We start from the raw sequence: 1012770 nt of genomic DNA, 5'->3' as shown, positions 1-1012770 counted from the left end.
GCAACCTCCAACTCTTAGGCTCCAGAGACCATCCTACCTCAGCCTCTTTAGTAGCTGAGATCCTGGCTATTTTTTATTTTTGGTAGAGATAGGGTTTCACCATGTGGCCCAGTCTTGTCTTGAACTCCTGAGCTCAAACGATCCACCCACCTTGGCCTCCCAAAGCGTTGGGAATATAGTGTGAGCCACTGCACCCGGCCAGGTCCTGGTCTCTTTTCATTATTATACAGCTGTCAACAATCATGGAGAGTTCTTTTTCCCTTTTGTTGGGTTCTTGTTCCTTTGCAAAGTCTATAAAGAACCAAGATGATCCAGGAAATTCAGGGAGTCCTCATTCACTTCCAAAGGCAGTTTGTTGTCTGTTGGCTGTGCTGTATGAATTGCTGTTTCAATTAAGTTTTTCAACATTTCCTATGAAGGCATGCAAATGACCACTGATTCTAAATAAACCCATTTAGGTATTCAGGGTTTATAAATATAGAGAATCTTGCTTTCTGCCTCATTCTTTCTGTCTTCCCTGGCATTCTTCCCTCTATCCACCTCCACTGAGATGCATTTTTATAAAAGACTTTACTTAGGACACATATTTTGATGAAATCCTTAACATTTTTCTTCTTTCCCAATTTTTATATTATCATTGTTATAATGCATTACAATAATTTATATTTTGCAAATTTGTTTTAATATGTTAATTTTGCAATGTAACTATCTCAAGGCTTCTAATGAGGAGAGGAGGAGGCCACAGATAGGACTAGATAGAGAGACTTTTAAAGATGTGGGTAGGGTGTTTGTGAATGTCTGGGCAGTGGAATATTTATGCAGCACTGTGGGTGTTTTGAACCCTCTGGAAACTAACAAGCAAGCTCCACACATAAACTTGGTGGAAGTCCTCCAAACTTTGGACAACACAGAGGCCTTTCAGAAGTCTGAACCAAGTCCAAGTCAAATTACAGCCCAGGGCACTGGTGCAAATGAGAGGCTGAGCAGATCAGAGGAAATGACACTTGTCCAGGACCCCAGAAACCCAGGGCCTGGTGCCGGGTCTACCACTTAGCAGTAATTTCCTTGTCAGTAAAAAGGGATGATAATAGCTCTTACCTCATGGAGTTGCACTGATGAGAAAAATAAAATAATGTATGTAAAGTCCTGAGCACAATGCCTGCCATATAATAGCACTTATTATTTGTATGAGATGCCAATAGGCTTTTGGAGAAAAACACATGAGAACTGGCAGTCAGTCAACTAGTGATGGCCCCTACTTGAGTAGTGAGGCAGCAGGATCACAGCCATAGGCTTTGGAGTTAGACCTGCTTTTAGATCCCAGCTCTGGCATTTTCTAGCAGCTGTGTGATCATGGGCAAGTCACCTGACTTCTTTTGGCCTCAATACCCATCTCACAGGGTTATTGCATGGATTAGTGATGTAGCCCATGGAAGCCTCAGTACCTGGCATGTAGTAGGTGCTCAATAAATGGTGGTTACTAGTCCAGGTCCTTAGAGAAAGGGGCTGTAAGAAGCCAGAGGAGTGAGGCAGTTGAGCCAGTTGTAAAACTAGCGGGGTTAAAAAAAAAAAAAAAAAACTAGGAGAGCAAGGTCAATCCCTTTGGGACCTGTATTAGTTTCCTGTGGCTGGTGTAACAAATTAGCACAAACTGGGTGGCTTAAAACTACAGAGATTTATTTTCCCACAGTTCTGGAGGCCAGAAGTTCAAAATCAGTATCATTGGGTCAAAAGCAAGGTGGCAGCAGGGCTGCACTCCCCCCAGAGGCTCTGGGGTAGAAACTGCTCCTTGCCTTTTGCAGTTCCTGGTGGCTGCTGGCATTCCTTGGCTCATGGCTGCATCCAGTCTTTGCCTGTGGCTTCACATGGCTCTCTCTCTCTCTCTCTCTCTCTCTCTCTCTCTCTCTCTCTCTCTCTCTCTCTCTCTCTGTGTGTGTGTGTATGTGTGTGTGTGTAATGCTCCTCATTCTCTAACTTATAAGACACTTGTGATTTCATTTAGGACCCACCTGGATAATCCAGGATAATCTCTCCATCTCAGAATCCTTAATCGATTAATTAATTTTTTGAGACAGGGTCTCACTGTGTCGCCCAGGCTGGAGTGCAGTGGCGAGAACACAGCTCACTGCAGCCTCGACTTCCCAAGCTCAAGCAGTCCATCTCACCTCAACCTCCTGAGTAGCTGGGACTATAGGTGTACACCACCACACCCGGCAAATTTTTGTATTTTTCTTTTTTCTTTTTTTGTAGAGACAGGGTTTTGCCACGTTGCCCAGGCTGGTCTCGAACTCTTGAGCTCAAGTGATCCACCTGCCTCAGCCTCTATACCTGACCTTAGTATCCTTAGTTGAATCACGTCTGCAAAGACCTCTTTTTCTTATTAGGTAACATTTATAGGTTCCAGGGATTAGGGCGTGATATCTTTAAGGGCCATTATCGTGCCTGTCATAGGGCGTAATGCACCAGTGGTTGGGAGAGGATTTCAGTTTGCTTTTCCCTGGAGTGATGTGGCAGGGACAGGAGTGGATGAGAAGGAGAGGAGAGATGTCACCAGAGCAGTGGCAAAGTCAAGCCAAGTCTAGCCTGTATGATTAGGGACAGAGCAGGGTAGACCAGGGATATAGGGGACATATGGAGACCACATGGAGATAGGCAAGGGGACACCAGCAAAGCCACATAGCAGAGTGGAACTCAGCACTAGCATCTGAGCAGGGACATGTTTATGGCCTCTAGGAAAAGGCATGAGTCACTTGGACATCTAGCTAGGGGAAGGAAGAGACCAAGGTTTACCTGATTGCACTGGTGAAGTTCAGAGCCAAAGTAGACTGCACTGAGAGCCTTAGACCCAACAGCTCTTGCCTAACCTCCCTGAGCTGGGCCTGGCTGGGCCACAAGGAATAGGACAGTCCCTGTCTTTGAGCAGTTCACATCCTAGTGGGGGAGACAGGCATATTAAAAGTGACTTATTAGTAATGCACATATGCATATGGGTCTGAAAGAACATGTAAAAGAACAGCTATTCTACCTGGAGCCAGAAGGTAGTGGATCTAAAGTTTCAAAGAGAGGAGGCACTTGAGGTGGATTTTAAAGTTTGAGAAGGAGTTTTCTAGGCAGAGGTGGACAAAGCTGGAGTTGAGACACAAGAAGGCAGGCAGGGTTGGGGAGGCTAGTGACCTTGCACGTTTTCTGATTTCACCTTGCTGTGAAACAAGTGCACTCTTCACACTGAAACAGGCAATCAAGCATTGCCAAGGTTTTATAATAAATGATCAACTGCAATCTAAATTAGAGCCCTGAGATTGGAGTTAGAAGACAAACTCAAATCTCAGCTTTGCCATTACTAGTTGAATGATGTTGGGCAAACCACTCCAGCCCTCTGAGCCCCATTGCCCTATCTGCAATATGAAGGGAGGAACATCTTCCTCTGATGATGAAGTGAAATAATCCAAGGGAAATAGTCTGAAAATCTACATGCTCAAATGTTAGTTTCCTGCCTTCTTTATAGGTAAGGCAGTTTAGTCTGACAGACCATCACCAGGCAAATGTTCTTCCTGCTAGGAAGGAACAGGAAGTTCCTTCATGAATGTCAAAGACATCTCACCTTACCAAGAACTAGACTTATTTTCTCAGTTGCATTTTCTTCTTCATTCTCCCTGCCCCACCTCCATGCTCACAGGAAAACTTCGGATTCTGCTCAGTCCTTTTACACCTTTGTCCTTCTATATTTTGCCAATTTGAGACTGTTCACTTCTAAAGAGAAGGGAATTTCTTAGTATGGTAGGCACTAATCAATATACATGCACACTCTCCACCCCAGGCAGCAACCATCACACTCCATAATCCTTGACTTTCTGGGAGCAGAACCAGCGGCTCTCCATCGCAGCTCACCAGCTTGTGTAATCCTCCCTTGGCCACGCCCATCATGCTTCTGACAGCCCAGTTTTGAGAAAATGCTATCTGAAGATCCATAGGAGGTACATCAGTAGGGTGGTTCAAAGGATGGGGTTTGGAGTGAGAGAACCTGGGTTCAAGTCCTGGCTCTGCCATTTCATATCTGAGCCTCAATTTCTTTCTCTGAAACGTACAAAAATGATTGTAACTACTTCATAAAGAATGTTACAATGATTAAATAAGATGCTTGTAAATTGCTTAGCACAGTACAGAGCTTCTATTAACTAGTTTTAAAGGGAAGGATTAGGACTAGAAAGATGCAAAAGTTATTTAGAAAGCCAGGAGGAGATGGAATGCTCCAACAGTACTTCCAACTCTCCCATGATTTCCAGTGACCAGATGACAGGGGCAAACCCCGTGCAAACTGTGAGCTGATGGAAGGGTTGATGCTGAGAAAAAAAGCCTCTTCTCCAAGCTAGCCTCTTCAGAGGCCCGGTTGGGGCCTGAAATCCTAGCCCCTAGACAGCCGTTTTCTTGACCAAGGCCTTACATCTCTAGGAATTATCTGATATAAAACAGAAAGGAAACACATTACATCATTAACATTTTTGCTGAAAATATAATATCTCATGGGACCTAAAGTAATGAAGCACAAGACAGGTATTTTTTTTTTTTAACACAGTGTTTCTATCTGTTCCTGAGGCTGAAGTGCAGTGGCGTGATCTCAGCTCACTGCAACCTCTGCCTCCTGGGTTCAAGCGATTCTCATGCCTCAGCGACCCAAGTAGCTGAGATTACTGGCGTATACCACCACACTTGGCTAATTTTTGTATTTTTAGTGGAGACAGGGTTTCACCATGTTGGCCAGGCAGGTCTCACACTCCTGGCCTCATGTGATCTGACTGCCTCCACCTCCCAAAGTGCTGGGATTATAGGCATGAGCCACTGTGTCTGGCCTAAGACAGGTACATTTTGACAGGGGAGGTGTAGTGGGTTGAATGATGGCCCCCAAGAGATATGCCTACATGCTGGAACCTATGAATGTGGCCTTGCTTAGAAAAAGGGTGCCTGCACATACAATCGAGTTAGGAATCTAGAGATGAGATTTTCTTGGATGATGTGGGTGGGCCCTAACTGCCTTGACAAGCATCCTTGTGAGAGAGATACTCACAGAAGAGAGACACATGGAGAAGAGAAGGCGTGGAGGGAAAGCAGCCCTGTGAAGATGGAGGCAGAGATCTGAGTGATGCAGCCACAAGCCAGAGAACGTTTGGAGACACCAGAAGCTGGAAGAGGTGTGGAAGGCTTATCCCTTACAGACCCTCCGGAGGGAATGTGGCCCTGCCCACACCTTGATTTTGGCCCTATGATACTGACTTTGGACTTCAGGTCTCTAGAGAATTCTTTTTTTTTTTTTTTTTTTTTTTTCTGAGTCAGTCTCACTTTGTCACCCAAGCTGGAGTGCAGTGGCGCGATCTCAGCTCACTGCAACCTCCGCCTCCTGGGTTCAAGCCATTCTCCTGCCTCAGCCTCCCAAGTATGTGGAATTACAGGTGCCTGCAACCGCTAGCTAATTTTAGTACAGACGGGCTTTCGCCATGTTGGCCAGGCTGGTCTCAAACTCCTGACCTCAAGTGATCCATCCGTCTCGGCCTCCCAAAATGCTGGGATTACAGGCATGAGCCATGGCGCCCAGCCCATTTCTGTTGCTTTAAGCTAGAGACAACAGAAGTTTGTGGTCATTTGTTACAGCAACCACAGGAAACTAATACAGGCTGTCAGGAAGGAGAGAGGGAAGGTTTGAGGTGCATGAAATGAAAACGGTTGGATCAACCCCAGCACTTTAAGACAGGTCAGGGCACTCACTGAGAAGGGCTCACTTTCAGAGGTTGTGCACACAATTTAGTCTATCCCTGTTTCCCTCATGTTGTTCATTCACTGGCTTCTGCCAATTTCGACAATGGCGTGGACAACTAGTATTTATGTAGGCCTTGTTGTCTCCTGCCAAACACTGCTCTGGGCTCAAAGCACACGGCACTTAGCAAGGCGGCTGGGACCCCTGCCCTCACAGCATGTCCAGTCTGGAGGAGCTGTTCCAGCACTCAGCCTGGCTTCTGGACTCTGTTCTTGCTGTCATTCACGCTTGGATTTGACAGTGGAGGTTCTGACCTTGACCTGTTCTTGTTCTGCTTGTTTTCAGCTTTGGCTCTTTCCTGGTTGCTGCTCCTCTCTCATCTGTTCCCCTCCCTTTCCAGGGTTGGCACTTGGCTCCTTCTGCATGCCTGGCCCAGCCTGGCATGTTTGGATCAGCTGACACTGCTCCATTCAGCCTGCACCCCATCCCAGGCCTCATCCACTATTTACAACTCTGTCTCCTGACCTGGGCTCCTGACATCCTGCTTCACCTCCTGAATATAGCTTCACATTTGTTCATGGATTTAACCACTGCTCTGGCTCTCCTGGTTCTGACGTGAGCTCGAAAGGCTGCTAGTGATTTATAGTTACTGACCTGCCTCACCTACCTGGCTCTAGGAGAATGGGGTTGTCCAGAGCAGGTTTAAGAAGGCTCTGATGAGCTGAATGAGATTTCTGTGGTACTATGATCTTGAGATGAATGTCAGCCATACCAAATGCTTAGTTGTCACAGTGTCTCCTTAAACAGGGACACTCTGCTGGTTCTTTTTTTGTTTTTTGAGGCAGGGTCTCGCTCTGTCACTCAGGCTGGAGTGCAGCGGTGCAATCTCAGCTCACTGCAGCCTCGACCTCCTGGGCTCAGGTGATCCTCCTGCCTCAGCCTCTCAAGTAGCTGGGACTACAGGTGCACACCATCATGGCTGGCTAGTTTTTGTCTTTTTTGTAGAGACAGGGTTTCACCATGTTGTCTAGGCTGGTCTCAAACTCCTGAGCTCAGATGATCCACCTGCCTTAGCCTCCCAAATCACCTGTTGGGATTACAGGTGTAAGCCACTGTGCCTGGCCCTGGTTGTTTCTTATACATTGCAGCTTAGGCCTGGTTAATAATTCCACTTTGTAGACTGTAGATAAACTATCTGTTCAAAGCACTCTGCTTATTTTTAATGTGTCTAATACAATGATCATCACACACATCTCTCCACAACTTCTCTTCAGTTCATCTTTTATTTTCGCTTTCTTCTCTTTCCTAGTAAAGAGTAGAAAAGGGTGAAATTGAACCCTTGAAAAGACAGAAGGAATTTGCGTTTGTGTTTTTTTTTTTTGTTTTTTTTTTTTTTGAGATGGAGTCTCGCTCTGCCACCCAGGCTGGAGTGCAGTGGCACGATCTCCACTCACTGCAAGCTCTTCCTCCCAGGTTCATGCCATTCTCCTGCCTCAGCCTCCCGAGTAGCTGGGACTACAGGCGCCCGCCACCACGCCCGGCTAATTTTTTGTATTTTTAGTAGAGATGGGGTTTCACCGTGTTGGCCAGGATTGTCTTGATCTCCTGACCTCGTGATCTGCCTGCCTCGACCTCCCAAAGTGCTGGGATTACAGGCGTGAGCCACCGCGCCCGGCCGCTGCCTTTGTGGTTTTTAATGATCAAATGTATCTCCTTTTGGAACACACAGAACTGAAGAGCAGTGAATGTATCTTTCTGATTATTTCTCTACAGTGCTATGTAGCAAAGGGTGGGAATGTGGGGGAGGAAAAGAGAAGGGAACTAACTTTTACCCAATGTCTCTAAGTACCAGGCATAGAGGTAGGTACTTTGTAGATAATATCTCATTTAAGGCTCACAACAATTCCAAGAGTTAGGTAGTAGTATCTCATTTTATAGATGGGGAAATTGAAACAGAAAGTTTGTAAGTCCTATCCAGAGTCATGGAGTTGGAATTGGGAGCTGGGGCTTGAGCCCATGTGCTGATGTAGCTGCCTAATACAAATGGAATAATAACAATGAAATGGTTTTTAGAAATCACCTGGGAGCATAACTAAAACTAGTCAAATCACCGGGACATAATACCTCTTTGCTAGAATGAGGGCTGACATGGGCTTTAATTAATTAATTAATTAATTAATTTAGAGATGGAATCTTGCTCTGTCACTGAGGCTGAAGTGCAGTGGCATGATCTTGGCTCACTGCAACCTCCGCCTCCTGGGTTCAAGCGATTCTCCTGCCTCAGCCTCCCGAGTAGCTGCGATTACAGGCATGCACCACCACACCTGGCTAATTTTTGTGTTTTTAGTGGAGATGAAGTTTCACCATGTTGGCCAGGCTGGTCTTGAACTTCTGACCTCAGGTGACCTGCCCGCCTCAGTCTCCCAAAGTGCTGGGATTTCAGGTGACGTGGACTTTAGCAACTTTGAATTTCTTTCTCAATGGAGGCTTGTGAGTATAAAAGAAACTACAGTTGTAGTTGGAGATTGCCATCTGCAAGTCTGCTTTTTTAGACAGTGTCTCAAATTAATTAACATTTTCGAAGCTCTTTGAGATACAAAGATAAGAGATGTCATAGGTATGACAAGTGTGACTACAATGCTGCCCCCAAAAGCAAGGTAGCATTCCAGATCCATCACCAGGGCCTGGCTGAAGCAGAAGAGGGTTCCAGTGGCCTGCATGGCAAGGCTTCTCCAGGGAAGACCCTGGGCATGGAAACAAGCATCCTCCCCATGGAGAGGCAACAAAGTGAAATTCTGCAGTGTGATTTCAGGGCTTGGGCTCAAGGTCCTGGCCTTCATTAAAAGATAACTACTCTTGGGAGGTATTAGTGGTTGTCTGTTACTTTCACCTGAATGGGAAGGAATTTCAAATTCTGTCCAAAGATCAATTTGGTTAGAAGGGGAGAAAACCCCAAGATCTCAGGTGCCAGGGGCTGGGAGGAGGAAGACCGCAGCAGGCTGGGGGACAACATGAAGAAGCTGAAGACTGAAGACCAGGCCTACTCAAACCATCATTTTACTTCGGGATGGTCCTTGGAATGAAACAGTGTTTTAATTCTTCAGTTAGAGGCCCAGGTACACACGTAGATCTAGGCATTAACTGTAAGCAGGGACTGGAGCCATAGAAATGGATGGAAACTTTCAAGGAAAGAAAATAGGAGCACATAGAATGAGCAAAGGGTGGAATAGTATTTCAGAAATTCAGGTAGAAATGATTTCCCTGGGCAGGAAGTAAAGATGAAGCCAGAGGAAAGGAATGAGGGCTCCACATGTAGTGGGAAGGAGATTGATGGATTGATAGATTTTTTTTTTTTTTTTTTTTTTTTTGAGACGGAGTCTTGCTGTGTTGCTCAGGCTGGAGTGCAATGCTGTGATCTCTCGGCTCACTGCAACCTCCACCTCTGGGTTCAAGCAATTCTCCTGTCTCAGCCCCTTGAGTAGCTGGGATTACAGGTGCACACCACCATGCCTGGCTAATTTTTTGTATTTTAGTAGAGACGGGGTTTCATCATGTTGCCCAGGCTGTTCTCAAACTCCTGAGCTTAGGCAATCCACTCGCCTTGGGCTCCCAAAATGCTAGGATTACAGGTGTGAGCCACCGTGTTCGGCCTAATTTCTTTTCTTTTCTTTTCTTTTCTTTTCTTTTCTTTTCTTTTTTCTTTTTTTTTTTCTTTTTTTTTTTTTTGACATAAGTTCTTGTTTGTTGCCCAGGCTGGAGTACAGTGGCATGGTCATAGCTCACTGTAGTCTCAAACTACTGGGCCCAAGTGATCCTTCTACCTCAGCCTCTTGAGTAGCTGGGACTACAAGTATGCACCACCATACCCAGTTAATTTTTCTTTATTTTATTTTTGTAAAAACGGGTTCTCACTATGTTGCCCAGCCTGATCTCGAAGTCCTGGGCTCAAGTGATCCTTCTGTCTCAGCCTCCCAAAGTTCTGGGATTACAGGCATGAACCACTGTGCCCAGCCAGGAAGGAGATTTAGAACCACCTAATAGATTGTCTATGACAAGACACAGAATATGCTCTGTGATAGCTTTACTGTTGTGAGGACACAACAACCCTCAGATGTGGGTATTATTATCCATCTTACACAGAAAAACTGAGGTCCAGAGAGCAGAAGTTATGTGTCCCAGGTCATGCAGTTAGCAAGTAGGAGCTGGAATCCAGGTGCTCCAACTCCACGGTTTGTGCCCTTCCCACCTGCCTGTGGCTGCTTCCCACATCCATCATTTTCAAGGACGCAAGGTACCAAGAGAGATGAACGTGACACAGTGGAAAGAAACTGAGCTTTAGGTCCAGCACATCCAAGTCTGACTCTTGGCTCCAACACTGAATTGTTGTGTGTCTTACACAAGTATTTGAGCCCTTCATGCTCATTCTCCTTAGTTATAGAATAGGGTGAGAGTTCCCATCTCTTACACTTTTTTTGAAGCCATTTATTTCACACTTTGAGCATTAAATAAACAGATGATGCTGATGATGATAAAAATTGTAATAGTTGGCTGGGAGCGGCAGCTCATGCCAATCCTAGCATTATGGGAGGCAAAGGCAGGAGGATTATCTGAGCCCAGGAGTTCAAGGTTGCAGTGAGCTATGATCATGCCACTGTACGCCAGGTGACAGAGTGAGACCCTGTTTTTAAAAAGAAGAAAAGAAGAAGGAAGAGAAGGAGGAGGAAGAGGAGGAGGAAGAGAGAAGGAGGAGGAGAAGGAGGAGGAAGAGGAGGAGGAAACATACACACACACACACATACAAACAACTGTTAGAGATTATTCCCACTTTACAGATAAGAAGCCCATGCATAGGCTGAGCATGGTGGCTTATGCCTGTAATCCCATCACTTTGGGAGCCTGAGCTGGGAGAATTGCTTGAGCCCAGGAGTTCAAGACCAGCCTGGGCAACATAGTGAGGCCCCCATCTCTAAAAAAGGAAAAAAGAAAACAATGCACAGGAAAGCTAAATAAGTTGCACAATATCCCATAGATACTAAGTGGGAAAGTTATGTTCAATAAGAGAGGTACAGATAAACCCCTAAGACAGGGAGTCTGACTGGGGGTAGAGAGACCGGCAAGGCTTAAGGAAGAGCTGGCCTTGTGCCACCACTGTGCTTTGCATGGTCTTTGCTCAGAGTGGGAGCTCAGCAGGGAATGTTGACAATGATCAGTTTCCTCTCCTAGATCCTCCCTGCCTTGGTCATTTTCCCCAAGAGGGTTCTCTTCTTATATCTGGCTGTGATTTACTCATTGCTGTTTTTGAGCTGCAGCTCTTGTGACTCAGTTTATCTCTCTTGTCAAACTTTCCTCAATCAGATCATTTTTTTCCATTTTTTAAATTGTGGCAAGATACACATGACATAAAATTTACCATCTTAACCATTTTAAAGTGCACAGTTTAGTGGTATTAAATACATTCATAATGTCGTGCAACTATCACCACCATCCATCCAGAACTCTTATCATCTTGTACGACTGAAACTCTGTACCCATTAAGCAATAACTCCCCATTCCCCCCTCCCCCCAATACCTGGCCACCACTATTCTACTTTCTGTCTATGATTTTGGCGGCTGTAAGTACCTCATGTGAGTCAAATCATACAGCATTTGTCCTTTTGTGACTGGCTTATTTCATTTAGCATAATGTCCTCAAGGCTCATCCATGTAATAGCAGGTGTCAGAGTTTCCTTCCTTTTTGAGGCTAAAGAATATGAAGAATATTCCATTGTCCGTATATACCATATTTGTTCATCCATCTATTGATGAACCCTTGGGTTGTTCCCACATTTTAGCTGTTGTGAATAATGCTGCTATGAATGTCGGTGTACAAATATCTCTGGGATCCTGCTTTCAATTCTTTTGAGTATGTACCCCAAAGTGGAATTGTGAGATCATACGTGAATTCTATCTTTAATTGTTTGAGGAGTCGCCGTACTGTTTTCCACAGCAGCTGCACCATCTCCATCAGGTCTTGACTTCATCATCCTTCAACAATCCCCATCCCACGTGTTGACAGATGGAATCCTAGTTTCCTGTCTTTTGTTCCTCTGATTTCTCTATTTCTCAGCGCCCCATTATCTTACTATCGTAACTTCTGAGTCTGATTCTGGGAGGCAACTTGTACTGTCGTCAGCTCCCCAAACTTTATTTATTTATTTTTAGAGAGGGTCTTGCTCTGTTGCCCAGGCTGGAGTGCCGTGGGGGCAATCACAGCTTACTGTAGCCTCGAACTCCAGGACTCAAGTGATCCTCCTGCCTCAGCCTCCCATCGCTGGGATTACAGGCATGAGCCACCATGCCTGGCTCCCAGCTCCCCAAACTTTTACCTCCTGCTTTTACCTCCGGGGAGCACTTGGCCTAAAGAGACCTGACAGAGATTGAAGGGACATCTGCATGTCAGATAGAAGGTGGGAGGTTGGGTGTGGTTCCCTTTAAGATTACCCTGTCTCCAAGCAACTATTATAAAGCAAATACACAGAGTTTGTGTGAGCTAGGCCCAGGGTAGGGAAATAGGGTTGAAGGAATGTGCACCTAGAGGCTTCTGGTCACATGCAGGTCCCTGCTCCCACATGTATTGGAAGCATCAGGCCGTGGGGCTTCATATTTGAATTCCAGGGTCAAACTGTCCATTCCAGACCTTGGAGAGTAAATTAAGCCCTGACTCCTGGGCTTCTTGATGCAATGCCACTCTCCCACTCCCCATTATCTGAATTTATTTAAGAAGCTACAGGTGCTGGTAGTCAAGCCATTTGGTGATTTTTTTTAAAGCCACTTTGTTATTTTTATTTTATATATTTTTCTATTTTTGAAACAGGGTCTTGCTGTGTCACCCAGGCTGGAGTATAGTGGTGCAAACACAGCTCACTGCAGCCTTGACCTCCTGGGCTCAGGTGATCCTCCCACCTCAGCCTACCATGTAGCTGGGACCACAGGCACACACCACAATGCAATGCCCAGATAGTTGTTTTTTAATTTTTGTACAGACAGGGTCTCATTTATTTGCCCAGGCTGGTCTCGAACTCCTGGGTTCAAGCAATCCTCCCACCTCTGTCTCCCACAGGCATGAGCCATTGTGCCTAGCCCAAAAAGCCACTTTGGTTACCCAGGGCAAACCCAGAATAATAGAGCCCCAGAAAAATCCATGGCCTAAACACACGTTAAAAGAATGATTGGAACTTGTGACCCCCAATAGTGGCGGAACAGTGGTGCGCTAATTGCCCTGGGAGAGGGGTGCATGGCAGCTTGATATGTGGCCACAGTGAATAATAGACCAGGCACACACCCAGCTCACCCGGGAGTCTGGGGATGCGGAGGCTGCCTTGTGATTTCTGCCTCGAGTTCTAATTTCTATCTCAGCTTGTCACAGTCAGGGCCCTGAAACTTCTCTCCCTGCTGTGGTGCTGCATGGTTTGAACCCTGTGGGCCCTGCCTGGAGGTGGAACAGCTCTCTGCTCCCACCCTGCACAGGGTGAGGCCTGGGGCTCTGGGCCTGGAGGAGGGAACAACTTGACTGATTACACTCACCTCCCCCAAAGCTCCTTTTAGCGAGCACAGGCTGTTCCACTTTCCCTGTAGCTTAGCAACCTGAGCCCCTGACAACTGATTTATTGGAAAAAAGCTTAACTTTCTCCGAGCAGGTTTCCTTTCTTTTTCTCTCTCCCTCTTTCCCTCTCTCTTTCCTTCTCTCTCCCTTCCCTCTTCTTTTTTTTTCTTTTTCTTTTTGGTACATAAGCAAGCCTTGACTGTAACAAGGTCCTTGCAAATTCCTCTGAGGATGCTGATTTCACCCTCTGTAGTGTGGACTCCTGCCTGAATACCGGCTTTCTCCCCCATCTTGCAACCTCAGGTCTCACCTCCGGTCCCTCCTCCATACTGTAGCCAGAGTGATCTTTGTTTATTTTATTTATTTTATTTATTTATTTAGAGACAGACTCTCCCTCTACACAGGCTAGAGTGTGGTGGCACGATCTCAGCTCACTGCAACCTCCACCTCCCAGGTTCAAGCGATTCTCCTGCCTCAGCCTTCCAAGTAGCTGGGATTACAGGCACACGCCACCATGCCTGGCTAATTTTTGTATTTTTAGTAGAGACGGTGTTTCACCATGTTGCCCAGGCTGGTCTCGAACTCCCGATCTCAGGTGATCCGCCCGCCTCAGCCTCCCACAGGGCTGCCCAGAGTGATCTTTTTGAAGCTCAGTTCTGATAAGCTTCCTGCTATGGTCTGAATGTTTGTGTCCCTCCAAAATTCACATGTTGAAATCCTAACTCTCAAGGTGATGGTGGTAGAAGGTAAGGCCTTTAGGACATTCTTAGATTATGAGGGCTCTGTCCTCAGGAATGGGCTTGGCACCCTTATGAAAGAGGCCCAAGGGAGCTTGTTTGCTCCTTCTGCCATGTGAAAAGATGCTGTCTATGAGGAAGTGGCCCTCACTGGACACCGCATTTGCCGATATCTTGATCTTGGACTTTCCAGCCTCTGGAGCTGTAGGAAATAAATTTCTGTTATTTATAAGCCACCTAGTTTGGGGCATTTTGTTAGAGCAGCTTTAACCGTCTAAAACACTTCCCCTCTTGCTTAAAACACTTTGGTAGCTCCCAGGAGAAATATTCTTGTATGGCCCTCCAACAACCAGCTCTGCTTATCTCTTTCATGTCACCCCATCTCTCTCCACACCTTCACACTCTGCTCCCCCTGATTATAATTCTTCTCTTTCTTGCTTCATGTCTTTGCATATGCTGTTCATTCTAACAGAAATGTCCTACTTCTGCTCACTTAGCTATAAACTGTTCTTCAAGATTCAGCTGAAACATAGGTTCCTCTGGGCGGCCTTTCTTGCCCACCACCCAGGCAGAACTGCCCATTCCTTCCCCTGTGCTGCCACCCACCCAGGACCTACTTCTTGGGGTGCACATATGGACCTGTGCCACAAATGTGAAATTGTCACTAGACTGCGAACTCCTTGAGGGGAGGGAGTATTTCTCATTCTCCAACATGTCTCCAGTGCCTGACACAGAATGATCTGTGTGATCAGGTGATCATGTGAGTGGATGAGAAATACAGGAAGGAAAGAGGGAAGGAAGAACAAATGGTGTGATGGAAACACATCTGAACATCCAGAAGCCAACATCCAAGGGGGAAGGAGGATGGCACCCACAGTGACATCTGCCCAGCAGGATGAAAATGACTTTTCCTTGACTTCCAGGCCCTAATCTTGTGGATCAAAGGCAAAGAAAGGTGGGCTTCTGGAGGCCTGGCAGAGGTACCTGGTAAGAGAAAATACAAAGCCAGGCCATCTGAGCCCTTTTGCTCCCAGATTCATTTCTTGCCCATCTCTTGCCTGGAATCAGGGAGGCTGACCCCTGTAAGCGCTGCATCAGTGGTTTCTGGCTGGGTTTGACCAATGGGAAGTGCTGGGGGGGAAGTTGGAGGGTGGGAGGAGGGGAGAAGCCAGGGTATATCTCCATGTCCCTCTCGGCTTTCGTGGTATTTCTGGCAGTGACTGTCTTTCTCTGAGTCTATAGATATTGCTGGAGAGGCCTGCTACTATTCCAGCATTTGGCAGGTGATCTGGTCCCTGGGCTCAGATAACACTGCCTGCCATCTTTTGTCCCTCCATCCCTTGGGGGTGGTTGTTGCTTTCAGATGCTCTGGGCTGCCACTTCTTCCCTTAGCTGATTTCTCAGCCTTCTGTGACCTATGTAAACAGTTCCCTGCACTATGTCCTCCCTGTTGTAAAGAGTTAGAGTGGTTTCCATTTTCCTGGTTGGACCCCAACTACTGTACCAGTTTAGTTTAGAAATTCCCTTATAGGGTCATTGATGCTTACTTTGGAGGAGGTGGCATATTTTTGTCTTTTTCTAGGATATCGAGTGGTAAGGTGGTGTGGTGTGTCTGTTTTAAACTAGATGGGGAGAGTTGGGTACACTTGTTTGGTCTGCCAGGCCACACCTCTGCTCATTTTGAGCTCCAAGGGCCCACTGTGCAAGTTCTTCATAAATGACATGCCATCTGGGTTTCAGAGATTCTGCCTGACCTCTAACCCCTGTCCCTTGCCCCCAAGGAAGAAGATGGAGCTCCGGGCCCAGTCCCTGAGTTCATGTTGGAAAAGTAGCATAAAGGAGGATATCAGGGGAAGCAAGGTGCTGGTGAAAAGAGAGACTGTGGCATAAAGAAGGGAGGAAAGGAAAGGGAAAAATAGGGGAAGATGATGAAACAGGTGTGCCCATGTTTAGCGCATAGTTTGGCTCAGCTGATACTGGTTGAATGAATAAGAGAATAGAGACAGTGGAAGGGACAGGTGGAATGGAATTTGTGGGCAGTACTGACAAAGGTCAAGTGGAACTTTGTCTCCGCTACTGTCACCATGCCTCAGGTCTTCTGAATGGCTCTTCTGTGAGAACAGCCTGCTAACTGGTTTTCTGGCCACTGCTTCCAGGAACTTATCCCAAATCACCATCTCAGTTGCTTGCGCCAAAATGTTCTAGTGGCCCCTAGGTGGGTAGTGATCAAATTCCACTGTGTACTTCCAAGCCTTGTCTTATACTGCACGTTTTTAAAACTGGAGTCCACATTATTCTCCATGCCTGGAAGGTGTGTTTGTGTGCGTGTGTGTGTGTGTGTGTCTAGGGTTGAGGGGAGGAGATGATTTACTTTGAAGGCATGGTACGTACCCTCAGTCTTGCTCCCTAAAACTGCTTTCCTGGCTTCTATCTTTGTCCCTTTAAGGCTTGGGATCCTACCATGATTTGAGACAGCATTGGGCAGCAGGAAGTTGGGTAACTGAACTCAGATCTGGCCCCTGACCCCACCTCCCGCTCTCCCTCTTCCCATAAATTCCTTTTGGCTGTTGCCGTGTGTGGAATGCTGGCTCCACTCCAGCAGACTGGAGGTCGCTCACAGCTGTCCTCACTCTCTGGGCTTCTGAGAAAGAATGGACTGTTGGGCACACAATGGCTTAGCCCCCCAGACAGCCTGTGCTTATACTCAGAGGTCACTATGCCTGCTGCTGAGCTGTGTGTGTCAGAGCAGATGCGGGGACTAGCTCTGGGCAAGTGACAAGAAGACAAAAGAGCATGTCAAATTGTGCTTCCCCAGCCCAGTGGGACAGCCTGTGACTACACTGGAAGCCAGGCTGGGACTTGACGATTCTTTTGCTGACTGCTGGGAGACTAGAAGATACCTGGCTCAACCTCATCCCTCATAGTTAATCCAATGAGCCTTTGCAAACGCATGTAGTGTGACATGGCAGCTATGCTTTGCATAGACCTGGGTGTGATCTCCTGCTCTGATACTTACCAGCTGTGCAGACTTGGACAAATTACCTGATCTCATTTTCCTCATATGTACAATGGAATAATGAATACCAACCTTGGCTGGGCGCAGTGGCTCATGCCTGTAATCCCAGCACTTTGGGAGGCTGAGGCGGGTGGATCACCTGAGGTCAGGAGTTCGAGACCAGCCTGGCCAACATGGCAAAACCCCATCTCTACTAAAAATACAAAAATTAGCGGGGCGTGGTGGCACACATCTGTAGTCCTAGCTACTCAGGAGGCTGAGGCAGAATGGCTTGAACCCGAGAGATGGAGGTTGCAGTGAGCCAAGATTGCACCACTGCGTTCCAGCCTGGGTGATAGAAGGAGACTCCGTCTCAAAAAACAACAACAGCAACGAAAAACAAACTTATAGAGTTCCAAGTACAGATGCTCCTTGACTTGTGATGGGGCTGTGTCCCACTAAATCCATCAGAAGTGGAAGATATCTGAAGTTGAAAATGCATTTGATGCTGGTAACACAGCAGATGGTCCCCGACTTATGGTGGTTCAACTTATAACTTTTTTACTTCATCCTGATGCAAAAGCAGTAAGTATTCAGTACAAACTGTAATCCCACTGTAAGTCATAAGAAGCTCTTTGATAAACTTAATGTTAAGTCAAAAAATTGTATGTCTAACCATCATAAGTTGGGGACTGTCTGTATTTTGTACCTTATGAGGCTTCAGTAAAAGGCACTATTTTTATTACTGCTATTTATTTATTTTTTGAGACCTCTTGGGGTTAAACTCTGTGCTTGGCCTCAAGGCTATGAGTGAGAATACAGAGATGAATAAGATGCTGTTAGGGGCCGGGCGCAGTGGCTCATGCCTGTAATCCTAGCACTTTGGGAAGCCGAGGCGGGCAGATCACCCGAGGTCAGGAGTTCAAGACCAGCTTGGTCAACATGGTGAAACACTGTCTCTACTAAAATACAAAAATTAGCCAGGCGTGGTGGCACACACCTGTAATCCCAGCTACTCAGGAGGCTGAGGCAGGAGAATTGCTTGAACCTGGGAGGTGAAGGTTGCAGTGAGCCAAGATTGTGCCACTGCACTCCAGCCTGGGTGACAGAGTGACACTCTGTCTCAAACAAAAACAAAAACAAAAACAAAAGATCCGGTTAGGGCCAGATGTGGTGGTTCATGCCTGTAATCACAGCACTTTGGGAGGCGGAGGCAGGCAGATCACTTGAGGTCAGGAGTTCGAGACCAGCCTGGCCAACATGGTGAAACCCTGTCTCTACTAAAAATACAAAAAAAATTAGCTGGGCGTGGTGGCATGCACCTGTAGTCCCAGCTACTTAGGAGGCTGAGGCAGGAGAATCACTTGAACTCAGGAGGCAGAGGTTGCAGTGAGCCAAGATCGTGCCACTGCACTCCAGCCTGGGCGACAGAGGGAGACTCCATCTCCAGTAAAAAATAAATAAATGTTCTGTTAGTACTTTTGGGAGGTGACGATCTAGAGCAGGGGTGGGAAGACTACTGCCTGAGGGTCAATTTTGCCAGTACTCATTTTTTTGTTTTTTGTTTTGAGACTGGGTCTTGTTCTGTTTCCTAGGCTAAAGGGCAGTGGTGTGATCATAGCTCACTGCAACCTTCAACTCTGGGCTCAAGTGATCCTCTCCTGCCTCAGCCTCCTGACTAACTGGTACTACAGGCACATGACACCACGCCTGGCTAATTATTTTTATTTATTTGTTTATTTTTGAGACAGAGTCTTGCTCTGTTGCTCTGGCTGGAATGCAGTAGTGCAATCATGGGTCACTGCAGCCTTTTCCTGCTGGGCTGAAGTGATCCTCGCATCTCAGCCTCTTGAGTAGCTAGCACTACAGGTGTGTGCTACTGCACCCAGCTAATTTTTAATTTTTTGTAGAAATGAGGTCTCGCTATGTTGCCCAGGCTGGTTTTGAACTTCTAACCTCAAGAAATCCTCCCACCTTGGCTTCCCAAAATGCTGGGATGACAGATGTGAGCCACCGTGTCTGCCCCCTGTTTTGTAAATAAAAAGTTTTTTTAGAACACAGTCATGTCTATTCATTTACATATTGTCTACGGCTGTTTTCACACAACGACGGTGGAATTGAGTAGTTGCAACAGAGGCCATGTGACCCACAAAGCCAAACTATTTGTTATCTGGACCTTTATAGAGAAAGTTTGCTGACCCTGGAAGATGGCTATATAATCAGGATGAAGCTATTTGGAGAAGAGGTAGAGATCATCCAAAATGATGGCCCAGAAGGAGAGAGAATCAATTCTGACTTGAGCGGGCATCAGGGCTTTAAGCCAGGCTGTGAGGGCTGAGAAAGAAATTAATCCCTGGAGCCTGAAAGTAGGGGAGGGGTGGGAATGGGCATGTAAAATTTGAGCACAATTTTAAAGGGGTATGATCCATATGCAGTAGAAGAGACTAGAGATTAAATGGCTAGTTCAAAGCCATGCAATTTGGAGTCAGAACTTGAACTTGGCTCATGATATGGTTTAGTTCTGTGTTCCTACCCAAATCTCATCTTGAATTGAAATCCCCACTTGTTGAGGGAGGGACCTGGTGGGAAGTGATTGGATCATGGGGGCGGTTTTCTCCATGCTGTTCTCATGATAGTGAGTGAGTTCTTTTGAGCTCTGCTGGTTTAAAGGCAGCACTTCCCTCTTTGCTCTCTCTCTCTGTTCTGCCACCATGTAAGACGTGTCTTGCTTTCCCTGCACCTTCCTCCATGATTGTAAGTTTCCTGAGGCCTTCCCAGCCATGTAGAACTGTGAGTCAATTAAACTTGTTTTCTTTATAAATTACCCAGTCCTGGGCAGTTCTTTATAGCACTGTGAAAATGGGCAAATACAGCTCAGTGCCTTGGAGAATTTACATGACCTTATATTGATGTAGTATTTTATAGGATGCAAAATACATAAACACATATAACATCATTCAGTCCCCACAACCACACTCAGAGGTAGGGATTGCTAGTGTTATTTTATAGATGAGATTAAACATTACATCCAAGAAGCAGCATTGTTGGCCTTGAATCCAGGGAAGATGCCTGTTGACTGTGACAAGGGTACAAAGCCTCTGCAGTTTACAACTCTGTCACAGGATATGTCCTGGTTGTCTGGCACAGATGTAAATGACAGGCCTAAAAACACAGGCAGGGGACCGTCTTCTTTTTTTTTTTTTTTCTTTTGAGACAGGGTCTTGCTCTGTTACCCAAGTGGGAGTGCACTAGCACGATCTCAGCTCACCGCAACCTCTGCTTCCTGGGTTCAATTTATTCTCCCACCTCAGCCTCCTGAGTAGCTAGGATTACAGGCATGTGCCACCATGCCCAGCTAATTTTTTTGTATGTTTATTAGAGATGGGATTTTACCATGTTGGCCAGGCTGGTCTTGAACTCTTGACCTCAGGTGATCCACCCTCCTTGGCCTCCCAGAATGCTGGGATAACAGGCATGAGTCACTGCACCTGGCCCGGGGCAGGGTAACTTCTGACCTGTACACCCTGTGGGTTATTTAAAACCCAATATGACTTTAGTGAAGGTCTGTTGTATAATATGCACAGAACTAAATGCCGAGAGAAAAACCCATGGAGAAACACAAGACAAAACCACCCCTGGCCCTCCAGGGGCTGTGGGTTTAGCTGAGGACATAATCTTCAAAGACCCATAATGGCATGAGACAGTATACGCCAAGTCACCAACATGTGGTGCAGACACGGGGACGGGAGTTGGAGGCTGTAATCAGGAAGGCTCCATAAGGGGTGTGAGGCTGGAGACGGGGTTTAGCTGATTCTATGCCGTGGATTAATTGAGGTGGCCATCTCCTCACATTACAAAATCCCCATCAAACCACAGAACCTGAGAGCTGGCAGGGATCCCAGTTCTTCTCTCCATTTACAGATGGGAAAACAGAGTCCCTAAGAAAGGGCTGAGTAGCCCATGAAGTCCTGATATGGAGCTCAAACTCAGGTTTCCCTTTGAAGTCCAGGGCTTTTCTATAGCACTGTTTTGTCCCTTTCCTCTAAATTAACCCCCTAGACTTCAGTTTTCCCTTTTCCTTTCCAAATGTGCCCTACAGAGAGTTGGTAGATGAAGACTCCAGAACCTCCAGTGGTGTGTGTCACTCTTCTTGCTCACCTCTTCCTCCTCCCCATTTTCCATATCTCCTTGCTGCCTTCAGAATAAAGACCAAGGCTTAACCTGAGTGACTGGAGAGGGTAGTGGCTGAGAGTGTAGGCTCTTGCACCAAGTTGTCATTGGTTTGAACCCTTCCCTTCTCTACCACTTAACCACTGTGTGGGCCTGGGTGAGTGGGAGAACCTTTCCATGCTTTAGTTTCCTCATCCTCTTTCCTCAAAGTGGGTATAATCATACCCAGACTGTGTAATCACAGTAATTGCCTCATAGGACTATAAGGAATACATGAGATAATCCATGAACAAAACATAAATTAGTGTTTGGTATCCAGCAGGTACTCAATGAAAGTTAGCTAAAGGCATTGCCATTACCCTGGTATTCATCAGCCCTTGCAATTGGACTCCGCCCATTTCTCCAACCTGGCCTCCCCAAACCGGTCTATTCATTGTCTCTTATTAGCCATGCACCATTTCTCCCTTTTGAGCTCTCCCCTCTACTTCCCTGCTCCTCCCCGTATATTTGTTTTACTGTGTGCTGTTGGGTCGCCTTCTCTTTCTCAGAAGCCCTGCAGCACCAGTCTGCACTTTGTTCTTACATTATCCATCCTGTAAGTCCATATCTAATGGTTTCCAGGCAGCAGGGCTTCTGGGTTCCCCTAGCACTTAACACTGGATTTTGCACATGGCAGGCGGGCACTCATCCAATATGTCTTCATTTATTGAGCACCTACTATAAAAAAGACCTTTGTAGGCCAGGGCGGTGGCTCACTCCTGTAATCCCAGAGCTTTGGGAGACTGAGGCAGGAGGATCACCTGAGGTCAGGAGTTCGAGACCTGCCTGACCAATATGGTGAAACCCCGTCTCTACTAAAAATACAAAAATTAGCGGGGTGTGGTGGCCGGCGCTTGTAATCCTAGCTACTCGGGAGGCTGAGGCAGAAGGATTGCTTGAACCCAAAGGCAGAGGTTGCAATGTGCCAAGATTGTGCCACTGCACTCCAGCCTGGGCAACAGAGCAAGACTCCGTCTCAAAAAAAAAAAAAAAAAGACCTTTGTTGACACTGGGGACACAGGATTGATTAGTCCCTTCTTCATCCTCACAGTATGGAGGGAGACACAGACTCATAAGCCAAGTGCTTAGGACTAGAATGGAAGGAGGACCTCACTCAGGGGAGCCCATGGAGGGAAGGAGTAATTGGTACTGATGCATGTTTCAGGGTCTTGACAAAGAAGAGTGATAGGACCCAAGGGGGAGATTCCAAAGTCATTATACCAGAGGAGTAAATGGGCCTGGGCACTGAAGGAGAGAGAGGAGTTAAAGCTGATTCTGGGCTTTTCAGCCTGGACAACTGAAGGCATCTTCTGGAGACGTGCCTGAGCTAGTTAGGGTCACCAAGAGCAGGGAACAGAGTGAGGACAAAGACCCCACTGAAAGGGGGTCTTTTACTTCATTCTCAGGCACAGCCAGGCCTGGGAAAGGAGGAAACTCAAGTCTGAGGCTGGAAAACAGCAAGAAAGTTGAAAGCTAGGGAAGAGGGTCTGTATTGGGCCGTTCTTGCATTGCTATAAAGAAATACCTGTGACTGGGTAATTTATAAAGAAAAGAGGTTTAATTGGCTCATGTTTCTGCAGGCTTTACAGGAAGCCTGGTGCTAGCATCTGCTTGGCTTCTAGGGAGGCCTCAGGAAACTTACAGCCATGGAAGAAGGCAAAGGGGGAGCAGGCGTGTCACATGGCAAAAGCACGGGCAAGAGAGAGAGAATAGAGGGAAGTGCCATATGCTTATAAATGACCAGGTCTTGCAAGAACTCACTATCACAAAGACAGCACCAGGCTATGAGGGATCTGCCCCCAGGATTCAAACACCTCCCACCAGGCCCCGCCTCCCGCATTGGGGATTACAATTCAACATGAGATTTCGGCGGAGACAAATATCCAAACTATATCAGGGTCCTTCCATGCATGATGCAGGAGGGAGTGGCCTGAAAAAGACGGATGGGTTACAGGGGAAGGCTACAGGGGAGACAGGCATGGGTAGGGTGAAAGGGCATTCAAGAATGAATTTTCTGAGAATGCCCATTCCATGAGTGGCTGTGAGCATTTGGGGGCCAGGATGGGGTTTCAATAGCCCCGCTGCACTGGGCAGTGACTTCAAGGGACTACCTTGAAGTCAAGAGTTGCATGTTTCCCAGCTTTGTACATTCTACACCATGGCAGGAATAGGGAAGTCAAGGAAGAGGAGGAAGACTTCACTTTTGGATTTATGTTAGTAAAGGAAGTTCAGGTATTATGGGGGCTATAGCACGCTGATTCCAAGATGCTAACTGGATGTACAAACACCAATGCTCAGAGAGCTGTCTGGAGATAGGAACTTGAGTTTTGGAGTCCACCACTTTGACAAAATGGTGGAAGCTACGGCAGCGAGTCCATCCTTTAAGGGAGAGAACCTTTGGCATGTGAACCTCCGGAGATGGGAGATGGAGAACAGTACAATAGAGAGTCTCACCTCAGGGAGCTTCCAAGTAAATGGAATAAGAGAGACCCAATCCTAGGTGGGATGTGACAAGTGATACCAGCCAGGTCTAAAATGCAGGAGAAGTCAGAGGAGATCGAGGTCATTTCAGGAAATGGGTGGGGCAGGGAGGAAGAAGGGGTTCTGGGTGGATCAGGGAAGTCTCTCTGAGGGAAAAGGTATCTGAGGCAGATCTGAAAGAGTGGGCAGGACTCCAACAGTGGAGCCCGGGTGAGGCGGGCAAGGTGTTCTAGGTGAAGGAACCAGCACGAGTACTGGGGATGAGGCTGGAAGAGCAAACTGGAGTCAGATGGTGAAGGGCACCAGATGCTGGGCTGAGGAGTTTAAATAGGAGTCTGGCACAGGGAAGCAGCCACTGATGGTTGAGGGTTGGGGACAGACTGATACTGACATGACTCAAACTGGCTTTTGGAGAGTTCAGCGTGGAAGCCCTATCTAGTGTGGCCTGAGTAGAAAGCCCCTGGCACCATGGAGATCTCCTAGAGGGCTGTTGCTGAGTGCCCCATCTTCCTGATGTATACTGGAGCCACCATCCCGGTCTTCTTGCTGTGCTGCCCCTCACTTGCGGAAATAGACCGAGCTCCTGATAAGGCGGGCCGGGTTACAGAGGGTAGCAGGCAGGCAGACGGGCGCTGACTGCAGCTTAGCAGATGTGTCACTGATAAGCGGTGATCTTCTTGTGTTTGACCTTATCCTGTGCCGAGCTCTTTGTGGGAGAGTGGAGAGGATCAAATATCTGCACCTGGCTCTTCTCTTTCCAACCAGGCCTCTGCTCCAAAACTAGGGGTTTTTGTTTTTTGCTGGTGGTGTTATCATTATTACTATTATTTTTTTTTTTAACAAGCGCTTAATGGTCTAGGGTTCTACCTTCCTTTCAGATTATTTCTCCTGTTTTATTCACCACAATTTATTTACTCTTTTGTCTCTTTTCCAAGTACTAACTAGGCCTGACTCTGCTTAGCTTCCTAGATAAGGCGCATTCAGGGCGGTATGGCTGTAGACTCATTACTCTCTTGTCTTAGGGACTATCCTGAAGTCAAGAATTGCATGTTTTTCAGCTTTGTACATCCCGCACCATGCTTTGTACATAGTAGGCCCGCAACGTTTTTGGCGACCTCAAACCCAAACAAAGTCTCTCTTCTACTTCCAGAATCACTGAGTTCTGCTTCTGAGGTGCTCACACAGGTCCTTGCCTTGGATAACCGGCACGACGGCATCTCCTCAAGAGGAGACAAGAGATAATAACCAAATGAAAACATTCTCTTGGCATCAGTACCTTCCAAGGACAGAGGAAGAATTGTTCTCTGGTGTGGTGTTTTGCAAAGGCATGTAAAGGGTTAATTAAATCTCAGCCCACAGGACTGTGCCATATAAAGGCATTCTTGCAGCAGGAATGTGGGAGTAATGTTGGGAAGCAGGTTTCTCTCCAGGCTCCGGGGCCTGGAGTTGGAGGCTAATGTCTGGAGCTGTGCAGAGGTAGGGAGACACGGGGCTCTGGGGGCCAAAGGGCATGATGCCGAGGGCCTGGTGTGCTCCGCCTGGCCTAAGCCTACCGAGGAGGAGCCCATGTGGGTCCAAACAGTGATCTAGCTTCTGAGTAGAGAAGGCTTAAAATAGTGGTAATCATTCCAGCAGCTGCCGTTTGCTGAGCGCTTGCTGTGAGCAGGCACCCTGCCAAGAGCTCTTCATGTGTGACCTCATGTCCACCTCTCTCCCTGGGAGCCAACGGCTCTTGAGGACACTTGGTTATGGCGTCCCCCCTGGAACACTGGGCCTCAAGCAGCACAACTAACGCTCATGGGACACTCACCGTGTGCCAAGCCCTTGCATGCACTTCACCTCGTTGAATCCGTACAGCCGTATTTTGGGGTAGGTGTATTTGTCTCCATTGGTCAGTTTAGGAAACAGAGGCTCTCTGAAGTTAAGTCATTTGCTAAGATGACACGAGCTAGGGGCAGAGCCAGGACTCAAGCCCAGGCCGCGGATGCCGAAGCTCTTAGCTGTTTCACAATGGGACCTCCTCAGTGACCAAGGCCGCTCTGGTCCTCGGACCCCATTGACAAGCAGCCCAGTTTGCCCTCCTTTGGGGGCCCCTCATCTGGGAACAGCATCCTTTAAGGACCCTGATGCTACTCAGGGTTTTGGTCATCCTCCACCATCTAATACGGGAATTGGGGACCCTGTTTCATTTCTGTCTCATCAGTTTCTCAGGAAGATTGGCATAGATGACAGCTCCTTTTTCAAAATCTCTGTCTCTCTGTTCCACCTTCTGTGGGCCCTGCTTCATCTTGAGTCTGATTTCCCTCAGGGTGGTAACATGGCTTCAACTGCTCTTGGCTTCACATACACACCTGCCCAGACTCAGGAGAGATAGACAGGGTTTTGGGGAATGGTTCCAGAAGAGCAAGGGAAGCTTTCCCCGAGGTACCCGGCACACCTCACCTGCTGTTCCATGGTCCTGAGCTGGGTCAGGATGTGGCCCTTGGACCGAGGAACATGGAAGTCCCCACAATGGGTCTGTGCTCAGGGCCTCTGCCTGGGGTCAGGCCCATTTACTGCACTGCTTTCCTTTAGTGTTTGTCACAAGTCAAAACTCTCTAAGCTCTCTTGGCTCTTGCCAAGTGATCTCTGACCAGCTCATGTGTCTTGACCCTCACAACCAAACGTATAGTCAGGGGGTGAGACCCTGCCCCAGAGTAGGTGGGGGGCGCAGGGCTGGCTTCTTCCAAGGCCTGAGCTGCACAGGAAGCTGGGTTTACCAGGAATGGACACGGGGGAGGCCCCCCGACATCCCCATCCATCTTCTGTCCCCTTGGCCTCCTCTGGTCCTAGACCTGCTATGTACCCACAGTGTCTTGCTTTGTTTTTGGCTGTTTTGCCTTGTTTTGGTTCAGGCACATAGTAGGTGCTGAAGAAGGAATACATTTAGTTGTCCCACCTTTAATTTGAGCATAAAGAAAACAACTCATTATCTTCTCCCTTCAATTTCTCTGGCCCTATGAGGGGTATTATTATCCCTTGGCTTGCTGGGTAGAATATTTATCTTTCTTGTTCTCTGTTGATTAATGTTCACTTACTGGAAGACTGCCCTCAAATACATTTATTCTGTAAAGCCTTACTAAATGCATGCTTTAAGATCTCCTTCATTATGTATGTGTATGTATGTAGGTAATTATATGGTGCATATGTGGTTGGGAAATTTCTTTTGTATTAGTCAGGGTTGTTGTTTTTTTTTTTCCTCTCCAAGTGTTTCATTCCCCTGTGCCACCCCCAGCCCCAAGTGCCCAGGCCTTTCTGAATCTAATGCTTTGGGGGAGGGCTGTGACAGGACAAAGAAGGAAACAAAGGCAGCTCCTTGGGGGCAGGAGAGGAGATCTGATCTGCAATCGCTTGGCAGGGGCCAGTAGAACTTAAAAGTTTTGACTTGGCTTAACTCTGTGGCAAACTATAAGAAATTATTCCTTAATTTCAATGATGAAACCTTCCAGGAAAGTGGTGCAGGGCAGCTAAGTGAGCCTGACCCCAGGCAGTGGTCCTGGCCACAGGCCTGCTTGCTGGGGCGTGGGGATTTCCCACACACTTCAGTCTCATTTCCTGAGTAGCGTCAGCAGGGCACACCAGTCTGAGATGCGGAATCTAAAGTTTAACTTCGCCCCATCCAAATGGTGTGATCTTGCTTGAGTGACCTAATCAACCCCCTTACATCTCAGTCCCATCTATAAATGGTAGCCCATAGCACCCACTTGGAAGGATTCCTGTTGGGATTAGATTATGCATGCACAGCCTTTTGTCCTGTGCCTGGCACAGAGGAGGTGCTTCCAACTGTGGTTTTCATCTCCTTTCTTTCCTTTCTTGGAAGAGCCAGAGTAGTGAGGAAAACCCTGAAAGCAGGCAGTGGGACCATTCATCCGGCCTGGAAAGAAATGGTTCGCATAACATTTGCCTGTGATTAGGGGCAAAATTTACCAGGTGTGTAGCTGTTTAAGGGATGTCAAGAGTCCTCTGCCTCCTCTGGGTCATAGAAAGGCAGGAGCTTGTTTGAGAAGCAGTGTATTGTGTTCAGGAGACATTAGACACTGCATCAATATTGGATGAGGCTTGTGGGGTGCGGTTGGCCGACCGACTGCCGTGTGGGACTACAAGCTGTCCTGTACCTGGCAGGACCTGAAGACTGGCGTGCTCAGGGCTGGGGAGCAGCATGTTGTCCTCTAGGGAAGACACCAGGGCTGAGCTGGCTCCAGCCTGGCCATTCTGTTTCCTGCTCTCCCACTGGAGAGGAAAATAATACTAATACCTACCAATTACCAACTGCTTCCTCTGGGCCAGGCATTTAACAGGTGTTATCTCTTTTAGTCTTCAGAAGGCTCATTTAAGGAAAATGCTGAGAAAACTGAGGCCTGGAGAATTAAGAAACTTGCCCAAGGTCAAATAGTAAGCCATGGTCCTAGGAGGGCCAGCTAACCACATGGGGTGAGAAACCTTTTTCCCAAACACCTGCTGCCCTGCTTCAATCTTTTTTTTTTTTTTTTTTTTGAGACAGGGTCTCACTCTGTTGCCCAGGCTGGAGCACAGTGGCATGATCACTTCTCACTGCAGGTTCACTACTTAGCCTTGAGCTCCCAGGCTAAGTGATTTTTCCACCTCAGCCTCCTGAGTAGCTGGGACCACAGGTGCATACCAGTATACCTGGCTAACTTTTGTATATATATATATTTAAGGTAGAGATGGGGTTTTGTCATGTTGCCCAGGCTGGTCTTGAACTCCTGGGCTCAAGCCATCGGCATGCCTCGGCCTCCCAAAGTGCTGGGATTACAGGCGCGAGCCACCATGACTGGCCCTGCCTCAATCTTAATAGTCACGAATAGTGGGATTGACCTTCATCCCTTCTTTTTTTTCGGGGGGTGAGGTGGGTTGTTGTTAGAGACAGGGTCTTGTTCTGGCACCCAGGCTGGAGTGCAGTGGTGCGATCATAGCTCACTGCAGTCTTGAACTCTTGGGCTCACAGGATCTTCAAGTGACCTTGAAATGGCTGTGGCTGCTCCTTTAGAGGACTCCATCCTGACCCTCTTCTAGCCATGCCTCTCCCTGTGGGGAAGGAGTCTACAGGGCCAAGGAGACGTGACTCTGTGAAGCCCATGGCTCCCTTCTAAAACATTCTCTGGATATTCTCTGCAGTCTTGAACTCCTGGGCTCAAGTGATCTTCCCGCCTCAGCCTCTGGAGTAGCTAGGACTACAGGTGTGTACCACCACAGCCAGCCCTTCCTTCGGTTTGCACTTTCCTCTTCCAACTTATGCTCATTTCCCCCGACCCAGGCCTCTCCCTTTAAGATCAAATATAATAATTCCTGGAATTCCCCACCTGAAAGGCTCCTAGCCTGTTCCAAACTTTTCCGGGCTTCTTTCCCAGATCTATCCTCCCAAAGACTGAGGTCACAGCCAGTATGGCTAGTCTGTGCACCCCTAGGCTTAAGAAATAGCAAAGGGGTGGCTGTGAGTGGGGCATGTGGATGGAGCTTGGGCCTGTGGGTTGGGCTGGGGGCAAGTAGAGTGGGAGATGGGAGGATAAGTCCATGAGTCCAGGACTAAGCATCTGGGAGCTGGCATTCTCTGGAAGAGTGAGAATTCTAAATTTGAAAGCAGCCTTCTAAGTCATTGTGCATGTATATTTTCAAGATAGGCTAGTAGAACATATTTAAGTTTGTTAGCTTGACATATAATTTTAAAATATTAGACCTATGTCTGAGGGCCTCCATTTGTACTCTTGCACCGGGTGCCACAGATATCAGGGGAGTTTGTCACTGTGATCTGTTATGAGAGCACCAAGGGGAACCCTGATGAGCAAGACAGAGAATCACCCACTGAAATGACTGCAAGAGTGTGACTGTTTTTCTCTTTTCTTTTTCCCACTGCCTATGAATGGTCAGACACATCAAAAAGCATAGACAAGAGCATGGGGAATGTGAATGGGCTGTCAGTGAGGGTCAGAGAATCACCTGCACTATTGTGATAACATGATAGACATTCTTGGAAACAGGTGACTCTTTGGCCTTCTGATCAATTTTACATTAAAATTGAAGCAACTATTTGAAAATGCTTTGAAGCATTTACGTATGAGGCTTTTGAAGGCTTTCATCCAGACCAACAAGGCCTATAACAAGTAGCATTTTATTCCTCATTTCCCAAAATAGGAGGTTCAGGGAGGGTGTGTAGTTTGCTCTACATATGACTTCTTCCTTTTCCTCCTGCCCATGGGGAGCTGCTTGGCTACAGACCCCACCCTCTTGCTGTAGGTGACCGTGTCCTTGGTGCTGTGGGCCACGCTGCCAAGGTTTATGGGAAGCTACACCCCTGGGCTATTGTGTTGCCCTCCCTGAAGGCAAATCTCTTTCCCTTCCCACGAATGGCATGTTCCGCCATCTCTATTTATTGTCTTGCCCAGCATCCAGTTCCCAGAACTCCCTGGAGAATTCTCAGACCTCAAACAATGAAGTGTCTCATTCGGAGTAAAAGGAAGAGCACAGGAGTCACCGGAGTCCACGTGGACGCAATTCCACAAGTGACCTTGAAATGGCTGTGGCTGCTCCTTCATGTTGACCGAAGCCAGCTGGCAGCGGTCAGGATTCTGACCATGTTGCCAAAAAGAAGAGGGGCAGAAAGTGCTCCAGCAGGTGCTTGGAGGGATGGCTGAGGGCTCATCTCAAAGGTCAGAGGGTGGAGTCTTGTGACTCCTCATGTAGTATCGCAGGCTGTAGTTATTCCCCTATAGCCTAAGCTGGAAGGCTCAGCTTCAACAGGATTATGAGGTCAAACAAGTTTGTATTGGTCAAACCTCCCTCTGTGCCTCTCCCCCCAGAACCCAGTTGAGAACCTTGCTGTCCTGGCCTCGTATCCAGCATTTGTTCATGGCTTCCAGTACCTCAGGGCTAACACTGGGCTGCCTGGGGGTCCCATCATCCTACCCTCCCTTGCCATACCCTTGAGGACTAAGGTTTACACACAGACACGTGTGCATATGAATGTGTATACACATGTATCGAGCATGTGTATGCACGCACATGCACACACACACTCTGATTCTCTCTCACACACATGCACGTGAAATTCACTGGTTGGGGTTTCATTTTCCCAGAGCTCAGCTCCATGTATTTTTCAATGGGAGGCAAGAGAAGAGTGATCCTTCCATTTCAGGTAGCATTTGCTCATTTAAACCCTGATAACGTGTTTTCTAACCTCCAGGCAAAGTATATGCTGGCCCATGTGGCAAGCCACCCATAAGAATGAGAGAAAAGCGCCCTCCCTCTGGGCAGTTATGGGCCTTGGTGGGCAGAGTTTGGGTTGGATTCCAGTCCCTACTTGCCTCTACCCTGGAGACCTTTGTGCTCTGAGCTATCTCACAGATACTTTGGAGGAGTGATTCTAATGGGAAGAACTCTAGGCTGGGGAAGGAAGGGAAAGTTTTAGGGGTAGATGAAGCCTTGTAGTTGCCCACAGATCATCCCATGTAGGTGTCTGTCTATTCTGTGTGCTCAGAGAGCTGGCATTGCAGGCTGGGCTATGCCTCACTGACTCAGCAGGATTGATTGCTCAGCGCCCCTGCAAAGTGCCTAACACTGCAAGGAGCATCAGTGCCCATTTTATGTGACCAGTTTCTATGGCCCCTTTAAAATGGGCCATAATTTTAGAAACATGACTTAGTTGATCACTTGATCATGTTTGATCAATCAAGGTGACTGATTTGGGAAGTAGGCAGGGTAAGAATATTATAACCATCTTAAAGATGAAAAAACAAAGACTCAGAGAGGTAAAGTGCTATGCACACAGTCACTCAGCTGGTAAGCGGCAGGGTTGGAACCGTGCTCCTCTGGTTCTGCCAATTAGGCAGCCATGTCATGTTGCCTCCTACCAGACAGACTCACGAATGCCGGCTTGAAGCTTAATTTTCTAGAATGTATAAATATTTAAGAAGTCCTGGCCAGGCCCAGTGGCTGGCCTGTAATCCCAGCACTTTGGGAAGCCGAGGTGGGTGGATCACTTGAGGTCAGGAGTTGAGACCAGCCTGACCAACATGGTGAAACCCTGTCTCTACTAAACTACAAAATTAGCCAGGCGTGGTGGTGTGTGCCTGTAATCCCAGCTACTCGGGAGGCTGAGGCAGGAAAATCACTTGAACCCGGGAGGCGGAGGTTGCAGTGAGCTGAGATGCACCATTGCACTCCAGCCTGGGCAACAAAAGTGAAACTCCAACTCAAAAAAAAAAAAAGTCTTTTGTGCCTCTGAAGTATGGGCCATTTGCCCCACACATTCTCTCATGTCCAATCAGCCATTCTGATGGATTCCCCAGCAGTATTACACATAGGTTTAGCACTTAATGTTCTACAGAAGCCTTTTGCTTACAGCAGTCTAGGAGGGTGCCAGGGCAGGTATTCTGTCCATTACATACGAACAAATGGAGACCCAGAGAGGACAGGTGGACTGCCAAGCTCACATGCCTGGTTTGGGACGAGCATCCAGGTCTCCCCATTTTCAAGTCCAATGAGCTTTCAGCCATATCATGCTGCCTCTTCCCCAGAGGGCTTAGGAAACAGGAGAAACTGCCTACAGGAAATATGCTTCACCTTCCTCCACAGACACAGGCTTCTAGGAGAACCAAGCTCCATGGAAACGGAGAGAGAGAGTGTGTATATGGCATTTCTTTTAGGGCCACTCCAGTTCTCATTAGAAGCTGATGAACCACAGCATATTTTCATGGTGGGTCAATCCTAATCCATGTTATCTTCAAAACAAACCAGAATAATTGAATTACAGAATGTCAGAAAAGAAAGAGAACCCCAGAGCCTTCTTTCTAGTCTAATTCTCTCATTTTACAGACGAGGACATAGTTTGGGGCTATGATAGAGACAGGTGAAATGATCTGCTCAAGGCCACCTGCCTAGTTAAGGGTAGAGAGAATATTCTACAGTCCCACGTTGAAGTTGTTAGCTTGGTTTCTGCCTACGTATATTCACGATCTGGGGATTAGGTCCTGAGAAAAGTGAATGGCTGTTGTCATTTCTATCCTATGCTTTACTCTGAAGGAGGCCCAGGAGGGTGACAGAGTGAGGAACGTGGAATACATTGGCATCATATTGGTCACTCTTTGAAATCTGTAATCTGGCACCCCCCAACCTTGATTTCCTATAACCTGGAAGAAAAAAAACAATCTTTACCTCAGCATTGGCCTTGAAGACTTCTGAGTCCTAAGCCTGTGCTCCATCCCCTGCAGATTCCCACTGTTCTCTGGGAGCAGTTGCTCTTTCCACACACATTTACTGAGCACCCATTTCATACCAGGCCCTGTGCTAGGCCAGGGGACACCCAATAAGCAAGACAGACATGGCTTTGATCCTCAGTCTAGCAGAAGCAGAAAGGCTGCTTAAAATGATTCATCCTGGAATTTATTATTTATTTCCTATTTTAAAATCTTTTTAGAGACAGGGTCTTGCTGTGTTGCCTATGCTGGAGTGCAGTGGTACAATCATAGCTCACTGCAGCCTCAAACTCGTGGGCTCAAGTGATCCTCCCACCTCAGCCTCTTGAGTGGTTGGGACTACAGGTACATGCCAACATGCCCAGCTAATTTTTAAAAATTTTTTGTAGAGAAGGGGTCTTGCTATGTTGCCCAGGATGGTCTCAGACTCCTGGGCTCAAGTGATCCTCCTACCTCAGCCTTCCAAAGTTGAGGATTACAGGCGTGAGCCATCATACTTCTATTATTAATCCTAGGAATGCCCTGGCATCAGCATTCATAACTCGGGCTGTTAGGTGTCCCTACTCATCTGTTCTGGATCCTGAGTTGCCTTTCCCAGTCTCTGTGTCTGAAAACCATTCCCTGTTTGTTTCCTGATGCTCATCCCAAATTGGATCCCAAATCCTGATTTATGGGAGCCTACATGGATGACTGCTGACCACACCCCTGTGTTCTCCTTGCCTGGCTTGAGCACCTAAATTTATCAGTGTGCTGGGTGTTGGGGATAGGATGCTGAACAAGTGACACATCACCCCCACTCTCAGGACTGGATGCTGGCTCCAGGCTGCTACCCTCTGGCCCGGGCTAGGCAGTGTTTTCCCTTTTCTCTTGGAACTGATGAGCATTGGCCATGGCTCTCTAATTCAGATGCTAAATCTTTTGCATGTTTTTGCTTTGATCTCATGTCAGTCTCTACCCTTGACTTTGACATTTGGATTCATGGTAACCTCCCTGATGAACTGGCCCCCAACTACAATCTCGGGCATGGCAACTTCCTGCCACTATGCTCACCAGCTTGGTCTACCTCCTAGTTCTCCTTCTTTCTGGCTCACTTCATCTGAAGCAACCATGGCCTAGAGCTGACCCATCATGATAACAGGCCTTCAATAAATATTTATGAAGTTGAGTCAACTCAGGAGCAGTTCAGAAATTCCAGGAACCTCTAAAAGAATACAAAAGAGTTGGCTGTCATATCATGATATGTTCCAAGTTGAAAATAACTCTTTTCATCTCTGTGCTTCTCCGTGCTCCAGAAATTTAAAAGAAAGCATAGAGTCTCATGGTGGGTGAGTCAGGGAGGGCCAAGGGGGCAGTTCTCCATATAGGACTTGCATATCTAGGAATAGTTTGCAGCCTCAAACCCAGCCCTTTGGGAAGCCTGGATGGCCCTGGATGTTGGAAGTGCTGGGAACAGGTCCTACCTGTTACTGGCTGATCTGGTGTGTTCTTACCTCCATATCTCTGCGTGATAGGCTCTGTCCACACAGAAAGCAGAAGCAGTGCCCATCTGTGAAGTTCTTTGTTTCCCTTTAATGCCTCTTTATGTTTTTGCATAGGCTGTTCACTCTGGGTTAGAAACCTCTCAGCCTTCATGAGCTTTCTTCATACCCACATAAGGTAGGTGCAGGCAACTCACTTGGGGCACCAAAGCTAAAGCCTTGTGCAGCCAATGATGAGGCCTTCCCTGAGGGGCAGCCAATGGCCATTTTTCCTGCCATCTGGCTCAATTCAGCCACCATGTCACTAACTGGAGCACACCCTGGTCCTGGTTTACAGTGAGCATTAGCCATGGCTCTCTAATTCAGATGCTAAGTCTTTTGTATGTTTTTGCTTTGATCTCATGTCAGTCTCTACCCTTGACTTTGACATTTGGATTCATAGTAACCTCCCACTTTTCCTGAATTTTGTTTGCATCTTGATGATTTCACCCCCAGAATGAGAGAAAGATTTTGCCTTTTGAAAGAGTGGTTGAGCCTATATATCCTGATGACACAGCCTGTAGGATGGCCCCCAATGCCCTCCACCTCCTGGTGTTCATGGCCTTGTGTAAGGCCCTCCCCTTGAGCTATACACGTATTCTAACAAATAGAATACAGCAAAAGGGATGGACACAATTTCTGAGATTAGGTTATAAAAAGACTGTGGCTTCTGTATCAGGTATCCACTCCTTTCCTTTTCCCTTCCCTCCCCTTCCCTCCCTTTCCTTCCCCTTCCCTCTCCTCCCCTGCCCTCCTCTTCTTTCTCTTTCTCAGATCATTCGCACTGGGGCAAGCAAGCTGCCATGTTGTGGGCAACTTTACAGAGAGGCCCACGTAGCGTGGTGAGAAACTGAGATCCTCAGTGCAATAGCCTGTGAGGACTGACACCTGCCAACTTACCAAAGAGTAAGCTCAGAAGTGGATTTTTCAGCCCCAGTTGAGTCTTGAGATGACGGAAGCCCGAGCCAACAGCTTGACTGCCATGTTATCAGAAACCCTGAGCCAGAATCACTCAGTTTAACCACTCCTAGATTCCTGACCCCCAGAACTGTGAGGTGAGATGTGTTGTTGTTTTAAGCTGCTAAATTTTGAAGTAGTTTGTTATGCAGCAATCGATAAATAATACATATCCCCATATAGGAACTGCAAATACACAGCTTTCATTTCTTCCCTAGCCACTCATTTATAACCTTCTTGTCATATGCCTTCTCTCCCCATCAAGGCTGCTGCTAGCCCATAAGGCATCTTTGTGCCAGTTATGAAACGGGACTCATTCTTCAAGATGCTTTTCTCCCTTTGGCTGGAAGATTGTCATAAATCTCCAATCTGTGAAGGGGGCCATGCTGTATTAGTCCATTCTCATGCTGATAATAAAGGCATATCTGAGACTGGGTAATTTATAAAGGAAAGAGGTTTAATGGACTCACAGTTCCACATGGCTGGGGAGGCCTCACAATCATGGTGGAAGACAAAGGAAGAGCAAAGGAACATCTTACATGGCGGCAGGCAAGAGAACGTATGCAGGGGAACTCCCATTTATTTTTTTTTTTAAGTTTTATTTTACTTTAAGTTCTGGGGTACATGTGCAGAATGTGCAGGTTTGTTACCTAGATAAACGTGTGCTATGGTGGTTTGCTGTACCTATCAACCCATTACCCAGGTATTAAGCCTGGCATGCATTAGCTATTTGTCCTGATGCTCTCCCTCCCCTCGCCCCACTGACAGGCCCTGGTGTGTGTTGTTCCCCTCCCTGTGTCCATGTGTTCTCATTGTTCAGCTCCCACTTACGGGTAAGAACATGGAGTGTTTGGTTTTCTGTTCCTGTGTTAGTTTGGTGAGGATGATGGCTTCCAGCTTCATCCATGGGGAACTCCCACTTATAAAACCATCAGATCTTGTGAGACTTATTCACTGCCACGAGAACAGTATAGGGGAAACCGCCCCCATGATTCAATTATCTCCACCTGGCCCCACCCTTGACATGTGGGGATTATTACAATTCAAGGTGAGATTTGGGTGGGGACGCAGCCAAACCATATCACGTGCCCTGTAGATTGCTGACTTTGTGCAGTGCATAATCCACACTACTGCATATAGCAACCCTGGCCCCACTCCTGCTGAAAATTTCGCCTCCACTGTTGTTGATGACCTGCTGTTTTGCAACCCTGATGATCTTTCCTTAGTTCCCCTTTCCTTTGATCTCTCAGCTTTACTTGACACTGTGGACCACCCCTGCACCCTCACAGTTTGTTATGTGGGATTGCAGGAGACAGGACTGATATCTTGCTGAAGAGATGGGTGATTACATCAATCCCAAATCCCAACACAGCTAAGCTGGTCCTTTAGGGTAATATACCCCAGATGCTGCTTGGGGTCTTCTTGGTGTCATTTTCACAGTCACTTCTGGTTCCAGCTTCCTTTCTCCAATGAGCTCCTCTCCCCTGCAGTTGCCTTGGGCCTCTGCCTTTATTGCTACCCTGATGTTGTGCCAACATGGAAGTCATATTTGTTCCTTCCTTTTCCCCCAAACCTCCCTACTTTGCTAAAGTTTGAGGAGACAAAGGGTGTATATTTTCATTAACGTCACAGACAATGGCCTCTAAGAAGCTTCCGTTCTTAGAAGTCCTTTGGTGCCTTCGCAGAGTGGCTTGCTCCTTGTCTGCCCTCTTACTCCTGCACTGATGCAGCTCCATTGAGCTTTCTCTTTTGCTAGCTTGCCGACTGAGAGCCTAAGCTCCCAGACTTACCTTCCATCTCAAGGCTTCTAAAGGTATTACGCTATGGCAAAACAGTTTCATCTCTAAGAGGAATTCTGTTTCCAGATATTAAGCTGAGTTTTTTTTTTCCTACATGCCTCAGTTAGTCCTTAAAGTGACCATACATTCATCATGTGTTAAATGTCACCTCCCCACACAAATTCAAAGTGGAGGAAGCTGTTTTCAGACAATGAGGCTTCTTTTCCAGAGTCCTTTCTCCCTGGGACCATCTTTTACCTCCCTCTTCGTTGGCATTTCCCCCAGCATGCTGCAAGTACTTTTTATTCCACATTGCTGAGTTTCTACCGCAGCCCAGAAACTCACTTCTAATTTGATGGATTTTCCATTGTGCTTCATGCAGGCAGGCTTTTACTTTGAAAATGATGACAATGAACTAGATGCCTGGGTTGCTCTTCATGCAGGCCCAGTCTTGTACATGACATTTTCTTTGACCAGCTTTGAAAAAAATCCAATTTAGATGGTCACCACCTGCAGTTTCAGCCTTGCACTCAGTGCTAACTCAGAGGTTCCTTTGTTATCAAAACAATTTGGCTAGAATTTGTTGAATAAACCCCTTCCTCTACCCTCTGGCATTGCTACTTTCCAAAAATTTGCTAATGGTGTCACAAATTCTTTCCCTCCCTGGCTTTTGTGACATGAGATCTTTCCTCCCTTTCTTTCTGCCTCTCAGACCACCCGTCTCTCTTTCTTTGGAATTGCTTCCTTCTGCTGTCCCTCAAATGTGAGTCCTTCTGGCTCACTCTTCCCTCTTTTCCAGGATGCCTCATCTACTTTTGGGAATTTTGCTACTGCTATTTGTTAAGCTACTAAATATTTCCTTCATTTATGTATGTATGTATTTTTTATCATCTTAATCAATTTTTGGGGGGAGGGGACAGAATCTCTTGCTCTGTCTCCCAGGCCGGAGTGCAGTGGTTCTACCTTGGCTCACTGCAACCTCTGCCTCCCAGGTTCAAGCAATTCTTGTGCCACAGCATCCCGAGTAGCTGTGATTACAAGCACGCGCCACCATGCCTGGCTAATTTTTTCTTGTAATTTTTGTAGAGACGGGGTTTTACCGTGTTGTTCAGGCTGGTCTTGAACCCCTGACCTCGAGTGATCTGCCTGCCTCGGCCTCCCAAAGTGCTGGGATTACAGGTGTAAGCCACCATATCTGACCCAACTTAATGATTTAAAAATGTACAGTTCAGTGGTATTAAGTACATTCAGATGATTGTGTAGCCGCCACCACCATCCATCTCTCTTCTCTCAACCCCTGGCAACCACCATTCGACTGTTGTCTCTATGAGTTGGACTACACTAGGTGCCTTATATAAGTGGACTGCTACAGTATTTGTTCTTCTGTGACTGGTTATTTCACTTAGCATCATGTCCTAAGGCTCATCTATGTTCTAGCATGTTAACTATTATTTTCACATGAGCGATTCCAGATGTGTAGCTCCAGTTCTTACCTTTCTCTTAAGATTTGTTTCTGCACCTCCACCTCCCTTTGGATTCTCTGACACAGATGCATTGCAGTTGCTTCAAAGATACTGAGAAAACGTGGCTTTTTGTCTTATTTTTTTGAGATGGAGTCTTGCTTTGTCACCCAGGCTGGAGTGCAGTGGCATGATCTTGGCTCACTGCAACTTCTGCCTCCTGGGCTCAAGGGATTCTCGTGCCTCAGCCTCCTAAGTAGCTGGGATTAGAGGCACGTGCCACCAGGCTCATCTAAAACCAGGCTCATCACCCTTCTCCCCAAATCAGAGTTGCTCATTCCTATCAACGGGAAGATGCTTCCACAGTCTCCTTCAATCTTGGGTCATTTCTATTCCTTCTTCCTTTTTCTCTTCCACATCAAGTTACCCCACAGCTTATAAACTGTCTATTCTATAGGCTCCTTATTGCCTATAGAATGAAGTTCAAAGTCCTCAGACCACTTAGTTTGGCCTTGAATTGGAATTAGTCTCAGTTGTATGTGTGTGAGAAAACCCAAAATAATAGTGGTTTTAAAATAACATAAAAGTCCACTTTTTCAGCCGGACACAGTGGCTCATGCCTGTAATCCCAGCACTTTGGGAGGCCGAGGCAGGCAGATCACTTGAGGTCAGGAGTTTGAGACCAGCCTGGCCAACATGGTGAAATCCTTTTGCTTTGTAAACAAACGGAGGCCTGGAGGCCTGCTTCAGGAGGAAACAGCAACTCCTGGAGAGGCCCCAGAAGGAAATTCAGGGCATGTCTTCCCCAGGTGGGGCTGCCCCTAGCAGGCCCCCAGCAATCACCAGCCTTGTAATCCACAGGAGGCCAAGAACCTGGAATCTGCGGCTGCATGTATTTCATAGGAAGTTTGTCTTGGGCCCATCCTACATGGTGTATTATTAAAGTGCCATAAAGGTCTCATTTAATTGTTGATTGCCCCAACACAGGAACGCAAGGACAATATTATAGCCAGGCCTCTGCTCAGGGTGAATGATGCCTTGTATTAGATGAGACAGCAGGGTTGTTGATGCATTTTCCTGTCTGGCTCCTTCTTGGGCTCATGACAGTCAAGTTTTGTAGGATTGTGGAGTCCCCTCCACCGATTCAATGCACTCTCAGTCATTGTCTTGCACACGTGGTTCTCCTAGTGTGGTCCCAGCACCAGTGGCATCAGCATCACCTGGGAACTTGTTAGAAATACAAATTCATAGACTCCCTCCAGTCCTGCTAAATTAGATGGAGCCCCGCCATCTGTGTTTTAACAAGCTTTCCAGGTGATTCGTAGAAACACTGCTCTTGTAGGTGCCCAGGTGAAAGTTGAAAAGGGCAGTAAGCAAGAGTTGGCAGACTCTCTGGGTTGCATGAGGGCCATCGGGAGGTTGGTGAGGTGTGTTCCTGCCTATCTGGGGTGCTGGCTTTGGGAGCATGAAGGCCTCCTTCCACAGCATCCTGATTCCTGAGAAGAAAAAGCTCATTCAGAAGGAGGAGCCATGGACAGCAAAGGACAGACAACAGGTAGGGAAACTGAGGGGATGGGATATAGAGAAGCAGCTGGGACAGGCAGACCTGGTCAGGCGCATCAATGTCTAAAGTGCAGGCTGGGCCAGCATAGATACTGGTCTCTTGGCCAGCTTTCTTTTATGCTTTTGGGTACATGTCAAAGATTCCAGGCCACCCTGCTGACAGGGAGTTATTGATTCCTGCCTGGTTATTGGGTAATGCCCTTCACAGCTGCCTTGCATGAGCAAACATGTTCAATGAGCAATTCAGGTTCTCCATATTTTCACAGTGTACTGGGCACCTCTCACACCTCTTTTTTTTTTTTTTTTTTTTTTTTTTTTGAGATGAGTCTTGCTCTGTCGCCCAGGCTGGAGTGCAGTGGTGCAATCTCGGCTCACTGCAACCTCCGCCTCCTGGGTTCAAGCAATTCTCCTACCTCAGCCTCCCGAGTAGTTGGGATTACAGGCACACACCATCACGCCTGGCTAATTTTTGTATTTTTAGTAGAGACGGGGTTTCACCATGTTGGCCAGGCTGGTCTTGAACTCCTGACCTCGTGATCCACCCGCCTTGGCCTTCCAAAGTTCTAGGATTACAGGCGTGAGCCACTGTGCCCAGCCTCTCACACCCCTTGTAACTCATTTTCCACCACTGGCTCGCCGTGGTCGTGTGGGACAGCACATCCTTCCAAGATGGTGCAGTTGGATGTTATGATACAAGCACTGTCCACTTGATTAAGGCTTTCATTTCACATCTTTGCCTCCTAGAGCTATGTCATTCCAGCGATGGGAAGATGAATGAGATATTGAGGTGACGTGTGGTCAGGAATGTCTGAGTTAGACGTGTCCCGTTAAAGTCAATAAGTCATTTTCATGAATAGTTATTGATGAGAAATCATAAATTGTTCCAGTGCTGTGACTAAATCCTGTAACTGCATTCCTACTGTCGGGCAGGGAAGGTTCTGTTCTACATGTCTATTTTGCACATTTATGCTAAATAATGCATCAGTCCTCTGTTAGCACGTCATAGTCACTGTGTCTGTACCTGTCAACAGGAATGGCTCAGACACGCTTGGCTGGAAGGGATTGTGGCAGTGGAGGTAGGGATGAGGTTGGAAATAGGAGGGCAACAGGAAGGAGGCACTGGGAGAGGAGGGGCGACCCATATGTGGAGCTGGACTCTGAGGGAGGTGGCTGAAAAATCACTAGGTCTAGATCAGTTTGAAAAATGATGTGGGCTTTTCAGGGTCCAGATGTGGGACACAGGAAAGAGAGTCTCTTGCATTGGTGAGAAACAAGGGTAGGCAGGTAACCACCTGAAAGCCCATCAGACTTGGAGCTGGGGGAGGTGAGGGCAAGGCTTCAGATTGGAGACCAGCCAAATATGCAGCGGCTCCAGGCCTCAAAAAAGGAGCTACCCAGGAACTAGGGTGATGACCAGGATGGTGTAAAGACAGTTGGTGGACATGTGGCATCTGTTGCAATAGATGTGTGGCTGGAACGGTAACTCCGGCATCCACGACTGGCCACACTCTTATCCAGAATTGGCTCAGGATGGTGAAAGGTGTCAGGGCCTGTAGGAGGCAGGACTGCCAATGCCGGAGCCCCAGTTCCATTGCTGGGAAACAACGTGGGGTGAATTATCAGTCAGATAGTGTCCAAAGATGTCATGGATTTTCCAAGCTTTAATTACAAGTCTACCTCCCCTGTCCATGGCCCTGCCCATGCTCTCCCTGGAGGAGGTTTCTGAAACTTTGTTGGCTTCTCGAACATGGTGAGTTATAGTGGAAAGCACTTTGGAATCAGGCCAGCCAGGCTCTGAATCCTGACTTTGCTGTGTAAACTCAGCTCTTTCAAGAGAATGTCTCTTCATCTTGCTCAGCTTCAGTTTCCTCATCCATAAAATTGTATCATCATGTCTTACAAATATGATTTCAGTAATGAGGATGAAGGAGATCAGGCACCTATGGCGTCATGGAGAAGACTGGGAGTCAATGTCAGTCCTCTCTCGTTCCCTCTGCTCCCTCTTTCCAGTCCACATGCATTATAGGGGTGGAATCATGCAATACAGAGCCTCTGGCATTTGGGTTTTCAAAGTAAGAGAGGGACTCCAGCCCTCTATAATGCATGTGGACTGGGAAGAGGGAGCAGATTATAAAGACACATGCACATGTGCGTTCATTGCAGCACTATTCACAATAGCAGAGACATGGAATCAACCCAAATGCCCATCCATGATAGACTGGATAAAGAAAATGTGGTACATAGACACCATGGAATACTATGCAGCCATAAAAAGGAACGAGATCATATCTTTTGCAGGGACATGGATGGAACTGGAAGCCATTATCCTCAGCCAACTAATGCAGGAACAGAAAACCAAACACGACATGTTTTCATTTATAAGTGGAAGCTGAACAATGAGAAGAACATGTAGACACAGGGAGGGGAACAACACACATTGGGGCCTATGTGGGGAATTGGGGAGGGAGAGCATCAGGAAAAATAGCTAATGCCTGCTGGCCTTAATACTTAAGTGATGGGTTGATCTGTGCAGCAAACCACCATGGCACACATTTTCCTGTGTAACAAACCTGCACTTGTACCCCAGAACTTAAAAACCCAAATGCCTTGAGGTGCACACGTTATTAGTCTGTTCATGTTAGCTTTGTTGTAAATGGGGGCTTGGAAAGAGGGAGTTCAGCTAAGTTTCTTTCACTTGGAAAGCTAGAGGCAATTTTCTTTCTTTTCTTTTAGTAAGAGAGAATCTATGTCAGATATTCTATCCTGGAGATCAAGTTCAGTCCTCTGGGCACAGTCTGGTCACACAATATCCATCGCAATTACAGGAGAGGTTGGGATCTGGGCTTCATCCACAACATTGATCGTGGACAAACAGTCTAGCTCTGGTTTCATGTTAGGAGGAGCCGAGGTGGAGTGTGGGCTCAGGCACTCAGGCAGCCCATCCACTCTGTACCACAAGTTCAAGACAACTCAGTGATTTATTCCCCTCTGTAGGAATACATTTCTGAAATTTCTGCCTCATAGCCAAGACATGAATTTGGATTCTGCTGCTTCAAACAGCCCTGCTTGCTCAGTGTTCTCCCCCTGTCCCCACCGGAGTTTGAGCTGCATTTGCTGCTGTTGGCAGAATCTGCCAGAGGAAGGGGAGGGCCTGTGGACCTTCAAAATGTAATTCAACTGCAGGGTTGCCTGGCACAGCAGAGCATCACAGCTGTACTTAATCTTCCTGGAGCAGAGCAGCTGGAGGCCTCCCAGCGTCCTGGCGCCTGTGGGCGGATGATTGGCTTGCCCCAACTATGCATTTGAGCCAAAGAGTGTTCAAAAGGAAAAGTCAACGTTGCAAAGCTATAGCTGTTCCTAAGTGCTGTGTGTGAGGGGTGTGTGATGTGTGTGTGTCATCCTGGCTTTAAACAAACTTTTGAGAGCTGTAGTATGCTCAGTTGTTTTTGCTACACAGACTGGTAAAATACATGTGGAGATTTCTGAAAGAAACAGGAGAAAAAAATGGTAGGAAAGAATATAGGAGCCCTCTTTGGGGTCAGACAATTCTGGAAGAGGAGAAAGAAGAGGAGGGGAGAGGAAAAGTAGAGAAGAGAGAGGACAAGGAGGAGAGGGTGGCCAGGAAGAGAGGCCCCAGCTCAGCAATTGTCAGGTTCCAGCCCCAGCTGAGATCCGAGGGGAGTGGGTGGATGGGGCAAGGTGTGGGGGTTGCTGGAAGAACACTCGAGGAGTGGGTGGACGGGGCGGCGGGCGGCGGTGGCTGAAAGAACACTTGAGAGACAGCAGGTAAATCAGACGTGGCTTTATTCAGCATCTCTCATCAGCTGTTCACTTATACTGTCCGCTCTGTCTAGGCTGCTTACTCTGGCCACTCCCACACAGAGCTGCACAGCCGGCTCTCGTTTGCCTTCAGGGTCAGCAGCTTAATTCTTTCTCTGGGCACGAGCAGCCTGAGCTGTGTCCTGGCTCCCCTCTGTTCATCTGCAAAGACGGACAGCTCTGTCTCTCTCTTTCTCTGGGTTCCAGCACGCCTGTACAGTGTCAGCAAGGCAATTATGTCTTTACAGACAATAGTGGCTTAGAGCCAAGTGATAAGCCTTCCCGTGTTATGGCTACATGGCTGTGATAACAGGTGGAGTTATACGCCTGCACTGTAAACTCGCTGAGTCACTCTGGATGTATACCTCGGCCTGTGCTTGACCAAAGCACAGCCATGTTCCTTGCAGCAATTCAGCTCCGCGTACTGTGCCGTCACTGTATTCCAGTACCTGTAACCTAAACAGCTTTCTGTGCCCTGCTATTCAACGAGGTGTCTTCAGGGGAAGGTGTCATGATGAATGTCCAGTGCTCTGGGCATCTCCGAGTTCAGCCAGGTAAGCATCTGCCCTAGCAGATGGGCTATGACCATGATCTTGGTTTTCACTTCTTTTGACAACATTGCCATAAGCTCTTTGAGGACCTAGACTGTCAGTGTTATTTACTGCCATATCCGCAGTGTCTAGCATGAGGCAGGTGCATAGTAAGTATCTGTTGAATGAACAGGAATGAATATTCAATTGAATACTGTGGAAAAAAGAACACCAGAGACCAATGAGGGACTTTAAGCACAGACACAACACTTGATATCAGTGCCTCTTAAATTTTAATGTGCATATTAATCTCCTGAGGATCTTGTTAAAGTCCCTCATGGGCCTCACTTGAGAAGCTGCTAGAAAGGCTGAAGGTGGCTTCACCAGAAAGTGGAAGATTGTAGGTTGGAACTCAAGTTTAGATCCCGGCCTTGTCTGTAGCCTCTTGAGCTCTGTAGTCCAGTGACCCAGCACCAGACAAAAAGAAAAAGCCAGCTTTTCCTCTCCTCCCTCTGCTGGTGCCCTGGGACACTTCTATAGTAAAGAGGTTTTCCTGCAGCCTGTACTGTGCACTTGTTGTGATTAAAGCCTTCTTGAATTCCAGGGAGGTGAGCAATAGAGTCCCATGGGCATAGAAGGCCAATGATCATTTTGCTAGGGGTCTTTGCCATCTTCTGGGCTCTTTGAGGTCCAAGGTTCTTGTCTAGCTTGGATATTAATTCTGGTGATTTGGGACAGACTCACTTATTCTCTTCTGGAATCCTAGTTATACATAACTATCAACAACACCTCCATCTCCACCTACATTTTACTACTGCTGCCTCTACCCCTTCTGCAGCTCCACCACCTCCAGCTTGCATTCATACAGTGCTTTGGCAGTTTTAATACTGCTGTCACTTCAGCCTATGAAGTAGGCACCATTATCACCATTTGAAAGAAGTATAAGGGCCCGAGAAACTAAGTCCTACGTCTGAGGTCTCACAGCTGGTGAGTGGCAGGGCTGCAGCTCAGATCAGTCTTCTGACTCCTGAGCAAATGCTGTTACTCGCTCCCCCGAGTGTTGACGCTGAGGGGGTGCCACATCCTCCCTCCGCAGTCTCGTCACCAGGTCTTCAGCTTGTACTCTGGTCGGGGGCTGGAGAAAGACTCCTCCTGCCCTAGGCACGGTGCTGATCTCATCCAGAGAGGGAACTCAAGCCTCCCTGGGCACAGTGGTCAACCCCGGCTGGTTTATGGCCATGCTTCTGTGCCGAAGCAGCCACTGAATGGGTCACTTCACTCACACAAACTCAACTCACTGGAATGGATGGGGGTGTGGCCAGTGATGTCACCATCACTTCATAGCTTAAACTTGTAGAGTCAACCTTTGAAAAACATTGATTTATGTCTCAAAATAAATCAACAACTGCCTCACTCTGGCCCCATCCTGACTCTGTGATGTGGACAGAAAGACACAAAGTCATAAAGCACTGATAATAAGCACCTTGCTTTGTTTTGGTGATGTGCACTTTCAAAAAGCCCATAATACTTTATTTCATCTTAATCCTCCGAATGCCTCCTTTTAAGGTAGCCAGGGACAGGTAGTATTCTCACTTTATAGATGGGAAAACTGAGGTTCAGAGAGGTTAAAGGTCACAGGTCTAGGACCAGCATGTAAATAGTCTGCCTCCAATTCTTTTGACCACATTGTACACATTGGAGTTGATGCCTGCCTTGGACACAGTGTTGCCATCCAGCAGAGACTCCACCCAAGCCCTGACAGATTTATTACTAGCAATTTGTCATTGCTTATTTTATTATCAAAAAAATGCAACTCTTTAGAAAAACATCTGAAGATTAACCAACAAAGTGTGCAGAGAGCTGAGCTGGCATTGGAGTGATGAGATATTATGCCCACAGGAGGGGCAGGGCTGTTTCTAGATGGGAGGGGCACAGGTACTGGAAACCAGTAGATCAGAGGTCACACCCAGAGATGGAGGGAGCAGCAGGTAGAGGTGTGCCAACCGGCAGGCCTGGAAGAAGCAGATCAGGTCCAAAGTCTGAGTTTTAAGAAGCCAGGCTCAGAATTCTCCAGGAAAAATGGTCAGGGACTCATATCTGGCAACAAACAGAGACTGGGCAAAAAAACCAGAGGGAGTCTAGGCAAGAGACCAAGAATACCAAGAGTGGAGCCTGATACTGAGCCTTGCATAGAGCAGAGGCTGTTTCTAGGCTTCCTGTCCAAAACAGAACTAGGTTTAAGTGTTTACATTGGCCCGAGTCCATGGAGGAAGGCAGGCCGGTCAGTGGACGGCAGTGAGAGCCCAGGGAAGTTCCAGACAGATGATTTTTGTAGGCTGTGTTTCCCAAGCTGACATCCTGCAGAACAGAATGTCTCCGTAGAATGCAGAATGCAGAACAGAGCATCTCTGCAGGATGCTCTGTGTCAAGAAGGGTCTGTGCTCAATAAAGATGGGAAATACTGGACCCAGCGAAGTTCAACAGGTTCCTTTATTACAACATTTCTCTGCATCTTAAAGAAATGCACTGTGTGTTTCCAAGGGAAAGCTATTGAAAGCAGGGTTTTCCAAGCTTTTTTGACCTTGGTCCACATATTAACATCTGGAACACAGTTTGGGAAAGTCAGTCCAACCCTTCCTTTCCTGGGCCAGTGGTCACACCTGCAACACTATCTGCTTTCTGTACCTGACCCCTGGCCTTTTCCCTTACCATGACTATCCTGGAGGAAGGGGTTGGGTTAGACACTTGAATAAAATAGTACTGTGATTTTAAGAATTAGTCCACCCTTTCACCTCTGATTTGGTGTGTTTCCTTCCAATTTTTTTTTTTTTTTTTTTTTGAGACAGAGTCTCTGTCACCCAGGCTGGAGTGCAGTGGCCTGATCTCGGCTTACTGCAACCTCCACCTCCTGGGTTCAAGTGATTCTCCTGCCTCAGCTTCCCAAGAAGCTGGGATTACAGGCGCCCACCATCATGCCCAGCGAGTTTTTGTATTTTTATTAGAGACCAGGTTCCACCATGTTGGCCAGGCTGGTCTCAAACTCCTGACCTCAAGTGATCTGCCCACCTCCGCCTCCGCCTCCCAAAGTGCTGGGATTACAGGTATGAGCCAATGTGCCTGGCTGCCTAGAGGCTTTTAAAATCCAGATTGCTGGGGCCGGGCATGGTGGCTCCTGCCTGCAGTCCTAGCACTTTGAGAGGCAGAGGTGGGTGGATTGCCTGAGCTCAGGGGTTCGTGACCAGCCTGGGCAACATGGGGAGATCCCTTCTCTACTAAAAATACAAAAAATTAGCTGGACGTGCTGGCTTGGGCCTGTAATTCCAGCTACTCAGGAGGCTGAGGCAGGAGAATCACTTGAACTCGGGAGGTGGAGGTTGCAAGTGAGCCGAGATCATGCCAGCCTGGGTGACACAGCAAGACTCTGCCTCCAAAAACAAACAAACAAACAAACAAAAAAACCAGATTGCTGGGTCTCAGCCCGAGAATTTCTCTTCTGATTGAATAGGCCTAGGATGAAACCTTAGGGTTTGCATAAATTCCTGCCGGATGCTAACGCTAGTGGCTTAAGGAACACGTGTTGAGAACTACTGGTCTATACTTTCCAAACCTGAATTGGTTGGGAAGCTTGGTTTTATTTTTTATTTTAAATTTCCTTATTGTTTAAAACACTTTATTTTAAAAAAGTTTATTTATTTATTTATTTTTTATAACAGATACAGGGTTTCACCATATTACCCAGGCTGGTCTCCAATGTCTAGGCTCAAGCAATCTGCCCGCCTCGGCCTCCTAAAGTGCTGGGATTACAGGCATGAGCCACCACACCTGACCTGGTTTAACAAAAGTGGATTCCTGGGGCTCACTTCAGACCAAATGAATCAAAATTGTCAGGGATGAACATCCCTCCTGCCTCTCTTAGGCCTTGCCTCTGCTGGCCTGTTTCCTCTTGCCTGTGCCTAACAGAGATGCTGGGATGAAGGCCCCTCAGCTGCCAGTGTTCATGAAAACTCATCACTGCAACTGGGCTGCAAAAGTTCAGAAGAACATATATTTGCCCTTTGATTAGTTTTAAGATGGTCCCTACCTGGGTATATTGTTTTTTTCTCTCTAGTGGAAGTAAAAACAATCACTTGTAATTTGTCAAATGTTGATTTTTTTTTTCAACAATAATCCTATGGGATATCATTAGCCCCATTTTATATGTGCTCAGAAGGTTTAAGACATTTACTTGTGACTCTAAGTCGCATGAGTTTCCTATTCTCCAGTGCTTGGAGGCCAGGTTCCAGGTGAATGTAAAAACCTTGATCTGGAGGTTAAGTGCCTCTCCTTTCTACCCGGGGACAGGTGTGCAGGAAGAACTAATGGCTCCATCTGAGGCTAGGCAACACTGCAGTGAGCCCCGCAGCATCAGCCTGCATTTTATTTCAGGTAGTTTTTATACAAAAACATCTTGATGAGGCTTTTATATTAGAACTTCAGAAAAAGGAATGGAGATGAACTGAATATATGTGGAATATATATAATACGTACTGAATACATATAATGTGGATGTAATTAGATATGTTAATTGAACAGTTTTCATTTTTACTTGTTGCATAAAATTCCCTTGCTTGAAAATTGTTATTTTAAAAATGAGGAAACTGGACTCAATAAGATCAGATGACTTATCTATGGTCATGGAGTTAGCAAGTGGCTGAACTAGAATTTAAAGGCTGTCTGACTGTTAATCCTGTGCTCTTGAAATTAAAAAGACTATAACAAGTGTTGGTGAGGATGTGGGAGAACTGGAACCCTCATACCCTGTTGATGGGTATGCAAAATGTCACAACCACCCTGTAAAACAGTGTGGCAGTTTCTCTTAGAGTTAAATGTATTCTTGTCATATGACTTAGCAATGTTATTCATAGATGTGTACCTAATAGAAATGAAACATGTATCTAACACAAAGACTGTACAATGTTGATAGCATTTTTGTTCACAATAGTCCAACACTGGAAACTACCAAAATGTCTAACAATAGGTGAACGAAATAAACTGAGGTATATCTGTACAATGGAATACTACTCAGCAACCAAAAAACACAATGAAAAAGACTCACAATGTGGATGAATCTCAAAAATGTTAAGCCAAACATCAAAGAGTGCCTATTCTGATTCCATTTACAGAAAATTTTAGAAAAGGTAAAACAAATCTATAGGGATACATGTGCAAGAGTTAGGGTACAAAACAGGCTCTGTTTTTAAATATCCATTTGACAGCTGAGAAACTGAAAGGTCAAATAGCTTGTCCAGGATTACACAGCCAGAAAACAGTGTACTGGGGACAGGCAAGCTTGTTCTGGAGCTTGTCTACCTAATCTCCAAGCTGTGCTGAATCTGGACCTACCCTTCTCTTCTTGATCTTGGGCTGTCCTGTTTGACTTTGCTCATTTTTCTGGCTCCCTCTTCTCTTTGAGAAGGAGTCCACTTACTTTGCCCGGAGTCTAAGCCTGGGCTTACTACTTCCCTCTGCAAGTAACTTGATACCCTGTAAGGCTGATGTCATTTGGAGTTTTCTGCTCTTCCTCTATATCTTTAATTTCATTTGATATTCCCTTTTCCCACATTTGCTGTTCTCTCTCCAATCTCCCAATGCTCCTGCTTGCTCTCCTCAAATCTTCTCTTTTGCTTCCTCCTGGTCTCACTCTGTCTACATCTGTACCTTGCTGTTTGAGCTGGGTTTTTTTTTTTTTTTTTTTTTTGAGATGGAGTCTCACTTTGTCATCCAGGCTGGAGTGTAGTGGTGCAATCTCAGCTCGTTGCAACCTCCGCCTCCCAGGTTTAAGTGATTCTCGTGTCTCATCCTCACAAGTAGCTGGGACTATAGGTGCGCATCACCATGCGCAGCTAATTTTTGTATTTTTGGTAGAGGCAGGGTTTCACCATGTTGGCCAGGCTGGTCTTGAACTCCTGGCCTCAAGTGATCCTCCTTCCTTGGCCTCCCAAAGTGCTGGGATTACAGGCATGAGGCACTGTGCCCAGCCATTGGGTGGGAACTTCCTGTTAGGCTGAGATTCTCAGACAAACATGACAAACATACTCTTCGATAAGGAAACTCTGCCCCTCCTAAGGTTGGCAGATTTAGGGTGACAGGATGACCAGTTATATGTCAATTTCAGACAAACAACAATTTTTTAGTATAAGTAAGTCCCAAATATTGCATAGGACAAACTTATACTAAAAAATGGTTGCTTATCTGAAATTCAAGTTTAATTAAATGTCCTATGTTTTGTCTGGAAACTCTAGGCCCTCCTGATATGCCATCATCTTGGTAAAAAAGGAGAGGGTTTTGACAGAAACTCCAAGAAGATAATCTCACTGGGAAGGAAAGCAGACTGGCCCTTCAGGGTTTCTTCACTCACATGCCTCTCATGGTGCTGATCTGGTTTCACCCTTGAACCCTAAGTGTTTCCTCTTGGTCTCCCTGGCTCTCTGTCCTGTCCTTCATCTCCTTAACTCCTGCCACCTTTCCTGGTCCCCTACCCACTCATGTTGCTCCTTGGCAGGTGGCTTGATCCACTTTCTCTAGCCTTATACGTATTATACCTTCTCAACTCCAACTTGCATTGGCTGTAGGTATATACCCTGCCCCGCCCCATCTGGGAAGGCTCTGGGACTCACCATGCCGAGATCAAAGCCCTAGTCCATTCAGGACATCAGTGCATTCCACTCATTCAGAGCCTTCACACTTCCCTCAGTTTCTACCTACTATGTGTGAGTCACATGAATAGACCCACATTCATTGCCAGGGTGGAAGCTGAACAGGTTTCTGATCTACTAGGTTGTTTTCAAGTGGTTACTGGAAAAAAAGACTTAGAAATATATCCTTAGTTGGCAAAGGGCAAAAAGGGCCTATGTTTAGTTTATGTCAATAAGATTCTGGTGATTGTTCCAGGCAAGGAACAAAGGAAATCTCCTGTTAAGCTACCTGGTGAGAGATTTGGCAATTCTTTCTATTTCCTTTAAGATTTTGTAGGCACAAAACGCACATAAATCACTTGATCTTTGGAAAGCTAAGTGTAAAGTTGTTTGTGGGCATGGTTGGCTAGTTTATAGCCACAATATTTTAGAGGGAACAAAGCATTTAAGTTTGTTTCGGACATTGGTCCAGAAGTAAAGGTGGGATCAATCAATCAGTCCATAAACATAGCACCATTTCCCTGTAAGAACAGCAGTAAAAAACCTACCCACCCAGTTTTAGGGAAGACACACAAAACAAGAAAATCTCATATGAGGCTGGGCTCAGTGGCTCACGCCTATAATCCCAGCCGTTTGGGAGGCCAAGGTGGGCAGATCACTTGGGGTCAGGAGTTTGAGACTAGCCTGGCCAACGTGGTGAAACCCCTTCTCTATTAAAAATACAAAAATTAGGCCAGGTATGGTGGCTCACACCTGTAATCCCAGCACTTCGGGAGGCCGAGGCAGGCAGATCATAAGGTCAGGAGTTCGAGACCAGCCTGGCCAACATGATGAAACCCTGTCTCTACTAAAAATATACAAATTAGCCGGGTGTGGTGATGGGTGCCTGTAATCCCAGATACTTGGGAGGCTAAGGTAGGAGAATTGCTTGAACCTGGGAGGCGCAGGTTGCAGTGAGCTGAGATCTTGCCATTGCACTCCAGCATGGGCGACAAGAGCAAGACTCTGTCTCAAAAATAAATAAATAAATAAAATAAATAGGCCGGGCATGGTGGCTCACATCTGTAATCCCAACACTTTGGGAGGCTGAGGTGGGTGGATCACCTGAGGTCAGGAGTTCGAGACCAGCCTGGCAAACATGGCGAAACCCTGTCTCCACTAAAAAGTACAAAAATTAGCCAGACGTGGTGGCGTGCACCTGTAATCCCAGCTACTCAGGAGGCTGAGGCAGGAGAATCACTTGAACCTGGGAGGCAGAGGTTGCAGTAAGCCGAGATCACATCACTGTACTCCAGCCTGGGTGATAAGAGTGACACTCCATCTCAAAACAATAAAAAATAAATTAAACATAAAAATTAGCCAGGTGTGGTGGTACATGCTTGTAATCCCAGCTACTCAGGAGGCTGAGGGAGGAGAATCACTTGAACCTGGGAGGTAGAGTTTGCAGTGAGCTGAGACTGCACCACTGCACTCCAGCCTGGGCGACAGAGCAAGACTCCATCTAAAAAAACAAAACCAAAAAAGGAAGAAGAAACTCTCATATGCAGTATTATTTCTCATGTGCAGTGCTGGAAAGGAAGCAGTGGTCCTGGCTGGGAGAAGCTGGAGAAGGAATCAAGGAGAAGATGCTATTGTGTGTACATGTATATGCATATTTTTGGTAGAGAGAGGGTCTCACAATGTTGCCCAGGCTTGTCTTGAGCTCCTGGCCTCAAGCAGTCCTCCACCTTGGCTTCTCTAAATGCTGGGATTACAGAGGTGAGCCACCACATCCTGCTGAGAAGGTGCTATTTGAAGTCGGGTCTGGATGGCTGAAAACATGTTGTGTTCCAGGGAGCAGAGAATGTGTCCTCCTTGGGTCCTCCATAGGCCTGTCCCCAGTACATGAGGTGTATAGGAGGAGGCGGGGGCAGGCAACAGCTTGGCCATTATTCCTGGCTTAGGTTCCCACTGGAAGTTTCCTTTGCAGGGTGCTGGGGGGAGCAAGGTGAGTGCATCTCCTGGAGGGGCTGCCCTTCCAGCCCAGAGGACCCTGAACTCAATTTTAATGTTCTCAAATTTTAATGTCTGCCTGAGTCGTTTTGGGTGGGGGAGGAAGCAGTTGAGTGATAGATTAATGTAGGAAAAAATTTAGCTGGAGAGTTTGTTGAAATACAAATTGTTGTCTATATCTACCCCCACAAAATCCAGATTCTGAAGTTCTGGCATGGGGCCCAGTAATCAGGGTTTTTAACAAGCTCTCCAGGTGATTCGATGTCAGTGGAACTTGGACTGTATTTCACCATATCCTCAGCAATGCTGTGGGAGATATCTAATCATGCCACACCCCTGCCTGCAAGATACTGTCAAATGCATCCTGGGCTAAGTCCAACTCTTTAACATGGCTTTCAAGTTTCTTCACAATTTTCCAGACGCAAGTACTAAGGAGGATAACAGAAGGAGATACCATTTCTCACCGAAGAAATAAAACATCCCTAAGTCTCTTATGGAAACACTGCACAATGTTAACGGCAGGCAGGCACATGCTAGGTTAATAGAAGCCAGTTTCACTCCCGTTGCTTCTGATCAGCTCTGAAAATCTTGACATTCCCCAAACATTTCACCATTCACTCCATAGCTCTGTGCCGAGGCAGATGCTCTAATCTGTGCCCCGGCTGCTTTCTCCCTCTTCTTGAAATTCCAACCTTCTTTTAAAACTCGGCTCAAAGGTACTATCCTATCACCACTGCTCTGAAGGCTTCTTGAGTTTTCCCTTATTCTGTCTCATGCAGGCCCTTGTATGTATCTTTATGATAGCATTCACTACATTTGTTTATGTGTTAGTTTCTCTGTCTAGCCCAGAAGTTCTCAACTATTTGTGGTCACTACCCAATGTGCTTTCCCCTCCCCCATGGGACATTCCCCTGGTCATGCCCAGTTAAGCTGGAGTCCAGGTGCCAGCTTTTAACTTCAGGCCATCCGCTCTTATTTAGGAAAGCACATTGGGTCATGAGAGGGTTAAAATGATAGATTGTAATGATAACTATGCTACTTTGATAAATTGTTTCCTGGGACATAAAACATTTTAGTAGAGAAGGCATCTTCAATCTGGAGTATGTGGGATGATTCATTAGGATGTAAGAAGAAAATATTAAATGTTCTACTTATATGCATTTTTTAAATCTAAAAATAAGTTAGCCTTCCTAATATTTTATTCGTGGATGGAATAAAATTCCATCACTAGTGGAATTAGTGCCCTCACTAATGTGTCACATGTCACATACTGTATGGGCAGTCTCCTGAGAGTTGACAGGGTAGAGCCAGCACAGAGGGGTTGAAAGGGCCCTTTGCTCACTTGTTCACTTCTAATGTGCTGTCATGATTGTCCTCTAAAGTTGTGGAGTTAGCAAGTAACAAAACCAGATTTTGAAATCTGCCTGACAACAGGTTGTCAGATAAATTAAAGCAAAGTTCTTGACAGTAAGGACTCTTCATAGCCCCACTGTGAGATAAAAATAATGACAATCTAATTGGATCTGACAAGAAACAACATTGAAATGATCAAGAAGTCTATATCAAATATGGATTTATATGTACCTCTTCTAGTAATAACCCCACCCCCAGATGCAGGTGGCACATTTGGATATAAGCTAATGATATGAAACCATATGGATTAGCAAGACATTTAAAAATTAGGCATTCAGGCCGGGCACGGTGGCTCACGCCTGTAGTCCCAGCACTTTGGGAGGTCAAGGCAGGTGGATCACGAGGTCAGGAGTCTGAGACCAGCCTGGCCAATTTGGTGAAACCCCATCTCTACTAAAAATACCAAAATTAGCTAGGCGTGGTGGCACGCGCCTGTAGTCCCAGCTACTCGGGAGGCTGAGGCAGGAGAATCGCTTCAACCCAGGAGGCAGAAGTTACAATGAGACGAGATTGCACCACTGCACTCCAGCCTGGGCAACAGAGTGAGACTCTGTCTCAGAAAACAAAGAAAAACAACAAAAAAACTAAGCATTCAGTCCATAGTGACAAACTTTTACACTCTTTTTCTTTTTTTTTTTCCAAATGGAGTCCTGCTCTGTCACCCAGGCTGGAGTGCAGTGGTGTGATCTTGGCTCACTGTAACCTCTGCCTCCCAGGTTCAAACGATTCTCCTGCCTCAGCCTCCCAAGTAGCTGGGATTACAGGTGCCTACCACCAAGCCTGGCTAATTTTTTTGTAAATCTAGTAGAGATAGGCTTTCACCATGTTGGCCAGGCTGGTCTCGGACTCCTGACCTCAGGTGATCTGCCTGCCTCGGCCTCCCAAAGTGCTGGGATTACAGGTGTGACCCACTGTGCCCAGGGTCACTCTTTAAAAGCAATGTTTGAAATAATAGTGTTCTGAATTCAACACCTCTCAAAACTTCACTAAACTTAATGATAAATATTTACAGATTTTCTTCTGCCTCTTTTTTTTTTTTGGTTTCTTACTAGCAAAGAGCCACGTGCCATAAATGACTAAAATAAAACAAGGGAACTCACACAACAACGAAAAGAATAGGTAATTCTCTGCACATACAGTTGGAAGATGGATAGAAAACATTGCTAAGAGTTAGAACAAATTATGAAGACTTGGGCAACTGGGTACAATATAGATTTTTTAAAAAAACACGTCTTAGCCTATTTATGAGATTGTTTCAGTTATGAAATATACATAGTTGCTGTGTGTGTATATGTACCATAGAAAGAAAAATGTACCAGTGAAGATATTCTCAACAGAAAATTACTTCTTTAGTAAAAATAATGTTTTGGAAAGAACCGTGGACGTGTCCTTACTAATAAGTTACTGCTTTGACTAGAATAAAAAGATTACTGGGTAAAAATACATACAATAGTACCATAAATGAAATTCTTTCACTGTATCACTTCCTGGTGACTTGTGGCAGCAAATCCAGAAGTACACAATCTGTGATAGTATACCATCAATGTGCTATTTGTTATAAATGCAAGACTTACAAGTATAGAGTTCTTGTTTGGTAATGAGATGGAGAGTCACCATAAAAGTATGTTGGTAATGTGCTTAACAGCTGTCAAGCTTGAAGGTGAATTCTGCATTTTAAATCAATAGACAACTATTCAAACTTGCTGAACTGTTCTGTGATGACAATTGGTTGTCAGTAATATATTACCTAACGTTTTAGAAAAAATAAACTGACTGCATAGTAAAAGGAGAGGAAATAATTGTTTTTTGAAAGAAACATGCAGTGTGGGACGTGGTAATTTCTTTAAAAGGTCAGGGGAAAGTTGACTTTTGAAAATGAATGTTTGGAAATGTTGCCACTATTAAGTGATGCTATAGCTAAAAATGAGCTCCAAGTATATCATGTCTCGTATCTATGTACATTAAAAAAGTCTGGAAGTAGACTTTTTAAACTCTCTCTAAAAATTTCAAAATCAAGAGTATCAGTGGGGTTTGAACTCATTTGCAAAAAATGGAACAGCTTCTCTTCCAGAGAAAGAATACAAATAAAAAAAAACCCACCCCCAAAATATAACTATTAAAATAAATTAAATAAAAAGAACACCTTTCAATTATGTTGCCATCCTCCTTAAAAATGATTGACATAAGCCAGGCGTGGTGGCTCATGCCTGTAATCCTAACACTTTGGGAGGCTGAGGCAGGTGGATCACGAGGTCAGGAGTTTGAGACCAGCCTGGCTAGTATGGTGACACCTTGTCACTACTAAAAATACAAAAAATTAGCCGGGTGTGGTGGTGTGTGCCTGTAATCCCAGGTACTTGGGAGGCTGAGGCAGGAGAATCGCTTGAACCCAGGAGGCAGAGGTTGCAGTGAGCAGAGGTTGCACCACTGCACTCCAGCCTGGGTGACAGAGCAAGACTCCGTCTTGGCGGAGGGGAAAAAAGATTGACATCAGGGAGAAGGGTAGTTTATTGGTGACATTTTAACAGAAATCTTTCTATAGTTGAATGAGAATCATTATTCATTTAATACAACCAACAAGAGGCATCTTCCATTTGGAGTTACCCATCTTTGTAAGGAACCTCACAAGTAGAACTAATCTTACAAGTAAAACTAACGATGTTTTAAATCAAGATTTTAAAAATAGTGAAACATTCAGTCAAAATACTTGCCCTTAACATATTACTGTTTTAGCAAGAGCAAAATGCTTACTTCATCTTAATCTTGTTCTTTACAAATTTTTAATTGATGACTGTTTTGTCATTTATATAGTATGTAAATTATATGTGTATGTAGTAATACCTATATACAGTGAACCCTCCATATTTATGGGTTCTGCATCTGTAGATTCAATCAGTCTTGAATTGAAAATATTTGGAAAAGAAATTGTGTCTGTACTGAACATGAAGAGACTTTTTCCTTGTCATTATTTTCTAAACAATACAGTATAACAACATTTACATAACATATTGTATTGGGTATTATAAGTAATCTAGAGGTGATTTAAAGTATATAGGAGGCCAGGTGCAGTGGCTCATACCTGTAATCCTAGCACTTTGGGAGGCTGAGGCAGGTGTTTCACTTGAGGTCAGGAGTTCGAGACCAGCCTGGCCAACATGGTTAAACCCATCTCTACTAAAACTACAAAAATTAGCCAGGTGTGGTGCTGTGCGCCTGTAATCCCAGTAAATCCCAGCTACTCAGGAGGCTGAGGCAGGAGAATTGGTTGAACCTGGGAGCTGAGGTTGTGCCATTGCACTCTAGCCTAGGCGACAAGAGTGAAGACTCCATCTCAAAAAAGAAAAAAAAGTATACAGGATGATGTGCATAGGTTATATGCAAATACTATGCTATTTTACATCAGGGACTTGAGCAGCTGTGAATTTTGGTACCCACAGAGGATCCTAGAATGAATCCCCATGGGTATGGAGGGACAACTGTGTCTAAAACTTATAAATAAGTCTCTATGTTGATGTGCATGTGCTAATATTTTTTGTGGGTGCAGGTACATTGTCAAAGTGGTGATCCCTGCAGCAGACTGTGAAAGCTTGGAGGCAGTTCCGTGCCTTCCTCATCCAGGTTTCCTCATGGCCTGCACGGGACACATCAGGAGGCTCAGCCGTGTTGGCTGAGTGGCTGACGGAAGGAATGGAGATGTATAGGGGAAAAGGTATTCCTGGCATAGGAACAACAGAAATATCAATTTGGGGTGGGGGAAATACTGAATAAATCATTTGGCAGAACAACAAAAGCAATCAAAAATATGAAAATGGAAGAGGCATGTATGACTAACGCTAATAATATCTAAACTTATTGAGGGCTGATTATGAGTCAGGCAGTGCTCTGGGCTCTACACTCATGACCACCCCAAATTCTCGCACCAGCCTTGTGAGGTAGAAATCAGCCTTAGGATGCCAGTGGGGTTGATTTCACAGGCACCTGTGGTGCATTCTGGAAGGAAGGCTGCCCTGGGGACAATTTGGGAAATTGTGTTTGTCTCCCTAGGGGATTTCAGACCCAAAGAGAATCCTGATCATGTGCCCTGCTGTGTAAAATGAGTTGCAGAATTAGAACCGGAAAAGAAAGGTCGTAATTGAGCCTCCATATATAATGACGTTATCATCGATCCTCTGGTCACAGGAAACATGCTCTGAGCAGTTTTCCCAGCAAGTGGAAAAAACCAAGTTGCCCTGCAGGCATCCTGGCCTCTGCCATGGGGCCATACCACCTTCCTCTCTAGGTGGTTGAGACCTCTTGGCCTCCTCCCTTTTTCTGCCCACAGAGAGAGGACAGAGGTGCTGTCATGGCCTGTCACTCCAGCTTTTGAAGAGCACAGAGAATCAAAGGGTTTAGGCAGGGCCAGCGTTGTGGGTGTGTGACCCATGAGTCACACAGGGACTCATATTCAGAAGGGCCTCATGCTTGGTTTAATGCTCTGCTGTTGCTGTCTTAAAATTAATCATTTTTCAACAAGGGGCCCTATATTTTAACTTCGCACTAGACCCCACAAATTCCACCACCGGTCCTCGGTCTGGGTCAGGATGGGGTAGTCCTGACAGGGGCTGGCTTGGGGGACTTGCTTCAGCTGGTAGCAGACCTCAGGCCCATTGCCACGTTTGAAATCAAGTCTAGAAATGAATTTAACCTCAGACCAGACTGAATATTTGTGTTACAAAGTCCCCTGGCAGAAGTGGCAGAGAAGGCATTTGCCTCCCAGGGTGATTTGGGGCTTGGGGGGTGGTTGGGAGCCTGCCCTTCCTGTCTTCCTGGATGCTGAGATGTTCCTGAAGTTGAGGGCCCACCCAAGATGCTCGCACTTGGAGGCTGTACCATCAGGTGCTTTCATTGGCTTTTTGGGACATTAGTGAAGACAGACAACTCAGAATAGAATTTTTAACAATGCTCAAAAGAGCAGTCAAAGGCAGGCTGTGTGGGTGCTGTGCCCACCCTGGAGTGTGGGATCCACAGTTGCAGCCTTAGTTGTTCCACTCAACAGAGGGACCTCCCTGTAGGCAGTAGCATAAGGCCAATACTTTTCTTCCAGGCTTTGGATGAAAATATCTGGAGAACCAGGGTGGGTGATGTGTGGTGGAGCATGGTGGGGAGGGGCGGGGGTTGGCAGGTCTAATGGACACACTTCCAGCCCAGGCTTGCACACGAGGAATGAGAATAACCACAGCTTCACTTATCAAGCACCTGCTCTATGCCAGACCCTTTCACACACTTTCTCATTTAATCCACAGACAGCCTTTTATCCCATTTTGTTACAGTTGAAGAAATAGGGTCATTCCTAACTACTCAGGATTAGAATCCTTTTCTCACTCCCATCTTATCCCCTACTCCCTGGGGAGTGCGGATTCTTCAGTCATTGAGGTTGATTGTATTTCAGATCTTAATTGATCATAAAAATAAAATTCAAATGACTAAAACATGGGAATATTTAGGGGATTCCTTAATTTCCTCTCCTTTTCATCCTCCTCACTTCCTTTTCTGTGTCTACTCCCCTGAGCACTGTTTGAAATTGTTCTGACAGCAGCATACTTCTTGCTGGGTGACGTAGCCAGGGTCCAATAGTAGTAGACTCTAGGCCTCTCCAAGACAGCAGACAGGCCCTTGCTATGTCACAGTGCCAGTTGCCAGAACAGTGGATTGAGCTTAGAGTGACTTGTTCAGTGTCTTCTGAGCATTGCACGAAGATGGGAGTGGTGGTAGTGGAACAATTGAGTGTCATGCTTTTGCTAAGCCCTGGCAAGCTGAAATGCTTTTGCTAATAGACACAAAACTGGATAATGTGCTATAGGGGCATAAAACCATAACCTTGAGGTTATCTTTTTTGCCGGTCAGAAATCCACAAGTCAACATAATTTCGTAGCGTTAAGCTCTAATTAAATAGTAATAAATGACAAAGTCAAACATAGGTACGGTCTAGATAACTAAATATTTCTTAGAATATTGTTAAATAACATTGACAGGACATGTGGTCACTTATTTCTAAGTTTGAGGTACATTTTCTTAATGATATAGTCGCCCCTCCTTATCCACGATTTTGCTTTCTGTGGTTTCAGTTCCTCAAGGTCAGAAAGTCAATAGTAGCCTAACCTCATTCCCCTCACTTCATCTCATCCCGTAGTCATGGTACCATCTCACACCAACATCAAAACAAGAAGGGTGAGTAGGCAAGACAGACCACATTCACATAATTTTTATTGTATATCATAATTCTTTTATTGTTGTTCATCTCACTTTAAGTTACAAATTAAACCTTATCATAGGTATGAATGTATAGGAAAAAGCATAGTATATATAGGGTTCACCACTATCCATGGTTTCAGGCATCCACTGAGCCACGGGATTCTTAGAATGTATCCCCTAATAGGCCAGCCATGGTGGCCTGTTACACCTATAATCCCAGCACTTTGGGACGCGAAGGCTGGTGGATCACCTGAACTCAGGAGTTCAAAACCAGCTTGGGCAGCATGTTGAAACCCTGTCTCTACAAAAAATAGAAAAATTAGCCAGGCGTGGTGGTGTGCGCCTGTAGTCTCAACTCCTTGGGAGGCTGAGGCAGGAGGATCGCTTGAGCCTGGGAGGTGGAGACTACAGTGAACTGAGATTGTGCCACTGCGCTCCAGCCTGGGCAACAGAGCGAGACTCTGTCTCAAAAAAGAAAAAACAAAAGAATGTATCACCCACTAATAAGCGGGGGAACCACTGTACTGTACTTTGCTTATCTTACAAGTTTGTGGTATGGATCAAATGAGAACATATTAAAATGTTTTGTAAACTGTAAGGTGCCAAGTATATTTTAATTATTGCGATTATTTTACAAAGCCCCTGAATCATATTGTATTGGAATTAATACTGATATAGAAAGGAGAGAGAGAGAGAGAGCTAATTATTGAATACCTATTTTTTGAGTATTGTTTTTATCTCATTTAATTCTTACAAAAAGACTGAAAAGATACAGGACATGCTTCATTTTCTCTGTAAGGATTATAATAGCACCTACTTCAAGGGGCTATTGTGAGAATTAATAAAAAATACAGACTTACTGCTAAAAACAGTACCGGGTATACAGTAAACACACAAATGTTGGTTCACTAAGGGCCCAGCCTGCTATTTGAACACATTTACTGAAGTTTATTTTTCTCTAATAACAATGTATTTCATTTCTGGAAGTTTTATCTGGTTCTTAGTTCTTTCACAAATCTGCCTTTATTTTTAAAAAATAACATGGTGTTCTTGCCTCATGTTTTAAATTCCTTTTGTCTTTTATCTTTCTAAACATACATAGTCTTTTTTTCAGTGCTGCTGTTATATAAAATATGTGGATCTAATCTTGCTAGTTGTTACATTTGATTCTCACAGGGATTGTTTTTCCTAATTAAATGATTTATTAGCTGCTAGAACAAGGGTATTCAATCTTTTGGCTTTTCTGGGACACATTGGAAGAATTGTCTTGGGCCACACATAAAATACACTAACACTAAACTAACTAACACTAAAGATAGGGGATGAGCTAAAAAAGAAAATCACACACACACACACACACACAAATCTCATAATGTTTTAAGAAAATTTACAAATTTGTGTTGGGTGGCATTCAAAACCATCCTGGGACGCATGCGGGCTGTGGGTTGGACAAGCTTGTGCTATAATGTCACACATACACTAGCAAAAGAAATCTTAGTCCCCATAATGTTTTAAATCATAGATTATTGCTGGGCACGGTGGATCACCCCTGTAATCCTAGCACTTTGGAAGGCCAAGGTGGGCGGATCACCTGAGGTGAGGAGTTTGAGACCAGCCTGGCCAACATGGCAAAACGCTGTATCTACTAAAAATAGAAAAATTAGCTGGGCAAGGTGGCGCATGCCTGTAATCCCAGCTACTCAGGAGGCTGAGGCAGGAGAATCGCTTGAACCCGGGAGGCAGAGGTTGCGGTGAGCCGAGATCGTACCACTGCACTCCAGTCTGGGCTACAGAGCGAGACTCCATCTCAAAAAAAAAAAAAAAAAATCATAGATTATTAACTAGAGATAGTTGAGTTTTTCAGACCAGTTGAAAGCAGAGGAACAATGGTGCCATCAGACATTCTAGATCTTTATTTTATACCACATTTATTTGCAATTTGGCCCAATTCACTGCTGGAACCAGTGGCGGTTTTATTTTTCTGGGTTACCCCCCCTACTCTGGGCTCCAGTATTCATTTGGACAAATGTCGCATTATGTAATCAAAGTATAACTCTGGGCCAGTTACTTCTTCCCTGAGTCTTGGTTTCCTTCTCTGTAGAAAGGGAATGGTAATAGGGATGTGTGAAGTTTCATTATTGTGCCCCATGGTGCCCACCACAGCACAAGCACTTTATGTCAACTTTTATTAGCATTTTCTTTGTGCAAATCTTTTCTCACTAACATTTATATTCCCTAGTCAAGTGTAGCCTGATGTTACAACCATCACAACAATGTAATCGCTATCAACTCCTCATCCTTTCCATCATGTCCTCTAACCCATATCTGGCTCATCCATCCTCATTTTTCCTGGTCCCCATATTCACCATGCTCATCTCTCCATCTGCATGGAGTTTTCCCAGTCTCGACAACCTCATTGCTTTTGGTAACCATTCTCCATCTTTTCAGAGCTCAAAGTTCCATGTCCTTTAGGAAGACTTGGACCAGGTTTAAGTCACAGGAATCTATCTTTTCTGAATTCAGAAGCCTCCATGGGGAGTGCCATGGACTGTGGCTTCCTCAGGTATTTGGTGGCTTTGCTCATGGTGTGGCTGTGGGTGCCGTTCTAGCTAGACTGGACATTTTCCTACAGAAAAACCCCATGGCGCACAGCCAGTGTATGTATGTAATACCACCAATTTCAAGTGGGTGCTTCTCACGTATTTTTAATTTTTGGCTTCTTAGCACATACTTGCTGGGAATTTGGTGACTGGTTTGTGGCTGTGTCCGTGTCGCTCCAGACAGGATTTCTTTGTTTTGCCAAGTGTTCCTTGGTGAACCAGCTGGGACCATTTGTTGATGTTTTAGTCTGGATTACTCTGGCAGTGTGGATTCCAACACCCTCCCTCCCCAAGCCCTAATGAGGGGAGCCTGTGGTTATGAATCCATGCTGCTTTGAGGTAGGAGCTGCGGGAAGAATAGAAACTTGCAGGAAAAAAAAAGGGTGGGGTGGGGGGAGGGGCGGTGAAGCGAACTCCTTGACTTCCTATGTTACCTTTGTCGTTATACTGTCTCAAACCAGGAGTGTAAGGGTTACCTTTGTCGTTACACTGTCTTAAGCCGGGAGCATAAGCTGGGATGTGTGACTTGGTCACCACGTTTTCCAGTCTATAGGAAAAAGCAGGGGAATGCATGCTGTTCCCATTGTATAGAAACAGACACTGAAGCCCAGAAGAACACGGAACTGGGTATAGGTCCTCCGGGTTCTCTGTTGTGACAGAAAGAGATAAGGTGATGAACCTCCCTGAGAGGAAGGCGGGCACTCTCCACCCATATGTTATTACCCCATTTCCCCAAACTCATCTCTGGGTCTCACATCTTCCCCAACAGTCTGGGCCTTATCCCAACTCTTCACCGAGGAAAAAGGCCATTTTCAGTTGTGCAGCATTTTAGAGTTAGAGGTTCACACACGGTTCCTTATTTTTCAGCAGCGCCGTGAGATAAGCAAAATGTGTACTCTTACTCCAGTTTTTACAGATGCAGAGCCTGGGACACTGGGCTCAGGCTGGCGAAGGCAGCTTCAGGGCACAGCATTTCAGTGTTGCATCCGGGATTGTGACTCAGGCTCTTTATCATCCCGGACTTCAGGATCAGAGAGAGGTTTACAATGCAGATGATGTCTACCTCCCTGGATTCTTTTTTATTGAAGTGAAATTCACATGATACACAATTAATCATTTTAAATGGAACAATTTGCGGCGTTTAGTACATTCACGGTGTTGCGCAAGCATCACTTCTATTTTCAAAGATTTTCCCTTTACCCCCTCCCTGGGCTTTTGTGCAGCATAAAAGAGACCATCTGTGGAAGGCCTCCAGCACGGGGCCTCGCCCCTAGCAGGGGCTCAGTGAATGCAGCCCATATTTTCAGACTCTCTCTAGTTTTCCCTCAGAAACCTGGGCATATAGAAATAGGAATTTTTTCCTAAATTTAGCACCTTGAGAAAATCAGGTTGAGAATATAGGAGGTATTTGTGTCCCAATCATTTTTTATTCCTTTTCCCAAAATGACATGTGAAGGTTGCTCTCCCCCAAGAAACTTTCCCCGAAGAACCCTTTCTATTCTTTAAAACAATCAGACACATTTACCTACTGATGCCCTAGTAGTTACACATCATCACGTGGCTTCTTGGTTATTGAAGGAGTTTGACCTCTCTGCCAGGCTGCGACATGCACAGCCTAGGAGGCACCTCAGTGCTTCGCATTGTCCTGGATACAAAACAGTTGCTTAATAGGTATGTGTTGGATTGGACTGAATGGCAACCAGCCAGCTCCAAAATTCCAGCCACCACCTGGTGACCAGCATTTTTTCTGCCTTTGAAATAGTGGGTTTGGTGACTTGAGGATATGCTCGTGGTGGCAGGCAGTTTGGGCTCTGGTTGGTCGTGGCTTGGGCAGCCCTGCTGGAGGCAGGCCACAAAAAGTGGCAGCTCCCACACCTGGGCTGCACAAGAGATGGAAGGTGAGTGCTTCACGCAGGCAAACCCAGGAATAAAATAGCTTTGGACTTTATTTAAATGTATCCATTCCAGGAGCATAGGCCTGGAAGAAGCCCAGGCCCCAAGAAGTTGTGACTGTCCCCTGGGCTTCCTATGGCACCAGGCATTGAAGCATGTCCTGGTGGCCGGGAGTGGCTGGGGCAGAGGGCGGTGAAGAGAGTGGCTATAGGGAGTTTAGGGTGAGGACCCACCCCCGGGCCTAGAGGGCCACAGTGCGCAGGCTCATTGGAGGATCTTCCCTCCGGCCACCTCTCCTGCACCTCCAGACCACTGTCCCGATGATGCCCACCACAAGGCCGACTCCCGCTGCCACTGGGACAGCCCAGTAGAGCACCTCGGGGGCTTCTTCAGCCTGGTCTGGGAGCAATCGGCTGTTCCGCAGGGTGTAGAGGTAAGGGCTCTCCTGTGGAGGAGGAGCGGGGGTCAGTGGAAAGGATCTCCGTGAACCATCCATCACCAAGCCAAGACTTGCCTAGTCCCCATTCCTGAGATGCTGCGATAACCCTGCACGTTTTCACAGAGCTTCCCTTTTGTAAAGCTCCCTCATTTAGGCTGTGCCCAAACCCTCTTTAGCGGGATGGGCCTCTAAAGAGGTCAACACCCAGCTAGAACCTTCTTTTGGTTTCTCACCAGCGTTTCCTTGGCCATCAAACCTGATTTTGAAAGATTGGGAACTGATAGGTGACCAATGGCAGAGAGCCCTGTGGGGCCTGTAGAACTCCCACCTCTGCTTCCTCGTGGTCACAACTGTCCCCATTCTCCCATCCCAGGACTACCCAGAAATCAGGGAAGGGCAGCATGGAAGGACAGCTGGTTTTGTAGTAGATGAAAGATCCCCAAATCAGAAGGGCCGGGAGGGGAGGCATGTGGGCAGATCGTGTGCGTTCTTGCCTTCCTATGCCCCTCTCCACTCTCCTCTCAGTGAATGTGAATTGGGCACGTGCTGTGTTTAGCCCCCTTGCTGGAAGCTGTGATGAGACTGGAGGGTTAAGATGTGACATCTTTTCTTGTGGCCCAGGAGGAAGTTGAGATGTGCAGAAACAATCACATCATAAAGGAGACTGGGTCGGTGTCTCATGAGAGGTACAAATAGAAAAGGAGACCCACATGGGTCAGTGTCTGGAGACAGGAATGGTAGGTAAGAGACGGTGAAACCATCGCTTAGTAAAGGCAACATCTGGACCTGGAGGGAGGCGGATGTTCTCATAGCAGATGGAAGATGAACCTCCAGGAACAGATGGCAAAAGGAAAGGCCTGGATGCGGGCAGTCGTGGGGCTTCCTGGGAGATGGATCCACCGGCCAGGAGTGCAGTGTGTATCATGGAGGGAGGTGACCCTCCCTCCAGACTCTGGTCAATGGGCAGTAGGGATCAGGCAAGGATTTCAAGCAGCCTTGATGGGGCAAGTTATTTCCAGGAAGGTCTATCTGTGTCTGGCAGCAAGTGTAGGGTGGATGGAGAAGAGGGAGAGGAGAGCTGGGGAGACAAGTCACAGGCTTCGAAGGTGGGCCAGGCAAGGGCAGTGGGTGTGGCGAGGGAGGAAGACCATTGCAGGCTCCAGGAACAGACACTGAGTCTATTTTATCTTTGCCTCCCGATCCCCAGATCCTAGTATACTGCCTGGCACGGGACAGCTGCTTGATGCACTTTATTTTTGAGACAGTCTCACTCTGTCACTCAGTCTGGAGTGCAGTGGCATGACCTCAGCTCACTGCAACCTCTGCCTCCCGGGTTCAAGTGATTCTCCTGCCTCAGCCTCCTGAGTAGCTGGGATGACAGGCGCCCGCCACCATGCCCGGCTGACTTTTGGATTTTTACTAGAGACGGGGTTTCACTATGTTGGCCAGGCTGGTCTTGTACTCCAGACCTCAGGTGATCTGACCGCCTCGGCCTCCCAAAGTGCTGGGATTATAGGCGTGAGCCACCACGCCTGGCCTTGGTGCACTTTTAAGACTGAGGATGCATCAGAGCTTTCGGAAGGAATGGGTGACCCGAGACACCCGCCAGTGCTCATCTGCCTCCCTGAGCGACTGTCCTCCCTTCGGTTGGAGCTGTTGAACGTCCTCTCCCCTCCCTCCATGGCTGCCCACACACTGAGAAGTTTCCGTGGCACTGGGGACAGGTGGGATTTGAGAAGACGGCAGTGAGTGAAGCCGCATTTGAGGGAGCATCCCCGGGGACTCCTCTGTGCTTCCAGGGGACAGGACAACCCCCACCCCAGGCATCTGTTCCACCTGGGGCAGGCAGGACGTTTACTCACAGGAGAGGGGCACTTGAGTTTGGCTCGGCTGTGGGTGAAGTTGTTGGAGGTAGTCTTGCGGCCCACTGGTTCCAGCTGGAGAGAGAGAAAGGACACCTCGATTCTCTCCAAAGCTGGGAGACACTTTCCTCTCTGAGGGGGTGTCTCACACCAGAGCCCCTCCCTCGGGAACGGGGTGGGGGATAGAAACCAGCGAAGTGGCTGGTTTTTGGCCCACAGCAGGGACCCAGCAGCCTGGGGCTGAGCGGGAGTTGACTTATGACACACAGAAGGCTAGGCAGCATCTGTCGGCAGGGCAGAACCCTGAGTCTGTGCCCCTGGATTTGCCGGGTACAGCAAGGCCCAGGAGAGACCACCAGTCCTGAGTCCACAGGAAGTCTGCGGAGGGGCTGGGACCATCTCTGGCTTCCTTTGTGAGTGGCTGTGATTGCAAGACACCGTGTTTTCAATTTTATAAAACGACGACAATCCTATTTACCAACTTCTCAAAGTGCATGGGGCTAGTCAACCTTAGGAAAGTTTGGAAACATATTGGTTACCATGACATCATTACTGCACTTGACTTGTCAACCTTAGGAAATCGGAGTTTCTCACTTGCGCCACTTTGTATGTTTTCCACATAGATGAAAAGATTTATCTGAAATATCCCTGGGTGTAAATACCTTTGATCCCAGGACCCTCTGAGGATGAGCTGGGAGCTGCTGTATCCCCCTCCCCGGCACCTTTTAGCCAGCAGCCAGGCCCAACCTGTGGCCAGCACTGAGAAGAATGAGCCCCTGGCACTGTCACCTATTCAGAGTCTGTTTGGAACGTCTAGCCTCCACTCTTTGTGTAATCTGCCTGCTCCTGACCACAGGGTATTGCCAGGGAGGGAGGTGAAAGTTCACTATCTGAGCTCATGACCACACCTGGCCCATGATCTCACTTTCTGTTGTCTGAAGGCCTTTTACACCCGTTCCTTAGTAACACAATTGGAGGAGGGAGGGCAGTTCTGTTCCTGGGAGAGATGCTAGGGTGACTAGACTGAGCACGATGGGCAGATGGCTGGGATCCAGGCTCTGCTGGTAACGAGCTGTGCAGTGCTGGGCTGGCTACTTCTCTGAGGTTAGGGACAGGCATGACATCCTGTCCTGACACCTTGGTTTGTTGTGAGCATCAAATGAGAAGATGGCATGAAAGCACGTGTGATTGGGGTGGCTTACATACATAAGGTAGTATTATTTCCACTTTCTTAAGAACTGAGGAAACTCAAGTCTATCGTAACAGTGACAGAATAAATGCTAAAGGTCAGCGCGGCTGATTCCCGATGCTATTCCAGGAACCCAGAACTAATTCACACAGAAGATGATCGTGATTACAAGGGTTTGATGAGTGCATCAGTTTCTCCCTTTCTACTGGTTCCTTCTCGTCAGTACACAACCTGCTCCGACATCTCCCCTCCTTCACCTGCCCTTTCTTTGATCCATGTCCCCTCCAGTGACCGTGGCTGTTACTTCTCATAACTTCTGGGAAGAGCTGTCTATAGGTGCTGGCAGCACTTCCTAATCTCTCCTTCTCTCTGCTGCTCGCTCCAGCCAGTCTGCAGTCTCCATCGCTGGATGGAAGCTCTGGCCCTGGCCACCAACGATCGCCATATGGGCAGAGCCAAAGATCATTTTTTTTTTTTTTTGTCTTCAACTTGCTTGGCTTCTCAGAAGCATCCATCAAAGTTGACAGCTCTGTCTCTCTTGAAACACTGACTTCTCTTAGCTCTCTGGACACAGCATTGTTTCTCATTTCCCATCTACCTCCACACTCTCCTTCTCATCTCTCACTGGAGTTGAAAGCTGGAATGAATGCCCAGGGCTAGGTAGTTGGCCTTACACTCTTTTCTACCTACCTATTCTTTCTCTAGGAGCTCTTAGTTGATCCTGTAGTGGCTTTTTTTTTTTTTTTAGATGGAATCTTGCCCTGTCACCCAGGCTGGAGTGCAATGGCACGATCTCAGCTTACTGCAACCTCCACCCCATCTCTGGGTTCAAGCAATTCTCCTGCCTCAGCCTCCCTGAGTAGCTGGGATTACAGGTGCATGCCACCACGCCTGGATAATTTTTGTATTTTCAGTAGAGACAGGGTTTCACCATATTGGCCCTCTATGCTAATAACCCCACTTTTTTTTTTTTTTTTTTTTTTTTCAATCTCCAGCCTTGACTTCCTCTGTGAGTTCCAAACTTCTGTATCCTGATACCTCTATGTGGATGTCTGGAAGGCAGTTTGCACCATGTCCAAAACAGAAGTCTTGATTTTTTTTCCTCCCACGCTGATTTTTTCTCTACCTGCTCAATCATCCACCCAGTTTCTTAGACCCCAAACCAAAAAGTCATCCTTTGTTCCTCTTCCCCATCATCCATCCGCCAGCCCACGACAGCGTCTCTCCTCCTCTGCCCTGACCCTACTCTCAGCCCCCTTCCTCTCTCACCCATCAACAGCAGCCTCCTAGTGGTCTTTCCAGGTCCACCCTTGCTTTCTTCCAGTCCAGGGTACACGGACCCAGGGGTAAGCCAGAGCATATCACTCTACTGCTTAGAAGCATCTAGGGACCTGGCCCCTGCCCAACTTTTTCACCTTGTTCACTTCCCTCTGGTCACATTGGCCTTTAAGTTCCTCAGACACTTCAAGCTCATTCCTGACTCTAGGCCCATGTGGGTCCTATTTCCTCTGCCTGGCAACCCCTTGACATGCGCTTCTCAATTCACTGTCACTTCTTCAGGGAGGCCTCCCTCTCCCCCACCATTACTCTGTATCACATCACTCTGCTTGACTTTTTCTTAAACCACAGATGTGGTCAGAAATGACCTTGTTGATTATCTGTCTTTTCCCTACTATCCTGTATGTCCCATGAGAGTAGCAGTCATCTTTTCACTGCTGAGTCCTCAGCACCTGGAGCAGTACCTAGCACATATTAGTGCTCAGTAAATACTTGTTTGATGGATGGATGAATTAATTAAATTCACAGAGACCTGAATGGAGAAGCTTGGCGGGGGAAGGCTTGGAGCTGGCCACAGGGAATGAAATTGTTTTTCCTAGAACCAGTCTTTCCTAAGCCAGGCACTGTGGCTACCAACCACGTAGCAAATGACAGGACTGGGCAGGGTGTAATGGACCTGGGTGGGCCACTGGCCTGTCCTGGAGATTCAGAGGTAGCTTCCTGCAGGAGGTGGCACCTGAGTTGAGTGGTGGAGTGGGCAAGGAGGTGAGAAGGGCAATCCAGGAGAAGGAGGAGAGCAAGAGTTAGCAGAGGTGTGTAACACCACAGGTGGTGCAGGACGCTGCTGGAGTCACTAGACTGTAACATGCGAGGCAGACGCTGGTGGAAATGGTAGCCAGAGAGGTTAATCAGGTGAACCAGGCCAAGTCCCAGAGGCCTAGTGTGCTGTGCTATGGGGCCTGGCCTGCCTCCTTCAGAGGTGGGAGGCTTTGGAAGTTTGAAAGCAGGGGAGTGACTGGGTCAGGTTTTCTTTTATACAGATTACTTGATTTCTCTGTGGGGACCAGATCTAAGGCAGCGGTTCATAAACCCTGCACATTAAAATAATCTCAGGAGCTTTCACAAAGTACCGAATCCAGCTCGCACTCCAGACCAATTAAGTCAGACTCTCTGGGGATAAGCCCGGTCAGGCACTGATATTGTTTTTCAAGTAAACTTTTTTTTTTTTTTTTTTTAAATTTGAGACAGAGTTTTACTCTTGTCACCCAGGCTGGAGTGCAATGATGCAATCTTGGCTCACTGCAACCCCTGCCTCCTGGTTTCAAGCGATTTTCCTGTCTCAGCCTCCCAAGTAGCTGGAATTATAGGCACGTGCCACCACGCTTGGCTAATTTTGTATTTTTAGTAGAGATGGGGTTTCACCATGTTGGCTAGGCTGGTATTGAACTCCTGACCTCAGGGGATCTGCCTGCCTCGGCCTCCCAAAGTGCTGGGATTACAGGTGTGAGCCACTGTACCCGGCCTCAAGTAAACTTTTAATTGAAGCTAACATACACATAGAAACGAGTACAAATCATAAGTGAGCAACAGATAAGTTTCGATAAAATGAACATACCAGCATCCAGTCAGGCAACAGACTATTATAGTCCTCAAAAGCCCCTTTCCACCTTCTTCCAGGACTATTCATCCCCCAGTGAGTCTCTACACCATCATGCTGACGTCTAACCCCATATGCCAAGCTGCTTGCTTTTGAACTTTATAGATATTATTGTATGTTGTTGAAGTTTGTTCAGCTGTCACTTCTTCAGTGAGGCCTCCCTCTTCCCAGCCATTACTCTGTGTCACATCACCCTGCTTGATTTTTGTTTAAAGCCACAGATGCGGTCAGACCTGTATGGTATTCCTTAGTATGAATGTGCCACAGTTTACTCACCCATCCTACTGTCAGTGGACATTTGGGGAGTTTCTAGTTTGGGGCTATTTATAAATAGTGCTGCTGTGAATATTTTTGTGTGTATCTTTTGGTAGACACATATATACCTTTCTTTTGGGGATATACCTAGGAGTGAAATCCTTGGATCACAGGAAATACATGTGTTCAGCATTATTAAATATACCAAAGAATTTTCCAAAGTGGCTGTAGGCACTAATTGTTTTAAAAGTCCCTGGATGGCCAAGCATTGTGGCTCACACCTATAATCCCAGCACTTTGGGAGGCCGAGGTGGGTGGATCTCCTGAGGTCAGGAGTTAAAGACCAGCCTGGCCTGGCCAACATGGCGAAACCTTGTCTCTACTAAAAATACAAAAATTAGCTGGTCATGGTGGCATGCACCTATAACCCCAGCTACTTGGGAGACTGAGGCAGGAGAATCGCTTGAATCCAGGAGACGGAGGTTGCAGTGAACTGAGATGGTGCCATTGCTCTCCAACCTGGGCAACAGAGTGAGACTCTGTCATACATACATACATACATACACACATACACATACATACACACACACACATACACACACATTCATACATACATACACATACATACACACATACACAATGTCCCTGAATGATTCTAATATGCAGCCAGAGCTGAGAGTCACGATTCTAAGAGCTCTAAGTCTGAAGACAGGGATGTCAGTTAGGAGGCTGGAGCTGTCACCCAGCACCTGGGGAGATACAAACACTGGCTGAGAGCAGGATTTCTGCAGAAGAGGGAGTAGAGGCAGCAGTAGAGGACTAGGCCTCGGGAAAGAGAAACTTCTTCAGATAAGAAGACAGAAGAAGGCAGAGGAAGAGGAAAATATCCCCTGGTGCTGCTGGAGCTTCTGGCTTTGCCTTTGCAAAAGTCTCGAGAAGGACGTGAGAGGAGGGGCAGGAGATGAAATAAGATGAAATAGTTTAAGGTGCTTTTTGCTTCCTAGTAGGGAACCCTGGGAACATCAGCCAAAGCCTGCAGACACTATGTCATAGGACTCTAATTGTGAGACATGAATTCACCGGGTATATATGTGCTTATCAGGTTGGGAGCAGTGGGGAGGGTGGTGGCATGCCCAGGTCACCAGGAAAGGACTAGAAAAACCTGGTCTGTAATCCCCCTTGTGCCATGAACAGTCTGTGTTATGTTGGGCAAACTGCTTCATGTTTCTATGCTTTAGTTACAGAATGTTCTGGCTAGATGACCTCTCAGTCTGTTCCAGCTCTAATGGTCTATTATTTATTTTTTGTTACTCTAGGGGTGAAATTCCAGCCAGAAGCCGATCTGAAAAGTTGGCATCATGCTACAGCTTTATGTCTAAGATTGGCTTTGGATGAAAACATTAGACTGTATAATTATTTCCCCAAATTATAGAGCCTAGGATAAGAAACCCCTGGATGGCTTTAGTTTTGTTTTTGTTATTTTGAAATTCGGGGTATGGCTGAGATAATAATGGCTGGGGAACCATGGACAGTCTTGTTTTGTTTCCACAATAGCTCCAGTGCGGTGTTTACGTTTTGTTTTCATATCTAAACTCCTCCCACTTATCTTTATGAAATAAAGGCCTCTTACCTGGGTGAATGGGAAGAGCTACTGAACTGCTTTAGAAGAGAAGGCCAGAGCTACATATATTTTTTTTTTCTATTTGTTTTTTGAGATAGGGTCTCACTCTATTGCCCAGGCTGGAGTGCGGTGGTGCCATCTCGGCTCATTGCAGCCTTGACCTCCCATGCTCAAGTGATCTTCTCACGTCAGCCTTCTGAGCAGCTGGGACTACAGGCATGCACCACCACACCTGGCTAATATTTTGATTATTTTTGTAGAGACAGAATCTCCCCTGTGTTGCCCAGGTTGGTGTCTAATTCCTGGGCTCAAGCGATCCACCTGCCTCGGCCTCCCAAAGTGCTGGGATTACAGGCATGAGCCACCGTGCCTGGCCAGAGCTACATTGTTAATTCACAAGAAAAGAAACCAATGGACTCTTTTTCATGTTCCAGCCGTCACTATGGCTATCCAGCCCCAGGAGATTCCTGGAGGGTCCCAGATTTAAGCAGACTTGGAGTGCCACCTGGTAGGAAGGCCATACCTTGATGAAAAAACTGGGAAGGAAGGGCCAAGGGCATCTGTGGAATCCCCTGAGGTCTCAGGGGAAAAGGAACAGGGAATAGGTACCCTTTCTTTGGGAAGATTTTTACAAAGGAATAAAGTCACATGATTCAGCCAGTGAAGGACAACCGCCTTCAAAACAAAATCCACAAAAGAAACAGGAATTATACCATATAAACTGATTTAAAAATCGTGGGGCAAACTCAAAGACATTTTGGTTACAATCCGGAGTCTTGGGCTGAAAGAGTACAATAGAAGTTCTTGGAGTGGGCAGGTACGTGATGTCCACAGGAGGAAAACCCCCTGACAATGGAAGTCGACATAAGCTGAGTCTGCCATTAACTAGGCCAAGGATAAAGCCAGTTTACATGCTGTTCTTAAAAGAAGAGGTTGCTAGAGAGGAGGAGATGGTATAGCTAAGGAGAAAGTCAATATTGTGAGTCAGCCGAGTGGGATGCTGGACATACTGGATGAGCTGACAGGGGTGGGAACGTTTGCACAGCGGTGGTTGGCAGAGACACTATGGGCCTGAAACTGTGATAAAAGGAGCTGGAATGTAGCTTGTTTAGTTGTCATAGGACAAAGGAGGGAACATACAGGTTGGGGTGGGGATTGTGTTACCCACTGAGCCTGGATTAAAAGAAACCATTGGGTTGGGAAGGCATTTCATTTGCTCCGTGCAAGAGGATCCAGTTGTTGGGGGTGACAGGTCAAGTGCTGTGCGGAAACCATTCAGTTGCTGGTGGCCAGCCACAGAAGGCAGAGTGGAAGCACCAGGCAGGTGTCCCTGAAAGACCCCCAGACTGTATGTTCATTTCATAAGGTCCCTTCTTCCCATCAGAAAGGACTGGAATAGGTATCAGCCTCGGAAAACAGGCTGTGTGGATCTCCACTTTTCGATGTTTAGAGAAATGAGTTGGGTATGAGTTGAGCCCGGAGTGCTTGGAAGGCTGATGGTGGTGACATTTGCTGAGTGCTAACTATTGTGCTAGGTGCCATGTACACATGATCTCAATGCGTTGTCTGAGACCTGTCTTGTTTTCACTGTTTTATAGATGTTGATACAGGTGGCCAGAGAGATCGTTTGCCCAAGGTCACACAGTACGAGGTAGAAGTTGGTATTTTCATCTAGCCAACCTATCTGATTACAAAGGGATCCCCTCGCAGTACCTGGGCATTGCTGAAGGAACAAAGAATAAAGTTGTGTGAGTGTGTGTTTGTATAACTTTCAAAGGGTGTTGGATAAATATAGGGTATTTTCCCTTTGGAATTAATCTATCAGGACCAATAAGGTGTGCTGCCACTTTGGGCTTTGGGGAGAAAGGAGCCATGTCTCCAGTAGTTTTGCCATTGTGAGACAGAGTGTCAATATCCTTAGATCCCCCCTTGACAAGGCCCACCAGGCCCTTGGCTGCTCACCATGTTGTTCCAGAGTGCGATGGCCATCTCGGCATGCCCGCGGTCTGAGAAGTGAAAACAGTCCTCGGAGAAGAAGGTGAGGTCAGTGTCCCCTCTCTGCAACCAACGGCAAGGAGGTTATCATCCTGGGAAAGGGCTCTGCTACCTGAGCCCCACTCACTCTCCCAGCAGGTGCCCTGGGCATGTCTCCTTTCATTCTTTCAACTTTCCTGCCAACTTGCTCAGATACTGATGGAAAAACTCCCAGAATTTAGAATTTCTTTTTTTCTTTTTTCTTTTTTTTTGAGACGGAGTTTCGCACTGTCAGCCAGGCTGGAGTGCAGTGGCATAATCTCAGCTCACTGCAACTTCTGCCTCCCGAGTACCTGGGATTACAGGTGCCTGCCATCACGCCCAGCTAACTTTTTGTATTTTTAGTAGAAACGGGGTTTCACCATGTTGGCCAGGCTGGTCTCAAACTCCTAACCTCGTGATTCAACCGCCTTGGCTTCCCAAAGGCTGAGATTACAGGCATGAGCCACTGCACCCGGCCGGAATTTTCTTTTTAAACAGACAAGAATTGGACCCACCCATAGTCTCTCCCTTTTCTTTCAGCACCCCTATCCTAAGAGTTGAAAAGAGTAACATTTTTAGGAAGCTTTCCATTCTATCCCAATCCAGAAAACATCAGGGCCAGGCCTGGGAGCTTAGTCACTATTGATTTCCTTTCAAAGTACATCTGAGTTCCAATCACAGCCCAGCCCCCACAAAAAGGAGGTAATGTGGAAAAAGCCACCCTCAGGAATCCTCTTGGAGAGAGATGGTTAAAAAAAAAAAAAGCCCACTTAGAGAAGGAAATACATCCATCGTCTGTGATAAGGCCCCCATACGTGAGCCTCCCTAAAATACCTGCAGCTCACCTCGTTCAGTGGGGTGAGTGTGTTTTGGAAGAAAGGCTGCACCACAACCGCAAAGTCCTCACGCTGTGTGTATTGGTGCCAGTAGGAGAAACTGGAGATGCCATGCTGGGGACAGAGAGAGAAGCTGCTCAACCCTCCTGGCAAGGCTGCACAGACAGGGTCCAGTCCTGCTGCCTTGGATTGGTTGTTGACGGGAGTCAACTCACCCTAAAGGACAGTGACTTTAAGGGGCTACTCTAGTGGGATGCAAACATACTTTTATTCTCCACCCATTCATGGGCACGGACATTTCAAAGCCCTATGCTGGTTCTCAGGATCAGAGATGAGTTGAACCCAGCGGCTCCTGGTGGGAGAAGCTCCCTAGCTACACAGCTCCACCCAGTCCCATTCCAAAGCCTCTGCCTGAAAGGCTGGGTCTGAGCCACTGACCAGATTGCATAGGCCAAAGTCCTCCCCTCCTCTCACTGCACGAAGAGGTCAATTAGAACATGGGGCTGCAGGTCAGATGGGGAGCATCTCAACACCAGCTCCCAAAATGCCCATGAACTTTGCGGGAGGAGAGTCCACGGTGGCTGGATTTAAGTACCCAAGCATGGAATGTAAAAGGAACAGACTAGATGTACTTATCTTCAAGGAGTTTATCATCCATCTGGAAAAATGAGCCAAGATGTGAAAACATGAGAACCCTTTGGGGCTTTTAGGGCCCATCAAGTACAGACTGAATGTGATATGGGGAGATGTCCGCGGGTGAAGTTCAGGCAGGGGAAGCTCCTTAGAGGAGGGAAGCAGACTTGCCTTGTGAATGAAGGAGGGTCAGTTTGCAGAATGGAAATGCTACCTGAGCCTGAGAGGGAACAATAGAGGCAGAGACATAAGCAGGAGTGGAGGTGGGGAGATGGAAGGGGGCAGAGAGAGGGCAAGGAGAATTTGAGGTAGAGTTAAGTAGGGCAGGGCTAAGCCTTTTTCTTTTTTTCTTTTTTTTTTTTTTGAGATAGGGTCTCACGCTGTTGTCTAGGCAGAGTACAATGGCATCATCATAGCTAACAGCAGCCTCCAACTCCTGGGCTCAAGCTGTCCTCCCATCTCAGCCTCCTGAGTAGCTGGGACACCAGACGTGAGCCATTGTGTCGGGCCTAAGCCTTTTGTTTTTAATGAAGGGAGGGGAGGAAGTGAGTAGTAATTATTACACATGGCTCTGGGTGGGGAATGGGCCCTACCACAAGGAGTCTACTCTGGGAATCTCTTGCTGCCTACCCGCTGGGAGAAGGGGATTTTCTCAGCTTCCACTTTGGGGTCTCTCACTCCCTTCCCTGGCCTTGGTGTTCAATTTGCAGGGGTAAGTATTTCAGGGGCTGCAATCTGCTTTTAGGGAGTGGCTTGCTCTTGGCCACATCCTGCTGGGCATTCGATTTCCCAGTCCTTGGAGTACAGGGGGCCCCCCAGCTGGGTCAGTAAGAGAAGGGCTGCAGGGCTTACCTGGAGGTTCCAGTTCACTTTCTTCAGTTCTTGCTTCTCCAGGGAGCTTTGCGAGTGTCTGAGGCAAGTGCAGTTGTTCCTGTGAGACAGGGAGTGTTGTATTGAGGCTGCCTGGGGCACTGTGGCTCTGTCCTCCTGGGAGGCTGGCTCTGACACACAGAGCAGGCCACTACCCCAGGGGCCTGCAGCCTGTGCTGCCTTACCTAGGGCGGGGGGTGACACACAAGTATCCCCACAATACACCTTTGGCTGATTCTTGGACCCAGGTTACAGAATGCTAACTCAGGAGCCCTGAGGTCCAGAGGATGATTGTTCATAGAGAAAGAGGGAAAGCTGTTGCCTGGACCTCCCTGTGGACAGAACGCCTATTCCCCTTCCTCCTTCCCAAGCCTGTGGTCCCTGGGATTTCTCCAGAGCAGGACTGGGTAGACAGGAGACTGGAGTTTAGGAAACCAGCCACAATGGCTCTGTCCCTGGGTTTGGAATCGCTCCTCAAGTTCCGGGGGCCTCTCAGCTCTTCCTGCAACTGCTTAGGACCCTCCCTCAGGGCTCCAGTGTGGGAAGTCTGTGGGAAAGCTGGGGAGGGCCAACCGGCTGGAAGCAACTCTGACAACATGGAACACGATACAGACAGACTCTGGAGGAGCCGTTCCCTGCGAGAGAGCAGGGTTCCCTGCAAAAATGGGAACCAGCTGGTCACCTTTGCAGCAAATCCATTTGAGCCCAGGTGTAGGACTCCTCAGCTCCCTGGAGAACCTCCTCTCTCATAGCAATAATCACTCAAACTGTGGGAGGCCCTCTGCCCTCAGAACATGGCAACTTCCTACCAGGGTTCAAGAGCTTTAATGACTTCCAGCCCCCGATAGGAGTTCTTGTCTTGCCCATTAGCACCTTGCCTCCAAGCCCAGCTATCAAGGACAGGCCCCATCAAGGATGGAATAAGAGCTATTTCCTAAGACCCTGCTCTTGGTAGTCTTGGTAGGCCAGGTACCTTGTTTCCTCTTGACCTCACATCTACCTTGCAGGGAAGGTGTCATCACCCCCACTTTACAGATGAGGAACACAGAGGCTCATAGAGGTTATGTGGTTTGTTCAAGGTCCCATAGCTCCTAAATGGCAGAACAGTCAAGGCTGGATGTAGCAGCCTTGAAAGCTCATGGCCCCATGCTGCTTCTCAACAGGGAGCAGCGTGCCAAGGTTTGCCTTGGCAATCACTGACAATGTCAGGGAGCCTTAAGGATCATTTGGTCTGTCTCCTTTCACAGAAAAGCAAAAGGGGGTCCAGAGAAATGAGGCACCTTGCATACAGTAGGCATTTGCAAATGTAGAGGTACTTCCTGATGTTGTCCAAGCCCCTGAGCCATGTCTACCCTCTGGCAGGCCTGCCTGGCTCTGCCTCAACTGGTCTCCTCCTTTGGCACCTGCAAGCCCTCCTCACCCCAGGTGCCCTTGCCTTGGGACGGTGACCTGTCCACTTACTGAGCTGCCAGCATGGCACATTTCCCGCCTTGGCCCTGGTACAGGCTAGCCAGCTCCATGACCTCCACCACGTTGACGAAAGCCCTTGGGAGCTGCAGGGAGTGGAGGGTGGTTTCGTTAGGGCACTGGCTACTGCTGGGAGGAACCTGGGGGTCATCTACAATCCAATTCCCACTCCCCTCAATTTTACCAATGAAGAAACTGAGGCCCAGAGAGGGGATGCAACTTGTAGTATCTCACTGAATCTTCTTGAGTGGCCCCGCTTTATAGGTTGAGAAACTGAGACACAGGGAAGTCACTTGCCCGAAGCCACAGTGCTGGGCGCAAACCTGGGCCAATTGGTTCAGAGGCAAGCTCATTGCTACCACACAACCCTGTCTCTGGCCAAGTGAGAATTTTCCCTGCAGAGGAGCTTGACAGCCACCTCCCTCCCTGCCATCCAGGTGCTCACTCATGGCGGGTCTCTGCTCCGTGAGCATCTCACTGAACACAGCCTGCCTACATGCATCCCAGGGAGGTGGCTGGCGGGACCCAGGAACACGTAACCCCTCTCCTACCTCCTCAGAGAGGATGTCCAGGGCCTGTTGGATGTGCTGAACATATTCCGTGGCCAAGTGGGCCTCCTGTAAGGAAAAAAGGGTACTCTCTTTAGCCCCTGGTGCCCGCTCTGAGAGAATGGCAAGAGCATAGGAGGGCTCTGGGGCCTGGGCTAAATGACTGAGTGGGTACAGAGGGGCTTCGGTGGTCCTGGTCAAACTGAGAAGCCCAGTTCTTGTTGCTGCTGAGTCTCTGTAAGGAATCATCCCTTGTCCCCTACTAGACACCATGAACAATCCCAACCCCCACCCTGCTCTACATAATCTCAGACCCAACAGTGGACTCTGCCAGTGCTGGGTCCTGCCACTTTTTGGCCTTGGCTCTCGGCAGTCCCATCCGTCATCTGACCTCAGCCTTCTCCAGCCCCTTGCCATGCCCTGGGTGGCCACACTTCCTTTTTCCTTTGGGCTTTGGTCCATGCTGGTCCCACTGCCTGAAATGTTTTGCTCTCCTGTGTTCCCCTAACTTCTATCCCCTGTGACTCAGTGTAAGGTTCTCTTCCTCTGAACCATCTCCCCAGTAGGAGGCTGATTTAGAGGTGTGTCCACAGCATCCTGGGTGATGCAAACAAGGTACATAGTAGGTGCTCAGTAAGTCCTTGCAGGCTGAATCTCAGGGCTTTGCTTTATAGCAGAGGGAGATGGGCCTCTATTTTTAGATGTGGCTCTGGGCTACAGGCCCAGAAGGTGTCACAGGCTGATACCAGTGGGGGTGCGGGTGGTAACCTGAAGCTCTTATACTCATGGAAGAAAGCATGTCCACAGGAAGTGGGAGTTGAGGCACCCACAAAGCAGCACCACTCAGGCAGGAGGGGAGAGCTCAGGCAGCCCATTATTTTTTCTGGAGACGAAGAGCTGAGGCCAGGTGAGATACCGTGCACTCAATTCCAGCACACTGATGGGCATAGGACCAGTGCTGTTCGCTGAGTTTCTGGCCACAGCCACCAGAAGGGGTACTGGGAGTTGGGAAGAAGGGGAAAGGAACAAGATAGACAATCCATGCCGAAGAGTTAAAATAGAGGAGAGGGGACCTCGTGTCTCCCAGAGTTTCTGCCTTTCCCCCTTTCCTTCTTTTTAAAACAGTCTGAGTTAATCCTAGTCGGGGCAGCCCAGCCCTTTCAACTAAACTACGCTCTCGGAAGTATAAACCTGACTGTTCCCATGAAGAACACACATCCTGGGACTAGTAGAGGGCATTTCCCTACGCCAGCGTCCACAGTGTCCACGCAGCTCTGGGGTCCAGGTATCCCCGGAGTCCAGAACACAGCAATACTTAAATCCCCATGAGTTAGGGTCACTTCTGCCTCTAGAGTGTGGGTGGTCAGGGAGAGAACTGAGGGGAAGAGGTTTGGAAAACCAACTCCTGTGTGTGGGAGGATACTTCTCATCAAGCCTCTGGTAGTTGGCCTCTGTGAGCCACAAGGAGTGATAAATGCCTTTTCCCCCACACCACCATCTGTGACTGTCAAACATTCGACCACAATCTCTGAGGCTGGGCAGCTGCCTTTTCCCGGCCAAATAAAATACAGAATGTCCCCAACTTAGAACAAGATGTATTCCAAAATAAAAACTTTTGGAAGTTACAACTTCCAGAAGTTTGTGAGTCTGGACATATTTCCCCATGGAAACATCAGGAACAGGTTTGGGCTCCCAGGGCCACCACTGAGGTTTGGTTAACTCGTGATGACCCATCCAACCCCATTTAGAACATTGTTTTGCCCTTCCTCAAAATGAAACAGGGCAGGGATGGGGTGAGGATGGCTAGTCCCCTATCTGGTACCAGAGGTCATATTTGTGTGGATAAGAGAGGCCTCACCTCAGCAGTGCCTACAGTGGGTCCACCTTGGCCTTACTTCTGGAATTGGGGAACCAATGCACCTGCTCTTCCAGGGGTCGCTCAGGCAGTAGAAAAGGCTGGGCCTTGCCTGGCATGTGTAAACCAGGGAGGGCCTGGGGCAGCAGGCAAATGTGGTTCCCATGAGCAAGGAGCTCGGGGCAGGGCCAGGGATGGATGGGCAAGGATGTTGCCAGAGGTCAGCACCTTCCTTCTCAGGTCCCCATGGGGTTGGTCGGGGGCCTACCGGATTCTCACAGTAATGACACAAGTCGTTGACCCCAATGAAGAGTGTGACCAGCTTCCAGTCTTTCTCCAGGTTGATGTCCTGAGGGGACAGAAGATCCTGAGTTTAGGCCTTGGTGGGAGGCACATACAAATGTTGCTACTGGGCCAGCCCGCCCGCCCTCCAAGTGCCTTTTGTCTTATTTATACTGTAACAGAGAAAAGCAGCAAATTGGGCCAGGCACGGTGGCTCACACCTGTAATCCCAGCACTTTGGGAGGCTGAGGCAGGTGGATCACCTGAGGTCAGGAGTTCGAGACCAGCCTGGCCAACATGATGAAACCCCGTCTCCACTAAAAATACAAAAATTAGCCTGGCCTGGTGGCAGGTGCCTGTAATCCCAGCTACTTGGGAGGCTGAGGCAGGAGAATCACTTGAACCCAGGAGGCAGATGCTGCAGTGAGCTGAGATCGCACCACTGCACTCCAGCCTGGGTGACAGAGCGAGACTCCGTCTAAAAAAAAAAAAAAAAGAAAAGCAACAAAGTGGGGCTTCCCAGCCCTCAATTGGTGCTAGGATAAGGTGCTCCACAGAGAGGATGTTTTTTTTTTTTGGCGGTGGGCGCTGGCGGGGGACGGGGTTCTGCTTACACAAGGGAGGGCTATTTTCCCCTTGAAATCTTAAGAAAGTTGTGTCCCTGGAGAAGTAGAATGTGGATGTGTCCCACATATCCTTGGCCCATTAAATGCCGAGGGGATTACCACGTCCCCCCAAATGAAGGCCTTCCAGGGAGCTGTAGGCAAAGGATGCAGCTAGAAGCAAAGGCCCTAAGCTGCCCCTGGGATGAGTTCTTAGGGTCGGGGGAAGGAGACTGGAGGAAGAGCCCAGCGTGGACTGAGAAGCGGGGTTGGGGCTGGGAGGCCCTCTAAGCAGTTGGCTTTCCACTTGGCCACCTCCATAATAGGAATCCCACCGGGAGCTGAATTCCTAGGCATAAACACTGAACGGTTAAAAAAAAAAGTGCTAGTGAGAAGTTTCAGAGGGGCAGGGTGAGGGGAAGGAGGCAGAACTGGATTGGAATGAGAAGCCTATTTTTAGAACCTTGCATTTACATAATAGGGCTCTGGGAAGCCACCTCTTGGTTAAAGCAGGAAGCTGTCAGAGGCCAAGGCCACCACCTCAGCCAACTCCCTGTTCCACCTTGCCCTCCCGCAGCCGGCCCTGGGGTGAGGGGTGCCACAGCCTGCGTCTAGGAGTGTGGCCAGGGCAGGCGCCTCCTTGGTAAGGACTGCTTCTCCGAGGATCTTTTGGCTAGCCCAAAGCAGGAAGTGCTGTGGTGAGAGGGACCCTTATGGGGCTGTCCCCTCCCCAGCCAGCAGGAGATGGGCACCTTTCAGGGGTGGCCTGGGGGCCTGTACTCACGGGGCTGTTTTTCATTCGCTCTACCAGGTCCCAGGCCTGGGCTGGCATGTCCCTAGGTGGGGGGTAGAGAGAGGGGCGTTAGTGCCGGCTCAGGAGCGAGGACTCACGACATGGGATTTTGGCCTAGGAAGAGAGGTGTTTCAAGAAGAATGATGTTACCAGTACAAAGGTCATTCCATTCTCAAGAAATCTCAGCTTAGTAACAATCACATGGCTGCCCTGGACCCTGGAGCCACATTGATCTAGCCCCTGCCACCCAATAGTCTCATCGGCCACTCGGGTTGGGATCCCGTCAAGCCTCCCCTCAGGACTTTCCCTTATACTTCCTCAAGCTCTTTCTTCGTAAGCCAAGCCTGTTCATTTCTTCTTCAGTTGCCTGTTTTAAAAATAACCTTTTGTATATTTGAGAAAAGTCACAGCTCTCAATTATCCCTCAGTTTTCTCCTTTCCAGGCTTAATGACTCCTTTAACCTTTACTTCTAAGCCCTGCTCTCTGCTCCTTTAATCCTTTTGTTTTTCTTTTCTGTGGTTACTTAGATTTCCGCACCATTCCCCATCTCCTCACTTTTTTTTTTCTCCCTCTCCAATAAACCAGGATGGACAGGATTAGTTCTCCCTTCATCCCCTGATGTCTGCCATAAATAAAACAATACCATTTGGTGTTCTGGATGAGCGATATGAATGCCAACGGAACACTACTCAGCCATAAAAAGGGACGAACTATTGGTATACCGAATAACATGGATGCATCGCAAAATCATTTTGCTAAATAAGTCAGATAAAAAGTATATACTCTTTGATCCCATTTATATAAAATTTTTAAAAATGCAAACTAATCTATTGTGATGGAAAGAAGGTTAGTGGTTGCCTGGGGTGTGAGGTAGGGACAGGAAGGAGCAGGAGGGAGAGATTACCAAGGGGCCTGAGAAAACTCCTGTGGGTGATGAACACATTTTTCATCTTGATTGTGGTGATGATTTCACAGGTACAATGTTAAATTGTATCCTTTTTGAGACAGGGTCTTGCTCTGTTGCCCAGGCTGGAGTGTAGTGGTGTGATCACGGCTCACTGCAGCCTCAACCCCTCTGAGCTCAAGTGATCCTCCCATCTCAGCCTTCCGAGTAGCTGGGACTACAGGTCCATGCCACCATGCCCGGCTAATTTTTTGTATTTTTGGTAGAGACAGGGTTTCACCAAGTTGCTCAGACTGGTCTCCAACTCCTGGGCAATCTGCCTACCTTGGCCTCCCAAAGTGCTGGGATTAGAGGCGTGAGCCACCGCACCCAGCCAAATTATATCCTTTTAACATGTGACGTTTATTGCATGTCATTTATACCTCAATAAAGCTGTGTTTAAAGAAATGTCTGTGAGAAGTTAGGTCAGCAAAGGGGATATAGCCAATGAAAGTGTCCATGGAAGAAGCCATAAAAGCAGCAACCAGTGCGAGCTGGCCACTGAAAATCTTTGGGTGGCCACGGTAAGCTAGGTACGTGGCCAAACACACATGGTACCATCCCTACCCTTGTTTCTCATTAAGGAGAATTTACAGATCTAGGATTGTATCCCATACATTATTGCTATTGATGAGTATACCAGAAAGCTATAAAGAAAGACTTTTCTGGTCAAAGGTGACCACAGAAGTGCCTTTAACCTTTTAACAGGTTCAAGGTGTGACTAAGAGAATCCATGGGCAATAAGCCCTCGTGGGTAGGAGGGGAAGTTACAAATGCCGCTTCTTCCCCTCTTCCTAGCCATCTTCTTCCCATCCTTCAGGCCCAGACCAAGTCCTACTTTCCCTTGAGCCTCCTCTCTGGGCTCCCTGATCCACACATCTTGCATTTCCTTTTTTACCCCAGGGACCAGTGGTTCTACTTTCAGCTCTGCTACCAACTTGCTGTTGAGCTTGTACAAGTTGCTGAATCTTGCTAGGATTGACTTTTCCCATCTTTTAAAGGAAGAGGTTGGACTGGATGATTTCAGGGGTCCCTTCTGGGTCTGCATCTGTCTTTAGACAGTGCAGTTCATACTGTGTGCTCTTCTGTTCTCTTAATTGTACTCCATGCGAAGCACTGCATTGTTGCCATACCCAGCATTGTCTTTTTCAGAAAGTTATTTCCCATTTGTTTAGCCTCCTTACCTAGAGTGCAAGCTCTTCGTGGCCAGGGAGTTCATCTTTTGATTCCTTTGTATCTTTTATTTATTTTTAATTATTATTATTTTTGGAGATGGAGATTCATTCTTGTTATCCGGGCTGGAGTGCAATGGCACGATCTTGGCTCACTGCAGCCTCCACTTCCTGGGTTCAAGTGATTCTCCTGCCTCAGCCTCCCGAGTAGCTGGGATTACAGGCGTGTACCATCACACCCAGCTAATTTTTGATTTTAGTAGAGATGGGGTTTCACCATGTTGGCCAAGCTGGTCTTGAACTCCTGACCTCAGGTGATCCACCTACCTCGGCCCTCAATGTGCTGGGATTACAGGTGTGAGTCACCATGCCTGGCCCTTTGTATCTTTTAGTAACCACCTTAGGGTTCACTCTTTTGCAGGTGTTCAATGAATTCTTATTGGTTGATGGAAGGAAAGTTAGATGAAAAAAACTTTGAAACTGAAGATCCATTATTAAATGGCAAACTTTTGGTACATTTGTACTGTACTGCTTTTTTGGTGGGTATTATGTGTGGTACTACATTCTTTTCACGGATTATTTATCTCATTTAATCCTTATGACAACCCTGAGAAGTACTATTATTATCCCTATTTATTGCTGAAGAAACAGACTCAGAGATGCTAGGCAACTTGCCCAAGGTCACACAGCTAGCAAGCCTTGGAGCTGGAATGTAGACACGAATGATCTGATCCCACACCCTATGATATTAGGTGTTCTGCTATGGTTTGTATGTTTCTCTTTAGGTGAACTCATCTGTATCTATGCTAATAAACAACAGAATAGAGATAAAGGAAAGTTATAGAGCAATTATCCAACCTCCCTTTCTTAAGTCAATGGATTACTTTCCTTTCCCCTAACATTGGACATCAGAGATACCCACAAGGAGCCCCATGTTCTCAACTACTTCCCTGGCCACTGACTTCATCTGGCAGAGGAGCTGAGCAGCGGTAAAATAGAAAAGGCAATAAGAGAAGTGAAGTGAGAAAGGAAGAAGGGGCTTGATTGTCAACAGAGTGAGAAATCACCTCCTGGAAAATGAAGCCTGTACTGTACAAGAACAACAAAATGATGATGATAATAACAATAATAACAGTAATTAGATGTTGCTATAATGACCTCATAAAGCCCAGTTTTTGCAGAAAAATAATTTCTTCCTGCTCGTGACGTTGAGGAACTGACATCGCTTCCTGTGGCTTAGAGACTCAAACAGAGCATGGGGCCCACGTTACCACTTCTGAAAGGAACATTCCCTGTAAACAGAGTGAGTCAAGCCAGTGTCGTTTCCCTGGTGATCGGAGCATAGTGATCCTTCTACAAGGCATACACCCAGCACGCTCCATGCAGAAAATCAATGAGCCTGGTCAGGCATTTCAGCTTTAATTATCTGAGTTGTTGTCAACAACAGAAATCCCAGTGAAAACAAACAGCCACCATGCTGTTTTGGGGGCCCTGACATCTAACTCCCTAGTGTCAGAATATAGCTTTTTCAGAGCCAAAGACTGAAGTGAGGTGGGGAGAGAGAAAGGGCAGCTATCCCCCGGGTCATGCACTCAGTTGTCGAGGTGCTGAGAGCCACCCTGCACGTTTGACCTGCTGGGCAGGAGGTGGAGCTGGAGCCAGCAGGGACAGCGCCCGGGTCCAGGGCAGATGTGCGCCTCCTGCTGCCCTGGAGAGGCGGTAATAGCACAGTGGTCAGAGCAAAGGCTCCTGATTCAGGCATGGTCTGATCCTGCCTCCTCTGATAACTTGCTGGATAATCTTGGTGGTTCTGGAAAGCTTATAAGCCTCAGTGCCCCTGTCCAAGGGTGTGAGGATCTCAGGAGATAATTCACATAGAAAGTCCTGCACAGCTGCTATTGCCCCTGGGACCAGGCTTCTGGACACCACCCTCCTCTCCTCCGGTTTCCCACCCTGATGTCTCAGTCTTGCCTTCCACTCGCCCTCCTGTACGGCATCTACTCACCTAGCTCTGGCCCCTTCCGCTGCCACATTTAGTCCTGCTGTCCCCTCCCAGGTGCTGGTAGAGAAGCCAAGGAGGTAAGGGTTGAACTTCTTCAGAATGTCTTTAGAGGAGGAGGAGGAGGAGAAGAGCACAGGTGAGAGCCTGCAGGACCCTCACAGTAACTGAGATGAGCATGCAGGGTGGGGACATGGGTGGGACACAGGAGTTCTGGGGCTTTTCAGGGCTGGCTGACTTCCCTTCTTGCAGATAACCTCCTCTTCCCCTCCTCCAGCAGGAAGGCCCTGGCCCCAGGGAGGACGGCCACAGTGATGGTGCCTCTCTGGGCTGCTACTTACTGGGCAGTGTGGTGTGAGTCTCCAAGTTCCCATCCCCTCCAATGCTGGGGAGGAGAAAGCATATTTGTTAAACTCACACCAACATGCTGCTCCCTGTGTCAACATATGCACAAGCCAGAACCGGAACCGGGTTCTGGGCCCCTGGGGCGTCTCTCCCATCACCCTCAGGGGTAATGCAAGCATTGAGTCTCCTGTCTCAGCGCTGGGACCTGGGGACCCAACTGCATCCCTGGAGGGGTGACAGGAAACACACTACTCACACCTCTCTGAGAGAGCATCATCAATAGAGCATGCATCAAGAACATCCTCACCTCCAAGAGAGTCCCCTCCAAGATGTGGGTAGGTCACTGGAGTTGTTTGGTCGAGCTCCCACTGCTGTCTGTAAAAAGCAAAAAGAAAGTTCAGGGCTGGGGTATAGGCTGAGGGCACTGGAAGAGCCTCCTCTGGCCCTGGGGTAGCAGCTAGGACCTGGATTTGCCTTTTCTAAAAATAGTACCGGCTTTTCTCCAGGCCATATTAAACTTGGAGTGGTCTTGATACATTCTTCTCCTCAGTTCTTTACCTACAGCCAGTAACCAAGTCCTGTTGGTTCCTCCTTTCCACTCTCCCTAGCACCCGCCCCTTTCTTTCTGTTCCCTTTGCCGTGTTCCTAACTGAGACCCTCACCTCCCTGCCACGGGCAATACGCTGGCCTCCTGCCTGAGTGAACTGACTCCAGTTTCTGTTACTCCTGCACATGCCTCTTTCTTCATGTTCCCCAACCCCAGCCCTGACCCTTCAATGAGTCTCCCTTACCTTCAAGATTAAAGCCAAATCCCACCACCAATCTTCTGAGGTCACCATAATCTGGTTTCTACTTTCCTTACCCTTGTTTGCTCCCTCCTTCCCAGTCCACACAAATCTTCAGGGCTAAGCTAATTACCTGCCATTATTTTGGAAGCCTGAGGGCCTTGAGCTGGTCTACCCCATTACCACCCACTCCCATACCCTCATGGAATGCTGAACTCCCTCCTTTCCAGCAGCTTACATTTCCAAATTCGTTCTCTAAGACCCTCATCAGTTCCTATCTCCTCTATACAGCTTTCTCTAAATGCCCTGTCTTAAAAAAAAAAAAAAAAACAAAACCTTGAAATTTACAAAAGTAACAGATGTGAAATGATACAAATATTTAAACAAACGAATAATCTACCCCTACCTTAAGAATCCTGCCCCTTGCCACAGATTCCACACTCCCTCCTCACCCACATGCAAATACCACCAGAGCTCATTAGTGGTGAACAGACTCATATGTGCCTTTCCACATCTTTTTCCATGTTCATGCCAAAATGGAAACACATTCACACACATGTGGGGCTGGTGTTTGTTTCTACCGAAATAACTACCCTATTTTAAAAGTCCTAGGTGGAGGGGAACAACGCACACGGGGGCCTATCAGACAGTGGAGGGTGTGAGGAGGGAGAGGATCAGGAAACATAACTCATAGGTACCAGGCTTAATACCTGGGTGATTAAATAATCTGTGCAACAAACCCCATGCCACAAGTTTACCTGTGTAACAAACCTGCACATGTACCCCTGAACTTAGAAGTTAAAAAATAAAAATAAAACATCCAAGTCCTATATGTCATCTATGTGACTATGCATTTCTTTCTGTGTACGTTTCTTGTTTTTCCAGCCAGACAGGTTGCTGGGGGGCTATGACTGTGTTTCATACCTCATTTCCCTTAGAATTGCTAATAGAGTGTTGGTGTACACAACAATGGCTAAGTAATTGGCGAACACAATTCACTTAGCAAGACTGTGCTATGTGTGAGGAACCGGGCTCCCTCTGCCCCAAAGCACATGTCCTTAAATGGAGTAGGGAGCATGGGGCAGTGTGTGTGTAAGACCTGCCACTCTGAGTCTGGGTAGATGGAGATGAGTCCCCTGATGAAGGCAGGCAGACTTGAATGAGTGCCATCACACACCAACAAAACGCCTGTGAACAGTGGGGAAGGCGGGGATTGCTTCTCCCTGGGGAATTGAGGGGAGGCCTCATGGACGAGGGGGCTTTGAGCAGAACTGGGAAGGTGGCGAGACAGGGCATTCTACATCTCCTGGCTGTGTTTCAGTGCCTGACATGGGTAGGCCCTCAGTAACACGGGCTCAGCACTGAAAGCGGAGCCAATGCTGGGGAAGCACAGATTCTGCGCAGGGCCTGGCTGGACTCTGAGCTGCCCATCCTGGTTCATGGCTCACTACTCACAGTCAGAGAGTCACCCAGGGCGGCCACCACTTTGATGTCTGCTGGTCGGAGCTGGTGGACTAGGGGAGACAAGCAGAGAGGTGGTTGTGGGGGCTGGGGGTATCTACCTCTTAAAGTACACATTTTACCAGAAGTCTATAACTCTGTCCCACTGCTCCCCATTGTACTTATTTTCAGCTTAAGGCTTTAGCAGTTTTGCCCCTCCCATTCATTCAGACCAACCAAGGCACTGCAGGGAATGGGTTCCATGGCTATCATCCACCCTCAGAAGAGCCTGATTGACATTGGGGTGGTCCAGGAAAGTTCCAGCTGCAGGGTCATGTAGCACAGGCAGGTAGATCCCAATCCCTGACTCTACCTGCCTCACTGGGCAGGGAGGCCTAAGGGACTGCCACTGGGACTATAAGGAGACAAGAAGTAGCATCCAATGGAGAGCTCTGTGCACCTCCACATGGAAGCCCAGCTGTGGCGGCAGGCCGCAGGATCTAGGTCTGCACTGCAGGGGAATTAGCAAGTCCTGCTTAAAGCTCCAGGGTATGTTTGCAGGGTCTCCCCACAACCTGATATTCGGCAAGGCCCTTAATTGAAGGAGATGATGATGTTTTCACTCACCAGAGGTTGGAACACTATTGGAAGCCTTCCACTCTGTACACAGGAAGTCACTGCCCCAGTTCTAAATCAACAGGAGAAAAGATTCAGTGCCCAACACTCATTGTGCAGGGAGATAAGCTTCAGCCCAAGAAGAACCAGCTAAGGGATTTTTGATGGAGGCTAGAAATGAGTCACCATACAGGATCATGTGAGGGAAAGAACTGTGAGTTATAGGTGGGCTAGGAGGGAAATTAAAGGGGGAGAAATGGGTGTGTCTAGCTACCCCTATGCACAACCCATAGTGCATGTCTCCACATGTGCACCCACACACCACCTTTCTTATCCCCATATATCTATGCTTTGAATGGAGCCAGTGGCTGCCCCAAAGCAGGGAAGAAAACCATGAAGTCCTACACAGGTGGGTCTCCCAAAGGAACACAGCATTTGGATGCCTAACATGAGATTACAGGTATGTGTGTTTTATAAAATTAAGCTAACTGACACTAATTATAATGGTAGAACCTAGACAATAATTAAAATATTTTTAGAATAATAACACAAAATATTTTAAAATTGTAAAGCTCCTGGTTTCTGCCTGTCTTTTCTGGATACCTGTATGTCTTTTTGCATATTTAACTTAACAGCCTTATTCCTTATATGTTTTTAAATTGATGTAAGCAACCCTGGATGCTTTTAGTCAATTTTCTTTGTCTCTAATACAGAACATATTTTCCAGGTGCTGGGGAAAGGAGTGGGATGGGAAGCAGAGGGCATAGAAATGATTAGTACCAGAAATCTGGGGGAAAATTGAGTATCTTCCCAAAGTCTCAAATATATGCATACTGAGTATGGAGTAGGGCTTGACCAGCAGATTGACTGTCCAGGAGTCTGACTGCCAGATGCTATGAAAACTCATCTCATCTGTTCAGTCAGATGATGAAGATAAGACTTGTTGAAATATTCCTATCATGAGAGAGCAAAAATGGAACTTCTTTTAAATATTATTTGCTTAATCCTATGGAATTTGGTTTTTTCCCAAGGGATTGCTCAATTCATCATTCTGATGGATTTCTTCTGTTTAAAGGTTTAATGAACTCAAGAGCATGCTTGTGTGCAGATGACAAATACTCACAGAAAATGCAACGTAAAAAGTTATTCAGCCATCAGCACATGAGATATATCTCAGATAGTTGGTGAACCAGAGATAAGCATATTCCATGTAGATTAACAGATCCTGGTTGGAATTGAAACGTGCTCATCCGTCACAAGGGAAGAACCATGCACCACACCCAAAATCAGTGCATCCAAATCCCCTGAAGATCTTAAGCTGCAGATTCTGATTCAGCAGGTTTGGGGTGGTGCCCAGGACTCTGCATTTCTAAAAAGCTCCCAGGTAAAGCCTCTTTGTGGCCACTTTATTAGTTTTGCTTTTATTATTTTTAATTGACATATTAAGTGTACATACTTATGAGGCATAGTGTGATATTTTGATACATCTCTACAATGTGCAGTGATCAAATCAGGGTAATTAGCCTATCCCTCACTTCAAATATTTACCATTTCTTTGTGTTGGGAACATTCAAAATCTGCTGTTCTAGCTATTTGAAAATATATGGTAAACTGTTAACTATAGTCACCCTACTGTGCTATAAAACACTAGAAATTCTCCTTCCTATATAGCTGTAATTTTCTGTTAATCAATTTCTGCTATCTCTACTCCCCAACCACCATCCACCCTTCCCAGCCTCTAATAACCACTATTTATACTCTACTTCTGTGAAGTCAACTTCTTAAGCTTCCGCATATGGTGAGAACATGTAGTATTTGTCTTTCTGTGCCTGACTTATTTCACTTAACGTAATGTCCTCTAGGCTCATTCACGTTACCTCAGATGACAGAATTTTGTTTCTGTGGTTACTTTGAGTAGAAAGCTGTTAAAACAAACACACGCCCTTCTAGCTCTGGGATTTTTAGCTCTTCCAGCAGCAAAAGCAAAGATGCATGAGACTGAAGAACCAAGAGGGCAGATCCAGACCCATTCGGCTCACCACTGTCTACCGAGCACTTAGTGCAGTGCCCACTCTACATAGGCATCCAATAGGTAAATGAATAAATGAAGAAATGCCTGATTCACAAGATGCAGCTGACATTTCAATTCTCAGGGAATTTGGTCACTGGTTCAATGAGGACAAGCCTCCACTGGGCTAACGTGAGCCTGAGAAAATTCAGAGAGGCTGGACACAGCATAACCCGCAGCCAGCAATCTGGTATTGCTTGCACCCCAGAGCTTAGCATCCAATAGTTCTTAATGATTTCATATGGGTTAGTTTCTTCAGCTGGCTTATAAAATGTCTTTCCCCAATCACTCCTGCTGATGGCCAACCCATTCTACACATAGCAGTCAGGGAGATCTTTGAAAGACGTGAACCAGATCATGTCACTCTCTCCTGAGACCGCCAATGCCTTCCCATCTTTCTCCACTTGAAATCCAGTGGTTTTACTCAGTAATTCAGGCTTTGTGTGATCTGGCTCCTTGGCACTCCTGATCTCATTTCCCCCACTCTCCACCTCATTCTCATGCCCCCAGCCACTCTGACCTTCTTTCTCTTCCCCAAATACACCCAACACAGTCCCACTTCTGAGCCTGTGTGGTCCATGGTCCTTCTGCCTGGGACTGTGTTCCTGGCTCCCTGTATAGCAAGTGTCTCCTCATTATGCATGTCTCAGTTTAAATCTCACCTCAGGAAGGCCTGGCCTGCATGGTGCACCTGAATTTGCCTCCCTTGCCCCAGCCCCATCACGCTCCTCAGAGCTGTCATCACTATCTGAAATGACCATGCCTAGCCATGTATATAAGACACCTTTCTCAGTAGATTGTAAGCTACGTGAGGGCCGGGATCCATCTGTCTGGTTAACATTTCTGTCTTCCTGGAATAGTGTCTGGCACATAGTATGTGCTCAATAATTGTGAAATTCTACTGGGCTCTCACTTCCCTTGGTCCGGACCATGTTCGATACTTCTCTGCATGCCTTCTAGCCCCTAACATGAGACTGGATATAATATAGGTGTGAAACTGAAACTGCGGGTCAAACCCCATCCTGGTGACCAACAGACCTGATCCGGACCAGGCCTGACTGCCAGTCATGGTATAGTCCGGGGTCCTCCAGGCCGTCTTTGCAGTGGCCGTCCTAGGCTCACAGACATGGTTAATCCAATGGAATTAACCATGGGCTCTGAATCCTCAGCACTAGAATGATTGACTTGAACCAAACAAGGCCTAGGGGCCCACAGGAACATGAACGTGCCTCCACTTCCTTTTGGGTCCCATCCCCAGAATTGTAGTTCCCTCCCACTCAGCCTCCACCTTCCAAGAAGTCAACGCCACATCACACCAGCTGCCTCTCCCTCTTGAGAGGCTGAGCTGCCTAAGCAGTAACCACGTCTGTGAGCCCAGGATTGCCAAGGTCAAAGAAAATCGATCCATAGACACTTCCTCTGCTTGGGGGCTGACGTCAGGTAAGCAACTTGAGAACATGTTAGGACAATCCTGGGGCTTCGTGGTCCGGGAGCCTTTTCTGTACATTCCAATCCCCAGTATGTAAGAAGTACATTTCTGCTTCAGTGAATACTCTGAAACCTGTACCACACCCGAGCCCCTGGCAGGTGGAAATGGTTTGTGTCTGAGAGAGGCAGATGTGAGTCAGGGGTTACCTCAATGGCTGGCTTGATGGGGTACGTGTAGTTACTATTCCGAGGGGTTCTCAGGAAGGGCTCATTCTAAGAGAAAAAAAAACACATGGAGAAGTTATCTGACAGCACTGAAGTTTGCTTGAGAAGGAGAAAAACTAACAATCCTGCCCTGTAGATTTATTTAACATGATTCTTCTGCACTTATATAGAAAGAACTGTATAAACATAATTTCATTCATTCCCCCGGAGGGTTTTACATAACAGCTTTGGCAAGGGATGGACAACAAAAGGCGTGCAGAGGGTTTCATACCCATTGTAGTCTGGGGTCTGTGCTTTTGTGTTCCTCCTAGCAACTGAACAGCTCCCTAATCCTCAGACCTATCTATTTTCTTGGCTTTGTAATTTCTCTAGCAAGGGATTCATGTTTCAGCATTTTTTTAATCTTCCAGAAAGTGTTATGATTATCAATATATTTGAGTATCTGTAATGTTTTTCTTTCTGCCTCCTTTGAACTGTATGTCTTTTCCTCTTTAGGTTGGGTTCCTGTATCTTAGTCATTTTTTTTTTCTTGTAAAACACCCTCCTCATTCCCTACTTACCTATCTGTTTTACAATCAGTTTTCACATAAGCCCAGTCAAGAATCCAAGTCCCCCCAGTTGCAGGTGAGGAGTTAGTTAAAGAAGGAAGAAGGAAGCAGACAAAGAAGAAATGGGGAGAAAGCTAATGAGAAAATGTATAAATGACAGCAAAGCAAGATCAAGTTGATAAGACTGAGATCAGGAAACAGCAACCGGGCCCAGGGCTGTGAGCACTCTCACAAAATGTGCTCAGTGGAGTAGTAAGCCCATGGTCTGAAAATGTGAGAATAAAATGGGAACAAGAAGAAAAAACCAGGCTGGCACAGTGGCCCATGCCTGTATTCCCAGCGTTTTGGGAGGCCAGGGTAGGAGGATTGCTTGGGGCCAAGAGTTTAATACCAGCTTGGGAAGCATAGCAAGACCCCATCTCTACGACAAATTAAAAAAATAAATTAGCTCAACATGGTGGCATGTGCCTGTAATCCTAGCTACTCAAGAGGCTGAAGCAGAAGGATTGCTTGAACCCAGGAGTTTGTGGTTACAGTGAGCTATAATTGTGCCAGTGCACTCCAGCCTGGGCAACAGAGTGAGACTCTGTTTCAATAAAAAAAAAAAAAATTAGTCTGGGCACAGTGGCTCACACCTGTAACCCCAGCACTTTGGGAGGCCAAGGGGGGGTTCATCACATGAGGCCAAGAGTTCAAGACCAGCCTGGACAACATGGTGAAACCCTGTCTCTACTAAAAATACAAAAAAAAAAAAAAAAAAATCCAGGTGTGGTACACATCTGTAATCTCAGCTACTTGAGAGGTTGAGGCATGAGAATTGTTTGAACCTGGGAGGCAGGGGTTGCAGTAAGATGAGATCATGCCAGTTCACTCCAGTCTGGGTAACAGAGCAAGACTCTGTTTCAAAAAAAAAAAAAAAAAGGGAAAACCAGAATGTTGGAAAAGTGATCTCGTCTCATACCTGACCACATGTACGCAACCATGTTCTTGCCTGGCATTGTAGATGACTGACTTTGCAACCCCCAAATGCCCCACTTTATAGATGAGCAGCTGCTGAGCCCCAGAGTGAGGAAGGGACGGGTTCCAGGTTAGGGAACAAGTGATGAATGCCAAACTGGGGCCAGAGCTGACTGGACAAGCCTCTTGCCTGGTTCCGTTCCTCACACTGGAGGTCAGGCCAACAAAAACCCTGTTGGTCAGACAGCGGGAAAGGAAGAGAGGGACTCAGCAGCGACTGGGAGGACAGAGTCCACCCACACAGAGCTCTCAGCCCCCAGCTCAGATACTGGTTCCCTGAGGCACCCGACAAGTCTCCCCTTTCCCTGGTCTCAGCATTCCTGTCTGAAACAGGTAACCGATATCCTTTCTTTCTTGCTTGCTTTTTTGAGACGGAGTCTTGCTCTGTTGCCCAGGCTGGAGTGCAGTGGCGCGATCTCGGCTCACTGCAAACTCTGCCTTCTGGGTTCATGCCATTTTCCTGCCTCAGCCTCCCGAGTAGCTGGGACTACAGGCACCTGCCACCACAAATGGCTATTTTTATTTTTTGTATTTTTAGTAGAGACGGGGGGTTCACCATGTTAGCCAGGATGGTCTCGATCTCCTGACCTGGTGATCCGCCCGCCTCAGCCTCCCAAAGTGCTGGGGTTACAGACGTGAGCCACTGCGCCCAGCCCCTGACATCCTTTCAAGGAGAGGTACTCAGGGCCAAGTGGGAGAAGTGAGCCCTGGACCCTCTACAACAGCATAAGACAGGAGAGGGCTTATGGTGGCAGGTCCATGTAGCTACTTGGGCTTGTCTCGGGTTAACAGTAAGCATTCCCTGAGCATTCACCAACAAAGAGGGCGATCTGGGAGCATGCTATAAACAAGTGACCCATGCTGGTTGAGCAGCTCAAGCGTTAGAGAGCATTTCTAGGTGCCAGGATGAGAGGAGGAGAGAGAGAAACTCACAATTGGCTCAGGTGGGGAGACAGACTTGAGAAGCTGAGGCAGTGAAGCATCAGAGAATGGCATGGCCAGTCAGTGTAGTACCTGCTGAGGAACTGAGGCAAGATTTGGAGAGGTAGGGTCCTCAGAGACAAGACTCAGTGGCATTCTCCCTGCACGTCAAAGGAGCCCAGACTCAGCTTAGGGTCCAGGGGCTGGAGTCAGTCCTACCGTGACCAGAATGGGAGGCACTGAGGGAAGGACAAACTTGACCTTTTTGGAAGTGCTGCGAGTGCAACTGGACAATGTGTTTCATTGAATCTATTTGATCACAAGATCTACAGGTTGGGGAAAGGGAGGCAGAGCTAGAGGGCTAGAGGTCAAGGAGACACTAGAATGTGTTGCAGACTGAGGCCATGGCAAGAACAATTACAGCCCAGGGTTGTGGCAGACAGGCAGCCGGGGTGCCTCAGGGCTTTCCTCCCCCTCCCCTTCTTTTCTTTTTTTTCCAACTCCTATGTTCCTGTCTAATGGGTTTTATTGGGTTTTATTGGGCTTGTTTTTAGCTGGGTTTATTGACCATTGACCATTTGGTGCATGCATGAGTCAGAGTGGTTTAAAGGCCTGGAGCCAAAGCAGATGACGTGAAAGAGGGGTTTGATTGAGCCTGACTGGCTCTTGAAGGCTAGATTTGGAGCCCCCGTGAGTAGAAAGGGGGGCCGACTGAATGGCAGAACAAGGAACCGGTCTAGTAGTTCCAGCCATGCAAAGACGGTGTGGGCTGCCTGGGGAGGCAGAGCCCAGCCAGCCTCCTGATGTGAGTCAGCAACGTGAGTCAGTGGCTGTGGGACAAGGCCATCAACATCCTGGCTGCTTTACCAGGTGTAGTTCCATGGGGAAGGAGGGGTGATTTTCTTCGCTGGTTGTGCTGGTTGGATCAAACCAGATGTACAGTCACCACCTTACAAGGGGCCACATTCCAAGGAGAAATACCCATATGAGGCAGGGGTTGGCAGCCATGTGTGCAATGAGTGGCTGGAACTGAGAAGACTCTCAGCTGGGTGGTGGCAGTCAGAGGCAGGAGGACATAATGGTATTTCACGGGATGTCCTAAGAGGTTTTCTATCCCATTCCATTCAAAAAGTGCTAGTTCCGGCCGAGTGTGGTGGTTCACACATGTAATCCCAGCACTTTGGGAGGCCAGTGTGGGAAGATTGCTTGAGCTCAGGAGTTTGAGACCAGCCTGGGCAACAGAGTGAGACCCCATCACTATTAATTAAAAAAAAAAAAGTGCTGGTTCTTTACCTACACTGATTTCAGGTGGTAAGAAAGTGTGAACATTTGGGGACAGAGAGCATTAGGACAAATACCTAATGCATGCACAGCTTAAAATCTAGATGACCGGTTGATAGGTACAGCAAACCACCATGGCACATGTATACTTATGTAACAAACCTGCACCTTCTGCACATGTATCCTGGAACTTAAAGTCAAATAAATAAATAAATAAAAAAGAAAGTGTGAACATTTAAGCAGAGGCCATAGGGTGTCTTGGGAGGGATGTGGTAGAAGAATTCCATTATTCTATGAGAGATTGCATCCACAGAAGTCTAAGGCCCTCCCCACTGAGAACCTAAGATTACATAAGTCTATTGTTTCATGGTGGGAAGGTGCGACTAGTTAGCCTTTAACGTACAAAGTGATGAGAATCTGAGCCCCTGCAGTGGCAGTGGGAAAAGGAAGAGGGACAGGTGGGAAGAATCCTATTAGATTCTGGAGGACTGGTAAGAATCCGATTAGATAGGGTCCCTGACATTTCATGCCTGTAGAGCTTGAAAACCCTAATGAAGTTGGCAGAAATAGAGAACTCCTAAGGAACAGAGAGTTTGGGAAGACAAAGAATTAGTTCCTATTTAGACACTCCTTGCTCAGAAAATTATTTTTTGAATGAATGTTAAGCTTGAGATGGTGGTGGGGTCATGGCAGGATTGGATTTAGAAGCTCTGAGCGTCAAAAAGATAACAATGTCACTTATATGTAATTCAATACAGAAGCACTGCTAAACAACAAACTAAGTTTAAGGGAATTTGATAAACTTCGGCTTTTTCTCATAAGAAAAGATAGGGTATGATACATGAACTTATTTCAGCCCCCTCCTGCTTGATCATACATTAATCTGCCTTTTGGGTAACCTTATACCAGATAGAGCATCCAAGGGGAAATGTATTTTAAAGGTCAGAAATAGAGGATTGGAGTTCGGGAAAGGAGAAATGAAGACACAGATTGAGAGACTGAGGAATCCAGCACAAAGAAATTTTACAGGAAATCCTGGAAATGGGTAAGTCTCAGAGTGAGAGGATGTGGAGAGAGAGAAAAGAAAACAGAGGCCGGGCACAGCTGCTCACACTTGTAATCCCAGCTCTTTGGAAGGCCAAGGCTGATGGATCACTTGAGTCCAGAGTTCAAAATCAGCCTGAGCAAAATGGCAAGACCCCACCTCTACCAAAACAAATAAACCAAAATTAGCTGGGCATGGTGGTGCATGCCTGCAGTCCCAACTACTCAGGAGGCTGAGGTGGGAGGATGGCTTGAGCCTAGGAGTTGAAAGCTGCAGAGAGCTGTGATTGCGCCACTGCACTTCCAGCCTGGGAGACGGAGCAAGACCCTGTTTCAAAAAGTGAGTGAAAAAGGAAAGAAAATAGAATGGAGACATGAAAATTGGAGAATATCTACATTTTCAAGACTGGGGAAAGGGAGGAGGAGGGTCATTAAAGGCAAGCAAACAGAAGACCAGAAAAATCAAGGCGATTTAGTGTCCACAAACCCAGGAAGGAGTGAATTTCAAGGGGGAGGTGGTGACTTTTGACAAGGGCTTCAGAGAGGTCAAAAAGAATGAAACCTAAGAAAAGGACCAGGTGTTCAGCCAGCTGCCCTGGGGTTAGGAAAGGAGTGGGCAGAGAGCCCATTAAGGCAGAGTATAGGCTCAGTCCACAGAAGGCTAGTCAAAAGTTGTCTGTAAAAGAATTTGTCCAACTTGAAACTACAACAGAAATCCATGGCGTGCTGTTAAGTCACCCTACCTGGCACACAGAACGTATGAGCAGTTAGACTGCGGATGGGAGAAGGGAGGAGGCTGAGAAAGCTCATGCTCACAGCCATCTCGGCCTCCTGCCTCCCGCCCCCCACTGCGTCTTGCCTGTTGCCTGTTGCCTCTATGTTTAGACACATCTAGGACAAAAATAGGTGCTGCCTGGCCCCTGTCAGCTCACACTGAGATGCTGGTGGACTTTTATATCACTCCAAGGCACATGGGAGGGAGCAGATGGGACTGAGGAATGCAGAATGCTCAGAACACAGTGAAGTTGGGCTGGCCAACAGATGGACCCTTTCAGAATGGGCTCCAATGTTGCTTAGCAACAGCTTCACCAGGGCTGGGCTTCTACTGGTTCCACGAGGCTGGATCTGCTCACCTCTGCAAATCAGTGCAGTGGCTCCATTGGGCTCTGTCTAGAAGGGAGGCACTGAGCCCACTCAGCTTAAGATGCTGCTGGGTGGAGCAGCCTCCTTTTGGGGGTCTCTGCCTGATCTGGGGTAAAGCCTGGAAGTGGTTGCCTCGAAGCCCAGGGTGACAGGGCTCTCCCTGACCCAGTGCTTAGGCTCCAACTCAGTACTCAATACACGTTTGTTGAAAGAAAGAGCAAATGATGGCTGCTTTTGTTATGTAATGGAAGGGGAGTGGACAGTTTGGAAAGGGCCCTCCATGGCTGATATTCAGTATGGCTATAGGGTTGGTAAAATATTGACATATCTACAATATGGCTATTTCTGAGTCCCCAAATGCCCCCACTATCCACGGTCCCTGGCTGCTCCCCTAGAACCCCCAGGCATCCTTAGGAAAGCAGTTAAAGAGTTTACACCTGGCACAGTAGGGGCCTCTAAGGTTTTGCTCCAGGCCTTTGGCCAGCACCTGACCACCTGGACTAGAGGCATCTGTGTTGCACTAGCTGTTGCAGAATCTGACAATCTCCTTAGCTCCAAGCACAAGACCCAGCAACTGAGCCCTCTGCTACGACTGTCTTCACTTCCCATCCCTTCTTCCTGCCATTCTTGCTCTCCTGATGGGGCTGATGGCACACAAGACTGAGCCTGAGCCCAAGACTGGGGTAGGGCAGGCAGCAGACAGGGAGCAGGCATGTGAACAGGGGTGCCCACTCTCTCAGGATTCCCAGCAGACACATGGGGGAGCTGCAGGTCCATTCCCCAGCAGGGAGGGTGGGAGAGGGTGGTGTGGCCGACCTAGGAGGGAAACCCAGCCTCCCAGATTGGGTCAGGCCTTCTGCTTTTATTGCTGCTGAGGGTTTTCTGGCCTTGGCCTTATTTGGTTAAAAAGCCATAAGACCGGGCCTAGAAACAGGAGCTGAAGACAATGAGAACCTGCCCCCACCCCAGGCCTGAAGTCAAGCTTAACAACCACTTACGGATTCCTCCTTAAAAGGAGCCTGGAGCTGCCGTGTCCTGGTAGGCCCACCCTCGTCCCTCCTCCATACAGCTCTGGGCTCTGCCCTTTGCTGCTGTCCTCTGTGATCCTTTCCTTGTGGAATCTCCCTAATCCAGGCTCTCCTCTCTCCAACCACAGCTCTTAAGCCTGCCTGGCTCCTGCCTGGGCCCTCTAACCTGCAGTCAGATTTTTTCATCTGCCCCAAACACCACTGCTAAGAGAAGCCCTCCTGCCATTTTCCTGGCATCCTGATTTCCTCTCTCAGGAGCCCACTTTTCTCACCGGGATCCTCTCCCTCTGCTGGGGCCCAGGCCTCCTCTCCCTGCTGCATCTCCTGTTCCCAATGACAGCTGCACTCTTGTCTCCCCTCTCACCTCCCCTGTCCATCCTCATGGACTCCCCTCCATCCTCCAAATCTCTCAGGCCTCAGTAAGGGGGCAAGATGGGTACTGAGGAAGCTGTGGTGGAGGACGAAGTGGGTAGGGCGAGCTGTGTGCCCTGGTTTGTGGAGAGGAGCCAGGCAGGTCCTCCCCTACTACCTGAGTGGGACAGGTGATGGGCATCTCTGCTCTCAGGTCCAGGGTCTCTGTTTTGCTTCCAAGTGGTTCAAGCTGATCAGGGAAGAAAAGAGAGACACGGGTGTAGTAGTTTGTTTCCATGGAAGTGAACATTCCCTGGCAGAATCCTGCAGTGGGGAAAGCTCAGAACTCGATTTCAGGGGGCTTGGCTCCCACTTCTGGCTCTGCCAGTTGCCAGCCGTGGGGTTTTGGGCCAGTCGCTTTGCTTCTCTGGGAGTAGCTTCCTTGGAGACTCGTCATGCTTCTCTAGCAGGGATATGCAGAGCCTTAAATGAGATAACGTGGCTTAAACTGCCTAACATGGTGGCCGGCACATAGGGAAAGTGGAATGAATATGGGGTTTTGGGCTTGCATTTCTGTAGAGAGGTCCCTCCTCAGAGTTCAAAGCTCTGAGGAGAGGGTGCAGTTGAGCCCAGGCTGAGCAGACTCTTAAGGACTCCGCATTTCCAACTGCATAGACGTTTATAGATGTACCAGCCACTGCCCCCTCAGCCTCACTTGCAAGACTCCATTCTATAGGGGCTGGTGCCCTGCCCTAGACTAGAACCCCAGAGAACAAGGAACACCCCACTTATTTTACCATATTGGTCCAAAGGGCTCTGGCCAGCTGGGAGTGGAATTTCTGATTTGGGTGGATGCAGTCTGGGGCAAAGAAGGACGTATCTGGGAGCCCATCCTGAAAGAGACCAATATACCCCCTCAAGATCCTATTGGTTCAGAGGGAGCCACCACCAGCGGACTTGGCCCTGGGACTGACCACTCAACACCTTCCTTCCCCTGGAGTGCTCCAGGTCACCAGCCACCACAGGGCCCATTCACCTTAACAGAGAGATCAGAGCGATCCCACAAAGAATAGTTTTGGGTGACGCCAACCCCCAACCTTCCTTTTTGACCCTACAAGTGCCCCTTATTCAATTAGAAGTGTCGTATTTATTTTTGGGCACATTCATGTAATGCCCGAGGCCATGCCACAGATGAAGGAGTGGGATCCTGGTCCCGCAGAGAGTCTTAGCCCAGCCAGCTGGGAAAAGCTACTTCCCAGCTTTTGGTCTGCTGGTCCTGGTAGTCTTGGTGGGGAGAATGGAACAAAGCCTTGGGGAAGGCCTGGGTAGTTGGGTCCCCTGACTCCAGCCTCTTCATCTGGAGGTGCTGGGGGTGCATAGAGCTGCTCTCCTTCCTGCTTTCCAGTTAGGTGAGGCTCTTGGGATGGCAGCCCAGGGGGACAGACCTCAGTCCTCACCTGGTCCACTCACAGATCTCTTCTGTTCAGAGTGGAAGTGCCAGGCAAAGGGCATGGCCTGGGTGGAAACAGAGAACCCCCAGAATGCTCCCTTATAACCGCAGCGTTGCACACGAGAGAGACCACGTGCGTGGCAGAAAACTAGTCATCTGGAGCTGGCTGTGTTCATGTTGGCCTCCCTGTCCCTTATTTCCTAAATGATCTTAGGAAGGACGCTTCACATCTCTGCACCTGTGTTCCATGCGGATGATCACACTCATTTCCAAAGGCAGATGTGACAGTTTTATCTATGGGAAGCACAGTGCCTGGCACTAGTAGGTGCTCAACACAATGGAGGCTGTTACAGGGGTCATGGGAGCCTCGCACATACGGATGTGGCTCAGGCGTTCAGGGAGCCTGCACCTGCCAGCACAGCGTCTGGAGAGCTGTGTCTTTCCCATTTTATGCACATGCTCGTGGAAGCAACTGGCAATTCTGCCTTGCATTTCTTCCTCTAAAAGAGTACCATGGGTGAGGGCAGGGGACATACCGCCAGGACAGGGAGCTGGATGTTCTGGAAGAAGGGCTGCAGCACCACAGAGAAGTCCTCCTGCGTGTCATAGCGGCCTGACCCCACCAGCTCGCGCATGCTGCTCTGGGGACACATGCACAGGGTCTTCAGCCCAGGCCCTGGGTGGGCCCAGGACCCAGTGAGGCAAGAGTAGGGGTGGTGGGCAGTCCATCTCCCTGGATGGAGGGGCCGACTCAGCCTTTCCCTTGAGAACACAAATCACCTGAGGGCAAGTCCCTTTCCAGAGAATTTGGAAACAGGTTGGGTCACCTTTTTGTTTTGATTGTAAGTAGACTACTCTCTCTGAAGGGCTAGGCAGGAAGTCCCAAAAGGGATAAAAACCTGGGAAGAACCTCCAGAGGCTCGGCACCTGCCTTTGGAGTGGGAGTGGGGGAGGGAAAGGTGGTCTCATGAGGCATCCAGGGCTACGGGCCAGGAGTTGGGGTTAAGCCCTCAACGGTAGCTGGGCCATGAGGGCTTTTCCACCTGGATCCTACTGGGATGATTCCAACCAGGGCACCTGAGACACCACAGTCACGTGAGACAGAGGAAGGCACCCAGGCTGCTCCCCGTCTCCCCACAATCCCTGACCAGCTTTTCCTTCCCTGTGTGCCTCCTCTAGGGGCTCTGGGCTGTGTGTTAGAGTGAACGTAGGGGAGAGGACACAGCATGGTGCCCTTCTTGGTCTTACCCGGTAGGCTCGGCTGAAGGCCTCCAGCCTGGCTAGCTCTTGGGAGTTCTCCCGCAGGGTCAGAACGCAGTTACACAAAACGCTGCACAAAGAGGGGGAGGCAGGAGGCCCCAGAGCTCAGGCTTCCATCAGGGGCTGGTTCTGATTGCCCAGGTTCAGGGGAGGGGTGGAGAGGCTCCCTCCCGCCCTGGTTTAGGAGCACTCAAGCCTTGAGGCTCTGGCGCACATGCTCAGGGGCAGGCTTCAGGCCTGGCAGGGGCACTGGAGATGGCCCGAGGGAGGGAGCCAGTGTGGGAATGAGCACCCTCTCATACCAACAGAGCACAAGTGTTGGACTGCAGGTGCTGGGCCTGCAACCGATTATTCAGCTGAGCAAATGAATTTGGGCAGTGAAAATTTAGTGTTTAATTAAAAAGAAAATGCATCCTCTGGTGTTGGAGCTGATATTTTGGGGCCTCTGATGCTATGCCTTAGACCTCTCCTTCTTTCACATGAGTGCCCTACTGTGTCCCCTTTGGTTTCATCATGAATTATTTCACACCCATCACATCTACTTAAGAGAGAGATTTCTAAAGCACTTGAAACAATGCCTGGTACACAGGAAGTTCTGTAAGATTTGCTGAGTAAATAGATGTGTAAGATATAAAGAATAATAAAACACACATCCATGTACTTATGGCCCAGTTTAAGAAACAAAACACTCCCAGTTTGAAGCTCCCTGTGTCCCTCCTAATTCTCTTCTTCCCCTAAAGGTAACTGAGTTGCTTGTACCTTTTCCTTGCTTTCTGTTACAGTTTGACCACATATGTCTACTTCCCTAACCACTGCCCATGTTCACAGTCTAGGCTATCCTGTCTCTCAAACACCAGCCTCTGTCCCAACTTTGATCCCTCCCCTCTGTGGCTGCCTGGTATCATAGAAGTTCCTGCCAGGCACCTTGAAGTTGGGTAACAGGGGAGTCATGGCTCCAGCCTCTGGAAGGGGACGTTCTGGCAGAAGTCCTCCTTTACAGACTTGGACACATGGATAGACCAAGTCACAAAGACCCTGAGGCATCACCACTGCATGTGGGCCAGACCAGGAGGTGAGGGCATCTCCAGTGTGGGGACAGCCAGGACCTGCCTACCTGGCCTGCTGCACTGGGCACTTGTCTGGGTTTCCCAGGAACACCTGCCGCATGATAGTGGGGTTCAGGAAGTCCACGAGGTTGACCAGGACTCTGGGCACCTAAGGGAAAAGCTGCAGATGAGAGGGGGGCTCCAGGCACTTCTTCCTGGGGCTGTCTCAGGGCCCCTAGGAATGGGTTCCTTTAGCAATCCAGCTTGGTCTTTCTGGAGTTGAGTTCTGGGGAGGAGTCTATACAGGGCTACCTCGTAGGGCCTTACAGGCCGTACATCACACAACTCCATGGGTGCCACCCAAAGGGGCTGCAGCGGCAATGGCACCTCCTGGAGTGGGACAATAAAGACTAAGAGATCATCTCTGTTTAGCCATCATGTAGCAAGCCCAGATACATTAGAATTACCTTCGGTGAGATAGGCAACCTCTTCCCTCCAGCCCAAACTGGCCTAACTCTGCTGAGTAGGCACGCAGACTCAACCCCCACAGGGGAGCATCTGGTGGTCAGAGTGCCCTGTCTCACGCAGCCAGGGCAGCTTGTCCTTGCCAGAAGATGGTGGTGGTGGAGGGGGAATGTGCTGCTGGGTGCAGGACCAGACAGGGGCTTGCTCTAGACACACCCTGTGGCTCAGAAGGCAGTGCCCAGCCTGGGGGCCACCTGGCTGCCACCACCAGAAAATGTCCCGGATAGTAGTGGGGAGACATTAGACAATTCCACCAAGGAGTGTCCCATGTAGTGGTGAGGGAACAGCCTTCCCTCCTTCAGACCTGAGGCCCTTCTGGGCTGATTCCATATAAAATAAGGTTTCCTTGGGGTTAGACCCCAACCTCTGAAAAGGGAAGGAGTCCATGCCCCTGGCTGTCTCCTTGAGAGAAAGGGGTTCTTCTCTCATTCTTTCCCCCCATCCACCTTCACCCTCACCATGCTTGAGCTGTTACCAGCTTGTGGAAGCCCCCCACCCACCTCTCTATGCAGGACGTCCAAGGCATTGCGGAGATGGTGAACAAAGTTGGCTGCAGAATACAGATTCTAGAAAGAGACAGGAAGGAGGAAAAGGAGGAACTGGTTAGGGTGGGAGGGCAGTGGGGCAGTTCTCAACTTCCCTTCTGGCTCCAGCCCTGAGGACTTGTTCCCCCTCTAGCCTCCAGCTGTGGCCAGCTCACCATGTCAAAATCTGAGATGAACAGTTGACTACTTGCTGTTGTCAAAGATGGGCCAGTGGGAAGACTGGAACCTTCAGCCAGAGCTTTGGTTCAGGAGCAGAAAGTGGAGACTCCTCCTTCCAATTGCTTGCTACAGTTTCCTCTTTCTGAATTCTCAGGAGTTATAAGAGAGAGGAGTAGAAATACCATATATCTGCCACCTGCTACCTCACCACCTAGGACATGGAGATGGTGCCAAGGACCTGGAGGGTGGTGGGGTAAGAAGTGTGTGTGTGTGTGTGTGTGTGTGTGTGTGGTATGTGTATATGTGCAGACATAGGTGTAGGTGGATAATCCTAGGATTGGTTTTAGGAACTGTTCTCAGGGAAGATCTCCAACGCCTACTGGGCAAAGTTAGGAACAACAAGTAGGCCTGGACCTGGCCCCAATTACCGAATCTGTGCAGTAGTCACATAAATCGCTGCCTCCGATCAGCACTGTGATGACCTTCCAGTCTTCATGGAAATTTACTCTCTATATGGAGGGAGGAAAATGCTTGATAATTTCCAACAAGGAAATGAAAATATCCCTGCCCTAGGAAATCCATTCAACCCTCTATAACATCCTTGCCCACTTGAAATAATGGAATCAGCATCTCTGAACTGAAGGAATTTTAGAGGTTTATTTATAGACCACAGACTCTTAGCATCAGGAGGGATTTTCAGTGTCGCTGTACCCAGCAACAAAGCTCTCTCCATTGACATACCCTCCTCCACAGGACCTCTGTCAGGGGGCTGTCCGACCACTGCTTGAATGCCTCTAATAACATGGGGCTCACTGCTTTTCAGAGCAGGCCACTCCGTTTGGAGACAACTTTAGTGGGTTAGAAAATTAATGTTTAGAAATAACAGTAAATCTGACTCACATGATCATCTTTCATCTTCTGCATCAGAGTTTGGACTTGGCTCATAAGATCCCTGAGAAAGAGAGAAAACCCATCCTTCTGTTGAGGAACAGTGCCCATAGTTTTCCTCCTAGAGGGCCTGAACCAGAGGCTTCTACAGTATCATCCCCACTGCATGAGCTGGCAGAGATCCCGAGGCTCAGAAACCAGGAGTGACTTGCCTCTTCTGGAAAGTTATTACAACAGATAATCATTTGAAAAGCCAATGATGTGTTTGTCCTACAGCTGTAGTCAAAGTACTGCCAATTATATTTGTTGCTCATGGTCACCTTTCTGGGACTCCACATGCAAAAGGGCCTTTAGGATTCCATGCTAAGAGACCATTCATCTCCTTTGGAAGACTAGTTTAGATCCTAAAATTAGACCTATGAAACTTCTAGCATGCTTCCTCTTTTCACTCTGGCTGCCAGGAAGCTGAGTTTGATGCTCAAACATAATAACCGTAAAAATGTTCATATCGACACACAGGCTTCCTCTTTATTTCCTCCAATGGCTGCGATTTTTCTCTTACGTATATTCTTTTGTTTGTAAACTTATCTAAATGGTTCTTTCAAAAAGAGGTAGGGAATCATATGTGCTCTACACATGCTTGGGTTTATAATTTATGGAAGGTGGCAGGCCTGGTGGCTCACGCCTGTAATCCCAGCACTTTGGGAGGCTGAGGTGGGTGGATTGCTTGAGTCCAGGAGGTTGAGACCAACCTGGGCAACATGGTAAAACCCCATCTCTACAAAAATTACAGAAAAATTAGCCAGGTATAGTGGTACATGCCTGTAGTCCCAACTACTAGGGAGGCTGAGGTGGGATGATTGCTTAAACCTGGGAGGTGAAGGTTGCAGTGAACTGAGATCATGCCATAGCACTCAGCCTAGGTGACAGAGTGAAACCCCATCTTAAAAACAAAAAAAGGCCAGGTGCAGTGGCTCATGCCTGTAATCCAAGTACTTTGGGAGGCAAGGTGGGTGGATCACTTGAGGTCAGGAGTTTGAGACCAGCCTGGCCAACAGGTGAAATCCTATCTCTACTAAAAATACAAAAATTAGCTGGGCGTGATGGTAGAAGCCTGTAATCCCAGCTACTCGGAGGCTGAGGCACAAGAATCACTTGAACCTGGGAGGCGGAGGTTACCGTGAGCAGAGATTGTGCCACTGCATTCCAGCCTGAGTGATAGAATGAGACTCTATCTAAAAAAAGGCCAAAATTATAATTTATGGAAGGAATAGATTTCAGGCGTCTGTGCTCCCCACTTCCACTTGTTCAGGGCCCCGTTATAGACCTGGGTGGGATGGATCCATAGCAAGGTGATCTCCTAGGACACGGTGGTGGGACCATCTGTCCCCAGCTGTTTCTATTACCAAGAGTCTTTCCAGGCTGAGGGAGTGGGTCTGGGGGCCACACCCCTCAACCAGAAGGTGTGGGCCTGAGCAAGAAGATGACATGTGACAGAGGCTCAGATGGCTGAGCCAGGAGCTGCATAGAGCAAGAAGACCTAGGCTGCTGGGGCCTCTAGGAGCAGGGTGGGGGCCCCTTTGGAGCCCACCCCAGGAGGCTGGGCAGTTGCTCTTCTTTGGGTACCTCTGGGCTTCTCCATTCCATTTCTTGTTAGCTCCATAATGGGGCTAGGGAGGGGACATGACTCTTTGCTCCAGATGCCTCTAGGGCCAGAAGGCTTGCCCCATCCATTTGGTTGGCCCTCTCTGATCTTTTTGGGAAATTGCCACTTGTGAGGTTCTGCGGGGAGTGGATCTCTCTAGCACTGTTGTGCCTTGGTGAGTTGTAAACATTGGATAAGGTTAGTCGATTCGTCCAATTATGAGAACATGCTGCACATGAAGGCAAGGTCAGGAGTTGAACCTATAGGGGCATCGCATCTCTCCAAGGCCACAGCCTCTCTGGCCTATTACAACCTTCGTCACAGGGGCAGCAGGGAAGAGGGCAGCCTGAGCCTCACAAGTGGCTAAGTGCCCCTTTGCACATAGAGGCCAGCCCCATGGTCTTAAAGGGTACTATCCACATTCCACTCCCTGCTCTGCAGGCTCCCTCCCTCCCCAAATGCCATACTCAGCCTTTGCTCCGGGAACAGCTTGATTGAGGAATGCATTCGTGTCATTGGCATCACCCGTGCCCACGGCGTAGCCTGTGAGGTTTCTGTTAAACTCCCGAAGGATATCTGGAAGAGAAGGTGAATGGGATGCAGACGGCTCAGAACAGAAAGCCAGAATAGCTTCTCTGGTACTGTGGGACCTAGGTCCCCAAAGTGGGCTGTGTTATCATCCTCATGCTTCCTGGGGAGAGGCAGGGAGGCAGTGTGTGTCCTGGACATAAGCTGGGACCACCCTAAGTTGACATGACCTGATGACTAGGTGGGCCAGGGTGGCAAGAGCCTCTCACTCTTGTATTAAATTGTATTAATACAATTCACAGTGCATTGAAGGGTCACTACCTAATTTGTCTCAGCACCTCCTGGGCCTGTTGGAAAAGCCTGAGGCTAAAAATAGCGGGTAACTTGCCCTAGGTCACCTGACAAGCACATCGGAGATTGAACCCAGCACCAGGGATTGAAGCACCAGGGATTGAACTCAGATCTTCAGGCTCTAAATCTGGTGTTTATTTTACCTGCCTCGGCTGCTTTTTCATAGCCTCCTGTCTCCTACTTAAATGCTGGGCCATAAGGCAGATGTCATTTGCTGCTTACCTGGGAGGCACTTTCGGGAAGCCAAGGGGCCAGATGGGTGGAACAGTAGACAGATTCAAGCCCCTGATGGTTACTTACTAGGTAAGGTGGTCACATTCTCCAGGGAGCCGTCCCCTCCTGCACTGTAGGGAGTGAGCAAGCCAGTGAATGAGAGGGAGAGACATATTGGTTGAATCAATCTAGGAACTTTACACAAGAGCAGCCCCCACCCTTCTTAGTGCCCATCGGCACCTTTGAGATGGGCCAGACCCATCTCTGAGTTTGAGGAATTCTGAGAAAATTTTTAAGCCCCTAACATATTGGTTCCCTACCGAATCCAGGATTTGAAGATGAGAGAGCTGTTTCTTTACCAGATCAGGAGGGAGAATGCTTAGCTGAGTATATACTATGTGCCCAGACATGCACTAGATTCTGTGATTTCACATCTCCCAACAAGCCAGTGATGTAGATGTGACTATGTCCATTTTACAGAGTAAGAAAATGAGGTGCACAGAGGTTAATTAACTTGTTAAAAGTCATTGAAACCCAATTTGAGCTGGAAGCCTTTGGAAAATAGATAAGCTCTTCTCTGCTCAGCAGTCAGGTAAATTCCAATAGAAGGTTCAGAAGGGTGGCTGCTCACTACCTTTCAATGCCCCATCTAATTTTCATTTAATCTAACTTCAAGGTACACCCTATTTTGTTTCCTTTTATGCATTTATTAATAAATTGAGTAGGACACACAGAAGACAAGTACTATTTCTATTTTACCAAAATCTGATATTCATATATATGGTATTTACTGTTCTTTTTCTTCTGTGTCTCTTTTTCGAATCCCAGCATGTTATATTCCAGGTCAATGGATTTTTTTTTTTTTTTTTTTCGAGACGGAGTCTTGCTCTGTCGCCCAGGCTGGAGTGCAGTGGTGTGATCTCCACTCAATGCAAGCTCCGCCTCCCGGGTTCATGCCATTCTCCTGCCTCAGCCTCCCGAGTAGCTGGGACTACAGGTACCCGCCACCATGCCCAGCTAATTTTTTCTGTTTTTTAGTAGAGATGGGGTTCCACCGTGTTAGCCAGGATGGTCTCGATCTCCTGACCTCATGATTCGCCCGCCTCAGCCTCCCAAAGTGCTGGGATTACAGGCGTGAGCCACCGCGCCTGGCCCAGGCCAATGGATTTTAAGAACGTGGCCTTAGCTTCCAGCCCACCAGCAAAGACTTCTAAGGGACAGGCCATGAGTCATAGTTGTTCTTCATTCAAGGAATGCTTGGAATGAAGTGGACTATTGCATGCCAGAGTGGTCAAGGACTTAAGTCAGAGGCTCTGCAAGCAATTCAGGTGGTAGAGAGAAGGCAGATGCCGTAAATCTTACCCTTCTCCTTCACTCAGTTCTCGCTCCCCACCCTTCCGTTAGATGTCTGAGCCTAACTTGCTCGTGGATGGGCGTTTGTTTAAGCGTCTGATTCTTTTCCAGCTCTGCATGAAGCTGTTGCTTTCTAATCCTTCTTTTTCTGGACTAAAGGCACCCAATCAGAATATTTTACATTTGAAAAGAAGTATAAATTTATATACCTCTGCCAATCACTTGTGTTCTAATTCTGCCTCCTTTTCTCCTTCAATAAAGATATAAACATAGACACACAAACACAAACGCATCAAGTACTTCCTACTGTAATTTCTTGTTTAAAGGTATCTTCATTTTAAAACAAGTATGGTGGCTAATCAAGACCAACAGGCTATGAAAATCTCTCCCTGACTTCCATTTTAAAGTGAAAACTTCCAGAAGAAAAGGATTATGACAAATAAACACAAAAGCGCAAAAATATTCAAACTCTCATTTTGATCAGAACCATGAAACGTGAAAGGAAGTAGACCCATATCAAACAGCTAGTCCACCTTAGACCCTTCAGATGGATATCATTTATGTTACACTCAATTTATGTTACAGAGCTCAATGGCTGGGCTCTGGTCATCTGTTGTCACCTAAAGTGTACAGAAAAATAGAGTAGATGCTCAGTAACATTTGTTGAAGGAGTTTCAGTCATATGAGATTGACCCCCTAGTTAATAAAACAAAGGCAACTTTTTTGGTAAGTAAATTTTATTTTGATCCTTTGAATGGTCCCAAACAAGCGAACTTATTTCAATGGAAGAAAAGGCAATGCTCTCAAGACCTTGGGGCCCAGCACATTGTTAAGCTGGCCAAAGCTGGAACCGTTCACTACAGAATCTCACAGGTCAAGGGGCCTTGGAAATATTCACAGCCGAGCCTCTTCTGCAGGTCCTGTTCACAGCCACCCACCCCCCATGAATTCTGGGTCTACTTCTCCCCTAATTCCATGAGATCCACTCTTTTCACTTTGTTTCCCAGGGGGAAGAGGCTCAAATTGCATTCTGAATTGATCTAGTATCATTAATTGCCTAGTTTGTCCAATCTAGAAGCTTTAACGGCTCAAAAATTGCTTTTCTCAGATAAGTCTACTACGTGAACACTTTCAGGAGGTGTTAACAGGTGTTATGAACAAAGAAAATGTTCTGGAATTAAGGGAAACATTGGGTTAAACAGATAAAACTTAAATAGATTTCTGCATTGCAGGCCTTATGAGAGCCTTTAATATGCTAATACACACATGAATTCCCCAAAGGAAGGTTATGGTAATGTTTCCCCCTCAGATACAAAGGATTTTCTCTTCTCCAGGAACAGGTCTGGAGTTAATGTTCCATGGAACACACTTTGAGACACAGTAGTCTATGTATTCTACCAAGTGTCAAGCTGTCTCTCAGACCCCGACCTAGAGCTTCCATCTTTAACACACGTGCATTTGGGGGCAGCTATTTGAAACATTTAGGACAAATGAAGGGTTTAAAGGGACAGCAGCCATTGAACCTGAGGCCTTAGAGCTAGAACTAAAAGATTGAGACATTAGGCTGTAATGGACTTCACTTGTTGGAAGAAACAGAGCAATGGCTGAATTTTCCCATCGCTGCAGAAAGAAACTTTTAGTAGAGGACTGCTGGTTCATATCTGAATCCCAGGAGCCCAGCTGGTCGATCTGTTTTAAAGTAGGGCACATCACCTCACTTCCCCAGGCTGCCCCACCAGGTGCACGTCGCGTATCTATCACCTGCAATGTGGTTCGTCTGCTTGATTTTTGTTTCCCATGCTATCGTATGAGGTCATTGCCTTCTTTAGCTGAGACCAAGTGCAGCTGCCAGAACCTCATGCTCTTTCCTGATTGTAATAAGCTCTGCTTTCTCTCCTCTGGTTTTTTTTCTTGTAGCCTCATTAGGAGCAGAATGGTGAGTCAGTGAGGCTCTGATTTGTTCCATGGCAGCCTGTTAGGACCAGGTACCTGACCAAGGACTTGTGGAAACGCAGGGACCTTGGCGCAGGAAGGCACTGACCTCTGTTCTTGAGAGGTTGATGTCCTCATGCTAAGGACAACCTAGGTCCTCGTTGTGGGTGGTACAGGCCGAGTGATGGCGCCTCCCTCTCGCCCTGGAAACCCATCCTCTCTGGGACTCTGCTCAGGTCTGGCCAGAGAACCTTCACAGTCTTGATCACCCCCTCCCTGCTCCCTGTCACTTCCCCAGGAAGCAAACTGACTCAGAAGAAAAGGGAGGCGGCAGCAAAGGTGCTGTCCTGGCTCCGCCACTCATTAGCACGCTGCCCCCTTGTGGCCAGCTTCGTTCTAGTTGTTTTCCCAGGTAAATTCTGAGCTACTCGCCACTTACTTTGAAGCCTACAGGAATGAGAACTTTATTAGGAGAGAAAGAAACTTGAGAATATCTACACGCAACCGCTCGCCTGACACACCCTGAGCTTCTCCACTTCCGTGTTCGGGATGCCCTTTCTCACCCTTTCCTCTTGTCGAATTGCTAATCTTTCAAGACATGGCTGATTGTGATTGTGTCTTGGTTATGGCCTCTCGAAGTGTGCGATGGGTTTCAGAGGTTTTCTGTGCAGATGTGTACATATATGTAAAGGCAGCTGTGTGACTACAAGACAACATGAATAAACACATAAAGACAGTAAACAGAGACGTAGGAACACCACGTGTACACGTATACATGCAAGCGGGGAGGTGAAGATTCAGGGATTTGGTGCTTTTCTGGTGCATTTCCTGTTGGATTTGCTGACCCAGGAGTCTGATAAGAACCCTGGTTTACTTTCTCTGCACAATCAAAAAAAAAAAAAAGATTATCAACAGTAAAATATCCTCTCCACTCACCAAATGTTCACATTTTGCAGAAATATATAGCTTTTTCTTTCTGAAAGCCCCTTCCAGACCAAGTCTTCGACCTCTGGGATTTACATATTTACAGGAGACAAAGCCACACCTAATCTCTGTTGTGGGGGGAACGCTGGGAGAGGTCAAAGGTTAACATTACCTGTATGACAGTCCCCGATACTGTGTGGTGACATCGGGGAGGTCGTCTGGTTTGGAGCCAATTCCATTGCCAGCCTTTGAAAATATACCAGAGTCCATAGGAAAATTAGCAAGTCAGAGAACAGGGAGGCTGTGAATGCACAGGGCTTCCAAAGAGGGGGTTCCCAATGCACTCGTGGTGGCAGGAGCAGACATGGAACCAGGAGCCCCTGGCTCTAAGTCTGCCATCCTCCTCTCCAGCTGTGTGCCTTCCCCAACTCTTAGCTGCCTCCTCGCTGAGCTGAGGACACGCCCTGCTCATCTCACAGGGAGTGTTTTGGGGATCAAATTGGATTACAGTTGTAAAAACCACTTTGAAAACTCTCAAGTGTTTTACAAACGTGAGAGAGTGTTAATAATGTCGTTCCCAGCGTTATGCCCCTACGTTCTTTATGAGCATGAAGAGAGAGCTCATTGGCTTAAGCGACTGCAGTGGACAGATCTCTCCTAAGTCTCACATTTCTCCTCTTTCCCTCTGGGGCATTCTGTAAGGTATTCTCAAGGCCTTGCACATGCTCCTGGAAAGTGATGATCTGGGATAGTAAAATAGCCCCATTTCTTGGAAGTTAGGAGCAGAGCTTCATCCACAACTAAGGAGTCCTGCTGCTTTCCATGCAGATGCAAAGAAGAAACAGATGTGAGGGTCTCAGCTGATTATAAAGCATAATCCAAAGGAAAAAGAGCGCCCGCACAGGGAGGTTTAGGAGAATTTTGAGTCAGAATGACATATTTTTACATATATTAAAAAAGTGTTATTGGGTGTTCAAAATCTCTGCCCGCAGAAACAATTCAGTTCACTCCCAAAAAAGATTTCCTCTGCATATCCGTTTGAGAAAGTGGCCGCAAATCAAATAACTGGCATGCTCTTGGATTGACAGAGCCAGGTAGAGGGGCAAGATAAGGCAGAGGACAGGCATGCAGACCCTTAAGTTAAGAGGACTGGGATCTGGAGCTGGCCTAGTTATCCCCAAACCACCTGGGGCCCAAGAGTCCTTACGGTCAGAGAATCCCCCAGAGCAGCCACAACTTGGATGTCTGCAGGTCTCAGGGCATGCACTGGAAAGACAAGTGGACACACTTAGGGCTGCAGGAGGGAAGCCACAGTCACACTCTAGTGCCTCTGGCTTCAAGCAAGATCCAAAACACAATCTGCATGAGCACTGGGGCCATGCAGGGCTGGGTGTGCACAGTGCCATGGAGGCAAAGTTATATGAGGACAGTTTTCCCGTAAGACACAACTAATCCTGGACCTACAGGGAAAGAGAGGTGCAGAGAGGGAGAAGGAGGGAGAAGAAGAAAAGTGGGGAAAGGGAGAAGGAGAGATGGAGGGAAGGAAGAAGGGAAAGGTGGGAGGGAGGGCAGGGCAGAGTAGGAGCTCATTTTAGTGCCAGTGGTCATGGGAGATGACAGCCATGGCCTGAGTGCACAACTAGACGGGCATCAAACCACATTAAGACGAGGTGCAGGACCTGACGTGCAGCCCGTTTAAAGGTGGGTTCTGAATTTCCACCAAGAGTCTGAGAATAGCCATGTTGGGCCTTTCCTTGCCCCCACATCTCTTCTGAACAGCCCAGGGAAACTTCCAGGCCCTACTGTAGGCGGCAGTGATTGCAGAGCCTAGGGCCACAGAGCCAGCTTCCTCTTGGGACTGGGGCCCACCTCTGGGCTGAGCCACCAAGGGTGTGCTCACAGGGCTCCTCTGCTTGTGCTCTAAGAGGCGCAGGTGGGCAGGAGACGGCTCCTGGTCCTAGGTGCCTTGGTGCCTGCTGGGCATGGTGTCACCACCAGCCAGAGTGGTGCGAAACAGGGACTCATCCCAGGTGACCACCCAGGCAGACAGCAAGCACTGGCCGTCACTGTGCCATTTAGTGAGTGTGAAAGTCAGGTCAGAGGACTCACCAGCATAGCAGCCCCTGTGGAGGGGCCCTGGGTCCTGCTGTGCCATAGGGGGCTTACCTGAGGTAGGGTGCAAGGCAGAAGGGGCTCTGTCCCTGCATGGCAGCCAGGTCCCATGACCCTAAGGGCATAGAACAAATCCCAGAATCTCAGGGTTGAAAGGGACCAGAAAAACTGGCTATCAGATGTACCCCAAGAACTTTGAAAAATACAGATTCCTGGGTCCTACTCCTAGGGAGGGGCCTCAAAAGGGCCTTTGAAGAAGGCTCCCTAGGTGATTTTGCGTAGCGGCCACAGATCGAGGTCCACTCATCGAGTTCAGACCCCTCCACCGTCCAATGCAAGAATCAGGGCAGCAACAAATGACCCCACTCCACACCTGCCCCTGCTTCTGCACCAGCTCTACAAGGAAGGGGATTTCTCTTCACTTATGTCGCAGTGAAGCTGTGATTGGGTTGGCTGGATGCCTTCCAGCTGTTATCCACGGCATTTACTCTGCCCACTACCCCATCTGAAGGTCAGGTGGGTGGCCTTTATGCCCATCTAGAACTCTTGCCCGCTTTCCCACCCTGTCCTGTTGGGCCTGTCCCAGCCCAGGGGTTGCCCATTGCATTGCCTGGTGAGTCAAGAGGAGGCAAGAGGCAGGTACCTGCATGCTGTTCTTGTAGGTCCTCAGAAACGGCTGGACCTGTGAGGAGAGGGGGGTGAGCAATGGCAGCAAATTCTGCTCACTTCTCTGCTTGTCAGCACTCAGTTAAGTGTCGGCCTGGCACAAACAGCTGCGGCCTGCCTGCCCTGTGTCCCAAGCCCAGCCTCTACCAGGCTGACTCCCTCCCAAGATGCAGGGGGCCGTCTCTGCAACCTGAACCCAGCACAAAGAATGAGCATCAATTCATGCTTCACGGGAACGCGCCTGTCTTCCTTCCACCTCCCGCGTGGCTGGCTGAAGATGGCTGTGCTGCCTCTCTTTCTCCACCCTCCCCTCTTCCAACCATGCACCTCTTTCTGCTGGAAAAAGCCCTTGTCTCCGCTCCCCAGGCTCCTTTACCACTCCATGCCTACCCCACCCTGCAGTGACCAGGGCCCCTTCCTGCCCAGGCAAGAAAAGTCAGATGATTTTGGTCCTGCCTCACGTAAACCCCATACAATGGTTTCCAGTGTCAGCCTGGGAGCCCTCTGGGTATACAGAGGGATTCTTGGGGACGAGGACAGCTGCTGCAGAGCTCCAAGAATCTTTCTGAGAACTTGTGAGTAAAAATGGGGGCTTCTTCTGCTTTTCTTTCCCTAGCTCCAGCTTCCAATTTACTCCCCACCACCCAACTAGAGATACTTCTAGGTCTCGATTCCTCGCTCTACCCATATTGTCATGGAGGCAGGGGCTATATGAAGACAAGGGATCCTTCCGCCCCATCTGCCCTTGAAGTTCTCTGCTGCCCTCAGCTTTCAGAATGACAGGTAGATGTGGCTGCCATGCTCATCTTGCCTGCCCCAAAGAGTTGTCTCCACCCCAGACATGTGTGAGGGCTCCCAGCCACGCAGGGACCAAGCACTCCCAGGCCTCTGGGTCACTGGGGGTGGCCGTCCCTCTCAGTACAACCAGATGGGGCATTTGGGGCAGTTAACCCTGGAGTATAAAATGGGGTGGGTGGGCAGGCAGAGCTGGGGTGAGGGTGAGGGCCTAGGATGAAATGAGCCAAGAAGCCCAGTGCAGCCGGAGCCTGGAAGGACGTGCTTTCCACTCTACCTGGTTCGGACATGTGATATTGATCTTGTTTTCAAACTTATGACGAGTCGTCTTCTGGCCAACAGGCTCCAGCTAAACAAAGAAGCAGGGAGATGGGGAGTGAGGAAGAGGCGGCCAGAATGGAAAGCTCAGGACGCAGGTCAGGGGTGCGGGAGGCAGGGAGGGATGAAGGAGATGGGGTTTGTTTGTCATTGCCGTGCATAGAATCACATGGCCTGCACGATGGGCCTCCGAGGTCCTCCAAAGGCTTTGTGAAGTCTTTTTCTTACCAGAGGGAGGATGCATTTTCCTACCGCAGCCACTTACCATATTGTTCCAGAGAGCACTGGCTGCTCGGGAGTGAGACTTGCTGCTGAAGTGGAAACAGTCAGGAGCGAAGAAAGAGTTGTCAGGCAATCCTTCCTGGTCACCGGGCAGAAAAAGAGAGGCAGTTATAGACACACTGGATCATATAAGTGACACTCAGAAACAGCCACACACTATCTGTGGATTCTATTTTTCTACGATGCTTGCTTTCTTTACCGAGGTCTTTGGCATGTCCACGTTTTCAAAGAACGGCTGCACAACCACAGTAAAATCTTCCCTTGTGTCATATCGCCCACTCTCAATCAGTTGGTGGGTCTTCTCCTGCAGGAGGAAAAGGGGACAGATGTCAGGCAGTCCTCTCTGCATCTGCTCGGTCCTTGATTGATCTCTTTCTCCAACACAGAATTAAACAGAATCTGACTGTTGAGTGAAATCAACCTGGTGCAAAATCTCAACTGAGATTTTACATTTTAGATCATTTACATTTTAGATCAGCCTTTATCTCAACCCCTGGCCCCAAACTCTGCTGCGATTGCATATATTTGAGCTAGTCTGTGAAAAGGGAAAGGTAAGAAAAGTCTATCAGCTTGACCTTTTTTTTTTGGGGGGACAGAGTCTCACTCTGTCACCCAGGCTGGAGTGCAATGGCGCGATCTTGGCTCACTGCAACCTCCGCCTCCCGGGTTCAAGCGATTCCCCTGCCTCAGCCTCTGGAGTAGCTGGGATTACAGGCGCCTGCCACCACGCCTGGCTAATTTTTTGTATTTTTAGCAGAGACGGGGTTTCACTATGTTGGCCAGGCTGGTCTCGAACTCCTGACCTCGTGATCCACCCGCCTCGGCCTCCCAAAGTGCTGGGATTACAGGTGCGAGCCACCGCGCCTGGCCAGCTTGACTTCTTTTAAAGCTATTCTGATTAAAGACGTGAGGGGTGGTTTTTGGTTAAATGACATTTTGAATAATCCTAACAATTTATTTCTGTCCTACATTTGTTCAGAAAAATCAAAGGTGAATCAAAATTTAATGTATATTTATATTGCCTGTGCATGGTGTGTGTGCACTTCTTTGAGGCTCTCAGATCTGTGTAACCCTCACAGCTTTTGCTTGGGGTCACTGCTAGGAAAATCTGTTACCCCAGTTCCGGCTCCCACTCTAGGCTGACTCAGCCATTCCACTGCTCACCAGGGTTTCTGCCACCTCGGGGTACTGGCTGGAGAGGGAAGTCAGGCTTACATACCTGGGAATGTGAATGGGGTCACTTCAGAAGACACCACACACTGTCTTTTCCCAGGGTCAATTCCCAGGCCAGGAATGTCTCATGTCTGACCTCCCAAGCCAGTGGTCAGCCTTGAGTAAGGCATGAGGAAAGGAGAGAAGGTCGTCTCTCAGAAGAGGGGAAGGAAGTGAGGTGCTGTGAACTAGCAGGGTGACTTCCAGCATGCTGCTTCCCTTTTAGTAAATGGAGGATGTTGGCTGAGTCCTGGGCCATCTCTTAAGTCCCTTCCAACGCTACTGGTTACTCGGGGGATAGCCAGATGGGCTCACAGTGGAACCATACACCTTTTGGCAGTGGAAAGAAATAGTGTGTAGAGTCCCTGGCACATGGCAAGTGGTAAGTGAGTGACTGTGGTTATTAATAGAAATGATCATCTCCAGGGAGAGTGAGAGAGCCGTAGCTTCTGTGGGAAGTAGGGCGTGAGATGATTCTGAGACAGGGCATGATGGCCACACACGGCTGACACACGGGCATCTCCAAAACACTAGATCAGGGCCTCAGTGACGACCAGGATCAGCCCTGGGAACATCTGGCCTGTCTGCAGAGGCTGGGAGGGCGATGTTGATCAATCTTTCTCCTGCTTTTCAGCTGCTCAGCATCTGAACCCACTTCCAAGTTTGGAGACCCCACTGCATAGAGAGCAGCCTGCCTCCCACTGTGGAGACTAAAAAAGATGAGAGAACGCCTGCTTTCCTAACCGCTCTTGCAGCCAGGGCGTGGGTATGTGACTGAGGCTTCAGCAATCATTGCCTGTGTCAGGGATGGCAAAACATCCATTCTGCTGAAGGTGGCAGCTGCAACCAGTTCCTAGAAGCAGCAGTGACAGTGGAGTCTGTGATGTCTTCCCTGGACCAGGTCTGTGGCCTGATTTTGATTTTTTTTTTTTTTGAGACAGTCTCACTGTGTCACCCAGGCTGGAGCGCAACGGTGCAATCTCGGCTCACTGCAACCTCCGCCTCCTGGGCTCAAGTGATCCTCCCACCTCAGCCTCCCGAGTAGCTGAGGCTACAGGCATGTGCCACCACGTCCGACTAATTTTGGTATTTTTTGCAGGGTTTCACTATGTTGGCCAGGCTGGTCTTGAACTCCTAAACTCAAGTGATCCTCCCGCCTTGGTCTCCCAAAGTGCTGGGATTATAGGCGTGAGTCACCACGCCCAGCATTGATTTTGATTCTTATGGCTTGGCCCCTAGAAGTCCATGATTCCATGATTCCTGATGGCATAGCTCCGGACCCTAGCTCTCTAGCTCTGTCAGAGATTGTGTAAATATTAAATCTGCTTAAATTAGCCAGAAACTGCATGAACTTTAGTTGCGTGCACCCAGTAACCCCAATTGAAACAGGGTTGCTCTCATGGCCATAACCTCAGCTGCCGCCCCTCTTCTGATGTGGGCCAGGGACTTCCTCCCCAGAGTCACAGGTGCCTGCTCACAGCAGAAGGAAGTGTGGCTTGGCGCGGTGGCTCACACCTGCAATCCCAGCACTTTGGAAGGCTGAGGCGGGTGGATTGCTTGTGTGCAGGAGTCCAAGACCAGCCTGGGCAACATAGTGAAACCCAATCTCTACTAAAAAATACAAAAAGTAGCCGGGTGTGGTGGCACACACCTGTAGTCCCAGCTACTTGGGGGACTGAGGCGGGAGGATCACTTGAGGCTTGGAGGTCAAGGCTGCAGTGAGCCAAGATTGTGCCACTGCACTCCAGCCTGGATGACAAAGTGAGACCCTGTCTCAAATAGATAAATATATAAAAATAAATAAATACATAAAATAAAGGAAGTCCAGCTAGGGAGTCATCCCGAGTGCTAGGTAGTAGTCACAAAGGATAATAAATACAGGTTCATTTCCCTGAGCCCTGACATACCTGGCAGGTCTAGCTGCCCCCAAAATGGGTGGCAGGGAAGTGGTACTGCCCCCAAGGAGTCCAGGGACTCCTGGAAGGATGGATCCACTCTGGTAGCTGTTTGCAGCCTAGTCTAGAAGAAAGGCCTACCACTGTCCTCTTCAAGCTTGTTGGGGAGAAACTTTTTGCTGGGGAGAAACTCGATTGTTAAGGGAGTCAGCTGTTCTGGTCAAAGATGTGGTAGAGAAAGGACTAAAATGAACAACTCACAAGATGGAGATCATCTCCTGACTTTCTTTCTCCTTGTGCTCTCCCAAGATCATCCATTCTATAGGAGCGGAGGGCAGAGGGAATGCACCCTGTGTCACTGAACCCTGGAGAGCCTCAAGGGAGGGAGGACTTTCAGCCTCCGTTTCCCACCCAGGAGCTGGAAGTTCAGAGAAGTTTCATTGCCCATGTGTCTAACATTCCACAACCAGCGAGCAGAGTCGAGGTTTGGGTCTGGATAGATCCACTCTGAAACTTCTTTCCATGATCCATGTTTGCCCATGGACAAGTGGAAACGTTCGTTTCATTTAACGACCAGGAACTGAGATTCAGTGGGTCATGTTCAGGGACTTGGTTCTGTGGTGCAATTCATACAAACCAAGTAGCAGCCCCTGCTGTGTCTCAGGGTGTTTTAAAATCAGCAAACTAGTCAGTGGTCATCCCCCACACAGGGTCAAAATTACCTAAGCACTGACTTGTTCTCTAGACAGAGCAATCGAATCACACAGCAGTTCTGGGAAGTCTTAGAACCCCTTCCCGGCTTACCTGAAACTTCTTGTTGAATTCGATGAGGGTAGCAAGTTCTGTTGAGTTATCATCAAACTTCAGGACACAGGGACACAGAGACCTGTAGACCAAACCAAAGAGAAACCCTCATCCCACCAAGATCACCATCCTGAATAAGTGATGCAGAAACGCTGGCTTGAGACTCAATACATTTCTTTTAACTTGGAGTTCAGAGATCTGTGCTAATGAGGAGCCTGGCTGGCTGACCTGCTGACCATACCAAACGAAGCTAAAGAAGATTTCCAGGCCAGGCGCGGTGGCTCACGCCTGTAATGCCAGCACTTTGGTGGGCCGAGGTGGGTGGATCACTTGAGGTCAGGAGTTCAAGACCAGGCTGGCTGACATAGCGAAACCCCGTCTCTACTAAAAATACAAACTATTAGCTTGGGGTGGTGCTGCATGCCTGTGGTCCCAGCTACTCGGGAGGCTGAGGCATGAGAATCGCTTGAACCCGGGAGGCGGAGGTTGCAGTGAGCCGAGATTGTGCCACTGCACTCCAGCCTGGGCAACAGAGCGAGACTCTGTCTCAAAAGAAAAAAAAAAAAAGAAAAATTCCTAGACCTGGATTTGCTCTTGAAAATGAAATAGACTTCTTCTGATTTCTGTAGGAGTGACTTTTATGGAGACGAGTCACCTTACGGCTGTCTGAGGAAAGTGCTGTGCCGATGAGGCATACTGCAGTGACAACAATAATAATTGCTAAGATACATTGATTTGAGTGTATCTTAGCAATTATTATTGAATAATTAACATTGAACACTGTACCAAGCACTGCAATAAAAACTTTATGGGTATTAACCTGTTTAGTCCTCCCAGCCATTCTAGAAGTGGTATTCTCATTATCCCTGTTTTAGAGATGAGGAAACCCAGGCTCAGGGTGGTTGAGTAACTTTCTCAAGGTTGCATGGGTGCTGAGTGTGGGAGCTAGGACTTGAACTCAAGTCTGCCTGGCTCTGAACCTGAGCTCTTAATCTCTATGTTAAACTGCTTCCATCCAATCTGCAGCTCTGACCCGGCCAGCTATCTGGCACATCTGGGCTTTTGGTCCAGGGGGATGAGGTGATAACAGCAGGGATGGCTCCGTGTAGACTCAGCACTGCAGAGGAAAGCACAGCCACCCGATGAAACAGTGGAGAGGCGGGGAGTGCAGGGCACTGCAGAGGTGGCAGGAGAAGGTGACCTGAGTCTATCCAACCTTGACATTCAGTGACTTGGCCATCTCAGATCTGTGAATGGGCCTGGCAAATGCCTATTTTGAACCTTGAGTTTGAATGGTCTAAAAAACCCTGCCAAGATGGGTAGCAAGAGGCTTTCTGGTAAACTGCTCTGAAATGGAGTGAAGACACCGATCCCCTGTGTGGCCCAGTGACTGGAGAAAGTGTGAGCCAGCGGATGAGTCAGCAGTTGGAAATAGCATGCCTGACACCAGCTGCGTTCATAGGAACATGTCACCCAAGCAACCATCCTGTCTCTGCTCACAGCACCGTGAGGCCTTCTCCAGGGGACCTGTGCGGTTTGGGTCCCCCAGGTGAGGCATGGCATGGATCTGCAGAGGAGCAGGAAAGGTACCCCTTAACTTCCAAGAGCAAGTCTGGCCCTTGTGAATTATTCAGTCATTCAGCAAACAGCAGCTGAGCCCCTACACCATGCTAGCAGTGACTCAGGCTGAGTTCACAGGCTGTGGGGGAGGGAGGCACATGAGTAATTACCATGTGATGTGCTCAGGGCTGGGGTGGGGACCTGTACCGAGTAACAGAGCTGGGGGGCAGGGTAGGGGAGCACAGTCTCAGTGACCTTGGCTAACAGTCCAGAGGAAAACCTGCAGGAAGGAAGGCTGCGGAAAACGTTCATGCTTCACTTAGAGGAACGTCTTATTCCTGACGGTCCTGGAGATGTGTGATACAGGCTGGGTCTCCCTTATCTGAAATGCTTTGAGCCAGAAGCATTTCAGATTTCAGATTTTTTTTTTTTTGGAATATTTGCATTACCCTATGGCTATCGTTTTAAGCCACATCTTTACCACACAGAGAATGAGCAAAAACTAGGTGAGTAATGCACGCAGGTCTTAGCCCCACATGAGCCATTATGGGGAACCTGTTGTTGGAGCATCCGGCCTGCACATGTGCCATTTTGCTACCCTTTGTGGGCATGCTTGAGCCGCAGGATCTGGGCATGCCCAGAAAAGAGAGTGCATCGCAGCTGAAGGAGGCTTTTTGGGGATGCTGAATAAACTGCGTGCTGTGCACCTGTGTTTTCACTACAACCTGTCACATGAAGTCAGGTGTGGAATTTTCCCCTTGTGGTGTCATGTCAGCACTTTAAAAGTTTTGGATTCGGGGCCAGGCATGGTGGCTTCACGCCTGTAATCCCAGCACTTTGGGAGGCCGAGGAGGGTGGATCACCTGAGGTCAGCAGTTCGGGACCAGCTTGGCCAACATGATAAAACTCCGTCTCTACTAAAAATACAAAAATTAGCTGGGCATGGTGGTGTGCCTGTAATCCCAGCTACTAAGGAGGCTGAGGTGGGAGAATTGCTTGAACCTGGGAGGCGGAGACTGCAGTGAGCCAAGATCATGCCACTGCACTCCAGCCTAGGCAACAGAGCGAGACCCTGTCTCAAAAAAAAAAAAAAGTTTTGGATTTTGGAGCATTTCAGATTTCAGATTTTCGGATGAGGGATGCTCAGCCTGTATTAGAAGGGGAAGCCAGCTCTGTCTGGCTCTGGAGGCTGAGGGGTGAAGACGTCCTCTCAGGCACCTTCTCAGGACCAGGGTTCTCTACTCTCTGGGGAGGACTCTGTCCTCTGGACCCTGCTAATTCTGGTTTGACCTCCTTCTCTGGCAGGTGACAGTGGCCCTATATCTGTGAATGCTTTACATGGAACACCCATACCAACCAGAGGCACCCCTGTCCTAGAGATGGGCCTCTAGGAGGGGGCAGATCAGCTCTGGACACACTTGGAAGTAGGTCCCAGCAGTGGCCTGGGCGGTCCCCGGGCCTCAGACACACAGCTTGACTCCATTCCTAGCGTTTTACTCTTCCCTCTGGAGGCCTGGAGGGTGCCTTGTGGCTGCCATGGCAACAGAGGCGGGGTGCAGGGGTAGTTCCCCATGCACACCCTGAGGTGGGCTGAGGCCTACACCAGGGTGGAAAAATCCTAGGATATCCTCCCCTTAGGCTTTTCCAGGTTAGAAGATGGGGTGGTCACAGCCCTTTCACACTTCGGCCCTTGGGTTTTCTAAGGAATTTGCTAAGGGTGCCACTGCCCTTAGCAGTGAGGATTCTTAGTAGAATCGGGGAGAAGTATCTGTCTGACCTGAGGATCATCCTTGGGCAGTAGACTTTTTTCTCCTGGTACAGCTCCCTCAGGTTGACGATCTCAAGCACCGTCACCAGGTTCACAAATGCCCGAGGAACCTGAGAAAAGGCAAACTCAGTCACCAAGAGGATGAGGCTGGGCAGCCTTTCACCTCGGTTTGGGGCCTGCTCCTCCTGCTGAAGTTTCAGATCTAGGGACTTCCATCTGCCCCCATCCACTTCCTCCACCCGTCCCTGCTCCCCCTCTATGCATTTGGGCTGGGATCCACAACAAAGGTGACCTGCCAAGGAGGTCTCAGCAGGATGCCAGAGCTTCCTCTAGGCTAGGTCTGAGGTCTAAGATGCAGGCCTCATGGCCTAGCCTCCGTACCTCAGCATGGAGGATGTCCAGGGCCTTTCCAATGTTGTCTGTGAAGTTCTGGGGAGAATAGTGGACCTGCAGGAAGAGGAAGTGTCCCTTGAACACCATTTGTCACCTAATCTCTCTACAGAACAGGGCTACTTTCTCTCTTGGGTCCCCTTCTTTTTTTTTTTTCTTTTTTTGAGATAGGATCTCACTCTGTCTCCCGGGCTGGAGTGCAGTGGTGTGATCATGGCTCACTGCAACCTTCACCTCCTGGGCTCAAGCAATCCTCCCACCTCAGCCTCCCAAGTAACTGGGACCATGGGTGCGTGCCACCACACCTGGCTAATTTTTGTATTTTTTGGTAGAGATGGGGTTTCCCCATGTTGCCCAGGCTGGTCCTGGGCTCAAGTGATCCATCCACCTCAGCCTCCCAAAGTGCTGGGATTACAGGTATGAGCCACCGCACCTGGCCAGAGTCCCCTTCTTTCTGTATTCAGTCACAGTGGGCAATATTGAAATAGTGTTTGTCTTTGGGGCCCCAGCCTGGACACCAGCCCCATGATCCTCAGGTTTGTCATGGCTGTGGCCCTCAGGGAAATGCCTATGCCTCTTTTTTTAATTTTATTTATTTATTTATTTATTTATTTATTTATTTATTTATTTATTTATTTTTTTGCGTGGAGCTCTGGATCTACTCCATATCCACTAACTGTAGAGCCAAAGCATCACATCTCCAGGCCCCTCTAACATGGGGATGTCCGAGCAGATGACTCTAAGATCTCCTGCAATCTGAGCAGCCTCTGTCCTATGGCCCGATCTCTTTTTCTTGGAGCCTCAGTGTCTGGGGCTACTGAGCACACCCTACATGTATGAAAGCACACCCTACATAAATCAAGGCAATAATGGGAGGGGAAGAGGGGAAGAGCGTCCTGTGAAACACCGGCCACACCAAGCCTAAACACATTTTAACTGTTTCTCCTGATCTCGATATTTGCGGTTTTAAAGCTTTCTCAGCAGTGGAACTCTTTCTCTGATTGAAATCTAACCAAAAGCCCTGCTGTATGGAACATATGAAAGCTGTGTCACTTAACATGAGCAGGGGAGGGGCCCAGGGTCCCACCTCCCCACGGGCTACCAGCAGCCCCAAGGCTCCCCTCTGGGCCCTTCAGATCACAGCTTGAAAACTCCTGACTCCTGGTGACTTTGATGCCAAGAAAGTGGGTTGTGAGGGGCCTGGGGGCTGGGGCATCCCTCCAGGTAGGTGCTCACAGGCCAGAGCAAGGCCACTACTTCCTAAACCTCACTCTGCTGGTCCCCTTTCTGTCTGACAAACCTCCTCATCTTCAAGCCTGAGCTGGAAAGTCTCCTGCTCTGTGTAAATCTCTCCAACAACCCCCTTTCCCACACACCAGGGTCCCACAGCAACTTTGCTTTTTTTTTTTTTGAGATGGAGTCTCGCTTTGTCACCCAGGCTGGAGTGCAGTGGCATGATCTCAGCTCACTGCAACCTCTGCCACCTGGGTTCAAGCGATTCTTCCGCCTCAGCCTCCCAAGTAGCTGGGACTACAAGCACTTGCCATCACAACCAGCTAATTTTTGTATTTTTGTAGAGACAGGGTTTCACCATGTTGGCCAGGCTGATCTTGAACTCCTGACCTCAGGTAATCTGCCTGCCTCGGCCTCCCGAAGTGCTGGGATTACAGGTGTGAGCCACCACACCCAGCCAACTTTGCTTTTAGACCTCTCTTCTGTGTGTATCCCTACAACAACATCCTGATGTCTGCTTTGTGCTGTGATGAACTGCCTGTCTCTCTCTCCGCTGGCAGTGCAAGTTCCTGAGGACAGGGCCTGTGTTTCCTTCACCACTGCCTTGCTCCTAGTACATTCCTGGCATAGGCGTGGGTGGGAGACTAGTGGGTATGCCCTGTCAGGCTTCTATCAGCTCAGAGACTGAGGTTCCAGGAGGACACGCAGCATCCATGGAGCAGCAGCCTTGATCTTGGGTTTCCCACCAGCCCAGAATGACTTGGCTCTGAAGCTTGCCCAAATGCCTGCAGGAAATCGACCTTCCCATACAAGTGACAGCACAAAGGTGGAAAGGGCAAGGCTGCTGGAGACTGGGGAAGGGAGCTAACCTGTGACTCTCTGTGAACATGGGAAAGATTTTTCTAGTCATTGGGTGTTATCTTGCTTTCTAGAATGATATGATCAAGCTCCCTTGATAGGAAACTTAATCAGGATCAATCTTATAACTAATCCTGCTTGCCCAGCTGAATGGTTCCCTGGAGGTGAATGCCTTCTCAGTCTCAGGGTTCATCCCAGGCTGGATCCAAGACAAACCATGAGCCTGAGTCCCAACTTAGCTGTACTCCTCCCGGGCAGAGCAAGTGACCGGGCTGTGAAAATCCTTCTCTGGGGGTGAGTCTTGAGTAAAGTGCCTGGAGACCTACCAGATCATTGCAGAAATCACAGAGGTCATTGCCGCCTATAAACAGGGTTATTATCTTCCAGTCTTCCTGAAAGTGTATCCTCTGAAATGAATAGAAACACAGAAGTAAGCACCTTGTCCCAGAGTCAAGTCAAGGAAAACACAAAATGCTTGCAAACTAGAAAAGATGGGTCCTCACACACCAGAGTGTCTCATGGACTTCTGAATTTTCTGTTCCTTGCTTTTAGGGTCCTGAGATCATAGGTGCTAAATGGTTCATTTATTTTAGGTGGAATCACTGAACTTGCATGTGGCTCTGTCCACACACAAAAGCACACACGTCAGTTTCCACGTGTCCTGGTGGGAGTGGATACAGATGCCCTCTGAGCTCTGTTCCTCCATCTCCAGCATAGCAAGGAAGTGGGGAAGGGATAAGGAAGCTGGTTTTGGCCATGGGAAAGGAATGTTTGTTCCAGAATCTTCTAGAAATCCTGAATTCTAATTGTGCCTTAAGGGAGAAAGACCATCTTTCATTAAGAGGGAGCTCTCCAAATTTGGAATACTCACACTGGTGACTAGTTCTGCCCATGAACTAGTCAAGCCAGAGAGGCTGAGTAGGGTAAGGTGGCAGCTCTAAGCACAAGCTCTGAAAAGATTTTGCCACCTCTGGGATCTGTCTCCTCCAAAGAGGACCTGGAAAAGCATATGAAGTCACAGGGCTGTGTGGAGAGGGTGCAGCCATACACATTCCATAAACTATGGCCCCAGGGCAGCCACGGCCCTGCAAGCCTCTTATATTGCCCCAGGCCTACATAGCTTTGCTTCCCTGATCTACACTTCCAAAAGAGCGTGGAAGGAGGAAGGTGAGAACAAGATCCAGGAAAGTTTGACATTAAGGGTAGAAATACCCTGAGAACCTCCCAATAATAGACTTTGATGTACATTAAATTATATATAACATAACTCATCCTAATCTTCCTTTTTATTTTACCCACCTAGAAACCCCTGCAAAAAGCCTCTGAATTGAGACCGTGCTTTCATTTGAGGGAGAGCTGCATATTCATCTTTCAGAACCCGGCTCAAACATCTCCTCTACTTTTATTTTTTGGTACTGCTCCTTGCAGACCAGGGCTCTCCCGTAGGCCATGTGCCCAGAATAACAGCCAAAATCTCCTTTTCAAGCCTTCCCTGACTGTCCTAAGCAGAGGCGCCGGTCCCTTCTGCACCCCACCGTGTCTTATACAGAGCCCTTTCGGTGGAGCACGTGGCAACTGTTTTATAATTTGATTCTTCACATTGGTCTCCGCTTCCAAGCTCCTTGAGGACAGGACTGTGTTGTATTCTTTTGTGCATCTGCAGCCCCAGCCTGATGCCTGACTCACAGTAGATGTTTAATTTCAACAGCCAACTGACTGAACAAATAGGAATCCCCTTTCCAGAGAAGCAGTGTTTTAGGCTTCAGATGTGTCTGCTAGAAACCCAAGCCGGGCTCCCAACCATCCCTCAATCCACAGCTGATCTTCTCTGTGTCCAGGGATTTTTCCTGCCTACTTCCCATCCCAGGGACCCACCGTGTCATTCTTCATCAGGTCCACCAGCCTCCTGGCCTGGACAGGTAGATCCCTGTGGAAACATACCAGAGGAAGTGCTGTGAGGAGTGGGGACTGGCAGGGGCCCTTAGCAGAGAGAACAGCAATCAAATGTATGGTGGAGGAAGGCCCAGGGTGGGCCTCCTGCAGGAAAATGGACTGAAGGCCGTGTCGCAGAGCTTCTTCCCCATTCAGGCTCCACTGCGGGGGTGTGGGGTGGTGACTGTGCTTGGGAAGGCCAGAGCACTGCACGTAGGAGGGGGTGATTCTCAGTGTGACTATTTTCCTTTTTGTTTCCCCTGAGATGGAGTCTTTCTCTGTCACCCAGGCTGAAGTGCAGCGGCACGATCTCAGCTTACTGCAACCCTGCCTCCTGGGTTCAAGCAATTCTCCTGATTCAGCCTCCCAAGTAGCTGAGATTATAGCTGTGTGTCACCACACCCAGTTAATTTTTGTATTTTTAGTAGAGATGGGGTTTCACCATGTTGGCCAGGCTGGTCTCAAACTCCTGACCTCACGATCCATCTGCCTCGGCCTCCCAAAATGCTGGGATTACAGGCGTGAGCCACCGCGCCCGGCCGGTGTGACTATTTTCTGATTGGCATATTTGATGGTGTACTTTTCTTTTCCTTCCAAGCCAGGCTTGTTCAGGGCAAACAGAAGTTTTGCCTGTAAGTATTTCACATCATGCACATGTCATGGCACCACCCATTTTGGCAGGTGCCATGGCCTAAGCCCTCCTACCCTTAAGATGATGTAGTCTAGTAAAATGCACCTGGGTTGGACACTTAGGTGCCTTTTGCTAACAGTGTGAAAGTGACTTAAATTCTCAGTTCAAAAAGACTACAAAATGGAGACAAGATCACTGATCTTGGAGGGTCACTGGGACCAGTAGATGGGAACCACTGCTGGTGCCAGACAGCCAGGGTTTGAATCCTGGTTCCACAAATGACCAGCTCTGAGACCTTGGCCGACTACTTGATCCTGCAAATCCTCAGTTTTTCCCTTTGGGAAATGAGCATGGTAACATACCTTCTTCACAGAGTTGTTGGGGAAATTAAATGAGGTGCCATATAAAGAACTTACAACAGTGCTTGGCACGTAGTATGCAACCACTGAATTATTTCTGCCATCATTACCACCATCATCATTGACAAAGTCCCTGGCACAGGGCTTAGCAGGAAACATTAGTGGTCATCCTCTTCCCCTCTTATCTATTAGCCCTACTGGCCTGATGTGAGTCATAGTACACTAGGTATTCGATTACCTGGATGGGAACTTCGGGTAAGTCACTTAACCTTTTTGAGGCTTGATTTCCTCATCTGTAAATCTGAAGTTATCAGAGCAGCTGCTCTGTCGATGGAACAGAGTTTGAGGATGATTACTCAACTACTCTGAAACTCTTTTTTTTGAGACTGAGTCTCGTGCTATCGCCCAGGTTGTAGTGCAATGGCGTGATCTCAGTTCACTGCAACCTCCACCTCCCAGGTTCAAGCAATTCTCGTGCCTCAGCCTCCCAAATAACTGGAATTACAGGCACCCGCCACCACACCCGGCTAATTGTTGTATTTTTAGTAGAGACGGGATTTCACCATGTTGGCCAGACTGATCTCGAACTCCTGACCTCAAGTAATCCACCCACCTCGGCCTCCCAAAGTGCTGGGATTACAGACGTGAGCCACTGTGCCTGGCTGAAGCTCAGTTTTATCATTGGTAAAACATGGGAGTCTGACGTTTTGCTCTGTTCATCTCATGGTTATTGTGCAGACTACAGGGATGATAAACGTGAGGGTGCCTTGTAAATGGTGCACTGCTGTATCTGCATGACAGCTATTGTCAGACCTGGAATAAAGCCTGCAGGGCACAAGGCTGGACTATGTGGTCAAGTCGATGCATTTGTTCAGGCCATGTGGCCTCTTTGTGCTATAGTTTCTTCGATTGTAATACGGGAATAATAACCCCCAACTTTTCCCTGCCACCCAGGATGTGCTTGGATTGCTTGCATGAAAGAGCCCCAAGGCCTCTGGAAATGCAAGGATAGAAACCCAGGGCCATATGAATCACACTCATTTTGGTTACTTTTACACTCTTGACTCTAAGGTTTCATTCTTGGATGCCTCCCTGACCTAATCATGCTTACAACTGTCTTTCCTCTTATACTACCAGCCCACATATGCTTGGAAAAAGCAAGATTATGGTACTATTAAAGCAGTAAACCTGCAGCCTTTTAATCCTATCCCCATCAAAAGGAAAAGAAAGCCTCAGAATTCATCATAAAACATATTGGGCCTGCTGGGCACAGTGGCTCACACCTGTAATCCCAGCACTTTGGGAGGCCGAGGTGGGCAGATCATGAGGTCAGGAGATCGAGACCAACCTGGCTAACACGGTGAAACGCTGTCTCTACTAAAAATACAGAAAATGCACTCATAGTCCCAGCTACTCAGGAGGGTGAGGCAGGAGAATCGCTTGAACCTGGGAGGCGGAGGTTGCAGGGAGTGGAGATCGCGCCACTGCACTCCAGCCTGGGCAACAGAGTGAGACTCTGTCTCAAACAAACAAACAAAGTCTATTGGGGTCTGTGTTAGCCATTACTTTGGATACTCTTTCACCTTTCCCACTGGCAATGAATAAGAAAGCTACTTAGGTGGCTCATGGTCTCAGGATGGTGCTGAGAGCTGGAAGGATGTCAGGAAATCTAGGAACCAAACCACATGAGTCCTAGGAACCACATGGTAGTGTGATGTTTGTGATTAAAAATAGGATCTAAAAAATCCAAATAATCCCATCAAAAAGTGGGCAAAAGACATGAATGGTCAATTCTAAAAAGAAGATATACAACCAGCCAACAAACATTAAAAAATGCTCAACATAAACAAAAGTGTCAGGGAAATGCAAATTAAAACAATGAGATATCACTTTACTCCTGCAAGAACAGCCATAATTAAAAAGTCAAAAAAATAATAGGTGTTGGCCTGGATATGGTGAAAGGGAACACTTTTACACTGCTGGTGGGAATGTAAACTAGTACAACCGCCATGGAAAACAGTGTGGAGATTCCTTAAAGACTGAAAGTAGAACCACCATTCGATCCAGCCATCCCACTTCTGGGTATCTACTCAAAGGAAAATAAGTCATTACATGAAAAAGACACATGCACATGCATGTTTACTGCAGCACAATTTGCAATTGCAAAGATATGGAACCAACCTAAGTGCTCATCAACCAACAAGCGGATAAAAAAATGTGGTATATATACACCATGGAATACTACTCAGCCATAAAAAGGAATGAAATAATGTCATTTGCAGCAACTTGGATGGAGCTGGAAGCCATTATTCTAAGTGAAGTAACTCAGGAATGGAAAATCACATATTGTATGTTCTCACTTATAAGTGGGAGAGCAAAGCTATGAGGACGCAAAGGCATAAGAATGATATAATGGGCCAGGCATGGTGGCTCATGCCTGTAATCCCAGCACTTTGGGAGGCCCAGGCAGGCAGATTACTTGAGGTCAGGAGTTCAAGACCAGCCTGGCCAACATGGTGAAACCCTGTCTCTACCAAAAAAAAAAAAAAAAAAAAAAAAAAATTAGCCGGGAATGGTGATGTGTGCCTGTGATCCCAGCTACTTGGGAGGCTGAGATGGGAGAATCCCTTGAACCTGGGAGGTGGAGGTTGCAGTGAGCTGAGATCACACTACTGTACTCCAGCCTGGGCAACAGAGCAAGACCCTGTCTCAAAAAAAAAAAAAAAAGAATGATATAATGGACTTTGGGGACTCAGAGAGGAAGGGTGGGGGGGGTGAGGGATTAAAGATTACATATTGAGTACAGTGTACACTGCTCAGGTGACAGGTACACCAAAATCTCAGAAATCACCACTAAACAACTTACTCATGTAACCAAAAACTACCTGTACCCCAAAAAGTGTTGAAATAAAAATTAAAAATAAATACAAATAGTATAAGAAAGAAAGGATCATCCAGTTTTATTTTTCCTTGATTAGGTATGGCATTCACTTGCTCTCTGCCCAGGCAGCAAACCTCAAGCAGCACTCAAGGCCCTGGAATCTTGGAATGCAGTGAAGGGATGGGACCTAGGAAAGCTGACCTGCCCACTCTTGGGGACCGGCCTGGCCGTGCCCAGGGACCATGACAGTGATGGCCGTGCTCACTGATGTTTCCCCCGAGGTGGGCCTGCCACCTTGCTGCATTACTGCCAGGACCACCATTTTGACCAACGTGTGTCACGTGTACACTATTTACAGCTCACCAGAACTTTCGTATCCAATATGGCATTTGAGCTTCATGACTGCCCTGTGGGAGAGGTTCCTAACCAGCCCCACCTCGTAGAGTCTGAGGCTTAGAGAGGCCAGGGAGGAAACCGGGCTCGTACTCAGGGCCTCCCCTCCCAGGGCTGGTACTCTTCCCAGGACACTGGAAGGATGCAGAGTTTAAAGCCCAAAAGGCACAGCTGAGGAAGGGAGGGAGAGCAGGACTCTGAAACAGCAGTGACATAGCAGTGACAACTGGGACGCAGAGTGAGCCTGCTTATAACCTATGTCTTAAGTGAGATTTACAGACAGGCAAAGTAATCTGCTCAGAGCATATGCCTGGCATCAGAGTCCATTGTGACTAGTTTCTGGGGGTGGGTGTTAGGGTAGGCTCACAGATTTCTGTGACACCTCCAAGAGAGCTCTGTCCAGGCTTTGGCCCCGAAACCCTTTCCTCTGACAAAGCCCTTCAACCTTCAGCCATAAACCCAGTTTAGGCCAAGCCCACCCCTGGTCCTCAGAGGACCTGTGCTGTTCACCGCCCCGGTCACCCCTGCTTACTCAGCTCGGCCTCCTGCCACAGCCTGGTTTAAGAAGGCATTAGGACTGGTTTCTTTCCCAGTGCCAACAGAGAAGCCCTTCAGGGAAGGGTTGAATTCCCGGAGGATGTCTGCAAATACAAGGAAAAGACACGCTTAGTGACTACTGCAAAGCAATCTTCAAATTCCTTTGATAAGCACCAGTGGGTGTTAGGGAACAGAGTCCCCACTCCGCAGCCCCTACTCTTACCCCAACCTTCACTCAGCATGGGAAGAAAATGTTCAGCAGGATGGCGCTTAACGACAGGGCAGCACACGACAGATGTTTCAATTATTGTTGAAGAAATGTGAGTCTGGGTTACAGGCTTTTTTCATGTATTTTTCTTTTTTTCTAACTATATACTAGCTTTACTGAGATATAATTCACTTACCATAAAATTTACCAATTGAAAGTATACAGTTCAATAACTTCTAGCACATTCACACAGTTGTACAATCATCACCACGTAATCAACTTTAGAATATTTTCATCACCCCAGAAAGAAACCTAGTACCCACTAGCAGTCACTCCCCATTCCCTGCAACCTTGTGGCAATCGTGGATCTACTCTGTCTCTGTAGTCTTGCTTATTCAGGCCATTTCATATGAATGAAATCACATACCCCAACATACCTTTTGTGACTGGCCTCTTTCCCTTAGCGTACGGTTTTCAACATTCACCCATGTTGTAGCATGCAACTGTACTGCATTCGTTTTTATTGCTGAATGATATTCCACTGGATGGATATACCACATTTTATTTATCCATTCTTCAGTTGATGGGGCTTTGGAGTTACTTCCACATTTTGGGTATTATGAAAAATGCTGCTATGAACATTTGTGTACAAGTTTTTGTGTGGATTTCCCTTGGATATGTATCTAAGAGTGGAAAAGGTTAAACTCTGTTTAACTCTAACCCTCACCCTGTTTAACCTTTTGAGGAACTGCCAGGACTTTTCCCAAAGCAGGTGCACCATTTTTACATTCCCACCAGCAGTTTACAAGGGCTTCAATTCTTCCACATCCTTGTCAACACTTATTATGTCTTCCTATTATAACCATGCTAGTGGATGTGACTTGGTATCTCATGGTGGTTTTGATTTCCACTGATGGCTACTGATGTTGAGCATATTTTCAAGTGCTTACTAGTCATTTGCATATCTTCTGTGGAAAAATGTCTATTCAGATCCTTTGCCCGATTTTAACTGGGTTATCTTTTTGAGTTCTAAGAGTTCTTTATAATTTCTAGACGTAAGTTTCTTATTAGATATAGGATTGGCAAGTGTTTTCTTCCACTCTTTGGGCTGTCTTTACTTTCTTTGATATATGATATGACATCCTTTGAAGCGCAAAATATCGATTTTTTTTTCTTTTGTCACTTGTCTTAGTGGCATATCTAAGAAGACTTTGTTTAGCTCAAGATCATAAAGATTTGCTCCTGTATTTTCTTCCTAGAGTTAGTTTTAGCTCTTACATTTAGGTCTATGATTCATTTTGAGTGAATTTTTGTATAAAGTGTGAGGTAGGAGTTCAACCTCATTTTTCTGTGTGTAACTATCTAGTTGTCTCAGCACAGTTTATTGAAAAGACGATTCTTTCCCCCATTGGTTTTGGCATCCTTGCTGAAAATGAGTTAACCATGAATATGAGAGTTTAATTTCTGACTCTCAATCTTAGTCCACTGTTCGATATGTCTATCCTCATGCTAGTACCACGTCTTGATTACTATAGCTTTATAGTAACTTTTGAAATTGGTAAGTATGAATCCTCTGAATTTGTTCTTTTCTAGATTTCTTGGGATATTCTGGGTCCCTTGAATTTCCACATGAATTTTAGGGTCAGCTTGCAAATTTCTGCAAAGGAGCTAGCTGGAATTTTGATAGGGATCACATTGAATCCGTAGATTGATGTGGGGAGTATTATGAAGAATATTAAATCTTCTAATCCATGAGTGTCAGATGTTTTTCTACTTATTTAGGTCTTTAATTTCTTACAGCAATGTTTTGTGATCTTAAAAGCGATGCCCTTTTTTGGTTAAATTTGGTTAAATTTATTCATTATTTTTGATGCTATTGTAAATGGAATTAATTTCATTTTCATATTAATTGCTAGTATAAAGAATTATAATTGATTTTTGTATATTGATTTGTACCTTGCAATCACTGAACTCATTAGCTCTAATAATTTTTAGTGGATTTCTTGGGATTGTCTCTATATAATATCATCTCATCTTTAAATAGAAGTGGTTTTATTTCTTTATTTCCAATCTTGGTACTTGTTCTTTCATTTTCTTGCCTAACTGCCATGGGCAGTGTGATGTTGAATAAAAGTGGCAAGAGCATGCATCCTTGTCTTACTCCTGATATCAGAGAGAGGGGGCAGCATTCCATCTGTCACCATTGCCTATGGTGTCAGCTGTGGGCTCTTAAAAGATACCCTTTATCAGAATGAGGAATTTTCCTTCTATCCCTAATTTGTTCAGTATTTTTTTACTTTATTTATTTAGAGACAGTCTTACTCTGTCACTCAGGCTGGAGTGAAGTGGCGCAATATCAGCTCACTGCAACCTCTGCCTCCCAGGCTCAAGCTATTCTTATGCCTCAGCCTCCCATGCAGCTGGGATTACAGGCACCCGCCACCACACCCAACTAATTTTTGTGTTTTTAGTGGAGACAGGGTTTCACAATGTTGGCCAGGCTAGTCTCTAACTCCTGACTTCAAGCGATCCACCTACCTAGGCCTCCCAAAGTGCTGGTAGTACAGGCGTGAGCCACTGCGCCCGGCCTTTGTTGAGTGTTTCTATCATTAAGTGGTGTTACATTTTTGTTAAATGCTTTTTCTGATCCATTGAGATGATCATGATGTGTGGTTTTGGTCTTTTATCCTATTGACATAGAATATTACATTAATTGATTTTGAGGTTGAAAACTAACCTTGTATTCCTGGGCTAATTCCACTTAGTCATGAGGTATACTTTTTTTTTCATATTGCTGGATTTTGTTTGCTAGTATTTTGTGTAGGATTTCTGGGTCTACATTCATAATACTTACTGGTCATACTTTTCTTCCCTTGTGATGTCTTTGTCTTATTTTGCTATCAGGGTAAAACTCATAGAATGAGTTGTGAAGCATTCCTTCCTCTTCTGTTTTTGGGAGGAATTTGTGAAGAACTAGTAATTGATACTAATGTTTGATAGAATTCACCAGCGAAGTCAGAGACAGTCTGGGCTTTTTTTGGTGGGAAGTTTTAAAATTATTAATTCAATCTCTTTGCTTGTTATAAATCTATTCAGATTTTCTTTTTTCTTTCTTTTTTTTTTTTTTGAGATGGAGTCTCGCTCTGTTGCCCAGGCTGGAGTGCAATGGCGTGATCTCGGCTCACTGCAAGCTCTGCCTCCAGGGTTCATGCCATTCTCCTGCCTCAGCCTCCCAAGTAGCTGGGACTACAGGCGCCCACCACCACACCTAGCTATTTTTTTATATTTTTAGTAGAGACGGGGTTTCACCGTGTTAGCTAGGATGGTCTCGATCTCCTGGACCTCGTGATCCGCCTGCCTCGGCCTCCCAAAGTGCTGGGATTACAGGCGTGAGCCACCACGCCTGGCCTCAGATTTTCTACTTTTTATGGATTCAATTTCAGTAGTTTGTGCCTTTCTAGGAATTTGTCCATTTCATCCAAGTTATCTGATTTATTGGCATACAATTTGTTCATGGTATTCTCTAATAATCCTTTTTATTTCTGTAAGGTTGGTAGTATCTCCTCTTTCATTCTTGATTTTCATTTCCCCTCCCTTTTGTCAGTCTAAAGTTTTGTCAGTTTTGTTGAACTTTGCAATCTCATGCATTCTAATTGCCTTTACTAATATGGATCCACACTTTTCACTTTTTCATCTTTCCAACTTGGCTGAGCCATCCTGAGAGCAGGGTCTATATATACCCCAGGGCCTCATATAATGCTCAATACATGATTATGGACTGAATTAGAAATAAAACAAAGTTCAGACAAGCTTGGAGATTTGTTCAAAGACATGTAGGTGCTGAGAATGGCTAGTATCTCAGCTCCAACACAAGGACACTTGCCCCCGCTGTCTCACAATCTGCTAGGATGTGAGAAAGAAACTGGCCGGGTAGCAGCCAGGACTTTAGGGCCCCATTCAGCAGAGTGCCTGCTAGAACCCAGCACTGCTGCAGGTTTACTCAGCACAGATGGACTGGACTCATTCCTTGAGGTTTGGGGATATTACACTAATAAATGGAAATTGCTCCGATTTCTATTCAAGAGAAAAAAGGACTGTGAAATCACCTGAGCGATTTGAAAGTGGAATGGTTTGTCCTAGGAGGTGGCAGCTTCCCTAGGAGGTAGAAGGAACTCAGCACAGTCTACCCAGCTACTTAGCAAGAATATCATAGGGAGGAACCACACATTGGATAGGGCAACGACTTGCTGGTGCAGGCAGTTCTCTCTGCCAGGAACATTCTCTCCCCTTTCCTTACCTGACGAATTCTAATTCTTGACGCTCCTTTTCAGAAGACAGGGTTAACAGCCTCTATGTTTATTTTCCCCTAAGCTTTGTACACATCTATAAATATTAGTCATGTGTCTGTCTTTAGGAAGACATGCTGCCAAAGACACTTTGGTGATGTCATCGGAGCACTGTTCTCCTATTTTCCAAGCACTCAGCACTGGAATATTTGCTGGATTAAATTGAACAGGGGGTTGAACGGGGATTCTGTTCTGCCCTTACATTCTTATGAGTTTTCTAACACGTTTCCATATAGTTACTTCCCCCTGGATTATCTAGCCCCTATAATCAAATAGTCTTCACATCTCTAGCAAGAAGAGTCTAAATAGCGGATAATCCATTTCTGGGCTAAGTGTGTCAGGGGAGTCATCCACCTGTGGGGTAACATTGTCTCAATCCTTTGTAAATTACTTTGGTGAAAGAGGTGAAGCCAAATATTATCCAATTATCTTGTCCATAATACGAGCATGGGAAGTAAAGAGCCCAGAAAGCTATTGCATACATTGGGCCATCCCACAGCCAAGTTCATCACACTCACAAAAGCACCCTGAACCATCTCCTAGCAATAGAGGAACTGATTTATAGCTCATGTGTGTAGACCTAGATATAAAGAAGGCAGGGAGTGCTTGTGGCACAGAACCCTGTCTACCTAAATTCGACAGGATTTACAAATAACCAAAACAGATAAAGTGAAGTCTGCTCAGCTCTGCTCTGCCTATGTGGAGATTAAGCTATGATGTCCCCCTCATCCAAATCTTGGTGGCTTCAAGTTGTTAGCTTCTAAATATATATTACAAAGGGCTATGTACCAGGAAAGTAAATGAAAATGGGACCAGTTAAATTCCTCCCAGGCAAAATTATCAGCCAGAAGATTCCAGGGGAAGAATTCAATTTAAATATGTATCGCTTGCATACTTTAAGAACAAGCAGGGAGATGTGTACGCACTGGCGAGAATTTTAAAAAGATAAGATCAGACCCTTCAAGGAATATAATCAGACTTTAAAAAATCATTCCGCCTGTAATCCCAGCACTTTGGGAGGCCAAGGCGGGCAGATCACGAAGTCAGGAAATCGAGACCATCCTGGCCAACATGGTGAAACCCTGTCTCTATTAAAAATACAAAAATTAGCTGGGTGTGGTGGCGGGGGCCTGTAGTCCCAGCTACTCGGGAGGCTGAGGCAGGAGAATCGCTTGAACCAGGGAGGCGGAGGTTGCAATGAGCTGAGATGGCGCCACTCTGCACTCCAGCCTGGCAACAGAGTGAGACTCCATCTCAAAAAAAAAAAAAAAAAAAAAGAGAAAGAAATCATTCCGAGCAGGTTGATGGAAAGTAAATTAAGGAAAGTGCTGAGTCCCAAAATGGCTGTGTCTGCACAGCCTGCACAAGATAACTTCATCTCCTCCTGCGGCAATAGCAGCGGTTCCTACAGCAACCCCGCAATTCAATATCTGTGCGCAGCTGTGCCTGCGCCCCAGGTGCCTGGATCGATGCCTCTCGCGGGGGTGATCTGCTGGGAAAGGCAGGCGCCGCACAACCGGGTTTCTTTTTCTTTTTTCTTGAATCACTTTTCTTTATTCTCTCTAATCTCATGCCAGATTATTGAATCACTTTTTAATGACTTGCCCTAAGAGGTGATCTTTTTCCCCGCTTTACTTTCTTCCTCCTTTGGTCAAACACAATTTCTTTTTGACACCTCCCCGCCCCCGGCCCCCAAGCCCCGAACCTCGTTCCACCCCCAACTCTAAGGCTTTCGTCACTGTCGGAAGCGGAGCTGGGCGGCAGTCTCGGGAGGCAGCGCCCCCTGGTGAATTTAGCGGGCTCCTGCAGCCGGGGCTCCTCCCGAGGCCCGCGCCACCTGCAGGGGGAGCGGGAAGCGTGCAGGGGCCGCCCCAAACCAAACATCCCGGCCGCCGCCGCGTACTCACTCGCCAGGGTGGTAACGGTGCCGATGTTCTCATCTCCGCCGACGCTGTAACGTGGGTCCAAGAAAGAAAATGAAGGGTTAAAATCCCAGCCACGCCGAGACCCTTCAGACACTAGCCAGAAACGCCCGTCTCCCGAGAAACAGCCCGGGGGCCTGGAGCTTGCACTTTCCCCATCACTTCAGTAGAAAAACGGAAAAAGCAAACCAGAATACGACTCCCCTCCCCATAGGCCAGCACATCCAAACAAAACGCCAGCTTTAAACCAGCGGCTGATTTTCGCTGATGTTGGGGAAGGGGAGGTAGGTTGGTTCCTTGCACCCCTGCTTTCAAAGGGGAAGTAGTCCCTCGTCTGCCAGCCCCTTTCCAACTAGCCACTGCAGCGTGCATTAATATTATTGGCCCTATTTTTTTCTCTCTTCTCTTCCTGCTTGGCTTGGAAAAGCCGTTTTTAAAAGGTGTCTTCTAGAGAGTCAGCCATCTTCCAAGCCAATAATAAAATTCCAAGGTGATCAAAGTTAGAAGGGTTTCTAGGCATGCAAATATGCAGCATTCCAGAGTGGATTGGATTCCCTGCTTTTCCACACCCCCCCACCCCATTCTGTGCCAAGGGTGTCTAGGAGCATCTAAAAGGTTCCCCAAATGTTTGGGTTTAACTGTGTTGCAACGTGAGGAAGGATGCCAGAGACTCGGCACTCAGGTTAAAGCAGGTGTCAGATAGAGATGCCAGATTCCAGGTGAGGAAACACCAAACCTGCCCGGGCTTGCAGCAGAGGTTTGATCACATACAGAGCAGAAATAAGCCTGCCCAAAGTGATACAGGATAAGGGAATGCACTGGTGGGGGCCAGGAAGCATCTGCTCTGCTTCCTGATCTTTTATCTTCTGGCTCTGTGATCTTGGTCAGGTTACTTGCCCTCTCTGAGCCTTGTTTCCTCATCTGCAAAATAAAGGCCCTATAATAACAATGCCAACTACCAGATACTTAGTGTCAAGCACTGTGCTGGACACCTAAATTCTTTCTAGCCCTCAGACAGTGCTCAGGTAGTAGCATTATTTCTGCATCAGAGATGAGGAGAGAAGCTCAGAGAGGTTAGGGAACTTGCCCAAGGTTACATCCAACTGGGCAGCTAGGGCTCAGCTACAACTCTGGTTCCAAAGGCAATGATCTGTGCATCACTCAGGCCACTGCCTCCTTCTGAGATTATATCACAGAGGGAGAAATGGAAGCCAGAGAAGCATTTCCAGCCCAAACATTTATGTAGTTTCTCTCCTGGATTCCTGGCTCAAGGCTCAGCTACTGTTTTGGGCAATGTAGTGGTTTGAGGAGGCTGGTGAATACCTTTTTCAAATTAAACCTAGAAGTTGGTCATAGAAAAGAACAAAATGGCCCACCCTTCTGCTTAAGGCGTTGTTTTCTAGAACACTCAGGGGGCTTCCCTTGCTCTGCAATGAAGGGGCCTTTGGGGCCTTGCCACACCCTCACTCACCTCCAGGACAGGCCTCGGTACTGAGTCAAGACGTCCAAGACGTTCCCAGGTGTGGACCCGGCCCCATTGCCTGCCTGAGAGGGAACAATGAGGGGGTGAGTTTCTCTGCTTTCCCCAGTGGCCCACCTCTGCCTACCTGCCAAAAGGTCTATGTTCTTATGCTGGCCAGGACCACCTGGGCACTCTCTGGGATCTAGGGTCTAGATGGCACCATGTCTCCATATGTATCCTGCCTTTTCAGAGATGAGTGAGAGTGCCCACTGGGAATGCCTGGTGCTACTCCCAGCTCTGCTTCATTCTAAGAAACCCTGCCTAGGCCAAGACCAAGTAAAACTCGTCCAGCAAAAGTGCTCTTGAAATTAGACTGTACCTTTTCAAAAGGATACATTTCAGGGTCCTGTTTTTCTCATTTTTTTAAAGTTGTGAAGTATATCATAAAAGGAAATACATCATTATCCTTTTATACCAATATATCTCACCTATGCAGTTTAAAATGTAGTAATAAAATGAAATCCCACGTAGCCGTCATCAGCTGAAGAAAGCACAATGTGGACACTCTCCAGGTGCGTGTCCCTTGCCTAAAGCACTTTGCTTCTGAGCATTTTGAAGGGCATGCTGAGACTGGCCTCCCAGGCAGTTGGGGGTGAAGGCTGGCCTCCATGAGAGGCCCCCCAGGTGTGATCCCTGCTCTCTGGTGCCCAGTTCCTTTGCTACCTGCCAGGCAGGTTCACACCCAAAGTGCTGCCTCCCTAGGAACCCCTGAGCAGCTGTGCCGAGATGTGATGACCCCTTGTCCTGAGAGTATCTTCAAGGAGACCAGGGAATTGGGAGCAGGTGATGTCAGGCCCCGCCGGGCAGGAAGAGGTTGGGATAAGCAGTGTATGAAGCTGCTAAGGCCCAGCCTGCCAGTCCTTCCTGGGAGGTTATGAGCAGTCAGGTCTTTGGGGTAAAGAGTGGCTGAGGGGCCACGGAGGAGGCTGCCACAGCATAGGGATAGGGCCCTGGACTTAGGGTCAGGATCCCTGATTTGTGATCCTGGCTCGAGCACTTACAAGCTGTGTGACCTTAGGCACTTCACCTTGCCCAGCTTCATTCACCTTCTTATTGATTTAGAGACAGGGCCTTGCTCTGTTGTCCAGCCTGGAGTGCAGTTGCACCATTGTGGCTCATTGCAGCCTCGAAATCCTGAGCTCAAGTGATCTTCCAGCCCCAGCCTTTCAAGTAGCTGGGACTATAGGCATGTGTCACCATGCTTAATTTTTTTTCTTTTCTTTTTTGTAGAGATTGGGTCTTGCTACATTGCCCAGGCTCACCTTGACCCCCTGGCCTCAAGTGATCCTCCCACCCTGGCCTTCTAAAGTGCTGAGATTATAGATGTGAGCCACTGGGCCCAGCCTTTATTGGTTGAATCTAAAGAAAGTCATGCCTCACAGGATTTTGTCATGAAGATACATCCCACTGAGTGGATGATATCATTGTGATAGACCATAGACATGAGAGGTGTCTGCTTGTTCTTGGGGAGGATTCAGCTGGAGACCCTGTATTCTACTGGCCCAGAGAATAGCAGCTGGACTCTGATGAGAGGCTGTTGAATGGAAGCTGTGTCTAGGAACCTCTGGGACTCCCAGCCCCCAGGCTCTCAAGGGCCTGATTCTGCTTTTCATGGATAGTGCTTTGCAGGGTCTGGGATGTCACCCGGGGGCAGATGCAGAAGTGGGTTTGGAACATCTCTGGCCTATCTGCCTCTTCCACAGACTCCCGTCTTCCCACCCTCCCCCACCTCCCTGCCCCCATTAGCACTTGCCCTGTCTCATCATCTCTTCACCTCTCTTCCTGGTACCTTCCCTTAGCTTTTCTACATGGACAAAACAAAGCACTGGATCCTTGGAGGAGTTCTACACCATGGTCTGGAGATCTTGTCCAATCCTGCCCCACCGCTGACCAGCTGTGTGACTTGGGGTGGGTCACTCCTGTCACCCACACTCCCTCTGGGGTCCCTCCACTTCCTGCTCTCTCCTTCATCTCAGCATTGGGGGAGGAAGATGAGACCAGAATGGAGGTGGGAAACCATGATGGGAAGGGAATGCTGTTGAATGCCAGGGTGGGTCGGACAATGGAGAGATGGAGATCAGGACCCGAGATGGTAGCATCTAAGAGCCAGGCGTGAGACCTTCTCTCTCCATTTTCCTCTCCAGGTTCTCATATTAGTCAAAATCTTTTCCCCTCCTGCCCCTTCTGCATCAGGGTCACTTACCGTGAGAGAGTCACCCAGGGCTCCAATTACGTTGATGTCAGCCGGCTTCAGCCTATGAACTAAGAATATAAGCAGGAGTGAGTGGAAAATGGGGCTTCCAGGAAAGCACTGGACCCATCTACTCTGAAACAAAGGAACAACTTCCAGGATAACAAAGAAAAAGTCAGTTTTTACCACCAAGACACCTTGGATAAAAGATAGGAAAAACCCATCCTTGTCAATGGGCTCTGCAATGCCAGCTGTGGAGTCTGAGTGCTGGCTTCCTCTCTGGGGCACCTGGACACAGGAACAGGAAGCTGAAAGGTGGATCCTGCTTTAAGTGGGGAGCTGTGCTCGCATTTGGTGGGACCAGATGCTACAAGGCGAGTGGTGGCAGGCCCTTGGCAAGGTGATTTGGGAGGAGGGAAGAAATTGCCATGGAAATGCAACCAATACTTAATCTATTCTAGGATCTGATATTTGGGATAAAATATTACATCATCCTATAAAAATCAGTTCAGTTTCTCTAAAGTGAAAAAGGAATACTTTTATGCCACTGACTTTTTTTTTTTTTTTTTTTGAGACAGAGTCTTGCTCTGTCTCCAGGCTGGAGTGCAGTGGTGCAATCTTGGCTCACTACAACCTCCGCCTCCCAGGTTCAAGCTGTTCTCCTGCCTCAGCCTCCTGAGTAGCTGGGAATACAGGTGCACATCACCACACCTGGCTAATTTTTGTATTTTTAGTAGAGACAGGGTTTCCCCATGTTGGCCAGGATGGTCTCGATCTCCTGACCTTGTGATCCACTTGGCTTGGCCTCCCAAAGTGCTGGGATTACAGGCGAGAGCCAACGCGCCCGGCCGACTGTTTTTTAATTGAGATGAAATTCATATAACTAAAATTAACCATTTAAAGGTGAACAGTTCAGTGGCATTTAGTCTATTCACAATGTTGTGCAACTATCACCTCTATCTAGCTTTGAAACATTTTCATTACCCCAAAATGAGACCCTATAACCCATTAAGTGGTCACTCTCCATTTCTCCCTCCTCCCAGTCCTTAGTAACCAAAAACTTGCTTTCTGCCTCTATGGATTTATCTATTCTGGATATTTCATGTACATAGAATCATATAATATGTGACTTTTTATGTTTGGCTTCTTCTATTTTGCATAATGTTTTCAAGGTTCATTTGTTATAGCATGTATCAATACATTCATTTTATTTTTATCTTTTGAGACAAAGTCTCACTGTGTCACCTGGGCTGGAGTGCAGTGGCTCGTGATAATGGCTCACTGCAGCCTCGACCTCCCGGGCTCAAGTGATCCTCCCACCTCAGCCTCCTGAGTAGCTAGGATTATAGGTGTGTACCACCATGCCCAGCCAATTTTTTATTTTTTTGTAGAGAGAGCCTCCCTATGTTGCCAGGCTGGTCTCGAACTCCTGGCCTCAAGTGATGCTCCCACCTCAGCCTCCCAAAATGCTGGGATTACAGGCATGAGCTACAGAGCCCAACCACTTCATTCCTTTTTATTGTTGAATGATATTCCATTGTATGGATATACCATACTTTTGTTTATCCATTCATGCATCGATAGGCATTTGGGTTATTTCCACTTTTGGGCTATTGTGACTAGTATTGCTATAAATATCTGTGTACGAGTGTTTGTTTGAATGCCTGTTTTCAATTATTTTGGTATACACCTGAGAGTGGAATTGGTGGATTATATGGTAATCCTATGCTTATCTTTTTGAGGAAGCATCAAGCTGTTTTCCACAGCTTGACTATACATATTTTTATCTTTTGAGTTTGAGCATTCCGTGTGATGTGGCAGCTATTAACTCACAGGACAAACATGTTGAACACGAAGCAGTGGCTGGGTGCTTTGGAGACCACACAGTGATCAGAAACAGAGAATGCCCTCAAAAAGCTCACAAGCTAAGGAGAAAATGAGAAATAGCCATAGTTATTATAGTGTAAGACCGATAAACACTAAAAGAGGTGTGAAGTGATGTGAAGCTATAGAGCTGGAGGGATGATCTTCCCCTGGGGGGCCTGAGGAGGGGGTCACAGCAGGCTTCATGGAGAAGGTCGCATTTGAATTAAGCCTCAGGAATAACAGGAGGATGAGGGAGAGCGAGATCGGGTGATGGAGGGAAAAGCGTGATGGATGGATGTGGTAGGGTCGAGCTTGGATGTCTCGAAAGCCCAGCTAGTCACAGTTTGGCTTGCATGAAGCATATATGAGAGAGCAAAGAGAAAACCACCTTGGAAAGGTAGGTTAGGGCCACAGGGCCTAACCAATATCTGGTAACCAGTAATCTGCTTTCTGCCTCTATAGATTTATCTATTCTGGATATTTCATGTAAATAGAATAATATAATACGTGACTCTTTGTGTCTGGCTTCTTCTACTTTGCATAATGTTTTCAAGGTTCAATTATGTTGTAGCATCTATCAATATATTCGTTTTATTTTTATTTTTCGAGACAAGGTCTCACTCTGTCACCTAGGCTGTGGCGTGTGATCATGGCTCACTGCAGCCTCGGCCTCCTGGGCTCAAGCGATCCTCCCACCTCAGCCTCCTGAGTAGCTGGGATTATAAGCTTTTATGCCTGGCTAACAAGTTAGGAGTTTAACATAGATATTGCTATATATGTAATTACTCACATACACACACAGGTACTACATCTACCTACCCCTTTACCTTATACACATAAGAAAGTGAATCCTAGTGTATTTGGGGGACCACCCCTAGAATTTCTTAAGCCATATATAGCTTGGTCTCTCAAGTCACAAGCTCACCTCCCACTCCCCCAATTACCTCACCCCCAAGGTCACCCTGACTTGGCCATAGCTCTACCTTTGCCGATGTGCTTCTATTGTGTCTAGTGGCACAACGCTGCACTAAATTATTGAAATAGCTCTTGTGGTTTGGAAGAAGCCTAGTACAGAGTTTGTACCAAGGAGTGGCCCACCCTGGTACATTTCAGTGGTTAAGTGCTTAAGAAGGATAAACTGAAAGTTGTCTGCAGGAGGCTTTCTCAACAGCCTTCTTTGCCAAAGACAGTTTATAAAGCCTGTAGCGTGACCAGATTACAATCCCAGCACTTTGGGAGGCCGACACGGGCAGATCACCTGAGGTCAGGAGTTTCAGACCAGCCTGTCCAAAATGATGAAACCCCGTCTCTACTAAAAATACAAAAATTAGCCAGGCATGGAGGTGTGCTCTTATAGTCCCAGCTATTTGGGAGGCTGAGGCATGAGAATTGCTTGAACCTGGGAGGAGGAGGCTGCAGTGAGCCGAGATTGCGCCACTGCAATCCAGCCTGGGAGATAGAGCGAGACTCCGTCTCAAAAAAAAAAAAAAAAAAAAAAAAAAAAAGCTTTCAGGCCTGCAGTGAAACACAGGGTGAGATGATTTTGACACAGCTGGACTATATACAACCCACAGCACCCATCAACATCCAAATCATGGCTGTGGAATTGTACCTGTGCAGGAAGCCGGATTAACATTGAGTGGAAAACATACTCAAGGGACTTCCAGGTCTCCAAGGTCTCGTCTCCTTTCATGGAGACATCTTGTCTACCTTCTTTCATGCTGTCTGCAATGGGGAGAGCCACTCCCAATGAGGATTTGCTCTCATTGGAAAAGTAAAAGTTCTTGCCTCTTCCTATGAAAGGATACAAACTCACACATACATAGTTGTAAATATATGTGTGCAAAACATATAGAGCAGCGGTCCTCCAATTGAGCCTGCATCGGAATCACCTGGAGAGCCTGTGAAAACACAGATGGCTGGGCCCCACCTTCAGAATTTTTGACTCAATAGGTCTGGGGTGGGCCCAAGGATTTGCATTTCCAACAAGTTTCCAGGTAATGCTGATGCTGCCAGTCCAGTCTGGGTACCACATTTTCAGAACCACTGATAGAGACACTCGATTATCAAAGCCATTGACTGCAGTCAAGTACTGCGCTTGGACCTGAAAAACCTGGAATCAAGCCCAGGAGGCAGAGGCTGCAGTGAGCTATGATTGCACCACTGCACTCCAGCCTGGGCAACAAAGTGAGACTGTCTGTAAAAAATTAAATAAATATTTGGCTGCGTGTGATGGCTCATGCCTATAATCCCAGCACTTAGGGAGGCCAAGTTGGGAGGATCACTTGAGCCCAGAAGTTCGAGACCAGCCTGGGCAATATAGTGAGACTCCTTCAATAAAAAAGAAAAAAAAGACTAGAGTTGTTTCTCCTGTGTGTATGTATAAATTGTCTTGTGGCCCTCACAACTGTAGCTGCCACTGCACAGCCTGATGACAACTCTGCCTCTTAGATTCAAGAGCTGCTGACTATCCTTCTTCAGTGTTCTTTCTCCTCCCCACCGCCATGCCTTGAATCCACCCTTACACACACACACACACATACACACACACCATGAACACATGCACCATGCACATATGCACCATGCACACATGCACCCTTCCACATGATTACAGCCTGCTTGGCTCTTCCCAGCCATCCACAGCTACACCATGTGGTTAGAAGAACAATAGCAAATCACAAAGCCAGCTGCACACATTAGCGCGTGTCCATCAGGCTGTGCAGGAGAACTTTAAAATGACCTCTTCTCAAAGAAATCACGCAATGGGGTTAAAAAGGCAACAAAACAAAAAATAAGACCTTTTCCCTCCAACTCTAGAGTGGTTTATTTTAGCTTCTGGTGATAACAGTCAAACACTGTATTCTTACTGCCATAATGCATCATACAGTGAATCCTGTGAACACTAGCTCGTATGCAAATGTTAGGGGAAATCCTTGGGACTGGGTAAAATATGGCAGAGATAGATAAATTTGCTTCAAAAATATTATCATTACAGTTTGCTAAAGAGGCAGCTGAAACCTACCATTCCTGTCTCCTAAATTTGTAGCAGGCAGAAAACACATAGACACACACACACACACACACACACAGAGACACACACACCCCCCTATGTTTATGTCTGTGTGTACATACATATGTATAGATAGACTGATTGGTCTATGGCCATACCGCCCTGAAAGTGCCTGACGTCATCTGATAGATTGGTTGATTATGGTGGGGGTGGTTCTCCAGTTGGCCATTCTGAAGGAATCTCAGCAAGAGATACAGTAATAAACCAGATGAAGCAAACCTGGGTGGGAGGAGTTGACTTCATCTGTGATCTTATTGTTAAGATAGAGCACATCACATTTCACTGGCCTAATTTTCCGTAGACCTTGATTTGAGGTTTGTTAATGTCATCATTAATGACACACACAGCTTAGAAATACAGTAAAGCACTTTAGCAGTTGCTCTCCCTGGAAAAAGAACTATTTAGTGATAAGATTAAATTTGTGTGGGCTGATTAGCTAAACATTATCTGGTACAAATTGTCCACCACCTTGAGAGAAGCTGATAAACACATCATTAACTCATCACGATTTCTACAGAGGGGACCTCTTATCAGAAGGCCATCCAAGCCATGACGAAGCATCACAAATAGCAAGGAAATTGCACACTAGACTGTAGAATGGGGACACTGCCCACTGTACATGGAAGGTTATACCCAGGAGAAAGGCTTGGCATGCTAGGGCTTTGTCTTGTGTAACCCAGCAACTTAAACCACCTGGGGCCCTAATCTGAAAAACATGCTTTCTCTCAATTGTCACCAAGCATTGCCCAACCTATTTGCCGTCTGATTTTAGGGACTTACATTAAGACTTCCACAATGGCAGTAAGCAGCTGCCTCAAGATTGGAACGATGTTTTGCCTTTGGAGTCTTCGGTGTGAGTTTCCATGAACCAATGCGTGCCTTCCACAGAGGAGCTCAAGAAACGTGTTAACTGGAATTAAAGGCTAAGTGACTCTGTGACAGGGACTTTACAGATCTCGAAGTTTTAGATGATGAAAACCAAAGGGCAGGGAAACACTTCTCTAAGTGTCTTGGGGGAGTTTGAACTCGCTCAGTAGCCTGGTTGTGTCCAGGGACAAGCAGGCTGTTATTTCCCACAGGGCATCATTCCTTCCTGATGATAGGGTAGGTCAAGTCACAAGACCCCTGAGTAGGTGGTGACCACAGAGACGGCCTCATGACCTACACTGAACATTGCACTGCTGGCTCACGATGAGATGATGCCCGTGGTGAATGACCACCCAGTGCTGTAACCCGGCCATTTTTCATATTGGCTTTTGAAGAGCTGATTTTAGCCAAATGGGTCAAATCAATGACATCAGGGACTTAGCAAGGAATTGATGGCTTAAAATAAATGAATGAACTGTTCTGGTTTATACTATTGGTGACAGCAGCATGTAATTAGCTTTGTGGATCCCTATTTGCAAAAGCTCTGAATTTTTCCCACTGTGTGGAATTTGCCATCAACATAGCCACCTTCATCAGAAAGTCAATAAGCCATGTCCCCTGTGACTCCTCATTGTCACTCTTTTATTTTCAAAAAGTGACTCCTTTTCTCGCTGGGAAAATCCTAAGCTCACTAGTAGGCCCAATATGTTTTTCTTGGTTATGCTAACTATGTTAGGGAGAGGGCCGTCTAGCAATGGAGCATGATATGAGTGTTTACAAAGTTATAAAGTCCATAGGAGAGAGCACTTGGCAAATTGCATCTATGTGCTGACTAGGAGGAAAAAGTTGCAAGTTTTTAGTTTTTACTGGCTACCCAATACCAACTGATTATAAAAAATCACTTACATTAACTCTATGTATCTCATCCTAGGGCCCCGTAAGTCAGTGGATAAAGCACATCACTCACGAGCTCTGAAGTGTACTCAGAATGAGGCACCCAAGTTGCCAGGGCCATGGCCTGTTGATGACAGGTTGCATCTCATTTTGAAACATCACTTTTAATGATGTTTAGATGCATGTATCTGTGGTCAGTTTGGAGAAGCACTAGAAAATGAGACTATAAAGAAGGTTTTTGAAAATAACTTTGGACCAGTATGGTAGCTTATGCCTATAATCCCAGCACTATGGGAGGCTGAGGTAGGAGGATCATTTGAGCCCAGGAGTTCAAGGCCAGCCCGGGCAACATAGTGAGACCTTGTCTGTACAAAAAATAAAATTAGCTGGACATGGTGCATGGGCCTATAGTCCCAGCTACTTGGGAGGCTAAAGTGGGAGGATCTCGAGCCAGGGAGATCAAGGCTGCAGTGAGGTGAGATCGCACCACTACACTCCAGCCTGGGCGACAGACTGAGACCATCTCAAAAAAGAAAAAAAAAAAAAAAAAAGGAAAGTAACTTTGAAGGCAAAATGCAAAACAGTTATTGTAAAAGATATTCCTAGTGAAAAATTCTTTTAATGAAAGGCATTTTGGTCTAGTTGATTTTTCAATACCTTTTTCAATCCTAGGGATTGTTCATCTGATGATTTAGAAATGCTCATTCAGATTAGTTCAGCAAATATTTATTGGGCTTCTACCATGTGCTTGAGTCACTGGAGGTATAAAGATAAGATGATCTCCTCTTATAAGACATATATCAGATTATTTTGATTAGAAATTGCAAACATGATCTCCAGAAGAGTGTATGACCTCACCAGAAATATATGATTAATATCAAAGGAAAATAATAATATGCACCTGTGCTGTCTTTTTACCTACCCCATCAGTCACAAGGATAGTTAGAATGTTCAGTCAAGATCACTGGCACATGGCTGGGTGCAGTAGCTCATGCCTGTAATCCCAGCACTTTGGGAGGCCACGGCGGGTGGATCACCTGAGGTCAGGAGTTCAAGACCAGCCTGGCCAACATGGCGAAACCCTGTCTCTACAAAAAATACAAAAATTAGCTGGGCATGGCGGCAGGCACCTATAATCCCAGCTACTTGGGAGGCTGAGGCAGGAGAATCGCTTGAACCCAGGGGGTGGAGGTTGCAGTAAGCGGAAATCACGCCACTTCACTCCAGCCTGGGTGACAGAGCAAAACTCTGTCTCAAAAAAAAAAAAAAAAAAGATCACTGGCACAATAATGAAATGTATTTTTCATTATTGGCCAGTTAACTGTGACCATTTTTCTGAATGACACTTTCCAGGTGAGACTCAGAAGTGCAGGCCCAACACTCATCTATGAGTGCTGATTCCAGGTGGAGAGCGAGTGTTTGGGTCCCATGCTCACCTTGGTCAGATCGAGGAGCCTAAATCTACCCATCTTGTTATTATATAAATGGCTCCTGTCACCAGAGGATCTCAGATTTTAAGGCCTTGAGATTTCTTGATCTTTAATCTTCAAGTACTGATAAACACACTAATCTTCAGGGTCAAGGAATAAGGAAGAGGTTTACATTTTACCCAGCTTTTAGATGTTGAGATATGCTCTAATGAGATTGGCTGGTTATCACTTTCATGACAGAAACATCATCTAGACAGATTATAAAATGCTTTAGAGAGCATTCTTTCAGAATAAGATTAAAAAGGGAATGGATATTACTTTGCTGTAAATGTGTGTGGCTATTAAAACTTTCAGATGTTCTCTCTAGACCAGGTGAGCTGGTTTATGCCTGTAATCCCAGCGCTGGAGGATCGCCTGAGCCTGGGAGTTCAAGACCAGCCTGGGCAACAATAAGACCCCATCTCTTAAAAAAAAAAAAAAAAAAAAAAAAAAAAAGGCAGGTGTGGTGATAATGCCTGTAGTCCTAGCTACTTGGAGGCTGAGGCAGGAGGATCACTTGAGCCCAGGAGGTTGAGGCTGCAGTGAGCCACAATCATGCCACTGTACTCCAGCCTGGGCAACAGAGTAAGACCGTGTTTCAAAAAAAAAATTTCTCTCTCTCTCTCTATATAGACATATATATACACACATCTATCTATATAAACACACATCTATCTATCTGTATCTATACCTAATCTATCTATTTTTGAGTAAGGGTATTTATTATAGGAGGGTCTACATATGAAGCTGATGATTTATTTCTGCTAATAAAGTCCTGCTAGTTAACTAATAGGAATGAGTTGGCACCATGTATGAGGGGAAATAAAGACTAAATGTGTATATGTAAGATCTACATCCCCTATTCCATCCTTCTACAACTTAGAACAAGAGTCAGTTATATACCGAGGTTTTGGTTAGAATATTTTTAACTTTCCTGCCAGCCATGTGTCTTAGTTGGAGTGTGGAGAGCTACGGCATGTGTGAAGGGCAGCCAAGCATTTATTTGCTCTCCTGATGCTCAGCACAAGGAGACAATCTGACTACAAAGATTTGCATCCCCAGAAGATTCTTGCTAGGCACTGTGACATCCCCAAACTTAATTTTCTGTTTTTTATAATCCTGAGGCCATGAGAAACAATAGATTCATTAGAATGTAAACTCCTGAAGGCAAGGAGGCACTCAACAATCCTCTAACACACAAATGAGTAAATAAACGAACAAATAAATGGACACGTGAGTCCCCCCCCTTTAGGACCAAGCATGGGAATCTATAACACTGCTACAGATGCTCCTAGGCTGATGTTTTGAGTCACTCAGGTCACCAGATGGCCATGACTTCCCAAGGTTACATGCCCATAGCTATCACACCCAGGCTACCTTGCCTGGAGGCAAAGGTACAGCCCTCAGGCAGACCGTCTTTGGGAAGGTTGCTGATGACTGCCTAGAACACCCCATTTTATGGCCCAGCAACAGACATTTTAGAAATACTGAGAGGCAGTGAAGATGGCGCGTTCATAAGATGACGTGCTTTCCTGCTCTGCGTGGTGTTTTAGTGCATTCTGTGTGTGAGTGAATCTGCAGGCAACTCAGACAGGGACTATGGACTGGCTATTTTTGCTTTCTGCTTAAAGGTAGTTTTGCTCTTTTGGAGAACAAATCCACCCATCAAGGCGTCAAGGCAGGGACGATGACAACTCACACAACTAACATTGGGTTCTTTGCAGAACATGGCCTGGTACAGGGTTACTGCTCAATAAATGCTTTCTGATAATGATATCACATTTTAGTTAAAGAATAGTCAAACACAGCCATGGCTTTACAAATATACATACAGAGTTATTTCTGTTGTCCCTGAGAAACCACTCGGGAGTATTTCAGGTTATGTGGAAAGCCCTTACTTGGATGATTTCAGGCCTCGAATGAATTTTAAAATCACTGGGTGCAAGCTGTGTACCTGAGGTGGGAACCGTATCGGAGGGGTCTTTGTCAGGACATCTGATTTCCGCTCCTTCTCTTACCTGAAATGAGACACACAGGGAAATAAGGAAAATGGATTTTTCTAAACTGGAAATGGGTGAGAAGTGGGGCCTCTATTTTGGAAAACATCATTTAAGATAAAGTAAAACTTTGATGTCATTTAAGATTTCTCCCTCTCCTTCAACACTCATATCCAATTGTCCACATCTTTTCCAAGTGCTCCCAAATCTGTTCCCTCTGCTCCAGTGCCTCTGCCTCCACCTAAGTTCAGGCCTTTGTTATTTCTTGCCAGGATATTGCAATGATTCACCAGCATCATGGCCGTCTGCCCCACAGACTTGCTCCTCACCCTCTGAATCTATCCAGAGTGGTCATTCTCAACGTGATCTGATGTGTCACTCCTCTGCCCAAGTTCTCAATGAAGGCAGGGATTTTTATCCATGTTGTTTGTTATTGTGTCCCCAGAGCCTAGAACAGTGCCTGGCATAGCAGATGCTCAACAAGTATTTGTTAGTTGAACAAATAAGTTACTACACCATATTAACTTCAGCAAAAAGTCCAATCTCCCTAGCATGGCCTAAGAGGCCTCTAAATATTCTAAACCACCAGCCCTTGACCTAAGTCTCCATATTTCCCTGCATCCAGGCCTTTGCCCAAGTAGTTACCCTCTCCCCTTTCACTTTCCTTTCTTCTATTTGCTCACCCTCCCATCAATCTGCCTCAGCCTTAGTCACCCTTCAAGACTGAGGTCGTGGGTATCCTTTGGAAAGCCTTCTTCAACTTTCTCCTGTCTAGGTTAGTTTCTCTTCCTCTGTGTTCCCAGAATACCCCATGAAAACATGCATTACAGTACCTATTATAGTACCATTGTGCTATAATTGCCTGTTGACTTGTCTATTTCTCTACCAGACTGAGTTCCTTGGGACAAGTCCTATTTTTTATTTACATTTTAATCTCTCATACCTGGTATCCATCCATCCACCTATCCATTCATTTTTTCATTCAACAAATAGTTATTGCTGCCTACCCTGAGTTCCTGCCTCACTGAGCTTGCATTCTAGTGGTACACAGCAGATAGTCAATAAATGTGTCCTGAAGAAATGTATCACTGCATTTATCCAATGATAATGATAGCAATACTTATATAGAACTCATGGTATGCTAGATTCTATTATAAGTGCTTTATACTTACTGACTTATGACATTAATAACTCCGCAAGGTACGACTATTACTGTCATTATTTCCCAGGTTAAAAAACTAAGGCACAGAGAGGTTAAGTATCTTGCTCATTGACACAGAGCCCATAAGTGAAAGAGTCTGCATCTGAACCCAGAGCTGGTTACTTTACCTCACTGTGCCATGCTGCGTCTCAGGTGTATGCTCATTGCTATGCTGGTTAGTGTGAGTCAAGTTGATAAATCGAGTCTTTCACACTGTGTCTGTCAGGGTGGAAGCCCAGGCCATCAACTCTGCCTCCACTATTTGGAGCAAATCTCACCCTTTTCCATAAAATAGGGAGGGAAGAATGTCACTAGGACCAAATTTGTCTCAGCTCACCTCAGTCCCCCCTTCTCTGGGAAAGAAGACATCAACCCTTGAGTGTTCCTTGCTTTCCCAGAGGAGTGCAGGGTGCCCTGCCTAATCTCCATGGGAAGTCTCAGGGAGACTCCTGAGAAAAGCAGTGAGCAAGGCATGAGCGCCCGTCAGGGGCCCCCTACCAGTGTGGACCCACTCAAGGGCTTTCGAGCTCCACACAATCTGGGTTCAGACCTCACCACAATTCTCCGCTCTTTCTTAATTTTCTCTTCAGATGAAGTTCTCAGATGATTTTAGAAGAATTTGTCAGAGATTTGGGAAGGGTCAGAAGAATCTGTCTTACATCAAAACAGATTGGGAACAGGAGGTGCTGGGCAGTGCAGACACTCTGTCAAGCCTCCCATGCTGGTTGCGGAGGCAGCTCGGAAGATGAACTGTGGGGGAGACCTGCTTCCAGGCACCCAGGGGATGGCCACATGCTGGATCCTTCTCCCTCCCCCAGCCTGTCCTGACTGAACATCAGCGGTTAGTAGCAGACCTCCATATGCCTAGGGGCAGCGGGAGTTCCAGGATGTTAAGAACCACATGGAATGGCTGGGCGTAGTGGCTCACATCTGTCACCTCAGCACTTTGGGAGGCTGAGTTGGGTGGACCATGAGGTCAGGAGTTCGAGACCAGCCTGGCCAACATGGTGAAACCCTGTCTCTACTAAAAATACAAAAAAATAGCCGGGTGTGGTGTTGCGCGCCTATAATCCCAGCTACTCAGGAGGCTGAGGCAGGAGAATCGCTTGAACCCAGGAGGCTAAGGTTACAGTGAGCTGAGATCACACCATTGCACTCCAGCCTGGATGACATAGCGAGATTCTGTCCCCGCCCTCCTCCCACCAAAAAAAAAAAAAAAAAATTGTATTGAGGTTGCAAATCTGGCCAGTTGATCTGCTTTAAAATAATCCAGGCTGGGCGCCGTGGCTCACATCTGTAATCCCAGCACTTCGGGAGGCTGAGGCAGGCAGATTGCTTGAGGTCAGGATTTCAAGACCAGCCTGGCTAACATGGTGAAACCCCGTCTCCACTAAAAAAAATACAAAAATTAGCCAGGCATGGTGGTGTGCGCCTGTAGCCCCAGCTACTCAGGAAGCTGAGGCAGGAGAACTGCTTGAACCCAGGAGGTGGAGGTGGCAGTGAGCCGAGATGGCACCACTGAACTCCAGCCTGGGCAACAGAGTGAGACTCCATCTCAAAAGAAAAAAAAAAAAAAACCACGTGGAAGGTTCGAAAGATTCAGCAAGAAGTACAGCCCCTGGTTCATCTGCATGTTTGTCAATTACAGAAAACCTTTCCTTACCTCAAGCTTGTCTTGGGGTTTCTGCAGTCTGGTCAGGTAGTTGCTGTTTCTGTAGCTGAACAGATAGGGGCTCTCCTGCAGGGAAAGGTGACATGTTGGAATCGTGACCCTAGAAGTCTGTATCCCTTAATTATCAGGCTTCAGCATCCAGTGATGCTTTTGGCCAACTAGGAACATTCACATCACGCTTCCAGTGAGGACCAAACCATTCTCTGGCTCTTCTCTCTGGTCCCTGAAGGACTCATGAATGCGTTGACATTTCCCATTTGTGATAGCCAGTCTCTCTTGCTCTTTACCCTGGGGGTTCATGCTACCAGGCTAAGTATATATATTTTGATGAGAAGGGAATCTAATTTTAAGCTTCTTGGCAGCCAAAGCAAAAAGTGCAAGAAGGTGAATTGTATACTTATTATTGCATAGTAACAAAAAACTTACCAATTCATCAAGAAAGCCAAATACTTGACTAGCATTAAATGATAGAAAGACTAAAAATACAAAAAAATTAGCTGGGTGTGGTGGCACGTGCCTGTAGTCCCAGCCACTTGGGAGGCTGAGGCAGGAGAATCGCTTGAACCCGGGAGGCAGAGGTTGCAGTGAGCCAAGATTGTGCCACTGCACTCCAGCCTGGCAACAGGGCGAGACTCCGTCTCAAAAAAAAAAAAAAAAAAAAAAGAAAGAATCTCATTCATTTATGTCCAGTTATTTTCTCATCCACTTATTTGGAAACATTAATTATAAGCCTACTACATACTAGGCACATATTTAAGATGTAGTCAAAATGATCCACTTTTCAGGTACTTAGATACTCACCATCCCTCCCTTCTTTGCCACTCTGAGGTAGAGGAAGGTCTGGAAATGGCATCTGGGGCAGAGGGCCAGGACCCAGAGGCAGCATTTGGGGCCAGGTGAGCTGTGGCCTTGTTCCTATGCCTTCCACAGGCATGGAGGGGGCTGCAGTTTTGCTAGAACAGCTCTCATGGCCCACAACTGTAAACATTAGGGCTGCTATGTATGCAAAACTGTGTGCAGGCCCAGAAGAACAGAAACAGGATTCACATCTCAGGTAAGACCCACTTCACAGCAAAGCCCACTTGGCCACCCCACCTGCGCCCTCGATTCAATAAGAGTCCCTCCTCTGCCCAGTCCCTCCTACCTGAGAGGGACACTTCATTGGCCTCCCGTGTTTTACACTCAATGGCTCATCTTTCTCTCCTGCTGGCTCCATCTAGAAAGGAACGTGGGCTTTAGAACAGGGAAGTTTTGTGCAGGTAGCAGCCTGCCAAGTCACCAGTGAGAAAGACTCATTAGTCCAGCAGCAGTACCAGGGAACGCATTAGAAATGCACGTGTCCAGCCCCCATCCCCAAACTACTGAGTCTGAGACTCTGGGGCTGGGGCAGCAGTCTGTGTTGTAAGCAGCTCTCCAGGCGATTCTGATGCACACCCGAGTTTGAGAACCACAGCATGAGAAGCAGCATCGGTTTTATATATATATATATAGAAGGGACTTCCTAGTCTACCTCTCCTAGAAGGAAAAGCTGCACAGCAGAGGTTGAGGTGGGGCCCAGCCAGCCAGGACAGAGCTGGGACTCCAACATTGGTGTCCTGCATCCAACCAAACATCTAGCAATGGGTCACACAGCTTTCTGATCACGTGGGGGCCGGTTATCCAGCTTGGCTTCTTGTCCCCTCCTTGCTGCCCAGCTACTTTCTGGCTCACTGATTCAAGTTCCCTTAGACAGGAGAGCCAGTATGGGAAGGAAGGGCAAATGCATCGCTTTTTACATAAAGCATGTATTCTTTCCCAAGTCCTCCCCGCAGCCTGTGTCCACAACCCAAATGTAGGTAAATCTGCGCACAATAGAGAATGGAAACCCTCTGTTCCCTGAGAACTGCTTTCACAGCTTTGAGTGAAGCAAGTTATGGGGCCTGGGTCAAGTCTCATGTCTTTCACGGGGTCACAAATACAGTGACATGGAACACAGCACAGCCAACACTCACAAACCGCTAGAGTATCTAGTGAGCCAGGAGTGGGTGGTGTGGTATCCGCTGTGAAATAGGCAGCTACTTAAATGACAACCACGAAGGCCATCAAATGACATCTAATAACGTAGATAAAACATTTATAGTATAACAGCAGGAGAAACCAGCAGATTATCAACTTAGTAAAGCATTAGACATAGGGAAGTGAAGGCCGTTAAAGAATTAGAGGGAAGGAGGGATTTTTTTTAAAAGTTGTTTTTGTTATTTTTAAATGTTCATTATACATATATAAACACTTACAAAGAAAAATGCAATAGCTTGGAGGGATTGCAGATTTTCTTCTGCACGGGCTATTTCCTACTGTTGGAGAACCAGTTTTACTGTCATCTGGCTGCCCACAGGTGCTGGGCTCTGGTCGTACCTCTGGCCCTCACCTCCCCTTCCAATGACTCTGCCAAGGAACGTGGGAAGCTACTGGATGGGGCAGCCTGTCTGGCTCAGTCACAGCTTCTACCAACCTCCATGAGGATTTTCAGATTCCTCAGCGGTATCTTACCCCAGCATCTGTGCCCCAATAAGCAAGAAACAAGAAAAGAACTTTACCCTTAGTGGAATTGGCTCTTCAGCCAGACTGAAAGAGAATCAGATAAGGAGGTATAATTAGCTGAACATTTGGAAAAGGAGTGGCAACTCTCTAGCTCAAGGCCTAGGAGAGGAAATGGACTCCACGCTTCTTTCTGTTTTATTCTGATGGTGGCCGCTCCTAGAAACAAGGTCCCACCTGGAACATTCAAGGCGGCTGTCAAAGGAAGTATTGAGCAGGCCTGGGTGAGGGCCAGGTGCTGATCTGTCTTGCCACCTTCTCTTCCCCAATTTTTTTTTTTTCTTTTTTTTTTTTTTGGAGACAGGGTCTCATTCTCATTGCTCAGATTGGAGTGCAGTGGTGCGATCACAGTTCATTGCAGCCTTGACTTCCTGAGCTCCGGTGATTCTCCCACCTCAGCTTCCCGAGTAGCTGGGACTATAGGTGTGTGACACCATACCCAGCTAATTTCTTGTATTGTAGTAGAGGCAGGGTTTTTGCCATGTTGCCCAGGCTGTTCTCAAATTCCTGGCCTTAAGCATTCCTCCTGCCTCGGACTCCCAAAGTGCTGGGATTACAAGCATGAGCCACCACGCCCACCTTTCCCCAACCTTTCAAGAATTTAATCCATAATGGAATCTGGAAAGAAACCTTGAAAGAGCCATATCTAAATGACTCTGACAAAGTGGATAAAGCAGAGTCTATTTTTTTTTAAAGGGCCTCAAAGAAGGAAAATTCATAGATTTTCCCAAGAAACCCATTTCCGTTGAGAACTTTGTCCTAAATGTCCCTTTAGGAGTCCCCTCCATCCTCCTTGCTTCCATTCATTCCCTTTACACTGGCTCTGACCCTTTCTTCTCCTGCATCCCCAATCCCCAGAAAGGATGGAAATGACACAGTTACTTCAAATAATTCCTCATGTGTGCCTCTTTCTCCTGCCACACTGTGGGTCCCATAAATGCACATGTGCTATTTACTCCAGGGACAACCGGGGCTGGTCTGGGCTTCCACCCCACTCTGCACATCTCCCCAGCACGGCTTCCTGCCACCGAGGAATGAACTGCAGTGTGGGAGGGGTGAGGGCAATGACCTTAAAAATCCTCTCCGAGCAGCAGAATCCTCCCTGGACTGTGAGCAATCCCCAAGTTCCTTATTCTGCCTGTGGCTTCGGCACCTGGTGTAGACTCGGCATAAGGTGGGGTCAGTGATTGCTGAGAGGGCCAGGGACATCAGTTCCCTAAAGGTGGGTCCCCTTCAAAACGACTGATGTACAAGAATTACCAGAAATTATTGCGGCAGCAGCAGAAAGGGCCTAGGGAATGAACCGTGTCCCAGACACAAAATCCTCCTCGGCTTGGCACCAGGAGTGCAAGCTTCAGCCTGGAGGCCTCACTCAGCCAGGACAGTTCCAGGCATGTTTAGATGGGGCTGCTGTCACCTCCCATGCTGATGGGTGGAGCTTTTCCTTTGCTGGTCCTCAATGCTCACCTATGCTAGGGCTTGGAGGATGAGGGAGGGAGGGAGGATGCTGACGTGGTCTGGGTATGTGGCTTTGTGGGCTGCAGAGCTGAGAGCTATCCTCCTTCCCTACAGCTGTGTCCGGGGGTGTCTGAGGACAGAGTAATGGACCTGGACTCCCTGTGATCATGGGGATTCTGCCAGTCCCTCTCTGCTCCCCACACAGAGGGCAGCCCTCACCTGGGCTCTGTGTGTCTGCGAGGGTAGACACAGAACAGGTACACCTGCCTTCCACCTCGATGTCCCAGTCCAGCCCAGCAAAGAATCACAGATGTGGTGGCAGAGACTCCCGCCCTCCCCGCACCTGGAGGATGCAATTAGCGAAACCAAGGGTAGGAAGGAGCCCAATGCCCTCCCATATTTTCACAAACCCTTGGGTGCTGGCTAAGGGTGCTTAGACCTTTTTGGCAGGTAGAGAAAATGGACACCCCGAAAGACCGTGTGACTTGCCTCAAGAAACCACCGAAAGTGGGACCGAAATCAGAGCCCGGGTTTTCTGGCTCCTGTCCAGTGCCCTTCGCCCTAACCTGTTATACCCGTCGCTTCTCATGGCTGAATTCGGGTCTGCAGGAGCTTCTGATGTGTTCCAGCAGCTGTGCTCGATCCGGGAACTGTGGGATGGTCTGGCATTTTGCTTGTGAGGAAACGAGGGACTGGGGATGCTTGGGGAACCCCCTCCTATCCTGTCTCTCCCTGCCCCCCATGTCCCTGCTGGCTGAGGCTGCAGGAAGCTTGGGGTTTGCACTGGCACTGGGAAACCGGACTTGTATGGGTGTGGAGAGAGTGAGGTCACTGCTTACCTAGGAAAGCCACATCCTCCTCCTCTTCTAAGCCCTTGTGACACTCTCTGTGTCGCAGGCCTTTGGCCTTGAGGGTGAGACCTTCCATTCCTGTGTACGTGCTCATTCTGACCCTCGAGTAGTTTTAAGAGACCGTACGTGGGGTGTACCTTATTTGTATGCATGGGACCATCACCTGGCAGCTCTGTAAAGGTGGTTATTATTGCTATTGCCACCAATATCAAGGACAAATAGCATGATGAAAGGAGAAAGGGATAGGAATCCAGCCCTCTCCCTGGACCTGCCCTCTCCAGCTTCTCTGTCTGGTGCTCAAGGGCTCCTTTCACGCTGGGAGCCTTATCTCCGTATCTCTTCTCTTATCAGACAGGCCTCTTCCTGCCCTTGCTGCTGCATCTGACGCATTCTTCTCTCCATGCCCTTTGCTCACAAAGGTCCCTTTGCCTGGGAACGCCCTCCGTGACCTCCTCCAACACATTTCACAAAGCCCATTCAAATCCCCTCTTCATGGGCTCTCCCGGCCTCATTGTTCACATTGCTTCTTGGTGCGTGGCCCAGCACAACACTGCTGGCTGAGTCCCTTTTGACTCTCGTTCCTCTGGGCTGTCTGGCCCTTCCCAGCTACACCTGAAGCCTGGTGAGAACAGAAGCCACATTTGGTGGGTCTCTTGTATCCCCCTTGGAACCATGGAGGGTACAAGGGCAGGGTACAAGGTGGTATGGTGGTACCTTCAAGGGCAAGCCATGTCACAGGTGTCCTTTTGTTGGTTGGGAGAAAGATGGCAGGAGAGGAGAGGTTTGGCTGAGCTGGAATCATCAGCCCTCCTCTCCCTGAGAGAGGGCTTGGGAGAGCAGTCCCTGCTGGAGGGGCCAGGTTCCTCTTCTCTGCCCATCATGGGAGATCAGCAGCAAAGTGGATTTCTGGGGACATAGTCCCCGCAAGTGCCAGGCACACTGAGAGACGTCCCTGTTCAGAGAACTCAAATGCCTTCTTCAAAGGACAGACAGTAGGTTTCCAGTGCCAGGGACTGTCGGAGGCCGTGCCCCTTCCCTCCCTACACTCTGTTTCACACTGGCTCATGTGTGCTGAAATGCAGCTGTCCCTGGTACTCAACACAGTATGTCAGTTGTGGAGACGGATCCACAAAAGAAGAAAAATGAATTTCTGTCACTAGAATTCTAAAAATAAGGCAGCTTGGGTGGGAAGAAAATAAATGGCAAATTCAGGTCTCTGTCTGACGCCCTGAAAAGGTTCAAAGCCTCGACGTCGACGCCACATTCCATCCCCTGACTAATCCCAGATATCCCTGGGGGCCCTTTGGAATCTGGGGATATCCTGTTACAGTTACAGTAAAAAGGCCAATCCACGTGGAGTGCTTACTACAGGCCAGGAGCGAGCTGCGCGCTAGATATGTTGGGCCAGGGGCTGACCTGGATTTTGCAGAAAGAGCATTGAGACCTGAGTTCACAGAGCTTGTGAGTGGTGGGCTTAGCATTCCAACCCAGGCCTTCATCACGCTGCAGCCCACGCTTGTTCCAGGCACCACCTTGGGCCTTGACAACCGCACAACACCGCCTAAGTGTGAGGGCAGGCTGGACAGGAATGGTGAGGGGAGCACATTCCCCAGTGCTTGACTCAAGCAGGTCTTCCACACAGACTCTGAGAAACGGCCCCACCTCTGGGAAACCAGGGCTGAGGCTCCTGTGAGACCTTTGCTGCTCACTGGCCTGGCTGCAGCGCAGAACCTGTGGCGAGGCAAAGTCTCAGGCAGTCAGAGAGGGGCGTCACCGGGAGACAGAAGCATCCCTGGTGGCCCAGAACCATTGTCCTGGGATCCTGGGGCGCCCTGCAGCCCCTCCTCAGCACGGTGGGCTCAGTGGTGGTGGAGACCTTGCCCCTCCTCTGTGGGCCCCACCCCAGGCCCCATCTACTCACCATCCTATTCCAGAGATGCCAGGCCAGCGTGGTAGAATCCTGGAGTCGGGGGTCCTCCTAAAAGAGAACCAGTTGACAGCGGGACCTTTTGTCTCCCCAGGAATGCAACGGACCTGCTACACACTTTGAAGCTCTCTCTGGCATAGAGTTGGGGCAGCCTGATCTGTCCAGGCCTTTTCTCTCAGCCCCTCATCAATAACAGGGGCACTTATGGGACCACCGTCTGGGGTCAGGGCCCTGAGGTCAGGGCCTGCAGGAGCAGGTGGCACGTCAGGCAGCTCCATGTCATCATGGGGTTCTCTGTCACTGAACTAAACAGTGGAAGGAGGGGGTGGCAGGGAATGATTCAGGTGTGATCTGAGTAGAAGGATGAAGGAAGGGAACGTGAGCTAATATTTCTCCTCACCCTCTTAAACCATCACTTTAAACACTGTTTGTGGTGTGGAGATGGCACAAGGATTCCAACAGGCAGGAGCCTGGAGGGAGGGACTGTTCCCAGACACGGGACTGAGGCTACGGAGACCTCGGTCAGCAAGTGTGGACCAAGTGCTACATGGTCTGGGTGGCCCCTTGCCCAGTGTCCTGGGGGAGCGGGCAAGGGCAACTGAGATTCCCCTCCCTTCCAGAGATGGATGGAGAGGAGCGTGCAGGGGGAGGGACAAGAGCTGGCATCCCTGGAGATTCTCTTCGGAATAACCACAATGGCCAAGAGGTGCGAGCACTTCCCCAGCACCGGATGCCACTCTACATCCCCCCAAGTATTAACTCATGTGGCCCTGATGGCCACCGAGAGAGAGAACATGTTACTAAATGGCCCTGATTTTACAGAACAGAGTTCAACACCTTGTCCAAGGTCACACAGCTGGTCACCCCAGAGCTAGGAGGGGAAGCTAGGCCATGCACCCTGGGCTGCCCTGCCTCTAACAGCACATTTCATGGGGGCTGTTCAACCCTGTGAGGAAATTGTACAGGAAAGTATAATATGGGGGTATTTCCCCTAAGACTATGCATCCTGGGTTCAGGAGAGCTGAACTGGGCTGAGGCTTATTGGGGTAAGGTGGAAGAGGGGGCAGGAACAGATGTATGGCCCAGGCCTCCTCCCCACCACACTCTTCACACTTTTTTTTTTTTTTTTTGAGACTGAGTCTCGTTCTACTGCCCAGGCTGGAGTGCAGTGGCAGGATCTCAGCTCACTGAAGCCTCTGCCTCCCAGGTTCAAGCGATTCTCATGCCTCAGCCTCCAGAGTAGCTGGGATTACAGGCGCCCACCATCATGCCTGGCTAATTTTTGTATTTTTAGTAGAGACAGGGTTTCACCATGTTGGCTGGGTTGGTCTTCAACTCCTGATCTCAAGTAATCCACCCACCTCGGCCTCCCAAAGTGCTGGGATTACAGGAGTGAGCCACCATGCCCGGCCCCCACCACACTCTTGATACGCCATGCAGCCCCCACTTACCGAGTGTAGAGATGGGGTGGTCTCATAGAAGAAAGGCTGGAAAACCACGGTGAAGGACTCCTGCTCACTGTACCTGCTGGAGGCCAGGAGGCTGTTCCAGGCTTCCTGGAGAAGGGAGCAGAGAGGTGCCCATCCAGGAACATGAGCGAGGCAGAGCCGGCCCCAGACCTGACCAAATCATTCTCGGCAGCCCTGGGACAGGATCTGCCTCTTGCGTTGTGGTCAAGTGCTATTCTGAAGCTCCCTCTTGTCTCACCCTTCAGGGCTCTTTGATAGCTAAGCTGAGTTTTCATTTGTCTCTGAAGTACCAGCATTAGGTAATACCACAGACAGACCTAAAATATATTCTCTGGAAGCTTAGGAACGACAAGACAGCCCAGCGTGTGGCAGGGCCCCCTGCTCTCTTCAAGAGCTAAGTTCAGTAGAGTCAGGTGCCTTAACCACTCAAAAAATGTTGTCATTTCCAGAGCGAGAGAGATACCATGCAACTTCAAATGCAATTTTCTTCATAAGCAAAAGTCATCATGTTAACACATGCTAACAGAAACCGTGCTTTGAGCTGTTTGCTAAGAGGGATGGTGGCTTTCATTGAGCCCTTCGCCCTTATTTATTTATTTATTTATTTAATTTATTTATTTTTGAGACGGAGTCTCGCTGTCTTGCCCAGGCTGGAGTGCAGTGGTGCGATCTCGGCTCACTGCAACCTCCACCTGCCAAGCTCAAACGACTTCTCCCGCCTCAGCCTCCTGAGTAGGTGGGACTGTAGGTGCATGCTACCATGCCTAGCTAATTTTTGTATTTTTAGTAGAGATGAGGTTTCACTATGTTGCCCAGACTGGTCTTGAACTCCTGACCTCAAGTGATCTGCCCACCTCAGCCTCCCAAAATACTGGGATTACAGGTGTGAGCCACCACGCCCAACCCCTTCACCCTCTCTTGGGGTCTCTTCTGTGAACTGCAATGTGCATCTTCAGGAGCCCTGGTTTGCCTTTGGGCTGTAAGCTAGGGACAGGCACACTGGGCAAAACCAGCTCACCCACCCCAGATGTGGTACAAGTGGCACTGATGACCAAAAGCATTCCAGAATGAATCTTCGAAGTTCCTCACTATCTTTTGCCTCAAGTACCCCCACTGTCCCCCAACTCGCACCCCTACCAGTCCTGCAGGCCCCATTTTATATGCAGGAATACTGAAATCACTACCACGATGTGAAGCAAGAGTAGCTCTCTTTGCTCCTGACTTAGTCCTGAATTCAGCTGGAGAAGTCCTAACATTAGCAAACTCAACTAATTGTCCCTATCACTCCTGTTCTCCTTGGCGACCACGCCACCCCGGTGAGCCAGCAGCTTGGGATCCCAGGTTGGGCTCACCTGATAAGACCACTGCATCACCACCTTGGCCAGCCGGGTGGTCTCCTCTGAGCAATTACAGGGCTCTGGTGCAGGGCTGCAGGTTAAAACACACCAGGAATGAGAGAGGGGAGGCAGTGTGGGCAGGGAAGGGGATGCATCCAGCCCGCCTCTTATGGAAGAAGGGGCATAGGAGTTGCTTAAGGAGTAGGGATGAAGAAGCATAAGTCTTAGAGGACATAAATGTTGAGAAGAATAGAGGGTGGGTGGTCCCTTCTTGGGGGTTGGGTATGGGATGGAGGGAAGCTGTTCCTGGGGGGTGGGTATTGGATGGAGGGACGTTCTTCCTAGGGGGTCGATATGGGATGGAGGGAAGCTCTCCCTAGGGGGTGGGTATGGGTTAGGGGGTAGGTATGGGATGGAGGGAAGCTCTCCCTGGGGGGTAGGTATGGGATGGAGGGAAGCTCTCCCTGGGGGGTGGGTATGGGATGGAGGGAAGCTCTCCCTGGAGGGTGGCTATGGGATAGAGGGAAGCTTTTCCTGGGGGGTAGATATGGAATGGAGGAAAGCTCTTCCTAGGGGGTGACTATGGGATAGAGGGAAGCTCTTTCTCCCCCTTCATCTCTCAGTCCTCCTCCTCCCCGCTCACTGTTCTTCACACCAGACACCCACATCCCATTCCCCTTTCCCTCCCCTGTACCTTCTCTGTCTTGCATCCTCTTCAGAGCCCTCCTTCCCCAGCACCCCACTTCTCTCCTTTCCAGCACTCTCTTTTCTCCACCGCCCTTGCCCTGACTTTTTCCACATGAACTTCTTTTCTAGGTCCAGAGCCAGAATTCTTAGGATTTGGCTCCAAAAAGTTTAAAGTCTATGAACATTTTCAGAAATATATAGGAATCAAGTTCTGTGAAGTTAAACTACATTTAGGCTACGTTTTTCTATCCAATTTCCAGAAGTAACACTTCTTAGCTTATGGATGTTTTGCCAAGGCGAACTCTGAAATCACTCTGGCACTGAGGAGAGCCTCTGGCACAACATCAACCAGAATAAAAGAATAAAGTATTTTATTCTTTGACTCAGTCCCCAAAACAATGCTTGGCAGAGGGCCCACCCCACCCCGACTCTGCCACTCGCTCGGGTGTGAGCTCGCATGTGTTTCTCGGCCTCCTTTGGCCTCTGTTCTTTAGGGCTCCCTCATAGATTACGGCACATGAAGGGCCCCCACAGGCCGCACACGTGACAGCCGTGTCACAGATGCGTGTCTCATTCCACTTCCCCTTTTACCTGAGCCAAGTGCCGTGATACTGACGAGAGACCTCTGCAACCTCAGAGAGGTCCACCAGGTTTACAAATGCTCTGGGGACCTAGGAGGACACACAGAGAGGGAGGTGAGTATTTGCCAAGTCGCCATGGCTGCCGGGCTTTCTGGAACTCCTGCTTGGGCCCCGTTGGGGTGTGGTTGAGTGTGATGGGCCTCCCCTTGGTTAACTGGGCCTGATCCTTTGGGAGATGTTTGGTCAGGGTCAGTCTGCGCTGCCAGCCCTGCATCTGTGCCATCCAGAAACAGGACTCTCTGTCCCTCACGGTGGGCGGGGCGCCTCCCACCAGTGTCCACAGGGGAGGGAGACCACTGGGGCTATGGGCCTGCAGCCTCCTCCAGCAGAAAGCTGCCCTCCAGGGGAGCAAAGCGGAAGGCAGGGCCACAGCAACCCCCAGCTGATTCTCAGACCCTGCAGCAGCATCACGGTCACTGAGCAGAAAGGTCTTGAAGGTCCTCAGGCCCCCTCCATCTTATCCTCGCCCCAGTCTCAGGTAGAGAGAGGCCTTAGGGAAGAGCAGGGCCACCGAGGACTCAAGGAAGAGCCGAGTTTCTCTCAGAAGTTTCCTTTGCAGGAGTGGAGTGTGCTCTCCTGGCCCATGTTCTCATTTGAAAGGATGAGAAGATGGGGTGCTCTAAAGTTTCCCCTTTCCCGAGGGTCCCAGTCTCCCTCACAGGGGTCCATTTCCCCACCCCGGTGGAGGCCACATGAGGGTAAATGGGCCCCACTGCCCTTGGGGAAGCCCTAGGCCCGTGGCCTCACCTCCTGCTGCAGGTAGTCCAGCACCCCCATCAGCTCATCCACGCCGCCCGCCGCAAGCCCATTCTGTGAGAGGAGAACCGTGCTAAGTGAGGGTGCCTGCAGGAGGACCACGAGGTGAGGCCACCCAGACTCACAACAGGCCCATCCCTGCCAGGCAAGACCACAGGCAAAGGCACCATCTAGACCTGGCATTCCACAAAGGAGGACAGAATTCCCAGAGCTTCCTAGTTTTGTCTTCATTTTGTTCTTCTATTTTCTCCCCAACCCATCATCCACCTGGGAAAAACCAAACTCCCCACAGGTGAAAAGTTCCATCAGGAAAGGGCAAACTCAAAGTCAGAGCAAGATCAGAAATACCTGGTGTGATTCTGAAGCTCACACTGAGGGACAGGAGACTTACTCCCAAAGACTTGAGGAATCGCTTTTTCCCAAAGAAAATCAGGTCCAACAGGGAAATACAATTAACCCTGTATTTAAGGCCCCAGATGGGCCTCGGAACCTTCATGTGATCCTATTTTATTAGCTTTTCTCTTGCTGTGTTTGCCCTAAGATAAGCATTCCTAGAGAAAGAGTATGAGTGGGTCCTGCCACCTGAGTATTTAAAGACATCTCCCACGCACCCAACACACACACCACTCCCCTTCCTGCAGGTCATGAAAATCAACAAATGAAGGACCTCAAAAACGGACCCTGCTTTACCTTTTTTTTTTTTTTTTTTTTTTTGAGATGGAGTCTCGCTCTTTTGCCCAGGTTGGAGTGCAGTGGTGTGATCTCGGCTCAGTGCAACCTCCACCTCCTGAGTAGCTGGGATTACAGGCGCCCGCCACCATGCCCAGCTAATTTTTGTATTTTTAGTAGAGACAGGGTTTCACCATGTTGGCCAGGCTGGTCTCAAACTCCTGACCTCAAATGATCCACCTACCTCGGCCTCCCAAAGTGCTGGATTACAGGCTGGGTGCAGTGGCTCATGCCTGCTTTACCTTTTCAATGTGAAAAATAATAAAAATTACAAGACAAACTTCTAAGTTTGTCCCCTAACAAACAGCAGACTGGCTGTCCCCTAAGGCAACTTGGCTCAGACAGGAAGACAAGGAAGGCCAAGGAGCTGTTCTGTTTCCCGGAGGGGACACAGGCAGTGACTCTGGAGACAGCTGTCAATCACCTGGGCTGGCACCACACAGGAGGAAATGCAGTGTCCCTGTTTCTCTGCCCCTTCACCGGCTGTCCCTGCTTTGGTGTGAGGCTGGCTTCTGGGAGGCCGGGTCAGCCAGGTCTGTTACCGTAAAGCCTTCTGTCTAGTTTTCTCCTAAGTGAGCTGCTCCCTGACCGTGACATCAAACATCACCCTCTCTTTCCTGAAGAGCCCAGGGGAACTCTGTCTAGAGGCATCCTCGCTGCCCATCTGAACCATACCCACCGTCCCTGGAGAGGCGGGGGACCCTGTGTGGCTCTCTCTAGAGTGTGAATCTTGCTGTAGAAACCCCTGGTCAAGGTGTTTACTTGCAGCTGCAGAGGGAATTGGGGCCCACCCAGTCATTCCAGGCACTGCATGGTTGTCGCTCGGGACACCAACTGTCCCCATTTCTCAGTAAAAGACATTATGCTCCTATAAGATGTCCCTCCTCTATAAGGTCATACATAATAAACTCCTAGAACCCAAAGTCAGGAAAAAGCTGATTTCTTCAAATGAACTTGTACATTTCCATGTGTATCGTTTGCCCCCTGGTTTGGAAGAATGTCTATTATCAAACACGTGCCTGAGACCCAACTTAACTCTTTCTAATAAATTATTTTATTGGGATTTAAACCAAGGAATGGGATATTATTCAGTCAAAAACTAGAAACACGTTTAGGTTTCTTGAATCACACACCAGTGTACCCTCCAAAAGGCTGCCACCTGTAGCTAGAGACGTTTACAAGGGATAAATGTGTCTGTTTTCTTGTAATCAGCTCTTTTTTTCATTTTTTCTTCTGATTTTTAAAATCTTACTAATTAATAAAGCCAAATTTAACTAGAGAGCAGTAAGCAAGTGTCCAGATCCAAAAAGCATCCTCAGGTCACTGCTGTGAGCCAGCTCATCATTTACCTCCAAAGCACCTGCCTTCAGAGTCATTGTCACACCTAATGGATAGTTGCTGACTTGACTCTCTGACTTTGGTCATAAGAAACTCCTAAAGAACAACTGTGGACACAGGCCCTTGTTTATTTCCCATTAAATGAGCCCAAAGGTCTCCACAGGGGAAGAGAATTCAGGTCCTAAGTTGGGGCAGGACAGTAGCTCAACATTTCCTCTTAAGGGTAAAACATGTTTTTCTCGTGTGAACTTTTAGGAAACCCTTGACACCTGCTCTGTAAAGTCAGGTGGCAGCTGGTGCCCACCTTCTCAACATATGCCCACAGAGGGATCTCCAGTGGCCCCTGGGTCTCTACAGAGCATTTGTTTTGTTTTGTTTTGTTTTTAAAGACAGAGTCTCACTCTGTTGCTCAGGCTAGAGTGCAGTGGCATGATCTCAGCTCACTGCAGCCTCCACTTCCTGGGTTTAGTGATTCTGTTGCCTCAGCCTCCCGAGTAGCTAGGACTACAGGCATGCACCACCACACCCAGCTAATTTTTGTATTTTTGGTAGAGACAGGGTTTCACCACATTGGCCAGGCTGGTCTTGAACTCCTAACCTCAAGTGATCCACCTGCCTTGGCCTCCCAAAGTTCTGAGATTACAAGCATGAGCCACCATGCCCGGCCATCTACAGAGCACATTTTTACAACCACCGAGGGAGAGCTTATACCTGAGATGTGCTTTCAGAAAAATAAAAATGCCACGTAAGAACTTCTCAAACAAGGATGCTGAGCTACACCACAGGATTAGCTTAAACGGGGAGGTGTGGCCAGAGGTACCACTAGGAGGTGAGTGTGGGTCTGGGCTGTGAGAAGGGCAACACCAGCAGGCCTGGCCAGGAGGCCAAAGGAGCCAGGCCTAGGAGCCACAGGGCCTCTGGGGTAAGTGGAAGTGGAGGTGAGATTTATTCCAGGCATCAAAGCCTTGGTGGTTTTTGTGCAATAGGAAAAATCAAGATGGAAGAAGAAATAGAATAAAGAGGGAATTTGAGTGGAAGCTAGCTGGTGTTGCTGTAATTAGCTAAATTTATGGACATCATGTTATTGGTTTACAGCTGTTTAAAAATGAGGAGGCATGATTACTTTTGTCATATGTTTTGAACCAATTAAAAGTGTGAGCTTCTAAGTGTGAATAAACTCAATTCATATGTCATCAACATGACTAGATCTTGCAGGAATTTCTCATGTTGACAAAAATCATTAAGTCTGAGAACAAGTGTTGGGAAGGTTGTAGAGAATAGGTGCTCACTGCCACTGGTGGAAATATGAGAGTTCAGCCACTTTGGAGGGCAATTAGGAGGCAGAGCCTATTAAAACCCAAAATGTGCGCACCTAAAGACTGGTATAAGAATCTACTCCAGGCGCTTTTCTTGAGACTGTTTTTTTCTTTTCTTTTTTTTTTATTTTCTTTTGAGACAGAGTCTCTCTCTGTCACCCAGGCTGGAGTGCAGTAGTGCGATCTTGGCTCACTGCAACCTCTGTCTCCTGGGTTCAAGTGATTCTCCTGCCTCAGCCTCCCGAGTAGCTGGGACTACAGGTGCCTGCCACCAAGCCCGGCTAATTTTTGTATTTTTAGTACAGATGGGGTTTCACCATATTGGCCAGGCTGGTCTCAAACTCCTAACCTTGTGATCCACCTGCCTCGGCCTCCTAAAGTGCTGGGATTACAGGCGTGAGCCACCGCGCCCAGCTCTTGAGGCTGTTTTTATCTTGACCCACAGTGTGAGATGTGTTTCACGTCCCAATCCAGTACAAGTATCCATATAGAAATGATGCAAAAATCTCATGAACCAATACTTACCTTACTACATGCAATGAACTCGAGGATTTTAGAGTTTATTCTATTCTATTTTTTTTACAATGTTGGTTGCAATCCTTTAAATTGATTTTTTGACTCACTAATGTACTTCAGTCCACAATTTGAAAATCACTGTATCTAGGAAAACTCTTCCACATAGTCAAGTAAATGAGCAAGACTGTTCATTGTAGCATTGTTTATAATAGTGAAAAACTAGAAATACCTACATGGCCATCAGTATAGGAAAATGGTGAAATAAAATGTAGTAAATTTACACAGCAAAATACTCATGGAAGAGAAATAAACTCATTCCATATATGTCAACATGACTAGATCTCAACAATACTTGGTTAGTGAAAAAAACTGTTCAGTAGTACATACAATATAACACTATATTAAATCTCTCTCATACATACAAGCACACAAAATAAGGCTTGGATTTATAGATATGTAAGAGGTTTGCAAAGAAAAAGAGACAGAGGATTAGGGAGGTGGCCAAAAGGATACATATTTTAGCTTTAACTGATGTTTTAGTTTTTAGAAGGAAAATATTTGTGTATTGCTTGCATAACTAAAAATACAAATAACATGTAGTTGAATACATGTGCACAAGAATACAACATGTATTCAAGAATGTTTGAAGGCATAAATACATGAAAGCATGCAAGAATTTATGTAGGAATGTTTAAACACAAGATGAAGTATATGGAAAAATCATTGATGAGTCTAAGTATTCATAAATGCATTCATACATTTTAAAAAATCATATGCTATCATGAACAAACTGATCACAAATACAATAGCATATGTCTGCATGTAAGATGAGAAAATGAATTTATACATGAATATAACTTATGGATGAATGATTCTATTAGTGAATACATAGAAGAATGCAGCAATATCTAAATGCTTGAACACTTCAGTGCGTGACTGCATAAATGCATGAGTTAATGTCATGGATTAATGAGTACAGAGAGCAATGCACCAATGTCTAAATGCTTGAGCATGTCAATGCATGAATGCATACATTCATGAAGTAATGCATAATGACCAAAAAGGGGGGCTGTGGAGAGAACAAATGAGGCACGTAAATTTCACTCGGCACTGGAGAAAACAGAGGGTAAACTGGAACAATAAATCTTCATTATCTATATGCTAAAAACCCAGGAAGGCTACAGGAATATTGGCCAATGAGAGCTAGTCAGGAAGGTGGATTTCCATCAATGTTCTTCCAAGGCTTGACATCACTAAAGGAAGGGGAGTTCTGACGGTGAGCCTGGAGTCAGTGGGAGTGTGGCGCACTTGAAGGAAGGCAAGAGTATCTACTGTAGGAGAGGGGCACAGAAAAGAAACCACCACCTCCAGAAGCTCCACCATGCCTGTGCCCTGGCCTGGAGGGTGGCGAAGAGGACAAGCTGGTCCCACAAGTGGCAGGGACAGTGTGGCAGCAGCCAGTCTTCAGGATCCTGAAGAAGAGTCCAGGTGCCATTTATTTCACCATGGCTTAGATTTCTAAACCACCCCTTACACTTTCAACTGATCCTAATCTGAATGATCTTCAATAAAGACTTAAGTCATAGATATTCACCTACATAAATAATAAACGAGACCACACGCTTCATGTCCTGTTTCCAGAAAAGCCAAAGCACTTGGAAGATACAGTCTACTTCAATAAAACAGCAGCTTTCCCACCACAAATAGAATTCATGGGCCAAGGGGTGAGGATGGTATGCACCCTGCTTTATTTCCTAAATTCAGAACTTACATGAAATCAGAATTAAGACGCAAGATAGTTTTTAACCAACTAGGACGCTAATTTTCTCAGTTGCGGAATGACTGTTGACTCAGCTTATCTATGCCTCTATTTCCTTTTCCTGATATGAGGGATGGTAAGTAAAAAACACCTGTTCCTTGTGACAGTTATGAATGCATGTCATATGTACAACATTATGAATTATCTAATGTCACTGAACTGTACACTTAAAATGATTAAGATGGTCAACTTTATGTGTATTTTATCACAATAAAAAAATTGAAGCAATAAAACCCACAGAACGCCTGTTCAAGCGTACGTTTCTTTGAGTATGTGACTGTCTGTCTGTCTGCCCATCCATCCATCTATCCATCCATCCATCCATCCATCCATCCATGTTCTAAAATAGGTGGCATTAGCCCCATCCTGACAGCTGGGGATTGGGTAATCAGGCAGGTTTAGTTCACTCCCTCTCCACCCCAGCATCTGTAATCCCTTGGTCCCCAAGGCTGCCATTTACCTGTTGAGCAGAGGGGCACAGGTAACACTGGCTTGCATTACTGAAGAACACATTGATGAGCTTCCAGTCAAATTGAAAGTCAAGTTGCTGAATAAAAGGGCAACAGCATGAAAAGGAGATTGTGTTAAGACCTTGAACCAAAATAATGTCTTTGTTTTCATGTCTTTCCATTTCATACACCCATCCCTGAAAAACTCATGTATGAATTTTTTTCAATAGTAGTATATGGCAGGAGTTTAAAGTGGTATAACTGCTCTAGATTGATAAAATATATCCAAAACTTTTTTTTTAATTAAAAGACACACCTTTTGATCTAATTATTTGGATCTAATTATTTCATTTCCCCAAATATAGTTTAAGGAAACAAGGATACGTGAATGATTCAGCTACAATGATGAAGCCTTATGCATAAGAAGGAAAAACTGGAAACAACATAAATGTCCAAAAGAGGGGACTGCTGTGTAAACTGTGGAATACTCATGAGATGAAACACTATGTAGCTTTTAAAATGATGCTGAAAAATGTAATTATCATGGGAACTAATCTGTTGAGAAAATCTGTTTGAGGTTATAAAAAGTATCTCTGGCTGGGTGCAGTGGTTCATGCCTGTAATCCCAGCACTTTGGGAGGCCGAGTTGGGCGGATCACCTGAGGTTGGGAGTTCGAGACCAGCCTGACCAACATGGAGAAACCCCATCTCTATTAAAAATACAAAATTAGCCGGGCATGGTGGCACATGCCTGTAATCCCAGCTACTTGGGAGGCTGAGGCAGGACAATCACTTGAACCCGGGAGGTGGAAGTTGTGATGAAACGAGATCGCACCATTGCACTCCAGCCTGGGCAACAAGAGCGAAACTCTGTCTCAAAAAAACAAAACAAAACAAAACAAAAAACAAAAAACAACATCTTTATCCAGTAACATCCCTGTTTTATAAAATATATAAAGATATATATGCTAGGAAAAAATATGGAAGGTAATGTACACCAAGTTATTAACCATAATTATCTTTGGGTTATTAGGATTAAGGATGGTTTTACTTTTTGCTTATCTGTGTTTTCTGATTTTTTCGGTTATGAACATGCATTTCTTGTGTAACCAGAAAACAAACTTTGCTTTTTAAGAGGCAGCACGATGTAGTTGAGGAACACTGGACTGTGAAGCAGGCACTTTAGATTTGGGCTCTAATTAGCCGTGTGAACTTGCACAGGTCACATGACTTCTGGGAACTTCAGTTTCCTCATCTGGAAAATTACAGGGTTAGACCCAGGATCTCTTCTCTATTTTATAGAATAATCATTATTTCAGAAATTCTGGAATTCTCCTGTTCAAGGAAAACAAACTTTATGGTGTAGCTCCTGCTCTAATCCCTGTCCTTATATGCCTTAGAATGACCTTCACTTCACTTCCTGAACGCTTTAATGCATGCATGGCTGGCTGAAACAGCAGCTTCCCTTGGTTCCAGCAGTCCAGGCTCAGTGCTTAGTTAGATACAGTTTGCTAGCAAGGCTTGCCTTGGTTTGATACTTGCCCATAAGGGCAACACAAAAGATCTAAGGATGCTTATTACAAATTTATATAGGTTATCGAGTAAATAGTATACGAACTGTTAGGAGAGTGGTACCAAGGCACCCAGCATGTATGTGACAGAGGCCTCCACACTCAGAACTAAAATTAATATGGTAATTATTAATAACAGCAATCGCCACTACAATAATATAAAAGCCTGTAGCTTGCATTGTTATGTATTGAGTCTGTGTCAGGCACATCCAATACCTCATTTAATGCTCCCAAAACCCTTTGCTGCAGCTCTTTTATCACCCCATTTCATAAACAGAAAAACTGAGGTTTAGGGAGGTAAGTGCCTTACCCAACATCATACAGCTAATAGATGGAGAATTCAAGATTCAAACTCAAACCAGTCTCACCTGGAACTGAAGCTCTCCACCACCTCCCTGTGGGACAAGTCATTTAGTCCATCTGCTGACTTTCAGCACGACCACAAGGAAAACCATTCTGAAGAGGATGGGTCCTTTTGGCTGAGCATTATCACTCGTCCTGTAATTTCAGCACTTTAGGAGGCCGAGGCGGGCAGATGGCTTGAGCCCAGGAGTTTGAGATCAGCCTGGGCAACATGGCAAAACCCCGTCTCTACCAAAAATATAAAAATTAGCCAGTCTCATAACTGGTCTCAAAATAAATAAATAAATAAATAAAAATAAACAACAACAAAAAAGAATTGGTCCTTTCCTCTAATGACCGCCAGAGAATGGCAGAGACATTTTTTAAAGAACCCAGGTCACACTAGTTGCCGAGTTCATGGTAAAATGGTACGAGGGTCATCATCACTTCGGTCTGCCCGCCTTGCAGCAAAGCCAGGCAGCCCAGCCATGCCAGAGTTGGACGGATGCTTACCAGGTTCTCTTTCATGTTTCTCACCAGTTCTTGAGCCTGAATCCACAAGTCTCTGTGCAGAGGGAGGGAAACAGAGAAAAATTGGCTAAATATTATTTTGTTAAGGGCTGGAAGCTTGCCCCTTGCCATAGCTCAGGTGTCAGTCTCTAAGCTTTATCCACCCCTGGCTTCTGAAGGGTGGGCATTGACCTGTTTTTCAAAATTAGGCTCATCAGGCAGCCTGAAATCAGCTTGAGGGGGCATTTGGGCTTTGACTTAAATACTTCTATTTTTAAGCCTCTTTGACTTTGCCAGCCCCCCAAATCCTCCCACCTATATGTTGAAGACCAGTAGGAACACATAACCTCAGAGAGAGACAGAAAGGGAACTTACTCAGCACCATCGTGGGGTATGACTCTCTTTCCAGTGTGGCACACAGGCATTGGAACAGAAGGACTGAAATATCTGATGATGTCTGAAAGGACTAAAGAGAGAACTGGTTTGAGGCCCTGGCCTTCACCAGCTGAAGGCCACCTCTAAAGACTGACCTACCTACTGCCAGGAGTGGTGGCTCATGCCTATAATCTCAGTACCTTGGGAGGCTGAGGCAGGAGGATCACTTGAGCCCAAGAGTTTGAGACCAGGCAGGGCAACAGAGCAAAACCCTGTCTCTATGAAAACAAAAATCAGCCGGGTGTGGTGGTGCTCACCTGTGGTCATAGCTACTTAGGTGGCTGAGGCAGGAGGATGGCTTGAGCCCAGGAGGTCAAGACTGCAGTGAGCTGTGTTTGTGCCACTGCACTCCAGCCTGGGCAACAGAGCAAGACCCTATTTCAAAAAAAAAAAAAAAAAAAAAAAAGACTGACTCCCTTCCTCTAGGGTGAGCTGCCGGGGTCGCCGCCCCTATTCCAAGGCATGGTCCTTCCTCACACCCTGCCTGGGACTGTGAGGCCACCCCTGTAGCCTCTGTGAGGCTATCTGTACCTCTGGAGCAGGCCTCTGGAAGTGAAGGAGCTAAAAATGAACATCTATAAAATGCTAGGCCAGGCCCAGTCCTAAGCGCTTTACATGCGTTATCTCACTTAATCCTCAGTAACAAACACAGGGCAATATGATCTCCAAGTTAGAGAAAGGGAAAACTGAGACTGAGAAAAATCAAGCGAGCTGCCCAGGGTCTCACAGCTAACTGAGGTTGCTGGGGTTTGAACCAGAGTTCTGGGACACCAAGGCTTTTCACTGTCATGTGCTACTGCCTCATTAGAGAAAGTGATGCTGGGACAGGGACTCGGGCTGCCTTCCAGCCCCCCTCCCTTCTCCTGAGAGTGACAGCAGGGTGGGAAAGCTCCAGGGAACATGCAGAGAACATGTCCCAGAGCTGACAGCCAGAGGACCGCTAAAAATAGTGCTGTCAGGAGCAGTTAAGTTGTGTCTTGCTCCTGAGAGGGAAGAGGGCAGAGCGGGGAGAGAGTGTCATGGGAGGCAGATGCCTCCACTCCTCCCCCCAACTCCCCTTTCTTTTTGCCCCATCCAGAAGTGCCTCGGGGCTTCCTGGGAGCAGAATCCAGAAGGTGGCTTTAAAGGGGCTCCCTGTGAAGGAGGCTGACACTGTGCAGGCAGCAGGCAGGGTGCGGGTGGGAGAGCTGGCCTGGAAGTCAGGGGACTGGTCACTTGGCTTTGCAACCTTGGGCAGCCTCCTAACTCGTGGGTGATTCAATTTTCCCCATCCTTAACCCAAAATAATGAACTTCATTCTCTAACCCCCGATTGGCTTGCAAAGAAACACTTTTCCACCTGTAGTGGGAAAGCGGGGAAAGTTCTGAGCTGGGTTCAGGTTTACAGGGACAGCATGAATGTGTGCATGGGTGAGGGGTACTCTTGCTCCCTCATCTGAGGATAGTCTGTAAGGATCAATGACAAAATACAAATATTTGGTGATAGGTCTGAAAGAGATTGCTTTCTGAATGAAAGGTACCTGTGTCAGTGCTTTGTGATCAAACATGACGTTGGATCTTTTCACGTAAATTTGCCAGTCATTTTGTTTTAAGTCTGCTGTGTACTTGGTCTGTCCTCACTGCCTCCAAGTTCCCTGGCAGCAGTGGGGTGAGAACAAAGGGCACAGCCTGTGGGGCTGGGTTCACAGGGACCATGCCACTTACTGAGCACATAGCCTCAGGAAAGTCCATTTACCTCCCTGACACTCAGCTTTGCCACCCACAAAATGGCCATGGTGGGCGAGGGCATGGCTACGTTTGGAGATCTCAAAGATCAGGAGGCCTCTAAAGTTCTGAGATTGATGGTCAGGTGGGCTGAGCCTGAGCCAGCCCCATCCCATGCTGCACAGCACAGGCCTGGATGTCCCTAGAGTACTTTCTTCTGGGAAGACCTGCTCCTCCTGCTGGCTCAGCCACCCAGCTGAGCTTGCAGCTGTGGTCTCCACTCCTCCCTCCTTCCCCATTGGGTATGCTGGAGTAAGGCCTGCCTCGGAGGGCTTCAGAAGCAAGATCTGCCCTCACACCTGCTTTCTGCGGGACCTCTGGCCAGCTGGGACTCCTGGCCCCTCTGCTTAGAGAGGGGCACTCAGACTTGTAACAGGGCAAATTGGGAGGAAAAATTGAGACGAACTGAGAAATTAGGCAAAGAGGCATCTGCATTTGTGGCTTCAGGGTCTAAACTATATCCTATCTTCCCAGACACCCCCCAAACAAGCCGCTTCTTTTTTCCTACCACTTCAAGACAAACAGGGCCAAGCCTAGGCACAGCTGTGATAGCCACGGAGTTGGTAATGGGCCTCCCCTTTCAGAACCCTTTGATTCTCTCCAAGGGGACCCTCCTGCCTACCGCTTTGGCCACCAACATCCTCTCACCTGTCAATCAGATCCAGGAGGGCTGAACTGCCAGGCTCAACCTTCCCTGCTGGACCATGAGTTCTGTAAGGCAGGGCCAGCATCCTGTTCATCCCTGTGCTTTCCAGGGAACCTAACAATTCATGGGCCCCTCCTTTCAATTCACTGGCTGAATTGACAGGGCACTAGCTGCCTCACTTGTTCATTACTCCCATGGAGCACCAGCTCAGCAGAGCACTTGCATTGTAATCTACGTCTTCTTGCTCTAATACGGACGGCGAAGTGGTTTCCCTTATTCTTGATTTATGAGCACCAAGCATAGGAGACTAACATCCCGCTAGGCTGACCCAGCTGCTGTTAAAGGACTTAACTTCAGGGTGACTTAACAGAATTATAAGGAATCTCTGATATTATATTTTAAAAAAACTAAATTATGATAGTATATTCGCAAGCACATTTGTAAATCAAAAGGCCAAAATGCTAACAATAATTATCTCTAGATAGTGGGATTATAGTTGACTTTTATTTTTTTCATTTCATTTGCCTGAACCCAACTGATGTCTTGTATTTTACAAGCAAGGGCAATATTACAGGATAAAATAGACTGGAAATTCGGCTGGGTCCTCCCCTTGGGTGGGAGGAGTGAACCACGGGCATTTTCCCTGGATGAAGTCTAGCCCTGGGTCTGGGTGGGCAGGAAACTCAGGACTCTGGCCCCGACACCCATTCCAGCTGGCCCCTAAGCCCTCTCCTAGGTTCCCCAATCTTAACCCAATGCCCACTGGCTTCTGTTTGCCCAGAGACCCTGGATACATTTCGCACACCCCCATTCAGGGTTTGTGATTTTTCATATCCTGGCTTCCTGATCTGTCCTCTCAGAACACCGTCCCCTTTCTCCTGGGCTCCAGTGATAAAGTGGCTGGTGGTGTCCATTCTCTTTATTAGAGAGGATGCTGCTGTGTTGGGAAGGAGAGGGGCACTCTGAAATCTGGCCGTGAAAACCACAACTCACCTGTCATCACTCCCATGCACACCTGCTGTGGCCTTTCAGTCCTGCAGGTAGAAGCAGGCATGTGAGTGTCAGGCTGCATTTGTGTCACCTGCCAATAGCCCTTCCCCTTGGCTGTGGTCTATTTCATAGTAGTCTTTGGCCTAGCCTTGCTCTGGTTCTGGGATTATCCTCCCAGGGGTTATAGGCACACCTCAAGTGGCCATGGAGTAGCCAAAATGGGGAAAACAGCTCTCTCTGGACCCTCCTCCGCTCCTCCAACCCGCTCTCATCTGGTCCAAAGCTGCAAGGGGAAACTGACCCCAGGGTAGAATGAGACTGAGCCTGGCCCCAGCCCTGCATGGTTCCCCAAGAGCAGAGCAAGTAGAGCTTGTGGGGAGAAATAAGCACTCCCTCTATTAGCCTTTCCCACTTCTCCTCATTCACCCCAAGGACCCACTGGGGTTCTCAGGCAGAGGAAGGGTTAGACAAGGAGGCAGGAGGCTGGGTTCTGGGAGCTTCTCTGCTACCTTCTCAGAGGGTAGCCTTGAGCAAGGCACTGAGCCTCCCTGGCCTCCAATCTTTCCCATTAATAAGGCAAGAAGATTAGATGGGAGCATCTCCGGGCTCCTTTCTGTTTTCTGTGTTTTCAGGATAGTTACCAGTCTTGCTTCTCCAGATCGCCCGTCCCTGGGTCTGGAGGCTGGAATAGATACTCAATGTTAACACCCAGCCAGGGGAGGTGGCAGAGCCTCTTCTAGTTAGACCGCAAGCTGCCTGTCAGAACTCCCCCTCCTGCCAGTAAGAGGGAACCTACAAGCCCAGGCTTGGTGGCTCACACCTGTAATCCCAGCACTTTGGGAGGCTGAGCACAGGGAGGATCACGTGAGATCAAGAGTTCAAGACCAGCCTGGCCAATATGACGAAACCCCATCTCTACTAAAAAATACAAAAATTAGCCAGGTGTTGTGGCACATGCCCATAATCCCAGCTACTTGGGAGGCTGAGGCAGGAGAATCGCTTGAACCCAGGAGGCAGAGGTTGCAGCAAGCCAAGATGGTGCCACTGCACTCCAGCCTGGGCCATAGAATGAGACACTGTCTCAAAAAAAAAAAAAAAAAAAAAGAGAGAGAGAGAGAGAACCTACAGAGAAAGATGAAGGCTCCTTCTGCAGGGAGGAAAAGTTCTTGGCTTCCTCTGCAGCATGTTTGTCAGACCTTGGAGCGATGGAAGGTGTGGGACGTTTTCCTCCACTTAGATTTCAATGCCCCCTAAAGTCATTAACTTTCTCCATAGAAACAAATGATTGTTTTATTATGACCCTCCAAAATCTAGAATTTATTTAACTCTCCCCCTACTAGACATAAGAGCCATGAAGGCAGGAATGTGTCCATTTTGTACTTAACTATGTTCCTTGGACCTAGAACAGTGCCTGGGTGTGTTGTAAGTATTTAACAAATATATGTTGAATCCATATTTTTGGAACGAACAAGGTAAGTTTCCGATTTCCCCCTTGGTAAAATGCTGGGCAACATAGGACTTGAGCTCTCTGCTGAAGTTCCTAAGTCTAGGACTAGATTTGAGACCGTGGTAACTTGACTGGGAATCACGTCCTTTTGTAAGCTCCCAGAAAGCTTGGAATTGTGCCCAGGACATATAAAATACTTAGCAAATCTTAGCTCTCCTTGGTTGTATTATTTTCAGTTTCTGATGTGAATTTTCTCTCTCAAAATTCCTAGAAGACAGTATCTCCAGGTGTGGTGGTGACAGGCAGACAGCTACACCGCGTCACCTACTCCAGCCTGCACCACTTCCCTTTAAAGGGCCCATCTGTCCTGACCACCCAGCCACAATGAGCACCTGCCTATAGACCTAGGTCACGTCTCTGCAGCTCTCCAGGTAGGACAGGCTGACTGGGAAATCTCACTAATTGGAGACAGCGTCCTTTGCTCCTCAATAAGAGACAGGAGATAAATCTCCCAGGGAGACAAACAAATCACACTAAGATACAAGTCAGGGATTATTTAAAAAGACACCCGACAGGTTAGGTAATGAGGGGAGCAGGCCTCCTGGGGCTGTGGCAAATTGGACAGCCTGGGCCCAAGCAAAGGGGGCACCCCCCAGAGTCATTTTTCAAGAGGAGCTGGAAATGTGAACACTTACTTGAAGTCTGATTTCAGTGTTGGCAGCTGATTCAATTAAAGACAAAGCGTCACTTAGGACCATCAATTTGCTTCTGGTAATTAATTGATAGATCACCCCTCCCCTGCAAATGAACTTGATTGGAGGAGAGGGTGGTAAAGAGAGATGTTGGGAGGAAAGAGGAGAGAATAAGAGGAACAAGGCCAGGAGAGGGGGTTGGGGGAAGGGCTCAGAGGGCAGCCACAGAGAGGGGAGGCTGTGGCTAACCCAGCAAACTCCACGTCCCCATCGTGCCCACTCCCAGCCACTTTCCCTTCACACTCTTTGTTTGCTGAATGTGTGCCTTATGGCAGATACTGTGACCCTGGGGCTGCAAAGCTAAGTAAGACACAGGCTCTACCCTCAAGGAATTTGATAGAGTGAATTGTAACCTCCTTGGCAAGGAAAAATATCTATGACACTGAGTTAGAAAAAAAAAAAAAAAAAAAAAAACCTCGCAGATAAGATATTGCAGTATGACCCTATTTAGGTTTTATATATACACCCTATTTCCCTATGTATTGCTATACATTGGAGAATGAGAATGTATATATGTGTGTGCACGTGTGTATGTTTGTTGAGGTAGAGGAATAAAAGATGTGAACAGGGTCTTCTATTGTGCGTACATCTGTTTTTTCTTATATTGAACATGTGTCACAAGTGTTATTTGCAGAACTTCTACAAACATTTACATAACTGATTTTTGAAGTTCTACAAGGAAAAGGGGGTCTATAGCAATTAACAAATGCTAGTTGTAGTTCCAAAGAAGTGCGTATACCTAGGTTACAGAATGCTCCAGGCACTCAAGGCAGAGATGTCAGCACTATGGACTTTTTTCTTCTTAAATTCACTGTCTTCCATTATTTTGCCCTGGTCTAGCTTTTAAAATACACACCCCAGGTAAGTTCATGATGGCCCTCTCTCTCTTAGGACAGACAGCGGAAGAAGGCTTGCAAGGAATTGTGCTTTCAGGTTTTTATCCTGAAGTTCGAGGTACCCGTCAGTGCACAGACAATGATCCTGGGGCTGGGAGGTCATCCTGATGGAGTCGTGTTCCTGAGAAGGGGGGGCCGAGTGACAGCAGGAGCTGTCAGCCCTGAATAATTCATGGACAAAGAGCTCTTTCCGAGATGAGACCAAGGAGTGCAAGTCACTGACGGGCTTAAAGTTAGAGACCAACGCTGGGCGGAGATTTCCCTGCCCCAGGCAGAAGGACCCGAGAGTCCTGTGGCAAGTGTGTCCCACATCCTGGGCTCTGGGATGTAAATATCGGTGTGCACAGACACACAGGTGTAGCAAAGTCAGCCTGCTATCTGGGACATGAAACCTCTTTTCTCACTTATTTCCATCCAATTTCACCTCTTATCAAGGGTAACCCTCCACCCCCACCCTGACCAACACCACAGTCACAAGTGCAATTTAAAAACCATCAGCATCGATAAGAGAGAATGCGGGTGGGGAGCTCTGCCTGCTTTCAGTGGGCCTACAGTTGGTTTCCTAAGGTTCAGTCTATACCTCTACACACCACCATCTCCTCACCCTTCTTTCTGTTATACCCATTTCCCTCATTTACAATTGTGATCAGGGTGAAGTTCTAGGTCTGGCCAGCTTCATCCAGTGCTCAAGCAGAGGTGGCATTGATAAATGTGGTGAGGCTAACACTGTCTAGGGCAGGGAGTCCAAGCCAAGTTCCAGAGAGGTAGAAACTGGTTATTTGAGATGAGGAGAAGGTAGAAGACAGGTCCAAGGTCTCTGGGGACATTGAGTGGACTGGCACTGTGCATGGAGTGGTGGGCTGGGGCTTGCAGCTACAAGGGGAAGGGGCTGAGGTTGCAGGGAGTGCAGGCTGCTGCAGGGATGGGGGAGGATGCTGGGAAGGAATCATGGGAGGCGGAGTGGGGAGGGAGGCTCTGGGGGAGAAAGAGTATCCTGGTTCAGGCGTGGGAGGTACAGTAGGGCTCTGAGCAGGGTGGAGACTGATAAGGAAGTGTTCTATCCAGCTGGGGCTGCTGAGATCGGGGGCAGCAAGGCTGTGGAGCTTTGCTAAGACCAGGAGAGGGGCTGTGGGGAAATGCTGACATTCTCCTTTGCTCTCCTACCTTCTTCTATCCAGATCCCTCTTTCTCTGTTCATCCCTTTCTCCTTTTGTCTTTTTCTTTCTTTCTCCCTTATTTGACCAAATAAAATATACCACTTAGAATTTATTAACAACAAGTGCATGAAAAGATGTTCAACATACTAATCATCAGGGAAATGCAAATCAAAACCACCATGAGACATCACCTCATACCCATTAGGATGCCTACTATTAAAAACCAACCAACCACAACCAACCAACCCCAGAAAACAGGCATTGGTGAGGATGTGGAGAAATTAGAACCCTTGTGCACTGTTGGTGGGAATATAAAATAGTGCAGTCACTATGGAAAATAGTGTGGTGATTTCTCAAAGAGTTTTAAAAATAGAATTACTATATGGTCCAGCAATCCCACGTCTGGGTGTATATATCCAAAAGAAATGAAAGCAGGGACTTGAACAGATATTTGTACACCCAAGTTCATAGCAGCATTGTTTGCAACAGCCAAGAGGTGGAGGCAACCCAAGTGTCCACTGACGGGTGAATGAATAAATGAAATCTGATCTAGATATACAAGGAAAGAGCATTCATCCTTAAGAAAGGAAGGGAAATCTGGCATATGGATGAACCCTGAGGACATTATGCTAAGTGAAGCCAGTCACAAAAAGACAAATACTGTATGATTTCACTTATATGAAACATTAAGTGTATGATTTCTTTTTTGTTTTGTTTTTTTAAGACAGAGTTTTGCTCTTGTTTCCCAGGCCGGAGTGCAATGGCATGATCTCAGCTCACTGCAACTTCTGCCTCCTGGGTTCAAGCGATTCTCCTGCCTCAGCCTCCCAAGTAGCTGGGATTACAGGTGCCCACGACCATGCCCGGCTAATTTTTTTCTATTTTTAGTAAAGATGGGGTTTCACCATGTTGGACAGGCTGGTCCCAAACTCCTGACCTCAAGTGATCTGCCCACCTCAGCCTCCCAAAATGCTGGGATTACAGGTGTGAGCCACCACACCTGGCCAATTTCACTTATATGAGGTACCTAGAACTGCCAAAACAGAGAGGGAAAGTAGAATGGTAGTTGCCAGGGGCTGTGAGAAGAGGAGAATGAGATGTTATTTCATGGGTAGAGTGTTTCAGTTTTGCTAAATGAAAAAGTTCTGGAGATCAGTTGCACAATAACGTGAATATATTTAACACTAGTGAACTATACACTTACAGATGGTAAATTTGTGTTCTATGTATTTACCACAATTGCAAACAAAATTTAAAAAGTTATTTACAAAGATCGGTGTGTTTTTAAAAATTTACAAATCAGGTAAGAAAATTTATCTTAAAAAATTTAAAAGATTACTTTTAAAATTCTGTGTGATCTTTGATTTAATGTATTAATGGATTTAATTTATTAATGGGAAACCCCAAAAGTTTCCTCACCTTGATGTAAAGAGAGGCATTCATTTGATTTAAAAAAAAAAAAAAGATTCGGCTGGGCGCAGTGGCTCACGCCTGTAATCCCAGCACTTTGGGGGGCCAAGGCGGGCAGATTACCTGAGGTCAGGAGTTCGAGACTAGCCTGACCAACATGGAGAAACTCTGTCTCTACTAAAAATACAAAACTAGCCAGGCATGGTGGCGCATGCCTGTAATCCCAGCTACTCGGGAGGCTGAGGCAGGAGAATCACTTGAACCCGGGAAACGGAGGTTGTGGTCAGCCAAGGTTGCGCCATTACACTCCAGCCCGGGTGACAGAGTGAGACTGTCTCAAAAATAAATAAATAAATAAATAATAAAATAAAATAAAAATAAAAAGATTCAACCTCCTGGATTTATCTAGTTCACATGATGTTCTCTCCCAAAATGAAACGTTCTGCCCAGTTACCAGGAGCCCATTCAGAGGATCATCAGTACCAAACTCTGTCTCCTGCCCCAAGCTACTTCAAATACTCACAATTTCCAGATTGCCAATGGCTGCCACAAATTTAATATCAGAAGGCTTCAGAGAGTGAACTGTGGAGACAAGAACCCATATAGGAAGGTCAGATCTACATTCCCCATGATGTCGGCCAAGGATACCGTATGGGAGAGGAGACTCACATTCCCCAGCCCCTGGACAGCTGCGGAGGTCCAGTCTGTTGGCCATGGAAGTGGAATGCCAAAGACCAGGCAGTGCCTGGGAACCCTAGGAATCCTGCCAGAAAGACACCCGCTCCCCTCTGGGAGCCACACTGTTAACTGGACTTGAGCTGTCCAAACAGGTGACCCATGGAAGGTCACTCATGGCCTTCATTTTCCCCTCACCTGGACCCCATTCTGCCTCTCACTTCCTTCTGTCCCACAGTCCTGCATTTCTGGGCCACCACGAATGAGAGGACAACACATTAAGAATAAAACCACCTGGTTACCAAAAGGATCACTTTAGCTTGAAGATTGCCAGAGAATAGCATTCAAAGCCTGTGAACACATATCCACACCAGATGCAAGCTGTATGCAAATGCCACACAAGGAAGTGGAAATCTCCTGGACCCACTTGAGTGATTGGCATCTTTAGCAATGAAGTCTCCCTAGAAATCACTGATCATACTCCCTGGTCACGTTATAGATCATTTACATGTAAGCCACCTAAAGAAGACATTTCCTTAAAAGTGCATCAATTTCTTTTTCAACCTAAAGTCCTTATATAACAGTAAGAATAGCATGCTTAACTGGAAACCCCAGTCAAGGCAGAATAGTACAAACATAAATCTATTAAATATGGTCTGGTCTGTAATGCAGCCTCTCAATATGATAAAGTCAGGGAAGAAGGCCCACTCAAGAGAATTCATAGCATCCAGGTCATTAGACAAACCCAGCCCATTGTGGGGAAAAAGGTCCAGAGCTGCCATTGTACTACATTACAAGAATAGGGAAGCCCCATGAATGGCCAAGCTCTAACTCACAGTTCCCACAACACCATCCACCCACAGGAAGGCAAGATCCTGGAGATTACCCTCATCCAAGCAAGCCACTGTGGAAATATGACAGATGACTGGGAAATCATCTGTCACACTGAGGGACTGAGGATAAGGAAGAGGAGGACTTGAAGGGGCAACAGGTCCAAGAAGAATAGGGTTAGAGCCTCTGCTGGCCACTTCAGAGAGAAAACGCCAGGCTTTTCCTGCTCATGGCCAAGGGTTACATACCTGATTTAGAAGGCATATTCACTCCTAATTTATTTGGGTTGCATGGGAATGGAGAATTCTTCAGGGTCTGCAATTGAAAACGAACATCAGAAACATCAACTGCCTTGTATAGAAATATTGCAGGTCCTGAAAACTTGGTGTAGAAATGATCATGTACTCATTCTATCTAGGCTCAAAATCTAGAAACAACAATTGCCCATAGTCATTTTCTCCTAACCCCATACCCAGTTCATCTGGTAAAAGCGTACATAAGTCTATTGACAATGACTTTAACAGGTGGCAAGAATGCCTCAGAACAGTGGAGTAGAGAGGGAAGAAAGATGAAGAAGAATGAGAAAGTTCTAGAAATGGGGCTGGGCACGGTGGCTCATGCCTATAATCCCAACAGTTTGGCAGGCTGACGTAGGAGGATCACTTGAGATCAGGAGTTTGAGACCAGCCTGGCTAACATGGCGAAATTTTGTCTCTACTAAAAATACGAAATACAAAAATACAGAAATTAGTGGTGGCGTGTGCCTGTAATCCCAGTTACTTGGGAGGCTGAGGCACGAGAATCACTTGAACCGGGAGGCGAAGGCTGCCATGAGCTGAGATCATGCCACTGCCCTGCAGCCTGGGCAACAAACACAGCAAGACTCTGTCTCAAAAAAAAAAAAAAAAAAGAGAAAGTTCTAGAAAGGGATGGCAGTGATGGTTGCACAGTAATGTAAAGTACTTAATGCTACTGAATTGTGCACTCAAACATGGTTAAAATGATAACTTTTGTATATATTTTACTAGTGAAAAGAAGTAATTAAGACTCAGGAAAAGAAGTAATTAAGACTCAAGATACCTTGACTAAAACAAGAAAAAATAATCAATCCCGTTTTATATTTATTTTATATTCCATGCTATATTTACCTACTTACCATCTTTTAATTTGATAACTTATACAAAATTAAGTATATGAGGCATTATGTTTATTTGTTGCCAAAAACTGGGTACACTTGAAACTGGGAGACTCTCATGTCCCTACCAGAGTGTCCTGAGCCTGGAGGAAGGAATTGGTGACCAGTACTCAGGTCCTCAAGACCACTTGGACCTCCTCAGCTGCTGGTACTGGGTCCGGGGCAGCTTCTGCTTTTGTGAATACCATGGAAGGCTCTGGGAAGTGAGATTGTGTCTTTTCCCCCAAAAATTGAGAGTGGAAGCGGGGGAATACTCCAATAGGGAAAAACATGCAGTAAATGAGGTGATTGAGGACATCTCACTTCACAAGAAAACACAGTTTCTCTTGAAGTACTGATTACGGTAAGAAACCACAGCATTTACTCTCAGCTCTTATCTTATGGATGTTCTGGGAAGACCTCACCCAGATTCCTTCAGATAACTCCCAACATCTGCTTCAAGGTTCATGGAGATAACAAGCCCATTTATAACTCCTTCTGGACACTTCTGGGAACCGCCCATTCAGTCTGCAGGGATGATGAGCTCCAAATTCCAGGACACACACTCTGCCGGACACCCCGGCTGTCCATGGGGGAAGCGGTTCATCCAGCCCATTCCCTCAAGGCCTCAGGAAGGGGCCTGTCAACTTGCACCAAAACTTGGGTTTACCCACTACAAGGAAAATCCTCCCTCTCCCCTCCATACACACGCACCTCCCACCAGCCAAAGCCCTTACCTCTGGCCATAGCTGCCCTTCCAATGTACTCTTTCTAGGAGAGGTATGGATCTGAGGGGTCCCTGAAAGAAAGCAGAAATAGTTCAAGTTATTTAGCTGGAATTAACTCCCACCCAAATTTGTAGCTTTCATGCCCTTCCTCCTAGCCATATCTGTGTGCCCAGCTCAGTAATGTCCACTGTGTTAGGGAAGCCCAGATTCTATTTGTCCAGCTATCCCCTCCATTGTGTGGGACACCGTGCTTCCATTAACACAACCCATTAGGGCAGAATCCCCAGGTGAAAAAGCAAAAGTGTTATCTGGGAGGGGTCAGCAATAACATTATATCATGCACAAGCACATTATCACAGATTGCTTTTTGGGCTCCTTGGCAAAGGGCAGAACCCACAAAGAAGGTAATGTCAGACAAACAGTTACTGTTGTTGCAGATCCAAGACAAAGCAGGGAAGGCAAAGGACATTATAAAATAGTTTGAAGGGTAATGTGATCTTAGGAGAAGAGCTAATCACAGGATTCCTAGCAGCCATGACTGTACTAAGTACCTGGACAGGGGCTGTATCGAGGGGTCTTGCTGAACGTGAGGAGTAAGGGGAAGAAAAGGCAGGTAGGGAGATGGCAAAGCCACTGTCCTTGTCCCAGCTTACTTTTGGTCAGTCTTTAAAAACATTTATTATTTTTTACTTTTTAAAAGTGTAATTGACTTACAATAAATTAAATTCATTTTAAGTGTACACGTAGATAAGTTTTCCCATGTTTTTTATCTACACAAATTATAGTATTTTTAAATTAACAGCACCCTAAATTTAAAAAGCGGAAAAAAACACCCACAATGCTATGCCTCTTACAATCAAAAGTGATTTTGTTTGTTCATTTTTTCATGACCATAGTCAGGCACATGTTTTATTCAGTTATAATCTGTGTGCATGCAAATTTGTATCCTGCAAACTTCCTTTGACGTATCATGAGCATTTTAAATGTTGTTACATAATTTTGATGCTTATTTCAATAGCTACACAATACATTAATGATACTGAGATTTAATCAGAGGTCAGGGTACCTTACTTCCTCTGACTTCTCCCCACCCAATGCCTGCCCAGGGTACATCTTCCTTATAAGCGCATGCGATACAAGAACCCCCAAACAACATTAGCAATGCCAAAAGGAAGCCTGACTTGGGCAACAGGGATTGATTTCTTTTCCACCACAGCCTTCTTCTGCAGCTTTACTTTTTGACCCTGAAAATAATTTATTAGAGTTTCATGAAGAACAACAGTATATGTCCATTTTATGCCCACTGTGAGATCAGGCACTGATTTCCACATTAGAGCTTGCACAAGGAATGATGACTGGAATCCGCCTCCAGATCGCAGCGATTCCTTTGAAATTCCCAGAAGCAAGCTTTCTGGGCAGAAAGGGCCACATGACGGGAAGGCATAGAAGTGTGGACAAGCACAAAGTGCTGGAAAAGGCTGGCATAGGTGTTTGTAACTGGAGGCCAGGGAAGTGGTGGGCAGGGGGGATGAGGCTGCACAGACAGATGGTAGCTGGGCTGGGGAGCCACAAATGCCAGGCTAGTCCATGAGCAACAGGGAGCTGTGACCAGTCTCTGAAGAGATGATTTTAAGGTGATCATCACTCCAGGGGGAGTGGAATAGAGGAGTTAGCAGGGCAGAGATTTGAGACTATTTTGGTAATTTTCTTTCTAAGCCAGGATAAAAATGTAAATGGTAGCCAACACAAATACAGCTTCTATGTGCCAGGCACTGTTCTAAGCACTTATGTGAACTAATTCATTTAATCCTCATGACAACTTTATGAGATAAATATCATCATCCCCACTTTACAGACAGAAAACTGAGGCCCCAAAAGGTTAAATGGCCTTTTAAAGGTGGCAAGGCATGGTGGCTCATGCCTGTAATCCCAGCACTTTGGGAAGTGGAAATGGAATGACTGCTTGATCTCAGGAATTTGAGACCAGCCTGGGCAACATAATGAGAACCCATCTCTAAAAAAATAAAAAAATAAAATAAAAATAGAAAAAGATGACATTGCTAGCAAATGGTGATGGTGGGCTTTGAAAACAGGCAGTCTGGCTCATCTGACTCCATGAGCCATGCTTGTAATCAAGAAGCTAAGTGTAAGCCACATGCCCAAGGTCTAGACCAGGGCCAGCAGACTTTTTCTATATAGGGCCAGAAAGTCAATATTTTAGATTTTACTCACCATATGGTCTCTATTGAAACTACTCAACTCTGCTGCTGTAGTATGAAAGCAGCCATGGACAACATGTAAACAAATTAAATTTATTTATAGTGACTGAAGTTTGAATTCCATATAATTTTCATGCATCACAAAATATTCTTTTTATTTTTTGGAACCATTAAAAGACGTAGAAACCTTTGTGGATATCAAGAAACTGATTCTAAAATTTATATTAAGAGGCAAACGACCTAGAAGAGCCAACACAATATTGAAGAAGAACAAAGTTAGAAGACTGATACTATCTGACTCCAGGATTGAAGATAAAGCTACTGTGATCAAGACAGTGTGACTGGCAAAAGAATAACCAACTAGATCAATGAGACAGAATACAGAGCCCAGAAATAAACCCACTTAAATAGAGTCAACAGATCTTTGACTAAGGAGCAAAGGCAATATTACAGAGAAGAGACAGTCTTTTCAACAAATGATGCTGGAACAACAATTTTTTAATTAAAAGAAAATCACTCCTCAAAAGCTTTTGGACCCCTTCTTTAAATAGTAGCATTCTAAAACAAATTTTATGACAGCTAATATACTCAGCACTCTACTATTAAGTTTTAAAAAATGAATTAAATAAGCAGAAGATCTAACCCAGTGCCTGTACAAAGTATATGTTGAAATACATTAATTATGATGAAAGATGCTCTCATTTGATTATCAAAACAATCCAGGGAAATAGATGGCATTATTAGTATAATTTTATAGCAGCAAGAGTTTTAAATGTTGTTTAGAGGGTTGGGGCTGGGTCCAGAGTTTACTGCTGACTCCGGAATTCAAAGGTTTTAATAGGGCTCAAAAGAGGATGTTTCTGAAGACAACAGGTGGAGCCCCACATCTTTTCCTAAAACTGTAATGGAATCTTCTAGGTCTTTTATTTTTTCTGCTGCACTCCCGCATTCTGTTAGGCACTCCCACACTCTCTGTGTGGTGTGTATGTGTGTGTGCCTGCGTGCAAGTGTCTGTTCAAAATTATAAAAGTAGCAAGAATTTGAGAAGTCAGGACCCCAAAGAGAAAATAAGTACAGAGAGTGGGCTCAGCATTTGATACCAGTTTTATCCTTGAAGCATTTGTCAAATCATGAGCAACAGAAATCAGCAGCCAAGAGGCTAAGACACTGAGCAGAGCTTCAGGCAGTTCAATGGAACTGGGGGAAAACACTGAGTTTGGCACCCATTGAGGAGGGGGGACCCTGATGAATATCCCAGGCTTTCAAGTGGGACTTAAAACAGACCTTTGGAGTAGGGATAAACTAGAAATGCGCTGATCTGTAAAAAGTCTAAAGACCAGACTTGAATAAGTTTGATTCCTGATTAGATAAAAGTGATCTGTTCCTCCCTAACTGCCTGCCAAAAGCAAAAGGAAAACCTATATGGATGAAAATACTACCAGCCAGAGCATGAAAATTATCTTTTATATACAATGCCTGGCTTTCCATTAAAAAATTACCAGGAGACAACATTAAATAAACCATAGTCAAGAGAAAATTTAAAAACACAACAGACAACAGATTAGTGAAAAGCAGTGGACTAATATGGAAATAAATGAAGGAAATCCATAATCTTTCCAGCTCATGTTTTGTACCCAGTTACAGCAAGAGGTGGTCCAATCAGAAATTTAATGGGGCAATCTAGGAAATAAGAAGTACTGAGATATGCTCCTCACATATTCCCTGAGTAACTGGAAATTGATGTATGTGCCAGAAAGACTGAAAGAGCCACATGTAAATCTAAAACCAAGAGAGACTTAAGAATTGGCTACAACTTCGTGCTCATTCCCTAACCTGCATACACAGCAAGCAACAGAACATTATGGTCTCAAGGTGTTTGAGCACAACCTCTGTGCAAATCATTGACTGACCACTAAACCATGCAGACTCAAGGGTGACTCCTAGGATGCCAGGCCAACAAAAAAAAAAAAAGAAGAAAGAAAAAAAAACTGAGCAAAGACATCAGTGGTTAGCTGCACACAATTAGAGAGACAGATTTCACAGTTTAAGTCCAGGCAAGTTATTAAAAAACAAATTGACGACCCTCAGAAAAATAAAAACAGAATCCAGAATTGCTATGTTTGATCAAACATGTCTAGTCTTCAAACAAAAGTTACCAGGCATGGCTTGACATGAAACACCAGTCCCAGATGAAGAAAAAAGGCAATCAATGGAAACTAAGTTGACACAGATGTTGGATTTCACAGGCAAAGTCTTCAAAGCAGCTATTATATGTATTTGAAGAATTAAATACAGCCATGAAGACAATGACAACAAATAGAAGTGATATAAAATGGAAATTCTGGAGTTGAGAAGTACACTAACTGAAATGAAAGATTCACTAGGTGGGCTCAGTAGCAGGCTTGAGATAACAGAATAAAAGATCAGTAAACTTAAAGATAGTAAGTATATTTCTAAAAAATACAGAGGAAAAAAGATTGAAGAATAACAACCTAAGAGATCTGTGGACAGTGTCAAACATAAAAACATACATGTAATATGAGCCCCAGAAGAAGAAGAGAGAGAGAGATGGGTGGGGGGAGGGCAGGAAATGATTTAAAGATAAAATGGCTAGGCTGAGGTGGGTGGATCACCTGAGGTAAGGAGTTTGAGACCAGCCTGGCCAACATGGTGAAACCTCATCTCTACTAAAAAAAAAAAAAAAAAAGTTAGCCAGGCACGGTGGTAGGTGCCTGTAATCCCAGCTACTTGGAAGGCTGAAGCAGGAGAATTACTTGAACCCAGGAGGCAGAGATTGCAGTGAGCCAAGATCATGCCATTGCACTCCAGCCTGAGCAACAGAGCAAAACTCCATCTCAAAAAAAAAAAAAAGATAAAATGGCTGAAAACTTCCCAAACCTCCCACATTTGATGAAAAATATCAAACCACAGATTCAACAAGCTGAAAGAACGTTAAGTAGGATAAGCACAGAGAATCTTACTTAGACACATCAACTATAATAGTCTATGTATCTAGGTGTAGTTCTAAAACCAAAGAAAAATTTTGAAAGCAGCAGGAGTAAAACTCTTCGAGTACAGGAGACCAATATTAAGATCAGCCTGACTTCTCAACAGCAACAATGGAAGGCAAAAGGCAGTGGAAAAGGAAAATGATCCCAGTTGGGACGTTGGTGATGTAAAAAGGAATGAAGTACAGAAAGAATAAATATGTAGGTAAACCTAAAATAATATTTACTGTACAAACTGGAGACCAGCCAACTATGACCCATAAGTCAAATCTGCCCACAGCCTATTTTTATATGTCCCTCTAGACAAGAATCATTCTTAAATTTTTAAAGTGTCATTAGAAAAAAAAACACAAAGAATGTGATAGAAAATATATGTGACTCATAAAATCTCAAATATTTACAACCTTTTCAGAAAAAGTTTGCCAACCCTAATATAAATAAAAATAATATATTTTGGAGTTTAAAAGACATGAAACAAATTGCTTTGTGGGCAGATTTGGATGGAATAAATGGAGTTAAACTGTTATAAGATTTTCCCCTTATCAAGTGGTAAAAGTACTGATTTATATTAGACTTTAATAAGTCAAGGGTGCATGTTATCACTTTAAACACCAAAATAATGATAAAAATTGTATAATCCACAAGCTAGTGTTGGGCAGGATGAGGTGGTGAAACCTAAACAATAAAAATACTTAATCCTAAAGGAGGCAAGATATCAGGTGAAGGCCAGGCACAGTGGCTCATGCTTGTAATCTCAATGCTTTGAGAGACCGAGGTGGAAGGATTACTCCAGCCCAGGAATTCAAGACCAGCCTAAGCAACATGGTGAAACCCTGTCTCTACAAAACACACACACACACACACACACACACAATTATCTGAGTGTGGTGGTGCATGCCTATAGTCCCAGCTACTCAGGAGGATCACTTGAGCCCAGGAGTTTGAGGTTTCAGTGAGCCGTGATCACATCATTGCACTCCAGCCTGGGTGGTAAAGTGAGACTCCATCTCAAAAAAAAAAAAAAAAGAGAGAGAAAAAGAAAAAAGAAAAAACAATCAGGAGTAAAGAACACAAAAAAGGTAGGGTGAATTGAAACATAGATATTTTATTTAAACAGAAGCTGAGGAGGGTGTATGAGAACTTCCTTCAGGATCTGATAGGTTGGATGCCAAGTGGGCTGGCCTTGCTCCATGTGGCTCTCAAACCAGGACTAGACCAGTGGAAGCAAGCTGCCCCTTGGCAGAATAGCTGGAGCTACCCAAACAAGAATGGGCTGCCAGGGCACTGGTCCAAGCAGAGAGTGGTGATCGTGAACATGTGGCACATACAGCAAGCAGAGGTTAAGAGCTTGGAAATCCTTAGTCTGATCAACTTCTCCAAGCCTTACTTTCCTCACCTATAAGGTGAGGTTGATAATACCTGCCCCATGGAGTTGCGTGAGGATTAAATGCATGTAAACATCCAGCACAGTGTCTGACTCATGGAAAGAACTCAGTAATTGTTAGTTATAATTTCAGCATAGACCATCTTTTAGATCCTTTCAGCCTCAATATTCTGGGATTTCTTCACATAACTAAATGCTCAGGAGTTCATGTTTTTACCTTGATGATGTGAGTCATCCATGATAACTGCTCTGGGGTGTCACAATAAAGCGTTCCTGGGATCTAAATGTTAAGCGTCCAGACCTGAAGATTCAAAGGGAAACTTGGTGCCTCTCACTTCTGGCCCCACTAACCCTTGGAGCGACATGGGCCGTCAATCTACTTCTCTGCTTTCACCAGGTACAGTGCCTGTTCCCACAGTACCCCAAGGTGCTGTGGAAGAAATTATTGAAGCACTGTGGCATCATCAAACCCCAATCATGGAATCCCAAGGGAACTCTCCCCTTTTGAAAGGTTGTTTTGACATCAAGCCCATGGATATATGAAGGGCTTTGAACTCTCTGAAAAATTCCCACCAGAGTCAGGGCAGTCAGGGGAAAAAAACAAGCACTTTTCTATCCTGATGGGAATGCAAGAAAAAAAACACTTGTGTATGCTCTGAGAAACAGGTTTGGCCGAGATCAGTCATCCAAGTTGGACAGGGCTGTGACCACTGGGGTCTGGAACCAACAAAGCACCATGGAGACATCAGGCTTTGACAAGGTAAAACCACATGTGCTTCTCCCTTAGGGGTTTACCTTCTAAAGCAGTGGCTCTCAGCCCATCACCTGCTACCTAGCCCCCAAATGCAGAGACTCAGATTTGACTGGCCTGGTGGGGCATGGGTATGCTGGGCACCAGAGTTTTTAAAAGCCCCTCCAGTAATGTTCACGTGCTTCCAAGGTTAAGAGCCTGACTCTACAAGGAAACCCAATGTGTGTTAGTCCAACAGCTGGCCACATACGGGTGGGGTGATTTCAAAAGCAAAATTAAAGCAGGGCATGCTCTCTTAATTTATGGATTTCCTTGATGTTCGTATACTTATGATGTGTCTGGAGTGCAATTTTCTAGCCCCTGTCCCTTCCTTGAGGGAATACAGCCATTTCATGACCTTGATTAAGCATCTAATCTATCTGAACATTGACTTCCTCATCTATAAAATGCAAATAGGACTAGCTTCCCTGTCTTCTTCATGAGGTCGTTATGAGGATCAAAGAACTGGAAAGGGTTGTGTAAGTGAGAGAGGGCCATACACAGGGAAGAGGTGACTTGTCTCCCTGGATGAAAGGAAGAAGCATCTCCTAGGCATCAGGGAGGACTTTCAAGGCCAACTCATGTGGCACTGAGGTCACTCTTCAGTGCACATTAAATTCTTGGGCTCTTTGAAAAGTTGTAATGCTCTCACTGTGACCTTAGGGGCAGGGTTTATGACCCTTTTGGCATTTTTACAGGCTCAGAGGGCCATAAGTGCATGCAGACCACACCAGCAAGGGTGTGGACCACACTGCTCTCCACTAAGCACTGAGCTGTGCTGGTGAGCTTGGAAGGGGAGGGCCCAAGTCAGCCAGTGTCATCTCCTGTGTGGTTTTGAATGATAAGCAGGTCCTGTGGGTGACTATGTGCTGCACTGCACAAGGTGGCTGTAAGCTGTCACCCTATGTGACCTATAGGGACTGTAGGATGCTGCATGGACCTGTGAGCAGGTGCTGCATGTGACTAGCTGTGGGTGCTGAGTCAGAAAACCATGAGTCATGCCTGGCTGACTGCTCCATTAAAATTCCAGGTGCTCTAAGGCGTATAGGATGTTAGCACAGCGTCCTGTCAGTGTGGTGCTTGGCCAGTCACGTGCTGCCACCAGTGGAAGGTGAGAATGGGGAGCAGAGAACCCTTCTGAGGTAGCTGGGTTGACCTCTGAATGTATGTCTCAGAATTCTAGAGGAGATGAGGTGAGCAGGCCTTCAAGATCATCTTGTTTACTAGATCCAGAGAGGCTAGCAAACCTGCCAAAGGCTATTCAGCAAGGTATAACAGAGCCATGTGTAGAACTGGATTCTCCTTAACCTAGTCAAGTACGCTTTCCCTGAGACCAAAGTCTCTTTGAAAGAAGGTTATAGAAAGACTTGTTACATGTGTTGTCTTCTATCCCGAATTTCCAGAAGAAATCTATTGTTTTGCCCTGTCTGTAGATCAGTATTTCCAGCTGTCCTTATTACCATTAGTCACTCTAGATTTACCATCAGGAATGCTGGCCAAAGAATGATTTAGGATCAACAATGTCACAACCTTTGGGTAGACACAACCTCTAGTCTGATTACAAAAAACATTCGAGATGGCTTGAAAAGTCTCAAACCATAATTAAATACTCTGTCCTGTACTGATGGTCCCAGAGAGACCACACCACCAATTACAGACCTCATTCCAGGCAGAGACCAGTGCACCCTCCTGTCTCCATCCTCTGATGCCCACAGATATCCAATATCATACACCCTGTGCCCCAAGGGAGGAAAGCAGTCCCAAAAGGAAATTACATATTCAAAGTTTATTTGTAGTTTTGCCCTTGGCCTCAGACAAGGGGATGCCTTACTTTTGCATCACATTTTCTTCAACTTCCTCATGGGATTGCTGTGGTTTGGATGTGTCCCCCAAAATTCATATGTTGGAAACTTGATCCCCAATGTAGCAGTGGTAGGAGGTGTGACCTATAACAGGTGACTAGGTTCTGCCCTCACAGATGGATTAATGTCATTATTGTGGGAGTGGTTTTGTTATAAAAGGATGAGTTTGGCCCCTTTTGTCTCTGTCGTACCCTCATTTGCCATTTTGCCTTCTGTCATGGGATGGCACAGCAAGAGGGCCCTCACCAGATGCCAGCCCCTCAATCTTGTACTTCCCAGCCTCCAGAACCATGAGACTAAAAATTTCTGTTCATTATAAATGACCCAGTCTGTGGTATTATAGCAGCACACTACAGACTAAGACAGGGACAGCTGAGGCCAACCCAGAGCCAGGAAGGAGCAACCTGTAGAAGACAGTCCCATGGTGAAGACGAACAAGCAGACCTTGACGATGGCAGGTTCCAGAGCCCTGACTCCTCCTATACTAATATCTTCCACAATCAGCAGCAGCTCTAGCTTCACCTCAGCCACCATTGGCCAGAACTTTAAACGGGACCTGGGATTCCTCAAAGCTGGATGGTGGCAGGTGTGTTGATCAGTAAGCCCCAACAAGAAGGGAGTCTCAGGAAGGGAGACCGTCAGGAAGGTTTCCTCCCAGAGACAACTGGGAAGTTGTGGTGTGAAGGAAGGGAGGCTTAGGACCCCTCATTCTCAGAGATGCAATAATGCAAAAGGAAATGGTGGCCTAAGGCTTGAAGAAAAGCACTTACCCTTCCCAGAGCCCAGCCAAATCCCTGCTGGGCCCCTTCCTATGATCCAGGGCTCTGTTCACCAAGGTGGTGCCTCTTTTGACTCATGACCTTTTATGTCTGGAGCTGGAGGACTCATCTTGCCCAAAATACCACTTGCGTCATGCCACTCCCCTGCTAAAGAACTTTCTACAGTTCCCCATTTCCCACTACAGCAAATTAAAATTCCACGCTTGCTGCATGACCTTAGGCCGGTCACTCCACCAGTTTAGTTTTTGTAAATGTAAAATAAAAGATTTGGATTCAATCATTTTAGAAGTCTCTTTAAGCTAAAAGGCACTCTGAAAAATCTCCTCTCTCCTTGCACCGGGGTTTAATTGTCCTACCTTAACCCCTCATTTTGCCCTACACCAACCCCACACTCCAGTTCAGCCAGCCTGCTCCTGTTCCTCAAACCCATCATTGCCATGCCCTCCCCTTGCCTGCCCTCTCTGCTCCTTGGTGTTTATCTCAGTCCCACTCACCCTTCAGTGAGCAATTGAGTTTCACCTCCCACATGAGATTCCTCCAGCCCACATTCATCTCTCAGCTCTCTGAATCCTGTTGCTTTTATTACAGCTGCTTGCACCTATTTTGGTGCTTAATTCTTCTCCAGTGATTTTATGCGGCTCCTTTCTCTCTCCCCAGAGGGTTCCTTAACATTTGATTTAGTAACTACCAGCCAGGCACAGCCCAACTTGGGTTTTTAGAAGGGTGCTCAGTTAACTGACAGTAACAAAAATGCAACTTGATGGAAATGATGATTGACAATAAAGTCCTAGAAATCTACAAGGCACAGATGACATCCCAGGAAAGTAGAACTTCTGAGCCTCTAGAGAAAACCCCATACCTGTGCTCAGTGTCCAAAGCAGACATTTGGAGACAAGTGTGTGAGGTGAAGTGAGGGTTGGGGATGGGGATGGAGGCATTGGGATGTAGAGTCTAACACCAGAGATTCGGGGATGGCTATGCCACCAACTAGGTGTGTGACCCAAGCAGGTTCTCCCTGATCTTGCATCAATAATTTGAAGGACTCAGGCCACCAAAAGTTCTCAAATATCCCTTTCTACTCTTATTTAGAAAGACTGTATTTCTAGAAGGCTTGGGAAAACTTCCTGCAGGAAGGGAAGGAAAGCCAACCTTCAGGAAGAACCCTGGGCTCTTGCAAAACAAATGTTACCTAGCTTGTTTTAGTAATGAAAAGGTATCCTTTTCTCACTCAATGAGTTCACCCAGCTCCCACCGTTGGTTTTGCATTGACAGGCCTGTCATGGGTACGTTACCAAGGCAACAAGTTTTTCCCACAGGCATGACAATCTTCTGGGAACTTCTGACCCATTCGAGGAAAATAAAATTCTAGCAGAAATGGTAATTTATTAGATACAATGATTTCTTGCCAACTTGCTTTTGCCGACTGCAGTTGAGTTAATGATATTTCAGTTTTATAAGCCAAAACATTCAAAGCAGGAATCTGTTTTCATATGTATTGCTTGTTGAGTCCATTTAAAAGTTTAAATAAAAGTCTAATTTTGGTTCTTCTCTCGAGCTCTATTATACTGTAAGGTAGCGAAAGGTGCTGGCCCTGGATCCAAGCTCAGGACTGACCTCAGCTTCCTGTACTAATTAGCTGGATGATTTTGGATAAGTTACCTAGCTTCTCAGTTTTCTCATCTGTAAAATGGGAAAAATAGCACAGACCATCTTAAAGGAAGGCTGTTATACATGAACTGTGCTTATCATAGAGCCTGGTTTTTCTAGGGAGCCTCACACCATGAATTTAGTTTGAAGTGATCCTCAAATGTGATAACATCCCCAGTGCCCAATAGAATGAACACTTATATCTTCTCTGAAGACATTCACCTTCATCCTAGGCCTCAAAGAATCTCATAAGTACATTTTCAAGGAGTCTGAGCACCATGCAATAAAAGATAACCAGGTATAGTACATAAAGAAATTAGGTACATATAAGCAAGAATCAGCAGGAGAACAAAAGAAACAGATCACAAAGACTTTGGATACTAAAATCATCAAAATTGTAAAATTTCAAAATGAATTTTTGTTGTTGTTGTTGTTGTTTTGTTTTTTTGAGACTGAGTCTCGCTCTGTTGCCCAGGCTGGAATGTAGTGGCCCAATCTCGGCTCACTGCAACCTCCACCTCCCAGGTTCAAGTAATTCTCCTGCCTCAACCTCCTGAGTATCGGGACTACAGGCACACACCACCATACCCAGCTAATTTTTGTATTTTCAGTAGAGATGGGGTTTCACCATGTTGGCCAGGCTGGTCTCGAACTCCTGACCTCAAGTGATCTGCCTGCCTCAGCCTCCCAAAGTGCTGGGATAACAGACGTGAGCCACTGCGCCTGGCCCTTACAATGACTATGTTTTTTAAAATAAGACAAACTTGAAGTTTTTATGGGAATCCAAAGTTATTTAATTACCAATTTGGTAAGAAACCAAATGTAAGTTAAATTTGAAAAATAAAATCACCAATTTTCAAAATCTTCAACGATCAGGTTTAACAGAAAATTAGACGCAACTGAAGGAGACTGAATAAGCTAGAAGATGTATCATAATAAATTACTTAGAATGCAGTGTAGAAAGACAAGAAGATGGTAAAGTTGGTAGAGAGGTGAAGAGACATGGTACATGGAGTGAGCAGGCCAAACGTTGTGCTGGCATTCCAGAAGGAAAAGGCAGAAATAATCAAGTAGAGGCAACATTTCAAGAGATACTGGTTGAGAATTTTTCAAAACTGATGGAAGTAATCAAGCCACAGATTCAGGATGTGCTAAAAAGGCCAAGCAAGATAAATTTACATAAATGAATGAACTGGAAAACAAACATACAATATAGACGATGGTATATTTTTCCAAAGATGGCCACAGCATTTCGTCTCATCCTGTATGCCCTTTTGCAGTGTGACTTTTGCCATTCTTCCCATCAAGAGGCAACGTCTATTTCCTTCACCTTGAATCCAGGCTACTACAGAAACTTGCATTGACTCATAGAAGCAGCAGAAATGACTTTGGGGACCGGACATTAGAAGGCTTTGTGGCTTCTATTTGTGCTCTTTTGGGACCTTGGGTCCCCATGTAAAGAAGTCCAGACTGCGCATACAGAAACAAAGGCCAAGGAGGGGAACACGAAGACACCCAGGTCCCAGTACCAAGTCCCCAGACATCTCATTTGGGACCCACCAAGTCAATCCCAGATGATACTATGTGGAACAGGGATGAGATGTTTCTGCTGAAGTCTTCCCAAGCTGCAGGTTCACAGAACTGTGAGTAAATGAAGTGGTTGCTACTGTAAGTCACTGAGATTTGGGGGTAGTTTGCTATGCCTCAATAGAGAACGGTGACATAGAAGATCAATAAAAGCCAGATATGGTGGCTCATGCCTGTAATCCCAACACTTTGAGAGGCTGTTGGATGATAGCTTGAGCCTAGGAGTTCAAGACCAGCCTGGGAAAGATAGTGAGACTCCCTCCCTACAAATTTTTTTTTTTTAATTAACAGGTGTGGTAGTATGCACCTGTGGTCCCAGCTACTTGGGAGCCTGGAGAGAGAGCAACTCTTGAGGCCCAGAGGTCGAGGCAGCAGTGAGCTGTGATCAGGCCACTGCACTCCAACCTGGACAGCAGAGTTAGACCTTTCTCAAAAAATAAAAAATAAAAATAAAAAATTGGTTTGAAAAAAATAATAAAGTAGACAAACCTCTGGTAAGATAAATCATAAATAATCAGTACCAGAAACAAAAAGGACATGACTACAGAAGCTACAGGTATTGAAGGGATAACAGAAAACCATACACAAATTTTATGCCAAACCACTTGCAAATTTACTCGAAATGGACACATTCCTAGAAAAAAAAACTTTCCAAAGTGGATTTAAGAAAAATAAAATATGACTAATTCTATAAGTGCTAAAGAAATTGAACCAGTAGTCAGAAATCTACCAAAAAATAATATTCCAGGCCCAGATGGCTTCATTGGCAAGTTCTACCAAACATTAAAAGGAAAAAAAATCCATTATTATTACAAACTATTCCAGAAAACAGAAAAATAGGAACACTCCCAAATTCATTTTATGAGACTGTAAAACATTGGTACCCAAATCCAGCAAGGGCAGAGAGAAAAAAGAAACTTATAACTCACTCTCATTCATGGGCATATAAGAAAAATAACCTGAAACAATTGTTAGCAAACTAAGCCTAGCAATATAAGGAAAGAGATACACCATGATCAACTTGATTTTACGCCAGCAATGGGTATACAATCCCAATGGATCATTCAGTATTAGCAAGTCTATTAATATAACTCAACATAATAGATCTAAGGGTAAATAATCATATGATTATTTCTATACATGCTGAAAAGGCCTTTAACAAAATTTAATATGAATTTCTGATGAATTAAAACTCAAGGATGTAGAAATTTATGGTTATTTCCTTAATATGAACACACACATATACATATGTTATGTATGTATGTATGATTCCCAAAGGCTATCATCTAACTGAATAGGAAAATATTCATTTCCCATTGCTTTTTGTAACCTTGAGACCACATGGTCCTTAAAAATATGAAAACATAATCAAATTACATTGTAATAAGATAAACTAAAATGTTTCTTACCTATGACATTTGCAAAAATTCTAAGTCTTGACTGCATGCTTTGTTGTCAATATAGCTTTATTGTCAAGCTATGAAAAAATAAGCAATTTCATATATATTGCTGGTAGGAATGCAAATTGGTACAATCCTTATGGAAGGAAATTTGGTAATACCTAACAAATCTATATGTGTGTTCACCCTCTGACCCAGAAATCCCAGTTCCAGGAATTTATCCTAAGTTAGATGTATAGCCTAGCATAAGCTGAACTTGAAAAAGATACATGCATGTGACTGTTCATGACAGTAGTATTTGTAATAGCAAAATATTGGAAACAACCTAATGGCCATGTTGGGAGGCTGGTGGTATATATGGTACATACTGGAATATTCTGCAGTTGGAAAAAAATAAAGATCTCTGAACTGATGTAGTATAATTTTCAGGACATATAATTAAGTAAAAAAATCAAAATGCAAAAAACATGTATAGTAGGTTATCTTGTGCAAGAATAAAGGAAAATAAGAATATATTTTCTCAAAAAGAAAAAGGATATTAAACTAATAAAATTGGTTACCTACAGGAATGACAGAAATGGGATAGAAAGGGTAGGGGAAGGGGATGGGACCTCTCTGAGTACATCTTTTCATATAGCTTCGACTTTTGAACAATGTTAATGTTTTATATATTGAAAAGACTTAGTAAAAAGCAAGAACAGAAGAAACACAAAATTAAATACAGACACACTTAACTGTATGCCACTAGGTTATATAATTACACAGAAAGAACAAAAAAAAATTCAAGTGATTCTGAACACAATATTTTGATTATACACCCTGAGTGGGATATATTCTAAAGGACGGAAGTATGGCAAAGGAATTTTGAACTTCATTTGTTGTTGGTGGTGTTGTCATAGCAATTCCAGTACTGTGTTGTATGTATTGTAGGATTCAGTAAGTGAGTAAATTCATTGATGTGTCTGTAACCCAGATTTGCACTGTGGGTGAAGGACAATACAAATATGGAATGAAAGAAGGAGATGAAAAAGTGTAATTCTACCTAAATTAAAGATAACTTTATAAATTTATTGGATGTTTTTAAAAAAGAAAACTACATTTCTTAGTTTTGTCACTGAAAGGGCCTAGACAATAACACTTCAGCATCAACAAACATTCCTAGCACCTGGACCTTGGTTTCTAAATAACACTCCCCTACCAATGGAAGCCTTGAAGAAACAGCTGATTCCAGGTTTGGGATAGAGGAAATACAAGGTTAGCAGGGAAAATCTTGTACCATGAAGTTTAAAAGTGCTTAAAAATTGATAGGGCCACAGAAGTTACCTTGAAGAGGCTCTCACTGGCCAAATCTGTAATAACTTTGGCATCAAAATGAAAAATAACAGGCCTGGATTACAACACACAGATTAATAAGAGTCCATAAGTGAATTTCTTTTCTTTTCTTTTCTTTTTTTTTGGAGACGGGGTCTCACTATATTGCCCGAGCTGGTCTCCAACTCCTGGGTTCAAGCTATCCTCCCTGCTTAGCCCCCCATAGATGAATTTCATATGAAAAAGATAAGACAAAAAGGAGGGGGGAGTTCAGTTAAATATTTATTTAAGTGGGGGAAAAAAGGGAATCTCTTTTTTATGGAGGAAACCCAACTGACAATAGCAGAAGGAAGAAGGAATGACAGAAAAATCACCATCTTCCAATCACCATGGTAAAAATTTAGGCAAGAAGTATCAATGGATGCTAAAAATCACTGGGAAAAAGGGTAATCACACAGTCTCACAGTATCTCCCTATGGATAATTTATAAACCACATGGGGCAGGTACCTTCACAAGGGAAAAAAGTCAGGCAGCCACACCTTCACCAAGTTATCAAATTTGGCATCACCAACTAGGGGATTCATGAACATCACTGTTTGTTGTTCATACACAAAAACCAGCTGAAGATGTTCACTGACACAAAAGAAACAAACAAAAAGCCGAGAGAACTATTCTTGATGAAAAGAGATTAAAGAGACAAGGCAAATAAATGCAACGTGTGGTCTCTGATAAATCTAATAAGCAATGACTGAAGAAATGAACAAAATAATAAAAAGTCAATTTATTTAATTCACAACATTAGCAGATAAAAGGAGTAAGTCACACAATCATCTCAATAAATACGGAAAAAGCATTAGATGAATTTCAACATCCACTTCTCATTTTAAAAAATCTCTTAGCAAATTTGGAATAAAGGTTTCTTAATCTCATAGAGCTTATCTACAAAAAAAGCCATTAGCAAACAGCACAATTACTGATGAGAAATTAAACATTTTCCTTTTTTTTTGAGACAGAGTCTGGCTCTGTCACTCAGGCTGGAGTACGGTGGTGCAATCTCGGCTTACTACAACCTCCACCTCCCAGGTTCAAGCAATTCTCCTGCCTCAACCTCCCGAACAGCTGGGATTACAGGCAACCGCCATCACGTCTGGCTAATTTTTGTATTTTTGTAGAGATAGGGTTTCACCATGTTGGTGAGGCTGGTCTCAAACTCCTGACCTCAGGTGATGCACCCACCTCGGCCTCCCAAAGTGCTAGGATTACAGGTGTGAGCCACCACGTCCAGCTTAACATTTTCCTTTTGAACTTGGGAATAATATAAGAATACCATCTTTGGTATCATCACCTCTTTAAAAAAAAAAAAAAAACTGTTGTGCAGGCACCAGCCGGCACAGTAAGATAAGAAAAAGAAATAAAGGCACACAGATTGAAGAGGAAGTAACAACACCGTCATTATTGGCAGGATTATGTGTGTTAGGTTGGTGCAAAAGTGAGTGCTATTTTGCCATTGCTTTGTTACAAAGCAATAGAGAACTAATCCAGACTTGAGCCTGGATTCTCTATTTTATTTTTTAAAAGGTCAGTTGGAACAACGCTATGTGCATTAGCTCTTCTGGTGGGAGCATTAAACAGCATTAAAAGTAATGGCAAAAACAGCAATCACTTTTGCACCAACCTAATAGAAAACCCAAAAGAATATATAAATTATTAAAATTTTTAAGTTTAGTTGAGTTCAAAATCAACACAAAATTCACTTTATTTCTATATATCAATAACAAACATTTCAAAATAAAAATTTTAAAACCCACTTGCCACACAACAAAAATATCTAAACCTAGGAATAAATTTAACAAAATATGTCCATGCCTGCAACAGAGAAAACTTTGAGAGGCATTAAAGATCTAAATACATGGTCAGGACTTGAAAGACTCAATATTGTAAAGATGTCTATTTTCCCCAACTTGATTCATAGAATTCAAAGCAATCTCTATCAAAATCCCAACAGGTTTTCTCCAGTGGAAATTGCCAAGCTGATAGTACAATTTACATGGAAATTCAAAGCCAAGGCACTTCTGAAGAAGAATCAAAAATAGGAAGACTTCTTTTCTCAAAAACAGAAGTTAATATAAAGCTACAGAATTAAGATAATGGGTTATTGGCCCTGAGATAGATAAGGACTAATAGAGCAAAAAAGAGAACTGACACAGATAGAAACATGCATGAATCCTTAATGTACAAACAGAGGTAGCTCTTCACAGTGGTAGGGAAACAACCGATTTTTCAATAAATGGTAGTGAGACAACTGGGTATCTGCATTTAAAAAAATGAGGGGCTGGATGTGGTGGCTCATACCTGTAATCCCAGTGCTTTAGAAGGCCAAGACAGGAGGATTGCTTGAGCCCAGGAGTTCGAGACTAGCCTGGGCAACATGGTGAAACTCCTTCTCTACAAAAAATACTAAAATTAGCCAGGCATGGTGGCATGTGCCTGAACACAATATTTTGATTATATAACCTGAGTGGGTGTGTGGTCCCAGCTACTTGGGAGGCTGAGGTGGGAGGATTACTTGAGCCTGGGAGGTTGAAGCTACAATAAGCCATAATTGCACCACTGCCCTCCAGCCTAGGTGACAGAGTGAGACTCTATCTCAAAAAGAAATAATAATAACAACATTGGGTTCCTCTCATATACTATTCATAAAAGTCAATCCCAGATGTAGGGTGATTGACTTAAACGAGAAAAGTAAATTTATAAAGCTTTTAGAAGGAAATATAAGATATCTTCATGACCTCGAGGTAGGAGAGGAGTTATTTAAGATACAAAGAGCACAAACCATAAAGGAAGATTTAAAATACATATACTTAAGAATAAAGGCCGGGCACGGTGGCTCACACCTGTAATCCCAGCTCTCTGGGAGGCCGAGGCAGGCAGATCACTTAAGATTAGGAGTTTGAGACCAGCCTGGCCAACATGGTGAAACCCTGTCTCTACTAAAAATACAAAAATTAGCCAGGCACGGCGGCAGGCACCTGTAATCCCAGCTACTCAGGAGGCTGAGGCAGGGGAATTGCTTGAACCTGGAGGGCAGAGGTTGCGGTAAGCTGAGACCAAGCCACTGCACTCCAGCCTGGGTGACACAGCCAGACTCTGTCTCAAAAAAAAAAAAAATAGAGAATATACAAATGGACAACGGTGGGACCACATATGATAACAGAACTCTGAGCCACAGTCTGCAATCGGCCAGGCCAGAGAACCAAACTGCAGCCTCTGCAGCAATCAGCCCAGAATGGTCAGGTTTGGTTAATGACTGCCATCTTCTCTATTTTTTGCTCTGCTTCCAACTCAGGACCCCTCAGAGAAAGCCAGATACACTCCCAACTGGATAACTTCAGATGCCGTGCCTCTAGTCAGCTGGTCCCTGATACCAACAACCTCCAACCAGAGCAGATCTGAAGATTTCCCTTTTTTCCACTGTGAAACTTTCCCACTCCCCTGCCTGCCTTTGAATCTTGGCCAAACATAAGTGATGTCTCGCTACAGCGAGCTCTGAATAAGTAGCCTCTGTTTGTCCTCATTTGGGTAGTCTACATTTATTTACACAAAATTAAGAATTTTGCTCATCAAAAGTCCCCATAGGAGGACAAGCTTCAGAGTGGAACAAGATATTTGTCATATATGTAACCTCCAAAGAGCTAGTACACAGCATATATGGAGAACTCCTAAAAAATCAATAGGAAAAAGACTTCAACAGGCACTTCACAAAAGAGAAACTCAAACAATCTCTATGAAAACACTCCTTGGCCTCATCAGTAATCAAAGAAATACAATCATCCTGTGCAGAAGGCATAGCAAGCATCGTCATTCTCCCCCACGGCTCAGAGCGGTAACTGACTTGCCCCAGAGAAGCCTCAAGCATGGGCTCAGACCCTAGGCAGGCCCAGGACTCTGTCCCATGCCTCCTCCACTCTCTCTGGGGAGTCAAGGGCAAGTGCCTTCTCACTCCAGACCCCGTCCTCTCATCTGGAGAAGATGAAAGATCTTTAAGGCCCTTTTCAGTTTAAAAGATTCTGCCTTCCTAAGCAAAGGGAGAGCCAATGATGGGAAGAAGAGGGGCAGAGAGGGATTGTGGCAGAGGCACAATCTACCCACAGTCATTAATGTTGGGGGGAATGGAAAGCCCTGGCTGGTTGCCCACTCAGTTCAATGAAAGCTCAGCACTCTGTTTAGCAGCACTAAAGAATGTAGGCAATCTTTTAGAATTTATCATCTGGAAATCTGTCTTCCTTTGTCCTTCAAAAACAAAACAAAGCTCATAAATGGTAATAGTAATGATCAAAATGTGCATAGTAGTAGTATTTCCATTTTAAGGATGAAAAAAATCAAGGTCCAGGGAGGTGGAAGAACTTGCCCAAAGCCACAAAGCACAAACAAATAGAATCCAGGGGTTTTTTTTGTACCATGGTACTGCTACCGGACTGCACTTCTCTCCTGTCCCAAGATCTGCCTCGCTCCCGGCAGCCTTTGGGACATGTAACCCTGTGTAGGCAGCCTCTGCATCCCATTCCGCAGGAGGCAAACCAGACTTCTTATTCTTGAACTGTACGCTTTGTGCTTTATCTCTTCAAAAGCACACACTCCTCTCACACACCCATTGCCTAAGCAACATGGGACACCAGCGGGGCTAAACCACTGGTTGTCCTCTGAGCAAAAGGCACGCTTACCTTGCCCCAGAAGCAGCAGCAGCTCCAGGAGGAAAATGCCTGGCCGCAGCCCCATGCCAGAATGCTCCAGGTGACTCGGGCCTCTGGAAGAGCTGCTCCAGCAGATGGATGGGCTATCACACCTCCTCCTGCTTTTATGTTCCTCTGTGTTCTGATAGAGCACCTGTCATAAATTTTACTGTGTTCACCTTTGAAAGGGGGTAGTGGCGGGCTGTAAATGATAAATATTAACACTTAGGCGGAAGAGTTCTTAAGGCAGATGAGTCAATGATGGGTAGCATGTTCTAGTCATAGACACTGACAGACCAGGGCCGCATAGCTGCCTCCATACAGCCTTCCATGATGGTGGGTGCCCAGAAATTGCCGGTGTTCGGGTCTGCTGGGAAGAACGTGGGCCTGGGAATCCCAGGTGCTGGTCGGAATTCCAAATCAACCACAGCTGTGGGAACTTGGGTGTATCCCTTAACGTGGCCTCAGCTTTCTCAGTTGTAAGCCAGGAGATCAAAAGTACCTTGTAACAAATGTAAACCATAAACCTACCTCCAAATGTGAAACGTGTTCCCACCGTGTCTCAGAAGCTCTGCTAGGTTCCCTGGTTTGCATGACACAGAGAGGTTTGTTCTGTTCCCCCCATCTCCAAACCCATGGGTGGCCAGTTGTGTTGGGTGGATGTGCACACCATAGATTTGTTGTCTGCATGTTGAATTCAGAGATACAAGCCAGAGAGGGGGAACCAAGTTTGACAAAATCAGCCGTTTCCTTTGGGTAAACTAAGTCAGGAATGCAGGCTGGGTCTAAACTGGGCAGACAAAGCTGGCATTTAAAGCCTGAGTGACAAATACCCTTGAGAGTAGAATTTAAATTTTTTACACAAATATCAAGAAACAATTGCCTTGGTTGATAGGAACAAATATATTTAAATTATCCTTGCTTTCTGGCCATGCTTGTGGGTGTGAGGCTGGGATCCTGACTTCTGAGGTCTAGCTAAGACTCTAGGGCTGGTTCCCATGACCCAACCTCAGATTCTGATCTCCTGGCTGACCCACTTTTCTCATATTTAAAAATCACAGCCAGACACAGTGGCTCACACCTGTGATCCCAGCACTTTGGAAGGCTAAAGAAGGAGGATTATTTGAACCCAGGAGTTTGAAAACCAGCCTGGGCAACTCCATCTCTACAAAAAATAAAAATAAATTAGCCAGGCATGGTGGCATGCACCTGTAGTCCCAGGTACTTGGGAGGCTGAGGCAAGAGGATTGCTTGAGCCCAAGAGTTCAAGGTTGCAGTGAGCTATGATTGCACCACTGCACTCCAGCCTGGACAAGAGCAAGATTCCATCTCAATTAAAAAAAAATTGTTTTTAATTACTGTTATAACCTCTATTGTCTTGAGTAGAAAGTGAAGACGAAGTGAGTGGCCCTTTGTTCCTGAATCTCTGGTTTTAGGATGTTGTCTCCCTTTCTCAACTGCTCAGAAAATATGTGACTTGTGGGTCACCACTGATTTAGCCAATGCCAAAGGCTTAGCCTAAGCCTCAGGACTGTAGGGGGGTATTGGGACATGCCAGAGGTGTGTGGACACTGACACACTTAGTCCAGCTGGCCATCAGCTAGTTCCAGAGCCTAGAAGAGGGCAGCACACACAGACACACAGAAAAGGAAGAAGAAAATACACCCAAGGCCAAGGTCTGTGGGGGACAAGTGAGCACAGATGCCCCTGGATATGTAGACACTTGTCAACTTCACCAAACTGCCCCCAAGTTCAATGAGAAGCCAGAGCTGCTGTCCCACTAAGGATGTCAGGAGTTTACCCAGCTCCATGCCACCAGCAGCTTTGAGGAGCATCACTGAACTTGCCTGGGCTGAATAGGCCAAGGTCCCCACTCATGTGCAGGCCAGCTGGAGGTGGGGTGGAAAGGACATGGGGCATGCGCAGAAGTAAGTTGGTTCCACGCTCCAGGTACTCGCTCCATCTCTTAACTGCTTCTCTCCAGGACTACCACAGCCCAACTGGGTTACCATCCTTCCTCTAACTCCTTTCACATTTAGAAAAATTGAGAAATGCCTTAAAAACATTTGAATGTTGGGAAGGCATTTTGGTATGGGATAGACTGGATGTCCTTTTAGGTAGAATAAATCTCTGAGTTCCATCCATGCATCAAGGAATCCTCACCAACTGTGAGGCTGTAGGGGAAGCAACATTTCTTAGACACTCTTTTTAAAAATTTTTTTGAAAAACAGAGATGAGGTCTCACTATACTGCCCAGGCTGGTCTTGAACTCTTGGGCTCAATCAATCCTCCCACCTTGGCCTCCCAAAGTGCCGCGTTTACAGGCATGAGCCACGTCGCCCAGCCTCTTGGCACCCTTACAGCATCGCAGCTTAACTGGCACCTACTATTTATGTGGTCTAGTAGCAGCTATGAAAACAAGGGGAAAGTCGTCTGAAGTCAAAGGCTCCATCACTTGTCCATAAACTTTTGTTCTCTGACTTTTGCTAGAAAATGTCCTAAGAGGACATGTCCTATAAAAGGGGATGAGAAATATTCTCCATTTCAGATTTTAGCAATAATCACCCAGGTGCTCCTTTTGGGAAAGGCACAGGCCCCTGAATTAGCATCTTTCAGGGATGGTAGCACATGCCTTGCTCAGAGGTTTCTTGGCCACTGAGAAGGCTAAGCATTCAGGCTGGGCACGGTGGCTCACGCCTGTAATCACAGCACTTTGGGAGGCCAACGCGGCTGGATCACAAGGTCAGGAGATTGAGACCATCCTGGCTAACATGGTGAAACCCCATCTCTACTAAAAATTAGCCAGGTGTGGTGGCGGGCGCCTGTAGGCCGAGCTACTTGGGAGGCTGAGGCAGGAGAATGGCGTGAACCTGGGAGATGGAGCTTGCAGTGAGCCGAGATTGCGCCACTGTACTCCAGCCTGGGCGACAGAGCAAGACTCCGTTTCAAAAAAACAAAACAAAACAAAACAAAAAAACACAGGTGAGCATTCGCTGTTGTCTAAGAATCCACAAGGAGGTGCTAGACTAAGCTCCTGGCACAGAGCCCACGTGGATTAAAGCAGTGTGGGCCTTCCAAGAGAATTTTTCCAAACTGGGGGTTTACAACCCATTATTATCCCATCAATCTGATTTGGTTAATGATCAGCCCATTTTAAAAAATGAAATCGAATGTAAAATATCTGAGGACATAGCAATGTAATAAGGGTAAGTAATGTATCGGGAAAACTTTTGTTTCAGCTACCTATAGTGATGCAATATGTTTTTCTTAATGTTTTTCTTTCAGTGGCCAAGAAACCTCTGAGCAAGGCATGTGCTACCATCCCTGAAAAAAAAAAAACTGAAAACCACCACAACTTTAGAGAGTAATAGATCCACAAAGAAATCCCTAGATTTTGAGAAAAATAAAACAGGTTTGCTTTTCCTTCTGGTTAAAGATGTAGCTAGACCCAATTCCCTTGTGTTAGGAGCTAGAAGCAATGTCTACAAAGGGCCCTGAGTCTTAGGAAGAAGCAAGCTTTTTTTTTTTTTTAAGAGACAGGGTCTTGTTCTGTTGCCCAGACTGGACTGCAGTAGTTATTCACATGCATTATCATTGCACACTATAGCCTTAAACTTCTGGCCTCAAGCAATCCTCCTGCCTCAGCTTCCTGAGCAGCTGGAATTATAGGTGCATGCCACCACACCCAGCTTCAGGTCAAGCTTTTTAATGACTGTAAACAGAGAGTAAATCAACTTGTCCTCTTCTTTCAACGAGGAAAATTTAGTCCCTGGCACCTGACTGAGCTCTGCCAATGTGATGGGAAGTGTGCACCAGCAGCCTGCCATCTTGGACAAGGACCCCTTGATGCCTGTTTTAGGAAGACAAACCACTGGAAGAGGGAGGGTACACACCAGAACTGTGGGAGGGGTGGAAGCAGAGTACCATATATCTCAGGGTAATCTGCATTATGGCAGTAATTCCCTGGGGATTTCCTGCCTCAAGTTTCAGCTTTTCTGAAGTTCCTACTGAACCTCACCCTGATGGCTTTGCATTGTTCATGCCTTCTGCATGGAGATGGTCCTATGTTCCCAGCAAGAGAGGGGCTGGGCCTTTCTCTTCCTACTATCTTAGCACCCTCAAAACTCTTCCCCCAGGAGCACCTAGCCCAGTGTTCTACACATACCAGGCCCCCCACAAATCTTTGTTCACTGGCTGAGTATTCTCCAGGAGCAAAGAAACAATTGGTTTAACTGGCCTGTGTTCTCCATCACCCCTACCACTCACAGAAGTAAAAGGAACCTTGGATTACGACTCTCCAAACCTGGCATATTACCTAGATGCCAGGGCTCCTGTGTATTTCCAATAAGACCTGGGTACATGCATGCAAAACACTGTCTAATGCAAGTAACTGGGCTGACTTAGCTTTCCTTGGGCAGAGGCTTTGCTTATAATCGAGATACTAAAGACAAGAAGAGCTTAATTAAGGGATGAAAAAAGAAGAGATAAAATGAAGAAGGTACTAGTAATATATTTCTAGAAAAAAATACAGTTTTCAAATATCACAGCCTTATTAATAAAAACAGAAACACTGACAGGGCAAATCCCAGCAGAATGCACCCTCCATGAGGGAAGGGACCTGGCCTGTCTTGTTCTTTGCTATGTTCCCAGCACCTAGCATACTGCCTGCCATAGCAGACATTTGTTGGATGTTGGATGAATAAATAAATAAATGAAACTCAGAATAAAAGGAAAGAGATCAAGACCACTATAAAAAGATCAGATCAGCAGAGTAGGATGTAAAAAGGAATAAAAGCATATTTTAGGATAGAAAGCTGAGGAAAAAGAGAGGTACATTGCCCAATACCATGAAGCATGATGGGAACAGACAATGGAGAAGTAACATGGGGATTCATGGGTCAAGCTCTTCCCCAAGGCCACAGCATTATTCTTCCACATAGTGGTTCTCAATCCTGGCTGCACACTGGAACCACCTGGGGAACTTTTTAAAAGAATACTCGTGCCCAGGCTTCACTCTCAGAGATTCTGATTTAGTTGGTCCAGGGTGGGACATGGGCATTGATCCTTTTTAAAGTTCATCAATAGATTCTGATGTGCAGTTAGGGCTAGAACCACTGTTCCAGTAGAGCCAGAGCTCTCAGGGACCTGCCTAGTGCCCAGCAGTGAGGGACAAGAGGGCTCCATGTCTGCTGTCTCGGACAAGGCAAAGGTTCACTGGACATAGCAGGATGCCAGGACAGGCTACTCAGCGCTGACAAAATCAGGCTGACCTGGCAGCCTCTCCAGATGGGAAACCCATGGAAAAGACACTGGGTAAAGTGCTAGGACTTCTCTCTGAGAGGTCAGGGAGTAGGCGGGAAAGGGCTGGTTTCTGGTGCCTGAGGAAGGCCCGTCACTGAGCACCAGGATGTGTGGGCTGGAGTCCCAGATCCACGGTGATGCCTATGATCACCCGCAGTCATTTCCTCTTCCTTATGCCTCTGTTTCCTCAGCTGTGAGACTGGCAGCATGGATTCCATTCTTTTGAATGCGGTGTAAGCTCATCTCATCCCTTCCCCACCGTGGCAGTGGCAATGTGATGGGAAGCCCAGGCATCCTCCAAGCCACACGGTTACTCTGCCTTTTGGTCCCTTTCTTTCTCCTCTCCCTCTTACCATTTCAGACTCAGGGCCTCCTAGACCCCCAGAGCCCTTTTAGCAATGACTGGGAACTTTATTAGTGCTTTGCTTCCCAACCTGTACTCCTCCCAACTCACGGAAGATGGTGATCTTTGAAGAGCACAGAAGGAAACCAGAGAAGGCAGTCTTTGGCCTGAGATGATCAGCTAGAGGTCCTAAACAGCCCCAAGCCCCTCCTGGCAGTCCTGAAGGGCCCGGAGGGTCAACATCTTTGGCCATCTGTAACCCACGGGAGCTCCTACAATCCAGGTCCAAATTTAAATACCATTTGTTGAGCACCTAGTAGGTGCCAGGCATCTTGTTATTCGAATTTATAAATGTTGTCTCATTTAATACCAGCTACATTCCTCAGGGCGTTAAGAGTCTCAACTAAGATCACCCAACTAGTAAGTTTAAAAGGAGGCTCTGATCCAAGTCTTCTCCCTGCATCCATTAATGTGTCCCCAGCGTGACTGTGAGCTGCACCTGTGAAATGTCCTGAACACCCGCAGGATGAAGCCGGGAAGGCTCTTGATTCTGAGCCAGCAAGGAGCAGCCCTCAGCTCATGCACCCACTTTTTAGGAGAGTCTGGACAATAGGCCCTTCTCTCCTGGACTCTGAGTCTGAGTAGAGCAGCCACTGCAATCATCATACAGCCTGGGCCACAGGGCCCCCACTACCCTGTGGAGGAAGCACCATTTGTCCTAGCAGAAGGCACCCGAAGAGCGTCCCCCTTAGTACCATCTCAGAAGGACCAGAGACCCAAACGGGATTCTCCCATCCATCCGAGCTTGTGGATGTCCGAGTGTGCCCCTTCCTTCTCCCCTTCTTGGGGAGAATCCCACCCAGTGGCAGGAAAGCAACTGGGACTAGGTCAGAACTGGTCAGTGAGCACCTGGACCTTAACAGCCACCTAGTCCAGTCCTCTTCCCATCGTACAGAGGAGGACACTGAGGCAAGGAAAGAGGCAGGCAAGGGCCTGTACTGGGTTTTGGGTTCCCTGATCCAAGCCCAGTGTTCTTTCCCACTCATGATACAAGACTGGATCACCATGGCCATGAGCAGCAGTGGTATTTCTACTCCAGTCTGACTGATAAGACAACCCCAAGAGGATTAGTAAGTTGCCTAAGGCTGCTCTGCGACTAAGGCAGAGGCCAGAACCCTTTCCTCTGTACCACAGCCAGGGAGTGGCCAAGTTCAAGCCATGGAGACTCAATACAGACCCTGTGCTAGCAGATACCGCATAAAACCCATGTCCACTCCATCTCCATTCTGGGGAGGGGGGTCCCATGGAGACAGGCTAGTATGGCTGCTGGGTCCTGGTACATGGGAGAAACTTCCCTGGATCTTTTAGAGCTGAAATCCCCTGTGTCCTGGTCCCACGTGGCAGGGCCAGGAGATGGCTCTGGGGAGAGAAGTGTTGTGAAATTTGATGCTCTGCCCACCAGGGGGATCCTGTAGGACCACCTGCTATGGGGCTAATCTTTCCCTCACTTAATTCCCTTTGCATTCTGTCCATGGGAGCTATAATCTGTCCTTCAAATCCAAAAGAAATAACCAAAGGCTCCTAGTCTTTCCCTGGGAATCTCATGTGCTCCAGACCACAATGGGAGGCTCCTGGCTCCAACAGCCCCAAGCATCAGGCACTGACCCCATATATCCCCCTGGCCTGTGTTCAGAGGAGATCATCTGCCCAGAAAAGCTTCCACTGGACAAGGGGTCCAGGGAGGAAAGACAGCCTTTCTAGCCCCAGCCATGGCAACTTACCAGCTGGGGAAATCTCTTTATCCTCACTGCAGTCACTCTGGAATGGGCCTCTGAGCCTTTGGCTGTGTAACAGGGGATTGAGGTGGCGTGGCATGGGATGGCATGGCATGGTGTCATCAGCTTGTTGGGGCTGAGCTGTCAACATCATCAGACACTGGCACGTGGGTGTTAATAGCTTTGGCAATGATGTGCAAGCTTGCTTGCTCTCCCAGCTACGCAGTCCCACTATTTACCTTGATGGCACTCCCTGGGGAGAGGGTGGTGGTATAAGAGTAGGCAGGAGAAGATGAGGTGAGACTGGGACTGGCGTCTGTCCCCAGGGCCCTGATGCAGACTGGCCACTAGGCCTGGCTAGGTAGAGAGATCTGTGCTGACCTCCAGCCATAGGGACATCGAGCTGGACTGGGCACAGCCCTGAGTTTACCATCTCAGCTGGCTCCATCCTGAGGGACTGCCTACCACCTCTGCCTCTGGGCACCACTAGCTGACATTGCAGCCTCCTGTTCCTTCCCCTCCTCCCCCTCCCCTCCCCCTCCCCTCCCCCTCCTTCTCCTCCTTCTCCTCCTCCTTCTCGTTCTTCTTTTTGAGACAGGGTCTCATTCTGTCACCCAGGCTAGGGTGCAGTGGCTCAATCTTGGCTCACTTGGCTCACTGCAACCTCTGCCTCCTGGGTTCAATCCATCCTCCCACCTCAACCTCCAAAGTACCTGGGACCACAGGTGTGTGCTACCATGCCAGGCTAATTTTTGTATTTTTTATAGAGACGGGGTTTCACCATGTTGCCCAGACTGATCTCGAACTCCTGTGCTCAAACCATCCACCCACCTCAGCCTCCCAAAGTGTTAGGATTACAGGCATGAGCCGCCATGCCCTGTTCCTCTCTTCCTTCATGGATTCGGTAAGGGCTTTGTTTGTAACTGCAAGGTTAGCACCCAAAGAGAAAACTTGAGGAAACAGAATTTTCAAATTCCACATCTTCTCCATTCTAATCCCTGCATATTTTCATAGTACAATCTTTCTGAAACAGACTCTGTCTTATAATCCACAAAAATGTTTAGAAACTTGCCACACAGAGAGCGGGTGGGAAAGCCAGATTTTCAATCCAGTTTTTGTGCAGCAAAAACTTGTGTCTCTTAACCCAAGACACAACACCGCATCACTTTTGTTCAGTTGGGTATGGTCCTTAACTGACTCTCAGAGGCCTTCTAGGAGTATGTGGGAGGAGGAGCATCCAGGGACACGGCTCTCCAGAGAGTGGCTGGAATCTCAGCGTGGTCTCTGTGGGAAGCCTGGATGCCTCCTTCTACCTCCTACTCACTTTCTTCTTTGCTTCTGAGACAGAGCTGCTCAGACCAAGTTTCCAATTGTTCCTCTCTGTTGACCTTGAGATCCATGTTTCCTTAGTCATCCTGAGACTCTGAGTTCTGTGCACCTTAACATTTCTTACCTGAATTTGTGTACAATCCCTTCCGGGTCAGCATCCATCACCAGGGTGACCTTTCTAAAACACCTTCTGCTTACTTGTCCCTACCCTTCAATGTGGCTTCTGCTCCCACCACACTACTAGAATTGCTTGAAGGTCAGTAATTTGTTCAATCCAATAAACAATGAGGTCCTCAGACCTCATCTTACTTGCCATCTCAGCAGCATTTCACAGCCAACCTCGGCCCCTACTCTTGGACAACTTGCCCTTGGCCTCCAGGCTTCCAGTTTCCTGGTTTCTTCTCTCCAGCAGTTCCTTCTTGGCCTCCTTTGCCAGCTCCTTCTCTGCTGCTGAAGTTCGTCTGGAGCCTCCTCTTTCTACCTGTCTCTCAAGGTGACCACATACACCCCATTGTTTACTTAAAAATCTATGTTGACCATTCCCCCATTTCAATTTCCAGTCGGACCTCTCTTCTAAGCTTCAAACCCCATAAACTCATTCATGGACTAAGTCTCCACTTTGATGTTTCAGAGGCACCTCAAACTCAAGGAGTTAAGAACCAAACATATGATCTTCCCTGACTCATTTGTAGCCCCATCGGATATGACAAAAGTGGCTCATGAAACCACTCACTGTTCTCCATCTCCACTGCCCCCAGATGGGCCCAGGCATCTGTCCCTGCTCCCCTGAACAGCTGCCCAGCTGCTCCATGTCTACACACGCTTGTTCCAGTCTTTTCGTTTTCACACACAACAGCCTGAACAATCTTGTCAAAGGGCAAACCTGATGTCACACCCTTGTATAAAACCCTCACCAGCTTCCCACTGCCCTGCAGATCAAGTCCAGCCATTGTAGTGTCACTTACAAGGCCCTGTGCTCCCTCCTCTCTCCAGCTTCAAGTCCCACTTGGCCCATCTTCTCTGACCTCAGGCTCACTGAGGCTCCATCATATTCTTAAAAATGTCATCCTTTTTGCATCCTGGCAGCCCTAATGTGTGCTGTTCCCTCTGCCCAGAACTCTCAGACTGTGTCAGTACCCTTCCCACCTCTTGACCTCCCTAATTCTCCTTCTGGTCTCAGTTGAAATATTTCTTCCTACAATGGGCCTTCTCTGGCCTAGTGAAAGAGATGCCCTGACCTCATGCTCCTCTGGCCCCCTGCACTTCTCCTCCAATACTCAGTGTGCTTTTAATTGCTTCTGTAAAGTCTATCCTGCCAGGTGTGGTGGCTCACACCTGTAATCCTAGCACTTTGGGAGGCCAAGGTGGGAGGATCGCTTGAGCCCAAGAGTTCAAGATCAGCCCAGGCAACATAGCAAGACCCCATCTCTACAAAAAATACAAAAATTAGCCAGGCGTGGTGTTGTGTGCCTGAGGTCGCAGCTACTCAGGAGGCTGAGGCAGGAGGATTGCTTGAGCCCAGGAGTTCGGGGCTACAGTGAGCTATGATCGGGTTGCTTCACTCCAGCCTGGGACAGAGCAAGACCCCCATCTTTTAAAATAAATAAATAAGATAAATAAATACAAATAAATAAAGTCTATCCTGTCTGTCCGATGGTAAATTCCAGGAGGGCAAGGACCATGTAGTTCACTGCTGTGTCCCCAGCACTTAGCACAGAGCCTGGTATCTGTAAGTGCTCAATAATTGCTGCATAGATGAATAAAATCCAGACCCACTTCAGTCACTCCCCCAGGGCCCTCGTGAACTGAATTAAGTTTTGTGTCACAGTGGCTTAACTCCTTTTCTCTCTGGCAGTTTGCTTATAGCTTCATTGCATAACTTATTTCACCTTGTTGGGGATCCAAAAATCAGCCAACTGGGGCTGCATCCTCTGCTGGAATGGGTATAGCCCATGTTTTATTCATCTCTAACTGCCTGCACAGTCCCCAGTATGGTGACTTTGCACAGTCCCCAGTATGGTGGCTTTGCACATGGTAGGAAACTGTGTCCCAAAAACTGCACTCTTGGGACTAAGAACAATATATTGCTGCACAAAGGGAGACCTACTTGGCCTCTCCATGGCCAGAATTCTGCCCCTCGTTCTTACCTCCCATCCTGCAGAGTTGATAAATCTCTTTAAATAGTCCTCCTAAAAACCAAGAAAATCTGAAATTTTTCCAGTCATGTAAATAAGGCTAGTGAACCAATCAAGGACTGTCAAATGTTTTGAAAGGTCAATTAGGGTCTCCCTCACTTTCAAAACTCCATCCCAATAGAACACCTGCCAATCAGAGACTGCCTTAGTATTTCCTCTTTTTTCTCTAAGAAACTTACTCTTCTTTCAGATACCTTTGAACCCCTGCTGAAACCAAAATGACTGCAGATGTTTCTTTGCGGATGCAAGTTTATAAATAAGTAGTCTTTGCTAATTTTGCCTTGGGTTTAGTTTTATTTTTGACTGTAATCTTGGTGCCATGACTCGGATCCCACCTGACCTGCTCATCGCTGTGGACCTTGGCTCTTAATCAGGTGGGAGCCCACCAAGGCCCCTTGAACCACACACTGACAAGTAAACCTGCCCTGGGCCTCAGCTCCATTATCTCTCTGGTTTTTTGTTTGTTTTTTGTTTTTTGTTTTTTTTGAGACAGGGCCTTGCTCTGTCACAGAGGCTGGAGTCCAGTGGCACAATCATGGCTCACTGCAACCCTCACCTCCGAGGCTCAAGTGATCCTCCCACCTCAGCCTCCCTAGTAGCTGGGACTACAGGCACATGCCACCATACTTGGCTTTTTTCTTTTTTTTGGTAGAGACAGGTTTCCACCATATTGCCCAGACTAGTCTTGAACTCCTGGGCTCAAGCTATCTGCCTGCCTCAGCCTCCCAAAATGCTAGGATTGCAGGTTGGCCACTGTGCCTGGCCAACTCCATGCTCTTTGTGCTGAGTTCCGTGGCTGTTTTATTTACTTGTAAAATCCAGTTATTTATATTTGGTTAATGTTTCCCTTTGGAGCTGCATCCTTGGTGATTTGCTTCCACCTGTCCCTTGTTTTTTCCTGTGTCCTTAAGTGTTATTTATTTGTTTATTTATTTAAAAAAAATTTTTTTTTGAGACAGAGTCTCACTCTTGCCCAGGCTGGAGTGCAATGGCATGATCTCAGCTCACTGCAACCTCCGCCTCCTGGGTTCAAGCAATTCTCCTGCCTCAGCCTCCTGAGTAGCTGGGATTACAGCCTCCTGCTACCACATCTGGCTAATTTTTTGTATTTTTAGTAGAGACAGGGTTTCACCATGTTGACCAGACTGGTCTTGAACTCGTGATCTCAGGTGATCCACCCGCCTCAGCCTCCAAAAGTGCTAGGGTTACAGGCGTGAGCCACTGCGCCCAGCCCTTAAGTGTTATTTAATTATGAGAAGGAAGAATTTAGAGTAGAACACAGGCATAGTTCCTATAATTTGGCTGTTTGAGACAGCCTTACAGACTAGAAAGTTTGCAGTTCCCTCCAGACCAACATCCTCTAAGAACAAACTTTGCTGTGGGTGACCAATAACACCTGATGAGATTATTTTCCCATCTTGGCTATTTGTCCTGAGAGCCTTGTTTGGATTCAGAGAGCACATTCCTTCTGACACATTCCACCTGCTAGGGACTCAAGACTGTTGGGTCTAAATTCTGAGGGGCTGACCATTAGGTCAGGGGCCCAAGACACTAAGTTGTCTAAACACCTTCAGCTGACTGTAACTTTCAACTGCAGTAACCAGGAGTCTTCCCAATCTAACCTCCCCCTCTGCAAAAAACTCCGCTTCTTACAGGTATCCACATGACCACCATAACTTCTATCTCTCTAAATGGCAGAATTTCACCAAGGATGTTTTGGCATTCAATGCACACTTTGGGGAACATTTAATTTCATTCAAACTGCTCATTTGAGAGGTGCCTTAAAACAAAAGAATAAAATTCCCCTGGCCCAAGTAGCACAGTTTTTTTTGTTGTTTTTTTTTTTTTTTGAGACGGGGTCTCACTCATTTTGTTGCCCAGGCTGGAGTGCAGTGGTGCAATCTCCACTCACTGCAACCACCATTTCCTGGGTTCAAGCGATTCTCCTGCTTCAGCCTCCCAAATAGCTGGGATAACAGGTGCGCACCACCACACCTGGCTAATTTTGTATTTTAGGTAGACGCGGGGTTTTGCCATGTTGGCCAGGCTGGTCTTGTCTAAATATTACATCTTATTGACGACCCCGAATAACCAAAACAATGTTGGAAATAAAGAACAAAGCTAGAGAACTCACACTTACTGATTTCAAAGCTTACTACGAAGCTATAGTAGTCAGAACACTGTGGTACTGGCATAAAGACAGACACATAGACCAATAGAATAGGATACACAGTCCAGAAACAAACCCTCTCATATATAGTTAAATGGTTTTCAGCAAGGGTGCAAGACCATTCAATGGAGGAAAGGACAGTCTTTTCAACAAATAATGCTGGGAAAACTGAATATCTCATGCAAACGAACGAAGCTGGGCCCTTACCTAATGCCATATACAAAAATGAACTCGAAATGGATCAAAGACCTAAATGTAAGACCAAAAACTCTAAAACTTTTAGGAGAAAGCATAGGGCAAAAGTTTTATGACATTGGATTTGGCAGTGATTTCTTGAATATGACACTAACAGACAGGAAATAAGGAAAAAATAGACAAATTGGACTTCATGAAAATTTAAAAGTTTTGTGCATCAAAAGACACTATCAATAGAATGAAAAGGCAATCTATGCAATGGGAGAAAATATTTGCAAATTATATATCTGATAAGGGATTGATATCCAGAATATACACAGGATGCCTAAGACTCAACAACAACAAAACAACCCAACTCAGTAATGAGCTAAGGACTTGGATAAACATTTCTCCAAGGAAGATATGCAAATGGTCAATAAGCACATGAAAAGATGCTTAACACCACTTATCACTAGAAAAATGTGCATCAAAACTACAATGAGATACTACCTCACACCCAGTTGATGGCTACTCTTTTTTTAAAAAAAGCAGAAAATAGATGTTGGGGAGGGTGTGGAGAAATTGGAACCCTTGTACATTATTGATAGGCATATAAAATGGCACAGCTACTGTGGAAAACAGTACAGTGGTTCCTCAAAATGTTAAAAATAGAATGATCATGTCAACCAGCAATTCTAGCTCTGTGTATTTATCCAAAGGAATTGAAAGCACGGTGTTGAAGAGATATGTGCACTCCTACATTCATAGCGGCATTATTCACAACGACTAAAACACGGAAGCAACCCAAGTGTCCACTGACTGATGACTAGATAAGCAAAATGTGGTATAGACATGCAATTGAATATTATTCAGTCTTTAAAAGGAAGGAAATTCTGACATATGCTACAATATGGATGAATCTTTTTTTATCTTTATTTTTAACAGGATATGGCCCTGTTGCCTAGGCTGAAGTGCAGTGGTGCAATCACTGCTCACTACAGCCTTGACTTCTCAGGCTCAAACGATCCTCCTACCTCAACCACCCAAGTAGCTGGGACTACAAGCACACACCACGGTCAGGCCTCTGAGCCCAAGCTAAGCCATCATATCCCCTGTGACCTGCACGTATACATCCAGATGGCCTGAAGCATCTGAAGATCCACAAAAGAAGTGAAAATAGCCTTAACTGATGACATTCCACCATTGTGATTTGTTTCTGCCCCACCCTAACTGATCAATGTACTTTGTAATCTCCCCCACCCTTAAGAAGGTTCTTTGTAATTCTCCCCACCCTTGAGAATGTACTTTGTGAGATCCATCCCCTGCCTGCAAAACAGCGCTCCTAACTCCACTGCCTATCCCAAAACCTATAAGAACTAATGATAATCCCACCACTCTTTGCTGACTCTCTTTTCGGACTCAGCCCACCTGCACCCAGGTGAAATAAATAGCCTTGTTGCTCACATAAAGCCTGTTTGGTGGTCTCATCACACGGACACGCGTGACAACCACTATACTCAGCTAATTCTTATTTTTTTATTTTTTATGGAGACAGAGTCTCACTATATTCAAGTCCAGGCTGGTCTCAAATTCCTGGGCTCAAGCAATCCTCCTGCCCTGGCCTCCAAAAGTGCTGGGATTACAGGCATGAGCCACTGTGCCTGGCCAACGTGGATGAATCTTGAGGACATTATGCTGAGTGAAATGATCCAGTCACAAAAGGACAAATCCTATATGATTCCACTTATATGAGGCACTCAGAATAGTCAAAATTGTAGTGACGGAAAGTAGAATGGTGGTGGCCAGGGACTGGAGGGAGGCAGGAAAGGAGAGTTACTGTTTAATGGCTGTAGAGTGTCATTTTTACAAGATGAAAAGAGTTACAGAGATGAACGCTAGTGGTGTTTGCACATTTTGAATGCATTAAAGGCCACTGAACTGCACATGTAAAATTGGTTAAGATGGTAACTTTCATGTTATGTGTATTTACCACAATAATAATGTTTAAAACCACCGTTTGTGAATCAGACATGCCTTCTACCATAGAGCCCTAATCTAAGAGCTATTGTCAAAGATTTCCCTGAATACTGACAAGGCAGACACACCCCTTGAATTCAGAATCTCCCAGAGGCCTATAATCCAGGCTTGCCAAATGATATGGTTTGCCTGTGTCCCCACCCAAATCTCATCTTGAATTGTAGCTCCCATAATTCCCATGTGTTGTGGGAGGGGCCTGGTGGGAGATAACTGAATCATGGTGTGGTTTCCCCCATACTGTTCTTATGATAGTGAATAAGTTTCACGAGATCTGATGGTTTCATACAAGGAAACCCCTTTCACTTGGTTCTCATTCTCTCTTGCCAGCTGCCATGCAAGACTTGCCTTTCACCTTCCACCACGATTGTGAAGCCTCCCCAGCCACGTGGAACTATGAGTCCATTAAACTTCCTTTTCTTTCTAAATCACCCAGTCTTGGGTATGTCTTTATCAGCAGCATGAAGACTGACTAATACACCAGATTTCTGCCAATGAATTCACACATTGGTCAGAACATCATGTAGGGTCCCCCAGTTCCCATTGCTTTCTTTCCATGTCCTGGCCAAAAGTCACAGCCACACCTTGACTGCTCTATGACACAGCCAGCTGCAGGTTTTCCCAGCAGGCTTGAACCCAAACTTTGGCCTTGAACATTTCCAGGCACTGATGAAGGTATCTAGCTTGTTGCCTAAAACACTGAAAGAAACTGGCCCCAGCCTTAAGCCAAATTCCTTAAATCTTCGTATAAACTCCCATACTCAGACTGCCTGGCTAGTGCTTCTTTCTCGGGAATTCCAGCCAGCCCCATCTTGGGATGGTTTGGGGGCATTCCCCACCCTCCCACCTTTGGTTGCTTCTCATTATCAAGCAGGACTCATCTAAGCCCCTCTTGAGCAATGAGACAGGCACACAGGATTCTGCAACGTTCCTGTTTTTTGGTTTTTTGTTTGTTTTTGAGATGGAGTCTCTTTCCGTTGTCGCCAGGCTGGAGTGCAGTGGCACGATCTCGGCTCACTGCAACCTCTGCCTCCTGGGTTCAAGCGATTCTCCTGCCTCAGCCTCCTGAGTAGCTGGGATTACAGGTCAGGTGCACATCACCATGGCTCGGTTAATTTTTGTATTTTTAGTAGAGACAGGGTTTTGTCATATTGGCCAGGCTGGTCTTGAACTCCTGACCTCAGGTGATCCACCCACCTCAGCCTCCCAAAGAGCTGGGATTACAGGCGTGAACCACCGTACCCGGCCAATGTTCCTGTTCTTTAAACAATACATTGTGCTTTGAAATACTGGGAACTATTTCATTGTCCATCATCAGAGAGTGTCCTAATAAGCTGTGGAATAGCCACACTATAGGATACACAGGAATGAAGAAGAATGAGGTGGAGCCACACAGATTCACAAAGCTTTTCAGGATTATTAGGTTGGTGCATAAGTAATTGCAGCATTACTTTAATGGCAAAAAAAACTGCAATTACTTTTGCACCAACCTAATATAATGTTGAGTGAAAAAACTAAGAAGCTGACAGGTAAGAACAGTGAGATACCAATCAAATACTATATTTTTCTATGGGAAACTACATATGCATGTGTGTATGTGTGTGTGCATATGTAATACATATAGAAGAAAAGGCTTATAAGGATATTAAAAAGTCATATAAGTGGTTACCAGGTTACCTCTGCTTGGGGATTGGCGGTCTAAAGGTCTTTAGCCTTATTAAAGTTGTCTATACAGGCTGGGCTCAGTGGCTTACGCCTGTAATCCCAGCACTTTGGGAGGTCAAGGCGGGTGGATCAGCTGAGGTCAGGAGTTCAAGACAAGCCTGGCCAACATGGTGAAATCCCGCCTCTACTAAAAATACAAAAATTAGCCGGGCGTGGTGGCGGGTGCCTGTAATCCCAGCTACTCGGGAGGATGAGGCATGAGAATTGCTTGAACCTGAGAGGCGCAGGTAGCAGTGAGCTGAGATTGTGCCACGGCACTCCAGCCTGGGCAACAAGAGTGGGATTCCATCTCAAAAAAAAAAAAGTTGTCTATACATATTTTGCTTCAAGGATGTATTCCAGTACTGCTTGAATAACTAGACATTTTTTAAGGAGGTAAGAGAACAGTTGGAACTTTCTAGGTGATTGGGTGATATATTGACTTGGCTGACATCCCAATTCTGCTATTTATACTATGAATCATTTGCCCTGTGGGGGGCTTCAGTTTTCTCATTGCTAAAATGGGAATAATATCCTTCCCCCAGTATTTTTGAATATCTCAATGAGATGATGTAAGACCCTTCGCAGGGCCAAAGTGCCATGTAAATATCAGCTTAGTGTCCTCTCTACGGCTCCCATTGGCCCCTCTTCCTTCTCAACAACTTCTATTGACTCCTGTCCTGCTCTGAACTCTCTCCTGGACTTGCCTAACTCTCCTGCCCTCACTTTTTTACACCTCCTTGCCTTTTATGATGTTCATGAAATAGAAGGATAAAAGTAACTCTTCCTGTTGTCTGGGCAGAGCCCCTAAAGTCCTAGAGCAATTCAGAAGGTGCCAAACACACTGTTTCCTAAGTTGGGATGCAGGACCACTGTGCTACTTGAGTAAGGGTCTGTGAAATCAATCATGCCATCCTCAGTCTATCACCCACCTCCAACTCTTTGGGAGACTGAAGGGGCATGGGGCACATGGTGAGGATTTCTCTGAAGGGAAGTGATCAATGGGCTGTAGGGGATATCAAAGAATGTGTCAGGCATCCCCTGAAATTTGAGGAACACAGGAACGGATTGACCGACCCACCCTTGAAAAAGCCCCTGTGTGAGAGGGAGTGGCTGGGTAAAGAGGGGCTGTCTTAGAAGAGCCTGTGCCTCCAGGGTTTAGGGGAGCAGGGATGGGCGTGGGGGCCAGATACAGAACCTGCAGAAGCAGACTCAGAAGGGGTGAGGTGAGGGCTGATGGGAGCCTGAGAGATCTTATGTGGCCAGGCCAAGGAGGCAGCCACGTCTGTTGACTGAAGCCTCAGCAATTCGAGAGGCTTCAGAGCAACCACAGACTCCTAGGGCAGAACTAACTCTGCAATCTGCCATGTCCAAGGGCACTAATGCCAGATACAGCTGCAAAAGGTCAAGCTAGCCCTTCCTGGCCTCCCTCTGCTTTCTTCCTGTCTCCTCCACCCCTGGAGCAGCCTGGGGAGAAAAGGTGAACAGAGAAGTAAGAGAAGGAGACAGTTCTCTGCCCTTGCAGCTTCCCCAGCCTGAATGGGCTTGGCAGAGACATTTTCAATGGAACAGAGCTTGAGGTTTGACATCACATGGGGCTAGATATTTTATTACATGAGAGTGGTCAGAAAAGGATGGGAGCTGCCTGGGGTTTTTCTGCGGGGCAGAATGGGTCCGAAGAATGGTTTGCTGGAGAGGATAAGGTGCTTTCTGCTTCTGTCATGTGCCCAGCTTGTTTGGGAAGGTGGTCACCTGTGTTTCCTATCTGCCTACATAGATGAATATCCTAGGTTTCAACAGACATGACTGAGCCTCCACCAGGCATTAAGCCTGGGGCCTCTCTCTATCTCTTTTGGTTTCATGCTGCAGCCCAGCTTGTCTGATCTGAAACTTTCCCTTGCCCCATTTTAAGATTTGAGAATGCATGTGTCATGAAAGCTTCTCATCAGAGGCCTGGATCCTCCAGGTACCAGACCCCATGTATCCAGGTGGATCCCACTTAGGAACCCAGGCAGCCCAAGGGCTTCTGAAATAGCAACACCTGATAGCATGTCCGCTGGGGGCTCAGGGACCCTGTCCCAGCCATGCTGGGCACAGCGCAGAGGAGAAGCCTTCTCCTCTCCTTGAGCCTCTCAGTTGCTTCTGCCAGTTAGACCCCACCTGCTAAAAGACCTCAAGGCTCCCTATAATTGTCCAAGTCAGCAGATGTCTTAAAAACGATGTGCCTCAGTCCCAAGTGTGTAGTAGTGATTTACAGAGAACATAGGGCCACTCACCTTGCAATAAATCCTCAAGGTGGACTCTCCTTTCCTGCAGGCCTCTCCCCTCCTCCTTTCTCATATGGGTGGCAAATAAAACAATTCTTTCCCCAATTCAAGGCCCAGTCCTCAATCAGCATTTCTTCCCTTCCCCTGTGGCCATCACCTCCCTGGAGCCTTGTGTTCCAGGCCCTCTCGCCTCCCTCTCACTGACCCCTGGTGCTCCAGGTGCCCAAACCTTACCCGGCACTCAAGGACAATATGCACCTCCCCTGCAAAACTCAGTGACCTGAACCCAGAGGCATCCTCCCTGAGAGGAGCCTGAGGTCAACACATGTTTACTGTGCCACTTCCATATGCCAGGTGTGCCCACTGACCTCAAAGAACTTATATTCTATATGCCAGGCGTGGCCACTGACCTCATGGAACTTGTATTCCATACGCCAGGTATGGCCACTGACCTCATGGCTGGGGCAGGGTCTCTGAAGGGACATGCTATCAGGTGTTGCTATTTCTGTTTGTTTTGTTTTTTTTTTGTTTTTGTTTATTTATTTATTTATTTATTTATTTATTTTTTGAGATAAAGTCTCGCTCTTGTCTCCCAGGCTGGAGTGCAATGGCATGATCTCGGCTCACTGCAACCTCCACCTCCTGGGTTGGAGCAATTCTCCTGCCTCAGTTTCCCAAGTAGCTGGGATTACAGGCGCCTGCCACCACGCCCGGCTACTTTTTTTTTTGTATTTTTAGTAGAGACAGGGTTTCACCATGTTGGCCAGGCTGGTCTCGAACTCCTGACCTCAGGTGATCCACCCGCCTCAGCCTCCCAAAGTGCTGGGATTACAGGCGTGAGTCACCATGCCAGGCCAGGTGTTGTTATTTCAGAAGCCCTGGGCTGCCTGGGCTCCCAGGTGGGATCCGCCTGGATACATGGGGTCTGGTACCTGAAGGATCTGGGCCTCTGATGAGAAGCTTTCATGACACATGCATTCTCAAATCTTAAAATGGGGCAAAGGAAAGTTTCTATATTCTAAGCACTGTAGAGAGGCATTCATCAAAGAATTTCACAAATGAATATAAAATGATAATATGGAAACATACCAGCAGGTGCCTCTCCTAGGCTCTTTGCACAGCTCTGTGATTAGTAGGATCTTGGGGAATTCCAGGAAAGACCAGGTGGCTGTAATGCAGAATGAAGGGAGCTTGAGGCAGGAGAGGTCAGCAGGAGCCCCCTAGGCCTTGGTAACATCTGGGCCTTTATTCTAAGAGGAAGAAGAGGCTGGTAAAGGGTTGTAAGTGGGAAAGTGACAGGACCTGCTTCATGTTTTCAAAAGCTGACAGATAGCTGCATGGAGAAGGGAAGGCTGGGAGATAAGGACAGAGCCAGGAGCCCAGTCAGGAGGCTGTCACTCTCCAAGCCAGAGCTGAAGGAGGCTCATGGTGGTGGAGAAGGAGGAAGGTGGTGGGAGGTGAGGCCAGCTGGACTTCCGGGGTTGAGTGGGGACTTAGGGAACTTCCCTGTCTCACAAGAGGATTGTAAAATGCACCAATCAGCACTCCATAAAATGCACCAATCAGCGCTCTGTAAAACACACCAATCAGCACTTTGCAGCTAAAGCACCAGTTTGGGGCCAATAAGGGAAAGGATTCTAAAAGTAGCCAATCACGGGGAGGATTGAAAAAAGGCACTCTGATAGGACAGAAATGGAACATAGGAGGGGACAATAAGGGAATAAAAGCTGGCCACCCCAGCCAGCAGCAGCAACCCACTTGGGTCCCCTTCCATGCTGTGGAAGCTTTGTTCTTTCACTCTTCACAATAAACCTTGCTACCGCTCACTCTTTGGGTCTGTGCCATCTTTAAGAGCTGTAACACTCACTGCGAAGGTCCCCGGCTTCATTCTTGAAGTCGGCCAGACCACGAACCCACCAGCAGGAACCAATTCCAGACACAGTGGGTAAGGAGATGTTCAGGAAGTGAAACTGATGGATGATGTGTGTAGGTAACGAAAGATCTCTGACCTTTGCACTGGAATGGATGCACTTCATTCCCTGCATAGGGATCACTGGGCATGGGAATTTTGGAAGAATGCAGAGGGAAATCATCAATGCAGATGTGGACACAAGCAGCATGCAGTGCCTTTAGGACACACACTCAAGAGATGCCGGAGGGGCAGGTAGACCCATGGATCAGAAACTCAGATGAGAACTCTGGGCCAGAGTGGCTAAGAGTCAGATGCAGTCACTCAAGCTGTGGCAGCAGAGCCTGCTAGGAGAGAGAACAAGGGGGAAGGGAAGGGCCTGGGGAACTCTTAATGATATTTAATAGCTGGGCAGATAAGAAAAAATCCTACAGTGCAGACAGAGGAAAAACTGATTGGAGAAGTAAAAGGTTTGTGTCAGGGAGAGAAGTATGTTTTTAAAATAGAGAATACTGCTGAAAAGTCAAGGATATGAGGCCTGGAAAATTGGGTTTTCTCAATAAATAAAAATAAAATAAAAATTGCTGACCTTAGTGGGATCCCTAGAGCCTCAGCTCAGTGTCCCTGGGCACCTATTTCCAATCTGGAATTTTTTTTTTTAAGAGACAGAGTCTCACTCTGTCATCCAGGCTGGAGTGCAGTGGCACCATCAACGCACTGCAGCCTTGAGCCTGGGCTCAAGTGATTCTCCCGCCTCAGCCTCCAGCGTAACTGGTACTACAGGCACACACCATCATGCCTGGCTAATTAAAAAAAATTTTTTTTTTTTAGAGATGGGCTCTTGCTATGTTTTGCTCAAGCTGGTCTTGAACTCCTGGTCTCATGTGACCCTCCCACCTTGGCCTCCCAAAGTGCTGGGATTATAGGCATGAGCCAATGTGCCCAGCCACCACTCTGGTGTGTCTGGAATTGGTGGGTTCTTGGTCTCACTGACTTCAGGAATGAAGCCGCGGACCCTCGCGGTGAGTGTTACAGTTCTTAAAGGCGGCGTGTCCGGAGTTTGTTCCTTCTGATGTTCGGATGTGTTCGGAGTTTCTTCCTTCTGGTGGGTTCATGGTCTCGCTGACTCAGGAGTGAAGCTGCAGACCTTTGCGGTGAGTGTTACAGCTCTTAAGGCAGCATGTCTGGAGTTGTTCCTTCCTCCCAGTGGCTTCGTCGTCTTGCTGGCTTCAGGAGTGAAGCTGCAGACCTTCACGGTGAGTGTTACAGCTCATAAAGGCAGTGTGGACCCAAAGAGTGAGCAGTAGCAAGATTTATTGCAAAGAGCGAAAGAACAAAGCTTCCACAGTGTGGAAGGGGACCCCAGCAGGTTGCCACTGCTGGGTTGGGCAGCCTGCTTTTATTCTCTTATCTGGCCCCACCCACATCCTGCTGATTGGTCCATTTTACAGAGAGCTGATTGGTCTGTTTTGACAGGGTGCTGATTGGTGCATTTACAATCCCTGAGCTAGACACAAAAGTTCTCCACGGTCCCCACTAGATTAGCCAGATACAGAGTGTCAATTCGTGTATTTACAAACCCTGAGCTAGACACAGAGTGCTGATTGGTGCATTTACAAACCTTGAGCTAGATACAGAGTGCTGATTGGTGCCTTCACAATCCCTTAACTAGACATAAAGGTTCTCCAAGTCCCCACCAGATTAACTAGATACAGAGTGCTGATTGGCGCATTCACAAACCCTGAGCTAGACACAGGGTGCTGATTGGTGTGTTTACAAACCTTGAGCTAGATATAGAGTGCTGATTGGTGTATTTACAATCCCTTAGCTAGACATAAAGATTCTCCAAGTCCCCACCAGACTCAGGAGCCCAGCTGGCTTCACCCAGTGGATCCTGCACTGGGGCCGCAGGTGGAGCTGCCTGCCAGTCCCGCGCCATGTGCCCACACTCCTCAGCCCTTGGGCGGTCAATGGGACTGGGTGCCATGGAGCAAGGGGCGGTGCTCGATGGGGAGGCTCAGGCCACGCAGGAGCCCATGGTGGGGGAGTGGCGAGGCTCAGGCATGGCGGGCTGCATGTCCCGAGCCCTGCCCTGCAGGGAGGAAGCTAAGGCCCGGAGAGAAATTGAGCACAGCAGCTGCTGGCCCAGGTGCTAAGCCCCTCACTGCCCGGGGCCAGCGGGGCCCGCCAAGCCCACGCCCACCCAGAATTCTAGCTGGCCCACAAGCGCCGTGCAGCCCGGGTTCCCGCCCATGCCTCTCCCTCCACACCTCCCTGCAGGCTGAGGGAGCCAGCTCCGGCCTCGGCCATCCCAGGAAGGGGCTCTCACAGTGCAGCGGCAGGCTGAAGGGCTCCTCAAGCGTGGCCAGAGTGGGCACCAAGGCCAAGGAGGCACCAAGAATGAGCTGAGGGCTGCCAGGGCTGCCAGCACGCTGTCACCTCTCACTGGGACTTTTATTTGTCCATCAGTAAAGAGGAAGAGATCATCACCAAGGTCCCTCCCCTGCTGAGCATCATTCCAGAGCACCATCATGGAGGAGACGTCCCTGCCCCTGTCTTCACTTATATCCTCCCTGGGCCCCTGTCTTCACTTATATCTCACCACATCCCATGGGCATGTTTTGGGGTCACACCCCCAAAGCCACAGGGCCCATGTGTGGGTGGAAGGAAATTCCTATTCATTCAACATTCTGTGAGTGTTGGGCCTTCAGTGAGCCAAACCCATTTTAGGTGTTATGTGGAAGACAAAAAAGAGACAAGATGTGATGCCTGCCCTCAAGGATCTCATCATCTCTGGAGAGATAAGATGAACGTACTCAGAAAATAATAAAGTCTAGAAACATAACAGGAAAGTGCATGGAAATGTACACAGAGGCACCAAGTGCAAGTGGGACTCTGGGGGCAGCTGCCTGGGGAGGGGAGATTGGAGGAGGCCTTGAAAGGGTGATGTGCCCTTGCTGGAGGAGCTGGGGCAGCGGCATGGAGCTCAGGTATGACAAGATGGGTATGGGGTTGGCCTGGCATGTCTGACCAGGTGGGGTGGGGCTTCCCAGAGATGGGGTGACACAGGTGTGGCTGCTTCATTCCATCCAGGCCCACAGACCTGGGCCCAGGACCAGCCAGCACCACAGGTCCAAAACCACATTGGACAGATGTCATCCTGTAGGAACATGTTCCCCGAGGAGGGTCCCTTCAGCCCTAACTAGGATGCCTGGATACACAGACACACAGCACATCCTGGCCAGGGCGGGGGCTGTGGGAAGGATCCAAGCATTGCACTGCAGCTTTTATCACACCTCACCCTTCTCCATCCCCACAACCAAATCGATAAAGGGTCATCTCCTACCTGAACCGTTCACAAACTCCTTTCTCCCTCTTCCTGTCACCCTCACAGCTGGCCTCTTGCTCTCTTCGCTGGCATGATGGGTGCCCTTGGGCTTCTCCCTGGGCTCTGCCAGCTGGACCTTCAGCCTGGGACAAGCCTTTCTAGGCAGTTCATCCCTGAGAACACTGTGGTGGCCACATGAGGGAGGCAGATCCTCCCCCGCCCTGGCTCCCGCCCATATCCCAGCAGGCTCCTCCTCCTGCACTCTTCATTGGCTTCTTCCCTTCCTCCCCTCATCACCGGGCTTCTCCTCAGTGCTGTCAGCTTGGGCCTCTTCCCTTCACCCATGATGCCTGTGGCCTTCTGGAAGGGTCACATGCCCCTCTCCCAGACCCTCAGGGCCCTCCATCCTGAGCCCAAGCCCTCCCTCTAGCCTTAACCTGAAAGATTCCCTCAGAGCCCGCCACATAGTTCTAGGGCCACGCTGCCTCTGTGTCTTCGTTCCAGCTGCACCTTCAGCCTGGAAGGCCTTCCTCCTGCCTTCACCTGATAAGTCCCTTCCTGCCCTCCAGATTCACCTCGAACCCCACCTGTCTCAGAGCAAAATGCACATAAGGGTGCACTTTGGAGTCAGAGACCTTGGCCCTTAATTCCTGCTTGGCCACTTTCCAACCATGTGGACCTGGGCAAGTCACTTCACATCCTTCTGAGTCTGTTCAATGAGTAATAAACTTTCCCAGTTCATGAGAGGAGGGGACGATCCCTAGCTCAGAGGTGAGAATGGAATGAATCAGGTATATGGAGTGCTCAGCACAGCACCTGCTCCTGGTCTGTCCTCAGGAGTGCCTGTCATTGGGGTGTGTTTCTGGTCCCCTCTCACCAACTGTGGAGCTTCAGAACATTCTGAGTCTCTCTGACAGCGCCCAAATTGGACGTTCTTTAGAGCTGGCAAACTCCTCTCAATTAGAACTCTTCTTTGCACCCCTTTTGGTCTTATACAAAATGTTTTTGTTGAATGGAAATAAGGATTCCCCTGTCCTGAAAAGAACAAACACTTCCTGTGGCTGGAAGTGCCCAAAGCCAACAAACGCCTCTCTGCCAGCACCTGCCTTCCGACCCTGAGGCCAGCCCAGCACCTCACCTCACACCTCACCCCTGTGTGTTAGACCACTTTGGCCTTTTTCTGGTTCCTCCTGTGCCTGCAGCAGAGTGACCTTGGACAGGGAAAGGCCTGGCTGAGCAGAGATGACCCCCAATAACAGCCAAAGAAGAAGCTGTGCTCGTGCAACTGACAGAACCTGCCCACCAGCCAGGCTGCTCCTCACAGACCTTCTTCTCGTGCTGTGCAAACAGAATGAATGGTGCCAAAGGCCAGGTGGAGTTACACTATTGGCATGGGAAGAGGCCTAAGGTGTTCATATTTTTGTATGCACAGAACAAAAACTTTGAAAGGATATCCTCCCACTTCCTCCTCCTCCTCCTCCTCTTCCTCTCCTGCTCTCTTCCTCTTTCTTCTCCCCCTCTTCCTCCCCCTCCCCCTCCTCCCTCTCCTCCTCCCCTTCCTCCTCCTCTTTCTCCCCCTCCTCCCCTTCCCCCTCCTCTTCATCCCACTTCCCCTTCTCCCTCCTCCTCCTCTTTCTTCTCCTCCTCCTCCTCCTTCTTCTTCTTCCTCTTCTTCTTCTTCGATTTTCCTGCTTTAGCTCCATTTTTCAGGAAATTATACATTTCCCATTCTATTTGTGGGCAGGGTGTGTAGCTCACCCTTCCCGCAAGGGGGAACATTTTTCTGGCTTTGTTGATTTCTGTATTATTTCTATTTTTTCAAAGAGATGAAGTGTTTTTTTTTAAACAAGTAAAGAAAAAACAAAACATTGAATGAATAAATAAGTAAATAAATACATGGCTTTAGCCCACGCTCTCCCTTTTCAAGAATTTGCTCTTCCATAAATCCACCTTCCCCCAGGGACTTACTCAGTTTAAGCAGTCAGTGATCTTCCAACTAGTCCCCTTGGGATAGAAAACTGAAGAATTGAGGCCCTGTGGGGGTGGCTGTGGAAATCACACAGCCAGGGCTGTCCCAGTTCCCTGCCATCACTATGACTAAGGCAATGCCTGCTGGCCAGTATCCAGCCAAAATCCCTCCAAGGATGGGGAGAGAAGAGAAGCCTCTCTTTCCAGCACACCCAGAGTGGCCCTGATTGGCTAGGCCAGGGGCACTGGATCAGCATCTCCCAGGCTCAGAGAGTTTCCTTCCTAAGGCCCCAGGGTTCTCTCCCACCAGCTGACCTCAGAGGATCTGCCTTCATCTCTTAGAGATGTGAGAAATCATGGTCCCCAGCAAGCAGGAGGCAGGTTCCTGAGGCTGCTCAGGGCCACTGCACAGCTGACACCTCCTTCCCAGCAGCCTTCCAGCTCCACCTGCAAAGGAACGTGTGAGAACGGGGTCCAAACCGTCCCATCATGCCTGTCCTTCCCCCAGGACAGTAGGTGTCTACTCACAGAAGTCCACACAACTCAAAGCAAAGAGAACCCACTCAAGGCGGTGAGCAGAGTCTCTCCTTATCCAGCCCTCTTCCTAAGAGAAGAACTAAATGACCAGGCAAATCAGAGGTGTCACCACACACAGTGACAAGGGGAGCTCTTGTCCAGCTGGACTGGGCCTCACTTGAAGGCTTATTGGGGAATTAGTTAATCAGCAGTCCAGCAGCCTCCCGGAGCCCCCAGACAAATGGAAAGGACATTTCTGGGGTTCATCTCCCAGCCCCCTTTCCTGCCCTCTACCCAACCATGCCCTTATGCCTCATACTCCAGTTAGACTAAATGCACCCAGCACTCATCATTTATGAGGCTTTGCATACGGTAATTTCTCAGCAGAGACCACCCCCTTCCCTCCCTCCTCCCCCGCCTGGATAACTCTTACTTCAAATGCAATCCGTGCCCCTGGAAAACCACCCTGCCATTTCCCCTAACTTCCTTGGTGTCCCTCCTCTGGCCAGGCCCACTGGCACCCTGTGCCCCCAGAATAGCCCTGATCCTCAGTCTTTTGTGGATCATAGGTCTGTCTTTGTATAGATGCAGGAGTCCTTGAGAACTTTGCCTTTCTATAGCCCCAGTTGCCAGCACCTAGCAGCGCAGCACTGAGTAGCTGCTCAATAAAAATGTGTTGAAGTGAATAAAGCCATGAATTAGAATGTAGATTAAGACCTAGAGGCCAGGAGAGGTGGCTCATACTTAGAATCCCAATATTTTGGGAGGCCGAGGCAGGAGAATTGCTTGAGAACAGGAGTCCAAGACTAGCCTGGGCAATATGGCGAGACCCCATCTCTACAAAAAAAAAATAGTTGGACTGTGTGCCTGTGGTCCCATCTACTCAGGAGGCTGAAGTGGAAGGATCCCTTGAGCCTGGGAGGTAGTGAGCCATGATCCTGCCACTGCACTCCCGCCTGGGTGACAGAGAAAGACCCTGTCTCAAAAAATGTTTAAAATTTAAAAAATTTAAGAAGACCTAGAATTTAAACTCCTCCCATTGGTACAAGGAAGGAGTGAAATGAAGGCTCCTTCTCCTGACATCCCAAACTACATCTGATAGTCTGTTCTGCCTGTTGGCCAGGCCCCAGACCTCCACCTTCTGACTCTATCCTCTCCTTGCCCTTTGCCTCCATGAAGCTCTTTCTAACCACCCTGGTGTCTGAACCCCCAAGCCCTTGCTGCCTGAGCCCTTCACCTGCCACTCGATTGGTCCTGCTTTGGTTCCTGATTAGATGTGGGCCTGATTCTTCTCCCTACCCAGGGCTGAAAGCTCCAAAAAGGCAGCCAGCCTGGCTTCTGCTCCTTTGCCTCCCCCAAAGGAGAGGTGCGGGGTATGGCCCAAAGTCTGCATTTCATAAATTAGCAAAATGGCTGAGTGAATTGATGAATGGCTTAATTTCCAAGGAGGGTTTCACATTATTACACAGCTCCCTACATCCCTGTGGGACTTGGTGAATCTCTTGTGCCTTCTCCAAAGAACGTGTGCTATGGCACATGGCACATGTAGGCATATTCACACTCCTCTCAGTGTGCATAAGACCCTTTGGGTCCCCTACTACCCCACACCTTCTGAGTGCCCGCTGCTCCCACCCCAGGTTCACATGTTTCTTTCCCAGCCCTACTGTAGAAGAAAGAGCTCAGGGGCTGAGGGCAGGAGCCTGATGTCACCTCAGCTTTGGTCCTGACTTGCTGGGAGGTTTGCCCTCTATATGCCTCACCTTTCTGTATCTATGTATTTTCTTTCTTTCTTTCTTTCTTTTTTTTTTTTTGAGACAGGGTCTTGCTCTGTCACCCAGGCTGGAGTGCAGTGGCACGATCATGGCTCACTGCAGTCTTGACCTCCTGGGCTCAAGTGATCTGTCATCTTGCTTCAGCTTCCTATGCAGCTGGGACCACTACCACACTTGGTTAATTTTTTTGTACAGGCAGGGTTTCACCATGTTGCCCAGGCTGGTCTCGAACTCCTGGGCTCAAGCGATCCACTCACCTTGGCCTCTGAAAGTGCTGGGATTATAGGTGTGAGCCACCACACCTGGCCCAGCATCAAAACGTTAGGCAAATTACTCCCTGCATTCGTTTACCTCATTTGGCCAGCTAGCTGGTTGAAAGGCCCATTCTTGCTCCAAAAGTCTATAATTCTGTGGATCCCATGATACTTTTATAATTTTGTGATAAGCAACTACATTTTTATCCTGTCATTGCATGTTTTATATCTGAAAGTGCACAAAAAGATTTTTATGTTCACTACCTTGCAAACAGATAAGCAAACAGAGTCATTGAGAAGGAAAGTTGGAAGTTACTCAGGAAGCTAGAAGCTAAGGAAAGACTGAAGCAAGTAGGTAAGTACCCTGGCCGGGGTAGGGGATCGGATTCCATCCAAAGCCTTCTTTGACACAGTATTCCAGGTTCATTTGCTTTCTCCACTTACCAAAAACAAACAAACAAACAAAAACCCACTAGTGCAAGACTCAGGCCAGCTCCCTCTGGCTCTTCAGAAAATGTGGTTGTTTTCTTGAATTTGGCCCTGGCTACAGCAATGACTTGAGAACGTCTGGAGAGACCTGGGTAAAAGCTGGGTGGGTAAGTTACCAGGCTCCGCCCAGACTCAGTCTCCCAGCACTACGGGCGCAGAACTGGGCTCTGAAGGCAGATGTGAGTGTCATGGTGTCTTCAGTGAGCCTGGGCTGTCAGCTCATGAAAAATTTAAAAAAGATTTTGAATTAGTTGGCATTTTTTAATGGGATGATTTTATATTTTAAAATGCAGCTTTCTGGCATATTTTGAAAATATGAGGCTGGGTGCCGTGGGTCACGCCTGCCACCCCAGCACTTTGGCAGGCAGAGACAGGAGGATTGCTGGAGTCTAGGAGTTCCAGATCAGCCTGGGCAACAAAGCAAGGCCCTGTATCTGGCCAAAAGGAAAGAAAGAAAGAGAGAGACAGAGAGAGAGAGAGAGGAAGGGAGGGAGGGAGGGAGAGAGGGAGGGAGGGAAGGAAGGAAGGAAGGAAGGAAGGAAGGAAGGAAGGAAGGAAGGAAGGAAGGAAGGAAGGAAGGAAAAGAAAGAAAGAGAGAGAAAGAAAGAAGAAAGAAAGGAAAGAAACTACCTTGCTAAGTAGTGAGCCCTCTGTCACTGGAGAAATGCAAGCAGAGACTGGAGATCATTGAACTACACCAAAGGGATAACTGTATCAAACACTTCTTAAGTCTCTTTCACCTGTGATAGTCTATGATTCAAATAGTTTAACTTCAAGGGCTCCCAGGGGGACTGAGTGGGGAAAGATGGAATGTGAGGTGCAGTGGATGAGATAAGGAGAGAACAAAGGAATGAAGTGGTGAGCTCAGCACTGTAGCTCTCAGTGTGCAGAAAAGTCAGTCAGGTTTGAGGTCAGGTCAAGGGAAACCAACAGTACATTTACATAAATGTGCTCTAAAGTTCACATTTGCTAATCTATGGGAACAGATAGATACACCGAGATAATCAACTCAGTTTGAGGCTTCTTGGAATCTTTATGCTGCTCATCACCCTGAAAGAACGAGACAGACGAGAGCAAAGTCATCTATGTGGTTACAGTGGTATTTTCCCAACTACAGGTTAGAAGTCATGAAATCAGTTTCGTTGGTTGTAACTAGCATTAAAAAAAATGGAAAATACCAGAGCGCATCACAAGTGATTAAATGACCAAATGTTTCATTAAAGTTTTGTTTCAATACTATGTAAGTCTATATATCATATATGTATGTGCACCAAATTACGATGTAAAATTGGTGAAAACGAGTTTGAAAGCCACTAGGTCAGAGACAGAGTGGGGGCAACCCTGCTCTGTGAGCCAAATCCTGTCTCAGATTAATTTTATCTGGCCAGGGGTGGAGCAAGATGGCAACCAAGTGCAATCCTGATGGGAGCAAGGTGACAACCAGGCCTGGGACCAAGCTCTGATGGGCTTCATTCCTGAGTCGAAGAGGCCACAGCAGAGTGCACAGGCAGATTCCAGACTTTCCTCGGGAAGCTGCTATCCGTTTTCTCAAATGAGGTCTGTGTGTCCCACCATTCGCAGACATACCTCCCCACCGTGACCACCACCATCCTGACACTTGCATATTGGCCACACTCCTCACCCTAGCCCAGGAGGAAGCCAGGAACTTCTGCATGCATCATGTCTTTGGAGTCCACCCCATGGCCAGTCCTGTTCCCTCCATCCCTCCATCTCAGCCCCTTAGTGCCTCTTCCATAAGATCGCCTGGGGTATGGCAATGAATTAGTGGCATAGTCTGTATCCCCTGTCTCCATATTCCTGAATTGCTTAACTTATTGAATAGGTTTCTTTAATATCATCTGCAGACTGAAGGAACTGACAAAAAATGATGGTGTGGATTTGACAGTTGCTATGAATGAGCTGCCTACAATTCTATCTAAGGCTGGCTCTCCATTGGAGCACAGGATTCTGTACTCTCACTTTCTTTTTTTTCCTTTAAATTAGAGATGGGGTCTCTCTGTGTTGCCCAGGCTGGTCTTGAACTCCTGAGCTCAAATGATCCTCCCACCTTGGCCTCCCAAAGTGCTGGGATCACAGGTGTGAGCCTCCACACCCGGCCCAACTCTCACTTTCCTGACACATCAATGATCCCCTCTCAATTATGCCCTCTGGCATACCAACATGATATAATTTTTCCCAATGTCGAAAATCAAAACATAACTTCTCTTGACCTCATAGCCCCCTCCAGCTTCAATCCTATTTTTCTATTCTCTTGGCAGTTAAAATTTCTTGAAAGCTTTCTCCAAACTTATGGATTCAAGTCTTCGTTTCAGTGAGTTCTGAGTCTTCCACTGGAACAAAACTGTTGTCAGTTCACCAAGGACCTTCATGTTGCTAAACCCAGTAGTGAACTTTTCATCTTTATCTTACTTAAGCCATTAACAGCATTTGATACCTTTGGTCACTCTGTCTTTTTTTGAAATACTTTCTTCATTTTGACTTCAAGACAACGCTCTTGTGGTTTTCCTCTTTCGACATTGCCCACTCTTTCTCATCTGCATTCTTACTTCTTCCTCATCATGCTGGTGTGTAAACACTGGAGTGCACTGATCTGGGTTCTGGACCTGTTTCTCTTATGCATCTACACTCACGGCCTAGGTGATTTTACCCACACACATGACTCTTCATACCTTCTATACCCTGTCAAATGTTAAATGATTTATCTCCAGAGCTCCGGGTGCATACATCCAACTGGCTAGTGCACATCTTCACTTGCATATCTTGTGACCATCTGAAATGTAATGTGTCCAAACAAAACTTCTCGCAGTTCTGTTTCCAGGGTAGCATAGTGAGCTCCTGCTGTATAAACCCCTACAGGTAACTACCATAAACTCTGAACAAAATAGGAAAAACAACGACCTGAAGGCCCTGGAGTGTGAACAAAAGCAGGCAGTTTCTGGAGAGGAGTTACTACTTGGAAAAGGAAGATGCATATGCGATGAGTTTCACAGTTTTTATGGCTTTTATCCAAAAGGCAGGCCATGGTAGAGTCACACAGGGCAGATAAAATGATGATAGAAAGTCTGCAGTCCTTCTGGCCTAAAGAATCAAAGGATAGAGTTCGAGGCAACCACAGCCATTGGAAAGTGAGAGGGAGAATCCATAAACAGAGAGACGCAGAGAAGAAGAACCACAAATTCTGTGTATAAACTGTCCAAATCTCTGGCCAATTCCTAGTCCATGCATGCATGAGGCAGGCTCAAGCAGCCCAGATAAGAATGTACAAACTAAACTGAGATTTAAACTGGTGCTCAAGAGATGGTTTACAGCTTGATCCAACCAAGTTAATAGCTTGCTTAAAACAAAACAAAATTTAAAAATCAGCATTTGGCCAGACGTAGTGGCTCAATCCTTTAATCCCAGTGCTTTGGGAGGCTGGAGCCAGAGGAGCACTTGAAGCCAGGAGTGTGAGACCAGACTAGGCAACATAGCGAGACACCTCTCTACAAAAAATAAAATTTAAATAAAAATTTAAAAAAGTAGCCAGGCATGGTGGCTACTTGGGAGGCTTGAGGTGGGAAGATCGCTTGAACCCAGAAGTTTGAGACTGCAGTGAGCTATGATTGTGCCACCACACTCCAGCCTGAGTGACAAACTAAGAATCTATATTAAAAAAAAAAAAAAATCAGCAGTTAGGGGAAATAACAGAATCCAGAGTCTCCACAACTTAACAATCATAATGTTCAGAATATCCAAATTATTTCATATATGAAGAACAGGGAAAATGTGATCCATTTTTAAGAGACAAGACAATCAACAGAGACTGACCCTGAGATGACCTAGATATTGGAATTAACAAAATCATAATTCTCAAGTAGCTATTATAACTATGCTTTGCAAGCTGAGGATGATACATGTACAACAAATAAAAAGATAGGAAACCTCAGCAGAGAAACTTGATTTAGAGGAAAACTAAATAGAAATTCTAGAACTGGAAAAGATAATGTTTGAAATAAAAGATTCACCAGTTTGGCTTAACAACAGTGTTCAGATAATAAAGGAGTCAACAACCTTGAAATCAGATCAGTACAAAAAGTATCCAATCACAACAAAGAGAACAAAGATTGAAAACAAACAACAACAACAAAAACACAGAGCCTCAAGAGCCTGTAAAAACAGTATCAAAATGTTTAACATGTGAAATGAAACCCCAGAAGGAAAAAAGAAAGACTACAGGATAAAAGAAGAGAAAATATTTGAAGAAACAATGGCTAAAATTTCCCCTTATTTGGTGAAAGACATGCATTTACAGACTCAAGAAACCCAGCATACCTCAAGTAGGATAAATACAAAGAAAATCTCCCTTAGGCACATCATAGTCCAACTGCTAAAAATCAAAGATAAAGAGGAAATCTTGACACAGCCCAAGAAAAAAGATATGTTACACATGGGGTGGAAAAAAAATCAAATCACTGGTGACTTCTCATCAGAAACCATGGAGGGCAGAAGCCAGTTTTTCAAACCCAGATTTATGAAATATCCTTCAAAAATGAAGGTAAAACAAAGAAATTTCCCCAAAAACAAGAAAACTAAAAGAATTCACCATTAGCATCTTCACTACAAGAAATGCTTAAGAAAGTTCTCAGGCTGAAAGGCAACAATACAGAAGACAAATGTGGATCATTAGAAACAAAGGAAGAGTGTGGGAAACAGTAAAAAGCTAGGTCAATACAAAAATCCTGATTCCCACTCTGACCCACCTAAACCTGCTTTTTCCCATAGACTTGCCTGTCTTGGTGATGGAAACACCGGCTTAATGGTTCCCAGGCAAAAACCATGGCATTCATTCTTTTTCTTACACCCCAACAAGGATTCTTGTTTCTACCTTCAAATTAAAATGTATTCAGAATCTGACCATTTTTTCTGCCTTTCTTTGTCTTCCTGGTCCAAGCCACTGTTTTGTTTTTTTTTTTCTTATTTCTAGAAGAGTTTTGAATACACCTGGATTGCTGCAATAGCCTACTCATTGATCTCCTATTTATTTTATTTTATTTTATTTTGTAGAGGTGGGGTCTCAGTATGTTGCCCAGGCTGGTCTCCTGACTCGCCCTCCCAAAGTGCTGGGATTACAGGTGTGAGCTGCCACACTCAGCCCTGATCTCCTATTTCTACTCCTGGTACTGTACTGGTGATTTTCCACATAGCAGCCAAGGAAACCTTTTAACACCTATGCCAGTTTTTCACTCTTTGCTCAACACTCTCCACTGGCCTTCTACCTTATCAAGGAAAAGAAACGAGTCCTTAGCACAGTCTACAAAGGCCCCGGGTGATGTGGACCCAGATACTTCTCTGATCTTCCCCTCTTTATACACTTCCTCCTTCTCTTGCTGTGATCTGGCCACCTTGGTTTCCTTGCTGTTCCTCAAAGACACCATGTACCTGCCTCAGGGACTTTACATTTGTCCTGGTATCTTCTCTGGTAACTACAGGACTCACTCCCTCAGTTCTCTGTTCAAATGATGCCTCATCAATGAAATGTTTCCTAGCTACTCAAAATAAAATAGCAATAGAGCACACATTTCCTATCTTGCTCTGTTTTTCTTCTTAACACTTACTGCCTTCATATTCAATTAAGCAATTGTTGAATGAACGAATGAATGGGTCTTTTTTTTTTTGAGACAGGGTCTCACTTTGTGACCCAGACTGGAGTACAGTGGCATGATCTTAGTTTACAAGGCGTAAGATATAGGCAGGTGGAGGTCCCTGCAGCCTTGACCTCCCAGGTTCAAGCAATCCTCATGCCTCAACCCCCAAGTAGCTGGGATCACAGGCATACTATTTTCGAGACAGAGTCTCACTCTTTCACCCAGGCTGGAGTGCAGTGGAGCAACCTCTGCTCACCGCAACCTCCGCCCCCCGGGTTCAACGATTCTCCTGCCTCAGCCTCCCAAGTAGCTGAAATTACAGGTATGCACCACCATGCCTAGCTAATTTTTGTATTTTTAGTAGAGATGGGGTTTCACCATGTTGGCCAGGCTGGTCTCGACTCCTGACCTCAGGTGATCCACCCACCTCAGCTTCCCAAAATGCTAGGATTACAGGCATGAGTCACACTGCCCTGGCCTAAAAATTTTTTTTTATTGTAGCAAAATATATGAGAAAGAAGAGAACCTTTTTATCTGCACGCTCTTTAGTTATCAGGCCCAGAGAGGCAATGAAAAGTAACAACATCACATTCCGTTTCAAGGCATCTGTGAGACTGCAGAACAGGTGGCAAAGCTCACCCTCACAAGCTGAAAAAAATTATGGACAAGAAGTTATCACTGAAATTAAACGGTGGCAGACATGTCCAAGGAATGCTGCGAGGATTTATCCCTTTATGAACCTTGTGATAGATGAATGTGTGGAGATGGCAACTAGCGAGCAACAGAACAATATTGCAATGCTGGTAAGATGAGGAAATAGTATCATCATGTCAGAAGCCTTGGAACAAGTGTAAATAGTGGCTGTTCAACGGAGACTTTCATGTCCCCTCTCCAAAGGGTCCATTTCACTATGATGTAAAAATTAGGTCATGAAAATTTTCATATTAGACTTTTTGTTAAATAAACTTTTGTAATAGTTAAAAAAATAAGAAAAGTGACAGCATGCCACATCTCATCCTCTCCACCATCTTGGGCTAAATAATTATGTCTTACAGCCCCTTGCTATGTGGGCTCTAAGACTAACTGACACCAAGTAGCTATAAAATGCCACACACTCTGGATGCCATAACTCTTACCCTATAGTTCAACAATGTATAGCCAATTACTAATCAATGTTATTTCCATTAACCAATGAGAATTCCTGACAAACAACTTTTTATCAGCCCACTCATTGTCTCCTTTTGCCTTTTTGACTAAAATGTTTAAGCAATTAAAAAAGTTTTTTAAGAGACAAGGTCTTGCTATGTCACCCAGGCTAGACTCAAACTCCTGGGCTCAAGCTGCCTCAGCCTCCTGAGCACCCGCCCCCTTTAACTTTTAAAACCCTGCTTGTGGCCAGGCGCAGTGGCTCATGCCTGTAATCCCAGCACTTTGGAAAGCCAAGGCGGGCGGATCACCTGAAGTCGGGAGTTCAAGACCAGCCTGGTCAACATAGTGAAACCCCATCTCTACTAAAGATACAAAAATTAGCCGGGCGTGGTGGTGCACACCTGTAGTCCCAGCTACTCGGGAGGCTGAGTCAGGAGAATCACTTGAACCCGGGAGGCAGAGGTTGCAGTGAACCGAAATCGTGCCACTGTACTCCAGCCTGGGCGACAGAGCGAGACTCCGTCTCAAAAAACAAAAAACAGAAAAAAACAAAATAACCTGCTTGTAGCAGAGGCCAAACAGAGCATTGCCAAGACAACTTGGAAGTGTGTCCTGAGCTATAGTCCTTAACCTTGGCCCAAATAAACTCTTTATATTAATTTTGCCTCCATTTCTTTCTTTAGATTGACATAGCCATAACATAAAATTTACCATTTTAACCATTTTTAAGTGTACAGTTCAGCGGTGTTAACTACACCCACAATGCTGGGCAACCAACACCATCATCCATTTCCAGAATTCTTTATTTTTTTTAACTTTTAATTACAGGTACATGTGCAGGTTTGTAACTTAGGTCAACATGTGTCATGGGGGTTTGTTGTACAGATTATGTTATCAACCAGGTATTAAGCCTAGTACCCATTCGTTATTTTTCCTGATCCTCTCCCTCCTCCCACCCTCCACCCTCTGAGAGGCCCCAGTCTCCAGCCTGGGCGACAGAGCGAGACTCCGTCTCAAAAAACAAAAAACAGAAAAAAACAAAATAACCTGCTTGTAGCAGAGGCCAAACAGAGCATTGCCAAGACAACTTGGAAGTGTGTCCTGAGCTATAGTCCTTAACCTTGGCCCAAATAAACTCTTTATATTAATTTTGCCTCCATTTCTTTCTTTAGATTGACATAGCCATAACATAAAATTTACCATTTTAACCATTTTTAAGTGTACAGTTCAGCGGTGTTAACTACACCCACAATGCTGGGCAACCAACACCATCATCCATTTCCAGAATTCTTTATTTTTTTTAACTTTTAATTACAGGTACATGTGCAGGTTTGTAACTTAGGTCAACATGTGTCATGGGGGTTTGTTGTACAGATTATGTTATCAACCAGGTATTAAGCCTAGTACCCATTCGTTATTTTTCCTGATCCTCTCCCTCCTCCCACCCTCCACCCTCTGAGAGGCCCCAGTGTGTGTTGTTCCCCTCTCTGTGTCCATGTGTTCTCATTATTTAGCTCCCACTTATAAGTGAGAACATACGGTATTTGGTTTTCTGTTCCTACCTCAGTTTGCTTAGGACAATGATCTCCAGCTCCATCCATGTTGCTGCAAAGGCAGAACTCGTTTTATCATCCAAAACTGAAACCTGCACCTGTTGGACACTGATTCCCCATTTCTCCCTTCCTCAGGCTCCTGGCAGTCACCCTTCTACTTCCTGTCTCTATGAATTTGACTACTCCTATCAGTAGAATCAGACAATATTCGCCATTTTGTGACTGGCTTATTTTACCTAACAGATGTCCTCAAGGCTCATCCATGCTATAGCAGGTGTCAGAATTTCCTTACTTCTTCAGGCTGAATCATCTCCATTGTATGGATAGAACACATTTTGTTTACCCATCCCTCTGTTGGTAGGGTTCAATCTCGATAACAAAAGGCAGCAGCCTCCTTCACCAGAAATGTTTTTCCCTTTAGGCTGCCAGCCCCAAGGGCAAAACATACCGGCATCCTTTCTCCTCACCCCATGAGGCTCTCTCCAGGCAAATGGAACCTTTGCGCTGGGAGCCACCTACTTCAGATCAGATTCTATGATGAGGACCAGATTTCCCAGAACTTTCCAGTCTTCCAGGAGACAATACTGAGTGAGGGCTAGGCAAGCAAATGGCAAAATGCCCCAGGTCTTCCCCCTTCCCAAACCAAGAAATACAACTGAGCTGCCCACCTGGCCCAAGGGAGCAGGAGGGAGAAGAGGCCTGGGGGGAGCAGCCCCCATTTCCATCTTGGTCCTGCACACAATGCCCCAATAACCCTATGCCCCACGCAGTCATGACCTGTTTAAAGCAGAACATGGTGGTGTGGCCGCCTGTTGGGCACCGGAGGTGACGCAGCCTCAGGGCCCAGAATGGCCTTGCCTTTCCCAGCCTGGAGAACACAGCACCCGCAACAGCATGGCCCTGCCCCACCCCATCCCTCGGAAATGAAAGGGCTTGCAGGCTGAAACCACTGCAGGAAAGCAAGGAAAAAGCCAAATGTCAAGCAAACAAAACAAGAAAGAAGCCTGTATTAGCCCGTTTTCACGCTGCTGATAAAGACATACGCGACACTGGGCAATTTACAAAAGAACGAGGCTGATTGGACTCACAGTTCTGCGTGGCTGGAGAGGCCTCACAATCATGGCGGAAGGCGAACGGTACTACTTACATGGCGGCAGCAAGAAAAAAATGACGCAGAAGCGAAAGCAGAAACTCCCTATTTAAAAAAAATCAGATCTCATGAGACTTACTACCATAAGGAAAGTATGAGAGAAAGCGCCCCCATGATTCAATGATCTCCCACCGGGTCCCTCCCACAACACGTGGGAGTTACAGGCGTATCATTCAAGATGAGATTTGGGTGGGGACACAGAGCCAAACCATATCAAGCCCCTACATCCAGAAAATGCAAATTTCATTCAACGCTAAAAAGAAATGTGCTGCCAAGCCATGAAAAGACATGGAGAAAACTTAAATGTATATTATTAAGTGGAAGAAGCCAGTATGAACAGGGTGCATACTGTATGATTCCAACTATATGACACTCTGGGAAAGGCAAGACTACGGAGACAGCAAAAAGACCAGTGGGTGCCAGGGGTTGTGGGGAGGGAGGGATGAACAGGCGGAGCACAGAGGATTTTTAGGGCCGTGAAACTACTCTAAGATGCTGTGACAGTGGATAAAGTCATCACACTTCGGTTAGAACTCATAGGACATCAACACCAAGAGTGAACCCCAATGTAAATATAGACTTTGGGTGATGATGCATCCATGTGGGTTCTTGATTTAATGAATGTACTACACATGTAGGGGCAGGGGTATATGGGGACTCTCTATACTTTGTTTTCAAATTTGCTATGAACCTAAAAAATAAAGTCTATTAGAAAACAAAACAAAAGGATCCCCAGATGCCCTGAGCTCTGTTTTACAAGGAGGGCCACCTGGCTCCTCAGGCCACAGCTCAGAAACCCCTGCTCTCCCTAGGAGGACTCACAGCCACATTTTCTCCTTTGCCTTTTAAGTGAGCTGTAGGGAATCCTTTGAGTCTCTTATCTGGGTCACCATTTAGGATAACTTCCACCGGAAGTGTCCTCTGCTTGGTTCCTTGACTTCAGTGTCACCTCCCCGGAGGCCTTCCCCAACTACCCCATTCCTAAGTCACTGTCCCTCCCATTATCTTGTATGATTTTCCGCCTAGCACTCATCATGTCTGAAATGAGCTCACCTGTTTACATATTTATTTTAAGTCACCCCTTTAGAGAATGCAAGCTCCACTAAGGCACTGACTGTGCCCCAGTGCCCAAAGCAGTGGCTGGCACAAAATAGGGGCTCAGCAAATATTTGTTGACTAAGTTATTTTGTTACTGAGCAGCAGCATAACCTAGGGCAAGGCAGTTAAACTTTTCTGGGCCCCAATTTCCTCATCTGTAAAATGGGCAACTACTCTTAATGATTGTGCTCCCTTTTCACGACAATGCTCTGAGTGTTGTCTCAACATGACCTTGTTTTGCCACGAAAGGACTTCTGCAGTGAAACAGGAGAGGTCCCCGATCCCCCTCAGGATGTGCCGCTTGCCTTTTCGGTCACCCCTGCTGCTCAAATCCCTCTCAGGAGGTGGAGCATGCAGATGGGAAGGTGCAGAGGCCAGGGTGAGCCATTTGGGCTCTGGCCCTACTGTAGTGTCTAAAGGTGGGTGCCTGCAACCCCAGTGTTACAAAGCTCTTTCAGCTTTGCTGTCCGCAGACAGCATGTGTTAACCAGCTCAATGGACCCTCTGCCTTTTCGCAAGGGCAGAGGGCCAGTGTGACAGCTCTCTGTATCACAAGCTCTTATCCAGCATCCCGGAAAAACTGGGTCACACATGGGCTTGAAGGATGAATGCGAGGTTTTATTGAATGGTAGAGGTAGCTTTCAGTGGGACGGATGAGGAGCCAGAAGGGGGGTATGGAGTAGGAAGGTGATCTTCCCCTGGAGTCAGGAGCCCAGCAGCCGGACTCCTCTCTGACCGTCCCCAGTCAAACTCCTCTCCATGTTCAGATGTTCCTCCTCCTCTCTCTTTCTCTACTGCATCGTTCCACTGTCCGTCTGCTGGTCTGCTGGCTTGCTCGTCTGTTTCTGAAGCCTGGGGTTCAGGGTTTATATGGGTGCAGGATAGGGGGTGTGGCAGGCCAAAAGGCAACTTTTTCCGCTCAAAAACAGGAATGCCTGTCCTCATTTAGGGCCGTGGGTCTTCAGGCTTGAGGGTGGGGCCTTTGCCAGGAGCCACCCTCTTCTACCCAGTATTTCCCTGTCTCCTGTCCGTATCACCAGGCCATCTGGATGAGTACTTATGGAGAGAGTTCCTAGCAGCTTAGGATGTTGCTTCACCTTGCAGACTTGAGTTTGCAGATGCCAGAGAGAGGTTGGAATGTGTGCTAAGTAGATTGGGGTATGTGAAAGTCTCTCCCCTAGAAGGTCAGCCGTAAGGAGGCAGGGATCTTGTGTTTTATTGATTTTTATGGCCCAAGAGTCTAGAACAGTGCCTGGCACCAAGGAGGCTCAACGAATAGTTATGAAATGAGCACAGGAGGAATGCTGGACACGTCATTGACAGTCAGAACATGAACTTCCATTCTTGGGTGAGTGTCGTGTGGTATGGAAACAGCAATAATAATGCCTTCCATTAGTGGAGCCCTCTGTAAGGTGTTTACACACACATCATCTCATTTGATCCTCATGACAACCCCATGAGATAAGTACCATTAAGTGTTATTATCCCCAATTTACAGATGAGATAACTGCGGCTCAAAGAGTTCAACCTGCCTGAGGCCACATAGCTGGTAAATGGCAGAGCCTGATCTTGAACCCAGGATTTTCTCGCCCTAGACCCAATGCTCTTATCTGCCTGTGTGTTGCTGGTCATGCAAAGCTCTGAGTGTGAGCAGCAGCTGGAAGCCTCACATGAGAGCCAAGGCCCTGAGGAGAGCCACCGTGGAGCAGACAGAAGAGCTACCTGTGACTGAGCCCAGGCCTGCTGTGCACACGGAGGCTGCCAGAGCTCTCAGCAGCAGGGGCTGGGTGAGAAGCAGGAGAGGCGGGTGAGCTGGGCCAGGCCCCTCTCAGCTCCAACAGTGGCCAAGTGCCCCTCTCGGGGAGCTCCTGAAGAGACCGCAGGGCCTCACGTAGGCACCGCCACCCTCAGGCCCAGACATGCATGGCTCCAAGCGGGCCCTTCACAGGGCACAGATGATGCCAAGGATGTGGGCAAACTGGTTTGAGGAACACAAAAACCAACTCAGAGTTTTCTCCCTTTCCTCAACAAGGCACCAGACCTGGCTTGTCACACCCCATGCCAAAGAGAAGTCTTCAAAGTGGTGTTTGCTTAGCCCCCACATCCTCCTGACTTTGCCAAAGTCCCTTATGTCTCCCTGAATCATACCTATGCACACGCACATGCACGCGCGCGCACACACATACACACACACACACACGGTGCCCAGGCCACCCCAGGCTCCTTTCCCTGGGAGCCCTCGAGCTGAGCCCTGGCCCACCTCTGTCCACAGCAATCCTTCGCACTCATCCTGCAGGCTCTTCTCTCTGCTGTCTGTTCCAAAGGCGCCTTCCCTCTTCTATACTCCAGAGCCTGCCCCAGGCCCTCCGCCCTGGTTCTGGCCATGGGGGCTTTCCACTAGATTTATCTGTACAGGTGACCGCTCCCCGTGTAGCCGCCAGCTCCCTGAGGGTGGGGCTCAGGTCCCTGTGCTGGGACCCACCTGGTCTAGGGGTCACAACCGCTGGCCACCCTGCATCAGGCCCTGTCAGGGAGCCCTGGGAGTCAGTAGTTTAGCAAACCTGTCTGGGGCCTTCCCCCTAGAAGCCACGGGGGCAGTCATGAAGAAATGGAGGGTGAAGGTGGGTGAGGCCAGGACAGGTGGCGGTCCACACACTTGCTGTGTTAGTCATCAAGGGCACCCAGCAGGGCAGAGGTCATCCCTAAAGCTGTGGCGAAGGGGATGGGTGGGGAGAAGGAGACAACGCATGCCAGGGAAAAGGCATCATGTCAAAACATCTTGCTGGAAAGGCAGTTTTCCTTCCAAACTCCCCAACAAGACCCGAAACGGTAAGTGGAAGGATGTCTTGATTAATCTCAGGCTGACGTTTTGCATTTGCTCTTGCAGCCAACACACACCGAGCCATCAAATCACCCTCCTGCTCCGTGCCAGACTCCGAACATGGAGTCCTCATTCCTGCCTCAGCAGCACTGGACAGAGCTTCTCTGTCCTCCCCCCTGGAAACGAGCCCCCAGCACAGGACCAAACAGATCATTGCTTCTACCTAGTGGAGCTAATAGCTGTTCATTGACCACATAGTCACTGGTCCCCTACTCTCCCAGCCCCTTGCTAAGCACGTCACATGCATTATCTCATTTACAAATGGGGTGGTTCCCAGAGATGGTTCTGGGGACCACAGTGGAGTGGGGAGGGGGCACTTCTGACCTGAGTGGAGTGAAAAGACAGCTGGCCCAGTCTCTTTTTGCGTCTGCTGCCCAGCATCATTGTCAACAGAGTCCACCTCATGCTTAGGAATGGCCCGGTTTGGAAGGTCAATTCTAGGTTCAGAGATTGGCCCAAGGCACCCTGTACCTGAGAGGGGCAGACACTAGAGGGCGCAAGGGAGCTGCGCTTGGTGGCCCAGGCTCAGGGATGTCAACTGGGCTGCAGCCTTGGGGCAAGGGCTATCTGCAGAGAGTGGAGGTGGGAGGCAGGTGGGGGGAGCGGGGGAGAGTGCCTAACCCTGCTCCCTCACAGAGCCCTTGCCCAGACCCAGCCCTAGCCCACATCCTCTCACCTCCATCAATCGCCCAGCAGGAGCCTGACCGGCCTGGGAACACAAGAGGGAAAAAGAGGTTCTGGGCCTGGCCTCTCCCCTCTCCACCACTTCAGCCCAGCCAGGCCCCAGCAAGCCTCTCCCCTGGGCTGGAGCCCTCAGACTCTCAGGCCGCTCTCCCGATGGGCTGGGACTGCAAATGAACCACGTTCTGGAAAAACAGCCAGGCCGTGCATCAAAGAAACTCCACGGCCCTCCAGGGGGTAGGTGTGGGGCGGGCCGGAAGCAGGAGGTGGAAGGACTGATAGAGCCCTTGGTTAGGAGTTCCGGTTCGGAACACCTTCTCCTCCTTAACCCACCCTCAGGAGCCACGAGGGCTCAGTTACAAGGCTCAGGTGGCAGCATCCTGGCCTGTGAATCAGGCTGACCAGGGTCCCTGCCCCGCCTGCTCCCACGGCCACAGGGCTTGTAACCTATGAAAAGCCCACTTCTCATGGTCCTAGCCTGGCCAGAGGTTCTGAATGTGCCACTGCCCCGTCCAAGACTCTGCCCGCAATCAGACGTGGGGCAGAGGGGGCGCCTCCAGGAGGCAAACTTTCCATTCCCACTGGGACAATGCCATGACCCCAGCCCCTGCTGACTCCTCTCCAGCCAATGGATCAGGCCACAGGAGGCCCTGCCTGCCTCCAGAAACTGGACGCCCCAAGCCTCTAAGTCCTCTTCTTGAGAGAAGGCCACATAAAAGGCAAGGTGGTGACGTCTTAGAGGCACGTACTTCGGTGTCCCACAGACTTGGGTATAGGTTGTATCTCTGATATTAGCGCCTTGGGCACAATACTTCACTTCTCTAAGCCTGGGTTGATTCACCTGTAAAAGGTAATAAGAACATCTACTTCACAAGGCTGGTGTAAGGATTAAATGCTACAAAGAACAGAAAGCGCAGAGCCGAGTTCCTGGTGCCCAAGCCAGCAGGAAAGTGGAGGAAGATGCTCTGAGCAGCACCTGCAGGGCCCTTCCGGCTCAGCCCAGTTTCTCTCTGCAGTGGAGTCCCAGTCTGCAAGCTAAGAACGGAGATGGACTTTCAATCCCAGCTTGGTATACATGGTATACACGGGTGAATTTTCTATTAGACAGTGGCACCAACGGATGTAGGAAGCCATGAATGCCTCGGTGTCAGCAGCCTCAGCCTAAGAATCATTCATTCATTCATTTGTTCATTCATTCACTTATTCAACAGACACCTTTTTGTCCAGACAGTCCCAGATTACAACTGTTGTCCAGATGTAATTATTAATAGCCTCCTTTGACCTTGAAGTGTCCCAGTTTGGATGATAAATTATACGGTCTCTCTGCCTACTGAGCACCTACTATGTGTCAGGTCCCAGGCTAGGCCCCGGGGATTGAGAGAGAGATAACGTAATGGCCCTGCCCTCTAGGGCTCCGGAGACAAGGCGGCGATTGCAAGGCAGTGTGAGAAGGCGGGGATGGACATGCTGCCACGGGACCCCTGTACCCCTTGACAAACCTGTCAAGAAACAACCTTTGACTTTCCTGCCCTTCTTGGGTTTATTTACTTTTACTTGTTTACAAAAAAACATTTTTTGGGTTAACTCATGTCATGCTTTTCCCACCTGATACAGGAAGCAGCAGTCCTTTTATTTATTATGTTTTCCTCTGGCCTCAGAAGTTGCCTTTTATTGAGATATATATGATCCTTTTTCAAGAATCTCAAATATCCCATCTGTTCCCTACATGATGTCACAAACATCAGTTTTCCAGAAGCAGGGTCCTAATTTATTTCTTCATGAAAAGGGTATGACATGAAAATGGCAGTGACCCCGGGGCATGCTCTGGTTGGCCAGCTCCTCACTACTTGTGCCAGAAACACCTCCATGACATTTAGGGAAAAAGACAGGAGGAGTCACAGGAGAGAAGATGAGATGAGAGGCAGGGATGTTCCCTGGGTGGGCTCCTTCCTGATCATCTAAGTTGGGTGTGGGGAGGATGGTTGCCTCCCCACAAAGGACCTTAGGCAGCCAAGTGTATGGGACAGGGCAGTGGCCTCTCCCTTCATGCCAGACCAGGGATGCCTTGGCCTGTGCAGTCTGTAAGGAGCCCAACCCCGCCAGTTTCCCACACCCCATACCCATTCTCCTCAGCTCAAGCCTCCTCCTTCCCTACCTAGGTCCTCCCAGTCTCCTACTCAGTTAACTCCAGAGCACCAGGGGCCAACTGGCATCGCATCTCCTTGTCCAGCACTTGGGGATCGACTTCCTGATTCTGTCTCACAATTTCCCGAGTCACTAGATGAAAATCCTGATAATTCACAGCCCGGAAGGAACACTACCTTATTTAGATGTGCTGCCCCCAGAGGAGGGGGAAAGAAGGAGGAGGAGGGGGATTTAGAAGCAGGTAGAGTAAAAGGAGAAGATAGAAGGCACCGGTGATTCTGAGAATTCAAGGTAATGATGATGTCATCACAGGGAGGGTTTCACTGGGGTCAGTGGGTGGGGGCAGGGCACGGTGGCTCAGACTTGTGACTCATTTGTAGAAGTGGGCCCTGTATTCAGAAGTCATTCATTGAGTAAGCCAGTAATTGTTTTGACACTCATTTATTGAGCTGTTATTATGTTTCAGACCCTGGACTAGGCCCCTGAGAGGGAAGATCAGGGCCAGGGCCCGGGAGCTCATGGTCCAGAGGGGAAATAGAGTTCCACTGCAGGGTGTGGGTGGGCACCGGGAGAGGGAGGTGTGGCAGGAGGCCAGAGGCATGGCTGACAGATGGATGGACAGACAGACAGACACAGACAGCCAGGCTCCATGCAGAGGGAGTGGTCAGGAAAGACTCCCTGGGAGAAGACGCGGGGTGGGGAGAGATATCTGAGATAATCGTGTGGGAGGAGTAGGCAGAAGCCAGACATGGGAAGGGAAGGGAGTTTCAGGCCGCGGGAAGAGCATCGTGCAGGAAGGCATGGAGGTGGGGGCTCGGGAACGTTTGGGGAAGTGCAAGAAGTTCCTGAGATGGTGAAGGGAGAGAAATGGCTTTGAGGAGGGAGGGGCAGCCACTTCCTAAAGAATCTGAGCTGCTGCCCTGCAGGCCCTGAGGATCCTGAAGGCACCAACCCTGGGGCTCCTGGCCACATTCCCCCTTCTTGGGAGAGGAACCCCTGAGCGTGCGATGGCCAAGTCCCACCCTGACAGACCCGTGCCTGGCTCCAGCCCTTACCAGTGTCCTGCCTGGGCTGGAGGTTTTTTCGCACATCATCCCATGCCACTCCTTTTCTCCAGAACCCCATTGATCCTCGAAGGTGGCCCAGTGTCCCCTGACGATGGAGAGATTGAGGTTCTCTAGAGGACAGAGCTTGCCAGGCCCCTCGGCTAGCATGTGGCAGAGCCAGAAGCAGAAGCCAGGGTTGTCTGGGCTCTTCCCACTTAATTCCAAGCCCTCCCTTGCACCACAAGTCCTCCCTAGGAGCTCCTGCTCGAACTCCAATTTCCAAAGTGTTTTACAGCCCCTGCCCGAATGCTGCCTGTTCCAAGTGATGCCCCTAAAAGCAGCCCGGCTTCATGGTGACCTGACACCACCCCAGCCTCAACCATCTTACCCATGCCCTGTTTGATCCCATTGCAGGACCCTGGCTTGTAGCTGTGTGGACCCCATACTCTCTTCCTATCCCAAACCTTCCTATTCCACCAGGGTGCCCTTCTACAAGGGCCAGGACCTCCTCCAGGCCACAGCAGTCACCTGGATGATGAGGGCTCCAGGAGGCACCCTCAACCCTGGAATTCTCTTTTTCAAATAAGAGATCCAGGTGAGAACCGTGAGGATGGGCACTTGGACAGGAAGAGGTTGCTTTGGCCCGAGCAGCAACAACGTTGGTCACTCAAGCCTTCACCAGGTTCTGCTCCACACAGAAGGAAGGAAAGCCCATCTCATCAGGCCTTGGGCACCAACAACACAAATAGTTCCTTGCTAGCAATACATTTTCCGATATGTTTTTGCTTCTTCCTCTAACGTTTAACCTTGGGTATATTTCAAAAGAAACGCAAGTCTGCTTGCTTCTGATTCATACTCACTGAGATCATCAAAACCAGAATTATTTGGTAATAGCTGCTGGGTTTACTGGATGCCCTCTGGGATCTGTAAAATCTCTATTCCTCAGAAACAGGAAGTTTCAACAAGAGGAAGGAGGCTGGTTGCAAAAATCAAAATTTGAATCTTCTCCACCTATTGGAGAGCCCAGCGTTCATGGCACTTCCTTCAGCCAGTTAACAAATGTGGATTCGGTGCCTACTGTGTGCAGGAACTGGGGACAGAGATGATTTTTTAAGGGGCTCTGAATGAGTTTGCTGAGGCTGTCAGAAGAGAATACTGTACATCAGGTGGCTTCAACAACAGAAATTTATACTTGCACAATTCTGGAGGCTGGAAGACTGACAGGGGCCAGCAGGGGTCCTTTCTTTTAAGTCCTCTCTCTTTGGCTTGGAGATGGCTGCCATCTTGCTGTGTCTGCCCATGGTCTTCCCCCTGTGTCTGTTTGGTTCTAATCACTTCTTGTAAGGACACCAGTTACATTTAATTTAGTCCCCCCCAATGACATCATGTTAACTTAATTACCTCTTTAAAGACCCTGTCTCCAAATACAGTTGCATTCTGAGGTTCTGGGGGGTTAGGACTTCAACATATACATTTGGAGGAGTGGGGCGCACAATACAGCTCAATGTAGCCTCTGATCTCAAGTCATTTTCCCATGTCAGGCTTTCTCTTTGGTCACCATCTGAGGTTAGCGTCTGCAGTGAGGTGGTCGAGGTGCCTGTTCTGGGCTGTTGCAGGTTTTCTAAGGCAGGATGATTTGGTGAAATGGCCACCACACCATCAGATCTGAACTCTTGTTCTGCCCCCTTCACTAGCTGGGTGGTATAGCCTGAGTTATGTAACCTCCAAAGCCTCAGTTTCCTCATCAATATACTGAGAATAATCATTTCTGCCTCGAAATGGGAGTTATTTTCCCAGGTGTGTTTCCTGCAGGGTTTCCTCCTCCAGTGAACCAAGGATGTCTTCTCATGGCTCTATGGGAAGAAGTGGGCTGGGAAACGCAAGAAAGGAAGACACAGGGTTAGAGGTCAGGTCCCTCAGCCAATCCATAGCCAAAATGCCTGACTGCTAGTACTTAACTCCTTAGGCTTGGGCCTCTTGGGAGCTGATGCTTGGTCAACTCCCACTGTCTGGGCAGACCCACCCACAGACTCTCCATCCTACCGGGGTTCCCCTGGCTCTCTCCCCTGTGACTTCCTTGGAAAAGGTTCTCCTCTGAAGGCAGCCAGCTCTCCTGGGTCAAGTCCCAGGCTAGGAGGAGGGGAAAGTGACCTGGAACTGAGCATCCCCCAGGAGTACCCACGGCCAGGACCTCTGTAAGAGTGTGGTCTAGGAAGGCAAGGGACAATTGTTGGGTCCAGGCTGAGCCCACTTGCTGAAAGATGATCTTGGATAGAAAACAAGTCGAAAGGCTAACAGAGCCCTCTGTTTAGAGGAAGCCCTCACAGTTCAGGGATGTAGGGGCTGGACTAGTCATTAAGGGACCTGGGTTCAAATCCCAGCTCCAATAGTTGCCTGTGATAGGACACTAGCAGCTTACATGACTGCCCTGAGCTTCAGTTCCTTGGCTATAAAATGGAGATAACAATACCTAACTTGTTCCCCTCAAAGGCTCAAAATGGAATAAAGTGCTGGGCAAATATGAGTACATACTTTATTGTATTGCATTGTAGTTGAGACAGAGTCTCACTGTGTCACCCAGGCTGGAGTGCAGTGGCACAATCATGGCTCACTGCAACCTTGACCAGCTGGGCTCAAGCAATCCTCCCACCTCAGCCTCCTGAGTAGCTGGGACCACAGTTGTGTGCCACCACCCCCAGCTAATTTTTCAATTTTTTTTAGGGCTAGGGTCTCACTATGTTGCCCAGACTAGTCTCAAACTCCTGGGCTCAAGCGATCCTTCCGCTTCGGCCTCCCTAAGTGCTGGGATTACAGGCTTGAGCTACTGTGCCCTGTCTGAATGTATATTTTATTAATAAGTAAAAAAAGTGCCCACTTGGCCTCCGTCCTCTGAGCCAGCACACCTTCTCAGCTCCTGGGAATGAAGGGAGAAGTCCTTGTTGCTTTGGTTTCCAGTTTCTTTAAGCTGCCAGTATTCTACACATACACACACACACACACACACACACACACACACACACACACACACACCCCATTGGGAGCAGATTAAGGAGACATCTCTTCTCAAAAAGAAGAGCATTTCCAGCTTTGGAGTAAGAAGAATTAGGGCTCCTTCTGGGCCACATCACCTCTTCAGCATCATCCCACCCCCAGCTGGAGCCCTCTCTCCCTCCCTCCCTGAATTACTCACACTCTTGGAAACATGACTGATGACTTCGGGATGAGTAAGAGGCTCTTGCGTGTCATGGTTTGACTGCTGGGAGGGTGAATGAGTTCAGTGCTCCCTTGAGCAAGGCCACCGCGGACCTGCACCAGGGGTCCAGGCCACAGGACCCCAGAGGGGAGTTAGGCTTCATTTAGCAATGAACTAAAAGTCCTGACCCATTCCCCCTTCTTCCAAGCCCCTGAGTGGTGATGCCCTCTCAGTGTGGAGTGACAGCCCCAACACCTTTCTGGGCTGCCCAGGTAGAGGGTGCAGGGGCTCCTTCTGAGCTCCAGGTGAGTGCATTCCTCAGACCCAGGCACTCCTGGCCTCAATCCAGCAGAGCCAGGCCCAGGGGCAGCTCTGAAATTGGCAGCCAGCGTTGGTTGCTGTGGAAGGTCCCTAATCCTGGGGCCCACTCTGCAGGGTGCGTGTGTGTAGTGGGTGTGTGTGTGTAGTGGGTGTGTGTGTTTATACTCTCGTGGACACCCTAATCCACAATGTCAGTCAAGCAAATATTTTTGGTCTGTTTTCCATTTTCCATGTGTCTCATTTCAGAACATTTGGTGGACATGGGATCACAGCAAAGGAAGGTATTTATTCAATGCATTTTGAAGTGTCTTTTTTACATTCTTGGAGTTACTGTGCAAGGTGAACATGCTAACATAAGCAAAACAACATGCGAACTAGACTTTCCTGGCATGCAATAAATAGGGCTGAAGCATCAGTTTCCCCATACCTAAAGTGGGTTTAGTCAGAACACAGATGGCATGGAAAATAACGCTAGGACTGTGAAGCATGAGGCAGCCCCACCTCAATGTCCTCTGCACCCGGCACAAGACAGTGTCCTCACTTGGAGCCTTAGCTTCCCAAATAGTCACTGCTGTGTGAGAGATGGGGCTTACCCTCAAACTTTGCTCCATGCAGATCTTGAGGACTGAATGTCCGTTGAGTTGCTCAAGATGAAAGTGACGCATCAAGAGGCAGGACTTGATTAAAGCATTGCAGGACAGAGGAATAGAACTCAGAGGAACCCATTATGAAGCTGAGTTGCTTGATGGCACTGTGATATCCCAAACACAGGGCTGAGAATAAGTGAGGCAGGGAAGCCTACTGGCCCAGGCTCTCCCAGTTCCTCCCCACCAGCTCCTCTCCCAGCGGAATGGGTGGTTCCCTCCTCATCACCACTCTGTATTAACATTAGGCTTAGTCCTTAAAATGTAGGGTGTTAGAAGTTCCATATAAAGCTGGAATAAACCTTAAGTAACTAACTCAGATGTTCAAAAAATATTACCTTCTTTCCCTTCCTATAACTCAGATGAGATACCTCACCACCAGAATGGCAGAAAATTACCCAGTCAATGCAGGTTTTCCTGCTCACTCTTCTCAGTGTTGGGAGTGATTTTCTAGGAGGTTCACCAAGAGCTAAGGAATTGGGGAGACTTTCCTCATGCAGGCCTCTGCTGGGATGGCTGCTGTTCTGATCTTACAGATCCTTCAGTGTGCACCTCTCTCCGGGTCATACTAAGGGTCTAGAATTCATGCTGCTGCTCCCGCACTGATCAGAGCCAGGGGAGGCTCTACAAGCCTTGTCTGTCCCCTCTGTGAGATCTGGCTGGCTCCTGAGACCCTAACCCAAGATATAGGGGTGCGGAGCTGCTCTCTAATTCCCTCCCGTTCTTCTCTCTCCTCCCCACCTAGGGGATTTTTCTCTAGTCTTAGAAGGGTGGTTGGCTGGAAGCGGGAGTGGGAGCTGCTCTCTATCATCTGTTTTCTCCAAACTTTGTGACTCTGTTCCTTTTAGGACTTGGGCTTTGAAACCAAAGCCAGAAAGGCACCCCTTTTTTCTGCCTTGTATCCTGTTATATCCACTTCCCCCTTGGTAATCAGCTCAGAACTGGTGGTGAAAAGGGCAAAGAATAAATACTGGGAGGAATGGGCTGATATTTCAAAAATATGCTGCACAGGCTGGGCACAGTGGCTCATGCCTGTAATCCCAGCACTTTGGGAGGCCAAAGCGGGTAGATTGCTAGAGCCCGGAAGTTCAAGACCAGCCTGGCAACATGGCGAAACCCCATCTCTAAAAATATACAAAAATTAGCCAGCTACGGTGGTGTGCATCTGTAGTTCCAGCTATTTGGGGTGCTGAGGCAGGAGGATCGTTTGAGCCTTGGAGGTCAAGGCTGCAGTGAGCTATGATCATCCCACTGCACTCCAGCCTGGGCAACAGAGTGGGACCCTGTCTCAACAAAACAAAACAACAAGAACAAAATATGTATATGCAGTACCCCATGGAGCATCCGTCTTCACTACCTGAATTAGAACTTGCTGTAAAGCTATTGTAATCATGACAATAAGATATTGGTGTCAGAATAGACAAGGAGATCAAGGAAACAGAATAGAAAGCCTAGGAGTGAGACCATGTGTATGTGCTCAACTGACTCCCAACAAAGGCACCAATGTGATTCAATGGGGGAAAGGAAAGTCTTTTTAATTTTAAATGATGCTAGAACATCTGGATATTAAAAAATGAGCATTGACCCTTACCTCACATCATACTCAAAAATTATTTTGCACCAGGCACAGTGGCTCATGCCTGTAATCCCAGCATTTGGGGAGGCCAAGGCAGGCGGACCGCTTGAGATCAGGAGTTCAGACCAGCCTGGCCAACATGGCGAGACCCTGTCTCTACAAAAAATACAAAAAATTAGCTGGGCCTGGTGGCATGCACCTGTAGTCCCAGCTACTTGGGAGGCTGAGGTGGGAGGATGGCTTGAGCCCAGGAGGTAGAGATTGCAGTGAGCCCAGAATGCGCCATTGCACTCCAGCCTGGGTAACAGAGCCAGCCAGACCCTGTCTAAAAAAAAAAAAAAAAAAAAAAAATAGATGGATTATAGACCTAAACAAAAAATCTAAAACTATAAAGCTTCTAAAAAAGAACAGAAGAGAGAATTTTCATGACTTTTGGGTAGGCAAAGTTTTCTTAAACAGATCACACACAAAGAAAAACAATCACAAACTATTAAAAAATGAAATAATTTGTAGATTGGACATTATCAATTTTTTGTTGTTTTAAACTCTTTTGTTGGTTTTTATTTGATTTTTTTTTTTTTTTTTTTTGTAGAGATAGGGTCTCCCTGTGTTTCTCATGCTGGCCTGGAACTAACTCCTGGCCTCAAGCCATCTTCCCACCTCAGCCTCCCAAAGTATTGGGATTACAGGTGTGAGCCACCACACCTGGCCATTTTTGTTTTCTTTTTCTTGGAAAGACGTTTTTAAGAAAATAGGCAAGTCAGTCTGTGAAAAAAATATTCACACAAAACATATATCTGACAAAGTTCTGGTATCTAGAATATATAAATACTCACAAATCAAGAATAAAATGATTTTTTAAAGCCTAATAAATAAAAGGGAGCAAAGGACATGAACAGACACGTCACAAAAGAACATTACAAAGGGCCAGTAAACAAATGAAAATTGCTCAGCCTCATTGTGCTTAATCAGGAGATGCAAATTAAAACCACAGCAGTAACATTTCACACCCACTCGAATGGCTAAGCTGAAAATGACCAACAATAGCAAATGCTGGTGAGGACGTGAAGCAACTGTAACACACACTGGTGAGGGCACAAAATGGTACAACCATTTTGGAAAACAGTTTGGCAGATTCTTAGAAAGTTAAACATACACCAACCCTATGATTCACCAATTCCACAACCAAGTATTGCCCCAAGAGAAATAAAAACAGATTTTCACCCAAAAAACAACTTGTCCAAAAATATCCATAGCAGTTTTATTCCTTTATTAGCAAAAATTGGAAATTACCCACATGACCATGAACAGGTAGATAAGTAGATAAATACATTGTGGTTTCTTCATACAATGGAACACTACTGAACAATAAAAATGAACAAACAATGCAACATGGACAAATGTCAACACTGTGTGGAAGAAAGAAGCCAACACAAAAGAGTGCATATGAGATGATTCCAAAAAGGATCTGTGATGATAGAAATCAGAACGTTGGTTGCCTCAGGGTGGGGTTGGAGATTGATGAAGAAGGTAAAAAGGCAACCTAGTGGAGTGAAGCAAATATGCTATATCTTGATTGGAATTGTGGTTGCATGGGTGTACACGTCTGTCAAAACTCAGTGAGTTTTACACTTAAGATCGACGCATCTCAGTGTCTCTAGAGTACACCTCAAAAACAAACAAACAAACAAAAAAACAAATAAAACACACACACACAAAAACAGTTGCCAGGGGCAGAAGAGAGGGGAAAATGGGGAGTTTTTGTTTAATGGGTACAGAGTTTCAGTTTCCTAAGATGAAAAAGCGATTGGTTGCATACAATGTGAATATACTTAATGTGACTGAACTGTACTCTTAAGATGGAAGAGATAGTACATTTTATGTTATGTGTATTTTATTACATTTTAAAAATAAAAAATTTTAAAAAATGCTAGCACATAAAACCTAACAAACCTTACTCGTGAGTATTTAAACACAAACAACTTGATTTCTTTTTTTTTTTTTTTTTTTTTTTTTGAGACGGAGTTTCCCTCTGTCGCCCAGGCTAGAGTGCAGTGGTACGATCTCGGCTCACTGCAACCTCCACCTCCTGGGTTCAAGCGATTCGCCTGCCTCAGCCTCCCGAGTAGCTGGGATTACAAGTGTGCACCACCACATCCAGCTAATTTTTGTACTTTTAGTAGAGACAGGGTTTCACCATGTTGGCCAGGCTGGTCTCGAACTCCTGACCTCAGGTGATCTGCCTACCTTCGCCTCCCAAAGTGTTGGGATTACAGGTGTGAGCCACTGCACCCAGCCAACAACTTGATTTCTTAATACAATATTTATCTAGTTTATTAAAATAAAAGAGGCAAGATAAATCTTTTATATAGTTAACCAGAATAAAATAAAATAAATAAAATAAAATAAAAAACAGGCTGGTGCTCTTGCTCTCAAGACACCACAGTGTCCTGTCCAGTGGCAATTGGTGCCTTCCAGTGGCATCATCACTTTCCATATGGCACCATCATGGGTTTGGAGGGCAGAAGTTCTCCCCTCCAAATGCCTGCATGGCTTGTGCTGCTTACTGGGAGAAAGACGTTCCAGAACTACTTCCTGATGAATTTCTTCCCAAAGAGCCTGGTTTCTTGTGTCTCCATATTGGATCTTTTTCACTTTTTCCCTCCCCCATCCCCACCCCACACCCTGAGCCCAGGCACCTTAGGGAGTCAACAGGTGCCTTTTAAGGTGACTGTGTTCCTCCTGCGTCATGCTGTCTTCCTGCAAACCTGCTTGGTGGAGGGGCCAGCCGGTGGGGACGCTGAACCCTGAAGCTCTTCGGTCCCAGTTGCCCTGAGTCTCCCTGACAAGGATGTTGGTTCTGGCCCGTCCTTCCCTCTGTCCCAGGCAGAGGACAAGGTCTTTCTGGCTGCAGTGCCCAACATCTCACTCTCCTTGCAGACAATTCAGAAAATAAAAAGTGGCATTGGAGGAAGGCACATGGAGGAAATGTCTTTGGGTTGTCCAGAGGTTGAGCTTACTCTCCACCAGAATTGCCGCTAGACCTCTGTCCCCCTCAGCTTGCCCCTGCTCCACTCTACAGCACCCCCAGCTCAGGCCCAAGGTGGTGACTTCTTAAACAGTGGGTATGGAAGGTGGCATTGAAGAAGTGAGTGAGTGCTGAGCCCTGGCCTCTCCGTAGGACTGCCTGGTTCTCAGACTGAGGAACATGTGGACCCTTTTAAACTTTAAAATCTCTGCCCTCCCTGGTCTCCCAGGAGAAGCTAGAAGTTTCAGGAGACCTCACCCATGAGCCCATTTTCTGACAACCTGGCTCCCCACAAGCATGGCAAGTCCCCTAGAGGTTTGTATGGACGAAAAGGAGAGGCCTTATCCACTGCGCCCAGGGCTCAGCCCTGCTTCAGGCGTGTGTTGTCTGTAGCGGGCAGAGGGAAGGGGGCAGGTGGGGGAAGCGTCATGAGTCTGGCTCCCGACACCTGTCCAGGGCCTCAGCCCGCTGGCCTGGACTCTGTTGCTAACACCCGTGCGGCCGTTGCCCGCCCTGCCACCTGTGAAAGTAAAGCGGGGCTCAGGGGAGGGCCTAGCTCAGGGCGTTCTACGCTGAGTTCCTCAGCACTGATGGGGGCTCTCCATTGTCCCCTCTGGCTCTGCCAGTCCAGGAACCCTGATGGAGCAGGGCTGGGGGCCCAAGACTGAGTATGGCCACCCCCTCCGGCAGGTGGGCTGACTCCAAGGCCTGCTGTGTGGCAGAGGAGTGTGGAGGGTGGTGGCGTGGGGGTGGCAGCTGTCAGGCCCAGGTGAGAGGAAGGCAAACAGAAAGGGATATATCCTCCAAAGCAGTGAATCACGAGCCACGACATTCATTAACTCGGCCTAATTAAGAAACAAACATGACGGCCACTGGTGCTGGGCAATTTGTTAACATCCAGTCCTCCTGGTCCCCCTGCCCCCGCTGATGAGGCCCTCTGCCTCCTCCTCAGTCCGAAGAGTGCCCTGGAGAGTCAGCACTGGGGCACTGACAGATGCTCCTGGCCTGTGGGATGGGGAAGGAGGGCTGATGCTCATGATGTATCTCCCTCGTGTCAGGTCCAGACTTTCATGAGGGTCACATCCGTGGGTCCTCACAAGCCCCTGAGAGGTGGGATTCATGGTTCCCAATTTGGAGATGGGGAATTTGAGGCTCAGAAAGCGGGGTGAACTTGCCCAAGGTCTCACACTAAGTGACGTCACTCTTTTCGTCACAATAGATAGTTGTCTTACTTGCAAGACTGAAAATACTTTTAGATTTTCTATTCTGACCTCCCAACTCATGGCTGTCCCCTCCCTAACAATATAACTTCCAGCTCCTTCCAGCAGCCCCCTCCACTGAGTCAGTCTTGAAGGGCATGGTGCAAGAATGCTTTCCAGAACAGGGAAGGTAGGATTTTAATTTTTCTGAAATAAATAGGAAAAATAGGGATAAGAATAGCAATGACAGTGTATTGCAGAGGCAGACGGAAGGGAAGGCTTAGCATATCATGTGCAACAGCCTGCAGGAGGCCATTTTGTCCGGAGCACAGTGAGTGGCTTAGATGGGAGCGGTGAGGGAGGGAGGGGTTGGGGGCACTGAAGAGGTGTACATTTCATTCCAAGGGCATTTTCAGCCGAGGAGATGGTGGCCACCTGCTGCCCTGTGAAGGCTGGATGAGTGATGGCCGGGGGGGCAGGTCCGCAGCGTCAGGGGCTCACATAAGAGATCTGAACTCGAGCTAGATGGGATGTTGTGTTGACAAGAGATCTTTCAAGAATGGCTTGACCTTTCTGTATCCCACGAGTCAACCACAGTGATCTGCAAAGCTATCTCATGAAGGAAATGACTGCGTGAATTTTAGCCCATGCTCTCACTGCGGCCTGGGCGATTATGATATTGGACAGAGATACTAGAGGAACACCCTCCATGCTGGGTCCCACCCAACTCTGCAGTCTGGTGTTTCCAGATTCTCCCTCTGTGCTGTTAGACCTGTGCGGCATCCATCTGGAATGCGAGGATACATCCTTCCAACCTCTCTTCTTCTTAGGCCCACCTGCCCTTGTCCTCGCTACAGCTTTCCCATTAAGGCGTCTGATGACCACAATGTTTCTAAGCTGGAAACCTCCCAACTAACAGCAGGACCCAGAATGCAAGTCTCCAGGGGCACAAAGAGGTACTTCAACAACAGGATGACCCACCCCCAACTACCAACCAAACTACGCTCTGCTGCAAGGCAGGAGACCGGCTTCTCTCAAATACAGCAAAGGCTGTCCCAGATACACAGTGACACACAGACAGTGCCTTGAGTTCGCCTGGTCATTACTTGGAGGATTGATTTGGTCCAAAACTCCTCGAGCTGCCAGGGATCCTAGTTAACAGCCCCATGCATGAAAACCAAGCAGGCCTGGAATTCCACCCTCCTGTCAACAAGCCCAGGAGAGGAAACCAGCGGCTGGGATGCACTTGTGTTTGCCCTGAGAGCAGGGAGCTCCTCCTCCACAGACCAGGCATGGAGGACGGCCCTGGTGGGGCCACCTGCCCATAATCCCCAAGTGACTCTGGAAGATTCCTCCTTTTGAAAATCATGGGGAAGGGGTTACCTGTTATGATTTTGGCATTCTGCCTTCTTTGTGACTGGTGGAAATCCTACAGACTTGCACCAACTTTCCTAAGACAATAGACTTCGGGGTTTAAAACATGTTAACACAATGTCTTTGAAACATTTAGAAATATCTTCACCACTCCCACCAACGTTGAGCATTTGTTTTTAAAAAATAAACACATGGCAAGAATGCCGTGCAGCACGCCAACGCGCAGGGGGCTGTTGTGCAAGCCACCCGCCCACGTGGTGGGTAGGAACCTGCCCACAGCTGTCGCCCTGCTCCTAACAACTCCTCCGGGCACACCCTGCTCATTAGGCCCAGGCCACGCCTGGCCGCCCAGACTCCTGGTTTAACCAGAATGCCAGGGGCGGGTGGGTGGGCGGCTCCTTGAACCCTGAACAATGGGCTATGAAAGAATGAATCTAGGCCCAGGCCTCGGGCCCAAGAGCTGGGCGCTGGCCCTCGGGATCCTCCCACAGCCAAGCCAAGGTTGGGCCTGTGGATCCTGCAGAAGGGGCCAGGGAGCAGCAAGGGGCCCCCAGAGGGAGCTGGCTGAGCTCTAGGCAGTAAAATTAGACTCCGTCTAGAGACTGCCTCGTTCAGTGGAAGGCTGAGCTGCAGCAGACATTATCTCACTCCTGCTCAATGTCCCCTCAGGCAGGTAAGGGATGAGGCTTGTTCCTGCTTTATAGCTGGGAGCCCAGGCAGAGAGGACAGGGCAGTTGGAGATGGAGAGAGAGGAGGCTGCCAGGCATAGCCCAGCACCTTCCCCACACCTGGGCAGAGGACCCTGCCGGCCTGTGCGGCTGCCCGCCTCCCCCCACCCCCACCCTGGGATCCACGCTGCCACCTCGGGGTGGGCCTGTGCCCTGCCTGAAACAAGCTGCCTGCCCCCCACCTTAGCTCACACCACCCACCCCCAGAAAATCCAGACCTCGCTCTCCTTCCTCCTCAGGGGCTGCCGCACTACCTGCCCGCTCCAAGGCCCTTTGGCAGGATGCCCTTTGTTTGCAGCACTCCCACCCTCGGGGCACCGTGTGGCATGAGGAAGCACAGGCTGCCTGGCCCATCCCTGCCTGGGAGGACATCTCACGAGTGCTTCTGCTAAGTCAGGATGAACCGGATTGGGGTTGGGCAGGTGGCAACACGCTGCTATTTATGGAGGCTCCTGCCCTTCCTGCTCCTGTGATTCCAGGAGGGCGAGGGCTGCGGCCATCCCCACCCGGTCACGGGACTCGGCCCATCCAGAGAGCCAGGCTAGAGCCACGACCGCAGGCTTGAAGGCTAGGAGTCTGCACAGAGAGACCACGAGAAGCAGCAGGCTGCAGGGGAGAGCCCTGGCTCAGACAGGAGACTCCAGGGGAACCAGCTAGCCCGGCCTCTGCCCACTCCTGGGGCCTCATCTGTTCAATGAGGGGGTTGGATTAAAAGAGATCCTCTCACTTCAGAGTTCCTCCACTGTCATTAGTCTGGGTTCCCCGACTCCCGATCCCTCCATTGCTCCTCTCATTAAAGTCCATTCTAATTAGGGGATTAGAATTCACCTCTGTCTAAATTAAAGGCTGGGCAGGGAGTGATGGCGGGCCGCAATGAACAGAGGTTGTGCAGGTGCAGATCTGGGCTGGCAGCCCTGGGGCACCTGAGAGGGGAGGAGAACAGAAGGCCCCGTCTGGCTCCACCTGCCTGACCTCCACCCCAAACTTGATCTTGTGGGTTTGGACCTAGAGTCCCCTCACAGAGAGGCCTTATGTGGGCCAGGGGTCACGCAGGATGAACAGGTCTGAGCCCTGCACTGGGGAACCCCGGGGTACCAGGAAACATCCACAAGGCTTGAAGAAGAATCCAAAGTCCTCCTAAAACCAACTCTGCTCCAGACATTCACCCACCAGCAAGACTTGGGACAAAGAAATTCCAAGCTCCAAACTCCACAAGCTCCTTCACTTACCATTTAGACTGGTTAATCATTTGTAGACTGTGTTTTGGTTTATAAGGTATTTTCCCATAAGTGATGTCATCCGATCCTCATAAAAAGACAATAGATATTTCTCCATTTCATAGATGAGAAAACTAAAGCTCAGGGAGTTTCAGCAGCTTGCTTACAAGATCCCAACTGGGAAGTAGAAAGAAACAGGCCTGCTAGTCTGGAGGTCAGATTCCAAGTACAGCATTCTCTTCAGAGCATGGAGTCCCTCTCTCCAGGCCCTAGGGACCCAGAAAAGCTCCACCAGCACCCAGACAGTGGGCTGAGTCCCTCCCAGCTAGCGAGGCTATGTGGTCTACAGTCAAAAGGGCCCAGAGATCCATTCCACTGTTGTCCTGGGCCCACATGTGGGCCCACAGAGAAGGATGGCCTCTCTGTAGTGGGTCAGAAACTCAGGGAAAACCTTCCCTAAAGTGTGAAATGACTGAATTTATATCCTCCTGCTAAACCCCGCACTGTTTCCTCATAAAGAAACAGAGCTGTTAGCTGTCTTCAAATACGGTCACCTGTGGCGACCAAGCAGGAAACAGATGGGATGGCATAAGGAAGGACCAGGGTAAGAACGAACCCTCCTGCCTCAAGAATTGCCAGGTATGTTACTTTGGAAGGTGGTAAGCTCCCCATCACTGGGGGAGTTCAAGCAAAGCCTGGGTAACCATTCTGTCCTAGGAATGTTATAGAGGAAATTCAACCACTGGATAGTTGAGTGGGAAGAATGGGGTGAAAGATATTCACACTTCTTTATGCCAGGGGTGCCACTTATTTGCCAAGAGCCCATGATCTGAAACAGGAACTATTTCAGCTTCTATTCAGACTCCTGATGCCCTTCTATGGGGCATGTTTAATCAGGATGGAGTTGTCAGAGTGTCTCTACCTTCTGCTGTTAACGACTGGAATGGAGTTGGGAGAAGGAGTCAAGAAGCAGGGTGTGTGTGTGTGTGTGTGTGTGTGTGTGTGTGTGTGTGTGTGTGTGTACATGTGTGTGTTAGTCCTTGGGCCACAGCAAGCCAAAAGGCTGACACAGGAAGGAACTTCTGGAGCTCCACACTCTGAGGGCTGAGCGCTTTGAAGCCTTCACTCTCTGCTCTCCCTGAAAAACAATTTGGACATTCCCATTGATTTGGGCGGCCAGCCAGAGACCTGCCTGGGCCCCATCGGCAGCTGTCCTCTTCATCACAGTAAACAAAATGAGTTGTGAGGTGGGTGGAGGCAAGCCCTGTCTTGGCCATGTGTTCTGGCCGGCCACCTGCATCCAGGAGACAGTTGGCAGGTCACTGGCCATCTCTCCTTTGCAGCTGGACTGGACAGATCTTTCATGCTGGGAGGAGTTCTCTTGGGACATCTGAGTACCCGAATCTGGAACCTGGAATTTCAGGTGCAGGGATTTGATAGTAGCATCCCAGCAATGTAATAGGGACACCCCAAGCTTTCTAGGATCCCCCAGGCAGTGAGGCTCCTGCCCCCGTGGCAACAGCGCTCTGTGCATACTTCTCAGAACTGAGAGCTTTTTGTGGCTTGGACACCCCAAGCTACTAAAGTTGGCCACAGTTTCCTGAGGGTGAGAAAATGGACCAGAACATCCCCTACCTCCAGAAAGCCTCCCAGGGCTGTGCTCGGTTGGTGAATAGAGAGTGACACCTTCCCTTTCCCCAGCCCTCTGCACGCCCCCACCTCCCACTTGGTTTTCAGTTTTCCTCTGGAGGCATTCACTGCCAGTCGGGGTTGCAGGGGGAGCATGACCGAACTCCAGCCTCGGCCCAGCCTCTCCCATGTTCTTCTAGGACTAGTACTAACTGTTCCCACTCATTCCTTCCTTCAATAAATGCTGACTCATGCACCTGCAAACCAAAAAGAACAGAAAACTACCTCATAGAAAAGTGGGCAAAGGATATGAACAGGCAATTCCCAGACTTGGCGTGACCACTTACTTGCTGTATAAATTTCAGCAACTAACTCAAACACTCTGTGCTTCACTTTTCTTATCTATTCTATTTTAGTGGGTTATTGTGGACACTGAATGATGTAATCCACATGTTGTGGGCTGAATTGTGGACGCTCCTGCTCCAAATTCATGTATTGAAATCTTAACCCCCAGTACTTCAGAATGTGATAGTATTTAGAGACAGGACCTAAGCAAGGTGAATATGTTAAACTGTATTAGGGTGGGCCCTAATACATCCTAACTGTGTCCTTATAAAAGGAGAGGAAGAGACATTAGGGTGCCCACAAACGGAGGGACAACTATGGGAAGAGGCAGCAAGAAAGCTGCCATCTGCAAGCCAAGGAGTGGGGCCCCAGGATCAACCAACCCTGACAGCACCTTGATCTTGGACTTCCAGCCTCCAGCACTCTGCACGGATACATTTCTGTTGTTTAAGCCTCTGGTCTATGGTGTTTTGTTGTGGCAGCCTTAGTAGATTAATACACCACATAAAGCACTAGAACAGTATCTGGCATACAATACGCAATAAATGCTAACTACTACCACCATCAACATTCTTTCCCTCCATTGTATACTCACACTGTATTAGTTTCTGATTGCTGCTATAACAAGTTACCACAGCTGTACCAGCTTAAACACAAGTTTATTACCTTATGGTTCTAGGAGATCCTAGAACCATAAATGTGTGCTGTTTACATAAGTCAAGAGTCTCCTTGGGCTAAAATAAAGGTATCTGCAGTGCTGCATTTCTTCTGGAGGCTCCAGGGGAGAGTCCATTTCTTGCCTTTTTCAGCTTCCAGAGGCTGCCTGCATTCCTTGGCTTATGGGCGCTTCCTCCGTCTTCAAAGTCAACAGTATAGCATCTTCAAATTTTTCTCTGGCCCTCCTGCCTCTCTAAGGATCCACAGGATTATATCAGACCCTCCCTGATTATCAGGGTAACTTTCCCATCTTAAGAGCCTTAATTCAGTGACATCTGCGAGGGTACTTTTGTCATTTAGGATAACATATTCAAAGATTTGGGGGATTAGGATGTGTACATATTTGGGGAAGCATTACTCTGTCACACACACAATGTATTATAAAGTGAGAAAAGCAAGCTGTAGGACAAATGCATATAGATCGATCTTGTTTATGTAAAAAAAATCAAATAAATTTCTACAGAGAAAATAAATACAGACAGAATGAAACTGACAAAACTATTAACCATGGCATTTTCTGGGGCTTCACACTGTGCATTTAAAAACATTTTTTATAACATGCGTCTTGTTCATTAATTATTTTTACGATTTTTAAAAATTTTTGGTAAGTAATCCAAAGAAAAAAAGAAGACACATGTACTCATCTTTGTGGGGCCCCGGCTAGAGTCATCAAATAAATCGCCAGTACCAAAAGCTCTCCGTAAGTATTCTAGGCAGTGTGGGCAGAGCACTGTGGCCACTGGGGCAGGAGCCGCCCACTGCCTGGGGCACCCTGGAAGGCTTTGGAGGAAGTGACACTTCTGCTGAGTTCTTCCGGAGAAGAAGGAGTTCTCCAGGTAGAGGGAAGGGAGAAAAGTATTGCAGATGACCACGGCTCAAAAGGAGTCTGCCCTTTATCTGGCAGTGTAGGTGATGTGGAGTAGAGGCTGGAGGTAGGAATCTGCCACTTGACCATGGCCAGCCACGTGGAGAGATAAAGGCAAAGGGAAGGGAAGCTCCTACCTGGAGCCGCAGGCTGCCAGGCCCCAAGCTGAGCGGTTTTGTAGGCATTTCCTCACTGGGTATAAATGAACCTTGGCTGTATGATTTATGGGAGGAGAGAGGGTCCGGAATGGATGAGAAGCATGAGAAAAGGAGGCAGGGGCTTGGGGCAGGGTCTACCGTTAGAGCAGCAGATGCAGGCTGGGAGGGGTAGGGCCAGAGCTGGAGGAACACCCTCCCCACGCTATCCCCAGACACTTCTGGGCTTCTTATGGCCCCATCCACCAGTTCTGCCCCAAGGCAGGTCTAAGTTCCAGAAAAGACTTAGGCAGCCTAATAGGACTTGGGGCCAAGGGAGCTTCCCAGGGACCCTGACCCTGGACCTGGTGCCTAAGGGTCGACAAGTGATCTCCAAGAGGTGCCCCAGGCAAGTGGCCACAGACCTGGCCCAGGTCATCCTGGCAGCAAGGTGCTCTGCATAAAATCCTTGAAGGGTATGGTATCCAAGCCAGGGCCAGGCGTGGGTTAGGTGGGGGTGCTGGGCCCGCTGGTGGGGAAAGCAGGCTGAGGGACTTCAACCAGTGGCCATCCACCTCATGAGCTTGTCCTGACTTGGAGAGACAGCACATGTCTTGAGGATGCAGCTGCAGATATAACAGATCTGTCTGTGGCAGAGAGAGATGGTGGGGTGAGCGGGATTGGATTAGGGGGTACCATCTGCAGGGTGCCAATGGCATGCTGGCTCCCATGATGGGCTCAGATCTCTGTTCTGTCAGTCTCAAGCTGTGTGCCCTTGGACCAGCTATTTAGCCCCTTCCTCGATTTTCCCATCTCTAAAGTGAGGGTAATGATAGTGTCTACTACATAGGCTGCTGTGTGTTAAGTGCATAGAACAGCTGGCGCATGGTGAGGCTGCTTCGGTGCTAGTGGCAATTCCTTGTGGCCCCTTCAGGGATCTCCCAGCTGCGCCTGGCAGGCAAGGGCCCCTTCAGGGTTTCCACACTACCCAGTGCCACTCTCAACCAGTCACCCTCTTACACCTGCTCCCAGGGCCCATGTGTGGCCTACTGCCCAGGGAGGAAAGGAGTGCTGGCTCTGGGGTGGTGGTTATGAGGCTGGGGGCTCTGAAATGCCAGAAGCACGGCCCCTGGTGTGAGAGGAGAGGACAGGAGGAGGTGGGGTTCCAGAGTAGCAGAGACACTAAACAGGGAGATCCTCCCAGGGCTGAGCCGAGCACACCTGCTGGTCACCAAATGCCCAGGGTTGGGCATCAGAGACAGCCTCATATGGGCCAGAGCTCCTTAGCTCTGTGTCACAATGCCGAGGTGTCTTTCATTATCTCAGGGGCCATTGTGAAAACATCTGTGTGCCAGGAAGCCCTGCTGAGAAGGTGGAAGTAGGCGTCACAAAGTCAGAAATACTGATGGGTTTGGTTCCACTCTGGAGAGGCAGGTTGTAGGGGATGGATCTGGATACTGATTCTGGCTGCAGGACCAGCATGCCAGGGCCTTCAGAATCCTCCAATGGCTCATGGAGATGGACAGGTATGCTGACCCACTCGGGAGCACAGCTACCTCCCACAGGAAGGACCCTCTCCCAGGAAGAGGGCAGGGGATCAGTGCAGAGCAGCTCAACAAAACCTCCACAGTTTGCCTGGCAAGTGGTGCATTAGTGGCTGAGCTGGAAGCAGTGGCAGCCTGTGGTGTTCTAATGCCATTGTCAAAAGGTGTAGAGAGGCAGCACTTAGGGCGTGAGGTGCAGACTATCAGTTCATCTGACCTGTTAAGGATTCTCAGAAAAGCCCCGACTTAGGAAGGGGTGGAAATCGTGACCCCGGAGGAAGCCCAGGCCTGCAGCTAGCTACTGTGTGGCCTTGGACAAATTGCTTCAACTCTCTGGGTTTACCCTTCCTCTTGTTATAATAAGGACAACGACTACATAATGATAGCATTAACCACCCTGCAGCACTTACTATATTTGAGTGACTTTAGCACATTATCTCATGTAATCCTTATGACAACCCTATGAAATAGATATTATTATCCTCATTTTGCAGATGAGAAAATGAAAGTTCAAGGAGGTTAAGTAACGTGTTCAAGGTCACTCAACAAATAAGGACTTTAAACCCTGGAATGGCCAGTTCCAAAGCACCTGCTAAAACTCCCAGCTGGGATCCCTCTGGGCCAGTTATGTGCTCCATCCTCAGCATGAAAAATTGAGAGAGGTTGCCTAGGTTCCTTTGCACTCCACCTCACCGCTGCTTGAGGGCTTGGGCTCTCAGCTTTGTGCACAGGGGATAGGCAGAGATGGCCCTAGTCCACCATCAGGCCCTGCATGACATGGAGCAGTAGGAGCCCTGTGGCCTCCACAACCCACACTGTTGCTTGCTCTTGCAGGCTCCAGAGGTCTTTTGACTTGTCTAAGAAGGGCTACTGATTGTCATCTATTTCTCACATCTCAGCAATAGCATGCTGGCTTGAGTTTAAACTGAGCCCTCCTTTGCAAAAGCTTAGTCCATACATTCTTCACACAGCAACTTCCTAATCATCCATTTAATAAAACAATAACTCCTATGAAAACCTCTACAAAGGGCCTTTTTGTCCAAGGCTCATTTAATGCTCACAGCCAACCAGCAGGGGATATTACTATTTTCATCATTTTGGTGGTCAACCGAGGCAGAAAGGTGACCAACAGCAGGCACTGCAGAGTCCTCTGTGGCTCCTCGATGACCAGATGGGTAGCCTTGGACAAGTCACCCATTTGTCGGAGCCTGTTTTTTTCTCATGTATAACCTGGAGGTAATTGTGGGGACTAAAAACAGAGTGGGTGTGCAATGCTTTGCACTGCTGCAGAGTAAGCACTCAAAACCAACAGCTTTTATTTTCTCTTTTTCAGGTCCGATTTTTTTTTTTTTTTTTTTTTTTTTGAGACAGGGTCGTACTCTGTTGCCCAGGCTGGGTGCAGTGGTGCCAAATCCCAGTTCACAGCAGCCTTGATCTCTCAGGCTCAAGTGATCCTCCTGCCTCAGCCTCCCGAGTAGCTAGTATTACAAGTGGCACATCAGCATACCTGGCTAACTTTTTAAATTTTTTTATAAAGATGGGGTCCCACCATATTGCCCAGGCTGGTCTCAAACCAACTTTTAAAAATAGCCTTTATTTTTTAGAGTGGTTTTAGGTTCACAGCAAAATTAAGCAGAAAGTACAGAGTGATCCCAGATACTCCCTGCCCACACACGTGCATAGGGTCCTCCACTGTCAACAGCTCCAACCAGAGTGGTGCATTTCTTTCCATCAATGAACCTGCACTGACTTATCATTATCACCTGGATTCCACAGTTTACACTAGGATTCCCTCACTTACAGACATGCAGTTAAGTTTTTTCCATGTCTTTTTGTGGTTTCATGGCTCATATTTTTTTTTTTTTGTAGCACTGAATACTGAATAGTATTCCATTGTCTGGATATACCCCAGTTTATTTATTCAGCATCTACTGAGGGTCATCCTTGTAGCGTCTAAGTTTTAGCAATTGTGAATAAAGCTGCTATAAAATTGGTGTGCAGGTTTCTGTGTGGATGTACATTTTCAGTTCCTTTGGGTAAATACCAAGGAGCATAATTGCTGAGTCGCCTGGTAACAATATGTTTAATTTTGTGAAAAACCACCAAACTGTCTTCCAAAGTATTTGTTCTGTTTTGCATTCCCACTGGCAATGAATGAAACTTTATTTTATTTTATTTTTTGAGACAGGATTTTGCTTTGTCATCCAGACTGGGGTGCAGTGGCCCAAACATGGCTCACTGCGGCCTCAATCTCCTGGGCCCAAGTGATCCTCCTGCCTCTGTCCCCCAAGTAGCTGGGACTACAGGCACACACCACCATGCTCTGCTATTTTTTGTATTTTTTGTAGAGATGGGTTTTTGCCATGTTGCCCAGGCTGCTCTCAAACTCCTGAGCTCAACGATCTGGCAGCCTTGGCCTCCCAAAATGCTGGGATTACAGGTGTGAGCCACTGCACCCGGCCGAGACTTTTATTTTAAATCACAGATGAAAGTGACTTGCTTAAGATTACACAACTATTAGTTGGTAGAGCAGCACTTCTGGTTCCATACTCTGGGTAGTTTCTGTTTGACCACACTGTCCCCTCAGCTAGACAAGCCAATCCCATGCCCTTACAAACACTCCCACATTTCCTGACCCTTGCTTTTGAGGCCTCATTCTTGGTGCAGAAGCTTCCTGAGGCATCCTTCTTCTGCTCCATGAAGGAAAGACTGTCATCCATCCAGGTCCTGTGTCTGAGAAGCTTGCGATGCTCTTGCAGTGCCCTGGCATGCGCAGGGGCCAATGTCCAGTTGTCCAAGCTTACCTGTGCCAAGAGAGGACCCGGGTGGCTCTGCAAGGCCCTCTTTCTAGTCAGAAGAGACCCGGCCAGCCCCAGAATCTGAGGAGTCACTGGAACGTCATCAGGGACTAGGAGAGGAAAAGGCCCCCATGGCGCTCCCCTCTCTCCAGATCCAAGCTCTTTCTTTGTCTCTTTTTGATGCGAAATTCACATAACATAAAAATTAACCATTTTAGGCCAGGCATGGTGGCTCATGCCTGTAATCCCAGCACTTTGGGAGACCAAGGTGGGTGAATGACATGAGGCCAGGAGTTCGAGACCAGCCTGGCCAACATGGAGAAAGCCCATCTCCACAAAATAAATAAAAAACAACGAAATTGACCATTTTAAAGTGAACAATTCAGTGGCATTTAGCACATTCACGACGCTGTGCAGCTACCACTTTTATCTAGTTCCAACACTCTCATCACTCCAAAGAGAAACCCCATCCCTGTTAAGCAGCCAGTGTCGCTTTTCGCCCTCTTCCTAGCCCCGGACAGCCACCAATCTGTGTTCTGTCTCTTTGGGTTTACCCAGTCTGGTAATGGAATAAATGGAATCATACAACATGTGGCCTTTTGTGTCTGGGTCCAAGTTATTTTCCATTACTCCCTGAGGAAGGAGGAGGAGAAGGGACCTCTTCTGCCTTTGTCTCCCTCCCCGTCCCTTGTCCACCTTGCCCTGTGCGCCCACCAGCAGCACCTGTGGCTCAGCTCCTCCATTCTATGCTATTTCCTATTTCTCTTTTTTATTTTTTGAAAAAGGGACTCACTCTGTTGCCCAGGCTGGAGTGCAGTGACGTGACCGTAGCTCACTGCAGCCTCAACCTCCCAGGCTCAAGTGACACTCCCACCTCAGCCTCCTGAGTAGCTGGGACTACAGCATGCACCACTACGGCCAACTAATTTTTAAAACTTGTTTTTTGTAGAGACTGAGTTTCGCCATGTTGCCCAGGCTGGTCTCGAATTCTTGGCCTCAAGTGATCCTCCTGCCTCTGCCTCCCAATGTGCTGGGATCACAGGCATGAGCCACCATACTCAGCCTCCTATTCCTTTTTTTTTTTTTCAATTTTGTACATTTTTAATTCTAAATTTTCTCATTACACAAATAAAAAGTGAAGTAATAGCTGTTGAAATGTTGGCTCTATTAGCATAAAAAGAATTTGCAAACGGTTAAATATTTCCAATTTCATATCAATGTCATCAGTTGCTTTGAAGGAAAAAAACAGTTAATTCCAATAGTGTTTGATTTTTATTTTTCATCTAATTCATAACATCCTATTCCTTTTAATTACCCTTAGCAGAGTACTTTGAGGAGTCATAGATGCATTCAACAAATAGCCCATAGGCTAGCAGCGGGGAGAGACAGGTTAAGTGTCATTAAAACTGTGATAAGGCAACACTAGCAGTTTTACAGAGAGCCAGGGGACCCAGAGGAGAGACAACTAATTCAGCCTGGAGGTGAGGCTGGTGAGGGAAGACAACACGGAGGAGACAGATGCGGGGCGGGGGAGGGCAGGCCGGGTCTGTCTTGTTCACTGTTCCTCAGCACTCAGGGTAGTTCCTGGCAACTAGAACGGGGATGAGTGAACAAGTTAATGAATCAAGCAGGCAATCTATCAGCCAAGAGCTGAAGAATTAATAGGAGTTGTCTCTACCAGAAAAAATGGGTAGAGCATATCTGGAGACTTGTAGGCAAGAGGGTCAGCCCTTTTATTACACTGAGTGGTATTTCGGTCTAGATGAAGGTTGAAGAAGATGGGGGGTAAGGACAGAAGAAGTTGGGGCCAGATCATGCAGGGCCTTGGAAGCGACATAAAGGAGTTTGACTGAGTAAAAAGAGCGACCTGAGTAAAAAGAGGGACCACTGAAGGGTTTTGCGCAGATGTACGTTTTAGAAACACATCTGTCTAATCCAGGCTAGGGATAATGATGACCTAACGAGGCTCCCAGCAGACAGAACGTCATTCTTGCACTCCTGCTATTGGTGTTCTACTGGAAAACAGAGGTGTTTAATCAAAAATAACCATAAAAAAATTAATGAATTAATCATAAGGATGCAAGGTGCTCTGAGGGATGCTATGAGTCAAGAAAATCCTTCTCAAGACCAGGAGGGACTTTGAAATCAAAACTTGGGAGATGAACAGGAGTTGGCCAACACTGAAGCTTTTGGGAACGTCCTGAGCAACCTGTGGTGAAGGAAGTGAGAGAAGTCCAGGGTAGTTGCGGTGAAGAGTGTGAGGCTGGGAGACTGATCGGATGAGGCTGGGGCGATAAGTAGGGCTCAGACCAGAACGACCCTATTACACATTTTGGACTTACCCTAAGCAAAATAGGAAGTCCTTGATGATGTAAACAGGACCCTATTTTGAAAAATAGGATTAATTGCATTTCTCTTTTGCATTTCTGTGCATGTGACCTTCTTCCTGCTCAGCTCAAACATCTGCTTCCTTGGGGAAAGGGACTAGGATTATCAAAGAAAAAAATGGAGAGGAAGATAATGAATAGCTTCTGACCTCCAAAATAAGATTTTTCAGCCAGACAATAGTCTCAAAAGACATTATTTTTAAAAGAAAAAAGATGTTCTGTTGTCTTTAGCTCCCTCTTTAAGATATCAAGAAGCCCTGACAGAATTAATCATGGGGCTTTACCTAAAGAAAAGAATAGAAGAGAAACCCCTGACCTTTAGTCCAAAGGATGGCAAGGAGGAGGCCAGAGAGAAAGCAGGTGGGAAGGAAGTCAGATATGCGTCCTAATCTTCTATCTTCCATTGGAAGTCCCAGAGGGTGAAGATGCCTTAGAAGAGAGAGGAACAGGTGGTCCTTTTAGGTCCCTGGGAAGAGATTTCCTTGAATATCTATCCAGAGGTCTTCACATCAAAGTAAACTTGGTGGTTTGGTGTGGTTAGTCACAGAGAGGGTTTGAACTTAACCTTCTCAAGCCACCCTGGGTTCCCATGTGGTGTGAAAATGATGTCTACGCTAGATCTTTAGCTGTGGTTTTTGCTTAAGAAACTGACTAGAAGCAAATAGATTGAAAACCTACCAAGCTTTTAAAGAAAATGTATAAAATTTTTTTTAAAAAGCAGTGAGTATGGTCTGTCATAACCTTAACAGTTAAATCCTAAAACAATCCAGGGGCCCCAGAACCTGCCGCAGCAAGAAGTAGGCTGTGAATACCCGGGGAGCCCACTCACCAATGCCCATATCGAGGGTGGCCATGGAGGTTAGTGAACCAGGAAGAACCTCCCAGAAGGAAGAGCCCAGAGACACAGACAATGAACAAAATAATTATTCCCAGAGAGCAAATTTTTCCCCCAACCTCTGGCTCCAGACTTTCAGATAAGAGAAGAAAACCTTGTATGTTCAAGGTTCTGTTGATTTGGGTTTTCAGGCACAGGCGGCTGCATGGAATCCTAACGGAAGTACCTCTCCAATAGGCTTGGAGTAGGAGCCTGAAGTAATCAGTTTGGTTTTAGGGACCCAGAACCTGCAGCAGCAGCAGGAAATAGCAGGCTGTGAACACTCATATCAGTTTGTTTTGGCTGCAAAGTGGGGACTGGAGATGACTGTGGTTGTCTGGATGAGAGATGAGAGGGGCTTATACTAGGATGGAGGCAGTGGGGCAGGATAGAACATTCACACGGGGAGCAGACAGGACTTGGGGGTGTCTGCATTGATATGAGGACTGAGCAAGAGATGAGAGTCAAGGACAGGGAGAGGAAAGTTAAAAACAGAAAAAGGCATTTCACAGAAAAAGTGGTTAGCAGTGCCAAATGCTGGGCAGTAATCAAAGATGATAAGGGCTGAGATGTGTCTGTGTAAGATTTTGTCACAAGGAAGTACAGAGGCTCAGGGCAGAGAGGGGAAGCCAGACTTCAGCGGGCTGACAGAAGAGTGGCAGTGAGGAAGTGGATGCAGTAAGTAAACATAACTTCACAAGACTCTCAGCTGTGAAGCTGAAATGCGAGTGGGGCCAAGGTCGGTTTTTGTCATGTTTAAGATGGATGATACTTGATCACATTTAATGCTGATGGGAAAGGGCCCTTGAAAAGACTGACGTCAACCACAAAATAAGAATAGGAGGAAGCTGGTGGAAGAGGGTCCCTGAGAAGAAGGAGCACGGTGGGTACCCAGAGCTGGGCAAAGGAAGGGGCTTGGGGGCAGGAGGGGCCCTTCTCTGTCAAATCAGGAGAAGGAGGGAAGGTGGGAGACAGATGGCAGCGATGGGAGATGGAGGAGATGCCCTCTGATGGCCTCCATTTTCTGTGAGGTGGAAGGTGACATCGTCTGTAGAAAGTGAGGGGGCTGGGGGGCCTGAGAAGAGGGGAGCCCCTCTGGGGAACAAGAGAACACTGGCCGGGAAAACACAGAGGGCTCAGGACCAGGGCAGGGTGGAAACATGACGTGATGGTGGCACCCATCTGCACGTCCTCCAGCTCCTGGCATTAAATGCCTAAAACCGAACTCAGGACCTGGGCCTCCTGCCCCCGACCCAGCTCCTCCTCTTGCCTCCCAGTTTTTATTCCTGGAACCAGACCTCTCAGACTCGGCTTCCCCAGGAACGTCCTTCTGACATCACTGCTAGTGCGGACTCTTGCGGGGCCTCCTTCCTCCCCCCGCCCACCTTTCCTGCACACCTGCAGCAATAACCTCTCTAGAGTGGGACTGCGGCTGTGTCACCCCTCCGCCATGCAGCTGCCCCATTTGCAGCTTCCAATACCTAGAAATAAATCTCTCATTTCTTCTTACTTTTGGGGTCTGTTTAAATGCCACTGATTCTGGAAAGCCCTTTCTAACCATCCCCCAGACTAGGGAAAGTCCCCTTGGTACCTGCCCCCATGGTGCCTTATACATCTCTGTGAGACACTCGTGAACCTGTAATTACTTATTCTACAATGGCCAGTAGCCAGGACAATGGCCTGGGGTGGGGGTGGGGGCCCTAAGGCTTCCTTGTCCCCTCTGTCTTCCTGGAGCCGAGAACAGTGCCTAGCACAAATAGGCACTCAATAAAAGGCGTTGATAGACTGACTATAGAAAGGTTCAAGCCTGCCTTAGGTTGGCAGCTTAAATTTCCAACATCCCCAATCAGCCCATGCTCAGGACATCCAGGCCTCCTGCACAGCCCCCAAAGCCAACCCATGTTCTCTTCCCCTTGTGTTAGATTGTTCCCTTGGCCAGGCACGCTTGCTCTCTTCTTTATCCATTTTTTTTTTTTTTTTTTTTTTTGAGGCAGGGTCTCACTTTGCTGTCCAGGCTGGAATGCAGTGGCATTATCACAATTCACTGCAGCCTCCACCTCCTGGGCTCAAGCGGTCCTCCCACCTCAGCCTCCTGAGTAGCTGGGATCACAGGTGTATGCAACCATGCCCAGCTAATTTTTTAAGTTTTTATAGAGACGAGGTCTTGTCGTGTTACCCAGGCTGGTCTTGAACTCCTGGCCTCAAGTGATCCACCTGCCTTGGGCCTCCTGAAGTGCTGGGATTACAGGTGTGAGCCACCGTGCCCGGCTCCACTCCATCTTACCCATAGCCATCCCACTTTCAGGCTCCAATTTAGGATCCTCTCCTCCATGGAATTGTCTCTGAAATCCCCCCACCTGCCACAGGCCAAAATGTCTGTGCTCCTTCTCCTTCCACTCCAACCAGATTGCAACCTCCTTGAGGGCAGCTTCTAGTTTTTAGTTCATTGCTATTTCCAGTGAAAACATTTGGCTGTGAAATAAAGAGACACCTCATTTCTAACACTGGCATCAACAGTGTCTTATAGAACTGTGTCCCAAGAGTGCCTTTGGCGGTGTCATGCACTTAGTAGGAACACAAAAATATTTTTTAATGAATATTTTCTCCCTCATCCCTGTAAGAATATAATGGTGACAGTCTCCAACTGCACACTAATTTTTTTAAATGCGGTTCTCTTATGTTTAAAACACAAGGTGTCTGTTTTTATCAGTGAATGTAGTCTGTCTTTTCAGATTTATTCCATCTTTGAGAAACAAATGCATGCCATTTGCACTGGATCAAGGTAGTAACTGTACTTGCCAGTGGAACAGACACACCACTGTGTAAGAAAAAAGGAATTTCTGGCCGGGTGCAGTAGCTAACCCCTGTAATCCCAGCACTTTGGGAGGCCGAGGCAGGTGGATCACTACAGATCAGGAGTTCGAGACCAGCCTGGCCAACATGGTGAAACCCCATCTTTACTAAAAATACAAAAATTAGCTGGGCTTGGTGGTGCATGCCTGTAGTCCCAGCTACTTGGGAGGCTGAGGCAGAAGAATCACATGAACCCGGGAGGCAGAGGTTGCAGTGAGCCAAGATTGTGCCGCTGCACTCTACCCAAACAATAGAGCGAGACTCCATCTCAAAAATAAATAAAATAAAAAGAAAAAAAAAAAGAGAGAATTTCTAATGGAGTTGAGATTTTCCAACACATCCAGCAACATTTGTCTCTTGGGTTACTGAATGAGACCATTTATATAAAGGCACATGAAAAGGTTACGAAGTATGGAAATAAAGGGGAAACAGTACCACTAGTCTCTATTAGTTTATTTTCTGTGCTAATGTTTCATGATTCTTTTTTAGTTCAGAAAATAGAGTCACTGGGATTCTCAGAAATACTACCTAAATATAAATCCATAGAGACAGAAAGCAGATTGGTGGTTGTCAGGGGTTGGGGAGGGAGGACTGGGGAGTAGTAGCTTAATGGGTTTGGGGTTTTCTTTCTGGGTGATGAAAATATTTTGCAACTAGACAGAGGTGGTAGTTGTATTATACAACATCGTGAAGGTAATAAATGCCACTGAATTGTTCACTCTAAAATGGTTCATTTTCTTCTATATGAATTCCACCACAAAACAAAGATATGTCACCTATATAATACTGAATAGTTTCCAAAGGTCCTGAGGGACAAGGCAGCGTTATGCTCTGAAATAGCAGCAGATCTGAAGGCCCCACAGCAGCCTGTACTTTGCCTTTGGAGAAAGAAGGGGGGTCCCCCGTGTCTAACCAGGGCCCTGTCCTCACAGTGCCCTCAGAGACATTCAGCCGAATGCCACTGCAGTCCAGGCCACTGCGGAGTGTTTGTGTTTTGGTTTGTTTTCCCCTTGGGCTTACAGAAGGACTTGTGAAGGTGTTTAGTTTGGTTAAGGACTTCCCACTTCCAGAGGTGGAGCCTGAAGAAGGTTCTATTTTTTTTCTTCAAGTGAGTGGAACTTTCCAGGGACAACAACTCACAGGCTATGGATAGACTACGGATGCACTTCACTGTGGCCTCTACTCATGAGGGGCCTAATGGACGAGGAGGAGGAGGATCTGCCCAATGGGCAGTCATGGGGTATAGTCCCCTCTCCACTCCAGGAAGGTTTGGCAAAGGCAGAAGCTGACTGCAAAGACTGGATGGGTTGGGTGCAATGGCTCACGCCTATAATCCCAGCATTTTGGGAGGCCGAGACGAGTGGATCACCTGAGGTCAGGAGTTCGAGACCAGCCTGGACAACATGACGAAACTCCGTCTCTACTAAAAATACAAAAAATTAGCTGGGCGTGGTGGTGGGCGCCTGTAATCCCAGCTACTTGGGAGGCTGAGGCAGGAGAATAGCTTGAACCCGGGAGGCAGAGGTTGCAATAAGCCAAGATCACACCACGGCACGCTAGCCTAGGCAACAAGAGCAAAACTCTGTCTCAAAAAAAAAAACCCGAAAAAACAAAAAAAACAAAGAAGACTGGATGGACTTGTCCTAACAGCTCACAGTGTCTCAGGAAACAGTCCTTTAGTTGTCTCATCAGGTGTAAGAACAGCATCCTAGACCAGGTACACAGTTGGCCCTGAAGGCCATCAGACCTGTGTGAGGGCCTGGCAGGGCCCTGTGGCCAGCAGGGGCTGAGCTACCCATGTACAAGTATCCCATTCACCCTTTAAACACACAGGCCAAAAGGAAAATCGCACTCTTCATTTCAAACATGGCACTGGAGCCCAGAGCCCAGTGGCTTCACCTTAATCAAGTTGCCTCCATCAACACTGTCACAAAGGTCTATGATTTCAACTACTTAAGTTTCCCTCTGACTTGAGCCCGTCACCTCTTTTCATATGCCCTCACACATACATGGTCTCGTTGCTCAACATGTTGGAAAATATCAGCTCCAGGAGAAATTCCTTTTCCCTTACATAGTGGCAGGCCTAATGAACACAGAAAGCCTGGAGACTGGGTTGTGTTCACTTGGGGAACTCTAGGTCCAGCAAAAGGGGATGGTCCCAGGGATCCCTCACCAAGACAGCTTTCCTGGGGAAGCAGATTGTGCTTAATCCTCAAAACTGCAAATTTGTTGGAAATGTCATCAAGAGTTAACCATTACCCCAGGTCACTGAACTGGTTTGGGCCGAGGCAGCCTAGAATGACAGGTGACTGCAACATTCCCCCAACAGACCGTCTTAGGTTGAGAACCCAGTAGAGGTCGCCCCTTACTTTTTTTCTCCATAAGAAACTGAAAAACTGTCTGGATGCTTTGAAAGCATTTACAGCTGCTCAGAGAAGCTTCTGACTCCATCTAATAAGCCCCTGGCAGCCATCAACCTCTCTAATTGCCCTATAGGTGAAGAGGTGGGAATTTAAATAAACAGTGGATTTTGAAGATGAACAATGTTATGGAAGGGCCTAGGCATGACAGCCAAGCATCAAAGCATGAGCACATGTGTCTCTCTTGACAACATAATCCCCAAAGCTCAGAGAAGCTGGATGTGGACCTCCCGAGCATCTGCCTCCTTGGCATTTATACCACAAGGAAACATACCAGTTACTCAAGAAAGTACAGGTAGCACTGAAACCCTCCAGATTCCTTCTGGTTCCTTGTCTACTCAGGCAGAAGAGGTCATTACAAGGCCCAATGCTACGACTCTGAGTGGCCCTGTTCCCTAATGCCCCTGGCTCACATAAAAGGAAAACGAGGCCATGTGCGGTGGCTCACGCCTGTAAACCCAGCACTTTGGGAGGCTGAGTCGGGTGGATCACTTCAGGTCAGGAGTTCGAGACCAGCCTGGCCAACATGGGGAAACCCCGTCTCTACTAAAATTACAAAAGTTACCCAGGTGTAGTGGTGCACATCTGTAATCCCAGCTACTTGGGAGGCTGAGGCAGGAGAATCAGTTGAACCCAAGTGGCAGAGGTTGCAGTGAGCCAAGATCATGCCACAGCACTCCAGCCTGGGCAACAGAGTGAAACTCCATCTCAAAAAAAAAAAAAAAAAAAAAAGGAAAAGGAAGGCATATTGTTATTCTTCTTAAGTAGGTACTCTTCTATATTATATATTATATATAAAATAAAAAAGGAAAAGGAAGGCATATTGTTATCCCTCCTGTTTACTTATATATTTTACATATATAATATAATATTATCATGACCCTGCTCCTTTACTGATGAGGAAACTAAGGGTCAGAGAGGTTAAATGGCTCTCTCCAAACCTCAATAGCCAGTGAGTATTGGGGGCAGGCCTAGGATTTAGGGTCCCTGTGACTCCCAGCTCAGTGCTCTTGGTGTCTCCAGAGAATGAGGCCTATACACTGAGCTTGTCTAAAGCATGTGGGAGGCCAGGCATGGTGGCTGATGCCTGTGATCCCAGCACTTTGAGAGACTGAGGCAGGAGGACTGCTTGAGTCCAGGAGTTCAAGAAGCGCCTGGGCAACATGGTGAAACCCTATCTCGACAAAAAATACAAAAATTAGCCAGGCATGGTGGCAGATGCCTGTAGTCCCAGTTACTTGGAAGGCTGAGGTGGGAGGATCACCTGAGCCGGAGAGGTCAAGGCTGCAGTGAGCCATGGCTGTGCCACTGCATGCCACCCTGGGTGATAGAATGAAATCTTATCTCAAAATAAAATAAAATAATAAAGCATATTGGAGCAAGTGGTATAATTTCTAGGGCTAAGTCTCAGCCAGCTGCCAGCCACCATGGGCCTTAACTCATGACAGGGTTTCGTCCCTATCATTCGCACTACAAGGAAAGAGTACCCCAGAGCAGATGTTCCCCAATCACCCTGGGATTCCTGGTCTACAGGATAATGGGGGCCTGAGATGACACTTTTAAGTGCTCAACACCTAACAGCCTGTGACTTTTCAAAAACAGAAGTCTAGAGATGTGATCACCCAACATATTTGCACGGTTTTCTGAGCCCTTTCCTGCTCGTGATCTCATCCAACCACCCTGACAACCTTAGCCATACATTTAATTGGTTCTTTGAAGATTTCTGGGTTTCCAGAGTCAACCTGTTCAAACAAAATACCCCAAGGAAGGGATAGCACCTTATACTTTTATTGGCTCACAGCTTGGCAAGAGTTGGCAGCTGGCTGAGAATTAGGCCCTGAGAAGGAAACAGGATCAGGAGGGATTGGGAAGGGGTCAAAAGGGAAAAGAAGAATGAGACGGGGCGGTAGACATGCCCCGATGCCCTCCCAGAAGCCCACCTCACAGCTTTGCAGAAAGAGGTTCTAAGCAAGCAGAAGGAAGTTCCCAGCTCCCCCAGCCCCCCTGCCACCCCACCAGCAGAAAAACCAACTTTACCCATGAGGGCCAAAGGTAGAGAGGAATAGAAGAAAAAGAGAAGAAAAAGGAGAGATGGGAAGACAGAATAAACCAACCATCAGAGGCTCTTCAATCTTAATTCATTTTATTCTACAAAATGCTACTCAACTGAAAGTGGAAATGCTAACCCCCCTCCCCCAAAAAAATCGCAAGGGAAAGAAGTTTTAATATGTTCTTTCTTCCATAGCAGCAAGCTTTTTCTAACAAGCTTTCTTTAGTGCAAATACTGTAGGCTTGTATTACATATAGTAAAACAACAAAACAACAACAACAACAAAAACCACCACCAGAAAGGCTTCCAAACAAAGCTACTCCTCAATTTTCAAAACTATACAAAGATTTTGAGCTTGCGGTTCTGCCTGGAAGGTCTATTTAGGAGACTCTCCAATGGGACCATTTCACCATTACTTAAAAAAAAAAAAAAAAAAAAAGTGCCCAGAAAGGTAATTAAATTCCCCATAGAGCCATATGAACCATATACAACTTGTTTGCCTCCAGAGTCTTACAGCTGACTTTACTCCACGTCATTAACATATCTCAAATACAGATGCACAAAGCTTATTTTCTACTATACACCAAAATACTATATATATACACATCTCCCACGGCAGAAAAGACACCCTGATACCCTACTCTTTACACAAAGTCAAATATTTTCTTCCTCAAAATCAAGTAAACACAAACTAAAATAAATGGAATAAACTTTTAATCATACAGAGAAAATAATTTTTGAGAATCAGGACAGGATCTTCCACTGTGTTCTCTTACAATGTAGATGTCTTGGCGACCACTGTCCCCAGAGGAATGAAAATCCACCTTTAAAAACAGAACCTTTTATACAGTTTATACAGCACAAATCACAAATCACTTTAGAAACAAAAATGTGTTATCCTAAATTTAAAAAAAAAAAAAAAAAGGAAGCGAGAAGAGAGAGAGGAACGGAGTATTTTAATGCTATCAGTTTCTATTCAGGCTTGATACAACATAAAGAAGATGTAAACATTTAAAATAAATAATAAAATAAATGTCAATTTCTTCTCCCCCTCCCTTTCCCATAACCCTCTCAAAATTTGATCCAGCCCCTCCTGAACATGTCGTCAAGCATTGGATAAATTAAACCCCTTGGTTGATGTATGGCCAAAACACTAGAAGCATAAGAAGATGCCAGATTCATAGTGGGATGACTGGGTTTCCTTTTAAAAAGCTACAGGACACAGGCACGCCTGGAAATGTATACACACATGCGCACACACACAGCCCAACCTGTCAATAAATAGTGAGATGCTGGCTTTTAATATGAATGCCAAAACAACTCAACAAGCAGAAGGTAGCAAAGACTCCTTAAGTTTTTTAAAGAAAATTCACACATCACATATTCTATTGGTCCCCAAATTCTCTAAGGACTTGGGTTACCCCTCTGACCATCTGAGGAGTGCACGGGAGCACATGGTGGGGTAGAAGGAGAAGTATGGAGTGGGAGAATATTGTAGGGGATAAGTCCTTGAGAACAAACATCAGACTGAAGGCAATCTTACCTTGGATCTTGAAGACAGACCTTCTCACCTCTAAGTGTTTCTGTTTATCCATTACTTAGGGGCCTTTTATAAAGAGATGTCCTCATCCCTTAGTCTCATCCTAACGAGGATCTATATAAAAGCGCCTAACACAGTGCCTGGCACATCGTAGGTGTATTCTTTTCCTTCCTAAAGGGGGCACAAAGATGTCTGATCAGGAAAGGAAATCGACCTGAAAGTTAAATGGCGAGATTGCATTTGCACTGTTGGTCCATCAAGGAAAAGAGAAAAAAAGTCCCAGTGCTCCAGACAATTCAACCACACTTGGAATCAAGTGAGAGGAGAGGGAGATTCCTTTCCCCAGAGCCTGAGAAACAGAAGCAGCAGCCCCAGATGGCTTTTGACTTTGAGATGCTTGTGTGACACACCTGGCCCCCAACACAGGCAGAATGATGTTTGACTCTGAAAACCTCCCCAGTGAATTATCTGCTTGGAGCCGGCTCCAGCAATTTCCTAAGCCTCAGCCGGGATCGCCTCTCCTTCCTGTGCCAGCAGCTTCCCCCATTCAACTGGCCAGGGAGAGGACTATTCGCAGAAAGACTGGCCAGGAGGCCAAGAAGACGGTGTGTTTTACACGAGCTGATCAGAGCGCCCGCCCTGTGCCGTCCCAGAGCTGCCTGCAGCCCAATCGGAGTCCACACCTCCGAGCTGCCTCGCGAGTGGAGCCACAAGAAGCACAGAAGTTCCTAAGCCAAACAGAAAGGCAGCCCCAATGCAGCTGTTCCCATAGCTGGAGCCATGGAGGTGTCTGGTGATTCTGGAGCAAGGGTGTGTGTGTGTATGAGAGAGAGAACTTGGAGGGCAAGCCATAAGGAAGTAAAACTCAGGATATGCTCACGACTTAGGTGTGAATATTCAGTCTTCCCCAAATCAAATCACCTCTGACTTTGGGGAAGCTGAACGACCTCCTATGACAAAGCCTGGGGGTCTTCACAGGGCACGTAGCTCAGAGTCCTCTTACAGTCCTGTGTGTTGGCTGGACGTTTGCCTTCTGCTGGTCCCAACACCAACACAGCTTGAAATCTGAACTGAAGCCAAGTTGTGCCTCAGGAATTTGTCCAGCCTGGCCACAAATCAGGCTGTGACCTGCACGGGGATCTTTGCTGCACAAAGTGGGGTATAAGGGGGCTTTTAGAAATAAAAGACAAGAAAGCAGCTTCATTTAAGAAATATCTATATGCACAAAAAAGAAAATAGCTCCCACTTGGCTACAAATACCACTTGAGATGATTACCCCTGTGAGAGCTGAGTGCACCCCAGTTTTCTTTGCCCATCTCCTGCTACTCCTGGCTCATTCTGCTGCTTGGATTCATCTCAAGCCAGAAACCCAACTGCCCAATCTTCTTAGAAGGGTCCCTCCCAGAGCCCCTGGGAAATCGGGAGAGGGGCATCACAGCCAAGGGATGCAGGAAATAACATTTTTAAAGTATTTTAAACAAAATCCTTTTTCTTTGAAACCCTCCTTTCTGCATCACTTGTACAGGTCACTTCCAGTCCCACTGGCCCATGTACTTTAAGCATACGGCTGTTCCACTCTGTGTGTCTAGTGCACGAAAACAGGTCATGTTCATGAAATAACATGCGAGGGAACAGCTGTGTGAATGTGTCACTGCTTTCTCCACGGGGGATCTTAATTATCTTTCAAACGAGGATACTGTGACCTCTAGAGCTGAATCCCCAGCAGCAGAGTCTTTGCAGAGCACAAGCCCCGCAGAGGCTGGTTCTGGCCAGGAGCTACTCCCTGGATTCCTGTCAAGGCCCTGCTGGACAAGAAACTCAGCAGGAGCCATACCCTGGGGAGAAAAGGCTCAGAGGGGTGGGCAGCAGGGACCCTGCTGAGCTGTGCTCCTGCTGGAGGCCAGGGGGACCCTTCCCCAACCCCGTGAAAGGGGGCAGCTCTCCTGCAGTGGGAAGCAAAACATCCTATCTCCAATTCCAGCAGCCAGAAAGATTCAACAGACAACCAGGAATGGCGCATGAGCCACAAGCCACAGCGACAGCTCAGGCCAGCTGTTCACAGCTTGCTTGCTGCCTGGGCCAGAAGAGTGCACTGGGGTGGGGACAGGGGAGTGTAAAAGAGAAAGCACTTGATCCAGCAGGTGGCAGATGACCACAGAGGGCAGGAAAGGCCCGGTGCCCTGCGGGGAGGTGAGCAGCCAGGACAGGCTGAGCGGGTGCTGGGGCAGCAGCTGCTGCAGACGCCACTCCAGTGACGGCCTCCCGCCTCCCTCCCCTGCCTCTCCATCCTCAGCAAATGCTTCTTTGAGGCTTGGGGAGGGGCTGCCTGGCAGCATCTGGGGAAGGTCCAGGCCCACGCTCATTAAATCTCTGTGGGTGGCGTCACCCTGAGAGCCAGGGTGGGGGAAAGGCGGAGCCCGGCAGGGACTTGGAGTATAATGTGTGGCTCCTAGGGAGGGACGCCTCCCTGGTCCGGAGAGAAGGGTCCAGGGGCAGAATGGCAAGGCAGTAATTACAGGAGACGCCCTACTCAAGACACCAGGTGAAGGGAAGCTGGCTAGGACACCCGTGTGGCTTTGTTGGCATGCTTCCTGGCCTGGTAATTAGGCGTTTGGCAAACCCAACCTGTGCCCCACTGTCTCACTCACACCCTGTCTTCTGGCCAAGCCGTTCCTCCAGAAGCCGTCTCCGAAGGTGGGCAGGAAGGGTCCTCTGAGCCTCCCAGTGATGGCAGCATCTCCTTGAGAGCTCAGGGAGCCCCGCTGGGAGTTCTGGAGATGATGACTGGGAGGCGTCAGGGTAGGGAAGGCTCTGTATTGCACTTTGTCCCCTTCTGGACAAGTCAGCCCCAGCAGAAGAGCCACCTGCTGCCCCATCTCCAGAAATGAAGAGCTTTAATATTCAGACCACCCAGATGAAATGTCATGGCAAATTTGATAAAAACCAAGAGGGAGTGAAACTGACGCTGGGGGAGGAAAGGGTCAAGTCGAGGGAAGGTGAAACCAAAAGGCACTGAGCATGCGTGGTGGGGCAGGGAAGGACACCATCACTCCAGAGACAGTATGGTAACAAAGGGACAGGAATGGTCCAGGCCAGCTTCAGGCTCTTCAGAAGCCAGAGAGATGTCCAAGTCTACCAAACCGAGTTCTCCAAGGCTTTTCAAGAAATGGGATTTGCTTGCAAGATGAATGAGGGAGGAGGTCCCATGGCTTCTAAGAGATCAACCCAAGTCTTCCAATACTCACTGCTAAGTCCCACCTGGGTCCCCCAGAGCCAGGAAGCTCCCTGGTGGCAGGTCCCCCTCTTGCCCTCACGGCCCTGGAGCGCTTGAAGGTGCTGGTCCCTGGGAAGGAGGAGCGAGGAGGACCCCCTCCGGAGCTGGGGAGGGAGGTGCACTGGGTTACAGAGCCAGCAGAGTGGGGGAGTTCAAGGAGTCTGATGATTGGTCCCCGCTGCTACTGCTTCTGCGGTGAGCCTTGGAGCAGGATTCGGAGGGAGATGCGGGTGACTCCTGCTCCAGGACGCTAGGATAGGTGAAGACGAGGTTCGAGGTGCCCGGAGTGACAGCAGGTGTGGAGGTCACCACGATGGGGGTGTGCAGGGGCTCCTCACCGTAGAAGCCCCCAGCAATGCTGATGGGCTTGATGACAGAGCGCTGGGCCTTGTCCAGCCCCGCCGACGAGGACGAGGGGCTGTCCTCTTCCAGGGGCTCCTGTTTCACCACTACAGCGCCCACCGAGCCACCCCCACTGCGCATGGGCTGCAGCCCAGGGGCTGGGGGCGATCGGCGCTCCTCGGGGCTAATCTTGCACACTGGGCCGTGAGCCACCAACATGAACTCCAGCTTCTCCTTCTCCTTCTGCAGCTCAGCAATCTCCTTCTGCAGGCCTGACTTCTCCTCCTCCAGCTCCTCTGTCTCCTGCCACGGAAAGAGAGGGATGTGAGGGACAGCAACCTGCCAGGGACCAATCTAGGCAGGAAAGAGAAAACCAGTAATGTTCTCAGACACTGTGAGAGCAGAGGCTCACACACCTAACCACAGACCCCGCTGGTCTGAGTCTCTCAGTCACCTGGAGGCTCAAGATTCCTTTCATTTCCAAAGAAGGAAAGTCAGCTTGGAGAGGGGGTAAGACAACAACTGCAGCTGCCATAACCCAGCACCTACTTTGTGCAGGGCACAGTGTTAAGCATTTCAGAGATGATCTCATTCAATCTTCCAGGAGTTTTTTGGAAGCAGATGTTATCATCGCCCCATTTTGCAGATGAGGAAACTGAGGTTCAGAGGGGTTCTGTTAATTTTCCAAAGTCACCGAGCTAGCAGGTGGGGTAGCCCAGATTTGATTCCCAATGTATCTGACTCCAGGGTCTATGTTCTATGGCCTTGGTGCCAGGACTGCCCCCTCGGTACCCCTGAGGGGTGAGTACTGCAGAGATCTGCATGGAGAAGGGGGTACGGAACACAGCTCTACCCACCTCTCTCCTTCTCTTACTCCCCAACCCCATGCCAGCCCACCTGTGGATGGATAAACGCTAAGCCCTAGGCTGCTAGAGAGTGGAGACTTTGTCATGCACACTCCTGTATCCCTAGCACCTAGAACAGTGCCTGGCTTCTCAGAAGTGCTCAGCAAATCCCTGTGGGATTATCACAGCCTCTCCTCCTCCCTTTTTTCACTCCAATTTCTTTCTTTTTTTTTTTTTTGAGACAGAGTCTCACTCTGTCTTACCCAGGCTGGAGTGCAGTGGCATGACCTTGGCTCACTGCAGCCTCTGCCTCCCGGGTTCAAGCTATTCTCCAGTCTCAGCCTCCCGAGTAGCTGAGACTACAGGCACCTGCCACCACACCCGGCTAATTTTGTATTTTTCATAGAGATGGGGTTTCACCACATCGACCAGGCTGGTCTTGAACTTCTGACCTCAGGTGATCCACCCGCCTCAGCCTCCCAAAGTGCTGGGATTACAGGCATGAGCCACGGCGCCTGGCCTTTTGCTCCAATTTCTTAAGCACATATTTCAGGACTCCCAGAACCCTCAGAGAACATTTGGTTCAGCCACCACGCTTGACACAGAAGTAACGTGACAGCCCGAGAGGGCCTGTGAGGATGCCAGGGTCACCCCGCAAGGACCTCAGCCCCCTTCTTTCATCCCCAGCCAGAGAAGCAGAAGCGAGCAAGTGCACGTGGAGGGGCCGCTGTGGGAGGGGAAGAGGTGTGTGTCACCAGCCTCCTCCCCACGTTTTCCCTAACATGGATTCCTGTTCATCAGTGAGGACATACGGGCAAGGGCTTCGTTCAGCAGAGGACAGCATATTCCGGAGTGAAAAACAGTTTCCGTCTGTCTCAAGGGTCTGACGAACGTCATGAGCTTCTGAGAGGCTTCCTGTGGAGGATGTGGCTCAGGGGCCTGGGTGGCTGGGTCAGAGGGCGGGGGAGGTGGGGGAGGCAGGGGAGTAGGGTGTGAGGCCTCTGGGAGGAGGGAAGGAAAGTAGAGGAGCCTCAGGGGGCAGGGCTATTCCGGGGCGGGTGGTGAGGAGCGCCACATGGGGCACAGCTCCTTGAAGTGCCAATCACAGAAAGGTTAGTGGTGGGAGGGCCCGCTGAGGAAGTGGATTGTGGATCTGCCTCACCTGGGAATGAAGAATTCCCACTCATCCTCCCCGGCTCTAACACCTCCGAGGGCCATTACTACAGGCATCACAGAATTCACGCAATTCAATTCATTCAACACCCCAGAGTGAGGGCTGCAGGACAGAGAAAGACAAGCCTAAGTGGGTGGATGGTACCTGGAAACATTAACTCAAGTGAGGGGATGGGCCAGGCGTGGTGGCTCACGCCTGTAATCCCAGCACTCTGAGAGGCCAAGGCAGGCAGATCACCCGAGGTCAGGAGTTCGAGACCAGCCTAGCCAACATGGTGAAACCCTGTCTCTATTAAAAATACAAAAATTAGCCGGGCATGGTGGCAGGCACCTGTAATCCCCGCTAGTTGGGAGGCTGAGGCAGGAGAATGGCTTGAACCCAAGAGGCAGAGGTTGCAGTGAGCTGAGATCGTCCCACTGCACTCCAGCCTGGGCGACAAGAGCGAAACTCCATCTCAAAAAAATTATAATAACAAAAAAAGTGTGAGGGGATGTTTTCCAAAGCCCCATCCTGGGCAGTCACTGTGAGGACCACTGACAGAGTCTCTCTCATCTCCTCACTCTGAAAGCATTCCACTGGGGAGAGTCAACCCTGGCTCGGGGCTTCCTCCACACAGCACACGGCCCTTCCTGCAGGGCCAGGCTCTGAAGGGAGTTACGTGACGTTGGTCAGGTCAAGCTTAACAGAGGGAAGGGCAGGGCTGCGGGTCCCCAGGTCTGGGCAATTAGGCGGCACGGGAGAGTGACTCACAAGAGCAGCACGCGGTACCATGGCCACAGCTCTGAGTTCATGATAGAGGTGGGGAACCCGCCTGCCCATAAAGGAAATGAGAAAACCCCAAGAAAATACAACCCTGCTGCCACGTGACCTATCTCCATCAAGACTTCTCCCTGGCCCAACCCAGAGTGCTTAGGCCAGGCTGGGCCACTCCTGATGGCGGCAGGCATGGGAGTGGCTGGAACCTCGGGAAGCAGCCCTGGATGGGGCAGGTCTGGACCTGCCCTGGCTCCCACCCTCCATCATCCCTCACCCAGGAGCCCCCACAGTTCTGTGAGCAGAGAACACTCAGGTGCTGCGTAAAAACCGTGGCTAGCACCCCCACAGAAGGTTGTTCATTTCTTCCCTCTGGGCCCTGGCTGGTGCTAAACGCCACCTCCCTCTCTCTCTCTCTTTTCAATCAACACAATGCTGACCCATGTGTCCAAAGGAAGGAAAGCTCTATCTCCACTGACTCATCTGTAGGGCATTTGTGGGTAAGGAGACAGCTGTGGGAGAGAGGATCAGGACCCCCGGGGCTCTCACTCCAGCCCACCCAGAGGTGCTCCCACCCTACGCAGAGTTCCTCACCGCCTGCAGCTTCTCTGTCAGCTCCCGGCGTCGGTTCCGGCACTTGGCTGCAGCCAGCTTGTTCCTCTCCCGCCGGATGCGACGCTTCTCCTCCTCTTCAGGAGACAGCTAGAGGCCAAAGCCAAGGATCATGGTTAGAACAGAGACAATGGTTCACAGTATTTTTTAAAAACTGTATTTTAAGTAAGGCAAGAAGCCCTTCTGGAAATGGAGAAAGGAGAAGGAAGGGCAAGAGGAGCATGGCTGGACTCAGAGGCCCCAGAACATGTGGATCCCTGATGTCTGGCTGCCTGGGAGGGCTCTTTTGAGCTGAATCTGCCCCGGAAGGTGATGTCCAAGTTTAAAGTCCATGTTTAAACAGGACAGCAATGGGTCAGAGATTCACTGGCCCAGGCATGATGGCAGCACCTATCACATCAGCCCTGATTCAGTGCTCAGGCCAGAGAGAAGGAGCTGGGGATGCTTCTCCAAGAGTCCCCTCCTGCCAGCCAGGCGTGGCCCCACCCACTTAAGCAGCTTCTTCCAAACCCTGGCTAATTTCTCCTCCCATCACTCTGCCTGCTCTGCAAGCCTCATTATCCCCATTTTGTTAAGTAGCTGGGCCTGGAGTCCCCACACAGGTTAAGAACCACCCAGGGGGGAATGTTATGTTGCTGATGGGAGGGCCAAGAGTGCCACTCCACTCCCGATTTCCTCTGCCAATCCCAGGGTGCCAGCTGCTCACGGTTCAACCCCAGGTACTCCCCCACATGCCTGGTACAGTGCTAAGTTGGACAGGACATGCAAAAGGAAGAGGAGCCCCCAGCAGGTAAAATCCTGCTGCCCACCATATCTGTCCACTCAACAAGTGAGCACCTGGTTCCATGTGCAAGATGAAGTTCTACGGGCTTGGGATTTATCTGCGAACCAAACAAAGGAAGATTCCCCTGCAAAGAGCTTAGGATCTAGCTTCTTCCAGTGAGACAGTTAGGAATCTGTCACTCATACCGGAAAGCATGAACTCTGCTCTACTGAGCAGGGCAAATGCTCTGGTTCTACAGAGCCCTGCAGAGCTGTGACCCCAATGCCTCTCTCAGGCAGAGGTGACACAAGGAGACGGCTGTGGGCCAAAGCAGAAAGCAACACAAAGGGAAAGCCCACCCATTCAGTTATCAGACGTTGACTGCACACCTACTAACTGCCCGGTGCTACACTAGGAGCTTAGAAGATCTCAAGGGGAATAAGACCTGGGTCAGCTCTCACGGGACACCTGGGGGCAAAATCAAAGCTACTTTTGGAGGAGCAGGGAGAAGCTACCCCAAGGAGGGATACTGCCTGGACTTCAGGTCACCCCATGAAGGAAAGAGCCACTGTCCTGGTTGGGTCCAAGTCAGAGTCCCACAATGCTCCCTTTAGCCCTGGAGGTCTGTTGCTGTGATGTTTTGAACAGCAAAGAGAGGACAATCATCACAGCACCAGAGAGGACAATCCCATGCCTGTCACACAGAGGGAAGTCCACAGCCCGGCTGAGGTCATGAGGCCATTTGGCCAAGGCCCTGAATACTTCCTGCTCCTAAACCTGTCTTGTCTTGAGCCCAGCAGAATTGCCAAGAAAGCCTTATGGCCCTGCTGCAGGCCTGGGTTTAGGGCTCACCACTGAAAGGGCCACCAGGGCTCCCCTTAAGGCCCAGGAAGCCCCCTAGATCCCTCGCTAATGAGAGGCAGAAAAGAAGGAGGCTGGCCTTGACCCAGTTCAAGCCCTCCTTCCCCCTTGGCTGCTTCTGGACAACTTTTGGCCTCCTGACTGACCTAGAAGTCTCTCCCCTGACTGGTGAGGTGTGGGGCAACTTGTGGGAGCTGTCAACATAGGAAGTGTTCAGGGGCGGTGAGATCAACATGGTTCCAGCTTGAGTGTGTCAGCAGCACCATGTACCCACCCACAAGCCACACACACCCTCCCCTCCCCACCTCCTCAGAGTCGCCGCCACAGGGCACAGAGGGAACCTCCCAAGAGGAGGCCTATGAGGCACCAGGCCGGCTCCGGAGGCAGGCTCCTCCCTAGCAGGGAGGCTGGGGGAGGCTGGGGACGGCCGGAGTAAGCTTCAGAGCAAAGCCCTGAGGGCTGGCAACCTGAACAGCCAAAGTTCTAGGCTGCCACTGCCCAGGCTTCCTTAAAGCTGCTGGGAGATGTGTGAATTCCCAACTGATGTGGGATACAATGCTCCTTGTTCTCTCCCTCCCTCTCAAAAAAGGAAGGAAACTCTCCAGACAGATTGTATGAGGCACGCCTAGGTGGTGTGGTGGGAAAACCACAGGGCCAAAGGTCAGGAGAAGTGGGTTCCAGTGCTGGCTCTGCTACTAATTCACTGTGAGACTCTAACAGGGCCCTTCACCTTTCTGGGTCTCCGTTTCCTTGTCTGTAAAATGGGTATAAAGGGAAAATGAGAAAAGATGGTCTCCAAAGTCCCTCTGGATACAAATTTCTAAATTTGGTGTGAGGTAGGCCCAGAAGAGAATGGAGAGCGTGGCCGGGCGCGGTGGCTCACGCCTGTAATCCCAACACTTTGAGAAGCTGAGGCGGGTGGATCACCTGAGGTCAGGAGTTCGAGACCAGCCTAGCCAACATGGCAAAATTCCATCTCTACTAAAAGTACAAAAAAAATTAGCCAGGCATGGTGGTGCATGCCTGTAATCCCAGCTACTCAGGAGGCTGAGGCAGGAGAATTGCTTGAACCGCGGAGGTGGAGGAGGTTGTAGTGAGCCGAGATCGTGCCACTGCATTCTAGCCTGAGTGATAGAGCAGGACTCCATCTCAAAAAGAAAAAAAAAAAAAAAAAAAAAAAGGGAATGGAGAGCATTCAGCACATCCTCAGGCTTTGTGGTCCTGCTAGCCCCAAAGAGTACCTGGCAAGCCTGGCTCTCACTCAGGATCACTTATATCCCAGAAGAGTCCAGCTCATCAGTGAGTATAAGGCTTTGCACCTTGGATTCCGTGAAGGAAGCCTATTTATAAAAGTCCTTACAAGCATGGCTACTGCAATATTTACAACTGCAATTATAGAAAGCAACTGTGAGGAGGATACTGGCCACTTGCTCCAGCAGCAGAGGCCCAACATGCAGCTGTGAATCCATTATAGTGTCTAGCAGACACACCTCCCCAAGTGGCTCTGCACCGTGGTTCTGCCATTAACAGAACAAACCAACAAGTAGTGGATACAAGACCCAGCTTTGTCCTCGCAGGAGCAGAGCTCCTGAGAAAGCTTCCAGTTTCTTGGTGTGGTGATCCCTGTAATTCCAAGTATCCTGGGGTCTGGATCTACCCTGATCCACTGGGAACCATGTTTGAAAGGTCCGTATATTGGAACATTGTGGCCCTGGGGATCACAGAGTGAAGATGGACAGTGGTTGAAATGAGGAAGGGTTCCAAGGCTGTCACTGAAATAGTTTCCCAGGATAACAATTCATTTGAAAAAGGGATTCCACTGCTAAAGTATTTTTCCCTTCCCTGGGCTCAGGGTGGCATAGCCCTGGAGAAAGAATACTGCATAGGGGGTCCAGGGAACTGGGATCTAGCCCAGACTTCCCCACTCACTGGCCGAGTGGCCACACACAGGTATGTCTGGCCCTTGCTTGTATCATCTGACATGGGGGAGAGGTGGGGCTCTCTGAGGCTTTATCCCATTCTTTCTGGAATTATGCATGATTCTGATTTCCCTTTCCAAGACCAGGGAACTTGGCACTGCCCTGGCTTACTGCTGATCCAGGCAATGAGCCTCTTGAGTACTAGGTAGGTGCTGCCTAAATAGCAGAGCCCCCCCTTCCCCATTTTCTGGCTTCCCTCCCCAGCCAGGTTAATTCTTTCTCAAAGCTGAGCCCCTTGAAGAGAAAAGGGCTGATGTCTGGCCTCCCCTGCCTCATCCTCCTGTCCATGCCACTGAACAGACTCCTAAGGCCCCAGAGTTACTGCACCTCTGGAACATGCATTCCAGGCCCTTGAAATAGGCTCCTGCTCCGAGTTGGAGGCCTAGAACACTGAGGAGGAATGGGAAGTCGTGGGCAGTACCGACCCAGAGCTTGACCCCGTAGGTCTGCTGGGTGCCTGGCCTGCACTAGACCCTGGGAGACGGCTAAGGGATAATCCTAAAAAGCTCACAGCCAGGGTTCATTGGCTGCTTGTCCCATGGCCCTTTTGCCAAGGATCAGAGAAGGATCCTGCTGTGGGCAGGTCGTAATGGTCCTTCCCATCTGTAGCCAAGTCCTGGCTTGCAGGGACCATGATCCCCATTTTGTGGCTGAGGAAAGTGAGACTCAGAGATTCTAAGGGACATAAGCGAGATGACAGAGCCAGCCTGAGTCTTGGCTCTCCAGCTCGGCCTCCAGTAAGGGGGATGACGTGCTCTTCGACCCCTAGCTCCCTTGTCTCCCCTGCTCTCAGAACATTAACCCTCCCAGTCTGCAGAAACCCGTTCTGTGTTTCTGGGGCTCTGAAAGCCACTGACGTGGCTCCTTCCCACTGGTCTGAGCTGTACCTGCTCATCTCTCCTCCTGCGGCCCACGGTGGTGCCAATGGTCTTGATCACGCCAGGTCTTGGGAGGGCCATGTGTCCAGGGACAGAGGCCAGGCCCGGCAGGGGGCTGTAGGGGTGCGAGCGAGGGTATGGGTTGGACATGGAGGTGATCACTGTGGGCTGCACCATCCACTGCAGGTCCTGGCTGGTCGTGATGGCGTTGATGGTGGGGATGAATGCACTGCCTGAGCCAGGCATATCTACCCGGAATTTCTGAAATGAGGAAAAAAAATACAAATGAGCCAATAAATACTAAGCTGAACAGGATAGTTAATAATAATTGAACAGAGCTGAGGCAAAAACCAGCACAGAGCACAGTCAGTGTTCGAAGGGCAAGGTCAGGACCCCAGGTGGGCCTGGACAAGTCCTGTGCATCCAAGAATCAAGGGGGGAATCTTAATTATGCCTGGGGCTTCACGTCGGATCTGCTCCCTGACTGGGGTCCTGAGAACTCCATCCCCAGGTGGCTCAGTGAGGATACTGTCCTATTCCAAATGACTTCCAAGATAGACGTGGTCCCCAGCACTCACACTCGGCAGGCCCTCTTGGCAGCTCTCCAGGATACACATCTGCAGGATGTGGCACCTGGGTTTTTAAGCCTCTGAGTCGCCTGCCAACTGTTTCTCAGGGTACCAGCTCAGGACACCTTGAAGGGATTTGCACACCAGTAGCCTTGGACCAACAAAGATCACCAAGGGAGCATACTGTGTCTGCCTTTGTCACTTTCCAAAGAGGTTCAGGACAGAGCTATGACTCCATCAGGGCACAGCCAGGTCCGTGAAAAGATGTCCTCTAACCCAGGAGACTAACAAGTAGCGGCATTTGCAGCCAGACATCCCTTGCTGTCCTTGTCCCTCCTCCCTTCCCATCATCAGCATCTTGCTTGGGGCAGACTGGCTGAGTGTGTCTCTCTACCCAGCTACATAGGCATTGATCTATGTTCACAGATGTTTCTGTGGGAAACTCTGGTGCTGCTAGTGCAGTTTTCTCCCCGCTTCTTAATTTATGCCCAGACCACGTTGCAGAGCTCTCTGGAACATGCTGCAGGAAGCATTCTATTTAAAATATAAGATGATGACAGAGTATAGAAACTAAAATGGGCTGTGCTCCTTAGCAGCTGGTCCTGACCTTTCTCCAAGGCAGCTACTGGAAACTGCAAGAAGCGGGAAGGAGAGAAGAGCCCCCTACTTCCAGCTTTTCAGAGGCAAGTCCCCCTAATGGAACCCAGGTGAACCTTCATCTTCAGATGACTCCTGTGTCCACATAAAGCTTCTCCAAGTAGTTTCTTCCCCACTTAAAAACTGGGTGAGATGAAGACAATAGCTAACAACACTTCCTGGGCACTTACTAAATGTCAGACACCATGGCTTACCTAGATTATCTCACTAATTCTCTCTCTGAGTGAAGAACGACCATTAGCTCCATTTTAGGGACAGAAATTTAGGCTTAGTGAGATTAAGTAACTTATTCAAGGCCACATTGCTAATAAGCAGCGGGGTCAGGATTCAAACCCAGTCCAGCCTGACAAAGAGGCCAGAGCCCCTGAACACAGTGGTATACAAGCTCCTTTTCCATTGCTTTCTTCCTCAAAATCCAGCCCTAAGTGCTGGTTATCCACCCCCACTGCCCTCAGACAGAGTGTCAGGTCATCCCCTATAGACCTCCCCTCTCACAAAGAAGGTACCACAGGTCTGTCTGGCCCCGAATGGAACCCCACTATCATTAGCATGGATGCTGTAGAACCCTCCCTATGCTGGTCCAATCAGACCAACTAGGATAGAAGCATTCGCAGCAATGGAAGCTGGCACCACCATTGTCTTTGCCTTGTCACAACATCAGGGTTCCTGCTGTGTAAATAACACATAGAGTACCTCACTACAGCTGACAGAGCTGGGGACCCCTTCTTGCTCAATTCCCTGCTATCTGCCTGACCCTAGTCTGCATGTTGGAACGGCTGCCTCATCAACCAGACCACCTCGGGGGCCCAGGCCAAGGGCTTCAGTGAAGAGAGCTGCCCAGCACAATGGATTCTGGGATTCTGGAGGAAAGTTACCCAGTGCAATGGATTCTGGGGTTTGGGAGGAGAGCTGCCTAAAGCAATTGGTTCTAGGATTCTGGAGGAAAGTTACCCATTGCAATGCATTCTGGGATTCGGGAGGAGAGCCACCTAGAGCAATGGGTTCTGGGATTCTGGAGGAAAGTTACCCAGCACAATGCATTCTGGGATTCGGGAGGAGAGCTGCACAGAGCAATGGGTTCTGGGATTCTGGAGGAAAGTTACCCAGTACAATGCATTCTGAGATTCAAGAGGAGAGTTGCACAGAACAATGGTTTCTGGCATTCTGGAGAAAAGTTATCCGGTGCAATGCATCATTCTGAGATTCAGGAGGAGAGCTGCCTAGAGCAATGGGTTCTGGGATACTGGAGGAAAGTTACCCAGTACAATGGATTCTGGGATCCCGTGAAGAGAGCTGCCCAGGGTGATAGATTCTGAGTTGCATTTCTGAAGGCAAAGAAAAGTGGGCTTTTTATCAGGCGCTGACTGAAAAGCAGCAGGTGTGTGCATATGAAGGAGGGAAGAGTGCAGTGAACAGGAAAGCATCCAAGTGGGAAATGATCTTCAAGGAGGAAAAATGGCCAATTGGGGCTGGGCTGTGAGTAGGCAGAGTCGTGAGAACAGCAGGCATGGCTGAGTGTGTGTAGAAGCACCAAGTCCCAGACAGCTATTTTTTTCCTGAGCTGCTGGATGGGAGGGGCGGGGAGTCAACACTGCACTCGGGGTCAGGAGGCATGGGGTTGAGGCCTGGCTTAGCCACTGAGTGCCTTGCCCTGGGCTCAAGGACTCAATTCCATGGATGTAAAGGGGAATACTCATCAAACTCACTGCACTGCCATGAGGATTAAATGAGTAGCTACTTGTAATCACAGGCTATAAAAGCACGCCAGTGGTTCTCAACCCTGGCTACACATTAGAATATTCCAAGGAGCTTGTAAAAAACACACTAATGTCAGAGCCTCGCCATTAGACCTCTAAAATAATTGGTTTGGGGCAGGGCTCTGATAAGCTTTTTTTTTTTTTTTAAACCCCCAAGGAGAGTCTGTTGTGCAGCCAGGGTTGAGAAACATTGCTCCAAACCAATGGAAGGTCACCATCACCACCACCATCATCATTAGATGTGCCTGTGTACTCTGCCCAGGAGGCTCTGGGGAGAAGTGCCAGCTACCCACTCCTGGGAAGCACCCAACTTTTAAATTCCATTTCTCTCCCCAAGCCAGGTTCTGGGTTTGAAATGCACCTGAGGCATTCAGCACAATGGTTTGATATGACTCCCTCCTCCATGGGGAAGCTGTCAGCTTTCCTTTTAGGAAAGCACCTAAGAAAGTCACTCCTCATTCCAACAAATAAAAGTGCTCCCGTTTTAGGCTTGGGGAACCCAGCAGAAAATCTGAAGCAAAGCTGAGGGACAAAGACCCCTTCAGAATAAGTGGATGCCTATTAGCCCCTCTGAGGCCCTCTAGTCCACCCGCTCTGGAGGGCAGGTCCGTGGTGTGTGCTCCCCGGTATACATCAGCCAGATTCCTCGCAGCAATGGCTTGGTCTAGACAAAACAAGACAGCAATAAAAACCAGCCAGGAGGTAATGACTGCCTCTGAAACGCATGTACACCTTGTTTCAGACAGGAGGCAAAGCCATCTGGATAATACACTGGCTCTAAACTGCAAGGAAAACAATGTCCCATCCCCAGAGGGGCCCGGGGCTCTGATAAAGAAGGCTTTTGTCTCCAAGAGGAGCTTCTCTTGGAGACACACAAAAGTTTCAATTAGATCTGGCAGATGGGTCTTGTCTCAACTCCCAGCATGTTATTCAGAAACGTGTTATTCAGAAACGTGTTATTCAGACACTGGGGTAGGAGAGAAGAGGTGAAGTTAGGAGTTTGTGGTCCCAGAAGTTAGCCTAGCATTCTTCTATGCCAATAGACCCGAGAATCAGCCACATGTCACACTGGAGATAAATCGTGGTTCTCTACGGACGAGTTAACACTAAACACAAACCAAGATAGAGCTGCTCAGCTGGGGGCTACAGGGCAGTTTCAAACCTGCTGCATGCATGCCAGGAGTGTGCTGGGAGTGATGGGATCAGGAGAGGTAACCCAAAACCTCACTCGGCTGCCTGGGGCTCTGTAGCCAACATGTCCTCCTCAAGGACACTTTGAAGATGCTGGATGCCTATGTAGCATTCCAGCCTGGCAAAGCCTCCAAATATTTCACTGTGTCACCCTGTCAACTGCGGGGTGGGCAAGAATGCCTATAAAAGGATATAGTGGTCCCCATCCACCTCCTAGAGCAGAGTTTAGCAAACTTTTGCTGTGAAGGGTCAGACAGCAAATATTTTAGGCTTGGTGGGCTATACGGTCTTGGCTGCACCTCAATTCTGCCACTGCAGTGCGAAAGCAGCCCTAGATAACATGTAAACAAATAGGCAGGACTGTGCCACTGTATTTTATTTAGAAAAATACTCAGGACATAGTTTGCCAACCCCTGTCCCAGAGGTTCATTCTCATCTCCCATGCTCAGGTTGGAGGGAAACGAATACAGAGGAAATAAGAAAGCAAAAAGTCAGAACTGAGATGTTCCTCCAACCCAGGTAGCCGAGGAGACGGGCTCTCACTTATCAGCTTGAACCTCCAGACCCTGAGCCGACGTTCAAACCCTTACAAGCCTTGTGGTCTTTGGGCATGGAAACTCCCATCACCCTGCTGTACCCTGTTGCTAGGGTGCCACCGGGCTGCTTGGGAAGGATGCGTGTGCTCCTTCCACTGCCAATGAGAAAGACGGCCGAAAACACGGACCCTCTAGGGCCACCAAACCTCAGCAGGTCAGAGAAGTTCCCCCCACAACAGTTGCTGATTTGGGAAAACTGCCTCCTGAGACTCTATACTGGAGCCTTGGCTTCAGCTATGAACCCATGGCTTTTTGCTGACAGGTATTGGAACTAGGGTTTGGGCCCCTACAGGACCGGATGGGGCCGAGGGCTTATCCCAGAGACTCGTGAGTGGGCAGAACTGGTATGTGAGATGGAAGTCAGGGTTGGGGTTCTTGGCCCAGCCCCTTGGCCAGGCGATTCTCCATCAGATAGATTTTTGTCTGGGTTATCAAGCATTCAAGCCATGAAGCCCTGTGGACTCTGTAAACTGCCTTGCCAGGCAAGCAGGTATGATTGAGTGTATCTAGGAAGGGACTGGGTTCTTTCCCTTTAAGAACCCTTTCTTTAGATTCCCAGGATGGAAAAGGGACAATTCCAACATCCTAGAAGATTGGCTCCCAAGAAGAGAAAAGGATAAGGGCACAATCTGTCTCATACCTCCCATCACATCCCCACTGAGGTCCAGTTTAACGCAAATACTCTGTATTTTTACTGAACCTGGGATGTTCCCCAAAGCCTTCCATAAGGAATTTAACCATTCTTCACAGGTTCTGCGTTGAACATCACTTTGACCTCTGACATTTCATTCCTCTCTGAAGAAATACCACTATGTCACAATGGAAACTGTTGCTAATAAGTTGTGATTTCCCAAAGCGTTACAGTTTATAAATGCTGTCTTAGGTGACTCGCCTCCCTTCAGCCTCCACGCTTTCCTGGGTTCCCTTGAAAGACTTACTCTATCCTCCTCCACCTGGCTGCCTGCCAGGGGGAAGAGAAGCAGGGAAGGAAAGAAACAGAAAGAGAAGGCCTTAGCCCTCGTCCAGGCTCCCCAGCTGCTTCCCTGCCAGGGCCCTTTTGGCCAGAAGCGCCACTCCAAAGCACTGGGGAATTCACTCCACTAGTGTGTGGGCCCCTTTGGAGCCCCCACAGCTCCCTGGCGGCTCTGTACTCCATGGGAATGACACGTCCTCTCATCCTCCATTAAAGCCACCGGAAGGTGAGCCTAGGAAAGTCTCACTGCCACGGGACAGGGCCGAGAGACCAGGTGGGCCAGGAGAAATCTTATACCTTCCCTCTCTGGCCCAGGGAGTGGAGAAGGGATAGAATTACCAGATGGGGTTTGGAACAGATATATTTGCCTCAATCAGGGCAGCTGCTGTCATTTTGAAATACTGTGGCCACCAAAAGACACCACATACAACATAGATGAGACATATCCACAAAGTAATGATGCTATTTTTTTCTTTGTTTCAACAAATAGACCGGAACGTTCGTCTCCTTAATTCTCACAACCAGTATCTTTATTCCTATCTAACAAATGAGAAAAAAAATCCAAGTTATTGACGGCAAAGGTGCCTGCTTTGGTGTCCTTTGTCGTGGGCATGCTCTCCCAGGTAGACTCTAGAGGCCTGCAGGACACAGGGTCACACCCTACTTTGGCCTCAGCCTGATCATCCAGACTTGTATGTCAGACTCGGCTCCAAAGAGGCTTTTGGTAATTTCCAAATATCAAATTCACCCTTCAAAGGACAAAGATTTGTTAGTAGGGAGGATTTTCAAAAGAATACGCTGAAAGCAACTGCAAAAGAGGGGGTACTGCAAAACCTTTCTGAGTCTAAGCATAGCCGCAGCATTCAGATAAGCATTTAGTCTCCCCAAGGAAAAAACAAGGAAGGGGATGACAGTGACAAGGATGAATAAGTTCTGCTGTGTTTGTATTAAGATAGAGAAGAAAAAACAAGTCTCCCAATTTTACCCTCACCTTGAATAATAAGACAGGCAGAAGCAGAAATGGGTAGTGGAAATGCACTCAGCGTTTTGGATAGGAAAATTCAAATGCCTTTCAGACAATACATGACTGCTATTTCACCCCATTCCCTTTGATGAAAAAGTGAAGCTGACTTCCACCATCAAGAATCAGCGGAACAGACAAATTCTTGGGATAACATTTTGTTTGATCCTAATCTACAACATCTGTAACATCAAGGGGAAAAAAAAAAGCACCCAGACCCTTAATCTATGCCTCCCACATTCCCACCAACTGAACAAGCCCCCTCCTAATATAAGCACATAGGAAAACATGCCTTGGGAATTTGAACAAACTGTGAAGGCAACCTAATGAATAGACAGACATCAAAATAGGAAAAGAAAAAAGCACTCCTTTTTTTATTTTTATTTTTTATTATACTTTAAGTTCTAGGGTACTTGTGCACAACGAAAAAGCACTCCTTTTTTAACCAGGTTTTATTTAGAAGAAAACAAAAAAGAAACTCAAAGTCAAGCAGTTCCTAGTTAACCACGGTTAAATATGTGGCATTTATTTGTCCCTCATTAAAAAGAAAAAGCATCCTAAGAATTCCAAACTCACCAATTTAACACTCTCTGGGACTGGAAAAATACATTCCCAAGATAGTTTTCCTAAAAATTTCCCGTAGAGGGCACTAGAGAGGTATGATTGAGGCTAGCTTGGGAATCACAGTCATTTCTGGTAAAAGTTCTTTGATGTGAGGAATGTCCCAGTCTGGTACAGTTGGCAAAAGTTCACTCTGGGGAATTTTGTGTGTGTGTGTGTGTGTGTGTGTGTGTGTGTGTGTGTGTGTGTGTGTCTTGGGAAGGGGTGGTTGAGGAAGAAGAGTGCTAGTCTGGTATTCCTTAACTCCAAAAAGGAAATACTGCCCTTGATTTATTTTCACAAGTTATCTGAGAAACAAATAGCAGCCTTGGAAAAGTTCTAGGTCTTGTTTTTGTTTTGTTTTTTCATTAAAAGGGGGCCCAGCTGATGAAAACAAGTTATGAAATGACCTATGTTTGTGTAACTGGCTGGATTGCGTAATGCTCAGGCCCTGAAACCGTAATAGTCAAGCAGCCAGGCAGGGCATATATCTGGGAGATGTTTTCCTAGGAAAGTTAGGAGAGAAAAAACAACAGCAAAAAGAAAAATCCAAGAAGGGGAGGTGTGTGCAACGGTTACTGACAAAACAAAATCACCAATGACCAACCTTTGAGATTAAAACTATAACTGGAACAGGAAATATTTTTCATGCCTCAAGTTCCTGCCATATATAAGAACAGAGGCTGTAACAAAGACTAGTCTGCTCCCCCCACCCCCAAAGTCACTGGAGCTCATGGCCATGTATTAAGATCCAGCTTCATGAAGCTAGAGAGGACGGGAAAGCTCTGGGTTGAAGAACTGGCAACAAACTAATCAGGAATATTGGACCCCCAAAAGAGAGAGCTGAAAAAAATAAAATTCACTTCCCCAGAGAAAAACCAGAGAACTGTCTCATATGGATCGGTCCACTGAGATGCCATAAAAGAGAAAGGCCCATCCACTAATTGCCAGGAAAGTCTTCCAGTACAGGAAGCGGAGAGAAATAAAGTGATTACAGGTTTTATCTGGTATGTAGTAAAGTTACCTTGAGCCCAAGATCGGGCAAGGTCATAGCATAGACTTGTGAAGGAACAAAAGCCTCTGAGGTCAGTCCTTAGGACCACAGAACAATTTTGTTCACACTTGGAGCAATGACAGAAAAATCCACCAGTTCCTCCTCGTCCCCCACCCAACCACCACCACACCAAGGAGCGGACAGGCCAAGAAACTTGTCTCAAGTGGCATTACCTTGCCAATCCCTCCGGTTTGAAAGGCGCCTCACACACTGCCGGGCCGAATGGGCAGGCGTCTATGCGAAACCCCGTGCACTGGTTATTGCTAATTGCAAAATACTCATGTGTTACAGCATGCTAGGAATTAGCCAACAGCTGCTTTTTGCTTCGGTAATGAGGCCCTATTACACTCTGCTGGACTGAGTTCTCTTCCTTCTTCCTAGCACTGGTTTCCTGTCTGATTTTCTTCCAAAACCGGGAATTGCCTCCGCTCACATCCTGGGCTCAAAGCCCTAGTGACACAGATTATTCAGTTGGGGCACTGATGTCCGGTCTGACTTCCCTCCAGGCCCCAGGGTCTATGCTAAACCAGGCAGTGAGATTGTAATACTCCAATGATCACTGCTAAAGACACATTAGGGAAAAGAACAGAGAAGAAATCAAAAGATCCCTTCCTGATTTCAGGGAGGAGGAGACAGACAGGCGTTTGGGGTTTGTCGAACGGGAGACGGAGGGAGTGGGTACAGACTTCAACCTATTCCCTCATTATGTTTACATTCAACACAAACCACTAGCGGGGCTGGGAAGCAAACATAATCAACAACTTTTCGGATTTTAAACTCATCACCTTGGTGCTCATTACGAAGGGTGCATTGACTGCACCCTCAATGAACAGACTAGGCTGTCTCTACTGTGGGTGCTTATAGGAGCACCATGGGAGGCAGAGGGAAGACAGAAAAGCCATTTTGGGGACTCACCAGGTATAGGGAATCACTTTGGAACAAGGGACCCCCCCATCAGATCCAAAAGAGAGCCACGTTCCAAAATTCTTTCCAGCTGAGTCCACCCCTCCCTGGAAGCCCACCCTAGCCCCTTCTAGAGGCCAAGGCCACCGCCTTATGGAGCATGAGCATCCCTTGCTGCAGCCAACTATGCTAGACTCCACAGATGCTGACCACGGTGGGCTTCATGTTGTATTGGGCCTGCGTTAACCCAGCTCTCTCTCGAGACAGAGCGGGTGGGGGAGCTGCAGCAGAGGGCAGACACGCCATCAGCACCCCCCCGCCAACAGCACCTTCCTGGTATTTATAAACACAGAGATCACACGCACAATCCCTCCAGTGCAAACCAGTCCGGCTGCTTTAGAAACAAGTTGTTTTCTGCTTCCAGAACCACCCAGGAGCCTGCGTGATGTCTCTTCCCCCACCCGACCCCCTCTTCCCTCTGCCGGTCTCCTTGCTCCAGGTACCCCCAGACCCTCAAGGTGCTCCTTCGTTCCTGGGGGGCAGTGCAGCCTCCTGTCCGTGATCCTTACAGAAGACGGGTCGGCGGGGGGGCAGGCAGGCAGGCAGGGGGCACACAGGCGGCATGAGCCAACCAAGGCTGGCTTCTTCCTTCCTGACCTTCGCACCTGATTCCCAGAGCGGCAGCCCTCGCCCTCGCTCCAGATTACTTGAAGGAGTCCAACCATGTTTCTGGGTCCCCAACCCCTTTCAGAAAGGAGTTATGACTGATGGAGAACGGGGAGGAGAGAGAGAGGGCTTTCCTGAAGGAATAGGGTCCCAGGATGTCGAGAGGTGCCAGTGGGTGCAAAGATTTTCTTGTCTGTCCACCACCCAGAGAGAAGACGCGGGGCAGGGGTGGGGGGGGGGGGGCAGACACTGGGGAGGGGGAGTAGTTCTTGGAAGGAGGTAACAGGCTCCTGGTAGGGGGCCTACAATTCCAGGAGTCTATCTGGGTAAAATATAACGTGAGAGGAAAAGGGCATGTTGTCTCTTCAAGCCCACTCTCCAATCCCCTAGTTTAAAAGGGGGTGGGGGGGAAGGGGAGGACGAAAATCCAGAACTTACAACGGTGGCCCGTAGGTATTTTCTCGCCAAGAAAAAGAAAAGAAAGCAAAAGAGGCAGTGGCGGCGAGAAGAGGGCAGGGGTCCGCCCGCGCCGCCAGGTGCACCGGGGCCCGCACCTACCTGCTGGCCGCCGCCGCCGCTGGAGTAGGACTCGGCGTGCGCAGGAGAGCCGCTGCTGCCCCGGGACGAGGTGTCAAAGTTCCCGGGATAATCCTGGTACATGATCCGCGGTGGGGGCCGGAGAGGAAACAGGGTGTTTTTCTTCCCCCGCCCTCGCCGCGGCCGCGCACCGGCTGCTGCGCGCTCGTTCGTCCGCCGGCCGCGCCGCGGGCTCTGGGCTTCGCTCCTGGGTTTCTCCCCCACCGCGGAGGGCGAGGACAGGGAGGCGGCGACACCTCAGGAACAGCGTCCCCCGAGCGTCCCTTACAGCACTTCTTTCCGGCTCTGCGAGCGCCGCGGGACCAGTTGTCCACCCGATCCCTCCCTCTAAAAAGTCGGCGCGTCTCTCGGTCCCTCCCCTGCGCGCGCCCTCCCGCCCCCGCGCGCAGCCGGAGCTCAGCGGGGACCCACGGCCCAATCAAAAATTGGAAATTAAAAAAAAGATTAGGAGCCCAGCGAGCCTGGCCTGCCAGCCCTGGGGACCCCCGATTTCAGACAGGGCCAAAAAGGCGGAAAGAAAAGCTGTCCGCTGGGAGAAACTTCTGTTTCTTCCTTTTAGAAAAGGAGCCGGAGAATAAACTTCCCGTGGCCGACTCGCCGCCCGAGTTTCGGGGCGGCTCGGATACTTGACTAGGAGAAGGCGGCGTGCGCCCGTCCCGCGGCCCCGAGCGCGCCAGGGGGACAGCGGCTCGTGGGGCTCAAGTAGAGCTGGCGCTGAGAGGGACGCGGCCCCGCTCCCCGCTCCGGCGCCCAGACCCGCACCCCTTCCCCGGAGCCCGCTCCCGGACGGGCCCGCCTCGCCCGGCCGCGCCTCTCCCTCTCTCTCTCTCTCTCTCTCCCTCTTTCTGTCCCCGCCGAGCGCCGCTCGTTCGCTCGCTCGCTGGTTCGCTCGGAGCCCTAGCGCTCTGCCCGAGATGAGTCACTACAATGGCACGAGTTCAACTCACACTCTTTATTCTCCAGCCCTGTACCATGTGGATTCACTCACGTCAACCCCAGACTCCACCTTGCAGGGAGGAGCGCACGAGGAGGCGGGGGGAGGAGGCCGCGGAGGAGGAAGAGGCGCGGGAGGGGAGGAGGCGGGCGCAGCTCTCCCCTCCCAGCCCCGGCTCCCGGCCGCGCTGACGCCAACCGCGCACCCCGCGCGAGGAAGCCAGGCGGTGGCACGGGCGGGAGCGGGCGCCACGCACGGTTCGGAGGCGCCGAGGCAGCCCCGGCCCTCCCCAGTCCCCCGCTCACCCCCCGGGCCCAGCGCCCTTGGTCTGTTCCATTGGCGCACGTTGCCAAAGATGGTCATTTGCGTTAGAGGACGCGAGTGCGGGTTTCCTCGCTTTCGGGTGACGTGGAGGGAGAGGGATTCCCTCGCCCGCTCCCGAGTGCGCTGCGGCCTCTCCCCCGCCCTGGGAAGGGGCTCGGGGCGGGGCCCCGAGAGCGGCCGCGCGGGTCTCGCCTCCGGATTTTAGAAAATAATCACAGCCCTGACGGCGAGACGGGCGGTTCGGTGCGGCGCCACCGGGAGGCCGGGAGCCGGGCGCGCAGAGCCGCTCGCAGGGAGGGCGCGGCTGCGCGCGGTCGTAGGCGCCCTCCGCGGCGCCGCCGAGTGCAGCGGGCGCCCCGGGCGCGCAGGGTGCCCGCGCCGCCCTGCGGCCGGGTGTTGGCGGGGCACGGCGCCGGGCGGGGCTGGCCTGCCTATTTTTCCCTCCGTGGCGGTCTGCCTACCGGTTCCCTTTTTGTTTTTTGTTTTTCATGTTTTCGGTCCTACAGTTAATTCGTTAGGAGTAGCCTTGAAGATGAAATTAACCAGTCAAGACATTCCGGCCGCCCTATACGCCGGGCAATTAGGACGCATCTAATAAGAGTAATCGGGCGTTTATAAGCAAACTCCAGACTGTTACGAATTAAAAAAAAAAAAAAAAAGCCAGCGAGAGGGTGTGCCCCAACGTTGTCGTCTTCAGCTGTTTTGGAGCGAAGTTCAGGGCGCGGGTTGCCGGACATTTGGGTCCTCCTCCCTCGCTGGGCGGGGCTGGGAGGGGCGCGGCGCAGGGTACAGAGCACAGACCTTAGAGCAGGAACGCCCGGCTACGCTATTTACGAGCTGTGAGATCTTGGACGAATTCCTTAACCTCTCTGGGCCTCAGTTTCCTCCTATAAAGTGAAGGAGTTTGGAGACATGACCTTAGGCCCTTCTCTGCTCTGGAGCTCCAATCCTTCCGCTGAGATGATGGTGTGTGTGAATGGAGAAGTACTGTAGCGGAAGTCAGGGAACTTAGGTTTTGGTCCAGGGTCTGTGTTAGCCTCAGTTTACCCAATTCTTAAGTAGCGCCAGCCATCTGTACCCCACAGGGTCCTTATGAGGACCCAATGTTAAGAGGTGTTGAGAGTCCATTGCTGACAACTCGCTGTGCACCGTCACACAACTTCTGTCCTCAGTTTCCTTATCTGCAAAGTGGGGGTGTTGGTAGCAGAGAAAAATAGAGCCGGGAACGCGAAGCTTTCCTGGGGCTCTATATAAAGCGCTGGCATTTCCGGGACGGCTGGCGGCATCTGGCCGCCCCAAGGGCCCCAAGATACGGTAATCCCAAACAATACTCGGGGTCATTGTTTACAGCTATAAAACACATTCTGTCCTGAACGCTATCCCCAAGGACGCGCGCGCGTGCGCGACGAGGCGAGGCCAGCCAGACTCCTCGCACCTCCGCTGCTGCCCGCTGGACAGAGTCCCCAACTCCGCAGGCCCAGGAGAGGGGTGTGGGGCAGGCGGACGCGCGCGCCGGCCGTGGGTGCTTTGCTTTTTTCTTCCCCCTCCCCATCCCTGCGTCCTGGCTTGCCTGGGTGTTTACGCGCCTCTCCCAGCAGGACTGAGTAAATGCAGTCCTTTGACGCAAAACGAATCAGTCCTTCCCCAGCGGCAGCAGCAAAACTCAGAAAACTGGGGGTGGGGGTAGGGACGGGAGGGGCACAGAAGAAATCGTGACATTTTCCCACTCGGTTCTCAGCCCCTCCCCGCGCCACGCGGGCCTCAGGCCGCCCTAGCCAAGTCTTGGGGGCTGCAAAGGGAGGCGCGGCCAAAGCGCCCTGCCTGAGCCCTCCCAGTAGCAACCGCGTGTCGGAGCGGCGCGAACAGACGCACTTTTGGTTTTCCTTTGAGCAGTAGAGGCTGCCCCGCCCTCCCCCACCTGGCGGTCGAAAATCCGGGTGCTTCTGGGTCTCTCCCACACAGTCCTTCCAGTAACGCGGGGGGAAAGAGGCGGGGGAAGGGGAGCGGGAGCTTCCTCCGCGGCCTCCGCAGTCCCGGGCGCGCCCAGCCCCGGCCAGGCGCCGCCGGGAGCGCGCGGGCGAGCGCACCCTCGCGCCCTCGCCCGCCCTCGCCCTGCCAGCTCCCCGGTCCTTTCCTTTCTTGTGGGTTCCCGTAAAGCCCAGCAGCCTGGAGACGTCTGCAGAGCATCACGGAATCTGTGCTGATGCAATTCACTAGCCTCCCTTTGGTGCGCCCTGGCCTGCCTCAGAGCGCTTTGATCCCGGCCCTCTCCTACTCCAGAACTCGTGCTGGCTCCCTCTGCCCGCCGGGAGGCTTGCGTTCCGCAGCCCGCTCACCCCCTTTCAGTCCCCCCAGCGCCGGACACACAGCGCTGTGCCCTGGTGCTGCTGCGGGACTGACCTCCCCCGGTTGAGCGAGTGCCTCAGCGAACTGTGCCTGCCATACAGAGAATTCAGTCTCCAAGTGCCCTCTCCTTGGGAAATCATTCCAGAATCATCCAGTTAGAAAGGGTCCTCTGGCTCCCTGGAATGCTAAAAATAGAGGTGACCCTTTATTGAGTGCTAAAATCAGAGCCAGGCACCATGCTGAATACAGGGCTTGTTCTGTGAAATTCTCACAGCAAACGCTGGAGGTGGGTATTATTCCCTGGTTGCAGAAGAAGACAGTGAGATTGAATAACTTGTCCAGGGGAACTGGTTAGTGAGTTAGTGATCTGTTAGGAGTGCAGCTGAGATTCTCCGACACCAGGCTCTTCTTTTTCCCCAGGACATGGCATGACCTGCCTCCTGTTGGAATGTCTTTGTCTCTCTCTTACTGGTCTTGAAAGGCATGGTCTTTATCTGGTGCATGACTTTATCCTACACTTAGAGGTGCGCCTTAATTCTCCACTGAACAAATAGCCTCAGCGGCATCCCTCAGCTTAGAGAAGAGGCCATGTCAAGTGAGGGAAGGGAAGGGGAAGAGGGAAGCTGGGGTGGGAAGAAAAGGGTAGATGAGCTGGGAAGAAAAGGGTAGGTGAGCTGTCTTCTCATTGCCTCTCTGGGTCTCTGAGACCTCTCTTGCCTTACTTTTGCCGGTCTCCTTGTTTGTCCATCCTGGCCAGTGTTTGGCCCCTGAGAGATGAGGAATCCCAGAATAGCTGCCCCCTCAGAGCTGTGCTGGCCCACACATCTCAGCACCGGATACATGAAGCCCTTTCACACACATCGCCTCATTTGTCCTTACACATGACATCTCTGAAAGGGATATAGACAGCAGAGTGACTCTGGATTGCCAGAAAGGAGGCCGAGGTGCAGAGTGTCACAGCAGCCTACTCAAAATTTTCCAGCTGTAAGTGTCAGAGCCTGAGTTCAAAGCCATCTCACCTGACTTTAAACCCAGCGCTTTGCTGTTTGCCATGCTTCCAACCTTGTAAGTTTAGGAGCAAACTCCATCTTTTTTTTTTTTTTTTTTTTTTTTTTTTTTTTTTTTTTTTTGGAGACAGTGTCTTCCTCTGTCTCCCAGGCTGGAGTGCAGTGTCGTGATCTCGGCCCACTGCAACCTCTGCCTCCCAAGTTCAAGTGATTCTCCTGCCTTAGCCTCCCAAGTAGCTGGGATTACAGGCACACGTCACTGCACCCGGCTAATTTTTGTGTTTTTTGTAGAGATGGAGTTTCACCGTGTTGGCCAGGCTGGTCTCAAACTCCTGGCCTCAAGTGATCAGCCCGCCTTGGCCTCCCAAATTGCTGGGTTTACAGGCATGAGCCACTGTGCCCAACTTACATCTCTTAATGATACACTGTCCTCTATATCCATCATGCCTGAATGAACCTGCCATCATTTCTTTATAGTAAGCCATACTTTTTGATGATATTGTAACATTTCTGAAAGCCAGATGTATCTTATAATCGATGACTATTGAATATGCAAGTGTTGCCGTTTTTGTCCAAAGACCTGTGAATCAGTCATGGGTCCATCAGGAAACAGACTTTAACCCAGATGGTTCAAAGGATGATGCTTTAATGGAGAAATTCCTTATAGAGGTATGGGCAGAGTTAAGAGGGAACTTGAGGCACCTAGAGCCTAGTAACAGCAGGAAATGATGACCATCCCTAGGGTTGAAAAGAGGAGGCAATCATGTTATTGGAGCCTAGTGAGCTTGGGACCATGAAAGAGGGGCCATCCAGCAGGTAGAGGGAAGGAGCCACTGCCAGAGATAGCCTGCTGAAAGGGAGGGAGGAGTTGGGGTCAAGAAATACCAGACCATCTCTCCCACCTCCTACCTCCTTCTCTGGCCAAATGGCAGGGGGCTGCTGATCAATGTAGTCCACTAAGGTTGGCCTCCCAGGGCACAGAGAATGGCAAAGAAGGGTAGAGAGCGCATCTAGTGGGGCACTCAGCAAATGGGGAATAACCAGTATAGATCCCATTAAGCACATGAGGGATCTAACGAGGGATCGTGTTTCAGAATGAAGGAAATAAGGTAAATCAGTGAGCCTTACACCTCACCTACTGTGGAAGTGAACAATGGAATAGCCTGAACAGCTTTTTCAAACCACATCTCCCCTCTTTACTGATACACGAAGCCACTCACAATGATACACGAGCCACTGAGGCATGTATTGTATCTCTCAGGTGTGGAGCAGAGAAAAGGCTATACCCACTGATGAACAGGGATCCACACCTGGGGAAGAAGCAAGTATGACTTTCTCTCCTGTGGCTTTACACAACCTCCTTGAAATTCCAAGAGCAACCCTCCCAGCTAAAGTCTTCTCAGATGTGACACATAAGCCTTCACCCAACATGATTCCCATTTCATGAATGGGCTATATGCCAATGGAGAAGAAATGAAGACAAGAAATATCACTCTAGAGGCAATCATAATCATAGTTTTAAAACAACAATCTCTATCTGAGTGGGGTATTACACATCTGTGGGTATGTTAAAGTTCATCCACAGGCTCTGCCCTTAGGATTACAGCATTTTCTTCATTTTACTTTATGTATGTTACCCTCAATTTAATAAAAAACAAGAAGCAAACAATGACAACAAAACCTTTTTATTTCCTTAGAACACATTTAGAGTTACATTGAAGTGTAGGCAAGACTTGTGAGAAAGCATATGCAAATGAGGCCTTTCTGGCCACCCCCACGAGGCCCCTAGGAGACTGAGTGGAATCAGTGCCCTGGTGGGGGTGGGGGAGGGGGCGGGCAGGAAGAGGGTACTTCCCTGCCACCAGTTTTTTGGTTTTTTGTTTTTTTAAAAGCCGGATACATTCCAGAGATAAAGTGACCAGTGCTATTATTCAGAAATATCTTTATGAGTCAGAACAGAAGTCACCCCTGGTAGGAATGTTTGTCAGGTTGGGAGAAGAGAAACAGGACAACTTGCCCCGCTTCTTCTCTGGTTCTAGGATCTGCACAAGCAGAGGCGGCACAGGGTTTGGCTTCCAGTTGGGAAATGAAGCTCCAAGGGCAGCCCTACTATGGCGGGCTGTGTGACCTGGGCCAAGCCCCTTGACATCTCCAGACTCGGCTTCCACATCTGCCACCACCAGGACACTGGATTGAATGTTGGGTACGTTGTAAGGCAAGGGAGACACAGAAGTCCTAAAGGCAATAAAGCTTTTCCCCACTGCCCCTCCATCTGGACGAGTCTCCTGCCAAGCATCTTCAAGTCCCACTTTGAAACACGATTCTGCCACCTTCCTGTTCTGAGGATCTGGGAAAGCAAGGGGGAAGGGGCTATTGGGAGTCCCGCTTGCTCCAGGCCCAGACCAGGAGGCTCAGGCAGGCTTATCTACTTCTGATGTGGTGGGGGGCCCAGGATGCTGCCAGGGTCTCACAGCCATGGTCTCACAGCCACTATCAGCCTGTCCTCAAGGGTATAAGAGAAGCTGGAAGCCTAGATGGGCACTGCCCTCAGGCAACTTCCAATCCAGCCAAGAAGAATAAAGAGTAACACACAAAATATTGGGGGCATGAGGCAATAACTGTGGGTACACCTATAAAAACCTCTAATTGGGCTTACCTGGTACCAGACAGTATTTTAATTGGATCATATATAGTGCATTAATTCAGTTAATATTCACAACACCCCTATGAGGTAGCTACAATTATTATCCCCATTCGATGATGGGGAAAACTGACATCAGAAGAGGTCAACTTGCCCAAGTTTCCAGAGCTGAAAAGCAACAGAGCTGAGATTTCACTGCAGGTATTCTGGCCCCAGAGTCTTGGTACAAATAGTGTTAATGAACAAGTCTTCTTCTGGTAAGAGCACCCCAATTTTCCTTTGGAGAACCTCCACTTCCTCATTTCATGTGCCATGGGTGACCCTACCCTTGAGCTCTTGAGGTGAACACATGGACACACGATCCAGTCCTGACCAAACAGAATATCTCACTTCCCTGGCTACAGTTAGTGATAGGTTCAGGATTGTAGCAATGACCCAAGACTGGCTTCTGAGAGTCACATTTGAGACTGTGGCTCAAACTCTTAGAGAAGCACTCGTTTTTCAACTGAGACACTACAGTCTTTACTACTCCTTGAAGACGGACTACCAGGAAGAAAGCCAACCTAGAGGGCTGCAAAGCTGAGCAGTGGAGAACAGCAAGTTCCTGATGACATTGTTTGATGGCCTAAACCCCATTATACTTCCACTGGTTATCTCCCTGGACTTTCCTGTTACACAGAAATTATCCCTTTTGTGTTGAAGCCAATTTGAATTGGATATCTGTCACTTACAACCAAAAAGGTCCAAATGTGCTAGTGAACACAGAGCACATACTGTGAGCAACTACTCTTTTTCTTCTTTCTTTCTTTCTTTTTTCTGAGACAGAGTCTTTCTCTGTCACCCAGGCTGGAGTGCAGTGGTGCAATCTCGGCTCACTGCAACCTCTGCCTCCTGGGTTCAAGTGATTCTCCTGCCTCAGCCTCCCGAGTAGCTGGGATTATAGACACGTGCCACCACGCCCGGCTAATTTTTGTATTCTTAGTAGAGACGGGGTTTCACCATGTTGGCCAGGCTGGTCTCGAACTCCTGACCTTGTGATCTGCCCACCTCGGCCTCCTAAAGTGCTGGGATTACAGGTGTGAGCCACCGCGCCCGGCCCGAGCACCTAAGCTTTTCAAGACATTTCCAGAAAAACAAATGCAGGTAAGAAAGGATCAGTCTTCAAAGAACTTGGAAGCTGGTGAGGGATTACAAAGATTCTCAAATAACTTTAAAACAAGTCAGAACACAATTGACAGCACAAGGCAGCTACCCGGGTTCTCTGGTTAATGCAAAGGGTGAGAATTTTCTATATTGGATGGAACACATCAGAAAAGTTCTCACGAAGGTGGTAGCAGTGAAATTGGCCTCAGAAGTCTGATAGGATGTTGGCAGGTGAAGGCAGGGAAGCTACAGGGCAGACAGCATGAGGAAGGGCCCAGGTTCAGGGAAGTATGGGCATGCAGGGGCAAGTGTAAATTGATGGGATTGCCTGGGACCAGAGGAAAGGTCTAAAACGTACAGTCTGAGGCTGGGGCGGGGTGGGGAAAGGATGGTTCTGAGGTATCTGAAGTATCTCCAAATATCTGAAGATATTCCCCATGGAAAAGAAACTAGGCTTATTTGGAGTGACCCCAGAGGACAAGACTACGACTAAAAATGGACGCTCGCAAATGGAGGAAGTAGACCTGACCCCTGACTAAGGAAGATGGTGCTACCTGTTTGGGGCAAATGTTCAAAAAGAGGCTGTGTCTGTATGGTGGATGCTGTTAAAAGGGACTCAGAAACCAAATGAGAGTCTGAATTAGCTGAGTTTAACATTCTGTGAGTTTTGTGCCAGACTTGGGACTACTGCAGAAGACCCTGGGAGAGTTGGGATTGAATTCCAAAGGCAGTGCTGATGGACACTGACTTGAGGAGCCAGGAAAGAAGGCAGGAACAGTGGTGGGGATCACAGCCTCACCTGTATCTGTGCACTTCTATAAATTCACAGACTGGGAATTTTTAATGTGAACTGGATATTAGATGATGACCAGGAATTGTTTTAATTCTGTTAGGTGGGATAATACCATTCACTGTGCTGTGTAAGATAATGTCCATATTGTTTAGAGATGCATACTGAAGAATATAGGATGAAATGACATAATGTTTGGATTTTTTATTTTAAATATTTCAGCAAAATGTGGGGACAAATTTTATATACATTATTTTTTCACACATATGTGGTATTCATATATACACAAATGTATATATTACACACATGTATATGTACATACATATATGGGTGTATATCTATGTGGGTATGTGTATATGCTACATGCATGTGCATAGCTGGTTAGCAAATAGAATAGTTAACAAAATAAGCCAGACACAAGATAATACATATTGTTCCATTATATACTTTTTTTTTTTTTTTTGAGACGGAGTCTAGCTCTGTCACCCAGCTGGAGTGCAGTGGCACAATCTTGGCTCACTGCAACCTCCACCTCCCGGATTCACAAGCGATTCTCCTGCCTCAGCCTCCCAAGTAGCTGGGATTACAGGCCCCTGCCACCATGCCTGGCTAATTTTTGTATTTTTAGTACAGACAGAGTTTCACTGTGTTGGCCAGGCTGGTCTCAAACTCCTGACCTCGTGATCCGCCCGCCTCGGCCTCCCAAAGTGCTGGAATTACAAGCATGAGCCACGTGCCTGGCCTATATACATTTTTTTAAGGCAAATGAATCTATGATGGTAGAAGTCAGGGCATGGTTGGCCTTGTAGGGTCAGGGGAAGGCAGAGACGAGAGGGGTCCAAGGGCCTCTGGTGCTGGCTGAGTGCTGTTTCTAGGCTGAGTAATGTGTGCACAGGCCTGCTGGCTCTGTGCAAACTCATTGAGCTGTGCACATGATTTGTGTACCTTATGTATGTTTTAGACTTCAATAAATTCACTCCAAAATACCACCCCCTACACACAAACACACAGACACAGACACACAGACACACACACACACAGACACACACACACACACACACACACACACACACACACACACACACACGGGGAGAGATCTGAAGTAAGTAGGATTCCTCCATTGATCATTTCTTGAGAAGCGGGGAGAAGACATGCTCTGGGCTATGCTTTAAGCAAGAGTTTTCCAAACAAATTTGCTACTTTCCAGAGTGAGATGTTTTTTTCCCATGACCCATGGGGCATATGTCATGGGCTGCAGCCTGAAGTTGAAAAGTCTGGTTTTAAGCTGATCTCTCTGGTGGCAGGGTAAAGAATGGAAGGCAACAGGAAGAGCCCAGAGAGGAGGCTGGCAGCTTGTGTCTTCTGCCATGGTTCAGGAGAGAGGTAGGGAGACTCTGTAGCAGGGCCAGGTGACAGGAAGGCAAGTGTGCTTCAGAGAAAGAGTCCAGCTTCATTGTGTGGGCAGGCCCTGCCACTCCAGCTGCCTGGGGTATGCTCAGAGGGACAGGGGAGGCCTGCACAGACTCAGCCAGACACCCCAAGGACAACACACGCAGAGTGCAACCAGGTGCTGCCAGAATCCCCATGAGTGTCCCCCTGGGTGTCAGCACACCCACCCCACACCCCATGGATCAGCTGCTGTGGGTCACTGAGCACGTGCGCTGCTGCCTGGGGCCCACACTCCCCACGCCCCTAAAGACACACAGAGCCTGGGGAGTGGTGGCTCTGTTATCTGCGCCAAGGAGCAGATCATGCGATATCCTGCTCAGGACACGTGAGAGGAGAGGGAATGTTCCTGGAAAGACAGAAGCAAGGGAGGAATGAAGAAAGGGAGGGAAGGTGGAAGGGACTCCACTGGTTTTTCTTTTGAGGCAACTGTGATGTTTCCAGAAAGAGCCTTACGTTTGTAGGCAAAAAATGGGGGTTTGATTCCTGGCTCTGCCAGTTGGAGCTTCGGTAACCTTGACAAAGTCACTTCATCTCTATATACCCAGTTCATCTGGAGCAAAGAATGTTGATTGTGTCCTTAGCACACAGCAGAAAGGGCCATGAGCTTAGGCCACAGAGGCCTGGGTTCAAATCTTGGTTTTGCTACCTGATAGCCAGGGGACCCTGGGTAGGTACTGAACCCCTCTGCGCCTCACTTTCCTTCCTTGTGATGTGGTGATGATAACAACACCAAGATTTCCAGGCCACGGTGAGAATTACACATGTATGTATTTATCTAACTATCCACCCACCGTCTGTTTATTTATACTCTGCCTTATTCCCAAAAGGATTTCTCTAGCTATAGGAAGATTCACTGAAACAGCCCGGAAGGGGCATGGCACATGGGTGATGCCCACAGTGTTACATTCCTTTCTCTGCCCATCTCACAGGGTTGTGGTGAGGCTCCAGTGGGATAATGTTTCTGAAAATGTCTCACAAAGTGGGAAATTTCATACACATGCAAGTGGGGAAGAAAGGAAGGGTCTGGGGAAGCTGAGGCAGGAAAGCGTGTCCAGCAGCTCACAGAAAAAAGAGTTTGGGCTGCTGAAGCTCTGAGGTCTTCCACCTACCAGCTGGGGGCCCCTGTGCTGTGGCATCTGGAATAAAGCAGATGTGGGAGAAGCTGCGTCTACAGGATCCTGTAGTGTCAGAACTAGAAGGAACCTGAGAGTGTATTTGGTGCAACCCCCCACCATTATACAAATGTGGGAACTGTGGTTCAGAGAGGGAAACAGCCTTGCCTCACATCACCCAGGGCACCAGAGGCAGAGCTGGGCCAAGACCCCCCATTTCCTGATGCCAGGCGCAGGGTGCCATTTCCACTGCCCCATGCACCTGGGAGCCCAAGGCACCTCCCTCACTCTGGCCTGGGGCACCTGGAAGCAGGTCTGCAGGAACTTCACTTCCCAGGAGGAATTCTGGGAGCTTACAGCAGAAAGGCTCAGTCCGCTCACCTGTAAGTGTGCCTGGGGCCCTACCCTGTTGACATGCCCAGGGGCTCCTGAGTAGTGACGTTAGCCAATGAATAGAACCCGCAGCCAAGACCAAACACAGGGCCTTATTGTTAGGGACACTGATTACTGCACTGGGTTGGGCATTTATTTATTATCACCTCTTTCTTTTCATTAACAGAAAGCAAACATTCCCCACCCCAGTAGCTAGAAGGCGACTTACCTGCACAAGAAGACAGGTGATGTCTCTCAAGGCTGGGTTAGAAGCAGATCCGACCTACTTACACAGTCCTTCCATCAGATCCAACGCAGGCGAGGGGAGGAGAGATTCAAGTCACACCTAGCGAGAGCACCCTCAGGATGCAGAGGCTGTTACTAAACAATGTCGAAAGCTGTGGTGTGGGGTCAGGAGCCAGACAGATCTGGCCCTGCTCCGCGCTTTGCTTCCTCCCTGAGCCTCGGTGTCTTCACCTGTAAGATTTTAGAGGTTAAAAGGATTAAATAATATATATGTGTCAGCAGCTAGCATGGTATCTGGTACAGGGCACTCAGTAAACAGCTGTATCTCAGGGCACAGCGAACCTTGTTTCTGCAGATGAAACTGTTGGGTAACAGACACTCCATAAAGGTTGATCCTCTGAGGCTGAGTGTCCTCTTCTAGGAGTCTTAAAGACAGAAAATGATAGGAGAGGGTAATAGCCCACATGTCATCTCACGCTGGGCAAGGGGAGAAACGTGGTAGCCTTTTCAAGACACTCCATTCTCCTAGTTCAGCTTTCCTGTCAACGTTTCCGTCTCTCTCAGAGCTCGCAGCCCCACCGATTCCATCAGTGAGTGATCTGCAGTCTCTCTCATTCTTCCATTAGGACAAATCATTCAGATCCTTCTTTCTCCCCACTAGAAGCACCTTTCATTTGGGAGGTCCAGGTATTCTTCTTGCTCCCACTTCATAAGCTTCAACTCCTTTGAGATTGTGTGTGTGTGTGTGTGTGTGTGTGTGTGTGTGTGTGTGTGTGTGTTTCCGCCCCCCACAGCCAAGGTAGAAGTTAATTGAGACCTTCAAATAAAGCTTCCAGAAGACCTGATTCAGAGACAGCATTACCTAACGAGGATGGCTGAGCAGTGCTGAGTCTGAAGTTGAGACAAGGTCTGGATCTCCAGGGGACAGAGCAACAGAAATACTCCTTACTTCCCTGGCTTCCTCCCACAGGGGCCCTCCGCTTCCTGTAGTGCCAGGTAGGAGCTAGAGAGGCCCAGGGCCCCTAGGCGGAGGCCATCGCCCACAGCCTCACCCTGGCTGTCTGTGGCTTGGGGCAGGGGCCTCTAATTTTCCAGATTATTTGTTACCTCCAGCAAAATGCTTAACAACAGCGCTAGGGATGGGCATCTGAGCACATGAACGATTAGGTTTGACCTAAACAGATTGTGAAAGCTGGAAAAGACCCCGAGGCATCACTGAAAGCATTTCCCCAAAGAGTGAGGAAGTTTTGCAAGGTGATAGAAGATGGTAGTGGATAAAAGCACTGTATTTTCAAATAAGTTTGGAAAATATTGGGGTTAAGTGGATTTCTTTACTTAGGACTTCTCAGAGCCTTTAATGTACCAGTGCAAATTGGGACTCTCCAGGATGCATTTCTCAAAAGCATCCCATGAAACGGTGATTCGGCCACTCTCTGGTGTTACGGCGAGGAAACAGGCACAAAGTCCTAGGGACAGGGCCACCAGGGAGACCGGAGTCTCTGCATTTTCCCTGGTATCAAAACTAAGCCCATTCATCCTTTTTCTCATTTTGTTTTTGCCTTGTAATCAGGGGCAGAGGTGGTGGGATTGGAGGGTTTATTTATTTAGATGTATGTACTCTGAAGACCAGAACTAAGGCCAGTGGGTAAAAGTTCCTGTTGAGCAAAATTTCAGCTCCACCCAAGTAAGAACTTTAAAATAATTAGACCTGTTTGGACATAGATGGAGCCAACTCATGCAGTAGTGAGCCGCCCATCACTAGAGGGGTCTAAGCCACAACCTACCAACCACTGAATGGTATAGCAGGTTGAATGGTGGTCTCCCAAAAAGATAGGTCTGTGTCCAGATCCCGGGAACGTGTGAATGTGAGCTTATTTGGAAAAAGGGTCTTTGCAGATGTAAGGAGGTTAAGAATCTTGAGAGGAGGAGATCATCTTGGATTCTTGGATTATCTGGGCAGACCCACAATTCAACAGGAAGTATCCTTATAAGAGTGGGGTAGAGGGAGATGACGCACACAGAGAAGGCCTCACAAAGACAGAGCAGAGACAGATGCAGGGACAAGCTAAAGAATGCTGACAGCTCCAGAAGCTGGAAGTGATGAGGAATGGATCTCCCTAGGGCCTCCAGAGGGAGCGAGGCCCTGCCGACACCTTGATTTCCGACTTCTGGCCTCCAGAACTGTGAAAGAGGAAGAGTCTGTTATTTTAAACCACCAAGTTTGTGGTCCTCTGTTATAGCAGCCACAGGAAACCAAGAGAGGTAGGGGTGCTGAGGAGGAAGGCGGCGAAGGAGTCTGCACTGAGTGATCCCAGGGCCTCTTCTGACCCCCTGCCCACTGGTCGTCACCCCCCATGATACCTTTGATTCGGTGATGGGATAACTGTGGTAGGATTCCGCGTCTGTCCCGGGAAGGGGGAAAGCAAATGGACTCAGCTTCAAGGCAGAACTTGAGCTGCTGCTTCCGCAGCTCTGCCAGAGCCACCAGCAAAGGTGCCTACTTTGGCCTCTTTAGAAGATAGTCCCTTAAAGTCAAAGAACCTACAACCAGCTTCTAGCCCCCAGGGTGTCATACCATCTCCACTAAGTGGTCAATGGGCTGCCAGGCAGGTGCCAGTCAAGACTGGCTGAGAAGCTACGAGTTGGGCTATGAGACCAGCTTCAGTCAGTGTCAGTCAGCACAGGGAGGCTGAGCAGCTCAGGCACCGGCTGCAGCTACAGAGGCCTTGCTGGGTCTGTTTTGTGTCCTGGGGTCTCCTGCCTCAGGGACAGAAATCAGCCCAGTGACCCTCCCCCTGCCATAGGCACACACAAGGGAGGAAAGCTGGCACCCATCCTCCACCCCATGTGCAGCCTGTTCCCTTCCTCTGCTACACGCGTGCACTCTTACACGCACTCAGGAGCTCTGTTGCAACAGCCTCTGTGCCCGGAGACAAGCGATAACACGCCCTCCTGCCCGTCTCTTCTTGCCTTTAGTGCCTGGCAAATTAAGACCAAACCCAAGTTGCAGGGCAAAAGAGGATCAATTACCAGGTAAAGGAGGAGGCTGCGGTTTGAATGTCTCAGCAGCATTTTGGGGAGACCTGGGGACAGGATAGAGAGGGGCTGAGGCCAGTGCTCCCTTCAACACTGCCAGTTGTCCAGATGCCTGCAACCATTGGTAAAAGCAAGTCTCAGTTGCTTTGTCCCTAAAGCCAGGAGCCCAGCTGGTTGTGTCAATCAGGGCTGGCCACTCCCTTCAGGGCTGGCCACTCCCTTCCTCTTTGGGGAGCAGAATGAGCTTTGCCCACCTGGTAGAGCGGTGCTGGGTGTCCTGGGCAGGAGTCCCAGCCCTGGCACACCTGTGTGTGCAGTCTGACTGGCTTACCTAGAGCCCAGCAGCCCTCAGTGTCCTCCCTCCTTCCCTCCCTCTCAGGGTGGGGAGGGTTCCCACCTGCCCAGCTTCAGTCCGGGCAGACCCATGCTTCCCCCCACACCCTCAGAGACCCAGGCATCCACCTTCAGAGGTGGCCTCTCTTTACCTGTTGGTTCCCCCTTTCCAAATTAACCCCAAACCCCAACACCACTCCCCAAACCTGAGTCTGGGGGGAAGGGAACGTGGCATTCTCCCCTTTCTAGGTCAGAAATGTTTTGTAACCAAGCCCTCGGGCTCTGCAAATGTTTGCTTGCAGGTTGCTTTGCTCAGCTGGGGCAGGGCTGGGCTGAAGCCCCCATGTCCTCAACTGCCTTCTTCCCCTCCCTTCACCACCCTAATTTCAGGCTCAACTGTGCGCGTTTAGGGCTTCATTAAACTCTTGTCTTGCTTTCAGAAGAGACACTTTCTGCCCCAGGGAGTTGCTACCATGCTTTGTGGAGAGGGCAGGTCCGAGCAGGCTCCAGGTGAGGGCCTGTTGGGAGGGAGAAGGAACATCCTTGCTGGAAGCTGCCTAGAGGTGGCCAAGGGGAAGCTAGCGGGGCGGGAGGCTCAGAGGGTGCCCACCTTGGTGAGGGTCCCCCCGGCACAGAGGGTCTCCCTATCTCCACCACCACCGCTGCGTGCCTCGTTCAATGATCGCAGGTCGCGGTGTCCAGGTCACCCTGTTCCCAGTGCCTGCCCCGCCCTGCCCCACCCTGCCCAGCCAGCGAGCAGGAGCCTCCCGCACCTCCCAACTACTGCTGGCCGCACCCTGCCCTCACCGTCAGGAGGGCCAGGCCTCCCACCCCAAGGGACCTCGCCCACTCTGCCCTCACCTCGCACGTGGGGCCAGGCCCCCCCATTCCAAGAGACCTTGCCCACCCTCCTGGGGCCCTCGAGAGGAGGAAAAGGATCCAGAAAGTGGGCTCTGTGATCCAGACCCTCAACGCAGGCACGTGGTGACCACACTCCCAACCACTAGGACGGACCTGCCTTGTACTGGTCCCAGGAAGGACTCCATGGGGTGAAACTTTCTAGAGAAGCATGTCTCAAAGGGCCTGCTGGCTTCGAGGCCTGGGTTTGCCCCTTACTACCTGTGTGTCCTCCAGCAGATTACTGCATCTTTCTGAGCCTCAGTCTCCCCGTCCGTAAATTGAGGGTACTATACCTGTTCCCTGAGGTGTCCAGGGGAATGGAAAGACATAACGTAGGAGAGAAAGCCTGTTGCTCACTTAGGTAAAAGGCTACACAGACATGAGATATTACTTCTATCAAGGCTGGGCAGGCTGTGAGGAAAACTGTAATAGAGCTTTTAGCATTGTCCCCAAAAGAAAATGCTACGTGCACCGCCCCCATTTCATTCTGTAAGTGCTGTGTTCCCTGCATGCTCTCTCCCTGGCCAAGAAAAGCTCATCTTGCCACCCCCTGCATATCTTTCCTTGGGCTTCACAAGCCCCCTCAGGATTACTTCATGGGTATTCTCCATTGCTGTTTTTACCAACAGGGAAACTGAGGCAAGGAGCAGGAAGGCCCTTGTGCAGATCACACAGTATGTCTGTGAGATGGCCAGGAGCCCGAGCCGGGGCTCCCGACACCCTGCTGGATCTTCAAGGTCCTGCCACTGTCTCTGGGATGAATCTGCTTTCTAACATTCTTTAAGCTTATGCAGGGGCAATCATGAAAAACAGACAGTGTTCTGAAGAGTGTGGCTCTAAGTTAAGGGACTTGGGACTGTCAGAGCTGGCAGGGACCTCAGAGGTCTCCTAGGTTAACCCCTTGGAGCACTGGGCCTGGCAGAAGGGGAGTAGCTGTCCCATCACACGGCTCTGGTCTCAGAGCCTCTCTGCCCCAAACAGAGATGGGCTCACCCCTCTGTCCCAGGAAGCATGGTCCTCCCCCAGAGAAGCTCAGAGGCAGGACATGTCCCCAGGTGATCCCCGGTCAGTCCAGGTGACCCTGCTGTCTCCATTCTTCTGTGGGATGACACTGAGCCCAGGACCCCAGGCTTTCCATCTTCCGCTGGGAGGCCCCAGAGCTGCAGTCTCCACACACTTCAAAGGCCTTCTGGACATGATCTCATTCAGCCTCACCTGCTCGCTTGGGGTTGGGAGGGGGCGGGGAGAGGTCATTGAAGAACAGTGACTTGTCACAGCCACACCCTTGAGCAAGTCAGTGTTCCTCTGTGTACCTCAGTTTCCCCATCTCTAAAATGATGGTTAATAGGACCTAGTGCTAACAGTACCTAGATGGCCTGCAGTTGTATTAGGGCCAATGAAGGCAACAGCAAGTTGCCTCATGGGAACACTATGCCCTTCCTCACAGGTAGGAGGAGGCCACAACACAAAAGTTCCTTTTATGGGATCTGGTGTATGTTGGAGGTTGAAGGTCATTAGCCCTACTAGCCATAGAGGCCTGGGGGTGGGGATGCCAGGCTGCCAACCCCATCAAGGGCTCAGTGGACAAATGAGTCCGTAGTCTATCTTTTTTGGAGGAGGCCCACTTACTTCCTGAAGACATTCAGGAACAACCCTATAAATGCTACTTCTCTTCCCAAATCGCCAGGCCAGGCCAGCAAAGCCCATGCTTATGGGCCTCCTCCTGTTTTCCCAAGTCTCCCCTCTGCAGCCACTCCAAGGGCCCTGGTGGGCTGGGAGGCTCTACTGCTGCCCTGCTGGGCTCCTGCCCCCTGCCGGGCTGGGTGGAAGCCCCCATTGTCTGAGTTCTTCCCAAGTGGCAGGGGGCTGTGAGTTCCAACCTTCATAGGATTTCTAACTTACTGTGTGGCCTCAAGCCAGTCTCCTGGCTTCTCTCAGTTTCCCCACCAGTAAAATAGGGCTAATGACCATCAGCCTCCTGCGCTGGGGTGTTGTGAGAATAATTAAGGTTTGTGAAGGGCTTTGAGATCCGTGGATGAAAGGCCCTGGAGAAGGAGAGTGTTATTATCCATTATTAGTACTGTTATTTTCCACGCAAGGATCTCAAAGCCTTTCAAAGACAGTAATTAGTACCTTGCAGGGGTGTTTTGAGGGTGATTAGTTCCATTTCATATATGGGAAAACTAAGGCACAGAAAGAAATCAAAACAGGGCAGAAGGGTAGGTGCTCACCTAGTATACCTAGAATTTGATGCTGCCCAGGCTTGGGTGCCCCCGACCCCCAGGGTCCACTTAGGGCACCTTCCTTTGGACCAGTCAGAGTCCACAAGGGGCCAGTGAGAGGCTCAGAGCAGGCACCTCATGACCTGCTTTCCTGATTCTTCCCTCCGCCTCGTGCTGCACCAGGAAGTGTGCACCGGGCAGCCCATCTTCAGTCTGGTTGGGCAGCAGAAGCTGGCATTGAAGGCACTGGAAAGAGGGCAGCTGCAGGAGATGGAAGCATAGGGCATGAAAGGGCAGAGACAGTCAAGACCCCGGGCAACCCCTTTGCTCCGGGGCTTTGAGAACAGACTCCCTCTTTTTCTCTGCACTCCCCAAACTCCTCTGGTCACCTTGTATGTGGGATCACGTCGAGCCTTGGGTGAACCAAGGGCAGCCCAGCCTTTCAAGCTATCTTTACGGGAGCAGCTAAGAGAAGTAGAAACAGGAGGTTACAAGACTGATGAGGTGGGGTGTGTGCCAGGCTGCCCACCACATTGAGGGGACAAGAGAGTCCTTGGTTTACCTTTTCAGGAAGACATGCATTTGCTTCCTGGGCACAATCAGGATCCCCTGGTGCTTGTGGTTGGTTCTATGGCGCCCTGCCATGTGGATACGGTGACTATTAAAAAAAAAAAAAAGTGTCCCAGAGCTAGTAATTTGAAGATAGGTTGCACTTGTTTGCATAATAAGTCATAATTCCAAGCACGTAAAGTAAAATCAATTCATTAATGCAGCAAGCTGCAGAGGCATTCAACAGAGGTATTCAACAGCAAGCCCAGCCTCAGAACATCAATCCCTACCAGGGTTGCCCTGTTACACAACTCCACGCAATCGTCCTGCAACCCACTCCCTAGGACAAGAGCACGAGATGAGAGACATTGATACTCAGTGGTGTATTGGTAAATGTTTAATATCCAGTTCTTAAAAAAAAAAAATCCAAGTAACCCCCAAAACCCAAAACAACAATAACCTGATGTATAGCATTTGCAAATTGTCATGTTAGGGAAATTCAGGGAAGACTCTCCAGGTTGGCCTATGTTTGCTCTGAAAAATAGGGGTTAGGTCATCTGACAAAAAAGGATGGGGAGAGAGACAGGTGGGGGCTCGAGGACAGAGGTAAAAGTTTGGAAACTCTGTCTCAGGAACGCAAGGGGCTGTTGACCACAAGTAAAAGCACTCGTGAGCATTGGGCACCACACATTTGCAGTGGCACCTGTTGGCAGAGCTGTGCAAAAGCCAGTTGCAGGGTAACCTGGGGTGGTGTTAGGTTTATTCACTAGTAATTTATTTTAAAATAACTTTAAACTTCCAGAAACATTTCAAGAACAGTACAAGGAACTGCTATATCCCCTTCACCCAGTTTCTCTGATTGTTAACATTTTACCATATTTGTGCCTTCTCTCTCTCTCTGTGCCTCCCTATTCCTGTCTCTTTCTCTTCCTATGTATATATGTATAGAGAGTTGCATCTGTTTTTTTTTTGTTTTTTTTTTTTTTTGCTGAACCATTTGAGAATTTCAGAACAATTTATAGACTCGATGCCTCATTACCCCTAAGTACTCCAGTTTATATTTCCCCAACACAACATCTTCTCCTTGTTACTATCATTAAATCCTCCAAATTAGGAAGTCATAATTAATTTAACACCATCCTCCAACCCATGGACCCCATCCAGATTTCTCCAACTGTCCCAATGATGCCTCATTTGCCTTTCTGGTCCAGGTTCCAAGTCAGGGTTCTGAGCTGCGTTGAGTTGTCATGCCTCATTAGTTTCCTTGAATAGGAAACAGATCTTCAATCTCTCCTTGTCTTTTGTGACCTTGACAGTCTTCAAAAGTTTGGGCCATTTATTTGGTAGAATATGGCCCCCCAAATGAGTCTGTCAGTTGCCACTCTGGGGCTGGGCATTCTTGGCAAGGATGCCACAGAAGAGATGCCATGTTCTCCTCGGGGCATTACACATTGGGCTTATGATTCTGACCTGTCCCACCATTAGTGATGTTAACCTTGACACCAGGTCAGGTTGGTGCCTGAAAGATTTCTCCACCATAAACTCACCGTCTTTCCCTTTGCATTTGATAGGTATGTGGTGAGGAGATGCCAAGACTATAAAGCCTGTTCCTCATCAAATCTCGCCCACCAGCCTTAGCATCGTTTGATGACTCTGACCTTAATCAATCACCATTATGATGGTTGCCAAACAGTGACTATTTCTGTCACTCACTCTACATTTATCAGCTGGCATTCTACTGTAAGAGTTTTCCTTTCTCCCTCATTTATTTATTCATTCATTCACTTATATCCATCTGGACCCATGGATCTCCACTGTAGTCAAAGCGTTGTGATCCGTTACTGTAATTATTTCTTTTGATGCTCAAATTCTCTCAGTTTTAGTCAGTAGGAGCCCCTTCAGGCAGACTCCTGTGTCATTTTGACATGTCCGCGTTGTTCTTTGAGCACTTCCTTACTTTCTGACACAAAAAGATGTTCCAGTCTCATCTTGCATTATCTCTGTTCCAGTCCTGGGATCACCCCTTTCTCCAAGGATCTCTGGTTCTGTTTAGTGGAGAATGGCATTTATTTATTTATTTACTCATTATTATTATACTTTTAAGTTCTAGGGTACACGTGCACAACGTGCAGATTTGTTACATATGTATACATGTGCCATGTTGGTGTGCTGCACCCGTTAATTCATCATTTACATTAAGTGTATCTCCTAATGCTATCCCTCCCCGCTCCCCCTACCCCACCACAGGCCCCGGTGTGTGATGGTCCCCACCCTGTGTCCAAGTGTTCTCATTGTTTAATTCCCACCTATGAGTGAGAACATGCGGTGTTTGGTTTTCTGTCCTTGTGACAGTTTGCTCAGAATGATGATTTCTAGCTTCATCCATGTCCCTACAAAGGACATGAACTCATCCTTTTTTATGGCTGCATAGTATTCCATGGTGTATATGTGCCACATTTTCTTAACCCAGTCTATCACTGATGGACATTTGGGTTAGTTCCAAGTCTTTGCTATTGTGAATAGTGCCGCTGTAAACATACGAGTGCATGGGTCTTTATAGCAGCATGATTTATAATCCTTTGGGTATATGCCCAGTAATGGGATGGCTGGGTCAAATGGAATTGCTAGTTCTAGATCCCTGAGGAATCGCCACACTGTCTTCCACAATAGTTGAACTAGTTTACAGTCCCACCAACAGTGTAAAAGTGTTCCTATTTCTCCACATCCTCTCCAGCACCTGTTGTTTCCTGACTTTTTAATGATCACCATTCTAACTGGTGTGAGATGGTATCTCATTGTGGTTTTGATTTGCATTTCTCTGATGGCCAGTGATGGTGAGCATTTTTTCATGTGTTTTTTGGCTGCATAAATGTCTTCTTTTGAGAAGTGTCTGTTCATATCCTTCGCCCACTTTTTGATGGGGTTGTTTGATTTTTTCTTATAAATTTGTTTAAGGAGAATGGCATTTAAAAATTGAGATCTGGGGCTTTCTAGCTTACTGCTACTGGGGTATCATTGCCTCGTAGTAATTGCCTCTAATCAACAGCATCGGTTGTCAGTTCCAGAATGATGTTAAACAATAGTGGCAAATCCTGGCATCCTCTTCTTGTGCCTGAGTTGAACATCAATATCCCTCGTGTTTCAGCATCACGCATGGTGCTGCCTATTGGTCTGACACAGGTATTTTTTAATCACATCAAAGAAGCATACTTCTATTTCAGTTTTACTAAGAGATTTTTTTTAAAGCAGCTATGTTGGATGTTATATGTTTCTTGGCATCTATCTAGATAGTCAAATTGTTTTTCCTCTTTTGACCTATTAATGGGAATTATAGTACAAAGTTCAACAGTATTAATCATGCTTGCTTTCCCTGAATAAACTCTATTTGAGCAGGATGTATTTTTATAATATAATGTTTGATTCATTGTGCTAATATTTCACTTAGAAATTGTGCGCTTAACAGTCCCAAGTGAAAAGAACCTAGCATTCCCTTTTTTATCATTGTGTTCAGATGCTGGCATTGGAGGTGAGGTGGAAATAGAATACAAGTGAATGTGTAACAGAACTGAGAGACTGGGGGCCATGGAGGGAGGGAAGGAGGAGCAGTGGGGAGAAAGGAGGTGGTAGTCCCTGCAGGCCTAAGGGAGAGTTGGGTGCACAGGAAGGTACAGTCTGAAGGGGGATTTTAAGAATGGAGCCCTTCCAGGTGGGGACAAGGCTCAGATTTTGGCCAGGGAGTGGCTTGCTGAGAGAAAGCTGAAAGTCCACAGGATTGCAGAGGTCAAGAAGCTGTAGGCAAGGGTACTGGATGGGTTGCCTGCCAGGGTGTCGAAATCTTCCCAGGTGGTGGCCCAGAGGCTGGCTGAGTCAGTGCCATGGCGAGTGGGGTCATGACTTGGAGGCCAGTTGGGGGATTACAACTTGGAAAGGAGAAGGGAAAAGCCCCCAAAGTGGGAGGCAGCTTGTTTTTCTTTTTCTTTTTCTTTTTTCTTTTTTTTCTTTTTTTTTTTTGAGACACAGTCCGGTTCTGTTGCCCAGGCTGGAGTGTAGTGGCACAATCTCTGCTCACTGCAACCTTGGCCTCCCAGGTTCAAGCGATTCTCCTGCCTCAGTTTCCCAAGTAGCTGGGATTACAGCCCTGCACCACCATGCCCAACTAATTTTTGTATTTTTAGTAGAGATGGGGTTTTGCCATGTTGGCCAGGCTGGTCTCAAACTCCTGGCCTCAAGTGATCCACTCACCTCAGCCTCCCAAAGTGCTGGGATTACAGGCGTGAGCCACCGTGCCGGCCTATTTTTGTTTGTTTGTTTTTTGTCTTTTGTTTTTTTTTTTTTTGAATGAGGGTGAAATAGCCTGATACAGACCAGTGTGGAGCTGGAGAGAGCCACCCTGTCCTCTCCTCAGCTCAGGTGAGGACGTGAGAGCCAGGGGAGCTGAGAGCCCTGCTCCTGGAGGCCAGGGATTGGGGAAAACAAAGTGGCCAGGCCGCAGAGCTAGGACGGCTGGAACCGCTGCTGAAGGAGGGGCAGCTGTTCTATCCCAACCCCGGGACCAATTCAGTTAAATGAGTTCACAGATGTAAAGCACTTAGTGCCTGGCACTGAGCAAATCTAGTAGCACTGTTATTATTAATTTGTACAAAGTAATTAAATGTTTTTCAAGTAATGCTAAAAGGCAGTTCCAGACACTGCCCATGAAATGTGATTGACACATTCTGCTACAGGCAGGCAAGATGATCTTTCCCCCACTTTCCCCACTCTCGTTCTCATTTACAGTTCCTTCTGGCAGCCTTTCATATCAGCCAGGCCCTGGCTCAAAGCTCAGAGGCCACACTGACAAGTGGCACGGACTCGGGCAAACTTGGGCCTCATCTGTAAAATGGGTAACGATGCCTCCTGGAGTTGGAAAGGGCATCTGTGCTATGGTCCCCTGAGCTATGTTCCAGCCGGCACCCTGAGCCCAGGATCACCAGTGCCACAGAATTGGTTGCTGCTCAGAGGCTGAGCAGATCCCAGGAGCAGAAAAGGGAAGAGAGAGGGGCAGCCCCAGCTGGGTTCTGGAATCCCACAGCCCAGGCAGAGGAGCAGGAAGGAAAGGAGATAGGGAGAGGGCTTTTCATTCCACAGAGGCGGTAATTCATCATGTCTTAAGATCCAGGAATATAATCCAGACACTGGGAACTCCAAGGCTCAGGAGCAGAGAAAGGCTAAGTTCCTTCACCTGTGGTTAGGTGGGTGGTCTCTGCAGTTCCCCATTTAAACTGGGAACTAAGAAACCAGCCACTACCAAGTGCCTCTATCTGGCCCATTTCTGGCCATGGTCTTAGTCCCAAAGGCCCTTCTAGGGGCCTTGGGTGGTCACTGGCCCTTCCCAGGGTCCCTGGCGGGGTTCCCGCTCCCCCGAGTAGACTGCTCACTCCTCAAGGGATGGAGCCGGCAGGAAAAGCTGGGGTGAACTTGGGGGCTTGTCCTAAAAACGCCTCATCACAGAGCTGGAAGGGACAGAAAGGAGGGCCAGGTTGGAGCTTCTTGCACTTACTGTGAGGCTCTCCCAGGGGGCCTTCATCCTGGTGCGCTGCTGGGCAGGTAATGATGAAGATACGAACATTCATTCACACCTGTCCCAGGTCTCATTTCACAGGTGAGAAAACTGAAGCTTGCAGAGTTAAATGTACCAAACCTAATAGAGGTGGTGAGTGTCAGAGCAGGATTCGAACCCACATCTTCAGAGTCCCGATGCCTGTGCGCTGGCCCCCTCCACGTGCAGTGCACAAGTATTGAGTGAGTGGGGTGAGCCCAGCTCTGGCCAGGTGTTGGGGAGGGGTCAGGCAGGGCCAGAGGGTACATGGTGTAGAACGAAGAGGCTGGATTGCAGGGGACACACTGGACTCTCAGTCTCAGCTCAACTACACCATCAGGGGCCTCAGCGAGTTACTTAACCTCTCTGCCCTCGGGTGCCCATGGTGGAAAATGGGAATAACAGTTCTGGCAGAGAGATGCGGAGAGGAGTAAGTCAGAAAATGTAGGTATAACCCAGATATCAGCGGGGGACTCCCAGCTTCCTGAGGTCTAAGCATGATGAATGTGAACCCCCATGCCAGGGGCGGAGGAACCCAGGGCCCTCCCCAGGATTTCTTCTGGTCCCCTAGAATGGCAGTGCGGTGGGGCTTAGGTTCCGGGGGTCCTCAGCCTCTAGGCCCTGCTTCTGCATTTCTCTCTGTGCCACCCTGTGATAACCCAGGTGCAGCGTCTATCCCTCCCTCTCTTCCCATTCTGGAGCGGAGAGCAGGTGGGGGCCTTCACTGCACCGTGGATAGGGAAACAGCTTCTCCTGGAACACAGCACGTTCAGGTTCTTCACATGCCCTTCAGTCAGTCGCTTCACTGGGGACTTTGGCCTCCCCACTGCACAGTGCCAAAGTCCCAGCCGCCGCCTCTCACAGCCCTGGCCCTGCCACCCCTCTCTCCCCCTCACCCCTGCTCTCCCTGCTGTGTTCTCCAGACTCCTCTCCCTTTGTTCAGGCAGCCCATGGGGCCTCCCATCTCCTCTGCCGACTCCTCTAGACCCCTCTCTGCACATCCAACCCAGCCGGGTGCTCGCAGGGCAAAATGATCTTCATGGAAGCCACCTTCTTAGACAGCAGTCTTGGTTATAAAAAATAAAGGCAGGGGCTGCGCGCGGTGTCCCACGCCTGTAATCCCAGCTACTCGGGAGGCTGAGGCAGGAGAATCGCTTGAATCTGGGAGGCGGAGATTACAGTGAGCCAAGATCGCGCCACTGCACTCCAGCCTGGGCAACAGAGAGAGACTCTGTCTCAATGAAGAAATAAATAAAGGCAAGGAGGACACGCGTGGAGTGAGCTGCCTCCCCATCCCTGCTTTCGATCCTTATGGGCAGCCTGCCCTTAAGAAGTGCACGCGGGCCGTGTGGTAAAACCAATTCTTGTGTTGTGCTCTGCGAAGACCATTTGGGAAAAAAATATTGCTCTGAGGGGCTCGATGCAAACTCAGGGAGAGGAGCGATTTAGGGAAAACAAATAAGCAACTCAGGTTTTGCCCCCACTGACAACTCACTATGTGACCTCCTTACCTCAGGGGCCTGGACTTTCCAGTCACCTGTGATATGGGAAAGGGGGGTGGGATCGAACCAAGCGGCCTCCCAGGGCCCTTCTGGCTGTCACTTCCTGGAGAAGCCCTGGGAGGAATGACAAGCCCCATGTCCCCCTCAGCCAAGTCACTGCCCTACCACTGCGGCTTGTAGCAGCCGGGCAGCCCCTGCCCTCGGAAAGTGTGCGTGAAGCCAGATGCAGGCAGAGAGGCTGGGACCCTCGCTAGGCAGAGGAGCGTGGCCTGAGCTGGGGGCCTGCATTGCACATGAGGAAGGCCTGGGAGGGAGAAGTGGGTCCCGTTTCCTGGCCCAACCACCGACTGTGACTTTGAACAGCTAGCTTCCTCTCTCTGAGTCGTGGTTTCTTATCTGATAAGAGGGAGTGCCTGGCTTTGAGATAGGGGCTGGGCCATGGGTTGGCCTGGCCAAGACTCAAAAAAGGAGCCTTTAAAGGCTTAGCCAGCCTCTGAACTCTACCCTACACACAACGAAATCAGCATTAAGAAAGGAAGAGAAATATTACAGCGCAGGAGCCTCACAGCCCAGAGGGAAGCGATGGGAATTGCTCACAGCACCCTGGTCAGCAGCCTGGTTCATTCAGCGGACACCGCCTTGGATCTTATCAGTGCCAGCCCTGGACAAGGCCGCACAACCAATCCTGGTCACACCCGACCTGGCCACATCCCCTCCTGCCCCCTGTGGTGTTTCCATTAGGTTCTGATCCCACCCCTAGCCTCCACCAGGGCAACACCCCCAAAGAGCTCCGTCATCTCAGACCACGCAGCCACCTGACTACCCCATCGACCTTGGGTTTTGAGTGAACGAATGACTGCTGTCAATAATGAGTGTTTATCGGGTGCCAGCCCAGAGTTATGCACTGAGTGTGGTGGGCGCTGTGATGCCCATCCCAGGTCACCCTTTGGTGAAAGACTTGCTGCCCCGGCTGCTAGGAGGGTGGCCGTTTAGCCGTGCGCCCTTTCAGGGGTAGCTTCAGTGGCAGGGAGTCACCTTTCCCAGGATCTCACCTCTTCCCAGGCAACCAGCTTCAGTGACTGAAGGATGCAACAGCAGAAAGGCCTGACACCGTTGGCCCAAGGGGGACTCTGAAGAGCAGTTCTGGCTCCAGAACCCCTGTGGGGCTGGCTGAGGCTGCCCTCGGGCCCATATCCCAGCCTGGCCTCACCCTGCCCAGTCCTGCTTCCTGTCCCCCTATCCACAGGAGGCCCCACCCCCTCAGAACCTGCTTCCCACGCCCAATAGAGACTCGGCCCTTATGCCACTCAAGAGTGCTCAGCCTAGCTGGAAATAGAAACAACAGCAATAGCAGTAATAATAAATACCATTTACTCTACTAACTACTTCCTACATTCACTCCACTGTCTCCCATTGGCCAGGCAGCATGCAATACATTTTATATTTTCTTTTTAAAATGGTTTAATGTATTTTTTTGTAGAAACGGGGTTTCGTTTTGCCACGTCTCCCAGGCTGGTCTCGTACTCCTGGGCTCAAGCCATCCTCCTGCCTTGGCTTTCCAAAGTGTTGGGATTACAGGCGCGAGCCACTGTGCCTGGCCTTCAATGCATTTTACATCCATTGTCTCTGTATAACTGAGAGTTAGGCCTCTCTCAGTTGAAATAGCCAGAAATCCAATCGAAACAGCTTAAGTAAAACAGAGAATATATTGGTCCAGGTAACTGGAAAGTCTAGTAAGTCCAGTAGACTTCGTGCTTCAGCTGCTGGGGGAACCAAGTGTGGCCACAGGGTCGAGAGTCCACGTCTCCCTCCTGGCAGCTCTGATTCCACGGTGCTGGCTTCAATCTCAGACACAGTATCTCCATTTGGTGTCTGTGTTCATTTCCTGCAGCTGCTGTAACAAATCACCATGAACTAGTGTAGCTTAACACAGCAGAAAGTGATTCTCTCCCAGTTGTGCAGGCTGGAAGTCTGAAGCCAGGATGTGGGTAGGGTGTTTCGAGGCTCTAAGGAGGAGGCTGTCCCCTCCCTCTCTCCAGGCTCCTGGGTGGTGCCAGCCATGCTTGGCATCCCTCAGCTTGTAGCTGCCGCGCTCCCATCTCTGCTGCTGTCATCACTCGGCCTTTTCCCTGTGTGTGTCTGTGTCTCGATTTCTCTCTTCTTAGAAGGACACAAGGCATTGGACACAAGCCACAAGCCACCCTGATCCAGGATGGCTTCATCTTCACTTGCCTACATCTGCAAAGACCCTTTTTCCAAACAAGGCCACCTCCAAAGGTGCAGGGGATTAGAATTTGAACATATCTTTTTGGGGTACACACTTCAACCCACAGCAGTGGCTAAAGGCTTCAGCTTTCCTTCTATCTACCTAGTGACTCCAGTGGGAAAGAAAGCTTCAATAACTCCAGCTAACACCCCAAGTGTGTTCCCACCAGCCTGTTTTGACTCACAAGTTCATCCCCGGGAATCTGACTCTGTGGCTGGGGCGAGGGAATATTCTCATTGGCCAGCTCTCAGTCATGATCTTATGCTGGAACCAGGAAGTGAGGTCAGCCACCCCTGGACCACATACCCAACAGAAAATCCAGGCGACATCACCAAAAGAAAGGGGAAAGGATGCTGGGAAGGGGAAAGATGCTGGGAAGGTCAAAAGAACAGATTCCACTCAACCATCAGCACCCCCAGGCACCTACAGTGTGGGCCTGATTTCCATTTACTGAAGGTTGACAAAGTTAATGACTTGCAACCAGCTAATGGGATTGGAACTGAGCTGAGACTCTAACTCGGGCCTATCTGGCTGCAAAACTAGGCTCTTTCCCCAACAGGAATTCAGAGGGTGGTGTCCCTTGCAATGGAGGAGGTGGGACTTGGGCTGTGCCTTGAGCATAGGGAAAGGGAAGACCGCCCTGGGAAGGAGAGGCCTGGAGTCTGCAGAGCCCACGGCCTTCGGCTCGAGGCAGAGGATTCTCCTGAGGGAGGGATGAGAATAAGGTCCACTGTGCAAGGCCTCAGGTGTCTTCTGTTTTCCATGGACAATGGGGAGTCACTGAAGACTCATGAGCTGGAGAGACTCTGCCATCGATCAGCTCACAGTGCTTGGTGTAAGTGGTCCTCCGGGAATCAGCAGCTGCAAAGGTGTGAAGCGTTGATTGGGCGGGGAGACGCTGACAGGGAGGAGACTGTGGCCACAGTCAGGTGAGCGGTGATAAGGCCTGAGTGGGGCAGGAGAGGAAGGCCCTGGCACCTCCACCCACCCCACCCAACAAGCCCCAGGTCCCGATCTAACTCCACCCACCCCACCCCAGTGGTACCCAGGGTCCAAGACCAGCTGGGACTTTCCTCACACTCAAAAACCCCTCTCAGCAAACCATTCTCATGATCAGTGTATGAGCCAGCCTTGAGTGGCAGGTCATCACGTCCTGGCTAGTCACATTCTGCTACCACCAAAAGAAACTTCCCCAGCCAAGAGGGCAAGTGAGGCCAGACATGGGGCCAGCTTCTCTGCTGCCTGTGATTCAGGGAATAGGGACAGGGACTGGGAGAGGGGCTGCGGTGCCCCAGGGACCCAGCGGGTGGGCTCCTCTGCGTGCTGTCTGCAGTGATGAATGCCCACCCACTGGAAGGCCCACAACTGAGGATGGAAGCCCACGGGCTGCTGGGGAAACATCCCGGAGGCTGAGAAGGGTCTGGGAAAGGGAGGGGGTGAGGGGCCACTCCCTTCAGAGCCCAGATTGGAATTTCCCACCTAACAGGTGGGTAAGAATTGGGGGCTCTGTGAGTCTTTCAAAGATGAGGCAGAGGCTTGCAGGACAGGAAGGAGATTCCCATCGTCCCCTGAGCGGAGCCAGGCAGCGGTGCCCTGGTGAAGTGTGTGTGTCTGCACACGCATACACACATGGGGGGTGAGGGCTCAGGGCGCCATTCTCTGGTGATACCTATGTCCGTGAAGGGGGTCTCAGGCCACAGTTAGAACCATGCTACTCCCCCTGGGTCCTGGAGGAGATGGAATGAGACCTTTCCCTGCTGGGCCCCCAGATCTTTCAGGCGAGCGTGGAAGGCCCTGCTCACCTTTCCCGTGCCTGTGGCTGCTGAGAGAAGGGGAAGCCGGTGAGAGGAAGTGCAGGCAGCTCTGGGATTTCTCAGTGAGCATTCCCGGCCCTGCCCCTGGGGCACTTGCTGCCGTAGCTGCGGGGAAGCGCCTGGAAGGGGCTTGCTGTCTGCAGCTGAGGGAAGGCCCTCATTGACTCAGTGGCTTGGCTTTTTCCTAGTTTTCCCCTGGTGCTGAAAGCGAAGAGTGTCCTTCTCCTGGGATAGCTGAAGGTATCGCTCTGAGGGCTCTCAGGCTCTCCAGGACCACAGGCTTCCGCAGGGTCTGGAGATGGGGAGTGGGATGGGAAGAAGAGCAGACCCCATTTCTCAGGAGTTGATTAAAAAGGCGGACAGGGTGAGGTGAGGGGGAGGCTACTCATTGCATTGTTTAATGTCATTCATAAAGTTTGAACCAAAAAAAAATCTTCTATTCCGCTGGAAAGCTGTTATGCTTCCTTTCATCAGAAAAGGAGAATTGATACCAGCAACCTTTATGTTTTGGATGAGACGCCGGGAGGTTGTATTCAGGTGAGGCTTGCTTGGCTCAGATTCTGGGACACTCTCTCCTCTGCAGCCTAGGCTTGTGTTCTTTTAATCTGAATTTAAAGGCCTGTTATCATTGCATTTCCACTGTGAGTCATCTCAACTCTTTCAGAAACAGGCAGGATAGAATTCACGAATGAATGAATGAATGAATGAATGGATGAATGATAGCAATTATGGAGTACTTACTACGTGGCAGGCCCTGTTCTAAGCACTTTACAGTATGGGCTTATTTAAGCCTCCCAGTGACCTGATGAGGAAGATATTATTTGTATCCCCATTTTACAGCCAGGGAACTAGAGCAGGCAGGGAATAAAAGCAGCTGGTGGGTGGTGGAGCCAGGCAGGCTGGCTCCCGCATCCTCCTTCCTACTGGCCACGCTATGCTGCCCCTGAGAATGATTGAATGAGAAAAGCTCATTCATCACGCGTGGAGGAGGAGGATGGATGAGGGGCAGGGTGGTGACCTGGTGCTGGAGCTGGAGGGTCAGTGTCGATGCCAGCAGTGATGGCAGCCGGGACTATGGAGACGGGGCTGGTGAAGAGTCCTTCCCGCCTGGCTGTGTCCAGCTGTCCCATGAGAGGGTTCCTTCAGGGAAGACATGAGACAGCTGCTTGCCCTCTCTTGGCCTCCCTCTACTCACTTGGGAGATGGTTAGTGGGATTCAGGGATTTGGGGGGCCTTGCAGCTTAGACACCCATGGCTTTTTTTCCCCCCTCTCTTAGAGACATGGTCTTGCTCTGTTACCCAGGCCGGAATGCAGTGTTGTGATCTTAGCTCATGGCAGCCTTGACCTCCTGGCCTCAAGTGATCCTCCCACCTCAGCCTCCTGAGTAGCTGGGACTACAGCCGCACATCACCACATCTGGCTAATTTTTGTATTTTTTGTAGAGACAGGGTTTCGCCACATTACCCAGGCTGGTCCCGAACTCCTGGGCTCAAGCAGTCCATCCTCTTTGGCCTCCCAAAGTGCTGGGATTAGAGGCATGAGCCACCGCCCAGCCAGACTTACAGCTCTTCTTTCTGATCAGAGTTGGGCAGCTGAGCCCCAGCGGGACCTGAAAGGATGGGAAGTCCTTGGGGCTAGGAGAGGGGCACAAGCCTCAAGCCCATGCCCAGCCCGGACCACCCTGTCCTTTCTGAGAACAGCTGAGGTAGAACCTGGTTCTCAGAGCTGGGAAGGAATCCAGAGACCATCTGACCTGAACTTCCATTGTACAGACAAGAACACTGAGGCTCGGGGAAGGGAAGAGACACTCCCAGGGCCCCAGGACTGATCCTGCCTCACAGCGAGCCCTTCCCACTGTCCATTGCTCTTTCGTGAAAGCCCCAGTAACCAGGCAAGAGGGTGGGCCAGTTCTGGGTTACAGGCAAAAGGAATCTTGGAGCATCTGGCTGGGCCAGTGGGATCTCTGGCTTGTCCCTTGGGGCTTTGTGTCATCCTGGGCCACGAGTCAGAAAAGCATCACTGGGACACCAACCCCAGGGCACCATGGCTTTTGGGGTCAGTTGTTGATGACAAATCCTCACGCGTAAGGTGCTGAGTCAGCCCTGGGAAAGGGGCAGGAGAGGCTGTCTCTGCTTGGCAGCTTTCCCTGGCCCCTGACTCCCGTGACCCTCTCCCAGCTCCACCCCTCCTCCCCACAGTGCTTCTCAGCCCCAGGCTTGCCCTCTGCTTGTAGCTGGTGGTGTCTTGAAAAAGGACCTGATGCTTCAGTATTAGGATGATAGCGGTAGAGACAGGCGAGAGAAAACTCCACAGCGAGAGACCAAGCTTCGAGCGTCCGTGCTGCCACCTGCTCCCCGCTGTGTGGTCTTGGACCAGTCCTTTCAGCTTCCTCCTCTGTAAAGCACAGGCCTGGTGGTGGCTGTCTGGAAGACCCTCTGCCTTCTAACACTTGGGGATTGTGAAGTACGGCCTCTCTCATGGTGTCTTTGTGTTATAAAGAAAAAGAACTGAAAAGAGGAGCCATAGCCCAAAAAGCTGTGACTCCACTGAAGAAATGCGGGTTCCAGGAGGCCTGTGGGAGGAATTGGGCTGAGGGTGTTTTGGTTGGGCAACCCCGCCTGCATTGCGTCCTCCCACCTCCTGCCTGAAACAGCAGTTCCGGCAGGCAGGCCCTCAGGGGCATCAAAGCTGAGCTGCGGCCCCACCCTGAGGCAGAGGGCCTGGGGCCTGGGGCGGGTGAGGACATATGGACAATGTGGGCACCACACCTGCCCCTACACTGCCACCCAGGCACACCCAGACACAGGGGACTTCCTTTAGGAACCCCCCAAACTCATGCCACCCTAGAGTGGGGGCTTGGAGACCCTGAGATTCCTGAGAAAAGTGAAGCCCCATTGGACCTCCCTAGACAGCTCTCTCTGCCCTCGTTTAAGCTGCCGACTGGCCCCCGCTCCACAGAAGGTGCCACCCACCTGCCTGCCACTCCCATCCACTCCCATGAGACGGAGCTCCCGCCTCAGCCAGCCCATCAAGACCAGTGTCTGGGCCCACGCTTTGGGGCCAGTTTCTCCAGGGAACCCTGCTCAAAGCATTGACAGAGTAAGAGAACGGTATCGAAGAATAAGCTTTACCTTACTTACGTAATCTCTCACCTCGAAGGCAGGGAGTTTGGCAGGTGAAGAAACTGAGGGCTGCGGGGGGTGGGGCTTCCTGGGTCACAGTTAGCAGGTGGGAATCGGGGCTTGAAACCGGGACCCTGCACACAGGCCTCAGGCTGGACGGCACCCAGCATGTGGGTGAAGAAGCTCCATGGTCTGGAGGCGAAAGCACAGGCCGGAGCCCCAGCAGCCTCCCCTCCCTCCTCTGTGTGCAGGCTGCGTCTGCCTCGCAGGGTCCCGTCTTATGGGACGGTGGTGAGGAGGTGACAGGGCTACAGAGACACATGGTCAGGATGCGTTATCGATATTATTATTCTTGCCACTATTATTGTGCCCGCCATGGCAAACGTGACTTTGCATGCCTCAGGTGCCAAGCCCGAGACCTCGTGAGACACCAGCAGAGACTGCCCCACCCAGCAGGTGACAAGTCTCTCACAGCACCCCAGGAAGCCGCCCTCTGGCCTCTGACGTCCGTCCTCTCCGGGGGCCTCTCCTTCCTTGTGGTTCCGTGTTAAAAAATCTCCCTCTGTCTTCCCCCTGACCCTCTGACCACAATGGCCTGGGCTCCCTGTCCCTCTGTGTGCATGGTGACTTTTGCTGAAAAGCAAACATCACTGGGGCGCCCAGCCTCGTGGTTTCAGGCTGTGCGGTTTACCTCATGACGTCATTTTCCTTCCTCCAGATAAACCAGAAGAGACTTTACTGCTCAGCTGGTCCTGGGGAAATGGTGCCTGCCCTGACTCGTGGAAGGTTCAGGGTGGGCATCTGGGCCGTAGCCAGGGCCGAGAAGAGGTCCCCAGGCTTAGCCAAGGCTCACAGTGACCTGTGTCTAAAGGAACGTTTCTGGCTCCTACTTTGTTAGCATAGACTCAGACAGCCCAGGGGCTGGGGCTCCCAAGGTGCAGAGGAAGGGTAGGGGGCCACAGCAGCCAGAGGCTTGTCCTGAAGCCCCTGACTGCCACCCCCAGCCACCAGAAAGGGTGGACCTTCTGGACCTTTGTGGCAGACCACCAGGCCCTGAGCCACCACCCACACAGGGAAGGAAGACAGTGGCAGCCCAGCCTGGAGAAACCGCCCCGTCCCCAGACCGGGTTGTCCCTTCTCCACGTCTCCTGTGCTGCCAGCCAGGTAGGGGACAGGGTTTCCCAGGGGCAGGCACAGGGGAAGGGGCCACCACCTCTCCTGAATGCCCACCCCTGCCCAAGCTCTGTGCTTTATGGTCTCTTTGACTGTCCTCACAGCCCTTTGAAGTCAATCTTTTATAGACTACTCTGTTTCCAGATGACAGGCCCAAGTCTCAGAGAGGTTTGGGACTCGCCTAAGATTGCAGCTAGCAATGGGCCTGGCACGCAGTTGGTACTCGGGAATGTTTGTTTCCCAGAAAGGAAGGGAGATGCTACCTTTCCTCCGAGAAGCAACCAGAAGTCTCCAGGCTTGCAAGACAGTTTCCCTCCTGAGGACAGCTGGAGCCGTGACAACGTGGGGCCCTGACTGGGCTGCGCCTCCTCTCTGAGGTGGCTGATGCATTCTGCTCCCTCGGGAGCTTGGATATCAGGCTGCGGTCTGGGGTCTGGAGTGGCCACAGCAACACAGAGTCATCTCTGTTCAGATCTGGCCACTGCTGGGGAAAGCCCTGGCCCTTCTACCTTCCCTGTGGGGTCCCCTTTCCTTCCACCTGCACCAGGTTCTCATGGGCTCTCTACCCATGCCCAGCAGGCTCCCTCTGCAGGGCACTGGGGCGGGGTCGGGGTCGGCGGGGCGGGGGAGTAGGAGTGGGCGGGAGGGCAGAGAAGACTGAGACAGAAGACATGTTCCTGTCTTCAGAAAATCAACGCTCTTTTCAGGACTCACCATAGGAACGATGACCACTGCCACCATCACCACGGTGCGGAATAATCACTGCACATCCTGAGCCCCAGCCTAAGCAGGTCCCACAGATGTCTCATTTTAATCCTCTTCCACTTTAATCCTTGTTAAAAAACAACCTGTGAGGTGGGTGCGGTGGCTCACGCCTGTAATCTCAGCACTTTGGGAGGCCAAGGCAGGTGGATCACTTGAGGTCAGGAGTTCGAAACCAGCCTGGCCCACATGGTGAAACCCTGTCTCTACTAAAAATACAAAAATTAGCTGGGTGTGGTGGTGGGCGCCTGTAATCCCAACTACTCTGGAAGATGAGGCAGGAGAATCACTTGAACCTGGAAGGCAGAGGTTGCAGTGAGCCGAGATCACACCAAGAGCAAAACTCTGTCTCAAAAAAAAAAAAAAAAAAAAAAAGCTGGGCACGGTGGCTCACTCTGTAATCCCAGCACTTTGAGAGGCCGAGTCAGTTGGATCACAAGGTCAGGAGATCGAGACCATCCTGGCCAACATGGTGAAACTCTATCTCTACTCAATTACAAAAAATTAGCCGGGCATGGTGGCAGGTGCCTGTAATCCCAGCTACTTGGGAGGCTGAGGCAGGGGAATTGATTGAACCTGGGAGGCGGAGGTTGCAGTGAGCCAAGATCGCGCCACTGCACTCCAGCCTGGGTGACAGAGTGAGACTCCATCTCAAAAAAAAAAAAAAAAAAAAGCCCAATAAAACAATAAGAAAAACAACCTGTGAAGTGGCTATTATTTTTCCCATTCTACAGATGAGCAACTGAGCTTCAGTTTCCTGTCCATCATCGCCCAGCTAGGAAGTGGCGGAGCTGGGAGTGGACTCTGGGATGCTCAGGCTGTAGGACCTGTGGTCCATAGCGTGCACTGTGCCTCAGACCTGAGGCAGAAGGATGCACCTTCCAGAAAGACGTGCTGTGCACATGCAGAGCATGAGATGCTGGGAGCCAGGGCCCTGTGAAGGGCCTGAACCTTGAGGACAGGCAGGAACTAGACTGGCAGGGGGAGGCACGGGCACTCCCAAGACACAGACTGGCCTGAGCCCAGTTTCAAGGGAAGGAGCCATGATGCCTGTGTGAGGGCAGCAAACTGTTCTATGGGGCCAGAGCCCAGGGCCTGGGGAGGGAGATCAAAGCCAGACCAGAGCAAAGCTGGTGCTAGGTGATAGTCTGCTGCCCACCCTCCCTTCCCGCTGTTCAGGCCTGGGCCCCACTCAGAAGTCTGTGTCCTCAGGGTCAAAGGCCCATCCAGGGTGGTGCCACCCTCCTCCACTTGAAGCCACTCTCTCCCATCTCTCCCTGTGGCCCAGATGCCTGCCAGGGTCAGCTGTTGGGACTTAGCCGTTCCAGGGAGGGAGGCCTGGGCAGCTCGGAGCCAGTGGGTTTGTGGGTTGAGCCAGAGGGCTGGAGAATGATCCCAGCTGATAGGGCCCACGTGGGTGGTCTCTGGGAGAGCCTGGGAGGGAACCAGGCAGGGCGGCTCTGTCCTTGGCCTGGGCTCCCAGAGCTCAGCTAGACTGTTCCTGGACAGGCTGTGCCAGCTGCAGGGCCTCCAGACCCCAGACTCTATCCCCGAGTCATCCATCGACACCAGGAGTCACTCCTAGGTAGACACAGCTGCCTGCTCGGAGCCCTGTGCAGCTCCCTCTGCCCCCAGTCCCCAGCCACCCTCTCCTCTCAGCAGCCTGTCCTCTGCTCCTCCATCCTCAGGAGCTGAGCCTCAGTGAAGTGGCTGCTAGGTGCTCCAGAGTGAAGGCAGGACAGGACTCTGAGCTGGACTGCCAGGCCCAAGGTGACTTGGAGGTGGGGAAGAGGCACGGCCACAGGCAGTGAGCCCTGAGCCAGAGGCGGCAGGGACAGTGTCTGAACCCAGCACTCCCTTCCTCACGCCCCTGGCAGGAGGCCCAGGCGCAGCGCCAGCCTCACAGGCTGATTCGTGACTGAGAAGCTGCCTCGTGGGCCCTGCTCTGGGTGGGAGGGGCCTGGGAAAGTCAAGTCTCTGGGCCTTCGCTGCTCTGTGGGGCCTGCCCAGGCTGTGTGTGGCTGCTGGGAGGCACCGAAAAGCCGTTTTCTTCATTAAGCATCTGTGTGGAGATGGAAGGAACCAACAGGGATGCCTCTCCAATCATACAGACTTGGGCCAGCCACCACCTCCTCAGTTCTTCACAATTCTCCTTGCTCTCCCTCCTGTTGTGGTCATTAATTTGGGAGGCTCTGGAGGGGGTGGGTGGCATTGTTCCCTGCCATCCTGCTGTCCAGAGCCCAGTTCCATCCCCGGCTCTGGAACCCTAGAAGATGCGAGGCCCCCAGGACACCATTGCCATCCTCAGTGGGCTGGGTGAGGCCTGCTCCGGGCCCACTCACAGGCCAAGCTTGAGTGACACAGGAGCCAGAGATGGGGCTACTGCAGTCCCCAGGCAACCTTATCTACAGTGGCAGCTGTGGCCACAGTAACCTCTCCAGTTGGGCAGGACGGTGAGGTCAGCCATCAACAGCCAGCCTGACCTTTCTGGAAGCCAGCCAGCCAGCCATGTCTGCTGCATCCAGGCAGGACTGCAGCTTAAGCTCTGCTCTTGGAGAGCTGGTTGCCCAGGCAGACCCATCCGTAGACACAGCTCTCTGCTTCAATGTCCCAGCCTGGGAGTCCGAGAAGGGGGCCTGGTCTGTGCCTCTCATCAGCTCCCGAGCACCAAGCTCGCAACCAGCCAAGTGTCCATTTTTAAGTGTTCCCGCCTGTAAATGAGGGCCTGGGACGGACTAATGCAGAGTGGGTAGTGCAAGGAGAACTGATGGGGACAAAAGGGTGGCCTGGCCTCCAGCCAGGGCTACTGGAGTGGGCAGGGCAAGAGATGATGGCAGCTTGAAGGAGGGGGGTGTGGGCAGAGGGAATGGGGCAAGGTAGGTGGATCTGAGAGAGATTTTGGGGTGAGAATAAACAGGACCGGTGACTGGATGTGAGGATTAGACAGTGGGGAGTTCTGTCTTGCACAACCTGGGGCGCCATGGCCTGAGCTGGAAGCCTGAGGCTCCCAACCTGCTGAGCGACTTGCCACGGGCTGATGCCCCCTGGGCCCGTGCTCTCATCCCTCAACTTCCAAGGGATCCCTGATCCCATTGACTTCCAAGGTGGGAACGAGTGAGGTCTCATCCTCTCTGCTCCAACCACCCTGCAAGTTTGGTGCTCTGGGAACTCATGTGTTCCTGTCTCCACTTGTAACTAAAACCATGAAAACTTGAAACACACAAAAGAAGAAGGGACTATCATGGCCCTGAGAGCCCATCACTCAGCTTCAAGGCTCATTGTCATCTTACCTTTTTTATTTCTTTTTTCTTTTTGAGACAGAGTCTCACTCTGTTGCCCAGGCTGGAGTGCAGTGGCATGATCATGGCTCACTGCCACCTTGACCTTCTGGGCTCAAGCGATCCTCCCACTTCAGCCTCCCGAGTAACTGGGACTAAAGATGTGTGCCTCCACGCTTGGCTAATTTTTTTATTTTTTGTAGAGATGAGGTCTCCATATGTTGCCCTGGCTGGTCTTGAATTCCTGAACCCAAGTAATCCTCCTGCCTCGGCCTCCCAAAATGCTGGGATTACAGGTGTAAGCCACCACAACTGGCCCTTCTTTACTTCTTAGCTAACTTAAAAAAATTTTGGTATTTTATAACAGTGCCAGACACTATATTATTTTATCCATAAATACTTTAGTTTTTATGTCCAACAGAATGAGGGATTCGTTTTTTTTTTTAACATAACTATAATGCCAAGTCTTAGCAAATGTTAATAAAGTTAACAATTTCTTTTTAAAAAAATTTCAACTTTTGGCCATGCGCGGTGGCTCACACCTGAATCCCAGCACTTTGGGAGGCTGAGGGGGTGTGGATCACTGGAGGTCAGGAGTTCGAGACCAGCCTGGCCAACATAGTGAAAACCCATCTCTACTAAATATATATATATACACAAAAATTAGCTGGGCGTGGTGGCGCGTGCCTGTAATCCCAGCTACTCGGGAGGCTGAGGCAGGAAAATTGCTTGAACTCAAGAGGTGGAAGTTGCAGTGAGCTGAGATCATGCCACTGCACTCCAGCCTGGGTGACAGAGCAAGACTCCATCTCAGAAAAAAAAAAAAATCAATTTTTATTATAAAGGGTACACCTGCAGATTTGTTACATGGGCAAATTGCATGACACTGAGGCTTGGGGTCCCAGGGACCCTGTCGCCCAGACCGTAAGCATAGTACCCAACAGGTGATTCTTCAGCCCACACCCCCCTCCCTCCCTTCCCAGTCCAGTGATCCCCAGTGTCTACTGTTCCCATCTTTATGATCATGTGTATTTAACATTTAGCTCCCACTTATAAGTGAGAACGTGGTATTTGGTTTTCTGTTCTTGCATTAGGTTGCTTGGGATTATGGCCTCTAGCTCTATCTATATTGTTGCAAAGGACATGATTTCATTCTTTTTATGGCTGCATAGTATTCCATGGTACAACAATTTCTTAATATCATATAAAACCCAGTTCAGGCCAGGCGTGGTGGCTCACACCTGTAATCCCAGCACTTTGGGAGGCCTAGGCGGGTGGATCATTTGAGGTCAGGAGTTCAAGACCAGCCTAGCTAACATGGTGAAACCCCATCTCTACTAAAAATACAAAAATTAGCCGGGTGATAATGGTGCGAGCCTGTAATCCCAGGAGGCTGAGGCAAGAGAATCACTTGAACCCAGGAGGCGAGGTTGCGGTGAGCTGAGGTCATGCCACTGCACTCCATTCTGGGCAACAGAGTGAGACCCTGTCCCCCCCGCACCCCCTCCAAAAAAAAAAAAAAACCCAGTTCAGGTTCCCACTTCCCTGGTGGTCTCATCCTTCTAGGAGCAGCAGGGACTTGGTTTCTAGGCATGGGGAGATTGAGCAATCTATTCCTATGGTGCTTAGCCATGTGCCAGAGGCTGGGCTGAATAGGCGACAGGGACAGGCCCTGCCCCAGAGGAGTGCTCAGGTCACTACCACTGGCCGCTGCACGGAGAAGAGTCTTCTTCCTCCACCAACCTGGAGTCCAGGAAGACATAAAATCTCCTGCCTCCCCAGCCTTCCCAGGAGAAACTCAATGGGGCGATGAGGCCCTCTAATGGGGTCCGCACCTCCCTCCAGCCCCTTTTTCTGTTTGCCCTTCTCCGCGCACCCTGTGTGCCAGCCAGCTGGCGTGACCAGGCCTGACCGCTGGCCCAGAACACCCCTTCTTCTCCCTCCCTTCTGGGTCCTGCTCCAAACCTCGTCTGTGCAGCTCCCGCTGACCGGCCAGGGTTATTCAGGTGTCCCCAGCCTACCCCTACCCCCCACCATCCTGCTGTGACGACTGCTCAGTGTGTCTGGGAGTTTCCAAAGGGCAGGACAGTGTCTGCTGCATTCTTGTGTCCCTAGTGGTTCACACATAGCCCTCCGTGTCAAGGAGGTGCTGTGTTTGCCGTATGACTGTGGCGTGCAAGTAAAGGCAAGAATAAGTGGGGGAACAGGGAGACGATTGGCAGGGTGGGAGAATGGGTGAATGCTGTCTCCAAGTTCTCTGTCCATCTTCAGAAGCTGGGAAACAGATGGAGCCAGTGAAAGTGTTGGGGACACTTCTCTGCCTTGGGGAAGACGTCTCCCACCCCTTCCCAACAGCAAAGGCCTGCCGCTCTGGTGTCCCCTGTCCCTGGGCTCTCTTCCCTGCTGGCCTGTCTGCACCCCCAGGGCAGTTTCCCTCCCCAGGGCAGGCTGGGAACAGCCGTAGGGAGCACAGCTCACGCCCAGACCCTGTGCCTGCTGGTGGGGTCTGTTTGCACAGGGTCATCTGGTTTCAATCCAGTGAAGTCTTAAAACTTTTCCATGGGAACTTCTTCTATTTTAAGCTCCTCCCGGATGGGCTGGACAAACTCAGCCTGAGGAGGCTGTGAGTTCCTGGGCTGCTGCTGGTGGCCTCACCACCCCCAACTGGTCCCCAACAGACAGGAGCAGGTAAGGCTTGGGGCTCAAGGACTCCGGCCCAGCTCCAACCGTTACCCATCAGAGGATCTTGAGCAAGTTTCTGCTTTCTGGGCCTCAGTTTCCTCATCTGTACAGCCTAGGGTTAGTAACAGGGAGCCAAACTGCCGGAGTTCAAATCTGGCACCACCCCTGAGTTAACTGTGTGACTTTGGCAAGGCTACTTAACCTCCCTGGGCTTCAGCTATAACATGAAATAAGTTGAGTTGCTGGGATTACATGAACTGGTGCCTGTGAGTACACAGCACAGTGCTGGGGATATGTGGAAGCCTGTATACTCAGTGCTGGTTGTTACAGATCTATTTCTTAGCGGAAACCCATGGTCGTATGTGTTTCAGAATGTCTGCTTCTGGAGTTTTAAAAAGGTAATATGCATATTCCAATGTCATGTATAACCCAGTGAGATCTGGGGAAACACCCCATGCTCAAACACATTACGGTTTCCTCATTGAAATGTGAATCTTTACTCAAAGTGAGAGAAAAAAAGGACTTAGGTTAGGCTAGGTTTTGCTAAATAAGGTATGGAAAAGCCAGCCGGGCACGGTGGCTCACGCCAGTAATCCCAGCACTTTGGAAGGCCGAGGCGGGCGGATCACGAGGTCAGGAGTTTGAGACCAGCCTGACCAACGTAGTGAAACCCTGTCTCTACTAAAAATACACCAAATTAGCCAGGCGTGGTGGCGGGCACCTGTAATCCCAGCTACTCAGGAGGCTGAGGCAGGAGAATCGCTTGAACCCGGGAGGCAGAGGTTGCAGTGATTCGAGATTGTGCCACTGCACTCCAGCCTGGGCGACAGTGCGAGACTCCATCTCAAAAAAAAAAAAAGAAAAGAAAAAGGCTTTGGATTTTCAGAGCGTTGGGAGTTTGGAATTGTGGACAAGGGATTGGGGACTGTATTGTTATTGTAATTATGTGTTTAGGAAAAAGGGGTGGTCCCTCCTGCCAGAGGGGGCAGGTAAGCCTGCTGGGAAGAGGGCAGCCCCTCCCTGCAGGCTCAGCAACCACTGGGTAAGACTTGGCCCTGTAGATGGAAACCTTGTATGCAACAAAAGGCATCCCTTCCTCTGGGCAGGCAGTACCACATCGGCAAACCACACAGCCTAACAGGGCGGCCCTGCAGGCCGACGGGCCCTGGTGGGCTGACATCACCCTCACCGGTGTGGACACTCTGAAGGCCCACCTGCGTCTGAGCGGTCACGGGTAACGTAGCTGGCCCATCACATAGCTCTGAAAGGAGCTCCTTCAGGTCAGGACATCTGTGGCTCCCCGAGCTATACCTCCTGACCCATCTCCCTCCCCAGCCCTCCACTCTGGTCACTTGGGCCAAGGGGTGTAGGCCCAGGGCTGTGTGGGAGGAGGGAATGAGCTCGTTTCATCTTAGAATCCGAGTCAGAGTGACAAGTCTGGGCTGGATGTCCCCATGGGGTCATTTTATCTCACCCACCCCTCATCCTATGGAGAGGGGTACAGTGCCCTGAACATTAGCACAGAGCTTTAGCATTTATAAAGCCCTTCCACAGGCTGTGATGTGATATTAATAAGAGTCTCATCCCCGCTGTCCTATGTTTTATTAAAACCAGGACTCGGAGTGAAGTGAGCTGCTTGGGGTCACACTGCAGTGCGTGGTGGGGCCCAGGTCGCCTACCTACCTGTTGAGTGCTCTCCTCCGCAGACCTCACTGCCTCTGGGTCCACTACAACTCCACGGTGGCCTCCCAGGGACGCCTTCCCTGCCGGCCGCTGAGGATGCTGGGAGCAAATACCGGGCCAGAGGCAGGGATGGGAGAGGACAAGCTGGGCACAAGCCCGGGAGGGACCCGGCCCTTGGGTCCCAGGAGCTGGCGGGGATTGCGTCCTCCGCCTCCGCTGCGTCTGGCTTGCGGAATTCCCTCTTGCTGAATGCCTGAGGATTAAACACAACACCTCAGCTCATAATGAAATATAAAGAGCAAACAGGACAACAGCTGAGGTGGATGAAGGAAATTAATACTTATAAAGTGCTTTGAGCCCCTGGAAGAAAAGACAGACCAAACTCAAAGCCTCCCTCCCCTGCTCCCGTCAGCCTATCAGGCAGCCAGGGTGGCTCTGAGCCTCCTCATGGAGGAAGAGGAGGAGGAAGAGGAGGAGGAAGTGGAGGAAGCTCAGGCCCAGTATGGGTGTTGGGATCAGACTTGGGACTATCTGGTGGCCTGGGACTGCTCAGCCCTGGAAACCCAACATGGGCACCTGTCCCGGGTCTGAGCTACTCAGGAAAACACTCCCCTCCCTCTGGGGGCTTTCTGGGCTGGCTGAGGTGATGCAGGGGGTGGGCACGACTTTGGAGGCCGGTGAGTCCACCTCAAGACTTGCCCAGGGGTCAGTCCTTGGTACGGGCAGAGGACAGTCACCTCCGCCATGTCCACAGCTCATGGCATCAGCGAGGAAGGTGGGCTGGACACTGGCACAGGGACTCCCACGGACAGCCTTGTCCTGTCCCTCCTCTGCTGTGTCCTCCTGCAGCCACCTGGTCACCTCAGCTCGGCTGGGAAGGCCTTCAGAAGCCAACTCTTTCAACCATGGCCTCTCTTCTCCTCACTCCCACTCTAGGTGCAGCCTCGCAGCCTGGAGGCTCAACACGCTTCTCACTGTCTCACGGAAGGCACCCACCTCGGCCCTTCCTCCACTGAGCTGCCAGAATATTCCAGCACATTCACTTCTTTCCCCCAGCTCTGCAGTCTTTGAGGCATGAACTGACGCCATCACCACGTTCGTTTCTCCCTGTTGTTTGCTGACCAATCTTAGGTGACTCTGACCCAGGTGCGTTTCCTACAGAAAGGTACAAGTGATTATTTATGGGATAGATATATAATAGGGAAAAATCAAGAAATAATTCAAATGGCTAAAAAATAACGGAAAGGGGTAAGTGAACTATGGAGAAATATGAGATGGGTTCACCAAAGATGGCAAGATGGTAAACACTCGGGAAACAAAATAGAAAAACGAAACAAGATCCGCAATTGTTTTCCATTGTTTTTAAGCATGTTAACAATGAATAGGAAAAAGACTGGAAGGAAACCCCTTTAGTCCTCAGACCTCAGCTGGGATATCATTTCCTGCCTCAGAATAAATAAGTACAAAATATTTGTTGAACGCTGTTAAATACCTACACGCTGAGCGTGGTTCTGTCTGGAGGAGGGAGCCTGCGTCGTTTCTGGTGTCTGCTCCTTTCATAAGAGGAAAAGTTCAGGTGCGGTGGCTCACGCCTGTAATCCCAGCACTTTGGGAGGCCGAGATGGGTGGATCACCTGAGGTCAGGAGTTCTAGACCAGCCTGGCCAACATGGTGAAACCCCATCTCTACTAAAAATACAAAAAATTAGCCGAGTGTGGTGGTGGGTGCCTATAATCCCAGCTACTCTGGAGGCTGAGGTGAGAGAATCACTTGAATCCGGGAGGCGGAGGTTGCAGTGAGCCGAGATTGCACCACTGCTCTTTAGCCTGGGCAACAGAGAAAGACTCCATCTCAAAACAGACAAACAAACAAACAAAAAACAAAAAAAAAACAGAGGAAAAGTCTCTCGTGCTAGCCGTTTTGCTGGCAGTGGCATGGGCGGGTTGGAAGCCTGCTGCCCGCTGTGATACCTGCCTGGGAGCCCACCTTCCAGGTCACACCCACCTCTGTTGACCCAGGCCCCGGGTGGCAGAGCTTTTGGGCAGAACATGGCTGGCCCTTCTCAGGCACTCCGGGGGCCCTGTTCGCCTGCTTCAGGCAGCTGGATTCTCTGGGGCTGAGTGAAAGGGGAAGGCAGCCTGGCACGGGGCACCTCCTCCCCACTCTCCCCTCTGTCTAGTGGGTGGGTGCCAGGGCAGGTCCCAGAGGCTGGCTGAGGCCGGGGAGGGCAGGCAGGATGGGCGTCACTCCCGTTTCCTTTGCAGTTCGTGGTATTGTCACCACCTCCTCAGGGCACCTCCACCAGGCCCCTAACCTGACCTGGCAGCAGCGGGGGCAGTGTGTTAGGTGGTGGCAGTGGCAACCTGCTTACGTTTTCACGTGGCCATGACCTTTTACTGTCCCCAAAGCCTCCCCTCACCGTATCTGCCTTGTTCTTAGCACCAGCCTGTGAAACAGGCTTGGTATTTTACAGATGAGGAGGTCTAGGTCAGGGAAGCCACCGTCAGTGTGGTCAGGGACGGCCAGCCAGGACTCAGCTCACCGCGATCTCCTTAACCCCCACTGCTCCTTGCCTGTCACCTCAGACGTTCTGGATGCAGGGACAAGCTCCGCTGGGCAGGTTCTGGAGGGACCCAAGGCAACGCCCCGGGGCTGGGGCCTGGGGCAGGCTTCGGGAGGAGAGCTGGGGACTACCGCTTTCACTTGCCTCTTCCAGGCCTTGGCTCAGACGTCACCTCCTCAGCCAGGCCAGCCCTGCCTCTCTGGCTAAAAATGCACTCCCACCCCTCCCTGCTTTCTCTTCCCTGTGCTTGGCTCCTAACATTCCCTCTGTATATCTTGTTCATACCCCCTCTCCCCTGATGGGAATGGAAACCCCATGAGGGCAGGGGTTGTGGTGCTGTATTTACTGCTATACTGCTATAGAATGGTGCCTGGCACAGAGTAGTTGCTCAACATGACTGCATGCATGAGAACCAGACCTTGTGTGCACCTCAGCCCCATGGGAGAGTTCGCCAGAAACCGAACCACCACAATGAAGCAAAGAAACCAAGAGTCTAAAACCATGCCCAGCTGGCCCCTCCTCCAGGAAGCCCTCCAGGATTTGCTTCAGCTGAACGCCAGCAGTGTGGATCTGCAGCTCTGTTATGTGGCTTACCCCAGCCTCTCCCATCAGTGGCAGGGGTGTGCACTAGCCCCAGCTTCCTGGCCTTTCAGGCGCAGGGCTAGGCTTATCCATACAGTCCCAGTGCCAGGAACAGAGAGGATGCTCGACAGATGTCTGTCAAGTGCATAAATGGGATGCAAGTTCTGTTGCTCCCCGAAGAGTACCCACTGCTGGCACACAGAAAGAGCTTAGCCGATGTGTGTGGAATGGATGAATGGCTGCCTGGCCCAGTGCTGCTTTTCCATTCCATTTTACATCAATGCTTTGCCCGTCCTGACCTGTCAGAGCCCAGACTTGTCTGCTCACCTGTGTCCTGGTCACACTAGGCCCATCTTGGTCAAGGCCTTTTGGCTCCAGGATGACCCAACACCTCTTCCTGCAGCCTCTGCAGGCCTGGCCACCCCACCCTGGGTGTGGGACACTCCTCAGGGCCTCTGGACCACAGAAGACAATACCCTCTCCAGCCCTGGAAACCCTGCTTCTGGCTTTGGGCTGCCTGTCAGGGCGGCTCACATGTGAGCAAGCAGGCACTGCTCCAGGGGACGGACGGGTACTGGAGAGGGAGCATCTCATCTTTCAGCCGACAGCTGTGGATGGTCACACTCTGTGTTTATCCTGATTCTCCAGATAGATCACGGACAGCCCGCAGTGCAGGGGCTGGCCTGCAGCAGATCAGCAATGGGGCTGTGCCTGGCAGTCAAGACTTGAAAGAAGTCTAATGTTTATTGTATGTTTTCCAGACAGGAGAACCCCCTGGCTAATCCTGTGTTCTAGATTTGACAGAAAACATGCCCACTCTGTGGGGTAACTGGTCCTTAGTGCCCACTGGAATCCTTAGAAAACATGCCCACTCCGTGGGGTAACTGGTCCTTAGTGCCCACTGGAATCCTTAGAAAACATGCCCACTCCGTGGGGTAACTGGTCCTTAGTGCCCACTGGAATCCTTAGAAAACATGCCCACTCTGTGGGGTAACTGGTCCTTAGTGCCCACTGGAATCCTTAGAAGGCAAGTACATGAGTTATTGGTTAAAAGCGGGGAAATAAATTATTATTTAATAAATGTAACTTGGCCAAGGATGGTGGCTCATGCCTGTAATCCCAGCACTTTGGGAGGCCGAGGTGTGAGAATCGCATAGCTGAGGAGTTTAAGGCTAGCCTGGGTAACATGACAAGACCTCCGTCTATATAAAAATACAAAAATTAGCCAGGCATGGTGGTACGCACCTGTAGTCCCAGCTACTTGGGAGGTTGCGGTGGGAGGATCATTCGAGCTCAGGAGATGGAGGCTGCTGTGAACTGAGATTGTGCCACTGCACTCCAGCCTGGGTGACAGACTGAGACCCTGTCTCAAAAAAAAAAAAAAAAAAATTTAAAAAAGTAACTTAATAGACAAAACCTCTGGAAACAAGGGAATTTAGGAGCTTGACAGAAGTGACGAGTCAGGGCCCCCAGGTCGCGCTGCTTAGCACAGGCTTACAGGGGAGCTGTGGGAAGAGAGGAGGGGGAGGCGGCAGGTGGATAGCCTTGGGCAGAGGGCCTGGGAGCTCATAGAGGTGGACAGCTGGCAGAGACACTCGAAGTGGGAGTGGCTCCAGCAAGAGGACTGGACTATCGTATGGGAGAGGCCAAAAAAGATTTTGTTGTTTTCGGTCAGTTAAACGCTTAAGGACAGGGATATGGAATGGAAAGGAAGGAGTGAGAAGAGGGACCAGGAGCAACTTGTGCCAAACCTAAAAGGCAATAATAATAAAGATAGGCTTTTCTGAGCACCACTGAGTGCCAGGCACTGGTGTAAGTGTTACAATGCTTATAACTCAGTGCCCTCATCATGGAGTCCTCCTGCCAGCACCGCGTGGTGAAGTTCCATTTTGCAGAGGAGGAAACTGAGATCAACTGGCTTGTTCAAGTTCACGCACCTAGGAAGTGGTGGAGCCAGGTTTGACTCAGGCCGGCTGGTTCCAGAGCCCATGGGCCTCAACTCAGCCAACGAGCCCATTCGCCTTGCCAGGGCTTGGTTTCGCTGAAGCGGGGCTCCAGGCTGGAGTTAGTTTTGTGAAGGGGATTAGCCCTGGTGGCCGCTGGCTGCTGACAGCTGGCAGTTGGAGTGGGCGAGGCTGAGGGGGCCCCTGGGCCTGGGCAGCTTGGGCAGGAGCCGGCGAGGAAGGGGAGGTGCCTCAGGGGGCCGCCTGGGTGTCGGTGCGGGTAGAAAGGCGGGAGAGACAGGCAGAGGCAGCCGTCTGGGTTGTACAACCTGCAGCCCACGCACGCCGAGAGCCACCAGCGTGGAGTCAGGATGAGGAGTCCTCCTCCCACCTGGTGTGGGCTGGAGTCCCAGGAGCGGGTGCTGGAGTGGGATAGCGGGGGATCAGCTCATCTGAAGCCCTGGTTGTGGGTGAGTGCGTGCACACGGATGTGCGTGCCTGCGCATGTGCGTGGCGAGGGAATGCGCCCTTGTGGAATCTCCCCTAGGGCAACCTGGCAGTGTGAGGCTGACCCTTGCCCCAAACCTCCTGTCCTCGGGCGTGACATCAGTCCCCAGCTGGGCTGTGAAATGAGTCCCAGTCGAATCCTTCCCTACACCTACTTGAACTTACGTCCCTCATTGACACTTTCAGAGCTGACCCTGGGTAAGCGGCCCTCTTATTCGGCAGACCTCGCCTTACTCAAATGATTTTTGGCCTCCCCAGGATTTGCCCTGATACATTGCTTCGGCTGCCTGCAGGGGTGGGCTCTCCTAGTTCTCTGAAGGGTCAGAGGATCGAGAAGGCGCCGTGTGGGAACCACCTGGAACAGGGCCTGGACTGTCACGCATGGTGCTTGAGAAGGGAGAGGGCAGCTGTCACCTTTAACACCCACCCACCACCTTATTTCCAGATGGCACCCAGCACCCTTCTACGTACTGCTCTACTGGCACCTGCGCAGACAGCCAAAAGTCACCGGGAGCTGCAGCGTTCCGTTTTGGAGCAAAAGCGAGATCATGGAGTTGAAAGGGACTGATTTTCACTTTCTTGCCTGGCTCCTAGGCTCACTCAAAGGGCACGTTTCAAAGAGGCTCTCTGGAACGAGGAGCCTTCTGTGGAGGGACCTGCTCCATGGGACTTTAAGAAGGGGGTGGTGGGCTGTTTTGGGGGAAGATGAGTGTATGCCACACCCTCCACAAGCCATTTGGCTGGCTCATCCCAACGTGTTGCAGAGGCGGCTGGCCCGGGGCAGGGAGGCTCATTCTGGCCATCCCTGGGTTGCTTGTGGGGCTACTTTTCTGGCCATGATGACCCATGATTTATTATGACCCCAAGCACGACCTCTTAGACTTGGGAAGTGTGGTTCCTCCAAAGGGATCAGAGAATAGTGACAGAGTAAATCCAAGAACGCTGTAGAAGGAAGACACTTCTTTAGGCCTCTTAGAGTTAACTGCTTCCTATTCAACCTGGAATTAGTTCACGGACCCTGCTGTCTTTGGTAATACCTCGGTAATTTTCCTTAATAATTGTAACAACTGTTTCACCTTGTTTTCCTCAAATATTAGGCTGTTATTTCAACCAAGTGTGTTTTGGACTTTAACCAGAGACTATGGCACAAATTCTGAAGTCAGGTTTATTTATTTTTTATTTTTTAATTTTTTCCAGCTGTGGGCTGGCTCTGGCTCAGCCATCTGAAAATAAGTTATTTATATATATGTGTGTAGCCATATAGATATACTCATCCACATATACGAAGACCACTTCCAAGTCTTTTTTAGTTTGTTGCATGTGACCCCACAGAATTCCTTGGACCCAGCTGACCAGGGTTTGACACCCACTTCGTGTGATCTGGCCAGACCCAGCTACTCCAAGCCCCTCTCCTCACAGGGAAAATGGCAAAAAGCAGTGTGTAAATGTCTTATCAGGGCTCTGTATACATTAGATGCTCAATAAAGCTCTCATTTGGGGAAGCTGGATAACAGAAGTGGAAAGAAACAGAGGGACCTGGTTCACTTCCTTGTGAAATAAAAAAAGAGGAAGGGAGGGAAGCAAAGAAAGGAGAGGGGAAGGGGGAGAAGGTAGGATGGTGATGAGTGAATTATGCCAGCTTCCTGTCCTTGGGTAAGTTATTTATTTAACACCTTTGAGGTTCCATGTTTTTATCTATAAAATGAAGACAATAACCCCTACTTCATTTAGTTGTTTCGAGGATTACACAAGGCGATGGGTGCACCCCACACCCGATTTCTAGTTAGTGTTTGTACTGGACCTGCACGTAAGCACCGTAGATGCATAAAAAAAGGCAAAGGTTGTATTTTAATTTTTTCGAGCACCAATGAATTAGCTATGATGCCATTAATAGAATGAGATGTCCTATTACCATTAGATGATGTTCTTAACATTCACATTAGGAACTGTGGGACAGGCTGGTCCCCATGAACTGGGGCAGGCTCTGGGATAGTTGTATTTATAGGCCTGAGCAAGAGGCAAACCAAATGCAGTCGTCCCTCCGGCAAGTCAGCCGCAACTCCAAGAGCGTGGAGCTGTCAGGAACTGAAACCCAGTCAGAGGCAAAAGTGAACCACGCTGCTCTGATTTCCTTGCCTGTGGGAAAGCAGGGGCCGGGGCGAATAAACAGGTCAGTGGGTTGTTTCTTCTCCAGCACTGCTCAGAGCCTGAAGTCCTGCCGAGAGCTTAAGCAAGACCAGCGTGGGGGGTGGGGAACCCCCACAAATACATCGCATCTCTTATCCGTTAAAATTCAAGATGACTCATCATTTTGTCTTCCTGGTAATCCAGACAGGGTCACTTTTCCAAAGGCCAAATTCATTGGCAGGACTTTTTAACAGGGACATTCTGACTTTTTAGAAAAAGGCCAAAGTCAACATCAGAAAATCTTTTTTCTGGTCTGCGGTAATAATAGCCACTGTTTGTCAAATGTTACTGTGTGCCAAGCACTGCACATGGTGCTCTAGGTACTTTTCTTATTTAATTCTCACAACCCCGGGAGGCAGATATTTATTCCCATTTTATAGATGAGGATAACAAAACTCAGATTAAGTAAAGACAGACATTGGGGCCAGCTCACTCCAGCAGAGGCTCCCACGATGACCCTCCCTGCTCCTCCCAACTCTGCGTCCAGTGACCTCACATTGGTGGCCTGCAGTCCATCATGGGGGGAGTATTTACACCATAGAAATTGGCAAATTGTACAAACCAAGGTCCTTCTCTTTTTTTTCCTCTCTCATCCTCAACTTCATATTCTTTCTAGTTCATGTCTCCACAAGAAAATGAGCTTTAATAGAGCATCATTTGAGGCTGGGCGTGGTGGCTCCTGCCTGTAATCTCAGCACTTTGGGAGGCCGAGGTGGGCGGATCACCTGAGGTCAGGAGTTCAAGACCAGCCCAGCCAACATGGTGAAACCTCGTCTCTACTAAAAATACAAAAATTAGCCGGGCGTGGTGGATTACAGCCGTGTGCCTGTAATCCCAGCTACTCGGGAGGCTGAGGCAGGAGAATCCCTTGAACCTGGGAGACGGAGGTCGCAGTGAGCCGAGATGGTGCCACTGCACTCCAGCCTAGGCGACAGAGCCAGAGTCCCTCTCAATAAAACAAAACAAAAAAAAAGGGTCATTTGGCTGTAGGCGATGGGTCCTCAGGAAGCCGGGCTGCTGGAAGAAGCTGAGCATTGGCTAACCAGGGTCCCTTGCCCCTCCTTCTCGGGGCCTCACAGATGCTTGATCATATCCAAGTATTGCTGGTAAACACGTGTGAGTCCTTTTCCTCATCAGTGCTAAGCAAGAGAGATTCAACTGAAATTACAAGGGCTGAGTAAGCCGGAGACAGGATTTACTAAGTATTAATAATATGCTGTCACATATGGTTCTTTTCATCTTCAAAGCATTTTATAGCCATTTACTAATTAGTCTTGGGCTGCCCTCTGTGTGCAGGTACGATGCTCGATGACAGGCTGAACCGGCAGGAAGTATTTACAAATATACAGGTGACCTTCACTCGTTTACAGGCGCCACCGGCTTCTGTTGCTGTTGCGGGGTAAAGATAAAATCACGCAAACCCTGGTGTTTGAGTCCCTGGTTCTGGAAACATACAGTGGTGACTGTCACCTTGTGCTGAATCCCCTCTAAGAAAACCAGCCCAAATCCTCCCCTGTGGCAAGGAAGCTGAAAGTCTTTTAAAAATAATCATAAATTTCCATCTTCACAAACCTATATAACGTCCATCATCCTTCACTGGGAAATAAAAAAATAAGCTTCAGTTTGTTCACGAGAGTATCGACACACGTGAGAATTGTTGCTGGAGGGGAGCCAAGAGCCTGGATTTGGTCTTGGCTCCGGCCCTGACCGGCCGGTGATCGTGGGTAACTCACTTAACTTCTCTCATCTTCTGTTTCCTCATCTGTGGAACAAAAGCAACCCTATTCAGTTGCTCACAGCCCAGGTCTGCTGTAAAGCTGTGTGAGCTAATGTGTGTGGCAAAACTTCTGAGTTAGACTGTGTGCTTCGCTGATGGGCAGGGTCTCATTCGTTTTCTGGGTCTGTGGGCCCCCAGGGGCTGGCAGGGGCAGGAGGATGACATTCCCAGACCACACTGCCCACTACTGGCTGCTGTCACTGCTGAATGCTTATTTGAAATGCTGAGGGGACGACCAGTCCACAGGACCTCACCCCCTCCCACAGTGCCAACCACCATCTGCTAGAAGTGGAACCAGTAAGAGTTGACTGAGCCTGGGCTTGCTTCAGACCCAGTTGCAGCTCAGAAGCAAGTCCGGGCTCAGTCAACTCTTGGTGCTGTGCACAGTAGAGCCCAATCCGTACCCCTCCATCAGGGGAGGGTGCCCCTAGCAATCCTAAGTGACCATGCCATGGCACCTTAGTGGGGGATGGAGGGGACATGGGGCATAGCACACAGCTGCCCTGAGTAGAGGGGCACCTTCTTGTGGGCACTCAGCGGGTCAGGGTCAGAAGCAGTGCCAGTGTGGTCAGCTGGCTTAGTGGGTCATGATCACTTGCTCAGTAGAATCGCTGGGGGAGTTTTATCAAAATCTAGAAGGCTAAGCTCCAGCTAGTGAGATTCCAAGTCAACAGGCCTGCAGTGGGAACTACCAGAGCAGTAGTTCCTAAAAAAATCTCCCCGGGTGATCTGATGAGCTGAGCCCACAATCCAGTCCAGCCCCCTCCTAGTATTAATATTATGGAGAGGAAGGGACTTACTCAAGGCCACATAGCCAGTTAATGGCAGGGCTGGGATATGGACATAGGACACTGGACTGTTGTTCTTGTCCTGGGAATTCCCAAAGTTTCAGGGTAGGGGGCATAGTACCCACACGGTGAAAAAACCCAGAGTTGGGCAGGCCTCCAGCTGACAGGCAAGATGGGAGGTCTGTTCCAGCTGATCTCCAGCCTCCTGAGAACATTCCTGGGTGCCAGAGAACACAGGAAGCAGAGGCACGACTTCTCCTCACCAGTCTTCACAAGGGCCCAGGGATGGTTCTCTTTTGCGCTCACCTGGTAAAAATGGGCTCCAATAGCCACGAGGGGAACTAAGGGACCAGGTGAGAGGCCCTGTAAAATCATGTGTGTGTCCTGCAGGAGGGGCCAGTGGCTTCGCCTTGGAATGGGAAGGCCAGAGGGTGTCAGGTCGAGCACCCAGGCCAGCTCTTGCCCTCACCTCTGTGGGTGGTGCGTGGGCCCTGCTTCCCTGTGTGGAAGGCCATCAGGACAGGACCATGCTAAACCAAACTGTAAACCTGGTGATATGGCCAAGCCGACGGTAGCCATCTTGTGTTTCAGCTAAGCGAGTGTGTGATGGTACAAGGAGGCCTGGCTCCAAGTTCCCAGGTTTGTTCCTAATTTGCTGTTTCTAATTTGCATGTTTCCTTAACTCTTGGGCCTTAGTTCTGTCCTCTGTACACTGAAGGGAGTAACGGGGTAGAAACGAGATGACTTCTGAAGACCCTTCTGGCTGTGATGATCAGTAAGTTCAGGGAAGATGTCGCCTGCTCAGGGTATCTTCCCCAGCTCTGTTCCTGGCTGGCTGCACAACTGCCAGTCCCCAAGCCCAGAAAGCAGACACATTCCTCTGATAAACCATGACACCCAAGCTTTGTCTTTGTGTATAATTCACACAGTGCTGCAGAGGCCCAGAGGGGATGGAGAGGGGAGAGCCGGAAGGACAGAGCCGTTGGTGCACTCACCAAACTTTAATGACTGCCTACTGTGTGGGGCTGGCCTGGGAACAAGGTGTCCACACAGGGGGCTGGAGGGGTATGGATGGCAGCGGGTGGGGCTGTGTGTGCTAGAGGCCATTTGTTATTGAGCAACAGCCTTAGGTCAGGCTGGATGAGTGGCTGAAACCCAGCAGGTTGGTCACATTGACTCAGGTAACTCCTTCTCGCCGTGAAGGACTGCCCCAGATAGGAAATGCTTGGGTATGAAACACACACATGCACGCACAGAGGGAAGACACTAGTTTCAGAGGAAGAACAGCGAGGGGCATTTAATCTTAGAACTTAAGAGGTCTCAGAGACAAAGGCTTTGGAAGAAAGGCGTGGGCATTCCTGAGGCTTTACTTTCCCCGGAAAATTACTGCACCATAATTTGTGAGTTTATTTCTTCCAACTAAGAAATAGAGGCAAGAAAGAGGGAGTAACCCGAAGTGAAGGGCTCTAGGATCCAGGGACCACCAGCCAGCTCAAGTTGGATTTCAGCAGTCGGGGCTGCCTGGGGCGTGCAAAAGCTGCTGTGTGAGCAAAACGCTGCCGTGAAGACATTCCAGGCGGCTTCCAGGAAGCGGCTGTATGTGCTGACACGCATGTGGACAGGCAGTCTGGCTGGCCACCTCTCAAGACTGGTGTTTCCTAGAGCTTTCCATTGGCAAATGCTGCCTCCTGGAACTGAGGGACAAAGGTTTTGAAATAAGCCCTGGTGGGAAAGAAGGGGAGAAAAAAAATTGTGGTTAGCACAAACAACTTGAAACAAAGTGCAACTGGGAGCTTTCAAGCTAACTCAGAACAGTTGTTATTTATTGTTCATGCATCTTGGGTTGGATTTGCCTTCTCTGCTGAGGCAAAGCCCTCCGGATTTTTCCGAGGAGATGCATGCAGTTCACTACTGTGACATCTCTCAGGAATATTCAAAGGGCCTGTACGTGCACCCTCCTGGCTGCCAATTCCTATGAGATATCTGCACTTAGGTCCGGCTGCCTTTTTTCAGGACAAAGACAAGGGCCTGGTCCAAGCTACAAGACAGTGTGTGTGCAATTGAACCACGCAGTCATTTAGTGATCTAGAGTATCAGGAAGGTTGCATTTTCCACTCAGTTGGACCTTTGACTTCATAAAGACAAAGAGGGTCTAATAAGTTTTTTAACACATTTGATTTTTTTAGAGACAGGACCTCACTCTGTGAGCCAGGCTGGAGTTCAGTGGTCCAACCACAGCACACTGTAACTCTGACCTCCAGGACTCAAGTGATCCTACTGCCTCAGCCACCCAAGTAGTTAGGACTATAGGTGTGTGCTACCATGTCAGCAATTGTTTTTTCATTTTTTCACAGAGACAGGGTCTTGCTACATTACCCAGACTGGTCTCAAACTCCTGGCCTCAAGGGATCCTCCTGCCTCGGCCTCCCAAAGTGCTGGGATTATAGGCCTGAGCCACCACACCCAGCCCTAATAATTTCTAAATGATTCATGGGCTCCATTTATTTCCAAACGCACATGCAGTCTGGTCTACTGGAAAGAAAGCTAGGCTGGGTGTTAAGAGAACATTTCCCAGTCAGTGGAAGAGGGGTGGCAGGACCGGGGGCAGCCCGTTTGGCCTTTCCGGCATCCAGGTTTCTAATCTGTGGAAGCAGGGCCACGTTCTACCTCAGATGTGCACCCGCCGAGCCCACACTGTGTCAGGCACTGTACAAGGCATCAGGGGTGGCGGGGTGACCCAGCCATGGGATCACGCCGTGTGGGAGAATGCAGTGTGGAGGAGACGGACACATGGGTAACCCCACATCAGGGCACCAATGGCAGTCCCGCGGGCCACAGTCCATGCAGCAGGGAAGGGGCAGTGGAGGGGCATTTCCAGCAGCAGCTTGCTGTCAGCTGAGAGGTGAGGGAGAAAAGTGAGGGGAGGAGAAGGGAGGGGCTGCAGAGGAAGGAGGTGGGCACCCGTGCTCCTGGTCACCAGGCTTGCCTTCTAGCCCTGCCCCACCGACACCCACACAATCACAGTGACACCTTACGTGTCCAGATATCTCACCTCAGAGCAATGGCAAGAACCAGGCAGGGCCACCAAGACCTGTCACCCTCAGCACTGCAAAGGTCTCATCGCCTCACCCACAGGGAACCTCCCACAGTCCATTTCATTTAGGATCTGGTCCTACTGAGCCTGGCTCTACCAGCTGCCAGCTCCCAGGAGATCAGAAGCAGCAAATCTGGAGTGGAGGAGCTAACCCAAGGGTAGGAGGCAGATTCACAGCAGCAGTGAGAAGAGAACAGAAAACTGCTCAGGAAGCACGAGCACTCACCGGGGATCCTGTGCCATAGGGCAAAGAGCCCCACGCAATCTGACAGGCCCTGGAGTTGTCTCTGGAGCAGAGCAAATGCAGCGGCTGGTGCCACCGGCTGCCCGCCCCCTTCAAGTCAACTGCAGCCCTCTTTCCAATCTGGCCTTGGAATGCTCCAGCTCTTTCTCAGTGCTGGCCTCCACCATGGCCTCTGCAGCACTGAAACGTCAGCTCCTCTCTCTGGAAGCTCTCTTTCCCTGTGACTTCTGTGACATGTGGTGCCACAGCTGTCCTGCCTCTCTCTACCTCTCCCTGCCCCTCCTTCGGCACTCCCAGGCGCCATCATCCTTGGGGTCACACAGAGCAAGGTGGGAACTCCTGGTCCTGCAGCACCGCTAGCCCAGCCCTCCCTCCCCTCAAACTTCCAGTCCCACGTCTCCAACCACCTGTGGGACACCCTACCTGTCACTCTGTAACTCAAACTAGTGTTCCAAATGGATGTTTTCATCACTTTTATGTATCTGAAAATGCTCTGACCAATTTGGTTTTCTGTAACAGAACCTTCAGTTTCCTTCCGAACCAGTTTCCATTCTCCCTAAACCCCTACGGTGAATTCATCCTCAAGGTTCCTGCCGCTAAGTCCCTCCATCCGTAGTGACTCCCATAGCTCCTGTCTTATCTTTCGATGGCACTGCTGCAGAAGCTGCTTCTCCCCTGGACATGAGGCCTCCTTTGCCTATGTTTGCAGCTACACTGATTCTCTTACAGTGTGAGTCTCTGTCCCTTTCCTGACCAAGACCTTAATGTCCTCCAAACTCTCAGCCTGGCATTCAATGACTCTATCTGGCTCCAAGTCATTAGGAAGAAAATCTATTCTGTTCCTCTATCACATTTTTTGAGATCATGCGACCCTTTGAGAAGCTAAGAAAGTGAAGGATCCTCTCCTCAGAGAAACTGCAGGTAAGACGCCCCACAGCAACCCGGGGATGTCACAGACCCCCCTGAGCTGGCCACGGTCCAGGATACGAGCCCTGGATCTACTGCCTCTCCCTTCTTCTCATTTGACTACTTGCTCTTCCTCACACATGCCATTTGCCACCTCTGGGCTTATTCATGCTCAGGACAAATACTCCTGCTTCCATCAAGTCTCCCCTGGTCCCCAGGAGGTCATCTCCCTGCACACTGTCCGTGCTTCTTCTGGGGCACTTGTCCCATGTGCACAGGTCTTATCTGCCAGCCCCTGGAAAGCGGGAGCACATCCTGCTCCCAGTGACCACTAGGCCTGGCTCAGTGTAGAAAGCACTTGGTGATGGGCTGTGGCTTTAATGTAACTAATGATGACCACGAGCTTGCAAGAAGCAGTTACAGTATGTCCATTACAAGCTGTTTAAGAAGGCGGGAGAGGCTGGGCGCAGTGGCTCATGCCTGTAATCCCAGCACTTTTGGAGGCCGAGGCGGGTGTATCACCCAAGGTCAGGAGTTCAAGACCAGCCTGGCCAACATGGCGAAACCCCGTCTCTACTAAAAATATAAAAATTAGCCGGGTGTGGTGGTGGGCGCTTGTAGTCCCAGCTACTTGGGAAGCTGAGGCAGGAGAATCGCTTGAACCCGGGAGGCGGAGGTTGCAGTGAGCCAAGATCACGTCCGCACCATGGCACTCCAGCCTGGGCGGCAGAGCCAGACTCTGTCTCAAAAAAAAAAAAAAAAAAAAAAAAAAAGAAGGTGGGAGAGACAGCAGCTCCAGAAAGAGAACAGGTACAATATTTAGGTACTAAGGAAGAACACTTTAGTCCATTCTCAAATTTCAAACTTTGCCAACAGTTAGTAAGAAAAAGCACCCTCTTCCATCCACTTGTGATCAGCACAGCCCTGAGCCAGCCAAACCGCCACCTTCTCTGGCACTCAGGACCTCAAAGCCCTTATCCATTAACGGCACCATGCCACAGTCGCCACAGTCACCCTTAATGCAAAAGGGGTGCTGTGGTGTGACAGAGCTCCAGACCTAGGCAAGGCCGGGCAGGGCAGGAGAAGCCCTGGGCTCTGTTCCCTTACGAACAGTAGGGGTGATAAGGCCACCTGATGCCACACTCGCATGGGACAGTGTGTGGGAGGAGACAGTCAACTGTTGGCTGCCACCCAGACGTGAGGGCCACTTATTCCTTCCATATGTTTCACCTGCTGCTATTTCCCCAGCAACATGGAAGTGCGGCCGGAGAGAGCCTTGTGGCCCCGCTTCTCCAGAGGGTCTGAGATCGACAGGCTGCCACCAACCTCTGCTGCATGGACTCTGGCCTGATGTGCACTGTGGAGTCTGGCCCATCCCAGTACCACTTTCAGGGAGGGCTGAATGTTCCCTAAGTTAGAGGTGAGGACGTCACCTTCCCTGACCTTACAGCTACGAACATCAAGGGGAGAGGCTGCAGCTGAGCTGCACTATAGCCCCCACAGGTGCCTGATGAGCAGATGGTGCTGGAGCCACTGCTGCCCTGGACGCTGGCCTGAGCTGGGCAGGGGTCGGGTCCGGGGAGCCCTCCACTTACCTCCCCAGGCCCAGAGTCACACTGGGTCCCGAGGCAAGCCTCATCAGCTTAGTCTTTCCTTGTAAACTTCTAGGGGAAGGGGCTACAACATTGCAAGCTCCTTACACAGAAGGGAGCACGTTTTAAAGGCAAGCTTTTTTCTTTTTAGAAAGTTCTAAAGTTTCCTGTTCTGTCCTGGGCTTTCCCTGCCAGGGCCAACTGCGTGCTGCCAAGGGGAAGCGTGGCGAGGGCTATTTAAAGGCATGATGCTACCAGCTGTTTTCGGCGAGTGCCTCTCAACTTGGATCCTCATTAAGTTAGTTAACGGAGTGGGAGGAGGGGGAAAGGGAAAATGACAACTGGCTCCCACCCATTTATAGATTTTTTAAAACGCTGTTTTCATTTATTTCACTTTTTATCAGAGAAAATGGAGAGCTGCCCAGAGTACAGATTGCTAATGGCAAGAGGTATCTGTCATCTTTGAAAAAACCTTTGACCCAGAGACAAAGTATGTAGTAAGCTTTAAAAGTGTAAGCGTGTTCTAGGGGATAGTGAAGTCTTCTCACCTCCCCATTAACTGGCCAAGTGGGGCCCACAGGAGAGGGCCCTGAGTGTCAAGCTCCTCACTGAATGCACACTGTAAGGGAATCTATTTTTAGATGGCATTAGAGCTCAATATGCCTGAGGGCAAAATGAGGTTCAGTCCCTCTTCACTGATCTCAGTCTCTCTGCTCAGGGTTTCATAAAATTACAACTCGGTCCAACCCAGGAGTCTCAGTTAGGAGAAGAAAACGTAAGGACTGGGTAGGTTTCCCATGAATTCAGAGCAGAAGCAGGGCTGGCCCAGGCTTCAGCTCACAGGCATGGCATGGTGGAGGGAACTGAATCAGGAGTCAGGGGGTCTACTTTTGTGGGCCTTGGGCCCAGGGTAAATCTCTTCTGGGCTTCAGCTCCCTCACCTACAAAGCAGGGTGCCATAACTGAGGGTCCTAAGGCCGGTGGGCTGTAGAAGGTGAGGGTAGCCTGTGCGGGGCAGGCTCTGGAGCCAGGCGGACTGGGCTCGAGGCCTGGCCACACTCCTTACTCGTTGATCATGAGGGCAAGTGACTGCAGCGTTAGTTTCTTCATCTAAAAGGCGGGAGTAACTGCCTACCTTAAAGGGTTCTTGTGAGGAGTGAATGAGATGGTCTGGGTAAGCGCTTGGCATGGTACCTGGCATAAGAGATGATCAATAGATGTCAACTATTATCATGGGTACCCGCTGGGGCCAAGGGGAAGAGGCTCTGAGTCTGTGGAAACAGCCAGAAGAACGCGTGTGTGCCGAAGCGGGAAACCTGTGAGAGGTCTAGGGTCCTTGTCCTCAGTTCAGCCTTTCCCGAGGCTCCTTGGATCAGGCCCTCCCTTCTCACTGATCACACTGAGCTGGCAATCGCAGGCAGAGATGGCCAATCTCAGGCTTGGATACTCAGCCAAAGTCATGGGACACTGTGTGTCTTTTGCAATCCAGTCTAGAGCTGCTCATGGCATCCTTGTGGCATCAAAGGACAAATTCTGTAGCCAGAGGCACCTCCAGCCCTTGCGTGTCTTCTGCCCCCAAACCTACCAGGTGTACTCCTTGTGTGTGGTGTGCAGTTTTGGTCAGGGCTTGACCAGGGATGATGCTGCAGCTCTTCCTAGAAGGGTATTTAGGAATCACATGGCTCCGGCTGCCAAGAGCAGGGTGTTGGTTGGCCTGGTCCTCAAACAGCTCTCCTTCTGTCCAGGACAACATGCATCGTCAAGGGGAGGCAGTGGGGGAAGTGGAAAGAGCACTGCACTAGGAGGCACAGGACTCACAGCTCTAGCCCGGGCCCTGGCTCATTGTGTCATCCAGAACTGGGACTCCATTTCCTCACCTGTAACAGGATGATTTCTACTTAATGATCTTATGACCACCCAGTTATGGTCTGAGATATCATCCATGTGATCTTGAGCAAGCCACTTAACCCTTTTGTGTCCTGATTCTTCATCTATTAAATTCAGACACTAGCACCTCTTTTTTCTCTTTTTTAAAAAAAGTTCCGGGATCCACGTGCAGGACGTTAGGTTTACTACATAATAAAAGTGTGCCATGGTGGTTTGCTGCACCTCTCAACCCAGCGCCTACGTATTAAGCCCTGCAGGCATTAGCTATTTATCCTGATGCCCCCCGATCAACAGGCCCCAGTGTGTGATGTTCCCCTCCCTGTGTCCATGTGTTCTCATTGTTCAGCTCCCACTTATAAGAGACAACATGTGTTTGGTTTTCTGTTCCGGTGTTAGTTTGCTGAGGATAATGGCTTATAGCTCCATCCATGTCCCTGCAAAAGACATGATCTCCTTGCTTTTTATGGCTGCATAGTATTCCATGGTGTATATGCACCACATTTTCTTTATCCAGTCTATCACTGATGGACTGGGTTGATTCCATGTCTTTGCTATGGTGAATAGTGCTGCAGTGAACATATGCGTGCATGTATCTTTATAACAGAATGATTTATATTCCTTTGGGTATATGCCCAGTAATGGGATTGCTGGGTCAAATGATATTTCTGGTTCTAGGTCTTTGAGGAATTGCCATACTGTCTTCCACAATGGCCAAACTAATTTACATTCCCACCAACAGTGTAAAAGCGTTCCTACTTCTCCACAGCCTTGCTGGCATCTATTGTTTCTTGACTTTTTAATAATCGCCATTCTGATTGGCATGAGATGGTATCTCATTGTGGTTTTGATTTGGGTTTTCTCTAATGATCAGTGATGTTGAGATTTTTTCATATATTTCTTGGCTGCATAAATGTCTTCTTTTGAGAAGTGTCTGTTCATGTCCTTTGCCCACTTTTTAATGGAGTTGTTTTTTTCCTATAAATTTGTTTAAGTTCCTTGTAGATTTTGGATATTAGACCTTTGTCAGATGGATAGATTGCAAAATTTTTCTCCCATTGTGTAGGTTGTCTGTTCATTTTGAAGACAGTTTCTTTTGCTGTGCAGAAGCTCTTTAGTTTAATTAGATCCCATTTGTCAATTTTTGCTTTTGTTGCAATTCTTTTGACGTTTTTGTCATGAAATCTTTGCCTGTGCCTATTTCCTGAGTGGTATTGCCTAGATTTTCTTCTAGGGTTTTTATAGTTTTGGTTTTATATTTAAGTCTTTAATCCATCTTGAGTTAATTTTTGTATGAGGTGTAAGGAGACGGTCCAGTTTCAAATTTCTGCGTATGGCTAGCCAGTTTTCCCAGCACCATTTATTGAATAGGGAATCCTTTCCCCACTGCTTGTTTTTGTCAGGTTTGTTGAAAATCAGATGGTTGTAGATGTGCGGCCTTATTTCTGAGATGTCTATCCTGTTCCACTGGTTTGTGTCTGTTTTTGTACCAGTACCATGCCGTTTTGGTTACTGTAGTAAAGTCTGAAGTCACGTGATGCCTCCAACTTTGTTCTTTTTGCTTAGGATTGTCTTGGCTATACGGGCTCTTTTTTAGTTCCACATGAATTTTAATGTAGAATTTTTAAAAAAATTCTGTGAAGAATGTCCATGGTAGTTTAATGGGAAAAGCATTGAATCTATAAATTGCTTTGGGAAGTATGGCTATTTTCATGATACTAATTCTTCCTATCCATGAGCTTGGAATGTTTTTCCATTTGTTTGTGTCCTCTCTGACTTCCTTGAGCAGTGGTTTGTAGTTCTCCTTGAAGAGGTCCTTCACATACCTTGTAAGTTGTATTCCTAGGTATTTCATTCTCTTTGTAGCAACTGTGAATGGGAGTTCATTCATGATTTGGCTCTCTGCTTGTCTACTGTTGGTGTATAAGAATGCCTGTGATTTTTGCACATTGATTTTGTATCCTGAGACTTTGCTGAAGTTGCTTGTCAGCTTAAGAAGCTTTTGGGCTGAGACAATGGGGTTTTCTAGATATAAGATCATGGCATCTGCAAACACAGACCATTTGATTAACTCTCTTCCTATTGAATACCCTTTATTTCTTTCTCTTGCCTTATTTCTCTGGCCAGAACTTCCAATACTATGTTGAATAGGAGTGGTGAGAGAGGGCATCCTTGTCTTGTGCTGGTTTTCAAGGGGAATGCTTCCAGCTTTTGCCTGTTCGGTATGATATTGGCTGTGGGTTTGTCATAAATGGCTCTTATTATTTTGAGGTATGTTCCACCAATACCTAGTTTATTGAGAGTTTTTAACATGAAGGAATGTTGAATTTTATTGAAGGCCTTTTCTGCATCTATTGAGATAATCATGTGGTTTTTGTCTTTACTTCTGTTTATGTGATGAATTACATTTACTGATTTGCATATGTTGAACCAGCCTTGCATCCTGGGGATGAAGCTGACTTGATTGTGGTGGATAAGCTTTTTGATGTGCTGCTGGATTCAGTCTGCCAGTATTTTATTGAGGATTTTTACACTGATGTTCATCAGGAGTATTGGCCTGACATTTTCTTTTTTTGTTGTATCTCTGCCAGGTTTTGGTATCAGGATAATGCTGGTCTCATAAAGTGAGTTAGGGAGAAGTCCCTCCTTTTCAATTGTTTGGAATAGTTTCAGAAGAAACGGTACCAGATCCTCTTTGTACCTCTGGTAGAATTCAGCTGTAAATTCATCTGGTCCTGGGCTTTTTTTGGTTGGTAGGCTATTTATTACTGCCTCAATTTCAGAACTTGTTATTGGTCTATTCAGGGATTCAACTTCTTTCTGGTTCAGTCTTGGGAGGGTGTATGTGTCCAGGAATTTATCCATTTCATCTAGATTTTCTAGCTTATTTGCACAGAGGTGTTTATATAGTATTCTCTGATGGTTGTTTGTATTTCTGTGGGGTCAGTGGTGATAGCCCCTTTATCATTTTTTATTGACTAGCACCTCTTTTCAAGGAGGTTGTGAGGAGAATGGAAATGTGTATCAAGTACCAAGCCCAGGGCCCCACACAAATGCAAGTTTCAGTAGGAGGTGGTAATGCTGCAAAGGTGGTGGGAGTAGTTGGGTTATTATTGGATCGTTTCCATCTGCATAGTTTTATACAAATGGGGTAGGGTTAGTGAACGCTGCAGAGCCCCGAGCAAAAAGTGCCATAGACAGTTTTGTCGGGGGACATGAAGGCCTGTTCCTCTCGGCCACCCCTCTGCCCTCTAGCTCAGGAAGCATAAGTTATCAGGGGTAATGCCTGGAAAATGACATAATGGTTGGGTTCTAGAGAAGGGGAAATCAGGAGACTGAAGAAAGTTAAGACAGGGAGCTATCAGGGAAATGCTCAGAGGCCTTGGGGTTGAGGCCAGTAGGAAACTTTGTTCAACGAAGTCTCATCTAAAGGGTTCTTTCCTACTGGAATTACAATGCTTTATTGATTCAATAGATCTTTTCAAAAGGATAAAAATCCATAAAATAGACGTCTGACAAACTGAATCAATATAGCTTTAAATAAATGAAAACAAAACACAGAATATACAACCCAAAGAGGTTGGGGACTGGCAGCGGGGAGAGAGCACCTAAGGCAGTTAAGCTTTGCAAAGGTGGTGCTCACAACACTACTGGGTGTGGCAGGGGTCATGCTCCCCATTTTGCAGGAGAGAAAACAGAAGCTTAGCAAGTTTAGTTAAGATACCTGCCAATGTCACTCCAACCCCAGTGCCACTAGAGCCCGGCCCCGTGGACGAGACCCTGTGGTCTTGTTGCTGTTAGCCTCCTTCACTTGGAACTTTTTATTTGGCAAGAGCCTAACAGTTGCCTTCTTCCAAAACAGGACTTGAATTCTGGAATTCAAACATGCTTTTCTTTGGGTAATTGTAAGATGAGCCTCATGATGTTTGCTAGAGTCAGGCCAATGTGGTGGTAGGGTGGGGTGTGGTAGGAGAAGTGGTTCAGGGACACAGCCCTCACTGTCAGGAAATCAAGGGCATAAATCAAGTCAGAGGTCATTTTTGCAAATAGAGGCAAGTTCCAACATCTAAGGCTCACTGCTTTTTCCAGTTTTCTTCTGCAGCTGTGACTTCAACTGGCACATGTTTTTAATCAGTCATATGAAAACCGATTGTGGTCTGAAAATCAAAGCAGTCCTGTAAATAGTGTAAGACAAGTCCTGCTAATCATGCCTCGTGGTCTTGCCTTGTCCTCATTGTCCTGAACCGCCACTGTAAATTCTGACTCACTTGGGGTTACTCGCCTCGTGTCAAAGGGCCTCGTGTCAAAGGGTCATCCTCACAACAGGATGGCTACAAAGAGACCTGCTTCTGTTTCAATGTCCTTCACCCCAAACCCTCCAAAGGCCCCTGTGACAACTGCCATCCAATTCTGGGTGCCTTGGTGAGTGAGTGACTGGCACGATGGGAGCTTGTTTTGTAATTATGCCCCGGGCGATGGCAGCCTGGCTCTCGGGTGTGGGCTTTAGGAACAAACAAGTGCTTGTAACTGGTTCATGTACACAGTCAATCTTGCTAAATGCGCCAACCCCTGAGCATGCCTGGTCTGTTTTCAGGGGGTCTAAGCTTGCAAAACAAGGAAATTAACAAACTTGAGATGCAAAGGCTTGATATCGCAGTGGGAACACAGTACCACATGCTCACAGCTTCAGGCAGAGGCCCTTGCCCTCAGCTGGAATCAATCTCCCCTCTACTCGATTCCACAGCATGCCGGGCCTCCAACCTCAGGCTGGGCTATGTCTGCCTTGCGTTTGAGATATTTAGATTGGTGTCTAGACTACAATTTATACAGCTCGGCCTCCTCGCCTGTGAGAAGGCTGACTGTGGTCTCAGTATGTGTTGAATTAAATCAAATGCCGTTTTAGGAGGACTTCAACAACAACTGACTGAGATCCATTTCTAGACATCAAAGTATTGGGATGAATTCTGGTTCCTGCTAAATCACAGGGTATTTTTAAATACTTACCAAAGTGATCAAAATTACTGAGCAGTTCTCTCTCCCTCTGAGGCCCTCCAAGGAGGCCCTCTGGAGCTTGGCCAGTTCCTCTGGGGCTGGAGCAGCTTGCAGCCAGTTTTTGCAACTGCAAAGGCCAGGACTTGCTCCCACGGGCTGCAGGCATCTCTGCTCCCTTGGCATCCCCTGGTGCAGCAGATGAGAAGGAGGAGGAGAAGGGAGGGCCAGCTGGCTAAATGGAGGGAGGGACAGGGTAGTCCTAATGGGCTCCTGAGCCTCCACCGGCCATGGGACCAGCTTCTTTCTCTGGCGTTCATCACAGATGTATGCACGCATCTACACATACCAACCATTCTCTCACACCCTGGAAGAAGCTCCCTGAGGGCAAAGCCCATGGGTCGTATTCATCCATCTTTGCATCCCCAGCCTGGAGCATAGTGTCCAACACTCACCAGCTCAATAAATATTTCTCAAATGCAAGCATTTGGCTTACTTAAGATATACTTTAGAATGATAGAATGTTGTAATTAATAGAAGGAAAAAGGAAACTGCCGAGGTCAAACATTACAAGGAAGGGGAAGGGGAGACTAAGGGCGGGAGGTTAGGATGGTTCCTGTGACACTGCGTATCCTAATGGCACGTTAGCATAGGTCATCCCTGTAAGTGCCTAGAGGGCAGAATTTGGGGATGGTTCACCCTTAGTGCCCTTGGTGCTCACCCTGTCAGAAGCTCCCAGAAGATGAATGTCAATTTGGTGCTAAATGAATGCCTGCCTGCCCAGGGGGTTGACCTGAGGCCCCAGAGCTAGTAGGCGGAGCGTGAGCCAGTCCTCTCCATCCCCCTCCCTCTCAGACTGCCGTGCCCATCATAACCTGCTTGATGAGAGGCAGGAATGGCTGTGTGGCACTGAGAGAGGCTGGGAAGATGGGTGCACCTGGCTGGGCTGGGGCTGGGAACGAGGCCAGGTGGTGGGTGTGGGGGGCTAAGGAATGTGCTGCTGCCTGGGGCCTGGGAACCCAGAGAAGAGCCCCAGCCCTGGGTTTATCTTGTCTCCCCATCTGCACCTGCCTGGTGTGCCCAGATGGTGAGTCCTCTGCTCACTCTGCCCAGGGCTGCAAGAGCAGGCGCTCAGCACAGACCATGATGTGCTGATGGCCACGTGGCTGCCTGGGGTGGGGTGCAGGGAGCTCACCACAGTCCCGGCCAGGAGGAGGGCTACTCACGCAGCTCACCTGCTGGGAAAAGTGGGCCGCCTGTCGGATGGTGGTGAGTCACCACCAAGCTCACAGATTACCCTCCACTTTTTAGTCATCGAAAGGGGAAAAACCAAAGGGTGACCCTGAAAGAGGAAGTGCCCAGGGACCCAGCAGAGCTGAACCTGGAATGTGGGTCCAGGCCCCAAGTCACACCCCAGCTGGAACAGTGCTCCGAGGTTTGTGCGCAGCATGGTCAGGCATCAGCCTCCACAGCAAAGTGCAGGACTCCCAAAGGAGGGCCTCAGGAACACTTAGGAGATCAACTCCTTGAGGCCTCTAACCTTCCCCTCCCCTGAGTCTCTCTAGGGCTTTGAAGTGTTATTTGCCTGGTTGTAAGTTCACTTTCTTCCACCAGATCTCAGCATCCAGAGGCCAGAGCTCATGGCTTCCACAGGTGCTCAGGCCCCTGCATGCTGGCTTTTGGACACAGCTTTTGGTCACCCAACACTCTGGGACATTCACCCCCCTGGCTGGGTGTTTGAGGATGTGGGGGAGGGGCAGCAAGATGGCCATGGTCCCTCCTCTCTTCACCCTTATCCCCCTGACAGCTGAAATCACACCGCAGACACCTGGCTCTCTGGGCTTTCAGACAGAAAAGCAGCAATTCCCAAAGAAGAAACTACTCAATGGGAGAGGGTGTCCAAGCTCCACTCTCCCTGCTGGGGTACAGTGGCCTTCTGGAGACAATGGCCTTTGGTAACAAGAGTAATTCTCACAACAGGAACTTCAGGTGGGCTCTGCTGGGGTAGGGTGTGGGGAAGTTCCATGCAGGCTGGCAGATGACAGAACGTCTGGCAGGAGGGGGCCTTACAAGTCTTCTGTAATCATGCAGTAGAGAGGCTGGGGGCAAGCACAGGAGGAGGAGATGCATCTGCTCTGCTGGGCTGCAGGGATCACTCCACACTGCACCAGCTCGGGCCCTGCACATGCTGACAGCAGGTAGCCCTGCGGCCCCAGGCTTCCGTTACAGAAAGGGAGGGAGGGAAGGAAAGGAAGGGCATATATGCAACGTGGATGAATGATATCCACACATGGTGTAAAGAAGGCTTGTTCAAACAGTGGATCACAAAATCCATTTAGTGGGTTCTGAGCAGCATTAAAATAAAGTGAAATAAAATCAGAGTGCACTGTATGTGGCACTTTTGTTTTAGTTATATATACTGGATTCAAATGTAAAATATCTTGTAGATTGTGGTTAAAAAAAAAAGTCTGGAAGCCATGAGTATAAGGAAAGGGAGGTGCCTACTACATGCCAGATATCATGCTACTTATTTTCATGTGTATTATTTTATATTTACTCCTTCTAACAGGCTTACTACCAGGCAGGTGATTCTATTTTTGCCAAAAATAAATCTACGATCAGAGATGGAAAGTAAGTTTTCTTTTCTTTTCTTTCTTGAGACAAGGTCTCTCTCTGTCTGCACTCTGTCACCCAGGCTGGAGTGTGGTGGTGCAATCTTGGCTCACTGCAGCCTCGACCTCCAAGGCTCAAGTGATCCTCCTGCCTCAGCCTCCCGAGTAGCTAGGACTACAGGAGTGCACTACCACGCCCAGCTAATTAATTTTTTTTTTTTTTGTAGAGATGGGGTCTTGCTATGTTACGGGTCTCACTATGTTGCCCAGGCTGGTCTCAAACTCCTGAGCTCAAGTGATCCTCCTGCCTCAGCCTCCCAAAGTTCTGAAATTATAGGTGTGAGCCACCATGCCTGGCCCAAAGTAACTTTTCTAAGATCACACAGCTAATAGGTGGCAATGCTAGTTATGAATCCAGAGCTGCTTGACTCCAAAGGGCACATTCTTTCCATGCCACCATGATTTCCAGTGGCAAGTGTACTGTCCACTGAGTCGGGAGCCTTGGGTTCTGTCCCTGGCTCTGCTATATCGTGGTGAATCACTGCTCTGTTTTCTCATCTATGCAGTAAGGGAGCAAGATAAATAATTTCTAAAATTTTTTGATTTCGTGTTCTCTCCCATCCCAAACCTCATTGTGGCTGTATTTTAGTCTCCTCCATTAAACTTTTCCTAGAGCTGCCAACAGCTCAGTAATGAATTTCGAGGGCTACTTACTGCCAACCCCCATTGCACCTACATTTGTTCTACAAAACCCCCTAGATGGCCCTCCCTCTGGTAGCTCTGTGTGTCTACAGGTATTGACTGGTGCTGTTCACTCTCATCTTGGGATCTGCATCGTGTAGCTTTTCAGCAGAATTATGACTATGATAACAAGAGACAAAAGGGATGACCTTGACCTCCCTCTCACGGGCCCATGTGGTTCTTGGAAGTGCTGGGGCACCCTAATGAAGAATGCAGGCTACTCTGAGTGTCTGGGGGAAGGAAAAGAAGTTCAAGAAGGAGGGTGTGTGCAGTCCACCTAGGTGACATGTGAGGGACCACAAATGTTCTCTAAATAACGAGCCCCAGAAGAGCAAAGGAAGCCCAGAAGGTTCCTGTAACATAAAGGTCATCTTAAAACTCCCTAGGGTTGATGAGGGGCAATATCTCTGTGACTTGCTGTCACAGGGGAGGTAACATCATCCCGCATAGTCAAACTGTGGACTTGGCACGGGAGCTTTAGCTGTGATTCCAGCTCTGCTTTTCTCTGCTACGCTGCTTTGGAGAAGCCACTTCACCTCTCTGTACCCCAGAGATGCCTCATCTGCAAAGTGAGGGGATGGTTTCTGAGGTCACTGCTCAGTCTAATATACTATTATCCATTATTATTATTTCTGCTTTGGTATTAATCCAACCACTTAGCCAGAGACAGTTTCTTAAGTGGAAGCAGTAATGTAACAAATGACCTCTCCCAGCGCTTAGCTAGAGGGGTTAAGAGGCAAGAGCCTTCACAAGCATCATCAGAGGTGCTGCACGGGTCTGAGCCGTCTATCTCCCCTTTGTCTCCAGATCTGACTTAGGACCTCAAGAATGCTGGCCAGTATCCATCCTGCTCATGTTCCTTCCACCCTTCAAATCAGCAGACAACTAAATATTCACACACTCATGGGCCACTCCTGTGCTAGTAATGGGCTGGTTCCTGCAGGGGTAAGGGACTGCATTTGGGCAGGGCCCTGGCCCTCAGGGGACACACAGTCACTTGACTCCCAGAGCAGAGAGAGCTGCGTGCTCACCCTGGATGAGAGTGGGGGGCTCTGCTTTCACAGCCACGGGCAGAGCCCTCCTTGGCCTGCCGCTTCTTACTGCTATTGCTTTGGAAGAGCAGGAGCAAAATTCCTGCCTTGGGCTGGCTTTCTTTTCTGCTCAGAGGTATGTGGGGATATTATCCAGCAGGCCAGACGTCTAGCCCCTTTAATGACAATAATGATAATTTACATTTATACAAGGCCTTTCATTGGGGGATTTTAATTGTATCACAAACAATAATTAATTCCCCTTTGCAAGTCTGGCAGTCAGCTAAGCAGGAGCCCCTTTACTCTGCAGGTGAAGGGTGCTTTCCTGGGCCTGCAACATGCTGGGGGTCTCCCACCTACCTGACACCTACCCACCCTCAAGGCCTGGCCTAAGCATCGGGGCCTGCGGCCGCCAACCACAGCCCATGACTGCTTGTCCTGCCTCTGAAGCTCCACAACACGAACTGTTGAGCCACTCATTTGGTGCTAACCAGAGAACCTTGCTGTTGGGCGAGACCTCAGGATCTTGTTCAAGGCAGGGCTTGGCCCAGCAGCACTTCTGGGGGGTGATCCTCACCCTGCTGGAACACCTTGAGAGCGCGTTGCTCAAAGGCGCCTCTAAGAGTTACAGGGTTCTTCTCTCTCCCGAACTGGAATCTGTCCCCTTGAAACTTCTGCCCATGGATCCCAGTTCTGCTCTCTGGAATGAAGCAATCTTACATAAACTGTCTGGGGTTGCTGGTTGATGTTTCTGGTTCGTAAGTTGTCTACTTCTGTGGTCACCCTTGGGCGGAGCTTGGTGGCTCATACTTCACCGAAGTTCAGGGACACTTGTGCACCGAATGGTAGGGGCAGCTGGAAGCTCCATCACTGGGGAGTGCCTAGCTTTACATGCAGCACTCCAGACTACTCTGCCCCAGTCTCAGTGGTATAAACACTGGAGGCTTCTGAGTTCATTTCACTGGGGCTGCACCTCAGTGACACAGAAGTACCCTAATTTTCTGTTGAATGACTGAATGAACAGCCTTCCTTCCTAAGGATCTATTATTCTTAAGTTCATGCAACCACTGTCAATTGCAGGGACTTGTTTTTGGAGACCAAGCCAGACAATAATCGATCTAGTTTTTTTTTTTTTTAAACTCACTTTATCAGAATAAATATTTGGTGCTAAACTTGAGAAGCAGATGTATCAATGCTGAGCTGGGAACTGACCCGGGACAAGGAACTCCACAATCCTCCTCCTCTCCAAGCAGTGAGAGGCAAAGGTGGGGCAGAGGGGCAAATGAAATCCTTTGCTAAGTTTATTTTTAAAAAGCTAGATCTTCTGGGGAAACCAACACTCCCTAGAGTGATTTCTGGGTCCCTGCTGGTTTGCTTTTTGCCTGAAAAGACACCGGCCCTCCCTCTGCCAAGAGCACATTGTTTGGGTGAGATTTTTCTCACAGTGGCTTACCATGGAAGGAATTTCGAGCATGCATTAAAGGCTGTTGTTTTCCTAAAACCTGCGCAGTATGAACAAGAGGTTTGGCTAGTGGTGACACAGCCTCATTCTGCTTAGATTTCACACGATTCCTATTTTCTGGCCTAGAATCAGGGGTGATCATTTTTGGCTTGGGTTTGGCCTGGGTCATAGATCTGAGGGATGCTTGGGAAAAGAAACATGGGTTAGAGATGGAACCTCCTGGTGTCATTCTGTGGCAAGAGGAACACGTGGCAATCATTCCCTATCTGATTAAGTGGGAAGAACATGGATTTTCGAGTAAGAGAAAACTGAATTTAAATGTGGATCTATTACTTACTAGCTGTGTGTCTGGAAAAGCCCCCAAGTCTCTGTTTCTCTCCAGTGACCAGTTGTTATGAGGCAACAGTGCCAGGCACATGGTAAGAACTCAAGCCTTGGTTTCCTTCCTGCCCACCCCTCCACTGCCATCATACAGCTACGGACACACACACATTGAGGACCTCCTGTTTCACGTTAACTCAACAAACAGTTATTGAACAGCTCTTATTGACAAGGGCCTGGACCTCCTGGGAACACTGTCCAACTAGTGTCTGGTACCAATAGGTATATATATAACATTTGTTGAATAAGTGAATTAACTAACTTGATACTTCTTATTTTATAGTTTATAATGTGCTTTCAAAATAACCTCATTTTAATCCAAGCAACAATCATGTGTATGAAATCGATCCCATTACTCTACTCCCCCCATATACATGAAGGAGCAGGCTTGGAGAGGAGTAACTTGACCAAGGCCAGGCACATGATAAAGGCAGAGCGGGACTTGGAAGCTGCAAGCCCGTGTCCTGATGACAGCACACTGCCAGCCCTGGAGGGTCTTCCTGCCTTCTGCAGCCACTGAGGGCTAAGGCTGAGCAGGAAGGGCAAGGCTCTGGGTGCACCCATGTTCCACTAGAAGGCACCCCGCTGAGTGATGCTGCCAACCTATGCCTGGCCACGGCAGGCTGCAGCTAAATGTGAGGACATCACCATGGGCCTGGCAACGTGGAGTAGTAATGAAATTGGAGACATCTGCCAGCAGTCGGGTTTCTTTCTCTCAGGCCCTGGGCCCCCGTCCTGCCCTGATGTGCACAGATGTTTCCAGGTTGACTTCACTGGGCTCCCACTGCCCTTCTCAGAGTGTGCGACAGCGCTGACATGCAGGTACTGTCCTTTACCTTCCTGTCACATCCTTCTAGGTCACAGAGAAGAAGCGATGGGCGCAGGACTCTAACTTTTCCTTAGCATGGTGCTCTGCACATTTGGGTCTCACAACAGGAACAAACTTCATTCCTTCTTGTTCCCAGTAGGCTCTTAAAACCAAGTAAGGGGACAGGAAGCAGACACTGGGTCCTGGGCTGCTGTCGGCTCGCTGCCTCTTTCTTCCCACTCCTCTAGCCTCTGAGCTGCTGGGAACCGCTGATAGATGCAGAATTAAAAGGGTAGGACAGGAGTCTTTCAAAGTTTGCCCATATGGCTGGCTCAAATACAATTTCCAGCATGAATTGAGTGGTGGAAATCGGATCTGACCACAACACTGCAGCACCCACAGAGTTCATCACAGTCTTCTCCAGGCCATTCTGACAACACTCCCTGCCGAGGGTGGGTGTCCCGGTGGAATGCCGCCACAGCACACACTGCGCAGTGGGGAACCCAGTGCCTCGGGAGTGAGGTCACTTCCCCCACCGTGAGCCTGTCTATTCTGGACCTCTGAGCACATTTCTCTGTGCTGCAAGTGTATTGCCTTTGAGGTTGAACTGTGTGGAAAATCATGTGCACTCCTTGAGCTGAGCTGAAGCTGGCAGGAGGAGCCAAGGCTTGGGCTCTCCTGCATAAGCACCTGGCCTAGGGCAGGGCCTACAGCGTCTGCGGCCAGAGGACCAACTCTCTGCTCCCAGCATGGGGCACCGATCCTTCAGCCCTGACACCAGCCACACTTGCCTTGCAGTGTTGCTGAAGGAGACAGGGATGAAGAGGTGTGCTGGTGGCTAGCCTAGTCCGCTGTGTCCTCAAAGACCAAGGCCAAGCAGAGTTAACCTGTTGTTGTCCAGCTAGAACCCTGAGGGAACCCCACAGACTTCTAACATGCCAGGTACAAGAGGCGCAGGGAGCTGTGCATTTGGAAGTGCAGCTTCTGCCCCGCACAAAGGCATCAGGCCAAGAGAGCAAACGGGGGCTGAAATTGAGCCTGTGCTCTGCGTGCTAAGCTGTGTGCTCACTCAGGGACAGAGGCCCAGACAAAGGGACAGCTTCTACTTTACCTAAAGCTAACTCTGCACCAACCCAAAGGGGGAGCCTTTTCTTTGTTTGCACAAAGGTTCTTACTGGCCAAGGTGACCCTGAGAAGTCCATTCAGTTCTGTGTGTTGGGTTCCCTATTACACATCTGGTGCACTAACATGGGCATGGGGAACTTCACTGGGACGCAATTCTATAAATTAGAACCTTGTTTGGATGGGCTTTGGAGTAAGAAAGTGAAGATTTCTTCCTTCCTAATTTGCATTTTTAAAGGCATCTTCAGAACCCATTCTTGTTCTCCTGGCCACAGCCTACTGCACTGCCCCACCGCTTAGAGTTAATCTTTTCCATCCCATTGCTTAGGCTCAGAAAGGAAGGCAAACACAGACAGCCCAGGGGTGAGGTGGAGTTTGGGCAGCCCTACAGGTTCTCCAGGACAGCATTTGGCTCCCTTTCCTGCCATGTTTATTAAGCAGACGAATCAGCATTCTCTTCCAGGTGGGCACAAATGGGTGTCCCACCTCAAACCATGCCACTGAAGACAGTCAGATTAAACCATGCCTACACAGCTGGGATATCTTTTCTCCAAAACTGGGGGACACCATGCATACCAGAGCCATTAGACCAATAAACAAATACAGACACACAGCAAAATCAACTCCGTAAAAACACGGCAAAATAAGCCCCGCCCTTTGTAAAGTTCAACAATCTCAAAGCATGCTTTGTTTTGCTAACTACTACAGGATGGAAAGAGGCCCTTTCCAGTTAGCCCCTATTCCAGGAGCTCTTTCTATTCAAGAATTGCCTCAAGTTCAAGAGTCATAGAACGCTGGATTTGAAAACCCTAGAGATTATCTAGTTCAGGGATCAGCAAACTCTTTCTGTAAAGGACCAGATAATCAATATTTGCAGCTTCCAAGACCATACCTGTATTCTATTATAACAATTCAACTCTGGCCTTGGAGTGATAACAGCCATACATGATATGTAAATCAAAGGGTATGGCTGTGTTCCAATAAAACTTTATTTATAAAAACAGGCAGCTGGATAGCTTTGCCCTCAGGCTGTTGTTTGCCCAACCCTTATCTAGTCCAGCCCTTCCTTGTACAGAGGAGAAGAGATGAGGTCGCTCCTTCACAGTCAGGGTCATTTGGAGGTCCACCCAAGACCAAGACCCGACTTGCAAGGCTTGGTGGGAGGAACAGAGATACTACTGCCGGCCTCAGGGCCACCAAGGCAGAGGCCAAAATCGCTGCTTGGATAACTAGAGATTGACTAACACGTCCAACTTCACCAGAGAGGACCAAAAAGCAGGTGGAAAATCAGGAGTTAAAATCTATCCACAGTTTAAATCTACAGGTTAAAATCAAATGGGATTGGAAAGACAACCTACATATCAAGCTCAGCCTGCAGAGATATAACCATCGGTTACAGCCTCTTAAGTGTATGCTGCTAGTGTTCATTCATCAGTTAGACTCAGGCACAATCTTAAAACGTCTCTGGTGAAGAAAAGGCTGGGAAAAGGGGAGAAACAGGAACTGGAAAGCCACTGGCACTTGTCTGTGAACAATATGAGAAGAAAACAGCAAATTCATGTTTTCCAGTCAGCAGCTAGTCAAACCTCTAACAGTACGTAAGTGGTCAGAGAGGACAAGCCCTCTCATCCAGGGCTGAGAACAGGTTGTTTTGGCTGTCAAGCATTTTCAAAACAAGTTTTCTTGGTCTCATGACAGGTTGTGGCAAGAATAAGAAAATAAAAAGAGTGGAAGATCCCATGATCGCTGCCCTGGGCTTCCATGTGGGCTGGCCCTGCCTGCACAGTCAGGTTTGCCTTCAGTGTTCAGATGAAGCTGGTCTTAGGGTTAATACCACCTTGCCAGTGACACCATTGAACAAAGTGATTCCTCTAAGAACTCTCTGGCAGCCAGATAATTTTTCTAGTCTGGGAGGAATAGGTCAAAGTCACTCTTAAGCCCAAGGGTGCTATTCTGCTTGAACCTACGCCCTGCTTTGTTTTAATTTTTACCTCATGTTATGTGGATGAATTATTCCCCTGAAACCAAGGTGAAAAGCTATCTGCTCTGAGTTGGATTTTTCCATCTCAACCGCAGGACGCTTAGTCAGGGTGGGGCAAAGAAAGCAGTGAGGAGGCACTAATGGGGACGGCCATGAGCCGGCTGGTAGAGAAAGTGCCATTAGCTCCTAGCAGCAGTGGTCCTGCTCGCTGTTAGGAGAGGAGGGTCAAAGCATAAAGCTGAGCACGGCAGTGCCGAAGGACATGCAGCCAAGTGGGGGTCTGGGGGATACTCATCAGGTAATCCAGTGAAAATGCCCAGAAACCAACCAACAAGGGTGCCAAGAATACTCAGATCCCCTGAGCTATTACTGGAGAGCCCAAAGTAGTAGACAGACACCTAGACCTGAATTCAGACTCAAAATCTGTGACCTTGGGCAGAATTCTCCCTTGTTTCATTTCTAAAGTGAAGCAGCGAGATTATCTTTCTGGCTTCGATATCCATGATCCTTGGATTGCCAGGGCACAGTGCACTGAATCTGTTCCCATCACGTGTGGGTGGCTGTGTCAAGTCACTCACACACGCATCTCCCCACAAGGGACAACTCAAGTTCCCGCTGTGAGCAATGTTCCTGGAAGAAACTTGAAGAGGATGCTCTGCCCTGAGACGTGCTCGTATTCTATGAGACATGTTATCAGACCACAAAGGCTGTCTTCATTCTACCAATTGACTGTGGGAATGTTCTGAAGAAAGCAAAGAAAATCCCCCATAAGGCCTTTAAGTTGGAGGAGGGAAAGGCTGATGTGTGTTCTTGCCCAGACAGAGGGGGCTGAGGATATGTGAAGGCTGGGGTAAGACATTCTTCCTTGCTTCACCCCCGACTCCCACCCCCACCCCCACCCCCACCCCCACCCCCACTCCCACCCCCATTTCCACTCCCACTCCCACTCCCAAACATGCACAGTGGGACCCATTAGATTTGATGTCTCTACCCAGGAAGTGATTTGAAGGCCCTGCTCAAAGCCTGCTGCGTGGAGCCTTTATCACCCGAGAGACAAGGCTAGCAGGCAGGTGAGCCTCCTTCCCCAAATATGGGGAACAGGTTTGTTCTGGCTGATTCCTGACCTGCTCCTCAATACAGGATGCCTTGTTAAATCTGAATGTCAGATAAATGACTTTTTAGTATAAGTATGTCCTCAATACTGCATGGGGCATACTTACACTAAATTATTTGTTGTTTATTTGAAATTTAAGTGTAACTGGACATGTTGCATTTTTAATTGCTAAATCTGGCAATCCTAACTCTGAAGATCCAGAGTGGGGTCTCTAAAAGCCCTGGACATGGAGGCGGCAAAGAAGGGGTGAAAGAACCCAAGCCAAACATTCCTTTATAGTGTTCCATGAGCATGACCCTTAGTTTTTGACTGTGTTTATTAATATTTCCAAGGCCAAGAAGGATCTATTATGATTTACATATCAACACCAAAGCAGATCATTATACCAATATGTAATTTGTAAACTGACAAAAAACCTGGCTGGGTGAGGCGGCTTATGCCTGTAATCCCTGCACTTTGTGAGGTCAAGATGGGAGGATTGATTGAGCCCAGGAGTTAAAGACCAGCCTGGGCAACATAGTGAGACTCCACCTCTAAAAAAAAAAATAAAAAATAAATAAATAAATAAATAAAAAATCAGCCCAGTGCTGTTGCATGGACCTGTAATCCTGGTTACTTGGGAGGCTGAGGTGGGAGGATTGCTTGAGCCCAGGAATTCAAGTCTGCAGTGAGCTATGATTGTGCCACTGTACTCCAGCCTGGCAACAGAGTGAGACTCTGTCTCGAAAAGAAAAGAAAAGAAAAGAAAAGAAAAGAAAAGAAAAGAAAAGAAAAGAAAAGAAAAGAAAAAAGAACCACACACACAAAGAAATACCTTACTGCCTACAGAAAAAAAAAAGATAAAATGTTTTAGCATGGTGAACACCAACAATGTGCCAGGCATTTTACAATCATTTCAGCATTTAACACTCACAATCCTCTGTGAGAAAGCCAAGGCCCACAGAGATTTAAAAACAAACAAACAAACAAACAAACAAAAAACTCTACTAGACAGTGGTTGAACAAGGACTTGAATTCCAGCTGGTCTGATTCCAGAGGGCATGTTCTCTGTACCCTGCATATCTCCTCCCCTCTCCTTCTCTCCCTTCCCTTCCCCTTTTCCCCTCCTCTCCCCTCTCCTCTCCTTCCTTCCTTCCCTCCCCCCTTTCCCCTCCCCTCCCCTTCCCTTTCTTTCTTCTCTCTCTCTCCTTCTCTCTTTCCTTTCTTTCTTTTCCCTCCCTCCCCACCTTCCTTCTTTTCTCTTTTCTTTTCTTTCCTGCCTTATCTACTGCTCTTGTCTTCAGTGGACACCGGCATACCTCCTGGAACCCCCATGCTTCCCATCTTCTGGGCCTTTGTGCACTCTGTTTCCTCTGGAGGAGTGTCCTCCCCTCTCTGCACATCAAATCCTACCCAGCCTCCAATTTCAGCTTCCTGGGTCCCAGTAAACAGACATAATCTTCTTTCCTCGACTCCTAGTGCTCTTTCCCTGCACGTTGCCACCTTAAAGAGAAGAATCTATGTGCAATTCTCATCCCTCCTCTAGTTCACCGAAAGCAGGGACTGTATCTTACACATCACTTAACATCGTACCTAACACCTAGTTTGAATTCAATAAACATCTGCTGAATGAATGAATGGGAAAAGTGATCTAGGCTAGTGATCTGGGCAAAATCTAATTAAATGTTAGCCACTACAAATCCACACTGGGGCATGCCAAACCTGAGTGTCAACCAAGGCAAACAGCCTAGACCCTGCAGTTCTAAACAGAGAGCTGAGCTCAGCTGCCTGGTGAATTTGGGATAACTCAGACCTTAATCTGAGGAAAAGAGGTGGTGCAGTATGAAACCAATCTAAAAGTTGGGAAAGCCAAGGTATATGCTCAGTTCCTACACTAAGTGACTCTGTGACCTTGAATACGTCCCTTCCTTTTGCAGGGTCTCAATTTCATAACCCGTAAAATAGGTGTAATAGCAGTACCTAGCTCATAAGGTTGTTACGAGAATTACAGAAATTAAAAAACATAAAGCACTTAGAGCTATGCTGGTGTACTATAATTATTCAATACATTTTACAATTCTTATTGTCTGTAAGGTGATTAGGAGGCACTGGGTGACCCATTGTTTATTCTGAGAAAATACGTGATCTTGCCCTTATATGCACGTTCCTGTAATGCTCACTTTTCTGGATACCTGGAATAATGACAGTTTAAGGATTATCCAGTCTCCCAAATGATCAATAATGCAAAACTGGGGTTTTCTACATTTTGATTTTGATTGTTAGAAGAACTACATAGCTTCCTGCTTTGCAATTCGGACTGTACTCAGTCTGCTGAGTAGTTAATGCCGTGGACAGCCTCACTGTCAGAATGTAATCTCAAGCAGCGATGGACCATTCCAGAAATCAATCAGTAGGCTTTGAGTTGGTGCTCTTCAAAATGTGTGTGTGTTAGTCTTCAGTGCTTTGTACATATTCTGCATATAGTGAGCTCTTACACGTTTGCTGAAGAGATTTAGCAGTAACTTAACTGCAGCTACACACAGACTGTAGGCTTACTAGTTGCTTCTGGATCAACTAGGAAACCACTGTTCTGCCCAATTCTCACAATCATGGCTGCTCTAAAGGCTGTTCTTCCGAGTGTCAAGGCCCCGCTACCTGGCAACTCAGCCCTGCCCACTCATGGCACACAAGGAGACAAACAAACTACTTTTTTTCCTCAGAAGTGACTTTGGATTACAGACTACCCTAGCTCACCCCCACCCCATTTCTGCTTTCTTGGCTTCGATTTTCCATTAGGCATGACTAAGTGCCAGAGGTTCTGTCTGTCTGGGAAAATAGGAGTCACTGGAATTTTCTATCCTCTTCTCAATGTGCAGCCTCCCTGCTGCTTTGGAGATAGCAGTAAAGTGATGTCTTTCCTTTGGCGCATTCCATTACAATACTCCTTCTTCTCTTTTGCCCATAGACGCTAGTAATAAGTTTGGCCACAGAAGCATGTTACCTTCTCTTAAAAGTACTTGGTTTTTAGACTCTCAGCAGGGTTATTTCTGCTCACAAACACCCTGGGTTTTCCCCATGGGCACAGAGGCCTTCAGCCTCCTGGGTGAGCCACTAGGAAGAAGGCACCCATGCCAGGCCACTCCACGGGTAGGTGGATGTGTACGTGGTGCAGGCTAAACTCCTGCCCTTGATGATTCTGTGCTGCTCCTGTGAGCAAGGGAGCAGGAAAGAGGGGAAACGTAGGAGGTCAGAGGTGGCTTGGGCTGGGCTTTGGACCAGTAATCAGGGGCATAGGGTTCTAATCTTGATACTGTATGCCTTGCACAAATTCTTCTAGGAAATGAAAATGATGAACTGAAAGTCAACTCTATGCCAATCACTGTGCTTAAAGGTCTATATCGATTATTTCATTGAATGTCTATCACAATAGTTAATGCTTACCATATTTAGACCTGGCAGTACTAGATGATCTCTAAAGTTCCTTCCATGTTCCATGTTCTGTGACTGGCCCCCACTGTCACACTTAACTTCCCAGGATGCATTCCTACTTAGTCACCCAACTTATCTCTGCTGTTGGTTGTGGATTTTGCAGGACAGTGGAGTAGAGGTAACTGCCCCAGTGAGTTTTCTAAATTTTGGTTTTGATTTTTAGAAGAACTACGTAACTTCCTGCTTTGTAATTCTGAGTTGTACTCAGTCTTCTGAGTAGTTAATGCCATAGATAGCCTCATTGTCAGAATGGAATCTCAAGGAGTGACAGACCATTCCAGAAATCAATCAGTAGGCTTTGAGTTGGGGCTCTTCAAAATACGTGTGTGTGGTAGTCTCCAGTGCTTTGTACATACTCTGTATATAATGAGCTGGATGGTACCTGCTTCCCATTTTTGCTCACCTCTGTAAATCCTCTACTTTAATAAGGCATGAATCTAGTTCATTTTCACAGGTGGCCCTTGTGCTGAATGATCTGACAAAAGACAAGACAGAATCTTGTTTCTGCAGAAGCAAGGCCTCTGCTTGTCATTATGATATGCACACAATGGACAATCCTGATGGTTCTTTGATGCTTCCCTTTTTTCTAGAATTCATGCCTTAATGAGAAGTGATAGAAACAAGCGGCTTGGCCCTCCTGCCTTGGCTGGACTCCACATCACTCATGACAGCCCTGAGCAGCCCTGGCGGCACCTGTCATAAACTAACACACACATCTGAACAGTCAAGCCTAATTCCTAAGAAGCTGTTTTAACTTGACATCTGAAAATGTATTGCATCTAGAATTATTTTATTGGGTGTGTGTTCAGGGCATATGTGTGCACGTTCTGCAACTGAAGTGTTCTATAAATATCAGATACGAGCTGTACAAAAAGGCATCACGTACACGGTGTACTTAATTCCATTTAGTAATGTTTTCAATTTGTGTCTGACCTCCGGCAACAGAGATGGAAGTTTCTCAACATGAATAAAAAAGTATGCTCAGCTACCTTAAACAATTTTCACTTAAAATTCCAGAAATATATTAGAGCTTAGTGATTACCAGGTGGGTACTAGCCCAGTACTTTCAGAGGAAGGTACTGAAGTCCAGAAAGGTGACGTGTCTTTTCCATGATCACGAAGGAAATTAATAATGGTCCCTAGATGAGACCCAGGTCACTTGACTCCCAGGCCACTATCCTTTGCTTTTTCTTGACTTACTGTACGTTTCTTCCCCCAGCTGTTCAAAAGGAACTCTGATTCCATTAATAGCATATGTTCCTACTATGGTTTATCATAAAAATCCCAAACCAGCTCCTCTACCCTTTCCTTTCTAACTCTATAGGACACCTGTCTATTTTTCCAGGAAAGAGAATACGTGACCCTAACTCACAAGCAAGGAAGTTGCTCTCCTTGGTGATCCCAAACACTTCCCCAGTGGCTGGCGGGGTAATTGGAACCCAAGCTTGAACACTCGATTGTTCTTTTTTTTTTTTTTTTTTTGAGACAGGGTCTCATTCTGTCGCCTAGGCTGGAGTGCAGTGGCGCGATCTCGGCTCACTGCAAGCTCCGCCTCCCGGGTTCACGCCATTCTCCTGCCTCAGCCTCCCAAGTACCTGGGACTACAGGTGCCCACCACCACACTCGGCTAATTTTTTGTATTTTTAGTAGAGGCAGGGTTTCACCATGTTAGCCAGGATGGTCTTGATCTCCTGACCTTGTGATCCGCCTGCCTCGGCCTCCCAAAGTGCTGGGATTACAGGCGTGAGCCACCGCGCCCAGCCCACTCAATTGTTCTTGAAAGGGCACACCTGAGTTAATTTTCCTGACAAAGATGTGCTGACCTTCCAGTTACTCTTTTTTTCTTTATTTTTATTTTTGAGACGGGGTCTTGCTCTGTCACCCTGGCAGGAGTGCAGTGGCACGATCTTGGCTCACTGCAACCTCTGCCTCCCCGGTTCAAGTGATCCTCCTGCCTCAGTCTCCTAAGTAGCTGGGATTACAGACGCCCGCCATCATGCCTGGCTAATTTTTGTATTTTTAGTAGAGACAGGGTTTCACCATGTTTCCCAGGTTGGTCTTGAATTCCTGACCTCAGGTGATCCACCTGCCTCGGCCTCCCAAAGTGCTGGGATTACAGGTGTGAGCCACCACGCCCAGCCCAGTTACTCTTTCTGTGTGACTATCCTGATAAGCTGAGTTCAGTGCAGCTTCTTCTGGCTTGTGTGACTGAGGCCAGAACAAAAGCCCTAACTGTTTTCCACTGAGAAAGCAGGATAAACAGGGGGTGCAGTCTTTAAAACTGCTCTCAGAGAAGCTTCCAGTGGAACCAAAGGAATACAGATGGAGGGCCTGGGGAGAGATGGCCTGAGGGGACCTGCAGAAGGGATTTACCTGCTGCCCCTCCCCCAGGGGAGCCAGGAGACTGAGCTGGGCTGTAAACACTCCGTGCCTGGTGCAGCCTGGTCTGCACAGGCTGAGAGGATGGTGAGTGGCTTCCTCTGGGATGAGGGCTGTATTGGCAGTAATTGATGGCCAGGCTTTTCAATGGAGCTTATCATTTCACTGCAACAGATGTCAGGTTCTAATAAATAACACGTTCTCACTGACCTATGCAATTTGGAGAGGATGCCTGGATGTCAGGCAGAGCTGGATTCCTCCCCATCTCTGTTGCTCTCTCTTCTGTAAGGAAAAACAAACCAAATCCCTTTAAGATACTTTTCAAAAGGGTTCAAGGATCCAATAATTCCACGTTATTTATATGATTTGCTTTTCTCTTCACAGCTCTACTTCTAAACCCCATAAGGAAAAGGCCCAGGAGGGACGGGTGAGCTTGCTCGTGCGGAATGGAAGGCCTTGGTGACCTCAGTCCCCAATTCCTGTGTCGCTCACCAGCACTGACTTTATTGTCTTCTCGGGGGCTCTGATCACCCGAGCTATGTTGGCCTGGGCCTGGAAAACTCCCTCATCTCTCTTGTGGGGAGTTCAGCTGAGATGAGGTTGGTTCAGCTGGTTGTGCTGGTACCAAGAAGATACAACCACAGGGGATGACAGTCCATTAATGGGGTGGCCTTAAACTTTGGGAACTCTAGCCAAGTTACCGAGGTTAAGGGACTGTTTACTGGGGTACATATGATGGTATCAATATTGACTCTGCTTTTAATTTAAAAATCTCCTCTTTTTCTCTAGGGATGTTGCTGCTGATAGCTAAAAATGATCAAATTCTTACCATATGCCAGACCTTATGCTGGACAATTCACTGACATTATCCCACGTAGTAGGCAGAATTCTAACGTGACCCCCAAGATTCTCCACCTTCTGTGTAATCCCCAGGATTGTGAATGTGATGGATTTCATTCTGGTAAACAGGTTTTGTTATATGGCACAGATGACTTTAAGACAGGGAGGCTTTAAATCTGTGACTAGCAGAAGACATATGGAAGGCAGAGATTCAAAATATAAGAGGGATCTGACGCACCACTACTGGCTTGAAAATGGAGGGGACCACATGGCAGAGGACGCACGCAGCCTCTAGTTGCTGAGGGTGGTCTCCAGTTGACAGCGGCAAGGTAACAGGGGCCTCAGTCCTACAACCACAAGGAACTGAACTCTGCCAACATACTGAAAGAGCTTGAAGGAGGAGCATAAGCCTCAGGGGTGAGATCATAGACCCAGACAAAGCCTTGATTTTAGTTGCCTAAAACCCCGAACTGAGAACCCAGGCATCTTGAGTGGGACTCCTAACCCACAGAAACTGTGAGATTAATAATTAGTGGCGTTTTAAAAGGGTTAACTTATGATATTTTTAAAATTAGCAACACAGAAAATCATACACCCCATGTGATACCCATCATAACCCTCTCAAGTAGGCTTCACCATTTTATAGACAAGGAAACAAAGACCCAGGGAAATTAGGAATTTGCCCAAAGTCACATAGCCTGTGAGTGGCAGAGACAGGTTTAAACCCAGCTATGTCTTGACTTTATGGTCAGTGCTCTTCATTGCCTCATGCATTTCCTCTCTGTATGAGAAGAGAGCCTCAGACACATGGTGAAAAGAGTATGGAACTGTTTCTGTCTGCCTGGGTGTGGATGTGCAGAAGGGTCAGAGGACCTATGCTTTTGTTTTGGTTTTAAATGGTGAAAAGACATATACATAGAATCAACTAGCTGGATTCAGTTTAGATGATCCCAATATGCCTTCTTCTCTCCATCAGGCCTGATCAGGGTGTTGGCTTTGGCCACAGCAGTGTCACTGAGCTTCTTCACAGCCTGTTTGATCTGGTGCTTGTTGGCTTTGACATCCACAATGGACACAAGTTGTGTTGTTGTCTTCTATCTTCTTCATGGCTGACTCAGTGGTTGGGGGAACCTGATGATGAATTATTGGTCAAGCTTGTTTCTCCTGGGAGTGCTCTTCCAAGCATATTTCTGCTGCCTGCAGAGCCACACTGTCTTGGGCCACTGGCAGGTGGGTGATGTGTGGATTGGATCTTCTTTTTGTGGCTGTGGACACCTTTAAGCACTGCCTTCCTGGCCTTCAAAGCATTCGCTTTGGCTTCAGCTTTGGGAGGGGCAAGAACTTTTTTCACTTTTGGTGCCATAATGTGAAAATGAGGACCTATGTTGAGCCCTCACTCCTCTAGAAGCCAGCTGTGTGCCCTCGGCAAAGTCAATTAATCACTCTGAGCCTCAGTTTTTATAATCTGTATGAGGCCTACTAAGAATTTCTGCATTATAACCCTTGAAGGGCTGCAGCTGATGATCCCATAAAAGTGTGTGAGGGGCCACTGTGAATGAAGTCCACAGGGCAGACAGAGGCACCTGGATGTCATGTAGATATCATTTTCTTTTCTTGATGACTGCCAATTTCAATGTCCTCTGCCTATAGGCTGGATATGGTCACTCTGATGGCTTATTTGGAGGAAGTAATTTTAAATAGGTTTTTTTTTTAGAGGAAATGATTATTTATTACATTTATTGAAAAACTACAGAATAAGATGGAAGGTAATTTTTCTTTTTTTCTTGAATTCTTTAAAAGTTAGTTGACTATTAAAAGCCAAAGTAATAACAATGTATTGTGGAATTCATAAAATACGAAGACTGAAAGTGTGTGAATATGACAGCACAAAGATAAATAGAAGGTACACAGATAATTACACTGTTTATACAGGAAGCATTATAATATTAATTCACGGTAGGCTGTGATAAGTTAACGGTGTATTTTTAGTGTATAAATGACTAAAATATACAAAGAAATATAGCTAACACACCAACAGAAGAGAAAATGGTAAACTAAAAAATACTTTAATAAACTGAAAGAATACAGGAAGAAAAGGACAAAGGAATAAAAAAAAAAAACCCAAACCAAAAATATGAATAGAAAGACTGTAGGGCTTAAACCCAGTAAGCTTATTATTTATATTAAATGTATAAATAAATGAAATACTCCAATTAAGGCCAGGTGTGGTGGCTCATGCCTGTAAGCCCAGCACTTTGGGAGGCCAAGGCAGGTGGATCACTTGAGGTCAGGAGTTTGAGACCAGCCTGGCCAATATGGCAAAACCCCATCTCTACTAAAAATATAAAAAATAGCCAGGTGTGGTGGTGTGCGCCTATAGTCCCAGCTATTTGGGAGGCTGAGGCAGGAGAATCACTTGAACCCGGGAGGCAGAGGTTGCAGTGAGCCGAGATCACGCCACTGCACTCCAGCCTGGGTGACAGAATAAGACTCTGTCTCAAAAAAAAAAAAAAAAAAAAAAAAAAAAAGGCCAGGTGTGGTGGCTCATGCCTGTAATCCCAGCACTTTGGGGGGCCAAGGCAGGTGGATCATGAGGTCAGGAGTTCAAGACCAGTCTGGCCAACATGGTGAAACCCCGTCTCTACTAAAAATACAAAAATTAGCCAGGCAATAGTGGCGCGAGCCTGTAGTCCCAGCTACTCGGGAGGCTGAGGCAGGAGAATTGCTTGAACCCAGGAGGTGGAGGTTGCCATGAGCCGAGGTCACACCACTGCACTCCAATCTGGGCGACAGAGTGAGACTCTGTCTCAAAAAAAAAATTAAAATAAAAAAATAAAAAAGAAATACTCCAATTAAAAGGCAGACATGTTAAGACTACATTAAAAAACCCAAGGTCTACAAAAGGTTTCTTTCAAATATAAAGACACAGACAGGATAAAGAAAGGATGAAAAAAATATATACCATGTAAAAAATACACAGAAGAAAGCTGGTGTAACAATTTTAATATCAAATGGAGCAGATTTCAAGTCAAAGAATATTGCCAGAAATAGAGTCATCTCATAATGATAGAAGGACCAAGTTATTGAGAAGACCTAACAATTCTAAATATGTATCTAAAAATAAAGCTTTAAGATATAAAAAGTAAAAATTAGCAGAAGGGGAGAAACAGACGAATCCAAAACCCCACAGGTGAAAATGTTAATACCTCCTTTCAATAACTGATACAATAGACATAAAAAAACAGTAAAGAGCTAAAAGATTTGAATAACACTAACAAGTAATTTAACTTAGTTAATGTATATATAGAACACTATACCCCAAAACTGCAGGACACACATTCTTTTCAGGTTTACATGGAATATTTATCAAGATAGATCACATGCTGGTCTACAAAACAATTCTCAACAAATTCCAAAGGCTTGAAATCATACAGGTTATGATCTCTGACCAAAACCGAATTAATATAAATCAATAAGATATTTAGAAAAGTCTTTCTAAACACTTGAAATTCAAGAAGCACAACTATAAATAACCCATGGTTCAAGAAGAAATCACAAGGGAAATCAGAAAATATTTCTAATAAAATAATAATGAAAAATAACATACAAAACTTTGTGGAATGCAGCTTAAGCAATCTGTAGAAAGTAATTTTATATTAAAAAAGAAAAAAGGATTAAAATTGTGACCTAAGCTTCTACTCTAAGAAACTTGAAAAGGAAGACATTAGAAACAATGTATTGCCAATCACTTTGACAACTTAGACATGATGGATCAATTTCTTATTAAAAAACCTAGCTTGCTAAAATGAACACAAGAAGAAATACAGCAATCTGAATATCCCTACATTTACTAAAGACACTAAATATTTTTTGCACAAAGGAAACCCTACCAAACATTTGGAAAGAAATAATACTAAATCTGCACAAACTCTTTCAGAAAACAAGGGAGGAAGGAATACTTTCCAGTTTATTTAATGAAGCCAGCATAGTACTGATACCAAAGACCTGACAAGGACAAACACAAGAAAAGAAATTTTAGACCAATATCATTCATAAATGTAGATGTAAAAATCTTAAAATTTTAGCAAATCAAATTTAATAATATAAAACAGGATAAAATCATGACCGAGAAGGGTTTATCTTTGGAATGCAAGGTTGGTTCAACATGCAAAAACTAAATAATGTAATTCACATTAACAGAATAAAGAAAAACCACATGATTATGTCAATGTCAAAAGATGCAGAAAAAGCAATCTATGGAATTCAACACCCATTCATGATAAAAAAAGAAAAAAAGAAAACCTCTTAGCAAAGTAGTAATACAAGAATTTCTTTAACGTGATAAAGACATCTATGTAAAACCTCAACATTAGCCTTAATAGAGAAACATACAGCTAGATTCTGCTCTTATCACTTATGTAAAAAATTGTACTGGAGGTCCTATTCAGTGCAAGTAGGTGGAAAAAGAAACAGAAAAACATAAAGATTGGAAGGAAAGAAGTAAAGCTGTTAGCATAAGGCGTGACTGTTTATGTAAGAAATTGCAGGCTGGGCGTGCTGGCTCATGCCTGTAATCCTAGTGCTTTGGGAGGCCAAGGCAGGTGGATTGCCTGAGCTCAGGAGTTCAAGACCAGCCTGGGCCACATGGTGAAATCCCGTCATGCCTGTAATCCTAGCACTTTGGGAGGCCAAGGCAGGTGGATTGCCTGTGCTCAGGAGTTCGAGACCAGCCTGGGCAACATGGTAAAACTCCGTCTCTACTAAAAAAAAAATACAAAAAATTAGCCTGGCGTGGCAGCGTGTGCCTGTAGTCCCAGCTACTTAAGAGGCTGAAGCAGGAGAATTGCTAGAACCTGGGAGGTGAGGTTGCAGTGAGCCAAGATAATGCCACTGCATTCCAGCCTGGGTGACAGAGTGAGACTCCATCTCCAAAAAAAAGAAAAAAGAAATTATAAGAAATCTATTTAAAAAATCTATTAGATTTTAGTAGTAATAAGTGAATTTAGCAATGTCACAGGATGCCATGTCAGTATAGAAAAATCATTTGTATTCCTGTATACCAGCAACAAACTAGAAAATAAATTTTTAAAAATTTTGTTTATATTTTTATATATTTATAAATATTTTATATTTATATTTTTATATAATTTACAATAAAAGCAAAAACAGGTGGAATGCAGTGGCTCATGCCTGTAATGCCAGCACTTTGGGAGGCCGAGGCGGGTGGATCACCTGAAGTCAGGAGTTTGAAACCAGACTGGCCAACATGCCAAAACCCTGTCTGTACTAAAAACACAAAAATTGGCCGGGCATAGTGGCGGGCGCCTGTAATCCCAGCTACTAGGAAGGCTGAGACAGGACAATCACTTGAACCTGGGAGGTGGAGGTTGCGGTGAGCCAAGATCATGCCATTGCACTCCAGCCTGGGTGATAAAAGCAAAACTTTGTCTCAAAAAAATAAATAAAAATACAAAAATTAGCTGGGTGTGGTGGCACACGTCTGTAGTCCTGGGTACTCAGGAGGCTGAGGCACAAGAATCTTTTGAATCTGGGAGGCAGAGTTTGCAGTAAGCCAAGATTGCGCCACGGTACTCTAGCCTGGGCAACAGAGCAAGACTCTGTCTCAAAAAAAAGAAAAAGAAAAACATTTAAAAATATTTCAAGATTTCTACATTGAAATATTTTAAAAATTTCTGAGAAACTAAAGACCTAAATAAAACCATGTTCATTGATTCAGTATTATAAAAGATTCAGTATTGTAAAAATGTCAATTCTTCCCTTGTTGATCAGCAGGCTTTTGGTGGGGGGGGCGTTGGAGTGGGGAGAGGTGGGAATTGGCAAGCTGATTCTAAAAGATATATAAAAATGCAAAGGACCTAGAATAGCCAAAACAATCTTTAAAAAGAACAAGCTTGGATACCTTTCCTGATTTCAAGAAATATTGGTATACCTTTCCTGATTTCAAGAAATATTGGTATACAAACCTATCAATGGAACAGAATAGAGTATCCAGAAATAGATCCACTCACATGTGGTTAATTGACTTTTGACAAAGATGTAAAGGTAATTCAACAGGGAAAGAAAAGTATTTTCAACAAATGGTGTTGTAATATCTGGATACATATGAACAAAAAATTAACCTTGGCATCTACCTCATATCATATACAAAAATTAATTTGAGATGGATCATAGGCCTATGTATCAAAACAAAAGCTTCTAGAAGAAAACATAGGATAATTTCTTCATGACCTTCTAGTAGGCTAATAATTTTGAGTATACAAAGAGCATTAACGTAAAAAACAGATTTCATTTAAAAAATGAAGATTTTCTGCTCATCAAAAGACACTCTTAAGAAATGAAAAGGGCAGGAATAGTGGCTCACACCTGTAATCCCAAGATTTTGGGAGGCTGCGGCGGGAGGATCAAGGATCACTTGAGCCCAAGGGTTCAAGACCAGCCTGGGCAACATAGCGAAATATTGTCTCTATTAAAAAAAGGAAAAAGAAAATGAAATGGCAAGCCACAGATTGAAAGACGATACTCACAAAAAATATATCTGACAAATATATAAAGAAACTCATATATACAACTCATTAATAAAAAGACTAACAACCAAATTAAAAATAGGCAAGATTTGAACAGACATTTCATGAAAGAGATAAACCAATAAGCACATGCCAAGATGCTCAACATCATTTATCACCAGGAAATGTAAATTAAAAACATGAGATCTTACTTTATCCTCTCTAGAATGGTACAATTTAAAAAGACTGACAATAGGATGTGTTGGTGAGAATGTGAAGCAACTGGAACCCTGGCATATTGCTGATGGGAGGGTAAACCGATACCACTTTAAAAAAGCTTGTCACCTTCTCATAAAGTTAATCACATATGTACTCCCACTCCCAAGTATTTACCTGAAGAAAGGAAAACACATGTCTACAAAAAGGCTTGGTCATAGCAGCTCTATTAATAAAATCCTCAACCTGGAAACAACACAAGTATCTACACATGGGTGAATGGATTAATACATTATATTCATATAATAGAATATTACTCAGCAGTAAAAAAGAAATGCCATAACAGATACATTTTTTTTTTTTTTTTGAGATGGAGTCTCGCTCTGTCACCCAGGCTGGAGTGCAGTGGTGTGATCTTGGCTCACTGCAACCTCCGCCTCCTGGGTTCAACAGATTCTCCTGCCTCAGCCTCCGGAGTAGCTGGGATTATAGGCTTGTGCCAGCATGCCCTGCTAATTTTTGTATTTTTAGTAGAGATGGGGTTTTCCCATGTTGGCCAGACTGTTCTCGAACTTCCTACCTCAGGTGATCCGCCCGCTTCAGTCCCCCAAAATGCTGGGAGAACAGACGTGATGACTGCTCCCGGCCACCATAACAGCTAAATCTTAAACAATTATGTTGAATGAAATGAAGATAAATTTCATTGTGTCAGACACAAAAGAGTATGATCTGTATTATTTCATTTAGAAGTATCTAAAAGAAAAAACTAAGACAGGGTGATACAGAACAATAGTTGCCTTGAGAGTAAAGAGACTATTTGGAAAGAGGCTATAAGGTAACTTCGTCAAAACTTGTCAAAAGATATACTTAAAACCTGTCCACTCCATTGTATATAAATTATACTGTAATTTTAAAAAAAGATATATATGCAAAGCCATTTCCTTCAAAGTACTCATGGTTTGGTTAAGGAAACAAAATATATATGAAGATGTGAAGAACTAAAAGAAAATACCAAAGAGATTCCAAAGCAGTATGTGATTAGAGTCAAAGGAGACTGGGAGGGGAGAGAGCTGCTGGCAAAGTAGAGTGGATGGGAAAACCCATATGGGAGAAGGTTGAAGGATGTGTCTGTTTGAGGGGGCAGAAAGAGGGTGGGAGGAAAGGCGTGAGCAAAGGCACTGAGGTACACAGCAGAAGCTAAAACCCATGGTCTTCCAAGTGTTAACTTGCTGGCCTCTCATAGCAAGTCCATCCAATAGGGAGGAGTACAGTCCTGTTTTAGGAATGAGGTTCAGAGAGGTTAAGAGCTCTGCCCAAGACCACAGAGCTTGCAGGATTAGACTTTGCAATAGCAACTGGGGCACACATGACCCCAAAGCCTGTGCTCACCTTGTAAATGCTGCTTCACTTGCGAGGGACAGAATCTGCTAGACAGCCATGAGAAAGAAAGAAGCACATGTGGTAGGAAAAGCCCTGGTCAGTGCCAGGAAGTGTCCTTTCTGAGGTTACATTGTTTAGAATTTTGCTCTACAGGAGGGAATAAACAGCTGATTCCACTCAAAAGGCTCCACTGCTGTTCATAAACCATGAGAGTGTTTATGTCATGGGCAGAGCTCCCCAAGTGAATTATAGCCTTTTACGCACTGTGTACGTACAGTATTTTCACAGGACAAAGAAACAGGGTGTGGAAGGAATGCTACAGTTGACCCTCCTCTCTTTCCATCCTTTGTCTTCAACCTTCTCCACCAATCTCAAGACTATACTGCAGGACAGTTCTTTCACGGTGTTTATCTGGCTTTCTGACACAGCACAGGGTGGTTACTCAGTTCAGCTGAAGAATGGAAACTTAAACTATTTCTTCTTGCTAGCACGAGCTGCTGGCTTTCTCTTTTATTACATTTAAAATGGATCCATCTTCGCTACAGTAGAAAGCAGATTTTTTAAACATTACTTCAGATGTTTTCTTTAGACTGGTGTTAACATAAAGCAAATGTCTCTTGAAACTCTGAACCAATCTGTTAAGATAAACAGGCTTCACTTACGATATTCCTATACTGAAATCACGGGCTTGTGGTCTGCAACTTCTTAAAGACTCAATTCATACTTGCTAAAATGTCTACTTAGGAAACACACACACACACATACACACCAAGATAGCTTTGCCATGGAAACCACAAAGACACATCTGGTTCAGCACGTACCACAAATAATGCCCATCTTCTTAGGGCAGATCCTATGTATACACAAGGAAAGCCCAGAAAATTAAACGATATCAATACTTCAAGCATAAAACATACTTCATAATTCCTTTTTTCCATTGTATTTCAGGATGTGTAAGTCTTAATCATTGTTACTTGTTATATTTGCATATGCTTGTTTTTGTCCTGAATGGGATTTCAGACTTGGGTGTCACGGATAAAAAGAGAAAATAAAGGGAAAGAAGAAGGCACATTAAAGTTTCAGATAACAACTCTGGATTCTGCATATAAATCTGAGGCAGTCTGGTTTCTAGAAGAAGACACCCTGACATTATTTAAGAATCTCAGGCTGGGCGCAGTGGCTCACACCTGTAATCCTAGCACTTTGGGAGGCTGAGGTGGGCGGATCACCTGAGGTCAGGAGTCCGAGACCAGCCTGGCCAACATAGCAAAACCCCATCTCTACTCAAAATACACAAATTAGTCCGGCGTGGTGGCACATGCCGATAGTCCCAGCTACTCAGAAGGCTGAGGCAGGAGAATTGCTTGATCCTGGGAGGTGGAGGTTGCAGTGAGCCGAGATTGCACCACTGTACTCCAGCCTAGGCAACAGAGCAAGATTCTGTCGCAAAATAAAATAAAATAAAATAAAATAAAAAGTTATCAAGCCTGCTATAAGTGAAAGTCTTGTACTACAGAAAAATATAGGTGAGGTCAGGAGGCCCCATGGAAGGGAATGGGGTCTCTCTGGGAGGGGGAGGCAAGAACAGGAAGTCCTACTAAGTTCTTGATTAGTCATGGCTAATCAAGAACATTCCAGATCTGGAGGTCCAGGTTTTGTTAGTAGGTACTTTGAAATTGTCAGAAGTTTCATATGATAAAGGCTTTATCTTCTTTGCTGGGCTATAAATTCCATGAAGACAGGGACAATTTCTAATTCGTTTATCATTATATTCCTAGCATTGAGCACAATGCTTGGAACATGGTAGATGCTTAATAAATACTGGATGAGCAAATGAAGAGGAGGCCTAATAGATAGTCTATATTTGTGTGATACTTTGGATCTGATCATCCTTCAGCTGGGATCACAGGTGTGAAGCATATGACTGTTCCAAGCGATAAAGTTATAACCACATGCACTCTTCGATTTATTTTTGGAAACTATGATTTTGATCCACTGCTTCTTCAATCTAGGAGGTCATGGTTTATGAAGACTGATGTTCCAGACACCAAAGTCTTAAATATAAAAAACACTCAGCATATTTCTATATTTACCTATTCTGTATGACTGAAGTGAGGCCTTCCACACTGAGAGGTTCATGAGCAATAGTTGTACCTCTAAACTCCAAACTTTAGCTAACTTCGACCTCTATGAAATCCTACTTCCATATCTATTCTAATAGCCCTAAGCTATTTGTGTAGCTGTTTATTTGACCAAGAAATACACAGGTCCTACTTTGGGCAACAGCTATGGTATACACTGCAGAGACGCAATGAGGTATAGAATTCAGAGATTCATTTCCATATGAAAGAGTAGCTACCGGCTCCAGGTGTTGACTACTAAGCAAAAATTGTTTGTTTACTGCCACCTGAAATTTTCCATTTTTTAAAAAACTATAAAAAGTAGCTGCCAACATTTTCATCATTTATGCCATTTACCCACAACTCGAATTCCTATTTAGTATTTATCCTCTACTCTAAATAGAGAGGTAGTTTTCTGATAAATTCTACATTCCATGAAAAAAAACAAAAGCTGTCATGGCTAATTTTAGAGACCAACAGAAACAGTAGAAAAAGGAAACACTTTCAGATGTAGATCAGCTTCTTCCTGATGAAGCTACAAAGGGCCAAACAGTAAATATTTTTTGTTTTCTAGGCCATCCAGTCTCTGTTGCAACTACTCACTCTGCCACTGTAGCATTAAAGCGGCCACAGATAATAAGTAAAGAAATGGGTGTTGCTGTGTTTCTATAAAACTTTATTTACAAAAACATGCACAGGGCAGGAACTAACCTGCAAGCAGTAGCTTGCCAACCCCTGGACTAGATAAACAAAATGCTCTTACCTGTTGGAAATAACGACAGATTCACTTACTTTGCTCTTTTGGCCATTTCATTTCCATCCCATCTGGGGCTGTACGGATAATTTTTTTGGGCCTGGGAGTAAAGCTGTCCACTGTTGGTAAAGTGATAAACGGACTGAAATGTGAGAGTTGGCTGGTCTCGAGGGAAAAACAGAGGCAGGTCAACTGCAAAGACAGAAGAAAGAAAAAGAAAGTTAGAGCATAAACACATCTTAAGATTTTTTTTTTTGACTAAATCCGAATGTTAGGTACGAAACTCTATTTGAACCACAAATACTGCTTGCAGTTTGGATGAAAGGTGTGGTGTATAGAGAGGCACCAAGAAATACAAAGTGACTTCTCCATCTTCGAGGAGTTTATAATCTAGAGGCAAATCACACGTGGGTGAAAATGTCACCAATAGAAGGCATGATGTGTAGGTGCTGTAAGAATGCTTTGAAATGGTCACAGAAGCTTAGGGAAGGATGCTTGGGTGCCTGCAACCATCTGACATTCCTCTCTAGCACTTCCCGGGATCAATATTCCATAGCAGAGTTCTCTTTCTATCTGTTTTAAGTGTCTATTATAACATAAACTCTTCAAGGGTTGGGCAATGTATTCCACATCTATAATTTGATGGAGGCAGTGGGACAGAGGCTGTTTTTCAAGAATGCATTTGGAGAAGCGGTAAGAGTGCAGGTGATAATCTTTCTACTTTATAGGATATGGCAACCAGACTACCAGGAAAAATGAAGTTATCACTCTACTTCCAATCAAGCAGTGAATTTTGATACTCAGCAGTTTCAGTTTTTTCCATATGCATTACCACATATATTTATATCTCCTAAATCAGTGGGAGTTCCTTAATGGAACGCATAAGGTACTACTCTGAGCACTAAATATGTTTGCTGTGATAGTACAGGCTAATTCCAATCCTTGCTGTTAACATGTGTTATATGCTTTATCTTTCATTTTGGGGTTCTTTAACTCAATTTTTAAAAGTAAACTGACTTGTTATTAGTTGAGGCAAATCATCATTAAAAACACAGACTGTTTCAATAACACATTCTTAAAGGTATATAACGTATATGTGTATGAATGTTATCCACTTCTAGGACAAAGAATAGGAACAGCATAAAAATAATAAGAAAAACAAGTATAGAATTTTCTAGATTTACAGGGTATCTTTATACACGTTATCTGATTTGTTACTTAGAACTCCATGACAGAGACATTATCTTCAACATTTGCATTTAACAGGTGAGCAAACCAGAGACTCTAAGAGGTATATTAACTTGCTCATGTCATAGTCAGGCAGGGGCAAGACTCAAATCTAGTCCCATGATTCAAACATTCGGCTCCTACTATGCCCCACATTGCCTTCTCCTACTCCAGAGGACACTGGCATAACCTGCTTACGACTCATTCACTATGTCACAATTTAGGAAGCTAAAGTTGTCATTATGAAGTATGTATAAGGTTCGTCTTTTTAGCTACATGAGGAAGATATATTTAAAAATACATACCAGATAATTAGGCCAGGCACAGTGGCTCACACCTGTAATCCCAGCACTCTGGGAGGCGGAGGTGGGTGGATTACCTGAGGTCAGGAGTTCAAGACCAGCCTGGCCAACATGGTGAAACCTCATCTCTACTAAAAATACAAAAATTAGCAAGGCGTGGTGGCAAGCACCTATAATCCCAGCTACCCGGGAGTCTGAGGCAGAAGAATCGCTTGAATCCGGGAGGCGGATGCTGCAGTGAGCTGTGATCGCGCCACTGCACTCCAGCCTGGGCAACAGAGTGAGACTCCGTCTTAAAAATAAATAAATAAATAAAAATACATGCTAGATAATTATACATCTATCACTATTCTAGTCTGGGGTGACATTCAACTTGGACTAGGTACTCTCAGCACTCAATATGATTTCTTGAAGGAAAACTTAGGTCCGCAGCAGACTTTTAAGGAGAAGCCAAAAAACTCCCGAGAATCAAAAAACCATCCAGTTGGGAGGGCCTCTTAGACTCGGAGTGCACTTGACTCTGATGATGACTGACTCAGTGCTGCAGGGGGTTTCTACAGATGAATCACACGACAGTCAGAGAAAAGGGCACGATTTTGAATGTCCACTCTTTAGTCACATTTTTCAAGTACCACAATAGGGCAGTCTGAATACATGTCTGTTGGTGCCAAAGCAGAGAGTTCATAGTATAGAGGAACAATACGAAAGACTGATTAAAATCAATAATTCAATTCAGAAATCGCTTTTGAGTCCCTGCATATTGCAAAGCATGATCTGTAACGTTTTCAGTCACTCTGCACAAATATTGCTTTCTAAAATTAACTTTGTATCTTTTCTCATTACTACTTCCATTTCTTCTGATTAATATTTATTTATTTATTTATTTTTGAGACAGGGTCTCGCTCTGTCGCCCAGGCTGGATGGAGTGCAATGGCACGATCTCAGCTCACTGCAACCTCTGCCTCCTGGGTTCAGGCAATTCTCGTGCCTCAGTCTCCCAAGTAGCCGGGATTACAGGCGCCTGCCACCACGTTCGGCTAATTTTTTATATTTTTAGTAGAGATCAAATTTCACCATGTTGGTCAGGCTGGTCTTGAACTCCTGACCTCAGATGATCCACCCACCTTGGCCTCCCAAAGTGCTGGGATTACAGGCGTGAACCACCGCGCCTCTTCTGATTAATTTTTTAAAAAGGCCTATTCGTGGCTGGGCGCGGTGGCTCACTCCTGTAATCCCAGTACTTTGGGAGGCTGAGGCAGGCAGATTACCTGAGGTGAGGAGTTCGAGACCAGCCCGGCCAACATGGTGAAACCCCGTCTCTACTAAAAATACAAAAAATTAGCTGGGCATAGTGGTGCGTACCTGTAATCCCAGCTACTCAGAAGGCTGAGACAGGAGAATCTCTTGAACTCTGGAGAGAGATGTTGCAGTGAGCCGAGACAGCGCCACTGGACTCCGGCTTGAGCAACAAGAGAAAAACTCCGTCTCAAAAAAAAAAGCCTATTCACATATACTTTGACTTCAGTTGTTTTATACTATGTACACTTTTGCAAATATAAAACAAGGTTGAGAGTAACCTCCAAAGCAATCATTACCAGCAGAAAAGTACCATGAGAGCTTCCCTACAAGAAAGCAACAATTTTAAACAGTAGAACTCAATTGCAATAATTTATAAATTTAAAGCAAATACAGTCATCACTCAGTATCCAAAGCAATGCAGATAATACCACAGGCTATGTGATTTTCAAGCTACTGGCTTTTTCGGGTTTTGGAATGCCTTCTATTTTCGTTCTTATTATTTTGTTTTGTAGAAAATGAGTTGCTGGTATTAATATTTTAATATGCTAAAAAATGATTTTTTCCCACCTATTTTGGAACCATCTTCTTTGACTCCCTAAATGCCCAGTTAGCATCAGAAATAATTCAAAATATGAAGGAAATGTATCTACCTGGGCAAGTGAGTTGTTCTGATTTTTAAAAAACAGCAGCAAGGTAATGTTGATATCTACCACAGTCCCCAAAAAGCATTGATTACATTATTATTTCTCCATGGAGATTTGTCTAACAAAGTGTAATTGAAGCCAATATTAAAATTTGAATACTTTCTCAGTGCACACAGTAAATGTATTATTAGGGGAGCAGGAACAGTCAGAGTACTTCAGAGATAAAACTGGCAATTCACATATGAGAAAATAAAATTTTAAAAATACAGTATCTTGCTCAACTTAACTAAGCTGTATCCTGTCTATATCAGTCAATGGTCAATAAAATGATGGCTTATTTTAAAATGTTCTATGCATAAGAATGAGTTAATAACTAAAATATTTATGAGAAATACTTCACATTTTTCTGACAAGAATGATTTGAATGGTACAACTTAGTCAAGATTAAAAAAATTAAAACTTGCTTTCCTTATCCCCAAATGTTTCTGTCACTTAACTTTTGCCTATAGGTTAACTCATGATTTTCTGATGCATAGTAAAATAATTACTTTAGGACTTCCAACAGCTAACTTGCTCTGAAGGAACCGCCCAGATTCCAAGGATTTGGGGCTCATAGTTTCAGCTATATCAAAATTGAACACTTTAACCATTTGCTTTCTTTCCTTTTTTTTTTTTTTTGAGATGGAGTCTCACTGTGTCGCCCAGGCTGGAGGGCAGTGGTGCGATCTCGGCTCACTGCAACCTCCACCTCCCAGGTTCAAGTGGTTCTCTTGCCTCAGCCTCCCAAGTAGCTAGGATTACAGACGCCTGCCGTCATGCCCAGCTAATTTTTTGTATTTTTAGTAGAGATGGGGTTTCACCATGTTGGTCAGGCTGGTCTTGAACTCCTGACCTTGTGACTTGCCCGCCTCAGCCTCCCAAAGTGCTGGGATTACAGGCATGAGCCACCATGCCTGGCCAGCCATTTGCTTTCTTAGAACCTACTGGGTCAGGTTTGATTCTTAGAGCAGAATCATCTCATTTGATTCAGTTACTTAGTGTCAGTATTATTTTGACAACTGCTTCCTATTTCCTTCTTCCCATATACAGAGACTAAATCTTGGTTGGCTCTTCATCCACAGAGGGGATGGTCTGCACCTGTTTAGTAGAATTTCAGTAACCATTTCTTTCTTCTCTTTTTTTAAATTTTTAATTTTTTATTTTTAGAGATGAGGGTCTTGCCATGTTGTCCAGGCTGGTCTCAAACTGCTGGCCTCAGGTGATCCTCCCTCTTTGGCCTACCAAAGTGTTGGTATTACAGGCATGAGCCACTACACTCGGTCTCAATAACTATTTCTGAAGCATTCTTCAAGAACTTGCTGAAACAAGTCACACCAAATGCTTCTTAATTCTGCACAAACCAGGCAGTTCACAGGATGCATTCACAAGGCTCTGAAGCCCTGGGGGAAGGGAGGAAGAATTAAGCTCTGCACCGGTTGCCTCACTCTGGACAGTCACTGCAGTGATGGGTTCCGCGGGTTGCAGTCCCAGAGCTTGTGGTGCTCTCCAGACAACAGCCAACCATGCAGCTTTGGGGGAAAGCCGAATGCACTGATAAACTATGCTGCCTCTCTGTGAACTCTGGTGAGGTTCAAGTAGTGGCTGCATTTCTACCTTCCCAAGCAAACATGCTTATCTGCCCCTAAATGCTCATCTTTTCACTAGAAGACAACTCTAGTAAGGTGGTATCTCAATTCATAAGACTTTCTAGAAATTTCTCACTTCTCCAAACACCTCAACAATGGAAAAATGAATAGCCAAAAGAAATGCCATACCATGCATGTGATTCCCAGGATAGCCTATCAGACACTCAACATTTCAGGCATAGTTCAACAAGTTTGATTATATGATTTCTCCAGAAAAAAAAAGTATCTAATTATGGCAAAATGAGGACAAGGAACATTAAAGGCAAGTAGTCACAATTCGCAGTCTAGCACAGAGGAAGAATAGAATAAATACAAGCAGGGTTAGGAGAGCTGAAAGAATCCCAGTCTGGCCATTCAGTGTAGTAACAAAAAGCTCCATACATCCCAGCTGTCACTTAAGCTATCACCATATAGTAAGTGATATTCACTCCCAATCTTGGCAGTGGTGGCGGACAGCTGTGGTTGCGTACCTAACAGCCATTCTCCATCCTTCTTTCTTATGGGCAGAACCTTCTTCTCACCCCAGAGTCTGACAGTGCTGGATATCACTCAGCCTTCAATAAACCAAGACATGGAAATGTGACTCAGTCCTGCCAATAGCCCCTGAAGGGAAGTGGGCTATGGGTCTTTTGAGAAATATTTTCCTCTCTGATTAAACACACGTGTAAGGAGAAGCCCCCATCTCATTCTTGCCTTAGAGCTGATCATGTGAGGTCTTGAGGCTTGGAGTTGAGGCCCCATCTTGTGACCATGAGGGAAAGTCAGCCTGTCATCATTGTGTGGCTGGATTCATCATCCCTGAACTACCCAGCTCTGGATTTCTTGTTATGTGAGACAATCTTTACTATTAAACCTCTTATAATAGGGTCTTCTGATACGTGCAGTCAAAGGCATCTAAGGAAACGTTATTTTCTGAAGCTTCTGTTCAAGAAGGCAAGATAACTGTATAATCTATGTACATATAATTGTATAATCTATTTCAGAAATATTTCCACCAAGCATGGTTAAGAAAGCATTCAAGGCATATAAACAGGAAAATTTTAGTTGTCTGGAAAGTTCAGTTTTGCGGGACAGTTCGATCCTTGAAAATGCCAAACAAATGAGGGGTTAACCATAATTGCTTCCCTGGGAGTCACATCATCAAATATTTTCACCATTATTCACAAGTTGGCCATTATTTCATTTCTTCAAACCTTCCAAACTATATATTTCTGCGCTTTCCCCCATATCTTGGGTCGGCAGGGAAGATACTCATAGATGCGCTTTGTGGTGGTTATGGTTATATTCCCATTTCCAGTCCTCTCAGGATGCTCCAGTTCCTCCAAGCCTCGTTAGGAAACGTTTTAACCCCTTGTTGAATTGCTGTAAAGTCACTCTCCAGTGAGGATTCCATTTGAGGCTGATTGTTCCTGAGAGCAATCTGTATACTTTTCATTCCCAGGCTATCCCCACAATGTGGGAAGACTGCCATATATTTACCGAGCAACCACGATCTTACTACCTACACACTAAACCTTTGAGACATGTGGATTCCAACCACTGGAAAATTAACACTACATATCCAAAATACTCACCTACAAGAAATATAAAAGTAACATTTTCCAATTCAGAAGTATCTATTTAAGGTATCTCCATTTATTATCACTACCTTTCTTTTAAGTGACAAGAAAGACTAAATATTAACCAGATTTTGTTACATGTGTTCTACTTTTCACTGGTTTAAGCTGGTTATGATATGATCATGTAAACAAATTATCTTTGTTTATTTTTTTTTTTTGGAGACGGAGTTTCACTCTTGTTGCCCAGGCTGGAGTGCAGTGGTGTGATCTCGGCTCACCGCAACCTCCACCTCCCAGATTCAAGTGATTCTCCTGCCTCAGCCTCCCGAGTAGCTAGGATTACAGGCATCCACCACCACGCCTGGCTAATTTTTTGTATTTTAAGTAGAGACTGGGTTTCACCATGTTGCCCAGGCTGGTCTCGAACTCCTGACCTCAGGTGATCCATCCACCTCGGCCTCCCAAAGTGCTGGGATTATAGATGTGAACCACTATGCCCGGCTTATCTTTGAAGTTTCAATATTATTAAACTGAAGCTTGAAGTTTCTTGGATTTTTCCACATATGCTAAAAAATCCTATTATGGAAAGAGACAGCATGGTATGCCCTTGAGGTCAGATAAAGTGAGTTCAAATATTGGCTACACCATTAATTAGTGATGATATCATAGGCAAAATATTTCTCCTCTTTGAATCCTGATTTTCTCATCTGTAAAATGAGGATAATAATTTCTATCTCATAGTGTTTGTTGAAAGAACTAAATAAAAACCAAACAGGTACTCAGTATGTGTTCATTTCTTTTCCCTACCACCCTTCTTTAAGTGGTTTTTTTCTTCCATCTAACTTTATACACTGTTCTGTATATGTGAAATTTCTGATAACTGTAGCATATGTTTCAGGTTCTTAAATTTTAACTATTTTGATGAAAATCTTTCTAAACTTCATGTCTCAGTAAATATGATATACTGAAAATAAATTAGCCTTTTTTGGATGACAGAGAACACATTAACAAGTTATACACGATGGCCCAAGTGTTAAGGAAGATTTAGCTTTTACTATTTCACAAATGCCTCCTACCTAAGAGCCTGCATTCCCTAAACCTCATTTCTGAAAATGCACCTCAAGTGATTTTAATTCGCCTCCCCAGGTAGGAATCACTGCAGAGAACCATGAAGTCCTTAAGCGCAGGGGCTGTGAATTAGTTATTTTAGTATTTCTAGCACTTAGTACAGCGCATGACACATGAGAAACACTCAGTAAAGGCTCATATAAAGCACATGCAAATTAAAACCTCAATGAACTTCCACTTCATGCCCATTTGATTGACAAACATTTTAAAACTGGAAAATACCCAAGTGTTGTCAGGCTGTGGAACATTGGGAATTCCCATTCCCTGATGATGATGATGATGATATAAATTGCTAAAACCTTGTACAGTAAAAGTAAAGGTGTATGTACTCCACGACACAGCAATTCCACTCTTAAGAAACTACCACATGTGTGTAAAAAGATCGCAGGAGAAGGCCTAAAGTAGCCCCACTTGTGATAACAAAAACTGGAAACATCTTAAATGTCTATCAACAGGAGACCGGATAAATACATTGTGCCTATTCTTTCACAGGAATACCTTACAGCAGTTTAAATGAATGAGCTAGGGCTACATGTGTCAACCTAGATGAATCTCAAGGACCAAATGTTCAGTGAAAAAAGCAAGCTGCAGATGAACACTGTTCAGTATATACTTACAAGGATCAAAAACGTGCACACATTACATACTATTTAGGAATGTCTATGTAATTAAAGTATAAAAACATGCATAGGAAAGATATACACCAAATTAAGGGTAGTGGTTACCTCTGTGGGTGGGGAAAAGGGAATGAGTAAAGGATGGGGGTGCATTTTGGAGGGGCACTCAGGGGGCTTCAACTGAATTGACAGTGTGCTATTTTCCTTTGCTCTCCTTTCCTTTCTCCTTTCCTTTCTGCTATTCCTTTCTCCTTTCCTTTCCTTTCTTTTTTTCTTTTTTGAGACAGAGTCTCTCTGTCACACGGGGTGGAGTGTGGTAGCGTGATCTCGGCTCACTGCAACCTCCGCCTTCCAGCTTCAAGCTATTCTCCTGCCTCAAACTCCCAAGTAGCTGGGACTACAGGTGTGTGCCACCATGCCCAGCTAATTTTTGTATTTTTTTTGTAGAGATGGGGTTTCACCATGTTGGCCAGGCTGGTCTTGAACTTCTGACCTCAGGTGATCTGCCCGCCTTGGCCTCCCAAGTGTTGGGATTACAGGCATGAGCCTCTGTGCCCGGCCTGACAATGTGCTATTTCTTTTTAAAAAAACTCAGAAGCAATTACAGCAAATTATGAAGATTTGATTAAGGTGGGTACATGGGTATTTGTTTTCATAGTCTTTATACACATGTGTATGCCTTAAATATTTATAATTTTAAAAAGTTTAAAAAAGTAAGACATTAATATTCACAGACGCAGAAATCAGTATGATTCCATTTATATTAAGTTCAAAAATAGAAAAAATAAATGATATATTTTTATGGATATATACTAGGTGGTAAAGCTATTGAGAAAATCAAGAGGGCAGTTAACATAAAATTCAGGGTAGTGGTTCCTTCTGGGAGAGACACCCACAGGACGTCTATGATACTGGCACTATTCTATTTCTTAAGTTGAGTAGTGTTTATGAATCTTTAAAGTGTGTGGATATGTTTTACATAATCGTGTGTGTGTGTGTGTGCGCGTGTGTATAAACAGATAAACATTACTTTGAAAATGGGGGCATTTGTTAAAAAAACTAAGAGGGTCAGGAAAACTGAATAGTCTTCAGAAAAAAAAAAAAAACAACAACCCACAGTGGGTAGAGTGCCAGGAAGAATGAGGGTGTCCATGCCCTTGAGCTCATGGTCTGGAAAAGGAGACCTGGCAAGGTCAAGAAGCAACTTCAGTTGAGCATGCTAAGACAATGGCAGAGGCACACACGCGGTGTCACGCAGGGAGAAGGGCAGCCGCCTGAGGTTACCGCTCTGCAGAAGAGATGGACTTTGAGTTGGTTCTAGATGGTTACAAGTTGAATCAGAATTGGAGACAGGAATATCTCATAGAAAGGAAAAGATTCAATAACCCATTTGATATTTGTAAACATAATTCTCCACTTTTAATTTTGCTCCTTTGGTATCTCATATTCGATGTAGAAAAGCCATAATCTATCCCAGCATTTTGGGAGGCTGAGGTGGGTGGATCACCTGAGGTCAGGAGTTTGAGACCAGCCTGACGAACATGGTAAAACCCCGTCTGTACTAAAAATACAAAAATTAGCCTGGCTTGGTGGTGGGTGCCTGAAATCCTAGCTACTCGGGAGGCTGAGGCACGAGAATTGCTTGAACCGGGGAGGGGGAGGTTGCAATGAGGTGAGATCACGCCATTGCACTCCAGCCTTGGTGACAGAGCAAGACTGTCTCAAAAAAAAAAAAAAAAGAAAAGAAAAGCCACAACCTGTCCTATATTACCAATGTTTCCCACTACTCTCCTGCCCTTTGTATCTGTGAAGAGAAATAGGTGACACAAAGATGAAGGAAGCAGACGCTGGTGTCAGGAAGCTCACAGGCCAAGTCCTTCTCCCTGTCTGGAGGGCGCCCCTTGCTTTTCTGGGTTTATCTGGTTTTACTCTCATCAAAGTTCAGATGATCAGAAATACCTCTTTTCTAGAACTCTGCATGCTTCCAACCTGTGCTCCCAAGCAGGGCTCACTCAGGGTGAGTTCTCATGAGGACAAAAGCATACCAGTGGCTGAGGCTGGGATGAAGGGGTCCCCAAAGTAGGAACCCCTCCTGTCCCAAGTGCTTCTCTGTCCCTCTGCTTCATCCACTCCCTCATCCATCACACACTGAGTGAGCAGATTCTCTGTTCCAGGCTGCCTGCTGGAACTGAGGGTCCACATTTCCTGGAGAGGGGCCGGGTGTGAACTCTGCACCTCCTGCCTGCTATGCCATCTGGGTTCTGTGCCCTCTGGATATACCACCTACTTGGATCCTGGCCCCTTTGCTGCTCTGACATTCTCATTTCCTCGGGCCTGGCTCTGTGTTCATTCCCTTCAACCTGCTATTGCTTCCAACTCTGTGATGCAGTCCAAGCCCCGCCTTCTTCCAGGAAGCCTTCCTTGCATGCTCCATTGCTCAGTGATTTCTCCAGCCTCCATGTCCATATAATCCACTTCTCAGGGGGATTGTTGACAATTTCAGTGTACTTATCTTTATGTTAGATCCCTACATGTTTGCCACTGGGTTAGACACACGGTAGGTAGTGGATGCATATTTAGTGACTAACTGGCATTGATTAGTGAGGAAATGGGGACTGCACTAGACATGTACAAAGAAACATGCTTTTATGAGATGCAGAAAGAAATTGAGCAAGAGAGAACACCATAAATAGCATTTAGTACTGTTTTAACTTCTATTTTTAAAAGAATTGAGTCACAATAAATAAACTCCTGGCCTGGGAGGATTAAAAAAGAAATCTGGTTAAATTAAGGAAGAGTTTGATTAAAAGAATCCTTAAATAAATTACAATATATTCAAATGCAAAATCCTTAGCATTTAAAAATTGGGCAAAGTCTTTAAAAAGTCATAAGCTTTTAATTTCAAAGAATTCATAGACAATGTACCAAATGTAAATGATTAGAAGAAAAAGGACAAATGAGGTGTCTGTGGTTAAAGTAAAGGGTCAGTTTAAATTCCTGTCTTGAAAAATTAGAATGAAGCAGTTAGATACAAATTTGGGAATATTGTGACTACCCCAATGCGAAGTATGACTAATGTGGCTTTAGGAAGAAAAAAAAAAGTTCCTCAAATGAATCTAACTTTTTTCCCTAAAGGATCTAGTTATGACCTTTACATTCTAGAGAAAACAACATGTATCCAAACTGACAAACATTCCCTGAGCACATACCATGGCCGGCTCTAGGGAAACCCAGCTGAGTAAGGCCAACTCCTCCCCACAGTGTCAGCATGCCCTCAACTCACTGTTCTCAGGAAAGGAGACGAGGACGAAGGTTATAACAGAGGTGTCAACCACCATGCAGTATGGGTGCAAAGATACTCCATCGAAGGGCTTCTAGGAGGCTTATTAGATGAGACTGCTTTGAGCAGGGCCTTGAAAAACAACTAGGATTTGGATAGGCAGTGGCAGTGGGAGGACTATGACTGGGAAGGGAGGGAGAGAAGCAAGAGAATCCAGGCAGAGGGAAAAGTATTAAGCAGTCACCGTAGAGGCCCAGCGAGGGAATGCGGGGGATCTGGGTAGACGGAATACAGGCTGGAGGACAGAAGCTGGAGCAGAGAGGCTCTGGATAAAGATTGCAAACTGTGGAGTGCTCTGAACACATAGTGAAGGACTGTGAACGTCTTTCTATGAGCATTACCCTTGAACATTTCTAGGGAAAAAAGCTCACACCACTCATTCCAGTGTGGCAGACACTTTCCTATAATGCCCCCAGCATGGTACAATCCTCTAGAATGGAGAATGCTTTGGAAAGTATGTACAAATCAAAAATAAGGCCAGGCGCGGTGGCTCACGCCTGTAATCCCAACACTTTGGGAGGCCGAGATGGGTGGATCACGAGGTCAGGAGTTCGAGACCACCCTGGCCAACATGGTGAAACCCTGTTTCTAATAAAAATACAAAAATTAGCTGGGCGTGGTGGTGCCTGCCTGTAATCCCAGCTACTCAGGACGCTGAGGCAGGAGAATTGCTTGAACCCAGGAGGTAGAGGTTGCAGTGAGCCGAGATTGTACCACTGCACTCCAGCCTGGGTGACAGAATGAGACTCTGTCTCAAAAAAAAAAAAAAAAAAGTTATTATTCGTTAGTAGAAGGGGGTGACTATTTACTTCTCAGTATAGGAACCAATTCCTCTCTACAAAACATCTCTTAAGACTTATCAGCCGGTGTGGTGGCTCATGCCTGTAATCCTAGCACTTTGGGAGCCTAGGCGGGAGGATCGCTTGAGCCCAGGAGTTTGAGATAAGCCTGGGCAACATAGCAAGATCCCGTTTCCATTAAAAAAAAAAAAGACTTATTTGCACATCTCTTATGTTCAAGGGAGATGCTGAGTGGAAGGCTTGATAATGGACTTACTATGTGAAAAATCCAGAGAGTCAGGCCTGAAGTTTGGGATTGGATGTAAGGCTGACACAGGACACAGTTTAAATCAAATATCTGGCAGAAGGATTACATGTTTCCTCATAAGACTTGGTTAGAAGCACTGGTCACCATGTCATTCCCCCATGCAGAAACCTTCATTAACCTATTTTTATTTCTACATTATCCTTTCCAAGCAGTTTCCATGCTGGACTTATACCGTGCAGGGATATTACAATTATAGGACAATGTCTGACCCACTAGAATGTGTGGAATGGGGATATTTTCCCCAGAAATGTTAAAAAATCAGCCACTCAGTCTGCAAGATGGGTGGGGAACAGCTTATCTGGGTGAAGCCGAGTGTTGAGTGAGGAAGGCATGTGTACTCGAGGTGGGCAAGCTTTGGCAGGTGAACTGACCTCTGTGCTCCTCTTTTCCCATTCCCAAGACTGGAAAAAACTTTAAGCTCAGGGTTGGAAATGAAGCAGGTAAAGCACGCCATACAGTCTTGCACATAGAAAAGTGCTCAATAAATACAGGCTGCAACCTAAAGAACTAAGGATGGGAGGGATGGCATACTGGGAAGAAAACGGTGTTTGGAATTTGACAGATCTGGGCTTGATTCCTCCTTTGCCAGTTGCTACCTGACCTCAGGCAACTGACTATACTCTCTAAGTCTAGGTTTTCTCATCTTTAAAATGGGATAATACCTACCTTGCAAGGCTCCTGGATGGTTTACATGGTATAATGAATATATGTGCAGAATACTTGGCACATAGCAGGTCTTCATAAATGATACCTATTATTACTCACTTTTCTCTTAGAAGCAATTAAAACAGACAAACAAACCTGAGTCTATATAATTTCTTTTCCTAGCCTGATTTCCAGCTGAGAAAATACAAACCAAGCTTTCAAAACAACTTTCAAAACAAGTTGAAAACTAAGCTTTCAACTTAGTTTTGTCCATCTATTTATTTGAGGTAAATTCAGAGTCCTTTGGAACTCTTCATTTTTAATTCTACAATCTTCTTCCAGCAAATAAAAAATCATAGCTCTAGAGAATCTACGGTCAAATGGGGTCCTGCAGCCAAACCGGACCACAGATCAGAAAAAGATCTGAACAGAGAGGAAGCCTGATGAAACCTCGGTCAGACAGTTTTTCCTTTGTGCTTTGATCATGCAATATTCTCTCCATTCTCATAGGTGCTTTCTTTAAGATAAAGGCTCTTTCTTTTTTTGCTAACCAATTTATTTGTGAGTGTTTTTTTTTTTTTAAAGACCCACAATATAATCAATCTTTGTATATTTAGGATTACCTCTTTGGCCTGTGAATTGTCCAGCTTTTTGTTTTGTTTTCTTGCTACTGTTTTCTGACTAGCTCCTTGGTCATTACTTCTTCTATGAGCATGGGTGGGACAGGCAGCAGGGGAATGGAAATTAATGTTCCTCTTTGATAGCAATTCTGATTAGAAATTTCATTTGAGATAAAGGTATGATTGCTGCCTAAAATACTGTTTTTAAATTGTCATATTATTCTGAAATTTAACTAACTCAAAGAGAATAAACTGTGCAAACATAAGGTGATCATGTTGAGGCAAGCCCTTGACTTGAGTGAGTTGCCTGACTTGTACATCCAAATTTAAAGGAATAAGATACTTTTCAATCAAAGGTATTGAATCATTGTTAATCCGAAGAAAAGCATGCATATTCACAGTCAGTAAACCATTTCTGACAGCTGTGCTTTCCAGATAACTGGGGTTTGTTTTTGAAAGCTCTAAAACTTTTATTTTTCATTGTTTTTGATAAAAATCTCTATAAAATGGACCTTACATTTACTGCTCCCCTATCCCTTTCTAAATGACTCAAAGTCAAATTTAAGAATATCAATACTGATAGTGGGCCATACAATTGTGACACCAAGGCCTAATCAGACACGCCAGTCCCTAAGCTAAGTGTGGCCTATATCTGTAGTTTCCTGGTTCCCTCCACACCTACCTCCTGGGCCCAGGCTATTAGGTTACTCTTCTTGTACTCTTACAAGGTTAGTGTATCTATGTACCACAGACCTTCTCTGGGTAGTTAAACTGCAAGGGACTTGAAACAAACTAACAAGTAAACAAACAAACAAAACACAGAATGTTCCAAGGGACTTGGGAACCAGCCACCAAGTTTACTAGAAGGCGAGAGCCAGGCCTGAGGGTGAAATACAGAGAAGTGGTGACCCTCTTGAGTTACTTCCTCTGGCTATCTTTTGACAAGTGTACTTACAGGGTGTACTGTAGCTAGGTGAGACATTTACTTAAAAATCTCTGAGTCTTGTCATAACAGAGGATATACTTGCTAAAGCACAGTTCAAAAAGGAGCCCAAGAAATCAACTCTCCGTTTTACAAATGAGATTACGCTATAGAGTGGTGAACTGCCTCAACTGCTTCAGCAGCCACAGAGAGAAGCCCAGGGTCTTGATTCCAAGCCCAGTGAGGTACATACACACTACAAGGCCACTGTATTTAACAGTACATCTCCCTGCAGGAACACAGTAACTGCCACTACAATAGCTGTACGACTTTGGGTTACTGATTCATCTGTGCTTGAAAGATCTCTTACTACAGATAATAGTTAGGCATGGGGTTTTTTGTTTTGTTTTCATTCCTTTTTTTTTTTTTTTTTTTTTGGGACGGAGTCTCGCTCTGCTGCCTGGGCTGGAATGTAGTGGTGTGATCTTGGCTCACTGCAACCTCTGCCTCCTGGGTTCAGTGATTCTCCTGCCTCAGCCTCCCGAGTAGCTGACATTACAGGTGCCCACCACCATGCCCAGCTAATTTTTTGTATTTTTAGTAGAGATGGGGTTTCACCATGTTGGCGAGGCTGGTCTTGAACTCCTGACCTCGTGATTCGCCCACCTCGGCCTCCCAAAATACTGGGATTACAGGCATGAGCCACCGTGCCCGGCTATAAATACTTTCTTAATGCTAAGAAAAAGGAGGAAAATCAGCATTTATTGAATACCTACAATGTGCTGGATACTTTCTGCCATATGATTCCCCCTCGCCCCTTTCTACTAGGAGTAAGCCTGGCTTTGGGCAAGCCAGAGAACTTGAAGCTGTGAGGAGATGGGGCCAGGATTCGACCCTGCCTGCTGTGTCTGGAGCCCATGCTGTATCTACAAGTGCTATAAATGTGATTTACTGCTTGTTTCTGACATTGTGGAAAGAGCTTCTGCTTGGGCATTTTGGCTGATCTACCATTTCAGCCAGGGGTTGCTATAGGCAAGCACATCTCTGGCTGTTGATCAAGAAAGCACAAAAGTCTGAGAGATTGATAAACACAGTCGTTTTGGACCAGAGGAGGAGTATGATGTCTGTCTTTCAGACCAAGTTAAGCTCAAGGGCATGATGAGCTCAGACTTTTAAGAATTTTTATTTTTGATGTTTCCATGTCCTTGTTTTCTTCCTTTTGGTTGGGAAAACATCTTACGGTTATATCTACGGGGTTTTAATGGCATCTGACACTGTTGCTCACTTCTGTTCTTCTCCCATGGTTTCCACAACACTGTATTGATCTGCTACTTTTCTTCCTTTTAAATTTTTTACTGCCTCTTTTTCTCCATCTGCTTAACATGCCCTCACTCCCAAAGCTCAGCTGAGGGACCTGTTAAGCCTGAAGGCTTGGCACTTCAGCACTTCCTTTTCAGAAAGTCTCATCTGTCAGTAACCTTTGAAGCCTTCAAAATCTCCATATCCTTCCCTGACTGCTCACCTCTGCTCCAGTCTGATAATTTCAGAGGCCTGGAGGATGTCCTCATATAAACTTTACAGGTCAAATGTGTATTGTCTCATTTGTGTCTTCAAGATGGGCATACCATCCCATTCACAGACAAGAACGCTGAAACTCAGGAACACAAAGTAGCTTGTTTAGAATTAGTTAAGTGACAGAGCTGGCCTTGAATTCAAGCCTTCAGATGTTAAATCCAGTGGCTCTGATGCCACTAGAATGTTCTGGTACTAACTGGAGAAGAATTATACTACACGTCCGAAATAAAAGTTACAACCTGCTCCCCATTCACCATCAGATTGGGTCTAATATTCTGCCAAATGCAAAACCTTTGAGTCACTTTGAGTACTCTTCATTCTGCTGCTTCCATCTCTGGAAAGGCTCCCATTCTGAAGAGGACAGGACAATATCCTGCTGGGAGGAGACTGGTGGGGCTCGGGGGGGTCACATTTACTTCCGCCATGGATAAACAGAATGGGAATGTATATTTTTTAAAGTATTGACCTATTTCATACAGCAAAATATACTTTTGGTTAATCCTAAATACCAATCACATCACACCAATTCAGTAAGCTTTGTCTACCTCCAAGAATTGTCCTTCTATCTGTCCTACACGTGGAGGCCAGTTTAATTACCTTAATTGTGCCCCTTGTCCTCCTCCATAGGGACCAGCCCAGGTCTCCTGGATAAAAATACAATCCTTGAATGCCGGTGGGGGCAGCCCAGGGGAGGCCTAGGTAGCCTTTCCTTCTAAGGTGTGGTATAGCCCATCAAGCTCAGGTTAAAAGACTAGGGATTGAATAAAGAAGTTGAAGTTCATATACACAGAGCATTTAAGGACAGATGAAAAAAATCAGATTGGAAATAAAAGAGAAAGGAAAGTTCCAAAGGGCTTTAAAATAAAGTACCTTAACCCTGGCCACACTGCAGCAGAGCCTGATGTGGACTCAACAGCTAACCCCTTCTCATTCAGCCTGCCTGCTACTCTCACAATAAAACAGCTGCTCTCACTGCCCCCCCGCCTTACTCATGACCCCTCACCAACACTCTGTGATGGAAATCTCTTTGTTTCTGGAGGCCAAATGGCTCATTCTAGATTAATTATTATTGGTTCCATGGAAAAACAGGTTTGGTTCATTACACGTTCAACTTGCTAAGTCACCGCTTGACCTTAGCTCAGAAAAACCTTAGCTCATAGAAGAGAAATCTGCAAAGTAGTGCCTGAGTAGGCACCAGCACGGATCAGGAGGAGGGATGTGTGAACCCCAGGTCTAGAGGAATATTTTACTAAGGAGTGTCATATTTTTATATGCACACACATCTGTATCTAACTATATCTGTGTATGTGTGTATGTATTTGGTTTAAAGAGCAGAGCAGTTTAAGACTTGTACAAAAAGAGAGTTGTTTGTCTGAAACTCAAAGAAGGTGACCATGAGTATTCTTGACCATGGGACTCTAGACCACTGAGAGTTAGAGCAACTTTTAGCATGTTAAAGAATGACCTGTGGGATTTTTAAATACTTAAAAATCAGTTATGAGGCTGGGCTCAGTGGCTCACACCTGTAATCCCAGCACTTTGGGAGGCTAAAGCAGGATTGCTTGAGCCCAGGGAATTTGAGACTAGCCTGGGCAACATGGCAAGATCCCATCTCTACAAAAAATAAAAAAAAATGTGCTGAGTGTGGTGGCCTGTGCCTGTAGTCCCAGCTGCTTGAGAGGCTGAGATGGGAGGACTGCTTGAGCCCAGGAGGTCAAGGCTGCAGTGAGCTGTGTTCAAACCATTGCATTCTAGCCTGGGCAACAGATCAAGACTCCGTCTCAAAAAAAAAAAAAATTAGTTATGATTTGATATGAGACTAGGACCAAATGCGTTCTTATAAGTCAAATAAGAAAAGGTATGTGAGTTTTTACATTTACTTAAAAAGCCTCTGCCGGGCGTGGTGGCTCATGCCTGTAATCCCAGCACTTTGGGAGAGGCCAAGGCAGGCAGATCACCTGAGGTCAGGAGCTTCGGATCAGCCTAACCAACATGGAGAAACCCCATCTCTACTAAAAATACAAAATTAGCCAGGCGTGGTGGCGCATGCCTGTAAATCCCAGCTACTCGGGAGGCTGAGGCAGGAGAATCGCTTGAATCCAGGAGGCAGAGGTAGCGGTGAGCTGAGATCATGCCATTGCACTCCAGCCTGGGTAACAAGAGTGAAACTCCATCTCAAAAAAAAAAAAAAAAAAAAAAGCCTTTGAGCTGCCCTGTCTGCACTAACCCTTATGGTAAGGGGTAAGGAGTTTGAATACAGAAGTTGGGGATTTCGAGATGAAGCAAAAATGAACTCTGCCTCAGAGGGCTCATCATTTGGGAAAGTCAGTAAACAAAATAATCCCAATATAGTATGAGAAATGCTAAAACAGGAGGCTGCACGAAAGGCTGCTGGGATTTGGAGGAAGGACTGACTGGCTCCTACTCAGGCTTTATTTTGTTTCATACTGTGCCATTTTTATTTAGGAGATAATCAAAGTGGAGATAACAAAAAGCAGCTCACAAGATGGATGGCCCTGCTTTGCTGATGTGCATCACTGCTGAACTGCCTGGAGGTTTCCGGCTGACGAAACCTCAGGTCCAAGGGTAACTCTAGGCTTCACCTCCCAAGCCGCCTATTCACCTGGTGGTGGCAGAGAAAGCAAAAGGCAAACTCCTCAGTGGCTCCAAGGGGCCACTCAGGCAGCAGAACCTCTTTGCTCAGAGGAAGCCGAACTCCATACCAAGGAATTCCAACCTCTCTTCCACCGGCTCCTTCTCATCATGCTGAAGGTTCTCTCATCCTGTAAAGCAGCCTCTTGACTATCATCCCTACTAGCTATTGCCCATTTACTCTTCTTTTAATTCCCCAAATTCTCAAAAGAGGACGGGCTCACCTTCACTGTGAATGAATTCTGTGGCCCATTCACATCTGGCTTCCGCCTACTCTAAGGCATGAGTGTTTCTTTTTCTACACCATCAATGGGCACCATCATTACTGAAGCAAATGCTTTTCATGCTCCTCTCCCTTGTCACCTGCACCTCCCCAGATCCGGTCCTCTGCTGCCTTCGTGGTGCCCTCTCTCCTGGTTCTCATCTCACCCCTCTGCTGCTGATTGGTCTCCATCAGGAATCTTCAGCCCATCGCCAGCTGCTGGCCTTTCCCAGATCTGTTTTCAGTCCCCTCATATCACAGATTCATCCTGTGGGAATTCTACCAGCTCTGTGGCTTCTACTGCCACCACTTTAGTCTCACAATTTTGGCTACTTACTGAATATCTCCATCTGCTTATCACATAAACACCTCAAACTCAATATATTCAAACTCACTCACTTTCCTCCAGATTCTGGTACTCTTAAAATTTCCACTCTTTCCTTAGCTACCCTAGCTAGGAGTTATACAGTAATCTGCAATTCCTCCCTCTCCCTCACCTCCAAAATCTGAGTGTTCACCAAGTCCTTTTGATTCTACTCTGAAGTATTTCTAGAATCTCTCCTTTCCTCTTCCTCCCTATTCCCACTGTTTCAGTACCTCATATTATCTTTCCTGAACCAGTTTCCCAAGTGGTTTATCAAACCCCAGCTTCTTCCACTTGAATTCATCCTCCCCTCTGCCATTGGACTTACAGTATAATAGAGAAAATGCCACATCCCTGTTCAAAATACTCCCAAAGCTTTCCATCAGTAATAGGATATATTTTGAACGGTGTATATAAAAGGGTCTTTATAACTAGGTGCATTTCTTTCCTGTCTCATCTCCACATTATTTCCTTAACTCACTTATCCTAAAAATCAGATTTTATGAATTATTCCCAATATTTGGAATGGATTGCATCAGCCCACGAATACACTGTTCTCTCTGCCTTGGACATCCTTTCCTCTTTATCTACCTACCAGATTTCTAATTGCACTTCCAAGACTGAGCTCTAGGACATATGTGTAAAACCCTTCTGAGGGGGTTTCTACACATGTATTATGGCATTTTCCACGCAGTGTTTGCATGCCTGTCTCCCTTACCCGAGTACAAACTCCTTAGTGTAGCTATCCATTTCTGTGACCACATGGCTTAACCTAGACGTTGGTCCATAGTAGATACTCAAATGTTTGCTGAGTTGACTTGAAGGTACACAAGGCTTTTCTCCTTAACAATAGGACCAGACTTTAACCTCTGCATGCCCGAACGCTCTTGGTAATAGTGCTACAGACATAGCAGGTGAGGAACAAAACAGTCAGCTGGTTACGGAGGCAACCGTGAAGCACCAGAAGTGGTTAAAAGCAGCTGTGAAAGGGCAGGCATGGGGCGGGGTACTCTTGCTTTTCATTATACATCTTTGTGAAGTATTTGCTTTTGCAACCATGTCCATGTTTCTTTGGCAAATATAATAAACAAAATCCTTTGTTGGTTATGAATAATCTATTGATGTGTCTGCAAACTACAAGGGACCACTTTCCATATATTTAAAAGGACAGATTATGGGCCGGGAACAGTGGCTCACGTCTGTAATCCCAGCACTTTGGGAGGATGAGGCTGGAGGATCACTTGAGGTCAGGAGTTTGAGACCAGCCTGGCCAACATGGTGAAACCTGTCTGCACTAAAAATACAAAAATTAGCTAGGTGTGGTGGCGGGCACCTGTAGTCCCAGCTACTCGGGAAGCTGAGGCAGGAGAATCGCTTGAACCCAGGAGGCAGAGGTTGCAGTGAGCCGAGGTCGCCCCACTGCACTCCAGCCTGGGCGATGGAGCCAGACTCTGTCTAAAAATAAATGAATAAATGGACAGGTTACGTTCTGAGGCTTAACTCCAAACAGGCTATGTCATCAGTGTGTGTCAGTGACGAGGGAGATAGCCAAGCATGAGGCTGCACGGGGAGGGTCACTAGGCCAGCAGAGCCCTGCGCCTCAGAACAAAGCAATGGCCCTGCACAGAGAACATGGGCTCACTCTGCCGTCTGCTAATGTGTAAAGATAATGCTCATCATCTGTATGTATGTTTTGTGCAGGGTTTACTAAAAATATGAGAATACTGTAGGAAAACATGATTTTATTCCTTCTAACCCCTAACATACGTAAAGAGTGAAGGAGATGAAGCCTTTGCAAGCTATTTCTGCCAGCTTATGAAAACTAGAATTTTAATATTTTAGGCAGAAGATTTTCATATATACGAACACATATATGTACATGTATTTGGTTAAAGGAAGTGGGCCTTAGTGCTGGGGCATCCAAGTGTAGAAAGGGTGAGGCTGAGATTTCTATTGAGGACAATTTAGTACTTGGGTTGTGAGCCAAACACGAAGAAGGTGGGCACTGTGATGTGTACCAGCAGGCTCAATGGGCACGTTACCCAGCGTGGATCACAGGTCGATTCTTTCAAAGGCCAGAGATGAAGATAAATCAGTCTTTGCTAAAAACATCCCACGGCTGCGCGTTACAAAGGCATATTTTGCTTCAGTATGTAATTTCCTCACTACTTAACTATAAAAGTGTATCAGAATTGAATTCTAGGGCTTTTTCTAAATGAGAGCTGAGTCACAGGTATCTCGGTGCTGTGTCTGCAGACTAAAGTGGATGACTCACATCTGTAAAATTCTGAGAGAAAGTACCAACCGACCCCTTGCTTAGTCATCTTTTGCATGGATGCTGGGTTCATGAGCTCTGTAAACTATAATGAGCGATCTAGCCTTTTACCATCTCTTTATTCTTTTCTAAACAGTACAAATTACATCTCTAAAAATAACTTCATCTACGCAAGTGAGTCACTTCAACCTAACAAGCTTCCACAAGTTACTCAGCTAAATTGTACTATTTACTGTGAAGGTAAAAATCTTGTTGTCATATTAGTCCCATTTTTTTCTTTCTTTCTTTTTTTTTTTTTTGAGATAAAAATTTGGTAGACTTGGAAAAGGGAGGAGGTTTCAGCAAATGTTTTAAAAAACATATGATTTACTCCTAACCTCTCACATGGGCAGGGGTTGTGATGGGGCTGGAGGAAGGAATTCTTTGAAAACTATTTCTAACAGCGCATGAAAATCAGAATTTTAATATTTCAGGCTGTAGCTTAAGCAAAGACTCTGCAATTTTCTTTGTGTGAGCCCATGCGTAAGCTGTCCTCTCTGCGGGATGTTTATTGGCTGTTGGAAGAGATATATATCAATAATTCTATTTGCTTTAAAATCCTGATCTGTGAAATTATGACATTTTTGACGAGAGACCCAGCCACGCTAATAAATGCATATGTATTAAATACTAATCTTTGCTCTTCCAGGAGCTGATCACTCACCACACCCTGAATTCTCTAGACACACAACTAAGCTTTGGTACTCCACCCGTTTACTGTGTAGCTTTCCAACCCCGAGGCCTGCCTGCTGGTCTTTAGCTTGCCTTTCCTGGCCTGGCATTGTCAGCTCTCAGCAGCCCCACCCCAGGCCTATCCCAGTTAGGCAATAGGTACAATGGAGGCAAGAGCAGGTGACCTGCATGAGGCTTATACCTTCACAACCTGGGCAGCAATACTGAAATATCAAAGCACTGTTAATCCACACTCTAGCCTCAGTCAAAGTGGACTAGAAGGATTTCTCATTCATGTTTGGCCAGGAATGAAATTACTAATACCAACAGGCCTAGAAAGTTTCCACTGCTGTTTCAGCTTCTCCTTTAAGACATCAGATCCGTTGGCTTCATCCAAATGGCCACGTGAACAACCTTTCCCTGTGCATGGGGGTGCTTTAGAAGAGGAAAATGAAATCACTGGTCCATCTGAAAATTCCCCAGGAAATGGACTGCAAAGCCTACTTCCTGACTCCAACGAAGGCAGAGGCTGAGTCATCTAATCCCTCCCGACTAGTATTCACTTGACTTGCACCAAGTAGGTCAGCTGGAGTCGTCTGAATTCTGCTCTCTGTCCTCGTAAGCAGCCACCCCCTGCAGTGGAGCTACTGGAGCATGCTGGGTCTGGTCTCTTCTGCGAGGTCTTCACTCAGCCTCAGCCCACAAAGTTGATGTTACATAACCTCTCCTAAGTTTCTCTTTTCTCATTTGCAAAATGGGAAGAGTCACACCATTTACCTCTCAGGGCTGTGACGATGAAAAGGGACACTGTACATGCAAGTGCTACACAGACTTCAAGGTGCTCTGACCACTCAGCTCTCCCATTTCAGCAAGTGGTTACTGAGCTCTTGTCTAGTGCCTAACACCGGGCCAGGCGCTGTGCATAACAAAGAGTTAAAACATGGTTTAGAAGCCTGGGCAACATGGCAAAACCCTGTCTCTACTAAAAACACAAAAAATTAGCTGGGCATGGTGGGTGCACCTGTAGTCCCAGCTACTGGCATAGGGGGTTGAGGTGGGAGGATTGCCTGAGTCTAGGAGGTTAAGGCTGCAGTGAGCCAAGATCGCACCACTGCATTCTGGTCCTGACAACAGAATGAGATTCTGTCTCAAAAAACAAAACAAAACATGGTTTAGATTTAGTCCTGGACCTCAGTAAGCAAATTAAGCAGAATAATGAAGCAAATACATATGACAATTAAGGAACCATTCAAGATAACAGATCTCATAATTACGTTATTTGGATCAAGTGTTATTCAGGTGGGAGTGCTCGGTTAGACAGTGAAGCTGAAGACAGCTTTTAAGAAATGGTGCAAGAAAGATGAGGAGGTCAAGGAGAAAAAGCAAGAAGGGTCAACAAAGAGGCCAAGGCTGAGTGGGAGAGAAAGCTGGATGGGGAAGGTGAGCCTGTCTACTGGGGAAGGCCGCCAGATAAAGGTGGTGTCTTGAAATGATTAATGTGGTGGCAAGGCCCAAGAGCCACAGACAAACCAGCTGGCCAGTGAGCTAGTCCTGGAGGTGACAGGTTATAAGCAAGGGTGAAGGCACGGGAGTGGCAAACACAGGAATGAGTAACACCTTGCATTTCTATAGCACATGACGCCTTCCCCTTTGCTTTCATGTGATTTAATCCTCACAAACCTCCATGAGCTAGGCAGGGTAAGTGTCAATCTCATTTCACAGACGAGGAAGCTGAATCTCGGAGCCACTGCGTGGTGAGGCTGAGAAGTTAACCCAGTTTCCTGACTAAGATGGGTGCTCCTTTGACTGCCTGTGTAGCCTCCACACTTGCTGGGTATCAGATTTACCCATGAAGCTGTTTTATTTTTTATTTTTTTTGGAGACAGTCTTGCTCTGTTGCCCAGGCTGGAGTGCAGTGGTATAATCTCGGCTCACTGCAACCTCTGCCTCCCAGGTTCAAGCAATTCTCGTACCTCATCCTCCCAAGAAGCTGGGACTACAAGTCCATGCCACTACATGCAGCTAATTTTTGTATTTTTAGTAGACACGGGGTTTCACTATGTTGGCCAGGCTGGTCTCGAACTCCTGACCTCAAGTGATCCTCCCACCTCGGCCTCCCAAAGTGCTGGGATTAGAGGCGTGAGCCACTGGGCCTGGCCTGAAGCTATTTTATTAAAACCACACAAGTTCAGCAACCAATCCTCCCTAACCCCTTTCAGATTGAACAGTGGAACAGGGAGAGGAGAGAAGAGAAGAAAGGCAGGAGGTGCTCAGTCCTCAGAATCTGCCAAGGCTCTCAGGGGTTCTGACGTAGTCAGGGCATGAACCACTGCACCCACTGCACTGTACAATGTGGTACCTAAGTGGTTAAGAAGGAGAAAAGAGACGGGCAAATGAGACATCATTCCAAGGGCTGAAGCCTCAGTTCATAGAAACTGGTCTGCCATTAAAAGCTGGATGGAGCAGAAAATGTTCGGTCCGTGGAATTGGGTAAGAACTGTGCCCTAAACAGGGACGTCGTATCAGCTCCATGTGCCTGTGCTAGCTCTTATTTTTACCCTTCACAGCCAGAGTAAGAAAGTTCCACGGCATTCCAGAAGACTGGCTGCAAGCAGTGTGGCCATGGATGACTTCCTGCACTTGCCCTCCTCCAGTGAGACAGATCCCAGCCTCTCCATTTCCCAAACCTGTATCCCTCCACATGTCGTCCCAGCCACGTCAGTCCCCAGTTCAATGGCCTCTCTGTCAAGCCTTCCCCAGCTCCCTCACGCAGAGGGAGGTGCTCCCTTCTGATTCCCACAGAACCCTCGGAAGTCCCTATCCCACTGTGGGCTTTCTTGGTCTCAGAAACTTCCCTGCCAGGCAATGAGCAGCTTGACAGCAGGGACCATCTTGCATTATCCTGTACCTCTGGGATGGGACAGGCTCAATAACTGTTGGTTTACGTGGAGCCCCGCTGAGTCTTCAGTCAAACTGAAAAAGTTCTGTCCAATTCTTGACTTTCTGCTATGCTCCCACCACTCTTTGGAGCAAAAGTGAGCTTCACAGAAGTCTGAAGTCACCTTCATTTGACTGTTCTGAATTACACCAAGGTCTGAATCCTTGAGTTGAGCCAGTTCGCGTTCCTCTTATCTTGCAGCCTTTGCCTAAGCAACAGGCTGTCCCTTTTGTTATGTGGGGTTCCATCACTACTCCACTTTCCTCCTCAAAGCTACAAGTTTTAAAGGATTTTGCCTAAAGGATCATTTTCCCATGACATGTCCAAATTATTACACCCAGCAACCACATTTCTAAACCTAAAACAAAAAACTTGATATTTAATTTAGTTTTTACAACTTTTTCATGGATAAGTGTTTGATTTCTATTTGTCCTTTGAATTGAAGTTCTGAACATATTATGGTCACAGACCTTCATTGTTGCTTTTTGAACAGTAAGCTGGTCTAAATCCCAGAAGGAATCTTTTGTCTCCTCTTCATCATTCCCAGCCTCCAAAGTGGAATCTTAAAACCACCTCCTCTTGGATGCTTTCCCAAAAGAATTCTCCCAATTCTCTACCAGCCAACATAACTCTCCTTCCCCTCCCCTTCCAAAATGTATTTGTATCTACCACATCTCTCCACACATGCCAACTGAAAGTTAATGCTCTTGAAGGTAGGAACCACCTCTACATTCCACCATGTGCCTAGAACTGACGGAGTAATCATCTGGGATAATTAAACATTACTGATTGGTATAAATGTCATGAGCTGAGGGTAATTACCAAGCTTGAGCATAAATGCATACATAAAATGAAACTGAAACTTGAGAACTTGTTTTAAATGTACAATTTTGAAACTGATAAGCAGAGTCTTTCTGTATTGTACCATATTGTTAACCTGCCTGGTTGGCCCTTTCCCTTTTAAGTAATGACTCCATAAAGGATGGATTTGGGGTGATACATGCCTTCTATATTTATCCAAAATCCTTTTCAAAATCATGAGACTGCCTCTGGTTTAATATGTCAATGGAATATTCACTGTAAAGGGCATGGATATTTAAGAGGGTTGTTTCCTTTACAATGTGTGGACAGAGCTCTCAAAATTTCTTTCTTTGAAAAAGAAAACTAGAAATTATTTGAAGACTGTGACAGAGTCATGTCACTGGAATTGGAAGCACAGCTGTCCCTGTGAGGGCCCAGGCCACGAGGAGAGGAAATCATGTTGGTTCACTGACTGGCTGGGGAATCCTTGAAGGAACAAATCCAGGGTGCAGCAGGAAGTTGCCTGGGTGGGAGGTAGTGGCTCTTGTCCAGCCTGAGGCCTAATCAAATCAAACACACTCGACCACCTTGCATTTACAAAAATCTCCTCTATTTGGGATGCTGGGTGAAAATCCTAAGACCTTACACCTGTGTGCTTCTGAAGACGTCCATATATGTGAAGCAGCTGCCTCCTTTTATCTCAAACACTGCCAAACACCTTAGACATCCCACTGAGAGCTAGCTATGTGCTTATGGACAGCTATCTTCCAAACTGGGAAGAACCAAATAAGACACGCTATAGCCTTTTGTTTCTCCAAGGCTCTGGAACATATTCTGTACACATTAACTCGGTGTGCCTGCATCTCATGTAGACCTGCCTCCTGAATCCCAGGGAAGAGGGCAAGATCATATCAGTATAAGGATCAAGAAACACTAGCATTACATCACTGTGTGAGTAAGATAAAGCAAGGCAGAAGAGAAAGAGCTGCATTTGAATTTGGACATTTGAGAACTGGTTTAAATTTGGTTCTGCATTTACCACCTGTGGGATCTTAGGCAAGTCACTAAACCTCTCTGCTATAGAACGGCAATCATGACTTTTATGTTGCAGTGTTTCATAAATAACAACTATTAGTGTGATCTGGATTCAGGGCTGAGGCTCTTCTGTAGAAACAGCAGAAGATAGCAACAGACTGAAGGAATAGTCATGCCATCTGGGTGAACAGCAGGTCGACTCTTGGTTCAGGAAAGACGAAGGTGGTATGTGGTTCAGGTACAGTCAAATACACGACCAATAGCAGCAGCAGCCATAACTCTCTCCAAAACATAAAGACCACACAGAGTGTGCACATAGGTGCCAGACACCACTACTTAAAGAGCTTGTTCCTAGGCCTGCTCCTTTTTAAAGAGATAATTTAATTTTAAGTTTCATGAGGGGCCAGGCAAAGTGGCTCATGCCTGTAATCCCAGCACTTTGGGAGGCTGTGGCAGGATGAATGCTTGAAGCCAGGAGTTTGAGACCAGTCTGGGCAACAAAGCAAAACCCTGTCTCTACAAAAAATAAAAAATCAGCTAGGTGTGCTGGGACGTGCCTGTAACCACAGCTACTCAGGAGACTGAGGCAGGAGGATGGCTTGAGTCTAGGAGTTTGAGGCAGCAGTGAGCTATGATTGCACCACTATACTCCAACCTGTGTCAAAGAGCAAGACCCTGTCTCTTAAAAAAAAAATTTCATGAGGGAGGGACCATATCTTATTCAAGTACCTGATACAGTGTTTGGCCCAACAGGTGTTCAATAAAATAATTTCTAATAAAATTATAATAATAGGCTTAACCCTGTTTCTCAGCATAGAGTAAAGGAAATAGAACACAGGCTATAAATAATGTCAAGACAATATGCCTTCCAGCATTTTCCTAATATGTATAGTTGGCCAAGTACTACTAAGTACTATCAGTCAAATACTATTAGAGCTCCTGATGTCATTGTCAATGTAAAAAAAAAAAAATGACAAGAAAAAATCCAAAATATCTCAAGATTATTTCTATTGAATAGCCTCAGTTTGTTTCTAATCTTTCCACAGCCCATGTTCACATCTGTGGCCTCCCTTTTATGGGCTCTGGAGCTGTAAATCTGAAAGAAGACAGATAAGGTAGAAACCTTGTTAAACAAAATCCTCATCAAAATGACAAACATTCAAACAGGAGTGGCCTGCCTTTATCTCCAGTTACCACCCAGTTTGGATGGAGTCTGTTTCCCTTTTACAAAAGGTTTGCTGTATGAGAAGGGAACATTTTACCCAAGAGACCGAAAGTCACTCCCAACTAGGTATTTCCCAAAGGAGTTGTACTGTATGTTCCAGAGTGCAGCTGCTGAGCTAACTATCTGGGTTGCAATAAAATGTCTTGATTTTTATCCATGGTTGGACAGATTGAGTTTTCTGATAACCCCAGTCCATTTCCCTAGAAATGCAGGTATGTATCCACATGCTGACTCATTCCGGGTGCAGAGAGCACAGAGTCTCTACAGAGGGTGGAGACTGCAAAGGCGAATACTTCCAAGATGGAGAGGAGAAGGGGGAAGGGAGAGAGCAAGAAAAAACAACCTAGAGGAGTGTTCTGGATTGACTATTTACAGACAGTTTGCCAGCAACAGATAAGGGATGGATCAGGGCTGGCAACCATTACTGGGGTGGTTTCTTTGGGTCTTTTAAGATAAAAGAGATTTGATATGTTTATTAAGTAATGTGGTTACCCTGGAAGCTGGGCATGTACTTCTCGTGATAACTGTATAGCAATTACTTCTGTTGGTTACAAGCCTCAGCTTTTGTTTGCTGAAATGTTAGATTTGGTTATATCTTTGTAGGTATGAGATACTTTTAAAGGGATAGTGTTTAGTAAATTTAGATATGTAAAACTTGCCTTTCATTGGCAAGGATCACAATAACAGCTTTGTAGGATTTCTCCGCAGACAAATAATCTCTACAGTGGACCTCAAGACTTCATACTAGGATTCTGAAGATGATTGAGTCAATGGATGAGTGTAACGAACTTTTGGAAACTTCAAGGCAATTAAAGGAAACTGCAGGAGGACCAGAAAAGATCAAGACCAGGGCACGAGGGCTGATCCAAACAACGGGGGCCGGCATTTGTGATCTTGGGTAGAGCCACCCCAGTGTGGGTCAACTCCACAGCATTAGGAAAACCAGTTTATCAGAATTACCTTCTCAAGCAATAGATCTGTTCCTTGTCACATTCTTAGAACTAATAAAGACTTATCTTTATTACTACTAATTATAATGTTTTGGTTCATTCTTTTAAAAATTATGCAATATGTGACACATACCAAAGAATACTTGTAATACACACTTAAGGTCTGAAACACAGCAGAAAAACAGAACATGACTGAATCTATGCTCCCTCTCAGAACAAAGACATGAGCCACAAGCTGAAGCGACCTTGCCATCCCTCTCTCTCCATTGTCTCCCTGCCTCTCTCTCCAGAGATAATCACTGTCCTAAAATGCCTGTTTATCACTCCTTCATTTTTGTTTGTTGTTTTTTAGAGACTGAGTCTTGATAGGCTAGACTCAATTTCTAGGCTCAACGTATCCTCTTGTCTCAGCCTCCCCAAGTAGCTGGGACTATAGGCATGTGCCACTGCGGCCAGGACACCTTCACTTTTTTAGAAACATGGCTTTAATGCAGATTTCTATATCCCTAATAAATAAATGGACAGATTGTCTGGTTTTGCTTGTTTTTGAGCTCTTTATATAAAAATTCTATCGTGTGTCTCCTGGAACTTGCTTTTTTCAGTCAATATTAGGGTTCTAAGATTTCGTCTTTATTGTGTATAGATACAGTTTGTCATTTTCACAGTTGTATAATAATGTAAATTTGACACTATTTATCCATTCCTCTGTCAGTGAACATTTGGGTTTTTGGGTTTCTTCTAGTTTCAACTACAACTAGAGATACTGCCATGATTATTCTTGAACATGTGCTCATCAACAATTTTTCCTTTTTCTCCTAGGCATACCCAAACAAATTTCCCAGCCTTCCTGCAGTGAGGTGGAGCCAAATGACTAAATTCTGTGTGTTGGAGAGATAAATGCCACTTCTGGGCCTGACCCCTATGGCCCCTGCCATGCTGGCCTGAAGAAGAGGGTGCAGTGGAGGATGCTGAGGCCATAGGGAATGGTGGAGCCATTAGACAGAGAAGCTGGTCCCAGAACTTCTGCAAGAAGCAGAGTCCTCCTTTCATCCATAATGACCACCACTGAATTGACAGCACAGGAAATAAAACGTTACTGTGTTAGCCACAGAGACTGGGGGTTGCTTGTTATAGGTGTTAGACTTTCCTGATAAAACCACCATTTCAAAATACATTAAAAGTGTGTGTGTGTGTGTGTGTGTGTGTGTATGTGTGTGTGTGTCTAGTCAGTGTAAATGAAGCAACAGCTGGGCCTGGGGGTGGGCTCTGCCTCCTGCATTTATGGGGGAGTGAGGGACTTGTGGAGATAAAAGCACCAGGAGGGATCCTCCTAGTGGAGTTGTTCTGCCTCTTGATTGTGTCAATGTCAGTATCCTATCCTGGTTGTTGATATTGTACTACAGTTGTTCAAGATGATACCACTGGGAGAAAGTGGGTGAAGGGTACATAGGATCTTTGTATTCTTTCTTTCTTTCTTTCCTTCTTTTTTGGAGACAGAGTTTCACTCTTGTCACCCAGGCTGGAGTGCAGTGGCACAATCTAGGCTCACTGCAACCTCCGCCTCCCAGGTTCAAGCAATTCTCCTGCCTTAGCCTCCCACGTAGCTGGGATTACAGGTGCCTGTCACCACACCCAGCTAATTTTTGTATTTTTAGTAGAAATGGGCTTTCACCATGTTGATCAGGCTGGTCTCGAATTCCTGATCTCAGCTGATCCACACGCCTTGGCCTCCCAAAATGCTGGGATTACAGGCGTGAGCCACTGCACCCAGCCTTTTGTACTATTTCTTACACCTACATGTGAATCCACAATTATCCCAAAATAAAAAGTTTTAACAACCATGAAAGACTTATATGGTAAATATGGAGAAGTATTAACAAAACTATGGAAGGCAGTTCCTCCTTTGTTTTTGGAAAACAGAAATAAAGTGGCATCAGGTACAGAGGACAGTCCTTAGACCCAGGCGTGTGACAATGCCAACCTTTTACCCTTGGTTTCCTTACCTTAAAAACAAGGACAATACCTGTCCTACCAACTTCATGGGGCTTGGGGAAGATCAAATTAAATAAGATGATAAATGGGAAAGTACTTTGAAATACTATAAGATCTTATCACTAACAATGAAGAGACATTTCTAATAACACTTTGGGAATGACAGAGGATACTATCAATCCACTTACATTTATGAATGAAGAAGAGCTGCAAAGCTGCAGGTGCTGAGCCTTTGAATTAACTCAGTGACCAAGATGGAGGGGAGGTTAAGAACTGCACATCCATGGCAATAAAATATCAAAAGCACTTGCTGCAGGTGCAGATAAGGTATGTAATATGCTACTTTTCAAGTCAGAAAGAAGAAAGGTGGCTGGGTACGGTGGCTCATGCTTGTAATCCCAACACTTTGGGAGGTCCAGGCAAGCAGATAATCTGAGGTCAGGTGTTTAAGGCCAGCCTGGCCAACATGGCGAAACCTCGTCTCTACTAAAAATACAAAAAACTTAGCCGAGCGTGGTGGTGTGTGCCTGTAATCCCAGTTACTTGGGAGGCTGAGGCATGAGAATCACTTGAATCCAGGAGGTGGAGGTTGCAGTGGGCCAAGATAGTGCCATTGCTCTCCAGCCTGGGCAACATAGTGAGTCCCCATCTCAAAAAAAAAAAGAAGAAAACTAAGAATATGTACTTATATTTATTTTATTTACATAAAGAAACTCTGAAAGGCCTAATTAAAAAAACTAACACAAGTGACGAGAAGAACAAGCCAGACTGGGAACAGGTGGGGATGGGACTTTGCCTATTGTGTATTTAAAAAATTAGGTGAATATATTGCAGATTCAAACAATAAAATTAAAAAATTGTTAAAGGTACATTCTTAGAGAGAGTCCCTATGTTTTGTATGTGGGGTGGGGAGGGGCAACTACTTTTTGTTTTTCTCAAAGGCTTAGTTCCAAGAGTAGGGAAGTTAGCTGAGTGTTATCACTAGAGTGTACGTGTGTCGTGTGTGTGTGTGCACATATGTGCATGCATGTGTATGAATAGGACTGTACATGCTGGAGAATTCTGGTCAAGCCCTACCTCTTTCCCATCCCCCAAAGCTGGCAATACCCAGGAGTCATGGAGAGGGGACTACTGGAGCAGCTACCCGCTTTTCAGTTTTCTGACCCTTAGGCCATTTTGTTTAAGAACACCAATTGATTTAATTGTGTCCTATTTATTTATTTATTTTGAGACAGAGTCTCGCTCTGTCACCTAGGCTGGAGTGCAATGGCCTGATCTCAGCTCACTACAACCTCCACCTCCCGTGTTCAAGTGATTCTCCTGCCTCAGCTGCCTGAGTAGCTGGGATTACAGGCGTGCGCCACCATGCCCAGCTAATTTTTGTAGAGACGGGGTTTTGCCATGTTGGCCAGGCTGGTCTTGAACTCCTGACCTCAGGTGATCCTCCGCCTCGGCCTCCCAAAGTGCTGGGATTACAGACATGAGCCACCGCGCCCGGCCTAATTGTGTCTTATATAGGGAGACTGAGGCTGATCTAACACACTTTATAGGGCAAAACAAGACCAGAATTAGAAGCCACAGTCCTTACTCCCACTCCTTCCCTGTGCCCACTGGTCAGTACACCCTTGGGTCAAATGTGGATTGAAAAACTAATGCTATCTCTGAGTAGCAAAGTTAAGTCTGGGTTGTTTCAAATGACTTTCTAGTTGTTAAAACAATCAAACTTGAAAAGCTGAAATCAAGAAGCAATTCTTTCAGATTGTGTTGGTTTTCTGAAGCCCCCATGACCTCTGGAATAATGAAAACAATGAATGATGTTGGGGTAAACTGTCTTTGAACGTTAGCATGTAAAGTCTTTGTGTTTACTCTCTGTGGAGTCCACTGAGTCTGCAATCTTGGGCTGTTCACCTCCCAGAAAAATGGGTCTTTTGAAGTATTTTGTCCCCTTGGTTAGAGGCCAACTCAGCATGTTTTCATCTTCTTGTAAATACAGTGTTCAAGCACCATCCCATCCAAATGGGCTCTACCTTCTCATTGACTGGTTGTGGTGGAACAGTATGAACTGACGGTTTTGGCCCACTCCATTCTTCCAACATAAAACAAAGACTATGCCATTTGGAGATGCTTTTGTTGCGACCACAATTCATTTCTGAGGTCTCAATCAAACAAAAGCTCAAGGATAAACTTTGCAAATTCTTTTTAATTTGCCTGACATAGGAGACAGTTTATAATACAGATGAGGTTTCCAAGCATATAGCCAAATAAAAAATGAGAAATATTAGCTTAGCCAAAGAGTTTTTTTTCTTTTTTCAATACAGGGAATCTGTGTATATAAGACTGTGAGTTCCTCTAGAAAAGGAATGTCCCATTCAGTCCTATATCTTTAGTATCCAGTATGGTATCTGGCATAAAGAACATGCTTACATTCAGCTCTTACCTGGGAGTATAAAAAAGGCAAACCCCATCTCTACAAATGTTAAGTCCTATAAACTAGATAAGATTCCATGTTTAACCTGAAAGCCTAGCTGGAAAGACTAGTATGGAACTAAACTTGTATCTTTATTGGAAAACAAAGCTGAAACGAGACAATGGTTTAGAGCAAAAATTGATGGGTGGTTGGCATTTAAAAATTTGAATGTAATTGCTAGTTCTCTGGCCTCAATCACACTGACGGATTCCTTTTGGCAATTATCTTCACTAGGCTTGCCTGTATGCAAAGTTTCTCATTACTGGCAGGTACTGTGGTTTCCCTGGAGACGGGGGAATTGTTAATCCACCTTTTCAACACTGGGAGAGTTCAAAAGACTCATAGTACAAAGAGAAAGTTCCACAGTTGGGAGCATCAGAGGTAACACTGGGGAGCCCCGTAGCACCTCATTTGCAGAAAGTAACTAGAAATTAGGATCCCTACCCACCACGTGCTCTGAGGTTGGAATTCTGACCATAGACATGTGTAGGGTCTGGTAGATGTTACAGAAGAGACAGTACAGTTGTACTGTGCTCCCCAACTCCTTTCAAATCATGGCACTTACCCAGAAAATGGTACTATTTTATGGCACTCGAGGAAAATGGGTAAGGCTGGCAGAGGTCACTCACTGTGGGCTGCGGCTCCCCCAAGGACTGAAGAGGTCAGTAGCCTATCTGTAACCTATCCCTAACCCATCAGTGTGCCCCAGCACATGGATTGGGAAGCTTTAGTAAACTGCTAGGAACAAGAGATCTGGAATCAGATGGTCTTGGTTCAAATGCTCTGTCCTTCAGCTACTAGCTATGGGACTTCTGGCAAGTTACACTATCTGGAGGTGCTTTTTGTAAAATGGGGATAATAAGTAGCCCAACCTCACAGGGCTGTTGAGAGAATTATATGGAATTATTGTAAAGTATTTAGCACAGTACTTTGCATATAGTGAATACTCAATAAATTATATTATTTATGCATAACAATGGTATTATTATTAATAATAATAATCCCCTCCCCTCTCCTCCTCTCCTTCCTTTCTTTTCTTCTTTTTTTTTTTTTTTTGAGACAGTGTCTTGCTGTTACCTCAAATAAGTGGAATCATACCATATTTTTTCTTTCGAGAGATAAATTGCTTCACCTTTCATCTACTGGAAGGCAAGGGTTCAAGTTTAGCCACAAGTCATTCTCAGTTTAGAAGTTACTGCCCAAAGCCTCTTTCAGTACATCCTAGGTCGGGCCATCTCAGGAATTTGGATCACCTCTTTGGGAGGAAAAGTGTATCAACAAGGTTTCGAGTTCCAAGCCACTTCCTGTCCAGTGTGACATGTGACTGGACAAAAGAGTTCAGCCAGGCCAAAGAGTTCAGCATCATCTGGACTGGGGACAACCAGCAGTTTGCAGGTTGGAATGGACTCTAGGTTAAGCTGGTGAGAGCCTCCACCACACCTTTGTTCTATGTGAATGTTCTCTCATTTATTCTTTAACTGGATGTCCACAGGCTCCTAAAACTCATTATATCCCTAACGGAGCTCAACATCTCCAACTCTGTTCCTCCTAAAGTAAACCTTGCCTAAGATGATGGCATCATCAGCTACCTAGATGCCTAAAAAAGAAACCTGGGAATCATCCTATTTCTTCTCTGTCCCTCATCTTCTACTTGGGATCAATCACAGTTTTTCCAGTTCTACTTCCAATATGTTTCTTAAACATTTTTCTTCCCCTCTATCCCTACTATGACTCCTCTAGTTCAGGTCTAATCTTTTGCCTGGACTGTCTTTTTAGGTCCCTGGTCTCCATCCCAAATCATCTTTTACATAATACCTGAAAAGTGTATTCTTATAAAAGCAAATATATGCCACTTTTCTACTGAGCACTCTTCAATAACTCCTTGCTATCCTTAGGATAAAGTCACATTTGTCAGCCTCCTAGGCAACGTTATATCTGTGTTCTGCCCTCTGACTGCCTCTTTAGCTTAATCTCTTACTACTTCTTGGGATCCTCTAAACATTTAGGAGACTGGAAACCACTTTCAGTTCCTCACCTCCACTCTAAGATTTCTTCCCTCTGTGCCTTTGTTTACACCAGGCTCTCAGCTTGGAATGATCTTATGGCCCTCCTCCCTTACTGTGTTGGGTGACGCTTCACTGTATTCTCGTAACATCTGGTGTATGCCTAGAAATGCACTTTAAGTAATATTTCTTTGTTATTTTCATATGTTCATTTTCCCCACTAGATTGTGAGCTATTTCAGACAAGGTATCATTCATTCTGGTATCCCTGAGTCTTGACAGTACCGGAACCAAAGCAGGTCCTCAAATACATGATGACCGAAGGGATAAATCAATATATAAATGAATAAAGTATTGCATAGGTCAGGTCTGGAGGCCACTGGAAGGGAGGGAAGGGAAGGGGAGGGGAGGGGAGGGGAAAGGAGGAGAGGGGAGGGGAGAGAAAGGAAGGGAAGAAGGAAGGAAGGACAAAACTCACACTGGAAAGGAAAAAGTAAAACTGTCATCTGCAGATGACATGATCATATACATAAAAATTCTAAGTAATTGGCCGGGCGCGGTGGCTCACGCCTGTAATCCCAGCACTTTGGGAGGCCAAGGTGGGCAGATCATAAGATCAGGAGATCGACACCATCCTGGCTAACAGGGTGAAATGAAACACTGTCTCTACTAAAAATACAAAAAAAAAATTAACCGGGTGTGGTGGCGGGCGCCTGTAGTCCCAGCTACTCGGGAGGCTGAGGCAGGAGAATGCCATGAACCCGGGAGGTGGAGCTTGCAGTAAGCCAAGATCCTCGTGCCACTGCACTCCAGCCTGGGCGACAGAGCAAGACTCCGCCTCAAAAAAAAAAAAAAAATTCTAAGTAATTTACTAAAGGTCAATACACAAAATCAATTATATTTCTATATATTAACAATTAGCAATTTGAAAATGAAAATTTTTAGTCTGGGTGCAGTGGCTCATGCCCGTAATCCCAGCACTTTAAGAGACTGAGGTGGGTGGATCACTTGAGGTCAGGAGTTTGAGACCAGTCTGACCATTATGGTGAAACCCTGTCTCTACTAAAAATACAAAAATTGGCTGGGTATGGTGGTGTGTGCCTGTAATACCAGGTATTTGGGAGGCTGAGGCAGGAGAATCGCTTGAATCTAGGAGGTGGAGGTTGAAGTGAGCCAAGATTGTGCCACTGCACTCCAGCCTGGGTAATAGAGTGAGACGTCATCTCAAAAAAAAAAAAAAAAAAGAAAGAAAATGAAAAATTTTGAAAACTTCATTCACGATAGCTTAAAAATATACTTAGAAATTAATTTAACAAAAGATGTGCAAGACTTGTATATTGAAAACTACAAAACATTGCTATGGGAAATGAAAGATTGAAATAAATGAAAACATATACCATGTTCATGAAAGGGAAAATGCAATTATTTCCAAGATGGCAATTCTCCTCAAATTGAGGTACAGTAGATTCAATGCAATCCCAATCATGCTTTTTGTGAAGAAACTGACAAGCTGATTCTAGAACGCACAGGGAAAGGCAAAGGATGTAAAAGACTAAATGATTTTGAATACAGAAATACAAAGTTGGCTGGATGCGCTGCCTCACGCCTGTAATTCCAGCACTTTGGGAGGCCGAGGTGGGTGGATCACCTGAGGTTAGGAGTTCAAGACTAGCCTGGCTAACACGGCAAAACCCTGTCTCTACTAAAAATACAAAAATTAGCCGGGCGTGGTGGTAGGCACCTGTAATCCCAGCTACTCAGGAGGCTAACGCAGGAGAATCACCTGAACCCGGGAGGCAGAGGTTGCAGTGAACCAAGATTGTGCCACTGCACTCCAACCTGGATGATAGAGCAAGACTCCATGTCAAAAAAAAAAAAAAAAAAAAGAAAAGAAATACAAAGTTAAAAAACTTATACTACACGATTTCAAGACCTACTTAAAGGGAAAGCACAGACACACAGATCAATGGAACAGAGTAAGAATTCAGAAGGCTGGGTGTGGTGGCTCACGCCTGTAATCTCAGCACTTTGGGAGGCCGAGGCGGGTGGATCATGAGGTAAGGAGATTGAGATCATCCTGGCAATGGTGAAACCCCGTCTCTACTAAAAATACAAAAATTAGCCAGGCATGGTGGCATGTGCCTGTAATCCCAGCTACTTGAGAGGCTGAGGCAGAGGAATTACTTGAATACGGGAAGAAGAGGTTGCAGTGAGCCGAGATCGTGCCACTGCACTCCAGCCTGGGCGACAAAAGCGAGACTCCATCTCAAAAAAAAAAAAGAATTCAGAAGTAGATTTACACTTATATGGTCAACTGACTTTTGAGAAAGGTGCTAAGGTAATTTAATGGGGAAAGACTAGACTTTTCAACAAACTGGATATTAGTACAGAAAAAAAAAACCATGTCCCTTACCTTATACCATACACAAAATTAACTTGAAGTGGAACACAGACCTACATTTTAGAGCTAAAACTAGAAACTTTCTAAAAGAAAACATTTTTAAAATTATTTGTGAACTCGGTTAGGCAAGAATTTTTTAAGCAGGACATAAAAAGCATGGCTCATAAAATTTAAAAATGATAAAATTGACTTCATCAGAATTAAAATTTTTTGCTCTATGAAAGACACAATTAAATATTCTCAACCAATATTTGCAGAACACGGAACTGACAAAGGGTTTGTATCCCAATGTATAAAAAACTCAACTCAAAAGTAAGAACATAACAGCCCAATTAAAAACAAGAAAAACTGCCTGGGCAGCATAGCAAGACCTCATCTCTACAAAACATAATAAACTAGCCGGCTAGGTGCGGTAGCTTACCTGTGATCCCAGCACTTTGGGAGGCCGAGGTGGGTGGATTATGAGGTCAGGAGATGGAGACCATCCTGGCCAACATGGTGAAACTCTGTCTCTACCAAAAATACAAAAATTAGCTGGGTGTGGTGGCGTGTGCCTGTAGTCCCAGCTACTTGGGAGGCTGAGGCAGGCGAATTGCTTGAACCTGGGAGGTGGAGATTGCTGTGAGCCCAGATCGCACCACTACACTCCAGCCTGGCAACAGAGCAAGACTCAGTCTGAAAAAAAAAAAAAAAAAAAAAAAAAAAAAAAAGGCCAGGTGCAGTGGCTGAAGCCTGTAATCCTAGCACTTTGGGAGGCCAAGGTGGGTGGATCATGAGGACAAGAGATCGAGACCATCCTGGCCAACATGGTGAAACCCTGTCTCTACCAAAAATACAAAAATTAGCTGGGGGTGGTGGCGTGTGCCTGTAGTCCCAGCTACTCGGGAGGCTGAGGCAGGAGAACTGCTTGAACCTGGGAGATGGAGGTTGCAGTGAGCCGAGATCGCACCACTGCACTCCAGCCTGGGTGACAGAGTGAGACTCCATCTCAAAAAGAAAAAAAAATTAGCCAGGCATGGCGGTGCATGCTTGCAGTCCCTGCTGCTCAGGAGGCTGAAGTGGGAGGAACACTTGAGCCTGGGAGGTAGAGGCTGCAATGAGCCTGATGGCGCCACTGCACTACAGCCTGGGTGACAGAGCAACATCCTGTCTCAAAAAAAAAAAAAAAAGAAAAGAAAAAAGAAAAAGACTTAAGCAGATGCTTCACAAATTAACTTACCCGAATGGCAGATAAGCATAGGAAAAGATGTTTAACATCACTAGTCATTAGGGAATTGCAAATTGAAGCCACAATAAGGTACTATTATATATCCTATAATGGCTAAACTTAAAAAGAATGACAATATCAAGAGTTGGAAAGAATGGGGAAAAATTAAACTCTCACACACTGTCAGTGAAAATGTAAAAAGTGACAGTCATTTGGAAAATAGTATGGCAGTACATTACTGAGTTAAAATACGTGCACCATAGGACCCAGCATTTCCACTTCTACGTTTTTACCCAAGAGAATTAAAAACATACGTCCATACAAAGACTTGCACTTGAATTACGTTCAAGAAGAACTATTCTTTCTTTCCTTTCCTTTTTATTTATTTATTATTTATTTTTGAGACACAGTCTCGCTCTGCTGCCCAGGCTGGAGTGCAGTGGTGCGATCTCAGCTCACAGCAACCTCCACCTCCTGGGTTCAAGCGTTTCTCCTGCCTCAGCCTCCCAAGTAGGTGGGATTACAAGTGCCTGCTGCCATGCCAGACTAATTTTTGTATTTTTAGTAGAGATGGGGTTTCACCATGTTGGCTAGGCTGGTCTCGAATTCCTGACCTCAAGTGATCTGCCCGCATCAGCCTCCCAAAGTGCTGGGATTGCAGGCGTGAGCCACCACGCCCGGCTTCTTTTCTTTCTTTTTTCTTTTTACTCTGTAACCCAGGCTGGAGTGCAGAGGTATGAACATGGCTTACTGCAGCCCTGACCTCCTGAGCTCAACCAATCCTCCCACTTCAGCCTTCTGAGTAGCTGAGACTACAGGTGCATGTCACCACACTGGGCTAATTTTTAAATTTTTTTGTAGAGAAAGGGTCTTGCAATGTTGCTCAGGCTGGTCTTGAACTCCTGGCCTCAAGTAATCCTCCCACCTCAGCTTCCCAAAGCACTGGGATTACAGGCCTGAGCCACCGAGTCTGGCCTAGCATTATTCTTAATAACTAAAACTTGGAAACAAATAAATGTTCAGCATCTGGTAAATGCATAAACAATGGAATGAAAAAATGAAATACTACTCAGCAATAAATAAGAACAAAACATTGACACACACAACACCATGGATGGATCTCAAAAACGTTATGCTAAGTAAAAGAAATCGAAAACAAAACAGAATCAACTAGAGAAACAGAAAGTGGTCGGTGGCTACCTGGGGCTGGAAGTCAGGGGAGGAGACCAACTGCAAAGGCTTACAAGGACACTTTTTAACATAATAGAAAATGTTGTTTGTCTTGATGGTGGGGCTAGATCTATGCCTGTATGTGGTTGCCAAAATTTAAGTGTTCACTTAAAATGGTGAATTTTACTATATGTAAATTATACCTCAAAAAAGATGGGAAAATGTACTCTATGAACTCATGAAAGCTGAATCTGTGCAGTTGCTGAGTATACAATATGCAAATGGAAAAGTCATTATACCTCAAATCAGGGCATTATTTTCTGTTATTTTCCTTATGCTAAACATCAGGCCAGTACTGAGATGCCAACAGTACAATACTGGACATGTATTGCTGTAAAGTACTTACCTGTCCAGGCCGGGCGTGGTGTCTCATGCCTGTAATCCCAGCACTTTGGGAGGCCGAGGTGGGTGGATCACCTGAGGTCAGGATTTCGAGACCAGCCTGACCAACATGGTGAAACCCCATCTCTACCAAAAATACAAAAATTAGCCAGGTGTGTTGCTGTGCGCCTGTAATCCCAGCTATTTGGGAGGCTGAGGCAGGAGAATCGCTTGAGCCCAGGAGACAGAGGCTGCAGTGAGCTGAGATCGTGCCATTGCACTCCAGCCTGGGTGACAGAGCGAGACTCCATCTCAAAAAAAAAAAAAAAAAAAGAAGTGAGCCATCCAAACATATGAAAAATACTTAATTGAATTTTAAGGAATTTCGTTTCTAGTCCTATTCTTCCACTAATATCATGCATGACCTTGGGCCAGGTACTCAGCCAATACCTCAGTAAATGATAAGAGTTTTCAGAGATTCTCAATCTGAGGTCCATGCATCTCTCCTCATTGCCCCTGAAAGCGTCCTTGGATTCAGGGCATCTGGGAATTTGGATGGGAAAATGTGTATCTTTACGCATTTTCTTTACATAAATGTGTATCTTTGTTTTTACAACCTTTAACTGAAATTTAGCATTTCCTTCTATTATGAATATAGGCAACAATCTGCAGTGGCTTTAGCAGTAATAACTTTGGTACTAATAGAAATCACAGGTATTTTTATATCAAATTGTAAGTGTTGCCCATATCTCAAAATATTATTTACATTTATCACTATTTCAAAATTATGGTGGTTATTAGATATGCTACTGGATATTACTATTTAATGTGTTAACAAAGAAGCTATGTATCTGCTAAAGAAATGATATATCTGATTATAGATACATCTCTATATCATAACTTTTTAAAGATTTGATAACAGGTTCCACATAATCAGTTTCCTTTTTAGCACAGTATATTTTATTTTACGCAAAATACACTGTTCTACAGAATGGATCCACGGAATTCACCAAAGGAATCTTTGGCACAAAAAAAAACACCTGTTAAAAACTTCTGAGCTAGGCCAGGCGTGGTGGCACACACCTGTAATCTCAGCACTTTGGGAGGCTATGGTGGGCGGATCACTTCAGCTCAGAAATTTAAGACCAGCCTGGGGAACATGGTGAAACTCTGTCTCCACAAAAAATACAAAAATTAGCTGAGTGTGGTGGTGTACACCTGTAATGCCAGCTACTCTGGAGGCTGAGGTGGGAGGATTACTTGGGCCTGGGAGGCTGAGGCTACAGTGAGCCAAGATCACACCACTACACTCCAGCCTGGGTGAGCGAGTGAGACCATGTCTCAAAAATATAAAAACAAACAAACAAACAAAAACTTCTAAGTTAGATGGCCTCTAACTGTTCATTCTAGTGCTAAGAATTCTATTAAAAACTAGCATTAAGACTGGATGGCAGCTGGGTGCTGTGGCTTATGCCTGTAATCCCAGCACTTTGGCAGGCCAAGGTGGGTGGATCACTTGAGGTCAGGAGTTCAAGACCAGCTTGGCCAGCATGGTGAAACCCCCATCTCTGCTAAAAATACAAAAATTAGCCGGGCATGACGGTGCATGTCTGTAATCCCAGCTACTTGGGAGGCTGAGTCAGGAGAATCGCTTGAACCTGGAAGGCTGAAGTTGCAGTGAGCTGAGATTGCACCACTGCACTCCAGCCTGGGCAACAAAGTGAGACTCCATCTTAAAAAAAAGACGGAATGGCTCAGATTCTAAATGAAATAACTAAAAACACTTTTTCTCCTATTTTCTAAAGAAAGGCTTTCAAGATTCACGGATTCTTACTTGTTCGGATCCTGATTTGAACAAAGCAAGTGCTAAAAAAAACCCACGTTTGAGACAAATGGGGAAATCTGAACACAAACTGGGTATTAGGTGATATTAATTAATTAGATGTCATAATACTATCGTCAATATATCTTTTTAAAAAATCCTTATCTGGGCTGGGTGCAGTGGCTCATGCCTGCAATCCCAGGACTTTGGGAAGCTGAGGTGGGAGGTTCACTAGAGGCCAGAAGTTTGAGACAAGCCTGGGCAACATAGTGAGACTCTGTCTTTATGGAAAAATTTTTAAAAAATTAGCTGGCATGGTGGTGTGTGTCTATAGTCCCAGCTACTCTGGAGGCTGAGGTGGGAGGGTCCCTTGAGTCCAGGAGTTTGAGGCTGCAATGAGCTAGATGATCACTCTACTGCACGTTGGCCTGGTCTACAGAGCAAGACCCTGTCTCAAAAAAAAAAAAAAAAAAAAATTGAAAAAAAATCCTTATCTGTTAGAGATACATAGTGAGGTATTTATAGGTAAAACAACATTTCCCTTGCATCAAAATATTCAGGAAATTAAAAAGGAGGCAGGATAGAAGAAACAAGGTATTCAAACTGCGATATGGGTGATAGCGGTTCACTATATTTTTCTTTCTACTTTCACGTTTGCTTGAAATTTCTACAATAATTTTTTTTTTTTTAATTAACAGGTTCTCAGGACAGATCCAACCCACAGAAATGTCTGGATTTATTCAGTTAAAAAAAACAACAATGGGCTGGGCATGGGCGTGGCGGCTCATGCCTGTAATCCCAGCACTTTGGGAGATCGAGGCGGGAGGATCACCTGAGGTCAGGAGTTCGAGACCAGCCTGGCCAACATAGTCAAACACCGTATCTACAAAAAATACAAAAATTATTTGGTCATGGTGGCACATGCCTGTAGTCCCAGATACTTGGGAGGCTGGGGCAGGAGAATTGCTTGAACCTGGGCAGCAGGGCTGGAATGAGCCGAGATCAACAATGAAGAGGATAGAAAGGAGTGTGCAGTTTGCCACAGTTCCTACTCCTCCAACCGTCTTAGAACCTGGGCTACTCCCACATCTAAATCACCTCTTTCTCAGGAGGCATTTGACCTTGTAGGTTAACATGAACTTTGTATGACAAACCATTATAACTGACCACATTCACTATGTCTAAACAGGTTAAATCACGTTTTTGGTAATCAGTAGCTCTTTCATTCCTTAATAAGCTGCTTAGTTTTGTTCTTTCAATGGCCAAAAATGAATCCCTACCTTGAGCCAGTAGTTTGTGCCACAGGACAGGGGATTATAAGTGAACAACCTGTCACCTCCACTGAGGAACAACTCCAGCTTAATGCCCCGTTGTCTTCAGAACAGTAATGTCTCTGCTGAGACATCCACTCCATTCCTGAGAGATGAGATAGTCTCCATATCTCTCTGACCTGTGCATGGCTGCAGACACTGACCCTCTGCTCTTGTTCTTGGGGCTTACAGGGTTTCCGTGAAGCTCTAAAGGCTTTTGAAATTTATCACACATACCTGGGGATACTGTCAAACAATTATCTGAAACAGCAGAGTAATGTAGTTTAGCACATGGGATCTAGAGTCTATTCCTGGATTTAAACACTAGCTCTGTCATTTAATCTTGCTGTGCCAGTTTTGTTATTTGTAAAATGGGTTATTCTGGTAATTAACCTCAGAAAGATGTTCTGCAGATTAAATAACATAACATATGCAAAGTACTGAGAACAGTGTCTAGAGCATGGTATACACTCCATACTTTTTTTTTTTTTTTGAGACAAAGTCTTGCTCTGTCACACAGGCCTGAGTACAGTGGTGCCATCTTGGCTCACTGCAACCTCCACTTCCTGGGTTCAAGCAATTCTCATGCCTCAACCTCCTGAGTAGCTGGGATTACAGGCGCATGCCACCACACCTGGCTAATTTTCTTTTTTTTTTAGTAGAGGCAGGGTTTCACCATGTTGGCCAAGTCTTGAACTCCTGACCTCAGGTGATCCATCCGCTTTGGCCACCCAAAGTGCTAGGATTACGGGCATGAGCCACCGCACTCAGCCTTCACTCCATACCTGTGAACTGTTATTGCTATTATTTTCAACAACAGCAGAAGCTCTGCACCAAAACATAATAATGCCCATGCTTCACCAATGTCAACAGTACTTTAATATTAATTCTAAGAAAAGGTTATACTGAACTACATCAATAACATAAGAGTTACTCTGTAAACAGCTTCCTTTCTTTCACTGGGTAAGATGACTTCTTGAGTTACAGTTGTTAATTTGACAGCATGTCAAAAATCACTGAGAAGTCAAAATTGCTAATTTTTCAAGACCTTTCTTTGATCAGAAACACTTGCTTTGGCAATTACTTAATCCAATAATTACAACTGAAAAGATTCATACAACATATATAAGAGGGTACAGGGGAAAAATTCATTGCATGATTGTGCAAGTGATTTACAACCTTCTTCCTTAAAAGAAATCCTTTAAGGTCACTAAAAAGGGGTCATGTAATTCTAAGGTATTATAATGAAGACAATATTCCCAGTGAAGATTAATCCAGTAAGTTCTCAAACTAGTGTCAGAAATTACAAAACAGGCTTTCTGGAAGTAAACTCTAAAGATGAAACAGAAGTTTCAATTTGAGTCAAAATAGTGACAGTGGTTGCTGAAGGACTGGAGCTCTCTGAACTGTAAACCGGGCGAAGGGTGTGCTTGTGTGTATAATCAAAAGATGAAAACCACTTTGCCTAGTAGAGCTAACCACTTTCAAGGAAGTCTCAGTATAAAAATTAACCAAAATGTAAAAGTATCTAAAGGACTCAGTAGTTCCCATAATTAAAGCAAAAAGGCATTTAGTAAATTTTCTTTTATCTTTTTCCATATTCTTTTATCATTCGGAACAATATTAGAGAACTGACTGGTTTGATATTTTGTTGATAATTAATTTTCATTCCTGTTGCTTTGATAGTTTTTTTGCTTTTTTTTTTTTTGAGATGGAGTTTCACTCCTCTTGCCCAGGGTGGAGTGCAACGGCACGTTCTCGGCTCACTGCAACCTCCACCTCCCAGGTTCAAGCGATTCTCCTATCTCAGCCTCTCCCAAGAAGCTGAGATTACAGGTGCCACCACACTTGGCTAATTTTTGTATTTTTAGTAGAGACAGGGTTTCACCATGTTTCGGCTGATCTCGAACTCCTGACCTCAGGTGATCTACCCACCTTGGCCTCCCCAAGTGCTGGGATTACGGGCATGAGCCACTGCACCTAGCCTGATAGTTATTAATACTAGAAATGATAAAATTAAACTAAGAATCTTTATGTCTGATATGAGGTAAACATGGTAATTCTAAAATAATATTACACTTTCTATAGATTTGGCTTGAAACAAATTCTAACACATAGCATTGTGGTTCTTAATTTTAATTATTTTACTGATTCCGATTTGCTTTTCAAGTATATTCCTTTATATAAAGATGTGAACTGTATCCAAAAAAGTAAGCAGGTTTTGAGCAACATCACAGTTTTGGTTTTACCGATTTATGTAGTAGCCATCTTGTTTGTTGAGTGCTAAATATTCTACGACGAAACACTGTTTCTATAGCGGGCAGATGAAAGTCTACCTCGCTTAGCTCAGGAACTGAGTGGCTGCTACTACGACAGCTTTGTGTTTTAGTGGTGAGGTGACAGTGCGACATCAATGCAAATAATTTCCTTGGTTATACCAGGAATTGGAGAGCCTGACAAAATCAGAGCTCGGCAGAAGCATTTGTAGCAATAAACAGAAGCTTCTGATTTTTACTTAAAATTTCAAAAGCTGTCCTGATTTCTAATTTATTGGCCTTGATTACAGGCCTATAAGGAAAGAATTATTTAAATGACTACCAGAATTAGTCTGAAGTTGTTGATTTCCTCTGGCTTAAAAAAAAAAAGTCTTACCAGAAACTGTGTTCTCTGAAAAACAAAATAATTGCTTTCCTTTTACTTAATGTCAACTGAAAACCAATGAATGAACAAATGAACAAACAGATAGTTAAAGACAAATACAGAAAGAATAATACTAAGACATCTGTGTGAACATTAGTCATTTAAAATAAAGAAAAACATCAGAGTAAGAACCTTATCATTCATTAGACTGAATAAACACTGCCACCCCAGCCCCAATCCTACAGCTCTGAAATGGAGGAACACAGCAATCAAAGTCTTGCAAAGATACACTGGAAATAATGTGCAGGGCAAAATCCAAAGATAACTTTTTTTCTCTTTTAAAAACATAAGACTGTGGCTGGGCGTGGTGGCTCACGCCTGTAATCCTAGCACTTTGGGAAGCCATGGCGGGTAGATCACGAGGTCAGGAGATCAAGACCATCCTGGCTAACACGGCAAAACCCTGTCTCTACTAAAAACACAAAAAATTAGCCGGGAGTGGTGGCACATGCCTGTAATCCTAGCTACTCAGGAGGCTGAGGCAGGAGAATTGCTTGAACCTGGGAGGCGGAGGTTGCTGTGAGCTGAGATCGTGCCACTGCACTCCAGCCTGGGCGACAGAGCGAGACCCCGTCTCAAAAACAAAACAAACAAACAAACAAAAAAAAAAGAAAAAAATATATATGATTGTTTATAGTAATGACAGAAAAAGCTATATTGTTGTGTTTATATTATAACATATATACATGTAATATATATGACAATTAATAGAACAAATAAGCGGGAGGACAAGGAGCAATGTTGCTATATTTTACCAGAATGAAGGTATTATTAATCTTAAGGCAATTATGTTAAAGATGCATATTGTAATCTCTAGAATAAACCGCTAAGAAAGTAATTCAATATTAGATAGCTAAAAAAAAAAAAAAAAAAAAAGTTCAACAAATGCCCTTCCCCTTACTCACTGTGCTCCAGCCACGCCTGCTTCAGCAGAGCTCTTTGCTGCCTCAGGGCTCAGGGCTTTTGCACAGGGACTGCCTTCCCTGGAATTGCCTTCCTTGGCTGTCTGAATCACTGCTAAGGTCTCAGCGGAAATGTCACCCTCTATAGGAGGTCTTCCCTATAGAAGCATAGGGAAGACCTCACAGCATCTCCTCACAGCATCTTCCTCATCTTCCTCACAGCATCTCCTTCTTATTCTCTATTCATAGCCTTTTACTTTGTTCCATCACGCTATTTGTCACCTTTTGAATGTATATATTTGTTAAGTTTATGTCTTTATTGTCTGTTTTTCTCATTAGACTTCATTAAGAAAGACAAGAAGCTGGGTGTGGTGGCTCATGCCTGTAATCCCAACACTTTGGGAGGCTGAGGCAGGTGGATCCCTTGAGCCCGAGGTGTTTTGAGACCAGCCTGGGAAACAGCAAAACCTCGTCCCTACATAAAATTAGCTGGGCGTCATGGCGCTTATGTATAGTTCCAGCTACTTGGGAGGCTAAGGTGGGAGGATCACCTGAGCCCAGGAAGTTGAGGCTACAGTGAGCCATGATTGCACCACTGCACTCCAGTCTGGAGAGAGAGAAAGAAGACCTCCCCCAGACCAAGACATATAACATATGAGCCTCTCTCATATAACTGTGTCTTGCATAAAGTAGACAAGTCATAAAATATTTGTTTTAAAAATGCATACCATTGTACTTCACCTTGACCTAATCTTTTTTCTCATCAACTAGACAAGAAGTTGGCAAACTTCTGTGAAGGGTCAAATATTTTAGGTCTTGCAAACCATATACTGTCTCTGCTGCATATTCTTCTGCTTCTTTCTGTTTTCTAAGAATCCTTTTAAAATATAAAAGCTACCCTTAGGGCAGGGTGCAGTGGCTCACACCTATAATCCCAGCACTTTGGGAGGCCTAGGCGGGTAGATTGCTTGAGGCCAGGAGTTCAAGATCAGCCTGGGTAACGTGGTGAAACCCGGTCTCTACTAAAAATACAAAAATTAGCCGGGCATGGTGGCACATGCCTGTAGTCCCAGCTACTCGGGAGGCTGAGGCAGAAGAAACGCTTGAACTCAAGGTGGCGGAGGCTGCAGTGAGCCAAGATCACACTACCGCATTCCAGCCTGGGCAACAGAGTGAGACGCTGTTTCCAAAAAAAAAAAAAAAAACAAGCAAACAAACAAACAAAAAGCTATACTTAGCTCAAGGGCCCTATAAAAACAGGCTGACACGGGATTTGGCCCACAGGCTGTAGTTTTCTAATTTCTGTGCTATGTTACTGTAAGTATCTTAAGGTCAACTCTGAGTTATATACTTATATCCCCTAATACCTCGCATAGTACTGAGCATGCAGTAGGTTCTTAGTAAACTCAGAACTCAGTTAAGTTGGAGGTAGAGGAAAACAAGAGAAAAAAGTGGTCAGATTTGGTCTAACAGGAATTTTACCAGGGAGAAAAGGCCTACAGTCCAGGCTGAATGACTCAAAGGGTCATTTACCAAAGATTTATAGGTAATGGAAAAAGACAGCTTGTCATACAGTCACAAATCTCAATACTCAATTGTCTCCCCTTCTAAGCAGCAACTCTGCTCCTGTAGACAGCTGCCTCCTTGTGTGTCTACTTACAGTGCAGTTGACTGGGACCCACAAAAAAAGCATGTAGCTTTTCCCCAGAGGATTTTTTTTGTTCTGTTACTTCGCCTTGCTATCTGGTTCTCTTGCCACGCTGCATTCTGAAAAGCTACTAGTGGACCAGGCGCGGTGGCTCACGCCTGTAATCCCAGCACTTTGGGAAGCTGAGGCAGGTGGATCACCTGAGGTCGGGAGTTTGAGACCAGCCTGACCAACACGGAGAAACTCCGTTTCTACTAAAATTACAAAATTAGCCAGGCATGGTGGCGCATGCCTGTAATCCCAGCTACTCGAGAGGCTGAGGCAGGAGAATTGCTTGAACCTGGGAGGCAGAGGTTGCAGTGAGCCGAGATCCCGTCATTCCACTCCAACCTGGGCAACAAGAGCAAAACTCCGTCTCAAAAAAAAAAAAAAAAAAAGAAAAAGAAAATAAACAAAAGCTACTAGCTTAAAGGTAACATCTACCTCCAGAGGTAAGCATAATTTGGCAAATATGGAATTGCCTATACAACTGCTATGAATAATTCTTAGATGATGGCCAGGAAAGTTTCCTAAAAATAGTTTCTGGATGGGAGCAAGTTTCTGATCCTGCTACAGTTCCAAGATTTGAGACATGCTGAAAATGAATGATGTAAGGAAGGAATAAGTGGATGGAAATGCTCCATGGCCACAATCATGGCCACAGTCCCCACTCCTGGAACTGCCAGAATGCCAGGATGTTGCAGTACCTCCTGAGAGATCCCAGAATCTGTGCAATGCTTTTCCTTAAGGCAATCTGCTTTTTCAAAGTCTGGCAAAGTCTGAGGTCAGAGCTGTCTGTCTCAAGAAGAGTGCCTCTTTCCTCTAGCATCCAAAATGCACATAATTATTGCCAGGAGCTATCCTATCAATAGCAATTATCCTGGGCCCGAGGAGAATAGGGAGGAAGGGGAGAACAGAGATGCTATTTCATGTCCTGCTAGGTCTTCAACCTCCATGAAGTAGTAGAGGCAGCCACAGGGGAATGGCTCTATTTCCAGGCACTTCCTTCCTCCTTTTCACCTCTTGAGATCTCAGAATAATTCACTGCAATGTTCTTTGTTAAGTCTCTGCCACCTCATATTCCCCTCCCCATCTTCATGGAAGGGAGAAAAAGGAACAAGTGGTCCCTTGGGCATTGTAACCAAGCCAGCAGATGCTTCCAAAGGAAGGTAAGTGTCAGATGCTTAACTGCATGACTAAGTAAAACACATTATCTAACCAAGCTTCACTCCGAGGTAGCAAGTCCTATATTTTAGATAAGAAAAAAGGAAATGGGTGAAAATAATTTATTTAAAGACAGGCTGTGAGTTAGTGAGGGAGCAGGAAACAGCATCAAAGTCCTTTGGTTCACAGGCAGGGTCTTATCTGCCAGAAGAGCCAAGAGTGTGGCAGTGATGCTAAGAGACAGGGACCAAACAGCCGGGGGAGTACAGGAATAAGAGCTCCAGGAAACACTGGAAAAAGTCAATTAAACAACTCCCAAGGTCCCGGGTAGCTGTTCTAATGAGTGCCTGGGGGTTCTATGTTTCTGAAGAAGGTAATTCAAAATGAAATGAAAAGATGACTTTGGGACTCAATTCTGCATGTCTGATTTGGAAAAGCTAAGATAGAAAGGCAGAGAAGGAGCTGTAAGAAATACTGAACACATGGTACCAAGGAGAAAATATTCTGTGGGGAATAAACCTTCAAAAGCAACAGCAATAGCTACATTACTGAATGTACTGACAAACGAGTTGGCAGGAGCTGAGAGGTGAATGTTCTTTTATCTCTGACCATCATTGCAAGTGACAATTTCTTCTTGCTAGCAACCACCAGAATAGTCATCTTTGAGTTGCATGTGGAAAACATAGGTTATAATTGAGCAATGCCATGAAATATATTTTTCCCCTTATTCTGATATGATCTGACATCAACAGAAAGTAGAACCATGGCTAGGAGACTAAAGATTCAGGAAAAAAGACAGGCTATTATGTCACTTGGAGATGAAGGAACTGGTTGAAGCATTCATCTTAGTGTCTGCAATTGTCCTGCTGTGATGGAGTTGTCCACAGCCACTCAGGAGGCACGAGGCCGTCACCACCATCATTTGAGGTAAGGCCCAGGTCCCTCTTGAGCTGGGTTAGGATAATCACACCAGACAACCTTCCCAAGTCACAAGAGATATGAATAAATTAAGGAAGCAATCAAGATCTGCCGTTGGGTCATCAGGTTACAGAAAGAATCACTGGGACCAAGGTCGTAAGGTAAAGTGAATACAGCAAATAGGAAGTGAGATTTCACAAAGGAATTAAGCCACAGAATGCCAAACCAAAGCAAGGATATATAAGGTCAGAATCAAAAGTGGTGGCTGCAGTACCAGTGTTAGGCTCAGATTAGTAGGGCCATCGAAGACACTGAGCAAAGAGGAGATTGCCAGGAGGCCTTGATTGTGGGGCTTCCTCCTTACCTGGCCCCACACTGTAGGTTATGATGGTGACAAGGTGCCTGACACCTTGAAAAGTGGTGATTGTTGGGCAACACCTCAAGGCAGAGAGGCCCATCTCCTTAAAACTGTGGCCTGCGCTCGATCATCTCTATATGAATTTTACCATGATAAGGTTTTACTTAGACGTTTTCTTCTTTCTGCCACTATGGATGTTTTTTTGGTTTCTGCCCTTACTATCTATTGGTGTGTAATCAGATAGAAAAATGAACTTAAGAACTATTTTAACCAAAGCAAATCATAACGAAGAAGGTAAATCTGCTGCAGAAGAAAAATCCCTTAAAGTCAGTATCTTTACACTGTCTGATGCCTTGGCTAAATACAGCCAAAGTTATTCCTCCTGCAGTAGTTTATTAAGGCATAGGGTAAGTTCTAAAAGCCATGGGTTTGAGTGAAGTCAATTCAAACCCACTGCTTTTCTCTAACTCAAGCTGGGAAAGTTGGCTCCTTTGCCTTGGCCTGAAGACTGAACATTGTACGTACCAAATTACTGCAGAATGAAGGTCTCAGTTGACTTGCAACTTGAACCTGACTCCATGGGTCACTGGTTCTTACATAATCAGGAAATAAAAAGACTCTAAATTATCTATCAAGAGAAAGCTGGGTCGATGTTTACAGACTGATGGATTAATATGTGACAACCACCATTAGGTATGCCTACTACGCAGAAGAACATGAAGAAATGATGTTGGGGATACATTAAAACATTACCCCATCTTTAAGTTATGTATTACATTTTATCAAAGTTGTAGACTTTTCATTGAATAAGGATGATAACCAAATGATCACAGCAGGTATGTTTCCAATAATACCAAAAGTCTTGAGGCCTGATACTGGAAAGATAATTAGAAACAGAATCTGTTTAGGGTAAGGTTTCTCTAGCTTGGCAATACTGAGATTTTGCATTCAATAATTTTTTGTGTGTGTGTGTGAGGGGCTGTCATGTGCATTGTAGGATGTTTAGCTGCATCACTGACCTCTACCCATTAGATGCCAGTAGCAAATCCCCACCCCCTCAGTCATAACAATCAAAAATGTCTCCAGGCATTGCCAAACGTCCCCTGAGGTGCAAAATTGCTCCAGTGGTTGAGAACCACCGGCCTAGAGATATTTTCTCCTTAATATCCCACAATAAATATATATATACGCTACAGTAAAAGGAACCGAGACAGGACAGAAAAGGTTCTAGTACTGATTATTACATGTGGTTTAGGACATTTAAAAATGTATGCTGACATGCTGACAGCAAAAGTATACTCACTGTGTACAAGAAAACAAAAATCTTTCCACATCAGCAGCAGAGTGAGTTTTGTAAAGCCTTCTGCATCATATTCCACGACACCTCTAAGTAATAAAAACATACACACACAAACAAAAAAAACCCTCATAAAATTAAGGTATAAAAGCAATAAAACCAAGTAAAGAATATATTCGTGAAGTCAGGGTTATTGACTTTGAGATGGGTTTAAGGCAAGTGAGGATTAATGCAGGAAGGGCCTGGGGTTTGGAATGACAGTATCTAGGTTTAAGTCACAGCTTTGCCATTGACTATCTACTATGACCTCAGGCAAATCACTTAACCTTTGCAGCCTCAGTTTCCTTACCTGCAAAACAAGTATAAAAATATTTGCAAAATTCATTACAGGGTTGTGAAAAACAAATAAGATAAATCATAAAATACTATACAAATGTGAGTTATTACATTAATTATGAGTAGAAGGACATATTAAGAAATCAAGTCAGCAATGACACTACAATGCCAAATGTCAGCATACTACCTGTACAGTGATTGTTAAGTCTGACTTTCACTGGGCACTACATAGTAATATGCAATGACAGTATTACTAAATTTAGTATTATATATTACTTTTCTTCTTGAGCTGGGTTAGGGCAATCACACCAGACAACTGTGTCCCCTTTCACTGTGTTCCCCTGTCCTTCCCACTGGGCTTAAGGCAAAGTAGCAACACTAGATGGGTGGATGCTGGGTTCAGGAAGGGAGATGCATATTTCATGTGTCAAAAGAAAACATCCCCTGACCTCTGAATGGGCCAAGGCGCAATTCTGTAGCCTCAACTCATCCATTTCCCTCAAGAGCTGAGCGCCTGGAGGATGTCGCCATAATGTGACAATACTAACCACACTAAGGACAGATATAATTTTCTTTCTCATCCATACAAGGAGGACTCTGATGTCCTTAGAGATGCCTTATCCCTGACCAAACCAGGCCAATCAGACCACTGATATTGATGCCCGCCCAGTTTAAGTTGGAAGGAACAGTTATACCCCTTATAAAGGTAAAAGAACTAAGATACTGAAGGGTAAGTGATCTGCTAAAAAATGGTTGGTATATCATTCAGATCTTAAGTCGACAATTCTTTAGTTTATATTTCTATGAATTTATTTATTTTTTTTTTGAGACAGAGTCTCACCCTATTGCCCAAGCTGGAGTGCAGTGGTGCGATCTTGGCTCACTGCAACCTCTGCCTCCTAGGTTCAGGCAATTCTCCTGCCTCAGCCTTCCGAATAGCTGGGATTACAGGCACCTGCCACTATGCCCGGCTAATTTTTTTTTAATTTTTAAATTTTTTTGAGATGGAGTCTAGCTCTGTTGCCCAGGCTAGAGTATAGTGGCATGATCTCGGTTCACTGCAACCTCCGCCTCCCGGGTTCAAGAGATTCTCCTGCCTCAGCCTCCCAAGTAGCTGGGATTACAGGCACCCGCCACCACGCCCAGCTAATTTTTGTATTTTTAGTAGAGACGGGGTTTCACTGTGTTGGTCAGGCTGGTCTCGAACTCCTGACCTCATGATCCGCCCGCCTCGGCCTCCCAAAGTGCTGGGATTACAAGTGTGAGCCACTGTGCCTGGCCTCTCTATGAATTTATAATTAGCCCAATAATGTTATAGTGCTGATATCAATACTTTTCAGATCCTGCATCCCACAGGCAAAGACAAGTATATAGTCCTTTTTAGTATACTACTGTACTACATGCATAATAAAATGTACACAAAAAAGTACATTAAAAAAGTGAGACTTGAAAGCAAATGTCAATGTAATTTTCATATATTTCTTATACTTCAATAGAGTGAGCTGTGTAACTTCTGGGGTGTGTGTACTACATTTTGGAGGCCACTGTGCTAGCTTCTTCATGTTTAATTATATATACTAAAGATAATCTTACTTAAAAATAAGAAGATCAATGGTATTATTTATTAACCACTATTTGTATCAAAAGTACTTTCTCAAAATGTTCACAAAGCTGAAAAAAATCTTAAGTATTAAAGACTCATGTGAGAGGCAGTCATACTGTTTGGTTATTGACACTTCTATTTCGGAGAAATGAAAAATTCCATTATGGGAATGAGAAAAATGTCTTAAAATTGGTTTGAGGAGTCAGAAATTTTCTTATAATTGTGCCATGGTTTGAAAATTATATCCCAGAGGGTGACAAATCATTTTCTTGGTTTCATCTTCTCTCCCTATTCCTAATTTCCTTATTTAAAATTTTAATTTTGTATTACTAGATATATTTATATATTTATAAGCCTTCTGTGGAATAAGGTGGGCTATCATCAGACCTCTAAAATCCTTAGTGCCTCGTTAACGACAATGGGTAGAATGTTCTATCTTCTAAAGATCGTGAGGAAAATGCATTCCCTGTCTCACTGAGCAAAGCCTGAGAAGAAGCTTGATCAGGCCTCTGACTTACTTAAGGAAACAGGGCTGCAGGGCAGCACAGCCACAGGCAGCCAGAAGGAAAGGGCAAAGGCACAGGGATGGAGCAGCCAGAGGCGCCCATGGTGTCACAGGCTTCCCTCTCCCCTATCGGTGCTTGCTTTCAACTCCTAACCTCAAGTGCGAGCCACCGCTTTTGCATCGAATGCTGGATTTCCTGCCCGGATCTGTGTGGCACTGTTGGCAGTGGAGTCCTAGCAGGAGACCTGAGTGCTGGGGAAATGGGGTTCCTGCCCTGGCTCCACTTCTTCTAGGGGCGCGACTTCCATTGGGTTACTGAACTTACCGCAATTTCAGAGCTTCTTCAACAAAATGTGCCGGTGATGCCTGCCTGGTTCACCCCATGGCTACTGTGAGGGCATGGAGGTGAAAAGTGCTATGCAAATTGTAGAGAGTTCTACAAAAAGTGACCGTTACCACCATTACTACTGTTGAGTTCAGGGCTGTCCAGGCTGCTGCTCTAGGGAAGATATTTGATTCTACTATTTGCCAAAGAGTACCGAAAAAAAAAAAAAAAAAAAGGGATCCTGGGAGCTTTGGTATGAACAGCATACCAAAAAGGATCAAAGTGGCATTAAAAAGGTATCATGTGGGGCTGGGTGTGGTGGCTCACGCCTGTAATCCCAGCACTTTGGGAGGCCAAGGTGGGCGGATCACAAGGTCAGGAGTTTGAGACCAGCCTGGACAACATGGTGAAACCCCGTCTCTACTAAAAATACAAAAATTTGCTGGGTGTGGTGGCCCATGCCTATAATCCCAGCTACTCAGGAGACTGAGGCAGGAGAATCGCTTGAACTCGGGAAGTGGAGGTTGCAGTAAGCCAAGATCATGTCATTACACTCCAGCCTGGGTGACAGAGCGAGACTGTCTCAAAAAAAAAAAAGGTATCATGTGTAAGAACTAAGTGCTATTTTCTTAATCAAGCCCCCATGTTGAGGTCATCAGCAAGCGAGGGCATCACCGGTATATCGTTCAAACAGGGCAGAACTTACGTGCCAAAGTGACTGAGAAAAGCAGCAATATACTCTCTTCTTTTGTGATACCCTTGAATCACGTACTGCACCTGGAATAGAAACCCAAAGCTGAGAAGTAGAGTGGGAATCTTTTAAATGCTTTATTATAAGAAATTTCAAAGATTCAGAGAAGCAGAAAGAATAGTAAAGTGAACACCGGTATTCCCACTACCTACATTCAACAACTGTGACTATTGTGCCTACTTGCTTCCTCCAGCCATCCATCTATCTATCAACCTATCAATCAACACTTCAAAGGAAATGAGAGACATCATGACAGTTCACTCTTAAATATTTCAGTATGCATCTCTAAAAAATAAAACTTTCTTCTACATAACCACAATACCATTATTGTACCCAACAAATTTAGCAATTGGTCTCTGAATTCATCTAGTACCCTGTCCATTTTCAAAATTTCCTAATTGTCCCCAAAATGTTTATTTTTATTTTTTAATTCAAAAGAATTAAAATAAATGGGTTTTTTTTGTTTTTTTTTTTTTTTGAGACAGAGTCTCGCTCTTGTTGCCCAGGCTGGAGTGCAATGGCGCGATCTTAGCTCACTGCAACCTCCACCTCCTGGGTTCAAGTGATTCTCCTCCCTCAGCCTCCCAAGTAGCTGGGATTATAGGAGTCCGCCACTATGCCCTGCTAATTTTTGTATTTTTAGTAGAGACGAGGTTTCACCATGTTGGGCAGGCTGGTCTCGAACTCCTGACTTCAGATGATCAGCCTGCCTCAGCCTCCCAAAGTCCTAGGATTACAGGTGTGAGCCACTGAGCCTGGCCCAAAATGTTTTTTAAAAAACAATGTATGATTAAGGATCAGCCATTTGTTTTTAATGCCTTTTAAGTTTCTAAATCTATAATAAATAGTGCCTCCTTGAGTGTGTGTATGTGTGTGTGCCTGCATGCACATATATGACACTAATTTTTCAAATAAATTGGGCTATGTCCAGATGTGGAATCTCACTCATATAATCCCAGTATTTTGGGAGTCTGAAGCAGGAGGATTACTTCAGGCCAGGAATTCAAGACCAGCCTCAGCAACACAGCCAGACCTCATCTCTACAAAAAATAAAAGAAATATTAGCTGGGTATGGTGATATGCACCTATAGCCCTAGCTACTCGGGAGCCTGAGGCAGGAGGAATGCTTGAGCCCAGGAGTTCAAGGCTGCATTGAGCTTAGAAGGCATCACTGCACCCCAGCCTGGGCGACCTCATCTCTTTAAAAGAGCAAGATCTTATCTCTTAAAAAAAAAAAAAGAAAAAAGAAAACAAATTGTGCTAGTAGTCTTGTAGAACGTCTCAATTCTGTTTTCTTTCTTTTTCCTTTACTCTCTGTATTTCCAATAAATTAGAAATTAGAGCTAAAGGGTGATTAGGTCCAGGTTGAACATTTTTGGCAAGAAAACTTCCTAGATGATACTGGGCCTGATCACTTGGCTAAGGTGACAACAGCCAGACCCCTCCAATGGAAGGGAATGCTCCCTCTGCCACAGTGAATAGTCTATGGACATACCCTCTGAAGCAGCGGAAAACCTAGTTTCCCATCAACCTTTCACCTAATGGTTTTAGTATTTACTGGAGATCCTTGTCTGAATCAATGATTTCATTAGGGACTGCAAAATGATGATTTTTGAATCCCATCATTCCTTTTGCATACATCAGCTGACATACTCTGTAAAGAGCTTTCTCTCATCAAATGGGGTTATTTGGTTATCTTGAGCTCCTATTAAAAAAGGCAGAATAATACTTCTCTCATTTTAAAATTCTGATATTCAGAATAAGGAGTATTACAATAGGAGATTTTATTTTGCTTTGCCTTTTTATATTTCCTCATTATCACCCAATGACAGTTTCTATAAAAAAATTGCAAACTCATTAAGCTAGGCATCTGAAAGTTAGTCATTTACCCACCAGCTTCTAACACGAAAACACATTCCTTATAATGTTCTCATGATGGCTGGAAGAAACAGTGGGAAGGAGAGACCCCCAAAATTGTTTATATTGGCTATAGCCACACTGAGTTTCCATGGCTAACAAAAGCTCAAGATAAAGTGCTTGAAATAACCTTGACACAATTGGTACTGATAGCCATGTTGAACCCTTTAAATGTAAAACAATTCTATTTATATAATAGGGGTTTATGTCAATTTATAAAAACAGTGCTTACTTTGCAGGCTTAATGCGGGATCAGAAATGTTATTTTGAGAAAAGAAAAACAGATGATAAGTTTGCTTAAGTGGCTTTGTTTAAAAAGGGGATGAAAACAGTTCTGTATACTTGATTTTAAAAACAGAAAACCATTTTAACAGAAACCCACAACAAAACTGGCTATAAAGATAGATTCCAATATAATTATGGAAATTCATTTGAAGAGATTGTTTCTAAAAGCAGCCCATACTGTCCTCATTTGTAGCAAACAGAAGAACATCAATTTCAAAAGACAAGTAAAATTAATGAAAGGAAACCAGATAAGAAAAATTGACTGATTCTTATATTTCTGGGAAAACGGTGTTATAATTTTTTTTTGAGGAAAATGTATGACTAGAAATTAATCTCAATTGGAGAGCTTTAAAAAGGCTTTTCTTCTCCGTTCTAGAAGACCAAATTTGCATGTTTCTCTATAATTCTGGGACACAGATTTGAAGGCAGTGCAAAGCCCCAGAATGTAAATAAGAATTCTGTCCTCCGATCAGTTTTGCAGGAGGGCAGAGGCTGGGGAGATTTGGTCTGATGAGAAGCAACCCCTGCATGAGGGTTAAAGCCTGGAATCTGTGCCAGGCCCACAGACGGTGGAGTTGCTAGATTTTAGTTTCTCTGACATTTGAAAAATAATACTGAAGCTCTTGAAATATTATTGTACTTTTAAACTATTTTCTATATAGAAGTGAGCTATCTTTTGAGTGAAAGAGACAAACAAAAGATCTATTTTTCCAAGCCAATGTGAACAAGTCAACAGGAGCAAAGAAATTGCACTCTGGCAACTAAACAAACTGAGTCACAGTCCATGTGGGAGAAGAAAGAGAGTCAGCATTGTTTGTGCATCAGTATCACTAGTTTTCAGCTAAATATACTAGCTGGACATTAACAAGTATATTCTTACACTTTTTGGAAATATCTAACAATAACCGTTAGACTCAGCTACTTGCTAATGAAATGGCTCATTGATGTAGCTAAGAGAAGCTTTAGATCATCTGACTGAGTATAAGACCAGCTGACTGGCTGGGCGCGGTGGCTCACGCCTGTAATCCCAGCACTTTGGGAGGCTGAGGTAGGCAGATCATCTGAAGTCAGGAGTTTGAGACTAGCCTGGCCAACATGGTGAACCCTCATCTCTACTAAAAATATAAAAATTAGCCAGGCCTGGTGGCGGGTGTCTGTAATCCCAGCTACTCAGGAGGCTGAGGCAGGAGAATCGCTTGAACCCGGGAGGAGGTTGCGGTCAGCCGAGATCGCGCCACTACATTCCAGCCCAGGCGACAGAGTGAGACTCTGTCTCAAAAAAAATAAAAATAAAAAGACCAGCTGACTTGGGAATCTTACCCCTAGGCACAGGACTCTGGTGAACTGCTCCCAGATATGACGGGAAGAATCAAAGGCTGACTATTAAAAAGTAAGGTACAGAAACACAGAGAGGGATGAAGGTAGTTTTAAACAATTACGCGGATACCAACTACTGCCAAACACATGCACACACGTGTGCATGCACTGGATAATTGGGAAGCAATGGGGTTCCAAAGTTTTAAAGTTTAAGAAGGTGCAAGATCTGGCAAAAACTGGGTAAAGGAAATTCAAGAAAGACGTGACTTAAATCCCAGACATAAAGTTAAGAGATGAAGATAAGACTGGAAAAGGAGGTCAGAATCCTTAGAAAAGGAAGAAGGAGGGCAAAGAAATGGGGAGAGAAACAGATTAACTGTAATTCACAGTAGGAAGGGCAGGTGTCAGATGGAGGCTGAAACTGAGCAGTCGGTCCGAGAAGGATGGAGCATGCACGATGATTTTGGGTACGTGGTGGACTGGAGGAAGAAATCTCATAAGAGGGATGAGTTGGGGACTTGCTTTTACCTTGTTGGTGAGCAGGTGGCATACTTGAGGAACGTAATCAATGAGACATCCTCCTCCTGGAAAAGCTGGGATATGAAGAGCTGAGGAGCCTCCAAGTGCACTGAAAGGACAAGAGTACAATGGACACTTCTCTTAGGGCTCAAGCAACTTAAGAAGTGACACCCCCAAGCAGACTTGGCTTCTCTCATCAAAGTCTGGCCACCAACTGCCTAGGTTAATGATGATGGGTATATGGGCTTCACTTTATGATTACATTTCTGTATTTTAATTCATTTAAATAAATTAGCATGTTTGCATTATACATCATTGATAACACACAACAGTACAAATTAGAAAATTTTGATTGGCATGGGTAAATGTCTTACCAACATTAATGGGCTGTAAGTATTACTGAAACATATTTTTATACTCTTCATTATGCCCAATTCTTTGCTGGGCACAGATAAGTTATTCATTAAACATTGAAACTGAACTAAAATGAATTGCTGCAACACTCTAGTTCTACAGCTTATCGGCCATTATCTTGTATTTCAAAAGGTATACAAGAAGCTGCAGTCAATAATCACTGATCCAAGCACTAAGACACAATGTTGATTCTGAAATAATTTCCACAACTTTCAGAAATTCCTTCTTTCAGGCCAGGCATGGTGGCTCACGCCTGTAATCCCAGCACTTTGGGAGGCCAAGGCAGGAGGATCACTTGAGGTCAGGAGTTTGAGACCAGCCTGGCTAACATGATGAAACCCTGTCTCTACTAAAAATACAAAGATTAGCTGGGTGTGTGGTGGTGGGCACCTGTAATCCCAGCTACTCAGGAGGCTGAGGCATGAGAATTGCTTGAACCTGGGAGGCGGAGATTGCAGTGAGCCAAGATCACACCACTGCACTCCAGCACGGGCGATACAGTGAGACTCGGTCTCAAAAAAAAAAGAAAAAAGAAAAAAAGAAAAAAAAAAAGAAATTCTTTTTTTCAGTTTAAATGAACCAGCACACAATTATTAAAAGAAATTGTTCAGAACTTTAAGGCGTACATTTCATTTATCACCCTTCATCTTGACTTCATCTTCTTTCCTATGCTCACTTTCCTTTTGCCTTAGTTTGTTTTTCTTAATTTCATTTTAATGCATATACTTCTATAAGCCCCCTAAACCCTCTCTGTAATATGATGGGATATTTTTAAAAATCCCTAAAATCCCTTAATGTTGTGATTACTTCTTAATGTTGTGATTATTTATTTATAATGTTGGATTATTATCCAAGACCCTGCAGTTACAAGGTTGTAAGTGGAAGAAAAAGGTGTGACAATAACTGCCTAGAAAATCATTTCTAAAGAGTTCAGGGTAGCCGGCTGCAGTGGCTCATGACTATAATCCCAGCACTTTGGGAGGCTGAGGTTGGCAAATCACTTGAGTCTAGGAGTTCAAGACCAGCTTGGGCAACATAGGAAGACTTCGTCTCTACAAAAAAAAAAATTAAAAAATTAGCCAGGCATGGTGGTGCACACCTGTAGCCTTAGCTACTCAGGAAACTGAGGTGGGAGATCACTTGAACTTGGAGGCAGAGGTTGCAGTGAGCCGAGATCGTGCCTCTGTACCCTAGCCTGGGCGACAGAGTGAGACCCTGTCTCAAAACAAACAAACAAACAAACAAACAAAAAAAGAGTTTAGGGCACTTTGACTCAGTCTAGGGTTTGTGATACAGGGAGTATGTATGTGAATGTGCACATATATGTATAAAACACTACTAAAAGGACTCCAAACCCATCCTGTCTCCCTATTGACTACAGGTTTCTGAAATTAATTTTCCTGGTAAAAATAAATTTTGTGGGGCTGGGCGTGGTGGCTCACACCTGTAATCCCAGCACTTTGGGAGGCTGAGGGGGGCGGATCACAAGGTCAAGAGATCGAGACCATTCTGGCCAACATGGTGAAACCCTGTCTCTACTAAAAATAGAAAAATTAGCTGGGCGTGGTGGCATGCGCCTGTAATCCCAGCTACTTGGGAGGCTGAGGCAGGAAAATTGCTTGCACCCAAGGAGGTAGAGGTTGCAGTGAGCAGAGATCGTGACACTGCACTCCAGCCCGGGCGATAAAAGTGAGACTCCATCTCAAAATAAATAAATAAATAAATTTTGTGTTTGCTCATGCAAATAAAAAGTCTAAATGAACAAAATCTCGAGTGACACAAGGAAGTCAATGTGGAGTGGAAATATTCAGTATTGACTTTTTCTACTCAGATGTTACCTAAAAGCACAACTCTGACAGCTGAGAAAATTATAAGACAGTGTTTGACTAAGTATGACATTAATGAATCATCTGCATTCTGCAACTGCACAGAATCAGCAAGGCCATCATTTCCTTTTGCTACGCTTAGAGTAGGCATTGGATTAGATTTAGCCTAAACTCTAAAGATGGCTAGGAAAATTCCTGTGACTTCCTATAAACAAGAGGAAGGCTTTTTGTCTCCTCTTTGTGTATGCACAAATAACACAGAAGGCACACATCTAACCAGAAGGTTCTAATGATTTCATAAGGATAGAAAGCTGATTAAGAAAAAAATAATCCACAGTGCAAGAAAAATAAATACAATATTTATGTCCTGTAGGTACAGGTTGAATATCTGTATAACATACAGAATGGCAAGATCCAAGCTACTCATCGCTCACTTAGAGAAACAATCCTTGGCATAATAAAATTCTGAAAAAGAAAATAAGCTGGATGCTTCCCTGGAGTTGACAGTAATAGGCTTTGACTTATATAAAATATTACAAGAGAAGTCTTTAATCAGTCATTAAATTATATACATGGAAGGAAAACAGTCTGAGTAATCCTTTAAACTTGAAACCCTCTCCCTCTCTCTGCTTGGATTGTGTCATTCCGAAATACAGCCGTTAGACAAAAATTACCTGTAATGATGGAGAAAAGCAGAGGTGTGAAGAGATCCAAAGGCCAGGTGTTCTGCTGCCAGGCCCATGTTTCCGCACCCTGCTTCGGTCACTACCAAGAACTAACACATGTTGCTAGGTGCTTTATCACATTATCTAATTAAATGCTCTCCATAGTTCAAAGAGGTGGGAAGTATCGCTGTAATTTTACATGTGAAAAAAACGAGGCTCAGAGAACAGAAAATACTGCCTAGGTTCACACAACTAGACATAGGTAAAACCAAGATCTGAACACAGGTTTGCCTGTCACCGGAGTTCAGGCTGTTTCTGCTGAAATATGTTACCTCCCTGAGAGGAGGGGGATTTTAATCATGGAAGACTACAGGGATGGGAAGAAACAGTAGGTCTGGCTATCAGGGAGCCAGGCCAGCATCCCAAATGATGAGGGGCTCCTAGAGGCTTCAGACCGTCACCAAAGTAGACACTGTGATGTACGGCTCATCTCCGTTTACAATTTCCCACACAGCAGCAAGCAGGAACTCCTCTTAATTTTGTTCATACCTCAGTACTCTCCCACCCCAACCACCAAACAATCAGATTCATTTGATCTCAAATGTGATGGACCAGACACTCTGGCAGGTCTGATTCTGAATGACTTGGTTGGCTGTCTGGGGTGAGCCTCAACAGGTGCAAAGCACTTTAGGCACTACGAAAGATAGTTTTAACTGAGAGTTTATTTTTTAAAGGACGTCATTTCACCCTTTATTTAACCCAGTAGTTTCTTAGCTTGTAAGCGTCCAAAATCTACATCCAGTGTCACACACTGATAAGTGCTGCTGATTCATGTATAAATATCAGCCTCATGGGTAAATATTTAACAAGCTTGCTATAGCCTGAATGCTGCCCTGATCATGCTGAATAAACTAAGTAAAGTGCCATGAAATAAAAGAGTCATTATGTTTTCAGAGGGTGCAAGATGGTGGTAAGGCCTTGTGATCTCTAATTCTTTAATATTCATGAATCAAAAAATATTGGGCTGAGCATGTACAACAGGAAACTCACCCTGTGCAGAGATTCCAGGGCTCACTCAAGACATTCCCGGGACTGCAGGGCTGGCTGAAGAGAAGGCAGGGCCTGACTAACCCACTAAGTGGCTGGGGAAGAATTATGAGGAGATGAAAGGGACCACTTGGCACTGATACTTCTGATCCCCAGAGTGGTGCGGGGAGGAAGCGGGTGAGAAGGAAATCCGTGTGGCAAGGGCTCAGGCTTAACCTGGGAGGAGAAAAGGGTGATAGGGCTGTTCTGATGAGAAGGTACCTTCTCTCTCTTCATGGAATAAAATAAAACATGAAATTAGTTGATCATTCTTAGAACTGAAACTTAATCTGTGGATATAAATTAGAAGGATGAGGCCAGAGTTTTAAAATCTTTTCCAGTGGTAGGGGTAATTAAATAGATGAAAATGAAACCAGAAAAGCATTTCCAGGTCAGTCTTGTTGGCTCTAAAACTCAAATGTAAGAACTGTCTATACTGAATGTATTAATACTAGTCTTTTCCATGCAAATGAAACTAATAGAGCCCTTTGTGAACTTCGGTCTGTCTGCAAATTATCACATCTCTCATGCAGTCATGAGCCACATGCAACATTTCAGTTAATGATGGACCCCATATATGACAGTGGTCCCATAAGATTACAATACCGTATGTTTACTGTCCTTTTCCTATGTTTAGATATGTTTAGACACACAAATACTTACCATTGTGTTACAATTGCCTGTAGTATTCAGTATAGTAACATGCTGTGTATGTTTGTAGCCTAGAAGCAATAAGCTCACCAGATAGCCTAGGCGTGTAGTAGGCTCTACTATCTACCTAGGTTTGGGTTGGTACATTCTATGATGTTTGCACAACGACAATACTGCTTAATGACACATTTCTCAGAACGTGTCCTGGCCATTAAGCAATGCATGACTGTATTGAAGACTTAACTTGGCTGCAACGTGACGGCATAAAGGAATTGTTTTTATTTTGACTTAGAAAAATGCAGGGAGTCAGCCTGTCTGAAAGCTTGGCTTGGGACAATGGGGTTTTGATTCTGACCCATTATGAAACAGCAACTCCCCTTCCTCCCACGTGGGGTTTTACCTTACTGGTCAAGTAAAATGAGCAAAACATAATTTAGACTGGAGAAAATCAGAAGGGCTAGTGATTCGCAATCATAATTCTTGCTTCTATCAAGTTTTCTTTCTTTGGTTCTACTCAACTTTCTCACCAGTTCAGTGGGATAGCACCACTCTCAAAGACACCTGACCAGGCACAGTGGCTTGGGCCTGTAATCCTAGCACTTTGGGAGGCTGAGGCAGGATGACTGCTCCGGGCCAGGAGTTTGAGACCAGCCTGGGCAACATAGCGAGATCCCATCTCTAAAAAAATTAAAAATTAGCCAGGCATGATCGTATGTGCCTATAGTCCCAGCTACTCAGGAGCCTGAGGCAAGAGGATCAGTTGAGGCCAGGAGTTGGAGGTTACAATGTGCCATGCTTATACCACTGCACTCTAGCCTGGGTGACTGATTGGGACTCTGTCTCTTAAAAAAAAAAAAAAAAAAAAAAAAAAAAAAAAAAAAAAGACATCTCTCTCAAAGCATTAGAATGGTTAGAGTACCAATTAGAGTTACATTAACACAAAAATAGCACCAAGCACTCCAAGAGAGACTTTACTCTAAAAGTCTTCTCTGTCCAAGGGTCATGACAAGGCGTTGTCAGAGACATTTGGGTCAGCCTTAGCATCCTGCTTTTGCCCCTGAATTGGGTTCTGAGGGAGAGGAAGTTGACCTGGCTGCCTCCTCCACAGTATGATTCAGGAGCCGTTGGAAGTTGAAGCATGGAAAGGGGAACATCCAGGATGTAGAAACAAGCAGCCTGCAGACTCCAAGCTAAGAGAAATCCTAAAGCAATGTGTGCTGCCTTCAATCCAATTCAACAAACACTAACTGTATGCCTAACTATGTCTAAGGACTTGAGTTTCCCATTCTGAACACACGACTAGGGTACCAACGATAAGTCCTTCCAAAGTAGAGGAATGCCAGGGACCTCAAGAATCTGGGGCACTCTGTAATACTAGATTATGTTTCCTGGTGGCCTGCCAGCAGAGCCATTACCATGAAACAACTCACTGTTATTTATTGAGCTCCCACTTTTGCCAGACACTCTACTGGGCATTTTGTGATCTCTAAACCTCACAACAACCCTGCCGTGTAGACCTAATTAGCCCCATTTACAGATGAGAAAACTGACATTCTAAGAGTCTAAGTATCTTATCCAAGATAACCCAGCAAGTAAGTTGTAGAGGTGGGCTTAAACCCAGGTCTTTCTGGTTCCAAAGTCTATGTCCTTTTTCATTAGGAATTCTTTCACAGAAAGATGAAGTAGAATTTTTAAAAGTCTAATCCCTACCAATATACTGAAATAGTAGAATAAGTGATTAAAATCGTCTTCAAAGCTTTTATACATAAAATTAATCACCTTGTCATCTCACTTTTTATCATCTTAAAGATACCATATGTCACAACAAAGTAACCTGGTGGGACTAAAAAAAAATCATTCATAGTTCTGAAAACCCAGAAGAACATAAATATTAAATTAAGGAGAGGCTCCAGTTTTGTTTTCTTACTTTCTTCTTCTTTTTTTTTTTTTCCTGAGACAGGGTCTTGCTCTGTTGTCTGTGTGGTGGCGTGATCACGGCTCACTGCAGCCTCAACTTCCCAGGCTCAGGTGATCCTCCCAGCTCAGCCTCCTGAGTAGCTGGAACCACAGATGTGCACCAACATGCCTGGCTAATTTTTTTTTTTTTTGTATTTTTAGTAGGGAAGGAGTTTCACCATGTTGTCCAGGCTGGTCTCGAACTCCTAGGCTCAAGTGATCTGCTGCCTTGGCCTCCCAAAGTGCTGGGTTTACAGGCGTGAGCCATCACGCCCGGACTTGTTCTGTTTTCTAGCTAAATCTTTTTTTTCTAGCAAAGCATTTTCTAGACCTGTTGTTAGCTCTCAACTCATTTTATAGATTCAACTTTGAGCCATCTCAAGAGTGTCAGTCCTTCAGTTAAACAAAATCAGGGTGTAATTCAATATGGAGAAAATTTAAGTGAGTACAATAGGACAAGAAAATAAAAGGAGATCAGAAAGACGAGTTAAGTACACCAGTGGAAGAAAATCTGGGTATTCACATGGAATCAGAGGCTCATGGAAGCATCAATTCAGACCTGGCTGTATTACATTTGTGACTAATCTAATATTTCTACTAAACACACTTTATAGCTGTAAGTAAGGACTCTGTGAGAGTACTGTATTCCACTTTTTGTTTCTCACTTTTAAAGGGACATATAAAAATGGAAATGTTGAGACAATGACAACTATGATTAAGCACTCAGAAAACATTCCTCCTTGGAGCAAAGTCTAAAAAAGTTGAAATGGCTAAGTTAAATAACTTTAAAAATACACCATTATTAAATGGAGTAATTAAAAATATGGGCCGGGTGCAGTGGCTCATGCCTGTAATCCCAGCACTTTGGGAGGCCAAGGCAGGTGGACCACTTGAGATCAGGAGTTTGAGACCAGCCTGGTCAACATGGTGAAACCCCGTCTCTACTAAAAATACAAAAACTAGCCAGGTGTGTGGTGGTGCACACCTGTAGTTCCAGCTACTTGGGAGGCTGAGGCAGAAGAATCACTTGAACCTGGGAGGCAGAGGTTGCAGTGAGATGAGATTGTGCCACTGTACTCCAGCTTGGGTGACAGAGCAAGACTCTGTCTCAAAAAAAAAAAAAGAAAAAAAGAAGGCATACTACTATATGGATAATTTTGATCAGCTGTTCTCTGATGAGGCACAGTATAAATGAGAAGAGTTTAAAAGGCATTAAGAGGAATTTAGTTGGTAAATGAATTCTCCACAGAACAGAGTAGTGAATAATAACTCCATTTACTAAGCACTAATGCATCATGTCCTGTATTAAGTGCTTTTCCTCTATGATATCATCTATTCTTCATATCAACCTATGAGAGAAGTGTTATCCCATCTTACAGATGAGAGCACGGGAACTTCAGAGAAGCTATAGAACCTCTCTAAGGTCATATAGGTGGTAAATGACAAAGAGGCATCGAACTCCAGGTTTCTCTCACTTAAATCTACCCCACTCTTAGGTCTCTGGTTATCACTTTTGTGACTTCTATGTCCTTATCTGCATACTTGACATCTGGTTCCACATGTGACTTGGGTGTTTTAGTAGATGCCTGGGCTGGCCAAGTCCTTGAGGGTGTTTCCAGGAATATTTATTAAACTTATTTTGGTACCTGAACTGAAGTGATTAGTTCAGGGCCAGAGGACTTGATGGACACTTTCCAGTAGAAAGAAGGTGGAATGCAAGCAAAGAACTTTACATTTAAAAAATATGAAAGATGAGACTATTGTAATTGCAAACAGAGTATGTCTAATGGCATGAACCCTAACCAAGTCTTTGTTCAGAAATGTGTTTTGTAAGTTTGTTAACATCTCAAACAAGCCTTTAAGAGGGCAGTAATCTTAACAGATGTCCACCATCAGGATTTTCTTAGCATGTGGAAAAGTATTTTAAGTAAGCCCCCCAAAACAATAACAGACTTAGCAGATGTTGTTCTACTAAGAGTTGGTATGAACTACTTGTAATGATGCCCAGTCACTCAAGACACGAAAAGGGTAAGGGGAAGAAAAGTTTTTTTTTTCTCTTGTTGCATCTTGATTCCAGGCCTACTACCTGCTGTTGATTGCATTACAGTTTCTTTAAGAAGTGAAACTATTTTCAAAAGCCAGAGGTCAGGAGTGAGTGAATTTACTATGAGTTTGTTATAAAACTCCAATGAATGGCTTTACTGCTCTTAAATAGGTACAGATCACTTTTCCTATGAATTACCTTTAAAATATTTTCCCTGGAAAAAAAAACAGTGCATACAATAGTTATCCTAGACTAACCTACAAACATTTTTCTAACTCCTTCTTTCTCACTGCACACATGTTTTAATGATGGTCCAAGAAAGATGTAGAGAACAAGAAAAAAGCCTTCTGCCTTTCCAGGACACAGAAGGGTATCTACCTGATTTCTATTACCTGGTATTTACTAAAAGTTCAGGCACATAAATAGCACTAGGTAACTTCACGTGCACATCACTGGTCTCTGTGTTCAAGAAGTCAATCTGTAGGTAGCTAAAGCTTGACCTCCACATGAAAATGAAAAGATACCAGAAGATGAGATTAGCACAGGTTTCCAAAGTGCTCCTTGCTTGAGTTTTTACAACACCTTTACAAAACAGGTAGCAAGTGTCAACATACTCATTGTAGAGAGAAGAAAGAAACCTGAGGCTTGAGATGGATGATTTGTCCAAGCTGGAAACAGTGAAACTGGAATTGTAATCTTTCTCTGTACCTGGAGTTTTCATATTTGCTTAAGAATAATCTGGAGGGGGTGGGAGGGCTTGTTAAAAACTCAGATACCCAGATCCCACCCCAAAGAAGGCAATTTACTAGGTTTATTCAGCAGGTCGGAGGTGAGACCTGGGAATGTGCATGCTAACCTGTTCCTTAGTGGATGCAGGTGGTCCTCACACCACAGTTTGAAAAAATACTGCTCTAGACCTCATGCAATGATGCACGGCCAGGGCTGGAATGGGAAGGGGTGTGGTCAATGCAAATGTGCCTCCCATCCCCGTGGCATGGGATCACTGACTACTTGAAAGGCACTGTGGACAACAGGAAGGTAAGGAAAACACAGGTCTGCTCTTAAGGCCTAGTATGGGAGATAAGACATTTATTGAAACTACCAGAAAAAAGGTGGTTTCTGCCAGATGTACACATGGGTAAAATGAGTGTGGTTATATTCAGGTAAACAGAAGGCAAGGCAAGGAAGCAGTCAAATCAAAACTGAGGCTGGAAGTAACGAGGACACAGACACTACTTAACAAGGCAGGGCAATGGATCCGAGGCCAGGTTCTCAATGTGGACAGCAGACCATGCGTCCTGCACCACACCGAGCAGCTTTTTGCCCATTGAGAAAGGCATATTTCATATTTCAGGCTGCCCAGGGTGCCTACTGGTGAGGGGTATCTACCTAGAGAGGAAGCAAGAACAGGGATAGATCCTGATGCGATGCCAATGGTGAACTGCAAAGGAAAGAAAACGTGAGGTTAAAAAAATAAAAAGTTCTGTTTAGTTGTAAAGTGAGAGATGTTCTGGAGATTAAAAAAAAAAATCTGGGCTTTGAGATTGAATCTCAGCCAGGTTCACTGCTGAAATTTCTCCTTTAAACTAACAAATTCTAAATGTTATCTGTCTGGCTCAGGCCTTTCTTGAACTCAGAACTTGTAACTCAACCTGCTCACAAGCAACCCTGCCCCCAAAACCTACTCCCATATCCACCTCATCTCAGAAAATGGCAGCTTCTATCTCTTGGTTCCCAGACCAAAAACCTCTGTCATTGCTGACTCCTTTCTCTCACACCCCATAGTCAATTGGCCTGGTTGGCCTAAGAGGCGCCCACTGAGAGCAGGGCTCAGAACCTACTGAACTTCTCACTGGGGCTAAAACCTCCCTGGATAAGCTGGGGCAATTTCACCTCAGGGCACTGGCCCAGTTCTCCTGCTGTTCTCTCTGCCTGGAACTCTTCCCAGCCATTTGCGGGGCGGGCTTCTTCACCTGCTTCAGGTCTTACTCAAATGTCAGCTTCTGAGTGAGGCTTCCTGAACCATCTATTTAAGATAAGCCCCTTCCATCTCTGGTACTTGGTCTTCTGTGTTGTCGTTTTCTCCGTGGCATAAGACATTCTACACGTATTCACTCATCATCTCCCCCCATGACTCCTCACTAGAATATAATCTCCTCCAGAATGAGGATCTGCCTCTGTTTTGTTCACTTTTATAACCTCATTATTCTTAGCAAGAATAATGCCAAGCATATTAGACACTTAAAAAATATTTGTAGTATTAAAGTCCAATGAATATAAAAAAGAGATGGAAGTCAAATTTCTAAATGAACATTAAAAGCCAATAAATGTATATATCTTTATGGAAATAGTCATTATGGAAAAGAAGAGTTTAACGGTCTTGGAAAGGGATTGGCAAACTTTTTCAGTAAAAGGCCAGGTAGTAAATATTGTCATCTTTGCATCCATAATGCCTGTATTGCAGCTACTTAGCTCTCCTGCTGAAGTGCAAAGGCAGCCGCAGATAATATGTAAATGAATGAGCACGGCTGTGTTCCAACAACATTTTGTTTATGGATACTAAAATTCAAGTTTCATGTAATTTTTACGAGTCATGAAACATTATTATTTAAATATTTTTCTAACCATTTAAAAAATGTAAAAGTCATTCTTAGCTGTGGGCTGGATTTGGCCAGGAGGTTTTAGTTTGCTGACTCTTGATCTAGGATTATAGAAATATTTGACAGTTCTACAGATGCTGAAAGTACGAAAAGTATCCAGGAAGAAATATAGGCAAACCCCACCCCCCTAGAATAGGTTATTAGCAAAAATGAAAAGAGGCCCTTTGGTCAAACTTCTTAGAAGCTATATTCCATCAGCAGGTAAACCACAGGAATTAGCTTTTTTCAGGCAAGGGTGAGGTGAGCATTAGGCAACTCGTGGACTGTGGGAGTTCTCACAACCATACTAGATTGTAACTGTGCAAGAGGGAGCTATTTATATGATTTTGAACGAAGCTTGAGGCATATTCTGGTGCTTTTTAACTTCTATGTTAGGTGAAAAAGCTGCCTACAAAAGCCTTCCTCCCACCCAAAATACTAGCTGTTAGTTGGTGACTGATCCTCAGAAATATTAACATGAATCATATATGCTCTTTTCACAGTGCAAAAAGAGATAATTTTAACACTCAGAAAATGTCATAAACCACACAATAGAGAAGCTATCCAGCCTTCAAATTGTAAATAAATAAAATCCTGTTCCTGCATGGAAGCCTCTTCCTCCTTTCGATTCTGATGCTTCCTCCTCTGGATTCTGATGCCTGCAGGGCTGGCTGGTGTTAACCGTGTTCAGTCTGATGCTGAAGGCAGCCTTTGCTCTCCATCCTTCCTCCCTGGCGCCCACCCTTGTTAGCCCGACTGTCTTTGGGAACCCATAGCACTCAGCCTTGCCCTTTCTCTAGCTGCTGCTCTTCTCACCTACAGACAGCTTGTGGCTGCCCTGTCTCTACTGCGATCAGCCCGGGTTGGCCTAAGCAGCACCAGCTGAGAGCAGGGCTCAGCCTTTATCCAGGCTTCAGGAAAGAACCCCTGAGTTAATTTTCTTCTTCCTACTTGGAGAAACAGGTATTTTTGTCTTTGATCCCTAAGCTCTGTTTTCTTTCTCTTGTTACTAAACAGTTCACTCCCTATCCACTCTCCTTTTTTTGCAACTTCATCATTTTTCCACATTGCACCGTTTGGCACAGGAGAAGGAAAGAACCACATCAAATAAAGGAATGCAACCACAAAAGCTGCCTTGAGAAACAGGGCCCCAGATTTTTTTTTTTTTTTTTTTTTTTGTCAATTTACCGTTTTTGGACTTGTTCTCCCATAATCAAATCCTCCCTATCGTGCTAACAATGTGGTGGTGTGTCAAAACATTGGAATTCTGCTTCAATCAGCAACCCAGAGCTTAATAGGAAAATGAAGCAACAAAATGTTGCTCTTACTGTTAACCTTAGGCTAGGCCTGTCCTTAGGATGGGGACTGTTTGCTTCTTTATGGTAAATGGGCCAAACGTTCAGTTTTGTGAGAGCTTGCATTGTCAGCAGAGGCCCACAGCAGTGTCTTGAGCACCATTCAGGCACGCTTCTAAAGCTCAAGTACCGCAAACTGAAGTACGAAGCATCCCACAATTTAGTAAGCCAGAGAAGAGTTAAGACTAAATTTGTTTGCAAAAATTTTAAAGACACATTCATTTTACTGGCAGCAAGTCAGGGGTCTGGCTCTATGACACTCATGTCTGCAGTTATCACAAAAGGGCTTGCGTGAAATTAAAGTGGTTGTTTTGTTTCTTGTTTTTAAATTAAAAATGTGTGCAATATGTAAACCATTTAGGGACAACAATAAGGTGCCACAATTCCAAACCAAAACATTTGCAAGTCACCACTCTATGTCCTCAGGGAGTATGTGATATAGTTAATGTTTCTAATATTCATCATCAATGAAAACATCAGTTACAGGTAGAGAATTTCTGATTTAGCAATTTTTTAATCTTTTGTGATTAACTGGGTAAATTAAACTGTTTGAAGGTAAGTATTTTTGTTGTTTTGGTTTGGTTCACATGGAGTCATGTGCCACTTTGGTTAATGTGGGAAATAGCCTCTTCTTCAACATCATCTGTTGCATATACAAGCAGTGAGTAGAAGTGTATCTGTCCCTGAACACCAAAGTAGTGTGACCTCCCTTCAGAGATTTCTCTTGGGGAGAGAGGAAGGGGTGGGAGGAGACATACCTTTTCTCCCACCCTTGTTCTAGCATAGCATATTGGAATCTCAGGGTGGAGAAATGTGTTATTTGAAAAGAAGGAAAAAAGCTCATAGCTGGTTCTGATATGGACTAAAAGGACAGACTACCTGACTGCCCCACCCCTGAGAAATGCTGTTTCAACCATACAGAAGGAATCTTCTATCCTCAGAAGTTAAAGACCTCAGTTAATAGGTAAAGTTGCTGCTCTTCTAATTTTGGCAACATTCAGCCTGGCCCCAGTTCTACCTTGAAGAGCCGAGTTATTGGTGTCATTCCAGTTGCCCATTGATCTTCCTGTCCCCTCTGGAGACCTCTACTCTCACTCCCACCACAGCTGCCCAATAAGCAGAGAGTACGATCAAGTCAAGGCGGTGAACAATGAAGGGAAGAAGGGCAGAGCCAGTTTAAGGGGCTGTAGGCAGGTGCTTGCTTGTAAGGACCCTCTCTCCTCCCCATTCTGCTGATGCAGCTCAGGTGCCAAGCCCGGGTGCCTGGCCCTGGTGCCAGCTACTGCCCCAGGAAATGTCCACAAAGGTGAGCATGGGGAGCAGGACACAGACACTGGATGGGGGCACTGTCCCCCTCTGCAGTGTGCTCCCCAAACCAGCTGGAAAGCAGGAGGAACCATTTTCTGGAGCAGACTGGGAAGAGGGAATTGAGGAGGCTATAAGTGTGGTTAGTGTTTTAACAAAAATAAGATATATTCAGTAGATTGCTATCATTTCAAAAACATTTGATCTTACTAAATATCCTGTTTACTTAATAACAGGGAAGTGGGAGTTCAGTTCTGTTAATATCCATCTGTGCAAAACTAGGAATCTATTTCTAAATAACATAATTTATTTACCTGCATCTTTTACTTTTAAAAAATATCCACTAATTTAAATACTATTTTTAGCCAATTCTCTAAAATAGATGATTCAAAACAGCCACAATAGTAACAAGGGCCCACACTTCCCCAGACAGAGTGCGGGGCGGGCCTGCGGGGAAGCAGGGCCAGGGTGCCTCATGGTCCAGGCTGCCTAGAACTCAGGGGAACCTGTACTGAGGCGCCTGATAACTCCAGAAGATGGATGTGTTTGCTTTCTTTAAACCAGTGACACAAGACACAACAGAAAGGGAAAGATTTAGTCAGGAAGAGAAGGGGTTCTGGGAACTGTAGACAAGGACAATGCCAATTTAATTGGCCAAATATAATTGAGGTTGGCCTAATAACTTTTTTGGAAACCACTTTCTTGGTTGCTTGAGAATTTGGATTGCTACTGTTTTCTTAAGGCTTCAAAACCAAAACACTAAACATGTACTAATAGAGCAGTATTAATAGCACAAAGGGGAATGCAAACATGACTTATGAGAAAAGTTGTATGGCTGGCCCATAGCTATTATCTCCTGCCCCTGCAGCATGTGAAGGTATCAATACTGCATCCATGGCATCAATGGGCCGAAAGTAGTTTCGCTCAGACTCACGTGGAATCACATGTTGAATATTCATAGCTTCACTTCTGGAAGCTATGACTGTTTTACCCTGTATGGCAAATGGGACTTCGGTGAGATGTGATAAAGGTTAAGGACCCCGACATGAGGAGATTATCTTGAATTCTCTGGTTGGGCTCTCCATCAATCTAGGCCTCTTGGTGTAAGGATTCAGTTCAAGACACTCTTAACTCTCAGGATTCCTAGTACTCTCCAAAAATAACACTTCCACAGAACCCTGTGTAGGCATTTAGAGTCTTAGAGGAGAGGGCAGGGAAGGGTTCACAACTTCTGGGCCATCCGGCAAGTGCTGAGCATGAGAATATGTAAGGTCCACCACAGAGCTTCCGGCCATTCGATGGGGCCCCAGGCTCACATCAGCACCTCCCTTTCCCAACAAGACCAAGACTGCTTCTCAATACAGTCTGGGGCTAACTCAGGACAACTTGCTTTTCTGGATGTTTCCTCATTTCATTAGGAACCAACTTGGGATCAGGGTCACTCTGGAGCAAGGCGAGCCCTTAAGTTCGCTCCCATCACATTCTGAAACTGTTAAGCTGCAGGCATGCTCATTGCCTGAACAACAAACACACCAACCCAACTCTAGACTTGAAACAGAGATTGGGCATATTCTGAGTGACTTCTGCCTCCTAGGCAGGCGAAGGACTGAAGACAAACACTGGAGAGAATAAATGACAAGTTCATATGAGTAGAACCAAATCACAAATGTAAACGACAAATTTCAATCAACAACAGGGGAGCTGAACACATTATAGCAAAGTCTTCCAGTGGAGTACCATACAGCCACCAGGAAGATAGCAGCCTTCAGGTTCTGAGGGCCACTTAAAAAATACATTCATTATTTCCATTCAGACAAATGGCCATGATATATTGGATAGGAAAAATGCAAGCTGCAGAATAGTATGTAATATGTCATACATTTTTTTGTGGCTAAATTAAAGCAACAACAACAACAACAACTAAATAAATAAATACCCCAAACTGATTTAATAGGGCAACACTGCAAACATACTAAATCGACGTACTTCGTGTTTCTCAGTAAATCATGTTTCCCCCCTGCACTTTCACTGAGGCTAAGACTTGAGGCCCACTGTCCCAAGGAAGAGGGTGGCACCACCCAAGTCAGAGAAATGCCAGCACAGGGAAGAAGAAGGATGTGGCACCGGATGAGCACATCCCTCAGACAGGAATGGAAAGAAACAAAAGCAGAAAGGGGAGAAGTTTAGAGGGAAAAGGGACTGCCTGGTGTCCCAGAGGTTTTCCTTGGGTCTCAGTGGAGAGAGAGAGAGAGAGAGAGGAAAAAAGGGAAAGAGAGAGAGAAGCAGCGGTGGTGAAAGGAGAGACACCTAGGTTAACTGAGGGAAATCCAAGTGAGGAGTTTTTTACTTCACTTCCCACTTGGGAATCGACGAGATCATCTTGCAGAGGAAGGGAGTATTACAGTAAGACACATGATCACGTTGCATTTTGTATAGTTGTTCTTTTTTTTGACAGGGTCTTCCTCTGTCACCCAGACCAGAGTGCAGTGGCACCATCACAGCTCACTGCAGCCTTGACCTCTGGGGCTCAAGTGATCCTCCTACCTCAGCGTCCTAAGTAGCTGGGACTACAAGCATCACACCTGGCTAATTTTTGTATTTTTTGTTGAAGCAAGGTCTTCCTATGTTGCCCAGGCTGGTCTCAAACTCCTGGGATTAAGCAGACTGCCTGCCTTGGCCTCCCAAAGTACTGTGATTACAGGTGTGACCCACCACACCCAGTTGTATCCTTGTTTTATTTATTTTTTTTTTGGTTGGTATTGGAAAGCTATAACTGACACATATTACTTTTGTAATACGAGAGACAGAGATAGAGACAGACATAGAGATGGAGAGAGAGAGAGAGAGGCACTAAGGTATATAAGAACACAGTTTGATTGTGAAGTTGAGCTTTTTTAATTCCCAAAGACTATGGAACTCTATGTTATTGATCTAAAATCTACTACTATTTAGAAGAACATCAATAGCAGCTAACACATAATGAACATTTTCCATGAGCCAGGCATTATATTAAGAGCTTCTTTTATTTATCTTTATTTAACCCTTACAAAAGCCCTGTAAGGTTGATATATTGTACAAATAGCAGTAAGGCTTGGGAGGTTAAGTAACTGACTCAAAAGAACTCATCCAGTAAATGACGGACACAGGACTGAACCAGGCCATCCGATTTCTGAACCCACACATTCCGCTGCTGCGCTACACACTGCCTCCCACCACAGACCAGCTGGGCTTCGACAATCAGTTCGTTTTGCTGGTGTGTATAACATCAAAAGATCCAATCTTACCACACAAACTTGTTTGGTACAAAATGAAGAAGAAATAGTGACTAGCTAGTGAAAGCACGTCGTCAGAAACAGGCCCAGGTGCTGAGACAAGTGAGGGACAAAATTCAGGAAACAGCAGCACTGAGCCACAACTCATCCAGTATCATTTTTTCTCACCGGCCCTGATTTTTCTCACCAAAGTCCCTGCAGCCAGCAGCAGCACAGCTTCATTTTGCAGCAGGGACACTTGAGCATTAAACCCTACGTGCTTGCTTGGCTCCGCAGCGGCTCAAGCAACCTTCAAGCACTATTTTTGAGGCTCTGTTACGACAACATCATCTCTTCAGCCCCCACTCTTGATTACAAGCCTATTTCTTTTAACTAAACATAAAGCAATTTCTCACTGAAGCTTCTTTGCTTGTAATCCTCTACCCGGTTTTTTTTTTTTCTGATTAAACAGAAAGAAGTAAGCTCCTAGCACAAGCCTTGAACACAGGTAGGCATTTGTGGTAGGCAGAATGATGGCTCCCCAAAGCTGCCAAACCCTCATTTCTGGAAGCTATGAATTTTTTACCCTACATGGCTAAAGGGACTTTGGTGAGATGTAATAAAGGTTAAGGACCCCGACATGAGGAGATTATCATGAATTATCTGGTTGGGCTCTCAATCCATCTAGACACACGAGTCCTTAAAAGTAGAAGAGGAAAACAGAGGAGTGAGTCAGAGAAATATGATGACAGAAGAAGAGGCAGGAAAAACTTGAAGCATGAGAGGGACTGGACTTGCCATTGCTGGCTTGAAGGAGGAAGGGGGCTATGAGCCAAATAAGGACAGCAGCCTCTAGAAGCTCAACTGACCTCCGCAAAGGACCAGATCTCAGTTCTGTGACTGCAAGGGACTGAACTCTCTGAACAACCTGAAAGAGTAAGGAAACAGATTCTCCACTAGAGTCTCCAGAAAGGAATGCGGCCCACTGGCACCTTGACTGTAGCCGCAGGAGCTCTGCACTGGACTTCTGTTCTACAGAAGTGTAAGATAATCAATTGGCATGGGTTTAAGCTGCTAAATTTGTGGTAATTTGTTACAGCAACAGTAGAAATCTAATATAGCATTCAAAATACAACTGTTTTTTGATGGAAACATGATGAAATGAGGCTTTGTTTATGCAGCAAAATAATGACAGTAATGGTGTGTGTCCCATTGAATAAAACAGAATCAATAAATCCCCTCTGAAACACATATGTTAATGGATAAATAAATAAATGAGGAAAGCTCTTCTTTACAGTAGAAAGCCAACTAATAAACGTAGTAAGAAAGATGCAGCTGAAGAATCATCAATGGCTGTCAAAACTAGTGGGTGAAAGTCTGAGGAAGACATTTACATAGTCTCAACACATCACTCCACGGAGTTCTTATTAAAGAGAAAACTAGTAACATTAGAGTGCAGAAACCACAGAGACACCACTTAACCAGGTGATCAAAGTCAACATCACCAATCCCGGGACAAACTGACATCATGTGACTTTTGATATGTTATACTCAGGACAGACACATCATGTCACACATATAAATCCGATTATGAGGAAGCATCAAATGAACCCAAATTAAGGAACAAGATGACTGATATGTACTCTTCAAAAATGTCAAGGTCAAGAAAGATAAAGATTAAGAAACTGTTCCGGATTTAAAAAATAAAGAGATATAACAGCTAAAGACAATGTGTGATCTGGCTTGGATCCTGGTCCAGGGTAAAAAATAGCTAACAGGGTTATTAGTGAAACAACTGACACAATTAGAATATGGACTGTGGATTAGATAATAGTACTGTGTCAATGATACACTGCCTGATTTGATAACTGCACTGTGGTTATATAAGAGAATGTCCATGTTCTTAGGAAATACATTCTGAAACATTTAGGGGTGAAGTACAATGTGGCCCCAATTTACTCTCAAATAGTTTAGGAAAAAAATGAGCAGATACAAAAATGTAAGTACATAGAGAATAAATACATAAGGCAAATGGGGCAAAATGTAAACAATTAGGGAATCTGTGTAAAAGGAATAAGACAGTTCCTTGTTCTATTCTTGCAACTTTTTCTCTTTTAAGTTTAAATATCAACATAAAAAGTTACACAAAAATCCCTGTAAACTACCCTTTAAATTTTTATGTTTATATTAGATCCACTGTTATATGATACAGAGAATTTTAAGAAAGAAAATATGAGTTCAATGAGTTTAGTTTTCTCGAACACTGTAACTGGCTAGGTGATTTTTTTCAATTAATGCTGTTAATATGTGATAATGCCTTGCACACAGTAGGCAAGCAATAAATACCTATAGACTGAACATCAAGCAATTTACTTCTAGTAGGAAAGTCAGCATCCCAAGTAAAAGCATGGAGATATATGGCATGATATGACATAAAAACTTTAAAAAAATTAAGCTGAAGTGTGAATGAACCAGAAAAATGAGGTGGTTAAGCACCCTTGCTCTGAAATTGGACTGGCAATGTAGAGTTGAAATTCAGTTTCATCACTTAGTATACTGCCCCTGGGGCAAGTTGTTTAAAACATCCCTAAGCCTCAGTTTGCTTATCTATGAAATGGGGATAATAATTAGGTTCGCAGGGCTACTGTGAAAATTAAAGAATCACTCTCCAAGTGGTCCCTTCCTTACAGTTCAACTGGATGCTCAGAAATGCTCTTGTTGAACAAACTGACCCATACAGTACTTTTGAGTATAGATTGTTCCTCACACATAAAATGCCTCTGAGCATTATTTCTGCCCAGCCATATCCACTGTCTTCCAAAGCACTTAAATCAGTGCCAATTTATGAAACTTTTCTTGACCATTATGATATTCAATCACTCTATGACTCATTCATTCAACAAATATTAACAGATATGACAGTAAACAAGACACTGCCATATCCTACTCTCATAGAAAAGTATATGCTAATAAGAGACAATGCAATAATAATATAAGAAAGAAACAGAAATATCATAATGTCAAAGAGCATGACAATGGATGAGGGCAGACGGCAGGTGGCAACTTTAGGGCAATCGGGGAAAGCCTCTCTGTGGAAATAAATTTAAACTGAGACTCAAATGATAAAGTGGAGCCAAACATGTAAAGAGGTGGAGAAATGACCTTCTGGCAGAGCGAATGTGAAGTACAAAAGCCCTGAGGTGGAAATGAGGCTGAAGTGTTTGAAACACAGAAAGGGGCCAGTGTGGCCAAAGTGGTGGGTATCGGGGAGGTGGGAGAAGAAAGAGTCAAATGTCCAGGAAAAGGCCAGATTATGAAGGAGAGGGTAAGTTACTGGGGTTTTATTCTACATCCACGATAGGGTTTTATAACTGTTTCTTTCTTCTTATGGTGAATATTTCATGGGCTTCTCTGAGCTCTCTACACAGTAGGTGCTTAATAAATACTTGTGAGTGCATAAGGTAGAAAATAAGCTAGGAGGGAAATGGAGCCAACACTCTGTACGATATTGGATGTTGGCTTCTGTCACTAACACGTACACATGCTCCATCAACCTGAACTTCAGATCAATAGGTCTGTTATACTGCATGAAAACAGAGTTGTCATGGCAACTCTAATTAGATGGTTTTCATTCCAAGGAAGATGAACTAAATACTGCAATTACAGGCTGGTTTGGTTCTCTAAAATACCTGCAAAAATTGCAATCCTCTACCAGTTGGAACATTTAGTACAAGAAGTACCCAATTTACCAACAAAAGGAGTCACTAGAGTTGGCTTATTTGTTAGGAGTTTACAGAATGCATTTTCCTCTAGAAATAATATTGTAAAGGAGGCTAGGTTCTTAGGACAACACATGAAAACTTCTTAAAAATTCATAAAGTGGCAGAAATACTGTACATTTGCACTGAGAAAATAATAGAAATAAGTTCTTTTAAAATATGGCAATTAAACAAAAATTAAGTCAAAGCTTTTAACTTATCATGATGCTGTTATTTGAAGAAAATAAAGTTTAATTAGAAGAAAATTAAGAGAGAAGTGGAAAATTTAGTGAAGATTCTATTAAATAATTCTGGGCACCATCAAAGCTTTTAGAGGTTAATGTCATTGATTTCAAAATTAGCATTACTTTGGATTCAGGTGTCTCTGAGAGAGCTTAGTCAAGATCATGGTCCTTTTGGCTCAGAAACAGGAGAGTAAAACATGAGTGGGGCTACCCTGAGGTTCCTCAAGGAAATGGAAAACATTAAAGGGAAAGCTGGCTTAAAATACAGTTACAGGGTAACTATGAAAACCTGAAAAAGTAAAATGAGGGAGAAAGGAAAGGAGGAACTCCCATGAGAGCAGAAAGAAGCAGAGGGGCAGAAACTGGTTCACCTATGACAGCTTGATTATTACCTAAAAAACAGGGAGTGAGAAAGACAGAGGGAAATGGGTAGGAGAGAGAAAGAGAAAAATAAATGACAAAGGGAAGGAGTGGAAGGGTAAAAACCAAAGACTGATGGTCTTGGATGGATGCAAGATAAAAAAGTTTTCATTCATTTATTCAAACAACGAGATGTTTGAAAATTAAATAGCACATTCTTCTAAAATGAATTATGTACTTCATATAACCCTGTGTCATCCCAAATGCCCAGCAGAATGCTTTGAATGTAAGAGAGTTTAATAAATTGTTAAACATATCAGTGCTGCATCAACAACAGCTAACACATATTAAATGCCCATAAGTATGAAGCCTCTTACATACATTATCTCATTTAATCTTGACAACATTAGATGGTTCTTAGCCCTATTTTAAAGTTGAGGAAACTGAGGCTTAGACAAGTTAAAGAGTTTGCTTAAGGTCCCACATAACTAGTAAATGATAAAGGCCACATTAGAACAAAGTCTGGTTCCAAAGTGCACACTCCTAATCCCTTGCTCTCTACCTACCTCAATAAATATTACTATGAAAGGAGAAAAACTACAAAATCCAGAACCTTACATGAATCTATATATTGGATTAAATTGTACAAAGCTACACACAAACACACACGCAGAAGTAAATGCAGTGAAAAAGATGGTGAAAACTGACTAAGGTCTAGTCTAGTTAGCAGTATATAATAAATTCTGCTTGACATTCATTGATGTAGAATTAACAATAATATGAATTCATATCCCAAATTGCTTTCTCTGGAATCTTTCTCCTTTTATCATATTTAAGCATGGCAATATGGGGCCTGCAAGGAGTGCTTGGGGAGGGCAACAGTCACAGGAAAAATTTCACTTGCCAAATTGCATAAGCATTATCAGAAGAAGCATTTCACAAAATCCAACACAATTTGTGATTAAAAAAAAAAAACTTCAGCAAACTAGGAATAGAGAGGAACTTACCCAAGCTGATAAAGAACATCAACAAAAATCTTACAGCAAACATAATACTTAATGACAAAAACTAAATGTTTCCCCACCTAGGATTGGGAACAAGGCAAGAATTGTCTGCTGTCACCACTCTTATTCAAAATGGTATTGGAAGTCCTAGCCAATGCAATGAAGCAAGAAAAAAGGCATACGTATATCAGAAAGGAAAAAATAAAACGGCCCTTATTTGTGTAAGACATGATTGTCTACAAAGAAAATTCCAAGGAATCTATAAAAACACTCACAGAACTATTCTCATGAACACAAGGTCAACAAGATTGTTGGACACAAAATCAACACACAAAAGTTAATCGTATTACTATATACCAGCAATGAACACATGGAAATCAAAATTAAAAATGTAATATCATTTTTATTTGCTCTCAAAAAATAAAAAGAAATACCTAAATATAATGCAAATACAAAGAGGCAGCACAAGAGACTTCTTTTGTGGTGATAGAACAGTTCTGTATCATGATTGTGGTGGTGTTTACATGAATCTATATATCAGATTAAATTGCACTAAGCTACACACACACACACATATACATACACACATGTGAATGCAGGTTAAAAAGATGATGAAAACTGACTAAGGTCTAGTCTAGTTAGCAGTAACATGCCAATGTCAATTTCCTGATTCTGATTATTGCACGGCAGCCATATAAAATATCACCAATGAGGGAGCCAGATGAAGGATGCATAAGACTCTGCACCATTTCTGCTAACTTCCTGCCTTTATTTCAAAATAAAAAGTGCTGTTTTTTTTTTTTTTAAAGCAAGTTAAAGTTCTAGTAATGGATCTTCTCCATTTCTAGAGTACTTTTAAAAAACATAGAAAACCAAGTAAATTTCATCTCCTGGTTTCCTTTTACAGATAAAAAAAGTGGCTTTTTATATCCAAGCAATCAATGATAGAACCAAGCATGAGTTCCAGTAAAGGAAGAAAGAAACAACAATAATAAAAACTTAGAGTGCTTACATTAGACATATAAATAAACCAAAAATGTATTTTAATTCTGATGTTCCATATCTATTACTATTTTTTAATCCTATAATATACATCTTAAGTTCAATTTTTTAAAAAGAAATGGGATATAAGCATATTTTAATAAAGTAAAGCAAAATTTAAATAATTAGTAGAAGTTAATTAGGTCTGATCTGGCAAGAAATTAATTATATTCCTTATTAATATTATATACTCCCCCTTTTCTCAATATAATACAGCATTCCCACCCTTGGTCTCACTAAATGCTCTATGTTACTCATATATTAAGTTACTGAAATTCCATTACTTCTAACAATTTGCATGTATGTCTCAAAAAGGTAGGCAAACGCCTCTATTTCTTATGCAAACTACCGCTGTAGATCAAGAAAGCTCCTATATAGTATCCACTGAGTTCTTGGTAGCTTCTTTAGTGTTCAGTTTCTTACCAGATCCCCAAATAGACATCTCCATATAAAAGCTTAATAATTTTTTAATTTTTTTTTTTTTTGAGACAGGGTCTCGTTCTGTCACCCAGGTGGAGTCCAGTAGCATGATCTGGGCTCACAGCAACCTCCATGTCCTGGGCTCAAGTGATCCTCATACCTCAGCGTCCTGAATAGCTGGGACCACAGGTGCGTGCCACCACACCCAGCTAATATTTGTATTTTTTGTTTGTAGAGACAGGGTCTCACTATGTTGCCCAGGCTGGTCTCAAACTCCTGGCTGGGCTCAAATGATCCACCCACCTTGGCCTCCCAAAGTGCTGGGATTACAGGTGTGAGCCACTGTACCCAGCCATAAAAGATTAATAATTGCCTAGCACCTTTTGGTAAGCCTCTTGGGCTGTAGCTCAAATTAAAAGATCTAAGAATTACCCTCAGTAAGATTTTATGATTTCAGGAACACAGTTCTAATACTTCTCATTTTAACAGCATTGTCAATAACATTGTTAAGTGTCACCTGATACTGGACAATGTTTTCTAGAATAAAAATCTCTACTATTTTACATTAAAAATTGAACTACTATCATTTGCCCAAAAATGAGGGGGTCGGGAGCAGGAGATAAGGAAGGATTAGTTTCAAGGATAAAAAGAATATATACTTATCAAGTGACTCTGGCCTAAAAAACTACTTTTAATGTTGATGCTAAAGATAAACTAGAAATATTATATTTTTAGAATACACGCTCATATTATCTGATAAATGTAGGAAAAAAATTCCAAAGGATATAAGAAACTTAAAATGTAATTATCTGGGACTTGGTCTGATGAGGGAGAGGGTAAAAGAGAGACTTCACTACATCTCTTTTATAATTACTAAGGTTTGAACCATGAGAATGTATTATGGATGAAAAAACCTAAATTAAAAAACAAGTGTGCAGTTCCTCTAGAACAAAAGAATTGCTAGGAAAACAAAGCATAGCCCAATGAACCTAGAACCTAGAACAGTGCCTGGTGCATAGGAGGCACTCAAATGCTGAATAAATGAATGGCTGAAATGAAATTTGTAAAATGTTTATATTTCCTTAAAAAATGGCCAAAATAATTTGCAAATATCTCAAGCTATTCCAACTAACAGGAAATACAGAGGATAGAATAAGTTAAATACCACCATGAGAAAGTAGGCAGGAACTTCTAGAATATAGGACATTCTGCTGGACAACTGATTTGGTTTTGTCAACAAGTCAATTTTACAGGGAAGAAAAACAGCAAGAGGGTGAGGACTGTTCTAGATTAAGAGACTTATGGGAAAAAAAAATCTAATGCTATAGACTATTTGAATCCTGATTTGAACAAACCAACCACTATAAAAAGACACTTGAGACAAATGAGGAAATCTAAATGTAGACTGAGTTAAATGGCAGTAAAGAATTACTGGTAATTTTGTTATATATAATATCAGTATTGTGATACAAAATTTTTCTATATTTTTTTAAGACATATGGGAATCTTTTAAGTGAAATGACAATGTCTGTGATTGGATTTAATATAATATTATAGGACCCCTTCCAAAGAAAAAGAAAGGAAGAAAGAAAAGAAGGCAGAGTCCGGGCACAATGGCTCATGCCTGTAATCCCAGCACTTTGGGAGGCCAAGATGAGTGGATCACCTGAGGTCAGGAGTTCAAGACCAGCCTGGTGAACATGGTGAAACCCTGTCTCTACTAAAAATACAAAAAATTAGCTGGGCGTGGTGGCAGATGCCTGTAATCCCAGCTACTCGGGAGGCTGAGGCAGGAGAATTGCTTGAACCCAGGAGGTGGAAGTTGCAGTGCGCCGAGATCACGCCACTGTACTCCAGCCTGGGCAACAAGAGCGAAACTCTTTCTCAAAAAAAAAAAAAAAAAAGATAATAAGGAAGGAACTATACATGGATAAGTATGACCAAATGTTATTAAATACTAAGAATGACTATCTGCGGTCCATTATACTATGTTCTCTTGTTCTATGTATGCTTGAAAACTCTCAATCAAAAAATTATTTTTAAGTCCCAACTAACTCAACATGAAGACAGCAGTTGATCTCTTGGAGTCTAGAGTTTTCAAAACCTAACTGACAGCTCTCTTTTTTGGGAACCAATGCGAAATCAGGATGACAGATGAAATTCTGTGTCCCCTCTGTTTTTGGCAACTATTTGCTCAGGGAATACAAACTCATTTTAATGATCCAAGAAAAGTATATGATACACTTAAAGAACCAAATCATATAGATTACATTCTGAAATCAGATTTCAAATATTTGAATTGTCTTTACCACTGGCCTTTACTTGCATAAGGAATTAAGAGTTAACACTGGGATGAAATAACTTTATTTTTCTGTTCCAAAATTTCTGTTAAGTGTTCTCCTCAAATGTTTAAAATGTTTTGTTTAGAAGAAATATAATCATTTCAAGAAATCTGCCCTGAGGAAGCACTCTTACCCACTATTCTTTTGGAGATTCATTTTTAAGGGACTGGCCAAAAGTATTTCATGACAGCTTTGCTACTGTACTTCAGTTTCATGGAACACCTAATCCAGGACCTTCCATTGGCACTATTTGGATGAGGGAGGCTTGTTTGCCCTCGCTTTTCCTTTCTCCTGCATTTTATAATGCTTTCTCTCTGAAGGGGAAAAACAGAAAATGATTCTTTTTTCATTGAAAACCAAAATCCCTGGAGCACATGCTTTTGGCATCTTTCTCTTGAGTTGTGAAGGTGAAATACTATCTCCTGGTACCACCTTTGCCAAATGAAAGACTCTAAGGCCTTCTTTAATACTTAGCTCAACCATCACCATACCTCGATGAAAACTCTACACCCTAGCCTTTCAGGAAGTTACAAGCACTCTCTTCTATTCTTCTGGTACACCACATTCAAAACTTGCAGTAGTGTAGCATAATTTAGCACTTCATATGTTGTTTTCCCTCCCTAGATTGTGAGCAGCTCACGGCACAAACGTGTCTTTCCTATTTATTCTCCAAGTTATAGGACCAGGCTCCATCCCAGGCACATAATAGGTACTGAATACCTTATAAATTAATAAAAGGCAGGAAAGCAGGGAGGAGAACCAGGGAGGACAGGCCTTCCCTTGCAGGCTGTTCTTTTTCAAGAGGCCAAGTATTGAAAGGATGAAAAGATTTAAGGGAAGCCACAGTGCCAGTGAGCCATATATAAGCCTAAGGACTTCTACATTCAAGGAAGGAAGTGCAAAAAGAATGGAGAGTTCCTCTTTTACACACAATGGGAATGGAATCACAGGTTAACAATTAGAACAGTTAAGAGTATGTGAGTAAGGTACCTAATTATATCTAGACCTTTGCTTTCTTTTAGATTTCTCTCTATATTAATTATTTAAAATATTAATATCTAACCTTAGAGTTTAAGATTATTTTACTAAATAATTTTATTTCCAAAAAGGAAAATCTCCCTCCCAGGTAAAACATGTCTATATCTCAATCCCTAGGATTGAATTCTATAGCTTGATCAACAAAATCACTGTCTCCTAATGGCAGGAAACTAACTGCAGGCCAAATATCTAAGAAAAAACATACAGTCTTCAGCCCTGAGGAATACAGAACTCTCAATGGCTGGACGAGTGTCTGACACATGGGTGTCCAGTGAATGCATGTTGAATGGATGAGTAACATGACAACAAAACCATACACTTAGAGCATATACGTCACAGTCTACTGATCTGGCAGGCCTCCCCTCCTCCCTCTCAGTTGGCAATGCTTATAATTCAGTGTCCAGAAATATAAAAATTATTACTGTTCCTTATCAAGGTAACCCTTTTTCCTCAGGCCACACCTTCCACAGGGAATCTGAAGATCAGGCTAAAGTCCAAAGTCTCTATTATCGTCAAAGTTCCCACCTCCAATTTGTAAGATGACAATCCTAGCAGATTGCTAATAGGTAATCATAACCTTCTCCACCCAGTGCAGCTACTATAGAAAACATGACCTCAGAGGTAAACCAAATAATCATCATTCCCACTCCACCCCACTCTAAGGAAGAATCAGGGGACTGAGAGAGATGTTGACTTCCGCTATGGACACATACTCCTAGCTTGCCCACCTTTAGACCCTTTAGTAAAGGGTCTCTAAGCTGTGGAAATGAGGAATGACAGCAACTGTGAATAAGTGAGCTGGCCATGAATATCAAAAGTTGTATTGTTGCAAATAATTTGCTAGGGACCCTCAGACCTAATTTAGCCTCACTGTACATTTCAGGCAACTGAGGCCCAGCCACATTCAGACTTGCCTGAGAACACCAAGCCTGAAGGCAGAGTTGGGACTAGAACAACTTGCCCATGCTTCCAATTTCCAAGGAGAAAGGGCACCAAGGAACAAAGAAGAAAGACGGGTGAATCCTACAATTGTTCACCAGGGACTGGGGCATTTAGATACATGTCATAGGTTACCATTTCATCTCCCCACCTGGCAACTCCAGAGCCCCTGCTCACCTAGGAAGATTTGTGAAATCCTATGTATGTACTCAGAGGCCACAACTGTTAGCAAGCTAGAACTGTTCAGGAACTTACATGATTATCTGAAAAATATGAGAAAAGGGCGAGCACTCATGCAGATGTGCAAGAGAAAGGAAAGAAAAGAAAGGAAAGAAAGAAAGAGGAAGGGAGGGAGGGAGGGAAAGGGGAAATGAAGGAGAAAAGGAGGGAAGGAAGAAAGGAAAAAAACAAATTGTAGGAAAGGTACAATAAAGGAAGAATTTGCCTAGAGGCAGTGCCTCAGGGCACCCCTTCTGGAGGTGGGAAAGACTGGGTCAGCAGGCAGTCCCATCAGGCTGGGTTCTGATTCTAAGTTGTGCAAACTAGGGTTAGAATCTTTCTGCAAATAAACAACAATACAAAATTTAAAGGTCTCAAAACCACTGTCCTACAGAGCTTACAAATTAAACTCAATAATCTAGCTTTCTTTTTTCTTTTATAGCAATATCCAGTTAGGAAACATTTCATAAATATAAACAGCCTGATACAGACACAACATCTTGAGCTGGGATCCCTCTGTCCCACTCCAGGTCACTCTGACTGCAGCCAGGCTGTCCTGCACCTGCATTAACCCTAGAAAGCAGTACCAGGAGCTAACGACCTGCCTGAAAGTATCTTCCTAACACTGCTCAGTGAAATCTGCTGCAGGTGATCAACCCCATTCTCAAAAGTGTGTGCGCATGTGTACACACACACACACACACACACACACACACACACACAGCCTTTAACACCCTCCTCCCTCACAATTTTTGATGAAATGCTTAGGAAATATGTATTCTCTCTTTGTATGTATGTATTCTCTCTCTTTTTTCTATTTGTGAAGGACAGAAACAAAATGAAACAAAAATAAAAACAACAAAAAAATTGAGGGTCCTAAGTTACAGAGAAGCACACCAGTAATTAACAGTGAACTAGACATACCTGTATTTTAAAAAAAGAAGTGAGATTAGATCTGATTAACAGGCTATCCAATCAAACTTAAAATCCTTTGGAGGTATCCAGAAATAACCATCAAAATGTTCACAAAAATATTTATTTTAATCATATTCTCTGATTTAGCCTTATTTTTTTTCCCCTCAAGTACCAATGTTCAAAATGTTTATCTGTGAAAATCAAGTTAAATATTTTTTGAGCACCTGCTATGACAAGGTACTGGATTGATGCTATTCCTTGCTCAAGTTGGATGCTTTATTTTTATTTATTTTTTGAGACAGGGTCTTGCTGTCATCCAGGCTGGTGTGCAGTGGTGCAATCAAGAATCCCTGGGCTCAGGTGATTTTCCCACCTCAGCCTCCCGAGTAGCTGGGACTATAGGTGCACGCCATCACTCCTAGCTAATGTTGTTGTTGTTGTTGCTGCTGCTGTTTTTCCCAGAAGCATCATCCTAGGATTTTTTTTTTTTTTTTAAACTAGAGACGAGGTCTTGCTATGTTGCCCAGGCTGGTCTTGAACTCCTGAGCTCAAGCAATTCTCCCACCTTGGCCTCCCAAAGTGCTGGGATTACAGGTGTGAGCCACTGCACCTGGCCTCAAGTTTGTTGCTTTAAATAATTTTTGTAGTTTTATGTGACTTCTAATAGAGCAGCAGTTTTGTTTTCTAAGATATTTCATCCTTAAGTATTCAGGGAAGATACTAGTGTAGTGGTTAAGTCCTCAGACTTGGAGTCTGAACGACTGGCTTCAATTCCTATTCTGTCACTTGGCAACATAGTAACAGTACCTACCTCACAGGGAGACTGTGATGATTAAATGAAATAATGCATGTAAATAACTGAATACTGTGCTTGGCACACAGCCAGCACTCAAAGAATGTCAGATGCTATTCTTTCCCTCTCCTCCTTCATAATAGCAGCAGCAATAGTAGGGGGAGTAGTTGTTGTAATGGTACTAAACACTGGCAAGGACTTGTAAGAGTAGTGGCAAATAATGTTGTAAGAGTAGTAAACACTGGCAAAATCACACAGCGTTCGTAGTTAGGTAGGACTGGGGTCAAATCCTAGTGCTGCCATTTAATCAAGGCTGCTGCAGGCATATAAAGAATCTTTGTGCAATTTATAAAAGATGTCACCCCTGGAAGATAGGCGACAAACAGATGCCCCTTCCTCTGGATAGAGGAATGTGCCGAAGGAAAGACACAAGACTTGGCCAGAAGAGCAGCTGGGTGAGTGGAGCACTGGTGGGGTTTCAGCCTCCGCTCACCACCTCATCAGTCAGTAACATCATCACCACCATCAAGAACCCGGAAGAAAAACTAAGCCTCAGAAAAGGTATGGACAATTGTAGTCGATATTTAATTCTCCATTCCTGATCACTCTAATATTCCGAATTCTGTTTGTCTAATGGAGAGTCTTAGGCCACAGCTCGGATCATGGTACCTCACCCCTTTGCAGAAGTCTCCTGGCTCTCTATTTCTTGCTGAATTACACACAAATTCCTCAGGCTGGCATTCAGGTTCCCAAGGGTACCTATTTATCTTTGAGCTTTATTTCCTCTGTGGCAACTTGGCAGCTTTGCAAATAACTGTCCTATCCTTTCCTACCTTTGCTAGAATATAGGTACCATGAAAACATAGATTCGTGTCTATATTGTTCAAATACATATTCCAAGCACCCAGAAAAGTGATTGGTATATAGTGGGTGCTCAACAAATACTGGAAAATAAATGCATTTGCTCATTGTAGGCCCCTTTACCTGGAAACCCCTCCAGCCTTGAAGATTTTATCCTTCTTTCAACGTCAGTCCTACACGAAAGCCTTCCTAATTCCTACTTGATTTTTCCACGGAAAAATTTAAACAAATGGAATAATTTGAACAAACTAATTTGAAAAGCAAGCCAGCAACAGAATTTTTAATATTTTAAAAGCTGAAGTATTGATAAAAGCCATTTACTCCTCTAGAACTAGCCAAATTATTCTACTGCTCTTTAGGAGAAATAAATTTCTACTCATCCATTATTGCTGTAAGTGAGATATATATAAATATCATAGATTGCTAATGATTATTTAATTAAAACAAGCAAAGTTACTTAGCTTCACTCCATACTCTACAGAAGGTTTGGGACCTAATTGAGCTTAGACTTAAGACCATATTAATTTCATAGGAAGAGCTTCACTGAAGCTCAAATGGTGGGCTCTGGTATCAGACATACATTGTAAGGAACTTGGGCAAGTTAATCTCCCTGTGCTTTCTTCATCTGTAAAGTAGGGGTAATAATAGTACTTAAATTATTTTTTATTTTATTTTTATTTTTGAGACGGAGTCTTGCTCTGTCGCCAGGCTGGAGCGCAGTGGCACAATCTCAGCTCACTGTGACCTCTACCTCTCGGGTTCAAGTGATCCTTCTGCCTCAGCCTCCCGAGTAGCTAGGACCACAGGCACGTGCCATCATGCCCAGCTAATTTTTTTTGTATTTTTAGTAGAGACGGGGTTTTACCATGTTGGCCAGGATGGTCTTGATCTCTTTACCTCATGATCCACCCACCTCAGCCTCCCAAAGTGCTGGGATTACAGGCGTGAGCCACCCTGCCTGGCCATACTTACTTACTTTATTAGTTAGGCTAGGTTAGGCAAAGCTGCAGTAACAAATGCCCCTCTTTCCCTATATCAATGGGAGAGTGTCTTATTACAACAATAAATCATGGAAAGTCAGCTACGTGCATGAATGACCATCTAGGACAGTTGTTTTCAATGACCCAGTGATCCAGGTTGGCCAAAAAAAAATAGAAAAGAATGACAGCAGAATCTGATTTTAATAAGAAGGTTGTTTTTTTTTTTTAACCAAAGTTAAAAAAAAACTTTTTTACTGAAAGTGACACTGTCAACTCTGCTCGTATATCACTGACAAGAATTAGTTAACATGCAAGGTCCAGGCCCATACGGGGGGCTGCGAGGTATTGTTTTCTATGTGTCCAGAATGGAGGAATATGAAATGGGATTTGGTGAATTCAAAATACTACTTCTGTCATAACTACCTGATAAGGTTGATGCATAGACTGAATGAGATAATAAATGTACATCTCTTAGAACATACCTGATACATAGTAAGCATTCAATAAAGGTTGGCTAAAACTATAAGTCACTACTATTATATGGTAACACAAGACATTTATATTCAAAAATTTCCCACCGAGTGAAACTTCAGGCTGAGTTAGAATTTAATGACTGATTTCTCTGCACTTATCTGGGCATTTGAAATGACCTTGTCCTAAGTATGTTGAAAAAAAAAAATAGGCCAAAGAGCCAGGAGGGTCCCCACAAATGACTCTAGCCCTGGCACATACTGTGGGTAACTGCTGAGTCCCCTGTGCTTATACTTCTCCCGAAGGTTTGCAGAAAATTCACTCTGCAACAATGCTTGTTTCAGAGATCAGAACGGTTCTAGAATTCTCTGAGGTCTTGGCCTAAACATCACATTTTCATACCATCTACTGCCAGCCTCTAGCTTAATGCAAATACAAAATTACATTTTTCTCTAGAAAGGTACAAAAATTTAAGTAGGATAAATAATAAGGATTTCTGTTCAAAGACGGACATTACAGACAAAATGAACAGACTGGTAACTTATAGGGAAAAGATAATAACAAAGACTCAAATAAAAGATTAGTATCACAATATGTAAGTAACTCCAACAAATAAGAAACAAATGTAAAAATAGGTTAAAAAAATAGAAGGGGAAGCTTAAATGGATAAAAGCAAATAAACAATGATCAGCCTACCAGTAATCAGAGAAATACAAATTAAAGCAAGATATCGTAATGATTGGCAAAAATGATAAATTTGGGTAATACAAAGTATTGGCAAGGATGTAGGAGGACAAGCATTGGCAAGTGCTGCTGGTGGGATTCTAAACTGGCGCAGCCTTTCCGGAAGGGCAATCTGGCAGTGCTCTAAGGATGTTCACCCTGGCAAGCTAAGACAACTGCGCTGCTTATTACCATGGGAATGGAAAGAAGAGTGTGGTGGATGCCTGCTATGGAACCCCACATGGCAATCAGGTTCAACAACCTAAATGTAAAAGGAAAGCTCTTAAAAGCATAAAGCCAAGTGAATATAAGAAACAGAATGAGAACCTTAGTATATCACCTATGTAAATGAAAAACGTCTCTTATGTAAAGGCCACAAAACAACCTACTATATTTTTAAGGGCATATAAATAAATAAGAACATTGTTAATGGGAATGGGAAGAGTGGAGATGGAAGATGAAAAAGTAAAAAGATGAAAACAAAAGCAAAGCCATGCACCGACTGGTGGTGATGATAATGTGCTATCAACTAACCAGTATGATGAATTCAACTCTCTAACCCAAGGTGCCAGAGACACCCACCCTCACACAAGAAAGTAGAAAACCATTTGCAGGAATTATTTGGTACTCATCCATGAGGGTCTTCCAAAAATTCATGATTGACATATGTAGCTAAATGGAATAAAATAGGCTGTGGGATGATGGTGATCTGAATTGAGTTTTCTAACTACTAGAGAAGATCGCAACTGTTTCTCAGCAGTAAAGTGAGTCCTTTTCTTACAGAATTAATTGATAAATGCTTTGAAATGAGAAACCCAGATCCTAAAATACAAGGCCGAACATATTCGGAGAGGACTAAAAGAAGTAAATTAAGTGAATTCATTATAAAGGTCAAGGTACAACCTGTCACCTTAGCTCAACGTGACACTTCATTTTGGCTTTCTTAATTCCAGTACGTCTTAATTTTGGCACATTCTTACCCTACACACAAGAGAGGATGTGCCCCCATAATGATTCATCAATAGGAAAGCATTCTTTCTGTGGGGGGGTGGAGGACACAGGTGAGGTTAAGGTACAAAATCCATGCTGGTGCTCTGCCATAATTAACTGCAGTAAAACATGGGAGGAATATTCCCCGTGATTGAAGCACTCAAGGCATATATCCTTGTGGCAATGTTTTACAGGCTTTTTACATTGTACTACCTGTTGAAGATGTTTATTTAAGTCTTTGTTTTCTCTCTTTTTAAGTCTAAAGAAAGGATGAGAGTCCTGATTATTTGTATTCATAGGTTCCATTTCTTTTTCATATTTAAAGATACACTATGGACAAGTTAAATAATGCCATTTCCTCCCCCAGCTGCATGTGATGAATGAACAAAAGCCCCAACTAAAATGTTCCCATCGCATAAACTAGAACAACATTACTAAGTCCAACTTGGGTAAGTCCAATTTACCCAGCTGTTTCTGAAGCAACTAGATGTTGGAATTAAAGCAGATTTTTCTATTCTTTGGGGAACTTCCTACTCAACATTATAGGAAAGTAGTCCTTGATAAAGCTATTGAGAAAAAGTAACATTTTAAATGGGAGGAAGAGAGAGAAGACAGGGAAGGGGCAGGGGCATGGGAGGGAAGCAGGAGGGGGAAGCTCCAGGGAAGGGGGGACTCAATGGGATGTGGGAAGAGACAGGAAGGGAGAGAGGCTGGGTTCAAAGCTGAGGACTACTAATAGAGCAAGGCTAAAATAATCCAACATTAGGAACACAGTCAGTACCCCGGTCACGAATTTTATTCCATTAAGTAGTGCTTAGCCAAATCTTTCTGGCATCTTCTCTAGGATTTATTTTCACTCTCTGACCCAGTAGTGGTTTTCCATCTGGTCTCACACTCCTTATCAGAGTAGAGGTGTGAATTACATCTAGAGATTGTTCTGGGATCTCTGAGCACTCCCAGTTCTAAAAGCTTTTAACTTCCTCTGGCAAAGGATGCTCCTGACCTGCAATTCCCAATTGTTCCCCTGGCCAACTGGGCCCCGTGGCTCATCCCATATGATTTCCCAAATGACAGAACACCGGTTCTGTATCTGTACTGTGACTTCAGAGATCTTTCACCATTCGGGGCTTCATCTCTATTTCATGGCCTGGCCTCTATTAATCCTCCTGTGTCTTGCCAGAGGCTTTGTCTTCATTTTGCAACCTGTTCCTGCTGATGCACCGCAGTTTCTTGCCAGCGTCTTTATAAGTCTTAAGACTTAAGAAATCTCTGGCAAGAGGCTGTGGAGGATTAGTTGAGGCTACGAAGCGGAGATGAGACTCCTGATAGAGCCAAATGTTAAGAGTTTGGCCAAACTTGTTCTTCATTTTTTTCTTTCCTTTATATTAAAAAGCCACCTAAACACAACAGAAGAGCTTTTAAGCAAAATTAACAATGGTCTCCTGGTGACAACTAAGGCCACAAACAAAAGGTTTCTTCTTATGCAAGCGGAATATTAGGGCACCATGTAACACCTAGACTGGGTTCATATCCTCTTTGACTGTGCACTGACTTCCTCAAAAATATCGTCTCTCTTGGCATCCCACTTGAAGATCCATATATAAAAAAAGAAATATAAATAAAAATGTGTGTGTAAGGCAGCAAACAAATGTTGAGATTGGGTCCACATTAGCCATATGGTATTTTTGTATAAAAACAATCATTATGTGATATTAGGACCAAAGAAAATGAAATTCATATTCATTTCCAAAATCTGACAGCTTGTTTATTTCTGCTATCATGTTGCATACTGGAATTTCTTTCCTTATAGTCAAATCCTAAAAAAAATAAAAAACAATTTAATACCACACAATAATGTACTACTTTTTAAAAAATGGAACACAGGACACGGATCCTTGGTTATTACCAAAATTTCCTCCCCTTGCTCTCCCCATTAAAAAACTCACAGAGGCCGGGCATGGTGGCTCATGCCTGTAAACTGAGCACTTTGGGAGGCCGAGGTGGGAGGATCACTTGAGGTCAGGAGTTTGAGACCAGCCTGGCCAACATGGCAAAACCCTGTCTCTCCTAAAAATACAAAAAAATTAGCCAGGTGTGGTGGTGCGCACCTGTAGTCCCAGCTATGCAGGAGGGTGAGGCAGGAGAATCGCCTGAACCCAGGAGGCAGAGGTTGCAGTGGGCCAAGATTGCATCACTGCACTCCAACCTGGGCGACAGAGCAAGACTCTGTCTCAAAACAAACAAACAAACAAACAAACAAAAAACCCCATAGATACCTGGTAAACTAGTACATAGCATAGAGCTTTTAATAAGAAAAGACAAACATTGTAGTGTTAAGTCTATTTTTGGGAAGGTTAAGGATGCTATCTATTGCTTGAATCTGATTGGCTGTTTCAGTCAAGGGAGCAAGAGAAAGTTATTTAAACTATTACTTATAGATGACAAAGCCGATTAATTGCTCCAGCAAACTCCCAGGCTGCCTACTAATATGCACTTTACCCCTCTGGCTAATTGAATGTGTGCACAGTATGATTACAAATGGATAGGTCCTGGTCTTTTCTTCTCTCTGAAATGATATACTGCTTTTATTAACAGGGAGTGAAGAAGAGAGCTAATATTTATAGATGACATTATATTTCATTCACTTCTCTAACAAATTAGCTTTTGTAGCCTTCCATTAGTAGAGGGTAATAAGGGACAAACATGTATGGAGAGACACTTGGACTCAGTGAGATGGAAATGGTGAATGATGATCAGTGAAAAATGAATACAGGAGAGTCAGCAATGACTAATAAGGGGAAAGGAATTCAGTGAAGAAATACAATGTCCTGTCCTGGCTTCTCCTTCTTTTAGTGTTGTTCACTGTCAATCACTGTCAACAGCCTAGAAGATAGGTAGGGTTGTTTTGGAAAGTTGATTCTAAACCAGCTACGTATGAAGAAGGTAAACAAGAATGAAAATGTGTATTATATTTCCCTAAAAGGCACATTTCACACATTTAGTAGAAAAGATACAAGTGCTAACTGTGATTAGCAGTTCACTTTCATTAACACATTCAAAATGAATAGGGGTTTCCTAATATTTATTTTATAAAATAACAGGTGTTAGGAACCGTCCAGCTCCACACAATGCCTTGGTGCCAATCCTAGATAAGGATCACTTGTTTAGGTCTTAGGGTCCAGGATGTTTCGTTCCATACCTGTCAACAATGGCTCCTAAATTTTGGCCAGAAACTAATCAGTCTGCAGGTCCTTCAAACTTCCACTGCTGCCCACCGCTGCCTTCCTAGAACCCAATCTATTGGCCCTGGACCACCACAGAAGTTCGTTTTCTGTTCCTCACTTGCCTTACTGCCAACTAAAGGGTCAACACGACTCCTGAACTCTTCTTCAGCCTTAGCTTAGGACACTAGTGCCTAGTCAACCTCATCTCCTTAAGCTAATACCTAGTTTCAATCATATCTTCCGGGCCCTAATTATAGTCTAAACAAAATAATAATCATTCAAAAAATTTGAGTGCTTAGTATTTGCCAAGCACAATTCTAGGAGTTTGGTGGATAAGAATGAACAAAGTCATTTATGAATTTTTAAAATTTCAAAACAAAGACTGTCATCTGCTAGAAAAATCCACAGCCACTCAAACAGCAAATGTAGGCTGGGAACAGGAAGGGCTAGGTGGCACTTACCTGTGCCAGCCTAGCCAAGAATATGCACATAAAACATGCAACTTGTTACAAGCACGTAACGAAAGAGCAAAGGATGTGTGTCGGCTAAGATGTCAACTCAGCATGCAATGTCACACACGCCACCTTGCTTCTGGGATTACACCAACTGGCACAGCACTTCTAAAATCAATTGTTTGCCCTCGATGCTGACCCAGCAAAGGGATTAGCACTGCATTATAAAAAGGAATCCAAGAAGTGCAAAAACAAGGCACTTAAAGAAAGGCTGGGATAGAACCATGGTAACAGGTACACACATTCAAGCCGACAAACCAAAAATTCTAATAATCTTAGGTAAATTACCATACTCTTCATCCACATTGCCTGGCCTTCCTCCCTAAAGTTCAGAGTGGACCTGCTTTAGGTTTTTTACAGGTTTTGTGAGGACAGGTGGGGGCAGGGGAGGTGTTGTCACTAGAACAGATTCTAAATACAGGTAAGGCATTAAAAAGTTCTCCTTTTTCCTTTCCTTTTTATTTTCCCCTCCCACTTGTATCCTGCAAGTCAAGACCAAAGACTGTTGATACCACAGTGGGTCTCTGCTTACTTAAAGGGCTGAAGTAACACTGATATTAGTGAAAAATGTTTTGGCCAACTATACGATCTAATCTCTCAAGGGCAACACAGGCCCAGGCTCAGGCTTCCCTGGTATTTAGTCACTGGAGCTAAAGGCAAGGGGGAGAAGGAAGGACAGGTACTATGGACACACAGCAGGAAGGTACCTCAGGTACCAACAATTGAAGATGATGCTAAAGAACACTCTTTGGTTGATGGTTTTCAGGCCGTTCTGATCATTGTAAATCCAGGCTGCAAATTTCCTTTAAAGCTGTCCTGGCCAGGCGCGGTGGCTCACGCCTGTAATCCCAGCACTTTGGGAGGCTGAGGTGGGTGGATCACAAGGTCAGCAGATTGAGACCGTCCTGGCTAATATGGTGAAACCCCGTCTCTACTAAAAAAATACAAAAAATTAGCCAGGCATTTTTTGCGGGCACCTGTAATCTCAGCTACTCGGGAGGCTGAGGCAGGAAAATGGCGTGAACCCGGGAGGCGGAGCTTGCAGTGAGCCGAGATTGTACCACTGCACTCCATCCAGCCTGGGTGACAGAGCGAGACTCAGTCTCAAAAAAAAAAAAAGCTGTCCTGTGGTAGTGAATTTTCAGCGGAGAGCTTTTTCTCCCTTCTACCCCAAACCAAGTCAACATAAGCATATTTCCTTGCATTCTCCCTCTGTAGCACAGATTACCTTCTAATTTATCCTTACATGGAGGCTATTGCAATTTGGGGGTCTCAATTTCATATGGACTTACGGGGTTCCCGCCTTGGACAAAACCTTGGATTTAGCTCCTGTCTCCTACACCTAATTAGGTTATCAGAACTTAAGTTAAAGGACATGGTGGCTAGGTAGATGTCTGGGTTTTCTGAAAGCTGTCTTTAGTGCTGACCTACTCTTCTGGATCTTGCTTAAACATTATTTCTGGCCTCTGAGGTTGTGTTACTTTCAGTTTTTATTTTATCTTATTTCATTTCCAGATTTTTAGCTAGAGGGTTGCTCAGGAAGAGTCATACATACTGGGAGAAACAGAAGTTGGAACATGTATTTTTTTAAAAGTTCTCCAAATGATTCTGACATGGAATGGGGCTTTGTTACTAGTACTCTCTACTATGGCTGTAACAGACACAATTCTTTGATTCCTTCTAACAAAAACAGCAATTTATCTATCTCATCCCTTTTACTTCATTTCCATTTCTCATTTAGGTTTAAGGGTAGGACATCTAGATCATTGTAAAGAGGAAATGTTTTAAATCAATCTGCCATGCCCATTTTTTAGCAAGTGTTTTTGGTACTTTTAAAAGGTAGAAAACATCGTTGAGCACTTGCAAAGCACAAAGTCCTCTGTTTTATGATTTCATAAACACTGTTTCTTTTATAAACTTAGCAAGTTAAATACTATTAGCTGCACATTTACAAATAAAAGAACAAGCTCAGAGAGGCTAGAGAAATTGGTCAGGATATGTATCAGCCGGCGCTCAAGCAAGGCTTTAAAACAAGAGTCAATGTGACTCAAAAGAAAGTCTTTCTATACCTGATGTTGTTTCTCAGAAGAATGAAATAGTCTCCTGCCTTACTTTTAAGAGGCAGGGTCTTGGCCAGGTGTGGTGGCTCGTGCCTGCAATCCCAGCACTTCAGGAGGTGTAGGTTGGGTGGATTATGTGAGCTCAGGAGTTTGAGACCAGCCTGGGCATACACACATAGCGAGATCCCATCTCTATAAAAAATACCAAAAAAATTAACTAGGTGGGTGGCACACACCTGTAGTCCCATCTATTCGGGAGGCCAAGGTGGGAGGATCCCTTAAGCCAGGGAGGTGGAGGCTGCAGTGAGCTGAGATCATGCCACTGCACTCCAGCCTGAGTGACAGAGTAAGACCCTCCTCAAAAAAAAAAAAAAAAAAAAAAAAAAAGACAGGGTCTCACTCTGTCACCCAGGCTGGAGTGTGATCATAGCTCTATAGGCTTGAATTTCTGGGCTCCAGCAATCCTTCTACCTCAGCCTCCTGAGTAGCTAGGACTACAGGCACAAGCCATCATGCCAAGCTAATTAAAAACAATTTTTTGTGTGTGGAGATAGGGTCTTGCTATGTTGCCAAGGCTGGTCTCAAACTCCTGGCCTCAAGTGATTCTTCTGTCTCAGCCTCCCAAAGTGCTGGGCTTACAGGCATTGAGCCATCATATCTGACCTACAGCTTACCTTTTCATTGATAAACTGGTGTGTCAATTCAAAGATGAAGAAACTGAGGTGAGAAAAGAAAAATGAGTCAGTGACAAGCTCACAGATACATGTCACGTTAATGGCAGAGTGAGTACTTTAACCAGAGTCCTTGGTTCCAAATGCCATGCTTAACCAAATCATATACACACAGACACATACACACATATGTTAATGCTTTTTTGTAAAAAATTCATTTTTTTTTTATATGGAGTCTTGCTCTGTTGCCCAGGCTGGAGTGCAGTGGCACAATCTCAGCTCACTGCAAGCTCCGCCTCCCGGGTTCACACCATTCTCCTACCTCAGCCTCCCGAGTAGCTGGGACTACAGGCACCCGCCACCATGCCCAGCTAATTTTTTGTATTTTTAGTAGAGACGGGGTTTCACCACGTTAGCCAGGATGGTCTCGATCTCCTGACCTCGTGATCCGCCTGCCTCGGCCTCCCAAAGTGCTGGGATTACAGGCGTAAGCCACCACGCCCAGCCAAAAATTCTTAACTTTGAGTTCATTGTACACTGTTGTAAGAAACAAAATGCTCACCATGTAGAGACTGATGCCAGCTTATAATTATGGCAGTGACAGCATACCATCTTCCACCTTGCTGGCACTATTAACAGTATCCTTGAGATATTGCATGGGTGCTGTGTTTGGTTTGTTTGAACTAATATTTTATATGTGCATTAGGCTTGCTCAAAACTACTTTTGAATTAGGTAGACTTGAATTTTCACTATTTTATGAGAAAATTGTGCTATGTCCAACTTGGCACTCTCATTTCTGCTGATGGCCTGTGTCAAATACACTTACTGTCCTATGACAGTCACTTTTATAAAGACAGGCTGTCTATATCCGAACTGTATATATATTACAGCTATGTATCTACGATAAAAATAGACACTGATATTTTGTTCAACAACAATTCACTGCTGTACCTGAAGACCCTGGCCCTCTTGATAGACTTCTCCACCCAAAAGGATGGAAACCATTCCCTCAGTTGCCACAGTATGAATCTGTGAGTTTGTTACACTGTCCTCATGTCCTTTAAACTTTAGAATTCTCATGTCATAGAGATTTTTTTTCCAGACAGATATCTGAATGTCAAAACAAAAAGACAATAAACTATCTTGACACCTGGGGGAAATTATGTAAAGATTTTATGTTATTATTATCTATAAGAGAGCAAGACATTTGAAAAGTATAGTAAGAGATGCTGTCCAAAGAAACTTAAAGCTGTAAAATAAAAAAATAAAGGAAAGATCAACACAAGCACAAATAAGCACAAATTGCAGACACATTCTTAATAGTATTCTTGTGGACTGCAGAAGTCAGCACACCTTCCCAAGGGTATATTTTTTATCCCCCAATGCCAATGTAGCACTGGGGAAAATGAAAACAGAAATTAATTATCTTACTGTGAAAAAAAAATCCCATTGCATTTAAGCTCAGAGAGGTTCCTCTCTATTCAAGTATTTCTGGTCTTCTTGCTAGAGCACAATTTTCTCTCTGGTATATGATCCCCATTTAAAATGTCTATGTTGGCTGGGCGTGGTGGCTAACGCCTGTAATCCCAGCACTTTGGGAGGCGGAGGCAGGTGGATCACGTGATGCCAGGAATTCAAGACCAGGCTGGCCAACATGGCAAAACCCTGTTTCTATTAAGACTGCAAAAATTTGGCAAGTAACAGTGGCTCACACCTGTAATCTCAGCACTTTGGGAGGCCGAGACAGGCGGATCACCTGAGGTTAGGAGTTCGAGACCAGCCTGGCCAACATGGCAAACCCCATCTCTACTAAAAATACAAAACTTAGCCAGGCATGGTGGTACGTGCCTGTAATTCCAGCTAAATCACTTGAACCCAGGAGGCGGAGGTTGCAATGAGCCGAGATCGTGCCACCGTACTCCAGCCTGGGTACAAGTGAAGCAAGACTCCTTCTCAAAAAAAAAAAAAAAAAAAAAGTCTACGTTGTAATCATACAACAAATTGTGAGGGAAACACTGAAAATTACGGTTTCATTAGCCTATTTATAAGTAATAGTCACTGTTTATTTGGAGAGGTTTCTGTTTTCTTGGCAGAAAACAATGTAAACAAAGTCAGTTTGGTTGCCATAAGCTAAGTTCTATCCAAGAAAATCTTGCCTAGAAAGAGGTCAGCAACCTTCTTAATCTTGACCACCAACACGGCTTCACAAGGAACTCTGGGAGCTGAGAGCAGGAAGCCTTACCACAGACAGTAAACTGGCAAGTCAGTCATGTTGATTTCCTGCTTAAAACTATAGGCAGGGAACCAGATGGCTCCCTGCAGCTCTCACCGTGGCTTACAAGGCCCCAACACCATCTGTCCTGGGAAACTTCCCCACTTCCCTCTCACTGACCAGGCTTCACACTCTGACTCCAGCCACACGAAGCTCTCCTCCATGCATTCTGCACGTGCTGTTCCCTTTGACTGGAACACTCCCGCCCGCTCTCTGAGTGGCTAACCCTTACTTATCCTCAAGTGTCCTTCCCCTGACCCCCCAAATTTGGTTACGGGGTCTTCCCAGGTGCTCTCGAGCCCCTCATGCTTTTCCTCTCATAGCACCTGTCAAACTGCACCACAGCCTCCCACAGATATGTCAGCTTCTCAGAGGCAGTGACTCATCTGTCTTCTTCCTTGTTTTATTTCTATTGCCTACAGGACCTGACACTTGCCAGGTACTTAGCAAGCATCTGTTGACTAAATTAATGGAATAAAATGAGAAAGCAAAGGAGGGAAAAGAGGAAGAGAGAAAAAACTGCTTTTGAAGGATCATGGCCATAGTGTGATCAGTTTTAGTGACATCATCTGTTACAGAAGTTACATCGTGACGTAACTTCTTTTCCTTCTTATAAATTGAAAAGATTATATACCTTTGGTTTTCTTGAGCAATGGATAAGCATTTTGGGATCCAGAGCAGGAGAACAACAGAAATAACAACTCCTTGTATTTTCATGCCACTTTACAGCTTTTAAAGAGCAGTATGCTCTTGTATCAATTCTGAGGCAAGTGAGATAGGTATTATTATTACTGTCATTTTACACATGAGGAAACTGAGGCTCAGTGACACATGACTTGCCGAGGTCACATGTTTATTAAGCGTCAGAGCCAGAGCCCTAGACCAGGCCTTCAGATCCCTCGGTGAAGGCAGAGTTGGGCCCACTTAGCACGGTGCATAAATCCAGCACCTTGCCTACCACCTAGGGCTCAAGAATGTAGAGGTTCAAGAGTGCAGAGATATTAGCCTCTATCTTGAACAAACTAAAATCTAATCAATCTAATTTTTTAATGTGCCCAATTTATTCCTCATAGGTACCATAAACAGAACTATTTCTTTGTTTCTTTTTTGAGACAGAGTTTTGCTCATGTCGCCCATGTTGGAGTGCAATGGCATGATCTCGGCTCACTGCAATCTCCACCTCCTGGGTTCAAGCCTCCTGCCCCAGCCTCCTGAGTAGCTGGGATTACAGGTGCGCACCACCACGCCCAGCTACTTTTTTTGTATTTTTAGTAGAGACAGGGTTTACCATGTTGGCCAGGCTGGTCTCGAACTCCTGACCTCAGGCGATCCACCCATCTCGGCCTCCCAAAGTGCTGGGATTTCAGGTGTCAGCCACCGCACCCAGCCAACAGAACTATTTTTTAAGAGCAATTTTCATGAAACAAATGCCATCTTAAGCTATAAAAAGGAGCTATAGGCCGGGCGTGGTGGCTCACACCTGTAATCACAGCACTTTGGGAGGCCCAGGTGGGCGGATCACGAGGTCAGGAGATAGAGATCATCCTGGCCAACATGGTGAAACCCCATCTCTACTAAAATTACAAAAAAATTATCTGGCCGTGGTGGCACGTGCCTGTAGTCCCAGCTACTCAGGAGGCTGAGGCAGGAGAATCACTTGAACCCGGGAGGCAGAGGTTGCAGTGAGCCAAGATCACGCCATTGCATTCCAGCCTGAGTGACAGAGTGAGACTCTGTTTCAAAAAAAAAAAAAAAAAAAAAAGAGCTATAAACCCAGTCAAATGAATAAAGACCCATAAATTGTGACTGCATTAGCTTCTCTATTTTTTTTTTTATTATACTTTAAGTTCCAGGGTACATGTGCACAACGTGCAGGTTTTTTACGTATGTATAAATGTGCCATGTTGGTGTGCAGCTTCTCTATTAAAGGTAATATACAATCTCCTGGCTGGGCGCAGTGGCTCACGCCTGTAATCCCAGCACTTTGGGAGGCCGAGGCAGGCAGATCACGAGGTCAGGAGATCAAGACCATCCTGGCTAACATGGTGAAACCCCGTCTCTACTAAAAATACAAAAAATTAGCTGGGCGTGGTGGCGGGCGCCTGTGGTCCCAGCTACTCGGGAGGCTGAGGCAGGAGAATAGCGTGAACCCAGGAGGCGGAGCTTGCAGAGAGCCGAGATCGTGCCACTGCACTCCAGCCTGGGTGACAGAGTGAGACTCTGTCTCAAAAAAAACACAAAAAACCAAAAAACAATCTCCTGCCTACATCAATGGGACACTGAGCTCATGTTGAAAACAGCTCTTCGATTTCTGTCATCATGCAAATGAAAAATGGCCATGTAGGCAATCAGTTCTTTTTTCTTTTTTTTATAGTTTTGAGAAATAATTGATGTACAATTGTACATTTCAAATTTTAATGACTTTTGACACCTGAGAAACCACAATAAGGAAAATGGACGTATATAGCGTCTTCCTAAGTTTCCTCTTACTCTTGTAATCTCTCCCTTCCACAACTACACTGCTCCTGTCCCCAGGCAACCACTGTTCTGCTGTCATTATAATTTGCATTCACTAGAATTTTATATAAATGTATACTTATAATTATATAAATAGTACATCATGCAGCATGTACTCTTCTTTGCCTGGCTTCTTTCACTCAGCATAACTATTTTGAGATTCATCCATTTTGTTGTGCGTACCAATAGTATACTCATTTTTATTGCTGAGGCGTATTCCATTGTAATGGATATCCCACTATTTGTTTATCCATTCCCTGTTGATGGACATTTGGGTTGTTTCCACCTCTTGGCTATTATAAATAAAGCTGTTATGAACACTCATCTGCAAGTCTTTGTGTAGATGTATGCTTTCATTTCTCTTGACCAAGTACCTGCAGTAGAATGGCTGGGTCATCTGGCAGTTGTATGCTTAACTTTGTAAGAAACTGACCAACTGTTTTTCAAAGTCAATGTATCATTTTATATTTCCATAAAAGTTCCAGTTCTACATCCTTGCCAATGCTTGTTTTGGTCAAACTTTTAAATTTTACCCATTCTAGTAGGTGTATAGTATTAATCTCATTGTGGCTTTAATTTGCATTTCCCCAATGACTACGTATTTGTTCAAATCTTTTGCCTAAATTGTATTAAGCTGTTTGTCTTCTTATTCCTAAGTTGTAACAGTTCTTTGTATACTCTGGATAACAGTTCTTTGTCATATATATGTTTTGCAATTTTCTCCTCTTTGGGTTTGTTGGCTGGCTGTTTTATTTTGTAACCGTGCCTTGAAGAGCAAATATTTTGATTTTGGTGAAGTGTAATGTACTGATTTTTCTTTTATATTTAATGTTGTTTTATGTATCATACTTAAGAAATTTTTGCTAAGCCCAAATTCACTAAGATTATTTTCCTATGTTCTCTTCTAGATGTTTGTCATAGTTTGAATGTTTGTGTCTCTCCCAAAATCATATGTTGAAATCCTAACCCTCAGGTGATGGTATTAATGGTATTAGTAAGTAGAACCTTTGGAAGGTGATTAGATCATGAGGGCTCTGCCCTCATGGGATTACAGCACCGCCCCCCCCTTGTTTTTTGAGACAGAGTTTTGCCTTGTTGCCCAGGCTGGAGTGCAATGGCGCCATCTCGGCTCTCCATAAACTCTGCCTCCCGAGTTCAAGTGATCCTCCTGCCTTAGCTTCCTGAGTAGCTAAGATTACAGACATGCACCACCACGCCTAGCTAATTTTTGTATTTTTAGTAGAGACAGGGTTTCTCCATGTTGGTCAGGCTGGTCTCGAACTCCCAACCTCAGGTGATCTGCCTGCCTTGGGCTCCCAAAGTGCTAGAATTACAGGTGTGAGCCACTGTACCTGGCCTAGAGCCCTTTTAAAAGAGACTACAGGGAGCTAGCCTCTCCTGCCATGTGAGAAGATGGCCATCTATGAAAGAAGTGAGTCCTCATCAGACACTCAATCTGCCGGTGCTTGATTTTGGACTTCCCAGTCTCCAAAACTGTAGGAAATAAAGTTCTGTTTTTTATAAGCTACTCAATCTATAGTATTTTGTTATAATAGCCTGAATGAACTAAGACAATACCTATAATTTTAGCTCTTACATTTAGGTCTATAAATTCATTTTGAGTTAATGCTGTACATGCTATGGGGTAAGGATTGAGGCTCAACTTTTTGGTTATGGCTATCCAGTTGTTCCAGCATCATTTGTTGAAATGATTATCCTTTCTCTATTGAACTACCTGGGCAACTCTGTCAAAAACTGAATGTCTATAGATGTGTGGGTCTATTTCTGGACTCATTATCAAATTCAGTTTCATTTATCTATTTTTCTCTCTTTATGCCAATACCATATTGCTTTGATTATTGTAGCTTTATAGTAAGTATTGAAATCAGGTATTGCAAGTCCTTCCTCCAACTTTGCTCTTCTTTTCAAAAGTTGTTTTGGCTATTCTCGGTCCTTGGCATTTATATATACATTTTAGAATCGGCTTGTCAATCCCTAAAAAAAAAAGTCTGCTGAGATTTTTGACTACTTAATCTGTAGATCTATAGATCAATGATTACTCTGGGAAGAATTGACATCTTAATACTGAGACTTCTGGCCCACTGACAATATATTTCTCTATTTATTTAGGTCTTCTTTAATTTATCTTTTATACTTTTTGGTATATGGGTTTTGTACATCATTTCTCAAATGTATAACTGAGTACTTCATATTTTTGATGCTATTTTAAATGGTGTTTAATGGCCTATCCTCTGTTCAACAAATATTTTCTGTGCAACTACCATGTGCCAGGATCCAAAGATTCTAGTCCATGCTGATGTTTTCTCTTTTGCTCTTACCGCCTATAATACTTAATCAGTACCATTTATTCTAATTGCACCACAAAACTTAAATAATTTTTTATATGCTGCTGTATTCTTTAATTCTTTCTTGTACATGTCTTATCTACCCAACTAAATTGCAAGCCCTTTGGGAATGAAAACTATAATTTATATTTATTTGTAAATCCATAATGCTTAGAGTATTGATAAGCAAACAGAAGAGAAATCCTTTTTTTTTTTTTGAGAGGGAGTCTCACTCTGTCGCCAGACTGGAGTGCAGTGGGACAATTTTGACTCACTGCAACCTCCAACTGCCAGGTTCAAGTGATTCTCCTGCCTCAGACTCCTGAGTAGCTGGGATTACAGGCACGCACCACCATCCCCAGCTAATTTTTGTATTTTTAGTGGAGACGGGGTTTCACCATGTTGGCCAGGCTGGTCTCGAACTCCCGACCTCAGGTGATCCTCCCGCCTTGGCCTCCCAAAGTGTTGGGATTACAGGCGTGAGCCATTGTGCCCAGGCAGAGAAATCCTTTTTTTAATGAAAGGACTCATAAAGTTAAGCAAATAAAACTTTGAAACTAGTCTGTGTTCAATACTAACTTACAATTAAGCAGATAAAAACAATATTAAATATGTGTTTGCTGTGTTCAACTGTAGCTTAGGGACTAAGGGGCTTCAAGGAGCTGTGGATTTGCTTCCTTGTCCTTTGGGAGCTCATGAGGAAGGAAAACACTGAAGAAACCATCCCCCGTGTATCTAGGTGGCAGAACCTAAACAGCCCCGAGGCCTGTTGTTGGGAAAGCCTAACTCCAAAATGGCTCATGTCCATTTTCCGTTTCAATCTCTGGCATGTGCAATTTTGACAAATATCTGTTAGCATCTGACTGAGCCTGTTTACGGGATACAGGCAGCTGTTTACAAGACATAGGCCAAATTTTACCCTTCAATATCCAAGAATTATTTTCAGTGATTTCAGGTCCATTATTGGGTTCTGACCCTATCCCCTTCTCAGTATAGTTTAAAAATATAACCAACTTGTTTTCAAGTCCTTAAAATGTAGGGTTCCCTCCCAAACCTTCCCTCCGCCCACCCCAGAGTAAATCAGTTTCAAATGTATTTATCACAAAGAATACAAGGCTGTTTAAGGAAGCAGTCAATAGGGCTTTTTAAGTGGTGAGCCAATTAGAGGGTTGGGACTTTATGCCAATGTGTAGGTAGAATGGAGAAGGTGATACATGCTCACAAATGATGGCATGGGAGCCTTCTAGAGCAAATGAACGAGGCGGGCATTGTGGTATGGATCATGCAGTGGCACATACCTCAGAGGCTACCTAGTCTACAGATTAAAATTTCAAACTTGAGTTCAACCCCAAAGAATACATATATATCTACTGCCTGCGCCCGGGGAAAAATACTTGAGTCCTTTTAAATGACAAAAGTAATAGAAAAGCATCTTTAAAAAATAATTCCAGTCCAGGTGCAGTGGCTCACACCTGTAATCCCAGCACTTTGGGAGGCCGAGGTGGGCAGATCGCCTGAGGTCAGGAGTTCCAGACCAGTCTGACCAACATGGTGAAACTCAGTCTCTACTAAAAACAAAAAATAAACCGGGCGTGGTGGTGTGACCCTGTAATCCCAGCTACTTGGGCAGCTGAGGCAGGATAATCGCTTGAACCCAGGAGGCAGAGGTTGCAGTGAGTCAAGATCGTACCACTGCACTCCAGTCTGGGCCACAGGAGAGAGACTCCGTCTCAAAAAAAAAAAAAAAAAAAAAAATTCCAAAGTTCTGTTTTAGGAGAATGGTAATGACTATATTGTGTATGTGAGTGTGTTTCAATTCTTTTGGTAAAAGCCAGAGGGCATTACCAAGTTTTTTAAGATTTCAGATAGATATATAAATTTTACACTGAAAGACTCAAAGCACAAAGAATCCCATGAACTGTTCCTGGGACTCTGCTTTGTCTTTACAGCACTCTGGTTGGGGGAACTGTATGTGGAAAGAGCTATACAACTTCTCCTGCACTCACTCAAGTCACAGTTCTGTGGATATAAGAATCCACTCATGCAACAAATATGTGCCAGGCACTGTGCAAGCCACTATAGTGCTACCCAAACCAACATGGCTCCTGCCCTCAAGATGCTCTAGTGGCCCTTCTCTATGGGTCTCTAGGAGCTTAATAGCTTCACTTCTGCCACTTTCATAGGCAAGATTCAGGCTGAGTTGCAGAGGTGCTCATGAGAGATAGAAAATAGGAATCAAGACTCACATACCATAGTTGCAGTAGCATGCACAATCAAAAACCTATGCCCCCATTATTAAAAATGTTGAATTCCGGCTGGGCGCGGTGGCTCACGCCTGCAATCCCAGTACTTTGGGAGGCCGAGGTGGACAGATCACGAGGTCAGGAGATTGAGACCATCCTAGCTAACACGGTGAAACCCCGTCTCTACTAAAAATACAAAAAATTAGCCGGGCTTGTTGGCGGGTGCCTGTAGTCCCAGCTACTCTGGAGGCTGAGGTAGGAGAATGGCGTGAACCTGGGAGACGGAGCTTGCAGTGAGCCGAGATCATGCCACTGCACTCCAGCCTGGGCGACAGAGCAAGACTCTGTCTCAAAAAAAAAAAAAAATGTTGAATTCCTTGTGATCCATGATGTTACAATAGATAGTACAGGCTAACAGGATATACTACCACTCTTCTTCACTACTGTTTCAATTGCCTTGCCTTGCTTCGCTTCGCTTCTCCATTTTCTCCTTCTTTCTTTCCTTTTCCTTTCCCTCTCTCTCACATACTCTCTCTCTTTCTCCCCTCTCTCTGTCTCTCTCTGTCTCTGTCTCTGTGTCTTTTTTGAGACAGGGTCTCGCTTTGTTGCCTGAACTCCTGGGCTCAAGCAATGCTCCTGCCTCAGCCTCCCAAAGTGCTGGGATTATAGGGGTGAGCCACCACACCCAGCCTTCTTTAGAATGTACTTCTCATCTTTCTTTTGCTCTCCATGTGGGTGATACCCTCTAAAGTGTAACATCCTCTAAAATGTTCCCATAAAGACAAAAATTCATACCACATACTTGTGAATTTGCTTTGAAACAATCCAGTGAAGGACATGGGGACTGTGAAGTGAGTGGGGTACAGGGCTAACCACAGATAGAAGTGGGATGATGGGTATCGAAGGTTCATTACACTATTCTACTTTTTACATATTTTTGGTATTACCCATAATAACTAGAATAAAATAAATACATTAGAAAAAAATTTACCACATCAACAGTTTGCCCTGAAAATATGGTGGTTAAGCTAAGGTCGGAATTAACCATGAATCTGCAAACATAACAGAAATGCATTACTTTGCATTCATGAGTCACTGTGTTTTGAAATAAGCCATGTCTTCAACTCTGCTTCATTCCTTAACATTCCCACACTAAGTCCTACTTTGGTGCTTTACAAGTTGGGTATCCACTAGCTTTTAAAGAAAGAAATCTGTGATCTTACAGGTAAGATCAACTCTTTCAGCAGGCATTTTAAACTGCCACATTTTAAAATAACTTTTATGAAAAAGATATATTTAAAAGAGCACGATTCCTGGGCTCAAGTGATCCTTAGCCTCCCAGTGGTCTTTGTAGATGGCCTGATGGAGTCTCATGGCACAAGAAGATTAAACAATGTCTCTAATTTTCATAAATTTCTGCAATTCAAAAAAAAAAGAGCAAAAAAAATAATTCTTCAAATACTTGTGCAATGACAGAAATGTGGTGATCCAGGTAACTTGCTTTAGTTTCTAAATACTTCATCTCACTCTCTTTTAATGATAATTAAGATCTCATGCACTGACGCTGGCCAAGGGGATTACTTATACAAAAAAATGCATCGAGATAAAAGTCTCAGTGAAAGGAACAGAACCCAAGGCCTAGTATATTTTCAATATGACTCGAGTTTAGTATTGCAGGAATCCAAGTCAGCTCCAAAACTGTGCCCAAGGATGTTTCTGGCAGACGTGCAATCTGGATCATCCACGAAGCTATTTAAAATTACTTGAGATGTTACCACGACAGATTTTAAAGATCAAAACACAGGTGTGTATCAGTGTTGCACAATTCTGTGGTAAGGGAGAACATGAGATCATTCCACCTAGAAACAGACCCAAACACAAACATCCACCTGGAGTTCAGGTGTACGGCTGTCTGAAGGCAGATGAATTTATCTCTGGAGTTTTGTTCTGCTATAAATATGCTCAGATAAGAAATGGGGTTTTAATATATTAATGTTACTTTAAATTGGGTGGGTCTTTTTAGCTGACAAGCATCTTATGTACCTGCCTTTATGCTATTTTTAACCTCTTGAAAGGCTTATTTCTCAATATAAATGGGTTATAGTCACCATAGTTTAAATAGCCTTATTTATTCTTTGCAGCTTCAGTAAACTTGTGAGAGTAACATAAAAGTTTCAGGATAGTCAAGGCACAAATCTTTTCCATTTCATTATGAACCAAGAAAAAAATTATCAAGATAAAGTCTTAAGAAAATAAGTGACTTAATTAAAGCCATCTCATGAAGTAGTATACGCACTTTACCTAATGATTCATTTAACATTAAATAGTTCCTACATAAACTACCTGGGGAAAGGATTATAAATCATGCTGCTATAAAGACACATGCACATGTATGTTTATTGTGGCACTATTCACAATAGCAAAGACTTGGAACCAATCCAAATGTCCATCAATGATAGACTGGATTAAGAAAATATGGCACATATACACCATGGAATACTACGCAGCCATAGAAAAGGATGAGTTCATGTCCTTTGTAGGGACATGGATGGAAACCATCATTCTCAGCAAACTATCGCAAGGACAAAAAACCAAACACTGCATGTTCTTACTCGTAGGTGGGAACTGAACAATGAGAACACTTGGACACAGGAAGGGGAACATCACATACCGGGGCCTGTCATGGGGTGGGGGGAGAGGGGAGGGATAGCATTAGGAGATATATCTAATGTAAATGACAAGTTCATGGGTGCAGCACACCAACACAGCACATGTATACATATGTAACAAACCTACACTTTGTGCACATGTACCCTAGAACTTAAAGTATTTAAAAAAAATACCTGGAGAGAGAGAGACAGAGAGAGAGAGGGAGAGAGGGAGGGGGGGAGAGAGAGAGAGAGAGAGAGAGGGAGGGAGGGAGGGAGAGAGAGAGACACAGAGACAGAGACAGAAAGACAGACATGCATCTGGAAAATTGAACAATAGGAGGCAGTCCTAGTTCTTGATGCCACAATGGTCCTGGATCTGTAAAGTTTTCACGGTAAGCCAGAGATTTATTTTATTTTCAAAAGAAGGCTAACAATAGTCAAAGTGTTACTGATCCATGTGAGCAAGTGTGTACTTATCTCCTATGCCCAAATGCAAACTTTCATTGTTCAACAAACTAGGAGTTAGTTTTGTGTGAATACAAGCATGAAGAAAAGAGTTGTGTGTGTCTCTATGAGCAAATAACAACACTCTGACTCCCTGATGCTAGGTCTACCCAAAGGAGACGAAAAACAACTATGGAAAGGAAAAGCACATACACAAACATAAACAGGACATGCATGTTGTATACCACCATTTGGTTAACAGATGCTGGTGTCTGCCCTCCGCTCTCACAAACGAGTCAATGTACGTGTGTGTGTGTGTGTGTGTGTGTGTGTGTGTGTGATCTTCATCCAAAAGTAACATAAAATTCTGTGTGGCTGGTTTGACAGTGTGTCTGCAAAATCTATGTAAGAATTCTAATGGAGCAAACACCTGCTGAGCCTGTTTGGATGCTGTCTGAACCAGTGATGGGGGAGTCTATGATAAGGTGGCTGAGCTGGAGAATGTTGTTTTTTGTAAAGTAAGCCCAGGCACCATCATCTGTCCCACTGGGCAGCTATTGCTCGCTTACTTCAGGCCTCACTATTATATGACCTTCATTTACATTGAGGGAAGAAATATGTTTTGTAAATTTTTTTTTGGAGATAGAGTCTTGCTCTGTTGCCTAGGCTGGAGTGCAATGGCACGATCTCAGCTCACTGCAACCTCTGCCTCCCAGGTTCAAGCAATTCTCCTGCCTCAGCCTCCCAAGTAGCTGGGATTACAGGCACCCACCACCATGCCCAGCTAATTTTTTTGTATTTTTAGTAGAGATGGGGTTTCACCATGTTGGCCAGGCTGGTCTTGAACTTCTGACCTCAGGTGATCCACCCCACTCGGCCTCCCAAAGTGCTGGGATTACAGGTGTGAGCCACCACGCCTGACCATATTTTGTGGATTTTTCTAATTCATAGGGATGTTCTGGATTAATGGGAACCATTAATATGATATACTTAAGAAAAAAACAAAGCACTCACTTTTGGGTCCTAAAGAATCAGGATCTGGTCCCTACTTTATTACTGACAATCTTCCCAACCCTAAGGCAGTAAAGGGAACCCTCATGGGCTTTGGTCTATCTTGTAAAGTAAGTGGAAGGGTTGGACTAGATGTGTGCTTCCCAATCTTTTCAAGCACGAGGGACACTTCACACATCAAAACCTCTCTCAGACTAATCAAACAACAGCAGATATACTTTAAGAATCTGTGCAGTGAGAAAATATAATGAAAAAAGGTACTTTGGATGCAGTAACAGTTGAAAATAAACTTCCAATTTATTAATCACAGCAGAGTCAACATTCGTTTTTAAAGTAACGGTATACAGATGTTAGATGTTATTTATTTAGTCTACAAACAACAGTTGGTGTACATGTGAATTTGCAGTCCGCAGTAACTGCATAGCAGGTCCTCTTCTCAAGGCTGGGAACCCTGAATGACATACAGACACTCTAAAGCCTTTCTAGCACTGATCTGCCATGATTGTAGTCCTACCACTGCCACTATCTAGGCTGTGTGACTCTGAACACGGGAGGATGTCTCTGTTCCACAGTTTCCTAACTGTATGGGGAGTGGAGGTACCCTAGTGATGTTTCATCACAGCACTGTGCAGCTATGATTGTGTGTGTGATATGTTTCAGCAGAAACCGTGAGATCCCCAGGAGAGTGGCTCTACCAAAATGTAACATAATCGCCCAACTCTTTTTGGCATCTTGGAAATGTTTCTATACAGACCCTGTAATATCTTCTTGCAGAAGAACTCCTGTCCCTAAGTGGGAGATCATCAGCTCTGACACATCCCTGCACACGCTATTCTCCCCCAAATAGAGAGATTCCTGGGGACAATCTCCTTAAGCCTGCTTAAGACACTCCAGTGAGTCTCTCAGAGTATAAGCCAGTGTCCTTAAAGCGGCCTGTAAGGCCCTACATGATCAGCACTACTGCTACCTCATCTTTCTCCCTGGCTCCATGGCCACCTCCTTGCTTCACTCCACTCCAGCCACACTGGGATACTGATCCTTGATCACTCTCAGTAAGCTCCCACCCCAGGCCTTTGTGCTCACAGATTCTCCGCCCTGGAGAACTCTGCCCCCAGAAATCCTCATGGCTCACTCTGACACCTCCTTCTGCTCAAATGTCACTTTCGCAGTGAAGCTTTTCCCTTGCCACCCTATCCAAAATAGCTACCTCATCCTGCACTCCCACCCCAACCCCTACTCCCTCTCTTCCCTGCTTTATTTTGTCTTTTTTTTTTAAAAAAAAAATTTTATTGGTGCATATTTTTCTTTTTTTAAAATAAAATTTTTATTTACCATTACTTTCAATGGCAAAAACTGAAATTACTTCTGTACCAACCTAAATCTGTACTTTTTTAATGGGGTATATGTAATATTTTGTTACATGCACAGAATGTGTAGTGATCAAAATCAGGGTATTTAGGGTATCTATCACTTTGAGTATTTATCATTTCTATGTACTGGGACATTTTAAGTCTTTTCTTCTAGCTATTTTGAAATATACAATACATTGTTAACAAGAGTACCCTACTCTGCTATCAAATATTAGAATTTATTCCTTCTAACTATATGTTTGTACCCATTATTCTACTCTCTACCTCCATGAGATTAACTTTGTTAGCTCCCACATATAAATGAGAACACGTGATATTTGTCTTTCTGTGCCTAGCTTGTTTCACTTAACACTTAACCTGCAGTTCCATGTTGCTGCATATGACAGAATTTCACTCTTTATGGCCAAGTAGTATTCTATTGTGTATAAATACCACATTTTCTCTATCTATTCATCCTTTGATAGACACTTAGGTTGATTCTATATCTTTGTTACTGTAAATAGTACTGCAATTGTTTTTTCTGCTGCCATAAATATGGGGGTACAGGTATCTCCTTAGATATACTTATTTCCTTTCCTTTGGATAAATACCCAGTAGTAGGACTGCTGGATCACGTGGAAGTTCTATTTCCAGTTTTGCAAGAAACCTCCATACTGTTTTCCACAATGGCTGTACTAATTTACATTCCTACTGACAGTGCATAAGGGTTCCCTTTTCTCTGCATCTTCACTAGACATCTGTTGTTTTTGTCTTTTTAATAATTGCCATCCTACCTGGGATAAAATGCTATCTCACTGTAGTTTTGATTTTCATTTTCCTGATGATTAGTAACATTGAGCATTTTTTGTATACCTGTTGACAATTTGCGTATCTTCTTCTGAAAAATGTACATTCATGTCTTTGCCCACTTTTTAATGTGATTTTTTTTCTTTTTGCTGTTGTTTGAGTTCCTCGCATATTTTGGATATTAGTCCTTGGCAGATGAATAGTTTGTCAATGTTTTCTTCCATTCAACAGATTGTCTCTTTACTCTGTTGATTTGTTTCCTTTGTTGTGCAGAAGCTTTTTTATTTAATATAGTCCCATGTGCCTATTTTTGTTTTTGCTACCTGTGCTTTTGAGGCCACAGACTTAAAATCTTTGCCTAAACCAATGTCCTGTAGCATTTGCTCTACGTTTTCTTCTAGTAGTTTTATAGCTTCAGGTCTTATGTTTAGTCTTCACTCCATTTTGAGTTGATTTTTGTATGTGACAAGAGATAGGGGTCTAGTTTCGTTCCGTGGCATATGGAGATCCAGTTTTCCATGCACTATTTATTGAAGAGAATGTCCTTTCTGCAATGTATGTTCTTGGTGGCATTGTCAAAAACCAGTTGGCTGTAAATACAAGGATTTATTTCTAGATTCTTTATATTGTTCCATTGGTCTATGTGTCTGTTTCATACCAGTATCATGCTGTTTTGATTACCATAGTCTTGTAATATATTTTGCAGTTAGGTAGTGTGATGCCTTCAGCTTTGTTCTTTTTGCTCAGGATTCCTTTGGTTATTCAGCCTAATTTTTGGTTCCACATGAATTTTAGGATAGTTTTTTCTAATTCTGTGAAAAATGACATTGGTATTTTGATACAGATTACATTGAATCTGTAGATTGCTTTGAGTAGTATAGTCATTTTAACAATATTAATTCTTTTGATTCATGAGGGTAGGCTGTTTTTCAATTTGCTTGTATCCTTTTCAATTTCTTTCATCAATGTTTTGTAGTTTTCATTGTAGAGGTCTTTCACCTCCTTGTTTAAATTTATTCCTAGGTATATTTTTGAAGTGATTATAAATGAGATTGTCTTATTCTTTTCCTCAGCCACTTCATTATTGGTGTATAGAAACACTATTTATTTTGTATGTTGATTTTGCATTCTGCAATGTTACTGAATTTGCTTACCACAGCTAAGATTTTTTGGTGGAGTCTTTAGATTTTTCTAGATATAAGATCACATTATCTGCAAAAAGGGACAATTTAACTTCCTCTTTTCTGATTGTTATGCCTTTATTTCTTTCTCTTGACTGACTGCTCTGGCTAGGACTTCCAGTACCATGTTGACCAGGACTGGTGAAAGTGTGCATCCTTGTCTTGTTCCAGTTCTTAAAGGAAAGGCTTTCAGCTTTTCCCCATTTGGTATGATATTAGCTATGGGTCACATATGGCCTTTATTATATTAAGATATGTTCTTGCAATGCCTGGTTGGTTGAGATTTTTATCACCAAGGAACGTCGAGTTTTATCCAATGCTTTTTCTGCATCTATTTAGAGAATGATATGGCTACTGTCCTTCACTCTGATGATGGCTATATCGTATCTTTTGATTTGTGTATGTTGAACCATCCTTGCATCTCTGGGATAAATCCCACTTAATCATGCTACATTACCTTTTTTGATGTGCTGTTGGGTTTGATTTGCTAGTGTTATGTTGGTAATTTTTATGTCTGTGTTCATCACTAGCCTGCCATTTCCTTTTTTTGTTACATTCTTGTCTGGTTTTGGTATCAGGGTAATGCTGGCCTCATAGAATGAGTTAAGGGGAATTGCTTCCTCTTCAGTTTCTTGGAATAGTTTGAGAAGAAGTAATGTTATTTCTCCTTTATAAGTTTGGTAGAATTTGGCAGTAAAGCTATTTTGTCCTAAACTTCTTTGTTGGGAGAGTTTTTATTACGGATTCAATCTTGTAGTTCATTATTCATCTGTTCAGGTTTTCTGTTTTTTCCTGATTCAATCTTGGTAGGTATGTATGTGTCCAGGAATGTATCTATTTCCTCTAGGTTTTCCAGTGTATTAGTATATAGTTGCTCATAATAGAATCTGATGATCTTTTGTATTTCTGTGGTATCAGTTGTAATGTCCTCTTTTTTTGTTTCTGATTTTGTTTATTTGGGTCTTCTCTCTTTTTTCTTGTATAGTCTAGCTAGGAGTTTTTTTGCTGCTGTTCATCTTTTTAAAAAAAAAACCTTTGTTTTATTGGTCCTTTGTATTTTTTGTAGCCTCTTTTTTATTTAGATCTTTATTATCTCTTTCCTTCTACTAATTTTGGTTTGGTTTGTTCTTGCTTTTCTAGTTCCTTGAGGTACATCATTAGATTGTTTATTTGAAATCTTTCTACTTTTTGACGTAAGCATTTATTGCTATACACTTTCCTCTTAGCACTGCTTTTGCTGTATCTCATAGGTTGTGGTGTGCTATGTTTTGATTTTTATTTGTTTCAAGAAATTTTGTGATTTCCTCCTTAATTTCTTCCTTGACCCAGTGGTTCTTCAGGAGCATGTTATTTAATTTCCATGCATTTGTACAGCTTCTGAAGTTCTTCTTCTTTTTGATTTCTAGTTTTATTCCACTATAGTCTGAGAAGATACTTGGTATAATTTCAATTTTTAGAAATTTGTTGAGACTTATTTTGTGGCTTAACATATGGTCTATCCTGGAAAATGTTCCATGTGCTGTTGAGAAGAATGTGTGTATTTTCTGCAGCTGTCGGGTAGAATATACCGTAGATGTCTGTTAGGTCCATTTGGTCTAAAGTGCAGTTTAAATTCAATATTTCTTTGTTAATTTCTGTCTAGATAATATGTCTAATGCTGAAAGTGGGATGTTGAAGTCTCCAACTATTATTGTATTGGAGTCTATCTCTCCCTTTAGATCTAATACTATTTGCTTTATAACTCTGGGTGCTCCAGTGTTGTCTGCATATATGTCTAGAACTGTAATATTCTCTTGTGGAACTGATCTTTTTATTATTATATAATGACCTTCTTTATCTCTTCTTACTGTTTCTCACTTAAAGTCTGTTTTATCTGATATTAAGATAAGTACTTCTGCTTGTTTGCTATTGGCTTCCATTTGTGTGGAATATCTTTTTCCATCCCTTTATTTTCAGTCTATATATGTCTTACCAGTGAAGTGAGTTTTTTTAGGCAGCATATAATTGGGTCATTTTTTTTTTTTTGTCCATTCAGCCAGTCTGTATCTTTTCAGTGGAAAATTTAATCCACTTACATTTAAGATTATTATTGATATGAGGGGACTTATTCTTGTCATTTTGTTCAATCGTTTTCTGGCTATTTTGTATATCCTTTGTTTCTTTCTCTATTATTGTTTATCATTGCAGTTTGGTAATTTTCTGTAGTGGTAACACTTGAGTCCTTTCCCTTCCTCATTTGTGTGTTTGCTTTACCAGTGAGTTTTATACTTTTGGGTGTTTTCATGATGATAGATATTGTCCTTTCACTTTCAGGTGTAGAGCCCTGGTAAGCATTTACTGTAGGGCTGGACTAGTGGTGATGAATTTCCTCAGTTTCTGCTTGTCTAGGAAAGACCTTATTTCTCCTTCATTTGTGAAAGATAACTTTGCTGAGCATAGTATACTTGGCTAACAGTTTTTTTTTTTTCTTTCAGTACTTCGAATAGGCCATTTTCTCCTGGCCTGTAAAGTTTCTGCTGAGAAATCTCTTGTTAGTCTGATGGAGGTTTCCTTACATGTGACTAGACACTTTTCTCTTGCTGTTTGTAGAATTTTCTGTCTTTGGCTTTTGATAGTTTGACTATCACGTGCCGCAGGGAAGAACCTTTTTGGATTTTATCTGTTTGAGAATCTCTGAACTTCTTGTTATTTGAATGTCTCAATTTATTGCTATACTTAGAAAGATTTCAGCTATTATTTCATTAAACAGGCTTTTCTATGCCTTTTGGGCTTCTCTTCACCTTCTGGAACACTCAAAATTTGAATTAGTCACTTTATGGTGTCCCATATGTCATATACACTTTGTTCATTTTTTAAAATTTCTTCTCCTTCTTCTTTTTTTTTTTTTTTTGTTCTGACTGGGTTATTTCAAAAGAGCTATCTTCAAGTTCTGAATTTTCTTCTGCTTGATCTAGTCTACTGTTGAAGCTCATGAATAAATATTTTATTTCATTCATTGAATTCTTCAGTTTCAGAATTTCCATTTGGTTCTTTTTAAGGATATCTATCTCTTTGGTAAATTTCACATTCACATCCTGAATTGTTTTTCCAATTTCTTTGTACGGTTTATCTGTGTTCTCTTATATCTCAGTGAGGTTTTTTTTTTTTTTTTTTTTTTTTTTTGAGATAGAGTCTCACTGTGTTGCCCAGGCTGGAGTGCAGTGGTGCAATCTCGGCTCACTGCAACCTCTGCCTCCTGGGTTCAAGTGATTCTTGGGCCTCAGCCTCCCAAGTAGCTGGGACTACAGGTGTGCGCCACCATGCTCAGCTAATTTTTGTATTTTTAGTAGAGATAAAGTTTTGCCATGTTGGCCAGGCTGGTTTCAAACTCCTGGCCTCAGGTGATCCACCCACTGCACCCTCCCAAAGTGCTGGGATTACAGGCATGAGTCACCGTGCCTGGCCAGTGAGCTTCTTTACTATCGTTACTTTTATATTTTTCTGGCATTTCATAAATTTCTTTTCCATTAGTATCTGTTGCTGGAGAATTATTGTACTCCCTTAGAGGTGTCATATTTCCTTGTTTTTTCACATTTCATGTGTCTTTACGTTGATATCTGCACATTTGGTGCAAAAGTCACTTCTAACTTTTTGGATTGACTTTCATAAGGGAAGACTTTTTCCTGAAGATGTATGTATGGTGTTAGTTGGTCAGAAAACCTTAACTTTGATTCTGGGTGCATGCAGGAGTGTAGTTTCTGTATTATTTCTTCAGCCGTAAACAGTGTCAGTGGTATTTGTGATCTTCTCAGTGGCTTAGGCTGCAGTTGTTAGTAGAGGCTGTGGTGAGGTTTTGTTGGGGATGGGGACACCATGTGAGCCAGTTCTCTGGCAGCAGTGGGCCAAGGGTATCTATCCTTGGGCCCCTGGGCAGTGTATGAGTGCATTGGCATTAGTGAGTCCAAGTGGGCCAATTCTTGGGTTTCCACGTGGCTTGCTCAGGTGCCAGCAGTGGCAGTGGTAGGCTGGAGTGTGGACAAAATCTCACACTCTTAGGCAGCATGCATAGCATGGATGATGGCCACGGCAGTGGTGGGACAACCCTGAGGCTCCCCAGTGGCACACATTTGTGTTAGCAGTGGCTGTGACAAGCTGGGTGGTCCAATCCCCAGGACTCCAGGTAGAACATGCAGGTGGGTGCTGGCTGTGATGGTGGCAACAGGCTGGGTGGGCCATCTTCAGGTCCCTGGCAGGAGTGCACAAATGCTGGCAGTGGGGACAGGGTGGGATAATCCCGAAGACACTGGAAGGCATGCTTGGGTACTGGGAGGGGGTAGCAGTGCCAGGCTGGTTGGGCTTGTACTCAGGGCCTCCTGTGCAGGCTATGGTGCACAAGGTGGGGTGATCCTCAGGCCCCCAGGTGGAGTGCTCGGGTGGTGGCAGCAGTGGTAGTTATAAGCAGGCAAAGCCTGTCTTCAGGGTGTGTGCAAGTGCTCTGCAGCCCTGCAGGGGGTGGACAGAGTTGCTGTCAGTAGCAGCAGGTGCAGGTAGGTGGCTCTCAGGCTCTGGGGAGCATAAGCTTCGGTTCCTAATGGTGACAGCTGTGGCAGTAGCCACAGCAGCAGTGGGAAGAGCCAGTCCTCAGGGTACATGCAATTGCACTACAGCTCTGCCGCTAGTTGGGATGGTGGTTGCTGTCAGTGGCAATAGCTTTAGGCAGATAGGTTTTGGGCTCTGGGAAGCATGCATTTTGGCTTCCTTTGTCCTGAGGCAGATCTCCCTGGTGCACTGCACTGCCTGTTTCCTGGGATACAGGATACTGTGTGCTGTAGTGCTGGGGCATCACACCACAGTAGCCCTCTAGGTAGATACAGTGGGATATCAGTGGGGCTTGAGAGATGTGGAGACGCAGGTGCTGTCAGGCCCTAGGAAAGGATGCTGTCTGGTGAGGGCTGGGCTCTCAAAATCGTACCACGCTACAGCTGCTTAGGACTCAGGGGATGCATGTGGGACCCAGTGTGAGTTCCCTCCTTGGACCAATTCCCTAGCATGGTCTCAAGGCAGCTCCCCATGTTAGTCTGAGAGCCTCTGAGGGTCAAGAGGCTCTCCCATGGCTGGGATTGCAGGACTCTGTGGTGGAAATGTGGACCCCTGGGGATCTCTCCCCCTTTCCCCACACTGAGGAGCCTCTCAGGGCTTCTAGCTGATCCCGGCTGTGCTTCCCTCTCCTTCCTTGCCTTGGGTGTTTCCTGCCACTTTTCTGTTGAATCCCAGTGTTCTCTCCTAGATTCTCTATTCAAAGTGTGATTATCTACTTGCTATTTTGGTTCCTCTTTGTGGAGGAGGCAAGTGCCGGATGCGTCTAGTCAGCCCTCTTGAAGCCTTGCTTTATTTTTCACCATATTTCTTTTATATATATATACATATATTGCCTGCCTCCATAAGAATGGAATCTCCACGAGGACAGGTATTTTTGTGTGCTCTGTTCATTGCTATATCACCTTTGTTTAATTAGTGAATGAGTGGCCTTCCCAAAGGTTTAGAACACAGTCCTACAGAAAGCTACATTTATGATTTTGTTATGAAGACTAAGAGGAAAATTAAAACTATTCAGAGAAATGTGCTTCACAGACAGATAAACTAGCTTGAGCGATTTTATTTGAATTGGCTGGAAGGTACCATTCTAATCAAAAGCAAGGGATCTCATCCCTCAATAACTTTTTTTTTGTTGTTTTTCACCTGAATACCTGTATATTTAGGGAATGTATGGTTAATCTTTATCTTGCCCTTCATCCTCCTAATTCTGTCAACCCTTATAAATCCTATTTATCAATCTTGTCTTTATTTTTTGTTTTCTCATGGATTATATCCAAGGTTTGAAAACTCAAAGGTCATGTACCAACCTGTACTATTGAATGCTTTAAGCTATCAGGACTTTTCACTGGCAATACAAAGCTGTCACTGATTTCTTGACAGTATACTATCAAACGACGAATTGATAAATCAAACAGAAAGGACAATATCATGTCAATCCAACATCTAGACCTAAGCTGAATTAAAAGTCTAAAAACAGCAAGGAAAGATTAGGGATGCTGTGGTCCCAGCATGAAGTCAGTCTGTGCACATTAAAGCCACACGCAGTGTGATCCTGAAGTCTTGCTCCCTGCTGCGCTCAACGGCCTGGGAGCCAGATTACTAGCACTATGCTGGGTCACTGCAGTTGCTTTTTAATGACTACAAGTACACCTCCCAGTGCTCTAAACCGTAGGACATCCCAGGATTGTCATTTTAAAAATTCTCTCCCTTCTCTCTCCCGGGGCTGTTTGGATATGGGGGACGAACTGGCAGCCTACCTGGTCCTGAGCTGAAGTCTTGTGAGGCCTAAAGGCTTGGACTACATGGTAAATTGTATGCACCAAATGGGGGAAAAGGTAAATAAAATCACTTATTTATATGTGGTTAGTCAGTTTTTGCCAAAAGTAAATTAGAGTCTTATCAGAAGTAAATGGTAACCTGTACCAGGGCAACCCCCACAAGGCTAACTCAAGGGAGGTGTTATGAAATGAATGTTTGTGTCACCCCAAAATTCAAATGTTAAAATCCTAATCCTCAGTGTGATAATATTTAGAGATAGTATCTCTGGGATGTAATTAACATTAGATAATGTTATGAGGGTAGGGCCCTGGTTCAATGGGATTAGTGTCTTTATAAGACCGGAAACCAGACAGTTCACAAACTTTCTCTGCCATAAGAGGACACGGCGAGAAGGCTGCCATCTGCAAGCCAGGAAGAGAGGCTGCACCAGAAACCAACCAGGCTGGCACAGTGATTTTGGATTTCTTAGCCTCTGGAACTGTGAGAAATACATTTCTATTGTTTAAGTCACTCAGTCTATGGCACTTTGTTATGGCAGCCTGAGCTGACTAATACACAAGGTTATAGATTTTTAAGGCTGCTTTAAATTGTAAACTCCCGGAAAGCATATTTGGAATGCTCTGCTGGTGATACTTTGAACTTGATGTTTTTCTTCTACTCAACAAGAAGGTACAGGAATACTCGTTCGTCCCCATTACACATATATGCACACCCACACCCACCCACGTGCATATACACACAGTACTCTGAGAACAGCCACACCTCGCTGAGACAAGGTTTTCTTCACAGGGAAACATAAGTTGATAGAAAGTGCAGTTCTAGGATACTTTGGGGAAAACAGACATGCCTGGGCAGAGTCCTGCAGCCCTGGACTTCTGACCCAGTCACTGTGTAGTGTGCTTCTTGTCTGAAGAAGCCACAGAAATCAGACAAGAAAGTAGATACACGCAGGATGGGATGTACTAGGGCCACACGGGGTGGGTAGGGAGCCATGAAACACACATGCATCTTCCCTGCTCTGTAACCCTTCAGAGGAGATCCTCCATACTCTCCTAAGAACCTGTCCTTGTTGTTTTGATGAGAAAAATTAACACAGTGAATATGGAACAATTAAAGATAGGGAGGACAAAACTACGTATATTATTGCAGATGATGTTCTTCGAAGTCCTAAATGAATGCACACATCTGATGATGCTACAGATCCAGAAAAAAAGGAATGATCAATTCTATTAAGGATAGTATGCTGGATTATACACACACACCACACACACACACACACACACACACACATTTCAAACAAAACAAAACAAAACACAGAAGACACAGGTAATGTTTAGCAGGGTTCCATTTCCTGAGTTCCTTTGGCTTCCATTCCCTTTTAATCACATCCCTGAAGTAAACTCTGAATAGCATATAACATATTAAGAAAGTCCTTTGTTCTAAAATTATACATACAAAGAAATTGAGTAGCCATTGCTTCTAAGCTGAGGGGAAGAAAATGAAATTAATTTTAAAATCGAAGAACAAAAGGTTTCAATCTATAAACTTCACTGACATACCTCTTAACAATCACTAAAAATGTTCCAGGTGCTACACATACCTAGGAGAGCCAGCCCACATATCCATGACATAATTTATTAATTAATATAGAGTTGGAAGGTACTCCAAGAAAGGGGTAAATGAAAATCTCAACCACAAAAGTCCAATTAAAAACAGGCATAAAGCACTAAACATGGAAAACAATCAGAACACAATGGATTTCCCTCCTTTCCCATGTCTTCAAGATAGTAAGAAAACAGGCTGCTTAAAAAATGCCTTTATTACGGGAAGATCTACTAGACAGGAAAGTAGGAAAGGACAGCCCGTCCCCTCCACTCCCTAGCCAGAAGGCACCATTCAGGGACTGATCCTCTCTTCATAGCAACCTTGTAAATGCACGCAGTGGTTGACCACCTCCAGTAGTGGGTCGCTAACCATTCCTGAAAGTAGATCATTCCAAAACAAAAAACATATAGGAAGTGCTTTGAAAGCTATCAGGTATTATCAGGATGTGAGAAACCCATCATCATCTTTCATCATTTGACAGACACGACTATTAGAACAGTAGTCTTCAATGTATGTACAAAGATATTCATCATTAATTGTAGTAAGACAGAAAGTAAACTCAGATCCATCAGTAAGGATGATTAAACAACTGTTATAACCAACTAGTGAATCTATATGGACTGATATGGTACAATCTCCAAGATATATATATATATATATTTTAAAAAGCAGACTGCAACGTAGTATGTACAGCATGCTACCATCCAAATGACAGAAAGGATATGTTCACATACCTTTGTATATTCATAGAAGGACACGCATACATAACTGACTGCCTCTGTGAAGGGGAACTGGAAGACGAGGGGACTCGGGTTGGAGGAAATGTACTCTGAAGCATATATCCTTTTATACCGTGTTCTTTACTTAAACATATTTTTTAAGAATCTGTAGTCCTTTTATCCTATTTGATTTTTCTCTACTTTAAAAAACGTTATAAGATGTAAGGGAGAAATTAATTTCTTGCAAAGTTAAATTCTTTTCCATTCTAGCTTCTATTCATGAATCTTTGTTTAATCTCTTAGAATGACAAAATACAAAATAATAACAACAAAAAGCCCTCTAATCCCCCTTTACAGCTATTCCTTTTATATGATTCTCTTATAGTTCATAAACATCTAAAAATAACTTCTTAAAAATGTGATACTATCAATCAAACATAAAGATATGGAGCATAGCTTTTAGCTATTTTAGGAGGAAATATTTCTTATATTTAATTTTTCTTTATTTTCAGTATTAATAGCTAAATTAATTACTTTAATGGCAATTGGTAGATGAAGTTAATATTCCTAGCTTTTTATATACACTAATTGTGATACTTTGACTCAGAGTAAGTCAAAATATTGGCTCTATTCTTTAAAGTATTTAAATGACATTTTTCTAAATAGAAATTAGTAGACATTCATTGCAGAAAACTTGAAAAGTAGACAAAGCAAAGAGAAAAATTAAAACAATACATAATCACACCACTCCAGAGAAAACCACTATTAATTTTGATATACAGATTTCCTTTTTAATTTCCAGCACATGCATGTATATATTATTTATATAATCAGAATCAAGCTGTATATATTGTTTTTAAAGTCTGTTTTAATAAATTATCACCCTCACTTATCTTTTGTTTGTAATTAAGATTATAAAACACGTTATTTATAAAATTTCAAATTTTAATTTTAATTTTTTCTGTTAATCTCTGACAAATGTTAACTAAAACAAAAAAATTAAAAATTTATTGTCTGAAATTCACAAACGGAAATAAATCTTAAAGAAACTTAAATAAACTTTCAAATAAATGTTTTTTGAAAGTTTAAAGCATTTATATTTCTGAAGTTATTAAAGCTTAAAACTATACTGGGACTTTTGGAATGCCCTGTATTATAAATATGATCCCAGGCTATGGTTTTTGTTTTTGCTTTTTTTTTCAATGACTAACAGGATTCTGTTATGCTGCTACACTGTAATATCTAATCCCTTATTACTGGATTTTTTTTTTTTTTTTTGAGACAGAGTCTTGCTTTGTTGCCCAAGCTGGTGTACATTGGTACAATCACAGCTCATAGCAGCCTTGACCTCTTGGACTCAAGTGATCCTCCTGCCTCAGCCTCCCAGGGACTACAGGCACGCCCTACTACGCCTAGCTATTGTTTTTGTTTGTTTGTTTTAGTACAGATAAGCCTTGTTATGTTGCCCAGGCTGGTCTCGAACTCCTGGGGTCAAGTGATCCTCCCAGCTTGGCTGCCCAAAGTACTGGGATTACAGGTGTAAGCCACCCCACCTGGCCTGGATATTTATATTGTCTCTTTTAAGAGGTCACAAAGAACATAAAAATTGGGGAATAAATGCTTGTCAGGTAAAAACACTCCACTCAGGTTAGAATTACAATAATATACTGAAATCCTAGAGCAACAGGTATGAAAGTATTAAAGGTTTTTAACACATATTGTTAAATTATCTTCCAGAATAGCTAAACATTGCCACCAATATTGGCACTACTTAGAGTAAAATAAAAATATCTTTAAAAATAAAAGTGATTTTTTTCCTCTTAACCAAAGACATTCACAATAATTAAAGTAGTATGTTTCAGGATTACTCTGTTACCACAGCTTGAAATAAATCTCCATGGTGTGGTTCAGAAGAGCTCTTTTACAAACTGACCCACAATCCTTACTGGAGTTTGGAGGTAAAGTTTTAAATAAGCCCATAATAGAACACAGTTAACCAAGTCTTTAACATGAGTAGTGGGATAACACATACTGGAGCTAAGCTAAGTCTTTCATCAGCTTGCTGAGAAGCTGATCACAGGAGAAGAGGCTACAGGTGGCCAATGAGGGAATAAGTAGCAGGACTCAGCCCTCACCTACAGTGTTGTTATCTTTCTGGAAGTTGGGTTGAATTAATTAATTGGGGAGCAGGGGTGAGACTAACTATCCTGCTCCTTGGGTAAGTTACTGGATCTGTGCCCAGATGGAACATGAAGGGAAAAAAACTGTGAAGACACTAATTAATCTTCCTGATGTTTTCAAGTCTGACTCGAAAACTTTCAACTAAAGGCAGGGCCTTCAAATCCATTTAAAATAGAAGTTTCAGTGATTAGAAACCTGATCGGAATGAAGCTTTTGGCCCTCTAAGAATGATAAGTAAACTGCTGTCAACAACGCATTGGACAAAAAAGGTAATAAAGGACCTTGGGCCATAACCACTTCCTTTTTATATGCCCCTCGCCTTTCAAACTTCAAAAGGGAGGAGAATTTGGCATAAATGAAAGGAAAAAATTCATAGCCACTAGGAGTGATCACAGCCCATACAAAGCAGATCGGGCAAGCTCCTATGATGCCACACCATGTCACACACAGACCTCCAGAAGAAGTAGGCTATGGCTTTTGAAAGTGCCAAATGTCCTCTGATTATACTACGTGAGTGAGCCTAGGAGAGATGGGCCTTCCAAGAAAATCAGATTCTGGCTGAATTATTCAATTTGGACAACGGCTATAACTTTTATACTAGCCAAAGAATAGAAAGAATATATTTTATGCATTCGACACAGGCAGTTCTGGCCCTTTATAATAAAAATGGTTCCACTGTGTGCTGGTGGACCCTTGTTAAAGGCAGCTTCTACGTCTAGACCACGGGAACACCTTTTAGTTGGAAGTGCTTTCCACTGGGCTCCTTGAGTTCCTCTGTAACAAAAAGCCCTTGGATGAGGAAGGTCCAAGAAAGTCTTTCCAGGTATTAGCGAAAACTCTCTTATTCAGATAAATAGAACTTGGCTCTGACATTTACTAGCTGTGTGGTCTTGAGAAAATTATTAACTTCTCTAAGCCTGTTTCTTCATCAGTAGTGAGGAAGATATTAATGGTACTCACCTTATAGGAGTAGAAATACAGATTAAATGAGAGTGCAGGAAAAACACTTAGCATCTGAACATCATGATTCTCTCAATTTTATAGGGAATATAGGTTAACTATTTTAGAATATATAGAGTAACCAAATCTTAGCCATCAAAGTGTTGCCTACCAAACAGACTTAGCAAACTGCGTTATTTATTTATTTATTTATTTATTTATTTATTTATTTATTTTTTTGAGATGGAGTCTCGCTCTGTCGCCCAGGCTGGAGTGTAGTGGCGTGATCTCGGCTCACTGCAACTTCTGCCTCCCGGGTTCAAGCGATTCTCCTGCCTCAGACTCCCTAGTAGCTGGAATTACAGGCACCCGCCACAATGTCTGGCTAATTTTTGTATTTTTGGTAGAGACGGGGTTTCACCATGTTGGCCAGGCTGGTCTGGAACTCCTGACCTCAGCTGATCCTCCCACCTTGGCCTCCCAAAGTGCTGGGATTACAGGCATGAGCCACTGCTCCCAGCGCAAACGGCATCATTTAAAAATAACCCGTTATTAATAAAGATTTAGAAATAAATACATTTATGAAATCCTTAAGGATGCTTAAAAATGTTTTCCTTGATTATGCTACTTACATATTTTCTCTGAAATTGTTTCACTATTCATTGGTCACCAAGTCCCTTCTTGAAGACAAAGGCAAACTTCAGTACCTATCTATATAACTAGTGACGGTGCAAGTATTCAGTCTGAATGATTCATATGGAATTAGTCACACAATCAGAATGAAGAACATATGCATAAGTGAGATTCTATTAGCTGCAGAAAACTGTCAATTCCTGAAAAGTTTATCTTCTCCAGCATTCCAATCAAGAACCTTTTTCTCTTTTCACACTATATTATCGGCAACTCATGGTTTCCACACCCACCAGCATGTTAACACTAAAGCTATATCCAGTCTCAATCTATTTCCAAGTCCCTAATCCTAAATTTCTAACTGTCTCTTGGATATCTCCCCCTGGGTGTCCAGTAGGCATTTAAAACTCATCAGGGTCATGGCATGAAATAGATGGCACACTGAAAGGGGAGATGGAAGCAAGTCTGATGAAGGCATTCGTTATGAGGTTGTAAACAGCGTAAGAGAAATCAAAAAGAGATAGAGAAGCACCCTAGGGCTGGCAACAAAGGAAAGGCATTACTTATCACTGGGATCAAACCAAAGATAACTGTAATGTCATGAGCGGGGCTCCCAGTGGAGTTGTGGCCATAGGTAGAAGACTCAAACACAGTCACGCCAGTGCAAAGAAGGGAGGACGTCAGGGGTAAGAGACATATCCCTCCTTACTCTCCTTCCACCCTCAAATCTCTAGTTGCTGAACCCAATCAAAGGCCAGAAGGTAAGAAAGTTCATTTTGATGCAGCCATCCAGGGCACACACCAAAGTGAAGCGGTCCAAATCCAGATTTACTAGTTTGGCATCCACCCCTCCCCCTACTCCCCCAAAATGTGTCCTTCCTGTGGTATTCACTATTTTGGTTGATAGGATAACTCGCTAGAGTAGTTTTTGGTCACTCAACCTTATTATCATGACCTAGACCTCTGCAGCTCCTACTCTCCTACTGCAGCATCTCCTACTTCAAGTTACTCTTCTCTCCAAGCCAGCATCCTCCATGGACTCTAGTTATCTTTACAAAACTTAAACCTTGGTGTATTCACCTCCTAGGGCTGCCATAACAAAGTACTACAGACTGGGTGGCCTCAACACAGAAATTGATTTTTCTCACAACTGTAGAGGCTGGAAGTCTAAGGAGTCAGCAGGGCTGGATTCTCTTGAGGCCTGCTTGGTTTGTAGATGGTTGTCTTCTCCCTGCGTCTTCCCTCTGTGTGTATGTGTGTCCTAATTTCCTCTTATTATAAGGACATTGGTCATATTGGGTTAGGGCCCATTCTGATGACCTCATTCTAATCTAATTACCTCTTAAAGGCCTTATCTCCAAAAACAGTTATATTCTGAGGTACTAGGGGGTTAAGGCTTCAACATATGAATTTTGAGCAAACACAATTTACTTCCAAAGCATTTTCTCTGCTTAAAAGCCTTCAGTGTAGCCGGGCACAGCGGCTCATGCCTGTAATCACAGCATTATGGGAGGCTGAGGTGGGTGGATCACTTTGAGGCCAGGAGTTCAAGACCATCCTGGCCAACATGGTGAAACCCCATCTCTACTAAAGATACAAAAATTAACTGGGTGTGGTGGCACATGCCTGTAATCCCAGCTACTCAGGAGGCTGAGGCAGGAGAATCCCTTGAACCCAGGAAGCGGAGGTTGCAGTGACACAATATCATACCACTGCACTCCAGCCTGGGTGACAGAGCAAGGCTCTGTCTCAAAAAAAAAAAAAAAAAAAAAAAGCAAGGAAAAAAAAAAAAAGCTTCAGTGCCCCTTCCCCCACCATTTTCTCTAAGACATACTCCAGATTTTTAAACTTGGCATGCAAAATGACCTTAACAACTTGGCTACCCAACTTAGTTTTCCAGCTTCACCTCTTGCATCTGCTGTTTTTGCATTCAGATATCAAGCTCCCCGAACCAACCATACTTTATACCTCCTCACCTCTGTATGTGCTGTCCTCTCTCTGTAGAATCCTCTCACATGTCCAGTAATCTGTAAAGTTATTTTTGATGCCTGAGGCAGAGCCAATTACACCCTTCACATTCCTCAAAGAAACTTGAACACCCTACTATTATAGTATGTATCACCCTGAATTGCAATTAATTCTTTACGTCTTTCTCCCGCAGTACACTGGCAATTCCTTGAAGGCAAAGACGATGTCTGTTTTTGCTTATCACTGATTCCTCTGCACCCAGAACCGTACCTGGGACACAGTAGGAGCTAAACAAATATTTCTTGAATGAAGGAAATGAAAAAATAAGTGAAAACATGAACAAACCAATAAAAGGGGAAAGGGTTTCTCTTTTGATACCTAGTACAGTGGTATGGTACTCACCAAACTTAAGAATGTACTTAATAAATGATTGCTGAATAAAATCCTGACTGAAGCATACGGGAAAATCTGAAACCATGAAGGGATCTGGAGTTATTTACTTTAAGAAAAGTTATGGAAGCTGATTATCTTTGGGGTAAAAAGGAAATGGATTTTTAAAAGCCTATAAACTTCAGGGAAGAAGCGCCAAGATACATGTGACAAGGCAATCTGAGCTCCACTCAGATCCAAGAACAAAGGGTTCCTGGTTTAAGCTATGGAAGTATCTGTTCCAGAAAGCAGCTGGGCAGAATTTCCTCACACGAATAGCTCTTAATGTATGGGAAAAAGAAAAGAGCAAAACAAAACAAGCAAAGGCAGCAAAAGGGAATAATTAGTGTAAACAGTTTAGTTTTTTTTTTAATGCATTGGACAAACTCCAAGAAGGAAAAAAAAAATGTTGTGGGATAAACATCTGTTCACTCGGAACATGACAGAGCCCTTGACAGGCTCTGCGGCCTGTGTGTGTCCTTATGTGCCCGAGGTTTATATTTATGCTTCCACTGCTCAGACAGCCCACAGAGTGGCCCAGAAAGAGAGACCTATTCCAGGCCAGGACGCACTCCTCTAACTCCACGTGGGGGTGTAGGGGCAACTCTCATTCGGTTGTGTTTGACACAACAAAAAACACACTGAAGGGAAGAAGAGCAAATACCAATTGCACATGTGGAACTGCTCTACTCCACCTGCACTGGGTTCCATCAACACTGTATTTTATTGACTGCACGGAATGCACAGAAGTGACCAGACACCACACGTTTATGGGGATTAGCACTGTCTTTCCATCCCTATGATCCTTGGTATCAAGATGTTAAGTGCAACAAGTTGTAGGAGTCTGTTTTCTTGTGCCAGATGTGCCTTTTGCAATCAGTCACTGAGTCTAGGAGTTTCTAAGAAGAGAACTCCATGAGAAAATTCATCTTCAGTTTTCAGTACCACCTGATAGTTTCTAAGAGGTGCATAGCAGTGGGCCTAGAGATGAAGCCAGATGGAAATGATCTAGCAATGTGCAATGGGCAGTGCCCTGAGGAAAACACCCACAAGGGGTGGATGGCCTCAATTCTCATCTCCATGACGATAGATCACATTACCTTAGAGCCTTGGGCCACGTGAGTCCAATTCTGAGGCCTCTGACCCAGCTCCATCAGCCCAGCCGATCTTACACAAGTCTCACCCTTAGGAGTACATTGTGTTAAGATGGGGACAGATTGCCTCACCCTTACCTTTCTTTCTGGCTGGGTTCACAACTTCTCTTGCTCTATCATCCGATTTACTCCATTTTCTCTTCCTAAGGCCCATGGCTCTCAGTTTTTCATTATTCTTATGGCATTCATGTCTAACTCTGGCATTCTATTAGATATCTGGCAGGGGTGACTGCCTTTTGCTTTTCTCCTAGACCTTTGTCCCCAGCACCATGTGTACATTTTCTGTGACCTGCCTCAAGACAAGAAAAATGTTCTTTTTCTCCCCTTAGGCATAAAGCTCTCTGGGTCTCTAAAGTCTCCCTGATAGCCAGCTACTGACTTACTCCACATAACACAAGAGGTCACATTTAACAGAATTATTCTGAGAGTGGCCAGTTGGGGCTGTTAAGAAAACTAATTCTCAAGCTGATCCTGGCCCACCTGCTGACTTGGCTGGAAGAAGCGCTGGCACCCAGAGCTTCACACTCAGAAGAAGGTCATGGGGGAAGCAGGGTGGCTGCCGGCTGGGAGGCATCTGAGGAGAGTGAGGATTTCACTAGGCTGGCCACAAAAGATGACACCACCGTCTTTTTTCGGGGGGCACCTCATTCTATCTGTCTACACACAGATATGCCTACACCCACAATAAAAATGTTTATAAATAAAAATATTTGGTACTAGTTTTGATTTTCTACAGAATTGGGACTAAAAAACCAATTTATTCTTACACTTGTGGATTAAATGGTAACTCCACAGTTTAATTTTATCTGAAAGGGGGAAAAAAACTGACATCTAGCAGTTAAACATGTCTTTGTCACTAGAGGCCTATGACACAAATCTCGATGATATTTTATGAGAACATGTATAGCTTTTCTCCACTTGTGGCTATAATTGCTGTTGGAGAAGCCCCAACATGTAAAGGTTGATGCTTCTGAATGTGCTGAAAGATGCTGGAACTAAACCATGCAGTGACAGCTATCAAAATGTCACCAATGCAGTGTCATATTCAGTCAAGATGCTTAAAAATTCAAATGTTCAACTAACACTGCTCTAGTGTGCGAGGAAGAGCATTACCTGGCTGGTTGGTAGGGAAATGAAATGAGATTATGTGCATAACAGCACTTAGGAAGAAGCCCGGTGCAGGGTTGGCTGAGCTAGGAAGAGCTATCATTCGCTGGGCACTGACTCCATAGAGTAGTGTATGCCAGACAGTAGTCTCATTACACATGTTTTAATTCAATTAATCCTCAAAACTGTGAAGTGGATACTATCCTCATGCCTGGGTAAAAGGTGACAAAAAGGAGGCTAAGAGAATACCCAGCTACTTAGTATTGGAGGCTGGATTCACATCCAGGTCTGTCTGACTTTGGAGTCTCTACTTTAACCGTTACTTAAGTTCTGGTTTCTCAAAGCATCCTGAAGAGAGCCATGTACATTTCAGGTGCCCTTTGTCTTTACTGTCCCGGTGTGAGGTATGCGCTGCAGGGCCTAGCAATGTACTCTCTTTACGTGGGCCTAAACACCCACTGGTATTTTTAAAAAGACAAAATACGGTATTTCAAGTTTCTAAATAATTTTTATTTAAACAATTACAACTCCTTGCCACTTGCTCATTAATTGAAAAGGTTTCATTTGAAATCACTAGTATTTATTCTAGGAATTAGTAGTTAGTTTGAAGAGAAGGTTGCAGTAGCTAAAATTTAAATTTATACTAATTTAGGGCACAGGAAGCAGTATATAATATAGTGAATCATGTTTCAAATGGAAAGCAAACAAAAGAGTGTCCAAATGTTTCATCCTATATCTATCAGAGTCCATTTCTGGTGCTAAATAAAATAATTAAAGATCTCTGCCCTCAGTTTACCCCAAGTGCAAAATGAAAATAGTACCTCACTCAACAGATGAGTGATTAAATTAGCTGCAGCTGGGCCAGCTTGGCATTAAGTAACTGCTGTGCAAGACTTTTTGACCGCAAAAGAGCAAAGTGGAGGGGAACAAGAGCCAAAAAGGACACACCCACCCATTTGCGCTCCCTTTTGTATTAGGAATGCAGGGCCTCAGCATTGCCCAAGGGGTTTCAGGGTAAGATGCTGGACAGGTCTGATAGACAGTTCTGGCTAACCCTTGCTTGAAAAGGGGAAGAGTTTGGGTTCTAAGTAGCTCCAGAATAAAAGGAAGAAGGGTCTTTGAGACACTTTGGGAGTTTGAGCCAAACCAGAGACTCTGAAAATGGGGAAAGCAAACTGGAATTTCCTTGAAGGCCTATCTCTAATTTCTACTTTCTACCTACCCCCAACCCAACTCTTGCTCCCATCCCCATTCCCATTCCCTGGAGTCATCTGACTGGAAACTGGCTCAAGCTCTGAGTGAGTCACTGGTTGACCCCAGCACCTAGACTCCTGGAGCCCCCCAGGAACCCTAGGAGACACAGTGAAGCCCGTTGGTACAAGCAACTCAAAACAAGAATGTGCCAACTTCCCAAAAAAAGGCAATGGTTGGGCATGTGCTCTCTGCTCCACAATGGCATTCTTCAAATGCTTTATAAGCCACTTAAAAAGAAAACTGCCTACCCATAATTCCCTGAAGACGTCTGGCTGGTTTATGCAATTTCCCAGTTATGCATCTTTCCTGTAAAGGGAATCTGTTGGAAAGCTGGCTCTGCACAATTGGGAAACTTGGGACCATCATGATTAATCATTAATAAATTCACAGAGAACCTCGCCTCATGGTTTAACTCTGCGGTAGTCTCCAGAAAATTTGAATAAATGATTCTAAATATTTTTTAAAAGCATAGATAGTAGAAATCTTCCATGTACTTTCTGACAACTCTTATACAGATTACAAATTTCTGTACTTTCCACACTCTCCCAGGAATCCATTGTCTCTAACACCTACCAGACTGCATCCTTTGCCCATTTGCCCACACTCACTATTTCATCCCACCTACCTACTCTTTATTTAAAAAAAAAAAAAAAAAACAATTTATATGTTCCTTTCTATGTTCATTTAATTTAGTTTTCTGGATCCATGTGTATGCAGTATTTGCACATGCTAGATGCTAGTGCTAAAAAAAAAAACATTAAATATTTAGGAAGTACCGCCCATGGGTTCAACTTTTTATTAGGAATAATGAGAGATAATACAAAAAAAGCCATATTTGTGTGATCGTGTGCATTGCACAAGTATGTGAATGTGTGGGTGGTGACTGTGCATACGTGCACTTCTGGGGGCTCCCTTAAATTACTGCCTCTGTAGCCTAATGCTGTGGCTGACTGAACAGAAGAAAATGTTCTCAACACAATGTATGATAAGATAAATTAATACATACCTGGATAGGTGTCTGAGGAGCCCGAGGAGGATTAGCTATCACATAACCATACACTAAGCTCCATGCACGGGCCCAGCTAAAAAGAATATACTAAAAACCAATCATGGCCAGGCGCAGTGGCTAGTCCTGGAATCCCAGGTTTTTGGCAGACTGAGGTGGGAGGATCCCCTGAGGCCAGGAGTTCAAGACTGGCCTGAGCAACTTAGTGAGGCCCCAACTCTACAAAAATAAAAATACTTAGCTGGGCATGGTGGTGCATACCTGTAGTCCCAGCTACTTGGAAGGCTCATGGAGGAGGATCACTTGAGCCCAGGAGTTTGTGGTTACAGTGAGCTATGATTGGCCCATTGCACTCTAGCCTGGGTGACAGAATTAGACTCTTTCTCTTCAAACAAACAAACAAACAAAAACCCAATCATTTTCTGGGTTTCTTTCAGGATGTAAAACCCTTCCAGATTATTACCTTTTACCTAACTAAATTCTGGCAATTTTTTTTTTTTTTTCCCGGCGGGGATGGAGTTTTGCTCTGTCGCCCAGGCTGGAGTATAGTGGTGCAATCTCGACTCACAACCTCTGCCTCCTGATTCAAGCAATTCTCCTGCCTTAGCCTCCTGAGTCGCTGGGATTACAGGTGCTTGCCACCACGCCCAGCTAATTTTTGTATTTTTAGTAGAGATGGGGTTTTGCCATGTTGGCCAGGCTGGTCTCGAACTCCTGACCTCAGCTGATCCACCCACCTTGGCCTCCCAAAGTGCTGGCATTGCAGGTGTGAGCCACTGCATCCGGCCAATTCTGGCGATTTTAGAAACATCCATATTGGTCTACTCACAGTGCCCTAAAAATGCCAGGCACCCTCTTGCATTCATGCCTAGTTCACATGTCCCTTCTGTCTGGAATGACCATTCTCTCCTTTACCTCCTGGAAAACTTGTATTCTTTCTTCAATGTCTTATTCAGATGTCACCCTTTCTTTGAGTCCTTCTTGGACTCCATAGCAGACAGAGCTCACAGCTCTTTCCACTGGGCTGCTATGGTTCTACGTGCACACCTCTATTACAAAATTCATCATGCTGTCCAAGTTAGTTACTTCTGTGCCTGACTCTGCCAGTAGACTCTACTCTTCTTGAGTGTCGGACATCTTCAATCTTATTCCATAACCTCCCATCCTGACTTAAAAAGTGTCAGTAGACTGTCTGACATGTCATAGGCACTCAAATAAATGTTGTTGGTTGAATGAATGAATAATGACATATTACACTAGTTCTTTAGAAACAAACAGAAACTCCTGAAATTGAAATAAGTGAATTCCCTCAGAATGCAGGAATTTGAGATAAAATGTTTTATCCTTTAGCCATTTAAGTGAAAAGAGAACTTGTTGATGATGTTAAAGTTCCAAAAAATGCTTTTCATACCAGTAAAATTTCCAGACATGCATTAAAGCAGAATCAAGGCCGCCAGACAGCTTAAACCACTGGCGATAACTTCAGACAGAGAAAGAAAGGGCAAAGGCATTAATGAGAATGAACAAAAATTTCCTACTCTGCCAACTTAAAATCTCTTTTCAATTTAGAAAACCTCCCACAATTCCTGTGTAAAAATTCAAAGTGTAAATCACGCAATAATTAACAATAATGCAGGCAAAAGCTGCATTAGATAAGTAAGATTAACAAGTGTAGTAGAAGTCTCAAGCTATATTACATAGCCTTATTATAATGCTGAAAGAAGGAATTTGACTTCCAAACAATGAAAGAGACAAACAGCAGAATGGTCCAAGAAATGGAGAATACAAATTCAAGCATGGATATTGCCAATCCTAACAGATGAACATTCCAAGGAGCTCATACTGGTACTGAGATTTAGCATGGTGGCAGATAGTCCCACTCTGAAACCACTTTTGCTGCTGGTAGTTTTAGGGCCGCCATGAGGCATAAACTGAGGAGCTACCTTATTACTACAACAGTGTGTATTTCAGTACTTTTTAACTTTCTTGTGTTGATGTAGTTATTCAAGTGGTCATTTTTGTTTTCCCTTTGGATCTGTCTTTTCTCCCTATGTAGCCCTCTTCATTTAGAGTTTATTGGTACAGTTTTACTATCTTGCTGATTTAAACCTGATATAAACATTTTGTTGTTTTTATTTTTGAGTTTTTTTATTATTAGGTGAGGGTGAACATTGTTCTATGTTCATTAGTTGTTTCATTTCTTCTTCTGTAAACTGAACAACATTGCTCTTTTACCTATTGAGATTTTAAGTCTTCTGATCAATTTAAATAGAAATGCTGTTAACTTTTTATTATATTTGTGATCAATATCATTCCAGTTTTTTAAATAGTTTTCATGTTATTTCTGACACATAGAAGAAAAGCTCAGCTTGCATGCTTGGATAACTACTCATGATTATATCATTAGTAGGTGGGATATCAGAGATTAGAACCCAGGCCTGCCTGACCCCACAGATCAGGTCCTTAAATAATTTGTTGGCTGGGCACGGTAGCTCATGCCTGTAATCCCAGGACTTTGGGAGGCCGAGGCTGGCAGATCACGAGGTCAGGAGGTTGAGACCATCCTGGCCAACATGGTGAAACCCCTCTCTACTAAAAATATAAAAATTAGCTGGGCATGGTGGCGCATGCCTGTAATCCCAGCTACTCAGGAGGCTGAGGCAAAAGAATAGCTTGAACCAAGGAGTTGGAGGTTGCAGTGAGCCGAGATCGCGCCATTGCACTCCACTCCAGCCTGGTGACAGAGAGAGACTCCATCTCAAAAAAGTAATAATAATTTGCTGAACAGGGTTAATACATTTGGGTCCAAACTTGATTGATGATATGTAGCCATCATTGAGGATTATCAGTTAATGTATTTTGTATTTGACTTTGTTGTAGCTGTCTATTTTTGCTGCTATCAAAGCTTGTTTATCCATAGCAGCCTGTCTACCTTGAATCTGTTGTCTCATATATGCTAGGAGTGTAAAAATAAGCTAACTAAGTTTGCCAAGGCAGTATAAAACAAAATGGCTGACTGCATTTTAAAAATGGGGTGTTTGGCTCTTCAGACTTCCTTTCTTTAAGTTTAGGGATCAAGGTCCTTTTCCAGGGTGTTGCTAGGAGTCTCACCTTTGGATAACTGAGGTTTTTCCAGGACTGGTAATCTGACCTTCATATAGTAGGCACTTGATAAATGTTTGTTGAAGATAATGATACTTTTCTTTAGTTTTCTAAATTGCCCAGGAAAAGCTTTCCCAGTCAAGATTAGAGACACAGAAATTTTCCACACACAGGTAAATAACTGGGAAATTATTTTCATAAGGAAAAAAGTCTTACAGTTTTCTGTAAATAAAAGAGCATCCTATTTTCATTCTCACAGAAGTCTAAAAATTATAGACCAATACATTTGTTTTCTAAAGAGAAATATGTAATTCACTTTAAAGAAAAGTTGGCTGTGAAAGAGATTTCTATCAATTAAATTGAATGGTGAATCATATTTTCCCATTAAGTTCCATTTAAAAATTTGTAATACAGAATCAAACTTGGCCTTCTCCTCAAAGATGTCCCTAGACTACGTATATTCATTTAAGGAAAAAGGCAATTTTTTTTCAATTCAACCAATTAAAAATGTAAATAAGTCACAAAATCAGAATTCCAAATAAGCCTTAAAATTCCATATGTCTGCTTCATTGAGAGTAGACCCTACTGTAAAATAAGATAAGCCTTTTATGCTCTTTGCAATTAATTCTATAATCCTTTCTCTCTTAAGGTAAATATTCCTTTCTAAAAGTCTTCTAAAATTAATTATTTTGTAGGATAACTCCTGATAGCTTATTTATAATGCTGGGGACAACTGCTCAGGAACTATTAATAACTTAGTATTCTTTAAATAGACTATGAAAAACTGTAATTTACAAATATTTATAACTTGCTTATTCTGTGACTAATACCTGCCAAGCTTTGTAGTCAGCAGTGGGTATAGAAATATAAATAATATATAAATAATACATGGTCTCAAGAATCTCCCAATTAGTAGCAGAGAAAGGCAGACAATTAATTTAAATTCATATCATAACAATTATTATTGAGCACAGACAGCCATGTAGAAATACAAAAAGGGGCATTCATAACTGTCTGGTAGAAGGGTGCTAAGAAATGCTTCAGAGAGGAGGTGACATTTGCGACAAATCTTGTGGGAGGAGTAGAAATTAACTAGGAAGACAAAATTACAAGCACAGAAAAACAAAATAACCTTCCCACACTAACTCTCTTAACTCTGGGCAAACAAAATCGGAAAAATATACCTGTTCTTACCCCAAAAATAAATTTGCAAGTATTGGAAAAAGAAGCATTACTAATAACTACCATAATTTTATTAACAAATCTAATCAAATTACTCTACTTTTCTTCTCACACAGAGGAGGTGATCTAGTGAATAGAGGTAAATATTTTTCCTAAAATGTAAGTACCTCATGTTATGAATTATCCGTGTATGCAACAACTAATTTCACACTTCCTACTAATTTCCACCTCCTAGAATCCAAAAGGAAGCCCTCTGGACCAGCAACTGAGCTGCCTGTGGCTGATAACCCCATCTGGTGGTTGGTATGGGGAACTGTGTGGTACAGGGTTTCCATCCTTCTACTTTTCTTCCCAGAAGGAAAGAAAATGCTGTTTTTTCTCACTGTCTCTCCTTTTCTCTTTATAGCTCATTATCTCCAGCACCTGGCCCTCAGCACACAAATATTTGTTTTTAGATTCCCAATAAATAGTTATAGAACTGAGCTGTTTTGAATAAGAAATCATTAACACAAGGCTTTTCCATTTTTCCTAAGCACTTTTACATTTATTACCTCAGCACTTTTAGCTCAGTCACCTTAGTATGAAGATGAAGAACAGTATTGTATAAGTCATCAGGATTCTCATCTGCTTGCATTAAAATACGGTGTACTCCATAAGGAGATGACCCCTCTCTATCGATCAATTATTTATGAATAAATGAATAAATTCCCTATCCTTTTCTCTCCAAATTCTTAACCTGGTACCTTAAGAACTAACTGTTCTTCATTTTATTTGTAAGGCAAAAGCCACCATAAATCATCCATTTGAGTTGTGCTAGTTAAACATATACTTGCAGCTGAGCAAACGGAGGGTAAAGATTGTGATAATAAAGAACTATCTACTTCTACAGCTGTTGAGGTAGTTTTTAAAAAGAACTCAAATATTCCAGAAGTCTCCAAGTACTTTTTTCTTTATCTTTTAATTTAGCCTGCCTTTTCTGAGGTGCCGACCTTCAAGATTTTTTAAAACTTCAATTTTATTTTTCTGTAATGTTAAGTTACTTAGGTTGCAAAGGTATTAGTTTACAGAAGCAAAAGAGAGAGAAGAGAGATACAGGAAGAATACAGATAAAGCAAATGGAATAAAATTTAAAAGGTAGGAATAGCACGGAGATACAAAACAGGGTCTGTGAAAGACTGATTCTCAACTATAAAGTGTATTCATATACTTGTTTACTTAAGAAAAGACAAAAAGAACACAAATATACAAACTCTGTTAATAGTTACACTGTTGACATATCTCCCATAGCCACATTTTCTGAGCCATTTTGAAGAAATCTTTTATTTAACCTTTTCTATTCTCAAGTATCTTGTCCTGTGAAACAAAAGGACCTGATTATATGATTTTTAACGACTCTTCTAGCTAGAAGTTTGCTGTTGTTGCTGCTGTTTTGAACATTCTCTGAGTCTATGAATGATTTAAAAAAATACATAAAGAAGGGCAAGGAAAGGAAAGGCAAATGAAGGCACCAGAAGGAATATAAGATTTCATACACAGAAATGTAAGAAAAATAATGCTTTCCAGCCTAACACCTCTACTTATTAAAGGCATTAATTAAAGTAACCAAATGTGGCTGTTTTCACTCAGGATATACCCTGCAATGCCAAAATAGCAACCACCTTACCACCACCACTCCCCTGTTCCCCTAAAATCAGAAATGTTTCCTTTGAAATATTCGTGTTTCTCCAAGTTGAATGTGTCATTATCCAAAAGAAGTCTCTAAGCTAAACTTCCATATTCAGCTTCAGGTTTTGAATTCATAAAATGAGGAACTTAAAACTGACCTCTCTTGCCAAGGTGTTGCCTATTTTGTTTAATATGGCACTTTAAGGCCTTCAGTTTTAAGACACTTGAGAAGTACAAAGTATCATTATGTTAATTACTATTATTATAAGGCTCCAGAGCTTAGGTGAGCTATATGCTAATGTCTAATGTACTCAGTAGTGATCTACGACCCAGGAAGGTGATTTCCAAGCATCACATGTCAGTCTATTGTCCTTGTGTAACTCCAAAGAGCCACACACAATAGGCAGAAGCAGGCACAGTGACTTGGGCTTTGATAATATTGCTGGAGTCCAACTTTCTGTGCAACTCTGCTGAATACTAAGAAAAATATGACCCTACTCTTTCCCCTAAGGGTATTCTTTACAGAATTCAAATCAAGATAGACCACAGAAAAACCAAAAACTCAATCGTGCATGTCCCGGAGAAAATTAGGTAGTAACTCCTAAATAAATCAGTACTTAACCAACTTCAAGACAGATATTCCTAAAGTTTAGTGTGTGTTCAACTACCTATGAAGCTGGTGAAAATGCAGATTTCTGAGCCCCTAAAATTCTGATTTGGTAGGTCTGGCATGGGTTCAAGGAGTCTACACTGTTAACAAGTTCCCAAGGCTGATGCAGGTGGTCCACTGACAACATTCTTGAGAAGCACTGCTTTGGGGTTCCAGGAAGCCTGCTAATAAAATAGCAAAATTCTGATTCAACACATTCAACAAAAATTTAGAGGTCTCAAAGACAGCAATACCAAGTGTAATGTATTAATTTTTACCACAGTTTCTATAAAGCAGCAACTTAAGAGGCTAAGATTTGGACTACTAGTTCCAAAGTTTTGACCAAAGACAAGTTGAATTGAGAAAATGTTTCAAAAATGCAATGTCAAGAAATCTATATGTATATGAACAAAGTAAGGCAGAAGAAAAGACTTTAGATAGCAAAAGTGGTTGTTATACATTTTGTATTTTCAAATACACCAACTAGCAGCTTAGAAAACAGATGTGGCAAACAGTGGACCAATTTAAGGCCTATTAAGTAAAATACATAAGCAAAAATAAGCCATTTATGAATAAGCTTCTGTAAGGAGGAACATCCAAGGAACAGGATCTGAAATCCTAATACGTCTTTGCATTCTTAAATGCTAAAGTCATGGGGGAGAAAAAAAACAACTCCAAGTGAAATGCTATGAGGTGTTAATGTATCAAAGTGTTACTCACTAAGAATAACACATAAAACTGCTCAAGTGATTACCACAGGGTTTTATTACAAAGACAAATAGGGATACAAGAGATATAGCTAAATGAAGAGGATGGCTTTGCAGAACAACAGAAGAACTATCTACCCAACCCCAGCCCCCAACTAAATTAAAGACTGAACCACTGGCAAGAAAAAGCATATAAACTTCCTATAAAACTCCTGGTATAATCACCAGCGAAATGAACTGGATCTGTACTTAGGGCTCAATGCCTAGTAGCCGATGACCATCCTTTAAGACTCAGCTCAAATCACACCTCTTCTGTGAAGTCTTCCCTTCCTTAACTCAGCAGGAGAAATTTCCCAGTGACTACAACATTGGCTTTGGTATTCAGGTATTGTACTATTTTTATAACCAAAATACCAGTATTTCTGTTGGTGGAGTAGCATGATTTCAGAATGGGTGAGCAGTGTCATTCATCCTGAGCTCTCTCCAGTTCATCCCCTGTGCCCATTCCTGTCTCCCCAGCCACTTACCCAAGACACCTTCACAGTAAAACCGAGGAAGACTCCCAGCTCCTCCTTCCCGTTATCAGCTCCTGCAATTTCCCCTCCCTGCGCCAAACCCAAAAAAGGCGGAGGTTAGACTTGGAGGAGGAGAAAGATCCCTTGAAGTTGAGGGAACTCTTCCCTGGGAAAGGGTTGACCTAGAGAGAAATCAAAGCTGGTACTGAGGCCACCAGCAAGAGCTGAGAAGCTGCCAGAGGATAGCAGTGGCCCTGAAAACTCCACAGCCCTGTTGATCTGGTGTGGAAATTCTGGGAGGCCCAGGGCAGAGGGGCTGTGGTCAAAGCTCTTAGAGGCACATGGCTCTTCATTCTCAATTGTTTAAGGCAAGTTTGAAATCTTGAAGAAATGGATTGCTAAATTTCAGATGTGGCTCTTTGGGGGATAGAAAAGGGGTGCTATAGACAGAATGTTATAGCTTAAAGGCCTCAGGAAAGCATCTCCACCTGAGTTTATTCTTACATATTCTAACATGGTAGATTTAAATCATCCTTTGAAATAAAAACAGCCCCCTGCAGAACTAGGCTTATCACTTATTCACAGTGCCATGTAAATAATCCAGTTGTCACCCCATGCAAACCTGCCCACTCTCTGGTGAGGTGTCAGTGCCCACGAACAGTGGGGGAAAATCTGTGTGTGAAGACTACCAAAAGGGGTTGGATATCTCAAGAAAGACCTGGAAACTCTTCTCTCCAAGAAAAGATTTGAATTGAATTTTCTATTTAGGGAAATCCAGAGGTAGATAGGTAGCAAATGCTAAAAGTTTTAATTTTAAGAAAGGGACCAAATGTTATCAAAGCATTTCCAACTATCTTGCTCTAATTTATTGTTATTCTCATGCTTGTATTAGTAATTAGTTTTAACTCACTATTGAAGAATTACTGTAGAAAAACTTCACTGTAGAGAGGGAAGGGATGCTTTTTTCTTTTCTTTTCTTTTCTTTTTTTTGAGATGGAGTTTTGCTCTTGTCGCCAAGGCTGGAGTGCAATGGCGCGATCTCGGCTCACTGCAACTTCTGCCTCCTGGTGGGTTTCAAGCGATTCTTCTGCCTCAGTCTTCTGGACAGCTGGGATTACAGGTGCTTGCCACCACACCTGGCTAATTTTTTGTATTTTTAGTAGAGATGGGGTTGCATGTTGGTCAGGCTGCTCTCGAACTCCTGACCTCGGGTGATCCACCTGCCTTGGCCTCCCAAAGTGCTGGGATTACAAGCATAAGCCACCACATCCAGCCTCCTTTGTTCTTTTTTCCTAGGTATTCAATGCCTCAAGAGGAGCTGGTCTGGCTGGAGCATGTAGGCATAAAACAGGTACCAAAAATCATCTTGAGTCAGCAAAAAGAGCTGCAGGTATAGTATCTGAGAAATTAAAAACCTCATATATGTTTACTTTAGAACCTACAGAGTAAAGTCAAAAATCCTAAGTATCTTTTAAGAGCCTCAGTGCACTTCATCCATCATTAACTACTATCGATAACCATCTTACCCACAAATCTGATTAGAACGCTGCCTTCTGGCCTCTTAATTTCCTTAAAGAGTCAGAGCTGTGGGAGCTATTAACTTTAGGTTCCCTATCAAACTATCATTGGCAAGGACATTGAGTAGCGAGAAGCTTTTCATCATTCTCACATTGTTTTTTTTAAAAAATACATTTCTTTAAAGATAAAGAATGAAACTGCAGTTGCTGGGAGGACCATCCAGTTCACTTCTCATGTTTTACAAGTGGAGGAATCCAGAGAAGTGAAGTGACTTACCAGCCTCGGGTCACCTGGCTAGAGTGAGAGGTAGAAACCAGCGCCAGAACACAGAAGTCCTGACTTCACTGGCTGGCGCTCTTCCCTAGTCTCACGGTCTTTCCAAGAGAGAAGCACAGCTCTTTCCAAGCAGCTTTCTAACTGCTCAGGAGAGGGTGATGTCTACGAACTGGTCCTCCTTCAAGAGCCACTAAAATACTTACAGATTGCCCCATTTAGTTTACCTTAGTTCCACTTAGTTACAAGTTCAAACTTCTATCAGAACATGTGTCAACAGTTCCATGATCTTTAGAGGAAAGACAAGGGAGTGAGTTCTCTCTTTTCTGGCTGTTGTCAGGAAAAGGAGATGGCAGTACTCCAGCTTTTTCCCCCTCCCCTCTGTATTGCCATGTATCCAAGGCATTCTTTTCTTTATTACTGTAAGATACCCTGCAAAGGGCAAGAGGAAGCCATGTGGGACAGCAGATAGAACATGAGACTTGGAATCAGAGAAGGCTAGATTGTAATATTCCCTCTACTTTTCACTTGCAGGGTAGCTTGTCTGAACTACAGACAGACTTAGCTTGTCTGAACTAGAGTGTCTTCACTTGTAAAATGTAAAACATCGCCTACTCCACAAGGTTTTTGCAAGGATGAAATGAGATTCTATATGCAAAGCACCTAGTACAGTGTCTGGTTTGCATGAGCTCCTCATAGAAATTAGTTTCCTTCTCTCTTCTGCTGTTATGGTTAAGATTCGAGACAAGTAATTTAACCAGTTAGTCTCCCCTATATAATGGAAGATAATATATACTTCTGATGAAAAGATACTATGTAAAACAAAATATGATTTTAACCATCAAGATGAATACCTGGAGGCATTAATTCAATGTATAAAATATGCAAAGGTACCAATTCACTAATAAATACACTATGGCAGGAGCTTGTCCCAAGATGCCAATTTGCTGAAGCGAGAGGTACATGCTAGGGCCAAAGTGCCAGGGACACTGACTAAAGCAGCCAGAGAAGGAAGGCTACTACCCTACTAGAGATGTTCAGCACTGAGTAAAATCCCAAGACAGCTAACAACCACCCATCAAGAAATAAGCAGAGCTAAAGGAAGTGGCAACTGTACAGGCGTGTGGAGTGATACGGTGGAAAGAGCGCAGGAAAACCGGGCCCTGGAAACCCTGTGTTCTACCTCCAGATCTGCTGCCAGTGGATGTGAAAGTTTGGCAAGTCCTTTAAAATGCCTGAGTATTCATTTTAACTCTGGAAAACAGAGATGACAATGCCGGCCCTATCTAGCTTGCAAAGAGAATGTGCCTTGTAAAGTAGAAAGCACAATATAAATGTAAAGTTAAACTACTGTGATTGTGCAAATATACAAAGATAGGAAACAAAGGACTAAACTAAGGAAGCCCCAAAGGGTGACAACAAGACGGGGGAATGAAGGCCATCACTCTGATTAGGACACCAGGTGAAGGTTCCAAGGAAGTAACACCAAGGAGCTGAGTCTTCGTACCCAGTACTCAGTGTGTAGACTACCATCCATTATACCAAGGGAACAGGGCAGCACTGGTTATAAACAGGCACAAGAAACATTTAAGTTATACTCGGCTTAATTTTTTTAAAATACAATAAAAACACTACAGTAATAATGCTGTTACCATTTCCATTCCTTGTCTTTGGAATAGTACAATGGGCTTAGCATTCTCTCTTTACTGTGATGAGTGACATATTCTATAACAGGAAAATGCATTGCTATTAATAAGGAACCTAGATCATGGGGCCATAAGCTTTTGTGGACAAGCCCCACACCCAGTTTGAGCTGGTCGGCTTTTCCTGCGTGATACTGGGTCCACACAGACTACTTGGAGAGATGATCATTTATTGCAAGGATATTTGAGAACACGAGGAACAAAGGCAAGCACTTTGTGTGCACTGTGCTCACTCTGGCTCCAGCTCTCCTGGCTCTGGGATGTGGACTGGGTTTCATAAGCAAGGAGGAAAAGTTGCTTAGTGCTGTTCCAGGTAACGATCCAGAAGTGAGTGACAGTACAGCTCTTGTTTGCCCTGCATGTCTGTTACAGAGAGATCTGACTTGACTTTTGGGCCCTCCTGGTATATGGACTTGTACTGGGTGAACTGAGCAGGTCCAATCTGCTGCAGCTAGATCACTGCTAGCTCCTGGCCCATCCTCCAACAAGGCGAGCTGCCCAACTGACAGCTACAAAAAAAGAAAGAAAAAGGATTGGGTTCTGTCCCCCAAAATGTGGTTCTGCATGTAGCAGGCACTATGGCTTGATGGACTCCTTCAGTACATCCAGTTTCCTTGGTAACCCAACTATGTACTAAATGGTTTCCATGGCAAAACACGTTCCAGAGTCCAAATAACCAACCTACACATACAATTTGGAATGCAACTTATTAGTGGGGGGCTGCCTGCACTTGAAAAAATGCATAAGCTTAATAAACAGTCCTGGTTACCTTATTGTGGCACCAAAGCACATGCCTCTGAGGAGCCCATTCAAAGGGCATCACATCAGGGAAGGGGCCAGGGAGTGGGAGAGCCAAACCTAAAGTGTGCCAGACTGAGCAATGCGATACTGTTTCTGCGGTACACAGTATTCCAAGAGATGAGATCTTGATCTGAAAGTAATGGACCTGACAACCACAGAATAAGAGTAAAGTATTTCTGGCATTCCTAGAAATCTCTTCTAAGAACTGAAATAAGATTCTCAACCTTGAACAAGGTGTTCAGTCTACAATTTGGAACTCAAAGGAAAAGAAGGTATTACCTTCCTTTTCAGTTGGAGTGATAATATCCCATTAGGGGGTGTATGAAATGTAGGGAGGTATATTAAGTGGTCTCAATCACTAAGGGGTCATTCATCCAGCAGGCAAGGACCATGGATGCCAGATGTCCAAGAATGCACTGGACCATATCACAAAACAAAATGAGTACAACATCCACGTTGAGACATGTGTCCTATTACTAAAATAATTTCCTAAAGGGAGGCCGGGCGCAGTGGCTCACGCCTGTTATCCCAGCACTTTGGGAGGCCGAGACGGGTGGATCACGAGGTCAGGAGATCGAGACCATCCTGGCTAACACAGTGAAACCCCGTCTCTATTAAAAATACAAAAAATTAGCCGGGCGTGGTGGCGGGCGCCTGTAGTCCCAGCTACTCGGGAGGCTGAGGCAGGAGAATGGCATGAACCTGGGAGGCAGAGCTTGCAGTGAGCCAAGATCGTGCCACTGCATTCCAGCCTGGGGGACAGAGTGAGACTCCGTCTCCAAAAAAAAAAAAAGATTTTCCTAAAGGGAAAAATTATAACTTTTTAATGTATTTCTTGCTACTTGTCCTTTCTTCTTTAAAACAAAAAATTAAGGGGAGGAAAAAAAATCTAAATAATGTTTTTAAAAGTTCTTAATCTGTTTAATGAGAGTTCTATCACAAAGATGTGAACTTAAGCAAATGATGTAAAAGAACATTAAGAATGATTTGTCAAAATGAAGAAGGAAGCAACTTGACTTTCTAAGACAGGACAGCACAGTGTGAACAGAGGCTCCATTCTTGGGCTTGGGAGAGTAAACCTGTCATGGCACCTACTGTAACCTTCGAGTTCAGAATCCTGTGGCCCAAGGTCAGGGACTACGTAGGCCTGCTTTTCACTCTGCAACTAACTTAGATTTTCTGTCTTACATGCCAGTAGTTAGTGATTATGTAGAGGGAAGTCATTAAGTGCAAAAATCACTCATTTCAGATCTCCAAAAAGACTACGGAATTTTAGGTCTGCGATGGGCAGATCCTCCAGACCCTACTCTCTTCTGCTCCTAGTCCAATTTCAGGTTTAGGTTATTCAGAAAACTTCCTTAGTTTCAGTACTCCCTTCGGGGGTCCTGAACACTTTTAAATCTGAACTGAACTGAAAAGTCCCATATTAGCTTTTCTTAAAATTCCTAGAAATGGCTGAAAATTTTATACATGAGAGTTCTAGAGATTAAAATCCAAGTCAGGATCAGAATGGATTTGCTAGGGGGCTGAAAATCCCCTAGGCCTCCAGTTCTGACCAAAAGCCCAGTTCAGCCTCAAGATCCAAGAGACTGGGCAACATCCAGAGTCACTCAATAGTTGCAGCCACTCAACATTCTACAGTGGCCCCACTGATGGTACATCCTTTCATATTTTATTCACCACTCATGTTTCCTTGTCTGTGATTCATGTTCATGGTTTTTTGCTCACTGTCTATCAGATTTTTTGCCATTTTCTTAATTTTAAAGAGTTCTTTATTTTGGATATGAATCCTGTGCCAATTATTTTAGGCTGATAATTTGTATTTTTAAATGCAATGAGACTATGAAATGGCAATTTGGATCTGCTATCGGGGACATAAATGATCTAATGTAGGAAATGCTAATATGCACATGGAAAAACTTTAAAATATGATGAGGGTAGGAAGTAGACAAGAATTCTAGCCAAGAGGAACTTCAACAAGTGAGCTTAAGAATAGTCTGCTGACTTCAAAGAATATCATCAAGAAAATGAAAAGACAACACACAGAATGGGAGAAAATATTTGCAAATTATGTATCTAATAAAAGTCTAGTGTCCAGAATATATAAAGAACTCTTACAACTCAATAACAAGAAAAATAAAGCAACTTAAAAATGGGCAAAAGGTCTGAATTGGCATTTCTCCTAAGGGATTTGAAAATATGTGTTTACACAAAAACTTATTAACATGAATATTCACAGCAACATTATTCACAATAGGCAAAAAGTGGTAACAATCCAAATGTCTACTACCTAATGAATGGATAAATCAAATGTGGTATATTGATATACTGGAGTATTATTCCACAATGAAAATGAATGAAGTATTGATACATGCTAAAACATGGATGAACCTTGAAAACATTATGCTAAAAAAAAGAAGTCAGTCACAAAAGACCACATATTGTATGATTCCACTTACATAAAATGTCCAGAACAGGCAAATCCATAGAGACAGAAAGTAAATTAATAATTGTCAAAGGCTGGAGGGTTGGGGAAAACTGGGAGTAACTGCAAAGGGTGTGGGATATCTTTTCTGGGGTGAGGAAAGTGTTCTAAAATTGATTGTGGTGATGGCTGCACAACTCTGCAAATATACTGAAAACCACTGAACTGTACACTTTAAATGGGTGAGCTGTACAGGAATTATAGCTCAATAAAACTACTAACAAATAAATAAAAGAATAGGCTGAGGCAAAAAGTAGTGAAGGAAAGGGAAAGAATGACAGAATGCCTTAAACCCAGGGTGACAATTAATTTTAGGTTTCTGCTACAGTGTATTTTCCTTTGGCCCTTAGTAGGTATCTCTAAAAATGAGCAGAAAACGCAACTTGTAAAAGGCAGTGAAAGTCAGGAAAGAGAGGTAATATACAAAGCCAGGAGTCAGGCAAGGGGAGGCTGGAGCCAAATAGCTGAAAAATGTAAGGGTCTAGATTTAAACAGCAAGGGCTGAGACAAAGGAGAAGAGATGCGTATTTACAGATATAAGAACATGCAGGGCATCCTCCCAGCTCTTTCTGTCTGTGCTTCATCTTTCTCCTTTGTTTCATTTCTGTCCAACACTGTCTATAAGTCACACCACACTGGAAAGATCAGTGATTCTCAAGTGTTTAGTAAGTATATAAATCACTAAGGGTACTTGTTAAAAGCACAGGTTCCTAAAACCACACCCAGAACTTTAGATTCAGAATGTGGGTGGCCCCAGAAATCCACTTTTAATCAAATCCCAACCTCATGTTGATGCAGGTGCTGTGAGGACCACACTCGGAGCACTGGTGTGTGACCTCCATGGTCCGGAGCCCCCTCCAAGGAACTAGTGGGTAGCATGTAAGACCAAGGACTTTGGAAGCTAACAGATCTGGGTTTGAATCCTGTTATTGCCACATACTCATTGTTGACCTCTGACAGTTACTTAACATCTGTGTGCCTTAATATCTCCATGTGTCTTCAGACCCAAAGGTCTATTGTGCACACTGAATAAAATAGTGTTTGTAACAGGTTCAGCACAGTGTCTTCAGTGTCGTGGCTTCTGGATTGCTCTTGTCTGTGATTCTTGTCCCTGGCCAGCGTATCACTGCCATGGCCGGTGGACATCTCACTGCTATCTCAATAAAAACTTTAGAGAAGGAGCCTTAATTCAGAGTCAGTGGATCCCTAAAGCATTTGGGCTTATATACAAGCAAGTCCATGCATGTTCTGAAGAATATGCAAGATTATCTGGGGGTAGAGGGAGTTGTGGATGGTTACAGCTATCATGAGATTCTCAAGTTTGAAGTGGGGTTGTGACTCAAGCAAAGTCTAGAGCTGACCCCTGAGAGAAATATTTAGTCCCTCACTTCAGATGTCTGCTTCTACATTTTCCTCACTAGTTTATCCTAAATGAATTCAGGTGACTGGTATTACCTAAGGTCCCTGTGCACAGTATCTAGAGGGAATTTCAAAAATTGGGGTCCCTGAACATTTTGAAAGAAGGATTCAGAAGAAGATGTTGATGTTGATGATGATGACAGTAACAGCAAGAACAGCAACTTATAATACATCAGGTATTTACAATGTGCCTGGCACTATGCTAAACACTTAAACACATTCTCTCATCTAATCCTGGCAAAGATTCTATGAGGGTTCTAGACAAAGAAACTGAGTTATACAGAAATTATGTAACGTCCAGTAGTTCACACGACTACAAAGCGGCAACCAGGGCTCAAACCCAAATGTTACCGCAAAGCAGTGGTCTTAACCAGTGTGTGCCTTTGCATTTCACTAAAGACTTTATCATGATGGGAGGGGCAGGTGGGTCAGGATAGAAGGTAAAGAGGCTGTTGAGGGTAGAGATGAAGTTCTATTTCTGAATGAACTTCAGAACTCAGGTAAGTTTCTGATCCTTTCTCTGTTTTGTCACCATAAAATGGGGGCAACAGTGGCAACGAACCTCATAGGGTTGTTGTGAGAACTGAATGAGCTAACAGGTATAGAGCGCTTAACACATGTGGCATGAGTGTTCATTGGTATTAGCCACTAGTAGTATCCAGCATCAGTATCCACATACATATATTTTCCTATAGAAATAGTTAATATGGTTTTGATGTTTAGGTTTTTTCATTTTTTCAATTGTATATATTTAAGGTATACAACATGATGTTTTTGATATACATACACATAGTAAAATGATTACTATAGTAAAACAAATAATATGTTCATCACTTTCCATAGTTACTTGTGTGTGTGTTAAAAGCACATAAAATCTACTCTCTTAGCAAATTTTCAGTATACAATATAACATTATTAATTATAGTCCTCATGCTGTATATCTGATCTCTAGATTTATTCATCCTACACAAACTGCAAGTTTGTATTCTTTGACCTACTTCTCCCTATTTTCCTACCTCTTCCCCACCCCTGGTAACCACTGTTGTACTCTCTGTTTCTGTGTATTTGACATTTTGTTTAGATTCCACATATAAGTGAGATCAGGCAGTATTTTTCTTTCTATGCTTGGCTTATTTCACTTAGCATAATGTCTTCCAGGTTCATCCACGTTGCCTTTATGAAGGCTGAATACTAGTCCATTGTTTTATATATATATATATATTTCTTTATCCAATAATCTGTCAGTGGACAATTAGGTTGTTTCCCTACTGATGATCATTTCAGTTGTTTCCACCATTTTCACCCTTAACATTAAATTACAGGGCCAAGTTAATCTACACTTTTAAGAAAGAGTTTGAAAAAAGTAAATGAACAATCTCTGGTGAACAACTCTACCAGGGTGGAAATAACAAAGACCAATCACCAAAATATCTATCTACACACAAATATTCTGAAGGGTTTTCATATTGAATGAACACAAAAATCTAAAATTTTAAAATATCATGCTCCATAATCTGTTTTTTTCAAGGAATAATATATGATGATATTATAGTTAATGAATCCTTAAAAGCTCTCAAAATAATTTCCTTTAGCTTTAAAACACATTAAATTGGTTGTGCTAAACTCTGACAAAGTTAAAGTTAGGAAAAAAGTACTAGGTCAGAGGAGGAAATGAAAACATGGAAGTGTTATCACCATTTGGTCATAAACTCCTTTTCTCAGAGAAACATGGCTATAAAAATCTGTTCCAGGATAAAAACTTGGCACAAAGAAACCCAATCTGACATCATACTTTTTAAAGATTAGGGTGGAGTAGGGAGAGGAGGGATTAAAAAGTGGGAGGGAAAATTCTTTGCATGCAGGGAAAAAAAGGTTGTCAGTAAAGTACATTTTCCACTGATACATATAACTTCTTCAAATTAATGGTTTGGCTCAGCTGAAATTTGCCAAGGTAGATTTCAGGCTTTTTCAAAAATGACCTCTATTTTGTTGAAGCTGTCTATAAAAGAGAATGTTCACAGACAGGAGGTTCATTCCCTGTTATGGTCCTATTTGCAATATTATGTTAACCCATCATTTGTTTTGTTTTAAACTAAAGGCTTCCCCATTCATTAAGTCATTAGTGTTGCTAATGAAAGACAGCGTGTCTGAATTTTAACAAGTCTAGAAAAACTCCAATATGATCATTAATCCCTCTATTACAGGACTCAAAATCAGACATACCAGGATCAAATTATATGCTCTTTAATAAAACTTCACACAGGAAAATCTGAAAACATTGATGTTAGACCGTTCCTCCAACAACAGTGTACAGAGCTCCACTTCATATATGAATTTTACACATTTAAGAGCCTTAGTCACTGCCTACTTACACCAAACTTGTAATCAAGAACCATACCATTACTTTAGATACTAAATAATTACCTTTTAAAACCATGCTGTGGACATAACATACCTTCTACAGCAAAGATGAAGTAGAACAACTTTATTTTTAAAATCCACCTGACATACCCCCCATCCACATTGATATTCTGCCCTGAAAACTAAGTAAATGATGCTTTATTAATATAACAAACCAATCATTGATCATTGTCTAGATGGAAACATACTGATATGAGAAAATCATGGAAAATCTGAGAGCTAGGGGCCCTGGAAGGACCAGTGCTGTGAACAACATGAGCTTAATGAGGTCATGGTCCTAACACAAGAGGAAAGCTCTGAAGTGCTGGTTTTAATACCCTAGAGCCTTGCTCCTTCTGGAATTCTTCTGTCCCCATCATGAAATAAATTAGGAAACCTAGGTGTTTGTGTTGGGTGGGGAGGCATCAGAGTAGGAGAGGTCTTCATGAATCTCTCATTCTGCAGTAATAGGGGTAAAAACTGCTTCCTAACATCAGAATTATGTTAGCTATCGAGAGCAAGAAAAAAGTTAAAAGTGTGTTCTTATTTAGGCAAATATCAATAAATATGAACAACAGAATTCTTGCAAAAATGATCATCCATTATATATCCTTTATAACAAATGTTCCCAATCTGTTGGCCTCATGGCATCATGGGGGTTTAGGGTTGCTAGAACAAGTTTACTAAATGATCACACACCAAGCATTATTTGAAGACTGAATAAATGCTCTGTGTGTGTGTATGTGTGTGATATATACACACATATACATATATGTGTATGTTATGAACCGAATATTTATGCCCCCAAAATCCACATGTTGAAGCCCTAACCCCCAATGCAATAGTATTAGGAGGTGGGGCCTTTGGAAGGTAATTTGGTTTAGATAAGGTCATGAGGGTAGAGTCCCCATGATGGAATAAGTACTTTTACAAGAAAAAGAAGAGATATGAGGGCTTCCACTCTACTGTGTGAGGATACAGCAAGAAGGTGGCCATTTGCAAGCTAGGAAAAGGGTCATCACCAGACACCAAATTTATTAGCACCTTGATCTGGAATGTTTTAGCAACCACATTGTGAGAAATAAACTTCTACCATTTAAGCCATCCAGTCTATGGTATTTTGCTATGGCAGGACAAGCTAAGACAATGCATATGTATACATATGTATATATACACACACATAGCTACATATATCTTTTATACACACGTGTTAGGTGTGTATGTATGCACATATACTTACAGCACATATACAATATGTGCATATATACATGTATATATGTATTTGTCTTTCAAATATATACTTATACTGTTGTGATTAAAAAATACAAGTATATTTAAAAGGCATTTTGAATTCATTTATTAATATGAAATGCTAAAAGTATTACTTCTATCCCTAGGGATCTATGAAATGCTTTTGAAATTTATTTTTTACCCATAGTAAAATTTACTCTTTGTGATATACAGTTCTATGGGTTTTGACAAATATGTAGAGTTGTATATTCACCGTGACAACAGAGAATAATTCCACCATTCTAAAAAAATTGCCTTGTCCTGCCTCTTTGTAGTCAAGCGCTTCTCCTATGCCCATATAAAAGGTTTTGACATTAATAAAAGGTCCTCATACTTGGAAGATATTGGAATAATGGTCTCACAGTGTTGATGACCATCTGTTTTATAACCTTAAGCTACCTTTTTTATACATTGGTTTCTACTTCCATCAAGTGTCTGACATAAAGGATTGAAGGGGAAAGTCACTGAAACAACAGGATAGGAGGAATTAGAGACTTAGAGTTCAGACTTCAAGATAGTACAAAGAAATAAATGCTAGAACTTGAAGATGGAAGAGATATAGGTAGAAAAAAAAGAAATATGCCTGAGAGATGCAGGAAAAGCATTGAGTTGGATAAAGCTGATGAGTGATCATTTACGAGGAAAAGTAATAAACTCTGTTTATTACAAGGAAAAGTAATAAACTCTGTTTTTAAGCAAGAGAATGATAGATCAGATTTGTGTTTTCAGAAGACTACTCTGTCTGTAATGTGGCAACTAGACTGAAGTGGGGAAAAAGGAGATGCAGGGAGACCAGTTACCAGTCCTGTTTAGAGATGCTAGTAGCTCAGATAAGTCATCACAAAGGATAGAAGTTTAATATAAAACCACAAGAAGTGAAGACAAACAGGAAAGCATTTCAACAGCTACACAGCTAGAATATCTCTAGTATGTCATTCAGAGCACATCTGCAATCCCAGTCAATCCTTGTAGAAAACTGGAATCATCAAGACACAATACAGAAAGACATCTAGCAATATGGCTAACTGGATAACCTAGAGTCCTCCTGCAACAAAACACTAAGAGGTGTTGAATAAATTTTTTTTATTTTTTATTTACTCATTTTTTTTGAGATGGAGTCTCACTCTGTCACCAGGCTGGAGTGCAGTGGTGCAATCTAAGCTCACTGCAACCTCCATCTCCCAGGTTCAAGCAATTCTCCTGCCTCAGCCTCCCAAGCAGCTGGGACTAGAAGCGCATGCCACCAAACCCAGCTAATCTTTGCATTTTTAGTAGAGGCAGGGTTTCACCATGTTGGCCAGGATGGTCTCCACCTCTTTTTTTTCTTTTTCTTTTTTTTTTTTTTTTTTTTTTTTGAGACGGAGTTTCACTCTTGTCGCCCAGGCTGGAGTGCAATGGTGCGTTCTTGGCTTACTGCAACCTCCACCTCTCCGTTCAAGCGATTCTCCTGCCTCAGCCTCCCAGCTAGTGATCCCCCTGCCTCGGACTCCTAGAGTGCTGGGATTATAGACGTGAGCCATTGCGCCCAGCTGAAAAAAAATGTTTAAACATAGTTACACTTCCTCCAAATTAAGAATAATTCCCAGGAGTACCTATCCCTGGTCCCACTACCTATGGCTTGGGTATCTGGGGCACATGGTCCACAGCAGGCTGTGAGTGTGGTGGGCACTGAGGCTTCTCAGAGAGAACAATGTCATATGCAGTTTTCCTGCATGGTCTGTCCTGTAAAGAGGCATAAAGGCTGTTGTACCAAGGAAGTGACAGGGATCAAGCTCTGTTTTATTGAGATTAATCTAGCAAAGAATAAGATACTTAGAGGCTTGAAACAGGCTGGGGCAAGGGTGAGGAGATGAACATGAGAGACGACACACAAGCAAAATGAACTGGCAATTGATTAGATATGGGAAGCAATAGCAAGAGGTCAAAAATAGGATGCCTGGGTTTCATGGCTAGGGTCATTAGAAGGAGGGTAAAGCCATTAATGAAAATAAAGAACATGGGAGAAGTATAGATTTGGGGGACAGGAAGACAGGAAGTGTTAGATGATAATTCACACTTTAAATATTACATATGAAGATATAATGACTATTCTAGCATGAGACAATATAGAAGACATTAAAAATGCAGAACTGAACTATAGAATATAGATCCTTAAATGAGGTTTAGGAATTGCTTTAGGGGAAGGTGCGTTACTCTCCAAACTATATTTAAACTTTTTATGCATATATATTTTTCTAGGGTGAAGTCTATGGCTCTCATTAGATTTTCAAAGAGGTCTGTGTCAATCTGCTATTCCTTTAAACATACTGTGTCAACTTTGGTTACTGTTAATCTCTGGTGTTGTACAGTTTCCTTACGATATGTCTAGGTGTCAATTTCTTTTTATTTGGCCTGTTTGAGATTCACCGGACTTTCTCAATCTGAGGGTTGATATCTTCCATCAGTTCTGGGACATCCTGGGGGCATTTTCCCATCTACTTTCTGATTTCTTTGCTCAATGTTTTTGTTAACTAGCACTTTGCATCTCAGACCTTCCACTGAGGAATGTTTTCCTACTTGTGAATAAATATAAATGAACAGCAACTGCATAAAACAGTAATGATCGGTGTGAAAAGCTTTGCTGTTAAGAAATAGTGTTAAACTGGAAATCATGAATTTCTCATCTTCACGGCAGAAAAAAAATCTGCACAAAACCCTTGAGATGTTTTGCAGAAAGGTGCTAGGCCTGATTTTTTAAATTAAGATATAGTATATCTTATAGCTTTAGACTAATTATTATGCTGTAGAGAGGAGTATAGCATTTAAGAGAAATAAGGCATAGAACTTCCCCAAGACTCAAAATAAATTTAAGACAGAACTTAAGGGTCAAACAAGTTTAAGAAACATGTACCAGTGAGATTTGAATTATCACAGATTTATATACATCTTCTTTCTAAATGTGTATTTTCTGCCTAAAAAGGAAGCTAGATAAAAACACTGAGATATCACTAACTTAAGTGGCTAGGGAGGTGGGAGTTCTACACCAGAATGTTTCCAAAAATATGATATTTTGGGGCTGATTGATTTTCTCCCCCAACTAAATTCTGTTCTGGTTCTTTTTTGTAATATTTCAAAGCAAAGGCTGAGCTCTTGATCTTTTGGGAGGCACAGGCAAGACAAAAGGCCAAACTCACTAATGAAAACTTGCTGAACTTACTTTTCAGAATTCCATTCTAAGTCATGAAGAACCCTTTTGGCCCTGCTCCCAGACTAGTAAAACGAACATCTCAAGTCCCTAGAGGATAAGACAGCTCTCTCTACCAAAATCAAATACATATCTTCTCCTGAGAGCTGGCTGTCTTAGCATACTCAGGACCATCTATTTATCAAAGGACTAAAGAAAAAAACTCTCCAGGAGCACAATATTTATTATAGGATTATCTCAGTGACTCGAGAAAACATGAGTAAGGCTAAATTAAACCATGTTTACTATTACGTTCTATTACTTAAATCCTGACACAAAATCAGCCTAAGAGATCTGGAAGGTCTCTTTTTTGAGAAGACTGATACGGATTTTTTTTCAAGGCAAGAATTTTTTTCTTTAAAATCTATACCTGTTAGTTATACAATTTTTCTCATTGTTTTAAAAATATTTTAAGCATCTAAAATAAAAATTTTCCATTCTGTTAAGATATCAAATTTGGTGGTAAATAAAATCACATATACCAATATATTTAACTTGCTTATTGCTTTTAAAAAACGTATTTGATCCAATTTATCCGAATGTAATATCCTTACTCATTCATAATTTTAAGTAGTATTATTTTAATTTTCAGTTCCCCTCACCCTTTCCCTAGGTCCTTTAGCCAAGTTTCACTTTATCCCAGCCCTTGTAGATCCCAGGCTATCCAAATATTCCAAGAGACCATGTTTGCTGCCAGGCACGCTGTGGGGTAAAGGCAGGGGAGGGGAGGCTGGAGACGCCAACAGGACTATATTAGGTCACATAGGTCACAGAAGATCAAAGTCATATTCCACCTCCAGGATTCAGTTGATAAACCGCTCTTATGAAACAGGGCTCCACCTCTCAGAAACATGAACAGGCGACCATAAAGGAAAGTATCCTCCTGGCTAGCCACAAGGCACAGCAATAAGAAATGACTGTGAAAGCCCACCGCCTTAACATGCACATAGTGTCACAGCTTTCTGCCTCTCCAGCCAGACCTGTCAATGGAGACTGTGGTTGAGCTTGGGCAGGGGCCTGGCTAGGGCCAGCCTGGCCAGAGGGGCTGTGGCTCACCAGCCCTCAACTGATGGAAAAGAGGCCCAGGCCTTAAAGAGTTTAGAGTCCAGGGAGGCAATATGACAAAGGAGGCATAAACACAGGGAAAAAGTGTGGTGCCATTGTGGAGGCAGGCAGTGGCGGTCAGGAAATGTTCCATGGAGGAGGTGATGATTGAGAAGATCTAAGAACATGGGCAGGACTTTAACGGACCCTGTGGGGGAGGTAAATAAACTCAATGTTCTGGTCTAAGGAGCAGCCTGAGCAAGGTATGGAAGTGAAAAAAATACAAGATGTGTTCGGGAAATCACAAAATTCTGCTTGGCTGGACAACAGGATACACGTAGAGTCCAGCCTAGGGTGGAAAAGTGAACAGGACTGTAACACGGAATCTGAATGCCAGATGGAGAGCTGTGCATTTACTTCGCTTGGCAACAGAGAGGCATTGAAGCTTCTCAGCAAGGACATTACAGGACTGGAATTTACTTCAAAGGACAGTGACAGTTCCACATGGATAAACTGAAATAGGAAGGAACTAGAAGTTAAGAGCCCCTCAGGACCCATGGCAACTGGAAGACTGAACTAGGTAATGATAGTAGGCATGACAAGACTCAGAGACATTGTGGAGAGTGGGTTTTTAGTCCAAAACAACTGGCTGGCTAATAGGGGCATGAGGTATGGTCAATGCCTTTAAGATGTACCACCTGGGCACCAAGAAGACAAGAGTGTCATGAATAAAAACAGGCTGTAAAGAAGAAACATTAGCTTATTGGGGGAATGATGAGTTTAGTTTCAGGCCCTTTAAATTTGAGGTGTCAACTGAACACACAGATAGACATGTCTATCTAGTGGTTAGAGAAGCAGATCTGTAAGCAGGGAGAAATGCTGAGATTAGAAATGGGGATCTGGGTGTCATCCACAAACAGGCAATGCCACAAAAGTGTCTAGGGATGTTATCACAGGAAGCACAATTTAGCATAATTTAATGGGTTGAAAAAAGGAAGGAGTAGCAGTGAAGGAGACAAGGAAGGATCTAAAAACTCCAAGTTATGGAAGAAAAAAGCTATATTATAAAACACATGATAGACATACTATCATGAGGATCAGATGGGATGGTAAAGTGAAAAGCAGTTTGAATATTTTAAAGTACTGAACAAATACATATCTGTTATTGTTACAGTATTGCATATTTAATCTCTAGAAAAGCCAGGCTTTCCATAATCTTCCAAAGCTCCTTCTCCACCAAGTCAAATGGAAATGTGATCTCCCACTCTCTTGAACTCTTATAGCACTTAATAAGTATTTTCTCAAGGAGCACTAACTAAGCATCAACCATGGGCCAAGCACTACAGTAGGGCCTTTCTCATCTACCTCCCCACTTGGAGTAGATGAAACTGAAACTTAGATTTATTCCTCTTCACAGAAGATGAAATGAAGCTCAAAAACGTTAACTTAAGCCAAGATTGCCAGCCAATAAGTGAAGGAACAGGGGGCTTCTGATGCCATGTATTAATATGCCTTTTCTATTAATCCACAAGTCACAACTTGCCATATTTGTTCTGATCCCTCTTACTTTGAGGAAATTAAGGAGATGAGCCACATTTCATTTATGCTGACAGCCTCTGAAGCACCTAGCAAAGGGCCTCACATGTGGTTGATTCTCATTGGGTTTCTGTTGCCTGAAAGAACAAACATGCATATTGCAGGTACACAGGCCTCAATAATAGTGAGCGTTCGTGGGCTGGGAAGTTTTGAGTACTCATTTCCAAGGCAGATGTAACTTAACAAAAAGTTCTAAAAACAAATTCTGTACTTGTGAAAGATGCCACCTGGTCTGCCTCAGGGCTGAAGTCCTCTTTTTATGCACAGAGTGGGAACAGCACAGGGAATGAGGAAGCTGGTTGTCTTTAAACCACTCCCACAAAGTGGCTCAAGCCAAGAAAAGGGCCCACACCTTTCGTGGAAGAGTGCTATGCAGACTCTCATGCCCATTTAACCTTTGGGTTCACTACAACAACTGCCAACAGTCTGGGGAAGAGGGAAAGGTAGAGCATGTTTCACGCCAGCTCTGATGATGTAACCTTAAAACTCACAGCTTTTCTGCCAGGGGAAAAAAAAGCAACTGGTTTAGAAACTATTTTTTCCCCTTTTCTAATATTCAACCAAAATCTAATTTGCATCATTGACTACTAGCTTTTTTTTTTTTTTTTTGCATAACTCACCATTGACTTTTTTTTTTTTTTAATTAACAGAACTTACTCGTGTCTAATTCAACGGATTGGTTTTGGTTCCTTGGAAGACAAATGTATAGGGCCAGAAATATGTTTATTTCATAAATGTCCCTTGTGCAAGAACACAAAGTTCTTCTCAGAAGCATTTACTCTGCAAGTCATAGAAATGCGCAGTGGGAGACCGGTAAACAATATGCATCTAAGCATCGTAAGGGCGTGCAGCCACGTGCGGCAGGGCTGCCAGGGACACCAGACAACTATTCCACGACCCTGGGCAAACAGACTTCAGAAGTGGGATCACATTTCAGAGCTTCATCAAATTAGAACACATCTCAGAGTCTTCTACCAATGAATCTGACTGATGTTCTCTTTTGTCAGGATTGTCTAATTTGTAGTCTTTTTAGGGTACAACAAATCAATATTTTTTCCTACATATGATGACAAGACCCAAAAGTAGCCCTTTTCTTTTCCAATTGCTGGGAGTAGTTAACGTGAGTATAATATCTTTGCCTCCTGCATGGACAAGCTGGGACAGAGGAACAGTCAGACTGGAATGGGGTTCCTCCCAGGCCCACGATATCTCTCTATGCCCATGGAGGAGATGGTGGGAATGCAAGCCTTCTCTTGGTAATTTTTACCCAGTGTGGATGGGGCTATTGGTCTCTCCTGAGCCTCTCCCTGTCAAATGCACTGCATGGGGCTTGGGACTTCCTAGAAAGAGCCATAGCAGAAACCAAAAGGAGTACAAGCCTCAGCTAGGGCAAGAGTTTGACGTTGGCTTTGGGCGGGTCCACATGGGATGCTTTTCCCATGACTCCTGAAAGAACTCTCCAAGTCTGAATCGATAATCAATGCTTGGATAGCTCAAAGTTGACAAGATAGTATAAAACACAGAAAATAAATGAGAGCTTAGCACAGTCAGTTCTCAAAACCTATCCCATGACTACAGCCTTCTTGAAATGGCATGTCTGTTCTATGCTCTGAACTCTGGAAGAATTAACCACAAGTATTAATAACTTTAGCAAATATCTAAGCCCTTATAGAAGTCATACCCCAAGTTTACTTCTTTTATGTTAATCTTTCTCTAAAACCTCATTTTGAAAACTTCTACTTAAAGATATAAGAATGTTTGGTAGTTTGTTTTGGTATTATAAACGTAGTTCTACCAAGTGAATTTGTAGCAACCAGGAAAAGTATAAGACCTTTCAGTGAGGCATTTTCCAATATTTTGGTGAGAACTACTTATTCACCTAGAAGACTGCCAATTAGGCAATTGATAACTGTGTATTGCATTTATGCACGGCATTAAAAAAAAGACTTGTTCCTCAACTCAATAAGTAGCTTGCAATTCAGCAAAAGATTTTTAAAAATCCTTATCACCAATTAAAGCTATGATGGGTAGATTATAATATAAATATAGATTATAAGATTAATATAAATTCAGTGTTACAAAGAGCTCTGGGGAAGGCTAGACTAATTGTCCTCAGGGAAAATGGTTGGTAGAGATGGTATTTGAATAAGGCCTTAGAAAAAGTATAGTATTTCAACAGGAAGAGGGGTTAGAGAAGGGCCTTGTACATGGAAGGAGCAGCTTTAGCAAAAGCACAGAGGCAAGAGAGTGCTGGCAATGTAAGAAAACTTCAAGTGCTCAGGTCTGGCTGAAGGAAACAGTATATGAGGGGAAGCAACCGAAAAATGATCTAAAAGGGTATGCTGTGGAGAGCTCTTAACGTAAGAAAGAAGAAGAGGCCAGGCGTGGTGGCTCACGCCTGTAATCTCAGCACTTTGGGAGGCCGAGGTGGGTGGATCACGAGGTCAGGAGTTTGAGACCATCCTGGCTAACATGGTGAAACCCCGTCTCTACTAAAAATACAAAAAATTAGCCGGGCGTGGTGGCGGGCGCCTGTAGTCCCAGCTACTCGGGAGGCTGAGGCAGGAGAATGGCGTGAACCCGGGAGGCGGAGCTTGCAGTGAGCGGAGATGGTGCCACTGCACTCCAGCCTGGGGGACGGAACGAGATTCCGTCTCAAAAAAAAAAAAAAGAAGAAGAAGAAAGAAAAAAAAGGGAGGAAGGACATGAGAGAGCTGGACTTTGGAGATTGGAAAAATGACTTTTAAAATATACCCTTCCCTAATCATTTCCCACACGTTAGATTTTTAGAGTGAGACTATTTCATTAGCAAGTTTATTTGCAAATTAGGTGTAGTAACTTCCAAGAAAAACAACCTAGCTGCTGGAACAAATGTTTTTCTGAGCTGGCAAATTATTGCCTGCAGCTTAACTAATATATTCATATTGCCCACATCTTGCGATTGTTTCATTAACTCTTTGCTCATCACCAAAGCACCTTTGTAATTTAACTCATTAGTTACACAATGAGTGGCTACGCTAGAACTGGTACTTGCTCCCTTATTTACCCATCCTCTCCTTTTCTGCCCCAACTTATCCCTGCTAAACACTCACTCGTTCTTCTCCTATGAACTGTATCAATAATAATAATATTCATGGCTATTACTTGCTGAGTGTTTACTGTAGTGCCAGGCACTGTGATTAATGCTTTATGAACAGTATTAATATAATCCTGAAAACAACACTAAGAAATAGGTATTATTATGTCTATTTTATGACTGAGGAAACAAGCTCAGAGAAGTTACATTTTGTGACAGCTGGTGAGTGGCAGGAACCAGGTTTAAACTAGATCTGCTTGACTCAGAGCCCTTGCCTTATGCCACGTCATTCTACTGCCTCTGGTATCCACTGATCGCTTACTAATATGGGTCAGTATTTTCAATTAAAAAATAATAGGCCGGGCGCGGTGGCTCACGCCTGTAATCCCAGCACTTTGGGAGGCCGAGGCGGGCGGATCACGAGGTCAGGAGATCGAGACCATCCCGGCTAAAACGGTGAAACCCCGTCTCTACTAAAAATACAAAAAATTAGCCGGGCGTAGTGGCGGGCGCCTGTAGTCCCAGCTACTTGGGAGGCTGAGGCAGGAGAATGGCGTGAACCCGGGAGGCGGAGCTTGCAGTGAGCCGAGATTGCGCCACTGCACTCCAGCCTGGGCGACAGAGCGAGACTCCGTCTCAAAAAAAAAAAAAAAAAAAATAATAATAATAATAATAATAATAATAAAACACTCTTTGGGGCCAGGCACTGTGGCTCATGCCTGTAATCCTAGCACTTTGGGAGGCCGAAGCGGGCAGATCACCTGAGGTCAGGAGTTCGAGACCAGCTTGGCCAACATGGTGAAACTCTGTCTCTAATGAAAATACAAAAAATTAGCTGGGCGTGGTGGCTGGTGCCTGTAGTCCCAGGTACTCGGGAGGCTGAAACCCGAGAATCACTTGAACCCAGAAGGTGGAGGTTGCAGTGAGCCGAGATTGCACCACTGCACTCCAGCCTGGATGACAGAGTGAGACTCTGTCTCAAAACAAACAAACAAACAAAAAACAAAAAACAGAAACATTCTTTGGGAGGCCGAGGCAGCAGAATCACTTGAGCCTAGGAGTTTGAGACTAGCCTGGGCAATAGAGCGAGACCCGGTCTCTACAAAAATAAAAATAAAAACATTAGGCATGCATGGTGGCACCTGGAGTCCTAGCCACTTGGGAGACTGAGGTAGGAGGGTCACTTGAGCCCAGGAGGTCAAGGCTGCAGTGAGCCATAAGCATGCCACTACACTCCAGCCTGGGTGACAGAGTGAGACGCTGTCTCAAAACAAAAATTAAACATTCATTGAGTGTCTGCTACTGTAAAATCCTGTTCTAAGTGCTGTGTCAGATATATAAAAAGACAAGAGAATGCCTATAGATTATTGATGTTCATAAGCTCCCATATTTGAGTATAAACAGCTGTGTCATATTGGTTTTTAAGATGATGTGTCCATGATTTATAAATTAGAGCAACTAAGGTCGGAAGGGGTAAAAATGGCTCAGTATTTTTACTAAGAATGCTAGATAGTGACCACATCTACTCACAGACAGAAATCAGCCAACTGTAACTAAATGACTCACAGAGAATTTTAATAATACATTTCAATCAGAGTCTGTAAAAACTCTCTCTGCTGATGAAAAATCTGTCCTGTCAGAAGTTCCCAACCAAATCTGCTTATAATCCATTTTCAATGAACCTCAGCTTCCTTTGAAGTAGAATAAGCTACTAAAGCATTTCACCCACAATAAGCACACTGTGAATTCAGGCCTTACAAAATTCATTACTGATGAATAATGTTACTTGGTTATAACACAAATGCGATATCAAACTACTTCTGCCATGTAGCCTGAATGTTGTGTAAAATTATACGCAGCTATTTCGATGCAGCAAAATAAAACATGTTATCTTTTTAAGCTATCTACTTTTAATATTAGCTTTACTAACTTCTGAGTCAGTTTTTGCTAAATATTTTGAAGAGGCTAGTTACATTTTACAAATAACATTAATAGTTACAAATAAGTAAGAAATTGGGCCAGATGTTTAGCAGCCCACTGTAGGCTACAACCATTCGAACTCCAGGGAACATCTGGAAGGAGTCTCAATTTTGGACTCAGTCTGCCTATTCTTTTCTCTCTACAAAGGTACAGTATTCATGTCACTAAATGCACAATAACACTTGCCAAAAGGGTGTAGTGGCAAGTACTAACTGCATTTACTCTGCAATGGAAACTCTTAATATGATGAATTTTTTAAGAAAACAAAAGTCAATGAAGAGAAATAAATGTAAGAGTTCAAGAGTGGCAAAAGAAAGAATGAGACATATTGGTTAGCAAGAAGTAGCACCAGGCTACCTCATGTTAATGACACTTACTGCTCAATTCGAGGTGACAAGTACAGCTTGGGGTACACCTGGGTGGCTTCAGTGTCCTCAAAACTAACAGAGAGGAGGGCCACATCTTCTCCAGGGTCTTCATTTACATCCTTAAACAAGAAGTGAAAACACAACATCAGCACCTGTTCTCCTAACATCTTATTAGTGTCAAGCTCACAGTCCACTGGCATTGAAGCCATGACTGTGAGTTACCCTTATTCCACTTTAGCTTAGCTGCTTTGCACATCCTTTCCACACACCTACCCACTCCTCTAGAGGGATGGATTTTAAACTTTCTGAGCAAAGCCCACCACAGCAAAGCGAAAGACCTCCACCTATCTCACTTGTTCCCACATTCAGGAGGTAGGGGGCGGGTAGTGAACCTGGTGGTAACAAAGAATTCAGCAAAAATATAATTAAGTTGCAGTAAACATATTACTATAAACATAATTTACATCCTACAACATCAAAAAACATTAAAATATCCAGTAATTTTCTTACACCTACCTTGACAGTATGTTGTAAGCTATTTAAATAGCAAAAATTTGCAGGAAACATATCACCATGAAGAGTGTCACCATACAAGCAAATGACAAGGGGGTTAGGTACACATCTACTTTGGCAAAATGATAATGGATGATTCATATGTGAATCATGAGACATACATATCTTAAAAGTCTAGTTATAAGAACACTATAAGACAAAACATTGTTGATCCAAGTATGTACCAATAAACATTTGAGATTAACCAAATAACACACAATAAACTAAACTGATAATGATAAAACTAAACTTACTGTAATTTATAATTAAAAAGCAAGAATAGCAGGAACTGAATATTATAACCAACTCAAGCCAACGCTGATGATACACTGATGAAGTGTCCTGAATCAAAACTGTGGAATTTACAACTATGTGCATGTGCTTTATGATTATTGCCAAGCACCAAGTGTCTGCCAGACTTCTGAATAAAATACTGAATTAAAATAAATCTCGTGGCACACATTGATTTTAATTTGTGAATACCAAATTTTAATAACCCTTAATTTATTTTTGGTTGGTAGTGGCTCCAAGTCAAATATAAAAATTTTAAACACTTAATTACTAAACACTTAATATGTGTTAAACACTTAACATCTTTCACTCATAGAGACTGGTAAGAACGGACCTATATTTCTGGATCAGTTCATAGGTCCTTAGGAAGGTTCAGCAGCCACACCAGCAGCAAGAGAGGGAAGGGTCACACCTAGACTTTAAGACTCATTACTCGGCTGGGCGCGGTGGCTCATGCCTGTAATCCCAGCACTTTGGGAGGCTGAGGCGGGCGGATCACGAGGTCAGGAAATCGAGACCATCCTGGCTAACACGGTGAAACCCGGTCTCTACTAAAAATACAAAAAAACAAAATTAGCCGGGCGTGGTGGTGGGCACCTGTAGTCCCAGCTGCTTGGGACGCTGAGGCAGGAGAATGGCATGAACCCGGGAGGCGGAGCTTGCAGTGAGCGGAGATGGCACCACTGCACTCCAGCCTGGGCAACAGAGCGAGACTCCACCTCAAAAAAAAAAAAAAAAGACTCACTACTCATGAGCTTGACATTGTATCTTCAACCTCAAATACAATGTCTTTTGTCTGTCATGCCACCCCTTCTTTTCCTTCATCCTGGGAAGCTGGCCATCACTCATCCTGCTCAACTCCGGAACCTTCGGTCTCCTTGCTCTGCATTCTCTTGTGTGTATAAGATGGATGAGTGTGACATGTATACACAGGGACAAGAACCACAAGTCTCTCCCATCCTAAAAAAGAAACATTTTTAAAGGAAAGGAAAGAATCTTGTTGAACTCTACAGAGCTCCTTGGATTCCCTCTCCTCTCGCTCCTCCCCTTCACAGACTGCTTGGAAGAGATATCTACACACTCTCTATTCCCTTCTCTTCCACTTACCCTTAGCCCACAACGATAGCCTACTACTGACCCCACAAGTTCATGAAGACCATTCCCACTAAGGGTAACCACTAAACACACCAAATGCTTCTCTGCCCTTTTCTTACTTGATGTCTAAACAGTATTTGACATGGGTGACCACTTGCCTCTCGAAACTCTCTTTTCTTGATGGTCTTTTCTTGTCTCTTTGGCCACTTCCCTTTCCGTTTTCTTTCTTTTTTAAAAAATTAAGGACTTCATGTCTAAAATACCAAAAGCAATGGCAACAAAAGCCAAAATTGACAAATGGGATCTAATTAAACTAAAGAGCTTCTGCACAGCAAAAGAAACTACCATCAGAGTGAACAGGCAACCTACAAAATCAGAGAAAATTTTCGCAACCTACTCATCTGACAAAGGGCTAATATCCAGAATCTACAATGAACTCAAACAAATTTACAAGAAAAAAACAACCCCATCAAAAAGTGGGCGAAGGACATGAACAGACACTTCTCAAAAGAAGACATTTATGCAGCCAAAAAACACATGAAAAAATGCTCACCATCACTGGCCATCAGAGAAATGCAAATCAAAACCACAGTGAGATACCATCTCACACCAATTAGAATGGCATCATTAAAAAGCCAGGAAACAACAGGCGCTGGAGAGGATGTGGAGAAATAGGAACACTTTTACACTGTTGGTGGGACTGTAAACTAGTTCAACCATTGTGGAAGTCAGTGTGGCGATTCCTCAGGGATCTAGAACTAGAAATACCATTTGACCCAGCCATCCCATTACTGGGTATATACCCAAAGGACTATAAATCATGCTGCTATAAAGACACATGCACACGTATGTTTATTGCGGCACTATTCACGATAGCAAAGACTTGGAACCAACCCAAATGTCCAACAATGATAGACTGGATTAAGAAAATGTGGCACATATACACCATGGAATACTATGCAGCCATAAAAAATGATGAGTTCATGTCCTTTGTAGGGACATGGATGAAACTGGAAATCATCATTCTCAGTAAACTATCGCAAGGACAAAAAACCAAACACCGCATGTTCTCACTCATAGGTGGGAACTGAACAATGAGAACACATGGACACAGGAAGGGGAACATCACACTCTGGGGACTGTTGTGGGGTGGGGGGAGGGGGGAGGGATAGCATTAGGAGATATACGTAATGCTAAATGACGAGTTAATGGGTGCAGCACACCAGCATGGCACATGTATACATATGTAACTAACCTGCACATTGTGCACATGTACCCTAAAACTTAAAGTATAATAATAATAAAATAAAATTAAAAAAAAATTTTAGATTACAAAATTTAGGCTTGTCTTAACAAGTCAAACCATACAGAAATTTATAAAGTAAAAGCTCTTCCACCCCTCTCTCACCCCCACTTTTCAAGGTAACCAATATTAACTGTGTGTGTAGGTAGCTTCAAACTACTTTCTTTATGCTCATAAAAACATATACACATTTGCATATAAACAGCTCTTTAACCTTCTGTTTTGTTTTCCCTAAAGGAATCATATCGCTCTATCAACTGCTTTTTAAATAGCCACATAATATTCCATGGCATGGATTTATTTTTTATTAAACCATTTCCTTAGCAACAAACTTCAGGTTGTTCACAATTCTTGGCCACTTGATAGTGCTGCAATAAATATTCTTTTGTGTGTGTATGCTTGTCTCAGTGTATGTACATTTGTGTGTGTGCATTTGTTAGTAGTGGAACTTATATTTTTAAATAGAGAATTAAAACTGAGCTTCTTGGGTCAAAGGTTATGAACATTTTACATTTCAAAAGAATTTGACAGATTATTTTCTAAAAATTTTGCAACAGGCCGGGCGCGGTGGCTCACACCTGTAATCCCAGCACTTTGGGAGGCCGAGGTGGGTGGATTACCTGAGGTCAGGAGTTCAAGACCAGCCTGGCCAACACGGTAAACCCCATCTCTACTAAAAATACAAAAATTAGCCAGGCGTGGTGGCACATGCCTGTAATCCCAGCTACTTGGGAGGCTGAGGCAGGAGAATTGCTTGAACCCGGGAGGCGGAGATTGCAGTGAGCCGAGATGGTGCCACTGCACTCCAGCCTGGCTGACAGAGTGAGACTCTGTCTCAAAAAAAATAATAATAATAAAATAAAATAAAAATAACAAAATAAAAAAATATTTGCAACAATTCACATTTGGACCTGTGAGTTTGTATAAGCCTGCTTCCCCTCATCCTGAATCACTGGATAACACTGGCTGTTACCACTCTTTAAAATCTGGAAAATGGTATCTCCATTTAGATTCAATGAATGAGGCTGAGCAACTTTTTACTTATTTACTGGTCATCTACATTTCTTTTGTAAATTTCCTGATCAAATCCATTATCCATCTTGCTTTAAGGTTCTTAGTCTTTGTTGTCGTTGTTCATTGAGTTTCTTAATCTTTTTCTGTCACATGTGCTAAAGTTATTTTCTCTTTTTGACTTTTTACTTCATTTGAGGGCTCTTCTGCCATCACAGAAAATTTAGATTTTTGCAGAGTTAAATCCGGTCAATAACTCTGAGATTCTATAACTGCTTCTCTAGTTTTTCATCTTATATTGTTATAATTTTATTTGTACATTGTAGATTTGCAATACCTCTGGAATATATTTTTAGGTGGCATGATATAAGAAGTATAGCTTTGTTTGGTCTTGTTCTGTTTCTAACTGGGTGAGGAGGGGGATAAGTGGGTAAGAGCAGGATCTTAGCACAGTATCTGGCATATGGAAACCACTCAATGTTAGCTGAATGAATAAATTAGTGAACAAAGGGAATGTTCCTCCCTAATTTTTATTCTCTACATCTAGAGATTTTTCAGGAACCTACTTTACAAATTTTTTTGTCACCAATAATGTCTAGAAACTAAATGCTGGCTCCCTGCTCCTGGCCTTGTTAATACACCAAGTCCTCCAGAACTAGTGACTTTAAAAGGAGAGCCCAGGTCAGGAGTCTGAGCTTACTGATCACTTCTTGCTCTTTTATAGATGATAGAGTATTCAACCTTGAACTTTCTTTTCTGTAAAATGAGAATGAAAATTGTAAAAAACACTCAGGGTCTGCAACGAACAGAAACTACTCAATTGTATAATATGACTTTAACACTCGTCAAACATCTAAAACTAAGGTTAAAGCTGAGCTTGAAGACATTCATAGGAACAAATTCATTTTATGATCTAAGTGTAGAAGTAGCCCTATGTGAGTTAGATTGGTCAAAAAGACAATTAAAAAAGAAATAACATTTACTTTCAGAAACCTTTCCCCAATGACTAAGTTTTCTTATGTAAGGTCAAGGCTAGAGGCTATGATTACAAATCACATAACCTTGCAAAAACACACTGCAAAGAACCAGGGGCCACCAAAATCCTTTATAATTGGGGGCTTTATTCCATATGCCTATGGGTAATTTATAATTACTTCCCTTTCTGACTTTTAAACTTTCAATTTCACTACTATTTCAATAAAGAGCGGAAATGCTTAGAGACAATCCTCCAAACAAACGGAATGACTCTAGTTTATATAATCAACATTTATCATCTGGCATCCTGAAAAAAGTACATAAAACATGAGTCTGAATATGAAACTAGTTTTTTCCAGGAGTTCGTTTTATATGTGTTATTCCTGTTGGTGTGGCACATGAGATTTCCCCGAAATGGTATTTGATTCCTAATGGATATCTAAGTTTGAATTTGAGTGCTTAAACAAGCCCATAGAATTCCAAAAATACAAATCCACACAGTGCTGTTTCTAGTTTCTGCAACTCTAACAAGCATGTACATGTGTTCCCTCCCATCTGGGAAATTAGAAAAGAAGCTCTTGTACCATGGTTCTGAGAAGCTAACATTACAGATGATTACTGTAACCACTAATGGCAGCATTTGGAAAACAGGGGATGGTTACAGCATAGTAGGGGACATTTAAAAACGTACAAGTATACATTTTCAGGGCTCTGTATCTGCACCATTTGAAACTGCAAAAGGCTAAAATGGGAGGAAAGATACCGAATCTGATAAAGCTAAAGAAGACTATTGTCCCCCACCTTTATAAAAGTCTGCCAGGCACTGACACACGTACGGTAAAGCAATAACGGCCATGATATTCTGGTGAGATGTAACAGTGGATCTGGCTCAGCCCTTGATTAAAGGAGTTCCTATAGTGTATAATGAATATTCACTATAGGTGAGTTCCTGGCAGGCTGGGAGATTTTCGTGTTCATTTTTGCACCCCCAGTGTCTGGAACATAGTACATACAGAGCAACTGATGGAAAAAATGGAATTAATGCAGAGATAACTAAAAGAATGAGTAAATGAATGAAATAAGCCACTGAACTAGCTTTTCTAAACAGAGAAATATTTGGGTTTCAGGACTGACAGTATAAATGATGGAATTAAGTGGAAAATGCTTTCAATAGGGAAGATTCTCAGTATTTATCTCCTTAATTCCTTAAGTCTATGCTTAAGATTTTATTTAAAAAAAAACTCAAGTCTGAACTATGTATCGCCAAGGATACACCTATTAATAAGAGAAAATACTTCTGGTTAGATCATAATGGTTCATTTACATAACTATTCTCAATTGAGGCTCTTTGCAAATATCAAAAGGGTGTAGAAAACAACAACAATTAGCCTTGGAAATGAAAGTAAACCAAGTACAATTTATCATTATGCTCTACTCCTTTGATATGCTAATTATCCCAAGTAAAGATAGCAGTCATTAACAAGTCCCTATATGTTGAGAACATTAGTGTCAATATAGGTACAAACTACCAATTAACTAATTGCTGAAAGACATTAGCTGAACAAGAAATACTGCAAATCACAGGTCACGTAACAGGACGGTAAAAAAGCCATTGTATTTCTCAATTCAAAAAGGCTTACAATAAAGTTATAACTGTTACTAGCAAAACCACTCAGTGGGTATATATGGCTATACAGGCGCTATTACATAGTATGTCGAAAATCAAGTAAGTGCTTCTGTGTTTGTTTGTTTGCTGGCCTTAAACACCTGGGCTCAAGTGATCCTCCTGCCTCAGCCTCCCAAGTAGCTGAGACTACAAGCATGAAGTACACCCACCTAAGTAAGCACCATTTTAAAATGGTATTAAGCTAGACTCAGAATTAAGTGTAATTCCTCGAGTAACCAAAAACTAGGTCTAGGTAAGTACTTCATCATACAAAAGTTATGAGTTTTGTTGCCTACCCTGTCACCCAGGCTGGAGTGCAGTGGTGCAATCTCGGCTCACTGCAAGCTCCACCTCCCAGGTTCATGCCATTCTCCTGCCTCAGCCTCCCGAGTAGCTGGGACTACAGGTGCCCGCCACCATGGCCAGCTAATTTTTTTTGTATATTTAGTAGGGACGGGGTTTCATCATGTTAGCCAGGATGGTCTCAATCTCCTGACCTCATGATCCACCCACCTCGGCCTCCCAAAGTGCTGGGATTACAGGCGTGAGTCACTGCGCCTGACCAAGTTATGAGTTTTTGACAAACTATATGCAAATTTGCAAAACAGAATCCTATTTTAAAATATACAAAGTGAGGTTAGTATTTTAGAGGCTCCAATATCCATCAAATTATATAAATTTAGATTTTTTTAATCAAGTTTTTTCAAGTGGGAGAGAATAAGACTCTCTTAGGGTACTACCATTCATTTAAGCATTTAACAAAATAAATAAAATATATAGTATGTTACAAATGTTATAGAGAAAAATTAAAGCAGAGAAAGAAGATAAGGAATGAGGAGGAAATGAAAGTTTAAAAGGGTGCTCAAAGTTGGCTTTATGGAGAATCAGCAGTGGCCTTTCATTACTTCACAGAGATTGAAGATAAAAAGTGCTCTTGACTTGCTATGTTATATATTAGCATATACAGCCCCAATCAAAATTTGAATTTGGGTTCTACTGGCATAAAGACATCACAATGTGTTATGGTAGGAATATGGTAGGAATGAAATAAAATCTAAGCAGAAGAGATAGTCAAGAACAAGGAAAGTGACATAAGTAACACCTTGGTCTCACTGCTAAGAGGTCTGTCTCATAATGACACTGGTCATTTCAGTAATTAGGTTATTTCCTCTTCATAAACATACTGGGAAATGTACAAGAGCCAGGGAAAGCAGTATAGTCAGAAAGCAAAACAAATCCAAAAGTAAGGGAATGAAGTTGAGCCAAACAGATGAGGAAGGGCAATAAACGGGTCCCCTGTGGCTAAACCCGGGGCTTTACTCCATGAAGGAGGATGTTGCAGCACTGGATTGGGGGTTCCAAAAGCCTAGTTACAGCCTATCTCCAACATATACTGAGTTCTTGGTTAAAAATTATCTTGATATTTTGATATCCCTTATGAAGGCAGCATTTAGTAGTTACTTCTGATTTGGTTCCTCCAAACGGAAATGGGAGTAAAAATATTCTCCCCACCTAGTCCAGACAAAATGGGCCACTCTTTATACATTAGCAGAACTTGACTAACATCTTTGCATTTGCCATTCCCCTTCTTAAAAAGTTCTTTCTCTCCTTCTTTTCTTAATTGGTGTGGCTTTAAGTTTAACTCTTTTTGTAAATTCACTTGCTCCATTAAGATTCCTTTCAATTACAATGTGATCTATGTCCTCCCTCGGTAGTTTTCCCCATGTTGCTTCATGAATTCCCCATGCTGTTTCAGCAATATATATTTTATATTCCAAATAGATTGTGAATTTCTTGAGGGCAGGGTAGAGATCTCCTTCTTCCTACTAGGCCCAGTAATATCAGCTAACATTTATTCCGTGTTTACTCAATAGTCACTAGCTTCCAGCTGTATATGCATTATCTCTAATCTTCGTAACAACTGTGTAAGGTAGGAACTAATTATTCTCACTTGCAGATGAAGAAACTGAGGCTCAGAGAGATTAAATGGTGAAGACGAGTTTTGAACCCATGTATGCTGACTCAGACCCTAGCCTCTTAATCATGATACTATATCCTCTAGGATGCTATTGGGCACAAAGAAGAGACTCAGCACCAGTGCTCAAAGAAATGTACAAAAAACTTGGAAACTCACATGCAGGAAAGATTTACTGTATATTTACTTGTTCTACATTTAGTTTCTAAATACTGTATGGCCCAAAGATCATGAGCAACTTAAGGAACCATTTCTTCTTCCCTTATTATCCAAGAATAAATGATATTGTCTGCGCCAGGCACACAGTAGATATTCAAAATAGGTTAAAAGTATATGCTTTATGTGTTTTAATGTCTACTTTTAGAAAGTACAGGGCAAGAAATTAAAATTAACAAATGTGTAAAGACTAAAGGCTATAGAAGTCACTGTGCCAAATTAAATGTATTCACCTGACATCTTTACATGGACTCAGTTAATTAAGGAAGGAGAATGGCTTCTCTGAGGACATCAATGAGGACCATGGCATTCTAAGGTGGTAATATCAACCTTCCTGTAATAATGTACAGTTAGGGCCATTCTATGATTAACTAACTATATTCAGTGAAAATAAGAAGCACTGATTGTCAGGTCAGGAAAGGATAACTGCAATGTTCTTGAAATAGCTACTTCCTACAGGGTGAGCCCAGGACACCAGGACAGAGCTGCTGCCACCTGCCCATGTCTTCCAAAAGCGACATTTTGAGCTCATTACTACTAGATGTCACAATACAGAATAGGGTAAGTTTTTTTTTAATTCTATCTTGCTTATTATTTTCATAAACAAAGATGATTTGACTGCTCTTATTTATGCAGGAATATGTTTGTGAAGCTGTACTTATCCTTAATATATTGGTTATAGCTACTGTTTATAAAACTAAATTGAAACACATGTCATACAAACAAACTTTAGGGAGGAAAATCCTGGCTCTTTGAAAATAATGATGATCAAGATTTTGTTGGCCAAATACTGTCCAATCAGTTATTATACCCAACAGACACAGCCTTGAGAATCACCAGCTTTTGAATAGTCACACATTAATCTAAAAGGTGTGTGAAATGGAGCCCCTACTCTGGAGGCCAGAGAGGTTGGGTGAGGGGAATCCTTTGTAGTATAGCCAGGGTCCTCACTGGAAGCAAATGATGCTTCCTGGCTTCTGCCAACTTCTCTACTCATAAAAGTTTTTAGAGAAAGAATCTGGAGTGTGGAGTTTCCCCTACTGCCCTAAGTGTGCTCTTAATACATTTGATAAGCTTCCTCTGGGCTTACTTAAAGTATCAATTTTTGCCAAGACAATCCTAAGCAAAAAGAACAAAGCTGGAGGCATCATGCTACGTGACTCCAACCTATACTACAAGGCTACAGTAACCAAAACAGCATAGTACTGGTACCAAAACAGACATACAGACCAATGGAGCAGAATAGACACCTCAGAAATAACACCACACATCTACAACCATCTGATCTTCGACAAACCTGACAAAAACATGTAATGGGGAAAGGATCTCCTATTCAGTATGTTGCTGGGAAAACAGGCTAGCCATATGCACAAAACTGAAACTGGACCCCTTCCTTACACCTTATACAAAAATTAACTCAAGATGGATTAACAACTTAAATGTAAAACCCAAAACCATAAAAACCCTAGAAGAAAACCTAGACAATACCATTCAGGACATATGGGCAAAAGCTTCATGACAAAAATGCCAAAAGCAATTGCAACAAAAGCCAAAATTGAAAATTGACAAATGGGATTTAATTAAACTAAAGAGCTTCTACACAGCAAAAGAAAGTATCGTTGGAGTGAACAGGCAACCTACAGAATGGGAGAAAATTTTTGAAATCTACCTATCTGACAAAGGGCTAATATCCAGAGTTTACAAGGAACTTAAACATATTTACAAGAAAAAAAACAAACAACCCTATCAAAAAGTGGGCAAAGGATATGAACAGACACTTCTCAAAAGAAGGCATTTGTTTGGCCAACAAACATATGAAAAAGAGCTCAACATCACTGGTCATCAGAGAAATGCAAATCAAAACCACAGTGAGATACCATCTCATGCCAGTCAGAATGGCAATTATTAAGAAGTCAGGAAACAACAGATGCTGGCGAGGTTGTGGAGAAACAGGAACGCTTTACACTGTTGATGGGAATGTAAATTAGTTCAACCATTGTGGGAGACAGCATGGCAATTCCTCAAGGATCTGGAACCAGAGATACCATTTGACCCAGCAATCCCATTACTGGGTATATACCCAAAGGAATATAAATCATTCTACTATAAAGACACATGCATACATAGGTTTACTGCAGCACTATTTACAATTTTTGCAACTGTTTTACGAATCATATTGAACTACATCTTTGAGTTTCTCTGAGTTGTGATGTTATGCATTCCTGCTGATAAAAACCTTGTGCCAGACTTTAATCCAAGAGCCCAACAAGTTTAAACAATAGTGAGTTTTTATTTAAGCACATATGAAACAGACATGAATACCATTTACCACATCCTTAATACGTCTCCATAACTTAAAGAAAAGGTAGAAGATGTATTCACTTAAATCGTTTAGGTGGCTCTTTTAATGGATAGGAAGATTTAAAGTTGCAGTTGATATAGTGGACATATGTGATATTGCTTGCCTGATACCCTCTCCTCTCTCAGGAAGCTTCTCTCTCTTCTAGACCCCACCCCCAGGCCCCAATCCGTAAAGCCCCTCAAAGAGCTTCCTGTCCTAATACCTGGGAACAGCTGATGGGTCTAGGAAAAGGCTGGTCCTTTCTTCAAGATTTGTGACTAAATGTAGGCCAGTCTCTGCAGATGCAGAAGAAATGGTGAGCTGCCATATTTCCCATATATAGAAGAGACCAGGCTGTGGTGGGAGAGAATAAAGCCAACCTGCTGGGAGAAGTGCAGGCAAGAGAGGAGAGAGTCCAGGCAGCATCCACACCCTTAGTTCCTGTGGGTCTTGGTGCAGCTGTGTCCCTGCTCTTACTGTGGTTTGACTATTCAATCTGCTCCTAGCTTTGGAAAGCTAATAAATTGCACTATATGCCTAAGCTGGTTTGAAGTGGTTTTCCTTCACTTATAACCAACATTTTCTCTGGTAAATTATTAAACGAACACAGATGACACCACGGTAAATCAAACTCTACAGAATTAAGTGCTAAAAAGGGCTTTCATCTCTGGGTTATTTGAATACTTACTACACAGTGTGGAATGCTGGGCCTTCATCAGAACCTCAAAGGGCTCTGAGGACACAGATAAGCTGCATGCCTCCTTACCTGCCAGAGGAAAGCTTTGCTAGAGCAATCTGCCTGCAGTACCAGGCTCTGGCTATAGCTAGGCTAGTTCTCTGGACTTGCTGCCTCTCATCTTGGTGGACTTAAAACAGCACAGTAACACATCCTGGGCCTTAGAACACCTTGCACTCACTGCTCCTCTTCAATCAATGAAGGAAAAGGTATCAGAGGTGCCAATGCTAAAGGCAGAAAATCCATAGGAGTATGCCATTTGAATACATGAAATGTTTTGCCAGTTTATCATGCAACAACTACACGAATATGATGATCTTCTAGCTATAGACAAAATTTTTGTCAAAGAGATCACATGCTTTCATTTTTTTTCCATATGACATGCTAAATGTGGGTATTTGGAGAAGCAAAAAGGTTTACACAGCTTTTGCAAATGTACGTGGAAGTGCCCAGCAAGATCCAGGCATGAGGAAGGTGCTCAATAAGTTAGTTTCACTTGCCTTATTTCTTTCAGACTCTTGGTCTGATATCCTTTTCAAAACCATGCTATTCTTCCTGCTATTAAAGCTACACCCTGTCCTCTCCTCTCCAGGTTGCTGTGAATTCTGGAGTTTAGCGATTCTTCCCAGGTGGCTCTGTGAGTGAAGACAGAAGGGAAAGCCACCCTAGAAGCTAATAACACCTTTGTTCCTACCCACCCAGCCAGCAGGTCACTTGGCTCAGACTGTCTGTGCCCATGGCAACTAAGCAATTGGTTATTTCCAAGTTATTTCAGATACCTGGCAGCACATGCTCATTAACTGGAGACCATCACAAACCACAAGCGTTAGAGAATGGAGCCCACTAGAGAGTCTCCCCTTGACGTGATCAGAGGTCTTTTGATTTGCATATTGTTATCTGTAGAACCTAAAGGGCAGCTTAGAGTTGAAAAAGAGAGGCCTGGAGCCATATCCCTCTGGAACTGTCTATGGGAAGGCCCTGTACAGAAAATGAGCTCTGAGAACCAGTGTAAATACCATATATTTCTCCCAGCCTCAAAAGCCCTCCTCCATCTACATTAGCCTGACATTTAAGCTCCTCCAAGGTGTCTTCCCAATTTCTTTTTTTTTTTTTGAGACGGAGTTTCGCTCTCGTTGCCCAGGCTGGAGTGCAATGGTGTGATCTTGGCTCACTGCAACCTCCGCCTCCCAGGTTCAAGCGATTCTCCTGCCTCAGCCTCCCGAGTAGCTGGGTTTACAGGCATACACCACCATGCCCAGCTAATTTTTGTATTTTTAGTAGAGAGGTGGTTTCTTCGTGTTGGTCAGGCTGGTCTCGAACTCCCGACCTCAGGTGATCCACCCACCTCGGCATCCCAAAGTGCTGGGATTACAGGCATGAGCCACCATGCCCGGCCTCCCAATTTCATTTTTCTACCACCCTGCTGATACATCCTAACTACTGCAGGTTCCCACACTCCATGTCATCACTCCATCAGGTCTCTGCTCTGCCACTCAATCCTGGACGCCTTCTCCCCGGTCTACATCCCCCAACCCCAAATCTCCAAATTGGACCTACTCTTTTTTTTATTTATCTATTTATTTATTTTTATTTATTTATTTTTTGAGACGATTCTTGCTCTGTCCACCAGGCTGGAGTGCAGTGGCACGATCTTGGCTCACTGCAAGCTCTGCCTCCCAGGTTCATGCCATTCTCCTGCCTCCGCCTCCCGAGTAGCTGGGACTACAGGCGCCCGCCACCACGCCTGGATAATTTTTTGTATTTTTAGTAGAGACAGGGTTTCATCGTGTTAGCCAGGATGGTCTCGATCTCCTGACCTCGTGATCCGCCCGCCTTGGCCTCCCAAAGTGCAGGGATTATAGTGAACCTACTCTTTTAAGTTCAATTTAGAAGTCATATCCTCTCATGAGACTTCCTTTATCCTACCAGCTCATGTAATGGTCTCTCCTCTAAAATCCTACAGGTTTTTAGGTTCACCCAAATATGATAGTATTTGATTGGTTTGTGTGTGTGTGTGTGTGTGTGTGTGTGTGTGTGTGTGTGTGTTTTAAAGTTATTTACATATGTGTTATCATTTATCTGATTGGGTTCCTTAAGAGCAATGACTGTTTCATTCATTTTTGTATACAAAATGAATTAATATATTCATTTTGTATTTGTTTCATATTTTGTATTTGGTGTCCAGTATGGTGCTTACCACAAAAACAGGCACCCAATAAATATCTGAAAAACAAATGTATGAATGTGTATATGAATGACTACATATATTTGCCAGTAAATTACTGTTTCAAAACTGGGTTTCAAAAGCAGACTTCCTTAGTAGACACAACAGAAATCTATTGAAATTATTAACTTGACTTTCCAATGTAAATCAGTTGGTATAAGTTTGGGCAGAATAGGCCATTTCTCCCCAGGTTTAGATCATGCCTTGGAATAGGAGGAAAATTTGGATCTGTACACTTAACTGAATGATCAAACCCTAGAGTGCAGAAAAACAAGAGCAATCTTTTTGCCATGTCTAACCATAATCGGATCTCCTAAAACTAGAGCCAATAAACTTCTAAACAACACATTATATGGTGTTCACTGAGTCAACACTCATGATTTGCCAACCACGTGTAAGGCATTGTGACAAGCATAATAAAGAAAAACAGAAGGATTGTAAGAATCAGTCCCACTCCTCAAAGAGGTCAATATAAACACATGAAAATGAGAGAAGTTTCTTCCTTCTTCTTCAATAGGAGATCCTACAAGGTAATACGTGATTAATTATCAAGAGCCCTATGAGGAAAGGATGAAGAACTCCTCAGTTGTTTCTATATACCGAGAATGAATTCGTTAGACTCTTTTCTGACATTATGCTTTTAAAAGAAAAGAGATAAAGAAAGCAAGAGAGTATGCTGAGACTTTGCTAGAGTCGCTTATCAGCTTAAGGAGTTTTGGGGCTGAGACGATGGGTTTTCTAAATATCCAATCATGTCATCTGCAAACAGAGGTAATTTGACTTCCTCTCTTCCTGTTTGAATACTCTTTATTTCTTTCTCTTGCCTGATTGCCCTGGCCAGAACTTCCAATATTATGTTGAACAGAAGTGGTGAGAGAGTACATCCTTGTCTTGTGCTAGTTTTCAAAGGGAATGCTGCCAGCTTTTGCCCATTCAGTGTGATATTGGCTTTGTGTTTATCATAAATAGCTCTTATTATTTTGAGATACATTCCATCAATATCCAGTTTATTGCATGCAAAAATCACAAGCATTCCTATACACACCAATCATAAGCAAACAGGGAGCCAAATCATGAGTGTACTCCCATTCACAACTGCTACAAAGAGAATAAAATACCTAGGAATACAACTTACAAGGGATGTGAAGGATCTCTTCAAGAACTACAAACCATTGCTCAAGAAAATAAGAGAGGACACAAACAAATGGAAAAACATTCCATGCTCATAGATAGGAAGAATCAATATCGTAAAAATGGCCCTACTGCCCAAAGTAATTCATAGATTCAATGCTATTCCCATCAAGCTACAATTGACTTTCTTCACAGAATTAGAAAAAACTACCTTAAATTTCATATGGAACCAAAAAAGAGCCCATAGAGCCAAGACAATTCTAAGCAAAAAGAACAGAGCTGGAGGCATCACGCTACCTGACTTCAAACTACACTACCAGGCTACAGCAACCAAAACAGCATGGTACTGGTACCAAAATAGATATACAGACCAATGGAACAGAACAGAGACCTCAGAAATAACACCACACATCTACAATCATCTGATCTTTGACAAACCTGACAAAAACAAGCAATGGGGAAAAGATTCCCTATTGCATAGCGTTGGGAAAACTGGCTATCCTTATGCAGAAAACTGAAATTGAACCCTTCCTTACACCTTATACAAAAATCAACTCAAGATGGATTAAAGATTTAATCCATCAGGACACAGGCATGGGCAAAGACTTCATGACTAAAACGCCAAAAGCAATGGCAACAAAAGACAAATTTGACAAATGGGATCTAATTAAACTAAAGAGCTTCTGCACAGCAAAAGAAACTATCATCAGAGTGAACAGGCAACCTACAGAATGGGAGAAAATTTTTGCAATCTATCCATCTGACAAAGAGCTAATATCCAGAATCTACAAGGAACTCAAACAAATTTACAAGAAAATAACAAACAACCCCATCAAAAAGTGGGCAAAGGATATGAACAGACACTTTTCAAAAGAAGACATTTATGTGGCCAACAAACATGAAAAAAGCTCATCATCACCGGTCATTAGAGAAATGCAAATCAAAGCCACAATGAGATACCATCTCATGCCAGTTAGAATGGCAATCATTAAAAAGTCAGGAAACAACAGATGCTGGCAAGGATGTGGAGAAATACGAACACTTTTACACTGTTGAGAGTGTAAATTAGTTCAACCATTGTGGAAGACAGTGTGGCGATTCCTCAAGGATCTAGAACTAGAAATACCATTTGACCCAGCAATCCCATTACTGGGTATATACCCAAAGGATTATAAATCATTTTACTATAAAGACACATGCACACATATGTTTATTGCAGCACTATTCACAATAGCAAAGACTTGGAGCCAACCCAAATGCCCATCAATGATAGCCTGGAAAAAGAAAATATGGCATATATACATCATAGAATACTATCCAGTCATAAAAAAGGATGAGTTCATGTCCTTTGCAGGGACATGGATGATGCTGGAAACCACCATTCTCAGCAAACTAACACAAGAACAGAAAACCAAACACCGCATGTTCTCACTCATAAGTGGGAGTTGAAGAATGAGAACACATGGACACAAGAAGGGGAACATCACACACCAGGGCCTGTCAGGGGGTAGGGGGCTAGGGGAGGGATAGCATTAGGAGAAATACCTAATGTAGATGACAGGTTGGTGGGTACAGCAAACCAGCATGGCACATGTATACCTATGTAACAAACCTGCACATTCTGCACATGAATCCCAGAACTTAAAGGAAGGAAGGAAGGAAGGAAGGAAGGAAGGGAGGGAGGGAGGGAGGGAGGGAGGGAGGGAGGGAGGGAGGGAGGGAGGTAAAGAAAGAAAGAAAGAAAGAAAGAAAGAAAGAAAGAAAGAAAGAAAGAAAGAAAGAAAGAAAGAGTAATGGGTATCTCAAGAAAAAGTATGAACATCTTCTAGAAGTGGTAAAAGGTGAGGAAAGAGGCTCTGGCTTTCCCAGACTGCATAATGCTAAATAGTAAGCTATGGATGTTTTTCAGTGGACATCATTCTACCTCTTCCGGTTTTCAGAACATCTAGCTCAAAATGTGTAGAGACAGGAGGACCAGTATCAGCACCCAAATGAGGGTGTAGCATGAACTTGTGAACAGTAGGCAGCTGAAGCCTGGATGAGCGGATGACTTCATTTAGAGCCTTGCTACCCAAAGCAACAGCATCAGCTACACCTGGGGGATATTTTAACAAATTCCTAGGTTATTTGTATGTGCACTGAAGTTTAAGAAGCACTGGCTTAGAGGACTGACAATTAAGAAAAAGAAAACGGGTCCAAAGATGAAAAAAAGAACTGAAAAGCAACACACTGAAGTATTATCCTATGATTAAACAGGAGAACACAGATGAACTATGATGTTTCACTGGTCTAGGAGAGTGGAAGATATTTTACACAAAGTTTAGGATTTAAGAATAAGTATACAAGTGATAAAAAAGTAGACAAATTGTACTTCATGAAAATTTTAAAACTATTTGCATAAAAAGACAAATACCAATAAGGCAAACTATGAAATGGGAGAAAATATTGTCAAATTATATATCTGATAAGGGATTAATATCCAGAATATACAGAGAATTACTAAACTCAGTAACAAAAAAACCAAACAACCTCAATTCAAAAACGGGCAAAGAACTTGAATAGACATTTCTCCAAAGAAGATATAGAAACAGCCGGCTGGGTGTGATGGCTCATACCTGTAATCCCAGAATTTTGGGAGGCCAAGGTGGGTGGATTGCAAGGTCAGGGGTTCGAGACCAGCCTGGCCAAAATGGTGAAACCCCATCTCTACTAAAAAAAAAATACAAAAAAAAAAAAAAATAGCCAGGCGTGGTGGTGCAGGCCTGTAATCCCAGATACTTGGGAGGCTGAGGCAGGAGAACTGCTTGAACCCAGGAGGCGGAGGTTGCAGTGAGCCGAGATTGCCCCACTGCACTCCAGCCTGGGTGACAAAGCGAGATTCCATCTCAAAAAAAAAAAAAAAAGAAACAGCCAATAAGCATATGAAAAGATGTTCAACATAAATCAAAACTACAATAAGATATCACCTCAAATCCATTAGGATGGCTACTATCCAAAATAATAGCAAGTGTTGGCGAGAATGTCAAGAAACTGGAGCACTTGTGCACTGTTGGGGGTAGTGTAAAATGGGATCGCTGCTATGGAAAACAGTACGGCAGTTTCTCAAAAAGTTAAAAACGGAATCACCATACTATCCAGCAATACCACTTCTGAATAGATACTCCAAAATAACTGAAAACAGGATCCTAAAGAGCTATCTGCACACCTGTGTTTTTTTATTTTATTTTATTTTATTTATTTATTTTTTTTTGAGATGGAGTCTCGCTCTGTCACCCAGGCTGGAGTGCAATGGCGCAATCTCGGCTCACTGCAACCTCCACTTCCCGGGTTCAAGTGATTCTCCTGCCTCAGCCTCTCGAGTAGCTGGGATTACAGGCACCTGCCACCATGCCTGGCTAATTTTTGCATTTTTAGTAGAGATGGGGTTTCGCCTTGTTGGCCAGGCTAGTCTCGAACTCCTGACCTCAGGTAATCTGCCCACCTTGGCCTCCCAAAGTGCTGGGATTACAGGCATCTGCCACCACACCCAGCCACACCTGTGTTTATAATAGCATTATTCACATTAGCTAAAAAGTAGAAGCAACCCAAGTGTCCATCAACAGATGAATGGAAAAGCAAAACATGGTATATATGTACACATATATGGAATATTATCCAGCCTTACAAAAAAAGAAAATTCTGACATCCTACAACGTGGATGAACCTCGAGGACATTATACTAACTAAATTAGCCAGTCACAAAAAAGACAAACAGTACTGCACAATTCCACTTATCTGAAGTTTGAGAGTAGTCAAAATCGCAGTGACAGAAAGTGGAATGGTGGTTTCCAGGGGGATGATTTCTTTAACAGGTTTAGAGTTTTAGTTTTATAAAATGAGAAAGTGAGAAAGTTACAGAAACGGATGTCATGATGGTCGCACAACATTATTATCAATGTACCTAATATCACTGAACTGTAACTAAAAAATGGTTAAGATGGTTTTTATGTTATATATATTTTACCACAATAAAAAAAATAAAGAAAAGAGAATAAGCACCTATGGCATATTCCAAAAACTTGGATAAAAGGGAGGAAGAATCATAGTAGAAACTGAAAAGTACAACAAGGTACTTCTCAAATACTTTTCATACTGGTCACGTCCATATACCCCGGATGAGCCAGAGAAAGGCGTCAGGTGGAGAGAGCTGGCATGGGCGAGACTATCCCCTTTGGGTCAGTGATATCAGTGAAGCTGTGCCATTGGTATAATGGTATAACCAGGGATCAGGAGTAAAGAAAATCAGAAAATGTTAAAGGTAAAAAGGACCTTAGACATCTGATTCAGCGGTTGACAGCCTATGTTGTGAGAAGTAGGGATCAAATGTACCTTAAGAGTATGTGTCTTGGCAGGGTGCGGTGGCTCACACCTGTAATCCCAGCACTTTGGGAGGCCAAGGTGGGCAGATCACGAGGTCAAGAGATCAAGACCATCCTGGCTAACAAGGTGAAACCCTGTCTCTACTAAAAATACAAAAAATTAGCCGGGCATGGTGGCGGGCGCCTGTAGTCCCAGCTACTTGGGAAGCTGAGGCAGGAGAATGGCATGAACCCAGGAGGTGGAGCTTGCGGTGAGCCAAGATCACATCACTGCACTCCAGCCTGGGCGACAGAGTGAGACTCTGTCTCAAAAAAAAAAAAAAAAAAAAAAGAGTATGTGTCTTTAGAGCAGCAAAGGGGAAACCAAATGGTCCCTGTGTAAGCCCTTGGTCCCCATGTCAGCCCTTCCTCCCCTGGTCAGCTGTAGTGGCTACTATTCTGTTTTATATAATCATTGCAGGAGAAAGATTCATTTGTAAAAATATTTCTAGTATATTAAAAAGTAAAGTTTGTAACTCTTGATTTCAACACCAAAATTTCACAAATTTACGAAGGGAGAAACTGAGATAACTTCCAGAACTGAGATAACGGAAGTTATCTGTCCAATATGTAGAGCTAATTAGATACAGAGATGAAACCAAAACCCATGACTGCTGATTCCTGCATCAATGTTTTTTTTTCACGACATCATTCTGCTATATCCAAATTTGCTTTGAAAATTCTTTGTCACTTACTAAATGAGGTCTGTGTGAATAAAAAAGGAAATGCAAGATCCCAAAGAGGAAGAGAGATCAAAAGTGTCTCTACACTGAGTTATGAAGAATAGAAATATTCATAAAAGGAAGAACATATTATATTAATAGCTCCCTAAATGAAAAACTATAAATGTTGGACTTAGCATAACTATTGAGTAGGTGGCTTTGTTAGAACTTTACTAATTATAGAAGTGCTGATGAACAGATTTAGAAGAACCATAAATTCAGTCAGACTTTATCACTGGCTTGGGTTAGTAAGAATATTTCTTTAATTTCTAAACTAATAACAGGTTTAAGATAGACCAATTGATGAACATTTATAGTTTCGTGCTTATGAACAGAAATTGTGACATTTCACGATGCATAAATGATGATGAAAGTATTGAAGCATCCTAGCAAGTTGCAATTCTCCAGGGAAGCTATTAACAGCTTAACATTTCTAGTTCACATTGGAATGATTCAACTTGAATGAGACAAGTTCTCAAAAAATTTTATACTAAATAGGCAAGAAAGAATGCAATTAAGATAGCAGACTAGGTTGGGCCTTTAAGCTAGGTTTCTTGGGTCTACTGCTAAATCAAATGTTGCCATATATATATATGTGAAAACCTGTAAAACAGTACAAAGCAGGCTTCACAAACTATGTTAAAAAATAAACAAACATAAAAACAAACAAAACTATGTTTAAAAAAAAAACGGAACAGCAAAATAATCCTCCTAATGCTCCAATAAAATAAACTGGACTTTCCCCTCAGATAAACCAAGGCTGGACCCACTACTGCCTATGCAGCATGGGCAATGGATGTTGCTGATTCTTTTTCTTTTCTCCTGTCTTCAATTCCATTTTCCTGCTATACTGAGTATAAGTTTGGGGCCAGCCTCAGGATTCATTAATACAGAATTCATTCAACAAACATGTATTAATGCCCCACTATGTGTTGGGCAACACCTAAAGGCACTAAGGATCTACGCCCTCAAAATCTTCACAGTCTAGTGGGAAAAATAAACAACTAAACTATTCATTAGGCTGAAATTGTTACAATAAAGGCATATGATAAGAGAGATGTGCACCTGCAGCCGGACAAAGGAAGGATGCAAGAGAGGGCACGACTGGGCATCACATGAGGCTTTTCAAGGAAGAGGTAATGGTCCTAGTTGGAAGGAATCCAAATGATCCAAGGGAGTAAAAAGGATAAGGGGGTGGATGGAAGAGATGACAGCACACGGAAAGTCACTGAAGTAGAAGGGCACATGGTACATTCAAGGGACTGTTCAGGAAGGATGAAATACTGGATACTGGTGAGAAGGGTGAAAGACAAAGCTGAACACATTTAAGGGCCAGAGCGTAAACAGCCTTAATGCATTTTAGTTAAGGAACTTGTTTTATTTTAAGGGCAATGTGGAAAGGGATTACAAAGTGAGTAATGACATAATCAGACTGTTTTACAGTATTCTACGAGCTTTGGAAGGCTGGATTCAAGAAGGACAAGGGTTGAATGCATGGTGGAAGAGGGAGCTCTAGAGTGGTCCAGAGGAGAGGAAGAAAGATGTTCACATAGAGAAGCAACTTGGTGCAGGGTGTCAGAGCCCAGGCAGAGTGAAGGGAGTGCACACCCAAGGGAGGGGGCAGGAGCAACAGTAGCAAGTTGGTTACATAAAGGGGGATGGATATAATATATATGTGTGTAACCTATATATTATGTTACAGTAACATATTAAGGATAATGTGAACTAGATTTATCACTTTCAGAGAAGGAAGTTACAAATATGCATAAAGAGAAAAACAGAATGAACCCAGTGTGTTGAATTGGAATTGGAGGTATCAGTATGAAAATGGTTGTTTAACATATTTGGGTAGATATACAGAAGTAATATTGAGCATCAAAATAATGACAGTAACTGACTATAATCCATTAAATGAACTAGAAATTAATGAGTCCATGCTAAATAAATTGAAAGCTTGATAAAAAATAGGATATTTGGGTGGTTTCAAAGGACCTTCCCAAAATACCAATGACAAAGGGGAAAAAAGTAACTTTACAGTGGAAACCCCAACAGACACTGCCTTTAAAGTGATCAGTGTGAACACATCAACAGTAATGAGTCAAACAGATATCCTCTGCCACTTGAGAGAAGGCATGAAAATATATAACATCACCTCTGTGATATTCCTGCCACAGATGCATAAATGGATCTAATCATGAGTGAACATCAGACAAATCCAAATTGAGAGAAATTATATAACATAACTGGCCTATAATCTTCAAAAATGTTGTAAATGTCAAGGACAAACTGAGGAACTATTACACACTAGTGAAACAACTAAAATCACACATGATTCTAAACTGAATTCTGAACCAGGCATGGTAGGTCATGCCAGGGGAGGCTGAGGTGGGAGGAGCGCTTGAGCTCAGGAGTTCAAGACCAGCCTGGGCTACAGCAACACCTCATCTCTTACAAAAAATAACAATGATGATAAATGATTTAAAACTAAACTGAATTCTTCTGCTACAAAGAAATCATTGGGACAATATAAGTGAAATTTGAATGGGATCTTAGAATTGGATGGTAGTAGTATGCCATGTTAATTTCCTGATTTTTTTTTTACCATATTGCAATTATTAATATGTAAGAGAATGCCTTTATTTCTAAGAAATACATACTAAAGTATTTGGAGGTGAAGGCCATCACACCAGCAACTTAGTCTCAAATGGTTTTTTAAAAGTGCTTTTATTGTTCTTACATTTCTATTATAAATTTGAGATCGTTTGAAATTTTCTTTTAAAGGAAAGAATTAAAAGAGGACCAAAAAAAAAAAAAGACAGGAGCTGGAATTTTAAATTAGAAACCCATTGCACATGCTTTCAAGTTTTATGGTACATATTTATACTAAGTTGCATGATAAATTATGTATAATTCCCCCAAATATAACTATTTTTCCCAAATTAAAGAATCTCACCATGCTTGGTCAAAGAAGTCTACCTGGAATAATCTCCACTGGATCCTGGAGTCAAGATTTGAGGCCCAAAGTAGTCAAACCTAAGTCAGCAATGCTTCTTACTGAAATTGCTTAATAAGGCTTATTTCTGTCTGGGTGCTATGCATCGTACCTTAACATACATCGCCAACAACGCTTGAAGATAAATACTGTTATTATTTCTATTTTGAAGATTTGAACTTTTCTCAAGGAGATTAAGCAAAATGTTCAGGATCTTCCTCTAGTAAACAGAGCACTAGAAAAAAAACTTAAGTTTTTCAACTCATGGCCTGTGCTTTTCCCACTGCAATCCAGTAGCTCCCTAGGTCCATGGCACCACGCTCTTCATTGTGGGAGAGACAAAGATGAATGAGGCAAGTTCTCAGAGAAGTATTTCTGCCTTCTCTTCTTCATACCACAGTCAGTATCTTCTGCCTCTTCCCTCTTACTAGGACTCTCTCACATACTAGTTTTCATCAGTGGGTAAGTCCAGGGACATTATTTAATCTACCTTTTTCCTCATTGAAGAGATGCTAAAGCAATACTTTTTTTTTTGACATCACAAACTGAATTTACTTTATTATTATTATGTTTTATTATACTTTAAGTTCTAGGGTACATGCGCACAATGTGCAGGTTTGTTACATATGTATACATGTGCCATGTTGGTGTGCTGCACCCATTAACTCGTCATTTACATTAGGTATATCCCCTAATGCTATCCCTCCCCCATCCCCCCACCCCACAACAGGCCCCGATGTGTGATGTTCCCCTTCCTGTGTCCAAGTGTTCTCATTGTTCAATTCCCACCTATGAGTGAGAACATGCAGTGTTTGGTTTTTTGTCCTTGTGATAGTTTGCTGAGAAGGACGGTTTCCAGCTTCATCCATGTCCCTACAAAGGACATGAACTCATCATTTTTTATGGCTGCACAGTATTCCATGGTGTATAAGTGCCAAATTTTCTTAATCCAGTCTATCATTGATGGACATTTGGGTTGGTTCCAAGTCTTTGCTATTGTGAATAGTGCCACAATAAACATACGTGTGCATGTGTCTTTATAGCAGCATGATTTATAATCCTTTGGGTATATACCCAGTAATGGGATGGCTGGGTCAAATGGTATTTCTAGTTCTAGATCCCTAAGGAATCGCCACACTGTCTTCCACAATGGTTGAACTAGTTTACAGTCCCACCAACAGTGTAAAAGTGTTCCTATTTCTCCACATCCTCTCCAGCACCTGTTGTTTCCTGACTTTTTAATGATCACCATTCTAACTGGCGTGAGATGGTATCTCATTGTGGTTTTGATTTACATTTCTCTGATGGCCAGTGATGGTGAGCATTTTTTCATGTGTTTTTTGGCTGCATAAATGTCTTCTTTTGAGAAGTGTCTGTTCATATCCTTCGCCCACTTTTTGATGGGGTTGTTTGTTTTTTTCTTGTAAATTTGAGTTCTTTGTAGATTCTGGATATTAGCCCTTTGTCAAAAGAGTAGATTGCAAAAATTTTCTCCCATTCTGTAGGTTGCCTGTTCACTCTGATGGTAGTTTCTTTTGCTGTGCAGAAGCTCTTCAGTTTAATTAGATCCCATTTGTCAATTTTGGCTTTTGTTGCCATTGCTTTTGGTGTTTTAGTCATGAAGTCCTTGCCCATGCCTATGTCCTGAATGGTATTGCCTAGGTTTTCTTCCAGGGTTTTTATGGTTTTAGGTCTAACATTTAAGTCTTTAATCCATCTTGAATTAATTAGCAATTCTAAAGATTTACAAATGTGCCTCAGAATATAAGGGTTAAAAAAATGAGTTTATTGAGTTTATGATAACCACTTAGCTAAAACTGGAAAGAAAAAATGACATAGGAGGAGTATAAAGATAAACAGTACGATCTGTGAATAATTTGATGTTGGATAAGAAAAGCCAAAGGCCAACCTAGGAACTATTAGGAGTTCTGGACAACTAAACTGCTGACTCCCAAATTTCTAATGTCTCACTTGGTAGAAGAGATCACCTAAGAAGCTCTCATAAAGAGCAGAAATGGGACTGTTGCTCTCTGGAGAAACAATGGGACCTTTTCATCTCTGTGAGGAGTACACTATTCTTCCCACTTCAGTGATGGTTGAAAAGAAACTGACTCCTCGATAAAAACAGAGTGGGGATAATAAGACACCACTTTATGCCAGGTGCAGTGGCTCACGCCTGTCATCCCAACACTTTGGGAGGCTGAGATGGGAGGATGGATTGAACCCTGGAGTTCGAGGCCAGCCTGGGCAACATGGCAAAACCCCATCTCCACAAAAAATACAAAAATTAGCCGAGCATGGTGGCATGTGTCTATAGTGTCAGCTACTAGGCTAAGATGGCAGGATCAATTGAACCCAGGAGATTGTGGCTCTAGTGATATGTGATCACACCACTGTACTCCAGCCTGAGCCAGGATCAAGAACCTGTCTAAAAAACAAAACAAAACAAAACAAAACAAAAATACTAAGTAAATAATGAATTCTCTCAACTCAGCTCACAATACAAAGTAGGACACGTTGAATATCACTTTCATAATTCTGCTTCATCCATCTGGAACACTGGCTATAAGGCCTTACTAGAACTTTGAGAAGCTTACTGAGTAAATTTTTTTTTTTTTTTACTCAATAAGTTCAAGTATTGAGTAAATTTTCCCAAAAAACAAATACTCTAAAATGAAAGATATCACATCAGGACCATATAATTACTTTCAGCATTTTATGAAAAGGATAAAGGAAACCCTCCTCATAAAACAAAACAAAAAACTATAGGCCGTTTATAGATTACTCAAACTGACATAATTCAGTTTGTAAAATCATTATTTTATTACATGATTCCTATATAAAATCATTATTTTAACATAGGAACTTATAAGAAAACTCAATGCAGTTATGTTTCTTGTGGTTAGTACTGTGTCAGAGAGGGCAGTGGCTTTGGTTTACCTCCAATGGTCTCTCTCAAAAACACCAACTGACTGAGTCTATTCCTGGAATTGCTCTAACCTCCCCTAGTATTTTGTCTGTTCGCACATTGTAATGCACAAGGAACAGTGGTAACATGTGAAATAAGTTCAAAGACCCCAAAGTGGAAGACACTGTTTTCCTGCATCCTACCTACTGTAACTGAAAACTGGGAATTTACTGGAATTGAGAATTTATTATGAGTCAGATGGCTGATAGCCTTTCCAACCAAAACATCTGCTCTACAAAGGCACAACTGCTCCAATCCATTTCCTCTTGGATCTGGAGAATGACCAAGTTGTAGCTTAGCCCTTTCCTTAAAGACACAGGGGCTTGAAATGAAAATGAAATAAAAGTGGATCTCTATGTCACCTTCCAAATTCTACTACTCTTAAATGGTATTAAAATGTAACAAAATATGAGAATAAGTATGTTTTAGACATTAAAAAAATTGCAGTCGGTTCAGTGGAGTAACCAAGGATTTTTATCAGATCATTCAAATTTACAACGGCACAGCTGAAACCAATTCTTTCTCTGGTATTGAGGGAAAAAGGGACATGTATTACCCAAGCACAGTGAAAAAGCGTTTCATTATTCATTTATTTATTCAAAAAATATTCACTGTGCACTTCTACGTGTCAGGCACTATTCTAGGAACAACTGGTGAACAAGCTAGATAATGGCCCTCCTCTTAGAGCCTACCTTTCAGCAGGGGATGACGAATAAACAAGTCAGCCAATTCATAAATAGCCTTCAAAACACTATAGGAGTTATCTTGTTTCCAATGGTTTATTTACAACAATTGATACCAAGATTTTTTTCTAGCAACTACAGAGAGCTACTGCAGTGGTTCAAGTTCTAGCATTTGTTAAAAAACACACATTCCTGAACCCTGCCCTGGGGATTATGATTCAGTAAGTGTGGGTAAGTCAAGGAAATATGATTTTTTAACTTACAAGGGGATTGAACTGCCCATCCAGGTTTGGGGTCTATTGCCTTAGAGCAATAAAAAAATGTGTGAGCTTCCTATCAATATGTTTATATGTATTTATTTATAAGCTATATAGATGAACCTATGTACTAATACATTATGAACATCATAAAACATGCACAAACAGTAGAAATTCTAAGAGGGTGAGATAAAAATCAACACAACTGTATGGCTTACTATATGGGGCATGTTAGGAGGTCTGCAGGTTCCCCACATGGACTGGGGATAGGACAACCACAGGTGAGGCCCTGTAATTCACAGCTTGGAAAGACAGACTCTATCTCAGCCCTCACTCTGCTCCATAACTTACATGGGTGCAGAGAACTAGGCAGAGGAGCATTAAAATTATCATCATCTCAGTGACAAGAATTTGGGAGGCCCTGTGTCTCACTTCACATGCCAACATATACCTGCCCATTCTTGTTAACACACACCAAATATGGTAAAACCAGATCTAAAAAAAGACAAACTCTGTCATAGGTTCGGCAGCCATAACCCTGTTGTGTCAGCTGTTTGAATCATGTGTGAATGAGTCCATGCATGCTAGATATCAGGCAATATGGTAGAGTAGAAAGATCACAGACTTTGGAGTTAGACAGACTAGTGAGAATCATAGCTTCATCGCTTACTGGCTATGTCAACCTGGCTGGATAAGTTATTTAAAACCTGGATGAGTCTATTTCCTCAACTATAAAATGAGAAGTTATAAAACTGCTGTATCAGTAATAGTAGCCACCATTATTGGCACTGTTATCCCAGATCATCTTGGGACTATCTGACCCACCTGTTCCCTGCTATCTGTGGACACTGGGCTTTGCCTGCTTCCCTGGAAATGATACCTATCTGTTGCCTTCTCTGTATGTAAACTCTGTTGTCAAATCCTTGCCTGTCTGTACAAAACCAATTTCTTCCTCCTGACCATGATGAATGAGTACCTCCACAACAGCTGCCCCCTTAGAACCTACTCGCTCCTGGCCAGGCCCACATACATGCCCTTGACTTTGAATTCAGTGTTACGCCTCATGGACCAACAGCCCACACTTGCCCCTTCATTTGGCATCGAGCTTTCTAGTCGTTATGCTTCTGCAGGCACAAAATCTCAACAAGTAGCAACTTCTCTCTTCTAGTCATGGTCTCCTTTCCAGTGTCTCTTGTTTGTGCTTCCTGATATTATTATTTGAATAGTTACATGTACTGAAATCATTTATTGAGTTTGGAGATTAGAAGGCGATACACAAAAGAATCTGCTCACAACGGCAGGAACGGGCATACACATATACACAAAAGCATAGTTTTTCAACTAGGTGACTTTTAAAAGTCAGGCAGCCATCTTTTTTTTTTTTTTTTTTTTGGAGACAGAGTCTCTCGCTCTGTCACCCAGGCTGGAGTGCAGTGGCACGGTCTCGTCTCACTGCAACCTCCACCTCCCAGGTTCAAGCGATTCTCCTGCTTCAGCCTCCCAAGGAGCTGGGATTACAGGCACGCGCCACCACACCCGGTTAATTTTTTATGTTTTTGATAGAGATGGGGTTTTACCATGTTGGCCAGGCTGGTCTCGAACTCCTGACCTCAAGTGATTGGCATCCCCACCCGCCCCCAGCCTCCCAAAGTGCTGGGACTACAGGTGTGAGCCACTGTGCCTGGCCAAGGCAGCCATCTTAAGAAAACTCAGGCCTCTTAAAGAAAAAATCAAAACAATTAAAAATCTATCTAAAATAATTTAGAAAAAGAGAAAATAATCAATATCAAACCAAAATTAGAAAAGACAAAAAACAAAATGAAGAGCAAAAGTAAAAATAAGCTAAGTACATGCAGCAACACAAAAGACAGAAAAATTCACATTAAATCAAGACTATACGTTAGAAATTTTTTTTTAATTAGGGCATTATAAATCCTGATTATATGCTAGTAAATTTGGTAGTTAAATGTAAATAGATAAAAATTCAAGACCACAAGAGGATAAAAGAGAGGTATCGGGAAATAGCAAACCTGAATGGACAACTTACAACAACAGAGTGAAATGTTATTAGGATTACTGTTTTCAAAGATGCCTATAGCCAATGAGTTTGTTGGAGAATGTTTTGGAACTTTCCAAAAATAGGTAAGAATGTTATGCTTTTCAATCTACCTCATAAGGCAAATATAGTCTTATTTTCCAAAAACAGACAAGATATGCACAATGATTTTTTATGAGTATGGCTATAATAACTAAATAAAAACCCTAGTAAATAGAAAAAAAGATCACATTAAAATAATTTTCCTATGAACAAGCAGAGTTTTGTTCTTGTACTGCATAACTAGACACAAGGAAAACAATATAATTCATCACGCAAAGAGGGACAGTATAGAAATCATATCGTTAATGCAACAAGTGCTTATAGAAAACTGCAACACCCATTCTGAGCCCTTTGGCAAAGCAAACACACTACAACCAGGTTGTCAGGTTCTCCCCAAGAGGCCTCGGGGTGTGCAGTTTATGTTCTTGGTGGACAGAGTTTGGCCTTCTGGGCACAGAAACTCAATTCTGTCTGCATACCAATTGCACAGCCATGGCTCAAGGGAAGGTGGCATTATACAGCCAGAATGCTAACTCATTAGTTTACTATCAAAATTAATTTGGTACTAAAATTCTCTATGTTCGTATGGTTACTGCATTCTTTCCCTGTAAGAAGTCAATTTATTACTTTGTAATAATAAATCACAGTCACAAGGATGGAATGAATACTCCAAACCCCTAAGATCAGTGTATTATCTTCCTATGAGAAAGGCTTATGTGGGTTTCTGAGTGAACAAGAGATCAAAACAAGGGGAGTTAGAGGAACTGCCTTTTAATAGAGTCTGAGATCCTAACCTTGTTAGTATATCCAAAGGGAATACCAAGACAGTTTAAAGTCTGTGATCTACATTCATCCTTCTGCATTTACCTCCACTTTCACATTATTCAAAATTCACTGGCGAAACCATCCTTTATTTTGGATAATGCTGGAATAGTTACTGCCAAATTCTCTAACATTATTTTTTCTTATTCTTTCCCTAGCTTTGGTTTGATACATTCTTTCTTCACATATGTGAACACATTCCAACAAGTCCAATATTGCTCACTTGGGATCCATTTCATCTCCCAAAGAGAATATCACGTTTACACCTTAATCCATTTATGTGCTGGCTGCGACTTTCATGGAGTAAGCTGATTCCTTTATTTCCTAGTTCATAGGGAAGCAAGGGTAGCTACTTGACTGAATAGGCAATTAGATATTGGAGAGGAACAAGAATTAAAAATATAAACATGGGGAAAAAGGAAAAAATACATTTGATATATGTCATAGCTCTATATCATCAAGTTATAAAGTTATATGATTACAGAACTCAATAAAATCAACTTAAAATAACTAGTGTTAGCTAAATGGCTTCAGCAAAGTTGCAGGATAAAAATCCATCTAAAACTACTACAAGCCTATATACTATGGGCCGTAGCCAGAAAACACAGTAGAAAAGACCCCATTTATAATTCTGACAAAAATTCAATAAATGGGTATTAATTTAAATCAGAAAATTAGAGACTTATTCAAAGATGACATAAAGTCTGACAGCAGAATTAAAGACAGACAGATAAATGAAGAAATATTATTTGCTCCATGCTGGGAAAACTAAATATAGTAAAGATGACAACATTCCCTAAATTATTATGTAGATTTAATAAAACACTGATTTTACAGAACTTGATATTGGTACTAAAACATGTGTTGGAAAAGTAGGCAAAATGCCAAAGGAAAAACACCAAAGTTATGATAGTGGTTTCAAACTACGAAATTTTAAAATGTTACAAAAGAAGAATTATTTTAAAAGAAGATATGGTATTAGTTGGAATAGAAAAAACCCAAAATAGAATTCAGAAATAAAGATGAAAGGGTGGACACGACAAGCCAGAAGCAATCCGATTACAGAGGGGAAAGTGCTAGTGAGCAACTGGAGAGTAAACAGTAAGACAACGAGTAAGTTAGAGCCTTAAGCTCACACCATACGTGCAGGCTAGAGAGTGAAAATATATGTAGAAGAAAACAGAATAGCATATTCACTCCAACTGTGGAAGAGAGAGAACTTTATAACTGCCAAAAAAGTAGAATATTATCACAGACATTTTCAAATATAAAAAAAGAAAATTTCTATACTCAAAAATATAGCAAATATAATACAAAATATCAAAAGGACAGAGCGCACAGAAGAGCTCAATGTAACAAATGTAAGTGATATAAGGTTATCATCCACTGCATATAATTAAAAAGAGTCAATAACCAGATTTACTTGAAAAAGTGGTCCAAAGAGATGAACCTGGAAAAAATGTACAACTTGATAAAGGTAATTAAAGATCATTTTAAGGTATCATTATATAACTACTAACTTAGCAAAAATAAATAAAAATGATAAAAATGCAATTAGGCCAGGGTTAGAGTACACAAAGCTCTGCTTCCTAGTCCCACATGCCCACCCACCTTCCAGCTGGTCCTAGATTTTGGTACTGGTTATATTTCCAGGGTCCTGTATGGTTACTTATGGTCAAGAACTCACTTTCTACATACTCTGGTAAATGAATCTGCATTTTATTTTCCTGTCCCCAGGTCCTTTGCTGGCAGGCATCACGGTTTCCCTACAGCTATGGTTCCCCATGGCTCTTATTCATGTCCTCAGTCAATTACCCATCTCTCTTTCTGCCAGCTTGAACCCCTTGCCATTATCCAGTACTGTCACCTTCCTAGGTTGACCATCCTACTTAACAGACTGGTTTATTTTCCAAGGCAGAGTTTTTGGCCTATCCCAACCCACAGAAAACAGAGTCTTGATTAAGCATGGAGATACATTTTCATATTGTTGGGAATCCTGTAAGTTGGTCTAATCTTTCCTGAATGCAACCTAAAATATGTAACAAGCTCTCCTTATCCTTTGGCCCAATAATTCTACTCTGGGGAATTAGTTCAAAGAAATAATCCAAAGGAAGAAAGAAATTAGTGCAAGATGTTCTCAGCAGCCCTATTAAAAAATAAAAGAGAAAATGAAGGAGTGAGGGAGGAAGGGAAGAAGGAAGGGAGTGGGGGAGGGTAAGAAGAGAGGAAAGGAAGAAGAATTTAAACAGCTAATAGTATGAGAATGGCTGACAAAACTATGACATGTTAACATAATGGAATGTTCTATACTACTGAAAAAATGGCAACTATGTAAACCACAGATATATGGAAATGGTTATGAAGAGCACTGGAGAGCTGGTTTAGTGACAATCGAAGTGAAAGGATTTGGTAATTATTTGCTTCAACCCCATGCTCACACCAAAGCCTAGGACATCTCATATTCTTTCTGTACCTTCCCTCAACCTCACTCCCGCTAAGATGAGAGAGCTGTCCTTTATTTTCTCCACCATAGCTTAATATGGTTTTTTTTTTTTTTGCTGATCAACAATACCTAAAATTGTTGTAACTTTCCTATTTCTAAATGAGGGTCTAAATGTATGACAATAGGTTTCCAAGCTTTGCACAACTCGTGCACAATTCACTTTTTAAAACAATGGCATTTTAGACAGATGTCAGCCATTCAAACTTTGCTTTGTCTGAAGACTTTCCTGTTAGGCCCCATCTATCCTGCTCACTCGGTTGTGAGGACTACTAGATTCAAACCAATCTAGCCCTGAACCAACAGGAGCCTGGCCAGACCTATTAAGAGTCCCTTTCCCATTGTGAACAATGTAGGGAAAGACAACGAGTACAGGGAGTAAGAGGACAGACTATGGTTTGAAGCTAATCCAGATTTGAATCCAAATTCAACTACTTAATGTTTGACTCTTAGAAATATTTAAGTTCCCTGGTCCTCAGATTTCTCATCTATAAAGAGAGGCCACTAATGTCTATTTTGGACTACAGAGAGTACTTGGTAGAAATTCAGATTGCTCACAAGCCTGATCACCTTCCATTGTTGGTTCTCTTCTTCACCTCCAAGCCTCTTAGGATGCAACACCCAGGATTATACTACTTAAAACCTCAGAGACAGCTGTCGGAATTATTACGTCCTTTGTTCTTGAAACAGCATTTCCATTAATGAAACCTTGTTTTACATGAGATTTTTGGACAGCTGAGTACCAAATCTTTTCATAAGAACCCTAAATACCCCAAATCTTTTTCACATGAACAGCTCTAAATAGATATCTCTCCATATCCTACATTTATTTGTCTGGCTGGTATGTTTTTGTTTGTTTGTTTTTTTACGTTGAGTGTAAAGGTGTGAGATGGAATATAATGAGTACTGGACTATGAATAGAAGGCTTCGCTTGTCTCCATTTATTCAACAAATATTTATCAAGCACCAACTCTGTACTAGCCCCTGTGCTAGGTATTAGACCTACAATGGTGAGCATGTAGACATGGGCCCTGCCCTCACTCAGAGAACTTATAGTGTAGAAGAAAGACAGGAAAGTAAGCCAACAGTTACAAAACCTATGATGAAGGCTCTGCCAGGGAAGGTATAGGCTAGTGTAGGGGCATGGAGGAAAGGCACCTGACCCAGACTTGGTCTAGAAATGCCTCCTGGATATATGTCCTGGCTTTGCCACTCCCAGTGGTTGACTTAACTACCAATGCCTCAGTTTCCTCACCTATAAAATGACGGGACTGCTATGGAGGAAATTTGCCATCAAAATTACAAATGCATTTCCGTTGACCTGGCAATCCTACCACTGGGAACTGGTCCTATAAATAATATCAGCATACAGAGGAAACAATGCATTTACAAGGTTATTCACTTGCAGCACTGTTTATGATAGCCAAAGACTGGCTATCATAAATCATTCCCCTACAAAGGGTGATTTAAGAAGCTATGATACAACACATAATAGACTAATAGGCATTGTGAAAAAAAAAAAAAAAAGAAGAGGGAGCTACGTAGTGGTATGAAAAGATTGCCAAGATGCATTGTTAAGTAAAAACACTGAGATGCAGAGTAGTGTATATAGTATGCCACCTTCTGTGGAAGGAAGAGAATAAATGAGAACATATACTCGCATTTGCATAAAGAAATCCTGGAAAGATACATAAGAAACTAATAAAAGTGACTGTCTATAGAGAACCGGAAAGGGAATGGAGTAGAAAGACATGGGATGGGAGTGAGATTTTTTTCAATGTATATCTTTTTAAACATTTTTGAGTCATATAAAAATATTATCTAACTATTTACATTAATTTTAGGGTGGGACTAGATAATTTGTAAAGCTCTTCCATTCTTAACATTCTATAATTATATAACAATCCACATTTAACTTGTAATAATACAAATATTCATCAGCTTCTTTGTCTATTTGAAAAATGCTTAGTTTATAATTTTTAAAAATAGGATACTTAGGTCAGAACCATATGAATATATTAAAAACACTTCTGTGGCAAACTCAATCATTGCCATCTATCTATATTTAATTTTTAAATCCCTTTAAATGTATTAAAATCCAATAAAGATGTATTGAGTACCTATTCTGGGCCAGACACAGCCACGAACAAGACCAAAAACATCTCTGAATAAAGCATTTATTGTAGTGACCATAAATCATCCTCATTACAGATGTTAATAATGAATTTAAACACAATCATCTCTCTCTACATATAGATATTTGTGTTATTTTAAATTTTTTATTAATTTTTAATAGAAAACTTTGTAGAAAATCTGATTTAAATGTTTTAAATTAAATTTGGGGAAGGGTCAGTCCATTGTTCTGATAATCCAACCTAGGCCTGCACTGAACAGGCTACAAAACACTCCTGGCTATTTCAATGTGTCCTTCAACCTGGCTCAGGACAGAGAACAATTTGGTTATCATTTCCTGCATCAGCCCCCCAGCCTGGCTTCCCATATACACTATTGTACTCCCAATCTGTCAGCAGCATTAATGTTTGATTCTTACGTTTGGTCCAAATATTTCACGATGAAGTCTGTACTTTTGTCTTAACTATTATAACAATTAATTTCTTATCTGTTTCCCTCACTAACTGTGAATAATGTGATGGCTCAGTCCCAATCTTATTCTAAGCCTGAGATGTACAAAGGAGATGTTCAATAATCATTTGCTTAATAGATTTTTAAAAATGAACAAGTGAACAAACAATGGAATAATTAATTCATAACAAAACTAAATTCAAGCTAAATTTAAAAAGTTGTAAAGGAACCAAGAAACCTACAAGGAAATTAACGTTCTATCTTTATTCCTATTACAGGTATACGTCGTAGCCGGCTCTCAGTCCCAAAAGCAGGGTATGGCCATGCAGGAAATAAAGGTTACAGAGTGCTGACATTATGCTGATGACATGCTGTCTTCACCCAAAAAAGGCAAGTGTCTCAGCTAAGATGGTAGTGACTGGTGTGGTACAGTAAAGAAAACTGAATTTGAAATAAAAAGACACAAGTTCAGATCCCACTTTCCTATTTACTAGCTATGACACTCTGAGCAAGAGTTTAACTTTTCTCAGCCTCCCCTGAGCCTTTCCTTCTCTTAAAATGCTAAAACAAAACAAAACAACCCAAAACAGAAAACAAAACAACCTAAAACCAAAACAGTACAAATCTGTCCTGCCTACCACATGGAATTGTTGGGATGAGCATAAAAAATACTCTTTGTGAAAGAGTTTTGTGATAGTAAAGTGGTATACAAATTTAAAGAACAGAAATGATTACTCTTCAAAGCTGGATCAAGATAACTAAAAATAATGATTAAAATTCAATGAGACTAATGTAATAGGGGAAAAGTACATTTTACCTAAAATGTAAGTTCCTAAAAAGCTACCTTTTAATAATTTGATGATAATCATAAAGAATGATCTGAAGATAACACCAGCAAAAGGGCAGTGATCCTATACAGACAGCACACTCAGTGCTATGTGCCCAGGGACTGTCGGATGCTGAGAAGATGAAGACAAAGAAAACATGATCCTATGATCTTGACCCTGTAAGAGCTCACAGTCCAGTAAGGATGGCAAGAATAAGTACAAATGATCAGGGCAGAGAGAGAGAGAGAGCGTGAGAGAGAGAGAGAGAGAGAGAGGCAGAGACGAAGGGAGAGAGGACTTGGATATATTAAGATTAATTGGTTAGGTACAAAATACTATCGAAGAATTAAAAATCATGCTACCCTATTCTTCAACCAGGCTTCTGTTTCAAAGCATCCTGGGGGGCTGTAAAGATTCCTGGGCCCATCCCATGGTATACCTCTGTCTTAAGACTTCTATAATCTCTCTCAGCAATATTTTACAAATTTCACTATAGAGCTCCTTTATATCTTTAAACAAATTTGTTCATATTTTATGCTTTTTGATGCTATTTTAAATGGTATTGTTTTTCTGTTGATATATAGATACTTTTCCAGTTTTTCTGTTAGTATACAGAAATACCATAAATTATTTTTACTACTACCCTTGTATCTTGTCCCTTGCTAAATTCACTCTTTGTCCTAGCAATCTTTTTGTATATTTCATTAGATCTTGTACATACACAATTACAGTGTCTGTAAACAAAGGCAGTTGTACTTCTTCCTTTCCAATCATTATGTCTTTTATTTATTTTTTCTCGTCTTATGGCATTGATTACAAAGTTGAATAGAAAAGTCATAAGAGTGTACATCCTTGCCTTTTTCCTGATTTACTTGGTCATAATGCATTATGATTACCTTTTTAAAAATAATATTCAGTTCTGTTTTCTAGTGTTTTTCTAAAGCTTTCTGTATCTATGTGCTCATTCACGAGGTATAATGGTTTGTAATTTTCTATTCTTGCAACATCCTAACATCCTAGATAGATTTTGGTACAAAGAGTTATTCTTACCTCATAACAACTATTGAGGTTCTATTGGACTACCTTGATAGACTGAAATTTATAGCTGATTTTAGCAACATGCAGACTAAAAATACCAAGCCCAGGGAATGGCTGTGACATTTTATGTGTAAGGTAATTCAAGAAATTATTATATATGCATATTACATGCAAAGTATTTATTGACAAAATATTATTTTCCCAAGTATGCATAAGGAAAAAACTAAGCCACATTTCACTTTAGTTTCATAGTTCCTAGTTCTAATCACTTACCCACATAGACAAGGAAGAAAGGATTGTGTTTATTTACCTTTTATATCTTTATAGTTCTCTAAGACTCAGAAAGAAAACTTCTCCAAGTTTATTATTATTTTCAGTTCAAGTATAATTCTCCTGTACTCTCTTGATATTCATTTCAGATGCAGCAAAGTCTAAAACTGGAAAGAGCTTTGGAGATCACCAACTTAACATCTTTGGTATTTTAAAGACGGATGAATAGGTCAAGGTGAGAAATGAGTTCTCCAGTGTCATCCAGCCCTTTGATATCACAGGCAGAGATGGAACTACTCCTTCCCAACCCTATAATAATAAAAATAGTCTACTCTCCTCATCCCACACCCTTTCCTGATATATCCTATGCAAATGCAACAGAAGATACTTTGCAACTGTGAGATGCTAATACCTATGTATCACCTATCCATCTGGTTAAAAGACTCTCTATTAAAGGAGTTTGTATTTTTTTCGCATCATTTAAAATCAAGGACAGTACTGATTGGCATAAGGCCCCATTTTTATTGTTTTAGGACTAGAAAACAAAAGGCTTAATGGATATTAAAGCTAACATGAAAACAAATTGACTTTCTTATCTTTATAGAAAATCTGAAATTAAAAACTTCAATTTATAAGGGTAGTATAAATGGAAAATATATTGTTAAGGCTCAGGTATTAGGAAAATAACAATCATTATGGTAGATGAAAAAAACACTGATATCCAATATTTCTATAGCACTTGGCAGTTAAGAAAATATTTTTTGTAGATCTCATTTGATCCTCCCAAAATGCAGGAAAATAGAAAAATAAATAATGTATCCTAATTTTCAGGGTGAGAAAACAGGTTCAGAAAGTTAATTTACTAAAGTTTACACTAACAGCAAATGGCAGATCTGGAACTTGAACCCTTGTCCTCTAAAGCAGAGAACAAAATAACGCTACTAACCCCTGGGCCCTTTGGTTGGCTGAACATAAAATTTACACACAAAATGTCCAGAGGTAAACCAGAAGACATCTCTATCTTAAAGAATAGAGATCTTAAAGAAGTATAATAATCCCCGGGGAATGACCCTAAGCTAGAAGCATACCTATGTATTTCAACTTCAAAATTAAAGATTCCGATAGGTGCTATCTACAGGAAAGAAAATACGGACATGAAAACAACAGCTAGAAACTGCTGGGTGCAGTGGCTCACACCTGTAATCCCAGCACTTTGGGAGGCCAAGGTGGGCAGATCACGAGGTCAGGAGTTGGAGACTATCCTGGCCAACACGGTGAAACCCATCTCTACTAAAAATACAAAACTTAGCCGGGTGTGGTGGCGCACACCTGTACTCCCAGCTACTCAGGAGGCTGAGGCAGGAGAATCACCTGAACCCAGGAGGGGGAGGTTGCGGTGAGCCAAGATCACGCCACTGCACTCCAGCCTGGCGACGGAGCGAGACTCCATCTCAAAAAAAGAGAGAGAGATAATTTACCTTTCTCAAGGATTTACAAGGAACTACATGCTTTGTGGCAAATACAAGCACTCTGTCATTTGGCTATGTCATGATTACTACCTTTTACTCATGTACTAGGAGTTAAGAAGTTAAAAGCATAATACCTGTTAACAAAGACAGGTAAAAATTATTCTAAGATTAATCTGAACACGGAAATGGAAAAATTCTGACTAATGTATTATATCTGTGCTCTGCTAACTTGTCTGAGGACACAGAAGACTGTCAGAATAATCTAAATAATAGTAATATAAATAATATAAATAATAAATCCCTAAATCTTTCTATAAAATAATGCTAACTCATAAAACACACACAAAGAAAAAAAATACCACAGAGTTTAACAATGATAACTGGTAGGTAATTTCAAAACAAACATTAATCGCATTGAAGGTAATTTGTGGACACTAAATTTTTTAACAGCATATTTAACTTTACTGCACTGAATACAAAATCAGAACCATTCTGCCATTATGTAACTAGTGGAATATTAAGTCTTCTTACTCATAAGATTTGAAATCAGAGGACCTTTATTGAAGTAGCTGAGCTAACAACACTGGTTTATGAGCCTGGGCAAGTTACTTAAAGTGCACAAAGTGTTTCCTCATCTGTAAGATGTAGATAATAAAAATATCCATTTTTTTCTTGTCAGGTTATCATAACTTCAAAAGTAATAATGCATTTCATTATCTATTACAATGCCTAGAAATCTATCACTTAGGTTCTGGCCCAAAATCTGACTGTGAAGAAAAGAAAGAAAATCAGGTGCTAAAGTTGTATTTTAAAATCACTTAGCAAACTGCCCTCAAGACCTCCAGCATTTAGACTAGTGCTAGCAGAGAAAGAGGTGGCCAAGACATAGTTGTTAAATGGAAAAATGAAGCTAGTCTACAGTGATTTTCACTTTTGAATTGCAATATTTGTTATTCTTCCATAGGTTTGGCTTTCCGCGCTTTATTTCTCTAGGTACCATGTCTGTGGATGTTGGTTTGATCACAGCCATCCCAGCCTTATGTAAACAATGGGTAGTCAATATATTCATGTCAAAGGAATGAAGGAGAGCTCTTTCCTCACTGAATCACAGACACTTGGGGCCAGGAGAGTTCGTAAAAATTAAGTATTATGAAATGACGTTTTGACCACTTGTCTTTGTCCCTTTTCAATAAAAAGGAAAAAAAAAACCCTAAATGCACTACTTTTACAATATCTTTTGGTAAGTTACTAGGCCAGGCACTGATTTAGAGACTTAGGATACAATGGTGAATAAAAGAGGCTGCCTCTCCTCTTAGTGCTTATGATTTGTCACATCAAGGCAGGTACACACACACAGATGAACATGGCCTGCTAGTGGCTACAGAATCCCCACAAGATATGTATCGAGATGACAGTGGGTATAGAGATTGCTTTTCCAGATTGGCCCTCAAGATCCAAATGGATTAGGAATAAACATACTTGTTTCCTTTAAAGCAGCAGCTCACAACCTCAGCAATACATTGAAATCACCCTGGAGAGCTTTAAAAACTATAGATGCCTTTGTCCCCCTCCCAGAGATTCTGATTTAATTGGTCTGGGGTGCAGCCTAGATTGGGAGTTTTTAAAGCTCCCCAGGTATGGTCACGGTTGGGCAACACTGGCTTAGAGCAGCTCAGAATTTCCTAAATAACCACCCTGTCCTACAAAAGTCTCCTCACCTGGGAGAACAGAATAATTGCAGAAGCCCAAGGGCCATCTTCGTCCACACCTGTAGCTCCAGAGCAGTCACCTTTAAGCCCTAGGGTTAGGCAAGGGATCCTAAGAGCAAGTTTTAAGAGAATCACTGGAGTTGTAAAGAACTATGGCAGTCACCACCTTATGTACCCCAATGGCAAATGTCAGGAGAAAACAGTCATTTAGGATTCTAAACATCTGGATGAGAACAAGCTGAAAGAAAACAAACTAAAAAGAGAATATTGTAAGTACTAGTGATTAATTATAGATACACACTTGTTTTCTGAGTATTCTTAAACACTTTTTACTGTAGAATTGTTAAAAAAAAATAAGAAAATACAAATAGAGGGAAAATATCACCATAATCTATGACATCTATGTAAGCCAGACTTCTTTCCTGTGTGTGTCTATGTGTTCACATAAACAAAATTTAGAGATTTATGGTACAAATTCTGTTTTGTAGTGGACTATTTTCAGTTAACAAGATATTGTGATGAAGACTTCTGGTTGAGATGACAGATTAAACTACCGAAAGCATTACTGATTTATTAGAAACAAAACCTCGGCCAGGCATGGTGGCTCATGCCTGTAATCCCAGCACTTTGGGAGGCCAAGATGGGCAGATCACTTGACGTCAGAAGTTTGAGACCAGCCTGGCCAACATGGTGAAACCCTGTCTCTACTAAAAATACAAAAACTAGACAGGGCATAGTGGCGCACGCCTGTAATCCCAGCTACTCAGGAGGCTGAGGAGGGAGAATCGCTTGAACCCAGGAGGCAGAGGTTGCAGTGGGCCAAGATCATGCCACTGCACTCCAACCTGGGCGACAGAGCGAGACTCTGTCAAAAAAAAAAAACACCTCATATTGAGGAAGCCCCCAAAGGTAAAATAGAGGTACTGGCAGTTGCAGTGAGAGGCAAGGCTAAAAAGAGGAGTAAAAATCTGTGTAAGCTTGCAAAACGGTGAGAACCCCTCGTACGACAGAGGGCCCAGAAGCTTCATGTTCTCATTAGCTTCAGCCTCCAGCAATTCATCAAAATCTCTAGTTTTCCTACAAGGATCTAGTGGCTTCTGCCTCAGGTAAGCAAGTGCTGACATCCTAGGACTCACTGAGAGCTCCTGTCTCTATCCACATTTCAGGATAGCTGTTTGTTCTGTTGCCTTAGTTCTCTGATGAGTCCATGAAAATCTGTCTGTCCAGCTTTTTTCTTGTGGTAAAAATGGGACCTACATCATTCCAGCTCTTCAGATCACAGAGCTGAAACCAGAAATTCATTCCTTGGCCTCCAGGAGCCAAGCCTTATATGTTCTTACACTCCACATCCATCCCCAGATATGAGACCAAAAATTTATTTTCTGGAGAAATTGAAAACTCCTCCAGAAATGGCCAACTGATGCTGGCATTTGAAGATCTCTCAATGAAGAAGACAGCTCACTCCTGGTCTTCTCATAGTTAAGCCCTCAATTAACAAGGATGCTTCTCTGCTAATTATGATTTGCTTAAACTGATATTAAAATTAATTTTGCATTCCCGGAACAAAAATAGATTAGGAGATTGCTCAAGTATGGTGGCAAATCAGAGGAAAACCAAGATGAGATAAATGTTTCTTTTTTCCTAAGTTAGAAAGTAAGTAATTAGAAGTGGACTCTATACAGATATTTTGAAGATACATGAAGCTATGGGAAACAATTCAAGAAACTAAATTAGAAACAGAAGATGTGCTGGCGATTTTTAAGAGCACTGTCGTGCTTATGTGAAGAATTTTTGAAATTATTAACTTGAAGGGAAGGAAAAGTGCATCTTAAATAAGTTCTTACATTGTTATTTCTGTCTAAGTACAGTTTTACAGTAGTTAAATAAAAGAATCATAAGACTAGAAAAATAGATAAGGCCCTTGAAAACATATTTCAATATTCTCCTTCCTTCAGGCAAAAGAAGACCTCTATCAGCTCACAAAAGTTACTATTTGCTAGGTTAGACGCAAAAAAACTTTTTTCAGCCCTCAAACAGGTATTCACATGCATTGAACAGGTATGTATGCATAAACTTGTCCATCTGTAAAGTAAAACTGTAAATGCCCCCAAGATGGGAGCATGTTTACGTTGAGGTCTAAATTAATTCATTGTGGTGAATAAACAAGTAATAAAATAAAATTAATTAGGAAGAAAAAAAGACTGTTCTACGAACTCAAAGACAAATTATTTATATTTTAAAGCTCAAGGTAAATTTTCTCTGTACTTGGAAGTTGTGTAAATGTGTTAGTACACTGGGTCATATACAAATCAGCATATTCTTGGCTATGAGATTTTAACAGATAGATTCAAATTCTTCCATCTATTTGTCTAAGCTTTAAATTCTATTTTTTCTGCACTTGGGCATATCCTGTCTACAAATTACAGACGGACAAGTTCATTTGAAAATTGACTAATTAAAATATATTGATCATAAAATATGTACTGTTATCTTTTTTCCTTAACACATCCTAAAGCTAATCTTAGCTGAAAATGTGTAAGTACTTATCCCTGTACAGCATAAGACAAGAATATAATTCAATGAAACCTTTACAAAATGTCAGATTAATTACATTTTTTCAGTGCAGATGGATTTAAGGAAATCATCTCTGAAAACAGTACTTCATTTAAAGTAAAATAAAGACATAATCTTCTCTGATAAGTCAATGTGTAGGAGATGCCAAAATATTAAAACTGCCATATATTAAAATGCTTTGGTATGAATTTTTCAAATAATTACAAGTAGTGTATGATGATCCTGAGGCAATACCCTAGAAACACTAAAGTTTTTATGGGTAGCACAACAAGAAGAATCAATTGCATGACACACGAGAAATAAACTGAATCATGTATGGCTAAAAATCTTAAATTTTAGAGAGGTCATTAGTCTATAAGTCAAGTAATATGTTAAATATTCATTACTTTGACAAGCATTTATCATCTAAAATATATAAGTATTCAAATATTTCTGTAACTCTGAACATCAAGTTAATATGAAGTTGACCACATAGGCAAATTTTACGTCTCCGTCTACACAGGTCAGCATGACATTTCTCTAAAATGACTTCTTTATGAGGTTTTGAAATTCAGTGCCATAGAAGTCAGATGCATAAATCATTCCTGCAGAATACATTTATAATGTACCATTCATTGTGCAATGCCTTCATGTTTTGGTGGACTTAAAAGATTTACTGTTACTTGAGTAAAACATTAACAGAGACAAAATATTTATCTCTTTGTTTAATAAAGCTTAATATGCACCTTAAAACAATTTACATTTATGTATTTGTTAACACAATACAAGTAATGTTCTATTCATCCCCAACTGAAATTTGTTATTTAAAACATTTCCTATGCCATGTCTAACTAAAAATGGCATTTTAAAGCTGTATTCAAGTTAGAAAATACACAAAATAGAGAAGTTAAAAAGTATAAAACTGGATGGTAATGTTTTCCTTTTATTGTTTCTAGTACTGTTACCCTTCATTCTGTAAGAGCTGTCTTCTTTCCGTTTTTTTAAAACCCAAATAAAGAAGTTAATTTTGTTGACTTCTAATACTTCACTAAGTAAAATGACGCTGGGAGTGCCTGAATACACATTCTATCTTTTAAAATAAATCACACAGGTCTGGCAAAGTGTCAAAAATGTAGACAGTTAAGGTTACGTTAAGTTCCTCTCTTTTTCATGGTTTCTTAATAGACTATGAGAAGGCAGAAGGGCTCCTCAGGCCAAGTTTTCACGTCTCATGGCCCCTAAACTACTGTGTAGAACGGTCAGAGTCTACACTTGGCTCCCTGGATTCATTCCATGGATCAAAGCTCCAGGATTACCCTTTCCAGCAACAGATGACAATGCTAACAGCACAAAAGGCATCAACACTATCTCTTCAGGAAACTACCCAAAATGAAGACACCCAAGGGTACTTGAATGACACACATTTTTTTTCTTCCAATGCCCCTGGCCTCCCTCAATACCCATAACCCTAGAAAAGAGGAAAGTAATTGATCCATAGATTCCATCCAAGTTCTGCTTTCAAACACAACTCCATACACACACACAAAGTGGTGAGCAAATTCTATCTATACACTTCTATAATAACTGACATTCATATTTTCTTCTGGAAAAATGCCCTATCTGCCTTTACCACTCACATCCCTGAGGTATCCTATGCACACTGCCTCACCAAACGACACCTCTCCCTTCCAAGGCCAGCTATGATTTCTCTCTTAACGCACTCTTCAGAGGCCTTTCCAGGCCTGTTATTCTAATCAACTTGGTAGTTCCTACTACTTTCCTACCTTTAGACCCTCTCCAAGTCCTTAGTACAAGTATAAAAATCCTGTATGGTTGCCGCTGTGTCTCTATCATCCATGTGTACAACAGGAACTATCATAACCCTGGAGTGAGAAGGAAAAGACAGCCACGCTACCCGTCAAGCGCATCTTACTCTGCTGTGCATCACAAGAGAGGGCAGGACACCTTTAAGGTAACCAAATTCATGGTTAGAACCAAGTGTATAATAACAAAATGTTACTAAAATTAGGTAGGTTTGTCTTCATTATTAATTCACAGAAAGGGAAGGGGGGCTATGTGTTTTATTCTCTTTCTAATTGTCCTTACTACCTACTTAACACAGGTCACTGTGCTCAATAAATACAGATCACGAAATGACCAAATATATAGATACACAAGTAAAGAAACATCATCTATATCAAAGATGGCCACTCGCTGGGACAAAGATAAGAGTCAGTATCTAGTTACCCACAGGCCAAATCAGACCTCAGGAACACAAACACTGCTAGGTAATGTTTTATTCATCAATCTCCCAGGGACAATGATAGTACATACACAGCAGCAATAACATCAATCGGTTCAGTAAAAATAAGAGGCAAGATCATGTCCCAAGAGGAAGGGAGGGCTGGTTAGGACTGGAAGCATAAGGAGACTAGAAAATAGGAAATATTTAATAGTTATTAAAACAAATGTGCTGAAGAATTGATAACTACTGTTAAGCCATACAAAGGGCCCAAAATAAAATTAGAATCACAAATTTGTAGTGGGCCAAATCAGTACGGTTCTCAGATTGCTTCTAAAATGTTCCAACAGCAGATTGCAAAAAGCGGGAAAGCATGCAGTGACTATCACAGTGGACAAAGAACGTGATTAGGAGGGTTGAGGAGGTGGTACTGAAGTAGTAGGTCTTTGAGACAAGGCTAAGCATGCAATCAGCAGAGTCTAAGAGTGAATGACTGAAGGCACAGATCTAGCTCCACAGATGTGGAGGAGTGGAAGAAGCAGCAGTTCAGGACGTGGTAAGCAGAGAAAGAGAGTACTGATATTTTAGAAACAGAGCAGTGATGATGAAGTACAAGGTGCAGCAAAAAGGAAAGGTGGGGAGCAGAAATGGAGCTGGAAAGACTCTAACAGGCTGAAGAAGGATGAATGGATCATCATTTTACGTGCCAGAATTGGGGAGGATGATGGCAGAGGATGGAGAGAAGATAAGACCCAGGTACTGAGGTTGTCTAGCAAAGTGGGAATGAGTCTAGGGTTGACAGAGTCAGCAATGATTACTGAAAAGAGTGGTGCATGTGGACAAATTATTAGGTTTTAATATTTTCACAGTATATCAGGAGAAGTGAGAAAGGTGAGGCCTCCACAGCAACGAACAGAATCAATTTTCAGTAAAGACAAGAGGCAGCAGAAAAATTACTTACAAGTGAGGGAATTACAACTCCAGATGAAAGAACACTATTTCTGGTTACTATTAAGTTGAATGAATTAATTAAGCATAGAGTCTACTAGTAAAATACTCTGAAAACCTGTAAACTAAAGAACCATGAAAATAGCAACCATCCAATTCCTTAACTGTGATCATTATCTGAGGATTCACATGCCAAGCACTATAGGAAGTGCTTCACAGGCATTATTTTATTTCATCCTCACAACTTAACACTGTGAGACAGGTATTAGATTCATTTTAGAGAAGAGGATACAAAGGCATAAATAAGTTAAATAACTTGCCTAAGGTCAGAGTCAGTGACAAAACTGGGACTGGAACTCAAGGGTAACTGATAGCCCTTGCTGTTCTTAAGCACCAACAGAATTCAGATGACATATTGCCTTTTCCAGTATTTCTGCTCTTCTTTTTATCTTTAAAATGTTTCTTTGAAAGCTATGAAATACCAGTGCTCAACCACATCAGACAACCAATACCACAAAACTATTTGCTTTATACTGAGAACGCACTGTAGTGCCTTCCTTGGAATGCAACACTTTTAACCTAAAACTGAAAAATATATCACGCTGAAAAAGAATTGCTCTTCACTTTCAAATTACTGATATCAGGGTGAATGGCTTGTTCTTCTGTGCATGGTTGTTTTTTTTCCCCCATAGCAATATGCCACTGTCACATCATGAAATCTTAGGCAGCTACTATTGTTTAGTTTCAATATGTTTCCTTACCTCCAAAGAAAACAATCAACTCTAAGTTGTCTCCACTTCATTACTAATAATTTATTATTAAAAAGCACAAAATGCATTGCACATTATTACTTTAGTTCTTATGCATAGTAGATAATTGTTTTTTATTAAAAACTGCATGTAAAAACATCTTTAGGACATTTGATAAAACATATCCCCATGCCTTTTTGTTATCCGTATCATGTCCACACCTAGAGAATGAGGCAGGTTTGACCTTCTGAAAGGTAATGGGTCTGAAACAAACTAAAGAAATTATGGGCCTCTTTTCATTTGGCTTAAAAAGGGATTTATGATCATTTCTGTTCAACAACCTAAATTCATTTAGGGCTGAAGTGAGGGAAACAGAGGAAAGGAAGTGGGAGTAGCGTAGCATTAAGAAACGCTGAGAAGGGCCCAGTGTGAATTAGGCTAGTGGAAATGCAGACTCTTAAGATGTGCTAAAGCCTGATAACCACTTTTAGTGTTTTCAAATCCACAATTCCCACGCATTCATCTTATTCAGTGGTGATGTCTACAATGTTAAAGTTGCCACAAGATACACTGAAAGCAACATTTTCTGTACCAAGTAATTTGATTCACAGAAAGCATCTTCTCAACACAGTGGACCTTGCCTGGTCTTACGTACAAATTGGGAATCAGGTAAGTGTGGCTCTAGCCTGCCTACAACAATCGTCTGCACCACAGGCTTGGATAAGTTCTTCTTCTAGAAAAGAAGCAGCTCCTACTTGCCCTGTATATCTTAAAGGGCTGTGAGAAGAAGCACATGCAGGCGCTTTGCCCTGGGGAGAGTTACATGTAGAAGGGACTCTGGATGGAAGCAGGCGCTCTGTGACCAGCCTGCCAGTCTGCGAATCTATGTGGCTGGCTGCACTACGTTTTCCTGCCCTCCTCTCCCCAGCTATAGGAAGATTGTTTTGTAGGCTCATTATTGCTTCACCAACTGCTAGGAAGGAAATATTTCTATGCAATAAAAATTCTTTTGGTGTTTTTTACTCCCTTCTCATCCATGCAAAACAGGAAAGCATGATACATTGCCTTTTATGGTAACAAAAGATCCAGACGAAGGTTCTTAATGTTCTTAGACAATTGTGCTCACATTATTACCACAACACTTTCCTAACTTCACTGTTTGAATAGGAAAAAAGATGCCTTACATGCTCCAAGCTTAATGTATCTCCAGGGAAGATATATCCTGACAAATGTTTACTAAATCAGGTCACGGATTAATCAAATAGGGAGTTCACTGAAATAATAAAATTAATATGCTTGCAGATGGCTACTTAAAATGAGAATGCCAAGGTAATTGTAAGTGGTTTTAAAAGCAGTTTTCTTTTCTCTTTCAAATATTTGAACCATGCTCTTAACAATGTAGTCTACAGAACACAGGCACAGATTGGTCTCTTCTAACATGATTACTGCTTTTATTTACATGTTGTTCAACAGCCATCACCAAAAAAAGCCATCATCAGACTAGTATCTCATCTCAAGGAGTACCTACCATCTCTCTCATTATATCTAGAGATTTTTGAGGCAGGTAGTCTATAGATCCTTTTGCCTCATCCAGGTAGTCTATCCTATAGACAAATTTTGGTACTGAAATCACCTCTCTCTCCTTCTCTTTTCAATGCTCTGATTACATACATTATAATCTGTTTTCATTTAAGGAAATGAAACACATGTCCTTAATGCTTTTTCTGAAATGCTGGATGGTACAGTTATTTTTAAATGAGTATCACAGAATTTTAAGGCTGAACCTCAGAGATTATCTAGTTCACTTTTGAAATTAAAGATAAGACTGGAGCTCAGAGAGGTTTCTTTACTTTCCCCAGAGTCACACCATTAATTAAAGACAAATATGATAAAAGATGCCCAATTTAACTACTTTTAAAAATCTAATCTAAAAATCTGAATGTACAAATATTATTCTTTGTATAGAAGGAGTGGCTGAAGGGTTTCTTAAATGGTGAGCTCCTATAGTTTCTTTTTAAGAATTCACTGTGCAAAACAGTGTATACTAACCCTGCAGAAATATATCTACAGTATAATGTTAACTATGAGCCTAGATTTGTAATTTATTTTTTAGGTAACATATTTTTAAAATAGTATAATATAACTTTTATTGTTAATACCACTACAAATAAAACATTAAGATAATTCCGGCTTTTTCAAAGAGTTTATGTGAAAACGTAAACCCTAACAGTTTATTTTCTAATGTCTATGACACTGTCTCAATCAGTGAAATGAAATCCACCCACCTTTACTTCAAATTAAAGGCAATGCTTACATTTACAGAGAATTATGTTCCTTAATAAGCACTGTAAATCCATACAATGTAATTAGGCTGGATTTCCCATGAAAATAAGTATGAAGGTAAGGTACCTGACCAAAGGCCTAGAGCTCAATTTAATTTAAAAAATATACAACGATCAGACCATTGTATTTGAACAGTGAAATAATATGCTTATTTACTGCAATTCAAAAATTAGTCATAAAACTTTTCTTTAGTAAGCTATATTTACTAATAAAGGAAGCAAAGAGCTTTTATTTTACCTCTAATTCCTGCCTCTCTTGTACTACAACAAAAAGAAAACAAATAAACACTGTCATTGGAGTAATCAAATTCTGAAGACTTTCTCTAGAAATATGTGCAAGAGTTTGGTTTTTTTCCCTTAGATGAAATAGTCTAATCACTGATATAATGAATGCCAATCTAGCCACCATGCAGATAAAGAAACATAACATGAAATACAAAGGAAGGGCCTGTGTAGCCCCTTACCTTTCTCATCCCCTTACCTACTACCCCTGCCAGGTATCCACTATTCTGAAATTTCTGTTTTGAGGAAACTCTGGCACACTTAATGGTTCTTGAGAAATGATTTTATTGCCATTTTTTCTTTCTGCAATTTTTTCTATATAAATTTAGAAAATAAGTTGCTAAAGAAGTAGGATCAGTATTTCCCAATTTCTTGGAGAATATGTGTTAATTTGTGTGTTCAGCTGACATAACAATGAGAGTTGAAAAATTGGTTCATGCTGGAAATATGATTAACTGTAAATAAATCTAAATGAGAACCACTTGTTTAATGATTAACGAAGGAAGGATGGAAGGACAGAGGAAGGGAGGAAGGGAAGAAGGAAGGCTAACCATTCCAATGGATATAAGAAATGCCTTCATGCTAAACCCTTTCAAGTTTATAGTTCCACCTCAGTTTCTCTTCTGAATGCCAGACTTGCATATCCTAGCTACTGGACATCTCCACCTAGATGTCTGAAAGGCAATTCCAAATCAACACTGCCAAATTATTATAGAAATCTTGATCAACACCTCAGTGTGCTCACCCCCACCCAAACCTATACCCCACTCTAATCCCCATTCTCCCATCTAAATACAATAGTCCTTCCTTATCCATGGGAAACATGTTCCAAGACCTGCCAGTGGATGCCTAAAATCATGGATAGCATCAAACCCCCTATATACTATGCAAAAAATTCATTTTCCTTCTTCATAATTTCATGGATAGATGATTCATTCTTACTGTAAAGCTTAGCAACCTCAGCATAGGGTTTTTTTCTTTCATTATTAATTCTAGAACTTTCACCTTTTCACTTAAAGCACTTTACGGCTTGTGTGGCATGTCTGAATTGCCAGCATCCCTACTCTTGCACTTTGGGGCCATAATTAAGTAAAATAAGGGTCAACTTAATTCAAGCATTGTGGTACCAGCAACAGCAGATCTGATATTGGTTATATCAGACATCCATAAAGAGATATGATATAACCAATATCAGATCTGCTAATTGGCTACTAAGTGATGGAAGGGCACGCAGTGTACACAGCTAGAGCAAAGTGGCTTGTACATTGTGAAGATGCTGGACAAAAGGACAATTCACATCTTGGGTGGGACAGAGCCGGATGTCATGAGATTTCATCATGTTACTCAGAAGAGTACAAACTTTAAAATGTATAAATTATTAATTTCTGGAATTTTCCATTTAATTTCTTTGTACAATAGTTGACCCAGGTAACTGAAATCCCAGAAAGTGGAAAAGAGGATGGAGGTACTACTGTAAATGGCGCAAACATCTACCCAGTTACTTAAGCCAGAAACCAAGTGGTCATCCTTGTTTTCTCTCTGTTGGTATTTAATTTTCTTGATATAATCATGAATTTTATGAAAACTATGTTCAACATTGTCCTGTCTTTCCAAGATATTGTCACTCTAGAGAATCAAGAAAAGGAAGTCTGATAACATGATATAGTGTTTTTGATGTAATTCCTGAGAATTTTCTTTGGGGTGGAGTTGAGGGAGTGAGAGGGAGGTTAGGAAATAAAGAGATAGGATCAAACATGGTATTGCTAGAAATTCTGGGTGTCACAACAACCCACAATGAAGAGTATTTGTTCTTCAAAACAGAAGATAGTTGTCCCCTCCCCTCAAAAAAACCCTAACTGTAATCTTCCTCTAAAATAATATTTATTTGGGTTTAAATTATCTCAAAAATAACAGCCTTTATCCTTAGAAGTTCTAGAATCCTATGTCAAGTTTTTTGTGAAATAAACAGCTCCTCTGTACACTACCTCTTCTGGAGTCTGTAATCAAGGATAATTATACTATGGAATAAAAGCCAAAAGTTAATACAATTTTAATAGCAGCTTACAGACTCCATAAAAATATTTTAAGTTCATAAAGCATATAGGAACGAAACACAATAGTCTTATCTTAAAACTTTAGTTCTTAAAAAGGAAAAACTTAATTTAAATATGCTGTAAGAAGATATTCAAATATAGCAGGTTGTGCTTATTGTTACAAACATTTATGTACTTTTATAACTAACTCGTCTCTCCATTCCTATTAATTATTAATTACATTTAATACTATTGTTAGAAAGTAGGCAAAGCTCTGGGTAATTTTAGTGTTTGTCTCTAAAACCTAAAGGCTGAAAAGGCCTGTCAGCCTCTAAAAATGAAAGACAGTGGCATTTGAGAGAATATTTACAGATTTTCTAAGTCATTTACCCCTACTGCCAATTTCTAATTAATGAAAGAATATATCAAGTTGATAAAACCTTGCTTATCACCTAAATTAGGCAATGATATACAGATGAATAAGGCATGGAGCCTGTCCTTAAAGAGTGCATGGTACAGAAATATCTTTATACAAAGTAAAAAGAGAAAATTGAGATGATAAAACTTTCTATTAAAAATGTTCAATGGGCTGGGCGCGGTGGCTCACACCTGTAATCTCACTTTGGGAGGCCGAAGCGGGTGGATCATGAGGTCAGGAGATTGAGACCATCCTGGCTAACATGGTGAAACCCTGCCTCTACTAAAAATACAAAACAAAACAAAAAAAATAGCCAGGCATGGTGGTGGGCACCTGTAGGCCCAGCTACTCGGGAGGCTGAGGCAGGAGAATGGCACGAACCCGGGAGGCAGAGCTTGCAGTGAGCGGAGACCGCACCACTGCACTCCAGCCTGGGTGACAGAGCAAGACTCTGTCTCAAAAATAACTAACTAACTAACTAACTAACTAAATAAATAAATAAATAAATAAATATAAAATAAAAATTTTCAATGGTTATCTAGGATTTAAATGATCTCAAATACAGTATATGTTGAATTACTGAAAGAGGAGTTGTTGCCATAAAAATTTTTTATCTAAAATGTTTTATCTAAAAATATTTTATCTAAAATTTCATTTAAAAACAGGGATGAGATTTTCTTTTCTTTTCTTTTCTTTTTGAGAAAGGGTTTTGCTCTGCCACCCAGGCTGGAGTACAGTGGTGCCATCACAGCTCACTGCAGCCTTGACCTCCCAGGCTCAAGCGATCCTCCCACCTTAGCCCCCTTGTATGCTGGAATACAAGTGCATGCCACCATGCCCAGTTAATTTTTATATATTTTTATTTTTTGTTGTAGAGACAGGGTCTCCTTATGTTGCACAGGCTGCTCTCTAACTCGTGGGCCCAAGTGCTCCGCCCACCTTAGCCTTCCAAAGTGTTGGGATTACAGGCATGAGCCGCCACACCTGGCCCAAAATTTCCCACCTCAAAAAATTTTAATTAAATCTAATAAACTACAATATACAACATATTTATTTAGTATATTGTATATAACATATACAATATAAAATAAGCTATACAAAGGAAAGAAAAAATACATGAGACAATGTGGAAGTACAGAGTCTCTCATTCAAATGAAGTGAAAATAATAGTTCTATTATAGTTTCAGGAATCATAAATTCTAAAAAGCATTTGAATTAGCTGCCTATTTGCAGTGACTTCTGACATATAAGTAGCAAATACTGCATACTGCATTTAAGCAATTAATCAGAATGATTTTCCATTATCTATCAAAACTGTGAAACATGAGATTTATACAATCAGCAAAAGCAGGTGACGGCCCCTAAAAAGACACACTGCATGCACACACACACGCACACACACACACACACACATGCACAGAGAAAGAGAGAGAGAGAGAGAGAAAAACGTGATGTTTTTGTTTTTATAGAGGCCATACTTTGAAATTTAACCTTACTTTTATTCTTTCTTACCTAAACACAAATATTCTTTGCTTAGAAGGGAACAGCATTATGTATTGGGAGCCACTGTTTACTAAAGGAGTAGGGCCTCAAAGTTATACAGCTCTATTACTAATTTGTTAGGAGCCTGAAGGCCCAGTTAATCTGCACTTAAAAGAAAAAACAACAACAAAAAACCTAAACAGCCTTCTCAGCTTTTACAGAGGTGCAGTCCAATCCAGACAGTTGTGTGTCCCAGCAGCTAAGTCCAAAGTGTCCATTGTGATCAAGGAAAAAGGCTTGCTTGTTAGAACTTGTATTAGCTAAATTGGGTGCACTCGGTATTAAAAACGGAGGCAGGCAAGGGCAACAGCTGCCTTCTTAAGACTTTGTAGTAAGGAAAATCTTCAGGCATCAATGCAGATGTGTCCCCAAGGGTCCGTGAACTGAAAAAAATCTGTGACTACTCTAAGCATGTCCTAGGGGAGCTCCATCAACTTGCCCTCCTTTTTCTTGGTCTATATCAAACCTCCCACTTCCAAAAATCTTGGAAGAAGAATGAACTTCTTTAATAAATATCAATTTAGTGAGATGTACACTAAAAGTACAAATAAAGCCTATTATTTTCAAGGAAAACTTACATCTCAAACAAAGCTTGAAAAGCTAAATTCACCTAAATAAATGGAGAGTCTCGGGGTGGTGAACAGGCACCCTCCACTGGTCCTGGTCAGCTTGGCTGACCATTCTGTCCCATACGTACTTCACGCTTTTCACCTCCCCTCACCCCAACTAATGCCATGGAGGTCAGTAAAGAAAAAAGATAGTGAGAAAGTCCACAGAAAGGGAAATCAGTCCACTGAAAATTTATCAACAGTATAATACGGCATGACTTCTCATATAGGGGTTAGGGAAGTAAAAACCCTGTTTTATTCACAAACATACAAACACATAAAAGGCTAAATTTGAATTTTGCTTTGTAAGTCCTGGTCCTAGACTCCCTTCTCAGAATTAAGGCACTCTGTATCTGTTGAATGAATATTCAGTGGTTTTCAACCAGGGGTAATTTTGCCCTCCCGGGGACATTTGGCAACATCTATAGATATTTTTGGCTATCACAACTTGGGGGCAGGAGGGGAATTACACTAGCATCTGGCAGGCAGATGCCAGGAATGCTGCTAAACATTCTATAACATACATGATAGCCCCCAGCAAAAATGAATTATCTGGCCAAAAATGTCAATAGTGCTGAGGCTGAAAACACTGGGTAAGAGAATAGCTATTTGTCACAAATAAATTCATGTCTACTTTCTGAATTGTCCACTACCCCAATTCCTAATGGCCCCAGCAATTTCTTCCAAGTATAACCAGATCTTTGAGCACCAGTCATAAAAATTATAGGAAATGTAAACTGACAGAATATCCTGGGAGTTACAAATATGTATATATATGTGTGTGTATATATATGTGTATATATGTGTGTGTATATATGTGTAAATATATACGTATCTATGTATATGTAAATATATTTATATATAAAAACCTGGATATTGCTTAACCCAGGAATACTACTCATAAGACTTTATCCTAATTAGCAATTAGATATATATGTCTGTGTGTTCATGGATATTCACTGTAGCACTCTTTGTAAGAGTACCTCCCCCACTCCCCAAAAAGTTAAAAACAATCTTACTATCTAGCACCATTAATTAAATTATGACACATTCATTTATCAGAATCCAGAATCCTATACAATCTTTTTTCCCGCCCAAAGGATGTGGTGAGTCCACAATACACAGTTAACTCAAAGAAGCCAATTAAGAAAATTACCAAAACAGCCTCAACTGATGGATATTATATTATTATTAGTGTTCATTTCTAGGGGGTAGAATTTCATGAATTTTTCCTTTTCTATTTTACATGCATTCATACATTTTTTACAATGAACACGTATTTATAAAAAACAAAAAAGTAAACAGATTTCTTATTGATTATTTAGAGACAGGGTCTTGCTCTGTCATCCAGGCTGGAGTGCACTGGCAAGATCATGGTTTACTTCAACCTTAAATTTTGGGGCTCTAATGGTCCTCCTGCCTCAGCCTCTTGAGTAGCTGGGACTACAGAAGCACACCACGACAACTGGCTAATTAAAATAATTTTTTTTGTAAAGACAAGGTCTCATTATGTTGCCCAGGCTGGTCTCAAACCCCTGGCCTCAAGCAATCCTCCTGCCTCAGCCTCCCAAAGTGCTGGGATTACAAGTGTGAGCCACCACACCCAGCAATTTCTATGTTTTAAAAAAGAAAAAAGGACAATAGTTAAGGGTGTAAGAAAGCTTGGAAATCATCTAGAACGATACCTTACTCAAAAGATGAGAAGGGGAGGATTAGAGAGCTTAAGTCCTACTGATAAACGGCAGAGCCAGCTCAATACCAGAGAACTCAATCTAGCAGAGAAAGAGAAGGAAAGGCAGCATGGCATTAAAAACTGAACAGGAGCTAAAGTATTTACCAGTTAATTTAAATGTATGGAATTTGTTTCAAAATAATCCAGTTTGGGAAACAGGAGAGGAGATACAGTTGAAATAGATTAACCTTGTGATAATTATTGGAACTAGGTAATGGGTTACAGGACAGTAGTCGTTCTATCTTTGTATATGTTCAAAGTTTTCTACATTTAACAGGTCAAGTTTATATTTTCCAGCTCTGTACCATGAAAAGACTGAGAAACCATAATCAATCTGGTAGCAATGAGCATACCAAGAGCCTAAACTGTAATAGCTAAATATTTCCCATTAGAAGAATCCAGGCTGGCCGGGCACAGTGGCTCACGCCTGTAATCCCAGCACTTTGGGAGGCTGAGGCGGGCGGATCACAAGGTCAGGAGATCGAGACCATCCTGGCTAACACAGTGAAACCCCGTCTCTACTAAAAATACAAAAAATTAGCCAGGCGTGGTGGTGGGCACCTGTAGTCCCAGCTACTTGGGAGGCTGAGGCAGGAGAATGGCATGAACCCGGGAAGCGGAGCTTGCAGTGAGCCAAGATCGTGCCACTGCACTCCAGCCTGGGTGACAGAGCGAGACTCCGCCTCAAAAAAAAAAAAGAATCCAGGCTGCCAACATGGTGAAACCCCATCTCTACTAAAAATACAAAAATTAGCTGGGCGTGGTGGTGTGTGCCTATAATCCCAGCTACTCAGGAGGCTGAGGCAGGAGAACTGCTTGAATCCGGGAGGCGAAGGTTGCAGTAAGCCAAGATGGCGCCACTGCCCTCCAGCCTGGTGACAGAGTGAGACTTCATCTCAAAAAAAAAAAAGAATCCAGGCTCACATCTGTAATCCCAGTGCTTTGGAAGGCCAAGGCAGGAAGATCGCTTAAGGCCAAGAGTTTGAGGTTATAGTGAGTTATGATAGTGCCACTGCACTCCAGCCTGGGCAGCAGAGTGAGACCCTGTTTCAAAACAAAACAAACAGAATCCAGGTTTAAAAAAAATGTTTAGTTTCAGATTTGGGTCATGAAATATACAAAATGAATTTCAAACATCTTGGCACAGCAGATATCAAAGACTACTAGGGCCATGTCAAAAGGATTCAGGAGCTAACCTGAAGAGGCTACAGCTGGCCAAAGATGAGAATGAATTTCAATAAGGGTAAGAATTGCAGTAAGTTGAAACCCAAATATATTTAAAGTCATAAGTTCAAATTAATTTAATACATAAATAGTCAACTTGGAAGGATGACAGGCTAATTCATTATCTTGAAAACGGAATAAATAGAAGAAGCATTTATCCTGCCTTTCCTATATGAACTGTAACGCTGGATAACCAAATAGTAGAGAAGCATCTCCTTACAAAATTATTCCAGTTAATAAATGAAAAGAGAATGATAAAATTATAGTATCACCATTTTGCAACCCCCAGTGAATTAATGGATCTAGGTACTATGCACCAACAGCTACTACCACCGCAATAAACAAGTGACAATCACGCAATATGTGCCTTCGGATAAAAGAACACATCACCACCAATAACACTGCCAAAGGAATTGAACTCAGATCTAATTAAGCCTTTCCATCCAGCTGCCAATTGGCAGTAAATACACAGGAACATGCTGAACTGCACAATGAGCCTGCAATCAGCAAAATCTAGACTGTGGGAAACTACAAGTAAATGACCTGAGTTCTTCAACAACAATAATAACAAAACGATAAGAAAAAGAAAGGAATAGAGGAGGAATCTATAAATGAAAAGAGACTTAAAAGACATCGAATTTAAAACAATGGGTAAGACTCAACCATAGTTGAGGGGCAGCTCGGTGATGAAGACAAAGAATGTCGAGGGTTTCTTCCTAACAGTCAGAATGGTGGCTACTTTTAGAGGGAGGAAGAAAGTTGTGATTGGGATGGGGCACATGGAGAGAAGGAAGAACTCTCTAATAAGGTGACATTTGGGGCAGATCTTATTCTCATTTAATAATTAAGAAAACTGAGGCTGGGGGCGGGGGCGTTGAGTAACTTGCCAAGGTTACACAGTAAGTGGTGGTGTGCTATGATCTCACTAAGAGCTTGAGCTCTTGCTCAGGCTCTTAACTGTGATTTAACACCTTTTTTTCTAAAGGTATATAAAAACTAAAGTGCACAAATCTTGAGTGTAACTTTACTTGAGAGTAAAGTTCAATGAACTTTACAAATTAAATAGTTTTGTTCTCAAGGTTTTAAATGTCCATATAAAGAGAGGAATGCTTAACCTCTTTTTGAAAATGTCTTTCAGTGCAAAGCCAACTTGTTGACAAGTTAAGATTGATAAGAAAAGTACTTCAACTTGGGAGGCTGAGGCAGGAGAATGGCGTGAACCCGGGAGGCGGAGCTTGCAGTGAGCCGAGATCCCGCCACTGCACTCCAGCCTGGGTGACAGAGCGAGACTCCGTCTCAAAAAAAAAAAGAAAAGAAAAGTACTTCAAAGACTGCAGCAGTAAGCAAGCTTTACCTGGAGCTGGGGGACAGGAGAGTCAGAAATGAGGCTTTTTTCTTTACTGAATAAAATAAAAACCTCCCTGAGGATTTTTGAAGAGAGCCAGCGTATGGCCATTGGAGGTGAGACATGACAAAGTAGCTTCAATCCACAGAAAAAGAGACATGCATGGGGCATTATAGTAGGAATGCTCAAAGATAAAAACTTGCAGGTTACCTAACAGAGGGGATAGTTTTCATAGCACCCTGAAGCAGGCAGAAACAGACACTAGAAAGCTGTTGTGCAAATTAAAAGATTTTCTTAGAGCAATAAGGAAGACTAGAGTGAAAAAGTAATTTGATTATAGTTAGGTTTAATGAAGCTATTTGAAACTGTGCCTGAGTAGGTCTAGTTCTTTTAAGTTGATTCCACGTAATATCTCAAATTGGATTTGATATATAAATCACAGTAATTAGTAAATATTTGTCCTGTTACTTTAAGAATGAATTTTTAGCATGGTGGCATGTGCCTGTAGTCCCAGCTATTCTGGAAGCTAAGATGGAAGGATCAGTTGAGCCCAGCAGTTAGAGGCTGCAGTGAGCTATGAATTAAACCTCTGTGATCCAGCCTGCGCAACAGAGCGAGACCCTATCTCAAAAAAGAAACATACTTGAATTTTTATAACAATCACAGTAACAAGAATGATAATAAATAACATTCATCAAGAGCTCTGTGGTAGTCTGAACTAACCAGTTACATGTATTAACTCATTTAACCTTCACAGATACTCTTGGAAGTATGTAGTTACAGCCTCACTATTTTTTTCAGATGAGGAAGCCAAGGCATGCAACCAATAAGCAACAGAAATGGAATACTGACATTATTGTGTGTCTGCATTTATCCACTGCTTGCATTTACTCGGCAGTCAATCTTCCCATTGGGCCAATCCTGCTCGAAAGTAGCACCACAATTCTCATGGTAGCAGGGCAATCTTAATGGAATTTAGGAAGAACTAAGCTCTCTAGAAAGAAGGCCTATCTGAAACAGTTCCATTTCAGGGAAGGAAGTGTTAGAAGTAGGCTTAACCTGTAAGCTTAACTTCTGCAACTCTTTAATCCATTATATTCCAAGGATATCTGGAAGTACATTAGATAGGGTATGGCCTGTAAACTATAGATTTCTCTAGTGCAGTGCTTGGCATGTAGTAGGTACTCAACAAATATTTATTGAATGAAAGTGAAAATGAATACATGAGTAACAATCACAGAACATTCCAACATATTGTATAATTTCCTAATACCAAGTAAGTAAACCAGATAATTGCCAGTGGATCCTTTAATTTTAAGCAGTTGTTGAAAAGGCTAACTAAAGAAGGGGATGTAAGAAAAACGCCTGGAGAAAACAAGAGAGGAAGAGAACAAATGCAGGGGTATGAGGTAGCTGAGAGAACCAACAGGCTAATAGATGATGATGAAGAAGCTTTTCTCACTGATATGTAAATATACATGGATAGCTATCTTTATTCAGTTTGCCAGGAGTCTCCATTATCCTGAAAAGTGAAAATGTAATTAAGCTGTACCCCTTCACACTCTCATACACAAACACATGCACACTTATTTTCCATTAAAACACCCTTTGAAATAAAAGCGGAGAAAAAGTCAAAGCAGAATTTTTTAAATTCACGCACTCATTTTTTTTAGTTTTTATCAACCTAGTTATTTTGGGTTGCTATTCACTAAAAACTATAAGATATGTCGGTGTCGGGGCCATATGTTGAAAGTCAACGGGATTCTTTTTCTTCTAGCATTCTCTATCTTTCATTGGCAGGTTTTCTTAGTAAGATCTGTCATCTGGAAGAGCTCATTCTGCACAGTTGATGATTTTCCATAGGTTATGTTTTCAGGCTGAATCATAATCTTTTGTAGTTATAATCTGCTGAAATTCTCATTACACTCATACAATATTTAAAACATTTTGTGTTTTTATTTTTCCAAAATGGAATATAAGAGTTTTTCACCATCTTCACAATTAAACTAATATCAAATTGTCTTGACAGAATCTTTAATTATGGGGTAGAGAGTGATTAAGTTTTATAACTTAAAATCCCAGATCTACCACAGAGTTATAAACTCAGTATTTTATGTATTCTTAACAAAGGCTGTCTGCAGCAGCCAAGGGAGGTCACAAATGTTATACTGCATGCTTTGATTCTGATTTATGGTTAGGATTGTTAGAACTTGTATTTTGTGCCCTCGCTACATATGTAGGTTGTAAATATTGCATAAGAAGATTGGAATGCAATAGCCATAAAAATAATTGCAGGCTATTACATAATCAGAAGTCTGTTCCTATTCTTTATTACGGTAGTCTCATCATACTAAGTAATATATATGTACTGAATAAAAATAGAATGAGCTCTAGCATTATATTCCCTTTTATGTTTCTTTTAGATTTAAGATTTTAATTGCTACAATTGTGGATCACAGTGTTTCTTTAAAAAAAAAAGTAGAAAAAGCGAGGTCCACTCAAATAATGTAAGAACTCATCTACATTATCATTAAATCATTTTACATACACGCATATATTATTTTTTCTTTAAAAAGAAATTTTTTTAAAAAAGGAAAAAAGAAAATTCTTACTGAGTATACACTGTGTTCAGGGCACTGTGCTATAAAGCAAGAAAATACAAAGGTGAATTACACCAATTCTGCCATAAGGAGCTTCAACTCTTCCCAGCATCTGCCCTTCCTTCCTGTTTGTACTGCTACCTGTGGATCACTTCATTTCTAGTTCCAGTAGCCTCCTTTAACCTATGCTCCTTCCCTCCATGTGCCTTCCCCAGTGAAGTCTTAAGGTGCCACTTTGTACCTTGACTGTTTTAAAACCTGACATGACTCTTTAATGTGTACTGATGAAATCCAAATCCTTTAATCTGGCATTCCACACTCAACAATCTTGTTTGTCCTTGAACAGAATTCAAACTCATCCACCTCTGGGCCTTTCCTCAAACTTGCACTCTTCCTGGAGGTGACCGTTGTATAATGCCATATCTGATGGGTAAGATTTCAACAGATAGAAATTGTAATGTGGAGTATTACAGATTGAGGAAGACACAAAATCAAGAAAGTATAAGATGTGTTCAGGTTAACTGTTCAGTATGACCGTGGTATAAAATTGATGTAAGTAAGTAGAAGGGACAGGGACAATATATTAATAACATTCAAGAGCTATTATTATAGATCTGAGTATCTAACTATCTTTCTATCTCTCTGCCTACCTACCTAATACCTGTGTGGTTTTAAAACATGTCCACAAGGGCCACGCGCAGTGGCTCACGCCTGTAATCCCAGCACTGTGGGAGGCAGAGGCAGGCAGATCACCTGAGGTCAGGAGTTTGAGACCAGCCTGGCCAACATGGTGAAACGCCATCTCTACTAAAAATACAAAAATTAGCCGGGCGTGGTGGCACATGCCTGTAATCCCAGCTATTCAGGAGGCTGAGGCAGGAGAATCATTTGAACCCAGTGAGCTGAGATTGCACCATTGCACTCCAGCCTGGGCGACAAGAGCAAAACTCCGCCTCAAAAATAAATAAATTAATTAAACAAAATAAAATTAAAATGTCCACAAACTCTTCGATATTCCTACCTTCAAACGGTGGAGATAATTCCCTTTATCTTAAGTATGGGCTAGACCTAAATAACTTCCATGAAGTGAGTAAAAGGAAGTGGCAGTGTAAGACTTCACACTAGGTCAAAAAAGGCCCTGTGGCGTCCTCACTCTTCCTTGGATTGCTTGTTCTGGAAGAAGTCAAGCCCCATGTTGTGAAGACACTCAAGCAGCCTTTGGAGAAGCCGATGTGATGAGGCATCAAGCCTTCCTAATAACAGCCATGTGAGTGAACCATCTTGGAAGTGCATCCTCCAGCCCCAGTTCATCTTTCAGATGGCTACTGCAGCCACTTGAGAGACACTGAGCTGGAACTTCTCAGCTAACTCAATCCCAAATTCCTAAGCCAGAAAAACTGTGAGATAATGAATGTTTATTGTCTTAAGCCACTAAATGTCGAGTAACGTATTATGCAGCAATAGATAACTAATATAACCTATCGATACATGTCTACAAAAGAGGCTATCAGTGACTTCAAATATAAATATATATAATAATATTCCCAAACAATATACTAAAGAATAAAAAGCCTTTTAAGCTGTCATATTACTGATATGACTAATAAGTACAGTGAGGAACACTGACCACATTTATCATATTTACCAACATATATACGTCAGCATAGAATACAATGCCTAAGTCAGAGTCACAATTTAATAAATTATCGTGGCTGTTTTTTTTATTTTTTTATTTTTTATTTATTTATTTTTTTTTTGAGATGAGATGGAGTCTCATTCTGTCGCCTAGGCTGGAGTGCAGTGGCGCGATCTCGGCTCACTACAACTTCCACCTTCCAGGTTCAAGTGGTTCTCCTACCTCGGCCTCCTGAGTAGCTGGGACTACAGGCATGTGTCACCACGCCCAGCTAATTTTTGTAATTTTTTTTTTTTTTTTTTTTTTAGTAGAGACAGGGTTTCACCACGTTGGCCAGGCTGGTCTCAAACTCCAGACCACAAGTGATCCGCCTGCCTCGGCCTCCCAAAGTGCTGGGATTACAGGCATGAGCTACCGCACCCAGCCACAGTTCAATAAATATTGTTGAATAAATTGGTGGATCCTTTTCCAAGAACGGCTCTGAAGGAGATTTTCTTACATTATGATAAATTTCATGTCCTAGGTTTCTTAACAAAAGGCAAAACCAGGCAGGGCAAATGGAGAGAAAATATAATTCCTTAAAACTTTCTGTATTCAATATATTGCTTTTTAAAATTATGTTTTTATTGCAAAATAAAATACAAATATGGAAAACTACACAAAACCTATCTATAGCTTAGCGAATTACTACAGGACAAAACCACCCAGGTAGAGAAACAGAACTTTGTCAGCTATCCTAGAAGCTCCTTCAAGCTGTGTGTGTGTGGATGGATGTAGTTTCCTTTCCCTCATCCCAGACTATTCAGGCTTAGAATAACAGAGGCGATATTAAGGAGAACCACAACCCAAGGAGTGGCTCCTGTCACGGCCAGAACCTCGTGAGCACAGTTCTTTACGGCATTATAATTTGCTGCTAGCCATAGTACCTGTGAGTGAGAAGCCAGAGCAGTCTGACCGGATCAGGAATAGGAAGACTCTCAATGTAAACTTAGTATCTTTTTTTATGTTTAATACGTGGCATTAAAGAGGCACCAGTGGAATTTTCAAGTGAGAAGAGGTGATAGTGGTAACAGGTTTAGACCTCACACTTATGAACAAGTCAGGATTCTTGCTTTGTAGATTTTAATTTGGGATAGCTTTATATTACAGTGTTGACTAAAGTTAAACCGCCTTGATTTGTTATGATTGTCTAATAAAGAAACTTCTGATGGTGTGCTAAAGAAATGAAGTTGAACTTTCAGCTGTGTGCCCTCAAGTAAATGGTTCTTTTTTTTTTTTTTTTGAGATAGAGTCTCACTCTGTCGCCCAGGCTGGAGTGCAGTGGCACAATCTCGGCTCACTGCAACCTCCGCCTCCCAGGTTCAAGCATTTCTCCTGCCTCGGCCTCCCGAGTAGCTGGGATTACAGGCACCCGCCACCACATCTGGCTAATTTTTGTATTCTTTAGTAGAGAAGAGGTTTCACCATGTTGGCCAGGCTGATCTTGAACTCCTGACCTCAGGTGATCCGCCCACCTCCGCCTCCCAAAATGCTGGGATTACAGGCGTGAGCCACCGCACCCAGACAAGTATATGTTTCTTTACTGCAATTATGGATTGCCTGGGTGCACTAGCATAAAACTTCAGCCTCACACATGCCAATTCTCAAGTATATGGGTCTATGACAATTTTCTAAAATGAATCAAGTATCAATTGAACATTAGAGTATAGGAATCATTCAAAAGGCTGATTCTGAAAAATGAAAAAGAATAGCTTCATGTTGATTTCCAGCTTTTTGCAATATCATTTACGATAACTAGAAAACACTGAATCATTCTAAAATTATTATGGGAATTTGCTTAACTTCATTTAAGTTGGAAAACAGATCTTACACAGCCTTAACAAGGCTTCTAAGTCTTGCCCTTTAATGACGTAATTGTTTAGAGGTGCTAATAAAGTTTCCTGGACAGGCCAATATACTTCAAATGAAACAAGATTAGATTACTCCACCATTTTACAAGATAGCCTGCAGATGCCCACAAGATACGTAGTAGCAAACTAAGTTCCATTCAGTGCCAAGTAACTTGCTAATGTCACTTTTTTAGAAAGAAAGGGAGGTGAGATTTGTTGACAGGACTACTATGGGTCTCCACTAAAAAGTTCCTGTCAAAAAATAAGCATTTTCACAGTTCCACTGTATCAGAGACTACAAAGAATATGTGAAGCATTGAAATCCCAACCCTTCATCCAGTGAAAACGGCTTGCTCTACAGGAAGCCTCCATGGTAGTCTCTTGGGGTAAAAAGAGCGTGGGCTTTTGAGTGAGACAGACCTGAATTGAAATCCAGGCCCTGCCACATACAGTTCATACAGTTAGGATAACCCTGGGTAACCCATTCAACTTCTCTGAGCTTAGGTTTCCTCATCTTAAAAAAATGAAGATAATAATGCCTTACTGGCTTACTGGATGAGTCAAGATTTTTTTGATCATAAGTGACAGGAACCCAAATCATACTCACATAAAAAAAAGTTACTTATTGGAAAACTATGGGAGGGGCTCAAAGATTCCAAAGAAGAGCTGGTTATAGGAGCTGGAGCCAAAATAGTTTCTCAAACCTCAAGGACCAAAACCAAAAATCTCAGCACTGACAGTACTCTTTCTCTCTAAATCTTTATCACTCATCATTTTCCATGTTGGCTTCCTTTCATTCTCACTGTGTAGAGCTGCACTGTCCAAAATGGCAGTTACTAGCCAAATGTGGTTACTGAGTACCTAGAATGTGACTAGTCTGAACTGAGAGGTGGTAAAGGGTAAATACACTGGATTTTAAAGACTTGGCACAAAATATGTAATCATACAATGAGTCATTAACAATTTTTATTTTGATTATATGTTGAAATGATATTTTGAGTATAATGCGTTAAGTAAAACATTATTAAAACATTATTTCACCTACTTCATTTTAGTTCTTTCAATGTGGTTACTAGAAAATGTTAAGTTGCATATGCGGCTTGCATTATATTGGTACTGGACAGTGCTGTCTAGAGTCTTTTCCCACGTGATGAGAAACACAGCTTCTTATAGTTCTGGACTCAATTCAAGCTTACAAATATCTCAGAAAAGAAAAGGATTTTTCCTTCCTACTTAAGTTTGTAAATGTCCTAGGAAGGACTCTGACTGGGCAAGCTTAGATCACATACCCAGTTCTTAAACTAACCCCTGCCAGGCAGAAGGGGAACTGCACTAGACAGTCCTAGCAGAATCACATGGATGAAGGAGGGAAAAGAACATGGGCATGGGATACTACTACAAGAAGAAGGGGAAAAGACGTGCTAGGCAGACAAAACAACATACATCCACTGTGCCACCTTACAGGGTGGCTGTGAGATGTCTTTTATTCTGACCAATGTCTGTCTCTAAATGCTAGTGGTGACATTAAGTGGCTGTAAGTCATAACACAGAATGGCACACATTAGAAACCCTGGGGATAAACACTTGAGATTTCTACACCTGAGTGTTCATCAAATGTACCTGAACCAATGATACTAAGCCCTAGATGCTGGAAGCTTATAAGAAGGATTGATTTCAAAGAGCAATTGGTGAAGATCTCAGCTTTACTCTACATTGATGTGAGCTGATAATGCCTTTTTAACACAAGTATCATTGCTGATAATGCAGAAGAAGTTTTATGAAGCAGGTAACAATCCTGGAAATATGTTTTTTTTTTTTTTGGTTTTTTTTTTTTGAGATGGAGTCTTGCTCTGTTACCAGGCTGGAGTGCAGTGACGCAATCTTGGCTCACTGCAACCTCCACCTCCCGGGTTCAAGTGATTCCCCTGCCTCAGCCTCCCAAGTAGCTGGGACTACAGGCACGCACCACCACACCAGGCTAATTTTTTGTATTTTAGTAGAGACCGGGTTTCACCATGTTGCCCAGGATGGTCTCTATCTCCTGACCTCATGATCCGCCTGACTCAGCCCACAAAGTGCTGGTATTACAGGTGTGTGCCACCATGCCCGGCCAGGTTTTTTGTTTTTTTTTTTTTTTTGAGACGGACTCCTGCTCTGTCACCCAGGCTGGCATGCAGTGGCACAATCTCAGCTCACTGCAACCTCCATCTCCTGGATTCAAGCAATTCTCCTGCCTCAGCCTGCCAAGTAGCTGGGATTACAGGCACCTGCCAGCATGCCCAGCTAATTTTTGTATTTTTAGTAGAGAAAGGGTTTTGCCACGTTGGCCAGGCTGGTCTCGAACTCCTGACCTCAGGTGATCCCCTGACTTGGACTCCCAAAGTGCTGAGATTACAGGCGTGAGCCACCGCACCTGGCCAACAATCCTGGAAATGTTTATATGCTGTTTTGAATCTACTACCAAATACAACAGGCCATAAAGTCTACAGCAGCAGTTCTCAAAGTGTTTGGGACTCCCTTTTACAAGTAATGAGAATCATGAAGTGCTCCTATTTATGTGTGCTATCTCTGTTGACATTTAGCCTATCTGAAATTAGAACACAGGTTTTTAAAAAAAAAAAGTTATTGAAATTTTATCACGTTTTCTTCTAGAAGTTGTATAGTTTCAGGTTTTACTTTTAGGTCTATAATCCATTTTGAGTTAAACTTTACATGGAAATATATATATATATGTCAACAAATATATATATATGTCTTTTCAAGGCATGGATTGAAGTTTCTTTTCTTTTCTCTTTTTTTTTTTTTTTTTTTGAGACAGAGTCTCACTCTGTTGCTCAGGCTGGAGTGCAGTGGCACAATCTCAGCTCAGTGCAAGCTCCGCCTCCCAGGTTCACGTCATTCTCCTGCCTCAGCCTCCCGAGTAGCTGGGACTACAGGCGCCCGCCACCACGCCCAGCTAATTTTTTGTATTTTTAGTAGAGACAAGGTTTCACCGTATTAGCCAGGATGGTCGCTATCTCCTGACCTCGTGATCTGCCCGCCTCGGCCTCTCAAAGTGCTGGGATTACAGGCATGAGCCACCGCACCAGGCCTTTTCTCTTTTTTTTTTAAATATAGATATCCAATTGTTCTAGCATCATGTGTTGAAAAGATTATCTGTTCTTCTCTGAATTGCCTTTTGCACCTGGGTCAAAAATCAATTGTCCACGTATGTGTGGATCTATTTCTGAATATTCTATTCTGTTCCAATGATCTATACTGGTATATTTTTTTCTAGACCATCATCACACTGTCTTGATTACTGGAGCTTTATAATAAGTCTTTGAAATCAGGGAATGTGAGTCCTCCAATTTTGTTCTTCTTTTTCAAAATTGTTTAGGCTATTCTAGGTCCTTGGTATTTCAAAATAAATTTTAGAATCAGATTGTCAATTTTTACAATTTCTGCTGAGATTTCAACTTGCTAGAATTGTGCCAGATCTATATGCCAATTTAGGAAGAACTGATATCTTACGAGATTAAGTCTTCCAGCATATGAACATGACATATCCATTTGTTTAGATCTTCATTAGTTTCTCTCAGCAATGTTTTGTAGTTTTCAGGATAAAAGTCTTTCATATCTTTTCTTAGATTTATCTCTAAATATTCCATAATTTTGATGTTATTATAAATGTTATCTTTAAAATATCAAATTTTAATTACTTGTTAGCCTATAGAAATATAATTGATTTTATATATTGACCTTGTATCCTGCAACATTACAAAATTCACTTATTAGTTCTAGAAGCTTTTTTGTAATTTCCTTAGGCTTTTTGACATAGTCAACAATATCATCTGTGAAAAGATAGTTTTACTTCTTCCTTTCTACTCTAAATGTTATTCCTTTTTCTTGCTTTATTGCTCTGGCCAGGCCCCCCCAGTACTGAATAGAATGGTGAGAGTAACATCTTTGCCTTCTTAATCTTAGAGAGAAAGTATTTGGTCTTTTACAACATCAAGTATGATACTAGCTATAGGATTTTCATAGATGTACTTCTATCAGGTTGAGGAAGTTCCTTTCCATTCCTAGATTCCTAAGAGTTTTTTAATCAGGAATATATGCTCAATTTTGTCAAATGTTTTTTCTATGTCTATTGAGATAATCACATGATTTTTCTTTCTTAGTTTGTTAATATGATTAGTTATATTGTTGATTTTTGAATATTCAGCCTACCTTACATCCCTGGGATAAACTCCACTTATTCATAATGTATCATCCTTTTTATGTATCATTCTTTTGAGTTTGTTAAAATTTTATTTCAAATATTGCACCTGTGTTTATGAGACAGATGCATCTGGAGTTTTCTTTTCTTGTAATATCTTTGCCTGATTTTTGTCATCAAGTAGTGCTGTCCTCACAGAACAAGTTAGAAATCATTTCCCCTTTTTCAATTTTCCCAAAGATTTTCTATACTATTTCTTCCTTAAATGATTGGTGGAATTTACCAGGGAGGTCATCTGTGCCTAAAGTTTTCATGGTGGGAACATATTTAACTATAATAGACACAAGGCTATCCAAATTATCTACTTCTTCTTGAATAAACTTTGGTAAAATCCGAGAAAATTTCTAAAATGCAAGAACACACAAGCAAATATGGCCTTGGCTATCAGAGTGATGACACCATGTAGCCTCTGGAATACTCCACTATTCACTCATGAGGTATGGAAATTCTTAATTTTATTTTGAAAATAGTTTTTACCTCATGTACTCTCTGAAAGAGTCCTGGAAATACCAGCAGTCCTTGGACCATACTTGTGAGTTGCTGGTCTATGGAAAAGAGACTAAGAATGCCAACACTATCAGTATTCCAGGATCTTCTGCTAAAGAGTATTTTCATGAAGTACTCACATGACTTTCTAGGGTTAACACAAAGTTGACAAATCTAAATCATATCCCATCCTGCTTCAAGAGAGTCAAACTGCTTATGAGCAATCCTGGAACAAGGAGAAACACCAACTTTATTTCTGGGATTCACACATCCCAACTATATAATATGATCATAATATGAAAACAAATCTGCAACAGATACAAGGAAGAAAATGGATCTTCAGAAAAATGAAGGAAAGAGGGTAGATCCCTTTGTGACATTATTTTGTCATTAAACTAGATCAAGGTATGTGTGTACTGTTAAAATATGTTTCAAAATATTTTATAAAATAAAAAATCCCTCTCTTCTAGTTCTGTATTAAATGTCAATCAAGTCAAGGGCTTCTCCTATGCCAAATTCTGGAAATGTATTTATAAATAAAAATAAAAAGGAGGGGCGTGCTGGGTGACAATGATTGTAAAACTCAGCTAAGCAAAAAGAATAAAACCAAAAAACCTCAGAGACACCTCAGACTGCTGTATCTCAGGATAAGGGAGGCAACGGTAACCAGCAGCCACAGAAGGCACAGGGCGGGCTCGAATAATGCTTCTCAAACCATCCACAGTGAAGGAGCCGTTGTTGTTTGTTTCTCTCTAATCCATCACCAACTGATGGATTTGTAAAATACATTCAAAGTGAATTACTAGAAAAAGAAATCTTTTAAAACACATACAAAATACAAACCCAACATTTCTATCATTAGATTCAACAGATATATGATTATTCTGTCAGCTGCTTTTAATGTTTCTAAACGCTCTCAATGCTGTGTTTGTTTCATCAAGAACCAAAACTGATGCACTTTGGGTAGCACCGGCTAGAAGGTTCTGGCACCTTTCCTCTCCCCTACTTTCCCAGGTTAATCACTGAGTTAAGTGACCATGCACCCCAGCTGGTATATAAAATTATACAATGTTTATATATATACATATATATATATATTTTATATACACTTCAGCAAATCTAAAACATGCATCACCTGAAGCCTTGATATTAAGTTTTCTATCACCTTGAGCCCTGACTATGATAACAGGTCTGCATCCAGGGTCCAGCCTCATTTCCTCCTTCCTCCTCTCCATCATTTTATATTATGTTTCTGGCTGATTTCTATTCCTAAATACAATCCCAATTGTAATACTACCCTGCTCAAAAATAATGATTAAAATTTGAGTTAAGTATTTAAGGCTGTAACACTATGTCTTTAAAATGCCCTTCCTTTCTTATCTCCCACTACTTTGTACACAAGTTCTACGTTTTAGCCAAACTGGACTGTTCAACTGTTTTCCAACTGTGCTACTGTTGCCACCTAAAAAAATGCTTGTTCTTTCTGTCTAGCTTCTTTTTTTTTTTTGAGACAGTCTCACTCTGTCACCCAGGCTGGAATGCAGTAGCGTGATCTTGGCTTACTGCAAGCTCCGCCTCCCAGGTTCACGCCATTCTCCTGCCTCAGCCTCCCAAGTAGCTGGGACTCCAGGTGCCCGCCACCATGCCCGGTTAATTTTTTTGCATTTTCAGTAGAGACGGGGTTTCACTGTGTTAGCCAGGATGGTCTCGATCTCTTGACCTTGTGATCCTCCCGCCTCGGCCTCCCAAAGTGCTGGAATTACAGGCGTGAGCCACCGTGCCTGGCCTGTCTAGCTTCTCTTTATCAAAACCAAGTCTTTCAAGGCCGTTCCAAATGTCACCTCCTTTATAAAGGTTTTTTTCCCAGCCAGGTGTAATCCTCTCTCACCAACCTACTAAATTTTGTACTTTTCTTAATAATTAAGTATTATCCTAACATGCATTACACTATTATCTGTGTAGTCACCTTACACCATTAATCAGCTTTTACCTTTATTTGAGTTGTAGGTCTGCTGATTGATGAAAATGGAGTAATGAGAACAGATGACAGAAACAAACCGGCACAACCTGTCAGGTGCCAGGTGGCACCTTTAAGATGTGGGTGAAGAAAACTCTACCATAGAGGAAAGTAGTTCCAGATTAAAAAAAAAAAATGGTCACCTGTAGTGATCACATCCCATAATTCCTGTTAGTCTCACTGTGCTATATGGTTCCAATCCCCACTTCCCTTTCTGGATCATAGGTTGCAAGGCTTCCCTCATAAACGGACTGAAGAAAATAGGGCAAATCCAAAAAGCTGATATGAAGGGATTAAGTCTACACATTGGCTTAGGAAAACCAACTGCTTAAAGCTGGATTAGTAAGACAAGGAAGTATGGTCTTCTACAAACTCAAGAAGTACGAATTAATGTTGATGCTTAGAGTCTTAATAAACACTGACCTGATCAACCCTCCCTGGAGTTTTGTGCTTATTTTTGGGCACCACAGTTTAAGAGAGATGCTGGCAATCTGGAACACTCCCTAAAGAGAAGTATGAAGATGGAGAAGGACTTAAAAACCTGCGACATATTTGGAAAGTGCAAAGGACTAAGAATGCCTAGCCTATAAGTTTTAAAATACAAGTGTTGCTGCTATAATATGATATACGCATTCCTTAAAAAATTGCATTCTAGTAAATTACATACTAAAAATAAGAGACTTATGAGGAAAATATAGACCACTTAAGGCCTGCACAACTTTGTAAGCACAGCACTGACAAAAACCAAAGTAATTTCAGTAAAATATTAATGTATTTAAGATGCTATATTCCCAATAATAAGTGACACAATAAATAATACAGTATGCCTCCAAAGCTTGCTATGTTCATATGTATTAGTGTACTTTGCATTTAGTTGCTGTATTTAGTGGTCAAAATAATTAATGTGCTAGAGAAAAAGTCAACTGTAAGCCATAGCTGCTTTTGTATTATACTGACAGGCTTCTACTATTTGCCAATTGTGAACGAACTAATTCATGTTACTAAAGCATGTCCTGTAGAAGAATAGACTGTACTTAAATGACAATCACTATAAATGGGGACAGGGTAGCAAAGCAGGTCAACTGATAATCATTTGAGATACACCTACATTCTAAAATAGAAATTTTGAAAAAAAGAAAGAAGCACATCATAAAAAAAAATTTTAAATAAACTGTAAAACAACAAAAGAAAGCCAAAAGAGGAAGGCTCTCTTTTTTAAAAAATAAATTTTATTGTGTATATTTAAGGCATACAATCTGATGTTATGGGATATATACAGACAATAAAAAGGTTACTACAGTGAAGGAAATTAATACATCCATCATCTCACATAGTTACCCATTTTTTGGTGGTTGTTTTTATGGCCAGAGCAGCTGAAATCTACTCATTTAGCATGAATTCCATATATGGTACAATTCTATAACCTGTAGTCCTGTTGCACATTAGAGTGCTAGACTTGTTCATCCTACACAGGTGCTCTTCGTACCCTCTGATGTACACAGAAGATGTATCCTACATCCCCCCATTCACCACTCACCACCACCCCCAACCCATGGTAACCTCTGTATTGTTCTCCACATATATTTGAAATTTTTTTTAAGATTCTACATACAAGCGAGATCATGCAATACTTTTCTTTCTGTGTCTGGCTTATTCCACTTAGCATCATATCCTCCAGGCTCACCCATGTTGTGGCAAATGGCAAGATCTCATTCTTTTTTAGGACTGAATAATATTTCAAAATGCATATGTACCACAGTTTCCTTATCCATTCAACCACTGTTGAACAATTAGGTTGTTTCCATATGTTGGCTCTTGTGACTAAAGCTGCAATGAACATGGCTGTGCAGAGATCTTTATGAGGTGGTGATTTCATTTCCTTTGGTTATATGCCCAGAAGAGGCATTACTGGTAGTTCTATTTTTAATTTCTTTAGAAACCTCCATTGTGTTTTCCATAATGGGTTACCCCAATCTACATTCCAAGAAACTACCTGTAACTTCTTTTTTCCAAGAAACTACCTGTGACTTCTTCATTTTTACTAAGAAAATATATATACCATTGTCAGAATTACCATAAATCATATTTGGAAACTTAAGGCAAGTAAAAATTTAAGTTTTGAATTCTACATAAGGGAAATCAGAAGAGAGGAAAAATTAAGTAGTAAACATAACTCTGTCATAATTTCAATGAAATTTTTTCTTTTTTTTAACTTTTATTTTAGGTTCAGGGGTACATGTGCAGGTTTGTTATACAGGTGTATTGCATGCCACAGGGTTTGGTATACAGATTATTTTGTTACCCAGGTAATAACCATAGTACTTGACAGGTAGTTTTTTGATCCTCACCCTCCTCTCACCCTCCACCCTAGGGTAGGCCTTGGTGGCTATTTCTCCCTTTTTTGTATCCACATATACTCAAAGTTCAGCTCCCACTTATGAGTAAGAACATGCAGTATTTGGTATTCTGTTCCTGTGTTAGTTTCCTTAGGATAATGACCTCCAGCTCCATCGCTGTTGTTGCAAAAGACATGATCTCATTGTTTTAATGGCTGTACAGTATTCACTTGTGCATATGTACCACATTTTTTTCATCCAGTCTACCACTGATGGGCATTTAAGTTGATTCCATGTTTTTGCTATTGTGAATAGTGCTTAGTTCCACAGTAAATTCAATACTTTGAAATACAAATTAAATGACTTAATGAAATCAAAACCATTTCTATTCTGCACCTGCACCAAGCTCAGAAGTGTATTAAGTACCATCATATTTATTATCTCATTAATAGTCCCAACAATCCTGTGTGGTAAGCATAGCTATCTTAGTCAGTTCCAATTCCCATAACAAAACACTATAAACTGCGTAGCTAACAAAATACTATAAACTGTGTAAAAAACAGAGAGTTGTTTCTTACAGTACTGGAAGCTAGAATGTCCATGATCAAGGTAGCAGCAACTGTGGTGTCTGGTGAGGGCCTGTTTCCTAGTTCACAGATGGTGCCTTCTCACTGTGTCCTCAGGCCTGTTAGCCCTCTAGGGCTTCTTTCATAAGGGTATTAATCCCATTCACCAGGGCTCCACCCTCATAACTGAATCACCTCCAAAGGTCCTAACTCCTAATACCATCACCTTGGGGATTAGGATTTCAACATATAAATTTGGGGGAAGGTGGGTATAAAATTTCAGATCATAATAATAGCTAACGTCATTTTAACAGTTTGGGAAACTAAGACTTGGAAGATAATTCAGTAAATTTTATGTTACTAACAGATGATTTAAAATAAGAGAGAAGATGGAATAAAAGAAGGAAGGTTAAAAAAAGGGTAGGGGGAGAAAGAGAAGAAGGGAGACTTCAACAGAGTTGAAGGTACTAATCAAACATAAACAGAGACCATGGTATAAAAACCACGGACACTCACTGAGCCAAATCCCTTTACGTATCTATTTATGATGCACCAGGTGTCTTTGTGAAGAAACACTCCCCTCCATCATCTAGAAAAGGGATCCACAAACTACTGCCTATGGGCCAAATCCAGCCCAATGCCTGGGCTGGATTTAAAAAAACGGTTTATCTTTTACTTTAAAAATAAACGTTGTTTTGTTTTTGTTTTTAGAAATTCATATTTTTTAATTGACAAATAATAACTGTACATATTCATGAAAAACATAGTGATGTTTCTATACACATAATGTATAGTGATCAGATCAGGGTAATTAGCATATCCATCATCTCAAACATGAAAATAAAGTTTTATTGGAACTCAGCCACACTCATTCATTTACATATTGTCTGTAGCTGCTTTCATGCTATGAAAGCAGAGTTGAGTAGTTGTGACAGAGACCATATGGCACACAAGTCTAAAATTTTACTATCTTGCCCTTTAGAGGAGCCTGCTGGACCCTGAACTAGAGTGTATTTTTCCCTAAGTCCTGTCTGCTCTCTAGAGAAGGGAGGTGGAACAAGGACGAGGTACTGAGCGCAGCCATGGGTCCACTGCTTAATAAAGAAAGAGACAGATTCCCTGCAGTGTAAGTGTTCAGACCATCTCACTGCTTTCTTTGTGATTAAGTCTCAAATGCAAATTTTGGCTCAAATTTAGCAAGGATAAATCGTCTTATTACAGGAGTAAACAGCACCCTACTTTTATGGCACTATCTTCCCAGTACTCCTTCCTACTTTTAGAAAAGTATGCCCACTCCTATTTGATTAGACAGAAATTATTTCCTTTAAGATAAGAAGATGACGGTTCTGTGTGAATTCTTTATGGTCCTTCAAGTACCAGACGACTATTTTGCTTTAAAGCTAGATTTTACAAGAGTGTGTTAAAGCAGTCTTTCTCTCTAAAAGCTGACTATTAAGTGTGACTTTACTGATTTCAAAAAAATTCCCTGAACTTAAAAGTCTCAAATTCAGAGGAGTTATTTAATCTGTGGTTTAGAGAAAAACTTGTAAGGTCAGCCTTTGAATTTATATATTCTTATCAGAATCAAAGGCTTTTCAATGTTTCTATCTTACATGTGCTGAAAAAGAATTATAATCAATACATACCACCCTAACAAGCTTGCTGGATTTTAAATAAAGTGAATATCTGGGGGGAAATTACCAGTTTCCTTTCTAGCAAACATGTAATGCTAAATGGGCTTCAAGCATTTCCAAATAGTAAAAGACAATGCAAGAATTCATCCACAAAAAAATTCCAGTAACGTTAATCAGTCTAATGTTCTTCTGGGTGCAGGGAATGCAAAATCCTCCCCTGTTCCTAAGGGCAGATGAGAAGAATGAGAAATTTCAAAACTCTGCCAACTTATTCAATCTTTAATGGCAAGTCACAAAATGTGACTGTCATACACACACTTTGTTTTTTAACACTCATGCCATTACCTATTTCTCCTAACAATATAAAAGAATGACAGCACCACTTGAAATGGGCTTTTCCAGGCAAAATTTCCTTTAAACTTTTCCAGGAGAGAACATTGATATAATGATCATATTTAAGCATATCACGAATTAAAACAACTTCTTAAGAAACCTTCTCTATGATTACGGCCGGGTGTGGTGGCTCACACCTATAATCTCAGCACTTTGGGAGACCCAGGCAGGCAGATCATTTGAGGTCAGGAGTTCGAGACCAGCCTGGCCAACATGACGAAACCCCATCTCTACTAAAAATACAAAAATTAGCCAGGCATGGTGGCACATGCCTGTAATCCCAGCTACTGGGGAAGCTGAGGTATGAGAATTGCCTGAATCCCAGAGGCGGAGGTGGCAGTGAGCCAAGATCGTGCCACTACGCTCCAGCCTGGGTGACAGAGCAAGACTCTGTCTATTGGAAAAAAAAAAAAAAGCAAAAAAAAAACCTTCTCTATGATTATTTTGGCTAGTATGCTATCATTTCAGTTGTTTCTTCTTAATAGTTTCACTTGATCATTTCAGTTCTTCAAGTTTCCATCCCATTTCCAAAATTCATTTTGTCAGATACCCACTGAGTACATTTTCTAATCATTCATATCCTCATGAACACCAACAATCTGGCCTCTATTCTGGTCATCCTACTTAAAGTGTTCTCTCTACTCTCACCATCCCTATCATCCTCACAAATTCAAATGCTTTTTTTCTTGGTTCTAATTCTTTCAATGGCATTTGAGTATTTCCTTCATCATGAACATTTTAAAACCCTGACTTGGCCAGGCATGGTGGCTCATGCCTGTAATCCCAGAACCTTGGGAGGCCAAGGTGGGTGGATCACCTGAGGTCAGAAGTTCAAGACCAGCCTGCTCAATGTGGCAAAATCCCCTCTCTATTAAAAACACAAAAAATTAGCCAGGCCTGGTGGCAGGAGCCTGTAATCCCAGCTAGTCGGAAGGCTGAGGCAAAGGAATTGCTTGAACCTGGGAGGTGGAGGTTGCAGTGAGCCGAGATGGAGCCACTACACTCCAGCCTGGGCGACAAGAGCAAAACTCTGTCTCAAAAAAAAAAAACACACCTTGACCTTTATGACTCTGAGCTCCTGTTGTCCTTCTACATATACGACAATTCTCTTCCATTGGATTCTCCAAATTCAGGTTTCTCCACAGTTGTGTGCAAAATTTCCTCCTTCAAAAGGTTCACTTTGGTTTCATTATCCTGCTTCTTTTCCACCTTGACCTTTTAGCACCTCTCTCATTCTAGCTGCCAATAATCAAAATAAGATATTCTGTCAATACCTCCAAATAAACACAGTCTTGGGCAAGTAATTGAATTTCTTTGGACTTCTCCTTATTTTTATGTCAATTAAGTGAATTATCCAGAAAAAGATGAAAGAGTAGGAATTTCAGAGCCAGAAAGAAGAGCATGAGCAAAATGACAGCACTGGGAATTCTCACAGCACTGGCAGGACACTGCGGATAGTTGCCTTTCTGAGATTAAACGCACATTTTGGGAAGCTGTGTAAAACAGCACTGCATGGGAGAATGGGCTCTAGAAGCAGCATCCAACAAGTAAGTACTACTCATTTTGAGAAACGTTACAGGAGACTAACAGTAACACTGCAGGAAGATTGGGAACTGAAGAGAATGGGGCCAAGGAAATAGCTCTTACCATGATAACCCAGTTATAAGGGGATTAAGACTACCTGCTAAATGAAGTCTAAAATCAATCTCCCAGCATTCAGTATCTTTCCAACTTTTTTTCCTGGTTTTATCTCTCAGTAGTCTCTTGCAGGAAATTTCTCTTGCAACCTAGATTACTACCTACTTCCCAAATCAAGTATGTCCACACAGTCCCACCACTGACTGCATGATCATCCATCCCTGATCTGTTCCTCCTCCCCTCCAGCCTTGAAAAGCTATGCCACTTAGAGGTCTAGCTAATGCCCAAACTTGGTCATAAAGATTTTATGACCTAATCATTCCAATCCATAACAATTTTATTCTTTTTAAAAGCTTACTGGGCAGGTAGCGTACAAGTTAACACTTAACTATTTATCAGTAAATGTTAACTTATCAATTATATTATAAGGTCTCTGAGGACAATGATTATGCTTGAATTTCTTTTGTTGTTTGTCTAATCCCAGTATCATTTTATGGCAAAATCAGTACTTAGGTGTTCTGCACAGTACCGCACTCAAAAACCAAGCCAAACTCATTCTGGCCACTCTGTTGCAGTTGTGATAAGCGGCTCAGGATATTGAGTGGCACTGCAGTTCAAGGTTCTCCTGTTACCCACTGGGTCATAGTAAGATCTCCCTGAATACCACACTGTATAGTATAAATCAAGGAAAGTGAAGAAAAGCCTTCTGCCACCCACCTGGTACAAGACAGTTAGGTTTTAGAGCAAGGGTCACAAATTAACCCACAGGCCATGGCTACGACATAGAAGTGTTCTTGCACAGTGTTTGTAAACAATATTTATCATTGCTATTACTTAAAAGATAGTAGTTTTTCATATTAACAACAACATCAACAAGAAGCCCTGAGATTCTGGGCTCCTTTTTAATAACATCTGGATATCTGGCAACACCAGTCCCAAATTATCAAATGGAAAACAACTCTGTAGCTGTATAGCAGCTGCTGCCTTTAGATGAAGCACATACATGCTAGTTCACTCCAGTCCCTACCATTTCCTATTGTATTGTATCAAGTCAGATTCACTCCTTTTCAGTACTTGCCTGGCTCTGTGAATATCTGCATTTGCTACTAGGTTTGGTTAGAAAGCAGACTGACTATAAGTAGGTAGCCGGCTGGCCAATGTCAGGCTGAGGAGGCTGCTCCTGCATCAGATAATCTCAGCACACCTAGATGCTCTCTTCCATGTTAGTGATCTGCTTAGACCATTGCATAGTTACATATTCACAACTCTCTGCCTATCCTAGGCTCCTGAACAAGTCTAGACACCCTGAACTGAATTCCTGCTTTCTGCCTCTGTTTGGCAGAGTGACCTGGGCTCTGCACTGATTGTGCCCTGACTGATCAGTACAGCCACAGTGACTTCAGAAGAAGGATGAGAACTTCATCTCTTGTATAAACAACCTATTTTAGCTTTTTCACACTCAATTAATTTCGCTGTAGTGTCATGATTCAGATTCCACAGTAGAACTAAATTTCTACATGCAATCCATCAGGATGAATGGGCTCAGTGTGTGATATTAAATAATGCCAATAAAAGTCCAAGTACTTCAGTCATAGTCAATTGGTTATAGCCTTACTTCTAACCTGGGCTAGGGCTCACTGATTTCTAGTTTAGAGATACTCCAACAATTTAGCCTACATAAACAATATGGTCTTTTCTTACCCAACAAAAAAAAGTTAATGTTGATTTTCTTTGCACGGTTATATTTGCCATATCCAGTATCAGCAGGAAATAGTTGCTATTTAACCCTCCAGTTCAGTGGGATAAAACAATTTGCCTCCATATTTTTGTATGATGCTACTGAAGGGATTCCTAGCTCTAGGATTTAACTTCACTGTATTCTGTATAAAACTGGCTTACTATTTTAAGTGACCAATTCAAACACACATCATATTTACAAGTAAGCCTCTCCTATCCCCCAAAATACTGTATTCTTAGTTTCTAAGCTTCTTGTTCAGAGAATAAAAATGTTAGTAGACAATTCAAACCTTTTCTTTAGCTACTTTTCTATGGAGTATGGTTTTACAGAAAACAGAAGCAAAAACAAAAACACAGCCTTCTTAGCATCATATTGTTAAGTTCACTAATTCTCAGGACAAAAATAAAGACAGGAATACACATACAGCACTTTTCACCACACTCTAAGAAAATTAAGAGCAGCAGCATCTAATGACTAGCTGTTCGTTAAGAGAAAGTATGTAATTATAAAACCATCTTTCTTTGGTTCAGTAACTGTAGAGAATACTTGCACTTTGATCATTTCTGTAATCTCCTCTTTATGCTGGGGACCACGATTTCTCCCCATAAACACACCAGTTGAGAAGTTCAGGGGTACACAACTGAGCCCAGTGGAACAGACATAAGACAGTTGGTCTACGCCTGATCTGTAGAGTACTAAGTATGGACTGTTTCCTGCTATACAGACCACAGAAGAAGAGGATTTGTATGAAATTTCTCATCTGGTCTACATGAGCTCATGCTGGATTTCAACCACCTGCAAAATGAGAATCCTAATAAATACAGAAATATTTTTCGTGTTTATGTTAGTGATTCATCTGACCCTTTGATTAACCTCAACCAAAAGTGAAATTCAGACTCTGAAATCAGACTTCATCTTCAGAATAAATTCACTCTATCCCCTGTAAGAACCACATATGTTTACAATACAATATTAAGGGAAATCATATCACTGAATATTGAATGGCTTTTTCATTTTAACATAAAATAATTCTATTAGTGGGCAAAACAGGCACACCTGGTAATATGAACTTATGAGTGAATGATGGCCTCATCACAGTGTAATGAAATGTCATTGTAGCAAATCAATAGGGTATGCAGTCTAACTCCATACTACTCAATATTTTCAAGTTCTACCTTCCCTTTTATTTGTTTGAAATGATAAGGTAAAACTATATTGATGCTGGTGAAGAGTATCCTAACCCTAGGAATTCAGGAAGTTTATTTTTGTAGTTAGACTATCAATTATAGGCCTAGTAATTAGATGAGGAGCATCCAAATGCAAATAATATGTAAAGCAGCTCCTAAGGCAAACTTCCTTTGAAGAGCATAACCACATGTTACAACAACTTTAGGAATGTAGATATTAAAACCCTCAACAAGTATTCTGGATTGCTTCTGGTGTGCTGGTAGGTTTCTGTTTCTGTTTTTTTGGCTGTTGCTTTGTGTTACACAAGAGTTTCTCCTTTTTGGTCATTGTTGTTTTACTCTTTTTGCATGAACTTTAAAGATCCAGAAGGACATTAGTGTTGCAATGTAGATATTTTATCTATAGAAGAGACATCATTTCACAGTAATGCAGGGGTTAAACAACATTACTGTTTTGGCAAATAGATTCCACCTTTCTCTTAACTGACTGGCAAGGAAAATAAGAACAGCATATAAAGTTAGAATTCTTAAAATAAAAATATGATAATTTGATGCTGAAGAGATAAATATGAGATTATGAGCCAACAAACATTTTTTTCCTTTGACCCTTCAAGAATATGAGCAGAGGCAACATCAATTTCAAATAAACAGGAAGACTGCTGAAACTGATAAGGCACAGTAAATTAAAACAAAGCACTGTAACTGTAAATTGTGGATTATATAAATCAGGTACTTTCATATGCTGTTGAACTTGCCTCTAAATGAGCTGAAAGAGAGTTTTAACTGGAATACATGGAGGAGGTCCTGAGTATATGCTATAAGGGTTTCTTAGAAGACTGCTTACTAGTCTAATAGAGCATAGTAATTGCCAAAATCAAATTAATTATGCTTGGTTATCACAAATCTAATATATATATTTTCCACAACAGGATTGTAGAGAAACTGATAGAAATTGATGATTTCCATTCTTATTTGGACTTTACAACTCTTGGGTACAAAATGGAGAACTAGTCAACTGGAAACTAAAAACGAAAGTTTAATGAAGTACAAAAATCCTATGTTTTACTTAGCGAAAAAGAAAATAATTTTCCTCTTTAGATGGACTGTATAGACCAGGAACAGTGGCTCACACCTATAATCCCAACATTTTGGGAGGGTGAGGTGGGAGGACCACTGAGACCCTTTCTCTACAAAAAACAAAAAATTAGCTTGGCACAGTGGTGCACGCCTGTAGTCCCAGTTACTCAGAAAGCTGAGGTGGGAGGATCACTTGAGCTTGGGGTGAGCTATGGTCACACCACTACACTCCAGCTTGGGTGACAGAGCAAGACCATGTTTCCAAAAAAAAAAAAGATGGAATGTATTAAAAAAAATTCCCTAACCTTTTCTATGGTTTATAGTTTATATTCTACTAAGTCATACTTATAACCATTATAAAAATTAATATCTAATATTATTTATTGATTAGTATAATATGCAAGCAAACTTGTACAAAGATTCTGTCTTTTCTCTAGGCAGTTATGAATACCATTAATTCTCTGAACAACATCAAATTAGGAAGATAGAAATTTTTCTTATGCTAGATTGCAATTAAAGAACCACAAGTACAAATACAGCACAGAGGGAGGCCAGCCAAATCTTTTTGTTTGTTTGTTTTTTATCTGTTGTTTTTTGTTTTTTGAGATGGAGTCTCACTCTATCACCCAGGCTGGAGTGCAGTGGCTCGATCTTGGGTCACTGCAACCTCTGCCACCCAGGTTCAAGCGATTCTCCTGCCTCAGTCTCCCGAGTAGCTGGGATTATAGGAGCCTGCCACCATGCCCGGCTAATATTTGTCTATTTTTTTTAGTAGAGACAGGGTTTCACCATGTTGGCCAGGCTGGTCTCAAACTCCTGACCTCAGGTGATCTGCCCACTTCAGCCTCCCAAAAAGCTGGGATTACAGGCATGAGCCACCGCGCCCGGCCAAGGGCCAGAACCTCGAAGGCAGTGGCTAGGGTGTTTGCAGAATGGAGTGGTGACTAATATTGCATATTAGGTAATTTATATGAGAGTCTTTCATTCCAGTAACATTATTAAATAAAAGCGATTTTTCCCAAAGTTTAATTCACTTATAATAATTTTATTTTAATATGGAAAACTCACTTCTAAATGACTTTCACAGTTACTATTTTAGCTTTTAGGCAGCAAAACAGCTCAATGGAACTTCATGTAAGAAATATTTTTAATAGAATTCATCATCTGAACAAAATGCTGACAAACCAGTCATACAAATATTGAGTTAAATAATTACTTAAAAAGCTCACTTATATTCTCATACTGAAAATCATATATTTTTACCTTGAGAAGGTATGTGGGGATATTGCTGAAATCTACGGGCAGCTTCAAAAGGAAACGAGCTGAAAATTCACCAGTCTGTAAAAAGAAAGTTATAATAATAAGATTAAAATCAAAAATAGATTATGAAGTGACAATTATAGCCAAGGCCACAAGTTCAACCTGTTCAAAATGCAGGCATCTTCAATTTGGTTTTCCTAACGTTAGGCAAGAAAAGAAGGTTGGAAAAGTAGGGGAGGATCAGAAAGAGTTCTTAAATTATTAGTTACTAAAAAGCACAATTTGAGTTTTTAAAATCTGCATTTTAAATGTACAATAAAATTATAATTTAGCAGAATTGCCTTTTTGTTTCTTAAAAGTATGAAAAGAATATATGAATGTATGATTATTATTTTTTTAATCCCAAACAATAAAGACAGACCTACCCCTTTGATTCATTTGTTTTTATTAAAGCATTCAGACCACATCACTAATATTTATAAACCACAAGGCTGATGGCATACACCACCATCCTTTCTGGATGTACATGCAAAGGTCAAACTTCTACCTAGCAGTGGGTATTCAAAATAAGTTTCTCATCTCCTGAAAGTCCACTATATCATTATCATTAACTGATGTTTTTCATAACTCCCTCCATGAACTAATCTCTATAGGAAAGAGGTACGGAGGTTTGGCGATTTAAAACATTTAACTAAGCTATAAATAATAGCTTCTATTTGCTAAAACAGAAAACTCATTTAAAAGAAAAACGTCTGCCTCTCAATTTTTATGACAGGAAAGCCTAGGGAATCACTTTTTTTTTTTTTTAACTTTGTCATAGTCTAGAGGAGGAGTTTTCAAACTAGATCATGCAGAGATCTAGAGGTGCTAGAGAACCTCTGCAAAGGTAACAAAGATGCGTCCTGACCTGGTGGAATCCTCGGTCTTCCATCCTGTCTCACTGCAAGTGTGCAGCTCAGCCTGGTATTTTGACATGGTGTGTTTTACTTAGACATATTTGAAAAAAGAACTCCAGAAATGATCCAGAACTACTCAGAGTGGATGTCTATCCTTTTAATATTGTAACTACCAAAGAGTTCCCGCTCTTTAAAAAATGAGCAGCACAAACTCCCCTAAACACATCTTAAAACATAGCAAGCGTTTACAAATATTTGTATGAGTGGGTGGATGAATGCACCTAGGCACACATGCATAGCACTTTAGACAGTTTCACCACAGCCTCCACTCCATTCTACAAACACCCTAGCAAGTGGTTTCAAGGTTCTGGCCCTTGCCCGGGCATGGTGGCTCATGCCTGTAATCCCAGCACTTTGGGAGGCCAATGCAGGCAGATCACCCACGGTCAGGACATCGAGACCAGCCTGGCCAACATGGTAAAACCCCATCTCCACTAAAGAATACAAAAATTAGCCGGGCGTGGTGGCACGTGCCTGTAGTCCCAGCTACTCGGGAGGCTGAGGCAGGAGAATCACTTGAACCTGGGAGGCAGAGTTTGCAGTGAGCCAATATTGCACCATTGCACTCCAGCCTCGGCAACAAGAGCGAAACTCCGTCTCAAAAAACAAAAAAGGTTATGGCCCTAATTTTAAAACTCTGATCTAAACCTTAAAAATACAGACAGAAATATATTGAGCTCTGAAGATAATAATAATAACTAATATCTGCCTAAATGTTGTTTGTTTTACCGCTCACAGCATCTTTTAACTTACACCAATCTCTGGCTAAGGACAGAGCATTTCTTCATTACCATAAGCCTAACCCTGTGACAGACAAGGCGGAAATGAGAATTGAATGGACAGAATCAAAGCTGAGGCAAGCCAGAGAGAGTGATAGAAGCCACTGTGCCACCAGGAATGCCAATGGTGAGAAAAAGGATGGATGCTCAGAGCTGAGTAGCTATTCTCAGTATTGAACGCCATTATGTGCAGGCTACTCACAACTCAACACTTGGGAGAATACTTAAGAGCCACTAAGGATCTACAAATAGCTCATCATGGTGGGTGGGAGAAGGTTTGTGAGATCCTATTATAATTCTTGCCTTCTGTTACAGTCCAAGATTACCAAAAGGTGTGGTTTTGGTATTATGCTGAGCTCCTAGATGACTCTAAAACTAACATACTCTGGTAAGTGTGGTTCTTTGGATCAAGACACAGCTAAACCTAAAAAGGTCTGTTTTTAAGTACAAGGGGTCATACTTTGAAAGGGGTAAGTGTAGAGGCAACAATAACAGCATAGAGTTAAATGGGAGCTTATAAAAGGGACACCTAGCCCAGTGAGAATCTGGGAGTGTAGAAGGAAAGACAGAAAAGTCTTCCCTTAGCACTGTGTACAGTGCCACAGAAGAAGGACCACTCATAAAAGAATACATGCTCCAGGCCAGGCACATTGGCTCATGCCTGTAATACCAGCACTTTGCAAGGCCAAGGCAGGCGGATCACAAGGTCAGGAGTTCGAGACCAGCCTGGCCAATATGGTGAAACCCCGTCTCTACTAAAAATACAAAAATTAGCCAGGCATGGTGGCATGTGCCTGTAATCCCAGCTACTGGGGCGGCTGAGGCATGAGAATCCCTTGAACCAGGAGGAGGCGGAGGTTGCAATGTGCCAAGATCACACCACTGCACTCTAGCCTGGGCGACAGAGCAAGACTCCGTCTAAAAAAAAAAAAAAAACATGCTCCCAACAACTGTCCACATTCTCTTTCTCCTATATAATTAATTTTTCCCTTCTTTACTCAATCACTTTCATCAGCATATAAACATCATTTTTTTTATTTTTTTGAGACGGAGTCTCACTCTGTCCCCCAGGCTGGAGTGCAGTGGCGCGATCTCAGCTCACTGCAAGCTCCACCTCCTGGGTTCACGCCATTCTCCTGCCTCAGCCTCCCGAGTAGCTGGGACTACAGGCGCCCGCCACCACGCCCGGCTAATTTTTTGTATTTTCAGTAGAGACGGGGTTTCACCATGTTAGCCAGGATGGTCTTTATCTCCTGACCTCGTGATCGGCCCATCTCGGCCTTATAAACATCATTTTTAAAATGTTTCCATTCACTTCATATCCTTCTTCAGCTCCCATTTCATTTCTCTGTTTTACTTTAAAAAATAATCACCTGTAAAAAGTTAATCTATATTTGAGGTCTACATTTCCTCTTTTATTATTTTCTCTTAAGCCCTCACCAGTCAGCCTTTCCCTACCACCACTCCACCAAAACAGTTCCTCAAGGTCACCAATGACCTCCCCATTGCCAAATTCAATGATCATTTCTCGGTCTTTATCTTAGTGTTCTACCAGCAGCATTTGACACAGCTGATCACTCCTTTCCTGGAACATTCTTTACTTGGTTTCCAGAGTCCCAGTTTCTCTACTTCACTGGCTCTCCCTCTGGTCTCCTCAATCCTTGAACATTGGAGATTGGGGTATGCCTGGGCTTAACTCTAAGACCCTTTTCTTTATTTACATGCCCAGATGATCTCATTCAGGCTCATGACTTTAAATAATGTATATGCTGATGACTCCCAACTTGTGTATCTTCATCCCAGACCTTTTTTTAAATTCAAATTTCATTTATCCAACTCCTATAAACAAAACTAAATTCCTGATTTTGTGCTCTTCTCTTGATATTTATTCCTCATTTCAGTAAATGGCAATTCCATTCTTTCAGTCACGCAGGCCAAAAACCTAGAGTCATTTTTGACTTCTATCTTTCCCTCTCACCTCACATTCAAAGTGGCGGCAAAATCTTGTTAACTCTCCCTTCAAAATATATCCTGAGTCTCCCTTCAAAATATTGACTTTTGGACTCTCCCTTCAAAATATATCCTGAGTCCAACCACTTTTCACCACCTCTCTAACCACCTGATCTGAACCACCTTTATCTCTACGCCTGGACAACTGCAATTGCCCCTAACTCTGTCAGCCCTTGTTCACCTGCAGTTTATTCTCATGACAATAGGCAGAGTGATTCTTTCAACATGTCACTTGGATTCTAATCCTCGTTTGCTCAAAACTACCAAATGGTCAGGATTTAGCTCCTTTACAGAGTAATTTGACAAGTTAACAATTGAGCAAAGATGGAAAGAGGGTAAGAAACAAACCATGTGGAACTGAAGGAAAAACACCCCAGAGAACAAGTATAAAAAGGGTTGATGCAGGCGTGTGCCTGTGTTCAGGGGATGGCAAAAAGGTCGGGGTTACAGGAGCAAATAAGCACTAACACGGATCAAAGTCACCCAGAAACTCTCTCCTCCATGGTATGAGCAATTTCTAAACCCCTGGAGGATGTGCAACAATCATTCATAAAATTAGTGAATAAGAAAATGGCTACTACATCTATGTGGAACAACTGTGAAGTTATTCCTGGGGATGTTGAGGCAAGCTTTTAAAAAGTACCATGAGATTCAAAGAGTTTGGGGAAGGGAATTGGAGGGATGATGATAAACCAAACTCAAGTCATTTCTTCATTTTCAGTTTATAAAGCAAACCACCTACCAATAAATAAATAACCATTTCTGCCTACTAGTGTAAAATGTCAACCTGTAACCTGTAAATTAAAATGCAATTTGAAAACTTTTAAACTCAGAGGTGTGTATATATATATGCCTGATTTTACATATACATACATAAATAAACAACAACAAAAGTGAAATGTAGGATTTTAAAAGTTAAAATAACTCTTGTACATATAAGGTAATAGGAAAGATAATTACATATTTAGCACTTGGACTCATTTGAACTGCTAGTTATTTTAGTCCATGCACTGCATTTTAGCTCTTTTGCCCTATTTTAGCTTGTACAATGTATTTTTATTCTACCAGCTATTTTAGACCCACATTCTTTTAAAAACTCTTAGATGATCCCTACTTTATTCCTTCTCAAAATGTTGATCCTAGAATTAATACAAATTTGTGTTTATTGGCAACAGGCTGATTTACACAACTAATGTCATACTGAAAGAAATGTTGGTCCCAGGACTAATATAAATTTTTGTTTATCAGCAACAGGCTGATTTACACAACTAAATTCATAATAAAAGAAACAATACTATGAAGGGAATTTGGGAAACCATAAAAAGCACTTTATGATTGCCAACTTTCAAGCCTATCATACATTCCTTATTTTGCCATTGGAAGAACAAAGAAAACTCAGCACTTGTTTCTGACAGCACTGGAAATGTTGAACGCTAAGACTCAAGAATTCAGTTTTTCGGCCGGGCGCGGTGGCTCACGCCTGTAATCCCAGCACTTTGGGAGGCCGAGGCGGGCGGATCACGAGGTCAGGAGATCGAGACCATCCCGGCTAAAACGGTGAAACCCCGTCTCTACTAAAAATACAAAAAATTAGCCGGGCGTAGTGGCGGGCGCCTGTAGTCCCAGCTACTCTGGAGGCTGAGGCAGGAGAATGGCGTGAACCCGGGAGGCGGAGCTTGCAGTGAGCCGAGATCCCGCCACTGCACTCCAGCCTGGGCGACAGAGCGAGACTCCGTCTCAAAAAAAAAAAAAAAAAAAAAAAAGAATTCAGTTTTTCATTCTGGCACTGATTTTCCTTATGACCTATAAGCTAATCATCTTCTGTGAAACTGAGTACATGATAATTTTAAAACAATCTTAATGTAAAATTAAGTTATAAACTGTAAATGAAGAGCAAAACAAGTGAAAAATCCTTGTTCTACCTCAGATAATGACTTTTCATGTGGTTTTATATTTGAATTTCCAACAGCTATTCAAGCAATTTATGGTCACTCAGTTGTAATGTCAAAGATTGCTTTCACAGCAATCTTTCCTGTAAGCTGAAAATGAGACATTTAGATGCCGCCAAGTGAACAGAATAATTTGATTTTTTTTTTTTGTCAGTCCTTGGTCAAAATCTTCTCTTGGATAGATGCAGAAAATTATCTAACCTATGACTGTTAAAATGTCAGCCTTTCTGCCAACTGTCTTAATGGCAATTTCCCCAGCATTAGCAATAAATATGTGCATCTTTCCTTTTTTCAAGTTATAGTACGTTGGCAAGCAACTTAAACTAACAAGACTCTGAGTTTTGGCAATTTATTAAGTCTAAGCTTTGCTTTTGGTAATCACAGCTGTGACAGTTTTCTTCTCCTTTTAGAAGTGACAGGTAGACATTTTGTGCAGAATGGAGTCCAAGTTCAGGTTGTTCTGTAAGGGAAAATTTTACTTCCTTTCTTAGAGGCACTTCCCTTGTCAACAAACAAGCTTTTATCTGAAATTGACTGCTCTTACCACTTAGACAGCTAAAAGCTAAGAAACACTCAAGTGATTATAACTTTAGCTGGGTGACAAACTGGTAAGGCTGATTCTTCAAATGGACTCTGAAAACCAGTGAGCCTAAATCTGGAGATTGTTCCTTAGCACATGCATACATATACACTAAATGTGAAAAGGAAAGTCAAAGTTAGTCTAACTAGAATTTTATAATTTACAAAATGTTTTCTAAGATATGTCATTTAATTATCCCAAAACCCTGCTTGGTAGATACAATTCATTTATACTTAGAAATGAAAAAACTGAGGCCTAGAACAGTCAAGAAACTTGCCTACAGTTATTGAGAGAGTAACAAAGAGTCACAGAGCTCAACCTCAAGACTCAAGGTGTATTCATCCATTCACGAGTATGTATTAAGGGCCTAAAATGTGTCAGGCACTCCGCTAGGCATCTAGTGAGTAAAAGAGACAGGACCACTGCCCTTTTGGAGCTTATAGTCTAGTAGGTGAGTCAGATATCAATCAAAATAATCACTCCTATCAATTATAACCTGTGTGGAGAAATGGGAATACTTAAACACTGTTAGTGGGAATGTAAGTTAGTTCAGGCAGGTGGAAAGCAGTTTGAAGATTTCTCATAGAACTAAAAATAGAACTACCATTTGATCCAGCAATTCTACTACTGGGTACATACCCAAAGGAAAATAAATCGCTCTACCAAAAGGACACCTCCACTTATATGTTTATTATAGCACTGTTCACAATAACAAAGACATGGAAACTACCTAGGTGCCCATCAGTGGTGAACTGGATTTTTAAAATGTGGTACATATACACCATAGAATACAACACAGAAATTAAAAAAGAACAAAATCATGTCCTCTGCAGCAACATGGATATAGCTGGAGGTCATTATCCTAAGGAAATTAATGCAGAAACAGAAAACCATATACCACATGTTCTCACTTATAAGTGGGAGCTAAACACTGAGCACACACACACATAACGATGGGAACAACAGACACTGGGGACTCCAGAAGGAGGGAGGAAAGAAAGGGGACAAGAGCTGAAAAACTTCCTATTGAGTACTATGTTCACTATTTGGGTGGCAAGATCAATAGAAACCAAAACCTTAACATCACACAACATAACCCTGTAATAACCCTGTACGTGTACCCCCTGAATGTAAAATACAAAATAAATAAAATAAATTATAACCTGTGATAAATGCTATCAAAGGGCACAGTGCTCTGAGAGCAAATTCCAGGAGGAAATGAACCATCTAGGGTTGGGGGCTCATTACTTGGAGGGAATTTTTTTTAAAGCTAAGTCAAAAGACCACATGGAAAAATAAATAACACCAGGCAGGAAAAGTCTAAAGAAGAAAAGCAGTGAGAGGGAACTGTACATAAAGCATAATTTTTCTCTGGTTACTTAAGATTTTCTCTTTATGTCTGGTTATCAGTATTTTTACTATAATGTTTTGTTTTAGTTTTTCCTTGCATTTATCCCAGATGGGGTTTGTTGAGCTTCTTGAATCTGTAAATTTCTGTCTTTCACCATATTTGGAAATGTGTTATTTTGTCAAATACTTTCCTGCCTTCTCCCTTTCTCTTCCCCTTCTAGGACTCCCGTTTCTTATATATTAAACATTTTGATACTATCCCATAATATCAAGGCTCTGCTTTCCCTTCTTCCAAGTATCAATGTCCATCCAGTATCTGCCTGCTTTGATCACTCTCTAGTGTTTTCAGGCAAATGGCTCTATATTTTGCTCGGAGCTCTGAGCTGTTGTGAAGAGTTAGGTCAACAGGAGCTACTTGGCCGTGACAAAAAGTGCAACTTGACAGAAATCTACAAATATTTTAATATACTGTTGACAATACTGTGGAGAAACAACCACTTTCATATATTGCTGCTGGTTTAATAAACCTGTATAAACTTTATGGAAGTTACTTTGACAATAAAATTATGAACACATAATCTTTGATCCAGTAATTCCACTTCTAATTATTTATCTTACAGACATACCTGAACACATGCAAAGTGACATATATACAAGATTATTTATTACAGTATTGTTTGTAATAGCAAAAGATTAGAAGCAAACAATATCCAATAATAGAGTTCAGATGTAATAATAATTCAATTATACAATGTAATAATATACAATTGTAAAAAAAGAATGAGGGAGTTCTATATATGTTTATACAGAAAAAATCTCTGAGCTATATTGAGTTAAAAGGAAGATCCAAAACAGTGCATAATATACGTTACCATTTGCATAAAAAGGGGGAATATATATTAGTATTTGCTTATATATGTACAAACTAACTCTGAAAATCTATACTAGAAAAAATTTATATTAGTGCTTACCTGGACAGGAGGAAAGTGGTATGATTTGGGTGGACAAAGGACAAAGATGGGAGGGAGACTTTTCACTATATTACTTTACATAGACTTTGATTTTTGAATAATATGAATACCTTATCCATTCGAAAAAATTTTAAGGAATTTAAAAAAAACTAAAAGCGTATATAATAAAATGTCCACAATTCATGCATTATTCATTCATTCATTCATTGAACAAATATTTACTGAGCACATACTGTGCCAAGTACTAGGCTAGATAATGGAGAACTTAAGACAAAACAGTCTATGTGTCCTCAAGGAACTTAAAGTCTATTTTGACTAGACTGGCAATTAAACAAAATAGTACGACATGGTAAGTGTTTTGACAGAGATATTCACAGGACGCTTTGGAAGTAATTTAATCGGGACACTCAGTTTCCAGTGACAGAACTCCAATTCAAACTAATTTGAACAAACAAAAGAGAATTTATTGAAAGGATATGAGGGATCTCATGAAACCTAAGGATAAAAACATAGCATGGCCTCAGTTCCAAGGATTCTAATACCCACAGAATTTTCTCTTAGTCTCTTGTCTCTGCTGTCTCTGTACTTCATTTTCCTTTCTATTTGCCAGCTTCTGATTCTTTTGACCAGATGTTATTAGAAAAAAGTTCCCAGATTTACATGTTACAGACCAATTACTCATACAGAGACCAATCTCACTCCCTCAGTACTAACTCCAAATTCCCAGGGAAGAATTCTGTTTGGCTTAGGTTAAGCCTCCCTGATCTAATCAACACATTTCCACAGTTCTTTGAAGTAAATAAGTTAATGGTACCATGAATTCTTGAAAATAATTGAAAAACTAGGAAACTCTTTTCTGAGGAAGGAAACAGCTTGCATCATTTGTACATTTCCGAAAACAATTTTTTAAACACCTTAAGAGTTTTCGTACAGAATACTTGAAATGTAGGATTCTTTTTGTCTTTTGCCTTTTAGTACATGAAAAAAAGGCATTAAAACCCGCCTCAGCTGGTCCTTGGACAACACTTGTCCATTTCCTTCATGGCGATAACACTGTGCAAGGAGTGCACCCTACATCTAAATGGCCACCAAAGAGATGGGGCAATGCACCCATCAGTTCAGAACAAATGAGTGGCCTCACAAAGATAAGTAAGGGGGCGCAATTAGAGTCCTTCCTCACATGCTGTTCTGAAAAGTATAGGCAAAGGAAATGGAAAGGATTTCCTTTGTGTTTCGTATGCTTCCTGAAAATAAGATCTTTTCCACTTGATGCATCCTGCTGCTGAAAGTAACTTGAATTTCCTACTGATACCTCTACTATTTAAAAAACAGTAACAGAGTTCCTTTGGAATATCAGTATGATTTTAAAAGTTATAATCTACACCTTTAATATTTTGAGGTATAAAGTAATTTAGGTATCCACACACTACTTTTTATTAATAAGGTTAAAAACCAGAAATATAAGCTATTGTAAGCAAGATCTTAAGTATTTCCATTGACATGCAAGTCAAAATTCAGTACAACAAATTCCATTACAAAGACAATTAAAAAGGGAGACACTGTCATGGTTCATTTATTTTACATAATGTCCAACTCCTAACAGTTCCGTGTGGTTAAAAACAAAACTAAACAAATATGGTCAATTCCTTGGAGTATACTGTAGCATATCTGACCGCCACACTACACCCTTTTCAAAGGAGCCACCACATGTTAATCCCCATGTCAAATGCCATCAGGACATAACTCCCAAGCAGCAAAAATTAAAGGGAGATTATAGGTGAAGGTCCCTGCATGCCCTGCTATATATGGCTGACTGGCATGACCAGAGCACCTACTACATCCTCATGCCAGTAGGGGAAAGGCCATCCACTTCCAGGCTCCCCAGATATTTTTATCTTTCTCTTAGCAACTCTTGCCCTCCTCTCCTATCACGCTAGACCAGTGCTGTCTGAAAGAAAAATAATGCAAAGTACAAATGTGAGCCATATATATAATTTAAGATTATTTAACATTTTCTAATAGTCACAATTTAAAAGGCAAAAAAAGACAGGTGAAAAGCTAATAATACATCCCAATATATCTAAAATATTAGCATTTCCACATGCAATCAACATAAAAATCATTAATGAGTTTTTTTGTACTAATTCTTCAAACTCTGGTGTGTATTTCCCACGTGCACACATCTCAGTTCAGACTAGCCACATTTCAAATGCTCGATAGTCACATGTTTGACTAGAAGCTCCTGTATTGGACAGCATAGTTCTAGACATTTTCCCATTAACGTTAATCCCGACATTAAGGTAAACACTCCCTGCCACAAATACCTAAAGACCTACGTAAGCTGCCAAATACCATAAACCTGAAAGATTCCTCACAAGCAGATTGATAAATGTCAGCGGGTTAATGGGAATGACCATGAGACAGCCTCTTTTAGCCAATATCTTTTTTCTTTTTCCTCCAAAAACTGTCTAAACCTATTGCCTTTCCTTCCTCTTCTCCACCTCTCTGCCTAATTCTCTGAAATCTGTTTTCCCATCCTCAGAAGTCCATCAGAACTGCTCCTGGTAAGATAAGCAACACTCTCTTTTTCTGATTTTCACTTTTACCTTGCTCTCTACACTTTATCTGCACCTTGGAGGTCACAGCCTCTATTGGTCACATATGGTAACTTTATGATTAACAGCATTTTGAGAGATCCTACAGGAACAATCATTGAAGCGGCACTTATTGAGCACCTGTTATAATAACTTACAACAAGAATATACCAAAAAAAGCTAATAGTAATAATAACACTTTGTATTACTTGACTCCATATTTACTTAACTCTCTGTTTCCCACACAAGATCTAATTTAATCTTTGTGTCAAGGTCCAGACAACAATGTAGTTATCTCCAGGAAAGTGACACATGGAAAAACCTAGAGTCACACAAAAAGAACGGGTGGCAGAATGAAAACCCAAAGCTCCTGCCCCCTAGATCACTCTCCCTCTCCAACACATCTTCAAATGGCCTCTGTGTAGAGGAGCTCACACTCAAACATTGCTCAGATACTTTCCCTTTGCACATGATATTGCAGCACGATGACATGAGGGAAGCTTAAGACATTAACTCAAGTGAGGAGATACCATAAAATGGCTCCTTTCTTTTCTCCACAATATTTTTAATGTTGCCAGAGCTTAATGGATAAGCCAAAGATTTTTAAAACCTTACTAGGATTTGGGTCAGATACAAGCAAAAAAGGTAATTGTCTCACATCCCCATTATAAAAGCATAAATCATTATTAAGGAAAAAATATGTTGCTTAAAAAACTGTTTTCTCTCACAGATCACCCATTGATGATTTTTATATGTAAACTATATGGTTTTGGAATACCTCAAAACTTACATTTCATATCTCAAAAAAAAAAACACTTTAATCAAAATGTTAGGTATGATAAGCCAACTTTAAGTTCTGGAAATCAAAACAAATCAAAATAAAATTCACAAATTTGCTTATTGTGCTTTGTTGCAATTAATAAACACTGTGTTTGAATATCTGTCCTCTCCAAAACTCATGCTGAAATTTAACCCCCAATGTGGCAGTATTAAGAGGTGGGGCCTTTCATGGGTTACTGGGTTAATGGATTCATGGGTTATCATAAGAGGGGAACTGGCGGCTTTACAAGAAGAGAGAGATTGACCTAAGCGAGCATGCTAGCATGCTTAGCCCTCTCGCCATGTGATGCCTTGCACCATCTCAGGACTCTGCACAGAGTCCCCAATATCAAGAAGGCTCTTATCAGATGCAGCCTCTCAACCTAGGACTTCTCAACTTCTATAACTGTAAGGAATAAATTCCTTTTCTTTATAAGTTATTAGTTTCGGGTATTCTGTTGTAAGCAACAGAAAATGGACTAAGACACACTGGTTCTTCTGATACACACATCCATGACAAAAATGTTAACAAGGCAATATAAAATAGAGATAATAAATAATAATAATAGTGGCAATATAAAATGAAACCTTAGGATTTACCCATTGAGAAAATGTATGATGTATCTTTTTTTGATATATCAAAACAGGATATATACTTTCAATAGCAGTTCTTACATTATGGGAATTCGTCACTTTAAAATTATGATCTTAAAAATAGCTCTGCTCAAACGGGTAGCAGTAGAGATCTTTGTGGTAATGGAATATCTGCATCTTGATTTCAATAGTGATTACAGGAAATTACGTGTGTGATGAAGTGGCACAGAACTATACACATACATTGTACCAATGTCAATTTCCTGGTTTCTGTATTTTTTTATAGTTACAGAAAATCGAACCACTGGGGGAAACTGAGTGAAGGATACTCAGGATCTCTACTTTGCAACTTCCTATATATCTATAATTATTTCAAAATGAAAATGTTTACAAAATATAAAATAAATACACTTTTAAAAAATGACTCCGAGCATGCAGGCAGAAAAGTCTTCTTCATTCTTAACATTAAGCTTGCATCCCAATATGCATCTGTTTTCACCTGTTTAGAGAAACAGGGGTTTCCTAAACATTATAGTTTTATAATTATTATTACTATTTCTTAAACATTATAAAACCAGCATAGACAAGGACTACAATGTCTAAAAATCATTAAAAGAGATGAGCAAAGCAATAAGGAGAAACAATTTGGTAAAAATACAACGGTAAAGAATTAGACAATAAAGAATGGGTTTTTTTTGGTTAATGTTTACTTTCAAATGTGTGCTTGCTCAAACTTCTAAATGGAGGTTCAGGGGGCAGGGAGAAGAGTGTCTGCATAGGGTGGGGAGAATAGTGTATTTCAAATTCGCAGACTTGTCGGAAGACTGATAGTAAATCAGAGCCCTTTTCCTCTTCTACATGGTAACATTTTCCTCATGCCAGCTGATAGTAAAAGGAAGAAGCATATCAGGTTTTTCAAAGCCTCATACTTTTAGAGCAGGAATGTTTTTAAGAATATAAATGTATGTGGCAGAAAGAAAAATTCAGTGATGACAACAGTAAAGACCATCCTCTCTAACAGATACAGACCTGCATAATGCAAAGGGATTAAATAATCATTCCTAGTCTTAGATTCTTTATAGCAAGCATTTATCAGATGGACTACTTGGACCAGAAAAAACTAAAATACTTGAATTTCCATTCAGATCAGGAAGAACCTATTGATTCTTATAATGTTTCATTTAGAGAATATACTATTTTCATGTTTTAATTAAAAAATATCCATTTATTTCATACAAAAATGTCCTCATGCTGCAAAATGCCACTAAGACATAATAGATGTGTTTTACTGATCAGTAAGCCAGTTGAATATATGCTTACAATTCTATTCCCCATATATGTCATGTCCCTAAGTTTTCCCCAGTCATACAACCCACTGAACATCTCTCTTGAGAGAGCCATCTACGTCCACCTTCCTTCAGGGTCTAGCTCAGTTGGCCAGTAAAGGCTTTCCTTGGTTACTCCCTTCCTCAGTGATTGTCTCTTCTGCTGAATGCTCACACAGCCTGTATATTCCATTTGAGATGTAATCTATCCAGTATTGTTCAAATTCCTCTTTTAGAGATACAGATTAAACCTTCCAAATTGGATTTTAACAGTCTCAGGAGCCAAGGCCATATCTGATCTACTTTATTTTTTTTTAACCCAAAACCTAGCATAGTAGACTTTCCATAAATCTATTAGTCCCATACTGGCTGAGCCCTACTAAAGTGCATCTTGTTAGTTTGGTGCAGCATTCCAGCACACAAAAATAATTTTTAATGTTGATTCTGTAATCTTGCACAATAGCTATCTTTTCAAGCTCTGTGCTAGCAGAAAAAAGAAATGCATACTTTGTATGGGTTCATTCAAGTCCCTAACAAAACCCTTAACAAGACGGGGTCAAAGGAAAAGCCCTGTGACATTCCACGAAACACCTGAGGCTGGTAAGAGTTATACCCAAACTTTTAGGTGGAACGCTTCCACAGATCCCAACAACTAAGAAAGGAGCATAAGTCAGTGGAATCCTAAGAGAGAATGACCAAGTGCCTCGCTGAAAATGAGATCATCTAAGTTTATGATACTACCCTTCCTTAAAGAAGTAAACTAAGTTTGTCATGACAGTTTCCCAGTTACCCAACTATTTTTCCAATTGACTACTGCATTTTTATTTTAATGTTTGCAAATCATCTACTTAAAGATCTGAACTTAATTTCTTTAAAAATCTCCAGGATGTTGTTATTTATAACAGTCTTCTAGGATCTTTCTGCTTCTCTAAAATTTCTCAAAGATAATGTCCCAGAGAGCATATCTGCAAGTTTCTTTAGTACCCTGAAACGGTTTCCTTTAGAGCTTCCAGAAGGCATGCAGCCTTGCCAACCCCTTGATTTTGGCCAAGGGAGACCCATTTTGGACTTCCGCCCTCCAGAACTATGACATAATAAGTCTGTGTTGTCCTAAGCCACCAAGTTTGTGGTAATTTTTACAGCAGCAATAGGAAACTAATACAGTCCCTGATTCAAAAAAATCTTGGCTCAAAATCAAGCTCCTTTCTTTCTGCCAGGGTCCAGTGTTTATCTCCAGACTCTTGGTCTATATTTTTCCTCCATTAGCAGGCTGTCCTTTAATATTCCTGAACCCTCATGCCAAGCTCTAATTTGTTCATCCCTCAAGACTCACTTTTATACCCTGTTTCTTGATCTTCCCTGATTCCAACTCATAGTTTTACTTCTACAGACTCAGCTACCATTTCTACTAGGCCTTCCCTAGGCCTGGTCTGCTGTAAGCTTTGCCTTGTTACAGGATTCTCAGTTTCTTTACTTCACTTGAATCCATAACCATTGCCCTAATGTTTACAAACTACTTAACATCAAATCAAAATAAACTGAGATAAGTGTAGCAGTAGTAGGTTTTGTAAGTAAAGAAAGGAATATCGGTAACATTAAACAGAAAGTTTAAAAAATACTATAAATACAAACTATCTGCTTGAAATGAATTTAAACTTCTACACCTAGATGAACTACAACTCAAGTATTAGCTGAGCCACTGAATAACATTTTGAAAATTATTAGGTAACAAACGGTGCCATAAAACTGGATTATATTCAAATTCACTATTATTATTAAAAAAGGGGGAATGAGACAGGAAGGCAAATTCTAAAAACCAAAGACTGGTTAGTTTGACAGCGATTCCTGTTTTCAGATGAGCCTGTCAGCACTAAAGACAACACATGTTCACCAAGAATTAACCTAACACCCATTTATGTAAGGACAATTAAGTTGATTATTTAATAGGAAAATGCTGGGGATAGAGGCTAAATTAAGTTCAACAAAGTTTTCCTTATGAGCCATATAAACATATTAACATTTCAAAACAATCCATAGTTTAAGTCTGAACCATGCACTGTTGATGGGAATGTAAAATAGTGCAGCCCTTAAGGAAACAGTATGGAAATTCCTCAAAAAATTAAAAATAGGATTATATATAATCTAGCAATCCCACTTGTAGGTATATATCCCAAAGAACTCAAAGCAGAATCTCAAAGAGATAGTTGCACACCTATGTTCAATGTAGCATGATTCACAATAGCCAAGAGGTAGAAGCAACCCAAATGTTCACTGATGGATGAATGGATAAGTAAAATATGGTAAATACACTCAATTGAACACTATGCAGCCTTAAAAAGGAAGGAAATCCTATCACATGCTACAACATTGATGAACCTCAGACATTATGCTAAGTGAAATAAGCAGTCACAAAAAAACAAATACTATACAATTCTACCCATATGAAGTATCTAAAGGAGTCAAAACCATAGAAACATAAAATAGTAAAGTGACTGCCAAGCGCTGGGGGGAGGAGGAATTAGTGTTTAATGGCTTCCTTTGCAAGATGAAAAAGTTCTAGAGATCTGTTGCACAACAATGTGAATATACTTAACACTACTGAACTGCACACTTAAAAATAGTAAAGACGGCAAATGTAGTGTTATGTGTCTTTTACTGAAATATAAATTCAAGACTTTACAAAAGGAAAAAAACCTTGAACTGAACAAACAACTTGATTTGTAATAAGAAAAATTTTAGTCATGCTGATTTGAAGGCATTAATCATGTGTAAAACCTTAAAATCATAACCTTTAAGAAAAAGCCGAAGAGGCCAGGCATGGTGGCTCACATCTATAATCCCAGCACTTTGGGAGGCCAAGGCGGGTAGATCACCTGAGGTCATGAATTCAAGACCAGCCTGACCAATATAGTGAAATCCCGTCTCTACTAAAAATACAAAAATTAGCCGGGCGTGGTGGCATGCACTTGTAGTCCCAGCTACTCAGGAGGCTGAGAGAGGAGAATTGCTTGAACCCAGGAGGCGGAGGTTGCAGTGAGCCGAGAGTACGCCACTGCACTCCAGCCTGGGCCACAGAGTGAGACTTCGTCTCAAAAAAAGAAAAAAAAGAAAAAGAAAAAGCTGAAGAATAAAAGCCGGAGTGTTATTTAGCCTAAAAAAGACAGGGAAACCTAAAAGAATTAGCAGAGAAGAGCACCTAAACTTTTTCTGTGCTTAATGAGAGTTTATTCATTCATTCATTCATTCAAAAACGTTTATGGAATACCAATGAAGTGGAAGACACTGTTCCAGGCGTTTGTGATTTACCAGTGAACAAAACAAAGATCCCTGCCCTCATGAGATTTTACATTCCAATGAAGACAGACACACAATAAACATAATCAATAAGTATGGTAGGCTCCCTCTAAGTGGCTCCCAGCGGTCTCTGGTATTCACATTCCTATGTAATTCTGCGTGTGGGTGGCGGGGAGGGGCGGGGGGTGTAGGTGTGTTGGGAGGGTGGGATATTGGACCTAACAAATAGAATACAGCAAAAGTGATGGGCTGTCACTTTCAAGATTAGGTTATAAAAGACTATGACTTCTATCTTGCTCACACACTCCTTCTTGCTCTCCCCTACTTGCTTGCTCTGAATCTTGTGCACTGCCCTGTAGAGAGGCAAGGAGTTGAAGGCGGCCTCCAGACAACAGCCAGCACTGAACTGAGGCCCTCCATTCGATGGCCCATGAGGAACTGAACTACGCCAACTATTAAATGCATGCATTTATAATGACTCCATCTCCAGTCGAGCCTTGAGATGACCAGAGCCCTAGCCAACACTTCAAGCACAGCCTGTGAGAGACCCTGAGACAAAGGACCTACCCAGATTGCTGCCAAAAACTATGATAATAAATGTTATTGTTTGAAGCCACTAAGTTTTGGAATGATTATTTTACATAGCAACATATAACTAATACATTAATTATATGGCATGCCAAAAGGAAATGCAAAAAAACCATGTGGAGCAAAGTAAAAAATAGAGGAGAGGTGCAAGTCTTTTTTAAAAAAATGTTTAAACAATGTAAAAAACAATGTTTAAAAGGGGTATTACCAATACTTACACACGAATGCTTACAGCAGCATTATTCATAAAAGTCAAAAAGTGGAAACAACCCAAGTGTCCATTAATTGGTAAATGGATAAACAAAACGTAGTATGTCTATTCAATGGAATATTATTCAGCCATAAAAAGAAATGAAGTACTGATACATGCCACAACATGGATGAACCTCAAACATAGGCTAAGTGAAAGAAGTCAGTCACAAAAACCACATACTGTATGATTCCACCATAAGAAATGTTCAGAAAAGAAAATTGATAGAAACAGAAAGTAGTTTAGTGATTGACTAGGGCTGGAGGTGGGAACAAGATTAACTGTAAGTGGACATGAGGGATCTCACTGGGGTGATGGAACCATTCTAAAACTGGATAATGGTGGTGGTTGCTCAAATCAGCCAACTTATTAAAAATCATTTAACTGTACACTTAAAACAGGTAAATTTATGATATGTAAATTATACCTCAAAACGGCTACTGGGGGTGTTAACATGGCATCATTGAGAACATAACATTAGTAGAAGTTTGAAGGAAGAGTATTAGCCATGTGCATATCTGAGGGAAACATCTCTGACAACAGAGAGCCTATGCAAAGACCCTTGGGCAGGAGAATACCTGGTGTGCTTGCTGCACAGCAGGGTGCCAGTGTGGCTGGAGCTGAATTTGAAAGAGGAAGGTAGGAGATGAACAGACAAAATTAATGATGGATGGAAGATGGTGGTGATGGGAATCATACAGAGTTTTGTTTTTTCTTTTTTTGGGGTTTCTTTTATATATATATTTATATATTTTTATATATATTTATATATTTATATATATATTTATATATATTAATATATATTTATATATATATTTATATATATTAATATATATTTATATATATTTATATATATCTATATATATATAAATATATATATCTATATATATAAATATATATTTATATATATTTATATATATAAATATATATTTATATATTTTTTATATAAATATATATTTATATTTTTTTATATATTTATATAGATATATATTTATATATAAATATATATTTATATAAAATTTAAGTTGTGGGATACATGTGAAGAACGTGCAGGTTTGTTTCATAGGTACACACATGCCATGGTGGTTTGCTGCACCCATCAACCCATCATCTACATCAGGTATGTCTCCTAATGGTATCCCTCCCCTAGCCTCCTCCCCACCAACAGGCACCGGTGTGTGATGTTCCCCTTCCTGTGTCCATGTGTTCTCACTGCTCAACTCCCACTTATGAGTGAGAATATGCCATGTTTGGTTTCCTGTTCCTGTGTTAGTTTGCTGAGAATCATGGTTTCCAGCTTCATCCATGTCCCTGCAAGGGACATGAACTCATCCTTTTTTATGGCTGCATAGTATTCCAGGGTGTATATGTGCCACATTTTCTTTATCCAGTCTATCACTGATAGGCATTTGGGTTGGTTCCAAGTCTTTGCTATTGTGAACAGTGCTGCAATAAACATACGTGTACATGTGTCTTTATAGTAAAATGATTTATAATCCTTTGGGTATATATCCAGTAATGGGATTGCTGAGTCAAATGGTATTTCTGGTTCTAGATTCTTGAGGAATCACCACGCTGTCTTCCACAATGGTTGAACTAATTTACACTCCCACCAACAGTGTAAAAGCATTCCTATTTCTCCACAACCTCTCCAGCATCTGTTGTTTCCTGACTTTTTAATTATGGCCATTCTAACTGGTGTGAGATGGTATCTCATTGTGATTTTGATTTGCATTTCTCCATATAGAGTTTTTTATACCACTGGAAGGACTTTGGCTTTTACCATGAGAGAAAAAAAGAGAAGTACATAAGGTTCTGGGAAGAGAAGTGATAAGGTCTGACTTGATTTTTTAAAGGATCATATAATTATAAGTTGCAAAAAGAAAATATAAAAGGCACCATGTAAGCTAGCTGCTTCCAGAGTTACTGACCTCTCTTACCTGACTGGGATATTGGAGAAGTCTTCCACTCAAAGGAGGGGGAAACTTGTTAGTGTCTCAAAATGTGGCCTGCAAGCCACATACATCATAACAACATGGAGGCTGGTAGCACGTGCAGGCCCTCAGGCTCCACCTCTGACTGCTGAATATCTGGGGCTGGGGATGAGACTCTGAATCTTACAAACTTCCCAGGTAATATCTTTGAGAAACACAATGAACTAGACAAACATTAAGGTCTCTTTAAACTCTAAATTATGAGAAACATATAGGCTACCTGGACCATGTTTATCTAAAGAAATGACTAGGATTTACAAATGGACATATGAATTGATTATTTTATTATGGATGAAGTCATCTTTTTTTCCATTCTCAAAAATCCTTACCCAGTTGTTTTTTTTCCCAGCATAAATTTCCATGTTCTCTCCATACTGTGGCTCCTCCAGTAATGTCTGGTATTCAAACATGAGGCGGGAGCTCTCCCGGAGGCGGCTACATTGGAATTGGTGATATTGTTGCACAAGTTCCTTCACCACAAGTAAGAGACATTCAGGATTTGAAGGATTCCAGGAGGCAAGATTCTGTAGAAGTCGTAACAAATAAAAGACCAGTTAAAACTGAAATTTCATACAAATCCAGTATCACATTCACACATCAATGTAGAGGAAAAGAGTAATAGAAATCTAAGAGGAACAGACTACTCCTCCTTAGCCATATACCCAGAGATGAAGTTAGAGAAATCTTTTGATATTGGCAATTTCTCCTGCCTTCTAAAAAAATCCTTGCAGAAAAATTGAGAAGGAATTCCATCATGAATAGGCAGAAAAAGTGAAGTGTAAAGCCGGGTAGTAACAAAACAAGAAACCTAAATATCCTAGAAGACCATAATTTTAGCCCTGGAAGACTTAATTTGTTTCTTATTCTTTTATAATTTTAATTTTTTTGATCTCTACCTAAATTCAGCATTATATGCTAAAGTAATTCAACTCAGATCCACAGACCATCTGTATCTGTAATACCAGATATAAATAAACGCTCTGTAAACACTAGAGCCTCACAGAAATATAAGCACAATGGTGACGGTTAGGCCTGAAAAAGATAGGCATAAAATAGAGACATGGGAAAATGTCTGCCAAATGCGCAAATCTGAATAACCACAGTTCATCCGTCAGTCACTCCTCCAAGTGAAAAAGGATGGTTCCAAGAAAAAAGCAGCTAGTTCAGCTTGGAACTCAATCACACTCAGGATTTTCCTTGAGACAACGTACTTAGGTATGCAGTAGTCCTCCATGTGTACTCTCATTGTGTCGCACAGAATATTGAAAGCATGTGTACTCAAGGGTTATGACTTTATAAAATTCATAGTTTTTGTTACTTCATCAAAGACTTTTTTTTTTTTTTGAGATGGAGTCTCGCTCTGTCGCCCAGGCTGGAGTGCAGTGGTGCGATCTCGGCTCACTGCAAGCTCCGCCTCCCGGGTTCACGCCATTCTCTTGCCTCAGTCTCCCGAGTAGCTGGGACTACAGGCGCCCGCCACCAGGCCCGGCTAATTTTTTTTGTATTTTTAGTAGAGACGGGGTTTCACCGTGTTAGCCAGGATGGTCTCGATCTCCTGACCTCATGATCCGCCCGCCTCGGCCTCCCAAAGTGCTGGGATTAGAGGCGTGAGCCACCGTGCCCGGCCAAAGACATTCTTAAGTGAACTGTCGTTGTTTTTTTAACTGAGTATGTGTGACAACAGAGAATAAAATAACCATGAGTATAGCTTGACGTCTGCTGTGGTTAATGCCAAGTCATCAGTTTTGCCCACCACTGCTTCTGCAACGTAAATGCAAACATTAACACTGTAAAAAAGATGCCATAATATCTTAATAAGATTATGAAAACAGTTTTGACTTTGCAGACCCCTGAAATGGTCTCAGGGATCCTCAGAGGTCTGCAGACCACACTTTGAGAACCATCAACACTACTTTATATTGCCTTAAGGACAAACCAAGCATAGCTTCTACCAAAAGAAAACAAAGAAAAAGTAAAGGAATGCATTTTTTAAAGGAATTACTTTGCTCTACTGAGTGAGTTGATTTATAGGAACTAAATGACAATGGGGAAATTCATAAGTGTTCTTTCATTTATAGGAAAAACGGGTCTTAGGATGTTCAGATAAAGATGATGAACAGAGGAAAAGGTAAGAGCTTCAGCATCATACAGTGAATAAGAGGGGTATCTTGATATGAAAGTGATTTGATAAGTAAAGTACAAAGTTTTCCCTGGCAAATCTGTTGACCTCAATAGCCAGAAACTCCTTCTGAGCTGTTCAAGACTAAATTCAAAGTATCAGTAGGATATAACAGCACCGTATAGAACTTAAAATGATCCTAACATAGCTTGCTATGCATTTCCTTCAGAGAGCATTGCTAAACATTTATAAGCAAGAATAAAATACAATATTTCATTTCTTGGTCAAGTATTCCTTACCAGTCCTCATTCCCTACTAGAGCAAAAAGAAAAGTTAGTTGTCTTGATTTATATTTTTTAAATTCTGTCATTTCTCCTTAGTTATTTGGCAAGTTACAGGCCTATATCCAAACAATTTTTAAAAATTATAAAAACATATAAGTTGGCAACATACCTTACCAACTTGAATTCATTTCAAGTGATTCAAACAAATGGTTAAAGACATACCAACCAGTCTCCTTCCATTAAAATATAATTTCTTTATTGATCTCCTTAGCCATTCAAGGCAAACTCACTGGAAAACACTCCCAATCAAGGATGGTTTAGCTATACTAAACAAGATAAAAATTCCTCTAGTATTGCTACACGACCACTTTTACTTGTTAGGTAATTTGTGGTTTGAACCACTTTGCCTAGAAGGGGAGAAAACAGAAGATATATAAAGTTTTAGTTACTCCCTAAGAATAGGGCATATTTTAAAAACAGGTCTGGCAATACAAGGCATTGGAGCTTTCCATTCTCTTGAGTAGGAGATACAGAAAAATGCCCAAAGCTCCTTCAGGGAAAGAGGAGGAGGAGGCATAAGTTAGCAGGCATCTATGAAAAAGAGAAAAATAAGTGTTTCTCTCTCTATTCACAAAGTTCTTCTTCTACATCTTTTTGGTAATGCTTGAAGGAAGAAATCTGAAATGAAGATGGTCACAAAGAGTAGGCACAGGGCACATCACATATTAACAGAGAAAAGAGCATACAAAAAAGGATTCCAAAAATGAGGAATGAAAAACGCATTCAGAGAAAGTGATAAAACACAGTCAAAGAAAATAAACAAAAGCAAAAGAAAATTCACTACTATTTTATAATAGAAACTTCATTCATTCTCACAAAAACACCTATGAAACAGTTCAGGGAAGGTATCACGCCAATTCTTTTTAAAGACTAGTTAACTAGAGAGATTAAATAACTGCTCACATTCACGTGTAAACAATAATTGAGACTGTGTAGAATGTAAATCTGCCTACTCTTCCTCCAATCAGTTAACTAAAATATCAGTTTTGAACCAACGAACTGGCACTTGCCTCTTTGTGGTCATGAGCGAACTCATGAATAGTGGTAATTTTGAATTGTTTACTTTGGCTCCCCTGTCTAGGCTGCCTGACAGGACCAGTGCTCCAAGTTCATGTGACCCCTCACCTTCCCACATTTCTCTCTCGTAAATACACTCCATCACGTACCTATGTGCTCCCATATCAATAGCTCCGCAGACTTGAACAAGCCCAACCAATCCTCAGAGCTCCTCCTTATCAGAGCTTCCTTCTTCAGAAAGACAGTGAGGAATAGTAGTTTCAAGGCCTAGCTCACCCTCAATTCCGGTTCCACTTATCAAAACCCATAGTTTTTTGGCCACAGTGCCACAAATTTAGACATGCGCGAGGATACCTATAAACGGAAAACACTGAGAAACAATGTAGTCTGTCCATGTCTGTGGGGAGATAAAGGAGGAAACTAAGCAAATGAAGAAATGAGACTTAGAACCATCTCTGCTTAAAAAGGGAGGGAAAAAAATCTTCCGGGGGGAAAAAAATTATTTAATGAAATTAATCTTATGATAAAAATGTTCAACTAATAAAAGGATAAGGTACAGGAATACATTAGAAATATAACAAGAAAATTATCAAAAACTTCTTACTACAAAATTTTGCCCAACTCTCTAGCATATCGATAAAATAAAAGGAAATTAAAAGAGACTGACAATATATGAAAAGTATGCAAGCCCATTAGTGTTAAGGAAGTATAATTTTCCTAATTTCTCCTTTTTAATAAACTAATTTTTCATTGAAAAAGTAATATATGCACACGGTAAAACGAATATTTTTTAAATGGCATAAAAGAATGTAAAGAACAATATTAAGTCTCCCTCCAGCCTATATTATGAGATCTTCTCCCTAGAGAAGATACTTTCCCCCACACAGGGCCTGCACACGGCACCAATGTCTGACCCTTCCTAAGTTCCTCCACATGACCCATGGCTCTGCCACTCTATGCTGCCTCTCCCACTCTTTGAAGCTCCAAACACTGCTTCCATGGTGCATGCTTCCCTCAGATCAGTGTCTTACTTTCAACTTATTATCCTGATAGTGCTTCAGCTCCACAAATTGTTTCTGGCTCCCATGGAACCCTCTGATTTGGCCTGTCCCTCACCCAGCATTTCCCACAAGAGAAGAAAGTTGGGCAAAAATTATGAGAAACAATGTTTATATCTTAAATTAGTCAAGTTCTTTTTTTCAGCAAACAGCTAATGTTGGTGAAGATATAATTTCATGGACCTTTTACACAAGGAATTGTAAACTCATACAAGTAGTTTGTGTGTGTGTGTGTGTGTGTGTGTGTGTGTGTGTGTGTCAGAGAGACAGAGAGTCTTAGAAATGTTTATTCTCAATGCCTCTAGAAATCTTATTTCTGGGAATCTAGCTAATCTGCAAATAACTAAAAATAACGGGGGGGACTTTATAGACAGAAATACACATAGAGTCATTTGTAATATCATGAAACTGCAAACAATCTAAATACCTGATAATAAGAACTGTTTTAAAAACTGTTAAAGTAATTCAAATAAATAATCTGCAACTATGTTTCTATACTATTACAGTATGTTTATACAATTATATATATAATTTATAAACAATTACAATAGCACAGAAACAATTGCAATAACACAGAAAATACTTTTGTTAAAACACTAAATGAGGAGAGATATAAATCTATATATACATTATGATTACAACTTGGCTATCCCCATCCCCTCCCAACCTTCCACAGCAAAAACCATCTTAACATGGAAAATTTATTGGGAGAAATGTTGATAACTGATATCCATAGTTGGGAGCTATTTAAAAAAGTTTTTTGCTTCTTCCTGTTTTTCTGTATTTTCCAAATTTTCTGAGTGTATATACATGCATATGTATGTATGCATATATAAGACATGCACATACTTTCATAATGGAAATATAACTTTTAAGAAAACATAATAGCATACTTCACATCTTTTATTTCACACTTCACATATTTCATTTCTGTTTTTCAATCTCAAAGTTTAAGAAATTCCATTTGTCATTTATACATTTTATGACGTCAGACTCCAATTGTCTCTTCTACACAACTAAAAAAGTTAGCCAGTGCCATAACCGTCTGGAAAACAAATCTTGCATCATTTGGCCCTAAACACGTATGCTTCAAGTAACTTTGAATTTACTATTTCTTAAATTCTGAGCCTTGCAGAACATTTCCAGAAAGCTAATGCAACATGCTAAAGTGTAGTGGTCACAGTTGAAGCAGTTTATTGTGCTTTCCTTAGCCAAAACTCTTTTGTGTTGCATTCATCTAAATGCAAAGTCTTACTAAGCAAAAAGAACAAATCTGGAGGCATCACATTACCCGACTTCAAACTATACTATAAGGCCATAGTCACCAAAACAGCACGTTACTGGTATAAAAATAGGCACATAGGCTAATGGAACAGAATAGAGAACTCAGAAATAAAGCCAAATACTTACAGCCATTTGATCTTCAACATGGCCAACAAAAACATAAAGTGGGGAAAGGACACCCTATTCAACAAATGGTGCTGAAATAACTGGCAAGCCACCTGTAGAAGAATGAAACTGGATCCTCAGCTCTTACCTTATATGAAAATCAACTCAAGGTGGATGAAAGACTTAAATATAAGACCTGAAACCATAAAGATTCTATAAGATAACATAGGAAAAACCCTTCTAGACATTGGCTTAGGCAAAGACTTCATGACCAAGAATCCAAAAGCAAATGCAACAAAAACAAAGATAAATAGATGGGACTTAATTAAACTAAAAAGCTTCTGCACAGCAAAAGAAACTATCAGCAGAGTAAACAGACAACCCACAGAGTGGGAGAAAATCTTCACAATCTATACATCTGACAAACAACTAATATCCAGAATCTACAAAGAACTCAAACATATCAGCAAGAAAAAAAAAATCTCATTAAGAAGTGAGACACGTGCACACCTATGTTTATTGCAGCACTATTTACAACAGCAAAGACTTGGAACCAATCCAAATGCCCATCAATGATAGACTGGATAAAGAAAATGTGGCATATATATACCATGGAATACTATGCAGCCATAAAACAGGATGAGTTCATGTCCTTTTCAGGGACATGGGTGAATCTGGAAGCTATCATTCTCAGAAAGCTAACAGAGGAACAGAAAATCAAACACTGCATGCTCTCACTCATAAGTGGGAGTTGAACAATGAGAACATATGGACACAGGGAGGGGAACTTCACACACTGGGGCCTGTCAAGGGTTGGGGGGTAAGGGGAGGGAGAGCATTAGGACAAATATGTAATGCATGTGGGGCTTAAAACCTAGATGATGGGTTGACAGATGCAGCAAACCACCCTGGTTCATATATACCTATATAACAAACCTGCACGTCCTGCACATGTATCCCAGAACTTAAAGTAAAATGTTTTAAAAAGTGGACTAAGGACATGAATAGACAATTCTCAAAAGAAGATATACAAATGGCCAACAAGCATTTGGAAAAATGCTAACATCACTAATTATCAGAGAAATGCAAATCAAAACCGTAACACAATACCACTTCAGTTCTGCAAGAATGACCAAAATCAAAAAATAACAGATGGCGTGGATGTGGTGAAAAGGGAACACTTTTACATTATAAAAGTAAAAAAAGGGAATGTAAACTAGTACAACCACTATGCAAAACAGTGTGGAGATTCCTTAAAGAACTGAAAGTAGATCTACCTTTTGATCCAGCAATCCCACTACTAGGTATCCACCCAGAGGAAAAGAAGTCATTATATGAAAAAGATACTTACACATGCATGCTTACAGCAGCACAATTTGCAATTGCAAAAATGGGGAACCAGCCCAAATATTCATCAATCAACGAGTGGATAAAGAAAATGTGATATATATCATGGAATACTACTCAGCCATAAAAAGTAATGAAATAATGGCATTCGCAACAACCTGGATGGAATTGGAGACTATTATTCTAAGTGAAGTAACTCAGGAATAAAAAAACAAACATCGTATGTTCTCACTCACACGTGGGAGCTAAGCTACGAGGACACAAATGTATAAGAATGAGGACACAAAGGTATAAGAATGACGCATTGGACTTTGGGGACTCAGGAAAGGGTGAGGATAGCAAGAAATAAAAGACTACACGTTGGGCACAGTGTACACTGCGTGTGTGATGGATGTACCAATCTCAGAAATTGCCACTAAAGAATTTATTCATATAACCAAACACCACCTGTTTCCCAAAACCTACTGAAATACAAAAATTAAAAAATTTTTAAAAACCTGTACACAAATGTTCATAGTAGCATATTCCTAATAGCTAAAAAGTACAAACAACCCAAATGTCCATCAACCAATGATGAATAAATACAATGTGTACACACATACAATGGAATATCATTCCACAATAAAAATACTGATTCATGCTATGACAGGGATCAACCTTGAAACATTAAGCTGTGCAAGAAGCCAGACCTAAAGGCCACACATTGTATGAATCCATTTATACAAAATGTCTACAAAAGCCAAATCTATAGGGACAGACTGTAAATTAGTGGTTGCCTAGGGCTGGAGACTTGGGGGAAAATGAGGACTGCTAATGCATACACAGTTTCTTTTTGGGAATGATTAGAATGATCTAAATTCACTATGGTAATTGATGACTGCACGACTCTGTGGATATACTGAAACAACTGAATTTTATACTTCAAATGGATGAGTTACATATCAATTAGATCTCAATAAAGCTGTTGAAAAGGAAAAAAGTAAAAATCTTTCTACAACTTAGTAATAGTGCATTAGGTAATTTCTAATTTTAAACTTCTAATGTCTATAATCATGAATAAATTATACAGAATATGCAGAAAAAAATAAAATAAATGGGAAGTCTTAGGAAATCACCAACAACATTTTACATTTCTAACAAAACTGGAACTGAACAAGCATGATTTTTTAAAATGTCACTCCATCTGCAGAATACCAAGGATAACAACAAAAATAAATTTGCTATTGACCTATTTGTAAGAGGACCAAGTATTATCAGCAATAAGTGTTTACACCGTACATTTTGTTAAGTATGTATAATTCCTCTAATATATCATCTAAAACAATTGAAATGAAATCATTTTAAACATATTTTCCTAATTTCTTCAAATATAACAATTTCCAAATTTTGTAAAGTCAAGTGGACATAACATGAATTTGAGGATGGGAGAAAGAGAAGCTGGATTAAGAAAAACTAACTTTGGGACTATTCAGAGCAAGTCTACTCCTTCTTCCATGTAAATACCCTTCAAATATTTATAGTCATGTGGCTAACAAAAAAAGGTAACACAGCACTGCCAATCACATCCCTTATGGTTTTAACTTGCAGATTATATTTTGGGATTTTGTTCTTGATAAATTTCAACTATTACGAACAAAATGAAGTGGAGACAAGAAAGAATATCACAGTAGTACCCTTCACCACTACAAATTGTAGCACACTGATAGAAATAAATATTGGTAAGGCAAAAAAATTAAACAGGGTAGTTCTGTGATCCTCCATGGCTTTGTTTTCAAATATTCTAATAATTCTCTTCCCCCTTGTAAGCAGAGCCTATAGAGTCTGATGAGATTGTTGCTATGATGTTTGAAGCTGTTCATTGCAGTCTAAAACACAGTGGATTCTGGGATGTACAGAAGTTAATTAGAAAGAAATGCACCTGCGGCGGGCCCGCTTCGGCCATCTCTCCGGCCCAGTTTCCCTCGGCGTGCGACTGTGTGCTCAGCCCAGCACCATGGGCAAGTGGGACAAATGGGTAGCCTATATGAACCCAACAGCAATGGCGAGATCAAGGGGTCCAATCCAGTCTTCAGGGCCAAAAATACAGGATTATCTGAATCGATCAAGGCCTACCTGGGAAGAAGTAAAAGAGCAACTAGAAAAGAAAAAGAAAGGCTCCAAGAGTTTGGTTGAATGTGAAGAAAAAATGAATGAGAACTGGAAGAAAGAACTAGAAAAACACAGGGGGAAATTGTTAAGTGCAAGTGAGAGCTCATCCAAAAAAAGACAGAGAAAGAAAAAAGAAGAAATCTGGTAAGTATTCATCTTCTTCTTCATCAAGCTCTGATTCTTCCAGCAGTTCTTCTGATTCTGAAGATAAGGGTAAGAAACACGGAAAACTGAGAAAGAAAAAGAACCGTTCACATAAATCTTCTGAAAGGTCCATGTCAGAAACTGAATCAGACAGTAAGGATAATTTAAAAAAGAAAAAGAAGTCAAAAGATGCAACTGAGAAAGAAAAGGACATTAAAGGACTCAGAAAAAAGAGAAAGATATATTCTGAAGATAAACCTTTATCATCTGAGTCCTTGTCAGAATCAGAGTATATGGAGGAGGTACGAGCAAAAAAGAGGAAAAGCAGTGAAGAACGAGAAAAAGCAACAGAAAAAAACAAAACAGAAAAAGAAGCATGAGAAAAACAGTGGAAGAAGAAAAAGAAGCCTGCTAGTTCAAGTCCTGACTCACCATAACATTCAGAAAAATCAGGATTCCCTTATAAAGAAAGCACAATGTCTGAGGAAATTTCAACTGTGAAAACTATAACATATTTACTAAAATGCATGAATTTTCTTGTTTTTAGAATTATTCCTGGACTATTCAGTAGCCACTCAGATGCCACTGTGTGAAAGGGCCATAAATGCTGCCTGCTGCTTGAACATCTATTTTTTTCTCTTCCAGTGCTTGATAACTCTGGTAGATAATACACTGCAGTTGTATTAGTGGTTAAGATATTTGGGAATAAAATTAATACTTTTGACTAGAAGTGTCTAAAGATAAACCAACAGAAATTGAATCTGGATACATCTTTAAGATGTGATCAGAAATGACTAGATGACTCTAGTTAAAATTTTTGAAGGAGGGATTAAATTAATATTTCAAAACCCTTACTCTGTAGATAAATGTATTTTAATTTTTCCCCTTGTATACCTTTATTTACCTGGGGAAGGAGCTTTTAGGGTTAGGGGGTGGTTTGCTATCTCTTTAGCTAGCAGAATAGTGTGCCTTTGATCCTCACACATCTGTTTTGTGGACACAGCAGCCATGCTTCACAGGAAGGTCAGAGCTGGCTACCAGCAGTCTTGCCCTTTACTGAGCTTAGTGTCATCCTTGGATGCTGTCATATGCTGCTTTGAGTGAACCAGAGAAACAGCCATTTGCAGCATGAGAAAGACCCAAAAGCTCTGGGATTTACTTCCACTTCAATAATAATGAATATTTTTTAGCATTAGAATGTGTTATGTCATTTGAATTAATTTTGATTACGCTTTGGCTTGGGAAAGGAATTATTTTAAATAGACACTGGTACTTTCTGAACTTGATAGCTAAGGATTCTAAAATGCACATTTTATACTAAGTTTTAACCAGTCAGGAAAATTTTATGTAACCAGTGATAGTTTATTTTTTGTATGAATTTTGTTTAGGCTGCAATGTTTAGTTTTTGTTAACTCCTCACTCTCGCTGTTTTAAGTTCATTACTATGTTTAACAACCTACTTGCCAAGATATTTAGCATGTAAAATGCAGGGTTTTGATTTAAAAAAAAAAAAAACCAGCTTCATATTGAAGCTGAGACTTAACCATAAACAAGTTGAGTGGCAAAAAAAAAAAAAGAAAAAGAAAGAAAGAAATGCAAATATCTGCCATCCAAATGAATAGCTAAGTAGACACCAATAAATGGCCACTTCTGGGATTAATTTGGGCTAGTAAAAGTATTCCTAGAAACACAGTTAGGTTAAGTCCTCACATTTACTTAGGAACTGTGTCTGTCAAGTAAACTGAATGTATGCCGGTAAAACATGGTGATTTGCGACTTGTGTTTGGGGGCTTCTGGTGGAGCCAGAATTAGTCTGAACAGAAGGCACTTCAGGCTTTCTAAAGCCTGTTTTAACCAGAACACCTCTGTTGTTCTGGTTTTTGTTTGTTTTAGTTTGGCTTGGTTGGAGTTTTATCAAATATGTTGTTATTTGAAAAGAATCTTTTTTTGGAAAAATTGATCTAGTCTAATACACAGTGAATAGTTCAGTGAAATCTTAATGTTACCTCCCCCCATCCTGTATGTGACCCTCATCTCAATACCAGAAGCCCTGCTAAGTGGAATCAGTAATCATAACATGGCCATGGAGGAATGGCATAGGATCTTCACAAAAACGTGAAGAAAAGTATGTCCCTTTGTTTTTTTCCTTTCAGTTTTTGTTTTTAAGACTTTAGCCACAAATTATCAAATTAGTCAACAAATATGCAGCTCATGCTTGGAGTAAAAGGGATTTATCTTCTTAAATCCTACATATCTTAACGATAAGCAGAGTGGAGCTGGCAGTTGCTCCAGAAAAACTCAACTGTTTTGGGGAGTTTTTGGGAGCAGCCATGGAAGCCATGGAAGCTTCTGATTGTGGTTCTGCCCCTCCTTTATCTTGAGCTCTCCAAGGTTCTGACCTGCCTCTCAACCAACAACCAACTTCACTGTGAGCCACGTGTACACACACACACGTGTGTGTGTGTGTGTGTGTGTGTGTGTGTGTGTGTAAGAGCTTTTTTTTTTTTTTTTTTTTTTTACTTGCTGGACAAAATCAATCAGACCATTCCCTGGCTTACAACCAATGAAATCTTCTAGCTACTTGTGGTAATATGATCCTGATTCTCATGTCAATACAGAATATGACAGTTATATATTCTTGAGGAGGACATATGTCTTGGGCAAAATGCACAAATACCTTTGTAGCTGAAAAACCACTTTCCCATAAAAGTTTGTGATAGGACTGGTAAGACTCATAATGGAGAAAAAACAAAATAGGAAATTTTAAGTCTGAACTTTTCAAAATGCCATTCAGTAGGCAGCCTCACCCAGTTGCTAGGTAAGCCAAACTTCCAACTAACAGAGGAATTCTAGGGCATGTTCAAATATCTACCAAGAGATGACCTACTGGTGGAATCTTATCAGAATTTATCATCTCAATTTTGTGCCAGGGTGTCAGAATCTTTGGAGGTGGCATACTTCACATGTCTAGTTTCCTCCATAGGCAAGTAAGCTTTAAACCTAAAACATGCAAAAGTATCCCAAAATGATAGCTAATTATAATTATGGCTCCATTTATAAAATTCAAAAGCCTGTGATGTCCCTTCTTGCCCATCAGAAATTGCTATATAGATTACCTTTCAGTTCCTCTTAAAAGAAGGTAACCAGTATGCAGCCCCACTCCATCTTGAATTTCCACTTCAAATGAGTCTCTAGGATCACCCAGCTTAATTCCAACTTGTGTTTCTTTCTTAAGAATCGGGGATGGATAAATGGGAGGAAACAAAGGTGGGAGAGAAGTGGAGAGCGAAGAAATTTTAAACCACATCTCTTGATCTAATCTTCCTCATTTATTAAGAGAAAGAAAGTAGGCAAATTCCTTTCTATCTTGGAAAGTCCCTCAAGTGGGACAGGAATGAAAAGAATACCCTCCAAAGGAAAAGAATCTTAATTAGCCATTTTTCTCTTAAAACTGTAACCACGCAGAGAATAAAAATAATGTATTTTCCAAAACACGCATTAGAGAACTAAGGCCAAGAACACTGAAATTATTGAACATAAGCACCGTGAAGAGTACTAGAGTGACTAACAACTAAATATACTCTATTTCTTCCATAGGTGTTGTCTTTATCCTCACAATTTTAAGGTAATATCGTTTAAATACAAAATCAAATCTATTTGGGGCCAAAATGCTCAAGTTTTAAACCAGTGGTTTCTCAAAAATATATGTATTAATATTATTAGGACAAAATGTCAATGTAGGCTAAAATTTGACTTATGAATCCTAAACATTAAAACTATTTTTGTGGCCCCAGCTTGGCTGTGGTTCTAAAATGAATGTCACCATTTACCTTAGCTATTGATGCCACACACCTCAATTAATGCTACTCAGACCCAGAGAATGAAAGGCAATGGCAGAAAGGGAATTAGCAAATATGATTTCTAACTTAATTCAAATTGTTTTTCCTGGGGAAGTATTTAAATTTTCCAGGTTGCTCGAATATCATCCAGGGATGTGATTTTGAAGGAGACAGCTTGTTACTGTTTTTCCTGGCTGTACTACAAGAAACAACAGTGTGAGCTTATTTTAAGTTAATGTGTGCTTCTGTGTTTCTTTACAAGAAATTAACTGCAATCATTTAGTTAAAGCAAACACTTTGTTAGTGTTACACTTTTCATTAGAAAATGTCTTCAGGAATCTTTCAAACTTAGAGAGTTAAGAATCCCAATTCCGTCCAAAGATTTTAAACTTGGAGCAAATTATTTAAATCACAATGAAAGATCATTTAAGCTTAGTGACCCTTTGCTGGCACTGAATATTTTATAGCCATAGGGAACTCCTATCCATTCTCCCAGATCAAGATAGTAACATTTTCCTGTCTCAGTCGGCACCAGACCCCACAGTAGATTCTGATTTCCTTCTGACTATGATAATCACAAACAAACCCACAGGAATAGGCAGTATGGAACAAGAAGAGCAAACAGTTTCAACCAATTTGTTATTTACAACTGGAGAAACATCTGCAGGCTCTGACACCTAGTTTCTGATCTCTGCCCTAGATGACTTCCCTAGTGAGAATAGGCCCCTGGGCTACAATGATTTATATTATGTAACTGTTTCTCCACATCTTAGCTGAGCTCCCTGGACTTTAGACCTGCAATATTTGCCAGACCCTCTTCCTCTTAGTCGAAATCCCAGCTATAGGCTTTTCTGGCCAGTGTCTTAAAACCACCAATGTCCTAGTAACACAACTTATGTGCAAATGGGCAGGTAGAACTCTGAATGAAAACGAGACTACCCCAGGCTCTTCGGGTTATAACAGCCACATGCAGCTATAAGAGCAAGAAAGAAAAAGCAAAGCAAAATAGACACTCAACTGAAGGAAAGGATATCCACAAAGCACAATACACGGGATACTAAAGAGCTTTCAATGTCTTTACTCTTCTCCCTAAAAACTCTACCTCTTATCCCCAGATCCATATAATATCCTTGGTCTAAACATACATTTAGTAAACATCCATTGTTTCACGTCCAACATCCATTCCCCTCTTGCTGATAACACCAAACCAAATTTTGTGGGGGAGACTTCCCTTCCCCATTCTCAGGCATAAGTTTTGAGTGGGAACCTCCAGTTCTCTATAAGCTCTATAGGTCCTCACTATCTAACCCCATCAACATTGCCTATGCACTTAGCTCAATGTTTGATTCAGCCACTGGACACATATCCAGTCAAACCCAATGAGATAAACAAAGACATCAGCTGGGACTGCTGAGAAATAAAGGCTTTCTTTCTTCCTATGAAAGGAGAATATAAAGTCTGAATTGGAGTAACAATTTTTTATTCACAAGGGAAAAGACTTGTGAACCTGTGTGGATATGGGGACTAAAAGTTAACACAATGGGAGGAAGAGCAGAGAAGAAAAGAAATGGGAAGAAACCAGGTCCTTAAATAACATTATTTCAGCCACTGGACCAAGCTTTGTCTGATGCTCAATTCTGGACTGTTAAGTTCTCTAAGCCAATTAATTCTCTTTATAGTTAAAGCCAGTTTGAATCAGGTTCCTGTCACTTAAAAAAAATGGAAATAAAGAATAATAAGAAAATAAAAGAGCACTGACACACCACAACACCATTATCACCCTTTTACCTCTTTAGGGGAAAGATCAGAGGAAGAGGCACATAAGCTCTTACTAGGCCATATAACTATTCAAGAGCACTTCAACCAAAAGTATAGATTTGGTTTGGGTTTTCTGCCAGAGACAAAAATTGAGTAGCTTCCTACATTTATCTGCAGAAAAATCTACATAGAGGATTAATCTATTTTTACTAACCCAATGATGATTATAATGATTTTTCTTAAGGAAAAAATAAATAATAAGGAAAAGAGGAAAAACAGAATCTATATTTTTGTATACTACAACTCATTCAGTAAATTTAAGTTAAAATGGATCTGAAAGAGGTATCTGAGATGTTCCCCATCCTAGATCTTTTCAAACACCAATAAGGTATTTGATTCAGTGGGTAATCAAGTGAAACTTATAAAAAAGCTAACAGTCCCATTGAAGGACATAAAGGAGAAAAATGAACAACTGTTCCAGACTAAATAAGGACCCTTTGATTACTGACATGTGTCTTTGATTACTGACATGCACACAATGAGCAGTACCCCAGTCCTTCTTTAGCACTGAGCTTAGACAGGAGGCCTTCACTGGCTTCACAGTCCCTTAAACAGGAGATATTTTTACCTTTCCTCCACTTGACTGGAACATATTCAGTATGTACAAGCTGTCCTGTGGTATCATATGAATGCTGGCTCCATGCCACACTGGAAATGTGTGCCTCTGGCCAGTAAACCTTTACATCTTTTGCACACATTCTCTCTCCAGGAGGCTTAAAATGGGTCCCCAGAAGGCAGCCATGGTGACTGCCTTCAAACCATTTATCAACTTAGCAATACACAATGATTATTGTTTCATCAGCTGTCACTTCCTTAAACTACTGCCATCCGTCTCTAGCCCCTAAACCCATTCCTCACCAGTTCTTTCAAAACTGTGGTGCCTCTCAAAGTAAACTTAAATAAAAGCATCTGTTTCAAATGGTACCATCCAAACAGCCTTCCCTGGGTCTCAGGATAAATAATCATGAAGACATACTCTCTCCAATGAAGTGCTTCACGAACCTTAACAAAGCATTAACATCCCAAGCTACCAATTTCGACTGCCATCAACTCATCGTCAAACAGACTAGGTTTCTTTTTATTAATAAAGAGCATTTATTAATAATTAATATTTTAAAAATCCCTTAATAGAAGGCTGCCAATATGCAATCTTCATTAACCAGGGAAGGCTGATATTTCCCTACAAGTATATGAACCTTTTCTACCTACTACCCTAGCTTCCACACTGGCTATCATCAGAATAACTGTGGAAGCATCTTAAAAAGACACAGTATCAGATCCAACCCTCTGATACACTGATTAAGTATGCCTGGGGTGAGACCTGCTCCTTGGCCCTATACAATCTATTCATGATTTTGGAGTCAGGTTCAGGCACCCACATAGCAGGCAAAACCCAGAACACTTACTTTTCCGATGAATTTTCTCATTGTGATTGAAGGCCCAAATAATTTCATATAAACTCGCTAGACCTTCACATACAATCCATTGACTAAACGATGGCTAAAAGCTCCACCCACTAGAGCTTTCCACTAGTTGCCCCACACGTATCCCAGGAAGTTACAGGTTGTGTCTCCAGACCTCTGGTCTACTTCTAACAATGAATATCACCTGGAATCCAGAGCTGCCCATATCCAGGGGGGAAGAACATCTTCAACAATGGAGAGCCAACATCACTCTTGCTCCTTTCTGCTTCTCCTATAGTAATGAATTTTACTAAACTTGATCCTTTCATCTGCCTAGAACTGTAATATCATCCAGGCTGTCTGTGAGATCCCATCACCCCAATTTAATGTCACTGGTGCCCTGGGGGGAAAGTGCCAAATAGCTTACTCAATGGTGTGATCATTCTCAAATTGGACATATTTATTTGTGTTTAATTTTTAAATCATCATCTTTTCTCTCAAATGTTTTTGTGATGGTTTCATTAAGATTAAGGAATTACGGAGCATTTGCAAATTGACCGCCTCAGCCTGCAGACATGCTTTCTTTGACCCACACAAATTTTTATTTGAAAATCTTTAAACAAAGCATACACACTTCAGCAGGTCACAATCCCCACCAATTCCAACTGTTTCATACATACTTTTTCATTCATTTGTGTTACCTGGGTACACTTGACTGGCTCCTTCAGACATTTGAGTTCGTAGCCCCTGCTACAAGTAAGATTACTGAGATTTTAGGGCATCTCCTAAAAAGACTGTTTATTTCTTCCCATGGTCTCTTCATTTATGGTAGATGCATCAGGTGTTTATTGGTGTCATGTAAGCAAAAGAATAGCTGAAGTTTCTCAGTCATTGAAAATTAAAGATGAAAAGAAACCTCTCCTATTTATTGCACCCACTAATGTTCATAAGAAATCACTGATTGTCTGGGTAATACAGTTACTTCATATCACTGTCTTTCTATGAGATTATAAACTATGGGAGGACAGGAACAGTATTTTATTCATCTCTATGCAAATACTGCATTAGACATTATGGGTTATTCAAAATGGGCACTCAAATTATTTTTCAAGTGAATGATCACTACTATTCAATTCATTATAAACAAAATTAGGTATATTAAAGGATCCAAAACATTTTCCAGGGTCAATAAAGATACTGGCTACTGGGAGCCAAGTTAATCTGTGGTTATTAGCAGAAGTAGAGAAAAGAAAATTGGAGAGCAATTCTGAAAATACAATATTGCAATATGACTAATTATAGTCATCAATCACAAAAAGTTTGAACAATCTGAAAAACAGTATCTTAAAAGCATTCTAAGACATAATTTCTTTCCAAAGGCTATCACACTTAAAATAAGAAAGTAAAAATAGTTATAAAAATGAAATGAAATTATTATGGCTCAATAGACAAGGTCTAAGGGATACAAAATAGCACATTAAATCAGTTCCCAGTTCATAAAACCTGTATGTGATGTTGATCTTCCTGTTTTTCATAAACCTTATAATTGTGCTTCCAGAAAGCTACCAAGCATCTGCCTCTATGTAGCTAATTCTTTTAATCTTGGAGCTCTAACAAGGAAATAGAGAGTATACTGTGCCAGGATCACTATCTTCTCCAGCCAAAAGCATTATGTCTTGGAGCCAATTTCCTCTTGGTAAATTTTGATCAAATTTCTTCCATTTGCAGCTTCCTTAGTACTGGTAATGGCTGCACATGTCACAGGTTGATATATATGTATATATGTTTAACAATATACATTATAAATTTAACGATAATATGTACACCTGTGCACATGAGTAAATATAAGTCTATGTATGCAGCCACACATATATATGCATCCATAGTAGTTCCTGTCTCTTTATGTGATTCTCTGTGACTACCATTCAGGCTTTCTTAATCCAGTGAAAATTCTCTGGTAACAAACATTACTTTGGAACTCTGCATTAATCAACTCTGCTATACAGCTACAATATAATGATAATTAAGGTTAATAATAATACTGATGCTATAAAGTCTCTTAAATGCTTCCAAACCATCAAAAAAAAAGATCAAATTATGTTCTACTTTTAGTGGAAGGGGTATTTTATTTAAAAAATCAATTATTTTAAAAGAACTGGTGGCCCATATATAGCTTATATATTTTTATGAGTCTGAATATTGGATTAATCCATATACCTTATTTCCCCACAATTCTCAATACAGAAGAATTTCTGTAATTTTTATATATGACACCTAACATTAATATACACACATTAAATATATCGTATACAGAGGTTACAGATTAAACAGATCACCATATTTTTCAACTACAATATATAATTCCTTAATCCTTCAAGTGCTAAACTAAACTGCTAACTCTCTAGTTGCTCCTGTTATTGTTTAAAATAAAGCATACTTAGTATCATTCACCTTACTTGATGAACAAGGGTCATTCTTATAAGAACAGATAGCCACTTTTTAAAAAGAGTGATATAGTTAGGGACGTTTTAGGTGAATAGGCTACCTGTCCTTAAAATAAATGACACCAGGATACTGTACCTTTAGAATCCTTGTTGCTTTTAATAGTTATTTTCTACTTGCTATACACTTATTTGTCTCATTTTGCTAAAACTAATGTCACTGCAAATTCTAATCTTCAGTCAAGCATTATATACAATTATCTAAATAAAATCTAAAGATGCCTCTATATGTTGTGTATAAAATAAAGCACATAGTCCTTATTTCAGCTATTTCACAAAATTTAGAAACCAGGATGGTAGGGGAAACCAGGGTTACTTTTGGTTTGTGACTATGTACCAAGTAATTTAAGGTACAAGAAATTTGGGACATATATCCAACTACCAATTTATATGAACTGCAGAGGAAGAAAGGAACATGTTAAACTATACCACAGAGATACAATCAGCAAAATCTAGTCTGTGGTAATTTTCTAGGACAAATGGCCCTGTTTCTGCAGCTATAAATTGCAAAAAAGGGGAAAAAAAAGATGGAGAAAACCAGTAACTTAAAAAGACTTGACATAACAATCACAATGCATAGATCTTAATTCAAACAATTAGGAATTTGAACAATGACTGGTTATTTGATGATGCTAGGGAATTACTGTCAATTTGTTTAGATAAGATAATGGTATTTTGGTTATGCTTTTTAAAAGATTTATATTTTTGCATATTATACTGAAATATTTACAGATGAAGTGTCATAATATGTGGGGTTTGCTTCAAACTACAATGCTACTAGGCAGTAAGTGAATAGGAGTATAGATGAAACAAGATTATGACGTGGCAATTATTGAAACGAGATCCATGGGGATTCATTATACAATACCCCAAAATAGAAAGTTTTTCAAATAAGGAAATTCTACAGTTGTAATTAATTTTGTTGTTTTGATTTCTGAAAATTATACCTAAGAATTATAATTGGATTTCTAAAATGGCTACTTACAAATTTATAGCCATGACATGAAGCTAAAAGTTAAAGAAGGTATGCAATTAATCTTAATTGTTTAATCTGGCTTAAAAATTTATCAATTTTCAAAACACCCTTAGTCCTTTATTCTAAATGTTACAAACATTTTAAAATGCATTGTTTCCTTGAAAAAGAAAATTTTCACAGGGCATGCTGCAAAACAGCACAAAAATTTTTATCTCAAATTTAATAATTACAAATTAAAAAGTCCAAAAAATACTAACAAAACATAAGAAATGGACTTAAAGCTCTCTTCAGGAAGTCAAAATCCTTAGATTAACAGACAGTATTTCAATTATTTGTGTTTAGTATTAAAAGGTTGACAATCACTATGACAGATTTTCTAATTCAGTAAAACACAGCTAAGGTTGTCTATGATGTATTCACTATGAACTAGACAAGATACATACATAAAATAAATCTATAGCTCATTCCAAAAGTATTTCTATTCAGTTCTATTTATATATCAATAAAAATATATAAACTCAAAAGTTTGAAATAGTTATCTCTTTTCCCAACTTGAAAATGCTTTTTAATTTAATCTGTATAGATTTACTGAATTTGGAGTAGAACCTAGATAGTAGTTGAAAGTAAAATAAATGGTTAACTAGTACATTAAATTAGTTTTAAATTAAAGTCAAATCTCATTGAGACACATTTTGCTTTTTAAAAATAATTCCCAGAGGCGCTAACTAGGCTAAAGTTCATGTTAACCTTGGAAACATCTTCAAATTACTAAAATAAATAAGTCTTTTTAAAATGTATTTTTAAGCCAGGCATGGAAGTGTGGTCCCAGCTACTCAGGAGGCTGAGGTGGGATCACCTAAGCCCAGGAAGTCGAGGCAGCAGTGAGCTGTGATTGTGCCGCCACACTTCCAGCCTAGGCAACAGAGACCCCATATCTTAACCAAAAAAAAAAAAAAAGTATCTTTAAACACACAAATTATATGTAATTGTTATGTCAATTAGTGTTTGTGCAAATTAATTTTTTAACCTCCTAAAGAACCACCTCCTTTGATTTTAAAAAGTGACTGATAACCTCTGGTAGACTATTTTAGATACTATAAGTAATTAGCTGTCCTTCTTTTGAAAATTCTATAATAATCCAGACTTTATTTTTCAATCTGGTTTCTTCATAAATGTTCTTGAAACAGATTCAAGAAACTGTATTCAATGTGTTGAATGTTTTGTTCATAATAATGTTGTACTTCTATTTTTGTAATCCTACCTACTTAAAAACATTCTTAAAACGTATACAAGGTCTACTGAGTCATTGTCAATTCAAGGCTAGAAACCATTCTGTGGTTAAAGGATTACATCAAACCAGTGTAAGGGCTGAGCTGGCGTTTTCCTTTACAGGTTTAAATATCTTGGCTCTCCAAAGCTTGTGTGGGGGCTGCAGTTTGGCATAAAATTCTCAGCAGGATGTAGATAATTTCTCTGAAAAATGTTTTTTAATGGCTAAGTGTTTTTTTTTTTTTTGCTTTTTAAAAATGTTGGAGAAAACATATATTAGAACCAGGTTCAAAATTTATGAGACTCTTCCTCTGTAATGTGCCCATTCTTGTAGATAACCCAAGTACAGCAGAGCAATCCCAATCCTAAAGACTTCATTAAGCACAAAACCTCATTGCTATATGAGTTGAAAGATAAGTACAAAAATCAAAACAAACTGCTTCAATTACAAAGGTAAACTTAGGGCTTCTTTGAAAATACATCCATGTGCTAAGCTCTCTCTGGTAATGATTATATGTTGTCCTTGGTCATTTTGGCCTCCACACCTCTGGTTTTCTTTCCATTTTTACATTCAAATATTACTGTCTTTATTCCCTAAAATGGCCTTGTGAGACAGGTACTTATCAGTTTTATCAATAAATAAATACATAGATCCTGCATAATCCACCTAGTAATCAATAAAACTAAATCTAGAGTTCAGATCTGTCTCGCCCATGTTCATTTTCAATACCTGTAGTTCTCGACTCTGGCTATAACACTAGAATTGGCTTTGTTTGTTTGTTGTTTTTGAGACAGGGTCTCACTCTGTCGCTCAAGCTGGAGTGCTGTGGTACAATCTCAGCTCACTGCAGCCTCAACCTCCCAGGCTCAAACGATTCTCCCACTTTAGCCTCCCAAGTAGTGCAATTACAGGTGCGCACCACCATGCCTGGCTAATTTTTGTTTTTTGTAGTGACAAGGTTTTGCCATGTTGCCCAGCCTTAGAATTGACTTTCTAAAACCACTGATGCCCAGGTTCTACCCCAGACTAAATAAATAAATTGAAATCTCTGGGAGCTAGGATCCAGCAATCAATACATTCCTGATTTCCCCATGAAATAATCACAGCACCACACAGCAATACAAGAAGAGAAATGTAGAAAGCAGGATGGCAGACATGGTCAACACTAAATTATCTACTTGCAAAACAAAGCTTTAATGTCATTTTCTTTTTTCACCCTACAGTCACTCACTTCCCCACTCCCAAATCAGTAAACACCAAGAAGTCACATAATTCTAGTATTTGCCTACATGAAGTATATTGGGAACATAAATCCTAATAATCACCAAAATGTATAAAACAATTCTAGCTAAAACACCCTCTAGATGATTTATAATTTTATACCCTCTTTAGCTACTGGCTCCCTTTATTATATTTTGTGGCCGTTTACTCCTTTCCGCATCTCTATCTTCCACCTGAGATTTTTGTCTTTCATCTCCCTGAAGAATTAGCAAAGGTTTGCTAATGATGAAGTCTCTGCTTTTGTTTACTTGAAAATGGATTTATTTCACTTAAATTAGTCAATCATCTTTTTGCTAGGTATAGGATTTTAAACAGTTGTTTAGTTTATCACATTAAATATATCACTAAACTGTATTCTCTCTTTCATTAATGCTATTAAGAAGTCAGCTAACAATCTAATGGTTGCTCTTTTGTTTTCTCTGGTTTCTTTTTTTAGATTTTTCTCCTTGTCTTTGGTTTTCTGTAATTTGCCATGATGTGTCTAGGAGTAAATTTCTTTGTAGATAGCCATCTTAGGATTAAGTGGACTACCTGAATCTGAGTAATTACATTGATTAATATTTATATACTGAATATATTTAGCTTTTTTAAAAAAAACTTTATTGCAAAATATAACAAATATATGGACAAGTTCACAAAACAAAAATGAATACCTTAATTAATAACAATCACAAAATCAACATCTGTGAAACAGATGGAGCACATGTACAAAGCTAAGCTCATCAGCACATTCTATTCCCCAGAGCAATAATGTTCACAGATACAATGACCTATATGAGGAAAGTCAAGACAAGTCTCAATTCCAAGACTTTGTGATACCAGACTTTCTTTTCTTCGGAACTTGGTGTTGTGATGTTCACCTAGAAGTACTAGGAGATACTAGGAAGAGCCTAAGAGTAATATCAGCGTGAGCAGAAGGCAGAGCAAAGCCCTGATAACATTGTTTAAGCCCTAAAACTATTCGCACCCCAAGCTAGTTCTACCCCTGGTCTTTACTGTTATATGAATCAATAAATTCCTTTTTTTTTTTTTTTTACCTGTTTGATTGTATTTTCTGTCACTTGCATCTCATCAAGTTCTAACTGCTACAATTCATCATGTGATTGCCTTTCCTGAAGTAATTTCTTCTTCATTTGAACTCTGTTATTACCTTTCTGATACAGTTTGGACATTTGTCCCCTCCAAATCTCATGTTGAAATCTAACTCCCAATGTTGGAGGTGGGGCCTGGTGGGAGGTGTTTGGTGCATAGGGGCGGGTCTATCCTCATGGTAATGAGTGAGTTCTCACTCTGAATTCACATGAGATCTGATTGTTTGAAGAAGTGTAGCACCCCCCTCCTCTCTCTCTTGCTCCTGCTCTCACCATGTGATACGCCTACTTCCCCTTTGCCTTCTGCCATGATTGTAAGATCCCTGAGGCTCTTTCCAGAAGCAGATGCCAGCACTATGTTTCCTGTACAGCCTGCAGAACTGTGAGCCCAAATAGACTACTTTTCTTTATAAATTACTCAGTCTTACATACTATTTAATAGCAACACAAGAACACACTTTCTTTTCTACCTTGTATCACAGTTCCATCCTGCCTTATAGCATAACTGTCTGTAGCCATATTTTCTCCACTACTAAAGTGTGAGCATGGAGCACAGTGCCTAAATATGAGGTATTCAATAAACAGGTATTGAAGAAACTGTGAATGCATCAATGAATCATTCATTTTTGTATCCCTTGCACCTAGTGCAAGCCTTAAATATAATACAGGCTCAATACATGTTTGTAGTAGGAATTAACTAACAAAAAGGAATAATATCACAGGAAGGCAGACGTCAGTACATACACAAATGGGATCTTAAAATAATCCTTCCTGGTGACTAGAATGATCCATGTGGAAGTAGATAAGAGTTGAAGACATCAGTAAAATCATGTTTCCCTTAATATAGGTACAGATGGCTACATAGACAAATATTTATAGATATGCACATTTCCTTGCTCTGTGAGCTGAAAGGACCTAAATAAAAGCAATGACATCCCAGTAGCAACAAGCACATCTGGCACTAAGATCTTGGTTTCTAAGACCTTTCTCCAATAAAAAGGACAAGGGTTCCTTGGAGAAATGGCTGATACTAAGACTGGAGCAGGAAACTGACAAGATGAGCCAAGATCATCTCATAGTGCCAGAAAGTAAGAAAATGCCACAAAAAAACACAAACAAATAAAAACATCTATAATGATGGGGGCATATCAAAGGAATATAGGAACCAAGTGGAAGAACTTCCAGTGGCCAAAGCTGGAAGAATTTGAAGAACAAAATAAATAACATAGTATTGGACTGTAACCCAAAGTATAAAATAAATATCTATAAGTCCATACTGATACAAATAAATGATTGAATAAATTAATAAATGGAGAGAATAGACAAATCTTCCAGGCAGTAGAATTCCAAATAATTTATGTAGATACTGCCCTCAAAGAGGGCATAACTCCCACTTCTGTGGGTTGCACACAGTGAGACCCTTCCATAGTAAAGGATAAAAGGGGGAAAGAAAGAGTAGCTTTACAGGGTAGCAAACACTCCCTCAAGCCAAGTGATTAAGGTCAACAATAGTGCAAAGTCATATCAATAGTATGTGGCTATCAATATGACTTGATATGTGATGAAAATGGATTTGTACCTCTGAAGTCTTTCTACCAAAAGCCCATAACCATAGCCTAAACATGAAAAAAAATCAGACAAATCCCAACTGAGTGACATTCTATAAAATACCTGGCCAGTTACTCTGCAAAACCATCAAAGTTATCAAAAACAAGGAAAATATGAGAAACTGTCACAAAAGGAACCCAAACAGACATGAAGACTAAATGCAATGTGGAATCCTAGATGGTATCCTAGAATAGAAAAAGGACATTAAGAAAAAATTTTTAAAATCGGAATAAAGTACGGACTTTAGTTAATAATAATATATCATTACTGGTTTGTGGACAAATTGTCACAAATGTACCATAGTAATATAAGATATTAACAATAGGGGAAGCTGAATGTGGGGCACTTAGGAACTCTCTGCTCTCTGTACTGTCTTGGCAGCAATTCTATAAATCTAAAACAAAAATTCTAAAATTAAAACTTTATTAAAAGATAAATAGCCCTTCCCTCAGAAGATCCTGTATACCAAAAGCACACAAAGCAAGCTATTTGTAAGAACAGCCTTTGAAACAAGTGAAGAATATGAAATAATTAATTTAAAGATCCTGAGGGAATATAATCAGCAAGCAACTACACATTCTTTTTAAATGTATAATAAAAGTCTGACTCCTCTGAAAAACTAATGTATACACATGAAGTTCGTAACTATTTCAGGAAGCGTGCTTAACAGCAAGTGGCTAAAAAGGCATTAAAAATTTCTGAAATCCTTAGTACCATAAAGAAAAAAATATTATCCTCAAATCATGAACATCTCACAAAAGTTTCAACGTCTTGGTTAAATCATACTAGGAAGAAGGAAAACAAAACCTAAGGCTGTGGAAGTTTTTTAAAATCACAGCTTAGACTGGCAATGAATAATCCTTAGCACTGTATTCTAAACCCCTTACAATTCTACTTCAACCTACTTTTGTAACCGTATTTTCTACTATTTGCCTATGCAAACTACTCCAAGCCAACTGGCTTGCTCAGTGCTTCCAATATGCCATCCTTGGTATATGATGCTTCTCTGTACTTTTGTCCCCTGTCTACAGTGCCATCCCCCCATCTCTTGCCTTCTAAATCCTACTCCTGCTTGAAGAGTCAGCTAGAACCCTTCTTCTTCCATAAAGTCTCAGATCACCTTAGGTACAATAAGCACTACTTTCTACTTTATCAGACTTCTTGTATCATTAATGTGGCACTCAGCATATTCATTCATTAAAATAAAAACAAAAAAAAAATCTTAGTGTGCCTGGTACCACAAATAGATGTTAGGAAAACTAAAGACAAGTAAGATAATAGTCTCTGCCTTCAAGGTGTTCTCACAAATGTACAGAAGACAAAAAGGTAAACAAGCAATTACTAGACAGAATACAATGCTACAAAGGTGTATATAATGTGCTATGATAATATACTGTACTGTAATTTGCTACAATATTTCCCTTTTAATGTCTAAGTCCTGATTCTCCAATTAAACCAAAGTCCTCTTGAAAGGTTGGTTCTCTATCTTCTACTCAATGCTATACATATATTAGCTAAAAACAATTTTGATGTTACTAAAACCTTCCTTTCTCCCTTACTTTCTTAAGAGAAACAAAGGTAAAAGCCTTGTTCACAGACAGTAGTCTTAAAATAACGAATTAATAGCTTTTTTTAGTAAGTTATCAACCATAACCAACTATTAGTTATTCACAGTAAGGGGAAAGATGGTTAAGAATTCACAAGTAATCACCATTTCATTTAGATTCAAGTGGAACTCTCTATGAGTAACAAACAAAAATAAAGAAAAAGGACTGGTTTGAGATACATCTTTTATCTTCCTGCAGAGGTGCTAGCAATCAGGAACAGATCAAAAGAACAGAAACCAATTTTAAAAGGTGCTTAAGATAAATCTGTAATGTCTTAGGAAAAATGCTTATGATAATATATAAAGTAAAAAAAAAACTGAAAAATGTAGACAAACGTATGTCCATGTGGCATAGGCAGAAAAACACCGGAAATAAAAATCTACTAAACTGTGAATATTCATCTTTAACTCATCTAGGGTTATAGACTGGTTTTTCTTGGTATTTACTTGTATTTCGAATGCTAATAATAATAATTATTATTAATATTTTTTGTTTAAATCCAGCTCTTTGAAGGGAGTGATGGAGAGAAGAGGAGGCGACAAAGAGCGGATGGATGACGAGAGACGACCAACCAAAGACAATGGGTAATCTTCAAAACTGATTAAATAACTCCTCTGGATAAGCATTTTTTTTTCTTGAGACTGAGTCTCACTCTGTTTCCCAGGCTGGAGTGCAGTGGCATGATCTTGGATCACTGCAACCTCCACCTCCCAGGTTCAAACGATTCTCCTCCCTCAGCCTCCTGAGTAGCTGGCATTACAGGTGCGCGCCACCATGCCCAGCTAATTTTTGTATTTTTAGTAGAGACGGGGTTTCACCATGTTGGTCAGGCTTGTCTCAAACTCCTGACCTCATGATCCACCCACCTCAGCCTCCCAGCATGCTCAGATTACAGGCCTGAGCCACCATGCCTGGCCCTGGATAAGCATATTCTTGAACTGCAATGGTTTATACTCAACTCCGTACCTCATTTTCCCAATAGCTGTTTTACAAATTCAATAGAGTAAATCAAAACTGGCAACATCTGCTAAATGTTATATTTGCCATTGGATTTCAAAAAATAACTTGGTTTGCCTTTTTTTATTTGTCTTAGGAGAGTGAATGTTTTTAATATACCTTGTTTGTGCTTTCAAGGTGCTCTGTTTTTCTACAACTGCACTTTTAAAGCCTTGTTTATAACACATGCTTTCAAATTATATGTGTATGCATATGTGTATATATTAATACTCTTCTTAATCTATAATTAGCTATAATAGCAACACCTTTAGAAAACAGATGAAATCATAAATCTTAATTTTGAACCAGGGTTCTTCTACTGTCTTCCTTTAGGAAGTATATTTTTTAAAAAATAACATCAACTTTCTTCCTACTTCATAAAATGTTTCCCTGGCTGATGAAACAGACATAGTAGAAATACAGTAGTTTTTAGTTCATCAACACACAAACCAGTTCTCCACCAAAATTTCTAGTAATTTTCTCATATTCTCTTGGGTCATTTACTGATGATGCATCCTTTGATTACAACTCAAGAGAACCAGAGATGCCATGTTAACAATGCTTTATTTCTACCTTAGGAATATATATATTGGAAGTGAACACCTAGGTTTTCATATAAAAGGAAGAAGTACAGTTATCTTCATTTTAATAATTTGTTATTGAACATTTTATTAATATCAAACATTTTTATTAATTATTGATTAATTTTATTAATTCTGTATTCTTACCAAGGTGTAATACATGTACATTGTATTTTATGATCTGCTGAAGTCTTTTGTACTTTTGCTTTGAAAGTAAATTTTAAAATTATATATTCTCAAAATATAATGGAGAGGACTTCCAGGTGGGACGAAGTAGCTCTGTACAGATCAGCACTCTCAATAAGAACAACTAGAAAGCTAAATAAAATATAGAAATCTATTTGAAGGCATTTGCTATCTATGGAAGAAATGAGAACTGGGAGGCTGAGAATCAAGAGGAGAAAACCTCAAGGAGAGGAGCTGATGTCTGCAGCTGCTCCTACCCTGGGGACATTTGCAAATTTAGGGTACAGGAGGGAGGCTGAGAATCCAGGCTATGCACAGTCACAAAACTGCTGCTGAGGCTTAGAGGAACCATTGGAGCTTTTGGCAGAGTGTTGAGAGACCTCAAACATGCAGCCAGCTCCTCTCAAGACTTTGATGAATTCTGGCGTAGCCCAGGTCAGAAGCTAAAAATTAAGAAAACGCCTCTGAAAAGCAGAGCAAAGCAATCAGCAGTCTTGTAAGACAACATTTAGAATTTGAGATCCACACTGCTTGTGTGTTTAAATATTTGACAAACGACAGAGAATTCTATTCTGAAGTATGTTGTGGGCCAAGGCACTTAGAATTGTTTAGGAACACTGGCCACTCCAATCTCCCAAGTAAAACCCTGAAGAGCACTATCCCAGAACAGAAGTGAACCAGAAGTAAACAGACTCTTACCAAAGCCATAAACTAGCTTCGACTCAGCAAAAACCCTGACTGGATTAAAGTGACCATCCAATCACATCAGCCTATGTCCCTATCAGAGGGGACAGTAAACCCTCTCTCTGGAAGAAGACTGCGTTATCTGGAGCCTCTGTAGTTTTTTAACTGGAATGTCTGACATTCACTCAAAACTACCAGAAACACCAAAAACAGAACCACATGATGGATAACCAAGAAAAAAGCAAACGAAACACACACAGAAAAATCAAAGGATATTCCAGATATTAAAATTAGCTCACATGGACTGGAAAACAAATACAATTAACACAAGCAAGAAAGTGGAGAAAGCCATTTAGATATAGATGAAAAGATAAGTTAACCAGATAATTGGAATTTACAGAAAATAATCAAATAGAATTGTAAAACTGAAGAACATATTCTCTAAAATTAAGAACTCATGAGGGGCCAGGTGCAGTGGCTCACGCCTGTAATCCCAGCACTTTGGGAGGCCGAGGTGGGCAGATCATGAGGTCAGGAGATGGAGACCATCCTGGCTAACATGGTGAAACCCCATCTCTACTAAAAATATAAAAAAACTAGCCAGGTGTGGTGGCGGGCGCCTGTAGTCCCAGCTACTCGGGAGGCTGAGGCAGGAGAATGGCGTGAACCCGGGAGGCGGAGCTTGCAGTGAGCCGAGATTGAGCCACTCCACTCTAGCCTGGGCAACAGAGCAAGACTCCATCTAAGAAAAACAAACAAACAAAAAAGAACTCATGAGGATGGGTTTAATAGGAAAAATAATAAACTGGAAGATAAGTTTGCCATTATCTAGTTGTGCTATTCATTCATTTATTGCCTCTCATCTCCCAAAGCCATTCTGCTTTACCCTGTTTATGAAGCGGGGGCCAGACCCTGTAAACATTTTTCTTCTGCCAGTGGGTGCAGTGTTCAGCTTGTCAACAGAGAGTGATGGAGGAACAGTGCAAGGCACAGCAGAGGGAGGAGCTTCTTATCCTGGTTCTGTGTACTTTCCTCCTTGCTCCCACGGTGCTGCCAGAGCCATGCAGAAGACCTATTAGTGCTCATCCTCCAGCCTGTTTCACTGAAACCAGCCCATTTCCACTTTGCCAGCTCTGGCTTACCAGCACCCAGTAGGCCACCTGCACCAATTCTGGCCCACAGCACCCCAGTGAAGGTCTTCATCTTCCCGTAGCCTGCAGCCACACCCTCTCCAACAAGGAGGTAGGAATCTCAGCTGTGACGGGGTGTGATGGGGGAAAGGGTCTTCAAAGTTTATTCCTCTCCCTTAGCTCTAGAATAGCTGCTCCCTACAACTGCTAGTCTTGCATTCTTTAGAGATCTCCTTTACCCCTTTAGGTAAGTAATTCTCTATATTAAATTTTCCCTATTCAAATTACTGCTATGGTTTCTGTCTCCTGACTGGACCCTAACTGATAAACTAATAAAGTTGAGAAACCTCAAACTGTCCTATCATCTATACTATATGACCCAGCAAGTCCACCCTTCAATACACAGCCATCAGGAATGGATACATGTGCATTAACCAAGACATGTACAAGAATGTTCACAGTAGCAATATTCACAACAGCAAAAAAACTGAAAATAACCTAAGTGTCAATCAATAGTAGAATGGATAAACTGTGGTATGCTCATACAATAGAATACTATCAGCAATGAGCATGAACAACAACCAAAGTAACTACATGGATGACACTCACAAATAAACATTGAGTGAAAGAAGACAAGCACATAGTTTGATTTCATTTGTACGAAGATCAAAGAGAGGCAAAAATAATGATGACATCATAAGTCAGCATAGTGTTTACTCTGAGGCAAGGTGGTCATAGTGATGGAACAGGACATGAGTGAGGCTTCTGGATGTTGGAAATATCATTTCTTGATCTAGGTGCTACTTACACAGGTGTGTTTACCTTTTGGAAATTCACCATGCTATACACGTGATTTATACACTCTTCTGTATAAATGTTATTTGTTAATAATAGTTACCTAAGAGAGATACATTATTCATAAAAAATCAAATAATATGTTTCCAAGTCCCTGGTACTTACCACACATACATGGATATGGTAAAGTGCCCCTCTCCATGTTCCCACAGTACTCTGTACATATACCTCTATCTCCACACTTGTCACCCTGTGCTATAATTCTGCTTATCTGTCTTGAGCACTATGTTCAGCTTCAGGGCTAAGGACAAGTGCTTTACAGGTCTCAAATGAGGCACCAAATGGAGATTTGAAAAATGAGAGAACATTCTATTTTAAAATATGTTGTAGGCCAAGGCACTTAAAAGTGTCTAGGCATCGAGCACCATCCATCGGGATAGCGTTTTTCAAGTGTGTGACATGCAGTCCATTTCAGCTTAGTGCATTCTTTGTATATATTTTGTGTATACTGGGGATGGGAACTATTTTGCAAGGACACATTCAGAAGATGTCCTTCTGTAGGTAGCACAATGAAGAGCACAGGAGGAAAAGTGACAAGGCATTGGTACTCTTACATTCTACGCAAGCAGAACAGTCACTGAAGGACTCATACAACCAGTGACCAATACCTGCAGTAGCATTAGGTTCACTACCCTGAAGATGCTTGTCCCAAACACTAAATTACCCTCAGCTTCCTCAAACCGGGAAGTCAGATAGCAGAGGTTTCCAACCTACTATAATTGCAACATGCTTTTCTCATTTAAATTTATGATCCACCCTTCCTCCTTTATGCAACTTCATTTTAAGTTAAAGTGAATTATCATTATTACCTTGGGGGTAAAGAATTTCATAATATCCTTTGAGGGAGATGAACATACCACAGGGTGTTGCAAAACAAAGGCTGAAAATCATAGTTTCAGAGGTTCTGTTAACTGATTTTATTTTTATCCCTCCAAATTTCTCTAAATTTTTTTTCTACTTTTTAAAATTTTAATCTAAAGTGTATTTTCTAGTCCTGGAAAGCTGCAAGTCCCTTAAGGGATACAGAACCTTAAAGGAAATCTGTTCATCTAACAAACATGTATTGTATACCCCTACATACCAGGCACTCTTCAAATTACCAGGATATAGCAGTGAACAAATTCCACTCTCTCCTGAAGCTGCCAATCCAGTGAAAAGACAAGGATGACTCATTATCCCAGTTTGCCTGGGACTGCCCTTTTTTAACTCTGAATGTCCTGCATCCCAGAAAACCCCTCAGTCCAGGGCAAATCAAGGCAGTTGGTCACCCTGGCAGAGACAGACACCAAACAAGCAACCAAAAATCATCAAATGATGATAAGTGCTTTGAAGAAAACAGACCACAACAAAGATGAGAATGTACTGAGGAGAGTATTGCTATTTTGCATAGGGATGTCAGGGAAAGCCTCTCTGATATAATGACACTTCAAGAAAGGAGAGAACAAGCCATTCAGGTAAGTGCAGGAAGGGTTACAGGTAGAGTAAATAAAAAATGGTCAATAGCAAATGAAAAGGCCCTAAGGTGGGAGTGTGTTTAGAATGTCTGAGGAATGGCAAGGATGCCTCTGTGGCTGGAAAGGGCTGAGCAAGGAGCAAAAGAGCAAAAGAGAAGAAGTTCAAGTTAAAGAAGCAATTGGGTGACAGCTATAGCATAACCTACCCATCACTTAACTTCTTCTAGATTATTTTAATCCCAAAATTCCAACCTACAATAATTTTCCTTTTTTATTACAATGGAGACTCCATCTTAATTTATTGAACATCCTCTCTTCTCACATCACATATTGTACGTGAAAAACAGTATTTAACTACCCCATAGCATTGCTTTTGTTTCAATTATTCCAACATTTTAATTATATACTACCTGTATTTGCTTTTAGATATCTACGTCTTACCTCCCTAAAATTTATTGATGGATTGATTGAGAGACAGGGTACTAGGATTACAAGTCATGAGCCACTGCACCCAGCCACCTCCATAAAATTTAGACTTCTTGAGGTCAAGTTCCATATTGAACAGTGTTCAATGCACAGTATACAAGCAATAAATACTAATGGATGTGACTCTTTGTCTTTTGTTTATTTTTATGCTCAGAATAAAGAACTCTTACAACTGAACAATAAAAGACAATCCAATTTTTAAATGGGCAAAGGATCTGAATAGACATTTCTCCAAAGGATATATACAAATAGCCAATAGGCACATGAAAAGATGCTCAGTATCACCAGCCATCAAAAAAAGCACAAATCAAAACTACAGTGCGATACCACTTCATTTGTGGGTATGAGATACCACTTCATACCCACTAGGATGGCTATAATAAAAAAGACATAATAGCAAGTGTTGCTGAGAATGTGGAGAAACTGAAACACTCATACACTTCTGGTAAGAATGTAAAATGCCACAGCCACTTTTGAAAACAGTTTGGTATTTCCTCAAAAAGTTAAACATAGAGTTACCATTTGACCCTGCAATTCCATTCCTAGAAATATATCCAAGAGAAATAAAAATATCCACACAACAGTAGTTACAATAGCTAAAATACGGCAACAACCTGTAAGTCTATCAACTGATGAATGGATAAATAAAATGCAGTATATGCACACGATGTAATCGTATTTGGCAATAAGAAAATAAAACAGTAATACATGCTTCATTGAAAACAATACGCTAAGTCAAAGAGATCAGTAACAAAGGACAACATATTATATGATTCCATTTATATGTAATGTCCAGAATAGGCAAATCCATAGAGACAAAATGCAGATAAGTTGCTACTTTGGGTGGTGGTGGATCAGGGTGGGAATATAGGGAAGTGACTGCTAATAAGTTTAAGGTTTCTTTTTGGGATTATGACAAGGTTCTAAATTTGTGGTGATAGATGCAAGCTGCACAATTCTGTGAACATACTAAAAACAACTGAATTACACACTTTAGGTGAATTGTACGGCATATAAATTGTCTCAATAAAGCTGTTACTTAAAAAAACTTTTGAACTGTCTCCAGAATGGAAAATAATACTTCACTGGAAATAATGTTAAGCAAAGGCAAACAGCCTTCTGTTGGAAACATTACTATAAAAGATGGATTCAATCAGTAGTTCCCAGTAACAGCTCAGAGAAATCATAAAAATAGCCCAGAGAATTTAATAAGTTCTTGGGCTCCCCAAAGGATATAATTCAGTAGGTCCAGTAATCTGTATTTTTAAAAGGCTTTTCAATTTATTTTAATGTATATCTAGAATTGGGAACCACTGAACCATTAATGTCCTAGCTCAATGATTGTATGAGAGTTTACCTTTGCTATCTATGAGATACCTCTCTATCTAGTATTTTCCATTTATCTGAAAATCTCAAGTTCCTTAATGGAACTCACCTCCCTAAATGAAGAGTCTGAGTTTAGAAAGAGGTGGCCTCATTGGATGGATCACAGCACGTCACATATTCCTATTAACCTTATGTGTGTCCTTTACTTAAGCTACCTCAAATCCTTTTTTTTTCCCCAGAAACGATTTGATTTAAATAAATTGAATAAATAAAAGATTATATATATTACACATATTCTCTAAAACTACATTTCTCAAACTGAGACACATTGAAGAGTCATTTTTTTCTCAAATATTTATAATTTAATATATTTTTGTTTTAAAAATACAGGTATATTACAGAATCAAATATAAAATTTTCATGAATTTTTAAGATAAAACCCAGAAACTTCAAAGAAATTCCACACCTGCCACAGGAACTACTTCAGACTACACTCCCAGGTTCTAAGGGTATATACTCATGCCCTTCTGCAAGGCATACTTCAGGAAAAATCCAAGAAATCTAGGCATTCTGTTTTCCACTCCATGGGTGATGAAATTTGTATTCCCCCTTCATTCAGAACCATATGTAGACTAGTCAGGTTATTAATGATTGTGCTCTGAGCACTACAGGAAGGGGAAAAATGTCTGAACTGAATCCAAGAATTAAACCAAAATCTGTTAACAAGTGAGTGAAAAATCTTTCAGAGACAAGCTACACTCAGAGAAATGTCTGCTGGGGATCAGGCCTTGTAGTTAACCTGTCTGGTGTTTTAATCAGACAACAATAACCATCAAGAGCAACCTTCAGAACTATTTGGACATCGCCCAACTAGTGGAGGGTATGCTCTGGTTGCTTATCTGGGCTTGCTCAGCCCGCTGATCCATGAAGAAGCCCTGGGTAGTCTACCCAAGGCCGTAGATGAACTATCACTAAGGAGAAGGTGTTCCCCTAGATTTGCAATCTTTCACTTAGATCTAGTGCTTTGATTTTTTCGGCTATTCTTTTTCAGCTATATTCTCAAAACATTTGTGATAACTTCACTCAGGGACTAAACATCTTAAGAGTGGTGTTATAATATCAGGTCTGACACAGAATTATATAAATCTAGGTCAATTTCCTCAATATTAAAATGGAAGATTAGAATAAAATGAATCTTAAGATCCTTTCTAGCATTTAAATTCTACACTTACACAATACTTGCCAAATATTAAAGATATGTGCTATGAATTTTAAATGCAATTTCAAAAAAAAAGAAGTTGTAAACATGACTTTTTTATTCTTTCCATTATGCTGTTTCTTCTTGCATCACCCTAGCTCAAAGCCCTTTCTCCCTCCACTGAATTTTTACAACTATCCTCAATTCTGGTCTTCGATCTCTCCTTATTCCATTATATTGACCACACTGCTATTAGATGATTCTCCCTTCATCATTTCCTTCAATGGCTCCTAGCCCAGCATTCAATGTGCCCCACAGTCTTCTCCCAATTTACCTTTCTAACCTTGTTGATCCCTTCCTTATATTGACTTACATTTCAGCAAACCTGTCAGTGCCTTCTGAAATACATTAGACAAATCCTAGCTACTTCCAATGTGCTTATGTCATTCCCCCAATGTGCTTATGTCATTCCCCCACCTGAAATACTCTTTGTCATACCTCCCACTTTTGTTCCATTCTTCAAGAATGAGTACAAGTCTCGCCTCAACTACAAAGCTTTTTCTGACCACCTTTAAATTCCTGAGGCACTTAGCCTGGAATACATCTTTGGCATCCAGCATATGCCACCCTCCTCTGGGCAGACTTAATACAGAAGAAGTCTGTGGTGAAATCTCTGTGTCATTTTTTTTTCCAGGTTTAAGACTCTCAGCTTTAATATGGGGTGAATACGTAACACACAGCATCTAAAGGGGCCATATTGAACTCAGATTTTTTTAATTAAAAAAATTACAGCTGATGTTCAATTATTAGAAACTTCACCACGAATCCACCTTACTCTTGCCAACAATATTTTTACAGCTATGTTCTAATGTTTAAGACAATACTTTAGGTTTGGGTTACTACTTCCTGTTTAATACCTTTAAAGGGTGGAAGCAGGGCAAGAGTTCAAAGTAAGTCATCAAAACTTTTAACAATAAAACTTGAATAAGACAAAAAATTTCCAGGAAACGAAACTAAGAGTATAGTTTTGAACAACTATAAAACCTCTTCTAGTATAGGTATCATACCAAACTCAAATTTGAGAAGAAATAAAAAGAGACATTTTGTCTGGTCAGAACCATTTAAACAAAATGGCATGTGTTTTTCTCCATCCACCATGCAAAACACACAACTTTTTTAGTAAGTACGTATGCTTACTAAAGCATATGTGCTCCAACAAGTACCACCACCCTTTCCCTAATGGTGAATATTTCTGCTTTAATTCCAGAAACATTTTATTTCAACTACAAAGTTTCTGGTGTTGCTTGATAAAGAACACTTAATCTGGTCTTTACCCTTCTGATAACAATACTGAGATACTGAGATAATGCGGATACAAGTCCAAATTTGCCACTTTCACTTCTATATAAAAACGGCTCCTTGAAGAGCCAAGAAACACTCTCCTAACGAGCCCTGTAATGAAGTGTTAGTAAACATTAGAAAATTGATTGCAGGCATGATATATTATGTTAAAACAAAGAAAATATTTTCAACATGTCTCTTTAAACTGAAGTAAAAATATTTCAACCAATATGCTAGAGACTTTCATTAATTCGAAATACCCTGAAACTAAACAGCAATGAAAAAAACCTCTTATTTAACTACTATGGCACATAAAGAGTTCCATCTATTTCACAGGACAGAGAAAAGAGGGGTGGGAAAAAAATGCAGATGTGTGACAAATCTATCTGTTAAGCAACTGCTGAAAGCCAATTTTGTTTTCCTTTCACCAAAGAAAGATCATTCAAGCAAGTCTGCAGTACTCACCTGCAAAGCTGAGGGGTCTGGCAGGAATTCAGCATCTTCTCCAAAGATAAAATCGGGAGGCAGTTCTGGGTATTGGGCATTGAAAATGATATCCCCTGAAATAAAAGAAAATGACAGGTCCTTTTTATTTCCTTTCTAAGTATGAATATTCTGAAGACTGTATCAGAAAAACTTCTAAAAGAAATTTACATTAGTTTAAGAAAACCATTTGAAAAGCACTTTCCAGATGATTAATTCTTCAAATAAACTGATATCTTTTTTTTTTTTTTTTTTGAGACAGGGTCTCACTTTGTCATCCAGACTGGAGTGCAACGGTGTCATCTTGACTCACTGCAGCCTCGACCTCCCAGGCTCAAGCAATTCTCCCATCTCAGCCCCCCAAGGAGCTGAGCCTACAGGAACATGTCACCATGCCCAGATAATTTTTGTATTTTTATTAGAGATGGGGTTTCGCCATGTTGTGCAGGCTGGTCTCGAACTCCTGAGCTCAAGCGATCAACCCACCTCAGCCTCCCAAAGTGCTGGGATTATAGGTGTGAGCCACTATCCCAGGCCTGCTATCCTTTTTCAATTTAACATCCACAACAAGCAATCAAAAAAGCTTTATCTCCAAGTACACTGTGAATGTAAATATCCAAGGAGAAAAGTAGAAGCAGCCACATCCAAAATATGTACTGATTATTTTTACAGGTAACATTACTGTCCAATCACTGCCTGCTAATTAATTAGTAAGCCTTTACGAAGACTGATTCTGTATAGACACAGTCTTTGCCTTGCAGAAATTAAACATACATACTTTTGTATAATGGAAAGAACATATGGCTTATAGTTCACAAAAACTTAGATTTATATCCACAAGGTCTCCTCATTATTTATTAGCTCAAGTGATCTTGAGCAAGTTTTAACTTCTTTAGACTTCAGTTTCTTCATCAGTAAGAAGTAGATATAATAGTACTAATGTCACAGATTTATTGTGACGATAAAAAGAGATGGCATGCCTAGCAGTGTCCAGCATATAGTAAGTTCTCAACATGTGATAATGGAAGTATTACTTTTGTTTTGAAACATAAGACAAATTTACAAAGTCTCATTAGCAAATTTAGATTGCAAGTTCTTCTACCTGTTTCTTTTCTGAATTCTTCTGTAGCTCCCTTTTTTCCTCTGCTCATCCCAAGAATCAGCTCTTATCATTATGCTAATACTAACAAGTAGATTAGTTTATCGACAATCTAACACACATATTGAGTTGTAATGTATAAAAATATGTATACTTGTGTACATGTATACCACCTCTGTACACATACATACATAACAGCTTTATCAATCCAATCATTTTTACTGCTCAAACAGTATCTATAAAATTTTATCCAAATGTAAACATTTAAACTTCAGTTCTCATTTGAGTCCTTAAATATCTATGTACTAGGCATTTCAATGTCAAACTCAGCAAGACTAAAACATGATGATGACTCTCCCTTTTCTCACTCCTCTCGTTCCCTGATTCCATGCTAAAACTTCAGTGTCATCTTCAACCTTTCATACACCCTGTATACTCTTAGAAAATAAGTCATCTCAATTTTTCCTCCAAAATGTCACTCATATGGATTTTTCCTACTGTTAACAGCCCCTTCCAGGCCCAGATCACCTAGTCCATACATTCACTCATCCACCGAATAAATATTTGAACTTTGCCATAGCCACTATGATAGGCATTAAAGATCAAACAAAAAAAAAACCCTGCTATTAAAAGCTGACAGACTAAAGAAACTCAATCATTATCATACCTTTTAAAATGATCTCCTAATACTAGCTGCCCTCCAGTCCATAATACATATTATCACCAAGTAAATATTCTTAATGTGCTATTTTGTCCCAAAACTTCCTAACTCAAGAAACTTAAATGAGTCTCTAATATCAAATGGAGTAAAAGCAAACTTTTCAAACTGATATCCACCCTTCTCTTTATCTACAAGCCTGTCTTTTCTTCCAGTCAATATGATCTGCTCAATGCCCTCCAAATACTATGACATCAAATACTATATCTCTCTCCTTGCTCAGTTCTTACCATCCTTTATGAGCCCACTAAATTGTCTCTTGTATGAAGCCTACCCTAATAAATCCAGAACACACAGATCATTGTTACTTCTGAAATTAAAATCCTGACTAATTACGCCATTCACTTTAGTATTTAGTTGTAAGTAGTCTTATATTGTTTTATTGCTCTATTAATTTTAAAAAATCATAATAAACACAAGCTACCTGTGAGATACTGTGACACGCTGTGTCAATACAAAGATATTTATTCTCAAGGAGCTCATGTTTAGTGAGGGATATAAGACATAGACCCAGAGCCACAAATACACAGCGGTACAAGGTGAGTACATATAATTGATCTTCCTAATTAAATTGTAAGCATCCACAGAACAGACATGTTTTTATACTTATTTAATGTTTCTGACAGGGGAAAGTACAGCACAAATAGAATATATTCAATAAACACTCAATAAATTAAAGAAATTCTATTCTCTGAACTGAACGTCTAAGTGCTGAAAAAAATCTTCAGTGAAGAATAAGGCATAGCAACAAACATATGAAAAAATGCTCAACATCACCCATTATCAGGGAAATGCAAATCAAAACCACAATACGATTACCACCTTACTCATGCAAGAATGGCCATAATCAAAAAAATATTAATAATAGATGTTGGCGCAGATGTGGTGAAAGGGGACACTTTTACACTGCTGGTGGGAATGTAAACTTGTACAACCACTATGGAAAACAGTGTGGAGATTCCTTAAAGAACTAAAAGTAGAAATACCATTTGATCCACAATCCCACCACTGGGTATCTACCTGGAGGAAAAGGAGTCATTATACAAAAAAGATACTTGCACACGCATGCTTATAGCAGCACAATTCACAATTGCAAAACTATGGAACCAGCCCAAATGCCCATCAGTCAACAAGCGGATAAAGAAATCGTAGCTACACACACACACACACACACACACACACACACACACACACATCATGGAATACTACTAAGCCATAAAAAGAAACAAAATAATGGCATTTGCAGCAACCTGGATGGAATTGGAGACGATTATTCTAAGTGAAGTAACTCAGGAATGGAAAACCAAACATTGTATGCTCTCACACATAAGTGGGAGCTAAGCTTTGAAGATGCAAAGGCGTAAGAATGACTTAATGGACTTTGGGGACTCGAGGGAAAGGGTGGGAGGAGGTGAGGGATAAAAGACTACACACTGAGTACAGTCTACACTACTCTGGTGATGGGTGCACCTAAATCTCAGAAATCACCGCTAAAGAATTTATTCATGTAACCAAACACCACCTGTTCCCCAAAAACCTACTGGAATAAAAAATAAAAATAAAATAAAATGTGAGAAATGCAACACACAAAAAAAACTAAAAATAAAATATATTTTTATTTAAAAAAAGAAGAAGAAGTCATAGCAAAGTCACTCCTGGAGCTTCTGTAGGGAAGAAATTTAAACAAGAAAATGTATCCTTCAGAAGACAGGTATAAAATTAAATTATCAAAAGTAGTACAACCACCTCCTCTCACCCTAGCCACTATCATCATCTCAGATGATCAATTGTATCTATGATAAATCATAAAATTCAAAAGTGCTAACTATAAGGCATTAACTCAAGCCTTGGCTAAAAAGCACAAGTAGAGATAATATGAATGTCCTGATTACTCATTCTTTCAAATATACACAGCAAGCATATTCTTTAGGAAGGAACATACTTTAGAGATGTGTTTTTAAAAGTCCTATAGTTGGCTTACTTTAGTTACTTTAGGAAAAAAAATCAAAAAGTTAACAGAGCAAAGATATCAAAGTTTTGAAAAATGCCAATCTAGGATCTATTGTCCCTTGACATTCTAAAAATAAATAACATGCTAAATTCCAATAAAAGAAATTTTATCACTTTTGCTGCTATAGAAGAATGGCTGCATTTTCAAGTTCACAAAGGAACACTGCTAGTAATAAATATTTCCAAACTGGTAAACATTGAAAAAATCTACTTAAAGGAATATCCATTCTGGTTGATTCTATTCAACATTATACTGGAGGCTCTAGCAAGAACAATTTGGCAAAAAAAAAAAAAAAAAAAGGTACAAAATGTATCTACATTGGAAAAAAGCAAAACTATCTCTATCTACAGATGACATAAATCTTGCATGTAAAAAATCCCAATGAATCCACACAAACAATGAGAACTAATAAACAGCTTCAGCAAGGTTGCAAGATACAAGATAAATGTACAAAAATCAACCGCATTTCTGTACAACAGTAATTAACGATCCAAAAATAATTTTTTAAAATTCCATTTACAATGAGATCAAAAAGAACAAAATACTTAGGAATAAACTTAACAAAAGAAGTATAAGAAATGTACACTAGCAACTACACAACATTGTTTGAAGAAATTAAAAAAGGCCTAAATAAATGGAAAGACATCTCATGTTTGTCAACTAGAAGACTTACTATTGTTAAAATGGCAACACAACCCAAGTTGATCTGTAGATCCCATGCAATCCCTACCAAAGCCCTAGCTGGACTCTTTGCAGAAATTGACAAGCCAATCCTAAAAATCATATGAAAATGGAAGGGATGCAAATAGCCAAAGAAATATTTAAAAATAATTTGCAGGCGTTCTCAATTATAAAAGTTGTTACAAAGCTACAGCAATGAAGACAATGTGGTGCTGGAATATGGATAGGAATACAGATCAATGGAACAGAATTCAGAGTCCATAAATAAACCTTCAAATTTATGGCCTACTGATTTTTGACAAGGGTGCCAACACAATTCAATGGGGCAAAAAAGTATTTTCATCATCTCACACTCATTAGAAGAGCTACTATCAAACAAAAAAATAACAAGGGTGGGTGAGAACATGAAGAAATTGGAACCCCTTGGAAGTGCTGGTGGGAATGTAAAATGGTACAGCCACTATAGGAAACACAGTGGTAATTCCACACAAAAAAATTAAAAATTAACATATGATCCAGAAATCTACTTCTGAGAATATACCCTAAGTAGCTAAAAGGAGATTATCAGAGATATTTGCACACATCTGTTCACAGCAACATGATTCACAATAGCCAAAGAGTAGAAGCAACCCAATTGTCCACAAACAGATGAATGGATAAACCAAATGTGACATATATGTGTGTGTGTGTGTGTGTGTGTGTGTGTGTGTGTGTGTACACATAATGAAATATTATTCAGCCTTAAAAGGAGAAAAATTTTAAAACATGCTACAACATGAATGAATATTGACGACATCAAGTAAAATAGTCACAAAAAGACAAATACTATAATGACTCCACTTATACGAAACACCTGAAGTAGTGTGTTTCATAAAAGTACACTACTGAAGTGTACACTTAAAAATGGTTAATATGGTAAATTTTGTTAAGTATATTTTATCCCAATTAAATGGGTTTTTTAAGCATCTTTTCAACAAATGGTGATGGGACAACTGGAAAGCCACAGGCAAAAGAATGAAGTTGGGCCCCTACCTCATATCATGCAAAAATTAACTCAAAATGAATCAAAGACCTAAGTGTAACAGCAAAAAACTACAAGATTCTTCAAGGAAACATAAGAATAAATCTTTATAACTTTGGGCTAGGCAATGCTTTCTCAGACATGAAACCAAAATCAAGCAACAACAACAAAAATAGATAAATTAAACTTCATCAAAATTAAAAATTTTGGCCTTCAAATGAGACTATCTAGAAAGTGAAGACAATCCACAGGGAGATAATTTTGCAAATCACATAGCTAATAAAGGACTTGTACCCAGAACAAAGAAATCTCACAAGTCAACAATATAAAGGCAAATACCCCAATTTTAAAAGGGCAAAGGGTCTGAACAGGTATTTCTCCAAGAAGATATACAAATGTCAAATAAATACATAGAAAGATGTTCAAGATCATTAGCCAACAGGGAAGTGCAATCAAAATCACAGTAAGATAGCTCTTAATTACCCACTTGGATGGCTATAATCAAAAAGACATATAATAATAAGTGTTTATGAAAATATGAAGAAACTGGAACACTTATACACTGCTGGTGTGAATGCAAAATGGTGCAGTCACTTTTGAAAACAGTCTGGCAGTTCCTCAAGAGGTTAAACATAGAGCTACCATCTGACCCTACAAATCCACTCGTAGGTATACATATACCCAACAGAAGTGAAGACATGTCCACACAAAAACTTGCACATTGTTTGTACCAGCATTATGCACAATCGCCAAAAAGTGGAAACAACTAATGTCCGTCAACTGATGAATGAATAAATTGTGACATTATACATGTAATGGAATATTATTCAAATTTGAAAGAAAGTACTGATATAATGCTCCAATGTGGATAAACCTTGAAAACATTAAGCTAAGTGAAATGAGCCAGACACAAAAGGCTACTTATTGTATTATTATTGTATGAATCTATTTATATGAAATGTCTAGAATATGAAAATTCATAGAGACAGAAAGTAGATTAATGGTTGCCAGACAATGGGGAACAGGAGAATGGGAAGCGACTGCTAACTGGTACAAGCTTTCTTTTTGTGATGATAAATATTTTCTGAAATTAGTGATGGTTGTACAACTTTGTGACTATATTTGTAAAAAGCCACTGAATTGTATACTTTAGAGGGTAAACTGCACGGTATGTAATTGTATCTCAATAAAGCTGTTTTTATTTTTAATCTCATGCAAAAAATTGTCCCACTTTAAAAAAACCTGATCTTAAATAAATTACAAAGTGTTTACTGAATAGTTGTGACACAGTTACTTTTATAAATAAAATCATATTAAAAATGCAATGTGAAGAGTTTCTGCATTTAAAAGAACTCTGCAATGAGCCCTTTATAAAAGTAAAGAATGCTTTTTAAGATAAATACTTGCAAAGATCTTTATTTTTAAGGAACTTTACAAAATGTGTCTTTTTAATGGACACGACTGGATAATGTTAAAGACAGACTTTTTAAATTTTTAACTATTATAGATATATAATGCTGTACTTATTTATGGGGTATATGTGATATTTTCATACAAGCACATAATGTATAAAAATCAAATTAAGGAAATTGAGATATCCATCACCCCAAGCACTTATCATTTCTTTGTGTTAAGAAAATTCCAATTCCACTCTTTATTTTGAAATACACAATAAATTACTGTTAACTATACTCACCCTATTGTGCTGCCAAACACTAGATCTTATTACTTCTACAGCTGATTTTTCAATAAATTTTAAGGCAACCAACCAGTATTTGAATATATAATAAAGTTTTTTTTTTTTAAGGAAAAGATATGTACTAAAAGGGGAGGAAGTTTACTACATTACATGTAATAAAAACATTATATAAATATTTTTCAAAACAAAGAAGTAACTTAAAATAGCTTTCAGAATCTCACATAGTTATGTTCCAGAATTTCTCAGGCTCCTACCTTCAACCTCAGAGAACTGTGAAACACTTTGCCTCAATACTGTACAGCCTCTTTGAAATAAACTGTGGCATTGTTCTCTTGCTATGCAGAACAGTCAGTAAATCAGTCAAGAACATTTATTAAAAACCCACAACGCACAGATGTGCATACTGGACACCTGGGGAGTTATACAGGAAGTAGAAAACATAGTACCTGACCTCAAGGCAGAGACAGTAGAGAAAAGACCAACACAAATCATATAGAAGAGCAATAACATCACATTTCCTTTATTTCACCCTGGAGCAGATGATATGAACACAGAGTACAGATTACCTGGACACTGCTTACTCCAACTTTTCATAAAATGGAAGAGTATGCAGGAGAACAAAGAAATAAAAGCAGGATCAGAGGTGCTATAAGGCGAGGTTTAAAAAAAAGGAAGAAGTGTTACAACCACCTAACAACAAAATAAGAGTTTCAAGTCTTATTTTTCATTACTCCCTGAAACTTGCCAGGCTATAACAGTGGGAGCAATGGGGGCAGAAGTTCCTTCCTTTCAAAATGCACATCAACAGTGCTTTATAATATGACACATACATGAAATCACAGAAATGTTAAATACAAAGTAGATTTTATTTACACGCTTGTGCCTTAGCAGCTGACAATTTTTAGAAGGTATCAGCACCATCTCAGGAAGGCTCACTTACCAGATATGCAGAGTGGACCATATCTCCTACTCCCTAATTACAGAAGGAACACAGCCTGTCCACAGGATACTTGCCTTATTCCTCACCAGTGAAATATTATCATACTATTTTGTCTATCAGTTTCAATAACTGCCAGGAAAACATAGTTTCTAAGAAACAATTCAATACTAATACAACTAATACAATCACTAATCATTAGAGAAATACACATCAAAACCACGAGATACCATCTAACATCAGTCAGAATGGCTATTACTAAAAAGTCAAAAAATAACAAAATGCTGGTGAGGCTGCACAGAAAAGGAAATGCTTACACACTGTTGGTGGGAACATAAACTAGTTCAGCCACTGTGGAAAGCAGTTTGGAGATTTCTCAAAGAACTTAAAATAGAGCTACCATTCAACCCTGCAATCCCATTACTGTGTATATACCCAAAAGAATATAAATCATTCTATGAAAAAAACACATATACTCATATGTTCATTGCAGCACTATTCACAATAGCAAAGACTTGGAATCATCCTAGATGCCCATCAAGAGTGAATCTGATAAAGAAAATGTACATAGGCCAGGCGCAGTGGCTCACACCTGTAATCTCAGCACTTTGTGAGGCTGAGGCAGATGGATCACCTGAGGTGAGGAGTTCGAGACCAGCCTGGTTAACATGGCGAAACCACGTCTCTACTAAACAAAAAAATACAAAAATTGGCTGGGCATGGTGGCGCATGCCTGTAGTCTCAGCTACTTGGGAGGCTAAGGCAGGAGAATTGCTTGAATCCAGGGGGTGGAGGTTGCAGTGAGCCGAGATTGTGCCGCTGCACTCCAGCCTGGGCAACAGAGTAAGACTCCATCTCAAAAAAAAAAAAAGAAAAAAAGAAAATGTGGTACATATACACCATGGAATACTACACAGCCATAAAAAAGAATGAGATCATGTCCTTTGCAGCAATATGGATGTAGCTGGAGGCTATTATCCTACCAAACTAACCAGGAACAGAAAGCCAAATACCACATGTTCTCACTTGTAAGTGGAAGCTAAACATTGGAGTATACATGGACACAAAGAGGGGAATAATAGACACTGGGGCCTACTTGAGGGTGGAGGGTGAGAGGAGGGTGATGGTCAAAAACCTACCAATCGGGTACTTTGCTCACTATCTAGGTGACTAAATCTTTTGTACACCAAACCCCAGTGATATGCAATTTACCCACGTAACAAACCTGCACATGTAACCCCAGAACCTAAAATGAAACTTGAAAAAGAAAAAAAGAAAAAGGTAAATGACTGGTTTTCTGCCAATGATAGATTATTCTTATCAGTTGCTGCATTAAATGATTACTGACTGAAACTCCAAGTATGGAAGTGAGAGTCAGACAAGAACTTTGTGGAAACGCCAGTTTGAAGGAGATAGTCTCAACAAAAAGTAAGTTCAAGCAATAGAGTTTGTGTCCGTCCATTTTTGCATCACTATAAAGAACTAACCGAGGACTGGATAATTTATAAAAAGAGGTTTAATTGGCTCACAGTTCTGCAGGCTGTACAGGAAGCATGGTGCCAGCATCTGCTTCTGGCAAAGACCTCAGCAAGCTTACAATCATGGCAGGAGGTGAAGGGAGAGCAGGCACATCACAAGATGAGAGTGGCAGTGAGAGCAAGAGGAGGTGCCACGCTCTTTTAAACAACCAGATCTCACATGAAGTCAGAGCAAGAACTCTTTCATTATCACAAGGACAGCACCACACCATTCATGAGGGATCCACCCCCATGACCCAAACACTTCCCACTAGGCTCACCTCCAACACTGGAGGTCACATTTCAACATGATATTTGGAGGTGACACATATCCAAACCATTTCAGAGCTTTACGAAAAACTTTGAAGAGGTGACTCATTTCCAAGAGTTAGCTCTAACCCTTAGTGTGTCCTTACACTGAAATTTAATATCTCTCTGAAAATTCCATTTGCTGGTTCTGAGAACTTTATGGGACAAGTTTAATTTATCTGTAATATCACAGCCCTTCAATTATTTGAAGGCAGTTCTCGTGACCTATCTTTCAACCCCACTAGGAGTCACCTCTTAGACAGGCTTACTATCCCAGTCTCCTTCACTATTCCTCATCTGACTTGTTTCAATTTCCTTCATCATTTGGCTCTCTCCTCTCTGAATATGTACCAGTTTGTCTATAGCTCTCTTAGAGGATAACACCCAGATCTCAAGATAAGATTCTAGGTGTGTTCTAAAGAGCACAGAAACAAATACAAAAATCCATGCCTTAATTTATGTATTAAACTTCTATTGATAAATGGCATTGTAAGTTAAAATAGCTTTTTTGGCAGCCTCATCAGTAGTGACTCCTATTATGCTTCTTATTAACTAAAAGCCCTAACATTTTTATGTATTTACCACTGCTAAGCTACATATCCCTCTTCTTAACTGGGACAACTAAATTTTAGAATCCATTTTGAAATTTTAAATTTATCTGTATTATATTTCAGTATCGCTAGATTTACCTATTTAAAGTCCATCATGATATTCTTAGATTCTACTCCAATTTTGGGTTGGCACTCCTAACTTCAAATTATAAACATACTGGCTAGGCATCCTTCTGGAAACCTCCCTTTATGACAATTTATAAACAATAAACAATCTTGGGTGCAATAATTTAAACAATAATGTCTAACCAATAATAATATGAACTTAAACATTCATCACAAGTTTGTCAAGGAACTTGTCAACTGCCTCAGCAATGTAGGCTGTTGTGCCTACAAATGCAAGGATGCCACTAATTATTCCATTGCACAGCATTCTTTTCATCTTGAGTGGTAGAGTTTAATTTCCAATATCAAGGAAAAAGACTCTAAGGAATTACTACATCTGAGAGTTGGCATATTTACATGAATTAGGCTCTCAAACAAAATCTGTAGAACAAAGGATGGAAGTAGGGGGCAGAGGCTAAACTTAGGTCATTTAAATTTGCCTCCTCTTCTTAGAAGACTTCCTTCTGCCATATCCCTCTCCTAGACTTCGGACCACACCTAATCCTTCTTTGCACTTCTAATATCTGAAGCAGTGCTATGTAATAGAAATAATAATGCAAGCCACATACATAATTTTAAACTTACCAGTAGCCACATTCAAACAGTAAAAAGAAAAAAGGTGACATAAAAATTATAAACTATTTTTTAACTTTATACACAGTAAAATTCATCTTTTTCTGTACACCTATAAGAGTTGTATAACATGCAGAGATTTGTGTAAACATCACCAAAATTAGGATACAGAACAATTCTATCACTCTCCAATATGTCTTCATGCTATCCCTGTGTATTTAAATATTCCGACCATTCCTTATTCCTGGAAACCTCTGACCTGCTCTTGGCCCCTTCAGTTTTGCATTTTTCCAGAATGCCATATAAATGGAATCATGCAGTATGTAACCTTTTGAGACCAGCTTCTTCTTTCACTTAGCATAAGGCATTTGAGACTCAAATTGCTGCATGTATCAATAGCTTGCTCCTTTTTTATAGCCTACTAGTATATTCCATTGTACAGATGTACCATAGTTTGTATATCCATCTACCCAATGAAAGACATGTAGGTGATTTCCAGTTTGTGATGATTATGAATGATGCTGCTACAAACATATATGTACATGTTTTGCGTGAATGTACATTTATCATTTCTAGATAAATGTTTAAGACTGGATTGCTAGGTCATATGATGAAGTGTATCTTTAACCATAAAACAAACTGCCAACCTTTTTTCCTGAGTGACTATTACATTTAGCAAACCAACAACGCATGAGAGTTCCAGTTTCTACACATTCGTGCCAACATTTAATATGGTCAATTTTGTTATTATTGTCATTGATTTTAGTCATTCTAACAGGTACATCATGGCATCTCATAATGATTTTAATCTGCATTTTCCTAATGACTAATAAAGTTGAGCATCTTTTCATGTGTTTATTTGCTACCTGTATATATTCCTTGGTGGAGTATCTGTTCAGATCTGTTCCCCATTTTTTTTATTGTTGTTGGTTTTCTTAATGTTGACTTTTGAAAGCTACATATTCTTGAAATTTGTTCTCTGTTAGATACATGATTTGCAAATATTTTCTCTTACTGCTTCTTGTCCTCCTCTTCCTCTTAACAGTCTCTTCAGCAGAGCAAAAGTTTTAAGCTTCAGTGAAATCCAATTTATCAACTTTTTTCTTTTATGGATTATGTTTCTACTGTTGTATCTAACTCAATGCCCAGCCCAAGTCACAAAGCCTTCCTTCTATGGTTACTTCTTGGATTTTTATGGTTTGAAATTTTCCATTTAAGAATGTGATTCACCAATTTTTGAACATGGTTTGAAATATAAGTCAAGGTCCTTTTTTTTGCATGTAGATGTCTACTTGCTGAGAAGACTCCTTTTGCCATTGAAGTGCCTTTGCGTTTTTGTGGAAAATCATTGACCATATTTATATGGATCTATTATTGGACTATTTTGTTCTATTGATCTATGGCTCTTCTTTTGCCAATATCACACTGCCTTGATAATAAGTCTTCAAACTGAGTAGTCTGACTCCTCCATTTTTATTGTTCTTTTCCAAAATTGTTTTGGCTATTTTAATTCTTTGCTTCCCACGTAAATTTTAAAATCATCTTGTCAATATCTACCCAATCCTGCTGGGATTTTGATGGGGATTACACTAAATAGTGTACATTAATTTAGGGAAAATTGACTTAGGAAACTAATTAAAACTAATTAGGGAAAACATCTTAACTATGTTGAGTCTTCCCATCCTTGAATATATTATATATCTCTGTATTTATTGAGGTCTTCTTCAATTCCTTTATCTACATATAGATACTGAACATACCTTATTAGATTTATAACTAAGCATTTTTTTGGCAGGAAGGTATTATAATTGGTACTATTTTTTAACTTTCTGTTTCTGATTGTTCATTGCTAGTATAAAGAAATAGGATTGATTTTCCTATGCTGATCTTACATCCTGTAACCTTAAAAAACTCGTAAGTTCTAGGATTTTTTGAATATGCGTTGGGATTTTCTACATAGACAATCATTATACGCAAATTAGGTAGATTTATCTCTTCCTTTCCAATCCATATGCCTTTTATTTCTTTTTCTTGACTTCCTGCAACTTCCAGTACTATGTTATATAGGATTTGGGAAAGTGAACATCTTTGCCTCATTCTCAGTCTTAGAAGAAAAGCATTCAGTCTTTCACCATGTATGATATTAAGCTGTAGGTTCTGGGTAGATGTCCTTTATAAGTTTGAGGCTGAGGAAATTCCCTTTTATTCCTATTTAGCTAAGAGTATTTATTATGAACAGATTTTAAATTTTAGTTTTTTCTGCATCCATTGATATGATCATACAGTTTATCTTGTATTAGTCTGTTAATATGGAGACTTGCATAGACTGATTTTCAAATGTTGAACTTGGCTTTCATTCCCAGAATAAAACCTGCTTGATTATGATATATTATTTTACTTGTATACATACATAGATAATGTATGTTGTATACATATATATGTATGTATTTTATATATGTTGCTAAATTCAATTTGCTAATTTTTTTCGAAAGTTTTACTTCTTTGTTCAAATGAGGGATACTGGCCTATAGTTTGTTTGTTTGTTTTCTTCTACTTTCTTTGACTGATTTTGATATCAGAAAAATGTCAGCCTCATAAAGTAAGATAGAAACTGTTGTATCCTTTTCAATTTCTGGATGATACTGCATAAAATTGGTGACTTTTTGTCTTAAATGTTTGGTAGAATTCACCCAAGATAATCTGGGTCTGGCATTTCATTTGTGAAAGATTTTTTTTTAACTATAAATTCAATTTATTTAACAGATATAGGATTAATCAGATAATCTATTTCTTTCTGAGTGAATCTTGATAGTTTATCTCTTTCAAGGAATGTGTTCATTTCACTTAATTGCCAAATGAATTGGCATAAAGTTAGGTTCAGAGTGAAAGCACTAAACCATCTTCTGTGGACTTGATTCATCAGAATAGTTTTCAAAGCCTTTAAATGTTACTCTGGTTTTCCCAAAGTACGCACCACCCAGAGGCTAGTCTGGGCACTGTTCTATGCTGTAGCTCAGTTCTCAAAGACTTTGCTATACTGATTCTGTCCGGTTCCATGTGTGAAGCTCAAGGATAAGCCTGAGACTTCACACACAGATTAAAGGATCCTTTTCTCCAGCCCCTCTTCTCTGTGATTTCCCCCGTACTCTGCCTCCCAGTGGCACCTTTTCTTGGTACTCTGGCTTGAAACTGGGAGTTTTTCCCTCCCCATGTTTTTATATACTTTCCATTACTGTGTCAATCTGGAGAAGAAACCCCAAAAGAAAAGAGTCTAAGAGGCTACTGCAAGAGTCCTGTTTCATCACTAGAGCTTGCCTGCCTTAGGGACAGAAGAGTTGGTGGGGAAAAAAAAAAAAAAGATTACATCCTGAAGAGTCCCCCTTTCTATGTCTTTGACCTGGGAGAGGGTTTTCATTGGAGAATTTTCTGTCCTTGCCCAGTGCATAGTGCCAGGGTCCAGGATGTCCTAGGATCCAAACCAGGAGATATGGAAAGAAAAGATAAACAAATTTTTTAAAACACAAGAAAATGACCTCCATATGGGTTAATCTTTGAGTTTTTAATTCTTCTTAGTATGTCTGATAATTACTTTTCAGAGTCCTCAAGCAGTTCCTATATGTATTCTTTAGGTACTATGGTTTTAAATTATAACCAATGAGAGAGATAGGGTGCAGGGTTTACTCATTTTTACCGAGAACTGGTAATTAAAGCTAATAATTACGACCAGGCACGGTGGCTCATGACTGTAATCCTAGCACTTTGGGAGGCCGAGGCGGGCGGATCATCTGAGGTCAGGAGTTCAAAACCAGCCTGGCCAACATGATGAAATCCCATCTCTACTAAAAAATACAAAAATCATCCAGGTGTGGGGGTGCGCGCCTGTAGTCCCAGCTACTCGGAAGGCTGAGACAGGAGAATCACTTGAACCTGGGAGGTGGAGGTTACAGTGAGTCGAGATCGAGCCACTGCACTCCAGCCTGGCGACAGCACAAGACTCCATCAAAAAAAAAAAAAAGCTAATAATTAAAATAATAATAAATTAAAGTTATGTAACCTTTATATTTTATTTAGCCAAGATATACAAAATAACACCATTTCAACATGTCATCAATATAAAAGTTATCAGTGAGATATTTTATATTTTTAAATATAAACTTTAGCATCTGATGTGTATTTCACACTTAACAGCACATCTCAATTCAGACTAGCCACATTTCAAAGACTCCATCACCACATGTGGCTAGCAGCGACTATATTGGACAGCACAGATCTACAGGAAACACTGATTAGGAAAGAAGGAAACAAAGGGAATGAAGGGAAGGTAAGAAAGGTCACTTAATTTTCCATGACTATCTCCATGTAAAATGTCCTCCCTGCCTCATTAGATACCACACTCTGTTCCTTGGCAGTTATTACCCGTTGAAAAAAGTTCTTTCTTATATTGAAACAGAAAATATAGCTACAAATCACTTTTACCCACTAACACTAGTTCTACCCTAAGCATTATTCTACACGATAGTCCCCAAACCATCTGCAGATGACTGTCAGGTCTTCTTTTAATCTTCTCTTCTCCAGGTTAAATATGCCTAGTTCTTTCAGTGGTTAATAATAAGACAATTTTCAGGAAATTAAGCTACGTGATTCTTATGTGTATCAGAGATAATATACATGTTGTTGATTCTTAGAAAATTAGACTAATTCAGAAAGGGGTATTGTCCATCTTCAGATGTAATATGTTTTAAATGAACTTTTAACCTTGTATTTTTGTTATACTTATTTCGGTGCATAAAACAACAATATTTTAAGCCAAATGCTATAAATTAGCATTACTTTATTGAGCAATAAATATTCTACTGCAGAAAATTTTAGTCTTAGTGATCTTCTAATGCATATTCACAAACTGTTTCATTACTGCAATTTGTTATCAACTCTTTAATAACTACAATGCAAGTGACACTATAAAAAAGAAAGTAAGCTTTTTCAACCTTTCTATGATTGTTGTAGTTTTAAAAAGTAGTTCAGAATTAAATATAATTTTAAAACAAATCAGTAATGATCCTTGTCATGAAATAGTAAAACATTGAAAAAAAAAAACACATGGGAAAATTTAGCAAGTAAGCTTGATTTTTACATACCCATATACACATTCACACACCCTTGATTTAGGTGTAGCTCCTAGAACACTATGTATTTACATTTATTTTTCTTTTAATGAAATATCGTAGTGAGATGGATGTTGTAAAGTTGGTTTAAACATACAGAATAAGTAGCTTTGTATTTACTGATAAGAAAAAGAGACATTGCCATTTGGAGGAAACGATGAAAAACCCTGAGATGTGAAGCAATAGGAAAAAAACAGTAATGAATTATTCTATACTTGAACAAGCTTAAGAAAAAGAACATGTGACTGTAAAGATTTTGGTTAAACTGGCAGGATAAATCAAGATGTTTTCTCATTCTCTAAAGATAAAATTTTCATTTATTAATTCATTCAATCCCTCAATAAACATATACATTATGTTAAGTACTATCACTGACAGAAAAAGAGTTAGGAGATTCTGCCCCAATAAAGCTTGTAGTATTGATTCAAGATACTAAAAACACTGGGCAAAATGTTTTTCAGAACAGGATACAGTCCCAAAGTGTCACTTCACAGATCACTAATTCATTATAATTGAGAAAAGGTATCTTTATAATGAGAAAAACTGGTAGACACCAACTTAATTTAAACAAGTGGTCAAGCAGCAGCAACAATGGAAGAAACATATCATGGGCCTTGTGGTAACTGCACTGAGAAGTATATAACATCACTTATTTTAAAAGCTTGACAAATATGTTTAAACTGAATACAGCCATGAAGAGAAAATCAGATAAACCAAACTGTGGGATATGTTACAAAACAACAGCCCCAGACTCTTCAAAATCATTAATCATTAATGTCATGAATAACCAAAAACAAAAAGAAAAGGGTAAGAGAATTGTTCTAGATTAAAGAAAAAAATTTAAAACATTTTTTAAGTGTGACCAGTAAACATAATGAATGATCTTTCACTGGATCACAGATCTGGGGAAAAAAAAGCTAAAAGGATATTAATGGACAACTGGGTATATATAAATATGGACCACACATAAGATGCTACTGTAACCATGTTACATTTCTTGAGTACGATCATGGCATTGAGATTCTATAGGAGAAAAATGTTCTTTTCTTGGGAGATATGTAGTGAAGTACTTAGGGGTGAAGTATGAAAATATTTGCAACTTACTTTAAAATGACTCAAAGATTTAGAGATAGATACTGTAAACTATATATCTATATCAGCATACACATATACATGTGAGTAGAGAGAGACTTCTAAAACATGGCAAAATGTTAACAACTGATAGATTAAATAAAGGGTTGACAGATGCTCATAGTACAATTTGTTCCAATTTTTAAAAGGCAGATGTTATCCTTTAAAATAACAATTTGAGAGAAAAATATAACACAAAGTAAAAATGTATTAGCATCACAAGAAATGAACAAATAACACACCATGCAAATTCTGAAAATACAGGAATTAGTCAGGATCTAACAGATGACTTCATTGAAGAAGTGGCACTGGGACTGGGAATTAGACAATAAAACTCTAAAAAAGTTAAAAATACATTAATATATTCCTTTATAAAAAGTGAAAAAATATAGCATATAGACTATATACCAAAAAAATTAAAGAATAAAAAGGATTTGGAAATGAGGATACAAAGGGAACATCATGAGCAAAAGCAGAGTAGCAAGAAACTCAGGGTGTACCTGAGAAGTGTAGCAGATGCCATGGTGACCCACCATACTCCCTTCGTCCTCCCACCCAGAGGTCACCTGCAGCTCTGAATTCCTGTAAAACAGAGTTTCTAAGCCATGGGACTACTGACATTTGGGGATGGATAACTCTTTGCTGTAGGGGGCAACCATATCAACTGCGGTATATTAAGCAGCATCCCTGGTCTCTACCCACTAGATGCCAGCCAGTAGCACTTTTTCCCTCCCCCAGTTGTCACTACCAAAAATGTCCACAGAATTTACCAAATGCTCCTTGCAGAGCAAAATAACCTCCTCCCCCGTCCCGAGCCCCAACCTCAGTTTGAGAAAGAACCACTGCCAGAAATCGTGGCCATCCAGCTCCAGTAACTGCATCTGTCTGCATAAGGGCATTACCTGGCCTAGAAGGTAGCTTGGCCAGTATATAAAAAGGCTGGACTACTTGGAAGTGAATGACACTAAGAATGAAGGATGAGGGTGGATGTGTAAACAACTTCCTTGCCCTTCCCTGGCACAATACTGAAGTGACTTTCACATAGCTGGGGGGTTGTGAGTGAAATTTAACCCCACTTAACAACAGCAATAACCTACTCTTCAATGCACCCTATTTTGGCTTTTCTCCCTCTCTTTCTCTTCCCCACCCCCTCACTGTGCTTCCAGAGATCACCTCCTATATTAGTCCGTTTTCATGCTGCTGATAAAGACATACCCAAGATTGGGCAATATACAAAGCAAAGAGGTTTAATGGAGAACTCACAGTTTCATGTGGCTGGGGAAGCCTCACAATCATGGCAGAAGGCAAGGAGAAGCAAGTCACATCTTACATGGATGGCAGCAGGCAAACAGAGAGCTTGTGCAGGGAAACTCCCCCTTATAGAACCATCAGATCTCATGAGACTTACTCACTATCACGAGAACAGCATGGGAAAGATCTACCCCCACAATTCAATTACCTCCCACTGTGTACCTCCCACAACATGTGGGAATTCAAGATGAGATTTGGGTGGGAACACAGACAAGCCATATCATTCCACCCCTGACCCCTCCCAAATCTCATGTCCTCACATTTCAAAACCAGTCATGCCTTCCCAACAGTTCCCCAAAGGTTTAACTCATTTTGGCATCCAAAGTCTCATGTGATACAAGGCAAGTCCCTTCTACCTATGAGCCTATAAAATCAAAAGCAAGTTAGTTACTTCCTAGATAAAATGAGGGTACAGGCATTGGGTAAATACACCCAGGTCATGCTGATGCAAGAGGTGGATTCCCATGGTCTTGGACAGCTCCACCCCTGTGGCTTTGCAGGGTACAGCCGTCCTCCCAGCTGCCTTCACGGGCTGGTGTTGAATGTCTGTGGCTTTTCTAGGCACATGGTGCAAGCTGTCAGTGGATCTACCATTCTGGGGTCTGGAGGATGGTAGCCCTCTTCTCACAGCTCCACTAGGCGGTGCCCCAGTAGGAACTCTGTGTGGGGGCTCCAACCCCACATTTCCCTTCTGCACTGCCCTAGCAGAGGTTCTCCATGAGGGCCCCACTCCTGCAGGAAACTTCTGCCTGGGCATCCAGGCATTTCCATACAACTTCTGAAATCTAGACAGAGGTTCCCAAACCCCAATTCTTGACTTCTGTGCACTCGCAGGCTCAACACCACATGGAAGCTGCCAAGGCTCGGGGCTTGCACCCTCTGAAGCCATGGCCCAAGCTCTACATTGTTCCCTTTCAGCCACAGCTGAAGCAACTGGGGCGCAGGGCACCAAGTCCCTAGGCTGCACACAGCACAGGGACCCTGGGCCCAGCCCATGAGACCACATTTTACCCCTAGGCCTCTGGGCCTGTAATGGGAGGGGCTGCTGTAAAGACCTCTGACCTGCCCTGGAGACATTTTCCCTACTGTCTTGAGGATCAACATTCGGCTCCTCATTACTTATGTAAATTTCTGCAGCCAGCTTGAATTTTCTCTTCAGAATATGGGATTTTTTTCTATCACATTGTCAGGCTGCAAATTTTCCAAACTTTTATGCTCTGCTTCCCTTATAAAACTGAATGCTTTCAACAGCACCCAAGTCACCTTTTGAATGCTTTGCTGCTTAGAAATTTCTTCCGCTGGAAACCTAAATCATCTCTCTCAAGTTCAAATTTCCACTAAGCTCAAGGGCAGGGGCAAAATGCCGCCAATCTCTTTGCTAAAACATAACAAGAGTCACCTTTGCTCCAGTTCCCAATGAGTTCCTCATCTCCATCTGAAACCACCTCAGCTTGGCTTTTATTGTCCATATCATTATGAGCATTTTGGTCAAAGCCATTCAACAAGTCTCTAGGAAGTTCCAAAGCGTCCCACATTTTCCTGTCTTCTGAGCACTCCAAACTGTTCCAATCTCTGCCTGTTACCCAGTTCCAAAGTCACTTCCACATTTTCAAGTATCTTTTCAGCAGCACCCCACTCTACTGGTACCAATTTACTGTATTAGTCCATTTTCAGGCTGCTGATAAAGACATACCTGAGACCAGGCAATTTACAAAGGAAAGAGGTTTGAAGGAGAACTCACAGTGACATGTGGCTGGGGAAGCCTCACACAATCGTGGCAGAAGGCAAGGCGGAGCAAGTCACATCTTACAATGGATAGCAGCAGGAAAAGAGAGAGCTTGTGCAGGGAAATTCCCCCTTATAGAACCATCAGATCTCATGAGACTTATTCAGCATCACGAGAACAGCATGGCAAAGACATACCCCCATGATTCAATTACCTCCCACAAGTCCTTCCCACAACACATGGGAATTCAAGATGAGATCTGGGGTGGGGACACAGCCAAACCGTATCATCTTCCAGTGAAGTATATGTACTCAAATTTTTGTCTCAGGGTCTTCTGTTTCAGGAACCAAACAAAGGCAGGAAGCTTGGCTGTTCAATGAAGAAATATATGTTTCTCCTGGAGAAATGAAATTTTTGATATCTATTCATGACCCTATGTGATTTTATAAAATCATATCTCTGACAGTTCTGCCTGTTAAATGACAACCCCACAAGAAGAGAGCACTTAGTCTGGGCCACTAAAGATCAATGCCATAAGATAAGGCTTTGGTATTTCTATTTCTATCCTACAACTAGTAAAGGAAGGCAGCAGGTCTGTGCCCAAAAGGCAAATAAAGGAACAAAACAAACAAACAAAGCTACTTAATATAGAGGAGAATGGTTCAAGCTATTAAAGCTGCTTGATGTACCAAATTAATCAAACAAAAAGCATAGCCTGAGCCCTGGGAGAGTCTGGTTTGGCAACTCACTACGGCCAGCCAGACATTTTCGCAGAGTACAGCAATTTCTCACAAGAGTTACAGCTGATGAGGGGTGAGGGGACAAAGACTGAAAAGACTGGCCTGAGGCCCAGAGTTTAAAAAGTACAAGATGAGCCTGAAACATCTGGTCATGCCAGAAAGCAAGAAACTATCAAAGGCTTTGGGGGTCAGATCAACAAGACCTGAAGAGCCATCATGCAGAGGCTCCTGGTCAAAGACGAATGAATTTAAGCATCAGTAACAATAACTGTAATGAATTAAAACACACCACATTATTTTAAACCCAGGAGTTAATGATATATTAACAAATCAAGTTGTCTTCAGAAGATGTGAAAGATCTACACATTATTTTGAAAACTGGAAAATAAAGAAAAAGAAAGAATTTATCCTATCCTTCCTAAAGGAACCTGTACTCAGGATTACCAAATAGTTGATCAGGAAAAACTCTTTACACAAGTATTCCAACTAATAAATGAAGAAGAAATGACAGAATATCACCATTTTGCAACACTTAACAAATTAACGGATCTAAGCAAAGACGACTGAAGGTTGCCATATTATATGCCTCTAATGAAAGAATATGTTACCTGTGAGATAGTCTTTGCCAGAAACCAAAACCAAAACAAAACAAAACCTGAACCTGAGTAAGCCTCTACATCAAACTACCACATCAAATGACACCACAGAAATGAAATCATCAAAATCAAACTGTGGAAAACTAGAGAACAAATGGCCCAGCTTCTTTACAAATAAATATAAAACAAAGAAGAAAAAGAAGACAGAAAAAAATAATGAAGAGAAGGCAAAGAAATGAGAACCAAGAGAAGAAGAATATGAAGAAAACAAGGAGGAGGAAAAGGAGAAAAAGACAAAGAAAAAAAGGAGGAATAAGGGAACAAGATAACTGCAAATAAGAGAGCTAAATGACATATCAACCTATTGCAATGTGCACACAATCAGTATCCACACAACTGTAAAGCACACACACATTTTACATATGTATGTTTGTATATGTATGTACATATGTATACGTGTGTGTATATATATAGCAACCAAAAAAATTGAATAATGACTAGTAATAAAAGATTTAAGGATTAGCATTGATTTTTTTTAAAGTGTGTCAATGATATTAAAGTTGTTTACAAAGAGAGTCCATAGCTTATAAAGACACATACTGAATACTTATGGATGACACGATATGACGCTCGGAATTTGCTTCAAAATTATTTGGGAAAAAGCTGATGGAGGACATATGAAATAGAATTGACCATGAGTTGATAGCTGTGAAACTGTGTGATAGGTACATAAGAGTTCATTATACCATTCTCTTTACATTTCTAAGTGTTTGAAATTTTCCATTTCAAAAATATTTTTAAGTGATTTTCTCCAAGACTCCACATATTGCCACCAAGATTTGATTTCACACGGTAAACCAATATAATTTACGTTGAAATAATTTTCATTCAGCATACTTACAGAGTTGGAAAAAACCTTATAATGAAGGCAGCCAGAAATTTTATCACCAAAAATGGGACACCCAGAGTGGGAAAAAAGGGCATTATTAATAATTAACCAGGACAACAGACATAGAGAGGGATATGGTTAATTGCCCTCCATATCTTATTCAGCTCAGTTTCTGACATAGTTGAACTCACAATTATCCCTTAAAACATACCCCATCTCCAATAAGGCAGTTATACTATGTCTATTTCAATTTCTCCTGTAACAAAAACCTCATTATTTCCCAAAGCAGTTCCTTATATTAGAGGACAACATCAATTATTAAAAACTCTCTGCAGAGTGAAAATCTGTTTCCTAATAACTTCTACTTGGTAGCATTGGTTTTATTTTCTAGAAGAACAGAATGTGATGAGTAGAAAGAATCCAGAACTGAGAACAGAGAATTGGATCTGCTAAGAACCAATAAAATCATCTTGGACAATTTATAAAACCTAAAACCTATCTAAGCCTCCATTTCCACCTCTTTCTATCTTTAAAAACCAGCACTCTTAGCTTCTTCAAGCAGTGTGTAATGTGTCATGATTTCTGTCGAACACACCCTAATGTTGTTCCTACACTGTGCTGCCCAAAAGTCAATACAACACTCATGTATGGCCTACCATATTACAGGCACAGCACAACAACCTCATTCCACACTGTAGACCCAAAGTTTTGCTAATCCAGCACAAGACTGGGTTAGCTTTTGCAGTAATTGCACTACATTATTGGTTCATACTATACATCGCAGATAATTTTTTCATGTAACTGCTTTCCTCTACTTATACAACTAATTTTGGAAACCTAAATAATGGATGTCTTCATCTGTTTTGTGTTACTATCACAGAATACCTGAGACTGGGGAATTTATATAAAGAAAAAGGTTTATTTAGTGCACAGTTCCACAGGCTGGGAAGTTCAAGTTTGAGCGGTCAAGTGTGGTAGCTTCTAGTGAGGGCCTCATGCTGCATCGAAACATGGCAGAGAAATGGAAGGGAAAGCAGGTACATGAGAAGGGAAAAGGGCAACACATGAGAGGTTCATTTTATAACAACCCACTCTCTTGGGAACTAATCCATTCTCATGAGAACTAATCTGGTATCAAGAGACATACACTAATCCATCCATCTTCATGATCTGATCACCTCTTAAAGGTACCACCTCTCAACAGCACTACATTGAAGACAAAGCCTCAATATGGCAAACCATATTCAAACCATAGCAATGGACTTTACTCTTATTACATCCTGCTGCTTCCAAACCAACGTACTAACCTACTGGGATAGAATGAAATTTTGTCATATGTCACAGTAGCTGTCTCTTTAAACTTGAGTCCTCCACAAGTTGAACAAGTATGTTATATCACTCAGAAAAATGTTGAATAAAACAGAGTCAAAAATACAACCCTAGAGTATTTCATCTGAGATTTTCCAATGATTGTTCCATTTACTGCAAATCTACTTAACTATATTTTGGTATAATAACATATGAAACATCTAGAAAGACATCAGAGGGAAATTGTTAAATTTTCTGCTGAAATGATTTGCTATGTCAGCTGATCTACCATTAAAAAACCGTTAAGACTAGTTTGGTATAACTTGCTTCTATGTAAATCCATGTTGGCTACTAAAGATATAACAGGTTTTAAATGCTCTCAGACAATTTACTGAATCCTTTAAGAATATATCCTTCCTTCTTTTCTTTTTCTTTTTTTTTTTTTTTTTTTTTTTTGAGAAAGAGTCTTTCTCTGTCACCCAGGCTGGAATGCAGTGGTGCAATCTCAGCTCACCGCAACCTCTGCCTCCCAGGTTCAAGCAATTCTCCTCCCTCAGCCTCTGGAGTAGCTGGGATTACAAGCATGCGCCAACAAGCCCAGGTAATTTCTGTATTTTTAGTAGACACGGGGTTTTGCCATGTTGGCCAGGCTGGTCTCGAACTCCTGACTTCAGGTGATCCACCCGCTTCAGCCTCCCAAAGTGCTGGGATTGCAGGCGTGAGCCACCTTGCCTGGCCTCTCCTTCTTTTCTTTAAATATTGGGACAACGATTTCCTTCATCTATAGTCTGCTGCCATTATCCACAATTTCTTCAACCAGATGATTACTGTGGTAATTCTAGTAATTCCACTTGTCAAAAAGATCAACACTATAAAAGGAATTTTGGTATGGTTAATTAGTTCAAATAAGAATTCTGCTGAGAGCTCCTTTCAGTACCATAAAACTGTCAATGCAAATAAGAAAATAAAGTTGTTTTGTTCCTACGACAAAAATATTTTTTGAATGAGCACTGTAATGTTGTCTCGTGGATAATATTCTTTTTAATGATAGTAGCTACATATGCATTTACCAAGAACACTACTAAAGCAATTGCTACAATAGGTAGTAAATTAGATGACATCAAATGGTCTTTAGCTCTAAAAACATATGCAGTTCTTTCAGTTCAGTTAATTATTAAGATGACATAAATTCTGACAAACCCATGTTTCTTAAGAGGTACTATAGCAAAATAGTAGCTTGAAGAGCTAATATTCTATTTTAATTAAATTTGCTTTTGACCATATCAAATTTCTTTCTGATCCCTTCTGTTTCATAAAATAAAACTGGGTACTTATTTAAATCAAAAGCTACAGTTAAAATCTTTTGATAACTTCATTTCTAAATACATTTTAAGTACATTTGAAAATGAAAACCCAATTTTTTCACTCACAAATGCTCAAAGAGTTTAGCTATACGTATCTGGTCCACTTTATTATCTTGACCTTTAAGTTTCCTTCCCTCATATTTCCCACATTAAAGAAAAACCACCAGGCACAGTGGCTCACACCTGTAATCCCACCACTTTGGGAGGCCAGGAGGATCCCTTGAAGCTAGGAGTTAGAGACCACCCTAGGCAATAAAGCAATGCCCTGTCTCCATAAAAAATTAAAACATTAGCCAGATGCAGTGGCTTACACCAGTAATCCCAGAAACTTGAGAGGCTGAAGCCGGAGGATTGCTTTAACCCAGGAGTTTGAGGCTGCAGCAAGCTATGATTCAGTACATTCCAGCCTGGGTGACACAGAGTGAGATCTCATTTCTTAAAAAAAAGAAACAAACAAAAATTTCCAAATGATTTTAGAAAGTAGTTCAAAACTGTTGTTTAACTTATGAATCAAAAAGATATAATTAAGGGGGGCCAGGCATGGTAGCACACGCCTGTAATCTCACTATTTTGGGAGGCTGAGGCAGGATAATCATTTGAGCCCAGGAGTTTGCGATCAGCCTGGACAACATAGTGAGACCCCATCTCTACAAAAAAAATTTAAAAATTAGCCAGATGCGGGGGTGCATGCCTGTAGTCCCAGCTACTCAGGAGGCTGAGATGGGAGGATCACTTGAGCCTAGGAGGTCAAGGTTACGGTGAGCTATGATTGCACCACTGCACTCCAGCCTGGGTGACAGAGTGAGACCCTCTCTCTCAAAAAAAAAAAAAAAAAAAAAGATAATTAAGGGAATTAGAGATGTATTAGGCCAGGTAATAGAAGTGAATCACAAATCCATATTACTGGGTCAAGGCATAGAAGATACAATCACATGCTAACTACAGATACTCCTCAACTTACAATGGGGTTACCTCCCAGTAAGCCCATCATAAGCTGAAAATATTGTTAAGTAAAAAATGCATTTAATAACCTACTGAACATCATAGCTTAACCTAGCCTACCTTAAATGTGCTCAGAACACTTACATTAGCTTATAGGTAGGCAAAATCATCTAACACAAAGTCTATTTTATAATAAAGTGTTGACTATCTCATGTAATTGATTGACTACTATACTGGAAGTGAAAAGCAGAATGGTTGCATGGGTACTCAAAGCATAGTTTCTACTGAATGTGTATCACTTTCGCACCACCGCAAAGGGAAAAAATCCTAAGTTGAACCATTGTAAGTTTGAGGATCGGACCGTCTGTTGTCTTAAAAACACATATAGCAAAATAAAGCACTTAGGACTATTCTCTACATCTCAAAGCTGAAACTGAGCCTTTGTCTCACATAAGCCTGATTAACTTCTCACCCTGTCTTCACCAATTTCTGCAGGTGATTTCTGTCCTCAGAAACAAAAAAAAAATAACCAACCACAAGTTGTTACTCCTAAAGTGTCTAAGAGATGGCCACACAATAATGGAAGTTTTTCAGTTTACTTCCCAATGCCAACTGACCACCACCTTCCCCAGCTGATGTATGGCAGAAGGCATTAGCATCTGATAGTGTGTTTGCTTCCTATTCAGCAAAGCCATTGCTTATCCTTATTTCTCATCATAAGCAGTTGATTTGCTCTTATCTACTAATACTGAGAAGCAGGTTATTATTGTATGATAATAAAGATGATATTTATTTCCTAACATGTGAAGTGGAAAAAGCATTGGGCTTGGGACTCAGAAGTCCTGGACTTGAGTTCCAGGTCCCTGATCTCCCAGTTATTTGACCTCAGGCTAGTCACTTAGGCTCTGTGGTCCTGTCTTATATGTAAAGCAAGACAGCCAGCCCTCAGAAAGTTGTTGGAAGATTAAAATGAGATCATTTTAAGTAAAACTACTTTGGAAAATACGAAATGTTATATGACTGTAAATATTTCTTTCTAATTCCTAGCTGAGCTACGCAAAGTAGAAACTTAAGGCTGATGTGGCACAGCTCGACACAGACAAGCAACACTTGCCAAAAAATCAGTAGAAATAACCACAGAATGCTAGCTGGGGAGAAAAAAAAAACCACACCAATCTTTCTTTGAATTCTGAGTTCATTGTTTAACAATGAGTCTTTTGCTGACTGCACACACAGGCACAAACCAGAGCACTAGCAGCAGAATCAAACTTGCACACAAAGGGCAATCTTGGACTATGCCTTATACTTTAGCTCCCACAAAATAGTGCTTGGAAGTCTGTGCAAAACTCCACCCGCCTTCACAAACTTTGTGAAAATCAAGTTTATTAGCCTGTGGAATTCATGAAAAAAACTGAATACTTTCTACTGTCAAATAACTCTGAAATGCCCAGTAACTGGATAAGAAAGATGTAAAAAAAATGGTATGAAGGATCCTTTGAGTTCACACACGACAGATCTAAACAATAAGTCTAACAATGAACAAAAGCAAGTCCAGTAATCCACAGAAGATGAAGTGGGGAAAAAAATCTATTGAAATGAATGAAAAATTAAGATGCTGAAAAATTAGGATGAAGCAATCAGAATTCTTCAAAAGTAGACATAAAAAATGCTTTTCAGAAGCAATGAATGAAAAGACTAAAAAATAAAAATAAAACTATGACCAGAGTAAAAACGGTTAAAGACACACAAGCTCTAGCCAACATTCACTGAAAGTACGAAAAAAAAAAATCAAGCAAAAGAAAATGAGCAGTTTTTCAAAAGCAATAGCATCAAAATGGCAATTTTTTCTGATAGTTTAAATGTAAGTTGATGATAACAAAGGACAAAGACAGTTGTGCCTCTGCCAGGAAAATTACGCAAGTCAGACAGAAGGAAATCAAGCAGTGTCTGTGACAGCGAGTTATCTACATGTATTGCAGTTTTCAGGGAAGAAGTAGAGAAAGAAGCAAACACAAGTCACAACATCTCAGAAGTGCCAAGGTCACTCCAACACAGCAGGAAAAAAAAAAACAGAACATTAAGAAATATTGAAATAGAAGCATGTGACAGAGATTAAAAGTGAAATATATTAGACTCCTGATAACCTAGGAGCAAATTCTATCTTCTGACTAGACTACATAAAGATTGGATATATCACAGTTATCCTGTCATGAAACTACTGTTCTTTTATCCAGTAATAGTATTTTAATGAGGCTCTCCAGCATCTCTCTTCATGAAACATTAATTAAAAGATTCCAACAATTAATTAGGTATCTTATGTCACTAAATGGAAAACTGTCTGTCTAAAACTTGCAGGATTCCTAGGCTCTTAGGACCATATTTAAACAAGGAGCATGTAATCCTTCACAGAAACAATACATTGACTCGCATGTGGTTGGTGACCAGATTGCTGGATGCTACAGAAAACAATTCTTACTTTTATAGAAGCAACTCTGCCACTCAATTAGCAACTCATGCTGAGTCCTCAATTTGGACAAAAGCTCTCTAAAGCTTCATAGTTAGAACTGGAGATTTGTTGCCTTCTTCTCTCAAGAAAGCACTTAAAATCTAAGTACCCACTCTAAAGGTGGTGTCCTTCCATTTCACAAAACTACAAGTGGCTTTGGGTTATTCAAATTCCTCAAGTTATCTTGAGATTCAGAACTCACGAACACAGAGCCACATTGAGCCCAAGGCACTCCTCTGGAAAAAACCATCTCTCCTTCTTCTGCAGGGCTCAAAGTACTTCACACTGATAGTGTATACTGTGTGCAAATTCTCCCAAGGAAGGCAGACCACTCACACTTAATGACAAAATGCCAAGCCTCTGTCTGTCTTTCCTCACAAGAGTATTTGTTAGGCAAGAAGCTAAAGGTCAGTCATCTATACCATCTTCAATACTTTCCACCAAGCAGCCAGGCCTTTGTAGACCTTCTACCTCTTGGCAGGTGAGCTCTACTTCAACTTCATAAAAAATAAAAATTAAAAAAAAACTAAATATACATATATACATATATATGTGTGTGTATATATAAACATATATAAGTTTATGCATATATGTATATGTATATATGTTATATATATACATTTATAAACATTTATATGTATATATATAAAATATATAAAGCAGCCAGTGGAATTCTTGAAAAAACTAAATGCTGTTTACTGTCATCAGTTGTGAATTCCTCACCCTTTCTCCTCAATATTCACCCATTTCTTTCCTAATCCTTTTGTCTTTTCCTTCTCCCTCTGGAGACTTAACCTCTATATCTCTGCTCTTCTCCCCATCTCTTCCACCCTCCTACAGGCTCTTGTCCACTCCTATTCTTCAGGGTCTACATTCCAATTACTACTGCCACCTACAAAACTACCCCAAACTCAGTGCTTAAAACAACCATTTTCTTATGCTCATAGATTCTGTGGGTTAGAAATATAGGCAGAATGTAGTTGGGTGATTCTTCTGCTCCTCACAGCATTGACTGAGATCACTCAATGGTGTTCAGCTGGTAGTGCTCAGTTTGAAAGGCCGAACACAATTTCACTGACATTTCTGATGCCTGGGCTGGGAAACCTCCAAGATAAAAACTGACAACTGCAGCACCTACATGTGGCCTCTTCATGTAGTTTGGCTACCTGACAGCATGGCAACCTCAATATAGACAGACTTCTTATGCAGTGGTGCAGGGCTCCAAGCAAAAGTATTCCTGCTAGAGTAAGATGAAAGCCTCATTGCCTTTTATGACCCAGCCTTGAAAGTCATACGGCATAATAAGCATCATATTCTGTTGGCCAAAATAATCACAAGCCCACCCAGATTCAAGAGGAGGAAAATTATACCTGGAGGAGTGGTAAGGTCATGGTATAGAAGAGCATGTGGAATGGGAAATGCTGTTGTGGCCATCTTTGGAAAACACAGTCTGCTACAGTCTCTTACTTAACTTACTACTTCCTTTTCATCTAAAATCATGCTCTACCGAATTCTTTTTTAAAATGTCTACTCTTAGTGCTGTCTAGAGTAGGCTTAGATAAAGAAATAATGAGATGGTAATTCTAGGCAGAGATAAAAGAAGCAAAACTTAGAGGGTAGAAAGCAAATTATGTGCTCAAGGAATGTTGAAGAATAGCAGATAGTGTTGAAAAGTGAGCTTAAGGACAGGCTATCAAGGCAATCTGGTTTAGTAGAAAATGGGGTAAAGAGAATGCTGGAAAGATTATGATGGTGCCAAAAAAAATGGAGGCCATCAAATACTGTACTTCAAAATTTGGACTGAGTAGGTCCTCAATAGTAACTGGTGCATAGATGAATGAATTAAAGTACTTTGAAAATTGTGGATCCTTTTCTTTCTACAGGAGATTGTCATCCCTGCAATTGCCTGGCACTTGTTTTACCCAAGTGTAGTGAGATAATGTTGCAGAAAACAGAAAAAGGAGAAACAGGAAGACAATAACCAACATTTTTTTAGCCAGAGAAGAAACAGTTTTGCAATTTGCTCTACACTGGGATGACCAAAGCGTCTGATTTCAACATTAAGTAGCATTCATTCCTTAGTCATGATATACTTTAGGCATACTGTCGAGCAACACATCTTGTGTCTAAATAATCATTTCATGATTTGCTTATCAGATTCATCCCAAGGACAGAATCAAAAGCTCTGCTAAAATTGGGATAAATTAAATTTATCTTTTGCTTCCAATGTACTATACTCATCATTCTGTAATAAGAATTGATCTATTAAGAATTGTTTTTTACAAAGCAAAATTGGTTAGTCCTATACTAGTCCAAATGTTGGCAAACTACTTTTGTGATTCTTTTTCTGAGTTCTTTCTAAATATGTATGTCAACCTGCTCTATATAACCTTCATAATTATCTTTTACTTTCTTTAATGCAGAAACTATGCTGCTGCTTTTCAAATCTTTAGATACTTCCTTATCCCACTGGAAGATTCCCAAAATTACCTAGTGTCCTTCCAATTAAGAATTTCCACATAAGACATCATCTTTTAGTGCCTTTGTATCACTCATTTAATAAACATTTCCTGATTGTCTACTGTGTGGGTCATCGGCAACAGATCTTGGAAATCACAGAGGATTCTTGCTCCTAGAATTTAACAATATATTATTTTAGAGACTAAAGATTTGGTTTGATAGAAATAATCTGGACATCAAATTCTTTCATATCTCAAATCCAAAAATTTCTTCCTTCATGCCATCCTTAGCGCACTATCAGGATTTGGGGTGTTTCTATGATGTTATTGCTTGATACCCATAAATCTGACATAAATTTGGCCTTCAAAAAGTTTACTATTTTTCTATAAAGCAGCACAACTTATCTTTCCTTTCCCTTCATTTATGTTAGGAACCAGAACATAAAAGAAACCAAGAGCTACATTAATAATCTTGTTTAACTCTACAGAAGATATGGTTTTCGTAAAGATGAAAAGAAGACAACTCAGAAGTATAAAAGATCTGTGCCATCATAGATTATTAAGAATACCATTTAAAATAATTCATGCATGAGGTTGTATCCTCTTTATAAACAGGTTCCTCTCTTAGGTGAACTGGGGTAAAGGTAATCACCATTCTACAGGAAAAAAAAAACATGTTGCCAAAATGTGACCTGTGAGTCATAAGAAAGGAGGAAAATTGCTCATTTTTCTAAATCTCACAACATAGGTCACCCATTATGGAATGAGAAATCAGAAACACTAAAACGATACTTTTATTTTAACATTAAATAGTCCAAAAAAAGTGCTTTAACTATCTCTGTTCGTATAGTTTGAAAATCCAGTGCAAATATTCAAGTCATACCCAAGGTAAATAGTCTTACCCAATGCTGATATTAGGAATAGAAAAATCTCAATGTTAAGGGAATAAAACACAGAGAAGAAATTAGGCCATGTTACTGTCCTTGACAATCAAAGCCTAAAACAAAATAAAACTAAAAATTCCCGTGTGACTCTGAAGACAAGCATAACTTCATTTGCAATGGGGAGGAAACTTCCACTAATGCACATATCTGTGTTATGGAAAAACCAGACAAGATTTACAAATGATATAAAAGATCACTCAAGTTTTTGCCCTAGACCAACAAAACGATCAGAGTAATTTCAAATTGCTACCTAGTAACTTTAGAATTTGCCAAAGTTTGAAGTTTTTTGTTCTTTAAAGGAAGAAAGCAGCAATGAGTAACAATAGTGTGCTTCCTGGCCTTAGGAAGAGTGAGACAGGAGCTCTCCAGCTGCACTTCCTAGCAAAGTATGCCAGCTGCCTTCTGCAAACTGAGATCAAATTGCCAAGAACTTACAGGAGAGCAGTTATGATGGATGACCTAAAATACTGATCTGTTGCAAAGAGGATGTAGTGCAAACCACACAGGAACTGACAGGAAATCAGCCCTTGGGCTGGCAACTACAGATTCAAGAAGGCTAGGAATCCTGGACCTTTGACAGCCAAATTTCATCATCTTCCTTTGTAGGAAGAGTTACATTTCTGAGAGAGCAGTCTGAAAAATCTTGTACAAAGCTTTTTGGTGTCTATTACTATTTAATAATACTGCCCCCTGCCTGAACCACTGGTTTCCTCACATGTGTTAAAAGCCCATCGAAGGTCCCAGAGCACTACTTGACCAAAAATCACATGTTTGCTGGCACACACCTTCATTCTCTCAGCCACGAGCCCACTGAATGCCATAAATGATTCACAGGCTGTCATGGTGGTAAGAAGAAAAACTAATATTTGGAGTTCACCAAATAGTGAGTCATATTTCTGGAAGAAAAGAAAGCCTTACAATTGGCAATGCTTTGGCATGAAATTTTAAAAATTGTTTTTAACATTAATATTAATTCGACGAAAGTTGGCAAAAAGAAATTGATTGAGAAACGTGATATTTGGTCGGCTTATGCCACATAAAAGTCCAGTTCATGCTCCAAGAAAAAGGATGAGTAGGATATCTATTACCTATTTCTAGACTTGCCTTCTGTACTCACTGCTGCCAAGTTACTCATTCTCCCACACAACACTTTCCATACTAATTTTGACCCTTAAGAATCAAAAAGAAGTCTTGCCTTCTTTGCTCCCAAATGCCAAAATGGAATCTTTTAGTATTTCACCTTTATAAAGGGAATGTTTGAAAACAGCCCTCTTTGGCTGTGACATCAGTGAGTTGCTGAGGCCTCCAAGGGCCGGAGGAAGCATTCCCAGTCCCTCACAGTGCTGCTGCACTCCTACGGTGCAATCTGGCAATGGCCAGCGACCAAATCTTTAAAGCTGTTTTATGGTATTTAACATATGGTCATAAATTGCTCAGTGCTCTAAAGAGGGGCTAAATTTGCCGCCCCTATTGATGAGACATGTTCTTATTTATTTAAATTTAGTGGCAAGCTGGCATTTCTCCAGATGGAGAGGTTTAGGCATAAGTACAAAGGAAGAACTAACTAGAAATGAGTTGTAACTTTTCTATACACTGAATGCAACCCCACAAACTCAGGCTTCTGTGCCCAAGTTTGTGCACCGCTATCAAACACAGCTTACCAAATAGAAAGACAATAATATGAAAAGACTCTAATTTCTAAGGGCCAAGGAGGGATGAAACAAATTTTATTCAGACTGGATACGAATTTTGTTTTTAATCTCCTTCTCTTTCTCCTCAGGCTAGCTCTATTCCCACCCATCTCTCTTACCTGTCTCTTTATTCCCCTCACAAATTAGATGTATCTGGTCTTCATCTGAAATCCCACATCTGCAAAACTCTCTAGAACTTCCTTAATCTTCTGGCATTCACCTTCTTATTTTGCCATATTTTTCATTGTTTATTTTTTAATGGTTTTAATTTTCCATCACTAAAAACATGATCATACTTAAACATTTTGTTCCCTTCCTTTTACGAGCTAGCCCTGTAGCCAAAGGCAGAAAAAAAGAAATATTTTTTTTTTTTTTGGTGAGATCGTTGGTAATGATATTAATGTAGATGGTATCAAAAGAGAAGTGTGGGCCCAGTGCGGTGGTTCATGCCTATAATCCCAGCACTTTGGGAAGCCGAGGAGGGAGGATCACTTGAGCCCAAGAATTCGAAACCAGCCTGGGCAACATATAGAGACTCTGTCACTACGGTGGTTCATGCCTGTAATCCCAGCACTGTGGTAGGCCAAGGCAGGAGGATCACTTGAGCCCAAGAATTCAAGACCATCCTGGGCAACACAGGTAGACCCTGTCTCTATACAAAGTAAAAAAATTAGCCAGGCGAGGAGCTCAGGCTCCTCCCACCCCAGCTACTTGGGAGCCTGGGGTAGGAGGATCTGCTTGAGCCCAGGAGTTCAAGGCTGCAGTAAGCCATGATTGTAACACTGCACTCCAGCCTGGGCGACAGAGCAAGCCTCTGTCTCAAAGAAAATTAAAAAATAAAAAATTAGCCAGACATAGTGGCACACACCTGTAGTCCTAGCTACTCAGGAGGATCACCTAAACTCAGGAGTTCGAGTCTGCAGTGAGCCAAGATTATACCACTGCACTCCAGCCTGAGCGACACAGCAGGACCTTGTTTCAAAAAAAGAGAGAGAGAGAAGTGTGAAGGGTAGAGCCACTACTGGTTTTCTTTTTCACGTGCCAATATAGAACTGGCTAAAGAATCAAAAGTTAATTATCTTGCCTAACTCTGGAATGTGAAGAAAGATTTCAATAAATTGGAGGTTTGACAGCAGCCTGGGAACAGTATTAAAAGAATTATTCTATGAAGAATTAGGCTGTTTATATCAGACAGAAGTCTTGCTTTTTAATTTCAATACACAATTGTTTCCCCTGAAGCAGACCTAGTGAAAATCAACGGAGATCAGTGGTCGGATAATGCTACATGAAGCCTGCTATGCATCCCAAACTGGTCTGGAGTGCCTGTAACATTTGGAGCACCCATAATATGTCCCAAAAGGTCTTATGCCAACTTCTGTCTCAAATATCCCAGAGATGAGAACAGTTCAATGCCCTTAAGAGCCAGAATAATAAAGAAAAAGAATAGTTCAAAACAAACATAAATACATTGGTGCCCTCTGGATACTTCCATTAAGCACCTAGTTTCCTAAACACCCTTCATTATGAGGCCAGGCCAGAATTTTTAAATCTCTGCTTTACCAACTCTGAAAAAGTATGTGTCCTGTCTTTTCTGATATGAAGACAGCATTACCAGTGCCATAAACTTGCAAAAAGGGAATCACTCTGAAATACAAAGATAACTAATAGAAATGTAAGCATTTCTTGACACTATGTAGACTCATCAATCCAGCACACAATAATCCCATTAAATGTAAATGGTCTAAACATCCCAATTGACAGGCAAAGACTGTCAGATTTAAAAGTAAAATCCAATTATATGCTACTCAAAAGAAATCTAAAGACACAAATAGGTTAAAAATAAAACAATGGAAAAGATGTACCGTGTAAAATTAATTTCAAGGCAAACAACATTTCCAAGGACAAAGAGTGTCAATTCAAGAGGACATAACATTCTTAAATGTTTACAAATTTAATAACAGAGCTTCAAAATAAATGAAGCAAAAAATGACAGAACAGCAAGAAGAAGTAGACAAATCCACAATTATAGTTTGTGATTTCCATATCCTTCTTCCAATAATTGATAGAAGAATGATGCAGAAGCTCAATAAAGATATGGTACACATTTAAACATAAACCCATAATTATAGTCAGAGATTGCAGTATCTCTCTTTAAAAAACTAAAATAGGGCGAGGGATAAAAGACTACAAATAGGGTGCAGCGTATACTGCTCCAGTGATGGGTGCACCAAAATCTCACAAATCACCACTAAAGAACTTACTCATGTAAACAAACATCACCTGTTCCCCAATAACCTACGGAAAAATAAAAAATTGAAAAAATTGAAAACTAAAATAACAAAAAGAAAATTAGTAACAATAGATCACATTTGAACAACTCTATTAACCAACTTGACCTAATTGCTATTATGGAACACTCTACCAAAGAAAAATAGAACACATTCTTTTCAGTGTACATTGAACATGTACTAAAATAATCTATATCCTGGGCCATAAAACAAATCTCAATACATTTAAAAGGATGTAAGTCATACAAAGTATGTTCTCTGACCACAATAAACTTAAATTCAAATTCAATAAAAGATCCAGAAAATTTTGTAAACCAAATAACATATTTCTAAATAACTCATAGGTCAAAAAAAATCTAAGGGAAATTCAGAACATGTGATGAGTGAAAATAAAAACACAACACAGCAAAATTTGTAGGATACATCTAAAACACCACTTAGCTGGAAATTTATAGCATTAAACACCAATATTAGGAAAAAAGAAAGATCTCAAATCAATGACCATGTTAATAAACTACGAAAAGAAGAGCAAGTGAAAGTAAAAGAATATTTAAAATCTGAATGGAAATCAATAAAACAGAAAACAGAAATACAACAGAGAAGATGGATGAAACCAAAAGCTGGTTCTTCCACAACATGAGTAAATGTTTACCACTTTTTTCTTTACCACTAGCCAGACTGGCAAAGAAAACAGTTGCGGGGGAGAAAGGAATGGCCAAGATCAGGAAACACAGAGGTAACATCACTACAAATTTTACACATTTTTTTAAAAGAATAAAAAAAATTTATGAAAAACTTTATGTCAATCAATTCAGCAACTTAGATGAAATGGACAAATTCCTTTAAAGACACAAATCAGCAACACTCATTCAAGATGAAGTAGATAATCTGAATAGATCTAAATCTATTAAGCAAATTTAATTTGTACTTTAAAACCTTCCCACAAAGAAAACTCCAGGCCCAGATGGTTTCACTGGCAAATTCTACCAAACATTTAAGGAAGAAATAATATGAATTCTTCACAAACCTTTGAAAAAAATGAAGAAAAGGGTTCACTTAGCAACTCATTCTATTCTGAAGCCAGCTTTACTATGAGGAAAAAAATAGGAAAAAGCATTCAAATAAAACTACAAACCAATATCATTCATGAATATAAATGAAAAACTCTAAAAAAACTTTAGCAAATTAAATCCAACAATATAGAGAAAGGACACTACATCAAAACAATCAGTTCATCCCAGGAATGCAAGGTAGACTGAATATTCAAAATTCAATGAATGAAAACCACCATATTAATAACATTAAAAGAGAAAAACCACATGATCATCTCAATAGATGAAGATAAGTATCTGCCAAAATCTAACATCCATTGTTGATTTTTTTCTGTGGTAGTCATTTCTACATTAATAACTTTATTAATTGCTAATGAAAATTAGAACTGTTATGGGTTCTTCTGACAAGATATTTTAAAATCTTAAAATGCCTTTTCTTCACTGAAGCCATCTTTAGAGTTAGTTATTGCTTTCATGTTACCTGTCATCTTGACTTCAACCTGATATTTTTTGTTCTCAACTCTCAAATTTTAAAAGTAGCTTCAAGTTAAGGAAAGGTCATTTTTCCACAGTTGATTTCTCTGAAAAACATCCGTCTCCTGCTGGAAGTCTAGGAGTGAATCTAGAACTTCAGGGCCAACTGGAAATTCATTACGAACACTTGCATTGGTTAATCTTATTTATCTCCACAAGCCAGAAAATGTACAGTCCTGAAAAAGGTGGTCTCTCTGTGCACACATATAATTTTTAAAAAGGAGAGGGCAACAGGAAGGGGACTGAGGCTTGATCACCAAAAAACAGCACAATGAAAACAAACAATACGGAATAATGAGCACTAGAATTCAAATTACCAGATGTTTTAAAGAGATGGGTGCCAGTTTTCAATTCCCTTTTCAACACCACACTACAAAAGAACTATTTTTAAAAATAAAAAAGGGTTGAGGGAAAAGAAAAAAATTAAAAGAATATCTAAACAGTTGAATGACCTTCTGTTTGTTCCTGATAAACTTAAATCACATCTTCTTCTTCCATCCCCAGTTCTTTTAGAGTATGATTATCAGCAATTATCTGACCTTCAAAGAGAAACCTCAGTGAATTCACTGGATGCCCTGTCTTCGACAATATGATTCTTTTTTTTTTTTTTTTGAGACGGAATCTCACTCTGTCGCCCAGGTTGGAGCGCAGTGGTGCGATCTCGGCTCACTGCAATCTCCGCCTCCCGGGTTCAAGCGATTCTCCTGCCTCGGCCTCCCAAGTACCTGGGATCACAGGCACCCATCACCACGCCTGGCTAATTTTTTGTATTTTTAGTAGAGACAGGATTTCACCATGTTGGCCAGCCTGGTCTCAAACTCCTGACCTCAGGTGATCCGCCTGTCTCGGCCTCCCAAAGTGCTGGGATTACAGGCGTAAGCCACCGCTCCCAGCCAACAATATGATTCTTTGAGTCTCTTAAGATGTGCTGTCATTTTCACTGAAGTAAATCTCACTGCTATCCTGTCCAGTGACTTTGAGTTCAATGTACTCGCCTTCCTTCTTATTCCCCAAGTCCTAAGTTGAAGGTTTTGGCTGCTGGTCAGACATGGTGACAGTGGCTTCCCCTGAGAGTCTTCGCACAGCAGCAGGCTGGGGTAGGCAGACCTTAGCTCTTGGTTTTACAAATCTGTCTCCCTTCCCCACAGGACAACACTGTGGCTGACCATTCCTGATTTTAAAAAACTAAACAAAACAAAAAATCCCCAACTAACTAGGTATAAAAGGGGACTTCATCAGTCTGATAAAGGGCATCTCTGAAAAATACATAGCCAACATAATATTAATACTTAATGGTGAAAGACAGAATTATTTTCCCCTAAAATCTGGAACAAGGCAAGAATATCTAATCTTAAAACTTTTTTTTTTATTTTTTGAGGTGGAGTCTCACTCTGTCATCCAGGCTGGAGTGCAGTGGCGTGATTTCAGCTCACTGCAACCTCCACCTCCCGGGTTCAAGCAATTCTCCTGCCTCAGCCTCCCAAGTAGCTGGGATTACAGGCATGCGCCATCATGCCTAAGTGATTTTTGTATTTTTAGTAGAGACAGGGTTTTGCCATGTTGGCCAGGCTGGTCTCTAACTCCTGACCTCAGGTGATCCACCCACCTCGGCCTCCCAAAGTACTGTGATTACAGGCGTGAGCCACCACACCCAGCCTTAACACTTTTCTACCAACAAAATATTGGAGATTCTAGTCAGTGCACTAAGGCAGGAAAGAAAGAAAAGGCATTCAGATTAGACAGGAAGGACTAAAACTGTCATTCACAGATGGCATAATTTTCTATGTAGGAAATCTTATGGAGTCTACAGACAAACTTCTGTAACTCAAACCTGAGTTTACCAAGGATATAACATCAATAGATAAAAAAAAAAATCAACTGTATCTCTATATATCAGCAATAAACAATCAGAAATTTAGAATTTAAAAAATATAATTTTCAACAGCATCAAAATATATTAAATATTTAATAAACAAAAAGAAGTGCAAAACCTGTACATGGAATACTAATAACATAGAAAACTAAAAAATTGACAAGATGATTCCAAATTTTATAGAGAAATGAAAAAAATCTAACATTTCCAAACCATTTTGGAAAAAAAAGGAATAAAAATTGGAGGATATATACCACCTGATTTCCAAACTTACTATCAAACTACAGCAATCAAAACTGTGGTTTCAATATAAAGTTAGATATATAGACCTACAGGACAGACTAGAAAGTTAAGAAAAATGCTCACACATATGTGGGAAATTAATTTTTGACAAAAGTGCAAGGGCAATTTAAAAGAGAAAGAGCATTCTTTTCATCAGATGATACTAGAATATGTGGATGTCCATACTTTTTAAAAACCTGTATCGTATACAAAAATAAACTCAAAATGGATCACAAACCTGAACATAAAACCTAAAGCTATAAAACATTTAAAAGAAAACATAGTACAAAAATCTTTGTGGCATGGAATTAGGCAGTTTCGTTAAGACAATAAAAAGACAAGCCACAGTCAGGGAGAAAATATTTGCAAATCATACATCTGATAAAAAACTTGTAACCTAAATATATGAAGAATTCTCAAAACTCAATGATAAGAATCCATTTTTTAAAAAGGCAAAAGGTTTGAACATTTTGCTAAAGACAATTTATCACATATAAAGAAATGAAATGTATAATAGCAGAAAAGGATGGCCAGAGGAGTTGAGTAGGGGAAAAAGAAGTATATAATATTGTTAGGTTCTTACATGATAAATGAAGTATTATAGTATTTTTAATGGTAGACTGTGAAAAGTTAAAGATATGTATTCTGAACACTAGAACAGCCATGGGGGAAAAAAATCAAACAATGACATATAGCTCAGAAGCCAACAGTAGAGACAAAATAAAATCCTAAAATATTAATTAATCCAAAAGAAGGCAGTAAAAGAAATGAAAAACAGATGACATAACAATTAGAAAATAAACAGCAAGATCCAGCCATAGTGGCAATCAGGTTAAAGATTAAATTACCTAAACACTCCATTTAAAAGGTAGACATTTTCAAGCATAAACAAAGAGCAGAAAACAATGAAATATACAGGAGAATAATAAAGAAAAATCTATGAAATAAAAAGCTGGTTATTTAAAAAAAAATAAAATTGTTAATCTTCTAGCTAGATTCATCAAGGAAAGCAGAGAAAAGACACAATGTACCAATGTCAGAAATGAAAGGGGAAATGAGTACAGGTCACACAGGCAGTAAAAGAATAAGGAGGAAATAGATGAATAACGGTATGCCAATAATTTCAACAACTTGGATGAAATGAACAAATTCCTTAAAAGACAAGGCTGTAAAAACTCGCTTAAGAATAATTTAAAAACCTGTTAGCCCTATATCTGTTAAAGAAATTGCATTTATAGTTAAAAACCTTCCCTCTCGCTCACTCTCTCTCTTGCTCTCTCTCTCTCTCCTCTCTTCTCCTCTCCTCTCCTCTCTCTTCTCTCCTCTCTCCTCTCTCTCTCGCCTCTCTTTCTCTCTCTCTCTATCTCGCTCCAGGTCCAGATGGCTTCATTGGTGAATTCTAACCTTCTAAGCTTTCAGGAAGAAATAAAATCAATCTTTCACAAACTCAGAAAACAGAGGACTGAATACTTCCCAACTTATTTTATAAACACAGCATTACTCTGGTGCCAAAACCAAGCAAAGAACTAAAAGTAAAGAAAAGAAATACAGCATCAAATACAGAAATGCAAAGTTCTTTAAAAAGACATGAGTGAATCAACTCCAGTAATACATCAGAAGGATCATACATAATAATCAAGCGGAATTAATCTGCAGAATGCAACAGTGGTTCAACATTTGAAAATCAGTTTATTTATCATATTAACAGAATAAAAGAAATAAACCAAGTAGACAGAGAAAAAAAATTAACATATATTAACATTCTTTTCATAATAAAAACTCTCAGCAAACTAAAATAGATGGGAACTTCCTTAGATTGATAAAAAGGCACCTAGAACTGACAATTACACCTGATGAAAGACTAACTACCTTCTTAAGACTGCGAATAAGGCAAGAAGGTCTGACTTCACCACTTCTACCTGCCACTGGCTATTAGGTATTGTCTACTGCACTAGATAGTACAATAAAACAAGAATGAGAAATATAAATTATATAGATTGGAAAGGAAGATACAAAACTATCTTTTTCACAAGCAAATGTGTTGAAGAAAATACCTAAGGAATCTACAAAAAAATTATTAGAATTAATAAGTAAATTTAGGGACATAGCAGCATCAGCATACAAGGTTAAATATACCAAAATCAATTACATTTCAATGAGTTCAGGAAAACAAAGTTCAAAAAAAAAAAAACCACACTACTATAAATTGGCATCAGAAAGTATGATATATTTAGAGGTAAATTTAACAAAATTGGATTAAGATATATTCACTGAAAACTATAAAATACTGCTCAGAGCAATTAAAAGTGACCTAAATAAATGGAGATGTTAGCATTTTTATCTCTTGGAAGACTCAGTGTTAAGATGTTAATTCTCTACAAACTGATCTACAGATTCCCAGCAGGATTTCTGTAAACAATTACAAGCTGATTCTAAAACTTCTATGGAAATGCAAAGGACTTAGAATATCCGAAACAGCTTTGAAAAAGAAGTTACAGGACTTATACTACCTTATTTAAAGACTTCCTATAAAGCTACAGTAGTCAGGATCGTGTTGTATTCACTTAAGGATAGACATATTAAGGGAATACAACATAAAGTCCAGAAATAGACCCACACTTAAATTGTTAATTAACAAATATATGATCAAAAGTAGCTCAAAGGCCAGGCATGGTAGCTCATGCCTGTAATCTCAGCACCTTGGGAGGCCAAGGTGGAAAGATCACTTTAGGCCAGGAGTTCGAGACCAGCCTGGGCAACACAGTGAAACCCCGTCTCTACAAAAATAAAATAAAAAATAAAAATTAGCCAGGTATGGTAGTATGTGCCTGTAGTCCCAGCTATTTGGGAGGCTGAGGCAGGAGGGGTTGCTTGAGCCCAGGAGGTCAAGGTTGCAGTGAGCTATGATTGCTATGATTGTGCCACTACACTACACCACAGGCTTTTTATTACTGGGTAATAAAGTGAGACCCTGTCTTTAAAAAAAAAAAAGGTAGCTCAAAATGGATCAACAATACTAATGTTGGCAAGAAAAAAAGGTAGCTCAAAATGGATCAACAATACCAATACTGGCAAGAATATAGAAAAACTAATGGATCAACAATACCAAATGTTGGCAAGACTGTAAAAGAACTAGAACCTCATAAATTGTTAGCAGGAATGTAAAATAGTGCAACTACTTTGGAAAACAGTTTAGCCCTTAAAAGTTAAGCATACACTCAGCTAACAACACAGTAATACTACTGCTAGGTATTTACCCAATAAAAATTAAAACACATCTCCAGAAAAAGACACGTACAAAAATGTAATGGCAAGTTTATTCATAATAGCCAAAAAATAGAAAAAAAAATCCGAATGTCCTTCAATGGATGAATAAATAAAAAACTGTGGTACAGCCATACAATGTAGTGCTATACAGCAATAAAAGGAACAAAGTACTGATGTAACATGGATGAATCTCAAAAACATAATGCTGACTGAAAGAGGCCATATACCAAAAACTACATAATATATTATTCCATTTATATAAAATTCTAAACAGGCAAAACTGTTTCAGTTTTAGAGAAATGAAAAGGCTCAGGGTTAAGAGGAAGGTGGTGGAGGGGACCGATTTGTGTGGGTAAGGAAATGTTCTATACCTTTAGGGAATGGAAATGTTCTTTATCTTGACTATGGTGTGGTTTTAAGTGTTTACAATTGCCAAAACACACAGAACTGTACACTTAAAGTGGGTACATTTTATTATATGTAAATTACACTACCTCAATAAAATTGATATTAAAGAGTGGGATATAAATTCTGACCTAAGAGTTATTGTGTCGATAAAATAAAATAATGCATGTAAATAAGCCTAACCATAAAATGCCCAATAAGTTAATTTAGTAATCATATCAGTCATTTTTAATAAACTATAATCAGTACCAAAGACAGATTATATATAATACATAGCTATAATTAAACTGACTTTATAAATTTAAATTAATAATATTAGTTGCTATTCCTAATATATTTCTTCTAACCCATGAATTCCAAGAAAATAAAATATTCTAAAACTCCAAGACAAAGGAATCCTGAATATCTAAGGAGAGAGAATGTCTAATCCAGAAAATTAGCACTCTTTACTTGCCTTTCAATGAGCATTTTGTAGAACATTCACTAAATCAAAGGTGACCTGCCTCCACAATTAGCCTCTAAAAATACCTTAAATGCTAGATAATAACAATCTTTAAGTAAATGAATCTTTTTAAAAGACAAAAATAAAAGTAAAATTATGCCTCTCAGCATGATGCAAAATACTAAGTCCCTAGACAGCATCCAACTTTTTACTTAGCTCAACTGTTGCAAGTCATAGTAAAAATGGTTAACTCCTACTCTCCTTGCAAGCATTCTTGCAGACTAGAAGAGAACTGGTCTAGGGAGCCTCCTAAATAGAGAGCACTTCCATTAGAGTGGCAGGTTTGTGAGCGCGAATGAAAAACCAAATACATCACAAGACAGGCTATTTTATTATTCCTTGGTTTGTCCTGCTAAAGCCAAAACAGTGTGGCAAAAGCAGAAGCAGGAAAGGAAGGCAGGGTATTTGGGAAGTATAATGGGCAAATCAGTCTTGCAGAGCAGCTTTCTGACTTGGCTTGTTGTTAGCTGAGCTCTAACTGGGAGGCTGGAATGTCACACTGTGACTGGCCTTGAATGCCAGGCTGAGAGATTCAGTCCACTAAAATACTGAAGGGGAAGTGGAAGCAGAAAGATTACTTGGTTAACATTTTCCAAACAGATTATTTTAAATAGTACAAGAAATTTTAAATAAAATAACATTGTCATCCCAACAAAAATGCCAACAGCTATAGTCACAACGGCCAGCTTTTGGACCTAGCGGCCAAGGTTCAAAATGTATGGTATGGGCAAGGTGCAGTGGCTCACGCCTGCAATCCCAACACTTTGGGAGGCCACAGTGGAAGGATAGCTTGAGCCCAGAAGTTCAAGATCACCTGGGCAATGAAGTGAAACCAAAACCCCGTCTCTACAAAAAAATGGTGATGCACACCTATAGTCCCAGCTACTCGGGAGGCTGAGGGTGGAGGATCACTTGAGCCAGTGAGGTCAGAGCTGCAGTGAGCTATAATGCACTCCAGGCTGGGCCACAAAGCAAGACCCTGTCTTAATAAATAAATAAATAAATAAATAAATAAATAAATAAATTTTTTAAGAAAGAATAAGTAAAACAGTTATTATCAGGTGCCCTGCCAACAATATTTCACTTAGATGGGGTTGGTAGGCAGGCTATGAAACAATTAAAGAACAGCCTATTACATTAAGAAACCAAGGCCGGGTGCAATGGCTCATGCCTGTAATCCCAGCACTTCAGGAGGCTGAGGCAGATGGACTGCTTGAGCCCAGGAGTTCAGATCAGCCTGGGTAACGTGGCATAAACCCATCCCTACAAAAAAAAAAAAAAATGCAAAAATTAGCGGGTGTGGTGGTGTGCACCTGTAGTACCAGATATCTGGGAGGCTGAGGTGGAGGGATTGCTTGAGCCAGGGAGGCAGAGGTTGCTGTGAGTTGTGATCGCGCCACTGTGCTCCAGGCTGGGTGACATGGCGAGACCCTGTCTCAAAAAAATAAATAAAATAAAATAAAATAATAGCACGGTATAACAAAGCAAAGAAAGTGCAAAATTCTTATAGATGAGATAAATCAATAAAGTCTCAATATCTATTTCAGCTGATGCAACAACAAACTTCGCAACACCACTGGGTCCTCCAGGCGCCATCAGTTTGGTTATCAGTTTCTGTTTGACAGTCATCCATGCCAAGCCCCACAGTGTCTCTGCATTGTGCTACATAAGTAATGAGCAGCATTCTCAGTTTATTAAGCTGATTAGCTAGAACAAATTAATATGTAATAGATCGGAGATGGGGAAGCACTGTGTTAAAACACACACAAGCACACACACACACAAAAGCAGCAGCCAAAGCACTCAAGGAGACATAGATCAAAAATGAAGTTGAATTTCAGGTAGATTCATTAAAGTAGAAGCTCCAGAACATTATGTGCAATGTTTCTGTAAAAATCTATGCATCTGTTTGGCCACTATTTAATTAAATGGTACATTCCATTTAAGTAACAGTTCTGAAACTGTTCTCATTTTGTTTTAATCATTCTCAAAAAATATATATTTAAATTTAGTGATATAGTATGGAATCCTTAAAAATGAACAGTAATTTTACACTGCTTCTCTGAGGACATAGAAGATAATATATTATTCGTATCACAATTGATTTTTTTCTGACTTTTTCCTCTGAAAGGAAAAGTGTATCAACTTCAAAACCTTTGGGTATTTCTTGACATGACTTCTTCACTCTGTCACAAACAGCTTTGAAATATCCATCATTCCTCTCAGATGATAAACAACTATATTGCTCTTTTTTTTTTTTTGAGACGGAGTCTTGCACTGTCACCCAGGCTGGTGTGCAGTGCCGCGATCTCGGCTAGCTGCAACCTCCGCCTCCCAGGTTCAAGTGATTCTCCTGACTGAGCCTCCTGAGAAGCTAGGATTACAGGCACCCGCCACCACACCCAGCTAATCTTTTGTATTTTTAGTAGAGGCAGGGTTTCACTATGTTGGCCAGGCAACTCCTGACCTTGTGATCTGCCCGCCTCGACCTCCCAAAGTTCTGGGATTACAGGCGTGAGCCACCGCGCCTGGCTGCTCTATTGTTAAAGACAAAAAAATGTCTACATTTTCATTTGGAAATTCTTTAGAAAGAATTCCTGAAACAGGGTAATAGATACCTTTCTGGGTATCTGCCAGGCTATGCTTATCTTATCTTGTGTTAAAACTAACCTCTACTAATCAGGTTGATAATACATGACCCAGAAATCCTGGCCATATAACTTGATCACAAGTGGTCACTTGGCCCAAGCTGCCAATCAGATCCTCTCTCCCAGGAATTTAAACTCAATGACAACCTCTCTGGTGGCCTTGAATTGAGTCCTCATGTAGGGGCTCAGGAAGTCATTTCTACCCAATGTGGGGAGAAACAGAAGTCGGGGGTTGGTTGGGGTGGAGGGGCGGTTAGAATACAGTGACAATAGAATATGTTGCAGGAGAAAGACACAAACATGGACACAGATGCTGACTGGCGACTATGTCTACCAGCCTTCCAGTTCCCGGTTCTAGTCCCTGAGAACCTGGCTGTCCTTTCTGCCCTTGGGCATCATAGGCTTTACTTGATTCCTTACAAAGACAAATAAATTCTTCAATTTATGTTAGTTCCAGTGGGTTTCTTATAATAAAACAGCCCCTGATTAAAATAAATTGTTTAAACCACAGATAATTTCAAATGTAAAACCAATGTTAGCAAACTGTTTGATTTACTAGCCACAGACTTGCTCAATATAACTTACAATATTTCAATAATCTCTCTTCAAAGCTGCATAAACAGCATTATTCAAAGAACTGGCAGAATTAAGTTCTGTCACTTCCTATCAAACCTCATTGTTGTCAGATCCAAAGAATGAACACGGCTCATTCTTTCCACAAACATTTATTAAACCTCTCTAAATGCCAGATACTCAACTAGAGATTGGGAATAAAGTATGAGCAAACAGGCTCACTCTTTGCCCTATTTAAATACAGTACACAAAAACACAAATGGAATAATTTCTTCTAGAGTTAATTGCTACAGAGTATGACTAGGATGGCTATATTTACAAACAGGTGTTTATATGACACTCATGGCTCTTTTTATGTGAATAGCTGCTATAGCTGGAAAATTTTCAGCCACTTCAGTTGCACCATCCTAGACCTTAACGTGTATTTCATTTAAATCAATCTTGATCACTGAAGATTCACATTTCCAATATCATTTAAGTAATAGAATATGTTGCAGGAGGAGTTGTGTCTTCTGCAATTGTGAGATTCAAGGACTTCTCTTTACTTAGGATATCCTTTAACATTTTTCAATAGAATCTTATACAAATTGGCAACTCTTTTACTGGCCAACAATTGTCTCTTCACAGTAAAAGACCTGAGGAAACAATAATATCATTCCTAATGTACTATAATCTTCTGATCTTTTTTATTTCAATTATTTAACTTTGAATGGGGATAATTCTGTAAGAATCAATTAGTGAGTAGAAATACGCCCTCTCTCATCTCTCATTCTCATTCTCATTAACTGCAGTTTCCTTTACTTACAATGAAACAGATTTACAGAAGTACTATTTTCCAATACATAAAATATTTTGAAAAATAAGTTTAGTTACATGCTATTTTCATTAATCTGCTTGCAGAGGGCAGAGTAAAATATATAAAGATAAAATTGATTCAGACTCCAAATCTGCAAATGACTGTACATTCTTCCTGTTTTCTGAATTGTTAAGAGCAATGTTCCAATTACAAATTCCTTGTATAATAAATAACTTCTAAAGATCAAATTTCTGTTGGCAAAAGGCTGATACAACAGAATGCCACATTCTTTATAACACATACTTCAACCAACGAAAATCTGAACACTAAAGATTCATTAATTTATGCATGCATGCATTCATTCTATTTCTTCAACAAATATTTAATTGAATATCTTTACTGTGCTAGAGACTAAAGATTTAATTTAATAAACACAACAGTCTCCATCTCTAACTTTATTGAGCTTAAGTTATGAAATAAAATTACTGTAAGTTCTAGTAAATTACTGAATACTTTGATTCAGCGTTGGTTAGAACTATAGTTTAAACTGGCCAAGCGCGGTGGCTCATGCCTGTAATCCTAGCACTTTGGGAGGCCGAGGTGGGCGGATCACTAGGTCAAGACATCGAGACCATCCTAGCCAACATGGTGAAACCCTGTCTCTACTAAAAATACAAAAATTAGCTGGGCATGGTGGCCAGTGCCTGTAGTCCCAGCTACTCAGGAGGCTGAGACAGGAGAAACACTTGAACCCAGGAGGTGGAGGTTGAAGTGAGCCGAGATTGCTACATTGCACTCCAGCCTGGTGCTAGAGCAAGACTTGGTCTCAAATAAATAAATAAATAACTATAGTTTAAACCATACACCACAAGTTTTCAATGAGATTTAATGAGAAACTTTAGATTTAAAAAATTGTTTATATAAAAATGTTAAGACTGCAAAGCACTGAGTTAGCCATTACCCTTTGCTTGGAAACAAAAAGGAGAAGGTTAGAGAATATTTATCTATTATTTACCGTAGAATATAATTTAAATCTATACTTACTCATTTTCCTCTTACAGTATAATTAGGTTTCCTTAGAGGTCTGTTTCTTTAAAAAGGCAAAGAGCTGGCCGAGCACAGTGGCTCACGTCTGTAATCTCAGCACTTTGGGAGGCTGAGGCGGGCGGATCACAAGGTCAGGAGTTCGAGACCAGCCTGGCCAATATGGTGAAACCCTGTCTCTACTAAAAATACAAAAATTAGCTGGGTGTTGTGACACGTGCCTGTAGTCCCAGCTACTCAGGAGGCTGAGGCAGGAGAATCGCTTGAACCCAGGAGGCGGAGGTTGCAGTGAGCCGAGACCGTGCCACTGCATTCTAGCCTGGGGGACAGAGCGAGATTCTGTCTCAAAAAAAAAAAAGGCAAAGACCTTTTCTGTTTGCTGTGATAGTTATCTTCCAAGAGTCTGTAAAACTATATAACCTTTCAATTAAGTGTGTTTGTATTAGAATACTACATTTGTTAAAATGTGTGTTGCTGAGAAGTGTTTGTTCATCTAAAGACGAATATTATGTTGATTGTAGGAGGCTGAATTCTATCACAAATATTGTGGTAATTAAACACTATGACCTTACTGATCTTGTATACAATAGATTTAAGGTTGCTAAAATTAATGGAAAGCCCAGAAATAAAACCACGCTTCTACAGCTAACTGATTTTTGACAAAGGTGCCAAGAACACACATTGGAGAAAGGACAGTCTCTTCAATAAATGGTGTTGGGAAAACTGCATATCCACATGAAGAGGAGTAACACTAGCCCTTACCTTTCATCATATACAAAAATCAACTCAAAAAGGATTAAAGAGTTAAACGTAAGATCGGAAACTATGAAACTACTAGAAGAAAACATAGGAGAAATGCCTCGTCACAATTGGTCTCAGTAAGAATTTTTTGGAAAAGCTCTCAAAAATACAGAAAGCAAAAGCAAAAATATATAGATTACATCAAACTAAGAAGCTTCTGCACATCAAAGGAAACAATCAACAGACTGCAGAGACAACCTACAGAATGGGAGAAAATATTTGCAAATTATACATCTAACAAGAGGTTAATATGTGGAATATATAAAGAATTCAAGCCACTAAATAGAAGAAAATAATCCAATTAAAAATGAGTAAAAGACCTAAAGAGACACTTTTCAAAAGACATATAAATGGTCAACCAGTATATGAAAAAATGTTCAACATCACTAATTATCAAGGAAATGCAAATCAAAACCACAATGAGATATCATCTCACTCCAGTTACACAATGGCTACAGTCAGCTCTCTATCCGTGGGTTCCACATCCATGCGTTCAGCAAACCAGTTGATCAAAAATATTCAAAAAACAGGCTGGGTGCGGTGGCTCATGCCTGTAATCCCAGCACTTTGGGAGGCCAAGGCAGGCAGATCTCGAGGTCAGGAGTTTGAGACCAGCCTGGCCAACATGGTGAAATCCTGTCTCTAAAAACAAAAATTCAAAAAACAAACTGCATCTGAACTGAACATTTACAGACTTTTGTCATTATTCCCTGAACAATACCATATCACAGCTATCTACGTAGAATTTACATTGTATTAGGCATTATAAGGAATCTAAAGATGATTTAAAGTACAAACATAAGGCAAAGACATTCTGGGTTTGGTTCCAGACCAATGCAATAAAGCGAGTATCACAATAAAGCAAAGTCATATAAACTTTTTGGTTTCCCAGTGCATATAAGAGTTATATTTACTATACTATAGTCTATTAAGTGTATAATAGCATTATGTCTAAAATAAAATGATAATACCTGATTTTATTTTTTTTAATTTATTTGTTATTATTATTATACTTTAAGTTTCAGGGTACATGTACACAATGTGCAGGTTAGTTACATATGTATACATGTGCCATGCTGGTGTGCTGCACCCATTAACTCGTCATTTAGCATTACGTATATCTCCTAATGCTATCCCTCCCCCCTGCCCCTACCCCACAACAGTCCCCAGAGTGTGATGTTCCCCTTCCTGTGTCCATGTGTTCTCATTGTTCAATTCCCACCTATGAGTGAGAACATGCGGTGTTTGGCTTTTTGTCCTTGCGATAGTTTACTGAGAATGATGATTTCCAGTTTCATCCATGTCCCTACAAAGGACATGAACTCATCATTTCTTGTGGCTGCATAGTATTCCATGGTGTATATGTGCCACATTTTCTTAATCCAATCTATCATTGTTGGACATTTGGGTTGGTTCCAAGTCTTTGCTATGGTGAATAGTGCCGCAATAAACATACGTGTGCATGTGTCTTTATAGCAGCATGATTTATAGTCCTTTGGGTATATATCCAGTAATGGGATGGCTGGGTCAAATGGTATTTCTAGTTCTAGATCCCTGGGGAATCGCCACACTGTCTTCCACAATGGTTGAACTAGTTTACAGTCCCACCAACAGTGTAAAACTGTTCCTATTTCTCCACATCCTCTCCAGCACCTGTTGTTTCCTGACTTTTTAATCATTGCCATTCTAACTGGTGTGAGATGGGATAATACCTGATTTTAAAATACTGTATTGCGGCCGGACATGGTGGCTCACTCCTGTAATCCCAGCACTTTGGGAGGCGAAGGTGGGTGGATCACCTGAGGTCAGGAGTTCAAGACCAGCCTGGCTAATATGGTGAAGCCCCGTCTCTACTAAAAATATAAAAATTAACTGGGTCATGGTGGTGTGCACCTGTAATCCCAGCTACTTAGGAGGCTGAGGCAGAAGAATCGCCTGAACCTGGGAAACAGAAGTTGTAGTGAGCTAAGATCGCACCACTGCACTTCAGCCTGGGAGACAGAGCAAGACCCTGTCTCAAAACAAAAATACCAAAAAATAAAAATACAAATAAGAATAAAATACTGAATTGCTAAAAAATGCTAACAATGATGTCAGCCTCCACCAAGTCACAATCTCTTTGCTACTGCAGGGTCCTGCCTTGATGCTGATGGCTCCTGACTGATTACAGTGGTAGTTGCTGAAGGGCGGCATGGCTATGGCAATTTCTTAAAATAAGACAACAATGAAGTCTGCCACATTAATCGACTTTTCCCTTCAGGAAAAATTTCTCTATAGCACAAGATACTGTCCGATAGAATTGTACTCAACAGTAGAACTTCTTTCAAAACTGGAGTCAATCCTCTCAAACCCTGGCGAAGCTTTATCAACTAAGTTTATGAAATATTCTAAAGCCTTTGTTGTCATTTCAACAATGTTCATAGCATCTTAACCAGAAGTAGATTCGATCTCAAGAAACTACTTTCTTTGCTTATCTGCAAGAAGCAACCTTCTTCATCAGTAAAAGTTTTACCATGGCATTGTAGCAATTCAGTCACATTCTCAGGATCCACTTCTAATTCTAGTTCTCTTGCTATTTCCAACACATCTCAAGTGACAAAGTGCACTGTCAATGAGCAATAATATTTTGAAAGGAATCATTTTTTCTGAGCAGTAGTTCTCAACAGTGGCTTTCAGTAAACCGTGCTGTAAACAGATGATTGTTATTCTACTGTAGAACACAGGCGGAGTTAGATTTAGCATAATTCTTATGGGCCTTAGGATTTTCAGAATGATAAATGATCCTTGGCTTCAAATTAGTCACTAGCTGCCTTTGTCCCTAATCAGAAAGTCAGTCTATCCTTTGAGGCCAGGCATTGCCTTCTTAACTATGACAGTCCTAGACGGCATCTTCTTCCAACATAAGCCTGTTCCATCTACACTAAAAATCTGTTGCTAAGTGTAGCACTTCATCAATGATCTTAGCTAGATCTGAATTACTTACTGCATCTTCTGTATGAGCACTTGCTGCTTCACCTTGCACTTCTGTGTGATAGAAATGGCCTCTTTTCTTAAATCTCATGAACCAACTTCTGCTAGCTTCAAATTTTCTTCTGCAACTTCTTCACTTCTCTCAATCTTAGAATTGAAGAGAATTAGGACTTGTTCTTGATTAGGCTTTGGCTTAAGGGAATCTTGTGGCTGGTTTGATCTTTCATTCAAACAAAACCTTCTCCATATCAGCAATAATTTTTTCACAGTCTTATAATTCATGTGTTTACTAGAGTAGCACTTCTAATTTCCTTCAAGAAATTTTTCTTTGCATTCACAACGTGGTTAACTGTTTGGCCAAGAGGCCTAGCTTTCAGCCTGTCTCAGCTTTCAACATGCCTTCCTCACTAAACTTCATCATTTCTAGCTTTTGATTTAAAGTGAGAGGTGTGGGACTCTTCACTTGAACACTTAGAGGACACTGCAAGGTTACTAACTGGCCTAATTTCAATACTGCTGTGTCTCAGGGAATAAGGAGGCCCAAGAAGAGGGAGAAAGGAAAAAGGACGATCAGTACAGCAATCAGAACATACACATTTATTGATTAAATTCACTATCTTATATGGGTATGTATGTTATGGCATCTCAACACAATGACAATAGTAACATTCAAGAGTCAACAATCACAGATCACCATAACAGAATAATAATGAAAAAGTATGTGGAAACGCTTCATGATTTAGAAAGCAAAAATTTTTAAGTTTAAAAAAATAATAATTAAAAAGTTTGAAATGGTACAAAAATTACCAAAATGTGACACAAAGGCATGAAATAAGCACACGCTTTGGGGAAATGGCCCTGATAAACTTGCTCAACACAGGATTGCCACAAACCATCAATCAATTTCAAAGAAAAAAAAAAATCCTTGTTGAAGCACAATAAAATGAGGTTTGCCTGTACACAGGAAGATGGGCATAGGTTATATGTGAATACTATGCCCTTTTATATCAGGGACTTGCACAGGACATCTTGGAACCAATCCCCCATGGATATTGAGGGATAACTGTATTATTAAAAGGACAAAAGATCTGGGCATGGTGGTGTGTGCCTGTAGTCTCAGCTACTTAGGCTGACGCAGGAAGAACACTTGAGCCCAGGAGTTCAAGTCCAGCCTGGGCAACATAGCAAGACTGTCTCAAAAAAAAAAAAAAAAAAAAAAACAAGCCAGGCATAGTGGCTCACGCCTGTAATCCCAGCATTTTGGGAGGCTGAAGCAGGCAGATGATGAGGTCAAGAGATCGAGACCATCCTGGCCAACATGGTGAAACCCTGTCTCTAAAATACAAAAATTATCCGGGCGTGGTGGTGGGCACCTGTAGTTCCAACTACTCCGGAGGCTGAGGCAGGAGAATTGCTTGAACCCGGGAGGTGGAGGTTGCAGTGAGCCAAGATCACATATGTGTGTGTATATATATGTGTATGTTATATATATACATATATACATACATATATATGTGTTTTTTAAAAAAAAAACTCATCTTTCTAATTCTATGAACTTTTATAAATATAGTTTCCATGATCAATTACCTTTTCCTTTTATTTGGCTGTGAGCTGCTTAACACTAGAATCTTGACTCATTTTAGCATAAGAATTGCCATTATACAATGTTCACTTATTATTTATTTATTATAGAGCATACTGTGGGCTAAATTAAGTCCCCAATGTATAATGACGATATCCAACAATAATTTGCTAGAATATAATTATGTTATATGATGAGTGACAGTCCTAATACACTAATCACAAATGTTATTAAAGGTTTCCCATGAAGAGCTTATAGTAATGAGAGGATATAGGGTAACAGCAAATGCTTCCTAACATAAACCCATGCTACTAGAAAGATGCCTGTGAAGTCACATTATTTTTGTCTCAAGACTGTGGACTGACCACACACACTCATTTCTTCTCTAAGACCCCCTCCAATCCCGTTAAATGATAGTGAATACAGAAAGATAAAATCCCAAACAACAGGAAGATGAAGAGGAAGGGAGGAGAGTAGTTAATCAGTAGATGAGAAAGTTTAGCAAATTGCTAGAGACAGAATGCAGATGGAAGTGTAGTACTTGACAAGATAGGGCAGAGGAAAGCTTTGACCTGTAATAATGTGAGGAAGAGGCTACTGATGAGGAGGAAGCCATCTGTCCTAGTAAACCCATAAAAGTTTCTAGTTATCCAGTGTAAGGGGAGGCAAGAATGAGACACAGGGCTAAGAACAGGAAGAGTAAGCAAAAGCTCCTCACGGAATAGTCTATATACGTACCCCCTGAAAATGACAGGGTGATCAGGTATGTATGCCCAGGTATTCAATGAAGAAATAGAACAAACTATTTGAGGAGAGCTAGAGCAGTTGACTCACATCTGGCCCATCATTCATCCACACATTCCATAAGCCTTGCTCACCTACTCAGAAGTCCCAATCACTATTTTATTGTCTATCTTAAACAGAAATGAATACCTTTTATTTGAAGAAAAACTATAGCATAAAAGAGGGAAAAAATATGATAAACAAAAATATAATCCCTAGGGAAAATTAAAATAATTCAGATAACAGAAGAAAACATTTTTTTTGAATCTCTAAATTTTATTCTTTGAAGGAATTTAAAGGACCTATATTCATAAAATAAGAACAAGATGCTGAGAATGAGAAACAGTGCAAGAAAGAGTTCCTAGAAATTAAGATACCTAATTGTGACTGTAGTAATAAAAAATTATCGGATGGGCTAAAGGAAAACAGAAGGGTAGAAAGAGGAATAGAATCTGAGCAAGTTATTTGAGAATGGGTGCCAGCAAGATAAGTAGGTAACCTGTTTATCAAGAAATCATTCTACAAAACATAGAATCTACGATACATAGATTCTACAAAACAAGGTCAAATTCAAAAAAGTAATAAAGGCAAATCTCACAGTGATAATTATGCAGGAACAGGCCTCCAGAGCAATCGTTCAAGCAATTTATAGGCAAGGCACAGAAGACAACTACAGATTTAGAACGGACAGTAAGTTAACAATCTTGAAAATGCAAAAGGAAAATAACCAAAGACAAAAGCTGGGAGGTGAAGGAAGAGGAATTGAAGGAAGGGCAGGGGCTAATATATTCATCTCATAAAATGCAGAGGCAAAAGACACAGTATCTATGGTTAATGTAAAACTAAAGAATATACTACCCTAAGTATTCACCATTCTTGCTTAGAGATTGTCCTTAAGTAATAACGAAGCTAACTGTGTACCAGGTACCAGGTACTTACTAAGAATTCTTAGGGGTTATTCATTAACTGTGTAATACAATGTCTAAAGTGATCCATTAAAAAAAGTAAGTAAAAATTTTTAAGCTACAGGGTAACCAACACAGGAACCAATAATGGTGATATAACTACATTAAGAAGGAAAAGAAAACAGAGTTAAGGGGCATAGGGAAAACAGGCTGATGCTTCATGTATCAGCGCAGGAAGTCAAAAGATAACAATGTCTAAAACTGATAAGGCAAGAAACGGAGGCAAAAGTATATTATTTAAAGATATGGAGATCATCCCCAGAGAGCTAAACTGAAAATTTTTAGAATCTGCAAGTGATTCTCTCAGGAAACTGGACTGGGAGAGAAGACTACTGGTTTCATGTATCAAAAAATTCCAGTACTTTTACGTTTTTAACCACATGAATTATTTACTTTGATCATTTCTTTTAAATTTAGTTAATAATTTTTTCAAAAAAAAAGTAGTCGAATCTGTCCTACTACTTCAGACAGGTAAAATTATTTTATATTTTAATGGTTTCCAGAAAATGGTCTAATAATGCAAGGCTGACAAGTCAGCATGTCCAACATTTCTCATTTAATCTTGCATTTGATAAATTAGTATCAAGTGATTCTACAGAATATAGTACTAAGAATACAAAATACTATACAGAGACATGGCCCCTCCTGGCATGTAATGGTAAAACACACTGGTCCAATGGTCAAAAAGCGGTTTACCCATCTGTTCCATGTTTAATATCCATGTACTTTATTTTTCTTTTTAGGAATAGGAAAAACCTTAATAGGCTGTTCACCACAAGAATAGGTTCAAGAGAGAAAATTCCTGGTGAGATTACCAACACTAACCAACCAAAGCCACTGTGATTTCCACACTAGGCTAGAGGTTCAGTATTGGTAATAGTGACAGAGAAAAGCTGATACAGTCTAGAGGGCTGCTGTAGCTGATGGGCTAAGTCCAATGACAGATCTTCCATACTATCCATCCAAGATCAATAACTTATGGTCCAGGAACTCAAGCCAGCCCACAGACACATTCAGTTTAGCCTGCATAATATTGGCCAACTCCATGTTTTTAATTTTGAAAAAGTAGCAACATCTAAAACTGACAGAATTCAGGTAAAACTTCAGACGTCCACCTTCTCTCAATAAATCAGTAAAGGTAACTCCCCTTAAGTGACAGGGCGTCCCAGTTTGCCACACCTAGCCTGTTTCCCTCACTATATTACCAATCTAGCCCTTGTAGACCGTTTGTATCTCTGATCCTTGCTATAAAGGAGATAACATGTTGATATGCCTAAGCCATGCCAAGAGTTTTTGAGGTAGGACTCTTACACTTCGGTAACAACAGGAGATAAATCAGTGACAAGTCGTGGCGCAGCGGTTCCACAGGGGGGTTAGCAGCAGTGATGGACAGCAGCCACTCCTACCTAAAAACTGTTTCGAAATGGCCAGGTATTCTAAAGCAGTGGACTCTTTATTGAGTATTACGTAAAAGCCGCCTATAGAGAAAAAAACACATAAAAATTACCGGGCATGCCTAAATATTAGGAATTTCTGTGCATGCCTATTTAACCACAACGTATTCCCTGCCAACTGCCTTACTTTTAATCAAACTAGAATTGAATGGCAGATAAGAAAAGTGGTAAATGCTAGTGAACAATATCTTAGGAGATAACAACTAACAGCCGGAAATGAAAACTAAAGCACAAAGTCCAATAGCTGACACTGTAACCTACATTTTGAGTAAAATAGTCATCATTTACTTACACTTTAATGTCTCTCCAGCATATGGTATGTGCAGTTTAAATCGGTCACAGTTGGGCCCAGGAGTCAATGATGTGCAGCTTTAAAAAATGCAGAAACAGAAGAAAGAAAAGATTTTTTAAAAACAAACTTTAAAAACCCACATGTTTATGATACTAAACAAAACAGGATCTTTATACAAAACAGATTAAAACACTGGCTTACAGAACAAAATAAAAGCCTTTAATAGTCATGGAAGCCAAGACATGAAGACTCGTCCTAAAACAAATAATTCATTTATTTCACAATAAAACTTACATGTGTTCTAACGACAAACATCAACAGTGTGCTTCAACTACTTTTCTCAAAGAGGCATATCTCGACTTTTAAAATTAGGTATATTATCCAAAACACATGTCTATTCTTATGCCAAGAACTGTAAAATAAGAATAGTTTTATGATCATATTTTAAATATGGACTCTTAGCTTTCATTCTGTTAGTACAAAAAAGAGCCCACTTTTAGCCTTTTTCTGGTACCAGATGGTTTTCTTTCCTTCCACAAAGGTTCAGTGCTTCCTTTAGATTTGGCACACCATAACTTTCATCTGCAGGAAAGCACAATGCATACTCAATTTCAAGTAAAATGCAAATTTAAAAGGTGGGGGGTAGTTATCCAGGTCTCAACAGTTTGGTATTTTCTTTTTGTTTTGTTTTTCAAGACAAGGTCTCACTCTGTAGCCCAGGCTGGAGTGCATTGGTGCAATCTCTGCTCACTGCAGCCTCAATCTCTCAGGCTCAAGCTCCTCCCACTTCAGCTTCCCAAGCAGCTGGGACCACAGGTGCACACCACCACACCTGGCTTTTTTTTTTTTTTTTTTTTAAGAGAGGAGGTCTCACTATGTTACCCAGGGTGGTCTCGAACTCCTGGGCTCAAGTGATCCTCCTCCCACCTAGCCTCCCAAAGTGTCAGGATCACAGGCATGAGCCACTGCACCTGGCCTGGTTTTTTTTTTTTTAATCTATTATTTCACAAAGTTATACAATGTTTCTTGCTCTTCACAGATCTGCTGTACAAGATAATTTTTATCTTAGAAGTCATAAGTTCAACTGCATAACAGCTGCATGGGCTTCATAAGTTAATAAAATATTAATATGAAGTCAATTGAGAAAGTAATATGTCTTCATTTTGTTTTAAAAAGATGAGAGTTTTAATTTACAAACGAAAGCAAGGAGGCTAATTTTCTTTCATAATTCCAAAACTGGCTGTGAAGCAATTCTAAAAAAGAACCTATAAAAGTAATTTAACGGATGGATGCATAGTTGAAATAAATGTACAACTTCCCTACATGGCAACTTGGAAGGGCAAGAGTCATTTAAAAATAAATTCAAAAAATTTTGGCTTTAAGTAACTCAGACCCCACGTTAAAGATTTACTATTACTTTTCCCCAAAACGATTTGAATGTGAAAAAGAACCAGACAGTGGCCAGGCGCAGTGGCTCACACCTATAATCCCAGCACTTTGGGAGGCCAAGGCAGGCAAATCACTGGAGGTCAGGAGTTCAAGACCAGCCTGGCCAACATGGTGAAACCCCATCTTTACTAAAAATTCAAAAATTAGGCCAGGCGCGGTGGCTCACATCTGTAATCCCAGCCCTTTGGGAGGCTGAGGCAGGCGGATCACGAGGTCACGAGATGGAGACCATCCTGGCCAACATGGTGAAACCCTGTCTCCACTAAAAATACAAAAATTAGCTGGGCATGGTGGCACGCACCTGTAGTCTCAGCTACTCACTTGGGAGGCTAACTCAGGCGAATTGCTTGAACACGGGAGGCGGAGGTTGCAGTGAGCCGAGATCCTGCCACTGCACTCCAGCCTGGGCACAGAGCAAGACTCCATCTCAAAAAATAAAAAATAAAAAAATAACCAGGCATGGTGGCAGGCACCTGTAATCCCAGCTACTCAGAAGGCTGAGGCAGGAGAATCGTTTGAACCTGGGAGGTGGAGGCTGCAGTGAGCCAAGACTGCACCACTTTGCTCCAGCCTGGGTGACAGAGTGAGACTCTGTATCAAAAAAGAAAAAAAAAAAAAAAACAGAAACTTTAACAAGGGTATGTTTAACATAAATCACTAAGTTGATTATTCCTCATTATCTTCAGGGGTCAATAAAAATACCAGTTTATAAACTAAACAACTAAGTTGCACCAGTAATTGAATGGTAACAAATTTTTATATTTCACAGGTTTTAAGAATACTTTCTCATTTTCCTTTCAATATAAAAAAAATTTCTCAGAGTACATTTTAGAGGCATCATATTTCCCTTTTAGTGTAATCTTTTCTACCCCACAACACAGTAGTTATTTTAAAAGACTACAGAAAACACATAAATTCTAGCATTATGAAGTACAATCTAATGACGGTAATGAGCATCATGTCATTATGAGCATGCTGTTATGAGCCCTATAACCAACACTAAGATTTTTCCTTTTCTATTGCATTCAACTGCAATGCTTTAAATTTATGAAAAACACCATTCACAATCAAGGATCTTTTTGGGGCTTGGGGATCAAATTATCTAACTATGCAGCTTAAAGACTGAAGTTATTCGAAGTACAGGAAATCGTCAGGATTAACCTGATTCCAGTTTGTTTGAATAACTCACTCCTTCTTCAATGACAAATTGTTTTTTTCCCGAATGGTTACACTCATTATTGGGCCACACTTTTTATTATATACTTTAACCAGAACTGGTTAAGTGTTTTTGTGCCCTGCCATGTCACCTTCCTCCCTTACTACATCAACAGCTGGTTCCAGCAACCTCAGTGTATTAAAAGGTACATTTCTAAGGGGGATAGGAAGAGATTTGTTAAAGGATACAAAATTATAGCAAGATAAGAGGAATACATTCTGGTGTACTATACCACTGTAGATGACTAGAGTTAACAATAATAAATAGTTTCAAATAGCTAGAAGGAGGATATTGACTGTTTCCATCACAAATAAATGATAAATGTTTGAGATGAGGATATGCTAATTACCCTGATCTTATTACTATACACTATATGTAACAAAACATCATTATATACCCCATAAATATGTACAATTCCTATGTGTTGACTAACAAATTATAGTTTTATGAAAAAAAAAATATTTCTCTATCTCTGTGTTTCATTCACTGATTTTTTTCATTTAGATAAGATTTATCAAGCATTGCTCTAGGTGTTAGGATTATAGGACTGACGAGACAGAGAAGATCTACCGTCTCATGGTACTTAAATTCTAGTGAGGGAAGAAGAAAACGATAAACAAGAGACAAACACATAAAGATGGTTTAGGATTGCTAAATGCTATGAGGAAAATAAAACAGGGTGCTGCACTGAAGCAAGAGCTACTTTACACTGGAAGATCAAAGAGGACCTCTGGAGGAGGTGAAATCCGAAAACTGAATAACACAAAGGGGCCCACCATGCCAAGTTCTGGGAAAGAGCATTCCAGGCAGAGCAAACAGCTGGTGCAAAGGTGTGAAGGCAGGAACAAGCTTGGTACATCTGGGGAAGAAATCTTGATATATCTGGGCAATGCGGCTGGAGCACAGTAAATGAGGGAGAGAAGAACAAAAGATTAGGACACAGTAAATGAGGGAGAGAAGGGCAAAAGATTAGGACACAGTAAATGAGGGAGAGAGGGGCAAAAGGAAGGGACAGATCACACTGGACCTGCAAGTGGTTGCAATTCATTCAGCTTTTATGCCAAGCACAAAGCAGGGTTTTTAGCAGAAGAGTAAAAACATCTATGTTTTTAAAAGACCACTTTGCCTACTGTACAGAAAAAAAAAAAAAGACCACAAGAGATAAAATGAACATAGCCAGACCAGGGAGGAGACCATTTTAGTCAACAAAGATGATGGTGCAAAACCAACATGCATTTGTAGATGGTATCACCTACTTCTCTGCTATCTACAGAGATCCTTGCCTGTCCATTTTCTAGCTCTGGTGCAGTAATAATGCTGCTGCTTCAGTAAACATTCACTTCACAGTCTTCAGTGAGGAGACAGTGTTCTGTGATGTGGGAGTTGAGCAGAGTGTAGCCCACCTGGCAGATAAGGCCCACACTCAGGCGCATGAGAGCAAGAATGGCGCTGGAAAGGAACGAACAGGGTCACAGAGGGCAGAGACCATTCCCCTCAGCCTCTCACCTTCAGTCATGGAGAGGAGTGTTTCAGGGTGTGGTTATCTACCTGGAATGGGATGAGGAGCTCTGCTGCCCAAAGTCTCTACTATTTAAGGAAAGACATCGCTACATAGCTGGCTATAAGGAACAGGGATTGCAAACCTCTAAGGGTTGTAGGAAGGCCAGGGCAGCTGGGAGCAATGTGGATGAGTCTTGTGTTTACCCCCCAGGGATGCTTACTGGTCTCACCAGGTTTCTCAGTCTTCACTGGGACTGAAAACCCAATGCAGGTAGGATAATAATAATAATAATAACCACTTTAGATCTGAAAAAAGAAAGAAAGATGATGGATCCTTGGACTAGGGTAACAGCAGTGGAGATGAGACAAATGGATTTATTGAATAAGACTTCTAGGAAAGGAGCATGTTTAGGGAAAAGGAAATGGAGAGTTCAAAGTGTGAGATAATAACCAAATCTTCTATGGAAACAGTCAGGCTAATGGGTGGGCTAGCCAATCTATAAGGGCCACTAAAACATCACAGAAAAGATAGAAGAAAAATTTACAAAACCTCACCTTTGTGTTTTATGATATTGGAAAGATCACTTACTTTCCAATATCATAAGTGGGAATGGGGGACAGGGGTATGAAGAGTAATACTTCCCAAAAGCACACTCAAGTCAAAATTATAATCTCCAGTTAGGTGCAGGGATTCTGCTTTGCTGAGAGGAATCTACAAATGTGAGGCCAAGAGCCAAAGTGCTCAAGGGAACAGAGGAAAGCTGCCATTAGTAGGTCTCTTTCTCCTAAGTGGCACTCAGCTTGTCTTCCAATGAAATGTTGGGCAAATCATTTAAGATATGTTACATTCTATCTTCCTTATATTATCTAGGATAAATAGGTGTATAGGAAACAAGCCAGTGCCATGTACCTCAAGTTTCTTCTAAGATTAAACTGTTTCCTCTTCTTAAGTTACCTCTGTCTAAAATTGGTTTGGTCATGTTCTTTAATTTACTGTGAAAATTCAAGTTGCACAAGAGGAGGGTGCTCGTTTTTCTGTTAATCAAAAAAGAGCATAGGGGCAGGGCACAGTGGCTCACGCCTGTAATCCCAACAACTCTGGGAGGCTGAGGCAGGCAGATCACCTGAGGTCAGGAGTTCAAGACCAGCGGGGCCAACATGGTGAAACCCCATCTTTAGTAAAAATACAAAAATTAGCCAGGTGTGGTGTGCATGCCTGTAGTCCCAGCTACTAGGGAGGCTGAGGAAGGAGAATCGCTTGAGCCCAAGATACAGAGGTTGCAGTGAGCTGAGATCATGCCTCTGCACTCCAGCCTGGGCAACAGAGCGAGACTCTGCCTAAAAAAAAAAAGAGCATGGGTTTAAAAGAGCTTTCCTCTGTTGCCTTGAGGAGTTTGACTCTTGGCCCCAAATCTGTATATTCCTCTCAGCAAAACAGAAGGCCTGCAGCTAACTGGAGATTACCATTTTGACTTGATTGTGCTTTTGGGGAGTATTACCCACTCCCATCCCCACTTCAAGTAAGTGATCTTTCCAATGTCATATAGCACTAAGGGGAGTTTTGGTAAATTCTAAACCCATGGTAATGTTTAAAAAGCTTTAAAAATACATGGAAATAGTATGATTCCACTTATGGAAAAAGGACACTTGAAAGTATGTATATCTACACACATAGACAGATTTCAGAAGGAGAGTAACCAAAATGTGGCCGGATTTGAAATGATTTTTACAAGATTCTTCTAATTACTTTTCTGCATTTTTTTTTAAATTTTTTGAAACACGGTCTTGCTGTCACCCAAGCTGGAGTACAGTGGTGAAATCACAGCTCACTGAAGCTTCAAACTCCCGAGCTCAGGCGATCCTCCCACATCAGCCTCCCAGGTAGCTGGGACCACAGGCACATGCCACCACACTTGGCTAATTTTTTGTATTTTTAATAGAGGCAAGGTTTCACCATGTTGCCCAGGCTGGTCTCAAACTCCTGGAATTAAGTGATCCTCCTGCCTCAGCCTCCCAAAGAGCTGGGATTATAGGCATGAGCCACTGCACCCATCTGCTTTCTGCATTGTTTTGATTTTTATAATGAACATGAACTATGAACTATTTTACTATTATAATTTTTTTAGGAGACAGTGTCTTGCTCTAGAGCCCAGGCTGGAGTGCAGTGGCACAATTATAACTCACTGCAGCCTTGAACATCTGGGCTCAAGGAATCCTCCCACCTCAGTCTCCCAAGTAGCTGGGACTACAGGTGCACCACCACACTCAGCTAAATTTTTTTTTTTCTTTTTGAGACAGGGTCTCAGGGCTTTGCCCAGGCTGGTCTCGAATTCCTGACCTCAAGCAATCTTCCCGCCTCAGCCTCCCAAAGTCTGGGATTATAGGCATGAGCCACGGTTTTACACAATTATAAAATCTTTTAAGGCTAAATACAACCCTTTTCTATTTGACTAGGAAAACTTGGCTATGATGGCCTGATTTTATCTTTTTCTTTTAAAGTACTTCACTCCTTCTCAGAAGGAAAGAATTCAGGGTGATATACTGATGAACAGTCTTCAAGTAAGGCATATGAAAGTCTTTATACTGTGATATCACAAAACTTCACATTTCTAACATTTATTATCTTTCACAGTTTCTTTGGGTCGGAATTTGGGAATGGCTTGGCTGGGCAGTTCTAGCTTAAGGTCTCCCATGAAGCTGCTGTCATAAATCAGTAACAGATAACTAATAAAGCAGGGAAATTCACTCATCTAGAAAGCCATTTCCTTATACAAGTATGAAAAAGCTAGTAAAGAAAAAGCTACTGGCTACATTAAAATTATATTTATAGAATGGCAACTTGTCCTCACACATAGTTAGAGCCAAGGTTGAAAAAGCCAGTATTCCAAATTGAATCACTTTTAATTTAAAAATTATTTTTAAATATTTTAAAATTGCTGACGGTTAAGTATAATTTCAAATTTGTCTCTCAACTATATTTCATCAGTGTTCACTGTGTGTCTGGCACTAAGTGCTAGGAATATAGCAGTAACAAGAACAAAAAACATATCTTGGTGTTAGAGTACAGAAAGGATTTTGGATAAAAACTATGCTGTAAAAATATATCTTTTACCAATTTCAAATTACCTAAATATACCAGGAATGCACTATTTTAAAGTTTAACATGTGAGTGAACAAAGGGAGTTAAACTCACATTATACAGATTATGAAAGTGGGAATTATCAAGCGGGAATTCTTGATAGCATCAAAGGAGGTAGTTTAATCTAGTACTTTATTACAGAAATGGCAGTTAATCATTGACGCAATAAAATGCTGAGCGTAAGAACCTTCGCACATTCTCATCTGTTGAGTCTCTTATTTTACATTTAATCACATGACTCCCAGTATTATTTGTCTATTTTTCTCCTTGTGGCTTGTTTTCCCAACCAGATCATAAGATTCTAGTGTCAAGCGCTATGTTATACTCCTTTTTAAGTAAGTCCTAGTATAGCACCTAGCACAGTGCTAAGTATCCAGCACTGATGAAATTTTAGCATATTACTAACACTCATAAACTAAGTTCAAGAACTGTCATTTTACAGATGATGACATCAAAGAGCAAAGGGTCTCACTGGCACTCTGGGATTGGAAACCACTTACAGGACACGCTAACCATATCTTAGTCTCCATGGCCTAGGCATCTTTAAATCTCCAGTGTCTAGCACTGATATCCAGGAGGTGAACACTCCAACAACTATGTAGGAGGATAAAGGTTTGCTGAATGAATGCATATATCTTGACTCCTAGTGTTGTACTCTTTTCATGATTAAAAACAACAACAAGAAAAAAAGACTGTTGATTTAACTGGAATTGGGATGATGTGCTCATCCTCACCTCCAAGAAAGGCAAAAGTGTGATTATTTGTGGAAGGTTTTCCCTTTGAAGAACTGTACACACAACTCAGAATTTAAACTTTAAGTTATTACCTATAATTATTATATTTCCACAATAAACAAATAACAGCAGCTAATATTTGTCGGGCATTTACTAATGTGGCAGGCACTATTCTAAGCTCTTTAATTATATTAAACTATTTAAACTTACAGCAACCTTCCAAGATAGGTGCTGTTATTACCCCAATTTACAGATGAGGGCACTGAGGCACGTAGATGCTTATGTAACTTGCTAGTGAGTGACAGAGCTGGGATCCAAACCCAGGATGTCTGCCTCCATGGCCCACTTTCTTAATTACTACATTAAACCATCTCTCAATAATTTAAGAGAAAACCATCAGATTAATATCTTATGATTAGTGAATTATAAATCATAATTAGTGGCTTATAAAGATTTATAACTATAAATCTCATAATTGGTGAACTATAAATGTTTTCAACAAATGATATTTTATTAAGTACCTAGAAAAATGAGAAGTAAAAGATGACAAAATATTGCCAAAAAGAAGTTCTATTACATGCGTTCTAATGAAAAGAAAATTATTTATCAGTAATAAGTATAAAAACTGTAAACACATAAATCAAGGCTACAAGAGAGGGAACAAGCCCCCCGTAACTTGACACAGACTCTACAATGATGACACTGTTCACTGATTTAGCAAACTATATATATAAAGTTTAAGTAAATAATGAAAGGTAAATTTGGATTTGACTCCTCTTTAAATTATCATTTGTTCCTAGTTACTGAGATCCGACTCAAATGTTAAGGTTTCACTATAAAAAAATAAAAGTAGGCAAATTTTACTATACTTTATAGGCTTTTTAGTGACAGCCAAGAACTAATCTAGATTAACAAAGCTATATGAAGATATTCTACAACCTTTAAAACATTAGCAGTTTTAAAATAATGCAAAATATAAGAAAATATATTCTTTCTGGCTTAATAGGGCTAACCCTGTTTTTTGATACACTGTCTGGAAAAAAATAATGACTTAGACCATTTCTATTCTTCAAGCCACCTAAAAAGAACAAAGTAGATGAGTCCAGGGTTCCTTCCCTGAGTCTACGTCAGTTTCCTTTACCCTGACTATTAATTTACCATTTGGCATGTGTCCTACATAGCTTCCTGTTTTCTTGATAGTGACGTTTGTGCTAAACCAACAATATTTAACATCAGCTGAGAAGGAAGTCTTCAACTTTGGCAACCTAAAATAACAAGTGACTCTCAAATAAAATATGCTCAAAGATCAATAACCACCTTTTAAAAAAAAGTCACATATTACAGTAAATTACTGTTAACTAATATTAACTACATTTTCATCTTTTAGAATTTATTTTCTCTGAATTAAATCTAACATAGATTACTCAGTTTCAAAAATTATCATGGTTTCTAGACTGGATGCAGCAGTAAAGAAGCTGGAAGACTGACAAAGGGTATCTTAACATCTATCTAAATAATCTAAAACATGAGCATTTTATCTGCAAAGGCATCTGAACTGGTTCATGGAATCTTACATATTCAGCCTTGAAAGGGCTATAATTATACCCCATCTGACTGGCCAGACCAAATCCACAAGGTCAAGTCTTAGACCTTTTTACAAGCAAAAAGGACAAATTAAAATCGGTAAAAGAAGACAAAATTGCATTCAGATAGATTTTCTCGGTTGATTTTCAGGGGAATGGGGCTATGCATTTGATGACATATGATATTCTTGATACATCAAGTACATTCTATCTCTAAAGCCTAAAAACTATGGCTAGACCCTCCTAGAAAAAATGATACATTTAATTCTTAGCATAGGATTCCAAAATGCCATCACCAAAATAAGTGACTCAGCCCAGAATGTTTTAAAAATTACAAAATTAAAATATTCAAGAAAATGTGTTTGCCAGTTCATGTGGCGTCAACTGTTATTCTCAGCTTCTATGCCATATCTCCATTTATAAATGATAAACTTCAACTCTACTTTAGAGTAGGAAGTATTTTTAAATGTTGGTAGGTGTCCCTATAACAAAAATGTGGTTTAAATTACAATATGGTTTCAGTAGGAATGATGGGCTCACATACAGTTTTTAACAGCTAACTAGGATCGGGAAAAAATCCTTTAACTTTTTCAGATAGATGCTTAGCTTATTAATTTTCAACCTTTCTTCTTTTCTAATATGTGCATTTAATTAACTCTGCTAAGAGAATAAGAGGAAATTGATAGGATTATCTTAATAAGTACAAGTGTTTGATGAAATTAAACATCCATTCATAATTTTAAAAGCTCTCTATAAACTGGGATAAAAGGGAACTTCCTTAATGTGATCAAAGCTATCTACAAAAAACTTAAAGCAACATCATACTTAAAAACAAAACATTAAAATTTTTTTCTTTGAGATAGAGGATGAGACAAGAATACCAACTCTCATCACTTTAATTCAACATTGTACTGGAGGTCTTAGCCAGGATGGAGGAAATAAGGAGTATAAAAATTGGAAAAGAAGAAACAGAACTTACTTTTTTGCAGAAAATGTGACTGTGAACATAGAAAATTTTGTAAATGTTCATATGCACTATTGGAATGAATATGTGGGTTTAGCAAAGTTGTTAGAGCATACATAGAAGTCTATTGTATTTCCATATACCATCAACTGTCAGAAAATAAAACTTTTAGAAAGATGCCATCTAAAATAATATCAAATGATCAAATATATAGAAATAAATGTTACAATAGATGTGCAAGATCTCTATGCAGAAAGCTATTATTAAGAAGAAAATAAGTAAACAAATAAATGAACAGAGATATCATGTTCATGGATTAAAAGACTCATAATGAGGCCGGGCACAGTGGCTCATGCCTGTAATCTTAGCACGTTAGAAGGCCAAGTCAGGTGGATCACTTGAGCTCAAAAGTTTAAGACCAGCCTGGGCAACATGGAGAAACCCTGTCTCTACAAAAAATACCAAAAAGTTAGTGGGCATGGTGGCATGTGCCTGTAGTACCAGCTACTTGGGAGTCTGAGGTGGGAGGATCGCCTGAGCCAGGGAGGTCAAGACTGCAGTGAGCCATCATCACATCACTGCTCTCCAGCCTGAGCCACGGAGTGAGAAAAAAAAAGACTCATAATGAAAAGTTGTAAGTTCTCCCTAAATTGATCTGCAATCTGAAAGGCAGATTCTAAAATACAAATGGAATGCCAAGAACCTAGAATAGATCAGATGATCTTGAAGAACAAAAACTTGATAGGATTATTTACAATAAACAAAAGGTAGAAGCAATCCAAGTGTCCATCCATGGATGAATGGATAAACAAAATGTAGTACTATACATTATATATATATACAATACTATACATATACACACACACACACACAATGGAATGGCATATTATCCAGCCTTAAAAAGGAAGGAAATTTTGACACATGCTACAACATGGATACATCTTGAGGACCTTATGCTAAGTGAAATAAGCTGGTCAAAAAAGGACAAAGACTATATGATTCCACTTACATGAGGTATCTAAAGTAGTCAAATTCACAGTCAGAGAAAGTAGAACAGTAGTTGTAAGGGGCTGAGGAGAGAGGGAAATAGGAAGCTATAGTTTAATGGGTACAGAGTTTCCGATGGATAGTTGTAATGACTGTACTACAATGTAAATATACTTAATGCCACAGAACTGTATGCTTAAAAATGATTAAAATAGTAAATTTATGTTACATGTATTTTACCACAGTAAGAAAAACTTTGGTAGGAAATTTGCAATACTGGATTTCAAAATTTACTATAAATGTTAGTAATTAAAATACTCATGTTGGTACAAAAATAGACAAACCAGTAAAACAGAATAAAGAGTTCAGAGACAGACCCTCACATTTCTGGACACTTAATTTACGACAAAAGCATTTCTTCCATTAGTATCTACATATTTTTTCAGATTTCTTTTTCAGGTATGGCAGGTGAAAATACCACAATATAAGTAATATAAATTATTTTTACAGTGTTGTTAATTTTATCTTTATATCATTTTTAGCTTATATTTTATGTATGTTTTATAATCTATAAATATATTTTTATAAGTAAATATGCATGTAGCAGAGGTACACAATAAAATAATTTGGGGTGTGCTATAGACTGAATGTTAGTGGCCCCTCAAAATTCTTATTGGAATCTAATCCCCAATGTGTTGGTATTAAGAGGTAGGGCCTTTGAGAGCTGACTAGGTCATAAAACGGAGGCCTCATAAATAGGATTAGCGTCCTTATAAAAGAGGCCTGAGGGAGCTCGTCTGCCCCTTTTCCCTTCTGCCATGCAAGGACACAGAGAAGGCATCATCTATGAGGAACGGGCCCTCACCAGACACAATCTACCAGAGCCATGATCCTGGACTTTCTAGCCATCAGAACTGTGAGCAATAAACTTCTGCTGTTTATAAATTACCAAGTCTAAGGTATTTTGTTATGGCAACCCAAACTGACTAAGACAGGGTGCATAATTTAAAAAAACACTTTGGGCCGGGCGTGGTGGCTCACGCCTATAATTCCACCATTTTGGGAGGATGAGGCGGGCAAATCATGAGGTCAAGAGATCAAGACCATCCTGGCCAACGTGGTGAAACCCCATCTCTACTAAAAATACAAAAATTAGCTGCGCGTGGTGGCACGTGCCTGTAGCCCCAGCCACTTGGGAGGCTGAGGCAGGAAAATCGCTTGAACCCAGGAGGCGGAAGTTGCAGTGAGCCGAGATCGTGCCACTGCACTCCAGCCTGGCAACAGAGCAAGCCTCTGTCACAAAAAAAAAAAAAAAAAAAAAAGTTTGGAGTGATTATTGCTATAAGAGTTACACAAAGGATTCTCTATTCTCAAGAACTTGTAATCAGAAGACAAAAATCAAACTATGAAAGTCACACAACACAATTTAAATAACAAGTCAAGACAACAATAGATACAAGTCACAAAGCAATTAACATGATTAATTGCCAAATTAGTGGTTAAAGAAAATAAACACAATAGGAGCGAAGAGAGCAGAGAAACCACTTTTAGCTTGGGTAACCAAGGAAGGTTCACTGGAATACAACTGGCCTCTAAGAATGCATAGGATCTGGCCAAGTGAGGGGAAGGAGAAATAGTTATGGGCAATTGTCTTTAAGTAAGGGCAAAACCTAAGAGACAGGCACTGCTAGACTGAAAACTCTAAGAAGAAAGAGAATGCATTAAACCCTGGATCCCTCAGTGTCCAGCAGCATACCTGCTGGCACACAGGAAGTACCTGAAAGCTATTTCATAAATACTGCAAGTGAGCAAGGTAGAGCTGGAGTGGACAAGGTCAAACAAGTTACAGAAATGTCCTGGACTGTTTGCTATTTCAACTGTGGGAATGCTGGTAATTATTACTCATATTAGTAAATGTTATATAAGAGATCCCCAGGGCCAAGGCCAACTTAAATACCATTTTCATACATTCAATGTACAGTGTTATTTTATAAGAAGTAATTTTTATACTAAACACTACTAATTTTCCAATGAAAATATTCCTGTAAACTTTTTAGGCCACTGTTTTTATGCCTTGATCCAAAACATGTCCTAAATGCTGCCTATTCTCTGAACTCTGGGGCTCATATTTTATATTATTTGCATACTATTTATCTAAATCCCATAGACATTCCTGATCCATATAGGGAAGGCCTAAGGAGTATTTACCTTGGCATGCTCCAATAGCTCTGATTCTCAAGGGAATGTACTAGCAGAGCTTTGATCTCACCCTGATTAGCTCTCATGCTACATGCTTTATTTATGTTTGTATCTCAACAATGCCTCACACTTACTTGGTGCTCAGTACATGCTTAACCTATCTAAAAAAATAAATTTGAATGAATATGGAAAGCACAAAAGCAGAGTAAAGGAAAGAATAGATGGAAAACCAGTGGAGATGGGGAGATAGGGAGATGGGGAGAAGAAACAAAAAGAAAATGAAAAAGTAGAGAGAGAGAATTGTAGTAGGAAACTGATGACAGGGTAGAGCCAAAAATAGAGAATTAGATAAAGAAGAGTGGGGAAGAAAGGAAAAGGAAGAATTAATAGATTCTGAAGTGTCATTAAAGGATTCCCTTTCCTGTTACTGAAAAGTGCTTTCTAAAGATAGAAAAAAAACGTTTTTTATATCTTCAAATTCTTATATTTAAATGATTATGAAAAGACTTAGCATCTGCTATATGAGCATATCTGGAACTACAGGGTAATGGGATAAGTGTGCCATCCACGTATTTTTGGTTGTTAGGTAGTTTGAAAGGATTTCGTTCTTAGATTGCGCTTGAGATGCTACTGTTATACACTATAAATTCTAAAGCCTTGTGCAAGTTAAATAATCTCTCTCGTCTTCAGTGTTCTCATTTGTAAAATAAGGATAACAGTCATGCTCCAGAGAGCTGTTATGAGGATCCACTGACTTGGTGCACATAAATAAAGTATTTAGAACAGTTCCTGGCACACAGAGAGCACTTGCTGTCACGAGTATTCAAAAGTACAAATTGCAAAACCAAAAAATAAGGAGGAGGAGAGTCTATCTCAAACACTATTTTCCTTAAACCCTTTACTTCACTGGGGCAATAATTTTCTGAGCTAAAAACCTCAATTGACCTCCTCACCTCTTCACCGGGCTACTTCATTTCTTCATTCCACAGACAAAAATTCTCATGGGGGTCCAACCATGAAAAGACTTAATCAGAGCAGTAAAATAATTTTCCAGTGTCCTAAAGCAAATCTAATGGAGCCCATCATGCCTCTCATGTTACACAGCAGAAATTTACAGGGAAACAAAGAGAAGAATATCAAGATGGGGCATGTAAATTGGCTGCAGAGCAAGCAGAGACTAGACAGAGCCATCAGAGAAACAAGGACAGGAAGCATCTAGTCTAGGCCAGAGGCTTTCAAACTTTTTTGACACATAATAAGAAATTTTTATATCACCATTTTATATCACCATCAGTAGAGATATCTGTACAGAGTAATATTATATATGCATATGTGTACATATATCTGTGTACGTGTTCATATATAAATTGAAAACAAAATTGTTAAGCAATGATACTTAGCTTTATTACATGACGTGTACTTTTGTTCCATTCTCTTCTGTTTTTTATGTAAATCAAGGCCCTCTAAAATGATTTCATAACACACCTAAAGGTCACAGCTATCAGTGGTTTGTAACCCACAGCTCTGTCCAGTACAATCTCACAGAAGGTAGCTTCCTGGAAAATGAAGATAAAAATACTCAACCCTACACTTGGTCAAAACTATTCCTTGAACACTTCATTCAGTTCTAGGTGTTACACTTTAAGAAGTATAGAGACTAACTGGATCACATTCAGAAGAAGCCAAAAAAGACAGGGAAGGACACAAATCCATGATAGCAGCAAAGGCTACATGTTAGCCTACAGAAGAAAGAACTATCAAACATGATAGCTATCTTCACTAACATGCAGGATCAATTAAGCTTGTTCTATATTGTGACAAGAGCTAGAAGTGGCAAGGCAAAGGGTTTCAGGTCAATGTAGAAAAGCACTATGTAACAGTATTAGCTGCCCAGGGAGCTGTGTTGGGACTCATGGAGCTTCCACATGACTAGAGATACTTACAGACAGCCTGAACAGTCACTTGGCAGAGAAGCATTAGAAGGGGTTCATAGATCATATGGTTAACATTAGAGTGTAATGCTTTCCATTCCTGAAATTCTATAATTCTGGTGTAGATTAAAACAATGTTATACTTTAATATGACTACTAAAGCTAACACTAGTTCTTTATTAAGTTTTTAATAAGAAATGAATTCTACCATGAACCACATGAAACAAAGTTGAAATGGTAAATGATATTTTCTTGTAACAAGAGAATGTAACAAAAATTGGCAATGTGCCTATCATAGTCATTAAAAATCTTCATCAGTTACAATTAGAGAAAAACTGAAGTGTTACCCAAATCACTGGCATAGTGTTTAAGACGTTCAACTTAGAAAATATAACTACATTACAGCTTTAAGAAGCAAACATCAAAAAAAGGTGATCTTTAAAATGTACAGAAATAAGAGTGTTTACAAAAGAAGATTGTATTATAAACATTCTCTCCTTGCCCAAAAGCCATTCTTTGGTGTGTGTAGATTTTATGTGCATTTTATACGTATAAAATATACGTGTAAATTCTCTCCTTACCCAAAAGCCATTCTTTGGTGTGTGTATATATATGTAAAGCATGGACAAAGTAACAATGTCCTCTGATTTTTTACTGATCCAACTAACTGAAAATTTGAGTTATCTTCAGAATAGTTTTTATTTGTATAACCATCTACCATATTTGTTTTAAAAAACAGTATCTCCAATTATCTAACATGTAGTTAGGAATTACTTATCAATAACATACTACTGTTGCCCCTCTGAGATAGAATTCTTAAGAAGGCCAACTCCTGGACTGTTAGAATGCAGAAATCTTTCTAGAATCGTGCTATTCAAAGAGAGCAGGTCCATGGACCAGTTCTGGTCTGTAAATTATTACTAATCCATAATAAGAAAAGTACAGAAAATGAGATAAGAATTTTAAAACTTTTACAGCAATGTGTAAGAATAAATCTGATGAATCTACTAATAAAAGAGTCAAGCCTTGTATTTCATGTCTTTTTCATTTCACTCTTCTAGCAATTCATTTTTATATTTTACAAAAGTATCAGCTGGTGACCAGCTACATTTTTTTTAATCTGTTCTTCCATCAAAGAGTTTGAAAAACACTTTTCTGAAGAATCTTTAGATGCTGAAGGTCCTTGGATATGAAGATAAGCTGCTTTACTTTGATGTCTTCTAATCTCCCTATTCATCTTGGTTTTCCCACAACAGTAACAAACATTAATTTATTTCTTTCCAAGTGTTCTTTTGATATCTCTACTAAGTTGACAGCAACATCAATATAGTTCACTGCCCAAAATTTATCATCAGGTTATCTGTCTGACTGCTCAGAACCTGTAACACTATTTCATTTCCATCCAGATGTAGCTCCAACATATTCTTGGATTCATTCCTTGCAAGAAGATATTAATAAATTTGACAAGCCAGTTTGAAGGGGTCATCCAATCTTGCAACATGACTGCTGGCATAATCTGTGGCAGTCTATCCTTTGGAACTTCTAAAGGTAGTATGGCTCAGTTTTAAATCCCAGGCCTTCTAAAGAGATCATCTAAAGTAATGGTCTCTCGCGTCCTGAATTCCTGCCAATCTACCTATAATTCCAATCTTCCATTTGAACTATATTGGTTCTCAGAATCCTTTTCTGACTTACATACTCTTTTAATTTCTTAAGTAAATACATACAAAGATAGATATAATAAACATATTTATAAAAACCTGCCAATGACAATTCCAAAAGATACTTTTATGATGCAAAAACATGATAAATACTATTCTTTAAAAATTAAATACATTGTGCTGTGCTGTAAGAAATTATGCCACAATGCCAAGAATTATATCACTAGTTTTAGTTAAGATTTGCAAAGTCATTCAAGCTTCCAAATCCTCAATAACTTTAATAATGGAAAAAAAAAAAGAATAAGGAGTCTGCGAATGTAGGTCAAAAAGCAAATCAGTGACAGACTTAAAATAACTATATGTGTTTAATTTCTGCCCCAGTTCCAACAATGAAATTGTATTCCCTTTCCATACCCTAGTAATTGTTCAGCATTCTTTCCCAAGGTGGGAGACTGAGACTCCACAACCTTGGTTCAATGTTTGTATCTCCTAAGGCCAGTTTCTGGAATTAGGCATGGTTAAACAATGTGACAGCACAGAAGAATGGCTCTTTTCTTTGAGTGGCTAAAAGCTTGGGGGTTAGTGGGTATAGTGTAGGCAAAGTAGTGGTGTAGGTTTTGTGAAAAGAAGAAGAAAAGGAAAAATACTTGGAGGAGGCACGTCCTATTCCTATTCTATCTCAACATGATCTGGTTTTTATTTTTTATTATTAGATTTGTTTCAAATCATATAAATGGCTGCTAGTGGAAAACAGATCAGATCTAGAACAGTTATGAAGAGTCTAGTTAGGACTGGTTAGGAAAAGAGATGGAGTGCTGACAGTACTGAGAGAGAGAAATGGATGAACTACAGGTCAGACAGCTTCTGAGAGGAACTGATGAGGCTTGAAGAGAGATTTGCATTTCAAGAAGTAATGATACCTTGAAGTCCATGCTCAAGATTGTGATAAGGATTTAGTTTCAGTATCTCATTTTATTTAGGAGCCCACAGCTGCACGCTTGCCTCCATTTTTCTCTACCCTTCCTTTTCTATAATCTTTTCTTCTCCCCTGATTTCCTCTTCCTACCTTATTGTCCTTTCTCTGTCTTCCTTCTTTCCCTTCAAATCCACCCCTTTCTTTCTTCCCTCCCTAACCTTCTCCTTTGCTTACATACAATATGGAACTGAAAGAATTTTAAAATATTTATTCTATTTATGAATAGTTCTTAACTTAAAATCCAGAGGGTTCAAACATGTATACATATTATACATTTGCAAAAAGACATGTAATAGAATGTTCACAATGGCACTATTCAAAATGGCACTATTCATAATACTAGTGTATTAGTCTGTTCCCACACTACTAATAAAGACATGTCCAAGACTGGGTAGTTTATAAAAGAAAGAGGTTTAATTGACTCACAGTTCAGCATGGCTGGGGAGGCCTCAAGGAACTTACAATCACAGCAGAAGGGGAAACAAACACATCCTTCTTCACGTGGTGGCAGCAAGGAGAAGTACCGAGCAAAAGGGGGAAAAGCCCCTTATAAAATCATCAGATTGTGTGAGAACTCACTATCACAAGAACAGCAGCACGGGGGTAACCACCCCCAGGATTCAATTACCTTCCACCGGGTCCCTCCCATGACAGGTGGGGATTATGGAAACTACAATTCAAGAAGAGATTTGGGTGGAAACACACCCAAACCATATCAATTAGGAACTACCCAAATGCCCTTCAAAAGTACAGTAGATAAACCGTGGCATGTTACACAATGGAACTCTCATTGCTCAGCCAGAAAAATGGGTGATCTACAACTATCTGCAACAATATAGAATATCACAAACATAACGCTGAACAAACGAAGCCTCACACAAAATGCCATTTTGTGCAGTATAAATTCCATTTATATATATATTTTTAAAAGTATATTAACCTATTTTGTTAGAAGTCAGGATAGCAGTTATCCTTTCATGGGAAGAGGGGTCAGTGACTAGATGGGAGCACAAAGAGGACGTACAAGGTGCTGATAATGTTCTGGGTTTTGGGTGCTAGTTACACAAGTCTGTTCAGCTTGTGAAAATTCAATGCATTATATACTTACTTATGATTCAGTGTACTTTTCTGAATGTATACTATACCTCAATAAAAAGTTTTTAAATTTAAAAATCAATTAGTTTAAACCTTTAATGTTTAGGGGAGGGAAGTAGCAACAACTAACCTTTTTTGTTTCTCTGATGCTTTCTAATGACTTTTTTCAACCTAGGAGACAACTGTGATACACCCCTGAACCTGGAACCATGACATTACTGTCAGATCCACAGTTTTATACTTATTGTGCCAGGTCCTATGCTAGGTGGTGGAGACACAGCTGTTATGCCAGATAATGGCCTTGTCTCCTCTACTAAGGGAGACAGGCCTAACAAACAAACAATAAATAAAAGCTTGAAATTGGCAATAGGACAGATTCTGATACAGAAAAGAACAAGGGAGAACTGTTATAGATGGAATGGCTTAGCTATGCAACCCTGAACAAGTCACGCAACTTACTTGAGTTTCAGTTACCTCATCTGCCTTAAGGGATTATTAGAAGGATTATATGCAACAAAACGTTTCAAAGCACTTACATTACAATGAAAAATTATTAATGATAACAGCTATTGTTATATTACTGTCCTTCCTGCCAATATAGAGCTGCTTATGTTAACCAATGTCATAGCATGTCCTATACACTACTACCATAATCATAACAATGAGTGATATTTTATAAGTCTCTAATTCTCAGTCAAAAGGCTTCTACTATGGGAGAAGCAGGTGCATTGGTAAATGGGTGTCCTTTGCCACAGAAGGAGATACTAGTGATACAAAGGTCTGGCTCAATTTCACCAGAGCCTTTTCTGACCTTTCTAGGGAAGAAAGCACAGAAAGATGATGCTAACAGAGGGGCAGGCTAGAGAAATTTAACCAACTGGAGAACATACAAGAAGTACCTCAAATTTTGTCAAGTGAAACTTTTGCGCATTAAAAGACATTATCAACAGAGTAAAAAGGCAACCTATGGAATGGGATGGGATACTTGCAAATCATACATCTATCTGAGACGGAACTGATATTCAGAACCCAAAAAGAAATCATACAATGAATACCAAAAAAAAACTTTTTTAATGGGCAAAAGACTTGAACAGACATTTCTCCAAAGAAGATATATAAATGGCCAAGAAGTACATGAAAAGATGCTCAAGCCTGTAATCCCAGCACTTTAAGAGGCCAAAGTGGGAGGACTGCTTGAGCCCAGGAGTTCGAGATCAATCTGGGTGACATAGCAAGACCCTATCTCTACAAAAAATAAACAAATCACCCAGGTATGGTGGCACATGCCTGTGGTCCCAGCTACTCAAGAGGCTGAGGTGGGAGGATTGCTTGAGCCCAGGAGGTGGAGGCTGCACAGTGAGCTGTGATTGCCCCACTGCACTCCAGCCTGGGTGACAGAGTGAGACTCTGTCTCAAAAAAAATAATAACAATAATAATAAAGAAAAGATGCTGAACATCAGTAAACATTAGGGAAATACAAACCAAAACCACTGTGAGATACCACTACACACCCATTAGGATTACTACTATGAAAACAAAAACAAAAACAAAGAAAAACAGAAAGTAATAAGTGTTGGTGTTGAGGAGGATGTGGAGAAATTAAAACCCTTGTGTCTTGCTGGTGGGAATATAAAACAGTGCAGCCTCTGTGGACAACAGTATAGCACACAGCCATAAAAAAAGAAGGAAATCACATCCTTTGCAGCAACATAGATGCAGCTGCAGGCCATTATCCTAAGTGAATTAACACAGAAACAAAAAATCAAATACTGCATGTTCTCACTTATAAGTGGAAGCTAAACACTGGGTAGACATGGACCTAAACATGGGAACAATAGACACTAGGGACTCCAAGAGAGGGGAGGAAAGGAGGGAGCCAAGGGTTGAAAAACTACCTACTGGGGCCGAGCACAGAGGCTCACGCCTGTAATCCAGCACTTTGAGAGGCCAAGGTGGGTGGATGGCTTGAGTCCAAGAGTTCGAGACCAGCCTGGGCAACATGGCGCAACCCCATTTCGAAAAAAAATACAAAAAATTAGCCAGGTGTGGTAGTATGTGCTTTAGTCCCAGCTACTCAGGAGACTTGATGTGAGAGGATTGCTTGAGCCCAGGAGGTTGAGGCTGCAGTGAGCTGTGGTCATATCACTGCACTCCAAACTGGATGACAGAGTGAGACCCGTGAGACCATAGCTCAAAAAAAAAAATTGTTTTTAAAAAAAGAGAACCTACCTATTGAGTACTATACTCACTACCCATGTGACAGGTTCAATTCTACCCCAAACCTCAGCATCACACAATATACCCTTGTAACAAACTTGCATATGTATCCACTGAATCTAAAATAAAAGTTGAAATTATTTTTAAAAACAGAAAGAAAACAGTATAGCGGTTCCTCAAAAAATTAAACAGAATTATCATATGATCTAGCAATTCTACTTCTGGGTATATACGCAAAAAACTGAAAACAGGGACTTTAAACAGGTATTTGTACACCCATATTAATAGCATTATTCACAGTAGCCAAAGATAGAAGCAACCCAAGTGTCTATCAATAGATGAATGGATAAACAAAGTGCGATATATACATACATTGAAATACTATCTAGCCTTTAAAAGTAAATTCTGACACTACAACACGGATGAACCTTGAAGATATTATGCTAAGTGAAGAAAGCCAGTCACAAAAGGGTAAATACTGCATGACTCACTTACATCAAGTGAGGTACCTAAAGTAGTCACATTCAGAGACAGATACCAGAATGGTGGCTGCCAGTAGCTGGGGGAAAAGAGAAATGGAAGTTGTTGTTTAATGGTAGAGAGTTTCAGCTTGCAAGATGAAAAAAGTTTTGGAGATATACGTCTCCAAATGCCACATTTGTGATGTACTTAATGCCAAAGATGTGTACACTTAAAAATAATGAAAATTGTAAATTTATGTTATGTATATTTTACCACATTATAAAACATAATGTGCCAAGCCCAAAATTGACCCAACATGTTAATTACTGAATCACAAAAATTTTAAAATAATGTTTTTTAAATGAAAAATTCAGGAGTCCACAGATGAAAAAAAATCATTCTGAGGGCATTACACCTACTTAAAAGCGGAACATCAAAATGCTCTCCAAAACTTCCACTTGATTCAAGGTTTGTTATCAATAAATTGGCAAGAGCAAAGGTTGAGATAAAAAATCTTCTCGGAAAACAAAAAAAAAAAAGATGTATTTTTCAAAAAGTCAAGAGAAGCAAGGTCAGTGGGATAAACTTAACTTTCATAACATGCCATTAGAAAGATAACCAAATTACTGAGGAAATGTGGCCCTGAGATGGAAGATTACAAAATTAATTCTCAAGCAACACGGCACCAAAAAATAAAACTATTCAAGTAACATGGCAGCTGAAAAGAGGCTGTTCTACATTTCTATGCAAGCATAAGGAGACTTTTAACATATGAGTGATGGTATAAGAATAATTAATTTGGAGCCCTAAAACAAATGTATATGCATATTAACCTGTACTAAAAAAAACCCTCACCTGTCTTCCAAACTCAAAGCATTTTGTAAATTTGTCATCCTAATAAAACAAAAACTAATCCAAAAATACTATCTAAAAATTGTACACAATAGAGGGGACAAAAGACAACAGTGGAAGTGATTTTTTTTTTCCTTTGAACAATGTAAAGTGGAGCCAGGAATAGACTAGATGAATTTTCTACCCACTTTTCTTTACACATTAGACTGGCTACCTCCCTTCACTTCTTCCCCTACATCAACCTCCATACCAAATGAAGTCACCCTAAAGTGAAGTCATTGGAGGGCATGAAAAGCCCAAGATCAGAACCACCTAAAATCTCAGACCCCAATTTATCCTGGCACTTACTACCCCAGACTCTGGAAGCCTAGCCAAAGTTCCCAAAGTGATTTCAGACTTCATTGGGTTAAGGCCAACACCACCACTTACAATCTTAAGCACAAAATACAAAAGGCCATAAAACACCATATGCAAGAGCACTTTGTAATGTTAAAAGGCTCATAAACTGTTTAATTAAAATTATTTATATTACTGTATTATACTATTATGATCACAAAAAGTCTAGACAGGCAGCTAACTACCCAGGGTAGAAAAGAATATGGGCTGGGATATGAGGAGTAAGAGGAACCTGTGTTTCCTTCTGGTTAGCAATCCCAAGGAATACTTCCTGATGGACATCCTGCCCTCAGTAAAACACTTAAAATATCAACACCATGCACTGTTCACTGAGTTTCCAGATGTTCTGGTACCTAGATAAACACCCAAAGTTCCAGCCAAACTTCTTGCACATCTATGACCCCACACACTGCCCACACTAGCAGAGTTCAACAGCCCACCGCTTATGCCCTTCATCCTCAGACAGAACTCCCTGCATTATCTATCTTAAGAGGCTTCTTCACCCCTCTGTTAACAACTGTTGCATGTATCCGCTCAAGACAATCAGTGTTCAATCTCTAATGACTGTTAAAAACTCTTAAGTTCTATCTGCTAAAACAGCTGGCATCTTCATGCCCATTCATTTTTCAACCTAATCAAATATTCTAAGTTTCATCCACCTGCAGGGTCAGAGGAAGCCATGGTGATTTTTCTCCTACCTCCGTAGATTTGCAAAAAGCAATGAACAAGGAAAGAAGGCTGTCTCAGAATCAAAAATCTCTGGATCTCCCATCCATTTCTGCTACATGATTTCTCTGAGTTTTGTTAGATGAGAGTGAGCTCCTGTTTTGCTCTGCTTGCCTGGGTCTTATTCAATAGTTCCTGTTATACTGCTTGCATGGACACTCTTTATAGACTCCCTGATTCTAAAATAACAATGTGACAACAATAACACAGTGAAATAATAATATATCATACCACATATTATTTATTATATATAACAACATACAATAATATCACCCACCATAACGTGAACATTATGACCAAGCACTACTGTAAGTGCTTTATATGAATTATCTCATTTCACCCCCATAACTACTTAATAAGGTCATTAATGCCATCCCCATTTAAGAGAAAACTGAAGCACCGAAAGGTTATGAGACCTATCAAAGGTCATTAAGCTGTAAGCAGAGTTAGGATACAAACTCAGACCTCACTGACTGAAAAACCCACATGCTTACCATCACATTATCCTGCCACACAACCCCTCTAAAGATGGCTTCCTGTGTTCCAACCCCTATCCAATCTGACTTCCAGCTTCTGCCCACACCTGACCCTCCCCAGCCAAATCTTGCTTTATTTTATTTCTTCTGGTCCTGGCTATTTTTCTTTTCTCCAAAGTCATCTTAAGTGTTCTGATAAAAGATTGTTGAACTATTGAGTAAATTTTCCCATGTATCTTCTGATTCTACCTCAATCTAACTTCTGTGTTTGCTTTCATATATGCCAATAAACAACTGAATTCCTACACAATAGCAGCTAAATGATAAAACATCTAGTAATAAAGTTAACAGTAAGCACGCAGTATGGAAGAACTGCTTTAATTGTATTGACTGCTTTCTAGGTCTGCCATATAGCTATTATTTTAGGTCTTCCCTTCCTGTATTGAATCACTTATTTTCTTGTTTTACCTTCTTGCTTTGTTGGAGCATATATTCCACTAGCATCCTAAGAAAGGGAGAAAAGGATATAAATTTTTTGAGTTCTTGAAAGTCTGAAAATGTCTAGTTTTAAATTTGATTGATAATTTGGGCAGGTACAGAAGTTGGCCCAACAGACATATTGTCATAGTTTCATGAATGCAGTATTTTCTCTTATTTTTATAAGGATATTAATTATAGCTTTAAAAAAATTCTTCTGTACCTTGCATTGTCTCTGTTTTGCTCTCTGTCTTTCATGTTGATGGCTTTCCTCAGACTGATGATTCCTGGCTGTGCATTTCTGTTAAAGAATGCATCTCTAACATGAAAATTTGAAGCCCTTTATACATGGGTGTTGTCAACGACTGAGCTTCACTGTAGTGTTATCAGGCAGCATTCTGGCCTTTTTATTGGAGGACTGCCAGATTGATTATCTGGAGGTCTTTCTCTGGGACCATAAAATAAAATGTGCCCATATGGATGCATATATTCCTATGTATCAGCAAAATTTTAATTACTGGGCCAAGAAGTATGCAAATTTAAGACTTTTGATGTATAGTAGTCCCCCCTTATCTATGGTTTTGCTTTCTGTGATTTCAGTTACCCTTGGCCTACCCTGACCCTTGGTCAAGAAAACGCAATGTTTGGTCTGAAAATACTAAATGGAAAATTCCAGAAACAATTCATAAGTTTTAAATTGCATGCTGTTCTGAGATTGTTCTCACACCTTCCAACTCTGTCCCGCCTAGGACATGACTCATCCCTCTGTCCAGCATAACTGTCTACACTACCCACCCGTTAGTCACTTAGTCGCTGTCTTGGTGATCAGATCAACTGCCTTGGTACAGCAGTGCTTGACTTCAAGTAATCCTTATTTTACTGAATAAAGTGCTTCGGGAAAGCACAAGAGTAGTGATGCTGGCAATTCAGATACACTAACGACAAGCCATAAAGTGCTTCCTTTAAGGAAAAAGGTAAATGTTCTTGACTTAATAAGGAATTAAAAAAAAATATGCTGATGTTGCTAAGACCTAACATAAGAACAAATCTTCTATCCATGAAATTGTGAAGAAGGAAAAAGAAATTTGTGCTAGTTTTGCTTTGCACCTCAAATTGCAAAAATAACAGCTACAGCGTATGCTACGTGCTCAGTTGAAACAGAAAAGGCATTAAATTTGTGGGTGGAAGACACCAACATAAACGTGTTCTGACTGACGGCAACAGAGTTCCATCAGAGGTTTCAGGCATCTACTAGGGGAGGTCTTGGAACATATCCCCTAATGAGAAGGGGGGACTAGTATATTCATCTATTTCATGATTCAACTTAAATCTCAGTTCCTCAGAGAGAGCTTCTCTAACCTTCAATTCTCAATTTGCCTCTCATCAGGGTAATCTCTCTTCATTTCTCTTTCTCAATTAATTAAAAAGAAGTTTTTTTGTTAACTAAATTATGGTATGTTTCCTAATGAAACAGTATACAACTATTTAAATGAGGTTACAAAAACGTATGTAGAACACAGGGTTAAGCAAGACAATTTTTAAGAATTAGAACAAGATGGAAGGGGGGAATTTGTCCTACTGGCTATCATGACATTTCACAAGACTGTAATAGTTAAGAAAGTATGGAACTGGCACAAGGACAGTGAGGCTGACTGACCAAAACAGAAAGCCTGGCAACAGGCCCATGTGTGATATAAACTTGACATCCATGGGCAAGGATGGCCTTCTCAATAAATGAGGCTAGGTCAACCAATTATCCATACGGTGGGGGGGGTGGGGGAGACAATATCTCTATCTCACTCCATATTACAGAAAAAATAAATTCCCATTTAAAGACCAAAAAAGGAAACAGGAAAACTTTAAAATTCGTAAAGAAAGATGTGTGACTTTTGGATAGGCCCAGATTTCTTAAAACTCTCTTTCTCTCTCTCTCTCTCTCTCTCACACACACACACACACACAAACACACACACGTGCACACAGGCACATATATTCAAATCTAAAAAAGAAAATACTGTAGAATATAACTTCATCAAAATCAAAACTCTTGGATGTCAGGGGCACTAAAATAAGAATATATGCCACAGACTTTGTGCAGATATTTGTAATACATGTAATTACCAAAAGATCAGTATCCAAAATACACAAAGAATGCTTTAAAATCTATAGAAATATACAAACAATCCACTTAAAAGACGAACAAAGGATATCCCAAAGGAAGAAATCTGAATTGCCAATAAGCATATTAAAAGACTTTTCACCACAATGAGATACCAGGTCGCATCTCATCAGCTTGGCAAAAATATAAGTTTGACAATATCAAGTACTGGTGAGGCTACAGAATAGTAGAAACTCATTTCTGATGGAAGGAAAATGATTCAATCTGGCAATATCTAATAAAATAGAAGATGTATACATCTTAAGAGCTAGTAATTCTATTTCTAGGAATATACCTTTGATGGGTAGCTTTCAAAGTTTTGATCATCACACATATTTTCATTATGACCCAGTATACACATACTTACTTATTTAACCGAAATGAAAATTCACAAAACAGTGCTTATTCTTACTGTGACACATTTTGAGAGTTTCCATTTTGTTCTCATTCATTTTTTAATGTTGGGTGACTCACTCAATTGATTTTACAACCACTAATGGGTAAATACACTCAGTTTAAAAAACTGTCCCAGAAAATATTCTCATACATATTTTCTTGTGCACATGTGAGAGAATGTTCACTGTGGCATTCTTTGTCAAAAAAATAATTTAAACAGTGTAACAGTCAATCAGCAGAAGAATGAATTTAAAATTAAGGGCATATTCACACAATGGAATACAAAATATCAGCACAAAGGAAAGAACCAAACCTGTAAATATCAACACAGATAAATCTCATTAACTTTATACTAAGTAAAATGGGCAAGATATAGATGAATATATATAGTATATCATTTGTACAAACTTTTTAAACACGCAAAATAATACTGTTGAGGAATATATTTATGTATAATGAATACATAAAGTATGAAGACAGGCGTGGGGAAAAAGGGGAATGAGATCAGGGAAAAGTACAGAAAAGTTAAGTGAACAACTAAATCTAAATTATTAAAAACTGCCCATCTTCAGACGAGATTGGGCGCAATCAAGGTGGTATGGCCATAGACAAAAATTAAACTATTGCCTCCCAGGGCAGCAGCTTCCTTCCAGACACAAGGCTAATGAAGATTCAGATTGCCAGTTAGAGAGACTCATGCAGCCAAACTGAGATCAGTCTTCAAAGCTTACAGCACTCATCCTTTAAAAGTGTTCTGTCTATTTAGTAATCAAGTACTTACACTGAGTATCTATTTTTAACTAAGTAATGAAATTCAGAACATGGACAAAAAAATGCAATAGGTAGTTGTGGGCGGATGAGATGTCACAGCAGATGCCCCAAACACAGCCATGTGCCAGTGAGGTTGAGTCACTGCAATATGCTGAAAAAAGATACTGAGGCTCAGCTGCCACAGGTTGCAGTGAGCCCTCTCTGCTTTCCTCACTGTTGTATTTGCCAGGCATCATTCCAGAATGCTGAACAGACACTTAGACATTTTCAAGATTAGAAAAATCACTAAAAATGACAAAATATGGCATCTTACAAATAGCACATGCTTGTGATCAAATTAACACAGAGCAAAGAACTAATAAACAGTAAGCTCATGGAATAATTCTCTAAAATTAATAATTTGGTCCCTTCAGATCTCAGTCTGTATTTTACCTGCAAGAGTAAATCCAGTATTAGATAATACACTTTACTATAATTTCCTTTTTTTTTTTTTTTTTTTTGAGACAGAGTCTCACTCTGTCGCCCAGGCTGGAGTGCAGTGGTGCAATCTCGGCTCACTGCAAGCTCCACCTCCCGGGTTCACGCCATTCTCCTGCCTCAGCCTCCCGAGTAGCTGGGACTATAGGCACCCGCTACCATGCCCGGCTAATTTTTTGTATTTTTAGTAGAGACGGGGTTTCACCGTGTTAGCCAGGATGACCTCGATCTCCTGACCTTGTGATATGCCCGCCTCGGCCTCCCAAAGTGCTGGGATTACAGGCGTGAGCCACCGCGCCCGGCCTACTATAATTTCAAAAATGTCAACTCATTTCAGGGAATGTCATTAAAAAGAATTATGCATAACAGAAAGTAAGCAATACACTATCAGGCCAATAAAAATCCTTCCAAACCACAAGAACAAACCACTCTGATACCCAAAACAAGTAGTTTCTCAAGGAAAACATCTAACTCATTCATTCATCCATTCAAATCCTACTTACTACATTACATGTGAAAAGTACGAAGATAGATCTTAAGGAGGTATAAACATAAATTAAACAAGAACTTGGCCCTTAAGATACTGATGGGTCTAGCAATGGAGTTTAGAAACATACACAGTCTTATTAAGTAAGGTAGAAAAATCTAGATAACATAAGAGAAATATATATGAATTGCTATTTAAAAAAAAAAAAAAGAAATCTTGCTTCGATTAGGTTCTTGCCTATTTCTCCTATGAACCAGATCTAGAATATAGATAACTTAGACCTTATCTCTTCAAGGCCAACTGGCTACATGTAATAAGACTGGTTCTTGTGACCTTTAAAAATTGTCTCCTTGTTTTATACTTTTATTTATACTGTGTCCTATAGGGTATACCTCTTCGAGTTAATAGAAATTAGACATGTAGATCCTACCACTCATAACTGTGTCTGCTGAAGATCTAAAAGAAAGGAATGCCAAAAGTGACACACCAAAAAGAAGCCATTCTTTTCCCTAACTCTGTCATTGTTTTGTTACAGAAACGAGAAATTCACACTTCGGCTGATGGAAGGATTGAAGAAGGAATTGTTAATGAACTTCTAAAGAACTTCCCTGAATCTTTCAGACAAGTACTACATAAAAGGCATCAATAATGTTCCAGATTAACAAGGTCTTTCACATCATTTTATGAATGTGGGTAGAGGTATTTTTATTTCTTTTTTGAAGCTAACGAAAGTAAATTCCATACATATTAAATGTCATTAAATGCCATATCACATATTTTTCAGGCAGTTAATCCAGAAAAAGCTAGGACTAGGCCAGGCACAGTGGCTCACGCCTGTAATCCCAGCACTTTGGGAGGCCAAGGTGGGTAGATCACCTGAGGTCAGGAGTTTGACACCAACCTAGCCAAGATGATGAAACCCCATCTCTACTAAAAATACAAAAAATTAGCCAGGCATGGTGGCGGACGCTGTAGCTACTCAGGAGGCTGAGGCAGTAGAATCGCTTGAACCCAGAAGGCAGAGGTTGAGGAGCCAAGATCGCGCCATTGCCCTCCAGCCTGGGCAACAAGAGCGAAACTCTGTCACGAAAAAAAAAAAAAACACTAGGACTAGTGGATTCATTTCAAATTTGTCATCAGATCCCACTATTTGCACTTAAATCTTCAACTAAACATTCAGGAATTTGAGAACACCCAAAAGGGAATCTGTGAAAAAGAAGCAACAAGACTTTATGCTGAAAAACGTAACTGGTTTCTCAGGATACTGATAGAAAGAGTAAGAATTTCAGGTTGATATCACTTTACATATACCAGTCACCAGTCCACTAGCCATCAGGCCCCTGTCAGGTCTTCATTACCTCTGAAAAGAATGTCTGTGACATGCTAAAAAAGAAAGATTTATTTCTATGTCCTATATATTCAGGTCAATGAACATTCCTGGTTGATGGGTTGGTTTTATTTTTTTTCTTTATTTTTGTTTAGAGAAGGGGTCTAGCTATGTTGCCTAGGCTGGTCTCAAACTCCTGGGCTCAAGTGATCCACCTGTCTCAGCCTCCCAAGTAGCTGGGACTACAAGCATGTACCACTGTGCCCAGCTCAGGTTGTTTGGTTTTTTTTTTTTAATGACAGCTTTACTGAGATGTAATTTACATACCATAAAATCACTGTGAAGTGTGCAATTTGATCATTCTTCATCTATTCCCAAAGCTATGCAACCTTCACCACTATCTAATTTTACAACATTTTTGTTACTCCAAAAAGAAATCCCTCACTCAAGCAGTCACTTCTGATTCCCCCAGCCTCTGGCACCCACTAATTTACTTTCTGTCTCTATGGATTAGCCTATTCTAGACACGTCACATAAACGGAATCACATACTATGTGACCTTTTGTAATGAGCTTCTCTCACTTAGCACAATGTTTTCAAGGTTCATCATGTTGTACTATGAATCAGTACTTCACTACTTTTTATGGTTAAATAATATTCTATTTTTGATATGCCAAATTTGTTTATCCATTCATCACCTGATGGACATTTGAGTTGTTTTTGCAGGACTTTTGACCTGCAAAAACCTCAGTCATCTAATCTGATTGTTCATTTTATGGATAAAAAATTGAGATCCAGTGAGAAAATGGGAACTGCCTCTGGCTACACAGACTTAAGACTATCAATGGACATCTGAAATGCCTTCTTTTCTCCAAGCTCACCCCATTCCAATAAAAGAAGAAAATCCTTAATGTGTTTGTTCCTAGCAGTAAAATGCAAGATAGGCTAGGTCCAGAAGACCTGAGGTGGGAAGGAAAAGAAAATAGGATTAGGCACAATCTTGATGAACCAAAGGAACTTATGAAAAGACCAACAGTTTTAAACCTTCAAAAACACAGAAAAAAAGAGATGAGCACAATGCAGACATAAAGATGTTATTTTTAATCAAAGAAGGAAAGAAACATGAAAGTGTGGGAAAACCTGAAGAGTTACTCTGAAATATCCAGTGATCCATTTGAAAATCTTTTTATTCTCAGACCCAGAAGAAAAATATACTGATTTAAAGATCCCAGAAAGAGGAAATCAAAGTCAAAACCACAAACTGAGAAGAAATGAGCACAGTAAAGGAAGTACATCACTCTACTTTCTGCAGGCCAAAAATTACAGTGAGGGAAACTGGAAAATACCCTCTTGAGATCTGATCTTGATGACTTCAATTACAGATGGAGTCCATCTAAAGAAAGCATTTTGTAATTTAGGAGGCTCCAATCTTTATCTAGATTGTCTATAATAATGTGGAAATTCAGACTGAATGAATCCTATATACAGTCTCTATTTCAGAATCCCCACTTCCTACCACCATTTATAAGCTGGGGAAGTCTGTCTGAGCACCAGGCCTGCTGCTTGACTAAATGGCAAAAATTCTAAACCAGTAAAAATCAACAAAAAAAAACCCTAAAAAGTCACTTTCCAATCCCTGGCTTATCTAAGGATGAGAGTTGATTTATAAATCCCCTAATGTGTATAGTTAACTTTTAGAAGAAAAAAAAAAAAGTTAAAACTGTCTTCTGATCAACTCCACCAGAGTTCTTTCTACCAAATCCTCTTGCCTCAACAAAAAAGCAGCTAACCTAACACTAGCAAAATGGCTAGTAAATAGTAAATGCTCCATAAGTATTTGATTAATGAAATTGAAGATAATATCAGATGTTTTCAAAAGCATCCTACTATTCCAAAGAAGTGTCTTAGTTTTTTATCTTACCACTAAAGAACGTTAACTCAGTATTCTTATACCCAAGTCTTTAGCTTGGTCAAACAACAGCAAGGTGTGTAGATGGCAAAAGGCAAAACAGTCTAACAAGGAGAAAGCAGAAAGAGAATCAAGAATACAACATTTCTGCTTTTACTGCTGCTGCCACCACTGCTAACACCCCTCCAAACCCAGCACTGCATGGTTGTCTCAGAGTCCATCCTGTTACCCAAATGATCCCACAGCAACCTCATGGCACCATCATGAATGGAGACACACAAGGGCACCATTCACTGTGACAAGACAATGACATGCACATTGCTTTGCCTCCTGCCAGACTACGGGATGCAGAGAGGGTGCAGACCGAGGACCTTGAAAAATCAGCTTCATGTGACATCATGGTGGACATGTGTGAAAAGTACTACCCACAGAGACACTGATATGACCATCACCAGAGATCTTTCACAGAGACCACGAGCTCCCTGTCACCTGGGAAGCAATGGCGGACCCAGCTGAGCAATGTGGACCCAGTTGGGCACAAGCTGCTCCAGACCCAGCTGGGCACAAGCTGCTGGCCCAGTTGCTGGAGCCTAGTGAAGAGGAAAATATGGTGTGCATCCTCTATGACAAGATGTACAAGAACTTCATGGAGGAGGTGGACACAATAGATAATGAGACCTACCAGTGGAAGAAGGGGAAACTTTGACATACCCTAGCCACTAGCCTGAATGCTGGCTCAACTTAATCCCACCTGGAACCAGCCCAACCAAGGTAGGGTTCAAGTGTGTGATGGATCTAACTCTTAGAGAAGAGTTTCTGCAGAGACTAGGCTTCTATTGGTACATCTGGCTGCCAGACTGGGGCCTGGGGCCCTGGCCCAGTGATTCCAGGTGCACCTAAGTGGAGAGAGATGGGAAATGGCAAAAGTGGATGCCCTTGAAAGGAACAACTCTACCACCTGGAATCTAGGCTGCCCCTACCCCAGCCATCATCTTTGTTATCTATACTGACCAGACTAGACAATAGTAGTACAGTGTGTGCCTGAGGAGCCCCACTCATTCTAAAGCTAGCTGCCCCTGCTCAAGCCACGGTGGCTTCTTCAGGACGCCCTGTACCAGGTCAGTGAGATTCCTGGCTGCATCTTTGTCCATATCAACAGCTTCATTTGTGGATGCCATATCCAAGAAGGTACCTTGAGCATGGCCCCTGCAAACTTGCCCTAGTGTCCAATACCTATGCTTCCCACAAATCCCAGAGTCCAGTGAAATTTCCTCCATCTTAAAAAAAAAGGCAACATTTCTAGTAAGAAAGGACTCAAAAATGATGGGGATATGTCAAAAGGACCCAAAAGCCACTTGATAGCACTCCCAATGACAAAAAGCTGGAGCAACTGACCAACAAAATAAATGATAATAATATTTAATTTATAACCCACAGAGGAAAATACATACCTAAAAATTCATACTGGCATAAGTAAATAACTGAATAAATAAATAACTGAAGGAGAAGGAAGAGTGTTTCTTTACAGTAGAATTCAAATTAATAAACGGGGAGGAATGAGAAAAAGAGAAAAAGCACACTTAGACAAGCACCAGAGTAGTAATAGTTATAGGCAAGAATCATCCATGGATGCTGAAATTAATGGACAAAAGGATGATGAGAAACCGGGTATTGGCAAAGTCTCAAAGCATCACTCAGCAAAATACAGTACTTAACTAATTACAAGGAGAAAAATCAGTTAACTTTATAGTGATCACTTAACCAAGTTATCAAAGTTAACTTAGTAGTAAAAAGGCATATGGATATCATATATTCCCTGATCTGATGCATTGAGGATGGTACAACAACACATCTGTACTACACTTGGGAAAAAAACATATTTTTCACTCTAATGAAAAGAAAACATTAGACAAACCCATGTGGATGCACATTTTACAAAATAAGTAGCCAGTACTCTTTAAAAGTGTCAAGGTCATGATAGGCAAAGAAAAATTGAGGAACTGTCACTGTTGGGGAGACTAAGGAGACATGATGATTGGATCCTGGAACAAAAAAGGCATTAATGGAAAGACTGGCAAAATTCAAATAAGACCTGTAGAACAATTAACAATATTATAACAATGCTAATTTCCTGTAGTATTTTTGTAGCTTTTTGGTAAATCTAAATTTGTTTCAGGAAAAAAAAAATCTGTTTTTTAATGCAACATTTCTAGGTGTGAGATCTTGCTGTTTCAACCCCATTGTGAGAAATGACCCATTTTGGCTAGCTATTATAATATTCACATTAAGAGAGTTTACCAAATGGTATCAGATTCAGAATATGTTTGTTGCTGGACTGCAGCAAACACAATAAGAAAACAAGCCAATGAATGAAAAACACACTTTTAAAACTCTGACGGCATGCTCTTCACAAAGAAAAAACAGAAAAAAAGACATGAACATTCTAGTCATAAAACAATGGTCCACAACACAAATAAAATAACCTGAAACATAAAATGTCAAGAACTGAACAAAACCAACTGAATCAACATATGATGAGATGATGACTTGGTGGGTTTCTGTGGCAGTCAATTTTTATGAGTCTGGTAAGGAAGGGCTGTCATTAGGTAAAGGTTGAATTGGTTCTGGTACATTGACTGAATTCATTCTGGTACATACCCAGATTTTAAGTCAGTTATCCTCAAACAGTTTGTAGCATCCAGTCCCACTTTTCCATTCCGGACCACGCTAGATATGAAAGGGGAGAGCATTGGAGATATTCGGTTCAAGGCCACTTCTGGGGACATTTTAACTTGACTTGTAAATCACCACTGAAAGCAGAAGGAAAGAATAATGATCAGGGCTTACAAATGGACTAGATACAACACTCTGCCTGAAAACTGGACAGCATACAGCAGTTCCTCTTGCATGAATAAATAATTCATTTCCCATCTCTAGCGCAGCCTCTTCCAATGATCCTCCAGAAGAAACCACCTCACTGCTGCTCAGCTACTCAGGACTGGGACTACATCACTGCTTTTCAGGAACAGAAGGAACTCCTGAAATACAATTCCCTTTTCCTTCCCAAAGCTGATTTCTACACTGCCACACTCTACTCAAAGTGGTCCCACTCTATCTCACTCGTTCTACCTTAGCTGAGTCCAAGGAGCCCTCGCTAACAATCCTCTATCCCAACACAAAAACACACACATCACTGAGTTAGCAATCTCTCCCTGTGTGTCCCCACAAGGAGTAAAAACTTGATGGATAATACCGTATAAAACTCTACAACAGGCTGACCTGCTTGAAGCTATTACTTACTAGAAATTATTTACTGCTGATATATCTTTCTTTTTTTTTCTTTTTTTTTTGCGACAGAGTCTCACTCTGTTGCCAGGCTGGAGTGCAGTGGCGCAATCTCGGCTCACTGCAAACTCCACCTCCCGGGTTCAAGTGATTCTCCTGCCTCAGCCTTCCGAGTAGCTGGGACTACAGGCACATGCCACCACGCCCAGCTAATTTTTGTATTTTTAGTAGAGACGGGGTTTCATCAGGTTGGCCAGGATGGTCTCAATCTCTTGACGTCATGATCCACCCACCATGGCCTCCCAAAGTGCTGGGATTACAGGCGTGAGCCACCGCACCCGGCCTACTGCTGATACACCTTTCTTAATACCTTTCCGTCCACAGTGTAGTATAACTACCTGCTTACGTGATCTCTTCCCTGCAGGGTCTATGTTTTGAATCCCCAGGGTTTAACAGAAATACCTGGCACATGCTAAACACTCAATAAACATTTTTTAATAAATAAATGAGTAAGGGGACAAAAGTTAGAGAAATATTTCAGTATGGAGAGAAGATAATGTGCCCCCTCCCCAGAATTTGGTAGGGGAATAGATATAACAAGATCCAAGGAAGAGATATAACAAAAATCTACTTGACAATTAAATTATGAAAACATACATCTATGCAGCTATCAAGCAACACAGACTAACATGGATCTTAAGGTATTTGACTTTAAGGCACTAAGTCCTTACACTTAAAACCACAAAAGTAGAACCAATACATCATATCTAAATTATCTGGAAACTCATAGGGCTGGGGGAGGGAGTACACGAATTCTTCTTAATAGATTTCTAAATGAAAGCCTCTTCCTTCAGAGGAAAAAGTCGATTCAAATGATCGTTTCCTTCCTCAATTTTAAAGAATAATGCCACATCAAAAGAAAATTAATTTCCAGCAAGTTACCAGTAAATGATGCTCTGGTTCTAGTTTTCATACATTATACCACATGAAAACTTACAAGTCCTTGCTAAAATAAATGTTGAAAATTAAAACCTGTTTCAGTTTATTATTTCAGATAGTAAGTAATAAATTTATTTGCTAATTTGATAGCTCAAAAAATAAGAACACTTTGACCCTATATAGTGATGACAACCAGAAGTATCTTCGAGATTAACACCTTTATATTCATACTTCAGTTCTAAAATCATCCTTTTTGTAAATATAAAACAAGCTCTTCTTCTGACCGCTTAACAGATGACCGCCCCCCGACTAGTCTCTCATTTCAAAGTAAGACTAAACATCTAACACTGTACTACCAATCATAAAAATCATGTACTTTTTTAAACATTTTATCACTTACAAGGAGCGTCCATATATATTACTGCAGTTGATCTTCACAAGCCTGAGGTAGTAAGGAATTTTAATTCCCAGTTTGCAGATAATATGGGTAATTATTATAATTTGATTCTGAACAGTATACTAATCCACATCATAATTTTGAAGCCTATTTTTTTCTATTCGCCAACATTTCCACCTTCATGTCTATGTCACAATTCTTGAAGGGATGCTTATCAAAGTCATATGCTAAGTACAAATATACCTATCTTATAAAAAAGCAAAAGGGTCTCACCTATATTACCGAATTGTTCTTCTGTGTTTTTCCCCACAGTACCCATTATTACTTTATCTCTTGCTTCTACAAAAGAAGGAAACAGAACCAACACATTCTAGACACCTATCTACCCATTATCAGGCATTATATTACTCATCTCTATCTGTAATTTCATTTACATTTCCCCAACTCTGTTCCCTGAGAACAATAATTGTTCCCATTTGACAAGTGGAAGCTAAAGAAACTTGACAAATAGAAAATTAAAGCTCAGCAAAATAAAATAACTTGTTGAATGTTGGAAGCTGGAGGATCAGAATCCAAATCCGGATTCTCCAAGTCCACTATACCCATCTTTCTCTCAAATAAACATTGATAACTTCTATCACCAAAGAGAAAAGCATCAAGGTGATTTTGTAAAGCGTATATCTTATAAAATGTGAACAGACAAAAAGTAAAAATTTAAACAAATGATTGCTTTACCACTAAAAACAAACTGGACTATTGCTGACCTACTGCTGAACCTGGTCTGAGTGATTCACTAGTCAAATGTTAAAGGGAACAGCCTTGCTCTAGAAGCCAAACCATACTAAGTGACAACAATACATTCTAATTCAGCAACGGTCGTGACTTTAGGATGACACCTGAGGGAATGAATTCTATTTCCAGGGCAGCCATAATACTATGTTTTAACAGTGCAAGGTTTCACGCAGTATTAAAATCTATTTCAACCATGAGGAGGTGTGACTTCTCTAAAAAAAAAGGGCGGGGGGTGGGGAGTGGAACACAATGACTCCAAAATCAGAAGTCACTTAGCCAAAAACACTGGTCCTTTGGTGCAGTGAACCGGGTACATGGACAGGGAGTCACCACCGGTAGTAACTCTTACGCATGGCAGCACTATAATACACCCCAGATATACAAATATTTACGGTGGTCAGAGTCCCCTGAATACTACTACTGCAATTTGTATTTCCTGATTTTGACGTATTGCAAAAGGAAAATGCAAAATTACAATTTTTGCAAGGGTCTGCTACCCCAAAATAAAGTTACAAAAGGTCCTTTGATGAGAGGCCTGGGGATTACAAAGACGTCTAAAGCACCATCCAGGTTCTTGCAATTAAAATGAGATGACAAACACGGAAACATGTGCCCTGCTGACGTCATGGAACGGAAAGGGGTGGCATCCTGCTGCGTCACGTCGACGTCATACAGCGCACGAGGGAAGTTACACTGGGGAAGCAATTTCCCCCAAGGGGCAACATTCGAGAAAAACAAGTTAGCTCAGACCCGAAGAATGACCACCCCACTCTAGGGGACGTCTTAAAAAGGGACACTCTCCCCTCTTCCAAACTGTATGATTCCCCTCATCAGGCAACAAGGAACTAATACTCGGGGTTTACAGGAACCAGGGGATGGGCCAGATATGGAGAAAGAGACGCCTCTGGCCTTGGGGGCTCGTTCTTGAGGGAATCAGCGTGATGGGGATGAGAAGGGCATCTTTGGAACGGGGGCCTTCTCCATAGGAAGAGGAGGCGAGTCCCCTGGCCATATTTAAACCACAGTTCTCCACGCCACCTGTGCGACTCGGGATCCAACCTCCCCGCACCAGCCCCAGTCCAGGTACCTGGAACTTAGTCCGATCGGTAACCGGCGACTACGTGGGGTACAGGTACCCGAGCGCGCCCCCGACAGACGCACCGACCTGCGCGCGCGCCGCGGGCAGGATGCGTGCGCACTCCCCGGACGTCCCGCCCCGCCCCCTCTGCGGCCCCGAAGCTGGGCGGCGTGCGCGCCCCCGCGCCGCGCCGAGCCGGGCGCTCGGAAAGGCGTCCCCGCGGTGCCTGACAGTTCCTTCCTCAGCGCCTGCCCCGTGAGTGACGAGGAGCGCGGAGTCTCGCCATATCAGGAGGGCCCTGTTACGTGAGGCTGTGCACCGAGACTATTCCAGGAAGAAGAGGGGACACTTGGTGGGCGGGGTGATTTCGGGCAGTCAGGTGGGCGACCCGCGTAGGCGTCTGAAAGGCCCGCGTCGTTAGGGAGGGCAGGAGTGGCGTCTCTGGTTACGGGGTCGGGCAAAGGGCAGAGGTCACCGTCCAGGTTGGACAGCAGCACCTTTGAGCGATGGCGGCGTCTGGGGAACCCCAGAGGCAGTGGCAAGAGGAGGTGGCGGCGGTGGTAGTGGTGGGCTCCTGCATGACCGACCTGGTCAGGTTAGTCCGGGGCCAGTTACTCAGTCTGCGGCTCGGGGGAGGAGGCGTGCCGTGCGCTATGCGCCCAGTGGAGCTTTTGGGCGCTGGGTCTCCAGGGATAGACAGTGCTAGCTTTGGGTATGAGCTGCAGGTTTTCGAAGCCTTCAGCCTACCTTCCTGGCATGAAAGAACTTGAGTATATAAAGGTAAATCTCAGGGGAGGGGACGTAATAGGCCAGGGTTTAGTGAAAGCTCTAATATTACTCAAAGCGCTCCCCAAAGACCTGCCCTCCAAAGACTTGCGCCCCCAAAGACCTTTCTTGGCCCGGCTGCTGAGCCTTTCCCCAAACGAGCCAGGGAACTTTGCCCACGTCATTTTACCTCCGAGAATGTGCCTACCTCACAGGGTTGTTGTGAGGACTAAATGAAGTAAAGTGTTTTGTCAAGCGTAACATTATCCAAATTGGGTATTATTCGTCTGAGCTTATTGTATAAAATAATGAGTTGAGCAGAAATCAAAAAGACTGTCACCTTTCACCATGTTGATTGTCGGCATTACTGCAGTATTTTATATTTACAGCGTATTTTTCAGCAAGCCAAGTATGAATCAAAATAAAAACATAAACACAGTATTTACAACCTCTGAAAACGATGATCAAATTATGATAGAAAATATGCCAAATGAAAATTGTTGAGTTAGGTCAGTAAGATTGAGTAGACAGATCCTTCTGATTTTTCTTTTTTTTAAATTAAGGTAGCTTTTCTGATTACAAAAGTAATGTATGTTCACTGTAAAATTAGTAATAAATTCAGATATTCCAAGAAAATCCTACCACTCCAATTACTGCAGTTCAGTCTTTTGATGAATATCTTTTCAGTTGTAATGCTACTTTGTGTTATAAAAATGATCAGGTATGCTACAGTAACACCTCATTCGTCCTGAAATGTTGCTTTTCCAAAGGGTAATAGAGAACGTGGAACTAAACAAAAAGGCTTTGGGACAATCAAAATAAGTCACCAAATTGCTGCACCAAACCACCTGTATTCTACTCAGAAAATAGGTCTAGGGTCTTCATGTAACCAATTTAACCTTACCTTAAAATATTTATAAGCTGTGTTACCAAATTTCCACTGAGATTAGAAAGGTGGGAGTTAGAGAAGAGACTGCTAGAGGCAGTTATAGTGACTGACGAAAACTTGAGGATGAGTAGGAGACTGTGTAACGAGAAGAAGCAACAAAAGAATTTTAAATACCAATGACCTTTATTTTTCCACAAATATTAGAACTATTCTGTCAGACACTGTGCCAAGATAAAAATACTTTCCTTTGGTGACAGAGCATAAAATTGAATCTAGTTGGAGACATTTGTTGAAGAGGCCTGTACATCTTTTTCTAGAGCAAGAGTAAGTAAACTTTTCTGTAAAGGGCCAGATAGTAAATATTTTAGGCTTTGCAAGCCGTATGTGGTCAAGGTCACATTTTTTTTTAACAACATTTTTTAAATGTAAAAACCATTCTTACCTCCCAAGCCTTACAAGAACATCCTGCAGGCCATAGTTTGCAGACATCTGTGTAGAAAGAACATTACTGTGTTTACAACACAATATAGCAATTGATTTTACTGGTGATGACTCTTTTCAAGAAAAGGTTATATGGTACTTACTAAATTTTGTATAAAAATAGAGCATGTATTTCACTTTAGAAAAAGTTTCATCAAAAATTCATAAAGTTGAGTTACATAAAGGAATAAACCTTCATCTAAAATGATTCATTCCATGGGAAATCCACCAAGCTAAATGTTTACCATGATTTTATGTGTGAAGTGGCAGAAGAGTAAGAAAACTAAAGTGGACCGGGCGCAGTGGCTCATACCTGTAATCCCAGCACTTTGGGAGGCCAAGGTGGGCAGATCACCTGAGTGAGGAGTTTCAGACCAGCCCAGCGAACATGGTGAAACCCCATCTCTACTAAAAATACAAAAATTAGCTGGGCATGGTAGCTGGCGCCTGTGATTCCAGCTACTCAGGAGGCTGAGGCAGGAGAATTGCTTGAACCTGGGAGGTGGAGGTAGCAGTGAGCTGAGATCGCGCCATTGCACTCCAGCTTGGGTGACAAGAGCAAAACTCCATCTCAAAAAAAAAAAGAAAAGAAAAGAAAATTTTCTCATACATCCTACCTGAATAAAAGTGTCAGGGTTAAAATTCAGAGCTACTTCCTTGTTACCAAACTGAGAGCTTTCTGTGAAGCTTGACCATCAGATACTAAAAATAACTATAGTACTTTGTGGGGTGGGGTAGGGGAGTGGTGTCAAAGGCCCATTTTAGCATCCGTCAGGGTTTTAAAGTCTTATTTCAGAGCTAGAAAAATTTGGAAATTATTTATTCTAGTCCTTCAGTTTTTAGATAAATAAACTGAAGCCCAGAGAAGAATTTCTCCTCTTGGCCATATTCTTTCCTTCATAAAATATCCAAGTTTCTTCTCTTCACATGAATCAGTAAAAATTTTACTGATGATTAGCAAAATCACTAGTAAAAATTTTACTGATGATTAGCAAAATCACTAGTAAAAATTTTACTGATGATTAGCAAAATCATTAGTAAAATCATCAGTAAAAAATCATTAGTAAAAACTGTATTCCCATATAGACTCTCTCTGCTAATTCCCACAGCTTTTCAACAAACTTTTCATGATCTCTCGTTACTTATGACACTGAAGATCTTTACAAAAATCTGCGTATAGGATTTTCATTTAAAACCCTGCATCTGTGATAAACTTGGGTGCAACTTTTCTAGTTACAGTTAGTATCATGATTATATTAGTTATCTACTGCTGCTGTAACAAATTACCAAATTTAATAATTAACGCAAGTTTATTTTTTTACTGTTCTGGAGGTCAGAAGTCTGATACAGGTCTCACTGGGCTAAAATCAAGGTGTCAGCAGGGCTGGGCTCCATTCTGGAGACTCTAGAGGAGGATCTGTTTTCTTTCCTTTTCCACCTTCCAGAGGCTGCCCACATCCTTGGCTCATCGTGGCCCCTTCCTCCATCTTCAGAGCCAGCAATGGTTGTTCAGGTCTTTCTCACATTACATCACTCTGATCCCCAGTCTTCTGGCTCCCTCTTCTACATTATAAGAACTCTTGTGATTACATTAGGCACAACCAGATAATTCAGAATAATCTCTTTATTTTATGGTGACTTATTAGGAACCTTAATTTCCCCTTGCCACGTAACAACATATTCACAAATTCTGGGGATTTGGATGTGGACATACTTTGGGAGAGGGGAGCAGAGAGTATGTTATTTTTGCTACCACAGTGGTTAAGCTTGAAGTAAAAAATCCTACAATATTTAGTTCTCAGAGACTCTTTGAAGCCTATCATTCTATCCTCACATTTTACAAGTGAGATAAGGAAGAGAGCTTCAATGACTTACTCCAAATCACACAGCCAGTAAGTGGTTACTTACTGGCTAGTAAGTGGCTAGTAAAGGCTACTACCCAGGTCTCCCAATCCTTAACCTTTCTTTTTTATTTTTTTAAATATATATTTTCTATTTTTTATTTTGTTAAAGATGGGCTCTCGCTATATTGCCCAGGCTGGTCTTGAACCCCTGGGCTCAAGCGATCCTCCTACTTGGTGTCCCAAAGTGCTGGGGTTACAGGCGTGAGCCACCGTGCCTGGCCCCAATTCGTACCTTTCCATTATATCATTCTACCTCTAACTCTGACTAGTGTTTATTGCCCTTTTCATCTACAGTACATTTGATAGCTTGTAGTCTGTACATTCATTGTTAACTTTATAAACTGATAAGGAATAACAACTAAGGATTTATAATTTTCAAGTCTAAAGATAGTATCTTTATTACTGTGCCTTATTCCTAAATTTAACTGTAACTAGCCTGGACACGCATGCCTATTCTTTAGTATCACTTCAGAAATAAAACTGCTTCAATAACTAAGCCCTTTTAGATGGCATCCAAGCCCAACTTACTTTATATATTACATTACTGTGTGCCAGACACTGCTAATTCAATCAATGAATAACCTTTTTTTTCATTTCTAATTTCAGTCAGCTATGAATAGTAAGTCGTATGTAGTAATAATTTTTAAAAATCATTAGCTCATACAGCATGGCAAACAATTGAAATTATTTAATACTCACTTATATTTTTCTCATCATCCTCTTCCTTCTTGAACACTCATCTCTAAAGTTACACATTACAAAGATACAAGGAATCAACCCTGGTCTTATGGGATATAAAGTCAAAGATTTTCCAAAGACAGATTTCCACAACAAAACAACAATGTGTGAATATTTTTAGACGTTAGGCTCATAGGCCTTTGTTAATCATGTTTTCATTAGTAAACCTTATTTTTTATGACCTGTATCACCCATTTTTTTAATTATTCATTCAAGAAATATTTATTGAATTTATACTATGTGCCAGGCACTTCCTGATGTGCAGAGGATACAGCAGTGAAAACACAGACAAAAATCCCTGCCTCATGAAGTTTACATTCTAGTAAGACAGTATCAGTAGAAATAAGTTAATTACATAGTAAGTTAGGTAAAAGCTAAGGAGAAAAATTAAACATGTAAGGAGGGATGGGAATAGGAAGTTTAGATTACTGGCTTCAGAAAGCCTCACTGAAAAGGTTATTTAGAGTAAAGACCTAAAGGAGGAAAGAAAACAAGTCATAATCTGAGGGAAGAGCATTCCAGGCAGAAGGAATAGTGTACTCAAAGGCCGTATTCAGTGAAGAACATGGAGTCCAGTATGGATGAAGAAGAAAAAAAGAGTCAGGAGACAGCAATCAGTGATTAAAGGACATTGAGTCATACTTTGGATGAGATGAAAAGCTAGTGGAGGATTTGAGCAGGGGAGTGACATAATCTTATTTTGATTATAATAGGATCTCTCCAAGGGCTATATGAGAATAAATAGCATGAAGGGGAAGGCAAATACAGAAGCAGGGACACAAATTCAGAGTCAATCCCAACAATCTAGGCAAGAAATGATGGTAGCTTGAAAGCAGTGAAGTGGAGAGAAAGCATCTTTCTATTATATTTTTGGGGTAGAGTTGACAGGATTAGTGGAAGTTGACCTCTATGAAAACGCAGAAGATTGTATGCAGAGAAAGTTGGGTGGGAGAGGGCTGTATCAGGAGCACAGAGTGGAATTGGGAGGGTTGAGGTACCTACTAGATATCAAATTGAGGAGGTGAAGAAAATAGATACAAGAGTTTGGATCTCAAAGGAGAGGTCCAACCCGGAGATATAAATTTCAGAGTCATCAGTGTATCAATGGTATTTAAAGCCATGAGGCTGGATGAGATCACTGAGGGTCTGACCTCCTAGGGCACTACAACATTTAAAGGATAAATTTTTAATAAAATTGACTTCCTGTCTCTCTTCAAGTCTCTCTGCAGTCCTAAAACTTGCTTTGAGACGTGCTTAATACAAACCTATGTTTATATTTCCATAGCAATAGACTCTGATGTCAACTAAAACTCTGTGTTATCTTTTTACATGCTGCCAATTAAAAGTGATGGCTTGAGAGATAAGACTCGTGTTCACCCAAGCATCTAAGCTTAATCCTGCCAAATCAGGAAATGAGTGCCTAATTTTCAAAAGGTTTAATTGGATAGTGGAATAAGTGAATTTAGAAGCTTTTAGATCCAAAGCGGATGAAGCATTGGACCTAGATTACTTAAAAAAAAAAAGTTATGGCCAGGCATAGTGGTGGCTCAAGCCTATAATCCCAGCACTTTGGGAAGCCAAGCGGGTGGATCGCTTGAGCTCAGGAGTTAAGACTAGCCTGGGCAACATGGCAAAACCCGGTCTCCGCAAAAAATACACAAATTAGCTGGGCGTAGTGGTGTGAGCCTGTAGTCCCAGCTACTGGGGGGCTGAGGTGGGAGGATCGCTGGAGACCCAGAGGTTGAGGCTACAGTGAGCCTCGATTGTACACTGTACTTCAGCCTGGACAACAGAGTGAGACCCTGTTAAACATAAAAAAATAAAAGAGAGTTATACTGTACCTATCAAAGTTTGTATTTGTTTGACATAATAGAGTACTTTGTAACTGGGACACAGGTTACAGAGTCAAGAAGCCTCTTGGCTTGTCATATTTAGAACAGAGAAATCTCTTTTACAGTCACATTTTCAAAAACTAAAAAAGGAATATTGATCCAAAAAGTATCATGCTTTCCCAGTATTCGAGGAATATAATATCCTTCATTATTCTTTCTGCTTCTTAAATTGGTCTGAAAAGTTGCTTATCAGTTACCAATCATTTATTAAATTAGTATTTTGTTAAACATAGTTGTGTCAACTGTATTCCCTAATATCAAAAGTAATCATTCATGGGAAATTTGGTATGTCCCTTTAATGAAAATATACATTAAAAAATTATGGCTGGGTGCAGTGGCTCATGCCTGTAATCCCAGCACTTTGGGAGGCCGATGTGGGAGGATTGTTTGAACCCAGGAGTTTAAGACCAGCCTAGGTAACAGGGTGATGAGACTCTGTCTCTTAAAAAAAAAAAAAATTGCATATGACAAAGAAAGAGCACCTACTGTGTACTATTACAAAGCAGTCCCTTTAGCAATCCATTCCTTTGCCAGCTCTCTGTGCCTTAGGCTTTTCATGTCTGTAACCTAAGGAGAACAAAGTAAGGTGGACTTTGTGATGAGTTTTGCTCTAGTATTTTGATGACTTGTTTATAATGCTGAAATACTTATAGTGTGCTAAACACTAAGAATACTGCAGTTAGGAGGCTGGGCGTGGTGTCTCACGCCTGTAATCCCAGCACTTTGGGAGGCCGAGGCGGGCAGATCACGAGGTCAGGAGATCGAGACCATCCTGGCTAATACGGTGAAACCCCATCTCTACTAAAAATGCAAACAACTAGCTGGGCGTGGTGGCAGACGCCTGTAGTCCCAGCTACTCGGGAGGCTGAGGCAGGAGAATGGTGTGAACCAGGGAGGCGGAGCTTGCAGTGAGCTGAGATCGTGCCACTGCACTCCAGCCTGGGTGACAGAGCGAGACTCCGTCTCAAAAAAAAAAAAAAAAAGAATACTGCAGTTAGGAAAACATGGTTACTGCTTGTCTTGTCTTAGTCCCTTTTGTGCTGCCATAACAGAATACCTAAGACTGGGTGATTTATCTTTTTTCACTTTTATTTTAAGTTCAGAGGTACATGTGCAGGTTTGTTATATAGGTAAACTCATGTCACACGGGTTTGTTGTACCCAGGCATTATTATTTTTTTTTTGTCACCCAGGTATTAAGCCTAGTTCTCATTAGTTATTTTTCCTGATCCTCTTCCCTCCTTTCACCCTCCACCCTCAGGTAGACCCCAGTGTGTGTTGTTCACTTCTGTGTGTCCAGGTGTTCTCATCATTTAGCTCCCACTTATAAGTAAGAACATGCAGTATTTAGCTTTCTGTACCTGTGTTAGTGTGCTAAGGATAATGGCCTCCAGCTCCATCATGTTCTGGCAAAGTACATGATGTCGTTCTTTTTAACAACTGTGTAGTATTCCATAGTGTATATGTACCACATTTTCTTTATCCAGTCTACCATTGATGGGCATTTAGGTTGATTCCATGTCTTTGCTATTGTGAATAGTGCTGTAATGAACATACACATGCATGTGTCTTTGTTACAGAATGATTTATATTCCTGTGAGTATATACCCAGTAATGGGATTGCTGGGTCAAATGGTAATTCTGTTTTTAGCTTCTGAAGGAATTGCAACCCTGATTTCCACAATGGTTGAACTAATTTACACTCCCACCAACAGTGTATAAGCATTCCTTTTTCTCCGCAGCCTTGCCAGCATCTGTTAATTTTTGACTGTTTAGTAATAGTCATTCTGACTGGTATGAGATGGTATCTCATTGTGGTTTTGATTTGTATTTCGCTAATGATCAGTGATGTTGAGCTTTTTTTGATATGCTTATTGCAAATAAAATAAAATGTATGTCTTCTTTAGAAAAGTGTTTGTTCATGTTCTTTGCCCACTTTTTAATGGGGTTGTTTTTTTTTCTTGTAGATTTGTTTAAGTTCCTTTTAGGTGCTGAATATTAGACCTTTGTCAGATGCATAGTTTGCAAAAATTTTCTCCCATTCTGTAGGTTGTCTGTTTACTCAATAGTTTCTTTTACTGTACAGAAGCTTTTAGTTTTCTTTAGTTTAATTAGATCTCATTTGTCAATTTTTGCTTTTGTTGCAATTGCTTTTGGCATTTTGCCATGAAATTTTTGCCTGTGCTATGTCCAGAGTGGTATTGCCTAGGTTGTCTTCCAGGGTTTTTATAGTTTTAGGTTTTACATTTGTCTTTAATTCATCTTCAGTCGATTTTTGTATATGGTGTAAGAAAGGGGTCCAGTTTCAGTCTTCTGCACGTGCCTAGCCAGTTATTCCAGCACTATCTGTTGAATAGGGAGTCCTTTCTCCATTGCTTGTTTTTATCTGTTTTGTCAAAGATCAGATGGTTGTAGGTATGTGGCCTTATTTTGGGGGCTCTTTATTCTGTTCCATTGGTTTATATGTCTGTTTTTGTACCAGTACCATGCTGTTTTGGTTACTGTAGCCCTGAAGTATAGTTTGAAGTCAGGTAGTGTGATGCCTCCAGCTTTCTTTTTCCTTAGGATTGCCTTGGCTATTCAGGCTCTTTTTTGGTTCCATATGAATTTTTATTTTATTTTATTTTATTTATTTATTTATTTTGAGACAGAGTCTCACTCTGTCACCCAGGCTGGAGTGTAGTGGCACAATCTTGGCTCACTGCAGCCTCTGCCTCCCAGATTCAAGCAATTCTCCTGCCTCAGCCTCCCGAGTAACTGGGACTACAGGCCCACACCACTACGGCTGGCTAATTTTTGTATTTTTAGTAGAGACGGGGTTTCGCCATGTTGACCAGGCTGGTCTCAATCTCCTGACCTCGGGTGATTTGCCAGTCTCAACCTCCCAAAGTGCTGGGATTACAGAGGTGAGCCACTGTGCCTGGCCTTATTTTTCTTGAGACAGGATCTTGCTCTTTCCCCCAGGCTGGAGTGCAGCAGTGTGAAAGTGGCTTACTGCAGCCTCAACTTCCAGGCTCCAGCAATCCCCCGACATTAACCTCCCAAATAGCTGGAACCGCAGGCACACACCAGCATGCCCAGCTAATTTCTGTTTTTTTGTTTGTTTGTTTGTTTGTTTGTTGGTTGGTTGGTTTGCAGAGATGGGGTTTTGCCATGTTGCTCAGGCTAGTCTCGAACTCCTGGGCTGAAGCAACCCACCCACCTCAGCCTCCCAAAGTGCTGGGATTACAGGTGTGAGCCATCGTGTGCAGCCCCATTTGAATTTTAAAATACTTTTTTCTAGTTCTGTGATGAATGTCATGGTAGCTTAATAAGAATAGCATTGAATCTGTAAATTGCTTTGGGCAATATGGCCATTTTAATGATATTGATTCTTCCTGTCCATGAGCATGGAATGTTTTTTCTATTTGTTTGTGTCATCTCTGATTTCTTCAATCAATATTTTGTAGTTTTCATTGTAGAGATTTTTCATCTCCCTGGATAGCTGTATTTCTAGGTATTTTATTTTGTGTATGTGGTAATTGTGGATGGGATTATGTTCTTAATTAGGCTTTGGCTTGACTCTTGGTGTATAGGAATGCTGGTGATTTTTTGTATCTTGATTTTGTATCCTGAGACTTTGCTGAAGTTGTTTATCAGCTTAAGGAGCTTTTGGGCCAAGATTATGGGGTTTCCTAGGTATAGAATCATGCAAATAGGGATAGTTTGACTTCCTCTCTTCCTACTTGGATGCCTTTTATTTCTTTCTCTTGCCTGGTTACTCTGGCAAGGACTTCCAATACTATATTGAATAGGAGTGGTGAGAGGAGGCATCCTCGTCTTGTGCTGGTTTTCAAAGGAAATGCTTCCAGCTTTTTCCCATTCAGTATGATGTTGGCTGTGGGTTTGTCATAGATGGTTCTTATTATTTTGAGATATGGTCCTTCAATACCTAGTTTATTGAGAGTTTTTAACATGAAGCAGTGTTCATTTTATGGAAAGCCTTTTCTACAACTATTGAGATAATCGTGTGGCTTTTGCCTTTAGTTCTGTTTATGTGATGAATCACAGTTACTGATTTGCATATGTCAAACCAACCTTGCATCCCAGGGAAAAGTCTACTTGATCATGGTGGATTCGCTTTTTGATGTGCTGCTGGATTCAATTTTCTTTTTTTCTTTTGCCAGGTTTTGGTATCAAGATGATGCTGGCCTCATAGAATGAGTTAGGGAGGAGTCCCTCCTCCTCAGTTTTTTGGAATAGTTTCAGTAGGAATGGTACTAGCTCTTCTTTGTACATCTGATAGAATTTGGCTGTGAATTCATCTGCTCCTGGCCTATTTTTTAGTTGGTAGGCTATTTATTACTGATTCAGTTTCGGAGCTCATTGTTGGTCTGTTCAAGGATTCAGTTTCTTCCTGGTTCTGTCTTGGGAGGGTGTATGTGTCCAGGAATTTATCCATTTCTTCTGACTTTTCTAGTTTGTGTGCATAGAGGTGTTTATAATATTCTCTGATGGTTATTTGTATTTCTGTGGGGTCAGTGGTAATATCCCCTTTAAGACTGGATAATTTGCAACGAACAGAAATGTGTTGGCTCGTGGTTCTCTCCACAATGGAGAGTCCAAGATCAAGGGCATCTGGTGAGATTGCTATATCATTCCATGGTAGAAGAATAAAGCAGGTTGAGGGGAAGAGAGAGAGGTAAAAGGGGGCTAAACTTGTCCTTTTATTAGGAACTCACTCCCTTGATAACAAACCCACTCCCATGATAATGGCATTAATCCATTCATGAGAACAGAGCTCTCATGACCTAAACTCCACTTAAAAGTCTCACCTCCCAGTGCCATTTCACTGGCAATTAAATTTCAACAGGAGTTTAGGAGGGAACAAACATTTGAACCATAGCACTGCTCTTGGGGAATTTACAGTCCAGAGAAGAAGGCAGACTCAAAAAGAGATTATTATAGTATGACATGGTAAGTGCCTGCAGGTTATGCGAGAGAACAGGGAAAACTTCCTAGAAGAGATGCCCCCGAGCCAAATTTTCAAAAATAAGCAGGTGGTAACCCAGAAAAAAAGGGGAAGGAAGACATTCCACCACTTGGGGTTACACACAGAAGCAAAATCATGGATGTGCTTGTGTGGTATGTGCTGAGGCACATATGGCTTGCATGGTATCTGCTGAGGCAGCAACCCTTGGGTCTTAGAACATCAGGATATACAGTGGTGATGAAAGGCCTAATCAGCCATGCTGAGGTGCTTAGGTTTTATTCTTTAGGCCCTGGAAACCAGTGAAGGGCTCAAAGTACAAGAATGACAGCCAGAACAACCCCATCAAAAAGTGGGCAAAGGATATGAACAGACACTTCTCAAAAGAAGACATTTATGCAGCCAAAAGACACATGAAAAAATGCTCATCATCACTGGCCATCAGAGAAATGCAAATCAAAACCATAATGAGATACCATCTCACACCAGTTAGAATGGCAATCATTAAAAAGTCAGGAAACAACAGGTGCTGGAGAGGATGTGGAGAAATAGAAACACTTTTACACTGTTGGTGGGACTGTAAACTAGTTCAACCATTGTGGAAGTCAGTGTGGCGATTCCTCAGGGATCTAGAACTAGAAATACCATTTGACCCAGCCATCCCATTACTGGGTATATATCCAAAGGACTATAAATCATGCTGCTATAAAGACACATGCACACTTATGTTTATTGCGGTACTATTCACAATAGCAAAGACTTGGAACCAACCCAAATGTCCAACAATGATAGACTGGATTAAGAAAATGTGGCACATATACACCATGGAATACTATGCAGCCATAAAAAATGATGAGTTCATGTCCTTTGTAGGGACATGGATGAAATTGGAAATCATCATTCTCAGTAAACTATCGCAAGAACAAAAAGCAAACACCACATATTCTCACTCATAGGTGGGAACTGAACAATGAGAACACATGGACACAGGAAGGGGAACATCACACTCTGGGGACTGTTGTGGGGTGGGGGCAGGGGGGAGGGATAGCATTAGGAGATATACCTAATGCTAAATGACGAGTTAATGGGTGCAGCACACCAGCATGGCACATGTATACATATGTAACTAACCTGCACATTGTGCACATGTACCGTAAAACTTAAAGTATAATAATAATTAAAAAAAATAAAAAATAAAAATAAACTGATTAAAGGCAAAAAAAAAGAATGACAGCCAGATTTATATTTCACGTAGTTCACTTAGTGCTAAAGTCAGATTTAAAAGAAGCCAATGTTTTAAAGGCATCAAAGGCATTCTTCTTGAAGACAGGAAGACCTATTTGAAAGGTAAAACAGTAGTATTCACAAATGTTGATGATGGTGCGAACTAGGACAGTAGTGCTGGGAATCAAAAAGAGGAAAAAGCTTAAAGAAATATTTAGGGGCTAAAATAGTTGGAAACAACTGTTTAGTAAAGTGGGCATGAATCAAGCATTCACTCTCTGATCTTTTATAAGGAAACACTAATGTTGAAACTTTATTTTCCCACATTGACAAGACCTAGAAGGTAGAGTCCTTGGAAAGAATCCCATCTTATGGAACAAAAGCATTCCATGCTTACTACTTTTATTGGGGGGGCAGGGGCGGTTATATTCCTTAAAAATCAAAATAAATGGTATCAAATAATTAAGAGATAGTCAAATTCTCTCTAAGGGAAAAAATCCTAATTTTGTTTTGAGATTTAAGAAAAAATACAGGTATTCTTTCATAATTGTAATGGAGACGCTAATGACAAATTTAGCTCAAAAAATTTACAAATATTAACTGGAGGCAATGAAATGACAGAAGATATAAACATAAAAAAGAATGTTAAAATACAAAATAGAATCTTCCATATACCAATACAGCATTCTTAGGGGAAAAAAAAAAACTACACAAAGCTCAACCACCCATGTAACAAAGATATTTATAATGTGTAAAGTGTTGTCGGGGACTTAGAGACTGTGGAACTAGAGAATATCAGAGTAGCAAAGAAACTTGAGTTCATTTTTGTGTTGAAATGACCACCCTGTTCATGTTAAATATAGGAAGCACAAGTCTAGAAAGAATTAACTGATTTTCCCCCAGCTAATACCTAATTAAGATTGGAGCCAGGATTAAAGTTTTTACCTTTTGGCTCTCAAGTACTAACACATTGTGTTATTGTGAAGTTTTGAGTAGCATTTCAGAAGTTTGACATGTACTGGATTTGCAAGAGACAAAGTGTTCAAAAGTGCTAGTAAGGACCGATTTCCTTGAAAAAGAAAACAAAGCTAATATTGCAATTATCAATATCAGAGTACTTAGTATTATTGTCCTTTAGAATTTTTTTCAGACCTGCAATTTTTATTATATATGCATAATATAACATTTACCATTTTTAATTTACAATTCATTGGCATTAAGTACATCCACATTTTTTTACAAACATCACCACTAATCATTTCCAAAACTTTTTTCATCTTCCTAAATGGAAATGATGTTCTTATTAAACAATAACTCCCTATCCCCTCCTCCCCTCAGCCCCTGGCAACTACTATTCTACTTTCTATCCCTATGAATTTGACTACTTTAGGTACATTATATAAGTGGAATTATGCAGTGTTTGCCGTTATGTGACTTACTTATTTCACTTAGCATAACGTCCTCAAGAAAGGGTAAGTGAACTTGAAGACATAGTAATAGAGATTATCTAAATTTAAGCATAAAGAAAAAATGCACAGAGCCTCTGTAACCTGTGGAACAGTCTACCATATGTATAATTGGAGTCAAAGTATCTCATATAGGTGGAGTCTTTGTAACTGGCTTACTTCACTTAGCATAATATTTTCAAAGTTTATCCATGTTGTAGCATGTTTCAGAATTTTCTTCCTTTTAAGGCTGAAAAATACTCCATTTATGTACATTACACATTTTGTTTATTCATCTATCAGTGGACATTTGGGTTGCTTCTACCTTTGGGTATTGTGAACAATGCTGCTATTAACATGGGAATACAAATACCTGTTTGAGCCCCTGTTTTCAGTTCTTTTGAGTATATACCCAAAAGTGGGATTGCTGGATCATATGGTAATTCTATGTTTAATTTTTTTGAGGACCCACCATATTGTTTTCCATAACAGCAACACTGCTTTTCCTTTTAGTTTCTTGCATCTTCTTTGTAAAGTCCCTATTCTGCATCTTACTCACCAAGCCTCCTTTTCTTATTTCAGTTTAGCCTATTTTTTTTGTTTCGTCTCCCATTTGTAATCCCTCTTTTATGTCCTCTTATGCAATTTTGCATCCCCATATGTATGTATATCTGTCATGTCTAAGTATACGTTTGTGCAAGAGGAAAAATGTGTCTGTACAGGCAAGGAGCTCAGTAAACCTCATACCTTCTCTGCCACCCTCAATCTCAGCCCCAGCATTTTTGTGGCCATTTAATACTCTGTTACGTAGAGATACAAAAATTTGTTGATTCAGTGCCCTAAATAAATACTTTTAAGTTGGTTCTGTTTGCTATGATGAACTTCTTTGAACACTTATCTTTTGGACTCATGTCTGTTTCCTTAGGTAAATTCCTAGAGCTGGAATTTCTAGGCCAAAGGAAATAACATTCTTGTTTTTGTTTTGTTTTATTTTGAGTCAAGGTCTAGTTCTGTCACCCAGGCCGGAATGCAGTGTTGCGATCGCAGCTCACTGCAGCCTTGACCTTCCAGGCTCAATCAATCCTCCCACCTCAGCCTTCTGAGTAGCTGGGACTACAGGTGCATACCACCATGCCCAACTAATTTTTATATTTTATTTTTGGTTGAGACAAGGTCTCGCCATGTTGCCCAGGCTGCTCTCGAACTCCTAACCTAAAGCTATCTGCCCACCTTGGCCTCCCAAAGTGCAGTGATTACAGACGTGAGACACCATACCTGGCTGGAAATAACATTTTTTAAACTTTTGAAATATATTGCCTATTTGCCTTCATAAAAGTTCTTCTGAAATACACTCCTACTCACAGTGTATGAAAAAGGCCTATTTCCTGGATTTTTAACGAACACATTACTAGTTGAGAGATGTTAAATGTTTTCATGTTTGATTACAAGAGGAGATGTTGAATGTTTTCCAGATGTTTGTTAGTTATTTGTGTTTCTTTTGTGAGTTGCCAGCCATGGGTCCTTTGTCCATTTTTCTGTTGGACACTCCTTAAGATTTTAAACAAGACAGTTCAAAGAAAAGAAAATGTAAAGATGCTGGTTAAGAGTTCTGCAGCAAAGAAGCTAATAGTATAAGAGTGAAAGGAGAATTTTAAGACTCTGGCTAGCATAAAATATTGTGGAAATATGGATGAGAGAGATTCTCAACCCTGGTTGCCCTTTAGAGTCAGTTAAACCAGCCTCTCCAGGGAGGGAATCCAGGCATCAATTTTTGTTTTTTAAACTCCCCATAAATTTTAATGTTCCACAGGGGTAGACAAAAAGTGACTTACTGATAAAAGCAGGAACTATGAAGTAGAGTGAATGTGACAAAATACTGTAGCAATTTGGAGAAATTAACCTTTAAGAGAAAGGGGTTGGAGTTATTCCTGATCAAGGGGAGTCATGATTGGCACAGATAAACACATCAGCGTATAAGTGGCATCATACCTGGTTATCCAGTCTCTCTGCTGTGGTAATACAGAGTCTTCACTCTTGACGACGTGTTGTGTCACATGATGCTGTCCAGTGATATCAGTTCTTGAATGATGTGAGTTCCGCCCAGGACAGTTGCCTCCTAGTTGAGTGGCTGCACCTTCCTCCATTCTGACAGTGATTGTACAATGTTAAAACTAAGCTGTAAGCTAAGTGAGGACAGGGTCTGAATATCTCCAGAACTTCACACAGAGTCTGGAATGTAGTAATTGTAACAAATATATGCGGAGAATGGACTGAGTATCATAAAAAGGATCTGAGATTATTCCAATTTCTTCCATAGTTATCATACTAAATCAAGATTTTCTTCATTGAATACAATTTTAATCACTTTTTAGTACTTTCTACACAGTGATGAACAACTTTTTTGTCATATGATCTTCAAGGACAAGTTTTCTTTGAATTGTAGAAGGTTCCTCTTATGACAACTGATTGAAGACACGTTTGAGGCCTTAAATTCTTCATATGAGCATTTAAAATATTTCTATCTGCCTTGCCTTACCTTCTTTATGATTTTTATATCACTAGTTTGACTTGGAGTGTTTCTTGTATACATACAGAAGGCTGCTATAAATTATCTCTGTTTGTATATGGTTGATGTGTTTTCTAAATAAAAGCTGAGAGTTTTGTTTTTGCTTTGGGTTTGGGGTTTTTTGTTTCAGGGTGTTTTGTTTTTTTTTTGTTTGTTTCCCAGATACATCACATATTAGGTACTGGCTTGTCTCTCATGGTCAAAAATACGTTCAAATGCAATTCTTCTGTATCATTGCAGAAAATAATTTGTGCAACAGTTTTTTAAGTACCCTTTAAAAATTATATTTTACATCTGGATTTTTACCACCAGTTTAAAAAATTACAATTCATACACTGTTATAGCAACAATATTGGTTTTTTCTGAGTTAGAGGTCTTCATTTTGAAGTGAGAAATACAAACCTACATTTTTAGTTACCTAAATTTTCAACCAAATACTCTGCCAAAAGTCTTTTAGAAACTCAATTTTAAAGTCCTTCAGGCTGTCTCAATGAAAATCATAAGCAGTTCTTTGGTATTCTGTCAAGACCATAAAGAAAATAGAGTATTATCTAAAATGTTTCTTTTAAGCCATTTGAAATTATCACAGTACCTTGCTCAAAGTAGTTACTCAGTGAACATTTGTGGAGGGAAGGAGGGAATGCTTGCATGCCACAGTTGCCCAAGAATAGCAGCTGTGTAGAATGTCTGTGTGGGGACCCCGATTCCAGCAGAACTTTAACCCTATTGACAGCTGCAACAAGGAAACTGCATTATTTAACTGGTTAGTTATTTGGGTTGTAATGAGCAGAGGATCATTTCAGTTACTTCAAGAATGGATACTTGTTTGCAAGGTGACCCAGAATTAGCTTAACAGCCAGGTCTCAGGAAGAGCAGGAACCAGGGAAGGTTCCTAGGAAATGGATTGTTCTTTAATTTTTACCCCAGTGCTCCATCATTACCCTGGCCCCACTGCCCTCCTCATGTGTGTTCCATACCCTCACTCCTCTCCCCATTTGCAGGCTTTCTCTGCGAGTATAGCACCTGCTCATTCCCAACCCTGCCAGTGTTTTGCCTTTACTGGCCTCCTTTACCCCTCTGCATCCATTCAAGCTTCTGCTTCCACCACAAATTGCTTCCTTCTTGCCATGTTTCTTATTTGATGGGTGTTCAGCTGTGGTGTTTCATATACATTCATTAAGCTAGGCTGACTTTCTGTCTGCTTGACGTTTTGCTTACCTAGGGAATTGCATTAACATCACCTACCGTGATGGTGGATTTGACAATTTCTTGTTGTTGTTATATATTTTTTTGGTTTTATGTATTTTACGGCTAATTTATTGGTTATACTTAGACTTGAATTATTACATTTTCCTGCCGAGTTTAACCTTTTTTCTCCCTTTCCTGTGGTGCTGATGAATTTAACCTTTTGATTAAAGTGAGTTACCATATTTTATCTGTCTTTGCCTTAAGCTTTTTTATTTTTTAATTTTTGGCTGATATTGATAAAGCTATCCAGGTTTGTTTTAGTTGCTATTTGCCTTGTATATCTTTTCCTGTCTTTTTTTCTTTTCACCCTTCAATGTGTCTCATAAACAGCGCATACCTGAATTTTAGTCTTTTGTTGGCTTGTTTTATTTATTAATTTTTTTTATAACTGCACTACTTTTTTCTTTTTACTAGAGAATGTAATCCAGTCACATTTGTTGGGAGTTCTGATTTATTTGAATTTATTTTAAATGTGTTACGTTACAATAAACGGCTCTTTAGAACACTATTTTTCAAGCTCATTAAGCCTGTAGAGCAGGGGTCCCCAACCCCTGGGCCACAGACCAGTACTGATCTGTGGTGTGTTAAGAACCAGGCTGCAAAGCAGGAGGTGAGTGGCAGGCAAGTGAGCAAAGCTTCATCTGTATTTACAGCCACTCCCCATTGCTCACATTACCTCCTAAGCTCCACCTCCTGTCAGATCAGCAGTAGCATTAGTTTCTCATAGTAGCGTGAACCCTATCGTGAACTGCACATGCAAGGGATCTAGGCTGTGCACTGGTTTTGAGAATCTAACGCCTGATGATCTAAGGTGGAGCTGAGGCACTGATGCTAGCATTGAGGAGCAGCTGCAAATACAGATTAACATTAGCAGAGAGGTTTGACTGCACAGAGACCATCATAAATCAACTGCTTGCAGACTTATATCAAAACCCTATCAGTGAGTGGCAAATGACAATTAAGCTGTATCTGGTGGCAGGCTTAACTTTATAGTGGCAAGTGAGTTGATGTACTTCAGTTGTACAGCTGCATCTGGTAGCAGGCCTTAAGTCAGAATCCAACAGTTATTTTAGCCCACACATGGCCCACCCATTATTTTATTTACCATGCCTCTTTCTCACACTGCACACTTGTCTCAGTCACAGTTTTGGTAAGCCCATGAGCTAATCCTAGCCAAATTAGTAAAAAATAAACGTCACTGGAGAGCTTCTTTGAAAAGGGGGGAAAGACCCAATGATGAGACAGCAGAAGACTTTTAAGACTGGCAACAAAATGAAAGCTGCATTTAAAAGAAAATACCAAGAGTCCTATTTAAATTACGGGTGCATTGAACCTGCTTTGTATAATATGTGGTAACTAGCTATCCAACGAAGCCATGAAACCTTCAAAACTGCTTTGCTACATGGAGACCAAGCACCTCGCATTAAAAAACAAGCTTTTGGGTTTTTTTGTTTGTTTGTTTGTTTGTTTTAGTGAACACGAAGAACAGAAGCAATCATTGAAGGCCACAGCTTCATCAAATGTGTCTGTACTGAGAGTATCATTGTTAGTGGCTAAATGCATTGCTAAAGCTAAGAAGTCCTTTACTGTTGGTGAAGAGTTGACCCTGCCTGCTGCTAAGGACATTTGTCTTGAACTTTTAGGAGATCTTGCAGTTAAAAAGGTGGCACAAGTTCCTCATTCAGCTGGCACCATAACTAGACAAATTGATGAAATAGCAGAGGACATTGAGGCACAATTGTTAGAGTGGATTAATGAGTCACTGTGATACGCAGTCCAGGTTGATGAGTCTACCGATGTTGACAAGGCAACAATGCTTGTTTTGTGTAATGTATTTTTCAGGAGGATGTGCATGAGGATATGTTATGTGCACTTTTGTTGCCAGCCCACACCACAGCTGCAGAACTGTTCAAGTCTTTGCGTGATTACATGTCAGGAAAACTGAACTGGTCATTTTGTGTGAGTATATGCATGGACAGAGTGGCTGCCATGGCTGGACAGCTTCTGGTTTCACTACTCACATCAAAGAGGTTGCTTCTGAATGTGAGTCTACACACCATGTCATCCATAGAGAAATGCTGGCTAGCCAAAAAATGTCACCTGAACTTAACAGCATTTTGCAGGATGTGATTAAAATTATCAACCACGTTAAAGTACATGCCCTTAACTCACGTCTCTTCGCACAGCTCTGTGAGGAGGTGGGTGCAGTGCACACATGTCTTCTCTCACACACACAAGTGAGATGGCTTTCTAAAGGTAGATCACTGATCAGAGTTTTTGAGTTACAAGAGCCACTCCGGAGATTTCTTTTAGAAAAACAGTCACCACTGGCAGCACATTTCAGTGACACAGAATGGGTTGCAAACCTGGCTTCCTTGTGTGACATATTCAACCTGCTCAACGAACTCGATCTGTCACTTCAGGGGAGAATGACAACTGTGTTCAAATTGTCAGATAAAGGGGCTGCATTCAAAGCCAAACTGGAATTATGGGGGTGACAAGTGAACATGGGGATTTCTGACATGTTTCAAACATTAGCAGATATTTTGAAAGAGACTGAACCAGGGCCTTCTTTCCCCCAGCTGGTGCATGATCACCTATCTCAGCTTTTAAAGGAGTTTGAGCATTACTTCCCAACCACAAAAGACCCCCCAGACTGGGAAGGAATGGATCTGCAACCCATTTGTGGATAAGCCAAGGTGAATCGACTTTGTCCGTGCTGGAAAAGGACCAACTGCTTGAGATCGCAAATGACGGTGGCCTTAAAAGTATGTTGAAACAGCTTCAAATCTTCACACAGTCCGGATTGAAGTCAAGGCATAATATCCAGAGACTGCCCCAAAAGCACTGAAAAGCTTGCTTCCATTTCCAACACCCTATCTTTGTGAAGCAGAGTTTTCTGCAGTAACAGCAACCAAAACGAGATTATGGAGTAGACTGGACATAAACAACACACTTCAGGTATCACTGTCTCCCGTCACCCCCAGATAGGACCGTCTAGTTGCAGGAAAACAAGCTCAGGGCTCCTACTGATTCAACATTATGATGAGTTGTATAATTATTCCATTATATATTACACTGTAATAATAATAGAAATAAAGTGCACAATAAATGGAATGTGCTTGGATCATCCCAAAACCATTTCCTCCCCCTGGTCCCTGGAAAAATTGTCTTCCACAAAACCAGTCCCTGGTGCCAAAAAGGCTGGGGACCACTGCTGTAGAGCACAGGTAAGTCACACTTTTTGTGGAATACCACAGAACATTAAGCTTAAGTTAACTATATTCATACTTCCCATGAAATTGTATGCTCTCTTCTGCTAGACTATAGGTTACATAAAGAATACTGCACTCGGGTTTAAGAAGAAAAGTTAAATTTGATAACATAGTGTCCATTCACTTAATGCCTTCTGAATTAAGTAGGAAAGGAGCACCATTATTTGGCCTTGCTGTCTCAGCATCTTGGTTCAGCTTGAAGAACACCAGTGTTCTTCAGAAGTATAATTACTATTAAATAAAAATTACACAATAAATTATAAAATCCTAAAATATAAATAGGTCCAAGGAGCTTTAGGTACATTTCTGGATAATATTTTGTAAGTTTTGGAGTCAGATCAACCTTGCTTTGAATCCTGGCCCTGCCATCTTCTACTGGGTGAACATGGATATGTTTTGTAATCTCTCTGATTTTCATTCTCCTTATCTGTGAAATAGGATCAAAATAATAATAACTTTCTCATGGGGTTATTGTAATGATTAAGTGAATTGATAGTTATAAAGTGTTTAGTGCAGTATTTATCATATAATAAGTCCTCTAGAAATATCTGCCATTATTAATGTATTAGTTATTTCAATTGGACTTACTATATTAGGACTCCCAAAGGAGATGATTGTCTGAGTTGAATTTTAAAGGATTTGAATGGATTAGCTCAGCTGAGAAGCAAAGGAAAGAACTTTCAGGCATAAAGAATAGGCTATGCAAAGATATTTGAAATACAAGTAAGATTTTAAGAATGAACAGTGTCAAGAGACCACGAGGAAAGCCACCATTCTTTCCTGTGTAACATCACCTAGTGACACACTCAAAACAAGAAGTGGTGGAAAGGGATGAAATATAGGTTGTTTTTAGTATAGAATTATTGTTTCTTATGCTCTTATATAAATGACTGTTAAGTAAATATTTGTGTGTTTTATGTATTGAATATCCAACATTATAGTCAAAATTGAAAGAATACCAATTGTCAAAGAAAGTAGCATATTGTGGTTAAAAACTATAGCAATGGAGTCAGAAGAGCTGAATTAAAAATTAGCTCAACCCCTAACAGCTATGTGTTTTTTTGATAAGCCAATACCTTTTGAACTCTCACTTTTTCCCTAAAACAGATGATGATAATGCCTACCCTAGATCATCTTACAAATATATTGTTAAGCTCAAAATAACATAATGAGTTCTTGATTATATATGATCACCAAAAATAGTAGATAAATTAAAATTTAATAATTGATTCCAGATTACATTATTTTGTCTTATGCTGATTTATCCTTCTAATTATATTTTGCTTAGGATAAAATTAAAATCTGTTTTTATTTCTTTAAACTACACCAGCAGATGGCAAAAAGATGTAACCCAGATAATTATAATGTAGTGACAGAAGTCATTCTGGAATTTAAAATTTACTATAATTAATTGGCAAAATAGAAAATAAAATATTGGTTTTGTAGTTATTTGTCACTGTCATTTTTATTATTTTACAAATGCATACTTTTCTTGTCTTCAGTGAATTTAAAAGCAGTTCATCAGGAACTTTTGACAAATGACTTTGTTCCACCAAACCCTTTCTGCTCTGTTTTTCAGCATTCTGATTTTCCCACTTTCCAGTTCTTGTACACATACCTTTGCCATCCAAAATAGTTGTCCAATCCCCACTTCCTAATCCCCTATACATACATATACATTTTGCCTGCCCTTGCCTCTTGCAATCTCTAATTCCAAAATTAGCTCATTCCCCACCTCCCTATCCAACCTTTTTTCTTCCTCTAGGACTGAGCTCAGCTGGAAGGAAGTATATATATATAATTATCCAAAAAGATTTGCTGAGCTTAGGTAGTATTTTAATTTTTATGTGTATGTTTAATATTTTGAGTGATAAGCCTCTCCTGACACCTTGTATACTCAGCCCTCCATGCCATACTGGAAGAATAAAAAGGATGTGCCCCTTTTCGTCCCCATTTTTCTGACCATATTCCCAACTAAGTTTATAAAGACTCCCGTCACATAACTTCATTTTCAATTCGGAAATTTCATAACTGGCTTACTTTTTCCCTTGGGCCTCTGTCATACATAGCACTTTTGCCCTGTTCTCACCCCATTGTATTATTTATTATGTACCTAGGCATCTGTCTTCTCAACTTTCTATAATATAATTTCTTTTAAGCTGTAGACCGTTCATTCAAAAATATTTACTTCTGCCCATGTTGGAGTAACTAGTGAGCATCCAGAGATCACTAGACATGCAAAGAATCAGGAAAATGTGATCTATAACCAAGAGTGGGGAGAAAACCACTCAGTCAAAATAAACACAGAAAAACAGGGATGGTGGAATTAGCAAAAAGGCATTTTTTTTTTTTTTGAGACAGGGTCTTACTCTGTCACTCAGGCTGGAGTGCAGTGGTGCAATCAGAGCTCACTGCAGCCTCAACCTCCTAGGCACAAGCAATCCTCCTGCCCCAGCCTCCCAAGTAGCTGCGACCACAGGTGCACGCCACCATACCCAGCTAATTTTTAAATTATTTGTAGAGACAAGGTCTCACTATGTTGCCCAGGCTGGTCTCAAACTCTTGAGCTCAAACAATCCTCCCACCTCAGCCTTTTAAAATGTTGGGATTACAGGCATGAGCAACCATGCCCAGCCAGAAAGGGATTTTAAAAGACCTGTTACAAATATGCTCAGTGATTTAAAGAAAAAGATGAACAGAAGAAAAATGGAAGATCTATAGATGAACCAAATTCCAGGTCTAAAAAATGAAAAATGCAATATCTGAAATAAAAAATCCACTGGATGAGCCTAATAGCAGAGTGAACATGACAGAAGAAAGGATAAGTGAACTTGAAAAACTAGTAAAAGAGATTATCTAAACTGAAGCACAGAGAAAAAAAATGCACAGTGTCTGTGACCTGTGGAACAGCCTACCATATATGTCACTGGAGTCTAAGAATAAAAGGAGAGAGAAGCAGAGAGGCACTAAAAGCGTTTGAAAAAATAATGGCTGAAATTTTTTAAACTTGATGCAAACTATGCAAACAATGAACATCCAGCAGGATGAGCATGATATAAACTACATCAGAGCACATTGTGATCAAATTCCTGCAAATCAGTTATAAACAGAGACTCTTAAAAGCATCCAGAGGTTAAGAAAAAAAAGGTACACATTACATATAGAGGAACAAAGATTGATTGCAGACTTCCTGTCAGAAACAAGATGCAAGTCAGAAGAAAATAAAATCTTTAAAGTGCTTGAAAACTAAACTGTCAACATGGAATTCTATATCTTTCCAATATAAAGGGGAAAGATAAAGACTTCCTAAAGACTTTTTAGGAAAATAAAAGAATTTATCACCAGAAAACTCACACTATAATAAATGTTAAAGGAAGTTCCTTTAGGTGGAACCAAAATGATTCCAGATGGAAACCCAGATCCACCCAAAGGAATGAAGACCCCCAGAAATGGTAAATATATGGGTAAATACAAAGACTTTTTCTTCACTTCTCAATTTCTTTAAAAGGCAATTGACATTTAAAATTAATAAAGTAATAACAGTATTGTGACGTTTACATCATGTGGAAGTAAAATGTATGACAATAGCACAAAGGTTAGGAAGGGGAAATGGAAGAATATGTAAAGTAGATTACATTTTTAAGTAAAGTGGTATGGTACTGTTTGAAAATAAAGTGTGATCAGTTTAAGATGCATATTGTAAACCCTAGATCAACCACTTTTAAAATACTAGGGGAAAAAATCAGCCAGGCATGGTGACTTATGCCTGTAATCCCAACACTTTGAGAGGCCAAGGTAGGAGGCTCACTTTAGGCCAGGAGTTCAAGACCAGCCCTGGGCAACTTACTGAGATTTGTCTCTACCAAAAAAAAAAAAAAAAAAAAAAGGAGGAGGAGAAGGGAAGGTAGAATATAACACACAAACAGGGAACGTAAAATGGAATACAGTTAATCCAAAAGAAAGCAGGAAAAGAAGGAAATGAGTATTGTAATGTCATGTAGTGATATTGCTATGAAGAAAATTGTTGGGAAGCAATGCTTCATGAATGTTTTCATGTTTCTGCATGATCAGGACTTTCTGAGCAAAGATTTCTGGCACCGGATTAAAGAATTTTGTTTGTTTGTTTGTTTGTTTGTTTGAGAAGGAGTCTCGCTCTGTCGCCCAGGCTGCAGTTCAGTGGCGCGATCTCGGCTCACTGCAACCTCCGCCTCCTGGGTTCACGCCATTCTCCTGCCTCAGCCTCCCGAGTAACTGGGACTACAGGTGCCTGCCACCACGCCTGGCTAATTTTTTGTATTTTTAGTAGAGATGAGGTTTCACCGTGTTAGCCAGGATGGTCTTGATCTCCTGACCTCGTGATCTGCCCACCTCAGCCTCCCAAAGTGCTGGGATTACAGGCGTGAGCCGTCGCGCCCGGCCTAAAGAATGTTTGAATGGCAAACAAGCCTTGGAAGTTAAAGACCTGTGGAGAGATTCAGAGACTTCTCCCCAAGATAATTTGTTTTCCTTCTGAAGGTTGTAAACCTAGAGACCCTCCCCTTCTCTCCCTGAGAGGATTTGTTTACAAAGCAAAGGTCAGTAGGTCATGTGCAGGTGATGCATGCTGCTTCTTCCCCCACCCCAGAGGGGAGAAGGAGCAGCAGCTGTGTGTGAAATGTCCTATATAGGCTCCAAAATTTACTATTAGGGAGTTATTCTTATCATGTAACCTTGTGGGGGACTGGAGAACTAAAGTATAAGTATTTAAATGCTGTCTCTGATTCAAAAACCTGGTTTTTTTTTTTCTCAGAATGAATGAGTCAATACTTAAAAATTATATTAAGAAGGGAGTGTCTCCTATAAGGTGGTCTGGGAAGTCCTCTCTAAAGAGGTAACATTTGAGCAGAGATGTGAATGAAGTCAGCCCTGTAAGACTGTAACATGGGAGAAGACCATATGTACTAATCTTTATTGTCTCTCTCATTGCCTGGTACACTTTTTCACACATAAGTAAGTTTTAAATAAATAGGGCTCAAGGATATGACATTGTGAAAGGCTGGTCACTTCTGGCTAGAGTGTTGTTTGTCCACTCTACAAATTCCAGAGTAGCTGCATCTTCAGACAAAATGACATTTTAGTCGCAGACATTTTAGCTAGGAAAAGATATGAGTTTCACGCCTGTAATATCAGTGCTTTGGGAGGCCAAGGTGGGAGGATTGCTTGAGGCCAGGAGTTCAAGAGTAGCCTGGGCAACATAGCGAGACCCCATTTCTACAAAAAAAAAATTAGTTGGGCATGGTTGTGTGCCCCCGTAGTCCTAGCTAATCAGAAGGCCAAGGCAGGAGGATTGCTTGAGCCCAGGAGTTCGAGGTTACAGTGAGCTGTGGTTGTACCACTGCACTCCAGCCTGGGCAACAGAGCAAGACCCTGTCTCTTAAAAAAAAAAGATATGGGTTAGTAATCAAAATCAGTTAAAAACTGCATAAAGCATAATTTATGTTTCATTACCTTAAATAAATAACATATACGTCTGCAAATGAAGGGTTAGGGAACATAGAATGAATTTTTAGTTGGGAGATTTTTTTACAGAGGTAGAAATAGATGTCACTCACTTGATTTTGAAATTACTCTCAGCCTTTTAAATGTGGCATATACAAATGCTGAGAAGAATAAATATGGTTGAAGAATACAGGCAGTAAGAATAATAAATTAGTGTAATGAATTTTAATTGGGTAATAATTAATAGTACAATCTCCTGTTATAGAGGCTTCTGTTGTCAGAAGCTTGCAGCCAAAAGGAGAAAAGATCAGTGCAAAAGCCAAAAAGCAACACATTTGGTGACTTTTGGCTGAAGCCAATATTAGCATGACCTCTTTGGTTGAAAGACTTTTCATCCCCCTATTACCGGGTCATTCCTTCCTTTGGTTCGAATAATCTCTGAGAATCTGTAAAAACCACATCATTGTCAAGAAGTTAAAAGCAATTGATAAGTTGTTCTGGTAACACCTGTCAGTGAATTAACTCAGAGCACAAAACCCAGGCATTTAAGGAGTTGACAAGTATTATTAAACCTGTTTTGCAAGAGAAGAAGCTGGTTCAAAGAGGGAAAAGCTGTCAAAAGTAATACAATCAGTAAGTGGCTCAGGCCTCCTGCCTGGCACACCCAGGCTCTAACCACGTGGCCTCTCATGGCAGGGAAGACTGGGGCCATGTATGAACATTTATCACTGTTCCTTTCAGTCCAACCTGAAGACATTGTGGCATTTTAAAAGCTATGAATTTGTTTTAAATTCAAATATATTTCTTAGGCATGGTTTTCTCTGTTCAGGTTTTCTCCCTCATTCAGAAATTTACACTATTTTTACCTTTAAATGGTAGTAACAATGTATTTCTACTAATACTGTTTCCTTTTCTTTTTAATTTGAGCAATTTAATTTTTCTGTCTTTGACACTCTGTTAAACCTCTTTTTTTTTTTAATTAGAACAAATCATAGTAATGCTTTCATCCCAGGAGACGGTGCTTTGTGCAGATGCTTTCTTGAACCTGAACATAATTTCATGATTTCAATAAGGAAGAAAGATAGGAAAGTCTCATTCAAATTAAATTAGGATTTATAATTCAGAAATGCTTCTGCCTGTTTGTAACTAACTTCCTAGTTGCTCTCTCCACTCTTCAGTTTATTTACTTTATAAAAAATTAAATCCGCCATAAACTGTCTTAGTCTGGGTTTAACAGAAACCAGAGCCTAAGACAGAGGCTTAAGTGCACATAGTCAGTTAGCACTATAACCCCCGAGTCAAGAGCAGGGGACAGGGAAGAAGGAAGAGCGTATACAAAGGTATTTGACATTTGCAAGTTGACCACTGGCTGCTCAGTCCTTCAGGACAGTCTGAAGAGACAGAAGCCCAGGGGTGGAATGAGAGCAGCATTCAGTAAGGCTCTGTTAGGTGACACCTGCGAGAAGCCAGCTGGTGCCCACCAAGAACTGGTGGCTAGTAAATGAGGCAGAGGCCACGTGAATCTGATGTAGTGACAAGTGGTATCGTATAATACACTAAAATATTCTTGTCGTATGTATTTATGTGCATAAGAATATAAAATAACACACAAACTTTTAGTCCCCACCTTTCTTTGTGAATACCTGTCATTTAACTTTTCACTTTTTATGCATGTACATATCATGGGAGAACATATACCTATATCTTTTTCCTTTTAAATAACATAAATCAGCCAGGCACGGTGGCTCACGCATGCAATCCCTACACTTTGGGAGGCCGAGGCAGGAGGATCGCCTGAGTCCAAAAGTTTGAGACCAGCCTGAGCAACATGGCAAAACCCCGTCTCTATAAAAAAATACAAAAAATTAACCAGGAGTGGTGGTGTGCACCTGTGGTCCCAGCTCTCTGGGAGGCTAAGGTGGGAGGATCATCTGAGCCCAGGAAGTTGAGGCTCCAGTGAGCCATTTTTGTGTTCCACTCCAGCCTCAGCAACTGAGCAGACTCTGTCTCAAAAAAAAAAAAAAAAAAAAAATCAGGCCAGGCGCCATGGATCACACCTGTAATCCCAGCTCTTTGGGAGGCTGAAGCAGGGGGATCAGGAGTTCAAGACCAGCTTGGACAATAAAATGAAACCCTATCTCTACTAAAAATACAAAAAAAATTAGCTGGGCATGGTGGTGCATGCCTGTAATTTCAGCTACTCGGGAGGCTGAGGCAGGGGAATCATTTGAACCCAGGAGGCAGAGGTAACAGTGAGCCGAGATAACACCACTGCATTCCAGCCTGGGAGACAAAGTGAGACTCCACCCCCCCCCCAAAAAGAAATGGAACATACTAATCTCCTTATTCCGTGAATTATTTTCTTCACTCGTGTATTACTTGCATCAGGGTTAGGTTTAATGCCATTGTCAACAAGTTGATTTTGCCTTGTAGGAGATACATCAGGACACAGTGATGAACATTTGTTGAATTAGTGCATGAATGAAGGAATATATGACTTCTAGTTACAGTTCTTGCTTGTGGAAGAGGAATGCTGCTGATACTGGGAGTGCAGTGGGCAAGATCTGGTAAAATATGGAGTTGTTATTGTCGGACAGTTGCCCAGTCATCCCTGCCAGTCTCCCCCTGCTTCCCTAATCAACACCTCCACATCCTCATTTCAGAACAGGAATAGATGCTATACGGGGGAGACACAGAAAAGAGACAAAGGGAGGCTGGGCGCGGTGGCTCATGCCTGTAACCCCAGCACTTTGGGAGGCTAAGGCAGGCGGATCACTTAAGGCCAAAAGTTCGAGACCAGCCTGGCCAACATGATGAAACCCCCTCTCTACCAAAAATACAAAAATTAGCCTTGCCTGGTGGCGCACCCCTGTAATCCCAGCTACTTGGGAGGCTGAGGCAGGAGAATCACTTGAATCAAGGAGGTGGAGGTTGCAGTGAGCCGAGATCGTGCCACTGTACTCCAGCCTTGGTGACAGAGAGAGACTCTGTTTAAAAAAAAAAAGAGAGAAAGAGAGACAGAGACAGAGACAAAGGGAGACTCTTACAAAAATCTGTTCAATCAGCAAATATCTGTTAACCTCGTGTCAAGTGACAGACACATTGCATAAAATGGAGAACATGACAGACTTGGTCCCTGTCCTCATGCAGGGAAAGTCTACAGTTAAGGGAAGAAAGAGACAAGAGTAGGGGAAGGATGCAGAAGAAAAAGAGGAGAAATTAGTAAAATACCAAAAGAGTGAAGAATTTCAGTGATCACTGAATTAATACAATGCTTGTGTTAATAGAAGTTGTTTAGAAATGAGTTTAAATCCCAGCCATCTGCTCCCACATCAAACACACCTACTGTACCCATGATTTTGCCCTTCCCCCACATATATATATACATCCCAGTAATAATCTGGTGATTTTTAAATGAATTCTCACAGTTAGTAATAAAAATTACACTTGATTCAAACCAGTGAATTGTAACCCAGATCTAAGTATAGATGTAGTGGAAATCATAAGTTTCTTTAGTGACAGTCTTACTAATCAAGTTATTTGGCCTGTTTTTAGCCACATGGTATATTTTTTCTTTTTCAGGTTGCTCTGAGTGTTGTTTGTAGCAGCATCAGTAAGCCAAGAATTCACATAGTTACTCAATCACACAGATTACTCATCATTGCCTGTTCATAACAGAATCCTAAGATGTTTAAGATTTCTAATGCAAATCAAAATCTCATCATCACTTGTCATTGCTAAATTAAATGACAGGATAATAACATTACATTAAAACCATTTTTCTCTTGATTGAGTACCTTTTTCAGAAGTGAACCTTCTAGATGTATATTTTTTTTCATCAGTACTATAAATGCATTTAGAATCCAAGATAAAAATAGAATTTAAAGGGGAGGAGTGGGATGTTTTCAAATTATTGATGAGGCTCTTTTGAATCTCAACCATATTTGACAGTGTACTGCAAGGGAATGGAGTAGTTCAGCTCAATTTATTGACACTTTTAGAGCTATATAAAGGAGGTTAACAGGTTGAGCTTGGTCTTTATTGAAGCAATCGTGTGTTCTTAGCATCAGTTATATGTCATCCCGTTGCAAACTGGCTGTTAGGACTTGTCATTGCTCTGTTCTAATATAAGATACTGACTTCAGATAGATCACAACCTATGTGGAAAATTAATATAAATTTCTAACCTGTAAAAGCAGTGTAGGTTCTCAGTGGCCTTACCATTGTGAACTTACCTCTTTACCTTTCTTTCCTATCTAAAGCTAGTTAACCTTTTTTGGTCACACCTACCCTCTTTTTATCTGCTCCCTCTGGCCCTTGGCCCACTTCTCTGTGGCCAGCTAGCCAGTGTTCGTGCCACCTGAGCCCATCTTCTTCACTTGCCCTAGAACTCCCCAGAATGCCTCTTTCATTTTAAAGTCAATCATTTCCTTCCATCCTTCAAATATTTTATTTCCTCACACCTTCCATCTTTAATAATATGAAATATAAAAATCTTACCCTGGATCAAACCTTTTATTCTTTTTGCCTCACTTAATACTATCATCATTAGGCAATAATAGCATTATGGTAAAAATTCTTACCTCTTAGAGAAGCTGATGAAGGTATTGACTCAAACAAGATTGGCTATGAAACAATAAGTATTAAATTATTAAATCTGGATGATAGGTGAATGAGGGAAAGGGAAGCCAGTATGCTGTTTTCTCTACTTTTATAGGTTTGTAATCTTCCATAATAAAAATTTAAAAATAACTTAGCTCTTTAGTGTTCCTTTTTTAAAATAGACACCCTTTTTGAGTGAGCACGTGAAATGATGTGGTATGCAGGATGGACTAAGACTAAAACCTGATCCTGCTCTCTGAACACCCCACTCTTACTCTACCCCTTAGTAAACAAAAAAGATTCTTTAGCACCTGGAATTGTAACTTCCCTCTTCTCCTTAGGTCCTGTACTTGATTATCAGAATCCTGGTCTGGTTTAACACTTCCTGCTTCTTGGTTTAACACTTCCTGCTTCTTGTTAAAGTGACCAGATAAACCCATATAGAAATATACATTAATTTCATCCCATTTATTAAATCCCACTGTGAATAAAGTTCTGTGCTGGCATTAAGAAAGAGAATATGAAGGAAAAGTATTCATGAATAACCCTGATGCAGTACAACACTAGCCACAGTAGTGGTCTCTAGGAGAGAGAGAGGAATTCTGTCAAGGAGACTCATTCTTGATAATGATGCAAACTACTAAATGTCATCCTAAAGGAAGAGATAATCTTCGTTGCTTCTGCTTATAGTTCTAATTGTTAAGACTATTTAGAGCTCTACCATATAGCCTTCCCTCTCTTCTAAAGAACTTAAATTGATTACAGTTACCAATATGCTTTTTTCTTCTCTTTTTAAATTACAATAGTCTTACTTCTCGTTTGCCAAAAACTGGAGAAACCATCCATGGACATAAGTTTTTTATTGGCTTTGGAGGGAAAGGTGCCAACCAGTGTGTCCAAGCTGCTCGGCTTGGAGCAATGACGTCCATGGTGTGTAAGGTAAGTACAAAGTATAGTGGAGAGGACTCTAGAGGTAAGAATCTGGTTTTAAGACTGGAGTTCATTGTTTTTAATTTTTTCAACCATTTTAGAGTGAACAGTTCAGTGGCATGTAATACATAGAGTGGCATTTAATACATTCAACCACCACTTCTGTCTTGTTCCAGAACTTTACCATCATTCCAAAACAAAATCCCTTACCCCTTAAGCAGTTCCTCCTCATTCTGTCTTCCCTTTAAAGCCCTGGGAACCACCAGTCTTCATTCTATCTCTATGGATTTATCTATTCGGGACATTTCATATAAATGGAATATATATTATGTGACATTTTGTACCTGGCTTCTTTCACTTAGCATACTGTTTTTGAGGTACAACATTGTAGCATATATCAGTATTTCCTTCCTTTTTGTGGTTGAATAATATTCCATTGTATGGATATACCACAATTTTTTTATTCATCAATGAATGGATTGATGGACACTTGGGCTGTTTCCACCTTTTGGCTGTTATGAATAGCAGTGCTACTAACATGCATATACATCTACTTGAGTACCTGCTTTCAATTCTTGTGGAAGTTTATTGTTTTTAAAGATCTAAATAACAGAGAATAGTCTCCCTTGTCCTTTATACTAATTTCTACCTCATTGAATCCTCTGGGAAGTAGCAGTTCTCAAATAACTTAATGCTGCATTCCCTGAATGTAATGAGTTTGTAACTGGGGTGTGAGAAGTGAGGGAAATTAGCGTACTCCAATGGGTTTCTGTCATCCAGCTTCTAAACAACAGCATGAGTCACCTTGTTTTTAGCAGGTTTCACCGCAGCAACACAGCTTTTGGAAACTTCTTGTAATAACCGGTGATTTACTCATCTCTAAGTCATTTTCTTCTAATGCTGTATCTTAGATCTGAAAAGAATCTGGGCCTTAATGAGCTACATATAACTGAGCTTTTGGCATAGTTTTGTTTTCATGTATGTAGAGATATGATATTGTAACATACAGTATTCCTATTTTTATCCATGCTACCGAAATAATTTGAAAATAAATGGGCTGCCAAAAGTTTTCACTTTTCATTTTTCATGAAATTTTAAGGCGCTAGCATTATAGCATTAGTATAACAGGAAAGGTAGATGATTGTGTTTCTTTGATTTTTAGGGAAAGCCAGCCTGTGTCTGCACATTATTAAAGGGCAAGAAAAATACAAGGAACTTAAAAGAATGAGCTTTCTCCTGTGAACTATGTAGATTTTACCAAAAATTCTCGAAATGTCATTTTTCATTGCAGTCAGCACTTTTCTCTCCACAGGAGTTTTAAATGATGTATAAACTATACAATTATCACTCCATCTGCTAGTAAACTGTAATTTTATTTCTAACCTATGATTAACATAATTTTCACATGGCTATTTGGTCAAAAACATCACGTGAAGCATCAGATTCAAAGCAAGAAACCCTCTTTTGCTAAGATTGAGCTCTTGATAGATTTAAAATATCAGTGTAATTAATCAGCAATTAATTATGTTCCAGGAATTATGGGTCTGTGAGAGGTGGCTGATTAAAAACTTAGGCCTGACCCATCTCATACCTGATTAGCTATGGAGCGTTTGGAGAGTAATCAGATGGTGCTGACTTAATTAAGAGGACCTGGGAACTGGAAAGAGGATGATATAATTTCCTGTGTAGGAAAACTTGGACATAGAATTGGCGTTGGAAGCTATGCACCCAAAATGGCTTCGCTGGGAAGAGGGGAGTTCCTAGAGCTGGAGACATTAAAGGAGAGATTAGAGAACCCCTCTCTTGGATGTTTTATGGAAGCTATTTATGTAGCCATTAAAGTCAAGATTGGATGTCCCCTGGGATCTCTTCCAACCCTAAGATTATGAAATTGATTTTATTTTAGGTCTGTTGAATTTGAGGCAAAGAAAGAAATGACAAAGAGAAATATTTGAGTTATGGAACTGAACGTGGGAAATGAATCCTAAAACCATATGAGTGGATAGGAGAGGAATAGAAGCAGGGGGCTGTATTTTGGGAAATGTTCCAGTTAGGAGGTTGATTAAAGCAAAGGTACCATTTGTGTGTGATGGTTTATGTTAGCATCTGTACAATTTTGAAAGTTCTATACATCTACCATGCCCCTGATTTAGTCACCTAATGCTTAGCACCACAGTGGATTTTAGCCTGTGTGTCTGCCTAGCAGAGGATCAAAAAACATGACTGCAGCTAAAACCTATCCAGGGTAACTTTGGTTAGATAACTTGGAACCTTTAGACATGGAATTATTTAAAAGCTTAAGCAAATTGCATAATATTCTCAGACTTCTTAAAAAGAAAATCATATATTTTTGTAAAAGAAGTTATTATCTGTCCATTAATCATATTTTATCCATTGTGAGATACATTTTTATTAAGCAAATTAGCCAAACTTGCTTTATAGCAGTTTTTTAAAGATGACAAGTTCTAAGTAGAAACCAAAACCATGAAATTTATCAAGATAAAAATGAACAGAAGGAGCAAAAGAAAAACAGGTAAAAATTTTCTATGGCTTTCTCAGCAAGATTTATTTACCTCTTGCTACCTATAACAAACTAAAATTCAAACTCTTATGAAGTAAGATTGATGGCCCAAACAAACTTATATTGAGCTAGGGAGAAATATTTGTTAAGATATTGTGACAAAGAATATTAAATGAGTTACCTCATTATTTATACAGTGATACATGTATAATGAAACACTTCAAGTACTTAAGAGTTAGTCAGTATTTAGCTGAGTCATGGACCAAAGCTACAGTCTAGTGATAACTGGAGATGGTATTTTCAGATTTAAAATCCTGGCAGATATTGTATAAAATGAAAGTCTTCCTCCCAGGGCAAAGAGCCTATTAGGACATCTTTCTTAAATCTTCACCTGAGTTAAGTGTTTCCTGCTCCATTCCATTGAAGCCAAATGTTAAGAAGAGGAAGTTATTCCTAAACATCAAAAGTTGGCAGTTCAGGAGAGGACCATGGTCAAGTAAGGAACTCAAGATGCACTGGCCCAGTATGAGCACAGAAACCATGAGCAGGTATGAACCCAAATGACCCAGGTCAGGAATCAGCAAACTGGAAACACCTTCAAGAAATTACCCTGTCTTGCTTCCTTCAAATGTGAGACTATCAAACTATCCTTCAAATATGAGACTATCCTTCATATATGAGACTATCAAACTCTCTAATACAGGTAGCTATCTGTTTTCCCTTCAGAACCATCAAGCATGAAGTTTTGTGACAGAGGTGATACTGATGCAGGCTGCCCTGAGGGGCTTAGCCAAGGAGGGTTCTTGGCTTTGCCCAGGCAAGAATTTAAGAGTGAGCCAAGGATAAGAAAAAGCAACTTTGTGTGGTGGGGGGGCGGGGGGTAGTAAGAACACTTAACTTGAGATCTACCTTCTTAAGAGCATTTTAAGCATACAATAAAGTATTATGAACTATAGGCACGATGTGGTACAGCAGATCTCTGGATCTTATTTTATCTTGCCAAATGGGCAGGAGGAAACTTGGAGGTGATGGATGTTTATTACACTGATTGTGGTAATGGTTCCACAGATGTATGCATGTATTCAAACCCATCAAAATGTATACATTAAATATATGCAGGGTTTTTATTATAATTATATCTCAGTAAAGCTGTTAAATATTAAAAAAAAAAAAAAAGAAAAAGCAACTTTGATTGAACCAGTGCTGCAGGGCTAACTGATAGGCTATGTGCCCAGAGGGTAGTGTATGGGCTGTTAGCAACTATATTTACATGTACTTTAAATTATATGCTAATTAAGAGGCAGGTTATTCAGAACTTTTTGGAAAAAGGGTGGGGAATTTCCAGAACTATAAAAGGTAACTTCTGGGCCATTGCCATGGCATTTGTAAACTATCTTGGGTCCAGTAGGAGTGTCTTGTGCTAATGAGCAGTGAGAGCAACTAGAGGTCACTTTCCTCTTTTCAGCCAGCGTCTTCATTGCACCATGTTTTGACCAGATCCTGCTTCCACCAGCAGGGTCCAACTGGAAAATAAGACCTGCTGGCCTCCTAACTCGGTACATTAAGGTGGTGCTGTTCAAAGTCCAGTCCTCAGGCTGGTGCCAGGCTGCATGCAGATTGTCACCGGTCCAAACAGCACAGGAATTGAGAGTAAGCAGTTAGGATCATTTATAGCAATTTGACAGAATAACTTTACAACCGTTGAATATAATAGTAATAATAAATTAGGCCTTGTAGTTTGTATGACTCTTTTTTGTTTTCATCTCCTTGTTATTGTATTTTATAAAATTGTTAGTCCACAATGGATTGAAAACAAGAAAAGGAAAACAAGGCCAGTGCTTCTCCACGGATAGCTTGAAAAGCAGTGCATTAGAGTATCCATCACCTTAACCAAAAAGTACCTTCTGTGCTAGATTACTGTGGGAGAATCATCTGATCATGCATTGAGATTTTCATTTTCAGAGATCAAAAATTAGTCACCAGGTCTTTCCAGGTAATATATAATGAGGTGAAATCTGTCCTTTCCTGAACTCTGTTGAAAGACAGCTAGATATAATTAGTTGGCTATGTTGATTGGAATGCTTAGCCATATGTTCAAACAAATGATCCTATAACCAAGCAAATAATATAAACCTTGTATAGGAAGAAATGGTAGAAATGAGAGAAAATAACTGGATTATCTCAAACCTATCACCACTCTCAGATAATCAGGCCTAATAATGGTGATTGCAGCATTAACTTTGTATATTAAAGGTCTTTATTTTTTTCTGAGACAGGATCTCACTCTGTTGCCCAGGCTAGAGTGCAGTGGTGCAATCTGGGCTCACTGCAGCCTCAACCTCCCCGGGCTCAGGTGATCTTCCTGCCTCAGCCTCCCAAGTAGCTGTGACTACAGGCATATTCCACCATACCCAGCTAATTTTTGTATTTTTTGTAGACAAGGTTTTGCCATGTTGCCCAGGCTGGTCTCAAACTCCTGAGCTCAAGCAATCTGCCTGCCTTGGCCTCCCAAAGTGCTGGGATTACAGGTGTGCACCACCAGCCCAAAGGCCTTTTTTTTTTTTTTTTTTTTTCAGAGACAGGTTGCCTGGGCTGTAGTACTACGGTGCTACAGCTCACTGCAGCCTCAAACTCCTGGGCTCAAGCAATCCTCCCACCTCAGCCTCCAGAGTAGCTGAGACTACAGGCATGCAGCACCACACCCAGCTAATTTTTTAATTTTTTGTAGAGATGGGGTCTTGCTGTGTTGCTGAGGCTGGTCTCGAACTCCTGTCCTCGAGCAGTCTTACCACCTCAGCCTCCCAAAATGCTAGGATTACGGCATAAGCCACCATGCCTAGCCTAAAGGCCATTATTAAGGTAAACACCCCTTTATCTAGGATTTAAACAACCAGCAAGCTTTAATAACTGAGATTTTATATATTCTTCTTATGTATTTTGTTATAAGGCCACAAATGACAAGTTAAAAGTTAATATGAAGGATTTATTCAAAAAAGCAACAGCTGGGTTTTGTATGACAACAAATGCAACTTAGTCTCCTCAACCAGCTGTTCACTATAACCCTCAGGCACTGAAAAGTGACAAAATGTCTTCAGTTGCAAGGATTAAATTATATTCATCTTAGTTTTAGTGTTAAACATATTTTCTGTATTCTAATGCTTTGAAATCGGTAACCTGTTTTAATATATGTGATAACTTCTTGAGCAGAATATTCAATTTCATGTGGCCTTGGGTAGGATGTTTTGATATCCTGTGTTTTATTTACCCCAAATGTATGTTGAGGAGTAGAATTACTAGATGGTTTCTGCCATTTGAGGATTCCAAGCAGCCTAAACAACCATTCCTCAGTCATTTTGCAAAATAGAAGTTATGATGCTGACTGAAGTTGCCCTCCTTAGCTTCAGGTCATAGTTCTGGACTCTGGAAGCCCTCCCAAAGCTCTTCTTCAATGCAGAAAGATCCCTCCCAGTGATAAGAGTGAAGGAAGCACCTCAGTCCCCTTAGCTGAAGAAATGCTCTTGTTCCTCATACACCCAGCCCTTTTGCTTTCCATGACCCTTGCTGCATTGTCAAATACAGAAGCCACTAGCCACATGTGGATATTTAGATTTAAATGTAATCAAAGTTAAAAAATTGAATTCCTGTCACACAGTCTGTATTTCGAGTGTCTGTATTGGGCAGAACAAATAGAAAACATTTTCTGTATTGGACAGCACAGATATAGAACATTTCATCATTGCAGAAAGTTCTATTGGATGGCACTACTCTACAATATTCAGGGCGGAACTGAGCCTGGGATTTCCAAAGAGCATGTTGAGTTCTGAGAGTTCCCTTTTGGCTTATGTGCAGGTGCTTGTCCATAGTTGCTCTTGACCTGGCTTCCTTCACGTGGAACAAGTTAACACAGACAGGTTATCTCAGACTATGCGGGTTTCCAAGAATCTTTCTACCCAAAAGTATTTCACTGCTGTAGTCAAAAGAGTGTGAGGGTGCCTTCAAGGAGGCTGTTGGAAACAAAACCTTGTATGGAACCATTCTAGAATAGTTTGGGTGCTTGTAGTCATGTTCCTTCAAGAATGGAACATGACAGCCGGGTGTGGTGGCTCACGCCTGTAATCCCAGCACTTTGGGAGGCTGAGATGGGCAGATCACCTGAGGTCAGGAGTTCGAGACCACCCTGGCTAACATGGTGAAACCCCATTTCTACTAAAAGTACAAAAATTAGCCAGGTGTGATGGTGCACACCTGTAATCCCAGCTACTCGGGAGGCTGAGGCAGGAGAATCACCTGAACCCAAGAGGCAGAGGTTGCAGTGAGCGGAGATCGCACCATTGCACTCCAGCTTGGGCAACAAGAGCGAAACTCCGTCTCAAAAATAAAAAAATAAAAAATTTAAAAAAAAAAGAATGGAACATGACTACAAGATGGGTCCAAGGAAAATGAACAGAAGGACAACTAATGTGATCAAATCCTAAAGAATCTCCAGTAAGCTTTTAAGAAGACTAGACTAACAAATATGAAATCGCCAACAATATAAGATGGTATTGAACTATGGGCTTGATTAGGAATGTCATAGGAGGTGTGGAGATGAGAGGATTAACAAGGGCCAGAGTAGGGAAGGTAGACCTTAAGCTGATACTTGAAAAACAGGTGAGGTTTGATTTAGTGGAGGAGAGAGGGCAAAGGACTTCTAAGTTCTCAGAAATGATGGTAAGGAAACAGACAGGTTTCTTTCTATTGATATATCCAGAAAGGAACAATTTTCTGTGGAAGAATAGAACACACCAGGAGTGACTGAAACCTGGATTGAGACATAGTCCATTGAAGTAATGCTCACCTGCAGGACAGAAAAATAGAAGTTCAGTTCAGAAGTATAGTTCAGAGGTAGCAAGACTAAAGGCCTACAGGAGCCAAGCAGGTAACAGAAATTGCAGTAGGCTAGGTGAAGCCAAGAGTCTATGAGCACTTTAAGGCACTCACCTCTCAGTTCCAGGTGGTTTGCCTTGCAGGAATGTGGACCCAGTGTTACCAGAACCTCTGAATTTTCAGAACCCCCTGGACATCTGTCTGTTTTTGTGAAGTCTTCTAATATTTAAGTATTGAGAACTGATAAAAATAGCAGGGCATTTACACCAAAACCTGCACACAGATATTTATAGCAGCTTTATTCATAATTTCCCAAACTTGGAAGACATCCTTTAGTAGATAAATGGATAAATAAACTCTGGTACATCGAGACAATGGAATATCATTCAGCCCTAAAAAGAAATTAGCTATCAAGGCATAAAAAGACACAGAGGAACTTTAGTTGCATATTACTAAGTAAAAGAAGTCAATCTGAAAAGGCTGCATACTGTGTAATTACAACTGTATGATATTCTGGAAAAGGCAAAACTATGGAGACAAAAGATTAGTGGTTGCCAGAGGCTAGTGGGGAGAGAAGGATGAATATACAAAGCATAGAGGATTTTTAGGGTAGTGAAACTATTGTGTATAGTACTATAATGGTGGGTATATGACATTTTACATTTGTTAAACCCTATAGAATATCCGACACCAAGGGTGAACCCTAATGTAAACTATGGAGTTTGAGTGATAATGATATGTCATGTAGGTTTATCAGTTGTAACAAAGTACCACTTAGTTGCAGGATGTTAATAGTGGGGGATACTAGTTGCCGGAGGAGACAGAGAGTATATGGGAACTCTGTACTTTCTACTCTCTTAGGCTGAGAACCTAAAACTGTTTTTAAAATAAAGTCTAGTTTTTAGAAAACAGTAGTAGGGCAAACAAAACATATCTAGCAGTCAGATTGAACTTTCAGCCCACCAATTTACAACCTCTGCTGTAGATTCAACTGTAGAGTTCAAGCCAAGGTCCAGCCAAGGTAGCAGTCAGACAAATGGTTAGCATTAGAGGGGTATGGGAGAAGATAACAAGGGTGTCCTGACTAGCACAGTGATTGCAGCACCACGGAGGCCAGAAACGGACAGTAGGGAGATGTCGATAAGATGCCAGCATTAGTATCAAAGGCCTTGCAATCATAGTTTTCTGGTTTTGAGCCACAGACCTAAAGGCCTGGCCCCTGCAAATGGCTGGCCAGGCAGAGAAGAGTGCCTGTTCTGAAAGAGCTAGAGGGCTAACCAGATGATTAGGATACACACTCATGCTGACAAAAACAGGGGAGATCCAGTTACCAAAGTGGACCACAAAGCAAGAATGTGGTCACAGGATCCAGTCACAGACAAAGCTACTTAAATTATAGTTCAGTGGTTCAGGGTTACACTAGGCACTAGGCTAACTAGCTTTTTCTTTTCTTTTTTTTCTTTTTTTCTTTTTCTTTTTTTTTTTTTTTTTTTTTTTTTTTGAGACAGAGTCTTGCTCTGTCGCCCAGGCTGGAGTGCAGTGGCACAATCTCAGCTTACTGCAACCTCCGCCTCCTGGGTTTAAGCAGTTCTACCTCAGCCTCTCAAGTAACTGGGACTACAGGCGTGCGCCACCACACCCGGCTGATTTTTGTATTTTCAGTAGAGATGGGGTTTTACCATGTTGACCAGGCTGGCCTCGAACTCCTGACCTCAGGTGATCCATCCGCCTTGACCTCCCAAAGTGTTGGGATTACAGGCATGAGCCACCGCACCCAGCCTGAAGCTAGTCAGGACTTTGTTAATAACAGACAATAGACACCCAATTCAAAATAGCTTAAGCAAAAAAAAATAAAATAAAATTTTTAAAAAGAATGTATTGCCTCATGTAACTGAAAAGCCCAGTGGTAGAGCTGGCTTCAGATGACTTAGGGTTCCATTAGGCTATTAGGAGTCTGTGTCTGTTTGTGTCTGTCACCCTCCTGCTTTCTGTTATGTTTCTCTCTTTTCTTTCTAGCTGTCTCCACATGGTGAGCCCCAGTGGCTGCAGGCTTACATTCTCTTATAGCCAGCAATCTTACTGGGAAGAAAACTTGTCTTCCCTGGTAGTTTCAGTAAAAGTCCCAGGACTGAGTCTTATTGGACTAGTTTAGGTCACATGCTCATTCATGAACCCATCACTGTGACTAGGATGGTGGAACACACTTTTTTTTTTTTTTTTTTGAGACAGTCTCACTCTGTCACCCAGACTATAGTGCAGTGGTGTGACCTCGGCTCACTGCAACCTCCACCTCCGGGTTCAAGCAATTCTCCTGCTTCAGCCTCCCGAGTAGCTGGGACTACAAGGAACATGCTTTTTAATCAGGCCTGGGTCCCTTGGCCAACCTAATCTTGTTGTCTATAGAATGGGACAGAAATAGGTGTCCAAAGGAAAAACTGAAATACCTTTAACAGAATAGATGCTAGGATGCAAAAACACAATTCCATTATACCAAGTTACCCAAGTTAGCTAGGGCCTTTAAAATTTCCTTCTCTTTGCCTCTATGTGTCAGTGTCAAGGGAGAAGATAAAAAGATTCTGGAACATCAGGCAAGTCATGACAAAGATACCCATATTTACAGTGAAGTACAAACAGCTGAGATTCTTCATAAATATTGAGGATTGATGATGGTAGATAACTCTATCTCAGTGGGAATTATCACATGAACAGCTCAAAATGAGAATGACTTAATGAGTGATGTTCATTAAATACTTCACATTTTAAGTAGGATATAAGTGAAACATTATATAACAATTCTTTGGGCTGCAATCAAGTCTAGCATCTTATATTAAGAAGATTAATTAGTTAATGTTTATAAAGTACTGTGCAGATATGCCCTTTTAAAATGCTAAGTATTCTAAAAACTACATTGTAGCATTTTACTAACTCTAAAAGATCTAATATTCATTATTTCTTTGGTACAGGTTGGCAAAGATTCTTTTGGCAATGATTATATAGAAAACTTAAAACAGAATGATATTTCTACAGGTAAAATTCCCACCTTTTTTAAAGTTAGTGTTTATAGCTTTTTTCTGTGATTTTGTTATGAGAAAAATTGAATCTAGAGGAGGATTATTAGACCTTCCCCTGGTGGCCAGAGAATTTCTATGCACAGCTTTGTCCATTCTTGCTTAAATGTCCTTGGGTTGATTCTTCCCTGTACATTCCTCCAGATGGGAATAAAATGATAGGAGGTTACAAACCTTCATCTCATGAACATGTGACAAATGACAAGGAGAAAAAGGTGCTGCATTCACAAAAGATGTTTTAAGAATGTTATAGCTGGCAACAATCATTAGAAGCCATACAGGCTGAAACCATTATTTCACAGAAGAGAAAACCGAAGGTCAGAGATGTTCTGTGATTTCTGCAAGAGCACACAGTTGGTTGGAGCTAGAGCCAGGACTAGAATGAAGATCTTCTGATTCCAGTTCAGGGCTCTTTGCTGCTACCAAAGGCTGCCTGGTCAACATTTCTGTTTATATGCCAGACCTTGGTTCTTGGTGAAATAACAAGCTTATGAGAATGAAAATAATCAAACAAGTTCATTTTATAGATTTGACCTTTACTTTTTATCTCAACTCTGACATTCCTTTCAATGAAGAACATAAGTGTGTTGGTCTAGAAAAATGCATATGTATACAATTATGAATAATTGGGGGGAATCGAAAGTAGGAGCAGTTTGGTGGGTTGTTACTAATGCAGAGAAAAGGTGCAACTACATGTAAAGCTGTCTATTTTTCTTGTTGTATAGATGATGGGTATAAATTAGCACTAATTACTTATTTTTTTTTATCATTCCAGATGGTTAAAGGTTAAAAAGGTTTTCCAAGGATTAGTGTTGTATTGAAATTGTTAAAATAAATTATCCATGCCAGCCTGTATACATGTGATTGTAATTTTCTTTTTTCTTTCAGAATTTACATATCAGACTAAAGATGCTGCTACAGGAACTGCTTCTATAATTGTCAATAATGAAGGTAAGTGTTTTGCATATTGGAGTGTCATTTCATAAGACAGTGTATTTCCAGAGTTAGATCAGAAGCATCAATTTTTACCATAATCCTATGGACCTCTTACTATACCCATCACTCCAAGGCCTAAAACATAGTTTTTCCAATCCAAATATAAATGTGTTTCCCTTTATTTATACTTCTCACATGGATCGTTCAGATAAATTTTTGGACAATTTTCAAAATTGTCAATCCAATATATATGAAGTTGCCTCAAAATAATATGTATATGCTGTAATGTCCCCATTACCCTTCATGTGAACTTATAATTGACATTTGTCTCTAAAAGCAGTCAAGCATTCATCTGTCATTTCAGTTACACTAGGTAAGTATATGTAAATAGGTGCAAAGAAAAGTTTGATGAGTCATATTTATAGAATATGTTCTGAGCAAATGGCAGCAACTAATTACATCCAACTTATCGTTAGTGTTCAATTTTGTCTTTCAACAGCAATCAAATCTCAAAAGTCTATATATACAACTAAGTCTGCCACAAGGCTTTGCCATAGCTGATACATTTATCTTTTAAAATAGTAATTGGGCCTGGCACAGTGGCTCACACCTGTAATGCCAATGCTTTCAGAGGCTAAAGTGGGAGGATCACTTGAGGCCAGGAATTCAAGGCTGCAGTGAGCCACAGTCCCACCACTGCACTTCAGCCTGCGTGACAGAGTGAGACTCTGACTCTAAATAAATAAATGCATGAGTGAATGAATGAATGAATGAATGAATTAAAACAGAGGCTGAGCGTAGTGGCTCATGCCTATAATCTCAGCATTTTGGGAGGCCAAGGCAGGTGGATCATTTGAGGTCAGGAGTTCAAGACCAGCCTGACCAACATAGTAAAACCCCATCTCTACTGAAAATGCAAAAACAATTAGCCAGGCCTGGTGGCAAATGCCTGTAATCTCAGCTACTCAGGAGGCTGAGGCAGGAGAATCGCTTGAACTCACAAGGCGGAGGTTGCAGTGAGCCAAGATTGGGTGACTACACTCCAGCCTGGGCGACGACGGAGCAAGACTCTGTCTCAAAAAAAAAAAAATGGTAACAACCTTCAAGTCAAGTTTTCATAATTTCTGCCAACTGTTTTAATTATAAAAACGCCTACATAAGTTTTTTTAAATCAGAATCAATATTCAGAAGGACCAAGCATTTCCTGGGGCACCTAGGACAGAACCTCATGTGTTGTGGACAGCGTGCTTGTGTTAAATGAGGATTTGTCACAATGTGTCTTTTATTTATAATGCAGCTTTGCAGCATCATTTCTCACAGAAAATATGGTATTTTTAACTCGGCTTTAGTGATTCCAAGTAGCAATAATAACGATATATTTCACCTAAAGGTGGTAGATAAAAGTTTGCATTCTAACTATAGAAAGCCTGTGTTCATTTAAGCTACATTTTAAGTAACTATTCCTGCCAACAGCAGCTCATTCCTTGTCTTAAACCTCTTTTGTTGTTGTTGTTGTTGTTGTTGTTGTTCTAGGACTATCCTCAAGTTCTCTTTCTTATCTATGAACAAAATCTGCATTTTCCATGCAAAGATATAATGTCATAGTGTGTGTCAAGTGCCTATTTGGTAGACCTTGCCTGGTTTACAGTGTACGGTAATGCCCTCAAGACTATAGGTGGTAATAGAAGAATTAGGACAAATACACAGAGATGGGACAATCAGCTCCTTTAAATGAAGGAGTGAGTTTGCAAGATAAAGTAATGAGTTTAGTTTTGACTAGTTAAATTTGAGGCATGAATAAGCTAGCCATATGGCATTATCCATCAGACAGCTATAGTCTTGGGCTTGCTGCTTAGCAGCTAAGGCCAGGCCAAAAATTTGGATCTGGGAGACAGCAACATGGAAGCAGCAGCTGACTCCAACAGAGAAAATGAGGTCACTGAAGAAAAGGAAGGAGAGATGCTGTCTTTCAGCAAGTGGGAACTTTGAATTTTTCTAGGACTGAGGTTAGGTTTATGCTGAACCATCCCCACTTTATTAAGTCTTCCTCGTGGCCAACAAACACATCTGTGGTAAGATGATAGGATAGAATTTGTTCTGTGTTGAGAGGTGATTTTAGGTCATGTCTGTACAAGATCAGCACGAGCAGCCCGGAGCACAGAAAATGCCTGCTACAACTCATTCCTCCAGATCAGTGTTGTCCAATAAAAATAAAATGCAAGCCTCGTGTGGAATTTTAAATTGTCTAGTAGCCACATTTTAAAAAGTAAAAAGGAACAGGTAAATTTAACTTAGGCCATATATTTAACCCAATATGTCCAAAATATTATCATTACAGTGTGTAATCAAAAATTTATCTTGGCTGGGTACGGTAGCCCACACCTGTAATCCCCGCACTTTGGGAGGCCAAGGCGGGTAGATCACATGAGGTCAGGAGTTCGAGACTAGCCTGGCCAACATAGTGAAACCCCATCTCTACTAAAAATGCAAAAAAAAATTAGCCAGGCGTGGCGGCACACCCCTGCAATACCAGCTACTTGGGAGGCTTAGGTGGGAGAGTTGATTGAACCCAGGAGGTGGAGGCTGCAGTGAGCCAAGATCGCACGACTGCACTCCAGCCTGGGCAACAGAGTGAGACCCCAAAATTTATCTTAATTTTTTTTTAATTTTTAAAATGGTAAGAATAAATGGATATTTTACCTTATTTCCTTTGTACTATCTTTGAAATCCGCTTGTATTTTACTTGAAGCACACCTCAGTGGACTAGCCACATTTCTTTTTTTTTTTTTTTTTCTGAGACAGAGTCTCACTCACTCTTGCCCAGGCTGGAATGCAATGACACAATCTCAGGTCACTGCTACCTCCGCCTCCCAGGTTTAAGCGACTCTCACGCCTCAGGCTCCTAAGTAGCTGCGACTGCAGGCACATACCACCACGCCCAGCTAATTTTTGTAATTTTAGTAGAGATGGGTTTTCACCATTTGACCAGGCTGGTCTTCAACTCCTGACCTCAAGTGATCTGCCCACCTCGGCCTCCCAAAGTGCTAGAAATTATAGGTATGAGCCACTCTGCCCAGCCAGGACTAGCCACATTTCAAATGTTCAATGGCCATGTGTGGCTCGTGCTCATGACTACCATGTTGGACAGCACAGCTCTTAAGGGTTCACCTTACAGATGAAATGCACCACCACCCCTGCCTCATTCAGGTGGGATTATAGACAGCAGGTCCAAGTAATAAGAATATATCAGATTCCTTAGTTCTGTTTCTGTTTGATCCATTATAGTATAAGCCAGGTATCCCTCTCTCCTCTATATCTGATACAATTTTCTATCTGTTAGATATTTAAAATGTGTTTTGATTGACAGAATCACTTTTTAGAATACCATAGGGTACACACATGAACTGCTTGCATACTACAGTGTCATACAAGTTTATTCCTATTTATATTCATCTCTATGGCATCTGTCATTTAGGATTCAGAACCTTTACCGCATACATATACTAGCTATTTTCTATAAAAGAAATGTTTAAAGTATGTTATATGTCATTTCTCAACTAATATTCTTTATATATAAGAATATTGGGAAAATCTTTTTAAGATTTTGCTTAAGGTGATCAGAATAATGTGCATCTTACAGAGATATTATAAAAGATACATTTGGAACTCAAAGTTCAAGCTGAATAACCTAGAAATGCTAAAATTAATACTTAATAACACATTTTGTATAATGACTTTACAAGGGCGATTGTATTCATAACACTGCAGAATATCATTTGCTTGGCTTTGTTTAGTTTTAATATAATAGGTGGAATTTCTTTATAGGCCAGAATATCATTGTCATAGTGGCTGGAGCAAATTTACTTTTGAATACGGAGGATCTGAGGGCAGCAGCCAATGTCATTAGCAGAGCCAAAGTCATGGTCTGCCAGCTCGAAATAACTCCAGCAACTTCTTTGGAAGCCCTAACAATGGCCCGCAGGAGTGGAGGTAATTATACATATTTGTCATTCTTTCTATAAAAGCTTTTATCGCTGTCTTAATTAAAGTTAACCTTTTAAGTTAAGCAAAGCAATACTCTTTCTGTCGTAAAATATTCTTTCTTCCATCTGTGAGATTCACAGTCTTGTGGTTCTTGATAATGTTAGAAAACCTTGCAAACAGGGTAAAAAAAAAAACATGAGTAGCATTTCCGATATCCCGCAATATAAATCTTCAATGTAGCTGGCAGAAATGGTACAAGTAGAATTAGAATTCCTGTAATTCCAGCTACTCAGGAGGCTGAGGCAGGAGAATCGCTTGAACCCTAGAGGTGGAGGTTGCAGTGAGCCGAGATCGCTCTGCTGCACTCTAGCCTGGGTGACAAGAGTGAGACTCCGTCTCAAAAAAAAAAAAAAGAATTCCTGAATCAGCCCCTTGTCCAAGGTACACTCTAGGTGGTGAAATGTTTTCTACTCTGAGAAGCAGAGGTTAAGCTGCATGTCATACATACAAATACATGCATACATACAAAAGTAACTGGGGCAGCCCAGTTACTTTTTGACAAACATCTCTAGGAATTGAAGATTAGGTTTTTTCTCCTTTTTGTAAAACTTTATCATCTTTCAATAAACAACAAAAGATTATTTATATGTAATATTTTCTATGTTATCAATGTCCATTGACATTGCCTCTTTTGTTTTTGATTTTGGAAATTTTCAAACCTACAAAAGCAGCAGAATTGTACAGTGAAATCCATCACCCAGCTTCCAGTTATCAACCTGTAGCTAATCTTGATTCATCTTTTCTCCCACTCACTCCTCTTTTCTCACCTCCAGCAAATAACAAACTTTTTAAAAATCCAGATGATTTATTTGTTTGCTTCCTTTTCACCACTGACTAGTGGGGAAAGCATCTTCTGAATTAGAATCCCATTTCTGTCCCTTGTCAGCTTCGTGGTCCTAGCAGAATTACCTGATTTGTCTGAGCCTTTTCAGTAAAATGCATATAGAAATACTCCATCTGCAGAATTGTTCTCAGGATGGAATAAAATAAAATAGGATGCCAAGCATGGTGTAGTACATGGTGGTAAATCCCAATTTTTTCCTCTTCAATCCACTTCTCTCTTTAAAGTTAGGATAATATCCTGATCAAGCATCATTTGGTGAAAAAAATCAAAATAAATAGTAGCCACTCTAACATGATGACTTCTTGATATTGTGGCAATAGTTCTGTGATTTTTTTAAAGAATAAAATAGAGAACCACACTGACTATTTCTCAAGATACAAAACTAAAAAGAAAAAAGAAAAAGAACAGTGTGTGTGTGTGTGTGTGTGTGTGTGTGTGTTTATATAAGTGATTTCTCCCAAAGTGTGTAGTGTTCTACATAGAAATAAATGGAAAATAAGTCACTGAAATGATTTTGTGGAGAATTTTAAAATGTTCGTCCTGATTTAACAAATTTTCCTCTTGGCAAAACAACATGCTGTGGTAAATTTTCCCTGACATTTAGTGTATTTTTAATGGACATGAAGCTGTCAGAAAGAATTCTAAGCCAAAACCCATTTGGTTCCATTTTCTTGGAGTGTCACAGTAAAGTCTAATGCTTATGGTTACGCATTCTCTGCACCGTGCCCATCTCAGCAGAGTGATGTGAATACAGGGTGCCACCCTGCTCCTGCTCTTGTCTTTCTTTGTATAGATCAAAGCACATTCTCGTGTAACTTCTCTTTTTTTCCTACTATCCCTTACTGCTCAGAGATCACTGTTCCCTCTGTCCTAGTCTAGTTGCCTGTTACCTACCCTGCTTGTGAAGGAGAGAAAGATACAGCAGCCACAGTTGAGGAGCTAACCTTTCACAGGTGAGAATAGAGTAATCCGGATGGGCAGGCAGCCTACCCTGGGGCTGTCATTGGGTGGGGTCCAGAAAGGCTTCCTCCATCACCTTCCGTGTAGCTCTTCCAGTTGGGAGCTGGAGGACCCAGGACAGCAGGAAGCGGGGTAGGTGACAGTGGGCCACAGACCACTTGGCCTACTTCACACTTTTATTAAGAGCCAGCATGCCTTGGTATTAATTCTGCATGAACTTCCTTATATAATAATAGCAGAAATAGTAATACCATGCATTTATATGTACTTTACATCTTATAAAGTACTTTCGTACACATTTTACCCTCAGAAAAACCTTATGACAAAGATATGGCAGGCATTGTTCTCTCAGATTAAAGGTGAGAAGACTGAGACTGAGAGGTTAAGTCATTTGTTCAAACAGTGTCGCACTTTAAGTTGAAGAAACCATGATTTCAGACTCTAAGACCCAAGTTCTGTCTCCTAGTTTAAACCACACTTTAAAGTGCCACAACCCATTGATTCCAACAAACTGAGCCTTTATGAAGAGTATCTCTAGAAAAGTCAAGTCCATAAATTTTAACACTGTCCAGCACGTGGCCTAAGCTTTATGTGTTTTTGCTGCTCAAGAAACAGAGAAGAGGCTCTACAGTGTTTTCAGCACTGTAACCCCAATAGAACTTACACACACACACACGAACACACATGCACACAAGCACACACACTCATGTGTCCATTACTCCTCCAGTCCGGTGGCTTTCTCTGGCCAAGTCAGCTGGTCCCTATTTGGTAGATACCGGCCAGATGCAGCTTAGATTCTATTCCATGAGGAGGGTGTGTGTGTGTGTGTGTGTGTGTGTGTGTGCGCGCGCGCGTGTGTGTGTGTGTGTGTGTGTGTGTGTAATGCATCATCATTCTCATATGCAAGAAGAGTGGTATCCCAGCACTTTGGGAGGCCGAGGTGGGTGGATCATGAGGTCAAGAGATCGAGACCATCCTGGCTAACACGGTGAAACCCCATCTCTACTCAAAATACAAAAAAATTAGCCGGGCATGGTGGTGGGTGCCTGTAGTCCCAGCTACTCGGGAGGCTGAGGCAGGAGAATGGTGTGAACCCAGGAGGCGGAACTTGCAGTGAGCTGAGATCGCGCCACTCCACTCCAGCCTGGGTGACAGAGCGAGACTCCATCTCAAAAAAAAAAAAAAAAAGAAGAAGAGTGGTATAATGAAAGGAGACCATTGGTTTGGGAATTGTGAAATATGGCTTTAAATTCATAATCAATCAGCAAATGGGGGATCTCAGTCAAGTAAGTCAGTTCCTCACTCTGGACGTCATTTTCTTCTTCTGTGAAACCAGAATTGGGCTGACAGCTCTCACAGTTCTTTCATGTCACTTTGGACTGATCCCAGAGCAGAGTGGGCTTAATGATCTCTTGAGCACTGAGCACCCTACCCACTGCCCCAGGAAGCTGCCTATGTGCTGAACAGCATTATTCCGTCTTCAAGAACGATGATAAAGTCTTCATCGTCATCATCATCTATGGGTTTTCTTATCACAGTTCCATTATCTTTACTGCTTACAGGTAGTGAATTTTGAATTAAGCACATTGCATAACTAGATTATGCTAATATATCAGTTATGAAAATCCAGAGGAAAAGATCCCTACATCTTTGAATATACTGTCTCAAAACTCTCTGTCGCTATCAAAATGAAAGCATTGATTTTTAAAGACATAGTAGCTACAACACCAAAAATCGGTAGCCCTGTATAGCCACCCCCATCCCCACCAGGCCATGAAGCTATGAGGTAGGCCCACTGAAGAGCCAGTGCTGCAGCTGCTTGTGATGAAATTATGCATGTTGGTTCTGGTCTTTATATCCATTTCCAAGCAAATGGAACAGTACATAAACAATTATAAATAATTGAGATTGTAAAATTGCCAAAGTTAAATTATCAGTATGATACAAAGTATCTTTTAATGCCACTTCAGTCCTTTTGCCTTTGGCAAACAAAACTTCTTATCTGGCCATCCAGACTTTCACAATGACATTGTCCAGCACATAGCCCAAGCTTTGAGTGTTTTTGCTGCTCAAGTCACAGAAAAGAGCCTCTAGAGTAATGGACAGCAAAGCCAGTATTTTGAGTGTCCCAACATGCTCACAGTGTCTTCACTCAGGGTGATTTTCTTCCCCGGTTTCTCTGAGCTAATAATTAGGGCCTTCCTAACTGTCCAGCCCCTGCCCTCCGTGACAACACCATAAAGAGTTTCTGCCTCATTTTCCTGCCTTTTAGCCTATACAACTGCTCCTCCAGGCCTCACCAGTTCCTTATTGACATTATTGTGCTATCCATTAACATGCAGTTAAGATAACTAGGAGTTTAGTTCATCTGACACTGTAATTAATAATAATTACTGTTGGGTGCTACCAGTCACCTCTGCAACTCCAAGTTACTCCATGGTACAGTCTGTGTTCTCTAGCTCTGCCTGGTCCCAGGATGACATCATGGCTTCCACCTTGTCTATTACAGATTTGCATTCTTCTTTGATTAACTGCATCTACTAATTTATGTTTCTTTCATCATGGTGGAGTATGCTCATTTGTGGTAGCACAAGCTGAGAAGAATGCTTTCTTTATGGCATTTACACTTTTCCCCTAAATTTAGTTACCAGTCAGACTCTAAGCCTATGTATCCAGTTACTATTGAAGAATGCTGTCCCTCAGTAAAGTACAGGCAAATAAGGTTGATTTTTATACAGTATTTACAGTAAAATTATGGAATTCCTTATTCTAGCAATTGGTACCTAAATTTTAATGTAATTTTTTCCTTAAAATTTGCTTTTATTGTGGAAAATTTCAAATATATATAGACATACAGAGAATAGTATGGTAAACCTATATATACTATCATTTAGCTTCAACAGTTACCAACATGTGGCCAGTCTTTTTTTCTACTTTTAAATTCCATCTTTTATTTTAGACACGGGGGTACATGTGCAGACTTGTTTTTGTTTTGTTTTTGTTTGTTTGAGATAGAGTCTCATTCTGCCCGCCCAGGCTGGAGTGCAGTGGCATGATCTCAGCTCACTGCAGCCTCCACCTCCCATATTCAAGTGATTCTTATGCCTCAGCCTCCCAAGTAGCTGGGATTACAGGCAGGCACCACCACACCCAGCTAATTTTTGTATTTTTAATAGAGATGGGGCTTCACCATGTTGGCCAGGCTTGTCTTGAACTTCTTACCTCAGGTGATCCACCTGCCTCAACCTCCCAAAGTACTGGGATTACAGGCATGAACCACCGCACCAGGCCTTCATATGCAGATTTGTTACATGGGAGTATTGCGCCCAGGTAGGGAGCACGGTACTCAATAGGTAGCTTTTCAACCTGTGCCCCTCCCTGCTCCAGTACTCTGTAGTGTCTGTTGTTCCCATCTTTCTGTCCATGCGTACTCAATATTTAGCCCCCACTTATAAGTGAATACATGTGGTATTTGGTTTTCTGTTCTTATTTTAATTTGATTAGGATTATGGCCTCCAGCTCCATCTATGTTGCTGCCAAGGACATGATTTCATTCCTTTTTACGGCTACATAGTATTCCATGGTATATATGTACCACATTTTCTTTATCCAGTCCACCATTGATGGGCACCTAGGTTGATTCCATGTCTTTGCTATTGTGACTAGCATGGTGATGAACATACAAGTACATGTTTCCTTTAGGTATAATGATCTGTTTTCCTTTGGGTGTGTACCAGGCATAGGATTGCTGGGTCAAATGGTAGGTCTATTTTAAGTTCTTTGAGAATCAATCTCCAAACTGCTTTCTACATGACTGAACTAAGTTACATTCCTGCCAACAGTGTATAAGTGTTTCCTTCTCTCTGCAGCCTCACCAGCATCTGTTGTGTTTTGACTTTTTGTTTTTTGTTTCGTTTTGTTTTGTTTTGTTTTTTGAGATGGAGTCTCGCTCTATCGCCCAGGCTGGAGTGCAGTGGCACGATCTCGGCTCACTGCAAGCTCCACCTCCCAGATTCACGCCATTCTCCTGCCTCAGCCTCCCGAGTAGCTGGGACTACAGGCACCTGCCACCATGCCCGGCTAATATTTTTGTATTTTTAGTAGAGACAGGGTTTCACCGTGTTAGCCAGGATGATCTTAATCTCCCGATCCTCGTGATCTGCCTGCCTCGGCCGCCCAAAGTGCTGGGATTACAGGTGTGAGCCACCTCGGCTGGCCCTTGACTTTTTAATAATAGCTGTTTTGACTGGTGTGAGATGGTATCTCATTATAGTTTGATTTGCATTTCTCTGATGATGAGTGAAACGATGAGTAGTTTTTCATATGTTTTTTGGCCCACTCGTGTATCTTCTTTTGAGAAATGTCTGTTCATGTCCTTTGCCCATTTTTTAACAGAGTTGTTTTTTGCTTGTCGATTTATGTAAGTTCCTTATAGATTCTGCATATTAGACCTTTGTCAGATGCATAGTTTGCAAATATTTTCTCCCATTCTATAGGTTTTCTGTTTACTCTATTGACCATTTCTTTTGCTATGCAGAAGCTATTTAGTTTAATTAAGTCCCACTTGTCAATTTTTGTTTTTGTTACAGTTGCTTTGGGGGACTTAGCCAAAAATTCTTTGCCAATGCCAGTGTCAAAAAGGGTATTTTCTAAGCTTTCTTCTAGGATTTTTATAGTTTGAGGTCTTACATTTAAAATATTTAATCCATCTTGAGTTAATTTTTGTATATGGTGAAAGATAAGGGTCTAGTTTCATTCTTCTGCATATGGCTAGCCAGGTATTCCAGCATCATTTATTGAATAGGGAGTCTTTTCCCCATTGCTTGTTTTTGTCGCACATGGCCAATCTTGTTTTATCTGTATCCTGCCTCATGGCTCCCTACCCCGCACTGCCACCTTGAATTATGTTGAAGCAAAACCCAGATGTTATATCATTTCGTTTATAGTATACCTGTTTTTTGATGTAAGATACTATTATTAGTAGTAGTATTTTTTGAGACAGAATCTCACTCTGTCACCAGGCTGGAGTGCAGTGGCATGATCTCGGCTCACCACACCCTCCGCCTCCCAGGTTCAAGCGATTGTCCTGCCTCAGCCTCCCAAGTAGCTGGGACTAACAAGCGCATGCCACCACGCCTGGCAAATTTTTGTATTTTTAGTAGAGACGGGGTTTCAGCATGTTGGCCAGGATGGCCTCGATCTCTTGACTTTTTGATCTACCCCCCTCAGCCTCCCAAAGTGCTAGGATTACAGGCATGAGCCACTGTGCCCGGCCAGATACTATGTGTTTTAAGAGTAATGTCTTTACCTCATACAGCACTTAACCTGTAGTCAAATTTAGTCCTATCAGCTTTTTATAACTAATGGCTCATTAGTTTGGTGAGAAACCTCTCCGACATTTTTTCCTTCTATGTAAGTGTATAAATGTAAATACACATATAGTTATGTGTGCTTGTTATTTGTTCTTATTAAAAAGGGGAGGTAGGCCGGGCACGGTGGCTCACACCTGTAATCTTAGCATTTTGGGAGGCCAAGGTGTGAGGATCGCTTGAGCCCAGGAATTCAAGAACAGCCTAGGCAACATGGCAAAACCTCATCTCTACCAAAAAAAAAAAAAAAAAAAATTGCCCAAGCATGGTGATAGGCCCATTAGTCCCAGCTACTTGGGAGGCTGAGGTGGGAGGATCACTTGAGTCTGGGAGGTGGAGGTTGCAGTGAGCCAAGATTGCGCCACTATACTCCAGCCTGGGTGACAGAGCCATCTCAGAAAAGGGGGGGTGGGGTGGGTGGGTAGTACAAAACTTCCTTGTTCACTTATAAATAAATTATAGAAATCTTTCTTGATAAACGGAGATCTACTTTACTCTTTTTAACAGCTGTAGTGATCTACATCAGACGTGTCATAATTCTTTTTTTTCTTTTTTTTTTTTTTGAGACAGAGTTTCGCTCTTGTTGCCCAGGCTGGAGTGCAATGACGCGATCTCAGCTCACTGTAGCCTCCACCTCCCGGGTTCAAGCGATTCTCCTGCCCCAGCCTCTGGAGTAGCTGGGATTACAGGCACGCACCACCATGCCTGGCTAATTTTTATACTTTTAGTGAAGACAGAGTTTCACCATGTTGGTCAGGCTGGTCTCAAACTCCTGACCTCAGTTGATCCACCCGCCTCAGCTTCCCAAATTGCTGGGATTACAGGCATGAGCCACCACGCCCAGCCTATGTCATAATTTTTTAAACCAATCCCCTTTAGTAAAAGTTTCTTTTTGTGTTTTCTATTGCAAACAGAGCTGTACAAACAACATTGTATATCATCTTTGCATGCTTATGGATTTCTGTAGGATGGGTTTAGAAAAGGAATTACAGGATCATGCATCTTTGAGGGAAAAAATTGATCTTTTAAGAATGGCTCTACCATGTTGTTCCACACTTGTAGCTTTGCTCTAATCTGTGCTCAAATGCTGATGAATGTAGATTTGTGGATTACACTAGGTGAGCAGTTGTTTCCATTTAATGCTTGAGGAAAACTGGGAACAGTATATTGTTCTGAAAACCTAAAAAGTTTAAGTGAGTGTGTTAGAATACTGGACAATGAGAGCCTTTATGTGTAATTGACATCTCTAAGACCTCTCAGAAGTGAGAGAACCAATGAGAGAGACTGTTGCCAGGCTACAAACTCCAGCAGAAGGCAGAAGAGATGGGTAGACAGGCGGGGGTGTTGGGCTATCTGTAAAGGACAATATAATAACAGTAATAATCCTTTACATTTGTACAGCAGGTTAGATTTTACACTGGGCTTTTACATCCATTTTCTAATTTAAGCTGCACAATAACTCTATACAAAAATCTGAGCAGCCAAAAATATACCATAGAATTTCTGTGGGTGGACATTCTGGATTCTGAAATAACAAAAATGTGGGAATAGTGTTAGCCTATACTGGACAAGACCCACTGACTGAATCAAAATGCTAGGTAAGACCAAGGAAGGTGCAGAAGTAGACTAGATGTCCTCACCAGGCTGAAGCAGTAGACAGTTTCCATTAGCCACGTGCTGATTAGCATCTCCCCAAGAATGTGGAATGCATTAGTGCCAAGCTGGCTATGTGAGAGCCTCATGGAGAACTTGTGAATATGCAGATTCCCTGATCTTACCCCCAGAGATTCTGATTCAGTGGGTTTGAGGTCAGTCCTAGAAATTATGCATTTTAACAAGCTTTCCTAGTGATGCTGATAGGCAACCAAGTTTGCAAAGCACTGTTATTGAAGTCTCTGAGAACTGCAGCTAGAGATTTTTACACTATGGGTCTATAGTCAAATGAGACTACTTAACACGCAAGTCAGTGGACCTGGGTTGAGAAAAAGAAGACTAACCAATCTAGTACTCAAGTGAATTAGTGCTTTGACAAAGAAGGAGCTTCCTATGAATGTAATTTCTAAAGACTTGAAATATATATATATCTACATTTACGAAGTCCCAAACCAAAGGGTGTTTTAAAATATTGTGAATTGGCATTGAGGTATGTGTTGGTGTGGACAGAGTCCTGGCCTAGAGAGGCCCCTTTTTCTAGAGTGGACCAAACCGTGAACTTAAAGCCAGAGGACCCTGAGTAGGGGTCCATCTTAATTGTGTCCCAATGTATGAACTGAGACATAGGACCTCATCTTTCTGAGCTTCACTTTCCTCCCTCTGAAAAATGGCCATGATATTCTCATTTCCCTGTGTCTGCTATTCCCATCTATCCTTCTCTTGTAGCCTCTCCGTCTGAGCTAGCACCAGCCTCTGACTGAATTCCTCCTCCTTTCTCAATCTTTTTTTTAATATTCCCAGATTGCTCACAGAAGCCAAGAATGTAAGCTTTTGTGTAAGTGCATATGTTTGCAGGAGTAATTGTGATATATTTGGGAGGCATACATAGGTGTACAAAATATGCATACGCACATGAGCTTCCCGCTTACTGTTCCCACCGGGAGAATTCTGAACCTTTCATTGTTTATTTTCTATCGTCTCTTTTTCTTCCCTGGAAAATGGGTTTATGAACTAGCCTTGAAACCAAGCACTTAAAGTAACCCACAAAAATGTCCACCAGCCTGTTCACATTCACACATGCCCTTTCATGCCACAGCATTTTTACTTTTCTCTAATGTTCCTGTTGCCTTTGCCTTAACTCTATAATCACGTTGACTGTTATATTGCTCTTTTCCCTGGAAGCTGAAATGTTGTAAAGTACAAAGTAAAGAAAATGGAAATAGGGAATTGGTACCCAGCTGTCGTGAAGATTGAGATTTCAGACTTTTCTCTACATCCGTAACTAAGTGGATATTTAACCAGATGAAGACAAAAACGAACTCGGGGATTTTCCCTACTGAATGTTGTCTGTAAATGCACCATGTTAAAAATGAAAACTAATAATAACCCCCTTTTCCATTCCTTTGTAGTGAAAACCTTGTTCAATCCAGCCCCTGCCATTGCTGACCTGGATCCCCAGTTCTACACCCTCTCAGATGTGTTCTGCTGCAATGAAAGTGAGGTAAGGGTGAATTGCTTTGCTCATTCTATGAGAAACCAAAAGTTTGTACAAGTGGATAAAGCAAAGGGGCAGAACTAACCACATCAATTTGATGACGTGAATTCTCAGGCATGGTGAAAACAGATTTTTTCAGTTTACCGGGGTGTGGAGAAAAGGAAATTAGTAAATCCTAGGGGGGAAAAAAGGATTCTCTGAGTCACTTCCATATTCTGGCACTTATCAAACCTCAGTTAATTTTAGTCCCTTCCTTGCCCTCACACTGTTGGTGTTTTGTTTTCTTTTCTAATTATTTCATGTTCTGAGGACTATATTAAAGTTGCCAGGTTTAGCAAGTAAAAATGCAGGATGCCCAGTTAAATTTGAATTTCAGATAGATAATAAATAACATACCTAACAAATTTATACTGTAAAATTACCTGTCATTTATCTTAAATTCAAATTTAACTGAGCTTCCTGTAGTTTGTCTGCCAAACGCTAATTAGTATACAACTCCTGGAAGATCTGCTACATTCTGTAGTGAAGACCCTGTGTCATGATGTATCATCTGAACAGACTATCTATCAACTGGTACAATAAGAAAGGATATTGTACCACCCTTTCTTAAATATTGTTGGGAAGAAAATTTCAATATTTCTCCCTTTTTATAAGCCAGACAGCATTAGAACAGAGCTCTCGCCCATCAATGGGATGCAGGTATACACGTTAGTAAAGGCAACATGGAGAGAAAGAAATTAATGAACCATAATAGTTAAATTTCTACTTTTTGTTTTTGAGACAGGAACTCACTGTTTCACCCAGGTTGGAATGCAGTGGTGTCATCATGGCTCACTGCAGCCTCTACCTCCCAGGTTTAAGCAATCCTCCCACCTCAACCTCCCAAGTAGCTGGGACCACCACGCTTGGCTAATTTTTTTATTTTGTGTAGAGACGGGATTTCGCCATGTTGCCTAGGCTAATCTCGAACTCCTGGGCTAAATCAAGCCTCCCAAAGTACTGGGATTACAAGTGTGAGCCACTGTACCCAGCCTAATTTTCCATTTGGTTTAAAGTCTATATGAAGGCTTTTAGGATTTCTTGACCTGCTTTCTTGATAATTTCATCTCTCAAAACATAGAGGAAACAAGAAAGAAGACTGCTACAAAGAAACTAATTTTAACAAACCACAATAGGTTATGCAATATTTTTGAGCAACCACCATGCTAGGAAGAAGGAATTGTGGGAAATAGCGATCATTTCACAATAAGAGGTTAGAGTACCCTCAACTGCCAAACTGGCCTAAATTTTCCTGCTAGATACTTGAAGAGCACTCTATTTATTCCTCAAATGTTCATCACAGCTCAAATTACTTATTCAATTCTTCTGTCTTCTCCATTAAATTACAAGTTCCATGAGGTCAGAGACATCTGTCTTATTCACTGTTGTATCCCTGATGGCTATCCCTGTGTATATAGTTATCTATTGCTGCATAATAAAATACCTCCAAAATGTACTGGCTTACAACAGCAATAATTATTTATTGTCACTCTCAGTTTTTGCATGTCAGGAATTCACACAGGGGATAGCATGGTTTGACTCTCCCACGCGATGCCTGGGGCTTCAGTTGGAAGACGCAAAGGCTGAGAGCTGGAACTTTTCTTCATTCACCTGCTTGACAGTTGATGCTGGCTTTCAGCTGGGGGCATAATGAGGTTGTTGGCCAGAACATGTAAACATGGCCTCTACGTGTGACTTGGGCTTCCTCATAATATGGTAGCTGGGTTTCAAGATCCAGCTTCCCGTGAGAAGGAGACACAGAAGCCATGTTGGCTTTTATGAGTTAGCTTCGGAAGTAACACGGCATCACTTCTGACTCATTCTATTGATTTAAGCAGGAAGGTCCACCCTAGTACCCCACCCCTTACTAGAAGATTGTCATTGGCACAGTGTAAAACCAGGATGTGTGATATGATATAGGTTAATACAGTTATCTTTGGAAAATAACATCTGCTACACTGTACCTGCACATAGCTGGCACTTAGTAAATGCTTATGAAATAAATAAATGAAAGAACTCTGGTCTTTAAGGAAACTGGTCTCAGAAACTTAATGGAAGAAAGAAAAACATTAAAAGCTTAATGTTCTGGAGCCAGGCGCGGTGGCTAACGCCTGTAATCCCAGCACTTTGGGAGGCCAAGGTGGGCAGATCATGAGGTCAGGAGTTCAAGACCAGCCTGGCCAACATGGTGAAACCCCGTCTCTACTAAAAATACAAAAATTAGCTGGGCATGGTGGCACGTGCCTGTAAGCCCAGCTACTCAGGAGGCTGAGGCAGGAGAATTGCTTGAACCAGGACCTGGGAGGTGGAGGTTGCAGTGAGCCAAGATCAGGCGGCTGCACTCCAGCCTGGGCTACAGGGAGACTCTGTCTCAAAAAAAAAAAGCTTAATGTTCTTATAGATGAACTCTAATCACAGCAATAATGTAAATTCATGCTTATGATACTCACTCTGCTCCAAACACAAACCACTGATATGTAAATACTAATGGACACAATGAAAAGATACTTACAAGCTCTAAAACAAGATAAATAACTCCACAGATCAGAAATGGAACAGCCTCACAGAGCATTCAGCCCTTGATATGCTGGCTGTACACTAGCCCCAGAAACAGGCAGAAGTGGCAGGAAGTTCACCCGCTGTGGGTCATGGATACTAAAAGTGTGCCATTTATAGCGGACTGGAGCCGAGCCCACAGATGGAAACCATACATGCTAGGCTGTGGCTCCCCTGCTAACAGTGAAAGGGGGAGGAACCTGCTACCCCTGCTGCCTGAAGCATATTTAAGGCCCCCAAACTGAGGAGTTAGCAGGACAGAGACACAGCCTCTGACCAAGAAGTAAACCAAGCCAACCACTGACTTAGTGACTGGACTGGCAGTAGCCCCAGAAACAGCAGAGCAAGAACTCCCTATTGCCAATATAATACCTGGTTTTGGTTTAGAGACTCTTGTGTACCTGGGGGAAGCTACTGTAAAACCACTGAGGGCTGGGCGTGGTGGCTCACGCCTGTAATCCCAGCACTTTGGGAGGCCAAGGCAGGTGGATCACGAGGTCAGGAGATCGAGACCATCCTGGTCAACATGGTGAAAACCCATCTCTACTAAAAATACAAAAATTAGCCAGGTGTGGTGGCATGCACCTGTAGTCCCAGCTACTCAGGAGGCTGAAGCAGGAGAATCGTGTGAACCTGGGAGGCACAGGTTGCAGTGAGCCGAGATCTCCCCACTGCACTTCAGCCTGGGTGACAGAGCAAGACTCTTGTCTCAAAAAAAAAAAAAAAAAAAAAACACTGAAAAGCAGGGATCAACCAGGTGGGAACTGATGTGTGACAGCTTTCCAACTCACAGTAAGTAAAGTGAGCCTGCAAATGAAAAACATAATGCTACAAAATTCACCCAGCACAATCAACAACCTACAGATGAATTTGCCCAAGATGAAATTCATATAATAAAATTCAGCCAGGCGTGGTGGCTCATACCTGTAATCCCAGTGCTTTGGGAGGCCAAAGCAGTTGAATCACATGAACCCAGGAGTTTGAGACCAGCCTGCGGAACATAATGAGACTTCATCCTGTCTCTACAAAAATAAAAGATTAGCTGTGTGTGGTGGTGCATGCCTGGAGTCCCAGTATTTGGGAGGCTGAGGCAAAAGGATTGCTTGAGCTTAAGAGTTTGAGGCTGTAGTGAGCTATGATCATGCCACAGCACTCCAGCTGGAGTAATAGAGCAAGATACTATCTCTAAATAAATAAACAATGCAAAAAATACTTTAAATAGTATAATTAAGATTAACATTCATTATGAAAGAAGAAAAAATTTTGTGAAAGAAAAACAGAATCAAAGCAACAACATGTGAATATGAAAAACAACCAATTAGAAGTCTTGAAAACCTAAAAAGTCATGGAAATGTTTTTAAATCACTCAGTAGAAAAATAAACATTAGAATGGAATGAAAAATTAGTATATTGAAAGAGAAATTGGGAGAAAAATATGGATCTTGTTGAAAGCCCCCTGATTTTACAGATTGTAATTGGTGTGGGGAAGGTCACAGACTGAATGAGTAGGAGAGGCCTCCTGAATGCCAGGGCATTGCGTTTTCTGCTACCTGTCATTACCTCTCCTAATCTGCTTCCATCTTCTCTGGCAAAAACAAACAAAAGAAATAAGTAGTCTGCAAACATGGAAAGCAAAAACTGGAAATTTGAGAAGAGGCATTATGGCCCAAGAGAGGCTTGGAAGAATTATGTCCTTAGGTGCCAAACTTACAGGTGCAATTTATGCTAAAATTCTTGGCAGTGGCCCTTTCCTTTCTCCTTTCCTGCCTCCCCTCCAACCTTCCTTTTTCTTTTTTTTTTGGTAGACTTCTCTTTGTTGCCCCAACTCTTTGTTAAAATTATTATATGTGCAGAAAAGCTGAATGAACACTCTACATTTCACCTAAACATTTGCTAACATTTTGCTGTATTTGCTTTTCCTCTTCCCTGTATGTATTTAGTTTTGTTTTTGTTGAAAAGTAAGTGGAAAAAAAAGTATTTTGTTGTTGAGAATAAGTTGCAGACAACATGATGCCTCACCCCAAATACTTCGGCATACATCTCCTAAGAGGAAACACAATACCATTATCACACCTAGGAAGATTGTCAGTAATTCCATGCTATCATCTAATATCCAAGCCACATTCAAATTTCCCCAGTTGTCCCCAGAATGTCTTTCATTGATGGTTTTTGTCATCACTGTTATTGCTTTATTTATTTTCCTGTACCAGTATCTATCAAGGTTCCCATTGCATTGGTTGTTATAAAAAAGAAGGGAGACATTTTCTAGAAAAACGCATCTGGAAGTGGATTCAGGTTACTTATTTTCACCACTGTTTCTGTTGACTTTTGTGTATTCTAGGCTGAGATTTTAACTGGCCTCACGGTGGGCAGCGCTGCAGATGCTGGGGAGGCTGCATTAGTGCTCTTGAAAAGGGGCTGCCAGGTGGTAATCATTACCTTAGGGGCTGAAGGATGTGTGGTGCTGTCACAGACAGAACCTGAGCCAAAGCACATTCCCACAGAGAAAGTCAAGGCTGTGGATACCACGGTAAGTTTTAAAATTTAAGAATCATGTTTAGCCTTTGAAAATTGTTACTTAGTAACTAATTAGATGCTGTACCTGAATTTTTGGATAATGAAACAAAGCCCTAGTAAGTGATATGGTAAAAGAGAAGAACAACCAGGCAGGGGAACTGTATTTTAATCCCTCTCTAACTCTCTGTGGGACTTTATGCAAGCAGCTTGACCTCTCTGAGACGTAGTTTCCTCATTCATAAAATCAGAATAGCAGTAAAATTATACCTGTGTTACCTGTATTCATTCATTTATCCAGTCATTCATCAACAAATAGGGATTTGTGGAATACCTATCATGTCCCAGTCATATGATAGTTGCTGGGGATATAGCAATAAATAAGGCAAAGTCTCTGCCCTTGTCGGGCTTAGATTCTAGGCAGTGAACAAGTAGCTGTGTCTTACAAGCTTCTCCAGTGAAATGAACAGCAAGGAGCACTGGTTAGCAGAGATCATTCTTTTAACCAACAAATTCTAGCAGCTAACATTTACTGCATGCTTGCTGTGTCTCTTTTGCATACATCTCATTTAATCTTTTTTTTCATTTAATCTTTAAACAATTCTGTGAGACAAGTATTATTTCCATTTTACAGAAGAAGAAATTTGTACAGGATCACATTGCTGGTAGGTAACAGAGCTGGAGATTCGAAACTAGGCATATGGACTCCACACAGACATTTTTTATGTAAGGTACTGTGCTGAGGACAAGTGTGCTAAGTGAACAAGCCATGGCTACAGAGTAGGAATGAAAAGGAAACAAGTTAGAAAAAAGACTCATGGTTCCCCTAAAGCTGGGGAAACACAAATTGTTTGTTTATTGTTAGAATTCAGAAGAGCTTGCCAGGCGCCACTTCACACTTGTAGTCCCAGCACTTTGGGAGGCTGAGGTGGGCGGATCATGAGGTCAAGAGATCGAGAACATCCTGGCCAACATGGTGAAACCCCATTCTACTAAAGATACAAAACTTAGCTGGGCATGGTGGTGCACACCTGTAGTCTCAGCTACTTGGGGGGCTGAGGCAGGAAAATCACTTGAACCTGGGAGGCAGAGGTTGCAGTGAGCCAAGATTGCACCACTGCACTCTAGCCTGGCAATAGAGCGAGAGTCCGTCTCAAAAAAAAAAAAAAGAAAAGAAAAACAGATTCAGGAGAGCTGACTAGAAAAGTAAGTAAACTAGACTTGAGGAAGAATAAACATTTTAGAGTTTTTATTTAGAAGAAACAGATAATTATTCATAAAATATGTTTTGGTTTGTTTTTATGCTTAGAAGCGACTTTAAAATGTGGGTCATTATGAAAAAAGAAGGCTGAGGGGATCTGATGAAGTTTTGGATGTGAATATACTTTGAAAAATATTCAAGTGCAAGAAATGGTTATGTGACATGAAATTAACATCCTGGTTGCCTTTCAAAATGTGCTTTACCAGGTATTTGATAAAGTGTGCTTGGTGTTGCTATTCTCTTCATATTTAGTCATTTCTGAAACTATTAGTTTATTTTCTGTTTTGTCAAGGACAAGAACCTGAATTTGAGGGGATCCTTAGTTCTGAAATCAATCCGCCATTAGACTAACACTACTTTCACTAAAGTGAAAAGACTCTATGCATCTCCTGCTAAAAGTAAAATGAGGATTCCTCAAAGACCTACATGGATGCACAGAAGTGGCTTAGCCCCTATTCTCAGTGTCCATGTTAGTTACTATCCCTTTGGGTTGTAAGCACCAGAAGCACAACTCAGGCTTATGCAGGAAAAAGGATTTATTTGGTGCACATAATTGCAAAGTGTAAAGATATGGCAGAATGCAGAGGCTGAACAGTGTCATCCAGGCAAGTCAGGTCACTTGCTCACTGGCTCCCTCCCTGTCAGCTCTGCCTTCCTCATAGTGGGCTATGAGCTCAGGTGGGTCCACTCCCTACCCACGCTGTGTCTCATGTCATGTCCCTGTCCCTGGTTTCAGATACAAATCACTCTTATCAGAGGATAGGGAAGTGGATGCTGACAAGAAAACAGTAGAATGTCCAGTGTGTTTTAATATATCTAGAGATTTTTCATTTTCTTGCAGAATTTGAAGATGAACTATTAATTGGTACATAGGAAACTGAGGAAAATGTTTAAGTAAAGCAAATTTTCCCTTCTAGGTCATCTAGAACCTAAGGGGAAAAAGTATGATTAAGTGAATATAATCTTTGTACATGACGTGGCTATAAATGCTATAAATGCATAGTCATAACAATGTAAATGCTAATTCTAGATTTAACCAGAAATGGAGATTAGAATAATATTGTGAAGATGGGAGGATAAAGTGAGTGTGCATTTGCACATGGGGGGACATAAGAAAACTAAATGCTTATTTTCCATAATTGGAACTCAAGAGATAATATCTAAAATTGACTTTTTTTTTTTTTTGAGACAGGTTCTCACTCTGTTGCCTAGGCTGGAGTGCAGTGGCTCCATCTTGGCTCACTGCAACCTCTGCCTCCCAGGCTCAGGTGATCCTCCTGCCTCAGTCTCCCAAGTGTTTGGAACTACAGGTACACGCCACCATGCCTGGCTAATTTTTATATTTTTAGTAGAGACAGGGTTTTGCCATGTTGCCCAAGATGGTCTCAAACTTCTGGGCTCAAGCAATCCACCCACTTCAGCCTCCTAGAGTGCTGGGATTATAGGCAATGAGCCACCATGCCCAACCCTAAAACTGGTTTTCTAAAAGCAGTATAAGTGTATTGCCAGAAACATCAGATAATTACCAGAAGAAACCACTAAAAGAATTTAAAGTATTTGCCTCATGAAAATGGGAATGGAGAGGGATTGGGCATTTATACTTAAGCCTTACATGTGTCCACAAAAACTTGTATGTGAATGTTCATAGCAGCATTATTCATAATAGCCAAAAATTGGAAAGAACCCAGTGTTTATCAGCAGATGATGGATAAACAAATTGTGGTATATCCATACGATGGAATATTATTCAGCCATTAAAAAGAATACTGATACATACAACAACATGGATGAACCTCCAAAGCATTATGCTAAGTGAAAGAAGCCAGACACAAAGTGTTAACATATTATATGATTCCATTTAAATGAAATATTCAGAATAGATCAATCCATAGATACAGAGCATAGATGGGTGGTTGCTAGGGACTAGGGGGAGGAGGAATGGGGAGAAACTGCCTAATGGGTAAGGAGTTTTACTTTAGAGTAATGGAAATGTTTTGAAACTAGATAAGAGGTCGGTGATTGTACAACATTGTGACAATACTAAATGCACTGAGTTATTTATGTTAAAATAGGTGAATTATTAAATAATTCTTTTTTAAAAGGAATGAAGTACTGATTCATGCTATGACATGGATGCACCTTGAAAACATACTACTAAGTAAAAGAAGCCAGGCATAAGAGGTCATATATTATGATTTTATTTCTATGAAATATCCAGAATAGGTATTATAAATCCATAGAGACAGGAAGTCAACTGATGGTTGCTGGAAGGGGATGGAGAGTGACTACTAATGAGTATGGAGTTCCTCTTTGGGGTGATGAAAATGTTCTGGAATCAGTGGTAATGGTCGGACAAGCTTGTGGGTAATACTAAAGAACACTAAAGCATACCCCTTTAAAGAGTGAATTTTATGATGCATGAATTATATTTCAAACAACAACAAAAAAGCTCCACCTAAGCAATTCACTTATGAATGGATATTCGTGATAAAGACTCTCCACTGAATTGCCCTGCTGAATATGCGTGAATGGACTCTCAGCATCCCCCAGGTGGAGCAGCAGTGACACTGACAGGAACCAGGGTAGTGATTTTCTGGGTCTAGAATCTTCCTCATCTTTTTTATGCTGTCTTCGTCCTCTCATCCAGCACTTTCATTATTAAAATTCTTACCTGTTCTGCACACAGCTGTGCAGCCTCTTCATAAATCTGATAAAGAGAAGGTAATTCACGTGGCGAGTGAGGAGCTCCCAGGGAGGCATTTTCTTCTGAACAAATGGGCTCCTTCACTTTTCTGTCAGGAGGGTATTACTTGCTCTCAGTCGGTTTGTAACCTTCTCGCTTTTCTCTTCCTCCTAATCCCTTATTAAAAAGTCAGGGATGACATGGGTGCTGGAAACATCTTTAGTTGGCATGTTGTCCACTCAAGGCAGACAGCCTGCCTAGAAGAAGCCATTTCCCGTTCTACGTCAGTGCTTCTGCAGACTGCTATATTCAGTTTTGCCTCACTGTTAATAGTTGAATATATCACTTCTATTTTTACATCTGTTTTTCCCGTTGTACTAGAGTGAGATGGTGGCAGTAGCTGCAGATGTCCTCAGCTCAGTTTGGAAGACATGACAGATGTGTCTCTTCTCCCATTTCTATATGTTATCTGAATCTCAGCCTCCAAATGACAGAGAGTGCATGTCCGCCCTCTCTTCTTCCAACCTGAATGTTAGGGGGTTTGCCTGCTTGCATTTGGGATTGCACTGAGTAAGCACTCCATAGTCAGAGACACACACCTAAGCATGGTATATTTTAGGATTATTGTGCTACTGTGATATATTATAACATTAGTTATCCCTGCTTTATAAGCACTGAAATTCTTGACATATAAATTGCTTTTCTTTATGTAAATGGTTAAGTCCTGGAATCTACAATAACACTCTCAAGAATTTAGTCCGTAGGCTAAATCTGTCTTCTCAAGAATCACTCACTCTGTAATAACGCATGGGTATGTAAGTAAGCTGAGAACAAACAAAAGCCAGGGGCACAGGGAATTTATCTTTCCTATTCTTTATTCTCCTTTCTTTCTATCCTTCACATTTGAGTCCTATAGTGTTCAGAGTTGCTGATGAGGCACTAGGCAGCAGCAGCCAGCTGCATGGGTGTCCCATAACTACTCAGAGCTTGAGAGTTAACTCTAAATTAGGATTGCACCAGTAAGAAGTAGAGATAATTTCTGTTAAAGTTTGCACGGAAGCACTTTCTTAGGATGAGGTGATTGCTGGGGCTGGCAGGTTACTTGCAGGTTTCCCAGGTGGCCTCTTGTATTCCTCTCATCCTGGGGTCTGGCCCGCGGCCATCCCGGCTGTCTCAAGGATGGGGTTAATGGACCCACCTTTTAGGCCCTATCCAGACTGACAGTTCAATCTTTGAAAACCTAGCATCTGAGGGGCCATCATTCCCAACTTGGTGTGACCTTTCCTCCACCCTACATTCTCCTCTCCCCACCCTTGTCACTGCCACCAGTAGAAAGTCAAACTAATATTGCAAAATGTACTCAGAACTAATGAATTGAGGTGATCTCAAGAGGTGTTTCTCAACCCAGGCAACATGAGGCCCTGTTCCCTGCTTAGCCATAGTCCTGCTGGGAAGACTGAATACTCAGCAGTTCTTGCATGGGTACTGCCAGTACTAGTCTCCGTGACTTTCCTTGAACTGTGTTTCCCCAGCAGACTCTTCTTCTTCTTCTCATCTCCTTCTTTCTGATCAACATATACTTTCTTTGCATGTAGTAATTAGTTGAGTTTCTGAGGGGATTTATGGCTCAAAAGCCATTTTGTCCTTGAATAGAGCCTTTGCACATTTCTGTCCAGAAGCTTCTGTTATAGCCAAGATGTTTCGGTGTCCCTTACTGTTTACTGGCAACACTTGAGAAAGGGCTGGGTGGGTAAAATAATATGGTTTAAAAAATGGTCGAATCTTGGGTGCTGAAGAGGTAAAGTAATAAGGCTAATTTTGAACTGCACTGTCAATTTTTCTTATCCAAGAAGTGACTGTTGTTTCCTTCAAACCCTGACTTTAGGAGACTTACTCTATTGACACAGCTACTACTCAAAGTGCCTTTGGAAATCCTCTGTTAGAATTGCCTTGAGAGCCTTCATTATCACCTTTATTCCACTAATCACTTTATTGGGGCTTTTCCTACTTGTGAAATTAATACATACTTTAGTGTTCAAGGAGGGAAGGAGAGCAGCAACACAGAAAGGTATAAAGAAGAAAGTCAAGTATCCATGACCCATCCACTTAAAAGTAATTGTTAACCTTTTGGTGTAAATCTTTCCAGATTTTTTTCTATGCATAGTCATACACTTTTGAATATCTACTTACAGCTAATTTGAATATTTGCAATATTATAGGATTAATATGTGTAATTGCACATATTACAACAAAAAATTACAACTAAAAAATAGTGTAATTACAACTAAAAAAATCAAGTATTTCCCTAGAATAATATAAATAGGCAAGTCACTGAATAAGAAATACGAAAAAAATAAAGAAATGAGACAATGCTTAACCTCATTAGAAGTCAGGATTATACACATTAAAATAACAGTGAGGTCCTCTTTATTACCCATAAGTTTGGCCAAAATTAAAATTTGAGAATGTTTAAGTCCAAATAGATCACAAAACAAATATTATACAATCATGTAATTCTGGTGGGAATGTAAATTTGTACAGTGTTTCCAGAGGGGAAATTTGACAGTACTAATCTTTTTTTTTTTTTTTTTTTTTTTTGAGATGGAGTTTTGCTCTGGGTGCCTAGGCTGGAGTGCAGTGGCGCAGTCTCGGCTCACCGCAACCTCTGCCTCCCCGGTTCAAGCGATTCTCCTGCCTCAGCCTCCCAAGTAGCTGGGATTACAGGCATGCGCCACCACTCCCAGCTAATTTTTTGTATTTAATAGAGACAGGGTTTCACCATGTTGGTCAGGCTGGTCTTGAACTGACCTCAGATGATCCACCCGCCTTGGCCTCCCAAAGTGCTGGAATTATAGGCGTGAGCCACCATGCCCAGCTGACAGTACTAATCTTTAAAATATACTTTCCCTTTGAAAATAGTAAATCTTGGCTGATCATGCTGGCTCACACCTGTAATCCAAGCACTTTGGGAGGCCGAGGCAGGAGGATTGCTTGAGGCCCAGAGTTCAAGAGCAGCCTGGGCAACATAGCAAGACCCTGTCTCAAGAAAAAGAAAGAAAGAGAGAGAGAGAGAGAGAGAGAGAGAGAGAATAGTAAATCTCCTTCTAAGAGTCTATCCTACAAAAATGCTCACATACACAAATATTTGTACAAGAATGTTTAATTCAACTTTGTTTGCAATAACCAAAAATTGAGAAGGTGTGTCCTCCTAATCATCAATAGGAGAAGGGCAAATATGAATAATAATGTAGTGCCATTTACTTGAAAGTAACTCTCTAGCTATCTCTAAGTAAATGCATATTTTAAAATCTGGAAAAAACCTCACCAGCTGTTATGATCATTATTCCTGGGAAGGGGTATAGGCTGGGGAGAAGGTGTTATAAAGGGGGACTTCTGTCTACTCCATACTCTACTGAATTATTTGAGTTTTTCCATAAGCCTGTATTTTTCATGTATTACTTTGTAATTTGAAATAAATGTGACTTTGGGCATGACCAAAAGCTATTTGGAGCCACATCTAGCAAATAAGATCGGTGATATCATTTCTCTGAGGGTGTACTGGGCATTATCCTCACAAAGAACCTCTCAAGCAGTTCATAATCTTCATGTAACTGGGCCGAGGAGCCCCTTGACGTAGGATAAACTCTGAATGGATGGACTCCTAGTGCCAAAAACTTAGATCTCCATTACCTTCCTATTGAGGGCACTTGAGGCTCCTTCTGTCTGGTAGTTTGTTATATACTTTGACAGGTTTTTTTCCTTAATCTTTTTAAAGAAACCATTCCTCAGAAAACATGTTATTTTATACAGTTCTTCTTGGAAATACCAGAATAAATGTCAAAGCATCACTGTTTCTGTTCGTCATTCAAATGTACAGCAGATCTTCAGACAAATTTTCCTCACGTTCAGGTTTTCTGAATGAATGAATCTGCTTATAGATTTCCATTTAACTCTTCAACCCTCAGTCTCACAATTAATCATAGCTTGAGTGATATTAACTCTGGCTTTTGCCACATTGCTTGGTCTTCAGTTGATGGATTATCTGGAGTTGTAAAAGGGATCGGCCAATAGGTGATGCCTCATGTTTAGGTATTTGGTAGTTCACGTACTTCATCTCCCATTTGAAACAGTCCTGGATGGAATGGTTCATGAAAGATGGAGGAACATGTAACACCATGCTGTGGACTGAATTGCGTTCCCACCAAAATTCATATGTTGAAGCCTTAACCCCCAATGTGACTGTATTTGGAGATAGGAAAAGAAAGTAATTATGGTTAAATGAGGTCATAAGGGGTAGGGTCCTGGTTCGATGGGAGAGAGCTCTCTCGCTCTCTCCCTTTTTCTCTCTCTCTCTGTGTGCACACAAAGAGTCATGTGAGCACACAGCAAGATGGTGGCCACCTACAAGCCAAGAGAAGAGGCCTCAGAATGAAACCTACTTTGCCAGTACCTTGATCTTGGACTTCCCAGCCTCCAGAACTGTGAGAAATAAATTTCTATTATTTAAGCTATTCAGTCCATGGTATTTTGTCACAGCAGCCCTAGCAGCCTAATACACACAAGGAATCAAGTGAATGTGCTTCAGAAGTGACCTGAAGTGAATGCTAGAAAATTGGCTGTTCTGTAAGGAGAAAGTAATCCAAAGCAAACTAAGAGGACTGGCCTAAATCATCTTTTTGGTGAAATATCTCAGGGGTTTTTGCATATGGTTTAGCTGTAGTCATCAGTCCCAGTGGCCTGAGTTCTAACCCTGATTTAGCCATTAACTAGCGGTGCTGCTTTGGGCAAATGATGTCTTATGTTTGGGGCTCAGGTTGTTCATCTAAGCATGATGTGTCTGGTGTGGCTGATCTCTGAGGCACCTCTGACCTCTGAAATTCCTTGGTTCATTAGCCTCTGAAATTAGATTCTTTGGGGGCATGAGGATTCTTTAGGCTAATAATAAAAGCTGGGCACCACACTGTGCCAGGCATCATGCTGGACTCTATGCATTACTTCACATTCTCAGAACAACCTGCAGGATGGGTTTTTGACTGTTTGAGGGAGGAGGCAACTATGGTTCTCAAAGGTTACATGACCTGCCCAGGGGCCTACAGCTGGTAAGTTGGCAGAGCCAGGATTGATTTTTAAGTTGGTCGGTCTGCCTATCTGTCTGTCTGTCTGTCTCCAACACCCATGTACTTGCTACCTCAGTCACCACCCTGCCTCTTGATTTGGTGACAGTCTGCCTAGTCTTCACTCTCTCTTATTTGACATTCCAGCACTGACTTTCCTTGTCACTTGTCATGATACAGGCTCCTTGTCTATAGATCTTCAGAAGCGGCCAGATCTTGAAAAGGCCTTGCTTACTTTGTACAGTACACTGCAGCCTCGTTTAAATGAAATAATCCACGTATACCCTGAGAACAGTGCCTGGCACATGTAAGCCCTTAGTATGTGTTAGTTCTTACTAGTACATCCCTATATACCTGATTGTTCACTTTACCACTTTATGGATCATTTAGGTACCAGGTAGCGTAGACCAGGAGCTTGTATCACCCACCATTAAGCAGAATGGATATTCTCTTGGCTCTGTATATTAGTATAATGCACCATGATGCAACTCCAGCTTCTTCCTACCATGGTAAGGAGCAGGACCACGTGGTGATATAGTTTGGCTCTGTGTCCCCACCCAAATCTCATCTCGAATTGTAATCCCCAGGTGTTGAGGGAGGGACCTGGTGGGAGGTGATTAGATTATGGGGGCACTTTTCGCCATGCTATTCTTGTGATAGTGAGTTCTCACGAGATCTGATGATTTTATAAGGGGCTCTTCTCCCTTCCCTTCACATGCTCTATCTCACCTGCAGCCATGGAAGATGGGCCTACTTGTGACTTGTCATGATACAGGCGTCTATAATTACTCCTTTTCTGTAGACCTTCAGAAGCTGCCAGATCTTGAAAAGGCCTTGCTTACCTTGTACAGTATACTGCAGCCTCAGTTAAATGAAATAATCCATGTATACCCTGGGACAGTGCTTCCTTCCACCATGATTGTAAGTTTCCTGAGGCCTCCACAGCCATGCGGAACTGTGAGTCAGTTAAACCTCCTTTCTTTATAAATTACCCAGTCTTGGGTATTTCTTTATAGCAGTGTGAAAATGGACTAATACACATGGACAGTGATGTTGCAGGATCATGCCCATTCCAGACAGCAAAGGTTCTGGAACAACTCATGTTCATTCATTCTCATCAGTGAATGATCAAACCTGGAGGAGAGGTGCACCACTCTCAGACACTATAACCAAATCATTTTTTTATTACATTTCTTTAAGTAGAAGCTAAACTATAAACTGCTAAACTATAAAGGTAGTGAAAATGTGATTCTTCTTTTTTAACATTCACAAACCAGCTTTTTAGTTGAGGCAAACTCCTGCCCATCCTTAAGGTCCATCTCAGAGGTTCTCTTGGGGCAACCCCACTGCTTAATACAATGCTTGGCATATAATAACAGGCCCTCTGCAAATAATAAAAGAGTTCTGGTTCCTTCTGGGAAAGTAACTAGTTTGAGTGTTAAGAGTCGCTTACCCTCCCTAAGCCTTAGTTTTCTCAGGGGACTAGGGGATCAACTGGATTTCTTACATTCCTTAAGTTCTACATTTAAGATGCCCAGGGAAACAATAAATCTTAGATATAAATGCTCCTTATAAATGATTTGAAAACAGAATAATTGCCCAGTTTTCCATTTTAAAACATATCCTTAGGCCGGGCGCGGTGGCTCACGCCTGTTATCCCAGCACTTTGGGAGGCCAAGGCGGGTGGATCACGAGGTCAGGAGATCGAGACCATCCTGGCTAACATAGTGAAACCCTGTCTCTACTAAAAATACAAAAAATTAGCTGGGCGTGGTGGCAGGCACCTGTAGTCCCAGCTACTCGGGAGGCTGAGGCAGGAGAATGGCTGAACCCAGGAGGCGGAGCTTGCAGTGAGCCGAGACCAGCCTGGGTGACAGAGGGAGACTCCTCAAAAACAAAAAAACAAAAAAACAAAAAAACACATATCCTTAGATTGTTTTACCTACAGTCATACAAAGACCAGGCCAAAAAAAACTAAGTTACAGAGAGTGCACAACATCTCTGAAATCAGCATCATAGAATAAAGAAAACCCAAATGAGGTTCCGAAACAGCCCTCTTAACCTTAGAAATGATGTTAGTAAAACTCTGCACACTCTGGTGGCTGGAAAAAATGAAGAAGACAAAAAGTTGTTCACTGACTGTAAGGAAAGGACAGAGGACAAGGTAATTGCAGAAGAGATGGATAGACAAGGCACAAGACATCTGTCATGCCCAGGGGGCCATATTAGCTCTATTACATTACTTCCACATCAACAGATCACCTCATTTATTAGCTAATCAGGCAGAATTCAATATTTTAAATTATCTTTCTTAATCCTGCGTGTGATCAGTTGAATACCCAGGGCTCTAGAAATCTAATTGTAACTGCTTACCAGAAATGTCATCTTCACTTTGAGGAATTGAACCAGGGCCAAATCTAAGGCTGTTTTTTCCATTTTCCCAAGGTACTGTCCCACAGACCTGGACATGCGTGTACATGTGACTACCGCCTGACAGCTTAGGGGCTCCCTGAGGGGATCTGGGCCCCTGGCCCTGCTTCAGAACTCAAATACGGCCAGGGACTGAAAGAGGAATATGGTAGTAGAAGTGGGGTATGGAAGTGGATGTACAGTACAGAAAAGGAACCATTGTTTCAGCCTTGGAAAAAGTCAAGAGAGAAAGAACTAAATCTAGATTTAGAATGTTCTGTGGACCTAGACATGAAATAGTCCCTCTGCCCAGTGAGAGGGCATTGTATAAGGTTATGGGAGCTTGCTTACCCATCTACGATTAGGATTTCGCTTCCTCTTAGCTTCCTACGTCTAAGCCCCACCTGTCCACCCTCCTTAAGCTTCTAAGACATTGATGTGATAATATGGCAGTGAGCCTGTGGTCTACTCCTCGCCCATCTTCCTAGGGTGTTGTAATGGTGTTCTCAGGAGCAAAACTGCCAGGACAACACAAAAGATTTTCTTAGTGGTTTCCATTGAGTGACAATGTTTCTAGGGTAGACCTGAAATTATGAGGAGGTGAAAGAAAACCACCTAGAGCTAGGCGCAATGGTGCAAGCCTGTAATCCCAGCACTTTGGGAGGCAGATGTGGGCAGATTGAGCTCAGGAGTACAAGACCAGCCTGGGCAACATGGCGAAACCCCATTTCGACAAAAAAAGTTAGCCAGCATGGTGGCACACGTCTGTAGTCCCCACTACTTCGGAGGCTGAGGCAAGAGGATCACTTGAGCCTGGGAGACCAAGGCTGCAGTGAGCTGAGATCATGCCACTATATTCCAGCCTGGGCAACAGAGTGAGACCCTGTCTCAAAAAGAGGGGGGAAAAAAAACCACCTAGAGCCAAACCATAGAGCCCATGGCAGTGGGAGCCATGCCCACTGCCCTCAATGCCCATTGCTGCTGATGGAGTTGGACAAGGAAATAGAAAAAGAGGTGTGTGGTTCATAGCTTGCTGAACTCTGCCCTTTGTATAAAAGTGTGTGCATGTGTGTTTGTGTTGTAGGTTAATGGTGTGTATACTTTGCATGTCTATGTTGATGGCATGTACTGTGAATAAACAGTTAATTGCATGAATGTCATGTGCTTATGTGTACGTGTGTGTGTGAACAGAATGTACTGCAGTGGGACAGAGTTCAGCTATAAAGCAATTCATTCTTGCTTTCCTCTTCCTATTTCAGTTCCTTTAAGAACAAATACAGAAGTGTTCTATACTGTGGTACAACCTCTGAAAAAGCTATGGATTTGGAGATCAAAGGGATCCAGAGGTTAGGTGAAGTACATCTCCCCTAAGAGATGCTCTAAAAACTGAAAATGTTACATTGTTTTCTTTCCTTGGTCAAGCAAACAAAAATTAGAAAAAGATTATAGTGACATCTGCTAGGTGCCTTCCGCATGACTGTCCTGTTCCCAATTAGGAAAATCTTTTTCCTTCATTTAGTATTCTCTTTAACTTTTAGTTTTAATATGTAGGAATCTAATTGTTTAGATCAAGTTGTATGTGACTATAATTTGCATTAAATACATACATTTATTTCGCCCCTCACTAGTCCAAGGCAAATCAGATTGCCTCTCTTTCCTTCCTTCCTTTCCTCCTTTTATCCTTTCTTCCTTCAAATGAAATATTTCAACCACACTAAACAGTATAGAGAATAATATCATGAACATCCATTGACTCACCACCTAGCTTTATTGATTTTTAACATTTTGCTATTTTTGCTTCTGATAGTTTTAAGAAATAAAATATTACAAACACACTATGACACCTGTGTTTAAGATGCTTAATGTTATGAAGAGGTTAGCTTTTTTTCTTTTAAGAGATCGGGTCTCACTCTGCCACCCATGCTGGAGTGCAGTGGCACCATCATAGTTCACTGTAGCCTCAAACTCCTGGGCTCAAGCCATCCTCCCACCTTAGCCTCCTGAGTAGCTGGGACCACAGGCATACACCATTATGCCCAGCTGATTTTTTTTTTTCTAGAGCTGGCGTCTCACTTTGTTGCACAGCCTTGTCTTATACTCCTTCCTGGCTTCAAGCAATCCTCCCACCTCAGCCTCCCAAAGTGCTGGAATTATAGGCATGAGCCACCACACTGAACCAGAACTTAGCTATTAATAATACATTTGAAGACAGTATTAGCTTATTAAAATGTCTCGTTCTTTGTCATTCTGCAGTTTTACTACAGGGAATCTAGATCTGAATTTATTTATACTGCTCGTGACTCTTCTTCCTGAATCTCAGTATTTATGTTTTTCATCAATTCTGAAAAACTCACAACCATTTTCTCTTATTGTTGCCTTTCCCCTATTTTCTCTGGGAACCCTATTAGATATTCGCTCTCTCTCTCTCTCCATACATATATATATATAGATATATAGATATAGATCTATGTAGACCTTCTCTTTCTATTCTTCATGTCTTTTAAATTTTGTCTCTTTCATAATTTCTATATCCTGGACTCTCAGTACTATATTCTGGGTTATTTCTTCAGGTCTTTTGCCCAGTTCATTAATTGTCTTCTTAGCCATGCCTAATTTGTTTAGAAACCTGTTTTTGTGTTTAGAAACCGTATTTTTCATTTCTAAAATTTCCATTTGATTCTATCTCAAACCTGTCCATTCTTTCATATGGTAGATTCTTATTTTAAAATTTCTTATTTTGTCTTTAATCATTTTAAACATGTGTCTGTAGTTTCTTTTAGCTGACTCTATTATCTGAAATTGCTGAGGACTAATTTCATGTCTAACTGCTTACTCTTCATGGTAGATTGTTTTGTCACATGTTTTATAATTGCGGGCTGTGAGCTTATCTTCAGTGGTACTTGATCTGTGAGAATCCTATGTAGTCTAGGTTGAAGGTATTTCTTGCCAGAGAAATTTGCCTTTGCTTCTGCCTGCTGCCCCAGGAGTATCCCTAGCTGAGGAATACTTTTATTTTGATCTCTTGGCTTGTGAATTTCTGGCCACACAGGTAGTATAAATTTCTTTTTTTTTTTTTAATGGCTTCTTTTTGTCTGTTTATTTCTGCTTTATATTATGAAACCTTTGTTAAAATGTACTACAGCATATAAAACTACATATTTTAGATGATCTGTTCTTCAGGTCTATCTCTATACCTTAATCCTAACTTTAACCCTTTTTTTTTTCTAAGCACTTTTCTAAGTACTTTATTTTTTATTTTATTATACTTTAAGTTCTAGGTTACATGTGCACAATGTGCAGGTTTGTTACGTATGTATACATGTGCCATGTTGGTGTGCTGCACCCATTAACTCATCATTTACATTAGATATATCTCCTAATGCTGTCCCTCCCCGCTTCCCCCACCCCACAACAGGCCCTGGTGTGTGATGTTCCCCTTCCTGTGTCCAAGTGTTCTCATTGTTCAATTCCCACCTATGAATGAGAACATGCGGTGTTTGGTTTTTTGTCCTTGCGATAGTTTGCTGAGAATGATGGTTTCCAGCTTCATCCATGTCCCTACAAAAGACATGAACTCATCCTTTTATGGCTGCATAGTATTCCATGGTATATATGTGCCACATTTTCTTAATCCAGTTTATCATTGATGGACATTTGGGTTGGTTCCAAGTCTTTGCTGTTGTGAATAGTACCACAATAAACATACGTGTGCATGTGTCTTTATAGCAGCATGATTTATAATCCTTTGGGTATGTACCCAGTAATGGGATGGCTGGGTCAAATGGTATTTCTAGTTCTAGATCCTTGAGGAATCGCCACACTGTCTTCCACAATGGTTGAACTAGTTTACAGTCCCACCAACAGTGTAAAAGTGTTCCTATTTCTCCACATCCTCTCCAGCACCTGTTGTTTCCTGACTTTTTAACTGGTGTGAGATGGTATCTCATTATGGTTTTGATTTGCATTTCTCTGGTGGCCAGTGATGATGAGCATTTTTTCCTGTGTCTGTTGGCTGCATAAATTTCTTACAAATTTACAAGAAAAAAACAGCCCCATCAAAAAGTGGGCAAAGGATATGAACAAACACTTCTCAAAAGGTAGTATAAATTTCACAACCCAAACTGCTTAGGAAGAGGATCACATTACAAAGTCTCAGTGACAGGATTTGTTGCTGTTTCTCTGAGCCAGTGGTGGAATTTTTTTTTCCTGGTTCATCTTTTCTGTAGGAGTCTTAGTTCCAGCACTCCACTTTGCTTGAAACCCACCTTTTGTCCAAACATGGCCATTAAAACCCAAGCCCCATGATTACCCGGACCAGCAAACTGCTTGGATGGCCATAGTTTATGCTCTTGCCGTGCTAGTTTTTAGAACTCTCTTTGTTTTTGGACTCTGGGAAAATCTTATTTCTATTTTTTAGATATATTAATAGTAATAAGGCTTCTGTTTTATCCCAGAGTTCTGAGTATCTTGTAGAAGGAGAGTTTTCAGATCTCTAGGCTACAACATTGCTACAAAGAGAAGCCTAAATTGGGTTTCTTCACAGGCAGTGATCACAGTCAAGGTCCTCAGGCTGCCTTTCATCTTATTCTCAGAGCATCGTGGGAGTTCCAAGACTAATGATACAAAAGCAGCCTCTAGAACTGAAAACAGTTCCTTAAGAAATAGGAAATATTCTATTGGAAAGAATGGCAAAATGGAATGAGGCACATCCCACTGTACACTTTCTTATTCAGCACACTCTGAATTTTCCACATGCCACACAGTGGATATACACTGGTATGCCAGGGACACACTGGCATAATAAGACAGTCCCTGGCCACAAAGAGCTTGGAATCTAGAAGAGTGCATAGTCCATACAGCTAGAATGAGAAGTCCCATGGTGATGCAGTGGAGGGGGCCCACCTAGCCTGAGGAGCCCAGGGAAGCTGTTTGAGAGGGTAAGGGAAGGAGCTGAGCTGAAGGATAAGGCAGAGGCAGCTTGGTAAAGTGGCACTCAGGCAGAGGCAGCAGCTCATGAAGCAGCTAAAGGGAGCATGGCATATTTGTGCTGCTTCAAATAGTTCCATTTGGAAAGACCTGAGTACAAAGGAGAGTTAAGGATGAAGTGGAGAGGTGGCAGGGTTGGGTTGTAAAGGGCTTCCTTTGCCACTTCTGAGAATTCACACTTCTGAGGGCAATGGGGAGCCATTTAAGCAAGGGATACATTTGATCAGATTTATACTTTATAAAAAGATTAATATGGCTGCTGTGTGAAGAATAAATTGGAGTTTACAAGACTGGAGTCAGGGAGAACAGTCCAGAGACTGTCGTATTGATCTGGGTGAGAGATGGTGGCAGCCTGGACTAGGGAAGTGGAAATGGGGATGCTGAGAAGTGGGTTTGAGAGCTCATGGGAATTCAGATGACATAAAGATAGTTCATTTCCTTAAAAAAAGTGGGGGCAGTGGGGCGATAACTAAGATGGTTATTTCATAGTTGAAACAAACAGATCATTCTGTCAGTCTGAGTGGTTTTCAGCATATTTTTTACTCCGACTCACATAAAGGCTAAAACCTACTCCCACTAGAAAGAGTTCCTGTCATCAGTGATTCTCTGCAGATAGCACAGAAAGATGCCTGTATAACTTACAAAAAATAAAATTAAAATCTCAGGTGATCCATAAATGCCCTTCCATCCGGTAAATGCCCTTCCATCCAGTATGCCTGCCTTCTAGGGAATGAATGATCTGTGTAACAGGCAAGCATTTGGAGCAGAAATCAATCCTTCATTTAAAGTAACTGACATTTGAAGGTAACTCTTTTGCAACATAATGCTAGTTCAGATACTTGCCCTACCACCTGTGCCTTAGACACTAGCTTATTCCTGGTAGAAACACAGCCTTCACGTAACTATGCATCCTTCCCTGATAAAGTGACAAATCAGCCAGTATATGACGAATTTGGGTTGTGTAGACAAATATACCAGGTGCACCAGCCAAGACATACACAGTTGGTTGTGAATCATCCACACCAGCTTTCAATGCAGTTAGATTCACAGAACAATTGCTCAGTTCCTTCCTTCATTTTCACAGTGTAGACCTGGCTCAAGACCCAAGAGTGAAGCAGCAAGTGTGAAGAAGCAGAAACATTATAAATAACCCAGAGAATCCTTTTATAACAGCAACTGCCTACTGATTTTGTGGCCTAACAGCTCGAGCAAAAATGAATATAAATACAACATTGTGCAATGACTAATTACTCAAAATTTTGTGCATCAGCAGAAGTGGAACCTGTGGTTGGTGCTAATATTATGAAATGCCTTTGCTGTTTAATAATCTGGTAGCTCTGTATTATTTAGCATGCATTTTTCTTGGAGAACAATGATTTTATTTCAAGTACCTCTCACTGAAATAAAAAAGCAGCTGTTAGAAGATGAACATTTAGCAGAAAATATTTTAGCGAGTCTTTTGTAAGATACTAAGTCCTATTGGATTAACTGTTTTCTGTCTAGAATAGTGGGGTCACAAAAAAAAGGGGATTGCTGACCACAAAAGGCAAAAGGCCAACCTTTAGAACTCAGTGAATCACTAACAGACATTTTAGTTTTAATTGCGATTTACTCACCAATATATATACAAAGCTCTCATTAATATTGCCTGAAGAATGGGCCCTTTTTAATTCCATTTTTAGCTCGCTCTCAGGATTCCACTTCTCTTTCATTAACATGGAATTCTTTAAATTATAGAATAAATTAACCCACCGCAAACATTTTGGGCAGAATGGGGTTTTCAGCAATTTTCAGCCTCCACAGGCCATTCTTCTCAGCAGCTTGCCAGCCAGCAGAGCGGTGAGGGCCATGGCTGGGAGCAGCACCTGCCCCTGAACTTGAAGAGAGGCTAGAGCAGCCCAATGGGCTCCTGGCCCAAGCCCACTCTCAGGGTGACAGTGTCCTTCACATGTTCCTCAGGCTGGCCAAACAAGGGGTGTGCCAGTGCGTAAGCCACATCACCATAAGGCTGCTGGGCACAGCCAGTTTCAGCCAAAGAACATTATGGTTGAGCTGCATTAATGTGCCCATATTGACTCAGGGACAATTTTTACATTATTATAAGCAAAACAGAAAATGTTCTCTTTTAAATTATCAAGAAATGTGAAAAAACAAAGAGTTTCATTTTATCTCCAGTTCCCATTCCTGGGGTGAAGTGGGTGATAGGTAAAGATTAAAAATGGAAGAGTTTTCAGAGATGGCTGAAGATTACCTAGAGGGTGAGGCTCAGGCTTGGGCCGAGGGTGGAATGAGGTATAGAAAAGGGAAAGGATCAGGCATGTCTGTTCTGTATATTATTTGGCAATACAAGACAGTATATCTACATTTTTTACAAATGTTATCTCAAAACACCTTCGTCAAAATGCTCCACTTCAGTCCTGGTCTGACCAGCCAGCCCAGAGCCCATCACAAACTAACAAAGCTGAGAATGGACCCTGAGACACGGTCAGGCCCCAGATGGAGCCAGCCAGTGGCCTCTGTCAATATGAACTAATGGCTGACTTGGACTGGGAGCCATTTGTCAACAATAGTGGGGCCAGATCTGTCCATGGCACCAACCTGTGAGGTAGGTTGAGCACCACAACCAAGCACCTCAACCTGTGTGAAGACTGAGATGGCTGAGACACACTGCATCAGGCAGGGGATTTCTTTTGTCTTTGACTCAATTTTAGATGGAATCCAAGTGATGCAGTTACTATGATTATCTGTACTCTTTCTTAAAAATGGTTACTAAATACTTGTAGGGTACCAATAAAGGAAGAATCTGGCAGTTCTGGGATGAAAGTTAATAGAGTTTTTCTTGTTTTATAGTAGTTGAAATATAATCAATGTATTGAAATTCAGAAGATCAGTGTCATTCGTAATACCACTTATGGTCACTTTGGGCAGTGAAGTGCTGCCCTGAGCATATCTTAGCCCCACCTTACTTTGATTTTGCACTCAACCGCTTATTGATCCTTCTCTGTTCTCACCTATCTTAATGAAAGAAGGCTTTAGCCTCATAAACCTCATTCCAGATAGAAATACATAATTCAAGAGAAACACTGATGTCAAAGAAGAGAAGGCATACCAATTTGTGTCAGCATTTGCTGTAAATTAGAGAGGAGTACAGGGAGAGTTTAATGTAATGTAGAATTGGAATTAAAATAGAACCAATATTTAGGCAGTCCTCCACCTCTTTTTTTCCCTGCTGTGACATGAAGGATTGACTTTCTCCCAGCTTAAGTACCTAATGTAGTTCATTTTTTTTCCTTTCTGCTGGGATTCCCCCCCACAAAATACTACATATTTATTTCTGGCATCCAAAATTAAATATTTTCACCTTTTCCATTCCAATCACAACCAAAAACTCAGGGTATGAAGAGTTGGAGTTTCCCCCTCATCTTCCACACCTTTGCAGCATAGAAAGGACCTCTGGTGGCCGGGCACAGTACCTCATTCCTGGAATCCCAGTACTTTGTGAGGCCAAGACAAGAGGATCGCTTGAGCCCAGGAGTTGCTGGGCAACAATAGAGAGACCTCATCTCTACAAAAAAATTTTTTATAGCCAGGCGTGGTGGCAAATGCCTGTAGTCCCAGCTACTCAGGAGGCTGAGTTGGGAGGATCGTTTGAGTCCGGGGAGGTCAAAGCTGCAGTGAGCCGTGATTGCACCACTGCACTCCAGCCTGGGTGACAGAGCAAGACCCTGTCTCAAAAAAAGAAAAAAAAGACCTCTGCCATGCCAGTGTAATCAGTTCAGCTGTTGTAAATCACTATTAATCCCTCCTTAATACAGTACTAATGTGGGTGTTACCTCCATGGTTTCTTTTTTCCTAAGCTGAGAATAAAAGGTTGATAGTGAACATCTCACAATGTAAATTTGTGCAAGGTGTTCCTGTACACTTGTGAGAATTCTTTAGCACACATGCAAGAGTGTTCTTCCTTTTAAAGTGGTCACATTGGGAAGCTTCACATTCAGACCACATGTTGTTTTCAGAACCTTTTTGGAGCTCTTTATTTGAATTTCTGCCAGAGCCGATCTTGTTCTTTACAGTTGCCCATTGGTTTTGGCCAATGGTGGAGTTCCCTAGCTTGATCCCTCACCTTAATCATTAGACTTGGCTTTAAACAATTCACTCTTTCCAGAAATAAATTCCTTAGGATATGGTTCTCAAAATATGGCCCTAAAGCCAGCAGTATCGGCATCACCTGGGAAGTCATTTGAAACACAAATCCCAGGCCCCACCTTAGATTTAATGGATCAGAAACTTTGGGGATGGAGCCCAGCAGTCGGTGTTTTAACAAACCCTCCAGGCGATTCCAGTGCATGCTCAAGTTTAAGAATCACTGACTGAGATGAAATGTGCCTCCATTGAGGATATTCAAAGATATGCTACAGATTTTGAAGGTACTGAAAGAGAAGTTTCAAAATATTTTTGAGCAAAGTTAGAATACATTTATGGCCTCCCCAGAGGACTGCTTTAATGGGGACTGGGATTTAACCAAGGTGTTCCAGTTCTATCACCTAGCCATTTGACCTTGAGCAAGTTCTTACACTTGGTTTCTCATCCGGAAAATCAAAGACCCACCCTACCTACCTCACGGCATTGCAATGAAATTCAAATTTAATCACATCTGCAAACATGCCCTGTAAACCAGAAAGTGCTGTGGAAAACTGAAAGTCATGTCACACTCTGCAGGCAGAATTCTGGTAGCCTGAACATTATGTCAGGGAAATGAGTGGGGCAAAGGCTTATATTTATCATTTCCCTGGCCAGATATACCTTTTTGTCTATATAATGGCCTTATGGATGTGTCTCAGATTCTGCCATTTCAGCCTACCAATTCATCTGGTATTAAGAGAGGAAAACCATTGCCTGACTAGTAGCTACAAAATGCTAGAAAAATATTAATATATCCATTTTCAGGTCGGTCCTGGTGGCTCACGCCTTTAATCCCAGCACTTTGGGAGGCCGAGGCGGGCGAATCGTTTGAGCCCAGATGTTTGAGACCAGCGTGGGCAACGTGGCAAAACCCTGACTCTACAAAAAAATACCAAAAAAATTAACCACCCACCTGTAGTCCCAGCTACCTGGGAGGCTGAGATAGGAGGATCACTTGAGCCCAGGAGGTTGAGCCTACAGTGAGCTGAGATCATGCCATTGCACTCCAGCCTGGGAAACAGAGTGAAACCCTGTCTCAAAAAAAAAAGAAAAGAAAAATATATCCATTTTTTGGCCGGGCAAGGTGGCTCATGCCTGTAATCCCAGCACTTTGAGAGGCCAGTGTGGGTGGATTACTTGAGGTCAGGAGTTTGAGACTAGCCTGACCTGTATGGTGAAACCCCGTCTCTACTAAAAATACAAAAATTTCCCAGGCATGGTGGTGCACGCTTGTAATCCCAGCTACTCGGGAGGCTGAGGCAGGAGAATCGCTTGAACCCGGAAGGTAGAGGTTGCAGTGAGCTGAGATCGCGCCACTGCACTCCAGCCTGGGCGACAGAGTGAGACTCAGTCTCAAAAAAATGAAAATAAAAAATACAAAAGAAAAATATATCAGTTTTCAAACTTGCTGTTTCCTACAAGGACCCGGGAAAGCTGGGAAATGAGCCATCAGGGCCAACTATGTTGTGTGGATACTGAAGCTCTTATGCCTGGAACATGGCACACACCAGCAGTGCAAGGGTCTGTCCTAAAAATATCATTTTATGCCTGTGCAGGGGTGTCTGGACCTTCAAGGAGGAAGCTCAGTGCTCATTGCCACACATTAATCACTGCAGAGAGACCGAAAAGAAAAGCCCTCAAGAAAATCAGGTCTATGGAAACCAAGATTTACAGACCAAACCAGTTAATGCAAGTTTGTCCAACACAAATTTGTAAACTTTCTTAAAACATTATGAGAATTTTTCTGCGATTTTTTAAACCTCATCAGCTATCGTTAGTGTATTTTATGGCCCAAGACAATTCTTCCAGTGTGGCCCAGGGAAGCCAAAAGATTAGACACCCCTGAATGTATCTGTGTTTGAGAAGAATGTGGATGGATTTTTACCTTAGAGATTAGCCTTTACAAACAACATCATAGGATTTTTTTTTTTTTTTAAGACAAGGTCTCACTGTCACCCAGGCTAGAGTGCACAGCTCACTGCAGCCTCGACTTCCTGGGCTTCAACAATCCTCCCACCTCAACCTCCAGAGTACCTGGGACCACAGGTGTGCACCACCACACCTGGCTAAAGTTTTGCATTTTTTTGTAGAGACGAGGTTTTGCCATCTTCCTGAGCTCAAGCAATCCGCCGGCCTTGGCCTCCCAAAGTGCTGAGTTTACAGGCTTGAGCCACCGTGCCTGGCCAGGAATTCTTAAACAGCAAGCTCCTGGTACATTTATAATTTAATTTGAAAACTTTACAAACTCTTTAATGAACACTTCTGGCCAGGAAGGAAGCTAAACCTGTTGCCTCAGTGCTTATTGGGAATGAAGTTTCAATAACACAGAACCACCTGGCCAACACCAACTTCACTTTTCGCACAAAGTGCCAGCTAAAATCGAGATTAGGTGTGAATATATTAATAATTGGTTTATTATGGTTACATTATTGGATAATTATGGAACAATAAGCTATTGTTTAATTATAGAATTAGAATATGAAATGATTTTGCTCAAAAATGTGGCCCCACTTAACAAATCTCTAGAGACAAAGCAGATAAGTGGTTCCTAGGCCTGTGGATGGTTGGGAGGAATGGGGAGTGACTGTTAATGAGTATGAGGTTTCTTTCAAGGGAGATGAAGATTTCTAAAATTAGATTGTGGTGATGGTTGCTCAACTCTGTAACTATACTGAAGAACATTGGATTGTACACTTTAAATGGGTGTATTATATGTATATTAATTATATCTCAAAGTTGTTTTTTTAAATCCAATAGCTAATGAATTGTAGAGCCAAGACAAAAAAATTGTACCTATTTAAAAGACAGAAGCAAAAATAATATCAAAACTTTGCTGCATGCAGTTTCAGACTTGATTCATATGAAAGTGGTCATTTGAAATACATTAAGCCAGAAAATATTTGCTCTTTTGAGAGTATTGCTCTGTCGCCCAGGCTGAAGTGCAGTGGTGTGATCTCAGCTTACAACAACCTCCACCTCCCGGGTTCAAGTGCCTCAGCCTCCCAAGTAGCTGGGATTACAGGTGCGCACCACCATGCCCAGCTAATTTTTGTACTTTTTTTATGTGTAGATGGGGTTTTGCCATGTCAGTCAGGCTGGTCTCAAACTCCTGACCTCAAGTGATCTGCCCACCTTGGCTTCCCAAAGTGCTGGGATTACAGGCGTGAGTCACCGCACCTGGCCCCTGCTCTGTCTTTTAATTGCAGAGTAATTAAAAAATGGATTATCTCAGACTTTTTTTTTTTTTTGAGACAGAGTCTTGCTCTGTCACCCAGGATGGAGTGGCACAATCCAACAGGGGCACAATCTTGTCTCACTGTGACTTCCACCCCCTGACTCAATAAATCCTCCCACCTCTGCCTCCCAAGCAGGCGGGACTATAAGTACATGCCACCAAACCCAGCTAATTTTTGTATTTTCTGTAGACACAGGGTCTCACCATGTTGCCCAGGCTTGTCTTGGCCTCAACTGATCCTTCCGCCTCAGCCTCCCAAAGCGCTGGGATTACAGGCATGAGCCACCACACCTGGCTAATAATTGAAATTTAAATGTCAAAAATCAAGGTGGCTGGTAGTAGAAGGCAAAGTCATGGACATTTGCGACATAATGGTTTGTCATGTTCCCTACAGATTTCTTTAGAAAAAAAGTCAGCACTTACACAATAATGATAAGAAAACTGAACTCTCACTGTCCATCATGATGCTCATAAACTGACCTGGTTAGGGAAGGCTGCAAGGTTGAGGTTCAGGAAAGGATGTGATCTCATCCTTATGATAGAAATATGCACTGATAAGAGAAGTTAGAAAAATTCAGATTTTGGCCAGGTACAGTGGCACGTGCTTGTAATGCCAACACTCTGGGAGGCCAAGGCAGGAGGATCACTTGAGGCCAGGAGTTTGAGACCAGCCTGGGCAACAAAGAGAGACTCTGTCTCTATAAAAATATTTTTTAAAGAGAAAAGAAAGAAAAAGAAAAATTCAGATTTGAGCTGTGGAACTAGGCTCTTGTGTAAGCGGCACTGTGCCTAATGGCATGTTCACAAACAGACCGCTCAGTCCTGTCTGCATAGGGGAGAACCTTTCCACTTTCCCACTTTGGGAAAGATAGGCCATGCCACGCGGGTTCTCATCTTCTTGTTAAATTCCTCACTCCAGGGGTTGAGTGTCCCTAGGACTCACTGGTGGCCATGGAGACTGTAAATGGAGGTAAACAGGAGAGGAACTGGCTGACAGAGCTAGGGATTTCTGGCTCAGTGAGGAAAGCAGGGAGGTATTAGCGTGCATTGAACTTAGAGTTGCTGCGCAGGGCTTCTTAACTCACTAGAAGTCCCTGACTGGGCCACTGGTAGTTCTTTGGGACAAGAGGTCCTGCTTCATTTTTTCTCAAACTTTGTTTTTCATCATCATCCCATGCCAAGGAAACTTTTTTGAGACTTTTTTTCCTAATCACCCTCCCTCTTCCCCCGTGAAATTTTTATACCACGTACACACATACACACACACACACACACACACACAAACATATGTTCCTTGACCTACAATGGGATTACATTCAGATAAACCAACCGTAAACTGAAAATATAATTAATAGAAAATGCATTTAATACAGCTAACCTACTGCTATACTTGAGATGCTGTCCCTGCTAAATCTCATGTTGAATTGTAATCCCCAGTGTTGGAGCTGGGGTCTTGTGGGAGGTGACTGGATCATGGGGGTGGATTTCTCATGAATGGTGTAGCACCATCCCCTTGCCACTCTCCTCAAAATAGTGAGTGAGTTCTCTCAAGATCTGGTTGTTTAAAAGTATGGTGGTGGGGCACAGTGGCTCACACCTATAATCCCAACACTTTGGGAGGCAAAGGCAGGTGGATTGCCTGAGTTCAGGAGTTCAAGACCAGCATGGGCAACATAGCAAGACTCTCTCTCTAAAAAAAAAAAAAAAAAAAAAAAAAAAATATATATATATATATATATATATATATATTTTTTTTTTTTTTCCCCAGCTACTCGGGAAACTGAGACAGGAGGCTGGCTTGTGCTCCAGAGGTTGGGGCTGCAGTAAGCCATGGGTGACAGAGTGAGACCCTGTGTCAAAAACAAAAGTGCGTGGCATCTTCCCCGTCACTCTCTTTTGCTCCTGCTCTCCCCATGTGCCATGCCTGCTCCTGCTTCGTCCTCCACCATGAGTGAAAGCTCCCTGAGGCCTCCCCAGAAACCACGCAGGTGCCAGCACCATGCTTGTACACCTGCAAAACCATGAGCCAGTTAAATCTCTTTTCTTTATAAATTAGCCAGCCTCAGGTATTTCTTTATAGCAATGCAAGAACTGCCTAACACACCTACCAAACATTATATTACAGTTTGTACTGAATATGTATCACTTTCACACTGTCATAAACTTGAAAAATTATAAGTCGAACCATCATAAGTTGGGACCGCTTGTGTGTGTGTGTGTGTGTGTGTGTGTGTGTGTGTGTGTGTGTATACTGTGGCCCTTTGGAGAGCATTTGTGTAATATCTAAGATTTTTTTCACGCACTGCCACCAAGAATGGATTTTGACCCCTTTCGGGGAGATATAGCCCCAGTTGGGAATGCATGCCCTGGATGAAATGAAGGCTGTAGGCAGGGCCCTTCTGTTCACTCTGAGTGGCGAGGTTGATGACATGGAGTAAGTAGGTCAGGTGGCCCTATATCCATCATTAATCAGGATAGGCCCTGACCTCAGGTTCCAGCACTGCCCTGCTAGAGACGTCCTCCAAAATCACACTGTTCCTGCACCATCTGTTCAGCCTGCCTGCCCCGTCCTCCAGCCTCTGCTACATCTCCTCTCCATGGGTGGCAGCCCTCTGCCCAGTGGCCGGCTAGCTGTGGTAGACAGTGGAATGCTCCATCAAGTTGGCATTACTGAGGAAGTGCAGGCTGTCCCTGCCAGCAGTAACCCTGTTCCCATCCTGTCCTGCAGCCTTACCCGCCCCAGCTCTAGGCCTCTGTCCAGACGCCTCTCTCAGTGTTCTCCCTCTGCACGTCCTCCCCAAATGAAAGCATGGGGAATGGATTTCAGAGACCCCAGCACACAATGTTGACCATGGCTGGAACTCTCTGGAGCCTGGCATCCCTCATAAACAAGGGCCACAGGACACTGGCCTTCACCTCTTCCTGGCTCCAAGTGCATTCCTGGATGCCTTTATCCTTCTACTGTGAGCTGGAAACATAAAGCCAGTCACAGCATAAACCCCTTGTCTCACAATCCTATGGATTGTGCCCTAGGATGGTGACCTACTTTGTTTCTTAGAAGCCTTGTCTGGCCCCCTCTGACCTAGGTCATGGGCTTTCTCTGCCAAAAACTTGAGCAACTTAAGGGGCCACTGAGATAATACCATCTTTGTCTGCCTCACCTTTGTTGAACACCTGCTCTGTGCCAAGCACTGTGCTAAGCCTTTTCACATACATTACTTAATTCAGTCTTCACAATGGCCCTATGAGGTAAGTTCCCATTGTACAGATAAATAAACCCACAGAAAAGCTGAGTGACTTGCCAGAGGTCACACAGCTAGTAAGTGGTGAAATTAGGACTTAAACCCAGGTCTGTCTGAAATCCAAACCATTTACTGCATTGTCCCAGTTGAAAAAAACATTTTCCAGTTGTATGAATAGAAATAAAAATGACACAAGACCTTTATTGCCAGTGAAAAGACAGTGAATTTACCATTCTTAAAAGATGACAGAGCTGGCCAGGAGTGGTGGCTTGCACCTGTAGTCCCAGCTACTCAGGAGGCTGAAGTGGGAGGATTGCTTGGGCCCAGGAGGTTGAGGCTGCAGTGAGCCGTGATCGCGCCACTGTAACCCAACCTGGGTGACAGAGCAAGAGCCGATCTCAAAAAAAAAAAAAAAAAAAAAGACACCTAACAACAAGGGGCAGAGGCAGGACTTAAAACCAGGTACATATGACACCCATATCTCCTGCCTGTCAGTGATTAACCCTTGGAGGACAAAGAATGACTTTTACGTTCCCAGGCCCAGTCAGCTAGATACTCACGCCTCAGCCTCCTGCAGGCAAGAACAAGGCAGAAGCCCCATTTTTAGAACTTGGAAGAGAGCGCAGAGCAAGCCTGGCCCCTGGGCCAGCCTAAGTATGAGCCATCTCAGCAGCTGGCGCAGCCCTCCTTGAAACACTCTCCCTTGAAGAAATTCTGACCTAAACCCAGTGTAGCCAGCAAGGCTGACCCTGTTGGTGGAATCTGGTGGCCCCAGTATGGTGGTGGGAGGTAACAGAGACCCTGGTGGTTTACATTTGCCCTCTCTCCCTTTCCTGAACCCCTGGCAATATTCTTTTTTAAGAAATAATGCATTGACTTATGATTTAGTCATGTTTCATCCCATTTGCTTTTCCCTGGCTTCTAAAACCACAAGCATGGCTGAGGAATTCATGTCCACAGTGTAGGCTCTGAATAGCTTTGTGTAGGGAGAGGTTTTGAAAAGAGAAGAAAGTGGCATCTACTTGTGAGATGGAATGCATGAAGACATCGGGGAGGAATGCACGCGCTGTAACTGTTAGGGTCCCTCGGCAGTTTGGGTAGTGACTCATTCAGCGTGGGTACGGATTCCTAACAAGTGAAGCTTGGTAGTGACGTCATTCTTGCAAGATTGTCTGGAATCTGTTAGAGCTGCCTGACAAGATCTTACCTTGGAGACTTTCATCACTTGGGGGTTTTTCCCAGCTACACTTCATACCCATCATTTCCTCCAACTTGTCCCCTTTTCTATCAACTGGAATTTGGCAAACCAGAACTTTCATGCATCTGTTCCATTGTCATCCTCCTACAGGGCGTTCCTGGGACAGTGTGTGCTCCTCACCTCATCGCTCAGCACCCATCCTCCTGACAGTTCTTGGTTCGGTCAGTGCCTACCTCAGCTATGGTCCAGGCCTTGCACTAGGTCTCAGGACAGGGAGGTGATGAAGACAGGCGTGCTACCCTCAAGGGGAGGGCAGGGGGCAGCCAGAGGGCCTGAGACTGGTGGTTTCCGGGACAGCACAGTGCTTTGAACATAGTGCTAGGCAATAAATATGTGATGGCCAAGTTAATACCCAAGCTGAGTCTCCAAAAATGAGTATAGGAGTTAGTCTAGGGAAAAGTCCAAGCCGAGGTGTCTCCATGTACTGAGACCCGTAAGTGAATAGGAAGAAGTAAGTTCCTTAAGTGAATAGGAGGAAGTAAGAGATGAAACTGGAAAAGTGGTTTAGGGAACCTCGTGTGCCATGTTAAGAAGTTGATGCCACGGGGGCCACGTGGACAGATTTGCAGTAGTGTAGAGGATGGGCTGGAAGGGTCCAGACCGGAGGCAGGGAGACTGGCTTGGAAGTTAATGTGACCCTGTGAGGTGATGTGAACATTACTGGGGCAGTGGGGGTAGGAGTGGAGACAAGAGGACAGATTTGAGAAACATTTAGGATTTAAACTCGACAACTGGTGATTGATGAAGTATATGGGAAGGAGATGCCCAGGAGACCCCCAGGTTTTCAGTGTGGAGGTGCCACAAGCTGAAAAGATAAGAAGAGGTCCATGTTAAGGCAGAGTTTTGAGTTCATTTCGGCCGTGTTGAGTTAGAGTTGCCTGCAAGAGACATGAGCCAGGTTAAGCAGGCTCACGGGTGGTTAGATACACAAATCCAAAGACAGAGGAGAGTCTGGGCTAAAGATACTGATTTAGGACCCATTATATTCATAGCAGCTGAAACTGTATGGCTACATACCCCCCAACTTCCTTTCCTGCTCCATGTCTGTTTATCTAGGACTTGGGCGCCTACATGACCATTTTTCTCTCTGTCCCAATGCTGTCATGATGTGGGATGACTTCAGTGCCATGAGGATGAACCATTACCAAGTCTCATAGCTCCTAGATGCCCTCTATTCTGGTGACTCTTCACCTCCACTCCACTGCAGCCTCCCACTCCCATGACAACCTCCAGGACATTGCTAGTACCTCCTTGGAACCACTTCAGTTCTCCGGTAAAACCTCACATCCTCCTCTCTGAGCAGCCCCTGGCTTTCAACTCTTCTACGCCGTTCCCAGTTGTCTTAGTTCCCTGTACTTTCTCCTTGCCTGTTGACCCCCTCCTGACCTCTCTTCTTTCCTGATCCAGGTCAGACTCTCCGACTGTTCATCTGAAATATTCTTTCCTGAAACCTTTGATTCCTTTGTACCCCTGCTCCTCTCCCACACCTGCCCAGGACAACGCTAGTTCATGTTCTCTGCTCCTGCCACAAGCACACAGAGGAAAATGGACCCCCCATGCAGTGGAGCCTCACTGGAGCTTCATGGCCTTCCCTCTTCCATCCCTGTATTTCTTCATCACTATGGAAAACATAAGCCTTCCCATGGGGAAATGGGAAAATGTGGGCAGTCTCTTTCCCCCAAAATAGCTTCTCCATCTGCTCTGCTGCTGAATTCCTGCACAGATGACCTTGGTACAAATCTCAACTGCCATTTACCACCTTTTCTTTACACTGGGCAAGAGATTTAACCTCCTTGAATCCCAGTTTCCTCAGCGTAAAATAAAGATGGCCCAGGGTTGCTGCTGGCGTCTGTGACACCCTGTGCAAATTATTATAGAAGAAGCTGCCCCTCTTGCTAGGCACACAGCTTGGTGAGCTGGCCGTGGCCCACAGCCCACTCTCAGCCCTCAGCTGGGCACCCTTGCGCAATGCCACTTTGCCTAATCGCACACCGCAGCCCCAAATAAGCCTACCTCCCCTGGGTTCTGATGAAAACAAAGGCCATAACCTGGAAAGCACTCAGCAGAGAGCCTGACTCTGAGCAGAGCCTCAAAACAAAAGCTATCGCAGACCAGCAGACTCAGATTAACATGGAAGTGTGCTCTGCTGGGGATGTCACACATTTATGCCAGCTCCACAGCGTTTATTAGAGAGCAGAGCCTTAAGAAGCAGGGACATGAGTCAGGTACCTTCAGTGAAGGAACTAACCCATGGCCATAGTCAAGGGCCCAGGCAGGCAAGGGACAATGGGAGGGAGAGAGGAGTGAGGCAGCTATGGACAGACAGGATTGTCTGAAACGGAGGGGAAGGGAAATAAGAAACCAGCCTCCCTATGGCAACATTGCCTCGAGCCCTAGCAGCAGAGGCTGCCCACCCAGACCCATACCCAGCTCCAGGCGCTGCCTCAGGGGCTCCTGCCTCTCAGATTCTCCCCTTGGGGTCATCTCGCCAGCTGCTCATGAGTGTCATCTCTCACCAGCCCTGCTAAATCCTCAACCCTCCCCACCGGCACCCCTCCCACCCCCATTAGAAGGCTCAGGTATTCCATGGGGCCAGTTTTCCTGTCCTTGCGCTTCCCTGATTCCCCAGCTTCCTCAATGGGCACCACTAGAACTCAGAACCCAGAAGTGTCAAGGACCTCAGGAAGGCAGGGGTTTCAGATGCCACACCCACTCTATAAGAGCAGCTCTTCCTTAAGAGGAAATCACTGTGAGAAGGCAAAGGGTAGTAGCCACATGGGTATTATATTGAAGGAAGATGAATTATGCCATCACCCCTTTTGGCACAAAAATAATTTTCAGTAAAAGGTTAAAACCATCATGTTGTATCAATGAGAACTATTTCATTATTCCAAGAATGATTGACTGGAAAGTACTTGACTTACAGGAAAATCACAGTGATACAATACAGCTCCTACTTTTAAAGCACTTTCCGTTTAAAAAAAAAATCATACCAGTGTATAAAAATAGTTATACCGAAGATGTGAATCAACAGCCAAGTAATTTATTGGCACTTGAAAGCTTTGTGGTATAAATAGATTCAACAATGAGAATGTCAAGTAACTCTGGGCCATGGCAACCTAACCTTCATTTTCACTAACACAAAAGAAAGTCACGTGTAGTTCAGCAAGGGCCATCTGGTCACCTTAGAAGAGATCATGGGAAGAGAAGAACATGATAGAACCAGGACCAATAAGTCAGGTCAACTCAAAGCAAGGGACAAGGCAGCAGGAGAAACAGAGGGGACAGAAAAGTAGTCCCTGCCCTAAAGAGAGTTCAGATTGTCCCAGAGCGAAGGCTTGTACAGAAAACGTTCAGCACAATGAACTCAGAGTCCTAAGAGAAATACAAAGGGATTACAGGATGTCAAAAGGGAGGGAGACTCTTTTCAGCTTGATTTCCTTCCTTTTTCCCTCCCTCTTTGCCTGCTTGCCCCAAACCTTCACTGGGTGGTGAAACAGGATGGGAGCGGAATCACTGGGTCTGGGTACAAAGTGCAGCTCTGCCATTTACCAGCTCTGTGACTCTGGACAAATGACTGGATGTTTCTGAGACTCAATTCCCTCAAGTTTCAGTGGCGGGGGAGTGCAGGGTCAGTGTGAAGATGAAATGAGGTCAATGTTGTGTGTGTGTGTATATAAATACCCGGCTTTGCTGCCTCTTGATGAGGAGCAAACAGTAAAAGTTCACTCTCTTCCTTACCCTTCCACTCCTCTGTAAAGAGTACAAGGCCTTTTCTGCCCCTTTTATGTTTAAATTTCAAAGAGTTTTTCCACTGTTGGATGTAATGTGACTTTTCAGATCAGCCTTCTTGTCTTTGACCCGAAGGCCCCTGTCAGCCAGGAGCCTCCCTGCTTCTTTGTGGTTTGGGGCTCAGTAGTCCAACTGCTGCCCTCTTTGTGCAGAAAAACACAGAACCCCTGCATCTCACATCTGGTGAGAAGGTGGAGACTGGGGCAACTGAGAGACGGTCCATCAGCAAGCATTAATTGAACACACAGGACTTTTAAGGGATTGTAAAACTCTAAGGAGTCAGCAGGGAAAGACATGGACGAGATTTCCGACCTCTCGTAAGAGTTTAACACATGGAGATTGCCTCTGTCATGGTTCTTGGTTGAAAACAGAAGAAACCAGTGGTGGTCTTGGCACAGGGCGCTGGATACCATCACAACAGGACTGCCACTAACATCCCAGTCCTCAATTTTTTGTTTTTGGGCAATCAATGTCACAGCTAAAAAGTGTTCCTCCTGGGCTGGGCATAGTGGCTCACACCTGTAATCCCAGCACTTTGGGAGGCCGAGGCAGGCGGATCACCCAAGGTCAGGAGTTTGAGACCAGCCTGGCCAACATGTTGAAACCCTGTCTCTACTAAAAATACAAAAATTAGCCGGGCGTGGTGACACACGCTTGTAATCCCAGCTACTTGGGAGGCTGAGGCAGGAGAATTGCTTGAACCCGGGAGGCAGAGGTTGCAGTGAGCCGAGATCGTGCTATTGCACTCCAGCCTGGGCAACAAGAGCGAAAACTCCAGCTCAAAAAAAAAAAAAAAGAAAAAAAAACGAAAGTGTTCCTCCCAGTCCTCTCATTGTTTCATGGGGGTGTCATTGTCTAGTTCATGGTTACAACGGAAACTGCCTCAATGAGGTGGGTATTCCCAAGTGTGGGAAAGAGCTTCACTTCAGTCTACCCCGATTTGTAGCAGATGTCCACTTAATTAAAAAGAAAGAGAGAAATCATTCAGGGGTAGAAATTGGCCCATTTGCAAATTCACAAAGAGTGACTGATATTGATTTCTTTCTCACACTTGGGATTTTTAAAATTTCTTTATTATTATTATTATTATTATTATTATTATTATTATTATTATTTTGTGGGGGGGATGGAGTTTCGCTCTTGTTGCCCAGGCTGGAGTGCAGTGGCACAATCTCAGCTCACCACAACCTCCACCTCCCAGGTTCAAGCGATTCTCCTGCCTCGGCCTCCCAAGTAGCTGTTATTACAGGCATGCACCACCACGCCCGGCTAATTTTGTATTTGGTAGAGATGGGGTTTCTCCATGTTAGTCAGGATGGTCTTGAACTCCCAACCTCAGGTGATCCGCCAGCCTTGGCCTCCCAAAGTGCTGGGATTACAGGCATGAGCCACCGCGCCCAGCCCCCAAAACTTCTTTAATAAAATTTTTTATTTTTAAAAAGTAAAACTTACAGAAAATTTGCAGTAGCCCCATATACTCTTCACCTAGTTTCCCCAATATTAGCATTTTGCCACATTTGTTTTATTGCTTTCTCTCAAAATACATCAATATCATCCTTTTTTCTATTTGAGAGTAAGTCACAGACATCATGATTCTACCTCTTAATACTTCAGGATATGTCTCCTGAAAAAAAGGACATAACAAAAATACAATATAATTATCAAATTCAAGAAGTTTTACATGGAGATAATCTTATATGTACAGTCCTGTAATGTCCCAATAGTGGTTTTTTATCATTTTTGGTTCAGGATCCAATCCAAGACTACGTGTTACTTTAGTCTCCTTGAATATGGAACAGGTTCTTAAACTATGTTGTCTTTCATGACACTGATATTTTTTGAACAGCACAAGCTCATTGTTTTGTAGAATGTATGTCAATTTAGGTCTGTCTTACGCATTTGAGGCAGGAATACTACATCCGTGACCTTGTGTCCTTCTCCAGGCCCCACATCAGGGAGCAGTGGTGTCAGTTTGTCTTCTTATTGGTGATGCTACTGTTGGTCACTTGGTTAAGGTGGTGCCTAGCAGGTTTCTCAAGTGTACAGTTACTCTTTTTGCCTCTGTAATTAATACATAATCTGTGGGGGGATTATTTATAACTTGTAAATATCCTACCCTCATCCTACCTTTACCCAGCAGTGTTAATGCCTCCATTGATGATTCCTTCCTGAATCAGACAGCACTATGATTGTTGCAGAATAGTGACTTTTTAAAGGTTTTTACTAGCTGGCATTCTACTGTAAGGAAGAATTTTTCTTTCTCCAGTATATTTATTTATTTTATATCAGTATAGACTTGTGGATTCTTAATAACATTTAATGTGACTGTTAACAGTTTATCTATTTTCAGAATCCTTTAAGTAAATTGCTTTTGCATTTTGTGGATGAGTCAACCTAATTGCAGCCAGAGCTCTTTCCTGATGTGGGTTTGGCCATTTAATCTATGCTCCACTCTATAGCAAGGCCAACAGGAAATAGAATGCTGACCTTTTATAGGAATTGTTGGGTTAAGCACATAGGTTGTTGAAGTGTTTTGAGTAACTCTGGCAAAATGAGGTACTCTGGGAAGATATCATAAAGGAGCAGGGCCTTAAAGACAGCAAAGGGTTTTGAATGAAGGCCCAAAAAGGTAAAGAAGACTGGCAGGATCAATGGCTTCCAAACTAGACACAGAGAAAGGGGGACTTGGCAGGGCAAGAAGGAGTGGGAGAAGGTCAGAGTGTGAACCAGCAGTGAAGTGAACGTGCCCAGTCTGCGTGGAGGGTGTGCAAAAGAGCAAGGGAGGTCAAGGGAGGAAGTGGAAAAATAAATGAAGAAACGACATGTGTTAAGAGTTCTGTTCATTGATTTTAGGTAAAAAGATTGAGCACCAAGGGATGATAGATTCAGTGGAAGCAAAGCCATCAACTTTTAATTAGGGAAAAGACTAGAAATGCTTTTGGTCAGAAAGGAAAGAACTAACAGTTGCTTAGCTTTTATTTTTTAATTTCTCTCTTCTATTGAAAGTTGAGCTGTTTTTTAATGTTCACAAAATCCTTATGAGAGAGATGTTAATAACTTCATTTTATATATAAGAAAACAAAGTCACAGAGAATTTACATTAATTTCCCCAATGTCATAAAGCTAGTAAGTGGTGAGGCCAAGATTCACATACAGGTCTATCTTACTCCAAAGCCCACGCTGCCAGAAGAAAGAAATCTTTAGACTGGAAGAGCAGAGGTGGAATTGGAGCTCTCAATATAAGGACAAGTAACTTCCCATATGCCAATCAAAACACTTAAGCATGGCCCACAGTAAATCTCAGTAATTATCTCAACCACACGCTTTGGAGTAAATCAATAGTAAACCCAGGAAGTAACTGTCAAGGTTTTCAAACCTGACATTCCTGTATAACTCAATACACATACCCACCCCTCTGCCTTCTTAAAAAATAAGTTGTATTAGATATAATTTTTATACAATAAGATTTTACCCATTTTCAGTACATGATTCAATGAGTTTTGATGAATGTATACAGTCATTTAATCACCACTATAATCATAACCTAGAGTATTTTCATCACCCCAGAAAGTTGCTGTGCAGTTCCTTTGCAGTCAGTACTCCCCAGCCCCTGGCCTGCTTTCTGTTGCCACATTTTTACCTTTTCTAGGATTTCATATAAATGAATTGATATTAGTTGGGGTTCACCAGAGAAATCAGACCAAGAAGAGAGATGTATACGTATATGTATATGTATATGTATATGTATATGTATATGTATATGTATATGTATATTTAGTGTGTGTGTGTGTGTGTGTGTGTGTGTGTAGATTTATTATGGGAATTGACACATGCAGTTATGGAAGCCATGAAGGCCCACGATCTGCAAGATGGAGAACTAGGAAAGCCAGGGGTACAATTTAGTCTGAGGTCAAAGGCCTGAGATCCCAGTTAGTGTGCTGAGGGAGAGGGGAGAACATAGATGTGCTAGCTCAAGGAGAGAGAGAAAGAATTTGCCCTTCTGCCTTTTAGTTCCATCCACGCCCTCAACAGATTAGAAGATGCCTGCCCACATTGGTGAGGATCAATCTTCTTTACTCAGTCTACAAATTAAAATGACAGTCTCTTCCAGAAACACTGTCACAGACACAGAAACATTATTTCTATTAAACAGAAATAATGTTTAACCAGCTATGTGGGCATCATTCAACCTAGTCAAGTTAACACGTAAAATTCACCATCACAAAACTCATACAATATGATATGTAGTCTTTTGTGCCTGGCTTCTCCCACTTAGCATAATTCTTTTGAGATTCATCCATGCTGTTTTATCAGCAGTTCCTTCCATTTTATTGCTAAGTAGTATTGCCTTGTCTGGATGTGCCACAGTTTGTTTATCCATTCTTCAGTTCTACAACATCTGGATTGTTTCCAATTTGGAGTGATTATAAATAATGCTGCTGTAAACATTCACATGTAGGTCTTTATGTGGACATATACTTTCATTTCTTTTGGATAAATAGCTAGGAATAGAATTGCTGGGTTTTATAAATATATGTTTAACATTATTAGGAAACTGCCAAACTATTTTCCAAAGTGTCTGTATCATTTTGCATTCCCACAAGCAATGAATAAGACTTCTCGTATCTCCACATTTACACCAACCATTGGTACTTTCAGCTTTAAACATTTTAGTCTTTGTACTAGGTATATAATGCCATCTCACTGTGTTTTGAATTTGCATTTCCCTAGTGTCTGATGATATTGAGCATCTTTTCATATACTTATTTGGCATATGCATGATGAAGCTTCTTTGATGAAGCTTCTGTTCAAATCTCTTGCCCATTTTTATTGTGTTGTTGGTCTTATTGGATTGTATTATTGAGTTATAACAGTACTTTACTAGATACATGTTTTGCAAATATTTTATCCCAGTCCATGGCTTATCTTTTGATATTCTTTTGAAGGGCAGAGGCTTTAAATTTGGATAAATTTCAGTTTATCAGGTTTTTTAATCTTTGTGCTTTTGGTGTCCTAAGAAATCTGCCTAGCACAAGGTTACAGCTTTTCTCCTGTCTTCTTCTAGAAGTTTGTTGTTTCAACTCTTACATTTAGGTTTGTGACCCATTTTGAGTTAATTGTTGTCTATGGTGTGAGGTAAGGGTTTGTGTTCTTACATATGGATATCCATTTGTCCCAGAACCATTTGTTTAAAAGACTGCCCTTTCCTCCATTGAATTACTGGGTACAGGTTGCGTTTCCCTAATCCAAAATCTGCAATCCAAAATGCTTCAAAATCATGGGCCAGGTGCAGTGTCATCCCTGTAATCACACTTGTAATCTCAGCACTTCAAGAGGCCAAGGCAGGTAGATCCCTTGAGCCTAGGAGTTCAAGACCAGCCTGGGCAACATGGTGAAACCACATCTCTCTCTCTCTCTCTCTCTCTCTCTCTCTACATATATATATACATATATATATATATATATATATACACATATACATATATATATATATACACACACAAACACACACACACACACTCTATACACACACACACACACACACACACACATCAGCTGGCCAGGCATGGTGGTTCACGCCTGTAATCCCAGCACTTTGGGAGGGCGTGGCGGGTGGATCACGAGGTCAGGAGCTCGAGATCAGGCTGGCCAATATGGTGAAATCTCATCTCTACTAAAAATACAAAAATTAGCCAGGCGTGGTGGCAGATGCCTGTAATCCCAGCTACTTGGGAGGCTAAGGCAGGAGAATTGCTTGAACCTAGGAGGCGGAAGTTACAGTGAGTCAAGACAGCACCATTGCACTCCAAACTGGGCTACAGAGTGAGACTCTGACTCAAAAAAAATTTTTTAAAAAGGCCAGGTGTGGTGGCACACATCTATACTCCCAGCTACTTGGGAGGCTGAAGTGGGAGGATTGCTTGAACCCAGGAGGCGGAGGTTACAGTGAGCCAAGATCATGCCACCACACTCCAGCCTGGGCAACAGAGTGAGACCTATCTCAAAAAAAAAAAAAAAAAGCTTCAAAATCTGAAATTTTTTTAGTGCCGACCTGATCCTCAAAAGAAATGTTCATTGGAGTATATTGGATTTCAAATTTGTGGATAAGAGATATTCAACCAGTGAGTATAATGCAAATATTCCAAAAATCCAAAAAAAAAGATCTGAAATCCAAAACATCTCTGGTCCCATGTATTTCAGATAAGGGATACTCAACCTATACCTTTGTTGGAAATAAGTTGACCATATATTTGTGGGTCTGTATCTGGACTCTTCTATCAAGTTATCAAGTGAGCTACGTGTCTATCCTTATGTCAGTATCTCTCTGTCTAATTACTGTAGCTTATGGTAAGCCTGGAAACTTTGTTCTTTTTCAAAACTGTTTTGGCTATTCTAGGTCATTTCCATTTACATATACATTTTAAAATCAGTTTATTAATTTACAATAGTTGGCAGCTGGGATTTTTATTGGAATTGCATTAATCTATAGATCAATTTGGGGAGAATTTATATCTTAAGAATATTGAGTTTTCCAGTCCTTGAAACTCTCACCATTTGTTTTTCTTTAATTTTTCTTTTACTTTCCATAGCAAGAGTGGATAGATCTTACACATATTCAGTTAAATTTAGCCTTAAATACTTCATTTTTAAAATGCTGTTGCAAATGTTTTGATAACTTTGAGTTCTTGTTCATTGCTAACATATAGAAATAGAATTGGTTTTTTTCGCTCTGTTACCCAGGCTGGAGTGCAGTGATGCGATCTTGGCTCACTGCAAGCTTCACCTCCCAGGTTCACACCATTCACCTGCCTCAGCCTCCCGAGTAGCTGGGACTACAGGTGCCTGCCACCATGCCCAGCTAATTTTTCTTGTATTTTTAGTAGAGACGGGGTTTCACCATGTTAGCCAGGATGGTCTCGATCTCCTGACCTTGTTATCCACCCGTCTCGGCCTCCGAAAGTGCTGGGATTACAGGCGTGAGCCACCGCGCCTGGCTGCAGTTGGTTTTTTATAGTGACCTTGTGTCCCGTTACCTTGCTAAACCTACTATTTCTAGTAGCTTTTTGGCTGGACTTCTTAGGATTTTCTACGTAGGTCATTATGTCATCTACAAAGAAAAAGTGTTTTACTTCTTCCTTTTCAATCTGTATGCCTTTTCTTTCTTTTTTTTCCCCTGTCCTTTTGCACTGGCTAGGCAATCCAGTACAATGTTGAGTAGAAGTAGTGAGAACAGACATCTTTGATTGTTCCCAATATTAGGGAGGAAGCATTCAGTCTTTCTGGTTGAGTATGATGTTAGCTGTAGATTTTTCATAAATGCTCTTTATCAAGAAGATCAAGTTACACCTTATTTCTAAATTTGCTGAACTTTTATCATGAATGAATGTAGAATTTTGTCATATGCTTTTTCAGCTCCTGTTGATATAATCATAAGGTTTTTAATATTACTGAATTACACTGATTTTTTAAAATGTTAAACCAATCTTGCATTCCTGGGATAAATTCTACTTGGTCATGATGCATTATCAGATATTTTATATATATATATACACACACATATATTTATTTAATTTGCTTTAAAAAGTTAAGGTTTTTACATCTATATTCACAAAGGGTATTGATCTTGTTTTCTTGCAATGTCATTGTCTGGTTTTGGTATCATGGTGACACTAGCATTATAGTGTTTCCTTGGCTCTGCTATTTTCTTAAAGAATTTGTGTAGAATTAGGATTACTTCTCACTTAAATGTTTGCAAGGATTATCCAGCGAAGCCATCTAGTCTAGAGTTTTCTTTGTTGGGAACCCCTTATTTTTAATATAGGAAGGACTTATCTTCTATTCCCTATCAACACAGTGTGTAGGCCAGGCACAGTGGCTCGTACCTGTAATCCCAGCACTTTGGGAGGCCAAGGCGGGAGGATCCCTTGAGCCCAGGAGTTTGAGACCATGGGAAGACCCTGGCTATTTATTTGTTTTATTTGTTTGTTTGGACAGGATCTCACTCTTTCGCCCAGGCTGGAGTGCAGTGACATGATCACGGCTCACTGCGGGCTTGACATCCCTGGGCTCAGGTGATCCTCCTGCCTCAGCCTCCCAGGTAGCTAGGACTACAAGCACACACCACAGTGCCCAGCTAATTTTTATGTTTTTTGTAGAGACAGGGCTTCACGACGTTGCCCAGGCTGGTCTTGCTCCCAGTGTGCTGGGATTACAGACGTGAGCCGCCGTGCCTGGCCAACCTCATCTCTACAAAATATAAAAAGATTAGCTGGGTGTGGTGGTGCACACCTGTGGTCCCAGCTACTCAGGAGGCTGAGGTGGAAGGATTGCTTGAGTCTGGGAGACAAAGGCATCAGTGAGCTATGATTATACTACTGCGCTCCATCCTGGGTGACAGAGCAAGACCGTATCTCAAAAGAAAGAAAGAAAAAAGCAACACATGTTGTAGCCCTGAGAATGAAGGGTAATCAAGTTGTGAGAATCGTTGCTGCCTAAATAATGCTTCCAGCACACACAGTTCCACCAAGCCCTGTGTTTCCCTGGCCTTGGCTGTAGTGGAAGGGAATTTAAGTGATTTTAAGAGTGTTTTCAGGTGTGGGTACAATATTTTTTAAACTTTCTTTCTTTTTTTTTTTTTTTTTGAGACAGTCTCACTCTGTCGCCCAGGCGAGAGTGCAGTGGCACGGTCTTGGCTCACTGCAACCTCCACCTCCCGGGTTCAAGCAGTTCTCTGCCTCAGCCTCCCGAGTAGCTGGGATTACAGGCACCCACCACCACGCCCGGCTAATTTTTTGTATTTTTCGTAGAGACGGGGTTTCACCCTCTTGGCCAGGCTGGTCTTGAACTCCTGAACTCATGATGTACCTGCCTCGGCCTCCCAAAGTGCTGGTATTATAGGCATGAGCCACCGCGCCCAGCCATATTTTTAAAACTTTCTAAAAAACCTTGTCTGCAGCCAAAAAATACCCTGCTAGCTAACAGAGGGTTAGGTAGACCTGATTTCTATCGGCAATGCCAGAATGTCTCCTTTCCACCTTGTGCCTCCACTCTGGTCAGGGTGCAAGGTAGGGAGGCACAGAGGCGTGGCTAACCTATTCATACTCTTATTATCTGAAACTTTTTTGGAAAAATATTATAAGCTTATAGCAAATCAAACAATATAAAAGTATATAAAGAAGAAAAGACCACTGTCCCTGTACCTTGCACATAAGAAAACCAAATATTCACAATTTGATACATATCCTTCATTTTTCTCTATATTCTTTAAAAAAATACACATATGCTCATATAGATAGGTATTTGTCTTTCTCATTCTTTTATTTCTTTTCCCCCAAATGGGATCATGGATGCTGAAACCTCATTTTTTCACTTAACTAATGGACATTTCTCCAAGTATGTGCTTCTGTTGCTAGACTTTTCTCATTAATAGCTGCATACTTTTCCATAATAAGAATGTACCAGTTTATTCATCCTATTTGATAGACAATCAGATGGTTTCCAGCGTTTTGCCTTTGAAAATAATGCAGCAATAAGCATCTTTGTACCTATATTCCTATATTACAGGAGCTTTTCCTTCTGTAGGAGATTCCCAGGAGCAGGATTGAAATTGTTGAATCAAAGAGCGTTACACATTTTCTTTCTTTCTTTTTTTTTTTTTTGAGATGGAGTCTCGCTCTGTCACCCAGGCTGAAGTGCAGTGGTGTGATCTCGGCTCACTGCAACCTCCATCTCCCAGGTTTAAGCAGTTCTCTGCCTCAGCCTCCCAAGTGGCTGGGATTACAGGCACCTGCCACTACGCCCGGCTAGTTTTTGTATTTTTAGTAGAGACAGGGTTTCACCATCTTGGCCAGGCTGGTCTTGAACTCCTGACCTCGTGATCCACCTGCCTCAGCCTCCCAAAGTGCTGGGATTACAAGCATGAGCCATCGCACCCATCCGAGCGTTACACATTTTCTAGTCATTACCATCTTTTCGTGTGTTTATTACCTACCATATACATTTCCTTTTCTGAAATTGCAGGCCTATATCTTTATTCATTTTTATCCTACATTTGTCTTTTTCCTAGCAGTCTGAAGATATTCTTTGAATACTGAGGATATGTTACATGTATTGCAAGGATTTTCACCAAATCTGTACTTTTTCACTTGGCTTTATTTATAGTATCTTTGGACATATAATTTTTAAAATATGTTTATAAAATTAAAAACCTGTTATTTTTTTCATGTCTTTTTGTGTTTACTGACTTGCTTATGTTTTCCGTCTGGGGTTATACAAAAATATTCATCAAAATTTTCATCTTATTATTTTACTGTTTTGTTTTTTACATTCAAGACTTTAGCTAGAATTTAATTTTGTATGTAATGTAAGGAGGAGTCAAGACTTGGCATCTGGGAGTTTGCCGTAACTCTTCATATCTTGTGGCATTTTCCATGTTTTCATAATAACCCTCCAGTCAGCTCATAGTTCCTCAGGTTTCAGGCCTTTCCCATGTTGGCTGCTGTGCTGCAAACTGAGAGTGGGAAGGAACCATGTCTGTCTCTTTCTCCATTGCATCCTTCAGGAAGGACCAGTAAATGTTGCAAAGCACCTAGCATAGGGCCTAACACATTTTAGGCACTCAGACAACATTCATGGGGGGAATGAAAGTTGCATTCACACCGCATTACTATCACCCCTTGGCAAGTTTAATATTGATGGCTTTGTCTGTGTAAACAAGGGGAAATGTCATTCTCCTTAACGCCACTCATGGTCTCATGAGCTCACTCTGGTCCTTCCTCCTTCTGTGTCTTTATTCTTTGAGGTCTGCCTTCTCTTTATAAATCTGGCTCATTCTATAAGGACTCCCTTCTGGCAGAGGCAAGGTGGGGGGCGCTTTCTTCAAACCCCTTCTTAAAATCTAACAGTACTTATAAATTCTGCAATACTATTTAGCATTTAATCCACAATGGATTTTAGTCCTTTTCTAGCACCCATCACTGTGCTGGGCACATAGCCCATTAAATACATCAACTGTGACTGAAACAATCTTGCATGCCAAGGTTCTTTAAAAAGCCTGAGGTATAGCCTCAAGATTTGTTATGAAAGCCCTTAGGTCTAAGGAACAACAAACTGGGAAGAGGTAGAAAATGACCCTGAGAGGCCGGGCGCGGTGGCTCACGCCTGTAATCCCAGCACTTCGGGAGGCCGAGGCGGGCGGATCACGAGGTCAGGAGATCGAGACCATCCCGGCTAAAACGGTGAAACCCCGTCTCTACTAAAAATACAAAAAATTAGCCGGGCGTAGTGGCGGGCGCCTGTAGTCCCAGCTACTTGGGAGGCTGAGGCAGGAGAATGGCGTGAACCCGGGAGGCGGAGCTTGCAGTGAGCCGAGATCCCGCCACTGCACTCCAGCCTGGGCGACAGAGCGAGACTCCGTCTCAAAAAAAAAAAAAAAAAAAAAAAAAAGAAAATGACCCTGAGAGCTGTTGAATACAAGAATGGTTTTTCTTTTTTTTTTTTTCTTTTTTTTTTTCTGAGACAGAGTCTCGCTCTGTCGCCCAGGCTGGAGTGCAGTGGCACAATCTCAGCTCACTGCAAGCTCCACCTCCCGGGTTCAGGCCATTCTCCTGCCTCAGCCTCCCAAGTAGCTGGGACTACAGGCGTCCACCACCTCGCCCGGCTAATTTTTTGTATTTTTAGTAGAGACGGGGTTTCACCGTGTTAGCCGGGATGGTCTCGATCTCCTGACCTCGTGATCCGCCCGCCTCGGCCTCCCGAAGTGCTGGGATTACAGGCGTGAGCCACTGCGCCCGGCCTAAGAATGGTTTTTCAAGTGAGACTGTGTAGTCACATTTAAATTGTCCTGAACACAATTGTTAGACAAACACGAGCAGGTATTGCTCTGTCCAAAGGCACAGGTCCACAGACTTTCTCAGGACGTTTTCTGTTTCCATGGCCTTCACCAGCTTGGATCTTTGGAGCTTCAGAGAAAATGGAAAGAAACTTGATGTGTCCCTATATTTGGTTTAGAAATAATATCAAATGGCTCTCAGCTCTTTCTGCGTGCATTTTTAATGAAGAAACGGCTAATTCTAGGGCTAGGGCAGGGACTATACAAGATGACCCTGGAGCATCTTGGGGGATTTTGTTTGTTTTGTTTTTGTAGAGGCGAGGTTTTGCCATGTTGCCCAGTCTGGTCTCAAACTCCTGGGCTCAAGCCATCTGCCCACCTCATCCTCCCAAAGTGCTGGGATTACAGGTGTGAGCCACCACGCCCGGCCCCCTGGGGCATCTTGTAATGCCAGAAAGTACTCAAAACCAAAAGGATGGGCGTATGTCAAAGGGACACAGGAGCCAACTGGAAAAGCTCCCAATGGCCAAAGCTGGAACAATTCGAACAACAAAATAATATAGCATTGAATTATAGCCCAAAGAATAAAACAACCATGAGTTCATACTGATATAAATGACTGAATAAATAAATGGAAGAGACCAATCTCCCATGCAGAAGAACTCCCAATAATTTATGTAGAAACTCCACCCTTAAGGAGATAGAGCATAGAAACCCCACCCTTAAGGAGATAGAGCATAACTTCAGGGAATAATTCCCCAACCCTTAAGAGTGGAATACATGTAATGCCTTGCTTTCCAACATGAAAAAAAAAATTAAAATTAAAGAAACAAAGAGTACAACATGAAAAAAGGGAGCAAAGTAACTTTACAGTGGAGAAACTTGGCAAAGACTACCTTAGCCAGGTGACCAGGGTTAACACCATCAGTAAGAAGTCATGTTGATCATATGTGCCCTTAATATGATGTGATGAAAATGACATTTCACCTCTGTGGTCTTCCAAAAACCATAACCACAGCCTGTAAGAAAAACGGACATATCCCAATTAAGGTATGTGCTACAAAATACATAACCAGTTCTCCTCAAAACTATCAAAGTCATCAACAACAGCCAAGTGCAGTGGCTCACACCTGTAATCCCACCATTTGGGATGCTGAGGCAGGAGGATTGCTTGAGGCCAGCAGTTCAAGACCAGGCAGGCCAACATAATGAGACCCTTTTTTTTTTAATTAAAATTTTTAAAAATTAGCTAAGTGTTGCACATGCCTGTAGTCCTGGCTACTTGGGATGCTGAAGCAGGAGGATTGCTTGTGCCCAGCCAGGGGTTCACTCAGGAGTTGAGCCCAGGCTGCAGTGAGCTATGATTGTGCCACTGCACTTCAGCCCAGGCAACAGAGCGAGACCATGTCTCTTTAAAAAAAAGAAAAAAAAAATCATCAAAAACAAAGAATGTCTAAGAAACTATCACAGCCTACAGGAGTCTATGGAAATATGACGATTAAATGTAATATGGTATGATGGATGGGATCCTGGAACAGAAAAAGGACATTAAGCAAAACTAGTAAACTCTGAAAAAAGTATGAAGTTCACTTAATAATATATTATTTCTTTAGTGGTGATAAATGTACCACAGTAAGGTGTTAACAGAACTGGGTCTGAGTACGTGGAAACTCTGTATTATCCTTGTACCTTTTCTGTAAATCTAAAACTAAAATTAAGTTTACTTAAATATCTTTAAAATATGCAGTTTGGGCAACAGATTGACTACATGCTTATCTTCAAAACTGTGCTTTCAATTACAGGGTGCTGGTGACAGCTTTGTGGGAGCTCTGGCCTTCTACCTGGCTTACTATCCAAATCTGTCCTTGGAAGACATGCTCAACAGATCCAATTTCATTGCAGCAGTCAGTGTCCAGGCTGCAGGAACACAGTCATCTTACCCTTACAAAAAAGACCTTCCGCTTACTCTGTTTTGATTGCTATTAGTCCCAAAATAAATATACCTGGGAATAAAATGTACTTGGGGGTGGCTGCTCCTGGCTAATGCTTATTAGAAAATGTCCTCGTCCCCTTTCTTTGCAAATATTAGTTCTTTTACGAAGTCATCCTCAAGCTTCAATTTATTTATAACGATGATTCTTTTGCTTTCCATGCATTTGCACAAAACAACCAGAATTAAAGATTCCACAACCAAGATCTGTACAAACATAAAGACAAGTAACCTCAATTGTCAACAGATTGTTAATGCCCCATGTGCACCATATGGCAGGGGTTGTGGACAACAGTGTCTAGAGTCAGAGCAGACTCTTCTTAAATAAGGGAAAGGGCACTTTCTAAGAGGGGCAGCTGATACTCAACTTCAGCTTAGTGTTGTCAACGCCTCTGGTTTTGTAAGGGAAGGCAGAAGTTTGGATATTTATTGAAACCCTTCAATGTTTATGTATCAGCAACTAATTTTTTTTTAAATGTAAACACCACAGGGGCATGGTGGCTCACGCCTGTAATCCCACCACTTTGGGAAGCAAGGCAGAAGAATTGCTTGAGCCCAACATGGCAAAACCTCATCTCTACTAAAAATACAAAAAATTAGCCAGGTGTGGTGGCACACACCTGTAGTCCCAGCTACTCAGGAGGCTGAGGTGGGAGGATAACATGAGCCTGGGAGTTCAAGGCTGCAGTGAGCTATGATCACACCACTACACCCCAGCCTGGGTGACAAAGCAGACCCTATATCAAAAAAAAAAAAAAAAAAAAGAAGTAACCACCACCTATGGGCCACATTCAACCCATGGGCTGAATAAGTAAGTCATTTGTTAAACCAGGTAAGTTTTTTTTTTTTTTAAGCAATTCATGCATGTCACAGACCCTTTACATCAGCTTAGCTAGGATCAGGTGAAAGATTTTTCTTGTAACTCAACACTATATACAGTTTCAGCCTAAAAAGAGCCAAGATCTCACCTATTATTACTTTGAACCAGAGCTTTATCAAAAGATGCCATAAAATAGCTGATTGACCATGAGGCCACAAGCCCTAAGACTCATCAACTATCTGCCTCTAATTCCACTGCCAGAGAGCTGCTCTTACATTTCCCTCAGAGCCAGGTTTGGGCCATGGAGAAGGAACTTCTTATTTTGTAGTCAGGGTGGGCACTGTATCATTCTCCCACACAAATGCTTTAAATGGGGTAGGATGTGAACCAACAGATCTTAAAATGAGCAGATCCTTTTCAACCGGGAACTTGACAAAGGAGAAAACTGGACAATTTTCAAAACTTGTGGGAAACAACAGCCTGAGTGAGAAAGTGTATGGCTCTGGGCAGGAGAGAGGTCCGTATCTGAACATTAGGGATTGCTCCCAGAATTCCATGCTAGTTAGCTGTGTGGTACCACCATGCCCCAGAAGTCTTAGCAGTGGCTTTATTGAAACACTATACCTTCTTTTATTTTAAAAGGAAAGAAAAATCTAGGGAATAAAGGAATCCAAAGCTGTCCCAGAAAATCCTAGATACTGCTTTGGTGATCTGGGTTTGAAAATATAGGCCTGTGGCATTTTTCCTAATTATATAAGCACAAATCAGAAATAGAGGTTCTCTTGGTTTGTGTTACAAGGCTCCTCTTTTTGTCATTCCTGGTCCCCCTTGCCATCTCTGTTATTACATGGGAGTTTCTTCAAGATCACTCTGGAATGTTACTCTGCCTTTTCTCTGAGTACAGAGGGAGCAGGCTGGAAACTCTTACATAAGTGTTGTTATGGAAACATTTATTACATGGAACAATGGTTATTTTTTAGTAATGTGGTTGATTTTTAAAACATCAAATAGTGGGGAAAAACATCACTAAGACACAATAGCACAGGCTATTTTAATATTTTTTATTAAGGGCTATAAAAATACCCAGAAAGATAAATAAATGTGATGCAATGATATCTGTCCTAATATGAAGAACTTTCTTTCACTGCATTGTTTTCCTTCACAATGGCCTTCAAATCACAGGAGGCAGTGATTCCATGCCATTTCCTCTTCTTTTATTACACGCTACAGGATTTCTGAATCAGTATCCCCGCCCTCAGTCTTCTCTTTATAAATCAAAGTCATTTTCAATCCACCGTTTAAAGGGAGCGTATTTTTTTCTTTTCCACGAAGAGGACTCTTTGTTTCACTATGGAGGGAGAAAAAAAAATTGTGGCAGAAAATTATTAAGTATCATCGCCATTTTTATAAAAAATACATATCAGACCATAAGCCCTCACCTTTCTCTTATTTTACTATTCCTTGATATGAAGATGGAGCTGATTTGCAAACTCAGTTCCTCCATCCCAGGAGCCAGGGCAGACTGGAGAAAATGGCTATAGGGCCACTAGCTAATCAGCAGCATCCTTGGTATGCCACAAGTCATATTCAACCAATGAAGAAATATTCACATTAAGAAAGAAAACTAGGGACAAAAATGGAAAACAATGTTTTCACCCAATTAATGTCCACTCTTGTAGGAGGTAAGCAAGGACAGACTGGGAGCTGGACTCCAGAAAGAGAGCAGCAAGAACCAAGTGGACCACGCTGTCTGGAAGAGTAATAGACACTAAACCTCTACTTCCCAGAGATGGGTTAATACACCCAAATACGGAGTTTTTAGTTTGGTACTATAATTAATATCATAACCAAAATCTCATTATTGTAAATATTAGAGTACAGTTCTCTGAAACAAAGTGCTACCGGCCTGGATGAAACACTGAAGGCTAGCTGGGCGCAGTGACTCACACCTGTAATCCCAGCACTTTGGGAGACCGAGGTGGTCATATCACCTGAGGCTGGGAGTTCAAGACCAGCCTGGCTAACATGGAGAAACCCCATCTCCACTAGAAATACAAAATTAGCCAGGCATGGTGGTGCATGCCTGTAATCCCAGCTACGCGGGAGGCTGGCGCAGGAGAATCACTTGAACCCGGGAGGCAGAGGTTGCAGTGAGCCGAGATCGCACCATTGCACTCCAGCCTGGGCAACAAGAGTGAAACTCCGTCTCAAAAAAAAAAAAAGAAAAGATTGAAGACTAGATGCTGAGCAGTAAGGCTTTCATATTTCTATAATGCCTTATGGCACTCGATTAACTTCCATCTCTCTCACACACACACCCACACACCCACACACACACACACCCCTACCTATTTCCTCTTTGCTAAAACAAAAACAAGAAAACACCAGAAATGGAATAATCACCCAAGGAAGATCCAGGAACTTAAACAACTATGACCTAACAATTCCTCACTTGTCCCTATCATACAGACATTTTAGCTTTTTTCTTCTACAGTCAATATGGATACTCTGCATATGAGATTCCCAAGCTATCTACGACTAAGAATGAGCTTATCTAAGTAAGTCCATTCTCACCTCCACTCCTACCTTAATTCTGGTTTAGTAGGGCTAGAGTTGGACTGAAGTCTACATTTTTTAAAACTACTCAATTGATGGGCAGCTGAATTTAAGAATCATTAACCTGTCAACAGAATTTATCTATGATATTAATACACTGTACATAAGGGATCTTTTTAACATACTTCAAATCATGTGAAATGTAAGTAGGATTGATCCTCCTAAAACTCCAAGGAGGACTACAATGCATTAATGCATTACAAGATGGTAGTAAAGAACCAAAACAGTTTCTCATCTATATTACGACAAGAAATATTTCCCCCATGGTTTTCTACAGGGAACTAAAAACTTGGTTTAAAAAAAGGCGGGGGGTAGGGGGGTTGTCTCACTGAAAAGCAATCTGGAGACTATTTAAATGACCCTGACTAGGAGTAACTGATTAAGGTTAGTAGAGCAAGGCTATATTGAGTAGAATTCTTTGATTCATTCACTGCACCTATTCCTTTAACTCAAAGAATAAAATATTTAAGTCCATAGAACTGTGCTAGGCAATGTAGAGTTTACAAAAGTGTAAGAAGACTCCCTGATTTAATACATCAGTACATCATGAGGTGCCCACACAAATGTCCAGTAAACCCCAGAGGAACCTAAAGGTCAGAAAGGGACAGGAATGGTGACAGAAGTCCTCATGGAAAGTGTCAAGTTTGGTCCCTGAAGACAGATCAGCATTTGGATTAAATGAACCAGGAATGGGCATCTGGTTTAGTAGAGGGATTGGTGATAGGAGTCTCAGTGGGGATCCATGGCCTGACCACAGGGATGGGTCTTGATTAAAAAAAAAAAAAAAAAAAAAGTTTTAGATTAATTTGGCTCCATGTAAGAGACAGAACAGGGACTTGGCCAGGAATGGTGGCTCATGCCCATAATCCCAGCACTTGGGAGACTGAGGTAGGAGGATTAGTAGAGGCCAGGAGTTCCAGACCAGCCTGGGCAACACAGAAGACACTGTACAAAAAAAACCAAAAACCTATTTTTAAATTAGAAGGGCTAAGCACAATGGCTCAGGCCTGTAATCCCAACACTCTGGGCAGCCAAGGTGGGCGGACTGCTTGAGCTCAGGAGTTCGAGACCAGTCTGCACAACACAGACCCCATCTCTATTTTAAAAAATTAAATAAATAAATACATAGAAGAACAGGGACTTGAGTGAGAAAGACTCGGTTCCAACTCTGGCTCCACCATTTATCAGCTATGAATCCCTGGGAAAATTTCTCAAAGTACTCTATCCTGCTTTCTTCCCTGTGGGAGAGATAACTATCTCCCTCACAAGGTTGTTGCTGGACACATAGTGCGCACTCAACACTGAGTTGAAATGACACACTGCTACCCACAATTGTAAACATGAATTAATTTTCTGTCAAAATATTTGCTGCTTAATTCATAGAAGAATGAATCTGTCAAGTTCTCTCCCTACATCTAACCAAAATCGATTCTGCTTCAATTACAGTCTATATTGTCTTGTTTAGTCATCCAAGGAATTAAAACTGACAAGTTTTCATTCTCTTTATGATAAACCTTCAATATATTTAAGAAAGTTTAATAAGCTCATGCCTCAGCCTTTAATCCTTCCTCTTCGGAAATTAGCATCTAGTTTTATACGTGGAAAAGGAATTCGAAAGGATAGGCACATGCAGCTGCTTCTTGCCACAGACTATATTATGAAATGCTCAAATAATTGGGAATTTTTTCACGTTTCCTTACCTATTTCCTTCATAAAGCAGACCAACAATCATCGTCCTCAAACTTAACAATTTACTCATCACAGTAAAACATGCTGGGAGAACTGCCAAGCTATTTGGTACCCTGGGCAATGGGGGCAGGCCCCGAGGCAAACATCTTCATCACGAACACGTGCAGGGCATTCAGCAGGTGGGCAGAAAGCCAGGCAGTCTGCTATCCCAGAACATTCTCTTCTTCAGAAAAGACAAAGTTGTGCTGTCAAAGCTAAGACCGTTCCTTATCAGAAAAATTCTAAGCGTCTGTTTGAAATTTATACGTGAATCTTTTCTCCCACTTTGAACTATGATCAGAACTGTTTATGGCTGTATCCTTTCCCAATCTCAAAACTTAAAATCAAACTGACAATTATTAAGTTCCTAATACCTCCATACTAAAGATGAAAAGCCCAATACATTTTTTCATACTTAAAATATCACAGAATGTTACTCAGTCACCCCTTTGACTTTTCACCAGCTGACACAAAGAAATCAGAGGGAGAAAAACATACCAATCCAATTCTAAACCTTATCAATCCAACAGCAAACCTCATCATTTTTCCACCATATGAGGAATCATCCTGAAATTCAGACTCCTTACCATCAGATACAGACCTAGAATTCCCTTTTCACTCTGATAATGAATAAACAGAAATTTGAACACCATAAAAACAGCAAGGAATTTTATTTCTGTTAAAGGATGGAACACAAGAAACTTTAAGCTGACAACTGTGCTTCTTGGAGCCTTTAAAAAATGTCTGCTCATGTTATTATAGCCATTATCTTGTTAAGAAGCAATGGCCGGGTGCGGTGGCTCACACCTGTAATCCCAGCACTTTGGGAGGCTGAGGTGGGTGGATCACCTGAGGTCAGGAGTTCAAGACCAGCGTGGCTAACATGGTGAAACCCTATCTCTACTAAAAATATAAAAGTTAGCCGGGTGTGGTGGCACACACCTGTAGTCCCAGCTACTTGGGAGGCTGAAGCAGGAGAATCACTTGAACCCAGGAGGCAGAGGTTGCAGTGAGCCGAAATTGTACCACTGCACTCCAGCCTGGGCGACAAAGTGAGACTCCATCTCAAAAAAAAAAAAAAAAAAATTAATTATAAAGAGCACAAAATGAACAGCCAGAGCTCTAAAATTAAAAAACACGTTTGCTATTTTTACATAAATCTGCACATAAAATCCAGAAACAGGATAGGCATCCACCAACAGCAATCAGGTGCTGACTCTATTTTTGTTTGTGAGCAGATAATATGGCCTTAGGAACACTTGTCTCTTCTAGATAAATACTTCCATCTAATGAGACCATTTAAAGTTACCATATAGTACAGCATTTTAGTGGATGGCACAAAATGGAAAAATCAAATTTCCTACCCCCACTGCACTAATATATAGAAACCATATTCCTTTAACTTCTATCAGGAACCAAATACTAGCCACTGTCGAACAGATGATGCCAGGACACCATACCGTCCCCTTCTTAAGACACTTGTCTGTTTCCAGAACACTACCACCTATTCTCTTTACATAGCTGGTTTCTCACCTTCAGGTCTCGGTTAACTATCTCCTCCTGGAGAGACCTTCCCTGATTTAGCCATCTAATGTGACTTTCCCTACCACTCTCCAACTTCATCCTACACCTCAGCATCCTGATTGTTTCTCTCACAGCACTTATAATTTGTCATCTTTTCTCCCCCTCTCAGACTAGACTAAGTGCCAAGAGTACAGGGACTTGTCTTGTGTCCTGGTGTATCCCAGCACCTGGGATGTTAAATAGCATCATAACAATCATTCAATACCTATTTACTAAATGAATGCTAGTGTCAGAGGCTAAAAAAACACCTCCAGAGAGTTCAGATGTTCAGCCTACAAAGGGGGCAACAGGCCTTGGAAGCATTAACCTCCCCAGATCTTACCAACTGGATCATAATGCAAAAGAGTCAGTTTTTCCCGCAGTCGGTTTCTCTTGGTGTTGAAGCAGAAACCTGTCCCAGCTTCGCTCACCATTCTCACCAGAATGTTTCTAAGATTAAAAAGTACGCTGTTATGTACGAGCTGACGAAATAAACTAAAATCAGTCACAGGGGGATGGCACATTTTGAGAACTCTGTAGGGTAATATTAGTTGTGAGATATCACTTGGCCCTAAAAGGTTCAGTTGTAAGACAGCCTAAGTTTTCCATGAAACAGTTTCAATGGTTTCAAATCTCTAGGATTTGCTCCACTACACAGAGTTACTTCGCAATGACCTAACCAAAACAATAAGAACAATCAAGCCACATTGCGGGACTAGCCTCAGACATCCACCCTTCACGAGGAGCAGAAGTCAGGAAGGGGAAAATATCAAAATACTGGTAACCACAGCTGGCTAGTGAGGAAATTGTAAAGATCGCTGTCTCAGAACAGCCCTCTCTTCCAGGGCATAAATGATTATATTCAGGAAGGGACAAAATAAAGAGACTAAAGCTTTTAGTTTGCTAATGCGCAAAACCTTGTGCCCCTTCATATTTCATTTAAGTTCCACTCATCCAAAGCAGAAAGTCCATGTTTGCCTCACCAGATCTTTTAATACCTGTACTGTTTGTTATTTTTTCATGTGTCTTGTCTCCCCATGTAGACCATGTTATTTTATTTCTCATGTAATTCCAAAACAACCTGGAAGCATCTAAGACTATATTACACACCACTGCATTGCTTTCAACATTCAGCACAGTGCCTCATAAGAGGCATACAGTATTTGTTTGTAATTAAGATAGACAATAATTATTCAACACAGATTCAACAAATATTAAGCACTTACTCTGTGGAAGGCACTCTGGGAAATACAAAGCTCTACAAGTCTATGTCTATGTCCTCTAGGAGCTAACAGTACTGTATGGAAGGTGAGTTGGTACATGAGGTCAATCAGGCAAGACATATATGAAATATGTCACAAGGGTAGAAAGAACGAGAGTCAGAATATACCTCTACAGAAACCAAAGGCAAGAGATTCCTATAGATCCCTGGGGCAGGGAATTTTGACATAAATAACTGGACTGTGGCGAAAGCTACGTGAATCACTGAAAGATACTGGGAGGGAAAGCGCTAACATACATGTTTTTCATTAACGTTAATCCAAAAGACTAGCTTTAAGGATTTTCAATGTCTTGAGTTGCAAGGAAAAGCTGCTTTAGAACCTCCCTATTTTTACCACAAAATCTTCTGTTATTGTCTACAACATTTATTTTGAAATACAAGTTTGGTAGTTCTAGTCTCTCTGGTACAGCATGGAATCTTTAATCTTGGCTATTTTTGAAATGCTTATACCATGAATGCAAAGGATTACAAAACTCATTAAAACAGACTATGATTTAATCAAAGCAGAGTTTGTTCTTCTGGATTCCCGTAGTGAGCTCCAGACACATGGCCCCTGGTCCTCGATTTGAGGAAATGGAAATATGGTGGTAGTCCAAATACAGCACAGCCCAATGGTTTGTTTAGAAACAGACAGTGAGCTCACAAATCCTGGGACTAGAAAAGCAGCAAAGGTTCCTTCAAGTATTTCAATGCTCACAGAAGTAGCTCAGTTCAGCAGGAGGGAAAATATTTTTGAAAGAGTTCATAAAGAAAAAATAATCAACTAAGTAATCCACAAACCAACTCTTAGGAAATCAAGGCCCAATGCTTAATTTCATATAAGGATGTACTGGGAGCAGCTAGACTAACAAATCCAACATAAACAAGTGACGTTTAAAAAAGGAAAAATCTTTACTTACTTTGACTTGCTCTTGGCAACTTTTTTGTAGACAGGAAGGGTTGGAAAAGAAAATAAAAATATAAATGTATTCTCTTTCTTATGCAAAGTTCATATAAATATCAGTAATAACCAAAAATATTTAACTTATGAAATATGCCATGAGGTGTCACTCAAGTAACTATTCCCTATCTATTAGGGATCCCCTTAGGATTTTATAGAAGGAAGGTTAAAAGATCCAATCAGACCAACACAATTCTAGATTTAATATTTTGCATAATTTCATGACTGTTGGACTGGCTACCTTTTAAATCTTTCTAAAGTAATACCTGCTCCATTTTTTCCCTCTTCTAAGGTGCAAGTATTCGCGCTGCAGCAAGCTTCTTGTTTGACAAGTTTAACCTTTGCAAATTACAACAACCATCACATGTGGTGAAAACCAGATACTAAATCTAACTGGGAAGTCAGCCAAGGGTAAAGAAGAGCACTGACTCGGGAGCCCGAGGACTTCTTTAACTGCCCTGCCGCATTACTCAGGCAATTCATTGCCCCTCTCGGGAGCGGTTTCCTTATTTTTAGAGTTCGAAATAGGTGGGCTGCAAATTCTGAGGTCCTTCGGACAAAGATTCTCCTAACACGGGCTGGAGAAAAACGCCCCACAGCCAGACTCAACGGTCCGTGAGGACGGCAATTGAATCCAGACACCGCAGACCCCTTCTCAGGCACCCACAGGTCCGCGCAGGGAGGCGCGCCGCGGGGCATGCCGGACGCTGTGGTCCTGAAGGCCTGGAAAAGTACGCAGCTGCAGCTTCCCGTCCTGTTCGCACATCCTTCCCCGCATCATTCCGGGGCCCTGCCTGTCACGGCCCCCTAACCCTCGCCGTAACCCCTACCGGCGTCTCCAGCCCCACTTACAGAAGACCGCGGAGAGGAACATGGTGACCACACCTGGGCAGTCTCCGTCACCGGCCAAAAGGCCCCCAACCAACAACAACTGCTTCCGGGGCACGGCCCGGTTCTGGAAGAGGACATCCGGCAGTCGCCCGAGGCCACGCCCCCCGCCTGGAACCTGCCTCCAGTCGTCTGGCTCGTTCCTCGGTTTCTCAGAGCGAGTGTGTTTTGCTTTTGTCGTGCTGGAGGTTGGAATCCTCATCATTCTGGAAAGGGATTTACAGCTCAGGGTTCGCGCCCCGGCCCTGACTCCTATTTCTGGGTCAAGTGCTTTCAGCGTTAGGTGCTTTCCATATTTGTTTCACGAAATAATCGCAACCACCTGCATTAGACCCACAAGAACAACTGTGTATTGTACTTCGGCCGCTCCAGCGTATCAGCCCCTCGCATATTTTCTTAAAATGTTGCCTCCCCCGACCCAACTCCCTCTCCGCCTGGTTAAGCCTTACTCTCACTCTTCTGAGTCCCTTCGGCATTAAGAACCCCACCTTTCCTTAGTTATCCCAATCTCTAGGAGGGCAGGACCCTTTGCATCTCAAACTTCTGTATCCAAACACCTAGCACAGTTCCTGACATAGAAGCCAAATAACAGATTGAGAGCATTCACATCACGTGCCTAATATCACAGAACTACCAGGTGGCAGAGTAAGAATTTAAACCTAGATTTTATCTGACTCCAAAGACTCATGCCTTTCCCAGTAGACATTGGGACCTACCAGTTTGCAATCATTAATTTTTCATGGCTCTGTAAGGAACCTGGGCTCCTCTAACACCAAGGACCTCGTCAGTAACCTCATTTCGCAACTAATAATCAGGACTTTTGGATTTTTTTCCTAATCCGTGATTTGTATCTACATATGAAGTCTTACAGATGTGAAATAAGATTTAATCGCATGGCTCACGCCTGTAATCCCAGCCCTTTGGGAGGCTGAGGCAGGCAGATCACTTGAGGTCACGAGTTTGAGACCAGCCTGGCCAACGTCGCGGAATCCCGCCTGTACTAAAAATACAAAAATTAGCTGAACCCGGGAGGCGGAGGTTGCAGTGAGCCGAGATAGCGCCACTGCACTCCAGCCTGGGCGACAAAGTGAGACTCCGTCTCAAAAAAAAAAAAAAAAAAAAGTAATAAAACTGTTTTAAAGAAAATTCAGCTCTCTGTGCCATCACAAAGAAGATGAGGAGGAAAAAAATCAGCTCTCCATACAATACAATTCAATTTTTTAAATTAAGACCGTCCTTCTCCTTAGTACCTATAATACTTTTTTTCCTTCTAATCATTCTTGATATTTATCTTCCCATAACCGGACTCCAGCTACTGAGTACCTTCCAGGTGCCGAAATCCTTCCTTACCTTGCATTGGCAAAAAAGAGCTTCAGATGTTCAAGAGGATAAGGTTTCTTATATTTCCTTTAGAGGATTTATAAGAAAACACAAGACTGGAAGCCAAGGAACATGATTTCTAGTCCTTGTTCTGTCCCTTAGAAAGTCACTTTAACTTTAGCCCAGCCAAATAGCAGTTCTTAAACTCCATGCCCCTGCCCCCAACTCTATTCTCCTTACTCTTCTTTATGTTTTCCTACAGCACTTATTGCCATTAATAGTATTACTTGTGTACTTGTTGATTTCCCTATTGTCTTTGGCTACCAGAATGCTGGGCAACAGCAAAACCCTGTCTCTAAAAAAATTTTTTTAATTAAAAAAAAGAACTTCAGCTTATTCCCTCACTGCTGTATCCCTGGTTCCTACAACAATGCCTGCTACATCTATTAAATATCTATTGAATGAATGAATCTGAGGTGAGAGGCACCATACAAATGTCAATATTTATGTTTAAATAGCAAAAAAAAAAAAACTAACTTTAAGTATTGTCAATAGTTTCAGGATCCAGGAGAATGTATAAGCTTGCTTTTGAAAAGAGCCAGGTGCAGTGGGTCACTCCTGCAATCCCAGTATTTTGGGAGGCCGACGAGGGTAGATCACCTGAGGTCAGGAGTTTGAGACCAGCCTGGCCAACATGGCGAAACCCCATCTCTACTAAAAAATAACACAACTGGCCGGGCGCGGTGGCTCACACCTGTAATCCCAGCACTTTGGGAGGCCGAGGCAGGTGAATCACGAGGTCAGGAAATTGAGACCATCCTGGCTAACATGGTGAAACCCCATCTCTACTAAAAATACAAAAAAAAAAAAAAAAAAAAATTAGCCGGGTGTGGTGGCGGGTGCCTGTAGTCCCAGCTACTCGGGAGGCTGAGGCAGGAGAATGGCGTGAACCTGGGAGGTGTAGCCTGCAGTGAGCCAAGATCGCACCACTGCACTCCAGGCTGGGCGACTGAGCAAGACTCCGTCTCAAAAATAACTTAAAAAAAAAAATTAGCCAGATGTGGGCGCCTGTAATTCCAGCTACTCAGGATGCAGAGGCAGGAGAATTGCTTGAACCTGGGAGGCAGAGGTTGCATTGAGCCAAGGTAGCAGCACTGCACCCCAGCGTGGGCAACAGAGGGAGTCTCCATGTCAAGAGAGGAGAGGGGAGAGGGGAGAGGAAGAAAAGAGATAGCATATGAACTATTTCTTGAAATTCTTGAAGGAGTAGGCTGGAGGCAGTGACTCTCTAGCCTCAGGAGTTCATGTTGCATCCACCTGTTATTTATACCTAATATAGCTGGCAGTTGGTAAGTGTTAATTAAAATGTTTATTATAATACAGATGTAATTCATGATTTGGGGCTTTTTTCCTTGAATTTACATAATGAGCCCTCTATGCCTTATTAGAGGAAAGTGCATAACAATTAGAGCATCCTGGCAGCCCAAATGGAAAAAGTGTAGTCCTTAGAGAAGGGGCACCCTCTTTGGGAGGTGGGGTGCTACAGGGAGGAGAAGATCAAGCTGTTTAACCTAGATTCTCAGCCCGGAGAAGCAGATAGAGGAAGAGAACATCTGCTCTGGGTCAGGGCTCCATACACAGCATCTGTATTGGGTTGGTAGACACTGTATTCCCAGCACTTAGTGATGGGATTCAAACCCGAGGATCTAGAAGCTGTACCCCTCCTCCTCTGCTGTGCTGGCAGACCCCTGGCTGCCCATCATCCAGCCCATTGTCACACCTACATCTTGCTTGACTTGTGATTGGGAAGTACAGCCACTGTTCTTGCCTACAGAATCAGTGATCCTGGCTCCCTGACCTGTCCCAGGGGCCTGGGAACATGGGCAGTGGAAGGAGAAAGACGCTACAGGAGAAAGCTGGGGCTTCCTGAAAAGAGCTGGTACCTTTACAAGCTCAGACACCACAGGCAGATGGGACAGCTTCAAAATCAGGCCCTCAGACTCAATGGCTTAGCATTATAGCAAAGACTACCTGAGGGAGCAAGACGAGTGAAGCTGGGGCCACCAACTGGGTTCAACCTGTGTGTAGTGGGTGTCCTCCAGTTGGCATTCAATGGCCTCTATCATCTGGCCTCACCCTCCTAATTCAGTCCCATCTCTCTTCACTGAGGCTGCTGGGTGCCAATCTCTTTAGGGATGAAGCCTTTCCTCACCCTGCATTCCCCATTCCACCCCACATCTTCCCTCCACAGATTCCTCTCAGAGCATCCATTAAGCTTCCCTGCATGCCTTGGATCACAGGTCTGCCTCCTATTATGGGACCTAAGTCCCTCAAGGACCAGGTCTTCTGAATCTCCCCCACTCCCCCAAGCAGGAGCACTAACGGAAGGTTGCTATCCCACTCACGTTTTTGACAAATACAGACCGAACCTTCTCTACTAAGGGACTGTGCCTTGAGTTATTTTCTCTCCCTTCAGTCCCACTTCCTCCCAAGTCAACCTGAGACAGGCAGAGTGGAAGGAACTGGGGGAAGGCACCTAAAAAAAAGGCATCTAAAAAATGCACATTGAGCATCCTCTTGGGGCTAGAGTGTGGGGTGAAGTGAGGGAGGTGAGCTAGAAAGGATGGCTGGGGCTAGGCAATGAAAGAACCAGTGTTCTAGCTGGGAGTCAGGCTTAGTTCTGTGGGCAGCAGGAAGGCTCAAGAGTTAAGTAAGATTTCTGCAGTGGCAGCACCTGAAATCAGCCATTTTCCCACTTAGTTGGGAGAGTGGCAGTGACTTTCCCATCCCACCCAAAGGCCCCCCAAAGGTCCCCTTGAGAACAATAGACACTTTTCTTGATCTGCATGCTCATGCCTATTTATTTAGTTAACACATGTATTTGGTGTTTCCTTAACAATTGGCAAGTTCTTCTTCCTTATGTTTTGTCACTTAGCCTTTTTTGAAGAAGAAAGGAGGAGGGTGTTGTACACCTCTTGAGAATCTGCTGAGAGGTATGGCTTAGCTTTTCCAGAAGAAAATGCACTTATGCCCATCCACAAACAATTTTACCTGCACTTTCTGGGGGGCCTCAACATTGGCTGTACAATGGGATCACCTAGGGAATTTTATAAACTTTTTTTTTGAGACAGAGTTTTACTCTGTCACTCAGGTGGGAGTACAGTGGCGCATCTCAGCTCACTGTAACCTCTGCCTCCTGAGTCCAAGCGATTCTTCTGCCTCAGCCTCCCGAGTAGCTGGGATTACAGGTACATGCCACTATGCCTGGCTAATTTTTTTTTTTTTTTTTTTTTTTGGTAATTTTAGTAGAGATGGGGTTTCACCATGTTGGCCAGGCTGGTCTCAAACTTCTGACCTCAAGTGATCTGCCTGCTTCGGCCTCCCAAAGTGCTGGGATTACAGGCACGCACCACCACACCCAGCTCATTTTTCTATTTTTTAGTAGAAATGGGGGTTTTGCCATGTTGTCCAGGCTAGTCTCAAACTCCTGACCTCAAGCGATCCACCCACCTCAGCCTCCCAAAGTGCTGGGATTATAGGCATGAGCCAGTGCACCCGGCCATAAACTCTTTATGCCTGTTTCTTACCCCCTGAGTTTCTGATTTAATTTATCTGGGTGCAGGCCAGGTGCAGCAGTTCACAACTCTAATCCCAGCACTTTGGGAGGCTGAGGTGGGAGGCTCTCTAGAGGCCAGGTGTTTAAGAGCAGCCTGGGCAACATAGTGAGATCCTGCCTCTATTTTTGTTAAAAAAAAAAAATCAAAATAATTTATGAGTGTAGTCTGGACTTTGGGTTTTCTAAACTCCCCAGGAGATGCTAACGTATGCCAAGATTGTAAAATACTGGGATTCACGGACAGGTTAAACCCCCTGTCAAACACTCTTAAGTTCCAGGTGTGCTCAATTCACTCCACTTGGTGAGCAGCACCTATCTGGATAAGGAGGGGAGAGGACAAAGTGGCCAGTTTGAAAGAATGAGGAAGTCTTGAAGTTGTAAGCCCAGAGAGGAGGTGTTTACATACATTCCAGAAAGCTGTAGAACCCACCAAAAGAAGAGGTTCTGAAATAGAAGACCCAAAGCAGGAAACTTAATTGCCTTCCTGAAAGATGAATGGAAGTCCAGCAGACAACACCCTTCCCACCCACATACCTCACCTGCCCCAAGAGGAGCCGCAAACAGCATCAAAAGGCTGACAGCATCGGTCTTTGGGGGAGAGTCAACCAGTTAAACGTGTGGCTTGATTGGTCAGTGACAGGGGTGGGGAGAGGGTGGCATTTGTGGGAGTCCACCACCTGTGAGGGTGTGCAGTTTTAGAGGTAATGGGCTGAAACTGTCGGCTGGAGGAGGAAAAGGTTTGTGTCTCGGTCAAGGAGAGGCATTCCTGCGGTGGGTGGAAGCGGGGCTGCAAGGCCGCCGTGCAGAGAAGAACTGCGCATGCGCCGGAGGCCGCCGCGGATTGCCAGCCACGCGACACTGAGCAAGCCCCCGCCTCAGTTTCTGATCTGGGACTTGTGTGGTAACTTCGGAGGAGCCCACAATCTCAGATGATGATCGTCTAGATCATTCCTAAGGCTTTTTCCGTTGCGATGTCACAGGAACCTGGGAGGATTTTAGTCCTCCTAAAACTCTGATATTTTCAAACCTGATACCCGTAAGAATCACGTGGGGTGCCCATGGCCAGATAACATGATTCAGTGGGTGGAGAATGGGGGCGGCTAGGGGCACTTTATAACGCTCACCGGTGCTCCTGATGTTCCGTGTGCCTTGAGAGTCATTGTTCTAGATCACTGTTCTCAGCACCTGGGCATCGAGTTGAAGGGCAGACTCTGAGCTAGTGGGTCTGAAGTGAGGCCTGAGATTCTGCACTTCTAACAAGCTCTCTGATGCTGCTAGCTGTACATCCTGACTACTAAACTGTAATCCAGGCCAGGCATGGTGGCTCATGCCTGTAATCCCAGCACTTTGGGAGGTCGAGGCGGGCGGATCACTTGAGGTCAGGAGTTGAAGACCAGCCTGGCCAACATAGTGAAACCCTGTCTCTACTAAAAATACAAAAATTAGCCGGACGTGGTGGCATGCGCCCATACTCCCAGCTACTCGGGAGGCTAAGGCAGGAGAATCGCTTGAACCCAGGAGCCCGAGGCTGCAGTGAGCCAAGATTGCACCACTGCACTCCAGGCCCCGCAACACAGCCAGATTCCATCCCGAAAATAAAATAAAGTGTAATCCAGGCAGCATCGCTAGCAGCAACACTATATTATTTGGGAGCTTGTTAGGAATGTCGAATTTCAGGTCCCACCCCAGACCTACTGAATGAGAATCTGCTTTTTTTTTTTGACAGGGTCTCACTCTGTCACCCAAACTGCAGTGCAGTGGTGCAATCTTGGCTCACTGCAGCCTTGAACCCCTGTGCTCAGGCAATCCTCCTGTCTCAGCCTCCTGAGTGCCTGGGACCACAGGCATTTGCCACCATGCCCAGCTAATTTTTGTATTTTTTGTAGAGATGGGCTCTTGCTATATTGCCCAGGCTGGTCTCCAACTCCTGGGGGCTCAAGCAATCCTCCCACCTTGGCCTCCCAAAGTGATGGAATTACAGGCATGAGTCACTGTCCCCAGCCAGAATCTGCATTTTAACAAGATCCCCAGATGATTTGTATTCACATTAAAGTTTGAGAAACATCATTATGGAAGAAGTGACTTATGATTGGAGAACCAAGACTGAAACTTGGGAATGAGAGAAAAAGATTCAGTTCCTTAAAATAGAGTAGAATTTAAAGAAGGGCAGACATCTTTTTTTTTTTTTTTCTTGAGACGGAGTCTTGCTCTGTCACCAGGCTGAAGTGCAGTGGTGCAATCTCAGCTCACTGCAACCTCCACCTCCCAGGTTCAAGCGATTCCCCTGCCTCAGCCTCCCGAGTAGCTGGGACTAGACACACACCACCACACACACCCAGCTAATTTGTTTTCTCTTTTTCTTTTTGAGACGGATTTTCACTCTTGTTGCCCAGGCTGGAGTGCAATGGCGTGATCTCGGCTCACCACAACCTCCGCCTCCCAGGTTCAAGCAATTCTCCTGTCTCAGCCTCCTGAGTAGCTGAGATTACAGGCATGTGCCACCACACCTGGATAATTTTGTATTTTTAGCAGAGACGGGGTTTCACCATGTTGGTCAGGCTGTTCTCAAACTCCCGACCTCAGGTGATCCGCCCGCCTCAGCCTCCTGAAGTGCTGGGATTACAGGCGTGAGCCCCCGCAGCTGGCAATTTTTTGTATTTTAGTAGAGATGAAATTTCACCATGTTGGTCAAGATGGTCTCAATCTCCTGACCTCATGTTCCACCTGCCTTGGCCTCCCAAAGTGCTGGGATTACGGGCCTGAGCCACTGCTCCCAGCCAGGCAGACATCTTTATCTCTTTTAGTTAGTGCTCTATTTGTAGGCCTAGTACAGTGTCTGATGCTCAATAAATATTTCTCAAATGAATGGACAAGGTGAGAGTCCAGTTTCCGGAGCCAGAGCATAAGGCCAGCCTGGGGCTGGCCACTATCATGACTTGATGCTAGCTACTAGGGCAAAGGTCTTCCTAGCCCCCCTGTCCAAGACAAGATTGGTCCTGATGCTGGCACAGAACAGAACTCATGGCCATGTGAGGCAGCAGTGTGTTAAGTTGTCTCATGTGTGAATATTAAAAGGCTGCAGAGAAATGTAGCCAAGAAGGTACACTGGCCTCTCAGGAAGGTCTTCTAAGGACCAGGGGCTGAGCCAACCAGTGGGGATGCGGGCGGCCAGAGAAGCCCCAGGCCCAGAAATAACTCATGTGGTCTATAAGAGTGATCCCATGAGCTGCTTCAAACACGGTTTATAATGGGTAGAATTTAATTCACCCAGCATCAATTCTAGTACTCCACTCTTCCCTCCATTCAAAATAGATGTCAGTAAGCCCTATCCCAGGGTCAAAGGCAACCAGTGTGTATCTTGTGGGTTCAGTCCAAATTCCATGTGCTATAAGTAGGTTGGGCAAATGTTAGATACTACAAAGAACAAACAGTGTTTGTTATTAACTAGCCTTAGAGAAATTGATTATTATTCCTAAGCCTCAGGGACACCAGTCTAGGAAAGAAAAAAAATCTGTTTGTTTTTCCTATATGAACCATTAGCCAGACTTTCTGAGTAGCCCTGAGAGTAGAAGTTAGAATTTCAGTCAAAATATATCCATTTTCATCATACCCTAAGAACAAATTGGGCTGAAGATTTCTGACATTCTTCACATTGCCAAGCCCTCTTTCCTAATAATTATTTTAAATTCACTGTGAACATGACAGAGTGCTTCTTAAGGCAGTGTTGTTTTTTTCATCAGGCAATTTCATTTGCTTGATTCCCACAGTGAACTGAGTGAATAGTAATTGTGCATTCCCAAGGATTCATCTACTTCTGCCTTGGGCTGGATCCCATGTTTAAGGAAAAATGACCACATTCAGAGCCACACCAGCCATGTCAAAGTTCCCAAGAATTATTATTTCAGAGGAGTAGTAATTTTCCATTACTCTTTCCTCTGCACTGATCCTGATTCTCAACCTCATTTCTTTTTTCTTTTTTCTTTTTTTTTTTTTTTTGAGAGGGAGTCTCACTGTGTCACCCAGGCTGGAGTGCAGTGGCACGATCTCGGCTCACTGCAACCTCCACCTCCCAGATTCAAGCGATTCTCCTGCCTCAGCCTCCTGAGTAGCTAGGACTACAGGCGTGTGCCACCATGCCCGGCTAATTTTTTGTATTTTTAGTAGAGATAGGGTTTCACCATGCTGGCCAGGCTGGTCTCGAATTCCTGGCCTCAAGCAATCCACCCACCTCAGCCTCCCAAAGTGCTGGGATTACAGGCGTGAGTCACTGCCCCCCCGGCACCTCAACTTCATTTCTAACTGTCTCAGAGAGCCTGTCCCAGAGAGGGATCATCCTGCAAGTGCCTCTGCAGCTTCTCCAGGGGCTTTGAAAGATGGTTCCTGCCCAGTGTGCAGTTCCCCCAAAGATGCCAGCTGCATGTGAATAGGGAACAAGAATCTAACATTGTACTCACTGGCTGTTGGATAAGTGATTTAAACTCCTTGTACTCAACATTCCTGCTATAGAGAGCACAAATGTCCTCTAGCACCTCTGTTGGCTTCTGTAAAGGAACAGCTAATTAACTTTCTCAATTGCTTTGGAATGGCACTCAATGGCAATAATAATCATGCACATTCTTAGGTTTTTTGTTTGTTTGTTGTTTGTTTTTGTTTTTGAGACGGAGTTTCACTCTTGTTGCCCAGGCTGGAGTGCAATGATGTGATCTCGGCTCACTGCAACCTCTGCCTCCCGGGTTCAAGAGATTCTCCTGCCTCAGCCTCCCAAGTAGCTGGAATTACAGGCGTCCATCACCACGCCTGGCTAAATTTTTTTATTTTTAGTAGAGACGGGGTTTCACCATGTTGGCTAGGCTGGTCTCAAACCCCTGACCTCAGGTGATCCACCCGCCTCGGCCTCCCAGCGTGCTGGGATTACAAGCATGAGCCACTGCACCTGGCCACATTGTTAGTCTTTTAAGTCCATTTTCAAATGGATCTATGTCTCTTTTTGTTGACCTAGAGAGACAGCGAGTTGTCATGTTCACAAGAATGACCTAACTTGAGCTTCTGTGGTTTGGGATCCTGCCTGCCTGTATTTCACCCTGTTTTGCCTCCAAGGCAGGGGCCAGGTCTCATAGCCAGGAGATTGTGGTTAGTTTCCTGGCCTCCAATCCGAGGTGGGGACACACCTGCACCCTTGAGGGAGGGAGAGCCTGTGGAGGGTCCATGAGGCCAGGGCTGAGTCACTCTGCAGGAGACATGTCAAAAGGCATTAGAACATCAGTTTGGCATTTAAGGAGCAAGAACCCACACAAAAATTCTTCTGTATGTTAACAATCTAGTCCATTTTCAAACTAAATCCAAGAAAGAAATTAAAGTTTGGTGTCCCCTGACACTGGGACTTGTTCTTCATGAGAAATTAGGCCCAAAAGAAACCTCAGCTTTACCCACATGTCCAGTGGAGGTGAAGGCCCCCAATCTGATAAGACTGCACCCCACAGGCCTCTGCTTCCTACCCTTCACAGTCCTGTTCTAAGAACATGAGAATTCAGAAAACCCCACTGTAAGTCATCATCTTAGGGGTTTCTGCCCAAATCCCTTTCCTCTATCAGGAAATTATTTGAAATGTAACTTGAATAAGCCTGAGCCTTCTTCCTCCCTTATGAAGGTTCATCTTGTTTGGTGTCCTATTCAAAAGAAACATAAGTTGAACTCCAAATGCCCTAAAAACAATGTAAGTCTTTACTAAGCGTCTTGGAGAGTGGACTTTCTTACCCAAAGTCCACTCAACAACTGCACCCAGCCCATTATCCATCCAGAAAGTAGCTTTATGCCCTTCCTTATGTAAATTAATTAGCCTGTTAGATTTCTGTCATCATATCATCCTAGTCATTACTTTTTTTTTTTTTTGAGACATAGTCTCGCTCTGTTGCCCAGGATGGAGTGCAGTGGCGCAATCTTGGGCTCACTGCAACCTCCACCTCCCAAGTTCAAACAATTCTCCTGCCTCAGCCTCCCGAGTAGCTGGGATTACAGGTGTGTGCCAGCACATCTGACTCATTTTTGTATTTTTAGTAGAGACAAGGTTTCATCATGTTGGACAGGCTGGTCTGGAAGTCCCGACCTCAAGTGATCCACCCATCTCGGCCTCCCAAAGTTCTGGGATAACAGGCGTAAGCCACCGCACCTGGCCCTAGCCATTACTTTAATTCAGCCACAAGGAACAGGGAGCCAAGAAGTTCAAAATCCTCCCATCAGAAGGCTGGAAAGAGAAGAAAGGCTGTATCTACTCAGGCTTCAGGGTCTGGGTCTTTGTCACAGTTTTGTGAGGGCTTCTATCCCAGAAATGAGAACAGGGAAGTGAAAACAAAAGGATGTCTATAGGTCTATTAGTGCCAAGGGACCATCTCCCTTTTCAAGATGGCAGCCTCCTGAACAATCTGGGTTCCAGCATGGCTGCCCTGATCCCCAGCTGCAGGTGGAAGGTCAGCAGTGCTATCCTCAGGGTGACACCCTCCATAGGGTCCTGGGACAACTTTACCCAAAAAGGAATAATCACACCAAATGCATATATGTGTCTCTTTGTGAAGCAAGAACTTTTGAAGAATTCAGATGGTTTTAACACAATATGGCATGCAGCTAGAAGAGGAAATCTGGGTTCTCATCAAGTATGATATTCATCCCAGTGAGCCATTTGAAATGAAGGAGGCAAAGTCTTTCAAAAGATGTCTTCTATGATTTGGAATAATTGGGTCCAGTTTAATTTGGTGCATGACGAAGTTAAAGAGCTACGTGATTGCTTCAAGTGTGTTTTGCAGTTCCCAGAGCCACTAATTAGCTCTATGACTTAAAGGTTAATGAGATAAAACATCTATAAATCAAGTTGATGGCTGATGCAAGAAGAATGCCCCCAACTCCTGCTCTACCATGCTAACACTATAATCTCATTTTTCAGGCTGTCCATTTGATTCAATTTGATTATGCATGAACATATACAAACAAATGTGTAATTAGAAGATTCATACTTAAATTATAAACCACCTTGCCTAGGCTCCTTTCTGAATGTGGTTATTCAAAACCAATAAGAAAATAAGTCAATCGTTCATTATTAACAGAATTAATCATATCAGAATTAACCGACTAGGTGAAAGGTTTAGGTGTGTGCCTTCCCACAAAGCAAAAATCTATATGTTGCATTCAAAATGTATGTTCCTTAAGACAAATTTTAGAAAATAAAATTATGGGCTGGGCACAGTGGCTCACGCCTGTAATCTCAGCACTTTGGGAGGCTAAGGTGGGCGGATCACTTGAGGTCAGGAGTTTAAGACCAGCCTAGCCAACATGGTGAAACCCCATCTCTACTGAAAATACCAAAACTAGCCGGGCATGGTGGCACATGCCTTTAATCCCAGCTGCTTGAGAGGCTGTGGCAGGAGAATTGCTTGAACCCAGGAGGCAGAGGTTGCAGTGAGCCAAGATGGTACCACTGCACTCCAGCCTAGGCAACAGAGCAAGACTCCATCTCAAAATAAATTAAAAAAAAGAAAAGAAAATTATGGTGGTTTGTTTGTTTTTTGTTTGAGACAAGGTCCCACTTTGCTGTCCAGGCTGGAGTGCAGTGGTGCCATCTTGGCACACTGCAGACCTGAACTCCTGGGCTCAAGCCATCCTCCTATCTCAGCCTCCCAAGGAGCTGGGACTGCAGGCATGTGCCACCACACCCAGCTAATTTTTAAAAAATTTTTTGTAGAGACAGGGCCTAACTATGTTAACCAGACTGGTCTTGAACTCCTGGGCTCAAGTGATCCTCCCAGCTTGGCCTCCCAAAGTGTTAAAATTACAGCCATGAGCCACACGGTGCCTGGCCATAGGTCTTATTTACTGAAATTATGGGGGAATTTGGGGTTTAGAGAACATTCTAGCGAACCTTTTGTATTTTTAAGGATTCTGTCCCCCTAAATTCTCTATTTGTGTATGTGAAGTTTTCAGCTGGTTATGAGCACAGGCTCCAAAGTCAGGGAAACCAGCTCGATACCGTGGCTCTATCACTTACTAGCTCTCTGTCCTTGGAGAAGTTGTTTTTGTTTTGTTTTGTTTTGTTTTGTTTTGTTCTGTTCTGCTTTGTTTTGAGATGCAGTCTCGCTCTGTCACCAGGCTGGAGTACAGCGGCACAATCCTGGCTCACTGCAACCTCTGCCTCTCTGATTCAAGCAATTCCCCTGCCTCAGCCTCCCGAGTAGCTGGGATTATAGGTGCGCGCCACCACACCCGGCTAATTTCTTTATTTTTAGTAGAGATGGGGTTTCCCCATGTTGACCAGGTTGCTCTCCATCTCTTGACCTCATGATCTGCTGGCTTCGGCCTCCCAAACTCCTGGGATTACCACGCCCTGCCTGGACAAGTTATTTAAACCTCTGTGCCTCAGAGAATCACTTGGTCCAGGGAGGCAGAGGTTGCAGTGAGCTGAGATCATGCCACTGCACTCCAGCCTGGGCAATGGAGCAAGACTCTGTCTCAAAAAAAAAAAAAACAAACAAGCAAACAAAAAAAACCTCTGTGCCTCAGTGTCTCTATCTATAAAATTGGGATAATAATAGATTCAGTCTCATAGGGTTCTTGTGAGGATGAAATATGATAATTCATTTAAGTCACCTAGTACAGGGCCTGGCACTTGATAAGTATTCAGTAAATTATGATGATTATGACTGATTTGGGGGTCTAACTATATTTGCACTTTCTTTATAAAGCCTTTTGAGTGAATATACAGTGTCGAAGTATGAATTTAGTATGACAAAGTTCTTTGCAACTTATGATGAAGGTATAGTTGTTCATTATTAAGCTAGTTTGAGTGCAATATTTAGCAATTTTCTTATTGTCAAGGACTTGATACGCCTTGTCTTTTTCCCCCTTATAGAATCTTTTTTTTTTTTTTTTTTTGGCTGGGTCTCACTCTGTTGCCCAGGCTGGAGTGCAGTGGTGCAATGATGGCTCACTGCATGCAGCCTCAATCTCCCTGGGCTCAGATGATCCTCCCACCTCAGCCTCCCAAGTAACCGGGACTACAGGCATGAAACACCACACCCAACTGTTGTTTTTTTTGTTTTTTTTTTTTTTTTGAGAGATAGGGTCTTACTATGTTGCCCAGGCTGGCCTTCAACTCCTAGCCTCAAGTGATCTGCCCACCTCGGCCTCCCAAACTGCTGGGATTACAAGAGTGAACCACTGCACCTGTCCCCGAATTTTTTTTTTTTAACTTAGAAGATTAAAAGAATTGTTGTGTTCTAGGCATCCAAATTCCTGGGAGATGGGAAAGTAGCCTAGAGTCCCATTTCCATTTGATGGATGGAGCCCTGAATAGAAATGGCATTCCCCAGAATAGAATGGCATATTTTGAGGCTTTGGCCCTACGGAGGAAGTTTCCAGATCTTCTGACACTCTCTGATCCTTCTGGCTGGATCCATTTCCTCCTGGAAGAGCACACAGAAAGTATGGTCTGGTGGGAGCACAGGCTCAGAACAACCATCCCACTCCTGGGTGCCCTCACTGCACACATTCCCAGCAGCCAAGGACATTCTCTTTGGCTTCAGGTTAAAGAGCAACACAAGTGGATAGTTGTGGGTAAATTCTAACACAAAGTATCAACCATTGGCTCTGGTGCTCTGAGAAAGAACCCCATTTAAATTATTAGGAGAGAGTCAAGAAGAGGAAGCTGAAACTCTGCAAAGAGCAGGGCCTGCAGCTGCAGCCCAAGTTGGCCCAGCTCTGTTGACCTTGGCTTTGTCTTTGAGGAACACACGCTTGTGTCTGCCTATTTCATCAGCTGTTCCCCGTCTGCCCTTCCCTTTCCCACCCTGGGAAGTGGTGAGGAGGGTTAAGTGACAGCCTGTGAGGCAACCACTCAAGCACAGGGGGAGTCTGAGGGAGGCTGTTTCACTCTTTCCAGCCAGGACCCACCCAACAGGCTCTCCTCAAATCGAAGTCCATGAAAGAAAAGTATTCATCTGCCCCAGGGTCTTCCCCACTGTCCTGACACTACATGGACTCTCTCCTATGTCCTCATGGCTATGTGTGGGGTGATGTGCAGCACCTCTGAACCTGTTTCGGCCAGGGCGGCCCCCAGAATCTCAGAATGTTAGAGTTGGAAGATCTCAGAGGGCATCTAAAGCAACATTCTCATTTTACACATGATAAAACTGAGGCCCAGAGAAGTAAAGTGACCTGCCGAAGGGCCCACAGCTAGACTGCATCAGCATGCTGAGACTACAGCCCGTGTCTCCTCACTCCTGCACAACAGAGAGCTAAAGGACCAGCATGTTCAGATGTGGCCACTCTTTGGGTAGAAGACAGCACCAGAGATGAGTGCTCAGTGTCTGTGAAGTCACAGGGGCTTGGCAATGGGAGGCTTAGGAGACTCTAAGGAGTTGAAATACATTTTGAACATGTGCAGAAGAGTCTTTCGATCCAAGTCTTGGAGGAAAGCAGGCCAATTTCAGGCTGAGATGGGACAGGTGCTGACTGTGGGGAGGGAGAGGGGCCCATGCTGGAGCAGTCCAGGAATCCTAATCCACGCCTGGGTGGTCCCCAGGCTTCCAAGCCCCCTGGGATCCTGGGAAGTTCCAAGACTGCTGAGGCAGGTCAGCAGGTTCCCGGTTGAACTCAATTACCAGGCCCACTTTGGGGTGCTCAGAATGGGTCAAGAAAGCAGCCATCAGCAGAAGGTGTTGACATGGGACTCCAGGGTACTAGGTTGAGACAATGTGTATTGATTTAAAAGGCACAGAAACCGTAACTGCACACAACTTTACACACATATTCTTATCAACATGTTGTTCCACTGATCATCTAAGGGGTGGTCAGCTTCCCTGGTCACTTGCAGCTGAGAAATGCAGCCTCGGTGACCTTCAACTGAGGAGGAGTCGACATTGGCTTCCGGTCTTCCCAGAGCCCTTGTTGTTTGTTTGTTTGTTTGTTTTGAGACGGAGTCTCGCTCTGTCACCCAGGCTGGAGTGCAATGGCGCGATCTCGGCTCACTGCAAGCTCCGCCTCCCGGGTTCACACCATTCTCCTGCCTCAGCCTCCCGAGTAGCTGGGACTACAGGCGCCCGCCACCATGCCCACCTAATTTTTTGTATTTTTAGTAGAGACGGGGTTTCACCGTTTTAGCCAGGATGGTCTCGATCTCATGACCTCATGATCTGCCCGTCTTGGCCTCCCAAAGTGCTGGGATTACAGGTGTGAGCCACTGGGCCTGGCCAAGCCCTTGTTTAAGAACCACCTTCTTTGGCTTTTCACCCCAGGGTTGCTGGGGACACCTGATGTCCTACATTATTAGGCTTTTCCTGGCTTCTGAAACCTTGTGCTGAAAGTCTCTCTGAGAGCGATACAGATTGATTAGACACTCGGATTGTTTGACACGTGTGGTTTTGCCAAAGGCAACACGTTCTTTGACCAACTTCTGAAACTCCCCAGTTCTCCTAGTCTCTCTGGACTTGAGTATCAGCCATGTTCTTATGTTGATGCCAAGCTCCTGGGTGATTAAAATTCTTCTAACCACCTTTCTGATTCAAGGCTGTACTCTGACAACACAATTGCTTTTTGGGGATTTTTGCAAACATCTCAAAAGGGCAAGAAACATTCTTCCTCCCTTTTAGCCCAATGTAGACCGGAGGTTTTTTCAGCCGTCAGCTGAATGCTGGGCCCCACCAGTGCCCAGTAGGTACAGTCCCATCCACTGTGAGGTGGGCTCCAGGGAGGGCCGTTGGGTCCATGTGAAGCCAGCAGGAGGGGCCATGTGAAGCCAGCGTCTGAGGGGCTCCCCATGAGGCCACCAAGCCCCTGTCAAACCTAGTAAGTCACCCTGACACCAACCCCACCCTTCCTCAGAAGAGCAGTGAATAAACAAGAGCATGTGAATTGGGCAACTCCAGGTGGGGGTGCAGGGAAAGTGCTCAGGCTTGAAGGGGGGATAGAGAGGGGCTGGTAGAGTCACAGTGGGGAAGCAGCTGAAGGAGACGGATCGGTGAAGGAGCTCATGTGGAGGGGCCCCAGATAGTGAAGGAGGGTCCAAACCAACATTTTCTATTCTTTGCCCAGTAAAGTTTCATGAATCAACTCAAATGTTTGCTTGCTCTCACCTTCTGCCCCTAAGGAGGAAGTTGGGGGATAGCTGGTCCAAGGATTTGGACTTTGGGGCTCTCCATTTGTAAGTAAGGAAAAAGTCAAGATGAGCCATCATACTCTGTTTTCATTCCATCCTTGGCACAGACAACATATTACTCCAAAGGAGAGCTGAATAACAGAATTTAAAGGGAAATTAGAGATGAGAACATTTAGTCATCATCCTCATTTTACAGATGAGAAAACTGAGGCCCAGGGAGGTTAAACATTAAATAATGTGCTCCAAATCACTCAACCAATAATTGCAGAACTGGCAGGACTAGAACTCTGCCGCCTAATTCCCAGTTCATGCATTTTCTTGCCTTCTGCTGTGCCTGACAGGTTCCCAGTGGTGAAAGTCGGCCTTGGAGCGCCCTCCCATGGCTGTGGACAGCTACTGGAGCAGCTGTGGCACAGGCCAGTGTTAACTTGAGGATAGAATGACCTGCAGGGCTGGTTGAAACAGATTGCTGGGCCCCACCCTTGGAGTTTTGGGTTGTCTAACAAGTCCCCAGGGGACGCTGACCTACTGATTCAAAGACCACTTACTCAGAAACTCAGATGTAGATAAAAGATTTTGCAGCCAGAATACCTGGTTTCAGGTCCCAGCTCTGCCATCCAAGTGCTGATACCTTGAACATGGTACTTAATCTCTTAGCATCTCGATCTCTTTATTTTATGATGGCAACAATAACAACCACCCATAGGGTTAATGTGTAAAATAAATAAATCAGATGTAAAATACCTGAGAAGTGACATGCTGATGCTGTGTGAATATACAGATTCACAAATATGTGACCTTTGTCTGGAGAGATGCCACTGGAGGCCAGGGAATGTCCACAGAGACAAAAGCATTCTCTTAATGCTACTCAAAATTACAATAAATCCAGAAGAAATTGTGTTTATCCTGCCACAAATACTGGCTGAGGAATTACGAGGGCCTGGCACTGTGCTGTACACCACATTTGCAAAGGTGAATGACAGTCCCTGCCCTGGAGGAACAACTAGAAGGAAGATAAACATGTAAATTCTAATAATTACCCTAATCCCAGATGAGCCAGGGAAGGAACCCTGTGCCTAGAGCACAGAGCATCCCACCCTGTCTGAGAAGTCAAGCAAGGCTTTGAAAAAGAACCTGACTTTTGAGTAGGGTCTTGAAGGATGAATAGGAGTTCTTTAAGAAGAGAAGTGGTAGGGGGCACTCCAGGCAAAGGAAACAGCATATGCAAAGTAGTCACGGAAGCATGAAAATGCATAATATTTTCAAGGAAATCGCACGTGGTTCTATGTAACTGGAGCTCAGTGGGTCTGGGAAAAGGACTGGCAAAAAAGGCTAAGAAGTTTGGGCCATGCCGGGCACGCGGGTGGCTGAGGCAGGAGAATGCTGTGAACCTGGGAGGCGGAGCTTGCAGTGAGCCGAGATCGCGCCACTGCACTCCAGCCTGGGCGACAGAGCGAGACTCCATCTCAAAAAAAAAAAAAGAAGTTTCGGCCTGACTGTAACCTGGTGGGAAGCCATTGGAAGACACCCGACGAGGATTCCCTGAAAAAATTCTTAATGAGTCCCTAAGGCAAAGATTTCCAAGCCAAGCGCTTCACCACATACCCTCAGCGGCCCCAGTGCCTGAGAGCCTCCCCTGCCAGGAAGCCTAGCCCAGAAACGCCTCCCGAAACGGGTAGTGGCCCTGGGGAAGAAGCTTCCCTGGAAGGCACAAGCAGTAAACGGGCAGCCTCTTACCTCTTACCTTCATCAGATACTGGCGGGAGGCACCCTCCTGGCAGATTTCTTCATCCCCCTCTCCTTCTGTGGGTGTGGAGTCACTGGGAGAACAAAGGGATGTTATCTGTAGCTAATAAGTTATGGGAGGGGGAGGGAGCTGTAGGCGCCTGTGGGGGTGGGGAAATGAGTCCTGAGCAGCTCTGATGCAATCCAGAAAGAGGCAGGTGCAAGCCTGCACCTGGGAAGCAAACCCCCTGCCTCCCCAAAGTACACAGAGATTTGAAGCTGGAAGAGGCACCTCCAAGACTTGCCCGTGATCCCACAGCTAGCTGACGCCTGGCCCCCTCTCCCCACATCTGACTCCACGATAAAAGGTCTCAGTCTTGGAAAAACTGGCGGTTGCTGTGTTCATTGACCTCACTCCCTCTTCCTGAGTCTCTCCTGCAGCCTTCCCTTCCCAGCCCAGTCCCTGACCCTCTTTCAGACTCAGCCTTTGGTTTCCAAACAGGTATAGAATGTGGTGTGCAAAAAATGGCCTCCGCTATTTTTGAAAAAAGCAATGGCAAGAAAAAAAGAGCAAACTGCTATTCTGAGCCACATGGGCTTGGGGTTTTGATTCCAATTTCTTTGTCTCCGGTGGAGGTGGAAGCAACTTGCTCTTGTGGGAATAATCCCTTTTGTTTTTAGGAAAAGATTTTAATAGGTCTTTGGGTTATGCAAGGATAAAACGTGAACCTTTTCTGGAAAGGAGACAGTGCAATGCAGGACAACGTGAGGCCACAGGCTCCTCTTAGTCACTGTAAAATGTGGCTTTCTTTGAGAGAGAATGGCATCTCTGCAGAGGTTATGGGGAGTTTTGTTAAAGCTGTGCTTGGAGAACTTAAGAGAGGGGCTTGGGCTGGGCATGGTGGCTCACACCTATAATCCCAACAATTTGGAAGGCCGAGACGGGCGGATCGCTTGAGGTCAGGAGTTCGAGACCAGCCTGGCCAACATGGTGAAACCCTGTCTCTACTAAAAATACAAAAAAATTAGCTGAGTGTGGTGGCAGGAGCCTGTAATCCTAGCTACTCGGGAGACTGAGGCAGAAGAATCGCTTTAACCCAGGAGGTGGAGATAGCAGTGAGCTGAGATGGCGCCACTGCACTCCAGCCTGGGTGACAGAGTAAGACTTCATCTCAAAAAAAAAAAAAAAAAAAAAAAGAGAGGGGTCTGTTTCTGCAGTGGGCACCAGCAGGATTGAGCTGGTGACTGGCAGGGAGGACACCCAGGATGTGTGTGAATTCTCAGGAGTCCTTGCAAACAAGGGGAGAGGAAACCCAGGCAGGGCCGAGCTGTGCTGTTCCCGTTTGGTGACTGAAGGGACTGTGAGTGTGAAGGCAGGTGACAGGAGGATGGGTGGGGGTTGTGTCCTATTCCTCTCTCTGGCAGGGCTACCAAGGGCATCCACGCCAGTTCAACAACCCACTGAGCTCTTCCTAAAAGGACTACAAAGTCAGGTCAAAGAGGCACGGCCACCCCTGGTCCCCCTGCCACAGCCGGCCTGGAGTCAGAGCCCATCCTGAGAACAGAGCCCCACGCATCTTTCCACCCTCTGTGCTAAAAGGAGGACTGAGGTCTAACGGGGCGCCAGTGTAACCTCTTAGTTCCTAAATGTTTTACTTTGAAATGTCTCTTTTTGCTAACTACCTGACTTTGAAAAGGTAAAATGCTTTCTTTTGAAAAAGTTTTTATAGGAAACTGGATTAACCTGGGATTCAGGATGCAGGTCCCGCCAGGTTTCAGGAGTTGGGTTTAAAACTGGAACCAAGGGAAGGAATAAATGGGCATTTGGGGCTTAAAGCACTTCTGTTCTATATTAATGTAAAAATTACATGAATCTATTATTTATATAAAATTATAAACATAAACATATATTATGGTACATATGTATATTGTTTTATAATGTATTATAACTTTTTTTTTTGAGACTAAGTTTTGCTCTTATTGCCCAGGCTGGAGTGCAATGGCGCCATCTTCGTTCACTGCAACCTCCGCCTCCCGGATTCAAGTGATTCTCCTGCCTCAGCCTCCCAAGTAGCTGGGATTACAGGCATGCGCCACCACGCCTGGCTAATTTTGTATTTTTAGTAGAGATGGGGTTTCACTATGTTGGTCAGGCTGGTCTCGAACTCCTGACCTCAGGTGATCCACCCACCTCGGCCTCCCAAAGTGCTGGGATTACAGGCGTGAGCCACAGCGCCCAGCCTAAAATAGTTTTAAAATAATAATTTATAACATCAAAATCCATTTTGGGCAGTGGCTCATGCCTGTAATCCCAGCACCCTGGGAGGCCAAAGTGGGTGGATCACGTGAGGCCAGGAGTTCGAGACCAGACTAGCTAATGTGGTGAAACCCCGTCTCTACTAAAAATGCAAAATTTAGCCAGGAGTGGTGGCACACACTTGTAATCCCCACTACCTGGGAGGCTGAGGCAGGAGAATCACTTGAACCTGGGAGGTGGAGGCTGCAGTGACCTGAGATCGCACCACTTCACTCCAGCCTGGGTAACAGAGTGAGAGTCTGTATCAAAAAAAAAAAAAAAAAAAAAAAAAATCTGCCAGGGCTTGGTGGCTCATGCCTGTAATCCCAGCACTTTGGGAGGCTTAGGCAGGTGGATCACTTGAGGCTAGGAGTTAGAGACCAGCCTGGCCAACATGGCAAAACCCCATCTCTATTAAAAACACAAAAAAAATAGCCAAGTGTGGAGGTGCACACCTGTAATCCCAGCTACTCCGGAGGCTGAGGCATGAGAATCACTTGAACCTGGGAGGCAGAGGCTGCAGTGAGCTGAGATCACACCACTGTACTCCAGCCTGGGTGACAGAATGAGACTCTGTCTCAGAAAAATAAAAGAAAGAAAAAAATATATTTTAATATAAATATAATAAATTTGTAGAAAATATAAATAATATGTAAATGTACAAAAACCATAAATGTCATCATTATCCCACCACCAAAAATTCATTGATGTCAATATTTTAAGATACTTCTTTCTGATTTTACTCAATGCATATAAACAAACAGGCAAACAAACAAATAATCTAATATACTGAACATCCACCTACAGTTATTCTACAATCCTGACAGAGAAAGAAAATGCTTCTTTTCCAAGAGTTCTAGCAAAAATCTCAGGACCCCCTCTCATTGGCCTAGAATGGGTAACATGCCAATTTCTGAGTAAATCTCTCTGATGAATTGTCAGGCTGAGTGATATACCCAGTCCCATCCAATCATGGGGACTGAAAGTTGGGTGTGGTGAAATAGCTCCCCTGAGGAAATCAGTGAATTAATACTCAAAGAAGGAGGATTCTTTGTTGGGTGGTAACAATTCCCATGTCTGCTACAGGGATGCCACCCTTAGTTTGTCCATATTAAATTATTAACTGTGCCTTCATGTGTTTGTCCATCACATTCTCTGCAAAAATGCCCTACCCTACCTTTTCTGCTGGACAGATCCCATGTCAAAGTTCTGGTCTATGAATCCTTCCTTTGCAATCCCTCAGTGAATCCTTCCTTTGCAATCCCTCAATGAACCCTTCCTTTGCAATCCCTCACTGAACCCTTCCTTTGCAATCCCTCACCGAACCCTTCCTTTGCAATCCCTCAGTGAACCCTTCCTTTGCAATCCCTCACTGAACCCTTCCTTTGCAATCCCTCAGTGAACCCTTCCTTTGCAATCCCTCACTGAACCCTTCCTTTGCAATCCCTCAGTGAATCCTTCCTTTGCAATCCCTCACTGAATCCTTCCTTTGCAATCCCTCACTGAACCCTTCCTTTGCAATCCCTCACTGAATCCTTCCTTTGAAATCCCTCACTGAACCCTTCCTTTGCAATCCCTCAGTGAATCCTTCCTTTGCAATCCCTCACTGAATCCTTCATTTGCAATCCCTTGGTGAATCCTTTCTTTGAAATCCCTCAGTGAATCCTTCTGCAATCCCTCAGTGAATCCTTTTGCAATCACTTGGTGAACCCTTCCTTTGCAATCCCTCACTGAACCCTTCCTTTGCAATCCCTCACTGAACCCTTCCTTTGCAATCCCTCGGTGAACCCTTCCTTTGCAATCCCTCACTGAACCCTTCCTTTGCAATCCCTCACTGAATCTTTCCTTTGCAATGCCTCACTGAATCTTTCCTTTGTAATCCCTCGGCAGCATCAGGTGCTCTCTTCTTAAATCCACTCACCGTGGGCAGGAGCATCCATGCACTACTCATCTTTACCGTCACCTCAGCACTCAGCACCACAGCTGGCTCAGAGGAGACTCACCATCAACCCCTGTGGAATGAGTCCTCCTTTTTCAGAGAAATCAAGCTATGCCTTCATCTACTTAGGCAGCCCTGAACTTCCACACAGTGTATATTTCCATTTATAAATCACTGTTTGAAACTTGGAGCAAATTTCTCTGAAAGAAAGTCATAGATGATCATTATAATTAAGTTCTAGAATTGAACCCATAGATTGAACCCATAAGGTAGTCTATAGGGACTAAGTGTGTACTTTTTTGTGTTGTTACACATAGTGAATGAAACCATGCACGTGGAAATTCTTTGCAAATGCAAGTAATTATTATAATCATTAATTACAAACCTTATTATGAATATTATCGCCACCCTTTCCCCATCATCCTTCTTCCCCTCTTCTTCTTGTTTTGTCTGTCTTTTTGGCTTTCTCCTCTTTTCCACCAAGTCTCCCTTACATCTGGGTTTACTAGAATGTGATGGACTGGTGAGGAGCTCACATGCTAATTATAGCAGTGCTCCCTTGGGCAATGTGGTGCGTGGTGATGTGTGAACACACCATTTAAGGGATACCTCCTTGAAGCCAAAGTGGCTTCTGAGAACTTTGTCCACAGTGAGGAAGAATGTGGAGAACACGCTCTCCCACCAAAGGCAAGTCCTGTCTTTTACCCTGCCTAGGCAACCGCTTAGTGCAGAGATATTTGTAGAAGAGGATTTTGTCATCCAGGGGGTGGCTGGGATGCCTGCATCTTTTGTCATGGACCTCCAGAAGGACAACTGAAGGGAGGCCAGAGAAAAAGAACCAGAGAATCCGGAGCCTGGTGAAAACATCAACATGAGAACTGAGGTTTTAGTTTGGCAAAGCGAAGGCCGGGAATAGATCAAGACCTGTAAGAAGATGGTGACATAAAGATTTTTATGAAATCTTGGATGCTTGAAATAAATGTTTAGGGAACATTTAAAATAAATTCCTACTTCAGAGAGCAGAATGGTGGTTACTAGAGGCTAGGAAGGCAAGGAAGGAGGAGATGTTGACCAAAGGGTGCAAAGTTTCAGTTAGACAGGAGAAAGAAGTTTTCCAGGTCTGTTCCACAACATGATGACCATAGTTAATAATCATGTAGAGTATATTTTGAAATTGCTAAAAGAATTTTTTGTAAATGTTCTTACTACAAAAAATAAGGGTGTGAGGTGACGAATGTGTTAATCAGCTTGATATAATCATTCCACAATGTATGGGTATGTGTATAGTACTTGTATATGCATGTATTGTACTATATATATATATATATATATATATATATATATATATATATATACACACACACACACACACACACGTTGTACTTAAGGGGTACAATGTGATAGATATATATACACATATATAAATATATGTATAAACATATATACATAAATCACATTGTACCCCTTAAGTATATATAATTATGTGTCAATTTAAAAATAAAAATTTAAATTAAAAAAAAAATCTAGTTTTAAAAGTGGGTGGCTCACAACACGTGATGTCAGAGATACTGTAGATAACAAATTGACCATACATCTTTATCTCCTTTTTCTCCAAAGACCCACAAAAGTTTTTAAAGCATAAACCCATGAGAACTCTGAGAATGGGAGTGAGGACCTCAGTGGACAGAAGAACTTAGCAAATTTGGGGATGATAAAAAGTGGCTGCCATGGGGTAACTGACTTGAAAGGGCCCAAAGATGGCACTGATGATGAGGACTGAGCAGATCCTCCCAGAGAGCCCCGAGAGCTGGAAACCTGGAGGCAGCAGATTCTGCAGGAAGTGAGTTTGAAGGATAGGCTAAACCCTAGGGAAGCAATTGAAAGACATATATGAAGAAATTACAATTCCAGATCCCCTCCCAATCCCAAATAGTCAGGCAACTATGTCCCTGCACTTGATTGGAGGTTTTTTTCTTTACAGAAATAGAACCAGAGCACCCCCAAGTTCAAGGATCCCAGCCACAATAGGGCAGGTGCTGGCTGAGACCGGAGGAGGATTATGTTTAAGTCTACATGTTAATAGTGGACCCCAATGCCATGCTCCTTCCCTTACCCCATTCCCAGAAAAGGACTATCAGGTATATGTTCCCTGGCTAGAAGACTGGAGGATTCTTCACTGGAAAAAAACTGTTAGCCCCAGAGAAAAGTCCCCTGAAGATGGACTTTGTGTGCATGTGTAAACATTGGGTTTTACTGTAACAAAGCAACTTGTGCACTGTTAAGTTTAAAACTGAGCAACATCTTTCTTTTCCGGTGGAACACAAAGAAAATTTAAAAATAAACAGGAATGAAATTACAATAGAGAATGTCAATTCCAAATAAGATCCTACAGGCTCTGCTAATTCTCCCGTTGAGTGACAGGGCCCAAGTCATCATTGGGGGATAATTTATTTTAAAAGTATCGTCTTTGACTACAAGGATGTCTGTCAAACATCACAATTAAACATACCAAAGGAGAAGCCATGCTGTCAAAATGCCCCCCGACCCAAACATCTCAAACCTACCCTTCGGTGACCTTAAGGAGAGACTTTTATGGTCTCCCAATGAAATAGCCTCAGATTGAGACCTGCCAGTCAAATATCTGTCCATATAACAGAGTCACCAATCATTGTGATGCCTCACTATTCCATATGACTGGATAGCCCAGGATCACCAGAAATTTGCAAAAAGTATCCCACATGAAAGAGAGAGAGAGAGAGACCAAAACAAACAAACAGAAAAAAATGAACTCAAAGGAAATAGAAATGATGTAAAAAGAAACTTTAAAAAAAAATTTATGTGTATTTTTAACTGATAGTCTCAGAGATTTAAAAGAAGATACACAGCCATGAAAAAGGGCAGGATGATGTGAAGTAGAAATAATCAGAGGATGATAAAGAGCTCTTACAAATTAAAAATGTGGTCACTGCTGGGTGCAGTGACTTATACCTGTAATCCCAGCACTTTGGGAGGCTGAGGTAGGAGGATCACTTCAGCCCAGGAGTTTGAGGCTATAGTGAGCTATGATCATGCCACTGCACTCCAGCCTAGGTGACAGAGTGAGACTCTGTCTCTAAAAAGAAAAAAAAAAAGTGGTCAAAAGAGTAGGAAAATAAAGTTGAAGAAATCTCCCAGAAAGTAGAATAAAATGAGTGAAAGCTAAGGAGAAGAAAAGAGTGTTAAAAGAATATTCAAAAAGTTTCAAAAGTTTTATTCAGCTTTGAAACAGAGAAAACAAAGGATAGAATGAATAGATGATTGATTGATGGATAGATGATAGATAGATAGATAGATAGATAGATAGATAGATAGATAGATAGACAGATAGATTGATTTTCCCGGAAGTGAAGGACATAAATCTCCAAATTGAGTGTCCACTAATGTGTCCATTAGAATGGGGGAAAATTCCAAGGCAATAATTTTAAATTTCAGAATTCCAGGAAAATGGGAATAAGCTAATAACCTCTAAAGAGAAAATCATGTCATGTATGAAGGAGTACAACAGCAGTGCAGGAGGAGAGTAGTGTTGGGCACCCAAAGTTCTGAGTGAAAATTATTTTTATCCTGGCATTCTATACTTAGCCAAATAAAGGATAACTGTGGAATAAAGACATTTCCAGATATGTAAGAACTCAAAATTTTTACCTCCTACACACCTTTTCTTAGGAAGATAGTGAAGGATATGATTCAGTGAAATGAAAGACTAAGCCAAGAACAAGGAACAAAGGGATTTCAGAAAACAGAGAAGCAATGCAAAGGAGAAGACTGATGATAAGAAGTCCTAAGATGACACCTGAGCCCCAGCTGTACAGAGTAATATGTCCAAATTGTAGCAAGATGACAGGGCTAAGAAGGGAGATCTATGGCAGTAGAGGAAGGGATAGTGACCAATTATTTCATACACTTGGACATTTGGGGGAAAAAAGCATTGCTAGATGTTTAACAGATATACATAGAACATTTGGAAAATATTAGCAATACATATTTTTTAAAACTAAGCAAAAGAAAAACTATGGCAACTCTTAACTGCAGGAAAAACACAAAGCTGGAGGGAATGTCATTATGCAATACCATGTTCAGTAGAGCCATAATAATATAAACATTGACTACTGACTTAATTTTTAAAAAAATCATACTATGTTTATATGAGGGAGGGAAAATGTAAGAAAACTAAAACCTTAATTATCACACAAGAAATCAATAGATGGTGTCTGTCAAGCTTGTGCCTGCAAGACAAGGTAAGGCCAAGACCTGACTGATTCAATCAGCAAAGATACAATGAACCACTTCAGATTTAGACAGTTTATTACTTATAGAGAGAGAAAAAAAATAAGAATAAGCCAAAAGTGCTAGCTCCCTGTGATCCTTTTCTCACACATCAAAAAGGATGACACAAAAGGGGCCGATGACTGAAACGTGAGTTGTTGGATACCCACTGCTGAGGAATCAATCTTAGATTGTGGCTAAGTAGTTATATTCTTCAGCTCTATTCTGAGGTATGGGGCTTTAGTGATTCGATTCTTTTTAGGTTTTTTCCTTTTTTTCTTTTTTCTTTTGTATTTAGTGATCTGAAAAATCTAAGTGAGGAAGTCTCCTAGATCATAGCCAGAAAGATAAAAGAGACAAGATTTTTTAAATGTGTCAAGATTCCTATAATAAGAATTCTGAGAGAAAGTGGACTGGATGACAAAAAGTCATTTTCTTTTTTTTTTTTTTTTTTTTTTTGAGACAGAGTCTTGCTCCGTCACCAGGCTGGAGTGCAGTGGCGTGATCCCGGCTCACTGCAACCTCCACCTCCCAGGTTCAAGCGATTCTCCTGTCAGCCTCCCGAGTAGCTGGGACTTCAGGCACGCACCACCACACCCAGCTAATTTTTGTATTTTTAGTAGAGACGGGGTTTTACCATGTTGGCCAGGATGGTCTCGATCTCTTGACCTCACGATCCGCCCACCTTGGCCTCCCAAAGTGCTGGGATTACAAGCATGAGCCACCATGTCCAGCCAAAAAGTCATTTTCTTTTTCCTTTTTTTTTTTTTTTGAGACAGAGTTTCACTCTATCGCCCAGGCTAGAGTGCAATGGCATGATCTCAGCTTACTGCAACCTCCACCTCCCGGGGTTCAAGCAATTCTCCTGCCTCAGCCTCCCGAGTAGCTGGGATTACAGGCGGCCGCCACCACACCTGACTAATTTTTTTTAATTTTTAGTAGATACAGGGTTTCATCACCTTGGCCAGGCTGGTCTTGAACTGCTGACCTCAGGTGATCCACCTGCCTTGGCCTCCCAAAGTGCTGGGATTACAGGCATGAGCCACTGTGCCCAGCCTTTTTTTTTTTTTTTTGGAGACAGGGTCCTACTCCGTCACCCAGGCTGGAGTGCAGTGGCCCCACCTTGGCTCACTGCAACCTCCACCTCCCGGGTTCAAGCAATTCTCCTGCCTCAACCTCCTGAGTAGTTGGGATTACAGGCATCTGCCACTGCGCCCAGCTAATTTTTGTATTTTTAGTAGAGATAGGGTTTCACCATGTTGGCCAGGCTGGTCTTGAACTCCTGACCTCAGGTGATCCACCTGCCTTGGCCTCCCAAAGTGCTGGGATTACAGGCTTGAGCCACCGCCCCTGGCCCAAAAAGTCATTTTCTCAAAGAGATCATGGTTGAAATTTTTCCAGAAATGAGGAAATATAAAAACATTATTGTGAAACTAGAGAACATCAAAAATAAATGGTGGAGGGGAGGGAGGATTAAGAGAAGCTATTAATGGGTATAAGTACACAGTTTGGTAAAAGAAATAAGACCTAGTGTTAGAGCAGAAGGGTAACTATAGTTGATGATAATCTGTTGTACACCTCAAAATAGCTAGGAGAGGTCGGGCGCAGTGGCTCACGCCTCTCATCCCAGCACTTGGGAGGTGGGTGGATCACCTGAGGTCAGGAGTTTGAGACCAGCCTAGTAAACATGGTGAAACCCCATCTCTACCAAAAAACACAAACAACGGCCAGGCGCGGTGGCTCACACCTGTAATCCCAACACTTTGGGAGCCCGAGGCGGGTGGATCACAAGGTCAGGAGATAGAGAGCATCCTGGCTAACACAGTGAAACCCCGTCTCTACTAAAAAATACAAAAAAATTAGCCAGGCATGGTGGTGGGGGCCTGTAGTCCCAGCTATTCAAGAGGCTGAGGCAGGAGAATGGCATGAACCCGGGAGGCGGAGCTTGCAGTGAGCTGAGATCGCACCACTGCACTCCAGCCTGGGCGACAGAGCGAGACTCTGTCTCAAAAAAACAAAAAACAAAACAAAACACACACACACACACAAAATTCGCTGAGCATGGTGGTACGCATCTGTAGTCCCAGCTACTCAGCAGGCTAAGGCACGAGAATTGCTCAAACCCAGGAGGTGGAGGTTGCAGTGAGCTGAGATTGCACCATTGCACTCCAGCCTGGGAGACAAAGTGAGACTCTGTCTCAAAAACAAACAAACAAACAAACAAAATAGCCAGGAGATAATAATTCAAATGTTTCTAAAATGAAGAAATGATAAACACGTAAGCTGATCGATGCCCCAAGTACACTCATTTGATATTTACAAATTATGTGAGTGTATTATCACATGTACCCCGAAACTATGTATATCTATTATGCATCAATTAAAAATTGTTTTTGAAAAGAATAAATTAAAAATTTTCAAAGCCAAGAAAGAAAAAGAACGGATGACCTAAAGTGGGGAGGGGACAGGGCAGAAAGCCACATACCTCCTCAGAACCCAGAGGGCAATAAATAACTGTCTTATGACAGCCTCCCAGGGGAGCTAAGACGTGGATGGAAAGTGGCTTCTTAGCAGCTCTTTACAAGTCTCCCGTACTGTCTTGTGTTCTGAGAGGACCACAGGCATTCTGCCAAGATTCATATTCATTGTGGTTCAAGCCTTTGCCTTGGTGCCCTATTTGGATATATGCAAGGTCACCAGGTGCCATGGCAGAGCTGTGTCCCTACAGTATCAAGAAATAATAGTATAAGCATATCACTTAAAAACAAGGAGAGGCTAGGCATGGTGGCTCTTGCCTGTAATCCCAGCACTTTGGGAGGCCTAGGTGGGTGGATTGCTTGAGCCCAGGAGTTTGAGACCAGCCTGGGCAACATGGCTAAACCCTATCTCTCGGAAAAAAAAAAAAAAAAGTCAGGAATGGTGGCACGTGCTTGTGGTCCCATCTAATGCAGAGGCTGAGGTGAGACGACTGCTTGAGTTGAGCCTGGAAGGTGGAGGCTGCAGTGAGCTGAGTTCATGCCACTGCACTCCAGCCCTGGCGACAGAGCAAGACCCTGTCTCAAAAATAAAGAAACAACAACAACAACAACAACAACAAAGAAATTATCAGGGGGAAAAAACAGCCAGAAGATTTGAAGTAATAATCTCTTGAGAGGGAGACTGCAGGGAGGGAGGGAGGGGTAGATGGACATTCAGATTCACTTCATATCTTGGCTACTGTGAATAATGCTGCAATCAATTATTATTCTATTCGTGCTTAATTATCCCATTTTTGGCGAGTGGGTACCTCTTCAAATCAATGTTGCTCTTCTTTTGACAAGACTCTAATAATCTCTGGCAACTTCCTTCTATCTAGTTTGACAAATTTGTATCCTGTAACACACAGGTTAGGATAATGTACAAAATAAGCATGGAAAATTTTTCCCAAGGAGGCTTGGTCCTTTTAGTGGGACATGGTAGTTAGAAATCACAATCTGGGGTCCAGAGGTGCTCATTATTATTGGATTGATCATTGTTTCTAGGCCTTCTCAGTTGACTCTGCTAGGAAGTAGATTATTTTAAATTAATCATAAGTCCATACTTATAATAGTTTCTATTCAAATTTAGAATTTTTGCTTAATATTTGATTTTTATGTTTGTGACTTTGTTCTATTATACTGAAAATCTTGGATCCTAATGTTAACATAGTTGCTTATTTGCTTCATCCTACCTATGTATAATAGTTTCAGAATAATAGTATCTATAATATTACTAACAATATGATTACCAAAGAGAGTTTATTTTTGCAGGGTGTTTTGCTATTGTTCCCTACATAGAGTATATCTCTCAATAGTCCTACTGTTAAATACTATATTTTAGAGTCTCCTGAAATAATTCTGTGAGTTTTGCCATGAAACTGATACATAGTTGTTATCATTTGTCTTTTTTTAAGAAGTGCTTTCTCCGGCCGGGCGTGGTGGCTCACGCCTGTAATCCCAGCACTTTGGGAGGCCAAGGCAGGCGGATCACGAAGTCAGGAGATCGAGACCATCCTGGCTAACACGGTGAAACCCCGTGTCTACTAAAAATACAAAAAATTAGCCAGGCATGGTGGCAGGCATCTGTAGTCCCAGCTACTCAGGAAGCTGAGGCAGGAGAATGGTGTGAACCTGGGAGGCAGAGCTTGCAGTGAGCCGAGATCACGCCACTGCACTCCAGCCTGGGTGACAGAACAAGACTCCATCTCAAAAAAAAAAAAAAGTGCTTTCCCATTTTAATTTTGTTTTATAACTATGTATAATATTTACATTCCAAAATCAAATCTAGCAAGTTGTCTATTCAGAGAAGCCTAGCTTCTATTTCTGACCCGTCTGCCCAGTCTCTCCCTCTCTCAAAGGGAATATTTTTATTTGTTTATTTTTGGTTTATTTTATTTTTTATGAGGATTTTTTCTTTTTTGTTTCCCAAGACTTTTTTTGACATATAATTGACAAATAAAAATTGTATGTGTTTAAGGTATACAATGTGATGATTTGATAAATGTATACATTATGAAATGATTACCACAATCAAATTAACATGTTACTTCATATCATTGTCATTTTTGTGTTGTGACAAAAGCATTTAAGATCTACTCTCTTAGCAAATTTTAAATATATAACACAGTGATATTAACTGTAGTCACCATGCTGTACATTAGATCTCCAGAACTTTTTCATCTTATAACTGAAAGTTTGCACCCTTTGACAAACATCTCTCTCTTTCTACCCCATTTTATTAATTTATTTACTTTTGATGTAATGATTTATTTTTCTGCCTTTTTTTTTTTTTTTTTGAAATGGAGTCTTGCTCTGTCGCCCAGGCTGGAGTGCAGTGGCGTGATCTCGGCTCACTGCAAGCTCCACCTCCTGGGTTCACGCCATTCTCCTGCATCAGTCTCCTGAGTAGCTGGGACTACAAGCGCCCACCACCATGCCCAGCTAATTTTTCGTATTTTTTAGTAGAGACGGGGTTTCATCGTGTTGGCCAGGATGGTCTCGATCTCCTGACCTAGTGATCCACCTGCCTCAGCCTCCCAAAGTGCTGGGATTACAGGCGTGAACCACCGCACCTGGTCATATTTTTCTGCATTTTAATATATAAGCAAACACACGCACACACAGATGAATACTTGTCTTTCTTAAACAGTAGCATACAATACATATTTTTTCCTTCCTACTTTTCCATCTTAACTATATATCCTGGAAATCACTCCATAACAGCACGTAAAGATGGCCCTCATTATTTTTCACAACTGCATAGTACTCCATTGTGAGGATATACCATAACTGATTCAACTAGTCCCCTAGTGATGGGCAGAATAAAATAGAATTTAAGGTAAAAGGCATTACAAGGGTCAAAGTGGGATGGACATTCCATACTGATAAAATCAACAATTCATTAAGAAGATATAATAACTGGGAAATTCAATATAGTTAAAAGCACAGACTTGAAATAGAAGAAGCAGATCAGAGAGAGCCCTCTGGCCTCAGGTGTTTTCTTTCTCCCTCTAGACTGAGTTCCTGAAAGGCCAGGATTGCAGCGGTTTTTTACCCCTGCCCCACTAGGGCCTACCACATGCCTGGCATGGAGACAGCCCCAATAAATGTTGATTAAATAATGCATAGGTGCCAGAGGTCAGAATCATACAAGCTTTATGCTACTGGGAAAGAACAGAAGCCCAAAGATGGTCAAGAAGCAAGCGAGTATCAGCTGGAGATAGGCTCCCTAAACTTCTGGCCTTTCAGCCAGGACTCTGACCTCATGGACCCATAATGAGCTGTCAAAAGCAAACAAAACTGACCACATTCGTCACACATAAAAAGCAGGTGATCCCTGGGAGTTCACTGAGGAAAACAGTACGAATAGGGGGCTGCTTGGAGTTCTTCATCCGAAGCGTCGGTCAGACCAGAGCTGGCGGCCGGAGCATGTCGGGTGGTGGGAGATAACTGTGCCACTGGCTCTTCCCTCCTGGGCTTCCACTTGATACGCCACACTCAGCTTGTGTTCAGGTGACCGTGCTAAGGGGTCTAGGCTTTTCATCCCTCTCCACGTTGCCCTGCAGAGTGAAAGCTGGCTTTTGGCGCAGAATGCTCCATCATGGGATGGGGAGAAGGGAGGGAAAAAAAAGAGGGTGCTGGGGAGAGAGAGGACAGTGCAGAAGGGCAGGGGGATAACAGATGAGGCTAAATTAATTTTGGAAACCATTAAATCTTTGAAAAGAGAGCGTGTTTTCAGCAGGGACAGTGAATCACTGTGATTTGCAGAAACAGGCACAAAGCAATTAGCCATCTGGATGCTGTGGCTTCCAGCCCCCCAGCGGAAACTTGAAGCAAGCGGAAGGCTGGTCATTACACAGCCCAGGCCCAGCACTCCAGGCCCCACAGATAACTCTGTGCCTCCAGCCGGCTGGGAGCCCAGAGGCCTAGGACAAAGGGCAACTTGGCAAGAGATACAAAAAAAAAATGGGCAGGAAAGGCAACACCAGCCACAGGGGGCCGGTACAACTTCCTTCTTCCTATAAGCGTCCTTCAGAATTCATCATGACCAAGTGAGTAGTTCACTCACTTGATAAGCATTTATTAATCACCTACTATCTCCCAGGACTTGTGCTAGTACATAAATGATGTCATTTCATCCTCACAACATGCATATGAGGAGTTCTGCCCATTGCACAATCCCAAGAGGACCCATCACATGGCATTCAATGTGAATAGCACTCCCAGGAGTTAGAAAGCAGAGTAGCTTTGCCTGAAAATACCTTAAAAAGAGAGTATTATCTTGTTTTTTCTTCAATGAGGAAATCAAAACAGAAAAAGAGGAAAGGAATTTGCTCAAGGTAAGTTTGCAAATTGCTCCTCTGTACAGCTCTAAAGTTGTGTGAACCAAAGGAATACACAAGAGTGTGAAAAGGTTTTATAAACTGTAGAGTACCATATACAGCTGAACTACTCTTAGAAGGCAGTTACCTTAGCTTCCTCCGACCCTCTGTGACCGTAAGGTACTGCCCTTTGATTCATTTCTAGAAATTGCTAGAAGTATTGGACAAGCCCAATCAGGAAAAGGGTTAGCAAACCTTTCCAGGAGGAGAACGCACAACTGAGCAGAAAGAGCTGTGCTCAGGGAAGCCTGACTGTAATGTACTGTGATTTATGCACTAAGAAAATCTTGACACTATTCTCCATCAATTGCCCCCATGTGGGCGCAAGAAAGCCATATGGAGCAAAACACTGGCAGAGGGAGCCCACTTCCAGCAAAGAGAGAGAAGCAACGAAGAAAGAGCACCCCTTAATTGACTAGAGGCCAACACCCCCACACAGAGGTGCCCATGTCCTTTCGCCTGCCTGAGTTTACTGTGGGACCATGGACCGAACCTTCTTGCTCCACACTTCGGTGGCACCACTCCAGAGCCTCAGCCAAGAGCTGTGTAGCCCAGCTCAGGACTCTGTGGTGGCCTAGAAAGCCCCAGACTACGATGGCCAAGGGCTTTCCATTTGCTGTCTACATCTGCCGTCCACCCAGCTGCTGCTGAAGACACCGGATCTCCCACAAGGAAACAGTACAGCAGAGTGAAGAGAGCATCATCCAGGGAGCAGATAACCTGGGGGAGAATCCCAGCCCTACCTCTCTCTGGCTGTGACCTTGGGCGAGGTGGTTGACCTCTCACCTTGCTTTCTTTCTGTACAAAATGGAATCGGGTTCCTGACCTCACAGGGTATGGTGAGGATTGAGTGAGCTCACAGGTGCCCTTGGGGAAGAGGCAAGTAATGGAGCTAGTGCAGAAAGTTTAAACAATAAGAAGGGGTGTGTGGCCACTGCCAGGTCCAGGGAAGGTTCCTGATTCAGTCCTGGCTGCCACAGGAATGCAAGCTTGGTGTTGGCAGATCCTTTTATTTGTCAAGAAAAATCAGATATCTGGATTTTTATGTGAACTTTTCCAATTTTCAAAAGCCTGTGAGGACAGAACAACGCATATCTGCAGACTGTCAGGGTGCAAACTCGGATGACTATGACATTCCTGCAGCGCTCTTGGCCTGGTCCCTGCCTGGTGCCTTCCTCCTCTCCCCATTCTACCTCTTCCTGGCTAGCTCCCTAAGGCCCTGCCTTTCCCCCTGGTGTCTGTCGCCCTCATTGTAAAGTGGGCAGAGGCCAGCTCAGTCCTGGGGTGGCCAGAATTCAAGGCCCTGGGGCTGAGGGAGGGCAGGTCGGGTGGCACTATGAGGACAGGTGTTCTCAGCAGAAGCAGGTTAGGTACAGGACTGTTACCTGGAAGCCCTACTGAGCCTCTTCCCCAACAGGGAGGGGGAAAGGTGGGGAGCAGGCAGATACCTGCAGCCACAAAATGAATGAACGAATGAACAACGAACAGCCCAACCACCGCTGCCTCAGGTGGAAGTTGGCAGCTGTGCGGTAGGATGGCAGATTATCTGGGGCTCTTCTCAATCAATAATGTTGAGGGAGCACCCAGAAAAGTCTTCTTGCAAAAGTTGGTGGGGCCTTTGGTAGGCCCAGCCCAGCAAACCGGCTCAGGGCCAGGACCCAGTGAAGCCAGCCGCCTCCCGGCGCCCAATCTCCATCTTGGGCCTCGGATTAGAATCAGCCGCCCCCGCCCCGCGCCTTCCCGAGAGCCCCGCCGGGGCTGCCGGAAGCGGGGGTGCAGGGCGCGGGCATGGGGGTGTGCCCTTGCATCAAGGCCCTTCCCAGAAGGGGCAGCGCCTTCCCAGCACCGGCCTGCTGGTCTCCCCCGCGCCCGCCCTTCCCGGATATCCCGGCGACGCGCTGCAGCCTTTCCCGGGCGGCTCGGGTTGGCGAGGTCCGGGAGCCCTCGGTGCCGCGATGGGAAGTGCTTGCCCACGGCCCGGCCTGGGGACACACTCCCGCGCCCTCCAGGCCCCTGAGCTGTTCCTGGGAAAGGGCGTGAACGAAGCTCCCGCACAACCCCTTTCTTTCTCTTGGCACTTCCCAGTAAACCCTCCAGGTGTCCAGGTGGGGCACTTTCCACTGCCGGGCTCAGCCCTGGGTCTGGGTCTGCGGCCCGTCCCTTCGCTGCAGAGCGCGGTGCAATCGCGGTGGGGTTGGAAGGGGTCAGGGCTCCTGCCGAGCCAAGTCTCCTCCTCTGCCTGGGCAGCTACACGACTGGACCTCAGTGCCCACTACATGGACAAGCCTTGAAACTCATCCATCCAAACATCAGATAAACCTAAACTGAGAGACATTTCACAAAACTACACAAAGATGAAGAAGGGCTGAGGAACTGCACCAGACCGAAGGAAAGGAAAGAGACAGAACAACTAGATGCAGTGCGTGATCCCAGCTTGCATCTTGGATGGGGGGGAAATTGCTGTTAAGGACATAATTGGCAAAATTTGCATGTGGATTATATAACAGTAATATTGTATCAATGTTAAATTTCCTGAATTGGATCATTGAAACGTGGTTATGAAAAAGAATGTCCTTGGTTTGGCTTCTCTGAAGTATTTAGGGATAAAGGGACATGTCTGCAACTTCACCTCAAAATGGTTCAGAAATAAAATATAAGTACATTATTATTCCCCAAACAATTAAGCATATGGCTATTGTATGGCCCAGAAATTCCGCTCCTAGGTGTATGTCCCAGAGAAATGAAACATATGTCCACACAAAAACTTGTACGGGAATGTTCATAGCAGCATTAATCATAATAGTCAAAATACAGAAACAACCCCATGTCCATCAAGTGATGAATGGATAGCCACAATGAGATACATCCATATATTAGACTGTAATAAAGCCATAAAAATGAATGAAGGGCTGATACATGCTACAAATGGACGAATCTTGAAAACATTATGCTAAGTGAAAAAAGTGAGTCACTAAAGACTACAGATTATATGACTGTGTTTATATGCAATGTCCAGAATAGACATTGTAGTCTATTCTGTCTATATAGAGACTACATATTATAGTCTATAAAGACAGAGAGTAGGTTAGTGGTTGCTTAGGGCTGAGGTGAATTGGGTTTAGGGAGGTGATAGCTAAAAGAGGTACAGGGTTTTGTTTTTTGGTTTGTTTTTCTTTTTTTGAGATAGGGTCTCACTCTGTCACCCAGGCTGGAGTGCAGTGGTGCAATCATGGCTCACTGCAGCCTCAACCTCCTGGGATCCTCCTGCCTCAGCCTCCCCAGGAGATGGGACCAAAGGCACATGCCACCACACCTGGCTAATTTATTTTTTATAAAGATAGGGTCTTGCCTTGTTGCCCAGGCTGGTCTCGAACTCCTGGGCTCAAGCAATTCCCCCCCACCTTGGCCCCCCAAGGTGCTGGGATGATTACAGGTATAAGCCACCACGCCTGGCCCAGAGTTTCTTTTTTAGGTGATGAAAATATTCTAAAATTTGCTGTGTGGTAATGGTTGCATATATGGTATATGACTTGTATCTCAACAAAGCTGTTATAATAATAATAATAATAATATGTATTTATGTAGACAGACAAAAAGAGAAAGTGATTGATAAAGCAAATGTGGCAAAACATTAATGACTATTGAAACTGGGGAAAGGATATTCAGAAATTAATTGTACTATTCTTGTATCTGTCCTGAGTGATATGGTTTGTCCCCAACCAAATCTCATCTTGAATTGTAGTTCCCATAATCCCCACATATCATGGGAGAGACCCAGTGGGAGGCAATTTAATCATGGGGGCAGTTACCCTCATGCTGTTCTCATGATAGTGAGTGAGTTCTCACGAGATCTGATGGTTTTATAAGGGGCTTTTCCCCCTTTTGGTTGGCACTTCTCCTTGCTGCCGCCATGTGAAGAAGGACGTGTTTGCTTCCCCTTCTGCCATGATTATAAGTTTCCTGAGGCCTCCCCAGCCATGCTGAACTGTGAGTCAATTAAACCTCTTTCCTTTATAAATTTCCTACTCTCAGGTATGTCTTCATTAGAAGCATGAGAATGGACTAATATACTGAGACTGAAATTACTTCAAAATTTTAAAAGTTTATTATTTTATTTATTTTTTGAGATGGAATCTTACTCTATTACCCAGGCTGGAGTGCAGCGGTGAGATCTCAGCTCACTGCCACCTCTGCCTCCTGGGTTCAAGTGATTCTCTTGCCTCAGCCTCCTGAATATCTGAGATTACAGGCATGCACCATGACACCTGGCTATTTTTTTTTTTTTTTTTTTTTTTTTTTTTGAGATGAAGTCTCACTCTTGTTCCCCAGGCTGGAGTGTAATGGCATGATCTCGGCTCACAGCAACCTCCGCCTCCCTGGTTCAAGCGATTCTCCTGCCTCAGCCTCCCGAGTAGCTGGGATTACAGGTGCCCACCACCATGCCCGGCTAATTTTTATATTTTTAGTAGAGACGGGGTTTCACCATGTTGGCCAGGCTGGTCTCGAACTCCTGACCTCAGGTGATCCGCCCATCTCGGCCTCCCAAAGTGCTGGGATTACAGGCGTGAGCCTCCGTACCTGGCCTAAAAGTTGATTTTTTAAAAAGAGAGAAATTTACCTATCTACCCACCTTCCATCTAGAGGCTGGTCATGGAAAGGTTGCAGTACAGGTTCAGAAGCATGACAATCTGGACTCCAAGCTTAACTCCACTGTTTTCTAAATTGCATTACCTTGAGTGAGTTACCTGACCGCCCTAGGCCTCAGTTTCCTAGTCTGTAAAATGGTAATGACACCAATAGTACCTACGACAGAGAACTTACAGAGGATTAGAGATGGTACATATGAAGCTGTTAAATTTTTTCATGTGGTAAGTACTCAATAAATGTTAGCTATTATTGTTCATTTGAAGCAATTTTAAGGCTGGGAGCAGTGGCTCATGCCTGTAATCCCAGTGCTTTGGGAGACTGAAGCAGGAGGATCACTGGAGGCCAGGAGTTCAAGACTGGCCTGGGCAACAAAGTGAGACACTCCCCCATCTCTACAAAAAAATTGAAAAATTAGCCAGGCATGGTGGTGTGTGCCTTTAGCCTCAGCTACACAGGAGTATCTCTTGAGCCCAGGGGTTTGAGGCTACAGTGAGTGAGTTATGATCATATGACTGCACTCCAGCCTGGGTGACAGAGTGAGACCCTGTTAAAAAACAAACAAACAAAAACAACAACAACAAAAACAACACACACACACAAACACAATTTTAAAATAATTTGTCATTTCCTTTCTTATTACAAAAGTAATACTTTTTTTTTTGAGACAGAGTCTCGCTCTGTTGCCAGGCTGGAGTGCAATGGTGTGATCTCAGCTCACTGCAACCTCTGCCTCCCGGGTTCAGGTGATTCTCCTGCCTCAGCCTCCCGAGTAGCTGAGACTACAGGCACACACCACGACGCCCAGCTAATTTGTATATTTTTAGTAGAGATGGGGTTTCACCAGGTTGACCAGGATGGTCTCGATCTCCTGACCTCATGATCTGCCTGCCGTGGCTTCCCAAAGTGCTGGGATTATAGGCATAAGCCACCGTGCCTGGCCCTACAAAAGTAATATATGTTCATTATGGAAATTTTGGAAAATGCAGATATACAAACAAGGAAATAAAAATCACTGTACCCCCAAATTCTGTGAAAATTGCTGTTAACACTTTGGCATATATCCTTCTGGGCTGTGATATATTTACAGTATATGTAATATAATTTTTAGCATATTGTATATATTATTTTATAACTTGCTTTGTGCACTGTACATGACAGACATTTACTATTTACCACATCAGGTGCTCAGCTTAGTGCTAAGGGTTCTGACATGAATAGGACAGTCACCTAGCTCTTGGGAGTGAGTGAAACCTAGAAGTAGGAGAGACTTATTAGACAATAATTACAGGAGACAATTTGATAGAAACCACTTTGATAAAAAGAAGGGCTTGCTCAACTCAGCCTTGAGATGTTGAAATGGCTTTTCAGAGGTTGTCAGTGGGTAAAGAGATGTTTCAGACAGAGAAATGGGCAAGTCCTACCTGGGCAGAGGAAACACTGTGCAGACCAGCTGGGGCATGTTTATGGCCTGTTTCAGTAAGTGGATCATAGCAGGAGGCAGGATGGAATAGCAGCGTAGCTAGGACCAGATCCTAAGGGGCCTTAAATGGCATGCCAATATTTCTGAGTACTGTGCAGTCTTCAAGGGTTACAACAGATCACGAACCTTCCAGTGCTTCCTCTCATAACACAGTATTTAGATTCCCAGACTTTGGAGCCAGATCGGCTGAGTTCAAACCCTGTCTGTGCAACTATCAGCTGTTCAGCTGTGTGACCTTGGGCAAGTTACTTAACCTCTCTGAACCCTGATTCCTCCTGCAAACGGTGGGAAAAATAATAGAACCAATCTCTCTGGGTTGCTGTAAGGATTAAATTAATTTACAGTGCATGTAACATGCTTACAGCAATGTCTGGCACACAGTAAGCACTAAGTATTTGTTGTTATTTGTCATCTACCATCACCTCAACTATCTCTTCTAGCAGCTGAATCTTCTGTAATTTAACCCCAAGGAAGTTTAAGAGCAAGGTGGGCTGCCTAGATCCCTGGTTTGCAGGAGCGGGTTGTTTGTCAGAGCTGGAGCTGGGGAGCTTCCAGCCAAACCCTGAGACTTGGGGAGGGGTCAAGAAAGGAGCCTGCTTACCAACCACTTCTGGGGAGACCCTAACTAACATCCCGTCCCTCCTCCCCACTGTCAGGAAGGCATCCTCAGGGCTGGGACCGGGCCCATACAGCTGCCTTCTCTCTTGAGGAGAAAGCTGTGATGGAAACCCTTTTCTCTAGGGAGGAAATGGGCAGGGAATGACATTTGTGTCCCCACCAGTATGCAAATCACCTTATGAGACAAATGATTTTGCAGGAAAACACATCCTGTTTCCTCTAGAACATTTCCCTTGATGTCTGGGGGGAACTGGTTGGAATGGTCAAGGTCACAGCAAGTGTTCAGAAAGCTCCTGACCACTGTCCCCTGTCCCGGAGAAACCAGGGAGTGGTAGAGAAGGGACTAGGCTTGGCAGTCCTAGGCTTGGCAGCTGACAAGGAAACTGGCCCTGGGCACACAAGCTCCCTCGCCAGGTTTTCCCAGATGACAAGGGTGCAGGGAGGCCTGGTGGAGCAGCGTCTGGGGAGCCAGGGGTCCTGGCTTCTAGGGCTAGCTCAGCCCCTCACAGGGAGGCCTGGTGGAGCAGCATCTGGGGAGCCAGGGGTCCTGGCTTCTAGGACTAGCTCAGCTCCTCACCCACAGCATGACCTTCGACAAGTCATTTCCCTCTGTAGACCTGAGTTTCCTTATCTGTAATATGAGAGGGTTAAATGAAATCAAGTGTTTGTAACTTGGGGTACACAGATCCTTAAATCATCGATGGGCTTCAGGGGATTGCTGCCACCCCTCAAGTGTATGCAAATATACAATTGTGCATGTGTATATTTTTCTGCAGAGGTGTGCAAAACTGTCATCAGTTCACAGAGGGATCTATTATCCAGACAAAAGTTTAGGTGGTCTCTGGGCTCCCTTGAGCTGGGTGCTGGGCTGATGGAAGTTTCTCAAGGCCAAGGATATGCCTTTAACACCAGCGAGGCATAGTTCTGGCACACTGTAGAGCCTCAATGTTTGTTGAATGAATGATGTAGAGGCTCAATGTTTGTTGAATGAATGAATGACACTCATCAAATGCTGGGTCATGAGCACAGCAAAGGGCGGAGATGGATATTGGCGCAGGGTCTCAGCTGTGGGAGTGAAGTGGGACAGCGAGAGGGCTAGTAAGGGGTCAGGGTTTGGAGAGAACAGGAGAGGTGTCTAAGAATGTAACCTGAATCTGCTCAGTCCAGGGGCTGTCTGGTTTGGGTTTCTAGTCACTACCAGGCGTGCACACCTCTCATTCCCCTTTGTTCTTTATAGAAGACTCGGCTAAGCCAAACCCAGCCCCAGGTTCAGCAACTAAATTGGTTTGGTTGCAGCAATTAAAATTCTCAAGCTTCTCCAACCAGAAAATCCATCGAACTTGAAGAATGTAGCCTGGTCTCCAGGGGTCACTGGAACTGGTATGGAAGTGAAAGTAAAAGCAGGGGTCAGCCTGTCTGCCTGCCAAGGATACCTCCAGCCCTAATGGGCCCCTACACCCTTCATTCAGGCGCTGCCCCCACTTGGACTTTTGGCTGAACTCTGTCACCCTCTAGTACCTTTGAGCTTTTCCTGTCCACTCATACCTTCTTCTTGGCCTACACATATGCACTGGTTTCTACACTGGTCTCTCTTGTCCTTAAAATGCCTTCACCAGTTTTTTTATGATCTGGGAAAACGCTTGTGATTTGATGATTAGGATACACACACACACACTCACACACACACATGCACAATTGTGTATCTATAGTAGTCTCAACCCCAAAATATAAAACATGTAGAAATTCATATACACAAGCATAATGTTTTGATGTTTGCGCTGTCTTAAGACCATTCTGTTTCTCCCCTTCTGTTACAAAGGAAATGTGCTCAGATGAAAGGGATTCTGAGAACTCAATAGCAGAGGAGGCACAGAGGCTGAGGGCATCTGTATGGCAGGCGAGACACCCAGGGAGGATAATTGCATGGTCCAAGACCCAGAGGCCCCTGGGCAGGTACAGGCCTGGCTAAAGGAAGCTCATGTAGTTCCCTGGAAAGGCCAAGCTTGGGAAAAATGGTTTCAGCTGGTCAGGCCCTTTGAGGTAGGACCTCAGCCCATTGGAAGGAGTAGGGGGATGGGGTGGGTACACGACCCAGCAGAATCCATTCCCTTGGAGAGGGGTAGCAAGGGCTGGGGCCAGGCCTGGGGTTGATGACTGAGCTCACTCTGCCTGGAGAACTGGGGCAGACCAGCTTTCCCCCAGGCAGAGGCCAGTACAGGGGAGGAGGATGAGAGACTGTAGGGATTCCCAGTTAGTCTCCCCAGGCCTCACCTCAGCAGGCTAGATACAGTCGGGGAAGTCAAGCATGGGGGAAATGCCTCCTCTCATTTCTCAAGGGAGAACTGGAAGCTGTTTCCCCCTTTGCACTTTTCAGTCTGGCTTCCAGCCTCATCTGTTTTCTGGAACCATTCTCTTTCCAGAGCCCCAGAGGCCTCCATCCAATAGCACTTGTGTTAACACTGCCAGTGCCCACTTCCTGGAACCCTCTGCATCCTTGGCCTTCCTGGCCTCAAGTTCCCTGTTGTTCTTCCCCTCGGGTCACCCCTTCTTCCTTTACTGTGCCCTTTACAAGCCCTTCCTTCCCTGCTGTGGGAACCCCCAATGCTCAGGCCTTGGGATTCTGCTCTTCCTTCTCTACGGTGGGCTCCCTTAGAAAAATTAGCTCTCTCTGGGTTTCAACTGATGCTTCCACAACAACGACATAATGGATAGTAGAGAGACATGGTCACTGGGGAATAGATTTTTTTAAAAATAATATCCTCCACTTTGGGAGGCCGTAGGCAGATCACCTGAGTTCAGGAGTTCGAGACCAGCCTGGACAACATGGCAAAACCACATCTCTATTAAAAATACAAAAATTAGCCAGGCATGGTGGCATACGCCTCCCAGCTACTCAGGAGGCTGAGGCAGGAGAATTGCTTGAACCCAGGAAGCAGAGGCTGCAGTGAGCTGAGATCATGCCACTGCACTCCAGCCTGTGCAACAGAGCAAGACTCTGTCTCAAAATAATAATAATGATAATAATAATAATAATATCCTCACTTTGCAGAGAGGAAAGGATTCAGATGAGTTAGGAGACCCACCCAAGGGTCACTCACCTTAGGCAACTCGCCCTTTTTACCACCTTCTCTTCCGTCGTGGCCCCATCCCCACAGCGACCTATGAGGCTGTAACACACAGAAGGAAGCCCCACTTAATCAAAAGTAACTGGGCCAACTCCTCCTGCCCAACCCCATGCCATGGCCAGATCATTGTCAAGCTGTCCCAGGCGTGCGTCATGGTCACTCCCTGATCTGACTTGAACATTGGCCTTGGGAGGAAAACGGAGCTGTCAGTCTGACTTCCTCTTCCTTTCTCCCCTCTGCCTCTGCTGAGAGCATTGAGGGAGGAGTCATAGTTCTCTTCATAGTCATAGTTTCCAGAATAAGGCATTTCCATAGGCAGCCGGGTGCGGTGGCTCACGCCTGTAGTCCTAGCACTTTGGGAGGCAGAGGCAGGCAGATCACCTGAGGTCAGGAGTTCCAGACCAGCCTGGCCAACATGGCGAAACCTTGTCTCTACTAAAAATACAAAAATTAGCCAGGCATGGTGGGGCATGCCTGTAATCCCAGCTACTCGGGAGGCTGAGGCAGGAGAATCACTTGAACCCAGGAAGCTGAGGTGGCAGTGAGCTGAGATTGTGCCATCGCACTCCAGCCTGGGCAACAGAGCGAGACTCCATCTCAAAAAACAAAAACAAAAACAAAAACAAAAAAATCATAGGCTATAGTAGTGCTGTTGCCATTTGACTAGTGTCTATTACACTGAGCATCTACTATATACCCAGAACTTTCCTGGGTTCTAGGGATATAGCAATGAGCAGAACAAATTCTTTTTTTTTTTTTCTTTGAGGTAGAGTCTCACTCTGTCACCTAGGCTGGAGTACAGTGGTGCAATCTCAGCTCACTGCAACCTCTACTTCCCAGGTTCAAGTGATTTTCGTGCCTCAGCCACCCAAGTAGCTGGGATTATAGCCATGCGCCACCACACACAGCTAATTTTTTTGTATTTTTTAGTAGAGATGGGGTTCGCCATGTTGGCTAGGCTGGTCTCAAACTCCTGGCCTTAAATGATCCACCCACCTCAGCCTCCCAAATTGCTGGGATTGCAAGCATGAGCCATCGCACCTGGCGCAGAACAAATTTTTATCCTATATATTGTAACAGAACTGTATTGAACGAAGTATTTCAGCCTTGGATGACACATACTTAAACCCATGAAGATGATAAAGCCCACTATCGAGAAGACTTATTGTTTTGTCTGCCCAGAACAGCACCTCCCTTCTTTGGGGGAAATCCTCCTTCACCAATTCAGCTGTAATTATGGAAGGAGCTGCCAATTATTGTGCCAATTATTGTGTATTGCTCCAGTGTTCACAGGAATGAGTGTGAAACCCAGGTTGGGCCAGTCACTGAACCCTAGGAGCCCCTTGGCCACAGTGATTGGTCTAGGAAGAGTCATATGGTCTGGGTTGAACAAATCAGAATGCCTTTCCTTCCATAGCTTTTTCCTTTAAAAGTTTTAAAATTAATTTTAAATACATAAATTATACCTGAATACGTTATCACTGAAAAAGTTTAAACCTGACAGTCTCCTTCAATCTCAACACCTAATCTTAGCTTCACCAGAGATAACCAAGGTAATTTAGTGAATCTAGACCTTTTCTATGCATTTTCATATATTTAGAAATATGTTATAAACATATATAAATATATATTATTATTTCAAGGTTTTGTTTTGGTTTTGGTTTATGCTTGAGTGATACCATATTGTATCTATATACTGCAAATTACATTTTTCATTTACCAAGATGTCTTAGGGGTTTATGTCAGTACATACTTCATTCTTTTTAATAGTTTCCAGGTTTTCAGAGTATAAAATATATCATGGTTTAAAGATGGACACTTATGTTATTCCTAATTTTGCATTACAAATAATTCTTCACATAACACCCTGGCCTGTGTTTCCTTGTGCACATACATGAGAGTTACTGGTCTGGATTTTGAGACATGGCATCATGAGATCCATGGTAACCACATTTCAAATTATAATAGATACTGCCAAATTTCCCTCCAAAGGGACTGGGACAATTTATGTTCCCTCCAATAGTGTATCACAGCATTAGGGTCTCCATTTTCCATTCCTTCATCAGTACTGGAAAAGAACAAAGTGTAACATTTTTGAACTGTGACGACTGCACACTGGTATGCTGCTGTTTGCTGTCCTCTAGCCGGAGCTGGTGTGAAAGAGTGCTTTCCTCTCTGGCCATGGGGCTGTGAGGATGGGCACACAGAGCCTCACAGCCTTGAGAGCAGGTGGATAAATCAACATCCTGAGGGGAGGGGACGTCCCAAGGATGTCCACTCCTTGAAGCCATTTGTTTTATCCCTGTCTCCACAGTAGTTTATGTAAGCCAACACCTTCATCTTTGGGGCTCAAGCTAATTAGAATTTTGTTTCTGTTACTTTCAGCCACAAGACTGAACTCATGATTAAAATGTATAAATGACCATTGTTTCTCTCATCCCTGGCCCTGAGATCACAAAGTTTATGCTGATTATTCTCTCTTATTGTTCTATTTCTCCTCTCCTCCTCATTCCTTACTTTCCTCATGCCCACATTCCTCTCCCCAGGCACCATATTCAGGGGGTTCAGATCACCTGTGGGGTCCTTTTCAGAAAGGGCAGAGGAGAGCAGGAAACAAAGCCCCTGGGAACAGGAGACGGGAGGGGCATGGGCCTGATTCCCCTGTGGAATCTTTCCCGAGTGAACACAGGCACTCTTAGTTTCTGTGCCTAGGCCTTAGGCCAATGTCTCTGTTTTAACAGAAAAAAAAAAAAGAAAGAAAAAGGAAAAGAGTAAAAAAGCAAAAACTAAAAGACACAGTGGAAGAATCTGCCCTCCCTTTTTGTTTTGAATTATCATACCCCCCAGCACTGAGTGAAAACTCATTTTGTTAAAAATTGACATAGCAGTTGCAGCTTCTTAGACACAGACACAACATAAACACATAAACACAGGCTGTGAGTGTTCTTTTGATGGTAGTATGTGTTTATTGTTTTATTTTATTAATAAAAGAGTGAGAACAGGGTACTAAATTATACCCAATCCAAAATAAAAGGAGAGCAGCTCAATATTTACTCCCATAATGACACCAGGTCACCCATCTGTAGGACGCTGGGGCCTGGTTCAGAGCAAGATGCTGTCTCCAGTTGCCATGACCCGAGGTGCTAGAGAGTTCTGAGTGTAACCCTTCTCAGATATGAGCTCATCTCACCCTGGAATAATTCTGAGAAGTAGGAATGGCATAGGGACAACATCCCCATTTCAGAAAGGAGGGGCCCTGGGGAAAGAGGCTGTGTCCTTCAGGGCCAAACAGTGACACAGGAATGGGACAAAAGCCTCCCCTCCCAAGACTAAATGTCTGTGAGAAAACTGCTGGAGAAAGGCTAGCCAGGCAGGGAGCCTGGGTGCAGGAGGTGGAGGGAGGGCGGTGAGCCCCCAGCTTGGCTGCATGTCAGGAGAGCTGGGAGAAGGGTCATGTACCCTGACATTCACAGAGGGGGTGGCACAAGAGAAGCAACTGCAGCCTCTCATTATGACCCAGTAAATCTTCAGTAAAACCCTCTGCCCTGCCATGTTTGGTGGGGAAAAACCGTTTTCTGGAAGCTGCTAAGGGGGCTGAATTTTGCATTACATTGCCTGGGGTCAAAAGAATCAACTCACAAATGAGCTGACTCACAAGCGAGTTGTCTATGAGACACCTGTATGCACATATTTGCTTTATTCACTGCTGTATCCCTGATGTCTACAACAGTGTCTGGCACACAGTGGATGCTCAGAAAATATTTGTGGAATAAACACATAGAACTCTTTACATCTGCAGTCTCTGCCACACCCACCTCTGTGTCTCCCTTCTCCAAAGTCTGGCTTAACATTCACAGAGACTCTGGTGTGGCTGACCCACTCTGTGCCCAGCACTAAAGCCTTGGTTCCCTCCGGGGAACTGAGAGGTCCCTGAGCTTCTGGAGCCGCCTTCTCGGTTATTGCAGGTTTCCTCCCCACCCAGAGTATGTGCAGCGCCCTGACCTGCTGCCCCAGCAGGTTCTCATCAGGACTCCACAGCCCACTCCATGTGTGGGCCGGAGTAGAGAGAGGAAGCTCTCCCAGCGCCACAGTGGGAGCTGCCAGCCTTGTCTTTTGCCTGTGGCCAGGGCAGGACTGTGGACTTTTCATCCCAGTTCTTCAAGCAAAGCTTCAGGCTCGCCCCCTACTGTGAAAGTGGAGGAACTTCATCTGGAGCACAACTCCCGGGCTCCTTGGAGTTCAGCATCCTTGATCACTTTTCTCTGAGCTAGGGTTGAAGCCCCAACGTTCACATGGGTTAGGATATGTGACTACGAGCAAAGCTTCACCTCTCTCAGCCTCAGTTCACTCATCATAAAGGGGGTAGGAAACAGCTGAAAACGCCATCCCTGTTCACCTGACAACAATATGGTGAGGATTAAATAAGGGCAGATGGCCGGACGTGGTGGCTCACAACTGTAATCTCAGCACTTTGGGAGGCAGAGGCGGGCAGATCACTTGAGGTCAGGAGTTCAAGACCAGCCTGGTCAACAGGGTGAAACCCTGCCTCTACCAAAATACAAAAATTAGCCAGGCGTGGTGGCGGACACCTGTAATCCCAGCTACTTGGGAGGCTGAGGCAGGAGAATCACTTGAACCTGGGATGCAGAGGTTGAAGGGGGCTAAGATCATGCCACTGCACTCCAGTCTGGGCAACAGAGTGAGACTCCATCTCCAAAATAATAATAATAATAATAATAAAACAAAAATTAGCTGGGCACGGTGGCTCAGACCTGTAATCCCAGCACTTTGAGAGGCTGAGGTGGGTAGATCACTTGAGACCAGGAGTTCAAGACCAGCCTGGCCAACATGGTGAAGCCCTATCTCTACTAAAAATACAAAAATTAGCCGGGCATGGTGGTGCACACCTGTAATCCCAGCTATTTGGGAGGCTGAGGCAGGAGAATCATTTGAACCCAGGAAGTGGAGGTTGCAGTGAGCTGAGATCATGCCACTGCACTCCAGCCTGGGTGACAGAGTGAGACTCCTTCTCAAAACAACAGCAACAACAAGAAAAAACTACAAATGAGGGCAGACATGTGACAGTTTCTTGCCTTTGTCAGGCTCTGCAAAGCTGTGGGGCTACTGTTTCCTAACAGTAGGCCACTGAACAAACAACAAATATCCACACCTTCGTTGCCTAGACCCAAGGCAGAGCAGGTGCCTTTTCCTCCATACCCCTTAGCCCAGGCTGCCCTGGGTAAGCTCTTGCTGACTGAGGGCTGCAGGCTCCTGGGCTATCTAAAGGGCCTGGACATGACACCCTGGCAGATGCTGCTGGCTAGAGAAGGGGAGCCCTGGTCCCCTCCATTCTTGGGTCACATGATCAGAGGCAGCAGCTATTCACCTGTCCAGGTGGGGAGCCATTGGCATGTGGAAGGCCATAGAAACTCAGGTTAGACGTCTGCTGGGCTGAGACAGAAGCTGGAAGGCCATCAGGGACAGAGCTTGTCTCCCCACACAACCCTGAGCCCCACACAAGGACCCAGGGCAAGTGTGGGGTAAGAGGCTGTTTCTCACTGTGGTCTCAGACAAAGGAAAATCCCCAAGGCCCTGGTGTGCAGGAGTAGTGAGGCACCCCTTGTGGGTTGCCAAATTTAGCAAATAAAAATACAAGACAGACATGCCACTTAGATGTGAATTTCAGATAAGCATCAAGTACTTTTAAAATATAAATATGTCCCATGGAATATTTGAGATATACTTATACCAAACATTATTTGTAATTTATCTGAAATTCAAGTTTAACTGGACATCTCATATTTTATCTGGAAACCCTCCAGACCCTCCAGGGCCAAAAGGGCTCGGGGGACCCAGCCCCTTCCCACAGCCCACAGCCACACCCCACTGGAGGTTCTGGGCACTCTCGCAAGAGGACGCTTCCTGCTCCAGGTGGTGCCAGGTGGTGACCCCAGCAGCCCAGCATGGGTGGAAAGAGGAAAGGGAACGCGGCAGAGGGAAAAGCCAGCAGTCCCCTTAGATTTCACCCTTGAGTGTCTGTGAGGTGAGTCACCTGTCACCTTCACAGGGCCTTGTCCGCATCAAAGGAGGTCATGGTGGCGAAGTGCTTTCACATTACAAATGCCCTTCCCGCGGGGTGTTGTGGCAGGGCCTGCACTGGCCTTTGCTCGGCTCTTAAGGGTTGGCATCCCTGGTGACCCTCCCTTTTCCCTGAGTCATCTCACCCACTGCCTGGCTCCAGTCACATCTATAAGTGGATGGCAACCCACTTAGCACTCCGTCCTCCTTTACAGTAGAATAAATATACACCACTTCTTCAGGGGAAACAGCCTCAGACCCCTATTTTCATGTGCCTACTGGACACCCTCCCAGGAGTCTTTCTGTCCCTGTCCCACCCCCTCTACCACTGCCCACAGGCGGACTCTGCCAGCTCTTCTCTGAATAACAGAGGCAGCCCCCAGCTTGCCCTGCCCCAGTTCCCTGCCCACATCACACCCAGGGGTGGGTTTCTAAAATCCAGTCTGACCATGGCGTTCCACTGCATAAGACCCTTCCATGGCTTCCTCTTGGTCTTGGGATAAAGTCAAAAGACCTTATCTGTCTTCTGCTCTCATACAGACATATTTCTTGTCATGTCACCAACTGGCCAGTGCTGTCCCTATTCTCCAGCCCACTGTCCCACTAAATGCCCCCAGCCCACTGTTCCACTGTCCCTGCCCAGCCTGCCCTTCCCAACATTCCGTGTCCCCTCAATGCCCTTCACTTCCTTTCCTTTACTAGTGAAAGGATTAGTGGAGCTCCAACGTCCATCCCTGAAGAATGGGGATATTCGCCTTCCTACCAGGCTTCCTAGGGTCTGGGAGAGAATCAAATGAGAAAGGGGATGTAAAACTATTTTGTAAACTGAAAAAGGTTTGTAAGAGATGAAGAAGAATAAAATGACCAATGGTCTGGGAGAGCCTTGTAAACTTCCTTATCAGCTGACCTCAGAGGCCCACAAGAAGCACAGGGGACAACCATGTGAGGGGACTGGGGAAACTGTGGCATTTGAGCCGGGAAGCGTGATTGGGGGGTAATGCTTTGGGTTGGGATGGAGAGCGTCATTCATTACTGGAGCAGCCATAACCTACTTGTGAAGTCTGTGTCTGCACGAGAACCCCTAGGGAGACAGGGGTAGTGACAAGGGGGTGCAGGATGGTGGGGCTTCGGCCCCTTCCTTCCAGCTTAGCCAGGTGAGTCATCCGGAGGTACCGGCCCAAATCTCACCTCCTCCACTTGAGGCTGAGCAGAAATGGTCCAGAGGATGTGCCCAGAGGATGGAGACAGCAATACAGTGAATGAGTCATAGAGCTGAGTCAGAGCCCACTCAGCCCCTTTCAGGGCTCTGACGAAGGCTGTGCCAGCACAGCGGCGTTCTTCCAGCCTTGCCCCTTCCCTGCACACACAAACACACACATACACACACACACACACACACACACCTACAGACCAGTGACCTCACAACATGCTTCTGATTGCTAGCCTTACTTACTTCACAGGTTCAGTGAAATCCTACTGAGTCTCCCATGTAACAGGCTTTCTTTATGCTCACACTCACTCATTCATTCATTCATTCATTCACTGTTCAGGTACTGGAATAAAAACCCAGTCCTTGCCTTCAAAGAGCTCTCCAGCCAGCAAAGGAAACACAGTCTCCAACCATGCCTTGTCACTGCAGAGGGAGCAAGGCATGGCCATGGGAGAGCCTCACACACCATCAGTATCCGGGCTGATAGAGGAGGGAATGAGGGACACAACCCCTCATAGTGGGATGGGTCAAGAAATCACTGCTGTAAACATCTGGTCCCAGGACTCCCAAGCCTGGTACCCTCTACTTCCCACTGGAAACATCAAGCCTAAAGGTGCATCTACACAGATTCAGACAACATTGTTTCCTTTTTCTTCCAATTAATGTGGCTACTTTGACATATGTAGGAATAGCCTAAGCTAATGGTCACAGAACAGGTTCCGGTCTGATCTGTTTTCAATGTGAAGACTGAATTTTGGCTTTGAATCAGCAGCAGAGCCACCGGATTATATACGAAAATTTGCAATATCAAAACTGGGATAACTTCGAAGTTATCTAATTCCAGGCTCAGTGCTTCGTTTCTTAGGAGTAGAAACTCAAATCCAGAGAGGAAAAATGAAGCAGAGTCTTCTGATAATTTCCATCTGTTTTCTAGTCCTTAAGTAAATATAATTTTTACTACAAAAATAAACCACATTAGAGGCCGGGTATGGTGGCTCACACCTGTAATCCCAGCACTTTGGGAGGCCGAGTGGGCAGATCATGAGGTCAGGAGTTCGAGACCAGCCTGGCCAAGATGGTGAACTCCTGTCTCTACTAAAGATACAAAAAATTAGCTGGGTGTGGTTGCGGGTGCCTGTAATCCCAGCTACTCGGGAGGCTGAGGCAGGAGAATCACTTGAACCTGGAAGGCGGAGGTTGCAGTGAGCCGAGATCGCACCACTGCACTCCAGCCTGGGCGACAGAGTGAGACTCTGTCCCAAAAATAAAAATAAATAAATAAATAAATAAACAAACAAGTAAACAAATAAACAAACCACATTGGAGAATAAAAAAGAAAAACAGCCGGGTGCTATGGCTCATGCCTGTAATCCCAGCACTTTGGGAGGCCAAGGCAGGCGGATCACCTGAGGTCAGGAGTTCAAGACCAGACTGGCCAACATGGTGAAACCCCATCTCTACTAAAAATACAAAAATTAGCTGGGCGTGGTGGCATGCACCTGTAGTCCAAGCTACTCAGGAGGCTGAGGCAGCTGAATCTCTTAAACCCAGGAGGTGGAGGTTGCAGTGAGCTGATATTGCACCAATGCACTCCAGTCTGGGTGACAGAGCAAGACTCTGTCTCAGAAAAAAAAAAAAAAAAAAGAAAAACCACATTAATCTCAATATACTAACATAACCATTGATATCATTTTGCTACTATTCCTTTACAAATTCTGTTCACACAGCTGTAATCATACAATATATATAATTTTGTATATTACTTTTTAAATTTGACTTTATGTTCTAAGAACTTCCACCACATTTTTGCACTTTGTAACCATCATTTTAATCACTATATAATATTCCAGCAAGGAAATGTTCTTAATTTTTTTCATGACTTACTTAACCATTTCCTTATTGGAGGACATTTAAGCGATGCCCCAAATATGGCTATCATAATGCTAAATATTGCTGTTTTCATTTATTTATTTCCCTGGGGTAGAGAGACTTCCATAAATGGAATTGCTATGAAGTAAAAGGTGGGAACATTTTAAAGTCTCTTGGTACATGTTAACAAATTGCCTTAAGACTGTACTAATTAAGCTGAGTACAGTGGCTCACGCCTGTAATCCCAGCACTTTGGGAGGCCAAGGTGGGCAGATCGCTTGAGATCAGGAGTTTGAGACCATCCTGGCCAACATGGTGAAACCCTGTCTCTATTAAAAATACAAAAATTAGGTGACATGTGCCTGTAATCCCAGCTACTCGGGAGGCTGAGGCAGGAGAATTGCTTGAACCCAGGACGGGGAGGTTGCAGTGAGTCAAGATCACGCCACTGCGGTCCAACCTGGGCAACAGTATATGATGGCTTTAAATAGAACAATAACTTCTCCATTTCAACATGTGACCAAAATGTTTATACCTTCTGACCCACCAATTCCATCGCTAGAATTCTGGAAATAATCATCAGGTGTGCCCTGCCATGTCAGGATATCCACTGAAGAATATGATGGTATGATATCAGGTATCTTAAAATGTACATATGTATTAAAGTCTATGAAGAGGGGGCTTATCAGAGAAAGACTTCTATATTTTACTATATATACTTCTGTGTTGTTTTCATCTTTCACAATGAACACCTATTACTTTTATAGTTTGCCAAATGACAAAGATATTTCCATTTTGGAGACAAACACAGAAACCAGCACACCAATTTTCGTTTGCAGTGAACATGCTGGTTAAGTGCATCAGAATCTCAGCTCTAAACCTTACATGACCCTGAGTTTTCTGTCAAATGCTGATGATATCAATGTCATAGGGTTATTATGTCACTTAAGTGAAATAATTCCTGGAAAATACTTAGCACAAAGCCTTGCATTTAGTAAGTATTCATGAATATTAGCTATATTATTATTTTATTCTGACATTTCTTTTAGTCTGTGGAGGCCTCTACTCCCCTACTCACAATCTCAGCCACTATTTCCTACTGCTTATCCCAATAACAAGTGGCCTTTCCAAGCCTGCGTGATGCCACATCAGCCACACACCTCTCCTTATGATTCTGTTTGGCAAGTCATAAGCTGTTAGCCCCAGGGCAACACAGAGGCAGGAGGCAGGAGGGAAGGAGTGCAGCACATATGTGCGTGGGCAGGGCCCTGGAGCACGAACCAATGCGATGAGGACGCACAGCACTGGGAACCGGCAAAAATGAGCGAGACGGTTTTCAGGAGAGCAACAGCTGGCAGGGGAAACACCCAGAGAAGTAAAAATATCAGATTTTTAAAAACTGAAAATCTCCAAGCACCTGTAATGCTTCATGCTTACTTTCAGAAAAAAACAAAAACAAACAAACAACAAAGACGAAACTCACTTTTTAGAAAGAAAAGCCGGGTGGAAGAGCACTAAGCTGAGAGGCACTGGCTGGTTAGGGGTAAGAGCCGGGACGCTGCAGTTCGGGTCTGGGTCTGGATTCTGGCTTTTCCACACGCTGGCTCTGTGAACACTGCCAAGCTGATTCATCTTTTGTGTCTCAGTTTTGTCATCTATAATATGGGGATAATAACAGTGCCTAGCTTACGGAGCTGTGAGGCTTGAAGGAGCTAATATGCACATATACACGCTCTGTAAGGGCCGCCCCTTATCATTTAAGTACATGCCTGTTTGCCCTTGACGGGGCTGTGTAGCAGAGCGCCCAGCTGGACGAATCTCCCAGCCAGTTGGGGAGCCCCTCTGAGGGTCATTCCTGCGGATGTGGCCGTCGGGAGGACCAGCCCGTTTGCAGACCAAGCTTTTGCTTCCTCTCATCCCTCCTGAGGAAGACCCTGGGAAAGGAATGCTCTTCCTGCGGGCCCTTCCTCAGACACCAGGCAAACGGGTGAAGGTGCAGAGGTCGGCGGTGAGGAGGGGCCCCTGCGGTCTGCCAGGGTGAGGCTGACCTCCAGGGCTGCAGCTGCTCGGGGGGCCTTTGGCCGGGTTGCCCAGGAAGGCAATGAGGGCTCCCAGGCAGCTTACTGTGCGGGGCCGACCCCAGCAGAGGAGCAGGGCCTGGTCAGGGGCTGGAATGGGAGAAAACAGAGGGGCCCTTGGGGAGGAAAGGGCCCCAGGAGGGAGGCAGTAGGGTAAGTAGGGGGCTGTGAGGAGGCGGGGGCAGGAGGCTGTAGGGGAGGTAGGAGACTAAAGGCGGGGGGAGGGGGGCTGAGGAGAAAGAGGGCCTACAAGGAGGGGGAAAGGAGAGGTGGGATGTGGGGAAGAGGAGGAAGGAGGACTGAGGGCAGGGGGTGGGGACACGGAAGGGGTGTAGGAGGAAAGGGGGTGAAGGTGAGATAAAGGGGAGGGGAGGAAGGGAAGGGGGCAGGGAGGGAGCAGAGAGGGGTGGAAGGGGCAGGAGCCCAGGTATGTGGGGCGTGGGCAGGGGGAGGGAGGGGGGAGGTGAGGGAGTGTGGGAGAGGAGTGGATCCGGGAGGACCAGCCCAGGTGTCGGGGGAGCGGGTCGGGGTGGGGGGAGGTGGGGGCCGTAGGGGAGGGAAAGAGAGGAAGAGGGAAGGGGTGTGGGGAGGGGGGAGGGGGCGGAGGGAGGGTGCCCTGCTCTCGCCTCCTCCCGCCCCGGGCCGCCCCGGCCTCTGGGCCCCTCTGGCCGGGCGCCACCCACGCGCCTCCGATGCAGCGTCAGGCAGCCGCTGGGGAGGACGCGGCGGGAGCCTCAGATGCCACCTACTCCCCGGCCTCTCTCCCAGTTGATGCTTCTATTTTAGGCAGCACATTATTTCCTGCTGTGATTTTTTCAGCCTTCTAATTTGGGCTCTGAGGTAAGCCGTGACATCCGCCGCGCGCCCGCAGCCCCCTCCCGGCCCGGCGGCGCGATCCTGCCCGAGCCCCGCGCCCTCCGGCCGCGCCTGCGTCTTCACGGAGCCACTCGGCCAGGCCTGCCCCCCAAACAGGCTCCCGGGAGGAGGGCTTCTCCCCCGTGCAGGGTGAAAGAGTCCAGCACGAGGGATTTCTAGGCAAAGATTTAGAAAAAGTGACGGGGACAGGGATACATTGCACCATGGTGTCCCCGGTCCGGGCAGGGGACTGCAGATGCTTCCATATCGGAGGTTTAACACGTTTTTTTTCTGGACACGGGCCCCTTTGAGAATCTGATGACGGCCTTGCATCCTGTCCCCAGAGTGTCCAGAGCAAGCCCACGGCCCACACAGACACTGGGATTCTGCCTGTAGCTTCAGGCCCTCACCTCCTGACACTCTAGGGGCGCCAGGACCCCAGGCTAAAAGCCCAGCTCCGAGGTCGAATACTGTATCTGCCTGCTCCTGCCAGTCTCATCCCAAACCGACTCACTGCTCCCTACGTCTCGGTCTCCTCTCCCTCTATCGGCCTCTTTACTTTTGTTTGTTTGTTTGTTGTTTTTTGAGACAGAGTCTTGCTCTGTCGTCCAGTCTGGAGTGCAGTGGCGCAATCTCCGCTCACTGCAACCTCCGCCTCCCGGGTTCAAGCGATTCTCCTGCCTCAGCCTCCCGAGTGGCTGGGACTACAGGCCTGCGCCAACACACCCAGCTAATTTTTACATTTTTGGTACAGATGGGATTTCACCATATTGGCCAGGCTGGTCTCAAAACTCCTGACCTCAAGCTATCCGCCCTCCTCAGCCTCCCAAAGTGCTGGGATTACAGGCGTGAGCCAGCCTGCCCCAGCCCCGGCCTCATTACATTTAATCAATTTTAAAACTGTCTTTGTATGGGTAAGGATCTCACCCCCAAGTGGGCAGATAGAGGTCACATTGGTAGCTGGCCTGCTCTTCAGGTCTCTGGCCTAGTTCATTACCTGGGTCCTGCTGGCATCTGGTAGCGAAAGGACACTGCATTTGGATTCCAGGAGACTTGGGTTCCAATTACATACTTAGTAGTTTCATTCCCTTGGCCTCCCTGAGCCCCAACTTCATCTGTGCAATGGGGAATTGTAATAAAGCTTCCCTCACAAGACTAAGTGAGTCAGTGCACAGGGAGGCACCTTTCAAATGCACCTCCCTGTCAAAGGAGAAGGCCTAGTTTACTTTTTTTGAGTAACTCACACTTGTCTGTTGCCCCTCATGGTGGGCAGCATCCAATAAAGTTTTGTGGTCGTTTTTATTTATTTATTTATTTATATTTATTTTGTTTATTTATTTATTTATTTTGAGACCGAAGTCTCACTCTGTTGCCCAGGCTGGAGGGCAGTGGCTTGATCCCGGCTCACTGCAAGCTCCGCCTCCCGGGTCCATGCCATTCTCCTGCCTCAGGCTTTGGAGTAGCTGGGACTACAAGCGCCCGCCACCACGCCTGGCTAATTTTTGTATTTTTAGTAGAAAAACGGGGTTTCACTGTGTTAGCCAGGATGGTCTCGATCTCCTGACTTTGTGATCCACCCACCTCGGCCTCCCAAAGTGCTGGGATTACAGGCGTGAGCCACCGTGCCCGGCCTGTGGTCATTTTTTAAACTAAAGATGGGTAAACTATGACTGGGCACAGTGGCTCACGCCTGTAATCCCAGCACTTTGGGAGGCCAAGGCGGGTGGATCACTTGAGGTCAGGAGTTCGAGAACAGCCTGGCCAACATGGTGAAACCCCGTCTCTACTAAAAATACAAAAATTAGCCAGGCGTGATGGAACATGCCTGTAATACCAGCTACTCAGGAGGCTGAGACACGAGAATTGCTTGAAGCCAGGAGATGGAGGTTGCAGTGAGCCAAGATGGCACAACTGCAGTCCAGCCTGGGTGACACAGCGAGACTTATCTCAAAAAAATAAATAAATAAAAAATAAAGATGGGTAAACTGAGTCCAAAATAAGGAAGTGATGTGAGATGAGCCATCCTATCTCCAGAATAATGAGTGAGCAGTCAAGAGCCCATCCCTAGGCAAATGCAGAGCAGCTAGCTTGGGAGTCAGCCTTGGAGGCCAGCCTGGTCTTCAGTCCACAGCCCCTTTTCCCACAGGTGTTAAAAAGGGTTCCACAGTCTCATCCACCCCACGGACTCCGTCCCTACCACCTGCAAATTCGCCTTCCTCCGTCTTTATTAGAGCTTCTATTTTCTCTGGCGTGCCCTCTGGTTACTGTCCTAATGCCTTCTGCCTGCCTTGGGAGATGTCTGCAGTTTTACTCCAGCTTGGTTCTCTTCCTGCCCCTCTGATTGCTCCTTCTCTAGTGCTGGCTCCTCTTCCTTTCCTGAGCTTTTTTTTTTTTTTTTTTTTTTTGTAAGATGGAGTCCTGCTCTGTCTCCCAGGCTGAAGAGCAGTGGCACAGCTCACTGCAGCCTCCACCTCCCATGTTCAAGTGATTCTCCTGCCCCTCAGCCTCCCAAGTAGCTGGGATTACAAGCATACACAACCACTCCCGGCTAATTTTTGTATTTTTAGTAGAGACGGGGTTTTGCCATGTTAGCCAGGCTGGTCTCGAACTCCTGACCTCAAGTGATCTGCCCGCCTTGGCCTCCCAAAGTGCTGGGATTACACGTGTGAGCCATCATGCCCAGCCCTGAGTTTTTTTTTTTCAAGGGTGCCTATTATCCAGTGTTTATCATGCTGCCCTCAGTTCCCTATTCCTGGCCTTCTGCCTCTGGGAGAGGGACCTCATTGCTTTTGGTGGTTCCAGTTGTCTCCTCTAGGTTACCAGCTCTGACCTCTTGACTCCCAGTCCCAATTTCAGCTGCCCATTGGACAACTCTAAACTTAAGCCCTGTTGTCATCTCAAACTCAACATATCTAAAAATGAGTTCCTCATCTTCCCACAAAGCAGCTTTCCCAGCTGGTTTCCCTTTTCTGTTTGGTACATGACCATTCTCACCCAGGCACAAAGCTTTCATCAACTTTGACTCTTCTCCTTTCCTCTTCTACCTGCATGTAGGCACCAAACCCTGTGCATGCCTCCCTTGGGGTCTTGCTCTGGTATCCAACTCTTCCTTCCTTTTCCCATCTGTAGTCATCTATTGCTAGCCCTCAGCTCCAACGTTCCCAGTAGCTTCGTGGCTGTTTTCTCTGCCCATAGTCTCTCCATCCTCTAAAATGGGTTGACATCTGAACCAAGACCCACCTCCATTAGAGACTTCCTTTGAACATAGACCCTTTGAGCAGCGTTAGCACATCTTGCCTGTTCCATTCACTCTGCCAATTCCTCCAATCTTGCCAAGTGACATGCCTCCTATGGTTATTTAACTTTTCACATTTTTTACCCAAATGAGAAGCTCCTAGAGGTCTTTCCCAGCCCCTGATCTGAGCTTGCTCAGGGCCAGCTGGGACCCCGGTGCTACAACCTGGCACTTAACACAAGTGCTTCTGATTCCTCATGGTCTCCACTATTTTTCAATCTGGCTCACTTGAGCTCTTTTAAATTAACCGAGGAGTGCCCTTCACCCAGAAGCAGAGAGCCCAAATTCCAATGCCTGCAGGGGCCAGGCAGGTCATGACATGGGTGAGGCAAGGCAGGTGCACAATGATAGGGAGTGGCAGGACGTGGCGTCTAGACCCCAGGTCCCCAGTCTAGAGCAGTTGTTACTACTTAGGCCCCCTTTATGGATATCAGGCCCGGTGTGTTCAGAGTTTCCAATTTTTTTTTTAAATAAATACCAAATTTGGATTTTAGATTAAATTTCTCAACTTCTAAAATACTGTGCAAACCAAACAAAATACTGCTGCAGGCTAAGTTCAGCCTGCAGGTAACCCTGGATATAAAGATTTCCTGCTTTGTAATAATTCTTAGGTGGCAGAAAGCAGTTTGGATTGGGAGTTTCTAGTTCTGGTTATACCAGTAATGAGCTAAATAATCTTCAATAAGTTATATCCTTTCTCTGGGACCTCAGTTTCCTCATCTGTACAATGAAGGATCCCATTAAATGATCCCCAAGGCCTTTTTTTTTTTAACTTGGTAATTCTGTGGTTCTGTGGCTTATTCTAAATGGTGGGGAAATCCTGTTTAATTGAATTTTCTGGTGAATGAGAATTACCATAAATACACACTGTATGTGGATTACTACATTTCAGAGAACTAGAATACAATAACTCTTTGGTTAACTGAAATTCTCCAGCGTTAACTGGAAAATCCCCTTTTAATCAAGGTTATTGTTGAGAGGCTTTCTAAAATACCAGAGTTCAGTTTCCTGCCTTTCTAAGCACAGGAGATGTAGCAATACTGGGCAAGGGGATCTGATGAGTCAATGTCTGGGGATGGCTCTGCCACCTGAGCTGAAGGAGTCAACAGCAGGGTGACCCAAGAGGATCTCCCAGCCAGGGCGCTGCTCACATAGCAGAGTTATCTATAAGTTAAGGACCACCTGGCTGGTGCCATAGATAACTATACTGAGGACCTCACCAGCCTTTTGCAAGACTCGGACACCCAGGTTTAACATCCACTTTTGGAGCATACCTCATTTCTAAGCTGATGAATAGTTGAAAACTGGCATTGCCTGGAATGTGCATCAAGGCTGACTGCCACCCAGAGCTCCTTCCCACTGAAAACAGTGAAAGCGCTTTGGAACCCAGCAGATCTTGATTTGAATTGAGTCTTACACTTCCCAGCTGTGTGACTTTAGGCGCGTGCCTTAACCTTTCTGAGTCTTAGTTTCCTCATCTATAAATTGGAGACAATACGCTCTCATAGAGTTGTTATGAGGACTGAGTAAAATCATGTGCGCTAAATGGCTGATGTGATGTTTGAGATTTAGTAAGTGCTGGGTAGGTAAATGGAAATCATTCCATTAGGAATTAATACCTTTTATCATGTAAAATCCCATCTGATTCTCCAGATTTTTACTTAGTAAGTAAGGTCAGAAAGTCAATAGCAGTCACCTTCCACCTCAATAGCCATTTGAGAAACAAATTGTGCATAATTAGATCTCCTGCTCCATCCACCCTTCCATTCCACCCTATCATCTTGGAATAGAGATACCAGCCTGAAAATCAGAACCAAGATCTTGATTTAGGGCCAGGTGTGGTGGCTTACACTTATAATCCCAGCGCTTTGGGAGGATGAGGCGGGAGGATCATTTGGGCCCAGGAGTTTTGAGGTTACAGTGAGCTATGATCGCGCCACTCCAGCCCGAGCAACAGAGTGAGGTCCTCTCTCTCTATAAAAACAAAACAAAACAAAAACTCTATTTTGCAACTGTCATAGTAATAATTGATCCAGTCAAGAATCATCAAAGGATGCAAGTTTGATATGGACAAGATAGTCATAGGCTTAAATATTTACCCTCTCCCCCAATTACTTATTAATTACAAAAGGAAAAAATAATAACTTTTCAGTGGAGAAACTTGGCAAGTATCTCCTTAAACATGAGATCAAAGTTAACATCACCAGGCCTGGGACAAACAGACATCACGTGGCTCCTGATATGATGTACTGAGGCCCCGGCATCACTTCTGTGAGATTCCTGCCAGCAAATGCTTAACCTGGGTCTAATTATCAGCACACATCAGACTAGCCCAAATTGAAGGGCATTCTATAAAACAACTGGCCTATACTCTTGAAAAATATCAATATCATGAAAGACAAAGAAAGGCTGAGGAACTCTTCTAAATTAAAAATTAAAGAAACACAGTGACTATGTGGAATGTATGATCTGGATTGGATTCTGGGCGAGAAACAAATCTCTATTAAGGACATTATTTGGAGAATTCAATAAAGTTTAATATTGAGTACATATTAAAAAATAGTTTTAAACAGAGTTCAGTCTTGTAATCCCAGCACTTTGGGAGGTCAAGGTGGGTGGATTGCTTGAAGCCAGGAGTTTGAGACCAGCCTGGGCAATAAAGCATGACCCTGTCTCCACAAAAAAAATTTTTTAAATTAGCCAGGCACGGTGGTGTGCACCTACAGTTCCAGCTACTCGGCAGGCTGAGGCAGGAGAATTGCTTGATTGCCCAGGAGGAGTTTGAGGCCACAGTGAGCTATGATCACACTGCTACACTCCTGCCTGGGTGACAAAGCAAGACCCTGTCTCTAAAAATAAAATAAAATAACTATTATATCTATGTTAAATTCCCTGATTATGTAATAGAATGTCTGTGTTCTTGGGAAAGTATTTAAGGGTAAAAGGAATAGTGTCTGCAACTTACTCTCAAAAGGTTCAACAAAAGAAAATAAGTATAAACAGGTATGTACACACTCAGAGAGAATATTAAAATGTAGCAAAGTTTAACATTTGGTGAACCTGAGTGAAGGAGTTCTATGCGCCAGACTTGCAGTTTTTCAGTAAATTAACATTATTTCAAAGTAAAAAGTAAAAAAGAAAAACAGAGCCAAAGCGCCATGCCCAGAGCCTGGCGTCCTCTGCCCCCACACCATGGCGAAGTAGAAAGAGCCCTGACTTAGACACAGGTTCAAATCCAGGCTCCCAACTGTAAGATATTTCATCCCCAGGCTTCTGTCTCCTCACCCTAAAAGGAAGATAATAATACAGTGTCTCTCTCTTAGGGATGTTAAGGAGACTTAAATGAGGTAGTCTATGTAAAAACCCTGGCACCTGCCAAAAAATTATTCACATACTCTCCAAGTATATGCTGCCAATTGCCCAGAAGTGATAAATACCAACAGAATTCTTACTCTCACGTAGCTTATCTTCTAGTCAGAAGATGGAAAATAAATGACTAAATAAGCAGGCAGGCATAATTCCAAACAGTATAAATTCTGTGAGGGGAATGGAGTGTGGCGGTAGAGATGGGGAGAGATGGGGGTGGGGGGCGGCCCTGCCCTATACAGGGTGGTCAGGGAAAGCCTTCCAAGGAAATAACATTTAAGCTGACCCTGAAGAACAAGAAGGAGGGAGAGGCTGACAATGTAGGTGGTGGAACAGCAGGAACAAAGGCCCCGGGGTGGGCAAGGGCTCGGTGTATGCAAGGAACTGTCCGTCCCTTCTCTCCTTTGCTAGACCACCTCATAATTCCGTGTGTGTTCCTTGACGGAAGGGGCAGCAGAGCACCCAGCACTGGATACTCAGTGTCAGATGAGTGAACAAGCAAATGGCTGATGTCTGGTTTCAATGTTTGCCTACGAGGAGATGTACTCCGCTCCCAGCTCTTAGCCTCACCATGCAGTGGAAGGGAAGGAGGCTTCTGAACTGGCAGCTCTACATTCTTCCCCTCTCTGTGCAACTTGTTTAGATCACAGAACTGGAAGGGACCCCAAAAATCCCATTCTCCCACCCCTCCGATTAGAGAGGAAGAAACAGAGGCCCAGACTCAACAGACTTGCCAAAACCCATGGACCTGGTTGGGGGCCCACATCTAGCACTTTCCCCAGCCTCACAGCCTGCCTTGTTTATTTGTTCAGCAGTTTTTGTTTCGCCATGGCACAGCTTGTTCCGACTCTGGAACATTTATGAGATGAGCCAATTTTTAAAAATCATAGAAAATAAATGGTTTGCTCTTGGAGCTGAAGGGCGGGGCAGCCAGGGTGGGAGACAGGTTCCAGGCCAGTTCTGGGGCAGAATTTTGGCTTATCCTTTGCTGTGTTTTTTTATTCTCCTGCCTTGGGAACCAAAAGGATTTCAGTGGGATTTCCTGCCTCGATTTCTCCAGTACTATGATATGGAAAGACTAGAACATTCAACCATACACTTTCTGATTCTCACCTCCACCATCATTAGTTCCATTCCAAACTCTGGCTCCTACCCATTGAGTTCAAGCTACAGCCTGATTCAACTGATCAACCTGGGGATGGTGGTGTCAGGACTAGCACCTGGACCATTCTGCCTCCTCTGCCTGCAACATCCTCTCTATCTGCTTGTGAACTCTTCTCCTTCAAAACCCAGCGGTTACGTCACCACTTCTAAAACCTTGAACTGATTCCCCACGTAGTCGGCCAGCTACTTTTTAAATTTAAAAAAGCCCAACCAGAATAAACAGGATAGCTAAAATGCTGAATTTCTTTGCTTTTTTTTGACTGGATATTAACTCAGTGTACTAATGTTAGCTATTATCTTGTGTTATTTGATCATAATTTATTTGCAGATATGTAAATATGTGATTACCAAAAACTTGTAAATGAATACTTGCTAAATTCAATTTTTTTGGCCAACAAAAATAATTTATTTAAACGTTAATTATGTCCAGGATGGTAGAGGGAGTGGGATAAGGATGACACAAGGACTCCTGGTGGTAAAAAGGTGACTCTAAGGTCCTATCTAGCCTTTTGATACAACATGGCTGGCTCATTTCCCCAAAAGGCCTGGTACATAGTAGGTGCTCAAAAAGTATGCATTATATGTATAAGTCCGTGAGGACGATTACACTCTCTGACCCTGGGGTCAATGAAGCTTCTGTCAACCCCAGTTGAATGTCCCATGAGGGGCCAGGCTAAGAATCCATTCAAGAGCTGTCCTAGGCCAGATACAGTGGCTCACACCTGTAATCCCAGCACTTTGGGAGGCCAAGGCAAGCAGATCACCTGAGGTCAGGAGTTTAAGACCAGTCTGGCCAACATGGTGAAACCCTGTCTCTACTAAAAATACAAAAATTAGCCAGGCATGGTGGCGGGCGCCTGTAATCCCAGCTACTCGGGAGGCTGAGGCATGAGAATCCCTTGAACCAGGAGGTGGAGATTGCAGTGAGCCAAAATCACTCCACTGCACTCAATCCTGGGCAACAGAGCGAGACTCTTTCTCAAAAAAAAAAAAAGGAGCTGTCCTAGCTTCAGGCTTTTTCTCCCTAACTGGGCGACATGCCCATTCTTAGCATTCTTAGTACTAAGATTGGTGAGATCCTGGGGATGGATAGGGCAGTGTGTTCTGAAGCCCTTTCAAGGAGCAGGGGCAGCAGCCTGGGTTCTGATGCCCATTCCAACTCCCTCTGCCCCTTTGCTCAAGGCAGTTCCCCAAGCAGCAGTCTGGCCAGCTGTGGGAGGTGCTGTTCACCACTTCCAAGATTAGCTCAGACCTTAAAAATCACAGCCCAGCTCCTGCCCTTCTCGTGCCAAGGAAAACAGTAGATGTCAGAAGCCTCCTTAGGTATCTGGAAGGGAACAGCTCCTTCTGCTCCCTCCCTTCCTTGTATGAGGTCATTGAATCAGGATGACAAAGCAAACAGTGACATGTGTTGGGACTTGTTCCCAGACTGATTCCAGGATTTCTCCAGCCCCTCCCACCTCCCCACCCTCAGAATGGCAGACCCAGGTGTGGACAACAAACTGAATAGAACTTGGTCCTTGGGATCCTGGGAAATAGGGGCTAGTTGTGAGGCACTTCCTGGGGTGGTGAAGAGGAAGCCCTGGATAGACCTTGGTAAAAGAGGAAATTGGGATATCAGCCCCACGGGCTATTTGCACGGTGTGTTCCGGGCTTCAGCATGTTTCTACATATTTTAATGTGAGTTTAGGAGGGTAGGAGTTCTTTTTCAACTTCACAGATGAGGAAACAGCCTCATTTAAGGTCAGCAGTTTAATCAGGGTTACATGACTTAAGTGTGACAGAGCCAGACTTGAAGTGAGGTTTGTGACTAATGAGTTTTGTTACATTTTCCCACCTCACCACAGTTCCTTGAACTTGTCATTGGTATATCTGTTTCAGGCTTTCTGCCTTGTGGCATACCACCATACTATTATTTACATAATATTTTTCTTAAATAAACACAATTTAAAAGTTAACCTCATTCTGCCCATTATTCTAAGTTAAGTAACTCAGGAATGGAAAACGAAACATTGTATGTTCTCACTTATAAGTAGGAGCTAAGCCATGAGGACGCAAAGGCATGATTTATATAGTGGACTTTGGGGACTCGGCTGGGGAAGGTTGGGAGGATGGTGAAGGATAAAAGACTAAGTATTGGGTACAGTGTACACTGCTCAGGTGATGGGTACACTAAAATCTCTTTAGAAATCACCACTAAAGAACTTACCCATGTGACGGGTGTGGTGGCTCACACCTGTAATCCCAGCACTTTGGGAGGCTAAGGTGGGTGGTTCTCAAGCCCAGGAGTTCAAGGCCAGCTTGGGCAATATATTGAGACCCCATCTCTCTTAAAAAAAAAAATTTACCCATGTAACCAAATACTTACCTGTACCCTAAAATCTGTTGACATAAAAAAGTTAACTTCATTCTAAGCTGCAATACATATGTGTGTATATATGTGTACATATATATTAAAATGTACATATATATTTTAATATGTATATGTAATGTGACATATTACATTTATACTGTTTATATGTATTTATATGTGTAGCTACTAAAATTAAACATTTTCATCCTCATCCCCTAAAGTCGACTCTCGTGACACCAGGGACACTCGTGTATACTTTGGAAAACTGTCTCACAACCTCTCTGTATTACGAAGGATGCAGCCAAGTGGCTGCCCTTGTTGAAATGCTCAGCCAGTAGGATCACTCATAGCCACCACTGTCTTTGTTAGGGCCGTGCCTCAAAATCACAAAATTATTGAATCATGGAGGATAAGAGATAGATCATGGACTCTAACTCTGGAGAAGGTGTTATACAACACACCCAGCCATAGCCCTAAAGATTAAGGGGCACCATTCAGGGATATAAAGATGAATCAGATATAGTCCTTGCTCTTAAAAACTCACTAAGCTTACAGACATAAACAATTGAAAACTAGAAGGACTAAGCAAAGGAACAGAAATGAAAGAAACTCACATCTAGATGTAGTTCCACCACAAACTCGGTGTGCCTTTGAGCAAGTCACTTCATGTGTCTAGCCTCAGGTTTTTTTTGTTTTTGTTTTTGTTTTTTGAGATGGAGTTTCGCTGCAATGCCCAGGCTGGAGTGCAATGATGCAATCTGGGCTCACTGCAACCTCCACTTCCTGGGTTCAAGTGATTCTCCTGCTTCAGCCTGAGTAGCTGGGACTACAGGCAGGGGTCACCATGCCTGGCTAATTTTTGTATTTTTTGTAGAGACGGGGTTTCACCATATTGGCCAGGCTGGTCTCGAACTCCTGACCTCAGGCGATCCACCTGCCCCAGCCTCCCAAAATGCTGGGATTACAGGTGTTAGCCACCCTGCCCAGTGCCTCAGTTTCTTTAAACAGAGGTAATTAACATCTGTTTTTACCTTTTAAGTCTAATAGGGGATTCGGATTTTTTTTTTTAACAAGTGTGAAAAAAATCCTCTGTAAACTGTAAAGCTGAAATATAGTGTGTAAGGAATAAATATGCAATGCCCAAAGTCCTCCATAGAATATTGGCATTATAAATGGAGAGCGACTTTCTCTAAGTGAAATTAAGCACTGGAAAAGGCAGTTTTGGAGGAGAGTTGGGAGCACCATTTGGGCCTGACCGGTGTCTCTGGCTAACTTTCTGCTGCCAGGTCTTGGGTCCAGGAATGTCTGTGAGCGAAACTAGCTTGCTGCTCCTAACTTTTTCACAATCCTCCTTTTTTTCTGATTCTTACTCTTTCTTCTGCTTTGAAACCTTTATCTTCTTTCAGCCCCTTGTGCAAGCTGACCGCATTGTAATGGGTCTATACTGCCCCCTTGTGGTCACTCCCTGCCGTGGTTGCATTAACTTCTGACGGGGTGTGCGTGATAAAGGCAGACCTGAGGAAACCCAACCAACCCCAGCTAAATGCAGCTGGTCCTGGAAAATCCAAATTAAAGCCAGCTGCTGGAGTGCAGCGCTCCTTGATGGGAAGGAGTAGTTCATGCCTGGTTTTGCCCCAAGTAGGACATAAATCCAGCCCTCTGGATTAAACTTGCTAAAATGGTCAGTTCCTAGACTATCCAGCTTGTCTGGAGCAAGGTCCTGGAACTAAAAGTGGCTAGAAGGTATCCCTTCTCTGACAGAAAAACCCAAGGATAGGAAGGGCTGGGGCTAGGACCTGCCCTTCAGCCCTCCACCCATTGAAACCAACAGTTAACTAACTGAGCACCAATTTGTGAACTGCTAGGTGCCATGGATGGGGTACAAGATAATGTAGTTCCTGTCCTCAAGAACTTGTAAGTGACAAACGTAAGTAACCCAAACACACATATCAGTAATGAATATCAAGCCGTTGGAGTAAGGGCTGTAATAGAAGTAGAAATAAAGTGCTGTAGCGCTAGTGGGGAAGGAGGGATTAGTGATAGTCTCTGCAATCAGGGAGGCCTCCTGAAGGTAGTTTGGGGCAAGCTGATTGTGTTAAAAATGAGTCGGGCCTGGGGGAGGGAGGGAGGAATGGGTGGAGCACAGAGAGATTTTTAGGGCAATGAAACCATGTTTGTCTGTATACTATAATGGATACATGACGTTACACATCTCTCCAAACCCAGAGAATGTACAATATCAAGAGTGAGCCCTAATGTAAACTGTGGACTTCAGGTGATATCGATGTGTCAATATAAGTTCATCAGTTGTAACAAATTTACCACTCTGGTGGGGAATGTTGATAATGGGGGAGGCTGTGTATGAGAGGAGTGGGGACAATGGCAAATCTCTGTATTTTCTGCTCAATTTTTCTGTGAACCTAAAACTGCTCTAAAAAATAAAGTCTTAAAAAGAAAAAAAGTAGTACCTTACTTACCAAACATGAGCAAGGAAGACCACAATGACACTCATAATAACTACATGGGGTGGGGGGAGGTGATTATGTGTTGGACATGGCTAAAAGTTTATATTTGTTACTTAATCTCTGCAACAATACTGTTGGGTAGGTATTATTTTCTCTATTTAATAGACAAGGAAACTGAGGCCTATGCAGAAAGGCTTGATAGAAAATATAGGGAGAGGAAAAAGCAAAGGTGTGTTTGGGGCAAATAACCTGTTATTTCTAGAGTAGCAGGTATGCCTCATCGGGTGGAAGAAAGGGAGGGACAAGGGCAGGTGTGGGGTCATGATGATAGAAAAGCACAGGAACCCTATGATAAGGCTTTTAAAGCCTCAAAGGAATTTGGACCCTCACACTTTGGACACTGGAAAACCTTTTGAGATTTCAGAGCAAGGGACTCTGCTCAGGGATGTGTTTGACATATGTGGAGGAGAGTTGATAAGGCAGAGATGAGAGGGAGACCTGTGGAGTCATGAGGTGAAGGGAGCTTAGATTAGGGCAGTGGGCAATGCAAAGGCATAGATCCTAAAACTTCCACATGGAGAAATTAAAATGGGCTAGGGGAATAAAGAAGGCAGAGGTACCCTTGATGGAAAACACTGCAATCACATGCTGAGCCCTCCAACCTGCCTCATCAATGCCAGGTCCTATGGTGGGGGTGGGGGCAGATTTCCAGAATCCTACTGAATAGAAGTCTTGGTTCCACCCTGGACTATGATGTGCCAAACCTCTAAAACCAAAGGAGGGCAAAGTCTTCTCAGAGAGCAGCGGTGAAATCCTGAAAATTGTTCTCAACGCCCACATTAAGTGAGGAATCTCAGAATCAGAGTGGCCTGTCACAAGAAGACTACCAGTTTGATGCTGGACCCACTCCTCAAAGGTCAAGGAGTTTTATCATTTCCCAGCAGTCAAGAATCTGGTTGGACTAAACCCTGTATGGGAACGCGGCTCCCGCTCCCCTGCAGAGGCTTTGATTCTGGCTTTTGATTGCCACAGGGCTGGCAGGCTTCCCTCTGGCTCCCACTCTCTCAGGAAGGCATCCACAGCTGCTGGCCACTTGTCACACCCTGTCTGGGAGGTGGCAGCACTTCAGTGGTAAAGCAACAGATCCTCAGGCTGTGGCTAACGGCTTCAATGTTTGTTGGGAATTGTGTCATATTTCCCGAAAGGGCTAACTCCATCTAGTACTGGTAGAATAGTGTTCTTTCCTGTACAATACAATGAAACCTCAATGCCCAACTGAAATAAACAGAATTTTAACAGTGGTCATGTTATGGTGATGCTGAGATGCTTAGACATTTAATTTTTTTATTTTTATTTGTTTTTCAGACAGGGGCTTGTTCTGTCTTCTAGGCTAGGTGCAGTGACGTGATCATGGCTCACTGCAGCCTCAGCTTCCCAGGCTCAAGCGATCCTCCCACCTCAGTCTCCCAAGTAGCTGGGACTACAGGTGCTGCCACTACACCCAGTTAATTTTTAAATTTTTTGTAGAGATGGGGTCTCACTATGTTGCACAGGCTGGTCTTGAACTCCTGGCCTCAAGCGATCATCCTGCCTTGGCCTCTCAAAGTGCTGGGATTATAGGCATGAGCCACAACACTCAGCTGGCATTTAATTTTTTTACCCATGCTTCATTTCTTCCCTTTTCTCTAAATATCTTTAAAATTACTATACCGCTTTAAATATTTTCCTCTTCTCAAAATATCCTTAATTTTAGAAATAAAAGAGTTTTAGTAGTAAAAAGTTAGGCTAGGTGAGGTGGCTCATGCTTGTAATCCTAGCACTTTTGGAGGCCAAGGCAGGGGAAGATCCCTAAGGCTAGGAGTTCAAGACCAGCCTGGGCAACATAGTGAGACCCCCATCTATACAAAAAAATTAAAACTTAGCCGGGCATGGTGATCCATATCTGTAGTCCTGGCTACTTGGGGACCTGAGGTGGAAGGATCCCTTGAGCCTATGAATTCGAGGCTGCAGTGAGCTATGATGGTGCCACTACACTCTAGCCTGGGCAACAGAGCAAGACTTTGTATCAAAAAAAAAGCAGGCAATATCCAACCATATGACATTCTGGAAAATATACAACTATGGAGACAGTAAAAAGATCAGTGGCTCCTGGGGCTGAAGGGGGAGAGAAGGATGAATAGGCAGAACACACACGACTTCTGGGGCAGTGAAACTACTCTGTATGATATACTATAATGGTGAATATATGTCATTATACATTTGTCAAAACCCACAGAATGTACACTAAGAGTAAATCCTAATGTAAACTGTAGTTGGTTTGATAACGTGTCAATTCAGATTTAATTGTAAAAAATGTACCACTCTGGTACAGGACTTTGCTAGTACAAGAGATTGTGTGTGGGGGGTGGGGGACAGGTAAATGGGAACTCTTTGTTTTACACTTTTTGTTCACTTTTGCTGTAAATCTAAAACTGCCCTTAAAAAGTCTATTTTTAAAATTAAAGCAATATACTGGGGGTTAAAAGTTAGACTCAGAAATTGGACTGCTTATGTTCCAGTCCAATTCATTGGCTAAGTGGCCTTAAACCAGGGTTTTAGCCTTCAAGTCTTCAGTTTCCTCAGCTGTATAACTGAAGGAAGTAATAGTACCTACACCTCACTGAACTATTTTGAAGATTAAATGAGAATCCATACAAAGCAGTTAGCATAGTGCCTGGCACATTGAGGGCACTAAATAAATCTTAGCTACTATTATTATTATTATTATTATTATTTTTTAGACGGAGTCTCACTCTGTCGCCCAGGCTGGAGTGCAGTGACGCAATCTTGGCTCACTGCAACCTCTGCCCCTCCACCCCAGTTCAAGTGATTCTCTGCCTCAGCCTCCTGAGTAGCTGGGACTACAGGCGCCTGCCACCACACCCGACTAATTTTTGTCTCTACTAAAAGTAGAGACGGGGTTTCGCCATGTTGACCAGGCTGGTCTCGGGACTCCTGACCTCAGGTGATCCACCTGCCTTGGCCTGCCAAAGTGCTGGGATTACAGGCATGAGCCACTGTGTGCCCGGCCTATTTTTTCTTTTCTTTTTTTTTCTTTTTCTTTTTTTTTTTTTTTTTTTTTTTTTGAGACGAAGTCTTGGCTCTTGTACCCCAGGCTGGAGTGCAATGGCGCAATATTGGCTCACTGCAACCTCTGCCTCCCGGGTTCAAGTGATTCTCCTGCCTCAGCCTCCCGAGTAGCTGGGATTACAGGTGCCTACTACCACACCCGGCTAATTTTTGTATTTTCAGTAGAGATGAGGTTTCACCATGTTGGCCAGGCTGATCTGCCTGCCTCAGCCTCCCAAAGTGCTGGGATTACAGGCATGAGCCACCACGCCCGGCCTATTTTTTCTTTTTCTTAGTAGAGATGGGGTCCCACTGTATTATCCAGGCTGGTCTCAAACTCCTGGCTCAAGCGATCCTCCAACCTCAGCCTCCCAAAGTGTTGAGATTACAGGCTTGAGCCACCGCATCTGGCCTTAGCTATTATTATTATTGGAAATTTTTAATACATAATAGTTAATAAAGTTTTGGCTTTCTAGACATGTTTTTAGGTCCCTTGAAAATTCTTAAAGTGGTTGGGTGCAGTGGCTCACGCCGGTAATCCCAGCACTTTGGGAGGCCAAGGCAGGAGGATCACTTGAGGTCAGGAGTTTGAGACCAGCCTGGCCAACATGGTAAAACGCTGTTTCTACCAAAAACGTAAAAAATTAGCTGGGTGTGGTGGTGCGCACCTATAATCCCAGCTACTCGGGAGGCGGAGGCAAGAGAATCACTTGACGCCTGGAGGCAGAGGTTACAGTGAGCCGAGATTATGCCACTACACTGCAGCCTGGGCGACAGAGCGAGATTCTGTTTCAAAAAAAGAAAAATTTTAAAGTGGACAAAGACTTGTTTTAATGTTAAATACATATGCCTGACTTTTTCTCTCCAAAACGCTGCTTACTCTGATAAACACATTTCACCCTTTTCTCCCAATAAATGAGTACCCATAACCAGGAAAAATTTTGTTCCTTGTACCAAAGATAGGGAGATCCAGCTGTCTAAGACTGAAGTCTGCTTTCAAAACTCGTGTCACCTAGTCTTTAACCTCACCTACTAGTACCTGCCACCCAACCCTACCCACCCACAACTGTTCTTCAGCCCTCTCTTCTGAGATCCAGACGTATATATCCAACCAACTGCTTTCTTGACATCTTTACTTGGGTGTCTCAAAGGAACATCAAGCTCAACTTGTTGCCCTTACCTCAATGAATGACCTATCACCCATTCAGATGTACAAGCCAGCAATGTGGGAACCATGCTCAATTCCTTCCCTTTTACCCCCAGACAATCCCATCACTCAGTCTTAGCCATATTCTACTTTTAAAAATATTGTTGGGCCCCATTTACCTCTTTCCACCTCAGTCTCTGCTTAATTTAGGCCACCATTATCTTTCACCTGGACTTCTGCTGCAGACTTCTAACTGGTTTTTCCTGCATCCTCCTGCCGTCTTCCATCCTTCTTTCACACTGTAGCTTGAATCTTCTTTTAAAAATCCAAACCCGGCTGGGAGTGGTGGCTCACGCCTATAATCCCAGCACTTTAGGAGGCCGAGGTGGGCGGATCACGAGGTCAGGAGTTCGAGACCAGCCTGATCAACATGGTGAAACCCCGTCTCTACTAAAAATATAAAAATTAGCCGGACGTGGTGGCAGGCATCTGTAATCCCAGCTACTCAGGAGGCTGAGGCAGGAGAATCGCTTGAACCCGGGAGGCGGAGGTTGCAGTAAGCCGAGATCGTACCACTGCACTCCAGCCTGGGCGACAGAGTGAGACTCCATCTCAAGAAAAAAAAAAATCTAAACCCAATCATTTCAACATCACTAACAACCCAATGGCTTCCCATTGCTCTTTAAATATAGAGGCAGATATAATACAAAACTCCCAGGGAGGCCAGGACGGCAGACCAGGGACAGCTTGCTTACAGTTAACTCTTGTGTTCCTGCTGTAACAGCATATTTTATTTCATGACTAATAACCTTACTTTTGTTTCTGAGAAAAGGAGACAGGATTACTTTGAATTCTGGTACCCATAAAACTGCAACCATATAGTTCAGAGATAATTAGCCTTCTGAATAGAAACTTTCAAATATCCATGAACTGAGATATACATTTTTTAAAGATGTCATAAAGAAAATTTTTAGCCAGGTAAGACCTTAAAGATGTAGAGCAGGGGTTGGCCAACTACAGCCTGTGGGCCAAATCCAGCCTGCCATTTGTTTTGATAAACAAACACTTATTGGAACACAGCACACTCATTCATTTGTGTATTGCCAATGCTGTCTGCACAAAGCAGTAGAGTGTTTATGACAGACTATATGGCTTGCAAAGCCTAAAATATCTGACCCTAAACAGAAAAAGATTGTTATAGAAAAAAGTGCTCTAGAAGTTTCCCACCATGGGCTCCACATTAGGGTCACCTGGAGTACTTATAAAAGGGATCACCTCACCAGAAGCAGTGGCTCACACCTGTCCTCCTAGCACTTTGGGAGGCTGAGGTGGGCAGACTGCTCGAGCCAGGAATTTGAGACTACCTGGGCAACATAGTGAAACCTCATCTCTATAAAAAAATATAAAAATTAGCTGGGCATGGTGGCGTGTACCTGTAGTCCCAGCTAGTTCAGAGGCTAAGGTGGAAGGATCGCTTGAGGACAAGAGGCAGAGGCTGCAGTGAGCCATGATAACACCACTGTATTCCAGCCTGAGTGACAGAGCAAGACTCTGCCTCAAGAAAAAAAAAAGGATCACCTCAGAGATTCTGATTAAATCTGTCTGAGGTGGGACTGACTAAATCTGTCTGAGGTGGGACCCAATACTGCAATTAAAAAATTTTACATTTCTGCAGGTGATTCTAATATGTAGCCACAGTTGAGAATCACTGATCTAATCCTATCTCCTCTTTCACTGATGAGGAAAGTCAGGCCCAGATGTTAGGATCTATCCCTTTTGTAATAACAACTATTAACATCTATAAAGCCCTGTAAATTCATCTACATTATCTCATTTGATCCTTAGAACAATCTGAGGTTCCAAGAGCAGGAAGCATTACTGTCCCTGCTTCACAGATGACAGAATTGAGACTTGAAGAATTTAAGACATGTGCCTAGGATTCCTCAGGGTCATTGTGAGGGTAGGGGGAGGAGTGGTGTGGTGTGGTGCCGGGGTGTGTGTGTGTGTGTCTCCAATCCCTTTGCCTTCACTTCAGCCAGAGCAGATATATTTTTACTTGCTCAAGTATTGGGTCCCACATACAATTTTGTTTGAATAGCGTTTCACCTCTGAAGATCATTGATCTAGCTCAGACTTTTGTTCACTGTTTTAATCCAAGATGGCATAGTCATTCTGTACCCAAATTCCTGTCACTTCTTACATCATCAACCAGTTTTTCCTTGTTGGTCTATATGAAGTCCAAAATAATAGTTTCTCATAATACCAACATTCCTTTTTGAGAGATGAAGAACTTATCACTTTTAGCAGACCAGACTTCCCACATCTGTCAGGATAACTGAAGTTGCTCATTACTGCTTCCTGCCTACCTCCGTGCATACTGTGTAATCCATTTTAGGAAAGCATCAGCCTCATCCACTCTCTAGCTCAGCCACAGCATTTTTCCTCCCTGCTGCTTATGTCTGCCTCAGCCTACCCCAAATGCTCTCCACTTTGCTTCACTCTTGGGCTTTCCTTTCTATGGAAGTGAAGCACTAATGATGGGGAGGGTGAGGGGAGGAAATAAGACATCTTCTTGCATTTCTTCCTGTTCCCAGAGAAATTCTTTCTATTCCCCTCTCCACAGAGGTAAGAAGCCCCACACTGGGCAAAACACATGCAGCTTTTCATTCCATGGCCTTATTTGCACCCTTCCACAAGAGGAGGAATGACTGAT

General features: G+C 43.3%; 5 protein-coding genes, 14 long non-coding RNA genes, 1 other non-coding gene and 6 pseudogenes across 46 annotated transcripts, besides 72 other annotated features; 13 read left to right on the top strand and 13 right to left on the bottom strand.

Annotated features, from left to right (window-relative positions):
• Nucleotides 24011-24305: a silencer, noted in NCBI's record as "tiled region #11701; HepG2 Repressive DNase matched - State 21:Repr, and K562 Repressive non-DNase unmatched - State 8:EnhW". NCBI's record gives its function as "represses a minimal TATA promoter and a strong SV40 promoter by Sharpr-MPRA in HepG2 and K562 cells {active_cell/tissue: HepG2 | K562}" and the evidence as "EXISTENCE:reporter gene assay evidence [ECO:0000049][PMID:27701403]".
• Nucleotides 24645-24752, bottom strand: RNA5SP89 (RNA, 5S ribosomal pseudogene 89; annotated as a pseudogene).
• On the top strand, nt 25155-31689 carry LOC105374384 (uncharacterized). Its single transcript, XR_939878.3, has 3 exons — nt 25155-25619; nt 28756-28987; nt 30191-31689. It is a non-coding gene; the product is annotated as an uncharacterized LOC105374384 (long non-coding RNA).
• Nucleotides 25777-25983: a silencer, noted in NCBI's record as "fragment chr2:28905611-28905817 (GRCh37/hg19 assembly coordinates)". NCBI's record gives its function as "represses an EF-1alpha promoter that drives an FKBP-Casp9 reporter gene in an ReSE screen in HepG2 liver carcinoma cells {active_cell/tissue: HepG2}" and the evidence as "EXISTENCE:reporter gene assay evidence [ECO:0000049][PMID:32094911]".
• Nucleotides 27307-27396: an enhancer, noted in NCBI's record as "active region_15523". NCBI's record gives its function as "activates an Ori minimal core promoter by ATAC-STARR-seq in GM12878 lymphoblastoid cells {active_cell/tissue: GM12878}" and the evidence as "EXISTENCE:reporter gene assay evidence [ECO:0000049][PMID:35858748]".
• A 1789-nt stretch (nt 31690-33478) lies between the features above and the next one.
• LOC124907746 (uncharacterized) lies at nt 33479-35915 on the top strand. Its single transcript, XR_007086257.1, has 2 exons — nt 33479-35570; nt 35738-35915. It is a non-coding gene; the product is annotated as an uncharacterized LOC124907746 (long non-coding RNA).
• Nucleotides 64586-212668, bottom strand: PLB1 (phospholipase B1). 3 transcript variants are annotated; one of them, NM_153021.5, is made up of 58 exons: nt 212559-212668; nt 191859-191920; nt 190196-190262; nt 188965-189023; nt 183421-183461; nt 182783-182823; nt 179321-179411; nt 178949-179000; nt 176534-176620; nt 170347-170409; nt 169550-169629; nt 168287-168362; nt 166917-167021; nt 165460-165516; nt 159797-159868; nt 158644-158718; nt 155737-155800; nt 145629-145687; nt 143375-143448; nt 141889-141932; nt 135423-135531; nt 130570-130621; nt 129021-129101; nt 126595-126660; nt 126223-126323; nt 122886-122967; nt 119174-119278; nt 118958-119053; nt 118652-118723; nt 117557-117595; nt 116968-117028; nt 116009-116067; nt 114974-115047; nt 110680-110723; nt 109968-110076; nt 107868-107919; nt 107396-107476; nt 106764-106829; nt 105807-105907; nt 104681-104762; nt 103969-104073; nt 102780-102875; nt 102161-102232; nt 94632-94697; nt 90941-91001; nt 90329-90387; nt 88396-88463; nt 88085-88128; nt 87750-87849; nt 83620-83671; nt 82220-82300; nt 80100-80165; nt 79543-79634; nt 78064-78142; nt 76588-76692; nt 75689-75784; nt 67727-67801; nt 64586-65870 (listed from the first exon to the last, which is right to left on the bottom strand). In NM_153021.5, exons 1-58 carry the CDS (start codon nt 212611-212613, stop codon nt 65667-65669), a joined length of 4377 nt encoding a protein of 1458 aa, NP_694566.4. In that variant the 5' UTR covers nt 212614-212668; the 3' UTR covers nt 64586-65666. The 3 variants fall into 3 exon arrangements, 2 of the variants coding, with proteins under 2 accessions (NP_694566.4, NP_001164056.1); NM_001170585.2 differs by lacking the exon at nt 126595-126660 and having other exon boundaries at nt 170347-170442; NR_138141.2 differs by lacking the exons at nt 103969-104073; nt 104681-104762; nt 126595-126660; ... (17 more) ...; nt 191859-191920; nt 212559-212668 and having other exon boundaries at nt 141889-142371.
• Nucleotides 68812-68881: an enhancer, noted in NCBI's record as "active region_15522". NCBI's record gives its function as "activates an Ori minimal core promoter by ATAC-STARR-seq in GM12878 lymphoblastoid cells {active_cell/tissue: GM12878}" and the evidence as "EXISTENCE:reporter gene assay evidence [ECO:0000049][PMID:35858748]".
• Nucleotides 83499-83658: an enhancer, noted in NCBI's record as "active region_15521". NCBI's record gives its function as "activates an Ori minimal core promoter by ATAC-STARR-seq in GM12878 lymphoblastoid cells {active_cell/tissue: GM12878}" and the evidence as "EXISTENCE:reporter gene assay evidence [ECO:0000049][PMID:35858748]".
• Nucleotides 83749-83898: an enhancer, noted in NCBI's record as "active region_15520". NCBI's record gives its function as "activates an Ori minimal core promoter by ATAC-STARR-seq in GM12878 lymphoblastoid cells {active_cell/tissue: GM12878}" and the evidence as "EXISTENCE:reporter gene assay evidence [ECO:0000049][PMID:35858748]".
• Nucleotides 86849-86938: an enhancer, noted in NCBI's record as "active region_15519". NCBI's record gives its function as "activates an Ori minimal core promoter by ATAC-STARR-seq in GM12878 lymphoblastoid cells {active_cell/tissue: GM12878}" and the evidence as "EXISTENCE:reporter gene assay evidence [ECO:0000049][PMID:35858748]".
• Nucleotides 97087-97751: an enhancer, noted in NCBI's record as "H3K27ac-H3K4me1 hESC enhancer chr2:28833844-28834508 (GRCh37/hg19 assembly coordinates)". NCBI's record gives its function as "activates a minimal SCP1, AML or CMV promoter by ChIP-STARR-seq in naive H9 embryonic stem cells {active_cell/tissue: H9 hESC(naive)}" and the evidence as "EXISTENCE:reporter gene assay evidence [ECO:0000049][PMID:30033119]".
• Nucleotides 97732-98026: an enhancer, noted in NCBI's record as "tiled region #9151; K562 Activating DNase unmatched - State 20:ReprD". NCBI's record gives its function as "activates a minimal TATA promoter and a strong SV40 promoter by Sharpr-MPRA in K562 cells {active_cell/tissue: K562}" and the evidence as "EXISTENCE:reporter gene assay evidence [ECO:0000049][PMID:27701403]".
• Nucleotides 97732-98065: a biological region, named in NCBI's record as "Sharpr-MPRA regulatory region 9151".
• Nucleotides 97796-98065: an enhancer, noted in NCBI's record as "active region_15518". NCBI's record gives its function as "activates an Ori minimal core promoter by ATAC-STARR-seq in GM12878 lymphoblastoid cells {active_cell/tissue: GM12878}" and the evidence as "EXISTENCE:reporter gene assay evidence [ECO:0000049][PMID:35858748]".
• Nucleotides 100557-101188: an enhancer, noted in NCBI's record as "NANOG-H3K27ac-H3K4me1 hESC enhancer chr2:28830407-28831038 (GRCh37/hg19 assembly coordinates)". NCBI's record gives its function as "activates a minimal SCP1, AML or CMV promoter by ChIP-STARR-seq in naive H9 embryonic stem cells {active_cell/tissue: H9 hESC(naive)}" and the evidence as "EXISTENCE:reporter gene assay evidence [ECO:0000049][PMID:30033119]".
• Nucleotides 101175-101342: a silencer, noted in NCBI's record as "fragment chr2:28830253-28830420 (GRCh37/hg19 assembly coordinates)". NCBI's record gives its function as "represses an EF-1alpha promoter that drives an FKBP-Casp9 reporter gene in an ReSE screen in phorbol 12-myristate 13-acetate-treated (for megakaryocytic differentiation) K562 erythroleukemia cells {active_cell/tissue: K562(+PMA)}" and the evidence as "EXISTENCE:reporter gene assay evidence [ECO:0000049][PMID:32094911]".
• Nucleotides 101175-101819: a biological region, named in NCBI's record as "H3K27ac-H3K4me1 hESC enhancer GRCh37_chr2:28829776-28830406".
• Nucleotides 101189-101819: an enhancer, noted in NCBI's record as "H3K27ac-H3K4me1 hESC enhancer chr2:28829776-28830406 (GRCh37/hg19 assembly coordinates)". NCBI's record gives its function as "activates a minimal SCP1, AML or CMV promoter by ChIP-STARR-seq in naive H9 embryonic stem cells {active_cell/tissue: H9 hESC(naive)}" and the evidence as "EXISTENCE:reporter gene assay evidence [ECO:0000049][PMID:30033119]".
• Nucleotides 101820-102451: an enhancer, noted in NCBI's record as "H3K27ac hESC enhancer chr2:28829144-28829775 (GRCh37/hg19 assembly coordinates)". NCBI's record gives its function as "activates a minimal SCP1, AML or CMV promoter by ChIP-STARR-seq in naive H9 embryonic stem cells {active_cell/tissue: H9 hESC(naive)}" and the evidence as "EXISTENCE:reporter gene assay evidence [ECO:0000049][PMID:30033119]".
• Nucleotides 111672-111966: an enhancer, noted in NCBI's record as "tiled region #1316; HepG2 Activating DNase unmatched - State 20:ReprD, and K562 Activating non-DNase unmatched - State 21:Repr". NCBI's record gives its function as "activates a minimal TATA promoter and a strong SV40 promoter by Sharpr-MPRA in HepG2 and K562 cells {active_cell/tissue: HepG2 | K562}" and the evidence as "EXISTENCE:reporter gene assay evidence [ECO:0000049][PMID:27701403]".
• Nucleotides 117257-118223: an enhancer, noted in NCBI's record as "H3K4me1 hESC enhancer chr2:28813372-28814338 (GRCh37/hg19 assembly coordinates)". NCBI's record gives its function as "activates a minimal SCP1, AML or CMV promoter by ChIP-STARR-seq in primed H9 embryonic stem cells {active_cell/tissue: H9 hESC(primed)}" and the evidence as "EXISTENCE:reporter gene assay evidence [ECO:0000049][PMID:30033119]".
• Nucleotides 124204-124263: an enhancer, noted in NCBI's record as "active region_15517". NCBI's record gives its function as "activates an Ori minimal core promoter by ATAC-STARR-seq in GM12878 lymphoblastoid cells {active_cell/tissue: GM12878}" and the evidence as "EXISTENCE:reporter gene assay evidence [ECO:0000049][PMID:35858748]".
• Nucleotides 141753-141812: a silencer, noted in NCBI's record as "silent region_11310". NCBI's record gives its function as "represses an Ori minimal core promoter by ATAC-STARR-seq in GM12878 lymphoblastoid cells {active_cell/tissue: GM12878}" and the evidence as "EXISTENCE:reporter gene assay evidence [ECO:0000049][PMID:35858748]".
• Nucleotides 141853-141912: a silencer, noted in NCBI's record as "silent region_11309". NCBI's record gives its function as "represses an Ori minimal core promoter by ATAC-STARR-seq in GM12878 lymphoblastoid cells {active_cell/tissue: GM12878}" and the evidence as "EXISTENCE:reporter gene assay evidence [ECO:0000049][PMID:35858748]".
• Nucleotides 158032-158326: an enhancer, noted in NCBI's record as "tiled region #13650; HepG2 Activating non-DNase unmatched - State 22:ReprW". NCBI's record gives its function as "activates a minimal TATA promoter and a strong SV40 promoter by Sharpr-MPRA in HepG2 cells {active_cell/tissue: HepG2}" and the evidence as "EXISTENCE:reporter gene assay evidence [ECO:0000049][PMID:27701403]".
• Nucleotides 158070-158270: a silencer, noted in NCBI's record as "peak3640 fragment used in MPRA reporter construct". NCBI's record gives its function as "represses an SCP1 promoter by STARR-seq MPRAs in K562 erythroleukemia cells {active_cell/tissue: K562}" and the evidence as "EXISTENCE:reporter gene assay evidence [ECO:0000049][PMID:32103011]".
• Nucleotides 162687-163186: an enhancer, noted in NCBI's record as "H3K4me1 hESC enhancer chr2:28768409-28768908 (GRCh37/hg19 assembly coordinates)". NCBI's record gives its function as "activates a minimal SCP1, AML or CMV promoter by ChIP-STARR-seq in naive H9 embryonic stem cells {active_cell/tissue: H9 hESC(naive)}" and the evidence as "EXISTENCE:reporter gene assay evidence [ECO:0000049][PMID:30033119]".
• Nucleotides 169212-169506: a silencer, noted in NCBI's record as "tiled region #15095; HepG2 Repressive non-DNase unmatched - State 21:Repr, and K562 Repressive non-DNase unmatched - State 22:ReprW". NCBI's record gives its function as "represses a minimal TATA promoter and a strong SV40 promoter by Sharpr-MPRA in HepG2 and K562 cells {active_cell/tissue: HepG2 | K562}" and the evidence as "EXISTENCE:reporter gene assay evidence [ECO:0000049][PMID:27701403]".
• Nucleotides 231466-231515: an enhancer, noted in NCBI's record as "active region_15516". NCBI's record gives its function as "activates an Ori minimal core promoter by ATAC-STARR-seq in GM12878 lymphoblastoid cells {active_cell/tissue: GM12878}" and the evidence as "EXISTENCE:reporter gene assay evidence [ECO:0000049][PMID:35858748]".
• On the top strand, nt 248331-248671 carry SNRPGP7 (small nuclear ribonucleoprotein polypeptide G pseudogene 7; annotated as a pseudogene).
• Nucleotides 255971-256484: an enhancer, noted in NCBI's record as "H3K4me1 hESC enhancer chr2:28675111-28675624 (GRCh37/hg19 assembly coordinates)". NCBI's record gives its function as "activates a minimal SCP1, AML or CMV promoter by ChIP-STARR-seq in primed H9 embryonic stem cells {active_cell/tissue: H9 hESC(primed)}" and the evidence as "EXISTENCE:reporter gene assay evidence [ECO:0000049][PMID:30033119]".
• Nucleotides 256485-256998: an enhancer, noted in NCBI's record as "H3K4me1 hESC enhancer chr2:28674597-28675110 (GRCh37/hg19 assembly coordinates)". NCBI's record gives its function as "activates a minimal SCP1, AML or CMV promoter by ChIP-STARR-seq in primed H9 embryonic stem cells {active_cell/tissue: H9 hESC(primed)}" and the evidence as "EXISTENCE:reporter gene assay evidence [ECO:0000049][PMID:30033119]".
• Nucleotides 258543-261965, top strand: LOC102723530 (uncharacterized). 4 transcript variants are annotated; one of them, NR_187669.1, is made up of 2 exons: nt 258543-258688; nt 259924-261965. It is a non-coding gene; the product is annotated as an uncharacterized LOC102723530 (long non-coding RNA). The 4 variants fall into 4 exon arrangements; NR_187668.1 differs by having other exon boundaries at nt 259858-261965; NR_187671.1 differs by lacking the exon at nt 258543-258688 and adding an exon at nt 258720-258810.
• Nucleotides 268347-268846: an enhancer, noted in NCBI's record as "H3K4me1 hESC enhancer chr2:28662749-28663248 (GRCh37/hg19 assembly coordinates)". NCBI's record gives its function as "activates a minimal SCP1, AML or CMV promoter by ChIP-STARR-seq in naive H9 embryonic stem cells {active_cell/tissue: H9 hESC(naive)}" and the evidence as "EXISTENCE:reporter gene assay evidence [ECO:0000049][PMID:30033119]".
• Nucleotides 291411-315870, bottom strand: FOSL2 (FOS like 2, AP-1 transcription factor subunit). 4 transcript variants are annotated; one of them, XM_005264231.5, is made up of 5 exons: nt 314906-315870; nt 304370-304621; nt 299862-299969; nt 298153-298255; nt 291411-296798 (listed from the first exon to the last, which is right to left on the bottom strand). In XM_005264231.5, exons 1-5 carry the CDS (start codon nt 315005-315007, stop codon nt 296746-296748), a joined length of 618 nt encoding a protein of 205 aa, XP_005264288.1. In that variant the 5' UTR covers nt 315008-315870; the 3' UTR covers nt 291411-296745. The 4 variants fall into 4 exon arrangements, with proteins under 4 accessions (XP_005264288.1, XP_006712039.1, NP_005244.1 ...); XM_006711976.4 differs by lacking the exon at nt 298153-298255 and having other exon boundaries at nt 291411-296849; NM_005253.4 differs by lacking the exon at nt 298153-298255.
• Nucleotides 294478-295082: an enhancer, noted in NCBI's record as "H3K4me1 hESC enhancer chr2:28636513-28637117 (GRCh37/hg19 assembly coordinates)". NCBI's record gives its function as "activates a minimal SCP1, AML or CMV promoter by ChIP-STARR-seq in naive and primed H9 embryonic stem cells {active_cell/tissue: H9 hESC(naive and primed)}" and the evidence as "EXISTENCE:reporter gene assay evidence [ECO:0000049][PMID:30033119]".
• Nucleotides 295083-295687: an enhancer, noted in NCBI's record as "H3K4me1 hESC enhancer chr2:28635908-28636512 (GRCh37/hg19 assembly coordinates)". NCBI's record gives its function as "activates a minimal SCP1, AML or CMV promoter by ChIP-STARR-seq in primed H9 embryonic stem cells {active_cell/tissue: H9 hESC(primed)}" and the evidence as "EXISTENCE:reporter gene assay evidence [ECO:0000049][PMID:30033119]".
• Nucleotides 299176-299255: an enhancer, noted in NCBI's record as "active region_15515". NCBI's record gives its function as "activates an Ori minimal core promoter by ATAC-STARR-seq in GM12878 lymphoblastoid cells {active_cell/tissue: GM12878}" and the evidence as "EXISTENCE:reporter gene assay evidence [ECO:0000049][PMID:35858748]".
• Nucleotides 313752-314252: an enhancer, noted in NCBI's record as "H3K4me1 hESC enhancer chr2:28617343-28617843 (GRCh37/hg19 assembly coordinates)". NCBI's record gives its function as "activates a minimal SCP1, AML or CMV promoter by ChIP-STARR-seq in primed H9 embryonic stem cells {active_cell/tissue: H9 hESC(primed)}" and the evidence as "EXISTENCE:reporter gene assay evidence [ECO:0000049][PMID:30033119]".
• FOSL2-AS1 (FOSL2 antisense RNA 1) lies at nt 314056-324319 on the top strand. The gene is made up of 2 exons (NR_103831.1): nt 314056-314180; nt 321595-324319. It is a non-coding gene; the product is annotated as an FOSL2 antisense RNA 1 (long non-coding RNA).
• Nucleotides 314253-314753: an enhancer, noted in NCBI's record as "H3K4me1 hESC enhancer chr2:28616842-28617342 (GRCh37/hg19 assembly coordinates)". NCBI's record gives its function as "activates a minimal SCP1, AML or CMV promoter by ChIP-STARR-seq in primed H9 embryonic stem cells {active_cell/tissue: H9 hESC(primed)}" and the evidence as "EXISTENCE:reporter gene assay evidence [ECO:0000049][PMID:30033119]".
• Nucleotides 314871-315047: a silencer, noted in NCBI's record as "fragment chr2:28616548-28616724 (GRCh37/hg19 assembly coordinates)". NCBI's record gives its function as "represses an EF-1alpha promoter that drives an FKBP-Casp9 reporter gene in an ReSE screen in phorbol 12-myristate 13-acetate-treated (for megakaryocytic differentiation) K562 erythroleukemia cells {active_cell/tissue: K562(+PMA)}" and the evidence as "EXISTENCE:reporter gene assay evidence [ECO:0000049][PMID:32094911]".
• Nucleotides 314871-316653: a biological region, named in NCBI's record as "H3K27ac hESC enhancer GRCh37_chr2:28615755-28616686".
• Nucleotides 314909-315840: an enhancer, noted in NCBI's record as "H3K27ac hESC enhancer chr2:28615755-28616686 (GRCh37/hg19 assembly coordinates)". NCBI's record gives its function as "activates a minimal SCP1, AML or CMV promoter by ChIP-STARR-seq in naive H9 embryonic stem cells {active_cell/tissue: H9 hESC(naive)}" and the evidence as "EXISTENCE:reporter gene assay evidence [ECO:0000049][PMID:30033119]".
• Nucleotides 315534-316653: a silencer, noted in NCBI's record as "silent region_11308". NCBI's record gives its function as "represses an Ori minimal core promoter by ATAC-STARR-seq in GM12878 lymphoblastoid cells {active_cell/tissue: GM12878}" and the evidence as "EXISTENCE:reporter gene assay evidence [ECO:0000049][PMID:35858748]".
• Nucleotides 318201-318270: a silencer, noted in NCBI's record as "silent region_11307". NCBI's record gives its function as "represses an Ori minimal core promoter by ATAC-STARR-seq in GM12878 lymphoblastoid cells {active_cell/tissue: GM12878}" and the evidence as "EXISTENCE:reporter gene assay evidence [ECO:0000049][PMID:35858748]".
• On the bottom strand, nt 321833-331373 carry LOC105374383 (uncharacterized). Its single transcript, XR_939876.3, has 3 exons — nt 331288-331373; nt 327292-327539; nt 321833-321902 (listed from the first exon to the last, which is right to left on the bottom strand). It is a non-coding gene; the product is annotated as an uncharacterized LOC105374383 (long non-coding RNA).
• Nucleotides 327816-328316: an enhancer, noted in NCBI's record as "H3K4me1 hESC enhancer chr2:28603279-28603779 (GRCh37/hg19 assembly coordinates)". NCBI's record gives its function as "activates a minimal SCP1, AML or CMV promoter by ChIP-STARR-seq in primed H9 embryonic stem cells {active_cell/tissue: H9 hESC(primed)}" and the evidence as "EXISTENCE:reporter gene assay evidence [ECO:0000049][PMID:30033119]".
• Nucleotides 328317-328817: an enhancer, noted in NCBI's record as "H3K4me1 hESC enhancer chr2:28602778-28603278 (GRCh37/hg19 assembly coordinates)". NCBI's record gives its function as "activates a minimal SCP1, AML or CMV promoter by ChIP-STARR-seq in primed H9 embryonic stem cells {active_cell/tissue: H9 hESC(primed)}" and the evidence as "EXISTENCE:reporter gene assay evidence [ECO:0000049][PMID:30033119]".
• An 11498-nt stretch (nt 331374-342871) lies between the features above and the next one.
• Nucleotides 342872-350351, bottom strand: LOC105374382 (uncharacterized). Of its 3 annotated transcripts, XR_007086256.1 has the most exons (3): nt 350068-350351; nt 345497-348939; nt 342872-344640 (listed from the first exon to the last, which is right to left on the bottom strand). It is a non-coding gene; the product is annotated as an uncharacterized LOC105374382 (long non-coding RNA). The 3 variants fall into 3 exon arrangements; XR_007086255.1 differs by lacking the exon at nt 350068-350351 and having other exon boundaries at nt 345497-349073; XR_001739354.2 differs by lacking the exon at nt 350068-350351 and having other exon boundaries at nt 342872-344555; nt 345497-346822.
• Nucleotides 347123-347810: an enhancer, noted in NCBI's record as "H3K4me1 hESC enhancer chr2:28583785-28584472 (GRCh37/hg19 assembly coordinates)". NCBI's record gives its function as "activates a minimal SCP1, AML or CMV promoter by ChIP-STARR-seq in naive H9 embryonic stem cells {active_cell/tissue: H9 hESC(naive)}" and the evidence as "EXISTENCE:reporter gene assay evidence [ECO:0000049][PMID:30033119]".
• Nucleotides 348209-349408: an enhancer, noted in NCBI's record as "P300/CBP strongly-dependent group 1 enhancer chr2:28582187-28583386 (GRCh37/hg19 assembly coordinates)". NCBI's record gives its function as "activates an origin of replication core promoter dependent on BRD2, BRD4, P300/CBP, MED14 and CDK7 cofactors, with strong dependence on P300/CBP, by STARR-seq in HCT116 cells {active_cell/tissue: HCT116}" and the evidence as "EXISTENCE:reporter gene assay evidence [ECO:0000049][PMID:35650434]".
• Nucleotides 350352-354639: 4288 nt separating the features above from the next.
• LOC105374381 (uncharacterized) lies at nt 354640-359829 on the bottom strand. The gene is made up of 3 exons (XR_939873.3): nt 359706-359829; nt 359206-359364; nt 354640-358462 (listed from the first exon to the last, which is right to left on the bottom strand). It is a non-coding gene; the product is annotated as an uncharacterized LOC105374381 (long non-coding RNA).
• Nucleotides 368139-368758: an enhancer, noted in NCBI's record as "H3K27ac-H3K4me1 hESC enhancer chr2:28562837-28563456 (GRCh37/hg19 assembly coordinates)". NCBI's record gives its function as "activates a minimal SCP1, AML or CMV promoter by ChIP-STARR-seq in naive H9 embryonic stem cells {active_cell/tissue: H9 hESC(naive)}" and the evidence as "EXISTENCE:reporter gene assay evidence [ECO:0000049][PMID:30033119]".
• Nucleotides 369827-820019, bottom strand: BABAM2 (BRISC and BRCA1 A complex member 2). Of its 14 annotated transcripts, none has more exons than NR_137440.2 (14): nt 817886-817999; nt 814044-814195; nt 778820-778896; nt 720641-720735; nt 683308-683502; nt 662929-663003; nt 579348-579457; nt 471427-471526; nt 467335-467405; nt 463866-463948; nt 410237-410390; nt 398575-398646; nt 381281-381500; nt 369827-370278 (listed from the first exon to the last, which is right to left on the bottom strand). NR_137440.2 is itself a non-coding variant. In NM_199193.3 (14 exons), the coding sequence occupies exons 3-13, from the start codon at nt 814169-814171 to the stop codon at nt 398604-398606; spliced, it is 1131 nt and encodes a 376-aa protein (NP_954663.1). In that variant the 5' UTR covers nt 814172-814195; nt 816280-816345; nt 817886-817999; the 3' UTR covers nt 369827-370278; nt 398575-398603. The 14 variants fall into 14 exon arrangements, 10 of the variants coding, with proteins under 10 accessions (NP_954663.1, NP_001316044.1, NP_001316042.1 ...); NR_137439.2 differs by having other exon boundaries at nt 381281-381454; NM_199193.3 differs by lacking the exon at nt 381281-381500 and adding an exon at nt 816280-816345.
• Nucleotides 372460-372660: a silencer, noted in NCBI's record as "peak3639 fragment used in MPRA reporter construct". NCBI's record gives its function as "represses an SCP1 promoter by STARR-seq MPRAs in K562 erythroleukemia cells {active_cell/tissue: K562}" and the evidence as "EXISTENCE:reporter gene assay evidence [ECO:0000049][PMID:32103011]".
• Nucleotides 388563-389558: an enhancer, noted in NCBI's record as "H3K27ac-H3K4me1 hESC enhancer chr2:28542037-28543032 (GRCh37/hg19 assembly coordinates)". NCBI's record gives its function as "activates a minimal SCP1, AML or CMV promoter by ChIP-STARR-seq in naive and primed H9 embryonic stem cells {active_cell/tissue: H9 hESC(naive and primed)}" and the evidence as "EXISTENCE:reporter gene assay evidence [ECO:0000049][PMID:30033119]".
• BABAM2-AS2 (BABAM2 antisense RNA 2) lies at nt 398269-401037 on the top strand. The gene is made up of 3 exons (NR_038319.1): nt 398269-398451; nt 398749-398791; nt 399154-401037. It is a non-coding gene; the product is annotated as a BABAM2 antisense RNA 2 (long non-coding RNA).
• Nucleotides 398366-399565: an enhancer, noted in NCBI's record as "CDK7 strongly-dependent group 2 enhancer chr2:28532030-28533229 (GRCh37/hg19 assembly coordinates)". NCBI's record gives its function as "activates an origin of replication core promoter dependent on BRD2, BRD4, P300/CBP, MED14 and CDK7 cofactors, with strong dependence on CDK7, by STARR-seq in HCT116 cells {active_cell/tissue: HCT116}" and the evidence as "EXISTENCE:reporter gene assay evidence [ECO:0000049][PMID:35650434]".
• On the bottom strand, nt 400158-400577 carry RPL23AP34 (ribosomal protein L23a pseudogene 34; annotated as a pseudogene).
• LOC124907745 (uncharacterized) lies at nt 425716-440162 on the top strand. Its single transcript, XR_007086254.1, has 2 exons — nt 425716-439343; nt 439827-440162. It is a non-coding gene; the product is annotated as an uncharacterized LOC124907745 (long non-coding RNA).
• Nucleotides 432093-433292: an enhancer, noted in NCBI's record as "MED14-independent group 3 enhancer chr2:28498303-28499502 (GRCh37/hg19 assembly coordinates)". NCBI's record gives its function as "activates an origin of replication core promoter dependent on BRD2, BRD4, P300/CBP and CDK7 cofactors, and independent of MED14, by STARR-seq in HCT116 cells {active_cell/tissue: HCT116}" and the evidence as "EXISTENCE:reporter gene assay evidence [ECO:0000049][PMID:35650434]".
• Nucleotides 433891-434000: an enhancer, noted in NCBI's record as "active region_15514". NCBI's record gives its function as "activates an Ori minimal core promoter by ATAC-STARR-seq in GM12878 lymphoblastoid cells {active_cell/tissue: GM12878}" and the evidence as "EXISTENCE:reporter gene assay evidence [ECO:0000049][PMID:35858748]".
• Nucleotides 443493-443994: an enhancer, noted in NCBI's record as "H3K4me1 hESC enhancer chr2:28487601-28488102 (GRCh37/hg19 assembly coordinates)". NCBI's record gives its function as "activates a minimal SCP1, AML or CMV promoter by ChIP-STARR-seq in naive H9 embryonic stem cells {active_cell/tissue: H9 hESC(naive)}" and the evidence as "EXISTENCE:reporter gene assay evidence [ECO:0000049][PMID:30033119]".
• Nucleotides 458428-458928: an enhancer, noted in NCBI's record as "H3K4me1 hESC enhancer chr2:28472667-28473167 (GRCh37/hg19 assembly coordinates)". NCBI's record gives its function as "activates a minimal SCP1, AML or CMV promoter by ChIP-STARR-seq in naive H9 embryonic stem cells {active_cell/tissue: H9 hESC(naive)}" and the evidence as "EXISTENCE:reporter gene assay evidence [ECO:0000049][PMID:30033119]".
• On the top strand, nt 501767-560173 carry LOC100505736 (uncharacterized). The gene is made up of 3 exons (NR_120504.1): nt 501767-502244; nt 557459-557552; nt 558488-560173. It is a non-coding gene; the product is annotated as an uncharacterized LOC100505736 (long non-coding RNA).
• Nucleotides 573139-573339: a silencer, noted in NCBI's record as "peak3638 fragment used in MPRA reporter construct". NCBI's record gives its function as "represses an SCP1 promoter by STARR-seq MPRAs in K562 erythroleukemia cells {active_cell/tissue: K562}" and the evidence as "EXISTENCE:reporter gene assay evidence [ECO:0000049][PMID:32103011]".
• Nucleotides 583019-583209: a silencer, noted in NCBI's record as "fragment chr2:28348386-28348576 (GRCh37/hg19 assembly coordinates)". NCBI's record gives its function as "represses an EF-1alpha promoter that drives an FKBP-Casp9 reporter gene in an ReSE screen in K562 erythroleukemia cells {active_cell/tissue: K562}" and the evidence as "EXISTENCE:reporter gene assay evidence [ECO:0000049][PMID:32094911]".
• FAM133EP (family with sequence similarity 133 member E, pseudogene) lies at nt 692246-692966 on the top strand (annotated as a pseudogene).
• On the bottom strand, nt 712279-712361 carry MIR4263 (microRNA 4263). Its single transcript, NR_036230.1, has one exon. It is a non-coding gene; the product is annotated as a microRNA 4263 (primary transcript).
• Nucleotides 748872-749166: a silencer, noted in NCBI's record as "tiled region #3162; HepG2 Repressive DNase matched - State 8:EnhW, and K562 Repressive DNase unmatched - State 9:DNaseU". NCBI's record gives its function as "represses a minimal TATA promoter and a strong SV40 promoter by Sharpr-MPRA in HepG2 and K562 cells {active_cell/tissue: HepG2 | K562}" and the evidence as "EXISTENCE:reporter gene assay evidence [ECO:0000049][PMID:27701403]".
• LOC100422227 (small ubiquitin like modifier 1 pseudogene) lies at nt 759021-759632 on the bottom strand (annotated as a pseudogene).
• On the bottom strand, nt 765224-771314 carry LOC105374369 (uncharacterized). 2 transcript variants are annotated; one of them, XR_939870.3, is made up of 2 exons: nt 766234-771314; nt 765224-765459 (listed from the first exon to the last, which is right to left on the bottom strand). It is a non-coding gene; the product is annotated as an uncharacterized LOC105374369 (long non-coding RNA). The 2 variants fall into 2 exon arrangements; XR_939869.2 differs by having other exon boundaries at nt 766225-766269.
• Nucleotides 800940-801140: a silencer, noted in NCBI's record as "peak3637 fragment used in MPRA reporter construct". NCBI's record gives its function as "represses an SCP1 promoter by STARR-seq MPRAs in K562 erythroleukemia cells {active_cell/tissue: K562}" and the evidence as "EXISTENCE:reporter gene assay evidence [ECO:0000049][PMID:32103011]".
• Nucleotides 811529-812010, top strand: MYG1P1 (MYG1 pseudogene 1; annotated as a pseudogene).
• BABAM2-AS1 (BABAM2 antisense RNA 1) lies at nt 817614-819272 on the top strand. Its single transcript, NR_028308.1, has one exon. It is a non-coding gene; the product is annotated as a BABAM2 antisense RNA 1 (long non-coding RNA).
• Nucleotides 817874-818153: a silencer, noted in NCBI's record as "silent region_11306". NCBI's record gives its function as "represses an Ori minimal core promoter by ATAC-STARR-seq in GM12878 lymphoblastoid cells {active_cell/tissue: GM12878}" and the evidence as "EXISTENCE:reporter gene assay evidence [ECO:0000049][PMID:35858748]".
• Nucleotides 818341-927349, top strand: RBKS (ribokinase). 2 transcript variants are annotated; one of them, NM_001287580.2, is made up of 9 exons: nt 818341-818471; nt 837838-838956; nt 850157-850289; nt 860631-860694; nt 861624-861686; nt 865497-865661; nt 875951-876042; nt 880973-881161; nt 926940-927349. In NM_001287580.2, the coding sequence occupies exons 3-9, from the start codon at nt 850269-850271 to the stop codon at nt 927111-927113; spliced, it is 768 nt and encodes a 255-aa protein (NP_001274509.1). In that variant the 5' UTR covers nt 818341-818471; nt 837838-838956; nt 850157-850268; the 3' UTR covers nt 927114-927349. The 2 variants fall into 2 exon arrangements, with proteins under 2 accessions (NP_001274509.1, NP_071411.1); NM_022128.3 differs by lacking the exon at nt 837838-838956.
• Nucleotides 908881-910080: an enhancer, noted in NCBI's record as "P300/CBP strongly-dependent group 1 enhancer chr2:28021515-28022714 (GRCh37/hg19 assembly coordinates)". NCBI's record gives its function as "activates an origin of replication core promoter dependent on BRD2, BRD4, P300/CBP, MED14 and CDK7 cofactors, with strong dependence on P300/CBP, by STARR-seq in HCT116 cells {active_cell/tissue: HCT116}" and the evidence as "EXISTENCE:reporter gene assay evidence [ECO:0000049][PMID:35650434]".
• Nucleotides 908881-910226: a biological region, named in NCBI's record as "P300/CBP strongly-dependent group 1 enhancer GRCh37_chr2:28021515-28022714".
• Nucleotides 909261-910226: an enhancer, noted in NCBI's record as "H3K27ac hESC enhancer chr2:28021369-28022334 (GRCh37/hg19 assembly coordinates)". NCBI's record gives its function as "activates a minimal SCP1, AML or CMV promoter by ChIP-STARR-seq in naive H9 embryonic stem cells {active_cell/tissue: H9 hESC(naive)}" and the evidence as "EXISTENCE:reporter gene assay evidence [ECO:0000049][PMID:30033119]".
• A 1645-nt stretch (nt 927350-928994) lies between the features above and the next one.
• MRPL33 (mitochondrial ribosomal protein L33) lies at nt 928995-937009 on the bottom strand. 2 transcript variants are annotated; one of them, NM_004891.4, is made up of 4 exons: nt 936929-937009; nt 936036-936054; nt 934198-934304; nt 928995-929295 (listed from the first exon to the last, which is right to left on the bottom strand). In NM_004891.4, exons 1-4 carry the CDS (start codon nt 936948-936950, stop codon nt 929246-929248), a joined length of 198 nt encoding a protein of 65 aa, NP_004882.1. In that variant the 5' UTR covers nt 936951-937009; the 3' UTR covers nt 928995-929245. The 2 variants fall into 2 exon arrangements, with proteins under 2 accessions (NP_004882.1, NP_663303.1); NM_145330.3 differs by lacking the exon at nt 934198-934304.
• Nucleotides 936198-937014: an enhancer, noted in NCBI's record as "H3K27ac hESC enhancer chr2:27994581-27995397 (GRCh37/hg19 assembly coordinates)". NCBI's record gives its function as "activates a minimal SCP1, AML or CMV promoter by ChIP-STARR-seq in naive H9 embryonic stem cells {active_cell/tissue: H9 hESC(naive)}" and the evidence as "EXISTENCE:reporter gene assay evidence [ECO:0000049][PMID:30033119]".
• Nucleotides 936828-936957: an enhancer, noted in NCBI's record as "active region_15513". NCBI's record gives its function as "activates an Ori minimal core promoter by ATAC-STARR-seq in GM12878 lymphoblastoid cells {active_cell/tissue: GM12878}" and the evidence as "EXISTENCE:reporter gene assay evidence [ECO:0000049][PMID:35858748]".
• Nucleotides 937248-937367: an enhancer, noted in NCBI's record as "active region_15512". NCBI's record gives its function as "activates an Ori minimal core promoter by ATAC-STARR-seq in GM12878 lymphoblastoid cells {active_cell/tissue: GM12878}" and the evidence as "EXISTENCE:reporter gene assay evidence [ECO:0000049][PMID:35858748]".
• Nucleotides 940780-940980: a silencer, noted in NCBI's record as "peak3636 fragment used in MPRA reporter construct". NCBI's record gives its function as "represses an SCP1 promoter by STARR-seq MPRAs in K562 erythroleukemia cells {active_cell/tissue: K562}" and the evidence as "EXISTENCE:reporter gene assay evidence [ECO:0000049][PMID:32103011]".
• Nucleotides 955490-956108: an enhancer, noted in NCBI's record as "NANOG-H3K27ac-H3K4me1 hESC enhancer chr2:27975487-27976105 (GRCh37/hg19 assembly coordinates)". NCBI's record gives its function as "activates a minimal SCP1, AML or CMV promoter by ChIP-STARR-seq in naive H9 embryonic stem cells {active_cell/tissue: H9 hESC(naive)}" and the evidence as "EXISTENCE:reporter gene assay evidence [ECO:0000049][PMID:30033119]".
• Nucleotides 959360-959560: a silencer, noted in NCBI's record as "peak3635 fragment used in MPRA reporter construct". NCBI's record gives its function as "represses an SCP1 promoter by STARR-seq MPRAs in K562 erythroleukemia cells {active_cell/tissue: K562}" and the evidence as "EXISTENCE:reporter gene assay evidence [ECO:0000049][PMID:32103011]".
• Nucleotides 959520-959720: a silencer, noted in NCBI's record as "peak3634 fragment used in MPRA reporter construct". NCBI's record gives its function as "represses an SCP1 promoter by STARR-seq MPRAs in K562 erythroleukemia cells {active_cell/tissue: K562}" and the evidence as "EXISTENCE:reporter gene assay evidence [ECO:0000049][PMID:32103011]".
• Nucleotides 959680-959880: a silencer, noted in NCBI's record as "peak3633 fragment used in MPRA reporter construct". NCBI's record gives its function as "represses an SCP1 promoter by STARR-seq MPRAs in K562 erythroleukemia cells {active_cell/tissue: K562}" and the evidence as "EXISTENCE:reporter gene assay evidence [ECO:0000049][PMID:32103011]".
• Nucleotides 969441-992605, bottom strand: LOC105374378 (uncharacterized). Its single transcript, NR_160725.1, has 3 exons — nt 991996-992605; nt 991710-991881; nt 969441-970455 (listed from the first exon to the last, which is right to left on the bottom strand). It is a non-coding gene; the product is annotated as an uncharacterized LOC105374378 (long non-coding RNA).
• Nucleotides 972893-973062: a silencer, noted in NCBI's record as "silent region_11305". NCBI's record gives its function as "represses an Ori minimal core promoter by ATAC-STARR-seq in GM12878 lymphoblastoid cells {active_cell/tissue: GM12878}" and the evidence as "EXISTENCE:reporter gene assay evidence [ECO:0000049][PMID:35858748]".
• Nucleotides 991678-992191: an enhancer, noted in NCBI's record as "H3K4me1 hESC enhancer chr2:27939404-27939917 (GRCh37/hg19 assembly coordinates)". NCBI's record gives its function as "activates a minimal SCP1, AML or CMV promoter by ChIP-STARR-seq in primed H9 embryonic stem cells {active_cell/tissue: H9 hESC(primed)}" and the evidence as "EXISTENCE:reporter gene assay evidence [ECO:0000049][PMID:30033119]".
• Nucleotides 992192-992706: an enhancer, noted in NCBI's record as "H3K4me1 hESC enhancer chr2:27938889-27939403 (GRCh37/hg19 assembly coordinates)". NCBI's record gives its function as "activates a minimal SCP1, AML or CMV promoter by ChIP-STARR-seq in primed H9 embryonic stem cells {active_cell/tissue: H9 hESC(primed)}" and the evidence as "EXISTENCE:reporter gene assay evidence [ECO:0000049][PMID:30033119]".
• Nucleotides 992900-993309: a silencer, noted in NCBI's record as "silent region_11304". NCBI's record gives its function as "represses an Ori minimal core promoter by ATAC-STARR-seq in GM12878 lymphoblastoid cells {active_cell/tissue: GM12878}" and the evidence as "EXISTENCE:reporter gene assay evidence [ECO:0000049][PMID:35858748]".
• Nucleotides 992996-1002942, top strand: LINC01460 (long intergenic non-protein coding RNA 1460). Its single transcript, NR_135200.1, has 2 exons — nt 992996-993144; nt 1000232-1002942. It is a non-coding gene; the product is annotated as a long intergenic non-protein coding RNA 1460 (long non-coding RNA).
• Nucleotides 1004763-1004832: a silencer, noted in NCBI's record as "silent region_11303". NCBI's record gives its function as "represses an Ori minimal core promoter by ATAC-STARR-seq in GM12878 lymphoblastoid cells {active_cell/tissue: GM12878}" and the evidence as "EXISTENCE:reporter gene assay evidence [ECO:0000049][PMID:35858748]".

The sequence above is a fragment of the Homo sapiens genome, chromosome 2 (genome assembly GCF_000001405.40).
Source record: "Homo sapiens chromosome 2, GRCh38.p14 Primary Assembly".
Lineage (NCBI taxonomy): Eukaryota > Metazoa > Chordata > Mammalia > Primates > Hominidae > Homo > Homo sapiens.
The sequence above is the reverse complement of the archived record's forward strand: the minus strand, read 5'-3'. Positions and strand labels throughout refer to the sequence as shown.

Bases quoted from the DNA above. Each gene is read 5' to 3' on its own strand.
- RBKS (NM_022128.3), top strand. From the start codon at position 818,383: ATGGCGGCGTCTGGGGAACCCCAGAGGCAGTGGCAAGAGGAGGTGGCG. The intron at 818,472-850,156 runs GTTAGTCCGGGG...AAATTACAATAG, and splicing joins TGCATGACCGACCTGGTCAG to TCTTACTTCTCGTTTGCCAA. The intron at 876,043-880,972 runs GTAAGGGTGAAT...TGTGTATTCTAG, and splicing joins TCTGCTGCAATGAAAGTGAG to GCTGAGATTTTAACTGGCCT.
- MRPL33 (NM_004891.4), bottom strand. From the start codon at position 936,950: ATGTTCCTCTCCGCGGTCTTCT. The intron at 929,296-934,197 runs GTAAGATCTGGG...CTCCCTCCATAG, and splicing joins TTTGCATTATGATCCAGTTG to TGAAACAAAGAGTCCTCTTC.
- PLB1 (NM_153021.5), bottom strand. From the start codon at position 212,613: ATGGGGCTGCGGCCAGGCATTTTCCTCCTGGAGCTGCTGCTGCTTCTG. The intron at 191,921-212,558 runs GTAAGCGTGCCT...GCTTTCTTTCAG, and splicing joins GCTGCTGCTTCTGGGGCAAG to GGACCCCTCAGATCCATACC. The intron at 110,077-110,679 runs GTAAGTAACCAT...CTTCTCTTCCAG, and splicing joins GAATGTGACCACCTTACCTA to ATATCCTTCGGGAGTTTAAC.
- BABAM2 (NM_001329114.2), bottom strand. From the start codon at position 814,171: ATGTCCCCAGAAGTGGCCTTGAACCGAATATCTCCAATGCTCTCCCCT. The intron at 579,458-662,928 runs GTAAAAATATAT...TTCTTGTTTAAG, and splicing joins TCCCCACATACCTTCTCAAG to GATGTAAATGAAGACCCTGG. The intron at 463,949-467,334 runs GTAAGTTCTGCC...TTTATTACTTAG, and splicing joins TTTCTCAGTCACTTTGGCAC to AGGTGTCGTGGAATATGATG.
- FOSL2 (XM_006711976.4), bottom strand. From the start codon at position 315,007: ATGTACCAGGATTATCCCGGGAACTTTGACACCTCGTCCCGGGGCAGC. The intron at 304,622-314,905 runs GTAGGTGCGGGC...TCCTCATTTCAG, and splicing joins GCGGCGGCGGCGGCCAGCAG to AAATTCCGGGTAGATATGCC. The intron at 296,850-299,861 runs GTGAGGAACTCT...TTTCCTGCCTAG, and splicing joins TGACAGAGAAGCTGCAGGCG to ATTGGTCCCTGGCAGGTTGC.